At 47.3% G+C, this 1072119-nt stretch overlaps 1 protein-coding gene and 1 long non-coding RNA gene across 2 annotated transcripts; one reads left to right on the top strand and one right to left on the bottom strand.

Annotated features, from left to right (window-relative positions):
- Positions 1–213430: 213430 nt before the first annotated feature.
- LOC138493273 (uncharacterized) lies at positions 213431–214696 on the bottom strand. Its single transcript, XR_011276346.1, has 2 exons — positions 214090–214696; positions 213431–213990 (listed from the first exon to the last, which is right to left on the bottom strand). It is a non-coding gene; the product is annotated as an uncharacterized lncRNA (long non-coding RNA).
- Positions 214697–381792: 167096 nt separating this feature from the next.
- On the top strand, positions 381793–1056594 carry PSMD2 (proteasome 26S subunit ubiquitin receptor, non-ATPase 2). The gene is made up of 21 exons (XM_069618807.1): positions 381793–382081; positions 443446–443502; positions 445201–445365; positions 487133–487254; positions 487784–488008; positions 494498–494656; positions 535093–535237; positions 535857–535917; positions 600887–601033; positions 602485–602591; positions 647953–648080; positions 648480–648567; positions 672475–672637; positions 708294–708395; positions 764056–764201; positions 839428–839511; positions 872468–872636; positions 931147–931241; positions 1014511–1014637; positions 1055695–1055813; positions 1056164–1056594. The coding sequence occupies exons 1-21, from the start codon at positions 381980–381982 to the stop codon at positions 1056344–1056346; spliced, it is 2694 nt and encodes an 897-aa protein (XP_069474908.1). The 5' UTR covers positions 381793–381979; the 3' UTR covers positions 1056347–1056594.
- The last annotated feature ends 15525 nt before the right edge of the window (positions 1056595–1072119 follow it).

Below are 1072119 nucleotides of genomic sequence, written 5' to 3'. Positions count from 1 at the left end.
GGAGAGGGTGAGAGGAGAGGGACACGGGGCTCCATGAGAGAAGAGAGGGTGAGAGGAGAGGGACATGGGGCACCAAGTGGGAAGAGAGGGCCACGTGGCACCATGGGAGAAGAGAGAGTGAAAGGAGAGGGGCATGGAGCACCATAAGAGAAGAGATGGGTGAACTGAGAGGGAAATGGGGCAGCGTGAGATAAGAGGGAAATGGGGCTCCATGAGAGAAGAGAGGGGTTGGAGGAGAGGGACATGGGGCAGCATGAGAGAAGAGACGGGTGAGAGGAGTGGGACATGGGGCACCATGAGAGAAGAGAGGGGTTGGAGGAGAGGGACATGGGGCACCATGAGAGAAGAGAGGAGTGAGAGGAGTGGGACATGGGGCACCATGAGAGAAGAGAGGGGTTGGAGGAGAGGGACATGGGGCACCATGAGAGAAGAGAGGGGTGAGAGGAGTGGGACATGGGGCACCATGAGAGAAGAGAGGGGTTGGAGGAGAGGGACACGGGCATCAAGGGAGAAGAGAAGATTGAGAGGAGAGGGACATGGGGCACCATGAGAGAAGAGAGGGGTGAGAGGAGTGGGACATGGGGCACCATGAGAGAAGAGAGGGGTTGGAGGAGAGGGACATGGGGCACCATGAGAGAAGAGAGGGGTGAGAGGAGTGGGACATGGGGCACCATGAGAGAAGAGAGGGGTTGGAGGAGAGAGACACGGGGCATCAAGAGAGAAGAGAAGATTGAGAGGAGAGGGACATGGGGCACCATGAGAGATGTGAGGGGTTGAATGAGAGGTACATTACTCCTATTGTTTCCTCTCCCCCTGAGAGGTTTGAGTAACACATAGGAAATAATATGGATAATCTGAAGTCATCCATTGGTGCCTTGCAAGAGGAGATTGGGTTTTCTCCCTCCCAATTAGAACAATCAGCTCTTGCTCAATGGCCAGATCTCATGGCCAGTATTGCCAAAGAGTTACTTCTGTGTACTAGTCCTTTCGATCTTGGCCTATTAGTGGACTCACTGAAGAACTGGGTTGCGGATTAACGTTCACCAAGAATGAGCATGGCCTCACAAATAAATGAGCCCTTCAGCTCAACCGGTGGGATCCAGTCATTTAATCTGGACAAGGCCTGTCAAGTCAGCTTTCAAAGTGAGCTGATAGACAACGCCTCACAATCTGACCCCTGTATCTGGGAATTCCCAGTGCCCAGTATGCCCCTCATGACTATTAATAAAAGTTTTCAAACCACCGATAATGACATTGTCAATCCCACACTGGAACTACTTGCTCCTATCCCCGTATCCGTTCAGAAACTGGGCCAAGAAGTGAACAAACAACCTACACCGATGAATGCCACCCTCAAGTTGGGATCTTCACAGAACTTGTGCGTAAGAAAGTGTCAAATGCCCAAAGTAGACAACATGAGTACATATGACTTTGTTATGGACCATAGACATTTTATTATCACTAATATCAGCAAGGTGAATGGTCAGGAGCCTAAAGAAGCCTTGCAGTATAAGTTTCTAGCCTGGCTAAAACTGAGAACTGCGCCGGGTGTGGTCAGATTATCGGACTTGAGAATCTCCGTAGGTTGGATCTGAAAGACTGGAGCTCGCAATCTAATAATGACTGCGTCCTAGTGGGCTGTGGGTCTAGTACTTTACCTATATTCTTAAGATTGTGTAGATATCTTCCTAGAGGATCCTCCAGCTGTAATATGATTATTTGATGCCCATCGCTGTTTAGGAGGCTCTATTTATCGTTCCTTATGCACAACTGATTTTTTAGTTTGTACTTGGATGTTTTATTTACCCTGTTGTTTGTTCCTTTTTTTATGTAAGACTTGATTGTATTTTTTGGTCTTTGTTTTGTTTGTGCCCTTAAGCCTTCGGGTACCTTGGCACGCAATATACACGATTAAACAAACATAAACATGGGGCACAACGAGAGAAGAGAGGGTGAGAAAAGAGGGACATGGGGCACCATGAGAGAAGAGAAGGTGAGAGGAGAGGGGAATGGGGCACCATGAGAGAAGAGAGGGGTGAAATGAAAGGGGCATGGGGCACCATGAGAGAAGAGAGGGTGAGAGGAGAGGAGAGGGACATGGGGCACCATGAGAGAAGAGCGGGGTAACATGAGAGCCACATGGGGCATCATGAGAGAAGAGAGGGGTAAATAGAGTGGGACATGGGGCACCATGAGAGAAGACAGGGGTGAGAGGAGAGGGATTTGGGGGGCCATGAGAGTAGAGAGGGTGAGAGGAGAGGGGCATGGGGCACTATGAGAGAAGAGAGGGTGAGAGGAGGGGGACATGGTGAACAATTAGAGAAGAGAGGGGTGAAATGAGTGGGACATGGGATACCATGAAAGAAGAGAGGGTGAGAGGAGAGGGACATTGGGCAACATGAGAGAAGAGATGGTGAGAGGAGAGGGACATGGGGCTCCATGAGGGAAGAGAGGGGTGAAATGAGGCACCATGAGATAAGAGAGGGGTTAGAGGAGAGGGACATGGGGCATCAAGAGAGAAAAGAAGAGTGAGAGGAGATGGACATGGGGCACCATGAGAGAAGAGAGGGTGAGAGGAGGGGGACATGGGGCACCATGAGAAAAAAGAGGGTGAGAGGAGAGGGACATGGGGCACAATGAGAGAATGGAGGGGTGAAATGAGAGGGGCATGGGGCACCATGAGAGAAGAGAGAGTGAGACGAGAGGGACATGTGGCACCATTAGAGAAGAGAGGGGTGAAAGTAGAGGGACATGGGGCACCAAGAGAGATGTGAGAAAACGGAAGGTGTCTGCCTGGCTGGTCCCCGGGGATCTGTCATCCAGACGGCTAGGACAAGGCCATCGCTATTGTATGCAGTTCCTGGGGGTATACCAGTGAGGGAGGATCACCTGGATCAGGGTCATTGGGGAGTGGGAGTGGGACACCGATGGGTGGAACGAGGTATCCCCCTTCTTACAACACCTTTTCCCCATCCTACCATGAAGGATATTTAAAAAAAACTGTCCCACCTTTTTCGACACGAACACTTTCGCACAACACGAAAGACAACAGACTAAAGCCAGAGCCGTTTACCTGGCATGTCCCAATACAAGGGTCAGGCAAAGTCAAGCAATTGAACAGAATCACACACACCTGACAGCCCTTTCCGTTCCCCACATGGATAAAAGGTGGAGCACAAGAGCACAGGGAGAGCAAGACAGACTACATGACGTGAGAGCTAACTCAGCACGGCAGTTCAAGAGGAGGAGAAAGAAGGCGCATACAGAGAGGGTGACAATGAGAGAAGCGACCATGCCCTTTCCAACCAAGGCCCTTGAAACCTCTGCAGATGGAATCAAAAGACCATGAACAATAGCCAGCGTGTGTTGCAGCAGATGTAAAAGGTACACAAGACCCTCCTTTGCTGATTACCAAGACAGGGAGAGACGTTTGTCTCTGTGGTACCAACCTTGATTCGAAAGAGGAAGAAAGCCAAGTGCTTCATCACAGCCGGTGAGTCGAGGGGAGAGTCTATAAGAAACCAAACTGTGTTGAACGTAAAGTATCAAACTGCTAATTTGAACCTTAACAGGCTTGAAGAGCTATTGATGAAAAAGGGGGAAAGCCAGCAACAGAGGAGTCCGGCACCACGTGGGTGCTCATGCCGGAAACTCTGGGCTATTACCCGATGGCAGAAACTACCGTAACCAGAAGGCCTTCAGAAAAGGAGAAAAGAGGTCAAAGTGGTCATACATGGGTCTTGTAAAATCCTCTGTACTGTCTCTGTACTTGTCTTTGACCAACAGATCATTGTGAAGCAAAGGGAAATTAATCCTGCTTGGTGAAATTAGTGCATGGACAGTGTGTTACAAAGGTTGGCAAGAGTGAGCCCGGCGGAGGGATGCTAACAAGAAGGGGTGAAGTCTAAAGTCCCATAGAGTATGTTGACAGGAGTGAACCGAGAGAGGGAAGCCGACACAAAGGGACGAAGCCTGAAGAACTGTTTAAAAAGACATTAAGATTCGTGACTGCAAGAAGTATAGTAAGACCCCCATGGCATTTGGATCCGAGCCTGACCGAGGGAGGTCCAGGTGTGAAAAGTCAACACCCAAAGTCCATTTGGAAAGGAACCATTTGTTTTGTTGTTGAATACATCAGGCCCTTGAAGGCAAAAGACTTTTTATTGAAAAGAGACTTGACCATCGAAGAACCTGATAGCTAGTACGGAACTGTCGGCTCGTGCTGGGAAAGCTTGAGCGTGTACCTGTGCTCAAAACGTGGGGAAGGGAGTCCCCTGTCAATCACATCCTGACCTGTTATTTGAGAACACTTCTTTCTTTATTGAAAACCTTATCCCACACTCTTTCTGTAATTAGTTGTAAGAATTTGGCAATAGTTTTTTTTTAGTATAGGCCTTTTACTTTGGCAAGACGCCACAAGGACTGCCTTATTTTTTGTTTTGATGGTTGAAGTTTGCTCCCATCTTAGATTTAGGTTTAGGTTAGGTGTGTTTCCACCCTGCATTAACAGTTTAATAAACACAGTTGAACTGTGATCACTTGTGTCTGTCTTTACTGTTGCCACCATGAGTTCCTTACATATGATGTAAGAAGTGGGATTTGATTCAACTGATAAAAATTGAAACCCATGCTAATAATTGTGGTACCACAAGAAGGGGAAAATAAAATAGTTGACCTCCGAGATTCTAAACGCGTATCCACATTGAAAGAGGTGTTATCCTCTCAGTTACGTATTCCATCTAGTCAACAGGATCTGATCTTTAAGACTCAAGTCTTACTAGTGTAACGCTCACCTAACTCCCACGGGGGCGCTGGCCTGGTTCGCGCTGCTGTGACCTCGTCTAAGGTGATGCGCAGGGTTCGGAAGACGGACTGGACCGGGCCCCAGATCTGGCTTGTCTGACTCGCAGAAGTATCCTTCTGTAGGTGAGAATATGGGGTTAACTGTCTGCGGGGTAATGCAATCGGCCTCCCACTTACCCCCCTCACCCTCCTCAAAACCCTTCTGTGCTTCCCCGTAGCGTCTCACCTTAGGGTCTGGAAGGACGAGCTCTCCATCCTGCTTCTGATGCAGGGGCGCGTTGGTATCCAGTTACGTCACTGGATTTTCGGATGGGTGAGAACCAAACTTGCTTGACTTCCAGGTAAGTTTTCTATAAGTGGTTCCCCTTGTGTCCATGCATTAATGTTCTAATGCTAGTGTCTTTTTCCCCAAAGGGGCTGGGGTACGGAATACCAGGGAACAGGCACTGACCCGAGGTGAGCGGTGAAATCCTTGTGGAAATCAGGTAAGTCTTTAATGAGTGTTTTGGTAATGTCTTTTCATTCACTCATTAACACTGATGTCTTTTTCCCCTTAGGGGCCGGGGTCCGAAAATGCCTGGATGCAGCGCGGACCCGAAATGAAAAGGGAATGACCCAACAGGTAAGTCTTGACATGGAGTTTTAGCTTCCCTTTTCCCTTCTTTCTCTCACCTTTGTTCTTGTCTTTTCTCTCTAGGCGCGGGGGCGCAACTGCGAATCCAGATGGTCGCTGCTGAACATGGAGGCGCCCTGTAAAGGTGAGTAGAATGCGCGCTGCAGCGATCGATGCGATGTGCTTTTAAAAATAAATGTCTTCCTTTTCAGGATTGTCGGCGAAATGTCTCTGGGATGCAGATTTAGCAGGTGAGGCCTTTTCCTTCTTCTGTTCTCTTGTTCCCTTCCTTTGCAGGTGATTCAGGAGGCTGGCAGGTGTGGCAGAAGTCAAGATGCAGGAGCAGACACGGTGAGCGTCCAGCTGCTAGATGCAGAACAACGCGAAGCACGTGTGGCTGATCGGGTGTGGTTTAAATAGCCTTGGAAGAAGTTCCTAGAATGTGTCCTTTCTCCAATCAGGTATGTATCCTTCCCCGACCACGCCCGGGTGGTAAATGAGTCCCACAGGTAAAGTAGTTCCTTTCAGGCCTCAAGAAGGCCGGGGTTCTGCAGCATGGTCTGCATCAGGTAAGTGCACCCAAACACTTTCATAATGAGCCTGGCGCCTATGGCGCCAGGACTGACATTTTCTATGAGCCTGGCGCCATAGGCGCCAGGACGCTGTCCAAAGGGCCCCTATAAGGGGTTGCTGGGAACTTCCCCGGGGGACTTGATGACCGCTTTCGGGGACGCAGGGCCTGAGCCGGCTCCCTGGGAGCGGGCATCGTGACAGCACTCCCCCCCAAGGCCCCTCCCAAGGTTGTTCCCTCTGGGGGTTTTGGTTTGTTTGGGAAGAGTCGGTGGAATTTCCTGACTAATCGAGGTGCATGCACATGGTCACTGGGTTCCCACAACCTCTCCTGAGGTCCGTACCCCTTCCAATCAATTAGGTAGAAAAGCTTTGACCTAAACATTTTTGAATCTAAAATGTTCTTCACTTCGAATTCGGGTTCCCCATCTATTTGAATAGGTTCTGGAGGTTTGAGTAGCCGAGTTCCGGGGACCACTGGTTTCAGAAGTGACACATGAAAAACAGGGTGAATTCGCATATTAGCTGGTAAATCAAGTTTAACCGCTACTGGGTTAATTATTGCCGTAATAGAATAAGGTCCCAGATATTTCGGGTTAAAAGTTCGAGGCCCTTTGACCGGTAAATGTCTGGTAGCTAACCACACGTGATCCCCAATCTGATACGGAGGTGCTTCACTCCGATGTAGGTCAGCATTCTCCTTGTATTTTCTCTTGGCTTGCTGTAAATGCGTGGTTGCCTCTTTGAAGGCTCGGGTAATGGTAGAATGCAGATGTTCTACTGCGGGCACTCCGAGGTTCTGAGGTGAGTCGAGGTTTGAGGTTCGAGGGTGATGTCCAAGCAAGGTATAAAAAGGACTATGGCCAGTTCCAGAGTGTACCGAATTATTATATGCGTATTCGGCTATCCAAAGAATGTCTTTCCAGTTGCTTTCAGATTGCTGTAACATACACCGTAAGTACTGCTCAAGGGTCTGATTTGTCCTCTCGGTCTGACCATCGGTCTGAGGGTGGTGACTGGTCGATAATCTTACGTCGATTTGTGCCATTTAACAACATTTGCGCCAGAAGTGGGAAATGAATTGGCTTCCCCGGTCAGAGATTAGTATAGATGGGAATCCATGTAGCCGAACAATATTTTCGAGGAATTCTTTGGCTAGGACAGAAGCTGAAGGTAAGCCTTTCAAAGGAATGAAGTGGGCCATTTTGGAAAACAAATCCACAATTACCAGAATAGTATTGTACCCCGAACAAGGAGGCAGGTCCGTAATAAAATCCATTGATAGGGTGTGCCAGGGTGCTGGCGGTATGTCTAGAGGTTGAAGGAGACCGGCTGGTCTTTTCTTTTGACCTTTATTTTGGGCGCAAACACCACAGGACATCACAAAAGATTTAACATCTTTTCGCCAAGAGGGCCACCAGAATTGTCGTTTCACCTTTTCCATGGTCTTGGCAATACCGGGGTGTCCCTCTATTAATGTATCATGATAACCTGAAATAACTAGTTTGTGTAAATCCTTGTGCGGCAGGAATAAGCGTCCTTGGTAATAAGGTAAACCATTATCTATGGTAAAGTCTGATCCCTTTTGTATCCCATCCTGTAGGACTGTAGGGTCCAGGAGTTGTTTCACTCTGACTTGAATGTCTTCAAGCGTCTGTAACGAAGTCATGCCTAGAATTCTCTGTTCGGTAATTATTGGTACTGGTTCTGAGTTTGTATCAGATTCTCCCATTCCAATTCGGGATAAGGCCTCTGCTTTGCCATTCTTGCTGCCAGGTCGATAGGTAATCACGAAATCAAATTCAGCGAAAAACAAAGCCCATCAGAGCTGCCGTGATGACTGAGCCTTGGCGGTTTTCAAATACTGTAAATTCCGGTGATCAGTGATCACCGTGATGGTATGCCGAGCGCCAAGCAGGTAATGCCGCCAGGCTTTAAAAGCGGAATTTATGGCTAACAGTTCTTTGTCAGTGATTGCGTAATTAATCTCTGGTGCCGAGAATTTTCTGGACCAAAATGCTACGGGATGCAGTTGGTTGGTTTCAGGATCTCTTTGAGACAGAACTGCTCCCATGGCTAGGCTGGATGCGTCAGTTTCGACGACATACGGGAGATCTGGACGTGGGTGTTTCAATATAGGTGCGAAGGTAAACTTAGCTTTTAAATCCTGGAAGGCCTGCTCGGCTTCTTCAGACCATTCAAAACGTTTATTTTTCCGCAAGAGTGCAGTAATGGGTTGTACTATGCGTGAAAATTCCGGGATAAACCTGCGATAGAAATTGGCAAAGCCGAGCATGCTTTGAACCCCTTTTACAGAGCTAGGTGATGGCCATTTGAGGATGGCATCCACTTTTCTTGAGTCCATTCGGACTCCTTTGGGTGTCAGGATGAAACCAAGAACTCAACTTCTGTGGTATGGAAAACACATTTCTCCAGTTTAGCAAATAGTTTGTGTTGGCGCAGTTTTTCCAGAACTGCCCTCAGTGTTTTCTGTGATCAGATTCCGAAGAGGAGTACACTAGAATGTCATCGATATAGACGACAACACAAACATCGATGAGTTCCCGAAGGACATCATTCATGAAGAATTGGAAGGCAGCAGGCGCATTGCACAACCCGAAAGGCATTACCTGGTATTCGAATAATCCATATTTTGTACGGAAGGCTGTTTTCCATTCGTCGCCTTCTTTTACTCGCACCAGATGATATCCCCCCCGAAGATCCAACTTGGTGTATATGCAAGCGTCCTTCACCTGGTCAAGGAGTTCAGGAATCAGAGGCAGAGGATAACGGTTTTTAACCGTTATCTGGTTCAATGCGCGGTAATCGATACAAGTTCTAAGGTCGCCTTCTTTTTTAGGCACGAAGAACAAAGCCGAGGAGGCCGGGGACTTTGACGGGCGAATAAAACCATTGGCGAGGTATTGATCCAAATATTGTCTCAAATGCAGGTTCTCAGGTTCGGTAAGGGCATAAATCCTGCTACAAGGGGGTTGTGCACCGGGCACCAGATCGGTTTGGCAATCGTACGACCGGTGAGGAGGTAACGTGTTGGCCTGTTCCTTTTGGAAGACGTCCTGAAAGTCCTGGTATTCCGGAGGTAATTGCATGGAGGCAGAGGTTACAGATGCCACATTAATCTTCAGGTTTTCTGGGTAGCATGTTTGTGCACAATCCGGAAGGTTATTCTCTTAGCTCGCCAATCAATTCGAGGATTATGTGTCTCTAACCAAGGAATTCCAAGAATAACCTGAAACTGTGGAGCCTTGATTACATCAAACACAATTGCCTCCCGATGGCCGTCAGGACCAATAAGAGTCACCCCAGTAGTGGAATGTGTTACCGGTCCAGAGGCAATTTCAGTTCCATCGACTGTGGTGATGACATCTTTGCTGGTTTTAGGACGGAGAGGGAGGTTAATCCTAGAGGCCAATTCACGATCCACATAGTTTCCAATAGCCCCACTATCGATGTATGCCTTTATTGCATGCAACCGCTTAGGCTTTTCTGGATCTACGAGAGCCATTGGCACAATGAAATGCGAGGTCTGAGAGTTAGTTTTCAAGCTCGGCAAGCGGACCCCTACGCTTGTCGGGCTGAGTCGTTTCCCGAATCAGAGTCTTCATGGTTTTTATCAGCGGCTCCTACCGCTTTTCGGGGCGGTTTTGCCGGGCAATTTCGTAGAAAGTGTCCAGAGTTCCCACAATAAAGACATAATTTTAACTGCCGCCTCCTTTCACGTTCCTTTTGAGTTAAGGGTTCTTTAACCCCTCCAATTTGCATAGGCTCAGAGACATCAACTCCCTTGGGGTTAGCATGGGTCTTGACCAACACCCGGGTCTCAAACCTGGACCGATCTGTTTTTCTGTTTTGAAGTCTGTGATCCAATTGGACCACTAAGTCTATATATTCTGTGCATTCTTGGGGCGGATTTACAACTTGGGCCAAGGCATCCTTAAGTTCTCTGCGTAGACCTCGATAAAATAACGTGACTCTTTTATCCTCTGGCCATCCCGTTTCCATAATTAGTCTATTAAAGGTTGCAATATAGGATAGGAGGTCCTGATTGCCCTGTCGCAGGGATAGAAGTTCGTCATCCAGAGCCTGCCCCTGAGGGTGTCGAGCAAATAACCTTTCCATGCTTGCTTGAAATCCTTGAAAATCACAGAGAATCGGGTCATCTTGAGTAACCAGTGGAACTGACCAATCGGCAGCGCAGCCGCTGAGATATGACAATACAAAGGCTACTTTGGTCTGATCATTAGGGAAGGCCCCAGGTCTGCATAGGAAGTGCAAACGACACTGATTCATGAATACGGCGAATCGTTTGGGGTCCCCAGCAAAGCGTTCAGGTGGGGCGAGCGGCATGTTTCCAGGTAGATTAATCTGCACAGGGTTACTGGGAACCACAGGAACGGGGTTCCCTCCGGAACAGGGTAGAGGAGTTTGTCCAGCTTGACATTGCAAAAGCTGTCTGGCCAGGTCATCAGTTCTTTCCTTTGATATTATTAATTCCCTCATGAGGGCATTCGTCTCTTGACGAGCGGCATGTTCTTCGGCCCGTAATTCCCCCAGTAATTGGGCCAACTGATCAGTCTCAGAAGTTTCCATAGCGCCTGGGTGGGAATGTGTAGGAAGGCTTTGCGTTCTGTAACGCTCACCTGACTCCCACGGGGGCGCTGGCTTGGTTCGCGCTGCTGTGACCTCGTCTAAGGTGATGCGCAGGGTTCAGAAGACGGACTGGACCGGGCCCCAGATCTGGCTTGTCTGACTCGCAGAAGTATCCTTCTGTAGGTGAGAATATGGGCTTAACTGTCTGCGGGGTAATGCAATCGGCCTCCCACTTACCCCTCTCACCCTCCTCAAAACCCTTCTGTGCTTCCCCGTAGCGTCTCACCTTAGGGTCTGGAAGGACGAGCTCTCCATCCTGCTTCTGATGCAGGGGCGCGTTGGTATCCAGTTACGTCACTGGATTTTCGGATGGGTGAGAACCAAACTTGCTTGGCTTCCAGGTAAGTTTTCTATAAGTGGTTCCCCTTGTGTCCATGCATTAATGTTCTAATGCTAGTGTCTTTTTCCCTATAGGGGCCGGGGTACGGAATGCCGGGGAACAGGCACCGACCCGAGGTGAGCGGTGAAATCCTTGTGGAAATCAGGTAAGTCTTTAATGAGTGTTTTGGTAATGTCTTTTCATTCACTCATTAACACTGATGTCTTTTTCCCCTTAGGGCCGGGGTCCGAAAATGCCTGGATGCGGCGCGGACCCGAAATGAAAAGGGAATGACCCAACAGGTAAGTCTTGACATGGAGTTTTAGCTTCCCTTTTCCCTTCTTTCTCTCACCTTTGTTCTTGTCTTTTCTCCCTAGGCGCGGGGGTGCGACTGCGAATCCGGATGGTCGCTGCTGAACATGGAGGCACCCTGTAAAGGTGAGTAGAATGCGGCGCTGCAGCGATCGATGTGATGTGCTTTTAAAAACAAATGTCTTCCTTTTCAGGATTGTCGGCGAAATGTCTCTGGGATGCAGATTTAGCAGGTGAGGCCTTTTCCTTCTTCTGTTCTCTTGTTCCCTTCCTTTGCAGGTGATTCAGGATGCTGGCAGGTGTGGCAGAAGTCAAGATGCAGGAGCAGACACGGTGAGCGTCCAGCTGCTAGATGCAGAACAACGCGAAGCACGTGTGGCTGATCGGGTGTGGTTTAAATAGCCTTGGAAGAAGTTCCTAGAATGTGTCCTTCCTCCAATCAGGTATGTATCCTTCCCCGACCACGCCCGGGTGGTAAATGAGTCCAACAGGTAAAGTAGTTCCTTTCAGGCCTCAAGGAGGCCGGGGTTCTGCAGCATGTTCTGCATCAGGTAAGTGCACCCAAACACTTTCATAATGAGCCTGGCGCCCATGGCGCCAGGACTGACGTTTTCTATGAGCCGGGCGCCATAGGCGCCAGGACGCTGTCCAAAGGGCCCGTATAAGGGGTTGCTGGGACCTTCCCCGGGGACTTGATGTCCGCTTTCAGGGTCGCAGGGCCTGAGCCGGCTCCCCGGGAGCGGGCATCGTGACAACTAGATACCCTCCCACTCGCTCATTATAACATACAACCGTGGGACCGAATAATTCTAAAAGTTTGGCCGGTCTTTTCTTTCATCAGACACAGTGCTCGAAATCCTCCTTCCTCTGAACCTTTTTTTCTCCATGGTATTACTTCTCCATCGGTGGTGGGACCATCAGTGTTAAAACCTAATCTGTCCCAGTCCCCTCCTTCAACAAGACTCAGAATCAGAGGACTCAGAGGATTTTGAAACCTTATCCAAAGGGGTTGAGAGTTGTTTATTTTCTGATTCAGACACCACAGGGGGAACCTTTACACCCCCAGAAGAAAAGGCTGATCTAGCCAATATCAGCGCCCAAATGGCAGCTCATCAGATACAAGCCGAAAACAGACTCCTGGAAAATCTAACTAGATTAGCTGAATTGCAAGCAAGGCCTTTACTACCAGAAGGTGTACTTTAACCATATGTCGAAGGCGAAGATTTGGGAAATCTTTTCCTAAACTTCAAACGCCTGGCTGAACAATTTGGGTGGGGAGAGAGCCTTAAGAAATGCTATTTGGGACCCTTGTTAAAAGGGGAACTCCAAAATTCCTATCAACTTCTCAACCTTGCACAGGGAGCCTCGTTCCTAGCCATCAAGGAAGGCTTGTTGAAAAGAGTAGGGCAAACCTCCAATTTTTAATGGCAGAAATGGTGAGCCATTAGGTTGAACCCGAGAGAAATTCCTTGAGATGGGTGAACAGGTCAAAAACACGATGACCCTATGTACTAATGATAAAACTCTAGAAGAACTGACCGAGATGATTAACTTTGAACAATTTACAAATTCCTTACTCCCTTTTTTGATAAAATCCGTCCTTCAATTAAATTGACATACCCTAGCCATGGCCATTGAGACTGCGCAAAACCACTCTGATGCGGCTAAATACTTCCAGCCAGCCCATTGATGGGAAGATCGAAGAGATCATAAACCCATTCATAGCCCTCAACCCTAGGGAATAGATAAACAAATGAGGTCATATAGAGTCAAGGAAGGGATGCCTCGAGAAAGAGTAGAGATCAAGAAACCGGATCCAAAACCTAAAGTGAAAGCAGAAGGGAGAAAGTAAAAGGAACCAAACCACCTCCTCTTGTCTGTTTTTCATGAAGAGAAACAGGACATCTAGCTAGACACTGTCCAAAGAATATAAAAGACAAACCCATGGAAATAGGCTGCTTGAGGGTGAAGATTTGGAAGAAGCTGAGGAAGAGATAGAGACCTTTAGCATCTGCTTATGTCAAACCCCTACCGAGTTCACCTATGAAAAGGCTTGGGTGAATGGGAAACAGGTAAGGGCCTGAATTGACTTAGTTAATGTTAATGTTAAAGGATATTTGTACCGCACACTATCACCACCGGTGTGGTCCCCTGGCGCTCTTGCGGCTCAGAAAAGGGAAGAGGGTGAGTTAGTGGGAGTAAGCAGGAAAAGTGCAAGAGAGCAGTGATGTGCCATTGGCAGCCTCAACACGGTTAACACCGTTCGCTGGGCTTCAGGTGTTTTCCAGTCGGTAGATGTTGTGTGCTGTTGTGCGGTTTGTTTTGTTGTTGCGGTGTAGTGAAGTTTGTGCGGTTTGTTGTGGTATAGGGTTGTGGTTGTGTTTGTTTAGAATTTTAGAGGTGTTTGCGGAGGGGTGAAATTGTTAGTGGGTTGGTTATTGGCATCGCTGTTTAGAAACAATGTGTTCCATTTCCACGTTCTTACTAGATGTGGTGTGTGAATATTCTGTATTTCTATCTAGATAGTTTCTGGCTAATATTCATAATCCTTTCTATATGTGAGGCCCACCAAATGTAACAGCTGTACCCAAATGTGGCACTGGTCCACCTTCGAAATCATGTCTATATGTGAAGCAAGCTAGTGTTCAAAGTTCTATGTGAGTTTGGCTTTGACAGTAATCCCGATGCACTCTAGATGAGACACTGGCTAACAATCGTTATTCTATCTAGATGTGGCACTGGCCAACATTCACACTCCTATTTAGTTGTGATGCAGGCTATTGTTCACAGTCCTATCTAAGTGTGGCACTTGCCAACATTCACTATTCCATCTGAGTGTGGCATTTGCTAACCTTGATAATCCTATCTAGATGTGACTCAGGCCGATGTTCACTATTCCATCTAAGTGTGGCATATGCTATAATTCACAATTCCATCTAAGAGTGGGGTATGCAAACCTTCACACGTTCTATCTAGATGTGACGCAGGCCAGCGCCCACGATCCCATCTGGATGCGACACAGTCTAATGCTTACAATCCTATCTAGATGAACAGGCTAATGCTCACGATCCTATCTAGATGCGACGCAGGCTAACGTACATGATTACATCTAGGTGTGACACATGCTAACATTCACAATTACTTTTAAGTGTGGCACATGGTAGGGTGGCGCTGTTGAGCAGCCCAAGATGGCTGCTTGACTCTTGAGCTCTGTGTGGCTCTGGTGAAAATACGCCTTCAACTGCGGATGACTCCATCCTGAACAGCCCTCGCTTGTCTGATCTGCTGCTTCTACACTTTTGTCTGCATCACGGGAAAATTCTGGCCTGAATCGGACCCTGGAAGCCCGTGCACGGATCCTCTACAGCTGCGGCCTCTTAGCCTGCCGTGGCCTTGGCGCACACCCGGCTCCTTCCCCCTCCGCTCCGGCTCCAGGTGCCTGCAACTGGTGTGGTAGCGCGGGACGGGACGCCCAAGTGCCCTGCCCCCACCCCTCCTCCGAGGGCCCTCACTGTGTTGGCCGCATCTGGCCCTGGGGGGTGGCTCTGCGCCTTCAGCCGTGGCGGCCCTTCCTCCTGGAGCTGTTGCGTGAACGGGTCCCCTGCAGGGGCCTGCGCTGGAGCGCGCCCCGGCCCCTTCCTGGACTTCAACTACCGGATCCTGCTACATCGAGCTGCGCAGAGCAGCTGGGCTGGAGCCTAGCTGCCGCGCGGAGCTGAGGCTCGTGCAAACCAGGTGAGGAGCGGGTGGGGGTCTACATTGGGGGAGCCGCGGCCCCTCCTGGACTTTCCATTGGCCCGCTGCCCAGCTGTGAATTGGGTCCACGGGACCTCTCCGCCTTCTCTACCTTGGCCCATAAGACTCCCCCTGCCCATTCTGGAGAGCGCGCCCAGGGGAACTCGTGCTGCCGGCGCCGGTCACCCCTCCATCTCCGCGCACTGGGGCCCTGGGCTGCGGCATAACCCCACTGGCTGCTGAACATTCTCAGAATAGAGGCCCCTCCGAGCGTCTACACTTGGCACCCATTTCATCCCAAATTTGCGGCGCCTGTGCTCCTGGGGAGGTGTAACCTAGTGGACTGATCTCATACAGCGCCTCCCAACCATATGAAGGAGAGAATCCTCACGCCACAGCTATTACTTGCAACCGTTGGTTGGCGACTTCTCCTACTTGGCCCCACGGGTGGCCCAACGCTTGCTGTCCAGCTGCACCCCCCTCGCTTCTACTGCTGCCAGAGGCTGACCTCCCACTCGCCACGGGGGTGGCGCCCGCGGTTCTCCGACATCCTAGACCCTTGGCCGCCCATTCTTCTCCACTGACTGCTCTGGTGGGCCCCCGCCACCTCCAGGTCTGTGCCAGTAATGCCAAATAGATCTAAGGGGGCCTCTGGGAGGGGAGCCATGGATACATTTACCAAGTCTGTTCCAAGGGCGGAGGCGAGGCACACATCATCCTTGCAGGAGGATCCTGAAACTGATCCTCACTCTGGTGCGAGGACCCCCGATCTGACTACACTCATGGAGTCTATGGCCAAGAATTTTGCCTCCTTCCATGAGAAATTAGACAACATTAATGCTAATTTCGCCTCCCTAAAAACCCGAGTGGATCAGGCAGGTACCAGGATTACTGAAGCTGAAAACAGGATATCAACGAATGAAGATGAGATCCATGTGCTACAGAACACTGTTGCCTCCTTGTCGTGCGACATGAAGAGTGTGAGAGCCAAGTGTGACGACCTCGAATCGCGCTCTCGCTGAACAACCTGCGCATTATTGGGGTTCCTGAGAACGCTCTTAAGGGGTGCATGGAGGACGCCGTCGAGGCCTTACTCAAAGATCTACTGAGCAATCTGGCTCTCTCACCGTACTTTACTGTTGAACCCGCACACAGAGCCTTATCAGCGCGCCCCAAGCCGGGGATATCCCAAGGCCCATCATCGCCAGGATTCTCAACTACCGGGACAGAGACCTTATCCTCTGCCTGTGCGTGAGAAGGGAGACCTACGCCTCGACTCCCACTCCATCAGGATTTTCCCAGACTTTTTAATAGCGGTACAACAGGAGAGGCGCCAATTCTTTGGGGTTAAGAAACTACTTAGAGAACGCAATGTCCCATAAGCCATTCTGTTCCCGGCACGTCTCAAAATTACTCACAACGGCAAACTGTACTTCTTTACTGTGCCGGACGAAGTGGTGAAATTCATGGAGGCACACATACCACTTCATAATCCGGCAGGTGACCGCGCCAACGATGACTAACCGAATGCGACTCAGCCCGACATGGCTCATCTTGTCTAGTAATCCTTGATTCTGTATGTGATGATGGCAATAATCTACTGCTAACCATGCGAGCTAGGACCCTTCCACATACATCCAGGCTATGGCCCAGCTCTGGTACTGTGGTCATTGATCTCCTTCTCCCTCCGAGGGGTGGAGCTGGACTCTGGTCTTGGATACTTCTTCAGTGTCACTTTGCTTCCAATAATTTACTGGCTTTGGGGCCCAACACAGGCTCCCTCTACCGCAGAAACCTGTCTCTGACAGCCCACGCTGTCTTGCATGACGTTCAAATGGCCGTCCACACGGCAACAGTGCGCCTCACTGCAATTGCAATGCTTATGTTTTGTTGGATGTTACTGCTTGTTGACCCCAGTTGGGCCTTGGAAGGGGCATATCCCCGTTGGATTTTCCCCTCCGACCTCTACTTCTCAATGAGTGTCAGTTTAGTTGGTGGCACCTGCATATGGAGGGGGGGGTTTCCACTGCAAGTTGGGGGTGGGCAGTGAGGGTGAGGGGCGGTATTGTTGGGGATCGGGGTAATGGTATTGTAAAAGACTGGGGCAGACTGGCAGAACACACAACATCGGGGCGCCTCAGCTGGGGCTTGCCTCACTCTCCATGTACGTTTCGACAACAGTGGTGGGATGTACCCTAGTCTCTTGAAATGCCTACGACAGTGATGTCTTGGAATGTCTGGGGTTTAAGTAACTACAACAAGGCCCACAAAATCATGGCCCACGCCAGTAGACATGGATGCAAAATATTACTCTTGCAGGAAACGCACTCTACGGGCCCTCTGACCAAGTGTATGGCACCATCATGGGGTCCCCATAGATATTCCACCTCTTATTCGACTCGGGCCAGAGGGGTCTTGACAATGATCCATAGGTCACTTAAGTTTGTACTCCATAAGAGCTATATAGACCCAGAGGGGAGATATATTATACTACACTGCACAATAGCTAACAGGCAATACTTATTAGTGAATACTTATGGCCCTAATGTGGACTCTCCCGACTTTGTCGACCAGGTGGTATCCATATTGTTGGGCTATGTGGGGGTGCAGATCATCTAGGGGGGGACATGAATTTTATATTAGACAGCACACTGTACAGAACAGGCACAGCCCTCAGACCTACAAGATCCTCTCCGTGCCCAGGGCCAACCGTGCTGGGGGGGGGGTGTGGCCCTTATCTTCCCTGAGTGGATTCCTGTCACTGATATTCCCACGCAGACCTACTCCTCTTTTGAATATCTTGTCTGCCGACTCTCTCTCTCTCCTAGCCACTCCCTTAACGTGGCTACTATCTATCGGTCACCTGGTCAAATTTCCTCCTTCCTCTCCGAGTGGTCTGACCTCTCCTGCTCACTCCTGTCCTCAACCACTCAACTCCTCTTTCTTGGAGACTTCAACATTCACCTGGATGCCGCCTGTCCCCCCTCTGGACTCTTTCGCAACCTCTGCAACTCTCTCTCACTCTCTATTCTCCCGTCTGGGCCGACCCATTCTGCTGGGCACACTCTTGATGCCCTGATCTCTTCTGACCTTCCCCTCTCTGTCCCTCTCTCCACTCCTCTCTCCTGGAGTGATCACTTTCTCCTCTCCTCCCACCTTACCCTCCCTACCCCACAGGCAAAGCCACCCTCATCACTGCCATCTTCCTTCTCGGTCATCCGACCCATGAGGTGTATGTCAGTTGAGGCTTTCGCTGCCACCTTCTCCCCCCCTCTTCCCCACTCGGCTGACTCCCACCCTGACACAGCCCTCTCCACTCTCTACTCTGCTATATCTGATACTCTTGATATCCTTGCCCCTGTCATGAGAATCCGCCTGAAGCCCAAAGCCAAATGTAACTCCTGGTCTGACTCGGATCTCGTCACCCTTAAACGCATGTGCAGGGTGGCAGAGAGGAAATGGCGTGCTTCATGTTCATCCTCTGACAAACTGGCCTGTCGCCTGCTCCAAAGGCAATACCGGCTCTCTGTTCTCACCAAGAAGAGAGCCCTTATCCAAGCCCGCATCACTGCGGCATCTAACAATTCGGCTGAACTCTTTAAAATCTGCAAGGAGCTGGCCAACCCTGCTGCAGTCTCTACCTCTCCTGTCCCCTCCCAGGCCCTCTGTACGGCATTGGCCTCTCACTTCATTTCAAAAACTCAGGACATCCTGTCCTCACTCTCCTCCCATCACCTCCCCCCCTCTATTCTCTATTCCCTGCCCGTCCTCTGGCCCTTCTGCAGCCACCCCTCCTCTCTCCTTCTCTGCCTTTCCCCTTTTTCTGCTGATGAGGTTTCGAGACAAGTCCGATCTATGAAAGTCTTGTCAACAGAGGTCCACCCCTGCTCCTCCAAAACTATTAAGGACCACATCGACTCCTTGGCTCCTGCCCTTGCTGACTTCTGCAAACACTCCTACGCCTCTGGAGTCTTCCCATCCCCTCTCAAGCACTCCCTTGTGCACCCCCTTCTTAAGAAACCCTCTTCTGACCCGTCCTGCCCAGCTAACTATCGCCCTATCTCTATCACTCCTTTCCTGGGCAACCTCCTGGAGAAACTTGCCATCTCCCAGCTTAATGTCCATGCCGAATCTGTTGGCAGCCTTCATGACCATCAGTCTGGCTTCAGAGCTGCCAGAAGCACGGAAACTGCTCTCCTGAACATCCGTGAGGACCTGCTCTCGAACCTTGACTCTAACATTCCATGTGTTCTCATTTTGCTTAATCTCTCTTCTGCCTTTGATACTGTCAACCATACCATCCTGCTCAACCGTTTACATGATAACCTGGGTATCACTGGTCAGGCTCTGGTTTGGCTGACCTCTTTCCTCTCAAATCGACCCTCCCAGGTCCAACTGGGGTCTTTCCTGTTTGACATCATTTTCTCTACCTGTGGTGTCCCCCAGGGTTCTAACCTCTCTCCCTGGCTGTTCAACCAGTATCTGGCACTTCTCGCCCACCACATCGCTGCTCTCTGCCCCAACTTTCAGTGCCATGCGGATGATACCCAGCTCATTTTCAGGCTACCCTCGGCCTCCTCTTCTCCTTCCCTCATCTCTGACTGTCTTTCTGCTATCCAGAAATGGTGTGCCGCCAACGATCTCTGCCTTAATGCCAGTAAGACCTAGATTCTACTCATCGGCACACCCACTCCCTCCTTCTCTGCAGCTCTCTGGCCGGCCTCTCTTGGCCCTCTTCCTGCTCCTACCTGCAAGGCAAAAAACCTCGGGGTCATCTTCGACTCCACACTCTCCTTCTCTCCTTACATTTCTGACGTTTCTAAGAAGTCACACTACCAGCTGCACCTCCTCAGAGGTATCCTTCCTTTCCTCTCCTTCCCCCAGAAGCTCAATATCCCCAGAGCCCTGTTTCTCTCGAAGCTGGACTACTGTAACAGCCTCTATCTAAATCTTCCTGCCTCTACTCTCCGCCCTCTGCAACTCATCCAGAACAGGACTGCGAGACTTGTCCTTGGCCTTAGGTCCAGGGACCGTATCTCTCCAGGACTGAAATCGCTACACTGGCTCCCTGTGGCTGGGAGGATTAAGTTCAAAACCCTCTGCATTGTCCACAAGGCCTTCTGGGGCCTGGGGCCAAAATACCTTCAACTCTCCCTTCCTAAATATCTTCCTTCTCGAGCACTTCGCTCATCCGCCTCCAACTCCCTCAGGGTCAGCCGCTTCTCCAAGGAACGAGTTGGGGGGGAGATCTCTCTCCGCAGCAGGGGCCTCCCTCTGGAACAGCCTTCCAGCCTCCCTGAAACTTGAGGAGAACCATCTCCGGTTCCGGAAGCACCTCAAAACCTTCCTCTTTGCTTCTGCTTTTTCTCCCCCTCTCCCCTGCTAAATCACTGAAACTGTACTGAACCAGCAACTGGGCCACTCACCAATCTCGGTCCTTGGCCCAGCCACTCTCCCCTGCACTGCCTTCCTGGCAACCCCTGCACTGCGGGACTGTCTCTGTATCCCTACAGCCCCCCTTCCCAGCACTTGTCTGCACTTATCTTGCACTTGCCACCAGCTGGCCCTTATTATTTATCCTGTTTGTCACTAACCCTGTACTGCACTTTCCCCTCTCCCTTTCCCCCTCGCACTTTTCCTGTCCCCCCTACCCATGCACTTGCGCGATCTGAATGACACCTGGCCTAGTAGGATCGTTGTCTGTCTCCCCTTGTTCCCCCCTCTCTGCCTCGTCGCGCCTTGAAACACTTGTGTATAGGCGCGTTACAAATGCCATATCATATCATATCATATCACCGCGGCGCGCAGACTCCTAGTACACAGCACAACACTTGACATTCGAGACGCATGGCGGGCACTGCATCCACAGATCGTGAGTACACCCACTACTCCTGAGTGCATGATAGCTCCTCCAGAATTGACATGTTCCTTCTGTCTAGAACTCTGCTGGGGAGGGTGGTCGAAACTCAGATACTAGCACGCACCCTATCAGACCATTCGCCGATCCGGATATCCCTAGAATTAGGGGTCCATGCCCCTACCATTAACACATGGCATTTCATGTCCTTACCCCTACAGGATATAGTATTCAAGGCTGATATTCTTTCCGACATCCAGTCCTATTTTGAGCTTAATACACCCCAGTCCACCTCCTTGGGGGTCCGTTGGGAGGCTTTCAAAGTTTCATCAGGGGAATGTCCATATCAAGGGAGGCGGGAGTTCTCAAAGCTATAAGAGCAGCCCTTGCCCACTTTGAAGCCAAATTACGCGAACTAGAAAGTGCTCACCCTTCATCTGTTGACACTGCCATCCTCTCCCAGATCAGCAAAGAACTCCAATTCTTTAATGAACAGGCCACCAGGAAAGTTCAATACTTCAGCCGTCCACAGGCGGCCGGGTAATACGGAGTGGGGGATAGACCCGGCAGGACGCTGACTGCATTGGCTAGGGGTGAGTGGGGCCAAACTCAGATTACATGCGTCAAGGACAACCTGGGGTCGGAACGGTGGTCTGACCAGCAAATCTTAGAAGTCTTCACGGACTTCTACTCAGAGCTGTATTCTCAACCACCTGAGCACAGTGAGTCCCATATGTGTGACCTCCTCGAGCAGATTCCCACGACTCTCGTCTCCCCCTCAACCAGAGACCAACTGGACTCCTCCATCCTGTTGGACGAAATAGTTGAGGCTATATCCAAATTCCCCAAAGGAAAAGCACCTGGTCCCGAGGGGCTGACAGCAGAGTTTTATCAGGAGCACAAAGCCATTTTGGTCCCCAAATTACTCGAAGTTTGGAACGAGTCACTCTTGTTAGGCACCCTTCTCCCAACACTGCGTGAGGCCGTTATAACGTTATAACCCGGTAAACTCACTGATGAGTGCGGATCATACAGGCCCCTCTCGCTAATGAATTTGGACACCAAAATATTCGCCAAAGTAGTTACCAACCGCTTCCCCCCGGTCATGTCATACATGGTCCACGACGACCAGTCAGGCTTTTTACCTGGGAGATCAACATCCCACAACATTAGAAGGTTGCTTAATGTGATGTCGCGCATTGACCAAGGTGCAAGCACAGTCGCGGTCACGCTGGATGCCCAGAAGGCGTTCGACATGGTGTCCTGGAAGTATTTGTGGTTGGTGTTGGAAACTATGGGTTTAGGGCCTAACATGATTGCATATATTAAGTTGCTGTACACTTCCCCGGTGGCCAGGGTTCAAGTTAACTCCCAGACGTCCGGTCTGTTCCCTCTCTTTAGAGGCACCCGACAGGGATGCCCATTTTCCCCGATCCTGTTCGCCCTGGCAATAGAGCCAATGGCTGACTACGTCAGGGGGCGGCACACACGCAAGGGGATACGGTTGAAAGACTTCCCTGAGATGGACTCGCTCTATGCAGATGATATGTTACTCTTCATAAGAGACCCAGCTGTTCATCTAGACCCAATCTTACGCAATATCACCCGTATAGGTACATACTCCGGGTTCACTATAAACTATTCTAAATCCGAGATCTTCCCCCTCACCAGCTCCATGCTACAACCCACCACTGAGTACCCGCTCCGCTGGTCCCCGGATGGGATCAAGTATCTGGGAGTCTAGGTGTCCCTGACCAAAGATACAGTACTAGCAGACAACTACCGGGCCGTGGCAGAGCAGGCCGAGGCCAAAATTATGCGCTGGCGTACCCTTCCACTATCACTAGCCAGAAGACTCTTGCTGGTAAAGATGATTTTACTCCCCAAGTTGTTATACATATTCAGTAATGTCCCTGTCTGGCCGGGTAAGAGATACTTCACGAACCTGCACAAGTTGTTCGCTCAATTCTTATGGCACTCTGGTGCGGTGCGTAAGAAGTGGTCAGACATGACACTACCCTACAATAGAGGGGGCTTCACCGCCCCAGACATGCTATGGTATTGGACTGCATCACAGGCACAGTTTGCATCTTACCGGTACCCCGGGCCCCCACCTCGTCCTCACGTCAAGCTGGAAGCTCTGGCCGCGGCAGGCACCAACGTAATATCCTTAATTCTAAACCGGCAGTATGAGCCGGACTCGCCCATTGACCCGGTTCAAATCACGGTGCAGGCCTGGGGTCAGATGTTCAAAACTTGTGCCGAACAGTACCCGTACTACAAGTGGCTCCCGCCTGGAGCTTTCCCGGGCTGGAACCCACACATGATACCGCCCTGGCGCGACACTGGGAGGCCCTGGGATACCGCGCTCTCACTGGTTTCTATCCAGAGGGGCAGTTTATAACACCGCAGACATGGAGGCCGGGTCACTTGAGTTCCGTTCTGGAACTTCTGCAGTTCTACAGACTCTGCGCTGCTTTCCGAAATGCATGGCCTGACTTCCCCAATGAACCCCAGAACTCCCCTGGGATTGCCTACATCGTCAACTCGGGTGGCGCTCGTGGGGTGGTTTCTTCACTATACAAACTCTTACTGACCACTGCCTCCCCCCAGCCATCCAAGGCCTGGGACGACTGGGCATCCGAGCTGGAGTTGGAACTCACTGATCAACAGTGGGAGAGGATGTGCTCTCATACCAACAGGGTTTCCATAAACTTCCGCTACCGCACCATACAATATAAATTGCTAAACAGGCTGTATTACACTCGGCGCAGAATCTCCAGGTTTACGCGCTCTGGCCCTCGACTCTGCCCTCGCTGCGGCACGGAGGATGCTGGTCATTTACACATGTTCTGGGATTGCCCGGGACTTGCCACATTCTGGAGCAAGATCATGGAAACGCTGTCTGTAATCACTGGTTCTGCTGTGGATCCCAACCCCATGGGGGTTTTGTTTGGGTGTGGCAGCCGGGGGGGGGGGCTAAAGATATTGCTAAGTTCCTGAATGTGAGCTGTATAGTAGCTAAGAAATGTGTCTTGCAGAACTGGAAGAGCCCCACCCCCCCTTCATTCCAGAAATGGTTGAATTTACTCACATGGTCCCGAAATTGTGAGGAAGAGTTCCTGGGTATGCTCCCGGCCCACTCTTGCCCCCAAAATATATGGTCCGCCTTCAACAGCTACTTGAATAGCCTAAATGACACTCCACGGTGGGCGAGTCCCCCCATTCCTCTCCGGTAACTGTTTGAGAACTTGATGCTCTGGGATATTTCTTTACTCATCTGCTATTGTCCTACTGTCATTTATATGCCCTTGTATTTATCTATAAATGTACCAAATTTGTTTTGACTGCTCTGATGTATGTGTATCTGTATGCCTCTGTCAACAAAAATAAAAGTTTTAAGAAAATAAAATAACAAAAAAAAAGTGTGGCACATGGTAACATTCACAGTTCTATCTAAGTGTGGCACATACTAACATTCACGATCCTATCTAGATGCGACTCAGGCTAATGTTCACGATTACATCTAGGTGTGCACATGTTAACATTCACAGTTCTAAGTGTGGCACATACTAACATTTCCGATCCTATCTAGATGTGACGCAGGCTAATGTTCACAATTACATCTAGCTGTGGCACATGCTAACATTCACAACTCCATTTGAGTGTGGCGCATGCTAACATTCACAGTTCTATCTAAGTGTGGCACATACTAACATTTGCGATCCTATCTAGATGCGACGCAGGCTAATGTTCATGATTACATCTAGGTGTGGCACATGCTAACATTCACAATTCCATCTAAGTGAGGCACATGCTAGCATTCACAGTTCAGAGGTAGGGTAATGTAGAGTGGCAGGTTTTTGACAGATGATTGTGAAACTAAGGGAAATGAATCCCGCTTGGTGAAATTAGCGCATGAAAAGTGTTTTACAAAGGTTGGCAAGAGTCAACCCGGCAGAGGGATGCTAACAAAAGGGGGTGAGGCCTGAAGTCCGTGTGAACCCGACTGAGCAATGTCCACAGTGAACTGTTTTGCAAAAGTTGGCAAGACTGAAACCGACAGAGCGGGAACAGAGGACACTGCTTCAGGTGTGTTTGTAATATACCAAGAGTCTGTGTTTCGATGTCCGTCTTTGTCTCTACGTCCAATAAGATTTTCATCCCTATTGTCGTTATAGGGGTCTTTTTGTATTGTGCTATTGCTACTCGGATAACACAAAAGGCAAATAAAACTGGTACTATGGTTACTCTCAGCACTTTCAGTCTCCTGGCCATCCAGGATGGTATCCAGGAAAAGATATATGACAGCCAGTCTCCATCTTCTTCTGTCGGGTTTGTCACTGCTTCTATTCTCATGTGTATGTCTCACAATTGTGTGATTGCCTCAGTAAATGTCCTGTTCTCTCCATCATGGGAAGGCACGTATGTGCAAAAGAAAAGCCTGATCTTGGCGTAAACGGCTCCTTCCATGACTGTAAGTAGAACCAGAAAGCATTTGTTCTGTAAGGTCATCAATGTGATGGCCCTCAGTTCTTCTTTGAATGCGTTAAACCCCTTGACAGTGCCTTTTATCATCTGCAACAGTTCCCATCTGGTTATCTGGAACCATTTGGCGTTGACATTGGCCTGGACTCCTGTAACTGCTGACAGAAAGAACATTTCGGTTCCGCTGAACAGTCTGTGCTCCTGTGGTATTGCGTCCATTGCATCTTCCATTTTGGATGACACATAGATTCCTCTTTTTGTTCTTACTAGATCTGCAGACCTCTTCTTACTCTGGTGTGTATTCATCTCTGAGAATGCGTCTACTTTTATGTCTTTTCGAGGCACTACCAATGTTGGTGTGTTCAACTGTACTATGGAGCATGTATGCTCTGGTCCCACAGGCCCAATAGTGGTCCATCAGCACTGCAGTTCCGACCTTCATGTCTGGTATCTTTGATATGTGCTTGAATCTTTTGTTTTCTCCAACTTTCACTGGACCATCATTCTGGAAGCATAAGGATGCACCCTTGAGTGTTCTGATTGGCGTAGGGCCTGCTTCGTTCTCCAACAAGTGAGCAATTTGATGCTTGTTGCCCATTCCTTGAGACAGTCGTAATTTACCTTTTGTACCACTTTAACTGGAACTGTCAGGAGGGCATGTGCTTTGCTCCCTACCGTTGTCTCTTTCCATCCTTCTCCTGTGAATATCTGTCCGTACACTAACAGCAGAGGTCTCTCCCAGCATCCTGGTGTCCCTCCTATCTCCTTTTGTTCTGTCCGTGGGCATTGTAATTCCTTTTGTGCCACTATTCTAACTTTCCCCTTGTTTGGTCCATTGGTGATGTATACTATAATGTTGTTGGTGCTCCAGTGGTTGTCTATCATCTCTTGTGTCTTGATGTAACTATCTCCATACAGGAACGTCTTCCACGACATTCATCTTAATGGGGCCCATTTCCCTGAAATTGACCCCTTATGGCGCAGAGAGCTCAGTGCATAAGGCATTGCGCTCTGGCTCAGCTGGCTGCTGGAATCTCTGTGCCTATAAATGTTCTGAAGGCACTCATGGCATTGGGGATGAGAGAACAGATATAGCAGCTCTCCCTCGTTGCCTCTCTCCCCACCTTGATCATGTGTTGATACCACATGTTGTTAGATGATCTGCTAGATAAGCATTTACGTGTTCATAATCTGTGTCTGCGCTTCACCTGAGACTTTTTACTTCTCTGGCAGAGCTATTCATTTGACCCGATAGTGTTTTCCAGGTAGCAGGCATAGAGGTTGGGTTAGCGGGAACCAAAGTATATGCATTAGACAACGCAATCATTTGCAATGCAGTGAGGGTAAAGAGATAGAGACAGCAGAAGGCAAAAAATAACAACACAATGAATCTCGCAGTGACTTCAGTGTTCTGCACTGCTGCACTACTTTTGTATTGTCCACAGAGTCTATAAAACTATTACAAAAAGTATTTGGCATACATTATCATTGCTGTAGTTTGTTAGTCAATCTCTACGGCGATAAGGCAGTGCAAGTGCTGTAAGAAAAAAACGTTTTTCGGGTTATTGAGCCAATGCTGGGTACGTGTGTGCAAAGTAAAGAAGGAAAGCATAAAAAAACACTTATGACGGTATCATTGGGTCAGAAGTTAAGAATATTTTTTAGGAAAGTGCGTCTTCAGAGGTGTGCAGGTATACAAGTATTCACCACAAATCAGGCCAACTTTCATGATGAATACCTAGTATAAGAAATTACAGTGTGCCTAATCTAGCTCTTCCCTTTGCTCTTGTCTAACTGTAGTCTGCGATGTGGTCTGCATGCAATGTTGTGGCTATTCTCCCTGTGGTTCTCCTTCTTGTCTTTGATCCTCTACCAGTTGAGTCGCGTGGGTCTCACCTCTGCAGGGCTTGACGTCTCCAATATAGTTCCAGGCCTTATTTCCAGCAAGCTTTGCCGCCCTGTCCGTGGCTTGCTCTACTTCATAAGGTCCTTCGAATCTGGGCTTAAACCAGGAGCAAACACAGTTCCTTAGGAGGACCTGGTTGCCAAGATAGAGTTGTGATGGCTGAAGCAATTCAGAGTCTGTTACTTGGGCACTATCTTCCTCAACCTTCTCTGACCTCCACCACCAGGACGACTGGAGCTATTGAGAGATAAAAGAAGCACCAGCCATCATTAAAGCAACATAGTTGCGCATTTCATCACCTAGGACAGTAGATGTGCTCTGGGCATCTGTCAGTGTTCTAGTGGGAGGAGCAAATGGGAGTTGCATGTGTCATTCTGTTACCATCTCATGTGGGGTTAAATGATAGTTAGATCTGGGCTCAGTGCTCAATGAGAACAAGGCTAAGGGCAGGCAATGGAGCCATCCCTTCTTTAACGTTGCTTTTATTTTGTCTATTTTTTCCTTGAGCAGGCCATTGAGATGTTCACAAACCCTGTTCACTTGCGTATGATAAGCGCAGCAAAACTTGTGATTGATTCCCAACAGGTTTGTGAGGTGCTCAAAAATCTAATTTACAAAGTGAGGTCCATTGTCCGAACGCAAGACCTCGAACACCCCACATCATGGGAACACCTCTGTGACAAGGAATTTAGCCGCACTCAGGGCATTGGGGTGTGAGCCTGGACCAGCTTCGATCCAGCAGGAAAAAGGGCATATGACCACAATCATGCAGCGGTACCTTTAGCAGACTTGGATCATGTCCACATAACCTAGGTAAAGATGTTGAAAAGGCCCAATAGAGTGTGGTATTTGTGAGAAACCAAAGGGTGTCTCACCCATTAGCCCTTGGGGACTTGTCAACCAGGTGGCCAGGACACGGCCATCACTTTTGGATCCAGGATCACCTGGGTGAGGGGTCTTCAGGGAGTGGGGGTTAGGCAGCCGATGGTGAGACACTATATTCCCCCCTATTTTGGTTATCCAATCCATCTGATGTTTTAGGATGCTCCGAGGTCCCAACCCCCCCTTTTTCACAAACACTGGGATGAGGAAGAGGGTGACTAAGAGTAACAACATTAACTTTGACACATCGTACTGGACATGTCCTGCTAATCGGGTCAGGCAAAGTCAGGCACTTGATTCTAAGTCTATACACTTGATACCAATTAGCTCTCCTCACACGAATAATAGGCAGAACCCAAAGACACACTCTGAGCAAGGCGGAACACGAGTACGAACAGGGCTTCTGGGAAAAAGGCAAACCTACTGGAGCAGAGCGACGGATCAAGCGATGAGAGCAGCGGGTCAAAAAACCCCAAGAGTTTCCTACTGTAGGTCGTTGCCTCTGACAGACCATGAAAAACATGTGAAGAAGGCCAGATCCCACAAGTGAAGACTGCATTGTGTTTCAAGGATGCCAGTGACCCTTCCGGGTGAACGGCAGAGTTGGGGAGGCAAAGCCAAGCCTGTGGTACTAACCTTGACTCGTGAATTGGGAATCGCTAAATCAAGAAGAGACGCACACAGTCGGTGAGTTGGCAAGCGACCTGAAAGACCAGTGTGTGTTAAGATTTGAAGTAGCAACATTATATCGCAAGTTAAAGCTACATGCGTTTGAATGAGACGCGAGGAAGGGTAGACCTGTGAATGAAGTTTGAAGTAAAAGACAGCTGAGAAATCAGCGATACTAAGTAACGGAGTGGTCCAGCGACAGGAAGTAGCCCACTCGAAAGTCTCTGTGAAAAGTAAATTGTTTGAAGCGATAAAGCGAATGAAAAGCACAAGGGAAATAAAGAAGGTTAACTCCTAGACAAGGGGAAAGTGAAAGTTGAACTGTAAACTTTGAGTCGAAGTAGTCCTGGAGTGGTCTGTAAAGAAAGCCACGCACATTCGAAAGTCTTCGACATCCAAAAGTGGTCTGAGCCCAACGGAGGGAGACCCGAAGTGAAATAGGCTTGGGTAAGGGAGCCCCCTTGCAACTTTGTGTTGAACGCTATCATGAAGAGGTCTGAGCCCGACAGAGGGAGACCTAGGAGAACTCTATGGTGAAAGGTCTGAGCCCGACAGAGGGGGACCTTCGTGAACTTTTTGGTTGAAACATTATTTTGGAAGTCAAGAAAAGAGACTTAAATGTGGAAGGTCACACAGGCCTCGATCCACCTTTTGGAACTGTTTATTTTGTTGGAAACCGAGCCAGATTGTGCCATCCTGCCTACACGGACATCCTTACTCCGTGAGGTCTAACGTAGGGAGGAGAGCTGGTTGGACCACATTTATACATATGAAGAGTGATTTTTCCTTTTGAATACATTTCTCCTTTTTACACCTTTTTGTACAATATATAGGGCAGGCATTAGGTTTTGTTAGCATAGGCTATTTTGATTTGACGGACTCCACTAGGACTGAGTTATTTAATATTTGATGGTCGAGACTACTCCCATCTCAGTTGTAGGGAAAAATAGGAGCTTTTCCAACACCAAACATTTCAATAAAGGTTTTACAAATTATACCCATTGTGTCAGTGTCATACTTGTAATAACATGCCTCCCCTACATATTGTTCCAGGCACTACATGCAAAGTGTGGCCCACAGTATACTTCTGGCATACAACGCAAGAATCCCTTAATGTGGTGACAAATTCTGCCAAATTGGTGCAGAACCAGTCTTCTCCAATGTGCGCAGCAAGGAGATCCTTGCAAAGGTGAGTAGGATAATGCAGCTGCGTTAGCCCAATCTGCAAAAATGAAGCAGGAAGTACTGTGTTTCCTGTGTTTTCCTATCTCCAAAGTGCATCTGTAGGGGATATTGAACATCCTCTCTTTACCCACAATTCCTTCACTTCTACTGGTGCCTGCTCTTGGAACTGTACTATTTGGGTAATGGGCAATGAATTATATCCTTCTCTCAATATCAGGTTATGCATGTGCATTCGTGTGTTGGATGGAGTGTCAAACGCCATTATTTTGATAAAATATGCTGCTCACTTTGCTTCTGCATCTGTGTTGCCACAGGAGATCACGTCCTCCCCCCTCGTGTATGCCTGGCACTTCACGACAGCTATGGCTAATGGGAGTTGTAGTGCGTCTATGAGTCTGGCCAATGGGGGCATGTGCTGTACTGGTGTGCCGTCAGCACGTCGATAGCCCCTCCTTTTCCAACATGGCAATCCTGAGTGCACTGTTGACGTCACGTATGTGGAGTCAGCGTACACAGTAATCTCCTACTCTTTTGCTTCTAATGCTATGATGAGAGCCAGTATTTCTGCTGCTTGCGCTGAAAAATGCAAAGGCAGTCCGGCAATTGCTACTATTTCTACTGCTCCACTTGGTTTTATTTTTACTCGTCTGGTCTATGGCTGATGATCCGTCAATAAAGAGTACCTCTCCTCCTTTGAGCATGTTTTCTCATACCCTAGCGATGTCGTCATAAGATACCATATAGGTAGAGCAGTAGTGTACATATTCTCCCTCCTCTACTGGTTCTGCTATAAATGTCGCCAGATTCACAATTCTGCACTTTGCTACTTTTACTGCTGGGTTTGAAATAATTACTGACGGTCTCTGTATAGTCAATGTGTTTTTGGGTTTCTCAAGAATGGCAAAAGGGGCATGGTCCATGAAAAGTGTGGTGCTACACCTTATAGTGATATTTGCTGACTTCTCTACTGCAAATGAAGCAGCAGCCAATGCTTGTTCGCACGGGTAGTGTCCTCTCATTACTGGGTCTAATCACCCACTGTAGTACGCAAGTGGTTTGTGTCCTAAGGTCGTTTTCTGCATGAGCACTGCCTTCATCACAGCTACATTGGAGTGCGAGAACAGATAACACTCCTCACGATAATTAGGAATCTCTAACACTGGGCCTGTGCATATTGTCCTTTTTAGTTCCTCAAATGCATCAGTCATCTCTTGTGTCCATGTCAGGTTACCGTCCCCCCCTCTGAGCTTCCCATAGCTCACTTAAAAAGGCCTTGTATATGTACTATACTCGAACACCCAGGCTCTGCAGTAATTACAGAGGCCAAAAAGGGGGGCGTGGCTAAGCAGCCATGTGAAAGGACGTGGCTCTGCTGGCGCTCCTGATGATCCTACAAACATCCGTGCAAACTACGTGAAAAGAAACCAGCCAGAACTGTAACTTGGAATATGGGCATGGGACACCCTGAGGCGTGCCTGCAGAAAATGTTGAGCAGCTTCCTGGGGTGATCGAGGAGATTTCTGCCTGAAAACGGCCGGAGACGGATGCAACAAAGGAAAGAAGATGGCCACTGTCCGTCAGCCACAGAGAACAAAGACCCTTAGCACAGCCGCGATGGACTGAATGGGTGCTGCGCAACAAAAGAAGACAGAGCGCAGTGGAGACTGGGGGCATAAAGTGCGATCTGCATGCTTGGTAGCCTGACTGGAGGCTCCGAGTCGGCATATGCATGCGTGTGAAGAGCTGAATTATGGAGCGGCTGCCGGGACTTGTAAGAACACCGGTGCTCGGCCGTCGAGCACCGGATTGGAATTCACGCGATCCGCGCTCCGGCAACACGGATACAAGTATCCAGCCTCTCCTTGTGAGAGGCAGGATACATTTACACAATATCAGTGGGCATGTGACTGCCAGCTGTGAAGTGAAGTGAAGTGAAGTGAAGTGCCCGCATAACGAACCAGCAGGCATACAGGAGGTAGGCGGGCTGGCTGGACTGCAGGCAACAGAACTGAGTAGCGCTGGCTGAAAGATACATTTTCTGCGAATGAGCCGCGCCGGGCGAGTGCCAACGAAGCCAGCAGGGAAACCCCCTTTTGTTTTTATAATCCTTTCCTGACTACGGAGGTGTGCAGAAGACACTGTTCAGAACGCTGCCCAGCCACTGCATTAGGTGGAGGAGGAGGCCCATACAATAAAGTGTTTTACCAGGGCTTGGAGGATAATGGAAGCTTGCCTCTCCTTCTGCTAAGTGGCATTTGCCCAAGAAATTAACCTGATTGCCCCTGTGAGTGCAAAGGAAATATATAATACCACTGGTCCCATAATAACACGCTGCTGTGAAGACACAATAAGGGTAATAAGTCATCCTACCCTGGACAGCTGCTGGTTGGCACAAAAAGAAGAACGGTGACAGGCACTGGGGGGAATACTGGACACCAAACACCACATGAGTTCACAACAGTCAGAAAAGATACGTGGGAGGACACGACCCACTCAAAACATAATACAGCGCACGTTTTCATAGATTGCAGCCCTATGAGGACGACGCTCCCGGACCCGGACTGATCTGGTGCCGGCAGAGACATACTGGGTACAAAACCAGCATGATACGGAGGGGCCAAACTCTGAAACGCAAGCAGGGTTGCACGATGTCGGTGAAAGGGCTTAGGGCCAAGAGTAAGCAATCCACAATGGGGGTCTTTGCCAAAACGCAACGGACCCCTACTGCTCCAACACAGAGCGCAGCGACAGCTTCACTGGACACTACCCCGCAAGGAGAGAATCAGCTGGTTCTAGCAGCCTTAACAGAACTGAGAACCTCATGGGGGATGGCAATGGCGGATCTACGGACGGCCCTGGGGAATAAAATAGACGCAGTGGGAATCAAAGTCACCCTACTGCGACAAGATGTCAGAGCGCTGGCTGAAAGAACAAGTGGTCTTCAGAGCGCGGTTAAAACCAACGCAGAAACCAGCACAAATAATGTGAAGGAGATCCACATATTAAAGCAACAGGTGGCCAATCTGGAGAACCGAGCAGAGGAGGCGGAAGGAAGGGCAAGACGTAACAACATCCATGTGGTCGGCTTGCCGGAGGGAGACGAAGGCCAGGACCCCACGGATTATGTGGAGAATTTGATCTTGCAAGAGATAGGGGCAGAGAAGATCTCACAAGGGTTTACTGTGGAACGAGCACACCAAGCCCTGATGAGGAAACCACGGCCCGGGGACCCTGCTCAGGCGATAATTGAAAAGATCCTGAACTATAAAGATAGAAAGAAGATCTTGGAGTACTTTCGTAAAGGTGGAATGATAGAAAGGGCATCCACCAACATTACGGCATATCCGGATTACACCATGTTGGTGCAGAGGCAGCGATACAGCTATGTGGCGGTCAAGAGGAGACTGCGCTCGGCTGGGATCAAGTACATGCTTTTGTACCCAGCGAAGCTGAAGGTTTTATACAAAAGCAGAGCGCTCTTTTTCGACACTCCAGAGGAAGCGACGACTTGGCTGGATTTGCAAGGCTCCCCGGAGCGAGATGGGGAACAGAATCATGAGGAGCGTGACAAGTGAGGGGGAGATATTATGAATGCTGAAGGGATATATGGGGGGGAGTCCCAGTAAGAGACCGTGGAACATTTGAGTAGTATTGCTGCACTTTTGAACTCACTTATTTTGTTGGACTGGAATATAGAGAATGAAACGCATAAGTAAACTGAATAGCGGTAGGCGTAGTTGACTTAAAGTAATCAGGAGCAGCAGAATGGACACAACCTACCCCTAGGAATTAGTAGTAAAACAGCCACTAGGGTGACTTTACCCTGCTGAGCCGCGAGTACGGCTATTGTCAGAAAGGGATAGATGCAGGGTTGCCTGAGATCCAGGGATGGAGCTGGGCAACAATTGGGGAGGGAGTTGTTGGGACAGGGAAGGGAGGTGGGTGCGAGGGGGATGTGGGGTTTGGTGTGTTTTTAGTTAGGGGAAGTTTGAGTTGGGGAACAAGCCTATATAGATGGGGAATACAATTGAGAAGGAACTTAGATATGGTGGTAGGAGGGGTGGGATTCCAAACGACCATGGGGGACCTTAAAATAATTACCTGGAATGTTAGGGGGCTTAATAGCTATCTAAAAAGGAACAAGGTTATGTTATACCTGCGTAGACAAAAAATAGATATAGCCCTGCTGCAGGAAACTCATCTGACGCGAGATTGGATGGAGATGATTGGGAAGAAATGGAAGGGGGTCGTGGCGGGTTCTTCATATTCAGCCTATGCTAGGTGAGTACTTATCTGGGTCACGCCGCATGTCCCCTTTCAGTTGTTACGCACGATTGTTGAGATGGATGGAAGGATGGTCATAATGAGGGGACTGGTGGAAAACATGGAGATGAGCATTGTAAACACATACGCCCCGAATCAAAATACAGCAGCATACTTTAGGACATGGTGTACCAGCCTTAGCTTGTGTGTGGGAAGCGCAGTGATTTGAAGGGGAGACTTTAACTGTGTACTAAACCCAAGGGGCGATAGATCGGATGGGAAGATGGATAGACCCACCCCAGCCGCTAAAGCATTGCAGACATTGCTGACTGACTTTGGGTTTGTAGACGTGGGGAGGACATGACACCCCCAAGAGAGGCAATACTCTTATTATTCCACCCTGCAGCAATTACACACAAGGTTGGACTATGTCTTTGCCACGCAAGAGATAATAACAGAGATCACACAAGCAGAATATAAAGCAAGGGTCCTGTCGGACCACTCGCCTTTGATCCTCAGATGGCAATATCAACCCCCGAGAGTGAGGATTCTGACATGGCGCCTCAGGGCAGACGCGGTTAGAGACCCCTTTTTTAGGGAGGAGATCATAAACTATTTTGAGACAAATACTGGCAGTGTGGACTCGGCAGTGTGGGAAGCCTTTAAGGTTGTGATGAGAGGGGTAGCCATAGCGCAATCTAAAGGATTGCAAGGAGGGATCGTGGCTGACTTAAGGGAAACAGAGGGAGAATTGGAAGAGGCACTAAGGGGAGTAAATGATACCAAGGAAGATATGGAACTAATACTCAGTCTGCAGCAGAAATGTGCTGAGCACTGGGAACGATTGAGCAACCTCACTATAAAAAATATATAGAGAGACAGCATGCGGGAGGGGATAAACCAGGAAGGATCTTGGCATGGTTATATAAGAATGAAACCTCCAGACCTACAATTAGGACAATAACAAGGGAAGACGGTAGTGTAGCTGACACCCAAGAGGGTGTTAATCAGGAATGTGTAGACTATTACAGGCTACTATATGAAGATGAAGGGGCGGGCTGTCGTACGACGATAACAGAAACATTGGAGGATATAGGATGGCCGAAGATAAGTGCTGAGGAGAGAGAGGAGTTAGACGAGCCGATTACTTTGGAGGAACTAGAAGAGGTGGTGAGACAGTTGCCCACAAGTAAGACCCCGGGGGCTGATGGACTCCCGAGTGAATTCTATAAAGTATTTAAAGGAGAGGTGGTCCCCCCACTGTTAGAAATGCTGAATGAAGCGTATGAGTTGGGTAGGCTGCTAGAGTCACTTAGAGAAGCGACTATAATACAGCTCCCTAAACCTAATAAGCCTGTGCATAGCTGCGGATCATATAGACCCCTGTCAATGTTGAATCAAGACAGCAAAATACTGACGTCTGTCTTGGCAAACAGACTGAGAAGGGTAATTGGGAAACTAATACACCCTGATCAGACAGGCTATGTCCCGCATAGGAACATATCTAACAATCATAGGCGACTCCATCGAGTTATCGAGCATGGGAGTGAAAACGATGGCGAAATAGCAATTGTGTCATTGGACGCAATAAAGGCCTTCGATTCGGTCAAATGGCCATGGCTGCTCGCGGCCCTGGCTGGCTATGGGATGGGGCCTGGATATCTGTGGTGGGCAGAAATGCTATATAGTGAACCGCTGGCTAGAGCTAAGAGGGGAGCAGTAGTATCTGAAAGATGGCGACTCCTTAGAGGTACCAGACAAAGTTGTTTGTGGTCCCCAATGTTCTATATACTGGCCCTAGAACCCCTAGCGATATACTTAAGGCAACAATATGATACGATAGGCATCTCTGTGGGAGAGGAACAACATCTGATCTCCCTATATGTGGATGACATGCTGCTGTATTTGTGACACCCGGAGGAAAGCCTCCAATACATTCTAGAAGTGAGGGATAGATATGCGGGGTTGTCTGGTATAGCGGTGAACCCTCAGAAATCCAGCATGTTCCCACTGGGAAGATATAAAGGGATCCCATTGAAACAGCTACCAGTGTTACAGATACCATGGGCAGTTAGCGCATTTCGTTATTTGGGGTTAGATGTATACCACACAGTGGAGGATGAACATAGGTGCAACACGGAAGTAGCCATTAAGAAAATTGAAAATTGCCTGAGGTTCTGGGTGAAGCTGCCTTTAGCAATGATGGGACGTGGGACAATGCTGAAGATGGTGGTTCTGCCTAGGCTCCTGCACTTTTATGGGAATATACAGTACTTGATACCCAAGAAGTTCTTCACTAGACTGAACATTTCCTGTGGCATGTCACGCGGAACAGGGCGGCCTTTTAGAAGCTACAGAATTTCTATGAGAAAGGGGGTATAAAGCTGCCAAATTATGAGGTCTATTATGTAGCAAGCCAACTGCAATATGTTGCTAAATGGCTCTCAGATGAAGTTTCCTCTGAATCCAGGTTGTTTAGACAAGACTGTGCCCCGTTTTACTTGAAAGAGATGATGTGGTTGCCCAAGGCAGAGATGGAAGGGCGGCCCAAGATGATGATACTTGGGTGGAAGATGCGGCGTCGGGCACCCATCCCCATGTTCCCCGCAGGTACGCAGGTACCATTAGTTGCATTGGCAGGGGGAGAAAACCAACTAAGGATGATAATTAGAAACCACTGGGAACCGGCGGGGTTCACAACAATGGGTGATATTTGGCAAGAGGGGACTATCATAGATTTTGAGGTGCTCGGTGAGGAAACTGGGTTACACACGGGCAGTATATTACATATGACAGAATGGTGCAAAGAATTTAGAAAGCATGGCCAGAAGCGGTACTGGAGGAAGAACCATATGCCACCATAGATATAATATACGATATAGCGGAGGGGGACATGAGATATCTAGAATATACAAGTGGATTATGTCTAAAGTTGGGAAGGAAGTAATACAATTGAGGCAAGATTGGGAAGCGGAAGTGGGACCCCCGATGGAGGATGGGATGTGGGAACGAGCCCAGGGGTATTATAAGAAGGTGTCAAGGAATGCGAGATTAAAGCAGATACAACTGTACATTACGCATAGGGCGTATATGACACCCCAAAGGATATCCAGGTTCAAAAATGCAGGATGACAAGCATGCCCTAAATGTGATGAGGAGGAAGCGGGGATGGTGCATATGTTTTGGTCATGCCCGGTCATTGAGCGCTACTGGAGCGAAGTGGCACAGAAACTAGCAGAGAAAGGGGTTCAGATTGCGGTGGACACAGTGTGGGCCTGCTTGTTGGAGGGGTTCCCTAGATCACAGAAACTCAAGCATGTGAGTAAACTTAAAGATCTGGCATATGTGCCTGCGAAGAGGAGAATCGCTATCGGGTGGAAACTTGCCACAGACCGCGAGTAGCGGGGTGGTGGAAAGACTTGCAGAAATGGTCAGAGGCAGAAACTATGGTATGGCAGAAAGCGAGCAGTGCTGGAGGGGAGGAGGAGACAGAGACCCTGATGGCCTGGAAATCATTAATAGCAGAGTTGTTTGGGTCAACACAAGACCCAATGGAACTTGTGAAAAGGGAGACCCGATCGCAAGATGCAGCAACAGAATGAGAGAAATATTAGGCTCGGAAAGGGGGGGTGGGATAAGGGAAGCAGTGATCAAAATTGAGCGATGTATAATTGGAATGTCATTATATGCACTGCATGTTTGGTTTGTATTGTTTGTTTGAATAAACTAATAAAAAACGTTTAAAAAACAAAATTACAGAGGCCCAAAAAGGGCTGCATCTCCCTTACGGTTCGCAGCGCTTGAGTCCTGTAAACCACCTCTGCTCTCTCTGGGGTTACTTTCCTGCCTTCATGTGATATCAATTGTCTGATGTACAGAACCCAGCTCTGGCAGTACTGCAACTTCGCCTTATCCACTTTGTACCTCTTTTCTGCTAATACAGTAAGTGTATAGAATCCTCCGTGCACTGCTCTTCGGACTTGCTACAAATCAAGATGTCATCTACATTCTGAATAATCATGCTGCTCAAATGTATGTTCCCTAGGTCTATTTGGAGTACCCTGTTAAAAATGGAGGGTGACTAGCAGTATCCCTGAGGAAGTCTGCTTTGTTTCCACTAAAGAATTCTTCAAATCATCACAGTGAAATTGGTAGCTTCCAGAGGAATACTACATAGTATTGTCACCGGGTTGAGAACTAGCAGAAACTCTTCCTCAACAATATGGTATAAAGGGCGTAGATCCTGAATAAATCGCCATGATCCCCCTGTTGCCTTCTTCACTGGGTACACTGCTGTGTTACACTGCAATTCAGATGTTACCAAAATGCCTTGCTGTGCTAATGCAGAGATTGTCTCAAAAATGCCTTTGTCTGCCCCCCGGGACAAGGGATATTGTTTTGCCCTTGGTAAGATTGCCACTGGCTTGAGATTGATCTTAAAAGCTTCCACTGCCTTCAACAGGCCCACATCATATGGGCTGTTGGTCCATAAAATGATTGGCGGGCGCCTCAAATCTTCCCCAAGAAATGGTGTTGGCACCTTCTTCAACAGCACCATTCTCTGTAGTACCTCCCTATAGTGGACTCTCACCCAGTAAGGGATTCTCATATTGATAGTATTATAGTGACATTTTCGAACGTCACATTTTCGACATGCCATTTTTTCGACACAAAAATGATGGGAAAAAAATACCGAATCTATTCTTTTTTTATTTTATTTTTTTAATGGGGGGTTCTCCCCCAAACCCCCATTTTTTATTGACACTTTTTTTACTAACAAAACAAATATAAAATAAAAAAAGAATACATTTGGAAAAAAATGTTTCTACATTTTTGTTCCGAGAAAATGGCATGTCGAAAATGTGTTTTCGAAAATTTAACTGGATACCATCTCAGAACAATTCTTCGCCTGTCAAGTCAGTCTGTGTCCTTCTCCTACCGCGATTACTGTTCTCCATGCCCGTCCTGAGTCATCAGTCCCATGTAGTACTACTCTCTTACTATGACCGTCTCTAGTTCTAATGAGAACACTTGTCCTTTCTTTTCATCTAAGGGGATCTCTGGTCTAAATAAGAACTCATTAGGTATGCAGAGCAATTTACCCTGGATCCCCGTAAGCCATGCTAACAGTACTTCCACTCCATATTTAAATAACTCTGGGTTCACTGGCACGCCCCTTTGTACAGTCTCACCGCAAAATGCCTGAATACATTCTTGTGCGGTCATGTAGTGAATTCCTGGGGATGAACACACTATCCCTTGCTCAGTGAATGAGATTGTCATGTTGAGTTGGCTCATCATGTCCCTACCCAATGTGTTTATTATTTTATCTTGCTTGCTTGCTACTGCAGAAGACACAAGTGCTTACGGGGTGTATCCCCCATGGCGGCACGTCCCTTTCGGACTGTCGATACTTACAGGGCCATAAGTCGATTTCTTTTTTGACACAGTTTAACACATTACTAGTTTATACATTTTCTCAATTGCCATCAATGTTCAATTGGCTCTCTCAAAGCCACAAGAAATCTTCATAAAACCTTCAACAGCCTCTCTGGCTCACTACCATCAACAAGAGTGTGCTCCGCGCACCACCCACACTGTGTTCCTGCCCTGAAAGGCTAACCTACAATTTGTTCATGTGCTCACCTAGCCTCGCCCAAAAGTATACAATCCTTTATGACAACTCGAATATCATCTCGCCATGTTAAAAGCCATCATGTGTTTTTTCTTGTGAACTCTGCTATCGCTATATCTCTGTCCCACTGCGGGTGTTCACTTCCACAACAACTCTCTGTGTTCTATGTGCCAACCCTATATGTGACGTCAACAGCTAAGGGGAGGTCTTGATGCTTCAAATGTGATTTTTCAGATCTCGCAATGCCCCAAAACATAAATACCATAATATATATAAGTATATATGGGCATCTTTTTGTCCTTCAACCACAGGGAATTCTCAAAAAAAGACATGGTTCTCCTTCTATACCATAGCATAGGAATTCATCTCACTAAGATAACTTAAGAAACCGCCTTCCGTGACCTAGGGGAGCTCAGCTGTGCTACCACCCAGACACAGGAATTCCAAATACACATCATCAGCAACTAAGCTATCTGCCTAGACAGGTATCCTTTTTATTGTATTTTCTTATTTTTCTTCCATAAACCAAGCCTAGAGTACAGGGACACTTTTTCTTTTCATTTTTCTTTTTTCATCTGTAACCTTAAGCTAAACGCCTGGAAACAGGCAATCTCCACAACAATAAAAAACAACAAACAACAAACAACTTTTCCCTCCCCACTGTTTGCGTTACGGCCGAGTCTATACTTACACTCTGTGGATCTGCTGAAGTCCTTGGGCAACGCCTTTGCCTCTAATCTGCCACTTTGCCATTGAGCCTGCTTGGCGTCCCACGGGGAGCGGGCAGTAATTTATCCAAGGTGGCTCCTGACGACCTCTCAAAGTCCCATGCATGGTCTTCAATCCGATCCTCGCAGGTCGCGACACAGCTCTTCGGGCACGCAGCGGTATAAGGTTGTCCTATTTCCAAGGGATCTTAGCGAACCGTCCTCTGCTACCACCTGTAATGGCAGCCAGGGGACTAATACCAGCCTCCTAATTTACATGCAAGAGGAATAGTGTGAGAAACCAGAAAATGTGTCACACACTACTCCCCAGGGATCTGTCATGCAGGTGGCTTGGAAACGGCCATCGCTTTTGGACTAACACTTGAGCTGTATACCTGACGTGGCCCAAGACAATGGTCCAGTGAGGTCAGGCAATTACTATCAGACACACCCGACTTCCATTAATCTTCCCCACACGGATAAAAGGCGGAGCACAAGAGCAAACTCTGAGCGAGGAAAAGCACATGAGGGAACAGCAGTTCCGAGATAGCAGTTTAACAAGCGAAGAAAGATGGCAAAACAGAAGGGGATCGCAAGGAGGGAAGTTTCCTTGACCTTTTCGACAAGGAATCTTTACTTTCAGGAAACCTTGAGAATAGAAAGGGTAAGACCAGGAACCAGGCTAAAGAATCCTGCATTGTGTGTCAGAGGTACCCAGGGCCCTCTTGCATCAATAATCAAGCTGTGGTACTGTCCTTGGCTCCAAGAACAAAGCAGCACCAGTGAAATCAACACATACGATGAGTTGGGGAGTGTGATGTTGGAAATGCATTGGAGGGACAGGGCCTCCCTGTCCTTGTCCTGTAGTCCTTTTTCATTTGTGAAACAAAAGTAAAGATCCAGGATTCTGCGCCCAGTAATATCAATGCGTGTTTTAATGAGTTGCCCTTTAGATAACACGTGTTTCGACCTTCCTTGGCCTTTCTCAAATCGGGGTTGTTGTATTTATGTAGTTCTCCTGTGTAGGGTTAAATTTGTTGATTCTTAGCCTCGTTGCTCACACTCTCGAATTATTGGTACAATCCCATGCTCAAAATTGAATTCTCCGGTCATCTGCGTTGGCTAGGAAGGCCGAAACACGTGTTATCTAAAGGGCAACTCATTAAAACACGCATTGATATTACTGGGCGCAGAATCCTGGATCTTTACTTTTGTGTTGTTCATAGTTCATGGCGGGTTTCTAGGGGCTTACCGTCAATCCAGTGAACTGCGACCTTAACCAAACACCAACTACAGGGGAAGCAGGGGTCTCCGATTCCCCTTTTTACTGATTTGAACATACTCCACTCATGTGGATGAACAGCACTATTACTATTATTGGATCCTGAAGTCGCCAAACAGACCAGCTGTACCCCTAAGCCTGCCATTGTGTATACTTTTTCATTTGGGTTCTGTATTGTTTTCTGCACCGGAGCCCATGTGGGACTCCTGGCAGTGCAGCTCTTCCTATTTTTGGTTTGGTGTACAGACCCATGGGATACCCTTATGGCACCCATGTGTGGGGGTACAACCCTGTGCCCCTAGTGTATGTTTTTGGGCACCTGTGTGTGGCCCACAGAGCAGGGTATGGGCTGGTGGCAGCTCTAGGCTGAATTTGACAGGTGCTTTGAGTATCCTCCATTTTGGGGATACCCAGGCCCTGCCATTGGAATCAGTTGATTCCTGTTAGGAAACAAGATGGCCCCTGTGGCCTCTTGCTTTCTATTTCACAAAGACCTGGGAAACCCTGACTCTGTCCCTTCCCCCTGACTGGCTGTTGGGTGGAAGTTCCATATATGGTATTGTAGTGAAGTCCTGGCCAGACTGGCTGGAGCCTTCCCAGTAACTGTATGTTGTGGGTACACCCTGTGGGTGGGACCTGGGTGAATAGAGTGTGTGACCAATGTGTACTTCTGGTTTCTGGTATGAAACACAATGGGCCTCATTACGAGGTTGGAGGTAGCCTTGCCGGTAAAACCGGCAAGACTACCTCCGAACTCGCATCCGGGTCCGGCACCCACGAATGGGCAATTACTGGGCTATTCTGGCCCAGCCGGACCCGGTACTTGCCCTTTCGCGGGTGCCAGGCTCGGTACATCCCCATTCCCATTTGAGCCCCATATGGCTCAATGGGAATGGGGAGGGTGGTAGCACCGGTACCATTAATAACGGTACCGGTGCTACCATCATGTTCTGCTCGTGGGTACCGGTATGGCCACAAGGTCAGACCTGGTGGCTGCAAGGGCACCCACAAGCAGAACTCATAGTATGGCAGTACGGTAGCAATGGAGCCGGTAGCAATACCGGCGCGGTTGTTGCCTTACCGCCATACTTGTGATGAGGCCCAGTGAATGAGACAACCCTGCCTGAAACTGGTAAGAATGCAGTGTGTAGTGTTGAATGCCTGGGTACTTGTCCCAATACACATTCCTTGTTGTGAGTGGCTGAGAGGGAGGAGAATGGCCTGAATGCACTGTATGCCTGATTGGCTGACTGACTGCTGAATGCTGAATGCCCTTCTGAGTGATTGGTTGCCTGAGCGTGACCCAGCAGAATGAATGGGAGATCAACAGTATATCTGTGGGCCTCTCACTGCTAGAAATCGTTCAAAAGTTGAAGTTGATACTTGAAGCTTATCCTTGAAGCCCAGCTGGAAGAAGAAGATTTGCTGCTGCATTTACTTCGACCCGATCCAAAAGCTGTCGAGTTCATCAAGGAATGATCCGAGAGAGGACCTGGTTAGGCGCCTTCTTCCTGAGCTCTGAGGGATCATCGAGCACTGCTAACCTTTGCCAAAGCTCCCTGGAAGTCAGACCCTCGACAGGCTGCCACTCGGAGACGGGGACCGCAGAGGAGAAGGAAGAGAAGCACCGGACAAACCGTCCACCGTCGTTGACCAGCATTCACAGGTTTGCTATAACCTCTGGAAGCCCATCGAATCCATGTTGCCCAGAAGCGGGGACTGCTTGACACTGTGCCGCCAATGACCGGAGCTGCAACGCTCCATTGATTAAGACATTCGAATCGAAGGAATCGAAGGAATCTCTCGACCACACCGCCGACCGATTTGTCCCGCCGGATTAAGTCAAGGCTGCTGACGCACCGAGGGGAATCCGCTGGTGGGTTTCTCGACACCCTTGCTGGGCCAAAGTTCTTCACAAACTCTTTGCGGTCCTGAACTATCGACATCGAGGTGCCCTGCATGCCTCATCCTTGCAGGACGTCTTCGACTCGCCGACGACAAGCACCGCCAGGACCGAAACTAATGCCTCGACGCCACCAAACTTTCCATCGAGGATTCTCGACGCCAAGTTCACTTTCTTCGAGGCCCATCGATGATCCATTTCTCCTGCTTTAAAGGGAGTCATTCAAGAAGGGTCCATCAACGCCTCCTCGAGGAACTCTGCTATTCCAGATACATTGGGGTGTTAGAAACATTTTAGAAGGCAATAAGGCTTATTGAACAATATATGGACTGGGCTTGTAGTATATCTTTATTTTACAGGTTGCCCAGGTGGGGGGATCTCCACACAAAGCTGTGTCTAGGTAACAGGGCCAGTATTCTGCCCATTGTTCTAACCAACTGCTTTCCCTCGTATGTCTATTGTTGGTTACCTTTATTAATTGATTTGTGTGACATTTGACCAGAGTACTGTTGATGCACTTTAATGAAATCTGATAATAATTGTGGTACCACTTAGAACTGTATATATTTGCCATTGTAGATTAACTGAGCACAAAGTGAGTTATTATGATTGTGTATATAACCTTGAACCTTAATTATATAAATACGTGTTTTCACTAATACACTGTGTGGACATTCCTTTGTGGGTGCTTGGGGACTACACTGTACTTAAGAACCAGCATGCATCACCTCTTGAGAAGCTAGGCCTTGATTTCTCGACCATAGCTATCGAATAGAGTATCTTGGCTGGGGTCCTCTGTGCCTCTCCTCTACCATATAGAGGGCAGAAGTACAGACACCCCCCTCCAGTCTTTACAGGGATACCGATACAAGACCAGTCTGTGTTGAAGCCAAGGTTGCAAGCTGCAACATTGTATGGCAAGCACTGGAATGAACATTGTTAAAATGCGTGTGATAAAGGATGCAAGTAAAATTGAACTGCTGATGAGTGCTTGAACTTTTAAAGCAAGATACACTACCCTTGACAGTCTGGTCCGGCGCCACTTGAGCGCTTAGTTGAAAATCTCTGTAAGGTATCCAGCTGAGAATTGGCAAAGTTAAAGTGAGAAAGAGAGCATATCACGAAGAGAGCAAGTAATAGTGAATGGAATCAAAGTGGTCCTGCAATGGGTTGAGCAAAATCCCGCGCACAGTTGAAAGTCTTCGATTTCTGAAAGTAAAGAAGGCTTGGAAAAGTAGAGAAAGTTGGTCTGAACCCAGCAGAGGGAAATCAATTGAAAGCTTTGTCTTAAAGTGGGTCTGAGCCCGGCAGATGGGGACCCGGGGTGGATCGAAAATCACCCAAGAATTTGTACATGAGAATCCTGAGGAGAAACAAACTTTTGAATGTTTGTTTGTTGCATCAGGCCCTCTGAAGTAAGAGACTTTCAATGACAAAGAGACTTTGGCACAGAAAGCCCTGATACTGAGATTTGAACTGCATCATCGTGCTAGAGAAGCCAGAGACTCTGCTAAGCTCGAGTGTGCTACCTTGTCCCGTGCTGAAAACGTGGGGAAGGGAGGCCAACTGCTTGAATAGCCTGACATATCATTCCTTGAACACTTTTCTTTTGCATAAACATTTTTTCCACACTATTTGTATTTAAAAGTAAGAATTGGCAATAGGTTTATTAGTATAGGCCCTTTTATTTTAACAGACTGGACTAGGACTGCATTATTATTATTTGATGGTCGTAGCTTGCTCCCATCTTTGGATTTAGGATTAGATAGGTCCTCTATCTATCTAGGTCTATCTTTGGATAGGTGTTTTTCAAACCCAATTGAAGTTCAATAAACACCCTTGACCTGTGATCACTTGTGGCTTACTGTTTGATAACATGCCTTCCTTACATATGGTGTCAAAGTGGGATGCAACTCAATTGAAACAAATTGGAGAACCCTAGAATTCCAGAAATGTAGTCATAGAGCCTCAGATCCCTCTATCGCCACAAAATAATCCATAGGCTTTGATACCTTTCGTAGCAGAGAAGCCAGGGAAAAGAGGAATGATTCCCACAGACTTTGTCCTAATACCCCCTCCTGGGTGTTATATGGCTTGGCTCCAAAATCTGGCCTAACCTGGAAGTTCGGTCTGGATGTCTTAGTAGGTGTCATAGATCCCGACTTCCGGGGAGACATAAAGGTTCTCCTACAGAGCCATGGCCAAACTCCATTTGAAGTACGTCATGGGGACTAAATTGCACAGGGAATTCTTGAAAGGGCTCTATTTCTCTGTTTTATAGAGGGTGTAACTTGTAAGTGATTTCAACCCGGCACTCCACCTAAGTCAATGCCTAGCGTGTGATGCACAGCCGGAACCCTTAATTATATATTTGTGTCTATAAATTCTTTTATTTCTGAATGATGTACCCTTATATCACACCCCTCTCTTTGAATCCCCCCCCCGGTCTCACTGAACCAGGAAGCGGGGTGTTTTGCAAAGTTAAAAGATTTATTTATGAATTTGAACAATATATATATATATATCACACTATTTAATATTTATACAAGGATCACCATTGGGGTGATGTTGCAATCAACAATCTCTTTAATCAGAAGGAGTATGGATGGGGGAAATGATGCAGCATAGAATAAAACTTTGTGTGGGTTCAGTCAAATGCAATGTCACTTTTTCCCCCTGCACCCTACTCAATCCCCCCCAATATGCAGTATAAAGAGATGGAAGAGTAGAACACAGGTTTCAGGAAATACAGAATTCAACAAATACAGTTCAATCCCAATTCCCCCCAGCAAGCATAGAGAGAGAAACAGGAATTATTTCAAACAGGTCAAATACTTTTGAATGTGGTTTTGAATGAATGGTTAAAAACACTGAAAAATGGATTTAATTCACTTAATTGGATTCAAAATTAGTGGGAGCCGCTTTGTATAGTTTCAGGTAAACACTAGCAATGATGATTGAATAACTAGCAGATTGAAAACTGAATTCTGAGGTCGGATGCAAAGGACAGCTGTTTTACACGTGATAAAATTGAGCCAAACGAAAAAAGGGCAGCAAACTTTAATGCGCACGAAGAAACGCGATTGTTGGAAAACTATTAAGATTGCGGTTTGTTGGAAGGCTGAGGATGTTAGCCTCAATTTGACACTTAAATTTCGCTTCTAGCATGCACGGTGCGGAAGTTACAGAGGTTTTAGTGGAGGTCGTTTTTTCTCAGAAAGAGTCAAGATTTTCAAATGAAAGATGCACTTTTGAATTACAAACAGGAATTTCTTTACACTAAGGAGTCTATGATGCCTCAAGCTACATGACAGCACAGCCACCAATTCAGCGACGTCTTCGGATGGTTTCTACCTGCCGAGACGTTTGTCTTTCTTCAGCAACTATATTGGCGCAAAGATGAAATTATCACTACAATTATCAAAGGACTATATGGATGAGGGAAAGATTCAAGAAAGATTCAGGAAAACAAGAAGATTTTCTATAATGCAGTTCTGGATATGATAGAATGGTTTGGATAGGATTACTTAAGGATAAGATACTGGATAGGGACAATTCTATGCTATAGATACTCACAACTACTGTTTGGAATAGGCCCGACAGGGATCTGGTCAAAGATTCTGAACTGGAATTCTGCTAGCCCACCGGACAGGATTCAGGGCGCTCAGTTCTGCACTCAGCACGGCACTCTGGACACTGCAAAGTGCTTCGCCAGTAATCAGTTGATGGGTTAATCTGTGTGTGTTTCTAGGTCCTAAACTGTCTCTATTTATGTATTTCCATAAGGGGTGGGTAGGCTGAATTATACTAGGCACACCCTCTAGGAATCCTATTGGTTAGGGTATGTCCTCTCTCCTGATTTGAGAAGGAACTCTGGTGCCATGATGATGCTGTATTTTACAATCCAGGGAGTACCTCCCCTTTGTTTCTGTACAGTAAATCTATTGTTCATACAAATCATACTTACAATACAACCAACTTGCTAGCAATACATATTTACATCACAGATTTAGTAGAGCAAGTATCCGTCCAAGTTCCATCTCAGTGAGAACTTTAGTTCCAATTTGACAGTTTTTCGCGCTTTTAGTTGGGTACCAAATGTCAGATCTGTCCACATTTTTCTACATATATGCGCATGAGATCTGGGCATAATCCTGTGAAGTTTCATATTTATAGTATCATCACAATTGCTACAAAATCACAATTCCGGTAGTCCTGTCTCTGAACATAGCACAGAGATCAGAGTAGTTTCAAACTGTGAGCAGCATTTTCATGTTAACAACCTATATTTTACAGATTTTTACAAATTTTGTACAGTTCTCTTCAAAAGATATATATATTTTTTTTAAATTTCTTTTATTGATTTTATGCAAACAAAACAACACAAACCAAACAAGCAGCATAATCATAATGGTTCCATTACACATCAATTTATCTTAATCGCTGCTCCCACAACCCCTCCCTCCCCCCATGATCCTATTTGTCAATCTCATTCAATGTCTGGCACATGCGGCCGGGTTTCGTACTCTTCGGAGTCTGTTGGATCTGATATAACTCCAAACAATTCTGCTATTAGTGATTTCAAAGCCAACAAGGTGCACGCCTCCCCTTCTCCAGCCAGGCTACTCGCTTCTTGCCATGCCACCGTTTCAGCTTCCGCCCATTTCTGCAAGTCCTTCCATCACACATCCACCTTAGGCTTGTGGCATTTCTTCCACCCCATGGCAATCCTACGTTTTGCAAGAACATACGCTAGATTTCTCAGTTTCTCAATATGCTTGAGTTTCCGTGGCCTAGGGAACCCGCCAAGTAAGCAGGCCCAGGTCGTGTCTATAACAAGAGTAACCCCCTTATCAGCCAGTTTCTGCGCCACTTCTCCCCAAAAACACCCAATGGTCGGGCACGACCAAAACATATGTACCATGTCAGCGTTTTCTAGGTTACATTTAGGACACGCTTGCCTTCCAGTGTTTCGGAACTTAGATGTCCTCAAGGGGGTCATGTATGCCCTATGCGTTACATACAGCTGTATTTGTTTTAATCTGGCATTTCTAGACACTTTTTTGTGATAGCCCAGGGCACGCTCCCACACCCCATCCTCCATTGGGGCCCCCACTTCCGCCTCCCAGTCTAGTCTCAGATGTGTCAATTCTTTCCCCACCTTAGCCATCACCATCTCATACAGTCTCGAGATCTCATGCCCTCCTTTGGATATATCATATATTGCTCCCAAAACTGCATCTGGTTCTTCTATCAACACTGTCTCTGGCCAGGTGTTCCTAATCATCCGCACCAACCTAATGTACGTGACATATTGGCCCGTATGTAGCCCCGCCTCTTCGGAGTATAAACTCCTTAATGGACCCCTCTTGCCAAACATCGCCTAGCGTTACCAGCCCCACCGATTCCCAGTAGGTCCTAATAATAACCCTCAGCTGATTATCCCCTCCTGTCAAAGCAACCAGCGGTATCTGCGGGAGGCACGGGCATGGGACTTCCATCAAACGACAAGCCCTATGCGAAATTTTTCACCCAAACGTCAACATCATAGGACGCCCCCTCATTTCGGTTTCAGGCAGCCAAATCATTTCTTTCAAATAAAACGGGGCGCAGTCCTGTCCAAGCAACGTGTGCTCAGGGGTCACTTCATCAGAGAGCCACTTAGCCACATACTGTAGCTGTCCCGCCAAATAGTAAACCTCAAAATGAGGCAGTCTGATACCTCCGTTTTCATAAAAGTTCTGCAATTTCCAAAATGCCACTCTATTTCGGGTACCATGCAACAGAAAGTCCCTACACATGCTGTTCAATTTACTGAAAAACCTCTTGGGTATCATGTATGGGATATTACTAAAGTAATGCATGAGCCTGGGCAGAACTACCATCTTGAGCATAGCCCCCCGCCCCTTCATCGCCAAGGGCAGCTTTGCCCAGAACTGCATGCTGTTCCTAATTTTCTCGACGGCTACTTCTGTATTATGTCCATGTTCTTCTTCCACCGTGTGATATACATCTACGCCCAGGTAACGAAAAGAGCTAGTTGCCCATGGTACCTGTAGCACCGGTAGTCTATCTACAGGGGTCCCCTTATAGTTACCTAGCGGGAATATGACAGACTTTTGGGGGTTCACCGATATGCCCGACAACTCTGCATACCTTTCCATCACTTCAAGTATGTATAGAAGATTTTCTTCTGGGTATTGCAAGTACAGTAACAAATCATCTGCGTACAAGGATATCAGGTGTCATTTCCCTCCTACCTCAATGCCTATCGCATCATACTGTGCCCTAAGGCATATTGCCAGAGGCTCCAGGGCTAAAATGTAAAGCATCGGGGACCAGGGGCCCCCTTGTCTGGTGCCTCTAACAAGTTGCCATCTCTCGAATATCACCGCTCCAGTTTGGACCCTGGCAAGCAGCTCACTATACAACATCTTAGCCCACCTGATATAGCCCGGCCCCATTCCATACCCTTCCAAGTTAGCCAATAGCCATGACCACTTGACCGAATCAAAAGCTTTAACTGCATCTAGAGACACTATCGCCATCTCACCTTCATTCCTGCTACCCCATTCGACCACCCGGTGAAGTCGCCTATGGTTGTGTGTTATATTCCTATTCGGGACATAACCCGTTTGATCAGGATGTATCAGTCCACCAATCACTTTCTGCGAACGATTTGCCAGGACAGCCGTTAGAATCTTGCTGTACTGATTTAGCATCGACAAAGGCCTGTAGGAACCACATCTATGCTCCGGTTTATTGGGCTTGGGCAGCGGTATTTACAGGTAGGCAACTGCTTCACAATCGCCTCTAACTCCTCTAACGTGATTGGCTCGTCTAGCTCCTCCCTCTCCTCTTCACTTATCTTGGGCAGCCCCTGTCTTCTAACGTTTCAATTATCTTGCGTTGGTCACCCGTCTCATCATCTCTGTACAGCACTCTGTAATAATCTGCAAATTCTTTATTAACCCCCTCTTGCGTGGTCACCTTATCCCCGTCCTCCCTAATAATGGTCCCAATCGGAGGCCTAGGAGTCTCGCTTTTGTGTAGCCAGGCCAAAAGGCGGCCTGTCTTATCTCCCCCCGCGTGCTGCCTCTCAACATATTTCCTATAATTGAGATTGCAGAGTCTTTCCCAATGCCCTGCACATTGTTGCTGTAGTTGGAGTACCAGCTCTGTGTCTACGTCACCGCTCTTCAATGCTGTTTCTAGCTCAGTTTCCGTCCTCTGTAGGTCAGCCAAGACCCCATCCTGTAACCCTCGTGACTTAGCAATGGCCGTCCCCCGCATCACCACCTTAAAAGCTTCCCATAATGTGCCCGCGGAATCAACACTCCCAGTATTCTCCTCAAAGAAGTTAGTAATCTCTTCCCTTATATCTTCCCTAAAGACTGGATCTTTAAGCGCCTCTGCTCGGAGGCGCCATGTAGGGATCCTTGCCCTCGGGGGCAATATTGCCATCCGAGGATCAGGGGCGAGTGATCTGAGAGGACCTTAGCCTTATATTCGATTTGAGTAATCTCAGACATCACATCTGCTGTAGCAAAGACATAATCAAGCCTAGTGTGCAGTTGATGCAGGGCTGAATAGTGCGAGTATTGCCTCTCAGTGGGATGTTTCATCCTCCACGCATCTGTAAAGCCAAAATCAATTAGCAGTGTCTGCAACGCTCTCGCCGCCGGGCTAGGTTTACCCACCCCACCATCAGATCTGTCCACCACAGGATTCAACACACAATTAAAGTCCCCACCCCAGATCACCGCGCTCCCTATACACATACTAAGGTTGGTACACAGGGCTCTGAAATATGCTGCTGTGTTTTGGTTGGGGGCATACGTGTTTACTATGCATACCTCCCTGCTCTCCACCAGCCCTCGCAATATAGCCATCCTTCCATCAGTTTCAACTACCTCTTGTATCGATTGGAACGGGACAGGTAGTGCCACCCAGATTAACACACCCCGGGCGTATGCAGAGTATGGCGAGCCCACCACAGTCCCTCTCCACTTTCTCTTAACCAGGTCCAACTTCTCTCGCGTCAAGTACGTCTCCTGTAGTAGTGCAATATCTATTTTCTGCCTTTTCAGATACATCATGATTTTATTTCTTTTCAAATAACTGTTAAGGCCCTTGACGTTCCACGTTATTATCCTGAGGTCTCCCATAAGTCATTGGTAAGCACCCCCCCGATCTTCCGCCGATTCCGCCCCCTCATGCACCGCAAGTGCAACATGCTGATTCCTCCAAATAGGCTTGAAACAAAACTTAAACTTCCCATAACCACATACACACTCAATTTACCATCCCCCCACCTTCTTCCCACCCATCCCTTCCCCAACAACACTCTCCCCAACTGTTGCCCAGCTCCATTCCTGGATCTCAGGCACCCCCACATCTAGCCCTGCCTAGCACAAGCTTCTACTCAGGGCTCAGTAGGGTAAAGCCGCCCTAATGGCCGCTAAAACTAATAATCTATCGGAGTAGGTCGTCCACGTTCGGTTGCTCCTTTTAAGAAATATTACGCATACAGATGCTAGACAGTTACCAATTGCAGTTACACTCACTATATTCCAGTCCATATCGAGCACCAGGCTCAGATTGTGCTCAAAGTTCAGCCAGTTACAATTTCTCTGTACAATCAGGATCCTCCTCCCACTCACCCTCACAATGTCCGTATTACAAAATCTTCATTCGGTATGCTCCTGCCGATCACGATCCGCTTCTTGTTCCGGGCAACCCTGCAGGTCCAGCCATGTGACAACATCCTCCGGGTATCAAAAAATAGCGCTTTGTTCTTATGTAGCACCTTCAATCGTGTCGGCTACAGCAGCATATATTTGACTCCCGCCGCCCTCAGCCTTCTTTTGACGGCGATGTAACTATACCTCTGCCTTTGCACCAGTATCGTATAGTCCGGGTATGCTGTGATGTTGGTGGATGCTCTCTCTATCGTACCGCCCTTATGAAAATATTCGAGGATCTTTTCTCTATCTCTGTAATTCAGGATCCTCGCGATGATCGGCCTTGGCGGGGCCCCCGGCCGGGGTTTCCTCATTAGGGCGCGATGCGCCCGCTCCACCGTGAATCCTTGCGAAAGATTCCCTGCTCCGATCCCTTGCAGGATCATGTTTTCCACATAGTTTGTGGGGCCTTGGCCTTCTTCCCCTTCCGGCAGACCAACCACACAGATGTTGTTCCTCCTCGCCCTTCCTTCCGCCTCTTCCACACGAATTTCCAGGTTGGCAACCTGTTGTTTTAAGACATGAATCTCCTTCGCATTGTTCGTGCTAACGTCGGTATTAATCTTCACCCCACTTTCCAGACCACTGGTTCTTTCTGCAAGTGCCCTGACATCTTGACGTAACAGGGTGAGTTCTGTACCCACAGCATCAATCTTGTTCTCCAGAGCTGTAGGTCTACCATTGCCAAGTCCCATTTAGCACTCAGTCCCGTTATAGCCTCCAGGATCTGGTGCTTATCCCCTTTGAGGGCGTCTTCCGCGGGAGTCACGACCATGCTCTGCACCGATGTTGAGGGGGTCCGCTGCATTTTCGTAAAAACCTCCATCATTGGTTGCTTGGACTTGACTCTCAACCCTTTCGCTGACATGGCGCTGCCCTCCACTCCTGTACGGCTCCGTCTTGGTGCAGCTTCTGCACTGTCCTTGGTCCGACAATAGTCTGGCTCCCAGGTCTCCTAACTCACATTCAAGATGGCACTTCGAATTGTCTTACGGGTGGGCTATGGCCTCGCACTCCTCATTCAACTTCCGTAGGCCTTGTCGCCCAAGTATCCAATGTTATCTCCTCCTGCAGTCAGATCGCCAAGGCTCCATTAGCGTACGCTAGGCCGGGCACTCTCACGGTGCTATCTCAAACACTTTTCCATATTTCCCTGTTGTACTCGTCCTCCAGGCAATTGTCCGCAGCCATGTCTCGCAGTTCTGGGGAATCAGTTTTGTTTCTCCTCGGAGGCCTCTCCTTTGTTAGCCGCCATCTTGGCGCCGACCGGCCACACAGCCGTACCAACAAAAACATATATATCTCACGATTCCCTGGGACCATGAACTTCTCCCACGAACACCACTTAGCGTGCAGCTTCCGACGCCTGATCCCCAAAGTTCTAGGCGCTCGTTACAGTTTCAGCGGGTAACTTTAGCAAAAATAAAGTCGGATCATCAGGAGCTTCTCACGAGGCACGTCCTATTCCATGGCCAGATAGCCACGCCCCCCCAAAAAGATATTTTCTTGTGGGTTAAGATACACAAATCTGTCTGGTGCCACCCCCATGCTGGGCAAGAGCAATCCCGGCCTCTCTTCCCGCTGGCAGTTAGATTCTGTTGACACTTGAATTTGCATTCCCTTTCAGTCCAGGACGCCTATTGTCTCTCCCCAGAGAAGCAGAGCAAAATCTCCTCCTCCTTTCATTAGCATCTAACTGAGAGTTCCTGGGTAGAGAGCAAAAGGAAGGCACCTTTTTTTGGGGCAAACTGTGGAATGTGCTTTGAAGTCCTCTTGCTGGTATCAGTTCACTTTAAAGCACTTTGTTTAAAATTGTCTTTGCTAAAATAAACCTTACATTTTCAACAGTAGACACACATATCTCTAATTCCAGTCTCTTTAAAACATAGAGATTAAAAAGTAGCAACCTATATTGCTTTTGATGGCAAGTCACTTCTTTTCAACAGTTTGATTTTAATGCACAAGTTTTAAACTGCCAGTGTAATTAAATGACAGCTTTGACACAGGCAGGCGGCGGTACTGCACCCATATCTGACAGATTTTTCCAGGCAAGCCATTTTTTTAATGTGGATATTCTTGTGAAGAAATCTGCTTCTCCTGACATTGTGCTCATGGGGATTCCTTAAATAAGGTGATGGTTAACACCCATCAAGGATGTTGGATCTTTTATGATGTTTGGGAACCATTATTTAGCAATTTCAACAGCCAAGGAAAAACGGATTTTAGAGCACTTCTGGGTTTTCCTGGCAATGCTGCACTGCCTTTTCAGGTAGTTCCATTTCACTCTGTGGGCAGCCCAATGACAGGTTTTGGCAGTGTGGTCTCCTGTTCTACCACTGACACAGGCAAAATAGATTGGCAGCCTATTTTTCCGGTTTCCCTGTGCACTTCTCCAAGGTTTTTAGCGCTCATAAGGCTTTTTGGCGGCCATTCTGTTGTTTCTGGTGAAAGCAGCACACAGTGATGTCGCAGGGCAGAGCCTAGTGGGTCAATGCATCCCACAAGCCCCCCCTCGCGATTTGGCATTGACCATCCGTCAAGAGAAGTCACAAGACTGGGATGATCAGTTTCTTTTCTTTTGGTTCAAATGGCAAAATTCATCATCTTTTCTTTTGGTTCAAATGGCAAAATTCATCAGCTTCTCTCATCAGGGGTGGATCGACCGGTTCTCCTCGCCAAGTCCTAATGTGAGTATGGAGTGATACCCCGGGCCCCTCGGATCTTTCCTTCCGGTCCCTGGGTGGTCCTCCTTGGTTTTAGTCTGCATGGTTTCCAATTCTAGGATGACAAAGCAAAAACATATTTGTAGACATTTCCTCACCACTATTGATGTAGTGGGGCAGACACATACATTTTGACAAATCAGGACACATTTTGCTATTTGCAATTTATTGACTATATACATGGAATATTTTATAGTGGGAATTCTAGGGAGCTGGAGTGACCCCCTCTGGGGTTCCAGAAGACTCCTCCAGTTGCTGCAGAGTGTGCCTAGGATGGCAACACTTTAATTGGTTGATATGGACCCACTTATCTTCCATCTTCCCTCTCTGCCAAACTGCCTTTGAGGATGTGGATTTTGTAGGCGAAAGGTGAGATTTTGTCTACAATTTCAAAAGGGCCCCTCCAGCTAGGCAAAGATTTGAGCTGTTTGGCCTGGTTCCTTTGGAAATTGTATAAGTAGACCCGGTCTCCTACATGGTATTGTTTTCTAGTAGTCTTTAAGTCATAGTGGGTCTTCATGCTGTCTGCAGATCTTTCTAGATTTTGCTGAGCATAGGCAAACGTGTTGAAGGTGTTTTCTTAGATTTTCAACATATTCATGAGTTGTGGAGGCACTGATCAATGTCTGCTCTTGGGTTCTGTAGAGAAGATGCTGGGGAAGCACCATCCTCCGTCCAGTCATCAGCTCAAACGGTAACATTTTAGTTGCAGATGAAGGGGTAGATCTGATGGCCATTAGGACAAGAGGTAATCGAATATCCCAACTTGGCCCAGAATCTGCCACAAACTTTTTTAATGTGCTCACAATTGTCTTGTTGTATCTCTCTACTACACCACTATAGGCTGCCGGTAGGCAATGTGTAATTTCCTTTGGACCCCAAGTATCTCCCACATCTTTGTCATTACTTTGCTAGTAAAGTGGCTACCTCGGTCTGACTCGATCCTTTGTGGTAGTCCAAAACGCGAGAAGATGTGGTTGATCATCAGGGCAGCTGCTGTTTCTGCCTTGCAATTTGGGTCTGGGAGACATTCCACCCACTTAGTAAACAAGCATGTCACGGTCAACATGTACTTATTTCCCCTAGAGGAGCGAATCACGGGCCCAATATAATCGACTTGTAAATCTGACCAAGGCAGTGTCATCCCCCTCTTTTGGAGAGGCGCACGGTGTGTGAGGGATGTTGGCTGAAATTGTGCACACACAAGACACCCCTTCAAGTATTGGTTGAAGTCCTGCCCCATGTGTGGCCAGTATGCAACCTCTCTTAAGATTTCAAGCATTGTATGAAACCCCCTATGACCGGCTGTGGCCACATCATGGGCCTGACTTAACCTCAGGCTTCGGAATGAGGTAGGGACCACCCACTAATCATGGCCAGCTAGGGATCTCCTCACCAATATACCGTCTTGGATTCGGAATGTTTTTGGACATTTCATCAACACTCTGAGGTCCTCTTTCCCTATGTAATCGGTATCCATCAGGAGAAAGTTCTCAGGATCCTCAATGTGTTGATAAAACTTACCAATTATTGGATCCGCTTTTTGAGCCATAATCAAATCAGCATCTGGGGTCTCCTTACTCCATAGTGCAGTTGAGAGTTCATTGTGAGCCTTTGTCTGAGACCTAGTGATAGCAGTGACCTGGATTTCCCCAACAGGGACTCGATCTCAAGTAGATCCCCTTGGATGGCTCCGGTTTTGGCCAGCTGATCAGCTAAGTCATTTCCAGTTTTGTCTGGTCCCTCTACTTTGGAATGACCTTTGATCTTTTTCCAGTAGATGGTCATCCCATTCGAGATGACCAGATCATCAATGTTTTGAATTAATTTCCCATGTTTCAATGGTTTATTATTAGCACATAACATGCCTCTGATTTTCCAGTTAACCAGGTGTTCCACGAACCCGTTCCGTACATAATCCGAATCAGTGATTATGACCAGTTCGTGGAGTTGGTGTTGGACAGCAGTGAGGATGGCTTGATGCACAGCCATCAACTCTGCCACTTGACTACTTCGGGGACCAATCTTGTACCCAGCGGAGGGTTCTGGGGTCTCATTCACCCATGCATTCCCTACGCCGGCCACCAGTTCGTTTTCCCTGTTGCTATCAACATGGTAAGAGCATCCATCCACATAGACAGTGGGCATTCCCTCACACTTGTCTTCTTCAAAGACTTTGTGTGGGGGAATTAAGGTATGCCTCCATGTTGTCCTTGATTTTTAGACTCTTGTCCTCGAGACAGTTTTATCTGGCACAATCATGCAAGTCAGCCAGACCTGGCGTGAGGGGACTCTTCTTGTTTTGGCCATATCTGACCTCCACAGGAAAGCCTTGCATTCACAGAATCCAGGAAGTAATTCGGGAATTACTCACATTTCCGGCCCAGATTCTGTAACTTTGGAGATATTGAAGAGGCTGGTGTGGAGTCTCCACTATGATGTGTTACCCCTGTATAAACGGGCGGTAATTCTTCAATGCCCACACCATTGCCAGGAGTGCCTTCTCACAATCGTTGAATTTTTCCTCCACACAGGATAAAGTTTTACTCACATAGGAGATTACTTTATTGACCTTGTCATGCTTTTGGTATAATACTGCAGTCAAGCATGTATTTGAGAACCCTGTCTCCAAGAAGAACTCCTTGTTTTTGACAGGGTAAGCTAGGCAAGGCGCTTGTGAGAGGCTTCTTTTGAGTTGTCTTACTGCCTCGGATTGTTCTGAACCCCACTCCCATTTGACCCCCCTTCAAAAGATGGATCAGGGGTCTTGTGATCGCTGCATAGTCCTCAATGAGCTTTCTGCTGTAATTAGTCAGTCCAAGGAGGCTCCTTAGATCCCGCAGAGTTGTGGGGTCTTTCAATTTCTGAAGTGCTTCTACTTTCTTTTCCTGGGGACAGAGACCCTGAGGAGTAATCTCATGCCCCAAGAAATTGACACAGGTTCTACACCACTGTGCCTTTCGAAAGAAGAGTTTTGCTCCGGCAGCCCTCAACTGTGTCAGAACATAACGGATCTCCGCTATGTGTTCCTCCACAGCTGAGCTTTTGATGAGAACATCATCTACATAGGCCAGGTTACCCCTGTCACCCAGGTCGGGCATGGCCTTATGTAGAAAAATGTTGAATTCATTGCCGGAGTTGATGTATCCGAAGGGAGTCCGGGTCCATATGTACTGCTGCCCCCCAAAGGTAAAGGCCAGCTTGTATTGGTCCTCCCTACTGACAGGTACAGTCCAGTATCCATTGGTCAGGTATATTGCAGTGAATACCTGTGACCCCTGGATCTGGGCCAGCCCATGGTCAATGTAGGGAAGAGGCCATCGGGAAGTATGGACCCGTTTGTTGAGCTCCCTAAGGTCGGCGCAGGGTCTCCACTGGCCGTTCGGCTTCAAAATCCCCAGCACTGGATTATTGAAGGTGCTGTGGACTGGACGGATTATCCCACGGGACTCAAGGTTCTTAATTATTTCAGTAAAGGACTCCATGGATCGAGAGGCAAGCGATATTGCTTCACAAACACTGGAGTCATGCCAGGGTCCGTGGGAATTGTTGTTGTGTGGATGTCGGTGCGACCACAGTCATATGAGTCCACCGCAAAGAGATCTTGAAAATCCAAGAAAACGTGTTTTAATTTTTGCCTTTGCTCCAAAGTCTCACAGGCATCAGCTATGTTGACTCTCTCTTAAACCATCTGCATGAAGCCTGGAAAGACTTCCGGTTTTGCTATCTCAGCGGCCTCCTCCAGCTCGGTGGAGAAGTCCCTGGTCAAAGTGCTGATTTGGACTGGTGGCTTCAGGTGGGAAAGGCAGCCCTCATGGACCTGGAAAATCACCTCATCCCTCCTGAAGTCACAGGTCACATCCTCCTTACCATAAGGGCAGGAAGTGTACACCAGGAAGTTCCCCCCATGCCGGGTAAAGATCCTATCTGGTGTTGTGTTGTCATCACTATCACTGTCAAAACAGTCCTTGGGGATTGGTCCTAACAGTTCAATGCCTAAATCTATGGAAAAATGTTGGTCATCAACTGTCATTCCAATAATGGTGCCTGCGGCTAGAGTGATACTCTTTAAGTCGCTGTTATCCACCTCTATTGGAATGGTGTCATGTTCTATATTGACTAGTGGAGTTGGGTTTACCCCCAACCCTTTCTGTTGGAGAGCAGCATTTAGATGAATATAGGTGTCAGGGTTTTTCAATTTCTGTCCTCTTTTAACTTTCACTTCCAGGGAGAATTGTCGGGTCCTTTCTGTGATGGTGACCTCCTCTCCAATCTGAATTTCAACTGCATAAGGCAGCAGTTGAGCTGACCTAAATGCTTTCTCTGGGTCCTCAAAGCCCATGGGATTATCCGCTAATCGGGACCAAGCTTTGAAGTTTATTAGGTCCAAACTAATGGCAAAGCGATTGAGAATGTCACTGCCTAAGTAAAAGGCGGCAGTGACGCCTCACACGACCCAACACTTATGGACTATGTTCTTGTTGCCTATGGAGATTTTGAGTATACACCTGCTTGGCAGGAGATGTTTGGAATTGGGTGTTTTCAGATCCATTTCCCATTTGTCTATCAGTTTGAATGTGGCAATGGCTGGATCTTTTGGGAGTTTGCGGAAACATGGCTTCGCTGATGAAGCTCTTACCGTTGTTCACACACACTCGGGCGAGAACAGAGTCCTTCCCTTCATTTAACTGAATAGGGATGAACAACTGCTCTCCAAGTTGCTGAATATCAGCTAGGCTTTGAGCTGATTTCACATCTTTCTGGACTATAGGAGTGGGAATGTCTGATTGTGAATTTGCAAAGAATTTCATAGTGTTTCCTTCCAGTGTGGAATGCCACCTTAGACTGGAAGGAAGGTTGGTTTTCAGAAATAGAGAGGACACCCCATCACCAGTTTGTTGTCCTACTGCTATTACTGTCACGTCTGGGATTTGATTGTTCTGGAAGTGAAAGTCTACTTAGTCAGATTTGTGTTCAACCATGTGGCAGGTGCCGTTTAAACTAACATGGTTGACACTGTGTTTTAATTTTATCGGTCGGCTAGTCTGGGTCCAGAGGACCTTGTTTACACAATCTATTAGGGGTGACTACCTTCGCAGGAGGTCATTCCTTAGTAAAGAAGGGGTGCCCTCTGGAGTTACAACTATGACCAGGTGCTTCACCTTGTGTCGCCCAATTTTAATGTCCAAATCTGCAGTCCCCTCGACGGGACTTTCCTTCCTGTCGAAGTTCTGAAGTTGTCCAGGAAGAAGAGTGAGAGGAATTTGGTAATTCTCCCCCCTTCCCGAATTCAGTTGATCAAAGGCCCTTTTTGACAGAAGGGTAGCTTGGGATCCAGGGTCCACCAGTGCCAAAATTGTACACTGCCCCTGTATTTGGACCGGGGCATAGAATCTTCCCTCCTTCTCCTCAAGGGGGCACAGATAATGTAAATTTTGGACAACTGCTCGGTTAGTTTTCTAGTTTTTGACACTGATAGAGAAGAGATTTGGGCAGAATTCTGTGGGGAGTATTGGGAATCTGAAAAGAAAAGGCGACAACTAGATATGGGAGAAGTTTTGGGTTCCCCTGGTTCCGGTTCTGTGCTGCCCCCACCTTTTTGGAGGCAGTCACCAGAATGGGTTTGAACCAGGGGATTTTCATGTTGTTGGTTCTGGGGTTGGATGATGGGTGGCGATAGCCCAGTCCCCACACCTACCCAGTCTGGATTTGGATCCTTGGGGGCCCATTTTTCTTTGGGAGGAGTTCCCCCATCTCTGAAGGAGAAGATCCTTTTCCCAGGATCCTCTGAGGATCCCTCTCCTTCAAATGGGAAGACTTGTACCTCCTCCTCAAAATGGGTCTGTTTGGGTTCTTTTTTTCTCCTACTCCCCTCTCTGCTCCTTGGGTGGCAGACTTTCAGGGGCAGGAGATTTTGGTTCCGGTTCCTGGGTTTCCAGGGGCTTTTTACAAGTGGGGAAGGAAGCTTCCTCCAAGGCTTTACACCCCCCTTCCCTTTGTGCCTCCTCCATGGGAACCGGTGTGTTGTCGGGGTTCTTCCCCCGTCATTGCTCAGGAGCACCAGGTCCGGAGTTTGAGGCATTCTGCACCGGCATGCTCATCTGAGGGTTTTGTTGATCCCTCAGCATGCGACCCAGATCCTGTGACATGTTTTGGACCTGGCGCTCTAGTTGTGACACCCGCTCAGGCTGATACAGGGTTCTGTTGTCTCCCCTGGGCTGATCCCGGGAAGGGTAGCTATCCCTTCTCTGAAAATATCCCGTGTTTGGAAAATGTGGGTACCCCTCCACCCTTGGCCTTCCCTCTCCCAGATTAGGTTGTCTGGGCTCAAGAAATTGGCGAAAGAAGGATGGATGGTTTTGGGGTTGAAAGTTTTGCGGGTACCTGGGGAAGAAGTTCTGTCTAGGATTTGGGAAATTTCTGCCCTCCTGGGGGAAGTGAGGAGGGAAGTTCCCTGGGTGAGCTGCAGTTTGGTTGAATCCCCCCCTTGGGCTGGAGGAGTCCACACATAACCCAGGATGGGTCTGTTCCCCTTGTAGCAGGGGCTTATGGAGTCAGGGGAGTGAGGGGTCCCATTTATGGGACTACCTCCTTGGCTCCCTGTTTGTGACTGGCCAGAGGGCCTTCTGGGCTTGGGATTGTTCTGATTCGGTGCAGGCAGGTTTTTAGGCCCCTCCATCTCTAAATCTAAAAGGGGGGCAACCTTCACCTCTGCTACCTTAGCAGCAGCAGGGGTGTTGGTTGGTTTGGAGCTTATTGCATTATTTTTGTTTTCTATGGGCTTTTGCACCTCATAAATTCGTGTGGCCTGTTCAATGACCCAGTCTAGTGATCTTTTCTCATGAAAATCTCTACTAGCTGGGTCATGATGTTCTTGAGGAGAGCGTGGAAAAAAGTATTCACAAACTCTTTGCTGTCCGTGCGCACCCTTCTGGTGGTCTGCGCAAAGGCACGCTTTAATTCCTGCACTAAGATGGCCGCCCTATAGGTGGACCATCTAGAATGATTTTGGTCCTCCAGCCCCGCAAAGAAGCTGGCGTATTCTGGTGAGAAGGTCCATTTCACATATTGAATACAGCTTTGACTGTCCTTAAAATGGAAAGTTTCCATCATCTGCTCAAAGAGCTCTAAGTGCTCCCAGACAGAATAATTCACGTTCTAATGATAGGGCGTGATGACGCGTCTTATCGCTTTGATTTATTTTAGGGGATCCTTGAGTAAGGCCCTTTTTACCTTATTGGCCTTTTTGGTTCGGGTAACCCTGGGCCACTCCTCCTCTGACTCAGAGTCACTGCTCCCAGAGGTGCCTGTCTGGTCTTCTGGGCTCTCCCGGATTCTGCAAGCCTGGGAATGGCTGGCGGAATGCAGGGGCCTAGTTTCCTGTGTCCTGGGGTGCTCAGAGGTGTCTTCTGATTCCTCCTTACTCCCAGGATTTGATGAGTACCCACCCCCCCCACTGTCCTAGCTGGGCAGAGGTTTTCAGGATGCCCTTAGTGGGCCTATTCTCATGGAGTTCCCCACTAAATTTTACAGTACTTGGGAACCCATACCCAGATGCCCGCCCATCCATTCCTGGGAGGTGTTGGTCTATGAGCCCCATATTTCTGATTGGATTGAAATCTGCCATCCCTGTGGCCCTTGGCTCATGTGCGCCAGTGGACATGGGGTGGCAGAGTCCAGGGATTGGAAGAGATGAAGGCCTCTGGTACTAGGGTTCCTGAGGTTATGCTCAGGTGTTTCCCTTTCCCAGCGAACCTCATCTCTCTCAGCCCCTGTTGCCATACAAGAATCTGAGCTTTCTGTTCCTCTATCAAGGCCTTGCTAGTTTCTATGAATCTCTCTTGCATGGCTACCTGTCTGTGGAGCCTGTCATTGTTCTCACAGAGAGCCTCATTTTCTCTCTGTGCTTCCTGTGTTGTTTCAGAGTACTGGGTCAGTCTTTGCTGCAGGAGGGTTACCTCCTGAGTACTGTCCATACTGGCCTGTTCCTTCCTTGCTAGAGCGTCCTCCACCCTCCTGGTGTGCTCTAACAATTTGTCATGCTCTTCTTGGAGGTCACCCAGTCCCTGAAGGGCCAGGTGATTTTCTTCTATTTTCTCTTTTAAATGACAGACTTCCTGGTCTAAGGTCCCTTTCCTGAGCAAGAGCCTGCCTATGTGCAGCCAGGTCGTCCCTCTGTCTTTGGAGCGCAGCAGCTTTCTGGCGCTCTTCATCAAATTCCGCCTGGGTATCCAGGTCTTTCAGGATTGATTTATTACTCTCTTCCTTCTCTCTGTCTAGGTGGCTTTGCAGGGTGACTACCTGCTCTGTGCATGCCCTGTTGAAACGTATTTGTTGCTCCAGCTTTTTCTGGCTCTGCAGTAGACAGTCCAAACTTTCTTGGTACTCCTTCTGCAAGGCCAGCATTCTGGTATCCTGTTCTGCCTTTTCCTGCTACAGGATACCCATGTCCTCTTTTATTTTGATTAGGTACTGCCTACTTTCATTTTCTGATTCCTGGCTCTTCTGTAGCCTCTGCTAAGCAGAGTCCAGATAAGTTGGGGCATTTTCTAATGCCTGCAGTTGCTTGTTTGCCAGATCTTGGCCCTCTGCATATTTGTCCTGGATTGCTCCGATATGTAGGTAGAGATTTGCCGCTATTTTGGCAATCTTGCTTTGCTCTTCCTTTGCCTTAGGGGCCATATATAGTTCACTCAAAGCCACATGTAATGGACCCTGGTCTTGTCATATGTCTAACCCTGTTGCAGTGATCTGTTCTGTGATTGCCTGCAACCATACATTCTGATCCTGCTCTGTCCATTCACCCCTTACAAATCATTTATGCAATAAGTGTTATTTAGCCATATTCTTTCCTACCAAAGTCGCCATTCTGGAAATATTGATTTCCTTCCTGACTTACAGAAGTTTATTTTGTTTTTGCAAAACAGACCAATTCCTTAGAGCGTTCCTTTTGAGGGGTGCTTTTCACAGTGTAACACAGCGTGGTCGCCCAATAATGATTATGTGCCCCACTAGTTAGCACACTGTATTAGACTGTCACAAGTGGTATCTCTAATTCAGAAATCCCACGACGAGCCCCCAAACTTGTAAGTGATTTCAACCCAGCGCTCCACCTAAGTCAATGCCTAGCGTGTGATGCACAGCTGGAACCCTTAATTATATATTTGTGTCTATAAGTTCTTTTATTTCTGAATGATGTACCCTTATATCACGCCCCTCTGTTTGAATCCCCCCCAGCCTCACTGAACCAGGAAGCAGGCTGTTTTGCAAAGTTAAAAGATTTATTTATGAATTTGAACAATATATATATCACATTATTTAATATTTATACAAGGATCACCATTGGGGTGATGTTACAATCAACAATCTCTTCAATCAAAAGGAGTATGGATGGAAAAAATGATGCAGCATAGAATAAAACTTTGTGTGGGTTCAGTCAAATACAATGTTACTTTTTCCCCCTGCACCCTACTCAATCCCCCCAAATATGCAGTATAAAGAGATGGAAGGATAGAACACAGGTTTCAGGAAATACAGAATTCAACAAATACAGTTCAATCCCAATTTCCCCCAGCATGCATGGAGAGAGAAACAGGAATTATTTCAAACAGGTCAAATGCTTTTCAATGTGGTTTTGAAGGAATGGTTAAAAACACTGAAAAATGGATTTAATTCACTTAATTGGATTCAAAACTAGTGGGAGCTGCTTTGTATAGTTTGAGGTAAACACTAGCAATGGCGATTGAATAACTAGCAGATTGAAAACTGAATTCTGAGGTTGGATGCAAAGGACAGCTGTTTTACACGTGATAAAATTGAGCCAAATGAAAATTTCGCGGCAAACTTTTCCGTGCGCGATTGAGGGAAAACTTCTATTTGACACTTAAATTTCATTTCTAGCATGCACGGTACGGAAGTTACACAGGTTTTAGTGGAGGTCGGTTTTTCTCAGAAAGAGTCAAGATTTTCAAATGAAAGATGCGCTTTTGAATTACAAACAGGAATTTCTTTACACTAAGGAGTCTATGAAGCCACAAGCTACACAACAGCACAGCCACCAATCCAACAACGTCCCTGGATGATTTCTACCTGCCGAGACGCTTGTCTTTCTTCAGCAACTATATTAGTTCAAAGATGATATTATCACTACAATTATTAAAGGACTATATGGATGAGGGAAAGATTCAGGAAAACAAGAAGATTTTCTATAATGCAGTTCTGGATATGATAGAATGGTTTAGATAGGATTACTTAAGGATAAGATACTGGCTAGGGACAATTCTATGCTATAAATACTCACAACTACTGTTTAGAATAGGCCCGTCAGGGATCTGGTCAAAGATTCTGGACTGGAATTCTGCTAGCCCACCGGACAGGATTCAGGGCGCTCGGTTCTGTACTCAGCACGGCACTCTGGACACTGCACGACCTCTGAACTGGATCTGACGGGTTGGTTCTGTGTTTCAGCTATCAGGTTACAGCTCTGCTCTACTGGTTTGGATCTCTGGATTCTAGCAAGAGTTCTTAGCGAGAAAGCAGAAACAGCACAGCCCGGCTGTTCTTTTTGTGGTTGTTCCCCTTGGAAGTCTGGGGTAAAATCAGGTTTCAAGATTTTAAAGGCCAAGCCGAGAAGGGTTCAGCTTTGGAATTAGGCCTTTCTGCTTTCAAATTTCTGGAGTCTTGGATATGGGTTTCTCCTGCAAAGTGCTGCGCCAGTAATCAGTTGATGAGTGAACCTGTGTGTGTTTCTAGGTCCTAACCTGCCTCTATTTATGTATTTCCCTAAGGGGTGGGAAGGCTGAATTATACTAGGCACAACCTCTAGGAATCCTATTGGTTAGGGTCTGTCCTCTCTCCTGATTTGAGAAGGAACTCTGGTGCCATGATGATACTGTATTTTACAATCCAGGGTGTACCTTCCCTTTGTTTCTGTACAGTAAATCTATTTTTCATACAAATCATACTTACAATACAACTAACTTGCTAGCAATACATATTTACATCACAGATTTAGTAGAGCAAGTATCCGTCCCAGTTCCATCTCGGTGAGAGCTTTAGTTCCAATTTGACAGTTTTTTGCGCTTTTGGTTGGGTACCCAATGTCAGATCTGTCCACATTTTTCTACATATATGCGCATGACATCTGGGCATAATCCTGTGAAGTTTCATATTTCTAGCATCATCACAATAGCTACAAAATCACAATTTCGGTACTCCTGTCTCTGAACATAGCACAGAGTTCAGAGTAGTTTCAAACTGTGAGCAGCATTTTCATGTTAACAACCTATATTTTATAGATTTTTACACATTTTGCACAGTTCTCTGTGAGTCTTTTTCAAAAAGATATGTTCTTGTGGGTTAAGATACACAACTCTGTCTGGTCCCTCCCCATGGTTTTTCTGGGCCGACAGCAATCCCGGCCTCTCTTCCTGCTGGCAGTTAGTTTCTGTTGACACTTGTATTTGCATTCCCTTTCAGGCCAGGAAGCCTATTGTCTCTCCTCAGAGAAGCAAAGCAAAATCTCCTCCTCCTTTCATTAGCATCTAACTGAGAGTTCCTGGGCAGAGAGCAAAAGGAAGGCACCTTTGTTTGGGGCAAACCGTGGAATGTGCTTTGAAGTCCTCTGGCTGGTATCAGTTCACTTTAAAACACTTTGTTTAAAATTGTTTTTGATAAAATAAACCTTACATTTTCAACAGTAGACACATAGATCTCTAATTCCAGTCTCTTTAAAACATAGAGATTGAATAGTAGCAACCTATATTGCTTTTGATGGCAAGTCACTTCTTTTCAACAGTTTGATTTTAATGCACAAGTTTTAAACTGCCAGTGTAATTAAATGACAGCTTTGACACAGGCAGGCGGCGGTTCTGCGCCCATATCTGACAGATTTTTCCAGGCAAGCCTTTTTTTAATGTGGATATTCTTGTGATGAAATCTGCTTCTCCTGACATTGTGCTTATGGGGATTCCTTAAATAAGGTGATGGTTAACTTTTTTTGAAATTTTCTTTTATTGTGCAATAGCCAACATTTGACTTTTAACACATTTCCAACAATACAAAAAAATAAATAGAAGTAAAATTCTTCATACAATTTTCAAAATCAACATCAATACAAATCTTCACCTTAAAAAGAAAAGAACAATGCAATAACAAACTAAACACACACTATAAAAAAGTTACCAGGATCTTAATTCATACATAGGCGAGACTAGATCACTGATTAAATTAATTTCTCTTAGAGCTCTAACAAGTTCCATGGAGAGAGCAGATTCATGGCAAGAGGATAATCTCCCCCAGAACGCATCAGAATCAAGCCAGGATAACTGATGGACAAACCTGCTAAATCTTCTGACCCTCATATTCCAAGTACCCTGACAGCTAGATAACAAATGCTTTAAGGACTGCAAGACCTTAATTGAGCACTTATCACAATGTGGGTCAATTTTCCCTTCTCTATCTCTAGAGGCCAAAATCTCTTGGGTAGGGAATAGATTTAGACAAAATCTAAGAAGAGATGATCCAAAACTTAGATCAGGTGTTATTTTTAGGTAAGCAGGAACCAAAGAGAGAGGCTTATCGACCACAGAAAACGAGGCAGATCTTTTTGTCCTCTTCATGCTGTCAATCATTTCAATCCAGTCTCTTTGTTTAATCTTTTGTTTTACTCTGTCTGGATTTAGGAGCAATAAGGTCAAATCACAATCCGCTCTCTCTAAAATTTCCAGGCATCTTTGCTTGAACTTAGACAAGAATAGATTTTTCCCCTGGTTTAATTCACCTGCAATTTCCTCAAAAAGTGAGTCTTTAGGAGCATCTAGAGTTGATCTATATAAAGTTAGCCACTTCCACTGAAGCCATGATCTAAGAGACAGCAGTCCCAATTCATAACGAAGAGAGACTATTGGAACACAATCTGGGAGTCCCAGGGATGCCATTCGAGGACCATTGCTAAGATGTTATAGTCAAGACCAAACAGAAGAATCGGGATAACCTTCCCTATATAGAAATTCACCAAGGGGAGAATAGAAAATTTGCAAAACTGCGATTTAATTTTTTTCATTTGTGCTCCCAATTTTACAACTTTCAATTGCAACAAGCGCACCAAGTTGCTGATTGAAGCTCCCAAGTACGTTAACTCTGAAACTACCTCAATTGGTAGTTGGTCCAAAGTCCAGACATACTGCTTAACTATCTTTTTTGGGTGTTTAAATCTGATTATCTTGGGCTTAAGCGGATTAATAATAAAGTTATTATTTCGGCATAGTTTTCTAAGGCAAACAAAAGACGGTGAAGTCCTACTTGGGAGTGAACAAGAACTACAACATCATCCGCATATGCCAACCAATTAATTTTTGTTTTTCCTAGTAACAGAGATATTAAACCTATTCCATTCATTGCCTCAGCCAAATCTGCCATAAACAAGATAAACAAAAGGGGAGCTAGTAGACAGCCTTGACAAACGCCTCTCTTTACACCAATCAGATTTGTCAGAAGGCCTGATCTACGAAGCCTCCCCTGCATGGAATTGTTGTGATGTAATTCTCTCAGTATTGACAAAAGAGCATGAGGCAGACCCCATTTGTCTATTTTTTTCCAAAGAAGATCCCTGTCTATCATATCAAAGGCTTGGGAGAGATCTAACCAAACGCCAAAAAGTGGTGGGCCCCCTCCTTGGACAGACGGGGAAATCAGGGTACTCAGAAACAACCCATTTAGAGAAGTAGATAAACCCTTCCTGAAACCCGATTGTTGTCTTAGGATGATACCCATTTTGTTTGCCCATGATTCCAATTCCCCTAAGATGAGCCCTGTAAAGATTTTACTGTCTACATCTAAAAGGGAAATTGGACGATAATTGGCCGCTAGCAATCTATCCCCCTTTTTATATATTGGTATAACTAAGGAATTTTTCCATGAGTCCGGGAAACTCTTCTGACAGATTATATAATCAAAGAGCTTCTTTAGGATGTCAGGCCATTGGGAGGGGTCTTTTTTAAGGATTGAATTACTTAATCCTTTTGGTCCTCCCGCTCTGGAAGTTGATGATTTCCTTATCAACATTTCCAGATCCATGGCTGTAAAGTCTAAGGACCACTTAATCAATTTGTTCCTCACCCCAATTATGGCATTAGGTGAGTCGTAAAGATAGGCAAAATGCTCAGACCAGACTTGTTCTTGAATAATGGCATCCATTTTTTGATTCCTATTTACCTCTACTCCCCCTACCATTGTCCAAACATTTCTTGAATTTGCCCTCGAGAGAGCAGATAACATTTTTTCTCCATCTTGTTGCCATATAAAATACCTATGAGCCCTGTACCAATTTCTATAGTTGTTCCTAAGAATTCTCATGCCCTCCTTAAGTTGAACCATATCTATACAGGAATTCTTTAGCTTCGTTCTTTGCTGTCTAAGCTCCTTCTTGCTTTTTACAATTTCAGCATTAGGAGTTTTCTTGTGAATCCTATGACGTCTCTGGATGTTAGAATTGACAGGAGCCAAATTAGAGAGAAAGAGAGAAAAGTCATCCGGATTACAGAAATTTGACAGTTGTTGATCTGAAGAATGGTTGACCCAGCCTCGCAGTTCGGAGTTTAGATCATTCCCCCCCATGACACCTCCTAACAACATTTCCTGCTCTATTCGTTGTAAGGGCCTGTTCACAAAACAGTACCTTCCGAGGTCCTTCAAACAATAAAAGTGCTCTCAGGATTTGATGGTCATCTATATTCCCTTCCCCCACTTGAAAGCATGAGCAAGACTCAAAAATGGTTTGCGAGGCAAAGAGATAATTGATGGTCGAGAAAGCAGTACCTCTGTTCCACGATGGGGCACTGGGGATGTCCCCCCTTACATTACCATTAAACATTTGTAGGCCCCAGCCATGCATAAAGTCTTTCCAAATCTTCCCATTCGAGGTTTTCTTGCAGATTTTTCCTGAAATAGGGTCAGTTGTAGAGACACACTGGGAATTAAAGTCACCAGCAATAATAAGATCATCGGCAGGATATTGCTGCAAACAGTCTAACAAAGCATTTGAGAGATTAAGCAGAAAATCTGGCAGAAGGATGGCACTGGAGTTCCAGTAAACATTTATAATAAGCCAAGTATTCCCCTCGATAATCCCTCTCCTCTTCACTCTTACCACAAGGATGCCATCTCTATTATTCCATACAATCTTTGAATTCTCAAAAATCTCATTGCTACATGCCACAAACAAACCCCCTATTGGTCTACCCCCTTCTGAGCCTCGAGCTAGTTGCTGAAAAATAGAGAGACCATCAAACCCAACTACACCAGTTAACCAAGTCTCTTGAAATAGTATTAGTTCAGCTGATTTTAATATTTGCGATTTCTTTGGTTTCTGGGAAAAAGATGCATACCCTCTGGTGTTCCATGACAGTACAGTAATTTGAGCCTTCCCTAGAGTCTCTGCTGGGGAACACCCATTTAACGGAATATCTCAGAGATTATCTCTGGGACCATTTCCCACGTATTCGAAGAATTAGAGAAGATTGTTTCTTTGTTGCTAGTTTCAATCTTCTGATTTTGGATGTCTAGAAAACCTTGGCTTGGCTTTATTAAAGTTGGGCATATCTGGGAGATCATAAACCCTCTCTGGTCCCAAGCCATTGACTCACCCTAGATCAAATCAGTACCCAGTCTTGATTTCAGGGCAACCTCTGCGGTATTTGTATCAGGTCCAAAGGGAAAGCTCACCACATCAATGTCTGCAGTAGTAAAATATTTAAGGGCTGGAATCATCTTCATGATTGTATTTTGGGAGCTTGGAGATTTTCTTGAGAGAAAGACTCTGTGGTCTTTTAGTTTCGGGTCAACGTACGAAAGGCTCTGCGAGCCTCTCATCTTCTCACTGGGATCATAAGTGCCTTCCCTAGAATTATTTCCATTCTCCCTTTCTGAGTTCAGCACTCACTGATCCCCAGCAGGGGATATTTAAGGGTTTTTATTCATCGGTCCTCGTTCCTCAAAGTTTACAATTGCCCCTGTAATTTCTGCTCCTCCTCCAGTGTTCGCACCCCGATTCCGCACTGGGTTTACGGAGGGACAACTTTTTACTTTTTTCAAAAAGATCGGAGCAATTTTTAGCGACGGCTCGATGAGCTGAGTTTTACGTTTTGCCAGAAGAAATATAGGAGCAATTTTTTTTGGCGGCTCAATTTTGTCCGTTTGGATCCCCACCGTTAATTTTTCCACAGTTACATTTTTGTCCACCAAGTCCTTAATATCTTGGCTCTTTGATTTAGTCTTCTTCAGCTTTTTTCCTTGACCCCTTGTAGGGAGACTTTCCTTCTGCTTAATTTCACCTTTTTTCAGACAATCTTTCACATTTTTCAGGAATTTGGTAGCCCTTGATGCCTTACGATTCTTTTGACTGTTTTAATGAGTATAGCTCTTGCCTTTGTTGAGCTCGAGGTCCGCACACCTGCTGGACAACCACAGCTGCAGCCGTAGTCACAGGAGTCACAGCTCGAGCTACGAGCTTCGATTTTCGAAAAAAGGACCCTACAGAAACATATAATGTCAAGGGATCGTCAAGCCGCACTGGCAAAGCTACAAAATGCTACATCAGCCACTTCCGACAATCAGCATACTCGCCCTATCAAGGATGTTGGATCTTTTCTGATGTTTGGGAACCATTATTTTGCAATTTCAACAGCCAAGGAAAAACGGATTTTAGAGCACTTCTGGGTTTTCCTGGCAATGCAGCACTGCCTTTTCAGGTAGTTCCATTTCACTCTGTGGGCAGCCCAATGACAGGTTTTGGCAGTGTGGTCTCCTGCTCTACCACTGACACAGGCAAAATAGATTGGCAGCCTATTTTTCCGGTTTCCCTGTGCACTTCTCCAAGGTTTTTAGCGCGCATATGGCTTTTTGGCGGCCATGCTGTTGTTTCTGGTGAAAGCAGCACACAGTGATGTCGCAGGACAGAGCCTAGTGGGTCAATGCATCCCACAACCAGATGAAACTGAGAGAGGTACCTGAGGCTCTGGGGAAGCTGATGAACTATCTATAACAGAGGCAAAGAGAGAAGAAGAGTCTACCGCCCTTCCCGATCTAAACTTCGCCCAGCGAAATTATCCAGCACTCACAGAGGCTTTCTTGCAGGTAGTTCCTGAGGGGGAAGGATTAGAGAAAGGCAGTCCCTTTTTCTTCCTAAGGCAGGGATGACTGAATAAAAAGGTAACCTCCAGACAAGGCCTAAGAAAAACTCAGTTAGTAACCCCCGAAACCCATCGGAAGGTCATGCTAGAGATCGCGCATTCTCATTTGACAGGGGGACACTTAGGACAATCTAAGACCCAGGCACACACACATCAGTGGGAAGTTTTACTGGCCAGGTATCCATGCTGATATAAAGAACTTCATTCAGACATGTGAAATATGTCAGAGGACCAGTGCGCATGTTCCCATGCCTGCCCCTCTAAACCCTTTACCAATAATAGAAGTCCCTTTCTCACCAATTGGGATGGATATCATTGGACCGTTGGAAACCTCTAGATTGGGTAACAAATATGTCCTTGTAAACATTGATAACGCTACCCGATACCAAGAAGCATTCCCTATGCTGAACAACACAACACAACCCATTTTAAAACATACATTACCATACTTTTCCTGGTTCGGTTTCCCCAAGGAAATTCTAACAGATCAGGGCTCCAATTTTATGAGCAAACTCATGGGTGAAGTCAAGGAATTGCTCCATATTTCCACCTTAAGAACCTGAGTTTACCATCCTCAAACAGACGGTTTGGTAGAAAGATTTACCAAAACACTTAAGATGATCGTAAGAAAATTGGTAGACAAGGACGGGAAGGATTGGGATTGCATGATTCCCTGGGCCCTATTTGCAGTAAGAAAGACCCCTCAGGCATCCACCGGATTCTCTGCTTTTGAATTACTTTATGGTAGAGAACCAAGAGATATCCTAGACATGCTATGGGAGACCTGGGAAGTAAGAGAAGAGGCACCTATTCCCCTCTCACAAACAGCTACCCGATTATGAGAGCATAAGAAACTTGTTCAAAATCGAGTCTATACTCAATGGAGAAAGCCCAAGCACAACAAAAGTACAGATACGACAAGAAGGTAAACTTAAGATCTTTTTCGGTAGGACAAATTGTATTAGTCCTCTTACCTACCTCTGAAAATAAACTTGTCTCAAAGGGGCATGGGCCATATGAAGTATTAGAGCAAACAAGGACCTGTGCCTATAAAATCGCCCAACCTGACAGGAAATAAAAAATCCACCTGTACAACATAAATCTTTTAAAAGAGTGGAAAGAAAATCCTTCCACAGCCAGTGCCTTGATACTATCTTGTTTGGTGTCAGAGGAAATAGATAATTTTGAATTAATTCACCAAGAACTATATAGTCAACAACAAGAAGACTTAAACGATTTAGTCACAACATTCCCGATGTATTCAGTAAGAAACCAGGGAGATTGCACAACACTTATCATTATATCAAAACTCCAAAGGGAAAAGTGGTCCATTTGAAACCATATAGACTCCCGGAAGCCCGTAGACAGACAGTGGTTAAGGAAGTGAACAAAATGCTAAGGGCCAATATTATCGAACTCTCTTCAAGCCCATTGTCCTCCCCTATTTTGTTGGTCACAAAACCTGACCAATCTTGGAGGTTTCGCATAGATTTCCGACTGGTCAAACGCCATCTCAGGCTTCGAAGCCTATCCTATGCTGTGCATCAATGAATTGATTGATAAACTCGGAAATTCCACCTTCCTGTCAACCCTAGACTTTACCAAAGTGTACTAGCAGGTGCCAGTACACGGGCTTGATAAGGAAAAGACAGCTTTCTCAATGCCCCTGGGACTATTTCAGTTCAAAGTCCTCCCTTTTGTCTTACACGAGGCCCACGCTACTTTCCAATGGCTTATGGACAGGATATTACAGCCCTACTCCGATTTCTATGGAGCTTATACTGATGACAAAGTCAGTTATAGTAAAACTTAGGAAGACCATCTTTTCCATCTCTTTACTATTATGAGAGCCCTCACAGAAGCCAGATTAACTGCCAATCCATCCAAATGTAAGCTGGCTCAATTAGCCGTGAAATACCTTGGCTTCTTTGTAGGGAATGACAGTGTCCAGTCTCAAAGAGAAAAAGTGAAAGCCGTTCTAGATACCCCCCTGCCTAAGACCAAGAGAGTCCTCAGAGCATTCTTAGGGTTAATCGGTTATTACCATAGGTTTTAGGTTTATCCCGAATTTCTTCAACAGAACAGCCAGGTACACAAACTATAGAATGCAAAACCCCTGAAAATTCATTGGACAGGCGAGGACGATGTAGTTACAACAGCTTAAAACAAACCCTGTGGAGACTGCTAGGGGGCGCAGAGCAAGATGGCCACAAGAGACCATAGCTCTGCACCACACCAGCATTGAGGAAACTGCCCGACCCCCCCATGGCCTGTGTCGAGCCCCTTTGACTGGCGGAAGTGAAGTGACGGGGAGCAGGCTGGCCCCCGTGGAGTTGGATGGAATGGAGCGTGCAGTGTCAGCGCATAGCTGAGGGACAACCAGCAGGTCGCAAACAACATTTCGTGCCGCGCTAACGAGGTGCAGCTGAACCCGAGAGGGGGAACCCGGCATCCCACCACACCGGAGGCACTGCAAACTGTTGAGTCCCCGTAGCCCAGGAAAGGAGACGCTGTGGATGCGGCGAGGGTGGATGGCAGCTAGAAATCAGGAGGTGGCGAGCCGAGGCCAGAAAACGAGCTACGTGCCCCGCAGACAGAGACGACCCTGGGCGCAGAGGCAGTGACTGTAAAAGCACATCACAAGTGCATCAGAGGGAGGCAGATGCACACATAGATAAGCCCGGGCCTATAGGCAGTGAATGGACAGCACAATGTGCTCAGCTGCGAACCTGGGCTATAAAGAGGCGGCAAGGCGGCTGTTGCAGTGTGAGGTGATGTCTGGAGGAGCAAGATAAGGCAGAGGAAGGTGAGGAGGAGACCCATAGCCCCAGTGGCTGGGACATCCCCAGTGACAGAGAGTGGGGCCTGTGGCAAAACATCTGGCCTCTGGCAAGACGTCTGGCCCCAGCCCACAGAGGTGGCCCTCCACGGATAGAAGTGAGCCCAACAGTGAGGACCCAGAGGGAGAGACCACCCCACTGGTGCTGGAGTTGCACCTGGAAGTCGGCTGGAGGACACCACAGTGCAGGGATTGAGCTGTTGCGAGCCAAGTCAGCAAAGACAGAGAGGGGACAGTGTGACCCAGATGGGGCACCTGGAGGTGGGGGTAGCATGGCAACAGGGGGTCTGGGAACCCTGCAGAAAGATGTGCAGGTCATCCTGACAGAGCTGAAGGCCTTCAGAGCGGAGGTGCATACCTCGATGAGTGCTATCAAGGAGCTGGTGACTATGGTAGAAGAGAGAGTGGAGGCCCTGGAACAGACCCAAAGGGCTGCAGGCACAGCGGATGTGGGTCTGGAGGTCCGGGTCAAGGAACTCGAGAGCAGGGAAGGTGAGACCTGAAGAAAATCAGATGCTTTGGTGAACCAGGAGAGGATGAACAATCTGTGAATATGGGGGCTCCCTGGAGGGGAAGGTGAGTCTCCCAGGAACCCGGAGGCCAAACTGTCGGGGTGTTTAGGATACATATGGGTGAGGCCTTCGACCAGGAGATATGCTTTGGCGAGTAAAGGGCCTGTTCAGTCATGACAAAGTGCCATAACTACAGGGAGGTCATCCTAAGGAGGGACCGAGAGGTGGGTGACCTCGAATGGGAAGGGGCCATGGTAAGGATTTACCAGGACCTGTGAAATTATATGCTAGAGCAGAGAAGGAAGTGCAGACCCCTGTCACAATGACTAAAGGAAGAGGGGGTGCGCTACCGCTGGCGTTTCCCCTTTGCTCTCTATTTTGAGCATGGGGGAACAGTATGAGCTAAAGCACGGGGAGGAAGCAGCCCGGCTTCTGGCAGAGCTACAGAAGGAGGGTACTTACCAAGAGAAGGTTGGCCAGCGCAGGCTGTGAGAGCAGTTCAACGGCACCCTTGCACAACCAAAAAGCCGTAGGAATGAATCAGCTTCTAGGAAATCCAAGAAAGCTCAGGCGAATCAGTCAAAGGCAACCAGTTGAAGAAGGGGGCTCGCAACAAAGCTACTGAACGGGGGAAGGGGGAAGGTGGTTTTTTGTGTGGTTCACAAAGGTGATGTTGGGTGGGGTGATGGGTTCATTGTCACCCTAGTGACCTGGGGATGCCTAGGTGTCTCCGAGACAAGGGGTTGGAAACCCTGGTTGGGCATGGTTGCCCACACATGTTTGAGGGGGTTTAGAGGTTGAAGGGGGGCATAGGTGGGGGGGATAAATGCATAGCTAAGGTGCAATGATTGAAGGAAGCAGGTGTCTCCCCAGAGGGGCTAAGGAGGACACCATTGCAGCCTGACGATGGTTAACTGGAAGGTGGCCACACATAACATAAAGGGACGGAACTCCCTAACAAGCGGTCATTAATGGCTGGACTGATCCGCAAGACACATCTACAGGTACTTTTCCTGCAGGAAACCCACTACAAACAAGGGGTGGAGAGGGCATTGAAAGGGGCGGATATTGGTCGGCTGTATTGGGCCTCTCATAGGGCCAGCAAGAAGGAGGGAGTGAGTGGGCATTGTCTTAGTCCGCTCTGTACAGCTGACAGAGGTACAGGTTTGGAGGGGTTTTGGAGGACAATTTGTGGCGGTAAAGAGGCGCCTGAACAGGACAATGATTACCCTGGCGTCTCCATATGCCCGCAATGTGCACCAATTGACCTTTCATAGGAAAACTTTCTTAGTGTTGGAAGAGTGGGTGAGGGACCGACAATGGTGGGTGGCAATTTTAATGCTAGAGTGGACCCCGCTGTGGATTGGTGATCAGCATGGGGGAACTGGGTCAAACCGCAGTGGAGGGAACACAAGGTGCTGACTCAGCTCCTCCAAGAACACTTCTGGGAGGATGTGTGAAAATCTAGAAACTCCCAGGTGGGTGGTTGCACGTTCTTCTCGCCCCCACATCAAACCTACACGAGAATTGATTTCCTGCTGGTCCCCAAGGGGTAACAGTAGAGTCCCCGAAATTGGAATCAGTGACTTGGTCGGACCAAGAGATGGTAGTATAGTAGTGGGATGGTGGGTGGAGGTGAGGCGGCAAGGAACCCCGAGGTGGAAGTGTAGTGACGGTCTCCTCAAAGACACAGTGGGTCATTCCGAGGTTGGAGGTAATGGAAAAACAATGGCAGCAAAGGATTACGGGCATCGCATACGGCTCTGGCCTATTCCGACCTAAGACCCCGCCATTAGAGGTACTGTTGTTAATGGTGCCTCCAATAGCGGCATGGGCACGGGCACGCGGCCCATCATACCAGCAATACCGGCATGTTGTTAATCGGAGGAAATCACAAGTTAGGCGGACAAGCAAATACCGGCATCATGAAGGCGCTAATAGGGGAAACCGGCATGCTGGTAATACCGGCATTGGGAACCAACCATAAAATGCTATGTGCAGTGTTCCCATCTGCAACATGTGCACACAATCAGCACAGGTGGATGCAATGGAGTCTGGGCACAGTACAAAAGGAGCACACCCACACACCACACTCCTTCCCACACCAAGATGATTCCAATAGTAGTAGCAATACTGGAGCTGGAGGTCATACTTGCATTGCCACACCAGAAACAACAACAACAACAACAGCAACAGCAGGCACCACAGAGGAAACGCAGGAGGAGAAGGCGGGTGAGACAGGCCCAGCATGCCCCACCAGTGCAGCCAGCGTTACCATGCAGGCAGCCCCCAATCCCTCGCATCAGAGCCAGTCCTTTCCACCTAACCCCTGAGTAGATCCACACCCTGTACCGTCTGGACCGGGACACCATCACCACCATCGTGGACATGATACACGACGAAATTGTCAGCCTCAGTGAAATACGCACCGCCATCCCCCCTCTACTGAAGGTAGTGTCTGTGCTCCACTTCCTTGCCACAGGCACCTACCAGCACACAGTGGGGCACATGCATGGCATATCACAACCCTTATTTTCTCGCATTCTGAAGCAAGTGCTGGATGCCCTCCTCAAGCACACAAGGGACTACATATCCCACACCACGGAGATTTCTGATACAAAAGTTGGCTTCCATGCACTGGCAGGCATGCCAAATTGCATAGGTGCACTCGACTGCACCCACGTGGAGTTGGTGGGTCCTGCATGCCATGGAGGTGGTGTACCGCAACCGCAAGCAATACCACTCCATCAATGTGGAGATGGTATGCGGCGCCAGCAAGATCATCACACATTGTTGTGCCCGATATCCCGGATCAGCTCATGACTCTATGGTCCTGCGGCACTCCACACTACCACGCTTCATAGAGCGACATGCTGGACGATGTGCCTGGCTGCTTGGTAAGTTGCATGACCGGCACATGGCATTGAAATGGGGGGAGAGATGCACACACCACCATGGTGTCAATGTTGATGTGACTGCACAATGTGTGACCAAACACTGTGCCCCAAAGCATCCCAAACGGAACATGACACCCAAATCCCGTAGGAATAAAGTAAGGTCGACACCTATCACAACATGACCAACATTTAACCACCCCACATCCCACAACACGTGCACCACTCATCAGCGGACTCACCCTCCGTAACACCATCCAGCAACATGCAGTGAATATGCACTATGTTGCTGTCTCTAGCAAATCACCACACAGGACAAGCATCCTTGGGAGTGCATTGAACTGAACCACCAAGGGAATCCACTGTCTGTCACAGGGCCGCCACAACCACAGGAATGCTGCATGTCACCATGTGAAAAATCAGCGCTGAATGCCTAATATTGCAGAGACTACTGCCAACGCTCCCAGTAAGAAAATCATACAGGACACAGCACATCACAAATTTAACACAAACACAGCTGTATGCGTACACAATGCATGAGCAACAAGACATCAGTGCACACCGTGTATCATCTTGAAGATGCAACCCACACCATTATTCCAGGGCACAGGAAACATTGAGGGCCTAAAAATGGTGTGCATACAACCAGGGACATGTGCATGTGACCAATGGTAATCTGCAGGCATGTGTGACTAGTACAGCTGTCCATCATGAATCGACTGACATATACCTTTCGTTGCCTCCCTTGCAGGTGACAGTGGCTATCCCTTGAAGCGGTGGCTCCTCACCCCTTTCCGAAACCCACAGAACACGCACAAGGAGGACTACAATCAATCCCACACCCGTACCCGTGTGGTCATTGAGCAGACCTTTGGCCTGTTGAAGGCACGGTTCCCTGCCTTAGCCGGTCGGGTGGGGGACTCCTCTACAGGCATGAGAATGTGGTCAAGATCATCATGGCATGTGTCATGCTGCACAACATGTGTATCCGATGGAACGTGCCCCTGCCCCCTGACATTGAACTGCTACCACCTGGTTATGATGAAGGTTATGAAGAAGATGTGGCTGCACATCATTGCGGTGCCGATGCACAGGAGGGACATGCTGTGCGTCAGTCAGTGATTGCACAATATTTCTGACACACATGGCTGCAGAGGGTGACATGATAGTTGGACAGAGGGCACTGGGTGTGGGGGTACATGTACACTATGCACTGTATATGAATAAATGAAACATGTGCAATAATGAATGTCCACTCAAGTCATTTTTTTTACACAACGGGTGTATTGAAATGTACAATGAAGATGAAAGTGCACTAACCCTCCACCACCCTCACCGCTTTCCCTACCCCCACAACTCCCCCACACACCCTCACCCCCGTCTGTCTCCCACCACAACTCCCCCACACACTCTCACCCCCCTCCCCCCACAACTCCCCCACACACCCTCACCACCTTCCCCCAAACATGTCCCAACAAGTGTCTATTGCCTTCATCAGGCTGGCCAGTCTACTTCCTGCCAACCCTGGACCTGGTGGTGGCATGTCCGGGCGGCGCAGGGTGCGCGACGACATGTGGAGTGGGCTGGTCTGTGTTGAGCTGGAGGACGATGGGGTGGCTGCCTGCTCCATTTGGGGGGGCCAGACGCTCAGCCACCATTGCATCAGCAATGCGGCCGAGGACCTGCCGCAGGGCTGATACCTCCTCGCAGAGTCTACTTGTATTTTCTGCAAAGATCTTGCCCAGGGAGGCAGTGTTATAGGCAATTATCTTGCCCAGAGAGGCAGTGTTTTCGCGCCACTCCTGCTTTCTTGGGCATTGTCACTAACAAATTGACGCACAAGGGCAGTCAGCTCCTCCTGCCACTGCAGCCCCGCCGGTACACCTGTGGAGGTGGAGGGTGCTTGTGTGTCATGTACAACTTCTATGGGCTCCACTATGGGACTCATGGTCCCTTGGTTGTACTTCCCCCCAGACTGCTCCAGGGTGGTGGTGTGGTTGGACTCTAGCGATGTGATCTGGGGGGATGATGCTGGACTTGGTGTGCGAGGCAGTTCGGAGGAGTCGTCCTCCATGGGCACCCACACCTCTTCCTGCGCCTCCTCCTCAGCCAGTGGTGCTATGGCTGCCGCCTCCCCGACTGAACTGGACTCTGTTGAGTGTGGAGCTTCAGCAGTGTCCTGTGGCAGTGTGACAGGAGTTGCGGGTTCCGTCTCAACGGCCCTTGGCGGCACCAGTGCCATGGCATCTGTAGGTGGTTTCCTCAGTGGTGCATGGCGTGCCTTGTGTTGGGCCTTTGAGGTCAAAGGCCTGTCGCCCTCATCCCGGGCCCTCTTCCGGGGTGTAGTTGGCTGTGGGGGTGAGTCCTGCGCTTCGCTGTCATGGTCTGAGCCTGTGGGGGTCGAAGAGAGTAACGCCATGAGTGATGGTTTAATAGGCATCATGCATACATTTGTATAATTGCTCATCTACACAATAGAGGGTACTAGGCAGTTGAGTTTGGATGATCACGTTGCTTGCTACATGGGTGGGTAATGCAAGCATACGTCGGGGTCTCTCATGTTGGGGCAGACATATGGTATGTGACATGCATATTTCTTTGGGCCTGCATGCAGTGTGACTTATGCCATTTACATCTTAGCGTGGTTTTTGTAAGGTATGGCATTGCCTTGCTGCAGGCATCTGCATGTGTCTGTGCTGCGTAAAACAACTTTGCTGGGAATGTGTGTGTATTGGGCCATGGCTTGCCTCTTTAGACAGACATATTGGTGGACTATCAGACTCTGCATTACAGTGTTTTCTTAGGACACTCACCTCCGTCCGCCGATGACGTGGCGCCACACTCCATGTCTCCCACGCCTTCTATGGCCTCCATGCCGTTCAGGCTTGCACATATGTCCTCCCACCGGGACAGCTTTATGGGAGAGCTTGCTCCTCCGCCAGTTGACATGGCCTGGCTCCTGTTGGCCGAGAGGATGTTGCGGACTCGCAGGCGCAAGTCATCCCACCTCTCCTGCAGTCCTTGTTTGTGCAGGGGGTGTTACCGACCGCGCTTAATTTTTGCGCCACTAGTGCCCAGATCTCCTTCTTTCTGATTATGGCCTCCCTCTTGAGGCTCTGGGCAAACACGACATCTGCATTTTCTTCCAGGATCTCCGCCAGCATGGTCAACTCATCTTCATTAAAGGTTCCTTGCGCTGGTGGGAGGTGCCCTTCTTCACAGCCTTGGGCATTGTAGTGTTTTAGTGGTTTGGTTTTCACACACAGCAGTATCCTACAGGTCCTGGCTGCTGAGGATTGCAATGGATTGTGTTTTTAAAGATGGCCGCCGTGCTCTTTCCCGTTCCTGTGCGATGACGCTACTTCCGGTTCCGCTTATTTACGGCGACCGGTATTAGCGGTGACCGCTCATAGCGGTCACCGCTAATGCCGTCTTGATTCATGCCGGTAGTGCAATCTGCGCTTTACTTGATGGCGCTAAGGGCCTTTTTCAGGACTTTAGCGGCATGCAGGTAATGTCCTTACCGGCATGGCGCAAAGCTCGTCCCTGCAAGGTCGTAATAGCCCTCTATTAGCGGTCTCTGACCTACATGGACACGGTATTTACTCCATGCCGGTAAGGACAGTTGCTTACCTCCAACCTCGGAATGACCCCCACAGTCTTTAGGGAATATCTTCAGGAAGAGATTTGGCACTTCTTTGAGACGAGCGCCACGGGGGAGGTGCAGTGGAAAATGGTAGGCCACGTTTAGGGGCCTCATTATACAGGAGGGTGCACGGAAGAAGAGAGAGAGAGAGAGAGAGAGGCTGCTTGAGGGGAATTTGAGGAGGGACCTTGGAAGGATGAGGGGGCAGTTTATGTGACCGGGGGTGGACCGGGAGGGGTTGTTGGCGGAGATGCATGACAAACATCAGGAGTTGCATTCATACTTGATTGGGGAAGTGGTAAAAAATGGTGCTATGCCAAACAGCGATATTATGAAAAAGGGGATTTTGTGGGGACCCTACTACCCAACAGAATAAAATAACGAAGGGTGGAGAGAAGAGTGACATGCATACGTCTGCCAGAGAGGGATCTTTTGGGGGGCCATGGCAACATTCCCAAATGTTTTGCTAAGTTTTATGAGGGCTTATATGAGCAGCTCCTAGGAGAAAAGGGACGGCCGTACAGGAATATTTGGCAATGCTTCCAATGCCGAGATTGACTGATGGGGAAAGGGCCACGTCAGAGGCAGAAACTACTGGGAAGGAAGTATTGGGAGCAATAGCCCAATTAATGTCAGGAAAGGTGCCAGGGGAAGATGGCTACACCTCAGCCTTTTATAAACAGTTCCAGGAACTACTAGCGGGGTCCCATGGCCAACTTCTTTAATTTGATCCAGGTTGCAGTGGATATCCCCTCTCCTTTCTGGAAGCACTCATTGCGGTCATGCCCAAACAGGGGAAGAACCCTACGTATTGTGGTTTGTACCACCCCAACTCCATGTTGAATATCGATACCATGATCTTGACTAGGATATTGACATTGCGGCTGGAAGTACTCATGCCATGGTTGCACCCTCCCTCCATGTCACTCTCTGGCCGGCCTCCCCTGGCCCTCTTTCTGCTCCCATCTGCGAGGCTAAGAACCTCTGGGTCATCTTCAACTCAACACTCCCCTCTTCTCCTCATATCTCCTACGTCTCTAAGAAATCAACCCCACCTCCTCAGAGGTATTCTTCCTTTCCTCTCCTTCCCCCAGAAGCTTACTGTCTCTAGTGCTCTGGTTCTCTCTAGGCCTGACTATTGCAACAGCCTCTTTCTAAAAGTACCTGCTTCTACTCTCCGCCCTCTGCAACTCATCCAGAATAGGACTGCAAGACTTGTCCTTGGCCTCAAGCCCTGGGATTGTACCTCTCCAGCCCTGAAAGCTCTTCATTGGCTCCCAGTGGCTCCCAGGATTACATTCAAGACCCTTTACATTGTCCAGAAGGCTTTCTGGGGCCTGGGTCCAAAATACTTTCAACTCTCCCTCCGTAAATACTTTCCCACTCGAGCTCTTAGCTCCTCCACCTCCAACTCCCTCAGGGTCAGTCGCTTTTCCAAGCAACAAGTTGGGGGTAGATCTCTTTCCTCGGCTGGGGCCTCCCTCTGGAACAGCCACCCTGCCTCTCTGAAACACCTCAAGACCTTCCTCTTTGTTTCTGCCTTCGCTCTGCCTATCGCTGCTGATCTGTCTGCTTTTGCACAGTGCACCTGGCTACCCTCTGATTTCGGGCCCAGGTCCCCGCCCACCCAGCCACAAACCCGCACTGCCTCCTGGCAACCCTTACACTTGGGTCTGTATCTGTAACCCTACAGTCCCCTTCCTGCACTTTTCAGACACTCCTTGTCTGTGCTTTAAATCTTGCACTTGCCACCTTGGTGGCTGCACTACCGTTTTTGTTTTTATCCCTTGCTCCGCACATTCCCTCAAACGTTTCCCCCTTCCCTCTCCCCTGCACTTGCGAGTGCTCAATGTCACTGGGCCTAGTAAGATTGTTGTTTTTGTCCTCCCTTGTTCCCCTCCCTTGCCTCGTCGTGCTCTGAAACACTTGTGTATGAGTGCAATAGAAATAAAATATCCTATCATATTGGTGCACGCTGACCAGTCAGCGTTCATTCGGAATAGGCAAGGCTCAGTCAATTTGCGCATGGCGCTGCACATACTCCAGGCCCCAGAGTTGAGGAGAGAGGGGGCAGTGCTCCTCTCCCTAGATGCCGAAAAGGCCTTTGACCGGATGAACTGGTCATTCAGGAGGGGGCTATTGGGGAAAATTGGTATGGGAGCCAAGTGCTTGGGGTGGGTTGCGGCCCTGTACTCGGTGCCACAGCCAAGAGTCGTGGTCAATGGAGGGGATTCAAGGGCAATACACCTAGGACAGGGCACTAGACAGGGATGTCCCCTCTCCCCCCTGCTATGGAACCTTGGGCAATTGAGTTGCGGAACAATTCTGAGGGGGTCCGCCTAGTGGGAAAAGAATATAAAGTAAGTCTGTTTGCAGATGATGCACTCCTCTTTGTTACGAAACCAAGGACATCGATCTCAGAGCTCCTCTGGGGTCTCCAAACATATGGGGAGCTGTCGGGGTATACGGTCAACCTTGAAAAGTCTGGTATTTCGGGTCGGGAATGGGACGGGGGAAGATGTGGACCTCCTGAGAGGTTTCGGGTTCAAGCTACAATTCAGATATTTGGGAGTTGAAATCACTAGGGAAATGGCGGATCTCTTCAACAAGAACTACACCCCACTCTGGGATAAAATACAGCTGGACTTGCATCGCTGGGGACGGCTCGCACTCTTTTGGGGGGCCGTCTTACCTGTATTAGATGACAGTCTTTCCCAAGTTTCTATTTTTTATTCAAATGCTCCCGATAGTGGTCCTGTCCCCTTTCTTGTCCAAGATCCAGAGGACTTTGCTACGCTTTCTGTGGGCGGGTGCGAGACCAAGGGTGGCATATAGAACACTAGTTCAGTCGGGGGATGAAGGGAGAGTGGATCTTCCCGATTTGGTAGCATACTACAGGGTGGCGCAAATGCGGATCATGGTGGACTACATGGACGCGACCACGGAGAAGCAATGGGTCCCCATGGATAACCAGCTCCTCGCGCAGGTCACGCTGGGTTAATGGTTCTAGGTCCCACAAAAAGATATCCTCAAAGGGTGTTGACACACCAGATTTTGGTCAGTTTGGCGGGATGAGGGAGGTACTCGCTGGCTCTTGTCGTGGCCATCACCACTCAGCTGTATATGGGCGCGGCCCATGCAGGATGAGATTGTTGACCTGGGGCGCTATCAGGCCTGGTACGAGGCAGGACTATCTAGGGCAGGCCAGTTGTGGGAAGGTGGTAAATATCTATCCTAGGCCAGGTTAGAGGAATGTCTTTGTATAGGGACACTCTCAGTCTTCCGCTATCTACAATTTAAGGGGGCGATGACCAGTTCTAGATGGGAAGAGAATGTCAGCAGGGACCTAACCCTCTTCAAAGGGATCTTGCTGCAAGGTATTGGTACTAAAGGGCGTATATCGAGGATATACACTGAATTGAGGTGGGGTGATCTCGCTGACTATCTACCGACGAGGAATAAGTGGCCCAGGGACTTGGCAATAGACATCTCCAACAAGACATGGATGACCATCTGCAGGGGGGTCAGGAAGTCCACGCAGGCCCTGCAATACAGACTGCAGGCCAGCAAGATAATCCACCGCTGGCAATACCCTGCAGCACGGTTAGCAAAAATGTACATGGGATGGACCCGAGATGCTGATGATGGCAAGCAGACACAGGCTGGCTACTTTCACATGTGGTGGGGATGGTCATACACGCAGAAGTACTGGAAGGAAGTGTTGTCATGGCTTAAAGACCTGGATGGGATACAAAGGGAGCTATCGCTGAGTTTGCTGCTATTTTGGGTAGAGGTGGAACATGAGGATTTGGGGGTAGAGGGTCACATGGTGCAGACTTTGTTGGTGGATGAATGCAGTTGCGTGGCCCAGCACTGGAAATGAGGGGGGACACCCTCGGAGCAGGAGTGGGTGCAGAAGGTGCGAATAATCTATCATATGGAGCATTTTACGCAATTGCTTGATGAAACCCACATGGACATAGTAGGCGAGTGGCTCCCCTTTTTCACTAGGTATGGCCGTTGAGCTCTTAGGCAACCAATGGGGGTTAACAGTGGTGCAAGGCAGATGCGACTGTGAAGGAGGTTGTGGTTCATTTTTTTATTTTGATTATGGACTATGCATGGGGGAGTGAGTGGGGAGGAGACACCTTGAACACTGAGATGAACCAAATGTTTTCTTACTGAAAGTTTAACAGATTAAAAAGTGATTTTCAAAAAAACAAACCCTGTGCCAGAACCTGATCCAAAAGGTAGTAGATTTCTCGAGGGAGTTTGTGTTACAAACTAATGCCTCCCTTACAGGGTTAGGAGCAGTTTTGTCACAAGTTTGTGATGGATTCGAACACCCTATACTATTCACTAGTCGATAACTCTTCCCACCTGAAAAGAATGACTCAGTGTTAGAATTAGAGGCCCTTGTCATCAAATGGGCCATCACCCATCTAAGATACTATCTCCAAGGAAGGAGGTTCACACACATCACGGATCATTCTCCATTAGTGTGGATCAGCCAGCGAAAAGACTCTAACCCCCGAGTCATGCAATGGTTCCTAGACCTGCAACCCTACTGTTTCGCTGTGGAGCACCGAAAAGGTAAAGACCAGGGGAACGTTGATTTCCTTTCTCGGTTTCCCTGTGAAACAGATGCGGCTACATCGAATAGGGGAAGGGTATGTGAGAAACCAAAAGGTGTCTCACCCACTAGTCACCGGGCATCTGTCATCCAGGTGGCCAGGACGCAGCCATCGCTTTTGCATCCAGTTCCTGGGGGTGGACCAGTGCGGGAGGATCACCTGGGTGAGGGGTCTTCAGGGAGTGGGACGCCATATGGTGAGATGCGGTATCCCTTCCCTATAACACCTTTACCCCATCCTACCATGTAGGATATTTAGGAACTATATCCCCCCCTTTTACAACACAAACACTTTCACACGGACGGCACGCGACGAGGGAAAACAGACTAACACTGAGCCGTATACCTAACGTGTCCCAATACAATGGTCAGGCAAGGTCAGGAAATTACTGACATCACACACACCTGACTTCATTTAAGCTTCCCTACACAGATAAAAGGTGGAGCACGAGAGCACACTGTGAGCGAGGCAATAGACACGAGGAAACAGCAGTTCTGAGATGGCAGTTTAACAAGAGAAGAAAGGTGGCAAAACAGAAGGGGATCGCAAGAAGGGAAGTCCCCTTGACCCTTTTGTCCGTTACTTTCATGAAACCTCGAGAATAGAAAGTGTAAGACCAGGAAACCAGGGTGAAAAATCCTGCATTGTGTGTCGGAGGTACCTGGGGCCCTGGCGCGTCAATAATCAAGGCGGGAAGAAGTGCCAGTGGCCGTGGTACTGTCCTTGGCTCCAAGAACAAAGCAGCGTCAGTGAAATTAGCACATCCAGTGAGTTGGAAAGACCGATCTGTGTGGAAACCAAGGTTGCAAGCAAAATGTAATAAAAGGCGCAAGTAAAGTTGAACTGCTGATGAGTGATTGAATTTTTAAAGCAAAATACACTACCCTTGACAGAGTGGAAAGTCTCTGTAAGGTCTCCAGCTGAGAACTGGCAAAGTGAAAGTGAGAAAGAGAGCATATCAAGAAGAGACCAAGTAATTGTGAATCGAAGTTGTCCTGTGGCGGGTTGAGAAAAATCCTGCGCACAGTGAATGTCTTTGATTTCTGAAAGTAAAGAAAGCTTATAAAAGTAAAGAAAGTTGGTCCGAGCCCGGCGGAAGGAGATCAATTGAAAGCTTTGTGTTAAAGTGGGCCTGAACCCGGCAGAGGGGGACCCGGGGTGAACAGTGCATCACCCAAGAAGGTTTTGTGTTAAAGTGGGTCTGAGCTCGACGGAGGAGGTCCTGGGGTGAATCGAAAATCACCCAAGAATCCTAAGGAGAAAGGAACTTTTGAATGTTTGTTTGTCGCATCAGGCCCTCTGAAGTAAGAGACTTTGAATGAGAAAGAGACTTTGGCACAGAAGGCCCTGATACTGAGATTTGAACTGCATGCTCGTGCTAGAGAAGCCAGAGACTCTGCTAAGCTCGAGTGTGCTGTCTTGTCCCGTGCTGAAAATCTGGGGAAGGGAAGCCAACGGCTTGAATATCCTGACATATCATTTCTTGAACACGTTTCTTTTGCATAACATTGTTTCCCACACTATTTGTATTTAGAAGGATTGGCAATAGGTTTATTAGTATATGCCCTTTTATTTTAACAGACTTGACTAGGACTGTGTTATTATTATTTGATGGTCGTAGCTTGCTCCCATCTTTAGATTTAGGATTAGATAGGTGTTTTTCAAACCCAATTGAAGTTCAATAAACACCCTTGAACTGTGATCACTTGTGTCTGTCTTACTGTTTGATACCATGCCTTCCTTACAATACAGATTGGACAGACATGGTTTTCTCAGCCTTGGAGCCTCGACAGACACCAGGTTGAGTGCAACAACTCAAGGTAATGGAAATGACTCTGATGGTGCGCCATGTTCCTATTAAGTTACCTTCTATGATCTCCTAAGCCGTGAGACAGAACATTTGTCTTTGAACCTGTGTTACATTTGTATCCCACTGCCTTCAGCTCTGTGGGAATAGGCATCCCTATCTAGCCGAATGAATAGGCACTGTCTTACAGGTGCAGGTCACGTGTGTAGGGACAACCTTAGTGCCTGTAAGTATGAGGATTTTAGCTTAGGTTTCTTGCAGGTGCTCTGTCCCTCTGCTTATCTGGAAACGTCCCTTCTCTCTGTGTCCTTGGCTATCTGTGCACAGTGATTGCACTGGAAGCCTGTCCTGTCAGCCCCGACTGGATAAGCCTGTCGGCTCTTCCTGCATCTCGAACTCTCAAAGCTTCTCCCATTCATGTATCTGTGGCTTCCATCTTGATTTGCAAGGCCGCCCATGTTTGTCGCATCAAGCGTCAGCAAGCTGTTCATATGTGTTCTTGTGTGACTTGTGGTTCCGTGCTCAGCAAAATAGTATATGTGCCTGTCAGTCCTCTAGCTATGTGAGTCATAAGCATATCCTTTGTGTCTAACTGCAATAAACTAAAATGAGATAGTAGGTAATATTGAAGAAATCTGCAGTAATGTGGCTAATGATGAGCTAATTCTAGAATCCTACGAGAATCTAAACAAGAAAATACTTCCCTTTATCTCTGTTACTGCGGGCAAAATGAGAGCTAAGGCGATCCATAAAGAGGGATGGTTCGATGAGGTCTGTCGTAAGGCTAAAAGAAAGATAATTGATTGTGCTGCAGTGAAGGAGGGGGTGAACAAAGAGACTCTGCGGCAAGCTCGGCTAGAATATAAAAAACAAATACAAATGAAGAAAAATGAATATGTGTCATATAAGTGGAGGGCCCTGTACGATGCCTTACAGTCCAGAAATAATGTACTGTTTTGGAAATTGGTTACGGAAAAAGGATTACAGGGCGACCAAAAATTAGATTGCTGTTTGCTGCAGAGGATGGTGGCAGCATTTTTCAACTCTCTATGACCACCAGAACTGTGCATTCTCGCAGCTTTTGTCTTGCGTGCTAGAGTCCATTAATTTGTCCAATCATTTATGTATCACCCTGGGGGAAGTAAAACATGCTCTTTCTGTCCAGAAATGCGGTAAAGCCACAGGGCCTGACCTCATTCCTGGAGATCTTTTTAGAGATGAGGTTGATATTTGGGCACCTGTCCTATGTAGTGCTTTTAACTTTATTATTAGGAAAGGAAAAAAATACCTGAATCCTGGAGGAAGACTGAAATAATTCTTCCGTAGGAGAAGGGCGGGACTTACTATTAAATTACCATCCAATTTCTCTTACAGTGTGGGGAAACTATTCGGAAAGGTTCTGTTGTCTCATCTCCAGGACTGGGCCAATAATAGCGATGTCATCACAGACCATCAGGCAGGATTTAGGAGGAAAAAGTGCACTTTTGATCAATGTTTAATACTGTATTTGTTGATCCAGAAATATGTTGTACTAAACAAGATGAAACTTTATGCAGTATTTCTGGATCTTAAAACTGCTTTCGACTCAGTATCCTGGGAAAAACTGTGGAACGTTCTTACTCGACGAAACGTCCCAGCCTTTATTGTATTCAGAAAACAGCACCTGTGGGCTGGGAGGGGGAACTACAATGCCATTCCCGGTCAACAAAGGGGTAAGACAAGGTTGCACCCTGGCACCTCTAATATTTACCTTCTATATTCAGGAGGTTATTGATGCTTTAGTCACGGGGTGCCAGGATTGCTCGAAAATGTCCCCAAATAAATACCCAGCATTGTTCTATGCAGACAATGCTGCCCTTCTGTCCACTACACCGCAAGGCTTGAAGGAAGCCCTAGTAATATTTAGCCGGAAATTTAAGGAGTAACAATTGGATCTTAACATTGAAAAATCCAAAGTCCTGGTTTTTAGGCCCTGACTTGCAAAATATATTCCCTTGGTGCTCGAGGTGGGGGGAGCACAACTGGCACAGGTTAAATACTTTGATTATTTTGGAATACGGTTTCAAGATACGGGAGCGTAGGTAGAGCAAGTGAAGCGTTCTCTTATCACCTTGGAGAAACTTAGTGGGTCTATTAAATCCTTTCATGTCAAACATGAAGGTGGAGCCATTTCCCCCGCCCTGAACCTCTATGGAAAACAAGCATTACTGGCAGCCCTTTAGGGGCTGAATTGTGGGGCCATGCTAATGTGAAAGAAATAATCTCAAGCGAATGTAAGTTCCTAAATAAACTGCTATTATTGTCCAACAGTGCTTCCTCTACACTGGTGTTTATCGAACTTGATGTACTTCCTGTGGTTGTCCAGTTCAAGCTTAAACCTGTATTATTCTGGCTAAAGATGTGGTCCCAAGAGGGTTTAGAAAATTCACAGTCTGCACTAAGACATGTTATGTCAATAGACGATGGGAGCACCATCATATAGCTCTGTCACATAAAAAACATTCTGTGTGAAGCTGGTGAAATGAATCTGTGGTCCAACCCCGAGAGTCGCTGTGTAGGTGCTAAGAGAACAATGAAAGTGGCCTTGGCCAACAAGGCGCAAGATGAATTACTGTATATGGCCATGAAGCTAAACAAGGGCCCAGATTTTTTTGAGCTCACTCCCTTTGGCCATAAAGCCTACCTGGATTATATCTGACCAGCATTCAAAAAGATCCTTATACCTACGCTTGAGACTGGGTATCTTACTGTTTGCAGAGACATATTAGATAATATGGCTCAGTGTCCGATGTGTGAGAACCGAAAAGAAACAGTTTTACATTTTATGTTACTGTGCCAAAAATCCATGCCCCTTAGGCGACTGTCCTAGAGACCACTATTATGGAAGTCAGGGGTTTGGTATACAAAACCTGCATTGAACTTGTTAAAAATGAGCCCAGACCCTTTTGTGGTTTTTGGGTGTGCACATTATATTCATAGGACGTGGCTCCTAAGGAACAAAGGGTTGGAATCAGGGGGCAACTGAGTAGTCCTAAATTCAACCCATTCTCTGGCATTATGCAAGTGAAATGTCTGGGTTGTTATGTACTCCTCACCTAGTAGTTAATTTAATACGTCAATACCCTGGCTTAACTCTACTGAGGCTGTGAGTATAGCTCTCATCAGCGGTGCTATCGACTATTGTTTAGTATATATTGAACTGTTTATTTTTTAGTTTCTATATTGTATATACTCCTTTTTTAAATGTATATTAATTCTGTGTTGGCTATACCTGTTTATATCTATTTTCATCATGGGTTGTTATGTACTTCTCACCTAGTAGTTAACCTAATGTATCAATACCCTTGTTTAACTGCACTCTAAGGCTGTATGTATTGGTCTCCTCAGTGGTTTTATGATTATTGGTTAGCATATATTTAACTGTTTTTTTTAATATTATGAATTGATAACTTTGTATCAATTGTGTGCTGGCTATACCTGTGTTGACCTGTTTCTACCTGTGTATTTGGCTATACTGAATCTGTTGGTTGTCTCCATGATCATCAGTCTGGCTTCAGAGCTGCCAGAAGCATGGAAACTGCTCTCCTGAACATCTGTGAAGGCCTGCTCTCCAACCTTGATTCCAACACCTCCTGTGTCCTCATCCTACTTGATCTCTCCTCTGCCTTTGACACGGTCAACCATGCCATCCTGCTCAACCGTCTCCATGACAACCAGGGGATCACTGGTCAGGTCCTGGCATGGCTGACTTCTTTCCTCTCTGATCGACCCTCCCAGGTGCAACCTGGGTCCTTCCTCTCCTCTATCTCTATCTCTACCTGTGGTGTTCAGCAGGGGTCTAGCCTCTCTCCCTGGCTGTTCAACCAATACCTGGCACTTCTTTCCCACTGCATTGCTGCACTCTGCCCCAACTTCCAGTGCTATGTGGATGACACTCAGCTCATTTTCAGGCTACCCTCAGCCACCTCTTCTCCCTCTCTCATCTCTGACTGTCTGTCCGCCATCCAGGAGTGGTGTGCCGCCAATGATCTGCCTTAATGCCAGTAAGACCGAGATTCTCCTCATAGGCACACCCGCTCCCTCCTTTCCTGTCACTCTCTGGCTGGTATCTCTTGGCCCTCTTCCCGCTCCCACCTTTGAGGCTAAAAACCTTGGGGTCATCCTAAACTCCACACTCTCCTTCTCTCCTCACATCACTGATGTCTCTAAGAAGTCACACTACCAGCTGCACCTCCTCAGAGGTATTCTTCCTTTCCTCTCCTTCCCCTAGCAGCTCACTGTCTCCAGAGCCTGGTTCTCTCTAGACTGAACTATTCTACTCTCCGCCCTCTGCAACTCATCCAGAACAGGACTGCGAGAATTGCCCTTGGCCTCAAGCCCAGGGATCCTATCTCTCCAGTACTGAAATCTCTTCACTGGCTCCCAGTGGCTGCAAAGATTACGTTCAAAACCTCTGCATTGTCCATAAGGCCTTCTGGGGCCCCAATACCTTCAACTCTCTCTTCCTAAATATCTTACTTCTCAAGCACTTCGCTCATCCGCCTCCAACTCCCTCAGGGTCAGTCGCTTCTCCAAGCAACAAGTTGGTGGTAAATCTCTTTCTTCGGCTGGGGCCTCCCTCTGGAACAGCCTCCCTGTCTCCCTGAAACTTGAGGAGAATCATCTCTGGTTCCCGAAGCACCTCAAAACCTTTCTCTTTGCTTCTGCTTTTTCTCCTCCTCTCCCCTGCTGACTTCCTGGCTGATACTGAAACTGCACTGGTTACCTGGCCACCCTCTGATCTCGTGCCCAGGTCCCCTCCCCCGACAGTCGCACTCCTGCACTGCCTTCCTGGCAACCCCCGCACTTGAGGACTGTTTTCTGTATCCCTACAGTCCCACTACAAGCACTTCACACCTGATGTCTGCACTTACCCTTGCACTTGCCACCAGCTGGCCATACGTTTACTTTTGATATTTATTTTATTATCCCATATACTGCACTGTCCCCTTCCCCTACCCCCCGCACTTCCCTCCTTCCCCTTCCCATGCACTTGCACGAGCTGAATGACACCTGGCCTATTAGGATCATTGTCTGTCTTCCCTGTGTTCCCCCTCCCTTGCCTCGTCGCGCCTTGAAACACTTGTGTATAGGTGCGTTATAAATGCCATACCATATCATATCATATACTTGTGTATATACTGTGTAGATTTCCTACTTTTGTCAATGGATGTATGTTGTTTGTTTTACATGATGGCGCACGCCGAATAAATGTTTATTGACTGACTAAACTAAAATGTCTGCGTAACTTCATCCATAGATGCATATATACTTCATGTCTAACGTATCTATGTCGCATGGCCAGTCATGACATTGGGCCTCATCACGACTTTGGCGGTAACCCTTAAATCTGGCGGTAGCGCTATTACCGCCGGATTTAAGGGTCTGCCGAATCAGGGCTTCGGCGGATTTCTCCCCAGCTCTGAGCTGGGGGGAAATCCGCCAAAAATGTGCGCTATTACTGCCAGCGGGAAATCCGCCGGCGGTATTAGCGCGAAGATTCCCCATTGAGCCCAATGGGGAATGGGGCATTCCCGAATGGGCTCAGTGGGGAATGGGGACTTACATTACCGCCGAACTCGTGATCCGGCGCTATTAGCGCCGGGGAGTTCGGCGGTAGGGCTAATACTGCCCCCGCTAATAGCGTTACCGTTACCGCCCAAGTCGTGATGAGGCCCATTGTCTGCTCCTTGTAGCTGCAGTCAGTCGACTTGCTCTATTGATTGCAGGCTAGTCTCTTCTGTAACATCATCTGGGTATGGTCTAAATGGCTGTCTGAGCGAATAACGTCTCTCACATCTGTGGTGCAGCAACGGTGAAGGAGAGGAGGGCGCTACGAGCGATGTTTATCTTTCGATGGGCTGAGAGCAGAATGGGTGAAACAGGGCGATGTTTAGGTCCTTCTCTTCAACTTTACAATAAATGAATTAACTTCCATTTACAATTGTTGGGGTGGTTGATAAGGGTCTCACAGGTAAAGAGAAGTTTTAATTGCGCGCGCCATATTGGTGGCTGGGGTGACAGCAATGTTGGCATAATGTGGCAATTTAGTATGAATCTAGTGTAGCTAATGGGAATTAGATATGCATTTTTTTAGTGTTGTTTGTGTTTTAGTTGATACATTTTTTAATGCATGTGCACAGCAAGATAAGTGTCAAAATTGCTGATAAAATATAAACGCAATAAAGGTGTGTCATGCCACATAGCGCTTAACAATCAGGCAGCGGGGAGCTCTACATGTGCATGTGAGGTAAGAGATTGGCAATGGGAAAATCAGTGTAAGGGGATGCAGTAGTCCTGAACATACATGTATAGGTACACATGCATGGGGGTTGCCAGGGAAATAGGTTTTGGGCAGTATGAATATACAGATCTGTTTTGCCGCAGAATTCTCTAACAAGTTGGGAATTGAACTGGCTAAAAACCTGGGTTGGGCAATTGAACACTACATGACTGAAAAACTAGTTTTACAAGGTTGGGGAAAGACAGCAGCAGTTGCAATGAATATCAGATGGTCAGTTTCAGGCAGGTGTTTTTTATGGTCTAGGTGCATTGTGAAGGGAAGATGCAATCTCTGTAAGTATATCGGAGTCTTTTATTGAATATTCTGGCCACCTGTTAGGGCCTGACAATTAAAGCTGATGCGGGCTGCTTGCGGGGAAAAGGAGCACCATAGATCAAGATGTGGGTTGGGACCATGTGGGCTGGAATGGTAAGTCGCATTGCTTAGAATTAAATGTGGACACCAACATGTTTGGGCGATAAAACCAGCAACAATAGACCAAAAGGAAATGTGTTCGCCCTCCTCTTCTTTTACATCGATTCAATTTCCATAGAATAGGCGTCTGCGTCTCACGTAGGGATAAAGGTTTCTAACCAGATGCAACCTGTGATAATTGGAATTGTTTGTAAGTTGTGCAAACGGTGTAACTAGGAGATGGGACAATGACCAAACATGGAAAGGCCCCAGAGAGGGGTGTAGTGTAAATATGAAACATGCAATTATAAGTTTAAGAGGATGGTGCTTAGATGAATGTATCCAATAAGAAGTGTGGGAACTAAAGGGAATATGGTTACATTGTATAGTTTTAACCAATCATGTGTAGGGGGTTGACACTGTAACAAAACCTTTGGGAGATTCTTAACTGTTGTAAATTGTATAAAATGCATATTCATTGTGTGGTTCAGGGAGACAGGTTAGTTTGACTCTTTGATGTCATCTAACCCCTCCTGGCCATTTGCACATTTGTACAATAAACTTGCTTTACAGACAAAGCATGTACGTACTCTTTAAGCGTGGGCCTGCTGTTGGTTAGAGTGATCAAAGGCCCAATCCTACACAAAGCAAAAACAAAGAGATGATGACTGGAAGGTTTCGAATGAATCTTAACCACTGGCATTGCTCTGGGCAGCCCTCCAGACCATCGTCCTTTGCCTGCCAAGCCATTACAGAAGGGGAAAGGCCATATGGCTTGGCTTGGCAGGCGAAGAACGATGGTCTGGAGGTTTGCCTAAACCTTCCAGCCATCTCCTCTTTGTTTTTGCTTTGTCACCCCGAGTGGGACGGTATGCCCAGATGTGGGCCCCGTGCCTGCTGGGCCTAGAGACCTAAGCTACTCCTCACTGATGAGGCCCAACAAGGCCGAAACATGTTTGGGGATGCTTGTGGTCTCGTGCAGAAGGTATGTGACCTAGAAGTTCGGGCTGGACTGCCCCTTTTGCGGTGGGACCAAGCCTGATTTCATATAGTCCTTCCCCTTCTGTAATGGCTTGACAGGTGAAGAACGATGGTCTGGAGGGTTACCCAGAGCAATCCCAGAGGTTAAGATTCATTCTAAACCTTCCAGCCATTTGCAATCATGCACAATTCATTTAAATGCAATTTGCTTCAATAATAATATGACATACATGAATACTAAAATACAAGGGCAAAACCGTTTTCCAGAGTATCTCCGTCATTTCAGCTGCCCATTCAATTATTATAAATTATTTGCTCATAATCAAAAGCCCTGTGGGTGCGATTTCTCGCCGTCACCATAACCAGTACAATGAGGGACCCTGCAATAACTCAGACAGAAAAGAGCCAAGTAAACATTACTTTATTAATGCACAAGCATTCACGAATGGGCCGCAAGTTCAAACGTCTCGCTAAGCAAGTCGTCGAAGTGCCGCGCCTTCCTCTACACATCGTGCTCTTTTATACTTTTCTGTTTACATTGCCTTGCACATAGCACACGTCCACCCCAGGGCGGATCTCCAGTTGGAGTTTATCTGAAGTATCCAGTTGGAGTTTAACGAACAACCATTGCACATTTGCTATCGTGGTCTATCGTGGTTTCCTGTTATCCCAGTCTTCAGATTCTTTCGTGCCCCTTTGTGCCCGTATCTCTGTGCTCGAGGCCATGCTTACTCATTCCTTCCCCCCACCCGTATTCTGCAGATAGTTTTAGCAGGCTCAGCATGCTTCGACATACAGTGACCAAACACAATTCTTCTGTTAAAAACAAGTTCTTGCCGGGTCAGCAGGTCTTAAACGCCGCCGTATAAAAGAGAAGGCCTCTTCTTTTAGCAAAAAGTACATTCATTTAACGCATATGGTGATTAGTACAAACTCCAAGTGTGAGCACAACATTACATATGCATGCGTACCTTCAATCCACCCTTTGCTCACACTTGAGCATAAATCTAAGCAGTCCTAGCATAAGCAGATGGCAGGAAAGCAACATCATTACATAATGTATGTACCATAATCTTCTCCAGGCCTCCCATGTCAAAAAATTCCTGTTGTATATGGCTTTTATCCATTGGATTTAGGCGCGTTATGCTGGAAGAACACATGGAAACACAGCACGACACACATACCGGGAAGCATTGGATGCAGAGACAAATTCCTACAACTATTGCCGCTAGAACCAGTATGGGCGTAAGGAGCTGCCACCCGATTTCTTTTAGGAGCTTCATCCACCAGCTATCTCCTGACCCTTCCTCCTGGTGGATACTATCCGCTATTTTATGTAGTTTGTTTATTCCATCTAAGATTCCTGTACTTTCTTCTGGTATGTAAACACAACATTGGGACCCCACCATGAAACAGACCCCGCCCCTTTCTGCAGTGAGTATGTCTAAGACATACCTATTCTGGAGAGCCACTAGCCGAATTGCTTTCATTTCATAAGTGATGTTTTCCATTAGGTCTGCGGATTCTTCGATTACGAACTCAAGGGCCCTGCTTAGCTTTTGGATTTCTTGGCTGTTCATAAAGATGCCCGCTGGAGGAACCAGGGCCCCCATCAGATCTATAAACGTTTCCCATCCTGTAGGTTGATACGTAGGAATTTTTGGGTTTACTGCTCGTTTATTTCTGCTGTGTATTTCTTTATGCAGAGTAGACGGGGCATATACCATCACAGCCGGCATTATTCTGGCTATGTAACATACCCCAACAAAATCTTTCGCTAACCACAAATAAGCCCTCTTGTTACAGACGTAGGCATGTCCTTCTATCTGTAACAATCCCTTTGTGTAGTTATTTAGATTCACCATTTGACTGCACCCCGAGATCATTCTTTGATTACCTCTTGCGCTTCTCTTAAAACATATATTCTTTGGCCTAAACTCTTGTGTGATGGTGATAGGGGGAGGAGGTTCTCTTACTATCTGTACCATAGCAGGTGCAAGCCCGATTCCCTCAGTTTTGATTTTATAGCGTATCTTTTCCATTAGAAGGGTTTTGTTCTCTCCTCTAACATAACAAGCGGTATTCGGTATCATGTATTGCTGTGCTGACACTATTCTCATGTAAATTAATGTACACCCGGCATCCTCAGTAACTGGCGACGCGTACACTGGGATGCCTTCACTGCTATGTCGGGGCATGTGTGTGCAGATCCAGCAATCAGTTTTATTCACTACCCCATATGTTGTGTTTATTATCTTCACGTATTCATTTTTAGCATAGTCTTCCGGGTCGTGTTGGTCATAGGCATCTCGATTCCTGCTCTTGACCCGATCTATTCTCCCTGTTCCGTTTGACACGGGTAACAAGTTCTTTAATTCATATCTAGATGGATGTTCCAAATACCAGAATAATATGGCGAACGCTATTAATACTACTATCGAGCATACAAAAATAAGATTTTGTTCCTTGTGGTGCAAAGTGGTGTTTTTCTCTTACCTTCTGTGTTTGGGGAGCATACATTTATCTGCTCAGGGATTAAACCAGCATATACGGGTGCAGACATAATTCAGTATGTGGCTCAATTATAGGTACGTATGCGTATCAGATGCAACCTAGCGATATAGCTGTATTCCCTATTTAAAGCACCAGTGTCCTTATTACTCTAATAGTGGTAGGTCTCACTGAAAACCTTCATCCGATCTGTCCCACGCCTCGTAGTGCCTGTCCCATGAGGGGAACGCCGGAGGCCCTTCAGGCTACAAGCCCGTTCTCTTCAGTAAGGCACAATCCTGCTAAAACCAACAAGAGAGTCCAAATGTTCATCTCCCTAATGATCAAAGTTCAAAACAGTGTCCTTACACGTTGCTTGGCACATACACGTCACGGGATCGGAGACGATGGGCACACCTACTAATGGCGTCTGGCAGTACTGTTGCAACCTGGGGTTGGTTGGTTCCCTTTTCTGGAGGAATCAGTAGTGGAAGCGTCTTCTTGACGTGATTCACGTGGTACCAGTGCGATTTGCCATCAACTTTTACCGCAGTTTGTGTCGCGAGGAGCACTTGAAACGGGCCCTTCCATCTGGGTTGCAGTCCGCTGGTGCGATCGAAGGCTTTTATAACAACCCAGTCACCGGGCTGCACGTCGTGACCTTCTCCTATCAGAGGAGATGGAGCTACTGCGTTCACCTGTGCATTAATAGAAATCAGTCTATTAGTTAACCCAATACAGTACTGTTGTAATGCAGGCCATGCTTGCTCAGACAATCTCTTAGGTGATATGGGGGTCCCAATACTTGGTGGACGCCCCATAACAATTTCGAAAGGAGATAAACCATGTGTACGCTTAGGCATAGTACGCATACTCAATAATGCAATAGGCAATGCATCCGGCCATTTCAGTCCCGTTTCAGGACCGTATTCAAGGGCACCCAGTGTTTCAATATGCATTGTGCTGTGGAGGTGGCACTATTGTCCCGCAGGGGATATGCTTCCACCCATCCTGAGAACCCACATCTCATCACCAAACAGTAGGAATGTTTATTTACAGGCTCCAGCTGTATAAAGTCCATATACACCACCTCAAAAGGGCAGGTGGGTAACTTACTGTGGCCCGCCGGGGCAGGTATCCCTTTCCCCACATTGTATAGAACACATATTTCACATTGTTTTGCCCATTGACGACAATACATTCCCAATCTTTTGTTGTACCACACAGCACTCAAAACTTCTTCCATAGTCCTTGCGTTAACGTGAGTTGGACCATGAGCCACACTCACTATCACAGGTAAGTATGCATCAGGTAGTACCCAAGTATTCGTATTGGTATGTGCCCATAGCCCATCTACCGTCTCCTCGTATTGATCATCCTTGTGCCAAGATAGTCTTTCTTCAATGGTTGCATCTGCTTGGATTTCCTTTACGCGCTCCTTCGTCCCTTCCATAGTCACATCCCTCCCCACTATAAGTTGTCGGGCCTCCCACCGTGTATCCCTTGTGGCAGCTAGTTTAGCCATCTGGTCGGCTAAGGAGTTTCCTTGCGTGACATAATCTAGAGTCCTTTTATGCGCTGGGCATTTCACTATGGCCACCATCTTGGGCAACGTAAGGGCTTGTAATAATTCAGCAATCAATTGGGCATGTTTAATAGTATCACCTTGGGAGGTTAAAAACCCACGCTCTCCCCAGAGTTTACCAAAACTGGAAACCACCCCATGAGCGTAGGCTGAATCAGTATAAATTGTCACTTTCATACAGCTGCTTAACACTAATGCTCTCGTTAGCGCAATCAATTCTGCTGCCTGGGCCGATTTTTCACACACTTTCCCACTCTCAATCAACCGCTCCCCTGTGGTTACAGCATACCCTGCTGTTGTCTCCCCATTTGGCAGTTTGAAACAGGAACCATCACAGAATAATATACCCTCATTATCAACCAGCGGGGTGTCTTGCAGGTCTGCTCTACCCTTAGTGTGTTCTTCCATTTGGATCACACAATCATGCCTAATGTCATTAGGTGAGACGGGCAAAGGAAGCAGTGTCGCTGGATTCAAAGTGTTACATCGTTCGATTTTTACATTACTGGCAAACAGAATCATCTCATACTGTGTGAGTCTAGCTGTGGTCAAATGCTGTGTATGCACTCTATTCAGGAGAACGTCCACCGCATGTGGGACTTTTACTGTCACTTCGCTCCCTAGGATGATACCTGCACTTTGTTTTAGGGCTGCCGCTGCTGCGGCCACTGCTCTCATGCATGGGGGTAGGCCTCGAGCTACTGAGTCCAGAGCACTGGAGAAATATGCACATGGTCTCTGTTTACCCCCTTGTTCCTGCGTTAAGACTGACACAGCGCAACCTTCCTGTTCATCAACGAAAAGGCAAAATCTCTTGGTATAATCAGGTGTGCCTAAGGCCGGTGCGTGGCATAGAACATCTTTCATAGCTGTCAGGGCTTTTTCCATCTCAGGTGTCCATTCTAATGGTCCGTTTTCTTGTACTTCTTTTAAGGCTTTTAGCATGGGCTGGATCAATACAGAGAATTCAGGAATCCAGTGCCTACAATAGGATAAAACACCAATTATCCTTCGGAGACCTTTTGCCGTGTCGGGGCCTTTTATGGACTGTATCAAAGCAATGCGATCAGTAGACAGAGTTCGCCCCTCTTCGGACAACTCAAAGCCTAAATAATGGACCTTTTGTTTTACATACTGCATTTTGGCTAGGGCTACCTTGTGCTTATTCTCTGCTAAGTGCATTAGCACCAATCTGGTCACATAATGGCATTCCTCTTCGGTGGCTGCACATAATAGCAAATCATCAACATATTGTATCAGAGCAGTGTTAGCGGGTAGGGCTGGGTTATCCATCTGTGTTTTTAGTGCTTGGCTGAATATGGCGGGACTTTCTGTATATCCCTGCGGGGCTCTAGTAAATTGGTACTGTCTATCTCGAAGAGTGAAACTAAACAGGTACCTGCTTTCTTCGGCAATAGGAATGCTGAAGAAGGCATTTTTCAAATCATTTACCGTAAACCATTTCGCTGTTTTGGGAATTAAAGTGAGTACACTTGCAATATTAGGGACAACTGGATATCTGGGTTCTACTATTTTGTTTATCTCCCTCAAATCAATATAGAAACGATAGGGTACCGCTTCATCACCTTTCTTGTGTACTGGAAGGATCGGAGAGTTACAAGGGCTATCATTTGTTGGCTCTACCACCTCTAACCGTATCATATCCTGTACTATTTGATATAGTGCCTGCTCTCCCTCGTGTGATATGCGATATTGTTTTATCCTGGGCAACCTGGCACCGGGCTTTAGTTTGATTACTACTGGGGAAACATCCAACACCCCTACATCATTCCCATGAGTGGCCCATAGTTCATTCGGGATGTCTTGGGGGCAGGGTTTGCGTTACTCCTATCATACCCATAGGTTTGCTTATAGTCATTCTCACCCCCTGAGGGGAGCAATATATTGTGGCCCCTAGTGTCTTTAATGCGTCAATACCTAACAAGTTTTCTGGGCAGTGATTGGTCAATAGCCACCCATTCTCCCATTTTACCCCATGAAGTTCCGCTTCTACTATTTCACTTACAGGAGTCTTTATTGGATTTCCCCCAAATCCAACTGATACCTTGCTTTTATCCGATAATGGGACAGCGGGGACGGCTCTGATATTCACGGAACTGTTTCCAGCTCCCGTGTCTACCAGACATCTCAAGTTTCGGTGGGGGCCGATCCTAATGGAGGCATAAGGCCCCCTCTGATCTATAGGTACTTGTACCACTCCCGCTGTCTCATTTCGGCCTCCTCAGGACATATCACTTGTGTTATCCTGGAAGTCGTCATTATAGTATACCCCTTCCCCACATCCTTCGCCCTGGCATACACCTTGTACTTGTGTTGTTTGTCGTGGCTGATACAGTAGATTGGGGGGAGGCGGGGCCGGCCAGGGAACATCCCCTCTTGCTTGTCCGTCAAAGGCATTGGGTTGAGGGGGTTTAAACATTCTATTGTCTTGGTTGCCGTACCCACCAGTCCTATTTCCTGGGGCAAATGTTGTCTGTGAAAGGGGCCGTACGCCCCTTCCTCTCCCACCACTCTGGGGACACTGGGATTTCCAGTGTCCGGGTCTCTTGCAGAAGGCACATACATCTTGGGGTAGCCCATCCCTCCTCCCATATAGCGCACCTCCTTGCACTGTACCACTACCTGTCCCTTGGCCCCCTATCATGTTGCTACTATAGCCCTGTGACGGGCCATTATTATTGTAGTTATACCTGCCTTGCGGCCCTTGATGCAACTGTTGCATCAACACTTTGGTTTTTAGATCCTTCTCTTGTCGTGCCTTTTGTTGTCCCTTTACTCTTTCCCCTCTTTCATAATACCTGGCCATTTCGAGGAGATCCCGGGGGTTTCTAGTCATCCACGTACTTTCTGCCTTCCTAATGTTCTCCTGGATTGGCCCGTGGAGCCCTTCTATAAAGTTTGTGGCAAAGTACCGTTGGCCCGTCTCAGACCCTATCTCTAGCCCACTGTGTGCTTTAAATGCTGCTTCGTAACGCAGGAAGTACTGTGCTACTTCCTCACTTGCGCCCAGTATCACAGCAGACAGTTTCTCCACATTCACATCAAATGGGGGTAATACCTTTTCTAGAGCCCTCAGGACTGCCATGCCATGCCCCCTTAGGGGTTCGGGATATTCCTCATGCAGTTTCCTATTTTTACTTGCCTCCATTACATCTTTCCATTTTATTGTATCATTGTCTTTGGCACGAAAGGGGGTCCATATTTCCTCTGGGACAATAGCTAACAATATGTTATCTACATCCTCTACAGTAAATAACCTGGGTCTGAATAGCTTTCCTACTTCTTTGTAGAATCCTGCCGGGTCTATACGGGGGTCGGGGATGGACTTGGTGATATGCATCAATTCATTCGAGATAAGGGGACATACACATAGGTGCGCATCATGTTACCAGTAACTGCATCTATGGTGGGTTGACACTCTCTCATTGGCATTGATAGTAACTTTTCCGTGTTTGTTTGTTCACTTACAAGGGCCTGCACTGGTGATGAAGCAGAGGACTGGTGACTAAGGTTTTTCTCTTTTATTTTTTTATAATCTTTTAACAGTTTCTCCACCTTAGCCATTCTCCATTCTTCCGCCCCAGAATCATCCACTCTTATATTAGGTAGCAGTTTCTTATCCAATTCCGTCTTAATCCTATTGCACTGGGACACATATCTAGGCTCCTTTTCCTCTTCTATATCATCCACCCTAATAAGAAGATATTTAATTACGTTTACTTGTATTGGCCAGCCAAGGCCCTCCATCAGACTCACCAGGGTGGACATGGACTGCGAGTGTATGGATGCTATCATACGATTAGCTACGTTTTGGCCCGCCTGGTCTGCATCTTTGAGTTTAGTCTCTCTTTCCCTCACCTCTCTTTCCCATGCCCTCTTTTCCTTCTCCCATTCAACACCGCCCCTTATGACTTCCGCTATTATGTCGGACATACATCCCCATAACTGAACACTGGACGCAGTCACTGGTAGTAACGCAACAGCGTCCTGATATGCTGAGGGCAGATCCGCAGTACTCTGTCCTCTCAATTTACAGTTACCCTCATGAAAGGTATATAGTTTAGTGGCCACTGTCCTAAATTCCAAAGGTGTCAAACGCCCCAATTGGTCCCGTAGGCTGTCATTGAGGGGTGTGCCATACAGCCCGGTCAAAAGGATTTGCAAGTCTCCATCTCTATCCTTTTCTACAGTAGTCGTTCTCCTATGGTCTATCAACCTATCTGGGTCTCCATACTTCATTGGGAATTCCGCCCTCTCACCCTCACCTTCTCTCGGAGGAGCCGTAGCCCCTGGAAATAACAATTCAGTCGTTGTTTGTTCTGCTTCTAGTCCTATCACATCTTCATACCGAGGCGCCGGCAAGGCAGGATACATACCCCCGCTATTCTTAATCATCATACGTCTATCCAACTGGTCTAGTTTCTCATCCTTCTCTTTTATCTCTAGGTCACGTAATTTTTGATTTACTGTTCTCTTCTGCCCCTTTGCCTTTTGTTTGTTCTGAGCATTGCGCCTGCGCATTGCTTCTACCCTCCATAGTCGTATAGCCTCAAACTGTGCGAGTCTGACCCGTCTTTTTACTAATTCTATTTCTACTTTGGATATGCGGTCCACATCAAAGGACCCGGTGTCTGGCCATTTATGCTCAATCGAATCTTTTGTATATTCAGACCACTCCCTTAAGAACAATGTTGAATTCAATCCATGTTTAATCAACATATCAAATGCAGGGGTTCCTTCAAGAGGGGCATAGTGTCTCTTGCCTATACCACTCTTGCTGGAAGCCGCTTGACCCATTTTGTTGGTATACCGCAATTGCCTAAAAACACTCACCTTTCCCAAATGTGCATTAATAGGCTAACATTAACAGTACATCCTCCTGACATATATCGCCATACCAATATCAATACATCACCGTTTCATCATTATTATTACATAGACGGACATACCACCGTCCTCTTCATAAACCCTAAATCGTTATTTCCTTATTCCATCATGCATCCATCCATACCACTTACCTTAAGGGTCCCGCCAGAGTGTTCCGGACCCGAAGGGCGACAGCCTGCTGTTCCACCGCCAACGGAGCCGGAAAAACAAGGATGACGCGTTGGTTGCAATCAAAGGTGCGGATTCAGTTGTTGGGGCCCCGTGATCAATTCCTTCTCCGGTTCTGCCGCGGCGTTCCTCAACCAGTGACGGACTGTCGCTCCTTCGCATCCCACTTCTGACACCAAAATTGTGGGTGCGATTTCTCGCCGTCACCATAACCAGTACAATGAGGGACCCTGCAATAACTCAGACAGAAAAGAGCCAAGTAAGCATTACTTTATTAATGCACAAGCATTCGCAAATGGGCCGCAAGTTCAAACGTCTCGCTAAGCAAGTTGTCGAAGTGCCGCGCCTTCCTCTACACATCGTGCTCTTTTATACTTTTCTGTTTACATTGCCTTGCACATAGCACACGTCCACCCCAGGGCGGATCTCCAGTTGGAGTTTATCTGAAGTATCCAGTTGGAGTTTAACGAACAACCATTGCACATTTGCTATCGTGGTCTATCGTGGTTTCCTGTTATCCCGGTCTTCACATACTTTCGTGCCCCTTTGTGCCCGTATCTCTGTGCTCGAGGCCATGCTTACTCATTCCTTCCCCCCACCCGTATTCTGCAGATAGTTTTAGCAGGCTCAGCATGCTTCGACATACAGTGACCAAACACAATTCTTCTGTTAAAAACAAGTTCTTGCCGGGTCAGCAGGTCTTAAACGCCACCGTATAAAAGAGAAGGCCTCTTCTTTTAGCAAAAAGTACATTCATTTAACGCATATGGTGATTAGTACAAACTCCAAGTGTGAGCACAACGTTACATATGCATGCGTACCTTCAATCCACCCTTTGCTCACACTTGAGCATCAATCTAAGTAGTCCTAGCATAAGCAGATGGCAGGAAAGCAACATCATTACATAATGTATGTACCATAATCTTCTCCAGGCCTCCCATGTCAAAAAATTCCTGTTGTACATGGCTTTTATCCATTGGATTTAGGCGTGTTATGCTGGAAGAACACATGGAAACACAGCACGACACACATACCGGGAAGCATTGGATGCAGAGACAAATTCCTACAACTATTGCCGCTAGAACCAGTATGGGCATAAGGAGCTGCCACCCGATTTCTTTTAGGAGCTTCATCCACCAGCTATCTCCTGACCCTTCCTCCTGGTGGATACTATCCGCTATTTTATGTAGTTTGTTTATTCCATCTAAGATTCCTGTACTTTCTTCTGGTATGTAAACACAACATTGGGACCCCACCATGAAACAGACCCCGCCCCTTTCTGCAGTGAGTATGTCTAAGACATACCTATTCTGGAGAGCCACTAGCCGAATTGCTTTAATTTCATAAGTGATGTTTTCCATTAGGTCTGCGGATTCTTCGATTACGAACTCAAGGGCCCTGCTTAGCTTTTGGATTTCTTGACTGTTCATAAAGATGCCCGCTGGAGGAACCAGGGCCCCCATCAGATGTATAAACGTTTCCCATCCTGTAGGTTGATACGTAGGAATTTTTGGGTTTACTGCTTGTTTATTTCTGCTGTGTATTTCTTTATGCAGAGTAGACGGGGCATATACCATCACAGCCGGCATTATTCTGGCTATGTAACATACCCCAACAAAATCTTTCGCTAACCACAAATAAGCCCTCTTGTTACAGACGTAGGTATGTCCTTCTATCTGTAACAATCCCTTCGTGTAGTTATTTAGATTCACCATTTGACTGCACCCCGAGATCATTCTTTGATTACCTCTTGCGCTTCTCTTAAAACATATATTCTTTGGCCTAAACTCTTGTGTGATGGTGATAGGGGGAGGAGGTTCTCTTACTATCTGTACCATAGCAGGTGCAAGCCCGATTCCCTCAGTTTTGATTTTATAGCGTATCTTTTCCATTAGAAGGGTTTTGTTCTCTCCTCTAACATAACAAGCGGTATTCGGTATCATGTATTGCTGTGCTGACACTATTCTCATGTAAATTAATGTACACCCGGCATCCTCAGTAACTGGCGACACGTACACTGGGATGCCTTCACTGCTATGTTGGGGCATGTGGGTGCAAATCCAGCAATCAGTTTTATTCACTACCCCATATGTTGTGTTTATTATCTTCACGTATTCATTTTTAGCATAGTCTTCCGGGTCGTGTTGGTCATAGGCATCTCGAGCCCACCCATAAATTTTTCTATATTAATAAAATACAATTCTTGACCGATTAAGGGAATATCAGTCATATGGTATGGTATGGTAATGTTTATTTGTAAGTCTTTCAAACCGCTCAAGGAGGGTGGGAACATGGGGAAAAACAATAGTCGTTTAGAGCCGTTGAAATTCTGTACGATAATAGTGTGCACAGGCAGAGTAAGTGCAAATAATTAAAATAAAAGAGTTGAGACAACAGTAAATAGGTCTGATGACGATTCTGCAGTTTTTCCAAGTGCAATTAGGAGTGAAGACAGGGGGGATAGACAGATGATCTTCAGGCAAGTTGCATTCAGATCGCGCAAGTGCACAGACAATTTCAGGGGAGCGGGAGGGAGGTACAAGGGCACCCGGTCAGTGGAGACTGGGGTAAGTGCAAAGAGAGCCACTCCCTTGGGTCATTTCTCAAGTGCAGTGATGATAAGGCGAGAGCAGGGCCCCGCGGCTAGTGCAGGAGGACGGGCAGGGGTGCCAGGGACCTATGAGACTCTGAGGTACACCAGGTGGCCAGTCAGCGAGCTGTAAGGATAAAAGGGGGGAGAGAGGGAAACAACTGAGGGATAGGCTAGCAGGGTAGAGGGCGAGAGAAGGAAGAGGAGTCTTTAGGAGTTTCCAGAACTTCAGAAGGTCAGGCACAAGACGGAGGCTATTCCAGAGAGGCCCCTGCTGAGGATAAAGATCTCCCTCCAAATCTCTGTTCGGAGAACCGGCTCACTCGCAGAAGGTTAGAGGTAAATGAGCCGAGGGCTCAGGAGGAACAGTATTTAGGTAGGCATTTTTGCAGATAGGTAGATCCCAGGCTCCAGGATGCCTTGTGGACAATGCATAGGGTCTTTAACTTGATCCTTGCAGCCACGGGAAGCCAGTGGAGGGATTTCAGAGCCGAAGAGATGTGGTCCCTGGGCTTGAAGCCAAGGATAAGCCTTGCGGTTCTGTTCTGGATGAGTTGCAGAGGGCGCAGAGCAGAGGCAGGGAGGTTGAGGAAGAGGCTGTTGCAGTAGTCCAGCCTAGATAGAACCAGGGCTTTAGAGACTGTGAGCCGATGGGGAAAAGTGATAAAAGGTAGAGTACCTCTGAGGAGGTGTAGCTGATAGTTAGACTTTTTAGAGATGTCTGAAATGTGGGAGGAGAAGGAGAGTGGAGTCGAAGATGACCCCAAGGTTTTTAGCCTCGCAGGTTGCTGCGGGCGCATGGCTAAGGGTGGCAGGCCAGAGTGAAAGTGGGAAAGCGGGAGCAGGGGTCCCAATGTGAATGATTTCAGTCTTACTGGCGTTGAGGCAGATGTCGTTTGCAGCACACTATGACTGAATAGCGGACAGTCGGATATGAGCAAGGAGGAGGGGGAAGCTGAGGGTAGCCTGAAGGAAGTTGTGTGTAATCCGCATAACACAGGAAGTTAGAGGTAAAAGTGGCAATCACACATGCCAAGGCAGCCATACAGATGTTGAAAAACCAGGGGAATAGGTTAGAACCCTGGGGAATGCCACAGGTTGAAAGAGCGATAGTCGAGAGAAAGGCTCAGAGTTCCACCTGGGATGGGCAGTCGGAGAGAAAGGAGGTTAACCACGCCAGAGCCTGACCTGTGATTCCCAGGGTGTCACGGAAACATGCCATCAGAATGTTGTGGTTAACCGTGTCAAAGGCAGAAGAGAGGTCCAGGAGAATGAGGACAGAGGGAGTGTTAGTGGCAAGGTTTGAGAGCAGGTCTTCACAGTTGTTCTGCTGAGCAGTTTCCGTGCCTCTGGTATGGTTGTGGAAGCAACCAATAGGTTCAGTGTGGAGGGTCAGCAGCTGAGAGATAGCCAACTTCTCCAAGAGTTTGCCCAGGAAAGGAGTGATAGAAATAGGCCAGTAGTTTGCCGAAACGGAGGGGTCGGAAGAGGGTGTCTTGAGCAGAGGGTGCACAAGGGAGTGTTTAAGAGCAATTGGAAAAACTCCAGTGGAAAAGGAGAGATTGCACAGATCAGCCAAGGCTGGGGCGAGGGAGTCAATGTTGTCCTTAATGGCTTTGGACGGGCAGGGGTCCACCTGCTTGGATGAAGCCTTCATAGACCGGACTTGACTTGTGACCTCATCAGGTGTGATGGGTTAGAGAGAAGAGAGGGGAAGTTGAGGGGGGGTGCAAGGCAAGCTCCAGTGCTGGTGTATGCTGTGGTGTGGAAGAGAGGAAGGAAAGGATGTCTTGGGTTTTTTGTGATGAAGTGTGCAGCCAGGGCCGAGCAAAGGTCCTGGGTGGGTGTGACAGAAGAAGAGGCTGCTGCAGGATTGGCCAGTTCCCTACAGACTTTCAAATGGTTGGCCACGTTGCTAGATGCTGCGGGGATGTAGGCTTGAATAAAGACTCTTTTCTTAGAATGGAGGCAGAGTCGATATTGCCTTTGAAGGAGACGGCAGGCCAGGTTGTATAGAGGGTCTGCTCAACGAATTCCCTTACCGCTCAGCTGCCCTACACTTGCGTTTAAGGGCAGCCAGATCAGAGTCATACCAAGAGTTGCACTTTTTGGAAGGCTTCAGTAAGACCCTCATGACAGGGGCAAGAGTGTCAAGAGCGTTGGAGAAAGAGAGATTGAGGTTGATGAGGGCTGTGTCAGGGTGGGAGTTAGCAGCAGGAATGGGAGGAGGAGAGTAGGTGGAGGCAAAGGCAGCCACTGTCACTTTTTTCATGGGTCTGGTGAATTTGAAACCGAGTGGCCGTGCCGGGTGTGCTGCTGCAAGAGGAGAGCTTCAGGTGTGTTCAGAGAAGAGAGTGGTCAGTACAAGAGAGAAAGGTAGTGAGCTTGTGTACGAGCGCAATAGAAATAAAATATCAATATCAATGAGAGGGATGGAGAGAGGGATGTCAGTAGAGATGAGAGCATCCAAGGTATGTCATGCAGTGTGCATGGAGCCAGATGGTAGGATAGAGAGGGAGAGAAAGTCGCATAGGTTGCGGAAAGGTCCTGATGAGTCAGGAGAGTCCAGATGGATGTGTAGATCACCCATCAGGAGATGTTGAGAGGAGGAGGAAAGTAGAGCGGAGGACAGGTCAGCCCATTCCGAGAGGAAAAGAGTGGACTGTCCTGCTGGCCGATAGAAGGCGGTCAGAAGGAGAGAAGATTTAGGAGCGAGTGATAGCCTGAAAACTAGTCACACAAAGGAGGAGTAGGCCTGAGTAGGGATGAGGGTCACAGTATCCATTCTAGGAAGATCAGCACCACTCCTCCACCTTTCTTCTTTGGCCTGGGCACAGCCATCAGGGAGGAGTGTGTCAAGGCTTGTGGCAGAGCTATCCTTGGACTGTGTCTCTGTGATGGCGAGCACATCAAGATCCATGAGTTTGAGGAGGTTGCAGATGTCAGACGAGTGTTTGACAGCGGAGCGAGTGTTGAGCGTGTCAATGTGGAGAAACTTGCCATCTTTGAAGGTCTTCCATAGGTGTGGGTGCAGGGGACGGTGGTCCCCCTGGGGGTGGCAAGAGGGCCAGAGGGATAGTGGAGGATGTCAGAGGAGCCAAGGCCGACAATAGAGCTGAGGTAGTACAGCTTGGCAAGGGTGCCTTTGCAGAGGAGGAGGAAGGCACAGTGTGCGTGGGAGCCCGTGAAGAGGAGGAGGAAGGCACAGTGGGCAAGGGAGCTTGTGCAGAGGAGGAGGATGGCATAGTGAGCAGGGGAGCCTGTGCAGATTAGGAAGTAGGCACAGAAGGCAGGTTAGATTGGCTGGAGGGAGAGGTCAGGTTAGAGAGGCGAGGGAGGAGCCTGTCAAAGAGAAGAAGGTTGAGTTGAGGACTCTGAACCATGATGGTTCCATTGAAATAGACATTAATGAGGACTCTGGAGATGGCGAAGAGGTCAAGGAGAACCTCCCAGCGAGTGCCACCATTAATGGGAAAAGAGGCGATAGGAGAGAGAAAGCCGACCATATAGTGAGCCCATAGGTCAGGTGCGTTAACGAAGAAGAGGATGTCAGTGAGAGTCTTTCTGCCGGAAGCCGTGACATGGGTGTCAGCAATAGGAAGGCCAGGGTTGAAGCCCAGTATGTCCTTCTTAAGTTTCTTCTGGACAGATTTAGTGAAAGGAGATGGATTTGAGATAGCAAAGCAGTTAGAGAAGATATGAGAGATATATAGTGACATAGCTAGCTGCAGTGGTGGGGATGACACTCCTCACCATAGTTAGGGTACTGCAGCCGGCATAATTATATTTAACACCCACCCCAGACAATGAAGAGAGGTGCACAGACTTACTATTTTCACTACTTTCTGCAATTCATTTAATAAAATACATTACTAATCTACAGAGTGTAGACTTTATATTACATATTAACCCAATCTATTCAGAGACAATAGTCTCCCTATAGGGAACTGTTAACAGAAGACTAACAATATCCCAAAGTGTTATAATTGCAATCGTTAAAGCAGGGAGATTGCCAACCATGTATCTCCCCCAGAACAATGTTGTCTTCACTGTATCTATTTCATGCACAAAACCCCCAACAAGCCCTGTACGTTTATTCGCAAGACACGGCATTGAGTAAGAATGTGTTTTCAAATCAGCTTTGGAATGGCATAAGCAACATGTTCTCTCTTCCCTAGGAATATTCATACGCCCCACCCCTCGTGATCGCCAAACATGGAAGCCGATTGAATCTTGATAGCGTAATTGCCTTATTCTAGGGTCAGGAAATGTCAATATATATGGTTGGAGTTTGCCAGGAATATATTTAAGTTCAACTTTTTCTTGTAATGAGCTATAACTTTTCGCTGAATCAAGGTTGATACAAAAGTCTCAACTAAGGGCCTCATCATAAGTTGGGTATTACCGCTGCATTTACCGCTCTGCCCAATCTTGCTGGAGGTAAACATCACCATTTTCCATCTGTTTTCGGCTCTATTAGCACAGCGCTAATTGCGCTGGGCCTAATAGCGTCAAGAAACCCCCATTGGGTCGAATAGAGCCAATGGGAATGGGGATTTACCTCCGAACGGCAACTCAGGACCCTGTGAACATTGTGTTGGACTGAGTTGCAGTAACTCTAATAGCGGGCGGTAGCGCCGAGATACCGGCCAACCCCTGATGAGGCCATTAAGTGCCTTAATGCAGAGTTGAGCAATGAGATGGTAAAGCTCTAATGACCAATTTATGTTCCATTCAATTTCCACTTGGAAAGCCAAGCAAACGTCTCTAAACTCCTTAAGCACTTTATTGGGACCCTCATTCATCTCTTGAGCCAATAGCTCGTATATCGGGATTTCAGATTGTTTAATGATTTTTAACCAAAGGGTAGTTCTTCTGATGTTAAGCATAGCATACAAAGATGCCAGACCCAATTCAAGCCTCTGCATAGATACAGGAACACACTTAGGCACCCCCAAAATATGGCGCAATATAATTCCCTCTAGCCGATTAAGCCACTTATTGGTAAGGCACGGGTATCTCTCAAGACCATATAAAATGGCCGGTAAAATACTTTGCTTATAGATTGTAATCACCCGCAAGACTGTAACCATTGTATGACCTAATGTAGTTCATAATAGATCCTAGTTTTCGAGTCGTTTTTAATTCAATACATGTCCAGAGATCCTGATCCGATCTTTTACTGGAAATCACAGAGCCTAAATACATATATGTTGAAGAAAGATCTATCGTAAAATTATCCACAAACAATGCAGCCAATGCGGAAGGCTGCTTCACTCCGAAATACATTACACGCGTTTCCGTTGGTTCATCATCAGGTGGGACTTGGTCAGAATCTCTAGGGGTACTCCTCATCCACCAGGAGGTGAACAAGGAATGTGTGATCATCTCGGATTCGGGAATCTGTAATAATTTACCTACTCGAATCCAGGACCCTGACATTTGGGAGTTGCCGCACCTGTAATGGGGCAATCTCCCATTTTGAAATCAGAGATTCACCACTACCAGCAGAATAAATCAGACCACACATTAATGGGTGTTGGTCCCTAGCCCTGAAGAAAGTGGTCCTAATAACTCCAATATCACTGAAACCTGTCGGCTTCCACGTGACTTGAATGAAAAATTACGGATCAGAGATATCCTCAAATCAAGCCACACTTCTGATCCCAACATGAATAGGGTTGACAATCTCATAAAAACCTTAGGTTTGGAGCTCATATCAAGAAATACATCTCCGAATCAAAAGAAATAGTAGTCGTCTTTGACTATTCCTGGTCCATACACTTCAAATTATGTTTTTTTAACAAATATGACTTATGAAACAGTTTCATGAGTTCTATCTCTCGACTTATATAATCCCTTCTGCAGCTGAGAGACACCAGATCAACACTTCTAATTGTTTAATAAAGGTTGCATTCCAAAGAAACGAAATAAAAATGTAATGTTTTATTTGGGAAACAACATATTATGTGCAAAACTTTGAAGGACAAAGTAAAAACAGGAATCCAACAGTGTGGAGTGAACCCCCATAAGAAAAAGCAATACCTGAATAGAATTGACTCAAATCAAATTGTGATATGATGATAGGGAAGATTTGAGTTCCAGGTCCCCCAACTAGGTTCCAATATTGTGGATACCTCATCATCAGGTAATTCACACTAGAACAATTCATAAGGGTTTTTATCGTTCTTTGGAGTCTGACCTGAGCGTGATTCATGCAATTATATCATCCGTGTAAATAAGCTGGGGCACATGAGAACTGCCCCATTTGGTGGGGACGTTAGGGGTCTTGGCAATATCCTCATACACATCAGCCAAATAAAGGTTAAAAAGGAGCAGGGCGAGGAGGCCACCAGGGGGCGTGCTGATGAGCAGTCGGCAGTAGCGTGTGCTCCTGCATCGGACCCGAGAAAGCTGATATGGCCCCCGCTTTTCACCCCCCGGGCACAAGCTTTTGTCAGGAGTGATGCGAATACCCCAGGCACATGCCGCAGATGTTTTGTAAGAAAACGCAGCGGGGAACTTGAAGAACGGTGCCCTTCCCGGTCCGAGATGATTGGGTATCCCCTTGGCCTGGAACATTGAGATATGGAGCATACTGAGGCGCAGCGCCCCAGCCCGTGAGGAATTCAGCAGTGGGTCTCGCGCAGAGGTATTGGGTTCTCCTGTCAGCGGTGTGCCTGCCCCTGCCCCCCTGCAATGCGGGTGTCAGTTACCCAGACCAGAGGACCCCGTGGGCCATGAGGGACCACCTGGTGGAGGAGTGAGGAAACCCAGAGGGTGCTGTCCAAGCCCACGGAGGATCAGGAGGGAGGAGCCGGAGGACAGCTCCAGATCCCCGCAGTGCAGTTGGAGTGAGTGGTGACCGCAGGGACTCGGAGCCAAGAGGCACCATTGGTGCGGACCCTTGAGGTTGTGCATGTGGCCCCCGGGGACTGGGAGGCCCACAGGAGGGCCCTGGCCACAACGCGACACTGCAGTGTAGAGGCCACCACGGAGGTGAGATGCAGCCCTCCCACCAACGATCCGAGGTGGGCTGCCTCCCGTTTCAATACAGTGGCGGCGGTGGAGATCGCCTGTGAAAGCCCCAGGTTGTCTGGCTTGTCCCAGAAGGCGGCAGACTGAACACAAGGAGGTACGCTCTGCCCCAGACTTGGGGTCCGCCATCATCCGCCCTTCCCCTTTCACCGGGTTCATTTATCTGCCTCAGGGATATGGGAGGGGTGCTACACTGGGGGCCGCGCGGAGCTAAGCAGGTGGTCGCTGTCCACCCGAACAGCATAAACTTTGTTTTTCTTTCTGCTCTCTGGAGCGGGAGACGGCCACTCGAGCTGGAGACTAGCCCACAGCCTTGAATAGTAGCCCAGTGGGTCCCAGAGTCTGCTGCCGGGTCCGGCGTCTCCGTCATGGGATTCAGAGGCATTGGCCCCTCTGAAATCAGCGGGTGCCCTGTGGCCTGGCGATCTGGGGCCTGGTCCCTGTACCTACTGGGGATAATAGACAGAGAAACATTCTGGACAGACTGAGTGCCCCGGGGCTGCCCTCACTGTTGGAGGAACGTGGTAGAGTAGGGAGATGTGGGCCCCCTTGATTGGGGCGTGTGCCCGCCTCCCTTATCTCTAGTGCCCTGGGAGATGCCACTAAAGCTTGGGACAAGTGCTGGCCTGCAGAGGGCTCCCGAGGAGTGGTATCTCCCAACGCTGCCCTAGGAAATCGTGAAAGAGGGGACCTGAACTAACCAAGCACTGAAGTGAGGCCCCCCAATCGCAAGACTACCGGGGAGAAGCCACCTGTCCTCCAGAGAGAGACCTCCGGATACCAGATGAGTTTGCCACGAACCCTGCCATGGGGGCTAGTAGGGCATATACTTGGTGGAAGAAAAGTAGCCACGTACGAGTGAGGTTTGGAGGAGGTACATGGACCCAAGAGCAAAACTTCTGAATTTCAGATACACACTGAGGGAGGACTCAGAAGGACCTGAAAATACGGACAACATGGCACAGGGTAACGAGGAGTCAGCTGCGACAAAAAAAGACGTTGCAACCCTGATGGAAGAGATTAGGAACATGTGAGCGGACATTGGGGGATGCGTGGACAAGATCACAAAAAGGCTTGACAAGATGGATGAACTAAAAGACAATCAGTCCTCCCTCGACACTTTGGAGACTCAAATGGACACTCACCTTTCCAAGGTGGGGAGGAGAGAGGAGGAGATGTTCCTCAAAATGGACGACTTGGAAAACCATGAGATTTTTGGGATTCCGGAGAGACAGCGGGAGATCGACACAGATCTGCGGAGGACCCTTTATGAGATCCCAAAGCTCATTTTTGATAATGACTCAGTGGATGAAGCCAAGACAGAAAGAATCCACAGAGCAGGTGGAACAGCGGGGGGTCCAAGATCGGTCCTCATCCGCCTACATAATTATAGTGACAGGCTCAAGATCCTCGAGAGGGTGAGATCAAAAGGAGCGGTGACATACGGCTCAGCACGGGTAACAGTCTTTCAAGATCTCTCCTCGCTTACCCTGTCGAAGAGGTGCCTTTGATCCTCCCTCACCAAGTGGCTTAATGCAAAGGGGGTGAGGTACAGGAGGGGGGCTCCATTTGCCCTTTCCTTTGAGATAGAGGGGCACAAATACCGGATCTCCTCAGCAGAAGAGATACATAGGATCACCAGGGAGCTTACGGGCACAGAGGAGGTTCTGCATGCTTCGAGAGGAAACAATGAGGAAGGTCTTTGGGAAGTGAAGGCTCCACAGAGACGACATATCCCACGCTCCCGAAAATATACAAAGATGGGCACCCCACCTGGGAAGGATTCGTAATCTTTCGATGATACTTGCACAGGTGCCTGACACGTGAGGTAGTTGCTGGTACTTAAAACGCCCAGGACCGGGGGTCAGGACTTATGTTGGGGCTCACGATATTGATGTTTGATGTTTTGTGACTTGATAAGCTGAGGGGGACTTCTAATTGTCTAAGTGGAGTTGTTCGAGGATGGTTTGGTTGGGGGTTGAATGGGGGGGCAAGGAGGTAGGGGCAAAGGGTTTGAGAGGACAGGGCCTGGCACGTTGGGAGTCTTGGTGGTTCAGTTCTGACCTGGTGTTACTCTCTGGGAGGGACCGGACGCCCAAGGAGGAGGGGGGAGGGGAAGGAAGAGAAGGGGAGGCAGGGAGGAGAGAATTGCTGGTACAGGCTCAATCCAATATTCTGGTACTTCATGGCACGGCTCATCCTGGGGTCCGCACCCCCTACACAAGTCAAGAATTGAGACCCCCGATGGGGATAACGTGATGTCTCAAACCCAAGGGGCCTCTCAGGGCAACAAGTTGAAAGTGGGTACCCTCAATTGTTAAACCATATTTGCTTAACACCGTCTGATTATGAACATTGGCCTAAGCACATTGACATTGTACAGAAAACCGTGTCTAAAATGTCCTGAATAGAATTGACTAAAGCTGCCATTTTAGAAACATCTGCCATTTTGATTCTAACTCCTGCTTTCTGTTCTGAAATGATTAACTGTGTTTCCAGCTACCACTGAGCAGAGTGACCTTTGAGCCTATGTCAACATTAAGGCTGCCAAGAGCAGAATGCTTGTTCTGTGCAAAGAGACCTTGTAATCAAGATGAACTGCCATTCAAAGTGTTATCTGTGTCTACAGCCTCATGCTCATTTAAACAATGGCACACAATGCAAAGTAACTAAAGCAGTGTGCTTTGGGAGGAATCCTCTGTGCACATCTCTTGGAACAGGACTTACCCTAAAACTCAGTGAACAAAGAAAGATCCACACAGCTGACTACAACAAAGTCTGCCAGCATTGTATCCTTAAGGGCAAGACAACATGTCAAATGTGTAAACCAATATTGACATATTTGCCATGTGAACTGGGCATGGGCCCTACTTTGTAACTTATTAGATCGGAGATGGGCTGGGCAATGACCAGGACTGGGTATAAATAAGGCATGCTTTGTAATATTCAGGACTCTCTCCCCTCACAGTGTCTGCTGATACACACTGCGAGGCGCTTGAGAGCCAGATAGCTATCTGCTTTCATATTTGTATCTGTACACAATAAAAGTTATATTTATAACTTTGACTTCGTGATTGGCGGATTTAATTTTTGGTGTGTACTAAGCCTTAATATTCCTTGCTGATCTATCACAATGTCAAGGGGCTTAACTCTCCCACCAAAAGGTTGTTGGTTGCAAGGGAGTTCCAGAGAGCGGGACTGGATATATTGTTCCCCCAGGAGACAACATTTTCCAATGGGGAGGAGAGGAGGATTCTGAGTGCACCGATAGGTAGCCAATACTGGGGTTCGGGCCCACTGCAGAGGGCTGGGGTGGGGATCCTGGTGAACAGATCGTTAAAGATGGAAATTATTCACTTGCAACAGTCTATGCCCCGAACCAGGGTCAGCTGAGTTTTCTGGGGAACGCGATGGCTAGTTGAGAGCATGGGTCACCTCATTACTGGGGGGACTTTAACATTTTGGCGGACAGGGAACTAGACAGGCAGACACTACAGGACACGTTTCCGGAATCGGCCGGACCGGGGCATTGTGAATTCCAGAAAGCATTGGTGGGGTATGGGTTAAGAGATGTATGGAGACACTTCCACCCCAGGAGAGGGGATACACTTTTTTCTCCCCGGTGCACGGTGTATATATCTGAGTTCATCGCCTCTTGCCACAGTTCCCTCGAAATGTACAAATAATCTATCCTGGTATATATTGGATGCTGGCCCACGTGGCAGGACTTTATTTCATTATGATATTGTTTAGACCATCAGGGCCCAGAGCGTCTGAGTTTTTGAGTGCTACTATCATGACTTGAATGTCTTCAACAAAATATTGAGCCATGTCGTACCGATCCCGGGGGGCCACACACTGTGACTCCCCATTGGAGAAGTACATTTCAGATACATACACCTTCCATCTATCCTTTGGGAAGACATTGCTCAATAAAGCGTTGGGACAGCCCACACTCCTACTTTTCAAAGACCAACACTTTTTAGAGTCTTTGGAGGCTAAGGTTTTCAACATACTTTGCCATTTTTTGCTTTTTTTGGAAGCGTGATGTTCCTTTAACCAGTTCTTATATGTCATGTTAAATTGTTTAATCTGTTTGTGGCCGACCTCCGATGGGATTGCCTTGCTCTTATTTATTACTCTAATGGCCCTTCTTAGCTCACGCTTTCTCTTAGCTCTTTTCTGTTAGAAAACAATTGCACTTGGACTACATGTCCCATACTTCCATGCCATGCATACTACAGGTTAGTGGTAACATCATCTGACCCTGCACCTCTCTCAGCGTCTGTAGGAGAACGCATTCCCAGTCATCTGGACATGAATTTTCCAGTCTTCTCCTTTCTTCGGTGTTTCTGAGCACCTGAACTGGCTGTTATTGTGGTATTTGGGAGCCATTGCACACCATGTGGCATGATAGGTCTGCCAGATCACATGCCATGTACTTTCTGCCTGTTCCTGGGGAGTCCAGGGCATTTTCAACACAGGTGGAGTTGAAAACAAGACAGTGTGAAGGTTTCTTCGTCCCTGTGAGTTCCTTGTTGGTTCTCAGGCCGACATTTTGGGCATGAACTCCTCCAAGGTGAATACCAGCCGGCTGCTGCATTGTTTCCGCCAGTTATATTCCAATTCCTTTCTTTGGCTAGTCTGTAGCCCTTCACCCTTATGCATCCTTTCATTGTCACTCCATTCCAATACACTCTGACCTCGCCCACTAAGTGCTACCTCGCTGCGGATGCATAATTGCCCACCGCAACAATTTGCCGGTGGCCAGTTCTCCAATGCGTGTTTCAATATTGATCTTGCTATGAATTCCCTTCTCTCTATCATTAACTGAATCCTTATAGACTTCTTCAGTGTGCATGTCCTTCTCATCTCTTCCTATCGTCACTCTGTCCTTTAGCTCACTGACATTTTGCCTCCAGACTGGACTAGTCTCTGTATTCGTATTGTAGAGATGTTACCTCCATGATCTGTCTGGATCCACATGACTCCAACAGCCATTGCCAACACTGGAAGTGTGATCCTCCCTGTTGTCCTCCCTATGAGTGCAGGCTTGTGCATGTGCTTTGATGCCAGCCCTCACTCCACCGACTAGTCAGGGTTTTGAGGTTAGTTTTGCTCGTGATCCATGAGGCCCATCCCTCCCGCACCCTTACCAACTACTTCTGTCACACATTCGCCCATGGAATTTATAGTACCCTTCATCTCCCCTCAGCCCTCCTTTCCTCCTTGTGAAATGTTCTTGTCTGTTCCCTTTAATCTCCTTCTCTGATGCTGACCCTATCCCCAACTCCCTTTGCAAAGAGGCCGCAATGGATCTCAGTGACGGATTTTGTGGTGTCTGTATGACCATCCATCCATTGTTCCTGCCCCAGCCAACCTGTCCTGAGCAGGCATTGATTCCACCCTTCTGGCACTCCTGAAACTGCATTCTGATGATGTACATGATGTGCACATACTCACAGAGTGGCATTTGAGTGCTATGTGCACAGCGGGGTGCAGTTGGGTTGCATGCGGCATAGGATGGTGGTGGCATGCATTTCTGAAGGTGTGGGGTTTCTTATAGATACCCAGCAGCCATGCCTGGAATTGCTATAATCCCTCCATGATACCTGACAAGTTACTTTAAGCTAGGATTATATAGTCATGGATGGAGCTCTTGCCCCAGGTGGTACAGGGAATGCATGTGTGCAGTCCACTACCCTGACTACATTTGAGAAGACCACAATGGCACAGCACTGGGCTTTAATGTGGTATAGGGCAACTGGGACAGTGGGGAAGGATGTTTGGTAAACGGTCCATCTCCGCATGGTGGACAATACCTGGCGGAGGACGCAGAAGAAGCATGGCTGGGTGATGCCATGCACCAGGGCCATGGTAGGCTGAAATGTATATGTGGTACACAAGTTGAGCATTTTAAAAAGCTTCAGGGGGGGGGGGGTTATACATTTCAGTTTGCCTGTTTGGCTCAATGTAGTGCTCAATTTCTGCAGGGAGGCCATAGAAGGTGGGCAGTTCCTGGCAGTAGGTGGAAGACCCTGCTGGCATGTGCAGTCTTGGTGGGACAGCCTAGGCATGTAAACCATTTGTGTGAAGGGCCTTCAAGCTGTTCTGCCCCTCCCTTTCTCCGGACGCTGCAGGGAAGCTTTAGGTTCAGCCCGACGGGCGGCCTGCAGGGGGCAGGGTGCAGCTTGATGGCCAGCTTGCAGGGGGACGGGGGTGCAGCCTTATGGGCTGCCAGCAGAGAGAGCCGTGTGTGTGGCCTGATGGCCTGTGTGAGAGGCGTTAAGTGCAGCGTTTAACACTCCTATGGGCCTCATTCCGAGTTTTGCGGTAAGTATGGGTTTTTACCGGCATGGCGGAAAGACCGAGTCCGGTCTGGTACGACGCCGCAATTTACAGGCCATTCCGACTTCGCGGGCACGAGCTTTCCGCCATGCCGGTAAATCCCCTAGCGGCATACCGCTTAAGGGCCCGTAAAACCTCTTAGCGGCATGAAGCGAGAAGGTCATTACAACACCGCCACCGAAGCTTCGCTGTCCGTTATTAGCGGTGACCGTAATTTACGGTATCCGTAAATTACGGTCACCACTAATTAACGGATACGGAAATTACGTCATCGCACAGGAATGGGAAGGAGCGCGGCGGCCATCTTTAAAAACACAATCCACTGCCATCCTCTTAATACAGTACCCAGAGGTATATTTTGACCCTCAAAAAAGCCATCAGTGACCAGTATCATGCCGAAAGCACTGAAGAAAGGTGCCGCCCGCATCAGGAAGGAGCGTTTCACGCAGGACGAGCTCCAGGTCCTGGTGGACACCCTGCACGCAAATGCTGAGACAGTATTCAGCAGTGACATGCGTAGGCCGACCATTGCCAGGAAGAAGGAGATCTGGGACTTGGTTGCACAGAGGGTGAGCGCCGTAGGGAACACCCCCTGTACGACGAGGGACTGCAGGAAACGGTGGGATGACCTCCGTCTCAGGGTGCGGGCCATCCTATCGGCCAACCGAACACCGGCCCTGGAGACAGGAGGAGGCCCAGCTTCTCCCAACAAGATGATGCCCTGAGAGCAAACGTGTGCGGACATGATGGGCACTGAAGCCATAGAGGGAGTTGGCGAGATAGAGTGCGGTGCCCCGTCATCCGCAGATGGAGGTGAGTGTCATGAGTGAAGATAGTAAATGCATTGTAAGGCACCGCCAAGGGCTGGGCAAGCAGTCACATCACATATGGGAACCCCCCCATCAAATCATGCCGTCACAAGTGAGACCCAGGCTGATGCCAGGTGCAAGGCTCCAACCCATATTGGCCAGAGCACACAAAGAGGCAGTCAATGTGAGTCAGCACAGTACTCCACCAACATGAGTGACCCAGACACCTGCATGCATTTACCGTCCAAGCCCAGATCACTGTCCCACTCCCAACCCAAATGTCAACAAAACGCTGCAATCCCATTGTCATACCATAGGCTTGAAAAAATGCTGACCCCCAAATCATAGCTCATGCCATCTCTCTCTTCCCTCCCACAGGCAGCGGCCATGAAAGTGAGGGCCAGGAAGCCACACAGCCCTGTACCTCCAGGGGCACAGCCAGGGGACAGCGTAAACCTGCAGGAAGGAAGAAGGCACAGGCAACACCACCTGCACCAGCAACCCCCATGGAGGCTGCACAACCCACACCGACACCCCTACCCATACCTGCACTGCCGACGGAGACATGCCCCACGGTGCACTCAGAGGAGTCCAGTGTGGCAGGGGAGAATGCTGAAATGTGCCTCCCCGAGGAGCCAGATAGCCCAACATCAGTTCCTGTATCCGACGTGGAGGAGCCCCATGACATTGTGCACAGCCCAGACACCCCATCCTACAGTCAAGTTGCACACAGTGACTCCGGGGAGAGTGACACCCCAGGCCTCACAGGCCAAGGAGCACCACCTGCCAGTCCTGGATCCACCTCCCCTGCAGAAAGCCCTGAAAGGGCTGCAGGCTCAACACCACGGCTGCCTAGCACATCTGCCACACCGGCCATGGATGGATTGCACTCCCAGCGCCTCACGGGCCTGATTGAGGACTTTATCCGGGACAACCGTGAATCCAGGTCGGAGTGGCACAATGACCTGCAGGCCCTGGGCGAAGTCATCACTGCCAACACAAACCGGCTCTGTGAGGTGCTGGGCCGGATCGCTGATGCCCTGGAGGCAGCACCCCCCAGACCACAGCCCCAGTGGGAGTGCCCACCCTCACAGTGCTCCTCCACGCAGACCAGCTCTGTCCGTCGGTCAATGCGCACACTCCGCCGCCAGAACATGGATACCCCTGGCTCTGGAAGCACACAATGACCATACTGCCACACACAAGTGGCCTATGTTGCACTGATGGGACTACTGTGGGGTTGTTGTGGGGGGAGGGGGAGGAGGGTGAGGGTGTGTGTGGGAGTTGGAGGGGAGGGGGGTGAGGGTGTGTGTGGGAGTTGGGGGGTAGGGGGAGGGGGGTGAGGGTGGTGGTTTTGTTGTACACGTTCCTACATAAATGTTGAATACACTGGTTGTTCATTCCCAAAAAACAGAGTGGACATTGCTCATTTTGCTTGTGTCTTTTGATGTCGCACATTGCATGGTGTACATGTATCCCCACACCCAGTGCCCAATGTCCTCTCACCCTCACACCCTCAGCTGACTTGTGAGTCTGAAATATTGTCCAATCAATGATTGACGCACTGAACGTCCCTCCTGTCCATCGGCACCGTGCTGCTGTCCTGCCATTCCTTCCTCCTCCCCCTCATCATCATCTGGTGGTAGCAGTTCCACGTCAGGGGGCAGTGGCACGTTCCGACGGATGCACATGTTGTGTAGCATTACACATGCCATGGTGATCTTGGACACCTTCTCGTGGCTGTAGATGAGTGCCCCACCAGACCGGCTGAGGCAACGAAATCGTGCCTTCAACAGGCCGAAAGTCTGCTCTATCACCACCCGTGTACGGGTATGGGATCTATTGTAGTCCTTCTCGTGCCTGTTCTGTGGGTTGCGGACCGGGGTCATGAGCCACGGCTTTAGAGGGTAGCCAGCATCACCTGCATGGAAGTGGAAAGGAGGTAATTGTGTGGAGAATTGTACTAGTCTTACATGGCCGCATATGATTACTGGGATGAGTGTGCATCCCCCCCCCCTTTCCCACCCAGGCGGAGTATGCATCCCCCCCCTTTCCCACCCAGGTGGAGTATGCATCCCCCCCCCTTTGCAGGCGACCTACTCACAGCCCCAATGCACTGCCATGGCCCATTCAGGTTACTCACCAAGCAGCCAGGCACGTCGTCCAGCATGTCGCTCCATGTAGCGTGGTAGTGTTGAGTTCTGCAGGACCAAGGAGTCATGAGTTGATCCGGGGTATCGGGCATTGCAATGTGTGATGGCTTTACTGGCATTACACACCATCTGGACGTTGATGGAGTGGTATTGCTTGCGGTTGCGATACGGCACCTCCATGGCATGCGGGACCACTAATTCCACGTGGGCGCAGTCGATGGCACCTATGCAATTTGGCATGCCTGCCAGTGCATGGAAGGCCGCTTTGGTGTCATATATCGCCTGGGGAGTACGGGGTAGGGATATGTATCCCTTGTGTGGGTGAGATGGGCATCCAGCACTTGTTTGAGTATCCGTGAAAATATGGGCTGTGAAATGCCATGCATGTGCCCCACTGTATGCTGGTAGCTGCCTGTGGCAAGGAAGTGGAGCACAGACACTACCTTCAGTAGAGGGGGGATGGCAGTGCGGATTTCTATGCGGCTCACTGTATCATCATGTATCATGTCCACTATGCTGGTAATGGTGTCCCAGTCAAGCCGGCACAGGGTGTGGATCTGCTCTGGTGTGAGGTTGAAGGGGTGGCTCTGATGCGGGGGATTGGGGGCTGCCGGCGTGGTAATGGTGGCTGCACCGGTAGGGCATGCTGGGCCTGTCACACCCTCCTTCTCCTCCTGTGTATCCTCTGTGGTGGGGGTTGTGGTTGTTGTAGTTGCTGTTGTTGTAGTTGCTGCCTTGCAAGTAGGGCCTCCAGCTCCAGGAATGCTGCTACAATTGGTATCATCTTGGTGTGGGAGGGGGTGTGGTGTGTGGGTGTGCTCCTTTTGTGCTGTGCCAGAGTCCATTGCCTCCACCTGTGCTGATTGTATTGTTCTCCTTTATCTTCCTGAAGATGCTACCTTCTCCTGGAACTCCTCGTACCATAGACAACCTACTATTAATCAGGGTCACACATCCAGACGGGTTGCTAGGTTCCAGTAAGGTCTGTTCCTCAGACCCTGGGCTAAACAGTGACTGAAGGTACCTTTTTGATGATCTTACATTAGGAGGTAGACTTGATCAACTGTTCAGTCACCCCGTTGGAAGCGCTCCCTCTGGTGATGGGCATAATGGACAAGAAAAAACGCAAACAAGCAAGAACAAAACAGGCACGCTATCATAAGTGAACTGAATAACCTCAGCCCTTTAAGATGAGTAGCAATTACCCCGGGGACAGATAGGGATGCAGATTTTATTCATACATCAATAATCAAAACGACTCAATTGGCAAAAAGGATAAATGTTTTATTTTCAATTGTCTAAAACAGGGAGCATAACGAACATCAAAAAATTTGCTCGATCCTCTTACTCAACGAGTTTCATAAAAAACTGAGCTTTTATATCCAAAACTCATCATGATTGAAGTTGACCTAAGTCACTACCAACATCATCCTACTTGGCAAACTACAAACTCCTAGTGGTAACTGTGATAGGCTCTTAGCAAACATCTAAGTATATGATCCATACTAGTAAGGGACAGTGAGTGAAGGTAATTGGTTTCTTAACATCAGTTGAGGCAACTAAGCCCTCCCCTCAAAATGGCCACTATGAACGTCACTAAATACACAACGTCTCATTGGCTACACAAACTATAGCACCCTTAATTACGTGGTCCCCTACAATTGGTTGCCACTCTAACCTTCGTCAGTACTTTTTCACCTACGTTAGCAGCACGCAGGCTGGCCTCCCAGGTGCTGGGGAGTTTGTCTTAACCCCAGCTTCCCACCAATTAGCATATCAATCTATCATCACCTCAGTGGTCAGGGCAGTAGGCTTTGAAGCTCAGCTTTGAGTTTGTTCTGTACTGTGGAGAATCAGGGGAGTGACGGCATGCTCTGCCCTCATGCGTAGGTGTGAGCATCTTGCTCGTCCAACTTCATCCTTCCACTTGACGGAAGACCATGATTTTGAGCTTTCACTGTCTTTAAAATACTGTTTTTTAATAGACCTCTGACGTCTTATTTTTTCCATGTCTTCTGAACAGGAGCTGTTCTTTCCCATGGTTTGTATCCAATGTTAATTAACTTTAGCCTGATAAGACCTTAGCTTCTTGGCTTGGCTTCATGGTTCGCCAGCCTCACCTATCCGAGATTAACTTACTATTTCATTTGTTTTCTTACTGCGACACACTAGAAACAAGGCCTTAGCTGTAAAGTCCAGCACTGCTATAATGCGTAGCAGAAACATCCATCCTTTACTCTTTATGCATATATGTATATATTGGCACATGCCGCAATCTATTCACTATAAAGCTAGCCTCAGGATTACTTCATCTGCTTGCACCTCTTTTGCATCTATACACGTGTAAACTGACTTGATATCTCTACCAGTTCTTTGGCATACATTTCTACACCTTGATCCCAAGATGTCACTTATCCTTGATACTTTCTTGATGCCTTATAGAATATCTGCATTCTATAGTCCCTGCATCCCTTCTGTGCACGTCAGCTCTGTGTCACCATTCGTCTTTGCCATTCCTTTGTTCTGCTTCTTCTGGGATTTCATTCAAACGGCCATCATATTTCCTTGTATGCAGGTACGGTTTTCTCAATGGGAATCTTGCCTCCAGGATTCTCCTAGGTATCGGTATTTTCACTAGTACCGCACGTGTCGCACATCCGGGCTTCCAACATATAGGCAATTTGGGTGAGGTGGTTGAAGTGGGAGAACTTGGCTCCTCCTCTACACTCCCCCCTCTGGGCAATTTATCGACCACTCTCTCATCATCCTTCACATCCAGACATCTTGGTCTAAAGAAGAACTTCTTTGGGATCCATATCTTTATGACTCCCTCCAGGCATCCTGCTGACTTCACATGCTCATCTTTGTTCCATGTCATGAGGTTGCACTGTCCATTTGGACTACAATAGATCCATCTTCCCACGTACTTCTTATGGTTCTTTGGATACAGGAACTTCGTTCCTTCAGATGCATGGAGGCTGGCCTTCACAAAGTCTCTAATTTCTTCACCTGTCAAATCTTTGGCCTTCCATCCTGGTTCGACATCGATCATAATCTTCATCCCCATGGCTTTCCTGGATGTATTCTTGCATTGGGAGATTATTATCTTGATCACACAGAATCCAAGCAATATCATTAGTATCTGAAGAATAGTATAGTAGCTCCAATAAATTTTAAAATGTCTGCCATCCATTGTGGAAACCAAGAGAAAAGTGATCCAAACCAGCTGTCATCAGTAATGTCTTCTGCATTGTCTATCATCTGGCCGTGGAGTTTTCTCAGCATACCTATGGCCTCCGTCAAGGTTCCATTCTCGTCATCATGAGAAGGTGTGAATGTGCAACATGATTCTCTGATTTTTGCACAAACACCTCCATCCATAGCTGTGATCATATCCAGGACGTATCTATTTTGAAGAATCATCAATCGTATGTTTCATCTGCTCTTCTCTGATAGCATTGAATCTCTTTATGGTAGTGTTGATTGTCTGTAGCAATTCCCATCTTGTAATATGTAGCCATTTGGTATTTGCTCCAACCTGGACACTTGGCATGAAGATCAATGAAAACACTGAAGCTGTCTGGCTAAATAGTCTGTGCTCAAAAGGAATAGCATCAAAAGCCTCTATAGATTTTTCTGAGAAATAGTTCTCTCTCTTCATTCTTTTTTTTTTATAAACATGTTTATTTTAAACCAAGGCAGGACGAATAACATACAGCATTGCAAAAAATATCTCACCTCTTTCCGACATTCTCTTTTAACTCAAATCCTCCCCCCCCTGGCCCCAGGCCCCCTCCCCTCGTGTCCCCCGCCTCGTGGGCCCACCCCCCATGCTTCCCCTTCAGGGGTCTTCTTGATCCTTCAGGGCCCACCGAGTACTGATTGGTATATAGGTCAGGGCGGGGAATCGCTGATCATTCTCCAGCAATGGAGCCCAGATGTTCTGGCAGTGGTGAAGGACTCCTGCCCTTGCCGCGGTTACCTTTTCTGCGATCAGTATGTCCCACAGTGTTAGGCAGAAACCTGTGCAGTTCCCTTGGGGACCACTGCAAAAGATTTAGGACTACAGGTGTTAGCAGTAAACCCACTTGGTAGCAGTCTGTACCACCCAGATTTACCTGGTAGCTGTGGCTGAGCAGTCAGACTTCTCTCAAGAAGAGTTAGGCAGTATGCAAAGTATACACAATAGGCACTCAGACACACAAATACAAGCAAACACTGACCAGAGTTTGGTATCAAAGTATATAATTATTTATTTAAAAACACACTGTTTGAAACACTCCAGCACGCTTGTTGTAAAATATTCTAAACACAGTTACTATTGTAATATATATACACCCCTTTTTTCCTTATCTGATAAGTCTCAGTAAAAGACCACTTATTGTCATACAGAGGTGAGCGCTTAACTAGATGGCACTCCAATAAGTTTGTGAAAAAGGGAGGGAAAAAGACAGAATATGGAAAGGTACACCACTCTAAGACTCCGGAACACTGTTAGCAAGGCAGAAGAGCAAAAGTCACTGGTGAGCCAAATTCCAAAGGCTGGGCCCACTCTTAGAGAGAGCTGAGCACAAATGCGCCCAAGATCACACAGTTACACTAGGCTTAGAAAGTCTTGCAGAGAGTTCAAAAAGAGTTTAGAGAGGCTCAGGAAAGTTTAGCCAGGGTGTCCCAGGCCAACCCAGGTTCGAAAGCCGGGGCTAAATCTACCCCGTACAGTCGGTGGCAAGGGAAGCCAGGCGGGACACAGTACCTTAAGTGGGAAGGATGCTCCAGCGGTGGCAGTTGTTCCTGGCAGTGGGTGCAAGTTGCATCGTCGTCCAGGGGAAGAGAAGATCTCGACTTGGAGGAAAGATGAAGGTCGTTGCACTGCCAGGGAAGAAACCAGCCGTGGAGTTTTCCGGTTAAAGGTGGTACCTTTTTTCGCGGTCGTGGTAAAACGTGGTATCTAGGTTGCCGGGGTGCTTGGCACAGGCAAGGCGGCCACGAGGTACGTCGGGAAGGCAAAAAGACGGTGAAACTGGTTATCCCCACCAGTCAAAGGAAGAAGACTCTCCGGGCGGGAGATCTCCTCTGTCGTTGGGAAAAGTGGTGAGACGGTCCAGCAGGGCTCCACCGGTGGTGTCGTCGTGGCAGGTCGGCTCAGCTTCTCCCTCGTCGGATTCTTAGGTCCTGTGGCGACTTCTGAATTTCCAGTCCCCAAAGCCCTGCTTTTATGCAGAAAACCCCCATTCACTCAGCCTAGCTGTCACTCAAACATGCTAAGTGGTGAGCCGGCCGGCTCACCACTTGGACCAATCAGGACGGAGTGCGACTTGAGTTGCCTAGGCAACTCAGTCCAGGGTGCCTAAATCCCCCTCCACCCCTCCTAAGTACCCCAGACAGAGTGGAACCACTTTGGAGGGCTTCTGTGGAGAAACCCGCCAAAAAAGAGGAACAAAGGGCTCGACTTGGGTTGGAGTCACAGAAGAGAACACAAACGCCATTTTAGAATCAAGTTTTGGCAAAAAATACCAACCGGAGAATTAATATTAATTAAATAAACCGGCGGTATGTTCGAGGCTATCGTAAATAATTAAACAAAGATAGTAGCCTAAAACAATGGGAAATCCCATAGGAAAATATTCGCGGTTCAATATAAAAAGTAGTATCCACTGCCACCAGCCAAAACTCGATCAGGGGGGACGGAGACGTGCCCCCTCGTCTAACAGACCCCGGGGCAATTGAATTGCCCCAGCCAGTACGTCCACAATATGATGCTTTGTACTGGTTCTGTTCATTTAATTTAAGACTAGTAAAGTCAATGGTGACTTTACATGCCCTGGGAGACAATAGTCAGTCCCAGGGTATGGAGTCTATACTGGGGGGTCACTATGACACCCCTGTGTTACTGCACTGAGGGTGCTGTGTAACACACATCACAAAAACACATGAAGCCCTATGGGGTAAAAGACCCCATAGCCCATTAAACACATCTAGATTCAAAGAAACACACTCAAATCATGCCAACAGTGAGGGTAAAAGAGTCTCACTTTTGGCAGGAGAAAAAAATAAACCCCAAAAATCCAGCAAAGCTGCTGGGGGACTCACCAGGTTAGGAAATTCAGCCTAAACAGAGAATTCTCCCTAACACACAGTTTCCCCCACCACTGAGCCATATAGGGGACGCCGGGGATTTCCAGAAGCGGGCGAGCACAGTTTTACCTGCTAGGAGACATTGGGTAAGCAGTTTTGCTCTGTTCCCGGAGCGCGGGTAGACCCTGGGGATCGGGACCCCCAGCAGGATGGGTTCGGGCTCTAGCGGGAGTGGAGTGCCAGTGATTTGTTCAATAGTCGACAAGCACCGTTTCCAAAATTGCTGGATCTTTGGGCATGTCCACCACATAGGGAAGAAGGAGCCCAGTTAGGCGCACCCTCTCCAGCAGGTACAGCCCACCCGGGGGTTCATATGGTGAAGCCTAAGGAGGGGTAGTACCAACGCAACATGACCTTGTAAGCACATTCCTTGTTGGTGACACAGGTAGACCCGGAGTGGGCACAAACCCAAATATCCACCCAGGTCTGGTCGTCAATCGGGTGTCCCAGGTCGGCCTCCCATTGGGCCATGCATCGAGTCTTTGAAGTTAGGAAGTCTCCCAAAAAACGTCTATATAGGGTCGAAATCCTGCCTCGGAGTGGAAGGTCCTTAAGTGTTAGTTCAAGAGAGGTAAGGGGCCGCGTGGCTATCTGGAGGGTTTGGGGATGCGAGCACCAATGGCGCAGCTGGATATATGTAAATCGGTCTCTTTCCTGAAGTTGGAACACCTCCTTGCATTGTTCGAATGTGCGGGGTAGGTTCCTGGCATATAGCTGTTCTAGGGTCTCGAGGCCTCCGTCTATCCAGTTCTGGGAGTTATGGAGGTTCGCCCCGCGCAATAAGGTTGGGTTGTGGAAATTTGGTGATAGGGGGCTTAATCCTTTCGGGATTCCCTTTTGTTTCAGAGCCCAATCCCAGGAGCTCAGAGTGTGTTTGGTCGTCAGCAGGAGTCTCTTCCAACACTCTCTGAGGGGGGGTGGAATATGTGGGAGAAACCGCAGTGGGAGTGGGAGTTGTGCTTGTTCCATTTCGACCGATCTGGGGCGGTCTGTGGTTGTCTGCCAAGCGCGGATGTGTGCCAGTTGCGCTGCCGCCCCATAGGCCTGTAGATTGGGGACCCCCAACCCACCCAGCCTAGAGCTGCCTACCAACGTTTTATGGGGGATTCTTGCCTTTTTGTCCCTCCAGATGAACTTCAGCATCCTCCTCTGCAAGTCTTGAAGGGCTGGTGCTGGGATAGCTACTGCAAGGGAGGAGCAGGCATAGAGGAATCTCGAGAGCAAGTTCATTTTGCAGGCTGTTATGCGCCCCATCAATGAAATTTCCTGTGTTGACCAGCGCTTCAGATCCCCTTCCAGTTCCCAAAACAGTCTATGGAAGTTGGCCTGGCATGTGTCTTTTGGGTTTGCCGTAATGTCAACTGCCAGGTAAGGGATGGACTGTCTCTCCCATGTGATTGGGCACATCCTGGTTAGCGCCTCCCGTTCCTCCCGAGGGAGGTCGATGCCCAAGACTACCGATTTGGAGAAGTTGACAGCAAAGCCGGTGACCTCCCCATAGCTAGCTATTTCCACCAGGGCCCGCTTTAGTGAAGAGCTCGCCTCTGAAAGCGTGAGCAGAACGTCGTCAGTGTATAGAGCAATTTTGTGTTCGGATGGGCCGCCCTGGGGGCCCTTGATGAGATTGTTCAACTTGATCCTCTGGGCAAAGGGTTCCATCGTTAGCGCAAAGAGTAAGGGCGACAGCCTTGTCTTGTCGCACAGGTTAAGGGGATCGGGGTTGATAGGGACCCGTCGATCCTCAGGAGGGTTTTTGGGGTTTTATAATTGGCCAGTATCATTGTCTGAAACATTGGGCCAAAACCGAAGGTCTCTAAGGTGAGTCTCATGAATGACCAATCCACCCTGTCAAACGCTTTAATGGCGTCTAGGGCCATTAGTGCGAGGCCCTGGGACTTTCGGGAGGTGAGGTTCACCAGGTTCAGGGTTCTACGAATATTGTCTCCTGCCACTCTGTTCAACACAAAGCCTGTTTGATCAGGGTGAATAATGTCAGGGAGAATGTGAGCTAGACGATTAGCAAGGATCTTGGAATATAAGTTAGCGTCTATGTTTAACAGGGCAATTGGCCTGTATGAAGCTGGGTCCCTCAGGTCTTTCCCTGGCTTGGGTAGAAGGATTGTGGTAGACTCCTGCATTGACGGGGTCACCAACCCTGTTTCTCTAAAGGAGTTGAAGAGTGTCACCAAAGGGGGGATCAGCTGGGGTTTGAATATTTTATAGAATCTTGAGGAGAACCGGTCCGGGCCCGGGGCCCGAGTTTTAAGAGATTTGATGGCTTCCTCAACCTCCTTGTCAGTGATCGGTGCCTCCATACTCTCTCTCACCGGATCGGGTAGGCGCGGCAAGGCTGCTCCCCACAGGTATTCCTCCTGTTTAGACTGATCCCATGGAGGTGCGGTCATCGCTTGGGTTAGGTGGTCTACCGCCAGCTGTTGTTTCTTCGATTCTGCATATTGGATCACTCCCTGTGGATCGCGCAGCCCAGTGATGGTATTGGTACATCTTGCTTTGGCTAGCTTGGCTACCAGTAACTTGTTTGCCTTGTTGTTCTTAGCATAGTAGAATTGCCTGGTCTTGGCCATTAGTTGCACGGTATGCTCGGCGTAGTTGGCCTCTAGCTTCTTTCTGGCTGTGCGGATGGCCCGTTGTGTCCTAGGAGACCAGCCTTTTTCCTTATGAGTTTCCTCCGCTGTCCGAAGCTCCTCCTCAAGAGCTAGCTGGGATGGTCGCCTATTACGGTGAAAGGGCACCCCTTGTGCAATCAGCGCACCCCTGATCACCGCTTTCATAGCGTCCCAGTTGTTTGCGGGGGAGGTGTCTGCAACTGAATTTTCTTCGAGGAAGTTCTTAATCGTGGTTGCGATTTTGTCCCTTATTGCCATGTCATTGAGGATTGGGTCGTAAAGAGACCATCTGCGTGGGGAGTTAGCCTTGGGGTCGCGGGTTCGGAGTTCCATAATTATTGGAGCATGGTCAGATAGGATCCTTGGACCAATGGTTACCTCGTTAGCGTAGACGAGAGTTTGAGGGGAAGTCAAGAGGAGGTCAATCCTCGAGAAAGTTTGATGGACATAAGAGTAAAAGGAGTATTCCTTCGCTCACCCGCGATGTGTCCACTACCTCCAAGGTTCTGAAAAGGCGCAGGATGTTGAGTGCCTGCGTAAAATCTCCAGGGGTGGGGGGGTAAGATTTGTCTCTGGTGGGGTCGGGTACTCCGTTGAAATCCACCCAATTATCATCTGGCCTTCTATAAAGCCCGAGAGGGAGGCGCCCAGTGAGTAGTAAAAGGTTGCCTGCCCCGAGTTAGGGGCGTATACTGAGACAAAGGTATAGAGGTCTCCCAGTAAAGGCCATTTAATTGCTACGAACCGGCCCTCCGGGGATGTTTTTGAGTCCAGAACCTGGGGATTTAGGTCTTTCCTAAAGAGGATCGCAGTGCACCCCTTCTTGGAGCCTCCCGAGGCGAAGAACTGACATGGATATAGTTGGGAGAGGAGTCGCCCGAAGTCTGCAGGAAGAAGGTGAGTTTCTTGGAGCATCGCCACCCCTGCCTCCTCGCCTTGAAGTTTTTGTAAGATTGACTTGCGCTTGGCGGGGGAATTCAGCACATTGACGTTGAGTGAGAGGAGTTGTAGGTTCTGGTGTTAGAATCCGCGGTGGGTGGTTGGAGGAGAGCAGACTACCCTGCATCTCGGGTGAGGGTTAGATGTGTGTCGTCCTACTCTCTGGGTTTTAACATGGGCCCCCAACGGGAGGCCATAACTTTAACTAGCAGGGTGGTTGACATTGTGAGTGTGGCTGAACCCCTGGCCAACCAGGCCAATTAGGTCAATAGAAGTAGTTTGGAATTCCAAGGACACAGAGATGGAACGTACCTTGGAATGGGCATGGGCCATGGGCCATGGGTAAAGCCCGCTGCCGGGCTTAGTAACGATCATCAGCTGGGTCGGGATGATGGGTTGCTGCAGGCGAGAGCTGGGCGCCCGGTTAGTGTCTGAGGTGGAGTTACATGTAGTGTGACCCCATCCCCGTCTACCTCCTCCTGTTGTTCTGTGATGATGCCCTAAACCATGAAGACCGCCTGGGTTTTGGGGAGGGAGCGGCCTCCAGGTCTCCCTCCGCCTCTGGGTTCGGTGATGCGGTCTCTTTGGGCGAATATGGGTGCATGATCTTACTAGCATCTTCAAGATGGTTGATTCTTCGGAGCATGCCATTATATGAAAACTGTAGGGCTGTTGGAAATAGCCATCTGTACCGCACCTGGTGTTCTTGGAGGAAAAGGGCTAGGGACCGGAGCGCTTTTCTCTTCTGGAGGGTGAGAAGTGAAAGGTCTTGATAGATCTGGAGAGGCAAGCCCTGAAAGGAGGGTTCATCGCGCGAGCAGCTAATGGCTGAAATGGCCTCTTTTGTGGTGAAGAAATGGACCCTGGTGATGACATCTGGAGGGAGGTCCGAATCCACTCCTCGACGTGGGCGCAGTCTGTGGGTGCAATCCAGCAGTAATTGAGGTTTGTCCAGTTGCGGGAGCAGAGACTGGAAAAAATCTCCCTCATATTCCAGCAGGTTTTTGTCTGCGACAGAGGATGGGATCCTTTGGATCCGGAGGTAATTGCGGCGGGCCCTATTTTCAAGATCCTCCTGCTTAAATTCAAGTATGTCACACTTATCTTGAAGGGCTCTGATTGAATGTTGGATTTCCCCCAGTGTTGTTGTCTGGTCTTGAGAGTGGTCCTCGATCTCCCCCAGCCTCTGCTCCACCTCTGTCACCCTTTGATCGGTATGTTCTAATTTGGTGGTGAGTTCTGTCATGCAGGACCTAAATTCGGCCTTAATATCTGCCATAAAAGCTAACAAGTCTCCCCTGGTGGCAGGGGGATCTCCCTCCTCCTGGGGCTTCTGTGGGGTGAGCTTGGCGGGGTCGGGTTTTCTTCCTCTGTCCGATGCAGTAAGCATGGTGGCAATGTCTGCATTCTTACCGGCTTTTGCTTGTTTGGTCATGATGACGGTTCGGGGGGAAGAGGCGGTGCTAGAAATTTCAGTTTGAGTTCAGTCCACAGAGCGCCAGTCAAGGCTGGGGCGCGACGGTCCTAGAATTCATTGGGGTGGAGAACCCGAAGACAGAGGTCCAGCCCAGGCAGCGCCGATGTTTAGGTAGATTATGGCCTCCCGCTGTCCGGTGAAGAGAGGAGGAGGTTATATTTCCTTTGGTGAAGAGAGCAATACAATAGTCTCCCTCGATCCTTAGGTTGGGGGAGAGCAATTGAGCGGGCATATGGGCCGGGGCGCCCCAGGAAGTAAATGAAGGATGTTTACGCCATCCTAGGAATATGCGGGATCACTGCTCACTCTCTGAGGGAGGGGGCGAGGGCCCAAGCCATGTCCGGGCTAGGAATAGAGCTGCAGGCTCCGGTGACCCCCCCACAGCCGTAGAGACCTTATGGTAGCCTCCTGCCTGGGGGGGGGGGCGAGTGGAGTGTTACGCTGCCTGCTAGATCCACTTGCCTCTGTTACGGGATGGATGCTGGTTCCAGTTTTTGTGGAGGCCCAGGCCAGGCGCCGCGGTCCCGTGGTTCGTGGTAGTAGAGACCCCAGAGGCCGAAGTCCAGACCGCAACACCATCCAGGTAGAATCTGGGCTCCCGCTGATGGGCGAGGAAGAGCGGGGGGACCACAACTTGGTGAAGAGAAGGATGTAATAGTTCCCCTCGCTCTTTTAATTGGGGGAGAGGAACTGAGCAGGGGGGGTGGGCCGGGGTGCCCCAGGAAGTGAGTATGAGGTCTTCACGCCGTCCCAGAAGAGAGCTGTTGTTGTGGATATTCATGCAGATCGTGGCCCCCAGCACCAGTTGAAGAAGGAGGAGGGGCTATGGCTCCTCGCCCCCCCTTCCCAGCACCCCACGATGGGGGGGCCCGGGTCAGCCGGTTCCAGTGCTGCTAGAAGTGTGGCAATGTCCCAGCAGGATTTGGGTGATGTTCGCAGGGGGGTGAGAGAGGGTGTGGAGGATGCTCCCTTCCCCGGGGCCCCCACGTTATATTGGTTTATGAGGCAAGCTCTTTCTCTCCCCCCCCCCAAGGCGAGGCTCCCGACCTCCTCCGTTGAGGCCTAGGTCAGATGCCTCTCACTTTCTCATGGGCTCTCCCCGAAAGCGCCTCGTCTGCGCTGCTTCTGTGCTGGTGCTGCGGAGCGCCGATGCCCCTGGGGTGTAGCAGTGCCTCTATGGTGCCGCTCCTTGCGGGGGTCCGAGCCCCCTCCCGGAGTGCGCTGTGGGAGTCCCTCTAACCTTGCCCCTGCTGCATGTCACACCGGGAGCCGGGTCTGACTTTGGCGTCTCGCGGAAGCGGGGCCCTCACTGCCTCTCCCGCGGCTTTCATCAGGTGCTGCTGCTGTGGGTCCTCGGCGGCTCCAGGTCCACGACTGCAGGGTCCAGGCAGCCTGCGCAAGCCTCAGGGCACCAGAACGCACCCGCCGCCAGGACACCCGTCAGGATCGGATCCGCCTCTGCTCATAGGAGGAATACGCGCCCGCCATCTTGGATATTCGGGCGCCGTCTGGTGCCAAGGAGTCCCGTTGAAATTCCAGCATAATGAGTGAGCGTTATGCTCTCATCTTTGGGCCAGTGGTGCCTAAGATTTTCCGATTTTCTCGGCTGTTAGCAGCGACCCAACTGTCAAGATTGAAGTCACTTTTCGAAATCACCAATGCTGGAACATGAACATTCACCAGTGAGCATCATCCTCCCCAATCCTTGGGTAGCCTCATATATGCTCTGGATCCACAAGTCCAATAGTGATCCATGATCACTGCTGTTCCAAGTATCATTCCCGGTACATCAAAGATTCAACCACAATTCTGATTCTCTCCAACTTTTCTTGTGCCATTATTTTTGAAGCACAGCTTTGCACTCTCCAAAGCACTATCTGCAAGGGTCCTCCTCTGTCTTCGACCCAGGTCAGTAGTTTAGCAAGTCTTGGCCATAGTGGTTTGCAACCATTCTGCACTATGTCAATGGTTGGTTTGTAGAAACCAATGACCACCCAGGCTCTGCAGATTACCACTCCTTATTCCCATCCATCTGGTGATAGTACTGATCCCCACATCTGCATTTGGCCTCTGTTCTTCCATCTACAAATTTCTTCTGCAGATTTTCATGGACTCTCCAGCTTTTTATTTACTTCCTATCTGATTCCAGCTCCTTTCACTCTGGGTATCTCGTACCTGATCACATGATTCTTGGTGCGAGTTCTGTTTCTTGTCTTGATCTCCATCTGGATCTGTCCATTCAGTTGCCAATTTGAGATAGGCATCACGGCCCATAAATTGGCCTCTTGTTCGACAAAGTGCTATGTGAGAAAGACAATGTGCTGTCTGGACGTGTATTTCAATAGCTATGAAGATCTTAGACTTCCCCATACTGCAAGGCAGGAGCGCACATACTAAGCATTCCCCCTTTGAGGTTCTTCTTCAAATTACTGAAAAGAGTGGTTGAAACTAAGCCACAGTCCAATGAACTCTTTGTCTTTACTCAACAGCTTCTGCGTCCTTCTTACTCGTCATAGACCTGGTCTGCACGTGCTGATGTTCTTCCCCGATGCTTGCTTCCGAAGGGTGCAGGTGTGAAGGGGTCTTTCCAGCATAGATCTTTATGCCTCCTAGAAAAGTCCAAGCACGTCTGCCCTGTACTCTGACTGCAGATGGCATGACGTCTTCCACGATGTAAGGACCGTTAAAGCGGGGCTCGTCCCACTTTTTTCTAGTATGATTGCGGATTAGGATCGCATCTCCGGGGAACACTTTGGGAATACATAGTTCTTGTAATCCACTTGTTGAAGCATCTCCTTCTGTGTTCTGCGCAGCCCCACACCCTTTTCGCCGTAGCTGATCTGAAATGACAGAGATACTTGAGGTCATACAGGTAAGATAGGTAAGATAGTCACGTAGCTCCATTCCTAACAGTTCTGACATTGGCTGGGCACCACTTCTAACTCTGGATGGAGGTGTGAGGGGTGTCCTCATTCACCTCCCAGTTACTATTTCATGGGGGGTAAGATGGTGGCCCGAACCTGGTTGGTTCCTCAATGCATATAACGCCAGTGGTAGGCAATGTAACCACCCTTTCTTCAAGGTAAGCTTCAACTTGGGTACTCTTTCTTTAAGCAAGCCTATCACCGATCCCATTTGCTTGTGGATGATAAGCCGAAGAAAACTTGTGCTCTATTCCAAGCAACAAGCCAATCTGTTCAAAGACTGTATTAACAAAGTGAGGGCCATTATCTGATCTTAATACTTCACACACCCCCCATCTAGGAAACACTTCTCACACTAAGAATTTGGCTGCACGGGTGGAATCAGGGAGTGTAAACAGACCAGCCTCAATCCATTGTGAAAAAGGACAAACTATTACATTCATGTATCTATACCCATTACATACTTGCAGCATATCGACAAAGTCGATATGCAAATGCTGAAAAGGTCCATTAGGACTTGGGATAACTCTCCTAACTGTGCGCAATGTGTGCCCAGCGGTGAACTTTTGACAAACGATGCAATTCACTACATAGAATGCAAAATGTTCTAACAAATTTGATACAAACCAATCCTCTGCAATAGTTGCAGCGAGGTGTTCTCTAGTTGTGTGCGCAGGGTAGTGTAACTGTTCCAGCGCCGCCCTTAATAAGGCTACAGGCATTATTGGTTTACCAGTGCTGTCTTCTCACCACAATGCTTCAGAGGGGTTTAAAGAACCGGCCCTATTCCCAATGCTCCACCGACACTCACTAGAAACAGCAAAAACATCACAGTAGAGAAACTCCTCCCTCTACTCCAACCCATCATCGACCTCTCACCCACCATCACTAACCCCACGGAATTAGTAGAGCTCTACAACACAACCATCCTTAAAGCCATAAACACCATAGCACCTCTTAAACTCCTGAAAGCCACGCGCGCATCTCAACTCCTGGTTCACTCCTGAACTAAAAATACTCTGCAAAACTAAAAGACAAGCTGAATTATCATGGAAACAAATGCCCTCCATTAATAACAAGACATCGTACGCACTTGCTTCCAACATCTTAGGGTACTTAAGAGGGTCCTTCCTATGATCCCAGAGGCTATGCGCCCTCCTGTGGTTGCTGCATTAGTCCTCTCACGGTTGGACTATTGTAATTCCTTATACCTCGCTCAGCCGACGGGCCTTCTCCAACGTCTCCAACGTATACAGAACCTGGCAGCTAGACTAGCCACAGGTTCCCCCTAACGAGCTCATATCTCGCCAGTGCTTCGTCAACTCCACTGGCTCCCAGTGGCCCAGCGAGTTAAGTTCAAGTCACTGTGTATTGTCCACCGAGCAATCCAGGGCCTAGGTGCTGAGTTTCTTCAAACCAAATTTGTCCGTTATATCCCGGAACGCAACCTTCGTTCCCTGAACACCAATCTCTTGGTGGTTCCTAAGTATAACCGGGAAAGACTCGGTGGCAGAGCCTTTTCCATTGCTGCGGCAAGGCTGTTGAACACCCTCCCACTGCCACTCAAGTCTATCTCCAACCATCTGGCTTTCAGGAAAGCCCTGAAAACTACTTTATTTTAGCTCTCTGACTATTACTGTGCTTCCTGTTTGATAGCTTCCTCACCAGCGCCAGGATGCCCTAGGGTGACCGTGCGCTTTACAAGTTCAGGTAACATAACATAACATAACATCTACAAGACAGCTATCATCCAGACAAAAAAAAACACGTACAATGAAAGAATCTGCAACGCCAAATCCAAGACCAAAGAGCTCTTTAACATCCTGAGAAACCTCGAATCCCCCTCCCCCACTCCAGATATTTGCACCAAAGACATATCTTGGCGCACCAACATACAAGAAGCACTCCTAGGCAAAATTGCCACCTTACAAACCAAAATCGTGACTAAGAAAGAAAGCCTCACCTTCGCTGACAACCCTACCCCCTTCACCCACTCACCACTAGCGGGTGACAACAACCTATTTGAGTTCTACACCATAACCATCAAAGAGGTGGAAGACATAATCAATTCGCTGAAACCATCCAAGTGCCAAGGTGATATTTGCCCTGCGCCTATTATCAAAGATGCAGCCAAACATCTTGCTCCTTTCATCACTTCACTGATCAACTCATCGTTCACATCCAGCATAGTGCCCAACAACCTGAAGGACTCTTGGGTTCTACCCCTACTCAAGAAGCCCACCCTTGACCCCAGTGTCCCCACCAACTACAGACCCATCACGACTGTCCCCTTCCTCCGCAAAATCCTTGACAGAGCTGCCTATCTACAGATACAAAACCACCTCAAGAAAAACAATTTATTAGGACTCAGACAATCAGGTTTCCGACACAAACACGGCACCGAGACTGCTCTGATTGACCTTAAGACACAAATGGACAACATCAAAGACAATGGCAAACTTGCGCTCCTCCTCCTCGACTTGTCGGCTGCCTTCGACCTGGTCAACCACGACATCCTCTGTAAACATCTACCTCAACAGCCAAATTCTCTGACAAAGCCTATGCCTGGGTCCAGTCCTTCTTGAATAACAGATACATGAGGGTTTTTGCTCCTACAGCCTCTGCAAAACCAGCCCCAGTCACATGCGGTGTCCCTCAGGGCTCCTGCGTTTCCCCCACACTATACAATGTGTTCACAAAACCCCTATTTGACATACTGGACTGTTTAGGTGTCATCTACGCAAATTACGCAGACGACACGCAAATACTTATCCCGTTAACAGGCGGCTACTCCACTGACAACTCAGTACTCAACAACATCTACTCCATTATCCAAGAATGGATGGCCAAGCATGGCCTTTGCCTTAACGACGATAAGACTGAGCTTCTCCTCTTAGGCACCCAACCCAGACTCAACAAACTGGAAAAACTATATCAGACATTCTCTATCGACGGAAACAACATCTCTGTCTCCAACAACATCAAAACCCTTGGGATTTACCTGGACTCATCCCTCACACTGACAAGACAGATTAACGCCATCTCCGCCACTGCTTACACCTGAAAGCTCATCAATGCTAGTAGACCGTACCTCTCACCCACCAACTGCATCACACTAGCCAGAGTGCTAGTCCTCCCCAAAGTCGACTATTGTAACGCTCTATATCTGGGCACCAGCCAAAAAAAACATTAACAAGCTGCAAGTTCTCCAAAACAACGCCTTGCGAGCAGCTTTGAACATATCCAAACACGAACTGGCACCAGACGATCCTGCCACTGGCTATCTATATCTCAGAGAATTGAATATAAAACGCTCACGCACAAGTGCCTATCCAACCAAGCACCCACATACCTATCAGACAATTTCACACTCCATATCCCACTGCGTCCAACCAGATCAGCGCAAACACACTGTCTAACTATCCCCGAATACAAACTCAAAAAACCAGGTGGCTCAAGCTTCCCCGTGCTTGCCACTAAACTATGGAACTCACTGCCTCGGGATCTCAGATCTGAACCCTCCTTTCACAGATTCAGACACAGCGCCAAATCCAGGTTACTAACCAAAGAAACCATGAACTCCTAACACTATACTGTTACCATACCTATTGCCTGCAACCTTGTAAATTAAGTATTATTACATGACTTATGTTTGCCACACCTGGCACCTTACCTGTACCTGCCTGATAATGCACCAACTTTCTGTACTGCAGATGCATTGTCCTTCTACGGACCATTTTGTATTGTATTGTATTATTTTGATATGTTGTATTCATTTCTAGCGCCTGGATGCCCCAGGGCCAGGCGGCGCTATACAAATAATAAACTAAACTAAACCCTCTCTACGTCCATAGATCCTTCTCATCTTGAGGTGCTTCTCCGTGAACTTCTATTAATTGTGTCTTCAAAAGATTATTATAGGCGTCAGACACACTCATCATCACCACCATTTCTTCATTTACATTGGGCTTATCAAATGACATAATATCTTCTGAACATGGAGCGTGTTTGGCTTCATCGTCTGCTGGTTGATTTCCACGTGAGATCAAATCTGCCTTTTGAGTATGAGCTGCGCATTTAATGACTGCGATGGCTACTGGGATTTGTAGTACCTTAATAAGCCTATTTAATAAGGCAGCATGTTGCACTGGAGTGCCGTCTGCTCGGAGGTAGACCCTCCTTTTCCATCGTGCTACTCCTGTGTGTACCGTCGAGTCACATAGGCAGAGTCACTGTACACCATTACTTCCCGGTCTGCGTGATTATCGAGCACGACTATTAGCACTGCTAACTCTGCAGCCTGTGCTGAATACTGAGACGGTATAGTACACTTACCAATGTTTGAAACGTCCTACTGGCCATATATTTCATCACAGCGGCACCTGTATATCTCTGCCCATCATTTTTATCAATCCATGGAGAATCGTCAACAAAAACAATTTCTCACCCTGCCAAAGCATTTTCTTTTATCCTAGGGATTTCATCATAGAATTCTTCATAGTTCAAACAGTCATGTCCATGCTCATCCTCTGCCAGTGGTTCACCTACAAACATGGCAGTATTCACTAATTTGCCTCAAACTATTTTAATCGCCGGATTCGATATGACTACTTCGTAGGCAGAAGCCCTTTGAGAAGTCAACATCCCTTTCGGTTTCTCCAAGATGGCAAATAATGCATGCTCAACATACAACATCATAGAGCATCCCATCACTATACTAGCCTTCTCAATGGTGAATGCGGCGGCTGCCAGAGATTGTTTGCACGGAAAATGATGCCTCATCACTGCGTCTAAAATCCCACTGTAATATGCAAGGGGCTTGTACCCCATTGTGGTTCTCTGTGTAAGGACTGCTGCCATAACGGTACCATTCGTATGCAAGAATAAAAAGAATTCCTCTGCATAATTAGAAATCCCTAAAAATGGAGCTATACAAATTGCCTTTTTCAATTCCTCAAACCCTTCTTCCATCTCCTCAGTCCAACAATGTTCTCTTGTGTTGCTTGTGCTTTCTTTAGAGCTTGTAATAAAGGCCTTGTATGTGAGCTATAGTCAAAGACCCATGCTCTGACATAGTTACATAATCCCAGAAATCTCTGCATGTGCTTTATCGTGTGTGGCTTTGTGGTTTTCAAAATAGTTTCAGCTCTTTCAGGAGTAATATTATTCCCTTCATGTGAAATCAACTGACCTATGTACAACACTTGCTGTTCACAATACTGTAACTTCTCCTTCTCAACTTTATATCCTTTATCAGTAAGCGTAATCATTAACTGAATAAAGTCACGTCTGCACTCTTCCTCTGAAGTGCTGCAAACTAAAATGTCATCTACGTATTGCAACACAACACTTTCCAGATCAATATTGCTTAAATCCATCTGGGGTACTCTACTGAAGATCGATGGAAACTCACAATACCCTTGAGGTAATCTTGTGCTTTTTAACTTCATCTGTCTGAACATAAATGATGTCAGTTCCTGCAAGTCTTTGTCTAAGGGGATTGAGAAAAACGCATTTTTCAAATCAATCATGGTAAAATATTGTGCTTCAACAGGTATATTACATAAGATTGTAGCAGGATTCGGAACTAGAGGGAACTAACTCAGCCTCTACAAACTAGTTAATTGGGCAAAGGTCTTCAATTAGCCTCCATGACCCCCCCTTTGATTTCTTGATAGGGTACACTGACTTATTACATGGTGATTCTGATGTCACCAAGATGCCCTGATCCATCATGGCGGAAATCATTTTAGAAATATCTTTGTCTGCCTCTCGAGACATAGGATACTACCGAGCTCGAGGTAAGATTGCTCCTGGCTTTAATTTAATCTTCTCCAATCCCTTTCAATAGGCCTACGTCATAAGGGCCTGTAGTCCATAATGAGACTGGCACTTTTGCCTTGTCTTCATCAAAATATTATGGATGCTTTTGCACTATCATCATTTTTTGAGGAACTTCTCATTTGATGGCTCGTACCCAATAAGTAATGCTCATTTCAAACACTACTTCATCATCAGATGGGTGATCTCCAAACAGATCTTCACCAGTGACATCAGTTAATCTGTATCCCTCCCAGATGGTGATTACTGTGCACCATCGTCTTCCTTCAAAATCATTTCCATCAAGCAAAGCCATTTCTCCTCACACTATGGCTGCTTGTAATTCTAAGGGGAATATTTGCCCTTCCTCTTCATCCATAGGTATCTTTGGCCTGAATAGAAACTCATCAGGTATTCTCATAGTTCTGCCTACTAGGCCTGGTAGCCATGTCAACAAAATGCATAGCCCATAATGAAAAACTTCAGGTTCCAACGGAACTGCTCGCATGGTCACTTGTCCTGCAAATGCCGTAATAAATTCACTCACGTGTAAATAATGCATTCCTGGTGTGAACACAATATACATTTATCAGTAAACAAAATTGGCATATTCAACTTAGTCATTGGATCTCAACCTAATATATTGACAAGTGTCTGCCTTGAACAGAGCAATGGCACTGACATGTCATATTCTCCTATAGAGACTAGGGGTGTACCGAACTTCGGCTTCGAGTAAGTATTCTGCCAAAATTTGGCTGAAAACTAAGTATTCGGCTTCGGCCGAAGTTTACTCGAATCCTTACTCGAAGCCGAAGTTATACACCTACTACCAAGGGTGCGTTCGGTGGCACTAGCTTCCCCACCATGGCCGCCACCTTCTGGAACATGCTCCCACACCAGATCAGAGCCATTAACTCTCACTCAGCATTCCGCAAAGCCATCAAAACAAGGCTCTTTGTCTAGGCTTCTTGCACACATCTATGAACCTCTTTGTCCGCATTTAAGTAACACTGTATCATGAGCATCTTGTAACATAAATCTTTGTACTAAGCAATATTCTGTTGGGCTGCATCTCTGTAACCCATAATCAAGTTTTCTTATGTCTTCTCACAGCGCCTCTATGCCTGTGGGCTGTAGTGCGCTCTACAAATGCAAAAAATAAAATAAAATAAGGGACATAATTGTGCATACGTGGACCCAGTTCATCTTCTGCATCTCCTCCTACTGCACTGAGCTAGCTGCCTTTACCTGAGTCAGAGTGCCCATAAACTGTGATCGGAGGCGTCTCCAAGACATCCAAAGCAGCTTGTCAGAGCAGCACAGTGAGTCTGTTAAAAAAACGTGACATATTCCATTTGGACGCACGAGACACTGCCACGCGCATGCTCATTCATTTCGTTTCATGCAGACTGAATTTCCAGTGTACTTCTTTCAGTTTCAACACCAATGTTCGGGCCATCACGTAAGGGATTGCAGAGTGGCTTCAAGGATGCGTGCACTGCACTTTGTATGACTAGGTGCATGAAGCGCGATAGCTGGGTGCCAAGGGAATAATGCTGCAAAACACCCGTTCAAAAAAGCTTTTAATTTGTAATTAGATTGTCCATACGAGCATGTTTTGAAACCTGATGCACAGCCGCTCGTGAATCTGCCAGGCATTGGGTATTAGCAGACCCACATGCAAGGTTAGATTATGGGTAAGGCACAAGTCGCTTGGTGGCGAAAATCTGTGGGCACACAGAAAAGGGCATTACGCTCATTCAGAATGCAGGGCACAGCTGACAAACATGGGGAAACTCATCAGAAAAATCAAACCGACCGAAAACGATAAATGGCCTCAGCACCATAAAGCTAGGGGCCAGCCGCTATATCATTCCACACTGCACCATATAAGCACAACCCCATTATATTGTCATAACCAATTACCAAATGCCCTGGCTTGTAGTGGTAGCACTGCTAAACATGGAGGGGAGCTGGGGTCACTCAGACAGATGCAGGCTAGAAGGGGAACATGTCCCTGTGTGCCATCTCCAGCACCATGCATCATTCTCCCAGTACTGAGACACACACAGAACGCATGCAATGCTTCTCTTTCCTGACTTGAAGACTACACAGTCACCAGTACGAGACAACATAAGAGCTCTGGCAATTATCCCATTTGCTGATCTGCACCACTCATCGTTATACCAGTACTGCGAAAATAAGCATGACATTATTCATCAATTAAATGCCAGTGTCTTTTTCTGTGCCTGGATTGAAGTTGCAAAGTATTTCTGCTGGGCGGAGCTGAATACTTAATTTGTGATAATCACAGCATTGTGTAGGTAAAAAGCGCAGCGTGATCCCAGCTTTAAGTAGTGGCTGTAATTCTAACTCCCTCCTGGCAGGGTTGCCATTGTTTTCAGTGCTGAAGAATGGGTAAAACCTCTAGAAATTCCAGGGAGGCTTCTTCAGCAGCCCCATGCCACCTCCAGTTAATGGAATTATAAGTGTTGATTCTGAACCTAATTCACTGCTAACAGCCGTAAAACACAGCACCATAAATCTCCAGGCTGATAAAAGAGTCAAACTTCACAGGATGTCCCAAACAAATTTAGTATTTCAAAAATGCTGCCTTGCCTTCCAGGCTCAGGATTTGCATGTAAATGGCCACAACCCACCACCCATTGCTAGACAAGGCAGCTGGGCACCTCTCCTTCCAGGGCTCAACAGGAGCCAGGACTGCCTTAAGGATAGTCCTCATATACAGGACCCCACTGAGGGCACAGAGCAATCAGTACATGGTAAGAGGCATTCCACCTCATCCCTATTAATAAATACCTTAATCCAACAGTTTTCTGACTTTTCTCTCTTCTTCCTCCCTGCTTTTCTTTCAATTTGAAAACCAATTCCTCAATTTCAACACATCAATGTGTTTTGATGTTATGTACTTAACCTGTCACTATTTTTCCACATCACAAACACCACAAATGAATGCACTACTACTTGTCACCTAATTGTCACTAACTACATATCACTTGGCACTCTTGAACATTGCTCAGCCTTGAGAAAGACCCTTTGGGTCGAAACACGTGTCGGCTGACCAAACTTGCACAGCAAGTCTCAAACAGTGTTTCTTAAAACACAAATATTTCTTATGAATGAACCACACAAGAAAACACCAATAAAAAACAAATTTTCTCGTACTAAACGCAGTGTTGGAAATAATTATTTCGGATAACCCAAACGAGATACCCGGGAGTAAAAAGACCTTTTCTTCAGTTTCATATGGAGATTGAGGCTATGGAGGGTGGGGGCTGGCAGGGAAAGGGTCTTTAGCCCTGGAGCCTGCTAGTTCTGATAGCAGGTCTCACATTACTCAGAAACACCCTGGATGCATAGGCTGTTCAGACTCAAAGAATAGAATTGTAGAAATAGATTCCAGGCAGCCAGGGCAGCAGGGAGGAACCATCGACAGGGCACAGTGCCCCGAAGCTACATTGTATATTGTGCCTTCTTCCTTGACAAAATGTGATAAAATAAGGCCCGTCCCTGAGGCAAACAAGTGCTTGTTAAAGTCCAAAACTACACCGTTGTCTAAAAGGAAAACCCAGCTGCATTTGCTACAAACTACTTTCCATTGCAAATAAGTCTCTATATAATCAATTTCCACACACTAAGACGTGTGCATTTTCCGTGGAAAAGAGTGTCAGCACAGTAGCCGGATGTATGTATATCACACTGCCAAACATGCTGTGAGGCTGTCGTGCTGCATATGTTTGTCACAGCACAAACATGCAAACTTGCCCTTTCTGTGGGAAACATTAATAGTTCTTAACTTTCGCTTGTCGTTCTTCAATTTAAAATATACAGCACTCCCTCCGAACATCTTCCAGTCCCTCTTTAGAAATCTGCAATTGGTTGTTCCCTCCACAGCAGACCATGTGGTGCCAAAACGCACCTGTTTATTTGATTTGGCAGTTTTTGTTGAATATAATAAAGCCTGCAGCTTTCGACTGAAAACTCGCACACAGCTCCAGTTCTCTACCGAATTTATTATTAGGCAATGAAAGCAAGCAATAATAAAACTCCCCTTGTAAAGCTTAGTTACAGCTGTGATCTATTAATAAGCACTATGCATGTCCTTCACTGAAGTCCTGTTAAAACAAGCATTGGCAAAGCAAACAGTTCTGGCTTGTTATGCTTATATTGACAAATTTCTAGTAGTAAACTACTATTCGGCTCACTATTTGGCCCCGGCCGAATACTTTGGCTAACTATTCGGTATTCGGCCGAATAGTAAATGTACTATTCGGTACACCCCTAATAGAGACTGGTAAGTCTTCAGTAAAAGGAACTCTGCTTGTAGCTCCTGTGAAAACTTGAGTATTCATGGCACTGCCAGACATTGAACATTTTCCCTATTTTATACACGAGCGTGTTGCACCCGTGTCTACTAAAACGAACAACATTTGCCTCCTATACTGACGTCTACCCTCGGTTCCTCGTGAGGATTTGGCGTCACGGATAGTATTGAACACATCAAATCTCCCAGTGAGCTGTCCTATTGTGGATACAGCCTCATTCCTGTACCTGTAAAAGGATTCCCTCCCTCTACAGTAACGGCCCCTATCCGAGGAGTCATTAACTGTCACATGCTCATGTTTTGCTGTATTTGCAAGGTGAATACTGCGACTGCCTTTGCGGCGGATTCACTGCTGCTTGCTGCGTTTGCAAATCTTGCTGCATTCTTGGCACTTGTGCCTGTTGCACTGTTTGATTCTGAGCAAACCCATCCCCACTCTGCTGTGAATATGCAGGCAGGTTTAAGCTCCCCCCTCCTAAAAATTGTCCATTCTGCACAAACCCTTGGCTTCTACACATATAAGCTAAATGTCCTGTCATTCCACATTCCCAACATACAGGAGGCAGAAATCTCCTATTTTGCCCATCCTGCATCTCTTGATTGTCACTCGGCATATTTTGAAACGTTCCTTGATTGTTCTGAAAGTTTCTCTGATTATTCTGCCAATTCCCCTTATTATAACGAAAGTTTCTACCTCGAAATCCTCCTTTACCCTGTGGAGCAAATCCATTATTGCCCTGATCAAACTGCCTTTTATTATTCCCTTGCAGCATGTTTGTTACCTGCTGTGAATTCGATCCGTCTCCACTAGTTATGTTTGCCCCTTCAATAGCGTACTTAGATAACTTCTATTTTTGCACTAACTTTGCCTCTTCGCCTTTCCTGATATCATCTTTTTTGCGATTCTTTTCTTGCAAGAGTCTGCAATAATGTGCGATGGTCAGCTGAATTTCTGACCACGGTTTTGCCTCCATACACACTAACTTCTTGAGCTGCTTCTATACCGGGTCTGGCACCCCTTGGCATAATATATGATAGAACACAGGTATATATTTCCCACAAGCTTCGCGTGTCTCCAAGGAACATTGCTCTTGGAAATTCTGAATGTAAAGAAGCAAGTCTTCCCCTTCCTGCATCTTTTTCGTCATTATAGCTCCCATGTCGGACGTGTCTGGATACAATAGTCTAAGCGCTTTCCAGACTGCCGCTCTACGGTTATTGAATGGTGCTCTGTCATGAGCAGTGTTAACCGTAGTAACACCAGCATACCCTGCTCTGGATCAAACCTCATCAGCTCTGTCTCCAAGGATGGCAATCAGGAGACCCTTAATGTCCTGTTTAGCCAATGTATTTCCACCTGTCATCTTTTCTAATTCATGTATCTATTTCCCAGTGCCAGAAGTTAAACTCTGTCATGACTCCTGCCTTGGGGGGTGTCAGACCATGTGGGCTGCACCCAGTACCTCCAACAGGGCCTCAAGGGCCTTGACATTTGCCCCCAGACTCACTTGGAGTCAGTCCTGGCGCCTTTGGTGCCAGGCTCATGTGAAAAGCCAATAATCTGGGCCCATAAGGTCATTTTTTCAACAACATGGATGCTCCCACATGCCTCAGTTCCATAACTGAGTCATGCGGTCTAGCATTTTGGGTGTGGCAGGCCAGGGGACACCTGGGTTACCTGCAGGCTATATAAGCAACGCCCGGATTGCAGAACACGCTTTGCGTTGCTCTGCTTGCTGCAGCGTGACGTTCACCGTGGTCAGCTGGAATCTTCATCCGCACGCCGGACCTGATCACCTGCAAGAAACAAAGATAAGACACCATTAGTATTCGCTTACCTTTGGAATCAGCTCTCGTACTCCGCTCCAGGATCCCGAACAGTCAACATCTCGGCGAATCTCACTCCATCAAGAAAACCGCTACCTGGGAATAGAAATAGAGAAAACAACATTAGTAAGCGTTTATTCTTCACATTCAATAAACACTCGCTTACCTGCATAGAACGGCCTCCAACACCTGCATAGGAACGGAATGGCTGGTTCCAACTCAGAGTGCCAGTAAGAGGTTCGCTCACCACTACTCACCGCTCTCCATCTTCTTGGCACACGTATTCCGGATCAGCACCACAGCCTGCAAGAAAGACAATATAAACAGGTTAGCACAAGAAAAGCATATAGCGCCGCACTCCGCACTTTCTTACCATCTCGTGCACAAACTGTGCGACATCACAAGGACAGCATCCACACCTATAAACAAAGGAAAGAGTTAAATAGAGACACTTACAAAACAAAGAACACACCGTCAAGACAGACTTACCTGAAGAACGGAGTCGCAGCAGGTCTGGACTCTGTAGAGTCGCTCCAGTGAAGTAACTAGACAGCGACGAGCCCAAACCCAATGCACCCCTGCACCGAGTGGCAGGACAGAGAGCCCACCTTATCAAGAAGCAAGGTGAGAAGTGCACCAGGGGGTCCATGGGTCCCTATGGGAGGTGGGCCACGGGTCAGAGGAGAATACCAAGCTAAAATCTAACTACTGTGTTTCAGACCTGGTCTTCAGCCACACGAGGGTCCAAAGGAAGAGGTCCAAGGGTGAAGCCGTTCGGACTGGGTGGCGCCCTCGTGGATACCAGGTGAGCGTTACAGAACGCGAAGCCTCACAATATAAAATCCACCTGGGCGTCATGGAAACCTCTGCGACTGACCAGCTACCACAGCTGTTGGGGCTGTTACACGCGGAAGTGCATACAGCCAGACAGGAGACCAATGCATTGTGGAGGGAGTTGATAGTGTCAAAGGAACGGATTGACAACATGAGTAGACAGCTTCTCCAATCACAGGCCGGACAAGCTCCTTTGCCTGGGAATGTTTCATCAATGCCTACACCACCGACCAATCCGGCACAAATCACTCTCCCAGGAGCAGTTCCATTAGCCCCACCGGAACATTTTACGGGGGGCCCTAGAAAATACGCCACCTTCATGAACCAGGGTCGACTCCATTTTCTTTGCAGACCTGGAGCCTTCCCTAATGATCAGTCGCAAGTTGCCTTCGTGCTGTCTTATCTGAGTGGCAGTGCTGCAGACTGGTCAATACCTTTTGTCAGTCAGGATGATCCTCTGTTATGAGATTTTGGGGGTTTCCAGCACGAGATGGACAAGCTCTTCGCCCGTCGTACTCATGGACAGGCAGTAGATAATGAACTCTTGTCCCTTCGTCAAGGAACCAGGGCCTACTAACCTACATAGCAAACTTTAACAGGCTTGTGGTCGAAGCAGGGTGGCCGGAGGAGAAAAGGACCACGTTATTTCATCGGGGTCTACGGGGGGAGTTAAAGGACGTACTTGCCCAAGTGGTGGATCTGCTGAAAGACTGTGGAGAGTTCATCAACCTTGTGGTTCAACTTGATCACAGGTTGCAAGACCGAAGGGCAGATCAGAACAGACCTGATGTTTGCCCACTGTTTGTGCGGCCCAAAGACCAGATTCCACGAGCAACGGGCAATTCGGTGGAACCGATGCAACTGGGGAGGGGTGAGACCGCCTTTAACTAAGGCTGAAAGATATAAGAAAAGGGAACTGCAGTTATGTTTATACTGCGGAAAAGAAAGTCCTTTTCTCAAAGAGTGTCCAGTAAAACCACCAAAGAGAACTGTGGGGGCCACGGATAAGGAGACCATGAGTGAAGAGTCAGAAAACTACCAAGCCCGGCAAATGTAGGGGTCCATTTGTCGAGCGAAGAAAGTCAACTACAGACCTCATATTCTGCTTTGCCCGTGATTCTAATCAACCACCAACAACCGTCTAAGATGCATTCCGTGGAGGCTTACATCGACAGCGGAGCAGTTGGGAATTATATGGACCAGGATCTTGCAGCTAAGATGGGACTCTCCCTATGTCCTAAATTGACCACTGAAACAGTAACCACAGTAGATGGTACAGAAATCGCTTCCGACCCAGTATCCCAGTGCACGACAGTCCTAACCCTTCTGTGTCAAGATGGCCACCGGGAATCGATTGCCTTCGACCTCATCAAAGCACCTCATTTCCGGTTGATCCTCGGGATGCCGTGGTTGGTTGCACACAATCCGCTTATAGATTGGCATACTCAAGAGCTGGTGTTCTCGAAAGACTGCCTCTGCACATGCTATCCCAAGGAAAGTAAGGCAATGACTACCAGTCCCTCAGTCCATGGAACCGCAACAATGACCTTGGGGGTGGTTGGTACTCTACCGAGTGAATATCAGGACTTTCAGGATGTGTTTCAAAAAGAACAAGCTAACACTCTACCGCCACAGGCCTTATGATTGCCAAATCGATCTGGTACCAGGAGCTCCAGGAGCTCAAATCCCTTGTAGCCGAATCTATGCACTCACGGAACCTGAAAACCAAATTTTGAAAACCTACCTTGAGCAATACCTGGCTAATGGTTTTATTGGCCCCTCAAAGTCACCAGCAGCATCCCCCTTATTCTTCGTACCGAAGAAGGTAGGAGATTTGAGGACTTGCATCGACTTTCGTGCACTGAACCAAATCACCATTAAGAATCGTTACCCCCTGCCACTTATTCCGGAATTGCTGGACCAAGTCAAAGATGCCCAAATCTATACAAAATTAGATCTTAGAGGAGCATACCATCTCGTCTGAGTTAAAAAAGGAGATGAATGGAAGACCGCGTTTCGCACCAAGTATGGCCTGTACGACTACCAGGTAATGCCATTTGGCCTTTGTAATGCCCCTGCTGCATTCCAGTATTTCATGAACGATGTCCTGAGAGAGCTGATTGACGTCTGTACCCTGGTCTATATAGATGATATTCTGGTATACTCGGCCTCAGAACAAGACCACATGAAGCATGTCCGCTCCGTCCTTGCGAAACTCCGCCAGTATCATCTCCATGCCAAACTCGAGAAATGTTTGTTTCATGTCACCGAGGTGGAGTTCCTCGGCTTCATTCTCACTCCAAAAGGAATCCGAATGGATGCACATAAGGTCGATGCCATCCTAAACTGGCCAGCTCCAAACTCGTTCAAAGGAATGCAGAGCATGTTGGGTTTTGCAAATTTTTACAGCCTATTCATTCCAGGATTTTCTCAAATAGTGCATCCAATCACATCTTTATTGAGAAAGTGCAACAAGAAGTTCCAGTGGACGGAAGAGGCAGAAAAGGCCTTCCAGGAACTCAAGGTGAGATTTACCTCTGCCCCGATTTTACGACACCCTCGACCGGATCTACCATACATGGTGGAAACAGACGCCTCCAGTATGGCAATGGGTGCAGTTCTTTCGCAAAGGGACCCACAAACCGGCCAACTGCACCCAGTAGCCTTCTGGTCCCGTAAGTTCTCACCACCAGAACTCAATTACACTATCACGGATAAGGAGCTTCTAGCTATCAAATCAGCCTTTAAGGCCTGGCGACACTATCTTCTCGGTGCCAGGCACACTATCACTGTGATAAGAGACCACCGGAATCTGCAATACCTAAAGACTGCCAGGGCCCAATCTTCAGGACAGTTACGCTGGGCCCTTTTCTTTGCAGAATATGATTATGCAATCACTTTTTGACCAGGACTCAAGAATGGAAAAGATGACGCCCTTTCCCGCATAGGTACGGATGAACTGGTATATACCACCCCCGATCCCGTGGCTATCATTCCGTGTGACAAGGTCCTAGGCATTACAACCACGATGACTCAAGATGAATTGCGGCATGAGATCTAACGCGAGATGACTCCCAAGTTGTCACAGGAATGGGATTCGCGAGGAGAACCCTACACAATCAAGGACCAACTACCATACTTTGAAAGCCCTTTGTTTGTTCGCACAAAAGAGTTTCAGGTCCAAGTAATCTCAGGGTATCATGACTCTTTACTGGAGGGCCACCCTGGAATTGTGAAAACTTTAGCCAAAGTAAAGCGAAGTTACTGGTGGCCAACGAGGCACAAGAAAGTTATTCAATTCATCTCATCGTGTAGGGTCTGTGCACAAAACAAATCATCTAAGCAGAAACCAGTCAGGGATACAATACCATTCTCGTGGTAGTAGACTTATTTTCAAAGATGGCCCACTTTCTGCCATTTAAAAGTCTCCCAAACGCATCCAGCCTGGTGAAGGTTTTCCTTGAACACATCATACGCCTTCACTGGTTTCCGTCTGTGCTGATCTCAGACCGAGGTATCCAATTTGTGTCCAACTTCTGGAAAAAATGCTGCTCAATGGCTCAAATAGACATCAGACTATCCACTAGCCATCACCCCCAAACAGATGGTCAAACAGAGAGAACGAACCAAACACTCGAACAGTACCTACGCTGAATGTTACACCAAGTTGAAGGAAACTGGAAAGACTTGTTATGGGTAGCAGAGTATGCATATAACAATTCCCTGTACAGCAGTACGGGACAGACCCCATTCTTCACAATCTATGGCAGACACCCACGCACTTCTGAACTGGAGGTCCTGGGTGCAGCCCACATGGTCTGACACCCCTGACAACCTTGCACACCATCATTTCTCAGGCCTTCACAAGTGCCGTAAAACACCTACGTCAAGCCAAGGATCGCCACAAGAAATACGCAGATCAACATCGTAAGAAAGCCCCAAACTACCCGGTGGGGGATGAAGTTTGGTTAGCTTCAAAACATGTGCCTATTAAGGGGACTCAGACTTTTCACCCGCGGTGTTTGGGACCTTTCACCATCAAGGCCATCATAAATCCAGCTGCAGTGAAATTGGCCTTGCCGGCTAACATGCATATTCATCCGGTGTTTCACGTGTCCCTCTTAAAACCAGTCTCACCAGGGACACGAATAACCATTCCACCTGAACCAGTAATGGTAAATGAGAAACCAGAGTTTGAAGTCAAAAACATCCTGGACTCAAAGTATGTCAGAAGGAAACTATACTATTTAGTGGATTGGAAGGGGTATGGCCCACAGGACAGGACCTGGGAGCTTTATGATTATATCCACCCGCCACGCCTGATTCGGCACTTTCATCGCGATTACCCCACCTAGCCCGGACCAGAGGCAAGAACTACCTTGAGAGGGGCCTTGGGGGGGAGTGCTGTCACGACTCCTGCCCTTGGACTGGGGTGTCAGACCATGTGGGCTGCACCCAGGACCTCCATCAGGGCCTCAAGGGCCTTGACATTTGCCCCCAGACTCACTTGGAATCAGTCCTGTCCTTTGGCGCCAGGCTCATGTGAAAAGCCAATAATCTGGGCCCAAAAGGGCATTTTCTCAACAACATGGATGCTCCCACATGGCTCAGTTCCATAACTGAGTCATCCGGTCTAGCATTTTGGGTGTGGCAGGCCCAGGGACACCTGGGATACCTGCAGGCTATACAAGCCACGCCCGGATTGCAGAACACGCTTTGCGTTACTCTGCTTGCTGCAGCGTGACGTTCACCGCGGTCAGCTGGAATCTTCATCCGCACGCCGGACCTGATCACCTGCAAGAAACAAAGATAAGACACCATTAGTATTCGCTTACCTTTGGAATCAGCTCTCGTACTCCGCTCCAGGATCCCAAACAGTCAACATCTTGGCGGATCTCGCTCCATCAAGAAAACCGCTACCTGGGAATAGAAACAGAAAAAACAACATTAGTAAGCGTTTATTCTTCACATTCAATAAACACTCGCTTACCTGCATATAACGGCCTCCAACACCTGCAGAGGAACGGAAGGGCTGGTTCCAACTTAGAGTGCCAGTAAGAGGTTCGCTCACCACTACTCACCGCTCTCCATCTTCTCGGCACACGTATTCCGGATCAGCACCGCAGCCTGCAAGAAAGACAATATAAACAGGTTAGCACAAGAAAAGCATATAGTGCCGCGCTCCGCGCTTTCTTACCGTCTCATGCACAAACTGTGCGACATCACGAGGACAGCATCCACACCTATAAACAAAGGAAAGAGTTAAATAGAGACAACTACAAAACAAAGAACAGACTGTCAAGACAGACTTACCTGAAGAATGAAGTCGCAGCAGGTCTGGACTCTGTAGAGTCGATCCAGTGAAGTAACTAGGCAGCGACAAGCCCAACCCCAATGCACCCCTGCACCGAGTGGCAGGACGGAGAGCGCACCTTATCAAGAAGCAAGGTGAGAAGTGCGCCAGGGGGTCCTTGGGTCCCTATGGGAGGTGGGCCCCGGGTCAGAGAAGAATACCAAGCTAAAATCTAACTAGTGTGTTTCAGACCTGGTCTTCAGCCACACGAAGGTCCAAAGGAAGAGGTCCAAGGTGTCAGATTGCTAATTACTGTCAGTCTTCATTTAATTAAGTTTCCTGTGATTAATATTTATTAATCAATGATAATTATGTTTATGTTTTATTTTCCCTTTAATTTCCTTAACAATCATTTTATCAGAAGGAGAGTGTCCCAATCCAGCATGGTTGGAAGGAAGAAGGGAATCAATCAGGGATCTGATTGGTAGTCAAGATGCATTTTGTGATTGGAAGTTATGGAGCCTTGGGAGCAGTTTCAAGGTTCTAAACTGCCTTTCATTGTGTTACCTGAAGCAGGAAGGTCCTGTTTCCTTTTGTCTGTGTTTTTGACTTAATCTTTATATTTGGAAACATATTTTGTGAACTTGAATCCATGTCTGAGGAACTTTCTTCGTTGGACAAGACAAGCGGATTCATTGGTGGGAGCGTTGCTTTCTAAAGTTCATTTGAAGATTGTGAAATTCCTTTATTACAAAATTACTTCAGAGAAGAATGTTTATATGACTTTAATGAGCAGTATATTTAATCTAGTTTAGGCATTTAGTTTAGGAGTTATCTGGATTCTGCTCATCAGTGACTGTATACTTTAAATGGAGTGAGAAGCTTCTTTCACACGCAACTATTTTTATTTTACCTTTCATGCTTGCTTGGTCTGTCACGTTTTTCTAGCGAGCAGTTGCTTCAAAAAGGAAAGTGTTTCCAAATCGATTGATAAGCCTATGCGTTTTCCCTTAAAAGATTCAATCTTTAATACTGTTAAGATATTTACGCGAGATGGCTTCGTTATCCATCTCGCGCTTTTGAATTGTGATCTGTCTTGTGCGCATGTGCGAATGACAGAGTTGTTGGAATCTGTTATTCCTGTCATCGCACATGTGTTAATTCAGGACTTTACTTGTTTATTTCTGCGCAGTTGACGGAAAGTTGTAGAGTAATGTTCCCGTCAATTGCGCATGTAATTTTAAACATGCATGTGCATTATAGATTCACTGCTGTAGTGGCTCTATTGGCTCACGCATGCACATTAAGTGTTCATGTACATGACCTGTGAACACTATTGGCTTGCGCATGCGCGTCTTGTTTTTATGCTGTTTTCTGATTGCATTTTACTCGCGCATGCGTGAAAGAGATTTAAAGTTTAAATTAAAACTTTAGGTTCGCACATGCACGCAAGAGTACAATTGTAAATTGTTTCAGTACATGTGAGTGCATTTTAACAGTATCTTTAGGTTGAACACTTCTACAGTTTATATATATACGAATAGAGAGTGTTCAGTCTTGTTAAATAACATTCTAAAATCAGTTTACTGGATAAAAGACTTTATGATTGAGGTTGGTGAAAAGACTTTATGGAACTGAGCTTTAAGGAACCATTCTTGCAACCCAATTTCTAAAAAGGCAATCTCATGAACTTTGCATAAGAGTCATGGATTACAAGACCTTGGAGTAATACTTTTAAAGTTATCTTCAGTATTCATCAAAACTATTTTAAGCAACTACACTTCAAGTCTCTCAGCTCTTCAGGGAGGCTTTACAGGTATACCTCTTACACTAAGTGAAAACTAAGGAGAAAGGTTTTAGTTAATGAGATTTTAATGTATATGTTTATTTATTTCTACAGGTTCTCGGCTACAAGAGGAGTTACCTGTGTCTTTGTTATTTTCTCCACTTCCCCCTTGCCCTCGGAGTTGAGGAGATTTCTGCTGTTTTATTCCAGTAGTTGACTTCACAGCTTTGGGGAATTGTGGGGGCTCAGCAGCTTCCGCAGACACAGGTACAGGACCTGACAGAATGAAAGGCCAATAAATTGGGTCCGCCTGAGCTGCTGAGTCCATTGGAAATATGGCTGATTTAGTGGATTTGATTAAGGAATTGAGGGATGAACTTCATATCTCTCATCAAGAAAATGAAAGAATTAGTAAAAAAGTTGATGAATTGGGCGAGATAGTGTCTCAGATACAAGGGTCTCTTAGACAGCAAAGAGAAGAGTCTGAGGAACTTAGAGCTCAACCTCCTGTTTTGATTAGGGAAGATTCTGGAAATAGTCATAGAATTACAGGAGTATTTGGGGGTGCCGGTACCTTTAGCTCCACCAGAGCGATTTGGTGGAGATCCTAAAAAATTTCAAAATTTTTTAACACAATGTGAACTTCATTTTCTATGTAGACCTGGGAGTTTTCCAACAGAAGAAGCAAGAGTAGCTTTTGTGTTATCGTATCTTACTGGAGAAGCAGCAGCGTGGTCTGTTTTGTTAGTAAGTCAGGGGAATCCAATTTTGAAAAGGTTTGGTCAGTTTCAAGATGAGTTCAAAAAAATGTTTGGAAGAAGCCAGCTTTCCATGGAAGTTGAAGGGGAGTTGTTGGAGTTAAAACAAGGAAATAGAGATCTGACTAGTTATATTACTCATTTTAAATCCTTGGTTTTGGAAAGTAGATGGCCTGAAGAAAAAAGAGCTACACTCTTTCATCGGGTTTGAGAGATGATTTAAAGGATACTTTGGCCACTATAGTAGATAGACCTACTTCATGTGAGGCTCTAATAGATTTAGTTTTGCAAGTAGATTTTAGATTAAGTGAAAGAAGGAGTGAGAGAAGAAAGGGTTTTGGAGAAGTTAAGATTGTTCAACGGATGGAAAAAGTTAAGGATTGGTCTGGTAGAGAAGAAAGAGATAAAGCAACAGTTTTTGGAATTATTAAGAGAGGTCCGTTGACTAAAGAAGAAACAGAAAGAAGGAGACAAAATAACTTATGTCTTTATTGTGGAAGAAGCAGGCATTTTTTGAGTAATTGTCCTTTCACTCCCAAGAAATCGAGACCATCTGGTTTTAGTTCTCAAGTAGCTGCCAACACTCTTCAAGCTGCAGTACCTCACATAACTATCAACGTATCCTTATTCTTTGAGGGAATTTTAAAAAGTTCAGGTCCTGGGGGGGGCGTGGCCTGGAGCGCTGGCTATGCAGTCGCTCCCGTGATGGCCTCCGTGGAACGCCCGTTGCATCACAGCTTTCTATGGCTCCTATGCTGCGTTTTTCGAACCTAACTAGATGAGAGGGTGTGAGAGGGTGTGGAGCCCGGCCGGCGTGCTGCTGGAATCCAGAATCGCCAAGATGAAGATAATCGGGCTCTTTTTATCCCGCGGCCCCTCTGCCGCGTAATCCAAGATGGCGGACGGGACCCAGCGACAACGACCGAGACGCGGCCTCGCCGTCGAAGCTCCCCCTATGAACCCTGGAATCGATCTAGACCCATGTGTCTCTCGCCTCACATGATCAGAGGGACCCGAGCCACACGTCTATGCTCCAGCTGATACTCCCGGCGGCGCTTCGGGCAGCACCCTCGGAGGAGCACGGACGGCGGAGGACGCGGTGGGTGCCCCGGGCCTCCTCAGTTCTGGCCCACCTCCCCGGACATCCCCTGGGGAATAGAACCCTGCAGCCACCCCAACACGCGACACGCAGCCGCAGCCTCCCTGCTCTCGTCCTCTCCTGTATCCCTCCGCCTCCAATCCAGAAGAGGGGGCCGAAGCCGGAGAGTTCTCAGGGGTGCACTGCAGAACACCCCTGTCTTCAACTGTGAGGAGGCTGCAACACCCTACTGCCCCCGACACCTCTGCGGGAGTGGACCCACTGGCTCGTGGCTCCGGTCAGCGGCGCCATGCGCTGTCGCCCTCTTTACTGAGCAATCCACCTTGATATAGTTCGTCTACGGCCACCACCACCACCAACAGTCTCGCTAACACCCGTGGCGATCGGGGTCCTCACCATCCACCCCAAAAGACCACCCTGGACTGGTGTGCTCCGGTATTAAAATCGCTCCCTCTCATCTTCCCGCTATTTCCTGGGGCGCCCCGGCCCACATTCACCTTCCCCTTGGCCGTCTTGGTACCAGGGAGACCGGGACGACACAGCAACCTTCCTCCTCTTCACTCGCACTGAAGTCTCCTTCGCTAACTAAAAGCCCAACCAAGACATCGGGATCCTTATCCCAACTCTTTGAGAGACCTCCAACTATCGCCACCATTGCGACTGAGCCACCTTCAGCCGTTAACCCTCTCCTGTCAGACCACACGATGTCTAAGCAATCGAAATCCACCAAGTCATCAGACATAGCAACAATGCTAATGTCAGCCGACAAAGCGAAGAAACTGGACAATCCCCCCTCCATCTCACGAGAATCCCTGGACAACAAGGGACCTCTAGCAACCAAGGAGGATATTCGGGAATTCATGGCTGACATTAAAACTGAATTTCGATCATGTATGTCTGAGCTTACTGCCAAGCTGGAAAATACTGATAAGAGGGTTTCGGAGGTGGAACAGAGAGTGAGTGAGATTGAGGATCACGCCCAAGACCACGCGTCCTCCCTGACTGAGATCCAGCGTTCCGTTGGGCTTCTGCAGGACAAGGTCGAAATCCTGGAATACAAGCAGGAGGACATGGAGAACAGAGCCCGGCGCAACAACCTCCGCATTCGGGGGGTTCCCACATCAGTCTCAGACCAAGGGCTAGACGAATATGTAGGCCTTTTCTTTCAATCTCTTCTCCCCGATTTGGAGGACTCACTATTGCTACTGGATCGCACTCACAGGCTAAATCCCCGTCGTGGAGTGGAGTCAGACGGCCCGCCTGATGTTATCACCAGGGTGCATTTCTATAAGACAAAGGAAGCCATTTCGGCAATAAGTCGCTCCAACGACTAAATCACCTTCCAGGGGACCCCCCTTCAGATCTATCAAGACCTATCTCCGTTGACCCTTCAGAAAAGGCGAGCCCTTCGCCCACTGACTACCTTCCTCCAAGCCCAAAAAATCCGCTACAGATGGCTCTTTCCTACAGCTTTGCAATTCTCCTATAAGGGTACCATGCGTAGGATCAAACATCTGGGCGATGCTGAAAGTATATTGCATCCGGACTCCGCTAACACCTCGTCCCAACAGGCCACTGAAGCGACGGCTGACCCGGACCCTATAGCCTCCCCTAGGCCCATACAAAACACATGGTCGAGGGTTCCGAGATTTAGGAGGAGGAAATGACCCGGAGCTACCCCACGAGGGACTCTTCGGCGCCCTGAGACCCGGCTTAGTGAACCCGGCGCTGTGGAGCCGACCGCCACCTCTGAAAACATGGATGATCTCCACCCCCGATGCAACGGGCTTCCCCCCACGGCCCATGCTCAACTCCAAGGTACGTTCCACCTATGAGTCCTTGGAGCATTTCACTCAGACTATTCATACCTTTAGCCATGTTGGCTATTCGCTGTTTCACGGCCCCGTTGGCCAGGGGAGGGCCTGACCCCATAACGGGTCCCCCTCCCCCAGTTAAACCTCGGACTGCCCGTTGGCGGTCCGAGAAAAAACCCCAAAAGCAGGATAACAGATGGTCACATCTCCCACGACATAATGGCTGATTCTCCAGTAGCCCCCCCCCCTCCACAAGTCTCATCAGCGACCCCGGGTCACGCCCCGGCCCAGCAGTTCTGGAAGTTTGTCTCTCTGAACGTCAGGGGATTGAACTCACCGCCTAAATGCAAATCAATTCTACAAAAACTTCAGAATGACTCTGCCGATGTGGCCATGCTACAGGAAACTCACCTGCTCCCGGCAGACTTCAGCCGCCTACACTCTCGCGACTTTCCAAAGCAACTCTTCGCATCTGGAAGCTTCAAGCGGGGCGGTACAGCAATCTTGTTCCGGAGGGGACTGAATCCCCAGATTCTGGACTCCATAAGCTGCCCGGAGGGACGCTACATAGCAGTGAAATGCCTGCTATCGGGACAGCTGTTCTCCATGGTCTCCGTGTACGCCAAGCACCCTTCTATGATTTTCTAACTGCAACCCTCTCTCCCTTTTTGGAGGGCCAGATAGTGATCGGTGGGGACTTTAATGGGGTCCCAGACCCCGTAAAAGACAAATCGCATCCACCCTCCGCCGGGGACTTCACCACGGCTTTAGCCCTTTTGCAATTATTTAGAACCCTTGGAGTGGTGGACTCATGGAGGGTACTCCACCCATCTGAAAAAGATTTCTCCTTCTATTCTTATGTTCACCGGACATTCTCTAGGATAGATCTTCTACTGATATCTCCGCAGATCTTCGCTTTCACTGAAGAGGTAACTATAGGCTCCAGAATCCTATCCGACCACGCCCCGGTAACCTTGAAAATCCGAGTCCAGGGACCCCCGGAGCCCCAGAGGCGTAGATGGACTCTATATGATCCCATCCTTAATGAGATGCCACTCAGAGACGCAATCGCAACCGCGATCAACAACTTCTTTAAAGAAAACTCTAGCGGAGATACTTCCTTAGCCAACAACTGGGATGCAATGAAGGCAGTGGTGCGGGGAGAACTGATTGCCAAAGGGGTAGCCTATCATAGGCATAAACGACGGATTCGTCAGGATCTTGAAGAGGAACTCGAGAGGGCGGAGAGGATCCATAAGGAGAAGGGCTGGACCCCTAAAACGCAGCGAGCCCTCCGAATAGCAAAAAAGAAAATTGAAGCACACTACGCTGAACATACCGCCCATCAAATGACGAAGGCTAAACAGTTCTACTATGCCAAAAACAACAAAGCAAACAAGCTACTGGTGGCTAAACTTGCCAAGACAAGAAGGAATAACACAATTGTGGGCCTTCGGGATCAGCAGGGCAAGACTCAATACTCGGATCACGACAAGCTTCAAATCGCATCGACCCACCTGACCCAAGTGATGACCGCCCCGGCCCGAGACGTCAAAGAACAGAGGGAATACTTGCAAAAGGCGGCGCTCCCCCGACTGAAAAACGTAGCTCGGGACTCGCTGGAAGCCCCAATCACCACTGAGGAAGTCGATGAGGCGATAAAAACCCTTAAATCCCGAGCCCCAGGCCCAGACGGCTATACGTCGAAGTTTTATAAAGTCTTCAAACCCCAACTCCTGCCACCTCTGGTACAGCTGTTTAATTCATTCAGGAACACAGGCACTATAACCCCGTCGATGCAAGAATCCATCACAGTTTTGCTGCCCAAACCTGGCGGTGACCCGAAGAATCCTGCGTCCTACAGACCGATTGCTTTGCTCAATATAGATGCCAACATTTACTCCAAAATTTTAGCAACCCGCCTGTCCCGGATTTTGCCAGAGATAATCGACGCCGACCAGAGTGGCTTCATCACACACCGCTCTACCGCTGATAACATTCGTAGAGCTCTGAACTTGGTGGAGCTTGCCTCCCGAGACTCCCAGGAGCTGGTGCTTCTGGCCCTGGATGCAGTTAAGGCCTTTGACAAGGTGGACTGGACCTTCATGAGGCTTACCCTCGAGACCTTTGGCTTTGGTCCGGAGTTCTGCACCATGACGTTGGCTAACTATACAGCGCCCAAGACCCTTCTCAGAGTCAATGGCATCCTCTCCCCCCCTATCGACCTGACCTGTGGAACCAGACAGGGCTGTCCGTTATCGCCACTGCTTTTTGCACTAATTATGGAACCATTCGCCCAACGGATCAGGCGAAACCCGGTGATTAAGGGCTTCCAATCGAATGCAACACACCACAAACTGGCCCTCTACGCTGATGACGTCCTACTAACCATCACGGAGCCTCGTACTTCCCTCCCTCAGGCCCTAGCTGAGATAGAGAGCTATGGAAAGGTCACAGGCTTTGCTATCAACTTCCGGAAGTCAGCTGCCATGGGGGTGGGCCTGTCCCGAGAGATCCGGGAGGATCTGGCCCCACTATGTCCGATACAATGGACGACTAAGAGCATCAGTTATTTGGGTGTCCAGATCCCAGCGGACCCTGGGGAAGTCTATCGAGCAAACTTTCCCCCACTGTTCACGGACCTCTCGGCAGACTTAAAGCGGTGGGCGGCACAAGAGATTTCACTGATGGGCCGCATCACGGCCTGTAAAATGAACTTGCTACCAAGGCTCCTATATGCCTGCGCTTCGCTTCCAGTACCAATTCCGGCACCTGCTCTTCAGAAGCTACAAAAGGAAATGACACGGTTTATCTGGAAAGGGAGGAAGCCCAGAATCCCCAGGTCCACGATGCTGGGCAACGCTAGACTGGGTGGCCTCGGAGTTCCATATTTACAAAAATATCAAACGGCGGCCCAACTCGCCTGCATCCGATCATGGCAGATACTTACCAACCGCCCGAGATGGGTGGACCTCGAACAGGCGCAACTACCGCTCCCGCTACGTTTTCTTCCGCACATCAATCCCTCCGAGCGCCGACTGTGGCAGAACCTCCTGAGGACCACCAAACACACTATTGCTGTCTGGGATAAAGCGCTGAAACAAAAGAAAACCCCAGTGGGACTCAGCCCTTTCTCCCCGGTGTTCCTGAACCCAGCTTTCTCCCCTGGCTGGTCCACCCGGAACTTCGGAGCCTGGATTGCGGGAGGCCTGGAGACCCTGGGGCAACTATTCGAAGGGGGACAACCCTGCACCTTTGGGCGTTGTAAAGAACTCTTCCAGCTTCAGGAACAGGATAGATTTACGTACATTCAGCTGCGCCACTGGTGCTCCCATTCACAGACCCGCCAAGCCGCCACCCGCTCTCCCACGGCTATTGAACTGACCCTAAATGACCTCCCAACCAGGGGGAGAATTTCCACTCTATACAAACGCCTCCAAAATGACTTCCTAACCTCTAAAACCCGATACATGGCCCAATGGGAGGCGGACCTAGGCCGCCCAATCGAGGACCAGCTATGGGTTGACATTTGGTCGCGGGCACACACTTCTTCATCCTGCATTACGAACAGAGAGGGCGCATACAAAATCCTTCTTCGCTGGTATTATCCTCCCCTGAGACTACACCATATGAACCCTACACTTAACCCAAACTGTTGGAGGCAATGCGGCCAAGTAGGGTCTTTCTTTCATATGTGGTGGTCCTCCCCGAGGGCCCAGACCTTTTGGAAACAATGCCTAGCAACAATCGCAGACATCACTCAGATACGACTTCCGCTGGAGCCCGAGCCCATCCTTCTGGGAGCCCCGGTCCCCGGGATCTACCCTAGATCTGGCCCTACGGCCAAACTACTGTCCCAATGTCTACTGGCAGGCAGAAATGTAATAGCCCGCACTTGGAAAACCGCAGAAGGACCACTAATGCCTTTTTGGTGGATTAAAATTTGGGACATCTTAATCGCGGAGAAGGTGACGGCGGCTGGGGTAGGCCGCCTACATCGCTTCGAGAACATCTGGGGCCCGATCCTGGACTTTGATCAGAATTATCCAGCTCTGACATACAAGCCCCAATTAGCCAGGAGAACCTTACGGAACGATAATTCGCAGCTGGGCCAGGTAGAGGAACATTAAGATCATGGGGAGGGGAGGGAAGAGCAACCAACTGTATTGCTTCTGTACCATATGTCGTGATTGATTAAGCTTTGTTTCATTTTATCCTGTTTGTTTAAAATAAATATTTTGAAAAAAAAAAAAAAGTTCAGGTCCTGCAATGATTGACTCAGGGGCTACAGGTAATTTTATGGACAAAGGTCTGGCTAAATCATTAAAGATTCCTTTAGTGGAGAAAGAAAAGTTGGAACAGGTTAGAGCGGTTGATGGGTCTTATTTAACATCTGGTCCAATTACACATGACACAGTTCCTTTACATATGGTCATTATGGAAACTCATGAGGAGGAGATTATTTTTGAACTTATTGATGCCCCTCAACTATAATTAATTCTAGGGATGCCGTGGCTTACTTCACACAATCCTTTAATTGATTGGGGAAGGAGAGTGGTGGAATTTAATGGGGAAGTTTGTAAAGAGAATTGTAAAACATTTGTGAAAGGTGAATTTGAAGAAAGTGATAAAAGGATAAACATTTTGAGTTTAGCTAATTGTGGTGGAGTGAGTCATTCAATTGGAGCTGTTATGGGAACTCTTCCTGAGTGTTATTCTGATTTCAAAGATGTATTTGATGAGAAAGAAGCTGGAGAGTTACCACCACATTGGTCTTACGACTGCAAGATAGATTTAGAGGATGGAGCATTATTACCAAACAGTAGAGTTTATGCTCTAACAGAAAAATAAAATGAATATTTGAAAGAATATCTACAGGAAAATCTTGCAAAAGGTTTCATCCTTCTGCATCTCCTCTATTTTTCGTGCCTGAAAAGAATGGAGAACTGAGAACATGCATTGATTATCGTTCTTTGAATAGAGTTACCATAAAGAATAAATATCCCTTACCACTGATTTTGGAAATGTTAGATCGTATTCAGGGAGCTAAAAAAAATTCTAAATTGGATCTTAGAGGAGCGTATCATCTTGTCAGAGTTAGGGTGATGAATGGAAAACAGCCTTTAAGACACGGTTTGGTTTGTATGAATATTTAGTCATGCCTTTTGGGTTGTGTAACGCCCCTGCAGCCTTCCAATTTTTTATTAATGATATTTTAAGGGAATTTCTGGACATCTTTGTGATTGTTTATATTGATGATATCCTGATTTTTTCTACTTATTTAGAGCAACATCAAAGACATGTTCGCTTGGTTCTTGGTAAATTGAGAGAAAATCATCGTTTTGCCAAAATTGAAAAAAGTCAATTTCATTCTGAGGTGATTGAGTTTCTTCGGTTTGTGGTCTCTCCTTCAGGTCTGGAAATGGATGACAAAAAAGTTCAAGCAGTAAAAAATTAGCCAACCCCAACTCGAGTAAAGGAGGTCCAAAGTCTTCTAGGCTTTGCCAATTTTTAAAGAAGATTCATCGAAGGTTTTTCTCAGATTATTTCGCCAATCACAAATTTACTAAAGAAAGGAGTTCCATTTTCTTGGAACAAAGAAGCAGAGAAGGCTTTTCAGGAATTAAAAGAAAGATTCATTTCAGGTCCTGTATTATTGCATCCAGATCCATCTAAGCAATTTTTTGTGGAAGCTGACGCTTCCAATTTAGCAATGGGAGCAATTTTATCTCAGAGACATGAAAGCACTGGTCAGTTGCATCCGGTGGCTTTCTTTTCTAGAAAGTTTTCTGAAGCAGAAAAGAATTACACTATTATGGATTGTGAGTTATTATCGATTAAGGCTGCATTTGTTGAATGGAGACACTATTTAATGAGTGCTAGACATGCGGTTACGGTTCTCACTGATCATAGGAATCTTCTTTTCTTGAAGTCTGCAAAAACATTGACACCTAGGCAGTTGCGTTGGTTGCTATTTTTTGCAGATTTGATTTTATTGTGACATTCAGACCATGAAAATTGAACACTAAGGCAGATGCATTGTCTAGACAATTTCCGGGTAGTGAGCAAGAGACTGAAACAGTTGTTAAACCTATTATTTCTGAGGATCATTTTATTTCTGCAAGTATTTCCATTAGTAATGAGTTTAAACTGGAAATTCAAAACGCCATGGATGAACATGAAAGAGAAATTTGGGTTCGTCAAGACTCTACAATCTATTCTTGAGGATCAATCTATTCATGAGGATTTACCATTTGTGGGAGATAGGTTATATCTTCCCAGTGAAAAGTTGAGAGAAATGTTTTTAGATGAATGTCATGATTTAAGTTTGGTAGGACATCCTGGGTTTCGAAAAACCTTAGATTTGGTTCAGAGACACTTTTGGTGGAAAACTATGAGAGTTGATACTTTAAATTATGTTAAAACTTGTGAAGTATGTGCTAAAGCTAAAGTATTGTGTAGTAAACCAGCTGGTTTGTTAGATCCTTTACCAGTTCCTCCACATCGATGGCACACTATATCAGTTGATTTTATTGTTGATTTACCAGTAGATCATGGTTGTTCAGTCATTTTGGTAGTTGTTGATTGTTTGACGAAAGAAGCTCATTTTATTACTGTCAAGGGTCAAGCTACAGCATCTGTTCTTGCTGAAAAATTTCTTCAGGAGATTGTGCGCTTACACGGTTTACCCAGTAGTATTATTTCTGATCGAGGTTCACAGTTTGTTTCCAAGTTTTGGAACGCCTTTTGTAAAGATTTAGGGAAGAAGATTCATTTAACTTCTGGATATCATCCCGAATCTAATGGTCAGGTGGAACGTGTGAATCAAGAATTGGAGAAGTACTTGAGGTGTTTTTGGCAGGAAAATCAAAGTTGGGTGGATCTTCTTTGGATGGCAGAGTTTGTCTACAATAATACTTCTAAAGATTCGACTTCTATGTCGACTTTCTTTTGTAGCAGAGGTTTTCATCCACAATTTTTACGTGAATTAACACAAGTAGAGTCGTCCAGTCTGGCTGTGGAGGAGAGATTACAAACCATGCGAGATGGATTAGAAAGGGCAACTAAGATTTTATTGTCCAGCAAAGAAAAGTACAAGAAATTGGCTGATAGAAAATGTAATCCTTGTCCTGAATATGAAGTTGGAAATTTTGTTTGGCTTTCTACAAAGTATTTGAGGTTAAAAGGAAGAAATAAATTCAGTTCTCGTTTTGTTGGCCCTTTTGAAATTGAAAAAATTATCAATCCAGTATATGTTAAATTACGTTTACCTGCTGGTTTACAGGTTCATCCAACTTTTCACGTCAGTCGACTTAAACCAGTCATTAAAGGTACTAGGTTGAGTGCTATTCCTCAGGGGATTGTTTTGGAAGATGATTCAGTTGAGTTTGGGGTTAATGCAATTCTTGATTCCAGAAAGAGTAGAGGGAGGTTGCAATACTTAAGTGACTGGGAAGGTTATGGTCCAGAGGAAAGATCCTGGGAAATGGCTGAACATGTTCATGCACCTGACTTGATCAAAAAATGTCATCGTAAATTCCAGACTAAGGTTGGCCCTGAGGTCAGGGCTTGAGAAGGGGGTACTGTCAGGTTGCTAATTACTGACAGTTTTCATTTAATTAAGTTTCCTGTGATTAATAGTTATTAATCAATGATAATTATGTTTATGCTTTATTTTCCCTTTAATTTCCTTAACAATCATTTTATCAGAAGGAGAGTGTCCCAATCCAGCATGGTGGGAAGGAAGAAGGGAATCAATCAGGTATCTGATTGGTAGTCAAGATGCTATTTTGTGATTGGAAGTTATGGAGCCTTGGGAGCAGTTTCAAGGTTCTAAACTGCCTTTTATTGTGTTACCTGAAGCAGGAAGGTCCTGTTTCCTTTGGTCTGTGTTTTTGACTTAATCTTTATATTTGGAAACATATTTTGTGAACTTGAATCCATGTCTGAGGAACTTTCTTCGTTGGACAAGACAAGCGGATTCATTGGTGGGAGCGTTGCTTTCTAAAGCTCATTTGAAGATTGTGAAATTCCTTTATTACAAAATTACTTCAGAGAAGAATGTTTATATGACTTTAATGAGCAGTATATTTAATCTAGTTTAGGTATTTAGTTTAGGAGTTATCTGGATTCTGCTCATCAGTGACTGTATGCTTTAAATGGAGTGAGAAGCTCCTTTCACACGCAACTATTTTTATTTTACCTTTCATGCTTGATTGGTCTGTCATGTTTTTCTAGCGAGCAATTGCTTCAAAAAGGAAAGTGTTTCCAAATTGATTGAAAAGCCTATGCGTTTTCCCTTAAAAGATTCAATCTTTAATACTGTTAAGATATTTACGCGAGACGGCTTCGTTATCCGTCTCACGCTTTTGAATTGTGATCTGTCTTGTGCGCATGTGCGAATGACGGAGTTGTTGGAATCTGTTCTTCCTGTCATCGCACATGTGTTAATTCAGGACTTTACTTGTTTATTTCTGCGCAGTTGACGGAAAGTTGTAGAGTAGTGTTCCCGTCAATTGCGCATGTAATTTTAAACGCGCATGTGCGTTATAGATTCACTGCTGTAGTGACTCTATTGGCTCGCGCATGCGCATTAAGTGTTTCATGTTCATGGCCTGTGAACACTATTGGCTTGCGCATGCGCACTTGTTTTTATGCTGTTTTCTGATTGCATTTTACTTGCGCATGCGCGAAAGAGATTTAAAGTTTAAATTAATACTTTAGGTTTGCACATGCACGCAAGAGTACAATTGTAAATTGTTTCAGTACATATGAGTGCATTTTAACAGTGTGTTTAGGTTGAACACTTCTACAGTTTATATATATACGAATAGAGAGTGTTCAGTCTTGTTGAATAACATTCTAAAAGACTTACAATAGAATGTGTATTGCATTTCCTGTGAATTATATGAAAGAACTTTTGCTTCAAATCAGTTTAATGGATAAAAGACTTTATTATTGAGGTTGGTGAAAAGACTTTATGGAACTGAGCTTTAAGGAAGCCTTCTTGCAACCCAATTTCTAAAAAGGCAATCTCATGAACGTTGCATAAGAGTCATGGATTACAAGACCTTGGAGTAATACTTTTAAAGTTATCTTCAGTATTCATCAAAACTATTTTAAGCAACTACACTTCAAGTCTCTCAGGTCTTCAGGGAGGCTTTACAGGTATATCTCTTACACTAAGTGAAAACTAAGGAGAAAGGTTTTAGTTAATGAGATTTTAATGTATATGTTTATTTATTTCTACAGGTTCTCGGCTACAAGAGGAGTTACCTGTGTCTTTGTTATTTTCTCCACTTCCCCCTTTCCCTCTGAGTTGAGGAGATTTCTGCTGTTTTATTCCAGTAGTTGACTTCACAGCTTTGGGGGATTGTGGGGCTCAGCGGCTTCTGCAGACACAGGTACAGGACCTGACACAAGGGTGAAGCAGTTCGGACTGGGTGGCACCCCCGTGGATACCAGGTGAGCGTTACAACTCAGAAGTTTCCACCTGAAATTATCCTTGTCCATCTGGGGCCAAGGTATATACTGTGGTCTAGCTACCCCTTTCACTAGCAAGGGAAACAGTGAAAACACAAACTCACTCTCATCTCCCATCGTCGGTCTATTCGCGGCAGGGACAATATTTCCACACCGTCTTCTTCCTGGCAACGACCTTAATCTGCTCACATAAAGTGGCGACTCCCCCTCTCACCAGAGGGTTGCCCTTTAGGTTGGTCTAACCGCGTCAATGATTTTGACGCCCGAGGTACAGGTGCGTCTAAATCTGACCATCTCACTTCCTTATCCATTATAAAACAACCCTCAGGACCACATACGTCACCTCTCTTTTCTCCACGGAAGGGGTCGCTGTCTTTGTCTGACATTTCTTGTGCCCAACTCGTATAACTCCTCTCCTCCTCATCTCTGTGTAGAGTCAGCCTATTTAAAGACAACTCCTTGGGCCTCGTACTATATGAGGCTCACTCTGTATCGAACAGCTGTGTACTCTTAAGTCAATCATTTTTTTCCAACCCTTTTAATTCTTTCTGGGCTCTCATGTCATGTCATGATAAACTTTATCAATCGCTTCCCCAATGCTTCTAGAGTCAAACTCGTCCTCTAGGTTTACTCTAGATCGGCCTGGTAATGACTCGTATTCCGGGAAGAACTCCTCTATGTCCTCCCATGCTACTTTTGGATCGGGATTCCTTACCTCCTTCTCCAGGCGATCAAGATCGCATGCTCTTTGCCTACTTTTTCATTCTATTTCATCATCAAGCTCTCTATGCTTTCTTGCTTCCTCCCATACCCTGTCTTCCTCTTTTTTTTTCATATCCCTTCTTTCATTTCACCTCTGTATCTCATCTTTTCGTCTTTGCATTCTCTTATCCCTTAACTTCTGTTCCTCCTCTTCTATTCTTTTTCTTTCTACCCTTTCCCACTCATCGATTGCCCTTTGTCTGTTATATCATTTTCTTTGTTCCTCTGCTATTTCCTGTTTCTTTAATTGTTCATCTTGATATAACTGCTCTCGTCTTTGTCTATCTGTTCTTTTCGCCTTTTATTCCTTCGATTGTTCCTCCCTTTCTCTATCATTTTCATCTTGCCCATCTTGATCTTCTCTTTGTCTTACATCATCGATGCCTTTACCATCGAGTATGAGAAAAATCTGACCACCCATTCATTCATTCCATCTCTTTATTTATCTGCCCATATCTAAAGATGTGCTTGCTCGATCGCTTCTCTCCTTGTCACATCTCTCCTTGTCCCTCAGGACCTTAGGGATTACATCTTTCTCTGTATTTTTCTCTGGGCCCTCGTCATTGCTTTGCGCAGGCGACTCATATGCCGGGTTGCTATACCCTATTGCTGCCTTAAGCTCCCTCAACGAGTATAAACCATCGTCTTTCAGTCCTGAAGCCCGCCAAAGGCATAGAAACAAAGGGACCAAACCTGGTTTGGCACGCAGAGACAAACTCTAGAAGGTCCTTTCCAAAAAGAAATGGCGAAAAAAGAAGACTGGGGACCTGTTTAAACAAAGGGGTTTAAGGCGCCATCTTGGAAAACATGGCTCCCGCGATTTTTAGCTACTGGTTTTCGCGTGGGGAAAAATCATGGTAGTTCGTTGTACAACCACTGCCATCAGCCATTTCGATAGGAAAGGGTAGCATTTGACTGCTACATGAGATTGTAGACGCAGGGGATACTAGCTAACCCCTCCGGCACTCTATAGGAAGATAGTGTGTGCTGGGTCTAGGAATTTAAAAAGAGTAGTAAAGTGAATTTAACCGTACCTTCTCTGGGAAACTGTAGTTTATCCCAGAGAAGGTATGTAAACCGGGGGCGTGGCTACGAGGGCCATGTAGAAAGAGGTGTTCCGGAGGAGCTCCTGCGATCCTGCAATGATCCTTACAGATAGTGCATTAATAGATGACTATGACTACTGAAAACCTATATGCTTGTTTATGAAGGTGGCAGACGTGCCAGCTGAACTTTTGGAGCCCACGGGAGGTACCGTGACAGAGTTCTATATATTACAAGATTGCGAGAGTCGGAGAAGGAGGATGATACAAAATGGCCGACTGATGGCGAGAACAAAGGAATCGGTCAGCTATGAAATGGCAAGGCGACAGTAGCGAAGCACAGGCAACGTTGCATGGTGCGGCGAACTGGGACACCCTGCAACAAAGAAACGGGCTTAGATGGGCCCGAATGTTTGAAGTGACAGTGGATGGAAGCGTGCGCGGAGCCCGACACACATGTGAAAGATTCCCTGGACAGATCGTCGCTGAGGCCTGCAGGCAGCTGGGAACAGCTGAGAACCACAGCTGCAGAGGACGAGCACACGAGCAGGACAGTGGCGGGAGCTGCCTGGATGCGAAACTACAGCCACAGTATCTAGAAAGAGCCAGACGGGTAATAATGTTTCCAACGGACGCGTAGTCCAGAGGAAACGAAACTTGGCGAGATCGTGGTACAGGCTGGCAGCAGGGTCCGGAATCGTGCAGACACAAGACAGTAATAGGCGGCCTGAACCGAGGAAACGGAGCTGAGCCGCAATATAGGATTGGAGCCCGCTGGGTACACATGAAGGATGCTCATGAATGGTAGCAACGAAGACAGCTACACAACGGCAGCGCAGGAAGTGGGCACGAGGAGATAAGCTGGGAAACCGAGCCCCGAGAAAGCGCATGCTGAAGCAGAGGCAATCTGAGGAGCATGGGCGGCCTAAACGAACATGGGGCACAAGATCCATGGGGCAAACCCATGCGAGAGGCGAGCCGAAAGTGTCCGCACACAGGGCTGCCATACAAAGGGACAGAGAGTGAACAGCGGATGTGGAGCTGAACCGAGATACAGGCAAGTGAGAGTACAGGCACCGCCGGGAGATGTGTCTATGAGATGGCACAGAACGCTCTGTGTGCAGGTCAAGCGACCCGCACAAGACAAACTACGGTCGGAGAAGGGGGTGTACCCCGCGCAGCACAAACGACCTGGTGGAAACACTATGCAGCGGTTGCACACCCAAGTGCACGGCAAGGGAGGGGCATTGGCCCATTCACTTACGAACGACCAGCAGGAACAGTTGCCGCCAGCAGAGGTGCCAGGAAGTGATACAGACGATGTTGATCCGTATACTTGGCAATAAGGAGAGTTCTCCATGACAAAGGTGCTAAGGCCAAGGTGGACAAATGTAAACCAGCACACCCAACTGGCGAACCAGGCATGAATCTCCGGGCATCCCCTTTGATGCACAGCAATCTGTGGACAATAACAAACTGAGCCAGAGGAGGGGTGTGAGTGCACTCGGTGGAAGGTTGCAGAGTGCCAGCCGGGAGGCCTGACCGGCGAAGTGTCTGGGACTGCGCTCGATCAAATAACAGAGGAAGCAAGGCGCACAACCTGTGTGAGAACAGAAGGCGATCAAGCTCTGGAGTGCTGGCGGCATAAATCACATACAGACATAGCCAATGCACCCGCTGCCCTGAGGCCGTTAGCAGAGTCAAGAGAGGGGAACTGCATGGTCACGTGGGAGGGCACAGTCCATTCCTGCGGCTAAGGGGTAGTTGGGGGATGCTACTGGGACAGCCCCCTTGGCTCAGGCGCTGACAGAAGTCTGCCCCTGCTGGGGCTGAAAACCACAAGGGGTGGGGCCCACCTACGAACTCCAGCCGCAGCGCCATGTCCAACAAACCTCCAAGACTGAAGGGCAAGCAGCCTACGTTAGATGAATATGCCAGGACACCGCCCGGCCCGGAAGGAGCTAGGAGCAAAGACAAAGCCCCCGTTGGGAACGCGGCTGCCATGGGTACGAACCAGGAGGTCCTTGCAGCGATTGCCGATCTTAAAGTGGCTTGGGAGACCTGGAGCTCTCAAAGTTGGGGCGGTGCAGGAGGAAGTGAACCTTCTCCGGCAAGATGTTAGATCACTAGCGGAGCGTACGGAGAACCTTGAGAAGGAGGTGGGTCGGAACACAGCAGATTGTGCTTCACACAAATTGGAGCTTCACGCCCTGGTGCAACGAGTGGGCAACCTAGAAAGCAGAGCGGAGGAGGCGGAAGGACGTGCCAGGAGGAATAATATCTGCATCGTTGGTCTGCCGGAAGGAACAGAGGGTCTCAATCCCACAGAGTTTATTGAGACTATGTTTATGCAGGAGATAACAGGAGGAGTCTTGTCCCAGGGGTTCGCGGTGGAAAGGGCGCATAGGGCCCTAACGAGGAAGCCGCCGCCGGGCAACCCGCCTAGGCCGGTGATCACCAAGATCCTTAATTATCGAGATTGAGAATCCTTGAACACTTCCGTAAGGGCGGAACAATCCAAAGAGGGACAGCGAACATAACTCCCTACCCGGATTATACCCTGATGGTGCAACGGAGCCGTATGAACTTTGGGACTGTCAAAAGGAGATTGCGAGAAGCGGGCCACAAGTACATGTTGCTCTACCCAGCGAAGCTGAAAGTTTTCCATAAAAACAGAGCTTTGTTTTTCGAAACTCCGGGAGACGCCATCGGGTGGCTCGACATGCAAAGCTGCCCCCAGGAGTCGGGCATCCAGACGGGAGAAGGAGAAGGAAGAGATAAGTAATGCACAGGGGGAGCATCTGAAGGTGTCGTGGCTTAAAACTATGGGACTTGATTATAGTCACTGACGCAGCTTATGGGTGGGTATGCATAGGTTGGAAGAGAACATGATCCGTGAGCACTGAGACTATTGCTTGGTTAGGGAGCCTCTTGGGGCTAGTCTTTATACCCACATCTAGAGTTTAGTTAGGTCACTGATAGTGCGGTGACACCCTGCTGGGATCCTAGCCTAGGTGCTCCAAGGCAGGACCAAACGCAGGGGAGCCTGAGTTCCAGGGATGGAGCTGGGCAGTTGTTGGGGTAGGGAAGGGAGGGGGGAGGGAAGGGGTTGTGTGCAGTGGTTTGTTGTAGCTGGAGGGGTGTTCAATTGGGGGGGAGCCTACGCCCCTAGAAAAACAAGATGAACCATGGGAGACCTTAAGATAGTCACTTGGAATGTCAGGGGGCTCAACAGTTATTTGAAGAGAAACAAGGTTATGATGTACCTGCATAGACAGAAAGTGGACATAGCCTTGTTGCAAGAAACTCATTTAACGCGAGAAAAATTGGAAGTGGTACAGAAGAAGTGGAAAGGGACGGTAGTAGGGGCAGCATACTCAGTTTACGCAAGAGGGGTAATCACATGGGTGGCCCCTCATGTCCCTTTCCAGCTGTTGCACTCTGCAGCGGAGTCAGACGGCAGGATGGTGGTTATGAAAGGGTTTGTGGAAAATAGAGAGATCTGTATTGTAAATATGTATGCCCCGAATCAGGATACGGCTGCTTACTTTAGAACCCTGTATGGTAAACCCAGTGGTAGTGTGGGGGGGCTGTGCTTTGGGGAGGGGTGGTGATTTTAACTGTGTGCTAAACCCCTACATGGATAGATCAGACACTAAGGTAGACAGACACACTCCGGCTGCAAAGGCATTGCAGTCATTGTTGCAGATTTTGGGCTGGTTGACGCATGGAGGTCACGCCATCCGCAGGATAGACAATATTCACATTATGCAGCCCCACAGTGCTTATATACTAGACTAGACTATGTGTTTGTCACACATGAAGTAATGACCGGAATAACGCAGGCGGAATACAAGGCAAGAATCCTCTCAGGCCACTCACCACTGATGTTAGGGTGGCAGTACCGACCCCTGTGGCGCATGCGTGCGGAGGCACTGAAAGACACCGTATTTAGGGAGGATATGCGGGAGGAAACAATAAGTTATTCTGAAATAAACACTGGCAGTGTTAAGACAGCGGGCACACTCTGGGAAGCCTTCAAGGTGTTGGTGAGGGGGATTGCAATAGCCAAGTCTAGGGTGCTGCAGAATGGGATCCTGGCCGAGCTGCAGGACGCTGAAAAGGAGCTAGAAAGGGTACTGGAATGGGGTAGTAACACTAAGGAAGATGCGGAAATGGCACTAGGCCTGCAACAGAAATGTATAGTATACTGGGAAAGATTATGCAACCTCAACTATAAAAAGTATATAGAGAGACAACACGCAGAAGCGGACAAACCAGGGAGAGTCCTGGCATGGCTCTATAAAAATGAGACTCCTAGGCCCCCAATTAGAATGATAGTGAAAGATGATGGGAACATAGTGGATACGCAAGAGGGGGTTATGCAGAATATTATAGACGCCTGTATGGGGATGAGACAGGAAGCAACACAGAGGAGATAGGGGACACATTGGAAGATATCGGACTACCCCAGATCAGTGAAGAGGAGAGGGAGGAGCTAGATGCCCCGATCACCCTAGAGGAACTAGAAGTGGTAGTGAGGCAGCTGCCCACGTGTAAAACCCCAGGAGCCGATGGACTCCCGAGTGAATTTTATAAGACATACAAAACAGAGGTACTCCCCCCGCTGCTGGAGATGCTCAATGAAGCATATGAAGCTGGGAAATTACCAGAATCCTTACGTAAAGCGGTCATCATACCACTTCCTAAGCCCAATAAGCCTGGGAGTGACTGTGGCTCTTACAGGCCCTTGTCGATGTTAAACCAAGACAGCAAGATTCTAACAGCGGTCTTGGCAAATAGACTGAAGAAGGTAATTAATAAGTTAATACATCCTGATCAGACAAGATATGTCCCGAATAGAAACATCTCGAATAACCTCAGGTGACTCCACCAAGTAGTCGAACATACTAACGGAGATGCAGGCGAGATGGCGATAGTATCATTAGATGCAATCAAGGCATTTGACTCGGTCAAATGGCCCTGGTTAACGGCGGCCCTAGCCAACTATGGTATGGGACCGGGATATCTTAAATGGGTTGAACTGTTATACAGCGCGCCACTAGCTAGAGTGAAGACAGGAGCTGTAGTTTCTGAAAGGTGGCAACTCGGCAGAGGTACAAGACACGGATGGCCATGGTCCCACATGCTGTACATCTTAGCCTTGGAACCTCTGGTGATTTATTTAAGGCAGCAATATGATGCAATAGGTATAGTAGTCGGGGAGACACCACATCTAATTTCATTATATGCAGATGACATGTTACTGTATTTGCGCTACCCAGAAGAGAATCTCCAGTATATATTGGAAGTGATGAAGAGATTTGCAGACCTCTCAGGTATAGCTGTGAACCCCAGTAAGTCCTGTGTGTTCCCGTTGGGTAGATACAGAGGGCTCCCGTTAGAGCATTTGCTGATCCTACAGATACCGAGGGAGGTTTCCACATTCAGGTATCTTGGGGTAGACATATAGCATATGGTAGAAGCCGAACATAGGTATAATACAGAGAAAACAGTTAAGAAACTGGAGAGAAGCATGAAGTTTTGGGTGAAACTCCCCTTGGCAATGATGGGATAAGGGGCGATGCTCAAGATGGTGGCGCTGCCCAGATTGTTGCGTTGCTTCGCGAATATCCCACACTCAATACCCAGGAAATTCTTTGCTGGAATGGACGGCGTGTGCAGGGAATTTTTGTGGCACGGGATGAGAAACAGAGTCGCCCTGTGGAAATTACAAAATCCATGCGATAAAGGAGGCATCAAACTACCAAACTGGGAAGCTAATTATGTAGCGAGCCAACTACAATACGTAGCCAAATGGCTCTCTGAGGAGCCTACCTTAGAACACAGGCTGTTTCAGAGGGACTGCTCCCCATACTTTCTACAACAAATGATATGGCTGCCCAAATCGGAGTTGGGAGGTCGCCCGAGGATGCTGGGACTTGGGTGGGGGATGTGGCAAAGGGCATGCTGATTAATGGACAAGCCATCCCTGTGCTCCCCACAGATCCCATTGGTCACAGTGGCGGCAAGAGACAAGCAATTGAGGTTGATGATCAGGAAACCCTGGGAACCGGTTGGGATAGCAACGATGGGGGATGTGTGGCAGGAGGGGAAGATACTGGAATTTGGGGAGCTGGCGGAACTAATGGGGTTAAGTGTTGGGCAATATATTACATATCACGGGGTGGTGCAACGAATTAAAGATACCTGGTCGGAGGTGGAACTGGCGGAGGAACCGGACGCTACTATGGATATGATATATGACATAGCAGAAAGGGGACACGAAACGTCTAGAGTGTATGAGATGATAATGTCCCAAGTTGGCAAGGAGGTGGTGCAACTTAGACTGGACTGGGAAGAAGAAGTGGGGGCCCCGATGAGTGATGGGATGTGGGAGAGAGCACAAGGATATCATAAAAAAGTATCGAGAAATGTCGGGCTGCAGCAGATACAGTTGTATATAACCCACAGGGCATACCTGACGCCACTAAAGATAGCGAAATTTAAAAATGCCGGACGCCAAGTGTGCCCAAAATGTAATGAGGAAAATGCGGGGATGATGCATATGTTTTGGGCGTGCCCATTGATAGAGAGATACTGGGGAGAAATAGCACAGAAACTGGAAGACAAGGGGATCCACATAAAGGTGGATTCCGCATGGGCTTGTTTGTTAGGAGGGTTCCCCAGACCACGTAAGCTTAAACATGTGAGCAAATTGAAAGATCTTGCGTATGTCCTGGCAAAAAGAAGGATTGCGATGGGTTGGAAGGCATGTCATAGGCCCAAAATGGAAACGTGGTGGAGGGATTTGCAGAAGTGGGCGGAGGCGGAAATAATGGTATGGTAGGAAGCGTGTAAAGGGGAGATAGAAGAAGAAGCCGGAGCCCTATCGGGTTGGAGGCAACTGATAGCTGAACTATTTGGGCCTTCGTATGATGGACCAAGTGATAGAGACTCAATGAGTTCTGCCGAAGAGGAATCTCCACCGCAAGAGGTAGAGACTGGAAATGTGGGTGAGTAGGCTTGGGAGGGGGGAGGAAAGGGGAGATACAGTGGGCTGGAATACAACAATGTATGTGTATTTGTGATTGAAATTATGTATCCACTGTAAGTTTGGTTTGAGTTGTTATTTTTTGAATAAAATCAATAAAATTGTTATAAAAAAAAAAAGGTATGTAAACCTTGGGACAGCCTAAAAGGCTTCCCTGTGTCACTGCACTGAGGGTGCTGTGTGACACGCATGAAAAGATGATGCCTATGGAGTTGTCTAAAACTCCATAATCAAAGAAAATAAACACAGAAAATAGCCAGAATTAAAAAGTTCAAGGCCCCAAAGTTTAGCAAAAGAGCTGGGGGTCTCTAAGGTAGAGGGAATTAGCACATTTTGGAGACTTCTCCCTAACAGAGGCAGCTCTTCTCTTTCCTGCTGGTACATTTTCCAAAGTTCTAAATTCGCTAGTCGCTTGTCTAGCTTTTTCCCATATATGCTGCATGCAAATATGTCGTCCTTGTGGCCACGGCATAAACATTTTGTCTGAAGTTCCCTTAACCTATTCCGCCCTACACTGTCTAAGCTTAGATGCATGTTTCGGCAATTGCTTGCAGACGTGCACCAGTGGAGTAACATCCTCCATTTTTGACTCGTCACTCTTGACTATCAATACTCGTTTGCTTTTGTCACAGGTTTAAAAACAATACGTTTCAGAAAAATAATATAATATGGGCATGCACCAATCATCGCAGGCTCCAAACCCTTTAAATAAGGTGTTTCATTTACTTTAATCTTGCTAAAAAACACCATCAACTTAAATTCAAATAAACAATAAAATGTTCCAATCTTGGGTTTCTCCTTTTTTCAACAATCACTTTTAACTATTACATCATCACCAACACACAAATACATAAAACGAACAGACAAACAGACACACTCGACCGGTCACATATATCTCTTATCTCTTAGAATCTTTTCTCCAAGACTCGTCTTGCCCTCTAATCAATACTCCTATGCAGTTTAAATCAACCTCTTGTAACGCTCACCTGGTATCCACAGGGATGTCACTGAGCCTGTTCTGACCTCTTACGACCTCGAACCCTTCCCTGGAGGCTATTCGACTGGAGACTGGGCCTGAAACACAGGATTGGTAGAGTTTAACTCCCTATTGTCTCTGTGTGCTTGAACCCATTCTTCCCCGGGGTCCAACCCTTCCCTTTGATCCACAGGTCACCTTGTTTTCTTAGATAGTGTGCTCTCCGTCCTGCTTTCAGTGCAGGGGCGCGTTGATTGATGCGGGCTCGTTGCTGCATAGTTACTTCACTGGCAAGAGTCCGACAGGTAAGTATAATGAGTCTTTTGAACAGTTCTCTAACTTCGTTCCTTTCCTTCCTTAGATGATGGCCGGCATACGGGGATGGTGGCATGCTGCTGAGATGAGTAGCACTGAAGGTGAGTGAGAGCGCGATGCACCCCTTTCGTATTTGTATTGAACTGAGTTATTTTCCTGTGTCTGTTAGGTGCTGCAACGTTTTCAGCGTGGATGCCGGTTATGAAGAACAAATGCGGTGAGTAAGCGTGGTATGCGGCGCCTCTAGATGTTTCCACGCTAACCTGGAGTGTCTTTTCCCTCTTGCAGATGGATAAGAAGTTCCGGAGACAGAGTTCCCCCACAGCGGCTGGGATTCAGGTAAGCGTTTGAAGCTCGTACAGTATTTAAAAATAAGCGAAGATTTGCAGAATGCTTACTAATGCCTTTTTTCTGTTCTTTTCCCTTTTCCTTAGAAAGTGGCGTGCTGGGATGGGAATGACACCGCCGAAGATGCCCACAGAACAGAAGGAGCGATGAATGATGGGCAGAAGCGCCGCAAGGTAAGGCTGTTCCTAACGGTGTTCTTGTTCTTGCAGGAGCTGAGCGCAGAAGAAAGATGCAGGCCTACTGGAGCCCGATCCGAACACGGTGAGTGTCACGCTGCAGGTGCAGAAAACACAAAGCATGTTTCTCAGCCTGAGCGTGGCTTAAATAGTCTCTGGGTATCCCAGGTGTCTCTGGGCTAAACCACACCCAAAAGACTAGACTGCACATGCAGTTCTGGGAACCGAAATATGTGGGGGCATCCATCTTGTCCCCATCAATGCACTACAGATCCAATCCCCAATGTTATCCTATGGGAGTGAGTGAGTCTGGTGCCACAAGCGCCAAGTCTGACTCCAAGTGGGTCTTAGGAGGGATGGAGAGGCACTTGAGGGCCATGTTGGTGATCGTGGCCTGGTTCCAGCCTGACATCTTGGAGGGCTGGGGACATGAGGGGCAGGAATCATGACACCTCTTTAAGTTACGTCTTTAACTGAACTCGTCATCTACTGCTTCCACTATGGGATTTTAGGTTAAAATGTCTTCTGTTACGTTCTTTAAAACGCAGGCACAGGGCGTATGCTATTATCGCGGCACTCTCCTCACGATACCTCTTAATGGCTTGTCATCACACAAGTCAATTTCTCTTTAACATTTAACACTCTTATTCTCAAGCTACTTTTATCCCACCTCCCTCTGTTACACTTCTTCCCCTTATCACTTTTTGTCACTCATTTCCCATACACAGTTTTGCCACCTAGCTCAGTTTTTACTCACCATTCGCATGTTTGTTTCCCGACTCTCAGGATCGTACGCCTCTTTTACCGCCTCTCCAACTTCCCATTCGTTCAGCTTCTCGTAAACCATGGGAGGGGATACCGTCTGAAATCAGAGGGACCCGTCACACCCTAGTTGCAAGATTTTTAGCAATTTAAACTAAACCACTAACAGGGAGCTTCACCTCCTGTTTGCCAATTGGCAGAGTTCATGCGATATTGCCGCGACTCCAAAGTTGACTTATGTCGATGGATTTTTTAAACCATCCTCTGCTACCAGGTGAACTGAATAACATCAGCCCTTTAGGGTGTGTAGCAATGACCCTGGAGATGGATGGGGTTGTAGATTGTATTCATACATCAATAATCAAAATGACTCAGTTAGTTGGCAAAAAAGATAACTGTTTTATTTTCAATTGTCTAAAACAGGGAGCATTACGGACATCAACAAATTCTCTCAATCCTCTTACTGAGCTTTTATATCCAAAACTCATCATCATTGACATTGACCTACATCACTACCAACGTCATCTCACATGGCAAACTACAAAATCCTAGTGGCAACTATGATAGGCTCTTAGCAAACATCTAAGTATATGATCCATACTAGTATGGGACAGTGAGCGAAGGTAATTGGTTTCTTAACATCAGGTGAGGCAACAAAGCCCTCCCCTCAAAACGGCCACTATGAACGTCACTAAATACACAACGTCCCATTGGCTACACAAACTACAGGACCCTTAATTACGCAGTCCCCTACAATTGGTTGTCACTCTATCCTTCGTCAGTACTTTTCCACCTACATTAGCAGCATGCAGGCCGGCCTCCCAGGTGTTGGTGAGTTCGTCTTAACCCCAGCTTCCCACCAATTAGCATATCAATCTATCATTACCTCAGTGGTAAGTGCAGTCAATTATGCTTTGAAGCTCGGCCTTGAGTTTGTTCTGTACTGTGGAGAATCAGGGGAGTGGAGAATCAGGGGAGTGGAGGCACGCTCTCCCGTCATGCATAGATGTGAGCATCCTGCTCGTCCAACTTCATCCTTCCACTTGACGGAAGACCATGATTTTGAGCTTTCACTGTCTTTAAAATACTATTAATAGACCTCTGACGTCTTCCTTATTTTGTCCATGTCTTCCGAACAGGAGCTGCTCTTGCCCATGGTTCGTATCTAATGTAAATTAACCGTAGCCTGACAAAACCTTAGTTTCTTGGCTTGGCTTCATGGTTCATCCAGCCTGGTCTTTCCGAGATTCACTTAGTATTTAATTTGTTTTCTTACTGCGACACACTAGAAACGAGGCCTTCTCTCTAAAGTCCAGCACTGCTATAATACGTTGCGGAAACATCCATCCTTTACTCTTTATGCATATATGTGCATATTGGTGAATGCCGCAATCTATTCAGTATGAAGCTAGCCTCAGGATTACTTCATCTCCTTGCGCTTCTTTTGCATCTGTACATGTGTAAACTGACTTGATATCTCTACTAGTTCTGTGACATAAGTTTCTACACCTTGATCCCAAGAAGTCACTTATCCTTGATACTTTCTTGATGCCTTATACAATATCTGCATTCTCTAGTCCCTGCATCCCTTCTGTGCACGTCAGCTCAGCTCTGCGCGACGTCACCATTCGTCTTTGCCATTCATTTGCTCTGCTTCTTCCGGAATTTCATTCAACGGCCATCATAGTTCCTTGTATGCAGGTACGGTTTTCCCAATGGGAACTTTTTCTCCAGGATTCTCCTAAGTATCAGTATTTTCACTTGTACCGCATGTGTCTCACATCCAGGCTCCTAACATATAGGCAATAGGGTTGAGGTGGGGCTACTTGGCTCCTCTTCTAGATACACATAGACCTGCTATCTCTACACGTCACAGAACACCCCAATAGAATAGCACAGACCCATGAGGAAGTAAATTAGCACAGTGGAGCAGGAGCACATTAACTCAAAGTGCGGCCCACTTGGCTAAATTACACTGGCTGCTCCAGCGGCTCAAGGCAGGAGCAGATGGAACACAGCGGTCCCAGCGGCTCTCCAGGAGGAGCGGGAAACAACCTAAATACCCTGCCCACCTGTTATATGGCAGTTCCCATGGCTCACACAGCTGCCGAGTGCAGAAGGACACTACGACAAGAAGGTACAGTAACGTGGGGCTCACACAATTCCTCTCCAAACACCAACAAAGCTAGCAGCAGACAGCAGCAACAATAGAGGAAAGAACCCACCTACAGACCCATCAGCGCATCAAGTCGCACTGGACCACTGGCCGCTTACAATGGACCCTTACAATGTCCTGTCTTCTGTTTGTTGCGTTTGTGAGTGAAGCAAGGGAGATGTGTTATGCCCTGTCTTGAGTTTATGCAGGGACTGAATGGTGTCGGAGATGTATCTAGTCATAGCATTGAATGCCAAAGCATCGAATGCCTTACCATCTAAAATAAAGCGTAAAAAAAAGCATCTAATGCAGTTTTTTTTAAGGTAAAGGGTTTATTTTAATTGTATTGGGTTTTTAAAGGTTAAAAAAAGAGGTTTGAGGGGGACACCTCCCCCCCCCCATTTAAAAGAAAAAGAAAAAAAATGCATTCAAAGCTTTTTTTTCTATGCTTTTTTTTAGATGGTAAGGCATTTGATGCTTTGGCATTCAATGCCATGACTATAAACCTGTTAGAGGCTGAATAATGTCACAGGTGGAATGTTATGTCAGAGTTGGAATGTTGTTCTGTGAATGTGTGTTCCATCAATGAGTTGAGACCATGTAGCCTGGGTGGTGGAGGCCAGTGGGCTTCTCTCCCTGCTCCTGTCCTAGTTCCTTACCTCTGAGTTGTAACTTGAAGTTATTGAATAAAAGGAACTTAGCTTGCCTTACATGTGCTACCTCAAGAAGTCTCATTCGTATCAGCCAGTTCTGGTATGAGCCCCCTGTATACCCTCTTTTGGTATTATAACAAATAACAGTCTCTCAGAGATTTAACATCAGTCTTTTGTGGTATTAGAACAAAGCTTCGTCTCTCAGAGGCATACCATCAGTGTATTGGCTTTGTCAGCAGTTTGAATAGTTGTCAGAGGTATAGACCTAGTCGCTTGGCTTTGTCAACAGCATGAACAACTTTCTGATGTACGGACCTGTCGCCTTGACTTTGTCAGTGGCTTTAAAATGTGGCCTCTTGGCTTCAGTTCTCAGAGACATACACCAAGCAGCTTGTCTTTTAAATGGCTGCACAAGTAGCCACAGAGGGGGTCTTTCTAGTCGATACCTAGTGCTCATTAGTGATTTCTCTGTATCCTTTTGACTGGTCTGTCAATGGGTGTGCGCAATTTGAGGGGGGTCCAGTAGGCTCTCTTCTTCCAGTTTAGGGCTGTAACCCCGATTGAGATATAGTCCACAGACTGTATGCTGAAGTAAATGGAGATTTCTGTCATCCTCTCTAACTTAGACCCCATCACATGACATGGGTCAAAAAGGTTATAAATGCCTCGGCGTCCATTTTGGATTTCCCATTCTTGAAAACTCACCAGTCAGTTTCCAGTCCCTCCCTTTACAGCAGGTTTTGTTATGCCTCCACTGAAGACCGTCGCAGGAGACACCACATGTAACCAGATAGATGGTGATCTGGCACACTACTGTTGGATGCATTTCCAGGACATCAGGGCTGACACATGTAATTACTGGGTTGAGCTTCAGAGCCAAATCTCATCTGGGTGATTCATCAAAAATATTATGCTTTTGAAAAATGCTCATCCCACTGCTAACTTCCATTCAAAGTTATGGGTCCCTAAAAATAGTTCCACCTGCTTAATCCCCACTCTCTTTATACTCATTGCTCTCTCGACAAGCTCCCTCGACCTCCTCAGCTTGGTGCCCATGGGAGACAGGAGACAGGGCAACATGTACTTGAAAGCCTCCTCCCTCAATCAGTACATGAATAGGGATGGATTTTCCCAGAACCGGAATTCGACAAAACAATTATTTTTCCTGATCCTGATTCCAGTGAAACCAACAGCCTGTGCCAACTACCACAGACTTTTTTCCACTCAAACCCTACATTTTAGATCTCTGTGGATAACCAACACTAATTTATATGGACTGTCTGCAACATGATTGAGTGGCATCAGTAATTCTGTATGAAAGATTTTGAAATGTAATTCACGGACCGCATGGTGATGTTGATGGATGCAGAATAAAGGTAAAGGAAAGTAGTAGTTTTGATGTTGAACTAAAATAATAAGGTCATCCTGCGATGTTCTCAAACAGTCCGAGCATTAGCTTTCATGTAGAGAATTAATTGTGTTTGTCCCAATTATGATGTTTGTTTCAGAAAATTACATTTGCGCAGGACCACGATAAATTCTTGTTATGCGGAAATGACTTTAATGAAAGGAAATTGTATATTCAAATTCAATATCTAGGCAGACTGCTGGCTGCTGGGAATAAAGGGTGGAAAGAGAGAGAGAGAGAGAGAGAGAGAGAGAGATGGGAGAGAAACACACACACAGAAAACAATGACTTCCTCGTCTGTAAGCGAGTACCAAGGGCCCACAGAAAGACCTGCATGATCTAGCTGAAACATTGAGCCATCATAATGCCCTATGGTAACATTGTATGGTATGTTATGTTATGTTAAGCTACTGGGATTTATACTGCGCAACACTGTCATTTACATGGTTTCCAGGTGCTCTGGTGGATCTGAAAGAGAGTGGGTGAATAAGGTTAATGGCAAGAGAGGGAAAATGCAGGATAACTTTGCTGCTATGTTGATGTATGCACTTCAGAAGGACATGGGTACTTTGTGTGGATATAGACCATACAACCCAAGAACTTTCACTTATAGCCTCCTGCCGGGTATGGAAAATAAGCCACGTAATTCTAGATGGACCCTGAGAAATGGTTACAAATCGCCTCTCCTGATCACTGACACTCTCTACAAAACAGGCTAAGGTTCACAGACCTCCAATCAAAAGGACCTCAGAAAATCTCTAAATCCCATTGAGAGCTGGAAATAAAACACACTACTGGTGGAGGGGTGTGTGCGCGGTCCATTGTTCCTGCATGTGTGTATGCGTTGCTATCCATTGTTGTGCATGTGTTTGTGTATTTGCTACCATCTGTTGTGTGTGTGTGGGGGGGGGGTTGCCATCCGTTGTTATTGATGTGTGCATGTGTGTGTATAAGGGTGTATACCATCCATTGTTGCTGTGTTTGTGTGTGTGTCCTGCCATCCATTGTTGTTGATATTGTTGTTATGTACGGGTGTGTGTATGTGCTACCAACTGTTGTGTATGTGTGGCAGTGTGTGCTGCCAATGTGTGGTTGTTAGTGTGTGTATTTGCGCTGAGAGTTGCTAGTGTTGTATGCTGCCATCTTGTTATGGTGGGGGGAGGGTGTGTGTGTGTGTGTGTGTGTGTGGAGGGGGGGGCGTCTGGTACTGGTTGCTGTAGTTGTTCTCGTATCTCAATGTCCACAGGAGCAGAAGTGTGGCTGTCTTGTGAGGAACCACGTTGTGCCTAGTGTATAAAGCTTTCACATTTTAGATTGAAATATATATATATAGCGCCTCTGTCTTTAATATGACAGATCTCTCTTTAATATGACAGATTTTTGTATCAAGAGATATAGGAGAAGCACCATATCTAGTGTACCAATCAATCACCCACTGAAAACCACTTATACATGTGATAACACACTATTGCTGTTGTCCCATGTATCTAAACGAATAAGTAGAATTTTCTGTGAACTTTTTCGAGGGTGTCAATTAGTGAAATAGTGTAATAATCCAAAGCTACACTCACCTTTACTTCTGAAAAAAGCAATGTATTCTCATGTCCCTGCCCGTCTAACTCTAGAAGACTCTAAATACTAGACAGAAGAAACACATCAGATTTTTAAAGTGAGCATATAACATTTCTTCATTGATCCTAAGGGATAAGCCTTTTAGTAACAATTTGCCCAAGGTCCAGTAGTTTTTTAGTAGAACCCGCCATTTATGATGCTTCCCGCCTCCTATGTGCTACCTCCACTCAAGTGCATTAACAAATGATGAATGACTTATGCAGTATTCCTGCAAGTGTTGATACCGCATTTCGCCGATGGAGTCTAATGCCACTAAAAAAGGGGCACAAGCGACAAGGTTTCCAAGTGTCTAAATGATGCACACTCTTCCCGTTGCTGCACAGGATTCGAGTTTGGGAGGAATTTCTGAAGAAAATACTTCCAAACTATCAATGAGGCACTAAACTGCACTCACATCCTCACTCTAGGAAACTTCGGGGCTTTCAGCAACTTAATTATAGGCCTCCACATCACACCATGACGTTGAATCTTTGATCACAGAACAAGGTCAGTTACAATTAAGCATATGCCTCCTCAAAGGAAAGCTGCCTAGTGGGAGTATCCAGTAGTACTTTATACAGTAATGGGAACAGAATAGTATATAATGGTTAAATTACTGTATCTTAATCCCACGATGATCACTGGACTCTCCTTCTATTATCGGATACTAATAAGCCTGCAAAGATATTTTTGTCATTTATACGAAGTCCCTCACTGAAGGTAACATATGTGCAAAGAATAAACAGGGCATTGTTGCCCTAGATTCCAGTGTCCATCAAAAGATCCTTCACCATATCCTCCAGCATGTAATCAATGCGTCTACACCTAGCATCACTCCTAAAGGTAAGACGTGGTGGAGTAATGCCACAGAAGTCTACATCTTCAATCCTTCAAACCTGATTATTTTGCCCAACAGGAAGCTAAATAAAGGGCATTTGGGTGTTGACGATTTGGGATTAGAAGTTGCAAATCTGGAATGTCCAAGGTAGCATCCTCTTCCTCCGGAAGCTCACAAAAAACAACAAAGGGTTAAAACGGTAGGTTAAAATCCCCCAAACAAGCTGCACTGTTGTATACGCTCCACTAAGGTAGCTAGTATATTCCCTGGTAGGCTTAAAGTCCAACTCCCTGGTCTACTCTACACATTCATAATAGTTGAAGTAAACCTATGAGGGAGATTTACTTTTCTCTACTTGGATAACCAAGGATCCAGTATGTATATTTTCACCTCTAGCATTTCATTCTACATCTATCCAAGGCAATAAGTTCCCCACAATGGTGCTTGTGGCCTCTCTTGGTGGCAGGGGCATGGATTTTAATATATCCCTGTTTATGAAAAGCAATCAGGGACCTTGAAGACCGATGATCTGAGCTTCTGCAGAATGGCAGTCTGTATCTAAAACTAACAACTGGACATTTTAACAATATTCCTTGATAAAACCTTGATCTTGTCTGCAAGGACGACATCTTTCCAGGCCCCATACTACCCACATGTAATAGCTATTGGGGGCTGATTCTGTCAGTCATGGGTAATCAGCTCTGCATCAGTTGAGTGGACTACCCTTTCTCGTACAGACCTCTCACCTAAGAGAAGGATGCAATTACGATTCCCGAAGGGTCACCTTAGGTGGGTGTGCTACTTTTCTTTCTGCTCAATACCCATCTCAGATCCCAGGGCCTGGCAATGGCACTGATTGCTAGTAGGCCCCCCCAGTAAACACTCTATCAGAAGCAAAGATAAGTGCTGTTACATGCCTAGACTGGCCGACATTCAGCGTAGAACAGTCTAGCAAGGTAATAACACTTATCATGTTTGCTTTACAGTGTATCAAGGGCAAAGCAAACCTAAGTGTTATTACGTGGCTAGACTGCCTAGTCTGGCCACGTAATAATAATTCACTTATGTCTGCTTTACACTTGATGCACAGTACTGTGCACCAAGGGCAAAACAAAAAAGAATGATATACCCTCAGCAGCCCCCGTGCTAAATGTAGTGATGGGGCTGACACACACACACTTAACCAACACTTTTTACCCACGCATTCTCACATCATTCACACATGCATACAATCCATACATACATAAACACTTATCTCACCTGCTTGCACGCTCTACACATTCCACACCGTGCCACCACAGAAAACTGAATGGCCCTCCCCTGTAGACACTAGATGTTGTCACTTCTCCCAAAGGGAGAACCCCTTCCCATGAGCCCAGGGAGGTGAGGCCACTACCCGATGGTCCCCCTGCAGGTGGTATAGTGAGAGACGATCTCATGGGGACGGACTCCCCCCTAGTGAAGCCCTTGTAACATCAGCACAGCCCGACACACTCTTAACCTCTCTTTCCTCAAATAACCTCTTTGTAGTGAGTAAACCTATGAACTTATATCAGGTAGAGAACTATAGGGAACCTGAAAGTACTATGACGAGGAAGAGTGTAAGAAACATGAAGATCGCTTGCCGCACAAATACTGGTACGAGGTGGCCCCGTGCCAGTATCAAGAACAAAACAACAGAAGAGATGAAGGACTTATACAACGAGCCGATTGGGAACTGGCTTCATTGTATAAAAACGTAAGATGGACAAAGATACCTGTCAACTCCAGCCAGGATAGGCAACAGCTGTGGAAACTCTCAGGCACAGGAGTTTCAAAGCTGCTCAGGGGACCAGAGGAGAACAATCACAGAGGGCACTGTGGAGCCGCTGCAGGCTTTCTTCTTGGGTGCTGCAGGAGCTGTCCCAAAAGCCAGAAGTAAGCTGAACCGCACAAGTAAGTACCGCACTGATGTGTCAGAAGTGGAGAGAAGCCCAACAAAGCCGAACTGCACTAAAAACTAGCCTTTTAGTGGAAGTTCTGTGGGCTAATTTCCATGTCACCCAGCCCAAGCTGTCAGCCACAGCCCTGACCTAACTCTGCTGAAGGGGTCTCACTGAAGATGTACGCGAGAAGCAGAGGACCTAAATTGACAGGAGAAAGTCATGGACTTCATTTTGAACCCACAAACGTATTTGTTGAACCAGAGATATTTGTTGCACCCAAATAATACATTTTGGTTATAATCCAGATATTTGATTTGTGTACCCAAGGAGAAGCCATTTTGCAAAGTGTTGGGGGCAAAGAGGCACTCAAATCGTCCAACCATCTTGACAAAGAATTAGAAAACTGGGGCTTAATAGTGTGCTGGTATCACACTGGTAAACAGTATTACTGTGAACAGCACCTGATCTGCCGGAATTTCTGGCAGATTACAGGTGCTGTCAATGGTAAGGAATTCCCCATTCCATGGAGTCCAAAAGGACCCATGGGGGTATTACCAGTAATACCAACTGTTTTTGCTGGTAGGGGTGCCTGACTTATTTTAAGTCAGGACACCCAACCGGCAAACTTGTACTCTACCGGTCCGGAAACGTGCTGGTAAACAGAATTACTGGCACGTTAATTCAGACCGGCAGAGTTATAATGAGGCCCACTGTGTTGTGTAATATGTTGCATCTATTACACCTCTCCAGATCCATGCTCAGGTGCTGCCACACTCCAAATCCACTTACCAGTGCCCTGCTAGCAGTTCCAGAACAATTCTTCCCCATCCGACAGCCCTCTAAGTTAACCCTATCAGATCTCCCTTTAAATTAATCCTCATCTAATTAAGGCCATCTCTAAATTAGTCCCATCTGACCCCCTGATTCATTAGCCCATCTGACCCACCTGATTCATTAGCCCTTCTCCGACCTCCACTCTAACTTACCTCCCATCCGATCCATTCTAATTTAGCCATCCCATCTGGCCACTCTTCTAGAGCACCTTCTCCAGACCCTCTCTAAGGTCCTGCACAGTCTAAATCCACTTCCCAGTGCTGCCTCCTCCAGACCCTCTCACCAGCGCCTTCTGAATTGCCCTTTCCAGAGGTTTGACGTTTTATTAATGCATTCAGCTATACAGCCTTTCACACAAGTAAAGGAACATTGGAACATTGCAACATTGTAACATCAATCTGAATGAGAGCTAAATCAGAAAGGGAATGAGAAATACAGTTCTATGGGGGGCAATTAAGGATCAGATTTGGCTAACAACAAGTCCAGGTGGAGTTCTCAAGCCACATTTCCTTGGGGGGAAGCAGCAACCAAAGAAACGGGGTGAGGAAACAACTAAAATCCAAAAGAGGCATTGACAAAGTCCAGGGATAAAGAGCAGCAAAATACAGAGGGGAGGAGGGTGGGAGCACAACACATTTCTTTGCAGTGATAGCCGAAAGATGCATTAGGAGGGTGGCAAAGAAATTAGTGTATGTGCATTAAGTACTCTCTCACAGGCATTCTATGATCACTGCTAAGAGAAGATAGTCGCCTGCAGTCCGGTAATGTAATTTATTGTAGGCCCTGACAATCTCAAAGCTCTTCCCTGGAGACAAAGAGAAGAGCATGAAATCCCTGAGACTTCTGGCTAATCCCGGTTAGGCAGGTCTTCACCAGTAGAAGGCGGATAATAGTGAACAACAGTGAATCGGTGTCAGAACCCGTCGACTCAGAGTTGCTCGCGTAGAGTAGTCGACGAGTTCTTCTGACCAATGTACCCCTCTGAGTGGTAAAACACGCAGGGGAGTCAATTAGCAGGAAGAAAGGAACACCAGCTGCAGGTAGGAGTAGTCTTCCTGAGTACCACTAGATGTCAATCAACAAGGACACGGGTAGATGGTCAGCCGCAATTATAACAAGAAAATATCAAGTAATCAATACTTTGTGGATTTCAGACGAAATGAACAAAATCGCAGCCAGGTGAATTAACTTACAAGAAGCAGAACACTTTGCTTCAGGAGTAGTAGACCCAGGAGTAGAACAGCTATGGTGTGTCGGTAGTCCTGCAGAGATAATGCAGGATCCGTCAATACGCAAACAAGAAAATAAACAGAATAACTGAACTATAGTGAACAGGACTTACCACAGGACAACAGAATTCAAGAAAGGTCAATTGATGAAGCTCAGACTAATTGCTATCCCAACTGCACGCGGACGCCTAACCTAAGGTGACCCAGTCTCTAGTTCAAATGGGGGTCACCGGACCAGCCGGCACGCCGACGCCTGGAATCCTAGCACACCACCAGCAGTCTCATGTCCCGGTGTGCAATCACTGAGCCCTCATCAACCAACCAAAATCAAGATAGCCGGATCCAAACGATATCCAATGCAGTCCAGTGGGAGTTCCTGTCAGTATACACACAGCAGCAAATCCAAGGACATCGCCCACAGGCAGAGTTTCTGTGAAATGTATGGACCTCACAACGGGCATTAAATAAAAGCGTTCATTTGAGAGCCACGTCATTTTCTTCTCGAAATGCCTTGAACAATATCTCCAGGTGCTCCATCCAGAGGTATTAAGGGGGTCTGGCGAGCCGTGAATATCAAACTCTTGCACAGTACAAGAGTGGAATTGTTGTGTGCCCTGTCGGCAATCTTTTGATGCTGGGCACATGGTCTGGAAGCAGTCCGGTCATACGCTCTTGAGCTGAAGGAGGAGGTTACCTCATCATCACCTGTATCATAGCTGGCACCCTCCATGGGATTTTGGGAGAGTGACTTACACGGCGTTCAGGAAATGGAGGTGTTTCTCACGAGCACCCTGGGAGTCAGGCCCACAAACACACAGCCCTATTTAACATTGGGTAGGGCTCACTGACCCATGTTCCAGCACCATCCCCAGCTAGGGGTGGAATAGAATAGGCAGGAGACATGAAGTGCTTAAGTTGGGCAAGGCAATGGACACCTGGGAGTCTGCTGTTGTGCTTTCATCTGCTGCTGCGGTGCTTACTCCTGCCAAGTGCAGCATGGGCTGCAGCAGGTCTCGAGGAGTGAGGTTGTGCCGATCATCAGACATCAGTCCTTTGGCTAAGGACCGAAACGCTTTACAGTGATAATGGGTGGTGGGGTGGGGCAAGGCCCACCGTGTCACTGGTTGTCTGAAGACACAGGGATGCCGCACCTTCTCCGGATTAGGCAGTTGGCCCGGCTGGTAATTATTGGCACAGTAATGCAATAACTACACAGGTACAATTAGTAGTTACAACTGTGGACTCACGCTGAAAAGGCATTGGCCTTTTTATTGATTTCTACTCCCTCTCTGCAATACATATGCTGCCCCAGCGCCACATATACGGTAATGAGGGAGTAGGCGGGTTGGCTGAAGGAAGGCCTGAAAGAGACCACTGAAAAAAAGCAGTAGCGTCTCTCCCACACTCCTCGTGCACCCTCCATGAGGACATGGAGGTTCACCCCAATTCACCCAAAATATGGATGCATTTCCAGGGACCTGAATTCACTGCAAGACCTCAAACTCCAATTGAAAAGGAACTACATTAAACCCAAAAGAGGATTGAGTGAAGAAATATGATTTTGGAGACAAATTGAGCTTGGCCATTGACAAAAGGTCACAGATTTGTGAAGGTCTTGCAGGAAGGATAAGTCCTTGACAAGGTGAAAGCAACAGGGCAGCTTTGCGATGGCGAGAGGGGGAGGTTCATATTGAATACATGCCAACGTTATCCATTTCGTTTGTAAGACACTAGTCTAATCCTGTGTTTATAATGGGGTAATCTAGGAGTCCCAGAATACAAAGTTAAAACCAGGACTGGGCTATTGACTCCCGAAATGGTATGAGTAACGTTGGCATGTGTTCACATTGGGGTGTGTAATGAATCTGATGATGTCATCACTTCTTTCCTGGGGGTAACCTCTCCCCAGTTGGCATGGGGACGGCAGCCGCTACCTGATCCTGACACTGGTGATGGCTATATGATGGCAGACTGACTTCATGGGGGAAGGTGACCTTCAGAGGGGTGACATCATCGGATGAGTCATGTTATCCCCCTTTTTCTCTTAGGGATACCCCTTCCATTCCACATGCCTTAATGGCATATTGTCATTGGCCCCTTCAACCACCCATGAAAGCTACTGAGAATACCTTCCAATGCTCTATACATAAGTCATCAAGAACTGGCTACCATTTCCATGCATGTGAAAGTAGTGCGATAAGAAAGGTGAACGGAGTAATGAGGGTCAGTAAAGGCAAGAAGCGCAAGATGCACTCTAGTGGTTGCGAGTGCATAATGGGTGCCGGGACATTTAAAAACCCTAACCAGCTGACAGGGGAGAGACACTCCCTGGTGAAACCTCGTCCTATCAGTGCTGACCGAGGGAATTCTGTGCTGCAAGGAAGACTGTGGAGCCAACTGGCTCAAGGGGAAGGCTGGAGAAAGAAGACTGCAGGAACCGGTCCACTGCGTAGAAGCCTACGAGAGGAAGAGAGAGGAAGACTTCCTGCCGTTCACGGGAACCGAAGATCAGTATCCACACCGCCCGAACACAGAGAAGCACACAACAGGTAGGGTGGAGCCGCAAAGGATGCGGGAGCTGACAAGTGAAATCGGTGAGCCTGGGAAGCGGGCTCGGGACACCAAAGAGCCAGTTCACGTTCACTGAGGGAGAACTGAAGGATGCCACAGAAAGCTGGTGAGTCCTCAGGAGGGAAGCTGGGACACTGGGACAATTTGGCAACCTTACCAAAGTTGCCACAGAAAGCCAGTGAGTCCTCAGGAAGGAAGCTGGGACACTGGGGCACTTTGGAAACCTTATCAAGTTAAATAAAGATAAAGGAAGTCCATGAAAGGGAATATGAGACCCAATGTTTAATAAGGGGAACTAACGGAACTAATGCAAGATATATAAAAGTTTGCAAATGAGAAATACCTGGCAGGAGAGTATACCAGGCAAAGTCAAGTTTGCAAGTTGGTTAAGTGAAACACATGAGAAAGCCCTGACAGGAGATTATACCAGGCAAAGTCAAGTTTGCAAGTTTGTTAAGTGAAGCACATGATAAAGCCCTGTCAGGAGAGTATACCAGGCAAAGTCAAGTGTGCAAGTGTGCCAAGTCAAACATATGAGAAAGCCCTGACAGTACAGTTTACCAGGAAAAGTCAAGTTGGCAAGTGTGTAAAGTGAATCGCATGAGAAGGTCCTGGTAGGGGAATACGCCAGGCAAAGCCAAGAATGTGGGTAAAGAGTTACATTAAAGTGGAAGAAACCTGGCAGGGGAGTATACCAGGTATCCTACAAAGATGGGACTTGCACCCAAGTTATTTTTGCATGCAAGTTGTTTTGTTGACTGAGAAGTCCAAGGAAGACTCATATCCTTACAACCTTAAAGTGTATTGAAGAGAAACCCAGGCGAAGGCAGACATCCTCTGAAACAGGACATGTTTGCTTTGGACATCTTGACATTTGACAGAGCCTTAGTTTTGGTTGAGGTAGGGAAACACCTCTTAGAATAGGGACTGCAAGGCATTTTCCAACCCACTTTAATTTTAAATATGGTTTTATAGCCAAAACTATGAGCTCTCTGTGTCCACGTTTTATTCCTGGTTTCTCACAGGTGCCAGACAGCCCTCCAGCTAAAACTTGGTTACATTAAGAAACCACTATCAACATAACGTTGAAATAATTTCTGGAATATAGTTGATAGATGCATGCATGGTAGACCTTGTCGATGTAGACAAATAATCATTGTTTCATTGGTTTATTTATTTATTTTATTTATTTGCTTGTATCGCGTCAGGAACCCTCAGGCATCAGGACGCACAAAAACAATGAGAAGACATTGAATAAACGGGACAAAACAATAGCATAGGGGACTTCCCATGTTTTCCTGGTTAATGTTTATTGACTCATTTGAACAGCAGTGTTTTCAATTGAGCATGGAAAATATTTTTTTTAAATTCCAGTCGAAGTGGTCCTGGGAGCGCATTCCACATCTGAGCAGCCCTCGAAGGGAAGGCTCTACCAAACTCTCTGGCCTTTTTTGAACCTGAGCGATTTAATTGTTCCCCAGTTGGCCGATCTTAAGGCACGGTTGGGAACATAGAAAAATGTGCGGCACTTCAGATAGTTTGGGGCATTACCATAAAGGCATTTATGGACCAGAGTGGCCGTTTTAAAATGGATACGGGCCACAATGGGTAGCCAATGAAGGATTCTCTCCCTGCAGAAATGTGTTCCTGTCTAGGGATGACCTTAATGATCTGAACTGCATCATTTTGGAGCGTTTGCAGATGCTGAATGCATTTTTTCTTCACCCCGATGAATAGGGAGTTAAAACAATCAATTTGTGAGAGGGTGATGGCTCTGCCAATCGAGGCACAGTTCTCTTCTGAGATGAGCAGTTTAATACTCCGAATCAATTTCAGGTAGTAGTTACAATTTTTTACCATGTAACTGGTCTGTGCCTCAGTACTAATGGGTGCATTAAAGTACACTCCTAGGGTCTTTACTTTGTCTGCCACTGTAATGATGCAGTCTTTGATATGAAAATGTTGCTATTCATTACCCAGTTTTGCTCTGGCCCCTGAGGTCCCAAAAAGTAAATGTTCTGTCTTAGATTCATTAAGGCAGAGCCAGTTCTGTCATCCAATTCTCTATTACTTCAAAAAGTGTGTTCAGGTTTTTGGTGTCCTTCCCATGATCCCTGTCCATTTCCAGAATCAGCTGGGTGTCGTCAACATAGTTGTTAAACGTGACCCCAAATGACTCCACTAGGCTACAGAGAGTTTTAATGTAAATGTTGAATAAAGTTTGTGAGATACACAAAATGGGGGCTGACTGGGACCAGACACTATCCCAGGAGATTGAGGATTGTCTGTTTGATAGGAAGGATTTAATCCAATTTGTAGCATGAGGAGAACACTTCCCTATATCAGTGAGCATGTCCATAAAATGATCCAACAGATCAAATGCGGCAGACAGGTCAAGAAAGACTAATAGTCCATTCTTTCCCTGGTCCGCCAGTTCTAACATGTTCGTCTGAAGATCCAAGAGTGCAGGCTCCGTGCTATGGTCTGCTCTGAACCCTGATTGCTTATTATGGAGTATACGTGCTGTCTCTAGATATCCTTGAAATTGTTTTGCAGCCATTTTATCAAGGATTTTCAATAGGAAATGTGTATTGGTGATAGGCCTTAAATTCTTCGCATCCTTGGGGTCTAGGCCTGCTTTCTTTTCTGATGGCGAGATGGTAACTGTCTTTATTTTCTCCGCAACTGAGGCATAATCAAATGAAGAATTGACCAGTCTGGTTTTTATAGAAACCATATGAAAAGACATTTAAAAAAACTGAAGAAACCATTTGATTTATCAAATGCAATAACAGATTGCAAGCAATACATATAGGAAACAAGCTATTTGAAACCCCAGTACATCTCGTGGAAATCTCCCAGGGAGCAATAAAATGAAGCAGTATAAAGGCAACACAGCTGCTTGTTGTCTGGGCGGGAGTAGGAAACGTTGAATGCAGATGGAAGCGGCAGTGACAAAGTGACCAGGTCCAGGCAGCCACAGAGTGCAATTGTGCAAACCTCTCTGAGAACTATCGGGATGTTTGGCAATTTAGCACCACTGTAGCATAATAACCCAAAAACACAACTACTGGCCATATCTTGTTTCCGATGCAAGAGTCTGTGCTCTGTTTTGTTAATTAGGAGGACTTCCTTCTCTGTCTACCTCTCACCCAGACCGTCCCTCTCTCCTTATTTCCCCCCCTGCCCACCCTCTTCTCTTCCGAGGCATACCCAGATGGTGTTGATACGCGCAAGCTTATTTGGCAACATCAAGTGACATTTTCAAACGACAGACAGCACTGGTCATTGGTGCGATGTAACTGAAAGGAAGCCATGTAAACAATGTGCCATAAGGTCCTAATTTTATAAGGTGGTTGACAATTGCAATTTGAGATGGTGAAATGGGATCTGTCAGGTAGTGGTAGGAGTGTAGGGTTGCAGGCTGTTTTGCCTTGTGAGGCCAACTCACCTTTTTCTAGACTAACCACTTCTGCCCCAAGAGCACCTTACCTCCTTACACTACAGTAATGTAATTAATACTCCGAATCAATTTCAGGTAGTAGTTACAATTTTTTACCATGTAACTGGTCTGTGCCTCAGTACTAATGGGTGCATTAAAGTACACTCCTAGGGTCTTTACTTTGTCTGCCACTGTAATGATGCAGTCTTTGATATGAAAATGTTGCTATTCATTACCCAGTTTTGCTCTGGCCCCTGAGGTCCCAAAAAGTAAATGTTCTGTCTTAGATTCATTAAGGCAGAGCCAGTTCTGTCATCCAATTCTCTATTACTTCAAAAAGTGTGTTCAGGTTTTTGGTGTCCTTCCCATGATCCCTGTCCATTTCCAGAATCAGCTGGGTGTCGTCAACATAGTTGTTAAACGTGACCCCAAATGACTCCACTAGGCTACAGAGAGTTTTAATGTAAATGTTGAATAAAGTTTGTGAGATACACAAAATGGGGGCTGACTGGGACCAGACACTATCCCAGGAGATTGAGGATTGTCTGTTTGATAGGAAGGATTTAATCCAATTTGTAGCATGAGGAGAACACTTCCCTATATCAGTGAGCATGTCCATAAAATGATCCAACAGATCAAATGCGGCAGACAGGTCAAGAAAGACTAATAGTCCATTCTTTCCCTGGTCCGCCAGTTCTAACATGTTCGTCTGAAGATCCAAGAGTGCAGGCTCCGTGCTATGGTCTGCTCTGAACCCTGATTGCTTATTATGGAGTATACGTGCTGTCTCTAGATATCCTTGAAATTGTTTTGCAGCCATTTTATCAAGGATTTTCAATAGGAAATGTGTATTGGTGATAGGCCTTAAATTCTTCGCATCCTTGGGGTCTAGGCCTGCTTTCTTTTCTGATGGCGAGATGGTAACTGTCTTTATTTTCTCCGCAACTGAGGCATAATCAAATGAAGAATTGACCAGTCTGGTTTTTATAGAAACCATATGAAAAGACATTTAAAAAAACTGAAGAAACCATTTGATTTATCAAATGCAATAACAGATTGCAAGCAATACATATAGGAAACAAGCTATTTGAAACCCCAGTACATCTCGTGGAAATCTCCCAGGGAGCAATAAAATGAAGCAGTATAAAGGCAACACAGCTGCTTGTTGTCTGGGCGGGAGTAGGAAATGTTGAATGCAGATGGAAGCGGCAGTGACAAAGTGACCAGGTCCAGGCAGCCACAGAGTGCAATTGTGCAAACCTCTCTGAGAACTATCGGGATGTTTGGCAATTTAGCACCACTGTAGCATAATAACCCAAAAACACAACTACTGGCCATATCTTGTTTCCGATGCAAGAGTCTGTGCTCTGTTTTGTTAATTAGGAGGACTTCCTTCTCTGTCTACCTCTCACCCAGACCGTCCCTCTCTCCTTATTTCCCCCCCTGCCCACCCTCTTCTCTTCCGAGGCATACCCAGATGGTGTTGATACGCGCAAGCTTATTTGGCAACATCAAGTGACATTTTCAAACGACAGACAGCACTGGTCATTGGTGCGATGTAACTGAAAGGAAGCCATGTAAACAATGTGCCATAAGGTCCTAATTTTATAAGGTGGTTGACAATTGCAATTTGAGATGGTGAAATGGGATCTGTCAGGTAGTGGTAGGAGTGTAGGGTTGCAGGCTGTTTTGCCTTGTGAGGCCAACTCACCTTTTTCTAGACTAACCACTTCTGCCCCAAGAGCACCTTACCTCCTTACACTACAGTAATGTAAACATTTCAGATGTTCATGTAGGACCTGATGCCGGGCTCCTCTCCCTTCTAGGCTTGCTTAGCAGGAAATCATTAATGTGAAGAAGTTGAGAGAAATTGGCTTACATCATATTTGTCCAAATGCCAGAAAGGATTTATGTTCAAATAGGTATGGCTATGAGGTAGCCTCTCCAAACTATGCCCGCTTTCAACTCAGCACGTTTAGAATTGAGCTCCTTACCGCTACTTTGCTTGGCAATCATTGCATCATTTAAACTGAGAAGACTTTGACATTTTTTTTGGGGAGTTTAGATTATTCCTAGCAAGAATATTGCAACATGTTTTAACTGGGCCATTCTTTCGAGCTATTCCTTTTACTGGAGGCATTTGAAAGTAGTGGCAATTGTGAGTAACCTGAATGCATTCTCACTTCCCTCTGCCCAGAATCCTCTACTCATGTGGCCAGGAAAAGGCCATTGCTTTTGATTCCCGACCCTGGGGTTGGTTATGTGAGGGAGGATCACCTGGGTGGAGGGGTCTTGGGCAAAGGAAGAAGGGTGTCTTTAGGTGAGACGCAGTATCCCCATTTCCATTTCACAATGAACCCTCAATCCATGAGGCCTTTATAGGGTATTGTCAGATCCTCTCCCCTCGTTCTTTACCAAAAAAACCTCAAGTAAAGCATCCCTATCAAGGAACAGGGGAAAAAACAAGAAGGAAAACATCTTCTCTTATGGGCAGACCAGACCTACATTCATCTCTTATGGGTAAATCAAGACATGGGTAAAATACAGGTTCTACGTGAAATGTTTGCATGTGAAATGCACGAACCACAAAAGGTTCGTACATTTCCCATGTGAGAACACATGTAAAACCCCTACACACCCACACCCCCACCCACAACACACCCCCACACACGCCCCCAACATACCCCCACCCTATTTACCTTCGAAAACGTGCTGTGTACCTGCGGTGCCAGTTCCCTTCCACTTCCGTGATCAGGAACCTGCACCGCAGGGGCATTTTATTTATTTATTTTGTTGCAAAGGACACCCCTGCAGCCCTCGTTTTTTCCTCTTTCCTCGGGTGTGCTGCAGGGATGTCCCCCGCAACACCCTGCTCACTATACTGTATAGCATAGTGAGCAGGGTATTGCGGGGGACATCCCCACAGCCCCCATTTTTTTTTCATTTGGCGGGCGGCTGGGGGTGTCCCCCGCAACCCCCGCTCCCTGTAGTGAGCAAGGGTTTCGGGGAACAACCCCTCTGCCCCAAGTCCGACCCCACCGAAACACCTAAACACATAACACGAAAAGTTCAGACTTTTGGTAGTCCGAACTTTTTGGGATGTGTGTTTTAGGGCTCTGTAAATTCGTACAATACCAAAATACATCCTGCCCTTCATAGATTATTTTCACTCTTCCCCACTGTCAAATATTCCACACACATCCCATTCAGGTCCCTTTAAGACTGGGGCGAGGAGGAATGCACATTTCCACCTATATACACAACTTTGGTACTGGGACGAGGAAGAGGACTGTAGAACACCAGTCCGAAAGTCAGGGACGTCCCAATTATAGAGTTGATTGTAGTCAGGCAAAGGCTATGCTATCTAAATGTGATAAAAAGGAGAACATTTCCATGTGCATATTTCATTTAAAATATGCTATACACTAACCATCAAGATGTTTTTCCAAAAAACTATCTTTTTCTTAGACTAGCCCTTGGAACCCAGGACTATAAGTCACATGATACTTTTGGTCCCTATTGCCAGTAAGGCTGTCAGAAATTCTGTCAAAAATAGATTATTATCTTAGAAATAACAATTCAGGAAACAACTGCAATCTGGGCAGTGTTTCTATACAACAAAATGTAGCACGAGATCATGTGACGACGCAGTCACGTGACCACGAGAGAAAAAATTGCCAATATAGCTGTAATCTGAGGAACCTAAACTACAAGGGGAAAGTCATACTGTCAAATAGCATTCCCCAACTAACAAAAGAAATATTTTATTCTCTAAAGTACATGAACTTCACTAATTACTAGCCTAGCGACATATTACAAACGCGCAATTATCCCAATCTTTGATGGCGGTCTCATGATCACGTGACTACGCTGTTCACGTGATCGCGAGCCCCTTTTTCAGTGAAACAAAATCCCGAGCAGGCAGACTGAACACAGGTTATCATGCCGGAACTTCCATAGCAAACTTAAAACTTCAGGAACCCCAAAACTGGTAAGCGAAATTTTGCAATGTAATCTTTGAAGTAGCATATCCATTTTCCTTCATGGAAACCTAATCAAAAAACATGAAAGTCTAAGCAAAAATATTTTTTATTAAAAAATCTCCTTTCCATCTAGGCGTATAAACCAACTAGAAGCAGATATGTTTTTGACCGGTTATTAATAAGGAGAGGAAACAAACTCACAAGTAAGATCTATCTACCTCTTGTAAAGCCACAGACAGCTAAAACACATGAGTAAGTACACAATGTATTCTTATGTGCTAGTCCTTGGTCCAAATGGGCAACTATCCATCTAACAAGTAATAATAAATGTGTTTCTTTGAAAATAACGTTTAGTAAATGTTAGACAAGAGAAAGCAAGTACAATCTTTTAAAACATGGTTATTAATTCTCATTGTTTTTCTTCAGCTCAACTCTCAGCCCTCGGGACTGCTACGGCTCTGAGATATCACCCAGTCTTGGAGGGACCTAGAAGCCTCCTCTGCTCCAAAAATGGCAGGCGGAACACAGTGGGTGAAGCCCCTTTGCCCGTTGCACAGTGCGCGGATTTCGGCAGTCACCCGGGCACCCCCTCCAGCCTGCTGAGTGCCCCGCTCCGTGCCCGCTGCCCCGCATCAGCCTGCACCGTACCAGCGTCCTGCCTGCCGCCAGCCCCCGGACAATTTAGGATTGCCGGCCGGGGATAAGGAGAGAGGCATAGCGGCAGAGTCTCACTCACCGAAACAGCCTGCCTGAGTGGTACCTGCTCCCTCCTCCACCTGACTCATCGGGAGTGAAGACAACGTGCACGGCGAGCTGCAGGTGCCGGCCCACTCCGGTGTGCCGGGGCCGGCGTGTGGCATAGGGTGAACATGCAGGCTGGAGAGAAGGAGAGCCAGTCGGCGGTGAACCGAAGCCCGTTGAGGAGGAACCTCCACTCTCCTCCTCCCGACTCAACAGGAGGGTAAGGTACTAGCTCTGTGAGCTGGGCGGGTGCTGCATCCCCGCTTGATGACAGGCCTGCCCGCTCTAGCAGCACAGGGGATCAGTCACTTGCCCAGCCTGCTACATCCTTTCAGCAGCGGTAGGGAAACGTGGCCCCCGGACACCAGCCAAGGAGGCCTTCACTCTACATTTCGCCTCCCCAGGCATGCCGGCAGAGGAAACAAGGCGGCAGGGACACCCTCCCCCAAGCACCTTCAGCCGTAACCTTCAGCCAGCCACCCAGCCGGGGAGGCACCTAGCGTCCCCCCACACCCCCTTGCCCAGGTGGGAGTGGGGCCAACAAGTTCTACTGGGGCCCTCACAATGAGGGGGCCATTGTTCTTTAGCTTACCTCCTCACAGCTCCCCTGCTGCACATGCGAAAGACTCACCCCGGCAGTCTGCCTCACACACCCCTCTGCCGCCCCGGACACTACGCAGTGCACCAAAGCCCACATCGTCTGCCACCAACAGACTGCAGCCACTTGGATTGCCCCTCGCCGCATGCCGCCCCCCCTACACACGGTAACAGGCTACGAACCACCGGCACTACAACCGCGGGTCCTGGTCACGGGCCTGGGGCGGCGCACCAGACGGCCCCACTGGACTCGGGGAGACCACCCCAGCAACTCAACAGACAGCACTTGTCCTCCCCCCACTGGAGGCCCAACCCGGAGGGCTGCGGACCCTGTGCCCCTCCACAGGCCCCACCAGCACCAGGAGGACCCTCCCAAGCTGACAGACCCTGGACCCCCCGCACCAACTCTGCACTCACCCTCCGTCACCGGAATCCGGTGAGTCTATAGCACCCGAGCCCAATCCCCACACCCCAGGTTCCTGAAAGTCAGGTGCTGTCCCGAGTCAGGACAAAGTGCTCTCAACTAGTGATCAACTTGGGGGGACTCACCCAAGTGCCAAGCATCCCGCATCCCAGAATGTCAAGGAATCCGAGACCCCCGAAACAAGCGGTCATCTCCTCCCTATTCGTGGCAACCATGACAGAGAAACCCAAACGGGGAGAGCGTCCCGAAGAACCCAACTCAGGGGCCCAAGTGGAAGCCAGCCTAGACCAATCAGAGCGGGGGTTAACAAAAGGGGATCTCCAAGACGTCCTCGCGGCAATCACCAAAGAATACCAAAAAGGCACTGAGGAACGGAAAGACAAGATCTCCACCTTGGACAAGCGGGTGGGAGAAATCGAGTCAAGAACGGAAGAAATAGAAAACACCCTATTCGAGCAGAACTTTGAAATCGGAGAGAGCGCAGACTGTATTGCGGCGCTCGAGGCCAGGTGCAAGGTCCTAGAGCTGAAACAGGAGGATGCCGAGAACAGATCCAGGCGCAACAACATCCGCTTGAGGGCAATCCCCCCCACAATTTCTAACACAGAGCTGGGGCCCTACATTAATGACCTCCTGCGCTTCATTCTAACCCTCCCAGATGGGTCCCCCTTGGAGCTCGACAGAGTACACAGGACCAGGGCTAGACAAAGCAACATCTCCCTTCCAGACGTCCTAGTGAGGGTGCACTTCTTTAAGATCAAAGAAGAGATCATGCGCGAGGCTAGAAGCTCCCCCTGGGTACTCTTCCGGGATGCGGTAATCTCCCCATACCAAGAACTAGCCGCAGTCACCTTGGCAAAGAGGAAAGCCCTGAAACTACTGACCGACTGGCTCCGCGAGAGGAAGATCGCATACCGCTGGGGATTCCCCACCTCCCTATCTTTCGCATGGGTAGGCAAAACCCGCCACATCCTCACTCCTATAGAAGCGGCAAGCTTCATGAACCAAGAGGAGATGCCAAACAAGCTCGACAGACCCGCCCAGACCCTGGAGGGGAGACCGCGGGAACCCCTGAAGTCCTGGACCCAAGTCGAGAGACGCACAGACTGCACGGCCCCCCTGCCAAAAGCAAGAGGAAGGACAACGGCTGAGCCAGCGGATCCTTTATCAGTTTCACCGGCTGCATAAGAGGCACTGTTGCCTCCAACTGACTTGACGCGTTGGACCGGGCGCCTGCCCCATTGGCTTAAGGCTGACCCAGAAGTTCAATCGGTGGAGGGAAGGTAAGGAGAGGGGAACTTTGCTGAAGGAGGACATGTCACGGTCCATTTCCCCACACATCAGGTGCAGACCAACCTGCCCAGGACTTCGACTTCCATGAGGGCCTTTAAGGCCCCAAAGACTCTCTCAGGGGCCTCCTGGACTTGGTCCTGGTGCCATTGGCGCCAGGCTCATGCTGCCATTACCAACATGGCAAGTTTCAAACAACGTAAAGCATGTGTGGGCCAATCTGAGGCAGGCTGAAGGGACTACTTGCTAGGGAACTATTTACTTGGGTGAGGTTGCTGGGACTACTTTACCTGGGGACTACTTTTCTGAAGCTATATAAACCACGCCTTTAGTACAGAACACGCTTCGCGTTATTCTGCACTCCTGCAGCGTAACGCTCACCCTGTCTGTTACCTTCAGGCCAGTCAGCTACAACGCCAGTCCAGTTTCTTCTCGAGCAACCTGCAAAGGAAGAAAAGACATCAGGTTAGCCGCGCTGAGCAAGGATCCACATCACTACCCAGCACTTCGTTCGTACCTACCTGAGAGCTGCTCTTCCCGGCGAACCAACAAAACTCCATCCCGCGACCGCTCCATCGTTCGCCCACCACGCCGGAGTCGCCGCACCTGTCGGACGCAATAAGAAACATCAGGTTAGCGCATATTGGGGAAAACACCATTTGAAAAAGTTAACTCAGCAGCATACTCACCTGAAGGCCGCTCCTACTAGCGATCCGCTGATCTTCATCACGCGGTCCTACAGCACCTGCAAAATAAGAGAGCAGCAGGTCAGTCGCACAGAAGAGTCATAGCGCATATACAGACTTATCACAGAACGTTGGTGCAAACTTTTCTTGGCAAAAACAACTCTGCGTTCTACGAACTTTCGCATCAGTAAGAAACCTACAAAGGAAGGACAAACCTAAACAATTTGAAATCTTTGGCTAACCATTTTAATGGTAAAGACTTACTCATTGAGTCAACGTTGTCTGAGACTCGACAGGATCAGTGAAGTAACTGGATCCTAGAACTCTACGCGCCCCTGCATACTGCTGCAGGATGGAGAGTCTGCCATCCTTAAATCAAAGGTGAGACATAGTAGAGGGGCTCTCTGAAGACCACGGTAGGCGGGTGTGGGTCTTCCGCCTCACAGTTGGGTAACGCTTCATTTAACCCTTTAGGCACACCATCGTGGAGGCACAGATACAGAGAAGATACGTGAGCCATCTAACAGCAGACCTGCCAGTCCCGTTCGGCACCCCTGTGGAGACCAGGTGAGCGTTACAGGACAACCCAAAAGGGTCAGCGGGAACTCAACGCATTGGAGGGTGACAGAACATGTATCCACAGAGGCCACAGATGGGGACCCCGGAGCAGATTCTTAACGTGATGACCTGGAACGTCTGGGGCCTGAACGCACCCAGGAAGCGGAAACTCGTGGAGCAAAAGCTAGCGTGGCTTGGCTCGGATAGCATCTTCCTCCAAGAAACGCATCTTTTAGGGCCAGACGAGAAGCACATTAACTTCTGAAGCTATCCAAGATGCTTCTTTGCCTCAGCGAAGCAAAAGAAAAGGGGTGTTGCTATCCTTATCTGCAATCTGCCCCTAACCCAGGTCACCACCAAAAAGGATCCGGGGGGCAGATATCTGCTGCTCAGAGGCCTACTGATCGAGCTGTTGATCACTCTAATCGCTATTTACTGCCCCAACAAGGACCAAAGCCCCTTCCTCCGTAAGCTCCTGCCGATCATAGCCGCCTTCGTCAGAGGCCAGCTGAAAAATCAGGGGGGACTTCAACCTGCCACCAGAACCTAACTTGGAAAAAACTCTCCCGCCGTCGAGAGAGGACTTCATTGACGCCCTAGCCTTAGTCTAATTCTTAAGGGAAAAAGAGACCTTAGACTTCTGGAGATTCCTCAATCAAGGAGCAAGAGACTACACACACTTGTCGCATGTATACAAGGGATACTGAAGGATTGACCTGATACTAGCCTCTAGCCCTTTGGCGCCTTGTGTGGAAGGAATCAATATAGGACACATCATCATCTCAGACCACATGCCAGTGACTCTGTACCTATGAACTCATGGACTCCCAAAGCCCCACCAAAGGCCCTGGAAACTCCAAGACCATAACCTCGCGGACAGAGCCATTCATGCCGGACTAGCGGAAACACTTGTGAACTACTTCAAGGAGAACGCCACCCCGGACGTCGCCTGGGCAACCACCTGGGACGCAATGAAGCCAGTGATCCGTGGGGTAGCCATGAATGCCACAGCAAGGCTCCGCCGAGTTAACCAGCTACACCAAACTAACCTGGAGAGGAAAGTAGTAGAGCTGGAAAGCAGCTTCAAAAAGTGCCCGGCCAAAGCTACCGGCCGAGACCTCAAATGAGCAAAAGCCAAACTTGAAATGCACCAGGCAGATCGGGCCGCCAGAGCCCTGACGTACACCAAACAATTTTACTATCTCAATAGCAACAAGGCAAACCACCTTCTAGCGCACAAGCTGAAGAAAATACAAACAAGGAAATACGTCCAGTGCCTGTCAGACCATTCCGGCACCCTGCGCTATTTAGAGGCAGAAAAGCTTGACCTTATGACGCAGCATCACGAAGGCATCATGGCAGGGCCTCCTACGGCCGCCACAGCCCGGACCAGTTACCTGGCGGCCACTCAGAAGCCCCCACTACACCCGGCGCTAGAAAATATGGAGCAGCCAATCACGATGGAGGAGGTATCCGACACGATCTGCACTCTGAAAAACACGTCCCCCGTGCCAGACGGACTCACAACAAGATTTTACAAGAAGTTCGCCCATATTCTGCACTGCAGTTGGCCGTCCTGTTCAACTATTTTCTAGCGTCGGGGGCCACCACACCTTCCATGGAAGAGTCCTCCACGATCCTCATCCTGAAACCGGGCAAAGACCGCAAACAATGCACGTCATACAGACCCATCACGCTGCTGAACAATGATGCCAAACTGTTTGCCAAAATCTTGGCCAACAGACTAGCCCCCCTCCTCCCAGAGATCATCCACCGGGATCAAACAGGATTTATCCAGGGCCGCAACATGCAGGAACACATTAGAAGAACAATCAACGTCATCGAGTAAGCGAACAGAGCGGGTACCCCCCTGGTGGTACTCTCGTTAGATGCACACAAAGCGTTTGATATGCTGAATTGGGGCTACATAGAAGACACCCTTCGCCACTATGGGTTTGGCCCGAACTTTAGGAAATGGGCCCTCGCCAATTACCAACATCCGACCACCCACCCGACACGGAACGGAGCCTGTTCCAGGAAAATTAGTATTGCGAGAGGGACCAGGCAAGGGTGCCCCTTCTCCCCGCTTATCTTCGCTCTCTCCGTGGAAACACTTGGATCTCCTGGTTCGGCCGCATCTCGGCGCTGAAAATGAACCTGCTCCCGAGACTGCTCTACTTCTGCCTGACGCTCCCCAAAACCGTCCCCAAGAAAGCCCTGCAAAAAATGCAAAGAGACATTCTGAAATATGTCTGGGGGGCAAGAAACCGCGAATCCTGAGACACCTCATGCTCCGTGGGCCTGCCATCGGTGGCCTGGGGGTCCCAGATGTGGCCAGATACTGCCTCGCGGCCCAGCTTTTCCACACCTTTGCTTGGAAAACAATCACCAATCGGGCCAGATGGCTGAAGCTGGAAGAGGACTGGAGCACCGCCCGATCGAAGCACTCCCCCACATGAAAGAATGCAATGTGCCCCGGCACAGGGGCCCGCCACCGGCAACGTGGAACACAGTGTTGAACTGGAAGAAAGTGGCTCATCTCTGGAAATGCAGGAGCCCGACGGGCCCGCTCACCCCAATCTGGGGCAACCCTGACTTCTGCCGGGGACTCACCCCGAACACCTTCGACAAATGGCAGGAGGGCGGCCTGAGAATCATGGCGGACTTCTTTGAGAACGGGAACCCGCTAAACTTCGAGGAATGCAAGGCCAAATTCTTGGTCCCCGAGACGGAAAGATTTTGTTACGCCCAGCTCAGGTACTGGCTATCCAGCAGAGCGGCAACGAAACTAGGCGGCAGAGATCTAACAGTCCTAGAGCAGACACTCATGTCGAACTCCCCCAAAGGGAAAATTTTGACCTTATACAAACTGCTCGACAGGTCGGACCCGTCCAAAAAAAGAACCGTACATGCTGAAGTGGGAAAAAGACATTTGCAGAACCATCGAGCCTGAGGAATGGAGTCAGATCTGGTCCCGTGCCCACAAAAGCTCTAGATGCACGACAAATAGAGAGCGCGCCTACAAGGTGTGCTACAGATGGTACAGCAACCCAGAGGCTATGAACAAAATAAACCCGGCCATTCTGACCGGGGATAAATTCAAACAAATCTGGTCCCCCTTCCTGGATTACACAGGGAAATATCCAGGCCTGACGAGACAGCCCCCCAACCTTCGCTGGATGGGGGAACAGGCCTAAAACACGCCCGCCGAGGAAGGCGGAACTGTTACGCTCACCTGGTATCCACAGGGACGCCACCCAGCCGGGTTACTCACTGATATGCTTCTCAGCTTTGCCCTGATGTGGTCTGCGGGGAAGGTTCTGCCTGAAAATACAGGAGGACTGTGTTCAGGACTGACCGACTGGGGTAAGTATCCCCCCTCCACCCCTGTATGATTTCAGTCCCTCTGGTGCCCTCTCCTCACCTTGTGGTAGAATTAGGCGTGCTCTCTGTCTTCCTTCTTTGCAGGCGCGTGTTGTCTTTCATGGGCGAGTGCGGTCCAGTTACTTCACTGACGCCGGCCCGTTTGATATTGTTCAGGTAGGTCTTATTGCTGTTCTTTAGTTTTGTTGCTATCCTGCATGCCTTTCTTTGTTTAAAATGTCTCTTTTTTCTCCCTTAGGTATGCAGAGCTTCAGTGCGGCGAACTAGCTTGGTTGAGCCCGCTGGTAAATGATGGCGCATTAAGAGCGCTATGATACGGTAAGTAAGCGCTATGCGCAGCGCTGCAAAGTCTTGCCTTTGCTAACCTGTGTTTTCCTTCCTTGTAGGTCGCGGTGTTCTTCAGCGCGAGTGGAATGTCCGGAGTGGTGCCAGCTGAGAGGCGACCAGCCAGGTAAGCCTTTTGAGCAGTCCATAATTTGTAAATGTCTCTACTGCTTTCTTTAATGTTGTCTCTATCTTCCTCTTTCAAGTCGTTCTGTCCGGGAGGCGTGCAGATTCGAGGAAGCTGTTCTCAGTAGCTGCGAGTGTTTAAAGATGAAGACTGTAGGTAAGATGATGCTGCTAATGATGTTCCTTTTGTCTCTTTGCAGGTTCTGCTTCTCCGAGGTTTGAGGGAATAGCTGGACATGGTGAGCGTCACGTTGCAAGCTGTAAAAGTAACGCGAAGCGTGTTGTCTTGCTCAGGTGTGGTTTAAATAGCCCCAACAAAATAGTCCAGGTAAAGTAGTACCTAGGCTACCACACCCAAAACACTAGACCGCATAGCTTGGTTCTTAGGAACCAAGCTATATGGATGCCTCCATGTTGGCTGACAATACAATAAAGTAGTTCCCAAGCACATTGTTTTTCATGGTGTATGAGCCTGGCGCCATAGGCGCCAGGACTGGCCCCATGAGGGCTTTTGAAGAGGATGCCAGGCTCTAGAGGCCCGAGTCCTGACTCCACCTGGCCAATGGGTTTGCCAGAGGGGGTTTTGGGCGAGGGTCGTGACAGCATTCCCCCCTAAGGCCCCTCCCATGGTGTTCCTTCTGTCTGGCCCAGGTTTGGTTGGGAAGTTCCGATGGAATTTCCTGATTAGACGTGGTGCGTGGATATTCTCACTGGGCTTCCAGGATCTATCTTGTGGTACAAATCCTTTCCAATGACGAGATAGTATAGCTTGGTCCTAGAGTATTTAGAGTCCAAGATATCTTTTATTTTTTTTATTTTTTTAAACGGTTTTAATTAATTTTTAAAACAAACAAACAATACAAACCAAACAGGCAGCGCTTTTTGCAACAATCACATGAACATCAATTAGTCAAAACCACTGCTCTCCCAATCCCTCCCCCCACAAGAGCTTGTTTGTCCTTCACTTTCCGTATCTGCTACGTGTGGCAGGATATCACCTCCTTCTGAGTCTGCAGAATCCATTATTGTTCCAAACAGTCCTGCTATTAATACTCTCCATGCCATCAGGTTACCCACTTCTTCTTCCCCACTCATGCTACATGCCTCCTGCCATACCAACGTTTCAGCCTCCGCCCATTTCTGCAATTCCCGCCACCATACCTCCACCCGTGGCTTATGAAACTGCTTCCATCCCATGGCAATCCTCCGTTTTGCGAGCACATATGCCAAGTCCTTCAATTTCCCAACATGTTTAAGTTTCTATTGAGAAAGACTTTTTCAACCTTAGAAACAGTGTTAGCGCTCTGATGGAGAAGTGTAGCTAAATTGAATATGAAAAAAAGTAGAGATGCTGCAAATGGAGGGATGCCACAGAGGTTGACCTGGGCTTGGACAAAACTAAAACGAAGAGAAGCCCTCCTCTAGCGCTTCTCCAAAATTAAATGTTATAATATAGAGACTTTCTCGTTTTTAGGTTCCATTTGTCATTTTTATTCAGAATTCTATTGTGCTGTAAACAAATAGGGATTCCTTTTTACATCTTGAACATAACATATAAGTTGATGGGAAGACAAAAGAATGCAAAATTTAAATTGGTTTAAAGTTTTTCGTTGAGTTCACTAAGTTGCTGTGTCCCACGTTGTCACTTGAAAGTTGCGAAGCCTTAGTATAATTCACTCGACATTTGGGTTGATGGAGAGACAAAAGAATTCAAAATTTAGATTGGTTCTAAGTTTTTAGTTGAATTCACTAAGTTGCTGTATCCCACGTTGTCACTAGAAAATTACGAAGCCCTAGTTTAATTCACTAGGCAGTATTGGCCTCAATTTGAATTGGTTCAAAGTTTAGTCAATGTTGTCTTCACGTTGTTGCTCGAAAATTGCGAAGCCCTAGTTTAATTCACTAGGTAATATTATCCTCATTCACTAGGTAATATTATCCTCAACACGTGTTTCTCCGCCACATGGTTTATGGCGGTTCTTCAGGAGGAATTTGTAGGTAGATAGGCAAATGGAAAGATCTGAGAGGAAAAAGGTGGGAATAAAGAGAAAAATGGGCAATTTTGAACAGAGTGTTTTATGTTGACGTTTATACAGTCAATGTTGAGTTAGATACTTACAACTAAATATCAAATCTTGTTCATGTATATGATGGTTCCTTTGATGTAGGTAATATTATTAATTCCATCCGGTTTGGTCTGAAAGAGTGAAGAGCATCTAGTTTATATTTGTATCTCTGGGTCAAAGGTACTTTCCAAAAAAATCTAGTCATAATCATCCTTATTTGTTATACTTCAATAGTTCAGTATTATCTTCATGTACAACTGATTCCTGGATTTTGACAATGTAAATGAACTCATATGTTGCCTTGGAACAGTACGGTTTGGTTTAGTATCTAAGTTTGCTTGTGCGGACTTTGAGCTTAAAGACTGTTCGAAGCAACGAAGTTAGTCTAAATACCAAGTTTTCTTAAGAATTGTAAATAGTTGTAAAAGACCTTGCTTACCATGTGAACGGTGTTTTCCTCGCTCTCTCGATACTGTCTGATGTGGTCAGTGAACTCCACATGTTGTGAATGGGTTTCACATAGAGTCGCGTGCGGAGTGACGTCATGCGTGTGTCGCGTGCGGAATGACGTCATTCGCACGTTGCATCACGTAATGACGTCACGCGCACGTATCTAATGGTTGTTTATATTTTTAAGAGCGCCATATTTGCTCGATCCAATTCTAGTGTTCCTGTAGCCTTATATTTGTTGCAAAATTTACAAAGTAATATAGAGGTAAATATCTCTTATTATGATTTACAAATTACCTAGTGAATTAAACTAGGGCTTCGCAATTTTCGAGCAACAACGTGAAGACAACATTGACTAAACTTTGAACCAATTCAAATTGAGGCCAATACTGCCTAGTGAATTAAACTAGGGCTTCGTAATTTTCTAGTGACAACGTGGGATACAGCAACTTAGTGAATTCAACTAAAAACTTAGAACCAATCTAAATTTTGAATTCTTTTGTCTCTCCATCAACCCAAATGTCGAGTGAATTATACTAAGGCTTCGCAACTTTCAAGTGACAACGTGGGACACAGCAACTTAGTGAACTCAACGAAAAACTTTAAACCAATTTAAATTTTGCATTCTTTTGTCTTCCCATCAACTTATATGTTATGTTCAAGATGTAAAAAGGAATCCCTATTTGTTTACAGCACAATAGAATTCTGAATAAAAATGACAAATGGAACCTAAAAACGAGAAAGTCTCTATATTATAACATTTAATTTTGGAGAAGCGCTAGAGGAGGGCTTCTCTTCGTTTTAGTTTTGTCCATTCACAACATGTGGAGTTCACTGACCACATCAGACAGTATCGAGAGAGCGAGGAAAACACCGTTCACATGGTAAGCAAGGTCTTTTACAACTATTTACAATTCTTAAGAAAACTTGGTATTTAGACTAACTTCGTTGCTTCGAACAGTCTTTAAGCTCAAAGTCCGCACAAGCAAACTTAGATACTAAACCAAACCGTACTGTTCCAAGGCAACATATGAGTTCATTTACATTGTCAAAATCCAGGAATCAGTTGTACATGAAGATAATACTGAACTATTGAAGTATAACAAATAAGGATGATTATGACTAGATTTTTTTGGAAAGTACCTTTGACCCAGAGATACAAATATAAACTAGATGCTCTTCACTCTTTCAGACCAAACCGGATGGAATTAATAATATTACCTACATCAAAGGAACCATCATATACATGAACAAGATTTGATATTTAGTTGTAAGTATCTAACTCAACATTGACTGTATAAACGTCAACATAAAACACTCTGTTCAAAATTGCCCATTTTTCTCTTTATTCCCACCTTTTTCCTCTCAGATCTTTCCATTTGCCTATCTACCTACAAATTCCTCCTGAAGAACCGCCATAAACCATGTGGCGGAGAAACACGTGTTGAGGATAATATTACCTAGTGAATGAGGATAATATTACCTAGTGAATTAAACTAGGGCTTCGCAATTTTCGAGCAACAACGTGAAGACAACATTGACTAAACTTTGAACCAATTCAAATTGAGGCCAATACTGCCTAGTGAATTAAACTAGGGCTTCGTAATTTTCTAGTGACAACGTGGGATACAGCAACTTAGTGAATTCAACTAAAAACTTAGAACCAATCTAAATTTTGAATTCTTTTGTCTCTCCATCAACCCAAATGTCGAGTGAATTATACTAAGGCTTCGCAACTTTCAAGTGACAACGTGGGACACAGCAACTTAGTGAACTCAACGAAAAACTTTAAACCAATTTAAATTTTGCATTCTTTTGTCTTCCCATCAACTTATATGCTATGTTCAAGATGTAAAAAGGAATCCCTATTTGTTTACAGCACAATAGAATTCTGAATAAAAATGACAAATGGAACCTAAAAACGAGAAAGTCTCTATATTATAACATTTAATTTTGGAGAAGCGCTAGAGGAGGGCTTCTCTTCGTTTTATGTTTAAGTTTCTGTGGTCTGGGAAACCCTTGCAACAGACAGGCCCAGGCCGTGTCTATAATGAGCGTGACCCCTTTGTCCGCTAGTTTTTGCCCCACTTCTCCCCAGAAACTCTCAATCATTGGGCAAGACCAAAACATGTGTGTCATATCAGCATTTTCCTTGTCGCATTTTGGGCACGCTTCCGAACTTAGATATTCTCATTGGGGTCATATAAACTCTGTGCGTTATAAACAACTGTATTTGTTGTAATCTAGCATTTCTTGACACCTTCTTGTGGTATCCCATAGCACGCTCCCACATCCCATCCTCCATCTGTGCTCCCACCTCAGTTTCCCAATCCAACCTCAAATGCGTCAACTCCTTCCCAACCCGGGTCATCACCATCGCATACAATCTAGAGATCTCATGCCCCCCTTCTGATATGTCATATATTGTCCCCATAGTGGCGTCCGGTTCTTCCGCCAATACAGTCTCAGGCCAGATTTTACGAATATTCTGCACCAGTCTTAGGTATGTGACATATTGGCGCCTATGCAAGCCCGCCTCTTCCCCTAGTCCTTCAAAATCCCTAATGGTCCCCTCTTGCCAAACATCCCCCAATGTGACCAGCCCGACCGACTCCCAGTAGGTCCTGATTATCATCCTTAGTTGCTTGTCTTCCCCTGCCAAAGCAACCAACGGCACCTGCGGGGAACACGGGTACGGGTCCTCCATCATTCGACACACTCTACGCCACATCTTCCACCCCAGCAACATCATTCCCGGGCGCTCCTTCATTTCTGAACTAGGCAACCAAATAATTTCCTTCAGGTAAAACGGAGTACAGTCCTGTCCAAACAGCCTAAGTTCGGGAGTTGCCTCGTCAGAGAGCCATTTGACCACATACTGCAACTGACCAGCTACATAATAGGCCTCAAAGTTAGGCAGCTTAATACCCCCCTCTCATGGAAATTCTGCAACTTCCATAGCGCCACTCTATTCCGGGTGCCATGCCATAGGAAGTCTCTGCACATACTATTCAGTTTAGCAAAACACTTCTTAGGTATCATATACGGAATATTGCTGAAAAAATGCAAGAGCCTAGGCAGGACCACCATTTTAAGCATCGCCCCCCGTCCCATCATTGCCAACGGCAACTTCTCCCAAAACTTCATGCTTTTACAGATTTTTCCCACAGCCACCTCGGTGTTATGCAAATGTTCCTCCTTTACCGTGTGATACACATCTATTCCGAGGTAGCGGAAGGAACCAACCGCCCATGGTATCGGCAACACTGGTAACCGCTCCGGAAGGGTTCCTCTGTAGCTACCCAATGGGAATATGCTCGATTTTTGGGGGTTCACCGCTATGCCAGACAGTTCCGCATACCTTTCCATTACCTCCAGAATATATTGAAGATTTTCCTCCGGATATTTCAAATATAATAGCAAGTCGTCAGCATGCAGGGATATTAGGTGTTTCTCTCCCCCTACCTCAATGCCTATCATGTCATATTGTTGCCGAAGGTATACTGCCAGGGGCTCCAGGGCCAGAATATATAACATCGGGGACCAGGGACACCCTTGTCTGGTGCCTCTGCTAAGTTGCCACCTCTCGGATATCACCGCTCCTGTACGAACCCTAGCTAGTGGCTCACTGTACAGCAACTTCGCCCACCTAATGTAGCCCGGCCCCATCCCGTACTCCCTCAGGGCCTCCAGCAACCATGACCACCTGACTGAATCGAAAGCTTTGACTGCATCTAAGGACACACCGCCATTTCACCCTCGCTCTTGTTCCCCCATTCAACCACCCGGTGGAGTCGCCTATGGTTGTGGGTTATATTCCTGTTGGGGACATAACCTGTTTGGTCCGGATGTATCAACTTACTAATAACTCTCCACAATCTATTAGCCAGGACCGCCGTCAATATCTTGCAGTCCTGATTCAGCATTGACAAGGGTCTGTAGGAGCCACAGCTATGCCCTGGTTTGTTGGGCTTAGGGAGCTGTATTATGATCACTTCTCTAAGCGATTCCGGCAACCGGCCCACCTCAAATGATTCATTAAGCATTTCTAGCATGGGGGGGGGGGTACCTCCTCTCTATATGCTTTATAAAATTCGCTAGGAAGTCCGTCCGCTCCCGGGGTCTTACTGGTGGGCAGCTGCCTCACCACCTCATTCAATTCCTCCAAAGTAATCGGTGCATCTAGCTCTTCTCTTTCCTTGGCACTAATCTTAGGTAATCCAATATCTCTTAAAGTTTCCCTTATCTCCTCTCGGCTGCCCCCCCTTTGTCCTCATATAGTGCCCTGTAATAATCCAAGAATGCCTCATTGACTCCTTCTTGGGTGTCCGCTACCTCTCCATCCTCTCTGGTTATCGTCCTAATCAGGGACCTAGGGGTTTCACTCTTGTATAGCCACGTAAGAGGCGGCCCGTTTTATCCCCACCTGCATGCTGCCTCTAAACATACTTCTTATAATTAAGGTTGCAGAGCCTTTCCCAAAGTTCCGCACACCGCTGCTGTAGTTTAAGTACTAGCTCCGCACCCCCCCTCCACTATTGAGCTCCCTTTCTAGTTCATCCTCAGTCCCCCCTAACTCCATCAGGACCCCACTCTGCAGGCCCTTTGATTTAGCGATGGCAGCACCGCGCAACACCACCTTAAAGGCTTCCCAGAGCGTGCCCGCCGAGTCCACACTGCCAATGTTCTCTTCGAAATAATGTATAATCTCAGCTCTGATGTCCTCTCTGAAGACCGGAACCTTGAGCGCCTCAGCACGGAGGCGCCACGTCGGTATCCGCGGCCTGGGGCGGCAGTACTGCCACCCCAGGACCAGAGGCAAGTGGTCCGACAGGACCCTCGCTTTGTATTCTATTTGGGTGGTCTCTACCACCACATCTGGCGTGGCAAAAAAATAATCAAGTCTCGTATGCAGTTGTTGCGGGGCTGAGTAATGCGAATACTGCTCCACATTAGGATGTTTCAGTCTCCAAACATCTGCCAGCCCGAAGTCGTCGAGCAGTGTCTGCAATGCCCTGGCTGCTGGGGTGGGCCTATCAATCTTATCATCAGATCTGTCTACCCTGGGGTTCAGCACACAATTAAAATCCCCCCCAAATAACCGCCCCACCCACACACGTACCCAGGTTGGTACACAGAGTCCTAAAATATGCCGCTGTGTTTTGAGTGGGGGCATACGTATTTACGATGCACACCTCTTTATTCTCCACCAGCGCCTTCAATAAAACCATCCTCCCCTCTGTATCCACCACCTCCTGTGTAAGTTGGAGCGGAACGTGCGGTGCCACCCAGACCAACACTCCCCTAGCGTAGGCAGAATACGGAGAACCCACTACAATACCTCTCCACTTCTTCCCCACCAGCTCCAGCTTTTCCCGCGTCAGATGTGTCTCCTGCAACAGTGCAATATCAATCTTCTGTCTTTTCAAATACATCATGACCTTGTTCCTCTTGAGGTAACTATTGAGTCCCCTGACATTCCAAGTTAGGATCTTAAGATCCCCCATAGCTTATAAGTATCCTCCCCCCTTCCATGCAGCCGATCCCACCTGCCCACGCGATACAGATACCACCCTCTAGCTCTTCCTTGTAGCCTCATATACAAACTCAAACTCCCCATAACTATGTACACCCCAAACTCCCCACTTCCCTCCCCACCCTCCACCCATCCCTTCCCCAACACCACACTCCCCAACTGCTGCCCAGCTCCTTCCATGGAACTCAGGCACCCCCCACATCTAGCCCTGCAAGCACCAACCAATGCCCAGAGCTCAGTAGGGTGAAGTCGCCCTAATGGCCACTTAACTAAGGTTACTAAATGGGGTAAAGAGATCCGCTCTGCAAAGCTCCCCTAAAAAACAGCAATAGTCACAGTGCTCATAACATGTTATTTAACGGTCTGGCCTTCTCTGCCTAAGGCCGCTCAAATGACTATAATCAAGTCCCAGAGTCCTATTCCGCGCCATCTTGTGGCGCCCTCCTCGTGCACTACTTGTCTCAAAAAACAAAGTTCTGTGTTTATGGAAAACTTTCAATTTCGCCGGATACAGCAACATGTATTTATGGCCAGCCTCTCTCAATCTCCGCTTTACCGTCCCAAAATTCATACGACTATGCTGCACCATCAGGGTATAGTCTGGGTAGGCCGTTATGTTTGCCGCCCCTCGTTTAATCGTTCCACCCTTGCGGAAGTGTTTTAGTATCCTCTCCCGATCCTGGTAATTAAGGATTTTGGCAATTACTGGCCTAGGTGGGTTTCCCGGCGGCGGCTTCCTTGTCAGAGCTCTATGCGCACGTTCCACCGCGAATCCCTGAGATAAGGCTCCTCCGAGTATCTCCTGCAACAGCATAGATTCGATGAACTCCGTGGGATCGTGGCTCTCTGATCCTTCTGGCAGGCCCACGATACGAATGTTATTCCGTCGGGCGCGTCCTTCCGCCTCCTCTGCCCTGTTCTCCAAGTTGCCCACTCTCTGCACCAGGGCGTACAAATCGGCTTTATGGGAGGCAGAATCCGCAGTGTTCGGGCTCACCTCTTTCTCGAGGGTCTCAGTGCGCTCCGCCAGAGACCTGACATCCTGTCGAAGTAAATTCACCTCTTCCTGCACCTCACCGACCTTAAGGTCCAATGCCGTTTTCAGCTCAGTAACGGCCAGTTTAAGTTTAGCCTCCCAGGCCGCCTTCAGGTACGCAATCACAGCCAGGACCTCCTGGTTAGTGCCCGTCACAGGCATGCCACCTGCAGGCGATTTATCCTTGCTCTTGGAACTTTCCGGACCAGGGGACGTCTTGGCGAAGTCGTCCAATGTGGGCTGCTTCGCCTTCGGTCTCACGGTTCTATTAGACATGATTCTGCATCCGCTGGGCACGTTCCAGGGGGCCACTCTCGAGATACGCCCAGACGAGACCTGTCCGCTACCATGGGTCGTGCTTTCCCATGTAGCCGCATAAGCCCCACTCCGGCAGCTCCACGGGGTGGGGAGGGGCACGCACAGTCCACAAACTCTGTGATCTTCTCACGCCGAGCTTTCCATGTACAGTGTCTTGCTACTCCGATGCGTCGTAGTGCGGCCTCAGCCCTCTATCACATGCCAAAAGGCCTACGCCAGTAGTAGAACACTCTAGAAATACAGGCTGATTCGTGCTAGTATCCCAACATAGGGGACCTGCGTTCCGCGCCAGTCACAAATACGCACACAGTCCGCTCTTATCGCCCGACCACCGTGCGGCCTGCTCCTTCCTTTGTTCCGGTCGTTGATCGGCCATTTTGTTTCTTCTTCTGTCTCCGGCGCTTCTTATCCTTTTCACACAAAACTCCACCGCCATTCCTACCACGCATTCCAAAAGTTCACCAAGCGCAGTCAGTCCGTTCACACACCAATATGTGTGTTTTCAGCAATCATAGGCCCGTTATTATGCACTATTTCGCCAGGATCATTTCAGGATCTCGGGAGCTCCTCCAGATCGCGTCCTCCCACATGGCCCTCGTAGCCACGCCCCCGAGTCCAAGATATCTTTGACTTCGAATTCTGGTTCTCCGTCAACAAGTATGGGTTTAGGTGGTGTCCCAATCTGTGTGCCGGGTTGCATTGGTTTCAGGAGGGACACATGGAATACCGGGTGGATGTGTAGATTAGGTGGTAAATCCATTTCACGGGTGCTGGGTTGATAATTGCCTTAATGCTATAGGGTCCTAAGAATCTTTGATGAAAGGTCCGGGTTCCCTTGATGGGTACGAATTTAGCGGCTAACCAAACTTTGTCTCCTACTTGATAATCAGGGGCCTTTTTCTGGTGTTGGTCGGCGAATCTCTTATTTTTCTTAGGCATGAATAAGGTTTTCCTTTGCCCTTTTGAAAGCCTGAGTAATGTTTGTGTGTAGAGTCTTTACCGCTGGCATTTCTAAGCTGGCTGGAAGGTCTAGTTCAGAGGTACGTGGATGTATGCAATAAAGGGTATAGAAAGGCGTTTGACCCGTGCTTCAATGCAAAGAATTGTTATGCATATTTGGCTATCCATAGTTGGCCTTTCCAATTCCTTTGTTCGTGGTGCAGCATGCACTGTAAATATTGCTCGAGTGTCTGATTGGTTCTCTCGGGTTGGCCGTCCGTTTGGGGATGGTGACTGGTAGACAGCCGAACATCGATCTGCATCATTGCACAACATTTTTTCCAGAAGTTTGAAACAAACTGGCTGCCTCGATCAGAGTCTAGAACCAAAAGGAAGCCATGTAGCTTAACCACACCCTCCAGGAACACTTTTGCTAAAGTGGCTGCATCTGGGAAGCCTTTGAGAGGAATAAAATGGGCCATCTTCGAGAATAAGTCCACAACTACAAGGATGGTGTTGAACCCTTGGCTTGGAGGTAGATCAGTGATGAAGTCAAGGGAAAGAGTGTGCCATGGAACTGGAGGAATGTCCAATGGTTGTAGGAGACCAGATGGTTTTTGTTTCTGTGATTTATTTTGTGCACAGACACCGCAGGACTGAATATACTGAATGATGTCCTTACGCCAATTAGGCCACCAAAAGTTCTCTTTCACCTTAGCTAGGGTTTTGGCAATCCCAAGATGCCCTTCGATCAGTGAATCGTGATAGTTTGAAATAATATGCTGTTGTAATTCCTTCTTGGGTACATATAGGTGATCCCTAAAAAAGGGTAGATGGTCCTTGATGGTATATTGTTCTCCTTGAGTTTGCCATGCGAGGTAGGCATCAGGATTCATTGTCCGTTGGATTTCTTTTCGTAGTTCTGCTTGTGTTAAGGCTGTCGTGATACCCAAGAGTTTGTCTTCAGGTATAATAGGTACTGGGTCTGGAGTTGTATATACTATTTAATCTATGCCCATGCGAGATAAGGCATCCGCCTTTCCGTTTCTGACTCCTGGTCGAAATGTTATTTCATAATCATATTCGGCGAAGAAAAGGGCCCACCGTAATTGGCGCGAGGACTGGGCCTTGGTTGTTTTTTGATATTGCAGGTTTCTGTAGTCTGTGATGACTGTAATGGTGTGTCTGGCTCCCAGAAGGTAGTGCCTCCAGGCTTTAAAGGCGGATTTGATAGCCAGGAGTTCCTTGTCCGTGATGGCATAATTAATCTCTGGAGGTGAGAACTTTTTCGACCAGAAGGCCACAGGATGTAGCTGGCCGGTTTCTGGGTCTCTCTGTGAAAGGACAGCCCCCATTGCGAGACTGGATGCATCAGTTTCAACGGCATAAGGGAGGTCAGGACGAGGATGTCGAAGGATTGGAGCGGAGGTAAACCTTCGTTTAAGTTCCTGAAAGGCTTCTTCTGTCCAAGCAAACTTTTTATTGTTTTTTCGTGATAGTACTGTGATTGGGTGCACAACCTGAGAGAAGTCTGGGATGAACCGGCGGTAGAAGTTCGCAAAGCCCAGCATGCTTTGTACCCCTTTCAGAGACGTCGGTGAAGGCCATTTCAGAATGGCATCTACCTTGTGCACCTCCATTATGATGCCTCCTGGAGTAAGGATAAAACCAAGAAATTCAACTTTGGTGATATGAAAAAAAGCATTTTTCAAGCTTTGCAAACAAGCTATGCTGACGGAGCTTGGTGAGGAATGAACGAACGTGCCTGACATGATCTTGTTCCGAGGCTGAGTATACTAAGATGTCGTCTATGTACACTAAGGCACGCACATCAATAAACTCCCTTAAGACGTCATTCATGAAATACTGGAATGCCGCAGGAGCGTTGCATAACCTGAAGGGCATGACTTGATATTCAAACAAGCCGTACTTAGTATGGAAGGCGGTTTTCCATTCATCTCCATTTCTGACCAGGTGGTACGCTCCTCAAAAGGTCCAATTTGGTATAAATCTGGGCATATTTAACTTGGTCTAGCATCTCAGGGATAAGTGGCAAGGGGTAGCGGTTCTTCACGGTGATCTGGTTCAATGCGTAGTAGTCAATACAGGTTTTCAAGTCTCCTTCCTTTTTCGGTACGAAGAACAAAGGACTGGCTACGGGGGACTTTGAAGGACGGATAAATCTGTTTGCAAGATACTGGTCTAAATAGGATTTCAAATGAAGGTTTTGTGGTTCTGTGAGAGCGTAGATCCTGCCACAAGGGATTTGTGCACCAGGAACAAGGTCGATCTGACAGTCATAGGGCCTGTGCGGCGGCAATGTATTGGCTTGGTCCTTTCGGAAAACATCCTAGAAATCGTGGTATTCACTTGGCAAGGTATTAGTTGCTCCCAGGGTTGATACTGTCGCTCCGGGAGTCATGGGGATACAGATGTCTGGTTTCTCCTCTTGGCAATAGCAGGCAGGGGAGCAGTCACCGGGGAAGGTTAATTTTCGTGCCCGCCAGTCTATCAAAGGGTTGTGAGCAACCAACCATGGCATCGCTAGTATTAGCCTGAACTGAGGTGCCTTGATGAGATCGAATGAAATAGACTCCCGATGTCCGTCCTGGCACAGCAAGGTTACCCTGGCTGTGCACTGGGTTACTGGTCCGGAAGCGATTTCTGTCCCATCCACGGTGGTTACCTTGTCCATAGTTGGCTTAGAACACAAAGGAAGCCCCATCTCTGCTGCCAGTTCTTGATCAATATAATTTCAAACTGCTCCGCTATCGATGTATGCTTCAACAGCATGCATTCTTGACGACTGTTGGTGGTTAATTAAGATCACTGGTATTGCAAAGTGCGAAGTCAGCAACTCTTTCTTCTCACTCGGCAAACTGACCTCTACGTTTGTCGAGCTTGGTAGTTTTCCGATTCTTTAGCTTCATCCTTCTCTGTGGCCCGACTGTTCTTCTTGGGGGTTTTACTGGACAGTCCTTCAGGAAATGTCCTGGTTTCCCACAATACAAACACAGCTGTTGTTGTCTTCTTTTGTCCCGCTCTTGTTTTGTTAATGGAGGCCGTATCCCTCCAATCTGCATGGGTTCTACAGCATTTTCAGGTACACAGGGTGTGTTTTCCCTTGGTCGAAGGGTCCGAGGGTCCGTCTTAGACCAGTTTGCCTTTCAGTCCTGCAACCGGTGGTCTAGCGGCACGACCAGATTTATGAATTCTGCACAGTCTCTGGGTGGATCAACCACCTGGGCTAAGACATTCTTTAATTCGCCTCGTAAGCCTCGATGGAATAACGTGGTTCTTTTGTTTTCTGGCCACCTAGCTTCGGCAACCAGTCTGTTGAAGGTAGCAATGTACGTTAACAAGTCCTGATTCCCCTGTCGGAGGGACAAGAGTTCATTATCTACTGCTTGTTCCTGGGTATGGCGAGCAAAACGTTTTCCATTTCTCTCTGGAACCCCCCAAAGTCATGTAATAGAGGATCGTCATGGGTTACCAACGGTACCGACCAATCTGCTGCACTACCACTCAGGTATGAGAAGACAAAAGCTACCCAAGCTTGGTCGTTTGAAAATGCTCCAGGCCTGAAGGCAGCACTGATGAATGTCGCATACTTCCGTGGGTCGCCTGAGAACCTTTCTGGTGCTGCCAGGGGCACTGTTCCAGGTAACGTGATCTGTACCGGAGTGGGTGGTATGGCGGGGTTTTGCATCGTTGGATTGCTTCCAGGTAGAGGCGTCTGTCCTGCCTTTGATTGCAAGTATTGCCTGCTAATCTCTTCAGTGCGTCCTTTGGTCACTATTAGGTCTCTCTGGAGGGCATTAGTCTCTTGTCGGGCAGAATGAACCTCAGCACGAAGCTCTGCTAGTAATTGGGCCGATTGGTCCATTTCTGATGTCTCCATGGCGCCCAGGTGGATTTGTTATGGTAGGCTTCGCGTTCTGTTACGCTCACCTGGTATCCACAGGGATGCCACCCAGCTGGGTTACTCACTGGTATGCGTCTCAGCTTTGCCCTGATGTGGTCTGCAGGGAAGGTTCTGCCTGAAAATACAGGAGGACTGTGTTCAGGACTGACCGACTGGGGTAAGTATCCTCCCTCCATCCCCATATGATTTCAGTCCCTCTGGCGCCCTCTCCTCACCTTGTGGTAGATTTAGTGCTCTCCGTCCTGCCTTCTTTGCAGGGGCGTGTTGTCTTTCATGGGCGAGTGCGGTCCAGTTACTTCACTGACGCCGGCCTGTTTGATATTGTTCAGGTAGGTCTTATTGCTGTTCTTTAGTTTTGTTGCTATCCTGCATGCCTTTCTTTGTTTAAAATGTCTCTTTTTTCTCCCTTAGGTATGCAGAGCTTCAGTGCGGCGAACTGGCTTGGTTGAGCACTGCTGGTAAATGATGGCGCATTAAGAGCGCTATGATGCGGTAAGTAAGCGCTATGCACAGCGCTGCAAAGTCTTGCCTTTGCTAACCTGTGTTTTCCTTCCTTGTAGGTTACAGTGTTCTTCAGCGCGAGTGGAATGTCTGGAGTGGTGCCAGCCGAGAGGCGACCAGCCAGGTAAGCCTTTTGAGCAGTTCGTAATTTGTAAATGCCTCTACTGCTTTCGTTAATGTTGCCTCGATCTTACTCTTTCAGGTCGTTCTGTCCGGGAGGCGTGCAGATTCGAGGAAGCTGTATTCAGTAGCTGCAAGTGTTTAAAGATGAAGACTGCAGGTAAGATGCTGCTGCTAATGATGTTCCTTTTGACTCCTTGCAGGTTCTGCTTCTCTGAGGTTCGAGGGAATAGCTGGACACGGTGAGCGTCACGTTACAAGCTGCAAAGTAACGCAAAGCATGTTGTCTCGCTCGGGTGTGGTTTAAATAGCCCCAACAAAATAGTCCAGGTAAAGTAGTCCCTAGGCTACCACACCCAAAACACTAGACCACATAGCTTGGTTCTTAGGAACCAAGCTATGTGGATGCCTCCATGTTGGCTGACAATACAATAAAGTAGTTCCCAAGGCACATTGTTTTTCATGGTGTATGAGCCTGGCGCCATAGGCGCCAGGACTGGCCCTATGAGGGCTTTTGAAGAGGATGTCAGGCTCTGGAGGCCCGAGTCCTGACTCCACCTGGCCAATGGGTTTGCCAGAGGGGGTTTTCGGCGAGGGTCGTGATAGGAACAGGACACAACTCTGCCACCAGCAAACAATCGCAGACCTGGCCCAACCTCCTCCTGCACCCCGAGACCCGGGGAAATCTGCACTGCATCAGAGCCCCGCGCCCGGGCAAGTGGTACGTCCGCCCCCTTAACCTGTCAATCTAAGACAATCAGCTCCCCCCTACACCCCACTATTGACTTTCCCTTCCTCTGACTCCCCCCCCCCGGAACCCCAAAGACTTGCCCACCATTGGGCTTCCATGTGTTCCGTTCATGTTTTCGGCTCTGTTTCTTTGTTGTAATATCTTATTTGCATGCCTACTGTGAAAGACTTCCCTGTCGATGCACAGTTAAGCTTGCATGCATTAATATCAATAAAACATATTTGAATCAAATAGCACTAAATAGAAGGTGAGATGGACAAAATCATGGTCTCTTCACATGTGGTGAAATACCAAAAAACAAGGCCCATTCAAAAGCTCCAGGTGAAGATAACGATGTACCTTAACTCCCTTCCTTTAAAGTTGCAGGGAAGAGAACATTCAGCAAGGTCAAGTACACAAGAGAAGCCTTGGCTGAAAGCTTGGCTGATGAGAGATGTTAGACCAATTGGGCAAGTGGGCAGTAGTCTGGTTGGGAGAGCATGCCAACTGATCATAAGGGCCAATGCAATGATGGGCATGCATTGTTGCAGGGGGCAATCCGCTGTTGTTATGTCGCCATGATCTGTATTATATGTAGTTAGAGGGAAGTTCACGGTATGCCTACCAGATGAGGGGCAGCCAATAATTTTACTAACACTTATAGAGATTATAGATATGTTCCCCTTACCTATCCCTTCGTCCAATATGGTTTATTATTTGACATGTAGGATGATTTCAAAGCTGACGCACATTGAGGTATAAAGCCTTTGCGTACCTGAAATGTAATTGAGAGTGTGTGGACTATGATTTGTTGTTCGCTCGGTTTCCCTACTTTATTGAACTGAAAATAAAGTAGTATTTTGCCATATTCTTGGAGTCTGTCCGGTTATTTGGGTCCGAGATTGTTTATTATGGTAATCCCATTCTGAGCATAAGAACGCTCAAAGTTGCTACTGCAAATTTGCTAGTGGTGCAGATGGTTTCTATCCAGCCCCCCGGATGCTCGACGTCTTCAACCATTAGCCGGAAGACTGCAGAGTTTCCTGAGGAGAGCGGCAGTACAGGATGTGTGACCTGAGATGGTTGTCAGGTGCCCCTTTGAAGAAATTCCTGTCCGATCCCCGCTGGCACCCTGTGGACTGAAGGCAAAGTAGTCGATTGGAGAAGAGTCGATACTGAAGGGTTCGAACTGAATAACAGATCTAAGTAGAAGCATCGAAAGTGGCAAATAAAAGTGGAGGGGCCGTATTGCACTTATACACATATAGAGGGTGAACGTAACGGGATTTATTAGGGAAAAGAAGTTACCTCGATATCTTTCCTCAAGGAGGGAGAAGGGACTGCACCAAACTCCGGAACAGAGTATTATTTAAGGGATTCCTGCAGCTACAGCCAAAGAAGGGTGTGCGACACACTCCAAAATGGAGTATAATAGAGATCAGATGTGTCTATCGGGAGAATAGGACAAGACGATGGTAGAAAAAGTGTGCACAAGTGTTTGGAGTTATTTGGGGAAAAATATCAGTGTAAAGAATACATAGACATGTTTTGTATTAGTGGTGTTAAAATAGGTTGAAAGTTTAAAAACTGTAAAAACGCTAGCAATACAATTTTACAAAGTTATTAGACCCTAGAAAAACAAGTGATTGGTGCCAATCAAACCTAGGTGGGTAGTATTTGAGGAAAAATAGAATGAAAAAACAAGATTCTTAATTTATCAAAAATAATAACAGGATAATACGAAAAGATACAAATTATAAATGAAGAGATAAAATGGATATCACTGTATAGGCTTGGAAATTGCTTGGAGAAATTGTTTTTTGGAAGTGGGCAGCATTTGATGGTAGTGGCCTAAAGTGATTGTTGTAGTGTGATTAAACAAATAATAAATGGAAAAACCCAGTAAGTATTGTAAGTTAAAAATGATCTGTTATTATGGGGGCCACTCCCGTTCTACATCTATGCAGGACATTACCAAGATACACACCTAAGATTAGAATGAACCACACTGAGTGGGTAAAAGGCACAACTAATAAAACACTCATGCCGTGGCCTCAAGGAGGTTCATTATCAAAAGCAGTACTGCGGCACATGACAACATTCTTGCATGCCACATATAGAGGGAAGATGCTACCGAAAACATTAGCTGATTTAGAATTTTGGAAAATGAATCGGAGTCAAAGAGAAGATCCACCTGCTCAATCAGCGTAAAGAGGACGTAATGCCCTCAGTTCCTCTTTCGCCTCTTAAAAACGATAGCACCACATAAGACAATCAGGGAATCTATCCTCTAAAGGAATTAAAGCCAGTGGCGGGTATATGAAAAAACAACATAAGCACCTCCCGCTGATAATAGTGAAGACAGCATGGAAGAAAGTAAGAATAAAGAACGTAAATATATGTGCACACGCAACAAATATAAAGCATATGATGAGAGAAAGGACAGCCAGTTAGAAATAGAAGAGGAAGTCATGAGACAAAAGAGAGATAAAGACAAAGCAAGTTGAATGGCAATAGTACAAAACGAGTGGATGGGAAGACAGATATTACTTAAATTAGACAGAAAGGGCATTGACTATATTATAGAAAGAGAAAAGAACGAGAAAGGGCATATAAGGAACAGAAAGAAAGAAAAAGGAAACCAAAGAAAAAACAGAGAAGGTATGACGAACAGATAAAGAGAAAAAGAGTACAAAAGAAGAAATGTGAAGAAATAGAAGCCCAAATATTGAAAGAACGAGATAGGAAGAAGAGAACAGAGATGAGAAGGGAAGAAGAAATGAGAAGGAGTAGGTGACAACAAGATGATGATATAGATCATATTGTTAATAGAAGTATGATACCCATTGAAGCAGGAGAGCGATGGGAAGAAGAGAGAGGATCACAACAGCCCCGCATGGAGCTGCAAGGGACACTGAGAATACAGACATGGGGCGATGAGTATGAGGCAAAAGACATAGGGAAAATGATTGGGGATCTATATAGACAAATGAAAGGGAAGGGTTGTTATGAGGCTATGGGGAGCGTTGCAGATTCTCCAACAAAGAAAACAAGAGATAGCGTGGATAACGCATTGATGGATGAGCATAGAACGCTGTCCCTAAGTAGGTTAGATTTTGATGATGAGGAAAGAGATAATAGCCATACCAGTTGGGGTATAATGATGTCAGGTGAAGAGAGGGAGGAGAATGAGAAAGCGCTAAGAGAAGGCACTGGCAGGGTTTCAATAGATTCAAACGTAGAGAGAGGGGAAAAGTGGTCAGATTTGGACGAAGCGAAAGAAAAAATGCCAGAACCTATACCATATTCTGCACGACTACCAGCACGGTCACTCAGTGCAGGGGACATTTCCCCACCTAATGTAAAAGGTTAAGATCACTGCCAGGATGAAGACGAACTGGCGAGTCTAACCGCCACATGGTAGATGTGAAGTGTAGGGGGATATGATTTTGCACCAGATTTACACAATTTCTGTTATTAGAGAAAGGAGGAGGACAATCACAAAATATATTCTGGGGCCACAAATGGATAAATAAAATTTGAAATGTAAATTACGTAGTTTGACTGCAGGTGTGGGAAAATGGATTTATGAATTAGAATGACAGCAGAAATTATGCTAGCAGTGGGTGACGTAAAAGGCCTACTGGTAGCCAATCTAGGGGAGATTGCTGACGACATTTGAAGATGAGCAGGATAAGCAAGTGCAACTGCATAGAACACGACACATGATGAGCGCCATTTAATAATTGCAGGGCAGACATATGGAGGGCGCTTAGAGTATAATATCCTGACACATCAGATATGTGTGCGATTATGACTAGGCAAATGGGAGAGGATGAACACCAGGTTGTTTTTATTCCGGAGATTCATGAATGTTGGCATCCTGAGATGAGAGAACTGTGGGATAAAACTGTGCCATTATTTTATCATATTTCATGTCAGAGACTGTCTGAGCCAGTGCAACAGCAGATGAAGAAACAGGTAGGGATGGAAGCGAAGCCATGGCCAGAAATACAGTTAACTAACATACACCGTTGTCGATTGCTACAAGAGAAAATAAGAAACCCGAAAATAGAAAGCAGGAAGAAGCAAAGTTAGTTCAGAAACAATTGTCAAAGTGTGTGATAGAAGGAGAAGTATTGACGAGTGATGAAGGCGTGGCCACACAAGAAGCACAGTCAGCACAGCAAAGCAATGTAGTGCACCCTATGGATCAGAGTGGGTACAGCTTTTGGCCACGAGGTAGAGGGAATGGACTTAGAGGACAAGGTGAATTTCAAATCCGTCAAGGGGTGGAAGATTTAATTGGGACAATCACAGCAATGCTGGAATTATGGGACAACGGGACATATAGCCTGAACGTGTAGAAGTAGAGGAGGAGGCATGCAACAGAACTGGCAAGCTCTAAGAGGGGGATGGGCTATTCTCCGCAGTACAATACAGAACCACAGGAATATTATGCCCAAGATTACACGCAGTATCGGATAGGCGTGCCACAAACACAGCAAGCGCAGCAGATCCCACAGCAAACACAGTCACCACAAGGGCAACCACAGCAAGCACCCATGCAAGCACAAGTACAGACACAGCAACCACAGTATGTACCTGTGCAACAAGCGACGGTGCCGCAATGTAAGGCAAATACATGAACTCCACAGGCGTCCACACCCAAGATAGGGAGTGTGACAGTAGTGGGAGGGAATTCTTTTATGGGTACAGGGATGAATTTATATCCACAATAGGAAGGCCCACAGAGCGACTTGATGTGTTCAGTACTATCTGTGACACCAGACCCACAAGATGAATCAGGGGTCAGGGTAGCAACAGAAGGCAAGACATTTTCATTCCTCATGGATACAGGAGCAACTTGTTCCTGTGTTTGAGAGGGGAAATAACCAATGGCTGGGATTGCCATGAATGCGCACAGTTTAGTTCCTTTTACAGATGAATTACCACTTTCTATAGGTGAACATGACTTGTTAATGCCACTATTGTATTCTCAACAGACACCAGTCAATATATTAGGGGGCATGACTTGATGACAAAATTAAACATGACGGATATCTTTTACTGACAAAGGAATAGTGTGTTCAAATCCAGGGATATATTTCATGAATGTGAGAGAGTTTATATTAGCTTTTACAGGCCAAAAAGCATTATGAGGGGTTCCTTTAGATCCAAAAATATTTTTGTATGGAATAAATATTTTGTTGACATGGCTTCCTGGATTAACAGGGGAAATATTGAGACTATCTGATGAATTTTTGATTTAGACCAGAAATAACTATGGATGATGAGGAGAGACAGGTTATTCCCATAGAGCTAGAGGCAGCAACAGTAAATCAAGAAAGGGTGGTTGTTCATGGGGCAGATAATGAGGCAAGAGCATGGAGAACTGTGATAGCTCTTAAGGAAGAATACAGATTGACAGGTCTGACAGACGAAGACTTGTTCAGAGATGAATATTCAGACGATGAATTAGTATTTTTTATAAGTCTCACTTCTTGGATGAAAATTGAGAATAGAGAAATACCAGAGACAATGGCATTGGTAAACAAGAAACCATATATTTTTCAGGAATATTTAGAAAAGGTGCTAAGCATCTTATGGACTAGTAGTCCATATGATGTGGGTCTATTGAGTGGACCAGGAGCAATTAAAAACAAGCTTAAACCAGGAGCAATTATGTCACGAGCAAAACAGTGCCCATGTCCAGAGAAGATGATGAAGGCATATTTGAGCCCATTTCCGTTTTAATAAAGCAGGGAATATTAGTGCCATCAGAGTACCCATGCATCCAGTGAAAAATTCAACTGGGGGGTTGTGGAGATTTATTCAGGATCCCTGCCCCTTAAACAATATTGGTGAGACAGAGTTTCCTTTGGTGCCGAACCCTGATACAATATTATGTAACATCCCAGCTAAAGCAACATATTTTACCGTTACAGATTTTAAAAAATGCCTTATTTTCAATTCCCCTTCATGAAGACTCACCGGATTTGACTACATTTTGTATGAAATCAGCGACTAAAACATACAAGACTGCCTCATGGGTACTGCGAGTCCCCTTCAATCTTTAATACAGTCCTTCAGATGGACTTAGGTAATGTACAGCTTGAGAGCATGATAATTCAGCACGTAGATGATGTATTAGTGCACAGTGAAACAGAGGAAAGACTCAGTTCAACTACTGACAATACTAGCAGAAAAAAAGATATAAAGTAGACAAAAGCAACAATATTGTCAGGAAGACAAGAAGTTCCTGTACATAGGACAGCTCATCTTTCAAGAAGGGAGAAACATGACACCTGAAAGAGCTGAAGCAATCATGAAAATGCCTACACCTGAGACAGTAAGGGAAATGCAACAATTCTTAGGCCTATGTAATTATGGTAGGGCCTGGATTTTTGATTACAGTACATATATTCAACCACTTTTAATAGGACCCAAGGAAGCACAGCTAGGCAATAGTAAGATAACATCAGCAGATGACATGACTGAAGGATTTAAAGAATTAATAAGGGCAATTTGTACAGCCCTTGTGTTAGGAATACCAGACTATAAAGAACAGTTTTACATATTCTCGCATTCAAATGGAGAAGTGAAGAAGTGATGACAGCAGTACTCACACAAAAGACCACATTAGGACATGGACACAAACCATTAGCCTATTATAGTGGGATTCTAGACCCAGTAATGAAAGGACACTATCCTTGCGAACAATTGATAGCGGCTGCTACTTTTACAATTGAGAAAGCCTCCAGTATTACAATGGGATGCTCAATAACATTATTTGTCGAGCATTCCTTATTTGCCATTTTGGAAAAACCTAAAAGTAAATTGACTACACAAAGAACGTCTGGATACAAAGTGATTATTTCAAATCCAGCAGTCAAAATTGTTAGGTGTAGAATAGTGAATCCAGCAACATTTATAGCAGAACCAGTAGAAAAGGAGGACTATCTACATGACTGCACAACATATACTGAATTCTATGAGGATATTCCCCATGTTAGAGAAAATGCTCTAGGAGGGGGTCGGGGGAGAGTTCTCTTTATGGATGTTCTTGACGCAACAGTGTATTCTGACTCTGCCTACATGACGACAACCGTACACAAAGGGTTGTCACATTGGAAAAGGAGGGGTTTCCGACACACAGACGGCACTCCAGTGCAACATGCGTCTCTATTGGGCAAGCTCATTAAGGTACTAAAGCTCCCATTGGCTATCACCGTAGCGAAGTGCGCAGTCCACACTAAAGGGGCAGACCTGATTTCTCATGGTAACGAAGCCACAGGCGTAGAGGCCACAAGAGCAGTATATTATTCAAATATTTCAGATTTTGAATTAGAAGATGTTAAGCAAGGGTCAGAATGATGCATGATAATGAAGGAAGGATTTAATATGTTATCCATAGTACAATTAACTGAGTTGCAAGGTCGAGCTCCTCCGGAAGAGCAGGATTTATGGAAGAGACCACGGGATATATCCCCCACTGAGGATATATGGAGACAAGAAAGCACTGAAAAATCAGTTATGCCTCTAACATTATTGAAGGTGGCAGCTTCACTACGCCACGCACACCACTAGAGTCTTGCTGCAATGATTGCAGAACAGTGGTTCACACCAAATTTCTTAGAACATGTTGCACAATTTATTGTAAATTGCATTGTGTGCCAGAAATTTACAGTAGGGCACACCTTGCGAACAGTGTGAGGAGAAATCCCTAGACCCAATGGTTTGTTTTAGCAGCTGCATATAGATTATGTGGATATGTTACAAGTATGCAACGGATATAGGTACATGCTAGTAGTAGTATGTCCCTTTTCAGATGGATCGAGGCAGGTCCATGCACGCACCCCAATGCCACCTGTGCTGCCAAGTTTCTCCTGCATGAGGTATTTCCTTGATGGGGTGTGTTCCAAGCCCTACAGTCTGATAATGGACCGCATTTTGTAAATGGGTTGTTTGAACAGATAGTTCTCCTATTAGGCTGTGAGACAGGCAGGGTATGAACAGAGACATAGACTCAATTATTATAGTTTCAAAACCTTTATTTACTATAATGCTGCGGTTGGTGTCATACCTAACTGGCCCTAACTCTAAAGGGATGGTTGCCTCAACTGATGTTTCTAAGAGCCGTCGATGTCTGAAAGTCCAAACCCAAAATCTGTGTGTCTAAACCTATGCTTGCCCTCACTCTTGATAAAATGTGGTAGGGAGTCTCTTTAAAGAAAAAATAGTGATTCAAAAGGAAATATATACCATGGCTGGTTTTAGGTGGTCTTCTCACCAGGTATGGCTTGGTCAGTATCATCGAAAATCAACACAATCAAAAAGAGGTTGTTCGTTAACTCTTAACCACAAAGTTCTTGTACTCTGTTCAAACAACTCCCAATGTCTTTAGTTCCTGGGGATGAACTTCCCGAATCTTCAATCCTTCCAAGTTTCAGACAAACCAAAAATATAACAACACTTGTCTCAGGCTTCTCAGTGTTCGCTCCCTCAAGCCTATGCCTCCTTCTTTCACTAAATAAGTATTAACCTTTGTTAGGCTTCTTAGGTTTCCCGTCCCTAATCTCAGACCCCTTCAGTTCCAAACACAAAATTCAACTTATAAGGATGTGCTTTTTACTTATTTACAGTTGCTTTCACACACACTCCTGGGGTAAAATCAGAGACTTTCAAAAACTCTAGGTTCTTTCCTCCTCCTAATCGCGGCCACTCTCTGTATTTCCTGTACTTGCTTTTCTTCTACCCTTTCATCTTCAGGTGCTTCCTGCACCCACCTGTTATCTTGTTATCCACACTTGCACCTTCTTTGTCTTCCTCTTCTTTCACCTTGTCGTGCCCCTGGCACCTAACTTTGATTCACTGTCTCTTCACTGTTCCTCTTTTTTAATATTTTGTATTGTTGTTTCAGTTGATGACAACTTTTCCAACAAACGAAAAGTACACAAAAATTGAGGTTTTTAGTTTACATGAAGCATTAAAATTAAGAAGAAATCAGCACATAAGATGTAACATAACATAATACTTCTTAATTGCAACAACTTATTACAAACACGTGAATCATTTGTTCTTAATGCAATTTAGATCAAACACTTGTTTCATTTTAATTTTAGGTCATGATTGAAAAGTATATACTTGTTAATTACAGTAACTTATTACAAACACGTGAATCATTTTTCTTAATGCAATTTAGATCAAACATGTTTCATTTTGATTTTAGATCGTGATTGAAAAGCCTATACTTTCATAACCAAAAAGAAAACACAATCAAGTATTTTCATATCATGAACATTGCACCTAGTATGGCATACCTTTTATTTTAGGGTCATGGTTTTTAAAGAGTCTCCAATTTGAAAAATACATTTTGTTGAAGCTAAAACTAAGGCAAGATTAGTTCCCCACATACATCGCTCCCAAAACATTTGTCTGGAATTCAAATTTAGCTCACTGTTGAAGACACCAAATGATTTTGCTCTGTCCTGTTCAAGGTGAGCACAAAATGACACTAGGGGCCTCATTACGAGTTTGGAGGTAGCCGTGCCCTTAACAAGGGCACGGCTACCCCCAAACCCGGGTCGGGGTCCCCTGAATGGGGAAATACTTGGCCATTCCGACCTTGGAGGGCCCGGTATTTCCCCATTCAGGGAACCCGGACCCGGTCCATCCCCATTCCCATTTGAGCCCCCACAGGGCTCAATGGGAATGGGGAGCATGCTAACGACGGGCCTGTTAATAACGGGCCTGTTGTTAGCATGCTGGGCCGCTCGCGGGACCCGCTAAGGATGTCTGTTAAAACCAGGCGTCCTGAGCGGCTCTCGCGAGCGGACTACGTAATGGGGTGGTAAGGGGTTAACGGCTCCGGCACCTTTACCGGCACTGTTAACCCCTTACCGCCCTCCTCGAAATGAGGCCCTAGGTGTTTCCGGCTCATTCTGTTGCAGGCAGAACCAACAGTTCTCATGATTGCTAATCCCACTTGATTTAGATCAATGTTTAGTGTGTTCCATCGTAGGAAATTGATTCAACTGGAAGCGTACGTAAATTTGCTGTGCTCTTTCACATGGAAACAGACAAATGTACGCTGACCTGTTTTCCACTTTCCTAAGAAACAAAGCATATTCTGTGTAGATCTTATATGTGCTGATTGAATCAATGGTATTTGAACAGTCAAGTTTATATAATTTTCGTTTAACATTAGGCAACCCTAACTTAAGGTCATCGATGGAAGCAGAAATGATTGTTAGTATTTGGTTCATGTGTGATTTAAAATGACTAATGGACGGCACATTGCTATTGTCTAGAAGTATCTTAAAGTCCTCATATAAAGAATTACGTGGAGGAGACAACATTTTGGAATAAGTTAAAAGCATTCACCAATGAAACCTGGCTGAAGAATAATAAGACCTAATTCATAGCATATTATATATTTGGGGACTGCCATAGCTAGGCCTAAGGTTTCTTTCCAACTTCTCCCTTGTATTTTGTTCAGCAGGGGATGGACATCTGACAGACAGGTGTCTAATGTAAATAATAGAATCGGCTCAACGTTCAAGATATAAAAGTCAATTAAAGTAAGCAAAGACAATTTACAGAATTTGTTACATATGATGTTCATTTGGGAAATGAGCGATCTAACCTTGGTCTTGAGTTGGTTAGTCCAGACGATATTGAGGAATCATCAGTTAAAGTATACCCCAAATATTGTAAAGAACAGGAGCATTGGAGAAAGGTTCCTGAGAGTTTCCAACAACATGGTCTCATTTTTTTCCTATTAGTAAAAATGATTACTTGGGACTTCGCTGAATTAGCCTGAAGATTGTGATTGGAGGCATAAGTTGAAACCAAGTCCAGTTTGTGCTGAAGATCAGAAGGGGTCCGATAGAAAAATATGACGTCATCAGCAAATGCCATCCAATGTAATTGAAGGGAGCCCATTCTGGCGGATATGTAATTTGCGAATTCCATAATTCGTCCAGGTCACACAAATATAAGTTGAAAATGGTAGAAGCGAGATTACATCCCTGCTTGACACCAGTAGCCGCTGAAATTGGGGGTGTCAATGCACCTTCTTGATTGGTGTGAATCTGGAACGTGGTTTCATGATGTAACATGGCAATGAGATGAACTAAGTTAGATGAAAAGCATAATCTAATCATTTTTGCCCACAACAATTCTCTAATGACACAATCAAAAGCCGAGGACAAATCCAAAGCGCCCATGTATATAGGGCCAGAGTTAGACAATTTGGAATTAGCTAACAAATGGGCTATGCAGTGCCCCAGATAAGGTGCATACTTTGCCCTTTTACGCATCCAATTATTGCAAATACGGAGCATTTCGTTTTCCACTGCGTATTGGTTACGGAAGGTTTTCACATGATTTATTAATTTTAAAAAAAATACCTCTTTCATCCACTAGATGGCGCTAATGTCTGCATCATTAAACTCTACAGCACCACACGCAAGTTTCCTTTCTGAGACTGGCTTTAAACAGATGGGCAATGGGGTGGTGATGTGTAGACCAGGATGGCTCCGTTGCCCCAATTTTCGCCAGGAAGTGCAACTTAAGGTAGAAGACATGCTTTTTTTAGGGCAGAAATCTATTTGTTCCCAAGATAGACTAGGCAATGAAAGCCAATACCGACAAACCAGCTTGGTCGTTAACATCATTGCAAAGGAGAAGGAATTTTCCGTCCCTTCAGGGGTGCATCTATAAGAAACTATTCCTCTGCTAACGGCAATATTATTCACAGGGCTAGAAAATAAATGTCCTGATTCTGGCGTCCAAAAGAGTAAAAGACAACCACAATGCAGAAGAGGATCCTCCAGCACCCAAAGGGGTAAGGTGAAGCCTCCAGCATGACGACAACAGCAACATAAGAATAGGAGGGCAATGTAACACGCTATGCTCATAAGTGGCTCAACATAACGGACGGGTGGGTGCTACAAGTGGTTCAGCAAATGGCACTGCTGGAATTCACTAAGCATCCAAATGATGTGCCTCCATTCAAAACGTCACCCCTGCACCTAAAGGTGTTCAAGCATGAAGTGAAACAAATGCTGAAGCATCAAGACAAAGGAGTTTACTCCCGATACTTTGTTGTAAAGAAACCAGATGGAAAGTGGCATCCCATACTCAACTTGTGCAAATTAAATGTCCATCATAAAACGGTGAAAAATGGTGACGCACCAATTCATACAGGCAGTACAACCAGGCGACTAACTGGCGTCCTTGGATTTACAAGACTCATACTTCCATATCCCAATCCATCCAAAACACTGGAATTGTCTGTGTTTTGTGGTAGGAAACACACTACCAGTTGAAAAGTAATATACGTTTATTCCGAGCAACGTGTTGTTTAATTGCTTGCCTGCCCCCGGCAGGTAGCTTCCTACGGCAAAATAACCACTGGTGAAGTCTCACCTTCCTGCAAAATCACTCCTCCGCCATGAGGGAAAGCACCAGGTTGGACAATACCTTATCTTTTAGCCATATTCAGGATGATATTTTTCCCAAGGAAGAGGGTGGTTGATTAAGCCACACGAGCTAAGAGGCGCTGCAACCCAACATTGTAAATCACCCAAACACTGCCAAAGACTCTTCTGACTCTCCGCAGTGCTATATATGTTTAAGCAGTTCTCGAAATTGCCGGAGTCCGTGCACCAGAATGTCAAGCAGCGAAGCCTCTCGAACCCCCTCTTATTCGCCTCTGATGTTTGAGAGGCGAAGGAGGGAGCCCAAATGGTTTCAGAGGACTGCACCAAACAGCCTGCAACATAAGCACCTGTCACAACCACGATCGCCGCAGCCACCAGACAAACAAAACAGCCTTCCTCGCAGAGCACAGAGGGAAAGCACTCAACGTGTAAAGTCAATCCACACTGTCATTAAACCCCAATTTCCAAACCAACTCCCAGATGGGACTTGAATATTCTTTCAAGGTTAATGGGACCCCCCTTAGAACCACCCATGCACAAGGCTAGCATTAAGGCCCTCACCTATAAGCCTGCCTTCCTAGTGGCATTCGCCTCTATAAGAATAGTCAACGAACTACAGGCCCTTTCTGTTCAAGACCCCTTTGTGACTATTCACAAGGTAGTTTTGCGCACACACATGCATTGCGCCTTAATTTATCTGTTGCATGTAAATCGATCACAAGTCACTTCTTTGTCTATCTGGCAGCTGGTAGAGAAGGAGACCCTGTCTCTGAATTAGCGGTTTCCAAATGGATTGTAAATGGCATCACTGTTTCACTAATGCCAAAAGAGATTGACCCTATACGCCTAGAGCTCACTACTCTGGTCACAGGCACGCCTGGATGTGCGCACTTGCCTTTTGTTAGACAGAGAGGCGAGGGAAGCCTTTCGCCGAAACTGGCGGTGTTATACTGTGTTTGTTTAGAAAAATGTACGTGGAACAAATGCAGTAAAACTTTAAAGCCATCACATCTCTGCACATTGCGCTTTAAAATATACAATTCGATAATATGTGTTGGATACGTTTTACTCTCTTGCAGAGGAGAAAACTCATTTTTACTCTCTTGACATTGCATTTCCTCTCTAATTTGAAAAAGCATGCGTAAAATACTCCCACCTGAAAATCCTATCTGGAGCACTGGGGCTATGATTGCAGCTTTTAAGGGCGTACCCATGCCCTTACGAAATCCCACCTGGAATTTAGAATAGATGTCATTATCAGCAATAAAGGTTTCCCGATATTTAAGAATTAAAATTGTGAAACCCTTAGCGGACGCATCCATAAGGGCAATGGGTCGATAGTTGACAGGGTCTTGTGGATTGCCCTTCTTATATATAGGAACGATGATGGCATTAGGCCATGAGACAGGAATTGTGTTTGCGTGTTTAATGTATTCAAATTTACTATGCAAGATAGTCGCCCAAAAGTGTGGTTCAGACTTCAAAATGCATGGAGGGATACCGTCTGGAACGGCCGCTTTGAATATTTCAAACAGTCAATGGCTGCTATGATGTCGTCAATAGAAAATAGAAAAGTACTAAGATTTGCTTTAGATGATACAAATTTACATGATAGGAGATTTTTTGGTAACTGAAACTTTTCAGAAATGTACAATTGCCAACTATCTTAGACACTCTTCTCAGACATGCCCAGATGTTTCTTGTATCTGTGTTACATAACAAGGCAAGCATTTGCTGGTTCTCTTTTAAATGATGTTGATGTTTAAGAAATGTTATTTTGTTTCTATAAGTTTGTCTTATTTGATGTTGAAAGGCTTGAATCTTGTGATGCAACACATGAGATCTACTTAGAGCTTTTAACTTTGCATTCTTTTCACGCTTTAGTTGTTCGAATTCAGAATTGATGTGTAAACCTTTACAGGTTTTCATACTTCTAGCAATTAAGTGAAATTGAATTACCCTAGTGTTCCACTGTTCTATGTCCTCTAAGTTGGTGTTGAAAGAATGATAATATCGATAAACATCCATATTTACCCTGTACGTAAGATCCCTACATAACTTAGGGTTCCATTCCACAGATAAATAAGGTCTGTGGACTTGTATAAGTGTATGAGAAGAATCAGCCGAGAGAGGTTGTATTTTACATTGCACTTTCAATGAAATGGGACTATGGTCACCAATATGGGACGATGGTATAGACACAAGATCAACTAACAGACATAAGTTGGGCGAGACGAAAGAATAGAGTTGATATAAGATGAATAGGGGCCTCCCTGCAGGTTCCAATAGGAGATCCTTTTTCGTAATCGACCAAATGTAAGTCCCAGTGATGAAGATATTCTAGCCAGTGACAACCTCCCTGTACGGAATAAGTTGAATTCTTTGAGTTGGAGTGCGACCCTTGGGTTTTTGAGAGAGAGGAACAGGTGGAATTAAAGTCACCTCCAAGAATAATATAGTAATGGGGATTGTGTAAAAAGGCATCTTCTAAAACCAAATCAGGACACCTAAAAAGGTGTCTAGGGTGTGCTTCAGCGGATTAATATTCACTAATAATAATTCAATAATATTCACATTCTATGTCAGTACCTAATAGACCCATTAATAGGAGCCTTCCATCAAGGTGCGGAAGCTAGTAGGCAGGCAAAAATAATGCTATTTGAAAAAAGGAAAGGTGGGGGTGAAGCTTTGTCTAGGGCAAGGATGGTGGTACTTTCCTGTTGCGCCGCTTATCGCCTCTGTTGTCTGGCTGACTTTCAACAGTATTTATTATTTACTGAGCATTTGTTAGGCACCTATAAACAATAATGGTGTTTCAAGGCGCCACAAGACCAACTGGGCAGGGGCAAGGGGAGTAAATAATGGCAAAAACAGTAAATCTGCAATGTGGTCCTACTAGGCCTTGTGACATTCAGACGTGCAAGTGCAGTGAAGAGAAGTGCAGGAGATGGGGGAGGGGCAATGGGGAAGGGAGCAGGGTATGGGCAAGTGCTGGTGATAGCCCGGGAGGGATGTCCCAAGGGGTGCCAGGGGAGGAGGCCACTGGCTAAGTGCTAGGGGAGAGGAGTCCCTAGGGTGGGATGCACAGCTGCCAGGTGGGGGCCCACAAGGGCAGTGCTGGGGGTTGGGTGGGGTGCTGGTGTTGACTGGGCAGGGACCTGGGAACCTGAGAGTTTCATGAAGGTTCAGGCTGCCACTCTCAGTGGCAGAAGGGTGATCAGCAGGGAAAGGATAGGGGGAAGGAAGTAGAGAAAAGCAGAGTTTTGATAGGTTTCCGGAATTTAAGGAGGTCTGGCTCAAGTCTGAGAGGAGCAGATAGGCTGTTCCAAAGAGAGGCACCAAACGTAGAAAGAGGCCTACCCCCAACTGTCTGCTTGGAGAAGCGTTTGACACGCAGAGAGTTGGAGCAGCAGAGAGCTCTAGCAGGGAGCTATTTAGGGAGAGAAAGTTGAAGATAGCATGGTCCCATGCCCCAGAAAGCCTTCTGAGTAATGCAGAAGGTCTTGAATTTGATCCTTGTGGCCACCAGGAGCCAGGATAAGTCTTGCAGCCCTATTCTGGATTAGCTGAAGGGGGCATAGGGAGGAAAGGGGGAGATCGAGGAAGAGGCTTTTCCAGTAGTCTAGCCTAGAGAGGACCAGGGCTCTGGAGACATTGAGCTTCTGGAGAAAGGTGAGGAAAGGGAGAATGCCTCTAAGGAGGTGAAGCTGGAAGTGGGCCTTCATGGCAAGGTCCATGATGTAAGGGATGAAGGAGAGAGAGGAGTCGAAGATGATCCCTGAGGTGTTTGGCCTCACAGGATGGTGAGGATAGAGTGTCGGAGGGAAACAGGGTGCTGGTGTTCCAATAAGTAGGATCTCTGTCTTACTGGCATTAAGACAGAGGTAATTGGCCACACACCATGCCTGGATATCGGTCAGACAATTAGGGATGAGAGAGAAGGAAGAGGAGGTAGTAGATGGATGTTTAAAGGAAAGCTGTGTGTCATCAGCATAGCACTAGAAATGAGGAGAGAAGGAGGAGATCAGGTGAGCAAGAGGAACGAGATAGATATTGAAGAGCCATGGAGATAGGATAGAGCCCTCGGCACACCGCAGGTAGAGAGCAAAGCGGTGGAGGAGAAAAGGTCCAGCTGCAACTTGGAGGGGCAGTTAGCGAGGAAAGCAGTAAGCCAATCCAGTGCCCGGTCTGTGATGCCAAGGGTATCATGGAGCTGTTTTTTGAGGATGGAATGGTTGACTGTGTCATAAGGAGAGGAGAGATCAAGGAGAATGAGAACAGTAGAAGAGTTAGAATCAAGATTTGCGAGCATGTCTTCCCCAGGATGTTCAGGAGAACATTTTCTGTGCCTCTGGATGCTCCGAATCCAGATCGATGGGCATGAAGGCTACCAACAAGTTCAGTATGAAGGATCAGTTGGGGAGGACCAACTTCTCCAAGAGTTTACCTAGGAGGGGGTGGTGGAAATAGGGTGATAGTTAGCCGGGCAGGAGGGGTCAGTAGACAGCTTTTTTTAGGAGAGGTCGCACAGGGGGTTGCTTTAGGGATAGAGGGAAAGAGCCAGTGGCGAAGGAGTGGTTACAAAAATCAGCAAAAGCAGGGTAAAAGAGGAGATGTTGTGCTTAATGGTTCTAGAAGAGCAGGGCACCTGTTTGGATCAGACCTTCACAGAGCAGATAGCTTTAGAGACCTCATCAGGTGGGTGCTATGGGCAGGAGGGAGGAGAGCGAGGAGGTGGAGGGAGAGGAGCCAAGGGAGCAGGAAAGGGAGTGGGGGCGGGGATGGTGGTGAGAGAGAGCACAGGATGTCCTGAGTTTTGGATGTAAAATAAGAGGCCAATGCGGTGCAGAGAGCCTGGAAGGAAAAAGAGAGGTGGAGGCTGCGGTGGGTTGGTGAGTTCCTTGCATATTTTGTTCAGCTGTGTTGTTGGTGGCTCCAGGGATGCAGGCTTGGAAGTGGGCCCTCTTCTTGGAGCAGATTGAGAAAAGATATTGCCTTTGGAGAAGGTGACATGCCAGTTTGTCCGAAGATGAATCCGAGGTATGCAACTTCCGTACAGCAACTCTGTACTCACGATTTAGAGAAGCTAGATCAGAGTCATACCAGCCATTGCACTTGGAGTCAGGTTTGAGGCGGATCCGGATAACAAGGGCAAGGATGCCAAGGTGTTGGAGATGGAGAGGTGAAGGTTAGCGAGGACAGAGTCAGAGGGAGAGTCAGAAGCAGGAGTGGGCGGGGAGTGAAGGTGGAAGCAAAAAAAGCGACTGACACTCGACCCATCAGTCAAATGACGGCAAAGGAGGTTGGCAGTGCGGGGGCAGCTCAGAGAGAGGGCCGAGGGACCCCAAGCAGGAGGAGAGAGTGGTCAGACCAGGAGAAGGGGGTTGTGACCAGGTTAGAGATGGGGATGTCTCCAGAGATGAAGGCATCCAGAGTGTGTCCGGCTGAGTGGGTTGGACGGAAGGAAGAATAGTGAGTGAGAGGGAGGGAGTCGGAGAGGTCACGGAAAAGTGAGGTGGCTGATTCAGGCGAGTCGAGGTGGAAATTGAAGTCCCTGAGGAGGAGGAGCTTGGAAGAAGAGCTCAAGAGGGAGGAGGTGAGGTTGGCCCAGAGAGGAAGAGAGCTGTAGGGCTGGAGGGGCTGTAGACGGTAGCGAAGGTGAGTGAGAGAGTAGGAGAGACTCTGAGCTTACAGATGAGGCATTCGAAAGAAGAGTAGGATTGAGGAGACATGATAGAAGCAGGGACCTACTCAGGGAAAATCAGGGCCACTCCACCTCTGTGCCGGTTGGGGCCTGTGTTTGGAGAAGAGTCTGTAGCCCTCAGGAGGAGAGTGTCAAGAGCAGTGACAGAGCTGGCATTGAACCACTTCTCAGTAAGGGTGAGGGTGTTGAGGTCAACGTTTTTCAGAAGGAGACAGATGTCAGAGGAGTGTTTGACGGCAGAGCGTGCGTTCAGAGTAGCTAAGTGAAGCTGATTACAACTTTGAAAGTTTTGCGAGGAGGGGTTCAGGGGTGTGGTACTCCCGTTGGTGATGGTGGAGGGGTTAGTGGAGAGGAGGAAGAATGAGTAGCAGGAGAAGGGAGAAAGTTAATGAGAGAGGACAGAAGCCAGTCAAGAAGGAGAAGAGTAGGTTGAGAACCTTGGGCCATGATAGTGCCATTGTGATCGACATTAATGATGCACCTAGAGGATGAGGAGCATGCCAAGAGTACTTCCCATCTTTGTCAAGGGCAAAGATGTGGTACTTTCCTGATGCAACGCTTAACGCCTCGGTTGTCTGGCTGCTCTTCGACAGTCGCATTCAATGAGTCAGTATCAGAGCCAGATAAAATGAGGGCAAGACATAACAATAGAAGTATTTGCGTACGATAAAATATACTTGGTTATTACCCTGCACTATTTGAATATTGCAAAGACTTCTTTATATCATTCATAAGCTTCCTTTCCATTTCGAGCTCAGGAGAGAAATTTGTTCCTCCCTATACACGCCCTCCCCTTCCCTGATTGACTTTTGTGTCCCGGAAAAGGTCAGAAGCATAACCGCTTCACAGTTTGAGCTCAGGAGAGAACCCCCTGCAACCTCCAGACCCTGATAAGGCATGCAACTCCCTTTTGGGCAGGACATTTGCTCTGGCATATTTTGATGATACAAAAAAGTGCACTCCGCGCTCCATCGGTCTTGCCCTCTCCCTCTGTTGCCTCCCAGGCCCTGTTCCTCCCTTCAAATGCTCTCCCCTTCCCTGATTGGCTACTGTGTCCAGAACAGGCCTTGACTGAGAGTCCCAGGGCAGCCTTTCCCAGTCAGCCGGCAGAGGACTCAGGCAAAGGGTGCTTTCCTCTGGGCACCTACCATCCCCATTTGCCCCAACCTTTGCCAGGTCTCGCCCTCATAGTCTGCAGCTACAACCAGGTAGAAGACTATGCCGTTGTTGTACTGCTACATTTTTAATTCCCACTTTTGTTTTGTTCCACTACATTGCATTTTCTTCCACAGTGCTTCAGGGATGGGTTTGCATTTTTGAATATTGCTACTGTTTATTTTCCACTACATTGTATTTTCTTCCACAGTGCTACTGGGTTGCATTTGCATTTTTGAATCTCGCTGGTGTTGTTTCCACTACATTGCAGTTCTTCCCACAGTGCTTCTGGTTTAGGGTTGCATTTTGATTCCCGCTGGTGTTTTGTTTCCATTACATTTTATTCCCACAGTGCTTCTGGGTTAGGTTTGCATTTTGGAATCTTGCTGTTGTTCTGTTCCACCATATGGGACTGTCGTCCCATGGGGCTTCCCAACTGTATTTGCTACCGTTTTCCACTGCCATACTTGCATCTCTTTCCTTAGTGTTCAGGGTGTGGGTTTCCCAACTGTATTTTGCTACTGCTTTTCCACTGCCATGCTTGCTTCCCTTCTCTAGGGTCCACGGTGCGAGCATACCTTTTGTAGGGGAGGCATGTTATCACAAGCAGAGACTAACACAAAAGAAATACGTGTTCAAAACCCATTTTTAACTTTTGTGGGGTTGGGAAATTGCTAACTTGCCCTAATACTAAGATGGGAGTAGCATCTATCATAAAAAAAGAAAACACAGTCCTAGTCAGTCTTTTAGTCGAAATAAAGATGGCCTATACAAAAAAAACCTAATGCCTGGCCTTACAGTTATAGAATAACTGTGAAAAGGGATATGTATTTAAAAAGGAAAAATAGTGTTAAAAAAGAAAATAGCTGAGCAGATTTTCTTCCCCACATTTACATAGCACAGGGTAAGGTGGCTCAATCTGGCTGGGTGACACGCATTGGCTCTGGTTGCAAGGATACGTTCTCAATGTGGATCAGGGCTTGCTTAGCCTTCCAAATTAATGTTCCTTGTTCTACAGTTCAAACACAACTCAGTTTCTTCTGGTTTCATAATTCAACAAAGTTCTGAATATTAAGCTTCACATTTCAATCCTTGGTAGGTTTCCCTCCATCAGGCTCGGACCTCTCAACCGCAATGCTTAGGAGCTCCCTTCCCCAAGCTTTTATCATCACCAAAAACTTTCTTTACACTTGGTTTCCTATCGAAGACTTTCGATTGTGCAAGGTTTTGTCAAATACCTCCGCAGGACCACTTTGACTTTCGTTCCCTTATTTCCTTCTTACTTCCTAATTTCAGGTCCTTTCGAAAATGCAGAGTATCTTCTCCCCAGCCCTGTGCAGAACCCACCTTATATTCTGGCTGTAGTTGTGTCTCCAGTACTTTTAGTTTAACTTTCGGACCACAAGTCCCATAAGGCTTTCTTCTTTCCGCTTTCTCTTTATACTGTATCACTTGCACGTTCTTTCTCTCTTTCCTTTTCTTTGTGTTCACATACTTTAAACTTCTAGTTCCAGAATGCACTGCTTCTGAACCCTTTGTATACTGTTCTTTCTCTTACTTGGCTTTCAGCAATCTTGCTCTCACATGCCCTTTCCTTGGTGGCAATGTACTTCGTATATATATATATATATATATATATATATATATATATATATATATATATATATATATATATATATATATATATATATATATATATATATTTTACAAGGCCAAACTTTGCAAATAAAGTATATGGGCCACTCTGAATTGCAAAGTCTGGTGAGGAATCATCCAGGGGGGTAAATTTATAGGGGGGGGGTCCCAAAATGCAAAATGTATTTTTTTCCCATGGACTGAATGGGGGAAAAACTTTGCACACGGCTACAGGCCAAACCGCTGGATGGATTTTCACCAAATTTGCAGCATGAGCTTGGTCCTGAAAGCGTGCCTTTGTAAATTTGGTGACAATCTGTGCAGTACTTTTCTTTAAAACGACCAAAAAGTAGGTCTAAGCAAATTAGTGATATCTATGTCTGCTCCGCGGTCCCACTTCCCTGTCCGCTCAGCGGACAAAATACTGATTGGCTAAGGGGCTGCCGTCATGGACGCAGACACGCGATGTGTGTGCCAATTGGCTGCAGTGAGATGTGTTCTGCGTCAGATTGTTTGGATGCGCTCGACATCTTGGATCTGCCGGCAACGCAGCGGGGACCAGCGGAACATGCTATTTCGAAAACTATTTTGCTGTGTCATAGTGCTTGGGGAGGTTCACAGAGATGGGTGAAAAACTGTATTTGTTTAGGCGGTATGTGTTAATGATGTATTTTATATGCTCGCCTTGTTCCAAATGTTTGCACCTACAGAAAATGAGGGTTGTATTTCACACAGTGCTGTGGAAAGGCACGTTGAAACTGTTCTAAGGACACACTTGATGTTAGCGAACATTGAAATTGAGTATATATCATTATTACATTATTTTTTCCTATGGGTGTGCTGTTGATTAGTACGCCGCCATGGGTGCAGTCAGTACTGTGCAAAGGCACCTTGAAATTCTTCTAAGGACACGCGTGGTGGTAGCGAACATTGAAATTGAGTACATATCGTTATTACATTATTTTTTCATATGGGTGTGCTGTTGATTAGTACGCCGCCATGGGTGCAGTCAGTGCTGTGGAAAGGCACCTTGAAACTGTTCTAAGGACACGCGTGGTGTTAGCGAACATTGCAATTGACTACATATTGCTACTACAAACGCTGCCATGGGTGCAGTCAGTGCTGTGGAAAGGCACCTTGAAACTGTTCTAAGGACACGCGTGGTGTTAGCGAACATTGCAATTGACTACATATCACTATTACATTACTTTTCCCAAAGGGTGTACTGTTTATTAGTACCCTGCCTTGGGTACGTCATGCTGCGGTGGTTGTGGTCAGGGCCTAGAGTCTTGGATGCATGGCCGTAGACTTCCAAGACTGTAGGCACTGGCCACAACCACCGCAGCATGACACACCTAAGGGATACACCTGTTGTATATTATTGCTTAACAATTAGATGGTTATGGGGAGTGTGTACAGTCTGGGGTGCATGGCCAAAGGCCATACAACCGAGAACCAACTTGTCAACTCTAAAGTTACAAGCCTACATGGATCTCACATAGTGTGGTGGTTGTGGCCAGGACGTACAGTTTTGGTTGCATGGTTGCAGGCTGTAGGCCACACAGCAAAGACTGTAGAACCTGCCCACAAGCAGTGCAGGATATCACATTCATACATCACACTCATACATTCTATTACGTATCTGGTAGGTGTGGGCAGGGCCTTGAGTCCTGGGTACAAAATGAGTACATGCTACAGCTATAATGTTTCATTGTGTGGGTGTGTTACTCATGTATAAGCGAGCATGGGTGTAATATGCTGTGGTGGTTGTGGCCAGGGCCTAGAGTCTTGGGTGCATGGCCGTAGGCCGTAGGCACACATCCACATTTCTTTTTAATGTATGCAGTGTAGTGACCTGCATTGGTTGTGGCTCCTGTATGGTAGATTATACCGGTTTAGATGATTGGGTGCTCCCTAATTTTTTATTAACGGGGGGTCAAATCTGTGGGAAGGGAGAGTCTAAAGGAGAAAAGTATAAAGTACAGATTGACTACCCCTCTCTTAAAGTCCTGTATGTAACACAGGTGAGGGTAGAGGTTACCCTGTCTGATTCATTAGCAGGGTTAACGCCTTCTCGAACAACAATTCATTTTTGATTCCTCTAATTCCTTTTCCACGTCGATTATAACCTGGTAACGGTATATCGATGACATCTACATGATCTGGAGAGGTACATCGGATCACTTGACACTGTTTCACAGATGGTTAAATGCTCAGAATCCCAATATACAGTTCACAATACACACTGATTTGCAAAAAATACCCTTCCTAGATCTTCAAATACAAAAAACGGACTCAGGTAATATAGAGACTGTTTTATACAGGAAGCCTACAGATAAAAATACTCTGCTCAATTATCATAGCTTTCATCCGTTGAGCCTGAAAGAAGGCCTTCCGTACGGTCAGTTTCTGCGTATTCACAGAAACTGTACCCAAGCTCAGATGTTCAAGCAACATGGAAAAACCTTGAAATCAAGGTTAAAAGACAGAGGATACCCTAAAAACACAATCCATCGTGCATACAAAAGAGCGTTGCACACTAATAGAACTACATGTCTGGAACCTACACATCGTAATATGGATGAGAAAATCACGTGTGTTAGCACACATAGTCCAATTAGCAGCCATCTAAGAAAGATCATTAAAAAGCATTGGTATATGATCAAAACAGAGGATTTTAATCCATCAGTGCCTCGTTTTGCCTTTAAAAGACAACGGAACATTAAGGACACTTTGGTCCACACTTATCCTAATAACCCCATGGTTACAACATCTCAGACTCAGTTATGGGGTCTACCACCAGTCGTGGGCCACCATCGTTGTGGCAAATGCTCTGTCTGTGCACAGACTGCTACTATGAAAAGCATTCAATTACGTAATACAACCGTCCAGCTCACGACGTTTACCAACTGCCTCACCCAATGGGCTGTATATGCTATAAAATGACCTTGTGTATATAGGGAAGACTAAACGACAGGTACATCAAAGAATCTGTGAACATAAATCCTGTATTCGTAACAAAATCGACAATAAACCACTAGTGGCTAACTATCCAATGAAACAGCATAAATGCACCGATCTACTGTGGTGTATAATCCAGGTCATCAAACCATCCCCTGGAAGAGGTAATAGGGATCTGAATCTCACTAGATGTGAGCAAAAATGGATTTATAACCTTGACACAGTCAAATATGGCCTCAATATCGCCGTAGAATGGAATGCATTTATCGGATGCAATTTCCACCATGACATTGTAGACCAAAAAGTACCTGTCTATCAAGCCCTAGTGAAATGAAGATTAACGATTGATGAAAACAACGCTGTTATGTGGGTCCTCCACATGCCCTTGTAGATGTCTTTGTCTACATTTATATTGAATAATACCCATATCACTGTATGCTGCTAACTATAATGACGAGGAGTATAATTTATGTGAATATTCAGTTATTTTGGACAGATCGCCCGAAATAATAGCCTCTTTATTCGGGCAGCCTTTGAAACCAGCCCCTTATAATAACTAGTTAAGTTGAATTTTTGATTAAAGAAGCACTATAGTCAGATCGCCTAATTTGGCCGTTACGTGTTTTTCAAATCCATGATGCACAGCTTTTAGATGTTATATGGCATCCGCTAGAGCTTCCAATATGATTAGACCGCATTTGGTTTTCTTTAAAAAAACATAAAATAAAATAACAAAACACAGTGGATCTCTGTAAAACAAGAAAAAATACATGTACCAGCATCCCTGTATTAGCGTACATTCATACAATCAACGTTAGGGGATGTTAAGTGACGTTTCGTGAATCATGTGACACTTTTAAATACGCGAAAACTGACAAGTATAAGTTGCTGCCGGCGAGAAAAGCAACGCGGCTTTCCTCCGATGCAAGCACGTTACTGACTAAGGTAAGCAATGAACGCGCCCGTGTAACAGAATTCTACTTAACTAGCTCTGAATAACAAACGTGAACATTGTATAATTGGCGCTCGTTGAAGTGAGACTGTGCACGTTAGTATTCTATAACAGATGCGAACACCATGACAAGTGTTATTGTTAAAGAGAACGCCATAAAAGACTCTGTGTGACACGAATGCGCATAATATATTACTTGCGGTTATTTAATTTAGGCAATATATGCCATCTTTAAGCTAATACAATGAAATGTAGCTTCTGTTTTTTAGTGTTTTTTACAATGCCTGGCCTTCTTATACAAAATTGAGTTGGACAAAAGTACACACCTGATGCTATATAAACTTAACAGCATTCTCAGCCTGCAAAGAAATCAAATGCTATTAAAGGTGCAGTACACTAATTAAATAATCGGCTAATAGGTGCACATGACACACCTCCTCCCCTCCCCTCTCTTCTCCCCTCCTCATGCTTAGTTAATATCAAGTATAAGCAGTTAAAATAAACAAAAAAACATTTTTGTAAATGTTTTGAATCTGTAAATCAGGTTCAGTAACATATTCATGAATTAATTTGGCCTTCTTTACATCTACGCAGAATACCAGTCATTGGAACACTCGTCCTTGCTGGCCCTAACAGTTAAGCCTATATGCTAATAAATGGACTACTGTTGATTCTGGAATAATTAAGACCAGATCAGAAGACATATACACAGATGTGTCTTCCTTGTAAGTTTTTCCTTTTAACTAGAGGCACTTTATTCTGAATCAGTTCAAATAGAATACTGATCAGCTCTCTTTCCCCATTAATATAGGAAACCAGACACTGGATGTTAAACTATTGCCACACCCAAGAGTCCAACAAAGCTCAGAAGTCCAAATTACAGTTTATGGACCACAGGTAGGTTCTGTGTTTATGTCTAGGACAGTATACACTAGTCATCGCCTTCAATAAGTTCTATTGGGAAGCACAATCTCTCTTTTTTATACTAATGTATGTATATTTATGTTTTTAGATTTGTCGATTTGTGTCAAATGGGGAACAAGATGTCATGATGCCTACCCCCGGGGACCCAGACCAGGTCCAGCAACCCCGAAAGCAGGCATCAAGTTATTTTGGGCAAGCCCAAAAACCCCCATTAGGGGCTGTTTGGGTGCAGTCCTGGCGCCCATGGCGTCAGGCTCATATGGAGAGTCAGTCCTGGCGCCATAGGCGCCAGGCTCATAGAGTAGAACTTACCTGATGCAGACCATGCTGCAAGCTTACCTGATGCAGACCATACTGCAAGAGCTCCAAGCCAAATGAGGCTTGGAAGGGACTATTTTACCTAGGGACTACTCGGGCGGGGCTGGGGAGGAATACTTACCTGGGACTACTTTGGAGGCTATTTAAACCACGCCCGAAGAGCAGCACACGCTTCATGTTATTCTGCAACCAGCAGCGTAACGCGCACCGTGCCTGCAAGTCTCCATCCAGTCTTCTGCCACGCCCGCCTCGAGTTTGGAGCTCCTAGAAAAAGGGAGAAAGAAGGAGAAAAGGTTAGAACAAGAGCAATACCTTTGATCCTTACCTGAATTCCCGATCCATCGCGCCTTCGAGCTGGAAGAAAGAAGTTATTTTATGCGCGTCGCCTCGCCTGCTGCAGCGCCGCGCTGAACTCACCGGCCTTCGCAGCATCTTCACATTCCACCGCATCCTCCTGCATGTTCCCGCCGCATTCCGGCACCTAAGGAGTAGACGAGAACAGTAAGGTGAGCCAAGGGAATACACAGAGGAATATTAGTAACCCCCCATAGACTTACCTGAGTTTACCACCGGGGGTGCTATTCCTCTTCACAGGTCAGCGCAGCTTCCACTGCATCTTCGCCGAAAACGGCCCCTAACGGGAAACAAAAGGACAGCAAGGTGAAACAAAGGGACTAACTTACCTGATTTTACTGCCGGAGGTATTATTCCCCGAGACTTCATACTTTCTCTCAGTGCCTGAATAAAGGAGAAAGCAACAGGTTACATATTGACATTATTTATCGAACTGTGTTGGAAATACAAATCCTTACCAGAATATTACTGGTTGCCACGAGGAACTCTTAACTAGGGTCAAGCTGTAATCTGCAAGGAATCGGACAAGAGTGAAAGTCAGGCATTTGAACTCTTACGAAATACATACTTGTCGGAGTCAATATTGTTCTGGAACTCACCAATTCCTTCGAGCCATTGAAGCAACTGGTTATCAACGTGCTCCTGCGCTCAATGCAGGATGGAGAGCTCATCTTTTCAAACCATCAGGTGAGACTATAAGAGGGGACATCAAAGGTGATCCGTGGGGAGAACAGCGGGGGCGGGGGATTTACACTCAACTCCACGGGTGGTTAATTCCCTTTCTCCATTTGCAGAAGAATATTCCTACGGGCCAAGCAAATGAGGCTAGGTGGGCCAGTCCAGTCCCTCATCTCGGCCCTACGCGTCACATTGGTGGAGACCGCAGCTGTCCAGTTCAGATCGACGCCTCTGTGGGAGCCAGGTGAGCGTAACACAAGATTAATCTTCTTGAAGTAACCTTTGTCTCGAAGATGGCCTAACATCTATTTGAGTGACCACTGTTGACATAAGTGGTACACCATCAAGGGCCGAAACATATGTCGACTAATAAGGGAAAATTTAATGTCTTTTTCCTATGTCCTGTACGCATATTTACAATAATTGTTCTGCTGGAAGAATTTTCAAGTTATAGTACCCCTTTGTTAGAATAGGAGCATGGTGATTGAATGGTGTGATTGATGATCACTAGATGATAATGTTTGTAATGTTTTTTAATGTGTTTTTATGAAAAATAATTAAAGAGATTTATATTTTGGAAAGTTGCATTCTGCTTCAGTAATTCCCCCAAGAAGGTGTTAACCCTGCTAATGAATCAGGGTAACATCTACCCTCACCTGTGTTACATACAGGACTTTAAGAGAGGGGTAGTCAATCTGTACTTTATACTGGTAGATTATACCTACTGTTGTAAAGGTTTTCTTTCCAAGTGACTCTTGACCATGTGTGAATCCAGTCAGTTTGCAGTTGTTTTTGGTACCATCTGCTTTATAACGTAGCAGCATAAGTATTATGTACTTACTATGTGTTTGTATTACTAAGGTGGACAGATTGTCTGAATTACACATAGTACATAATCTGCCATGGTTTGCATTCTGTACAAGATGCTGACATGGAATGGAATCACAATTAGGTATGGATACATACACACATCGGTCATTTGGGATTTGTTCCTGTACCACATTGCTACAGAGAGTGCATGTATGTTTCCACATGTATGAAATCTGGAAGATTTCAATTATAGGTATGCTTTTGTTTTCCAGCACTTATAGTAAGTACATAAGAAATTCTTGTGGATCTTCTTGTGAGTTTATAGTGAATTTCACTATTCCAGCACAGTAGTCCAATTCTTGTCTTTTTCCGTGAACACTGTACCTGTTGTCAGGATCGTTTGTTGCGTTTCTATGAAGGACTAACATTTGTAAACACAATTGGTCTGTACTGTGTAAGTAAATGTTAACAATTGGTGGCAATTGCAATAGAATATGTATTGCTATATTTGCATAGCAACTTACACCACTTTAATTTGAAAATTTGAATGAACCAGCTAGTTCTGTATCCGAGTGCTTTTTTCCGAGTTTGTCTTCCTTCTTTGAAGAAGTACCTGGTTTACTTTCCCCAATAGGTTCTTCTTTCCTTGTGGTACTTGAGGAACCGTTACCTTCCTTTGTTTTCTTTGAAGGATTTGTTGTGAGATTCTGTTGCATTTCTGTTTCAATTAGTTTTCTTTTACCACGTTTTACTTTTTCTGGAACAGGATATTGTTTGTGATGGGGGCTGTACAGTGAACGTAGTCTATTGTATTCTAAAATGCAAGGAATATCAGTGTTCACTTTACTTGCATCAAAGTTGATTAGAAATAGACAGTCAAGTGTACGTAAGCGTAGCGCTAGGTAGCTCATGCCTTCTTTAAAAACGGTGTTTCCTATATCTATCAATGCTTTGTCTAGTGTAAGACCTTGGGATTTATGAATGGTGACTGCATATGCAAGAGTTAGAGAAAATTGTTCTCTACGTACATACATGTCTTTGAATAGCAGGAATCGAGCAGTTGAGTGCCCTATCCTTTTCACTTCTGACAGTTTGTCAAAGCGAATATTGACAAACTGAATGTTGGTGTCACATGGGTATGACTGAAAGCCAACAACTGTACCCAGTGCTCCAATCACTAGCCCTTGCTCTACATCAAGGTTACGTTTAAGCATTACTCTACAATTTAAGGATAATTTTAATATTTTTTCCAACCCAGCTGTGTTGGAGATTGAATTTTCTAAGCTATTTAGTCTTGCTGTGGCTTGCTCACACATGGGTAGTGTCATGCCATGTACGTCTAGTTTGTCTGTGGCGCAAATTTCCATTATTAGTTGCATTTTTTTATTTAACATTGTTTCATTGAATTTGAAACAGCTTGAAAGAGTTGGCATTAAGGCCATACAAATGACATTTTTGTGCGCTAATTGTTCCATAACATCAGTAGCACATGCATTATCGCCATAAAGTGCATGAATGTGCCGGTTTCTCAATATTGCTTGTGCTTCTTGAGATAGTACACCAACTCTAATATTTTTTAGGATGTTGGCATAAGTGAGATCTGCAGATTGCAGCATGTTTTCTGTTAATTCTCTGTATTCGAAATGTTGCCAAAGGTTGACATTTCCTATGCTGCCAACTGTTTTGCGGCAGGCAGAGTTTGTGTCCTAAGGTTTTAAAAATAGGTTCCCCTTTCACTGGTGTCAATTGTAGAAGATCTCCAAAAACGATAATGTGTTTCCCTGCCAAGAGTTCTTCGTAGTGTCATGTATCGACGATATCGACCCCTATGGTCTGCCTGGTCCCTCAGTCAATAAATATTTGTTTCCGTTCCCTTCAACATGGCCGACGATATGTTCATGCACGATCCAGTCATTCTGTAGACTTCATGCTTTCTTGAAAAGGGACACACCCCCGCGCGTCTCAACGCTTGCTTGCCTGCGACTCGTCCGGCAAGTTGTGAGCTAACGTCTCCCTTTTTCCTTGCATCCCGGTATCCCTCTTCCATCCTCCTGGTTCCCCCTTTTTTCTACCTTCCTAGGCCTTATTGTGACTTCTACCATCGTCTATTTCCTGGCCCCTTCCTGGACCTCTCCTGGAACGACTGAACGTATCCGATTCGCAGCACTCCCGCGAACGGAAGCAGCAGACCAGCGCGTCTCGCCTGATCCGCGAAACCACTGCGAACGGGAATCGCGGACCAGCGCTGTCTCCGAAGTTAAGCAGACTGGATTGTGAAGACTCCAGAGCCTACCTCTATAAGGCACGTTCATCCAGGAGAAGGAAACCTGAGAACCCAAGGAAGAAAACCACCAGAAGCAAACAGGTGAGTTCAGAATCCGAGGACTCGGATTCTGGCAGATTGAGACGCCAACAGACTACCACTGATTGGGCCATGGAGGCGGCTGTCCAAGACCTGATGAGAGGCTTGCAGGAACTTACCACAGAAGTACAAAATCTGAAGGCAGAGAACGCTGCCCTTAAACAGCTTGTTTTATCCAGGGGTACAGCACATCAGGAAAGTGCATCAGTAGAAGGAATTGTGGACAAATATGATGGGAATCCAAAAACCTTACACTCCTTCCTGGACTCATGTTTGGTTCATTTTACCTTCAAACCATATTATTTCTCAACTCCCAGAGCGAAGGTGGGATTTATGATCTCACATTTGTCTGGTAACGTGCTGGCCTGGGCTACTCCCTTGGTCTCTGGAGGGGATTCAGTACTAGACAATTATGATGACTTTGTTACTGCTCTTAAGACCATGTTTGATCGCCCTGATCAGGTGTATTCGGCCCAGGAAAGACTGTTAGAGTTCCGACAAGGAAACCAGGATATGCTGACTTATGTTACTCGCTTTAAACAATTGGCCAAGAATGCTAATTGGACCCCTGAAGCCCGTTTTACCCTGCTCAGGCGCGGGTTAAGTGAAGAAGTCAAGGATGAATTAGTCAGAGTAGCCCGCCCAGCCTCCTCTCAGGCCCTCCTAGATTTGTCCTTACAGATAGATTTCAGAATACAGGAAAGAAAAGCTGAGAAGAAGAAAACACGGAACCTGCCACCCAAGCCTCAGACAGAGTTCAATACTCCTGGAGAACAAGAAGCCTCTTTTAAAGCTCAACCTGAACCAGAACCCATGCAGCTTGGGCCCCTGAGAGGTCCCATCTCTAACCAGGAAAGAACACGAAGGATCAACAGCGGCCTTTGTATGTACTGTGCATCGGATAAACATCTAGTCTGTAACTGCCCGATTGCCCCTCCTCGCCGCTCGGGAAACGCCAGCTCCCGATCCTGAATGGAGCCCAGCTTCTGGAAAAAGAATCATGCCCCGACTCTTCACCATCACAAGACCCACCTTCACACAATACCCTGGTGCTACTCCAGGTGAACCTGGCAACACATAACAAAGAAATACATTCTATACTAGCCCTTGTGGACTGCAGGGCCATGGGCATTTTTCTGGATGATGAATGGGCACAGAAACATCACATTCCTCGTGAGACCAAGGAGGTTTTCCAAGCAGTAGAAGCAATCAACGGGAAACCTTTATCTTCCAGTCCCATAGCTCAACAAACGTCTGAACTCATGCTCTCTATCCACAATCATCAAGAGATGCTGCGTTTTGATATCATTAAAGCAGCTCACTATCCTATAGTGCTTGGCATGCCATGGTTGCAGAAACATAATCCATATGTTAATTGGGCAGCCGGATCCTTGTTTCTGGGTTCTGAATTTTGTCTCTCCCACTGTCTATCTGGAGAACCCAAACAGCCCGCCAAAATGAACTCCCCACAACCACAACACCTCATGGTCTCTGCCATTTCCCAGGTTCCCGAGGCGTACCGTCAGTTTTCAGACGTATTTTCTTCCGCCATAGTCCAATCACTCCCTCCTCATTGTCCTAAAGATTGTGCAATTGACACGGAAGAGAATGCAGTCATACCATTCGGAAAGATGTTTATTCTATCAGAACCCCAGAAGGCAGCCTTACGAGAATATCTAGACACCAATCTCGCCAATGGTACTATTCGTCCATCCAAGTCCCCAGCCGGAGCGTCTCTGTTCTTCGTGCCAAAGGAGGACACTAAGGCGCTCCGTCCATGTCTGGACTACCGGGGTTTGAATAAATGCACCTTGAAAGACAGATACCCTTTGCCACTCATTTTAGATATCTTGGAGGCCCTACGGGGAGCTGTGATCTTCACCAAGCTGGATTTAAGAGGGGCTTACCTTCTGATTCTCATAAAAGAAGGTGACGAATGGAAGACAGCCTTTCGGACCCCCTTTGGTAACTATGAATACCTGGTGATGCCATTCGGCCTAGAAAATGCTCCTGCCGTATTCCAGCGCTTCATGGACCGGCTCTTTTCAGATATGTTGTTCCTTTTCATGATCATCTACCTGGATGACATTTTGATTTATTCTCGAGAATTGAACCTGCACCAAAAACACGTCACCATGGTCCTACAAAGACTGCGCCAACACAATTTGTTGGCCAAACCCGAGAAGTGTATTTTACATGTCTCCACAGTCAAATACTTAGGGTTTGTTTTGAGACCCCAAGGAGTAGCCATGGATCCATCTAAGGTGGAAGAAATCCTTTTGTGGCCTGCCCCAACCACAGTGAAACAGGTGCAATCATTCCTAGGACTTGCTAACTTCTACTGGAAATTCATTCCTTCTTTTTCAGCTATCGTTCAACCTATCGTCGGCCTGCTTCGGCAGGATACTCACTTTCAATGGACTGCCTGTCAAGAGACGGCTTTTCAGCAACTTAAACATCTGTTTACAAGTGAACCCATCCTGGCCCAACCAGACACTACCAAACCCTTCCTGGTGGAAACTGATGCCTCTGAACATGCCATCAGGGCAGTCCTAAAACAAGCAAAAGAAGATGGAATGGAACACCCAGTCGCTTATCTGTCACGAACATTACAGCTATGCGAAACTCATTATTCATTCCTGGAGAAAGAGCTACTCGCCATCCGACAGGCCTTCACGGATTGGCGCCACCTACTTTTGGGCGCTAGACATCCGGTCGTGGTCAGGACCAACCATCGGAACCTCCAGGTTTTACAGGCGATGGAATGTTGAAACAGTTGCCAGGCATGATGGGCTTACTTTTTTGCTCAATACCAGTTCTGCATTCAACCCATTCCTGGATCATCCAATGCATTAGCAGATGCTCTATCCAGAAGATCAGATTATATGAAGGAGGATGTACCACACCTGCCCAAGATGTTTCCCAACAAAGTATTCATAGCACAGGCTAATTCACTCTTAGACATGATCCATGAAGAGACTGCAACATCAGACCTTTGGAAAGGATATCTTGCAGGTAATCCCTGGGTTCTTTCAGTCACGGATGGATACCTCTTTAAGGACAAGAGTTTAATTGTTCCTACCCCGAGAATTCAATCCAAGATTATGAGTCTCTGCCATGACACATTCCATTCCGGGCATCGTGGGGTCGCAGCCACTTACCAGACAATCAGGAGAAACTTCTGGTGGCCTCAGATGCGCTCTGACATACATGCCTATATTCAAGCATGTTCAATCTGCAACCAGAACAAGATTGATAACAGAAAACCAGTTGGTCTGCTTCAACAACCGGAAATACCATCTCGACCCTGGGAGCACATCACCACGGATTTCATCGTAGATCTCCCTCCTTCCAGGGGATTCATCACCATTATGGTCACTATTGATCTCTTCTCCCACATGGCCCATTTTACCCCCTTAATCAAACTTCCTTCAGCACCCGAGATGGCAGAAATCTTTGTTACCCATATATTCCGGTTGCATGGGCTACCCTTCAAAATCATTTCAGATCGTGGACCTCAATATGTTTCCATGTTCTGGAAACATCTTTGTAGGCAATTGGGTATCCAACGAGCATTGTCTTCCGGTTACCACCCACAAAAAAATGGGATTACTGAAAGAGTTAACCAGACCCTGGAGCAGTATTTACGCTGTTTCTCATCTAAGGTACAAGATGCCTGGTCACTCCTCATTCCTGTAGCTGAATTTGCCTATAACAATTCTGATCATACTACCACAAGGATTAGCCCATTTTTGTGTAACCAAGGGTTTCACCCATCATTGTTGCCCACACTCCTGCAACCATTCACGTTGACTCCTTCTGTAGACGCATGGATTGCTCAACTAACCTCCATTCACAAACAAGTAAAGGAACATCTAGAAAAGGCCAGGAAGGACATACAGCGATTTGCTGATACTAAAAGGCGTCCCGGACCCTCTTACTCTGTTGGAGATAAAGTTTGGCTCTCATCACGTTATCTTCCCAGACACCTCAGACCCAACAAGTTGGCTCCTCGCTTTTACGGACCCTTCACAGTGACGGCAAATCATCAACCCAGTTGCCTTCCGACTTCAATTACCGACCACATGGAAAAGGATCCACCCTGTTTTCCATACATCACTACTGAAACCCTTCCACCAGTCAATCAAACCAATTCTTCGACCTCCTCCACTCCTTGTTGACAATCAAGCCGAGTTCAAAGTGTCACGGATTTGTGATTCCAGATACAGGAGAGGTCGTCTTCAATATTTGGTGGAATGGAAAGGCTACCCACCTAGTGAACGCACTTGGGAACCTGTCTCCAATATGAATGCACCACGCCTATTGCGACTTTTTCATTAGGCTCATCTGGGCAAGCCGGGTGGACTAGAGTTTAGGAGGAGGCATGCTGTCATTTATCAATGATATCGACCCGTATGGTCTGTCTGGTCCCTCAGTCAATAAGAATTTGTTCCATTCCCTTCAACATGGCCGACGCTATGTTCATGCACGGTCCAGTCATTCTGTAGACTTCATGCTTCCTTGAAAAGGGACACGCCCCTGCACCTACGCGCGTCTCAATGCTTGCTTGACTGCGATTCCTCCGGCAAGTTGTGAGGTAACGTCTCCATTTTTCCTCTTATCCCGGTATCTCTCTTCCATCCGCTGGTTCCCCCTTTTTTCTACCTTCCTAGGCCTTATTGTGACTTCTACCATCGTCTATTTCCTGGCCCCCTCCTGGAACGACTGAACATATCCGATTCGCGGCACTCATGCGATCGGAAGCAGCAGACCAGCGTGTCGCCCGAGCCGCGAAACCACTGCGAACGGGAATCGTGGACCAGCGCTGTCTCCGAAGTTAAGCAGACTGGATTGTGAAGACTCCAGAGCCTACCTCTATAAGGCGCGTTCATCCAGGAGAAGGAAACCTAAGAACCCAAGGAAGAAAACCACCAGAAGCAAACAGGCGAGTTCAGAATCCGAGGACTCGGATTCTGACACGTAGTTTGTTTTAAGTACTTCTTGCAATCTGAGGTGAATCAAAGCTAACATTAGGTTGGAGACCATGCTCACTTCATCTATTAGAAGCATTTTCATTTGCTTTAATACTCTGCGTAGTTCCATTGCAGCTTCTGCAGAAAGTTTGTAATAGTTTAATTTGCTTTGGTGTTCTACTGGAAGAAGTATTAATCGGTGTAAAGTGACACCGCCTATGTTGTAGGCAGCTAAACCTGTGGGGGCAGTTACAACCTCTGACAATTTGTTGTTTGTCAATTGCTGAAGGAAATTGCTGATGATTTTGATTAAGAATGTTTTTCCTGACCCAGCTTCATCACTGATGTACAGTAGTATTGGTTTGTAATTTTGGCAGGTACATTCTTTATTTTCGTGCTGTACACCATGTAGTATTTATTTTGTTACTTCTTCAAAAATGGTGCGCTGATCTTTGTTAAGTTTTGCTTGTTGTACAGTTAAGTCTTCTATATTTTATTGATAATGACACATGGTGTTTTCCACTTCTGTCATAGCTAATTCTGCCTCATTTGTTACTAGTGGCTGTCCTAGTGGTTCTTGGCTTCCTGTTACAGAAGGTTGACTACTGTCGGAAGAGTCCTTATCTAGCTGGACCTGAAGTTCTTCGTGTTGCTGTTCATTGTGCAACATTGTTTTGTACTGCGTAAAGTTCACATCGGTGATAGCGCTTTCATTTGCTTTGAAAGCATCTTCATAGCAGTCATAGTTATCTATCATCTCTTCCTCTTTTCTCCATGGTTTAAAAAGTTGTAGCAGAGACATGTAATATAGTTCTTTCTGTTGAGGAGTTGTTAATGACAATTTAACATGATTTATTAAGCTACGTTTGGTAAGTTTAACTAAGCTACCTTCACAATCTGTGACTCTATATCTGCCTTTGCTTTCATCGGGTTTTATATTATTTTTGTATGCAAAGTTTTGAGCTATGTGGTATAGACGCATGTTTCCCAAAGTCATACTCCTGTTCGGATAGTATGTGTCCAGTAAATTGTTTTTTAAAATGTCTTCGCTGTTGGGATCATTTCTGGCAATTGTTTCTATGTCCTCATATGATTTCAGAAATCTTTTTCTACATTTAGCAGGAACAAGACTTAGCCATACTATGTTGTCTGATTTTCCATACAATGCAGTACCGGTTAAACGATCGGCCGCTTCATAGGCGCCACATTCTCTATGAGAGAGCATTGTTATGCCTAGACTGTACAATTTTTGAGATAGTGTTTTGTCTGATGATAGGTCATCCCAGAGGTCTCGAAGCTCTGTTTTTTCTGCTTTTGTTAAGTAGGCTGTAACATATCGTGCAACAGCAGTGGCATTGTCTGCAATGTACTGCACATCTATGTTTGCATTCCATAAGAAGGCAATGATTGCATTGTAATCATTGATGTATTTTGATTCTTCTTATGTAATACGTGTTCTTAGGTGATTTACGTTTAACACTATGTCGAACTGAAGACATGAAGTTGTTCACTTCACCTGTTTCTGTAACTGGTCTAGGGAAACCAAAGTGGCATTTGGTGTAGAATTTCCCTTTGTTTTTGTATTTGCGACGACAATATTTGCCACATTTGTGTCTTTGAAATTGTAAAATCTGCCTATGCAGGTCACTATGTGTCCGTTGTGAAGGGATTTCACAAGTGACATATTTTTGGATGAACTGCAAAATAGTGGCATCAGTGTCGTGACCAAATTTAGGTGCACCTTTGATCCATAACAGCATGTGAATATGTGGTGCTCCTCTCGCTTGGTATTCTTTTCTCCAAAAGAAGTGTTGCACTTCTCCAAGGGGAGGAACAGTTTTATTGCAAATAAAGTGTAGCATAGCAATGAAACGATGATGGAAATATCTTGACACATTAACTGGATCTAGAGAGCAAAGTTCTCCAGGTGTTAATAAATGTATGTCGGTTTTGTTGTTGTTTGATATGCGTAGGAACTCATGTAAATCTTCCCATGCATATTCTGCACAACTTAGTGTAACAAACCAAGTTGGTGGTCCAAGGTTTCTCATCATACAACGTATGTCTCCGTGCCGTTGGAACCAGTATTCTTTTGTACCACGCATGTTTGCAAACAAATTTGTTATATTTGATTGTAAAACCTCATCTTTTTCTTGTACTTTTTGTATTAATTGCATAGCTGACATATTTTGAAAGTGGGATCCAGATTTCAACATGTGTGCAACTCTGTAACATAGGGTTGCTAGTTCACTTTCAAAGAGTAGGTGGAATAAATATTCTACATTTTGTCTAAACCTGGGATCAAATACATTTGTAATGAGCGGTATTCTGATGCTGTAATTTGAGTGGGTCTATCATCGTATCTTCCACCTTTGCCAGTAGGAAATAGCAGTGGAAAAGCATGTGCCTCTATACTTTTTTCCCATATGCTCATTGGTGAACCTTTGGTTTGTCGCATTTGGTAAGTTTCTAGTGCATCATCAAGGCTTTCATTGGAATGCAATGGATGAATTGTGTACTGGTCCAAAAGAGTGGATACTGCAGCAGGATCCAGAAGTTCGAATTGTCCAGTTTCTGTTGCTTCAATTATTTCAGTTGTTTCCCTTAAGCTTTCTTCAATATTTATTTACCTGTACTATTCGTTATTGTCTTTTAGATATTGCAAGGCTTCTCTAACTTTATCTAAGTCCACCAGTTGTTGCCAAATTATTTTGCCTTTTGTTGGTACACCATTTACCAAGACAATTAAAGAATGCTCTATTGAACGTTGCACTCCTAGAGTGTGTACATTTTCAGTTAGATCTAATGGCAAGTAAACTACTTTGCCACAAATGCCTTTCACCAATTCAGAGGGAGGTACTTTTGCTGTTTTTGGATGAAGGCGTATTATTGCTTGAAATGGGTGAACTGTTTGAATTATGATGCTCTCATACAAATTGAGTTGTTGCAGGCTTTTCGGTAGTGGGAACAATTCTAAATTATTTGTGATAGCACGTGAAGGAGTTTGGTTGTTGTCTAGTTTTGTAGTGCAGTAACTGCAACATATTAGTGGTTCAATTATTTGATATTTGTTTTCGGCTAAAAGGTAGAGGGCTAATTCAAACCATTTGGAATCTTCATTGTCTTCTATTTTGAATGCTACATCTATATTTTTTGTGTTCCTTTTGTAAAACGTTCTGCGGCAACACACACACACATGGTTTGGTATTTAGGCTGATGCACTTTTACATTTTAGTATTTCTTTTTTGTATGTGTGTAATAGAAGGTTGCTATGTGCAGAATTGTTGGTACTCTGTTCTACAACTATTGCATTTTGTAAGTGGGTTTCACTTCCAAAATATTTTCTCTGAATACGTTCAATTTCTTCTTGTAGATATTTGGGTGTACCATGCAGAAGAGTGTTATTAAAATTGGCTAATTCTGAAGCTGGACTTTTAGCATAGTATATTTTATACACTAGATTTCTTAAATTTGCATGATGTATTGCTATCCTTTTGATATCATGGAAGGTGCATTTGCAAATAGGTCCAGAAATGCAGGCTAATGAATGTCCTTGTAGTCCTGTGTATTTGCGCACTGGACAGACATCTATATTTTGCAGCACTTTCATTTTAATTTTGTCTGTACCTTTCACATACTGATTGAGGAACTGACGTAAAGATTTGAATAATTTGTTAGGAATGGCACACATTGATGTGCACGGCCATTTGTACACTGGGCGGTCTGGTTCAGTCGAAGTGAGAGGTAATTCTGAGTTTTCAATGGAAACCTTGGTAAGCAGTGTTTCTTGTTCCATGATGCTGTGGTTCATTTTTTCATACCCTCATCCACTGCTATGGATGGCAATTGTGTTTGTTTGATTTTGTTTGTATGCTTCTTCAATAAAATATGGTTCTGTGGTTGTTGTGTGACTCCATTCACCTCCTCAAATATGTAAGAAGTAATTTTTGTTCACATTCCGTTTATTGATCAGTTTCTTTTGTTGTTTGGTACAGTTTTGTTAGTGGTTTCATCCTGTTTAATACTAATATAAACAGCTTCCTTTTCAGAAGGATTGCACTGTCTGCAAGAGCTTGTAAGATTAGTTTTCTACGGTAGATTTTAAGGGTTGAGGATGATTTTGGTCCTCTTCTTATTAGATTCTGAAGGACTCTATGGCAAAACATTTTGGCTAAAATACTTTTTTTACTATAGTTTCTTGTCACTATATCAGGATTAATAGTAGCATTGTTAGGAGTACTGGTAGCCGATTTTTTGTGAGGACTTTTGTCTTTCGTGCCACATTTTGTTGGAGGAGGTAAAGTTTTGGTAGTTGAAGCTTCCTTTGTTTTGCTAAATGACTGTGCATGCTGTATTGTTCCAACGTTCTCTACAAACTCTGTTACAGATGGATGGTTAGGTTGGACACTTATTTTTATTGGCTCTATTTCTGCGTTCCTTTCTACGGACTTGCTTTTTGGTAGGCATTCTTTGGGGACTATAGAAAAAAAGAAGGCATGATTTGGTGTGTTGTACAATGTATGTGTGCTGTGTGCATGCGGGCATGAGTTTAATGGCGAAGCTCTTTGTGGTGGCGTGTGAATGTGCATTGGTCTCTTACAATGATTTGGGGAGGATAGTTTTCGGTTTCTATACTGCTAAAATGTGCTTCAGATGAGAATACAAAGAGGCCTAGTGGTGAGGAGATGCATTAATAGTAAAGGTAATGGCATTAAATTGAAACAGCTATTTCCTTTCTAGTACTAACATTGTAAGGCGTTTGTATGTTATTTGGGTTCCAAACAGATAGGGATTTGTGAGCTATTCTGCCTGTTTATCTGTGTTTAATAAATGGGAATTTGTGGGTAGAATGGTTCAGAAATCACTTTTTGGTTTGGTTCGCAAATTAAATACATAACCCAGACACTCTGTTTCAGGAATAGTAACAATATAAACGTTGTGCTGTACTTACTTTTTTTTTGCACAATGACCAGGTTTCTTCGGATATGTCGTTTGCAATGTAGATGCTGTTGATTTTCAGGACAGTAGTCTTCACTACGACTGTAAAAAGAAGAAGTTAGTAACTTTGTGTGTTTAAAGCAGTGATGTTACTGTACACGTTAATTTTGCATCTGTCGTCGGAGTATTCTCCTTTGCTATTTAACACAGTGCATGTGTGCATTTCACTTCACTATGTGCTGCCTTTGTATGTTACTTGCAGTATGTTAGTTGCAAGTGCTTTAGAAATGAGTACAATTTTAAGATTATGAAAATGCCTTGTTTCTTTTAAGCTGTGTTATGTATAGCAGAGAGGTTTGTAAGCGATAGCTCATTATAGTTGCTGGGAACATTTTGGTAGTTTCTTATTACAAGTACCATTTTGAAAAATCAGGAGACCCTCTGAGGGCCATGTCACCACAGCAATCAGGAGCGTTTATTTTTCTCATACGATCGTATTGAAAGTAGCATTGATGTAGGCGGTATACAGTAAAAAAATGGTGCCATTTCCCAATGGAAAATCGAGTTTCGCACTACATAGGGAAGGTTGTAACGTATGTATAGGCTATGCGGGAGACAGTAAGAAGTAGTGTGGTTTGTTAATGTACAATCAGACATCTTGCACTTAAAGGGGGGAGCGTTGGTATGTATTGGCTATGCAGATTTAGTGGCATTAATTTGTTTAAATGAAAATGGGTTGTACATGTTCTTGGATTCAAATATGCATACCTGTACTTTATACGCATGCATGTGCGCATCGATGGAGCTGTACGTAGAAATCCGCAACACTTGTACAGTACTTTTCGAAGTAGGTGCTTTGCAATGATATGCGCCTTGTACTTAGAGTGATCAATAGTACATTTGAAGTGCGAAATTTTGATGACGGAGTTAGATGTACGGATGTTCAATCTGATTGGTGGATGGTTGTGCGACTGCTTAGCTGTGTCCAATGAGGGAAGGATTCGTGAGTGATGTGGAAAGGGTAGAAGGACTAGTTAAGAGTTACGTGCTGAACGTACACAACAATTGTGCGTGGGTAGGGCGTGTCACATACGGGTTTCTACAGCAAATCTAGCATGGAAAGGGAACTGTAGCCATCAGCCAATCAGATGTTCCCATTGCTCTTTTGTGTCGCAAGACAGTGCGTATACTGAAGATCGCAGAGGTGCAGAGGGTGAAGGTTTTGGTAGTTGGAGATATTTTTGTACATGGTTTACAGCACTATGCCGAAAGTAGGAATGTAGCACACCATTTCGATGTGAGAGGAGTAGAGGTGGTGTGGAGCACTGAGACTGATCGCAATGTTGCGGCAATTCTACAAGTTTGCACCGAGATGCGTGCAATGACCACTCCTCATGTGGTGATTTTGCACTACGGTGCTTGTCATTTGGGCTATGTCAGTGCACATACTTTGTTGGATGATTTGGAGCAGTTGGTGCAAGCAGTCATGAACATATTTCCAACTGCGAAATTAATTTTTTCTGGGTTACTCCCTAGAGGAAAATGGGACAACAGTTCTGTTTTCTGTCCTGATCAAGGAATTGGGAGATGTATCATCAATGGCAGCATGCATGCTTTTATGTTACGTGCTGATATGTTTTTCTGCAGCCACAAGAAAATTGTTCCCCGTAATGTGGCTTATTTTGAAGCAGATGGTGTTCCGTTATCTTCTTTGGGAAATGCCATGTTCTTTTGGAATGTGAGGCCTGCTTTGGAGAAGGTTCTGTAATGGTTGTACGAGTATTGTAAGAAGAAAAAATATAAAAAAAATACAAAATACAGATGTCTGTAAGGCATCTGCTCAACAAAAAAAAAAACAGCTCTTTTCAGATCCCACCTTAAAGGGGAAAAGGGGAATAATATTTAAATGTACAGTCCTCATGCTCTCATCCTGTACGTGTCCGTGAACATGACGGTTGTTTGCAGGCAGCGCCGATTGTGGGGCGGAGACGCATGCAAATGAGAATGTGCAAAGCTAGGGATGGTCAGTAAAGTTCAGTGGGTGTGTTTTGTACGGAGACATTTAGTGAGAACGTGTTTTCCCTGACAGGAGACCTGACAGCCATGGCTCTGTGTGCTCGAAAACAGATCTGGATTTTGGGAGACTCATGGATACATTGGTTAAAGGTGCATGCTGAAAGTTGCGGTGTATGTGCAGATCTTGGATTTCCTAATGGAGAAGTGCACTAGTATGGCGTGCATGGAATGAGGTGGCTGGACTTGGTACCTCTCTGTGCAACTTTACAGACAGAGCGTCATCCGGACATACTTATTATTCATTGTGGAGGAAACAGTTTAGGCTATGTGTCTGGAATCTCTTTGCAATTTGCAATGAAGGAAGGACTTGCGAATGTCATGGACATGTTTCCAAATTGTCAAATTGTTTTTTCCCGTATAGCACAAAGACAGATATGGTTGTGTTCCTCTGCATTTGGTCCACAAATGGAGAAAGCGAGGCGCAATGTGAATAAGGCTGTTTGTGCCTTTCTAAGAGATGTTGGCATGTCCTCATTCCACAATGAAAACATTTTGTTTCGTAGTTCTTTACTTTTTCGTACAGATGGAGTTCATCTCACATATTCTGGCAATCAGATCTTTCTTCACAATGTACAAAATGCTTTGCGATTTTTTTTTTACATCATAGTCATCTATTTCACAATCTGTTTTTTCTAACCTAAATTTCTTGAGGGATACACACCACCACCGAAAGACTCTTTTCAGAGCCACCACTTACTCCCAGCAAAAAGTCCATTGGTTTTGTTATGCTTACCCTGTGTGTCCTACGACTGTCCCCTGACTTTTAAAAAAATGCACGAGGGCCTACAACAGTCACTTGACAGTTCTATTGTTTAACTGAGAAAGGCAGCTCTGAAAAGAGCCTTTTTATTAATTTTTGTAATTTTTCAGTTTACTACTTTTGACGACACAAGTCACTAGGAGAAGAACGCAAAGGAAGGTAAGGAAGGGACACCAACCACGGGGATGAGAAGGGGCAGATGGAAAAAGATAGGTAGGGAGCAGTTTTTCTGTCCATGACCGTAGCCTCAAAAGCAATTCGAAGACTCTCCCCCCTGCAGAGTACTGTGTCACAATACACAGACAATATTGTGACCCTCGAAAGGTAAGGTTCAACAGCATTGCGAATGGCTTGTGAGGCAGCAGGAGGGATGCGCTCCCCCACAGGAGTGTCTTGTGGTGAGAGGATCGCACACAACGATGCTGTGGAGGAACTCAATCTACTACGTTCTTCGCATGGCACCACCTTGCGAATGTCCGCACTGTGGAAAGAAGTTAGGTGGTGCTTCATGGTTGTCGTACCAAAGCAGTACGCACCAGGTCTCCCGCGACTGAGCACCAACTGGCAGCAATTATTCTTGACAAAGTTTGCACATGCTTTCGGTACGTTCCCTAAAACGGAAAACAACCGCCACACCCACGACTCTCGCCGAGTGTTAGTAGTGCAGAGTTCCTCCACCTCATTCTCTTCTTCATCTTCCTCGAGCTCTACATCCTCACCCATATATCCCTCTGCAGGCCCTTGGGGAGGTGATGGCGGTGGAGGGTTTGGGGGTGGTGCTGAGGCTAATGCAGCAACAGCAGCCATGGATACCATAAGGATTATTTACCTAAAGGTTGCTACAGTAGTAAAGGCAGCACACCTCTAACTGCTATAGCCAGAAGCACAATGAAGATGAGCTCGGGGGTGTGGCCATTTACAGGGGTCCAAGGATGTGGCTCATGACCATATTGCTCACTGAAAAGCGCTGCAGAAATTGCAAACGACACATTCACAGCAGGAGCTATTTTATGGGAAATGTCAAATGGTGACTTTATACTGAAAAACAATTTCACAGGTATGTGTAAGTTATTTTGCAATGTTGCAGAAGCAGACAAAGTGCGCAAATTAGTCCACACGCTCAGCGTGGGTGCGGTCACATGATGACGTCCTGAACACCTCCGTGAGGGAAAAGCACGCCTGCACGACAGCAAATGCAGACTAACAAACTTGCGCATGCATGCCAGTGTTCTACGGACAGTGTTCGGGTCCTGCAACTAATTAAAAGTGCAACACAAAGGAGATGGGCAGTTAGGGACAGGCGGGATGTTCGCAGTACTTATGGGTGTAATGCGCATGTGCGTACCTCATCTGATCATTTCAGGGACAGGTCCAGTGTCCTTAGGACACCTCCATTTTGTTTGACAACGAACATTCCAGCCACCGTGCCTGTTCTACGGACAGTTCCATCTTGCTGCGGACGATACGGACAGATATAGTGTCCTTAGGACACTTCCAATTCAGTTAATTTATATACATCCCGCCCACCTAGTATGTTCTAGGAACATGTTTTATCTAGTTTGTGAGCCGTATGGAGAGCAATAATGTCCTTACCACGCCCCATTCTCTTCATTTATGCAGAACTTGCACAGTTGGTGCATTCTACGATCAGTTCCATCTTGGTTGGCATTGGTACGGGTAGATGTATTGCCGTTAGAACATCCACATTGAATTGCTTACGGCTAGCTCGAACAGGCGCGCTGTTTGCAAACATTTTAAGTCTTTTTTAAAAAAAAAATCCCAACCCCTTACTCTACAACAAAAATACAAACACTTTCTAAAAAACTACACGCACTTTAATCACCAGAAACACAGGGGGATGCAGACACTGACACAAATATAGGGGAATTAGGGTTCAACACGGGCTGATTGCGAGGAGATCTGTGTGGGGAAGAAGGGATGGATGTTTCATCAAAATGTCTATTTTCTTGTTCAAGGTCTGGGGACGGTTCACTGGGGAATGGAGAAGGGGGGCAGGTACAGGTGGGACAATGATACCGTTTTTTTCCTCTAACAAATTCTTCCACAAATTCCCTTAAACTATTAAAATTCACATTCAGTGCGTCCATTTTAAGTTCTATTCTTTTTAGCCTGTCCTCCTCTGTGTCGTTTGTTGGCATTTCTTCTTTTTTTTCCTGGTCTGCTACAAATAAATATACATATATATGTTAAATGGCCATAACACACTGAACATTATTTTGCTTATGCAGAGCACTGTGTACCATTACTGTCGCTATCTTCTGACATTTCCCCAATCGGAAAATTCTCCTCCAGCCACTCCAAAGTACTGCACATTTCTGTATGAAAAGAACAGAAAGAAATAATTTTTTCAGCCCCTTATACCAAAAAAAGTACACACTTATAAGAAAAATGAAGTTAACTTACTTTTTTGCTGTAATTTTTCTTTTTTGAAGTGCGTGCGTCTACTGTCAGTCCTGGCTGCAGAGTTTCTGTGAGGTACTTACGTTGGAGTCATACTTTCTTTTTTTATGGTACAATCCATTTCATTCTACATGGTCATTAAATGCATGGTTTTTGTTTCAGACGTTTAGGTTTCCCTATTTATTTACTAGTAATTATAATGTCTTTATGTGTCCTTTCTCTAAGTTGAGCATTTTTTGTGTAAAACAATAGTACAATTTCAGATGGCCCCTGACGGTCCGTGCCTTCACAATATCGATAGCGAGGAGGTTCTGTATGGTCTACGTTATATGTTTGTAAAGTAATCAAATTAAACTACATATCTCCCAAGATCACATGATGATAGTGTATATTCAGCATAAAAACTTTATTAACACAATGTTATGCTTAGGTTCCCCTTCAGAAAATCTGTGAAACTCAGTTACAATAAAACATTTGTTAAGGGGACGTTATGGTTAAGTTGCCCAACCAAAAACCTGTGCTCTTCGCTAAAAAAACCTGTTCAAACGTGCCATTATGGTTCAAAGTAAAAACTGAAAAAACCCCTGAAATTCGCCAGCTATGGTAAGCTAAGCAACCATAACTCGCGCCACCACCGTGCACTGCTAAGACTAACACCCAGGACATTAAATATGACATCACAAATATCATTGATGACATCATTGATGACATCACATGTCTAGCCCCTTCTTTTTTGTTCAGTGCCATATATAGGCCAGGTGGGTCTATTTACTGACAGTCAGAAATGTAACTTTCAAAAGGTATTACATTTATAGATATTGCTATTCTCACATGTTCTTACACTACTTTCCTTAGAATTTAATCGCATCTTATGATGTACATATATAGGGGAAGAAGCAGGCCTGAAACACAGCAATCATTTTTGTGCGTGAATACTATCATGTAGATTATACACAGTTGCTAATGATACTGACTCGTTTGCTTACTTTACTCTCCATATATAAGCCCCATATTTGTATGCATTGTAGTCTATTTATGTTTTTTGTGTATTAGTAGAAATATGTGGTAAGTGATGCATTATTAGCTACTTAGTACATGGTTCACAGACCAGAAAAGTCTGATACAGAAGCATTCACCGTTTTATTATATAACTTTGGAAAATTACAAATATAGCACCTCTGTGGTGTATGCTGCAGCCAATACCTACATTTCTGTGTGAGTAGGTTCCTGTACTAGAAAGAACACTGCCATGGAATTTTCTTTAGAACACTACATTGCGTGATGAAGTATGTAGTTTATTACACATCTCCCGATAATCCCTGATACTTTTTTGCCAACATTACGTTCACAACCCCTTGCATGAAAAGTAAATGCACATGTGATGTCAATGATATTTGTGATGTCATCTTTAATGTCCTGGGTGTTAGTCTTAGCAGTGCACGGTGGTGGCACGAGTTATGGTTGCTTAGCTTACCATAACTGGCGAATTTCAGGGGGTTTTCGGTTTTACTTTGAACCATAATGGCACGTTTGAATAGGTTTTTTAGTGAAGAGCACAGGTTTTTGGTTGGGCAATATATATATATATATATATATATATATATATATATATATATATATGAAAAACAAACAAAACTGCAACTGAGCAGTTTACAGCACCACTTCTCCATTTCTAATTCAAGAACCATGCCACAGACCCACATTGTCACCGTGGTAATAGTCCTTTATTTGCTTGTAGGTGGACAATTGAAAAGACAAACACTATATATATATATATATATATATATATATATATATATATATATATATATATATATATATATATATATACCAAAATGTTTCTTTAGTTGCATTAACTTATTCCTCAGGCAGACATGCACCAGGCTGCTCTGAGGACTGGAGACTCACCGGCCGCCGCGTGGCACTTTACCAATTTCCTTCCTTCAGCCTTGGGATTAGAGATCACTCTCACTGCCCCTCTGATGCCTGGGCTCTCTTTACCCCACAGGAACGAGCACTTGTTCACCCCATGTCTGTAGCAAGTTCTTTACATGGTTCCAGCTCTCGGGACGCATGGCTCCCTTGCCGTGCTGTAGCCTTCTAGTTCATTGGGTCGGCGATCTGGTACGCCGTACTTCTCCTCGCTTCTGGTCCACCTGTCCGCTGCTTTGCTGTCTCTTCGATTTGAACCAGGTTCCCAGCTCACTCACTACGCTGTTTAGAACCACACCTTTTATACTCTACATGTTGGTTAATTGAAGTCTGGTGTGGATGATTAAAATGAATTGCCTGACTTCATTAAAGTGACAACATGGTCGCTTTCCATAAGAAGCTGTTCTCTGTTGATCCCTATGGGAAATCATCCTTCCTCTTTGCTTACTCTTCTTCGTCCCAGTTATTGTGGAGGGGTATATGGGATATGAAGGTAAGCGACCCCTGAGTAAAGAGGAGATGGTTCTGGCTTGAATACAAGAAAGGGGAAAATCTTGAGTCTCAAGCTTGGGTACTTTCCTCCCATTTCCCTGCATTCCCTTCTCTTTATAAGTATTTATTTATTTGAATTTGTAAAGCACCAAACTGCTCTCGGGCATTGTGCCGCTGTTAAGAAGGTTTACTTAGTTACACAAGTGCATTAGGGGGCATGCATACATACATGTTGCTTCATAAGATTCCAATAGGTGCATAACAGTGGTTACATAGATTGGTGGGCAAGTATATGGTGCCATCCACATCTTACACGGCGGCAGCTACTAGAGTTGCAAGGTCAACATCGGTAGGCAAGAGCATGGTGCCAGCCACATGTTGCATGGCGGCAACTACAAACAGCTGCGTGGTCAGGAATTAGTATGCATATACAGGTACCAACCAAAAGTTGCAAGGTGGCAGCATCACATATATGCGTTGTCAAAGTCAATGGGTAAATACGTTGTGCCTGGCACAGTATACCGAGGAGGCAAGCTACACATAGGTGCATTGTTGGTGTCAACATAAAATAGCATGGGGCCAGTCCTGTATTGGACGGTGGCAATTGCATACTAGTCCATAGGTTTCCATCAATGGGTAATAACATGGAGCAAATCTTAGGCATTGCGGCAACTATGGGCACTTACTGGGGTGGGGAGAGAGGGGGTAGCAAGGCGACTAATGGGGGATGGGGGTGTGGAGGCATACAGGAGGCAGTGGAGGGGTGGGGGGGTGTGGAGACATACGGGGCAGCGGAGGGGTGGGGGTGTAAGGACATACAGGGGGCAGCAGAGAGGTGGGGGGACATACAGGGGGCGGCAGAGGGGTGTGCAGACATACAGAGGGCAGCAGCGGGGTGTAAGGACATACAGGGGGTGGCAGCGGGGTGTGGAAACAATACAGGGGCAACAGAGGGGTGGGGGACATACAGGGGGCAGCAGAGGGGTGGGGGTGTGTGGAGACATACAAGGGGCAGAGGAGCGTTGGGGGTGTGGAGACATACAAAGGGCAGCAGAGGGGTGGGGGGACATACAGGGGGTGGCAGAGGGGTGAGGAGTGTGGAGACATAGGGGGCAGCGGAGGGGTGGGGTGTGGAGACATACAGGGGGAAGCGGAGGGGTGATGGGACATACAGGGGGTGGTGGAGGGGCAGGGGGTGTGTGGAGACATACAGGAGGCAGTGGAGGGGTGGGGGGACATACAGGGGGCAGCAGAGGGGTGTGTGGAGACATACAGGGGGCAGCAGAGGGGTGGGGGGTGTGGAGACATACAGGGGGCGGCAGAGGGGTGGTGGTGGTGTGTTGAGACATACCGGGGGCAGTGGAGGGGTGGGGGGACATACAGGGGCGGCAGAGGGGTGTGTTGAGACATACAGGGGGCAGCAGAGGGGTGGGGGGTGTGGAGACATACAGGGGGCGGCAGAGGGGTGGGGGTGTGTTGAGACATACAGGGTGCAGCGGAGGGGTGGGGGGATGTGTGGAGACATACAGGGGGCAGCGGAGGGATCGGGTGTGTGGAGACGTACTGGGGGCAGCGGAGGGGTGGGGGGACATACGAGGCAGTGGAGGGGTGGGTGGTGTGTGGAGACATACAGGGGGCAGAGGAGCGTTGGGGGTGTGGAGACATACAGAGGGCAGCGGAGGGGTGGGGGGACATACAGGGGGTGGCAGAGGGGTGTGGAGACATATGGGGGCAGCGGAGTGGGGTGTGGAGACATACAGTGGGAAGCGGGGGGGTGATGGGACATACAGGGGGTGGTGGAGAGGTGGGGGTGTGTGGAGACATACAGGAGGCAGTGGAGGGGTGGGGGAACATACAGGGGGCAGCAGAGGGGTGTGTGGAGACATACAGGGGGCAGCGGAGGGGTGGGGGGGTGTGGAGACATACAGGGGGCAGTGGAGGGGTGGGGGGACATACAGGGGGCAGCAGAGGGGTGTGTGGAGACATACAGGGGGCAGCGGAGGGGTGTGGAGACATACAGGGGGCGGCAGAGGGGTGGTGGTGTGTTGAGACATACAGGGGGCAGTGGAGGGGTGGGGGGACATACAGGGGGCAGCAGAGGGGTGTGTTGAGACATACAGGGGGCAGCAGAGGGGTGGGGGGTGTGGAGACATACAAGGGGTGGCAGAGGGGTGGGGGTTGTTGAGACATACAGGGGGCAGCGGAGGGGTGGGGGGATGTGTGGAGACATACAGGGGGCGGCAGAGGGATCGGGGGTGTGGAGATGTACAGGGGGCAGCGGAGGGGTGGGGGGACATTCGAGGCAGTGGAGGGGTGGGTGGTGTGTGGAGACATACAGGGGGCAGAGGAGCGTTGGGGGGTGTGGAGACATACAGAGGGCAGCGGAGGGGTGGGGGACATACAGGGGGTGGCAGAGGGGTGTGGAGACATATAGGGGGCAGCGGAGGGGTGGGGTGTGAAGACATACAGGGGGAAGCGGAGGGGTGATGGGACATACAGGGGGTGGTGGAGAGGTGGGGGGTGTGTGGAGACATACAGGAGGCAGCGGAGGGGTGGGGGGGTGTGGAGACATACAGGGGGCGGCAGAGGGGTGGGGGGATGTGTGGAGACATACAGGGGGCAGCAGAGGGATCGGGGGTGTGGAGACGTACAGGGGGCAGCGGAAGGGGTGGGGGGACATACGAGGCAGTGGAGGGGTGGGTGGTGTGTGGAGACATACAGGGGGCAGAGGAGGGGTGAGGGGACATACAGGGGGCAGCGGAGGGGTGGGGGGTGTGGAGACATACAGGGGGCAGCGGAGGGGTGGGGGGATGTGTGGAGACATACAGGGGGCAGCAGAGGGATCGGGTGTGTGGAGACGTACTGGGGGCAGCGGAGGGGTGGGGGGACATACGAGGCAGTGGAGGGGTGGGTGGTGTGTGGAGACATACAGGGGGCAGAGGAGCGTTGGGGGTGTGGAGACATACAGAGGGCAGCGGAGGGGTGGGGGGGACATACAGGGGGTGGCAGAGGGGTGTGGAGACATATGGGGGCAGCGGAGTGGGGTGTGGAGACATACAGTGGGAAGCGGAGGGGTGATGGGACATACAGGGGGTGGTGGAGAGGTGGGGGTGTGTGGAGACATACAGGAGGCAGTGGAGGGGTGGGGGAACATACAGGGGGCAGCAGAGGGGTGTGTGGAGACATACAGGGGGCAGCAGAGGGGCGGGGGGTGTGGAGACATACAGGGGGCAGTGGAGGGGTGGGGGGACATACAGGGGGCAGCAGAGGGGTGTGTGGAGACATACAGGGGGCAGCAGAGGGGTGTGGAGACATACAGGGGGCGGCAGAGGGGTGGTGGTGTGTTGAGACATACAGGGGGCAGTGGAGGGGTGGGGGGACATACAGGGGGCAGCAGAGGGGTGTGTTGAGACATACAGGGGGCAGCAGAGGGGTGGGGGGTGTGGAGACATACAGGGGGTGGCAGAGGGGTGGGGGTTGTTGAGACATACAGGGGGCAGCGGAGGGGTGGGGGGATGTGTGGAGACATACAGGGGGCGGCAGAGGGATCGGGGGTGTGGAGATGTACAGGGGGCAGCGGAGGGGTGGGGGGACATTCGAGGCAGTGGAGGGGTGGGTGGTGTGTGGAGACATACAGGGGGCAGAGGAGCGTTGGGGGGTGTGGAGACATACAGAGGGCAGCGGAGGGGTGGGGGACATACAGGGGGTGGCAGAGGGGTGTGGAGACATATAGGGGGCAGCGGAGGGGTGGGGTGTGAAGACATACAGGGGGAAGCGGAGGGGTGATGGGACATACAGGGGGTGGTGGAGAGGTGGGGGGTGTGTGGAGACATACAGGAGGCAGCGGAGGGGTGGGGGGGTGTGGAGACATACAGGGGGCGGCAGAGGGGTGGGGGGATGTGTGGAGACATACAGGGGGCTGCAGAGGGATCGGGGGTGTGGAGACGTACAGGGGGCAGCGGAAGGGGTGGGGGGACATACGAGGCAGTGGAGGGGTGGGTGGTGTGTGGAGACATACAGGGGGCAGAGGAGGGGTGAGGGGACATACAGGAGGCAGCAGAGGGGTGGGGGGTGTGGAGACATACAGGGGGCAGCGGAGGGGTGGGGGATGTGTGGAGACATACAGGGGGCAGCAGAGGGATCGGGGGTGTGGAGACGTACAGGGGGCAGCGGAGGGGTGGTCGGACATACGAGGCAGTGGAGGGGTGGGTGGTGTGTGGAGGCATACAGGGGGCAGAGGAGGGGTGAGGGGACATACAGGGGGCAGCGGAGGGGTGGCGGCGTATGAGGAGACATACAGGAGGCAGTGGAGGGGTGGGGATACATACAGGGGCGGTGGAGGGGTGGGTGGTGTGTGGAGACATACAGGGGGCATCAGAGGGGTGGGGGGGTGTGGAGACATACAGGGGGCAGTGGATGGGGTGGGGGACATACATGGGGCGGCGGAGGGGTGTGTGGAGATATACAGGCGGCATTGGAGGGTGGCGGGTGTGGAGACATACAGGGGCATTGGAGGGGTGGGGGGGTGTGGAGACATACAGGGGGCAGTGGATGGGGTGTGGGACATACAGGGGGCGGCGGAGGGGTGTGTGGAGGTATACAGGGGGCATCGGAGGGGTGGGGGGGTGTGGAGACATACAGGGGGCAGTGGATGGGGTGTGGGACATACAGGGGGCGGCGGAGGGGTGTGGAGACATACAGGGGGCAGTGGATGGGGTGTGGGACATACAGGGGGCGGCGGAGGGTTGTGTGGAGATATACAGGGGGCATCGGAGGGGTGGGGGTGTGGAGACATACAGGGGGCAGTGGATGGGGTGTGGGACATACAGGGGGCGGCGGAGGTGTGTGTGGAGATATACAGGAGGCATCGGAGGGTGGGGGGTGTGAAGACATACAGGGGCATCGGAGGGGTGGGGGGGTGTGGAGACATACAGGGGTCAGTGGAGGGGTGGGGGACATACAGGGGCGGCGGAGGGGTGTGTGGAGATATACAGGGGGCATCGGAGGGTGGGGGGTGTGGAGACATACAGGGGGCAGCGGAGGGGTGGTGGGACATACAGGGGGGGTGGAGGGTGTGTGGAGACATACAGGGGGCAGTGGAAGGGTGGGGGTGTGGAGACATACAGGGGGCAACAAAGGGGTGGGTGGTGTGGAGACATACAGGGGGCAGTGAAGGGGTGGGGGGACACAGGGGGAGGCGGAGGGGTGGGGGTGTGTGAAAACATACAGAGGGCAGTGGAGGGGTTGGGGGGTGTAAGGACATACAGAGGCCAGCGGAGGGGTGGGGGGACGCAGGGGGGGCGGGGGTGTGTGAAAACATATAGGGGGCAGCGGAGGGGTGGGGTGTGGAGACAACCAGGGGGAAGCAGAGGGGTGATGGGACATACAGGGGGTGGTGGAGGGGTGGGGGGTGTGTGGAGACATACAGGAGGCAGTGGAGGGGTGGGGGGACATACAGGGGGCAGCAGAGGGGTGTGTGGAGACATACAGGGGGCAGCGGAGGGGTGGGGGGGTGTGGAGACATACAGGGGGCAGAGGAGGGGTGGGGGGACATACAGGGGGCAGCAGAGGGGTGTGTGGAGACATACAGGGGGCAGCAGAGGGGTGGGGGGTGTGGAGACATACAAAGGGCAGCAGAGGGGTGGTGGTGTGTTGAGACATACAGGGGGCAGTGGAGGGGTGGGGGGACATACAGGGGGCGGCAGAGGGGTGTGTTGAGACATACAGGGGGCGGCAGAGGGGTGGGGGTGTTTTGAGACATGGAGGGGTGGGGGGATGTGTGGAGACATACAGGGGGCAGCAGAGGGATCGGGGGTGTGGAGACGTACAGGGGGCAGCGGAGGGGTGGGGGGACATACGAGGCAGTGGAGGGGTGGGTGGTGTGTGGAGGCATACAGGGGGCAGAGGAGGGGTGAGGGGACATACAGGGGGCAGCGGAGGGGTGGCGGCGTATGTGGAGACATACAGGAGGCAGTGGAGGGGTGGGGATACATACAGGGGCGGTGGGTGGAGACATACAGGGGGCAGCGGAGGGGTGTGGAGACATACAGGGGGCGGCAGAGGGGTGGTGGTGTGTTGAGACATACAGGGGGCAGTGGAGGGGTGGGGGGACATACAGGGGGCAGCAGAGGGTTGTGTTGAGACATACAGGGGGCAGCAGAGGGGTGGGGGGTGTGGAGACATACAGGGGGTGGCAGAGGGGTGGGGGTTGTTGAGACATACAGGGGGCAGCGGAGGGGTGGGGGGATGTGTGGAGACATACAGGGGGCGGCAGAGGGATCGGGGGTGTGGAGATGTACAGGGGGCAGCGGAGGGGTGGGGGGACATTCGAGGCAGTGGAGGGGTGGGTGGTGTGTGGAGACATACAGGGGGCAGAGGAGCGTTGGGGGGTGTGGAGACATACAGAGGGCAGCGGAGGGGTGGGGGACATACAGGGGGTGGCAGAGGGGTGTGGAGACATATAGGGGGCAGCGGAGGGGTGGGGTGTGAAGACATACAGGGGGAAGCGGAGGGGTGATGGGACATACAGGGGGTGGTGGAGAGGTGGGGGGTGTGTGGAGACATACAGGAGGCAGCGGAGGGGTGGGGGGGTGTGGAGACATACAGGGGGCGGCAGAGGGGTGGGGGGATGTGTGGAGACATACAGGGGGCAGCAGAGGGATCGGGGTGTGGAGACGTACAGGGGGCAGCGGAAGGGGTGGGGGGACATACGAGGCAGTGGAGGGGTGGGTGGTGTGTGGAGACATACAGGGGGCAGAGGAGGGGTGAGGGGACATACAGGGGGCAGCGGAGGGGTGGGGGGTGTGGAGACATACAGGGGGCAGCGGAGGGGTGGGGGGATGTGTGGAGACATACAGGGGGCAGCAGAGGGATCGGGGGTGTGGAGACGTACAGGGGGCAGCGGAGGGGTGGTGGGACATACGAGGCAGTGGAGGGGTGGGTGGTGTGTGGAGGCATACAGGGGGCATAGGAGGGGTGAGGGGACATACAGGGGGCAGCGGAGGGGTGGCGGCGTATGAGGAGACATACAGGAGGCAGTGGAGGGGTGGGGATACATACAGGGGCGGTGGAGGGGTGGGTGGTGTGTGGAGACATACAGGGGGCATCAGAGGGGTGGGGGGGTGTGGAGACATACAGGGGGCAGTGGATGGGGTGGGTGACATACATGGGGCGGCGGAGGGGTGTGTGGAGATATACAGGGGGCATTGGAGGGTGGCGGGTGTGGAGACATACAGGGGCATCGGAGGGGTGGGGGGTGTGGAGACATACAGGGGGCAGTGGATGGGGTGTGGGACATACAGGGGGCGGCGGAGGGGTGTGTGGAGGTATACAGGGGGCATAGGAGGGGTGGGGGGGTGTGGAGACATACAGGGGGCAGTGGATGGGGTGTGGGACATACAGGGGGCGGCGGAGGGGTGTGGAGACATACAGGGGGCAGTGGATGGGGTGTGGGACATACAGGGGGCGGCGGAGGGTTGTGTGGAGATATACAGGGGGCATCGGAGGGGTGGGGGGTGTGGAGACATACAGGGGGCAGTGGATGGGGTGTGGGACATACAGGGGGCGGCGGAGGTGTGTGTGGAGATATACAGGAGGCATCGGAGGGTGGGGGGTGTGAAGACATACAGGGGCATCGGAGGGGTGGGGGGGGTGTGGAGACATACAGGGGTCAGTGGAGGGGTGGGGGACATACAGGGGCGGCGGAGGGGTGTGTGGAGATATACAGGGGGCATCGGAGGGTGGGGGGTGTGGAGACATACAGGGGGCAGCGGAGGGGTGGTGGGACATACAGGGGGGGTGGAGGGTGTGTGGAGACATACAGGGGGCAGTGGAAGGGTGGGGGTGTGGAGACATACAGGGGGCAACAAAGGGGTGGGTGGTGTGGAGACATACAGGGGGCAGTGAAGGGGTGGGGGGACACAGGGGGAGGCGGAGGGGTGGGGTGTGTGAAAACATACAGAGGGCAGTGGAGGGGTTGGGGGGTGTAAGGACATACAGAGGCCAGCGGAGGGGTGGGGGGATGCAGGGGGGGCGGGGGTGTGTGAAAACATATAGGGGGCAGCGGAGGGGTGGGGTGTGGAGACAACCAGGGGGAAGCAGAGGGGTGATGGGACATACAGGGGGTGGTGGAGGGGTGGGGGGTGTGTGGAGACATACAGGAGGCAGTGGAGGGGTGGGGGGACATACAGGGGGCAGCAGAGGGGTGTGTGGAGGCATACAGGGGGCAGCGGAGGGGTGGGGGGGTGTGGAGACATACAGGGGGCAGAGGAGGGGTGGGGGGACATACAGGGGGCAGCAGAGGGGTGGGGGTGTGGAGACATACAGAGGGCAGCAGAGGGGTGGTGGTGTGTTGAGACATACAGGGGGCAGTGGAGGGGTGGGGGGACATACAGGGGGCGGCAGAGGGGTGTGTTGAGACATACAGGGGGCGGCAGAGGGGTGGGGGTGTTTTGAGACATGGAGGGGTGGGGGGATGTGTGGAGACATACAGGGGGCAGCAGAGGGATCGGGGGTGTGGAGACGTACAGGGGGCAGCGGAGGGGTGGGGGGACATACGAGGCAGTGGAGGGGTGGGTGGTGTGTGGAGGCATACAGGGGGCAGAGGAGGGGTGAGGGGACATACAGGGGGCAGCGGAGGGGTGGCGGCGTATGTGGAGACATACAGGAGGCAGTGGAGGGGTGGGGATACATACAGGGGCGGTGGGTGGTGTGTGGAGACATACAGGGGCAGCAGAGGGGTGTGGAGACATACAGGGGGCATCGGAGGGGTGGGGGGGCGTGGAGACATACAGGGGGCAGTGGATGGGGTGGGGGACATACATGGGGCGGCAGAGGGGTGTGTGGAGATATACAGGGGGCATCGGAGGGTGGGGGGTGTGAAGACATACAGGGGCATCGGAGGGGTTGGGGCGTGTGGAGACATACAGGGGGCAGTGGAGGGGTGGGGGACATACAGGGGCAGCGGAGGGGTGTGTGGAGATATACAGGGGGCATTGGAGGGTGGGGGGTGTGGAGACATACAGGGGGCATCGGAGGGGTGGGGGGGTGTGGAGACATACAGGGGCAGTGTATGGGGTGTGGGACATACAGGGGGCGGCGGAGGGGTGTGTGGAGGTGTACAGGGGGCATCGGAGGGGTGGGGGGGTGTGGAGACATACAGGGGGCAGTGGATCGGGTGTGGGACATACAGGGGGCGGCGGAGGGGTGGGGGGGTGTGTAGACATACAGGGGGCAGTGGATGGGGTGTGGGACATACAGGCGGCGGCCGAGGGGTGTGTGGAGATATACAGGGGGCATCGGAGGGGTGGGGGGGTGTGGAGACATACAGGGGGCAGTGGATGGGGTATGGGACATACAGGGGGCGGCGGAGGGGTGTGTGGAGATATACAGGGGGCATCGGAGGGTGGGGGGAGTGAAGACATACAGGGGCATCGGAGGGGTGGGGGGGTGTGGAGACATACAGGGGGCAGTGGAGGGGGGGGGACATACAGGGGCGGCAGAGGGGTGTGTGGAGATATACAGGGGGCATCGGAGGGTGGGGGGTGTGGAGACATACAGGGGGCAGCGGAGGGGTGGTGTGACATACAGGGGGGGGTGGCTGGGTGGGGGGTGTGTGGAGACATACAGGGGGCAGCGGAAGGGTGGGGGATGTGGAGACATACAGGGGGCAACAGAGGGGTGGGTGGTGTGGAGACATACAGGGGGCAGTGGAGGGGTGGGGGGGTGTAAGGACATACAGAGGCCAGAGGAGGGGTGGGGGGACACAGGGGGAGGCAGAGGGATAGGAGTGTGTGAAAACATACAGGGGGCAGCGGAGGGGTGGGAGACATACAGGGGGCAGCAGAGGGGTGGGGGGGTTTAGACATACAGGCGACTGGGATACTGTGGTGGACAGGGGTAGACAGGGCCTTAGGAGTGAACCTTGTGAGGAGGACCGGCCAAACCTGCCGGCCTCCTCATTGGCCCAGTTGTAGTAGGCCATGCCATGTAGTAGGCCATGACTGTCAGTGAGAAAGTGTTTGTGTCGGAGAAGGATAGGGGGGCTTGAATTCCTAGGTATCCTACCTGGTAGGAGGGGGAAAAGGTGTTATTGGGAAGGGGATACCGCGTCTCACCCTCTGGTGTCCCACTTTCACTCCCCAAGTACCCCTCATCCAGGCGATCCTCCTGCACTGGTCCATCCCCAGGAACTGGATCCAAAAGCGATGGCTGTGTCCTGGCCACCTCGATGACAGATCTCCAGGGACTAGCGGGTGAGACACATTCTGGTTTCTCACAGACTCTGTGAGGGAAGGTCAGGTAGGGAAAAGGGTGGTGGAGAATGTCAGTAGGAAGCAGCTTTTGTCAATGAGTTGATGGAATGTGATACGGTCAGGTCCGCGCTCATGATGCATCTGAGCTTTTTTACTCTGTTGAAGGTGGTGGGTCGAGGGCCTAGAGAGACTGCCATGGGTGGGATGAGGAAAGAGGGAGGTCTTCCCGCAGAGCATGATCTCAGCTTTGCCTGGGTTGAGTATGTGGTGTTTCAGCGTCATCCAGTATTCGATTTATCAGAGCCATGTTGTGAGGAGGCGGCGGAGGGGTCGTTTGGGATTTTGAAGACAATGTGGGTGTCGTCTGCTTAATTATAGCAGGTTAGGCCATGGTATTGAATGATTGTGGCAAGGGCTCTAAGTTAGAGGTTAAAGAGCAGTGAGGAGAGAGAGGCAGCCTGTGGCACTCTGTGTGTGACTGGACGGGGGTCGAGGAGAAAGGGAGCAAGTGTACTGATGGAGTGGAATGAGGATATCCACTTTAGAGTTGTGTCCCGGATGCCGAGTCCCTTGTGCCGCAGAAGCCAGAGTGTGTGCTTTGTTCGAGTGAACCGCCTTGTCCCGTGCTGAAAACATGGGGAAGAGAGGCTAACGGCCCGAACATCCTGACTTATCATTTTGTGAACACTTCTTTCTTTTTCATAAACATCACCCCGCATTATTTGTAAATTAGTAATAAGGATTGGCAATCGTTTTTTTAGTATAGGCACTAATTTGACAAGACTCAACTAGGACTGCATTATTATTATTATTTGAGGGTTGTAGCTTGCTCCCATCTGTAGATTTAGATTTAGATAGGCATTTATCTCACCCTAGTGAACGTTCAATAAACACCTTTGAACTGTGGTCACTTGTGTCTGTCTTACTGTTGATACCATGCCTTCATTACACTCCGCAATCATGGCTATCCTCCTATCACGCTTAGACTATGTAAACACCCTATGACTGGGAGCCACCACATCACAGCTAAGAAAATTACAATGGGTACAAAACACATCTACAAGCCTTCTCCTAGCCCTAGGCCCTAAAGAACACATCTCACCAGCCCTTCGTATCCTTTACTGGCTTCTGATTGGGTGACAATCCACCTTCAAGGCAATGCGCATCACACACTGAGCCCTCCATTCCACACGATACAGGCCTAATAGAAATCTCAGATCAGGCGCAGCACTTCTCCTTGTCATTCCAGTGACAAAATCAACAAGACTAGGGAGATCCTCTTATTTAGTCCTAGCACCCACCATCTTGAACTCGATCCCTTTAACCATCCGATGCATAGAACATCACCCGGCCTTCAGGAAGGCTCTCAAAATGTGGCTCTTCCCTTCAACAGCCTGACAAAATCAGCCCATCCTCCCACATCAATTATTACTTACCCTGACAGGAATGCTGGGGCACCTGGGGACACATCACAATCACCTTTGATTGCTTACCATTCAAGCCTTTATGATAAGCTCCGCAAGATCCTCTCCAACCAGGTGTCAATCTCTCCTCAACGGAACAACAAGCACGCCACCACAATGAAACATCACATATCCCACACGGGCAAGGGCCCACTCACCTGCTTACCTCTCAATAAACACCACTCAATTACACACACCAATAACACGCATCACCTCCTCAGATAAAATACAGCTGAGACCGACATAAAATTCAGACCAGCAGTTCACATAATCTGACCCTTCCGACTCTCCACTCCCCTGACAATTTGTCACGGCACCCTTTCTCTCAACTGATAACTATGGGTTGCTGCTAGGGACCTACCCACTCCCTAGCCACCTTTGTGATGGCTAGAAATGCACAAACGCATTTTTAGAAATCCTCTCTTTGCTTCTTACATTTCTGACTCCAGTCTTCTGAAGGACGTTCAACCTCACAGCACTTCGAGGCCGTACCAATGGCAGTAGGCACTATACAAGTGCCATATAATATAACATAGCTTGCCACTAATTGCAAGGAATTTGGGATCTGATTGCTGAGGTGTTAAGATGGATTTCTAAACTCTGGCCTGGTGAACAGTGTTTAGGATGCCACCCTAGTTGTAGTGAACAGGGGAACTCTGGGAGTTTAGCCAAACCAATCAAGGTAAGCTTTAGGAGAGGTGTGTGCGGTCAGAGGTCCACAATGAGTCCACACAGAGAAATAACAAAAATACTGTATTTATTAAACGCCCAAAAACACATTATGAAAAATGAATCAAGCAGGTAATATTATCACGCAACACTCTGAATATAAAACATATATAGTCACAGTCAGTTAAAGCATACAATCCAGCCCCAATACCTGAAAGGAAAGGTAAGTACTTAGGCAATTGCATCAACAGTCCACATGAACTGGAGCCCTAACTTTATAAGTCCAACCCTAAGTTGAATGGGGTCTTGTACCCAAAAGTTCACAAAGTACCTTCAGAAGTTGGGAACGAGTTAGGAAGTGTTCCTGTGCGTGTGAAGATTAGTCCAGAAATCTTTCAAAAAGATTTACAGGTAAGCAAATGACTTTTCCTAGCTTCATGAGCACTTTTCTCAGATGTTTGAAAAGCAATGGAATGCTTTTCAGCAAAGCAAAGTTCTTCACAAACGTTATTAATCGAGGAATAGGGGCACCGGTAAGTATTATGACTACTCCCCACGCAAACTTCTATTTTCCCCAAAGGACATGGCAGGTTGAATGGGGGTTGCTTAAGGTAGGTTTTCCCGCTGTTGGATCCAGTAGAAGATGCCCAGGCGCTGCGGGTGCAAGCAATGTTCCGGTCGGGTCCAGGAGCTGAGTGAAACCCTTTCCAGTGGAGAAATGATCTCCTTATCATATACCCAGGCAGGCACGGGCCTTACTTGCAGAGCTTTTTGAGGACAAGAGGCGCCTTTCAGCGTATTTGCTCTTCTTGGGGAAATCGATGACCCGGCCACTCAGGTGATCCAGGAGCATGATGCGATGCTTCAGCTTTTTCCTTTGTTGGTTCAGGGGCTGTGATGGCAGCGGCCATCTTTAAGGAGGAGGGAAGACTCCTGATCCCCCTTCATGGGGGCATGGGTCAGTAAACCTCCTGGGGGTTCTTAGGAGGAATCGAGGTGTACTCGATGGGGACGACATTAGACGTGATCTCATGTGTCAAGACAGGCACAGGCCTTACTTGCAGGCCTTTTTTGAGGATTGTCAGGCCATATCTAAATGTTCCTTGACTGTACTGTGCCCCTTTACCAGACAGGCCACATTTTCATTAGCAGCGAGTACTGATGTTCCCTCAGGAAGTTTTTCAGATCGCATTTGTGGGTGGAAACCATAACAGGCAAAAAAGGGAGACACTGCATAGAAGAATGGCAAGCATTATTGTAAGCAAATTCCGCCATGCTAAGGAGAGCTTTCCAATCAGTCTGGGTTTGTGAACAAAAACAGTGCAAATATTGCTCCAGTGAGTGATTGAGGTTTGTGGGTGGTAGACGGAGGACAGACAACAATATTAAGCAGCTCTACGAGGGCTTGCCATAAATGAGCCGTGAATTAAGGTCAGTGTTATGTTAGTCATATGGCATTTGTATAGCGTTGATTGCCATTGGTATGGCCTCAAAGTGCTGCGGGATGAACACCCTTGGAGGTCCGAGATGTGAAGGAGGATTCAAAAATGTGTGAGGGAATTTTTAGCCAGCACAAAGGTAGGTAGTGAGTGGCTGGGGCCCTGGAAATCTGAATAGTGTGTGGGTGATGTGATGGATTATCAGGACAGTAGAAGAGTTAAGGAAACTGGTTATGTACACAGCTAGGTTGAATAGTTTCGTGGGACTCTGCAGCATTCTAGTGGAAGTGGTGATGTGTACTGTGAAGTAGCGTAATGACTGTTGCTGATGTGTGCAAGTGGGTGGTTGTGCCCCAGGAGTATGCAGCTATGTTCCATTATAATGCAGTGCTAGAATTACCAGTCAATCAAGGAGCATATCATAAGGCCTGACTGAAGTCCTTTACGTGCGTGCTATGTACCACCTTGTTGTCTTATCAGCTGCCCCCGTCTTCCTGTGATAATTCACCCAGGAGGTGGACTAAGGCAGACAGGATGCAGAAGGGAAGCTTCATGTCTTGAGTGCCTTCCGGAAAGCGAGGTGATCCTCTATGCAGTGGATGGTAAAAGGAATCAAGTTCCTGATAGTGGGAGCTTGGACTGAGAAAGAAGAGCCATCTATTTTTGGCGATTTAGTGACTCGGATGAGGAGAGCTTTGGTTTCTGGTGGGCCTTAAGGGTGTCAGTATGTGTTGCAGATATTCTGGTCCTGTGTTGTGGCATCCTCGGAGGGTGATGCACATTGCCTTAAGTGTGGATCTTCGTCCTATCGGCAGCCAGTGAAGGACACAGAGGGCGGGTGTGATGTGTTCTCTAGGGCCTCGGGTAAGAAGGAAACTTGCTTCAGTGTCTTGTACCAGTTGGAGTTTTTTAAGTTGTAATGCGGGGACCCCCAGGTAATGAGCGTTAGCATACTCTAAGCGTGAGAGGACGATAGTAACGATTGCAGCGACTCTGTGTGAGAAGGTCAGGTAGGGGAAGATGCATCGAGAGAATGCGCAAGTTTAGGTAGAAGATTTTTGTCACTGAGTTGATATGATGTGATAATGTCGGGTCTGAGTCCATAGTGCAGCCAAGGTTTTTTTACTGTGTTGGAGGTGGGGAGTTGTGGGCCCAACGAGGGCGGCATGGGGTAGGTTGGACAAAGAGGGCAGTCTTCAAGCAGATCATGATCTCAGTTTTTCCTGGATTGATAAGGAGGTGGTTGACTGTCATCCAGTGGTTGATTTCTGCGAGGCATGATGCAAGATCGGGTGGGTTGGAGAAAGGGCCCTTTGGGATCTTGAAGACGATTTGGGTGTCAACTGCGTAGTTGTAGCAAGAAAGGCCATGGGAACGGATAAGTGCGGGGAGATGTGTGAGAAACCAGAATGTGTCTCACTGGCTAGTCCCCGCGGATCACTCTCTCTCAGGTGGCCTGGGCATGGCTATCTCCTTTGGATTCAGACCCTGGGGGTGGACCAGTGCGGGAGGATCACTTGGGTGAGTGGGACAACGGATGGCGAGACGTGATATCTCCCCCCCTTTAACTCCTTTATCCCATACTACCAGGTAGGATACGTAGGAACTCTACATCCCCCCTTCCCATTACGAACACTTTCACACAGACAGCACGCTCTGAGAGAAAACAGACTGACACCTGAGCAGTGTACCTGTCATGTCCCAATACAATGGTCATGCAAGGTCAGGCAATTGCTGACAATCATTCACACTTGACTTCGTTTAAATTTCCCCACACAGATAAAAGGCGGAGCATGAAAGCACACTCTGAGCGAGGCAAAACACGTGAAGGAACAGCAGTTTGGAATTGGCAGCTGAATGGAGAAAGACGGCAAACCACAAAGTGTTCAAAAGGAGGGAAATACTGTTAACCTTTTTGACAAGAAACGGTTACTCTCAAGAAACGTTCGACAGTGAAAGCGTAAGGCCAGGAGACCCACATAAAGAATTCTTCATTGTGTCTCAATGATACCTGAGGTCTTCGCGTGGGCCTGATCAGGAGGGGAGGAGAAGCAGCTGTGGTATCGTCCTTGACTCCAAGAACAAAGGGAGCGCCAGAGAGATCAACACAGCCGGTGAGTTGGAGAAACCGATGCAAGACAGGTCCGTGTTGAAGTCAAGGTTGCAAGCAGCAACATTGTATAGCGAGCGCTGCAATGAACATTGTTAAACGTGTGTGATGAAAGACCTGAGTAAAACTACATTTCTGATGAATGTTTGAACATGAGAATGAGAGATAAGATACCACTGACAGAGTGGTCGGCACCGTGAATGTGCTCAATCGAAGGTCTCTGTAGGGTATCCTGACAAGAGAAACAAAAGTGGAAGATTGATGAGAATATTTGTATGAAGTGAATAGAAGTGATCCTGCGACGGTTTAGGCAAAACAAATAGCATTCTCGAAAGTCTTTGATTTTGATAGCAAGAGGATCCGAGCACGGATGAGGGAGATCCATGGTCCAAGATTGAATGAGGAAGGCCAATTGCGAACATTGAGACGAAGGAGGGAGACCCATGATGAACATTGAAAAGAGAACTTGTGCATGTGAAAATCCTGATCGGAATGGAACTTTGAGAGTTGTTTGTTACGACATACCCTCTGCAGTAAGAGACTGTTATTGGAAAAGAGGCTTTGGCAGAAGGCCTTGATGACCATGCTTTGAAATGTATCCTCGTGGGCGAAAAGCCAGAATGGGGAAGGGAAGCCAACTGCTCAACTATCCAGACATATAATTTCTTGAACACTTCATTTTGCAAACACTTGTACCACAACATTTTGTGTTTAGAAGTAAGGACTGCAATAGGTTTATTGGTATAAGCCCTTTTATTTTGACAGACTCAACAAGCACTGCTTTATTTTTTGATGGTCGTAGCTTGCTCCCATCCTTAGATTTAGATAGGCGTTCAGCCAATCAATTGAAGGTCAATAAACACCCTTTAACTGTGATCACATGTGCCTGTCTTCACTGTTTGATACCATGCCTTCCTTATATGTCGCTCAGGTAGAGGTTAAAAAGTAGTGGGTAGAGTGAGGCACCCAATAGCACTCTCTGGACAACAGTATGGGGAGTGGAGGAGAAGGGAGGCATGTGCATCATTTGGGATCTGTGGGAGAGGAAGGAGGATACCCACTTCAGAGCTGTGTCCCCGATGCCGAGAGAGTGGAGTCTGTCTGTGAGGGTGTGGGGGTCAATGGTGTCAAAAGCAGCCGAGATGTCTAGTAGAATTAGTGCGGCACAACCATCTGAGTCTGAATGTCTTTTAAGATCATCCCAAATGGAGACTAGGCATGATTAAGTTCCTCTTAGGGGTCTGAAGCCTAATGGGGCGGGGTCAAGGAGATGGCTGGATTCTGTGAAAAGTCCTAGTTGTGAGTAGGCTGTTTGGTTAATTAGTTTAGCTATGAATCTGCATTCTAAGATGTGGTTCAGGGATTTGAGAGATTTGAGCACTGAGATGAACCGTCTGGGGTAAAGGCCCTGTCTGGTACAGAAGGACCTGACTGGGGTGAGTGTTTCCGAGAGCCATGGATCAAACTGGTGGACGGAGATCTGACCCGATTGGAGTGGTGAGGAGGTCAGGGAGGCAAGTGGGGAATCTGCCAGGTCAGGAGTTACTCTAACCTTCTTCCATAGAGGGGAGTCGGTAGGAGGGCACAGTAGCCGGGGTGGAGGGAGGGTCTACAGTCGAGAGAGTGAAGAAGATGGCTGAGTGGTCTGTCCAGACTAGTGGGCAAGACGGTAGTGGGGTGACGAGTTCTACAGAGCTGAAGATTGCGTCTATGGTATGGCTTGCAGAGTGGGTAGGTCCTGATACTAGTGGTGTTAGATGCAGGGTTTCCAGATTGTCATGAAGGGATTGTGTTATGGGGTTATGTGGGACATCAAACCAAATATTGAAATCAACCTGCATCATTGTGAGGTGGGGGGAGAGCCCAAGATGGCTGCTAAAGAATTGCTAAGAGTTTCTGCAAAACATTTGTTGTAGCACATGGATCTATATATGAGCAGGAAGCTGCGAGTAGATGAGGGGGTGAGAAGATATTTTACCAGGAGAGATTTGCAGTCCGAGTTGCAGACTTGTTCCTCAGAGTGTGAAATGGAAAGGTGTTATTTTTATAGGATGGCAATGCTGCCTGCCCTGCTGGTTCTGTTATACACAATAACAATGTAGCCTGGAGGGAAGGCCATGTGCGCAATGGGCGGGAAGACGATATTGGGGCCTTCAGATTAAATTAGGTCGTAGATGTTGTGGTGGCTTCTTGCAATGGATCTGGTATTGATCAGGATGCACATTAGTCTGCTGGATGGATGAGTGTTAGGCATAACCGGTTGAGGATACTGGGGTTTGGGGGGAATGGGAGCATCCAGCTGAAAGGGGAGGGAGTGGTATAGAAGTATATGTGGATGAAGGCTGATAACATGTTAGTTGCATAGAAGGGGAGCTAGGGGATGCCCCGTGGATGACTGGGGTGTGTGGTGTAGTAGGGTCAGAGGAAGCGGTTGGGTACTGTGGCTGAGATGTGTTAGATGGTGAGATGTTTCTCGATGGGTACCTAAGATTTCAGTTCGAGGGAGAGGTGTTGGTGGCTGTGTATGTCATTGGTGTATGTGTGTATGTATGTGTGTCAAAAGAGTGCTCGCGAGCTAGGAGTTCTCTGGGTGAAGGCAGGCAAAGTGGTTAGTAGGGGTGGGAGTGTGTGAGGGGGTGAGAAGCAGAGACCCTTGTCTGAGGTGTGAAGGAGGAAGAGGATACTGTGGTCATGGGGGGTGTGAGAGTATGCAGGGGTGCCGCGTGGATTTCAGTCCTGATCACAGTCGAGAGGAAGGGGTGTGGTGATAGTCTTCTAGGGTCGGTAATGGAGTCCAGAGGCTTACTTCTCGAGGAGCAAGGGGAATTGTATCTGGTGTGAGTGACAGGCGTGGTATTTAGCAGGTTGAGGGGAGAATTTGGGTGGCTTGGGGGAGGCCATGAGGGTGCATGTGTGAGGGGATGTCATGGGTCTGGAAGAGAGATAGGGTGATGTGTGTTGTATAGAGAGTGCCTACGTAGCGCAGTGTCTGTTCTTTGGGAAGGGGCATGTGTGTGAGGGTGGTGGGGCGGCTGATCGGGGGTGGCGGCTAGGATTGCACTGACAGAATTTAGGAATACAAAGTGTGGGTCATGGTGCTGTGGATGAGACGTTGGATTGCGTGAGCGGGTCGAGAGGTCCAGAGAGGGAAGGGTCTAGTTGAGAAATTAGTGTTGGGAAAGTAGCCTGGGTAAGGCAATGGGGATTCTCGAATAGGTGATGCGAGGGGAGGTCTACGATGAACGAGGTGGGTTGTGTCCTCTTGTGGGTGCTAGGATGGGGAAGGTGAGCTGGTATGTAAAGGTAGGGCTGCAGTCACCCTGAATAAATATAGTGGGGCAATCCTTGCCTTTTTAAGTCATCACAGGAGTGGTTCAATCTCACCTGTATTAAAGCTTTATCAGAGGCAGGCGGTCTCAGCTGCCCTTTATGGTTCACAGCTATCGGGGTACGAGAATGCTGAGACCCTTTTGAAGAGGGAAAATAACTTTTTAAAGAAACTGTTACTATTACCATTGAGTGCTCAGACTGCACTAGTGCATTTGGAATGTGGCACACTCCGAGTCTAAATATTATGTTTTGGCCTGTCTCCTTCTGGGTCAGACTTTGGACTAGACCAGCCCTTGAACTGTGTAGGAAGGCAATGGTATACATTATGTCACTTGAAGGGGCAAGTTGGTGGAAATGGCTTATGCACATTAGAAATGTACTGTTCTGTCTGAAAATGGGTGATTTTTGGAACGATCCAGGCAGACTCTGATTTGAGCTGGAATCAAATGAAGCCTCTAATAAAACAGAGAGCTAGGGAATTGCTCCTCCTCCAGGCTTCAAAGCTAAGGTTGGGAACGGCTTATTTAGCTTAGAGACACAAACGGCTTTAAAACCTATCTGGATCAGATCAGGCCTGCTCATGCAAGATCTCAATATATGAGGGTAAGACTAGGTATATTGCCAATTGTTACGTTTGCGAGTATGCGTAGGCTAGGTATACCTCCGTCCCCAAGCACCAGTCGGAGAGAGCCAAAAACTACTCCCTGACCAGTTATTGAGGCCACAGGTGCTGGAATGGAAGCTCCGGAATCCCAGGAGGGTGCAAGGAAAATAGGTAAGCAATGAAATACGGAAAGCAACAATTGTGATAATTCACTGATAAGGGGGAAACAGAACACCTTACCTATAAGGGTGCTGGGTTTAGCCGTGAAGGATGAGAGATACCAAGACCTCCCCTCTGTTTCCGGAGTGTAGGTGGAATGAGAAGTATCCAGCAGCTGCAAGGCAGCAGAAGACAGGCTGCTTTAGAAACCTGATGTAGAAGAGACGTTGTTGGTCAGGAAAAACATGTGGCAGTGAGTTGTAGCCCAATCAATCAAGTAGTATAAACGGCCCCTGACGAGGCGGGAGCCAAGAATACCACTAACCTCGTATTCATCCTGAGATCCCTGTAACACAGGAGTAGGGGGGCAAGACCACCAGAGTGGGGGGGGGCAAGGTTTCAGCAGGTAGATGTGGAACGCAGGGTGGATACGCCAGGAGACAGGCAAGGACAAACGGTAAGCAACACGATTAATAACCCTTACCACCCTAGAAGGGCACACAAAACGAGGAAGCAATTTCCGGCACCCGGGGATATGCAGATGCCTGGTGGACAGCCAGACCCTGTCGCCAATGGCGTAAGCGGGAGCGTGCACGCGTCGCTTGTCAGTGGTGCAACGCTTCCTGGATTGAGAATCACAGAGGTGGATCAAGGTTTGATCTCGAATGGAAGCAATATCCCTGAGGCAAGCATTGGTGGCAGGAGTACAGGAGGCGGGAAGGTCTGGAAAGGGTAGGGTATCGGGATGTTGACCGTAAAGTGCGTAAAAGGGGGAAAAACCAGTAGCTGAGTGAGTGACATTGTTGTACGCAAATTCTGCCAAGTGTAAAATCTAATGCCAAGAGTGCTGGTATTGAAGGGACAGACAGCAGAGGTATTATTCGAGCGTCTGATTGATGCATTCTGTCTGCCCATTGGACTCAGGGTGGTAGGAGGACGAGAAATGGGCATCGATCCCTGTAAGCCTCGTGAGAGCCCGCCAGAACTGGGAAGAGAATTGAGAACCCCTATCAGAAACAATAAGGTGGGAAGGCAGAAAAGACAGAACACAGAGCGAAAAACAAGCCAGCCAAAGTGGGTGCAGAGGGCAGGCCTGTACACAGAATGAAAAACGCCATTTTGGTGAAAGAGTCCACAATAACCCAGATGGTGTCAAACCCTTGCGTTTTTGGGAGATCTGTCACACAATCCATGGAGACGGTGTGCCATGGCCGGGGATGAAGGGGCAACGGCTGAAGGAGACCCAGGGGTGTCCCTTTGCGCTTCTTGAATTGTGCGCATAAGGATTGATTGATTTATTTATAGAGCGCTTTACACCAAGGCGCTGTACAATGGAACAACAAAATACAGAGTAAGAACAATAAATAACAATGTGAGCAAAGTTACAACTTGAATCATTCAACAACAAAACAGTGCAAAGAGCAATTGACTGAGAGGGGGAGAAGTGGAATGGGAACAGGAGAGTAGAGGGAGGGGCAGGGGAAGGATTGAATGAGTGTAGAAGGAAGGGAGAGAGGGAGTGTAATATAGAGAGGGAAGGTGGCAAGGGAGGGGAGGGATTAAAAGAGGGGAAAGACAGGGGGGAGTAGAGAGGGCAGGCGGGGCTTCAAGGTGGGGAATGGAGGAGGAGGGATTTAAGGGAAGTGCGAAATGAGGTGAGGGTAGTATGGAGCAACTATTAACGAAAGCGTAAACATCCTTGCGCATCGTGGGCCACCAACACCAGCGCTCGAGTAACGCTCGTGTGCGTTTCTGTCCGGGGTGACCATGTATCGGTGCGTCATGGGACCATTCAAGGGCACACGTGCGTGTGTCTGAAGTGGGAAGGTAGAGTCTGTTCTGCACAAATGGCAACACGTCATGATACAATGGGTTCCAGTCCTGTGCTTGTTCAGGGTTAAGGGAAACCCACTGTTTAACAGCGTCGAGTAGACGGACCGAGGGTGCGCATAGACAAATGATGTGTTTTTTGTCTAACAATGAATCGGGAAACACTGGTGTGATGTTGGAAATGCATCAGAGGGACAGGGCCTCTGAATCCTTGTCCTTTACTGTTTTTTATCGTGTGTTCTGTCGTGTTTTCTGCCCAGGAGTCCATGTGGGACTCCTGGCAGTGCAGCTCTCTCTTTTGGTTTGGTGAACAGACCCATGGGATACCCTTATGGCACCCATGGGTAGGGGTACAACCCTGTGCCCCTAGTGTATGTTTTTGGGCACCTGTGGGTGGCCCACAGAGCAGGGCGTGGGCTGGTGGCAGCTCCATGCTGAATTTGACAGGTGCTCTGGGTGTCCTCCATTTTGGGATACCCAGGCCCTGCCATTGGGATCAGTTGATTCCTCATAGGAAACAAGATGGCCCCTGTGGCCTCTTGCTTTCTATTGCCTGTTACCTTGTTTTCCCAAAGTCCTGGGAAGCCCTGACTCTATCCCTTCCCCCTGACTGGCTGTTGGGTGGAAGTTCCATATATGGTGTTGTTGTGAAGGCCCAGCTAGACTGACTGGAGCCTTCCCAGTGACTGTATGTTGTGGGTACCTCCTGTGGGTGGGACCTGGGTGAATGGAGTGTGTGACCAATATACACTCCTTGTTGTGGTTGTCTGGTTGCTGGCATGAGAGACAAAGACTGAGACAGCTCTGCCCGAAACTGGCCTGAATGCAGTGTGTAGTGTTGAATGGCTGGGTACTTGTCCCAATCCACATTCCTTGTTGTGAGTGTCTGAAAGGGAGGAGTGTGGCCTGAATGCACTGTGTGCCTGATTGGCTGACTGACTGCATGAATGCCCTTCTGTATGATTGGCTGCTGAGTGTGTGCCAGCAGTGTGGATGAGAGACAGAATAGTATATCTGGGGACCTCTCACCACTGGTAATTGTTCAGAAGCGTTCAGAAGCTGAGTCTCCACTCTAAGAGTAACTGGAGCTGCTGATCCTCGACGCCCAGCTGGAAGAAGAAGACTTGCTGTTGCACTTGCTTCGACCGATCTGAAAGCTGCCGAATTCGTCGAGGACTGACCCGAGAGAGGACCTGGTAAGGCGCCCTCTTCCCGTGCTCTGAGGGATCATAAAGCACCGCTACATCTTCGCCGAAGCGCCCTGGAAGTCAGACCCTCGAAAGGCTGCCGACCCGAGACGGGACCGCCGAGGAGATCGAAGTGAAGCACCCGGATATCGCCGCCGTCGAAGTCCATTGCCGTCGACCAGGGTTCGCAGGTCTGTGTAACCGCTGGAGGCCCGTCGAAGTTGTGTTGCCCAGCCGTGGGAACCACTTGACGCTGTGCCGCCGACGACCGGAGCCGTCCGCTCCTTGCCTAAGAACATTTGAATCGAAAGACTCCCTGTCCGCACCGTCGACCGCTTTATCCTGCCAGAGAAAGTCGAGGACGACCAACGCGCCGACGAGAAACCTGCCGGTGGGTTTCCCGCCACCCGAAGACCACAAAGACCCGAACGACTCGACGCCCTTGCTGGGCCCCCGTCTTCACAATCTTTGCAGTCCAGAACAATTGTCATCGAGGTGCCCCGCCCGCCTCTGCCTTGCAGGACGCCAACGCTCCGTCGTCGACGAGCACCGCTTGGATCGAAGCTGCCGCCTCATCGACGCCGTTCTACCCTGTTTGTTGTCGGACGTTCGACACCCCGTGTCTCTCGCTTGAAAGGGAAGGCATTCAAGAAGGGCCGTCGATTCCCCGACGCCGAACGCCGAGTTCCTCGACGGACGGTTCGACGCCCCGTGTCTACCGCTTGAAAGGGAAGGCATTCAAGAAGGGCAGTCGATTCCCCGCCGCCGAACGCCGAGTTCCTCGACGCTTCTCGACGCCTCTCGACGATCCGTGACTCCCGCTTCAAAGGGGGTCGCTCAAGAAGGATCTGTCGACGCCTCTTCGAAGAACTCGACTCCACCAGGTACATTGGGGGGGTAAAAACATTATAGGAGGGAATAAGACTTGCAGAACAATATATGGACTGGGCTTGTGCTATATCTTTATTTTACAGGTTGCCCAGGTGGGGGGGATCTCCACACAGAACTGTGTCTAGTGGTAGGGGCCAGTATTCTGCCTATTTCTCAACCATCTTATTTTCTCTCCTCTCTCTATTGCTGGTTTCACTCTATTGATCTGCGTGACATTGTTACAGTATTGTTGATGCACTTTAATCTAATACAAAGGGTGGTACCACTTTAGAATTGTATATATTTGCCATTGTTGATTTTCCTAAGTACAAAGTGAGTTATTATGATAAGTGTACATAACCTTGAATATTGATTATATAAAGACTGTGTTCTAATCAATACAGTGTGTGGACAGTCCTTTGTGGGGTTTGGGGACTACACTGTACTTAAGAACCAGCCTGCATCACCTCCTGAGAAGCTAGGCCTTGATTGCTCGACCATAGCTACCGAGTAGAGAATCTAGGCTGGGGTCCTCTGTGCCTCCCCTCTACCATATAGAGAGCAGAAGTACAGACCACCCCCCTACCAGTCTTTACAACCGGAAGGGACTCCCCTCCGTGCAAGCGCAAGAGAGCATCAGTCTTCCCATGGGCCACACCAGGACGGTGACGGATGACAAAGTCGTAGGCAGAAAAGAACAAGTGCCACCGAACCTGTCAGCTGTTGATACACTTGAACGAGGCAACGTATTGTAGATTGCGGTGGTCTGTGAAGACATTGACCTGGTGCTTCGCCCCCAAAAGAGGGTGTCTCCATGTCTGGAACGCGTCCTTTACGGCTAGCAGTTCCTTCTCAGTAACCGTATAGTGCGATTCCATGGGAGTGAATTTGCGAGCATGATACGCCACTGGGTGTAAAAGGCTAGTGGCTGGACAGGCTTGGGAGAGGCCCGCGCCTAGAGCATAGGAAGAAGCATCCGCTTCCACAATGAAGGGTTGGTCCTCATTGGGGTGTTGCAGAATGGGGGACGAGGTAAAAGTCGCTTTCAATGACTCGAATGCCTCCTGTTGACTTGTGAGCGTGGTTAAAGGTGCCATAACGGAAGAAAAACCGGGGATGAACCGCCTGTAAAAATGAGTGAACCCAAGGAAGGATAGAAGCTGTTTAACTTGGTGGGTACTGGCCAGTCAAGGACCACGTTCACCTTGGAGGCATACATGGAGAGGCCGTTAGAGGATATATACGAAAACCCAGGAAGTCCACCTCGGTGGCATGAAAAAAACGGGTTTTGCGTACAGGGCATGGGCTTTGAGCCGAGTGAGAACCTCCCTGACGTGAAGGATTTTATTTTATTTTTTTATTTTTTATTTATTAGACGCCCAGACCCTCAGGTATCACAACGTGGTTACAAGACAGCTTAGGAATTAGTCATACATTGTTACCGAGTGCAAATTTTAGCACAGCTGGCGAGCTAGTACAACAAGATAGTTAATATTTACAGTTTACAGTTTTCACTGGTATATTGCATTTACGGTGGCATGTGCCTTGGTGCTAATATTGGTTAAATAACCAGGTTTTTAGCAATTTCTTGTACCCAGGGAAGGAGGATTCTTTTTTGATATTAATGGGGAGGGTGTTCCAGTGTTTAGGGGCTAGAACAGGGAAACTGCTGCCCCCCGCTCTGGTAGTTTTGTAGCGAGGGGGTGCCAATAGGAGGTTGTCATTGGATCTTAGTGATCTAGTGTATTCTTTTAGGTGTAGGGTGTTGTTAAGGTAAATTGGGCCTTTTTTGGTCAGACATTTGTGTGCAATGCATAATGTTTTAAAGATAATTCTTGCTTTGACGGGGAGCCAGTGATCGTTCTTCCTTGTCTTGGAAATGGGGTCCGATTTATTTTAATCCTAAGGCTGCTCTTAGGACTTTGTTTTGCAGAAGTTGCATTTTGGAAAGGTTGGTATTGGCTGTGCCTAGTAGTAATATATTGCTGTAATCCAATTTCGATAATATTAGGGCTCTGGCTAAGGTGAGGCAGTTTGCTGGGGTCAGGAATTGTCGGCAGAGAGCAATGAGTTTAGAGGTGTAGGCTGTGGATGAAGCAAGCGCGTTAATATGTTTAGTCATAGTAAGGCTGGCGTCGAGGTAGACTCCTAATGTTTTCACTTGCTTCAGCACTGGAATAGTGGTGCCATCGATATTAATAGCTACGTAGTCTTGGTGGAGAGACGCTATTTTGGCTGGGGATCCTACGATGAGGACTTCTGTCTTCGCATCATTGAGACAGAGGCTGTTTAGTGCCATCCAGTTTTGGATGATGACTTATATTTTGTTTATGGTTGCGGTATCGTGGTCATAGTTACCTGTGAGTGGTATGAGGATCTGGGTGTCATCCGCAAAATTGGTGTAGATGACACCCATATCGTCTAAAGCTGAGAAGAGGAGTTTGGTGTAAGTGTTGTACAGAGTGGGGGAGAGACAGGATCCTTGGGGCACTCCTATGGGAACTGGAATAGGGTTGGTCGCTTCTTTGCCTAGCGAGAGAGGTGCATAGTTTGTCATGGTCCACCAGATCAAATGCTGCAGAGAGGTCTAACAGCAGGAGTATGTAGAGTTTCCCAGAATCTCTAGTGGCATCTATCTGGATTTTAAGGTCCAGAAGTGCTGTTTCTGTACTATGGTTCGGCCCAAAGCCCGATTGTCTGGTGCCGAGGAGCTGATGCGATTCCAGGTGAGTTTGGATTTGGTTGTAAGCTAGTTTGTCAATGATTTGGAGTAGAAATAGGACCGTGGTTATGGGGCGATAATTAGTCGGAATGGTGGGATCTAGATTTGTTTTTTTTAGAAGCGGGGTAACCCAGGCTTCTTTGATGCAGGCTGGTACTGTATTGGAGTTGAAGGAGGAGTTGACAAAATTGGTGATGGTGGGGGTCAGGGTGGAAGCACATGCTTTGACTAGTTTGGCTGGGACAGTGTCTCCTTTGCAATTAGAGGCTTTTAATTTGGAGATGGTGTCAAGTACAAATTCTTGGGTGACAGGTGTGAAGTGGAATAAGGGATTGGGGTTATCGCTGGTGTTAGTGAGGGGGTTAGGGGTGGGGGTATTTTTATCTGCTAGAAGTAGTCTTTTAGTAGTTATTTTGTTCTGGAGTACAGCAATTTTGGAGGCAAGTGCGTCTTGTATGGTAGTACACCATTCTTTACTGGCGTTGGTGGGCGTTTCGGCTGGTAGGGGGTTTTCTAGTTCTCCAAGGATAGAGAAGAGTTCTTTAGAGTCTGATGCTGCATTGCTGATGTGGGCGTTGTAGGAATTAGCTTTGTGGGCAAAGATGGTGGTTTTGTAGGTTTTATTGGAATCCTTGAAAGCTTTGGCCGAGTCAGGGGTGGGGCGTTTACTGTAGGCGTGTTCAAGAGAGCGTTTCTTCCTTCTTAGGGTGACTAGTTCTTCATTAAACCAGAAGTTGGTTTTTTTTATTGACACGTCACATTTTAGTTGTGATGGGAGCTACTACATCGATGGCAATGGAAAGGCATTTGTGGTAATAATCGGCAATGGGAGTGGGATTGTTGCTGAGGATTGAGTGAGTTTCTAATATTTTGTTCAGGGTGGGGTCAACATTCTCTACAGTGAGCTTCCTGGGGTTTCTACTTTCAATGGTGTCCATTATTTTGGCCTTAGGAGGGCAGGGATCATCACTCAAGAGCGTGAATTCTATACAGAAGTGGTCTTTCCAGCTAAGAGGAGTAATCGGGCCTATGGTGATTTTGGTGTTGAGGGTGAGGATCCAATCAAGGGTTCTGCCCTTAATATGAGTTGGGGCATTAACGAGTTGGCTGAAGTTCATGTCTTTGAGTGCAAGGTAAAGGGCGGCTTCTTTAAGGTCTTGGTCATCATTGAATCCAAGATTCAAGTCCCCAATAATGATGCATTTAGTATTAGGTTTGAGGATGGGCGCAAGTAGTAAAGGGATGTCTGTTTCTGTGTGGCTATTAGTACTAGGGGTTCTGTATATTACCACAATATTGATAGTATTTTCATTCATGCCGAGTTTAGCGAGCAGTAATTCATATCCTGCGATTATTTCGATAGTGCTTGATCTAATGTGGCAGGTATTTTTCGCTATGACGACAACACCCCCTCCTGTGGAGATAGTTCTGTCGGTTCTGAGAATGGTGTAGTCTGGTGGGATAGCCAGTGCTAATAAGGGTCCTGAAGCTTGGTGTAGCCAGGTTTCTGTGATTACTGATAAATCCAGATTTTGTTCGATGATAAGGTCATGTATTTCAATCGCGTCGGCTCCTAGGGATCGGGCATTAATGAGGGCGTTTTTAAGGCAGATGGGAAGTTTGGGGTCCTTTATAGGAGAATGCTTAGTTGTTTGAATGACAGGAGCATTACAAGTTCTTTTGGTGTTTATTGCTGTAGGAGGCGTCAGCTTTTTATTTTTCCAGAAGTCCACGGGTTTGGGTGGTCTGGAGGGCACGTTGGTGGGAGTAATACTGTGGCAAAGTACTTAGTACGTGCTCTTAGGCGGGGCGTTCTATCATTCCCTAAAATGGGATATGTTTTGGCATCAGTTATGAATTTGGGGAGTGGCAGCAGGCCATCTGCGTGAGTTGAAGGGGAAAGCTCTTCCTCACCTATTGTATTATAGTCATTGATGCTGAAAGTATGGTTAGGAATGGGAGGGAATGGAGGCGTGAGCGGGAGAAATGGAGTTGGACATGGGATTGGGTAATGTCTCGGGCAAGCCAATTTTGCGAGACCGTTTCTGAGAGTGAGGAAGTGATTGCCTGTGCAGGGTGTATCCACTTGGACAAGACAGAATGGGAACATGATGAACAATATCCAGCTTGTCATAGCTGTATCTGGTAAAGTATGGTGAGGAGGGACTAAGCTTGCTTGTTCAACCACAATTGGGCAGTGGACTAGATCAGGCATAAGATGGGTGGAGGGCAAGTTCAGGCACAGTGTGGGCAGAGAGCTTGTACAGTCTAAAACAGGCATAGGCATATGTTAGGCAAAGAGCTAGTTAGGCACAAAATGGGCATGAATCTGGTCTAAGCTAGTACATGCAGTGGCATAGAATTAGGCATAGGGCTAGTGCAAATACAAGTTAACAGTCCTAATGAGACGGTTGTGTTGTAGCCTAGAGGATGGATAGGCAGCTTGAAGGTGGGCATGCAGGGCACGGGTGGGGCGCACAATGGCTAAATGCAGTTATCAATTGGCAAGGCATAATAGGCTAAATGCGGTTATCAAGTGGCAGGGCACAAATAGGCTAGATGCAGTTATCAAATGGCAGGGTGCAAACAGGCTAAATGCAGTTATCAAATGGCAGGGTGCAAACAGGCTAAATGCAGTTATCAAGTGGCAAGGTGCACAAAGGCTAAATGCAGTTATCAATTGGCAGGGCACAATAGGCTAAATGCAGTTATCAAATGGCAGGGTGCAAACAGGCTAAATGCAGTTATCAAGTGGCAGGGCGCAAATAGGCTAAATGCAGTTATCAAATGGCAGGGCGCAAATAGGCTAAATTCAATTGTCAATTGGCAGTGCACTTGTATATAAACGTACACAGTGGGTCCAGGATGGGTAACAACATTGGCTAACTAGACGCAGAAAGGGTACAGGTGTTAATTTAGAGGTTCAGAGCACAGGTATTTGGATATGGGATGAACATACATGTTCAGCAGTGGTTCTATGTTAGGGTTCATAGGCTAAGAGCAACGCAGGTACATTGAGTTTCTAGTACTAGTTTCGAGGTAAGAATCAAAGCATTACAGCGTACAGTCATTTGTGCACGGACTTGGTTAGCATGAATGAGCTGCTTTAGGGTTTAAGAATCGAGAGGTGCGCCCAATCTGAGTTACTGGTAGTGGCAAGTGTGGGGAGGATCTTACCGGCGACAGTGTGCAATGGCCCAAGCGGCTTCAAGTAGGGCAAGGATGTGCAGGCAGTCTGGTGATGATCCCAATGGGTTGCCGGAGGGGACACGGAACGTGCGCGACTTTGGTGATGAAGACGAGCTCGTGCTCAAACAAGGCGATTGCGCGGGGCGTCTACTTGCGGCTCCGATGCGGCGATAGACAGGCCCTTCTGCGGGTGGACCGGCTTCCGCCTACCGGTGTAGGCGGGGGAGGGATATCCTGCTCACCAGCCAATCCGAGGCTGGAACGTCATGCTTGCCTCTTTGCTTCCTGGAATGCACCGAGGTGCGCGGCCATTGAGCTCGGTGAGGATAATGGTGATCGGGGGCTTGCCAAATCAGCTGGGGGCAAGGAAACCTATAATTTCGGATTTCTTGATGCTTCTGAGCTAGTGGAATAAATAGTTGTAGAGGCTTAACCCATAAATGCAAGGTTTACATTCAGGCTGAAGTCTCACCATCTCTGTGAGAATGGATGCAGATAGTGCATCTATGCTGCTCGGAGCATGGGGAGAGTAGAGAGGGCTCCTGCCCTCTACTTGCGGCTGCACTGCTGTTGTGGGGCTTCAGGCGCAGACAGGCCCTTTTGCGAGGCCCTTCTGCGGGTGGACCGGCTTCCGCCTGCCGGTGTAGGTGGGGGAGGGATTGGTTCCTGTAAGGAAGAGGAGAATATCAGTATGTCGTCTAAATAAACTACCAGGAATATGTCCTTGATGTCGTGGAATATGTCGTCCATAAATCGTTGGAAAGTCGCTGGGGCGTTTCAAAGACCAAAAGCATGACCGCATACTCATACAGGCCATGCCAAGTACAGAAGGCGATCTTCCACTCATCACCACGCCTAATGCAAACTAGGTTATAAGCACCCCGGAGATCGAGCTTCGTGAATATTGTGGCATGGGCTAATCGATCAAGAAGGGGGTTGATGAGCGGAATAGGGTATTGGTCTTTTATTGTCACCTGATTCAACAGCCAGTAATCCACACAAGGGCGGCGGTCCCCCTCCTTTTTGGTGACAAAAAATATGGGACTAGCTGCAGGGGATTGGGATGGCCTAATATGTCCGATCTTAAGGGAATGTTGTATGTACCCCTTCAATGCCTGTTCTTCCGAGGGATACAATGAGTAGATACGTCCTGTTGGTACAATGGCTCAAGAGCCCAGGTCTATAGGACAGTCGTACGATCGATGGGATGGGAAAAGTTCCGCACGAGGCAGTGTTCCTGGCAATATGCAGACTCGAAAAACACCTGACCGTGAGACCAGTCAATCGAGGGATTATGAAGACGCAACCAGGCAACGCCCAGGATTACGACAAACTGAGGTGGGTGGTGAGACCAAAGGATACTGTTTCCCTGTGTGTGTTATGGATGAGGAGCGCCAAGGGGGCCGTCTGCTGTTTGATAGGACCTGATACAAGGGCCGACCCGTCCACATCCTGTACTGGTTCTGGTTGTTTCTTGTTTTGAATGGGTAGGTTGAGTGAAGCTGCTAGGGCAATGTCCATGTAGTTTCCTGTAGCCCCCAAACCAATAACTATTTGTACGGCATGTCTTTGTTCATCTGTGGACAAGAGGAGGGCATGGAGCATGATAGGGTGCATGAGACCAGAATAGGGTAGTGAGGGGGTCTGAGATGGGCCCGTCTGTGCCCCCGGATCTAGGGACGGGCTTTCTGAAAACCGGTTGGCTTGGGTTTAGGTCATCTTGGGCATTCTTTAACAAAGTGCCCATTCAGACCGCAGTAGTAGCAAGCATTAGATGTCCTTCGTCGTTCTCGTTCAATAGCAGAAATGGGACTGCAAACCCCCCCCCCCCTATTTGCATGGGCTGCACGTGTGTAGCCTGGGATACTGGACCTGAAGACAGGGATATGCTAGGACCCCGCCCAGACTCTGTCTTTCACTCTGCTCTCCGAGCGTCGACCTGAAGGGTTACATCCACAAGTTAAGGGTATTGGGCGGGCAAAGAAGGTACTACGGCCAATGTGTATTTCATGGAGTCATTTAGACCTCTATAAAAGACCACGACCTTCTTGTTCTCGGATCAAGCTGTTTCTACTGACAACTGGTTGAATCGTGTTATTTATTCCACAAGCGATGTCTTGCCTTGGGATAGGTCTAATAACTCCAAGTCTCTAAACGGAGCCTTATGGCGAGTGTCAAAAACACGGGTCATGTCGGCAACCAACAGGTCGAAGTCATAAAGCTCGGGGCTGTTATCTTCCAATAATGGGTTGGCCCAGGTGGCCACTATACCGCCAAGATGAGAAAGTGTAAATGCGGCCTTAGTGGTAGAATCGGGAATACCGGAGGGCGACACAAGAAGTGTAGTTTGCACTGATTGATGAAAGTGCAGTACTTCCTGGGATCGCCCTGGAATCTTTCAGGAGCTGCTAAAGGGAACGGGGTGGGTACATAGAAAGGAGCCTGCTGGGTAGGGCCTGACAGGCCAGGCTGAGGAGGTGCATCCCCGAACTCTGGGTCTGCGGGTAATGCATGTCTTTCGCTCTGGATAGCAGCTGTCATGTCAGCTCGCAGGACAGTGATAGCCTGAACCAAGGAAGACACACGGTCTCCAGCAGAGGCATCCATAGCCCGGGCAGACAGGCTTCTCAGTCTGTTACATTTGCGAGTCTGCGTAGGCTAGGTATACCTCTGTCCCCAAGCACCGGTCAGAGAGAGTAAAAAACCACTGCCTGACCAGTTATTGAGGCCACAGGTGCTGGAACGGAAGCTCCGGAACCCCAGGAGGCTGCAAGGAAAATAGGTAAGCAATGAAATATGGAAAGGAACAATTGTGATAAGTCACTGATATGGGGCAACCAGAACACCTTACCTATAAGGGTTCTGGGGTTGGCCTTAAAGGATGAGAGATACTAGGACCTCCCCTCTGTTTCCGGAGTGTAGGTGGAATGAGAAGTATCCGGCAGCTGCAAGTGAGCAGAAGACAGGCTGCTTTAGAAACCTGACGTAGAAGAGACGTCGTTGGTCAGGAAAAACACGGGGCAGGGAGTTGTAGTTTTCAGGCCCATGAGCAGTAATGGGAAATGTGGGCAGATGAGTTTGTGTAGCGTTGCTAGCTGTCCGTTGCTGAAGGTAACAGGGAGCTGAGTACCAGGTAGAACATGGACGGAGGAAGCAGTCCGTGGATTAGGACCGTGTGGAGTATCAGCCGGGACGCTGCAGCAAAACGTGAGGCAAGGGAAAATCTGTAAACAGTGCCAGAATACCGAGTAATCAAACAGCCGGGTCGTGGAAGCCGAGGTTATGCAAAAGAAAGTCTGAGTAATCAAGCCGAGGTCCGAGCAGAGGGTGGGCAATTTAGCCGAGTCGCCGTGGGCAATGGGTGCAGACGTGAGCAAGCCAAAGTGCAAAAACGAAGTCTAGATCCTGAAGGGTAGAAATGAAATGCGCTGCGACTGAAAGAACAGCTGAGAAGCGCTTTGTGATGGTTTTGGAGCATGGGTGCACAACATACGGCCCGCGGGCCAGTTGCGGCCCGCCATGCTCTTTTGTCCGGCCCGCGAGGCACAAAGACTTTCCTAATGGAGGGCGGCCCGCGCCGCCCTCCATTAGGAAAGTCTTTGTTGTCTTCCGGGCCGGACAAAACACTGGCCCTCATTGGCTCAGCAAACACACGCATCACGTCGCTCCTACGAGCCACGTAATGCGTGTGTGCTGCACCAATGGAGGGCCAGCACTACGGCTGGCGTGGTCCATAAGGCTTGATGCCGGAAGGCATTTCAGCCTTGGACCACGCCAGCCGTAGTACGAGTCCAGCGTTCCTGCTTACCTGCCGCTTACCTGCCTGCCTTCCAGCACGTCTCCGGTAAGTGGTCTGTTTGTGTTTGTGTGTCGGGTCTGTTTTGCTTTGTTTGTGTGTGTATGTTGCGAGGGGGTGTCGGATGTGTGTCGGATGTTTGGATCTGAATGTATTTTGTGTGTATGTTGAGATGCGGGGGTGGGGGGGTGTCGGATGTGTGTCGGATGTTTGGATCTGAATGTATTTTGTGTGTATGTTGAGATGTGGGGGTGGGGGGTTGTTGGATGTGTGTCGGATGTTTGGATCTGAATGTATTTTGTGTGTATGTTGAGATGTGGGGGTGGGGGGGTGTTGGATGTGTGTCGGATGTTTGGATTTAAATGTATTTTGTGTGTATGTTGAGATGCGGGGGTGGGGGGGTGTTGGATGTGTGTCGGATGTTTGGATTTTAATGTTTTTTGTGTGTATGTTGGGCTGAGGGGGTGTTGGATGTGTGTCGGATGTTTGGATTTGAATGTATTTTGTGTGTATGTTGAGATGCGGGGGTGGGGGGGTGTTGGATGTGTGTGGGGGGTGGGGGTTTGGGTCTGTATGTTTGCATGTTTGAGAGTGTGCTGAGTTGGGGGGTGGGGGTTCGGGTCTGGTTGGGTGCTTGTGTGTGTGTGCTGATTTGGGGGGTGGGGGTTTGGAGTTGGGGGGGTTGGGGGGTTCGGGTCTGTATGGGTGCATGTTTGTGTGTGTGCTGAGTTGGGGGGGGTGGGGGTTCGGGTCTGTGTGCTGAGTTGGGGTGGGGGTTTGGGTCTGTATGTTTGCATGTTTGTGCTGAATTGGGGGGTGGGAGTTCGGGTCTGGTTGGGTGCGTGTGTGTGTGTGTGCTCTGATTTGGGGGTGGGGGTTTGGAGTTGGGGGGGTGGGGGGTTCGGGTCTGTATGGGTGCCTGTTTGTGTGTGTGCTGATTTGGGGGGTGGAGGTTTGGAGTTGGGGGGGGGGGGGGTGGGGGGTTCGGGTCTGTATGGGTGCATGTTTGAGAGTGTGCTGAGTTGGGGGTTGGGGGTTTGGAGTTGGGGGGGTGGGGGGTTCGGGTCTGTATGGGTGCATGTTTGAGAGTGTGCTGAGTTGGGGGGTGGGGGTTCGGGTCTGGTTGGGTTCTTGTGTGTGCTGATTTGGGGGGTGGGGGTTTGGAGTTGGGGGGGGTGGGGGGTTCGGGTCTGTATGGGTGCATGTTTGAGAGTGTGCTGAGTTGGGGGTGAGGGTGCCATGGAGCATAGTGTTTGGTTGGGGGTGAGGGACACGGGGCATAGTGTTTGGTTGGATGTGAGGGGGCCATGGGCATAGTGTTTGGTTGGGGGTGAGGGTCATGGGGCATAGTGTTTGGTTGGATGTGAGGGGGCCATGGGCATAGTGTTTGGTTGGGGGTGAGGGTGCCATGGGGCATAATGTTTGGTTGGGGGTGAGGGGGCCATGGGGCATAATGTTTGGTTGGGGGTGAGGGGGCCATGGGGCATAATGTTTGGTTGGGGGTGAGGGACATGGGGCATAGTGTTTGGTTGGGGGTGAGGGGGCCATGGGGCATAGTGTTTGGTTGAGGGTGAGGGGGCCATGGGGCATAGTGTTTGGTTGGGGGTGAGGGCCATGGAGCATAGTGTTTGGTTGGGGGTGAGGGACATGGGGCATAATGTTTGGTTGGGGGTGAGGGGGCCATGGGGCATAGTGTTTGTTGGGGGGTGAGGGACATGGTGCATAGTGTTTGGTTGGGGGTGAGGGTGCCATGGGGCATAATGTTTGGTTGGGGGTGAGGGAGCCATGGGGCATAATGGTTGGTTGGGGGTGAGGGACATGGGGCATAGTGTTTGGTTGGGGTGAGGGTGCCATGGGGCATAGTGTTTGGTTGGGGGTGAGGGGGCCATGGAGCATAGTGTTTGGTTGGGGGTGAGGGGGCCATGGGGCATAGTGTTTGGTTGGGGGTGAGGGGGCCATGGGGCATAGTGTTTGGTTGGGGGTGAGAGCCATGGAGCATAGTGTTTGGTTCGGGGTGAGGGACATGGGGCATAATGTTTGGTTGGGGGTGAGGGGGCCATGGGGCATAGTGTTTGTTGGGGGTGAGGGACACGGGGCATAGTGTTTGGTTGGGGGTGAGGGTCATGGGGCATAGTGTTTGGTTGGATGTGAGGGGGCCATGGGCATAGTGTTTGGTTGGGGGTGAGGGTCATGGGGCATAGTGTTTGGTTGGGGGTGAGGGTGCCATGGGGCATAATGTTTGGTTGGGGGTGAGGGGGCCATGGGGCATAATGTTTGGTTGGGGGTGAGGGGGCCATGGGGCATAATGTTTGGTTGGGGGTGAGGGAGCCATGGGGCATAATGGTTGGTTGGGGGTGAGGGACATGGGGCATAGTGTTTGGTTGGGGTGAGGGTGCCATGGGGCATAGTGTTTGGTTGGGGGTGAGGGGGCCATGGAGCATAGTGTTTGGTTGGGGGTGAGGGGGCCATGGGGCATAGTGTTTGGTTGGGGGTGAGGGGGCCATGGGGCATAGTGTTTGGTTGGGGGTGAGAGCCATGGAGCATAGTGTTTGGTTGGGGGTGAGGGACATGGGGCATAATGTTTGGTTGGGGGTGAGGGGGCCATGGGGCATAGTGTTTGTTGGGGGTGAGGGACACGGGGCATAGTGTTTGGTTGGGGGTGAGGGTGCCATGGGGCATAATGTTTGGTTGGGGGTGAGGGAGCCATGGGGCATAATGTTTGGTTGGGGGTGAGGGAGCCATGGGGCATAATGTTTGGTTGGGGGTGAGGGTGCCATGGGGCATAGTGTTTGGTTGGGGGTGAGGGGGCCATGGAGCATAGTGTTTGGTTGGGGGTGAGGGACATGGGGCATAATGTTTGGTTGGGGGTGAGGGGGCCATGGGGCATAGTGTTTGGTTGGGGGTGGGGGGGCCATGGGGCATAGTGTTTGGTTGGGGGTGAGGGGGCCATGGGGCATAATGTTTGGATGGGGGTGAGGGGGCCATGGAGCATAGTGTTTGGTTGGGGGTGAGGGACATGGGGCATAATGTTTGGTTGGGGGTGAGGGGGCCAAGGGGCATAGTGTTTGGTTGGGGGTGAGGGACATGGGGCATAGTGTTGCACTCCAAGAGTGAACCCAATAATAAAGCTAAAACAGGCACAGTTGGGAGATGTTCATCTTTGGCTTTTTGAGGAAACCTGACTCAATGAAGGCCTTACTCCTCTTGGGCAACCCAAATAGCAAACTGTAGCAGTCCAAAATTATGGCATGTCCAATCTAGGGTCAATAAAATATATATAAGTTAACTAAACATGCGAGATACAATAACTAAATAAAAATAAATTATAACAATGGAAAATGTGTAGTACAAAATGTAAGTTTGAAATGCAAATAAAAATCGTTACCCCTCAAAAACATTATTTTTCCATTTGTTTAGTAGAAATTGGGGGTTTAAAAAGCCTCCTGCCACGCCCCGCCTACAGCCCCGCCCACATTTACTTTTCGGCCCACTATAGCCCTCATGTAAGGTACTTTCGGCCCTCTGTCAAAATCAGTTGTGCACCCCTGTTTTGGAGTCTATTTAACCCGGAACTGATGAGTCATGTGGGCGACTTCATTGTGGTTGCGTGAATGGGGGCCGTGTCACGTGACCTAATCGCAGAGGTTTGCGAGACTCTCCTAGTCTCCAAGGCGACAGATGTGACCAACGCAGTCATAGCCGCCATGTACGCCGTATCTGGATAGTTCTCTCATAGAGGAACGCAGTGCTTTCTACTGCCAAGCTGCTGCTGGATAGGGGAGCCAGAGGTATGTGTCAGATTAGCAGGCATGGGCATGACACCAATCACTGCTTTTACTTTTAAATGAAATGGCCTTAATTCTGCTCGATGTCCCCTGTGTGGTCCTCCAGAGGCGACAATATTACATTTCATGTTATTTTGTAAGTCTTTCCAGCGGCTAAGGTTCTTATACCCAACACCTGTCCTGCTGGAGGCAGGGATTAACGCATGGGGCAGTGCCATGGAATTTCCGTTTCAATCCATTACCCACTCAACGGTGGGTGCTGTGGGCTGCTTTCTGCATAGAGCATGGATTTTGAGGAGAAAAATGGTAGCACTTTAACTGGGCAACAGGCTGCGAGTATTTCTCTCCTGGTGTCCCAGCAATCCCTTTGGGATAGCTAATTGCCATTTTGTTATGTCAATTGTGGCCATGTGGCGATCTGCTGGACTATCTCCTTTTAGCAGTTATGTTTTAGTTTTGCTCTTTCTAAGTCTTTTATCTGTTTTATTTACTTTGTTGTATCTGGGATAATTTATTGTGTGATTTTAATGTATTTTATCTTTTATAATGTAACCTGAGGACTTTATGCGGAATACAGGTTTTATACAACAACAAAAGTTAAGATGGGGTCTACATGTGATATGATATGGCATTTATAACGCGCCTATACACAAGTGTTTCAAGGCGCAACGAAGCAAGGGAGGGGAACAGAGGGAAGACAGACAATGATCTTACTAGGCCAGGTGTCATTCAGAGCAGGCAAGTGCATGGGAAGGGGGAAAGGGAAATGTGCTTGGGGGAAGGGAGAGGTGAAAGTGCAGTACATGGGAAAGTAGAATAAATAAGATAAATAAAAACGGCCAGATGGTGGCAAGTGCAGGGTAAGAGCAAACATAAGTGCTGGTAGGGGGACTGTAGGGGTACAGAAAAAACAGTCCCCAGGTGTGGGTTTGCCAGAGAGGCAGGGCTGGTGTGCAATTGGTGGGGCCTGGGCCCGAGAAAGGGTGGCCAGGTAACCAGTGCAGTTTCAGCTGGGAATTCAGCAGGGGAGAGAAAGCAGAAGCAAAGAGGAAGGTTTTGAGGTGCTTCCGGAACCGAGATGGCTCTCCTCAAATTTCAGGGAGGCAGGAAGGCTGTTCCAGAAGAAGGCCCATGCCCAAGAGAGAGATCTACCACCAACTCGTTGCTTGGAGAAGCAACTGACCCTGAGGGAGTTGGAGGTGGATGAGCGAAGAGCTCGAGAAGGAAGATATTTGGGAAGAGAGAGTTGAAGGTATTGCAGCCCCAGGCCCCAGAAGGCCTTGTGGACAATGCAGAGGGTTTTGAACTTAATCCTCGAAGCCACTGGGAGCCAGTGCAGAGATTTCCGTCCTGGAGAGATACGATCCCTGGGCTTGAGGCCAAGGACAAGTCTCGCATCGCAGTCCTGTTCTGGATAAGTTGCAGAGGGCGGAGAGTAGAGGCAGGCAGATTTAGATAGAGGCTGTTACAATAGTCCAGCCTAGAAAGAACCAGGGCTCTGGAGACAGTGAGCTTCTGGGGGAAGGAGAGGAAAGGAAGAATACCTCTGAGGAGGTGCAGCTGGTAGTGTGACTTCTTAGAGACGTCAGAGATGTGAGGAGAGTGTGGAGTCGAAGATGACCCCGAGGTTTTTACCCTTGCAGGTGGGAGCAGGAAGAGGGCTAAGAGAGGCCGGCCAGAGAGCTGCAGAGAATGAGGGAGTGGCTGTGCCGATGAGTAGAATCTCAGTATTAATGGCATTAAGGCAGAGGTCATTGGTGGCACACCACTCCTGGATAGCAGACAGGCAGTCAGAGATGAGGGTATTCTGAAAATGAGCTTGGCATCATCCGCATAGCACTGAAAATTGGGGCAGAGAGCGGCGATGCAGTGGGCAAGGAGTGCCAGGTATTGGTTGAACAGCCAGGGAGAGAGGTTAAATCCCTGGGGGACACCACAGGTAGAGAAAAAGCTATCGGAGAGGAAGGTCCCAAGTTGGACCTGGGAGGGTAGGTCGGAGAGGAAAGAAGTCAGCCGCGCCAGAGACTGCCCGACGATACCCAGGTTATCACAGAGACGATTGAGCAGGATGGCATGGTTGACAGTGTCAAAGGCAGAAGAGAGATCAAGCAAGATGAGGACACACAGGGTGTTGGAGACAAGGTTGGAGAGCAGGTCTTCACGGATGTTCAGGAGAGCAGTTTCCGTGCTTCTGGCAGCTCTGAAGCCAGACTGATGGTCATGAATACAACAAACAGATTCGGTGTGGAGATTAAGCTGGGAGCAGGGATGTTTTTACTGCACCACAATGTGCCTCTAACTTTGGTGCTGGGCATGGTGAAAGGCCCACATCCATGACCCTAAGGGAGGGAAATGTAAGAATGCTGGAGGAGCGAAAGTCCTGAAATCAAGTGAGAGGCCTGCACCTAGTACCAGCAGTGGGAGGAAACAAAGTTGCAACAAACCCAAACCTCTGAGTCCCAGAAATGCTGTGCGGTTGATCACTACAGGTTTAGTTATGTCAGCCCGTCCTGGGAAGCAATGTCAGAGGAGAAACAACATGTGGCAAGTCATGACACGTGCGGGCTTGGGAATGCAAAAAGACCCCTAATAGGAAGTACTGTGTAGAAAAAATGAAGTGTGGTGGAATAAAACAGGAATTTGAGATGCAAGACCAATGCTAAGATCCCTGCGTAAAAAAACATTCAGAGTGGTGGAATACAATTACAAATACATAAGGCAAATGTATTGCTTTCAGTTCAACCAACAAATGCAAAAGTTCAAACTTTTATTTCCCATAAAGCAATCCTTGCATCCAGGGTTTGATTCCTTCCCCGGAATCCGTTCAGGAAGACTTTGGAAGAGTTTGGTTTCAACAATGTTCTATTCAGTGCAATAAATAAAATGTTTTCCCATCCAACCCGTCTTTCAAGGAAATAAAGAAAAATGTCTCTTTCACAAAACACTTGTTCAAAAATCAAAGCAACTGTTTCTTCCATAATGTATTCTTTTCCAAGATGTAAAGTGGTTTAGAGGAATATAACAGTAATTCTTTTCATGGAACACGTTTGTCAGGATAGCACAACAGATGACCTTTGTCAAATAATAGTTTATCAGGATGATGAATTAAAAGTTAATATTTTCTTTTCCACAACTCTGTTTTTAGCACAACCAAGTCTCTTACTTTACAGCAACTGTAAGCAACTGTTACTTTCCTGGTTTACTCGCCTGCCAGGATCCATTTCTATTCCACACAACTTTGTTCCTTCTCCTGGTTTATTCTCCTGCCAGGATCAACTTCTACTGCACACAACGTTGTACCTTCTGCTAGTGGCAGTGTTTGTTCCAAGCTTCTCCACATCTCTATGAGAAGATTTGTACAATGTTTGCCTGTCTTTATAGTCTTTTGGCTGATGGTTTTGCGGGTTATAGGGTTGTCCAAACTGATATCTCACGAAAGGAGAATTGCACCCTCTTTGCTCTTTTAACCCTTCATTAGAGTCTCCTGGTCGGTGGCAATGTGGGTTACAGATTTCCCCAAACTTATATTTCACAAGAAGAGAATTTCGCCCCTTTTGCCCTTCTGCTATACTTATTCGTTATTCAAAACTGCTTTTTCGGTTCATCCGACACCTTCGGAGCGCCCCAGGGTTACCTTTGCTGTTAGGCCAACTCACCACCTTTTCCTGGCGTCTCTACATCAAGTCAGGTTGTCGAGTGCAGTGTTACTGCAGTCAGGACTTCCAAACACTGTCAAGCCCTCCTCCAGCTCCCCGGTCGGCCTTCTACCTGTCGGTAAGGTTGCTGCTCTTAGAGCGACGGTGCCTTTGACAGCTCTTCTGCGGCTGTCATCGTCTGCGCAGCATGTCTCTGGAGCTCTCCCGGCTCAGTCGAGTTTCCTGACACTCCGGTTCTTCGGAGCTTCCACGGACACTTGCAAGTACATTGTCCCTTCAGCTGAGCTTCCTTCTGCACATCTCCCTTCTTCCACGATTGCTGCTTCCTGCTCCGTGTTCTCTGCAGCGCCTCACGAGTCCTCCTTCAAATCCTGCTTCCTTCACCTGCAGGATTGCTACCTTTAAATGTTGCGCTTGGGCACTTTTAATTATTATCAACTCTGAGTTCCTCTTCCTCGTCCCAGTATTATAGGCATTATGGGTACTGAAGTCCATAATATCTTTACTCTTTTCAAATTCACTTTGCCTCAATTGTTTGCTAGATTTACATTTACTAGCACCAAATGATTTTACAGCAATAATAGGTATAGTAATTATAGGTTTGAAATTCTTACCCAAATCAGGACCATTATAATTAGAAGACATTACATGAGAACCAGAGATCCTTAAAGAGGACATCTTATTCCGTTTAGGGGGATATTTATACATTGTTCTTTGGGTTTTCTTATGGGATGAACGTTCATAGTGACAGCATGCCATTAGATATTTGGGAATCAATGGATCCTCATCCTGGTAGGAAGAATAATACTGCGTCTCTCCCAAAGGGGTGACCACTTTCCCTTGACAGCCATCTCCTCCCATGTGATCCTTCCTCGTAATACCACCCCCAACGTCAGGATCAGGTAGTGATTGCTTTCCCCTGGCCACATTGGAGGCAACTTTAGGCTAGGGATCAGTGAAGACTTGCAGGATTCAACACAGCTGCTTTCTGTGGTCAGCGAACACCCAGGAGTTTTTCACTAGCTCCTGGCATTTCGGCAGCATGTCCTGCTCTTGCAGTGTCTTCCTGGATGGTGAGCGTCCCAGCTCAAAATACTACACTTGGAGGTTGAGGGAGTTACATAAAACCACAAGCAAACCCTCAATGAAAGGGGGTAAACCCTTAACCTGTTAAACAACAAGCTTGTGATTTCGAACTGTTTTTTAAGTGTATTTGGGAAGACATTTCATATCACGATCATTTTTTTCAAAGCGTTATTAAACAATGCGTCAAATCAAAAAAGTAGAAAAATACATATTTTATTTATTATTTCACAATTTACAAAATGGTACAGTGGTCAATTCCAACAGTTACTCTGGGGCTAATCTGCATCTCATCTCAGCGAGCACACTGGATTCTGAGTAACAATGTACCAAACACCTAAAATTGAGAGCAAGCTCGTATCGTAGCGCCATCTTTAAAGTGGCTCGTGCTGTGCAAATTCACATTGGACATACCATATTTTTCACTCATCCACTTCTGACACATTCATACCATTCATATACTCACAAATTCGTGTTTTCGTGTTCATACACAATACATCATACATGAAACCAAGAACTTAATGGCCCAACATGTTTCTTTCCTAATCATATCTGGGTGTCATTCCACGGAAGTTCATCAGGGGCAAAAGCAATAGTAGTGTTTGTACATAAAACAGATTTCAAAGCATCACTTCCAACAAGACCGTACAACAATGACTATTGTTATCTCGTGGTTTATACATTCAAGTCTTCCGATCCTGAAGGAATGTAGCAAAGGCTACACTGGGTGTCTTCTCCTCATCATTAGGGGATCAAGTTGTTGTGGGCAATTCAGTTAGTGTCCGTAGTTTCAGTCGCTAAGTCAAGGCGTAGGAGTTATTTTCAAAAATGGGTCATCAAGGTTGAGGCAAGGCATTTGTTACTGAGTAACTAGTGTGGTTTCAGTCTACAGCCTATCCCAAATTACTGACATCCGGGTCCTCTATACAGGCATCGTAACTCGCAGGACTTGTGTCGCCCCTTGTGAGAAAGTAGTCTCTAGGGTTTCAATTTGGCTCCAATGAGATGTGGTGTCCCGAATTACAGTGGAAAACCGTATGTTAGTGTGCACGGGTGCTTCAAACAGGATCGAGCGATTGTGTGCGAGAGATCTCTGCGGCTTGTCCAAGCTGTGAAAGTTCAGCGTGGGGTCTCAACTCTGGGTCTGACGTGCTTGCCCATTATTGTGAATATAACGGTTCCCGCAAGTACAGTCTTCTGTGGCTAAATCGAGAAACCCATTGGGGCTCTGCGCAATGGCAGGTGAGGCAGCAGAGGGTCTACAGTCCCGGCGTCTACTGCTCGTGTTGGAGGCAACCTATTCCTGTGTCCAGGTATCTTGACCCGCCCAGCTCCACCACGCATGACTCTGCTTTTCGGTAACTCGAGCCTTGCAGAGAGGTGACACGTTCTCTCGCCAACAGCAGCCTCTAGCATTTTGCTTCCATTCTTTAAATTTCCCAGGCACAGCTGTTTGCGGAAAACAACTAGAGCTCTCTCTGGGTGAATGGCTTCTTCTGCTCTGCATTGATCTTTTCCTCTTCCTCGTCCCAGTACTTAAGGGATTCTGGGACAAGAGGTCCATTGTTGGTGATTGATTTAAAAAGCTTGAATGATCCCGTTCAATAGTTCTAAATGGTAAATCAGTTTTGGATGATGGAAAAATGAAACTGGAGAAAGCGGTCTTGTAATTTGCACAAGACAGAAGACAGACCAAAGTTGGAGGTTTGCTCTATATGATTTCGGAAAAGATCTTCCCTACTTTTTCTAGGGGGAAGTGTTGACGTATGACAATAGTAGAGAGAGAGGAGGGCGAGGGGAACAACGTATTTGGTAAATGTCAGTTCCCTATACTTCAAAAGTAGAACCTAGACTCTCTAAAAAATCATAAATCAAGTTAATTCAATATGTTTCAGGTGCGAGAAGGTGGAAGGTCTGTAGGCCACAAAAGACCTTTGCAAAGAGATGCTGAGAGAAAAGAGAGCCTGTTGTTGCCAACGGGGAAACCTTTTCGCACTCCTTCCGGGGCGCTGCCCCAATAACAATAATAATTTAAACAATTACACAGTTTGAAAGTTTCAAAATGACTGAGCCAACATTCTTCATCTCTTCCAACAGGGTAAACCTGCTGGTGGTACAACCAAACAATATTCAAGCAAAGAGAAAATCAATGCTAGGTTAACATAAACATATATTTATTATACATTTGAACATTATCAGCATTCACGGTACACCCGTGTGGTGTGAATGCCAAATGCAAATCAATTTCAAAGCCATCGACTTGTCCTAACAAAGTGAACTAATTGCAGAGAAACATAATTTCAAAAGTAAGTCATTTGAACTGTCCACATGAACTCAAATCATTGTCAAAACAACTATTGCCAACGCGTTTCGAACTTAAAGTTCATCCTCAGGGCGTTTGCGAAAAGTGTTCCATGTTCATTTGTTCAACCTGTAAATGTGACAGGTATGTGGTTTAATGTACATTTTTAGAATACCATTCCTTCTCAAGCACAATGGAGTAAGAAATAAGTACTGACCTTGATCTCTGAATCAATGCAGGAAATTAAGCATGTGCCTAATAAGATAAAACCATATTAGTGCCTTTGTCAGGCTCCCATAGTACTTGTAATGAGCAGACTGTCAGTTCTCAAAGGAGTTTGCATCACCGTGCATATAGCAAGGGTATCGGTTGGTGCACTAATGAAAATGTAAATAAACGTCTGTACTCACCCAGATCATGGGTGGGTGTCTTGTGTCAGATCGCGTGTCTGGAAATGCTGTAAATTCCTCATAGGCTCGCGTAGTTCCATAGAGGGAGCATCAATATAAGGGAATTTCAGAAAGCATGTTCATGTGGGGGGCGCTGCTGCGCACGTAACGGATGGCTGCTTGAAGAGAGAGCTCCGACTCGATCAACATCCATGATGAAATTAATCCTTCCAGGGGCCACCCTGACGTCAGAAACATCATGGAGCGGACGGCGGAAGGTCTATAGAACATTACTACAAAACACGGTTGAAATCCGTTGAATATTTATGAAGATATTGGGCCCTGAATCCGCAGCAGGAACACGGCAGGGAAGGAACCGCATAGGAGCTCCACACGAAATCTACGCTGAACCGAAGGCGGAGCCTGGTGGAAGGCCAAGCGGGGTGAAGGGCTGTACGACAGCGCCGCAGCGCCAGTATGCCCAACACATCGTGGCAGTAGCTGTAACAAGAGTCACATCATACCAACGGTGAGGAGACAGGGACACTAGCCCCTACAGGTGAGCCCGTACAGCCCTGCATACCGTTGCATGGTAATACGAATTGAGAGTGGAGGTTCAGAAACAACTACCAGCAGCCCGTAGAACACACAAATGCATGGGCAGATGGAGAGGTATGCCCCGGGAAATGCAGGAACACTCCTTTTAACGATCGCCGCCCCATCCCCGCACGCTCCTCAAGTGCGATGTGCTGCTGCGTTACCCCGGAGTAACGTTGGGGCCGTACACCGTGGTCAGCACCGTACGCCTCAGAGCGGCTGCCCTGAAGACTGGGAGGGCCCAGAGAGGCGCCGGGAGGGAGTAAATGGCAGCGCCCTGCGGATTCACAAACCTTTGCACCAGGAACCCCATACAAGCAGGGGATGGGGGTCTGGTGGCAGTTGCACAGTAAACTGAACGGGAAAACGTAAATACACATATATCCTCTTTTATGTGGCTACCCGTGCTCGGTGAGATTGCGAGGACCCCCGAGGAGCTTCCTACATCCTGATCACCAGTAACACTAGCGGAGGAGAGACGACAACACAGGACAAACTGACGTAGGAGAGGCTGGCAACTGGGGTGTCGGGTGCATTTAAGAAAATAACTCCAATTTTCACCGACATTGCCCCAAGAGAAGTGTTGACACTCCACCAGCTAACACACACACGGATGGTACAGGTGAATGCACTCAGCCGGCCTTATAACAACAATAAACACTTATATAAAGAGGCGAAGCTTCACACCTTAATTAGGAGTCCTGAGCAATTGGGAGTGTGTGTAACATCAGAGGGCAAAGCCAAGGATACAGCATTGCCAGGGCAATAAGCTGGGGAAAAGCGATCTACACCGGACTACAGCTACACTCTCCCCCAATTTGTGCTTGGGCAACACTGGACCGCGCTTTGCAACGGCAGAAGCTCTAATATCAACAGCTACTGCAGGACTCCTGATTACATCTCTATCCTACATTGAATTTCAATTCTGGGGGGGAGACCTCCCGAAACACAAAATATACCAGCCCCTGAGATGAACATGTGAAGAGACACAGTCTGAGCTGCGGTCCACAACATAGCGGATCCTTAGACGCAGCATTAAGGGGCCCTGATAATACAGCTGACAGAGAACCTGTGAAGCCACTCCGGTAAAACCCTAGGGAACTATATATATGTAACACCACCGGAGTTGACTGGGGCTGGCCTGGACAGGGAGGATAACATAGTAAGCCAGTCACTCGAACCAGCCACTTGAATTAAAGACACCTGTCTCGCGCTGAGACTAGAACGGAGCAGTCCCATATTGTCACGGAAACGTGGGAGAACACAGTCCACTTGGCAGTGGAAGGCTGCACTATTTGGGCCGCCATGAGAAGAAAGGTGCAGGAGCCAAAATAAACGGCCCATTGGATTCTTTTGCTAGTTCCCAACCACATGGGTCGGCCACGATTCCACCACCAACCAATGACAGCAAGGTTGAAAACCCCCCTGACGCAAGAGAAGATCGCCTGATGACAATGCAATGGTACTAAGCAGCTTTTTTTTTAAAATTAAAATGTTATTGGTTTTGAAACACAAGGGTAATATGTATGAGTACAGTCAAGTTGTATTCACATTGGTACAAGAATAATGCTTTTAACAGATTAACTTCCCTTTCCCTTTTGCGTCAACTTGTTTCTAGTCCCTTCCCCCCCTCCGTCCCCAAGAAGGTCTGGCAAATTTATCAATTTTGTTGGCAAGAACTTAAGTCTGTGCTTAGCGCAAGCTGGGATGTTAATCTCAGTTGGTTTACATGTGTTCGTTCGGGGCGACGAACTCTGGGTTGCTGATGGAGAAAAGGTCTCATCATTGTGTGTCATTTACAGCAATTCTGGGTCTTCTGATGTTGTTTGTCTTTGGCTTGGGATATATATGTTGGCGAAATCACACCAGGTTTCTTCGTAACGGGCTGCCTTTCCATGGAGGTCCGCCGTGATTTTCTCCATCGTGTATATGTTTGTTGCAATTGTGGTCGATTCCTTTTTGGCTGGGAGGCGTAGATATTTCCATTTGATGACTAAGCCGGCCCTCGCTGCTAGTAAGAGTGGGGATGCCAGTCCCTTTATCCTGGTTAATTCAGCTTCTTCCTCTTCTGGGCCAAATAAAGTCAGGAGGGGAGATGGTTCCCTCTTGATGCCGTCTATTTCTTTGATCCATCCTAGCACTTTGTTCCAGTATATACAGGCTTTTAGGCAGTCCCACCACATGTGCCAGAAGTTAGCCTCCATTCCACATTGTCTCCAACATTTTGAGCTGTTGGTCTGATACATTTTCGATAGTCTGTGAGGGTCATACTGCCATCTGTGAAGTAATTTTATAGCATGTAGTTTGTATTGCGCTGCGATGGATATTCGGGACGGTGTTTTGCAAATTGTGGCTCATGCCTGTTGGTCAAATTCTCTGTTGAAATCTTTTTCCCCATTTCTCTTTGAGGCGCTGGTTCAGGTTTTGGTCTTTGCTGACCAGGGCACTGTACATACACGCAATCAGGCCGTGTACGTGGAGGTTGTGTCGAGGATTTTCTCGAAGGGAGTGAGTTCTCTCCGTATCTTGGTTTTCCATTCCCGTTTGGATAGGACTCCCTTCAAGCATAGGTAGAGGAAAATCGGGATTGGGTGCAGTTGGAGGGCGTCTTCCAGATCTGTGATTGGTATGAATTTGTCGTCTCTCTATAGTTGTCCAACCCTTTCGAGTCCTGAGTCAAACCAAATTTGGTATCTAGAGTGCTCTGGGATTTCTTCTCTGATCCCTGCGGCCCAGAGGTGGCTCAAGGGGGATGGCCATGTTCCATATAGTCCCCAGTATTGGATGGTTGCGTAGTTTTCGTGTGAGCTGTGGTCTGGGGACCCATAGCCACTCTGAAAGCGTCGCAGGTGTCAGGCTGTCGTTGTCCAGCTGGATCCATTGCAAATCCTTCCTGTCTCTGATGTGGGGGATGAAGACTCAACTGTGCTGCCTGATAGTATCGTTCGATATCGGGAAGGCCTACCCCGCCTTGGTCTTTGGGTATTCATGAGAATTTCGTAAGGTATTCTGGGTTTCTTTCCTTCCCACAGAAATCCAGTCATTGCCCTTTTCACCCGTTTGAAGAAGTCTTCTGGCACTGTCACAGGGAATACTTGGAAGGGGTACAGGAAGCGTGGGAGACTAACCATTTTGATGGCGTTCAGGCGTGCCATCCAGGAGATTGTGAGGGGTTGCCATTTTGTGAGGTCCGCTTTGAAGGCAGCGAGGAGTTGGGGGAAGTTGGCTTCGTATATGTTGGCGATGTCTCTCGTCAGATTGACGCCCAGGTATCAGAGTGTGGGACCTCCGATGGTGAGACCGAGTTGTTCGAATTCCGCTCTTTGGCTCATGGTGGGTTCACGTAAAGGGAAGAGGATGGATTTAGTTCTATTAATTTTGAAACCTGACAGTGCGGTGAGGACCCTCATGTAGATTTTGGCATCCGTATTTAAGAGGGAGATAGGGCGGTAGGAAGCGCATTGTTTGGGGTCTTTTCCTTGTTTAGGGATGACTGTAATTAGTGCCTCGGAGAAGGATGAGGGTGCAAAGCCAGTTTGGAGGATATGATTGAAGAGCTCGACCATAAATGGGAGGAGGTTGTCGCTGAAGGTTTTGTAGAACCCTGCCGTATGGCCATCGTTTCCAGATGCTTTCCCTGTTGGGAGCCTTTTGATTGCGTCTGCTATTTCTTCGCTTGTGATGGGGGCATCAAGGGCTTTTGCTGTATCTCGGGATAGGCTGGGGATAGCTATTGTGTTCATGTATTCTGCGAGAACTCTCTCGTCTGTTGGGGTATCCGAGGTGTACAATTTCTCGTAGAAATTTCTCTGGGATGTCGGAGGGGTGGTCCCTGTGGGGTTCTGTTTTGGCTTGTATAATTGACACCCATCTCTCTTTACGTTGTCCACGAAGCCTGGCTGCGAGCAGCGTGTCGGCTTTGTCCCCTTTCTCGTACTGTTTCTGTTTTAAGTATTGGAGTTTGCGCACAATTTGGTCTATTTCCAGTTGTCGCAGTTCCTCTCGCTTGCTGGTGGCCTCCTCTAATTTTCAGCTTCTATCAATACCGGCGGATTGGGCGCTGAGGTCCAGTTGGGTTATTTCATTTCTGAGCTTATTTTCTATGAGTTGGCGCTCTCTTTTTCGTGCTGCTCCTTCTTGGATTAGTACTCCTCTCCATGTGGCTTTCCCTCCCTCCCATACCGGGTTTATCGAGACTTCGCCTGTGTTGTTCTTCTCGAAGTATTGGTCGATCTCCTTCTCAAGGTGTTCATGGAATACCGTGTCTTTCCAGAGCGTTTCCATTGCAGCGCCATTTCGAGCTTCTGTGATGGAGCACCATGCAACTGAGGGTGACCGTGTTGTGGTCTGACCATGTTATAGGAGATATTCCGGATGCAGACATCGCCTCTGTTAGCTCTGTTGTGAGATATATGTAATCAATTCTGGTATATGTGGCGTGCGGTACTGAGTAAAATGTGAATGTCGTTTGCTGCGGGTTCATGTGACGCCTTGCATCTTTTAGTTTGTAGGTGTCCATCATTTCAACTATCGCTAGGCGGCCAGCCTCTGGTGGGGTGTTCGCCTGTGGGTTTCCAGCTTGTCTATCCAGAGTTGGGTCGGTCCACATGTTGAGGTCACCTCCTAGGATCACTTTGCCCTCTGCTTCGACCATGACTTTGGGGCTATGTGTTGTAGGAACCTGGACTGTCCGGAGTCGGGTACGTATATGGATGCAAGTGTGATGGTGGGGCCCTGTGTCTTGCCGACCAGCACTAGTGCTCTGCCACTTACGTCTGCCCAAGTTTTCTGGACTTCAAATTGTATCCCTTTGGTGATCAGGATGCCAACACCTGCTTTTCTGAGTGGGCTCGAGCCCCAGTGTTCAGTACCTGTCTTGGCGTTTAAGACCCTTCTTTCTTGCCCTTTAATGTATTTAGTTTATTGTAGGAAGAGTATGTCGATCTTTGCCCTTTTAAATTCTCTGGCCACGAGTGACCTTTTAGTGGGGGAGTGGAGTCCCTTGACGTTCAGTGTCCCTATTTTGATTGTGGTTGGCCTGTCACTTACCGTGTTGTAGTTATTTCCCATTGGTGTGTTTTTTTGGTTTGTCTGCCGGGTCCCATCTTTTATCGCTGGATGCCAACGAAGTCGGAGTGTTCCGCTTAGTATGCCTGACCGTCTTGGGCTTTGTTGTCTTTGCCCCCCCTCCCTCCCTCAGGGGTATACAACACAGTATCTGCTACCCTCTGTCGCCTTTGTTCATCTTTCCCCCTGTTGTCGAGGGCTTGCATGTTTACTTGGTGGCGTCTGATTCGGACTGGGTGGAAACTGTCAGTCCAATGTCGGACCACCGGTGGGAACTGTTACCGCACGGTCCTAATCACACATAAAACCAATTTGATGTTTTGCGCCCCTCGCCCGCTCCCTATCCCCCCCAACATTTTTAACTGCACAGATACTTTTAAGAAAAAAGATATTTTGATACATGCAGTTTTCAAGGTTCATCGTCAGCTGGCTGTTCCGCCCCTCCCTTCACGGGGGACCTCGTCTATAAGCCTGGGCCCATGCTGAAGGCGTATGGGTTGCCTAGGTCTTGATGGTCGCCCCTGTTGCGTTACCGAGTTTCGGGCCTCTCGGATGATTTTTTCATTTGTCGCTATCTGGAGTGTTGTTGCCCCGTTTGTACTTTCTTTTATTTGTTTTTTACATTTCTTTATTATTTTCAACAAGAAAAGCGGCAAATGTACAGATTGTGATCACCATAAGGTGACATAACAGTGAAAACATAACACATGACATTACAGTTAATGGTAAGTCTGTCGTAGGAGGAGGGGAGGAGGAGATATGTTGTATCGTGTGACGGTGTGGGGCATGTCCAGGCTCTCCTCAGGATTTTATACTTATTCCTCCCATTTCCCCCATATCTTGAGGAACTTCCGGGGGCATCCCCTTGCTGTATAGATGCGTCTTTCTAGGGAGGCACACCTGTCCATTTCATTGGTCCATCGGTCAATACCTATCCTATCCGCAGAGCCCCAGGTGCTTGCCGTTAGCCTTTCCCCAGCCCCAGTGCCACACTTAGAAATGCCCTTTCGTATTTAGTGAGGTCCGTTTCTACCCCTATTCCCAGCAGGATGAGTTGGGGTCGTGTGGGATTGGGACTCCCAGCACTCTGGAGAGGCGCGATGGGCACGCTGTCCAAAATTCCTGCAAAACCCCACATTCCCAGATCATGTGGTAAAAGCTGCCCTCTGCCCTCTTGCAGCGGAGGCAGGTTGCATCGTCGTCTGCCCCCCATCCGGATGTTTGTGTTCTGGCGTAGTACAATCTATGCAGGATCCTGAGTTGTATCAGTCTGATTTTTGAGTCTATTCCAATCTCGCGTGGGGACATCAGCGCCTCCACCCATTCTTCTGTTTCCAATGCCCCCAGATCGTGCTCCCATTTCTCTCGGAGGTGTGTGAGTTCACCAGAGCCAAAAGAGTTGATCACCTGGTAGAGGGTGGATGTAACCTTGGAGGGGATTAAGTGCGGAAGAGTGTTTGTTTCTAGGGGGGAGCATGCGGGTATGTCGGTGAGGCTCTGGAATTGGGTGTTGATGGTGTGTGTGAGTTGGAGATATCTGAAGTGGTCCATAGGCCTTAGTCCATATGCTGCATTCAGCGTTTCAAAGTCTCTCAGCTGGCCCTCGTGGATTATGTCTGCAAGTGTAGCTATCCCTTTCCTCTCCCAGGTTTCAAAGTGGCCCATTCGCAGGATTTCGGGGAGGTGTGCAGTGTGCCATAGGGGCTGGATAAGGGTTGGTTTGTCCTCCCAGCCAATATGTTTGTGTATCTCCTTCCAGATACGGCGGATGTGCAATGTCCTCCCGGGGGCTCCCTTCAGGTTTTCTTTGGTGTCGTATAATATTTGTAGAGGAGGCGGAAGGCAGGTGTCTATTGTTTTAATCCGGATGTGCGGGAGTGTTGGGTCCCCGTGTAGCCAGTCGTTTGCCACCCCTGCTTGTGCAGCCCAATAGTAGATGCGAATATCGGGCAGTCCTATATCTCCTTCCCACACCGACCGACGGAATGTGTTTTGAGGGCGATGCAGGCTTGTTTCCCGTTCCATAACAGCGTGCATAGAGATCTGTCGATGTCTGTGAATGTGGCAACCAGGATTGAGAGTGGGGCATTTTGGAGGACGTATAGAAATCTCGGGAGTGCCAGCATTTTGAATAGTGTGGCCTTGCCCAACAGAGAAAGAGGAAGGGCTTGCCAGTGAGAAATGTCGTTTTCAAACCTTTCCAGTATTGGGCGTAGGTTCAGCTTGAGGAAATCGTCTGGTGCGGTGGTTATCTTTATGCCCAGGTAGGTGAAACCTAGTATCGAGACTGAGTATTTTCAGGGGTCTAGGATCGCTTAATCTCCTCCTTGAACTGGAAAGTATACCAATTTCTGTGTGTTTACCCGCAGGCCCATGAAGTCTTGGTATTCCTCCAGGATCCTGGTTACCACCGGGCAGGAGGTAGCTGGTTTGCTAAGGTAGATCAAGAGATCGTCCGCATATAGTGGGACACGCGCCTCGCCCCCGTGGGCCAGGCGAACCCCGTCCATTGTGCATCTGTGCGTAGTCTGATTGCTAGGGACTCGATGGCGAGAAGGAATAGTAGAGGCGAGAATGGGCAGCCCTGTCTGGTGCCGTGCCCAAGCGGGAATGTTCTAGATGCTTTCCCATTGACCCACACAGATGCTACGGGGTGGGGGTATAGGAGTTTCGTCCACATGTAGTGTTGCCCGAATTTCATGCGTTTCATTATACCAAATAGGGCCTCCCATCCTACCGAGTCGAAGGCCTTTTCGTAGTCAACTGCAAGGAGGCCGAGCCGGTTCTGGAATCTCTGCCGCTCTGTCTAAGGCCACCCGGACCCTGCAGAGATTCATTCTTGTGGATTTGTCAGGCATAAAACCGCATTGGTCCGGGTGGACCAGGGAATCGATCACCCCGAACATCCTCCGATTCAGATATTCTCTGGTCTGCTTCTCCTACCCTGGAGATTAGGTTCCTCAGGTCCTGTCTCAGGAATGACATCTCAGAGGTCAGGCCATCAATTTTTGCCTCCACCGAGGTCCGGGAGTTGTTTATCGCTGCCATAATGTCCGTGAGTGACAACACCAGGTCCGTATCACTGTTTCCGCCCCCCTCCACATCCTCGTTTGCCGGTCCGGGGAGCCTTGCTGGTGTGCGAGTTGTATATTTATCCATCTTGTTCTGTGTTACCCCTCTGTGGGGTAGATCTTTCCCCATGGTTGGTGCTGTTTTTCCCGCTCCTGGTCTTCCCCTGGTGTTGTGGGTCTTTATTTATCATGTCTTCTCTGTCCCCTTCCTTCACTCACATCTGGGGGGTTTCCCGCGTGGGGTCTGTGCCTTATTACGGGTTTGGGTTTGGTATATTAGTATCTGCGTCGCTGGTCCGTTAGGCGAGCTGTGGGGTTTTCTTGTCTTGGGATCCTGGTTGGGGGGTGGTTCTGTGGCAGGCTCCTGCATTGGGCCTCAGGTCTGCGTGGTATGTGCCGCGGGATCTGTGCCTATGTGTCCAGGGTGTCTCCCACGTGGTCCCTGGGATGGCCGCTGTCTCAGTGTGTTGTGGCGACTTTTATTATTGCCCGCGGGTGTGCCAGGTCCCCAGGTGTGTTCCCCAGCCAGCCTTCCCCTGACTATCAAATGGTGGGGCCGCCCTTCACCCAATCACACTTTTAGGGTTCCGGCAGTCTTTTGGCGGCCCAGTCTTTGGATGTTCTAATTTGCAGGCTTATGGCACCCATGCAGTGATGCTCGCTGGGTGGGGCCCCTGCCGCTCTGTGGGGGGTCCCCAACTGCCTGTTGGAGGTAGGCCCTAGGTGTCAGTGGGACTGGGTCCCTTGCCGCTGCACACAGGGGGTAGGGGGAGAGGTCCCCCAAGGTGCAAGAGGGGGAACGAGGGGAAGCCCCCTGCAGTTGTTCCCGGCAGGGGGGTTGTGGGCAGGAAAAGAGAAAGAGATCCCTCGTTACCCCAGACCCTTCTTTGCCGCCTCTGGGCCAAGGTGTTTCTGTGAGGTCCCTGCCCGACCCGAGCGCCCTGCCGCTCACACACAGCACACATGGCGGGCGTCGAGGAGGGGGGGCCCCCGCTTGTGACGGTGGTGTGCTGTTGGTCGCTGGGTCGGGGGAGGAGGGGAGGAGACGGGGGCCGCTCTGTCTACCCAGCCCCAGGTCCCGACTTTGTGCGGGTCGCTGGAGTGGGCACCTCTCAACCCGAGCGCCCCGCCGCTTGCATACAGCGCACACGGCAGGCGCCGGGGAGGGGGAGCCCCGCTCACAGTGCTGGTGTGTTGGTGGTCGCTGGGACAGGGGAGGTGGGAGGAGGCGGGAGCCGCTCGCCTACCTGGCCTCGGGTCCAGAGGTTCCACGGGTCGGTGGAATGGGCACCTCTTGACCCGTGCGCCCCGCCGCTCGCACACAGCGCACACCGGGGAGGGGGCCCCTCTATTGCTGGTTGTGTGCTGGTTTGTTGTGGTCTTCTGCTCGGAGCAGCGGTTCCCTCGCTCCTCAGGTCCTCGGCTACTGGGGCCCGGCAGCCATTTTCTTCACTCAGATTTTTCGGTCGGCCCTAGAGGATTCTGCCAGGGGTGCAGGGGGCCTCAAAATGCTCCGATTTTCGTCAGACATTCGTGGGGGTGGATGCAGGTGCGTTCCCCTACCCAATTTTCTTATTTTGGGTTATGTACCCTTCAGGATTCCGCCAGGATGTTGCAGGTTTCAGACAGCCCAGGTGGAGCGACGGAGGGTTAGACCTGCATCAGGCGCCCCCTCTAGTTCTCCCGTCTGTACTTTCTTGAGCCTTTCACTCTTTCTCCTTGGTCCCTTGAGCTCCCATCGCAGTTTATTCTGTTCAGGTCCTTCACAATCTCCTTCCTTTGGCCCCGTTCCGAGAAGTTCAGCGATGCAGTCGCGGATTTCCTCTTCCGATCGTAGCTGTATCCTTCCGCTTCCGTGTTCGAAGGTGAGGGAGAAGGGGTATACCCACCTGTTTCGGGTGCCCTGATCTTTGAGCCATTTCGTGAGTGGGATACAGAGGCGTCTCAGTGCTAGGGTGAGTGAGGATAAGTCCTGGTAGATGGTTATCTGGGCTCCTCCAAGGGTAAGGGGGCCTCTGGATCTAGCCTTCTCTAGTATTCTAACTCTGTCCTGGTATCGGTGAAATCTGGCGAGGACTGATCTTGGCCCGCCAGGTGGGCCTCCGGCTCAGTGTATTCTCTCTGTTTTAGGCTAGTCGATATCCTTGTCTGCCGTCAGGATTTTGATGATGTCGTGAATGGGTTTTTTGAGGTCTTCTTCTGTTTCACCTTCGTGCTCTGGAATGCCAAAAAACGCAGGTTGTTTCTGCTCTTGCGATTTTCTAAATCGTCAATTTTTAGTCGGAATTCCTCCTCTCTCTTCTGAATGTCTCGTATTCTAAGGTCCATTTGGGTTTCGAGAGTATCTATGGAGGCTTGATTATTCTCGACCCATTCTAGTCTTTCTTCGATGTTGTCCATTCTCTGTGTTATCTATTTTGCAGCCTAAATTGGCTCCCATATTTTTATTTCATTGAGCAGGGCTGCAATGTCGCCTTTGGTGGCAGCTGCACCCATCTCTGAGGTCTCCATTATCTCTGTGGTCCTGATATCAGGGGTGGGTGTAGGCGTATCTGGCCAATTTCACCTTGACGTTCATGGGGTGGTCACTGCGGCAGAGGAGGCACACGCCCCTGAATTGGGGGCCCAACACTCTGCACTACACTGCGCATGGGTGGCTTCAGAGTGATTCCGATGATACCCGGTTATATATCTGTAATCCACAAGAAAATTTGGAACCTATCATGGCTGATATACACACATTCTCTGACTATTCTGGATACAAGATTAATGTTTCAAAATCTGAACTGTTCCCATTGACCCCTAGTACCGTTGATCTATCTTTCATAAGCGGGTTTAAATGGGCCCCCACACATGTCCGCTACCTGGGAATAATGGTATTCAGGGACAAACATACACTATACACGCAAAACCACGGGGAACTGTTGCAGAATCTGACCGTCAAATTACAGCTGTGGCCTAAACTCCCTATTTCCCTATACGGTTGAGTGGCCCTTCTTAAGATGGTGTTCCTTCCCAAACTATTATACTGCTTTGGTAACATCCCAGTTTGGCCTGGAAACTTGCCACCTTGCCACCTATTTTGTGTGGGGCGGAAAAATGGCCAGATTGAAGTGGGCCAAACTGGTGGAACCGTTTTCGAGTGGCGGCATTTCAGCTCCCGACTTCGAGTTATACTACTTGGCATCTGAAGCTCAATTTGCAAAACACTGGTTTGATCCCGACGACACAGCCACACATATCCCTCTAGAGAAATATGCTGCTTCCCTCACTGATGTACGATCAGTCATCTTCGGCCCTAGACATAAAGACGCTTGTTTATTTGACCCAGTAACCACCGCCACACATGCATGGTCCAAAATATATAAGAGGATCTGAATGACGACCCCATACGACCTGGAAATTCTGCTATGGAACTTCCCCAATATCGCAACCACGTTCGATAATGGTTTTCCAGAAGTCATGGGACCCGAACAAACACTTAGGAGGTACATCCGGTGAACTGGATGATTTTGTTGAGACAGTGGGAGATGGCCAACTGAAACGTTTACAATTCCATCGGATGAAGGCTGCATTTGCTGCTAAATGGCTAACTTTTCCCTTGTAGCCTCCAACCCATGAATGTATAAGGGCCATGACAACTGCCGGAGGGCAAAGGAAGGGGTCTCGATGTTATACACCTTGGTACAGTCGCATTCCAACTCATGCAACACCATTAAGGAGGTTTGGGAACGAGACTTGGGCACTGAAATACATGAAACTCTATGGCTCTGATGCGGTCTACTCACTAGAACTGTGTTCATGAACTCAGGGCTACGACTGATTCAATTTAAGATACTGAATCAACACCATTACACTCCGGCGAAGTTAGCCAAATTCGTGGGTGGCTGCATAGGGAAATTCCTAAAATGTGACACGCCAAATGCAGATGCATACCACATGTACTGGGTGTGCCCTTTGGTGATGGAATTTTTTGGGGGGGGGGAGTTGAAGAACTCCTTGAGGAAATCACGGCAATCCCCGCATCTCTCTCCCCATTGAAATACCTGTTTGGGGACATTGGTAAGGTGGCAGAGACCACCAGGCGATTCTTTAACATTTCATTTGTTATTGCGAAACGCTGTATATCTTGAAATACTGGAAGTCCGCAGGTAGACCCAGTCGAGTTGACTTCCTTAAAGAATGAATGAATGAATTTGAGGAGCAATTTGTATTAACCGTACCACCAACCTGTCGACCTAAAGACATTTGGACCCCATTCCGACTATTTATGTAATTTGCTACTGGATGAGGACATTACACCCCCGCTATCACCATAATCTGCTATGTTTACTGTGTAATGTGTAAATATATATATCATGGCTGTATTTGATGTACTTGTGTGCTGTCTATAAAGCGGCTCTGCCCTGATGTAACTCTCTATGAAAAAAAAGTTTAAAAAAAAAACAAAAAAAAGAAAGCATGTTTATACTATTATAAACCCCTAATATGGGAGTGGGAGGCATCCATGGAGCGTATTACCCCCTGCCAGAACTCATTAGGGGAGACGTGTGGTAAGCGGCTTCATACTATCCCAATAAAGGTTAATGTCTGTAATGCTGTGCTTTCCCAATCAACTGCATAGATGTAATATGGTCAATAGCATCAAGCTGGAGGTGCGTCTCGCTAGATGTACTAAAACTCTTGTATTGCCGATTCCTGTCTCATACATATAGGTCTTTTCATGTGCTATTGTAAAAATAGCATAAGCTAAAAGAGAGTCTGTAATCTAAGCTAGACGCTTAAAAAACGTACCACAATGTGGCGTCTGTGTGCCGAGCGAGCAAATGCGTAGATTGACCCGCATATCGTTTCCAAGGTGATCTTGCCCATGCGTAGATCGACCCGATTTGCACAGTCGCCATCTTGGTGTGGTCCAGATGCTAGGGGTGGTGGTTGTCTAGGCAACCCAAGCTCAAACAACTATATTGCCTGTTATCTGGAGCTGTCTCTCAAGTGCCATGGCACTAACTATCACCATGAGCACCACTAAATTAGACCGATAAAGTATCTGTATGACAAAGCTTATAATATGATGCAGATTACGACCGCATGTACTAGTAACACAACCCAGAGTGAGTGAACGGGAGCGAACCCCAGGAATTACCCCGGGTCCCTACGGCGCACGCCAAGGTTGTGATGGCTATCTGTGGGCTATCTACCAGCTAATTGCGTAGTAGACACCTGGTGTGTAAGAGTTCATCAGTATGTGCAAGATGCTACGTGCTACTTCTAGTACAAAACATGGGAAATGCCATGTATTATGCAAATAAGCGGTGTGTGTGGCTTCTAAGTGTTCTGAGGCCATATGTAAATACCCGATACGGCGTGCTGAACCTAAGAGTATGTGTGAGTTATTCTTAGGTGGTACCGTCTTTCTAATGGCTCTCTACCCGCAAATGGTGTAGGCGCCTGGTGTATAGAAGTTCAACTGTATGCTCAAAATACTACGTGTTTTAGTGTGGAGCATGGGAAATGCCACGTATAACATGAGTAGGAAGTGCGTGTGGTTTCTAAATGTACAGAGACCATATGGAGTTTTCCGAGTTGGCGTGCTGAACCTAAACGTATGTGAGAGTTCTTATCCAGCAGTTCCTGTGCGATATTAACAGAAATTCCTTGTATCTGCCGCAGGGCCATTTGAATAGACGATGTGTGCTCAAATTAAAGATGTGTATTTTTTGACATGCACAATATCTCAAAAAGAGGAAGAGAAGGAGAAGAGGGGCCTCGTGCTGTGAACCACTAACAATCTGTTCCTTTCATAGCAAGTTTGCAGCAACACAGTACATAATATCAATTAAGGGCATCAATATTGTCAAAACCCGATGTCTTCTCGTCGGTCTATGCCCACTCTCAATCTGTGTTCTTAACCAACAAGTTGCGTGTTATACAAAGCACATTAAATCAAATTCGCAATTCATACCTTTGGGACTCAATGAGTCTAACCTGTCTATCCAGGTTATTTCTCTTTGTAGTAATTTATTTTGTAAATTACCTCCCCTTGGCCCTAATCTGATCTGTTCAAGAATTACGCATTTTAATTTTGCCACTGTGTGGTGATGCTCTTTAAAGTGTACTGCCACTAGTGATTTTGTGCTCTGTGGCCTAATGTTGGATTTATGCTCCGTCCATCGGAGCTTTGCCTTAAGTGTGGTCATTCCAACATAGTGTAGGCCACAAGGGCATTTTAATGCATATACCACATTCATGGCATCACAAGTACATGAATGTTTAAGCTCATTAGTCCTTCCTGAGTACAGATGTGTAATCTTTGTCCCCGTAATGATATTGCTGCAATGTTGACAATTGTGGCATGGTTGAGTGCCACAGTGTTTGATGTTCCCTGCCTTGTCTTCCGCTGGTTCCACTTTGGGCTATACTATGTTGATCAACCCCTTTCTGGCCCTCCAGGACTTCCGAGCAGTACTGTAGGCTCTTGTAATAAATTGATCACTTAGATGGGTAAATGCCCTACTAGCAGGGCTCCCAGTAGCGTAGCAAGCCTCCCTCTTAAGGATGGACAACACACAGAGGGTCCCCTCAATACCAACCCGACATCTACACTCTATGCGATCTGACTGGACACCAATACCAGCTAGCATCCTGTTAAAAAAATGCCTGTATCACCTATAAGGCTACCTCAGCAGTAACACCAGTTTACCTGCCAGCTAAGTTAAACACCTCAGATTACAACAGACGTGCAGTAGGATCATTGCCAGACTCAAGACTAGATGGGCCTGCAAGGAGAAAACTAGTGAACAGCCATTCTCCTTCTACGCTGCGTTCCAATGGAATTTTATCCAAGCAGCAATACAGACCATTTCCACTCTATTCCTGTTCTGTGAAGAACTGAAACCTTCCCTATTTCAGTCACCCCTTGATATTACCTTGACTCAGACTACTCACCAGGGCCACTATCTACAGCTAAACAAAGGGCTAATGTGTTGTTTCGTGGACACACAATACTGAGTTACTGTCTGCCCATCAACACTCTTATCTGTTATTGCTACCCTAATCCTACTGTACAGAGCTCCACTGCTTCTGAGCTAGGTCTGCGCCATTTAAATATAACAATATAAATTCAAATAACATAACAAATAATCATCTTTCTCATTTCTGTGAAAACCCTAACCTGACCATTGTGCAATATTGCGTCTAAACACCTGCCAAAGGCCTATCCAGGGGCACCAAGACACATATACATAACCCTGCACAGCCTCACCTGGACCCAGTGCTCCATATACAATTTTGAAGTGGGAGTATTTTACTCCCTATTTTATTAAAGTTGAGAGTAAAGAACAAGTTACTAACCCCTGGTAACGTTCTTTCGATTGGATGTTCCTCCCACGTATTCCTCATCTTATGATAATTATCGCTCCAGCTTCAGCTACTTTGGAAAACAGAATTTGACAGGGGGCGCCGTGTGCCGTCTCGTCAAGTTGATGTCCTTCGAGGGCCTCCGTTCGACTGTCGATGTCATCATCAGTTTAAGTAGCACACGCTGTGCCCGTTGGCTTCAGCTCTGTTTTTTCCCTACCTCTTGAAGATGAATTACCAGGCGTATCTTAGACCGTAGGCTGACAGAAATCGTAAGTGTAAGAACACGTAAATTGTACGGTGGGGTAAGAGGGGAGGGGCGATGAGGAATACATGGTAGGAACAACCAATCGAAGGCACGTTACCAGGAGTAAGTAACTTGTTCTTCGAATGGATTGCATCCTCCCACGTTTTCCTCATTTTATGAGAGACTCCCAAAGCAGTAATAATTTGATGGTGGGAGTACGAATTTAAATTTTTGTTCTGATCATGGACCGAAGGAAGGATTGCTTTTGCAAATTGTCCTCCCTGACTGGAAGATGAGTCCAGCCAGTAATGTCTCACAAAAGTATGAAAGTGGCAAGGTCTTTGATTGGGACACCTCATTGAAGAGCCGCAGAGGTTGCCATGCCCCTTGTGTAATGTGCTCTTAGGCATTCCGGCGTGTCCTTGCCCGCTAATCTGTAACATTCACCAACAGCCAGTATAATCCATCTGGATATGGTTTGTTTAGTAACAGCTAGACCAAATTTGGGGCCAGTATAGCCAATTAATAATTGGTCATTTTGGTGAAATTAAGCACCTCTGGATATGTAAAAACTGAGAGCTCTTTTTGGGTCCAGGCTATGTAATCTTTCCTCCTCCTTCCCCACATGGGGAGGTGGATAGAAAGTTTGTAAAGATTTTTTTTTTTTTTTTTTTTTTTTTTTTTCGACAAGTGGAAGTCAGAGACTACCTTTGGTAAGAAAGAAGGTTTCACTTTGAGAATAACTTTGTCTTTATGGAAAACCGTATGGCTTACAAGGCAGGCTCTGATACTCGCTTACCCTGCGGACGTTATTGCAATAAGCAAACAGTTTTAAACGTCAAAAGTCTTAATGTGTAGAGCCTCAAAAGGAATGCATGTTAAAATCATTAACACCAGATTGAGATCCCCTACAGGTACATTGAATGGAACTGGTGGAAATACATTAGTAAGGCTTTTTAGGAATTGAACAATCAGCGGGATCTTAAATATGAATACTCACCTGAAGAGCGCTTGAAAATAGACAGCGCCGCCAGGTAACCTTTAATTGTTCCAATCTGGAGCACCAAATTTGCCAAATGTAACAAAAAGGAAAGCACCAGGTGTATCACATAGAAAGGGATCCACATTCTTATCCCTGCACCAGCTGCTGAACTTGTTAAACGGCAGCAGTACAAATATTTTGTTGCTGGCCTTCTGGCTGAAAGCAAAATCTCCATTACGTCATCCGAAAGGTCCCAATCCTTATATCCCAGCCTTTCAGAAACCATGCGTGAAGGGTGAGTGTCTTCACTTCTGGATGGAGAACTCGACCTTCCTCTTGCGAGAGAAGATCCTCTCTTTGAGGAGGACGGACTGGAGGGCAGATGGACATGTCTAGGAGGTCTGGGTACCACGTCCTCCTGGCCCAATCAGGATCGTGCATTTCGCAAACTTTCTCAACCTCCTGATCACGTGATGAATGACGGGGACTGGAGGAAACGCGTACACGAGTGGAAACTCCCAGTCCACCACAAACACGTCCCCTAGTGCCCCTCCTGGAGGAAATTCCCTGGAGCAAAACAGTTCACCCTTCCGTTTGACACTGGTCGCGAACATATCCATTTGAGTGGTTCCCCAAAGGGTGAAGATCTCTTGAAGGGCTTCCTGAGCTAGTTCCCACTCGTCGGAGACTGTGCTCTGCCTGCTCAGAACGTCTGCCGCCATGTTCTCCTCTCCGGCTAGGTGAACTGCCGACAGGGAGATTCCTTCTTGAATTGCCCAGAACCAGAGCTGTATTTCCTCTCTGCACAGTGGGAGTGACCCTACACCTGCTCTCTGGTTGAGGTAGTACATGGCCACTGTGTTGTCCATCATTATCAGGACATTCTTTCCCCATACAGAGGGCAGAAAGGCCTTCAGCGCTAGTCTGATTGCCCTCAGCTTCAAAAGGTTGATATGTAGTTTGGACTCTGATGGAGACCAACACCGCTGATTGTCAGATCGTTTGTGTGGGCTCCCCACCCTGTGAGTCAGGCGTCCGTCACTACAGTTATCTCCGGCCATTGCTGCCAAAAAGATTCTCCCTTGAGAATGTTGTCCTTGCAAGCCCACCACAGAAGGTCCTGAGGGACTCTGGTCGGAACTTTCAGGTGGTCTGACATTCTGCCTGAAAACTGGGACCATTGAGTCCTGACAGCCCATTGTAGGGATCTCATTCTCAGACGAGCCTCTGGCACCAGGAAAATGCAGGATGCCATGAGACCGAGCAACCTAAAATAAAAACAAACAAAAAAATACCTAATAAAAAGAAAAAAAAGAAAAATCGAAGGCCGGAAAATGCTGGACACTATGGAATTTGGTGACCATCTGCAAAATGTGTTGCGCCCCCACCTCGGGTGGCGAGGAGTCATTGAGATGGTATCATGTGGAACTTTTTGTAATTGAGGGAGAAGTCCAGTCTGAGGAGCGATGGCAGGTTACCCCGAGATGTTCACGGGCTTCCTTGGGTGAACAAGTCCTAATCAGGGAATCGTCCAGGTAGTGGTAGACGTGAATCCCGCTCTCCTGAGACTCGCTGCTACCACCACCATCAAATTTGGTGAGAAGCCTTGGGATGGAGGTCAGCCCAAATGGCAGAACTCGAAACAGATAAATAGAACCGCCAACCGCGGACCTCAGGTACTTTCTGTGCTTGAGAAGGTCCAACAACCCCATCCAGTCTTGGAGTTGGAGAGCCTGAAGGATTTAGGAAAGGGTAACCATCTTGGACTTGGGTTCCTGAGGAACTTGTTCAGGTTTCTTAAGTACACGATGGGTCTCAATCCTATGTCCTTTTTTGGGAATTAGAAAGTATGGGTAATACCAACCGTTGTTCCCTTCCACTCCAGGTACATGTTGTAGTGCACCTTTCTCTAGCAGGGTCAACATTTCCTGCACAAGGAGCGAATCCAGAATTTTAAAAGAGTTGTTCCCCGGTGGATGATCCTGAGGCCTCCTTTGGAAAGGAAGGCAGTAACCCTGGGCTACAGTTTCCAATGCCCAAGCATCTGTTGTAATGCATTGCCATTCATTCAGATGCTGAGTAAGTTTGCCTCCCACCGGGTTCTTGCGAATGTCTAGTTCTCAGAGTGGTTTTGAGGCAGCTGAAGCAGCAGCTGAGGGTAAAGCTGCCGCTGCTTGGGTTGGCGTAGCACCTCTCCCTCGTCCACCGAGAGGGAATCTTCTCTGACCTCTTTGACCGGCTTGTCCTCTTCCAACTGAGGAGTAGAATTGAAAGGACTTACCTTTCCAGGAAGATAAGCCAGAGTTGGGGTATTGAGGCTGTCTAATGGTGGCGCTAAGGGATTTAGCCGCTGCCTTCGAGTTCTGCAGCATTTCCAAACTCTCATCCGCCTTGCTGCCAAACAGCCTGGAGCCATCAAAGGGCATGTTGAGTAGCCTAGCTTGCACATCTGGTGCAAACCCGGACATCCTCAACCATGCAAATATGCATAACACTGTGCTAGCTGACATGGATCTGCTGATGCTGTCTGCAGTATCCAGACCTGAATGGAGACATTCACCCATTGCCTCCTTATCATCCTTCATGATTGCCAGGAAGCCGTCTCTTTTCTCCCCTTCGCGATGTGGTCAGCTGTCATAGCTACGCAGTCCCACAGGGTAAACGTAAACCTTGACAAAATACAAGCCACATTTGTTGATTTTAATGCCATACTGACAGCCGTAAAAACCTTTTTCGCCCAGGCATCCACTCTCTTATCATCCCTATCAGGAGGGATGGATGGGTATGGTAACTGCTTGGTAGATGTAGCAGCCTGAACTACCAAACATTGTGGTGTTGGGTGTTTAGTTAGATACTCTGGGTCGTCTGTATTTTTTGGCAACTATCTTTATTTACTGCAGCCGCAGTTTCTGGTGTCTCCCAATTTGCAGAGACCCTTTTCTGAATGGCAGTGTGGAAAGGTACAATTGGATCTTTCTGGGGACCCTGGTCCAAGATGTCTGTCATATAATCTTGTTTAAAAGAAGGAGTAGGCCTGCTCCAGCCTAAAAACTCTGTAACCTTACTCATTAGTTTTCTATATGAGGAGTCAGCATGTTCAGTTGGATCTGGTTTGCCAAACTAACTCAGTAGAGGTTTCTAACCCACTCGCTGACTGATGGTTGTCATTTAAATCCCTTAATCTGGACTCATCAGTGATTAGTTCTTCTGGCACATTAGGGGTGCCGAATTGTAGCCCAAAAGGTGTGTTATCATCAGGAGGATGATCTTCCTCATAGATGGCTGATAAAGCCTTTAAAAAGTATTTTAGGTAAAGGTTTGAAAATCTTTTCTTGTACCACCACTGGCTTTGACAGTTTTGAAGCAATCGTCGACAATTGCCTCCAAGTCGAGATTGCCTTAGTCAGCGTTAACTTTGACACCGGTGTCGATGGCTCAGACAGAGCCAGCGAAGGCATCAACTTAGTCGACTTCTTGTGCTTTTTTCGACAGAACCCTTGATGGGCTAGGTTCCTGACTTGTCGAAGCCTGTGACAATTTCTTGTCGAATTGAGATCCTTCTCGATGCAGCATCGGTTTAAGGCTAGGATTTGTCTTCTACTTCCCTTTGTCGTCTTTTTGAAGATCGACAGGGGCATGGGCTTTCTGCTTTTAGTTCGAGGGGGGTTGAGGCTGCATTCTCGAAGATCTTAAGCATCTCCGTATGAAACGCATCCCACTTAGCAGGGCAGTCCGATTTTGTTGGACAGCAGATTACCTCAGCCAAGCAATCACTTGAGGTCAAAGGCAACCGATGATGCCATTTAATGACCTTCTTCGCACGAAGAAGAATGGCTTGATCGACTTCTCGATCGAGACCGCTTTGATTTTTTACATCGAGAAGAATCCCTCGACTCATCAGTTTTTTTTTTAACTCTTCGAAGGAGACTTTGAAGGTAACTTCTCCAACGGCAATTTACCATTACGCTCCCCGAGAGCCTTTTCGGTCATCGCCTGACAGGAGCCACAGTCAGAGGTACGGTGCCCGAAACCAAGGCACCACAGACATACGCGGTGGGGGTTGGTGATCTGACATCTTCGATCCACAGTCTTAGCACTTCTTGAAGCCTGACTTGGGCATTGATGGTGCCGACGAAGACATTTTCGAAATAAAAATAACTAGTGATTTCACAGAAGAACCAAAGCACGGCATAATTCTCTCAACACGTTAGCTCGGAAAAACTGAACTGAAGCAAACGGGCGCTGCGTGTGCTACTTATACTGATGATGACGTTGACAGTCGAATGGAGGCCCTCGAGGGTCATCGACTCGATGAGATGGCACACAGCGCCCCCTATCAAAAAAAATATTCCAAAGCAGCTGAAGCTGGAGAGATAATTATCATAAGATGAGGAATACGTGGGAGAACACAATCCATTCGAAATTATTTTTTAGGGAGTAAAACATTAAGACTCATTGGGACTATTTTATAAGTGAGTAAAAATATGTTTTTGCTGTAAAACCTAAAGGTTTGTCAGGACCAGAGGAGTATTCACACCCTCTCCCCAACCACGGAAGCCGAATAGAGTACGACTCTCCCACCTTGGTTGGCATGGGTCAGTGGTTTCGGAAACACAGGTCACCATGAGGCAGCCAAAAGGGAGGGGGAAGAGGGTTAGGGAGAGATTGTGGATAGGTGAGGGGGAAGTTAGAAACACCGGAAAGAGGGTCAGGATAGCATAATTGGATATGTAGGGAGACATATGGGGAAACACTTGTTATGCAACTTGCTCCTCACCGACAATTCTTACTTTGATTGCTAGACTTTAGAATCTACTCCTGTAACCTGTCCTGCCACTAAACACTCCAAGCACTGTCCTGACTAGACTACTCCAGCCTTTTTCCTAACTCAAACATGTACCTCCTAGCCACATCACATAGAACATAAACATAGCAGCAATAGCATATAAGCACATAATGGAAAAGCACATGAAGCATGGAATGAAACGCATGATTTTGAATGCTGTACACATGGAACTTATGAGTAAACGACAGTCACGCACAGTGGAGCTCTGGTATGCCCCACAATATGCTCAGTTTAACTCTAATGCCTATCAGAGATGTGGTTAACTTGTGACCACACTTTCACAGAGCTCTGCGCTGTCCATCATTAATTCAACATGCTCCCAGATCCCTAAAAGCCTGTGCCGGGCAGAGGAAAAATGACCAGCACCTGGCATGGGCAGAGGTGGAGTATTTAAAGACCCGGAGGCACAAGTGTGATGCACGTTGCCTCCGGGCATCACGGGTAATGCAGTTTTAAGCACGCAGTCACCCAAAACCCTCACAATGTTGTTTTAATAGATACATTTTGGACCTAGTTTATTGATGCACATTATCAGATATATTTTTACATATCAGACCGTAATAACATTAATTTCTTATTGTGGTACTAAGTGCACTACTGCTCCAAACCGATCCATGCAGCTGTGTGGATAAAAACGGGGCACAAGGTCCTATGTGTCTGTTTCCTATTTTTTGTTGAGAGTTATATTGACTTCGTATTTGTATTTTTGGGGAAGATTTCCTTATTTTAAGGGAGTAAAAGTGGCCGATACACCCCTTATCTGTAGGACCGTCTGCACCCTTTGTTTACAGCCTGATCCAGAAATATCTATGCACAACTCCAGTCCTAACCCTACTCTGCACAAACCCAGCCCATCCATGCATCCATCAAACAAATGACCACCCAAACACTCTTAACAAGGCACATATAGGCACCACTACTAAATAGGCACACCAATGCCCCCTGAACAAAAATGCTGAACCTTAGATAGTCCTATCCATGGCCTTTTTACAAACCTGAATCCAGACCCACTTGACAAGGGCACTTCCAGATTCCTGATTCTAAAAAGCCCAAGCCATTTGCTTTGCAAGGTCACATTACCCAAACCCAAAGTGCCATTCAAAAGCCATCTGCCAAGGTCCAAACCTGTCCCACATAGGCAGAGTTCTACCCTGGGGCTCCTCTACAAAGCCCCATACAAAAAATCTCTAAAAAAGGTCAAATCCTGGTGTCTTCTACAAAGCCCCACCAAGAACATATTTACAAATGTCCAATCCTGCCCCCACACAGCAAACCCCCATCCAAAAGCACCATGACAATGCCGAATATAGGTGCCCTCGCTACAAAGCACCACCTGAAACCATCCTGCAAAGATCCAAAAGTGATGCCTACACTATAAGCTCCATCCAAATCTCCTCTAAAAAAGTACAATCCTGATATATTGCAAAGCACCATTGAAAAGCAATGAAAAGATCCAATTTTGCCCCCTCTTACACTGCCTCTTCCATAACATCTATAACAAGGCGTCATGTAGACTCCTCTACCTCAAAGCTCTATCTAGCTACCTTTCCTCAAATCCTGCCCCTACACCCTGCCACCCCCCAAAACCACATGCCCCTTGGTTGGAGATAGAGTTACAAGGACCACCCTGACCCACCTTTAATGAAGAGGAAAGTAGAGAAACCAATATCAGAAAAAAACAGAAAAAAAGCCAGAAAAGAAAACTCAGCGTCTATAAGGTATGCAGCTCAGATGGAGGCAGCTGAGCCGGAAAAACTCAAAAGAATGCCCAAAGGAAGGCAGAAAACGGGAGAGAAAATACAAATGCCTGGCTCCTGAACACACAAGAAGAGCTCTGAGGACGGAACTCTCAACAGCAGCTGAGGTGCGGGAAAGAAAACAGAAGGCGAAACTGCGAATGAAAAAAGGCGTTGGGCCGTTAAAGCAGGCAGTAGACTCTGCTAAACCCAATGTAGAACGCCGAAGCCAGCAGAAAAAAATAAGAAGAAAGGCAGAGGGCACAGTAGCCAGAGGGGCAGAAAGCAGAAAGGAGCAAAAGGAAATAATAGAAGCGGTGAAGGACGCCGAAAGGCGAAATGAAAGAAAACCACCAAAACTGACAAAAACGTAGGGTAGAATACAAACGGAAACCAGGAAAGGAAGTGTGGAGGATCAAAGGCTGACGCAGGAAGGCTACAGAGGGAAAAAGGCAGCTAGTATAGGAAAAACTATAGTTGCAACGTGCAGGGGGGGCGAGGACAGGGGAAATATCAGGAAGCAGATCACAAAAGACTAGACCTCTCTGGAATAACGTGGTGGCACATCAATGGAGGTTCCTCTGTCGGCTCCACAATTTCCATGCTTGGCCTTTCATGACACCAAGACGCATTCGCCTGCACCTTTCTCATGCCTTCCACTAACAAACCCTTCCTCTACAGGCAAGATGATAACTCTCCCCTTTCCCCTCTACCTCCCTCGCAGCAACCCTCTTCACACTCCTCACCATGTCCTTCCGACAATCTTCCAGCCACTCCACTCTCTTCCCAACCTTTGAAACACACTACCAATCTCAAATGCGCCCTCATCAACGCGCATTCGCGTTGTGCCCATGTCATTGACATCCATTACCTCACCTTATTAAAAATGTTGATCTCCTTGCCATCAATGAAACTTGGTTGCACAATACTGGAGGCCCTGCTTTATCCTTAGCTATTCTGAATGGCTACACCATCCTAAGGACGGACAGATCAAAACAGGCGGTGGAGTTGTTCTCATTGTCAAAAATACCCTGCTCCTCAGAGTCTCTCCATCACTTACATTATAAGGCTACAAATTTCTGTTCTCTAAACTGGAGCTCAAGCCACAAACCACTCTTAACATCCTCCTCCTATGCAGACACTTCAACAACTGAAGCTCCCCTGATTCTGACATCCCCTCCTCCCGACTCCCTTAATCAAACCCAACACCAAACATATCGTACTTGGTGACTTTAATCTAAGTTTCAATGACCCCACCGATACTAAATCCACCGCCCTCACTACCACACTAACTGAAATGAAACTTGTCTAAACAGTCACCACACACCCACACCAAAGGCCCCATTCTGGATTGAATTTTGAACCTAAACATCAACCTCTCCATCACAGCCATTGATCCCCTTCCCTGGTGGGATCACTCCCTTATCCAATACAGCATAATGTATGACACCACCCCTATAAGCCAATCTACTTCCCCTCCCCCCATAACATCCAGGCACACCGCAAACTCACAAAGGAACTGCTAGAACCTACCATCTCAACTCTTCTCACCTCCCTCATGGACTGCAACGACCCACAAGCTATTGTCACCACCTATAACTCCACCTTAGTAAAAACACTTGACCTACACGCACCACTGAAAACTTCCTTCCCTAAAAAGGTTAAAGGGATAGTTCGGTCAGAAATGCTATTGCCTAATGGATTGGGTATGTATTCCATAGCATACATTGGTTGTTCTTACATACATTTCCAATGCAACATACCCATGTTTTTCTCACTTTAACACATGCAAAAACGACGGCTCGGGTACCACCATTTTGTGCTATTCTTATCCGTTCATCTATCGCCCTAAGTTCAAGTGCCCACGATTAATGCTGACATCACTAGCTGTCACCCCCCATTTCACAACACCAAGGCACATCTCATGTCAACGTCCTCTGTGCGTAATCTATTGATGTGTTTCCATGGAACTGGCAAGAGGCCTTGTTCCTCGACAAGTATTAACAAACCCTTTCTGATCACACATCGTTGGAGTTTCTTTTTCCTTCATGTCAGTGTATTTCATTTTGGCTGGCTTGTTTCTCCCTGGCTTGTTTCTGCTCTGTTCAGCTCTCTGGCAAGGACGACACACTGAGAGCGGTGTCTAGTCAAATGGTCGACAGACAAATGGTCGACACAATTTGGTCGACAGGACAAATGATCGAATTTTTATTTTAGTTATATATATTTTTTTAGGTTTTCGGTTAGGGAAAAAGGGGTTTTTTAGCAAAAAAAAAAAAAAAGGGGTTTGGGGGGACCCCCCACCCCAAAAAAAGAATTTGAAAAAAATAAAAACATTCGATCATTTGACCTGTCAACCTTTTGGAGCAGGTACTTATACGGCCTAAATTCAATTAACCAAGTAGTCGCTTTTAGTCGCTTTAATTTCTTATATGCGGTACAGAGGTCTTTTCCAAACCATATTTAGAAAATGTATCCATGGGAATTTTTACAGTTTGAGACTACCTATCTTGCCTTTTTACGATCTGCTTTTGTGACATTGGTTGTTTCTTTGCTTGTCTTCTTTTAACATTCAATGTTAATGGGAAACCTCTTTTCATTGCTTTACACAAACAAAAAGGTGTTTATTTGCCTCTCTATTGATTCTGTCCTTCTCCACTATTCAGGAACTATGGCAACAATTCAGCCCTAGATGTACGAGCCAGAATACTCAGAAGAGAAGATCCTTGAAAGAGAAAAAAAAAGTGGAGATTATGTGGAATCGGATGCAAGTCCTGAGGATCAATCGCCGGAGCCTGAGCCGAGTTGCATGGAAGACGTTTCCACCTGATGTGCCTGCTTTAATTGTGAGCTTTTGCCTACTCTGGTGGAGCACTGCGGTTGCAGAGAAAACTCTGGCTTCTTGGCCTACATTGCTGAAGAAGACACACCACCACTATGCGTTATCGAGCTGCATGACTTCAGGGCAGCCAGCCTTACAAGATCCGTGCTGCGAATGATGATGGTCCTAATGCATTAACTCGAGCTACAGTTCGCCCTCGTAATCCAAGTAACAAGTAGGTTTGCTCTATATATTTGTATTGTTTCACAATAGAGACAGGTAACATGATATGTTGTTCCCCTAGATCAATACAAGTTCGACGGATCACTGATGCGAGAATGTTTCTGTAAAATGAATAATTTACTCATTGTGAAATGAAGCCAAAGTGTTCCACTGTAGATTTATCGTCCGAACAATTACGTTTTTTTAGTTTGAAATATTTCCAAAAATGTTCTTTCTTTAATGTGCGTTTACATTTGTAACTGATCCGTACTTTAAATCACAAGTACTGTCAATATGTTGAATGAAAAGGTACTTTTTAAATCAAAACAATGCCGTAAAGGTAGTGCAAATAAAAAATAAAAAAATCAATTATTGGGTTAATTCCAGTAAACAATGTCTTTATCTCTTACATGGTACAGGCCTGTGGCATATCGCACGTTTACATGGTGGATTCATATAAGACTGGGATTTCACATCCAAACAGTAATATCTTCCTGTGTGGTTCGAGCCATTTGTGATGAATTCCCCAGTGACAGCGGACAATACTGGGGATTTATGCAGCTAGTATCTCGACCGCAGCAGAATAATTTGTAATGACATTGACATCCACTTTACCAAACTAAATAAAAAATAATTCAAGTAGAATAGTTGTGAGAAATGTTTTGTAAATCCACTACATGTCCAAACATATAAGAGTATTGTAAGATATTGGTGTGCAGTAACACGTGTATTTGCCTATTGCGCTTGCCTCATCCACCCCCCTCCAACATCAATGGCAGTTCATAGCTGGGACCGTACGCTCGCAAGGGGGCTGGGTGGATGGGAAGGCTCAAGGTGCCAAGCACCATGTGCACCTCAAAGGCATCTTCCGCACTGCGACCATTGTCCACATGTCCACCGCAGACTCAGTGTCTCCACACTCCACTTTGAATCCCCCTGCCCTGAAATCAGCATATCCCTGTGTCCCTTGAACATTGTTGCGGGCCTTCTGGGCTATCAATGACAATTCGCACCGGTGGGCATCTGCTCGCAAGGGTGCTGGCAGTGTGGGAACGCTCATGGTGCCGGATACCATGTACACCATAAAGGGTTCTCTCGCATAGAGACCATTGTCCACATGGCCACCCGAGAACCGGTGTCTGCATACTCCCCTTTGAAGACCCCGTCCCTGCAATCAACATATCCCTGTGTCCTTTGAACCTTTTTTCCAGGCCTTCTGCGCTCGCCCAATCCACATCTAGTCTCTGGGAGGATAGCTCAGGGGCAACGTGCTTGTCTTGGAATGAAGACGACACGGAGCAACAAGGGTTCAATCCCCGGGTTTGCGCTTAAAAACCTCAGGGTATTAAGTGCGTTATAAAAAACCTATCATATCCTACCCCCCCTCCGATATAAATGACAGTTCGCACCTATGGGCGTGTGCTTGCAAGGGGTCTGCACTGGTAGGATTCAGGAGGTCAAACATTGTCATAGAGGTCTGGTGGGTGCGAACGAACACGTCAGGCATTAACATACACACCCACTTCTGTAAACCTTTATAAATACTTTACAAGTTACCAAGAGAACATCTGTGAAATCAACAATGGATATTGGCTTGCTGAATCAACTTATCTGTAATTCCAAGTTATGGTTAGTCAACTTTTAGTGCGGTTTTCTGTATTGTTAACGATCTCCACTAGAACACTTTCTACTGCTCTATATTGCAATGTATACCCTATTTTCACTTTATTATATTTAAAAAGTCTACACCATTATCAACAATCATTTGTATCTCTGTAATTAGGACAAAGCATTACAGAGTATTGTTTTTACATGTAATTTTTAGTAGTCGATGTTTTCTATGTGCTTTCGGTGCCATTTTCTATAAAGTCTATTTATTTTTATTATCAGAGGGATCAGAGGTTTGGTTTACCCAGTATATTATACTAATAATTATTTATATTTCTTTAATAGATCGAAACGGAAATCAAACAATGCCTTTTTATATCATTTCCGGTTTCAGTAATACCAGCCATGCTAAAGGTTATAGTACAGTCCTTCATGTTTTTCCGAAGGATTTAGATTTAATAAGAACATGGCTCTCCAATTGCTAATATCCAGTGTCTGAAATTGAAAGCAGAGCCAAGGATGTCTTGGATGACGTGAGGGGCAATTGATTCTGCGTCTACAGTGTGCACTTCTCTGAAGATATGTCCGAGCAATCAAAGTACACCAAAAAGAGTTGCCTCAGACGACTTTGAAAACTACTGCCCAATGCAGTTCCAACTCAATTTCAGCACACGCTGACCCAGGTGAGTAGCGGACACTACATTTTTTAAATGCATTTTACCATTTTCAAGGATTGCATGTATAATAAGTCTTTGAAGTGAAAACTCTCATGGAAGTAGTCAGTGGGCAGGTACTATAAATTACGCTTTTCATTTTTTGGGGGAATAATTCCAATGATATTTCATTGCATGTCTTTCCTTCTGGGCACGATCTTCTTGGGTTTATATATTTTAACTTTAGATTACTTTGTGGGATACTCAAATAGATCTAAGCAATGGGAGCCTTACCAAACACACAATCCAATTGCGTCTTTTTAAAATTATGTCATCTTTTTTGGTAAATTAAGTACAGATTGTTAGCATGGAGGAAACCTCAGACACGTCCAACAGCCTAATGGTGAGACTTGCACACAAACATCTTTTTTTTGTTTGTTTTTGGTGTGGTATAACTAATAATTCTAATGTACATTTTCTAACGATCAATGTTCTGACTAGTTGCATTGATTAAAAGGACCAGGATGCTACATCGACCACTATTCCGGAGTCCATAGCGACCTCACTCACCTTTCAAGACATTTCTTTAGAATAATCATTCACATGCGACTACACAAAATATGTATTTGTTCAAGTTCCAACCAAAAACATATTGATTAGTGATATGTATAATGTTAACATTTTGGCTTCTTTGTCAATGTCATTTATTTTTATTTTGCTTTTACATCTTTATTATTTCAATTACCATTACATAGGCGGAGCCACGAACTTCGACAACGTACCATTCTTCTACTGTAACTGGTACGGTTGATGAGGTAATAGAAGTGAAAACGTATTGATTTATACTAATGGTGATAGATTAACAATATGTTTTTTACTTTTAAGTTGCCATGTTGTTGTGCTGATTTGCAATACTGTCAGCAAATTGCAAAGCATTACATCAACAACGTTGCTATATTTATCACAGAAACACAGGCAACTATGAAAGTAAACCTTCAGAAAAATGTACTTTGTTACTGAATAACAGACCCTTTCACTATATTAATTGTGTTTCTTTTAGTTTTGAAACGTAAGCTGCTTAGCCAAAAATGAAATAGATGTAACCAAATAACATTACAAGGCATTAAAGGGGACACCGTTTAATCAATATGTTTTCCAGGTTGAACTCAAACCAACTATCTGCGACTTCTCTGAAGGTTATCAGGTACAGTTTTCATATATGTATGAGAGTATGGCCCTTTGGGTCTTGTGCATGCAATGGATGGGGATGCAGAATAACTATGACACCAAATAATCAAACCAACTCAGAAAGATGGCAAAGGTGCTGTTTTATTAACAATTATCTAAAACAGGAAGTTACAACGGGCATCATCATACGTTTGCTCAAGCTCTCAGTACTTTTCTCATAAACATCCTTATATGCAAAAAATACGTCAGAGGTGACGTCATACTACGTGGCAAATAAGAAAAACCTACGAAGGATTGTGATACGTTCAAGGGGAACCTCTAAGTATACATTGCATAGGGGCTAGGATTGTGATTTGCTGCCCACTGCCAGGTGGACAATTTATGCCTACCTCTAAAAATATGTCTGCTTTAACACTATTAAGTACACGGTATATCATTGGTCTTCAAACTATAAGGCCCTCCATTATACGTCCCTCTATAATTGTTTGGCACGCATGCCATGTCTGGAAAATTCGGTTCACTTAGCAGTACGTTGTCATGATGCCCGCTCCCGGGGAGCCGGTTCAAGCCCTGCGTCCCCGAAAGCGGACATCCAGTCCCCAAGGAAGGACCCAGCAACCCCATATAGGGGCCCTTTGGACAGTGTCCTGGCGCCTATGGCGCCAGGCTCATAAAAGACATCAGTCCTGGCGCCATAGGCGCCAGGCTCATTATGGAAGTGCTTGGGTGCACTTACCTGATGCAGACCATGCTGCAGGATCCCGGCCTCCTTGAGGCCTGAAAGGAACTACTTTACCTGTGGGACTAATTTACCATCCGGGCGTGGCCGGGGAAGGATACATACCTGGAACTTCTTCCAAGGCTATTTAAACCCCACCCGAACAGCCACACGTGCTTCGCGTTGTTCTGCATCTAGCAGCTGGACGCTCACCGTGTCTGCTCCTGCATCCTGACTTCTGCCACGCCTGCCAGCATCCTGGATCACCTGCAAAGGAAGAGAAGAAGAGAACAGAAGAAGGAAAAGTCCTTACCTGCTAAATCCGCATCCCAGAGACATCTCGCCGACAATCCTGAAAAGGAAGACTTTTATTTAAAAGCTCATCGCGTTGATCGCTGCAGCGCCGCATTTCACTCACCTTTACAGGGCGCCTCCATGTTCAGCAGCGATCATCCGGATTCGCAGTCACGCCCCAGCGCCTAGGGAGAAAAAGATCAGAACAAAAGGTGAGAGAGAAGGGAATAAGGAAAGCTAAATCTCCATGTTAAGACTGACCTGTTGATTCATTCCCTCTACATTTCGGCTCAGCGCCACATCCTGGCATTTCCGGACCCCGGCCCCTAAGGGGAAAAGAGACATCAGCGTTAATGAGCGAATGAAAAGACATTACCAAAAAACGCTCATTAAAGACTTACCTGATTTCTACAAGGATTTCACCTCTCATCTCGGGTCGGTGCCTGTTCCCCGGCATTCCGTACCCCGGCCCCTGTGGGGAAAAAGACACTAGCATTAGTACATTAATGCATGGACACAAGGGGAACCTCTTATCAAAAAACTTACCTGGAAGCCAAGCAAGTTTGGTTCTCACCAATCCGAAAATCCAGTGAAGTAACTGGATACCAACACGCCCCTGCATCTGAAGCAGGATGGAGAGCTCATCCTTCCAGACCCTAAGTTGAGACGCTACGAGGAATCACAGAAGGGTTTCGAGGAGGGTGAGAGGGGAAAGTGGGAGGCTGATTGCATTACCCCGCAGACAGTTAATCCCCTATTTTCGCCTACAGAAGGATACTTCTGCGAGCCAGACAAGCCAGATTTGGGGGCCCGGTCCAGTCTGTCTTCCGAACCCTGCGTATCACCTTAGAAGAGGTCACAGCAGCGCGAACCAGGCCAGCGCCTCCGTGGGAGTCAGGTGAGCGTTACATACGTAAGCTCAGACCCAGGTGCCAGAAAGTGGATTTGACTTTACCTCCCCACCCAATTAGCCCAACACCTCTCATCACCCATGCCTTTTACCATGACAATTGTCTTTGAACTTGGCCTTGCAAAGTATTCTTGTCTCTGTGAATAAAGGGGAGTGCGAGCAGGCACTATTGTTGTTCTAGGACTCCACGCTCAACTCTATTTCCATCCTTGGCTCCTGTGACAGGAGACCACGATATGGCCATTTTGCAGCATTTAAATGTCTTAAATGAATACAACTTGGCACACTTGGTGTTCTTTCTTTGCACCTTAACAAGGGATGATTCAGCTTCACACAATCACTGCCTTCAAGAATAGATAACCAACCTTGGCTGCCTCAGCTTTGACACCAGGCCAGACCCCCTCGCCATTTGTTTCCACGATCTCAGGATATTCTTGCTGCAACACAGTCCTCGCATTCTCTCTCCATGGGTCCTGGCTTACACTGATGTCCAGTTTCTATACAATGGCGGCTTCGCCTGCAGTCTATTCACTACATATAACCAGCTTCTAAAATGTATTAATCTACTTGCGTCACATCATCTGTACAGTTATTGGACGGCTTGCATTTTTTCTGCAGTGCGTCGCACACGTGCAATCTTCTTTTTGCATAGTAAAGTTTACTCAATTCTGAACTTCGTCATCAGTTTCTGTGAGATCCATGCATTCGCTTAAGCCAGTAATCTCAGGGCTTCACGTTCTTCTTTCGTGACATCACCAGCTCCTCTTTTTGCTCCTTTTCATATTCCTTCAGGAAGTTCCTTCCTCAGATTATCGTCTCTTTGGGGATACATTTGATATGGGTTTTCTCAACGGGTACCTTCCTTCAAACACTCGCTGTGGTATGGTCACAACTGCTGGGGTCAAGCATGGCACAACACAGGCTTCCAACATAGAGGAGGTAGGGGGCGGGATTACCTTTAGAGGCATGTAACTGCTCCTCTGCATGTATTTAAAAAATACACATAGACACATTATTCTACTCCACGTTATTAGTAATTTTAAAATGTTTATTGGAGCATGAAACTTAATTTTTTAGAGAGTTCAACTCATATTGCAAAGTAGACAATCAGTAAAGTATCACACAAAACAGGAACAGGTCTATGGTCATTGTTATTCATAATTACTTATCAAAAACTGTTATTGTGTTCCCTTTATCTCACCCTGACCAGAAGAACACCCTGGCCCTCCGAGGTGTTCTTACCCTCGGTTGCGATGGTGCGCCGCCTATCTAAAAAGGAGTTTCACTAACCCTAAAACTACAATGAGAAGATTACTCAAAATAAAACAGCTGAATCTGGGAGCCCATCCCAAAAAAAAGCAAAGTGGGTTGTTTTTAGCGAAGCAGTTCGCAAGGGAATATTCAGAAACAGGTACCTTGCTAGAGATTTTATTAACCCTCCGTGAAGTATGCTAGGCCTACCCGTAAAAAAACAATTTCTTGAATAAAAAAGCGAACTGGAGTACTTTGAAAACACTGTATGCCGATCTATGTGTGTCTATTGCTTTTCCTTTGGCACATTCAGATCCACAGTATGAATAATTGCGTTGTTTCACAAGGGAAATTTGAAGGACACAACAAATGTAATTAAAACCAATCATGTATCATATAGGCACTGGTCATTCATAGTTTGTTAGTTTAGGGATATCTGCATGTTCTTAGGTCGACCGGCTTCAATGATATGTTTATTAGATCATATTCCTCAGGACCAATTTCTTTGTGCGAAGCATCAGTCATCCACCCATCAGATGTGATGGGACACTCTGCCCAACCTAGCGGATAGAGTCAAAATGAGCTATTTTAGGGCGGGTTCTTTATAGGAAATTCATTTTTATGAGCACAAAATGCAGTTCACAATGTATATTGTAGAGTGACATTTTCGGAATGCGTCGCCTTTCCCCAATATAACACACTTTTCATCATTTCAAATACCTTATTGCGCTCAATACGTGTGTTTGAAGCACATCATTCTCAAAAGCTATGTCATTTTTGAAAGCGGTGTGAATGAATCGCCCTCTCGTTGGTTGGGAGTCAACGACAAACATTAAAACTACTTTCTCAAGATGTAGTTTGTGAGATCGAAAGCTTTTAACATTACATTATGTGAAAATGTATCAAATTTTCTTTGAATTTAATATGTACAAGGACTGCGCTACTGAACTGGCCGAAATTGAAGACACAAAAGGACAAGAGGTATAAGTAACATTGTAAAATATCATTTATCATCCATTTTTTAAGTAAAGTAATATTTACTATGTTTTAGTTGCTTCTGTAATGACATGTTGTTATATTCTGATGTAGGGATAAATTACTCTTTAGGTTGGAGAGCACATGTCAAGGTTAACACAATTTAAAAATGTTTTTCAGCTTGGTCTGGTGGTCGCCCAATCCAATTTGACAGTTTCAAGGAAAATCCGCAAAAAAAAAAAAAAAAGGTTAAATAAAGGTACATAACAAAGGTTTTTAAACAAAAATAATTTGTTTAGGACTTACTCCATTGATAATACATTTTCTATTCTGTACATTAAGCATGTTTATTTTCTCTTAGAGGCCTAGGACGAAGAGGAGCATAAAGACTCAGACAACTAGACTTACCAATGATGTTGGTTGCCAAACAGACGCGACTTGGGAGCAGCTACATGGTGAGGCGGAGCATGGTTCACAGAAGATTCAGCGTTGTGATGCAGCAGCCCAGTGGCCGGAATTTGAATTAAATGTCAGCAGGGACCCATGCAAAGAATACCTGGATCATTGTTACACCACACAGCTTCAAACAGAAGAGAGGGACAACACAGCAGATGTTGCTGAATTGCTTGCAGAACCGCCCACACAATCAACACCCTATAAACAAATTATTTCTAGGAAGCTGAAAATGTTACCCGTTTCCCCAAAACATGTGGACATATCAGAAGTATCACACACAGAAATAACTGAAGCATTTTCGTCACTAATTCACTATTGTGCTTGTGATGTGGACTACACTCTTCCTAGTGTTGAGGACTTATCCACATCAATGGAATCACAATGCACTGTACCTCAAACGATTGGCTATTAAAAGGAACCAAATTACATTGTATTTGACTGCTGCCTGATCGAGATCATGACAATGGTTAAATGCAATCATAAATTGCGTCAGAGTATTTGTGGGGAGCGATTGGTGGAGTTTACTCGTTTAGTTAAAGGCACCAACGTGCAGATCAAGGGTAGCTGTTTACAGAACCATAACTAATTTTCATGGTCTGCTCAACCCATACTTGGAAAAGTGCCTGCTGGAAATTTAATTTGTTCATCTGCATTGTTGTTTTGTGGATCAACGTTCAGTACACGTTCGAGATTTTCTAATTTTGTGGGACTCCGTTCCTTTCAAAAATCCAATACTACAATAAAACAGTATCGTGAGCATGGCACCTTAAACCAGGTAGTTCGATGGAAAACACATCTAGCTGGATTACAGATGATGTCCATATTCGTCAGGACATCCATCTTTTTACAGATCTAATTCAATTGTGATTGTGCGGCCTATATGAAAGGCTGCTTTGATGTTAGCATTACTATTTTCTTGTTTCTTTTTCTTTATTTCACTGTTTGGAGAACATACATTTTTAGTGTCTCTTTTTAATCTATAACATTTGTGTAGGTAATTTCAAGACACAGATGAATCTTCATGAATGTTTATACGGGAATGCTACGTCCTGACGAAGATGGACATCATCTGTAATCCAGCTAGATGTGTTTTCCATCGAAACTACCTGGTTTAAGGCGCCATGCTCACGATACTGTTTTACGTATTTGTGGTTTATTTCGCATGTCACCTTAGTAGTTGACGTATAGCATCCCATGTTAGACTTTTTAGAGTATGGGTTTATGAATATCATTTTTGGGAAGACCTTTCAGTTTCTTGTTTATTGCAATGTTTAAACTGCTAGATTTGGAACCAACGACTGAAATAGTATGTGGATTGAGGTGTAATTCAAAGAAATAGCTTTTTAATGAATTACTGTTTGTGAAGTAAATTATTTATTTTTCAACAATAAATGTTGGTATGATTATTTCAAGTGTTTCACTCGAATGTACTCTGTTTCAATGCCAGCAAGACTGTGATCCTTTCAATTAGGACTGCTGTTCGATCTTTTGTCAATTAACTCTGGCCACCCTCCATGGGCTCTCCTCCCTCCCCATCCACTCAAGCCAGAAACCTTGGGAGTCATGTCTAACTCCACTCTTCTTCTCTCTTCACATCACAGTTGTCTCTAAGAGGTCCCACTACCAGTTGCACCTCCTCATAGTTATTCTTCTTTTTCTCACTTTCCCCAAGAATATCATTCTCTCCAGAGCCACTTTTGCAACAGCCTGGTGCCGGGGACAACACTAGGACAAGCTCTCTCTTCCTAAGCACTTTCCTTCTCAAGCCTGCCGCTCATCCACCTCCAACTCTGAGGGTCAGACGTTTCCCCAGGCTTCATCTCTCACCTCGGCTGGTGCCTCCCTCTGGAACAGTCACCCTGCCTCTCTCAAACTTGAGCAGGACCACCTCAGGTTTTGGAAGCAACTGAAGACGTTCCTTTACGCATGTGTTTTCTTTCTTTCTATCCCCTGCTGATGTTCACGTTCTGCTGAGTTAACTGGTTACCTGGCCACCCTCTGAACCTTATGACCAGTGCCGCGGAATTAGGGGGCACCCCCGATGGAGCTCAAGGGTACAGACCCTTAAGCTTGGGAGCAGCCAACGAGGTACTGTAAGGAACACATGGTGGCAACAGTAAAGACAGACACAAGTGATCACAGTTCAAGGGTGGTTATTAAACTGTATAAAGAGGTTGGAAAAACGCCTCATCTAAACCTAAATCTAAGATGGGAGCAAGCTACAACCATCAAATAATAATAACGCAGTCCTAGTGGCGTCTTGACAAATAAAAGAGCCTATACTAAAAAAAACACTATTGCCAATCCTTACAGCTAAGTACAAAAAGCATGTGGAATAGTGTTCTCAAATGATAAGTCAGGATGTTATAGCCAGGGGTTTCCCTTTCCCACGTTTTGAGCACGGGAAAAGGCGGAACGCCTGAGCACAGCACACGCTCGGGCTTTCCCAACACGAGGCTACAGTTCCATTCTCTGGTATCAGAATCTTCGGTGGTTAAGTCTCTTTTATACAAAAAGTCTCTTGCCTCCGAGGACCTGATGTGTTCAAAATAACAAAACAAGATTTCCTTTTGGTATGCACGTTGGGTGATGAAATTTCACCCCTGGACACCCCCTCTTCCGGGCTCAGACCCTTCTTGAATGTTAGCCTCCCTCCTTCGGGTTTACTACGGCTTTTATTTCAAAGATTTCACCTGTTGCCTTCACAAGTCACAATGTCTTTCTAAGCAATCGACTGTGGACCTCCCTCCGTCGGGTTTACTCGCGTCAACACAATGTTCATGGGGGCATTATGCTTCACCCTGTTCGACAGGCATCCCTCCGCCTGGTTCACGTTTGCAAGTTATACAGTTCCTTTTGCTTTATCACGATACAGGATTTATTTCCCTTAGCTTTCCAATTATTTGCGGGTCAAAGACTTTCGACTGTACAGGGGGTTTTACTTGACCCCTGTATGACCACTTTGACATTTTCCTTGTGGCTCTCCTAAGGCCTTCTGGCACCGGTAATTTCAACAAAAAGCGGGATCCGCCAGAGTCTTTCGAGTGACCACCTACACGTTGCCGGACCCCTCTGCAGCTAGTTTTTCCCCTTTGGTGTTAGATTCCCCTTATTTTGCCATTTGTAACCTTCGCTCAACACAGTTCGTTTTTTTATCCTCTCTCCCACCGACTCGCCAACTGTAATGAACCGCTTGGCTTTTCTTGTCTCAGGAGTAAAGGATGGTACCACGCTAGCAAGCATCTCTCCCCGTCCTGGTAATAGGTGTAGGAGGGCTCTGTGTACCGTTCACATCTGCAATAGCACAACCTGGCTATTGTTTGCAGTCCTATAATTCCTTTCACTGAGGCTTCGCGGACTGGGTCAAAAAGGGCAAGGCCGATTCTCTCTTTGTCGCCCCTTCGGTTCTCGCCACCTTTCTCCTCTTTAAATGTTGTCCTGGAATAGCCATCTCGACGTGCGGTCTGCCTTGCTCTTTGTGTGCTCTCATGCTCCACCTTTTATGCCTGTGGGGAAGGGAAAGGGCCGTCAGGTGTGGGTGTTTATTATTAATTGCCTGACCATTGTGTTGGGACATGTCAGGTAAAGGGCTCTTGTGTTAGTCCGTTGTCTTTCGTGGTGTAAGAAAGTGTTTGTGTCGGAAAGCGGGACGAGGGGGGGGGGGGGTTGAGTTTCATGGTAGGATGGGGAAAAGATGTTAAAAGAAAGGGGATACCGCATCTCACCCATCAGTGTCCCACCTAAACTCCCTGAGGACCCCCATCAAGGTGATCCTTCCGCACTGGTCCACACCCAGGAACTGGATCCAATGGCGATGGCCGTGTCCTGGTCACCTGGATGACAGATCCCCAGGGACTAGTCAGGGAGACACCTTCAGGTTTCTCACAGTACCGAGGGGGGAAGGAGGGGAAGAAAGGCGTCCATAAGGCAACACACTCCCCTGCCCCCCTGCAGGAGTCACAGGAAGAGCCTGACAGGGAGGGGACTCAGGACACAACAAAGGGTGCTATCACTCAGGTTGTGCCTACACCGAAAGCCCCAGTGTCTTGCCCTCTCTTCAAAGGGGGACAGAATACTCTAGCAATATGAGAGCACAAAGGAAGGAAGCCACGCACATAGTTGCAAAGTGGGAGAAGTAACAATATGCTGGCATGGCCCCAGGGCTCATTTGCCCTATAAAGGAAGAGGTGCAGGAGCAGACTTGCAGAAATAACACACAGACCTAAGTGTATCTGGACTCTGAGTTCACAGACCCAGCCTCTCATTTGCCCGGATACCACCCACTCTTGGAAAAGGTACATTTGGGCAAGCACAGGACAACGGCCATTGTATGAAAGTCGTGGAAAGGAAGAGCAGGAAAGGCGGCATGGGCCTGGAAGGAAACTTCCATCAGGCACAGGAGTGCTCACCGGACAGTTTACAGGTCCCAAGAACATGGACCTGGGAGCTCATGCTGGGGATAACCTGTGAGCAAAGAAGGGCCAACTTCCATTTCCTGGCACAAGTGTCCAAAAGTACAGAACTAAGAAAACAATGCACACCTGTTGTTGGGGAATACCCATAATACTAAGTTATGTTTTTAGTAGTATTATGTTAAAGCCACAGCCTTTTTATTGGAAAGTAAAGGTTCTATTTCAGCAAATTGTATTTCAAAGCAGTTGGTCCTCCATCACATCAGAAGAATAGAATCCCAAAACACAGTTTAAGCAACATTTTAAACAATATTTATCGAAGTGTGGATGGAAAGTGTGCCGTGTGCTACATGATGAACGTTGTGACAGATGAATGCTCATTTGACGCAAAGAATAGACATAGTGCGTGTTAATTGTAACTTAAATTTATAGCCATCATAAGAATGTACTTTGTATATTCAATTATAAAATGGGTACTACAATATGTTTTTGCATTCTTGATTTTTCATAGTTATCTGATCCAGATGTGTGCCTGTCATGGGTACAGCCTACAGGCCGACGGCTTCTTTGACAATAATGAACAACTACGAATGAATATTATAACTATTATCTGGGACGATCGCCAGACAACAAACTCTTCTCGCGGTTGCAGTAACAAGGAGCAACATGGCAGCCTATAGCTTCTAGAAACCGGCAGATGCAAAAGTGTTGCATTTAATTACATTTTAAAGCACTAATTTCTCCTCTGTAATGGAGCGCCATGTGCATAGATTACTTGTCGATCACGGAACATAATTTCTGTGAAGAACAGAAAGACTTGGATTAATCGATCGATTATTGGATTCGGCCCTAGAAGATCAGCGTTCACAATTACACAAAAAAAAGAACAATGCAAAGTTTGCTAACTATGATGAACCGTGTTAGAAAAATTTACAAAGTTTTCATGGACTTTACTATTTTCACCGGTGGCAAAATAAAAACTACTTGTTACACTTGCGACTATTGCTGTTTCATCAAAATAAAATGTTTCTATCAGTTTTCTGGATGTGTGGTTTTAAGTTCCTGGTTCTGCATTAGATAACGTTATGACGTTGGTGATGACATGGTACGTTTGGCTACGCTGCCCACTAACGTCATTGGAATAGGTGGAACTCATCCGGAGCGTCTAGTGATGTCAGGTAGGGTGGGAAATCCGAATCAGTGCCGCGAGGGCACTTGAACTTAGGGCAACAGATACTAATAGCACAAAATGGTGGTACCCGAGCCGTCGTTTTTGCATGTGTTAAAGTGAGAAAAACCTTGGGTAAGTTGTACATTTATTTAAGATCGATCGACGTATGCTATGAAATATATGCCCGATCCATTAGGCCATTAACATTTCTGATCAAACTACCCTTTAACAAGAACAAATGTTTCTCTGAAGAATTACACACCCTCCACAGGCATAAACGTGCCATTTAGCACCTCTAGGGGAAAAACTCCACAGCAGCAAACAAGGATGCTTACATCTCTTCTGCCAAAGCTTACAAAGCCACCATCATATCAACCAAATCCAGTACTTACAACTCCAGGATCATTCAAGTCAGAACCAATACCAGAGAGTTGTTTAAAATTCTCAAAGAACTTGAATCCCCTGCACCATCCACCTCCAATTTCCCTAAAGACAAAGCCTGGTGCTCCACCATCCAATCAGCCCTCGCTGACAAAACCCTCAAGCTAAGAGACAAAACTATTCTTAAGAAAACACTGCTTGCTGCCAAAGACGACTCCTCTCACCACCCCATACAAACAACCACTATACCCCCTTTCCAGTTCTTGCCAGTCACCCCCCCCCAGACAGCTGCAAAATCATCCATCTCCTCAAACCCTCCAACTGTAAAGGTGATATCTGACCAGCACACGTTGTTTAGCTATGCTCGGATCAACTCTCACCCGTTCTCTCCAATTTCACAAATGCTTATTTTGCCTCTTGCCCCCCTGTCCACCAAAGAAGCCTGGGTCACTCCATTACTCAAAAAAACATCTCTTGAACCCACTCTTCTCACCAACTACCGCCCTTTCACAACAGTTCCCTTCCTTCTCAAAATCATTGACCGCACAGACTACACCCAACTCTAACTTGCATAGAGCACCACAACCTGCTTGGCTCACGCCAATCCAGCTTCAGACCTAGAAATGCACAGAAGCTGCCCTCCTTGATCTCAGGATTCAACTTGATTGCATACGAGACTATGGTGATCTTACTTGACCTTTCGGTTGCCTTTCATCTTGTCGACCATGAAATCCTATGCGATCATCTCATCACAATGAAGCTGTCAGATGGGTCAAGTCCTTCCTCAGTGATCACTCATTTAGGGTTTTCATTGGTAATGAAGCAGCTACCCCATCCCTGTTCGCTACGGTGTTCCACAGAATCATGCATTTTCCCTACACTCCAACATGTATACTAAACCCCTTTTTGATCATCTTGACAATCTCAACATCCCACATACCAACTTGACTGATGACACCCAAATCTTACTGAAACTCACAGGCGATTGGTCATGCGAAAACCCTGGGAGTGCACCTGGATACAAAACTTACCATGAACAAGCATGTTAATGCATTTGCATCTTTTGTAGTCTACACCACCAAACTTATCAACCTAAGCAGAAAGTTCTTGTCTCCAAATAATTGCCCGACCCTCGCCAGGGACATCATAGATAATAAATTGGATTACTGCAATGCTCTACTCGCTGGCACTTCCACCAAAAATATTTTGAAACTACAGCCGATTCAAAACAATGCCCTCAGAGCTGACTGGCATGAAGCTCACCAACCATATGTCTCAAGCCAGGCGTGATGTCCACTGGCTGCCTATAAAGGCCCGGCTTGATTTCAAAATTTAAACGATTACACATCGGTGCATTCATAACACAGCACACTCCTTCCTAAATCTGCAGAACCAGAAAGACAAACCTAGGCTGTCGATATTCCTCCTCTACCATGGCTCTTGTCACCCCCAGATTCAACAAGAAGAGAGTAAGGGGGGGAGTTACCAGCAAACTGCCCCCACTCTGTGGAATCTCCTACCACCATGCATCAAAGAAGAACCTTCTTAGCTAACCTTCAGAAAACACCTAAAAACCTGGTTGTTGACTATGACTGAGGCTCCTCGCAGCCTTACCGCTCACCTCATTCCTTTACTCCTGCTCTTCTATGCTTACACTACTGACTTATTAACTGCTTTTTTTCTCCAAACAACTTTTATTTAAGTTAACATGTGAGTACAGAAAAGCTTAACTTCAGCTACAGTACGGTGTAACCAATTTTGGGGAACGGCCCCTGGAGCAACAGACTTGCCAAACATGAATGCAATACCGGCCTGGATTAGGTTCACTGAAGGCTGATTGTACCCCCCAGGCCTCCTGGACCCATCCACTCCCTCCTTGCCTCCGGGGGAGGGTGGGATCACAGAAGAGAACATTGTTGCAACATTGGGGGCTTAGCAACCATTGCGGGGCATTTCTCGGCAAAGTCAATGAATGGGGCCCACACTGAAACATACCTCGAGTAACGCCCCTAGCACAGTGCCGTGATTTTGTCTTCCACCAATATGTCCCATGCCCTAACTCACCACATCTGAGCCACCGGGCCCTCGGTCACCTTCCATGTACAGGCGATGACCAGCTTTGCTGCCAGTAGGAGATGACCGATTAAGGTGGCCAAAGGACTGGCAAGGGGGAACACACCACCACCCGTATCCCCCAAAATCACATGTGGGTCCATGGGAAGGGCCAACCCTGTGATTGTTTTTATTCTAGCCAGCACCTCCTTCCAGTAAAGGCCCACCTTGGGACATGCTCAACCCACACCATGTGGAACAGGGATACCACTACTTCGCAGCCCTGCCAGCAAGTAGCCGGGCAACTGCTGTCCATGTGATGTAGTCTCTCTGTGTGAGATACCACCTGTAGCAAAACGTATAAGCACATTCCCTGTCTGTGAAGCACCGGGAGGACTTGAGCATCCAACCCCATTTTATCAACCACGCTTCCTACCCGATGGGGCTCCCCAAATCATCTTCCCATTTGGACATATATGGCTAGCGCGTGAAGGGTCTCCCTTATCTAGACGCTTATATAACTTTGAGACCCGCCCCCCCCCCACGGGTCCATCCTGTTATAACTCCCTTGTGTGTGGGTGAGAGGCCCAATGCCTCAGTTGCGTATATCTGAAACGCTCCGACTCCTGCATGTGGAAGGTAAGCTTGCATTCTTTGAACGGCAATGGCCTACTGTCTTTATAAAGCCGATTTAAGCATTCCAGGCCTCCTTCTGTCCATTTGCGAAAGCCACCCGCCCACATCCTAGACGGAAGCCTGGGTTATTCCACACGGGTGAGAAAAGTCCCAACCCCCTAGATATTCCCCATCTGTGAAAGCTCTACCCATGTAATAAAGTGTACTTTTGGTTGTTGCAAGCAAGGAGAAGCTTCAGGTGTCTCCCCTCTATGTAAGGTAACCAAGAAAGGTTGACTAAAGAATGGCCATGTCCGATGAGTTTCCACTTTGGCAGTGAGGTGAGTCCTCCCCATGGGAAAGCGTGCAAGAGTTAAGCTGCGAGATTATAGCGAAACACGTCTGGGACCCCCAACCCCCCCACTGGCGCTGACTTTAACAAGACCCTATTGGATATTCTAGCACATTTGTTCCCCCAGATGTAGTGAGACTCCTCCCCTGAAGTGTACGAAGGTCTGAGTCCGGGACCCTCACTGCCAGTGCTGAACACAAGTAAAGCAAACGTGGAATCAAATTCATTTTGACTGCTGAGATGCAGCCAAACCAGGATATCTCTTGATGTCCCCACCTCCCCAAATCTCTGATCTGTTACGCGAACAGCAGGGGAAAGTTGGATGATATATAACTCTGATGTCTTGCTCAGGATCCGAACCCCCAAGTATGGGATAGAGCCACAGGTCCATTTCATAGGGGCGAGCGCTTCTATAGTCGCTTTTTCCCTGGGCCTAAGGAACACACCCAGTCCATGAGACTTGCCATAGTTCACCCTAAAGCCCGAGGCACGGCTAAACCTGGCCAGCTCTTCCAACACCCCTGCTAGGGAGGAGACAAAGTTGCTCAGAGTGAGCAGGATATCATCCACATAGAGGGACACCGTATAGTCTGTGGCCCCCACCCTCACTTGCCTCTGTAGATCTAATGCGACTGGCAAGTGGCTCCATGCATAAGGCGAAAATCAACAGGGAAAGTGGGCAACCCTGCCTTGTGCCTCTGGTGATGTTTAGGTTGGATGATGTTCTCCCATTCATTCAGAGGTGCATGGACTGATGTTGATAGATCGCCATAACCCAGCTAGTGAAACCAGGCCTGAACCCAAAGTTTTCCAGGACCCTCCTCAAGTAACCCCAGTCCACTCAGTCAAAGGTTTTATGGGCATCCAAAGTGATTGTCCCTAGATCCAGGCCCAACCTTATTCCCACTTCTAGCAACACCAGTGTGCGTCTCACATTGTCCTTTGACCCCCGACCTGTAATGAATCCTGTCTGGTCCCCATCTATGAGCCCGGGTAAGACCCCCATCATTCGACGGACCAGTATTTTTGAGAAACGAGTCCACATCGGTGAGTGTAATAGGGCGATACGAATCACACATTGTTGGATCCTTGTCCGGTTTAGGGAGCACGACGGTCGTCAAGGCACCCATACAGAGAGTAACCCTATCGGAGGTCCTAAAGTAGTTGAACAACCTCACCAGCTGGGGGACCAAAATATTTAAAAACTTCTTGTAGAAGGGGGCTGTGAAGCCATCAGGGCCCGGGCCTTGTTTTTCAGTGATTTCATAGCCCACTCTACCTCCCCCAATGCTATCAGCGCCTCAAGGGCCGCTTGATCTTCCCGCGAAAGACTAGGTAGGTGTAAATCCCTCAAATAGCGGGTTTGGGCCTCTTCCTGTGGGAGCTCCCCCTTAAATGCTGCCGAAACGTGCGTTTCAAAGATACCCATTTTGGTGGGCTCGTCCTGCTGCAGCACCCCTTGTTTATAGCGCAGAGCCTGAATCGAGCTCCAGGTCTGGAGTTTGCGCAGCTTGGCCACCAGAAGCCGATTAGCCTGGTTCCCTTTAGCATAGTAGAATTGCCTAGTTTTCATTATTGCTTGGGCTGTTCTATCTGCCAGGTGTGTTTCCATTTGCGTCCGCACCACTCTCAAATCCTGCATTGCTCTGAAGGACCCTGTTTTCTTGTGTTCCTGCTCGGTTTGGACGCCCTCCTTCTCTAGCTTCTCGCGAGTTAACTTCCTTGCTCTAGTATATGCTGAGTACTACTGATAGGTTCGCCTTCATAGCGTCCCTCACTGTGTCCTGCGAAGGGCCAGACTTTTTGTTTTCCTTAAAATAGTTGGAGATTACTTCCCCTATCTCCCCGACCAGGATGGGATCCCTAAGCACCGGATCATATAGTTTCCATGGGGGTGTGGACCTTGCAGGTCTATCCACAATTGCGAGTCACTAATACGTGTTCATGGTCAGATAGCGAGCGTATGCTTATTTCCGCTTCACGGACGCATGGATATAGTGTGCTAGGAATCAGTACTAGGTCCAACCTTGAGAAGCCCCCGTAGACATGCAAGTAAAAAGAGAAATCCCACCCAGCCTCCATGTGTTCACCAAAACCAGTTCTCGAAGGAAAAGGCAAAATGCTGTGGAGTGTTTGAAGTCCAGCCTAGTCAGTGGGAGAGTTTTGTCAGCTATGGGGTTGGGAACCAGATTAAAATCCCCACCCAGAAGGATCTGTCCCTCAGCAAAGGGCAATATTTTGATCATGAGGCTTTCCAGTTATCTGTCTTGGCCGACATTTGGAGCGTACAGGGACACCAATGTGAAAGCTCGGTCCCATAATAGACCCTTAACACAAAGATATCTCCCCAGTGGATCTCAGAGGACCTTAACTTTCGTGATTGGGATTTGCTCACTGACCAGGATAGCCACCCCCTGCTTTTTCTCTCCCCCCCCCCGAAGAGAAATACTGATTTGGGAACTCCCTGTTTCATGCACCTCTCATTTTGAGCTAGCAGGCGAGTTTCCTGCAGAAATACAATAGACAGTGATATGTCCCTCAGTTTGCCCAGAACTGACTTTCTTTTGACCGGGGAGTTCAGGCCCTGAACGTTCCACATGCCCATCGCTATGGTGTCTCCACCCCCCCCATCAGTGTCTGCTACATCAGCCGACATGACCCTCCGGTTTTAGGTCGCCTCCCCTCTTTCCTGTTTCGTGAACCATATCCCCAGAACCGCCTTAGTATAAATGTCTGTCTCACAAGCAAGATTATGGAACTCAACATTCCCACCCCTTGAACAAGCTTCAATGTGAGCATCTTTCAAAAATTAGAGAGATTAGTCGAGAGCCCGACTTGAAGGGCAGAGAGGAACCCACTTTTTCCAATAGTGCCCTTCACACACCCTGCCTCCATAATCCAGCCTGCTACTGCATTACCGGTGTTAGCCCCACCTCCCCCACGCCACAACAGCCCCAGCTCTCTGGGACCGCACAGGGGCTCAGAACCAGAAACCTCCCTGCTCTCCACCACCCTCGGGTCTTCGTCTACGTCTACGTCGGGGTCCTCATCACCCTTTGGCTCTCCCCCTCCAGACTTAACAGCCCCTCCGCCTCAGCTAGGGAGCACAGTAGCCAACGCCTCCCCTGTTGGGTAAAAGGAAGGGCACTGGGGAACCCCCACCAATACAGTATCTCCTTTGTACACAGCCACTCAGGTAGTGGGCGCAGCACCTTGCATTTCATTAGGGTTGTTGCTGCTAGATTCTGGTACAAGGAAAGGGGACATATCGGGGAAGGTGGTAGTTGGCATTGGTCTGGCTGCTGCCATTATGCGCTCCTTCAGTTGAAAGAAATGAACCTGGGACACAACATCCACAGACCTCTCGTGGTTCGAGGAGATGCAAGATCTGGTGCGGTTTGTTCTGTCCAGCTCTATGTCCTGTTCCGCAGGCATTTTGAGAATGGAGCAAAATAGGTCAGCCATGAAGGTTGGTAGTTCCTTGTCTCTAACTGCTGCAGAGATCCCTCGGATGTGAATATTGTTTCTGCAGGAGCGGTTTCCCCCATCGTCCTGCTTGTCCTCCAAAGCCGTGCAGTGCGCCTCCAGAGATTCTGGACAATTGGAACATTCCTCCACAGGATAGGATTGCTCGCAGAGTGTGTCCTCAACCTTCAACACCCTGTGTTCCGCTTCCGCGACTCTCGTGTCCAGTGCCAGGATTTTATGGGAGAGTTCTTCTGTGCTCTTATGAATATCCTTGCGGATTTCAGCCAGCAAGTCCTGCAGATCAGATTTTGTATACATCTGCGTAAACATGGCCGGAAGAGGGTCTGTGCTATGTACCCGGGCCGTCACCAACTGTGCGCTTGTTCCTGTCCACCACCTGCAGCACTGTGGAGCTGTCCCCCTGTTTGCCATTTTTCAGAGCTTTTGCCATAGCAGTAGACATGTGGCCCCTGGGGCTCTGGGTGGCTAAGAGAGACTGTACAATTCCGCACTCTACTACCAGGGGGACCTTGAACCACCAATGGGTGAGTGCCACTTCAGGGGAATCTGCAAGATGCGGGCTCGGAACCGACCAGCCTATTCCCCAAGTAGACCTCTCAAGCTCCACCTTGGGCTGATTGTAATTAGGACTCCAACAGCCCAACCTGTGAGGATGGACATCCCCAAGGATAGGCGCCGGGGCAAATGGGGTGCGATGCAGTGGACTGACCTTTAGATTAGCTCCTTGCCTCCTCGCCTGAGACCCTGCAGAGCGGGTCCCCTGCGTTACAATGTACTTGATGCCGGGGGAGCCGCGGGACGCCACGCGCCTCGTACCACCATGAATCTGTTTTGCTCCACAGGTAAGGCGCAGCTATGTCGGTGAGCTCATAGGCCGTTAGTGCATTCAGTGATTAGCTGATTAAGTGTGGTGCCATGGCATGGGGAGGCCCCCAGTCTCCTCTACATGCTTCACCCTTAAGGGTGCTATCTCTTCTCCCTCAGCTTTGACGTCTGCCAAGATCACCCAAGCTTGCAGCTCCCGTGATAAGCCGGCCCCACCAGCCAGCATGAGGACCAGTCCAGAGAAGCTCTGCTGCGAGGCAGTCCGACCGGAGTGGGGGGGACCTCTCACACCCCACCCCACAATCTGGATGGTGCCTGCCCGTCCAGGGAGTCGTCCCCACCGCAGCTACCTCAGCGCTCCCGAGGGGACCCCACTCCACTGCTCCCATGCTCGCATTGTCCAGTGCGGGTCAGTGGGCTCCTCCCTCCCACGGGCAAAAGTCACGGGTAAGGTGCCATGCCGCTCCAGCGGATCCCACGGCACCCGAACTGCGGCAAAGCCGGCCACGGCAAGGCTCACCCCAACGCAGGTTGCAGGACTCCTCCTTGCTCCCGGCAGGCACCCCCAAAGCACCCAAACTGCAGCGAAGCCAGTCATGACAAGGCTCACCCCAATGCAAGGCTCCTCCTCACTCCCAGCAGGCACCGCTTGGCCGATGCTGCACCACTCCAGCGATCTCCCCAGGCACCCAAGCCACTCTGATAGCGGCTCCGACCAGGCAACCCAGTCCCAGTCGTGGGACTGCCCCGACTCTCTCCTCACTCCTTCCATCCGTCAGCACAGAGCCGCCATTTTCAGCCCGCCATGCGACTCCTCCAAACCGGCTCATAACAGCGAATGCCAGCACCCCCAGAGCCGGGGATTCAGCAGGGTGCAGCGGTTATTGTCCAGCAGCCCATCCCGCTGTGATGTCCATGTGACCCGTATCACGTTGGCAAAGGAATAAAGGGGCAGGGAAAGCCCGCCAATGTGATTCCCGCTCTGACTACACAGCAAGCGTGTCAGTGTTTGTTATTGCACGTCTGCCCGCACTGCGCTACACCAGCCCTGATCCTTCAGCCCGGGACGGCTATCAAGAAGATACATGCCCTCCTGCACGACTCCCCCACAGCAGATCAAGCCACTCGCGCACGCACTGTGCTCCAGGCACTCACTGCGCCTGCTGACTCACATCGTGGCCATCCCAGAGGTGCCGAAGCTGCAGCAACAAGTCGGCTGTCAGCGGAGCCGTGGAATCACACTCCATTGCCGTGCCCCAGACATCCGCAGGGCTTGCTGATTGAATCACGCCCATCCAGCGAGGTGCCTGGGCGTCAGCGGGAATTGCCAAAAGAAAAGCACAGAGCTCAAACAAGGAAGTAAATGTGCCATCTGCGCCGTGCACATGGCCGGAAATAAAATCAATAAAAATAAATCTACGGTCTCGGACGCCACCCCGCGGCCCACAAGCCCAACTCCAAGGCCCAGCAAGCTAGTAGGTTGCAAGAATACCATGCATGCAGCGACACACAACAGCACCGGGGGACATACAAAAAGAAAAAAGGAAATAACAGACAATAACGCCCCATGTCACGTGTCAACACAAGAACAGAAAGACACATTAGTGGAGGCACAGAAGACTCTGAGACGCACTCCAAAATCAGGGCAACACGGCGAACACTCCCACAGCAGGCAGCGTGTGCAAGCACAAGCGCCCCATCCAGCGTCCACAGTGGCAAGGAGCCCTACACACAGCAAGGGCCACGCAAGAGGGCCACAGCCCAGAAACCCTACTAGTCACAAGAGCGCGTGCAATAGGACAAGGATAGCATAGCCCAAACACATCACAGCATGGCTGACGACCCCATGACGACGCCTCAGAGCCAACAAGGCTGAAACCCTGAAACCAGCACATGGCTGAACACGACGCAGGGTACCTTCATGCGGCCTTTTCAACCCGCACAGGACTCCGCTGGGAGCTCTGGATCCAGGAATTCGAACTGTGCATCCTGACACATTATATCACAACTGAGGAGAAGAGAGCCTTCCTCATGCTCAGCCTAGGCACCATGGCCCTTTGTCTGCTCAACGCACTCCCAAACCGAGGAACAGCAGACGACTGCGAGATAGCAAAGGACAACCTCACCAGGAAGTTCAAACTCAAGGTCAGTCCTGACTTTGAAAGGTTCAAAATGAGCCAGGCCAGGCAGCGCCCGCAGGAAAACATCAATGACTTTCACAGCAGACTGCGGGAGATGGCCCTCGGCTGTGACTTTCCAAGCGAAGAGTTCTCCGTAAGGCAACAAGTAATACATGGACTATCCTCAGACAGGCTCGGCCGAGCCATCCCGTCAGAGACTGACCTACTACTAGACACCATCCTGTCCATGGGGCGACTGCAGGAAAGGACTGACGAACATGTGACAGAGAAAACAATAAGCTGTCTGCCGCTAGACACTGAAACGCCGCACAACAACCGAACCCTGCCCAGCATATGGCACCACGGGCCACAAGTGCGGGAAAGTGAACCATTATACATCGGTATGTCTGAGCTCTCAGAAAGCCAGGGATCACTCGCACCATAGAAATATCCCAGACTGGAGGAACGAAGCAAGACCCTGCAGCACCCCACCGGTCCACCCAGGACAGCACAACCGCCGACAAAGGAGACAGAGCACATGAAAGCAGAAAAGGATGAACACGTGCAATAGAAGGCGAATACACCGACATCAACGACAATGACAATCCAGCAGGGACCAGTCCCCAAACTATACAAACAGGGTCCGGAACCCCCAGAGCGAAAAGGTCCAAATTATATCGGCTGTCAAGCCCAGGCATGGCAAGCAAACCAGTACAAACAAATTACGACGCTGCACCATAACAGTAGGAGACATCCCAGTCACCATGATGATCAACAAAGGGGCGAAAGTAAATTTCATGCCGACCACCAGGTTTGACAAATTCGATCCCAAACACATCCTTCGGCGATGGTCTGTAGTGCTCTACGCCTATGGCTGGAAAAAGCCTCTACCGATCACGGGGTACTTTAAAACTGTTCTTGCACATCATGGAATCAGCTGCAAGAACCGCATCTACGGCGTGGACGCCGGAATAGTCATCCAGTTGAACTTTGCAATCCAATCCAAGGACATTGCGCACCTACTAGCAAAACACAAGAAACTATTCACAGGGATCAGATGTCCCAAGGGCAGATCAGTAAAGCTTCACATTGACCCCACGACAGAGCCACGAGCAGTACGGCACAGGAGAGTGCCCTTCCACATGAGGGCAGCCGTAGAAGCTGAACTGAGCAAACTGGAAGACCTCCGGATCATCAAAAAGACCACCGGCCCCACCCCCTAGGTGTCACCGATGGTAGTCACAGCCAAACCCAAACAACCGCAGGCAGTCAGCATATGTATTGGCATGCGCCTCCTGAACGCAGCAATAGGGAGAGAGAGACACATCACTCCCATGATAGACAAACTGATTGTGGACGTCACAGGCGCTACCGTCTTTAGCAAGTTGGATTTACGATCAGGCTACTATCAAATTCACCTGACAAAAGAGTCATGCTACATCACATTTCCCTCACACTGGGGCTCAGATGGTACCACCGCCTCAATTTTGGCATTTCATCGGCTGCTGAAGTCTTCCAGCACGAGATATACGCAAAATCCTCCAAGACCTTCCAGGAGTCACAAATGTCAGTGATGACATCTTGGTATATGTCAAATCTGAGGAAGAACATAACAACCGGCTAGCGGCCACCCTACAGTGGCTGGAAGAATCAGGACTAACACTTCATGCGGAAAAGTGTGAATTTGGAAAATGCACACTGAGTTTTTTTGGCTATGTCTTCAACGAGAAGGGTGTATCACCTGATCCAGAAAAGGTGGAAGACATCAAGAACATGCAGGCCCCAACCACAGCAACTGAAGTGCAAAGCTTCTTGGGCATGGCAATATACTTCAGATGCTTCATCCCTGTTTTGGCCACCATCACCACCCCCCTACGAGAACTCACAAAAACAAAAACACCCTGGGAACGGGGGTAACTCAAGAACATGCTTTTTGAAAGATCAAAGACTCCCTCTCCAGTGACGCCACCATTGTCATGTGGAGACGTTTCCGATGGTCGTTATAGCACTGTTGGAGACGCATTGCTCATACCTGGTTGCAACCTCCCAATATGGTGTCTTCTGGAGTGAGCAGTGTTGCAGTCTTGCAGGTGTCATGTGATTGCTTGGCTCCGCCTCCCTTCCAGGGGAATGCATTTCAGTCTGTTGGTCCCGGAAATTGCTGCATTGCTACATTCCATAGCGAACGCTCTGTGAGTTCGAATCTTTCTATCCTTTGTATGCCTCCATTCTGTTTGCTTGAGTTAACCTCTCTCTCTATTCAATCTATAGATTTTCACCATTCATACGACCGCCAGTCTTCCCCCTACTGACGAAACCTCTTGCGATTCCTGCTTCAGGTAGAGAGTCTTGTTAGGTTACCATAGCAACACTCAGCGTTCCGACGCACACTGACCTTTTCTTCTATTCCGCTTCAGACACTCAGCAGGGAACAATAGAGAACCGTCTTCTGCAACCTCCCGGCATTTCAGTAAGTCTGCAGTGCACTGCGTCTTACGTGGTGGAGAACATGAACACAACAAACCGATATCTCTTTCCCTGATGAGACGGTGCGCATGTGAAGAGGCGAGCCTCCCCCACCGGAACAATCATCACAAAGATTGCATCTCGACGTCACAGGTTAGGTCCCGTACCCGCAATCCTTTAACCCTCATTCACTATTGTTTAGAATCTCATTCTTGCTTCTACATCTGCACAGGGAAGGAACTTGCAGAAATCCTTCCAAGTCTTCTCCAATCAGAGAGTTCTCTCACTGCTCCCATATCCACATACGGGGTTACACGCACTCCTCAATAGAGTAATCCATTCTACTCTATACCTTTCCTTCGCTCTTTTCTCATCTCTAATTTTTTCTCTTCCTTATCGAATACAGCAACTCCCTGATAACCAGCAGTAACCGCGACTACATCCATCCGGAGGAAGGACCTCCCATCTGCCAGGGAACCTGCACTTCCAGTGCTCACGCCCAGGGTCATTTTCCCCAGAGGGTTTCCCTGAGAAGCCTGTGCTACTGCGGCCGTTGTCTGGCGCAGGGGCATAGAGTTTTTAGGGGGATTATTTTTCCACTCGCTGCTGTTTCCGATCCAGTCTCTCCTCAATGTGGGTACACCTTAATATCATACTCAAGATACTTGTAACAGTGATCACAACCATGGCGTTGCTTGACACAACACGCACAACAGAGCTACTGATGAAGCCTGCCAGGTAGGGTTAGGGGCCATGCTCACACAAATTGACAAAGAAGGAACCTTCTTTCCCATCACTTTTGCAAACAGGGCGCTCACGCCTACTGAACGGAACTACGCCCACATTGAAAGAGGCATTAACGATCATATGGGGGTGCAAACACTTTCACGTGTACATTCTAGGACACCCAATGAAGGTGCTGACAGACCACAACCCACTAGTCCCCATATTCAGTGGCTCAGCACCACACCCCAAGCCAGGATGGAGCGCTGGTTACTCCAACAATTCGATCTTGAAGTCCAGTATCGGGCAGGGGCCGACAACCCAGCAGACTTCCTGTCACAGCACCCCCGACCGGCTACCGCCACAGAACGTGAAGTGGCCAAGGAGACGGAGGAACATGTGTGCCAGGTCATTGCTTGAGCCAGGCACAAGACCATGAAAATCGATGAAATTAGGAAAGAAACTGACAATTACACCTGTCTCCAGCTAACCAACAAATCGATCCTGGCGGGAGAATGGAAGACATTCGTCACAGCAGTTGCCCAGAGGACGCCCCAAGTGCAGGAGAATATACAGTAACTCTTTGGAATACAGCAGGAGCTATCAGTATCACTCGAAGTACTCATCCTCAAATGCCATTGGATCGTACTGCCCAGCACTCTCCACGAGATAGCCCTAAAACTGGCACATGAAGGCCACCAAGGGATAGTAAAAACACAGGCATTCCTCAAAGCCCGCATATGGATACCACAGATGCAACGCAAAGTCATTGCGCTCATCGAAACATGCACTGCATGTCTAGCCACACGCCGACCAGGACCGCCTGAACCAATGGAATGTCCCCCCAGAAGCGAACGCCACTGGGACGCCATAAGCATTGACTTTTGCACCATCACGAACGAGGCATACCTCCTCGTGGCCATCCACGAGCACACTCGGTACCCGGAAGTGCAGCCAGTCAACTCAACAGATGCAGCATCAGTCACTACCACGCTAGAAAAGATGTTTGCAACTCATGTTATCCCCTCCTCCATAAAGAGCGACAATGGCCCACCCTTCACAAGCAGAGGTTTCAAAACCTTTGTCGACAGCCTAGGGATCTGGCATCACCACATCACCCCGTACTGGCCTAAGGCCAACGGGGATGCCGAAAGGTTTATGGTCTCCATAAACAAGTTAGTAAGGATTGCAAAAGACAAAGGACGGCCATGGCTACCCGAACTCTACAGGTCCCTCCGAGCATATCGGTTGACCCCCCACACGGCAACTCAAGTCAGCCCTGCTGCCATGATGTTCGGGGTACCCATCCAAGGGAGGCTACCACTGCACCAGTTGTGGAGACCCCCACCTGTAGACCTGGATCAAGTTGTGTGCCAACTACGAGAACACAATGCCCGGGAAAACAGAGTCAGGAAGGCTGCACCCAGCACCCTCCAAGTAGGTGGCATGGCACTTGTGAAGAACAGAGCACCAAAAGAAAAGATGACGTTCCCCTACGAATCAGTACCCCGGACCATAACCCACAGGGAACATGGCCTCGCCACCGCCACACGAGGGCGTGAGACTGTGACCCAAAATGTGTCTCATTTCCAACTGACCCCTCCGGCTCTATGGGAGGACATGAAGAAGATCAGATTTAAGGTTACCGGGCACCTGGAGAAGTGGACAAGAGTCCAGCCAGTTCACATACCCCCCATGAGAGCGAGGAGAACATTATTCGCTACGGAAACGGCTAGTACCCTCAACTAGGCAACAATGATATGTCTTGAATGGCATCTACACCCGCGCGAGAAGATAAAGGTCCAATACTGACTGGGGAGAAACGGCTGTGAGAAAGAACCACAAGAAGGACAGAGTCAATCACTGTTTAATTTGTTTGTTTGTTCTATTCATCCAAGGTTGGAAAGGGATGTGATGACCACGTGACCCGTGTCACGTGGGCAAAGGAATAAAGGTGCGGGGAAAGCCTGCCAACGGGATTTCCGCTCCAACTATAGAGCAAGCGTGTCAGTGTCTGTTATTGCGCGTCTGCCCACGCTTTCGCTGCACCAGCCCCGGAGGCCTGATCCCTCAGCCCCGAGGTGGCTATCACACCCGCCATCCACCTAAGGGAGTGCTTCCTCAAACAGGCTGTTTTCCTCCTCCTCTGCCCTCTCGATGCCGGCATCTCTCAGGTGGCCATCTTCTCGATAGTGTGATGTTACGATCGGGGGCAGATTGACCTGGAGGCACGCCCTCACCGCTCGTAACGTTCGGGCCTCTTCGGGCCCCCTGTCGCTGCGCACGACGCAGCAGAGTCGCCAGCACACAAAGGAGACGCGACCACCGTGATCGGTTTACAACTCCGGACTGGCGCCGTGACGCCAGTTCCGGTTAAATCTTTATTCTCCTTCCGTGTCACGTGACCTCCGTCTTGCGGGGCACATGACACCACATTCCTCCCCAAATTGGAGGTGTTTGCACGGTTGTCAACAAACATACATCTTAACTGGTACTTAACATTATGGTCAAACTTGCGGTTGTATTCAGGGTTCGTCTCGGTGTCATTTTTGCTGGCTTATTCTGTCTACTACGTATCCTTTGAGGCGGGACGATGGTTTGGGCTTCTCCCTCAGATGATACCGTGTGCTCTTCTTCTCTGGCGCGTCTGCTTTGGGAGTCTCGGCCTCATCTCCCCCTGTTCGCTGGTGTGAACTGTCTGATGTTCCTAGAATGGCTGTGTTTCCTGGCGCCATTTGGTCGGGGGGTGAGGGCGGTGCTTCTACTTCTTCTCTAGGAGACATCGGTCGTTCTTCCCACAGTTCTGGGGGTACCTTCCTGAAGTGAGATACGTTCCTCGTCACCGTCTCCCCTCCTCGGGTGGCTGTGACCATGCTGTGGTTTGTGGTGCTCACCGTCCATGGTTGGAGTTCAAAGTTGAGGGACATCTTCTTTTGTGGGGCTCGGTTCTTGACGATGACGGTGTCTCCTGGTATCAGCTCTCTGTGACAGGCTCGCCTGGCGATGCTTTCTTGCTCATTTCTCTTCCGCCGCATGGCGTCCATGGCAGGGATGTCTGGTTCCGGTGCTATCCATTGGGGGTGGATGGGTAGTTCTGCCTGTATGGGTACGCCTAGCATGAGGGCCGCCGGGCTGATACCTGTGGAGGAGTGTGGGGTTTGTCTGTGTGTTCTCAGGAACCGGTAAACTGTTTTCAGCCACGGGCGTCCTTGTTCTTTGGCGATCCTGATGACTTTGTTGAGTGACCCCATGAACCTTTCGGCGTCTCCATTTGCTTGGGGCCACCTCGGGGTGATTCGCTGGTGTTTGACATTTACCTCTTTGAAATACTTGCGTAATTCTTGACTGGTGAATGATGGTCTGTTGTCACTTTTCACTTTTCTCGGTATTCCGTGTGTGGCAAATATCTTTTCCAGTGTGAGGATGGTGGTCTCTGCATTGGTGGATGTTACGTGTTCCACTTCCGGATATCGGCTAAACTCGTCGATCACTACGAGGAGATATCCTTCACCGGCAATTGTGCAGTGGTCCATGCTGACCGCGTCCCAGCGTTTGCAGCTTCTTGGGGCACTGCTGATGGGTTCGGGGTTTTCTGGTCTCCTGGATGCTTGGCAGGCTGCGCAGGCATCTACTAACTCTACCACCCTTTGTTGCATGTTCGGCATCCACATTCTGGACTTCAGATAGGCGTTGGTTTTAACAATACCTTGGTGTCCACTGTGTGCTAGGAGGAGAGCTCTTTCTTCTAGTGACTCAGGCAGTACGATCCTGTGTCCTTTGAGTAGGACACCTTCTGGGGCTACCGAGAGTTCATGTCGAATCCCAAACAGGGCTCTGAGTTTGACTTGGGCTGGCGCAGTGCGCTGGGCCATTGACGTGAGAAAGGTCTTCCAGTTTCCGGATCTGACGGTATTAGTGGTATGTTGTAGGATGGTGTCTGCTTCCGTTTTGGTGGCTACTTCGTGCAGGGTCAGGGCCCGTGGCCTTGCGCAGGTGACTATGTGGCAGACGTGTTCGTCGGTTTCTTTTGCTTGACGCCGCTCTCTGTTGGTGGCAGGCCGCGGGTGGCGGGATAAGTAGTCTGCTGGGTTGTCTGTTCCTGGGCGATATTCAACCTCGATATTATAGTGTTGCAACTGCAGCATCCATTTCTCTATGTGCGCTGGTGGGTGAGGAGCAGACCCCTGGAATATTGGGATCAGCGGTTTGCTCGTTTGCCTAGCAGGTACACTTTGAAGTATCGGCATCCCCATAGAATGGCCAGGGCTTCCTTTTCTATGTGGGCATAGTTTTGTTCAGGCTTTGTAAGAGCTCTGCTGGCAAATGCAACGGGAAACACGTTTCCTTCGTTGTCGGTTTGTGTTAAGACTGCTCCGAGGCCGACAGGGCTGGTGTCGACCAGAAGTTTGGTTTGCCTGTCGGTGTTGAAGAACGCCATGGTGGTGGACGCGGAGAGGGTGTCTTTAATTTGTTGGAACGCTTGCTGGTGAGTTTCGGTCCATTCCCACTTTTGGTCTTTCTTCGTTAGTTCTCTGAGTGGGCTTGCTGTGCTGGCGAGGTCGGGGATGAAACATGCACAATACATCGCCATTCCCATGAAGCTTCAAACTTCGGAGGCTGATTGGGGTGCTTTGGTGTCTTTTATATCTTGTACTTTGGATGGGTCCGGGGACACGCCCTTGGCGCTGAAGATGTATCCGAAGAAGCATATCTCTTCTTTGTTGAACTCACATTTTTCTGCGTTTAGCGTCAGGCCCGCTTCTTCCAACCTTGTTAGGACCGCTTCCAGTCGTTTGTGGTGATCTCTTTTGTTCGATGCGTATACAAGGATATCGTCACTGATATTGGTAGTGCCTTCTAACCCTGTGATAACTTTGCGGATTTCGTGCTGGAACACTTCTGCAGCAGATGATATTCCGAAGTTGAGTCGTTTGTACCTCATCAGGCCGAGGTGAGAGGAGAATGTGGTGATATATCTCGACTCTCTGGACAGTCTCAGTTGGTGGTAGCCTGATCTGAGGTTGAGTTTGCTGAAGATAGTAGCTCCTGTGAGGTCTACGATGAGCTCGTCTATCGTGGGTGTTACATGATGTTCTCTCCCAATGGCTGCGTTGGGAAGCCTCATGTCGATACAAATTCTTACCGCGTCTGGTTGTTTGGGCTTTTGGGCTACTACCATGGGCGAGACCCACGGGGTGGGTCCTGACGTTCTTTCAATGATTCCTTCTTCCTCTAGCTTAGTTAGTTCTTTTTCCACGGCTCCTCTCAAGTGGAACGGGATTCGACGATGCCATACTGCCTTAGGTTCAATGGTGGGGTCTATGTGGAGCTCGATGGTTCGCCCTTTCAGACACCCGATGCCTTGGAACAATTTCTTGTGTTTTTCTAGCAGGTTGTCAAGATTGTCCTGTTGGAGCCCGAAGGCAAAGTGGATCAGCTCTAGCTTTTCTGCTGTCCTGCAGCTCATCAGCGTTTCGCAGCCGGCGTCTACTATGTAGATGCGCGCTCTGTAGTTAGTGTTTTTGTGAGCAAAGTCCGACTTGAACGATCCTTGTACGGGCAATGGTTTCTTGCTTCCGTAGGCATATAGCTGAACTTTTTTCCTCTGGAGCGTGGGTTTCGGGCGGAGTTTGTTGAATGCCGTCACTGGCATGACGTTCACGGTTGCGCCGGTGTCGATGACTACCTTCAGGGGTGCTCCGATGGAAAGAACTGTGCACAATGGTCTTTTCCTTTTACGTGCTCGATGTGGTTTGATTGCTGCGATCAGGTGTACTCTGTGTATCCGTTTACTTCCTTTCTTCGTCTAGGTTTGTCTCTCCTCTCTGGGGACGAGTCGTCATCGCTGTCGTCGCTGCTGCTCGTGTCCGGGGATCTTTGGAGGTCGTCGACGGCTCTAGCTTTACCTTTCCGTTGTTGGCGGGAGAATTCTCTAGGCGTGAACTTTTTTCTGCGATCTTGCGAGGGCTGTTGTGTTGTGTCATTTTTGTTCGGTGGGTTCAAACAAACTGCAGCGTAGTGGTTAAGGCGATTGCATTTTCTACACGTGGAACCCCATGCTGGGCACGAATCACCTTTGTGCCATGGGCCTCCACACCATTTGCAGTTTCTGTCTCGCCCTTGTGTCGTGGTGGGCCTTTGGCTTTGTTTCATGCGATTGCTCTGGTGCTTGGAAATGGCTGCAACGTCTTCCTTGGGTTTGGGGTTGTCTAGCGGCAGTCTTTGGATCGCAGCTTCCATGATTGCTACTTGATCATCCGTTTGTTCACGGAGGCGTGCCATTTCTAGGATGCGAGAGAGACGGATATTTTTCTCGGACAGGATGGCTCGTCTTAGTTTTTCTGAGGATATCCCGTTGATGGAGACGGATGGCGAACTCCTCATCCGGGAACTCGCAACCTACTGCCATTTCTCGTAGGCGAGCGTGGAATTTGTCCACGGTCTCTATCTCGGCTTGCCTCGCCATGCAGAAATGAAAGCGTTCGTAGTCTGGGTTGAGGTCCGGTTTGAACATATTGGTAAGTGCGGCTTTGGCTGCGTCATAGTTGTTGTCGTTGCCACGGTTTGGGGTAGCGTTGAATAGGCGTAGGGTGGCTGCTCCAATGTTGAATAGGAGGAAAATGCGCCTCTTTTTCGCTATGGTAATGTCTCTCGCATCTAGATGCATCTCAAATTGTTGTAGCCAGATCTCCCACCTAATGGCTGCACCAGTGGTAAAAGGGTCGAACGGTGGCATAAAAGTTGTTTGTGTTGGGTCTGGAGGGTCCAGGGCGAGGCTCCTCCTGGATGACGAACCTATGCTGGCTCTCGTAGGGCTGGTGTTTGGGCTGGACATGTTCTAAAACGCACCTTGCTGTATTGTACTTTCACTTCTTCCTTGCCAATATACTCCTTACTTGGTTTTAGGGCGTCGTAACTCTTGTGGTGAGGTGGGTTTTGTGCCCTTGGTTCTCCGCATGTGGGGTGCCTGGAGGTGTTGGAGGAAGAGATGCTTACTGTGCGTTAGCTTGTTGAGTTTCCTCCACTGCTTCCCATGGAGATAAAAGGAGTCCTAGGAGTGGTTGTGTAAACTTGTGGCGCGCAGGAGTAATGGTCTGTGTGATGCACAGCTTGTTCATCGGCATGTGTGATGCTCCTGCACGTCGTGGGGTCGTCGTGTGGTCTCACTGGAATGGATTGAGAGGAGAAAAGAATCTGTTCCTCTGCGTCGGTGAGCGGATGAATGATACGCGGCACTGCGTGTGTTTTGAAACGCGGGTCGATCCCACCTCTTCGGGCCCCCTGTCGCTGGGCACGACGCAGCAGAGTCGCCAGCACACAAAGGAGACGCAACCACCGTGATCGGTTTACAACTCCGGACTGGGGCCGTGACGCCAGTTCCAGTTAATTCTTTATTCTCCTTCTGTGTCACGTGACCTCCGTCTTGCGGGGCACGTGACACCACAGATAGCGTGCCAAGCCACGCCCCCATTACCTGTGTTTTTATTGATAACGTACTAGCCCCTCATACCTCAGCAGTAGCTCCTGGTCATTGGTTAATACTGGATACCCTGGAGCTGATTTTAGTCCCTACTTATCCAATCTTAATTTCGACCCTTGTATCCCCCTCCCTCTCCGTTGCACAACAAGTGCCTAAAATACTCCCTCCTCTGCGCAGGCCAAATGCAGCCCACCCAAGCCCCCCCAAATAACAACCAAGTGCACGATTGCTTTTATACTTACTGTACACCATATTCATCAGCTTTGGGTCACGATTTTGTCTAAAACTCAACCCATTTCTTTCTCTGCCACGAGGCTAGGCCAGCCTGTCCGCTCGTGCCGCAACACGTTTCCGGCCTTCCCCCTCTTGGCCACGAGGCTGAGCAAAGACTACGCGTTTCCGGACTCCCCACTCTCCCTGCGAGTGCGACTAGGATGCAGCTGCCCACTTGCGTAACATGAGGCACGTGACTTCTCAGAGACGCTGAACGTGCTACCCACGTGAAGAAGAGGGGGCGGAGCGTTGCTAAGGTCCGTTTCTCGGATGTGAACTATACCGTACCATAAGCATTATGGAAGACGGAAGCCGCAAGAAAGCAGTTACCATGCCGGCCGAGAAGGACGAAAAGAAGCCGGCAACCGCGGGCAAGAAAGGGGAGAAGGAACAAGAGCTGGTAAGATTGCACACATGAAAGGGTGCTGCGATCAGATCTCCATACCTTGGAAACTCCGCTGAGTCACTGTCAGGGCCTTAGGCAGGCCTTTGCTGTGTCACTCCTTGGGGTGATATGTGCCGGTGGAGGCCGCCGCTGCTCAGGTGTTAGTTGGAAAGTTCTTGCTGAGTGTCTCTGTGCAAGCCAAACTTAGACATGACGGATACCCCGTCAGTAAATCAGTGATTTAAGCATCCCCTGAGAGATCTGTTCAACCGACAGTTGCACGTACCAGTCTACTTGGTTCTTCATCTTTCCAAAATCAACACCTGGCCTTCCATTTATATCGGTTACACGGACAGCTGTTTATAATATTCCAAAACAGATAAACTTGATTTAAGAAGCGCTATATTAAACTCAAGTTGCTATTCTCATAAAGCCTCGTCTGACTAGATGATGAAAATTATTGTATGCCCAGTGAGCATTTACAGATCCAGTCGGTCAAATGACTTTTGTAAAATAGCATGCTGACGTTTAAAGCAGGATCTTCAGATGACTCTGTGCTTTATTGCACCATCACCCAACTTAGTTTCCCTGATGGGATGACGTTATATTTTCTCCCCAGAGTATTATTGCCCTGTCTTCCTTCTAGTGTATTAATTGCTTCTACTTAAATTGCAAAGAAATTGACACCTCAAGATGGGCATAGTAAACTTGCTTAATGAAGCCTTTCAACTGTGAGATTGCTGTAACTTGCCTAATACTGGAGTTGGTGTTTCTACTTTGTTATTTTAGTGGGGAGTACAGTCTACTATGTTATTATACCGTGCACCACTACCATCGAATTGGAAGTCTCCAGGCGCTCATGTTACAGGGTTCGAAATTGAGGTGAGCTGGGAGCTATTTAGACCTAGAAGAGCCTGGTAAGCTTGACTGAAACAGCTACTAGGAGATATGTTTGTGTCCCCAAGTCGGCTAATGCAGAACAAAAACACCTATGTGAATTGAGACAATGTATGAATAAATATTCAGGCACACATATTCAACATTTAAAGCATAGTGGGTCATAAATAATAGACAAAGTCATAGGTTTACATTTTATGTGGCAGTTAGATTGGCAGAACGCTATGTAGTAGCTCCTGGTTCCCCAATTGTAGCTCCTGGTTAATGCTGGATACCCAGGAGCTGCTTTTAGTTCCTGCTTACCAAATCTTAATTTTGATCCCTGTATGTTGGATCCCTACGGGTAAGGTCGAATGCCTGGTATGTTTTCTATGTGACTGTTTTTTTGGGGTGCGTTTTATTTATAGATAGGCAGGTATTTGAGGTTGTGTGCACTGGCTTGTGTCCGTACGGGTAATGTCCAGTGTCCGTGCTCGTTTGTTGTAATCGTGTGTTAGAGTATAGGTTGACTATCCCAATGGGTGTTTATAGTGTTTGGGTGGTGTGTTTCAGGAAGTAGGAGCGGTTTAGTTAGTACATTGGCTACTCGCTAAAGCACCCAGATTTGTGATACCTGGGAAGTGGTAAAATCAAAAACACCTAGATTTGGGATATCTGGGAAGTGGGGCGGTGGGGTGCCTACATTGGAGACACAGCAGTACACTTAGATTTGAGATACCTGGGACGTGGGGGTGGGGTGGGGATTGCCTAAATTGGAGACACTGCAGTGATTGGAAAACTAGTTACAAGCTGGCTAGCCTTGGTGTACTATATGTAGCTAACAATAATTGCTTGCCAGGAGGTGGTAGGAGGAGAAAATCAAGAGGGGATACAAAAGGAACCTGGAGGAATCTGGAACTAATGGAGAGCAGGAAGGAACTAGATGGTAAGCATCACCTAAGGAAGGAGGCAATCGAAGACCCCAATCTTATGTTATGTTGATTTTATATGAAGGTATGAAGCCATAGTGGGAGAAGGAACAAGATTTGGCATGGCATCAAGGAGGGCTGGGACCAAAATAGGAGCAGAGGGGGCTATTGAGGGCGGAATCCTGCAAACCTGGTTGGGTATGTCTCCCAGAAGCAGCAAATCTTCAGCAGTTTGTACCCCAAAGCAACATCAACATGAAGAATCTGTGAGGTGTTGGGGCTCTTCCCATTGAGTGGGGCCGACTTCGGCGCTCGGTCCAGGATGCAATCCTAGTTTAGAGGGAACGGTGCTTCTATACTGGAGTATGTGTTTACTAACAATTTCTTGCTAAACAGTTGTACTTCTTTCTCAGTTCTGAAAAATGATTTGAGTGACCATGGCATCCTGGAGGCTAGATTTAACATCACTATCTCCTCCAGGAAGCACTCTCATCTTTCGCAGCTGAGAACTAACGCTTCAGGCCGAGCCATCCTTTGGTCTGACAGAAATATTGGGTCCTTGAATTCGAAATTACATTTTGTTATGCAGTCATTGTCCCTGGATTGGAAAATTGAGGTTTTCAATATTAACGCTGATTGTGAAATCTTTGCGACTCTACTCCAACATTTTGCAGGAATGGTCAAATAGTAGGCATATGTTGAACAAACTTCAAACTGGTTTTCGTAGAGGTGACTCTACTAATATCAATGGTCTCTTGCTGCAAAGTATGCAGGAAACGGAATGGGGTACCAAGCGAGGATATACATTCTTGGCCTCTATTGACCTCTTGGCGGCTTTTACCGGGTAGATCAGAATCGCCTTTGGTCTAAACTAGCTAATTGGATGGTCTCCTATGGCTACTGATGAGTTTATGTCAGAACTCAAGTGTTCGGATTTGGTTAAACGGGGAAGGAGATCTCTATGGGGAAATAAATACATTTACAGGCCTAAGACCAGGGTTTGTCTTGGTGCCTTGGCTCTATAACCAATACACATCAGGCGCTGAGGAACATTTAGATAAAGCAGGTCTGATTACTCAAAGCGTGGCTAAATGCAAAATTCCTTGCCTGGCCTATGCATATTTCCTTCTCCATGATAACTCCAAAAGTAGGCCTTCGGAGACTTAATCTGCCTTTGTTGCATACACTAATGAGAATGGGTTAATTATCAATCCAGAGAAAACCAGGATATTGGTGTTCTCTAGGGCAGGGAAACCCAAAAATGTGCATGTATGGTACTGGGGGGTCAGGAGGGGTAATACCCCAATTAAGTCCACTCCTAGCTTTACTTATTTGGGTTTTCATTTCTGTGCCAACCCAGGACTACAGCAATTTCAAGAGATCGCAGTCCAAAAGGCAACCGTTCTGCAAAAACAATTGGAAAGGGTGAATAGTAAATATGGGCGACTTTCATTAAAACCGGCCCTATTATTCTATGAGGGCAAAATCGTCCCAAAACGTACAATTAACCTATGGTTTGAAGCTTTGTGGGTCCTCAATGTACGACATTTTGGATCAGATAGAGGCCAGGCTGTGGTGCAAAACCTTGAGGATCCCGAATGCGATCCCAGGGGCTGCCGTAAGATACGACCTGGGGATTTCATCACTCAAGGCCAGAATTGAATGGAGTATGTTGGCTTTGTATGCAAAATTGATCTCCCCAACCCATGGCACGATCTACGAGGCCCTGAGCCAGTCATTACCAGGTGAGACTGGAGCTTTGGTGGCTCCTAACCACATTGCTGAATTCGGTGGGAGATGTGAAGCTATCCTCGATGGTATAGAGAGTGATGGAGATTGTCTCCTAAAGAATCCAACTAGAGTGAAAAGAAACTTGTTAGATCATGATTTGTGCGAAACGGACTCCTTCCGTTCTTACCCATCGATAGGTCATTTATCCCATGAACATAAAAGACGGTAGATGCTCCTGCCAATTTTTATTTTGTTTCCAAATATGAACAATAGGAATATTTTAATGAGGTTACAGTGGAATTTACTCCCTACAAGAGAGATCCAAGTGAGGAGAAACGTCATTACAGTGGATAAATGCTGTTGTCGGTTTTGTAACTTCGCAGTGTAAACAATGAGGCATGTATTGCTCGAGTGCAAGCCACTGGGGCCCCTGAGAAAGAAATACGTGGAGAGTTTTCATGTGCTAGAATCCATGTTGGGTGATGCATTTTTATGGTTCCACTGCCTGAACATCCAGTGTCCTTGAAGGGATGGGAGTATCGGCATTTAATAAAAGCATGGTAATAATGTTATTATACTCTGTTAATTAGGGAGCCTGCCCTTCCTCTTTATGGCCCCTTATTCCTTGTAAATGGTACATGGATTGAGGGTAACATGTCTTTGGCAAGATGTGTAATGATATAAGGTTGTCATTTTGGATTAGATCTGACCCTGCCTGGGTCTCAAAAGCTCAAAATTCTCTCCCCCATTGAACATGGTGCACGATTCTTGCAGTGAAATGAAATGTGCTCCTAGATGAATAGATTTTTTTTTAGACTGTTACTAGCTGGTTTCTGTTTTGAAATTGATATGACTTTCCTTACCTTATTTTTTATTAAGATTTCTTTTATTCCTGCTTCTTCTTTGCTTATTCTATTTCTTGTAGATAATTGACTGTGTATTGAGCTGTTTTTTGTATGTTTATTGTAAAGATTTGACTGTTAACTGTATTAAGTAAATAAAAATATTAGATGCTTCCCAGTGTCTTTGTTTTTCATAAAAAAGGTATCATCAAGGCAAGAATACCCAACAAAGAGGGTGCCCAGATGTGAGAGAGTCTCTTTCGCTGCATGGGTGCCATAGGACTCTGGTACCTCTATGCAACTAAGCATAAGTCCCCTGGACCACAATGAACAGAAAAGGAACCATACTCGCCCTTCCCCATAAAACCTACTTCAGAGAGACCCATAATTGGGACCTAGAACAGCTCATGCCTTTCCATGCCTGTGCAGGAAAAGGGAGTGGGGCTTCATTAATTATTTTTTTATTTTATTCTCTCTCACATCCCAGTGATGGATAAAACGGGGGAAGATTGGCCAGGGTCATCAGACCAATCCCAGAAGGGGAACAAATATAGGCTGGCAACAGGAATCTGGAACCTTGGGTTATTCAGGTGAGGTCAGAGGTGGAGGATGACAGAGACCAGCAGGAGGCAGACTGCAGGTGATTATTGAAGATGTTGAGATGTTGGCTAGAGCCTGGTACTGTTGTGTGAGAGTGCGTTTGTGTGACAAGTGTGGTTGGAAAGTGGAGTAAGTGGTGGTTGTGAAGCAGATGGTACTAAGTAAAAGGAGGGTGTACGAGTAGCTTGGAGGGTGCAGTAGTAGTTTTTGTGGGAGGAGTAGTGGTTTGTCGAACAGTAGTAGAATTGAGATGCAAGTAGTATTGTGCAGGAGGGAGTAGTGTGAAAGGGGTAGTAGTAGGATGGAGAAGGGACTAGTAGAATAGTTGAAGGAGGCGTAACATCAAAGTGTGGAGGCAAGATCTAGGGGATCGTGGTAACATCGAAGGTACAGGAGATTTGTGGGAGGAGTGAGGTTAAGTGAAAACATGAAAGGGAGAGGTAAGAGTGAGTGTTAGATGGGGAGCTGAACCGAACATGTTATTTGTAAGGCACCTCCACCCTAACCCAGGTGTTCCTGACCACAGGTTAGTAAATAAAGAAGATTGACCGCTGGTGTCTATTTCTGTCTTCTGCTGCTGGCGAGAACCTAAAAGCCGAACCCCAGATCTTACTAAACTCTGTTGGGGACTCAAATTTCCCTACACTGTCCAGTTTGGGAATTGTGCCTTACAAATAAAAATGTTTGAATTTTTTTTTTAGGTTCGTTTCATGGTTTTAATACAACATACATGGAAAAGAGAAACAATTACAGTAACAAAATTAAATCGGGAAATGGCCAGACTCTTGTGACATCACAATTTCAAGTCTCGTAGCATAATACCCCACCAGGGACTTAGTTCAGGCACATCCAGCACCTCACCTCAGACCAGCAAGTGTCTCTGTATTAGCATATCCTTTGTTAAATTGACTTATACAGTGCACTGCTACCATTAGCATGGTCTTGAGGCACTTGCATGCCTCTGTAAGAAAGTGGGTTGGGTAAGTTAGTGAGGGATATGATGGAGGTACTGCTCTTCTGTTGGTGTTTGTAGAATCAGGAGAAACTAGCGTCTATGCGTGCCGGTTTTCTGAGTGTGTTTGGATTGTGCGCACTGAGGTTATTGTGTTGGGAGGGGGGAGAGAAGTGCAGTGTTGGGTGGTTTATTTATTTATTTTGTATTTTTTTTTTGTTGTGCTCAATTAGTTGTTTTGGCGATTGTCTGTGTTTGAGGGGAGTATGCTGGAGAGGAGTGTGGTGGTTAGTACAGTGTGGTTGATTTATTGTTGGTTCCACGAGCTGTACTGTGGCGTGGTTAGCTTGGGTCTGTTGTGATATTGTGCGAGGTGCCTGTTTTTTAGGCTTTTCTCTGTGAGCTGCATAGTCAGGTTTTCCATCGTTTTTTTAAAGGTATTGTGATCTTCTGTCCTTATTTCCTTCGGGATTGAGTTCTGTAGATTGGCTATTAGATGGGAGAATGCAGTTCCTCAATTTCCTTTTTTCTTAGTGTTTCAATTTGGGGGTTGTTGCTTGATCTTGGGTTTATTCCTGGCTGTTAGTGTTTGATTTGGGCTTTGAGGAATTCGGCTCCTTGTCCGTTTAGTGATTTGTGAGCGATACAGAGAACTTTGCAGTTAATGTGTGTTTACTTTTTTACTGGGAGCCAGTGTAGGCTTCTCGGGGGTGGTGTGATGTGATCTCTTCCAGGAGTATCCTTGCTGCAATATTTTGGATGGGTTGGAGTTTTTTTGTTTGCTGTTCTGGCATTCCAAGTTAGAGGCTGTTTGCGTAATCCATTCTTGGTAACACTAGAGATGATTGCACGGCAGAAGCATTTCTTGGCTATTGTATTTACTTTGGGTTTTAATCCTTTGTCCAAGAGTATTCCCTGTTTTTTTTTTTTTATCCCAGCAGATGCTTCACGTTTGGTTCCTATGCCTGGTGGCCAGTTCAGTTGTGTGTCTGTTGTGTTATCCTCTGTGACAAGATCATTATTTCTGTTCAATCAGGTTTAGTTTGAGATTGTTGATTGTCATCCAGGTGTATATGTCCGTGAGGATGTTGTTTGGATCTTGGTTTGAGTTTACCTTAAGGATGAGTTTGGTATAGTCTGCGTAGTTGTAGGCTGTCGGTCAATGGGTTTGGAGTTTCGTCGGGGCGGGGGGTACCTGTATATCTTGAAGAGGAGTGGGGAGAGGCTAGAATCTTGTGATAAGCTGCTGGAGATGTTTTTGCTGTTAGAAATAAATGGCAGGAGGTAAATTCCTTCAGTTCAGTTAGTGCGGAAAGATTTTAGCCATTGTAGAGCAGAGTCCTTTATGCCGCATTCCTCCAGTCTCTGGGTTAGTGTTCTCTAATTGTGTCAAAAGCAGTTGATTTGTCCAGTAGTATGAGGGCTGATTGGGTGCTAGTGTCTGCATTTATTTTCAGGTCACCTAGAAGTGCTGATTCCGTTCCTCGTGGGTTTGACGCCGACTTGTGAGTGGTCAAGTGCTCCGTTGGTTAGTTTCACCACTGGCATATATTAGATATAGGTCTGTAGTTGGTGGAGTCTTCTGTAATTTCTGTTTAGGGCTTGATATATGCTGATTTAAAGGATTTAGATACTATTCCTGTGTTCACAGATGGGTTCATCAGTAGCCGGAAGTCAGATGCTGGGATTCTGTGGTTGAGGATTTATTTGAAGATGCTTGGTTCACTGGGGGATCTGGCGATTGTGTCTTGTATTAGTTTGTTGAAAGCTTCTTGATTTATGAGCTCATGGTGTGCTGGCTGTTGGTGGTTCCGTATTTGTGTTTATTGTTGCGTGGCTTGTGTCAATGTTTCTAATTTTGGTATTGGGTGGTTAGTGATGTTGTCACATAGGAATTGTGATGGTATGACACCTTTGTTGCAGGATGTGCATAATAGTTTTCATACATCTCCTACATGTACCCAGGGTTGGAAATTGAGGGGAGCTATTTAGCTCCTGATTGTTGCCTAGAAGAGCCTGGTTAGGTTGACACCAACGGTGACCAGGAGCTACGTTTGGCTCCCCAGGCCAACAGATACCGAAAAGCACACCTGTGTGGATTTGTGACAATGTGCTTTTGTGAAAATCTATAAGCATTAAGGCTATGCAACATTTAAAGCATAAGGGGTTCATAAATAATGGACAGTGATATGTTTACATCTTATGTCGAAGTTACGTTTGCAGAAGTCTATGTAGTAGCTCCTGATTCCCTAGTGGTAGCTCACGGTCACTGGTTACTGCTGGATACCCAAGAACTGCTTTTAGTTCCTGCTCCTCAAATCTCAATTTCGATCCCTGTGTACATGTACATCTTGTATAGAAGCTGTATATTGATTCTGAGCATGTATTGCAAGAACATGTAGCTTAAGTGTGTGTGGCATAAGAGTGTGTTGCGTAACGGCACGTCATAGAAGGGTGTGTCGTGGGAGTGCTTTAAGGCATAGGGCCATGTACATTTTGTATGGAATATGAGCACGTACAATGTGCATGTTCTATATGTACATTTTGTATAGAAGCTGCACATTCATTGTGAGCATATGTAATGTTCAGAACATTTACATTTTGTAAAGAAGCAGGGTTTGAAATTGAAATTCGCTGAGCAGGAGCTAAAACTAGTTCCTGGGTGTCTGGCATCATCCCGTAGGCAGGAGCTACTGCAGGGGAACTAGGAGCTACCAGAGATGCTTCCCTAACATTTTGTATGAACCATTGTGTTTAAATGTGTATTAGATGTGTTCTAATTCTTCTTTATTAACCTTCTCAAATACTCAGTTAATGTCACTTTTACATGTTTGGCAGGTATTTGTTGACCCTAGGAGCCAAAAGTAGCTCTTGGTAGTTGGTGTCGAGCTCTTCTAGGCTAGAAGCTGGAGCTAAATAGCTCCCAGCAATTGCAAACCCTGAAGAAGCTGTGCTTGGCTTCTGGGTGTGTCATTATAGCGTAATGTCACGTTGCGCAAGTGTAGTAATCCGTGCTCCAGATAAGATTTTGAGGTGGGGTATTTTACTCCCTGTTTTTAAACAATGAGAGAAAATGTGAGTACAAGTTATTTTTCTCCTTTGCAAGAGAATAAAGTGTATGTGACATCCATATGACGCATGCAAAAAGTTAAAAATGTATGGAAATCATTGTGGCTACGATCCACATCATGACCAAAAAGCAAGTTTCCCCTCATAATTAACAGATAAAGCACAAGTTGCGATAGCATAAACGCCATCTCGCAAATGGAACAGATCAGCACTATGAGCTTGCCCCTCTGCGTGTAAAGAATGGGTACTGTAAAGAATGGGTACTGTTTATCACACAAGTTATGGTTTAATGGACGTTTAAACTAGACATAGCATATTAATCTGTGCCCCAGATACGGCTTTGAGGTGTGCGAGAAACCTGACAGAATTCTCCCACCCACTCCCTCAGCATCGTCTATTCAGGTGGCCAGGGAAGGGCCATCACTTTTGGATCCCGACCCTGGGGGTGGACAAGCGAAGGAGGATCACCTGAGTGGAGGGTCTCTGGAGATTGGTAGGAGGATGCCGAGGGCGAGACATGGTATTTTCCCAATCCTGAGAACACCTTACCCTACTCTCCCTCGGCCTTTGTGGGGTGTTTACAATCTCAGCTCATCTTCCCCCTCCCCCACCCCCCATCATTTCCAAGAAATACTGAGACAAGGAGGATCCCACTAAGATCAATAGAGACTACCCATAGAAATAACATGGGGTAAGGTAAGTTAGGGAAACCTTCAGAAAAAACTGTCCCACTAAGTCAGGCGTTGTCGGGAATAGGTAGGTAATGCACACCGGACTCCACTTGACTGTGTACAGCTATAAAAGGTGTGGTCAGTCACAGAGACTCGAACGAGCTTGGGATGCAGTCCAGACCAGTGAAGCCCAGAAGCGGAGAGAAGCTGGAGCTGCGGGCAGGAGGAAGACGGCGCGTGGAGGCGCTGGCCCGGTGTGTGTGGGCGGTAGTGTGGCGAGGGAGCCGTGCCTCCAGGGAGCTGGAGAAGTGCTGCCTGCATTCCACAGGCTGGGACCAGCAAAGTGATGGTTCCCTCTGGGCCAGTGCCAATCCCAAGGGTGCTTGAGGGACAGGTGGGGAGACCATGACCTTAATCCTGCGTTGCCTAGAGGAGCAGTCGATCAACACAACGCTGCCCAGTGAGTTTCAGGAAGAATGCAAGAGAAACTCTGGGCATGTGTTTAAAATGAGAGCGGAGCGGGAGAAAAGCACGAAAAGAAAAAGCAGCACAGAATCTGAAGGAAAATGTGAACGTTAAAAGTGAAAGCAAAGTGAAAAGGCTGAAAGCGCAGCAAGGAGACAGAAAGCAAAAGAAAAGCAGCGAGAAATGCAGAAAGCGAAAGGCAAGTTCAAAGCCTGATCGAAGCTGAAAGCGGGAAAGACTCAGTGAGTGGCCAGTAGTGAGAGGTGCACGAGAGGCAAAGAAGAGTGCCTGGGGCATGTGAAGGAAGGTGCAAGTGTGCATGGAAAGGAAAGCTGAGTGCGCATGTGTGCACGGAAAGGAAATGGGAAGAAAGGGGGTGCAGAGAGTATCTGAAGGAAAGAGGCAACAGAAGAACTTGAGAGCAAAGAGAGGAGTACGAGGGTCAGAGTGGTCACACCTAGGAAAACCAAAAACGCCAGGCATTTTCGAAAGCCTCGGATTCTACCCCATGAAAGAATGGTTTCGGGAAGGGGCGTTGCCTGGAGCGATGTGGCTGCTCCCTTAATGGCCGCGTCCGAGTCCCGCGGCATCCACCTAAAAGCACCCTTTGTAGCGGGCATCTGATCAAGATTTTCGGCTCATATTACACACAATGCTGTGAGGCGCCTATGGGAGCTTTCTGCGTCGGCGGATGATTGGGGAAGGCGAGGATACGGCCCGATCAAGGTCCCCCCCCCCCAAGCGACTCGCGATCCCACATCCAAAATGGCCGCCGGGAGTCGCGACCCCGGCTCCACGAAGTAACCTGCGGAAGAGGCGCATCCCCGACCACGGGGCCCCCAGACTGGGAATGAAGTAGGAGGAAGGCCAAACACTCGACCTGTGTTGTGCTGGACGATAGCTGGGCTGGAGCCCGATGACCGTTCCCCTCCCTCCCTCGCCCTGGGCTCCGGGTGACGCCGCCACAGCGAATCGGAGGACGGCACCGATCTGCTGCTGGCGAGCTGACTGATACAGCGGCCGGAGAAGACCAGGAAGAGGTGATACCGGCGCGGCCCCTGTGTGGAACCCGCTCCGGCGCAGCGAAGACCCTGCGCGACGCTGGGCTGATTTCCCCCCTCTCCCCTCCCCTCCCAGGGGGACGGAGGGAGAATCTACGCCCAGCGGCCACTGGAAGAAGAGGCACGCCAGCAGCCAGGTAGGCGCCCCAGAGCGTATCGTAGCCGGTGTCGGCTGAGGCCCCCCTCCCCCTGCTCCTGGTGATGGCGGAGCATGCCCCTGTAGAACCCAATCTCAAGCCTCTGGGGGAACCCCCTCGGACTGATACCTTGAGGGGCCTCAGCGATCTTTAAGCACCGCGGGCCTCCCCGCCCCCTAGAGCCCCCTGCCGGGGAGGCGCCTGGATGAGGTTGCCCCGATGTTCTAAGCCCCAGAGGACCCTGCACAACCATGGATTGAGTGCCCTGAACTGCACTTTCTAAACCTACCACCCATCGCCTGACCGGATCATCCGACCCATCGATTTCCACATCTTCTTCCCACAGGCTCTTCCCACACCAGAAAGCTCAGCCCTAGTGGCCCTCGAAGCCTACCCATCTTGGCAGAACCCACCCTAACTATTTGAACTACCCTACCTAGTGAGCCACTGCGCTTGCCATCGCACATCTGCCCTACATGGAGCTTGGGATAGCTACCTAAAGGAAAGCCCTCGGATTAACCTGGGGACCCCCCCGCCCCCCTGAACCGGTCTCCTGAGATTGAGCTCTGAGTCTGCTGCAATGGCGAAAGCGGTGAAGGGTACCAAAGGCTCAGACAATGCTCTTGGCTACAGACCAGACCAAAAAATCAGACCCCCCCCCCCCCCACCCCCCCTGAGGCTCAGCCCTCAGAAGAACAGGGAATGCTGGTGACAAAGGGAGATATCCAGGCCTTCATGTATGAGATCAACGAATAATTTAGGTCTTGCATTGCCGAATTTACCACAAGACTGGAACGCACAGACCAACGGATGACAGAGACGGAGCAGAGACTTGGCAAGGTGGAAGATATGGCCCAGAGCCATGATGCAGCCACAATAGAGATGCAACAAGCGATTCGGACCCTCCAGAGCAGCAATGAGCTACTGGAATTTAAGCAAGAGGATTTAGAGAATAGGGCCCGAAGAAATAACCTACGCATCCGCGGGGTCCCCTCATCCATTCTGGATAAAGATCTCCCAGAATACATTGGAAATTTCTTTCAATCTCTGCTTCCTCATTTAGACCAAACCCAATTCATCCTGGACCAGACCCATAGGCTCCACCCAAGACGGGGAGTCTCCTCCGATCCCCTCCCGATGTGGTAACTCGGATCCACTTCTACTCTACCAAGGAAGCTCTGGCAGCGATTAGTCACACCAAAGACGAATTATCCTTCATGAGCACCCCGCTGCAGATCTACCAGGACCTCTCCCCGGTGACTCTACAAAAGAGAAGAGCGCTTAAACCCCTTGCCCAATTTCTTCAGAACCAGAAAATCCGATATAGGTGGCTGTTCCCGACGGCCCTCCAATTTACTTACCAGGGGACCCAGCGATCGATCAGTCACCTGGAAGATGCTGAGCCTATCCTCCACCCGGCTTCCCCGAGATCCTCGCCCTCCCGCAGCCCGACCTCTACTCCGGATAACCCGACGCAGCTTCCCTGGAAGCAAGCCCTTCATACTTGGACGAAGGCGCAGAAGCGCCGAAAATGAAACAGCCTTGCCAGAACCTCGATTCTGAGGTCTCTCCCCGCTACGATGCAGTCAATGAAATTGCCGCGGGACCCGCACAGATACCCCCTCTCCAAGGCGTATTCCACCTCTCTACCCTTGGAGACGAATCCAGAACTGGATGACTCCCCGGGCCTGGCTGGCCCTGTTGGCCGGAGGACTCGCCGGAATGAAAACCCCGGCCTCCCCCAAAAAGTTACTTTTGACCTCCCGTTGGAGGGCACATGAAAAACGATTACTGGAGAGCGATAGCAGATCCCAACTCCTAGATGATGCCTGACTCCCTCCATTCCTCCCCCGTAAATCCGCCCCGCCCACCTGATGAAGAACCGGACCCCCCTCAGCCACACCGGAAACTGAGATTTCTGTCGATCAACGTCGGTTTCCTGAATGCGCCACAGAAGAGAAAATCTATTCCACAACGTATCAAGAACGAGGAGGCCTGAGTGGTTTTCCTCCAGGAGACCCACCTGATCCCAGCTGACTTCTCTAGGCTCCGGTGCAGGCAATTCCCAAAGCAGTTTCTGGCATCAAACGGCACCAAGAAAGGGGGAACAGCAATTCTTTTCGCCAAAGACCTCTGACCCCAAATCTTAGACTCTTTATTGTGCCCTAATGGCCGCTTCGTGGCGACCAAGTGCCGGATATTTGGCCAGCTATATTCATTGGTTTACGCTCCGAACGAACGGCAAGAGGAGTTCTATGCTACTCTCGAGGAAGCCTTATCACAATTTATAGAGGGCCAGGTAATAATCGGCGGAGATTTCAATGGGGTCCCTGACCCAATTAGAGATAAATCTCACCCTCCGGCTCACAAAGACTATAACATTGCGACAGCCTTGCTCAAATGCCTTCGGGCTCTGGACGTGGTGGATACATGGAGAGTCCTGTACCCAGAATCCCGAGACTACTCTTTTTCTATTCCTATGTGCATAGAACCCATTCACGCATCGATCTCATCCTGGCTTCTCCCCAAGCGCTGGCCTACACGGACGACGTAATCATCGTCCCGAGAATCCTATCAGATCACGCCCCAGTCACGCTATCAATAAGAGCTTATGACCCGGAGCCTCCTTCGAGGCGCAAATGGGCTCTCTATGACCCTATTTTGGGTGACATGGCTCTACGGGATGTGACAGCGAAAGCCATCAAAGATTTCTTCAACGAAAATAAGAATGAGGACACCTCGCCGGCTAATACTTGGGACACAATGAAGGCAGTGATTAGAGGGGTCCTTATCTCACAAGGGGCTGCTTATTACAAGGGGAAGCGTCAGATCCGCCAGGCCCTACAGACCGAAGTAGAGAAAGCTGAAGCTATATGCAAAGCAAAGAACTGGTCACCAAAGTCTCATCGGGCCCTCAAGATAGCTCGGAAGAAGCTTGAAGCGCACTACGCGGAAGGCACAGCCCAGATGCTAGCCAGGACCAAACAAAGCTACTATGCTAAAGGAAACAAAGCGAATACGTTTCTAGTAGAGAAGCTGGCGAAGATAAGGAAGAGGAGCGCAATCTTAGGCCTCCGAGACTCCCAATGGAGAATCCAATTTGCTGAAAGAGATCAGCAGCAGATCGCAGTGGCCCACCTCACAGACACGATGACCGCATCCCCTAAGTCCCGGCGAGACCAACAAGCTTACCTCCGAGATGCAGCCCTTCCCCAGATCTCCCAAGCGACCAGAGATGACCTAGAATCCCCGATCTCAGCTGAAGAAGTGGACAAGGTCATTAAGGGTCTCAAGCCGAGACCCCCCGGCCCAGACAGGTTTTCAACTCTCTTTTATAAAATCTTCCGCCCCCAGCTGGTGACCCCTTAACGACTCTCTTTAATTCTTTTGCAGTCACGGAAACAATCACCCCATCAATGCAAGAGTCGATTACAGTGCTGGCACTCGAACCAAGAAGAGACCCGAGAGAGATCACGTCCTATAGACCGATCTCCCTACTAAACCTGGACACCAACATATACTCGAAAGTCCTGGCCAACCGACTGGCGAGGGTTCTCGCGGACATTGTCGATCCGGACCAAACTGGCTTTATAATGAACAGATCTGCCCCAGACAATGTCCGCAGAGTTCTCAACTTGGTTGAGATAACGCAACGAGAGTCCCGAAAATTAGCAGTCCTAGCTCTAGACGCGACTAAGGCTTTTGATAAAGGTGACTGGTCTTTCCTCCGACTCACTCTGGAGTCCTTCCACTTTGGCCCTTCATTTCAGAAATACATCCTGGCGAACTCCCAAGCTCCGAGAACTGTGCTACGAGTCAACGCCTTCCTTTCTGATCCGATCTCCCTATCATGCGGAACCAGACAGGGGTGCCCTTTTATCCCCCTTGCTCTTCGCCTTAATTATGGAACCCCTCGCCCAACGAAGCCGCCTGAACCCCAGAATCAAAGGCCTCCAGGTGGGCCCTACCCAACATAAAATAGCGCTTTACGCTGATGATGTGATGCTTACTATAACAGATACCGCCCAGTCACTGAGGTCATCTCTAGCAGAAAATAATTCCTTCGGCAGGGCGTCTGGCTTTGCCATTAACTTCACGAAATCTGCCGCCCTAGCGGTGGGATTGACCGCAGAAGATGAAAGCTCCTTCGAAGCTCTCTGCCCGATCCCCTTATCGGATAAAGCGATACCTTACCTAGGAGTCCAGATCACAGCCTGCCCGGAGGACTCATATCAGGCAAACTTTCCACCATTATTGAAGTTCCTGGAAGAGGACCTTGAATGATGGCGCTCACAGGAAATCTCACTCCTGGGCCGTATTTCGTCATGCAAGATGAACCTCCTCCCTCGTCTCCTATACGCTTGCTCAGCCCTTCCGATTTTGGTCCCCAGACTCCCACTTCTACGTCTTCAAAGAAAGATGCTGCATTTCATTTGGAATGGTCAAAAGGTCTAGAATACCATTGAAAACGATGCTGACCAGTCCAAATCTGGGAGGCTTGGGAGTCCCAGACCTCCAGAAATATCAGATAGCGGCGCAACTGGCTCACACCCAAGCCTGGATCATCAGCTCAAATCGACCCAAATGGACAGTTGGAACGAGCTCGCCTCCCCCCCCCCCCCCCACTCCGCTTCCTTTTGCACCTACCCCCCCCCCCCCCCCCTGCCTCCAAAAGATGATGGCCGGCTATTCTATCGTCCACAAAGCTCACCCTGAAAGCCTGGGAGTGGACGCGTAGACAAAGGGGCATTCCGAGAGACCTGGGCCCTTCCGCCCCAGTCTTCCACAAACCGGTGTTCTCACCGGGAGCCCACCCCTCGAACTTTCACAACTGGATCAGAGGCGGCCTTAGTTCCCTAGGCCAGCTCTTTCAAGGGAATCGCCCCCTCACTTTCGAACAATGCAAACGTGCTTTCAGCTTACAGGAAACAGACAGATTCTCATACGTTCAGCTGCGACACTGGTGTTCCCATCCACAAATCCGCCTGTCAGCTGCCTGAGAGTTGGACCCCATGGAGCTGACACTCGCAGACCCCCCGGATCGAGGACGAATCTCGACGATTTACAAATTGTTGCAGCCTAACTCGCTCATCACCAGACCGACCTACATGACACAATGGGAAGCGGACCTAAACCACCCGATCGAGGATCACACATGTAGTGACATTTGGTCTCGCACCCGATCTACCTCGCTCTGCATCACCAATCGAGAGTGCGCCCACAAACTGCTACTGAGATGGTACTATCCACCACTCCGATTGCATCGCATCAATCAAACCTTAGACCCCCCATTGTTGGCGTCAATGTGGCTCCCTGGGTTTGTTTATACATATGTGGTGGTCGTGCCCAATGATGATGGAATTCTGGTCCCAATGCATCCTGGCAATCTCAGATATAACGGGGACCACACTGCCCCTGGAACCGGAATCAATCTTACTGGGAGCCCCGATCCCAGGCTTATACCCAAGATCGGGCAGGACGGCAACCCTATTGACTCACCTGCTGTTGGCTGCCAAGATCACGTTGGCTCGAACATGGTGGTCCATTGGTGATCCTGTGGTGGCTAAAACGCTGGACATTTTTATTGCGGAGAAAATCACAGCAGCAAGTAGGGGCTTGCTTCACCGCTTCATGAACATTTGGTCACCACTGGTGGACTACGACGAGAGGTACCCAGCTCTAAAATACAAGCCGCGGGCGATAGCAAATGTCCTAGCGGCCGTGCGCCAAACCTGGCGCTGAGAGACGAGTAGCGGGAGATGGGTCGAGACTGAATCTCTGGGAGAGCGGGGTGGAGGGATGACCGAGGGAATAGTGACCCAAGTGCTTGATAAACAGCTATGTATTGTTTTTTATAATGTACGTTCTCCAGTGTATCATCAAAATAAACACGTTTAAAAAAAAAAAAAAAAAAAGAGTGGTTTCGGAATTCAAGACAGAACTGTAATAAATCACGTGTTGTGTTTGGAAGCTGGAAGAGGCATAGAGCTTTACGAAGAAAGATACGCTGAATGGCCTATTTAAGAAATCCACATCCTGATAAGAAATTTTATGTTTCAAAGTTGAAAATGGGTCTGAGCTTGGGGGAAGGGAACCCTAAGAGGCCTAACCAAGTTCGAGACAGTTTTTGTTGAACTGGTGAGAAGATTGAAACGTGGGGAAGTGAACTCTGAGAAGCGTACAAAAGGAACTGCTAATCTTTTTCCATGGTGTTTTGAAACTCTATGAAGCTGAAGCTTGGGGAAGGGAACCCCAAGGGACTTGATGACCCTGTGGATTGAACTTATTTGTGTGAAGTTGACCCAGAAGCACCTGGTGAAAAGACCACCTGAAACCAACCCTGGTTTCCATTTTAGTTGAACCACTATTTTTCTTATTTTTGAAAAGCCTTCCCATCACCTTTTGTATAGAGTGAGGACAAGCCTAGGTTTAGACACAGGCAGACCTTTAGTTCGGACTGTAGGCAACTACAGGCATTAGAAATGTCAGTTGAGGGAATTATCCCTTTTAGAGTTAGTGCCAGTCAGATATTGCACCAACCCAGGAACCTTGGTAAATCAAGGTTTTCAAATGAACCCATTTGAGTCTGTCTCTCTTTATACAATGCCTGTCTCGCATATGGGAACATTCGACACAATGCTTTTATAATTGGTGTATATTTAATTGTAAGAGTAATAATGATTTCCCTCTGCAAGAATATAAAAAGTATGCAGCAAGCAGCCAAAACCATCTAAACTTGAAAATGAATTGAACACATAACCAAAACGGTAGTAAAGCGAAGATATCTGGCTTCAAACAATTCATCACATTTGTGTAAAACCCATTAATGTACACACAGATGCATATTTATGATCAATGCACACAACAAAGGAACTCTGAAAAATACGTTTGTGCAATGCAAATATTCACTGAAGTATTTTTGCTCGTTTGTTAATGATACTACTTTCCACCTTTATTACTGCTAAGATCTTAAAAAGCTAGGAAAATAAATATGCCAGCGAATGCTCCTCTCCATGAGCATCAACAGTTGCAAAACACACCAGAACTTAAAGAAACGATTTCTCATCTCACTGTGTGCTATTTCAGGCTTGCTCAGTGCACACAGATAGAAAAACGTCTTTTCAGACAGCTCATTTCATGGCCTGCAATTTCTGCCATGATACGCAATGGGAATATAAAAGGTGTCGTGATTACAAGGTTCTAATGCATAAAAAGGTAATTCAATACGAACAAGAAGAGTTTATTTAACAGTTTGTACATGTACACAATTTACTTCTCCTGAAAACTCCTATCAAAGTCAGTCCTTACTTAGTTGTGAGTTTTCAGACGTATATTAGTGCACTTGCACGAAATGTTCATCTCCCAGAATTGAGTTTACAGTTGGAAAATAAAATTGTACATTAATTCTGCACTTGTATCATGCACCTCCTATACGCATACAAGCTCCCATTAAAGCGAACTTTAACTTTGCTCTGAATTTTTAATAAGACAGTTTCAATTCCCTATACATCTTATTGACATTTGAAAACTGACATCAAAGCGAATATTAACTTTGTGTTTTCAGGCATGTAATAGCGTGCATTTCAAAAAATGTTTGTACGTGTTCATTTGGTATAAAATATGAACATTCATTCTGTGCATGCGTCATATACGGAGCAATCCTAAAAGTTAATCTCAAAATAGGCCCCTAGATTTTCCAGAAATGTCTTTCAGTGCACCAGACGATCTAGGTAGCCGAGATATTTGGAGTGATTTTTTTTTTCCCCCCTATGTGGAACCCCCATTTTAAAAGCTGTTCAAAACATGAAAAAAATACGAGGCAATGCATGAGAAGTGTGGATATTTTCCATGCAGGGGCAGCTACCTCGAAATGTGTATTATTTATTTCCCCCCTCTTGGAAGGATCCAAAAGTAATTTAATTTTCTGAACTCCATAGACAAAGTCGTCTCAACATTAACTATGTTGTGTGTATGTGAAATACATATATTTATATTTAATTTGTTTGTGGTAAAGCGTTGTTCCTTATACAAGTGAACACCCTATCACCAAGTGCACTATGTTTTGCATAGTTACCTGTTGGCACCCTGCGAACATTACTAGCTACATGATGTTTGGACACACCACCCCTTTCCCTGGATTTTAGCACCTTCACACATAAGACGGTTGCTTGTAATCGGTGAAACATCAATGTGGGCATAGGATTGGTCCTGACACGAGGAACACAACTCGTGGTCCCAAACCATGTTTCAAGGTCCTAGGATACACTGTTTCCAAGATATTTGCACTGCAACGAGCTGCACCATGCCAGGGTCAGGCGATGGGTGGGGCGAGAGCACAGAAGGTCCCACCACACGGTGAGGAACTCATGGTGGCACAAGTAAGACGGGCACAAGTGATCACAATTCAAGGGTTTTTATTGAAAAATTAATGTTGTATGCCGGTTGGAATACACCTTTTCTAAAGCTAATTCTAAGATGGGAGCAAGCGTTGACCATCAAATCAAAAATAAGGCCTTCCTAGTAGGGTTGTCAAATAAAAAGGGCCTATATTAAGTAACATATTGCCAAGCCTTACAACTAATACAGATAAGGTTGTGGGATAGCTTTCAAGAAAAGAAAGGAGTGTTCTTAAATATGTCGGGGTGCAGTAGCCTGGGCCTGCCTTCCCCGCGTTTTTGAGCGCGGGGTAAGATGGGAGCTTGAAGCACAGTACAGTCTCGGGCTTCTCCAGCATGACAGATATGGCATTTAGAACACGCCTATACACAAGTGTTTCAAGGCGCGACGAGGCAAGGGAGGGGAACAGAGGGAAGACAGACAACAAACCTACTAGGCCAGGTGTCATTCAGATCGCACAAGTGCATGGGAAGGGGAGGGGGGAGCAAGTGCAGGGTGGGAAGGGGGAGAGGACGGTGCAGTACATGGGGATAAGAAAATGATAACAATGGGTAAGTACGGCCTGCAAGGGTAAGTGCAGACAACAAGTGGTTGTAGTGGGACTGTAGGGATACAGAAACAATCCCCAAGGGTGGGGTTGCCAGGAGGGCAGTGCAGGAGTGCCACTGGCGGGAGAGGGGACCTGAGCCCGAGATCACAGGGTGGCCAGGCAACCAGTGCAAAGTCGGTGTCAGCCAGGAAGTCAGCAAGGGAGAGGAGGAGAAAAAGCAGGCTCAAAGAGAGAGGTTTTGAGGTGCTTCCGGAACCGAAGATGGTTCTCCTCAAGTTTCAGAGGGAGAGAGACCGAGAGAGACCGAGAACCCCCCCATAAGGCCTTGTGGACAATGCACAGGGTTTTGAACTTAATCCTCGCAGCCACACGGAGCCAGTGTACAGATTTCAGTCCTGGAGAGATACGGTCCCTGGGCTTGAGGACAAGTCTTGCAGTCCTGTTCTGGATAAGTTGCAGAGGGCAGAGAGTAGAAGCAGCCAGTTGCAGTAGTCCAGCCTAGAGAGAACCAGAGCTCTGGAGACAGTGAGCTTCTGGGGGAAGGAGAGGAAATGAAGAATACCTCCTGAAGATGTGCAGTTGGTAGTGTGACTTCTTAGAGATGTCAGATATGTGAGGAGAGAGTAGAGTCGAAGATGACCTTGAGGTTTTTAGCCACACAGGTGGGAGCAGGAAGAGGGCCAAGAGAGGCTGTCTAGAGAGCTACAGGGAAGGAGGGAGCGGGGTGCCAATGAGGAGAATCTGACTTACTGGCATTAAGGCAGAGGTCATTGGCAGCATACCACTCCTGGATAGTAGACAGAAAGTCAGAGATGAGGGAAGTAGAGGAGGAGGCAGAGGGTAGCCTGAAAGTGAGCTGGGTGTCATCCGCGTAACACTGAAAGTTGGGGCAGAGAGCGGCGATGCGGTGAGCCGGGGGTGCCAGGTATTGGTTGAACAGCCAGGGCGACAGGTTAGACCCCCTGGTGGACACCACAGGTAGAGAAAAAGATAGCAGAGAGGAAGGACCCTAATTGGACCTGAGAGGGCCAGTCGCAGAGTAAAGAAATCGGCCACGCCAGAGCCTGACCGGTGATACCCAGGTTATCACAGAGACGGTTGAGCAGGATGGCATGGTTGACAGTGTCAAAGGCGGAAGAAAGATCAAGCAGGATGAGGACGCAGGGATTGTTAGAGTCAAGATTGGAGAGCAGGTCTTAACAGATGTTCAGGAGAGCAGTTTCTGTGCTTCTGGTAGCTCTGAAGCCAGACTGATGGTCATGGAGACAACCAACAGATTCAGTGTGGAGATTAAGCTGGGAGATGGCCAGTTTCTCCAGGAGCTTGCCCAGGAAGGGAGTGATGGAGATTGGACGATATTTGGCCGGGCAAGAGTAGTCGGCAGTGGGTTTCTTAAGAAGAGGGTGCACAGAGGGAGTGCTTCAGGGGTGATGGGAAGACTCCAGTGGCGAAGGTGTGATTACAGAAATCAGACAGGCAGGAGCCAGGGAGTCGATGTGGTCCTTGATAGTTTTAGAGGAACAGGGGTGAACCTGTTTCGACGAGACTTTCATAGATCAGACTTGTCTAGAAACCTCATCTGCGAAGAACCGGGGAAAGGCAGAGAAGGAGGGAGGAGAGGTGGCTGCAGAATGACCAGAGGAAGAGCAGGGAGTGGGGGGGATGGAGGAAAGAGAGGACAGGATGTCCTGAGTTTTAGAGATGAAGTGAGATGCCAGTGCCATGGAGATGGCCTGGGAGGGGACAGGAGAGGTAGAGACTGCGGCAGGACTGGCCAGTTCCTTGCAGATTTTAAAGAGTTCAGCTGAGCTGTTAGATGTCGCAGAGATGCGGGCTTGGATATGCACCCTCTTCTTGGTTAGGACAGAGAGCCGGTATTGCCTTTGCGGCAGGCCAGTTTGTCAGAGGATGTACATGAAGCATGCTATTTCCTCTCGCCCACCCTACACTTGCGTTTTAGGGTGACGAGGTCAGTATCGTACCAGGAGTTGCACTTGGCTTTGGGCTTCAGGTGGATTCTCATGACGGGGGCAAGAATATCAAGAGTATCAGAAATAGCAGAGGGGGAGAGGGCTGTGTCAGGATGAGAGTCAGCCAAGCGGGGAGGAGGAGGTGGGGTGAGAAGGTGGCAGCGAAAGCCTCAGCTGACATGCGCTTCATGGGTCTGATGACCGAGAACGTGGGTGGCAGTGATGGAAGTGGCTTGGCCTGGGAGGGAGGGTGAGGTGGGAGGAGAAAGTGATCACTCCAGGAGAGAGCAGTGGTAAGAGGGACAGAGAGGGGAAGGTCTGAGATCAGCACATGAATAGTGTGCCCTGCAGAATGAGTCGGGCCAGAGGGCAGAATAGTTAGTGAGAGTCGTGAAAGAGTCCAGAAGGAGGACAGACGCGATCTAGGTGGATGTTGAAGTCTCCAAGAAGGAGGAATTGAGTAGTTGAGGCCAGGAGTGAGGAGGAGAGGTCCGCCCACTCGGAGAGGAAGGATGAAATCTGACCATGTGGCTGATAGATAGTAGCCACAGTAAGTGAGTGGCTAGGGGAGAGAAAAAACCTGCAGATGAGGCATTCAAAAGAGGAGTAGGCTTGCGTAGGAGTGACAGAGGCAGGAATCCACTCTGGGAAGATCAGGGCTAAACCCCCACCTGAGCAGTTGGCCCTTGGCACAGAGAGGATCTTGTAGCCATCAGGTAAGAGTGAATAAAAGCTTGTGACAGAGCTGGCCGTGAACCATGTCTCGGCCGCCTTCTTTTAGAAGGCGGCAGATGTCAGAGGAGTGTTTGACAGCAGAGCGAGTTTAGAGTGGCAAGATGGAGAAGGTTGCCATCCCTGAAGGACGTCTGGGGAGAGGTACAGATCAGAGGTACGCCGTGCAGAGGTGTAGAAGGAGCCTGAGAGGGGGTAGAGAGGGAAGGTGGTGGCAAGGTAGCCAGAGAGAAGGCAGAAGGGGGGGGGGACAAGGTAGTCCAGGAAAGGGGAGAAGGGGCAGCAGGAGAGGAAAGGAAGTTGATGAGGCCTGGGAAGCATCTATCAGAGGTGAAGGTTGGCCTTGAGGGTCTTGGACCAGGACGGCCCCATTGGAGTAGACATTAATGATGACTTTAGAGGAAAGGAAGGATGCCAGGAGGGCGTCCCAGTGGGTGCCACCATTAATGGGAGAAGAGGAGAAAGGGAGAGCACAGACCATATGAAGGGTCCATAGGTCTGGCAAAGGCACGACAAAGAGGATGTCGGTGAGTTTCCTTGGAAGCGGCACTGGTATAAGTGTCAGCGATAGGGAGGCCTGGGTTGGAGACCAGGATGTCCTTATTGAACTTCCTTCCAGATTTAGTGAGGAGAGCAGGATAGTCAATAGAGAAGCAGTTAGAAAAGATAGGAGAGACAGAGAGCACCATAGAGTAGGTGGGAGAGGGGGACGGTGGAAGGGAAGACACTAGCATAGGTCAGTGGAGTAGGCAGACTAGACAGCGGGAGGTAGGCAGGTTGCGCAATAGGACAGACAACACTCAGGAAAGGAGTTTTTACACAATGCGCCGGGTAGAAGCAGGTAGGAGTGCTCATCTAAGTTTGAGAATCTTAAAAGGGGAGAAAACCTGGTATTAAAGAGGGGACTACAACACAACTGAGAAGGTGTGAAGGTGGCAAGGAAGCGCAGAGGGACTGACCAGAAGACCGCAGGGGATGCTAGTCGCCAGTCAGACACCTGCAGACACAACAGGAGTCGTCTCCGGAGAGGGAGCCGCCCTTTGCCTAAGGGGCCCTCAGCCGAGGGGCTGCCCTGGTAGCGCCTATAATGAGGGGAGTGGCAAACCGGATGCGGTGGGAGGCGGGAGGAAGGCAGGAGGAAGGCAACGGAGAACCACGGAAGGGTGGAGGGGGTGGGGGGAAAACAACAAAGGTAAACACAGGTAGGGAGAGCAAACAATTAAACTGCAGGGCCCACGGAGGGTCCTGGTACCTTCACAGCAGCCTGCAGTTGCCCGCTCAGAACACAATGTAAAATCAAGATGGCAGTTCAATGGCTGTTCTATGGACCGTTGATGGTCAAGTCTAGTTTCCTTTGAAAGTCTCTTGCCTTCGGGCCTAACGTGTTCAAATGGCAAAAACAAATGTTCCTTTTAACCAGATGTGGTGATTAACCCCTTAACCCCTGGGTTCCCCCTCCCCCCTATTGTGGGCGCTGACCCTTCTCAATTGTAATCCAGTTTGTCAGTTTTCTTACTTGAAGTTTGGATGATAGCCTCACCCCTGGAACTCCCTCTTTCGTGCTCGGACCCCTCTTCACTGGGGGTACTCGGGTGATGGCTTCATCTCTGGCTCTCCCTCTGCTGGTCTCAGACCCTTTTTTTCTCTGGCATCCCTCCTTCGGGTTCACTCTTGATGTCTCTTAACTTTGCTTTCACTTTTCTCAATCTTGGGGTGACAACTTTTCTCCCTTGGATCCCCTTTTACTTTTTACCGTTTACTATGGCTCTCAATCAGGGTGATGGTGGCTCACCCCTGGGTCCCCCTCTTCTGGGCACAGACTCCTCTTTACTTTCAATGTTCTATTTTTACATCAATGTTTGCGGGATTCAATTCCCTTTCGCAGTGCTTGTAGAGGAGTCTTTCAATTGTACAGGGATTTTGCTCGACCTTCTGTATGACCACTTTGACCTATTTCACTGGCCATGCCCTTCTACAGCCTTCTAGTATTTGTAGTTGCATTCAGATGGGGATTGACCAGAGTCCCTTGAGTTTGCACCCCTGTGGTGCCGGTTTCCCTCTGCAGTTGGTCTCCCTTTAAAACTTTTACAGTTCCTTGAACTTGGTTCACACTTGCCACTTTGCAATTCTCTCACTCAGCAAAGCCGGGTTCTTATCGATTCTTCCCTTGACTCACTGGCTGTGATGAACCGCTTGGCCTTTTGGCTTTTCTGGAGGTTTCAAGGCCGGTACAACAGCTTCCCTTGCTCCTTATAGGCATATGGTTGCCCCGTGTGCCGTTGACATCTGCTGCAAGACACTCGTAATATTGTTCACGGTCTTAGGCTTTCTTCCTCGAAGGTTCCAAGGCCTGGGATGAAAATGGCAAGGTCGCTTCTCTCCTCGATTTCCTGCCGCCTTTCTCCTTCGCTTGAACTGCCACGTCTGGTTAGCAGTCTGGTCGTTCTGTCTGCCGTACCCGCCTCGCTCGTATTGTGCTCTTTTACTCCACCATTTATCCCTGTGGGGGAAAAGGAGTAGCTGTCAGGCGTTTGTGATTCAGGCTAATTGCCTGATTTTGCATGACCTTCTTGTCGGTACATGTCAGGTAAACAGTTTTATTACAAGTCCGTAAACCAGTATTCATGTCGGAAAAGGAAGGGTTTGGAGTGTCGAAATGTCCTACGGGATGTGATGGGGAAGTATCAGAAGGGAGTCGGTTGGTAAACCGAAAAGGACAAAATGGGTAAGGTTTGTGAAATGGACGAGAATGACCAGGATGGAGAACAGAACATAGGGGATGATGGGAATTGTAATTGTTGGTCACTTTCAATTGGGAGTTCAGAAAGCGACAATCGGAGGGACGGGATTGGTAGAGTTTGTGGGGTCAATGAGTAACTGGGATTGTGGAAATCTGGTTTTTGGGGAAGAATAATTAGAGGGACATGAGGAAGAATGGGAAGGATATAATATATGTATTAAACCAAAAGAGGGAACATAAACAGCTCTCTATGTAAAACACCAAATGTACCCACAGAAATTGGTGTCTCCAACACAGCCACTTAGCCGATATGGGCTGCGTACTGTGTACTCAATAACACATAGTTAACATAAAATATAATTTTTTAATTTTTTCTCTTTCTAGCACAAGTAATACAAACATTAAAAAACATACATACACAACATAGTAATATACACAGTAAAATTATTCCACCTCACAAAACAGTGGCAACTTAATTACTCTTATTCCCCACTGTGATGAACAAGCCCAACTTATATACGTTTCTGTCCTATATGTTGCAGGTAACTGGACGTTCTTCAGGGGCAGGAATTTAACTTGCGCTTCAGGTAGATCTTATTCATTCATTGTATTGTGTCAGGGAGAACAATTATCCTTATACCCCAGGGTGAGCTTTTCTTTAGGGGTGATGTTTTCTTGTGGTGCTGGCTAACCATTTTCTAGGAAGTGGTATGTTAAACACTTTCTCTGACTAAGGCTAGTCCTCCTTTTTTGTAATTGGCTCTAGGTACCTGATAGTGCATCCTTCTATCTACTAGATGAGTGAAGAGCAAGAATTGGTTCTGCTACTGAGTTTGAAGATATTTACCTCTCCTGACAATTGGCTCAGGTATATTATTTGTTGTATACGGTCCTACCCTATTGGTGATTAGGGATTGGCTAGGTTGATTAATCGGACCCAAAATGCCCAGTTAGTAATGTAGATGTCTCTTAATGTACCCTTAGATATAGGAGTCTGATACGTAGAAGAATGAATAAGATCTACCTGAAGCACAAGTTATCTGAGAGCGCCAGCCTTCAGGCCACCTGAATATGCATCTGCTCCGGGATATGTCAGCCAGCCACATGCGCCTGTTCTCTGTGCAGTTTACTTTAGGGTGCAAAGCACATTAAGCGAATTGGAACAGGGATGTATCATGTTTGTCTACAGAACTCGTTTGGAGAACGGGGACTTCTGCTAAAATATATTAGTGCGGCGGTTGGCGCACTATAGTTGAGTATAGAGATACACAGGAAACCCAAAAAATGTATTGCTAATAACTTTTGACATGCATGACTGATTTGGCAGAAATTTTGCAAGCAAAACGTTTGTCACGCCGCAAACCCGTGCCACACTTTCTAGAAACCATTTAAAAAAAATACAATTAAAAAAAAGTAATTAAAGTACCAACTGTTTCGGCCTGGTGCCCATTGTTTTTTTTTTTATCCCCACCCCATAGAGGACATTTGCTCCAGTCCACAGCCAAAACTGCTGGATGGAATTGGACCAGGTACGAAACAACTTAGGCACGAAGCGCTGACTCGAGGGGTCTGGGGTTATTGCGTCCAGTTGTTTTTCAAATGTGATGGAGAGGGCTCCTCCCAAATTATAGCTACATCTCCCATAGTGCTTTGCAGGAGAGACTTTTCAGAAATGAAAAAAGCCGCCTTTTTTTCTGCGAGAGATTCGTGAACGTTTTCGAAATGCTTGTGAATATCTGAAAACGAAAAGTTGAAAAGCCTTTTTGGAGGTGGGAAGTGGAATTGAAAGGGAAGAAATGGCATCGGGCTAGAGGTGGGGAGGGGGAAAGAGGGCACCATGTGAAGATGGGAGGGGGGCTCTGGGGACCAAGTTTAGAGCTCAAATGTTTTCGCATATTCTGGGATATTTTTGTATATTCTGGGCTAAAGTGGAAAACTGGATAGGGAATGAAAGTGTGTTGAAATTATAATAATGGAGAATATATTTTCGTAATATGTAGGGTTATTTGTAGTCCATTGCTAATATAACTGCGGTTATGGGAAAACAGTTGTTTTTATTTGAAATGAGATTAATACATAATGTGGAGTTTTACAGCTATCGTGAGGTGTGGGGCAACCTATTGGGGCATGAAGGCCGCGTTCACTGGCCAGGACCAAGGCCATGGCTTGTGGCCCTGAATGACCTGTTTTACTGTGGTCTCCTAGTGGGTCCAAAAGAAACATATTATTGAAGGCCATGGCTAGTGCCCCAGTAGTGTTCGGCCGTGCCGAAAGACCTGGCCGTGGCCACCTAGTGTGTACAAAAGAAACATATTGATGGAACGTGTACAGTGGGCACGGCTGAGGGCCGTGGCCAAAACTGTGGTATAACAAAACCCTTGAAATTCACTGAAAACCCTTCGCTAAGGTGTAGTTATGTTGCGCAAACCTAACGCAACAAAACCCTTGAAATTCAGCTGATATGAGAAATCCTGACCAGCTTAACTCTGCACATTCTGGTTGATATTCCCCATAACGCCATTTTGTTAGTCATTGTGAATCCCTTCTCATAAAATACGTATGCGCTCATGGGCTTTGCATCAGGAACACACCCAGTTATGACTTCCCACATACGCTGAATTTGAAGTGTTTTGTTGGGTTAAATCTCTGCACCTTAACAAAGGTTTTTTTTCAGTGGAAAAAAATATATGTATATACCCTGTTTGTGCCAAGTCACACATGCCACTGTACCACCCAGTAACTGTTGCTTGAAGTTCACCTGCAGTTCGTGGACACATCAGCAAGGTATTGCGGGTTTGCAAATCGGCCCAAATGTGAGCCATTTGCCCCGGGAAAATAGGGCAGTGCTACTTTATACACAGCTTTATCAAACCAAGACGGACATTTTACATGGCTGCAGACCACTACATAACTTTAAACCCTTTTTAAGAATCGTCATAGTATATTCTTGACATGCTTGTGGTTGGCGCATTTGAGGCATGTTTAGCAAATGCCATGCCACCAAAGTTATGGTGGGGGAAGCTCCGACCTAGTAGCTCATTATCAAAAACTAAGTGACTAGACGTTGGGCGCTTGGGATCAGGAACGCATTTAATTTCCCTTTTTGATGTCTTTATTTTTTAATAATTAATAACTTGTCTCCTGGAAAATTTGAACACTGTTTTGTGCTATAATGCTGGTGAATATGTTGCCACATTGTGAATAACATTTTATAAAAAATTATGAGAAACATTCTAGATTATTTGTTTGCCTATTAAATTCTTTACATTTTAAGATGTATCTGTTTCGTTGTAAAACCACCACTGGTTGGGCTTGTCCTTTGGCTCTTTGTGACGGTCAAACCTTTGGCTTGGCTGTGGCTCGGCTCTGCCCCTGGATTTTATGGCTTCTCCACTGCTGTGTGCCAGGGGCTATTAATATTAGGGCAGTTAAGTCATATGTTCAAGCTTTCTGTCGGAGAAGTGGCTGTGTCATCATTTTGGGTAGGTTGGAAGGCTAAGCTTGTGGATTTTAATTAGTGGGCAAAAAAGTAGGTGAATTATATTTTTAAAACAAACAAAATAAATACCAAAAAAAATACAGACTCCAATACAGACTAGTCCATTGTCATTTGGTAGGTTGTATGCCATTTGCCAGACCTCAAAATGTGCACTATCCATTCATGGTTAAAATATTTCAGGCTGCTAACATCCATAAAAAGTGACTTGCCATCTCAATGCTACATGTACATGCAGCATACCATTTCTGATTTGCCAAGATTCCTTTATCGCTAGTCAGTGGTGAGTGCACATTTTGAGCCCAATTATGTTATTCAGATTTCTACCAAGCACCACTGCCATTTGCATAGTCTCCAATCGATCTGGAAGAGAGTGGGTGGGTTTGGTTAGATGAGTAAATAGGGAATGGCAAGATTGCAGTGTGTTGAGGATGCAGATTCGGAGTATACTGAGGTCTTCATACTTGTAAGCTTTTATGACTTGCCCTTCCCTTGCGGCCTGCTCTGTATGCATGGAATGTTATGAGTGATTGCCATGGAGTGTTGAGTGAGTGAATGTTCCCTCCTGGATGTTCTGCGAGTGACAGTTGGAAGATGGGTTGACTGAGCGGGAAGATGGGCTGACTGACTGACCGAGCGAGTGAGTGAGTTCTGGTATGTTTTTCCGTAAAAACATACCCGATGTCCCTATATGTATCGCTGAACTGAAGTAAAGAAGCGTCCTGTGAGTTGCCATGCCTCAGTCATTTGTGCCATCAAACCTTCTTCCAATCTAAGCTTTCTAGGTGTGAAGTGCATAGACTGTATCGAAGGCTTTGCGTGCATGTAGAGTGAGTTAAAATGGCTGCATCTGTTTTCTTTTTTTTCCACATCTGAGGGAGGAAGCAAATATTTGCTAGCAAGTAATCCAAAAAGTGTTCATTATACCGCCTTCCATTTCGTCTCTGATCGTTGGGATTCCTTTGCGTGACCAGTTTAATCCATACACAGGGGGGTGACCTTGTTTAGTGATGCTCTTGTTTCCACATAGTTAGGCTAGGTTAGAAAAAGCAACAGCTCCCTGGTTGCTCAAGTCAGCGTAAATTTGGGTAGAGATATTGGTAAGGGGCCAGAAAAGGCATTTATTGGTTTGGAATGGGAAGCAAGCCTTAGTTTCGTTAGGATCCATTGCTTTATGGGCATCGTCAGATTTATCTTGTCTACCTAAGAAGGCCAAGTTGTAGCTTCTGGAATTTGAGGTCCCCTTTTCATGCCTGCTCTGAGTACTTTCTGTAAGGGCATCATTTTTTGTTGTATTTTGTTTATTTTGCATATGAATTTAGTTTGTTTGTAGAAGTATCAGTGGGCGGGGGTTATAAAAATTGGACTTGGTGTGTAATAGATTTGAAGGTTGATGGCCTGGATTTATTCCCCCTATCCCCCCATACATTATGGCTAGAGATCTAGTATTGGTTTTTTGTTTTTGAATCTTGAGTTCCTTATGGCTTGTGTGATATTTGTGAGGAATATGCTAAGGTACGTGATATTGTCTCCTTTCTATTTAAGACCTGAACTGTCAAACATATCGGGGTTTAGGATTCAGAATTTCGTTTTTTTGTCTAGTAAGTATCCTGAGATTTCACTAGAATCCTTAATTGTGTTGAGGATCTGTGTGTTCTGGTAGGGGAACATACAGGAGAATGAATGTCGTTCACGTGGGCTGTGTGTTTTAGTTCTACCTCATTGACGGTGATGACAAGTAAGGGAACGCTATCGTGAAATGTGTTCGAGGGCTACAGTGAACAGGGGGTGGGGAGGCATCCTTGTCTAGTTCCTTGGGAGAGCGTGAAGTAGGGAGTGCTGTTCTTGATGGAAATGGAACATCTATGGTTGTGGTAAAGCATGATAATAGGGTACCCAAACTTAACCAGCTAGCCTTTAGAAAAAGAATGACCATGACAAGCAGTCGATGGACTTTTCAGCGTCCATTGTTACAAGTACATGTGGGATGTTCGCGTTATTGATTAGCAAATTGCAAACTAATCTGTTGATTCATTTAAAAAGCCAGTTTGATATAGGGACAATGCAGGTTAAGTGGTCAGCTTAGATACTTGCAAACATTTTGTAGTGTTGGCTTATTAGAGATAAAACATCCATCCTAGTAAGAAGCTAATATCTGGGATGATGGTTTATTTGGGTAGGATCGTTGCCTGCCTTGATCACTGTAATTGTGGTGCTTCGGGAGGTGCCAGAGATGTTGCCATTCCCTGCAATCTGGTTGAAGGGTTGGAGCATTTGGGGTGCTAAAAGTTAGGACTATTGTTTTTAGAATTCTACTGGCATGCCATTGGAGCCTGGCACTTCACATGATTTCGTTTTGTGGATGGCTCGTATAATTTCACTTGAGTGGATGCGTCTGAAGGGAGATTATTCTTTGCTGAGCCTAGGGCCATTAGTGGTTTGTAGGAGGTTTTTTATTTTTATTTTTTCTGGTCTTCAGCTCCTCGCGGCTCTCGCAAATGGCACCACCGCAGTTCTCGGATACCACCATGGACTTTCCTTGCATCTGGGGTCCGGATCTCTGTTAAGGCGGCTCATGCTTGGTCAGTCCTGCTTCCTGGGTGTCCGGAGGATCTTCCTGGAGCACTGGTCCAACTTAGACACTCACTCAAATCAGGTGTTCCTCTCCCTGACACTTCTGTTCCTGCAGCAGCAATGGATGTACAGCCAGTTCCGAGAGGATTTTCAGATGAGCTCGTCTTGGGGTCGATTCGTCCCACCAACCAAAGGCGAGCAGTCGTCCTTTGCAGGTCTTCTCTAGTCAAGGCGAATTCTGAGCTTCAGCATTGCCGCAGGGCTTCACTTGGCAAACCAACGGTCCAGGAGTTGCAGCAGGTGTCTTTTCCAGGTTCTATTTCGGATTCCTTCGTCCAGTGGTCGACTCTCCCTTCCAAGCAAAAAGCTTCGCCTTTTATGCAGGCTTCTCCCACATTCGCAGCCTAGCTGTCAATCGCACAGTAGGGTGGCTGTCCTCTAAGGACAGCCCTCCAGCCTTCACCCTTGGGTGCATTCCTGTAACCAAGGAGACTAAGCACAGGGAGTTTCGGTCATCTGCCTCGCTTCCTGCCCTGCCAGACACGCTGGAGCCAGAGGTGGGCTTCACTCGTGAATCCCGCCAAAGACAAAACTAACATGGGGACCAAATCTGGTTTGGCGCGCGTAGTAAATTTCAAGAAGGACCTTTCTAACAAGAAATGGTAAAAAAAGAAGACTGGGGCCATTTTGACAAATGCGCACCCATGGGTGTCTTACTGCAGTTGCAATTGCAGCCCGTGGTAGAAACGCCCAATGGTAGGAAAAAGTAAACCGCTGCCACCAGCCAGTAATTGTAGAAAGAGTAACATAAACGTTTTTTACATGAGAAACTAGACAAAGGGGATGCTAAGTAACCCCTATAGTACCCTATTGTAAGAGTGTGTGCTGGGTCTAGAATGTTACAAAAGTAAGTAAAGTCAATTTCACTTCACTGCTCTTGGAAACAGTAGTTTCACCAAGAAAAGGTATTTAAACCTTTGGGAAATCTAAGAGACTTCCCTGTGCCACTGCACTGACGGTGCTGTGTCACAATGTAAACATGATGCCTATGGAGTTCGTCAGACTCCAAAGTCAAAAGAAACACGGAGACCAAATCACAGAAAAACAGACCTAAAGTCCAGCAAAAAGAGCTGGGGGTCTCTAAGGTAGAAGGGAATTGGCACATTTCTGAGAGTTCTCCCTAACACCTTGGGATCCCTGTGTTTGTTACATGTCACATAGCATAGTACTAATATTATTTATTTCACTTGCTTAGGAGCCATTGTAACCCATACATTTTATGTATGGCTATATAAAACTGTTTAGAAGAGAATCTAAGCTTTTGGTCAGCGAGCTGGAGTGGTGTTGTGGGTACATCTTGAGTGAGTAATAGACTGCTGCACTGATCCTTTAATCAAGAGTATGGTAGCTATGGCACATTTCCTACTGCAATAAACCATGTGATCCGGCACATTATTTGGGATGCAGGTAAAGCACAGTTTACCTTAAATGGTGCCCAGAACCAAAGAAAGGCCAACAGCTCGAGACTCGTCCCCACAAATGAACAATCAACTTCATTTTCAAGGTAACAAAATTATCCTGGCCTCTGCGGATTGCCAATCGGATTAATGAAATCGTAGAATAAATCAAAGGCAAGCTGGGATGGTGGTTGGTGGCAAGCTGATAGTATCTTAGCAACTGGTTCTCAGCTGTTGAACGAGGTTCTAAATGACAAAAACAAGTTCTATTTCTATAGTCTTGTTTTGAGACCACTGTTCTAAAAGTCCATGAAGAGAACATTCTTGGCAAAATACGAAACTGGAGTTTGTCGCCTCTGACTCTCTGAAAAGCTTAGAATCGGATATCCCTCCTAGTGCATTTGTTTCAGTATTGCGCACATCCCCTTAAACTGAAGATCAGGGTTGTTGATGCTCAGAACGGTCTTCCTGTACCACACTGCATTCACCTCTATTGACTAAGGAGTGCAGCCTCAGGCTCTCTTAACACCCTACTTATTCCGCACTTCCCAGTATCTTTGGATGTTCTAGAGGTCAAAGCACACCTGTAGGTTGGAAATGCTTTAATTTCCGAATTGAACCCCCCCCCCCTTTTTTGGGTGGGCCAATATCCATTTGGATCTCCCTCCCACTGGATCGCCGAGTCCACCATATACCCCATCCTTTCCCCTAAAATGTCTATGAAATGCCACTGTTGTGTTGCCTACGTGTAAATCACCCTTGCCACTGATAAGGTATGACAGACCTCTGGTTGCTAGAATGTGAATGGCTAGGATGTTTTATTTGTTAAATTGTGCCCATAAATGTACCATCTTAAAACCTCTGAGTGATTGGGTCGGAGAGTATTGGAATGATTTTCCTAGACTATGGATCTTCCACCTGTGACTCAAGATGTTTTAGATTACGACTTCTTTGATTCCCTCAACTCTGGCTTTGCCAGGCTAGGGCTGATGGCAGTTGTAGTCCAAAACCTTTGCCTAGCACTGAGGGAATGTTCACACAGTTTGTATCAAAATAGACCGGTGTTAAATATGCTTTTGTGGAGATGGAATGCAGTCTGTTTCGGGTCAGTAGCTTTATGGGTATAGAGGGCTTTTGGGCGTGCTGACTTCCGCAGAAGCTACTGGAAAAAATCAAGGCAAAGTGTTCATTCCTTAAGCCGGTTTAAGGCTGCAGATATTAGAGCCTTAGAAAATTTCAGTTTTCCAAAGGAAGAAAGTCGGTTGAAAAGCACCATGGTTACGGGAAAGCAGAGCAGTCAATGTTTAAGCAGTCTGCAATAGTAGTGGTGGTTTTATGTGGATCAGTGTTGTTCAGTGCAAAAAAAAGACCAGTGGGCAGCTACATGTTGGTTGGAAAAGTTGTCTGTTGCAGACCAACTTTGACTGCAAGTGTTGTGCACCTGGCTAAGTGTGTTATGTCAGTTTAAGGGAAGCTTTACACCCTCCAAGGCGGGCAAGGCATAAATTAGTTTTCAAAAATTGATTAGCCGAGTTTGATAATCAACATTTATGAGCAATTTTGTACTAATATTGTTGATAACATTAGCTAGAGAAGGCAGGCCTTGCAAATTCTTTAAAATTCAGCTAGACTTCCAGGTTTGGTAACTTTGTTTCCCCATTCAACCTAAGAGAAATGCGCTCCACCCATAGCAACGGAGGACAACACATTTAAAATGTGATTAGTGTACAATGGTGCATGTCACTACAAACCTGCTTTGTTTGGCACACTGATGCTGCCCAGAGGTTCACCATGCACAGTGAAACGTTTGTTTGACGTTTACTGGTATCAAAGCCTGCAGAGATGTCTAGCAGGGTGAGAACCGAGCAGCTGTCTGCATCAGCTGTTCTTTTTAGGTTGTACTAGATGGGGACTAGGGAAGATTCTGTTGCCCGTAGTGGCCTGAAGCCTGATTGCGCTGGGTGTAGGAGGTTGTTGGCTTCAGCAAATTGGCCAAGCTGTTTCCAAGCCGTGCGGTCAATCGCTTTGGCGATGAAACGTGTATTGGAGATAGGAGGGTAGTTATGGGGGAGGAGTGGGTCAAGGGTTGATTTTCTTGAGAATGGGTTTGATGTAGGATGTTTTAGGGCTTTCAGGAAAGATCCTGATGTGAGTGATTTAAGGATTGCGTGTGCGATGTTACCTGCACATTTGGGGGTTTGTATTTTTTTTTTTTTTAGCATTTAGGGGAGCTTGACGGGCAGCTGACTGCTACAAGGGGAATACTCGGGGTGTGATGGGAGAGAATGAGTCAAAAGAAAATTGTTATTGTGGGGGGTTTTAGGCAGAGAACTGTGGGAGATGGCGGTAAGAGTTTTAGTTTACCGATGATGGCGGCGTCTTTTGTTGGCAGCATTGTAGAAGTGGAGCAAGAGGGTGTCGCATAAGGCTTGGGAGCTTACAGTGGACCGGCGCGATCATGAGGGGGATTTGAATTCTGCTATGATTTTATGTAGTTCCTTACTTGGGTGCATTTCGGATTCGGTTCCCATAGAATTTCTTGCTTTTTCTGATTTCCGATCTGTACATTCTGGTTGTCCTAGCTAGGGCGGTGTTGTTCTGGGCTGACGGGTCGGCTCTCCAGGCCTGTTTCCAGATGGTGCTTGAAAGTTTTTAGTGGTTTGAGACGTTTTGACATTGTGAGGGGCATGAGGGCATTTGTAAGCCAGAGGTCAAAGGATTCTATTGCTGCGGTTCCTTCCGAGAGGAAGAGTGAGTTGAGGGAGTTGCAGAGTGAGAATTCAAGATCTGGGGTGATTACCACCATAGTGGGAAAGTAGAGGGGGGAGGGTAGGAGTGGTGGTGGTGGTGGTGGTGGTGGTGGGGGGGTGGTGGTCGTATGGGGGCCTAGGCTGCTGACCAGTGTTCACTGGTATGGTGAAACACAGTGCTGAGTGATCGGTCCATGACTGGGGGCGCAGGGCGAGGTAGATATGTTTGTGGTGCTGAATATTGTGTCAAGGGTGTGGCCTCTCACGTGGGCGAAAGTGGAGGTGTGGTGTTTCATGTTGAGTGGTTCTAGACTGTCTGTGAGTGACCTGGTCATAGTGTTTGATGGGGAGTTGAACCATATGTTGAAGTCTCTGTAGGAGGTTGAGGGTCGGGTGTAGGATGAAGTTGGCGGCCAGCGCTTCACCAAATGTGTCTTCGAAGTTTGTTTTAGCTGGGGGGTCTGTAGATGAGTAGGAAGCTGTGTGAGGTGGAGGGTGCGAGTTGGAGTTTTACCAGGAGGGATTCGTAGTCTGTGGTGCTGGTGGTGGGGGTGTCCTTGCTGGTGGTGGGGGTGTCCTTGCTGGTGGTGGAGGTGTCCTTGGTTATTAGCTTGAATTGGTCTTAGTGTAATATTGCAAGCCCTCCCTCCCCTTTGTGATTTGTTCCGGATGGTGAGAATGCAGCCAGGTGGGAAGGTCTCGTGCACAATGGGTTCGTAGTCATCAGAGAACCAGGTCTCAGTGATGAATAGGATGTCTGGGTTTTCATCCGTGATGAGGTCATAGATGTGGAGTTAATTTTTGGAAACTGACCTGGCGTTGATGAGGGTGCAAGATATTTGGTGGGGTGCCTTTGTGGGTAGCGTTGGGGGATTGGGGAGGGGGAAAGCGGGGTCTGATGTGGGAACTGGCAGTGTGGGAGGAGTAACAAGGTGGGAGGTGGAGTGTGGAGATGAGTGAGCAATTGGAGTGGGGGAGAAAAGAGCGAGGACTGTATTGGGAGAGGGCTGTGAGGATTTGCTCCTATACTGCGGTGGCAGTGGTTGCGAGCTGTCGGAGAATGGGCGATTCTTAGGCAGTGGGTGGGGCATTAGGTGCCTTTCGTCTCGAACTTTCCTTACATTGTGAGCGGTCATGGGTGTGTGGGAGAGAGTGGGCAGTTCTCTGGTGATTGGGGTATTGGCTAGAGCTCATCTTGCTGCGCGAAGGCTGGGGAAGTGCGAGTTGGGGGTGATGTGTAGTTTATTGGCAACAGTGTGAGCGGGAGGTTTCAGGGGTTGGTAGCTGGCGCGGTTGGAGTGTGATGGGCATATTGGGTGTCTCGCTGCATTCTCTGGTGTGTTCCGTGGGACGATGTTATCTAGTCCATCTCTCCATCTTGCCGTTCTAAGTTGTGCAGAGCGGGATCTACGGGTGGGGGGAAGTGTGTGGCAGGTTGAGGGGTTGGGGGGGGTTAGGTGTGGTGAGGGCGGGGGAAGGCAGGGGGTGAGGGATGCACATTAACGGTGTGCTGTGGAATAGGGGGTTGTGCTGTGTGATGGCGGCGGTAGGGAATGACTGCAGTGGGTCTCATTGGGCCTAGTGCACCAGTGTGCTGCTCGGTTGTGGTCTGTGAGTGACATGGCACCTACTTGACTGTTGCGCGGTTGAGGCCTAAGTTTCACAATGCAGTTTGACTACAAGAAGACAGCTAGGCTTCAGAACATAACTAGATTTGAGAGTCCTGTATAGTGTGAGAGAGGGAGGCAGAGGATTGTAATCAAAATATTGTCCCGGTGTAGGTAAGCTATGTGGCCGGGGTTCTAGGGTAGAATAATTGCTCTACTCCCCACCCAGGCCACTCCTACCTTACTAGTAGCTGCTGGTTTATGGCCGGCCACTGGCTTCCCTGCTGACACCTGCAGAAACGATATGGAGCCGCCTCTTGTTCCTACAAAATCTGGGAGGAGGTGGGAGGCTCCTGCCTCCCTTTGCCTTGGGGCCCTTAGCCACATGGGCTGCACAGGCAGAGGGCTGCCGTGGAAGGGTGAATTAAGAGTCTAGGTCGGGCCAATCCAGGGCGGGAAGGACGCAGTAGTGGACCGGGAGAAAACCAGGGGCTGGGGCTCAAATCTACACAAAATGGCAAAACAAAGGCCCAGGAGGGTCAAGGAACCTTGCCACTCGCCTGCATCGGCCAGATGGAAGTGGTGACAAAGATAATTTGGAAGGGGCTATATAAGTTGTGCATGCAATTACTCGTAAGCGCTAAATGGGGTGTATAGCCAGGCATTGGGGAAAAGAACAAGAAAATCACCCTCCAATGTGCAATGGCCAGATGGTGTGGGGTCTTCTTAGCTTAGAGTGGATGGCGGCACTCATCTCTCGACTCCATTAAACATTTTATGAAATGTGACAGTCTTTGATGCGTTATGCAACAACACAGTCAAACTATTCCCTAAAATACTTACATTTTACACCTTCTGATGACATAGACATGTGCTTGTTTTGATGTGAGATAACAATGGTGGTTTGTGGCAGAGAGAGGAGGCTACTACAAGTGGTGGGAAATGTGATTGAAATGAGAGATAATGTTGTATTGATACTGTTCAGAATTGCACAAGATACTTAATTTGTTTGTAAATCTGTTAAGATTCCTTAAGAATAACAAGGTATGATGCCTATCGGATTTTAAAGGAATTCTGTTTATAAAAAAAAAAAAAGTTAAGCACTAAGCGAACTCCCCACAACAGAAGTAATCCACTGTGGAGGCTCAAGTAGACGTTGCTCGGTCTGGTCACAACTTCTGCCCGCTCTGTTTCACCTTACTTCTATGGACCTTCTCCTGCTTTTAGGCTTTACAGTTCTCTCCTAGTGGTAGACTCTTCCTAGTCAGCCCCCCTCCTCTCCATTGTTGTGCGATTTGTGTAATTTTTTTTATTTTTTCTCTCTACCCCCACCCCCCTCCACACCCTCCTGGATTTCTCCCCTCATCCCCTTCGGGGATCCCCCTTCCCCACCCTCATTGTCATCTGAGATTCCAATCCTCCCCCTTTACTCTTTCCGCTTCTCTGCAATTTCAACCTCCTCTTCCTCCTCCTGGGATTCTCCTCTGGGTTTCCTCCTCCTCCATTCTCCTGTTCCTCGGTGCCTCCTTGTTCATTTGAAACTTTGATGTTAAGAGCAGTCATTGTAGAATGTACTTTTTTTTCCTAAAACAGGAATTTGGGAAACATAGTAAGTCTTAAATGTTTTGTTGCATGCTAATGGATGTCCTGTAGTAATTGCAAGAGAATGAAAAGGGGACCCATTTACGCACTGCCCTACAGAACTCCGAGTAATGCCACATATTGAAAGTGCAAGATTCGGAGGTTCGACTGCTGATTTGGGGATATTTTAGAGGTGCATGTAGTATGGGGCAATGTTCCCTTTATTTTCTAAGCAAATGTAGAATGAGCTAGGGCTAATGGTCACTTAAATACTTAACATTTGTTTTATTTATAGTTTATTTTGGGGGGGTGGGGTCATGTGATCCACACCTGCTGAGCAATTGCCAGTTTGTGGGTCTCGGAAACCTAGATAAACAAACCTCAAACTAATACACTGTTAATGGTATTAAAGGTTCAGAAACTGCATAGTGTGCAGAATAGTAGGAGGAACTTGAGAATGTCAAAACCATTGAACAAACAGCAAGTGTTGGCCACTCATTTCTCTTTTGTTGTGGCGATCAGTGCAATGAAAGCACAGCGGACAGAACAGCTTAGAATAGCAGTGGTGGCACAGTCTCAATGCCACAATGCCAGCAGATCTGTCTATGGTGTTGACTAAAATGCTGGACGTGAAAGACACTTTCACTGAAAGTGTAGTTTCGACATTAAACTTGACATTGTGTAGAACAGGGTATAGGTAGCTGTTCCAAATGTTACTGAGGTGGATACTGTCGCGACACTCTTAGAAAGTCAGCACATTAACCAGGGAGACAAAAACTGTCATGACAAGGGCGAAGGGCCGATGTAAAGCTTCAAACAGTGCCTTATAAAGAAGCTTCTTTCCAAATCGTAGGTTAATTAGATACAAATGCAAGTCATGCAGGCAATAGGCAAGATGGCCGTGTAGTACACTGCTCCCATTTCCCTCCACTGAGAGCATTTGGATTTCGGTGCTCCTCACATCCCAGGTCTGTGAGGCACAGTGTGTGCTGTGATCTGCCGGGACTTGCGAAGTACCTTGGTCTCTGGGAAAGAGCGGTGGGTGAATAGCTGTGACCGTGAGCAGACAAGCTTTTGTGGTGACTGAGGCAGTGGGCCTTTGGTTAGGGTTGCCTCCCCTTGCGGAAAGCAAGGGAGATGCCCAACCTGCTTTTGAGCCGGCTGGCATCCCCTCCTAGGAACACGGCAGATAACCAGTGCAATAAGGAGGAGCGAGCGGACTCTCTACAGAGGAAGCAGCTGAATCTGTGGAACACGCGGGCCTGTTGACTGGTTTGGCAGAGCACCCGCTGTTGTATTCTGCTGGCTGGGGACTGCAGAGAAAAAAAACGCATGGCCCACCGACTTGGCCAATGAGCGGTGGAGGCAATAAGGGCATCTCCTTGTGGTGATGGTTGGGCAGAGTGTGCCCCATAATTCAGGATGGAGTGGACGGGTGAGGAGAGAGACAGCCCGTGGTGGTGGAGGCACAGACGCATTGTGACATGGGCCTTGTGCCCACTGCACAGTTGGTCAGGAGTAGTGGGGATTTGGGGAAGCCTGGTGGTTTGAGGAAGGCTCCGGATCTGTTTGAGGCAGGGCATTTGATGGTGAGGCCTGAGGACTGATGATGTGAGATTCTCGGATTTGCAGTCTGCATAGCAGAGGAATGTGCACCTGGAGTATTTGGGGCAGATGGTAAAGTATCGGGTGTGGTGGGGTGATTAGTCACCGTCTGATTGCGCCAGAAAATCCTTGGCTGGCTTGCGTGGTTGGTGGGTTGGGGCCTGATGTGACTCTTAACTGGTATGGCTAGAGTCCCCGTCCTCCCCAGGTCCCTCTCCAGACGAAGGCCAGGTTTGTGCGCATCGGTCATGGAGGCTGGGGGCTCAGGGACTCGGAGAGGCCCTTCAGGCTTTGCAAAGGTTCTGTCGAGGGAGTGAGGTGGCCTTAAGTGAGGGGTCTGGCTGCAACAAGGACAATATATCCGGGATTCTGCTGGAACTTGAAGCATTGCTTGGTCATTCAGGCCTCACGGATGGTCCTTGGGAGCAGAGTTGATGCGATTGAGGGGAAGTTGGAGGGCCTGGAGAGCAACCAGCTCAACACAGTGGAGATGCTGCTGGATGCCCACATGTTGGAGTTTGAGACCAAAGACTAAGACCAAGATCATCCAACTTAACTTCATCTGGAACATAGAGAAAGGGGTAATAACTTGAGGTTTTTGGGTCTAAAAGAAAAGACTGTGTATGAATTATGTGGTGACGAAAGTGCTGTGTATCGTATATATGCCCAGTTTTAGGATGAGGGAGGGAGTGGATGGGTGTGACTATTGAGAGAGTCCACAGAGGAGGTCTGAGCTCTAACAAAGGGCAGAGGTTGGGTGTGCTGTGGTTGCACAATTATGGTGATAAAGCAGAAGTGTTGACCAGGGCCAGGTAGAGGAAGGAGATCTCACTGACTGAGATGAAATGGTGATATACTAGGACTTGTCGAGCCTCGCGCGGAAAATACTTTTGTCAACTCGCACAGTGTCTCACCTCGAAGGGTATTGTGTACCGTTGGTCCTTCCCTTTTGCATTGATCTTTGAGTTTGGTGAGAAAGAATATAGGAACACGACTGGAGCCGAGGTCACAAAGTTTTGAAATGCATCTCTAACCGTAATGAAGGTGGGTCAAGTTCCCCTGGGACCTCTGGAGATCTGAGTGCACGCATACTGCCTTGGGGGCCCCATGTTTGGGAAGAAGGGGACTGGTGGCCAGAAATGTATGAGGTGTAGTACCCTGCCTCCAATAAAGTGAGGAGCAGACTCGACTGGGTGGGGCGGCAGTTGGCGGATAATTCAAATTTGTGTATGGGGGTGCAGGGAAGGGGGTGGTTTATAGATGTGTTTGAGAGATTTCTGACACTGAAGTATGAGGGTTGTAGTAGAATGTGTTGGAGAAGGCAGTTAAGTATTTGGCAAGAGCAATTATCTACCGAAATGTACATTGTGTGGAGGGAAGGGCATGGTAAGGTGTATATCATGGTATGCCCAAGCAACCTCGCTTCATTGAGCTGCTGGGCGATCATCTGCACTGCTTTGGCTGCCTAGACAGCATGTCTAGCCAGTCCTAGAGATAAGGTGTGTATTAGCTACTTTTTACTCCCTACTAACGGGCAAATACTCCCCAAAATTAAAAATGGGAGTGTTTTTACTCCCAACAAAAAATGGGAAACAGACAGGTAGAATCATGAGCCCCTGCTTTCAACCACGCAGTTCCATGAATGTGGGATCAGTAGTGCACGTAGTACCACAGAAACTATTATAGCTGCCCGATTGGAAGAAGTAAAACTGGATCTTTTAATGTGCATGAATAAGTAGGTGTAAAGAAATAATTATAACAAAAACATTTCCTTTTTCCAGTTAACCTATTTTTACTCGCTCTTATAAAATACTCATTGGGAATTGGATTTACATTTTTACTCTCCCAAAAATCATTTCCCTGCCAACTTAAAAAAATTAAGAATAAAATACTTCCAATTCCAAATTTTATCTGGCGCATTGTGTCTAGCTCCAGAATAAGCTGTTTCACACCATAGCATCAGATTCCTATTTATTCACTCCAGAAACGTTGCCCATTGTCACAGCTTTTTCAAATTCTTTGTCCCAAAGGATAATATTGGCCCAAGGGGCACCATCAGGTGCCAATTTAGAATAACCGCAACTTGTGCACTCTTCCACTTTGACAGATCCTTGTTTTCATAACCACAAGCCTATCCAAAACTATATTGTTTTGGGATGGTACATATGGGTACCCTTGTCTGCGATGGATGCCTTCAAATTACTAATACAAACATGTAATTATATAGCCATACTGCAATCAAGACTATTTAAATGTTATCTGCTACCAATATTTGGAAATATATCAACTTTCATTGAAACTGTTATTAATTGAATATCTTTTTTTATTTAAATTTTTATCGTTCGCAATGAAATAAGATTGTGTGAAAGTGCCAAAATATGTTTTGCGTACAGAACTCTTTATCATGACAGTTAAGCTGTGGTAGTGTTAGTAAATCGAAATTGAGGGGAGCTATTTAGCTCCTGCTTGTAGCCTAAAAGAGCCTGGTTAACTTGACAGCTACCAGGATCTCCTTTTGGCTCTCCAGTCCAACAAACATACCTATGTGAATTTAACTCTCGTGTGTTTGGGACAATCTATAAATAAAGATAATGTCACGTGCAGTTATTGTAATTTATACTAAGCACTTCTGCCATTTTCATGTTTTCATGTTTTCATGTTTTCATGATCTATGACCTTTAAAGCACAATGGCCTCTAAATAATGGACAAAATGATATATCTGCATCCCATATGGAAGTTAGATTTGCGGATTGCTGTGTACTAGCTACTTGCTCCTTGTTCCTGAGTGGTAGCTTGTGGTTTACGCTGGATACCAAGGAGCTGCTTTTAAGGGAGTTTTCCTAAAGTCCACTTGCGATGAAACTTCATAAAACTATCCCAATGGTATACGCGTCCCAACTCTTAATCAGTCTGTACTACTCATGGAACCTTGGTAGTGGCAGAGCAGTCCAGCTTATAAGAGGAAGATGTGAGCTGTAGGTAAGTACACTGAACGCAGTTACTACAGTAGTCCAAAGAAACACTTAGAACAATTTAATTTATATTAAAATATATATTTATTATTTACACAAGGACCGTCTTAAAATACTTATCACTTAACCAACACACACACACATGATTACTTATAAATACTTTTCAAAGGCCACTGCTTAGTTTGTAGTTGCCCGTGGTATAATTGTTAGAGTTTGACACTAATGACAGTTTTATGACTGCACACTCACACAAAGATATATGGTAATTGTATTCAGTTAGCAAAACCACACAAGATAAAGTATTTTAGGAAGGAAAAAGAGTTGGTTAGTCAAATAGACTAATGCTTTATATTGGTTGAATGTGACTCATTTGAGTTGTCCAGATGTCATGAATCAAAGAAGGAAAATGAGGCTTGTTACGTGTACATGAAAACCTTACCCTTAATTTTATTTTCTTAAAGTATGACTTCTGTAGCAGTTGCTGCCCTAAAGAGACTGTTCTAAAGTTATCTACCTGCAGTACATTACAATATCTCTTAAACCAATCTTTATATATACAAAATATATATTTGTCTGAATATATTGCAGAAACAATCCCTTTTTTGTATCTTATATACTGTATATTTTTACCACCTGCTCCCGTATACCCCACTGCACTGCTAGTGTACCATACCCACCCCTAAAAAATAATCCGTCAGAACAGTGTAGTATATACAGAGAAACCCTACAACCCACGTCTTCGTTGGTCTTCCTGAAAACTAGACCTAGGATCTAAGAAAACCATGTAACAGGATGCCCACAAATGTACATCTTTATCCTGTATTATTACTGGACATGTTCTTTTTTTTTTAAACCATCATATTATGTAAACTGTTTAGTCACCCATTGTGCCTATTGGCATGTACTGTATTCCTGCATTGGTAATGGAAATAGGCATAATACTGAGCACCTATACTGAGCAGCTACAAAAGAATTAATACACTTGGTATTTATTGTGGGTAATGCTGAGAGCTGCATTAAAACGTTTAAGCTTCTTCCAATTTTTTTTTCTTTAATACTTTAACTTCTGCACCCACTTTGAGATCTTTGTACTGTCGGCCAGTCAAGTAGGTCATAGTCTTTAAGGCTGGGTATGGCACCTTAGGCCTCTTATGGAAATTGTCTTGTTTTAATTTGAAGTAATCTCACTACACACCCAGCGGAAAGCTTCTGTCAAAAAACGTTCCTCTGCTTCTGGTAAAATCCTGAAGGACAACAGTCTGGTGAAAGGGGTTTCCATGTACAGGGGGGACTATGTAGTGACATAATCTTTGAATAACTTTGAGAATCACAGTGGACCACTTTACTTTCAGGATGTATGCTAACAAACTACCTATATTCTGTTTCTTGTTCAATTCTGTTTCACCAAAAATCAAATGGGTAGTTGTCACATTTTGTTACTCTGATTTTATAATGCACCTATCACCATTGTGATGGCACCAAGGCTTGTCAGAAGTGTGGCCTCTAATGTAAAAATGACCTGCCACAAAAGGGTGTATTTCCAAAAGGATAATGGGATTTTCTGTCTCATCTATATGGCAACCACACAGGTACGCCAACTGCGCCAACCTACCTCGCAAGTGTTGGGTAAGATGCTCCTCAGTGCTCCAGATAGGATTTTGGAGTGAGAGTATTTTACTCCCAATTTTTTGAATTGGAGTATCAATTTCCAGAGTAAAAATGAGGTTCCTTCTTCACAAGAGTAAAAGTGCTTGTTCAAAAACAGTGACAAAACAGCAAAACGTTTGTATTTCAAAGTGGTTCTAAATAATGTATTGCACGTTATCCCTACACAAGAACCTTGTAGATGCATACCACCCAGCTTCATCTTCATGATACTTGGGCACACACTCTAAGAGCTACTACAGATGCCAGCTAGTGTCATCGGTTGATTCATAAATCAAGTCCCTCAGTCTACCAGCATCCCTTCTGTGCCTCTCAGGCCTACCGTTGCTGCCTGGCACTACCTTCTTGACAGCCACTATGTTTTTGCTCCATCTCTCCTTCCCTTTTCTACTGTTTCACCTGTCTCTCACTTTCTGTCGCTCTGCCTCACCCTTAAGTGTTGCGATGCCACGTTGTGTGGTCTATTTCGATATCGCTCTGCCTGTCACATCTCTGCATTCTTTTTTTTTTTTTTTTTTTTTTTTTTTTTTTTTGGTTTGTTACAAACCTTTAAAAAAGAGAAGGTAAGGATAAGAAAGAAATGAAAGAGGAGAGGAAAAGCAAGAGGAGCGTTAGTAGATTCGTTCTTAAAAGGTCCATGAGAGAGAAGCTCCAATCTTGGAGTGGAGCATAAATTGATAATAAGATTAAAGAAGGGAGTTTAAGATAAAAGAGAAATATAAATCCACGACATATGTCTTCGCAGCCCGTGCCAAGTCTTCGATTACTATTAAATCAGGCTGAGAGTAAGAGAGCTTTACTGTCTTTTTCGTATCTTTCCAGTTTTTCGTTCATTTTTTCCAGAAAGAAGGTTAGTTCGAACGTTAGACTACGTTCCGAGTCTTGATGCATCAAGGCCCACCAATCCTCAATAGACATGGTTGGTCGTGTCATAATGTGTCGTCTAAAATGAATAAATCGCTCCTGTCGCAGTTGAGAACAAAACAATGTGAGGTGCTTTAAAGTTTCAGATTCTTCTCCGCATAAGCGGCAGGAGAGCGTTGAGTCACTATCAGTTTGGCGAATTGCTAACATTTCTCTTGTTGGAAACTGATTTAATCGAAATTTCATGTACAGAAGTCTGCGTGTGGTATCTGGGAATTTTAGCAAATAGGGTTGAGTAGCATTCAGTTTTCTTGCTTCCGCTGGGCAAGATTTCATGATTCTGTGGGCTCCTCGAGTGTCAACTGTGTCGATCCAATCTTGTTGCCATAGTAAGGATTTTACTTTACCGGGATTCACATGAAGTAGCTCTCTGTTAGTACTTAAATCGCTTAAGATATTGTCGCAACGTTTTAACCATTGGGTCAGAATGCAATTTGTCGGACTTGGATCTGCTTTGGTCAGAATCTGATATTGGGGTACAGTTGGAACAATGGTTATTTTTCTGAATTCAGTCAGGGTAGACCATGTTATCATTGCATTAATTGATAGCAAGTTTAGCTCGTATCTTATACAGGCTGTTGGAACGCCTGTTGGGAGGCGCAGGACTTTGGACCAGAAATAATGTTCGAGCGATGGCCATAGGGCTTCTGGACAGCCTAGGGCACAGTTGGCTCCATATGTTATTGTTGGAATGAATTTCATTTTATAAAAGTCCATAACTGGTTTTAGCGAGTGTTTACCAAATTTCTTATTTAGTAGGCAGGCTTGTGCAGTTAGTTGTTTGCATTTATCCTTTATTTTCACTACCCATGGTGAATCGTTGATGCTGGAGCTCATGCACATACCAAGATACATGATCTGATCAACTCTTATTAATGGCTCGTTCCCAATTCTCCATTTGAACTTTTTCATGCCCTCTGTTTTTATGTTTTTGTAGATCTTGCAGAGTTAGTATTACTGATTTTTTGGAATTCACTGTTAGACCATTTTGCATGACATATTGATCAAGTATGAACAGCTTCCGTTGCAGGCCTATTGGGGTTAGGTCCAGAAGGACTAGGTCGTCCGCATATAGGAGCCAATTTACCTCGTTTCCATTTATTTTTGGTGCAAAGCCGTTGTTGTTTTCAAAAGCGATCCCCAAATCCGAAATGAACAGGTTGAAAATTATGGCGGCAAGAGGACAACCCTGTTTAACACCTCGGTGGGTTTTTATTGGGTCAGAAAGAAGGCCTTGTTGGTTCAATCTCACTCTTATCACTGTATCACTGTATCAGTGTGAAGAGCTTTAATCGCCAGAAGTAAACTAAGAGGGCAGTTCCAGGTCGCCATTTTTTTCCACAGCAATTCCCGGTCGATGCTGTCAAATGCCTGGGATAAATCCACAAAAGCGAGATAGATTTTCTTGTTCGCTCTTATTGCGTCCATTTTTAGGATATTAAGCATTAACAGATTTAAGCCGACACCTCGGACGAATCCAGTTTGTCGAGGGTCCGTATGTTTTGTAGATTCAATCCATTTGTTCAGTTGAGTTTGTAGCTGAGTAGCAAAGATTTTCCCGAGGACATCTAGTAAGGCTATAGGCCTGTAATTTTTGGGATCTGCTCTGTTCCCGCTCTTAAAGATTGGGACTATGATTGCGGATTTCCAGCTAGATGGTACTGAGGCTTCTTCTGCAATTTTTGTGAAGAGTAGCATGAGGAACTTGGACCAACCCTCTGGATTTTGTTTTATTAGATGGTTGGAAAGGCCATCCGGACCCGGTGCTCTTGAGGAGGATGCTCGTAGTATGGCCTGTGTTATGCTCTCCTTGTTGAACTTTAAATCCCACTTAGATAACTTCGGGAGTTCAGGCTCTGTTGTAGAACTATTTTTTCTGTAGATCGAGTTGAAATGAGCAAGCCATTCGACTTGTGTGACCATATTTGTCTGAGTTGCACTTTGTGGACAATTCATATTATTTATTAACTTCCAGAAGTCGGCTGAGTTCTTTTTACTAAGTGCCGCTAACATGGCTTCGCTGTCCAGTTGAAATTGTATTGCTTTATGCGAAATTAGCCAATTTTTATATTGCTGTTTTGAGGCTTTTTTTGCAAGCTGACGTCGGACGCGGTCTAGGTGTGCGTGCTGTCTTAGTTCTTTTCTCAATTGCCTCTTTCTTTCTGCGATTTCATTATTGTAGCAGTGTTTTGGAGCAAAGGCCGATTTATTTGAGCCATTTTGAATTGTCATGAACTGTTTTAAGACTACAGTGTATTCAAGTGTAGAGTCTCTTGAGTTTGTTGTGAGATTGTAGTATGAATCTGTGATCCGCTCCACCTCAAATGGCTTTATTTTTACGCGAATTCTATTAGTTTCTACTTCGACCTGATTCTTCCAGATGTTAGGTTTCGCTACGGATGGACAAAGCAGAGTCAGTATTAGTTTGCTGTGGTCGCTGTTGGGATCTTCTGAGACCGTTAGTGTCACTGCTCGCTGGTTTATATTTCCAGAGATAAAGAAGTAGTCTATGATGGATGATAACTTCTCGCGTTTCCATGTTTTTTGGGCTGGTATATCTCCACTAATGTTCCCGTTCACCATTGTGATGTCTCTTTCTAATAAGGCTGAGCACCATTTTGCTGCTAGTTTTTGCATTGGGGTGGAAACTACAACATCTTGCACATCCCTTATGCACGATAGGTTCAAATCACCACAGCATATTATGTTCGATGCATGTTGCTCGCTGTTAATCGCATCGATTAAATCCAGTACTATGTTCATGAATTTATTTGTACCAGCACAGATTAATTATGTTCAACTGGGTTTTGGTTTCTTTTTCAGGGTTTAATGAAGTTGCTTCTATGATTGTGTGTTGGATGTAAGGAGTGGGGTTGAGGGAGCTTTTTATTTTCCATCCCGAGTTTTTTGCCACCATTGTTAGTAAGCCAGCAGATGGTCGTCCTTTTTTTCTCGATATGGCTGGGTTCATGACTATTTCATATTCGTCTGACAATGGGCACAGGGTAAGCCACGTTTCCTGTAGACAAATCACTGACTGATTCAGAGGGCTTTTAATTGATTTGTTGAATAAGTGCATGAAGCCTCGAGTGTTCCATGAGAGCACATGCATGTGGGGATCACTGTGACTCTGCAGGCGCTAGCTGGATCGCCCACCCAGGACTCCAGCAAGCCAATTCCAATTTTTTGTTGTGTTGTTTTCCACCAAGGATTCGTGATCGTTGATATGGTCATTTGCAACAGAGGTGTTTGTTCCTAAAATTGTGATTTTGATGTTTTCTCCCATATTACGGATGTTATTTTCCTGTATTGGACTATTTTGTTCCTTGTTAATTTCTGGCTTGTTCAGCAGTGCCGTAGGTGCAACTTTACCGGGGGAATTTAGATTCGTATTGTTTTCAGGTGTGCCCTTATAGGGTGCGGACAAGTTTTTGGCTGTTACTTCTCTTACCTTTGTTAAGCAAATATCCGTAAGGTTTGTTCGAGGCACTTCATAAATATGAAATCCAAGAGACAGCAGAAACGAAACTGCATTCAGGAGTAGGTCGCAGACAAGTCTGGAATTTATGTGCAGGCAGACTCTGTCGTTTTGATTATCATTAAAGAAGTCTACTGTTTGAATGTCATTGGACTCTATTGACCGAAGTCCTGGTACATGATGTAAGAGTCTAAGGACATTACTTCGATTCAGGGTTAGTCCATCTTTAGTGTCCAGTATTCTTTCCAGTATTAATGTGTACTTAGCACGGTTTCCAAATTTATCTTTATTTGCGAGAGGATTTTGTTGAGTTTTGTTAACCTGGTTGAATGTTATCGTTTTTTTGAAGTCCTTCAAGAGGGGTCGAATTGAGGAACTTGACATATCGGTCGTATCTGGTTTTATTTTAGGGTTTCCTTCATCCTGCGTTCTCCAAGTCTCATTCCAGCCGGTTGGGCTGAATTCCGTAGTCGGTTTTTGGACCTCATTTCGAACATCCAAACGTCTTCTTTTTTCGGCCATAGTTTCGAATTTATTGGGATTTCCAATAGAGACTGACGGGATTGCTTCTGTTAGCGGGAGTATTAATTCACAAACACGCCCAGGGCCAGCTCGCAGAGGTTCATTCGCAAGGGTTTGCCTGACAGTTTTGACCGGATGGTCAGAGCTTGGGGTCTGTTGTGTCACCTCCTCGTCGTCTAATTCAGCATTATTCTCATCTTCATAAACTGAGAGGTTTAAGAGCTCTTCCACGTCAGATTCGGAACCTTCATCTGGCATAGTTGTTAGTCTTGGTGGATCCGGGCACTTTTGTAAGGCATCGATGTTAGTCTTTTTTGGTGGGTCATTTACTTTGTCTGTATTAACAAATACATTGACTGATTTTAAATTTCTTAAAAACTTCCTTGATCCCGAATTGTTACATTTTCGTTTACATTTTTGGTTCTTTTGTTTTTTTTCCTGTTGTTTGTTTACACCAATAGGGTGTGCTTTTTGAAATATTCCATACATTTTGTCTTTCGTTTCTGTATGCAGGTTTACTTCTTGTTCGGAGGGATCTTTAATTCTTTCTATGTTAGCTGACGTGGATGGCGTTGGGATGCTTATCAGTGCCAAGGTGTTTACAGGTGGAATTGATGACAAGTTTGGGGAACCTGTAATACCTTCTGTACTAGCAGAAGTAGATGTCACTGGGATGTTTTTATTCGCAGTTCTATCTTCAATGAGTATTGTTGAAGTATTTGAAAGGAGTTTTGTTACAGTACTGGCTTGACTTGGCGAAGGTAGAGCGGAATTTACCACTTGCAAGGAAATATCAAGATCAACGCCCCGAGCTGGCAATAATGGGTTCTTTGGTAGATCTGTCTGTGGCATGTCAGAATTGAAGGGTTTCTCTTTTGTAGGTCTTTCCTCACGTAGAGAATCTCTGTTGGAAGTATTCCCGGTCGGCGATATTAAGTGAGGTATGGGCAACAGTACCTTTTCTTGGCTATTCAGTCTTGATAGAACATTGCTGGTCCTTTGCGGCATTCCGAGGTCATCATTACGATGGCAGCAGCCAACCCATGGGGTTGGTGCAGTATTTGTCACTTGAGGTATTGGCTCGGAAGCTCTGGAGACGGCACGCAACTCATCATACAATCTCTTTGATGATTGAGCCTGTTTCAACAAGCTTAACGCCTCTAAAGTTATTTCAGACATTAGACTTTTCTCATCAACGTTTAAGCTTTTCTGGTCCGCAAGGTCTTTTGTTAAGGTTTCGAATCTTTGGATGTAATCCAGCGTTTTCGTGTTTTCCCCAATGTGTAGCAGTTCCACTGTTGCGAGCTTGGTATTTGTCGAGACTGTGAGTGCTGTTAAATCTTTAACATTATCGCTTAATTGCTCATAGAGTTTGAGCATTGGGGCCATGGCAATAGACAGCGAGGAAGAGACAAAAGGTCTAAGATCATGTAAGGCATCTTTCACAATGTTTTGGAGCTTGAGATCTTTCAGGGTTTGGGAAGCAGATTTCCTGTAATTATGAGCTTTCCCTTTAGGAGGCTTATGTCTGGTGGGTGAATCATTCAGTGATTCATCCAAAGATGAATTGTCAGACGGCTCTTCAGTGTATGAGGATGAAGTCAACCCTGTGTTATTTTTCCTGTTGCCTAATGATGGCGTTGATGAGTTTTGGGAACCAGGTATTCGATTCCATGGTTTTCTATTTTGGGAACATGGTACAGAAGGAGATGCGCTGGAGGCAATTCGTCTTCTTTTTCTGGGGCATTTTGGCCATTCACTTCTTAATCGCATATTATCCTCAAGGACATTTGCCATAGAGCAAGGTTCAGCAGGAAGGGATTCGCGGTTGGCGTCGATATCATTGGGTATTGATTTAGCATTTATGGAGCTGTTCATTTTTGTTAAATCCACAAGAAGTTTATTCACTATGGCCAGAGAATTATTTTTCCGTTCATGTTGTATTTTAGAACCATTAAGGCCGATCCAGTTCGCAAAGGGATGGTTGTTTTTGGACAATCCAGAGTCTTGTTCTTCTGCTTCGGTCGAAGATACAGATGAATTTTTTGTCTGAGGTTTAGTAGCAATGGCTCTTTCTTCCGTCTCGTGTGAGAATTTATTACGAGGCATTGGGCTGTCTTTGTCTATCAGAAGATGGGCAGAGATAGACTTGGAAGGCAATGACGGAGATCCAGTGGGCAAAGACATGGGCATCATGAAATTCGTGTCAGGGATACAGTCAAACCAAGAACCAATGGCTTCCGAAGTTAGCCGTTGGTTTTTTTGGTTATTTGGAGCAAACATATCTTCTGTTTGCTGCGCGGCTCCTGATGATTGTACGAGTCTAGCCGTGTCGGCAGATAGTGTGCATGAAGAATGTTCATCATCCGGGTTAATAGTGTCAGCTACGAATGCAGATTCGCCCGCTGGTGGGACGCCACTTTCAGCGGGATAGTCTGCACTCGAGTTTGTGTGACTCAACACAAGTTCGATTTCGTCTCTTCGTACTTCACCGCTAGGGGACTCGTCTTCGTACCCTTCATGCTCTCTGCTAGCTGGATTAGCGCTGAGGGATTCTATGCTTTTTTGGGCTGACGAGTTATCAGGAAGGAGACTAGTGGCTAACTCAGTGTCTATCTCGGTATGCAGTTGATTTATGGAAGAAACAGAATCTTTCTGAGCTCTCACGTCGCTGGCGCTAATGCTCAGATCTTCCATTTGCGAGCGTGGTAGTGATATGGTGCGAGCAGCGGGGGAGGAGGGGGGTTTGTAATTTCTTACTTGGTTTCTCCCAGCTGTTGTGATGTCGAAGGCGGAGCGGTTCCAGGCGGCCGCTTGGAAACCATCAGGACCTTCGACTTCTTCGGCACGTCTCAGCTGCAGACGAGTAACAGGATGGTGTGTAGTCCTTACGGGAACTTTGGGCGCTTTTCCTTGATCCATGAGGGTGGAGAGGTGGCTAGGCCTCGAGAGCCTCCAGAGACTCACGAGACTCTGCACGACTCCGCGCCGCTCCGCGGCGTACAGGGGTTTAAGAGCACACCCCCTCGGCTGCAGCAAGAGAGTAGAGAGAGGACTGGTACTCCAGGCAGTCCAGCAGGCACAGCAGACTCACGAGACTCTGCACGACTCCGCGCCGCTCCGCGGCGTACAGGGGTTTAAGAGCACACCCCCTCGGCTGCAGCAAGAGAGTAGAGAGAGGACTGGTACTCCAGGCAGTCCAGCAGGCACAGCAGACTCACGAGTCTCTGCATTCTAATGTTGATGTTTCCTTCCTATATCTCTCTGTACCGTTCGATATAACTCCTCTTCCTCTCTCATGTCCTTACTCTGGCTATATCCGTTTTCTCCCTTCATTTTCGCAGTTGTGGTTGCTACTCCTTTTTGATCATCTTTCTTGCACTTTTATGTTATTGACCTGCCCTTCTCTAGTCCTGCTAGTCTGTTTCCATCTCGTCCCACCTCCTGTTGATCTGTGTTTATATTTGATGGTCTCTAAATATTGCTTTGCTTCTATCCCTCAATCCTTTTGTGTGTTTGTCCTATTGTTGACTCCGTTTCCTTTTTCACTTTCTGTTACCCTATCATGTAGCTCATTGCTCTTTATTCCTGTTTTGGATTGTCTAGTATGTTCTCTGACCCGCCCTTCCCACCCCTGCCTCCCACATACCTTTGTTCTCCTATATTGTGCTTGGGTTCAGAGTTGCTCTTTCTCTCTTGTTTTACTGTTTGTCTTTTAAGATAGCACCAACACATATCCAAAAAGCTGATGTCTTTTCTATTGGAACATCTAGTGCTCCTTTGTAGATGTGTGCAAACCTTCTTTTGGCCAGTAGGCTGGGAATTATAGAGTTAGGGGTTTGTCTAAGCAGATGAAGCACTTGCTTGAATGCAGATGCTTTACCAACACTGTATGCCATTACAAGTGTAAGGGCCCATATGAACTGTGTGTTCTGAACCATTACAAGCATAGCAGGCCTGAAGAGTTGTGTTCTTAGCAATCACAGGTATAGCAACCCTGATTATTTGTGTGTTCTGACCCATTACACATAGAGCATCCCCAATGATTTGTGTATTCTGAATCCCTGAACATTTATTAGTCCTTAGTCAAAAGTAAAGTCCACTCTGTTACAAATGCACACCAATGATGCAGACTCATTAACCCGCCTATCAACAGGATTTGAGCTAAAAGGTTACACAATCTCTGCAGCAGGTGTATTGACCCACTGATCTGCCTTTCCCAACAGACTGTTGATGCTGAAAGGCACCTAGGGTTACGGCACTGGCAGTTCCGTGTGACGCTTGCCCGACCTAATGGCTTGTCAAAAGCTCCAAGCCTGTTTTGACTATCCTACATGAGTCGTGAGATTTATGAGGTTTTGAAATGTGCTAGATTTTTGGCAGTGGGACTCTGTAATCAAACGGGAGAAGCAAAAATTTGGAATAGTGCAAGACTGAGTAGAAGAGATTGAAGTATATGACAGCAACGCCATCTTCTCGCACTGTCCGCCAGCGGGCATCACTCCAGCTCAGGAGGTTGGTGGAAAAAGCTCAGACACTGTTCTTGCTCAGTACTTTAGCCCGCTGCAGAAAATGCCAACACACGTTAATGATTTGACATTACAGCAGCTCTGCTAAAAACCAGATACTGTCCCAAAACATAGTAGCCCTGCTAAGAAATGTGGGCATGATGCAAGCAGCCCTGCTGTGAATATTTGAATATTTAGCATTGTGCCATCACATGCCTATAGCCTGAATATATAGCAGTCCTGTTGAGGTAGCAGTACAATTTGTGCCACTGAAAATCTATACAGCACCATGTCTATCTATATCCATTATATCTGCTTGTGGTGGGTGGTTCAGACCACATGTCTAGTTACTTGTTGCTCTCCGAGTGCCCTTTCATGCACGCAAACGCATGCAATCTTAAGACAAAAAAAACGCACCTTCAAATAGAACGCCAAAAAAAAGATTTTCCTTCTCACAAAAGCCAAACAGCTTGCTGGGAGGCTCTTCTAAAACTTCAAGAGATCAAGAAGCCCAAGCCATTAAATGTAATTGATGTGCTTCTGTGATAAAAAGAAAGTATGAAATGCCTATGCTGCCTTTATCAAAGCGGATTAAGACTTTGAAAAAATGAAGCTGAAATGCAGCCCTTGATTAAGACCATTTTAATTTTACACAATACTACATGTGTCCTAAAGCAAAGTGAAAAGCATGTTCATGATTCAAGATGCTTTAATAACACTGTAACCTACAAAATGCAAGCAGTTAAAGTGAACAAACACAAATTCCCTTTTACATTATTCAAAGTATTATTTTGATGGAATCGTTAACAGAGGAGAGTATTAAAAAAGAAATCAACAGACCAGGACTCATCTCAGTTGCTTATTTAGATTGCTAAAGTAAAGAGTTGATTTGCAAGCTGCTGCTAGCCAGGCAGTGAACTCCATAATGTATGCGGGTGCTGCCATAAGTGGCCTGTGTATGCGGCACACAATGAAGAATTAAAAGGGCCATATTGACAAGATTTCTGTGCGTAAAAAGGCCTCATACACACCTTCGTTGGAGGGCTGATAGTCCAAATTATGATAAATATTCCTGACCTGTCAACCCCTAGACCTTTTGCTTGTACTTGGTAAATATTTGACCTTGTCCCTAGGTGAGTGGTATCTCTTCCACTCCCCCTCCCACCTCACCTAGTATCTCTCTTTTTATGGGTGATTTTTTAAATTATATTTTTTTATTTCTCTCCATAGTATATGGTTGGAGTTAGTTTCCTATGGGTTGCCCCCTTGGGCTCCTGTGGTAATTTCTCTTTCATGTACTTGGGTGAACTACTGTTTCCGAGTAGTAAAGGGGCATTGTCATCCCCCTTTTACATTTTATATATTGTGAGCCAGCACACCCCACATTTCTGCGAAGTTCTTGGGGGTCGAGGGGAGATACAATGTATCACCTTGCTTACTTACCTGTAGCTTTTTTGTTACAATTGCAAGTTGATTTGAATGGCTGGCGGAAGTGGTTTTACTGTAGTTACTTTTTAGACTTGTCACTCACTGTATATCGGCCTCGGTAAGGCACAGAAGGACCCCCCTTCTTTTTTCGCCATTTCCTGTTTGCTTGTTGTTTGAGGTCTTCCCCTTAATTCTAGACGGGAACGACCTCTGGAAGTTTTGTCTTTGGCAGGAATCCTTTGTATTCCCCGGCCAGGCTTCAGATTGTCTGAGAAGGCAGGAAACGTGGTATTAGTCAAACTCTGAATCCTTTTGTCTTCCACCTTGCCTGAAAGGAACCAAGTCCCGGGTGGGAGGGGGATATGCTGGGGGAGGCTGGCTGTCCCAATTGGGCAGCCAGACCTCCACTTTCTGTACAATGCAGGGGGAGATTGAAGAAGTTGTGCTGTAGTTTCTGATAAATACTCCAAACCTAGACGCTGCTGACAAGTTGACCACTGGAGCTGAAACCCAAGAGGAAGATTATGGCTGTAGTGATTTTCCAGCCACTGGCTAGCCTACTGTGTAACCGGAGCCTGCTGTAACCCTTCCTTCAATCGACCTGGGGGTCCCGAATGCTAAGACTCCTACCCAGAGGCTGGTGAGATTCGCCAGCCATATGAAGACCTGCATTTTGATCCATCCCACGATGTGCTGCCGACTGGTCTGCAATACCCTGGGACCTCAATCCTTTGTGCAGTGCATGGTCTTCCGAAAGTCAGAATCCGTCCACTTTGTATTACTTACCTGAAGTCTGGTGTGTATCCTGTGAGGCTGAGTGGGTGGTTTGTGTGGTTGGGAGTTTGTCCATACCACTTGCCCAGGCCTATTGCTGCAACACATATAGGGAGCCCTCCCAGAAGTCCCTGAACACTTTAACTAACTTTGAAAGTGAATACTAACTTGTTAAAAGAAGATCGCCTTTGTAACTTTGACTTTCGTGTAACTGAACCCTATCTCAACCTGCCTACAGCTGGCACCTAGACCCCTGTAGGCCCTCTTCTGTCTCTGAGAGAAATCATTCAATAGACTAGGGAAGGACTGGATAAGACAAGGGTTCTGTCTTGCAAAGTGTAACAAGTGCAAAAGTACTTATTTGCTGAAATAGTTGGTGTGGTAACTGTGTCTCTGAAAGAAGTTACAAAGTGTCCTTAAGTTATACTTACTGTTGAGTTGCAGTGTGCCCTTTAAAAAGTATATACTTTGAATGGTGGTTCCCCCTTCTGAAAAGTAATGTGTCGGTACTGTTTATCATTGCTTAACTGAATGAGTGTAAAATCTTACCAATAGGGTTTACTGTTGGGTAGAAATTGATGCAGTACAACTGGTGTGGGACTACACAAGACTACTCTCTTGGTATTAGGTAACCCACCTTTTTAATATAGTCCTGTACTACACACGTTTGTAGTGTAACTAAGCAGGCGGGCTTATCTTAAGAGGGGTAATGTGAGCTGTACAATGAAATCAGGTATCTAAGGAAACACTTACACACTTAGTTATATTCTAAACATTTACTTATATATACCCAAAGATATTTAAAGCATTCTTTAAAAAGCAGCATCTAATAATAACGTTAATCCCAAGTTAGGATTAAAAAAAAGAACAATAAAGCCAGTGAGTAATTTTTCAGATGTTATGCATTTTCCAGCACCCAGTGACGTCATTTGAGATCAGTAATAACACTTTTAGTATTACCTTTTGCTGTATTGAGTTATAAGGAGAGAGGTTATAGTTGGATTAGAACAAACTTTGTATTTACAAAAAGTTACATTCCACCAGAGGATGCACACGCACTACCAAAGTCAATAGGTTTAGTAAGGGGGCATTTAGGGAGCCAGGACAGCCAAACTCAATCGGCTAGTTAAAGTTCTGATGCTCTCTTCTTAGAACATGTCTTAGCAAAGTCAGTAGTTCAAATAGAAAATCACAGAAACTCAATAGGAGTCGCCTTGAAGCTCAAGCTGAAAGGCCAGTGCAAGTAAGTTGAGGTCCACTCTAAAGAAGGTAGAATGGCACTCCCCAAGGTAGGAAGCGCCACAAATGGCAAGAGGTTGATGTACCTCGAGCCCCACATTACCTGTGAACTGAAGAATGTGTTCCAGCTGGATGCCTTCTTCCAGCTGGATACCTTCTTCTTTCAGTGCAGCAGACCCTTGTTCCTGGTCCTTGGTCGTGTTGACAAAAGGGAGGATGTCTGGCGGGCTCCTGCGGCAGCACTCGAGAGAGAGTGACTCGGCAGCAATGGATTCTCCTCGATTCAGTGGCTTTGGCGCCTTTTTCTCTGTGCCAAAGAAGGACAAACAGCTTTGGTTAGAAGTTACTTGATCCCTCAGTCCTGGACACTAGCAAGGGGACTCTGGATGAAGATTTCCTGCTTCTGTAGGGTCCTCTGGGTGCCGACAAGGTTTTGGCTGGATTTGCACTTCGGAAGACCATGCACACGATGATGGTCATGGGTCCCCAGGTATTGGGATTCTGCGGCCTTGGAAAGTCACAGCAAGTCGGTGGTTGCGCCAAAATAGTTTGGGGCTAGTTGGTCCCAAAGGCCCAAGTGAGGAAGTCGTCCCGTGCGGGCCTTCCCAGTCGAAACGAAAACGGGGTCAGCACAACTGCAGGGCTTCATGGGGCACTTTGCGGTCCAGGAGGGTGCTTCTGGCGTTTCTTCATGTCTTCGTCGGATGTTCAGCGGATGTTGTCCTCCAGTGGTAGACTCTGCCTCTAGTCCCACAACCATGCCTTTTTAAGCAAGTTACCATTTATTCACAACCCCTAGGTAGTCAATCACCCAGCAGGGTGGCTGTCCTCAGGACAGAGCCAGCCAGCCAATCGGAACTGCTTTCACTCGGGCACACCTAGTGAAGTTTCAAAACCTTCCCTCACTGCCTACCTTTGCAGATACACTGGAGCCTGAGTGGGCTTCAGGGCTGAAGCCCGCCAAAGGCAAAATGCGCAAAGTACTCAAACCCAATTCAAACTGAGTAAAATCCCAGAGGAAACGAACTGACAAGAAATGACGAAAAAAGACTGGGCCATTTTGGGAAAATGGTCACGCTTGGGTGCTGCACTGCAGCTGAGGATTCAGCCTGAAGATACATGGCACAAGGTAGTAAAAAGAAACCACTGCCACCAGCCATTCAAGTGAGTTAGTGTAACGGAATGTTAAGTTGGAAGTGGGATAAAGGAGTTACTATGTAACCCCTCCGCACTACACATAGGGTGGTGTGTGCTGGACCCACAAAAGAAAAGGTAAGTAAGACAGGGGTCCTTTTACTATTCTTGGGAACAGTACTTTGCCCACGAAGATGTAGTTAATTAAGAAGAACAAAGGACTTCTTGGGGGCACTGCACAAAAAGGACCATAAGGAACATAGAAAACCAGTCAGAAATAAACACGAGTGAGAAAACGGGTCCCACTTACTCAGGAATTTAAATTTAAAGAGTCTTTAAGGTTAAAGGGAATTATTTTCATTTCTGTGCCAACGTTTACCTACCTTGAATAACATTGTGTTCTTCAAGTGTAACTGGGCTGTGTTACCCCTGATCTGCTTTATACAGACCTGAAAGTGCCTAGAAGTTGATGCTCATCTTTTGAGTTGCTTAAAGCCCCTCTTAAAAAGTATATGGTTAATTACCTAGAAGAGCAGCAGCTAGTCAAAGTAAACTTGTAACACTGGGTTGGGCCTCCCCTGAAACTGCCTAGAGCATCTCTAAAATAGTCATGGGATCAATTACTTACCTTGAAATACCTTTGTGTCTTAGTGCAATTGGGATTTGCTTTCCCTGATTTGCTTAGTGCATTCTAAATAGTTATTAAGTGTTCATACGCATCCTTGAGTAGCTTGAGGCCCCTCCAGAAAGTATGAGTTGATTTACTAGCTCTGAACCGAGTTCTAAAACGTATACTTGTAACAGGGTTCGTTTATTATGTGAGATCATAACTGAGTGTCACTGCATGACTGACCGGGGTACTACCCTTGAAATACTGATTGTATTCAAAAAGTATATCTAACCTGGTCTTATTCCCCAAGAATAGTATATTACTACTGAATGTATAAACGTTGACTTGCTCCTTTAAATAAGGTTATACCTTGGTTTGCATACCATCACTATTGCATTGTTTGATTGTGTTTATATGCTGTGATGGTACTTACCCCCAAGATTTAGCTGGGCCTACTTGTGTTTAAATAAACCATTTATTTTTATAATACGTAGTCTTTCACGGTTTCTTTGGACCATATGTATGCTACAATTCTTTTTACCAAGTTACAGTCCTCTCTCCCTTCTAAGTTGAGCCTGGCTACTCTGTCCATGCTGCCAACATTCTCAGGTGGTACAGCCTTATATTAAGAATGGAGAGTATGTACTGTCTCAGATGTATGGTTTTATGAAGCCCTTAGAAAAACTGTCCTAACAGCGGGCAAACGAAAACATTGGCAGAACACATTCATCTCTCTCTAAGATCATCACCGGACTGTAAACTAGATGGGCTAGTAAGGAGAAGCTAGGAAAAGGCCCTTCTCATGCTACACTCTGGGCTTCTTAAACTCCATCCTAGTGGCAATCCGGACTGCACCAAATCTCCTTCCGTTTAGGGAAGAACAGAAGACTTGGCATTTCCTTCAACACTTTGTGTATAACCTAGATTCCAGATATCCTGTGCACACCCCTATCCATGCATAATACTGTGGAAATTACTAATGGTTACTTCATCACTTGTTAATTTCTCGCTACCAATGTTTTGACCAAGCTAAGTTTGCGCTATAAAATATAATGGGTATTGGATGGCGCATCCTTAAGCCAATTTTGTGTTTTTACGGGGAATTCCGTTTGACAAAGTTTGGATTTTTCTTAACCTGAGTTTATTTTAAAATGTAGCGAAAGAGGTGTGGGGGGAGAGTTGGGGAATAACTGTCACATTCCTGTTTTTGTCTTCGCCTTTTGGCTATGAACCAAATTAAACAAATTCACTGTTCATGTTCTCTGCTACCCTGCAGCACAGCTGTAAAGATAACTTAATCTTGATCCATCTTTTTCTTTCATTATCGTGCAGTCAGAAGAAGACAAACAGCTGCAGGATGAGCTGGAAATGCTGGTTGAGAGGTTGGGGGTAAGTAACAAACCTGCTTGAGGTGTTATAGGGTTTTGTGGCGAGGCTCTCGTGCCATCCTATTATGGGACAACATGTCTTGGCTAATAGTGCCCATGTCACTGTCAAAAATTCTGCAGAGCAGCAAAGTATTTTTGGTTGCTACAGTCTTTTGAGCATTGTTATAGCAACACTGTGGGACCCATTTGGTATTCAAAAGCATGTGACTGTGTCCGGCAATAGTGTGTCTGTTGCGTGTTCTACACAGGTCTATTCTTTAAGTCTATTTTTGATTAATTGAGATTGTCCCTGTCCTCCAGTTTGGGGAGTAGGATTTGGGTTCTGTACATAGGAAGGAAAGTATTTATGAATATTTATATGTAATTTGTACATCGCCTTTATCCAAAACACTTTACAGGATAATGTAAGATGTAACTAAATGAGAAATATGTAATTGTCAATATATGAGGGGTTGCAGCAAAATGTACACCTTTTGAACAGTGCGAATCGGCAGACTAGATCGAGCAGGTGATATTTATTTAATGCTTTTTAAAATTAGACGTGAAGAACACTGTATATCGAGTGGGAGTGAATTCCAGCGTAAAGTAGCAAGTAATTGAGAAGTAGACTGCTGTGGAGGAGAGCAAGGAGAGAGTTCAGATAGACAAGAGTGAGCGAGACCATAAGCACACTTGACCGCAGAAGCCAGCAAAGACTATGCTGATATTGGGCGGGTGGGGGGGACGGGCATGTCGGGTGGCATGAGTAAAGGTGTTAAGATTATATACAACCTTAAACACAGAAGGAAGCATAGATTTAAAAAGTAGAAGAGAATGTTTTGGAAGGTCAACATAGCGAATTATAATAATGGGGCCAAAACTAGTGCTTAAAGGAAAAAAGTATTTGGTGAAAAATTGGCTAAATGACAAACTTTCTATGTTGAATAACTGAAAACGCCAAGACAAGGAAAGACCAATTTGCTTTTGAATCTAGGAGGGAGTTCAAAAATAAATCCTCATTTCAAGCAGAATCTGATACCGCAAGTGACACGGGAGGAAAAGGAATTGAATGGTAGGAGGAAGAAAAAATAATAGGACCTAAAACAAACTTGTGGGATACCCTACATAATAGACTTCTGCAAACAAAGTGCACATTTGGAATGCATCCTGAATGAACAGTTCTACAGATAAGAAGAAAAGCAATACACTGCAGAACCCATGATGCCAATATACGAGAGGACAGTAGTAAAGAATGGACTGTTTCCAAAGCAGCAGAAGAATCGAACAAAATCGGTAGAGAGTATCATTTGTTATGTCGAGCTTGCAAGATGAAATCATGTCTGAATAGATTAGGTTATGAAGAGAAAAAGAAGTTGAGAAACGTGAAAGTACGAGGGCAGTATATTTTTTAAGATGGACTCCACAAGATTTAAACTTTTGTTCCAACTGTCCCTACATTAACTGTTTTCTGACTTTAGTTATTTTAGTCTTAAAAGGAACACAGCAGAATATCCTAACACACGTACATAATCTACTGTGCTTTAGAACGACAGAAGAATACATGCATATTAATTTCCTTCTCTGAGGTGGTAAGTGTAGAAATAGCAGGCTCACAGTCCTTCTTTGCAGGGAGATGTTTCTTAGGTTGTGTCCCTTTCATGGGGACTGAATGGAGCTCTGCTGTATCCAGTTGCTTAAGTCCTCTGTTAACTTTTTGTAGGAGAAAGACACCTCCCTGTATCACCCGGCACTGGAGGAGCTACGACGGCAGATCCGATCATCCACCACCTCCATGACCTCTGTTCCCAAACCCCTGAAATTCTTGCGGCCGCACTATGGCAAGTTGAAGGAGATCTACGAGAACATGGCTCCTGGAGAGAACAAGGTAAGGCTAGCTGTATACATTCAGCAGTCCTGCTGAGCACCACTTCTCTTGGTATTGCCCATGTTTCTGCATTTAACATATGCGTCTGTTACAGAATTCTAAACCAAGGACCTTTTGAAGCATTTCTTTTTGAGGACATACTATGGGGTCTGGTCAGTGCTCCAGATAAGATTTGGAAGTTGAAGTATTTTACTCCCTCTTTTTTTTTTTTTAAAGTTGTGAGTAAAATGATTGTTTTAGGGATTAAAAAAGTAAGTCAAATTTCCAATGAGAGTATTTTATAAGTGATTAAAAATGTTTTCACTTGAAAACAGAAATGTTTAATACATTATTCACGTACTGTAAAAGATGCATGTTTACTACTTCAGATCGAGCAGTTATAATAGTTATTTTTGTAGAACTACTGGTGCAGACTTATCCATGAAGCTTTGTGAGAGAAAGCAGGGGCACACTGGTCTACATCTCTTTCCTATTATTTTTTTTGGGGGGTAGTATTTGCCTATTTTGGGGAATAAAAGTGGCCGAAACGCCCCTTTTCTTTAGGGCTGGGTCTGGTTTTTGTTTAAAGCAGCCTCTCTCCCACCTTAGTTGGGCATATGATCCGTTGTCCTTGCTAATCAAACACATGGTGCATATTTACTGGGGAATTAAGAATGGTGATGGTCTCTGCTGTAAAAGCGTTGATGTGAGTTTCCATTGTAATGTATGGTTTGATCCCTCTCTTCTAGGTTAGGAGCAGGATGTTAAAACAAATGGCACCATAGCTTTCTTCTAAGGCATAGATGGTACATTTTACTGTTTTGGGAAGTGACTAGGGCCTCTATGCTGGAGACAGGCCTGTACATGCAATTCCTAGCAGCAGAGTGGCCTAGACCCACCACAGTATCCAGTGATTCCCTCGGATACAAGCATCGAATGCAAAAGCATTGAAAAAATGCATTATTTTTTTTTTTAAAGGTAAAGGTTTTATTTTTATTATAATGTGTTTTTAAGGGGTAAAAAAACGGGTTGGGGGGCTCCCCCATTAAAAAAGAGAGAAATTCATTTATTTCTATGCTTTTGCATTCGATGCCATCACTATAAACCATACTACTGCATGAGGTTTAACTGTATAGGCTGTCTGATGTAACCACTGTTGGGGAGAATCTTCAGTTTTGTGCCAATATCTTTTATCCTTAGAGACCCTACCAGCTCTTTTGCTGAATTCAGGGTTTTTTTATTTTTACTTATGAGTGGGACCTTTTGCCTCACTCATGTGTTTTTCTGACTATAGGTAACCTTACCTTTGGTATAGACTTGTACTACACACGTTTGTGGAGTGACTGAGCAGCCAGACTTATGTCAGGAGGGGTAATTGTGAGCTGTAGAGGTGTAACATAGAGATTCACAGTGACAAGTATTCAAATAACACTTGTACTCAAGGTTTCTTATTTAAATAATTATTTAATTTAACAGTCAGTATTAACATATGCCTTCTTTAAAAAGGGCAATATGCAACAATAAAATACACTTCAAAAATACACTCCTTCAGTTATGTAAGTAGATATCCTTTTGGGATGACACACACACACTCACACACACACACACACACACACACTTTCGGACAGTCGAGTCTGCAGGACAGCCAATGTTAATTGAGCAAAGTCAAGGGGTGCTGAGGCACCTCTTATAGATAGAACAAAAGTCTTGCCCAATGTTTGTAGAAAAAAAATCACTGTTGGGCCACATGCTAGGAAGCTGATGAGAAGCAAAGATGCAAGCAACTCTGCAAAGAACTGCTAATGCAAGTCTCCAGTGAGAACAAGCAAGCCACGAGAGGGAAGTACTCCTAGTTAGACCGTACTTTAGGTCTGAAGAAAAGGATCCTGCTGGCTTCTGTTAAGGTTGCAGTCCTGTAGTTCCTGGGCCTCAGTCGTGGAGACAAGAGGGAGGACGTCTAGAGGACTCCGGCTTACACCAGATCAGCAGCACTTTGTGGTTTCAGCTACCGGTCAATAACCCTACCGCGCTTCTTGGACACCATTTGGGCTTCCCTTGCTTCTGAGGTGGCTCAGGCTTGGGTTGTCCTGCTTCGAGAGGGTCCTTGGGGTCTGGCTTAAAGACTATGCACTTCTTTGCTGCTGCAGTAAACTACTGTGCCAGGGGACAGGAACACCAGAATTAAGTGCCTCGCCTCATTGCCGGACCCGCCCTCAAGGAAGATCTTCCGGGCTCCCTTGAAGCAGGACTAACCAAGCCTGAGCCACCTCAACAGAATGCTGGACCCCTGAAGCAAGGAAAGTCCAAAAGGTGTCAAAGAACCGCAGTGGTTTTATTTGCGAGTAGCTGAAATCGCAAAGTGCTGCTGATCTGAATTGTACCCATTGCTGCAGCCGATCTTCAAACAACAACACTCCAACATTTTGCAAGACTTTTGCGCTATCTTCAAGAAGTGCCTCAGCACCCCTAGACTTTGCTCAATTAACATTGGCTGTCCTGGCTGCCTGCAGACTCATCTTACCGTCTGACTTTGTGTTTTACTGTCCATCCAAAAAGTCATACATACCTTAGTTGTATAGCTGGGAAAGGTTAACCACCATTGCATTTGGAGATTCTAAAGTGCTTACCTGTTTGAGAAACTTGTTAACCATTGTTTCCTTCCCTAACCTTTTCCTTTTTGCCACAACTTCAGTATTAACATTTGAGTGTGAAAAGTGATATATTCATGTCCACAGTGTCCTAATTATTAAAGTCGCCTCTGGATGTAGGAAGTATCTGTGTCATCCCAAAAGGGTATCTACTTACAACTGAAATGAAGGAGTGTCTTTTTGAAGTGTAAAGTGTTGCATATTGCTCCCTAAAGAAGGCTTATTTTAAAACTGACTGTTAATCAATTATTTGAATCAAGAAACCTTAAGTATAAGTGTTATTTGAATACCTGCCACTGTGAATCTGTTACAACCCTACAGCTCACGTTTGTTTGTTGGTTTATCTGTAATGCGCACCAGACCCAGAGGTATCGGGGTACATTAACCCCTCTTGAGATGAGCCTGTCTGCTCAGACTCTCTACCAGGTTGGGTTACCTGTTGCCAAGAGGACAAGGCTGGTGTAGTTTCCCACAGGGTTACTACATACAATCTTGCCTAACATTACCTAGCAACCACATAATATGAACAGCCTCCAAGAAATTGGACCGTAGTCGGTTGTTCATATTTTATAGGCAGCCTGCTAGAGATGAGCCTGTGTCTACAAGGAATGGTCTGCTCGAAAGGTCCAGTACAAGCCATCCCAGCTGTTACCAAGAGAACATGATCTGATTCTGGGGAAAGGTCAAATGTAGTTTGAAACCTTTATCAACCTTGATTTCACGATTCATAATGTGCAATTAGGAAGTAACTCGATTTTGTGAGTCTTTATAGATTCAACTTTCAGCACTTAATTTAATATACATTAGGAAAAGTACATTAGTTTGTTATCTTGGTTTGGGGTAGTAATTTAATGTTTCTCAATCTTGTTTTCTAAAACAGCCTAAACTACTGTACAAAAGACATTGCTTTAATTCATGTCAGTAGCAAAAAGAAACCGTCTAAGCTTGCTATTCAGATTTTTATTTTATATTCAGTATCTTTTTTAAAAAAGTTTTTTTTATTTTTTGTCTTTATTTTGAGATGTTTTATTTAGTTTCCGGAAACTGCTGAAAAGTTGTCACTGTTTTCTTTTGTATCTACAGTCTGTTGTCTAGAACTTGGATAGCCAAGGGTATTGTCATTGTACAAAGTTGAAAACCTTAATTTCCCTCTTTACACTGGGATATAGTGAATGTAGTTGTCAAATGTGCTTCTTTTTTGTCAGGGTAGATGTATACCCTCCAACAAGTGTTTTAATTGCTCTTTAAAATATGTATTTTTAAAACCAACATTATCATGCATTACTTTTCAGATAAAAATGGCCCTTCCTGTGGGCAACCCATAATACATATTTGTATGTACTTCTGAAAAAAAACAGTTGGAACGCCATTATATGAAAACCTGCTGGCCTGCACATAGCTCAGAATATCTCCAGGAAAGGACGCTGGTGCTGCTTTCTTTCCGATTCTTTTGACACTAGACTGAGCAGCCCGATTCTAATTTTTTTTTCTTTTCGTAAATTAAATTTTTGTTATATATTGGTTTCTTAACAATCAATGCATGAGGTCTATAACTGCCAGAGAAAAACAACACATCATATTGATGTTGAACCCCGGAGAAGCTACAGGACATCTACGGCAGTGGGAGTTGCTCAGTCATTCAACAAAGGACTCGTCCCAACGTCTTGTCAGAAAGTACTGTACATAGGTGCCCCAGACGTCTGGAAGATGGGCAGGGTGCGTATAAATTGAAGTGTCCATGTCCTGACAGTGGGCAACCTCATCAAGCCATGCAGCCATCCTTTGCTCTGTTTCCTTCCACCAATTTATAGCCGGTTGCCTTCAGGACAAAATCAAAAGCAATCAACCAATCTAAATGCTTGCTGCGGGATAGGCAGAGTGAAACCCAACATTGCCACTATCTGTTCCCTTATCGTTTTTTCTTTTATAATCTAGATCTGAATATCAAATGCTTCTCTCCAATATTCTGTTGCCTTGGGGCAAGCCAAATGAAGAAATTCTGCCCCTCCCATGTGCAAGATTTCCGGATAGCATTTGTACACCAAACCTATTACACTCCGGGCAAACAACGAAGTTAAAATTAATTGGTTTGTATCTTTCATTCAACGATACCCTCTTGGATTTTCCCCAATATATACGACCTCTTGTACCAAAGTAAATGTGAGGGGAAATGCGCTTTGAGTGCATTCCTAATCCGAAAATACAGAAAAAGATCTAATGGTGAATTTCCTACTCGTCCTCTAAAGGCCTCCAGTGTCAAAAAGGATCCACCCGCAAAGACGTCCCAACATATTCAACGAAAGTCTGTCCATAAGATTAATGAGATCTCATGAGTAATTCCCATCCCTTTTGGCACATCTAACTTTCAACAATGGGAAATACAAGCCAACCACTCCCAGCTAAGCTACTATTCTAGAGCAGCGCTGTTTCCTATCGGTAGGAAGTAGCCCAGACATTAGATGAGGCCACTGTCTGAGGGAAGAAATGGGCAGTGCCAACTGCCATCCAGGTGCTAGCTTTTCAGCATCATATTTACTGCACTTAGTAACTTGGTGAACCCTCTAGATGACACTTCATTGGGGAGATTTGTCGGAGGACAGCCACCCAGCTGTGTGATTGACAGCGGGGCTGCGAATGAATGGGAGAAACCTGAATAAAAGGCAAGGTCTTTTGGACAGAAGGCTCAGTCGAACACTGGATGAAGGAATCCGAAGAAGAACTTGTAAGAGATGCTTGCTGCAACTCCTGGACTGTTGGTTTGACCGGTGAAGCCCTGCTACAGTGCTGAAGCTCAGAATTTGCCTCAACTAAAGAAGCCCTGCAAAGGACGACTTCTCCCCTTAAGTTGGTGGGACCAATCGACCTCAAGACGAACTCATCTAGAAATCCTCGGAGCTGGCTGTACTTCCCTTGCTACTGCAGGAACCAATTGTCAGGGAGAGGAACACCAGAATTGAGTGTGTTGTCTTTAAGTCGGACCCGAGCTCCAGGAAGACCCTGCGGACTCCCATGAAGCAGGACTAACCAAGCCCGAGCCACCTCAACAGTGCTGGACCCCAGATGCGAGGAAAGCCCATAAGGTATCCGAGAACTGCAGTGGTGCTATTCACGAAAGCTGAAACCATGAAGCAACGCTGATCTGAGGTTTTCCCATTGCTGCCGCCGACCTTCAAACCGGAGGGCAGGAGTCCCCAGACGTGTTCCCTCTTGTCCCCACGACTGAGGCCCAGGAACAGGATCTGCAGGGCCTACAACAGGAACAGAAGTTGGCTGGAACCAATTTCTTCAGGCCTAAGGTACTGTGAACTAAGGGGTACTTACCTCTACCTCTTGTTGGGTAGCCTTTCTAGCTCTCAGTTGAGACTTGCCTTGGCTACCTTTTGCAGTTTCTTGCAATGCCCCGCAACACCCCCCAATCCCCCCCCTCTCCCACCCCACAAGCATGTGGCCCAACCGGGATTTAATTTTCTACAAAGATTTCTAAAACATTGTGCAATACATACTTTTTTTACTTACCTGCAAAATGAACTCTAGCTCCCCTAGACTTTATTCAATTAGCATGGACTGAAGACTCTTCTAACCACTGACTTTGCGTTTTAGCTATCCCCCCAAAAAGTCATACATTCTTTACTTGGATAGCTGGGAAAGGGTTAATCTACATTGCATTGGGGGTTCAAAAGTACTTGCCTGCTTAAGAATATTTGTAAACCATTGCTTTATTCCCTAACCTTTTCCTTTTGACAACATACTCAGTATTGCTCTAAATGTACCAGTGGTATATCAATGTCCACAGTGTCGTAGTTTAAGTCCCCTCAGGGTGTAGGAAGTATCTCTGTGCCATCCCAAATGGATATCTGCTGATTTATTGAAACGGGGTGTGTTTTCTGAAATATATAAAGTGTTCATTGCTCCCTTCTTAAGAATGTGTATTCAAACTGACTGTTAAATTAATAAATAATTGTTTAATCAAGAAACCTTGAGTGTAAGTGTTTATTTGGATACTTGTCACTGTGAATCTCTTATAATCCTACAGCTCACATTGACCCCTCTTTAGATAAGCCTGGCTGCTCAGTCACTCTACCAACTTGTGAAGTACATGCTTATACCCTAATGTCTTTGTTCAGTTTCCTCTTTGCTTCTAGCATGTCAGTATTCTAGGCATGGGGTTTTTCTCCTGACATTACTGTAGAATTTGCGACCGTTTTACTCGTCCATTCAGTCCCCCCTCCCCCATGAAATCATCAAAACACAGCATTAAATATCCTCAACTTCCATTCTAAAGGGGTACCTCTGATGACACCATCCAACTTGTCATTTATGATCGCAATATTCTGGTCTGACCACCTGATAGCTTTCCCTGCACATGTGGATTCTACTTTCTCCATAGTGCTACGTGACTCCAATTTGGTCTGAAGATTAAATTCAGCAATAAGAATTGTGTGATCGCTCAGATTACCTGAGAATCTCCCATAGCAACTAATTAAGTGTGCGTCAACAAAAATGTAATCCAAGGCAAGGAGTGTTCCCCTCGACGCCAAGTTGGGAGTATCTCTTCAGCCCCCCTCCCCCGGGACATGGAGTTAATTAAGCTCAAACCAACGCCTCCATGGTTGACCACCGCATCCAACCATTTTGCACTGTAGGCTCTTTTGATGAGCTCTCCCCAATCCCATCCCAATTTCCATCCAGTTTTTCTGGTATAATATAATTTGAGTTGGTGTCACCTCCCATAAAAATTCTTACATATGCTGCGTTGTTTCTGCCCAAATGGGAAAGCAGATTCAGGCAGAAACAACGCGGTTGTTTTCCGCAATGCCGCATTGTTTCTGCCTGAATCTGCTTTCCCATTTGGGGCTCTCGGGCTCCCTGTGGGGAGCCCGAGAGCCCCAAATGGCAAAGCAGATTCAGGCAGAAACACAACGCGGTTGTGTTGGAAAATGCTGCGGTTTTTCTTTTCGAGTTTCTCAGGCTCCTCCGAGTCGGAGGAGCCTGAGAAACTTGGAAAGAAAAACTGCAGCGTTTTCCAACACAATAACGTATTTATGTTTTTAAAGCTGCAGTTTTATTTCTAAGTTTTCCGGGCTCCTCCAGCCCGGAAAACCTAGAAAAAAAAACGCAGCTAGTGCTTATTTCTTTTAAAAAAAATAAATAACACTTACCGAGATTCAGCTGCAGCTTTCCTGCTCTGGTCTCCGGTCCCCGTCCTCCGCGTACAGCACTAATGAAGGGAAAGCCACCCAGCAGTAGATTTTGTTTACTACAGCTGGCTGGCTTTTCCTTCATTAGTGCCGCAAAAGCCAGCATAGGAGGGCATCCATTTCACAAAATGGATGCGCCCATGTGCTTGCTTTTGCGAATTTTGAGCTTGAATAGCTCAAAGTTTTACATAGGAAGTTTTAAAAAAGAGAATGCTAGTATTTTTTTTGTTGCCTATCTATTTTTTAAATACATTTTTTTACTAGACCATGCCTTTAATCTGCAGGTAGTCTTGCAAATCTGTCACTCCACAGTGCCAGTAGATGTTCTTAATTAACATATTCGTCAAACCTTCGAGGGACGTTAGTGCCAATGCCATCACCCCGGATGGAACATTGGGTATCATAGAAGCCCTCATTCATAGAGTAGATCCCACGGCGATCAACAAGCCCCCAAATGCCACAACCCCCCCACCTCCTCCCGAATCTCCCTCCACCCACCCCCCAATTACTGGCCGACTGAGTAAACACCCCAGGTAACCACCCAGGACTTGGTTTTACAGCAACCATGTCTCCTGAATTAATATTATATTACCCAGTCTCAGAATTTGCATAGCATCACAGTTTATGAACAGATTTTGTCTTTCTCTGGAGTTCCAGGATACCACTTCCAAACCCATCTCCCGGATACTCCTCTTAATAACATGAGACCTGCCATGGTACCAATCTTTTCCACAGAGCAGATGTAACTGGAGCCCAATTCCGATCGTTCGCTAGCCCCGACCAATTTGGCAGATCTTAAGCCATCAGTAGCAGGATTAAATGAGCACTCCCCGCCCCATATTTATTCTCTCCTCCATATTACCTTCCGGTTGTATGTCGAATCCCATCTCTTTCATTCTGATAGTACCAACTCTTTCACTTAATTTGATTCCAAATGGAGATGGACATGATTAGTGTCAGCTCGATTAGGAAATGCTACACAAACAATGTCAGTCGATGAGACCAAATTTAGGGTGGGGATTTTCGGCAAAAAATGGTAAGTACATTTCCCCCTATTTTAGCATACCTGCATTTCTGGGCCCAAAGTACAGGTCAAACTCCATTTAAACTGCTGCCCATTCGGTTGCCTACTTTCTGGTTCTTTAGCCAAGACCCTAGCTGCTCTATTATCCATCTTGTTGGAGCCGATCACTCTCCACTGGCCATCACCATCCGTAACATATCATAACACACTATAAGGTTTCGATTTTTGAAATCCCCCCCCCCCCCGCTCCCCCGCCCCTTCACTGCTGGCCCCACCACATGATTCTTTACATTGCATCTATATAATTTATCTAGCAGTTGGCCAACACCCGAGTTAAACCTTGGATATAGAATTGTGGGTACGTTTCATGCACACTGTTTTTGTTGACAGCAGTCATCCCAGTTGTTGGGGATCCCCTGAGTCGCCCTCCGTCCTTCATCAGCCAAGGTTGCTGGGCAGGGAGATATCATCTCAGATTTTTTTTCCTGCTGAGCAGAATTGAGGTCCGATTCGGGCAATTGTAATCTGTGTTCTAGCTGGATAGAAGGCCTACATTTGTTGTCAAAATATTGGCCGATGAAGTAGCCACATGCCCAGAGCTATTGTCGGAGGCATCCTTGCAAAGATTTGGTAGTAAACCTCCCCGTGAGTCCCCAGTCTTACCCTTCTAATGTCACTCCCCTCGTCAATTCTACCTAATGTCGCTCCCAAACTGTGTCCCACTAAATAAAGTGTACAGAGCTGGGTTAATATGGCCACCCAGATCCCCTTTGCTCTTTTCACGAGAAGTAGGGGCTCTGTTTGGCAAGTGCAGTTTCTAGAGGTCTGAGTTTTCGCCGCCTTAGAAAACTGTTCAGGTACCGTACTCGCATTCAGGTTAATATCCCTAACCACACCCTGTCCAGCTGTTTTCTCCTCAAACAGTAAGTACGTTTGGATGGATAATTTCTACTGTGCCAGGTTTTGTCCCCATTAGGACCAGATTGGTTTAAGGATAGTGTAACTAGAACTTAAATTGCTAGAGCAATTTTGCATTCCCAACCCATTCTCCACTGATTCCTGTCTGTATTGAGCACAATTCTATTTGTCCCCCTCCTCCCTATTGGGGAGAGATTTAGTCTCCTCCCCCACAATTATTTGATGGGCCTCGATATTAGGGTGAGTATTCGGGTGAATGGGAGCGTTGATCCTACTCAAATTTTCAACCTTGTCACCCGACCCCAATAATGAAAGGGTTTTCTCCGAGTTCATGCCAGATAAATATCCTGTACAGATGAGGGCAAGTGCACCTTAACTGTACAGGAGTACACCATTACCATCCAGTGCCGGCTTGCTCCTCTGGAGCTCAATGGGAACGCCTGCGTTTGTGTCATTGTTGCCTAGTAACACCAGGCAACATGAGAAGACACAACCCCCCTGCCTCGTTTTGGTCCCGCTTGCTGCCGGCTATAAAATTCGCCTCCAGGCAAAGCTAGGGTGAAGTTGGGCCAAGTTAGATACTACTGTCTGCGGCTGTCCGAGGTAGGCAACATTGTAGCCTCTGGGGGACCCCTCTCCAGGCCACAAAAGCGACATTGCAAGCAGTCCTTACTTTATCTGACTCCACGTTACCGGCACGCCCTTCTCATCCATCTATGGGTCACATTGGTGTTTCATCTGTGACCGTAGTTTCATACTCTTACTACAATATTGTTGGGTGTCTCATTACTTGCGCTTGTAATGCCACCATTTAGCGCAGACCTTAATCACCATGTTAATACACACCTAACCTTGCTGACATGATCTATCCTTCTTGTATCCCTAAATCTTCATCTCTTTACCTCGGATTATAGTACGCTAGGTCATTATGTAACAAATCAACTGTTCTTGATATGTTTTAAATTTACAATTTCTTTGTATTACTGAAACCTGCATCTCAGCCACTAATACTACGATACCTGCCTCATTGTCTGCTTCTGCTACATCTTTTTGCCATACCCCTCGTATTTCTTCTCGAGGTGGCAGCACTAGTATTTTTTTTATCATTCTTCTTTTTCTCTTGTTTCTCATTGAACTTCCTCATTTGTCTACATTAGAATTTTCTCACTCCATTTTCTCTGCGACTTCCTTCATCTCCAATTTCATTTTTGATTTATTGTCCATCAGGCCCTGTTGCCTCATTTTGTGAGGATATTGATACATTGTTGTCTTTTATGCTTCCTACTACTGTCCCTCTTATAGTTCTTGGTGATTTTAATCTTCATCTCTTAACCACTCATTCAACTCTTCCATTTCTCTCTTCTTGATCCTCATGATCTTACTCCCCTCGCCACACCTTGCTCTCATATCTCGGGCTCTTGTTTAGATTGCATATTGACATCTTCTATAATTGCATCTCCTGTATCTTCTCTTCCGGTCAACCTATCAACCACCATCTTCTTTAGTTCGCAATTTCTCCTTTTTCCTCTTGCATTGTTTCTTCGGCCACTTCTACTTACTTAAGTTGTGATTTACGCAAGTTTGATACGCTTTTATTTCTGCAAGTACTTATAAACTGGGATCACAAATTTCATTTTCTAATTTGTCAGCAGATGAAGCTGCCTCTGCTCTTTCCTCTTCACTCTCAATCTCTCTTTATTCACTCTATCCCACTTTTTCATTTCAACTGTCAAGTAAACCACCTCACCCTTGGTTGTCATCCCATCTTCGCGCAATACAACACGTCCTTCTGCGCTTAGAAGGATGTTGGTTACAACTGAAGACACCAGGAAATTATACTTCTCAAGTACTTTATATGATGATTGTCTTCTTTCAGCCAATTCTACTTTTCTGACGACCTTCACTCTGTCTTCTCACCCTAGATGTCTCTTTCAAAATCTTTCTTGACTGCTTTCATCTCCTATTCCACATTCCTCAATCAATTCTACTCTCACTGCCACAGATCTAGTGCTTAACTTTATTAATGAAGTCTCTTCCTTTTGATCATTTCTTGAATCTTCTCATACTCAGGATAGTTCTGTCTTCTGTTCCTCTTTTGGAAGCTCCTAAGGTAACTTTTTCTAGGTTCATTCCTATTACTAATGAAGACACTCTTTGTCTTTTTGCTCGGGCTCGCTGTATTTCCTCACCACTGGATCCTATAACACCTGCACTTATATCTAAAATCTACCCTTCACTTGTCTCTTATCTTACAATTTTATTTAATTCTTATTTACTCTCTTCTACCTTTCTTTCTTCTTTTAAGCATGCTACTATTATTCCAATTTTGAAAAAAACCCTCTGCTGATGTATCGTCTGCTTCTAATTTTCATCGTCCTTCAATTCTTCCATATCTTTCTAAAATTCCTGAGCGCATAGTCTATACTCATGTTTCTACTTTCGTCTCTAATTCTATTCTCACTTGTTTTCAATCTGGGTTTCGTCCTGGCTATTCTACTGAGACAGCTCTTCTTTCTGCTCTGGTCTCTTTACATTGCTCTGGTCTCTTTACATTCTGCACGTCACACTAAACAGTCTTCTCGTCTTATACTTCTTGATCTCTCTGCCGCGTTCAACACAGTTGATCGCACACTTTTACTGTCTGCTCTTTCTTCCTTTGGCTTATCTGGTTCTACTATAGCTTGGTTTGAATCATATCTATCAGAGAACTTTCTCAGTCTCTTGGTCTGGGTTTTCCTCTGAAACATACTCACTTACCTGTGGTGTTTCTCAAGGCTCAGTCCTTGGCCCCTTTATTTTCACTCTCTACACCTCTTCATTAGCTGGGTTTATTTCTTCTTTCGGGTTCTTGCATCATTTCTATGCTGATAACGCAAAGCTTTTTTCTTTCATTCCCACACCTAAATGATGATGATCATCATGAACTCAGTGCTCTCTCAACTCTCTCCCCACTGCACCATTACTATGCACACTGTCTACCGCCCTCCAGGCCCAACAGGAGACTTTCAAGCCTCTCTCATCCACCTCCTCTCTGACAACCTCAAAAAACAGTCCAAAGCCATTCTCCTTGGGGATGTCAACCTAGTGCTCCTGGATAGTAAGGACGTAGCAGCCAAATCCCTTGACTCAGCCCTCAGCCCTCAAGGCTACAAGAACACCATCCTTAGCCCAACTCGCACCTAGGGCAGAACGCTCAATTGGATCGCACAGCACAACTGCCCACTCATCGCAGGAAACACTCCCACCCCATGGTCTGACCACCACATCATCACCTTTAGCATCCTCACCACTAGCCCCCCTCCTGCCCCCTCACCTCAACCGCTCCCACCCTGCCTCGCCAGAAGCTCCCGCCAGCTCACTAAGGAAAGGCTACTGCCCTGCCTCCAAGGTCCAGCCTTCAGACCACCTTTTTCTTCAGACCCAGAAACACTCGCAACAACCTATGATGCTGCCATCAAAGCAGCTATCAACTCCATTGCCCCTCTCAAACCTCGCAAATCCAAGCCCACTACCCACTCCAACTCTTGGTTCACCCCTGAACTCCTCACACTCCGCAACGAGAAAAAAGCTGCACTCACACAGTGGCAAACGTCACACTCTGACAAAGATAAGATGATCTTTAAAGCCCTATCCACCAAATACAAAAAGGCAATCACCCAGGCAAAGGCCAAATCTTTTGAATCCAGAATCTCGGAAGCCCAATCTAGCACAAAAGAAATCTTCGCCATTTTCAGGGAGCTCGAGACACCCACTCCCGCCCCCCCCAGAATTTCGACAAAGACTGGTGTGATGAAATACAAACGGCCATGCAAACCAAATTAAGCCTCCTCAAAAACAAAATACTAGCCACCAAACAAGCCCTACCTAGTAAGCATATACCTTTCCCACCACCTACCACGGACCCCCCCCCCCCCCCTACCCTTCTCCTTCAAACCCATTCAGGAAAAAGACATCATCAACATAATGAGGAACATCAAACTCTCTAACTGCAAAGGTGATGCATGCCCAGTCTCCATTACCAAAGACTGCACGGAAGCGCTAGCTCCCTTCCTAACAGCCTTTGTTAATGCCTCCTTTACCACAGGGAACGTCCCCGCCTCCCTCAAGGAAGCTTGGGCCCGCCCTCTTTTATAAAAGCCAACTCTCGACCCCCACACCCCCCCCAAACAACTACAGACCCATCACCACTGTCCCATCCCTCCTCAAAATATTGGACAAAGCAGCCTACCTGCAGGTTCAGCACTTCATTGAAGAGAACCAACTCCTTGGACTCCGGCAATCTGGTTTCCGCCCCAGACACGGGACCGAAACCGCCCTACTTGACCTGAAAAACCAGATGGACGATGCTAGAGACATGGGTAAACCAGCACTTCTCCTACTCCTTGACCTATCCGCGGCCTTCGACCTCGTTGATCATGGGTCCTATGCCACCACCTCTCCTCCACTGCCAAATTTTCCCCAGAGGCCACAGCATGGATCACCTCCTTCTTACAAGACAGAACCATGCAAGTATTCTCTGACCTAGCTGCCGCATCACCAACCATCATACTCTGTGGTGTGCCCCAAGGCTCCTGCCTCTCCCCCACCCTATACAACATCTTCACACGACCCCTCTTCCTCATCCTCGACGCTATCGGCATCTCCTACACCAACTACGCCGACGACACTCAGATCCTCCTCACCCTCACAGGTAACTATGACATGGACTCCCTGACCCTCAACAACCTCTACAACACCATCCAAGCCATGACAACGGCCTATGCCTCAACTATGACAAGACGGAGCTCCTCCTGGTAGGTTCCCCCGATGCCCAATTCAGTCACTTCACCATTGACTCCATTAAAATTCCTGTCTCAGATTCTGTCAAAACTCTGGGAGTCTACCTGGATTCCAGCCTATCCATGGATAGACCAGTCAACGCAATAGCCTCCACAGCTGCTTATCATGCCAAACTTATCAACGCAGTCGGACCCTTTCTCTCCAAAGAGAACTGCACCAACATAGCCAGAGCCATCACCGGCTCTAGGCTAGACTACTGCAACGTACTCTTTCTAGGAACCTCCAATAAAAACTTAGAGAGACTACAAGTCATACAAAACAATGCTCTCCGGGCAGCCCAAGGCATTGCTAAAAGAGAACACATTTCGGAGGCCAGAAAACTAGCCCACTGGCTCCCAATAAAGGAAAGGATCGTATTCAAAGCCCTGACACTGACGCACAAGTGCATTCACCTCACTGCTCCTGTCTACCTCTCACAAAGGATCCACCCCGTCTCCACTACCAGGCCAACCAGATCACCATACACCAACATGCTCTCTGTGCCACTAGTAAAAAGAGTCAGAGCGGGCGGATCCAGCTTCCCTTATCTCGCGCCCACTCACTGGAATGCCTTCCCTCCCACTATCCGAGGTGAGGCCTCCCTCACCACCTTCCGCCAAACTCTGAAAACTACCCTCTTCACATAAGGCCCGTCACATCAGCATGAATACTTATCATATAAGTTGTAATATATGACCAAATGCAATATCTGTAACAGTATGATGTTTCGTAGTATTCATAATGTGTCAACAATCTCTATCTTGCCTGTACCCTGTAACTAAGTTATTGCAAGTAACAGCGCCTCAATGCCCCTGGGCTGCTTGCGCGCTATATAAATATAAATAAATAAGTGCTTGTTTACTGGCTATCCAATCATGGATGTCAGACTTTTTCTTAGTTCTCAATGCTGCAAAAACAGAGGTTATTTTCTAACCCTCTATTGCTATTTCTTTGTCTTCTTTACCTACTTTTATTTCATTTCCTTCGGCTCAACTGCCCATTTCATCAGTAGTTCGTAACCTAGGTCTTTTTCACAATCTGCCCGTTCTTGTCGATTTTCATCTGTACAACATCCGGAAAGCCGTCTGTTAAGGACTTTCAAAGCCACAAAGCTACTGGTGTCTGCTTTAATCTTTTCATAAATCTGTATTTCACGCCTCTATTCTTGTCCTTTGTCAATTGGCTCTTTGTGGTTCTATTTCTTCTTCTTTGGTTTAGCTTGGATAGCTCTCTTTTCATCACTGTTTTAAAGTTACATTTTTTGTGTCTGGTTTTCAAAGCTCTTCATGTTCTCGCTCCTCAACTTTCTTCACTCGTCTCTTTTCATCTTCTCTTTCGTTCCCTTCGGTCTGCTTCTCAATACCGTCTTGTAGTTACCTCTAAACCTTGTGCTCAATCTTGTTTTCAGTTTTTTCCTCTTAGCGCCTTTGAATCAAAGTGCTCTCCCTCTTTCTCTCTGTTTTATCACTGTCTATTCAGGTCTCTCTACAATCCCATCTTCTCTTGGTTAGTGAGGTTTTTTGGCAATTGCTGAAATACTTTACTGACTTCATTTTTTGTACTTTTTCTGTTCTTATGTACAGCGCTTTATGAAATTAAATACAAATGAAATCCAAAATACTTCTACTCGTGTTTTCTGGATGTGCAGAATACAGGAGCAGTTTTTTCATTTGAAAGAGGTCCAAGTTTGAACATTGGTTATGGCTCCAGATTTTGGGGGTGGAGGGCTGGCTTGAGCCCATGGAGTGAAGGAGTGCCTGAACAGAGCTCCTGCCAAGATCCTTTTAAGATCCTTTCAACAAGCGGTGGAAAGCGCATCTTGGGGAACCAATTGATTACGTAGATGCAGAAAGAAATCTGCCAACTCAAGTCTGAAACAGCGGAGGAAAACTGAGCCATATTGCCGAGTAACAAAGCTTGTTGACGAGAGCCCCTGCCCTGACAAGATGGCAGACGCTCCTGCGTTCTAACAAGACGAGGGAGTGGGAGCAGTGATGGGGAAGAAGTCCAACCATAAACAGTCCTGGAACAATATGGCAGAGCAATCCTGAGCTGCAGCCCGAGACACACGACAGGACCGAAAAGAGGAGCACACACGGCAGCGGCTTCACCCTGTGGCCGAGCCGCTGGGAAACAGCGGCACGCTGCAGAGACCCAGTCGGAAGGTGCAGTGGCAATATGGGGGCAATGATACACAGAGGTACGCCAGCATAGGCCCCGGGCACTGAAGATGCGCACCTTGAGAGATCCTGAGGAAGGGGACTCGTATAGCTGGTGACCTGAGGCAGTCGGGTGCCTGTGGCTCGGACATAGCCGCACCCTGCCTGCAGGGATCGGTGCGCCCACTGTGAGCAGTACGCGGATATCACTGCTCTACAGTGTGGCCCAACACAGGGGTGAAGCGCGTGTTGAGCGGCAGCTGATCGTGTGGCTGGGCGGACCCTCTGCGGACGGGCTCTGTAGCACGGAGAGCCCACAAGAACGCCGGCGGAGGGGGCGACCGTCCCCAGCAGGTACGAGAAGAGCAGCGGATAGTGAGCTCGAGTGTCCCCAGCAGGTGACAGGCGGCCCGCAACGCTGAGAAGTGGCGAACCTTGAAATGACATTAGACACACTTGCCACTGGTGTAACGCTCACCTGATTCCCGTAGAGGCGCCGGTCTTGACTGGGCATATACCGTATCTTCAAAGGTGATGTGTAACACACGGCTGGCTCTTTGGGCTGGACCTCTGTGCACTGCATGTCTGACTCGAAGGGTAAGATGTCTACAGATAGAAAATATGGGATTAAGGAACTGGGTTATTGAATGTCTCTCTCTTCTTCCCTTTCTCTTCTCCTGTAGAACCCCAAAGGTTAACGCTCTCACCTTAGGTAAGTGAACGCTGTGCTCTCCATCTGCCTCGGGGCAGGGTGCTGTAACCAGTTTCTTCACTGGATAAGGGGAGCAGGCCTCTTGACTTCAGAGGACTGCTGTCCGTCGTTTACTGCACGAACGGTAAGTTTCGAGTAATTCTAATGTCTTTAAAGTCTTTAGTAATGATGTTTCTTGTTTTGCAGGGTTCCGGCGATGGCGGATGACGGGCTGAAGTGAGTTGAAGATGGAGCCCGTGTGATGAATAGAAGCGCCTGGAAGCACGTAAGTAAGCGCTTGTTGCCTGCTTCACGATGCGCTCTAACTGTCTTTTTATTTTGCAGGTACAAGTTCGGAGCGGTTGCAGGGTGCCGGAATACCCACTGGGTTAGATGTGGAAAGGAGTAATGGCACGTGAGTATTAAAGTTCCCCAATGTCTTTAAACGCACCTTGTTTTGTCTTTCAGATGCGGGATGCAGTGTGAAGACCTCCAGAGCGCACGAAGAGTAGGTAAGCCTTTGTCTTTCAGATGCCGGAATGCAGCGCGAGGCGTTGGTGACAGCCGATGGACCAGGTAAGTGAAGAGCTGTCACTGAAGACCGTAATGCTAACCTGTTCTTTCTTGTCTTTATAGGTGTTGCTGAAGACTGGATTCAGGATGGTAAGCCTTTTTCCTTAGGCCCAGGATCAGATGCAGAAGACACGATGAGCGTTCTGCTGCAGAGGATGCAGAATAACGCAAAGCAAGATTCATCCATCGGGTGTGGTTTAAATAGCCTCCTGTAGTGCTTAGGTGTCTCCTTCCACAGCCACGCCTAGGTAAGAAAAGAGTTCCTGCTTTCCAGAAGAGTTCCAGTGTTCTGAATCTAGGGAGTGGCTCCTGCCCCACCCAACAGGAAAAGTAGTTCCAAACAGAAGAGGATCAGAGGCTCAACTGGCAGGCAAGTAAGCAGCATGGTCTGCTGCAGGTAAGTCCACCCAAGCATTATGAGCCCGGCGCTTCCAGCGCTGGGACTGGGCATATTTATGATCCTGGTGCCACTGGCGCCAGGACTGGGTCCAAAAGGTCCCAATTGGGACTGGTTGGCACTCGGAACCTGGGTTATGGATCTGCTTCCAAGGGAGTTGGGAAAACCCTGACCTTTTGGAAGCAGAGATCATGACAACTGGGGACCTGCGGGGAAAGTACGAGATACGTGCAGCACGGTCCGTAGTGAACTGTTGGAGCGGAGGGGGCACAAAAAAGACAGCTGGGCTGGCAACATAAAAATATTCCACCTGTGCCACCTCCGAGAGGGGAACAGGTCACAGACTGGTGGGGTGCTGCCAAAGGCTTGGAGGGGGTAAAGACTCGGTGCGCGCCCAACATGGAGACAGTGCCTACCGAGCGACGCCAGAGGATCTGTCAGATACCGTGGTGGGAGGCGGCAGCCGAGACTGGTGGTACCACATTGTGGCCAAAGAAAGGGCAGCATCGACCTATCTGGATGCCAACACAGCACAAGAACACATATTTGTACAGCATTGAGTGCTCTACGTCCTAGACACAGTAGCACAAGACACAGAGGATGTAACTGAGTTGACCACGGCAACTAATAGAGGCCACTACGATTGTGTACCCCTGCTGCACAACGGAAGAGGCATTAAGGGAGGTTGCAACGCTTGGGCACACATCCATCCTGGCAGAATACATTGACCTGTGGGAACCCTATGAAAGGTGCGAAGCACTGTCTGGATAAGTGTTAACCGAGCAGGGCTGGGTGTGCACAGACATCGGAGGCTGTACTGTTGCACCGCTACTGCAAACTACACACCACATGCAGTAGACAGTGGATTGCGAAAGCCAACACCACGAATAAACAAATTGAGTGAACAGTAATCAACATTTAGGGACACGAGCACTAGAACTGTGGAAATTGCTGCTTGAGGACACTGCATAACCACGGCCAGATACACAGGCAACACCAACACCCGCTTCGGACCACGCGAGCGGCAGCCTACTCGATGACGATACCAGGAGCAGCGCCAATAGACATCACGCACGAACATCACTTGCGCACTAGAGAAGGTGGCAATACTCCACTTGAAAAGGCTAGCGCCAATTCACTACCCAACCTCACCTCCAAAAGTGCACAGATGGACATGTCTCCATCCGAAGTGAGAAAAAAAGCCACGATCAGGAACTCCTTGAATGCTGCTAAACCCTGTGAGCCAACGCAAAGCAATACTGAACTGGGGGCAGCGGAAGCTGGTAACAAAGACACACAAGTACTGCAGGCAGTTGCAGCACTGCGATCCTTTATTGACACCAAGATTGGGGAAGTCAAAACAGACATGCAGCTGATGAGACTAGATATACGCAATTTAGTGGAAAGGGTTGCAGCCACGAAATCTGACCTGAAGGAAACTACTGAGACCACAAAGGACCTAGAAACAAAACTGAAGGAACTAGAAAGGAAGAACGCAGTACTGGGAGCGCATGCGGAAGGACGGGCACGGCGCAACAATGTGTGCCTACTTGGGATTCCAGAGGGGATCGAAAGTTTGAACCCCACAAGGTTTGTGGAAATACTGTTGCAACAGGAGGTGGGTGCTGGGCAGCTGTCGCAGGGGTTCATTGTGGAAAGGGCCCACAAAACCCTGCAAAAAAGATCTCCGCTGGGCTCACAACCTCGCCCGATGATGGCCAGAATTTTGAACTTCCAAGATAGGGAAGTTCTACTGAGGTACTCAAGGGAGGGGGGAGAAATACGGCGGAACAACCCACACATTGTCATCTACCCGGACTATACGCCTACAGTCCAAAGAGCGTAGAACTCTTTCGCGCTCTGAGATAATGGTTATAATGGGTTGGTAGGTTCACAATGGATGCACTTAGAAACCACACTGCTGATTTTTATGTTTGGTGGGGGGGTTGCCGGGCCACTCACTTTGGGATCATAGGCCTGACCCAAGAAATTGTTAGTGCCGGCCGGTTGCCGACATGTTACAGCTCGCACACATTAGCCCGAAAGTGTAAAGACGATGCGAGGGCGCCTGAGCGCTGTGGGGAGGGAGCAGCAGCTGGTCAGAACTGTTTAGTTATGTGTGATGTTCAATGTATGTTTAGTTCTTCACAGAAAATGGCAGGTATAACAGAGAAACTTACCAAGACGGCAGGGAGACAAAGTGGGGCTGAGATTGCAAAGTAGGGGGAGGAGGGGTGGAGATACTTGTGCCCATAATGAATGGGGAATGGGACGAAAAATGGGGGAACTGTCACACACAGATATGGCGGCTAATATTAAGATACTAACGTGGAACATACAAGGTATGGGCACTTATGCGTGGGAACAGAGTGAAATCCTACCTCACTAGGAAAAAAGTAACTATTGCCATGCTACAAGAAACCCACCTAGCAGGGCGCAATGGCCAAGATGAAAGAACACTGGGGGGACAGGGGTATGGAGTTCCTTATTCCAAATATGCACAGGGTGTCTTCACTTGGATAAGTGCCACTGTTAATTTCCAGTTCTTAACGTTGGAGGCAGACTCGGTGGAGAGATACTTGCTCTTATGAGGTTACACTGACCAAGTAGAAATGTGTATAGTTAACACCTATTTACACAATCATGGAATCCCAGCATACTTGAACTTGTTGTGCGCTAAAATAACACTGCACCAGGAGTGCTTCTTTATTTGGGGTGGGGATGTCAACTGTGTGAGGGATTCAAATCTGGATAGATCTAGCCCACCAGCGAAACGGTCACAGACCACCTCGGTGGCACTAAACACATTGCTGGGCAGTCTAGAACTGGTGATGTGTGGCAGGAACTCCATCCCACTGAGAGAGGTTATCCTTTTTCTCTGCACCCCATGGCCTATACACTAGGCTCGACTACCTATTTATGGGCAAGTCTAAAATGACACAAATGGAAGCTGCACAATATTTGGGCAGATCTGTTTCGGACCACTCATCACTAATGTTAGAGTGGAAGATGTTAGGTCCACGGCCTCCCATACCACTGTGGCGAATGCCCTGACAGACCAGGCCTTCAGGGAGGAGCTCAAAAATAAACTAACAGAATGTATGGTAAGGAACATGGGCAGTGTTGGCAAGTGGGGCACGGTGTGGGAGGCAATGAAAGTGGTGGTGAGGGGAGAGATCATCGCTGGGGCGGGAGGTATTGGGAGAACGCTAAGAGCTGAGTTGGAAAAATGGGAGGTCGACATTAAGCGCATGGAATCTTGCACACTGAATTACCTGGAGTAGGAACTAAGCTTAGCAGAGGCCAGAAATAATTGTTTGGATGCCTGGGCAAGGCGTTCTAAATTTGATTTTAGAAAATCCTAACTGCCCTAACTGTAAAAGCGGCTATGGCACACGCAGAGGGAGACAGATCAAGTAGGTTGTTATCATGGCTATGTAAAAGGCAACACCCGAGGCATCTAACAACGGAACTCAAAGATGATGCAGGCACAGTTCACAGTGCACAGGTCACAGCAAACCATAAACGATACTTTCATGGGATTTTACTCAAAACTATACAGTCACGAACACTTAGTGCCCCAGGAGCAGATACTAGACACACTGGAGATTGGGTTGCCCAGACTAGGTAGCACACAACATGAGGCACTAGAACAGGACATAACAGTGGAAGTGATAGACGAGGCAATCAAATCACTGACCACCTCTAAGACCCCCGGGTGCGATGGACTCAAACCCTCCCCCTTCCCCCCCCCCCCACCCCCGAGAATTTTACAAAACATACACATTCGTCCTGACCCTTGTTCTGCATGAGGTATATAAAGAAGCTTACGCTACAGGGGTACTACCGAATAGTATGAGAGAAATGTTAGGGATCCCAATACCCAAACCTGGGAAGGCCACAGACTAATGCGACTCATACCGGCCACTGGCAATGTTGAACAATATTAAGATCCTGACGACTATATTGGCCACGGGGCTCTCTAAGGTCATTGGGGACCTGATACACGGAGGTTTTATCATGAGGCGAAATAGGGCAATGAATCTATGCAGACTACAACATGTCATAGCGCAAACGCCGGGGTCACAGGCGCAGCAAGCAATAATATCGCTGGACGCAATAAAAGCGTTAGATTCAATATATTGGGAATGGCTGCTTGCAACGCTAAAGGAATTTGGCTTTGGTGAACACTTTGTTAAGTGGATACAGCTGCTCTACACTGCCCCAGTGGCAACTGTCAAATCTGGCAGGATGGTGTCGAAGACTTGGGACATACAAAGAGGAACCAGGCAGGGATGCCCGCTTTCACCCATGTTTTATGTTTGTTTGTTTGTTTATTTATTTAGTATAGCGCGCAAAACCCAGAGGTAACAGGGCGCAACAGAGGTCAGGAAGATAGGATTACATAAAAACTTGGTTACAGAATAAGATAGGCATGAGAAAAAGAGCATTACATTTACAGTTACATTGTGTGGGATGTGCATATATACATATAATTGAGCGAAAGCTTACAAATTTACATAATTAGTGCTGTGCATAGGGGCAGTTCGGTTGCATTTACATATTTACATATTTAAGGCTGTGCATGGTAGTCAGGTTATAGCACTGGCATGATCAGATTAGATGGCAGGGTTAGTCGTGAGGATCATTGGCCCGCAGCCAAGTGAGGGTGTTTCGCCTGAAGCTATAGTAGGATTGGTCTGTCCTAATGTAGAGTGGGAGGGCGTTCCAGTGTTGGGCTGCTAAGACAGGGAAGCTGCTGCCGCCGGTTTTCTTTTGTCTGAAATTGGGTACCTGCAGGCAGTAGGAATTAATCGATCTGGTGGGGCGGGTGGACGTTTTTTTCTTTATTCTGGATGCGAGATAGGGGGGGGCTGCGTTGTTTAAACATTTGTAGGTGAGTGATGCCGTTTTGAGGGAGATGCGGTCGTGGATTTTAAGCCATTTGTGTTCTCTCCTTTTGTTGGAGATGTGTTCCTTGGAGGGTAGGTTGAGGGCTGTTCTGAGAGCGTTGTTTTGTAGTGTCTGTAGTTTATGTGCTTGGGCTAGAGCCGATTGCGATTTTACCTTCAGAAGCAATTCCCGGAGGCGGGCATTTAAGTGAGAGGTGTTGCCCACTTAATGTGGCTATACGCGGACAATGTATTACTGTACTTAACTGACCCGCAACATAACATGCCTGTGATCCTCGAAATACTAGATAATTATGCAAAGGTGTCCGTGATTTGTTTTAGTAGAGAAAAATCGTGCATATTTCCCTTAGCGGTCTTGAGGAGGAAGAACTGCCTGATGTGGGACTCAAATGGCGGCTGGATTCCTTTAAATACATGGGTGTAAACATAAGACACACACCTGGGCAAATGCATGAGAGCAACATGGCAGCAGTAGTGAAAGGGCTGTGAAAATCAATGGCATTCTGGTCTAGGTTGCCCCCTATCGTTAATCGGTAGAGTAGTTATTACCAAGATGACAATACTCCCACTGTTTCTGTACTATTTTTTTCAATGTCCACTACTATGTTAAGACTTCTTTCTACCGCTTGCTAGAATTATTGATGCAGGAATTTATATGGGGAACGGCCAGACAGACTGCCGCTTACTACACTATACCTCCCCTATAAGGAGTGAGGTGTTCCACATGAAGGAAGCGCTATCGGTACCATTAGGATGCTTGGGGAGCACCCCAATGATTGTAATGCTGGGGAGCAAGGTGTGGCAAAGAACCAAGACGTTAATGAAGCTCCAACACCCATACTCGACCTGAGAACCCAATTGCTGCTGCTGTGTCCAGGGATAGCATAGACCTAGCAGTGGTATGACTCTGGGAAAGATGGGGTATATACACCTGGGGCGATATGTACGCAGATGGCACCTTTAGGGAATTTTAATCGCTGGTTGAGAAGGAGGAGTTACCCAAGCGGCCGTTCTTGAGGTACCAGAGGACACGCAAAGTGGCGAAGGGGAGATGGGAGGGCTGGCCTGAGGAACCGACACCAAACACATTAATGTGCCTGATGATTGATATCCGTGCGGGTGGCAAACCATTGTCGAGAGTGGATGGCCTGTTGGCGGATAACCCCAATCCCAGAAATGCGGAAATTGAGAGAGTGCTTGGAGTCGGACCTAAGGGAAGCTATAACAGACAGGTAATGGGAACGAATGCTAACATACCCCCGAGAAGTGTCCAGAAACTCCAGATTCAGGTTCATCCAGCTCAATGTCTTCCACCGCACATACATGACGCCACAAAGGATAGCTAGGTTCTGCAAAAGCACTCCACTGCTGTGCCCCTGGTGCGGCACAGAGTCAGCAGGTCTGATACACATGTTCTGGGAGTGTGGGTAAATACAAAGGCTGTGGGCACGCATAGAGCAAGCTTGCAGAAAAGTGGGAATAGTAAGATATAACTGGACCCCCAAAGAATGCCTTTGCCTGTTGGGTGCTTATCCCAGGGTTGGCAAATTAGACTTATCGTCAAATTCATGGACATTCCGTGCATACTGGCCAAAAGGACAATTGCAATGGCTTGGAAATCAGGAAGGGGCCCACAATTTACACACTGGCACCGGAAATTTGAGCGTTGGCAGAGGCTGAATCTGAAGTGTGGCGGGAGGGGGTGACCAGGACGAAGGAAACACCAGTGATGCCTATGAAGCCTGGAAGACACTGGTCTGGAACATGTTCCACCCCTCGGACGACAAATCGCCATGAACTCAAACAGGTTTTCCCTATAATACTCATGTCGGGCAATAAAAATAATAACAGGAAATGAGCATTGACTAATATGATCCCCTCCAAAAGCAAAGGATGTTGGATGTAAGTTTAATCCCGCCCACATGTAAGGCAATTGAAGCGCACACTGGCAAGAAGTGAAGAATGTATTACGTTGTTTTTGTTTGGACACTAATGGCAATCAATACACATGCATAAATATATGGGAACCATCATGTAATTAAGTGTATGGCTATATATAAATGCCAAACATATGTTAAAATGAATGGCTCTGGATTTTGATTGGTAGGGGCGCTGCTATGTGACTTTTTCTTGTCAGACTTTTGGATATGAAAGTGTGTTGGGGGACTTTACCACAGCCGTCTAGTGAGGATTGTTAAAGATTTCTCTTTACAGCACCTTTCCCTCCATTTCTTTATTCATTTATACCCCCACCCCCAAACTTTCTGCTTTGATTTTTAAATCTGACCTGCTCTTTTTGCTGTGCAGTGAAGCCTCCAGCTTCATTACACTGACTTTTGCTCATTTGTCATGGATACTGGCATGTCCTTCAGGCGGTCAGTACTGGGAAACATTGTTTTTCTTAGTCTTCTTACTTAGTTGCCACTTTTGTTAACATTTTATCATTGTACAATCATCTTACAATGGGCTACACTTTTTGTTTCGCCCTAGACGAACAATGAGGATTTTGGTTACTTTAGGTGTGCAAGCTGGTTGAAGCAGTTACTTGTTGCTATTTCTTCTTTTAGTGTATTTTGGTTTAGCCTTACTGTGTGTTGCTACCTACTTTCGCTAGTGTCCAAATATTCACATGCCACAAGGTTTTTCGTTTTTCCCTTTGCCATCTTGTCACTAACCCTTCTTCCTGGCCTGAGAGGATAGGAACATCCTTATATGGACTTCCATTGCCGGGAAAAGCTGAAACCTTTCACGAGGTACTGCAGGGCCATGTGTGTTTCCTGCCAGGAAGTGAGCAGGGTTGTCTGGTACCAAGCCACAAACTGGATTCAGTGTGTCGGAATGATCTTCATGAGCTGTGCCAACAGATTTCCTGATTGGACCACTGTTGGGGTGTGTCTGTGGGCCAGATCTTGGATTGGCTAGTGGGAGTTTCAACTCTTACCCTGGCTTTTGGATGAGACGAGAAACCCTGACCCGTTCCAGGGAGATTCTGTAAAAAACCTCAAGGAGTCTATCCTGTACAGTTGCCAGAGGAGTGAGGCGACCAGAGTCCTGTTGGAAGGAGGCTTGGCGACCAACTTCTGCCTCTTTCCCTGGATAACCCGGTCTGGCTAGTGATCTCAAGAAGTCCTTCAAAGGAGCTTCGACACTTGGGGTTGTGGGAGTCAATCACCCTCAATGTCAGCTCAGATTCGAGCAAAGAAGATCCCTCTGTAGTGCCCCTGGATCACCCAGTGGCTCGCCAGCTCTGAGTTTGGACTACCCTGTTGCAGCCGTCGCTGTTCCGTGCTGTGGCCTGGATCTTTGGGGATCCATAACGTGTGCCACTGAAGTTGTCCCTGCCAAATGTCCTGGCTCTAGCATCATTGGGACCCGAGATGGGAGGCACTGTTTGACCATGACAGTTGTGTCCCCTCTGCATCGGTGGCTGTCGTCCAAAACGGCTTTCCTACATCGGGCCCTGCGCTAAGAGGGGCCCTGCATAGAGTTCTTCTGAACTGTCCATCCTGAAGACCTTGCATCAGCATTTGTCAGCGACCAGGGAAGCGTTTGAACCTGAAAACCTTGTGTACAGGGAACCAGAGCCGCTGCATAGACCTGGGACCCCCTTCTGAAGACCTTCCATGTCATTAGAAGAATCAGAGTATGGGGGTTGAGTTGCAACAGTACTTCCCTGAACCCGCTCCATATCTTGCTTTTGAAAAGTTTTCTAACAGTTTGGCTTTGGTGTTGCTTGGTCGCGCAAGGATTCTGAAAATGTGGGCCACTTGTATTCACTAGAACAACTTGTCCTCTACCTCTTGGAACTCTTCATTGGACCCCAGAAGCCCTCCACAAACCTTTTCCTGTCTCTCAATACTTTGTGGTACTTTTAACATCTGAGGCCAAGGACAAGTCTTGCAGTCCTGTTCTGGATAGGTTATAGAGGTCCGAGTAGAGGCCTGCAGGTTTAGCAAGAGCCTTTATTTTATTTTTTTATTTGTGGTTTTTAAAAAGAAACATTTACTAAACATCTTTTATAAACATGTTCAAATTACTGCACAATAAATGATAAAAATCAGAATTTTGCACTATAAATTACCTTACTTTGGAGTAAGTACACACAAATTTTGATTAACATCAAGAACTTGACATAATTCTTAAGAAAAGCCCTCCTATTCCTTGTGTAAGAAAGCATTTGTGCAAATCGGCAATAGTGCAAGTTTGTGAATTCAAAAGGTGTAAGGTTGTCATACTGTCACTTGATCGTCCAGCAAAAAACAAAAAAAAATCATTAGAGAAGGTACATGAAGTGCATTGTGCTACAGCAGTGAGATTAGATGTTATCTTAAAATTCAAATAGTCAAAAGATAAATGATGTAACATAAGAAAGAAGTAATTCCTTTGTTATACTATCATCCTACTGTCATTTGAGCTTAAAACTTGATAAAACCAGCAGAAAGAATACATAAAATGTCTAGTGCTGCAATATTTCAGCCTAGATATTACCTTAAAATTCCATTAGTCCAAGGGTGTAACAATTCAATTCTTTTTTGATATTTCAACATCGATGATTTTTAAGAAGTCAGGTGAGTGCTAAAATAAAATATCTATTTTCTCCCCACATCATTCTTATCCGAAGAAAGTCGTCGGCACCTTCTACTTCAATGGTCATACATTTGTGAAGCAAAATCAATCTTAGTTCTAGTTTACTTAGGTTCCTCACAATTGGGGAACCTACATTGCAACTCAAGTTTTGAACCTTTTTCACATGACCAATGGGCCACCCTTTCGCGAGTATGTAGTTAGTTCCGCTTAAAGCGCATATACATCGTTCTCGCTGTAGGGCAAGGAAAGGAAATTAAATATGGGCTACGCAGTTCTTTTGTTCTGGAATATGTTGCGTACTCGGTGTACGTACTATATTTGCTTAATTCCTCTATAGTATCAATCCAATCCATTTCTAATACTTTTATTTTTCTGCAAACGCAGGGCACTAATAAATCATTGGTTACGACTCCAAGATTGCCTAGTAGCATTTGCATTTTTATACAGTATGAGGAAAACTATTTCAAGCCTTTGTTGACATTGCATGGAGGTCTTCATATAATGAATTCTTTGGAGGATCGACCACTTTGGTAAAGTTACAGAGCATCATCCATACATACCAAGAATCAAGTGAAATTAAACCAAGTTCATGGCGCACTATAGAATTGCGGACGGATATTGATAAACGGAGGGTAGATTTCAGTCAACGACCCTGTAAAGTAATTAAAAATGGTCGATCAATCGGACACATGTCCAGACCATATACAAGTACAGGCTCCACTTACAAATATTAAAATTGAAAATGTGCAATATTTGGAGTAAATCATCTTCATTTGTGACAATGTTAGGCGAAGTTTGTATGCTGTACTTTTGGGGACCACTACACATAACTAGGACTACAGGTGTAAGTAAAACCAACCTTTGGTATAAGTCTGTACTACACCATTTTGGTAGCGGTGCTGGGCAGCCAGGCTTATCTTAAGAGGGGAATGTGAGCTGTAATGTTACAGAGGTCTACTATCACAAGTAGTCAAATAGACTTTTACACTCAAGATTTCTTGGTAAAACACTTATTTCACAGTCGGTTTTAAAATGTTCACTAGATGGAGGCAATATATATCACACACAAATATAGGTCAGTACTTTACACTGTATGTTTCTGAGGCATTTAAACTACTTTGAAGGAGGAGCAAAATGGCATTCAGAGTACTTTGAAGTAGGAGCAAAAAGGTATAGGTTAATAAAAAGAAGCTTACAGTTACTCTAAAACAGTGCAAATAGTTTGAATTCACCAGAGGAGTCAATTCAATGCAGTAGGTTAGGCGAAAGTCAATGGGCTAAAGTATTGTATAGGATAAAGCAGTTCTGGCAGTTAAACGGAAAAGTCTTTGCCGAGGTTCTCAGAAGTAGTTCGTAAAAGACAGAATCATATGTTGGGTCACAAGCTGACTCGGCCTGCAAGTTGAAGTTCCAAGCACTTTTGCAGTTAGAGTTAAGTTCTCTGTCAGGTTTTCACAGTACCTTACAATGAAGAAAAAGATGCAGCTGAAGACTTCTGTTCCAGGCAGATCTTGCTGTTCCTGAGCCTCAGTCGTGGGGACAAGAGGGAGGACGTCGGGGGCGGGGGGGAGGGTGATTGGGGGGGGAACTCCTGCACTGGGACAGGTCAAAAAGTTGGCAACTGGCAAATCTTCATTTCCAGTAGCTGTAGTCAAGCACACAAACTGGTGTCCCTCTCCCTGGTTATTCAGTTTCCTGCAGCACTCTGAGGAAAATACAACCAGCTCTGAGAATGGTATCCAGGTGGCTTAGCGTCGAGTTGATTGGTCCCACCAACTCGAAGGGAGAAGTCGTCCTTGCAGGGCTTCAGTCGATATGAATTTGGTGATTCGGACCAGCAGCAGGGCTTCACCGGGCAAACCCAGGAGTTGCAGCAGCCGTCCTCTTCAAGCTCGTCTTCGGTTCTTTCGTTCCAGTGGTCGACTCTGCCTTCCAAGCAAAGAGACTCTCTTTTTATTCAGTTCTCTCCCATTCATTCCAGCCTAGCAGTCACTCACCCAGCAGGTTGGCTGTCCTTGCTGGACAGTTAGCCAGCCACTCACCACAGAGTGGCTTTGGGTCTCCTAGGAGACTAAGCACAGGGAGTTTCCGGCACCTCCCTCACTTCCTGCCCACCCCAGACACTTGGGCGCCAGAGGCAGTCTTCACTCCTGAAGCCCGCCAAAGGAGTAGGAACAAAGGGACTAAACCTGGGTTGGCTTGCAGAGACGCGCTCTAGAAGGACCTTTCCAAAAAGAAATGGTGAAAAAAGAAGAATCGGACCTGTTTAATAAAAGGGGGCACAGGCACCATCTTAAAAAACATGGCTCCCACGATACCCGCAGGAAAAAGCATGGTGTTTGTTGTAAAACTGCCACCAGCCATTTCGAGAGGAAAGGATAGCATTTGACTGCGACATGAGTATGTAGACACAGGGGATGCTAGGTAACCCCTCCAGCACTCTATTGTAGGTTAGGGTGTGCTACGAATTTGGAAAGACTAGTAAAGTCAATTTCACTTTACTTTCTCTGGGAAACAGTAGTTTATCCCAGAGAAGATAGTTAAACCTTGGGACAGCCTAAAAGGCTTCCCTGTGTCACTGCACTGGGGGTGCTGTGTGACACAAATGAAAAGATTATGCCCCTGGAGTTGTCTAAAACTCCACAACCCGAGAAAACACAATAGTAAACAAATTCAAAATACATGAGAGAATGGGGGGGAAAAAGGCTCTCTCACTCTCCAGGTAAAAAAATAAAGTCCTCAAAATGCAGCAAAGTTGCTGGGGGTCTCTAAGGTGAAGGGAATTGGCACATTTATGAGAATTCTTCCTAACAGACATCAGTGGTATTGCTTTTTTTATTTAGGATATCTTTCCACATAGCAATGGAGGAGGCATTACCTAAATTATAACCCAAATAAATGATGGTCGAGGGTTGTTCATTGTATTCACCATCTATAGGGTTTCAGTTTTCTACCCCTTGTAAAAGTCACAATCTTTGATTTAATAGAGTTTGGTTTAAGATTGTGTTTGTGGGCAAAAGTTTCAAAGATGCGTAGTTTTTTCTTAAGCACAAAGGGGTTAGTGTCAAAAAGTATATCATCTGCAAAGGCAATCCAATGCAGACGAATCATCCCCAATTTAACCGGAAAAGTATTTGAATCCACCCATGGTTCATCTAAATCGCACAGATTGAATAGTGTGGCCGCTAGATTACACCCTTGTTTCATGCCCACATACGTTGGTATAGAGTCTGTCATAGCACCATCCCGATTTATTCTTACTCTGTATGACGTATTAACATGTAATAATCAAATATATGATCTAAGTGGGTATACCTAGCTTGATCATTTTATTCCATAGCAAATTGCGGATCACGCTATCAAAGGCCATTGACCTATCCAATGCGGCCATTTACACCAGATTGGAACATTTAATCTTAGTTTGTGCAAGCATATAGGAGATTACTGTGGCATGGAGACAGTCCTGATCGACCTCAAGACACATATGGACAAACTAAAAGATAATGGCAAACTAGCTCTATTACTACTCCTTGATCTCCCTGCCACCTTCGATTTGGTTTACCACAAAGCCCTATGTAAGCATCTATCCTTAGAAGCCCACTTTTCCGATAAAGCCAATGCCTGGATCCAGTCCTTCTTAAACAGATCCATGAGGGTCTTTGTACCCGCTGTCGCCACCGAAGGTGTCCCACAGGGGTCCTGCGTTTCACCCACACTATACAATGTGTTCACCAAACCACTGTTCGACCTAGACCATTTGGGTGTCATCTACACAAACTACGCAGATGACACCCAAATACTCATTCCGCTAACAGGCGATTACTCCAAAGACACTAAAGTCCTCAATGACATTTACTCCATCATTCAAGCCTGGATGGCCAAACATGGACTTTGCCTCAATGAGGACAAGACCGAACATCTTCTAGGTTCCCAATCCAGACTTGACTTGACCTCGACAAATCATTCACGGTAACAACATCACAGTATCTAATGTCGTCAAAACTCTAGGCATCTACCTAGACTCCTCACTCACCTTGACCAGACAAATTAATGCCATCTCATCTAAAGCCTATACCTTCAAGCTTATTAATTCCTGTAGACCTTACCTATCCACCACCAACTGCATAACCAGAGCACTAGTACTCTCCAAAATCGACTACTGCAATGCACTCTATCTAGGCACCAGTCAATGCAATACTAATAAGATGCAAGTGATTCAAAATAATGCCCTAAATGCAGCACTGCATGTCCCAAGACCTCAACCTATCTCAGATCTGAGACGAAACACCCAATGGCTATCTGTATCTCAAAGGATCGAGTATAAAACACTCTCCCTCACCCACAAGTGCCTGACCAATCAAGCACCTAGATACCTAGCCGACAACTTCACCCTCAAAACCCCCACACGCCCCACCAGATCAGCTCAAACTCACTGGCTGAAAGTCCCTAGGTTCAAGCTCCAAAGAACAGGAGGCACCAGCTTCCCTGTGCTTGCAGCTAAACTTTAGAACACCCTTCCATTGGCCCATTGAACAGAACTGTCCTTCCACCGATTCGGAGACAACTCTAAAACCTGGATACTCTAAAGTATTTTAAGCTACCATTAACCTACTACCCTAGTTCATATGTTAATAACCAACTGTGTAACTATTGTATATTACTGTAAATTGTCTATGTAACCAATACTGTATGTATCTGTAACATCATGTCACTGTAACAAAGCGATGCGCCCAGATGCCTTAGGGCCAGGCTGCACTATATAAATAAATAAAAACATTCAGTGAAGTACTCATTCTTTTCTGAAATCCTATCTGACGTTTGGAATAGATATCGTTTAGAGAGAGACATTTTTTCCAATTCATGTAAGACAAGAATTGAAAATATCTTTGCAGAGGCATTAGTGAGAGCAATTGGTCTATCGTTATCAGGGGATGTGCAATCACCCTTTTTATAAATAGATACAATAATTGAAGATAACCACGTTTCAGGAATCGTCTGTGTCAGTTCTATCAGATCAAATTTTGCTTTCAGTATCGAAGCTCACAGACTGTGAGATTTTTACACTCATGCAAGTGGCTTTTGCAGTAGTCGGCTTCTGGGGGAAAGTGAGGAAAGGAAGAATACCTCTGAGGAGGTGCAGCTGATATATATATATATATATGATATATATATATATATCAAACTATCTCTTCCCTCCTTTCTTTCTACTCTCCCTCTGGCCCCCTCCGTTCTGCTGACCACTTCCTACTCGCTGTCCCTCCCCCTCCCTGTGCCCCTTTCCGTTTCCGATCTTTCCAACTCCTTGCCACTCTCCACTGGAACTCTTTACCTCTCCATCTCTACATTCCCTTCCTTGTGCTCTTCTTTAAAATCCCACCTTCTTCATCCTCCCTCCTGACAATTCCTTACTACCTCCTCCCTTACTTCCCCTGCCCAGATTCTTCATGTTATGATCTCGTCAAATTGTTCTACTCACTGTTCTTGATGGTTTGACTCATGACTTGATCTTACTGCAACTGCTTCTATTGTATTCTGTTGTTTGTGAAGCACTTTGGATTAAAGCGCTATATAAATGTAATAAATACATTTCTGAGGCTTGTGGAATCTGCTTAGATCACATGCTGTGCATAGGCTGACATCTAGTGGAAGCTGCAGAGTATTAGTTTGTTTTTCGAAAGTCGAAAATGGGCGTTGACACAGGGCGTCCCTAGTGTGACGTCCACTGTACCCATGATCCCTCACGCATCTAGGACCCTCAGATTGTTTTTCTCCGCCCTACTTGTCGGACGCATTCTGCAGAGTTCCCTGGCTTTTAGCCATAATTTTGCAAATGGTATATTTCCCCGTTTCTTCCATTCCCACGCCGAGTCACCGAATTTCGAAGCTTGACGCCGGTCCGGAGAAGATAACGACCGTCGAGAGCTGCACGACGGACTTTGGGCCTCGGAAGGCCTCTGGCCTCAGCCTGGGTCTTGGAAGGCCTCTGGCCTCGGCCCTTCAAGTAGGGAGAGTGAGGGGTGGTACATACTCTACACTTGCATATATTTATATTCCTACACACACTAGCCCTCTGCCACAGGGTGCTTATGGAGGGTACCCCTTTCCAATTTTGCCCCAAGTGCAACCGCAAGTACCCTTGGGTTGAGACACGCCACCTGTAACCTCTGCTTGCGGAGGGACCACCCCGAGGCGAACTGCAGAGCGTGTAGCCGGTTCAAGGCTAAGACTCTGAAGGACCGCTCAACCAATCGTTGGGCCCACCATGCCAGGCAACGAGAGGCCATGGAAGCGGAGGGCACCTTCAGTGATGGCAGCGACGCCGTACTATCGGATGGCGAGGGCAACGTGGCGTCGAAAGACAGCCAAGCGCAAGTCCTCGACCTCGGAAGGTTGTCGGGCAGGGCAGCTATGGGGAGCACACCCGGCGACGCGAGCGCTACCCACACCACCTCCACTAAACACTCGAAGTCCAACCGAGACTCGACGCACATGTCGAGTTCTCGGAAAGAGGCACGCAAAGAACGGTCCAGTGAATCGGTGTCCTCTGGGCGTTATCTGTCAAGATCGCCGCATGACACCAGGCAACCATCCACTGTTGCCAAGAGTGCCTCACTCGCCAAAGTAATGGAGGTACGATTGTCGGAAGACGAAGCCGACCTCCATCCCCAGGCTGTACTCCAGGAGTCGGCGTCAGCAGACCGCTTGATGGCAGTTCCCGTTTCCCAATATCCTCACTCTAAGGGAAGGGACACTACCCCTGAATCTCGACGCCAGACGTCGAAAACCTCTGAGAAGGTGAAAACACCAGGGAAGTACTCTTCCACTCATGGGGAGGTGGGTAAACGGCAGAAGAAACCTTCTCAGCCTTCTTCTACACCTCTGCTACATAAAGACAGTGCTAAGTCTTTTCATAAACAGCTAGCCAAGACCCCTGCACAAGCCCATAGGTCCGGTCCAGTCATAGCAGGGAAACACTCCCAGGAAAAGGTAATCCCCAGCTCCAAAGAATGGTCCAGTGAGGATATAGACAGTTATCTCTAGAATGTCATCCCTAGCGGACTTCTATGCCAAGAACCCAGATCACTTCCTCTCCTATACCCCTGACCGGGCTACTCCCTCAGGGTCTAGGGACCCGCTACCCCCGGTAAGAAACCTCGAGTTGAGGCACCAACGCAAGGACGGTCTTCTGACCCTTTCTACGTTCAGCCATACACTCAGTATAGTCAGGATCCACTACAAGATGAGAATCCAGAATTGGTAACGTTGGACCACCAAACTGGGGTGGACTATTATGGGGATGACGAGGACCAAGAGGAAGATGACCCAGAAGTCTACAGAGTAGACTCCCCGCTAGCCAAAGAACCTCAGGTTACCGACTCTCCAGTCGACAACCAACCTCTACTAAATGAGATTTTCTGTAGAGCGGCTGAACACTTCCGCATAGACACCCAGGGAGCACAGGAGGAGAGAAACTTTGCCACGGAACTAGTAGGAGAAAAGAGAGCCATTGCCCAGGCCATCCCTATTCTCAAGTCTATACTATACAAAAGGAGAATTGATCCTTCCTTTATCAATCCTAACCTCACCGGGGCGGTAAACCCCAAAATCGAAAAATTGTTCAGGGCAGCCTTACTGGACCCGCTTTACATAAAGGGGCAACTGAAACCTGACTCCCTGGTAGTGACCAATACCCAGAAGAGGGCGGGAACGCCCCTATCTTCGTCTGAGGCTCCCCCCGACAAAGAGAGCAAGAAGATCTACGGTTGGGAAGGAAGGTAGCCTCCACTTCCGCCTACCAGGCAAGGATTGCCAACTCCACCACTCTGCTGGCTAGTTACAACTGCCACCAGTGGGAGCAAGTTGCTGCACTTATCGACTCCGCACCGGAACCTTTTAAAGGGCCAATTGGCACAGGTTGCGTCGGAGGGGAGAGCCGTGTCCAGTTGCATCCTTAAGGCAACCTTTGATGCCGCGGATAACGCCAGCAGGCTAATGGCAGAGAGCACTGTCATTAAGAGGCATGCTTGGTTAAGACAGTCAGGGTTTAAACCTGAGACACAAGCATCCTTAATCGACATGCCGGTGGAGCCTAATCTGCTGTTTGGCAAGGCGGTAGAGTACGCATTAAAAAATGCCAAAGACGAGTACGAGACTCTGAAATCCCTGGGACAGTTGACCAACAAGCCCCCTAATCAAAGAGGGAATGGCAATTTTCGTCGCCCACATGGCCAAAATTCACAAAGAGGCTCCAACTATTCTCAGGGGCAAGGTACATCATGGGGTAATAACCAGCAGTCTACCCAAAGTTATAACAGGGGAAACAAGAGGGGCCGTGGTAAGGGAAAAGGCAGCCCCAGCAGAGGCAGCATGCCTCCCGCAAAACAGTGACGCCAAGATCGGGGTCCCTTCCCACGCATCTCCAGTAGGGGGGCGCATTACCAACTTCACCCAAGCTTGGGAAGGGATCACATCAGACAGATGGGTGCTGTCCACAGTGTCCCCAGGATACTGCATAGAACTGCTCGAGCGTCCCTGAAACCACCCCCCACGACAAAGTACATTCCTTGGACCACCAGAAGATCCTCCTCGAGGAGATTGTCAATCTTCTAGAAAAGGATGCGATAGAACCTGTCCTGGGCAAACGGGTAAACAAGGGTATTTATTCAACCTACTTCCTTGTGCCAAAAAAAGATCTAACAATGCGCCCAGTCTTAGACTTACGCCCTGCAAACAAGCATGTTAAGCCCCAAAAGTTTCGCATGACTACTCTCCAAGTGGTAATCCCCCTCCTAAAAAAGGGGATTACATGGCAACATTGGACATGAAAGATGCCTATTTTCATATTTCCATGTTCCCAGTGCACAGAAGATTCTTGCGCTTCAAGGTGGGCAGTCAGCACTACCAGTTCAAGGTGCTGCCCTTCAGTATAGTGTTGGCTCCAAGGGTATTCACCAAGGTTCTGGCGGTGGTGGCGGCACACCTACGCAGGGAGGCAATCCCAGTGTACCATTACCTGAACGACTGGCTCATCACGGGGGAGACCCCAGCAATTTGCAGTTCAAACATTCAAAGAACGATCGACCTCCTCTTCGAATTGGGTTTCTCCATAAACGAGAAAAAAATCAAGCCTGGTGCCAAGCACCTCCAAACAGTTCCTATGAGCTGTACTAAACACTCAAGAGGGGTTGGCCTTTCCATCAGAGGAAAGAATTCGGAATATACTACTACAGATTCCTCTATCAGTCTGGGCGCCAGATAACGGTGCGCAAAGCGATGCGTTTGCTAGGCATGTTGGTGGCATGTATTTACCTGGTCCCCCACGTGCGCCCCATGCAAGAATGGTTGGCGAAACAGTGGTCTCAGGCAAGTGGTCAGTGGGACGATCTAGTGGTCGTTTCTCAAACTCTGGTACTATGTCTTCACTGGTGGACAAGAGAGAACCTATCAAAGGGGAAACCCTTTTATGATCCAGAAGTACAGGCCGTAGTCGCTACAGATGCATGCCTGTCAGGGTGGGGAGCACACCTCCTTCACCACACAGCTCAGGGTCTCTGGTCTCGCACAGTGGCCAAGAATCGTATCAATCTTCTAGAGCTTCTGGCATTATTCAGAGCGCTTCGAGCGTTTGAGCCCCACCTGTTAAACCTATCAGTGCAGATCTTAGACAGCACGACAGCGATGTTCTACCTAAACAAGCAGGGAGGGACTCGTTCACCAAATCTGTCCAAGCTTTCCCAAAAAATTTGGATATGGGCACTCAGACGGAACATTTACCTGTCATTGCAACATGTTCCAGGGGATCTCAATTCTCTAGCAGACACCTTGAGCAGAGATCCTCTCCCAAGCGAACACGAGTGGTCTCTACACAGAGAAGTCGTAGAAGACATCTTCTCACAGTGGGGTTTCCCCACTATAGACCTATTCGCCTCAAGCGAAAACAGACAATGCCCATACTTCGCATCCGGGTTTCCCCTGCCAGGCTCCAAGGGGAACGCCCTGTGGACAAACTGGTCAGGGATGTTTGCTTACGCTTTTCCACCACTCCTCTAAGGAAGGCGGTCAACAAGATACACAGGGAATCGATGACACTCATCCTAGTTGCTCCAATGTGGGCGAGACAACCGTGGTTCCCACACCTGCGCAGGCTAGCAACGTGCGAACCAATCAGACTCTCGTGCTGGTACAACCTACTATCACAGCACCAAGGTCAAACAGTGCATCCTCAACTCGGCTCAATGAACTTGGCAGCATGGCTCCTGAAGTCAGAGTTTGGCCATCTCAATTTACCACAGAGGTGCATGGACATCCTAAAGGAATCCAGGAAGCCCAACACTAGGCACTGCTATTTTGACAAATGGAAAAGATTTGTTATCTGGTGCCAGAATAAGCAAATCAACCCAGTTGATTGCACTCCTTCCACTATTGTCACCTACATGCTCCACCTGCTGGATGCAGGGTTGGTATTTAATTCACTAAAGGTACATCTGGCAGCTCTGTCAGCATACACACCTCCCATAACAATATCGTGGTGGAAAGTACCAGTGGTTAAAGCCTTCATGGAAGGGGCAAAGAGACGCCACCCTCCAATTTCTAACCCACCACCAGGATGGGACATTAATGTGGTGCTTGCTAAACTCATAGGCCCACCCTTTGAACCCATGCATAAAGCCAGTCTCAAACACCTGACCTATAAATCTGCCTTCTTAGTAACCATTAAATCGATAAGAAGGGTCAGTGAAATTCAGGCTCTGTCAGTGCAGGATCCTTTCTTTACTGTTCATAAAGATAAGCTGGTTTTACGAACACACCCTTCGTTTTCACCTACGTTTATTTCTAAATTCCATGTTAACCAGTCCATTGAGCTTCCGGCTTTCTTCCAAGAACCCCAAAGCTCTGCTGAGGTGAAACTACACACCCTAGATGTGCGTAGGGCAGTCCTATACTATGTAGGCAAGACCAGGCCGCTAAGGAAAACAGACCAACTGTTTGTCTCCGTAGCTACAGGCAGAGAGGGAGATTGCGTCTCTAAAGGTACCATCTCTAAGTGGATTACAAATTGTATCCCGCTGTGTTACTCCCTTTGTGGAAAAAACTCTGCCTTTCACGCCAAGAGCCCACTCTACAAGAGGCATTGGGGCCACTCTGGCTTTCATTGCAAATGTACCCCTTGACACCATTTGCAAAGCAGCTACTTGGAGCTCTATTCACTTTTACTCAGCACTACTGCATTGACGCTCATTACAAGACAGATACTCAAGTGGGACAAGCGGTTCTTAGACATTTATTTGCTCATGACCCTTCCCACATCCCACCTCCTTCTAACACTGCTCGCTAATCTGTGCACAGCATGTGATCTAAGCAGATTCCACAAGCCTCAGAAGGGATACATTACTCACCATAATCGTATTTCTGATGCTTGTATCTGCTTAGATTCACATGCGACCCACCCTTCCTCCCCTCTGAGAGAAGGCACATGGATGCTTGTAGTCTTATTTTTCTATCTGTCTGTTTGGATAATCTGTACTTGCGCTACTCCTCATGCTACCTCATTTCAGAAAAAATACAATCTGAGGGACCTAGACGTGTGAGGGATCATGGGTACAGTGGACGTCACACTAGGGATAGTATTACTGGCACGCCCTGTGTCAACGCCCATTTTCGAGTTTCGAAAAACAAACTGTAATACTCCGCAGCTTCCACTAGATGTCAGCCTATGCACAGCATGTGAATCTAAGCAGATACAAGCATCAAAAATACGATTACGGTGAGTAATGAATCCTATATATTCGTACAGAGAGTCTGGTATGAGAGCAGGGGAAGAGGCTTCTGAGGGGAGCCTGAAATAGAGCTGGGTGTCATCTGCATAACAGTGAATATTGGAGCAGAAAATAGCGATGCGGTGGGCAAGCAGTGCCAGAGAGGAAGGTTAGACCTTCTGGGGAACAACACAAGTAGAGAGAGATGAGAGAGGAAATACCTCAGTTCGACCTGAGAGCGTTGATCAGTGAGAAAGGAGGTGAGGCAGGCCAGGGCCTGATCGTTGATACCCTGGTTATTACGGAGGCGATTGAGCAGGATGGCATGGTTGACGTACACAAAGCAGAAGAAAGATCGAGAATGAGGACAAAAGGAAGGTTAGAGTCAAGGTTAGAGAGCAGGTCTTCATGAGTGTTCAGGAGAGCGGTTTCCCTGCTTCTTGCAGCCCTGAAACCAGACTGGTGGTCGTGGAGACAACCAACACATTCAGTGTGCAGATTAAGCTGGGAGATGGTCAGCTTTTCCAGGAGTTTGCCCAGGAAAGTTGTGATGAGGATCTGACGATAGTTAGCCGGAGAGGAAGGATCGGCAGATGGCTTCTTTAGAAGGGGGTACACATGGGAGTGCTAAAGGGGAGGTTCCAGTGGCAAAGGAGTGATTGCAGAAAACGGCCAATGCTGCAGTAAGGGTGTCAATGTGGTCCTTGCTGAGCAGGGGAGAACCTGCTTTGAGGAGATAGGAGATGGGAGGAGGGAGGAGGGAAGGAGGGAGGAATAATAACAATAATAAATCTTCAGGATGGACTTTTAGCATTGGTGTTGTATCTCTATGGACCTCTAGTGCTGCATACTAATGCTTACATTCCTTTGTAGGGGTTTGGTATGTATTTCTATGTGTTATAGAAATATACAATATAAGCAATACTATGTAAAAAAAAAATCAGTTGTCTCATGAAGAGGTATCTACACGGAGCAATTGACAACCTAAATGTACATATATACAGTCATAGTGATGGAGCATCAGGGCAACGGGATTTTTCACTTTTTACTCATTGAGGGCCCCTTACCACGCTCACCCTGCCTCGTACTTGGGCTTGATCACTTGCTTGCTACCTTGAACTTGTTTGGCTACAACTCCCAGAGTTGTCCCCATCACTAAACTAGGTTGGCCTTTACTTTATTTATTTATTTATTTATTTATTTATTTATTTGTTTGTTTGTTTGTTTGTATTGCTCACCACTGACACGAAGGCTAAAGGGCGATGACACGGGACACAGATTAAGACAATACACAGAGGGATACCATTAGTTAGGCAAGAGGTTAACGATGATAAAAAAAGTGAGAACAGGAGATCAGAAAAAGAGATCTAATTAAACAGGTCTTTAAATTCTTCCTGAAACCGGATGTAGACATTTCTTCTCCAAGGTTCACAGGAATTGTGTTCCACACAGAGGGGGCTACCATAAGGAAAGCTCCTTTCTTCGTGAGACAATCTGCAAGCCGGAATTTTTTATCTCATGGTGGTGTTGTGTGAATTAGATTTCACTTCTAAGACTTCTTTTAGATAGGTTGGTGCTGTACTTTTAAGGCATTTGTGAGTGATTAGAATTCGAAAGATGATTCCGGCTTTCATGGGGAGCCAGTGAAGGCTCCTTCTCGCATCCGAAATAAGGTCCCACTAACAAGCTACTACAATAATCAAGTCTGGATCCCATAAGGGTCCTGGCAAGTACCTCTATATTTTTTTTCTAGAGATAAAAGGACGTGCATGTGCCAGTAGCTTGATGTAATATGAAGCAGGTGAAATCGGGCTACTAACCCTGTGCTGTACAGCTGTCCACCAGGCCAGAATATGGAAATCCAGTCCTAACCCTGGCCATGAGTGAATTGGAAACAAATTAATCGAAGCAACCAAAAACTTTAGGGGACCCCAAGAAAAATGCAGTTCTAACCTGATAATGTGATTTGGATCCTCTGGTATTTTTGTTTGTTGTCCCAGGCTTAGTGTGCCATGCAACCTCTGTCACTGAAATGCACTGTTTGGAACTGTGCTGTTTTTTTATACAATCTCACTATGACCTGTTTCACTAATCTTTTATCATTAGCGCTTCTCAGCGGACATCATCTCTGTCTTAGCCATGACGATGAGTGGTGAGAGAGAATGTCTGAAGTACCGACTGCTGGGATCCCAAGAGGAATTGTCATCGTGGGGCCATGAATATGTCCGGTGAGTGGGTAGCAGGATAAGGTCTGAAAGCACATGTTTGCACCAGCAATACTGCTACATTGGCCTGAATTGATGAAGTCTGTAACATTTGCCACTTTTTATTACTTAAGTTTTCTTTTAAATTTCCAAGACTTGATGTATCTTATTAGCTGTGGGAGTGAGATTGTCACTGTATTCCTTAAGGGATTAAAAAAAATGTTTGACCCAAGCACTAAATTGTAAATATATACAACATTCCATTTCTACATTGCTCTGGTTATTCAGATATGTGACCGAACGTGGGTTGAGTATACAAAAGTGATACTTTAAACAGGATACTTATTGCACGTTAGCCTTGTTGTTTAGTCAGATACGAATTACTGAATGATGTTGCTCTTTTAAAAAGTGAATGAAAGTCTGGTAATTCAGTGGGGTCAGCTCAGGGGTACCAGCTTGCGTTTTGTATTCTGACTGTCAAAGTAAATTGCACACCACTGTGCCAATTCTACTGTAGTTTCTATTTGAAAGGCTCATTTCTTTTGTCTTGCAGGCACCTCTCCGGTGAGGTTGCTAAAGAGTGGCAGGAGATAGACGAAGCAGAAAAGTCCCAGCGGGATGCCTTGCTGACATTGGTAAAGGAGATAATACCATACAACATGGCACACAACGCAGAGCATGAAGCTTGTGACCTCCTCATGGAGATTGAACAGATGGACATGTTGGAAAAGTACATTGATGACAACGCCTATGCTAAAGTATGTCTTTACCTAACAAGGTGAGTATCCAAGCAGTGCCTTTGAAATATTTGACTTCCCCTGCAACATGATTTTATCTGGTTAAATGAGAATTGAAAACTAGGTAATCAAAATAAGGTTCGTCAATGTGAGTACATACACAAAGGCAGAATACGATGCTTACCACAAGTGATCAGACATCTTAACCATGATTGCCTCCCAATGGAACTACACATAATCAATAGTTTTGTTTCAGGCCTTAAAATGGTCTTTGACCCCCAACTAACTGAGCATCTTGGTTGCCTTTAGAATTTTATGAACAAATCGGTTTACACCAGCACTGTGGTTGTTTGCTATTAAACAGGTGTTCTGCGTGTTCCTTCATAAGCATCATTATTTTAATTCATGCTTTCGCCATTTTCTCCCTGCTGTGCATGGGTTTGACTTGAGGAACATAGCATTGTTTCTTTGTGAGTTTCATGGGGCGTATTAGCGTGACCTTTAACCAAATTTGAACATATTTGTTTCTTGCGCATGGGGTGAAGGCATGGTTATTGCCGCCGGCCAAGCTTAGTTATCTGGAAAGGGTAAAATTTCTGGGATGCATAACGATTGGAGGAGGAGTTTAAATCTATCCCTGTTGAGGCTGATGTGGATGCGAACAAGGGCTGACCATATGGGGGTTTACTTTTCTTACTTTTCTTAGAGAGGATGTATCGAAGAAAGGTGTTTTACAGAGTTGGGCTTTAAGGGACGAGGTTATGGGGCTAGAATGTTAATCAGAATTGTATGTGTTTGGCTTGTTCGAGCGGGAGGTTGGGATGACTTATTAGACCGGGGGTGACCTGTAGGAGATAACCGGATGAAGGGGCTAGGTACAGCACTGTGGCTACAGAGGAAGGGAATGTGACATTGGTAGGTCTTTGTGTGCCCATGTATGCCTTCCGATTAGTTTGAGTCATTGAAGCCTAGAGAAGTTGGTGTTCTGGAGGTACAACACGCTGACTCCGCCCCCCCCAACCCCCTGCCTCCCCCCGGGGGGGGGAAAGGATAATCAGCAGAGTACCGTGAAGTTGCTGTGCTGTAGGTGGTTCAAACTATAGTGGGCGTTCTCACGCTGAGGAGTGTTGGGTAGAATTATCCTAAATGTGCCTTGCTGGATTTTGAGGACTTGATTTTCTTTTTTCCCACTCTTATGTATTTTGATGTGTTTTCCCTCGGTATTTCCTTTTAGTTATGGAGTCTAACCAACTCCATAGGCATCATCTTTTCATTTGTGTCACACAGCAGCCTCAGTGCAGTGGCGCAGGAAAGCCTTTTCAGGCTTTCCCAAGGTTTAAATACCTTCTCTGGGATAAACTGTTTCCCAGAGTAAGTAAAGTGAAGTTGACTTTACTAGTCTTTTAAATTCCTAGACCCAGCACACCCTATCTTACAATAGAGTGCTGGAGTGGTTACTTAGTATCCCCAGTGTCTAGATACTCATTTAGCAGTCAAATGTTACCCTTTCCTCTCAGAATGGCTGGTGGCAGTGGTTTTACAACAAACTACAATGATTTTTCCTGACCGCGAACTATCTGTTATCCGGTAACGTTAAATCGTACGAGCCATGTTTTTCAAGATGGCGCCTGAGCCTCCTTTGTTAAAATAGGTCCCGGTCTTCTTTTTTCACCATTTCTTTGTGTTAAAGTCCTTCTCGAGTTTTTCTCTGCGCGCCAAACCAGGTTTAGTCTTTGTTCATACGCCTTTGACGTGCTTCAGGAGTGAAGACCGCCTCTGGCGGTAGGCAGGAAGTGAGGGAGGTGCCCAAAACTCCGTGCTTAGTCTCCTAGGAGACACAAATGCACTCTGTGATTGGCTGGCTGACTGTCCGGCAAGGACAGCCACCCTGCTGGGTGAGTGACAGCTAGGCTGGAATGAATGGGAGAGGACTGAATAAAAGGCGAGTCTATTGGCTTGGAAGGCAGAGTCGATCACTGGAACGAAGGGACCAAATAAGAGCTTTCAGAGGACGGCTGCTGCAACTCCTGGACCGTTGGTTTGCCCGGTGAAGCCCTGCTGCAGGTCTGAATTGCCAAGTTCACATCGACAGAGAAGTGTTACGCTCACCTGGTATCCACAGGGACGCCACCCAGCCGGGTTACTCGCTGGTAAGCTTCTCAGCTTTGCCCTGATGTGGTCTGTGGGGAAAGTTCTAAAGTTCTGCCTGAAAATACAGGAGGACTGTGTTCAAGACTGTCCGACTGGGGTAAGTATCCTCCGTCCACCCCACACCCCGCCCCCCCTCCCCCTGTATGCTTTCAGTCCCTCTGGCGCCTTCTCCTCACCTTGTGGTAGAATTAGGCATGCTCTCCGTCCTGCCTTCTTTGCAGGGGCGCGTTGTCTTTCATGGGCGAGTGCGGTCCAGTTACTTAACTGACACCGGCCCATTTGATATTGTTCAGGTAAGTCTTATTTCTGTTCTTTAGTTTTGTTGCTATCCTGCATGCCTTTCTTTGTTTAAAATGTCTTTTCTTCTCCCTTAGGTATGCTGAACTTCAGCACGGCGAACTGGCTTGGTTGAGCCCCACTGGTAAATGATTGCGCATTAAGAGCTCTATGATGCGGTAAGTAAGCACTATGCGCAGCGCTGCAAAGTCTTGCCTTTGCTAACCTGTGTTTTCCTTCCTTGTAGGTCGCAGTGTTAAGCGCGAGTGGAATGTCCGGAGTGGTGCCAGCTGAGAGGCGACCAGCCAGGTAAGCCTTTTGAGCAATTTGTAAATGTCTCTACTGCTTTCTTTAATGTTGCCTCTATCTTCCTCTTTCAGGTCGTTCTGTCCGGGAGGGATGCAGATTTGTGGAAGCTGTTCTCAGTAGCTGCGAGTGTTTAAAGATGAAGACTGCAGGTAAGATGCTGTTGCTAATGATGTTCCTTTTGTCTCCTTGCAGGTGCTGCTTCTCTGAGGTTCGAGGGAATATCTGGACATGGTGAGCGTCACGTTGCAAGCTGCAAAGTAACGCAAAGCGTGTTGTCTTGCTCGGGTGTGGTTTAAATAGCCCCAACAAAATAGTCCAGGTAAAGTAGTCCCTAGGCTACCACACCCAAAACACTAGACCGCATAGCTTGGTTCTTAGGAACCAAGCTATGTGGATGCCTCCATGTTGGCTGACAATAAAATAAAGTAGTTCCCAAGCACATTGTTTTTCATGGTGTATGAGCCAGGACTGGCCCCATGAGGGCTTTTGAAGAGGATGCCAGGCTCTAGAGGCCCGAGTCCTGACTCCACCTGGCCAATGGGTTTGCCAGAGGGGGTTTTGGGCGAGGGTCGCGACAGGAAGCCCCTGCAAGAACGACTTCTACCTTTGAGTTGGTGGGACCAATCGACTCAAAAGTAAGCCACCTGGACACCAATCTCAGAGCTGGTTGAATTTCCTTAGAGCTGCTGCAGGAAACGTAGAACCAGGGAGAGGGACACCAGTTTGTGTGTGTTACAGCCACTGAAATTGAAATTTGCTAGTTGCTACCTTTTTGACTGTCCCAGTGCAGTGCAGGAGTCTCCCGACGTCCTCACTCTTGTCCCCACGACTGAGGCCCAGGAACAGCGAGATTTTCAGGAACTGCCAGGAACAGAAGTCATCAGCTGCCTCTTCATTTTTTTTTTCTTCATTGGAAGGTACTGTAAAACAAGACCGAGTACTTACCTCTCACAGTGAAAGTGCTTGAAACTTTTGCAACTCACAGGCCTAATCAGCATGTGACCCAATATATGATTCTTCTTCCTACAAACTACTTCTGTGAACTTGTGCAAAGACATTTCCGTAGTACAGACTTATACTTAAAGTTGGGGACCTGTATACCAAGGGATAGTTTTATGAAGTCTTACCTCAAGCAGATTTTAGGAAAACTCCACTAACACCCACAAACTTGGACAATGAGGGATTTCCTACTTTCCCACCACCATGCATTGTCAATTCATGTTGGGGTGTATTGAAAATGTATCTCTGAGTGTTATATTTCAAATAATAGTCACTGCATTTTAGTATTAATCCCGTGACCACATCAATGACTTTCTGTTCCTCATTTAAACTTACAGGACTCAACATGTTTCTGAGCAGTTCCTCAGTTAACCATTAACACGTTTTTAAGATTAACTATCTGTTTGGCTCATCCTATGGCTATAAAGGTGCAAATTGTGTTGTACAAACTGTTGGGGAGAATACTCATTTCTGTGCTAATTCCTTTCAACCTTGGAGACCCCCAGCTCTTGTGCTGGACTTTAGGACTTTTGAATTTTATTCCTGCAGTAAGTCTGCCCTTTTTCCTCACTCTCTCATGTGTTTTAAATTGTGTTTCCTTTGTTTTTGGAGTCTGACCAACTCCATAGGCATCTTCATTTTGTATGGTGACACACAGCACCTTCAGAGAGAAATACTTTAGACTTCTCATAAGATTTAACTACCTTTTCTTTTGTGAACTACTGTTTCCAAGAATAGTAAAGTGAAATTGACTTTACTTTTTCTCTTTGAGGTCCAGCACACCCTATTTAATGGGGTAGTGGGGGGTTAGTTGGTAGCCCCTTATCCTACTTTCCCATGTAACATTTTTTATGTGACCCACACTACTTTAAATGGCTGATGGCAGTGGTTTAATTTTCCTACCATTGTGCTTTTTTACCGCAGGCTGAATCCTCAGCTGCAGTGTAGCACCCAGGGATGACCATTTTGTCAAAATGGCCCCGGTCTTTATTTCTGCCATTTTCTGTTAGTGAGGTCTTTCTTGGGTTTTACTCTGCGGGCCAAGCCAGGTTTGAGCCCTTTGTTTGTTTTGCCTTTGGCGGGCTTCCAAAATGAAACCTGCCCCTGGCTCCAGTGTGTCTGGAAGGGCAGGCAGTGAGAGGGAGGTTCCCAAAACCCCCCTGTCCTTTATCTCTAGGAGTGCCTGAATGCAACCAGTCCTGATTGACTGGCTGTCCTTCTGTCCAGGACAGCCACCCTGCTGTTTGAGTGACAGCTAGGCTGTGCATGAATGGGAGAAACCTGCTTAAAAGGCGATGGTTTTGGGACTAGAGGCAGAGTCGACCACTGGGAAGAACACCCGACAAAGAAACCATGAAAGAAGCTTGCTGCATCCTCCTGGACCTTTGCATTGCCCGGTGAAGCCCTGCTGCTGTGCTGAAACTCCTTTTTTCTTATCGACAAGAGAAGCTCTGACTGACAACTTCTTCCCTTGGGTTAGTGGTACCAACTAACCCTGAGACTAACTCCACTGAACCATCTTCCCCGAATGCCTGTACTTGTTTGCTGCTGCAGGAACAGAGTGCCATGGGTTGAGAAATCGGTAGTAGAGTGCAACGTCTGCAATCCAGCCAGAAGCTGCAGAAGTCTCCACAGGACCCTCCAGAAACTGGACGACCAGAACTTGAGTCCCCTCACCAGAGTGCAGGACTCAAGGAAGTCCAACCCGTGTCCAAGATCTGCATTGGTGCTGCTTACCGAGTGCTGAAACCGGAAAGTACCGCTGATCTGAAAAGAGCCCTTAGCTGCCGTCGACCTCCGAATTGATGCCACTGGTGTCCTCCCCCTTGTCCCCATGACTGAGGCCCGGGAACCCAGCATCACTGCAACCTGACAGAAGCCAGCTAGACCATTCTTCTTCTAATCAACGGTCCGGTTCTGACTTGGGGTACCTACCTCAGTTTCTTTAGTTTTGCTCTTCTCATTTGAGACTTGCAGTAGCTACTTTGCTAGATCTACCCTTCACAAGTGTAACGGCTTGTGACGCTACAGTGATTTTTCTTCAACAAACTGACTTTCTGCAAGACTTTATCTAAAAAGTGCCTCAGCTCCATAGACTGTTCTCCAATTGACTGGCTGTCCTGGCTCCTTGCAGACTCTTCTAGTCCACTTGACTTTGATATTTACTGTCCCTCAGAGGTGAAAACTTGGTTTTAAACTGTTATTGCTAGGAAAGGTTTTTGTCTAGACTTCATTGGAAGATTTAAGTGCTCACATGCTCCGAGAACGTGTTTCGCTTAACCTTTCCTTTCTACAAAGTGTATTAGCGATATATAAATGCCATTTCTGTCCTAGTTAGTGAAGTCACCTCAGGGTGTAGGAAGTGTGTAAAAGCATCTACAAAGAGCATATACTACCTTTTTGTGTTGAATCTGGAAAAGTATTTTAAAGTATATTTGAGTGTTACCTATATTGCCCTTTTTAAAGCATGCTTATTTAAAAAACTGATGTTAAATACATACTAAAACCTTGAGTGTGTGACTTGGTTACTTCTATTTGTGGATTTCTTTGCTACAGCTCTACATCTCACACTTACCCCTCTTGAGATAAGCCTGGCTGCTCAGTTACACTACAACTTGTGTAGTACAGGCCTATACCAAAAGGTGGGTTACCTAATACCAAGAGGGACAAGTGTTGTGTAGTCTCCCACAGGGTTACTAAATCAATTCTTGCCTAACACAAACGGTTGTGGACTTTTGTGTCTACCCTTTCTCTTGCTCTTTCTCACTGAGGTCTTCTCTCATTCTCTTGCCCAGCTGTGTGAGCTACGTGCCGGAGCCAGAGAACTCTGCCTTGCTGCGCTGTGCCCTTGGAATCTTCCGCCGGTTTAACCGCTACCCTGAAGCACTGCGTCTGGCACTGATCCTCAATGACATGGAGCTGGTGGAGGATATTTTCACATCCTGCAAAGATGTGTGAGTATACTGAACTAGAATAAACTGATTGTTTTGTGGATCTGCCCTTTTTGTCCTTAAATGCAAAATTATTTGACTTTGCAATCAGAATTCAAATTGGTTTTTTTTTTTTTGCTGGAGTTTTTGTATATTTGCTTTGTCCTATTTATCTGGTCCGTACATTGGTAAAGAGCTACATGGGATCTAAGGGGGTTAGGATTTCAGAGCAGTAGTTCATGGTGTGATGTGATATGCTGGTTGTTCATTGGGTGGGTGGCTCTACACATATAGTGGCATTGGTTTGCCATTGGTTTGGCAGTAGATGGCAACCTGGTGCCTCCATTGAGGTTCCACTGGTTCCCTGTGACTTCTAGTTGACTGAGCCACTGATTTTTGTTTTTGTGGACTCCTAACTGGGAAGCTGGGGCAAGTGTGTTTTAAGGCAGTGAAGGAGAACATTCTGTTTATTAGGTGAGTGATGCTGTAAACAAAATCCCTGACTATGGAGAATCTCTGATTCTCCCCTCCCCTCCCCTCCCCTACTGGGGCATGGAGATTCCAAGCATGCAGTGACTGGAAAACCGCTGTTGTGCGTTTCAAGGCTTAATAAGGGAGGTCCCTAGAGAGGGCACGCATGTGACTAGACATGGTTGAGGCCCCCAGGAAAGATATCGGACATCATTATGTATTGATGACAAACGGACTACTAGGGCTTATGGTAACTAGGAGTTCCAGTTCCTACCCAAAGCATATTGTGACGAGAACAGACTGGTAGGTGAGATGTAGTAATGTTAGCCGCATGTTGCTTAGTTTAAGGTGCCTCTGCACAGATGTCCTCCTGTGATTATAAGAGGTGTATTGTGACTCGGGCAGCAACTGTGGACAATGATTCTGGTCCGCAATTAGCCCCACTTCCAACTGGGTCAGGTATCTACCCTCATGAGAAAAAGAATCACTGGAAATGGTTGCCCCGCCACTTTTCATGACTTTAATTACTGAAATTCTGGGCACCCTAACAGGTTCCAGTAGGTTTCAGTATAAAAAGGTATAGATGTGGTGTTTTTTTTTTTTTTTTTTTTCTTTTTTTTGGAGCTTCTCCCCTGGCCTTTTGCCCATTCTGGTATGGGTGAACTGATCAGTCCTTCATACTATCGGTTAGGCAAGTTTGTATGCAGTACCCTGTGGCAGACTGCACAAGCCTTGTCCTCTTGGCAATAGTTAACCCAACCTTTGGCATAAGCATTTACTACACAAGTTGGTAGCGTGTTGAGCAGCCAGGCTTCTCTCAAGAGGGGTCAATGTGAGCTGTAGGGTTGGAACATAGACTTTCACAGTGACAAGTATCCAAATAAAACTTACACTCGAGGTTTCTTGATTAAACAATTATTAATTTAACAGTCAGTTTGAATAAGCCTTCTTTAGAAGGGAGAACATATGTAACAAAATATACTTCAAAAATATACACTTTCAGTTTCACTAAATCAGTAGATGCCCATTTGGGATGGCACACAGACACTTCCTACACCCTGAGGTGACTTAAATAACTAGGACACTGTGGACATTGATACATCACTGGTACATTTAGAGGAATACTGAGTTTGGTGTTAAAATGAAAAGGTTATAGGGAAGAAACAACGGTTAGGTTTCTCAAACGGCTAAGTACTTTTGAGCCCTCCAATGCAATGTAGATTAACCCTTTCCCAGCTACACAAGTAAAGAATGTGTGACGTTCTGGAGGGACAGATCGAAACAGTCAGAGGTTAGTCTTCAGGTAGCCAGGACAGCCATTGTTACTGGAGCAAAGTCTAGGGGAGCTGGAGCTCTTCTTGAAGGTTAGTAAAAAGTATTGCATAATGTTATAGGGAGTTTTTGTTGAAAAAGAAATCACTGTTCGGCCACAAACTGGGATGCATGTGATGGGCAAAGCTGCAAGTGGCAGCCAAAGCAAGTCTAAACTAAGAGCAATGCTACACAACCAGAGGTAAGTACCCCTTAGTTTTACAGAACCTTAAGTCTGAAGAAATTGGTTCCAGCTGGCTTCTGTTCCTGTGGTGGTCTGCAGATCCTATTGTTCCTGGGCCTCAGTCGTGGGGACAAGAGGAAGGACGTCTGGGGACTCCTGCACTATGATTCGAAGGGCGGCGGCAGCAATGGGCAAACTTGAGATCAGCGATACCTCGCGGTTTCAGCTTCTCACGAACAGCACCACTGCGGTTCTCTTATACTTTATGGACTTTCCTCGCATCTGGGGTCCAGCACTCTGTTGAGGTGGCTCAGGCTTGGTCAGTCCTGCTTCATGGGAGTCCGGAGGATCTTCCTGGAGCTCGGACTGTGACTTAAAAACAATGCACTCGATTCTGGTATTCCTCTCCCGGGCAATCGGTTTCTGCTGCAGCAATGAAAGTACAGCCAGCTCTGAGAGGATTTCCAGATCAGTTCGTCTTTGGGTCGATTGGTCCCACCAACCCAAGGGGAGAAGTTGTCCCTTGCAGGGCTTCTCTAATCGAGGCAAATTCGGAGCTTCAGCACTGTAGCCGGGCTTCATCAGGCAAAGCAACGGTCCAGCAAGTTCTTCTCTGGATTCCTTCATCCAGTGGTCGTCTCTACCTTCTTTCCAAAAGACCTTGCCTTTTATGCAGGTTTCTCCCACATTCGTAGCCTAGCTGTCAATCACACAGCAGGGTGGCTGTCCTCCAAGTACAGCCAGCCAGCTAATCACCTTTGGGTGCATTCCTGTAACCAAGCAGACTAAGCACAGGGAGTTTCGGGCACCTCCCTTGCTTCCTGCCCCGCCAGACACGCTGGAGCCAGATGTGGTCTTCCCCAGTGAATTCTGCAAAGACAAAACAACCAAAGGGACCAAACTTGGTTTGGCACAGAGTAAATCTTAAGAAGGACCATGCCAACAAGAAATGGCAAAAAAGAAGACTGGGGCCATTTTGACAAAATGGGTGGTTCACTGCAATTGCAGCCCATGATAGAAACCACTGCCGCCGGCCATTAATTGTAGGAAGGCTAACATAAAAATGTTACCTGAGAAGATAGACAAAGGGGATTCTAAGTAACCCCTCCAGCTCCCTATCGTAAGATAGTGTGTGCTGGGTCTATGAAGAAATAAAAGTAAGCAAAGTCAATTTCACTTTACTACTCTTGGAAACAGTAGTTATCCATGAGAAGGTATTTAAACCTTAGCAGAAATCCAAAGGATTTCTCTGTGGCACTGCACTGAAGGTGCTGTTACAATGTAAACAGATGTGCCTATGGAGTTTGTCAGACTCCAAAACCAAAAGAAACAGAGTTCAAATAACAGAAAAATAAATGAGAGAGTGGGAAGAGAGAGGATACCTTCTGCCACTGAGAACACTCATGCTCCAAGAATAAGGGAAAGACTTGAAAGGATTATCCCTTTTGCCTAGAAAAGAAAATAAGTGTTTAAAAGTTACTTATTTGTAAAGAGTTGGTTGGTAACTGTAACTCTAAGAGTGAAAAAAAAGTTCTTATTTACCTTAGATGTGTGATGCATTATTCTAAAAAATATGGTTAACATCTTTTGAACTTGTGTGCCCAACACAAGCCCTTCAGGCCCAGATAAGAGTACTTTGAGATGAATGGGGATGCAGCATATACACCAACATCAATAATCAAACTGACACAGGAAGTTGGCAAAGTGCATCTATTTTAATATCGATTATCTAAAACAGGGAGTATTACGAACAGCAACGAACATGCTCAATCTTCTCACTCAATGCATTGAATAAAAAACATAGCTTATATACTAAAAACTCCTCATCATTGACATCAATCTACGTGGCAAACAACAAAACCTTACTTGGGAAAGTGATAGGTTTACAGGGAACATCTAGGTATACGTTCTATACTTGTCGGGTGTTGGGTAAGATTTGCACAGAACTGGTAAATCTTCCTGACCTGGGTCCACCCCAGAACTTTTTTGCTTTATTAGTGTGATTATTTTTCCATAATACCTCAGTGAGTGTGAACATTTTTCCACACTCCCATAATCTTTTACTCTTGTTATGGGTGTCATTTTTTAGACTGTCCATAGTGTCTTTTTTAAAGTTATCCTCTTTAACAACTTATTGGCAATACGTGCCTGTTGTTGCTGGGTTGCCCTAGGGGCTTCCCTTTTAACTTTCTTTTGCTAAACCTTGGGTGAACTACAGTTCCCAAGGGTAGAAAGTATCTTTGGATCCCTTTTACGTTTTTGCTAAGTGAAACCAGCACACCTCACCTTATGTGGAGTGCTGGGGAGATGCAATGTACCTCATTTCACATGAAAACTGTAACAATGCTGTTAAGTGACAAGCTTACCTTCAATGGCTGGTGGCAGTGATACCTTGTATTCATTTGGTGCACTTTTACCATGGGCTGTTTTCACAGCTGCAGTAAAGGGTCCTAAGTGTGTCAATTTTTACCAAAATGGCCCGTGTTCTTTTTTCGCCATTTTAGTGTGTGTTTCTTGTTTCTTGTTCCTTCCCCTGCTATCCAGGGTGGGCAATTCCTTCCAAAGATTTTTATCTTTGGCGGGAGTCCCCTGGACTCCCCACCCAGGCTCCAGTCTGTCTGTGAGAGCAGGAAGTGAGGGAGGGGACCAAAACTCCCCAGCCCTTTGTCTTACACCTGACTTGAAAGGGGACAAATCCCAGTTGGAGGGGGGTGGGCTGCCTGTCCTGATTAGAAATCAGACCGTCCTTCTTGTAAAATGTGGGGAGAGAATGCAGAGGTTGTGTTCTAATTCCTGATAAATGCTGCGAACCTGGAAGCTGAAGAAAAGTCGACCACTGGAACCGAAGAGGAAGATGAAAGAAACGCGGCTGAAACAATATCCAGCGACCGGAGAGCCTGCTGTGTAACCTGAGCCTGCTGTAGCCCTTCCTTCCAATCGACCTGGGGACCCTGAAAACGACGACCCCGACCCAGAGCCTGGTGAGTTAGGCAAAGTTTGCATGCAGTACCCTCTGGAACCACTACACACAACTATGACTACAGGTGTAAGCAAAACTATCCTTTTGGTAGACGTCTGTACCACACAGTTTTTGGTAGCGAGCTGAGCAGCCAGGCTCATCTCGAGAGGGACTGTGGGCTTGTAAGGGTGTTACACAGAGGTCTACCATCACAAGTATTCAGGTAGACACTTCTACTCAAGGTTTCTTGGTAAAACACTTCTTAATTTATTACACTGTCAGTTGGAAAACATTCACTAAAAGGAGGCTATCAATATCACACAAATATACTACAGTACTTCACAGTATCTTGTGCTGTGACATTTAAACTGCGTTGAAGGAGGAGCAAAATGGCATTCATAGCATTTGAAGTAGGAGCAAAAAGGCATAAGATAATAAAACGAATATTACAGTTATTCTTAAACAGTGAAAATAGTTGAGTTCACCATAGGAGTTGATTCAGTGCAATAGCTAGGCCCTAAGTCAATGGGCTAGAGTCTTGTATAGGTAAAAACGATTCTGATATTTAAACGCAAAAGTCTTTGCCACGGTTCTCAGAAGTAGTTCATAGAAGAAAGATGCATATGTCTGGTCACAAGCTGACTAGGCCTGCAAATTGCCAATGTTTCATGCACTTTCGCAGTGAGAGGTAAGTTCTCTCGGTCAGGTTTTCACAGTACCTTATATTGAAGAAAAATTCAGCTGAAGACTTCTGTTCCTGGCAGTTCCTGCAGATCTCGCCATTCCTGAGCCTCAGTCGTGGGGACAAGAGGAGTACGTTGGGGGACTCCTGCACTGCATAGGGACTGGTCACAAAGCTGGCAAAGTGGCAAATCTTCAATTCCAGTAGCTCTCGTCAAGCACACAAACTGGTGTCCTTGTTCCTGGCTATTCGGTTTCCTGCAGCACTCTGAGGAAAATACCACCAGCTCTGAGAATGGTGTCTAGGTGGCTCACGAGTTGATTGGTCCCACCAACTCAAAGGGAGAAGTCGTCCTTGAAGGGCTTTTCTGTCGAGATGAACTTGGCGATTCGGACCTGCAGCAGGGCTTCACCGGGGCAAACCAACGGTCCTGGGGTTACAGCAGCCATCCTCTTCCTGCTTGTTTTCGGTTCTTTCGTTCCAGTGGTCGACTCTCCTTTCCAAGCCAAGAGACTCGCCTTTTAAACAGTTTTCTCCCACTCATTCCAGCCTAGCTGCCACTCACCCAGCAGGGTGGCTGTCCTTGCCGGGCAGTCAGCCAGCCAATCATGCCAGAGTGCATTTGAGTCTCCTAGGGAGTTTCGGGCCTCCCTTACTTCCTGCCACCCCAGACACTCGGGTGCCAGAGGCGGTCTTGAGTCCTGAAGCCCGCCAAAGGCGTAGGAACAAAGGGACCAAACCTGGTTTGGCGCGCAGAGACAAACTCTAGAAGGACCTTTCCAAAAAGAAATGGCAGAAAAAGACCGGGACCTGTTTAAACAAAAGGGGGCTCAAATGCCATCTTGAAAAACATGGCTCCCCTGATTTTTCGCTACCGGTGTTCGCTGTTGGGAAAAATCATGGTAGTTCGTTGTAAAACCACTGCCACCCGCCATTTCGATAGGAAAGGGTAGCATTTGACTGCTCCATGAGTTGCTAGACATAGGGGATACTAGGTAACACCTCCAGCACTCTATTGGAAGATAGTGTGTGCAGGGTCTAGGAATTTAAAATGACTAGTAAAGTCAATTTAACTTTTAATTTTCTGGGAAACAGTAGTTTATCCAAGAGAAGGTGTTTAAAACTTGGGAGAGCCTAAAAGGCTTCCCTGTCACTACACTGAGGGTGCTGTGTGACACACATGACATGAAAAGATGCCTGTGGAGTTGTCTAAACCTCCATAATCAAAGTACTTGAGAGAGTGGGGAAAAAAGGCTCCCACTCTCTCCAGGTAAAAAAAATGAAGTCCTCAAAAATCCAGCAAAGTTGCTGGGGGTCTCTAAGGTGGAGGGAATTAGCACATTTATGAGAATTCTCCCTAACAGCGAGACCCACTAAACTCAAGAAGACCTGCATTTTGAGCCATCCCACGTGTTGCTGCGACCTTGCGTTGTTGCAATACCCCAATACCCTGGGACCTCAAGCCATCGTGCGGTGCTGTTTTCCCAATCTCGCTGAAACTTCGTGGGCATCCTGGTGGATCTCCAGAGACACTAATCGAGTCCAAAAAGTGCCCTCAACAGAGTGCTGGACCTTTGAAACAATGAGAATTTAACTGCGATTTTCTGTCGTCGTCTTCTGTGCTCCTTGAAAAGGCACCAAATCCACAGAACCGCATTCAGCTGCGAGGAAAACCTTGCCTAGAGCCTTCTTCATTGATCCATGCTGCAAAGTCCTTACCCGAAGCCTGTAAGGATTTCTGTGTTGCTGTGGGTTGCTTTCTGTGATTTATTTATTTATATTTATATAGCGCGCAAGCAGCCCAGGGGCATTAAGGCGCTGTTACTTGCAATAACTTAGTTACAGGGTACAGGCATGATAGCGGTTGTTGACACATTATGAATACTACAAAACATCATACTGTTACAGATATTGCATTTGGTCATATATTACAACTTATATATGATAAGTATTCATGCTGATGTGTCGGGCCTTATGTGAAGAGGGTACTTTTCAGAGTTTTGCAGAAGGTGGTGAGGGAGGCCTCACCTCGGATAGTGGGAGGTAAGGCATTCCAGTGAGCTTGCACGAGATAAGGGAAGCTGGATCCGCCTGCTCTGACTTTTTTATTTTTTATTTATTTATTTATTTATTTATTTATTTTACTAGTGGCACAGAGAGCATGTTGGTGTATGGTGATCTGGTTGGCCTGGTAGTGGAGACTGGGTGGATCCTTTGTGAGAGGTAGGCAGGAGCAGTGAGGTGAATGCACTTGTGGGTCAGTGTCAGGGCTTTGAATACAATACTTTCCGTTATTGGGAGCCAGTGGGCTAGTTTTCTGGCCTCAGAAATGTGTTCTCTTCGCAATGCCTTGGGCTGCCTGGAGAGCATGGTTCTGTATTCCGTGTAGTCTCTCTAAGTTTTTATTGGAGGTTCCTAGAAAGAGTGCGTTGCAGTAGTCTAGCCTAGAGCCGGTGATGGCTCTGGCTATGTTGGTGCAGTTCTCTTTGGAGAGAAAGGGTCTGACTGCGTTGATAAGTTTGGCATGATATGCAGCTGCGGAGGCTATTGCGTTGACTTGTCTATCCATGGATAGGCTGGAATCCAGGTAGACTCCCAGAGTTTTGACAGAATCTGAGACAGGAATTTTAATGGAGTCAATGGTGAAGTGACTGAATTGGGCATCTAGATTTTTTTAGTGTGTCGGGGGAACCTACCAGAAGGAGTTCCGTTTTGTCAGAGTTGAGGCATAGTCCGTTGTTTGCCATCCTGGCTTGGTGATGGGGGAGGCAGCTCATCCAGTGCACCCAGTCCCATTGCTAGAATCCTGCTAGGGTGTTTTCTGCGATGGCCCTGGACCCTCTTCTAACTCTAAAGTGAAGTACTCACCTGTTTGACCAGTTTTCCTACGGAAATCTTGACTTTTGCTACTAAAGAACCTATTGTGACACTTCCTGTTGGTCACTAGTCCTAGTGATCCCCCCCCCCCCCCCCTTCTGCCACTGAGCACACTCATGCTCCAAGAATAAGGGAAAGACTTTCAAGGGATTGGGACTTATGCCCAAAAAAGAAAATAAGTGTTTTAAAGTTAGTTACTTGTAAAGAGTTGGTTACTGTCATTCTAAGAGTGAACAGTTAGAAAAGTTCTTACTGATCTTGAATGTGTGATGCACTATTCTTAAAAGTATGGTTAACATCTTTTCTTCCTTAGCCACTGTTTTGCCAGTCTAATAGAAAGTTGGTGTGAAGGTATTTTACTCTCCTGTGATTAGGTTGTGCCTCTTCCCAAAAGTAAAGTGTTGGTATCACCAAATTAGTCCTTTTGAGGATAATTGTAGGAGTGTCCCCCAACTGGGTCTTGCTTCCCCTGACTTGCTTCTAGCCTGTACATTTCAAAAATAAAGGGGATTGCCCAAAAATCTAGGGTCCTATGGGCTAAATATTCAACACGATACAAAGTTGAACCTTTAGATAGAGGATGACATTATATTCATTTGCTCTTTTTTATAAATACTCGCAAATGATTCAATACCTTAATTTCAAAACAACATTTTTTATTTTTTATATTAGCTGACACCCAATGGTGTAAAAAATATAAAACCGTTTATATTTAAGATCCACAAAAGCATTCAACCCTACATACCTTTTCATTTCACCATACCAACATTCACACAAATATTCAGTAACCACAAATTAGATCACACAACAATATTCAAATATGTCTTTGTTCTGTTTTAATCCTTAGTACAAACTTCACATATAGGAACTGCATGTGTCTTAATCAGACAGTATGTTGACGCGATTTTCAGGTTGTATTTTCTGGACTTTAGTCAGTCCACTATGTACGCAAACCATCTTCAGGACAAACGGGAACAATTCCAGATCTGTCCATATGTGTGGTCAGTGCTCAAGAGCTCCAGATAAAGCAAAAGTAACCAGAGAAAGAGAATTCATACCTCCAGAAACCAAACCATCTGAAAGAGCCAGCATGTTATTATTCAGATAAGTGTATTAAGTTTATCAAAAGAAACCTCAAAATCCAAGAAAGTATTTTCCATCCTGTTTAAATTGAAGTAGGTATGTACAACGTTGAGAAGTTAATTGAAGAAAATCCAAGACTGAATTTCCTTCAACTTGTGTAGTTTATTTCTCCAGCATGGGGTCTGGCATGGATTCACATACTCATGAATGTTCCCCGTCGTCAGGCTGGGAATCCTCGGTAAAGAAAAAATCAGTATCAGTATCAGTTTCGTTTCTGATCTGTCTTTCTTAGTAGTAACCAATCACTGATCTCTGGGTCATACTGCCCCCAGCCAATGACTGCCCTCTCCTTAAGTCCCGCCCCTGGCAGCCATCCTCAGATATTTATCGCACGCTCAAGTGTTGGGACTCCTTGTGTTTAGCTCTCGAGTTTTTTACTGCGTTTTCACATTTTTTTTCTCATTTTTTCGGTTTAATCGAGCCTCAAGCTCCACCGTTTCTACTTCCGATAACGTTTTCAAGGAGGACGAGCATTCGCAATGTCTCTACTGCCACCATGGGGACAAGACGCACGTAGAGAAGGACTGTGCGTTCTGCAAGAACCTTTCGGAACGGACCAAACAAGAGCGTCGTTCCTGCCTCGCCACCTGGCTGGAGAAGGGCACAGCAAGTGAGAAGGTGAAGAAGAAGTCTGAGCGGGCTTTTAAGTCCTTTGAGGGCGCCCCGGCGACGGGGCCCCAACAGAAGGCCAAGCACCACGAGTCCGCGGGCTCTGGGAGCGCCGAAAGGTCGGGCTCTTCGGTTGCCAAGCAGGGCGCTACTTCCCCGGCACGTTCGACCACGAGCCAGCGCTCTGGGTCGGGGAAGAGGAAGTCCGAGAACCCGGGTAGGCTGCTGGAGCGGACCCGGTCGATCTCGAAGGGGGAGCGAGGCATTGAATCTCCCCCCCCCAAGGCGAAGGCCCAGGACGCACCTAAGGTGGTGAGGGCCTTGATCCACCCGGCTAAGGCCTCTACCGAAGTGGTCTCTGCGACCCCGGCGGAGCCGGCTGAGACTATGCCAATGGAAACAGCCTCTGGGCCGAGAGTATCCCTGCCGCCGCGGAGGGAATCCTCATTCCAGCCCATCGCTAAGACCCCGGCTGAAAAAGACGGGGGGAGGGGGCGGTGGCCGTTACAGACTCGGAATCAGCCTCTGAGGAGGAACTGGTGGAGACCGAGAGGGGCCTCAACGAAAGGTCCATAGGCCATAAACCTCAACGAGAGGTTCGAGAAGGTTCGATCCCAGGGGACGGTCCCTACTGACGTGATCGATGATAGCGACGAGGACGACAAACGGGGCTCACGGGAGCGGCCATCCCGTCCGTCGCAGCCATTTCCCGAGCCCCAGGATAGCTCGGCGGCCATTTTGTTGGCCATCCAATCCTTATGTACCGAGATAAGGACGAGATTACCACGCACCCCGACGGTAGAGCCAGAACCAGGCCCGTCGGGAAGCCCCTCCGAACAAGCGGAGGAGAGTCCACCCTGCTCCGCCCTTCGTGCCTGCGAGACCGGCGGACCCCTCATCCCCCTCGCCGGAAGAGGATACGGCGGCAGGGACGGACGACAACGGCGGCGGCGATGACACAGCGAACATCCCGTCGGCGCCTCCCCCGCGGGCGTCCCCAGCCGACGAGGTTGGCTCTTTCCACGCCATGATAACCAGGGCATCCGAGCTCTTCCAGCTCTGCCCTGAAGAACAGAAAAAGGAGGGGTTTCTGTACCAGCAACAAGAGTCTAAGAGGAAGATGGTCCTTGCGGTGCCTTTACTTGACGACATCTGGGACGAGGGGCTTGCTGTCCTCAAGAACCCTGCCACGACACCCGCCAAGAGGGACAGGTACGAGAAGAAGTACCGAGTCCCCGATGCCGCCCCCTTGTGCCTCAGGGCCCAGCCCACGCCGGACTCGGTCGTCTCGGCAGCGGCTAAGAAGAAGGCAGCGGGTGCGGCGGCTTCAACTTCCACCTCCCCGCCGGACAGCAAGGGTAAGAAGTTGGACTCTATGGGACGACGAGTCATCTCATCGGTGGCGACGACGATTAAGGCGGCCAATGCCTTAGCGATCGTGGCCCGCTACGACAGGGAGCTCTGGTTCAAGATAGCTCCCCTACTAGATTTCCTGCCTGATGACAAAAGGGCGCAGGCCCTAGAGATTCTGCAGGAGGGCGAGGTGGCGTCGGATCACGCCATTACGGTGGCAACGGACATTGCTGATACCGTATTTCGCCAACTGAGCAACAGAGGTTGCCTCCGACGATGAGGATGGCTCAAGGCGACATACTTTCGCCAGGACGTCCAGACCAGAGTGTTGGACATGCTGTTCGACAGCAACAACCTCTTTGGTAAGGCAGTGGATGAGTCTCTACAGGCCATCAAGACCGACTCGGAGACGGCCCGGGCCCTTTCGGAGCTCTGGAGGCAGACAGGGTGCCTCCAAAGGATCCAGCGGTGGCTCCTCCACCTACCGCCAGGCGGCCTGCTCCTATTCCCAGGAGGCCTGCAGAGGTCGTGGCAAACAAGGGGATTCCCGGCGTCGACGCCAAGGCGGCAAGGCCACCTCCAAGCAAGAATGACCCGGCTGTGTTGTCGGGCCCACACCGAAGCACCCCGGTGGGGGGCCGGCTGACTAAGTCCGTCGGCATGTGGGAGTCCATCTCCACCGACCGTTAGGTGTTGGACACCCTGGCCAACGGGCACTCGCTGGAATTCCAAAGGAAGTGCCCTCGCATTCCTCCCGTGGCCAGGAAGGAGAATAGTGTCCCTCAACTGCTGTTGGAGATAAGGGCGATGCTCAAGAAAGGTGCCATCGAGCTCGTCCCCAGAAGGCTCCGGGGCTCTGGAGTGTACTCAAGGTACTTCCTCGTCAGGAAGAAGACGGGCGTTTGGCGCCCCATCCTGGACCTGAGGCGCTTAAACAAGTACATCAAGGCACAGAAATTCAGGATGGTCACCCTCCAGCACGTGCTGGGACAGCTGGAGGAAGGCGACTTCCCATCGTCGCTGGACCTGGAGGATGCTTACTTCCACATCCCCATTCTAAGAAGGCACAGGAAGTTCCTCAGGTTCGTGGTTCAAGGACGCCACTACCAATTCAGAGCCCTACTGTTCGGATTAAAGTCGGCACCCAGGGTTTTCACCAAGTGCCTGGCACCAGTGGCGGCGCGGCTGCGCCTGCAGGGGATCCACGTCTACCCCTACCTGGACGACTGGCTAATCCGGGCAAGGTCAAGGGAACTCGCTGTCGATCATACGGCGAGGACCGTCCGGTTGCTCACAGAGCTGGGGTTCTCCATCTACCCCAAATCCCACCTGGTTCCGTCGCAAGTAGCACTGTTTTTGGGAGCGAAGCTCGATACAGTGAAGCAATTGGCCTCCCCTTCAGAGGAGAGGACCAATACCATCCTGGGCAAGGTACGGCGATTGTTAGCCACGGACGTGGCCAGGGTGCGGTCCATCAAGTCCCTTCTCGGGATGATGTCCTCATCCATCTACCTTGTACCCCTTTGCAGACTTCGGATGTGTCCGCTGCAGGAGTTCTTCGACGCCCGCTGGTTTCAGGCGGGGGCTGCTTCGAGGACAGGATCCCCCTCGACGAGGAGTTCCGTCGGGCAATCTTATGGTGGGGCACCCGGGCTCGCCTCTCGACGGGCACGGACTTTCAAACCCCAGCGTTTCAGGAGACGGTGACTACGGACGCCTCTCTGGAGGGTTGGGGGGGCCCACACCGGAGATCTCCATGGAAGAGGCCTTTGACTCCCGGAGGAGAGGTCTCTTCACATCAACATCTTGGAGCTCCGTGCAGTGTTCTGGGCGCTCAAGTCGTTGCTCCCGTCCCTCAAGGACAAAGTGGTGAGGATCTTCACCAACAACACCACCACCACGAGGTTCTACATACGGAAGCAGGGGGCACCAGATCCCCAGCCCTATCCAAGGAGGCCCAGGATCTGTGGCACTGGGCCGTCGCCCAGGGGATGTTTCTGGTTCCCTTCCACCTAGCAGGAATAAAAAAACACCATGGCCGACTCACTCAGCAGGGAGCTACGCTCGTGCCACGAGTGGGAACTGCGCCAGAATCAAGTGGATCGACTCTTCCGACGATGGGGCAAACCCCAGATCGACTTGTTCGCGATGAACTCCAAGTGCCAGAGGTTCGCCAGCAGGTTCCCCCAGCCGAGGAGCATGGGCGATGCTTTCTCGTTCCCTTGGGACGGCCTGTTTCTATACAAGTTCCCTCCATTGCCGTTGCTGCTCCGCCTCATCAACCAGCTCAAGAAGTCCAGGTGCAGGATGATCCTCGTCGCACCGGCGTGGCCGAGGCAGATCTGGTTCCCGGACCTTCTGGACTTGTCAACGTCCCCGCCAGTCAGGCTGCCGGCGGATGCGGATCTTCTCTCCAGAGAAGGAGGCGCCATTCTACACCACGACCCACAGTCACTGAACTTGCAGGCCTGGCTTCTGCAGCACTAGAGCTTGGAGGGTACGATATCCCGGCTGATTGCAGAGAGGTTCTTGCAAAGGCCAGGGCGTCCTCAACTCAAGTGTTACGGTCAAAAATGGAAGAGGTTCTCTGTCTGGTGCCGTGCACAGAAGATTGACCCTCTGCGGATTACGGCTCCTGAAGCCCCTCAAGTACTGCCATACTTACTGTCGCTGGCCAAAGCTGGACTGGCTCACTCCTCCATAAAAATGCATCTGGCTGCCATCTCCCGATATACCAGGACTACCGGACGGGCGTCCTTGTGGTCTCATCGCCTGGTAAAGGAATTTATGAAGGAACTATTCTGATCATTCCTGCCGGTGAAGGCCCCTGCCCCGGCGTGGGAACTTAATGTGGTGCTGACCAGGCTCATGGGGGCCCCATTCGAGCCTATGCATTCAGCGCCTTTGAAACGCCTGTCATGGAAGACAGCGTTCCTTGTGGCTATCGCCTGCACAACGAGTGGGAGAGATTCAGGCCCTATCTTGCAAGCCTCCATACTTGACTTTTCATGACAAGAGGGTGGTGCTGAGGATGCACCCCTCCTTCATGCCCAAGGTGGCGTCGGACTTCCACCTCAACGAGCCCTTGGTGTTACCAGTTTTCTTTCCGTCGCCTTCGACACCGGCCGAGAGGACTTTGCACTCGCTGGATGTAGCTAGAGCGCTGAAGTTCTACGTGGACCGCACAAAGAGTTTTCGGAAGACGTCACAACTGTTTGTGAACTTTGGGTCTGTGAATCAAGGGAAGGCGCTCTCGAAGACTTCCATTTCCAGATGGCTCTCTGCCTGCATTATGCATTGTCACCGGTTGGCAAACCGCCCGGCCGTCAGAGCCCATTCGACCAGAGCGATCGCTGCTACCACGGCGTTCCTGTCTGGTGTGCCCCTGCTGGACATCTGCAGGGCTGCTACGTGGAGGTCGACGCACACCTTCACAAGATTCTACTCCGTCGATCGGGACTCCAGGGAGGAGTCCAGGGTCGGCCAAGCAGTGCTGCGCAACCTGTTCGCCTAAGGTGACCTTGGTGAGGAGCTTTGAGATGCTTAATGTTGAGTTGTTGTATTGCTTAATTTTGAGCCTGTTGCCACCTCCCGTGGTTGTGCATCTGTATACTGCTATGTATTCTTTTATTCATGAGCATGTGAATCCATGCCAGACCCCATGCTGGAGAAGGAACAAGTTACTTACCTGTAACTGTTGTTCTCCAGCATGGGTCTGGCATGGAGTCGCATGCGAACCCTCCCACCTACCCCTCTGCGGCTCTTCACTTGGTCATACTGCCTCTTGGCGTGCTACCAAATCTGAGGATGGCTGCCAGGGGCGGGGCTTAGGGAGAGGGCAGTCATTGGCTGGGCTGGGTCATTGTATAACCCAGAGATCAGTGATTGGTTACTACTAAGAAAGACAGATCAGAAACGAAACTGATACTGATTTTTTCTTTACCGAGGATTCCCAGCCTGACGACGGGGAATATTCATGAACATGTGAATCCATGCCAGACCCATGCTGGAGAACAACAGTTACAGGTAAGTAACTTGTTCCTTATCTAGCAAGAGTAAGTTAAGGATCTAGCTGAGAGTATTGTAAATTCGTGTTGGATGCTTTCAGTGCACGCGCCAGCGTAGAAGTTTTGTTTTTAAGCCGGCGTGCGCGTGTTCAGAAGGCAATGTTGCATTTTCATTTTTTAATTGCAATTGCGTCGTGTTTTGGGCCGCGCTAGAGAACCTCAGTGTGAGGCACGTAAAGGGTATCCGTTGCAGCAGAGTTGAAGTTGCGTCGCTCTTAATTAATCAGCTGAAAAGAGCTGATCGACTGGTTCGGAGTCTAGCGTTAGCAAGTGAGGAGAGCGGTTATTTTTGCTACGCAATCCTGTGAGTGATGGTCAGAATGAGGTAACGTGAGTGCGCGTGACTTCGTATGAAGACAAGTTAAATAAATAGTGTTCCGACTTAAAAAATAAGTGCTTGAAAGGCCGTCGGAAATTCCTTTAACGTGCTCATGTACTGAGGCGCATAGCCACAGCAAAGAAGTAACACTAAATAGAAGAAAAGAAGTGACTGTTACCAATAAAAAGCAAAGAAGTAGAATTTCACATGGCACAACTACCACAAAGAATACATTAACTGTAGTAGTTGCATGGATAACAAGCAAGAATATTTAAATGAACAGTTATTCAAGGCAACATTAATTTAGCTCAACTAAAGGAAAACCCTGTACAAGTTACAACAGTTCAAAGCAACAGAAATAGTATGGCAGTACTAATGATTACTTCAACTACAGAAGAGTAGTCTGGACTCAGAGAATTCAGCAGTAGAGTGCAGCAGCAGAATTACAAGAACCAGACGTATTTGTCTCTCAGATATTATCAGAGGCAGTCAGATAACCAGAGGTTCTGGGGTGGTACATATTGTGAAGTGAAAGTTAGAAAGTTTTAGTTTCAAGTATGATGTATTATGTGCAGGTATCCTGAGTTCCAAGGCCTCTAAATGAAGAGGAATCCAGAGCTATCCTGACCGTTTGTTATTTTCTCCACTTCCCCTTTTCCCCCCAGGTCTGGTCAACTCAATAGTAGTCACAATTTATTGTTGGGTATACCATTTTGGGGATCTGGTGGGCAATTCGTCTGCTCCTGCAGCATTTCGGCGCTGGGACCGGATACCCCTCTATCCATAATTGTGATCATGTCCAGAATCCCTTTATGGTAGTGTTATTCGTCTGTAGGAGTTCCCATCTGGTTATCTGTAACCATTTTGTATTTGCTGCAATCTGGATGCTCGGTATGAAGATTATCGTGACTACCAATGAAGTCTGGCTGAACAATCTGTGCTCATATGGGATAGAATCAAAAGCTTCTGTTGACTTGGCTGAGAAATAGTTGTTTCCATTCGATTCAGCAGATCTCGTTTCTTCTTTTTCTCAGATGAGCATCTGCTTTTGGAAACTCGCCAATGTTCAGGTCACTTTTAGGAATTACCAACGCTGGAACATGGAGGTTCACTAAAGAACATAGTCCTCCCCAACCTCTAGGCTGCTTCATGTAAGCTCTGGATCCACAAGCCCAGTAGTGATCCATTATCACTGCTGTCCCAATACTCATTCATGGTACATCGAAGATTCTACCACAATTCTGATTCGCTCCAAGTTTTCTAGTGCCATTGTTTATGAAGCACAGGTTTGCATTATCCAGAGGCCCTATTTTCAATGGACATCATTTGTCTTCGACCCATGTCAGCAGTTTAGCAAATCTATGCCATAAAGGTTTGCATCAATTTTCCACAATGTCAACAGTTGGCTTGCAGTAACCAATTTATTACCTACGCTCTACATATTACTAATCCTTCTTCCCATCCATCTGGAGAAAGTACTGATCCCTAAATTTGCATTTGACCTCTGTCCTTGCAACTTCGAATTTCTTCTGCAGACTTTCCTGGACTCTCAAACCTTCTGTTCAGTTCCCATCTGATTCCAGCCCCTTTCACTCCAGGCTGTTCGTATCTTATCACATGATTTCTGGTGTGAGCTCTTGCCTTCGTGTCTTGAACATAATCATCTTCATCTGGATCTGTCATTCTGTTGCCCATACTAAAGAGGCTGTTCGGCCCATGAACTGACCTCTTTTTCAGCAGAGCGCAATGTGAGATAGACAGTGTGCTGCCTGCACATCAATTCAATGGCTATGAATATCTTGACTTCCCCATACTATAAGGCAGGAGTGCCCATACATAGCATTCCACCGCAGATGTTCGTTTGCCCACTTCTTTCATATGCTGATACCACATATTGTTACCCAAGTGTGCTGTACTATCTAGGTAGTCGTTTACATCCTGATCATCCTCCCTAGCACTTCTCTTGGGTCTTTTTCTTTGTCTTTCTCAGAATCTGTATCTGACGCTCAGTAAGAATATCTATAAGAGTCTTTCTTGCATAAGGATTCCTAGGGACATTTGGCAGTGAAATTGATGTCTCTACATGAGCTACTGGTGTAGGGACAGTCACATACAGCCTTGGCTGTCTTACAATCGCCATAGCTGTAGCTTACTGCTGCATAGGAAGATGTACAGGAACTACTGCTCTGTTTGGATCAATTAAATAAACGGTGCATATTGTGAGGGAGAGAAGAATCACAATGAACATGATACATGTATATATTATGTACCAGCATGTCAATTTCATATAGAAATAACTTCTTGCACGTCGTGGTGCTCTCTCGTTGTTTGCTACATTGTTGTTGCTATCAATGTTGCCCATATTGCCTAGGACTACTTTTAAGGAAGGAAAAAACAATTTTAATCAGACCATCTCATAAAATATTGTGGCAACTGTTGAAGCTGCTCCATGAGCAGCTGGCTGATTGCCGGACGATTCGCATGATTCCAGATGGATACAAAAGTGTTATCTTTGCGCCAAACAAGATGAGGGTGAGGTTCAAGCAAATGGTAAAAGATCAAAGCCTGTAGATTGTGTATGTCATCACTTGACAGCACCTTCCGTACTTTCAACGAGATGTTCAGTTAGCAAGGGAATCTGCTCACAAATTTCACTTATCAGCCAATTTATCACAGGTCGATTCCTGGGAACCCTCAAAAATACACGAGTATTGGTTTGTCGTCCAACAAGATAAGGATGCTCTTCAATCAAGAAATAAGACCATTCCAAGCAGTTCATGCACGTCTTAATCAGATATAACCATCTGTACTTTATGTACTATACTCTGGTAACTGGAGGATTTGCTCTATTATGGCTGTGAGCAGTCTCCTCATGATTGGACCATTTTTAGTATCTTGCAGGAACAGGTGAATGTCAACACTTCGCCCAACCAGCGCAGCATGTGCATGAAAAATGAATGGGAAAACAGCTAGAATGATCCGATATGCGTTGCCATTAGGCACTACCATGGATGCCTCCAAAGAGAAACTCAGTGAGAAACGAGTCTGAGAACTGCTCCCTTTTCCAGTCGTCGAAGATGAACTCAAGATTTGTAATTTTTCTTCTGGATCTCAATGCTTCACAGTCCAATGTTTCACAAACTCCTGTGGCTCAAGAACAATGGCTTTTTCACTCCTTGCTTAGCGACTACAAAGAGTGTCTCGAAAGAACCACAGTCCAATGTACTCTTTATCTGTCTACTGGACAGTCTGTATCCTTCCTCGTCATCGATCTAGTCTGCACATGCTGAACTTCTTCTCCGTGGCTTGCTTCCGAATGGGTTGGGGGTCTCTCCACCATAACCTTTCATGCCCACCAGCTGCAACCAAGCGCATCTCCCTAAGACCTTTACTGCCGATGGAGTGATAGCTTCCACTACGAAAGGACCATTAAATCTGGGCTGATGCCATTTGCGGGAGTGTTCCTAATCAAAACTTGATCTCCGGCAAACAGTTTTGGCAATAATAGTTCCTTAGTTCCCGTTGCTGTATGGTCTTCATCTGTGTTCTGAGACCGACAACCCGTCCGGTTGACTTTGTCTGAAATGACAGAGATACTTGTAGTCCTACATGCCCATATAGGTGGGACAAAGGCTGATATGCAAATGGATATTTCCCATCTGTGAAAGATGGTGACCTAAAATGTAGCTCTGCACTCTAGATTGGGTACTATCCCATAGAACAGGCCATTTTTGCTGTGTTCGTTCTCAAAGAGGGGCGCCCATGACACATTTTTTGATTCTACATGTTAAGTAGGCATGTAGCTCATCTCCTAACAACAATTCTGCTGTTGTCTGGGCATCACTTCTAATTCTCGATGGAGCCTTGAGATGCGTTCTCATTCACCTCCCTGTTACTAGTTCATGGGGTGTGAGGTGATGGTCAGAGCCTGGTTGATTCATCAGTGCATATAATGCAAGAGGCAGGCAATGCAGCCATCCTTTTTTCCATGTTAGCTTTAGCTTGGCTATCCTTTCCTTGAGCAGACTGTTGAGACTCTTGCATATCCTGTTTGATTGTGGGTGATAAGCAGAAGAAAACTTGTTTATGCTAAGCAATAGGCTAATTTGCTCAAACACTTCATTCACAAAATGTGGGCTATTATCTGATTGCCACACCTCACATATTCCCCATCTAGGAAATACTAATTTCGCAGTGCAAGTGGGTGTGTGCATAGACCGGCCTCGATCCACCTAGAAAAGGGGCACACCACCCCTATCTGATATCTATAACCATTAAAAACTTGCAGCATGTCAACATAATGAATATGGTAATGCTGAAAAAGACAGTTTGGGCGAGGTATAACGCCTCTGATTGTACGCAGCGTGTGCCCAGCAGTAAACTTTTGACATACAATGCGATTTACTACATAAAAAGCAACGTGTTCTAACAAATTCGGCACAAACCAGTCCCCTACAATAGTTGCTCTGAGGCTTTGCCTATAGACATGCGCAGGGTAGTGTAGCTGTTCCAACGCTACCCTTAAGGCTACAGGCATCACCGGTTTACCAGTGCTTTCCTGTCATCACAGTGCCTCGGGGGGGGGGGGGGGGGATCATGAACACCCCCTCCATGTCCACAGGTCGTTCTCATCCTGTGGGGCTCCACCTTGAACTTCCATCAATTGTGTCTTCAATAAATTATTAAAGCTTTCATTTACAATCCTCATCACCACCATTCTTTCATTCACATCAGGCATATCAAAACTCATTATGTCAATTGAATATGAAACTTTTTGCTTCATCTGTGGTTTGATTTCCGTGTGAAATAAAGTCTGTTCTCTTAGTGTGCTCTGTGCACTTCACTATCGTGATGGCTACTGGGAGTTGTAGTGCTTTAATAAGTCTGTCCAATAAAGCAGAGTGTTGCACGGGAGTGCCGTCTGCTCGGAGTTAGCCCCTCCTTTTCCATTGTTCTAATCGTGCGCGCACTGTTGACGTAACATAGGCAGTCACTGTGCATGGTTACTTCCAGGTCTGCGTGTTTCTCAAGCGTGACAATCGGTGCCACTAATTCTGTAGCCTGTGCTGAAAAGTGAGGCTTTGATCTTGCACTTGTCATTACTTCAAATTCCCCATTAGTCTTGTGCCTTACAGCAGCACCAGAATGTATTTGCCCACCAGTTTGATCGATACTTGAAGAACCATCAATAAAAAGAATCTTCCCCAGCTGCCAAAGCATTTTCTTTTACTCTCGGTATCTCATAGTATTCCTCATATTTTGAGCAATCATTTACATGCTAGTCTTCTGCCAGTGGTTCAGCTACAAACGTGTCAGGGTTCACTGTTTTACATTTTGCTATTTTAATCGCTGGATTTGATATATCTACCTCCTAAGCAGAAGCTCTTTGAAATGTCAGTGTACCTTTTGGGTTCCTCTATCAGCAAATAATGAATGCTCAACAAACGTGGAACACCCCATTACTATGCAGGCAGATTTATTGATGGCGAACGCGGCGGCTGCCAATGATTGTTTGCAAGGGAAGTGACCCCTCATTACTGGGTCCAGAAGCCCACTGTAATATGCTAGAGGCTTGTACCCCAACGTAGTTCTCTGCGTGGGTACTGCTGTCATAACTGTTCCATTTCTTGTGCGAGAAAAAATAATTCTTCAGAATAATTAGGAATCCCTAAGACTGGAGCTGTGCAAATTGCCTTTTTTAACTCCTCAAACCCTTCCTCCATTTCCTAGGTCCATAAAATCTTTTCCTGGCTTTGTTGTGCCCTTTTCAGGGCTTGCAACAATGGCCTTGTGTATAACCTATAATCAAATACCCATGCTCTTACATAATTGCACAGTCATAAAAATTGCTGCATGTGCTTTACCGTGTGTGATTTCGCTGTTTTCAAAATTGCCTCAGCCCTTTCAGATGTAACTTTCTTTCCTTCATGCGAAATTAACTGGCCTATGTATAACGGCTCTTTTTGGCAATACTGCAATCTTTCTTTGTCCACTTATGTCCTTTCTCTGCTAAAATAATCATTAGCTGAACTGAGTCACATCTGCACTCTTCCTCTGATATACTGCAGACCAAAATATCATCTACATATTGCAAAACACACAGCAAATCAATATTGCTTAAGTCCATCTGCAGTATTCTGTTCTGTTAAAGATCGATGGTGACTCACAGTACCCTTGGCGTAATCTTGTGCTTTTCAGTTTAGTCTAACGAAACATAAATGACATCAGATCTTGACAATCTTTATGCAACGGGATTGAGAAAACAGATTTTTCAAGTCCATCACCATGACATTTCGTGCTTCTGGGGGAATACTACACAGACGGCACACTGCTGGGTTAGGAACTAAAGGAAACTCTGCATCCATAATCTGGTTAATTGGGCGCATATCTTGAATTAAACGCCACGACTCCCTGCCCCCGCACCCCTTCCCCTTGACCCCAAGATTTTTTTGATGGGATACACTGCGGTATTGCATAGTCACTCTGACTTCACAAAAAATGCCTTTGTCCATCATGGTGGATATTATCTTAAAAATACCCTTGTCTGCCTCTCGAGACATGGGATACTGTCGTGCTCGAGGTAAAATTGCTCCTGGCTTCAGTTTAATCTCAACTTCTCCAACCCCCTTTAATAGGCCTACTGCATAGGGGCCCATAGTCCATAAAGAAACTGCCACTTTTGCCATGTCTTCATCAAAAAGTGTGACATCATCCTCCGTGGAACCTCGCGTCTTTCGGCCCTAACCCAATATGTAATGATCATCTTGAATACTACCTCGTCAACAGATGGGTCATCCTTAAATATGTCCGCATCAGTGACGTCTGTTAATCTGTAACACTCTCCAATAGCAATTACTGTGCTCCGTGATCTGCCATTATTAAATCCCATGAGCATGGCCAAGACCTCTCGTACTACAGCTGCTTGTAACTCAAAGGGAAAAATCCACCCCCCCGCCCCCCTCCTCTTCGACCATGGGTTTTCTGGCCTAAAGAGGCATTCATTAGGTATTCTCATTAGAGTTAGATAGTTAATACCAAATCCACTAAACCAGGCAGCCATGTTAACAAAATGCATACCCTATAATGAAATACATCTGGTTGTAACGGTACCCCTGGTATGGCTATTTGAGTTGTAAATGCCATAATGAATTAATTTACATTTAAATAATGTATTCCTGGCATTGAACACACTATGGGCCTCATTACGAGTCTGGCGGTAACCGTGCCGGAAAAACTGGCAGGTTACCGCTGGACCCGTATTACCATTCCGCCTCTGTGATTCCCGGAATCACCAGGGCATTATGACCCCTGTGACCCGGGAATTCTGGAGGCGGAATTCTACAAGTCCCCATTCCCACGGAGTCCCATAGGACTCCATGTGAAAGGGGACAATGGAAAAACCGGTTCCGTCTATGACGGAGCCGGTGTTTCCATGTCCGCCTGCAGGCAGGCAGTGTAAATACCGCCAGGTCAGACCTGGTGGGAGTGACACCTCCTGCCTGCAGGACTCTTAATCAGCCGGTCTGGAAAGAACGGTGGCGGTGGTTTTACCGCCACGGTTCTTTCCGGACCGGCAGGGTCGTAATGAGGCCCTATGCCTTAATCAGTAAAAGAAATTGTCATGTTTAGCTTAGTCATTAAATCTCGACCCAGTATATTAACCAGTGTCTGTTTTGAATACAACAATGGGACAAGCATATCCCATTCTCCTATAGAGACTGGCATTTTTTTCAGTAAAGGGAACTCTACTTGTAGCTCCTGTGAAACCCTGAGCATTCATGGCATTACCGGATAATACTTTTTTCCCTCCTGTATACATGAGCGATTTGCACCTGTGTCTACCAAAAAAGAAAAGGATTTGCCTCCTATCATGACGTCAACCCTCGGTTCCTCTTGAGGATTTGGTGTTACTGATAGTACTCAACACATCAAGTCGTCACCCAGTGAGCTGTCCTATTGTGGGTACATGCTTATTCCTGTTCCCGTGAAAGGATTCCCACCCTCGATAGTGACTCCCTCCTACTCTAGGAATTAATAGCTGTCCTGTGTTTGTGCTCTGCTGTATCTGCATGGGTGCATGTTGCGACTGCCCTTGGCACAAACCAGTCCCCTACAATAGTTGCTGTGAGGCTTTGCCTATAGACATGCGCAGGGTAGTGTAGCTGTTCCAATGCCACCCTTAAGGCTACAGGCATCACCGGTTTACCAGTGCTTTCCTGTCGTCACAGTGCCTTTGTGGCAGATTCAGTGGTGCTTGCTGTGGTTGCAAAGCCTGTTGTATTTTCTGTGCCTGTGTTTGATAGACTGTTTGATCTTGGGCAAACCCGTCCCTACTTTTTGAGCTATATGCAGGCAGATAAGCAGCCCCCCCCACCCTTGAGAACTGCCCATTCTACACATACCCTTGGCTCCCACATATTTGTGCTATGTGCCCTGTCATTCCAACATACAGGAGGGAGTCTTCTGACCTGTCCTCCCTGCATGCCCTGGTTATCATTCTGCATAGACTGAAACTCACCTTGGTTACTCTGGAAGTTCCTTTGATTATTCTGGAAGCCTCCTCTTCCACTGAAGTTTCCCCTACCTTGTGGCATAAATCCATTCCCTCCTTGATCGACCTGTCTTTGGATATTCACCTGCAGCATACCTGCTACTTGCTGCGATCCTGACCCTTCTCCGCTATTTAACATTTCCCCTTCTATAGCATACTTCAATAGATTTTTCTGTACTAACTTAGCATCCTCCAAGCTTCCTACCATCTTCGCTTTTGATTTTTCTCGTGCAATGATGCGCTATGGTCAGCTGTATTTCTGGCCATGGTTTTGCTTCCATAACAACCAGTTTCTTGAGCTGTCTCTGCACCTTGTCTGGTAACCCTTGGCATAATACATGATAAAACACAGGTATAGATTTTTCCCCATGGCTCGCGTTTGTCCAAGCTGCATTGCTCTTAGAAATTCTGAATGTAAATAAGCAGATTGTCCCCCTTCCTGCATTTTACGTGCCATTCTAGCACCCGTATCTGCCATATCGGGATATGGTACTCAAAGTGCTTTCCAGATTTCCGCTCTACAATTATTAAACGGCACACCATCATGAGCTGTCTGGCCAGTGACACCTGTGTATCCTGCTCTCGACCAAATGTCATCAGCTCTTTCTCCAAGTATAGCTGCTAGAAGACTCTTAATGTCCCCTATAGCTAGCGTATTGCCTCCTGTCATTTTCTCTCACTCATAGATCCATTTTCTGGCGCCCGACGCCGACTCGGGAGTTTACACCTTAGATTATCCTTATCCATTTGGGGCCATGGTATATACTGTGGTCTGGTTCCTCCTTTATCTATCAACGGGGACTGCGAGATCCCAAAAGCACACTAGTCTCCCATCGTCTGCCTATCCATAGCAGGGACATTGGTTCCACACTGTCTTTTTCCCGGTAGTGACCTTAGCCTGCTCACATAAGGTGGCGAGTCCCCCTTCACACTATGGATTCGCCCTTTAGGTCGATTTGGAAGTGCCAGCAGCTCTGGCATCCTCGGTTTAGGTAGGGCCAGATCTGACCATCTTACTTCCCTGTCTGTTGGAGTACACCCCTCAGGACCACATGCATTATCGCCCTCATCCCCATGGAAGGTTGCTCTGTCTTCTTCTGACATATCTTGTCCCCAACTAGTGTGGCTTCCCTCTTTCTCATCGGTTTAACGTTTGTTCGTCCAAAGACAGGGCTGTGTGCTCGAGGCTAAACAAACCTCCCTCCTTGCCTCGTGACTGAGCACCTTCAAATGGATAGTTTTTACCTTTTTTTTTGTTCACTTTTGGTCCTCATTTCATGATGAACCTTTTTCTCAAATGCTTATATCAAAATCGTCCTCTAAATCGACCATAGACTGTCCTGGCATTGGTTTGTGTGTCGGGAAAAATTGTTCTATGTCCTCCCATGCTACTACTGTATTTGGTTCCATTAACTCTTTCTCAATACGATCAATGTCACATGCCCTCTGCCTTCTGTTTCGTTCCATTTCCTCGTTAAACAAATCGTTTCTTTGCTTCCTCCCTGGCCATTTCCTCTTCCTGTCTTTTCACCTCTCTTCTCTCGTTTGCCCTAGGCACTTCTTAATCTCTGCGTCTTTACATTCTTTTATCTCTTATTTTCTGTTCCTTTTCTTCTTTTCTTTACTAGCTTATCTCGTTCTTCGATTATTGCTCTTTGCCTGCTATCATATTTTTTTCTGCTCGCTCCTGCTTTTTCAACTGTTCATCCTGATACAGTTGTTCTCGTCATTTTCTACTTTCTTTTAGCTTCATCTTCCTTCAATCATTTCTCTCATTCCTCGTCTTTTTTTATGTTGCTCGTTCTGATCTTCCTTCTGTCTTCCTCAATGCTCTTTCCATCAAGTTTGAGCAATATCTGACCGCCCATCCATTTGTTCAGTATGAGCACTACCTCATCAGCTTTCTTACATTCCTTTCCATCTCTTTATTTCTCTCTCTACATCTAGGGACATACCTTGTCGTTCACTTCTCTCCTTGTCCTGTGGGACTTTAGGGAACACATTTTTCTGGAGTCTTTTCTAGACTCTCGTTGCTGCTACATGCAGGCGACTTATGTGTCTGGTTGCTATACCCTGTCGCCGCCTTAAGCTCTCGTAAAGGATACAATCCTTCGGACTATCGCCATTTACTTAAGGTGCGGTGGGGGAGAAGAAGGCTCAACACCCCCCCCTCTTTACACTGGTTAAGCATCCAGTCTTCAGGAGGTAGGTCATCCTCCTGGGACATCTTCCAAAGCTCTAAGCTGGCTAACCTCTTTTCTAATTTCTTTTTCCTGTTTATGCTGCGTGCAAGTATGTCGTCATGTTTTACAAAACTGCTTTAGACAGTGATTCCCCCCCCCCCTTGTGGCCATGGCATGAACATTTTATCTGCTGTGCCCTTAACCCATTCTGCACTTTACTGCTTGAGCTTAGTTGCGTGTTTTGCCAATAAATCTTCCTGACCTGGGTCAACCCAGAACGTTTTGATTATACTGGTGGCTTATTTTTCCTTATACCTCTGAGTGGGAACCTTAACCCACACAAACAGAATCTTACTCTTTTTATGTTTCATATTATTTAGACTCCATAGTGTCTTTTTAATTCCATCCTCTGACACTGTTTTGCACATAGTGCCTATTGTTGCTGGGATGCCCTTTGGGTTCCCCTTTTAACTTTCTCTTGCTAACCTTGTTGGAACTACAGTTCCCAAGGGTAGAAAGGATGTTTGGATCCCTTTTACAATTTATTTGGTGAAACCAGCACACTCCACCTTACGTGGAGTGCTGGGGAGATGCAATGTATCCCCTTGCACACTAAAACTGTCACATTTCTATTACAGGGACTAGCTTACCTTTAATGGCTGGTGGCAGTGATGCCTTTTACTAATTTGGTGCACCTTTACCGCAGGCTGTTCGCATCTGCAGTAAAGGCACCCAAGGGTGCTCATTTTACCAAAATGTCACTGGTCTTGATTTTTTGCCATTTTAGTGTATGTTGTCCTTCCTTCCCCTGACATCCAGGGCGGGAAATCCCTTTGTGTATTTTTTATCTCCGGCGGGAGTCCTATGGACTCCCCGCTCAGGCACCAGTCTGTCTGTGAAGGCAGGAAGTGAGAGAGGAGACCAACTTCAAAGCCCTTTGTCTTCCTGAATGGGCACACACTCCCAGTGAGGGGCAGGCTGTCCTAATTGGATAACCAGACTGCCACTTGTTGTAAAAAGCAGGGAGGGAATGCAGATGTTGTGCTGTAGGTCCTGTTAAATTCCCCCGAACCTCGAAGCTGAAGTCAAGTCGACCACTGGAACCAAAACCGAAGAGTATGATGAAGGAAAACAGACTGAGAAGATGTCCAGCGACCGTAGAACCTGCTGTGTAACCTGAGTCTGCTGTAGCCCTTCCTTCCAAACGACCTGGGGACTCTGAAAATGACGACCCCAACCCAGAGCCTGGTGAGACACACTAGACTCTGCATTTAGAGCCATCCCACGCCATGCTGTGACTTTGTGGGCTGCAATATCCTGGGACCTCAAGCCATTGTGTGGTGCATGGTCTTCAGAATCTCGCTGAAACTTCGTGGGCATCCTGCTGGATCTCCCGAGGCACGATTCCAGTCCTAAAAGCTCCCTCACCAGACTGCTGGACCTTTGTAACAACGAGAATCCGGCCAGCGATATTCTGTCGTCTTCTGTGCTCCTGAAAAACATGCCAAATCCTGCCAAATCCTGAGAGCCGCGAGGAAAACCTTCCCTAGAGCCTTCCCTGTTGTTCCCTCCTGCAAAATCCCTTCCAGTGTCCTGTTTTCAGTCACCACAACAAGAAATCCACCAGCCAGGTTTTTGGCAGCAGATAATGAAGTCCTCCTGCTGCAAAATCTTCTTCTGTGCTGGCTTGGGTATTTACTTAAGTCTGTTGTGAATTTCGTTTTGGGGTGCTTTCTGTGATTGGATGCCTCTTGTCCAGTTCACAAAGGCTCACTGCTGGAATCCGCCCAGGGTGTCTTCTGTGAAGCCCCTGGACCCTCAACTAACTCTAAAGTAAAATACTCACCTGTTTGAACAGTCTTCCTTAGGAACGCTGACATTTGCTACTTAAGAACCTATCCTACCACTGCCTGTTGGACACTAGACCCTAGTGACCCCCCCCCCCCCCTTCTCCCACTGGGAACACTCATGCTCCAAGAATAAGGGAAAGACTTTTAAAGGATTGAGCCTTTTGCCTAGAAAAGAGAATAAGTGTTTTAAAGTTACTTACGTAAAATAACTGGTTGGTAACTAACTCAGAGTGAACAGTTACAAAAATGATTACTTACCTTAGAAATGTTCTGCCATTCTGTAAAGTATATGTAACATCTTTCTTTCCTTAGAAACTGTTTCACCAGTCTAAAGAAGTAAATGTAAGGATATTTTACTCGCCTGTGAATTGGTTGTGCCTCTTGCCTAAAAGTAATGCTGTTGGCTTCCCTAATATTTCTTTCAGAAAATGAGTGTGCACGTTTCCCAACTGGGTCTTGCTTCCCCTCACTTGCTGTTAACCTATCCAGAATAAGTCTGCATTAGGTTTTACCTACCTAGAATAAAATTGAGTCATGTATAAAGAGTAACACTGGGTTTTGCTTTCCCTGTCCTGTTTTAGATGGACACAAAAACACTCTTGGGTGTATACCTGCCCCAAGTTACTGATAGCTCCTTGAAATAGTATATGGGTTTTACTTACATGGAGGTAGCTGTGTGCCATCCTAAAATAAGTTACAATAGTTACTGCTTATCTAAATCTGTGTTTCACTGATCTCAAAAGCACCTGTAATTGAATATTACATCCTTGGGTTTTACTCACCTAGTATAACTGTTTTATCACGAAAGTAGTTATAGGTTTATACTGTTCCTAGTAGCTGTGTTTCACTAGATCAGAAATGTATATTGTCCAGTTGATATGACTGTGATTTTGTGCCGAGCGTCGCAGTACAACTGATGGGGTCTACTACCCTGGTATTACTGAATGTAATCTGAAATTAACCATTGGTTTTACTCCCAAAGAATAGGTGTGTCCTATACTGAATGTGTTTCAAAAGTGGTTTGACTTCCCTAGAACTACTTTTGTTAGGGTTCTCAGAAATGTGCTAATTCCCTCCACCATGGAGACCCCCAGCAACTTTGCTGGATTTTGAGGACTTGATTTTTTTAACCTGGAGAGAGAGAGATCCTTTTTCCCCCCACTCTTTCATGTATTCTAATGTGATTTCTGAACTTTGTGTTTCTTTTGATTATGGAGACTGACAAACTGCATAGGCATCATCGTTTTCATTGTGTCAAACAGCACCTTCAGTGCAGTGGCACAGGGAAGTCTTTCAGACTTCCCGAAGGTTTGAATACCTTCTCTGGGATAAAATACTGTTTCCAGAGCAGTAAAGTGAAATTGACTTTACTTACATTTGTACATTTCTAGAACCAGTACACACTATCTTACAATAGGGTGCTGGAGGGGTTACATACATAGTAAATAAGATATATCTCCTCATCCAGGCATGGATGGCATCTCACGGCCTCTGCCTGAACGACGACAAGACTGAGTTACTGATCCTCGGCTCAGAGCTGGCCATCAAAAATCTTGACCCAAACTATACCTCATTCAACATTGACAATAATGTCATCAAAGTGATGCCTGCAGTCAAAACCCTCGGGGTCTATCTCGACTCAGCGCTCACTTTCAAGAAACAAACCAACTCACTAGCATCTTCCACGGCATATACTTGCAAATTGATCTGAGCATGTAAACCATTTCTAACTGAGACTAGCTGCATTACACTAGCTAATGCACTCATATCCAAGCTGGATTACTGTAATGCTCTATATGCAGGATCTAACAAGTATATCCTTGATAAACTCCAAACTCTCCAAAATAACGCTATTAGAGTAGCTTTAAATATTCCTAACAGAGCTCATATCTCCACCTCTAGGAAAAATATCCACTGGCTAAATATCAAAGACAGGATTGCCCTCAAAACACTTTCCCTCACCTCTAAATGTCTTGCCTTAACAATATAGCTCCCCCTTACCTGGTAAACCGAGTCAACAAGAGAACTTCAAACCGTCCCACTAGAATGACTAATGCCTACACCTTAGTGGTGCCCAGATACAAAAAGAGTACAGCGGGCGGCTCCAGTTTTCCAGTCATAGCTGCGTAAACCTGGTACAAACTCCCTATGGATCTCAGAATGGACCAACCTTACCCTAGCTTCAGGCGGAAAGTCCTCACCTGGATACGTTCCAATGACACTTAGCTCGACTGTCCCACTACCACCCGCTCCAGAAACCTTAAATGACTGCAACCAGATGAATTGATTTCTGGTTAACTAGCTTGAACTGTAGTCTTGCATTTTCTTGTACATGCACCTTTGTTACTAATGTGAACTGTATAACTGTATCTTTTCCTGTAACCAAGTTCTCAAGTATCCTTCTATTGTCTGCGCCCAGCTACCCCTTGGGTTTGGTTTTGCGCTATACCAAATAAACAAACAAACATAGTATCCCCTTTGTCTAGCTTCTCATGTAATATTTTCATGTTACCCTTCCCTCACTGAATGGCTGGTGGCAGTGGTTGCATTTTAACTACCGTGGTGTGCATTTACCACGGCTGAATTTGCAGCTGCAGTAAAGCACCCCAGGGTGCAATTTTTGGCAAAATAGTCCAGTCTTCTTTTTTCGCCATTTCTTTGTGGAAAGGGCCTTCTTGAGATTTACTTTGTACGCAAAACAGGTTTGGTCCCTTTGTTCGCTTTGCCTTTGGCGGGATTCACAAGTGAAGGCTGCCTCTGGTTCCAGGGTGTCTGGTGGGGGCACGAAGTGAGGGAGGTGCCCGAGACTCCCTGTGCTTAGTTTCCTAGGAAACCCAAATGCACTCTGTAGTGATTTGACCGGCTGACTGTCCGGCAAGGACAGCCACCGTGCTGGGTGACTGACAGCTAGGCTGGAATGAATGGGATAGAACTGAATAAAAGGCGAGGCTTTAGTCGACCACTGGATGAAGGAACCGAAGAAGAACTTGAAGAGGACGCCTGCTTCAACTCCTGGACCATTGGTTTGCCCGGTGAAGCCCTGCTGCTGTGCTGAAACTCATAATTCATATCGACAGAGAAACCCCTGCAAGGACGACTTCTCCCCTTGAGTTGGTGGAACTAATCAACTCCAAAGTAAGCCACATGGACATTTTCTCAGAGCTTGTTGCCTTTCCACCGAGTTGCTGCTGTAAACCGAATAGCCTGGTAAAGGAACACCAGATTGTGTGCGTTGCTTTTAAGTTGGCCAAGAGCTCCACGAAGATCCTCCGGACTCCCAGGAAGCAGGACTGACCGAGCCTCAGCCCCCTCAACAGAGTGCGGGACCCCAGAAGCAAGGAAAGTTCATCTCAACAGCCAGGAACCGCAGTTTTGCTATTTGTGGTAGTTGCAAGGAGCTGAAACACTGAAGTGCCACTTGTTGGAAAGATTGCCGGTTGCGAGCGGTGACTGTCCCATTGCAGGCGTCCCCAGAAGTCCTCCCTCTTGTCCCCACGACTGAGGCCCAGGAACAGAGATCTGCAGAGCTGCACAGGAACAGAAGTCCTCTGCTGCACTTTTTCTTCAATACAAAGGTACTGTAAAGTCTGAGAGAAGTTACCTCTTGTTGTAGAGTTGCTTGCATATTCTACTACGCACAGATCTGAACAGCTTGTGGCCCTAAATTGATTCTTCTTTTCTTCAAAGACTTCTAAAAGATTGTGCAAAGACTTTTCCTACTTACCAGAAGGTCTTCAGCCCATAAAATAATTTTGCCCATTGACTTTGGCTTAACCTGTTATAACTGAATGCCTCTGCTAAGTGGATCTAAAAGTATTTGCCTGCTTAAGAATATTTGTGATCCCTTGTTTGTTCTAATAACCTTTTCCTTTAACGAATTTCTAAAAATATTCTAAATGCAACAGTAAGATATTAATGTCCCCAGCACCCTAGTTATTGAAGTCACCTGAGGGTGTAGTTTGTGACTGGGCCATCCCAAAAGGGTCTTCACTGATTTTAGAATATTAGGAGTGTGTGTTTTGAAGTGTATTTGACGGGAAGCAAAATGGATCTGTACTATGGGCACATGCCATTCAGGCCTCGATTCTGACCTGGAACTATGCCATTTGTTTATGAAAGAAACCATACTTTGCACACTTATCTGCTACAAATGTCATCTTTATTCTGACTGTTTATTCTATTCATAATATTGATCGTGGTTTAATGTTATACACAATACATAATAATCATAGTCATTGAAGTTCAGCATTCTAGATCACTAAGGGTTTGTATCAGGGTAATCTAATTTGCACAATACTATGTTATATGCAGTTTAAGACTACCAAGACAAACCAAGTTTTGGGGAATCTATAAAGTAAATAAACCCTACATTAAATCTGAAAACGTGACAACCATTAGAAAGCAGGAGTCAATACTACCGGGAATGCTATCTTGTCCCAAAATGGCGTCTGCACGTGCGTGATGTCATTGCACACGTAAACGCGATGACGTCATTGCACAATATAAATAACAGCCATTTTTAATCCTCAATGGCAACCAAACCATTTGAACGCTCGTAGACCAACACCTCCAATCTTCATAGGTAAGCACATTATGCGGGTATAAACAATCTATTTCAATCAGTACACCTTTGATTGAGAAAACACCTTTGATTGAGAAATATTGACCATAATTTAATTTGGACAATAATTATAAGATACAAATTATTGTTCTCAAACATCACCATTACTAACTCATCCTGTAACAAGTACCATTTCTACTAGTTAAGAAACAATCATTTATAAGTGTAACTTTTTCCAATTTACCTTTTATTAATGACCCTAGAATTTTGGCCCTACAACATGGTTTTGTCTTGTTTTACAGGTTATTCATTCATGAAACAAATGGAATTCAACCAATACAGAATAGAATGAGAATTGAACCTATTCATTAATGTAATTGATAGGATATAAAATCATTTTTCATCAAGTACTGCACCACCTGAAGAACCGCTTGACATAAAAACGCGGGGAAACACGTGTCGAGGTCCAGACATTTAGATTAAACCTGAACCCAAGAGGTTCAGTTATTGAACTCAAGGTATTATTTCCCAAGAGTATCACTTTTTGCAATACAACAAAACCAGTGAATTCAACTGAATGACATTTTCTTTTTTCATCTTTTAATTTCAAAACAACCAGAGAAGCAAAAATGTTTTTCTCGATATAAGCATGAATCCTTAACTAATAAACAATCAAGCTGTGCTCCTAATCGAGTGTACCATTATATTTATGTAGATAAAAGCGCAACTCGGGACTTCCAATTTTTTTCAAAGTTTGTTCATAGTCCTGACCAGTCTTAGGACATAGTCCCAGTTAGCAGCTTACCTGTAGTCTAAACATACAAAACTGGTAAGCGCCAGTGGTGTTAAAGACTGGACATCATCGATCAACACCACCAACCTGTGTAGAACAGACTTATACCAAAGGTTGGTTTCCTATTGACAGGAGGTCAGGGTTGTTGGACAGCACCCAAAGGGTACTGCATACAATCTTGACTAACAGTGTTCCAAATTAGGTTATATACTCTGGTCTGTGCACCTTCAAGCATAGTGTTGTGTTTTTACAATTGTAGTTCTATATACTGTGATAGTACTTACTTTCCCCCATTATTTATCTGGGCCTATTTGCATTTAAATCATTTTATTTTTCCAATAAATAGAGTTTCAGTGTTTCTTTGGACCATTTTTATTACAATTTCATTTGTACTCATTCTACAGCCCTCTCTCACGCCTAAAATAATCCTGGCTGCTCTGTCTACGGTACCAACGAACTCAGGTGGTACTGCCTTGTACCAAGAGTAGTAGTGTACTGTCTCAGTTGAATGGTTTTGATGAAGTTTGGTAGAACTTCAGAAAAACTGCTCCAACAAGTACAGGTCAGAAAGATTTGTCATTGCTATGAGAATCTTACCCAAGCCCCACCAATCGCCATTCAAGCCTTTCATGTAAATATGGGGAGTGACTCCCGGGTGGACAGCCAACCTCCCAATTTAAACTGGTTCCATGAATGCACACTGCAGGACAAAGATGAGGAGAGTTTTGGTTACCTCCCCCACTTCTGTTCTTTCATGCATTTCAAGGGAATCCCACCGAAAACAAAAGACCCATCAAGACCTCCCCCACTCTGGCAGGTGTTTGAACTGATTTTCTATACTGTGGCCTGGTGGACAGATGTCTAGAAGGCCAACCTATATTGTGACAGGGACAACTCTGGGTGCTGTAGCCAAACCAGTTCAAGGTAGCAAGGAGAGTGGTCGGAAATACCCAATTTGTTCGGAAAGAAAATAGATCGAATGGTACAAATGACTGATTTCGTCCAGTACCATTTGATCCCTGCCAAAAATACTCCACATGTGGAGCGGTGGTTGCGGGGATCCGATATTGTTGGCATCAGGGGGTGTCTCCTGCTTCCTCAAAATCGGAAGCGGCGAGCCCAAAAAGAAGAAAAAGGGACCCTGCAGCCTCAGATCTGACACGCGTTGGGGGGGATGGAATGGACGCTGCAGCGTCCAGTAGAGGTGAATGCGGGAGATGGAAGAAAGGTAAATGGGGGGGGGTGCTTCTGGCAGTTGGGGGGGGTACAGGTGTTTCTTTTTAATTTGTGATTTGTTCATTAAGTTTGCAGTGCCTTTTCAAACCTGTCATTCTTAAAAAAAACATTTACGGTACTTTCTGCCTCGATCAATTCAGTCACGATCAATCAACCCAAATCCAATGGTCCAGGGTAAGTCTCGAGAGTGGTGAGCTTGAAAGGGGTTCACAATGAGCACACACAGCAAAACAGTCAAGGAACACACTTGTACAAACGGGTATGAAACTACTTCTTTACTTATGGCCAAATAACAGTGAAAAAGGACTACAATGAGGTAATATTATCACGCAACACTAAAATTGCATACATATGTATAATTACTGGAACAGGGCAAAATGCATATCAAACCCCTGAAAAGAAAGGTACAGATTAGTATTAGCACTACAAGTCCACAGAGAATCAACCCTAACTTCAGATGTTCATCCCTAAAATGTATGGGGCCTTTTGCCCAAATGTTTAGCAACATTCCACACAGTTTATGAACCTGGAAAAAATAGTTAGGGTCTCTGGGGTCCAGTGAACAGTTCAAAGTGTCGGGGGGGATGAGTTAAACTAGCTAACAAACGTGTTCCCAACTTTCGGAGTGCTTGTGTGAACAAGCAATGGCAAAGCCAAAGTGTTAGGTTTTATAAAAGTTATTTTTTTTTTAAAAAGGGAGTTAGGGGTGCGGGTAATTATTGCTATAACTCACACCCCGTACTCCGATTCTTCATGAGACTTGACAGGTTGTTTGAAGAAGGCCCAAGGTTGCTTTTCCCACTATCTTCCTCAGCCCTTAATTCCCAGGGGTTGCAGGTTCGAGAAGCTCTCCGGTCTGTGTCTAATGCTGGTGCAAGGTCTCCCAGTTGAAGACTACAGCAGAACTCTATGCAGAACCCCTCTCGACAGGAATGGACGCAGGTAAGTGGTTTTGGACGAGGGCTACAGATGCACAGCAATGCAAAGGAATTCACTTGCCACGGCCAGACCTTTCCTCCTTTCCCGGTTCCCCTTGATGCTAGGATCATAACATTTCTCCGAGGTAAGTCTTGTAGCACAAGCTCAGGATTCCATCCCCCCACCACCTCACCCACCCCCCCTTGAGTTCCAGGCCTCAATCCGGAACAGCGACTTCTTCAGCACGTCGGCTGGTCAGCCACACGGCTTCCTGGTGCACTTCCGGAGGCTCTTCTTCATAGGACTCCGAGCTGATGTCTAATGAATGTTCCCTCCACTCAAAGGGTTGCTGCTCCTTCGTAGGACTGCTGGAGATCTTTTACAGGACAGGGCTCTACCAGGGCCGTAGCTGAAGTCTGTCGCCAAGCCTTTTTTCCGACGGTTCCACGGTATCCTCGCAAGTCTTGTACCTGTAAAGGAGTCTTGGCTCCTTCAGTTTCTTTTAGGGTCTCTCTAGAGTGGGTGCAGGTGTCCTCTTCTTATCCTAAAAGCCAGGTAAGAGCAGCAGCCCCACTAGCTGTTAGGAAAGATTTTTCTTTAATGCAACTTTCCTTCCATTTTTATGAACCCCCTAACTTTTATTTTTGATCGTAACCTGTACTTTTTACAGTGCAGTGAAGCCCTAAGCTTCACTACAATGTCTTTTTCCCATCTGTTATGGGAAAACTGACATGTCCTTCAGGCCGTCTGTACTGGGACACTTTATTTCCCTTAGTCTGGTTACTTTGTTACGACTGTAGTAACTTGTTATCACTTGTGGTAACTTATCATTGTAAAATGCATCTTCAATACAGTACAATGGTGTGCACTTTTGTTTTTGACATAGACTAACACTCAAAGGAGTTTTGGTTACTCAGTGTGCTAAATGGACAAGCTGGTGGCAGCAGTGACGTTTTACAATTCTTTTGGTGCTTTTCGTGTTAGCCTTAATAACTATGGCTAGTGACCAAACAAGGCCATACCAAATGCATTTAGGCTAAAGTGAAATGCACCAAAGAATTGTGGAAATTCACTGCTGCCACCAGTTTGTTTTTTTTAGCCCACCTACAGTAACCAAAAATCCTCTGCGTGGTAGTCTAGGGCAAAATAAAGTGTTCTCCATTGTACTGCATTGTAAGATACAATGATAAAAAGTTACCAAAACATTTGGTGTTCCATAGAAATGAAAGGGAAGATGCAGTAAAGAGGAATCTTTCTTGGCACTACGTAGAAGAAGACTTGAGTAAAATCAAATCGCCATGAACAAGGCTTAAAGTACAGCCACCATTTTAGGCAAATGCTGACCCTTGTCACTTACCACAGCTGTGAAGACAGCTGTTGGGGAGAATTTAAATTTCTGTGCCAATTCCCTTTAACCTTCGAGACCCCCAGCTCTTCTGCTGGACTCGGGGGACTTTTGAATTTTAACTCCTGAGTGAGTGGTACTTTTTTCTCATTCTCCCATGTGTTTTTTCTTACTAGGATTTTTGTTTCTTGCTGTTTCATGAAGTCTGGTAAACTTCATAGGCATCTGCTTTTTGCATTGTGATACACAGCAACTTCTGTGCAGTGTCACTGAGAAGTCCCTTGGACTTCTCTTGATGTTTAACTACATTTTCTTGGGTGAACTACTGTTCTCAAATAGTAAGATGACCCCGGTTTTACTTTTTCTTTTGTGGGTCCAGCACGCACCACCCGATGTGCAGTGCTGGGGGGGGGGGTACATAGTAACTGTTATCCCACTCCTCATATAATATTCTGTTACACTAACTCACTGGAATGGCTGGTGGCAGTGGTTCCTTCTTTACTATCTTGTGCCATGTATCTCCAGGCTGAATCCTCAGCTTCAGTACAGCACCCGAGGGTGACCATTTTTCCAACATGGCCCAGTCTTCTTTTTTCGCCGTTTCTTGTCAGTTAGTTCTTTATGGGCTTTTACTCTGTTAGAATCGGTTTTGAGTCCTTTGTGCATTTTGCCTTTGGTGGGCTTCAGCGTCCCGAAAATTTCTGTCTCTAGGTGTGGATGAGTGAAACCAGTTCCGATTGGCGGCTGGCTGTCTTGGAGGACAGCCACCCTGCTGGGTGATTGACAGCCTAGGGCTGTGAAGCAATGGGAATTTATTTAAAAGGCAAGGTTTTTGGGACTAGAGGCAGAATCGACCAATGGAAGACAACATCCGACAAAGATGTGAAGACACGCCAGCAGCACCCTCCTGGACCGTGAAGTGCCCGGTGAAGCCTTGCAGCTGTTCTGACCCCATGTTCGTTTTGACTGGGAAGGCCTGCACGGGACGACTTCCTCCCTTGGGCTGATGGGACCAACTAGCCTCAAGATAAACTCCCGACTTGCTGCGACTTTCCAAGGCTGCAGAATCCCAATACCCAAGGACCCCCGACAATCATCTTGTGCATTGTCTTCGGAAGTGCGAATCTGACCAAAACTTCGTGGGCATCCAGAGGACCCCACAGAAGCAGGACAATCTTCACCCAGAGTCCCCTCACCAGATTCCAGGACCGAGGGATCCAGTAACTTCTAACCAGAGCTGTTCGTTGAGCTGTTTCGCTGAGAAAACCACAACGTGCTGCTGAATGAGGGAGAAGCCATTGCTGCCGAGTCTGTCCCTCGAGTGCTGCCACAGGAGCCCGCCAGACGTCGTCATTTTCTTCACCACAACCAAGGACCAGGAACAAGGGTCTGCTGCACTGCAACAAGTAGGCATCCAGCTGGAACAAATTCTTCAGCTCACAGGTACTGTAAGGCTTGGGTACATCAACCTTTTGCCAGTTGTGGAGTTATGGGTCGTCCTACTTTAGGGAGTGCTGTTTTACCTTCTTTAGAGTTGACCTCAACTCGCTTGCACTGGCCTTTCAGCTTGTGCTTCTTCAAGGTGACTCCTCTTGAGTGTGATTTTCTATTTGAACTACTGACTTTGCACAAACATTTTCTAAGAAGGGAGCATCAGAACTTTGTACTAGCCCATTGACTTTGGCTGTCCTTGCTCCCTAAAGGCCCCCTTCTCAACCTATTGGCTTTGGCACTGCTTGTACCCATAAAGGTTTTACTTGTTGAACACTGTTATTGCTGGGATAAAAGGAAGCCTACACCCTTCTGGGAGAATCGAACTGTTTTTCTAAATACAAAGTCTGTTGTAATCTAACTAAAACCTTTCCCTCCTTATAACTCAATACTGTAAAGGTGATACAAAATAAGTGTTGTTGACCTCAAATGACAACATTCTGTGCTGGAAATGTATAACATATGAAACCTTACTCACCTGCTTTATTCTTCTTATTGAATTGAATCCTAACTTGGGATTAATGTTACTATTTGCTGCTTTTTAAAGAGTGCTTTAAATAGCAGTGTGTATATATAAATAAATATGTATACTATAACTTTAAGTGTGTAAGTGTTTGCTTGGATACCTGTCTTTACTGATTTCATTGTACAGCTCTACATCTTGCATTACCCCCCATTCTTAAGATAAGCCTGGTTGCTCAGTGACACCATCAACCTGTGTAGTACAGGCCTATATTAAATTGTGGGTTACTTGATAACAAGAGATGTCTTGTGTAGTCCCACACCAATTGGACTGCATAGTCTCTTACCGAGCAGCCTGTTGTAAGGCCACAAACAGTCATGCAAAAAGGTACACTGCCACCAGCCTGTCAGATTAACTTGTAACAGCAAATAAAAGTTAATGGAACAGTGAGAATAGGGAGACTGTTTCCCCTCAGCACTCCACATAAGGTGGGTTGTGTGGAGCTCACAAAATAAAAAACAGCAGGGTCAATAGGGTGTCTCCCTTCCCTGGTAACTATAGTTAACCCAGGTAAAATAAAAAGCAAAGCTCAAGGAGCTTACAGTGACACTGCACAGAAAGGGCTGTGTGCTTCAATAGTAAAAGGTAGATGCCAGAAAACATGGAGGAAGGCATAACTTAAAGTACAAAAAAAGAGGGACCAATTACAGAGTATGATATATTTATAACGACTAGGTGATTGTGGGAAAATGTTCGCACTTACTGAGGGGAATCGGTGACGGGGGACTCACAGGTGGAGAGAATTTCACTCCAAAAAGTTTACTCAAACATTTTTTTTTTTCTTAAAACCGCCCGCCAAGTTAGTGCATATATCTTACGAAATGTACAACTGTGGCCTAAATGAGTTTTGAAAGTTGAATATATTTAACGTTTGGTATAATGCACCCGCCCCTAATTAGCTCCTGGATTACATGTGTTTGGCATAGATCTCTCTACAGCTTCTTTTTGTTGTATGAGATGATGTAAACTATAATAGATGTTTGCTTAAAAGTACTGTCTGGGCAGATTTGTAATTCTTGTGGCTGGTCTTGCAGGGTGGTACAGAAGCAAATGGCATTCATGCTAGGTCGACATGGGGTGTTCCTGGAACTGAACGAGGATGTGGAGGAATATGAAGATTTAACAGAAATTATGTCTAATGTCCAGCTGAACAGTAATTTCCTTGCCCTTGCTCGTGAGGTGAGTTAGGCTGGCCGGACCTGGATGCCTGAGCTTGCCCGCACATTAGAGAATGGTGCAGCCTTGTAAGATGCTACCCACAACTAGACAGTTAACATGCAAACTAATAATGTATGGTTAGTGGTGCTGGCACATGTTTACTAAGATGTATTGTATGATTGGGAAAGAGTTTTGTGGGTGGTGTTGGGATTACAAGAGGCTATCCCAAACTAATGACGTTGTAAAAGATGTGAGTTGAATGGTCATTGTAGTGTGATGCACCAGATGTATAGCAGTGGTTGTTTGATGGTGGCGTTCATGCATGGAGATGGTTGGCTCTGGTGGTAGAAGTCCATTCACTTGGATAGTTAGACATGACTGGTGTCAGTTGGGCATTCAGAAATGTAAATTTTGGTTAAGGCTCGATATTAATTAAGCGTGTCGGAAATGGTTTGAGTTGCAGTAGAGGTTGGGCCTGAATTATGGAGAAAGGTTTTGGTTAAATGCTTGGGATTGCAAGAATTAATAATGGATCACTGTAGAGTTTGGGCCAAAAATGCATTGACCAGTGTGTGCATGCAGTCATTCGAAAGAACACCATGTTTTTTGGGAGTTTATGGTCCAATTTTTTTTTCCGCAGTTGGATATTATGGAACCCAAAGTCCCGGACGATATCTATAAAACTCATCTGGAAAACAATCGTAAGTGAAAAACGTTCACACACAATTTTTTTTAATTTGTTTTCGATGTTGGTATACTTGGGTAATTGTAGTTTCTCCAGCATGAGGTCTGGCATGGATTCGCATGCTCATGAATATTCCCTGTCGTCGGGCTGGGAATCCTTGGTAAAGAAAAAATCTGTATCCGTATCCGTATCAGTTTCATTTCTGATCTGTCTTTCTTACCAGTAACCAATCACTGGTCTCTGGGTCATACTGTCCCCAGCCAATGACTGCCCTCTCCCTAAGCCCCGCCCCTGGCAGCCATCCTCAGATTTTTACCGCACGTTCAAGTGTTGGGAGTCCTCATGCTATAGCTCTCGAGCTTTTACTGCGTTTTGCGCTTTTTTAAAGGGATTGATCTCATTTCTCGGTTTAATCGAGTCTCAAGCTCCACCGTTTCTACTTCAGATCAACGGGGACCCGTTTCGGATTTATCTAAGCCCCTCAAGGGTGAAGTTTTCATCGAATTACGCTTCTTGGAGGATTCCAGAAGTTTCTGAGGCCTACCCCGCGGACGAGAAAAACATGGCCCAGTAGAAGGGAAGCTCGACTCCCGGCAAACTGTTCAGGATCTGCCCTGGATGTAACCTACAAGATGTGTTCAAGGAGGACGAGCATTCGAAATGCCTTTACTGCCTCCACGAGGACAAAACGCACGTGGAGAAGGACTGTGCGTTTCGCATGAACGTGTCGGATCGTACTATAAGGGATCGTCGGATCAGTCTCTCCAACTGGCTGGAATGCAAGAGCCTAGCGGGTGAGAAGAAATCAGAGTGGTCTTCTAAGTCCTGTGAGGGTGCCCCGGGGACGGGGGCCCAACAGAAGGAAAAGCACCGCGAGTCAGCGGGCACCGGGCGCGCCGAACGGTCGGGCTCCTCGGCTGCCAGGCAGGGCGCACCTTCACCGACGCCATCAACCACGAGCCAACGCTCTGGCTCGGAAGAGAAAATCCGAGAACCCGGCTAAGCTTCTGGAGAGGCCCCGGTCGATCTCGAAGGAACTGGCCGAGGTGGAGCGAGGCGGTGACACTCCCCCGAAGGTCAAGACCTCAAGCGCGCCCAAGGTGGTGAAGGCCTTGATTAACACGGCTAAGGCCTCTATCGAGGGAGTCGCTGCGGCCCTGGCAAAGCCTGTGAAGGCTATCCCAGTGGAGGCGACCTCGGGGGCCCAGAGTTTCCCTGCCTCCGAAGACCCCCGTGAAGACCCCAGTGGAAAAAGAGGGGGGGGGAGTGAGGGCGGTGGCCATTACGGACACGGACACAACCTCTGAGGAGGAACTGATCAAAAATTTGGAAGAGGCCCGGTCCCACAGGAGGAATCCCGACGAGGGGGACGACGAGAGCGAGGGTGGCAACGACGACTAGGTTCCCCTGGATGAGGAGCAACCATCCCACCCGTCGCAGCCCGAGCCGCAGGACAACTCGGCAGCCATTTTGACGGCAATCCAAGCTTTATGCACGGAGAATTCATCCAGTGCCCCTTCAGCCCTCACGGCCTTCTCAGCCTTTGTTGCCTTCCTCGGTCCCGAGGGACGACACAGGAACAGACACGGCCACGACGGGGATGGATGACGATGGCGGTGTTGACGGGACTGACCTCCCGTCTCTGATTCCTCGGGCATCCCCTGCCCGACGAGATTGGCTCCTTCCACGCCATGATTGCCAGGGCATCTGAGCTTTTTCAGCTCTGCCCCGAAGAGAAGAAGGAAGACTTCCTCTACCAACGCCGCAAGGCCAAGAGGAAGAAGGTCCTCGCAGTGCCGTTGCTGGATGGCATCTGGGATGAGGGACTTGCCCTCCTCCAGAACCAGTCCATGACACCTGCCAAGAGGGACTGGTACGAGAAGAAGTACTGGGTCCCCGATGCCATTCTGCCTTAGGGCACAACCGACCCCGGATTCGGTCGTCTCAGCAGCGGCCAAGAAGAAAGCAGGGGGTGGGCGCATCGGCTTCATCTTCAACTTCCCCACCGGACGGCCAGGTAAAGAAGCTGGATGCCATGGGACGAGGAGTCCTCTCGTCAACGACGACGATTAAGGTGGCCAACGCCCTAGCGATTGTGGCCCGCTACGACAGGGAATTGTGGTACAAGATCGCACCCCTGTTGCGCTTCCTCCCGGACGACAAGAGGGCAGTGGCCCTGGCGATCCTACAGGAGGGTGAGGTGGCGTTGGACCACGCCATAACTGTGGCAACGGACATTGCCGACACCGGTTTCCGCTAGTTGGGCAACAGCGTTTGCCTTCGGGGGTGGCTCAAGGCGACGGATATCTGCCAGGACGTGCAAGCCAAGGTTTTGGACATGCCCTTTGACGGGAACAATCTGTTTGGAAAGACAGTGGATGAGTCACTGCAGGCCATCGAGACCGACAGACGACTCGGGCCTTGGGAGTTCTGCAGCAACGGCGGCCGCCCTTTCGGAACTCCGGAGGTAAGCAAGGTGCCTCCAAAGGATTCGGAGGTGGCTCCTCGACCTACTGTCAGGCGGCCCGCTCCTCGTCGCAAGAAGCCTACAGGGGACGAGGCAAGTCAGGCGGATCTCGCCGTCGTCACCAGGGAGGCCAAGGAGGCAAGGCTGCTTCCAAGCAAGACTGCACCGGCCGTTGGGTCGGGCCCCCACGGAAGCACCCCGGTGGGAAGCCGGCTGGCGAAGTTCGTCAGCGTGTGGGAGTCCATCTCCACCGACCGTTGGGTGCTGGATGCCCTCGCCCACGGGCACACTCTGGAATTTCTAAAGAAGTGCCCCCGAATTCCTCCAGTGGCCAGGAAGGAAAACCACGTCCCTCAACTGCTGTTAGAGCTAAGGGCGATGCTCAAGAAAGGAGCCATCGAGCTCGTTCCCAAAGAGGCTCCGGGGCTCCGGAGTATACTCAAGATACTTCCTCGTCAGGGAGAAGACAAGAGGTTGGCGTCCCATCGGCTAAACAAATACATCAAGGCACAGAAGTTCCGGATGGTCACCCTCCAACACGTGCTGGACCAGCTGGAGGAAGGCGACTTCCTATCGTTGTTGGATTTGGAGGATGCGTACTTTCACATCCCCCATCCTAAAAGGACACCGAAAGTTTCTCGGGTTTGTAGTCCAAGGGCGGCACTACCAGTCCAAGGCTCTCCCGTTCGGATTAAAGTCAGCGCCCAGGGTGTTCACAAAGTGCCTAGCACCAGTGGCGGAGCGGCTGCGCGTGCAGGGGATCCACGTCTACCCGCTACCTGTACGAATGGCTCATCCGAAAAGGGACAAGGGAACTCTGCATCGAACACAGAGCAAAGACCGTCCGGCTGCTCACGAACCTGGGATTCTCCATCAACTTCCCCAAATCCCACCTGGTTCTGTCGCAGGTCACGCTGTTTCTGGGAGCCAAGCTCGATACAGCGGCTCGATTGGCCTCGCCTGGGCAAGGTACAGCGTCTGCTGGCCACGGACGTGGCCAGAGTGAGGTCCATCAAGTCCCTTCTCGGCATGATGTCCTCTTGCATCTATCTGGTGCGCCTGCTTCGGATGCTCCCTCTGCAGGAGTTCCTCGACGCCCGTTGGATGCAAGCGACTGGCAGCTTCGAGGACAAGATCTCGCTCAACAAAGTATTCCGCCAAGCAATTCGTTGGTGGGGCACCCGCGCGCCTCTCGCGGCGGGCACAGACTTTCAGACCCCAGCACACCAGGTGACGGTGACGACGGATGCCTCCCTGGAGGGGTGGGGAGCGCACACCGGAGATCTTCACGCGAGAGGCCTGTGGCTCCCGGAGGAGAGGCCGCTCCACATCAACATACTGGAGCTCTGAGCTGTGTTCTGGGCCCTCAAGTCATTCCTCCCGTCCCTCAAGGGCAAAGTGGTGAGGATCTTCACTGACAACACCACCACAATGTTCTACATCCGGAAGCAGGGAGGAACCAGATTCCCCAGCCCGGTCCAAGGAAGCCCAGGATCTGTGACACTGGGCTGTTGCCCAGGGGATGTTTCTGGTACCTTTTCATCTAGCAGGGATAAAAAACACCATCGCCGACTCACTCAGCAGGGAGCTGCGCTCGTGCCACGAGTGGGAACTACGCCAGGATCAAGCGGATCAACTCTTCCGGCGATGGGGCAACCCCCAAATTGACCTGTTTGCGACGGTGACAAACTCCAAGTGCCAGAGGTTCGCCAGTAGGTTCCCCCAGCCGAGGAGCATGGGTGATGCTTTCTCGTTCTCCTGGGACGGCCTGTTCCTTTACTTTACTTTAATATATTTGTATAGCGCGGCCATGAACCCGAAGGCGTAAGGGCACTACAAAACACATAAAACAGAAAAACAAAAGACTGTGTCATGAAGCAGGGCCGAGTGAGAATATCACAGGCAAAAGGTCGTTTAATGGTATAGATATGTCTTTAGTCTTTTTTAAAAGATTTCTAAAGATTCGATCGATCTTAGCTCCAGCGGCAGAGCATTCCAAGCTCTGGGACCAGCAGAGAAGAAGGCTGAATCGGTTGCTCTGACAGTGTTGCACTTAGGTTCAGATAAGAGGAACAAGTCATTGGACCTAAGTGCTCTTGTATTGATTCTTATGGGTAATAGTTGTTGTAAGTAGCCCGGCATTTTCCCAGATCTGCACTTATGGACAATAGTCAGGGTATGAAATAGAACTCTAGCGGCCACAGGCAACCAGCGCAGCTCACGTCTCGCTAGAGTAACATGATCTCTGTGTTTGAGTTTCATAACGGCTCTAATAGCCCCATTTTGACAGATTTGTAGCCTGTTACTTTCAGATTTGTTATTTCCCATAAGAAGGCTCGAGCAGTAGTCTATTTTAGAGCCTACTATTGCTCTCGCAATAGTTTCTGCATTATCCTGAGAAATGAGAGGCCTTAGATGTGTTAAAAGTTTAATGTAGTATGCACAGGAAGAAACAATACTACTAACATGCTGTTTCATCGACAGATGTTGATCAAAGGTTACTCCTAGAGTTTTTACTTTTTTCAAAGGTTTGATGGATTCATCACCCAGCTGGAAATTGTCGTACTGTGAGCCAAGTTTAATAATGGTATGCGGTGAGCCAACTACCAATAGTTCGGTCTTGGATTTGTTTAGTGCCAGCTTGTTATGAACCATCCAGGTTTCAATTATAGTGAAGACTTTATTAATGGCAATTTCATCCAGTCTGTGAGACCCGAGAAGCGGGATGACGCATTGAGTGTCATCCGCATAGTTGGTAAATATAATATTCTCATGGTCTAACATTGCGAACAGGGGAGCCGTAAATATATTGTAAAAGCAGGGAGAGGTGCAGGCACCCTGCGGGACACCACAGGTAGTAAGAATCGGCTCAGATTCAGCGTTGCCTTGGAAGACTCTGCTAACTCGGTTGCTGAGAAATGACAAAACCCATTTGCATGCTAGCGGGGAAAAAGTAGCCACTTCAGTCAACCTGGTGGCCATGTATGCGTTCCCTCCGTTGCCGTTGGTGCTCAGGCTCATCAAGAGGTCCGGTGCAGGATGATCCTCGTCGCACCAAGGTGGCCAAGACCGATCTGGTTCCCGGACCTTCTGGACTTGTCAGCGTCTCCACCAGTCACTGTCGACGGACGCAGATCTTCTCTCCAGAGTAGGAGGCGCCATTCTTCAAGACCCGGAGTCGCTGAACTTGCAGGCCTGGCTCCTGCAGCACTAGAGTTTGGAGGGTACGATATCCCGGCTGACTGCAGAGGTTCTTGCAAAGGCCAGGGCATCCTCAAGTGCTACGGACACAAGTGGAGGAGGTTTTCTGTCTGGTGCCGTGCACAGAAGATTAACCCTCTACGGATTAAAGCCCCTCAAGTGCTACCATACTTGCTGTCGCTGGCCAAAGCTGGACTAGCTCATGCTTCCATCAAGATACATCTGGCAGCGAGTTCCCGATATACCAGAACTGCAGGACGGTCGTCCCTGTGGTCTCATCGCCTGGTGAAGGAGTTTATGAAAGGACTGTTTCAATCGTTCCTGCCGGTGAAGGCTCCAGCCCCGGCGTGGGAGCTCAACGTGGTGCTGACCAGGCTCATGGGCCCGCCATTCGAGGCCTTGTATTCGGCTCTGTTGAAGTACCTGTTGTGGAAGACAGCGTTCCTTGTGGCCATCACCTCTGCACGACGCGTGGGAGAGATTTAGGCCCTATCCTGCAAGCTTCCATACTTGCCTTTCCACGAGGAAACCCGTCCTTTCCACGACGCACCCCTCCTTCATGCCCAAGGTGCCGTCGGACTTGCATCTCAACGAGCCCTTGGTGTTACCAGTCTTTTTCCTGTCGCCTTCGTCGCTGGCCGAGAGAACTTTGCACTCGCTGGTTGTAGCTAGAGCGCTGAAATTCTACGTGGACCGAACTAAGAGTTTTCGGAAGACATCACAGCTGTTTGTGAACTTTGGACCTGTGAACCAAGGGAAGGCTCTCTCGAAGGCTTCCATTTCCAGATGGCTCTCCGCTGCATCATGCACTCATCGGTTGGCAAACCGACCATTGCCCAGCCGTCCGAGAGCCCATTCGACCAGAGCGATCGATGCTACCACGGGGTTCTTGTCTGGTGTGCCCCTGCTGGACATCTGCAGCACTGCTACGTGTGGTGGTCGACGCACACCTTCACAAGATTCTACTGCATCGACCAGTATTCCAGGGAGGAGTCCAGAGTCGGCCAGGCAGTGCTGCGCAACCTGTTCGCTTAAGGTGAGACTGGTGAGGAGGTAAGAGATGCTTAATGTTGATTTTTATGTAATGCTTAATGTTGAGCCTTGCCACCTCCCGTGGTTGTGCATGTGTGTACTGCTATGTATTCTTATATTCATGAGCATGTGAATCCATGCCAGACCCCATGCTGGAGAAGGAACAAGTTACTTACCTGTAACTGTTCTTCTCCAGCATGGGTCTGGCATGGATTCACATGCGAACCCTCCCTCCTACCCCTCTGCGGCTTTTCTCTTGGTCCTACTGCCACTTTACGTGCTACCAAATCTGAGGATGGCTGCCAGGGGCGGGGCTTAGGGAGAGGGCAGTCATTGGCTGGGGACAGTATGACCCAGAGACAAGTGATTGGCTACTACTAAGAAAGACAGATCAGAAACGAAACTGATACGGATTTTTTTCTTTACCGACGATTCCCAGCCTGATAACGGGGAATATTCATGAGCAGTGCTTAATTTGAGGGGTTGGTTGCCGGTGCCCAACACCGGCACTCTTTTTTGGGCACCGGAACTCATGCGGGGCCAGCGCACGTGCAATTGCTTTGTTTGTTCTTCCACTTCGCTTTGCTTCGATTATAAATCATTGGGATTTGTCATTCTGATCTCGATCTCTCTCGTGCTTGCAGGTTGCAGGCCATGGCTGGCTGGGCCTGGGAGAGGGGCCAGCAATAACAATGAACAACAAACTGTTACAAACAACAGCCAATGAAAACTACCATTCTGTTGTTACTTTGCAGTATTTGATGCATTCTGTATAGTAACACAGAATGTGCAGTTTTCATTGGCTGTTCTTCTGAGCCAGTGAAATTACATGGTGACGTGTTGTTGCCACAGGAGGCAGCGCGGCGCCACCTTGATTTCACGAGTTACTGTGAAGTGAAGGTGTCGAAGCATGACGTCATCGGTCCTGATTTGTGAGAGGGAGAGAGCCTGCCCTGCTGCACTGCGTGGTGTGGCCTAGTTGCTTCCTGGCCCCCCCCCCCCCTCTGCCTGCTTTATCATTTGTGCGGGTGCCAGTGTGCGCACCCGCCTTCCCCCCACCCCCCCAACCCTGAGGTCCGACGGGAGACCAAGTACCAGCCGGCAAAGCAGGTAAGTCACTTGTTGCAGGCAGTGCAGCCTGAGCCTGTCGCAGTCAAGTGATCAGGCAAGTCCCCTGGTGGTGTCCTGACTGCCCAGGAGTCAGGACCCCACCCGGGGCCTGTCCGCGCCCGGGCTTCTGTCTGTGTGACCGGTGTGCAGTGTGCTGCTGACTGCAGTCAGTGCCAGGCCCAGGCCAATTTCTGTGACCAGGGGCTGCCGCGGGCGGCCAGGCCCATGGATTGTGCCCAAAAGTATGTTTTTTACTTTTTTCTTTGAAAACCTGACCTTCCGTGTGGCCGGGTCCCCCGCCCAACGGAAGGTAGGTTTTAAAAGAAATTACTTATTTTGGGTGGCAGCTGTGGCCCACCACTTCGAAAGTGAAGGGCCCCAGCCGCCCAAATATGTTTTCTTTTAAAATCTTACCTTCCATGGGGCCCCTGCGCCGCGCACCTATTTTTGTCATCAGGCTCAGCATGGCTGTGGCAGTGGTGGCCCCACGGAAGGTAGCCTAAGTGATTGAGGCAAGGCAGGGCAAAGCCCAGGACCGAGCGGGGCACGGTCGGCAACGTGGTCCCACTAGTGTCTGTCACAAAAGGAATGAATTGTCGTTTGCAACTTTGGCCACTTTTTCATTGGTGCTGAGCCCGACTCGAGACAATTGTATGTCCCAGTCCGACCCTGGATAGCATTCATCTAAGCGAAACATGAAATGTGAATTTGTGCCTGGGTGTTTCCGTTCTTCCTTTTAATGTTATCAGCCTCATTAGTTCACAAACGAGATTCAGCGAGGGGACCCGGAACTGTACACATATTGGGCCGAAACCGAACCGGCTGCACTTCGTGAGAAAAGCCCATGCAAAGTCAAACTTCTGAAATGCCATTTCAGGCTTAAAGATACACCCATGGAAACTAGACGGGGATACACATGGTGCACGTGCCCACTAATCTGTCATCATAAATAAAAGCACTAGTTGAGTATTTGTGTATAATTCTCAAACATCTTTTGCTGTCACTTTTTTACATAATTCCAGCACATGTTTTCTATCTTGATGTGGTGTTTATACACCAGATGTGGCCCCTTAATCAGGGTACAATACGCTCCGAGCATGTGCTCCGAATGCAATCACATGCAATCCTCAGATAGGGAGGTGGGTGTCTGTTACACCCTGCAGTTTAGTGAAGTATGTCAAGAACATGTCAGTGGGAAGGAGATATCCAAATATGCATTCTCCTCTGACTCCTGAATATTGGGTGACAAAACATATTTCGTTTTTTAATGTGTTAAGGGGGAAAGAGGCCCTAAAGCAGAAGTAGCACAGGCCGTTGATTTCACAACAATTTCTTGCAGAAATGACTTTTTCCAAGTTATACAACACCATGCTCATGCTTGAAGGAAGGGTGAAGGGGGGTGCATTTATGAGATGACTGATGAGGGCTTGAGAGTAAATTGATTACACAAAGCACCTGGATGAAGTGACTGAAGAACGGGCTGAGGGGAAGGTGCTCTTCCTGGAGGTAACCGATTAACAATACTTGGTGTACTTTAACAGACTGTCAGATGGGCAGAAGGGGTAGAGACAAATACAGTGCAACAGTGACTGAAACAGAGATTTTTTATTTATTTGCATTTTTAAAGCGCTCACACTGCCCGTGGGGGCATTGAGGTGCAGTTACAGGAGGAGCATGTCTTAGTTGTGTATTTACTACCAGCCTGTGCCAGCAGTTGCTGCAGCGCCAAACATGTGACATAGAGCAGCAGCAGTGTGATGGGCTGGTGATGGGCTGATCAAGGTAAGCCTAGCGCTGTACTAGCGCGGCCGCTGCGCCTGCGCTGAGGGCAGCACCGCGCCAGGCATTATGGGGCCAATATTCTTTGGGCACTGGCACTTATTTTTTTACAAATTATGCACTGTTCATGAGCATGTGAATCCATGCCAGACCCATGCTGGAGAACACAGTTACAGGTAAGTAACTTGTTCCTTGTGAAAGCTAATTGTGAGACTCGCGTTAATGACCAGACTGAAAAGATCATGTTTGCTGTTTGCATCTCCAGGTAACAGATGGGGGTTTAGAGAGCGAGTATACTGATCTTCCTCCCCCTCACTTTTTCTGCGGGTTTTTTATTTATTTTTAAAAAAAATAGTATTGTGGCAGGTGTTTGGCTTAGTAGGACTTTTTAGCCACAATCACCTACTCCATTCATTTGTTTTGGGGCACTGATCAGTCCTGAAGGCTGCTGGTACATGGAGTTTTTCTCAACTTTTGTTTCTTATCCCGATTTCATTTTGTAACGCAAGACATCTTAAGTGGGGTTTGTTATTATTTGTAGTGTGAGATAAATAGCAAAATGTAGCAGGGAGCTTACCAGGGAGGGCAGGCAATTGGCAACAAGGGATCTACAAGCAACAAGGGAATAGAAAAGTGGGGAGCAAATCAGATTCTTGGGGAGTGGAGGGCTGGATTGTATGTAGTACCCTGTGGGGGACTGCACCAGCCTTGGCCTCTTGGCAGTAGTTATCCCAACCTTTAGTATTTGACTGTACTATACAAGTTGGTAGTGACTGAGCAGCAGGGCTTATCTCAAGAGGGGTCAATGTGAGCTGTAGGGTTATTACACAGTGACACATATCCAAACACTTACACTCAAGGTTCTTGATTAAACAATTATTAATTAATTTAAGTCAGTTGACTAAGCCTTCTTTTAGAAGGGAACAGTATATATGTAACACAAAAATATACTTCAAAATACACACATTTTCTTTAAATCAGTAAATACCCATTTGGGATAGCACACAGATTGTTCCTACACCCTGAGGTGACTTAATGTCCACAGTGTCCTAGTTATTTATCACTGGTACATTTAGAGCAACACTAAGGTTGGTGTCAAAAGGGGATGATGAGGAAAAAAACAATGGTTAACAAATTCTTAAGCAGGTAAGTACTTTTTAAACCCTCCAATGCAAAGTAAATTAACCCTTTCCTGGGGGAAAGGCAAAGCACACAGTCGGAGGTAAGAAGAGTATTTCAGGGAGTTAGGACAGCCAATGTTAATTGAGCAAAAGTGTAGGTGAGCTGAAATACTTCTTGCAGGTGAATAAAAGGTCTTGTATAATGTTTTTAGAAATCTTTATATAAAATTGGAATCACTGTAGGGTCACAAGCAGGGATGCTAGTGAGGGCAAAGCTACAAGCAACTCTGAAAAAGCAACCAAGACCAATCTCAATTGAGAACTAGCAAGGCTACACAATAAGATGCAAGTCCCCTTCATTTTCTCAGGACCTTTAGTTGGAAGAAATTTGTTCCAGCTGGCTTCTGTTCCTGTATAGGTCTGCAGATCCTGTTATTCCTGCGCCTCAGTCTTGGGGACAAGAGGGAGGACATCGGTGGACTCCTGCACTATGAATTCAAGATCGTCAGCAGCAATGGACAAACTTCAGATCAGCGGCACTTTGCGGTTTCTGCTTCTCGCGACTCGCAAATTGAACCACTGTGGTTCTCAGATACCTTAATGGACTTTCCTCACATCTGGGGTCCAGCACTCTGAGGTGGTTCAGGATTGGTCAGTCCTGCTTCATGAGGATCTTCCTTTAGCTCAGGAGGTCTGACTTAAAGACGACACACTCAATGCTGGTGTTCCTCTCCCTGGCAATCGGTTCCTGCAGCAGCAATGGAAGTACAGCCAGCTTCAAGAGGATTTTCAGATTAGCTAGTCTTGGGGTCGATTGGTCCGACCAACGCAAGGGGAGAAGTCGTTCTTTGCTGGTCTTCTCTAGTCTAGGCAAACCATCGGTCCAGGAGTTACAGCAGGCGTCTCTTCAACGTTCTTCTTCGGATTCCTTCGTCAAGTGGTCACACTACCTTCCAATCAGAAAGCCTTGCCTTTTTAAACGGTTTTCTCCCTTTCATTCCAGCCTAGCTGTCACTTGCCCAGCAGGGTGGCTGTCCTTTACAGACAGCCAGCCAGCCAATCATGCCAGAGTGCATTTGGGTCTCCTAGGAGACTAAGCACAGAGAGTTTCGGGCACCTCCCTCAGATCCTGCCCACCCCCAGACACTCAGGCACTAGAGGCGGTCATCAGTCCTGAAGCCCGCCAAAGATGTAAGAACAAAGGGACCAAACCTGGTATGGCACGCAGAGACAAACTCTAGAAGGACCTTTCCAAAAAGAAACGGGGGGGGGGGGGGGAAAGACCAGGACCTGTTTTTTTAACAAAGGGGCTTAAAGCGCCATCTTGAAAAACATGGCATCGCGATTTTTAGCTACCGGTGTTCGCGGTCAGGAAAAATCATGGTAGTTAGTTGGAAAACCACTTCGACCAGCCATTTCGATAGGAAAGGGTAGCATTTGACTGCTACATGAGTTTCTAGACACAGGGGATACTAGGTAACCTCTCCAGCACTCTATAGGAAGATGGTGTGTGCTGGGTCTAGGAGTTTAAAAAGACTATTAGCCAATTTAACCTTACATTCTCTGGGAAACAGTAGTTCATCCCCGAGAAGGGATTTAAACCTTCGGGAAGGCTAAAAGACATCCATGTGTCACTGCACTGAAGGTGCTGTGTAACACATATGAAAAGATGATGCCTATGGAGTTATCTAAAACTCCCTAATCAAAGAACACAAGAGTAAAACACACATCAAAATATGAGTGGGGAAAAAAGGCTCACTCTTTCCAGGTAAAAAAAATCAAGTCCTCAAAGTCCTGTCAAGAGGGGGCAAAATTAGAGGGGAAGGGTCCCAAAATAATGTAAAGGCTCCCATTTGACGTATTTACACTTAATTTGGCAAACTGATAATAGATTTAGATATACATTTTTTTGCGAAGTTTGGTGGGATTTTGTCAAGAGGGGGCAGAATTAGAGGGGGGGTCCCAAAATATTGTAAAGTGTTTTAAATGTATAGAAATTGCAAGAATGGGTAGTGGAACGGAAGAAGGATCTGTGAAGCCCGATTTATAAACTCAAGTAATTAAGTTATTAAGTTTGTCTTTTTTTCAAAGGCTTGTAACAAACTCTATGAAAATAAAAAAAATGAAATGTGGTGCCATTTGACAAATCTACACAAAGGTTTAGATCTAGATATAAATGCTTTCATTAAGTCTGAATGGAATTTGTCAAGTGAGGGCTAGGTTATATGACAATTGTATGTGCATCATTTGACACTTTTGAAAAAATAAATTCCGGTGGATTTCCAGCAAACTTGTGTAAGGAGCATTGAGAAGGACCTGAAAGCATGGTTTTGCAAATGTGCCCGTGTTTTATTTTTTGACAAGTGTCATAATGTAGGTAGATTGTCTGGGTCATGGAATAAGGTCATGATCCGGACAATCGGGCAACTGGCCATGACCACGAGTGACAACACATGGGGTTAAAGTGGCCATGTCCACTTGGGACTGGCTTTGTGGTAAAGTTATTCGAAATTGGGATAGGTTTGAAAGGGAAGAAAAATGTGCTTGTATTAATATGGTCATAGGGTTCTCTTTTCGCCTTCTGCAGGCTGCCATGGAAAGCAAAGAGGGGCCCTGTACGGAACCCCGCCTTCCCTTTCCATGGTGGCCATCTTAGAAAAGGATTTTACTTCCTACAAGAGTGTAGGAAGACTCTTTTTTTTTTTTCTTTTTTTTTTAGCACCCTGGGTTCCCACTTTGGGGACCTGCGGTGCTAATGGCCTTCATCCCCCATTAAAGGGGCTGGAATGGGGGGGGGATAATGGTCCGGAGACTTCGTTATCCACCCTCGCTTCACTTGAGCTGCCAGGCCGGTATCCACTGTTCAATCCCTGCAACGGGGGATAAACGCCACAATATTGCTATTAGCATAACACAAAATTCAAATGGAAATTGTTGGGAAATCTTATTGAATCTATGTACTTTACTGATAAATATAAAGTAGATGGAGTCTGTTTTTTTGTTTTTTTTCCCCCATTTTTTAACTGAGAAAGGTGGCTCCTAAAGGAACATTTCTTTTGTTTTTGGATGCCTTTTTATTCAGGCAGGAGAGCTTGGAATGAAAGGTGTGGAGGGAAATGAGGGAAATGAGGGAAGAGGCACCAAATCCTAATACGGAGGGGCAGGTGGAGATGGGGGAAAATGTTGGGCGTGTTATTTCTAATGCATGTTTCTCATGCTCCTTGATTATAGCAGTGGTGGTGTCTCTTGGGGAGGAGGGATGGCATTAGCTGATTCCATTTTAAGATTAATAGCAGTTTTGCTAAATGTATGTACTGTGTACTAGATTGTTAATGGATGAGTATGAATAGGTGTTGGAGCTGTGCAAGGGAAAGTTGAAAGTTCCTAGATCAGTAGAAAATGCAGTTCTGAACTGTCTGCGAAGCCCGGATCTCATCATTAAGCGCGGACGGGTTCTCGGACACAATCATGCTGCGCGCCAGCATATGGTCATTTGGCACTCTCTGGAAGGTCTTCAATGAAGTGAGATGTTCGTAGACATTATGGTTAAGTTGCACTAATAAAAACCTATGAAATTCAATGAAAAAACTTTGTTAAAGTAACGTTACGGTTCCAAGTAAAACTGAAAAACCCCTGAAATTCGCCAGTTATGGTAAGCTAAGCAACCATAACTCGCGCCACCACCGTGCACTGCTAAGACTAACACCCAGGACATCACATGTCTGGCTCACTTTTTCCTTTACTGATATATGTAGGCCAGTAGCAGTCGGGAACTAGAAATTCAAAAAGTACTATATTTGTAGACGTCTACTTCAAATATGTTCTTACAGTAATACACTTAGGATCACTCACAGCATATGAAACATATACAAAGGGGAAAACACAGACTTGGAATACAGCAATGCTTTCTATGCATGAAGATGATTAGTAAGGTTATCAACACTGTCTTGTAGTTCTGTTTTTTTATTACTGTACTTTCCCTGGATATGCTCATATTTGTACACATTGCACTTACACTACTTTCCTTAGCGTCTAGTCACAATGTGATAGTTATACATAGGGAAGTAGTAGCTTTTGAAGCAGAGCAATCATTTCTGTGCATGAAGATAATCAGTTAGGTTATGAAGATTGTCGGGTAATACTGCTGTTTTTTTGTTTACTTCATCTTCCCTGTATGTGCTCATATTTGTATGTGTTGTCTGTGTTTTGCGTGCAGTAATGTAGTAAGTGTGTTTTATTAGGTACTTATTAGAGTTTTGCTTACTGTGAAACATTTAATAAGAAAGCATTTCTAATTTTAGTATTTAACATGGTAAGATTATTAATATTTCATCTCCATCATGTCTGCTGCACACTATGCCCATGTTACTACTTGTGTACCTTAGTATATTGGAAAAAACTTCATAATACAATGCTATTTGGATTAATGCATTGCTTGATGCACTACGTACCTCATGATATTTATTCCAATGATTCTTGACACTTTATTAACATTACAATAAGAATCCCTTGTACAGACTTTTCATGAAAGGTAAATATACATGTGATGTCATCTTTGATGTCCTGGGTGTTAGTCGGTTACTCCACTGGGTGGAGTGTTCTACAGGCTTGGAAGTGGGTAGAGACTGCTTCCTTTGCTGTTTCCCTCCCTCCCCGTGACTGGAGGAGTGTTTCCCGTGTGTTTTAGGGCCCTCTGAGCTTTTCGATGCCTGACGTCGAGGTTCGGGGGTCTTGACCCTATCCTTCGAGCGTAGAGGTAGGGGTTCGGGATCTGAAGTAATTCGGTCTGCGGGCGCCGACTCTTGGAGTGCGGCATGAGGGTGGAAGTCGGCTTTGTCTCCCGACGATCGATCTTCCGTGACCTTAGGGAGCGAGGCACTCTTGGCAATAGTGGATGCTTGCCTGGCGTTGTGTGGTGATCTAGATCGAGAGCGCCCAGACAACGCCGATTCGGACCGTTCTCTACGTGCCTCTTTCTGAGAACTCGACGTGCGCGTCGAGTCTCGGTTGGACTTGGTGTGTTTTGTGAAGGTGTCATGGGAAGCGCTTGTGTCGCCGGGGGTGTTCCCCATAGCCGGCCTGCCGGTCGACCTTCCGAGGTCGGGGACTTGCGCTCGGCTGTCTTTCAACGCCATTAAAGCCCTCGCCATCCGAAAGTACGGCGTCGCTGAAGGCGCCCTCCGCTGCCATGGCCTCTTGACGCCTGGCGTGGTGGGCCCAACGCTTGATTGAACGGTCCTTAAGTGTTTTAGGCTTAAACCTACTACAGGCTCTGCAGTTTGCCTCGGGGTGGTCCCTCGGCAAGCAGAGGTTGCACGTGGCGTGCCTGTCGATCCAAGGGTATTTGCGATTGCACTTGGGGCAGAATTGGAAAGGGGTACCCTCCATACGCACCTTGTGGCAGCGGGCTGGTAAATGTAGAAATATATGTGTGTCTATATATTACAAGAGTGTAGAGTATGACCACCCCCCACTCTCCCTACTTGCAGGGCCTTGGCCAGCGGCCCAGGCCCGGGCCGAGACGGAAGCTTCGAGGCCCAAAGTAGTCGTGCAGTCGACGGTCGAAATCCTCTCTGATCGAGTGTAGAAATTGGGTATCTCGACGTTTGGGTGGAGAAGGGGTAAAATTAACAATATTTTGCAAAATTATGGCTTAGTGCCAGGAACTCTGTGAAATGCTTCCGACCAGTATGGTGGAAAAAAACAATCTGAGGGTCCTAGACGCGTGAGGGATCATGGGTACAGGGGATGTCACACTAGGGATAGTATTACTGGCACGCCCTGTGTCGATGCCCATTTTTGAGTTTCGAAAAACAACTGTAATACTCTGCAGCTTCCACTAGATGTCAGCCTATGCATAGCATGTGAATCTAAGCAGATACAAGCACCAGAAATACGATTACATACGTTTTATATATATAAAAACAAACCGCACTCCAGGCGAACAAAATAATCTCCACAATTAAAGGTCCGAGAGATGAAAAATCCAACTCAGCTCGTAGTAAATAATGCGCTGTTTATTATTTTTTTTAAAAAAAGGCATAATGTGAAGCAGTAGATATGTGACAAAAAATCAAGAGGCAGGACGCCATAGAGTACATCCTGCAAGACAAGACGCGTTTCGCACACCACTCAGCGCTTGTTCACATGTGAATATATATTTTCCAAAAACCAAGAAAACCATTCACGGATTCCTGCAGGGGGATTTGCACTCCTCAAAAAACGCACGCCAGCTCGTGATTGCACGCCAGCTCGTGATTCCGCCGTGATTTAGAAACCAATCCAACAGCCATCCGCTCTTCATAATATCCAGTTTTCTTTTTTTTTTTTAAAAAAAGCACTCACAAAATGGAACACACCGAGTGACCCTTTTAACATCCAACAAAGAACTCTGTGGTAAATTTTGTTTTATTTTTTGTGCAATTTCAATGTTTCACAATCAAACCTAGTTCGAATTCAATGGTGGTGTATGGCGCGCCCATTTTGTAACAGGTGATTAGTACTTCTACATACACCTCTAGCCAATACCTGGCCTGCAATACATCTTTCTTAGATGGGCCATTTATCAATTGTTTATTGCCCCGCCAAGTGTAAGCGTCTCAAGCAATCCTATCATTTTCAACATGGCATAATTCCATTGATGTTATACATTTTATCAAATGCTATGTGCATCTATTTCTTGATTGCCCAACTATTGCATTTGCGCACGTGCGTTTACCTACTCGATGCAGGCACCAACCGAAATTGCTGGTATCGCCAGATTTTGTAACATTTAAAGTGCATGATGCATAATTGGCTCGACTGTCAACTACTAATGAAGACTCGACATGTCGGTTACCGATAAACTTAATAAAGTGCGTAGTGTATATATTACTTAGCTGCCATGATTAAAGCATTCACATTGCATATCAGTACATTGACCAAACAACGTATGCTGCCAATGATAAGAACACGACATGTTGTAGGTTTCATAAAGTGCTTAGTGTATATGTTTCTTAGCTGCCATAATTAATACCTCAACATCGAATATCCCTCAAAACAATGCAGATAAATTGCCAAATTATTACATCCTTGTTAAAATATGACCAAATACAAGGATCATATTTACTCCTGGCAATTTTCCACATCGGCCTATTGCATTGGCTATACGAATATTGCACTCATTAGATAGCACAGGGGAGACAAGAAATCATAGTTTTCAGATTTAAAAGTATTTGGTTGCACACAATTGAAGATCACTGAAAACCAAGGCATGATGAATATAAACAAAGTGCTTAGTGCTTTCCATTATATCATCATCTAGTCTTTGCACAATTATTCGAAAGAAAGACTGCAACCACCCAATTCAGAGCATGTTCCTTCCATCTTCTTCATACTTGTTATTAATAACATGTAATAAAATTATTTTCGAAACAGGTTTTGAGAAAGGAAATTAAAAACAGTGACAAATGTATATTCAAAAAAGCATAAATGAAATTTATAAATAAAAATGTCCATATGTGAGACACCCCAACACAAGGAAACCAGCGGATTAATTCAATTCTAGAGTCGGGTAAATGGAAATTAGGAATGTTGATAGACGGCATAAAAAGTGAACAAGAAATAATTCTGCAGAAAAATATTCCCCTTTTTTATTATGTTAGATTATTCCATATGCTCAAATACCCAAATATGTCCTTTGGGTTTTTTTGTTTCGAAGTCTAAAATTAACAGGGTTTCCATCTGGCGCAGTTCTAGTTCTCTGTTGCCCCCACAGGGATTTTCCTTGATGTGATGCAGACCAAAGAACCTCAAGCTGTCCATTTTACCAACATGGCGTCTCGGAAACGTACCACCATTGGGTACGAAGCGTCTGAGTTTTTATGGCCCTCATGTGCTGTAAAATTCTTATTTTTAATTTACCAATGGTAATCCCAATATACCAGAGGTTACATGAACAAATGAGGGCATATACAACAAATTCCGTGTTGCATGAGATCCTAGATTTTTTTTTAATTACATTTTTTTATTTAAACTTTATTTCTTACTTTCAACAAGAAACCTATCAAGTACAAAGCAAATGGTACTAGGCCAGCAGGCTATCATCCAGCTTTTAATTCAATTTTATGACCCAACACTAGATGTACATACTCAGTTGTATTCCAGGCATATGTACATGCCTTGCACTTCGTACACTTAAAAAAAGCCATTAATGCTCTTATTCAGCCACATGGGGTTCTTCGTGCTCTTGGTGTGGGGGGGCCAAATAACTGCTAACTAGTAGATCCTTCAAGGAAGCAATTTTCTGAAAGTCAAATTCACTCTGTCTTCAAGATGGGATGCAATGATTTCGTCTCTTAAAAGAACATGCCAATGTTTCTGTAGAATTTGTCGAATCACATTGGAGTGTGCGCTGTATGTGAGAATTAAACGGATTCTGTTATCAGTATCTCTTGTCTCCGCTTCACGATTTGTATTGAGTAAACTTGCCTGATTCGGGCCATGTGCCTTCGCATATGCTCGTTCTAACACGGCCTTAGGATATCTTTGTCTCACAACGTTTTAGCTGTGAATTTGCATTCTTTGGCTAAGCAGTCTAATCTTGAGAAGTTACGTTCGATTCTCAAATTCACCATACGGTATACTCCACTTCAAATAAAGGGGGTGATTGCTGCTTGCTAACAAAGGCATGTTTGAGCTTGTGGGTTTACGATATAGCTCTGTTACAATTTCCTCTTTTTCAGCTCTTACCATAACATCCAAAAAGACAATTGACTTTCTGCTATGAGTTTCTGTAAATAAGTTTCAGAACATCCGTATTCAAGATATTCACAAAACTCAACCAGTCTTTCATTTCCGTTCCAAAGGATAAATAAATTGTCAATGAAACGCAGCCATCGGACCACCTGGTTCGTATATTGACTGTTATTCTCTGTCCACACTATGGTTTTCTTCCACCAGCCCATAAAGTTTGCATGTGATGGAGGCACTGCCATGGGCACATGTTTTGCTCCAAGTTGATGATTCTTATTTTCAAACACTAATACGTTGTTTGTTAGGCACAAACCCACCATCTCTATAATCATTTGCCATGGGCAAGAAAATTCAGCGACCTACTGTCCAGATAATGTTTACTTGCTTTCTTGCTATCATTATGTTCAATTGATGTATATAAAGGAAGTACATCTAGAGTAGTGAACTTATAATTCTCTTCCCACGCAATGCCTTCAATTTTGCTTACAAGGTCCTTTGTGTCGTGCAAATACGATGGCAGAGTGAGGACTAAAAGCAAGAGAGTCTGGTCTATATAGTTGGACATATTTTGTAGTGCTGCTTCATTCAGGGTAACAATGGGCCTACCAGGCGTACAGGTGAGGTTCTTTATGCACTTTGGGTAAAAAAATAAATCGTTGGTGTATGTAATGCTCACCTGGTATCCACGAGGACGTCACTCAGCCTGTTCTGACCTCTTACAACCTCGAACCCTTCCCTGGAGTCTACTCGACTGGAGACTGGGCCTTGTTTTCTTGGAAAGTATGCTCTCCGTCCAGCTTTCAGCGCAGGGGTCGCGTTGATTGATGCGGGCACGTTGCTGCCTAGTTACTTCACTGGCAAGAGTCCGACATGTAAGTATGAGTCTTTTGAACAGTTCTTTAACTTCGTTCCTTTCCTTCCTTAGATGATGGCCGGCGTCCGGGGATGGTGACGTGCTGCTGAGATGAGTAGCGCTGAAGGTGAGTGAGAGCGCGATGTGACCCTTTCGTATTTGTACTGAACAGAGTTCTTTTTCTGTGTCTTCTAGGTGCCGCGACGTTTTCAGCGTGGATGCCGGTTATGAAGAAGAAATGCGGTGAGGAAGCGCGGTATGTGGCACCTCTAGATGTTTCCACGCTAACCTGGAGTGTCTTTTCCCTCTTGCAGATGGAGGAGAAGTTCCGGAGACAGAATTCCCCCAGAGCGGCTGGGATTCAGGTAAGCGTTTGAAGCTCGTACAGTCTTTAAGAATAAGCGAAGATTTGCTGAATGCTTACTAATTCCTTTTTTCTGTTCTTTTCCCTTTTCCTTAGGAAGCGGCGTGCCGGGATGGGAATGACACAGCCGAAGATGCCTGCAGAACAGAAGGAGCTATGAATGATGGGCAGAAGCGCCACAAGGTAAGGCTGTTCCTAACAGTGTTCTTGCAGGAGCTGAGCGCAGAAGATGGATGCAGGCCTACTGGAGACTGATCTGAACACGGTGAGTGTCGCGCTGCAGGTGCAGAAAACACAAAGCATGTTTATCAGCCTGGGCGTGGCTTAAATAGTCTCTGGGTATCCCAGGTGTGTCTGGGCTGAACCACACCCAAACGACTAGACTGCACATGCAGTTCTGGGAACCGAAATATGTGTGGGCATCCATCTTGTCCCCATCAATGCACTACAAGTCCAATACCCAATGTTATCCTATGGGAGTGAGTGAGTCTGGTGCCACAAGTGCCAAGTCTGACTCCAAGTGGGTCTTTGGAGGGATGGAGAGGCCCTTGAGGGCCATGTAGGTGGTTGTTGGCTGGCTCCGGCCTGACATCTTGGAGGGCTGGGGACATGAGGGGAAGGAATCATGACAGTGTAGTGGGAAATTTATTGTAGAGAAATGTACAATCATCATCGTCGAGGATGTTCAGGTCTGTTACTCACCACTCCGAAATAGGCAGAAGATGCAGAAGAGTGACCTTGGAGATGATGGTGGTGCAAGAATCGATATTCAGCCTTCCATCCCAGCTCCCCTGAGTACAAGACTCAGGCTTCCTCAAAGAGGGGCTCTTTTCTACAATGTACCTCTCTGCTGTTTCAGTTGGGACAGACGGAGGTGTCAATTGAATAAAAAAGCGGGAAGAACACACACCGCCATTACCAATGCTGCAAAGGAATACAAAGATATTAGACAGTGTTGAAGTTAAGGCAAGTAATCAGAACAGTTGAATTAAATGGGAAAACTACTTAGATAGGTATTGAAGTGGAGCTTCCCCGGGGTGGATCTACAAGGAATATAACACAAAATGAGTGGAAATGGTCTAAAAGAGCCTTTTAAAGTATCAGTCCCAAGTTATATATCGAATGGGTAACAAACAACCTGAATAAGGATATTTTGAGGAAAGGAATCCAGGAAACAGAAGACAACGAAAGGAGAGAATAACAAACAGGAATATTAGTATAGGGAAGTAGCCCCGGATGGCACGAGGGTTGCACTAGTGCCGGGTTGGTGCAGTTTCAGCAGAGCGTTTTATATGCACTTGAAGACAAGTTCACAAGGTAGTCACTCAATGTCCCAGAATCCAACAGGAGACAAAATATCCAAACAAGTCATGGAGAGAATTAGTAGCAGAGATGGGATTTGCCGATTAAGTATGTACCTGAGCACACATGTATCCAGAGTAGGTGTAGAAAAGTTCTGGATAGTTGACAGCAAGTTCTGCTCTGGTTCCGTATGCAGAAGCGGCAACCTGAAATGAAGTACCGCAGAAGACAGAAGGGAGCTGGATCCAGTAACGTTCTGAGTCAGAAAACCAGACGAGCACGATAGGCATAAAGGAGGAGACAAGCCAATCCAATAGTCAGGCAAGGGTCAAAACCAGGAGTTTAGATGAGGAATCGTGTGGGGAAAACACGAAGTATCGGACATAACCGCGTGTAGCTTGTAACGCTAATTAGCAGCAACGAGCCCCTTGGGAGACGGTGGTTTTATAGTCGTAAGGGGGCGTGTCTTCCACGTACGTCTTCCACGTACAAGATGTGTCAGCTGACGCGGAGTCCATCGTAGTTTGTACAGGTGCCATGGCAGCCTGAATGTGGTCCATAGAGGAGCTTGTAAAGAAGTCGTATTCTGCAAGGAGGCCCGCGGGGAAGCCTGAAGTGTAACATCTGTCCATTTTTTATTTTTATATTTTTATTTATTATTATTTTTTTTTTTGGAAGGACTTGATTTTACTGGAGGTTTGCATCACAGGATTAGCGGTCAATTCTTCATAACAGCTCGGATCTGAGAGCTGTCTTTGAGCTTCTCTGACATAATCCACTCTCTTGGATAGCAGTGTTTGCACCTTTATCTGAGGCTTTGATGATTATACCTTCTAGATTTTGTAATTCTTGCAGGACTTCTTTCTCTCGGACAGAGAGATTGGATTTAATTCTCGATTTCTTTTGTCCTTGCTTTCTTTAAATCTTGAATGACCAAATTTTGAAATGCTTCAATGTGTCCACCAGGTTGGAATATCGGATTAAACATGCATTTGGTTTTTAAATGGCTCAATAGGCCGGTCAGTCTCTATATTGAGCGTCTCCAGTAGGGTTTCTGAGGTATCCATGAGGGATTCTTCCAATTCTAATTGGGCAAGATCTATAAGCCCCTCTAAGACCTCAATTGCCACAGATGTTTTTCTACTTGGAACTTCTTTAGGTTTATCTTTCGGTGGATTAAGAATGAAGACATTTTTAAGTCTTATTTTCCGCATGTATTTGTGAAAGTCCATTCTCGTTTCGGCGTAGTTGAACATCGCCGTAGGACAGGAATTGAAACCATGTTCAAGTACTCTGCTTTGTTCTTCTGTTAACCCATGTTTGGACAAATTGATAATGGTGTTGTCCTGAACTGCTGATTTTTAAAGTATCGTCTTCTTCCCAGAGCGTGTTCTTCCACCTATGTCTGAATCTGAACTGGTTGTTCGCGTGGCCCCTCCTTGTTTTCTTTTTCCACCATATCCTTGGGTTTTTGCTCAACCTCTTCCTAGATTCTTTTTTGAGTTGCTGCGTCCGTCTAGACCCAGCATTCTTATTTCTTCTAAAAAAAAGTCTTTCTAGGTGGGTTGTCGCTTTCACTGCTAGCAGTATCTGCTTCTGACGTTGATGCGATTTCACTTAAGACTGGAATTGTTTGCTTACTCTGGTTGTTCTGAGACACAATGTTCTTTCTTAAATGGTCGAAACGGCGAGCAAATGTACAAACTCTTACCTATAATAATCTTCTTTGTCACGAAGAAATTTCCTTTTTGTTTCTGTCGTTTTATTTCTTCTTTGTGCATTTTCATCAATATTTGCTCTTAGTTTCTTTCCTTCTTCCCTACGGGTTATCTTTGAAAGTTGTTCACCTATTTCTTCCATTTTAGCCAATATTTTTTGTCTGTCTATTTTGGCATATTTTATCAAGATATTCAAAAATCTTTCAGAACAACCATTGGTCTAGTCTCCCCATTCATTAAGCATCTCTGGATCCTGATCCTCATATGCTGGTGAAATTAAGATGCGCAGTTCACGTGGAATTCTGCCCACATAGACATCATTTTGCCGTGAGTGTTCCTCCCACCACGTGCTTATTTCCTTTTTTTGGGGGGCTTTTCCAACTCCTTCAATAAATTGATCTCATTTTTTTCTTTTTGTGTATTTTAAATTGGGGTATTTTTTACAGCCTTTTCTTTTTAATGTCTCACAAAATAAAAACTGTGCTTGTTCTTGCCGTGTGTTTTCTTTATCAATTTGAGATGCCATGTTTGTGATTATTACTCAACAATGTCCTGGAAAGAATAGTCTGGGGCGAGGGGGTTTGTTTGGTTGGTTTTCTTTTCCAAATCCAGAAATCCTCTGGCAAGGGCCGGGGAAAGCCTGGCGTTTCAAATTTTGTGATTTCTTTCATGAAAAAATAACATGTATTGAAAAATGTTGCATATGCGGGCAGAGTCTTGTATATATCTCTATCTGAGGCTTGTGGAATCTGCTTGGATCACAGGCTATGCATAGGCTGACATCTAGTGGAAGCTGCTGAGTATTGTTTTCAAAACTCGAAAAGGGGCACCAACGGGGCATGCCAATAATTCTATCCTTAGTGTGACGTCCACTTTACCCATGGTCCTTCTCGGCTAGGTCCCTCAGATTGTTTTTTTCCAATATCGACTGATGCTTATTGCGTACTTCATTCCGGCTAATGCCATTTGCTTATGAAAAACTAAGACTAGTTACGCTTTCTGTCCTTTTTCTAAACCGACTTCCATTACTTCCTCGACAAAGTGAAAAGGACAACCGCCGGACGAATTTCCAGACTCTACGGACACTTTCGCCCTTGCAAGGCTGCACCGGGCCTATGCCCTAACAGTAGGGAGAGTGGTGTGGTGGGGGGTCATTGTAGAATGCATTTTCCCCCTCCTTTCCCTTTTTCACCTGGCTGCCATTCCCCAAAAACATAGAGAACACTCCATTTAAGTTTTGTTCCACGTGCAATATCCAGTGGATAGACCAGCACCGGGTGTGCAATTTGTGTCTAGCGCGCGATCACGAGGGACATTGTCGTGGCTGCAGACTCAGCTCTACAAACCTAAAACTCTGAGACTGAAGAACTAAACGCTGGGCCCATCACGCCATGCAGGCAGATGCCGCCAAGGATGTGGAGGGAGCCTCCAATGATGGGAGCGTCGCGGGCTTTACAGACAGCAAAGGCGAAGGGGAACCGTTGGGTTCCCAAGTGCAGGCCCCCGACCCAAAAAGACAGGCCGGCGGCTCTTATGGGGATGCCACCCGATGGCAAAAGCACTACCATGGCCCCCAGCACTAAACACACAGCCTGTGGCAAGGAGTCAACATCATCGACCAAATGCCTACACACGGCGTCAAGGGGAGTCTACAGAATCCCTGTCCTCTGAGCACTCGAGTTCCTGATCGCCTCATGACAGGCCCCGTTAGTCTAAAGACCAACAAGACGCTGCCCCCAAAACATCGACCGAACGTCGGGAGATCAGGCTGTGGTCCGCCCCACTGCTGAAAGTCGACATTCCCATGCCAAATGGCTGTAAGCTCTAAAAACACTAGTTAATCCCACCTAGTGAAAAAGCATGTCCCTGAAAGCCTGCTGAAGTCCCAACACTCCTCCAAGAGCCCCAATTGGAAGGATAAGCCTAATAAGGACAAGTCTACCCCTACTCATTGGGAGAAACACACTCTCCCCCAGGAGGAACGTTCCTTGGCAGAAGCCTTAAAGAACAAAGGCCAGCCTCAAACTCTGGAGCAGTCTACACCCCAGGACTATCCTACACCCCTAGGACAGGACTCTACCCCTCAGTACCCTGGTGTCATTCCAAGTTTAGCCACATGGACTGCCGAAGACACCTTTATGGCCAATTTCTTTGAAAAAAAGACCCACAGGCATACCAAAACTTCCAAAGCGCACCTCCAACAGCTGAGGCTTCCACCTCCCAGCTAAGAAAGCTCGACCTTATTGTTAGGGAGAATTCTCAGAAATGTGATAATTCCTCTCTACCTTAGAGACCCCCAGCAACTTTGCTGGATTTTTGGACTTTCCATTTTTAACCTGGAGAGACGGAGACCCTTTTTCCCCACTCATGTATTGATGTGATTTGAACTCTGTTTTTTTAAGCATGGAGTCTGACAAACTCCATAGGCATCATCTTTACATTGTCACCCAGCACCCTCAGTGCAGTGGCACAGGGAAGTCTTTCAGATTTCCCAAAGCTTTAAATACCTTCTCTTGGATAAACTGTTTTCAAGAGCAGTGAAGTGAAATTGACTTTCCTTACATTTTGTAACTTTCTAGACCCAGCACACATCATCTTACAACAGGGTGCTGGAGGGGTTACTTCGTATCACCTTTGTCTATTTTATCATGTAACATTTTTGTTATCTTTCCCTCGATGAATGGCTGGTGGCAGTGGTTTACTTTTAACTACTGTGGTGTGCTTTGACCGCGGGCTGCGTTCGCAGCTGCAGTAAAGCACCCAAGGGTGCCATTTTAATAAAAATGGCTCCGGTCTTTTTTCTTCGCCATTTCTTTGTGGATAGGTCCTTCTTGAGATTTACTTTGCGCGCCAAACCAGGTTTGGTCCTTTTGTTCGTTTTGTCTTTGGCAGGATTCATGAGTGAAGCCCGCCTCTGGCTCCAGGGTATTTGGCGGGCGCAGGAAGCAAGGGAGGTGCCAGAAACTCCCAGTGCTTAGTCTCCTAGGAGACCGGAATGCACAACTGGGTGATTGGCTGGCTGGCTGGCTGGCTGGCTGGCAAGGACAGGCACCCTGCTGGGAGACTGACGGCTAGGCTGGAATGAATGGGAGAAACCTGCATAAAAGGCAAGGCTTTTTTGGCTTGGAAGACAGTCGACCACTGGACGAAGGACTCTGAAGTAGAACCTGGAAGAGGCCTGCTGCAGCTCCTGGATTGTTGGTTTGCCCGGTGAAGCCCTGCTGCTGTGCTGAAGCTCCGCATTCGTCTCAACTAAAGCCCTGCAAGGACACCTTCTCCCTTTGAGTTGGTGGGGCCAATCAACTCAAACATAAGGCACCTGGACATCCTCTCAAAGCTATTTGCATTTCCACTGCGGAAACTGAAGAGCCAGGGAGTGGAACACCAGATTGTGTGCGTTGCTTTTAAGTTGGCCAAGATCTCCTGGAAGATCCTCTGGGCTCCCAGGAAACAGGACTGACCGAGCCTGAGCCACCTCAACAGAGTGCTGGACCCCAGATGCAAGGAAAGCCCATCTCAAAAGCCAGGAGTCTGCAGTGGTGCTATTTGATGAGACGCGAGGAGCTGAAACTGCAAAGTGCCACTGAATAGAAGTCGGCCCTTTAATGTTGCTGACCGTGCAGTACAGGAGTCCTCCAGGCATCCTCCCTCTTGTCCCCACGACTGAGGCCCAGGAATACAGGATCTGCAGAGCTGCACAGGAACATAAGCCAGCTGCAACTGTTTTCTTCTAACCAAAGGTACTGTAAAGTCTGAGCACTTACTACTTGTTGTGTAACCTCACTTGAACTCAGTGGAGACTTGTCTTGGTTGCTTCTGCAGAGTTGGTTGCTATCAGCTTCTTTACCTCAAAAGCCTAATCAGCTTGTTGCCATACTTTGATTTTTTCTTTTCTACAAAGACTTCTAAAAGATTGTGCAAGACTTTTACCTACCTGCAAGAATTGCTTCAGCTCACCTAGACTTTTGTCCTTTTGACTTTGGCCTGGCTCCCTGAATGACTCTTCTTCCATCTGACTGTATTGTCTTCCTTCCAGGAAGGGGTTAACTTACTTTGCATTGAGGTTGCCAAAATATCTTACCTGCTTCAGAAGATTTGTGAGATCTCTTGTTTTATTCTAATAATCTTTTTCTTTGACATACTCCAAAGTATTGCCCTAAATGCAACAGTGATATATTAATGAGTGTAGGAAGTGTCTGTGTGCCAACCCAAATGGGTACTTGCTGGTTTAGAGAAATTAAGAGTGTGTATTTGTGTGTTACTATTATATTGTTCCCTTCTGACTGACTGTTAAATTAATAATTGTTTAATCAAGAAACCTTGTGTGTAAGAGCTTATTTGAATACTTGTCACTGTGAATGTCTGTAACTCCCCTACTGCTCACATTGACCCCTCTTGAGATAGGCCCGGCTGCTCAACATGCTACCAACCTGTGTACTACAGACTTATACCAACTGTTGGGTTCCTATTGCCAGGAGGTCAGGGTTGTTGTAATGCACCCAACGGGTACTGCATACAATCTTGCCTAACACTGATGCTCTCCCTATTTCAAGTCCAGTCCAACCAGTACAGAGTGATCTGTATGATGTTCACACAGGAGGAGGAGGAGGAGGAGGAAGAACCAGGCTTTATTCTTCTTGGTTACATAGCATAGTCAATGAAAGGTAGGAGAGTAAGCCTCTGCCCTGGTTCCCAGTCTATCTCCAAGTCCCAACCAACACTCTGTGGAATCCCCATGCCTCCAACACTCTTCGCTCCACTTTAACATTCTATGAGGCCCTTTCATACACAAGCACTAGCTACAATCATACCAGGATACCACACATCCCCCTCCTTAACAAACAAACTACAAGAAACAGAATACCCTCACCATCATGCTAGGATCACAATCAAAACCCATTCTACCCCGGCCTGCCACACCGAGGTCTCAGTGCTGCCACCACCAAGTGCATACCTTGCCACATGGACAATAAAAACTAAACTACCAACATAAACCCTCCTAACCTACCATCTTTTGGCAGAACTGCCACTCCTGGCTTCAAGTCTGCCACACCTGAGCACAAACCACGTCTCAACGAGACCAACATACCTTCCAAAATAGTGTAGCCCCACAAGTGTACACAATGGCCTAACAAAATCCTAACATGCCAACAACAAACAAAACCAAAGTATCCAAAAGCAACCACACCTCAACACCTTATCCCTTCTCCCCTAAAGAAAACCTAGAAAAGGATGAAAAATAATGAAAAATATAGCAAGAAGATGAACTAGACAAAGACCACATAAACCACAAAACGCAACTATAGAAAGGAAGAAAAATGGTGCGTAAACCCAAACACAGTAAAAACCATGCAAAATAACAGTAACACAACCGTTACAAAGATGGAATAAACTGTATGCATAGGATGAAAAAATGCTGGAATCCTTATTGAAGCACAACAAAAAGATGTCATACTAAATTCCACAGCTCCCAGTAAAATGTAATAAACTTTGATGTCATTTTTTTTTAAACAATTCAAATTTATCAGTGCGTGGTTAAACTGGTCCTCCACCGACCACAACTACAACCCAAAAGAATTTAACCACAGTCAAAAAATCTAACGCTGACCTACAAACTGTGTGCCACTCCAAAAACCTATTGGACATAAAAATCAACTGGCGTGCTAAACAACTAAACTTACCCTGCACCACCTGGCACTACAGACAACATTCTAGGAGTCTAACTACTCCTAGCAGACACCACCATGTGCGGTCACCTTTAACGTACATACCTATAAAATGGGCCTCCTGCCCAAAACTCTCATGCATAATTGCATCTATAAGAACTCCATACTACCAAAAAAATGGGCCCCTTGCCCTGGTGTCTACATCTCTACCCTACTGAAGGGTTAACCTCAACTGGAGCACCACTATAACAAGTGTCCAATTTCCCAAAAAAATGAGGTTACTACAAAAGATTTTTTTAATATAAAGGCAAAACACACCCGGCCGGCATGTGAAAGCCAATCCACAAATTACATGAAACTCCAACACATGAATTCTACAACCTCCACACACACACACGTACACAGCAATACACAAATCTACTTAATCATGTGCACACCCCTACATGACATGCCCACAACTACTACAAACTTGCACTCACAAATGCAAACTCCAAACTCGCAGTCCCCACAACATATACACTACATGCAAATGCATCAGAAATGTACATTTCCTAAATGTGGATGTGTTGCGCCACCAGCCATGGTGGTGATCAGTCACCATGCTGGGGGCGCAGGTAAAAAGCACTAAAAACATCAAAGTGATTTCTAATTTGATGCCCATCATTTGGGCTATCCCCACATTTCAGTCATCCCTGCATAATCGCATAATTTCTAATGCTGTACTCTGTGGACATCTCAATTTTGAAACACAAACTTCATAAAATTCCATATAAAAAAACATGTTATCGATACCCAAATATAAATCATGTGAAGTCCGCCTCCTTGCTGTGCTCAAAATGCATTATGCACTATTATAAAACATACGCTGCCACATAAACTTATGCCTACCAAAATTTGATTTACGTCCCCATTAATTTCATTTCACTTCCATATGCCCATCACATATTTCAATTTAAATTTAGTTTCCAAAATGCTTCGTTTTCACATGCTGTAGCAAAATGTAATGGCTTACGTCCACCGCTCTAACAACAAATGAACTTCAAAGCTCGGTGCTCTGCAAGTCAATGTGCCACCTTCCCCCAGGCACTGTCCAAATAGAGCATTGACACACAGGGCGCTCCGCTCAGTAAACAAACACCAGCTGTTCCTGAAATGCTGGGCACGAACTTCCATAAAAATGTCATGTTTTCTCTTTGATGCCATAGCCATGAGCGAAAGTATCACAGTGCCTCGCAACTTCTCTAAGCAGTACGCTTCTTACACCTGAACAAAGAATGCCAGCATTGTCTAAAAGATTTATAGAGCACTTTGTTCTTTCCTGCCATAATGCTCTTACTGTAGCTCTGTGCATGAACCTCCTTTTCGATAAAGACACTTCTCTGAAACTCTGATCAGAAACTGCTGTTAATCTGCAAACACCGAATGTCTTCCACGCAGATCTCATGGCACTTCCTGATGGTATGTCATCACGTTGTCGCACGTCCTTGGGGGCCTTTCTTCAATGCGGCCTCCTAATGTAAACAACTCCGGTGATCCGAACTCTGGGAAACAAATGGCGCAGGCATTTCTCATGCATTCCAGCCAACGGCACGGCTGGACTGCAGGGGGCACAAATGGGCGCGCGCCACCCATGGCCCCCAGGGACCCTCCAGAAGCACCCTAATCCATGTGTTTTTTTCTTCTTTCATTGCCTCCACCATGGTGCAATCCTCCACGGACTGCAAGTCCCAAAAGCTCTTTTTCCATGTGAGCGCAACGGCGCTCAGATCACCAGCACCTCGAACACTGCTCACTTGTGGAAATTCCTTCTGCCACACGGCCCCCAAGCTTCATCAAGGCCTGACACTCTTCCTGCCCCACGGATGGGCTACAGGCTTCATCCATAGCCTGTCTGATGCCACAGTCACTACTTTGGCACCAACTACACTCCACAGTGCCATCTCTCCAAGGCAGCACTTCTCCCAGTTGGTGCACTGACATCTGGCTTTCTCTCCTTCACTTCTACTCCGCTTGGCTCTCCCACCTTGCTCCGGGTTCAAGGTTACCTCGTCGCCAAATGATGTATCCGAGTCAGGAATGACATGGAGCAGGAACCAGGCTGACACAGGTAAGTGTAAAAGGAAACGGGCTTTATTCTTCTTGGTTACATAGCATAGTCAATGAAAGGTAGGAAAGTAAGTAATAAGCCTCTGCCCTGGTTCCCAGTCTATCTCAAAGTCCCAACTGACACTCTGTGGAATCCCCATGCCTCCAACACTCTCAGCTCCACTTTAACATTCTATGAGGCCCTTTCATACACAAGCACTAGCTACAATCATACCAGGATACCACAGTAGCCACTTCGTAAGCTTTTAAAACAAGGATCACCAATAATTTGACGCTGTTGGCAAGCTATAAAAGCCACATATGTGATGAGATGACTACTCTGATAGCTTCGGCTTCCAAGCCTCTGAAGTCACAACTGGCCCTGGTAGCAGCGGTCGGCAAGGCAACATCCAGCTGCATTCTTATAAACAACCTAGATGCAGCAGACAATGCGGGCAGGATTATTGCTGAAGGGACAATCAAGCGCCACGCATAGCTACGCCAGTCTGGCTTCAAACTTGAGACCCGAGCTACACTCCTTAATATGCCAGTGGAACCTACGTCTTATTTGGGAAAGCCATAGAAGACTCATTAAAGTCCGCCAAGGAGGAATATGACACCCTAAAATCTCTAGGCCAGCTGACAAACCACCAGGCCAGAGAGGCGGAAGCATTTTGTCTGTTTCGTGGCAAAAAGTCTGAGAGGCTCTGGTTACGGACATGGTCAAGGCTTTTCTTCCTGGAATAACAACCAGGCCAAGCCTCACAGAGATACCAAAGAGGCCAGCGCCGATCTCGTGGCCGGGGGAGGTCCTCCACATCTAGACAATGACAGCCTGCTACAGGTCCCCTCCCATGCCTCCAGTGGGTACTATCGACAGCAGCGGGTGGTTGTGTGAAGCTCATCCAAAAACCATCGAACCATCCCCTGTGCCAAAGAGCAACAAAGGAAGAACTCCTTCTCGAAGAGGTCAGCATGCTGCAACTCAATAACGCAATAGAGATCGTACCAGCGAACAAGGTAAACAAGGGTATTTATTCAACCTACTTCCTTGTGCCAAAAAAAATCTATGCGCCCGGTGTTAGACTTACGCCCTGCAAACACTGATGTAATGCCACAAAAATTCTGCATGACAATGCTACAAGAGGTATTCTCCCTGCTAAAACGGGGAGACTACATGCCTTTTTTCATATTTCCATGTTCCCAGGGCACTAAACTCTTTTAAAATATCAAACCAGCACACAGCACTACCAATTCAAGGTGAATAGCGTCTGCTCCAAGGGTTTTCATCAAGTTATTGTCGGTGGTGGCAGTGCACCTGCGCATGGAGGCAATCCCAGTGTACCCCTACCTGTATGACCGGCTGATCACAGGGCAATCGCCCCATCTTTGCAAGCAAAACATGCAAAGGACCATAAGCCTTCTCTTCCAATTGGGCTTTTCAATAAATGAGAAAAAGTCCAGCCTTGTTCCAAACGCAACAAGACAGTTCCTTGGAGCTGTCTTAAACGCGGAAGCAGGTTCAGGCTTTCCATCTATGGAAAGCGTTCAAAACATGCTACGGCAAATACCTCTACATCAAGCCGGTCACCAGATAAGCGTACGCCAAGCAATGCGATTACTAGGCATGATGGAATTGTGCATTTGCCTGGTCCCACACGCACGTCTGCATGCACTTGTGCCTCATGCAGGAGTGGCTGGCGAAACAATGGTCTCAGACAAGCAGTCAGTGGGACAATCTAGTGGTCGTTTCGCCAACACTATTACAAAACCTACACTGGTGGAAAAAGGAGAATCTGTTCAAGGGAAAACCCTTCCATGACCCAGAAGCACAAGCGATCGTTGCAACAGACCATCACTATCGGAGGGGGGGGGGCACATTCCCATCACCATACAGCACCTGGTCTGTGGACTTGCATTACTGCACAGAACCACATCAACCTGCTGGAACTCCTAGCAGCATTCAAAGAGCTTCAAGCCTTCGAAGCGCAACTGACAAATCAGTCGGTTCAAAACCTAACAGACCGCACCACTGCAATGGTCTATGTCAACAAGCAGGGGGGCACACACTCTCCAAATCTGTCCAAGCTGGCACAGAAAATATGGAGATGGGCACTCAGACTGCGGATGTTCCTATCCTCCCAGCACGTTCCAGGGGTACTCGACACTCTAGCAGACTCTCTGAGCAGAGATCCCCTACCAGAGGAACACGAGTGGCAACTAAACTAGAGTGTCATAGACCATATCTTCTCACAGTGGGGTTACCCCACGCTAGGCTTGTTCGCTAAAAGATAAAACAAGCAATGCCCAGACTTCACGCCCAGGTTCCCCCAACCAGACTCCAAGGGGAACGGTCATGGAAATTTGCTTACGCTCCCCTCGCCTCCCGCCTCCTTTAATGAGCAGGGTAGTAAACAAGATTCACAGAGAACAGATGACACTCATCCTAGTTGCTCCCATGTGGGCAAGGCAGCCATGGTATCCACATCTGCGCAAACTGGCGATGTGCGATCCCATCAAACTCCCATGCCAGACCAATCTATTGACTCAACACGGGGGAATAACAATACACACTCAACCACACTCAATGAACTTGGCAGTATGGCTCCTAAGGTCATAGAGTTTGGACATCTTAATCTACCACACCGGTGTATGGTTATCCTCAAGGAGACACGTAAACCAAACACCAGACACTGTTATTTTGACAAGTGGAGGAGATGTGTAATTAGGTGCCAGTCTAAACAAATAAATCCCATAGAATCCACATTATAAATTATATGCTCCACTTGCTAGACTCTAGTATTCAACTTTATAAAGGTCCACCTGGTGACTTTATCGGCTTACACCACCACCCAGAATAAAGTATTGTGGGGAAAAGTGCCAGTCATCAAGGCATTCATGGAGGGAGTAAAGAGACTCCACCCTCCAATTTCAAACCCACTGCCAGGCTGGGATCTCAATGTAGTACTCGCAAAGTTCATGGGGCCCCCATTCGAGCCTATGCATAAGTCCAGTCTTAAACACTGGATATACAAGGCTGCCTTCTCAGTGGCTATTACTTCCATATGAAGAATTAGTGAATTGCAAGCATTATCAGTGCAGGACCCTTTCTTATTCATACACAGACTAGTTTATTTTACGTACATATCCTAGGTCCTCTCCTAAGTTTATTTCCAAATTCCACGTGAACCAATCCATTGACCTGCCGGCCTTCTTCCAGAATCAACTAGCTCAGCGTAGGTAAAACTCCACATACTAGATGCGAGGACGGTCTTTTACTACTTTAACATGACCAGACCGTTTAGGAAAACAGACCAACTGTTTGTCTCTGTAGCACCAGACAGAGAAGGAGAAGACATTTCCAAAAATGCCATCTCCAGATGGAAAGTCTGATGCATACAACTGTGCCATTCATTATCAAACAAGACACTGCCTTTCACACCAAGAGCTCACTCCACAGGGAGCACAGGATCTACTCAGGCATTTATCGCAAATGTCCCCTTAGACAGCATTTGCAGAGCAGCTACATGGAGCTCAGTGCATACTTTCAGTCGGCACTACTGCATTGACACTCTTTTCAAAGCAGATACACAGGGTGGGACAAGTGGTTTTAAAACATCTATTTGCTGCTGAACCTTCTCACAACCCACCACCTTCTCCTAACATTACTCGCTAATCTATGCATAGTATGTGATCTAATCCGATTCCACAAGTCTCAGAAGGGATACGTTACTCAGTCATTGTATTTCTGATGCTTCCATCTGCTTAAATTCACATGCGCCCACCCTTCCTCCCCTGAGAGAAGGTGCATAGATGATATGAGCTTCTCTGATATTTATCTGCTTTGGTACACCTCTACTCATGGTACATTTCATGCTACCTCATGTCGGAAACAAAACAATCTGATGGACCTCGATGCGTGAAGGACCATGGGTACGGTGGACGTCACACTAGGGATAGTATTACTGGCACGCCCTGTTGACGTCCCTTTTCGAGTTTTGAAAACAGCAACTGTAATGCTCTGCAGCTTCCACTAATTGTCGGCCTATGAATAGCATGTGAATCTAAGCAGATACAAGCTTCAGTATATATTTCGAATGGGATTGTGTTCTCCCACGTATTCCTCATCTTTGTCTCCAATATCCAGCTTCAGCTGCTTCAAAATGTATTTTTCGGCAGAGGACGCTGTGCGTCGATGCAGTCGACTTGATGTTCCTCGAGGGCCTCTGCCTCGAGGATGATGCATCACAGGCATATATAGCACACGCAGCGCCCGTTGACTTCAGTTCCATTTTTCTGAGCAAGCTTACGCTTCGAGGACTATGGCGCGCTTCCGACATTTCCTCTAAATATCAGAAAATGTCTTTGACGCCGACTACCCCGAAGGCTGGGTTTAAAAATTGTCAAGACTGTGATGCTAAGATGTCGCTGACTGATCTGCATCAAGCATGCTTGTGGTGTCTCGGTGTGGAGCACAAGACCTCAGCCTGGTAAGTGTCAATCGATGACCGGAAAAACTCTGAAGGAGCCACAAGGGGAAATTGGAGTTAGGTGGATTCACTAAGGAATCCCCATCGACCCGTCGAAGAAACCTTCTGACGAAGCGAGAGGGGACTCCTCGACGAAAGAAGACAAAGTGGCTCCCAAGACTCCTCGTTATCGATGAAGAGGCATCATAAATCGCCTACTTCAACGTCTGTGTCCGACTTCTCTCCTGTTAGAACTATATCCTGCCTGTTAGGTAAGAATTGATATAGTAACCCTGTGGGAGACTACACAACACTTGTCCTCTTGGTATTGGGTAACTGAGCAGCCAGGCTTATCTCAAGAGGGGGTAAATGTGAGATGTAGAGCTGTAGCAAAGAAATCCACAAATATAAGTTGCCAAGTAACAATTTTAACATGAAGGTTTGTAGTTGTAAATAGTCATTTATTTAACAGCAGTTTTTAAATCCACATTCTTTAAAAAGGGTAATGTTTGTAGCAATCAAACTTTGAAATACTTTTCCAGAATCAACACAAAGCTAGTAGATTCTCTTTAAAGATGCTTTTAACACACTAATAGGACAGTAATGACATTTATATGTCACTAGTACACTTTGTGGGTTCTGAGGTTGGTAGAAAGGAAAGGTCGAGGGAATGAAAAAGGCGAAACAGGTTCTCAGAGCATCTGAGCACTTAAAACTTCCAATGAAGTCTAGACAAAAACATTTCCCAGCAATAAAAGTACAAGTTAACACTTCTGAGGGACAGTAAATATAAGTCAAATGGAATAGAGTCTGCAGGGAGTCAGGACACCCAAAGTCAATTGAAGCAGAGTCTATGGAGCTGAGGCACTTCTTAGATAGAAAAGTCTTGCACAAAGTTAGTTTGTTGAAGAAAAATCACTGTACGGTCACAAGCTGTTACTTGTGAAGGGTAGAGCTGAAATGAACTCTAGCAAGTAGCTACTGCAAGTCTCAACTGAGAAGAGCAAAGCTAAAGACACTGAGGCAAGTACCCCAAGTCAGAACATTACCTTTGGTTAAAAGAAGAATGGTACAGCTGGCTTCTGTCTGGTTGCAGTGATGCAGATCCTGGGTTCCTGTGCCTCAATTGTTGGACAAGAGGGAGGACATCTGGAGGACTTGTGCAGCAGCACTACTGACTCTTTTCAGATCAGCAGTAAACAGCACCACCGTGGATATTGGACACTGTTTGGTCTGACTTCACTCCCAGAGTCCTGCACTCTGGTGAGGGGGACTCTGGCACTGGTCGTCCTGCTTCTGGAGGGTCCTGGGGAGACTGCTGAAGCTTCTGGCTGGATTGCAGAGGTTGCACTCTGTTAGGCAAGATTGTGTACAGTACCCTTTGGGAGACTACAGCAACCTTGTCCTCCTGGCAATAGGAACCCAACCTTTGGTATAAGTCTGTACTACAAAGGTTGGTAGTGTGGCTGAGCAGCCAGGCTTATCTCAAGAGGGGTCAATGTGAGCAGTACGGTTGTAACAGAATTTCATAGTGACAGTTATTCAAATAAACACTTATACTCAAGGTTTCTTGATTAATGTATTTAACAGTCGGTTATATAAGCCTTATTCAGAAGGGAGCAAAAGACGTAACAAGTATAATATACTTCAAAACACACTGTTTGTCTAAATCAGATGATACCCTTTGGGGGTGGCACACAGACACTTCCTACACCATCTGGGACATTGATTTATAACTGGTACATTAAGAGCAATTCTGTGTTTGGGTGTAAAGGATTAGATATGGGAATAACACAACGTTAACAATTCATAAACTGGTAAGTACATTTTTGAACACTCCAATGCAAAGTACATTGTAACCCTTTCCTGGAGGAAAGGCAAACGCACAAAATCAGTGGTAAGAGTCTCTCAGGGTGCCAGGACAGTCAATTTAGTTGAGCAAAGTCTAGGGGAGCTGAGGATCTTCTTGAGGGTAAGTAAAGGTCTTGCACAATCAATGGTTTTTGAAAGGTTTGTAGAAATAAGATTCACTTGAAGGGCCACAAGCTGGGAGGCTTGTGAGGGGCAAAGCTGCAAGCAACCCTGCAATGGCAACCAACACAAGTATCAACTGAGAACAAGTTTGTTGATTTATTTGATAATGCGCACCAAGCCCTTGGGCAGCTGGGCGCAGCAATACAAGAGTACTCGAAGCTTAGTTACAGTGCCTGTCACAAGTTGGTGCATACATAAATTACATTGTGTGACACAATACAAAATACAGTATAGTCAGTTGTTTTAAAGTGGATACAGTAAATGAGGTGGGTAGTCATTAGTTAAAAGAGCCTATGGTTACACCTATGAGTAAGAAGATAAGTGGGCCGCAGGCGCGTTGACTGTAATTGTCAAGGAGTGGAGAAGTTATAGGTTGTTGGAGCGAAACCATTTGAGAGCATTGATTCTGAATCTGGCGTACGGTAGGAGGCATCTAAGGTCAATAGGGAGTGTGTTCCATGCTTGGGCAGCTTTGACTGGGAAGCTGGTTCCTCAAGCCATGGTGAGTTTGAATCTGAGAATGTCAAGCAGGAAGGTGTTGGCAGATCTCAGTGGTCAAGCGGTGAGTTTCCTGGTGATGTTTCCCGATCGGTAGGGAGGTGCTAGAGTGTTGAGACATTTAGAGGTGAGGGATATAGTTTTGAGGAGGAGTCTGTCTTTTATTTTTAAGAGATGTGCTCTCTATGAGGGATGTTCAGAGCTGCTCTAAGAGCGTTATTTTGCAATCTTTGGAGTTTGTCTGTGACATACTTGTTAGCTCCTGAGTACAGGGCGTTGCAGTAATCTAGTCTGGAAATGAGAGCATTAGCCAGGGTAATGCAACTGGCGTTGGACAGGAATGGTCTGGCCGCTCGGATTAATTTGCAGGTGGTGGAGGAGAGGGAGTTAACTTGCTTTTTTAGGTTAAGAGAGGAGTCCAGGTAGAATCCTAACATTTTTACCTCCGGCATAACCTTAATGATATTGTCAATGTTAAAAGATGTGTAGTTTGGGGTTCGTTTTTTAAAGAGAGTCAGATCCGAGGAGTAGGATCTCAGTCTTATCGTCATTCAGGCAGAGGCCATGGGTTGCCATCCATGCCTGAATGAGGGTGTATATTTTGTTCACCAGAGCCAAGTCCTCTTCATAGTTGCCCGAAAGGGGTATGAGGATCTGGGTGTCATCTGCATAATTAGTGTAGGTGACACCCAGCCTGTCCAACTTGTCAAATAGTGGCTTAGTGAAGATGTTATACATAGTAGGTGAAACGCAGGGTCCCTGTGGGACTCTGCATGATATTTGGATGGGATCGGCACACGAGGAGGTAGAGAAAACTCTCATAGTCCGATTGGCTAAAAAGGATTGAACCCAGGTAATGGCTTCTCCTGTGAAGTTGGCAGCGAGTCTTAGGTGGCTGCATAAAACTGTGTGGTCAACCAGGTCAAAGGCTGCTGACAAGTCCAGCAGTAGTAGCAGGGCAGATTTGCCATTGTCCTTTAGCTCCTCAATTTTAGTCTTGAGGTCTAGTATGGCTGGTTCAGTGCCATGGAGGGGGCGGAATCCTGATTGTCGTGAGCCTAGCAGATGATTTGTTTCTAGGTAGTATTGAATTTGTAGATAAGCTACTCTATCAATAATTTTGAGTAAGAAGGGTACAGTTGTAATGTGTCTATAGTTGGTAGGTATTGAAGGGTCGAGGGTTTGTTTTTTCATTAGGGGTAGAACCCAGGATTCTTTCTAGTTGGTGGGTACCGTATTTGATTTAAAGGAGGAATTGATTAGTTTTGAGATAAACGGGGCTAGGTCTCTGGCCGCATCCTTTATTATTTGCGCTGGGCAACTGTCACCCTTACAGTTAGAGGGTTTCAAGGAGAGAATGACTTTTTCAGTGTCAATGATGGAGATTGTCTTAAAGCTAAATGGTGGAATAGTATTGTGCTCAGTGGACAGTGGTAGTAGTTGGTTATCGATAGGCAGGGAGTCTTTTTTTTTTTTTTGTTATTTTGAGTTGGAGGGAGGAGATTTTATTTGATGGGGCGCTCTGTATATTAGTACACCATGTTTTATCCTTTGGGACAGTGTCAACTGGTTGTATTGGGGATTCCATTTCACGAAGGATGGAGAAGAGTTCCTTTTGTATTAGATTGGGCCTTAGTGATTCTGTCATTGAATAAGTTTTTCTTTGTGTTGATAATTTCTTTCTTCTAGTGTTTAGATAGTTGGGTTAATTTAGCTTTATTGTTGTCGGTGGGCGATTTACGCCAAGTAGCTTGTAATTTTCTTTTCTGTTTTCTTAGTTAATTTAGTTTGGGGGGGGTGAACCAGGCATTCAGGTGCGCTTCCTGCTTACTTTTACGCAATTTTGTGAGAGCAGTGGTGTCTAGTGCCTTGGTCATGGCTTGGTTAAAGGTGTCCACTAAGGTGTCTGGATCAGTGTTATTCTCCAGGCCATTATGGCGGGGAGGAGAAGTGGGATGAGTTTTTCAGCAGTGATATCTTTTTTACTTCTGGTGGGTAGGGGGGGTATCATATTGATAGTTTTAGGGGTGAGATCATCGAGTGAGGCAGTGAAATTAAGTAGTGGTCTGTCCAGGGTTGAGGGACAATGTCGGTAATGTTACAATTAGGTTCAGATACCCATTCGAGGGTTTTGCCCTTGATGTGGGTAGGTGAAAGGATTTTTTGGGTAAGCCCGTGGTCGTTGAGTAGAGCAGTTAGAGTGAGCATGCTTGTTGTCTAGGTCATTAAATCCGATGTTAAAGTCGCCCATCAGTAAGGTTTGCGAATGATTTTGCATATTGTTCGCTATGAGGCTGGTGAGGTCCTCTTCGAAGGTTCCTAATGGTCTTGGAGGCATATAAATCAGGTGGATGGTCAGTGTGCGGTTATTGGAAAGCTGCAATTTGGCTGTGAGTATTTCACAAGATGAGCAGGCAGGTGAGTTAGTCAGTCTGATTGGTAGGGTATTTTTGGAGATAATGGCTAGGCCACCACCTTTTAGTTTTAGGTCTATCTACTCTGATTATATGGTAGCTGTCAGGTACAGCTAACATCAGAGTAGGACCTGCCACCTCATGGAGCCAAGTCTCTGTGATGGCGAGTAGGTCCAAACTGCCATTGCTTAGAATGTCAGAAATTTCAGAGGCATGGGCTACCATGGATCTAGCGTTGATGAGAGACCCAGTTAGTGTCAAGGAGCTTTTAGGGGGAAGGTTCTGTAGGGGTTTAATTAGGTGTTTGCCTTGATTGAGGTGCTTCATTGTGTAAGATTGGATGGGCACCGGGTTTAGAATTTCTTTTTTGGTTGCTTGTGCATACTTGGCGAAGTAGTGTGGGGTGGGGTGGAGTCCAATAGTAATGTTATTTCGGAGGGATTGTGTCCTCCGACGTATTCCTCATCTTAGACTGATATCTCCTTCCAGCTCTGCTGGCCTCGGAAAAAAATGTTCTCTCTAGAGGGCGCTGCGCGTCGACGTCCTCCGAGTCGATGTCCCTCGACAGCCGCCGTATCGACGTCATCCTGCCTATAAAGGCCGCGTGCAGCGTCTGTTGCTCAGTTCCGTTTTTCTGCGCTTACTCAGTGCCTCGGAATACCGTTGCTCAGTTCTTGTCAGATTAATCCTATTTACCTCGAGTTATTCGATCCGTACTCGATGGCTTCCTCGTCGGAACCGACAACTCCTCGATCCGGCTTCAGAAAATGCCGAGATTGTGGGAAAAAGATGTCGCTGACTGACCCTCACAGAGTTTGTCTCTGGTGTTTGGGAGCTGAACACCATTGTTCGGAGTGCGAGGACTGTATGTCCATGACAGCTAAGGCCCTGAAGGAGCGTAGGGGGAAGCTGGAGAAAGGTAAGACTTTAAAAGCTTCTTCTTCGTCGACGAAGTCGAGACACTTGTCTCCTCGTCACCATTCGCGCTCCAGATCTCGGAGTGGGTCCCATCACTCCTCGAGATCGAAGCACTCAAAGAGGAGACGTCGAAGATCCCCTTCTCCGTCTTCCTCTTCCTCTGTTTTGCCAAAAAGAATCCCTTGCCCCACGAAACATAGTTCCCGGGCTGAATGGGAGGAATTCCGCAAAGATATGATGAGCGTCTTCGAGAAAGCGGCCTCGACCCCCTCGAAGACTGCCGAGAGCGATGCTCTGGTCGAAAGGCCCGAAGGTCAAAAACGCCGCGAGTCGCAGGACCCGGCGAAGGAAACCTCTCGAGCGCGTCTCGAACCCTCGAGTAGGACTATGACCTCCAAACCTTCCTCGAAGGTTCCGTCGACGCTGAGGTCGGTGTCTTTGACGCTGTTGTCGAAGGGACCTTCGACACACGGGTCTGTCGACTCGACGCCAGCTTCGACACCGGCGTCGACGCCAAGAAAAGTCACGGTCACGACACACCCAGTGACTATCCCCAGGTCCTCGATGGCGATGGCTTCGAGATTGTCGAGTAGAATCCCAATTCTGTCGTGCTCATCGAGGCCTCCGCCTTTGTTTTCGACGCCACGCTCGAAGCCTTCGGCGTCGACGACATCGACGTTTTCGAGGCCGATAATGACAAGTTCGGCACCCTCTGCCTTGGAAATGGGATTTACTCCCTTTATGAGTTCAGAACAATTGAGAACTATGTCCTCAATTTTGGAAGAGGGTGAATTGTCTGAACAGGAAGACACATTTGAGTTGCAGGGACCTGTAACCCCAATTAGAGAGGAATTTTCCTCTGAAGAACGCAGGTTAAAGGATCTTCATGATTCCTTACATGAGGCAAGTGGGTTAGACACTTCCCCTGAGGTGGAGTTTGCCTGGCCAGACCCGGGGGAGCATGCTGAAACCCCCTATAGAGCCTTAATGGCCAGGATCACAGAGTTCATGGGATGGTCTGCACCTTCACAATCTTTCCAACAAGATGACCTCACGGATATTCTTGACAAAGGCCCACAGGAGGATCCTGTGGTGCCTTTTCATAAAGCTATTCAGAGGAAGATCATGACAAACTGGGAAACCCCAGATGTCGTACCAGCAGTAAATAAAAAACTGTCTACAAAGTACAGGGTATCCTCTACAGACCCTGAGTTTTTGTCTAAACACCCATCCCCAGAAAGTCTGGTGGTACAGGCAGCATCCTCTACCGATGTCAAGATGGCTTATCCTACCGTCCCACAGGACAGGGACGATAAAAAATATGATGCTATGGCAAAGAAAGTCTTTTCAGCATGTAGCATGGCGTTAAAATCAGTTAATGCTACTTGCACCCTTGCTAGGTTCAGCCATACACTTTGGGAGTGTGCTTCTACAGCGGCTGACTGCATCCCGGAGGGAGAAGAAAGGGATGCATTCCTGAATATTATACAGGACGGTGAAGACGCTATGTGCGAATCCCTCCAGACGGGCATTGATTCGGCTGACACTATCAGCAGAGCAATGGCGGCAAGTACATCAACCAGGAGATTCGCTTGGTTGAGAAAGTCTGGTTTTGCCCCAGATGTGCAAGCCAGGCTCTTGAACATGCCATTCGATGGCTCTTCTTTGTTCGGGAAAAAGGCAGATGACAGTTTAGAGAAACTGCAAACTTCAAAAACAGCAGCAAAATCCCTAGGAGCTGCAATCCGTCAGACTCCTTTTCGTCCCACAGGAACCTCTGCGAGGGGCAAGTCCTTTCGCTTCTACTCCGCATTCGGAAGAGGTAGAGGACGACCGGCTCAAAGGGGACAAAGAAGAACTACCCGAGGTGGACTGGGTAGATATTCAAAAGCCGCAGCAACAGCAGGTGCCTCTTTACCATCGGCACCTGCATCAGCCGCCCCAAAACCACTCTGAGGACTTCCCTCACAGGACACCTGTAGGAGGCAGGTTGACTCAACATCTGGCGGTATGGCAGGCTATCACGTCAGATGCTTGGGCATTGGAAAGAGTTGCCCAAGGTTACTGCCTGCCTTTCCTACGTATACCTCAGTCATCCACCGGGGATCAGCTCTCAGAGCTCCAGATCCGCTCCTCTTGCAGGAAATTTGGGACCTGCTAGAGAAAGGTGCCATAGAACCGGTACCTGTAGCGGAGAGGAACAAGGGCTGGTACTCCCCTTACTTTCTCATTCCAAAGAAAGACGGAGGAATGAGACCCATCTTGGACTTGCGAGAATTGAACAAATTCCTCAGAAAAGACAAATTCAAGACGGTCACTCTTTCTCAGATCCTCCAGGCCCTTCAGTTCCAGGACTGGTTGGTATCTCTGGACCTTCAGGACGCTTATTTCCATGTGCCTATCCATCTCAAACACAGGAAATACCTGAGGTTCGCAATTGGCAACTCTCACTATCAATTTTGAGTGCTGCCATTTGGGCTGACCTCCGCCCCGAGGGTCTTCACCAAGTTAATGTCGGTAGTGGCAGCAAGTCTAAGGAGGGAAGGGATTCACGTCTACCCCTACCTGGACGATTGGTTGATCAGGGCTGTTTCTTCGGAACAAGCTCAGATCCAACTAAATCACGTGTGCCACTCCCTTCACAGACTGGGCTTCTCCTTCAATTTAAAGAAGTCACAAATGATACCATTGCAGAGACTCCAGTTCATAGGAGCGATCCTGGACACTTCCCTGGGAAAAGCCTCGCCACCAGAGGTGAGGGCTCAAGATATTCTACAGATGGTTACCAAGTTTCAACATGCCCAACGTCTCCCAGCCTTCGACTTTTTGAGGTTGCTAGGCTTCATGGCATCCTGCATTTTCCTAGTGCCAGAGGCTCGCCTGAGAATGAAATCCCTCCAGTGGGCACTGAGGACTCAGTGGTCACAATTCTCAGGGAGAATGACAGATCTTCTTCAGGTTCCCGACAGAGTAGCTTGAGACCTTCAGTGGTGGGGCTGTCAGGAGAACATTCTGAAAGGAGAACATTTTTGGCAACCCTGGCCGGAGATAACAGTAGTCACGGATGCCTCACTCACGGGGTGGGGAGCCCACGCCAACGACTTGACCATCAGCAGTCGTTGGTCTCCATCGGAGTCCACACTACATATCAACCTGTTAGAGCTGAGAGCCATCAGACTTGTGCTGAAGGCATTCCTGCCAGCTGTACAAGGGAAAAACGTCCTGATAATGACGGACAACACAGTGGCCATGCATTACCTCAACAAAAGAGGAGGCGTAGGATCACTACCCCTGTGCAGAGAGGCGATGCAGCTCTGGTTTTGGGCAATCCAAGAAGGAATCTCTCAATCGGAAGTTCACCTAGCCGGAGAGAAGAACTTGACAGCGGACTCTCTGAGCAGGCAGAGCACAGTCTCCCACGAGTGGGAACTAGCTCAGGAAGTCCTTCAAGAGATCTTCGCCCTTTGGGGAACCCCTCAGGTGGATCTGTTCGCCACCAGCGTCAACAGGAAATGCGATCTGTTCTGCTCAAGGGAATTTTCCCCCGAGAGGAGCTCTGGGAGACGCGTTCATAGTGGACTGGGAGCTTCCGCTTCTGTACGCGTTCCCACCGGTCCCTGTCATTCCTCAAATGATCAGGAGGTTGAGAAGATTCCGGAGAACCATGATCCTAATTGCCCCGGATTGGGCCAGGAGAACGTGGTACCCGGACCTTCTAGACTTGTCCATCTGCCCTCCAATTCGACTTCCACTCAGAGAGAACCTACTCTCACAGAAGGGAAGTCAGGTTCTCCATCCAGACATCAAAACCCTCAACCTTCACGCTTGGCTTCTGAAAGGTTGAGGTACAAGGATTGGGACCTCACTGATGATGTTATGGAGGTGTTGCTTTCGGCAAGGAGGCCAGCAACAAAGTCTTTATACCGCTGCCGTTGGACCAGATTTTGCAGCTGGTGTAGAGAACAGAATATCGACCCTTTTTTCATGTGGTACACCAATGGTTTTGGCCTTCCTTCTATATTTGGCGAATTCAGGCCTTCAAGTTGGCACCATTAAGGGTTATCTCGCAGCGCTATCCATCTTTAAGCGCACTGCGGAAGAACCATCCTATTTCAAATTACCCTTGGTAATACAGTTTCTAAAAGGGTTAACCAATGTTTATCCCCCAAGACCATTCCAAGTTCCCCTATGGGATTTAAACTTAGTACTAACTTTCCTGATGGGCACACCTTTCGAACCACTCCATTCTTGTTTGTTAAGATTCCTTACCCTTAAAACTGTTTTATTAATAGCACTTACATCTGCTAGAAGGGTGAGCGAATTACAAGCTCTTTCTTGTAAACCCCCTCACACAATATTTCACAAAGACAAAGTTGTCCTGCAAGTGAAGCCTAATTTCCTCCCAAAGGTGGTTTCTGAATTCCATATCACTCAGAAGATTACCCTACCATCTTTCTATCCTCCTCCTCACCCGGGGAAAGAGGAAGAGAGGTTACACAGGCTAGACCCTATAAGGGCTTTAAGTTTTTACATCAGTATACAAGCCAGGATAAGACAGGCAGACCAGCTGTTTGTAGGTTACGCAGGTCACAAGCTGGGGTTACCAATAACTAAGCAGACCATTTCCAGATGGATCATTCTAGCCATTCTGGAATGTTATAAACTGGCAGGGAAAGAGCCCCCTCAAAACCTTAGGGCTCATTCGACCAGAGGTATTGCAGCTTCATCGGCCCTCAAAAGAGGAGTGCCGGTTAAAGACATCTGTGCGGCCGCTACATGGTCGTCTGTCCATACCTTTACACGTTTTTACTATTTGGATTCCTCCTCCAGTCAAGAGACTAGGTTTGGAAGGGCTGTACTGCATTCTATTCATCAATAGACAGCGTGAAGTCGGTACTCCCTCCTCCAGTAATAGAATACTGCTATGGGAGCCTATCTAAGATGAGGAATACGTCGGAGGACACAATCCCTTCGAAGAACAAGTTACTTCTTACCTTGTAACGTTCTTTCGAAGGGATGTTCCTCCGACGTATTCCTCATCGGCCCTCCCATCCATCCCAGCAGTTCTACTTCCCGTGTTGTTGCAGCTTACGCTCCTTCAGGGTGATTAGTCTAGTCCAGAAAGTATTATTGTGGGCTACAAAACGGAACTGAGCAACGGACGCTGCGCGCTGCCTTTATAGGCAGGATGACGACGTCGATACGGCGGCTGTTGAGGGACATCGACTCGGAGGACGTCGACACGCACCGCCCTCTAGAGAGAAAAAATTTTTCCGAGGCCAGCAGAGCTGGAAGGAGATATCTAAGATGAGGAATACGTCGGAGGAACATCCCGTCGAAAGAACGTTACAAGGTAAGAAGTAACTTGTTGTTCTTTTAGGTTTGTAGATACGAGGTAGTCTTGCCCGAAGTCTAATGTTTCTGTCCGAGGGTGGGTTAGTATTTGAGGAGGCGGCTGCCATGGTGGTGAGGAACGCAATCGTAAGTAGGAGGGACTGAGTGTTTGGCTTTTTACTTGTGGTGTTAGGTACACCTACGTTCAGGATCCTCTGTGGTGGCAAGGAATAACCTGTGCAGATAGATGCAATGGGGCTAAGGTTCACCTAGATTCAGAGTTTGCACTGAGAGGCTAATGAGGCATGTACAAACAGATGCAGTTAAGCAGTACAAGTACACCTAAAATCAATAGATCACACTGGGCTAAAAATGGCATGTATCAATAGCGCAGTAGGGGTGCACCTAAATTTGAAATTCACAATGAGGCTAGAGTGGCATGTGCAAACAGATGCAGCTAAGCAGTACAAGTTCACCTAAAATCAAAAGATCACGGTGGGCTAAAAATGGCATGCATCAATAGCGCAGTAGGGGCGCACCTAAATTCGTAATTCGCAATAGAGTCTAAGGGAAGTGGCAAGTGCTAGCTTAGCCTCTATGTACAAGCGGAAGCTATTGAACAATATTGAAACACCTAGCTTCGCAGCGTTGTTGAGGGACTAGGTTACAATATGCGGACAGTAGGTGACATTTAGCACAAGTTTTAGTTCACTTTTATTTACAAGTTTCATTTAGTTCACCTGGGGTCAGGTTCAAGGTAGGTGCGGTTTTGGCAAGGCAGTGTGAATAGTCAAAACGGTAAACCATTAGGAGGTATGTTTCATGACAATATCGTTTTCTTTTCCTTGCAGACACTCAGAGGAGAGTGGTACTGGCATCGTGTGAACAATGTACGAGTTACTTTACAGTTCGGTATAGTGTAGCTAAAGGTAGCTGCAGATTTTGTAGCAATGGGTGTTTCAGAGAGGCGGCACTTCGTACTTTAAGTTGGACGGAGTTGATTTTTGGAGCGGGGAATAGCTAGATAACACTGGAATTAGGGAGCGTGTTATTACGCTTACCGTGTCATCAAAGAAGTCATAGCTCATTAGGCGGGCGAAGAGGGGATCGAGGAGCAGGGGTTTCGGACTAGCCTCTAGCCATGCTCTTGACAGGTTCTGCTCCTTTGTGTGTGGTCCTTTGTGGGCTGGTCCGGCGTTCGCCTTCCAGCGACCGATTGGCTGCTATGAGGGAGTGTGGGCCAGTGGGTTGCCCGGCAGGGACAAGTCGGGCAGCTGCACGACAAAGCCCGGCGGCCATCTTACATTGGGGGCATCCTTGTGTGTGGCAATGGTAGCATGGAGTATGTGCTTAGCTGGATCATTTCGGGCAGTTTCTGGACACAAAAATTATTTAGCATGCCTAGGTATCGCATGCACATAATTGTATGGCGATGTTCCGACTTTTAAAAAATATCGCTGACTCGAGCGCAAGGTATGGCATAAAAGCCACAAAGCCTACCTTGCGCTGGAACTGGAGTCCCCAGCTCTTTTCTGAAGCTGGGCCACTGCTCCTTCCTGTCAAAGAGCTCCTGCTATTTGGGAGGAGGTCGAGTAGTATGTAACGGCTCAGACAGGTAAGGCTATACACAACAAGAGGTAAGTCCCCTTAGTTGTACAGTACCTTTTGGTTAGAAGAAATGGTTCCAGCTGTCTTCTGTTGTTCCTGGACGCCAGTCGTGGGGACAAGAGGGATTCTCTGTGACACTGCACTCAAGGTGCTGTGTATCACTATACAAAAAGTGGATGCCTATGGAGTTTGTCAGACTCCAAAAGCAAAGGAAACGCATAATCCAAATCCAATCAAAATACATGAGTGAGAAAAAGGGTGCCCTCTCTCCAGGGTTCAAATTATAAAGTCCAGCAAAAGAGCTGGGGGTATATAAGGTTAAAGGGAATCGGCACAGAAATGAGAATTGTCCCCATCATTAAGGCATTCATGGAGAGAGTAAGAAGACTCTACCATCCTATTTCAAACCTGCCGCCAGAGTGGGACCTAAATGTAGTTCTTGTAAAGCTCATAGGACCTCCCTTTGAGCCTATTTCCTACATACATAAGTCGAGCCTTAAAACACCTCACGTATAAGACAGCTTTTCTGACAGCTATCACCTCCAGACCGCTAAGGAAAACAGACCTTCGAATGGATTGTGTCCTCCAACGTATTCCTCATCTTAGATGTATTCCATCCAGCTTTAGCTGCTTCGGAAATGTTTTCTCAGCAGAGGGCACCGTGCGTCGATGTCGTGGAGTCGAAGTCCCTCGAAGGCCTCCGTCAGATGTGACGTCATCGGGTATACAAGAAGCACGAGTGGCGCCCTTTGGCCTCAGTTCCGTTTGTCTGCAGTACGGGTTGCTTAAGAGACTCAGCGCGCCTCGAGTAGTTCTGTAACGCAGTTATTGTGAAGAAAGAAGATATTTGAGAATGTCCTCGTCGTTGACCCCGAATACCCCGCGTTCGGGGTTAAAAAAGCGTAAATCCTGCGGTTCGAAAATGTCCATCATGGACCTGCATCGAGAATGTCTGTGGTGCCTCGGTGAGGCCACGACATGGAGGCCTGAATGAAGTGTCAGGCCATGACGGGGAAGGTCTTGCGAGAGAGGAAGGGAAAACTGCAGGTAGGTCGAAAAAGCCTCTAGTGTCGAGTCGATGTCCTGTGAATTGACACTTCACCTGAAACATGTTTTGGCAGGCCAGAACCAGGGGAACATGCCAGTCCTTCATACAGGCAGCTAATGACAAAGGTGGTCGAATATTTAGGATGGGCTAAACCACCAACTCAGTTTATCCAGGATGATTTGACCGATATATTTGATCATGGTCCCACCGAAGATCCGATTTTACCCTTCCACGTAGCCTTACAAAATAGGGTGGCCAAAAATTGGGAGACCCCGGACTCTATTCCTCTGTTGAATAAGTCCCTCACTTCAAAATACCGCCCTTCCAGTAGCGACCCCGTCTATCTGTCCAAACACCCTACTCCTGAGAGTCTGGTGGTCCAGGCAGCCACAGCTTCAAATAAGGTGGCGTACCCTTCCATCCCTCCGCATAGGGACGACCAGCGTGTGGATGGCTAGGCGCGCATGGTATTTTCAGCTAGGAGTATTGCGTTAAAATCGACCAACTCCACATGTGCCTTCCCAAAATGTTCGTACGCTCTGTGGGAGTGCATTGCAATGGCGGCGGAGCACATACAAGAAGGGGAAGAAAGGGAAGGATTCCTAGCCACTGTTAGAGATGGAAAGGAGGCCATGCAGGAATCCCTTTAGTCTGGGTTGGACACTGCAGATAATGTGAGCAGGTCCATGGCCACTAGCACGGTAGGTAATGTGCAGATTTGCGTGGTTGCGAAAGTCTGGTTTTGCATCGGACGTGAAAAACCATCTTTTGAACATGCCCTTTGACGAGTCTCACCTTTTTGGCAACAAGGCTGGCGAGAGCCTTGAGAGGTTGCAGACCTCAAAAGCAGCTGCCAAATCTTAAGGAGCTGCTATTGGGCAACCTCAGCCTTTTCGTGCATCAGGACAATCTTGGAGGGGACCATCCTATCATTATTAAACCTCATATGGAAAGGCGAGAGGAATGGCCAGTCAAAGAGGCCAGAAAAAAGCCACTCATGATGGACGAGGAAAACGTGCAAAGCCAGCCTCAGCTGCAGCCTCTTTACCATCAACGGCCGCAGCAACCGCCACAAAACCACTTTGAGGACTTGCAACACAAGACACCTGTGGGAGGCAGGCTGTCACAGCATCTGCAAGAATGGCGAGCCATTACTTCAGATGTTTGGGCTCTAGAAATAATAGCCCAAGTTTACTGCCTTCCTTTTCTAACCCAGTCTCAAAACAATCCACCAGGGAGACACTCTTTGAAGTTGAAGTTTCCAGACCCGCTCCTACAGCAGGAACTCTTAACCCTGCTGGAGAAAGGTGCTATAGAACCAGTACCTGTAGCGGAGAGGAACAAGGGATGGTACTCCCCATATTTTTTTTTTCCCAAAAAGGACGGAGGACTGAGACCCATCTTGGACTTAAGAGGCTTGAACAAGCTCCTCAGGAAGGACAAGTTCAAGATGGTTACTCTTTCTCAGATCCTTCAGACCCTTCAACTTCAGGATAGGTTGGGGTCATTGGACCTCCAGGATGCTTATTTTCATGTGCCAATCCATCTCAAGCACAGAAAATAGTTGGCGACTCGCACTATCAGTTTAGAGTCCTTCCATTCGTGTTGACCTCCGCCCCGAGGGTCTTCATCAAGTTAATGGTAGTAGTGGCAGCACAACTAAGGAGAGGGGGGAATTCACATCTACCCCTACCTGGATGATAAGGGCAGGTTCTGCCGAACAAGCCTTGGATCATCCTAGTCACTTGCTACTTCCTCCACAGACTGGGCTTCTCCCTCAATTTCAAGAATGACACCTTCCCAACAGCTCCAGTACAATGGGGCTGTATTAGACACATGCTTGGGAAAGAGCTCGCCTCCCAAGTCGAGGGCTCAAGACATTCTTACGATGGTTTCCAAATTCCAAAATCTCCAGGCCTACGACTTCTTGAGGTTGCTTGGCTCTCCATCGGAGTCCAAACTACACATCAACCTTTTAGAGCTGAGAGCAATCAGACTAGCGCTGAAGGCTTTTCTGCTTTTATGACATCTGTCAGAGGAAACAATTTCCTGATAATGACGGACAACACTGCGGCCATGCATTATCTAAACAAGAGTAGGGTCACTAACTCTGTGCAGAGAGGCAATGCTGCTCTGGTATTGGGCAATTCAAGAAGGAATCTCCTTAACGACAGTTCATCTAGCCGGGGAGGAGAATATGACGGCTGACACTCTGAGCAGGCAGAGCACAGTGTCCCACAAGTGGGAACTGGCTCAGGAAGTCCTTTAGGAGATCTTCACCCTTTGGTAGACTTGTTTGCGACCGAAATCAACCGGAAGTGCGAAAAGTATTGCTCAAGGAAATTTCTCCTGAGAGGAGCGTTGGGGGACACGTTTGTGGTGGAGTGGAACTTCACATTGCTATACATGTTCCCTCCGATTCCCGTCATTCCTCAAATCATCAGGAGATTGAGATGGTTCAGAAGCAGCATGATACTAATTGCCCAATATTGGGCCAGGAGAACGTGGTACCCGGACCGTCTAGACATGTCCATCTGCCCTCCATTACGTCTTCCTCAGAGAGAACCTTCTCTCACAAATTGAGGGCCAGGATCTCCATCCAGAGGTCAAGACTCTCAACCTTCATGCTTGGTATCTGAAAGGCTGAGATACAAGGATTGGGACCTTCCAGATGATCTCATGGAGGTGCTGCTTTCGGCAAGAAGGCCAGCAACATAATCTCTATACCGTTGCCGTTGGAATAGGTTTTGCAACTCGTGCAGAGAAAAGAATTTTGATCCTTTTCTATGTTCTACCCCGGAAGTGCTGTCCTTCCTCTTATCCCTGGCATAAAGAGGCCTCAATATTAGGACCATTAAAGGTTATCTGCCAGTGCTTTCCATTTTCAAGCGCTCTTCGGAAGAATGTTCCTAAAAGGACTTACCAATGTGTTCCCTCCGTACTTTTTCCAAGTCCCAGTTTGGGACCTTGATCTGGTTCTAATGTTTTTAATGTGTGCCCCATTTGAACCCTTGCACACTTGTCCATTAAGATTACTAACATTGAAAAACGCTTTCCTGGTTGCTTTAACATCTGCAAGAAGAGTGGGCGAATTGCAGGCACTGTCTTCTGGGCCACCCTATACTGTGTTCCATAGGGACAGTGGTATTGAGGGTTAAACTCTCATTTTTACCTAAAGTTGTGTCTGATTTCCATTTAAATCAGAAAATTATTCTGCCTGCGTTCTACCCTCCACCTCATCCCAGTAAGGAGATGGAAAGATTGCACAGGATGGACCCGAGAAGAGCTTCCAAGCTTAGAGTTGATAATCAACTTTTCATTGGCTACACTGGAAGGAAATTGGGTCAGGCGGTGTCAAAACAAACCATATCCCGTTAGATTGTGCTTTGCATTTCAGAATGCTACAGATTGGTGGGAAAAGAACCACCAGAAGGCTGAAGGGCCCATTCTACCAGAGGCATTGCCTCTTCGACAGCCCTTCAAAGAGGTGTTCCCATAAAATCTATTTGTGAGGCAGCAACTTGGTCATTGCTGCACACTTTTTCTAAATTGTATAGTCTGGATGCTTCCCAGTCTAAAGAGCTTGCTTTTGGTAAAGCGGTGCTATATTCGGCCATATAACGGTATTAAAAGTCTACTCCCTCCTCCAGAGTTTTCTACACTGCTTTGGGAGTCTATCTAAGATGAGGAATGCGTTGGAGTACACAATCCATTCGAAGAACAAGTTACTGGTAACGTTCTTTTGACTGGATGTTCTCCAATGTATTCCATCGCCCTCCCATCCTACCCCTCTGTAGATTTCCTGGTTATTGCCACGTCCACTCTCGCAAGGCTGACACCTGGCTTCCTACACTACCTATACAACAGTGCTACTTGTATACCCGATGACATCACCCTCGACGGAGGCCTTCGAGGGACTTCAACTCGACGCATGGCGCCCTCTGCTGAGAAATAATTTCCGAAGCAGCTAAAGTTGGATGGAAAATATCTAAGATGAGGAATACATTGGAGGAACATCCAGTCGAAAGAACGTTACCCGTTGGTGAGTAACTTGTTCAACTGTTTGTCTCGTGGCTCCAGGCAGGGAAGGAGACTGTTTCCAACAACGCCCTCTCCAGATGGATAGTCAGATGCATACAGCTCTGCTACTCTCTATCAAATAACACTGCCTTCTACACCAAGAGCTCACTCCACCAGGGGTTCAGGAGCTACCTTGGCTTTTATCGCCAACGTCCCGCTGTACGCCATTTGCAAAGCTGCTACATGGAGCACTAGCCACATTTTTACTCGGCACTACTGCATTGACACTCGCTCTAAAGCAGATTCTCAGGTGGGGCAAGCAGTGCTAAATCATCTATTTGCCACTGTACCTTCTCACAACCCACCACCTTCTCCAAACACTGTTCGCTAATCTAAAAATAGCATGTGATCTAAGCCGATTCCACAAGCCTCAGAAGGGATACATTACTCAGCGGAATTGTATTTCTGATGCTTGAATCTGCTTAGATTCACATGCGCCCACCCTTCCTTCCCTTCGAGCAGAAGGTGCATAGATGTTTTTCTGGGCTTTATCTGATACATAATCTGCTTTACTACACCTGTACTCGCGCTACACTTCATGTCACCTTATGTCAGAAACAAAACAATTTGAGGGACCTTGACACGTGAAGCACCATGGGTACAGTAGATGTCCCACTTGAGATAGTATTACTGGCACGCCCTGTAAGCAGGATTCTAAGCAGATACAAGCATCAGAAATACAATTACGGTGAGTAATGCATCCCTTATACATCTGACCAACAACACAGCGCTCTAATTATAAATTCCCTGTTTGAGGGGTTGCCCCTATTGCAATTGAACTCGGGCCAGGGAGGCCCCCCTGTCCATGGAAGTGATCCTCACAGTGGTTTCTAACCTACCCAAGGGCAAGGCCCCAGCTCCTGATTGACTCAAACACGCATCCCTGCTTGTTCCTCGGCTTCTCGAGGGATGGGTGGAGGCACTCCACAACTCCACCCTGCCCTCTTCCATACGTGAGGCCACAATAACTATACCGCTCAAGCCTGACAATCCGGGTAACGAATGAATGTTGACACCAAAATGTATGCCAAAGCTCTCGCAAATGGGCTTCTCCCACTGATGCCTCACTTGATCCACAGCAACCATGGGGTCTTAGTCCCGGGCAGGTCAACGTCTTTGAACATTAGATGCCTATTTGATGTAATGGCCAGAATAGACCCGGCGGCTGAAGCGGTGGCTGTTAGGGAGTCTCAGAAATGTGCTAATTCCCTTCTACCTTGGAGACCCCCAGCTCTTTTTGCTGGACTTTAGGACTTTTCATTTTCATCCTGGAGAGAGTGAGACCTTTTTCCCACTCTCGTATTTTTCTTTAATTTGAACTGTTTCTTTTGGTTTTGGAGTCTGGCAAACTCCATAGGCATCATCTTTTTATATTGTGACACACAGCACCTTTAGATGTCTGCTAAGCTTTAAATACCTTCTCTTGGATAAACTACTCTTTCCAAGAGTAGTGAAGTGAAAGTGACTTTACTTAAATTTTTCGCTTTAGTATCCCCTTTGTCTATCTTCTTATGTAAAATTTGTGTTACCCACAATTAATGGCTGGTGGCAGTGCTTTACTTTTTCCTACCATTGTGTGTTTTTATCGCAGGCCGAATCCTCAGCTGCAGTATTGCACCCATGGGCTCATTTTGTCAAAATGGCCTGGTCTTCTTTTTTCTCCGTTTCTTGTTGGAAATGTCCTTCTTGGGCTGTACTCTGCACGCCAAACCAGGTTTGGCCCCTTTGTTTGTTTTGTCTTTGGCGGCATTCACTGGTGAAGCCCACCGCTGGCTCCAACGTGTCTGGCAGGGCTGGAAACAAGGGAGCAGTCCAAAACTCCCTGCTTACAGGAATGCCCCCAAAGGTGATTGGCCGGCTGGCTGTCCGGCAAGGACAGCCACCCTCCTGGGAGACTGTCAGCTAGGCTGGAATTAATGGGAGAGAACTGAATAAAAGGCAGGGCTTTTGGCTTGGAAGGCAGAGTCGACCACTGGACGAAGGAACTGAATAACTTGAAGAGGATGCTTGCTGCAACTCCTGGACGGTTGGTTTGCCCAGTGAAGCCCTGCTGCTGTGCTGAAACTCCAAATTCGTATCGACAGAGAAGCCCCTGCAAGGATGACTTCTCCCCTGAAGTTGGTGGGACCAATCAACTCCAATGTAAGCCACCTGGACATCCTCTCGGAGCTGGTTGAAATTCCGCTGCAGTTGCTGCTGGAACCAAATAGCCAGGGAGAGGAACATCTTTTAAGCTGGCAAAGAGCTCCAGGAAGATCCTCCTGACTCCCAGGAAGCAGGACTGACTGAGTCTGAGCCACCTCAACAGAGTGCTGGACCCTAGATGCAAGGAAAGCCCATCTCAACAGCCAAGAATCTGCAGTGGTGCTATTTGCTGAGATGCGAGGAGCTGAAACTGCAAAGTGAAACTGAATAGAAGTTGGTCCTGTTATGTCGCCGACCGTCCCATTGCAGTGCAGGAGTCCTCCAGACGTCCTCCATCTTGTCCCGACGACTAAGGCCCAGGATCTGCAGAGCTGCACAGGAACCGAAGTCATCTGCTGCACTTTTTCTTCAACCTAAAGGTACTGTACAGTCTAAGAGAACTTGCCTCTTGTCGTGTAACTGCACTCGTTCTCTGTTGGTGAGACTTGTTGTGGTTGCTCTGTAGAGTTGCTGATTGCTTCTTTACTTCATAATCCTAAACAGCTTGTCGCCCTACTTTGAATTCTTCTTTTCTACAAAGACTTCTAAAACATTGTGCAAAGTCTTTTACTTACCGGAACAAAGTTATTCAGCTCAATTAGACTTTTGCCCAATTGACTTTGGCCTAACCTGGCTCCCTGAAGTACTCTTCTTCCCTCTGACATTGTGCTTTGCTCTCCTTCCAGGAAGGGGTTAACTAACTTTGCATTGGGGGTTAACAAAAGTACTTACCTGCTTCAGAATATTTGTGTGATCTCTTGTTCTGTTCTAATAACCTTTTTCTTTGCCAAACTCTTAAGTCTAATTCTAAATTCCAACAGTGGTATTTTATTGTCCAGTGTCCTAGTTACTTAAGTCACCTGAGGGTGTAGGAAGTGTCTGTGTGCCATCCCAAAAGGGTGCTTGCTGGTTTTGAAGTATTAAGAGTGTGGATTTTGGAGTGTATTTGTGGGTTACTATTATATTGCCCCCTTCTAAAGAAGGCTTACTCTAACTGACTGATAAATTTAATAATTGTTTAATCAAGAAACCTTGTGTGTAAGAGTTAATTTGAATACTTGTCAGTGTGAATCTCTGTAACTCCCCTACAGCTCACATTTACCCCTCTTGAGATGAGCCTGGCTGCTCAACACGCTACCAACCTCTGTAGTACAGACTTATACCAAAGGATGGGTTCCTATTGCCAGGAGGTCAGGGGTTGTTATAGTGCACCCAAAGGGTACTGCATACAATCTTGCCTAACAGTGGCTGTGACACTCCACACTCAGAAGGCATTCGACATGGTCTCGTGGGAGTGCCTGTGGGTAGTGCTTGTGGAGATGGAGATCGGCTCGGAAATGCTATCCAAAACTGATACACACTAATCCCACTGCTAGCGTCTTGGTTAATTCCTCTAAATCTGAACCCTTTAAGCTTGGCAGGGGCACTCGCCAGGGATGCCCACTACGCCTGATCCTTTTTACCATGGTCATTGAACCATGGTCACGCTCGCCAAGGACACAGGAATCCACCTTGGAGGGGAGAATAGAGAGTGAGAGTCGCAAAGGTCTCAAGAGTCCAGAGGAAGGACAGGAAGCCTCTGGGTTGATGTTGAAGTCTTCAAGAAGGAGTTGAGTGGTCGAGACCAGGAGGGAAGAGGAGAGGTCTGCCCACTTAGAGAGGAAGTAGGCGATCTCACCAGGTGACCGATTAGATGGTAGTCACAGTTAGGGAGTGGCCAGGAGAGAGAGGGAGCCTGCAGACGAGGAATTCAAAGGATGAGTAGGCCTGCGTGGGAATGACAGAGGCAGGAATCCACACGGGGAAATTCAGGGCTACGCCCCCTCCAGAACGGTTGGATCTGGGCGCAGACTTGTAGCCATTCAGTAGGAGAGTGTCAATGCTTGTGACATAGCCGTAAACCATGTCTTCCCCTCTGCGTTGTGAGCAGATGTTTCTCAATCCGCTGTTCTTCCTTCCATCAGTGCCTGGCTGCTGCATTTTTGATGTGGATGACCTCTCCTGCTGCTTGGAGTTATTTGTGCTAAAGGGATAGATGCTATCCTTCATCAGATGCTCCTAGTGCATTTTTCAGGAATAAAGCATCTAAAACAAAGATTTAATTGTGCATTGTTCCACTCTTGTCAGCCTGAGCACTGCGCCGATTGCACAATTCTTTTGCTGAGGATATTTGTTGGACATCATTTTTTGGGACAAATGTATCATCCTTGTGCCCTTTGTGCTGCGCTGCAGTCCTTGTGGCCCACTTCAACATGGCCTCTACCTTAGCTACACAGCAGAGGCTCCCTCTTGGGGGGGGGGGAGGGGCTCTCTACATAACTCTGCATGCGGATTGGCTAGTTGGCCCAACATACTGGCCAACCAGGGACCGACAGGCTTTGGCCGGCCCCCTCCATCAAAAGCCCATTTCTAAGGCCCCTGTCTGCTCCCTCTCCGCTACCAGAATGCTGTCTGTTGTCCTTTTCTGCCACCCTTTCACTTGAGCTTCCCTGCAGCAGCTATCTCACTTCACCTTGAAGTTTGGACTTCCATATCACACCTCCACAACTATGGGTATTTTCCCTCCTTCTGCACACCCCGTTACCCTCATGTGTCACTCATGTTCCTTATTTGCCTGTCTCCCATGTTTGCACTTCTGATTGTACTGCGTTTTGTCTGTACTTGTTGCCAGTGTTTGATACTGGGTGCTTTCTTTAAATCTGGCTGTGTTCATGCACTGAACTTGTTTTAGATCTGGCTGTGCTTTATGCATTGTACTTGGTCTCAAATCCTGGCCGTGTTTTGTATGCATGTAGCTTAGTTGCAATCAACTTCCCCTGGTTGCCTGCTCGCTTGCCTGTTGTATCTCACCCCCTCCCCCCCCCCAACTGGCGCTTGCCTGTATGTCTCTTCCTCCTCCTGATGTCCCCCCTCCTTTTCACCCTATCATCCTTAGCACTTACCCTATCAGAAATGTCAACTGACCTGTATGATAGCAGCTTGTATGTCCTACCCCGCCCCTCCCTCATTTGTTCTTTCTCCCTCTCCCCCCTCCAGCACCATCTGAAATGTCGTCATGCCTAGTACGATAGTTGCTTGTTTTGTCCTTCTCCCTGCCCGTCCTCAATTGTCATCGGGCATAGTAATGTAGTCTGTCTCACTCTCCTTCCCACCCCCTCCCCTCCTTTTTCATTGTCAAATGCTCTTGCACTAGCAAACATGTTGCTAGGCCGAGTATGATAGTTAATTTCTGATTCTTAATGTATCAAGGACCTGTAAGAATGCCATTGTATTCTCCCTTGTTCCCGCCCTGCCTTGAAGCGCTTTGAAACACATTGTGTATACGCGCTATATAAATAATAAAACCGAGGACATTGAGGTCAAGTTCCTCCAGGAGGCGGCAGATGTCAGAGGAGTGTTTGACAGTTGAGCAAGAGTTTAGAGTGGCAATGTGGAGAAGGTTGCTGTCCTTGAAAGACTTCGGGGGAGGAATTCAGATAAGAGGTACGCCCTGCAGAGGTGTAGAAGAAGCCTCAGGGGGTGGGGATAGGATGGAACAGGAAGGCAGGGGAGAGGGCAGTTTAGCCAAGGAGGAGACAGCAGGGGGAGGCAAGGAAGCCGATTCGGGGAGAGAGGGGACAGCATGAGAAGAAAGGAAATTGATATGGCGCGGTAAGCGTCTATCAAAGAGAAGGTTTAAGTAAATATTAATGGTGAACTTGGAGGCGTGGAAGGAGGCCAGAATGGCCTCCCACCGGGGTCCCACCATTAATAAGAGAATGTAGAGAGAACAAAGACCATATGTGGAGTCCAAAGGTCTGGTGAGGGAACGACAAAGAGGATGTTGGTGGGGGGGTTTGCCTGGAGGAGGCACCGGTATATAGGTATCAGCGATAGGGGAGGCCCGGGTTGGATGGGTGGGGAGTATGGCTCTAAAATTAATCAACTACACATGTGCCCTTTCAAAATTCTCCTTCACTCTATGGGAATGCATTTCCATGGCTGCAGAGCACATTCCCCGAGGGGGAGGAAAGAGACTGGTTCTTTGATATTTTTGGAGACGGCAAAGAAGCCATGTGCAAGTCTCTTCAGTTGGGTCTGGATTCTGCTGACTTCATCAGCAGAGCCATGGCTACTAGCACCGTAATACGCAGATGTGTGGTTGAAGTTGGGATTTGTGCCGGATGTGCAATCCAGACTCCTCAACATGCTTTCGACAGGTCTCCTCTGTTTAGGAACAAGGCTGACGAAAGCCTTGAAGTTGCAGACCTCAAAGGCGGCAGCCAAATCTTTAGGTGCCGTTATTGGGCAGCCTCAGCCCTATTGCCCCAGTGGACAGCCTTGGTGGAGCGGGGGTAGATCTTTTTGCTACTACTCCTCAGTTGGGAGAGCGAGAGGAATGGCTGGTTAAAGAGGCCAAAGAAGATTCCCTCGTGGTGGATGAGGGAGAGGTGCAAAGCCTGCTCAAGCAGGGGCAGCCTTCCCACCAGCCACTGCATCAGCTGCCTCAAAACCTCTGAGGGCTTGAGTAACAAATCGCCAGTGGGAGGCAAACGGCCTCAGCATCTGGAAGAATGGCAAGACATTACTTTGGATGCTTGGGCACTGGAAACCATAGCCCACGGTTACTGCCTTACTTTCATTCAGAGACCTCAGAACTATCCACCAGGGAGCCACTCTTTGAGGATTCCAGATCCATTCCTTTTGCAGGAAACTTTGACCCTGTTGGAGCACGTCTCTAGAATTGGTGCCTGTAGCAGAGAGGAACAAGGGATGTTAGTTGCTATATTTCCTAATGCCCAAGAAGGATGGAGGACTGAGACCCATCTTGGACTTGATATATTTGAACAAGTTCCTCAGGAAGGACAAGTTCAAGATGGTCACACTTTCTCAGATCCTTCAGGCCCTCCAACTCCAGGACTGGATGGTGTCATTGGACCTTCGGGATGCCTATTTTTATGTGCCAATCCATCTAAAGCACAGAAAATATTAGTTTCGAGTTCTGCCATTCGGGCTGACCTACGCCCGAGGGTTTTCACCAAACTGATGGTGGTGGTGGCAGCGAGTCTCAGAAGAGGGGGGGGGGGGGCTTCACATCTGCCCCTACCAGGACGATTGGCTGACCAGGGCGCGTTCTCCCGAACAAGTCCTGCATCATCTCGGCGTGACCTGGCACTCTCTTCAGACTGAGCTTCTCCCTCAATTACAAGAAGTCCTGTATGACGCCTTCTCAAAATTCTCAAAAGCTCCAGTTCATCGGGGTTGTACTGGATAGATCCTTGGGAAAGAGTTTGCCACCTGAGGTGAGGGCTGCAGACATTCTGCAGATGGTCACGAAGTATCAAAGTGCCCAGCGTCTCCCGGCCTTGGATTTATTTGAGGTTGCTCGATCTCATGGCATCCTGCTTTTTACTGTTGCCAAAGGGCCGCCTGAGAATGAGATCCCTTCAATGGGCCCTCAGAACACAATGGTCCCAGTTCTCAGGAACCATGTCAGACCTACTTCAGGGTCGCACAGGATCTCCTGTGGTGGACCCTTTTGGCAACCATGGCCGGCGATAACAGTAGTGACGGATGCCTCACTCACGGGGTGGGTAGCCCACACCAACCATCTGACAATCCTTGTTTGTTTCCATCAGTGTCCAAACTACTTATCAATATTTCGGAGCTGAGGACAATCGGACTAGCGCTGAAGGCCTTTCTGCCCTCTGTGCAGGGAAAGAATGTACTGATAATGATGGCCAACACAGTGGCCATGTGCTACCTCAACAAGAGAGGTGGTGTAGGGTTACTAGCACTGTGCAGAGAGGCAATGCAGCTCTGGTACTGGGCAATTGAAGAAGGATTCTACCGGCAGTTCACCTAGCTGGAGAAGAGAACACAGTGGCGGGCACTCTGAGCAGGCAGAACACAGTCTCCCACGAGTGGGAAGTCGCTCCGGAAGTCCTTCAAGAGATCATCTCCCTTTGGGGAACCCCTCAAGTGGATCTGTTCTCAACTGGAAGTGTGAACTGTACTGCTCCAGGGAATTTCCTCCAAGAGGAGCTCTGTGTGACACGTCCGTAGTGGACTGGGAGTTTCCACTCCTGTCCGAATTTCCTCCAGACCCCGCCATTCCTCATGTGATTGGGAGGGAGATCCCAGAAGTATTATCCTTTCTACTATCCTTAGCCAATCCGGAGCTCCAGAATGCAACTATTAAGGGCTGTTTGGCAGCGCTATCAATCTTTAAGCATTCGTCAGAAGAAAGTTCATATTTCAAAATTCCACTGGTGACACAATTTTTAAATGGACTCACCAATGTGTCCCGCCCCATCTCCTTTCCAGGTTCCAGTTTGGGATCTTCAATCTGGTACTAAAATGTCTAATGTATGCACCCTTTGAACCTTTACATTCATGTCCGTTAAGGTTAACATTTAAATCCATTCTCTTGGTAGCATTAACATCAGCCCATAGAGGTAGTGAATTGCAGGCACAGTCATCCAAGCCACCCTTTACTATCTTCCATAAGGATAGGGTTGTTGTGAGGGTTAAGCCTTCATTTTTACCCAATCAGTTCTGATTTTCATGTAGGGCAAAACATTGTTTTACCCACTTTCTATCCCCCCCCCCCCCTCATCCGGGCAAAGAGCAGGAGAGATTATATAGATTGGATCCATGCAGAGCTGAGCTTTTACATATCTAAGCTATCAAAACTTTGTATCGACGATCAGCTTTTTATAAGTTATATAGATCACAAGTTGGGTCAGGCTGTTAAAAAACAGACTTTATCCAGGTGGATCATTCTGTCAGTTTCGGAATGCTACAGACTGGTGGGCAAGGATCCTCCTGAAGGATTAAGAGCCCATTACACCAGTGGTATGGCTACCTCTACAGCCCTGCAAAGGGGTGTATCGATCATAGATGTTTGAGGCAGCTACATTTTCTACTGTTCACACGTTAACAAAACATTACTGCCTTGAGTCTTCCCTCGGTCAGGATGGAAGCTTTGGAAAAGCTGTTCTCCATTCGGTTCTTGAAAACCATTGAAAACTAACTTCTTACTACCTCCACCAAATCAAATACTGCTTTGGTAGTCTATCAAAGATGAGGAATATTTGGGAGGACACAATCCATACGAAGAACAAGTTACTTACCCCTGGTAACGTTCTTTCGACTGAAAGTTCCTCCCATGTATTTCACACTTCCCTCCTTGTGAAAACAAAGGAAATTATCGAGGCTGAGTACCCCTAAAGGAAATACACAAAACGCGGGTTACAAAGAAAGATACAGAGATCTTTATTCTATAACTGAACAGTTTCAAAGGACAAATTAACAGATGGCTATCAGGCCCTCGGTACAACACGGCAAACTCCAGCCCTGTTCGGTGTGCTCAGTGAGTGGGACTGTACATTAGAATAGTCGCACCTTTTATACAGTCCAAAACATGATGTCCAGACAACCTACAAGTTAATACATGACGGATCTAGGGTTCGTGCCGAGTTTGCATCTTAATTTATGCATTTATACATTTCGGGGTTATCCTTAATACATTCGTCAACGAGTTACAATAGCAGCAGTGTCTCTTTGGATTTCTTGTTGAGCCTTCGCACATCTTTCTACAATGCAGTTATACAAGTGTTCACATTTCAGCATTTGACTATAATATGTTTAACATGTGCTCATGGATTAGCTTTGTGGCACAGGTAATCCTCTATACACAGGTCAACGAAGGACAAGGTCTCAGTACATGACCCTAACATTTGGTCTGCAGGCAGGTTACGTATTAGCTTGTACACAGAGGTCAAGACGGCCATGTTAGATTCGGAATGACACTGTCCACCATTTTAGGACACAGGGTAACTTTAGAGAGAGAATCTAAAATGGCGGATGAACCTAAAAGGGCAGCTAGCACAGATTTAAGGTCAGGACCGTGCAACGCGGATTTCCTCGCAGAGCGACTTGGCCTAGGCCAATATATATATATATATATATATATATATATATATATATATATATATATATATATATATATATATATATATATATATATATATATATATATATATATATATATATATATATATATATATATATATATATATGATCTAGAGGGTATAATACGTTTTCCCGTTCGACATCCTAACCTACCCCACAGTTGAATTTCCCATGCTATTACAGCTTTCGCTCCTTCAAAGTTGAGTATGGTCTAACCCATGGTTATGCAGGTAGTTTCTAATGTAAGAAAAACAGAACTGAAGCCAACTGGCGCTCTACGTGCTATATATGCCTTCGATGATATCCTCAAGGGATATCCAGTCGACTGCATCGATGCACAGCGCCCTCTGCTGAAAGAAACTTGCTGAAGCTGGATATAGTTTATCAAAGATGAGGAATACATGGGAGAAACATTCAGTCGAAGAGCTTGTTCTACTAGGTAACCCTCAGCACTCCACATAGGGTGGTGTGTGCTGGACCCAGAGTGAAGGTAAGTAAGACAGAGGTCATCTTACTATTCTTGGCAACAGTAGTTCACCCAAGATAATGTAGTTGCACATTAAAAGAAGTACATGGGACTTCTCGGTGGCACTGCACAAAAGGTGCTGTGTCTCACTATGCTAAAACAGATGCCTATGTTTACCAGACTCCACAGAACATTAAGGAACATAGAAAATCATAGTCAGGAAAACACATGAGCGAGGAAGGAAAAAGGTCCCACTCACTCAGGAGTACAAATTAGAAAGCCTGGAGTCCAGCAAAAGAGCTGGGGGTCTCTAAGGTTAAAGGGAATTGGCACAGAAATGAAAATACTCCCTAACAATAAGTTTTGTGAAGTCCCACGCCAGTTGGACTCTACAAATTATTGCACAACACCACACAATGCAGCTGTTTGAAATTCTTGCATTTCCTAATCTGGTTTACTTTGTTCTGTCTGTTCCTCATATAGGCGTTACACTGTTGGAAAGGTTCTTTGTCCCTCACTCTAGCCTCTTCCCGTTTCTCCCTCAGGGTTTGGAGGCAGTGGCTCCCAGGTGGACTCTGCACGAATGAACCTGGCCTCGTCGTTTGTAAATGGTTTTGTGAATGCAGCCTTCGGTCAGGACAAGCTGTTAACAGATGATGGCAACAAATGGCTGTACAAGAACAAGGATCATGGTAAGATTTTGTCATGGAGTTGGTGAAGGAATATGGTGAAGTTGGGATAAGGTGTGATGGTGATAATTGAGATGATAGAATCCCTTAAGTTTAAAGTGGGTACTTTTTGGTCACACGAGTTTGAATTAGAAGTGTTACAGATGCATAGCTCTGTGCTAAATCCCTTTCTTGGCAAAGAACAGTTTGTGTATTAATGTTCTTTATCTTGTGGGTGATCATGTTTAGGTTTGTACTCAATTTGTTGTTGCTTGTGAGCACTTGATTGTTCTTTTCCAGTTTTTCGGGACACCACGCATGTACAGTTACTCTAGCATGAGGCCTGCATTTATGGGCATTTCACAACAGGAGGTGGTTTCTGAGATTGTGCATAATGGAGACTGTTTAGGTTGGTTGGGATATGATGCTGACTCTGAAAATTTGCTACAGTATAAACAAGGCTTAAGAGTTAACAAAATTAATAGAAAATAACAAATACCGCTGTAGAGCCTAGAGCCTGGTCCTCTGTTTTCTGTTTCCTGACCAGGTATGTTGGAACCGTAGCACCCCATGCACAGCTTTCAGATCTTTTGTAGATTCAATTATAAATATCATTATGGTGCCCCAGGTAATATAATGCCCTGTGGTATACGATCACCTCCTGCCCCTCCACACACACATAATTCTGGTACAGGAAACCTGCCATATTATCAATTAAACTTGTGATTTAAAACAAATAAATGTGAAAAATATTTGGTAGCTGGTTTTAAGAAATAAGGATTGACCTGCCTGTGGAAATCTCACTTAGAGTGCACACATGCAATTGTTCCATCAATTCAAATACTATGTCTACACTTAGAACATTTTGTGGTGGTAGCCAGATTATGGCAATAAGTAGAACATTTAGGTGAATTGTAAAGGTAGCCATTGTGTTGCACTTGGATGAGTTGGGAGGGTAGCAAGTGCATTGCACTTAGTTGAGGGGAGACAATGTACTAACCACCCTTGCTTCTGTTCCCCTCCAGCATACCTCCCAAATAGCACAAATAGCTTTGTGCTAGCCAAACTACACACGAAACACACCTCCAACACGACAAACACTTGCATAGAACAAACCATCCCAGACACTGGGCTCTGCTCCTCCGGATACAACCAGCCAGTGCACACACTCAAACTCACTTAGAAAGCCGACAAGCACAGCTGCCAGTTTATCATGGTTCTACAGGCATTAACAGAAGAGCACAACCTCCATCTTATCCCTGTTGCCTCACTAACACACCCCACCCTCTTTCTTACAAAGCCACATGAGCGCCTGGAGACCATGCTAATAGTAACAGTGCACAGTATATGTTAACTTAACATACAATAACATATGGGTTCACTGACCTAATTGAAAGTGATTTGTTAGGTCAGCAAGGTGAATATGCTTGCATACATTATCCTTACCTCCATTTCATTCGCTTGCTTCCTCCCAGGTATGCTGAGTGCTGCAGCCTCTCTTGGGATGATTCTTCTCTGGGATGTAGATGGAGGATTGACCCAGATTGATAAGTACCTCTATTCTTCCGAGGATTACATTAAGGTGAGCTCCTGTGTGAACAGTACTGCACGTGTGTTTGATAAGATAATCATTTCAGGCTGAGCGCCCTAAACTTTATGCTGGCTTTTTGGATCCTTAGACTTCCTTTCTGCTGTCTGGGAATTTGTTATGGTAGTTTTTTTTTTTTATTGAAAAACTTCAGTTTGAATTCAAGAGACAAACTTTTGTTTCAACAGAAAAATCACTTCATAGCCAAGAAATAGGTTCCACCAGTCTTCTAAAACAAGCTCTCACAGATAATTCTAGTTAAGAGAGTCCATTTTCAGAATCGAGTCAAGGTAATTCACAGTCGCACCTACAAGTCTTATGTTACTTCCTGAAATGATCCGCCCCACCATCGCTCCATATCTTCATCTAGTGGTGCAAAATTTCCTAGATGTAGTGAGCGTTGTCTGACAGTTTGAGTGCATTCGATTAGCAGATGTTTGACTGTTTCAATTGACTGTTTACAGAAACGACAGAGATTATCGTCGATAGATTTATCCTTTCTTTGCCAAACAGTTCCTTTCGTTTTTAAAGCATTGACTCGCATCCTTAAAAATTGGGTTCGGTGATGACGAGCTGGACAGTGCAATAGATATCGCGCTGGTTCGTTTAATTTCCTGTGCACGCGTCTCTTTTCCTATGTTGATTTTAATTTGGACATTGCTTCATTGGTAACGATCCATGCCCAGTTTTCAAATTTCTTTTTTGCAAGCTGTGGCCAATTGAGCAGTTCTTGATTGCTTATTTGTGCGGCTGTAAGAAAAGCCGACAGTTTGTGAAACCATAGATTGAGAAGGTCGCCTTTTTTTGAGCTGCTATTTTTGGCAAAGATTTTCATGGTAGTTTTTCATTTTGATGCACACTCCTCCAAATGCAAGTCCCCCAGCACTTTCTGCTAGACCTAAGGATTTTTGGTCTGTTCCCCTGAGTGAGTGGGATCCTTTTCCACGCTCACTCACTCGTTTACCCTATCTTTTGGGATACTTCTTTTTATAAATATTTCTTGGAGTTGTACTTTCCTTCAAGTTTTATGGCATCTCTTGACTTTTACATCACACAACACTCTGTGCAGTGTTGCTGGGAGCCTTTAGGTTTCCCTTATTTATTTTCTGTTATAGGATATTTTTATCCTTCCTATCTTTTCCCATTGTGAGATCAGCACACCTCATCTTATGTGGAGTGCTGAGGCGCTACATAGTATCCCCTTTCGAATGGATTGTGGCCTCCCACGTATTCCTCATCTTTAGATATATCCTTACCTATAGGTTTCGCCTCGGAAATTTCTTTCTCTTTCTCCAGCAGATGGCGCTCCACTCGAAGTAGCAGCGTTGATGTCCCTCGACGTCATCCCACATATAAGAGCCTCGAGCATGCCTGTTGGCCTCAGTTCCGTTTTTCCGTTAGCTTCGCTTCGGATCGAGTAAAACGGCGCTTCAGTATTTCGTGCCAAAAAGCGATGTCGTCTTCGAATCTTTCCACGCCGAAGACAGGCTTTAAAGAATGCCTAAGATGTGGAAAGAAAATGTCTGACGGATCCACATAAGAACTGTCTATGGTGCCTCGGCCCCGACCACTGAACGGAAGACTGTGGTTCGTGCCAGTCGATGACCCACAAAGCCCTAAAAGAGCGTAGAGGTAAACTGGCGATGGTGGAGGGTTTATCGAAGCCTACTTAAAAAAGAAAGACTCGGACGAGTCTTCGAAATCTCATCGTTAAAGACATTCGAGAAGTAGATCGAGGAAATCTTCGTCTTCTAAGAAGGCGAAGAAAAGGCGGCATCGATCTCCTTCATCCTCTTCGACATCTTCGGAAGAGGTTATAACATGCCCATCCAAACAAGACTCTCCTAGAAAATGGGAAGCCTTTCGAGTATCCATGTTAGAACATTTTGAGAACGCGGCCCAGACCGCCTCATGAAAAAGGTGACAGAGGAAGGTCCAAAACAAGAAAGGCTCATAAAAAGACGTTGAACGTCATCGAGAGATTCTTTTTGATCACCTCGTAAGACCGATCCTTAGGTGCATAAATCGAAGGAAGAGGGAAACAAAATGGCATCGAAAGATCATACGCCATCGAAGTCGACATTGACGCCGTCAAACTTCGAAGCTCCTCGAGTCGACAACTCACTCGAAGGAATCTACGTCAAGCTCGCGCTCGAAGACCACAAAGGTTCCTTTGACGTTTCCACGGCTTTCTCGACGATTACGTCGAGATCGTCGAAAGTTCCTTCGACGATATCGAAGGAAGTGATTAAGACTTCGGCGCCATTGACGCTTTCGGCGACGCCCAAACCTCTATTTAAGGAAAGACCTGTAATGCCTGAAAAGGTTTTTCAACCTGAGAGTCGACATGAGTTTTTCAGGACCATGTCATCCATATATGAGGGAGATTCATCAGAACAAGAGGAAGTAACCTCTGCTGGTGTTAAATATGGTACAAGATCTGTCCCAGAGGAATTAATTGATCCTCAATCAAGAATTAAAGATTTGCAAGAATGTTTGCAAACAGCCTGGATACTTCTCCAGAGTATGAATTTGACAAACCAGACCCATCGGAACAATTGGATACGAGTTATAGAAGACTCATGGGCAGAGTTACAGAGTTTATGGGGTGGGGTAGGAGTTCACCAGTCAATCATGATGATGACATGACAGATATATTATCTGGAACACCCCAACAAGACCCCATTTTACCCTTTCACATTGCATTACAAAGAAGGGTTAGTTCTGCATGGGAACATCCTGAAGCTGTATGGGCTGTGAATAGAAAGTTTGTGGCAAAGTATAGACCTTGTACATCTGATCCGGAATACCTCCGTAAACATCCATCTCTGGAAAGTTTAGTAGTACAGGCAGCTACTTCCACAAAAAATGCTGCATACCCTACAATCCCTCCAGATAGGGACGATAAAGTGGATGCATGGTCCAGGAAAATCTTTACATCGGGTAGTATGGCTTTGAAGTCTACTAATGTAACCTGTACTTTAGCAGATTTGCGTGGCTAAGAAAATCAGGGTTTGCTCCTGATGTGCAATCCTGACTTCTTAATATGCCCTTTGATGGCTCGAGGTTGTTCGGTAGCAAGGCAGATGAAAGTTTGGAGAAGCTACAGACCTCCAAAGCGGCGGCAAAATGTCTAAATGCTGCTATAAGACAACCTCAGCAACGCCCCTACACAGGCTCATCTTCTTGGAGGGGTCGTCCTTTTCGCTATTATTCCTCAATTGGAACAGGAAGAGGGCAGGTCAATCGAAGAGGTCAAAGAAAATTTCCTCGGGGAAGAGGAAAAGGTGCTAGATCAGCCCCAGCAACAGCATCTGTACCATCAGCCGCTGCTGCAGCTGCCGCAAAACCACTCTGTTTTGACCCACAAGACCCCGGTGGGAGGCAGGATCTCACAGCATCTGAAAGAATGGCGAGGCATTAATTGAGATGCTTGGTCACTGGAAACAGTATCCCAAGGTTATTGCCTTCCTTTTCTAAAGAAACCTCAGAACCATCCTCCAGAATACAACTCTGCCAAGCATCCGGATCTGCTCCTGTTGCAGGAAGTTTGAACCCTGCTACAGAAAGGTGCAATAGAACATGTTGGAGAGGAACAAGGGTTGGTATTCCCCATACTTCCTTATTCCAAAGAAAGACGGAGGACTGAGACCCATCTTGGACTTGAGAAACTTGAACAAGTTCCTAAGAAATTCAAGATGGTCACACTTTCTCTGATTTTTCAGGCTCTCCAACTACAGGACTGGTTGGTATCATTGGACCTTCAGGATGCTTACTTTCATGCGCCAATCCATCTCAAGCACGGAAAGTACCTGAGGTTCGCGATTGGCAATTCTCACTATCAATTTCGAGTTCTGCATTCGGGTTGACCTCTGCCCCAAGAGTTTTCACCAAGTTGATGGCGGTGGTGACAGCGAGTCTCAGAAGAGGGGGATTCATGTCTACCCCTATCTGGACGATTGGATGATCAGAGCACGTTCTCCAGAACAAGCCCTGGATCACCTGTCCAAGACTTGTCACTTCCTTCACAAACTAGGTTTTTCTCTGAATTTAAAAAAAATCAAACGTGATACCATCACAGAAGCTCCAATTTATAGGAGCAGTCCTGGATACCTGTTCGGGCAAAGCCTCGCCTCCCGAAGAGAGAGCTCACCACATTCTGCAGATGGTGACAAAGTTTCAGAATGCCCAGAATCTTCCGGCCTTCGATTTTCTCAGGTTGCTCGGTCTGATGGCATCCTGCATTTTCCTGGTGCCAGAAGCCAGACTGAGATCACTTCAATGGGCTCTCAGAACTCAATGGTCCCAGTTCTCGGGGAAATGTCAGATCTACTGCAGGTCCCAGCCCAAGTAGCACAGGATCTACAATGGTGGGCTTCCAGACATAATATCCTCAGAGGAGAATCTTTTTGGCAACCATGGCCGGAGATAACAGTAGTGACGGACGCCTCACTCACAGGGTGGGGAGCCCACATCAACGACCTGCCAATCAGCGACGTTGGTCTCCATCGGAGTCCAAACTACATATCAATCTTCTGGAGTTGAGGGCAAGCAGACTAGCGCTGAAGGCCTTTCTGCCCTCTGTACGGGGAAAGAATGTTCTGATAATGACGGACAATATAGTGGCCATGTACTACCTCAACAAGAGAGGAGTAGGGTCACTACCATTGTGCAGAGAGGCGATGCAACTCTGGTTCTGGGCAATACAAGAAGGGATCTCTCTATCGGCAATTCATCTAGCCGGAGAGCGAAACACAACAGCGGACGCTCTGAGCAGGCAGAGCAGTCTCTCACAAGTGGGAGATAGCTTAGGAAGTCATTCAAGAGATCTTCGCCCTTTGGGGAACCCCTCAAGTAGATCTGTTCGCGGCCGGGGTCAACCGGAAGTGCGAACTGTACTGCTCAAGGGAATTTCCCCCGAGGGGAGCTCTAGGGGACGCGTTTGTGGCGAAATGGGAGTTCCAACTACTGTACGCGTTTCCTCCAATCCCTATGATCCCTCAAATAATCAGGAGGTTGAGAAAGTTCTGGAAAATTATGATCCTAATTGCTCCGGATTGGGCCAGGAGAACGTGGTACCCGGACCTTCTCGACATGTCCATCTGCCCTCCAATACGTCTTCCAAGAAGAGAGGATCTTCTCTCGCGACAAGGTCATGTTCTCCATCCGGAGGTCAACACACTCAACCTTCACGCATGGCTTCTGAAAGGCTGAGATACAAGGATTGGGACCTTCCGGATGACGTGATGGAGATTTTGCTTTCGGCCAGAAGGCCAGCAACTAAGTCTCTGTATCGGTGTCGTTGGAACAAGTTCAGTAGCTGGTGCAGAGAAAAGAATGTGGACCCTTTTCAGTGAAATATCCCCACAATTTTATATTTTCTGTTACATTTGGCCAATCTGGGGCTCCAGGTTGGGACAATAAAGGGATATATAGCAGCGCTATCCATCTTTAAGCGCTCTTCTGAAGAAGAATCTTAATTTAAAATACCCTTGATAATTCAATTCCTAAAAGGTTTAGATAATGTCTTTCCTTAAGTACCTTTCCAGGTTCCGGTGTGGGATCTAAATCTAGTTTTAAAATATCTCACATGAATTCCATTTGAGCCTTTACATTCTTGCCCACTAAGGCTCCTTGCGTTAAAAACAATACTTCTTGTAGCATTGACATGAGCCCGCAGGGCGAGTTGCAGGCGCTTTCGAGCGGACCTCCTCACACCATCTTTTATAAGGATTCTTAAGGTAAAACCTTCTTTTCTGCCAAAAATTGTTTTGGATTTTCATCTGTCACAAAAGATAACTTTACCTACGTTTTATCCTCCCCCTCATACAAGCAAGGAAGAGGAAAGACTTCATACACTAGATCCCAGGAGAGCTCTTAGTTTTTACATCTCTAGATTTGCAAAGATTTGCCAGTGTGATCAACTTTTCGTGGGATACACTGGACGTAAACTGGGCCTTCCGGTAATAAAACAAACTTTATCCAGACGGATAATCTTAGCCATAACAGAATGCTATAGATTGGCAGGAAAAGGACCACCTGATGGACTAAGAGCTCATTCGACCAGGGGCATGGCAACTTCTACAGCATTAAAAAGGGGTGTCCCTGTGCAAGATATTTGTGCAGCAGCCACATGGTCATCTATGCACACCTTTATAAAACATTATGCATTGGTCTCCACTTCTTCTCAAGGAGGTCTGTTTGCAAAATCTGTACTACATTCTGTACATGATTAAAAAAGGATACTGTACTCCCACCTCTGAGACAAAAATGCTTTGGGTGTCTATCGAAAGATGAGGAATATGTGGGAGGACACAATCCATTCGAAGAACAAGTTACTTACCAACTGTAACGTTCTTTCGATTGGATGTTCCTCCTACGTATTCCTCATCGACCCTCCCATCCTAACCCCACAGTACAGTTTACATGTATTACACTCTAAACTCTTTTAGGGCTTGGGTCAAAAGAGGCATACCTTAAACGAAGTAAGATCCATGGACTATATTATACGAAAAAACAGAACTGAGGCCAACGGGCGCGCTCAAGGCTCTTATACGAGGGATGACGTCGATACTCGACGGATGCCGCCGAGGGACATCGACGCCGCAACCTCGAGTGAAGCGCCCTCTGCTGGAGAAAGAGTAAAATATTCCCAAGGCGAAACCTAAAGGTAAGGATATATCTAAAGATGAGGAATACATGGGAGGAACATCCAATCGAAAGAACGTTACAGTTGGTAAGTAACTTCGAAGGGATTGTGTCCGACGTATTCCTTATCTTTGATAATTCGTTTCCAGCTTGCTGGCCTCGAAAAACCATTTCTGTAGAGGGCGCTGCGCGTCGACGTCCGCCGAGTCGATGTCCCTCGACGGCCACTGTATCGGCGCCGACGTCACCATGCCCATAAATAGCCACGCGCTGCGTCCGTTGCTCAGTTCCGTTCTTCAGCGCTTCGTGGGGCCTCGGAACGTCGTTGCTGAGTTCAGTCAGGATAACCCTCTATATCTACTCCAATAAATACCAACTCGTTCTCGATGGCATCTTCATCAGAACAGACAATGCCACGATCTGGCTTCAAGAAATGTCGAGACTGCGGTAAAAAAATGTCGATAACGGATCCACACAGGATCTGCTTGTGGTGCTTGGGAGCCGAGCACCATTGTTCGGAGTGTGAGGACTGCATGTCCATGACAGCGAAAGCCTTGAAGGAACGCAAGGGGAAGCTCGAGAGGTAAGTCAGTCAAAACCTCCTCAAAGGTTTCTTCGGCTGAGTCGAGGCATTCGTCTCCTCGCCGTCAAACATTCCCATTCTAGATCTCGAAGTAGCTCCCACTATTCGTCGAGATCAAGACACTCAAAAAAGAGATGTCGAAGATCCCCTTCCTCGTCTTCTGCTTCCCCAGAAAGGGTCTCCTGCCCCACAAAACACAGCTCTCAGGCTGAGTGGGAGGAATTCAGAAAGAAAATGTTAAGCGTCTTTGAGAAAGCAGCCTCGACCCCCTCGAAGACAGCTGAGGGTGATACCCCAGGTGAAAAACCCCAAAAATCAAAACGCCTGGAGTCGCTGCACCCGGCGAAACATTCCACCCGAGAGCGCCACGAGCCATCGGGTAAGAAGGCACCATCTTCGCCATCGTCGAAGATTCCTTCCACGCATGGATCGGTGCCATCGAAGGGTTCTTCGACACATCAGTCGAATCAACTCCATCGTCGACGCCGATGAGAGAAGACCAAGGCTACTCCACAGCCAACGGTGGTTCCAAGGGCCTCGGGCACGACGCTGAGACCGTCGTCGACATCCTTGAGTAGGATCCCGATCCTCTCGAGTTCTTCGAGACCTCTTCCAGTGTTCTCGACACCGTTCTCGGCGCCTTCGAAGCCGGTCACATCGGCGTCGACAACATCGACGTTTTCTCGCCCAATAATGACGAGTTTGGCTCCTTCTGCTTTAGAGATGGGTTTTACACCATTTCAGAGGTCAGAGTACCCTGGACTATCTTCAATTTATGAAGAGGGGGAAGATTCTGACCAGGAAACATTTGGGTTGCAGAGGACCACATTGCCTATTTCAGAGGATTTCACCTCTGAGGAAAGAAGGTTGAAGGACCTACAAGAGTCTCTACATGAGGCAAGTGGGCTGGACACTTCCCCAGAAGTGGAATTTGTTAAGCCAGACCCAGGGGAAAATGCCGAAACACCCTATAGAACCCTTATGGCAAGAATTATTGAATTTATGGGTTGGTCTGCACCTTCATCCTGTTTTTCAACAGGATGACCTGACCGACATATTAGACAAAGGTCCAGAGGAGGACCCTGTGGTCCCCTTCCATGCAGCCTTACAAAGAAAAATTACATCTAATTGGGGAAACTCCTGAAGTTATCCCTGCGGTCAATAAAAGATTGTCAGCCAAGTATACGGTAGCGGCTGCTGACCCTGAATACTTATCAAAACACCCGACTCCATAGAGCGTGGTGGTCCAAGCGGCAACTTCATCTAGCACTAGGACCGCTTACCCTACTGTCCCACAGGATAAGAGATGACAAGAGGTACGATTCTATGGCGAAGAAAGTCTTCTCTGCTTGATGTATGGCGTTGAAGTCCATCAACGCCACCTGTACGCACGCCAGGTTCAGTCACACACTGTGGGAGTGTTCTTCATCAGCGGCTGACTGCATACCCGAAGGAGAGGAAAAGGAAGCCTTCCTTAACATTATTAAAGATGGCAAAGATGCCATGTGCGAATCACTTCAAACTGGCATCGATTCCGCTGACCGTATCAGCAGGGCCATGGCGGCAAGTACAACAATCCGCAGGCATGCGTGGTTGCGAAAGTCTGGCTTTGCTCCAGATTTACATGCCAGACTTTTGAATATGCCCTTTGACGGCTCTTCGTTATTTGGAAAGAAGGCTGATGACAGTCTGGAAAAGTTGCAGACATCTAAAGCAGCGGCAAAATTGTTAGGAGCTGCAATCTGCCAAACTCCTTTTCGCCCCTCAGGAACCTCTGGAAGAGGAAAGTCCTTTCGCTATTATTCCGCATTCGGGAAAGGCAGAGGACAGCCGGCTCAGAGGCCAAAGAAGACCTAGCCGAGGTGGACGGGTCAAAAGTACTAAAGCCGCAGCAGCAGCAGGTGCCTCTTTACCCTCGGCATCTGCATCAGCCGCCCCCAAACCACTCTGAGGCCTCTCCACACAAAACACCTGTAGGGCGGCAGGTTAACTCACCATCTGACGGAATGGCAGGCTATAACGTCAGATGCTTGGACATTGGAGACAGTTGCCCAGGGTTACTGCCTACCCTTTCTACACATCTGAGTCATCCACCGGGACACAGCTCTCTAAAAGTTCCAGATCCGCTCCTCTTGCAGGAGATCATAGACCTGCTAGAGAAAGGTGCCATAGAACCGGTACCTGTAGCGGACAGGAACAAGGGCTGGTACTCCCCCCCCCCCCCCCCCTACTTTCTCATACCAAAGAAAGATAGAGGACTGAGACCCATCCTGGACTTAAGAGAATTGAACAAGTTACTCAGGAAGGACAAGTTAAAGATGGTAACTCTCTCTCAGATCCTTCAGGCCCTCCAGCTCCAGGACTGGCTGGTATCTCTGGACCTTCAGGATGCTTATTTCCATGTGCCAATCCATCTCAAACACATGAAATACCTGAGGTTCGCAATTGGCGACTCTCATTATGAATTTTGAGTTCTGCCATTTGGGCTGACCTCCGCCCCGAGGGTCTTCACCAAGCTAATGTCGGTAGTGGCTGCAAGTCTAAGGAGGGAAGGGATCCACGTCTACCCCTACCTGGACGATTGGCTGATCAGAGCTGTATCTTCGGAACAAGCTCAGATCCAGCTAGATTATGTCTGCCACTTCCTTCACAAACTGGGCTTTTCCCTCAATTTAAAGAAGTCACAGATGATACCATCACAGATACTCCAGTTCATCGGAGCGGTCCTGGACACTTCCCTGGGGAAAAGCCTCGCCACCAGAGGTGAGGGCTCAAGATATTCTGCAGATGGTCAACAAATTTCAAAATGCCCAACATCTGCCAGCCTTCGACTTTTTGAGATTGCTAGGCCCCATGGCATCCTGCATTTTCCTTGTGCCAGAAGCTCGCCTGAGTATGAGATCTCTCCGGTGGGCACTAAGCACCCAGTGGTCACAATACTCAGGAAGAATGACAGATCTCCTCCGGATTCCGGACAAGGTAGCCCTATCCAGAGAACATTTTGAAAGGAGAACTGTTTTGGCAACCATGGCCGAAGATAACAGTAGTCACAGACGCCTCACTCACGGGGTGGGGAGCCCATGACAACGACTTGACCATCAGCGGTCGTTGGTCTCCATCGGAGTCCAGACTACACATCAACCTATTAGAGCTGAGAGCGATCAGACTAGCGCTGAAAGCTTTCCTGCCATCTGTACAGGGGACAGGGGAAAAATGTCCTGATAATGACGGACAACACAGTGGCCATGCACTACCTCAACAAAAGAGGAGGCGAAGGATCACTGCCACTGTGCAGGGAGGCAATGCGGCTCTGGTTTTGGGCAATTCGGGAAGGAATCTCTCTATCGGCAGTCCACCTAGCCGGAGAGAAGAACTTGACAGCGGACGCTCTGAGCAGGCACAGCACAGTCTCCCACGAGTGGGAGCTAGCTCAGGAAGTCCTTCAAGAGATCTTCGCCCTTTGGGGAACCCCTCAGGTGGATCTGTTCGCCACAACCACCAACAGGAAGTACGATCTGTTCTGTTCAAGGGAATTTCCCCCGAGAGGAGCTTTAGGGGACGCGTTCGTAGTGGATTGGGAGTTTCCACTCCTTTACGCATTCCCACCAGTCCCTGTTATTCCTCAAATGATCATGAGGTTGAGAAGATTCCGGAAAACCATGATCCTAATTGCCCCGGACTGGGCCAGGAGAACATGGTACCCGGACCTTCTAGATATGTCCATCGGCCCTCCAATCCGTCTTCCACTCAAAGAGAATCTTCTCTTGCAGAAGGGAGGTTAGGTTCTCCATCCAGACACCAGAACCCTCAACCTTCACGCTTGGCTTCTGAAAGGGTGAGGTACAAGGATTGGGACCTTCCTGGTGTCATGGAGGTGTTGCTTTCAGCCAGAAGGCCAGCAACAAAGTCTTTATACCGCTGCCGTTGGAACAAATTTTGCAGCTGGTGTAGGGAAGAGAATATCAACCCTTTTTCATGTGGTACACCAATGGTGTTATCGTTTCTACTCTACTTGGCAAATTCAGGCCTTCAAGTTGGCACTGTAAAAGGCTATCTCGCAGTGCTTTCCATCTTCAAGCGCACTGCGGAGGAACCATCGTATTTCAAAACTACCTCTAGTGATACAATTTCTCAAGGGATTAACTAATGTTTATCCTCCAAAATCATTCCAGGTTCCCTTATGGGACTTAAATTTAGTCTTAAACTTCCTAATGGGCACTCCATTCGAACCACTTCACTCTTGATCGCTGAGATTTCTCACGCTTAAAACTGTCCTATTGGTAGCGCTAACATCTGCTAGGAAGGTGAGCGAGCTACAAGCTCTCTCCTGTAAACCCCCACATACAATTTTCCACAAGGACAAAGTTGTCCTACAGGTGAAGCCGAATTTCCTCCTAAAGGTGGTTTCTGAATTTCATATTACTCAGAAAATTACCTTACCTTTGTTTTACCCTCCTCCCCATCCAGGGAAAGGGGAAGAAAGGCTACATAGGCTGGACCCAAGGCGAGTTCTCGGCTTTTACATCAGCAGAATGGCTAGGATCAGGCAAGCAGACCAACTGTTTGTAGGATACTCGGGTCACAAGTTGGGACTACCCATAACAAAACAAACCATTTCCAGGTGGCTTATTTTGGCCATTCTGGAATGTTATAAACTGGCAGGGAAAGAGCCACCCCAAAATCTTAGGGCTCATTCAACCAGGGGTATCGCAACCTCTTCGGCTCTCCAAAGAGGGGTACCGGTCTGAGACATATGTGCGGCTGCCAAATGGTCGTCCGCACATACATTCAGAAACTTTTACAACCTGGATTCCTCCACTAGTCAAGAGACCAGATTTGACAAGGCCGTATTACATTCGGTCCATCCCTAAAGGGATACATGACATTCTTACTCCCACCTCCAATTACATGCCACTGCTATGGGAGTCTATCAAAGATGAGGAATACATCGGAGGACACAATCCCTTCGAAGAACAGGTTACTTCTTACCTTGTAACGTTCTTTCGACGGGATGTTCCTCTGACATATTCCTCATCGCCCCTCCCATCCATCCCCGCAGTAATACTTCCCGTGTGGTTGCATCTTACGCTCCTTCAAGGTCAATAACCAATTCAGGCATGACTTTTCTTATTCTACAAAACAGAACTGAGCAACGGACGCAGTGCGTGGCTATTTATGGGCATGGTGACATCGGCGCCGATACCGTGGCCGTCGAGGGACATCGACTCGGCAGATGTCGACGCGCAGCGCCCTCTACAGAAAACATTTCCGAGGCCAGCAAGCTGGAAACGTTTTAACCACAATAAGCAATAAGTACGAGGAACATCCCGTCGAAAAAACGTTGCAAGGTAAGAAGTAACTTGTTCTTCTCACTGCTCCTGTAACTTAGTGGCGAGCTAACCTGATTTGCTGGTGGCAGTGTTTTTACCCTCCCTATTTTTGTGCAATTATTATTTCCAGGCTGTACTTAAACCCGATATAGTGCACAGAAGAGTCACCAGTGACCTAAAATGCTAACTGTATTCTTTTTGCACAATGTCTTGTTTGTTTGGCCTTTCTTGGTCCGTTTTCTGTCATGCTGGATGGGGCAGATTCTTGTTAGGGGTGTGTTGGAGACAATTCTCATTTCTGTGCTAATTCCCTCCCACCTTGGAGACCCCCAGCTCTTTTGCTGGACTTAGGACTTTTTAATTTCAACTCCTGAGTGAGTGGGACCTTTTTCTCACTCATGTTTATTTCCCCGATTAGGGTTTTTGGAGTCTTGACAAATGCCATAGGCATCTGCTTTTTGTATAGTGACACTACCCTCGTGCAGTGTCACTGAGAAGTTCTTTGGATTTCTCTTAAGTTTTAAATACCTTTTCTTGGGTGAACGAATAGTAAGGTGAAATTGTTCATGCTTAACTTTTCCTTTTGTAGGTCCAGCACACACCATCTTATGTTGAGTGCTGAGGGTACGGGGGTTATTTAGTAGCCCTGTATCCTACTTTCTCATGTACATTTTATTTGGTACCCTCACTACTTGAAATGTCTGGTGGCAGTGGTTTACTTTTTACGACCATTTTGCTTTTTTACTGCAGGTTGAATCCTTGACTGCAGTACAGCACCCGTGGGTGACCATTGGGTGGCCCCTGTCTTCTTTTATTGCAGTTTTCTGTTTGTGAGGTCTTTCCAGGCTTTTACTCTGTGCATTGAGACAGATTTGAGCCCTTTGTGTGTTTCGATATTTTAGCAGGCTTCAGCCCTGAAGCCCGCCCCTGGCTCCAGTGTGTCTGGAAGGTTAGGATGTGAGGGAGGGTCCCAAAACTCCCCTGTCCTTTGTCTCTAGGTATGTTGGGGAGAATTCTCAATTCTGTGTTAATTCCCTTCTACATTAGAGACCCCCAGCTCTTTTGCTGGACTTTAAGACTTTTAAATTGTTATCCTGGAGAGAGTGAGACCTTTTGCCCACTCTGATGTATTTTTCTTTGATTTGAACCCTGTTTCATTTGGTTTTGGAGTTTGACAAACTCCATGGGCAGCATCATTTTTATTGACACACAGCACCCTCAGTGGAATGTCACAATGTCCTTTGGGTTTCTGCTAATGTTTAAATACCTTCTCTTGTATAAACTGTTTCCGGACGGTCACCAGGGGGTGCGCTGATGTAAGCAGCTTCAGTGTGTCCCACCCACACTACGGTCCGGAGAAGTGGATTGAGCCCCCACTTACTGCTGCACCCCACCATATGAGCTCCACTAGCTGCTGTTGGAACCTCAGCTGTACCCGTGGTTGAAAAAATAGAAGAAATCGGCCTGTTATTGAGGGAGAAAATTGTGCCTGGATCCCCAGACGAAAACATTTCTACCCGTGTGGCTGGTGTTTATTCAAATAAACTCTAACACGGTTTCTTGATTAAACCATTATTAATTTATTTAGGGTAAGCCTGCTTCAGAAGGGAGCAATATAAAACACCACACAAATATACTTCAAAATACACACTCCGTTTTCTAAATCAGTAAGTACCCTTTTGGGATGGCCCACAGACAATACTTACACCGTCGGGAGACTTCAATGGTTAGGTTGCTGGGGACATTAATATATCACTGTTGCATTTAGAATATTCTTAGGAGTATGTCAAAGGAAAAGGTTATTGGAGCAAAACAAGAGATCACACAAATATTCTGAAGCAGGTAACTACTTTTGGTAACCCCCTAATGCAAAGTTAGTTAAGCCCTTCCTGGAAGGAAGACGCAACAAATGAGCAGAGGAGAGATTAGTCATTCAGGGATCCAGGCCAGCCAATGTTAACAAAAGGTGAGCTGAAGCACTTCTTGCAGGTAAGTAAAAGTCTTGCACAATGTTTTAGAAGTCTTTGTAGAATAAGAAGAAATCAAAGTAGGGCCACAAGGTGATTAGGCTTATGAGGTAAAGAAGCTGGCAGCAACTCTAGAGTTACCAAAACAAGTCTCCAACGAGGATAAGTGAGGTTACACGACAAGAGGTACATTCTCTTAGACTGTAGAGTACCTTTAGGTTGAAGAAAAGCGCAGCAGATGACTTCTGTTCCTATGCAGCTCTGCAGATCGTGGTGTTCCTTGTCCTCAGTCGTGGGGGACAAGAGGGAGGACTTCTGGGGACTCGTGCACTGCAACGGGACGGTCACCGACCACAACCGGCAATCTTCAAACAAGTGGCACTTCGGTGTTTAAGCTCCTCATGTCTACCACAAATAACATCGCGGTTCCTGGCTGTCGAGATGGGCTTTCCTTGAGTCTGGGGTCCAGCACTCTGTTGAGGTGGCTCAGGCTCGGTCACTCCTGCTTCTTGGGAGTCCGGAGGATCTTCCTGGAGCTCTTGGCCAGCTTAAAAGCAACGCACACAATATGGTGTTCCTCTCCCTGGCTATTCGGTTCCAGCAGCAACTGCAGTAGAATTTCAACCAGCTCCAAGAGGATGTCCAGGTGGCTTACTTTGGAGTTGCTTGGTCCCACCAACTCAAGGGGAGAAGTCATCCTTGCAGAAGCTTCTCTGTCAATACGAATTTGGAGTTTCAGCACAGCAGCAGGGCTTCACCAGGCAAACGAACCGTCCAGGAGTTGCAGCAGGCATCCTCTTAAAGTTCTTCTTTGTATTCCTTCATCCAGTGGTCGACTCTGCCTTCCAGGCCAAAAACCATTGCCTTTTATACAAGTTTCTCCCATTCATTCCAGCTTAGCTGTCAGTCACCCAGCAGGGTGTCTGTCCTTGCTGGACAGCCAGCCGGCCAATCACCTAAGAGTGCATTCGTGTCTCCTAGGAGACTAAACACCGGGTGTTTTGGGCACCTCCCTCACTTCCTGCCTACCTCAGACACCCTGGAGCCAGAGGCGGGCTTCACTTGTGAATCCTGCCAAAGACAAAATGAACAGAGGGACCAAACCTGGTTTGGCGCGCAGAGTAAATCTCAAGAAGGGCCTTTCCACAAAGAAATGGCGAAAAAAAAAAAGACTGGGGCCATTTTGCCAAAAATTGCACCCTTGGGTCTGCAGCTGTGAACGCAGCCCGCAGTAAATGCACACCACGGTAGCTAAACGTAAACCACTGCCACCAGCCATTCATCGAGGAAAGATATATTAAGTAACCCATCCAGCACCCTATTGTAAGATGGTGTGTGCTGGGTCTAGAAAGTTACATGTGTAAGTAAAGTCAATTTCACTTCACTGCTCTTGGAAACAGTAGTTTATCCAAGAGAAGGTATTTAAACCTTGGGGAATCTGAAAGTCTTCCCTGTGCCACTGCACTGAAGGTGCTGTTACACAATGTAAAAAGATGATGCCTATGGAGTTTCAGACTCCACAACTAAAAAACAAAATCACATTTAAAATGCACAAGAGAGTGGGGGAAATGGGGTCTCGCTCTCTCGCTCGCTCTCTCGCTCTCCAGGTTAAAAATTCCAAGTCCTCAAAATCCAGCAAAGTTGCTGGGGGTCTCTAAGGTAGAGCGCAATTAGCAAATTTCTGAGAATGCTCCCTAACACCCTCAATGGGAGCCGTGCCCCACCAGAGGTTACGGAAACACCCTATGGAGCAGCGAAAGGGCTGAATTGGTCTACCACTGGCAGATCTCCGAACCTCCTACATAGTGAAGTTATTCGCTAGAAATACCCGCAACTCTTGGCCTGCTGGGGCCGGGGACTGGTAAGGTGGGGAGGTACTCTACTCCTATCCATCTGGAAATATTGGGGATGAAGAGGAGACCTGGAAAAAGCGCACAAGGAGAGGAAACCGGCCTGAGGTGAGCCTGGACCAGGAGTAGGGGGATCTTGAGGACCCAACTCCACTCGGCAAGATCCTGCAAAGGTGCGGGCCCCCAGTTTCATCCCGGAGCGCGTACCCGTCTCATGGAGGACCCTCGCCCCTCCCAGTCACCTTCCTACCGTAAGGACTTTCCACAGAGAAGGGAAAGAGGACACCACAAAGGGGAGGGCCAGATTGGAAGCTGTCCCCCACACCAGACCTGTGGGTCGCTAGTAGAGCCAAGTGGAGCTGAGGGCCGCCAGCACCCCCACCTGGAGCGTGTGCCTGCCTTACTGAGGAGCTGTCACCTGGGGTCAAACGTCTGGAAAGAGGTCACAGAAACAGATAATAACCCCTCAACCTGAAAGAGGGGAGGGAATGAGGTGCCTCACTGTCAGTCCCCACCTAACACAAGCTCTCAAGGGAACAGGGCTGCAGGGGCCAAAGGACAGGGGCGGTAGCCGGTGGCGTGGCATGGACCCCCGGAAGACGACGACCCGGGCTGACGGACGATAGTTCAAGACAAAGAACAAGAACTGGGGCTGAGACGACCCAACCGGATTAAACGGGGCCTTAACCCACTCATGGACTGCAGGGCAAAACCTGGACAATTTGAATGCCAGAAACGAGAGTCAGAGAGCGCAATAACCCACCCCACCATGTCACACTAGGAGCAACGCCATGTCTACCAAGAGAGATATTGCCTCCCTCCTGGAAGAGATTAGAGGGGTGAGGGCAGACATTGGTGAGCAAGTAGACCGAATACATGTTAGAATTGTTAACATGGATGAGAGGTTACAGGTGGTGGAGCCCAACCATTGGAAACGCAGATGGATTTGAGGTTGGCAGAGCTGGAGAGAAGGGAGGGTGAGGTGACCCTAAAGATGGATGACTTTGAAAACTGGGAGAGGAGAAACGACCTTAGATTTTTGGGAATCCCGGAGAAAGACGGTGAAACGGAAGGAGATCTTCAGAGAACCATACACGAGGTGGTAAAGACGCTGTTTGGTGATGAGAATATGGACCAAAGAAATTCTAAATCTAAGAAAAGGAAACCTAAACCCAGACAATGTCTGTCGCTTTTGTAACAACGCTGAAGGAAACTTGAAACATCTGGTGATCTATTGTTCAGAAATGCAAAGAAAGACTGAAGTATTTCGGATCGAAGATTAGCAAAAGGACCACTTTGGGGGGGGATCAGGGGGGAACGAGGAATGGTGGTGTGCAATATCTGGAGGAAGTGACAATAAATTGACATTTGCATTAACCCTATATCTGGAACAGATGAATATAAGGTTACAGAATTGAAGAGGAATATGAAACAATGACAAGATTTTTAGATATCTTTAAAGGAAAAGACAAACACAATGGCATGTGTGGGCAGCGTTCTGTTAACATTTTAAAAGTTTGTAATAAACTATAAAAAAATGAATAAAGAATATGGACAAACCCAAACTGGAGAGGGTCGAGAGCAAACAGGAGTCTGCATTCGGTGCTCTCACAACTATACAGATCGCCAAAGAATCCTTGAGGGCAAGGGGGCTGAGCTCTGTGTCCCTGGTGAAGGTCAAGGTGGCAATCTATCCAGACTTATCGGTGCTTACACTGGCAAAGAGGCACCTGTGCCTCCCCCCCCCCCCCTCCCGAAGCTGCTCCTCCTCACAAAGTGGCTTAGCGAAAAGGGGGTGGGATACCGATGGGGGTTTCCCTTTTCTATATCATTCAAAGTTGAGGGCTACAGCTACATATTGTTGACACCATAACCGCTCATTTGAATTAACCTACGCAACTGCATACAGTTTTCTTTAGAACTAGCCTATGCCATTGCTCACCCGATTTATTGAACTACTAGCCATGGGCATCTGATGCACCTGAATTTACTTGCACTAGCCCACACTATCTAGTGCACTTGAGCACTAGATTGTCTTCAGTCTTCAGGCGGTCTTCAGGACTGAAGACCGCCTTTGGTGCCCAAGTGTCTGGGGTGGCCAGGAAATGAGGGAGGTGCCCGAAACCCCCTCTGCTTAGTCTCCTAGGAGACCCAAATGCACCCTGTGGTGTTTGGCTGGCTGACTGTCCGGCAAGGACAGCCTCCCTGCTGGGTGAGTGACAGCTAGGCTGGAATGAATGGGAGAGAACTGAATAAAAGGCGAGCCTCTTGGCTTGGAAGGCAGAGTCGACCACTGGAACGAAGAAGAGCTTGAAGAGGACGGCTGCTGCAACTCCTGGACCGTTGGTTTGCCCGGTGAAACCCTGCTGCAGGTCCAAATCGCCAAGTTCACATCGATGGAGATGCCCCTGCAAGGACGACTTCTCCCTTTGAGTTGGGGGGACCAATCAACTCACAAGTAAGCCAACTTGATACCTAGCTCAGAGCTTGTTGAATTTCCTCAGAGTTGCTGCAGGAAGCCGTATAACCAGCGAGAGGGACACCAGTTTGTGTGCTTTAGTACAGCCACCACAATTGAAGTTTGCCAAGTGCTAGCTTTTTGACCAGTGCAGTGTAGTAGTCCCCCCGACGTCCTCCCTCTTGTCCCCATGACCGAGTCACGGGAACAGCGAGATCTGCAGGAACAGAAGTCATCAGCTGCATCTTTTTCTTGTTTGTAAGGTACGGTGAAATAAGACTGAGTACTTGCCTCTTGCGATGAAAGTGCTTGAAACTTTTGCAACTCGCAGGCCTAATCAGCTTGTGACCCAACATATGATTCTTCTTTTTACAAACTACTTCTGAGAACTTTTGCACAGACTTTACTGTTTACTTACCGTTTACTTACCAGAACCTCTTTATCCTATCCAAGACTTTAGCCTATTGACTTTGGCCTAGCCTATTGAATTGAATTGACACGACTCTTAAATTATTTGCACTGTCTAAGAATAATTGTAACCTTTCTTGTTCTAATAATCTTTGCCTTTTACTCCTCTTGAAAAGTATTCTGAAATAGTATTGAAGTATATTTGTGTGTGATTATATTGCCTCAAGTATTTATCAAAGGAACCTTGAGTGTAAGTTTATTTGAACACTTGTGATTGTAGACCTCTGTGTAACATCATTACTGCTCACATTACCCTCTTGAGATAAGCCTGGCTACTCAGCTCTGCTACCAAAACTGTGTAGTACAGACTTATCGAAAGGTTGGTTTTGCTTACACCTGTAGTCCTAGTTGTGTGTAGTGTTCCGAAAGGGTACTGCATACAAACTTTGCCTAACAATCCATCTCATTACTAATTCTTCCTACCTGTCTAACGATCTACAGAACTGGTTGATCTGTACAATAATACTATCAACACAGCTATAGATACCATCGCGCCTTTGAAATTGAGCAAAGAAAAACCTCTGTCTCATCTCAACATGTGGTTTACCTCTAGCCTAAAAGCCCTTTGCAAAGAAAAAAGACAGGCAGAAACTAGTTGGGGGGGGGGGGGGGGGGGGGTCCTGTTGACTCAGAATAAAAATATCACGGACAGATACAAAAAGGAAATTAAACAAACAAAAAAACTTTTATCAAGCATCACGGAAACCTTCTCTATTCTCAGATAATTATTATCCCCAATTGCGCCTATAGACTCGTGCACCAAAAATAAAATCTGGTGTACCAACATCCAAAATGCCCTATGCAATAAAATCACCATGCTACAAGACAAAATATCAGCCAAACCTCCTTCCACAAGATTGCGCTTGCTACTCAAGAAGCCATCTTGTAAGAACTTGCCAACAACCAAACTAAACCACACAACCAATTCAAATTCAGGTCAATCTCTACTATTGAAGCTGATATCATTGCTTCACTTAAACCTTCCCGATGCCTTGGGGATACCTGCCCAGCATCCATCATTAAAGAAGGTGCAAAGGACGTTGCTCCTTTCGTTACCACCTTCATTAATTCTTCTTTCAAATCTTGCTCTGTACTGACCAACCTCAACGATGCCTGGGTACTACCGCTCCTAAAAAAGCCTAACCTGGACCCTAACGTCTTGACCAATTACAGGCCTTTAACGACAGTGCCGTTTCTCCTTAAAATCTTAGATAGAGCTGCCTATCTACAGATCCAATCTTACTTGGAGATTAACAACTTATTAGGCACTAGACAATCCGGTTTCAGACCGAGACATAGGACTGAGACTGCCCTTCTCTAGTTCGAGAACCAATTGGATGAGCGGAAAGATGGGGAAATTTCTATTCTCCTACTCCTAGACTTGTCAGCCGCTTTCGATTTGTTTGACCACAAAGTCTTATGTAACCACCTCACATCGGCCGCAAACTTCTCCACAGAGGCTACTACATGGATAAACTCTTTCCTAGATAATAGGACCATAAGAGTCTTTTCGCCCTCCTCAGCAGCAGACCCAGTACCTATCATATGTGGCGTACCAAAGGGGTCATGTGTCTCCTCTACTTTGTATAATATATTTACAAAGCCGCTCTTTAATATACTGGACAATCTGGGTGTCTCATACACTAATTATGCAGACGACACCCAGATCCTCATCCCTATCCAGGGAGATTACAACTAAGACACACGCCTTCTAAACAAAATTTACCAAATCATACACCTATGGATGGCCACCCATGGTCTGTCTTAATGAGGAAAAGACCGAAGTCCTAATCATTGGGTCCTCCAGTAAACTAAATAAACTCCCTCACCAATACAAAGCTATCCCCATTGACAGTATTAAGATCAAATTCGCCAAGGAAGTAAAAACCTAAGGTTTTTACTTAGACTCTGCTCTCAACCTTAACAAGCAAGTAAATGCTACAGCCTTTGCAACCAGCTGCACATGCAAATTAATGTATGCATGTAAACAATTTCTGACCACTGAAAGTTGCACCATGATTGCACGGGCACTAATCCTATCGAAATAGGATTCCTGCAACGCGCTTTACTTAGGCACCAGTAAACCTAATCCCAACAAACTTCAAACCCTCCAAAATAATGCCCTAAGAACGGCCTTAGGCATTCACAAATGTCTGCATGTATCTGACTAAAGAAGATCTTCCAACTGGCTATCCATCAAAGACAGAATTAAACTTAAAACTCTGAACCTAACATACAAATACCTCAACAAAGACCTTACAGAGAAATTCACCAAACATACATCTGAACACCCTATCAGAAAGGCACAATCCAATAGTATCAGAATCCTTAACTTTAAACTTAAAAGAACTGGAGGATCCAGCTTTCCAGTCTTGGCAGCACAACTCTGGAACTGAATGCCAAACACCTTAGGAGCCTCACCCTTCCTCCATTCATTCAAAACCAATGTTAAACAATGGTTACACTCAAACGACCGCTGACGTATAATTCCATGACCTGTATAAATGTATCTATATTATTGTACCCTTACTCTAATGGCCTGGACGACCAGCTATGACAAGTATATATTTATCACTGTACCTTACCTGCACTTTCATATACTATTGTAAAGTATCCTTGTATACTGCTGTTATATCTTTCGTGTTATGCTGCAACTGTAACCAAAAATTTCATACAAGCGCCCAGATGCCTGATGGCCCGGTGCACTCTATAAATAAACAACAATGCCATTAGGATCGGGGGTTGGGGTGGGGGCAGGAAGATTATTGGATGTATTGTGTTAGTAGAGAGGGCAGGATGGGGGCTCAAATTAGAGCTCTTAGTTGAGCCGGTCCGTTAATGGGGACGACCACTGGTTATTCAATCTCGTCCCAGGAGATGGTTCCGGGTGGCGTTGGATGCGGAAGGGAGGAAGGGGTGGTAGTTTCTGTTCAAGAGGTGAATGTTCTTAATGGTGTGGTGCAGGTACCAAAAGGGTCCCAGACCTGGACTGGTCTCGGAGGAAGGGGGGTGGAGGGGTAGAGTGTTCCTTAGGGAAGTAGATGTCTGGCCATGGTGAAATGCGGATTGGCTCCCTAAATGTCCAGGGCCTTAACTCTCCTTCCAAGAAGTCTATGGTGTTCTGTGAGTTTGAGGTCCAATCTGGACTGGATGTCTACAGGAAACCCATTGGAAGGGGGGGGTGGGGAGAGACCCAGACTACGCTCTTGGGAGGTGGGGGAAGTGATTTTGGCTTCAGCCATCAAGAAGTTGCAGGGGGTGACTGTCTTCATGATCGATGCGGTTTTGACCGACCGCAACAGGAGGTATGTGTTTGCAAACGGTCAGTTAAATGGGGTTAAGTTCACGATTGGTTCAGTATATGCACCGAATGTGCACCGATGTGAGTTCTGGGAGGGGGTCAGGGATAAACTAATTAATTTAGTTCAGGGTCAATTTGTGGTGGGGGGGGGCTTTAATATGGTGTTGGATCCGCTGAGGGATTGCAGGAGGACGGGGGCAGGGGAACAAATGAATAGGGCTATCCCAAGCAATTCAGAGTGTTTTAAAGTGGTTAATGATACATTTGGGCTATGTGACTCCCTCCTCCACCCACCCCCCCCCCGAGGCCCAAAGGTGACATGCCATTCACTTCCTATTCTGCGGTCCATGATTCCTTCTCGCGCTGTTTTTTTTTTTACCCTAAAGGGTCGGGTCTTGCAATCCTGAGTAGCCCCGATCCTGTGGTCGGACCACAATATGATAACAGTTTTGGTAGATATGGAGGAACTGAGGGCCCCCCAAGGGACCTGGAAATGCAATGATGACTTCCTGCTAAAGGATAAAGTGGTGCAACAAGCACTGTTTAGGGAAATCAAAGAATGCTTTCTTTTCATTGATACAGGGGAGGTGGGGATTCAATCAGTTTGGGATGGTTTCAAGGTGACTATTCAAGGGACACTGAGAATAGGCTCTGAGAAAAGGGGTAAAGGGAGGAGAAGGAGGTTAAGCTCTGTCAAAAAAAATAGGAGATACAACCGGGAGGCACTGAAGGCTGATATATTTCATCCGCCAAGTCGAACGAGCTTCGACGGTAGGTTAACTGAAAGCTATACTGACGCAGGATACAGAAAAAAAACTCCTGTTGTTGAAACAGAAATATCATGAGGGGGGGACCGGGCTGACCGAATCCTAGCATGGAGATTGAGGGAGGTGAGAGGGGAGGACCATAGGGGCTATTAAGACAGAGGTTAATGGGTGCCTACGCCACACCCAGAGTATAGGGAATGAATTTGTAAATTATTATAGAACCCTCTTTTCATCGGAATGCGTGGGGGAGGAGTCCCAGATGGACACATTCCTGGAACGGATAACAATCGCAGGGTTCCCCAAAAAGATAGTGGAGAACCTAGAGAACCCCATAACTGTAGATTGTGTCACGGGGGCCATCACAGGTATGAAAGCAGGGATGGCCCTGGGCGAAGACGGATTTATGATTACATTTTATAAATTATTTAGATCCCTGTTGGTGCTGCGCTTAGTGAGGGTATTGAACGCGTGCTTGGAGACTGAAACACATCCCCCCCACCCACAATGTTTGCAGCAGTCATTGTTGCAATCCCAAAGGAAGGGAAGGATCCCACTAGTTGCTCTTCTTCTTATAGGCCCGTCTCTCTCCTCAATGGGGATGTAAAGATATTAGCAAAAGTCTTGGGAACAAGATTGGAAAGGGGTATGCCACTGCTAGTGCATGGGGACCAAGTGGGATTTATCAGGGGCAGGCAAATATCAGACAACATCAGGAAGACTCTAAACCTGATTCTTGGGGCAGAAGGGGGAGGGCTCGATGCATGTCTAGTGATGTTGGATTCAGAAAAGGCCTTTGACCGAGTGGAGAGGCCCTTTAAGATGGTTTTGGGGAGGATGGGGCTGGGATCAAACTTCCTAAATGGGTGACAGCACTATAAAATAGGCCCAGGGTGAGGGTCTGGATAAATAAGGGACTTACAGAGGCCTTTGTACTCACGAGAGGGACTAGGCAGTCCTCTCTCCCCACTTTTGTACGCCCTGGCCATGGAGCCACTGTAAATTGCAATTTGAAGGAATAACCAGATCAGGGGTATAGCGGGGGGAGAAATAGAATGTAGAATTTTGCTGTTTGCTGACGATATACTGGCCTACCTAACATACATTCCGGTCTCACTCCCAGCGTTAATGGGCCAGATTGCGGAGTATGGTAACCTCTCGGGGACTCAAAATTAGTGTGGGAAAACAACTATCTTGCCTTTGCTGAAACTAATTCCCCTCCTAGACAAGAAAGAGCTATTGTGGAATGACTATTAAACGAGGAGTATTCATTACCTGGGGATCCTAGTGACAAGGAATCTGGAGGAGATGATAGTAGCAAATTACCCTTTTCGTGAACAGCTCACGGCTAACCTGAAGAGGTGGCTCCCTTTGATACTGACTTGGTATGGCAGGGTGACCTCTATAAAAATGATTGTGCTCCGCAGACTGTTTGTTTGCAGCCATCCTGATGCAGTTCCCAGAAAAGTTTTTTTCCTTGAAATCAACAGAGAGCTGCGTAGATTTGTCTGGGGAAATAAGATCCCAAGGGTGAAAATGGCAACCCTTACCCTTCCAAGGGACAACGGCGGATTTCCAGACATCTGCCTGTATTATAAGGCAGCTCAAATCAGGGGAATGCTGGAACATATGAGGGAAGACCTCTGGACCTATCTGGAGGACCTTGCTGCGCACCCTTTGAAGGTCAGGGATTATTTAAATCAATACCAGAATGTCTCCGATCTCATCCTACACTGGGGTGGGGGGTCTTCTGGTCAGTCTGGCAGGAATCTAGATATACACATGGTTATACACCGTGGCCGTCCTCTATGGCCTCAGTATGGGGACCCCCATTGGATTTGAGCATCGGGTATTTGCGCACTGGCAGAGGTGGTTGAATTCAGGGCTTGAGGGTGGGACAATTGCTTGATGGTGGGTGCTTCATTGAATCGGGCGAGGTACGGGATTTCCTGGGAGGAGACTCGATCTCTATATTTGAATATCTCTGCATTAAGGGTATCCTGACAGACCCAAAGTGGGGGTGGGGTGAGGGAAATAATGGCAGTGGAAAAAGATCTGGACCGAGCTGCAACAAGGAAGGGTGATGCTGTCCAAGCTATCAATGAAACGTATCTACAGGGAAGGCAAACCTTTCAGAGGTATCGGGTGGAGCAAGTGGGTGTAAAGATTTCTGAGGAAGAGTGGACACAAATATATAAAGTGGTCTTCCAGGGGGGGGTTGTTCACCTCCACGATAGAACACAATTTTAAACTGCTAATGGGATGGCACAGGGTCCCAGTGAAGCTGTCCAAAATGTCTCTGGGAGCATCTCAGTGGTGCCCCAGGGGTTGTGGAAATGGGGGGGGGGGGGGGGTGGTCCATGGCACATATGGGGTGGCGATGCCCCAAGGTACAAGTATTTTGGAAAGAGGTGTTGAGCTGGATGAAAGGGGTGACAGGGATTGGACTGGATCTAGACCCACTGCAGTTGCTATTGGGGCTTCTACAAAAAGACAGGGAAGAACAGACTTCCGAGGATGTGGGAAGCAGTGTTAAGGGTGGGGAGACTGGTCATAGCCCAGGGTTGGAAAGAAGAAACGCTCCCCACGAAAGAGGTATGGGAAGGAAAAGTGTAAACCATGATGATAATGGAGAAACTTACTGCAGTGGTGAATGATATAATGGGAGAATGTCAAGCTTAAATGGCCTGCCCTACTGCTCAAATGGGGGCTGGAAGAAGGTAGTCTGATGATGAAACTAATGAGTGTTTGTTCGGAAGGGAGGTGAGGAGGGTGGGGAGAGAAGGACCCCGGAGGGGAGCCAACAAGAGCCCTATACAGACACTGAGAACCTCCGGAGCTGTGACATTGATGGAGGAAACTTGCACCATTGATAGTTGATTTAGTCGAGGGGTTGGGGATGTTGATGGTGGGGGTGGGGGATGTTGATGGTGGGGGCGGGGGTATGTGGAGGTTGGGGAACAGTTTCAAAGTTTAAAAAAGACTGTTTCCAAGAGTAGTAAAGTGAAATTGACTTTACTTACATTTTTCTCTTTCGAGACCCAGCGCACACTATCTTAGGGTGCTGGAGGGGTTACCTAGTATCCCCTTTGTCTACCCTCTCATGTAACATATTTATGTTACCCTTTCTACAATTAATGGCTGGTGGCAGTAGTTTACTTTTTCTTACCATTGTGTGTTTTTGCCGCAAGCTGCATTCGCAAACTGGTTTGGTGCCTTAGTTCGTTTTGCCTTTGGCGGGATTCACCAGTGAAGCCCTTCTCTGGCTCCAGCATGTCTGGCAGGGCAGGAAGCGAGGGAGGTGCCCGAAACTCCCTGTGCTTAATCCCCTTGGTTACCAGAATGCACCCAAAGGTGATTGGCCGGCTGGCTGTCCGGCAATGACAGCCACCCTGCTCTGTGATTGACAGCTAGGCTGGAATGAATAGGAGAAACCAGCATAAAAGGCAAGGCTTTTTTGGCTTGGAAGGCAGAGTCGACCACTGGGCGAAGTAATCCGAAGAAGAACTTGGAAGAGACGCCTGCTGCAACTCCTGCACTGTTGGTTTGCCCTATGAAGCCCTGCTGCTGTGCTGAAGCTCCAAATTCGTTTCGGCTAGAGAAGCCCTGCAAGGACGACTTCTCCCCTTGAGTTGGTGGGACCAATCGACTCCAAAGTAAACTTGTTTGGGCATCCTCTCGAAACTGGCTGTACTTCTGCTGCTGCTGGAACAGAAGTGTCAGAGGAACACCAAACCGAGTTGATCGCTTTTAAGTCTGACTTGACCGCCAGGAAGATCCTCCGGACTCCCTGAAGCAGGACTGACCAAGCCTGAGCCACCTCAACAGAGGGCTGGATCCCAGATGCAAGGAAAGTCTGAAGTGGTATCCGAGAACCGCTGTGTTGCTATTTGCTGTCAGATGTGAGGAGCTGAAACTGCGAAGTGCCGCTGAATTGAAGTTTTCCCATTGCTGCTGCTGACCTTCGCATTGCAGTGCAAGAGTCCCCAGACGTCCTCCCTCTTGTCCTCACAACCGGGGCCCAGGAATCGCAGGATCTGCAGAGCTGTACAGGAACAGAAGCCAGCTGAAACAATTTCTTCTAACCAAAGGTACTGTAAAGTCTAAGAACTTAACTCTTGTGGTGTAGCCTTATTTGCTCTCAGTTGAGACTTGTCTTGGTTGCCCTTGCAGAGTTGCTTACAGCTTTGCCCCTCACAAGTCCCCCAGCTTGTTGCCCTTCAAGTGAATCTTATTTTTACAAACCTTTCTAAAAACATTGTGCAAGATTTTTACTTGCCTGCAAAGAAGATCGTCAGCTCCCTTAGACATTGTTCAACTAACATTGGCTGTCCTGGCTCGCTGAGAGACTCTTCTTACCTTTGACACTGTGCCTTTACCTTTCCCCGAGAAGAGGGTTAATTTACTAGACATTGGAAGGTTTTAAAAAGTACTTACCTGTTTTTGAATGATTTGTTAACCTTTGTTTTATTCCCATATCTAACCTTTACACCAAACTCAGTATTGCTCTAAATGTGCCAGTGATAAATCAATGTACATAATGTCCTAACTATTTAAGTCCCCTGAGGGTGTAGGAAGTGTCTGTGAGCCATCCCCAATGGGCATCATCTGATTTAGAGAAACTAAGAGTGTGTTTTGAAGTATATTATAATTGTTACATGTTTTGCTCCCTTCTGAAGACGGCTTATATAACTGACAGTTAAATAAAAAATAGTTTAATCAAGTAACCTTAGTGTAAGTGTTTATTCAAATAACTGTCACTGTGAAACTCTGTGTTACAGCCCTACTGCTCACATTGACCCCTCTTGAGAGAGGCCTGGCTGCTCAGCCACACTACCAACCTGTGTAGTACAGACTTGTACCAAAGGTTGGGTTCCTGTTGCCAGGAGGTCAAGGTTGCTGTAGTGCACCCAAAGGCTACTGCACACAATCTTGCTTAACAGTTATAACATCAATTCTTGCTTAACAGTGGTCCACTACCTCTTCCAGGATTGGACGTTTATGCTGGGACCCAGCCAATCAAACGGACTTGCAACATTCAAACCTGGCGGGTTGGTGGTCCTTTAAGGACAGCCAGCCGTCCAGTTTGAAATGGATTCTCGCAAGTAGGCTGGAAGAAAAAGGGCTGTCGCGTGACTCCTCCCTCACTTCCTGCCTTCAGACACTCTGGGCGAACTTGACTAAGGTCTCCTGCCAAAGATAGAAACCACACAAAGGAATTTCCCGCCCTGGAGGGCCGGGGAAGATTCAAGACGAGAAGTGTGAAAATGGTAAAAAAAGACAAGGGGCCTTTTTGGTAAAATGAGCACCTATTGGTGCCTTTACCGCAGCTGTGAAAAGGTGCACCGAATTTGTAAAGGGTTCACTGCCACCAGCCATTTAGGTTAAGCCTGTCCCTCTAACAGAATTGTTACAGTGCTAGTGAGAAAGGGTACACATTGTAGATTTATCCCTTCTACCCTTGGGAACTGTAGTTCTCGCAAGGTTAACCAGAAAAAGTAAAAGGGGAAGCCCCAAGGGCAACCCTGTAACAATGAAAAGGTATATACCAAAAGTTATAAAGAGGATAAAATAAAAGGGCACTATGGAGAGTCTTAAGAATGACACTCGTAAAAAGAATAAAGGATCTGTGAGTGTGGAAAAAGGTTCCCACTTACTGAGGTATAGGCGAAAAATAATCTACCAATCCTATTTTGGGGTTCTTACAAGTGAGGTAGATTTAGCACTAAAGTTAAAAGTGTGAGACCTTTTCCCCACTGTCTCATGTATTTTTCTTTGATTTGAACCCTGTGTTTATTTTGGTTTTGTAGTCTGACAAACTCCATAGACGACATCCTTTTTACAATGTGACATATAGCACCCTCCGTGCAGTCTTAACACAGAAATCCTTTGGATTTCTACTAAGTTTTAAATACCTTCTCTTGGATAACTGTTTCCAAGAGCAGTGAAGTGAAATTGACTTTACATACATTTGTATCTATATAGACCCAGCACACACTACATTACAATAGGGTGCTGGAGGGGTTACTTAGTATCCTCTTTGTTTATTTTCTCATGTAACATCTTTGTTACCCTTTCCACGGTTAATGGCTGGTGGCAGTGGTTTACTTTTTCCTACCATTGAGTGTTTCTACCGTGGGCTGCAATCGCAGCTGCAGAGAAGCACCCATGGGTGCCCATTTTGTCAAAATGGCCCAGTCTTTTTTTGCCATTTCCTGTTGGAAAGGTCCTTCTTGAGATTTACTCTGCGCACCAAACCAGGTGTGGTCCCTTTGTTCGTTTTGTCTTTGGCAGGGTTCACTGGTGAAGCCTGCCTCTGACTTCAGCGTGTCTGCAGGGCAGGAAGCGAGGGAGGTTCCCGACACTCCCTGTGCTTAGTCTCCTAGGTTAAAGGAATGCACCCAAAGGAGATTGGCTGGCTGGCTGTCCTTGGAGGATGTTAAGCAAGATTGTATGCAGTACCCTTTGGGTGCACTGCATGAACCTTGACCTCCTGGCAATAGGGACCCAACCTTTGGTATAGGTCTGAACTACACAGGTTGGTAGTGTTGACGAGCATCCAGGCTTATCTCAAGAGGGGTCAATGTGAGCCGTAATGTTGTGACAGTTTCACAATACAGTTATCCAAATAAACACTTAGACTCAAGGTTTCTTGATAAAACAATTATTAATTTATTTCAGTCAGTTATGTAAGCCTTCTGCAGAAAGGGAGAAAAACATGTAACACTTAAATATGCTTCGAAAGACACTCTCAATTTCTCTGAATCAAATGACACCCATTTGGGATGGCGCACACTTCCCACACCCTCAGGTGACTTATATAGCTAGGCAACTGTGGACATTGATTTATCACTGGTACATTTGGAGCAATACTGAGTTAGGTGAAAAAGATTGAATAGAGGAATAAAACAAAGGTTAACAAATAACAAATAAAGAGACAAGTACTTTTAACCCCACACCCCCTCCCTCTGGCTTCCCCAAAGCGCACAGTCGGAGGTAAAGAGGATTCTCTCAGGGAGCCACGACAGCCAATGTTAATTACACAATGTCAAGGGCAGCTGAAGATCTGCTTTGCAGGTAGGTAAAAAGTCTTGCAAAATGTTTGTAGAAATGTTTGTAGAAAGGTAGAACTCTTGAAGGGCCACAAGCTGAGAGGCCTGTGAGAGGCAAAGCTTTAGCAACACTGCGATGTAACCAAGAGGGGTCTCAACTGAGAGCAAGTAAGGCTACACAACAAGGGGTACGTTCTCTTACACTTTACAGTACCTCTGGTTAGAAGAAATGGTTCAGTCGTGGGGACAAGAGGGAGGATGTCTGGGGACTCCTGCTCGGCAATGGGACGGTCAGCGGCAGCAATGGGCAAACTGCAGTTCAGCAGATCTTTGGGGTTTCAGCCCCTCGTGTCTGACAGCAACACAGTGGTTCTCTGATACCACTTCAGATTCTCCTTGCTTCTGGGGTCCAGCACTCTGTTGAGGTGGCTCAGGCTTGGTCAGTCCTGCATCAGGGAAGTCTGGAGGATCTTCCTAGCGCTCGGGTCCGACTTAAAAGCAACGCACACAATCTTTTGTTCCTCTCTCTGGCTTTTTGGTTCCAGCAGCAGTGGAGATGCAACCAGGTTCGAGAGGATGTCCAGACGGGCTTACTTTGGAGTTGATTGGTCCCACCAACTCAAGGGGAGAAGTCGTCCTTGCAGGGCTTCTCTAGTTGAGGCGAATTCGGAGCTTCAGCACAGCAGCAGGGCTTCACCGGGCAAACCAACGGTCCAGGAGTTGCAGCAGGCGCCCCTCCCAAGTTCTTCGGATCCCTTTGTCCAGTGGTCGACTCTGCCGAAAAGCCCTGTCTTTTTATGCAGTTTTCTCCAATTCATTCCAGCCTAGCTGTCAATCACACAGCAGGGTGGCTGTCCTTGCCGGACAGCCAGCCTGCCAATCACCCTTGTGTGCATTCCTGTAACCAAGGGGATTAAGCACAGGGAGTTTTGGGCACCTCCCTCACTTCCTGCCAGACATACTGGAGCCAGAGGCGGGCGTCACTCGTGAATCCTGCCAAAGACAAAACAAAGGGACCAAACCTGGTTTGGTGCGCAGAGTAAATCTCAAGAAGGACCTTTCCGACAAGAAATGGCGAAAAGAGAAGACTGGGCCCATTTTGACAAAATGGGTGCCTTAGCGTGGCTGCAAACGCAGCCCGCGGTAAAAACACACAATGGTAGTAAAAAAGTAAACCACTGCCACCAGCCATTGATTGTAGAAATGGTAACATAACCAGGGGATACTAAGTAACCCCTCCAGCACCCTCTGGTAAGATAGTGTCTGCTGGTCTAGAAAGTTACAAAATGTAAGGAAAGTCAATTTCACTTTACTGCTCTGGGAAACGGTAGTCTCACCAAGAGAAGGTATTTAAAACTTTGGGAAATCTAAGACTTCCTTGTGCCACTGCACTGAATGTGCTGTGTGACACAATGTAAAGATGATGCCTATGGAGTTTGTCAGACTCCAAAGCCAAAAGAACACAGAATAAATGGCATTAAAATATCATGACATAAAGTCCTAAAGTCCAGCAAAAACGAGCTGGGTGGTCTCTAAGGTAGAAGGGAATTAACACATTTCTGAGAATTCTCCCCAACACCCGTCCCCCCACCAGACTAAGGGACAGGAGGATTTAACCCACTCCTGGATGAATCTCCTTAAGCCAGTCGGTCATACTTGAGAGACCATCAGCATTTTATTGATTACATCCTGACCTATGTTCTATAGTAAAATCAAACCCCTGAAGGCTGATTGACCATCTTAACATTTTAGGATTCTCCCCCCTTCATCTGCATTAACCAAAGGTTGGTGTCTGTTTGAATTATAAAAGTAGACCCATACAAATATGGTCTAAACTTCTTCAAAGACCACACAATGGCAAAACATTCAGATTCTATGGTTGCCCACCTTCAGAGTCCTGCTCATGAAGCAGATGGGGTGTTCCCTGCCTTTCTCATCCAGCTGACTAAGAACTGCACCTATACCTGTATTGGAAGCATCCGTTTGTACAATAAAAGATTGGTTGTAGTCCGGAGCTCTTAAGACTGGAGCTTAACAAAGGGCTTTCTTAAATCCTTCAAATGCCTTTGTGCACTCCTCATTTCCATCTGACCGTCTTGGGGCATTTGGGTGAGATCACCACATTCAAGGGAGAAGCTATGGTCCCATAGTTCTGAGGATCCTATAGTAACCTGTCAGACCTAAAAAGGCTCTCACATGGGTTTGAGTAGTAGGGGTGGACAATTCTTGTACAGCTTGTACCTTGCTAGGCAATGACCTTATTTCACCTCCTCCTACCTCATGTCCATGGTAGACCACTTTACTCTGACCAATTTAACACTTGCTTGCCTTTATGGTCAGTTGGGCCTGCTCAAGAGCCTGCATACATATCCTAGGTGGTCAATATGCTCTTTCCAAGTAGGGCTGAACACTGCAATGTCATCTAAGTATGCCATGCCAGAAGTCCTCCATCCCATTCAGAACTTGATTCACCATCCTTTGGAATATAGCAGTTGCATTCTTTAGTCCATTACCATAAATTGGTAGAGGCCTCCTGGGGATGAAAATGCAGTTTTCTCCTTGGCGTGGTCTGTCGGAGCTATTTGTAAGTAGCCTGAGGTTAGGTCAAATGCACTGATGTACTTAGCTGAACCAAGTTTGTCCACCAGCTCATCTGTCCTAGGTAAAGGATGGTCATCAGTCATTGTGACTGCATTAAGAGCTCTATAGTCCTCACAGAATCCAAACTCCTTGGATCCTGCCTTTGGCACTAGTACAACAGGACTAGCCCATGGACTTGTAGATGGCTTTATTACCCCGAGATCAAGCATCTTATTGACCTGTTCCTTTGTGGGTTCTTACATGGTCTGACATCCTGTAACCCATGCTTTTGACAGGTAGACGGTCACCAGTGAGAATATCATGCTGGCCCCAGGGGGCCAAGCCTAGTGTCAATGAAAACAGGGAGGCAATTTAACAGAACCTTGCACGCCTCCTGTTGGTCCAAAGTCAGATCAGAAGAGAGATTAACTCCTATTTTTCCATCTAAAGGCTGTCCCTGAGGTCAGGCGGAGTTTCTCTCTTCCTCCTCTTGATCGGATGCTAAGAGCAAAGCTCCCATTTTTGGTTTGGATACATATGCCTTTAGGCGGTTGGTGTGAAAAACCCTGGGGGTTTCCTGGGATTGCCCAAGTCCACCAAATCATTGACCTCTCCAGGTTTGCCAAAAACCTTGAAGAGTCCAATCCATTTGTCATGTAAGGCCCTGTGCCTCGTAGGTACCATAATTAGAACTAGCTGGTCTTGCGTAAACTCAACCATTTTGGCTTTCAGTTCATGCCAATGTTTAACCAGAGCCTGACCTGCTTTCAAGTTTTCTGAAGCTTCTGTCATCAGGTGTGTCATTCTCCTTTGGAGACCTAATTCAAAGTGAGTGACTCTCAATGGCTTGTGGGAAGGAGCACTCTCCAACCCCTCCTTGATTAGGGCCAATGGACCACTAACCGGAGGACCATAGAGACTCTCAAAGGGACTGAATCCAACCCTTTCCTGAGGGACATCTATATAAGCAAAGAGAAGGCATGGTAGTACAACGTCCCAATTTCTCCTAAGGGGTTCTTCTAAAGCAGCTATCATGCTCTTCATAGTTCTATTAAACCTGTCCCAACAACCCATTGGTTTTCGGATGGTAGGCTGTGTTGGGGAGAATTCTCAAAAATGTGCTAATTCCCTTCACCTTAGAGACCCCCAGCAACTTTGCTGGATTTTGGGGGCTTAATTGTTTTACCTGGAGAGTGTGTGACCCTTTTTCCCCCACTCATGTGTTTTGAGTGCTGGAGGGGATACCCCTGCGTCTAGATACTCATGTAGCAGTCAAATGCTACCCTTTCCTCTCGAAATGGCTGGTGGCAGTGGTTTTACAACAAACTACCATGATTTTTCCCGATCGCAAACACCAGTAGCATTAAATCGTGCGAGCCATGTTTTTCAAGATGGTGTCTGACCTCCCCCCGACCCCTCTGTAAAAACAGGTCCCAGTCTTCTTTTTTCACTGTTTCTTTGTGGAAAGGTCCTTCTAGAGTTTTGCTCTACGCCCCAAACCAGGGTTGACTCCTTTGTTCATTCGCCTTTGGCGGGCTTCAGGACTGAAGACCGCCTTTGGAACCCGAGTGTCTGAGGTGGGCAGGAATTGAGGGAGGTGCCCGAAACTCTCTGTGCTTGGTCTCCTAGGAGACCCAAATGCACTCTGTGGTGATTGGCTGGCTGACTCTTCGGCAACCACAGCCACCCTGAGTGACAGCTAGGCTGGAATGAATTGGAGAGAACGGAATAAAAGGCGAGTCTCTTGGCTTGGAAGGCAGAGTGGACCACTGGAACAGAAGAACCGAAGACGAGATTGAAGAGGACGGCTGCTGCAACTCATGCACCGTTGGATTGTCCGCTGAAGCCCTGCTGCAGGTCCGAATCGCCAAGTTCACCTCGACAGAGAAGCTCCTTCAAGGACGACTTCTCGCTTTTGAGTTGGTGGGACCAATCAATTCGACACTAAGCCACCTGGATACCAATCTCAAAGCTGGTTGTATTTTCCTCAGAGTGCTGCAGGAAACAGAATAACCAGGGAGAGGGACACCAGTTTGTGTGCTTGACTACAGCTACCGGAATTGAAGATTTGCCAGTTGCTAGCTTTTTGACTAGTCCCAGTGCAGTGCAGGAGTCCCCCGACGTCCTCCCTCTTGTCCCCACGACTGAGACCCAGGAACAGCGAGATCTGCAGGAGTCTGCCAGGAACTGACGTCTTCAGCTGCATCTTTATCTTCATTTGTAAGGTACTGTGAAATAAGAGTGAGTATTTTCCTCTCGCGGTGAAAGTGCTTGAAACTTTTGCAACTCGCAGGCCTAATCATCTTGTGACCCAACATATAATTCTTCTTTTTACAAACTACTTCCGAGAACTTTGGCAGAGACCTTTCTGTTTACTTACCAGAACCGCTTTATCCTATCGAAGACTTTAGCCCATTGAATTTGGCCTAGCCTATTGAATTGAATTGCCTTTTCTGGTGAACTCCAAATATCTGCACTGTCTAAGAAATAATTGTTCTTTTTATGTTCTGCTAACCTATGCCTTTTTACTCCTCCTTCAAAGTATTCTGAATGTCTCAAACTTGGAGTGTACAGTACTGAATTATATTTGTGTGATTATATTGTGTCCTCCTTATGAATGTTTTATAACTGACAGTTAAATTAATAGGTATATAACAAAGTAACCTTGAGTGTAAGTTTATTTGAACACCTGTGATTGTAGACCTCTGTGTAACATCATTACAGCTCACATTCCCTCTTGAGATAAGCCTGGCTGCTCAGCTCCGCTTCCAAAAACTGTAGTGCAAACTTATCGAAAGGTTGGTTTTGCTATCACCTGTAGTCCTAGTTGTGTGTAGTGGTCCCAAAGGGTACTGCATACAAACTTTGCTTAACAGGCTGTTGAGAACTTGTAGGTCACTCCAGTTTTTCCACATGGCTTGCATGTAGGGGGACATAAAATTGGTCCCCCTGTCTGAGATACCCTCCTTAGGAAATCCTACCCTGGTAAAAATACCAAGTAGGGACGTAGCCACTGCATGAGCAGTAACAATTCTCATGGGTATAGCTTCAGGATACCTGGTAGCATGGTTTACCACAACCAATATAAATCGGTTGCCTGAAGATGTGGGAGGGTCTAGGGGGCCAACAATGTCAATCACCCTCTCAAAAGGAACTCCCACCACTGGGAGAGGCACCAATGGTGCCACATTCTTGGCTCCACTCGTGCCAGATGTGTGACAGCTTCTACAGACTAGATCTACATCAGACCCCATCCTAGGCCAGTAGAAATATAGAGAAATTCTTTCCTTCGTCTTCTTAAAGCTTAAGTGACCAGCTAAAGGAATCTCATGGGCTAACTGTAGAAACTGAGGTCTCACCTCCTGAGGCACTACAAGTCTTCTGTAGTCCACTGGGGTAGACTATATAGGCTCATTGTAAAGGAGGCCATCCTCCGAGTACAGCCTGTGCTTCCCTGGCTCTTGCCCTTCCAGCTGGAAAGGGAATTGTACAATCAGACCGAAAAAAAAGGTCTGACTGTACAAAAAGTTCGAAAAATGCTACCACCAAAGGTTCGAACACCAAAAGTTTGAACCTTTGGTGGTAGCGTTGTAGGTAAGTATAAAAGGAACAACTGCAGGGGTGTCCCCCTCAACACCCCGCTCACTATATACTGTGTGGTAAAACAAAAAAAAACCTGCAGTGCTGGTTCCCGATCACGGAAGTGAAAGGGAACTGGCGCTGCAGGGAGACAGCGTGAAGGAAAGGTAGGTAGGGTAGAGGTATGGGTGGGGGTGTGCTGTGGGTGTGGGTGTAGGTGTGGGTGTGGGTTTGTAAACACGTGTTCGCATGGGAAATGTGCGAACCTTTTGTGGTTCGCACATTTCTCATGCAAACTTTTCCGTTGCTGACTTTTCCGCAACGGAAAAATCCCGCAGGTCCGCTGGGAAGCTGGCTGTTGGCGAAGTCCTTCAAGAGTAGGACACTCTTTGACCTCTGCTGAAGTCTGCCCTACAGGGACCACCTTCTGCAAGCAAAATCTGCAGCACAGGATGGTCTTTAGGATCCAGATCTCCAACAGGGGGAAGGTCTTCTTCCAGTCCTGTTTCACTAGTAACTGTCACCATCCTCTGGTTGGTCCTCCCACTCAACCTCAGCTGGTGGAGGGGTCACCGGTGTGACCTTGGACTGTCCTCTCTGGGATGTGCTTGTTTTGTGTACAGGGGTGACATTCCCTTCTTCCTGAGACCTTGGGTTTCCTTTCTCTTTCTTCCTGGAAGTAGAAGTTTGTTCGTCCAGTGGACTGGGTGTTATAGGTACCTCTGTAACAACACATTGAGAGTCATCCTAAGTGAGATCTCTGGCCTTTCTAGTCTGCTCTTGCTTCCTTTTACTGGGAGGCCTGGGGGTGCTTGATACAACTCGAAGAGTTTTTATGTCATTCCCCAACAGGACTCTCCCGTGCACCTCACTCTGAACCCTGACGGGTATTCTTAGTCATATTGTTGCACTGGATGAGGGCTGTTAGTATTGGAACCATCTGGAGAGGGCCTTCAGTAAGCTTAGTGGGACAGGTTTGAAAAAGGTTTCATCCACTACAGTAATGCTGGACCCAGTGTCTCTAATGGCAGGGGTCTCCGGTCCATTAACAAGTACACTGTCCTTGTAATATTCTTTAGTGTTATCTGTAATAGAGTTATACACATCTACAGTCTGCTGTTCCCACCGACCCAGTGACACTAAAGACATTTTTTTTAAATTGCGGTTTGAAAGTCTTTAAAATCTAAGGGTCAGTCGTCTTGTCCAATTGTCAACTTGTCTCTGTCTAGTCTGCTTGCACCCTGCCCTGTGTCCTTCCCTATTGTTCTCCCCTTCCCTCTGCATTTCTCTTCTCTTCTCTCCCTATGGTGCTCTGTCTCATCTTCTCTAACTGCTTCTCTATCGACTATCCTGCTCTCCTGACTAAATCTGGTAGGAACAAGTTTAAAAAGAACATACTGGTCTCCAACCCAGGCCTCCCTATCGCTGACACCTACACCAGTGCCTCCTCCAGGCAAACCTTCACTGACATCCTCTTTGTCGTTCCCTCACTAGACCTATGGACTCTACATATGGTCTCTGTGCACTCTGCCTCTCCCATTAATGGTGGCACCCAGTGGGAGGCCCTCCTGGCCTCCTTTCACTCCTCTAAGGTCATCATTAAGGTTTACTTGAATGGTACTGTCTTGGTCCAAGGTCCTCATGTGAACCTTCTCTTCGATAGACGCTTCCTGCGCCTCATCAATTTCCTTTCTTCTCCTGCTGTACCCTCACCCCCCTCCACGGCTTCCTCGCCTACCCCTGCTGCCTCTTCCTTGGCTACCTTGCCCTCTCCTCCTTCCTTTCCCCCCCCCCCTCCACACTTCCCTCCGACTTATTTTACACCTCCGCTGGGCGTACCTCTGATTTGTACCCCTCCCCGGAAGTCTTTCAAGGATGGCAACCTTCTCCATATTGCCACTCTAAACTCGCTCAGCTGTCAAACACTCCTCCGACATCTCCCGTCTTCTAGAGGAACTTGACCTCGATGTCCTCAGTCTCACGAGACATGGATCACAATAAGCGCTGTCACGAGCTTTGACACTCTCCTCCCTGACTGCTACAAGATCCTCTCTGCGCCCAGGTCCAACCGTTCGGGACGGGGTGTAGCCCTGATCTTCCCAGAGTGGATTCCTGCCTCTGTCATTCCTGCGCAGGCTTACTCCTCTTTCGAATGCCTCGTCTGCAGGCTCTCTCCTAGCCATTCCCCTACTGTGGCTACTATCTATAGGCCACCTGGTCACATCGCCTGTTTCCTCTGAGTGGGCGGACCTCTCCTCTTCCCTCCTGGTCTTGACCACTCAACTCCTCCTCCTTGGAGACTTTAACATCCACCTGGATGCTTCCTGTCCTTCCTCTGGACTCTTTCGTGACCTCTGCGACTCTCTCTCTCTTTCTATTCTCCCCTCTGGCCCGACTCACTCTGCAGGGCACACTCTGGGTGTTCTCAGACCTTCCCCTTTCCATCCCTCTCACCACTCCTCTTCCTGGAGTGATCACTTTCTCCTTTCCTCCCAGCTCACCCTCTCTACCCCTCAGGCCAAGCCAACTGCAGCACTGCCACCCACCTTCTTGGTCATCCGAACTATGACACACGTGTCAGTTGAGGCTTTTGCCGCCACTTTCTCACCCCTTTACCTCTTTGGCTGACTCATACCCTGACGCAGCCCTTTCCATTCTCCACTCTGCTAAATCTGATACTCTCAATGTTGTTGCCCCTGTCATGAGGATCCGCCTGTTGCCCAAAGCCAAGTGCATCTCCCGGGTCGAATCAGACCTTGTCAACCTCAAACGCAAGTGCAGGATGACTGAGAGGAAATGGCGTGCTTCTGGTACATCCTGTGAAAAAACTGGCCTGCCGCCTGCTCCAAAGGCATTACCGGCTCTCTGTACTCACCAAGAAGAGAACTCTCATCCAAGTCTGCGTCTCTGCGGCATCTAACAACTCTGCTGAACTCCTTAAAATCTGTTTGGAACTGGCCAATCCTGCTGCAGTCTCTACCTCTCATGTCCCTTACCAGGCCATATGCACGGCACTGGCTTCTCATTTCATCTTTAAAACTCAGGACATCCTGTCTGCTTTTCTCCTCCTCTCCTTCCTCCCTCTACTCCCTGCTCTTCCTCTGGCCGTTCTTCGACCATCTCTCCTCCCTCCTTCTCTGCCTTTCCCATGTTCTCCCCAAATGAGGTTCCTAGACCAGTCTGATTTATGAAAGTCTCGTCAAAAGGTTCATCCCTGTTGCTCCAAAACCATCAAGAGACCACATTGACTCCCTGGCTCCTGCTCTGGATGATTTCTGCAACCACTTGTTCACCACTGGATTCTTCCCATCCCCCCTGAAGCACTCCCTTGTGCACCCTCTTCTTAAGAAACCCTCTGCAGACCCGGCTAACTATCGCCCAATCTCCATCACTCCTTTCCTGGGCAAACTCCTGGAAAAGCTGGCTATCTCCCAGCTCAATATTCACACTGAATCTGTTGATTGTTATGAAGAATTATCATAAATGTGCTAATTCCTCCCACCTTAGAGCCCTCAGCTCTTTTTATAGATTCTGGGACTTTGAACTTTTCAATTCTGTTTGTTTTCTGTGTTTAATTTATTTGGTTATGGAGTTTCAGACAACTCCATAGGCGTTGTCTTTTCATTTGTGCCACACAGCACCCTCAGTGCAGTGACACAAGTAAGCCTTTTAAGCTGTCCCAAGGTTTAAATACCTTCTCTGGCATAAACTACTGTTTCCCAGAGTAAGTAAAGTGAAATTGACTTTACTCGTCTTTTCAAATTCCTAGACCCAGCACACTCTATCTTACAATAGAGTGCTGGAGGGGTTACCTAGTATCCCCTAGGTCTAGAAACTCATGTAGCAGTCAAATGCTACCCTTTCCTCTCGAAATGGCTGGTGGCAGTGGTTTAACAAGAACTACCATGATTTTTCCCAACCGCGAACACCGGTAGCGTTAAATCGCAGAAGCTATGTTTTTCAAGATGGCGTCTGAGCCCCCTTTGTTTAAACCGGTCCCGGTCTTCTTTTTTCGCCATTTCTTTTTGGAAAGGTCCTTCTAGAGTTTGTCTCTGCGCGCCAAACCATGTTTGGTCCCTTTGTTCCTATGCCTTTGGCGGGCTTCAGGACTGAAGACCGCCTCTGGCGCCAGAGTGCCTGGGGTGGGCAGGAAGTGAGGGAGGTGACTGAAACTCCCTGTGCTTAGTCTCCTAGGAGACCCAAATGCACTCTGGCATGATAGGCTGGCTGACTGTCCGGCAAGGACAGCCGCCCTGCTGGGCGAGTGGCAGCTAGGCTGGAATGAATGGGAGGAAACTGGATAAAAGGCAAGTCTCTTGACTTGGAAGGCAGACTCGACCACTGGAACGAAAGAATTGAAGAAGAGCTGGAAGAGGACAGCTGCTGCAACAACTCCTGGACCATTGGTTTGCCTGGTGAAGCCCTGTTGCCGGTCCGAATTGCCAAGTTCATCTTCACAGAGAAGCCCTTCAAGGACGACTTCTCCCAAGGATACCATTCTCGGAGCTGGTTGTATTTTAATCAAGAGTGCTGCAGGAAACGGAATAGCCAGGGGAAATGACAGGGAGAAGGACACCAGTTTGTGTGCTTTTACTACAGCTACCAGAATTGAAGATTTGCCTTTGCCAGCTTTTTGAACAGTCCCAGTGCGTGCAGGAGTCCCCCAACATCCTCCCTCTTGTCCCCACGACTGAGGCTCAGGAACAGCGAGATCTGCAGGAACTGCCAGGAGCAGACTTCTTCAGCTGCATCTTTTTCTTCATTGTAAGGTCTTGCGAAAACCCGACCGAGAGGACTTGCCTCTCACTGCGAAAGTGCTTGAAACTTTGGCAACTTACAAGCATAGTCAGCTTGTGACCCAACATATGAATCTTTCTTTTACGAACTACTTCTGAGAACTTTTGCAAAGACTTTTCCGTTTAACTTCCAGAACTGCTTTATCCTATACAAGTCTTTAGCCCATTGACTTTGGCCTAACCTATTGCATTGAATCGACTCCTCTGGTGAACTCAAACTATTTGCACTTTTTTAGAGTAATTATTCGTTTTATTAACTTGTGCCTTTTTGCTCCTACTTCAAATGCTCTGAATGCCATTTTGCTCCTCCTTCAAAGTAGGTCAAATGCCTCAGAATGTGATATTGTGAAGTACTGAAGTATATTTTTGTGTGATATTGATTGCCTCCTTCTAGTGAATGTTTTTATAACTGACTGTGGAATAAATTAATAAGTGTTTTACCAAGAAACCTCGAGTATAAGGATCTATTTGAATACTAGTAATTACAGACACCTGTGTAACACGCTTACAGCTCACATTCCCTCTTGAGACGAGCCTGGCTGCTCCGCAACACTACCACAAAACTGTGTAGTACAGACCTATACCAAAGGTTGGTTTGGCTTACACCTGTAGTCCTTGTTTGTAGTGGTCCCAAAAGGTACTGCATACAAACTTTGCCTAACGGTTGTCTCCATGATCATCAGTCTGGCTTCAGAGCTGCCAGAAGCACAAAAACTGCTCTTCTGAACATCTGTGAAGACCTGCTCTCCAACCTTAATTCCAACACCCCCTGTATCCTCATTTTACTTGATCTCTCTTCTACCTAGACATGGTCAACCATGCCATCCTGCTCAACCGTCTCCGTGATAATCTGGGTATCACCGGTCAGGCCCTGGCGTGGCTGACTTCTTTCCTCTGATCGACCCTCCCAGTTTCAACTTGGGTCCTTCCTCCCCTCCATCTCTGCCTGTGCTATTCCCCAGAGGTCTAAACTCTCTCCCTGGCTGGTCAACAAATATTTGGCACTTCTTGCCCATCGCATTGCCGTGCTCTGCCCCAACTTCCAGTGCTATGCGACTTAGCTCATTTTCAGGCTACCTTCAGCCACCTTCTCTCTCTCTCATCAGTCTGCTGTCTGTCATCCAGGAGTGGTGTGCCGCCAATGATCTCTACCTTAACCCCAGTAAGACTGAGGTTCTCCTCATCGACACACCCGCTCCCTCTTTTCCTGTCACTCTCTGGCCAACCTCTCTTGGCCCTCTTCCTGCTCCCACCTGTGAGGCTAAAGACCTCAGTGTTATCTTCGACTCCACACTCTCCATCTCTCCTCACATCCGACGTCTCTAAGTAGTCATACTACCAGCTGCACCTTCTCTGAGGTATTCTTCCTTTCCTCTGCTTCCCCCAGAAGCTCACTGTCTCCAGAGCTCTGGTTCTCTCTAGGCTGAACTATTCAACAACCTCTTTCTAAATCTGCCTGCTTGTACTCTCCACCCTACGCCACTCATCCAGAACAGGACTGCGAGACTTGTCCTTGGCCTCAAGCCCCGGGATCATATCTCTCCAGGACTGAAATCTCTGCACTGGCTTCCAGTGGCTGCGAGGATTAAGTTCAAAACCCTCTTCATTGTGCACAGGGCCTTCTGGGGCCTCAATACGTCCAACTCTCTTCCTAAATATCTTCCTTCTCGAGCTCTTCGCTCATCCAACACCCTTGGGGTCAGAAGCTTCTCCAAGCAACGAGTTGGTGGTAGATCTTTCATCGGCTGGGGCCTCCCTCTGGAACAGCCTCTCTGCCTCCTTAAAACCTGAGGAGAATCATCTCCGGTTCCGGAAGCATCTCAAAACCTTTCTCTTTGCTTCTTTCTCTCTCCTTTCCTCTGCTGAATTTCCTACTGAAACTGCACTGGTTACCTGGCCACCCTCGTATCTCGGGCCCAGGTCCCCTCCTAGCTAGTCACATACCTGCACTGCCTTCAGGCAACCCCCGCACTTGGGGACTGTTTTCCCCTACAGTACCACTACCAGCACTTGACACCTGATGTCTGCACTTACCCTTGCACTTACCACCAGCAGGCCGTACTTTTACTTACTGTTCATATATTCTATTTATCCCATGTACTACACTGTCCCGTCCCCCGTTACCCCCGCACTTTCCCCCTCCCCATGCACTTGCACGATCTGAATGGCACCTGGCCTAGTAGGATCGTTCTGTCTTCCCTCTGTTCCCCGTCCCTTACCTCGTCGCACCTTGAAACACTTGTGTATAGGCGCGTTATAAATGCCTTATCGTATCACTGGCTGAGACTCCAATGCGGTCTTTAGCCAATAGATGAAAGTTTCCACCTGCCATATGTACTTCTCCCTCAGGGATGAAGGCTAATGAGGCAGTATGGACCCCTGAAGATTTACCCTTGCATCTGGGATCCCCTTTCACATGGTCAGTTGACCCACAAGCATAACATGTACCAAATGTTTTCTGGAATGGGAGCTTTTGCTGACCTCCCTCTTGGTTTGGCACCAGAGGTCTCACTAGACTGACCTAATTTCCCATATGGTTTACCCTTCAGTTTGTGGCCCTCTTTTGGGTGGTTGGTTTTAGAATTCTCCTTGTCATCTTTCTTGTGCTGCTTCCCCTCATCCTTTTTTGTGAGTGGCCCCAGAATCCTTGAGTAGCCCTGTTGGCAACCCACAAGACAGCAGCTTTTGCTAGCTTCTTGGAGTCACTCTTTTGAGTCAGCCAACGGCTGTCTCCGCTCAAGAGAGCAGGCATCAAAAATAGATTCTAACAAACACAGATTTCTCATTCCTTCAAAGGAGTTCACTCTGCAACCCTTAACCCATCCAGCTAAGCTTTTCAAATATTCACACACCCAGGTAGCCCAAGGGGTACCATCAGTGTTTTGAGGGACCTAAACCTCTTAACGTACTAGGAAGGCGTTTTCCCAAATCTAGCTATCAAAGCTAGCTTCACATTCTCATACTCCAATCTGTTTATGAATTATTTGTTAACCTTTGTTTTATTCCTCGATATCTTTTGCACCAAACTCAGTATTGCTCTAAATTTATCTTTGATAAATCGATGTCCACAGTGTCCTAGCTGTTTAAGTCACCCGAGTCTGTGCGCCATCCCCAATGGGTATCTTCTGATTTAGAGAAACTAAGAGTGTGTTTTGAAGTATATTTAAGTGTTAGGTGTTTTGCTCCCTTTCTGAATAAGGCTTTATAACTGGCTGTGAAATAAATTAATTGCTCTATCAAGAAACCTTGAGTGTACATGTTTTTGAATAACTATACTGTGAAACTCTGTCACAACCTTACTGCTCACATTGACCCCTCTTGAGATGAGCCTGGCTGCTCAACACGCTACCAACCTGTGTAGTACAGACTTACACTAAAGGTTGGGTTAACTATTGCTAAGATACCAAGGCTGGTGCAGTCTCCCGCAGGGTACTGCATACAATCTTGTCTAACATACCCTCTGGGTTTTTAAGTCCACTCTGTACTGAACACCACCTGTGATAGTGTGGTCTATTCTCTGCATCAACCCTCCACCCACCCACCATACGAATTGTGCACATCATCATCACATGTTTCACACTCCTAGATTCCAGAATAGAGCGCTACTAGTAAAGAGATGTGACCTACACTTCCTCCCACATGAGATGTTTGGTGCATCTAGTGCTGGGCATGGCTACTTCAGTGAAAATGTGTATTTGTTGGTGGCTGGAATCTCATTTCGTTATGGGTCGAAAACCATTTTTAAACCGGCGATCGATAAGGGTTTAATCTTTCTTCTTGTACCGATCTGCCACATGGAAGCAAACCAGTCATTCTGCATGGACTCCTTTGCCCCTCGCTTGTCCTGCCGTGTGCGTTCCCCCTGATATGCAGTTTGACTGTGCCACCTCTTTGTCCTTGCACATTTCTTCTCAATCTTTTCTCCAATTTATCATTCAATGTAAATAAAGTATCTTGTACTTTTGTGCCCATTATTTAGTCTGGTGCTCTGCTAGCTTGTGGTATTGTGAATTCTGGTGTCCGGAACGAATGTGATCCTGCCCTGGCCTTGCTCTCGGACTATGTACTTCACAACAGCAGCACCATGCGAATTGGTGCCATCTTTGGGTAAGCACTGTCAAGTGGGTCTTTTTTATTTTTTTATTTGTATGTATCTCTGAAATTGTATGCTCCTAAATATTTCCTTCAATTTCATACACTTTGGATATATGCACACCTTGTCTAAAAGCTATCGCACACTTTATCCTTTCACTTGCCCCATCTATGTTTGAACCCCATTGTTTAGATCTGTACCCTCTTTTCCACACAACTTCTTCCCTTTGCTTTTCAGGCTATAGTCTGTGTACTCCAAACGGGTGTACATGTACAAGCGTTTAGACCAGCCTCGGCTCAGACACCACTGCGGTGGTGATTGGGCCCAGTATAAAATATCTAACGTATCGGTGCACAATTATTTGTCTGCACCCATCAATCTTCCTAGAACTAAACACTTCTCTCTGTTTGCAGGTTGGGACTTGCATATGCAGGCTCAAACCGGGAGGATGTTTTGACCTTGTTGCTTCCGGTCATGGGCGACTCTAAATCTGGCATGGAGGTGAGTACTGTTCTGTTGTCCCCAGAAAAATGTCCTACTGCCTCTGGTTTGTGGCTATAGAGTGCCTGTTACTTTTAGGATAGAAGCAGTTAGACAGGCTAGCAAAAAAGTACATGATTTAGATCAAAAGTCCTACAAATAGAGGCTGAAATAATGTAACCGTTCACGCTGGAGGAAATGGAAGTGTCGGGTAATGACGTGAGATTTTTCTTTGTGGGGCGCATGCCCAGAACACTCGGTAAATGCTTCCCTTTTTTTGTCCCCTGTCCACCATGCCCATCTCCTTTCCCTGGTGCCTGCTCTGTTTTTTTTTCTCTCCTTTTAAATTTGTTCCCCTTCCTGTGCTTCCCGCCTCCCTTTCTCTGCCCGCCCTCCCCCAAACGGATTGAACTGATGACATGGTCGGGTGACGAGTTCCTACTCTTCATGGTACTGCCCGGGCAGCCAGCCGGCTAAGTGCCAGAGGCAAAGGGCAGCAACTCCATTCCCTGTATTCCCCTGTTTGTCGAGTGGGGCCACCTACAAGAACAGACGGGAAAGGTGATCTGGTTGGGGAGTACAGGCATTACTGCACTTCAGTAAAAACCCCACCACTTGATTAACTTCAAATACTCGAATTAGGGGCAGGGCACCGCTCTTCAGCTGTGTCTTTGGGGGTAGGAAATGTGTTGCACTTGGATGGATTATTGGGGTGTCATGGTCCGACTTTGTCTCTTTGTGGGAGCTGCTGAACTCCACAATGCCTCAACTGTTCTGCACCCACAGACTATTCACACAGTACGTTACAGATCAGCCTGAGGGGGAAGTGGAGAAAATAACAAACGACACAGGAGCTCTTCTGTCTACTTCCTTTAGCACCATGTACAGGAATTAAATATGAGTTAACAATATTTCATTACTTGCTCTAAAACTTCTTTTAAAGTTGAGTCACTTCGAATGTATGTGAAATTGCCTGTGATTCCTCTGCCACAAGCTCGGAGGAATACATTCCTTGATTGTCTTTACTTGGGATCTTGAGTACTGAATTGCACTAGTGGCTGCTAGACATTTGAACTTAACCATTGCACTTGTCTTCCTGTTCCTCTGTCCATGAAAACACGAGTTCAAAGTATCACTACCATTTTAACAGTAAGCTATTCTTTAGTCTCTTCTTAACTTCTGCTCCATTAAACCTTGTCTTTACTCATTTGCAGCTACTACCTTGCAGTTTAAATTCCAATGGCTTCGTCTATAAACAGATTGCTGTATTTTACCACCCTAAACCCCTTTTTTTACTAAACTTTGTAGTCCATCTGTTTATTTCCTAATGGTGTGCAAAAAACGTCTACAATCCCCAAGATCTATTTACTAAAATAGCCACCGGCACTGCAGAGCGCACAGCAGCCTTTTATGTTCCTGTAAACATTTCCGTAATTGAAGCCTTTTGTGGTCTGATTTTATGAATTCCGGCTTTGAGTGCAACAACCAATTAAGAGGGGTTCTCACTACGCTGAGGTTGATGTGCCTGTTAGGGAGATTTATCATTTTTATGCTTCATCCCCTCCCCTCTCCTAGTGAGACCCCCAGCTCTTTTTGCTGGACTTCTGGACCTTTTTCTTTTACTCCTGCACAAGTTGAGTCTTTTCCACGCACTCATTCATTCTTGTGGGCTCTGTCTTTTGAAACTCTATTCTTTGTATTTTACTTGTACTATGGAGTCTGTCTACTCCATTGCTCTTAAAGGCATCTGTGTTTTTACTACTGCAGCACAGAGCTCCTTAAGGGCAGAGTTGCTGGGGACCCTCAGGGTGCTCCTTTAAGATTCTTTTTCTATATCCTCGAGTAACTACCGATCTTAAGGATAGAGAAAGACTTGGTATCACTCCCAACCCTCTATAGTCTGAGAGATTGACACACACCACCTTCATTGGAGTGCCGAAGGAATACCTAGTATCCCTCTTCTCTCTGCTCGTGTGACTTTTTAGACACATCGACAATCTCCTAGATTCTCTGTTAGACTGCTGGTGGCACTGGACATGTTCTACCATCTATTGTGTAATGTTTATACCGCAACTTGGGGCCTCCCTTCTTTTTTCGCCATTACTAGCGTGGTTGTTTTTGATTAGCCCTTCTACCAGTCTGGAAGTCGGAGGTCAGAATGCATGTTTTTACCTTTGGCGGGAACCCTTGGGTGTCCCTGCCTAGGCTCCAGAGTGTCTGGCAAGGCAGGAAGTGGGGGAGGAGTCTTTGTCTGGCAGTGTGTCTGAATAGGACCAGCTCCTACTAGGGGTCTGGCTGTCCTGATTGGACAGCCAAACACCCCGTTCTGTAAAATTTTCAGAAAGATTGCAGAGGAGTGTGTGCAGGAACTGTTTAAAATGTGAGGCTTCTGGAAAGAAAAGCAAGTCGACCACTGGAAGCTGAAGTAACCGAAGACGACGACCAGAGACGCCTGCAGACCTTTTGTAATACAGTGAAGCGACCACTGCTGTCCTGACCCAGTTTTCTGTGCGGCGGAGGAGCTCAGGAGAGAACGACTCCTTCCCTTTGGCTGGTGGGAACAACCAGTCCCAAGACGAATGCTGAATTGAGCCATCTCCTGAGGTCCTAGGAGTTTCCGGAGATGCAGACCCCTAATACCAGGAGACCTGCTGCCCATTTCGAGTGCATCGTCGTGAAAATGCTGAATCCGTTCAAATCTTTGCCAAACCCCTAAGGACACTCCAGAGATCTGATCCAACTGGCCCAGACCCCCTCATCAGAGTGTAGGACTGCAGGAATTGAAGAAGATTGACAAGAGTGATCCATGTCCTTTACTGTTGCTACAGAAAAGGGGCCAAAACTGCAGAGTGAACCAAGAAGTTGCTGAAATTAATGCCCCAGGTCCTTCCTCGAGGCTGCTTTTCTGACCCTTTCCATTGTCCTGCCTTCAATCATCAAACCAAGGAATTCGGAGGTTGTGTCCAGAGCTGCAACTTCGCGAGCATCCAGCACAAACAATTTCTTCTAACCTAAGGTATTGTGGGGGGAAAAAGGAATTGCTTACCTAACTCCAAGAAGTCGCTCCATAGTGTTGGACTGCATGTAGAGTTGTCCAGGGTCACCCCCTCTTACCTCCGACTGAAGCCGCTGCTTGTGTCTCTTCGAGTCCTTTAACAGGTCTCCTTTGTTAGTTGTTAACTTGCTGCTTCAGTGACACTAGACTGGAAGAAATCCACTGGAACTCTTCGTATTCTGCTGCCTTCTAAAGACTTTGAGCCCTCTCCGAATTGCCTTTTAGCTAGGGTTGCGTTTTGGGACTTAAAAGACTTACTTGGTGAACGCTCTCTAGAACCTTGAACCAAGCTTATGTTTCACTAACGAACCATTAAGTGCCTTTTACTGTGTGTTTGCAGAGTAAATGTATTACCGTATGAACCGTTGGAATCCACAGGTGCACTTAATAACTGATAATACGATGACATTATCTTTTCCCTTTCTAACGTTGAATTGTGTATCCATAAAACCTCTGGTCTCATGCATATCTGCTGAATTAAGAATCCAACACTTATTTGTAACAGCGCCTCGATGTCCATGGGCTGCAAGTGCGCTATACAAATGCGAATAAATAAATAAAAATAAATTAATAAATGTAACTGCAAACAAATACAAAAGTGAAAGTGCCCTTTGAAGTGTATTCTCCATTATTCCGAAGTGTTTTAGTGTAAACGTCTAAAGTATTTAAAGGTATTCTGGTGTGTATATATAATAAATATATACATTTTTATGTAAATTATACGTGTAAGAATTAAGTTTCAGTGTAATTACCTACAGCTCAAATCTTTTTCTTAAGATATGCCTGACTGCTCTGCTACTATACATCCAGAGTTAGTACAGACTGTTATCAAGAGTTGGAGATCTACAAATGTTAGGCAAGATTTGATGCAGTAACCCTGTGGGACACTACACCAGTCTTGTCCTCTTGGTATTAGGTAACCCACCTATTTGTATAGATTTGTACTACACAAGTTGGTAGTGTGACTGAGCAGCTATACCTAACTCATAAGGGGTCAATGCGAGCTGTAGAGCTGTAGCATCGAAATCCACAGGAAACATTGTATGCAGTAGCCGGTGGGAGACTGCACCAGCACTGATCCCTTGCTGGGGACCCTTAGGGTCCTCCTTTTAAGATTATTTTTCTATATTTAACCCAACCTTTGGTATAACCATGTACTACACAAGTTGGTAGAGTGACTCAGCAGCCAGGCGTCTCTCTAGGGGGGGGGGGGGTGTTCAATGTGAGCTGTAGGGTTATCACACAGATTCACGGCAACAAGTATCCAAATAAACACTTACACTCAAGCTTTCTTGATTAAACAATTATTTATTTAACAGTCAGTTTAATAGGGCTTCTTTAGAAGGGAGCAATATATATGTAACACAAAAATATACTTCAAAATACACACGGTTTCTTTAAATCAGTAAATGCCCAGTTGGGATGGCACACAGATTCTTCCTACACCCAGAGGTGACATGAATAACTAGGCTACTGTTGACATTAATATATCACAGGTAAATTTTAGAGCAATACTGAGGTTGCTGTCAAAAGGAGATGATGTGGGAATAAAACAATGATTAATAAAACGATGATTAATAAATATTCTTAAGCAGGTAAGTACTTTTTGAACCCTCCAATGAAAAGTAAATTAGCCCTTTCCTGGGGGAAAGGCAAAGCACAAAGTCTGAGGTAAAAAGTCTTTCAGGGAGCCAGGACAGCCAATGTTAGTTGAGCAAAAGTCTAGGGGAGCTGAAGCACTCTTGGTAGGTAAGTAGAAAAGTCTTTGCACAATGTTTTAGAAGTCTTTGAAGAAAAGTTGAATCAAATGTAGCGCCAAAAGATGTTTAAGCTTGTGAGTAATAGAAGATGCAAGCAACTCTACATCAAGAGGTAAGTTCTCTCAGACTTTTTACTGTACCTTTGAATTGAAGAAAAAGTTTAGCTGATGGCTTTTGTTCCTGTGCAGCCCGGCAGATCTCATTGTCCCTGGGCCTCAGTCGTGGGGACAAGAGGGAGGACTTCTAGGGACTCCTGCACTGCAATGGGACTGTCACTGCTCGAAACCAACAATCTTCAAATCAGTGACTGTTTAGTGTTTCAGCTCTCACGTCTACCGCAAATAGCAACACAGCAGTTCCTGGCTGTCGAGATGGACTTTCCTTGCTTCCGCACTACGAATTGAAGGTCAGCGGCAGCAATGGGTAAACTTTAGATCAGCTGCACTTCGCGGTTTCAGCTTCCTGCGACTCTCTCAAATAGCACCACCACGGTTCTCGGATACTTTAATGGACTTTTCTCGCATCTGGGGTTCAGCACTCTGTTGGATCCAGAGGATGTTCCTGGAGCTCGGCTCTGACTTAAGACACTTGCTCGATTCTGGTGTTCCTCTCCCTGGCATTCGGTTCCTGCAGCAGCAGTGGAAGTACAGCCAGCTCCGAGGGGATTTCCAGATGAGCTTGTCTTGGTGTCGATTGGTCCAACAAACCCAAGGGGAGAAGTCGTCCTTTGCAGGTCTTCTCTAGTCGAGGCGAATTCAGAGCTTCAGCATTGTAGCAGGGCTTCACCGGGCAAACCATCGGGGCAGGATTTGCAGCAGGTGTCTCTTCCAAGTTCTTATTCGGATTCCTTCGTCGAGTGGTCGACTCTGCCTTCCACAAAAAAAGCCTTGCCTTTTTATTCAGGTTTCTTGCATTCATTCGCAGCCTAGCTGTCAATCACACAGCAGTTGGCTGTCCTCCAGGGACATCCCTCCAGCCAATCACCTTTGGGTGCATTCCTGTAACCACAGAGACTAAGCACAGGGAGTTTTGTGCACTGCTAGGGAGAATTCTCATAAATGTGCTAACTCCCTTCACCTTGGAGACCCCCAGCAACTTTGCTGGATTTTGAGGACTTGGTTTTTTTACCTGGAGAGAGTGTGAGCCTTTTTCCCCACTCTAATATATTTTGATGTGGATTTTACTCTTGTGTTCTTTGATTATGGGGTTTTAGATAACTCCATAGGTAAGCTGTTCAACTAGACCACCTTATGTCATGCGTTGTCTCAACGCTTTCCATCTGTAACCTGTAACACATTCTCTAAAATGTCATATACTGTTGTATACATCTACTCCGGCAATAATGTTATAACCTGCACCGAATGTATACCCTGTATAACCTGATTAACATGCACCATGTGAATATCCTGTAACAGCGCCACGATGCCTAGGGGCGCTTTATAAATCCAAATAAATAAATGTGTGTCGCACAGCACCCTCACTGCCTTTTAGGCTCTCCTAAGGTTTTCCAGAGAAAGTAAAGTTAAATTGACTTTACTAGTCTTTTTAAATTCCTAGGCAGAGTCGTGCGCAGTGTCAGTCTGCGTCAGTCCACTTGTATTTTCTGTATCGAGAGGAGCTGCTGCGAAGTGCTCTTACCCGAGTCTGAATCCCAGCACTGTTGCTTTAAAATCTGCTGGTTGAGGGCGGTGGGCGGATGCTATAAAACCTCTAACGAGGCGCGGAGTTGTGTGCAGAGTCCATCTGCGTCAGTCCGCGACTGACCGTGCGCATTGCTGTGTTCTTTGCTATGACTGCTCAATCAGGCCTGGGGGGGCCATCAAACAAAGCGTAAGACGATTCAACAGCGACGGATGCAGAACCCGTGAACAGCCTTGAAGGCAGATGTTGCCTCCGACACTTCAAAGGTAAGCACCGTTTCACGGAAACGTGTGTCTAAAGTGTTACCTGAAACTGTCGAACTAATGGAAAACAAGCAACCATCGATGGTCTCTGTGACCCCCCCCCTTTCACTTGACAAATCTTCTGAAGTTTTACCTGCGAACACGTTGTGCTCACCAGTAAGTGCAAAGGGGGGAAGAACGAGCAAAAAATGATCGCCTTTTGTCATCCAGTAACCTCGCTGATCCCAACAGACAGCCAATTCAAGCCCCCATTAACTCCAACGCCCCTGTACAGTCCGCATTACCTCTCCAAACTGCGGACACCTCAATAGTTGAAGCCGGGGAACATTTCGTGCCTGAGTCTGTCTTTGAGGAGTCTGTGTCTGTGACCGAGGAAGCCGAAGCGAGTGTCTCACTTGATTAGGCGGTCCGGAATACGGATGCATCTTTACAAAGACCGTTATTAACTCTAAACAATTTACTTCCCATCGGCTTAAGTTCTTCACAAACATTTTCATTCAACAACACAACTCGGACTACGTCAAACCAGATCACTTCGGAAACAGCTGATTAATTTTTTTCGCCCTTCGAACTCACGGATGCAGAAATAATGGAAGCCTCGCAAGACGACGAAGAAAACGAAAGCATGAATGTATCTGAAGTAATAATGTCATCTGTGACGCCCCTGGATAAAGATCATGTGGATGCGGCTGACGGCCCTTTAACTGTCGATACTGAAAGACATCATACACACCAAGTTCAAATGAAAATTTCATTTGAAACCTCAACCTCAGCTGTCCTTGCAATGAAAATACCAGAAATGATGTTGCATGGTATTCTGAGTTTACTCAGTTCCAACAAGCCAAGGAACAAGTGACGCCACACACTTTTCAGTTTCCTCATGGTTGTACGAACTCTTATGCTAATCAGCGACACACAGTCCATCAATATAGTCGCAACCACGACGCCTCTATTGAATACCTACAAGGAACTTGTGGAAACACTGGCCGTGCTTCGATGGGAAAAAGTAACAACATTTGTCCAATATCAAGCGACAAACGAAATTCTGGTGGTGCAGTGGACGGAACCACGAGTACAACCCACACCAAGATTAGAGTGCATTCTCTTAACATGGATCCCTCCAGCACCCCGAGAAATGGGAAATCACGGCCAAAATCTACTGCGGCTGTGAATTCATCGTCATCTAGTGATCTTCAATCGGAGAACGTAAACAGCTCGCACTCATATCTGGCTGAAAAAACTAGCTCTGATTCAAAACCTAGTCTCTCCTCAGCAGCCGCAATGCAGATTTACAACAATGTTTTGGCAGCTTCATCTGCAGCACTACTTCTGTTCTTGAAGATGTACGAGTCCCTGCATGAGGCATACAAAGACCAGACATCACTCATAATAACCCTAAAGGAAAAGGTGGACAAATTTGACTCTGTGACAAACTTCTTGCAATCATAGTTGATACAAGAAGCTGAACATACGATGCGATGGCAAGAGCAACTAAGTGATCTCGCTGCGCGTCATCATTGTCAGAACGACACTCCATCCGACGGTCTGCTCGATGCCGTAAAATGGATGCAACACTCCAACTATGATGAGTTTAAAAATTGAATCAACAAATCTTCAAGCAACTTCACGACCAACTCAAGACCTTAACGAATTGCAAAAGCGAACACAAAACACAAATGACATTGTTCCACAATTGAAGCCTACAGTTGCAGCAACAGTTTCCTCTGGGTTGGTTGCTCCAGATGGAAACGGAGACCTGGACGTGCCCCATTCCGAGTCTGCTCCTGTCTTAATGTCGAGCGAACAAGCTAATTGTCAAGCCCCAAGCTCGACCTCTGTAATACCTTTTGGTCTCTTGGAATTTTCGAAGGATCGGCAAAATCGATAAAGGCTACCACGAAGTCGGACCAAAAAACTCTGCCAACACAAGTTCGGCAACCAGTGCCTGGGAAAAGAGCGCTTGACCTCAAAAGTGTCCAGCAAATGAAGTCGAACTTCCGATGCCAACCCTGGTTTATTTTGTAGAACAGAATTGCCAAAACCAGATGAACAAAAAATTGTTCACGTAGATAACAACCCTAGGGGACACGGCCGTCCTGTCGCTCCAGCAAGCAAGCGACAAAGATGTGAATCAGACCGAGAAAGTTTTATGAGCAAGTCATCGGGATCAGCAATCGACATCTGCAACCTTTCTACATACCCCGACGAATTCTCAACTGACCATCCTATTGTCCTCCTTAATGTGGTCCCTGATGCCGCTTATCCTGGATTTCCGCATATGACAAACTCTGAAGCGTGGCAGGATACGAATCACGATAACGGGCTGAAGAATTCTGAGAAAAGCTCTAAAACGCCCGCACGGTTGAATCCCAAACACACCCGATTTCAAGAAAACAAGCAAGCCCGTTATACCTCACGCACCTCTTCATCTTTAAGTTCTGGCACAAGTTCTCGGAATTGTAAATTGAGATTACAAAATCTACATCGGGAAGATTGTGACTTGAATTTGAACCGTAAGAACGTACTGAAACTGTTTTCCTGCATTCCATCTCTTCGAACGATAACGTCTGAAGATATACGAATTGTAGAGTACGCGACTGAAAAGTGTTGTGACCAGGTCCTGCTACACATCACTTCAGCAGCAGTCCGTAATACTATTCTGAATGCATCAGAAGAACTGCTAGTCTTTGGGTCTGACGTATCTGTTGAACCGATGAGCTTCAGGTCTGACACGTCGGCTACAAATTCAAAGAACATCTCTCAAGGAAATCAAGAGCAAAGACGTGCTGAGATACGCAGAGCAATGGTAACCTCAGAGATTTCAAGACCAAATATCAATTATCCTGCGAAAAACGTCACTTATGAGACTGCTGGTCGGCGTTGTCCACCAGCGACTGGAAATTAGTGCATTCGCGAATTTATTTCTTGGAACACTAGAGGATTTATCCACCTATTCAACAAATTCGATGCAGGTCTGGAAAGGGTTTTCGTCATCTGCCTTCAGGAGACATGGTTGTGCGAGCCACCGTCAAGCAATGGCTTCTTGACTTTACTAAACCTTGCAATCAAAAACGCAAAGGGGCGACCATCTTCTGGCTTATTGATGATGATCAAAATAAACACCTGGTGGCGCCTTGCTGACTCGTTCAGCCCCAACCCTTTTGTGCAAGGTGCATTGCTCCAGATTACCGATGAAAATCCTGCAACAAGGCAACACTTGCTTATTCTGAACGGGTATTGGAAACCGAATAAAATAAGCACTAAGAACTTCATAGATTCAATGACATCCTGCATTGATAAGGCAATAATAAACAAGAACCTATCAATAATTTGTGCAGGCAACCTAAATTGTTCATGGTTTAAATACAATCATGCCAATCAGCTGTTTAAACTGTTAACATACGATGAAGTAACAAGTCGGGAGCACCAGTGGAGTCGGGCATTATGCATTCGTAATTGCATCATGGTGAATGGACAAGTACCAGACGATCCACCACCTCAGAAAACCTGGTCATCTCATAAAGCCCAGTCAATAATTGACTACTTTTGGGTATCACAAAATCTATTCGAAAGTGACCTGACACTGACAATAAGTTCTATGTCCAGTAGTGACCATAACCACCTTCGGTTGGCTTGCATGGTGGAATGGACAACTGAGCAAAGAAAATACGATCTTACAATCGCAGTAAACACTGCCGGCAGCCGTTTTAGGATTGACCATTCCAAGATCGAGAAATTAAGCCAGAAATTTCTTCAGGACACAATACTTTCTGTGAACTACACACCTCTGCTTCCTGACTTCATCATAGTCAAAGCCTCTGCTCGTACAATGGGTTTAAAACATAAACATCTATCGTCCATGATATTGACCCAAGCCAAACAGGCGATGCGACGCGACCCTAGAGCCCTAAAGAAGACTCGTTATTCAGCCAGAGATGTAATTGCAACTAAAATCGCAATTCGCATGCGTCACTAAGCATACCGCAACTGGTTAAAATCCCAAAAATCAATAATCGAGCAAGATAAAGCTGAGAACCTAATGAAGCATCTAGTTCAGAAGAATTCCCGTGAAATCTGGGCAATCCTGAACACAGGAAATTTGAGACGACACTCCATACTATCTAATGTGATTGATGCCGATACATGGGAACAACATTTTACCAACATTTTCAGCAAACCACCTAATGAAGACATGAGTGCTCCCGCACATGAGCTGACATCATGGAATCTCCAAATAACAGTGGAAGATATTAGGGATGTGTTAGGCAGAAACCTGTGCAGTTCCCTCTGGGACCACTGCAAAAGGTTTAGGACTACAGGTGTTTGGCAGTAAACCCACTTGGTAGCAGTCTGTACCACACAGATTCACTTGGTAGCTGTGGCTGAGCAGTCAGGCTTCCCTCAAGAAGAGTTAGGCAGTATACAGAGTATTCACAATAGGTCAAGAGAATACAGTAGAACAAGTAAACACTGACCAGGGCTTGGTGTAAAAGAGATATAACTATGTATTTAAAACCACATCTAGAAAAACACACAGGCACTAATAGTAAGCAATTCAAAAACACGGTCACTAATAGATATACACTCCCTTAAAAGAATATTAGACGAGTCTTAAGTAAAGCCCCACTCTTATTTTCAGACAGCGGTGAGCGCTTAACGTAGATGGCACTCTAATAATTTGTTTTGAAACGGAGAGAAGAGCAGACAACAAGTTGGAACAGATCCCAACACTTTTATCAGAACATCACAAGAGGGGAAGGCAAAGTAAAACCGTGAAGTTAGAGTTCAAGAGGCCGGATCCACTTTCAGAGGATCCAAACGAAATGTGTCCAAGGTCACACGGTTGCAGTGCACAAAAGTCTTGTAAAGGTTCAAAAAGGAGTTGGACCACAGAAAGGGACCAGTTAGAGGGTCAAGGCGGCCAGCTCAGTCCAGAAGGTTAAGGAGTTATTATTACCTTGTAGCAATCTTTAGAAAGGGAGGCCTGGCGGACACGGTACCTTAAAGTGGTGAGAACGCTCCAGCGGGGGCAGTTGCTCCTGGCAGCGGTTGCAAGCCAGTGCTTCGTCCGGGGGAAAAGAGGATCTCGTCGTGGAGGAAGACAGGAGTCTGTTGCACTGCCAGGGAAGAAACCAGCCGCAGAGTTTCTCAGGTACAAGGAGCGGTCCGGTGATTCGCGGTTCAATGGTGAGTGGCTATCCGGCTGTCGGGTTGCTTGGCACGGGCAGTTCGACCACAAACCGGGCTGGGGTGCGAAGAAAGAAAGGAAAACTGGTTGTACCCACCAGTCAGGGAAAGAAGCCTCTCCAGCCGGGAGATCTTCTCTGTCGTCGGGAAGTGGTGAGTCGGTTCTGCAGGGCTCCACCGGTGGTGTCGCCGTGGTAGGTCGGCTCAGTTTCTCCCTCGTCGGATTCTCAGGTCCTGTGGCGACTTCTGAAGTTCCAGTCCCCAAAGCCCTGCTTTTATGCAGAAAACCCCCATTCACTCAGCCTAGCTGTCACTCAAACATGCTAAGTGGTGAGCCGGCCGGCTCACCACTTGGGCCAATCACACAAGAGTGCGACTTGAGTTACCAAGGTAACTCAGTCCAGGGTGCCTAAACCCCCTCCCACACCCCCTGTGGTACCCAGACAGAGTGGCACCACTTTTGGAGGCTTCTGTGGAGAAGCCCGCCAAAAAGTGGAACAAAGGGCTCTACTTGGGTTGGAGTCACAGAAGAGAACACAAACGCCATTTTAGAATCGAGTCTTGGCAAAAAATACCAACCGGAGAATTAATATTAATTAAATAAACCGGCGGTATGTTCGAGGCTATGAGAATTAAGTTGGTAGCCTCGAACAATGGGAAAATCCCATAGGAAAATATTTGCGGTCGAATATAAAAAGTAGTTTCCACTGCCACCAGCCAAAACTTAATCAGGGGGGACGGAGACGTGCCCCCTCGACTAACAGACCCCGGGGCAATCGAATTGCCCCGACCAGTACGTCCACAATATGATGGTTTGTACTGGTTTCTGTTAATAATTTGGGACTAGTACAGCCAATGGTGACTTTACATGCCCTGGGAGACAGTAGTCAGTCCCAGGGTATGGAGTCTACGGCGGGGTGTCACTATGACACCCCTGTGTTACTGCACGGAGGGTGCAGTGTAACACACATAGGAAAAACACATGAGACCCTATGGAGTAAAGGACCCCATAAAACACATTTCTAATCAAAGGAATACCATACATCATGTCCAAGAGTGGGAGAAAGAGTGTCACTCTTGGCAGGAGGAAAAAACAAACTCCAGAAATCCAGCAAAGCTGCTGGGGGACTCACTAGGTTAGGAAATTCAGCCTAAAGAGAGAATTCTCCCTAACAGTATGCAATACGGGCCCTGTAAAGATCTCATGCAGCAGGCCCAGATCTAATAACAAACATGATGCTGAAAAAGAACGAGGAGCAATGGGCAATCTTCATTGAATTATTGTTTGCACGTCTATCTACATCCATGACGATACCAGAATCCTGCCGCGAAGCGATCATCGTGCCAATCTATAAAAAGGGCAATCGGGCGGATCCTACCGACTGGTTCTCGGTCATTTGGTCGACAGGACAAATGGTCGACACCAAAAGGTCGACAGGTCAAATAGTCAATTTTTTTTTTCACTTTTTTTTTTTTGGGCGGGGTCCCTCAACCCCCTTTTTTTTGCTAAAAACCCCTTTTTTTCCCTAAACGAAAACCTAAAAAATATATATATATAAATAAAAACGAAATTCAACCATTTGACCTGTTGACCAAATTGTGTCGACCATTTGTCTGTCGACCATTTGACTGGACACCGTACCAACTATCGCCCAATTGCCCTGCTGGACACTATAGGAAAAATGTTTGCCTCTTTTCTACGACAAAGGCTAGCTGCATGGTCTGTGTCTGAGCAAATCTTTGACATTCGGCAAACAGGTTTTACAAGAGGTGTGGGTGTGGAGGTAAACCTATTGCTATTAAACATACTAAAACTTGAAAGCTTAAAGGCAAAGACGAGATTATACCTAGCTTTCATTGACCTGCGGGGTGCCTTTGACCGCGTCAATCGCAATAAATTGTGGCAAAAACTGCAAACTGGAACTGTCCCAGAAACTTGGTTGAACCAATAAGAGCATTACAAACCACAGTCAGCATAAGATTAAACAACCAAGGTACCCCATCAAAGCAGATACCAACGAACTTGGGAGTGAAACGGGGATGCCCATTGGCTGCTGAACTTTTTTAATCGTTTATTTCTGATATTCCAGCACATCGCAAGGACGTGCAATGTTTTCCACCAAAATTAAACAATAATGAAATAGGATGCATAATATATGCCAATGATGTGGTCCTACTGGATCGGCCCCAGATAGGTTCACAGTCACAGCTAACAAACCTACATGAATACTCAATAGAAATGACTTAGAATTAAACATCGCAAAAAAAACCAAGATCGTCCTCATTGGTCAAAGTCGTTCCAAAAGACAGTCTTCACGTGGAAAATTGATGACAAACGTCTTGACGTAGTCAACTCAATTAGATATCTGGGAATCACATTTAACAGTTCACTGCATGAACATCACTGGAAGATCGATATGGTCAACCGAATGATTCAATTTAGCATACAAGGACAGTTGCTGAATAGAAGTTTCGGCAAGTTTACCTTGGCACCGGTTTTGACTTTCTACATTCAAAAGGTGGTACCTGCAATCACTTTTGGTTCAGAATCTGGTTGGAACATTGTCTTGTTTTGGCAAAAGCTGGAAGGAATCTTTTGGCAGCGTGTTTTGAAGCTTCCGCCTTATATCTCGATGATCCACATAAGACACGAACTTTCGTTAAATTCCCTACACGCCCATGTAATATGGAAATCTTTAATGGCAATGCGCAAGAGGAATTTGACTCCCACAGCTCCTGCATTTCAAATTTTTTCTGTGAAAAGAGACACAGGCAAATCGAAACTCTTAGAATTGACACCATGATTTGTTTCCACTCTTCTATCTAGTGCTGATCTCAACCTGAATTACTTAATAATTAGACCACAATCTGCCAAAAAGAAATGTGAGCAATGGTGTTGGATCAAGAATAATGATCGATGTCTTTTGATGTCGACCACTTTAGACTCTGGAATAGGAGCACATAAGCTAAATGTCACAAGTCGTTACCTAACAAACTGCCCATCTCGGCATCACTGCAAGCAGTTTTTGAGGTTTCGCTTAAATGCAGTTAAAACAAAATAAATGATGTGGTGTCGTCACCTTGATGAAGTAAAGGATAACATATGTCGCTTTTGCCACAACAAAATTGAAACTTCTGAACATCTCCTCACCAAGGACAGCCACCCTGCTGGGTGAGTGGCAGCTAGGCTGGAATGAATGTGAGAACTGGAGTCTCTTGGCTTGGAAGGCAGTCGACCACTGAACGAAAGAAACTGACGAGCTGGAAGAGGACGGCTGCTGCAACTTCTGGACCGTTGGTTTGCCCGGTGAAGCCCTGCTGCAGATCCGAATCGTCAACAGAGAAGCCCTTCAAGGACGACTTCTCCCTTTTGAGTTGGTGAGACCAAATAACTCGTAAACCACCTGGACACCATTCCCTGAGCTGGTTGTATTTTCCTCAGAGTGCTGCAGGAAACCGAATAACTAGGGAGAAGGATACCAGTTTGTGTGCTGGACTACAGCTACCGGAATTGAAGATTTGCCATTTGCCAGCTTTTCGACCAGTCCCAGTGCAGTGCAGGAGTACCCCAAAGTCCTCCCTCTTGTCCGCACGACTGAGGCTCAGGAACAGCGAGATCTGCAGGAACAGAAGTCTTCAGCTACATCTTTTTCTTCATTGTAAAGCACTGTCAAAACCCGACCGAGAGAACTTACCTCTCACTGTGTAGGTGTTTGAAACTTTGGCAAAGACTTTTACATTTAAGTACCAGAAATGCTTTATCCTATAAAAGACTTTAGCCTGTTGACTTTGGCCTAACCTATTGCATTGAATTAACTTCTTTGGTGAACTCCTATTTGCACTGTCTAAGAATAACTGTAAGCTTCTTTTAATTAGCATATGTCTTTTTGCTCCTACTTCATTGTACTCTGAATGCCATTTTGCTCTTCCTTCAAAGTAGTTTAAATGCCTCAGAAACTGATAGTGTAAAGTACTGAAGTATATTTTTGTTTGATATAGATTGCTTCCCTCTAGTGAATGTTTTATAACTGATTGTGAAATAAATTAATACATGTTTTACCAAGAAACCTTGTGTAAGAGTTTATTTGAATACTTGTGATTGTAGACCTCTGTGTAACATCATTACAGCTCACATTCCCCTCTTGAGATAAGTCTGGCGGCTCAGCAACGCTACCAAAACTGTGTAGTACAAACTTATACCAAAGGTTGGTTTTGCTTACACCTGTAGTCCTAGTTGTGTGTAGTGGTCCCAGAGGCTACTGCATACAAACTTTGCCTAACACTAGTCAATGTAATAACTCTACAATATATCCTCACCGCCTGCCACCAGTGTTAGGCAAGATTGTATGTAGTAACCCTGTGGGAGCCTTGTCCTCTGGGCAATAGGTAATCCAAACTTTGGTATAGGCCTGTACTACACAAGTTGGTAGAGTGACTGAGCAGCCAGGCTTATCTCAAGAGGGGTCAATGTGAACTGTAGGGTTGTAACATAGAGATTCACAGCGACATGTATTCAAGTAACACTTATACATGAGGATTCATGATGAAAATGTATCAATTTAACAGTCAATTTTAAAATAAGCTGTCTTTAGAAGGGAGCAACTCAAAAATACACTCCTTCAGTTAACTAAGTAGATACCCTTTTGGGATGACACACAGATACTTCCTACACCCAGAGGTGACTCTACTAGTTAGGACATTGTGGACATTAATATATCACTTTTCACACTTAGATGGTAATGCTGAAGTTATGGCAAAAAGGGTTGGTGGCGGAAACGATGGTTAACGAGTGTCTCAAACAGGTAAGCACTTTAGAATCCCCCAATGAAATATAGGTTAACCCTTTCCCAGCAAGGTATGTATGACTTTTGGAGGGACAGATCAACACAAAGTCGGCGGGGGGGTGTAAGAAGAATCTGCAGGTAGCCAGGACAGCTAATGTCAATTGAGCAAAGTCTAGGGGAACTGAGGCACTTCTTGAAGATAGGCAAGTCTCGCACTCTGTTAAAGAGTTTGTTGTAAAAAATAAATCGCTGTTGAGCCACAAGCTGGGAGGCTTGTGAAGGGCAAAGCAGCAAGCAACTCTGCAAAGGGAAGCAAATGCAAGTCTCCAGTGAGAGCGAGCGAGCTACATACAACAAGAGGTAAATAGCCCTAGTTACACAGTACCTTGAGTCTCTAGAACTTTGCGGTTTCAGCTACTCTCAAATAGCACTACCACAGTTCTTGGACACCTTGTGGACTTTCCTTGCCTCTGGGGTCCAGCACTTTGTTGAGGTAGCTCAGGCGTGGTTAGTCCCGCTTCGAGGGAGTCTTGAAGATCTTACTGGAGCTTGGGTCCGGTTTAAAAGCAATGCACTCGATTCTGGTGTTCCTGTCCCCTGGCAAGCTGTTCCTGCAGCAGCAAAGAAGTGCAGCCAGCAGAGAGAGGGGTTCCAGTCGACTTTGTCTTGGGGCTGATTGTTCCCACCAGCCCAAGGGGAGAAGTTGTCCTTTCTGGGCTTCTCTGGTCGATTAGAAATTTGGAGCTTCAGCACTGCTGCAGGGCTTCACCTGGGCAAACCAACGGTGCAGGAGGGTGCAGCAAGCTTCTCTTCCAATTTCTTCTTCGGTTCCTTCTTCCAGTGATCAACTCTGCCTTCCTTGCAAAAGAACTCACCTTTTTTTGCAGGTTTCTCCCATTTATTTGCAGCCTAGCTGTCACTCACAGCCGGGTGGCTGTCCTCCAAGGACAGACAGCCAGTCAGCCAATCACCTTTGTGTGCATTCCTGTAACCAAGGAGACTAAGCACAGGGAGTTTCGGGAGCCTCCCTCGCTTCCTGCCCTGCCAGACACGCCGGAGCCAGAGGCGGGCTTCACCACTGAATCCTGCCAAAGGCGAAATGAACAAAGGGGCATATGCCTCAGTTAGCTTAATTCTATGTGACTGTCCCGTCTGCTCTGTCTAATCACTATCTGTTCCGTCCGTTCTCGTGTCCTTGTTTCTGCGCCCCGAGGCTCGCGAGCTACCGGCGCAATATAAATATTAAATAAATAAATAAAATAAAAACACCTGGGTTGGTGTGCAGAGTAAATCTCAAGAAGGACCTTTCCAACAACAAATGGCGAAAAAAAGAATGCCCATTTTAACAAAATGGGCAGCGATGGGTGCAATACTGCAGCTGTGAATGCAGCCTGTGGTGAAAACGCACAATGGTAATAAAAAGTAAACCTTTGCCACCCGCCATTAATTGTAGAAAGGGTAGCCTAAAAATGTACATGAGAAGGTAGACAAAGGGGATATTATGTAACCCCTCCAGCACTCCATGTAAGATGGTGTGTGCTGGGTCTACAAACAGAAAAAGATAAGTAAAGTCAACTTCACTTTACTACTCTTAGAAACAGTTTATCCAAGAAAAGATATTTAACCTTTTAACTGCCATGGGTATTTTCCCCCAGTGCCAAGGCCTTTTTTAGTGATTTTGGTATGTGGCCATTCAAAGCCTCGTAACTTTTTTGTTACGTGAGATATCTCGGCCAAATTTGGCTCCTTTTTTTTCCCCACATGTAGGCGATCGTAATGCCACCCAGGAATCCTAGGTTGCTGTAGGGGGTGAGAGAAAATAAGCAAAAAGGGCGAACATTTTGGGGTTTTTCAAAAAATGCCAATAAAATGATGTACAAAGCCGCCTGTGGTTTTTTCCATGTAAGAGCTAGGAACAAATGGTTTGCTGTGCTGAATTCCCCAAATTCCTGGCTTTCAAGAACAGGGTGAGTGGAAACGAAATAAAATTATTTTGATGTGGTTATCAACTGTTTTGTGAGAGGTAGGCGATTTTGGCAATTTTTGCCAATTGGACATGCATGGACAGAATGGAAGAAAGGGGTAGGAAAGCCGAATTGAAGGCCAAGTTCAGGAAGGGGTGATTTGCGTAGGTCAGGCAACAACTAGGTAGGGGAAAATGCCATAGATTGGTGGAAAAGCAGGAAAATGACCGAAATAAAAGGTGTGTTGGACATGGTTGGCTTGGTACGGCAATGGCTACTATGAATTTTGAGAAAAGCAATGCTCCGCTACATTCCCCCGACTCTTGAAGTTACGAAAGCACACATTTTTTGTAGTGATTTAAGCAATACCACAAGCCAAACACTGAGCCATGGTACACAGGAGCTTTATGCTCACGGCCTGAAGTGACGCACTTAGCATGTGTAAATCGGGAAAGCCAATGTGGTGAGGAACAGCAAGCATACATTTTTTGAAAGAGCACAGGCAGACCTTTTCAAGGGTAGGTGACTTGTGCAGGTTACAAAAGTGTATGGTGCCTAAAGCAGCGACTAAATGTAGGTCACATTTGGGAAATGAAAGGGCTGTGTGACAAAGGGCACCAGCAAATGGGTCAAAACATTATGAAAACCACACAAACACAACAAATGTTATACCTTCCTGCGTTCCCACAGGTGTCCCGATGAAAACGGTACCTCACATGTGTGGGCGCACCTACCTGGGCGCCAAAGGCAAAGCCTAAAACACAGGTAACCCCAAGTCTGTTTCGACACCTGAATTTGACACTTTCTCCGGACAAGCGCAAAATACAGATATGGGCCCCGGGTGTCGTAGCCACCAAGGAAAACGGGGAACCCCATGCATTTCCGAAAAGAGGACACCCGTGGGAATCCGCAGAGGAATGATTTGCGCAAATCGGCCCAGAATTTATTACCCAGAAGCCGAAATGTGCCAAAAAAAGCCCACATTTCTCGCAGGGGCTCTGGGTAAAACATTCTGGTCTGCTTCGTGCAAGTTGGACCTCTGTGGATTCCTACTGGTGCCCTCTTTTCAGAAATGCATGGGGTTCCCAGTTTTCCTTGGTGGCTTGGACACCCTATGCCCAAATCTGTAGGTTATCACCCCAAACCCTCTTGTGGTTACCAGTGGGTTAGCCGTTTGCCTTTGTGGTTAGATTGGTGAACCCACACATGTGAGGTACTGTTTTCGTTGGGACACCTGTGGGAACGCGGGAAGGTATGACATCTGTTGTTGGCAGCGTGTTTCGGTGAGTGGACACAGGGAAATGTCTCTGAAATTGGCTGGAAATGTAGACAATTCTCAGACATTTCACTCTGGCCACCCACCGAAACACACCGCCAACAACACAAGGCCTACCTTCCCACGTCCTACCGGGGGCGCAAAAGGAAAAGGGTAACCCACTGGTAACCCCAAGCCTTTCGCCACTGACCATTTTGTTCATGTGGGCAACCTACAGATTTGGGCCTACGGTGGCGAAGCCAGCAAGGAAAACATGAAACCCCATGCATTTCCCAAAAGAGGACACCCATGGGAATCCACACATGGCCTAATTGGAGGGGCGGCCAATCTCATGTAGCCCTCCCCAGGGGTAGATAAGGGGGGGGGGGGCTGTCCTGCACTCCTCCCTGGGCTCAGGCGTCCGCTCCTAGGAGCAGATATCTGGTCCCAGGGAGGGCTGCATGACATGGCACCCACTCCATTGGGGCTGGGGGGTTCAACGCCCCATCCCATTAGAAAATTCCCAGACCCTTTGGGGCGCCCCACAGCCCCCCTAAAAAGCATTCCACCATTTGGGGGCCCCTCTCCCCCTCACCCCAAATGGGTGGCAGGGGCACCTCATGCAGGCCTCCTACAAACGGCTGCATGAGGTACACCCCCTCCCTCCGTTTGGGGTGGGGGGGAGAGGGCCCCCAAAAATGGTGGGACATCAATGTGCACCTCACCACCCCAACCCCAATTGGAGGGGCGGCCCATCTCATGCAGCCCTCCCTGGGACCAGATATCTGCTCCTAGGAACAGATGCCTGAGCCCAGAGAGGAGTGCAGGACAGCCCCCCCCCCTTATCTGCCCTTGGGGAGGGCTACATGAGATGGGCCACGCCTCCAATTGGGGTGGGGGTGGTGAGGTGCACCCCGCTTCACATTAGAAAAGTCCACAGCGGTGTAGGGGGCCCCTCCGCCCCCGCTAAAGGGCAGCCTGCCATTTTGAATTACGTTCTTTGTTTACTATACCTGCCTTGGCGCGCAGAGGGGCACATTGGTGTGCCAAACTGGCGCTGGGGTGTGCCCTAACCTTACTGCCCCACCCACTGGGGGGCCTGTCCCACCATTTTTGGGGGCCCTCTTCCCCCCCCCCCACCCCAAATGGAGGGGTAGTGTACCTCACGCAGCTGTTTGTAGGAGGCCCAGGGAGGCCTGCATGAGGTGCCCCCGCCACCCATTTGATGACGCACGCCGACGTGAAATTGAAGGAAATCCAACCCCCGGGCCATGAAGAGGAACCTCCCCCTCACATGGATCGCACAAAAGAGTGCCTGAAAGGACAAGCTATCTCGTCCTTGGCAACAGGGAGGTAATCCCAAGGACGAGATAGCTTGTCCTTGGCACTAATGAGGTTAAACCTTTGCAGAAATCCAAAGGATTTCTCTGACACTGCAGTGAGGGTGCTGTCACATTACAAAAAGATGCTTATGGAGTTTTTCAGACTCCAAAACCAAAAGAAACCCAGGGTTCAAATCAAATAAAAATACATGTCTCACCCTCTCCGGGGTTCAAAATCAAAATTCCAGCAAAAGCTGGCGGTCTCTAAGGTAGAAGGGAATTAACACAATTGAGAATTCTCCCGAACAGTGGGTTAACCATTACCAGGAGGACAAGGCTGGTGTAGTCTCCCACAGTGTTACTGCATCCAATCTTGCTTAACATCCTTGTTGTAAAGTCTTCTGTGACTTTGTACTGTGCTGGCTTAGGTATTTACTTACCTTAAGCCTCTTGCGATTCCTGTATAATATTGGTGTGTTTTTTGGGATTGGGAGGTCTCTCGTCCAGTTCACCTAAAGTAAAGTACTTGCTTGTTCTAACAGTCTTCCTTAGAAACTCTGACTTTTGTTATTTAAGAAACTATCTTGATCTGCCTGTTGGACACTAGACCCTAGTGACCCCCCAACCCCCCTTCTGCCACTGAGAAAATTCCTGCTCCAAGAATAAGGGAAAGACTTCGAAGGATTTGCCTTTTGCTTAGAAAAGAGAATACGTGTTTTAAAAGTTACTTACTACTAATGATTACCTTAGAAATGTTCTGCCATTGTGACAGCTATATGCAAGATTATTGCTTACCTTAGAAATGTTTGGCCATTCTGAAAAGTATATGTAACATCTTTCTTTCCATAGAAATTGTTTCACCATTCGAACAAAGTATATGTAAGGTTATATTACTCACCTGTGATTTGGTTGTGCCTCTTCCTAAAAGTAATGCTGTTGGTTTCTCTTCACTATTCCTGTTAGGATGAATGTATGAGTCAGCTCGGTCTTGCTTCCCCTGGCTTGCTGTTAGCTTGTTCAGAATAAGTCTGCATTAGGGTTTACCTACCTAGAATTACTTTATGAATGACAAAGGGTAACACTGGGTTTTGCTTTCCCTGGTCTGTTGTAGACAGACACAAAATAGTCTTAGGTTTATACTTGCCATTAAGTTGCTGATAGCTCCTGAAAAAAGTGTATAGGTTTTACTTATCTTGAGCATAAATAAGTGTTATCCTAAAATAAATTGGCTATTGCTTCCCTTAGTCTGTGAACTGAAAAGTAACTGTATTTGAATATTACACCCCAAGGTCCAACTCCCCTAGAATAATTGTTAACCTCAGAGTTATAGGTGTTTTTACTGTTCTTGGAATAAGTGTTCCACTATTCACAAAGTATATTGTCCAGTTGGGTTTCTAAGTGATTTCTTGCTGAGCATCACTGTACAACTGCTAGGGTCTACTGCCCTTATATTACTGAAAGTAATCCTAAAAGTAACCATTGGTTTCACTTCCCTAGAACTTGTTAGGTGTTCCAAATGAGGTCATATACTCTGGTCTCTGTACCTTCAAGCATGAGATAGTTCTGACTTCCCCCAAGATTTATCTGGGCCTACTTGCATTTAAATAACCATTTATTTTTACAAAACCTGGTGTATCCGTGTTTCTTTGGACCATTTGTATTACAATTTAATTGTACTGATTCTACAGCCCTCTCTCCCTTCGAAGGTAAGCCTGGCTGTTCTGTCTACTCTACCCTGCACTCGGGCGGTACAGCCTTATACTAAGAGTAGTCTTGTACTGTCTCAGTTGAATGGTTTTACTATGCCCTTAATTAGACTTCAGTATAACCGTCCTAACAGTGCTTAGACCTGGAGGCAATTGTGTGGGCCATTGCATGCATTGCACTCAGCAGATATGTGGGTATGTCTAGTACCGTTAGGACATCTGAAGTCCATCTAAGGGCTTAGTTATACCAACTCAACTGAGACCGTACAAGACAACCTTCCAGATAATTGACCAACTGGATGACAGTGAAACATGTCTGAGACTGCTGGTGGTCTCGTAAAGGTATGTGGTGCGCTGTGTACTCTCTCCGAGCAGTAGCTCCTCCCTACATCGTCCTGCCCGATACTGACTTTTGCTCCTTCTCATTTAATATTTATTTAAAACCATGTGTAGTGAGACATTTTCCTTGATTTGGCCCTTGACCTGGGCATATGCTGGCTGTAGATAGTCGTATATGGCTTCACTGTTTATATAGTGCCACAATTTGCATAATTTATTATGCTTTTGATAAGTGACGATAATATCTGTATATATGTGAACCTATGCCTGATGATGAAAGTAGCTGTACATTTGAGACTTCAGGTGGCATTGCAGGCGTAATGGCTATGTCCATCCTCATTTAAGATGGAGGATACTCATGGGAACTCTGATATTTTAGATTCTACACAGAGATCCTTACTTGATATTTTAGCAATGTAAAGTGTCCTTTAAAGAAGGTTGTAAGAAGGAATTGCTGTCATTATAATGCTACAAACTGTGAATCCAGTATTGACCTCAGGATTTCCCATTCTTTCTTTTGCTTTACATTTTTCATTTGACCTTGTAGTGAGGAGTGACTCCCTCTGCTTACCCAACCATTGGAGTGGGGTCTTGCCTGGTGGTTGTACTAAAGTGATATGTAGCATCATATTGGTCTGTCTTCTGCTCACAGGTTGCTGGTGTGACGGCACTTGCCTGTGGAATGATTGCTGTGGGATCATGTAATGGAGACGTCACGTCTACTATCCTCCAGACAATCATGGAGAAGTCTGAGCAAGAACTGAAAGACACCTTTGCTCGCTGGCTGCCTCTTGGCCTGGGTCTAAACCACTTGGGTAAGTGGGTGTTTGTTGCATTGTCCTGTCATAGCCTGCCTGGGCAGTTTTGTTAACGAATGACAGGCTGCACAGGTTGTTAAGCAGAATTCCGTGCAGTACCCTGGGACCACCACATACAATTAGGACTACAGGTGTAAGCAAAACCAACCTTTGGTAAAAGTCTGTACTACACAGTGTTTGGTAGCGAGCTAAGCAGCCAGGCTTACCTCAAGAGTGAATGTGAGCAGTACAAGGATGTTACACAGAGGTCTTACAATCACAGTGGTTCAAGTAGACACTTACTCTCAAGGTTTCCTGGTAAAACGCCTATTAATTTATTGCACAATCATTTAGAAAACATTCACTAGAAGGAGGCAACTTAATATTATACACAAACACACTTCAGTATTGAACCAATACGTTTCTGAGTAAATTAGGCTCCCTTGAAACTGAAATTGGAGCAAAATGGCATTTCAGTTACTTTGGATGGGAGTAAAGGGCACACGTTAATAGACTAGATCACAAATACTTTGATAGGCAGTGCAAATAGTTTCAGTTCACTAGAGGGCTCAATTCAGTTAGATAGGCCTAGGCCAAAGTCAATGGACTAGTGTCTTGGATAGGAAAGAGCAGTTCTTGTAGTAAACGGTAAAGTCTTGGCAAAAGTTCTCAGAAGTTGTTTGTACGAAAAAGAATCATATGTTGGGTCACAAGCTGATTACGCCTGCAAGTTGGAAAGTTCCACAAACTTTCACCACGAGAGGTAAGTTCTCTCAATCGGGTTGGCACAGTACCTTTATATGAAGAGCAAGATGCAGCTGAAGACATTGGTTCCTGGCAGTTCCTGCAGATCTCACTATTTCTGAGCCTCAGTCATGGGGACCAGAGGGAGGACGTCAGGGGGACTCTGCACTGCACGGGATTTTCGGAAAACATAGACAAAATTGATTCGCTTCAGTTCCAGTAGCTGTAGTTAAAGCACACAAGCTGGTGTCCCTTTCCCTGGTTAAACCTAACCAGCTCAGATAATGGTATCCAGGTGGCTTACGAGTTGATTGGTCCCACCAACTCAAAGGAAGAAGTTGTGCTTGAAGGGGCTCTCTGTCGAGATGAACTTGGCAATTTGGACCTGCAGCAGGGCTTCACCGGGCAAACCAACGGCCCAGGAGTTGCAGCAGCCGTCCTCTTCCAGCTTTTCTTCGGTTCTTTCGTTCCAGTGGTCGACTCTGCTTTCCAGTCCAAGAGACTCGCCTTGTAAACAGTTTTCTCCCTTTCATTCCAGCCTACCAGTCACTCACCCAGGAGGGTGGCTGTCCTTGCCGGACAGTCAGCCAGCCAATCACGCCAGAGTGCATTTGGGTCTCCTATGAAACTAAGCACAGGGAATTTTGGGCACCTCCCTCACTTCCTGCCCACCCCAGACACTTGGGCGCAGACTTCAGTCCTGAAGCCAGCCAAAGGCATATGAACAAAGGGACCAAACCTGTTTTGGGGCGCAGAGACGAACTCTAGAAGGCCTTTCCAAAAAGAAACTGTGAAAAAAGGCCGGGACTTGTTTAAGGGGCTTAAGGTACCATCTTGATAAACATGGCTCCCGCGATTTTTAGCTACCTGTGTTCGTGGTCGGGGAAAAATCATGGTAGTTCATTGTAAAACCACTGTCACCAGCCATTTCAATAGGAAAGGGTAGCATCTGACTGCTACATGAGTATTTAGACACAGGGGATACTATGTAACCCCTCCAGCACTCTATTGTAAGATAGCGCGTGCTGGGTCTAGGAATTTGGAAAGACTAGTAAAGTCAGTTTCACCTTACATTCTCTGGGAAACAGTAGTTCATCCCAGAGAAGGTATTTAAACCTTTGGGAAGTCTAAAAGACATCCCTGTGTCACTGCACTGAAGGTGCTTCGTAACAAATGAAAAGATGATGCCTATGGAGTGTTCTATTACTAAAACTCCACAATCGAAGAACACAAGTGTAAAACACACATCGAAATATGAGTGGGGAAAAAAGGCTCGTAATCTAAAGAAATCATGTCGTGAAAATCCAGCAAAGTTGCAGGGGATCTCTAAGGTGAAGGGAATTAGCACATTTATGAGAATTCTCCCTAACACAGCTGTCTAAATGGTGGAATGTTTACGTACGTATGTGTTTGTACTTCTAAGCGTGTGACATACATAAATTGTGCAGATCTGCCTCATCTAGCATGCATTCATTTTGAACAGTTCTACAGTACAACATATGCACCATACATTTCTTCTCTTCAGGCTGGGAAGAATTGATTGGTGATGGAGAAAAGCAAAGACTTGATTGACTTTCGAAGTCTAGGTGTTGGGGAAGGGTCTGTTTTTGAGGCCATAGACCTCTACAGAACACCCCAACTTTTTGCATTTGTTTTGAACCTGTCCTGGAAGTAAAGAGTTTTTGCTGCTTTACTTGGCTTGCTTAGCTCATCTGTTTTGGTGGCACTGTTAGGGAGAATTCTTAGAAATGTGCTAACTCCTCTCTACCCTAGAGACCCCCTGCAACTGCTGGATTTTAGGACCTTTAATTTTTAACTTGGAGAGAGTGAGACCCTTTTTACCACTCTCGTGGATTTTTAATGTGATTTGAACTCTGTTTCTTTAAGTATGGAGTCTGACAAACTCAATAGGCATCATCTTTACATCGTCACACAGCACCTTCAGTGCACTGGCACAGGGAAGTCTTTTAGATTTCCCAAAGGTTTAATTACCTTCTCTTGGATAAACTGTTTCCAAGAGCAGTTAAGTGAAATTGACTTTACTTACATTTTGTAACTTTCTAGACCCAGCACACACCATCTTACAATAGGGTGCTGGAGGGGTTACTTAGTATGCCATTTGTCTAGCTTCTCATGTAACATTTTTGTTACCCTTTCCTCACTGAATGGCTGGTCGCAGTGGTTTACTTTTAAATACTGTGGTGTGCATTTACCGCAGGCTGCGTTCGCAGCTGCAGTAAAGCACTCAAGGGTGCAATTTTTGGCAAAATGGCCCCAGTCTTTTTTCACCATTTCTCTGTGGAAAGATCCTTCTTGAGATTTACTCTGCGCGCCAAACCAGGTTTGGTCCCTTTGTTTGATTTGCCTTTGGCAGGATTCACAAGTGAAGCCCGCCTCTGGCTCCAGGGTGTCTGATGGGGGCAGGACGTGAGGGGATGTGCCCGAAACTCCCTGTGCTTAGTCTCCTGGGAGACCCAAATGCACTTTATAGTGATTGGCCGGCTGACTGTGCGGCAAGGGCAGCCACCCTGCTGGGTGACTGACAGCTAGGCTGGAATTAATGGGAGGGAACTGAATAAAAGGCGAGGCTTTTGGCTGGGAAGGCAGTCGACCGCTGGATGAAGGAACCGAAGAAGAACTTGAAGAGGACGCCTGCTGCAACTCCTGGACTGTTGGTTTGCCTGGTGAATCCATGCTGCTGTGCCAAAACTCAAAATTTGTATCAAGAGAGAAGCCCCTGCAAGTACAACTTCTCCCCTTGAGTTGGGACCACTCCACTCCAAAGTAAGCCACCTGGTCATTCTCTCGGAGATGGTTGCATTTCCACAGAGTTGCTGCTGGAAACCGAAACGCCAGGGAGAGGAACACCAGATCATTTATATTGATTTTAATTTGGCCAAGAGCTCCAGGAAGATCTGGACTCCCAGGAAGCAGGACTGGGTGAGCCTGAGCCCTCTCAACAGAGTGCGGGACCCCAGAAGCAAGGAAAGTCCATTTCGACAGCCAGAAACTGCAGTGTTGCTATTTGCGGTAGTCGCGAGGAGCTGAAACACCGAAGTGCCACTTCTTTGAATGCCGGTTGCGAGCGGTGACCGTCCCATTGCAGTGCAGGAGTCCCCAGAAGTCCTCCCTCTTGTCCCCACAACTGAGGCCCGGCAACAGAGTTCTGCAGTGCTGCATAGGAACAGATCTGCTGCCCTTTTTCTTCAATTCAAAGGTACTTTAAAGGCTGAGAGAACTTGTAGAGTTGCTTGCAGCTCCTTTAAGCCTAAACAGCTTGTGACCCTACATTGATTCTTCTTTTCTTCAAAGACTTATAAAACTTTGTGCAAAGACCTTTCTTGGAGGGCTTCTCTGTCGATGCGAACTTGGCGATTAGGACCTGCAGCAGGGCTTCACCGGGTAAACCAACGGTCCAGGATTTGCTGCAGCCATCCTCTTCAAGCTCTTCTTTGGTTGCTTAGTCCAGTGGTCGACTCTGCCTTCCAAGTCAAGACACTCACCTTTTTGTCATGCCGCCGAGTTCCTGGCATCTATGGAGCCGCTGGCGACGCGGAACTTAGTCCCGTCTGCCAGCAGCTTTCTGTCACGCCCCCTATTTCCTGGTTTTCACTTTCCTTCTGTTCTCATTGGATGAGCGCTCCGCGGCCCTGTGTTTTAACCAGCCACTTCCAGGTCACTGACGCGTCGCAACGCTTCCGGTTTCGTCCCGTTAGCTCTGAGTTGCTTGCTCGCTGTTACGCTCTAACTTGGTTACTCGTTTTCCGCTGGTTGGGTCCTCGCGCCCAGTCCGGCTCCCTTTCTGCTCATCCTTCATTCCTCTGCTGTTTCTGCCTGCCCTTCTTTCGCTCCCTTTGCTTTGCTTCTCTCGCCCACCTCCTCAGCCCTCCTTCCAACTTGCTTACCCTCCGTCCTTCCCATCTTCACTTACCGCTCTTCTTCCTCTTGACTGATCCGCTTGCTCCGTCCTTCTGTATCTTTTCTCCTCTCGCTCTGCTCTGTCTCTTCCGTGTACCAGTTGGGAGGGGGGGGTGCTTCACTCCCGCGTGTTGCCTCCAGACACTTCATACCAGCATTCACCCTACAAGGATTCCTGGTTCCACTCCTCCAAGGCACCCGGCGATAACACAGGGGTTTTTTGTGCCTAAGGGCTTTTTCCCCTCCTGGTCGTTCCCGGGGCAGGGCCTCTTGGTCTCCTTTCTTGGGGGGCACAGTGGCTTCCTCCCGGGGTCGTCCCTATCTACATAAAAAAAAGTGCGATCACGAAAAAAGGAAAAGAAGGGTTCTTGGAAGGAAGAAGAAGGTGAGGAGTCGGGGGAGGGGGAGATCTCGGAATCTACACTGTCGGACGAAGATATCACCGACCCCGGTGACACTTTTATTCAGTTCTCTCCCATTAATTCCAGCCTAGCTGCCACTCAAACCAGCAGGGTGGCTGTCCTTGCCGGACAGTCAGACAGCCAATCGTCAGAGTGCATTTGGGTCTCCTAGGAGACTAAGCACAGGGAGTTTTGGGGACCTCCCTTACTTCCTGCCTACCACAGGCTCTCTCGAGCCAGAGGCGGGTTTCACTCCTGAAGCCTGCCAAAGGTGAATGAACGAAGAGAGCGGACCTGGTTTGGCGCGCAGAGGAACTCTAGAAGGACCTTTCCACAAAGAAATGGCGAAAAAAGACGACCAGGGACCATTTTACAAAGGAGGCTCAGTGCCATTTTGAAACGCATGGCTCCCGCGATTTAACGTTAACAGAGCTGCAAACAGTTTGCGGTCGAGGTAAATCATGGTAGTTCATTGCAAAATCACTGCCACCAGCATTTTTGGAGGAAAGGATAACGCATAAGATGTTACATGAGCATTTAGAGACGGGGGATACTAATTAACCCCTCCAGAACTCTGTTGTAAGATTGGGTGTGCTGGGTCTAGCAAGTACAATGCTACGTAGCCAATTTCACCCTACTGCTCTGGGAAACAGTAGTTTATCCCAGAGAAGGTATTTACCTTGGCAAACCTTAAAGATTTCCCTGTCACTGCACTAAAGGTGCTTTGTGCCACAATTGTAAAAGGTGATGCCTATGGAGTTTGTTAGACTCCTAACCAAAAAGAAACAGTGTATAAAATCACATAGAAATACACGAAAGAGTGGGAAGGGAAGGGTCACACACTCTCCCGGAAAACAAATAGTCCTCAAAATCCAGCAAAGTTGCTTGTGGTCTCTTAAGGTAGAGGGAATTGGCACATTTCTGAGAATTCTCATTAACGACTTGCATAAAAGGGTGAGGTCTTTTGCAAGGAAGGCAGAGTCGACCAATGGACGAAGAACGAAACTGGAAGAGAAGCTTGCTGCAGCTCCTGGACCATTGGTTTTTCCGATGAAGCCCTGCTGCAGTGCTGAAGCTCCAATTTCAAGATTGACTAGAGAAGCCCGGAAAGGATGACTTCTCCCCTTGGGTTGGTGGTGTTAAGACGGATTTCTGAACTCTGTCCTGGTGGCGCAGAGGTTCAGAAGGCCAACCTAATTACTTGGAACAGGGTAACCTCTGGACAAGCCAGACCAATCAAGGTAGCGATCGCGGCGGTCAAGACTAGGTCTCAAGAGGGGTGAGGGTGACTGAAAGCCCGCAATGAGCACACAAAGCAAGAGCGCTTACAAACTACTCCAAACAGTTGTTTATATCAAAAATAGATACACATTTATTATAAGGCCTTGAAACTAATAACCACAGTAAAAGCAGCAATATACAACGATATTAAACCAACACATACACTATCCACCCAATATATATACAGAATACACAGTTTCACAGCATTAGCAGCACGAAATATGTTATCCACCTGCAGGGGAAGGAAAACAGGCAGTGCGAACCAATGCGAGTGATATGTCCGCCTTCTGAGGCCCCTAACTGGATGGTAGTCCAATCCCTACGAAGAGTGGAGCCTAGCGCTCAAAAGTACCTGCACACGCCGGTGCCAATGGGCAGAAGGTGAAGCTCTTCGGAGGACGTTGAACAGCTCTGTAGGGAGCTCTAATGAAGGAGAACACGGTCCGCGACTCTAGCGCAGCCTCCACTGTGAGGCAGAAGCAGGGCGCGAGTACGGACAAGGGGTGCTGTATTTACAGCGGGGAAAAGCAAGAGGCACTGCAGGAGGGCGACCAGATCCTAGCTAATCTACTCACCGGTCCCCGAAGCAAGCAGGCCCGAGCTCCTCCTCGATAGATGCAGCTTCTGGCAGGTTCTGAAGAGCAGGGAACGTCTCGTCGTCGTGCAGAGTAAAAAGACGTCCCGATCGAAGAAACAAGCACAGTTTTGTCGCCACAGCAGGGCAACGGAACGGCCGGGTGTATTCAAGCCAAACGAGCACTGCTCACCTCTAGCTTAGGACTGCTAAGCAAACGAAGCGTGTGAGCATGCCCCGGACTCAGAATACCACCCAACCTGTCGGCGATTACAGAGCAGGCCTCCTTAGTAAGCTGGTCAGTCAACTGGATGGCCCAGAGACACTTCCGAAGGCTTACAGCAGGAGTTGATGAAGGTGCCGGGAATAGCTGGTCCTGCTATTCCAATAGGTCGAAGCGCCAGTACAGGCCTTCTTGTTCGATCTTAGGTGGAAAGGGCTTCACCGGACGACAGCAATGAGGAGCAGAAGTTCTTCAGGGGGTCACCAGCGATTCCTCGGTCCAGCCTCGTGTTCGCAGGATACTTGGCTCCTGTATCCCTGGGTTCGTAAGAACTCAGGAGATCGACATGGTAGTGGTGTTTCCAGCTCCCTCTTATCCACGGTTCCCTTCGCGCCAAAACGGAGGGGAGCCAATGGGAGATCCGCTCATCAACACACATACCATACGTGGACCAATCACGGACCACAGTGGTCCCAGGCATTCACACCACCCTAGACTCTCTGGCACCCAGGATGTGTATTGGGACCAGACAGCCCAGCCCACATCCTGGGGGCACTCAAACGACATGTAGAAGCCCGCGAAAGCAACCGTGTTTCGCGGGAAACTACATGCCCAAATAAGGAAGGCCCCGGGTCGCCTGACCCGGGGGAAGGTAAAGGGAGCAAGACGGACAGTGGACGAGACAAAGGAGCCTCGTGGTCCGGCCATTTTGGGTAGCCGGGCCACCCTTTTGTGTTCGCGGCAATAAGGTGCTCAGAACGGCAAAAGGAGCTCAAAATAAACCAAATGATCGCTGCCACCAGCCCAGTCCCTGAATGACTTGCACCGATCCAAAAACCATCCTATAAGAGTGTCTAGGGTCTGTAGAAGGCTAGAGACCCAAGAGAGCTGTAACTTAGCTTACAGTGCCCTCTTGTGTCGTGTTGCACTAAAATGGCGACACGATAAAAGAAACTACGGGAAACAGCGTTCCCCGGTACTGACTGTCTTAAGGGCATGTCAGTTTCCCCGTAAGAAAGGAGCGAAAGCCCAGAGGAGTACAGCAGAAGGCTGCACTTCTCTGGCAAAGTCAAGAAAACAGGTTGAAAACAATAGCAAAAAGTTTAGGGGTTGCCACATGGAAGGAAAGTTCCCTACAATAACGAAATCTTTCCTAACACTCGCCCCTCCCAGACTATGGACAGGGGGAACTAATCCACCCCTGGATGAGTCTCTTGTTCAGGTCGGTAAAACATTCTGGACAACCCATCAGCATTGCTATGTTGGACACCTGGCCTATGCTCAATAGTGAAGTCGAAGCCTTGTAGACTTATGGACCACCTAAGCAACTTTGGATTCTCCCCCTTCATGTTCATTAGCCACTTTAACGGCTTATGGTCAGTCTGCACAGTGAAGTGGGTCCCATAGAGGTAGGGCCGCAGCTTCCTTAGGGCCCACACAACAGAGAAACATTCTTTCTCTACCGTGGACCATCTGAGCTCTCTGTCCTTAAGCTGGCGACTAATAAAACCGATAGGGTGTTCCTTACCCTTCTCATCTACTTGTGATAGTACAGCTCCTATCCCAGTGTCAGAGGCATCCGTCTGCACGATAAAAGGTCTTTGATAATCAGGGGCCCTGAGCACAGGGGCCTGGCACAAGGAGTCTTTCAAGCCATTGAAGGCCTTCTCACACTCGTCAGTCCAAGTTACCTTCTTGGGTTTCTTCGGAGTTGTGAGGGCAGTCAGAGGAGCAGCTATGGTGCCATAGTCTGCCATAAAATTGCGGTAATAACCCGTGAGTCCTAAGAAGGCTCTCACTTGGGTTTGTGTAGTGGGGGTAGGCCAGTCTTGTACTGCTTGTACTTTACTGGGGAGAGGCTGTATCCTTCCTCCACCTACTTCATGCCCAAGGTAAACCACTGAGCCTTGTCCAATCTGGCATTTACTCGCCTTTATGGTCAAGTGGGCTTTCTGAAGAGCCTGGAGCACAATCCCGAGGTGTTTCACATGGTCTTCCCAGGTGGCACTGAAAACTGCTATATCGTCCAGATATGCAAGACAGAATTCGTCCAACCCATTCAACACATGATTCACAAGCCTCTGGAAAGTGGCAGGTGCATTCTTCAATCCGAACGGCATTACCCGGAATTGGTAAAGCCCGTCGGGAGTTGAAAATGCTGTCTTCTCCTTGGCATGTTCTGCTAAAGCTATTTGCCAATAGCCCGCAGTCAGGTCAAACGTGCTGAGGTACTTGGAGGCACCCAAGGTATCCACCAGCTCGTCAGTTCGAGGCAAGGGGTGAGCGTCTGTCTTGGTGACAGCATTCAGAGCCCTGTAATCCACGCAGAACCTCAATTCAGAAGTGCCTGCTTTTGGAACCAGAACCACAGGACTGGACCAAGGACTACTAGAGGGTTCAATCACCCCAAGGTCTAACATCTTGTTGACCTCGGTCTTAATATAAGACCGTACTTTATCCGACATCCTGTATCCCCTACTTTTGGTAGGTACACTGTCTCCTGTGTCAATGTTATGTTTGCACCAAGGTGTCAAACCAGGCGACTGTGAAAACAGGGGGGAAAACTGCCTAAGCAAACTTTTCACCTCAGCCTGCTGATCAGAAGTCAGGTGAGGGGCCACTCGGACACCCTCAACGGAGCTATCTGAAGGACCGCTTTGGAACAGGTCGGGAAGAGGTTCTGACTCCTCTTCCTCAACGTCTGACGCCAGTAGCAGTGCTGCGATTTCGACTCTTGGGACGAAAGCCTTCAGCCTATTTACGTGGAACACTTTTGGAGCCTGTCCAGGCCTTCCAAGGTCCACTAAATAGTTCACCTCACCCAGGGGCTCCACCACTGTGTAAGGGCCTGACCATTTGTCCTGTAAAGCGCGAGGCCTTATAGGGTTCATGATCAGGACTTGCTGACCAGGGGTAAAGTGAATTAAGGAAGCTTTCTGGTCGTACCAATGTTTCACCAGCGCTTGTCCGGCCTTCAACTTTTCACTAGCCAAGCCCATCAGGAGTACCATCCGTTTTCTGAGCCCTAGCACATAGTCAACTACATTGGTAGTAACAGGGGGAGTGGGCATCTCCCATCCCTCTTTGACGATGGCTAAGGGTCCCCGTACGGGATGACCGAACAGAAGTTCGAAGGGGCTGAAGCCAACACCCTCCTGTGGTACCTCTCTGTAGGCAAACAACAAGCATGGTAAAAGAAGGTCCCATTTCCTCCTCTGGGGCTCCTCCAGAGCCCCAATCATGCTCTTTAGCGTTCTGTTGAAACGCTCCACCAGACCATTGGTCTGGGGGTGGTATGCAGAAGAGAACTTGTAGGTGACCCCACATTCTTTCCACATAGCCTGCATATACTTCGACATAAAGTTGCTGCCACGATCTGACACAACTTCTTTAGGGAAGCCAACCCTAGTAAATATGCCGAGTAACGCTTTTGCAACTGACTTGGCAGTTACAGTCTTTAATGGGATGGCCTCAGGATACCTGGTTGCATGGTCGACCAGCACCAGGATAAACCTATTGCCTGAGGATGTTTGCGGGTCAAGGGGACCAACGATGTCGATCCCTACCCTTTCAAATGGTACCCCCACAACTGGGAGCGGTACCAACGGAGCTTGGATTGTCGCGCCAACCTTACCAGACAACTGGCAGGAGGCACAACTCCTGCAGTGACTTTCTACTTGCACCCCCATCTTGGGCCAGTAGAAGTGCATAGATAACCTTTGCTTGGTCCTCTTCATTCCAAGGTGACCAGCAAGGGGAACTTCATGCGCCAACTGCAGGAGGAAGGGTCTAACAGAAAGGGGAACCACCAACCTCCTATGGTCTCCTTCTGTAGACTCTGTGGGCTCACTGTACAGGAGTCCACCTTCCCAATAAATCCGATGCTTCCCAGGAGGTTCACCCTCAAGCTGGGAGCAGGCCTGTCTCCTTAGGCCTTCCAGAGATGGGCACTCACGTTGGCCCTTACTGAAGTCGTCCCTATCAGGACCTCCTTCAACTAACAAGTCTTTTAGTTCAGGATGGTCGTTGGGGTCGAACACTTCAGGCATCGCCACCTCCTCGTCAGGCTCGGGCGATTGACCAACTCCCTCCACCGCAGTGGTAGGCGAGTTCGGGGGAATATTCTCTTTCCCCCGTCGGGACTTGTTGACTCCTTTCGCCTTGGGTTTCCCCTTCGGCTGGGGCGGCGTATTGGACTTGGCCAATGCTGCCCGTGCTTGAGACCGTGTGTAGGGTCTTTCGGCAGTGTCTCCTACGAGCCCTAGAGCTCTGAGATCATTGCCCAACAAGACCTTTCCCGGGACGTTTCTCTGAATGCTCACTGGAATCCTAACTGCTGTACCATTTAAAGTTAGATTAACAGGGATCACGGGAAACATACGGAGGGGGCCGTCAGCCAACTTAGTGGGCATCAGAGTAGCTCTGGCAACTTCCTCTGAGTCTACCAAGGTAGAATCCACTACAGTTCGACTGCACCCACTATCCCTAAGAGCTGGAGTATCCACTCCATTGATCAGCACACTGTCTTTAAAGTAGTGCTTGGTATTATCCGGAATCCTAGCATACGCCTCTGCGACTTTAGGCTCCCAGGAACCCAGGGACACTAAAACTACCTCAGCCTCTATTCCGCTGGGAAATGAGTCTGAGGAGAAGGATGCTCCTGTAATCTCTTCTTCCTCGTAGGAGGAGAAGGCCAGATTAGCGGAGTGGACCCCCAAAGGTCTAACCTTACAACGGGGATCCCCCTTCACATGGTCAGTTGCTCCACAAGAAAAACAAGCCCCATTGGGTCTGTTTACGTAGGGAGGCTTATTATAACCAGAGTTCTGTTTCGGAGGCGAACCTCCACTACCCTGTGAGTTCTCGGATGGCTTACCCTTATTTTTCTTTTTGTGGCCCTTATGGGAAGAAGATTTAGCAGATTCCCCACCCTCCACATCTTTGGACTTTTTCCCTTCCTCCTGCTTACCAGGATGAGTTTTGTCCTTATGGGACACTCGATGTGACACCCATAAATCTGCTGCAATGGCCAGCTTCTTAGGATCTATCTCCTTCGAATCGGCCAAATGCTGCTTAAGCTCCGGGGAAGAAGAAGCAAAAATGTGTTCCAGCATGACCAGATTGATCATGCCTTCGAAGGTAGAAACCTTATAACCTTCAACCCAGCCAGTCAAGTTTTTCAGGGACTCAGCTACATACGACACCCAAGTACCACCTTCCTTTTTCTTATACTCTCTAAACCTTTTCAAATATTGGGTCGGAGTCTTCCCAAACTTTAAAATGAGAGTCTGCTTCAACATTGCAAAATCAGCGCGCTCAGCCTTCGACATTTCCATAATGGCACTGCAACCAGAATGGGGCAGTCTGCTGAGTAACCATGCAATCTTATCCGCATTATCAACCTCTTGAACCTCGCATGCATACTCAAACGCATTTAACCAGTCCATAATGTCATTTCGTTCCTCATACACACTGAGCAGATCTTTTGGAAACCGTGGATGAGAGGAAGCCCCAGAACCATGTCCAGGACCCTTGGACCCATTTGCGAACTGAAGCTTGGCCAGTTCCAACTGGTGATCCCTGTCTTTTTGTTTTTCTGCCTGGTCGATTTTCAGTTTGGCTATGCTGAATTCAAGCTCCTGCTGCCTAAACCGCAGCTCTTGCTTCTTGAATTCAAGCATAGCCTCCCCATCAACACTGGCAGAGGAAACGTTAGACATTACATCCTCCCTGTCCTCGTGGTCGTGATGGATCAGTGCAGCGGCAGAACCGTCGGTTCTGCCAGTGAGAGCAGCCCCACCACCTTCTGCACTGTCCTCGGAAGTTATAGCGTCAAGCTGCGCTTCTTGCCACGCCACGATTCTCTGGATCATTTCCAATTTAGTGCCTTGAGAGGAAACCCCTCTCTCCGCACACATCTTCTTCAATGTTTCAGATTTCGAAGCATTTAAGGTTAATAAAGTATTCGTTTCCATACTGTCGATAGGACTATGGCCTTTTTAACGTTATATTCAATACTTTACTGCGTGTCCTGGTTGGAATAACCTGAAAACGCCTTAGCTCGTGCGCAACACTGGATACCTTCAGTCGTATCCCACCGCTGTACACCAATTTGTTAAGACGGATTTCTGAACTCTGTCCTGGTGGCGCAGAGGTTCAGAAGGCCAACCTAATTACTTGGAACAGGGTAACCTCTGGACAAGCCAGACCAATCAAGGTAGCGATCGCGGCGGTCAAGACTAGGTCTCAAGAGGGGTGAGGGTGACTGAAAGCCCGCAATGAGCACACAAAGCAAGAGCGCTTACAAACTACTCCAAACAGTTGTTTATATCAAAAATAGATACACATTTATTATAAGGCCTTGAAACTAATAACCACAGTAAAAGCAGCAATATACAACGATATTAAACCAACACATACACTATCCACCCAATATATATACAGAATACACAGTTTCACAGCATTAGCAGCACGAAATATGTTATCCACCTGCAGGGGAAGGAAAACAGGCAGTGCGAACCAATGCGAGTGATATGTCCGCCTTCTGAGGCCCCTAACTGGATGGTAGTCCAATCCCTACGAAGAGTGGAGCCTAGCGCTCAAAAGTACCTGCACACGCCGGTGCCAATGGGCAGAAGGTGAAGCTCTTCGGAGGACGTTGAACAGCTCTGTAGGGAGCTCTAATGAAGGAGAACACGGTCCGCGACTCTAGCGCAGCCTCCACTGTGAGGCAGAAGCAGGGCGCGAGTACGGACAAGGGGTGCTGTATTTACAGCGGGGAAAAGCAAGAGGCACTGCAGGAGGGCGACCAGATCCTAGCTAATCTACTCACCGGTCCCCGAAGCAAGCAGGCCCGAGCTCCTCCTCGATAGATGCAGCTTCTGGCAGGTTCTGAAGAGCAGGGAACGTCTCGTCGTCGTGCAGAGTAAAAAGACGTCCCGATCGAAGAAACAAGCACAGTTTTGTCGCCACAGCAGGGCAACGGAACGGCCGGGTGTATTCAAGCCAAACGAGCACTGCTCACCTCTAGCTTAGGACTGCTAAGCAAACGAAGCGTGTGAGCATGCCCCGGACTCAGAATACCACCCAACCTGTCGGCGATTACAGAGCAGGCCTCCTTAGTAAGCTGGTCAGTCAACTGGATGGCCCAGAGACACTTCCGAAGGCTTACAGCAGGAGTTGATGAAGGTGCCGGGAATAGCTGGTCCTGCTATTCCAATAGGTCGAAGCGCCAGTACAGGCCTTCTTGTTCGATCTTGGGTGGAAAGGGCTTCACCGGACGACAGCAATGAGGAGCAGAAGTTCTTCAGGGGGTCACCAGCGATTCCTCGGTCCAGCCTCGTGTTCGCAGGATACTTGGCTCCTGTATCCCTGGGTTCGTAAGAACTCAGGAGATCGACATGGTAGTGGTGTTTCCAGCTCCCTCTTATCCACGGTTCCCTTCGCGCCAAAACGGAGGGGAGCCAATGGGAGATCCGCTCATCAACACACATACCATACGTGGACCAATCACGGACCACAGTGGTCCCAGGCATTCACACCACCCTAGACTCTCTGGCACCCAGGATGTGTATTGGGACCAGACAGCCCAGCCCACATCCTGGGGGCACTCAAACGACATGTAGAAGCCCGCGAAAGCAACCGTGTTTCGCGGGAAACTACATGCCCAAATAAGGAAGGCCCCGGGTCGCCTGACCCGGGGGAAGGTAAAGGGAGCAAGACGGACAGTGGACGAGACAAAGGAGCCTCGTGGTCCGGCCATTTTGGGTAGCCGGGCCACCCTTTTGTGTTCGCGGCAATAAGGTGCTCAGAACGGCAAAAGGAGCTCAAAATAAACCAAATGATCGCTGCCACCAGCCCAGTCCCTGAATGACTTGCACCGATCCAAAAACCATCCTATAAGAGTGTCTAGGGTCTGTAGAAGGCTAGAGACCCAAGAGAGCTGTAACTTAGCTTACAGTGCCCTCTTGTGTCGTGTTGCACTAAAATGGCGACACGATAAAAGAAACTACGGGAAACAGCGTTCCCCGGTACTGACTGTCTTAAGGGCATGTCAGTTTCCCCGTAAGAAAGGAGCGAAAGCCCAGAGGAGTACAGCAGAAGGCTGCACTTCTCTGGCAAAGTCAAGAAAACAGGTTGAAAACAATAGCAAAAAGTTTAGGGGTTGCCACATGGAAGGAAAGTTCCCTACAATAACGAAATCTTTCCTAACAGGTGGGACCAATCGACCCCAAGACGAACTCTACTGAAACTCCTCTCTCTGCTGGCTGTACTTCCATTGCTGTTGCAGGAAGCGAGTGCTAGGGGACAGGAACACCAGAATCGAGTGCATTTTAAAGACTCCCTCGAAGCAGGACGAACCAAGCCTGAGCCACCTCAACAGTGTGCTGGATCCCAAAAGCAAAGAAAGTCCACAAGGTGTCAAAGAACCGCATGGTGCTATTTGTAAATTTTGAGTAGCTGAAACCGCGTAGTGCTGCTGATCTGATTTGTGCCCATTGCTGCCACCGACCTTCGAATCGTAATGCAAGAGTGCCAAGACATCCTCCTTGTCCCCACGGCTGAGGCCCAGGAACAGGATCTGCAGGACTACAAAAGGAACAGAAGCCAGCTAGAACCATTCTTCAGACACAAGGTACTGTGAACCAAGGGGTACTTACCTCTTACTATGTGTAGCTTGCTTGCTCGCGCTCACTGGAGACTTGCATTGGCTGCCCCTTTACTGAGTTTAAGTGTGAAAAGTGATGTATTAATGTCCAAAGTGTCCTAACTATTGATCACCTCAGGGTGTAGGAACTATCTGTGCGCCACCCCAAAAAGGTATCTACTTTACTTGATTGAATTAAAGGAGTGTACATTTAAATGTTGCATATTGCTCCCTTCTAAAGAAGGCTTATTTTCAAATGGACTATTAAATTAATAATGATTTAATCAAGAAACCTGAGTATGTGTTATTTAAATACATGTCACTGTGAATCTCTGTTGCAACCCTACAGCTCACATTGACCCCTCTTGAGATAAGCCTGGCTGCTCAGTCACTCTACCAACTTGTGTATTACGGACTTATACCAAAGGTTGGGTTACCTATTGGCGAGAGGGCAAGGTTTGTGTCGTCTCCCACAGGGTTAATACATACAATCTTGCCTAACAGGCACTGGTCAGTCCCTATGTCTATGGGGGCAGGGGGACCCTATCCCCATTACAAAAATCCTTGTTTGTTTTATACTGTGCGCATCACCTTTTGTATCACTTTTAGGTTTTGTTTTTAGTAACGTAATGGTTATTTGCATGATCCGTCCAGGAGAGGCTGGTGGCTGGCGGCAGGTGATAGGTTTCTAATGTGTGTTTTACTTTTCTAGTGTGCGATTTAGCATTTGAATAATGCCTTTTAGAGAAGCATGTACTCTAAAATGGCTATGCCACAAGATTTTGCATTGTCCTTTGGCCGTCTTCTGTTTTGGGCTTTTCCCTGCCCCGACACCAGTGTTGGGAACGTTTTCTCTATTGGCAACTTCCCCACATATTCTATGGACCCCTAAACTTTTTGTTTTGGTTTTTACACCTTGTCCTGACTTTTTACAGTGAAGTGAAGCGTTCAGCCTCACTTCACTGACCGTTTGCTCCCTTGTTATGGGAAAACTGGCTGGTCCTTCAAACTGTCAGTAGTGGGAAACTATTGCTAGCTTAGATGTTCATATTTATGCTAAATCTCACTCACCTGTGAGACTCCAACACTTTTTTTTTTTTAAACTTTATTTTATTAGCATTTTTATAATATAACAAACGGGCTCAAAGCATTTTCAATAAAATGTACAAATGGCTGGCCCAACAACCCTCCCTCCTCCCCTCACCCACCCCAAACGGACCCTCCCCCCCCCAAGAAACCTAGACCCAGATGGATCTCCTTATTTGGGGAGACGCAGTGGAAGCTCTATATGTCCGGAGCTTGAGAAAGAGCTTGAACGTTGACTACGTTTGTGGCTGTATATCGTATGACGTTCCCCGGACCGTGGGCACCCGATCCCTCCTCCTTTCCCCCCCATGGGTCAGTGTACGTCCCATCCCCAGGTCTGCTGTACCCCGAACCAGTTTTCTTGGAATGTGCCCAACTCGTTATTCATCATTGCCGTTAGTTTGTCCATCAGAAACATGTTCTTAACCTTTTTCAGCCAGACCTCCTTCGATGGGGTCTCCGGGCTCTTCCATTTCTTCTGTGCCAGGGCCACCCTCCCCACCCTCAACATAGTTTCCCACATCCTTGGGTATCTGGCTATGTCTGTGTCCTCTGGGGGGAGGCCCAGCAGCATTGTCGGGGGGGTTCTGGGGGAGTAGTTCCTCAGTAACTTCAGCGATCCAGCCCCATACCTCCTCCCAATATGCCTGAACTTCCGGGCAGTGCCACCACATGTGACCTCTCGTACCAACCTGGTCACATCCCCTTGGACATGCGGGGGACCCTCCTGTGAACTTTTTCGCCAACTTCGCAGGATCCCTGTGCCACCCCTGCAAGATCTTGAAATTGTGTTCCATGTCCGCTGTAAATAAGTTCCCATGGAAAGCTATTATAAATATCCTTGCCCAGGCATCCCAGAGATCTCCTCCCCCGCCAGATCGTTCCAGAAAGTACGGAACCTCCTCCCCCCCAGGTTGACAGTGTTCAGTATTCTATACATCCCTGATACCGCCCCCTTCCTGGAGGTCGCTGTGTCCACAAGTTTTTCAAAGGGGGTCAACTGTCTTTTCAAGTTCTGGCCCCAGGATTGGTCGCATAAAATTCCCTTCAAGCGGAGATATTCAAATATGGAGAGGGACCCCTGCCCCAGGGCTTCTCTCAATTCCTCATAGGGCCGGAATTCCCCTTCCCTGAACATTTGCCCCGCCCATTCCATCCCCAAATCGGACCAGAACTGAGCATTGCGGAACCGCCTGCTTCCCAATCTGAGGGGGTGAGCCCAGAGCGATGACATCGGTGACGGCCATGACGTTAGGTGTGCCTTCTGGGGGCTTTCCCGCCAGATCGACCAGAGGACTCCCAACGTTGGGTGTGATTTTAGTCTGTTCGGAATGAACTTGCTTGGGGCCCATAGGAGGTCCCTGACCTTAAGTGGGTGGGCGTCCATGTCCTCCAAGTACGACCAGTATGTACCCATCCCCTCCTTCATATGTTCAAGAAGTACGCGCAACTGGGCAGCTCGGAAGTAGAGTTGGAAGTCCGGCAACCCAAACCATCCCTCCTTCCTCGGTAAGGTCAGGATCGCCCTTGCGGTCCTCGGGGTCCTACCCTGCCAAATAAACTCATGCACCGCATTCTGGAGGACCCTGAAGGTTTGGTCAGGGACACAGGTTGGGAGGGCGGTGAAGAGATATAGTAAGCGCGGAAGTATGTTCATCTTCACAGCCGTCATGCGGCCGTACCAGGACAGAATCATTGACCACCATCTCCTTAGATCTGCAGTGACCCTCGCCATTACGGGGTCGTAGTTGGCTGGGGCGAGGTTGGAAAGGTCCCGGGTGAAGAGGACGCCCAGGTATCGGATGGAAGCCTTCCCTACTTTTGTCCCTCCCAGGCTGGCCAGGGGGTCCAGGACCGGGTCCCTCGTTCTCATGGGGAGCAGGACTGATTTAGAGGCATTAATCTTGAGAGGCGCCCATATGCGGCCATCAGGGACAGGAGGGGGGGGGGGCGAGGATCCCGGGTCCACCAGGTAAGCCAGGATATCATCCGCAAACAGGGAGAGTTTAAATTCTACTTCACCTCTCCGGATCCCCTTAATGTCTGGGTGTGCTCTAACCGCTATGGTCAGGGGTTCCATGGTGAGGACATAGATGAGGGGGGAGAGCGGGCATCCCTGCCGCATTCCCCGCGAGAGGGGGAAAGGCTCCGACAGCCTGCCATTAACCTGGACCCTGGCCTTTGGGGCCCTATATAGCGCCGCCACCCAACCCATGATGTGTGACCCAAAGCCCATTTTCTGGAGGGTGAGTGCCATGAATCTCCACTCCACCCTGTCGAATGCCTTTTCTGAGTCGAGCGACAGGACGCACGCGTCCAGGTCCGACACCTGGGCGTAGTGGAACAAATCTATGGTTTTTCGGATATTGTCAGAGCCCTATCACCCCCTAATAAACCCCACCTGGTCTCCGTGGACCAGCTTCGGCAGGATCCCCTCCATTCGCCCCCCGATAACCTTAGCCAGGATCTTTACATCGATATTCAGCAAAGAAATTGGGCGGTAGGAGGAGCACTCCGAGGGGTCCCTACCGTCCTTGGGGAGCACCACTATAATTGCCTCCATCATGGAGTCTGGGAGGGATCCCCCCTCCAGCACCGCATTAAATACCTTAACCAAGTAGGGGGAAAGGGTCGAGCAAAACCTCTTATAAAAATAGACCGAGTAGCCGTCCTCGCCGGGGGAAGTATCCACTTACATCCCTCTGATCACGCGCTCCACCTCCTCCTCGGTCACCGGGCCCTCCAACCCCTCTGCCATCTCCCTGGACAGGGCTGGGATCTGTATTGAGTTCAGGAACCCCTCAATCTCCGCCTCCCTCCTGTTGAATTCAGACGAGTATAGCTTCTCATAGTATCGGCGGAAGGCCTTCCCAATGTGGGGTGTGTTGTAACCTACCTCACCCACCTCGTTCTTTACTGCTTTCACTAATCTGCTTCTCTGTACCTCCTTCAACTTCCAAGCTAGAATCCTGTCCGCCCTGTCGCCTTTTTCATAGTACTTTTGTTTGACCAATTGAAGGCTTCTCTCTGTCTGGTGGAGGAGGAGATCTTTCAGCTGGAGTCTATAGTCCTCCAGGGCGGCCACCTGACCTCGATCTAAGGGGACCGTGGGGAGCCCCCCCCGGTTGGAGTTGGGCTATTTTCTCCCTCAGTAGTCTTTTCTGGGCCTCCCTCTGCCTCTTTTTCTGGGCTCCCATTTCGATCAGGACTCCCCGTAGGGTAGCCTTAAAGGCATCCCATACGGTATGCAAACCTACCTCCCCGTTATCGTTAAGTTCGAAAAAATCTGTGATGGCCTCGAACTTCCTGAGCTAGTACCTCATCCTTTAACAGGGAGTCGTTGCACTTCCACCTCCCCCTGCGTTCGCTTGGTCCTCCCCTTGCTATAGTGACTCGGACCAGGTTGTGGTCGGACCAGGGGACCGGGTCAACCCTATGGCCTGAGGTGAATGGGTGCAGGATCTCGTCCACCAAGATATAGTCTATCCTGGAGAATGACGCATGTATGGCTGAGTAATATGTGAAAGAGGGGGTGTTCGTTCTGGGGATCGGGATCGTGTCCATCAGTCCCAAGTCTAGATTAACCCTTTGGAAGTTACGCGCCATGGTCTCATCTGACGCCTTGGAGGGCTGTGGACCTGTGCGTTTCCTGTCCCGGGTTGGGTCCAGGACCATGTTGAAGTCCCCCCCCCCCCCCCCCGAAGGGACCCCCGCACCAGCAGATAACGGCCCTCTGGGTCTTTCAGCATGGCCTCGTTCTCGAAGCCTGCATTCCTCGCTACTAAGATGGCGACCCCCTCTCTTTTTGCATTTATGTGAAGCACTGAAGACCTCCCCTATTCCTCCTCCCCGCATTTTGGGCTCATTACCCCGCGGCCAGTGAGTCTCTTGCACAAAGAGAAAGTTGAGGTTGGCCCTTCTAAATTCCCTGCAGACTAGGGATCTCTTCGTGGGGGTGTTTAAGCCCCGTACATTTAGGGAGCCCACACCTAGGGGGGGCAGACTGTTAGCCATAATCTAGAATTTCCTCTCTGTCAACGTTTTCAACATGCTCTTCCTAGCGTGCTCCCTTGGTTCGACTTTTCGTTCCCAGACAACCCCCCCCCCCCTTTTACTTTCTGCATGGAAGTCATTTTTGTGACACTCCATGCTTTATTTTTGAATCCTACTTTCCATTAACATTGTGGGCATCTACATTTTATTATTGCAGCACACAGCACTTTCTGTGCAGTGTTGCTGGGGGGGGGGGGGGGGCCTTGGGCTTCCCTTTTTATTTTCTGATTTCCCTTGTATGAACTAATGTTCCCAAGGGTAGAGCATACTTTCTATCCTTTCTACAATCCCCTTTGTGAGGTCAGCATCCCCACCTTAAGTGGAGTGCTGGGGAGAAGGGGTGAAGGGGTGGGGGGGGCGTTACTTTCTCACTGCTCCCATAACATTTCTGTCCGTGACAAGCTTACAATTATGGCTGGTGGCAGTGGAGATCTTTGCTAGGGAGATTTATAAGTTTTATGCTTACTCCCTGTTAGGATAGTTTTTCTAAAGCCCAACTAAGAGCTTCATAAAACCATACATCTGAGGCAGTACATATGCTCCACTCTTAGTATAAGGCTGTACCACCTGGGAGTGTGATATCCTGGACAGAGCAACCAGGCTTATCTTAGGAGGGGGCGTGGGCTGTAGCTTGGTACAAAGAAATTGTAGAATACATATGGTCTAAAAAAACACTGACACACTATGTATTGAAAAAAAGGTTTGTTAATACAAGTAGACCAAGATAATTATTGGATATGTAAGTACTATAACACTATATAAACGCAATCATAAAACCAACTCCATACCTATGGTATGTAAACCAAGGGATAACCTTATTTAGGGGAGCAAGAAGCAAGTCAAGGTGAGTCAAACCTAAGGTTATACATTCAGCATAGTAATATACTATTCTTGGGGGAATACGACTAGGCTAGATATACTTTTATAATACTATCAGTATTTCAACAGAGGTTGACCCTGTCAGTCATGCAATGTCACTCAGTTATGCAATCACATAATAAACCAACCGTGTTACAGGTATACTCCTTGCAATATTACTTTTTTAGAACTGTTCAGAGCTAGTAAATCAACTCATATACTTTCTGGAAGGCCCTCTAGCTACTCAATAATAATTATGAACAATCAAACTATTTGTGAATGCACTAAGCAATTCAAGGAAAGCAAATCCCAATTACACTTTAAGAAAGACACAACTTATTTCAAGGTATGTAATTGACCCTATGGCTATTTTGAAAATGATCTAAGCAATTCCATGAGAGGTACAGACCAGTGTTTCAAGTTGAGAAGAGTAGCAGCTATGCAAGGTAAGTAACTGTTGTTTCATTTACATGCTAATTTCCTCCCACCTTAGAGACCCCCAGCTCTTTTGCTGGATTTAGGACTTTTTGATAACTCCTGAGTGAGTGGGACCTTTTTCTCACTCATGTGTTTTACCCTGATTAGGATTTTGTGTTAGCACTGTTTTTGAAGTCTGACAAACTCCATAGGCATCTGCTTTGTGTATAGTGACACACACAGCACCCCCAGTGCAGTGTCACTGATGGATCCATTGGATCTCTCAAGGTTTAAATACCTTTTTATTGGGTGAACTACCATTCCCAAGAATGGTAAGGTGAAATTGATCTTACTTACCTCTTTCTACTTTGTAGGTCCAGCACACAATCTTATGTGGAGTGCTGTAGGGGTTACCTAGTAGCCCCTTATCCTACTTTCTCATGTAACATTTTTTGTTACCCTCACTACTTTAAATGGCTGATGGCAGTGGTTTAATTGTTACTACCCATGTGCTTTTTTACCGCAGGCTGAACCCTCAGCTGCAGTACAGCACCCATGGGTGTCAATTCTGTCAAAATGGCCCCTGTCTTTCGCCATTTTCTGTTTGTGAGTGCTTTCTTTGCTTTTGCTCTGTGTGTTGAGACAGGTTTGAGCCCTTTGTGTGTTTTGCCTTTGGCGGACTTCAGCCCCTGAAACCCGCCCCTGGCTCCAGTGTGTCTGGAAGGGCAGGAAGTGAGGGAGGGTTCCGAAACTCCCCTGTCCTTTGTTTCTAGGTGTGCCTGAATGAAACTAGTTCCGATTGACCGGCTGATTGCCCGGGAAAGAACAGCCACCCTGCTATGTGATTGACAGCCTACGACTGTAAATTAATGAGAACAAGCTTAAAAGGCGAGGTTCTTGGGACTACAGGCAGTCAATCACTGGAACAAACATTCGAAGAAGAAATGACAAGCTCACTGCAACCTCCTGAACATCGAAGTGCCCGGTGAAGCCCTGCTGCTGTGCTTACCTCCTTTTTCGCATCAACTGAGAAACTCTGGACTGAAAGACTTCTTCCCTTGGGCTGCTGGGACCAACTAGCCTGTGGCCAACTCCACTTTGGCACAATCCCCGACTTGCTGTGTCTCTCCAGTCCTGCAGGAGTCGAGTGTCCATAACAGAGTGCAACGTCTTCCACGGAACAAAGCCATCCAAAAGGTCCAGGAGTCTCCTAAGGACACTCCGGAAGCAGGAAATCCTGATCCCGAGTCCCCGATTCAGGGTCCAGGACCGAGGGAGCAAGAAGTCCAACCAGGGCTATTCTGCATCAGTGCTGTTCATGAGGCGCTGAGACCGCAAAGAACAGTTGAATTGAAGATCCATAGCTGCCAAAGTCCTTTCCTGAGTACTGCTGCATGAGCTCATCAGACGTCCTTCCTCTTGTCCCCATGACTAAGGCCCAGAAACAAGGGTCTGCTTGGCTGTATCAAGATGAAATCCAGCTGGACCACCTTCAAACCACAGGTACTTTGGGGGCTTGAGGTACTTACCTTATTGCCCTATGCTGTGTTTTCTCACTTGAGAAGTGCACTGGCTTACCTTTTTCTGAGTTGATTTAATCTCCCCTTCCACAGGCTTAATAGCTTGTGTTCCTTCCGTGATTTTTCTCGACCCGTCTGACTTTGTGCAAGACTTTATCCAAGAAGTGCATCAGGACTATAAGACTTTGTCCAATTGGCTTTGGCTGTCCTGGCTCCCTAAAGGCACCCTTCTAATCTATGGACTTTGGCATTGCTTGTCCCTTCATAGGTTGCAATTTGTTGAACACTTTTACTGCTGGGGAAACTGTCTTCACATTATAAGAAAGTATGTTCTAACCTTTCTATTTTTCCCCTAACCCTTTCTGAAACCAAGATTCTGAAATGTATATTGGGATTTAATATAAATGCAATACTATCCTTGTTATAGAAGTCACTTCAGGGTGTAGTGGAAATGTATTAGCATAACCAAAGTGTATTCACCAACTTTATTGATTTTAAAAAGTGATTCCAAAGTTTACTTGAACTGTTACAAACAATTCTTTTTAAAGAATGCTTAACTAAAACTTGATTTGTAAATACATTTCTGAGGCTTGTGGAATCTGCTTAGAACACATGCTGTGCATAGACCGACATCTAGTGGAAGCTGCAGAGTATTACAGTTGTTGTTTTCCAAACTCGAAAAGGGACGTCGACAGGGTGTGCCAGTAATACTATCCCTAGTGTGACGTCCACTATACCCATGATATCTCAAGCGTTGAGGTCCCTCAGATTGTTTTTTTCCACCATGCTAGACGGACGCGTATAGCGGAGTTCCTTTTGGCGCTAAGCCATTGACTTTTCACAATTACGATAGTATTTCTTTCGATCGTTTCACCAACCACCGAAACACCACGCTGGTGAGGAAAGAAAACTGCCTGTCGCAGACCACCGCAACGTACCGTTCGGCTTTGCAAGGCCGCCCTGGGCCTCAGCCCAGACAGTAGGGAGAGAGGGGGGAGGCCATTTTAGAATGCATATTCTCCCCTTCTTACACTTCGCCCAACCTCCATACCCATAACCTATAATTATGGAAAATACACCAAATTTTGCCCCAAGTGTAACCGAAAATTCCTGTGGTTGGACAGTTTGTAATTTGTGTCTTCCAAGAGACCACGTCGAAACGTCTTGTCGAGCGCGCAGGCTCTTCAAGCAAAAGACGTTAAAGGATTGCTCCTCAAAACGCTGGGGCCCACTTGCCAGGCAACTCGAGGCCATGGCGGTAGAGGGAACCTTTAGCGATGGCAGCAGCACCGTACTTTCGGACGGCGAGGGCGGCGGAGTAGCTTCAGCTACTCAAGCGCAGACCCCCGACCCCGTAGGACAGGCCAGCAGCCATGTTGTGGGGACTACACCTGGTAGCAGCAGCGCTACAAAAGCACACACCACCAAGCACATAAACCCCAGTCGAGATTCGACAAATGAGTCGAACACTCAACAACGTTTGACACCCCGAGAAAGGTCCTCTGGGCAAACTCAATCAAGATCGCCACACAACAGGGATCAACTGTCGAAGGTCGGCAAGAGTGTCGCTCGAAAAACTCCTTCCGAAGGTCGATCGTCCGAGGACGAAGCCTCGGCTCCCACATCCAAAATTCGACGCTCGGTGTTGGATAAAATGACAGACCCCAAGAAGTCTGTAAAACACTCCTCTGGGCCCCATGGTATGGGAAAACATCACAAAAAGACCTATTAAAACCCCTCATAGGGACAACATCCCTCCTAGGGAGAAGACCCCACCGAAGGGAAAGCCTATATTATACAAGCCCATAGAAAAACCTAAGGATTCTAGGCCTAAACGAATACCTCCCACTAATGAGGACCTAGGTCTTACCCCTCAATCTATGGTGAGCCCAAGTTTCAAGGAATGGTCTTCCCAAGATATTGATAGAGAAATGCCAATTTTTCCGAAAAAAACCTGATTACTTTCAGAGTGTCCACTCCACTCCTCCTCCCACCACAGCCCCTTCCGGCTCTCAAGCCTTTGCCTTACTTACTCAACCCCCTTCTAAGAGGTCTCGTTCTAATGTCCCGTTACAAAGTACGGTTATAGATTTATACGACCCTGAATTAGACCAAGATATCTCTCCTTTGTGGAGGCATCTGACCCTCAACTTATTGAAGAAGATACAGATGAAACTTATTATGGGGATGATAAGGACCCAGAGGCAGACCGAGGCCAAACCAGATTCATTGGTTATCACCACAACTAGAAAGGGGCACACCCCTTGCTTCCTCCGAGGCTCCATCGGATTAAGAAAGCAAAAAGAACAATGCCATGGGTAGAAAGGTCGCCTCCTCTGCGGCCTATCAAACCAGGATAGCCAACAACACAACCCTTTTGGCTAGTTATAATTGCCATAAGTGGGAAGAGATTTCTGTGTTACTTTCATCTGCCCCAGAGCCACTCAAATCATAACTAGCTCAGGTGGCAGCAGATTGAAGGGCCGTATCTACCTGTTTCCTTGAATCAAATTTCGATGCAGTGGACAATGCCGAAAGAGTCATTGCAGAGGGGACTGTAAGAGACATGCATGGCTGCGCCAGTTAGGCTTTAGGCCAGAAACACGAGCTTCTCTAATAAACATGCCAGTGGAACCTAACGTGCTCTTTGGTAAGGCTGTGGAAGACTCACTTAAAACAGCGAAGGATGAGTATGACACTCTCAAATCTTTAGGTCAACTCACAAACATGCCTACTGGTCAGAGAGGTCACAGTATTTTTCGCCGTTTTCAGGGCCAAAATTCTCAGAGGATCCAGCTACAATCGGGGCCAAGGCTCCTCCTGGGGAAGTAATCAAGGACAAGCCTTCCAAGGCAGAGGACAATTCAGAGGTTGTGGCCCTGCTCGAGGTGGCACTCTACCTCGGAGCAAGTGACGTTCCGCTCCAGGTACCCTCCCATGCATCGCCAGTAAGAGGACGCATTTCCAACTTCACCCACGCATGGGAGGGTATCACCTCGGACAGATGGGTGCTGTCGACGGTAACAGGGGGCTACTCTATAGAACCACTTCAACGTCCTCACAACCACCCCCCACAGCAGAAAATCCACTCAGAACATCAGCGGATCCTTCTAGAAGAGATAACTACACTTCTATCAAAGGACGCCATAGACGTGGTCCCAGCCAACCAGGTAAACAGGAGTATTTATTCAACTTACTTCCTTGTGCCAAAGAAAGATCTAGCAATGTGCCCTGTATTAGATTTACACCCTGCAAACAAGTATGTCAAGCCACTAAAGTTCCACATGACTACGCTACAAGAGGTAATCCCGCTACTAAAAAAGGGGATAACATGGCAACACTGGATATGAAAGATGCCTATTTTCATATTTCAATGTTCCCAGCGCACAGAAGATTCTTGCGTTTCAAGATGGCAAACAAGCACTACCAATTCAAAGTGCTGCACTTTGGAATAGCCTCGGCTCCAAGGGTATTCACAAAGGCACTGGCGGTAGTGGCAGCGCATCTGCGCAGGGAGGCAATCCTAGTCTACCCTTACCTGGACGACTGGCTCATGACAGGGGAATCACCTCTGATTTGCAGACAAAACATCCTCTTTCAATTGGTCTTCTCCATCAACGAGAAAAAATCAAGCCTAGGACCAAGCACTTCAAAACAGTTCCGAGGAGCTGTCTTAAACTCAGGAAGGATTGGTCTTTCCTTCAGAGGAAAGAGTAAGAAAAGTATTACTGCAAATATCACATATCACATTATCAGGCTGGCTGCCAGATAAGGGTGTGCAAAGCAATGCGTTTAATAGTCATGATGGCATCTTGCATTTACCTGGTTCCTCATGCGCGCCTGCGTCCCATACAGGAGTGGTTGGCGAAACAGTGGTCTCAGGCAAGCGGTCAGTGGGACGATCTAGTGGTTGTTTCGTCAACACTTGTACAAAATCTTTGCTGGTGGACAAGAGAAAAGCTAACAAAGGGGTAACCTTTCTACGACCCAGAGGTACAGGCAGTGGTCACAACGGACGCCTCACTGGCAGGGTGTGGGGGCCTCACTACCTTCACCACACCGCTCTGGGCCTGTGGTCTAACACTGCAGCTCAGAACCTCATCAATGTGCTGGAGCTTCTGGCAGTATTCAAAACCCTTCATCTATTCGAACCCCATTTAACAAACCTGTCGGTGCAGATCCTAACCGACAGCACTACAGCAATGTTTTATATCAACAAACAGGGAGGTACACGTTCTCCAAATCTGTTCAGACTTGCACGAAAAATCTGGAAATGGGCACTCCAACGGATGATGTTCCTGTCATCGCAACATGGTCCAGGGGAACTCCACGCTCTAGCAGACTGATTGAGCAGAGATCCCCTACCAGAGGAACACGAGTGGCGTCTAAACGAAGGAGTCGTAGAATATCTCTTCTCTCAATGGGGTTTCCCAACTATAGACTTATTCGCCACAAGCGAAAATCGTCAATGCCTAGACTTCCCGTCGAGGTTCCTCCAGCCAGGCTCAAATGGGAAATCCTTATGGATGAACTGGTGAGGGAAATTTGCTTACGCTTTTCCCCCCAACTCCTCTCATGAGGAAGGTGGTGAACAAGTTACACAATGAACCGATGACACTTATCCTAGTCGCTCCTATGTGGGCAAGAGAACCATGGTATCCACGTCTGTGCAAACTGGTGATGTGCGCTCCCATCAAACTCCCGTGCCATTACAACCTACTCATCCAGCACCAGGGACTAACAGTGCACCCACAACCACACTCTATGAACTTGGCAGCATGGCTCCTGAAGTCAGAGTTTGGGCATCTCAATCTACCGCAAAGATGCATGGATATCTTGAAGGAATCAAGAAAACCAAACACTAGGCACTGTTATTTTGACAAATGGAAAAGATTTGTAATTTGGTGCCAGGCTAAGCAGATCAACCCCATAGATTGTACTCTATTTAACATTCAAACCTATATGCTCCACTTGCTAGATGCAGGTTAGTGTTCAACTCCCTAATAGTCCGCCTGGCGGCCTTGTCAGCCTACACCACTTCCCATAATAAGGTCTCATGGTGGAAGGTACCAGTCGTCAAAACATTTATGGAAGGGGTGAAGAGACTCCACCCTCCAATCTCTAACCCACCGCCAGGTTGGGACCTGAAGGTGGTACTCGCTAAGCTCATGGGACCCCCTTTGGAGCCTACGGACAAGTCTAGTCTCAAACACCTGACTTATAAGACTGTCCTCTTAGTAGCTATCACTTCCATAAGAAGGGTTAGTGAAATCCAAGCATTGTTGGTGCAGGATCCTTTCTTTACCATACATAAGGACAAGCTGGTCTTGCGTACTCACCGAAGGTTCTCACCTAAATTCATCTCCAAATTTCATGTAAACGAGTCTATTGAGCTACCGTCTTTCTTCCAGGAGCCCAGGAGCTCTGCTGAGGTAAAACTCCACACACTAGATGTGAGCAGAGCGGTCCTCCACTACGTAGACAAGACCAGACCGCTAAGAAAAACAGATCAACTGTTTGTCTCCATAGCGCCAGGCAGAGAAGGTGACCGCATCTCTAAGAATGCCATCTCTAGGTGAATAGTCAGATGTATCCAACTGTGCTATTCCCTATCAGATAAAACACTGCCTTTTACGCCAGGGGCCCACTCCACAAGAGGTACTGGAGCCACTATGGCTTTCATTGCAAATGTCACCTTAGACAGTATTTGCAAAACAGCTACATGGAGCTCAATACATACTTTCACTCAGCACTACTGCATTGACACTCATTCCAAGACAGATACACAAGTGGGACAAGCAGTTCTAAGACATTTATTTGCTCCTGAACCATCTCACATCCCACCTCCTTCTGCCACTGCTCGCTAATCTATGCACAGCATGTGATCTAAGCAGATTCCACAAGCCTCAGAAGGGATAGATTAGTCACTGTAAGCACATTTCTGATGCTTGTATCTGCTTAGATTCACATGTGACCCCCCTTTCCTCCCCTCGGAGAGAAGGCGTATGGATGCTTATGAGCTTGTCTAATAATAATCTGCTTGGATACAACTATACTCGCCCTACACCTCATGCTACCTCATGTCAGAAAAAAATAACCATCTGAGGGACCTCGACGCGTGAGGGATCATGGGTACAGTGGACGTCACACTAAGGATAGTATTACTGGCACACCCTGTTGACGTCCCTTTTCGAGTTTCGAAAACAACTGTGCTACACTGCTGCTTCCACTAGATGTTGGCCTATGCACAGCATGTGAATCTAAGCAGATACAAGCATCAGAAATACGATTGCAGTGAGTAATGTATCCCATATCTATGACTGAAACCTTGTGTGCAAGTGTTTCTTGGTTGCTTGTGTTAGGAAGAATTCTCATAAATGTGCTAATTCCCTTCACCTTAGAGACCCCCAGCAGCCTTGCTGGATTTTGAGGACTTGATTTTTTTACCTGGAGAGAATGCAAGCCTTTTTTCCCACTCTTTCATGTAGTTTGAATGTGTTTTACTCTTGTGTTTCATTTGGTTATGGCGTTTTAGACCACTCCATAGGAATCATCTTTTCATTTGTGTCACACAGCACCTCAGTGCAGTAACACAGGGGAACCTTTTGGGCTGTCCCAAGGTTTAAACACCTTCTCTGGGATAGACTACTGTTTCCCAGAGAATGTAAAGTAAAATTGACTAGTAAAGTCTTTTCAAATTCCTAGACCCAGCACACCCTATCTTACAATAGAGTGCTGGCGAGGTTTCCTAGTATCCCCTATGTTTAGAAACTAGTGTAGCAGTCAAATGCTACCCTTTCTTCTCGAAATGGCTGGTGGCAGTGGTTTTACAACTAACTACCATGATTTTTCCCGACCGCGAACACCGGTAGCGTTAAATCGCGGGAGCCATGATTTTCAAGATGGCATCTGAGCCCCCTTTGTTTAAACCGGTCCCGGTCTTCTTATTTCACCATTTCTTTTTGAAAAGGTCCTTTTACAGTTTCTCTGCGCGCCAAACCAGGTTTGGTCCCTTTGTTCCTTTGGCGGGCTTCAGGACTGAAGACCGCCTCTGGCGCCCGAGTGTCTGGGGTGGACAGGAAGTGAGGGAGGTGCCCGAAACTCCCTGTGCTTAGTCTTCTAGGAGACCCAAATACACTCTGGAGTGATTGGCTGGCTGACTGTCCGGCAAGGACAGCCACCCTGCTGGGTGAGTGACAGATAGGCTGGAATGAATGGAAGAGAACTGAATAAAAGGTGAGTCTTTTGGCTTGGAAGGCAGAGTCCACCACTGCAACAAAAGAATCGAAGAATAGCTGGAAGAGGACGGCTGCTGCAACTCATGGACCATTGGTATGCCCGGTGAAGCCCTGCTGCAGGTCCGAATTGCCAAGTTCACCTCGACAGCGAAGCCCCTTCAAGGACTTCCTTTGAGTTGGTGGGACCAATCAACTCGTAAGCCACCTGGATACCATTCGCAGAGCTGGTTAGGTTTAACCAGGGAGAGGGACACCAGCTTGTGTGCTTGACTTCAGCTACTCGAACCGAACATCTTCCATTTGCCAGCTTTTTGACCAGTCCCCGTGTAGGAGTCCCCCGACGTCATCCCTCTTGTCCCCACGCCTGAGGCCCAGGAACAGTGATATCTGCAGGAACTGCCAGGAACCAACATCTTCGGCTGCATCTTTTCTTCATATTAAGGTACTGTGCCAACCCGATTGAGAGAACTTGCCTCTCACGGTGAAAGTTTGTGGAAGTTTCCCAACTTGCAGCCCTAATCAGCTTGTGACCCAACATATTCTTTTTTGTACAAACTACTTCTGAGAACTTTGGCAAAGACTTTACCGTATACCACCAGAACTGCGCTTTCCTATCCAAGACACTAGTCCATTGACTTTGGCCTAGGCCTATTGAACTGAATCAAGTCCTCTAGTGAACCGAAACTATTTGCACTGCCTAAGAAAGTATTTGTGATCCATTTTATTAACTTGTGCCTTTTTACTCCTATTTAAAGTGACTGAAATGCCATTTTGCTCCTACTTCAGGGGAGCCTAATTTACTCAAACGTATTGGTTTGGTACTGAAGTGTATTTGTGTGTAATATTAAGTTGCCTCCTTCTAGTCAATGTTTTCTAAATGATTGTGTAATAAATGAATAAGTGTTTTACCTAGAAACCTTGAGTGTAAGTGTCTATTTGAACCACTGTGATTGTAAGACCTCTGTCTAAAACCTTTTACTGCTCACATTCCCTCTTGAGATAAGCCTGGCTGCTCAGCCCGCTACCACGCTACCAAAAACTGTGTAGTACAGGCTTATACCAAAGATTGGTTTTGCTTACACCTGTAGTCCTAATTGTGTGTGGTGGTCCCAGAGGTTACTGCATGCAATTCTGCCTAAAAACGTGTTTTTGACAACCGTAAACGGAATGACTGACAACTGCTTATTTTGTAGTGCACAGTGCACCGCAATGGTCGGAAGATAGCGTAGGTATAAGCCCATGAAAGGAGCGTTATACCGATACACCCAACACAGTGCTATCAATGAAGCGAGGGAAGAGTCAGAGCGTCCCTCATTCCAACCACCCGCTCTAGAAGTGGTATCGGAGCCATTTGAGCATCTGATAATTTAAGCAATTTCCTCTGCACTTCTCTTACGAAATAAATGCAAGAGGGATTTGTAAATTTATTTTGAAGACAAATGCAGGAAAAAAAAATACCTCAGCCACACAGAGCCAAACACTACAGGCACTTGCTGAGGCACTTCCGGGGGGGCTGCGCATGTAGGGGCGCCTGTTCATGTGCCTTAAATAGCAAGTGACCTGTTTTTAGGTGGCGGGGCAGCTTTAACACTGTTGAAAAATAGAAAAACAAGGTATGAATTCCAATAGATTGGGTTCAGTCCAGCATAGGCAAGAAAGTTCAGCAAACAGCTTACACACCAAAGTTGCAAGATGAAAAAAGCACATGGAAGCGTGGAACAGCTTCTTAGGGAAATGCACAGATGCTCTCACCATACTCTCTCCAGGCTCGACAGGCATTTGCTGAGGCACTTCCGGGGACATTACCCTTTGGGTGCACTACAACAACCCTGACCTCTTGGCAATAGGAACCCAATCTTTGGTGAAAGTCTGTACTACACACGTTGGTAGCGTGTTGAGCAGCTAGGCTTATCTCAAGAGGGGTCAATGTGAGCTGTAGGGGTGTTGCACAGAGATTCACAGTGACAAGTATTCAAATAAACTCTTGCACACAAGGTTTCTTGATTAAACAGTTATTAATTTATTTAAGTCCGAGTAAGCCTTCTTCAGAAGGGGGCAATAGAATAGTAACACACAAATACACACTCATAATATTTCTAAACCAGTAAGCACCCTTTTGGGATGGCACACAGACACTTCCTACACACTCAGGTGACTTTAGTAACTAAGACACTGTTGACATTAATATACCACTGTTTGCATTTCGAATTGGACTTCAGAGTTTGGCAAAGAAAAAGGTCATTAGGACAGAACAAGAGATCACAGAAATATTCTGAAGCAGTTAAGTACTTTTGGTAACCCCAATGCAAAGTTAGTTGACCCCTTCCTGGAAGGAAGACAAAACGCAATGTCGGAGGGCTGAAGCGTCATTCAGGGAGCCAGGCCAGGCCAAAGTCAATTGGGCAAAAGTCTAGGTGAGCTGAAGCACTTCTTGCAGGTAAGTAAAAGTCTTGCACAATGTTTTGGAAGTCTTTGTAGAAAAGAAGAATTCAAAGCAGGGCCACAATCTGTTTCGACTTGTGAGGTAAAGAAGCTATCATCAACTCTAGAGAGCAACCACAACAGGTCTCACAAACTGAGAACAAGTGCAGTTACACAACAAGAGGTAAGTTCTTAGACTGTACAGTAACATTAGATTCAAGAAAAAGGGCAGTAGATGACTTCAGTTCCTGTGCAGCTCTGCAGATCCTGGTGTTACTGGGCCTCCGTCGTGGGGACAAGAGGGAGGATGTCTGGGGACTTCTGCACTGCAATGGGACGGTCACCGACCACAACCGGCAATCTTCAAACAAGTGGCACTTCGGTGTTTCACCTCCTCACGTCTACCGCAAATAGCAACACTGCGGTTCCTGGCTGTCGAGGTGGGCTTTCCTTGCTTCTGTGGTCCAGCACTCTGAGGTGGCTCAGGCTTGGTCAGTCCTGCTTCCTAGAAGTCCGGAGGATCTTCCTGGAGCTCTTGGCCAGCTTAGAAACGAGGCACACAATCTGGTGTTCCTCTCCCTGGCTATTCAGTTCCAGCAGCAACTGCAGTGGGATTTCAACCAGCTCAGAGTATGGCCAGGTGGCTTACTTTGGAGTTGATGTTGGCAAAGACTTTACCGTTTACTACAAGAACTGCTATTTCCTATCCAAGACACTAGCCCATTGACTTTGGCCTAGGCCTATTGAACTGAATCGAGTCCTCTAGTGAACTGAAACTATTTGCACTGCCTAAAAGTATTTGTGATCTATTTTATTGACGTGTACCCTTTTTACTCCTATTTAAAGTGACTGAAATGCCATTTTGCTCCTATTTCAGGGGAGCCTAATTTACTCAAACTTATTGGTTTGGTACTGAAATGTATTTGTGTATATTAAGTTGCCTCCTAGTGAATGTTTTCTAAATGACTGTGTAATAAATTAATAAGTGTTTGTTTTACCCAGAAACCTTGAGTGTAAGTGTCTACTTGAACCACTGTGATTGAAAGACCTCTGTGTAACATCTTTTACTGCTCACATTCCCTCTTGAGATAAGCCTGGCTGCTCAGCTCGCTACCAAAATCTGTGTAGTACAGACGTATACCAAAGGTTGGTTTTGCTTACATCTGTAGTCCTATTTGTATGTGGTGGTCCCAGAGGGTACTGCGTGCAATTCTGCCTTAACAATGAGAAATTCTCTGGAGCTCTGACTTTCCTGCATCTGTGCCTTATGCTGACCTGCCTACTGTTGCCCGCTGGAACACCAGTGTCCCCCTTCTGTCTCTGAGATCACTCATGCCCTAGAATTGGGAAGGACCTGGCCTCTGTCTAGAAAATAAATAGGTGTTGCAGAGTACTTACTATGTGCTACTGCTGTAACTCATTGTAACTTGTCCTATTTCGGAGATAGTGTTACAAAGTTCTTACCTGTCAATTGCTTACTGCTATTCTAAAAAGCATACAAAGTTATTTAGTTACCTTTAGAATTTTGTTCCACTATTCAAGGCAAGTAAAACCCTATTGGTAATTCACTTACACTAGATTAGCCTACTGCAGTTCTCAATGTGTAACACTAGGTTTTACTCCTCTTGAAATGCATTCTGCCATTCTAAAAAGGTTTATACTTTGGTTTACATACCATAGGTATTGTTGGTTTTTATAATTGTTTGACTTGTAGTACTTACCGTTCTAAAGAATTCCCTTTGCCTATGTGTATATATAAAATAAACTATTATTTTTACAATACATCATTGTATCAGTGTTTCTTTGGGTATGCTACAGGTTCTGTACCTCTTAGAGCCAGCCTTGTACTAAGAATCAGAGTTTCTGTATTGCGCAAGGTATAGTTTTTTTATAAAGTCCCTTTGGGTGGACTTGAGAAACTGTCCTAACTGCCTGTTTGACTACAAAATGTTTTCGAAATATGATTTGCCTACTTGCCTCTCGTGAATCAAGCTGTGGGCTTCTGTACTCCTCCAGTGAAATTTCTACTTATAGTGTGGGTGTGTTTGTGTTTTAGTTATTCAATTTTTTTGCCTGTTTCTTTTTGTATTGGTTAACACTTCACAGAAGGTTTTCGGAGGACCCTCTTTCCAGGCAGTTAAGGTGTTGTATACCAAGTCCTCATTAATGCACTTGTTACTTTATTAACTTCCTCTTTTACTGGATTTGGAAGAGGCTTGTGGTATTTAGAGCATTTTAACGCCTCTTGCCTTTTTCTTGCAATAGTCTTTGATATCTCCTTCTGTTTTTGCAGGAAAGGGTGAGGCCATTGAGGCAATCCTGGCTGCTCTAGAAGTGGTATCGGAGCCATTCCGCAGCTTTGCCAACACATTGGTGGATATTTGCGCCTATGCAGGTAAGGTTTGGATTCTTTGCTTGTTTTTCTTTTGACCCATGTTTTGTCCCACAATACATTCAAAATGCTAATGGTCACTGTTCCTTCCATTAGCTTGTCTAACACTTGAACCCATAATGCTCATTGTTGAGGAGAATGTTCATTTCTGTGCTAATTTCCTCCCACCTTAGAGACCCTCGGCTCTTTTGCTGGACTTAGGACTTTTTAATGTTAACTCCTGAGTGAGTGGGACCTTTTTCTCAGTCCCTCATGTGTGTTTCCCCGACCTGGATTTTTTATGTTTTCTCTGTTTTTGGAGTCTGACATATTCCATAGGCATCTGCTTTTTGTATATTGACACACCCCTCAGTGTAGTGTCACTGAGAAGTCCCTTGGATTTCTCTCAAGGTTTAAATAACTTTTCTTGGGTGAACTATTGTTCCCAAGAATAGTATGGTGAAATTGATCCTACTTAACTTTGTACCTTGTAGGTCCAGCACACACCATTTTATGTGGTGTGCCTTGGGGCTTACCTAGTAGCCCCTTATCTTGCTTTCTCATGTAACATTTTTTGTTATCCTTACTACTTTAAATGGTTGGTGGCAGTGGTTTACTTTTTATAACCAATGTGCGTTTTTACCGCAGGCTGAACCTTAAGCTGCAGTACAGCACCCATGGGTGTCCATTTTGTCAAAATGGCCCCAGTCTTCTTTTTTCCCTTTTTTCTGCTTGCAAGATCTTTCTTGGCTTTAACTCTAAATGTTGAGACAGGTTTGTTAGGATGAATCCTAATAAATGTGCTTATTCCTCCCACCTTGGAGCCCACCAGCTCTTTTGCTAAACTTTGGGACTTGTTTGTTTTCTGTGTTTATTTCTTTGGTTATGAAATCTAAACAACTCCATAGGCACAATCTTTTCATTTGTGTCACACAGCACCCTTAATGCAGTGACACCGGGAAGCCTTTCAGGCTTTCCCAAGATTTAATTACCTTCTCTGGGATAAACTCCTGTTTCCCAGAGAAAGTAAAGTGAAATTGACTTTACTAGTCTTTTCAAATTCCTATACCCAGCACATCCTATCTTACAATAGAGTGCTGGAGGGGTTAGCTAAAATCCCCTGTGTTTAGATACTCATGTAGAAGTCAAATGCTACCCCTTTCCTCTTGAAATGGCTGGTGGCAGTGGTTTTACAACGAACTACCATGACTTTTCCCGACCGCGAACACCGGTAGCGGTAAATCGCAGGAGCCATGTTTTTCAAGATGGTGTCTGAGCCCCCTTTGTTTAAACAAGTCCCGGTCTTCTTTTTTCGCCATTTCTTTTTGGAAAGGTGCTTCTAGAGTTTCTCTGCGCGCCAAACCAGGTTTGGTCCCTTTGTTCCTTTGAAGACCGCCTCTGGCGTCCGAGTGTCTGGGGTGGCCAGGAAGTGAGAGATTCCCGAAACTCCCTGTGCTTAGTCTCTTAGGAGTCCCAAATGCACACTGGCATGTTTGGCTGGCTGACTGTCCGGCAAGTACAGCCTCCCTGCTGGGTGAGTGACAGCTAGGCTGGAATGAATGGGAGAGAACTGAATAAAAGGCGAGTCTCTTGGCTTGGAAGGCAGAGTCGACCACTGGAACAAAAGAACCGAAGACAAGCTTGAATAGGACGGCTGCTGCAACTCCTAGACTGTTGGTTTGCCCGTTGAAGTCCTGCTGCAGGTCCGAACCGCCAAGTTCACCTCAACAGAGAAGCCCTGCAAGGACGACTTCTCCCTTTGAATTGGTGGGACCAATGAACTCGACATCCATCTCGGAGCTGGTTGAATTTCCACAGAGTTGCTGCTGGAAAGCGTAGAGCCAGGGAGAGGAACACCAGAATGGGTGCGTTGCTTTTAAGCTGGCCTCAAGCTTTTGGAAGATCCTCCGGACTCCCATGAAGCAGGACTGACCAATCCTGAGCCCCCTCAGCAGAGTGCAGGACCCCAGAAGCAAGGATGGTCCATCTTGACAGCTAGGAATCACGTTGCTATTTGCGGTAGACGCGACAGACACTGCAAGTGAAGTTAGCCGGTTGCAGGTCTTTACTGTCCCAGTGCATTGCAGGAGTCCCCCCAACGTCCTCCGTCTGGTCCCCATGACTGAGGCCCAGGAACAATGAGATCTTCATAGCTGCACAGGAACAGAAGTTGGCATCAGCTGCATATTTTCTTCTTTACTAAGGTACTGTAAAACCAGTCTAAGAGAAATTACCTCTTACTGTAGAAGTGCTTGTAACTTTAACAAGTCTAGTCAGTTTATGGCCCTACTTTTGATTCTTTACATCAAAAACTCCTAAGAACCTGTTCAAAGACTTTTCCATTTACTTACCAGAAGTGCATCATCCTATCCAAGACTTTTGCCCATTGACTTTGGCTTATCCTATTGAATTGTATGACTCTTCTAAGAGGATCTTAGTGTGTTGCCCTGCTTAAGAAATGTGTGATCTCTTGTGTTCTAATAACCTTTGCCCTTTACCAACTTTTTAAGAGTACTCTGAATGCCAACAGTAAGATATTAATGTCCCCAGCAACCTTGTTATTGAAGTCACCTGTGGGTGTAGGTTGTCTGTAGGCCATCCCAAAAGGGTATTTTCTGATTCAGAAACTCAGTGTACAGTATTGAACTGTATTTGTGTGTTACTATTATATTGCTCCCTTCTAAAGAAGGCGTTTTAACTAAACTGACTGATACATTAATAATTGTTTATGCAAGAAACCTTGAAGTAAGAGTTTATTTGAATACCTGTAACTGATTCTTTGCGACTCCACTACTGCTCACATTTCTCCTCTTGAAATAAACTTGGCTGCTCAACACGCTACCAAAACTGTGTAGTACAAGCTTATACCAAAGGTTGGGTTGCCCATACCTGTAGTCCTAGTTGTTTGTAGTGTTCCCAGAGGGTACTGCATTCAAACTTTGCCTAACAGTTACTTTCACAATTACATTCAGTAATGCAAGGGCAGTAGAGCCTACCAGTTGTACAGTGACTTTCAGTACAAATCACATAATCAGTCAATTGGACAATATACTTTTTGTGAATAGTGGAACACTTATTCCAGGTACAGTAAAAACCTATAAGTACTTCTGTGATAACACAGTTATACTAGGTGAGTAAAACCGAAGGATGTAATAGTCAATAACAGGTGCTTTTGAGATTAATGAAACACAAATTGAGATAAGCAGTAACTCTTAACTTATTTTTGGGATGGCACACAGCTAACTCAAGGTAAGTAACACCCATATACTTTATCTCACAAGGAGTCCAGGTTAGGTCTTTTCCCAACTAAACAAGTGACTGATATAGGACTTTTAAGGGACAGTTAGAACCACAGACTCTGGGTTACACTTTACTGAATGACTCAGTTATTCCAGGTATGCAAAAACCTAATACAGACTTATTCTGGACAGGCTGTCCGCAAATCAGGGGAAGCAAGACCCAGTTGGGGGACACTTATACAATTATCCTGCAGGAATAATCTGGTGATCCCAACACATTACATTTGGGAAGAGGTACATCCTAATCACAGGTGAGTGATATACCTTCACATCTACTTTCTATTAGAATGGCAAAACAGTTTCCTAGGAAATATGGATGCTAACAATACTTTTAAGGATAGTGCATCACACATCCAAGGTCAATAAGAACTTTTGTAACTGTTCACTCTTAGAGTTAGTTACCAACCAACTCTTTACAAGTGTTAAACACGTATTTTCTTTTCTAGGCAAAAGGCCCAATCCCTTAAGTATTTCCCTTCTTCTTGGAGCATGAGTCCTCTCAGTGGCAGATGGGGTGTCACTAGGATCTAGTGTCCAACAGGCAGTGTCAGGATAGGTTCTTAAGTAGCAAAGGTCAGAGTTCCTTTGGAAGACTGGCCAAACCGGTGAGTACTTTACTTCTGTGTTAGAGGAGGGTCCAGGGGCTTCACAGAAGACACCCTAGCAGGATTCTAGCAGTGGGACTGGGTGCACTGGATGAGAGGCATCCCCATCATAGAAAACACCCCACAGCTACACAGAAATCCTAAGCCAACACAGTACCTCAGCATTGAAGATGATTTTGCAGCAGGAGGACTTCAGCGTCTGCAGTCAAATACCCGGTCAATGGATTCCTTGTTGTGGTGACTGCAAACAAGACCTCAGAGGTAACTTTGCAGCGGGTTTTAATGAAGAAGGCTCTAGGCTGGTTTTCCTCGCGGCTGAATGCGGTTCTGTGGATATGGTGCCTTTTCAAGGAGCACAGAAGAAGACAGAAAATCGCGGTTGAATTCTTATCGTTACAAATGTCCACTTTTGGGACTCTATTCGTGTCTCAGGAGATCAACCAGAATGCCCACAAAGTTCAGCGAGGTTCGGAATTTGGAAGACTGTGCGCCGCACAGTGGCTCGAGGTCCCAGGGTATTGGGGTATTGGAGCAAAGCAAAGTCGCAGCAACGTGTGGGATGGCTCAAAATGCAGGTCTTTGTGAGTCCAGTGGATTTCACCAGGCTCTGGGTCAAGGTCGTCGTTTTTGGTCAGATTACCCAGGTCGATTGGAAGGAAGGGCCACAGCAGGCTCTCCGGTCGCTGGAAATCATTTCAGCCACTTTTCCTTAATCAATCTCTTCGGTTTCGGTTCCAGTAGTTGACTTGTCTTCAGCTTCCTGGTTTGCAGTATTTATCAGGAACTACGCACAACTTCTGCATTCTCTCCCTGCATTTTACAAGAAGGGGCAGTCTGGTTGTCCAATGGGGACAGCCAGCCCCACCCCCCACTGGGATTTGTCCCCGTTCAGGCAAGGAGGAAGATAAAGGGCTTTGGAGTTTTGGACTACTCCCTTGCTTCCTGCCCTCATAGACAGACTGGAGCCTAGGCGGAAAGTCCAGGGGATTCCCGCTGTTGGGGAAAATTCCCATAAATGTGCCAATTCCTCCTACCTTAGAGCCCTCCAGCTCTTTTGCTAAACTTTGGGACTTTGGACTTTTCCATTCAATGTGTTTTCTGTGTTTCCTTTTGATTAATGAGTCTAACCAACTCCATAGGCATCATCCTTTTATAATTGTGTCACAAAGGACCTTCAGTGCAGTGGCACAGGGAACCCTTTTCAGGCTTTCCCAAGGTTTGAATACCTTCTCTGGGATAAACTACTGTTTCCCAGAGTAAGTAAATTGAAATTGACTTTACTAGTTTTTTAAATTCCTAGACTCAGCTCACACTATCTTACAATAGTGTTACTTAGTATCCCCTGTGTCTAAATACTCATGTAGCAGCCGAATGCTACCCTTTCATCTCAGAATGGCTCGTGGCAGTGGTTTTACAACAAACTACCATGGTTTTTCCTAACCGTGAACTATTCGTAGCTCCGGTAACGTTAAAACGCGGGAGCCATGTTTTTCAAAATGGCGTCTGAGCACCCTTTGTTAAAACACGTCCCGGTCTTCTTTTCTTCTGCATTTCTTTTTGGAAAGGTCCTTCTAGAGTTTCTCTCTGCGCGCCAAACCAGGTTTGGTCTTTGTTCATTCGCCTTTGGCGGGTTTCAGGACTTAAGTCCGCCTCTGGCATCCAAGTGTCTGGGGTGGCCAGGAAGTGGGAGAGATGCCCGAAACTCCCTGTGCTTAGTCTCTTAGGAGACTCAAATGCACACTGGCGAGTTTGGCTGGCTGACTGTCCAGCAAGGACAGCCACACTGCTGGGTGAGTGACGGCTAGGCTGGAATGAATGGGAGAGAACTGAATACAAGGCAAGTCACTTGGCTTGGAAGGCAGAGTCGACCACTGGAACGATGGAACCAAAGAAGAGCTTGAAGAGGACGGCTACTGCAACTCCTGGACTATTGGTTTGCCCGGTGAAGCCCTGCTGCAGGTCTGAATCGCCAAGTTCACATCGACAGTGAAGCCCTACCAAGGATGACTTCTCCCTTTTGAGTTGGTAAATCCGATCAACTTCAAAGTAAGCCACCTGGACACCTATCTCGAAGCTGGTTGAATTTCCTCAGAGTTGCTGCAGGAAACCGTAGAACCAGGGAGAGGGACATCTGCTTGTGTCCGTTACTTACAGCCACCGGAATCGAAGTTTGGTAGTTGCAAGCTTTTGACCAGGTGCAGTGCAGGAGTTCCCCAGCATCTTCCCTCTTGTCCCCACGACTGAGGCACAGGAACAGCGAGATCTGCAGAAACTGCCAGGAACAGAAGTCATCAGCTGCCTCTTTCTTCATTGTAAGGTACTGTGAAACGAGACAGAACTTACATCTCGCAGTGAAAGTGCTTGAAACTTTTGCAACTTGCAGGCCTTATCAGCTTGTGACTCAACATGATTCTTCTTTTTACAAACTTCTTCTGAGAACTTGTGCAGAGAATTTACTATTTACTTACCAGAACGGCTTTATCCTATAAAAGACTTTAGCCCATTGACTTTGGCCTAGCCTATTGAATTGCATTGACTCTTCTAATGAACTCCAAGTACTTGCACTATCTAAGAATAATTGTAGTCTTTTATATTCTGATAACCTTTGCTTATTACTCTTTTGAAAAGTATTGAAGTATATGTGTGTGTTATTCTGATGGCCTCCCTCTAATTAATGTTTTATAACTGATTGATAAATTAATATTTATCCAAGAAACCTTGAGTGTAAGAGTTTATTTGAACACCTGTGATTGTAGACCTCCGTGTAACATCATTTCTGCTCACATTTCCCCTCGTGAGATAAGCCTCATATGGCTGTTCAGCTCCGCTACCAAAACTGTGTACTACAGACTTATACCAAAGGTTGGTTTGCTTACACTTGTAATCCTAGTTGTGTGTAGTGTTCCCAAAGGGTACTGCATTCAAACTTTGCCTAACACCGGCCAAAGATGAAAATCACCCAAAGGAATTTCCCGCCCTTGATGTCGTGGAAGGAACAAGAAAGCACAAGAAATAATGAAATGGTGAAAAAAAGAAGACTGGGCCATTTTGGTAAAATGTGCACCCTTCTGTCCCTTTACTGCAGCTGTGAACACAGCCTGCAGTAAAGGTGCACCAAATTAATACAAGATATCACTGCCACCAGCCATTGAAGGTAAGCTTGTCCCTGTAACAGAAGTGTTACAGTTTTAGTTTGAAAGGAGATACATTGTATCTCCCCAGCACTCCACATAAGGTGGGGTGTGCTGGTTTCACAAAATTTAAAAGGGATCCAAAGATCCATGCTAGCCTTGGGAACTGTAGTTCTCTCAAGGTTGAGCAAAATAAAGTTAAAAGGGAAGCCCCTAGGGCAACCCAGCAACAGGCACTTATTGTCAAAAAGTTGTTAAAGAGGATAACTTTAAAAATACACTATGGAGACTCAAGAAAATGACACCCATAAAAAGAGTATAAGATTCTGTGAGTTTGGAACAAGGTTCCTACCCACAGAGGTATTAAGGAAAAATATCCCTCTAGTAAAGCAAAAAGTTCTAGGGTTTACCTAGGTCAGGAAGATTTACCAGTTCTGTGAAAACCTTAACCAACACTCCCTAAAGGAACCCTTCTAATCTATTGACTTTGGCATTGCTTGTCCCTTCATAGGTGGTAATTTGGTTAAAACGTTACTGCTGGGAAAGGCTTACCTAGATTTTTAGAGGATTCAAACTGTCTTCATGTCATGAGAAAGTAAGTTCTAACCTTTCTATTTCCTTAACCCTTGCTTCCTGAAACCCAGAGTCTAAAGTATAATGGTGTTTAAGATAAATGGAATACTATCCTTGTTATTGAAGTCACTTCAGGGTGTAGGTGAAATGTATTAGCATGTCCAAAGAGTATTCACCAACTTTATTGACCTTGTAAAGTGATTCCAAAGTTTGCTTGGCTGTTACAACCAATTGCCTTTTTAAAGAATGCTTAACTAAAATGTATATGTAAATAAATATATATATATAACTGAAACCTTTAGATTGTAAGTGTTGCTTACTTGTTTTGAATGATTACATCTGCAGCTCTACAGCTACATTTACCCCTTTTGGGATAGGCCTGGCTGCTCAGTCACACTACCAACTTGTCTGGTACAGACTTATCCCAAAAGATGGGTTACCTAATACCAAGCAGATAAGTCTTGTGTAGTCTCACACAGTCTGACTCCACCAATTCTTACCCAACACTCATATCCTTGCTTGGGAACCTCTGAAGCATTGAACAGACCATCAGGTGAGAACAGACCAATTTTCTAAGTCGGAGGGGGGAGGATTTTGGGTGGCCACCCTACTATGTTGAACAGGGAAGGCAGAATTTAGCCAAATCCGTTAAGTAGTTTTACAAAAGTCCAGCAATAGTAGGACTTCTGAAGTCTCACACTTGGGACACAGGTCTCTAAAGCTTTGTATAGACCTGAACCACACAAGTTTTGTTGGTTGAGTGTTAGGGAGATTTATATTTCGAGGGGATTGGGTCCTCCGACGTATTCCATATCTATGACATGTAATCACCACAGCTGTGCTGCTTCGGAAACTTTTCCGGCGTCTGCGTCGATGACGTCGATGCGCCGACGTCGAGGACCTCCTCCGACATCATCCGATGTGATAAGTAGGACGCACGACGCCCGTAGCCTCAGTTCTGTTTTTTCCGCGAACGTGTTGCTTCGTGTTTCTCGGTTCTAAGCCTCGACTCTTTGGAGTTCTGTTCTTTCTGGTTCTTCGAACCTGTTCGTTTGTGAATTTCCTTCGGCGATGTCTTCCACTTCGTCTTCAACCCCGCGTCCGGGCTTTAAGAAGTGCGGGGAGTGTGGGTCCAAGATGTCGGTGACTGACTCGCACGACGCCTGCCTCTGGTGCCTCGGGGAGGCCCACGACACGGATGACTGTATCGACTGCCAGTCGCTCACGTCCAAAGCCTTACGCGAACGTAAGAAGACGTTGTCGGTTGGTCGGGTGTCCAAGTCCCGGAAGTCGAAGTCGGCGGGGCTTTCGACGGATGATTTGAGGGGTGACTCTCCGCGTCATCGTCGGAAGTCTCGTCGGTCTACTTCTAGGAGTGGGTCTCGCCACTCCTCAGCCTCTTCGAGGCATTCTCGGAAGCGCCGTCACCGGTCGCCTTCCAGGTCCTCTTCCGAGGATTCTGCACGGCACGTCGGTTACCCCACCAGCCGTGCGACGCCGGAGGAATGGGCTTCCTTCGGGAAGAAAATGTTGGCGATTCTTGAGTCGCAGGGTACTCAGCCGTCCGCGCCCCCGAGTGGGGCGGCCGTGAGAGGTCGAGAGACACCGCTCGCAAGAGTGGTCGGCACGAGTCACGGGAGCGGTCCCGTTCGGACAAGGAGGCTCGTTCTCGCCGTACCCGTTCCAGGTCCCGGTCCTCGACGCGTTCGAGACTGTGTGCTCCTGTGAAGTCTTCGAGGAAGACATCGACGTCTGAGGCGTCGAGGGCGTCGACAGGCTTTCTCGAGGCTCCGGCTTCGAGGAAGTCGTCGACGCCGTCGACGATCAGGTCGTCGAGGGACACGCTCGGGGCTCCGGCTTCGAGGGCTGTGTCGACGCCGCCGATACTGGAGGCGCTGCATCTGACGTCGATCCTCTCGGCGCCGTTGCCGGTTTTCTCGACGTCGGCGCCGATTCGCTCGACGCCATCGACGCCTTTCGTGTCGGAGGTGCCCCGTGTCACGGGTGTACCCCCTAGGAAGGCTCTGGTTAAGAGCAAGCACTCTCGGGTGCCTTTTCGCCACCTGGAATATATTTCAGAGGCGGATGAGGATTCTGATGGCCTGGTTCCTAGTCAGGTGCCAGATGCAATTGTCTCGGGCCATAGTCAGTTTGACAATTTGAGGCAGTCACTGCATGATGCCAGTGGACTGGACACCTCTCCGGAGGTGGAATTTTGTAGGCCTGAGCCTGGCTCCATGCCGATTCCTCGTACCGGCGCCTTATGGCTAGGGTGTTTGAGTATCTGGGATGGTCTGCTCCCCCAGGGGAGTTTGTGCAGGATGATCTGACGGACATCCTTGATGTTGGTCCCCCAACTGACCCGGTACTGCCGTTCCATATGGCTTTACGGAGAAGGGTGGCGGCGGCTTGGACTGCTCCGGAGAGTCTCCCGGCGGTGGGCAGCTCCTTGTCGCGTAAATACCGTCCAGCCAGTAGCGACCCCTGCTACTTGACCAGGCACCCCACTCCGGAAAGTTTGGTGGTGCAGGCGGCCACGGCCCCGGCAAAGCAGGCGTCGTACCCTACCATCCCTCCTGATAGGGACGACAAACGTTTTGATGGCTGGGCGAAGAAAGTTTTTTCTTCTGGTGGTATGGCGCTTCAGGCGGCCAACTCCATTTGTGCCTTGTCACGTTTCACGCACACTCTGTGGAACTGTGTTGCGTTAGCGGCTGAACATATTCCCGAAGGGGATGAACGGGATGGTTTCCTTGCTATGGTCCAGGATGGTAAGGATGCCATGTGTGAGTCCGTTCAGTCGGGTCTGGACTTGGCTGAATGCGTCAGTAGGTCCATGGCGGCGAGCACCGTGATACGCAGGTTTGCGTGGTTGCGGAAGTCAGGGTTTGCTCCTGATGTGCAGTCCCGGCTCCTCAACATGCCCTTTGACGGTGAACACCTTTTTGGCAGCAAGGCTGACGAGAGCCTTGAGAGGTTGCAGACCTCAAAAGCTGCAGCGAAGTCGTTGGGCGCTGCAGTTCGCCAACCTCCGCTTTTTCGTCCTAGGGGACAGCAGTGGAGGGGTGGTTCCTTTCGCTATTACTCGTCCTTCAGTAAAGCGAGGGGAGCTGGCAGTCAAAGAGGCCAACGCATGGGGTACCAGAGGTGGGCGACAGGGTACCCGTGGTGCCAAGGCCGCTCGGGCAGTTGCCTCTTTGCCCTCAGGTAACGCCGCAGCCGCTCCTACTCAGTCATGAGGCCAGGTCCCATGGTTCGCCGGTTGGGGGAAGGCTGGCGCAGCATCTTGTAGAGTGGCAAGCCATTACTTCGGATGTGTGGGTTCTGGAGATCATAACCCACGGCTACTGTCTTCCCTTTCGGCACAGGCCTCGCGACAATCCACCGGGGAACCTCTCTTTGAAGTGTCCGGATCCGCTCCTTGCGCAGGAAATTCAAGCCCTGCTGGAGAAGGGCGCTATAGAACTGGTGCCTGTAGCGGAGAGGAACAAGGGATGGTATTCCCCTTATTTTTTGATTTCCAAGAAAGACGGGGGATTGAGACCCATCATGGACTTGCGCGGTTTGAACAAACTCCTCAGGAAGGACAAGTTCAAGATGGTTACTCTCTCTCTCAAGTCCTCCAGGCCCTTCAGCTTCAGGACTGGTTGGTGTCACTCGACCTCAAGGATGCTTACTTCCATGTGCCGATCCATCCCAAGCACAAGAAGTACCTGAGGTTCACGGTTGGCGACTCGCACTTTCAGTTTCGGGTCCTGCCGTTCGGATTGACCTCCGCCCCAAGGGTTTTCACCAAGCTCATGGTGGTGGTGGCAGCGCATCTCAGGCAAGGGGGGATTCACTCCTACCCCTACCTGGACGATTGGTTGATCAGGGGGAGCTCTCCCGAGCAAGTCCTGGATCATCTGTCCGTCACCTGCCACTCCCTTCACAGGCTGGGCTTCTCCCTCAATTTAAAGAAGTCCCATTTGATGCCAACACAGAGGCTCCAGTACATCGGAGCAGTGCTCGACACTTCCCTGGGGCAGTGTTTTCCTCCCCAGGTGAGGGCTCTTCACATTCAGCAGATGGTGCACAAGTTTCAGCAGGCCCAGACGCTCCCAGCGTTCGAGTTCTTGAGGTTGCTCCGCCTCATGGCATCCTGCATTCTTCTGGTGCCAGAGGCTCGCCTGCGAATGAGATCTTTGCAGTGGGCACTCAAGACGCAATGGGGAGCTCATGCCAACGGGCTGACAGTCAGCGGTCGTTGGTCTCCATCGGAGTCCAGACTCCATATCAATCTGTTGGAGCTGAGGGCCGTCAGGCTAGCCCTGAAGGCTTTTCTGCCGACTGTGAGAGGAATGAATGTCCTGATCCTGACGGGCAACACAGTGGCCATGCACTACCTCAACAAAAAGGGGGGGAGCAGGGTCACTTCCTCTGTGCAGGGAGGCGATGCAGCTCGGGTTCTGGGCCATCCAGCAGGAAGTTTCGATCTCGCCAGTTCATCTGGCCGGAGACGAAAACGTGACGGCGGATGCTCTGAGCAGGCAGAGCGCGATCTCTCACGAGTGGGAGTTGGCTCAGGAGATTCTCCTGGAGATCTTCGCCCTTTGGGGGACCCCTCAAGTGGATCTCTTCGCCTCCAGTGTCAACCGGAAGTGCGAAAGGTTTTGCTCGCGGGAATTTCCTCCGAAAGGAGCCTTGGGAGACGCGTTCGTGGTGGAGTGGTCATTCCCGCTGCTGTACGCGTTTCCTCCAGTGCCCATCATCCCGCAAGTGCTGCGGAGGTTACGGAAGTTCGGTTCCCGGATGATCCTCATTGCTCCGGCGTGGGCTCGGAGGACGTGGTACCCGGACCTTCTCGACTTGTCCATCTGCCCTCCACGTCGTCTTCCCTACCGAGACGATCTGCTCTCACGGGAGGGGGGTCAGGTTCTCCATCCAGAGGTCGGATCCCTCAACCTTCACGCTTGGCTTCTGAAAGGTTGAGGTATATGGATTGGGACCTCCCTGAAGACGTGATGGAGGTGTTGCTTTCGGCCCATAGGCCAGCAACGAAGTCTCTGTACCGTTGCCGTTGGCGTAAGTTCTGCGACTGGTGCAGTTTTCGGAATGTGGATCCTTTTGCATGCAACATCCCCATGGTTCTGTCCTTTTTGCTTTCTCTGGCCCACAGGGGCTTGCAAGTGGGTACCATTAAAGGTTACCTGGCGGCGCTGTCCATCTTTAAGCGCTCGTCTGTAGAGTGTTCTTACTTTAAAATCCCTTTAATTTCACAGTTTCTGAAAGGGCTCACTAATGTGTTTCCTCCGTCACCTTTCCTGGTGCCCGGTTGGGATTTAAACCTTGTTCTTAGGTTTCTTATGGGTGCTCCGTTTGAGCCTTTACATTCTTGCCCTTTGAGGCTGTTAACTCTGTAAACTGTGTTTTTAGTTGCGGTTACTTCCGCTCGCAGAGTGAGTGAGTTACAGGCACTTTCAGTTAAGCCACCCTTCACTGTTTTTCACAAGGACAGGGTTGTCCTTCGAGTTCGTCCTTCTTTTCTTCAGAAGGTAGTGACGGAATTTCATTTAGCCCAGAAGGTTGTTCTTCCGGCATTCTATCCTCCTCCGCATCCTGGTAAGGAAGAGGAGAGGCTCCATAGGCTTGATCCTAGGAGAGCTTTAAGCTTTTATGTTTCACGCATGTCCCGGGTCAGAGTGGACGATCAACTCTTTATTGGTTACGCTGGAAAGCGTTTGGGGCAAGCTGTGACGAAACAGACTTTGTCCCGCTGGATTATTTTGGCCATCTCGGTGTGTTACCGCTTGGCGGGTAAGGACCCGCCGGCTGGCTTGCGGGCCCATTCTACCAGGGGTGTGGCTGCATCTACTGCCCTGCAGAGGGGTGTTCCTATTCGCAACATCTGTGATGCAGCCACCTGGGCTTCAGTACATACATTTGTACGGCATTATTCCCTCGATTCCATCAGAGGGCAGGATCTGGCCTTTGGCAAGGCGGTCCTTTGCTCGGCTATTTGATTGGCTATTCTAAAATTTTGCTTCTAAATTCTTTCCCTCCTCCTTGTTTTGGTACTGCTTTGGGAGTCTGTCATAGATATGGAATACGTCGGAGGACCCAATCCCCTCGAAGAACAAGTTACTTTCTTACCTGGTAACGTTCTTTCGATGGGATGGTCCGACGACGTATTCCATATCGCTCCCGCCCTGCCTTCCCCGCTGCAGAATTTCTTTTGCGATTGCAGCTTACGTTCAGCAAGGCTTTGTGTCTGACTGGCAGTTGACTTTTGTCGCACGTTCTGGGGGGAAAAAAACTACAACTGAGGCTACGGGCGTCGTGTGTCCTACTTATCACATCGGATGACGTCGGAGGAGGTCCTCGACGTCGGCGCATCGACGCAGGACGCAGACGCCGGAAAGGTTTCCGAAGCAGCACAGCTGTGGTGATTACATGTCATAGATATGGAATACGTCGTCGGACCATCCCATCGAAAGAACGTTACCAGGTAAGAAAGTAACTTGTTCTTTTTATGCTTCATCCACCTCTCCTAGTGAGACATCCCCCCCCCTCGCACTTTCAGCTGGACATTTGGATCTTTGTCTTTCTTTCCTGAATAAGGGGAGCCTTTTTCCCCTCTTTCGTTCTTATTTGCTCTTACTTTTGGAACTCTGTTCGCTGTTTTACTTTTACTATGGCTTCTGCTTTCCTCCATATCTCTTTAAAGACATCCGTGTTTACTGTTTGCAGCACACAGCACCTTGTTAGGAAGAATTCTCATTTCTGTGCTAATTCCCTTCAACCTTTGAGAACCCCAACTTTTGCTGGACTTTAGGACTTTTTATTTTAACCAGTGAGTGAGCCCTTTTTCTCACTCTCACGTGTTCCGACCCGATTTGGATTGTGTGTTTCTTTTGTTTTTGGAGTCTGACAAACTCCATAGGCATCTACTTTTTGTATGGTGTCACAGATAAATCATTTAGCTTTCTCATGTGGTTTAATTACCTTTTTCTTGTGTGAACTACTGTTCTCAAGAATAGTGAAGTGAAATTGACCTTACTTACCCTTTCTCTTTGTAGGTCCAGCACACACCATCATATGATATATTATATGGCATTTATAAAGCGCCTATACACAAGTGTTTCAAGGCGTGACGAGGCAAAGGAAGGGGGGGGGTAGACAAAGGGAGGACAAAACAACGATCCTACTAGGCCAGGTGTCGTTCAGATCACACGTGCATGGGAAGGGGGGAAAGGAAACGTGCGCAGGGAGAGGGGAAAAGTGCAGTGCATGGGAAGTGGAATAAATATGACACATAACAGCCAGCTAGTGGCAAGTGCAAGGAAGTGCAAGGAAGTGCAGAGGTAAGTGCTAGTAGGGGGGACTGAAGGGATACAGAAAACGGTCACAAGTGCAGGGGTTGCCAGGGAGGTTGTGCAGGTGGGTAATTGACGGGGCCTGGGCTAGAGATCAAAAGGGTGGCACAGGTCGCCAGTGCAATTACGGTCAGGAATTCAGCAAGGGAGAGGAGGAGAGTAAGCAGAAGCAAAGAGGAAGGTTTTGAGGTCTTTCCCGAACCGGAGATGGTTCTCCTCGTTTCAGGGAGGCAGGAAGGCTGTTCCAGGGAGGGCCCCTGCTGAAGAGAGTAATCTGCCACCAACTCGTTGCTTGGAGAAGCGACTGACCCTAAGGGAGTTGGAGACAGATGAGCGAAGAGCTCGAGAAGGGAGATATTTAGGTAGAGAGAGTTGAAGGTATTTCGGTCCCAGACCCCCAGAAGGCCTTGTGTACAATGCAGAGGATTTTGAACTTAATCCTCGCAGCCACTGGGAGCCAGTGCAGAGATTTCAGTCCTGGAGAGATACGATCCCTGGGCTTGAGGCCAAGGACAAGTCTTGCAGTCCTGTTCTGGCTAAGTTGCAGAGGGCGGAGAGTAGAGGCAGGCAGATTTAGATAGAGGCTGTTACAGTAGTCCAGCTTGGAGAGGACCAGGGCTCTGGAGGCAGTGAGCTTCTGGGGGAAGGAGAGGAAAGGAAGAATACCTCTAAGGAGGTGCAGCTGGTAGTGTGATTTCTTGGAGACATCAGAGATGAGGGGAGAAGGAGAGTGCAGAGTCGAAGATGACCCCAAGGTTTTTAGCCTTGGAGGTCGGAGTGGGAAGAGGGCCAAGAGAGGCCGGCCAGAGAGCTGCGGGGAAGGAGGGAGTGGGTGTGCCGATGAGTACAATCGGTCTTACTGGCATTGAGACAGAGGTCGTTGGCTTCACACCATTCCTGAATGGCAGACAGTCAGAGATGAGGGAAGGCGAGGAGGAGGCTGAGGGTAGCCTGAAAATGAGCTGGGTATCATCCGCATAGCTCTGAAAGTTGGGACAGAGTGACGATGCGGTGGGCAAGGAGTGCCAAGTATTGGTTGAACAGCCAGGGAGAGAGGTTGGATCCCTGGGGGACACCACAGGTAGAGAAAAAGATGTCTGAGAGGAAGGACCCAAGTTGGACCTGGGAGGGTCGGTCGGAGAGGAAAGAAGTCAGCCACGCAGGAGCCTGACCAGTGATAACCAGGTTATCACGGAGACGGTTGAGCAGGATGGCATGGTTGACTGTGTCAAAGGCAGAAGAGAGATCAAGCAAGATAAGAATGCAAGGGGTGTTAGAGTCAAGGTTGGTGAGCAGGTCTTCACGGATGTTCAGGAGAGCAGTTTCTGTGCTTCTGGCAGCTCTAAAGGTAGGTGATGGGGGCGGTGGGGTACTTACTAGCCCCTTTTCCTACTTACTCATGTAAAAAAATGTGTTACCCCTACTGCTTTAAATGTCTGGTGGTAGTGGTTTAATGTTCCTACCATTGTGCTTTTCTACTGCAGGCGGAATTTTGTGCTGCAGTATAGCACCCATGGGTGACCATTTTGTCAAAATGACCCCGTCTTTTTTTTTTTTTTTTTGCCATTTTCTGTTTGTGCAGTCTTTCTTGGGTTTTACTCAGCGCGCCAAGCCAGGTTTGAGCCCTTTGGCGGGGCTTCAGTACTGAAAACCTCCTCTGGCTCTAGTGTGTCTAGAAGGGCAGCAAGCAAGGGAGGTTCCCGAAACGCCCCTGTCCTTTGTCTTTAAGAATTTCTGAATGCACCCATTCCTGATTGTCTGTGCTTTAAGGACAACCACCCTGCTGTTTGAGTGACAGCTAGGCTGTGCATGAAAGGGAGAAACCTCCTTAAAAAGCAAGGGTTTTGGGACTGAAGACTGAGTCGATCATTGGGAAGAACAACTAGGCGAAGAAACCGTGAACAAAGCTTGCTGCAGCCTCCTAGACCTTTTGAATTGCCTGATGAAGCCCTGCTGCTGTGCTGAAACTCCTTTTTCTAATCGACTGTTAAGAAAAGTGTAGTACACTTGGAACCACTACACACAACTAGGACTCCAGGTGTAAGCAAAAACAACCTTTGGTAGAAGTCTGTACTACATAGTTTTTGGTAGCTGAGCAGAGCAGCCAGGCTTATCTCAAAAGGGGAATGTGAGCTGTAATGATGTTACAGAGGTCCACAATCACAAGTATTCAAATAAACTCTTACACTCAAGGTTTCTTGGTGAAACACTTATTAATTTATTTCACAGTCAGTTATAAAAACATTCACTAGAAGGAGGCAATCTATATCCCACAAAAATATACTTCAGTACTTCACACTATCAGTTTCTGAGGCATTTAAACTACTTTGAAGGAGGAGCAAAAAGGCATAGGTTAATAAAAAGATTAGTTACTCTTACAGTGTAAATAGTTTGAGTTCACCAGAGGAGTCCATTCAATGCAATCAGTTAGGCCAAAGTCCATGGACTAAAGACTTGTATAGGATAAGGCAGTTCTGGTAGTTAAACGGAAATGTCTTTGCCAAAGGTCTCAGAAGTAGTTTGTAAAAGAAAGATTCATATGTTGGGTCACAAGCTGACTAGACCTGCAAGTTGCCAAAGTTTCAAGCACTTTTGCAGTGAGAGGTAAGTTCTCTCGGTCAGGTTTTCACAGTACCTTACAATGAAGAAAAAGATGCAGCTGAAGACTTCTGTTCCTGGCAGTTCCTGCAGATCTTGCTGTTCCTGAGCCTCAGTCGTGGGGACAAGAGGAAAGACGTCGGGACTCCGGCACTGGGACTGGTCAAAAAGCTGGCAAATGGCGAATCTTCAATTCCGGTAGCTGTACTCAAGCACACAAGCTGCTGTCCCTCTCCCAGGTTATTAGGTTTTCTGTGGCATTCTGAGGAAAATACAACCAGCTCTGAGAATGGTATCCAGGTGGCTTAGTGTCTAGTGTATTGGTCCCACCAACTCAAAGGGAGAAGTCGTCCTTGCAGGGCTTCTCTGTTGAGATGAACTTGGCGATTCAGACCTGCAGCAGGGCTTCACCGGGCAAACCAACAGTCCAGGAGTTGCAGCAGCTGTCCTCTTTAAGCTCATCTGGTTCTTTTGTTCCAGTGGTCGACTACAAGCTAAGAGACTCGCCTTTTATCCAGTTTCCTCCCATTAATTCCAGCCTAGCTGTCACTCACCCAGCAGGGTGGCTGTCCTTGCCGGACAGCCAGCCAGCCAATCACGCCAGAGTGCATTTGGGTCTCCTAGGAGACTAAGCACAGGGTGTTTCGGGCACCTCCCTCACTTCCTGCCCACCCCAGACACTCTGGCGCCAGAGGCGGTCTTCAGTCCTGAAGCCTGCCAAAGGCATAGGAACAAAGGGAGCAAACGTGGTTTGGCGCGCAGAGACAAACTCTAGAAGGACCTTTCCAAAAAGAAATGGTGACAAAAGACCACCGGGACCTGTTTAAACAAAGGGGGCCTCAGACGCCATCTAGAAAAACATGGCTCTCGCGATTTAACGCTACCGGTGTTCGCGGTCAGGAAAAATCAAGGTAGTTTGTTGTAAAACCACTGCCACCAGCCAAACTGAGAGGAAAGGGTAACATTTGACTGCTGCATGAGTATCTAGAGACAGGGGATACTAGGTAACACCTCTAGCACTCTTTTGTAAGATGGGGTGTGCTGGGTCTAGGAATTTAAAAAGACTAATAAAGTCAATTTCACTTTACTTTCACTGGGAAACAGTAGTGTATCTACTGATGCTTGTTAATCTGCTTAGAATCACAGGCTGTGCATATAGTCTGACATCCAAAGGTCACCGCAGAGTATTGCATCTTGTCTTTCGAAAAAATGGAAAGGGGACCTCGACATGGGCGTGCTTGTAACACTATCCCTAACGTGACATGCAGTGTACCCAAAATCCCTCACGCGTCGAGGTCCCCAAGATTGTTTTCCACCCAGCTATCTGTTCGCCCTAATGCGGAGCTCTTCAAAAAACATTGCGTTATTGTTATATTTCTTGACCTTCAGTCGTTTATTCTCATTGTCGTTCCTTTCGAGGGTCGATTACTGTGCTACCGCCGAAGACTGCTGACGACAGAATTTCGACAGCTGATTATCCGGTCGGCACTGCCGACCATGTGGCCGGGTCTTATGGCCTGCCTGCACAGTAGGGAGAGTGGGGTTGGGCCGGTCATTCTTTTCAAGAATGCCTTTCCTTTCCCCCTCTTTGTTCCCTTGGGTTTGTCATTGCTATCACAATCCTGCGCTCTGGGCATTTAGATTTTGTCCTTCCTGTAAGGCAAAATATCTGTGGAAAGACCAGCACCGTCGGTGCAATAGTTGTCTTCCCCTCGACCACAATGAGGTGTCCTGTGCGGCCTGTAAACGCCTACGTCCCAAGGCTATAAAGGCACGCCGGTGGGCAGCCTAGGGTATGGTACAGGCCGAAAGTAATTCCCCAGCCGCTGAGTGTGACAAAGGAATTAGCGATGACAAAGGCTCCACTTCGGAAGTCATTGACCTTACGGCGGAGAGTTCTCGATCTGCAGTGTCTGTCCCCGGCCGGCACGACGGGAGTGTGACAATACATCCCTGCGACAGTGACCTGCCTGATTCCTACAAAAAGCACACAACCCATGTTTCTACCTCGGCGGTCTAGTCGAAGCGCTCCAAAGCGCCAACTCGCACATCGGATACTTCAGCGGTGCCCAGTGATCTTTATGATCGGCAGCCCTCCCCGCGGCAGCGGCATGCGTCCGGGCAGTCCAAGAGTAAGGGCGCTAGCACCAAACTACACACGTCTGTCGAGACGCTTCAGAAGAAAGCGCTGACACGGTTTAAGGCCCTGGTTGCGCCGAAATCCATGCCCAGCCACCAGCTCAACCGTCGCACCTCCCTGTAACCCCGGGCATCAGTGCTAGTATCGTGAGGATCGCTTCGGCAGTTAAACAAAAGGAACACTCGAAAGAGACTTCGAAACAGAAAGAATGGCCTAAAGATGCATCTAGAGACACGTCACAATGCTCAGAGCTTCAGAAGAGTACTCTGAGAGCCCTTTGTCTTTATCCAACACTTTAGGAAAAAAATCTCGACTTTCTGGAGAGGTAAATAGTCAAGAGGACACCTTTCCTCCCCTGGACTCCTGGTTAATAATCAAGGACCAGGTAGAAGTTTGAGGGGTGCATGAACAGACTGGAGAAGTTTGTTGAATTCTCAGAGGTTTGCTCCTCACACCCTTATGGCATAGTTTGAGTACCTTCGAGGATCCTAATGAAGAGAATGTTTATGACCTTACTGATGACGAGGTTCCTATAAATCCCTACATACAGGATGATTCCTTTGGGGACCCTACTGATGATCCTATGGATAATTGGGAAGACAGCCATCCGGTTGATAACCTTGGGCGTCCCCTACTCCGGACCCTGCGCTCTGAGTATGGATTCCCCTTCTACCACTCCGTCTGCCAAGCCTCACCTGTGGATGATCAGATGGTGTTTAACGCAATTTTAAAGAAGGCGACTGCACACATCCAAATCGCCACAGAGGAGGCTGTGCCAGATTTGGATTTTGTAGAAGACATACTGAAGGAAAAGCCTCCTGCAAGTCAGGCCATTCTGTTACTGAACTCCATCAAGAGACGTCTAGCGCCTTCATTGTTAACACCAGCTCCGACCAGGGTGGTTAATCCCATGGTAGATAAGTTGTTTGGCCCTTCTCCTACCAACACCCTTTACATTAAAGGGCATGCCACTCCAGGTTCCCTGGTAGTTAAGACAATGAGAAAGAGGGCAGGTGTCCCCCTGTCTACAGGTGGGGCACCGCCTGATGAAGGCAAAAAGTTGTATGCATTGGGAAAAAGGTTTGCTGTTGCTGCATTCTCCACCCGAATAGCCAACAACACCACTCTGTTGTCTAGCTTCTCAGATGTACAGTGGAACCTGCTGCAAGAGGGCCTTCAAGAGGTCCCTGAACCAATGCGGACTAGACTGCTCGCGATTGTTTCGGGAGGCAAGCAAGTGAAGCACAAAATTCTTTAACACTTTGGACGCTGCTGAAACAGCAGGTAGGACCTTGGCCCAGGTACCCTACTAAAACGGCACACCTGGTTGAGGAACTCTGGGTTTAAGCCTGAAACCCAACCAGCCTTAAATAACAAGCCAGTTGAGGAAACCAGCTTGTTAGGCAAGGCCGTGGACGAAGCACTTGAGACAGCCAAAAAGGAACATGAGACTCTCGATCTCAAACCATATTACCCAAAGGCCTTCACAACAGAGAGGGGGCAGCTCTCATTCCTTTCGTGGGCAATCTTGCTCCCCTCAAAACCATTATGGTTCAGGAAACAACTGGTCTTCAGCATAAGGATCTAACACCACCACCACCACCACATATCCACCCAGAGGACAACGCCATGGAAAGGGTAGAGGCTGGGATTCCACCCCCAGAGGCTCCGCGGCCTCAGGTCTGACATGACCCTCAGATCCGGGTCCTCTGCCCGGTCGGGGGACGCCAATCATCATTCCTTCATGCATGGGAGGGTATAACAGACCAGTGGGTGATCAAAACCGTCGCCCACGGTTAATGCATAGAATTTTGCAGACCACCTCAATTCAGACTGACAAAATCAAGACGCCAAACGCCAATACACCTACGCATCCTGCTGCAAGAGGTATAGATCCTGCAGGAAAAGGGCGCCATAGGAGTTGTCCCTCTTCTACAGGTTAATGTTAGTGTGCGGTACAAATATCCACCGGAGTGGTCCCCTGGTGCTCTTGCGGCTCTGAAACTGGAAGGGGGGTTGAGTTAGTGGGAGTAAGAGGGAAAAGTGCAAGAGAGCAGTGATGTGCTGTTGGCAGCCTCAACACGGTTAACACCGTTCACTGGGCTTGTGGTGTTTTCCAGTCGATGGACGTTGTGTGCTGTTGTGTGAGTCTGTGAGGTTTTGTTGCGGTGTAGTGAAGTTTGTGCGGTTTGTTGTGGTATAGGGTTGTGGTTATGTCTGCTTAGAGTTTGAGAAGTGTAAGCGGAGGGGTGAAATAGTGGATTGGTTATTGGCATTGCTGTTTATAAGCGATATGGTGAATTTCTATGTTTTTAGAGGTGTGGCGCAAGAACATCACTACATGTCAATCTAGCTCCGTCACCAGCAGATATTCACTATCCCTTCCATAAATGATGCCCGCCAATATTCACAACTGTGCCCAAAGTCGGCTCTTGCCCACCGTTGGAACCGGTCTGTGTGCGGCTCGCTGGTATTCGCAATTCCATCCTAATAGGCCCCTGGTCGCATTCTGGTGCAGTCCGGACGTGGCTTCGCTCAAAAGCGCTACTCTATCCAGATGTGGCAATGGTCACCATTCGTAATCCTACACAGTTGCTCATGCAGGCTATCACTCACAACCCTATTCGTAGCTACGTCTAGACGTGGCATCTGCCATCATTCACAACTCCGTCCGGGCTCTGTGCACGCTAACGTCCATGGCTCCGTCCAAAAGGCAGCGGTTAACATTCATAATTGGCACTTGCTAGCGTTCATGGAGTGGGTGAGGTTGTAGGATGGAATTGGGCGGGGTTGCTATTTCTGTCTTCATGGGGTTGTCACTTGTGTCCTATTCAACCTAGCGTTGTCTCTCTCAATATTGTAGGACTTTTTCTTAGTTGTTTCTGGGTGTTGTCTGTCATCCTAATTTCTGTCAACATGTTATCTGTTTCCTGTTCCGTTGTTTAGTTTGTTTCTGCCGTGTTAAAGAGCCAGGATTTTAGTAGTTTCCTGAATTGTAGGTGGTCTTTGGTGTTTCTATGCAGGTTTGTGCGGCCAGGTGGGAGAAGGAGCCTCCTAGTTTTTTCTTGACCTATGGTATTGGTTCCAGGCGGATTTCATTGCTTGATCTGAGGAGTCTTGTTGGCTTGTAGATTATTTTCTTTTGTAGGAATTCGGCTCCCTGTCTGCTGATTGCCCTGTGTGCTTTTCACATTGTTTTGAAGGTGATGCAGTGTTTGACTGGGAGCCAATGTAGTATTTTTAGCGCTTGAGTGATGTGGTCTCTTCTGGAACGTTTGAGGAGTCTGGCTGCTGCATTTTGGAAGCATTGTAGTTTCTTCAGGAGGTATTCTGGCATCCCGAGGTAGAGGCTATTTGCATAGTCGATTCTTGACATAATTAGGGCGACGATTGTGTTTTGTGGGTGAAGGAGAGGAAAGGTAGGATTCTTCTTGTGTGGAGGAGGAAGAATCATGTCTTGATTGCATTTATTTGCAGTTCTAAGGTTAGGGTGTTGTCCATCAGTACTCCATGATTTTTTACTACCTTAGATGGTGTTGGTGCGGTTCCCATTTCGTTGGCCAGGGAATGTAGGTGCTGTTCTCTTGGTCTTTGGATATAATCATGATTTCTGTCTTTCCTGGGTTGATTTTCAGGTTGTTGGCACTCATCCAGTTAGACTTCTTTTAGACACTCAATTAGGGTTCAGTGATCCGCTTGTGTTTCTTCGATTTTGTAGGTGATTTGAGTGTCTTCTGCGTAGTTGCAGCACATAATTTTGTATTTTTTGAAAATTCTAATTACTGGAGTCTGGTAGATGTTGAAGTAAAGTGGTGATAGTGAGGTCCCTGTGGTACTCAGTCGTTAACTCGTGGAGTAGATTTGAAGGCTTTTTTATCCATATGGTTTCTGTTCTGGCTGCTAGGAATGATTTAATCCAGAGTAGTGCCATGTCCGTTATAGCTATGTCTTCCAATCTTTTGGTTAAGGTGTCATGGCTAACTATGTCAAAGGCTGCGGAGAGGTCGAGCAGAATCAGAGCTGATATTGTTTTGGAGTCTGTGTTTTTAGGTCATCCCAGATGGTTAGTGCCGATTCTGTTCCTCTTGCGGGTCTAAAACCGGCTTGTGCTTGGTCTAGCAGTTGGTGTTTTTCTACCTGTTCTTGGGTTCATTTGTAAACGTGAGTTTCTAGGAGTTTTGCCGGGTTGGGAATGTTTGAAATGGGTCTGTTGTTGGAGAGGTCTTCCACGTCGCCACTTCTGTTTTTAACAGTGGTTTGATATATGCTGATTTAAAGGATTTTGGTACAGTTCCTGTTGTGAGTCGGAGGTTTTGGAGGTTTCTGTAGTATTCTGATGGTGTTCCTTGTGTGAGGATTGATTTGTAGATGTCGGGGGCAGGGATCCATGGGTGATCCTGCTTTCTTGCTGTTTAACCAGTTTGGCGAATTCCTATGCTGATATTTCAGGAACGTTTTGGAGTTTGTGCTGTGGCTCTTAGTTAGGTCTGGTTAGTTGAGTGTTGTGGTTTGTGTGTTTTGTATTAGTCGTATGTCGTTGATTTTGTTCTTGAGATGGTATGCCAAGTCGTCGCAAAGTTTTTCTGAGGGTGGTTGGAGTGTTGTCGCAACCGGGTGGTTTTCTCATTTCTTTAATGATTTCTTTTTGTGTATTCGTGGCATTGGTGATTCTGTCATCATTAGTGCTTCTCTTCGCCTTTTTGTATTTCCTTCTTGTATGAGCGGATTTGTTTCTGGAACAGTATTTTCTTTTCTTGGTTATATTCTTTCCTCCATTCCAATTCCATCAGTTTGTCATTTTTTCATGGTGCTTAGCGGGGTGAATCATTTTGCCATTGCAGGTCGGTCTCCTGTTGAGGTGTTGGTACAGTTTTCTGTGTCATCAAAGTTCTTCTAGGTTCAGTCTTGGGTTTTATTTCTATCAAGTTCCTCTTCAAAGTGTTGTGACTGTCTAGTGCAAGTTTGTTTTGGTGATGTAAGGTGTTAGTGCATCTATTACGTTCTTGTTATTTCTAGTGTTGTCCGTTCTTCTGCGTGGTTGTCTGCTGTTGATGATTCCTACTTTGGGTTGGCTCATTCTGGTGACTGGTTTGGAATTAGGTAGAGGGATTGCTCTCCTCGCTGCGTTAGTTCTGTAGTCTCTTCTGTGGTGTTCAGTTGTGTTTGTTCGTTCTTCTTTCTTTTTCTTTTGGTCCAGTTCGTTTGCGCAGCATTTTGCGCTTTAGTGTTTTTTTGTTGGTTTTTATTTGTTAGTTGATTCCGAGTTGGTTTTTTCTTTGGTCTGGCTGTCTTGTGGTGTTGTACTGGGTGTCGGGGATTGGCCAGTACAAGTTTGGGCTCAGTCTGTTAGTGGTCTAGTCAGCTGATATTGCTGGCTTGTTTAATCACTGTCTCAAGTAAGGTTGTAGAGGTTTGCTAGGGTTATATCGTTGGTTATTCCAGTGGCTGTCGGGTCTTTCTGTGAGAGGTTTACTGCAGTAACAAACTATTTGGTGTGAAGATGGGTATAGTTGGTAACTATAGAATTATCTGATGTCATCAGCTAAATTTGAGACACATTTGAGCTAGTGACTGCAGTACTAAACACAGCTGGATGCGAGAGTCCGGCAAAGTGGGAGAGAGGCCCACGCCTAACAGCAATCTCGTGGGGTACTAAACACAGATATATTTGAGGCACAGTTTAACAAGTGACTGCAATACTAAACACAGCTGTTAGGGAGAATTCTCATAAATGTACTAATTCCCTTCACCTTAGAGACTCCCAGCAACTTTGCTTGATTTTGAGAACTTGAATTTTTTACCTGGAATGGGTGTGAGCCTTTTTCCCCACTCTCGTATTTTGATGTGCGTTTTACTCTTGTGTTCTTTGATTATGGAGTTTTAGATAACTCCATAGGCAGCATCTTTTCATATGTGTTACACAGTACCATCAGTGCAGTGACACAGGGATGTCTTTTAGACTTTCCAAAGGTTTATGCACCTTCTCTGGGATAAACTACTGTTTCCCAGAGAATGTAAGGTTAAATTGACTTTACTAGTCTTTTTAAATTCCTAGACCCAGCACACACTATCTTCCTATGGAGTGCTGGAGGGGTTAGCTAGTATCCCCTGTGTCTAGAAACTCATCTAGCAGTCAACTGCTACCCTTTCCTATCGAAATGGCCGGTGGCAGTGGTTTTACAACGAACTACCATGATTTTTCCCGACCGCGAACACCGGTAGCTAAAAATCGTGGGAGCCATGTTTTTCAAGATGGCGCATTAAGCTGCTTTGTTTAAACGGGTCCCGGTCTTCTTTTTTTCGCTGTTTCTTTTTGGAAAGGTCCTTTTAGAGTTTGTCTCTGCGCGCCAAACCAGGTTTGGTCCTTTTGTTCGTACGCCTTTGGCGGGCTTCAGGACTGAAGACCGCCTCTCCTCTGTCGGCAGAGTGTCTGGGGTGGACAGGAAGTGAGGGAGGTGCCCGAAACTCCCTGTGCTTAGTCTCCTAGGAGACCCAAATGCATTCTGGCGTGATTGGATGGCTGACTGTCCGGCAAGGACAGACAACCTGCTGGGTGAGTGACAGCTAGGCTAGAATGAAAGGGAGAAAACTGTTTAAAAGGTGAGTCTTTTGGCTTGGAAGGCAGAGTCGACCACTAGAACGAAAGAACCGAAGACTAGCTGGAAGCGGGCGGATGCTGCAACTCCTGGACCATTGGTTTGCCCAGTGAAGCCCTGCTGCTGGTCCGACTTGCCAAGTTCATCTCAACAGAGAAGCACCTTCAAGGATGACTTCTTCCTTTGAGTTGGTGGGACAAATCAACTCGTAAGCCACCTGGATACCATTCTCTGAGCTGGTTAGGTTTAACCAGGGGGGGAGGACACCAGCTTGTGTGCTTAACTACAGCTACTCGATCCAAAGATCTTCCATTTGCCAGCTTGTTTGACCAGTCCTGGTGCAGTGCAGGAGTCCCCCAACGTCCTCCCTCTTGACCCCACGACTGAGGCTCAGGAACAGTGAGATCTGCAGGAACTGCCAGGAACCAACATCTTCAGCTGCATCTTTTCTTCATATTAAGGTACTGTGCCCACCCGATTGAGTGAACTTACCTCTTGCAGTGAAAGTTTGTGAAACTTTCCCAACTTGCAGGCCTAATCAGCCTGTGACCCAACATATGATTCTTTTCCGTACAAACTACTTCTGAGAACTTTGGCAAAGACTTTAGCTTTTACTACCAGAACTGCGCTTTCCTATCCAAGACACTAGCCCATTGACTTTGGCCTAGGCCTATTGAACTGAATCGATTCCTCTAGTGAACTGAAACTGTTTGCACTGCCTAAGAAAGTATTTGTGATCTATTTTATTAACTTGTGTTTTACCGAGAAACCTTGAGTGTAAATATCTACTTGAACCATTGTGATTGTAAGACCTCCGTGTAACATCCTTTACTGCTCACATTCCCTTTTGAGATGAGCCTGGCTGCTCAGCTCGCTACCAAAAACTGTGTAGTACAAACTTATACCAAAGGTTGGTTTTGCTTACACCTGTAGTCCTAATTGTATGTGGTGGTCCCAGAGGGTAATGCATGCAATTCTGCTTAACAGCTACATGTGAGAATCTTGTATATTGGGAGAAAGATCTACGACTAACGGATCAATTGAGTGGAGTATTAAGCACAGCTAGCTTAAACAGCACAGGTCAACAAGGGTATTTATTCAGTGTACCTTCTTGTACCCAAAAAGGATCTCACTGTACGCCCTGTGCTAGACTTGCGCCCAGCGAACAAATTTGTCAAACCTCAAGTTTTGTATGGTCCCGTTGCAGGAGGTAAACCCATCTGTTGAAACAGGGGGATTACATGGCAGCATTGGTTATGAAAGATGCATACTTTCATATTTCAATGTTGCCGGCACACAGAAAATACCGAAGGTTCATGATAGAGGACAAGCACCATCAGTTCAAAGTACTCCCCTTCGACATTGCCTCAGCGCCAAGGGTGTTTACGAAGGTACTGGCAGCAGCGTATCTGCGCAGAGAATCTGTTCCGGTTTACCCTTACCTCGACGACTGGCTCATAACAGGAGATTCCTACAGAACATGCCTGTTAAGCACTCAAAAGACAATAGACCACTTATTCAGCCTGGGATTCTACATCAACGAGAAGAAATCAGGCCTAAAACCCCAGTAAAGTCAAACAGTTCTAGGGGCTCTAATTCCGACCGAAGACGGCCTCGTCTTCCCCTCCAGCGAGAGGGTTCAAAACATGCAGTTTCAGATCCCTCAGTATGTAGCTGGTCGAGAGGTGACGGTACGCAAAGCCATGCAACTGTTAGGAATGATGGCGTCCTGCATTTACTTAGTTCCTCACGTGCGTCTGCGCATGCGTCCCTTGCAAGAGTGGCTCAACAACCAGTGGTGTCAGGCCAGCGGACAATGGGAAGATCTGGTAGTTGTCTCGCCAGCCCTCATTCTCTCTCTGCAGTGATGGCCGAGGGAAAACTTCTTGAAGGCAAAGGCCTTCGCCACCCCTGCAGTAGAAGCCACTCTCACGATGGACGCATCTCTCACAGGGTGGGGGGTAGGTAGGGGGGGGGGTTCACCTGCTTCAGCAGACTGTGCACAACGTGTGGTCCCCAGGAGTAGCATCCAACCACATAAATCTGTTGGAGCCGTTAGCTGTATTCAAAGCACTGAAAGCCTTTCAGACAGTTACAGGGGAAGACGGTCCTGATCCTCAGGCAGCACCACAGCCATGTACTACTTGAACAAGCAAGGGGGCACACACTCTCCAGGGCTATTCAAGCTGTCCCAGAACATTTGGAAATGGGCTCTCAAATACAGGATGTTCCTGTTGTCCCAACACGTTCCAGGGGAACTCAATCTTCTGGCAGATGTGCTCAGCAGAGACTTTCAACTGCCTGTAGAGTACGAATGGCGACTACACAAAGTCATCGTCTCCAACGTTTTCGCACAATGGTGCTTCCCAGAGATCGACTTGTTTGCAACTCTGGAGAACGCTCAATGCCAAGATTACGCCTCCAGGTACCCCCAAAACCGATCCAAGGGGGAACGGTCTCTGGATAACATGGTCAGGGAAATTTGTTTACACTTTTCCCCAGACTCCCCTACTCAACAAGATTGTGCACAAGATACGCCAGGAATCAGTCACCATGATATTGGTGGGCCCGCCAACCCTGGTTCTCATCTGATGGGGATGTCGCGATCTCCTCCAATGAAACTGCCTTGCCCGTACAACAGGTTATCTCAGGACAAGGGGGAGACACTTCACCCATGCCCGCAAACCCTGAACTTACTGCCTGGCTCCTGAGGTCATAGAGTTCGGGCACCTACAACTCCCTCAGAGATGCATGGACACACTTGGGGAGGCGAGAAAACCTAACACACGATATTGCTACTCCAGTAAATGGAAGCGCTTTATTTGGTGCAATTCCAGGGGCGTCAATCCCATTGACTGCTCTCCTACTCGCATTGTATTGTATCCGACTCACCTACTAGACTCCGGCCTGGTGTTTAATTCTCTGAAAGTTCACTTAGCTGCGCTCTCAGCCTACACTACGTCACAACAGAAGGTGGTGTGGTGGAAAATACCAGTTATTAAGGCTTTCATGGAAGGGGTTAAAAGGATTCATCCCCCCTCATTTCTAACCCGGCTCCAGGATGGGACCTAAACATGGTATTGACTAGACTTATCAGGTCTCCTTTTGAGCCTATGCATAAGGCAAGTCTCAAGGATCTTGCCTATAAGATAGCCTTCCTAGTGGCTATTACTTCTATAAGAAGAGTTGGTGAACTACAGTCCAGAGTTAAGGTGGTTCTGCGGACTCACCCTCGATTTGCGCCTACATTTATTTCCAAGTTCCATGTGAACCAATAAATAGAACCTCATACCTTCTTCCAGAACCCCACTAACGTGGCTGAAAGAAGCCTACACACATAAGATGTGCGCAGGGCAGTCATGTTTTACCTGGAAAGAACTAGACCACTGAGAAAGACGAACCAGTTTTTCGTTTCAGCGGCAGCTGGTAGAGAAGGGGATCCTGTCTCTAAATCAGCCATTTTAAGGTAGATTGTCAATTGCAACACACTCTATTACACTCTCGCTAAGAGAGAACTGCCCTTCAAGCCTAGAGCACATTCTACTCGAGGCACTGGGGCTTCCATAGCTTTCATCGCAAATGTTCCCCTAGAGTCCATTTGCAGAGCGGCAACCTAGAGTTCTGTACACACCTTTACACATCACTATGGCCTAGACACATTCTCAGGTGGGACAAACACTACTAAGACATCTTTTCAATACTCTCACAACCCACCTGCACAGCATGTGATTCTAAGCAGAATAACAATCATCAGAAGACATGCATTACTCACCGTAATAGCATTTCTGATGATTGCATCTGCTTAGATTCACATGCGCCCACCCTTCTTCCCCGCTCAGGTGGAAGGAACATAGACATCTTACTACTTTCTCTTTTATGTACTCACTCACAATGGTCATAAGGCTCCCTCATGGCAGAGAAAATACAATCGGAGGGACCTCGACGCCGGAGGGACTTTGGATACACTACACGTCATGTTAGGTATAGTGTTACAGGGATACCCATGTCAACGTCCCCTTTCGATTCTCGAAAGAGAAGATGCAATACTCTGCAATTACCACTGGATGTCGGACTATATGCACAGCATGTGAATCTAAGCATATACAATCATCAGAAATGCTATTACGGTGAATAATGCATGCCTTGTTCTCTTTGGTGAGACCTGGTGTGGTTCCTCTGTAGAGTTGCTGATAGCTTCTTTATCTCACAAGTCTAAATGGCTTGTGGCCCTGCTTTGAATTCTTTCTTTTCTACAAAGACTTCTAAAACATTGTGCAAGACTTTTACTTGCCTGCAAGAAGTGCTTCAGCTCACCTAGACTTTTACCCAATTGACTTTGACCTGGTCTGGCTCCCGGAATGACTCTGCTGCCCTCTGACATGTTTTATCCTCCTTCCAGGAAGGGGTTAACTTACCTTGCATTGGGGGTTACCAAAAGTACTTTCCTGCTTCAGACTTATTGTGTGATCTCTTGTTCTGTCCTAATGACCTTTTTATTTGCCAGACTCTTACGTCTGATTCTAAATGCAAACAATGGTATATTAATGTCCAGTGTCCTAGTTACTAAAGTCACCTGAGGGTGTAGGAAGTGTCTGTGTGCCATCCCAAAAGGGTACTTGCTGGTTTAGAAATATTAAGAGTGTGGATTTTGGAGTGTATTTGTGTGTTACTATTCTATTGCCCCCTTCTGAAGAAGGCTTACTCTAACTGACTGTTAAATAAATTAATAATTGTTTAATCAAGAAACCTTGTGTGTAAGAGTTTATTTGAACACGTGTCACTGTGAATCTGTGTATCTCCCCTACAGCTCACATTGACCCCTCTTGAGATAAGCCTGGCTGCTCAACACGCTACCAACTTGTGCAGTACAGACTTATACCAAATTGTTGTGTTCCTATATCCAGGAGGTCAGGGTTGTTGTAGTGCACCCAAAGGGTACTGAACACAATCTTGCCTAACTGTGGGAACAAGGGGGAGGTCGTCTGGGGACTCGGCGGCAGCAATGGGCTTACTCTAGATCAGTGGCACATAGCGGTTTCAGCTACCGGCAAATGGCACCACTGCAGTTCTTGGACACCTTGTGGGCTTGTCTTGCTTCTGGGGTCCAGCACTCTGTTGAGGTGGCTCAGGATTGGGTTGCCCTGCTTTGGGAGGGTCCTTGGGATCTTCCTGGAACTCTGGTCCGGCTTAAAGACGACACTCATTCCTGGCGGTGTTGTCCCCTGGAACTTAGTTCCGGCAGCAGCGAAGAAGTACAGCCCGCAGGGAGAGGTGTTCTAGTCTAGTTAGTCTTTGGATCAGTTGGTTCCACTGTTGGATAAGGTTTTCACATGACTGGCAAATCTTCCTACCTGGGTCAACCCCAGAACTGTTTGCTTTACTAGTGGGATATTTTTCCATAATACCTCGGTGAGTGGGAACCTTTTTCCACACTCACATAATCTTGAACTCTTTTATGGGTGTCATTTTTAAGACTCTCCATAGTGTCTTTTTAAAGTTATCCTCTTTAATAACGTATTGGCAATAAGGGCCTGTTGTTGCTGGGTTGTCCTAGGGGCTCCCCTTAACTTTATTTTGCTAACCGTGGGTGAACTACAGTTCCCAAGGGTAGAAAGGATATTTGGATCCCTTTTATGTTTTGTTAAGTGAAACCAGCACACCCCACCTTATGTCGAGTGCTGGGGAGATACAATGTATCCCCTTTCACACTAAAACTGTAACAATTCTGTTAGTGACACGCTTACCTTCAATGGCTGGTGGCAGTGATACCTTGTATTAATTTGGTGCACCATTACTGCGGACTGTGTTCACAGCTGCAGTAAAGGGACCGAAGGGTGCTCCTTTTACCAAAATGGCCCGTCTTCTTTTTTCGCCATTTTAGTGTTTCTTTTAGTTTCTTGTTCCTTCCCCTGACATCCAGGACGGGAAATTCCTTTATGTGATCATCTTCGGCGGGAGTCCCCTGGACTCCCCGCCCAGGCTCCAGTCTGTCTGTGAGGGCAGGAGACGAGGGAGGAGTCCAAAACTCCACAGCCCTTTGTCTTACGCCTTGCTTGAATGGGGACAAATCCCAGTGGGGCGCTGGCTGTCCTGATTGGACAACCAGACTTCCCCTTCTTGTAGAATGCAGAGGTTGTGTTGCAATGCCTGATAAATACTGCGGACCTGGAAGCTAAAGAAAAGTCGACCACTGGAGCCGAAACTGAAGAGGAACATTAAGGAAACGCGGGTGAAACTATTTCCAGCGACTGCAGAGCCTGCTGTGTAACCGGAGCCTGCTGTAGCCCTTCCTTCCAATCGACCTGGGGGACTCTGACCCAGAGCCTGGTGGGACCCACTAGACTCAAGAAGACCTGATTTTGGAGCCATCCCACGTGTTGCTGTGACCTTGCTTTGTTGCAATGCCCCTATACCCTGGGACCTCGAGCCATCGTACAGTGCACGGTCTTCCGAATCTCCCTGAAACTTCGTGGGCATCCTGGTAGATCTCCAGAGACACGAATTGAGTGCGAAAAGTCCCCTCACCAGAGTGCTGGACCTTTGTAACGACGAGAATTCAACCACGATTTTCTGTCTTCTGTGCTCCTTGAAAAGGCGCCAAATCTGCAGAACCGCATTCAGCTGTGAGGGAAACCTTGCCTAGAGCCAACTTCATCTATCCCTGCTGCAAAGTCCCTTCTGAGGTCTTGTTTTCAGTCCTCATGACAAGGAATCACTGACTGGGTATTTGGCTGCAGGCCCTGAAGTCCTCCTGCTGAAAAATCTTCCATGCTGAGGTACTGTGTTGGCTTTGGTATGTACTTAACTTAAGCCTCTTAGGATTTCTGTGTAGCTGTAGGTTGTTTTCTGTGATGGGGGGGGGGGCTCTCATCCAGTGCACCCAGTCCCACTGCTAGAATCCTGCTAGGGTGTCTTCTGCGAAGCTCTTGCACCCTCTTCTAACTCAAAAGTAAAGTACTCACCCGTTTGTCCAGTTTTCCTAAGGAACTCTGACTTTTGCTACCAAAGAACCTATTCTGACATTGCCTGTTGGTCACTAGTCCTAGTGACCCCCCCCCTTCTGCCACTGAGAACTTGTGCTCCAAGAATAAGGGAAAGACTTTCAAGGGATTGGGACTTCTGCCTAGAAAAGAAAATAAGTGTTTAAAGTAATTTACCTGTAAAAAGTTGGTAACTGTAATTCTAAGAGTGACCAGTTACAAAAGTTCTTTTTGATCTTGAATGTGTGATGCACTATTCTTAAAAGTAGGGTTAACATCTTTTCTTACTTAGCAACTGTTTGCCACTCTAATAGAAAGTAGATGTGAAGGTATTTTACTCTCCTGTGATTAGGTTGTGCCTCTTCCCAAAAGGAAAGTGTTGGTATCACCAGATTAGTCCTTTAAGGATAATTGTATGAGTGTCCCCCAACTAGGTCTTGCTTCCCCTGACTTGCTGCTAGCCTGGCCTTAAGTCTGTATTAGGTTGTTGCCTACCTAGAATAACAGTCCTTCAGTAAAGTGTGACATTGTGTTTTACTTCCCCCCCTTCCTTGTGAGGTTAACAAAGTATGTGGGTTTTACTTAACTTGTGTTAGCTGTGTGCCATCCAAAAATAAGTTACAAGAGTTACTGCTTACCTCAATCTGGGGTTCCCTGATTTCAAAAGCACCTGTAATTGTGTATTAAACTATTGTTTTACTCTCCTAGTATAACTGTGTGTTATGACAAAAGTAGTTGTAGGTTTTTACTGCACCTAGAATAAGTGTTCCACTATTCACCAAAAGTATATTGTCCAGTTGACTGTGATTTGTATTAAGAGTCTGTGTATAACTGGAAGGGTCTACTGCCCTTGCATTACTAAATGGAATTGTGAAAAGTAACCTTTTGTTTTTCTCCCCAAGAATAGGCTTGACCTATACTGAATGTGTATGAAAAGGTTTTTACTTCCCTAGAACTACTGTTGGGTACTTCAAATAAGGTCTATACTTGGGTCCGTATACTTTCATGTATAGTGTTGTGTTTTTATACTGTGATTTCATATAATGTTTTAGTGCTTACTTACCCCTAGATTTATCTGGGCCTACCTGTATTTAAATAAATCCTTTATTTTTACAATACTAAGTGTTTGTGTTTCTTTGGATCATCTGTATTACAATTTCACTTGTACTGATTCTGCAGCCCTCTCTCCATCCTAATATAAGCCTGGCTGCTCTGCCTATGGTACCATGGACTCAGGTGGTACAGCCTTTATACTAAGAGTGAAATCTTGTACTGCCTCAGTTGAATGATTTTACTAAGCCCTTAGTTGGACTTCAGAAAAACTGTCCTAACACCCACCAACCCAAGAGAAGAAGTTGTCCGTTCCGGGCTTCTCTAGTCAATACGAAAAATGGAGCTTCAGCACTGCAGTAGGGCTTCACCGGGCAAACCAACGGTCAAGGAGATGCAGCGGGCTTCTCTTCCAGTTTCTTTCTTCGGTTCCTTCGTCCAGTGGTCGACTCTGCCTTCCTTGCAAAAGACCTCACCTTTTATGCAGGTTTCTCCCACTCATTCGTAGCCTAGCTGTCACTCACACAGCAGGGTGACTGCCCTCCAAGGACAGCCAGCCAGCCAAGTAACTTTGGGTGCATTCCTGTAACCAAGGAGACTAAGCACATGGAGTTTCGGGAACCTCCCTTGCTTCCTGCTCTGCCAGACAAGCTGGAGCCAGAGGCGGGCTTCACCAGTGAACCCCACCAAAGACAAAATGGACCAAACCTGGTTTGGTGCGCAGAGTAAAAAACCAAGAAAGACCTCACAAGCAAGAAATGGCAAAAAAAGAAGACTGGGGCCATTTTGACTAAATGGGCACCCATGGGTGCAATACTGCAGCTGAGGATTCTGCCTGCGGTAAAAACGCACAATGGTAGGAAAAATAAACCACTGCTACCAGCCATTAATTGTAGTGAGGGTTACGTAAACATGTTACATGAGAAAGTAGGTAGAGGGGCTACTAAGTAACAGTAGTTTACCCAAGAGACGATATTTAAACCTTAGGAGAAACCCAAAGTACTTATACTTATGTGACACTGCACTGAAGGTGCTGGTTGTCAGAATACAAAAAGGTGCTGCCTGTGGAGTTTGTCAGACTCCAAAACCAAAAGAAACCGAGTCCAAATCGAATAAAAATACATGAGGGAAAAAATTAAAAGTCCTAAAGTCCAGCAAAAGAGCATGGGGTCTCTAAGGTAGAAGGGAATTAGCACAGAAAAGAGAATTCTCCCTAACAATGACCCAACAGTGATTCTTCAAACAAACTCTAACTTTGTGCAAGACATTTGCTATCTAAGAAGTGCCTCAGCTCCATAGACTGTGCTCCAATTGACTTAGGCTGTCCTGGCTCCCTGCAGACTCTTCTATTTCATTGACTTTGATTCTTACTGTAGGTAATGCATTGGTTTTAAAACTAATATTGCTGGGAGAGGTTTTTCTCTAAACTTCAATGCAAGATTTAAAGTGCTCACATACTGAGAACCTGTTTTGCCTTTTTCCTTCCTTTAACCTTTCCTTTCTGCCAACTTCAGAATCTACCCAAGTGATATATAAATGCCATTACTGTCTTGGTTGGTGAAGTCACCTCAGGGTATAGGAAGTGTGTATGAAGCATCTCTAATGAGTATCTACATGCTTAGAATTGATTCTGAAAAATTCTTTTGATGTGTATTTTTATTGTTGCACATTGCCCTTTTTAAAGAATGCTGATTATAAAAATAAACTTTAAAAAATTATTTTAACTAAAAACCTTGAGTGTAAGGTTTACTTGGATACTTTTATTGGTGGATATCATTGCTACAGCTCAACAGCTCCCATTTACCCCTCTTGAGATAAGTCTGGCTGCACAGACACACTACCAACTTGTTTAGTACAGACCTATACCAATAGGCTGGTTACCTAATACCAAGAGGAAAAGTGTTGTGTAGTCTCCCACAGGGTTACTACATAATTTCTTGTTTAACGGGGACACTGAAGGGTTCCAGCCAAAGGCCAAACAAATGCAGACCTCCCCCCTCCCAGAATGGTAGAAGGGCTAACAAAGAACCACTACGATAGAAATGACGAAAAAAAGAAGCCACCATGAAAATACTAAACCTATGAAGGGTAGGGCCGGGAGGATAACCCAGGGGCAACATGCTCACCTTGGAAGCAAAGCGACGCAGAAAACCACAGTTACGATCCCGAGGTCCGCGCTTAGAAACCTCTGGTTATTAAACGCATTCTAAATAACCAATTACAATTCGTGAAAGGAACAAAACTAATTTATAGAGCATATACGTTCTAGTGCTTCATTGTCTTCCCCTTGTCTGCAGGGCCCGCCTTGAGCTACCTCTAAAGGCATACAGTACTGATTATAGTGAACAAAAACATCAGCGGATTGGCTCTTGCAACATTGTGTTAGGTTATCCTGCAACTCCACTGATTGGTTGGCATACTATGCCAACTCTTTAGCAGCATGTACATGAAACGAAACTTGGGTGCTTAAATCCCATCAGTCTGCTCCCATTTTTCCAATCCGTTCATCTCATCGGTAGGCCACAAGCCAAAGTCTCTCATTTGTAGTTTGACCTTGCTGCTGCTCACTGTCCTGGAACATTCAAGGGAGTGTGGGCACACCACTATCTTAACTTGAGGACGGCTCATATCATTGGACCTTCAGGATGCTTACTTTCATGTGCCAATCCATCTCAAGCACAGAAAGTACCTGAGGTTCACGATTGGCAACTCTCACTATCAATTTCAAGTTCTGTCATTCGGGTTGACCTCCACCCCGAGAGTTTTCACCAAGCTGATGGCAATAGTTGCAGCAAGTCTCAGGCAAGGGGGAATTCACGTTTATCCCTACCTGGACGATTGGTTAATCAGCACACTTTCTCCAGAACAAGCCCAGGAACATCTAAGCAAGACCTGCCACTTCCTTCACAGACTTGGCTTCTCTCTGAATTTCAAGAAGTCAAATATGATACCATCACAGAAACTCCAATTTATCAGAGCAGTTCTGGATACTTTCTCAGACAAAGCCTCGCCTCCCGAAGAGAGAGCTCATCACACTCTGCAGATGGCAGCAAAGTTCCAAAATGGCCAGCATCTGCCGGCCTTTTATTTTCTAAGGTTGTTCGGTCTTATGGCATACTGCATTTGTCTGGTGCCTGAGGCCAGATTGAGGATGAGATCCCCGCAGTGGGCCCTCAGGACTCAATGGTTCCAATTTTCAGTGGAAATGTCAGGTCCTTTGCAAGTCCCGACCAGAGTGGCACAAGATCTGCGATGTTGGACTTGCAACGAACATATCCTCAAAGGAGAATCTTTTTCGCAACCATGGCCAGAGATAACGTTAGTGACTGATGCCTCACTCACGGGGTGGGGAGCCCACACCAACAAACTGCAATCAGCGATTGTTGGTTTCCATCGTAGTCCAAACTACACATCAACCTTTTGGAGCTGAGGGCAATCAGACTAGCGCTGAAGGCCTTTCTGCCGTCTGTACGGGGAAAGAATGTCCTGATAATGACGAACAACACAGTGGCCATGTACTACCTCAACAAGAGAGGCATAGGGCCACTACCACTGTGCAGAGAGGCGATGCAGCTCTGGTTCTGGGCAATAAAGGAAGGAATCTCTCTAACAGCAATTCACCTAGCCGGAGAGCAGAACACGGCGGCGGACGCTCTGAGCAGGCAGAACACAGTATCCCACAAATGTGAGCTAGCTCAGGAGGTCCTTCAAGAGATCTTTGCCCTTTGGGGAACCCCGCAAGTGGATCTGTTCGCGACCGGTGCCAACCGGAAGTGCGAACTGTACCGCTCAAGGGAATTTCCCCCAAGAGGAGCTCTAGGAGACGCGTTCGTGGTGGACTGGGAATTTCCACTCCTGTACGAGTTTCCTCCAGTCCCCGTGATTCCTCAAGTAATCGGGAGGTTAAGAAAGTTTGGGAAGTCCATGATCCTAATTGCCCCGGATTGGGCCAGGAGGACGTGCTACCCGGACCTTCTGGACATGTCCATCTGCCCTCCAATACGTCTTCCACAAAGAGAGGACCACCTCTCGAGAGAGGAGGGTCATGTTCTCCATCCAGAGGTCAAGACACTCTGCCTTCATGCATGGATTCTTAGGGGCTGAGATACAAGGATTGGGACCTTCTGGATGACGTAATGGAGATTTTGCTTTCGGCCAGAAGGCCAGCAACTAAATCTCTACTGGTGTCGTTGGAAAAGGTTCAGTAACTGGTGCAGAGATAAGAATGTGGACCCTTTTCAATGTAATATTCCTACACTGTTCTCTTTTCTTTTACATTTGGCTAATTTGGGGCTCCAAGTTGGCACGATAAAAGGTTATTTGGCTGCGCTATCCATTTTTAAGCGCTCCTCCTCCGAGGAATCTTATTTCAAGATACCTTTTAATTGTACAGTTCTTAAAAGGGCTGACTGTGTTTCGTCCAATACCCTTTCAAGTACCTGTGTGGGATCTAAATTTAGTTTTGACACTTCTAACATGTATTCCATTTGAGCCATTGCATTCTTGCCCGTTAAGACTCCTTACTCTAAAAACAATACTGCTAGCGGCAATTACTTCAGCCCGCTGGGTAAGTGAGTTGCAGGTGCTTTCTAGCAAGCCTCCCAACACCATCTTTTACAAAGATAAAGTTGTTTGTAAGGTCAAACCCTCTTTTCTAACGAACATTGTCTCAGATTTTCACCTGTCACAAAAGATAACATTGCCTGCATTTCATCCTCCTCCTCACACAAGTAAGGAGGAAGAAGGATTACACAGATTAGACCCTAAGAGGGCTCTTAGTTTCTATATATCGAGATTGGCTAAATTGAATCGGTGTGACCAACTTTTTGTCGGATACACTGGCCGTAAATAAGGTCTGGCAGTTACAAAACACATATTATCCAGATTAATAATTTTAGCTATAACTGAATGTTATAGATTGGCTGGGAAAGATCCTCCAGATGGGCTGAAAGCTCATTCAACCAGGGGCATGGCGACTTCAACAGCTCTTCAGAGAGGTGTCCCAATACAAGATATTTGCACAGCAGCCACCTGGTCATCCATGCACACATCTGTAAAGCACTACTCCCTAGACTAGTCTAGACTTCTTCACAGTGGGGTCTCTTTGCAAAATCAGTACTTCATACTGTACATGATTAATATTTATGGTACTCTCTCCTCCAATTCAAACTGCTTTGGGAGCCTATCGAAGATGAGGAATACGTGGGAGGACACAATCCATTTGAAGAACAAGTTACTTATCAACTGTAACGTTCATTCGACTGGATGTTGCTCCCACGTATTCCTCATAGATCTCCATGACAGTTTGCATGTTATACACTCAAGGTTCCTTTAGAGCTTTTGGTCAAAGGGACACACCTCATGTACTACTTATTGACTACAATATACGAAAAAACAGAACTGAGGCCAACGGGCGTGGCTCGAGCCATTTATACTGCAGATGACATCGGCACTCGACAGATACCGCCGAGGGACATCGATGCCACACACTCGAGCAGAGCGCCCTCTGGTGGAGAGAGAAAAATGTTTTCCGAAGCAGCAAAGCTGAAGGTAAGGATATATCTAAAATGAGGAATACGTGGGAGGAACATCCAGTCGAAAGAACATTAGAGTTGGTAAGTAACTTGTTCTTCTCTAAACCAATCACTGAACTCGTGGTCATAATGCCCCCCAGCCTATGACATCCCTCTCCCCAAACCCCTCCTGTTAGGCAAAGTTTGTATGCAGTACCCTTCGGGTGCCCTACAACAACTCTGACTACAGGTAATAGGAAACAAAACATTTGATATAAGCTTGTACTACACAGTTAGGTAGCATGTTGAGCAGTCAGGCTTATCTCAACAGGGGTCAATGTGAGTTGTAGGGGAGTTACACAGATTCAGGGACAAGTATTCAAATAAACGCTTAAACACAAGGTTTCTTGAATAAAAAATTATTACTGTATTAATCAGTCAGTTGGAGTAAGCCTTCTTCAGAGGGGAGCAATATAAAAAGCAACACACAAATATACTTCAATACTATACACTTAGTTTCTAAATCAGTAAAGACCCTTTTGGGATGGCCCACAGACACAACCTACACCCTCCGGTGACTTTAATAGCTAGGGTGCTGGGGACATTAATATCTTACTGTTTGCAGTTCGAATACTGTTAAAAGTTGATAAAAGGAAAAGGTTATTATAACAAACAAGAGACCACAAATATTCTTAAGCAGGCAAATACTTTTGGTTCCCCTAGCAGAGTCATTCAGTAGAACAGGCTAGGCCAAAGTCATTTGGCAAAGTCTTTGTACAATGTTTTAGAAGTTTTTTGAAGAAAAGAAGAATCAAATCTAGGGCTACAAGCCTTCAGACTTGCGAGTGGTAGAAGATGCAAGCAACTCTACAGCAAGAGGAAAGTTCTGACTTTTTACAATATCTTTTGTATTGAAGAAAGTGCAGCGGATGACTTCTGTTCCTGAGCAGCTCTGCAGATCCCTATGTTCCCGGGCCTCAGTAGTGGGGACAAGAGGGAGGACATCTGGGGACTCCTGCACTGCAATGGGACGGTCACCGCTCGCAACCGCCAATCTTCAAACAAGTGGCACTTCAGTGTTTCAGCTCCTCGCGTCTACCACAAATAGCAACACTGCGATTCCTGGTTGTCGAGATGGGCTTTCCTTGCATCTGGGGTCCAGCACTGTTGAGGTGTCTCAGACTCTGTCAGTCCTGCTTCCTGGGAGTCCAGAGGATCTTCCTGGAGCTCTTGGCCAGCTTAAAAGCAAGGCACACGATCTGGTGTTCCTCCCCCTGGCTATTCGGTTCAACCTGCTCCGAGAGGATGTCCAGGTGGCTTACTTAAGGGTTGATTGGTTCCACCAACTCCAAGGGAGAAGTCGTCCTTGCAGGGGCTTCTCTGTCGATAGGAATTTGAAGTTTCAGCACAGCAGCAGGGCTTCACCGGGCAAACCAATGGTCCAGGAGTTGCAGCAGCAGCATCTTCAAGTTCCTCTTCGGATTCCTTCATCCAGTGGTCGACTGCCTTCCAAGCCAAAAAGCCTTGCCTTTTATGCATATTTCTTTTTGGAAAGGTCCTTCTAGAGTTTTGCTCTGCGTGTCAAACCAGGTTTGCTCTTTGTTCATTTGCCTTTGGCGGGCTTCAGGAGTGAAGACCGCCTCTGGCACCAGTATCTGGGGTGGGCTGGAAGTGAGGGAGGTGCCCGAAACTCCCTGTGCTTAGTCTCCTAGGAGACCCAAATGCACTCTGTGGTAATTGGCTGGCTGACTGTCCGGCAAGGACAGCCACCCTGCTGGGTGAGTAACAGCTAGGCTGGAATGAATGAGGGAGAACTGAATAAAAGGTGAGTCTCTTGGCTTGGAAGGCAGTCGACCACTGGAACGAAGGAACAGAAGAAGAGCTTAAAGATGGTCTTATCTGATTCAGAATCTGTGTACAGTATTGAAGTATATTTGTGTTACTATATGATTGCCTTCTTCTATTGAATGTTTTATAATTGACTGATAAATTAATAAGTGTTTAACCAAGAAGCCTTGAGTGTAAGAGTTTATTGGAACACCTGTGATTGTAAACCTCTGTGTAACATCAGTACTGTTCACATTTCCCCTTTTGGCTATAAGCCTGGCTGCTCGAGACACTACCAAAACTGTGTAGTACAGACTTATACCAAAGGTTGGTTTGCTTACACCTGTAATCCTAGTTGCTTGTAGTGTTCCCAGAGGGTACTGCATTCAAACTTTGCCTAACAAACAGCATTGCTGACTCCCTCAGCACGGAGTTGTGCTCCTGCCACAAGTGGGAACTCTGGCAGGATCAAGTGGACCGCATCTTCCGCAAGTGGTGCACACCCCAAATCGATCTGTTTGCGACGGCAGTGTAAAGATACTGGTGGGGGGTGCTGGTAGAGGAGAGGCACAGAGGACCCCAGCCAAGATTCTCTATTGTGGTAGCAATGGATGAGCAATCAAGGCCTAGCTTCTCAGGAGGTGATGCGGGCTGGTTCTTAAGTACAGTGTAGTCCCCGAACCCCCACAAAGGAATGTCCACACACTATATAAAGACTGTTTTCTGTAATACAATTAATATTCAAAGCTATGTACACAATCACAATAACGCACTTTGTAATCGGAGATCAACAATGATAAATATATACAATTCTAAAGTGGTACCACCAATGTTATCAAATCTCATTAAAGGGCATCAACTGTACGGTTAAAATGTCACACAGATCAATAACGAGGAAACCAGCAATCGAGAGAGGAAGGAAAGCAAGATGGTTGAAACAATAGGCAGAATACTGGCCCCTACCAATAGACACAGTTCTGTGTGGAGATCCCCTCCCCACCTGGGCAACCTGTAAAATAAGGTATATAGCACAAGCCCAGTCAATATATTGTTCAATAGTCTTCTTTCCTCCTATGTTTCCCCCCCACAAATGTACCTGGTTGAGTAGAGTTCTTCGAAGACACACGAAGGATCCTTCTTGAGTGACTCTTTAAGGCAGGAGCCACGGATCGTCGAGAGGCATCGAAGATGGTGAACTTGTCATCGATGGCGGCGATGAGAAGTTTGAGGGTGCCGAGAATACGACATCGATCCAGGCGGTGCTCGTCGGCAACGTCCTGCGAGGATGAGGTGTGCGGGGCACCTCGGCAATGGATTGTTCAGGACCGCAAAGAGTTTAAGAACAACTGTGGCCCAACAAGGGCATCGAGTCGTCGAAGTCTTTGTGGCCTTCAGGTGGCGGGAAACCCACCGGCGGATTCTCCTCGGCGCGTTGGTCGTCCTCGACTTTCTCCGGCGGGACAAAGCGGTCGACATTGCGGACAAGGGAGTCCTTTGATTCAAATGTTCTTAGGCAAAGGAGCGGGCGGCTCTGGTTGTCGGCGGCACAGCGTCAAGTGGTCCCCACGGCTGGGCAACACAACTTCGACTGGCCTCCAACAGTTACACAAACCTGCGAACCCTGGTTGACGGCAATAGACTTTGACAGTGGCAAAGTCCGGGTGCTTTGCTTTGTTCTCCTCGGCGGTCCCGTCTTGGGTCGGCAGCCTTTCGAGGGTCTGACTTCCAGGGAGCTTCGGCGAAGGTTAGCGGTGCTCGATGGTCCCTCGGAGCACAGGAAGAGGGTGCCTTACCAGGTCCTCTCTTGGATCAGTCTTCGACGAATTTGGCAGCTTTCAGGTCAGGTCGAAGCAAATGCAACAGCAAGTCTTCTTCTTTCAGCTGGGCGTCGAGGATCAGCAGTTCCAGTTACTCTTCAAGTGTAGACACAGCTTCTGAACAATTTCCAGTGGTGAGAGGTCCCCAGATATACTATCCTGTCTCTCATCCACACTGCTGGGTCACACGCAGCAGCCAATTGTACAGAAGGGCATTCATGCAGTCAGTTGAGGATACAGTGCATTCAGTCCATCCTCCTCCCTCTCAGACACTCGCAACAAGGAATGTGCATTGGGACAAGTACCCAGCAATTAAACACTATGGCTGGGTACTTTCAAGCCAGTTTCGGGCAGGGCTGTCTCAGTCTTTGTTTCTCATACCAGAAAGCAGACAGCCACAACAAGAAGTGCATATTGGTCACACACTCCATTCACCCAGGTCCCACCCACAGGGTGTACCCACAACATAGTCACTGGGAAGGCTCCAGCCAGTCTGGACTTCTCAACAACACCATATATGGAACTTCCACCCAACAGCCAGTTAGGGGTAGGGGGGGTGGAACAGAGTCGGGGCTTCCCAGGACTTTGGGAAACAAGGTAACCGGCAATAGAAAGCAAGAGGCCAAAGGGGCCATCTTGTTTTCTATCAGGAATCAACTAATTCCAGTGGCAGGGCCTGGGTATCCCAAAATGGAGGATACTCGGAGCACCTGTCAAATTCAGCATGGAGCTGCCACCAGCCCATACCCTGCTCTGCGGGCCACCCACAGGTGCCCAAAAACATACACTAGGGGGACAGGGCTGTGCCCCCACCCATGGGTGCTGTAAGGGTATCCCATGGGTCTGTTCACCAAACCCAAAGAGAGAGCTGCACTGCCAGGAGTCCCACATGAACTCCTGCGCGGAAAACACGACAGAACACACGATAAAAAGGCAGTAAAGGACAAGGATACGGAGGCCCTGTCCCTCCGATGCATTTCCAGCATCACAGGCAGCAAACTCCAAATGCCAGAAATTGGCAAGCAGGTTCCACCAGCCGAGGAGCATGGGGGCGCATTCTCCTTTAGGCAAGATTGTATGCAGTACCCTTAGTGTGCACTACAATAACCCTGACCTCATGGCAATAGGGACCCAACCTTTGGTATAAGACTGAACTACACAGGTTGGTAGCGTGTTGAGCAGCCAAGCTTATGTCACAAGGGGTCAATGTAAGCAGTAAGGTTGTAACACAGCGTTTCACTGTACAGTTATTCAAATAAACACACTCAAGCTTTCTTGATAAAACAATTATTAATTTCACAGTCCGTTATAAAACCTTCTTCAAAAAGGGAGCAAAACATGTAACACTTAAATATACTTCAGAAGACATTTAGTTTCTCTAAATCTGATGTTGCCCTTTGGGGATGGCACCCAGACACTTCCTACACCCTCAGGTGACTTAAATAGCTAGGACACTGTGGACATTGATTTCTGATGTTTGTCAATCTGCTTAGATTCACATGCTGTGCATAGTCCGACATCCAGTGGTAACCGCAGAGTATTGCATCTTGTCTTTTGAGAATCGAAAGGGGATGTAGACATGGGCGTGCCTGTAACACTATCCCTATGTGACGTGTAGTGTATCCAAGATCCCTCACGCGTCGAGGTCCCTCAGATTGATTTTTTCCACCCAGATAACTGGTCGCCCTTATGCAGAGTTCATAAAGAACATTGCTATTGTTCAACGACCTTTGGTCAAATTATTCTATAAAGATATTTAAGATCACCCCCCCACCCCCACCCTGTCCCTTGTCTCGACGGCTGTTCCATTTTCCCCTGAAGACCTGCGAGATTCGACGGAAGGTGATCCTGTCGGGGTTGCTGACCACATAGCTGGGCCTTCCGCTGGCCTATACAGTAGGGAAGAGTGTTGTCGGTGGTCATTTCTTTTCAAACTGAAAATACTTTTCCCTTTCTTCCCTCTTTCCCAGTTGGTCTTAGTCACTCTGTGTAACCTCAGCTATGTAGAGGACATTTAGATTTTGCCCTATTTGTAAGAGCAAATTCCCATGGAAGGATAAGCACAGACTGTGTAACCAGTGCTTGCTGGTGGATCATAAAGAGGAAGGGTGTGCGGCCTGTATCTCCTCCGCCCCAAAACTTTGAAGGAGTGTAGAGTAAAACGGTGGGCAGCCTACGGTATGTCCACGGCCGGGACTTCTCCCACTGTCGCTACCACCGAATGTGACTGGGCAATCCAAGACAAAGGGTGCTACCCCAAAAACGCATAGTTCCGTCGACATGCACCACCAAAAAACATACGGCGACGATTAACAAATGACTCGAGACAAGGCCTTACCACCGCCGAAAGTTACGGCACTGCCGGAGAAGGTGACCGATGGGGGCAAGGCCCCGATTCCACCAAAACAGACTCCCTTACAATCGTCAGATGTACCTACGCGCCTCCTGACTGGTGAGGACGTCGAGGTCAGCCTGGCAAGAATTGTGGCCGCTGATTCCCAAAAACGGAAGGCTAGGGACTCTCCGTCTCTGAAAGACGCAAAGATCCACCGAGATGTAAGGATAGCATTCAGAAGTCGAGAGACTGGCACATGGATACCCCACCTTCATCGGTCCCGTCTGATGACTTCTCTGAAGGAGAGGAAGGACTTTCTTTGATGTTAAGGCACAAATCTCTACGCTTTTCGACGGAAGATAGTGCTAGGGACACTTTTTCGACAGAAGACTGAAAGAGACACCTTTCCACCCCTAGACAGTTCTGTCGTCAGTCTGAACTAGGGAAAAGTTTGAGGACTGCATGGAAAGGCTGGACAACTTTGTTTCACATGCAGAACCACCTACACCAAGAAGGCCAAGGGAGGAAAGCCCTGCTAACCCTAGATCTAAATTCCCAAGGCTTTTTGACCCCCCTTTAGAAAAGGACATGTATAATTATGACCTTACTGAAGAAGACATTCTACCAGTTAAGGTACAGGAGAATCCTTTCTATAACTAGGAGGAACATGAGCACATGGAAGATCAACCTGTTGAAGGCTGGGCTGAGGACCCAGATGTGGGTGATCCTCAACCATGGCAGTCCCCAGAACCACAAGACCCAGATATTCTGGCTTTACACTCTCCTCAGAACACCCCTACAAGAAATCCCTCTCCTATTGATGATCTCCTAACATTTAATGTAATGTTACGTAAAGCAGCTGATCACTTTAAAAGTGCGACTGAAGAGGCAGCACCTGAAGCAGACTTTGTTGAGGATCTACTCAGAGGCCGCCAACCAGTCAAGCCATCCCTCTCCTCAATTCAATTAAAAAACACCTGGCTCCATCTTTGTCTACACTGGCTCTTACGAGAGGTGTAAACCCAAGAATTTAAAAACTTCCGCCCTTCTCTATCAGACCCTCTATATATGAGGTCATTCAACCCCAGATTCTTTGGTAGTCACTACCACAAGGAAAAGAGCAGGGGTTCCTTTTATCAACAGGCGAGGCTCCCCCTGACAAAGAGGGGAAAAGGCTTTATTCCCTGTGCAAGAGGGTTACCACAGCAGCAGCGTACTCCTCCACGAGTATCGCCAGTTACGCAGATGCGCAATGGGCTTTAATACAAGAAGGCCTACAAGAGGCTCCAGAACCTCTACGGACCCACCTACTTACCACAGTCTCTGAAGGTAGGCAAGTTAACCAAAGCATTTTAAGGAACACTTTGGATTCTGCCGAGACAGCCAGCCTAGCCCTCCCTCAGGGTAGTCTCCTCAAGAGACACGCATGGCTTTGAAATTCAGGGTTTAAACCAAAAACGCAAGCGTCTCTTATAAACAAACCTGTGGAGGAATCCAACTTGTTTGGAAAGGCGGTTGCTGAGGCCTTAGACACCGTGAAAAAAGAACATGACACCCTAAAGAGTTTGGACCAAATTACTCAGAGAACTTCCACAAGGTGAGTATTTTGAAACAGGTTTTTTTGTGGCCAACGCTCCACTCATCAACAATACCCTTCAGGAAACTGGAACTCTCCACAAGGGACCAATACTTAGAATACCCTGTACACCCAAAGGGGACACAGACGTGGTAAGGGAAGAGACAGGAACCCGACCCCCAGAGGTTCTCCTGCCTCAAGCTCCAAATGACTCGAAGATTCGGGGCCCCTCCCATGCCTCTCCGGTCGGGGGCCGGCTGAACTCATTCCTGAAAGCATGGGAGGGAATAACCACGGACCAGTCGGTACTAAAAACCCTAGAAATATATCAAAATCACTGAACATTTTTAATTAATTCTTATTAAAAATTAAAAAAATCATCCTAACGTCATGCATTCATTCAAACTAATATAATTCCTAAAACATTTCATTATTTTGAAATAAAAATCCAATTAATTTCCATATATATTTCTGACAATAGTTCACTCCAAAAAATATCGCCTATTGGTGTCCACACAACAGGTCCCTCCCCTAGTTTTGACCTAACATATTGCTGGATAAACTGAGTGAGAAGAGACAGGAGTTTTGTGTTTTTTAACAGTATTTTAACTGTATGCTATTTGTTTGTTTTTAGAACTTTGTTAATGTTCACCTATCCTGATGAAGACGCACACAATCTGTCAAGTCGAAACTATTTGCCAACTGGGAAGCCCTTTTCCTATAGAAGATCTATATGCTAGGGCACCAATAGTCGATATTTTGTTTGGAGTGAACTATTGTCAGAAATATATATGGAAATGAATTGGATTTTTATTTCAAAATAATGAAATGTTTTAGGAATTATATTAGTTTGAATGAATGAATGCATGACATTAGAATTATTTTTTTAATACGAATTAAAAATGTTCAGTGATTTTGATATATTTTTATACTCAAATCAGAATAAAATAAAAATGATTTAACACTTATTACTTCCTGCCTTGTTCTCATCAGTTCCTCTTGCTACCCTGGCACCACCTTTTGTTTCATTACATGGTCTAACCTCAAGGTGCCAGTGGCTGATGAGGTTCCCACCTTGGGTTTGTTTACTAAAAACCATAGCCCACCGGTACTGTGTAGAGTTCAACCAATCTCCAAAATACAGACCTCCACGTCAAGTAAGACTAACACCAGAACATCTTTGCATACTTCAAGAAGTCGAGATACTGGAACAAAAAGGAGCCATAGAGATCGTACCTCTATCACAGGTAAAGGAGGATATTTATTCAGTGTACTTCTTTGTACCCAAAAAGGATCTAATTTGCATCCTGTTCTAGACCTGCTCCCAGCGAACAAGTTTGTAAAACTACAAATATTTCGCATGGTCACCCTGCAGGAAGTAATTCCTCTGCTCACACAGGGGATTACATGGCAACTCTGGATATGCATACTTTCATATTTTGATGTTGCCAGCACACAGAAAGTACCTCAGGTTTATGATAGAAAGCAAACATTATCAGTTCAAGGTACTACCCTTTGGCATAGCATCTGCACCAAGGGTATTTACAAAGGTACTAGCAGTAACGGCAACACACCTGCGCGGGCAATCCATTCCAGTATATCCTTGCCTCGACGACTGGCTCATAACAGGGGACTCTTACGTAACATGTCTGTCAAATACCCAAAAGACGATAGATCTTTTATTCAGCCTGGGATTCTCTATCAACGAGAAGAAATCCAGCTTAGGCCCCAATCAAGTCAAACAATTCCTAGGGGCTCTAATTCGAACAAAGGACATCCTCATCTTTCCCTCCAACAAGAGGGTTCAAAACATGTTATTTCAAATCCCTCATTATGTAGCCAGTTGAGAGTTAACAGTACGCAAGGCTATGCGTCTGCTCATGATGGTGTCCTGTATCTACTTAGTTCCCCATGCGCGCCTGCGCCCAATGCAAGAGTGGCTAAGCAACCAGTGGTGTCAGGCCAACGGACAGTGGGACGATTTAGTAGTGGTCTCGCCGGCCCTAGTTCTCTTGCTGCGGTGGTGGTCGAGGGAAAACCTCTTGCAAAGGAAATCCTTCACCGCCCCACGTAGTGGAAGCCACTCTAACTACAGATGCGCCTCCCTTACAGGGTGGGGAGTCCACCTGCTCCAGCAGACCGCAAGCAGAGTTTGGTCGCCAGACATAGCATCCAACCACATAAACCTGCTGGAACTGCTAGCAGTGTTCAAAGCACTGAAAGCGTTCGGAACACGACGACGGGGAAAGGCTATCCTACTCCTGTCAGGCAGCACCATGGCCATGTACTATCTGAACAAACAGGGAGGCACTCATTCTCCAGGGCTGTCCAAACTGTCTCAGAACATTTGGAAGTGGGCTCTAAAATGCAACATGTTCCTGTTATCACAACATGTTCCAGGGGAACAAAATCTTCTGGCAGACGTACTCAGCAGAGACTTTCCGTTGCCCAGGGAGTACAAATGGCGATTCGAGACCTCGTCACCAATGTTTTCGCACAATGGGATTTTCCAGAGATCGATCTGTCCGCAACCCTGCAAAACGCCCAATGCCAAGATTATGCCTCCAGGTACCCTCCAGAACCGATCCAAGGGGAACGGACTCTGGTGAACATGGTCAGGGAAATTTGCCTTCGCGACTCTCCCCACCCTCCACACTCCCTGTCTCAAAAAGATCATGCACAAGATGCACCAGGAACCAGCCACGATGATTTTGGTGGCCCCCCTGTGGGCTCGCCAACCCTGGCTCGCTCATCTGATGGAGATATCCCTATCTCCTCCAGTCAAACTGCCTTGCCCGTACAACATGTTGTCGCAAGACAAAGGGGAGATGCTTCACCCATGCCCGCAAACATTGAACTTAGCAGCCTGGCTCCTGAGGTCATAGAATGCAGACACCTGCAGCTCCCTCAAAGATGTATGGACATCCTCAGGGAGGCAAGGAAACCTAACACTAGATATTGCTATTCTAGTAAATGGAAACGGTTTGTCATCTGGTGTAACTCAAAGAGCATCAACCCAATCTATTGCTCTCCCACTCACATTGTCCTATACCTAACTCACTTACTCGATTCAGGCCTAGTCTCCAACTCAATAAAGGAGCACCTAGCTGCACTTTCAGCTTATACAACATCACAACAGAAGGTGTCATCATGGAAGATACCAGTGTTTAAGGCCTTCATGGAAAGGGTAAAAGGAATTCACCCTCTCATTTCTAACCCGGCTCCCGGATGGGATCTAAATGTGGTGTTAACAAGGCTTATGGGAGCTCCTTTCGAGCCCAGTCACAATGCAAGTCTTAAGAACCTCACCCGCAAGACTGCTTTTTTAATAGCAATCACCTCCATTAGAAGAGTAAGTGAACTGCAGGCACTCTCTATTCTAGATCTTTTTGTAACCGTTCACAAAGACAAGGTGGTTTTGCGCACTCACCCTAGATTTGCGCCTAAATTCATTTCCAAGTTCCATGTGAACCAGTCAATAGAGCTACCAACGTTCTTTCAAAATCCCTCAAGCCTGGGGGAAAGAACACTGCACACACTGGATATACGCAGAGCTGTCATGTTCTATATGGAAAGAACTTGTCCACTAAGGAAGACTGATCAGTTTTTCGTGTCTGGCCACAGGAAAACAAGATGCAGTCTCCAAATCCATTATTTCTAGATGGATTGACAATTGCATTACACTCTGCTACTATCTTGCTAAGAGAGAACTTCCCTTCAAGCTTAGAGCACATGCCACTCGAGCCACTGGGGCTTCCGTAGCACTCATTGCAAATGTTCCCCTTGATTCCATTTGCAAAGTGGCAACCTGGAGTTCTGTACATCTTTACAAAATACTATTGCCTAGACACTCATTCTAGGTCTGATTCTCAGGTGGAACAGGCAATACTAAGACATATTTTCACTACTGTTCCTTCTCACAACCCACCTCCAACTCCAAGTACTGCTCGCTATTCTATGCACAGCATGTGATTCTAAGCAGATTGACAAACATCAGAAGACATGAATTACTTACCATAAAAGCATTTTTGATGGTTGTATCTGCTTAGATTCACATGCGCCCATCCTTCCTACCGCTCGGATGGAAGGAACATAGACATCTTACTACTTTCTCTCTTTTCTGTACTCACTCACGGTAGTCCTAGGGCTCCCTCTTGGCAGAAAAAATGCAATCGGAGGGACCTCGACGCGTGAGGGATCTTGGGTACACTACACGTCACATAGGGATAGTGTAACGGGATAGTGTTACAGGCACGCCCATGTCAACGTCTGTGATGCTGGAAATGCATCGGAGGGACAGGGCCACCATATTTTTGTCTTTTGCTGCCTTTTATCGTGTGTCCTGTCATGTGTTCCATGCAGGAGTTCCTGTGGGACTCCTGGCGGTGCAGCTCCCTTTTGGTTTGGTGTACAGACCCATGGGATACCTAGATGGCACCCATGGGTGGGGGGTACAACCCTGTGCCCCTAGTGTATGTCTTTGGGCACCTGTGTGTGGCCCACGGAGCAAGGTATGGGCTGGTGGCAACTTCATGCTGAATTTGACAGGTGCTCTGAGTGTCCTCCATTTTGGGATGCCCAGGCCCTGCCATTGGAATCAGTTGATTCCCGATAGGAAACAAGATGGCCCCGGTGGCCTCTTGCTTTCTGTTGCCTGTTACCTTGTTTTTCCAAAGTCCTGGGAAGCCCTGACTCTGTCCCTTCCCCCTGACTGGCTGTTGGGTGGAAGTTCCATATATGGTATTGTTGTGAAGTCCAGGCCAGACTGGCTGGAGCCTTCCCAGTGACTGTATGTTGTGGGTACACCCTGTGGGTGGGACCTGGGTGAATGGAGTGTGTGACCAATATACACTTCTTGTTGTGTATGTCTGGTTTCTGGTGTTTGACACAATGACTGAGACAGCCCTGCCCGAAACTGGTATGAATGCAGTGTGGAGTGTTGAATGGCTGGGTACTTGTCCCAATACACATAACTTGTTGTGAGTGTCTGGAGGGAAGTGAATGGCCTGAATGCACTATGCACCTGATTGGCTGCCTGCCTGCATGAATGCCCTTCTGACCGATTGGTTGCCTGAGTGTGACCCAGCAGAATGAATGTGAGATCTATATATCTGGGGGCCTCTCGCTGCTAGAGTTCGTGTTCAGAAGCTGAAGAGAACCTGGAGTTGAAACTGAAACTTAACCTTGAAGCCCTGCTCCAAGAGAAGTCTTGCTGCTGCTCTAATCCACCAATCTGAAAGCTGCTGTCTCCAAGGACTGACCCAGAGAGGACCTGGTTTGGTGCCCTTTTCCCGAGCTACGAGGCACCATTGTGCACTAGCTGATCTTTCCCAAAGCTCCCTGTTAGACTGACTTACGACAGGCTGCCGGCCGGAGACTGGGACCGCCGCGGAATCACAAGGAGAAGCGCCCGGACACTGTTGTCCACCGCCCTCGCCGACCGGAGCTGCCGTGCTCCCTTTGTCTAAGCAACATTTGATCCAAGGACTCTCTCGCCTGTACCGCCGACCGCTTTGTCTCGCCGGAGAAAGTCGAGGCCGCTGACGCGCCGAGGAGCATCCGCTTGTGGGTTTCCTGCCACCTAAAGACCAGAGACGCCGACGACTCGACGCCCTTGCTGGGCCACACTTCTTCAAACTCTTTGCAGTCCTGAACTATCATCACTGAGGTGCCCCGCACACCTCTTCCTTGCAGGACGACAACGCTCAGTCGTCGACGAGCACCGCTAGGAATGAAGCTGCCACCTCACTGTCGTCGTTTAACCCTTTTCCTCGTGGGATCTCGATGATCTGTCGACGAACTCTGCTATTCCAGGTACATTGGGGTTGTAGAACTATTGTAGAAGGAAATAAGACTTCTAGAACAATATATGGACTGCGCTTGTGATATATCTTTACTCTACAGGTTGCCCAGGTTGGGGGAGGGGGGAAAACTCCACCCAGAGCTGTCTCTAGTGGCAGGGGCCAGTATTCTGCCAATTGTTCTAACCAACTGCTTTCCTCCTATGTCTATTGTTGGTTGCCTTTAGTAAGTGACCTGTGTGACATTTAACCAGATTATAGTTGATGCACTTTAATGAGATCTGATAATTGTGGTACCACTTTATAACTATATATATTTGCCATTGTAGATTTTCTGAGCACAAAGTGAGTTATTGTGATAGTTTACATAACCTTGAACTTAATTTTATAAGACTGTGTTTTAACTTAGTGTGTGGACATTCCTTTGTGGGGGCTTGGGGACTGCACTGTACTTAAGAACCAGCCTGCATCACCTCCTGAGAAGCTAGGCCTTGATTGCTCGACCATGTACCAATAATAGAGAATCTTGGCTGGGGTCCTCTGTGCCTCTCCTCTGCCATATAGAGAGCAGAAGTACAGACGCCCCCCCCCCCCCAGCCCCCTCCAGTCTTAACCCTGCACACACTGGATGTACGCAGCGCTGTCATGTTCTATATGGAAAGAACTCGTCCACTAAGGAAGACTAATCAGTTTTTCGTGTCTGTGGCCACAGGAAAAGAAGATGCAGTCTCCAAAACCACTATTTCTAGATGGATTGGATTGTCAATTGCATTACACTTTGCTACTATCTTGCTAAGAGAGAACTGCCCTTCAAGCCTAGAGCACATGCCACTCGAGGCACTGGTGCTTCCATAGCATTGATTGCAAATGTTCCCCTTGAGTCCATTTGCAAAGAGGCAACCTGGAGTTCTGTACACCTTTACAAACTACTATTGCCTAGACTCTCATTCTAGGTCTGATTCTCAGGTGGGACAGACAGTACTAAGACATCTTTTCACTACTGTTCCTTCTCGCAACCCACCTCCAACTCCGGGTACTGCTTGCTAAGTTATGCACAGCATGTGATTCTAAGCAGATTGACAAACATCAGAAGACATACATTACTTACCGTAGAAGCATTTGTGATGGTTGTATCTGCTTAGATTCACATGCGCCCACCCCTCCTCCCCGCTCAGATGGAAGGAACATAGATGTCTTACTACTTTCTCTCTTTTCTGTACTCCCTCACGATAGTCATAGGGCTCCCTCTTGGCAGAAAAAATACAATCGGAGGGACCTCGACGCGTGAGGGATCTTGGGTACACTACACGTCACATAGGGATAGTGTTACGGGATAGTGTTACAGGCACGCCCATGTCAAGGTCCCTTTTCGATTCTTGAAAGACGAGATGCAATACTCCGCAGTTACCACTGGATGTTGGACTATATGCACAGCATGTGAATCTAAGCAGATACAACCATCAGAAATGCTTTTACGGTAAGTAATGCATGTCTTATTCCCATATCTAATCCTTCACACCCAAACTCAGTATTGCTCTAAATGTACCAGTGATAAATCAATGTCCACGGTGTCCTAGCTATTTAAGTCACCTGAGGGCGTGGGAAGTGTCTGTGTGCCATCCCTAATGGGTATCATCTGATTTAGAGAAACCGAGTTTGTTTTGAAGTATACTTAAGTGTTACATGTTTTGCTCCCTTCGGAAGAAGGCCGATAGGATTGACTGTTAAATAAATTGATAATTGTTTAATCAAGAACCCTTGAGTATAAGTGTTTATTTGAGTAACTGTCACTGTGAAACTTTGTTACAACCTTACAGCGCACATTGACCCCTCTTGAGATAAGCCTGGCTGCTCAGCCACATTGCCAACCTGTGTAGTACATGCTTATACCAAAGGTTATGTTTACTATTACCAAGAGGACAAGGCTGGTGCAATGTCCCACAGGGTACTGCATACAATCTTTCCTAACGACGCCCTATTTTTTGACATCGAAAAAACAAATGTTCTACTCTGAGCCTACCACTAGATGGTGCACTATGCAAAGCATGTGATTCTAAGCAGATACAATCTTTCATATTTCAGTGTAAGAATCTTTTACTAAGTCTCCTTTGTGATTGATTTGTACCATGTAACATTGTTCGCCCCTTTCAAGAGTGAGCCTTATTACTCTGTCTTGTCTACCAGCGAGAGGTTGGTGTCTCTTTTATGGCAACCCTGCTGGTTCATTAAAGGTTTCTGTAAACAGCACATCAGTGTCTAAGAAACACTCCAAAACCTACAGTTAGAGGCCGGTAAATGTTTTCCTCATGTGGAACCTTCCCTCAGTTTGACCAGGATGTGACTACTATTACTGATCTTTGTTTGGTCCAGTGAGGTCCCTGCTCATCTTGTTCCTCCTCCCCCAACTTCTTAAGGGCTTCCTTTGTTTCCCTCTGTCTCTAAGGTTCTTCTTTTATTGAGACAAACCTTCTCCTTTTTAATCCTGCAGGTTCTGGGAATGTGCTAAAGGTGCAGCAGCTGCTACATATTTGTAGCGAACACTTTGACACAAAGGAGAAAGAAGAAGATAAAGACAAGAAGGACAAAAAGGATAAAGAGAAAAAAGAGAGTACTGCAGAAATGGGAGCCCACCAGGTATTGTGTGCTGTGTCACTGTTAGGACTGATTATTTTATACTCTGTCCTGGTGGACAGATGTATGGAAGGCCTACCCATATTATGACAGGGACAACTCTGGGAGCTGTAGCCAAACCAGTTCGAGGTAGCAGCGACGAGTGGTCTAGACTAAGTCTCAAGAGGTGAGGAGCTTGTAAAGGGTCCACAATAAGTACACCCAATGGGAGTCACAAATTACACACAGTATGTATAAAAATAGTTATTTATCTATGGCCAAGCAACACTATGAAAAATGACTATGAACAGGTAGAAGTATCAAACAACACTAATAGAATAATGTTAGGACAGTTTTTCTGAAGTCCAACTAAGGGTTTAGTAAAACCATTCAAATGAGGCAGTACAAGACTCCACTATTAATATAAGGCTGTACCACCTGAGTTCAGGGTAGCGTAGACAGAACAGCCAGGCTTATCTTGGGAGGGAGAGATGGTGGTAGAATCAGTACAAATGAAATTGTAATACAAATGGTCCAAAGAAACACTGACACTATTTATGTAAAAATACAAGTCGGCCCAGATAAATCTAGGGGTAAATGCATATTATCAAACATTATATGTAATCGCAATTATCAAAACATAACACTATGATTGAAGGTTTGTTTGTTTTTATTATTTGTAAAGCGCACCTAACCCGTAGGTAGCAGGGCGCCAAGCAACAAGAGGGGTGTACAACGTAAGTTACAGAGCACGCAGTAAATGAATCCAACTAGGTTACAGTGTTGGAAGCATCAAGTATTCGGACCTATACATCATAGTATAAATTATAGGTGCACATACATAGTTTACAAGTTATAGATACACCTGAGCATAGAGGTGGTAGGATATACAATTTATACACAATTTACAGTAGGCACGGCAATGGAAAAGATGTCATAGCATTAGGTGTCATGTTCCTTGATCCAGCGGATGGTATTGGATCTGAATTGTGGGTAGGGAAGGTCTTCCCTGAGAGATGGTGGTAAGGAGTTCTGCTTTGACAGGAAAGCTATTCCCTCCAGACATAGTACGTTTGAATCTTGGGACAAGGAGGAGGTTTGACTTGGCCTTTCTAGAGAGGCGGTGGGAGGTCGGTCTGGTGAATCTCATTATCAAATATTGAGGGGCTGCTTGGTGTAGGCATTTGAGTCAGAGACCGATTTAAGGAAAATTTGATCTTTAGTAGTGAGCCAATTGTACTTTCTTCTAGTCTGAGATATGAACTTTCCTCGGGAGGCTTAGGGCTTCTCTTAAGGCATTATTTTGTAAGGTTTGAATTTTATTTGTAATGTGTTTGTTGCTGCCTACGTAGAGTGCGTTGCAATAATCCAACTTGGATAGGATCAATGCTCTGGCTAGAGTGATGCAGTTATTTGGTTAGAGGAATGGTTTGGATGCCCTAATGAGTTTGCATGTATAAGATGTGGCGGAAGCCATGGTGTTGACTTTTTTGAAGGTGAGCGTTGAATCTAAATAGAAACCTAAGGTTTTAACCTCCTTAGCTACGGTGATGATATTGTCATTGATGACAAAAGAGTAGTTTTGACCTAATTTATTGAGGTTAGGTGCGGTGCCTAGGATGAAGAGTTCTGTCTTGTCATCATTCAGGCATAGGCCATGAGAGGCCATCCATGCCTGGATCCTGAGGTACACCCGATTTACAAAGGCCAAATCCTTGTCATAATCCCCCGTCAGCGGGATGAGGATCTGGGTATCATCAGCATAATTTGTGTAGGTAATACCCAGGCCATCTAGATCATCGAAAAGGGGCTTTGTAAAAATGTTGTACAGGTTGGGGGAGATGCAAGAACCCTGTGGCACAGCACGGGTAATGGGCATAGTGTCAGCGGCTGCTGAAGGGGGAAAAAACTCTCATAGTGCGGTTGTTGAGGAAGGACTGGATCCATTCGGTTGCCTCCTGGGAGAAATGAGCTGCCGACTGTAGGTGTGTGCAGAGGATCTCGTGATTGACCAGATCAAATGCAGCTGAGAGATCGAGAAGTAACAGAAGTGCTGTCTTGCCCTCATCTCTCAGCTCATCTATCTGTGCCTTAAGATCTATAAGCGCAGTCTCAGTTCCGTGCTGAGGTCTGAAGCCTGACTGTCAGACTCCTAGGAGGTGGTTGAGTTCAAGGTATTGTTGAATTTGTTGGTATGCTATTTTATCAAGGATTTTGAGAAGAAACGGCACTGTGGTGATGGGACGGTAGTTGGTAGGGATGGCAGGATCTAGATTCAGTTTTTTAAGGAGTGGGAGGACCCAGGATTGTTTCAGATTGTTAGGTATGGTACCGGCTGTAAAGGATGCATTTATTAGTTTAGTGATAAATGGTGAGAGTTCTCGAGCTGCATCTTTTATCAGTTGTGCAGTGCATAGGTCCCCATGGCAGTTCGAAGGTTTGAGTGCAAGAATAACTTTTTCAAACTCTTTGGTGGAGACTTTACTGAAGTTGAAGAGGGTGGGGGGTGCAGGAGGTGACGTCCCGGTGGGTTATGGTGGAGTAGAACTGGTGATACTCGATTTAGAGATGGAGAGAAGGGAATCTTTTTTGTTACTTATTTTAGTTTGCAGCGAAGTAATTTTATTGGCAAGAGCATTTTGAATATCTGTGCACCAGTTTTTATCCTTAATGCATGAGTCAGGCAGCTGGACGGGAGTTTCTATTTCTTTCAGAATTGAGAAGAGCTCTTTAGATCTTTAGATTTTGCTTGAGAGATTCGAAAGTTATAGGAGATTTGTTTTGCAAGGATAATTTATTTTTTGTACTGGGAAGCTAAATTGCTTAGATTTATCTTGTTAGTTTCAGATGGATCTGTTATCCATATTTTTTCATAGCGTCGTTTTTCCTGTCTGATAGCCTTAAGGTGAGGAGAGAACCAATTGTTCACATGTTTGCGAGGTTTGCTCTTTCTCACTTTGAGAGGTGCTATTGCATCAAGGGAGGATAGCATTACTTTATTGTACAGCTCTACCATGGTTGAGGGCTCTGTGTGGTCGGGAATAGCATTGAGAGTAGGTAGGATAATGGGAATTAGGTTTTCAGGAGTGATGTTTCTCTTGTTTCTAGTTGGGACAGCTGGAGCTATGCTGTTAGGTTGCAGCGGTGGTGTAGGCTCTAGGGAGAATGTGATCAGGTGATGATCAGACCATGGCTGAGGAATTATAGATGAGACTGTAAGTGGGCAGTTATGCACAGCTAGCCAGTCCAAGGTTCTACCTTTGGTATGGGTAGGAACTGTGATTTTCTGAGTGCAACCTAGTTCCTCTAGGGTGTTATTGATTATAGTGGCATTAGTGTCTAACGGGTCGCTAAAACCAAGGTTAAAGTCTCCTAAAATTATGCTTTGGGAGGAGTTCTTGAGGTTATGCGATATAATATGTGTTAAGTCATCTTCAAAAGTTCCTAATGGGCCAGGAGGTCTGTATATTAGGTGAATGGATACAGTCTGCATAGTAGATAGTGTTAACTTGGCCATTAGGGATTCACAAGAACTTATGTTGTTTGGTGGTAAGATATTCACTGATAAGTTGGTTTTAGCTAGAATAGCAAGGCCACCACCTCGAGAGGTGGTACGGTCAATTCTTAGGAGGATGTAGTCATCTGGCACGGCTAGCATAATTGCTGGGCCGGCTGCTGGGTGGAGCCAGGATTCAGTGACAGCTAAGAAGTCTACGTTTTCGTTGTGTAGTAGGTCAGCTATGTCCGTGGCATGGGCTACCATGGAGCATGCATTTATGAGAGCAGCTCTCATCCCAGACTGGACTGGTTTCACAATTGCTAGTTGTGTTTTAGGTTTGCATTTAGTCTACTGTTAAGTTGGAGTGGGTGCCGGTGATGGCTTGAGTTACGCAGGCTGCGAGTCGCATTACTATGCACTAGTATGGTGGGAGGGTCATAGAGCCTAGGTAGTCTGGCACGTAATTTAAGGTTCCTCTGTGAGACAGTGCAGGGTATGGTAATCATGGCAACCTGTTTGAAGGCATTCTGCGCTGGTGCAAGTAGGGGTGGATTAAGGTACCTAAAGTGGTCATGTAGGCTAGTAATGTATAGGAGAGTTCTTAATAGGACAGTATAAAGCATTGGGAAATACATTGTATACAAAACTGGTGAGGAATCAGGCAAGGTATAGAAGATATCCGTGCATGATCAAATTTGTGTAACACAAGGCAGATGTAGAGACCAAATGCTAATCAATGGAGGCTGGGCAAGTATCACACAAGGCGTGAAAGCAGTCTAGGGCTAGTAGCGTCTAGGGCAGTTCAAGTTTATCTGACGCATTTAGGGCACATTGGCGCTTGATGCACTGCGGCAGCCGCTAATCAAATACTGCATCAGGTAGGATATATGCAGAGTATGATGGCATGCAAGTGAGGCAAGATAATAGGGAGTGCCTCAAGGTGTATAGGGGTGACTAAGTACAATACTGGTAATCAGAGTAGGCATATAGAATGCTGCTGTGTCTAAGCTTGTGTACTAGGCATGTGCAGACAAAGAGCTGTGTATGCACAAGCAAAAGGAACATCTAGATTTGAATTTTAGCAATCGGGGCTGAAAGTGAGGCCAATTACAATATGCACAAGCAAAAGGAACATCTAGATTCGAATTTTAGCAATTGGGGCTTAAAGGTAGTATATATGCAGCAAGGAGGCAGGATGTATGCAGTGCAGGCAATGCATCAGGGAGGTATAGCTGTAGACATTTAAGCCAATTTGAGGTACATATATGTCCAAGTTCTACAGTATGAGCTTAGCGAACAGAGTTACTAGTCAGATATACACATGCAGCAAAAATTACAGGTTGTCGCAGTGTTTGGTAGGCAAGGCGAGTAAACATACTGATTTAGTTTCCAGGTGCCCCGTTATTGTATTAGCGTAGGGGACAGAAGGCACTGGTGGGTTACTCAGTCTCAATGTGCATGTGCAGGGGGTCTGGCCGTGGGCTCTGGTCAGCTCGGGACAGTCTCAGGACAGTTGCTGGCCTTACCCTCGGACCTTTCCAGGAAGGGCTGGCTTACGGCGTCTGGTTGGCTGCTATGTGGGCAGTGGAGTCCAATCGGCACCCAGCTCGCCTTGAATGGGGAAGTAAAGGTGAATCAGACCAAAGCATGAACCTTAATTGGAACACCTAACAGTAGTTCTAGGGAAGTCAAAACCTTTTCATACACATTCAGCATAGGTCACACCTATTCTTGGGGAGTAAAAACCAATGGTTACTTTTACAATTACACTCAGTAATGCAAGGGCAGTAGACCCTTCCAGTTCTGCAGTGACTCTACGTACAAATCACATATTCAGTCAACTCGACAAAATACTTTTTGTGAATAGTGGAACACTTATTCCAGACACAGTAAGCACGTATAATTAGTTATACTACGTGAGTAAAACCTAAGGATGTAACATTCAATTACAGGTGCTTTTCAGATCAGTGAAACACAAATTGAGATAAGCAGTAACTCTTATAACTTAGATTTGAATGGCACACAGCTAACTCAAGGTAAGTAAAACCCATATACTTTTTTAATCTCACAAGGAGTCCAGGTTAGATCTTTCCCAGCAATACATGTAACGGATGTATGACTTATAAGGGACTGTTGGAACCACAGACTCTGGGTTAGATAACACAGGGAAAGTAAAAACAATTGTTACACTTTGCTGAATTAATCAGTTATTCTAGGTAGGCAACAGCCTAGTAAAGCCTTATTCTGGACAGGCTAACAGAAAGTCAGGGGAAGCAAGACCCAGTTGGGGACACTCAAACAAATTATCGTAACCGGACTAATCTGGTGATACCAACAGTTTGGGGACACTCATACAATTATCCTTACAGGAATAATCAGGTGAAACCAACACATTACTTTTGGGAAGAGGCACAACTTCATCACAGTAGAGTAATATACCTTCACATCTGCTTTCTATTAGAATGACAAATCGGTTTCCAAGGAAAGATGGATGTTAACAATACTTTTAAGAATAGTGCATCGCACATCCAAGGTAAATAAGAACTTTTGTAACTGTTCACTCTTAGAGTTCCAGTTACCAACCAACTCTTTACAAGGGTTAAACACTTATTTTCTTTTCTAGGCAAAAGGCCCAATCGCTTAAAAGTCTTTCCCTTATTCTTGGAGCATGAGTCTTTACAGTGGCAGAAGGAGGTCATTAGGATCTAGTGTCCAACAGGCAGAGTCAGGAGGGGTTCTTAAGTAGCAACGGTCAGGGTTCCTTACAAAGACTGGGAAAGCAGGTGAGTACTTTACTTATAGAGGTAGAAGAGGGTCCATGTTATGCAAGATTGTATGCATTACTCTTTGGGTGCTCTACAACAACCCTGACCTCCTAGCAATAGGAACCCAACACTTGGTATAAGTCTGTACTACATAGGTTGGTAGCGTGGTGAGCAGTCAGGCTTATCTCAAGAGGGGTCAATGTGAGCTGTAAGGGAGTTACAGAGATTCACAGTGACAGTATTCAAATAAACTCTTACACACAAGGTTTCTTGATTTAAACAATTATTAATTTATTTAAGTCAGTTTGAGTAAGCTTTCTTCAGAAGGGCAATATAATAGTAACACACAAATACACTCCAAAATACCCTAAATCAGTAAACACCCTTTTGGGATGGCACACACTTCCTACACCCTCAAGTGACGTCAATAGTTGGGACACTGTGGACATTGGTATATCATTTTGGCATTTAGGGCAATACTTAGGAGTATGTCAAAGAAACAGATTATTAGAAAAAAAAAGATCTCACAAATATTCTTCAGCAGGTAAGTACTTTTGGTAATCCTCCAATGCAAAGTAAGTTAACCCTGGAAGGAGTGCGAAACAGTGTCCGAGGGAAGAAGAGTCATTCAGGGAGCCAGGCCAAAGTCAATTGGACTAAAGTCAAGGTGAGCTGAAGCAATTCATGGCGGTAGGTAAAGGTCTTGCACAATGTTTTAGAAGTCTTTGTAGAAAAGAAGAAATCAAAGTCGGGCCACAAGCTGATTAGGCTTGTGTGGTAAAGAAGCCGATAGCAACTCTACAGAAGCAACCAAGACAAGTCTCTACTTAGAACAAATGAGGTTACACAAAAAGAGGTAAGTTCTCTTAGACTGTACAGTACTTTTGGTTAGAAGAAAAGGGCTTTGGCTGGCTACTGTTCTGTTCAGCTCTGCAGATCCTGTGTTCCTGTGCCTCAGTCGTGGGGACATGAGGGAGGACGTCTGGAGGACTCCTGCAATGGGACGGTCAGCGACAGAAAAGGACCAACTACTATTCAGTGGCACTTCATGGTTTCAGCTCCTCGCGCCTCAGCAAATAGCAACACAGCAAACTCTTGGCTGTCGAGATGGGCTTTCCTTGCATCTGGGGTCCAGCACTGTTGAGATGGCTTGGGCTCGATCACTCCTGCTTCCTGGGAGTCCGGAGGATCTTCCTGGAGCTCTTGGCCAACATAAAAGCAACGCACACAAAATTTTATTCCACTCTCTGGCTCTACGGTTTCCAGCAGCGACTGCATTGGAAATTCAACCAGCTTCGAGAGGCTGTCCAGGTGGCTTACTTTGGAGTTGATTGCTCACACCAACTCAAGGGGAGAAGTTGTCCTTACAGGGCTTCTCTATTTGAAACAAATTTGGAGCTTCAGCACAGCAGCAGGGCTTCACCGGGTAAACCAACGGTCCAGGAGTTGCAGCAGGCGTCTCTTCCAAGTTCTTCTTCGGATTCCTTCATCCACTGGTCGACTCTGCCTTCCAAGCCAAAAAGTCTCGCCTTTTTATGCTGGTTTCTCCCATTCATTCCAGCCTAGTTCTCAGTCACTCAGCAGGGTGGCTGTCCTTACCGGACAGCCAGCCAGCCAATCACCTAAGAGTGCATTTCTGTCTCCTAGGAGACTAAGCACAGGGAGTTTCGGGCACCTCCCTCACTTCCTGCTCCTGCCAGACATACTGGAGCCAGAGGTGGACTGCACTCGTGAATCCCGCCAAAGACAAAATTAACAAAGGGGCCAAACCTGGTTTGGCGCACCGAGTAAATCTCAAGAAGGACCTTTCCAGCAAGAAATGGCGAAAAAAGACGACCGGGATCATTTTGACAAAATAGGCACCCACGGGTGCTTTACTGCAGGTGCGAACGCAGCCCGCAGTAAAAACTCCCAATGATAGTTAAAAGTAAACCACTGCCACCAGTGTAGAAAGGGTAACATAAAATTGTTACATGACAAACTAGACAAAGGGGGTAGTAAGTAACCCCTCCAGCACCCTATTGTAAGATAGTGTGTATTGGGTCTAGAAAGTTACAATTGTAAGTCAATTTCACTTTACTGCTCTTGGAAACAGTAGTTTGTCCAAGAGAAGGTATTTAAACCTTGGGGAAATCTGATAGCACCTTCAGTGCAGTGGCACACGGAAGTCTGTGTCACAATGTAAAAAGACGATGCCTATGGAGTTTGTCAGACTCCAAAAACCAAAAGAAACAGTCCAAATCACAGAAAAATATGAGCGTGAGAAAAAGGTCTCTCTCTCTCTCCAGGTTAGAAATTCAAAATCCTAAAGTCGAGCAAAAAGAGCTTGGAGTCTCTAGGGAGAATTCTCAGAAATGTGTTAATTCCCTTAACAGTGTGCCATCCCAAATGCGGATCTACTGATTTATTGAAACTGAGGGTGTGTATTTTGTGAAGTATATTTTTGTTACATATATTTGCTCCCTTCCAAAGAAGGCTTATTCAACTGACTGTTAAATTTATAAATAATGGTTTAATCAAGAAACCTTGAGTGTAAGCGTTTATTTGGATACTTGTCACTGTGAATCTCATTCCTAACCCTACAGCTCACATTGACCTCTCTTGAGACCAGCCCGGCTGCTAATTCACTCTACCAACTTGTGTAGTACATGCTTATTCCAAAGGTTGGGTTAACTATTGCCAAGATGTCAAGGCTGGTGCAGTCTCCCACAGGGTACTGCATACAAACTTGCCTAACACTCCCTCTTCGGTAGCTCCCTAAAACAGCATTCTTGTGGTTCACCTGGGGTCAGTCTTCCCAGCAGAGGCCTGGGCTCTCCTGTTTTGCCAAGGACCGCAGCTGCCACTGGTTTAGGCGTCCTGGAGGCACAGCTTCCAATCCACACTGCAGCCTCCCGTGCGCAGTCAGGTTCCAGAGTCTGGGTAGTCCTTCGTCCTCCTGGCCTTCCAGGTTCCTCTCCGCTCCATGTGTCTTTCTGGCTTCCTGGCACCCTCCAGTATTCCCCAGCTCCCTCAGTGTGTGCTCTTGTGCTCCGCTTTTTATCTGTGTGGGGAAGTTTAATGGAAGTCGGGTGTGAGTAATTGTTAGTAATTGTCTGACCCTGCCTGATCTTATTGGGACAAAATGGAGACTGCCCATAGGAATCCATGGTACAATGGTTCCCATGGGCAATCTTCATTGCTCCGGTCCTCGTATTCCCGGTGGTTTTAGAAAAGAATAGTGGACGAATTATGGGAATTGTAGTTTTCACTAAAGTTGGGGAAGTCCAGAAAATTGTCGGCGGTGGGGGTGAGGAATAGTCCTGTTGTAGTACACTGGGTGACGTATGTTATTTACTTCACCCGGTTCTCCTATGCCTCCTTTCATTGTTGGTACTTGTTAGAATTGGGAAGGGGGCAACGGGACAGGATTCAGAATAACCTATAAAGGTGGAGGAAGTTTCGGAAGAGGAGAATACTGCATCATGCCATCAGATGTCTCATCCTCACTCCATGAGGACCCCTCACCCAGGTAATCCTCCTGCACTTGTCCACCCCCAGGGTCTGGATTCAAGGACAATGGCCGTGCCCTGGCTGTTAGGGGAAGTCTCATGTTTGTGCTAATTCCCTTCAACATTAGCGACCCCCAGCTCTTTTGCTGGGCTTCAGGTTAATTTTAACCTGGAGTGAGTAAGAGACCTTTTTCTCACTCATGTATTTTGACCTGGTTTGGATTATGTTTGCATTGTTTTGGGAGTCTGACAAACTCCATAGGCATTTTACTTTTTGTATGGTGACGCACAGCACCTTCTCCAGCATGGGGTCTGGCATGGATTCACATGCTCATGAATATTCCCCGTCGTCAGGCTGGGAATCCTCGGTAAAGAAAAAAAAACAGTATCAGTTTCGTTTCTGATCTGTCTTTCGTAGTAGTAACCAATCACTGCTATCTGCGTCATACTGACCACAGCCAATGACTGCCCTCTACCTAAGCACCGCCTCTGGCAGCCATCTTCAGATTTTTACCGCACGTTCATGTGTTGGGATCCTCGTGCTATTGCTCTCGAGCGTTAGTGCTATTTTTTCACGTTTTTTCTCAAACTTTTTTTTTTTTTTCGGTCAAAAGAGCCTCAAGCTCCACCGACTCTCCATCCGATCAACGGGGACCCGTGTTGGATTCGTCTGCGCCCCTCAAGGGTGAAGATTTCGTCGAGCTACGCTTTTGGAGGACTCCAGAAGCTTCTCAGGCCCGGACATGGCCCAGGAGAAGGGAAGCTCGACGCCCGGAAAGCTGTTCAGGGTCTGCCCTGGATGCCAGCTGCAGAACGTCTTTAAGGAGGACGAACACTCCTTTTGTCTCTACTGCTTACATGAGGACAAGACGCACGTGGAGAAGGACTGTGCGTTTTGCGGCAATATGTCGGAGCGGACCATGAAGGACCGCCATCAACGTCTCGCCAACTGGCTGGAAGGGAAGAGCCCGTCAGGCGAGAAGAAGAGGAAGAAATCCGAGCGGTCTTCTAACACCTTTGAGGACGCCTCGGCGACGGGGGTCCAACACAAGGCCAAGCACCGCGAGTCCGCTGGCACCGGGAGCGCCGAACGGTCGGGCTCTACGGGCGCCAGGCAGGGCGCACCCTCCCCGGCACCTTCAGCCACGAGCCAACGCTCTGGGTCGGGTAAGAGGAAGAGCGAGCACCCGGCGAAGCTCCTGGAGAGGCCCCGGTCGAGCTCGAAGGCCCCATCGGAGGGGGAGCGAGGCAGTGTCCCCCCCCTCAAGGATAAGGCGGTGAGCGCACCTAAGGTGGTGAAGGCCTTAATCCATCCGGCCAAGCCCTCTATCGAAACTGTCACGGCGGCCCTGGCTCAGCCTGTGGAGGCTACACCAGTGGTGGCGACCTCGGGGCTCAGAGTCTCCCTGCCACCTCGGAGGGAGTCCTCTTTTGTGCCCATCGATAGGACCCCCGTGAAATCCCCGGCGGGGAAGAAAAAGGGGGGGGGCAGGGCGTCGTCGTAGATTCGGCTTCAACCTCGGAGGAAGAGCTGATCGAGGTCTTAAGCCAGGGCCTTGGCGTGGAAGAAGACCGGCCCGTCGGGATGGATCCCGACGCAGGTGACGACGACATCGTCGAGGGTGCCGACGGGGCCCCTGATCGCCCGTCGGATTCCCCTCTGCCAGCGCCGCAAGACAACTCGGCGGCCATTTTGTTGGCTATACAGTCCTTATGCTCAGAGATAAGGACGAGACTACCGTTGCCGACGGAGGAACCTCTCCTGTCGGGGGATCCTGAACCGGGACCTTCTGGTGTTCCCCCGCCCAAGAAAAGAAGGATTCACCCTCCACCTCCTTTTCAGCCGTCGCGCCCCGTCCAGCCCTCCTCCCCGTCCACCCGAGGGGATGATACGGGGACTGACACGGCAGCGACGGGCACGGACGACGAGGTATACGACGACGATCTACCGTCGTCACCTCCCACCAGGGCTTCTCCGCCCGAGGAGATTGGATCGTTCCACTCCATGATCGCCAGGGCATCCGAGCTTTTCCAACTCTGCCCTGAGGAGAAGAAAAAGGAAGGATTCCTTTATCAACGGCGCGAGGCCAGGAGGAAGACGGTCCTCGCGGTGCCTCTACTGGACGACATTTGGGATGAGGGCCTCGCCCTCCTCAAGAACCCTTCCACGACGCCAGCTAGAAGAGACCGGTACGAGAAGAAGTACCGGGTCCCGGACGCGGCCCCCCTGTGCCTCCGGGCGCAGCCTACCCCGGACTCCGTCGTCTCCGCGGCGGCCAGGAAGAAAGCGGGGGGGGTGCGGCCTCCACATCGACTTCCCCACCGGACGGCGAGGGAAAGAAATTGGACGCTATGGGACGCAGGGTCATCTCGTCTGCAGCGACGACGATTAAAGCGGCCAACGCCTTGGCTATCGTGGCCCGCTACGACAGGGAGCTATGGTACAAACTGGCTCCCCTGCTGGACTTCCTACCGGACGACAAGAGGGCGGATGCCCTGGAGATCCTACAGGAAGGTGAGGTGGCGTCGGACCACGCCATCACTATTGCGACGGACATCGCCGACACTGGGTTTCGCCAGTTGGGCAACGGCGTGTGCCTTAGGCGGCGTGAATGGCTCAAGGCTACGGACTTCCGTCAAGACGTACAGACCAGAGTCCTGGACATGCCGTTCGATGGGAACAACCTGTTTGGGAAAACAGTGGACGATTCCCTTCAGGCCATTAAAGCGGACACTGAGACGGCCCGGGCCCTTGGGGTTCTGCAGCAACGACGGACGCCCTTTCGGAGCAGCGGAGGCAAGGGCGCCTCCAAAGGTTCCGGCGGCGGTTTCTCCACCTACCGTCAAGCGGCCCGCTCGTCGTCTCAGGAGGCCTACAGAGGACAAGGCAAGTCTGGCGGACCCCGCCGTCGTCGCCAAGGAGGGTCAAGGCGGCAAAGCCTCGTCGAAACAGGATTGAACCGGCCGTGGGGTCGGGCCCCCACCGAAGCACCCCGGTGGGAGGCCGGCTGGCGAGCTTCGTCAGCGTGTGGGAGTCCATCTCCACCGACCGTTGGGTGCTGGACGCCTTAGCCCGGGGCCACGCACTCGAGTTTCAAAGAAGGTGCCCGCGCGTCCCCCCCGTGGCCAGGAAAGAGCTTCACGTCCCTCAGCTTCTCCTGGAGGTAAGGGCGATGCTCAGGAAGGGCGCCATCGAACTCGTCCCAAAGAGGCTTCGGGGCTCCGGAGTTTACTCGAGATACTTCCTCGTGAAGAAGAAGACGGGAGGATGGCGCCCCATCCTAGACCTGCGACGTCTGAACAAGTTCATCAAGGCGCAGAAGTTCCGGATGGTCACCCTCCAGCACGTCCTGGGTCAGCTGGAGGAAGGAGACTTCCTGTCGTCGTTGGATTTGGAGGATGCCTACTTCCATATTCCCATCCTAAAGGGGCACCGAAAATTCCTCAGGTTTGTGGTCCAAGGGCGTCACTACCAGTTCAAAGCCCTCCCCTTCGGACTACGGTCGGCACCCAGGGTATTCACCAAGTGCCTTGCACCGGTGGCGGCGCAGCTGCGCCGCGAGGGGATCCACGTCTACCCCTACCTGGACGACTGGCTCATCCGAGCCAAGACGAGGGAGCTCGCCGTGGAGCACACGGCAAGGACCGTCCAACTTCTCACGGACCTGGGATTCTCCGTGAACTACGCCAAGTCCCACCTGGTAACCGCGCAAAACGCACTGTTTCTGGGAGCGAAGCTCGACAGTGTCCCTTCTGGCCTCCCCGTCGGAGGAAAGGACCAGGTCCATCCTGGGCAAGGTACAGCGGATGTTGGCTTCCGACGCGGCCAAGGTGAGGTCCATCAAGTCCCTCCTCGGAATGATGTCTTCTTGCATCTACCTCATTCCCATGTGCAGGCCCCGGATGCGCCCGTTGCAGGAGTTCCTGGACGCGCGCTGGATCCAAACGACGGGCGGCTTCGAGGAGAGGATCACACTCAACGAGAGTTTCCGCCGAGCGGTCCGGTGGTGGGGCACCCGCGCGCATCTGACGGCGGGCATGGACTTCCAGACCCCAGACCACCAGGAGACAATGACCACGGATGCCTCCCTGGAAGGGTGAGGAGCGCACACCGAAAATCTGCACGCGAGAGGCCTTTGGCTCCCGACGGAGAAGTCCCTCCATATCAACGTCCTGGAGCTCCGTGCAGTGTTTTGGGCCCTCAGGCCCTTCCTTCCGTCCCTCAAGGGCAAGGTGGTGAGGATCTTCACGACAACACCACCACCATGTTTTACATCAGGAAACAGGGCGGAACCAGGTCCCCAGCACTGTCCAAGGAGGCGCAGGACCTGTGGCATTGGGCCGTCGCCCAAAGGATGTTTCTGGTGCCGTTTCATCTGGCAGGGATAAAAAACACCATCGCCGACTCACTCAGCAGGGAGCTGCGCTCGTGCCACGAGTGGGAACTACGGCAGGATCTAGTGGATCGCCTCTTCCGATGGTGGGGCACACCCCAGATCGACCTGTTCGCGACGGCGACGAACTCCAAGTGCCGGAGGTTCGCCAGCAGGTTTCCCCAGGCAAGGAGCATGGGCGATGCTTTCTCGTTCCCCTGGGAGGGCCTGTTCCTCTACGCGTTCCCTCCTTTGCCACTGCTGATCCGGCTCGTCAACCAGCTCAAGAGGTCACGGTGCAGGATGATCCTCGTCGCACCTGCGTGGCCGAGGCAGATATGGTTCCCGGACCTTCTGGACTTGTCAGCGTCCCCGCCAATCAAGCTGCCGGTGGACGCGGATCTACTCTCCAGGGAAGGAGGCGCCATCCTCCACCACGACCCGAAATCGCTGAACTTGCAGGCCTGGCTCCTGCAGCGCTAGAGTTTGGACGATACGACATACCGGCCGACTGCAGAGAGGTTCTTGCAAAGGCCACGGCGTCCTCGACTCTTAAATGCTACGGACACAAATGGAAGAGGTTCTCTGTCTGGTGCCACGCACAGAAGATTAACCCTCTACGGATTACGGCTCCCCAGGTACTGCCGTACCTGCTGACGCTGGCCAAAGCTGGTCTGGCACACGCGTCCATCAAGATTCATCTTGCTGCGATCTCCCGATACACCAGAACCACGGGGCGGACGTCCTTGTGGTCTCATCGTCTGGTGAAGGAGTTCATAAAGGGACTGTTCAGATCGTTCCCGCCGGTGAAGATCCGGCCCCGGCGTGGGAGCTCAACGTGGTGCTCACCAAGCTCATGGGACCTCCGTTCGAGCCTCTGCACTCGGCCCCGTTGAAGTTTCTGTCGTGGAAAACAGCGTTTCTTGTGGCCATCACCTCGGCACGACGGGTGGGAGAGATCCAGGCCCTTTCCTGCAAGGCCCCGTACTTGACTTTTCACGACACGAGGGTAGTGCTCAGGACGCACCCCTCCTTCATGCCCAAGGTACCGTCGGACTTCCATCTCAACGAACCCTTGGTGTTGCCTGTTTTCTTCCCGTCGCCTTCGTCGCCGGCTGAAAGGACTTTGCACTCGCTGGATGTGGCTAGAGCGCTGAAGTTCTACGTGGACCGCACAGTGTTTTCGGAAGACGTCACAACTCTTTGTGAACTTTGGACCTGTCAATCAGGGGAAAGCTCTCTCGAAGGCTTCCATTTCCAGATGGCTCTCCGGCTGTATCATGTACGGTCATCGGTTGGCAAACCGACCGCTGCCTGGCCGTCCGAGAGCCCATTCCACCAGAGCGATCGCAGCTACCACAGCGTTCATATCTGGTGTGCCCTTGCTGGACATCTGCAGGGCTGCTACGTGGAGGTCGACGCACACCTTCACAAAATTCTACTGCGTCGATCGGGATTCCAAGGAGGAGTCCAGGGTCGGCCAAGCAGTGCTGCGCAACCTGTTCGCCTAAGGTGAGCCTGGTGAGGAGGTAAGATTTGCTTAATGTTGAGTTTGATGTAACGCTTAATGTTGAGCCTTTGCCACCTCCCGTGGTTGTGCATGTGTGTACTGCTATGTATTCTTCATTCATGAGCATGTGAATCCATGCCAGACCCCATGCTGGAGAAGGAACAAGTTACTTACCTGTAACTGTTGTTCTCCAGCATGGGTCTGGCATGGATTCACATGCGAACCCTCCCGCCTACCCCTCTGCGGCTCTTCACTTGGTCATACTGCCACTTCACGTGCTACCAAATCTGAAGATGGCTGCCAGAGGCGGGGCTTAGGTAGAGGGCAGTCATTGGCTGTGGTCAGTATGACGCAGAGACCACTGATTGGTTACTACTACGAAAGACAGATCAGAAACGAAACTGATACTGGTTTTTTTTCTTTACCGAGGATTCCCAGCCTGACGACGGGGAATATTCATGAGCATGTGAATCCATGCCAGACCCATGCTGGAGAACAACAGTTACAGGTAAGTAACTTGTTCCTTCAGTGCAGTGTCACCGAGAAATCCTTTAGTTTTCGCAAGGTATAAATACCTTTTCTTGTGTGAACTACCGTTCCCAAGAAACATTGAAGTGAAATTGACTTTACTTACCTTTTCTCTTTGTGTGTCTAGCACACACCATATTATGTGGAGTGCTGGGTGGGGTTACCTACTAGCCCCTTATCCTACATTCTCGGGTAACATGTTTGTTACCCTCAATACTTTAAATGGCTGTTGGCAGTAGTTTAATTTTTCTAACATTGATCTTTTCTACCAAGTATAGCACCCATGGGTGACAATTTTTGTCAAAATGGCCCGGTGGTCTTTTTTTTTTCAATTTTCTGTTTGTGTGGTCTTTCTTGGGTTTTACTCTGTGCGTGTGAGTTGAGCCCTTAGTTCATTTTCCCTTTGGCGGGCTTCAGCTCTGATGCCCGCCTCTGGCTCCAGTGTGTCTGGAAAGGCAGGATGTGAGGGAGGTTCCTAAATCTCAACTGTCCTTGTCTCTAGGTATGGCTGAATGCAACCAGTTCTGATGAGCTGGCTGTCCTTTTAGGACAGCCACCCTGCTGTATGATTGACAGCCTAGTCTGTGCATGAATGGGAGAAACCACTGGGAGAAGGACCCAACCAAGAAACCGTGAACAAAGCTTGCTGCATCCTCCTGGACATTTGAATTGCCATTGATGCCCTGCTGCTGTGCTCAAATTCCTTTTTCTGATCGACAAGAGAAACTCCAGAATGGACAACTTCTTCCAAGACGAACGCCACTGGACCATCTTCCCTGATTGGCTGTACTACTTTGCTGCTCCAAGAACCTAGTGCCAGTGATCTAGAAATCTGTAACAGAGTGCAACGTCTGAAATCCATCCAGAAGCACCAGGAGTCTCCCAAGGACCCTCCAGAAGCAGAACGACCAGAGCTCGAGTCACCTCACCAGAGAGCAGGGCCCAAGGAGTAAAGGAAACCCAACCAGTATCCAAGATACGCAGTGGTGCTGTTCACGGAGCGCTGAAACCGCAAGGTGCCGCTGATCCGAAAAGAGCCTGTAAGAGCCTGTAGCTGCCGATGACCTCCAAATTGCCACTGTAGGAGTCCTCAAGACGTTCTCCGTCTTGTCCCCACGACTGAGGCTCTGTAACCCAGGGTCTGCACCGCTGCAACAGGACAGAATCCAGTTGGACCACTCTTCTTCAAACCAGAGGTACTGTTTAGACATGAGGTACTTGGCTCAGTGTCTTTTTGAGCTGTGCTTTTCTCTGTTGAAACTTGCAGTAGCTTACCTTAGAGTTGATTCCAATTCTGCATTTCACAGGCTTAACCGCTTTTGACCCTACAAGTGATTTCTACAAAACTCTCTAACTTTGCAAGACTTTTATTATCCAAGACATGCCTCCACTCCATAGACTGTGCTCCAATTGACTTTGGCTGTCCTGGCTCCCTGCAAACATGCAAACTGTTCTAGTCCATTGACTTTGATATTTCTGTCCCTCATAGGTGGTAACTTGTTTCAGAATGTTATTGCTGGGAAAGGCTTGTCTAGATTACATTGGAAGATTTAGTTGTCCTCACATATATTGAGAAATTGTTCAACCTGTTTCCTTCCTTAAACCTTTCCTTTCTGCAACCTCAGAATCTGCAAAGTAGAACTAGTGATATATAAATGCCATTGCTGTCCTTGTGAATGAAGTCCCCTCCGGTTGTAGGAAGTGTGTAAAAAGCGTATCCAAAGAGTATCCACTAACTTGTGCTGATTCTGGAAAAGTATTTTAAAGTATATTTGATTGTTACATATCTTGCCCTTTTTAAAGATTGCTTATTTAAAAATTGATGTTAAATAACTATTTATAACAGAGCTTGAGTGTAAGTATTACTTGGATACTTGTAATTGCGAATTTCATTGCTACATCTCTACAGCTCATATTTACCCTTCTTGAGGTAGGCATGGCTACTCACACTACGATCTTGTGTAGTGCATATCTATACCAAAAGGTGGGTTACCCAATACCAACAGGACAAGGGCTGTGTAGTCTGTCTTAATACACCAATTCCTACCTAAGACTGGCCACTTGAGAAAGAGATCCCCAGGGTTTGGACAGTGACGCCCTCCGGTTTCTCAAAGAAGCAAGAAAATTTGTTCTGCGCATGTAGCCTCGTTCTATGGCCAGGAGTTAAAGATGAGGAAAATGAAGAACACAGCAGCGTTTTAGACTAAAGGCCAATATCGTGTAACTTTTTGACAAGGAATAAACCATTATCCTCAAACATTTTTGGATAGGCTAAAGGAACAATGCATTGAATTGCCCAAGCTGAATTAGAAGCACTTTTAATCTTTCTTTATCACCCATTATTATAACAATACACACTTTCTTGTATGCTGTTTTTACATGCATATTACTGTTTTATCCTGCTTTAGTAAGAAGAAACGTGAATATAGTGTAGTATTTTGGCAATCGTAATAACAATTCTATTGGTTCAGAATAATTATAGCAATCATCTCAGTTCTTGATCTAAAAGTGTGAACCATAGAGAATTTCAGAGTCCTATATACATTCAGAATGAAAACAAAATGGGGAGGTTTCAGAATATACGATGCTCATTGCCATCAAGAAAGTCAATGCACTTTTGTGGAGCAATAATTGTGATAGCATTTCTGTTATGATTTGTATTTTCCTCCTGATCTTTATGGCATTTTGTCATGTTATAAGAAATGATAGACATGAAGGGGAACACGGAAACCTTTACTATTGCCCCGGATGAAAGCACAAATACTGTCTTCTTAGAAGGCATCTATTTCGATTTAAAAGGGATATTGGGGAAAATCATGAAGATATAAACACATATCTTGATGATTCGGTTCATTTAAAGAATAACCTGTGGTATCCGCAGATGAAGGTGGTGGAAGAGAGACTGTCCGATGAAAGCTGCTACGTCTGTTCTTTAATACTGTGTGCCATGAATGTTGCAAGGACATTTATTGGCAAAGAGATGCCTGCACATGATGCAATATCTCGGCCGTCTAGCAACGTGTACAACCAGAGTACAATTTGAAGGCAAATGGGCAACTTTACGATGGCGAAGAGGGACATTTCCATATGGAGATACTTATGTAAAGACAAAGGATGGAAGGTGGGATGGTGTGGACAAGCAAAACACTTCTGTATCCATCCAGATTGGAGAACGGATAAAAATTGTCGAAATTGAGAGGATGGATTGCTCAGACATGACTGAAGGGTCAGGAGAGCCAGGATGCTGGGAACAACCTCAGCTATTGGCATATGGGCATGTTGCCACCAGTACCGGATGGGAAAATTGACTGTTACCTTGCCCTGCACTTTTATTCAAGCAAGAACCACTAGCCATGGTGCAAATGGGGAATGACAGATGCCTAGAATCATGGGCCAAGTATTCCAAGTTACTAACATGGGTCGACAGCGAAGTAAGACCAGTATTTTTATAATACCATTTAATAATGCAACAACATGCTTCAAGAATGGAGGCTCAGTTCTAGTCTGAGAGAACAAAGGATGTGGACAGACACTCTAGGTCCCAGGGATGAATGTAGGGACTGCTTTACTGCTGGACTAATATTGGGCCTATGGATCCAGAGCTTACAAGCAGTTGCCGAAGAGTTGGGGAGGAATATGTTCCATTGTATTAATACATGTTCCAGCATTAGTTATTCCCCAGTGATCTCATTATCTGTGTGTTAGTGAGAATTCTCATGTATGTGTTAATTCCCTTCTACCTTGGTCTCCAAGGTAGAAGGGAATTAACAGACATGAGAATTCCCCCAGCTCTTTTGGTCTCCCCAGCTCTTTTGCTGGACTTTAGGACTTTTAATTTTTATCCTGGAGAGACATTTTTCCCACTCATGTGTTTAATCTGATTTGGACTCTGTTTCTTTTGGTTTTAGAGTCTGACAAACTCCATATGCATCACCTTTCTGTATTGTGACACACAACACCTTCAGTGCAGTGTCACAGAGAAGTCCTTTAGATTTCCCTTAGGTTCAAATACCTTTTCTTGGGTGTATTACTGTTCCCAAGAATAGTAAAGTGAAATTGACTTTAATTACCTTTTCCCTTTATAGGTCCAGCACACCCTATATTATGTGGTGTGCTGGAGGGTTTACCTAGTAGCCCCTTTTTAGCCCCTTTTCCTACTTGTTAGGCAAAGTTTGTATGCAGTACCCTTTGGGACCACTACACACAACTAGGACTACAGGTGTAAGCAAAACCAACCTTTGGTATAAGTTTGTACTACACAGTTTTTGGTAGCAGAGCTGAGCATCCAGGCTTATCTCAAGAGGGAATGTGAGCTGTAATGTTACACAGAGGTCTACAATCACAAGTGTTCAAATAAACTCTTACATTCAAGGTTTCTTTGATAAATACTTATTAATTTATGTATCTGTCAGTTATACAACATTCATAAAAAGGAGGAAATTATATATCGCACACACATACACTCCAACACTATTTCAGAAAATACTTTTCAAGATGAGTAAAAGGGAAAGGTTATTAGAACATAAAAGGTTACAATTATTCTTAGACAGTGCAAATATTTTGACTTCATCAGAAGAGTCAATTGAATTCACTAGGCTAGGCCAAAGTCAATAGGCTAAAGTCTTGGATAGGATAAAGCAGTTATGGTAGATAAACAGAAAAGTCTCCGCAAAAGTTCTTAGGAATAGTTTGTAGCAAGAAGAACCATATGTTGGGTCACAAGCTGATTAGGCCTGTGAGTTGGGTAAGTTTCAAGCACATTCACCGCGAGAGGTAAGTACTCTGGTTTTACAGTACCTTTACAAATGAAGAAAGAAGCAGCTGATGACTTCTGTTTCTGGCAATTCCTGCAGATCCCGCTGTTTCTGTGCCTCAGTCGTGGGGACAAGAGGGAGGACGTCGGGGGAACTACTGCACTGCACTGGGACTGGTCAAAAAGCTGGCAAATCTTCAATTCCGGTAGCTGTAATCAAGCACACAAACTGGTGCCCCTCTCCCTTGTTATTCGGTTTCCTGTTTCCTGCAGCACTCCTAGGGAAATACAACCAGCTCCGAGATTGGTATCCAGGTGGCTTAGTGTCGAGTTGATTGGTCCCACCAACTCAAAGGAAGAAGTCATCCTTGTGTAGGGGCTTCTCTTTCGAGGTGAACCTGGCGATTCGGACCTGCAGCAGGGCTTCTCCGGGCAAACCAACGGTCCAGGAGTTGCAGTAGCCATCCTCTTCAAGCTCTGTTAGGGAGAATTCTCATAAATGTGCTAATTCCCTCTACCTTGGAGCCCTCCAGCTCTCTTGCTAAACTTTGGCACTTTGAACTTCACATTTTCTATGTGTTTTCTGTGTTTTACTCTTGTGTTAATTGATTATGGAGTTTTAGATGGCTCCGTAGGCGGCATCTTTTCATGTGTGTTACACAGCACCTTCAGTGCAGTGACACAGGGATGTCTTTTAGACTTCCCATAGGGTTAAATACCTTCTATGGTATAAACTGTTTCCCAGAGAATGTAGGTTATATTGACTTTACTAGTCTTTTTAAATTCCTAGACCCAGCACACACTATCTTCCTATAGAGCACTGGAGGGGTTACCTAGTATCCCATTTGCCTAGAAACTCATGTAGCAGTCAAGTGCTACCCTTTCCTATCGAAATGGCTGGTGGCAGTGGTTTTACAACGAACTACCATGATTTTTCCCGACCGCGAACACTGGTAGCTAAAAAATTGCGGGAGCCATATTTTTCAAGATGACGCCTTAAGCCCCTTTGTTTAAACAGGTCACAGTCTTCTTTTTTTCGCTGTTTCTTTTTGGAAAGGTCCTTCTAGAGTGTCTCTTTGCGCCAAACCAGGTTTGGTCCCTTTGTTCGTGCGCCTTTGGCGGGCTTCAGGACTAAAGACCGCCTCTGGCGCCTGAGTATCTGGGGTGGGCAGGAAGTGAGGGAGGTGCCCGAAACGCCCTGTGGAGACCCAAATGCACTCTGGTGTGATTGGCTGGCTGACTGTCCGGCAAGGACAGCCACCCTGCTGGGTGAATGACAGCTAGGCTGGACTGAAAGGGAGAAAACTCTTTAAAAGGTGAGTCTCTTGGACTGGAAAGCAGAGTCGACCACTGGAACGAAGGAACCGAAGACGAGCTGGAAGAGGACGGCTGCTGCAACTCCTGGACCGTTGGTTTACCCGGTGAAACCTTGCTGCAGGTCTGAATTGCCAAGTTCATCTCGACAAAGAAGCTGTATCAAGGACGACTTCTTCCTTTGAGTTGGTGGGACCAATCAACTCGTAAGCCACCTGGATACCATTCTTGGAGCTGGTTAGGTTTAACCAGGGGGAAGGACACCAGCTTGTATGCTTGACTACAGCTACTCGAACCGAAGATCTTCCATTTGCCAGCTTGTTTGACCAGTCCTGGTGCAGTGCAGGAGTCCCCCCCCTGCCCCCCCAACGTACTCCGTCTTGTCCTCACGACTGAGGCTCAGGAACAGTGATATCTGCAGGAACTGCCAGGAACCAACGTCTCCAGCTGCATTTTTTCTTCATATTAAGGTACTGTGCCAACCCGAGAGAACTTACCTCTCACAGTGAAAGTTTGTGGAACTTTCCCAACTTGCAGGCCTAATCAGCTTGTGACCCAACATATGATTCTTTTTCGTACAAACTACTTCTGAGAACTTTGGCAAAGACCTACTGCTCTTTCCTATCCAAGACACTAGCCCATTGACTTTGGCTTAGGTCTTTTGAACTGAATCGAGTCCTCTAGCGAACTGAAACTTTTTGCACTGCCTACGAAAGTATTTGTGATCTATTTCTAATAACTTGTGCCTTTTAATCCCATTCAAAGTAACTGAAATGCCATTTTTGCTTCGATTTCAGGGGACCCTAATTCACTCAAACTTATTGGTTTAGTACTGAAGTGTTTGTGTTTAATATTAACCCTTTAAGTGCCATGGGTTCCCCCTACCCACCGTGCCCCTAGTGCCAAGGCCTTTTTTGGTGATTTTGGTATGTCGTAATTCAATGCCTTGTAACTTTTTTGTTACATGAGATATCTCAGCCACATCTGGCCCCTTTTTTTCCCCACATGTAGGCGGTCGTAACGCCACCCCGGAATCCTAGGTTGCTGTAGGGGCGTGAGAGAAATTAACCATAAAGGGAGAAAATTCAAAAAATGCCAATAAAATGATGTACAAACAAGCCTGTGTTTTTTTCCTTGCAAGAGCTAGGACCAAATGGTTTGCTGTGCTGAATTCCCCAATTTCCTGGCTTTCAAGAAAAGTTTGAGTGGAAACGAAAATTCTTTATTTTGATGTGGTTATCAACTGTTTTGTGAGAGGTAGGCAATTTTGGCAATTTTTGACAATTGGACATGTGTGGACGGAATGGAAGAAAAGCGTAGGAAAGCCGAATTGCAGGACAGAAAGGCATACATTTCTGAAAAGTAGACAAAATTCCAAGTTTAGGAACAGTTGATTTGCGCAGGTCAGGCAACAACTAGGTAGTGGAAAATTCCAATGACCGGAAAGAAAAGTTAAGTGGTGGACATGGTTGGCTTGGTACGGCAATGGCTTCTATGAATTGAGAAAAGCAATGCTCTGCTAAATTCACCCGACCCTTGCAGTTAGGAAATCACACATTTTTTGTACTGATTCATAAAAGAAGCAATACCACAAGCCAAAAACTGAGCCATGGTACCGAGGAGTTTTATGCTTACGGCCTGAACAGACGTATTTAGCGTGTGTAAATCAGGAAAACCAATGTGGTGAGGAACGGCAAGCGTACATTTGTTGAAAGAGCACGGGCAGGTGACTTGTGCAGGTTACAAAAGTGTATGGTGCCTAAAGCAGCGACTAAATGTAGGTCACATTTGGGAAATGAAAGGGTTGTGTGACAAAGGGCACCAGCAAATGGGTCGACACGTTATGAAAACCATGCAAACACAATAAATGTCACAATAGGATGTCCCCCATGCATTTCTAAAAAGAGGACATCCGTGGGAATGCACAGTGGTCTGACTTGCGCGAAGCGGCCCAGAATTTATTACCCAGAACCCCTAACAAAGTGAACATGGTGTTTTTCCCCATCAAATATCACACTTTGTCGGGGATTGTGGGTAATAAAAACTGGGGCAGACCTCTGCTGATTCCCACAGGTGCCGTCTTTTTGGAAATGCATGGGGTTCCCAGTTTTCCTTGCTGGCTTCGACACCCTAGGCCCAAATCTGTAGGTTGCCCACATGAACAAAATGTGCTGTGCTGAAAGGCTTGGAGTTGCCAGTGGGTTAGCCTTTTCCTTTTGCGCCCAGGTAGGTGCACCCACACATGTGAGGTACCGTTTTTGTCGTTACACCTGTGGGAACGCGGGAAGGTAGGACATCTGTTGGCGACGTGTTTCAGTGAGTGGACAGAGGGAAATATCTCTTCAATTGGCTGGAAATAAACACAATTCTCAGACCTTTCGCTCTGGCCACCCATCGAAACACACCGCCAACAACACAAGGCCTACCTTCCCGCGTCCCCACATGTGTCCCGATGAAAATGGTACCTCACGTGTGGGTGCACCTACCTGGGCTCAGAGGGGAAAGCCTAAAACACGGCTAACCCCAAGTCTTATCCGACAGCTGAATTTCAGGATTTTTTTCTGAAGCGTACACCATACAGATATGGGCCTAGGGTGTTCAAGCCACCAAGGAAAACGGGGAACCCCATGCATTTCTGGAAAGACACCCGTGGGAATCAAAAGATATCTGACTTGCGCAAATCTCCCCAGAATCTATTACCAACAAGCCCTGCCGAAGACCCATATGGGAGAAGGGTGCCCAAGCCAGGGAATTACCACCAACTTTGCATCTGCTCCCAGGGCAACACCAATATTCTGCTGGCATGCGGGGCAATTTGTGGCCTGCCCCTGTAATTGTGTCCCAGCCCACCAAATCTGCCCAGATGGCCCATTCCCACCAACACAACCAACAATCCAGCCCCAGTCTCACCCACCCCACTGACAGTGGGCCTTAACCATAGAATAATAAAAAAAACAGTACTTTCATAACGTTGCAACTGCTCGCAGTGAAAAAGCTGTAAACGAAACAAACATTTACCTACGGTCACCCCAGCAAAAACAAATCTACACTAATACTTTCCAATCACGACCCCTCTTTCAAGCCATCCCTGGTGGTCTACTGAACCTCAACCCCCCCCCCCCCAGTGAAAACACATTTGCCCCTTTGTAGGGGCAGACGTCTGCCCCCAGGGTGGGCTGCATGAGGTGCCCACCCCAAAATTTCAGACGGGCTCCCCTCCCACCCCAATGGATGGGGCAGTAGGGTTTGGGCACCCTGGGGGCAGATTGGCACACCAATGTGCCCATCTGCGCCAAGGCAAGTTTGGTAAACAAAGAAAAACATTGTAAATGGCAGGCTGCACTTGAGGGGTGGCTGAGGGGCACCCTAAGCCGCCGGGGAATTTTGTAATGTGAAGGGGGGTGCACCTCTCCGCCCCCCCCATGAAGGGGTGGGGCATCTCATGTAGCCTTCCCTGGGGGCAGATGAGGGGGGGGCTGTCATGCACTCCTCCCTGGGGTCAGGTGTTCCTTCCTAGGAGCAGATATCTGCCTCCAGGGAGGGCTGCATGACATGGCTCCCACTCCGTTGTGGGTGGGGGCTGAGGGGGCCACCACCCCTTCCCATTAGAAAATTCTCTTGCGGTTTGGGGTGCCCCACAGCCATCCATAAAATGCTGTCTACCATTTGCACTTTTGTCCTTTGTTTACCCAACTCCCCTTGGCGCAGATGGGCACAAGTGTGCCATTCTGCCTCCAGTGTCCTAAACCTACTGCCCCACCCATTGGGGGGCTTGTTCGACATTTTGGGGTGGCCCTCCATCCTCACCCCAAATGGGTGGGGGGTACCTCACGCAGGTTTCCCGGGGCCTCCTTCGAACGGCAGGGCGAGGTATGCGCCCCCCTCCATTTGGGGTGAGGGGGAGAGGGCCACCATAAATGTGGGACAGGCCCCCCAGTGGGTGGGGCAGTAAGTTTTGGGCACCCTGGGGGCAGATTGCCACACCAATGTGCACATCTACGCTAAGGGAAGTTAGGTAAACGAATAAAAAAACTGAAAATGGTACACTACACTTTAGGGGGGCTGAGGGTACCCTACATCTCCCGGGAATTTTCTAATGTAAAGGGGGGTGCCCCTCTCTCCCCCACACCAAATGCAAGGGGGGGGGCATCTCAATCAACCCTCCCTGCAGGCGGAAAAGAGGGGGGCATCTCATACAGCCCTCCCTGGGGTCAGATGCTTCTTCCTAGGAGCGGATTACTTCCCCAGGGAGGGCTGCATAACATGACTCCCAGTCCATTTTGGGTGAGGGGGGTCGAAGGGACACCCCCTTTCCGTAAAAAACAATTCCCTGGTGGTCTAGTGGGGGGGCGCGCACTTCCCCCAACACCATCCATGGTTTTCCTTTTTTTATTTTTTTCCTTGGGCCTGTTTCCTAGGGGAGCTACTAAACTGCAGGCCCCATCCTTTGGGGGGGGCCTGCCCCCCCCCTCCAATTGGATGGGGGCCACCTCATGTACTCCTGCTCGGGGCAGAAATCTACCCCGAGGGAGGGCTACAATGGGTGCCCCCATGTCCACCTGGGGTGGGTGGGAGAGGGCCACCACCCTTGTGTGTGTATATATAGCTCCCCACCCCAGTTTTGGTGGATTTTTTTTCTTCATTTCTCACCCTTCCCTGGTGGCAGATGATCTCCCATCTGCCCCAGGGGTCTTCATACCTGTGGCCCCATGCTTTGGGTCCTCGGGGTGAGGGGGCTGCTTACCTAGTAAGCAGCCCCCACCTCTTCTAAAGATGGTGCCTGGTGGTCCAGTGGCATTGCTGGCCATGGATTGAGCGCTCTGCGCCCGCTCCGCGACCAGCAATGCTGACACACAAGGTGTCATTGGACACGGAAGAATCTCCCCTTTCCAACAACACCTGCCTCTATCTCCGGCTTGAAATGCAGCCGCAGATCGAGGCAGAGCAAGGTGGACACTCACCTGGTATTTTAACTGCGGCAGCCGAAAATGCGTTACGCAAGCTAAACTGAAGGTAATCTAACCACCCCCGGGTTTGGATTACTGATTTGTGATCCCTGCTTTGCAGGGCTCACACAACAACGTGCCAAAAAGGACGATCTATCTCGTCCTTGGCAACCTGGAGGTAACATCAAGGACGAGATACCTCGTCCTTGGCACTTATGGGGTTAAGTTGGCTTCTTCTAGGGAATGTTTTCTAAATGATTGTGTAATAAATTAATAAGTGTTTTACCAAGAAACCTTGAGTGCAAGTGTCTGCTTGAACCTCTGTGATTTGAAAGACCTCTGTGTAACATCTTTTACTGCTCACATTCCCTCTGGAGATTAGCCTGGCTGCTCAACTTGCCACCAAAAAACTGTGTAGTACAGACATATACCAAGGGTTGGTTTTGCTTACACCTTTAGTTGTCTGTGGTGGTCCCAGAGGGTACTGCATGCAATTCTGCCTAACGAGCTCGCCTTCGGTTCTTTCGTCGAGTGGTTGACTGACTTCCAAGCCAAGAGACTGGCCTTTTATTCAGTTCTCTCCCATTCGTTCCAGCCTAGCTGTCTCTCACCCAGCACGGTGGCTGTCCTTGCCGGACAGTCAGACAGCCAATCACCACAGAGTGCATTTGGGTCTCCTAGGAGACTAAGCACAGGGAGTTTCAGGGACCTCCTCACTTCCTGCCCACACCAGACACTCTGGCTGAATCCCGCCAAAGGCAAATTAACAGAGACCAAACCTGGTTTGGCGCGCAGAGCAAAACTCTAGAATGACCTTTCCACAAAGAAATGGCGAAAAAGAGACTGGGACCTGTTTTTACAGAGGGGGCTCAGACGCCATCTTGAAAAACATTGGCTCCCGCAATTTAACGCTACCGGTGCTCGCGGTCGAGAAAAATCATAGCAGTTCGTTGTAAAACCACTGCCACCAGCCATTCTGAGAGGAAAGGGTAGCATTTGACTGCTACATGAGTATCTAGACACAGGGGATACTAAGTAACCCCTCCAGCACTCTGTTGTAAGATGGGCGGTGCTGGGTCTAGGAATTTAAAAGACTAGTAAAGTCAATTTCACTTTACTAACTCTGGGAAACAGTAGTTTATCCCAGAGAAGGTATTTAAACCTTGGGAAAGCCTGAATGTGCCACTGCACTGAGGGTGCTGTGTGACACAAATGAAAAGATGATACCTATGGAGTTGGTTAGACTCCATAACCAAAGAAAACACAAGAGTAAAACACATTTCAAAATACACGAGAGAGTGGGGAAAAAGGGTCACACACTCTCCAGGTTAAAAATCAAGTCCTCCAAATCCAGCAAAGTTGCTGGGGGGGTCTCTAAGGTGAAGGGAATTAGCACATTTATGAGAATTCTCCCTAACAATACTTTCTCATCTAAATATGTTTATCCTCACTACTTTAAATGGCTGGTGGCAGTGGTTTAATTTTCCTACCATTGTGCTTTTTCTACCGCAGGCTGTAACGCTCACCTGACTCCCACGGAGGCGCTGGCCTGGTTCGCGCTGCTGTGACCTTTTCTAAGGTGATGCGCAGGGTTCGGAAGACAGACTGGACCGGGCCCCCAAATCTGGCTTGTCTGACTCGCAGAAGTATCCTTCTGTAGGCGAAAATAGGGGATTAACTGTCTGCGGGGTAATGCAATCGGCCTCCCACTTTCCCCTCACGCCCTCCTCGAAACCCTTCTGTGATTCCTCGTAGCGTCTCACCTTAGGGTCTGGAAGGACGAGCTCTCCATCCTGCTTCTGATGCAGGGGCGCGTTGGTATCCAGTTACTTCACTGGATTTTTCGGATTGGTGAGAACCAAACTTGCTTGGCTTCCAGGTAAGTTTTTTGATAAGAGGTTCCCCTTGTGTCCATGCATTAATGTACTAATGCTAGTGTCTTTTTCCCCATAGAGGCCGGGGTACGGAATGCCGGGGAACAGGCACCGACCCGAGATGAGAGGTGAAATCCTTGAAGAAATCAGGTAAGTCTTTAATGAGCGTTTTTTGGTAATATCTTTTCATTCGCTCATTAACGCTGATGTCTCTTTTTCCCCTTAGGGGCCGGGGTCCGGAAATGCCAGGATGCGGCGCGGACCCGAAATGAAGAGGGAATGAATCAACAGGTAAGTCTTAACAAGGAGATTTAGCTTTCCTTATTCCCTTCTCTCTCTCTCACCTTTTGTTCTGGTCTTTTTCTCCCTAGGCGCTGGGCGTGACTGCGAATCCGGATGATCGCTGCTGAACATGGAGGCGCCCTGTAAAGGTGAGTAGAATGCGGCGCGGCAGCGATCAACGCGATGAGCTTTTAAATAAGTCTTTCTTTTCAGGATTGTCGGCGAGATGTCTCCGGGTGCGGATTTGGCAGGTAAGAACTTTTCCTTCTTCTGTTCTCTTCTTCTCTTCCTTTGCAGGTGATCCAGGATGCTGGCAGGCGTGGCAGAAGTCAGGATGCAGGAGCAGACACAGTGAGCGTCCAGCTGCTAGATGCAGAACAACGCGAAGCACGTGTGGCTGTTCGGGTGGGGTTTAAATAGCCTTGGAAGAAGTTCCAGGTATGTATCCTTCCTCCAATCAGGTGAGTATCCTTCCCCGACCACGCCTGGATGGTAAATTAGTCCCACATGTAAAGTAGTTCCTTTCAGGCCTCAAGGAGGCCGGGATCCTGCAGCATGGTCTGCATCAGGTAAGTGCACCCAAGCACTCCCATGATGAGCCTGGCGCCATAGGCGCCAGGACACTGTCCAAAGGGCCCCTATATGGGGTTGCTGGGTCCTTCCTTGGGGACTGGATGTCCGCTTTCGGGGACGCAGGGCTTGAACCGGCTCCCCGGGAGCAGGCATCATGACACAGGCTGAATCCTGAGCTGCAGTATAGCACCCAAGGATGACCAATGTGTCAAAATGTCCCGGTCATCTTTTTTCACCATTTCTTGTTTGTGAGATCTTTCTTGGCTTTTGCTCTGCGCGCTAATCCAGGTTTCGCCCCTTGGTTCGTTTTGCCATTGGCAGGATACAGTATTGAAACCCGCCTCTGGCTCCAGTGTATCTGGCAGGGCAGCAGGTGAGGAAGTTGCCCGAAACTCCCCTGTCCTTAGTCTCCAGGGCAACCTGAATGCGCCCAGTCCTGATTGGCAGGCTGGCTATCCTTGCAGGATAGTCACCCTGCTGTGTGTAACAGCTAGGCTGTGCATGAATAGGAGCAACCTGCATAAAAGACCAGGCTTCTTGGACTGAAGACAGTCAACCACTGGGAAGAACGCCCTGATGGAGAAACCATGAACGAAGCTTGCTGGATCCTCCTGGACTGTTGAACTGCCTAGTGAAGCCCTGCTGTGCTGAAACGCCTTTTTCTGTTCGACAAGAGAAGCTCTGGAAAGGACGACGACTTCTTCCCTTGGGTTAGTGGGACCAACTAACCCATAGACTAACTTTGCTGGAAGACCTTCCCCGACTGGCTGTACTACTTTGCTGCTGCTGGAACTGAGTGCTAGGGGTCGAGAAATCTGTAGTCGAGTGCAATATCTGTAAGCCAGCCAAAAGCTCCAGGAGTCTCCTGAGGACCCCCCCCCCCCCCAAAAGCAGGACGACCCACGCTCGAGTCATCTCACCATACTGCTGGACTCGAGAAGTGAAGGAAGCCCAACCAGTGTGCAAGATCCGCAGGGTTGCTATTTACTGAGCCCTGAAACCGTGAAGTGCTGCTGATCCGAAGAATGCCCGTAGCTGCTGCCAACTTTTGAATTACTGTCCTGGAGTCCTCCAGACTTCCTCCCTCTGGTCCCCGCGACTGAGGCCCAGGAACACAGGATCTACATCACTGCAGCCAGGCAGAAAGCAAGTTGGACCACTCTTCTTCGAATGAAAGGTACTGTTCTGACTAAGGGGTACTTGCCTCTTTGTCTGTAGTTCTGCTCTTCTCAGGTGAGACTTGCATTATCTGCGTTTCTAGAGTTGATTTCAGCTCTAACTTTTCACAAGTTTAACAGCTTGAGCCCAACAGTGATTTTCTACAACAGACTCTAACTTTGTGCAATACTTTTTGCTTTCTAAAAAGTGCCTCAGCTCCATAGACTTTGCTTCAATTGACTTTGGCTGTCGTGGCTCCCTGCAGACTGTTCTATTCCATTGACATTGATTCTTACTGCCCCTCATAGTTGATGAATTGGTTTTTAACTAATATTGCGGAAAAAGGGTTTATCTAGATTTCTTTAGGAGATTGAAAAGTGCTCACATGCTCTGAGAATCTGTTAACCCTTTTTTCTTTTAACCTTTCCTTTTTACCAACCTCAGAAATTACAAAAGTGATATATGAATGCCAATACTGTCCTAAGTAGTGAAGTCATCTCAGGGTGTAGGAAGTGTGTATGAAGCATCTCCAAAAAGTATCTACTTGTTTACCTTGATTCTGAGAAAGTATTTTGAAGTATATTTTTATTGTTGCACATTGCCCTTTTTAAAGAATGCCTATTTAAAACTGACCGTTAAATAACCTTGAGTGTAAGAGTTACTTGGATACTTGTATTGGTGAAATTCGATGCTACGGCTCTATAGCTCACATTTACTCCCATTGAGATAGGCCTGGCTGCTCACTCACACTACCAACTTGTGTAGTACAGACCTATACCAATAGGTGGGTTACCTAATACCAAGAGGACAAGGTTTGTGTAGTCTCCCACAGGTTACTACATCAATTCTTACCCAACGATGGGTAAAGTGGGATTTCCTTCCCCTTTATACGTTTTATATAGTGAGCCAGCACACCCCACCCTATGTGGCGTGCTGGGGGGGATACAATGTATCCCCTTGCTTACTTAACTGTAGCATTTATGTTACAATTGCAAGTGCACTTGAATGGCTGGTGGCAGTGGGTTTTACCTTTAGTGAATTGTTTAGTCTTATTACTCACAGGCTGTTAATTCAGCCTCAGTAATGCACAGAAGGGCCACCCATGTGGTAGAATGGCGGGTTCCTTCTTTTTCTGCATTTCTAAGTATCCATGTTTGAGGTCTTCACCTGCCATTCTAGTTGGGAACGACCTCAGTGGGACTTTTGTCTTCGGCAGGAATCCTTTGTATTCCCCGCCCAGGCTCCAGAGTGTCTGAGAAGGCAGGAAGCGAGGGAGTAGTCCAAAGCTCTGCAGCCCTTTCTTTCACCTTGCCTACAAGGATCCTACTGCCAGGGTGGGCGGGTGGTTGAGTGGGGGGAGGGGGTAGCTGTCCTGATTGGACAGCCATACCACCCCTTTCTTTAAACTGCAGGGCGAGGTTGCAGAAGTTGTGCTGTAGTTCCCTATAAATACCTGGAAGCTGCTGACAAGTCGACCACTGGAGCTGAAACGGAAGAGGAAGAAAGGGCGTCAGTGATTTCCAGCAACCAGAGAACCTGCTGTAACCCTTCCAATCGGTCTGCGGGTCCCCAAAAGGACCACTCCTACCAAGAGGCTGGTGAGACCCACTAGTCTAAAGAAGACCTGCATTTTGAGCCATCCTATGACTTGCTGCGACCTTGGTGGGCTGCAAACCACTAATGCCCTGGCACCTTGAGTCAATGTGCGATGCATGGTCTTCCGAAGTCAGAATCCGTCCGGACCTTTGGTGGCATCCTGGCTTTCCAGAGAAAGATTCACATCCCTGAAGTCCCCTTAATAGAGTCCAGGACTGAGATTGTGAAGAGAATCCGACCAGCGATATTCATTCATCTGACAGGTGTAAATAGGAACCAAACCCACAGAGCTGCGAGAATCCGTGAATGCTGGGAGCCTCCTCTGATGACTGCTGATGCAAGTTTGTTAGGTAAGAATTGATGCAGTCACGCTGTGTGAGACTACACAAGATTTAACTGCTTGGTATTGGGTAACCCACCTTTTGGTATAGGTCTGTACTAAACAAGTTGATAGTGACTGAGCAGCCAGGCCTATCTCAAGAGGGGTAAATGTGAGCTGTAGAGCTGTACAAATGAAATCCGTAAATACAAGTAACACTTAAACTCAAGGTTTCTGTTATAAATAGTTATTCATTTCATTAACATCAATTTTTAAATAGGCATTCTTTAAAAAAGCAATTCATGTAACAGTGTAGATATACTTTAAAAGTACTTTTCAGAATCAAAACAAGTTAGTGGATAATCTTTGGATATGATTTTTACACAATTCCTACACTATGAGGTGATGTCAATCACAAGGACAGTAATGGCATTTATATATCACACTAGTTATACTTTGCAGATTCTGAGGTTGCAGAAAGGAAAGGTTTAGGAAGGCAAAGGGTTCAACAGTTTCTCAGTATATGTGAGGACACTTAAATCTGCCAATGAAATCTAGATGAACCTTTCCCAGCAGTAACCGTATACACTAAGCTACCACCTATAGTAGTATCGCAGTCAGTGGACTAGAACAGTCTTCAGGGAGTCAGGGCAGACAAAGTCAATTGGGACACAGTCTATGGATCTGATGCACTTCTTAAATCAGTCTTGCACAAAGTTAGAGGGTTTGTAGAAAAATCACTTGTAGGGTCAAAAGCTGTTGAGCCTCTGAAAAGAGTTGGAATCAACTCTAAAATGTAAGCCACTGCATTTCCCAACTAAGAAAATCACAGCTAAAAGGCAATAAGGTAAGTACCCCAAGCCTAAACGGTACCTCTGGTTTGAAGAAGAGTGGTCCAGCTGGACTCTGTCTTGCTACAGCTGTGCAGCCCCTTGTCCCTGAGCCTCAGTCATGGGAAGAAGAGGAAGGATGTCTGGAGGGCTCCTGCGGCGGTACTTGCAAGGTCGACTGCAGCTACGGGCTTTTTTCGGTTCTGCTGGACTGAGCGATTTCGGCACTTAGCAAACAGCACCGTTGCGAGTCTCGGATACTGGTTGGGCGTCCTTCACTCCTTGGGTCCTGCATTCTGGTGAGGGGACTCGGGATCTGGTCATCCTGCTTCTGGAGGGTGCTTAGGAGACTCCTGGACCTTCTAGTCGGATTCGTTACCACTTCAGATGTTTCGCTGGACTACGGATACTTAACCCCTGGCATTAGTTTATTATTTGTAAAGGGTACCTAACCCTGAGGTAAATGGGTGCTGGAACTTACATGATGTTAGAGATACATACAGGAAAAAAAGGACCATGGATAAGTAGGTTTATCATCTTCTCAACGGGGGGGTTACAGGTTGGTTGACAGACATACATACATAAACAGTTGATAACAGGACAGGCGGGTTAGTCGACAAAGGTTACAAGTCTGTCGGCAGGTGTGCAGGGACAAGACGCATACAACATTTATTAATATAATAAATCAAGTGTTAGAATGCGAGGATACATAGAAGGCAAGGTAGCAAAAGTCTAAATGTTTGTTTAGGCTTGCTTGGCAAAGAGCCAGTCTTTAACTTTGGCTCTGAATGCCTGTTAGGACAGTTTTTCTGAAGTCCAAATAAGGGCTTAGTAAAATCATTCAACTGAGGCAGTACAGGACTCCACTCTTAGTATAAGGCTGTACCACCTGAGTTCATGGTAGCGTAGACCGAGCAGCCAGGCTTATTTCAGGAGGGAGAGAGGGCTGTAGAATCAGTGAAATTGTCATACAAATGATCCAAAGAAACACTTTGTATTGTAAAAATAAAGGATTTATTTAAATACAGGTAGGCCCAGATAAATCTAGGGGTAAGTAAACACTAAAACATTATATGAAATCACAGTATAAAACCACCACACTATACTTTAAAGTGCATAGACCTTATTTGAAGTACCTAACAGTAGTTCTAGGAAAGTCGAAACCTTTTCATATACATTCAGTATAGGTCAAGCCTATTCTTGGGAAGTAAAAACCAATGGTTACTTTTTACAATTACATTCAGTAATGCAAGGGCAGTAGACTCAGTTGTATAATGATTCTCAGTACAAATCACATAATCAGTCAACTGAAAAATATACTTTTGGTGAATAGTGGAACGCTTATTCTAGTTGTAGAAAAAACCTAGAACTACTTTTGTCATAACACGCGTATTACGAGATCCACCAACACCTCTTGCTTAGTGGTACCTAGATACAAATTAAAAAGAGCAGGTGGCTCCAGTTTCCCGGTCCTGGCCTCCCAACTATGGAACACACTCCCACCTGACATCACATCCATCCAAATATTTGCAAAATTCCGGAGAAGTGTCATCTCTTGGCTACTTAATAAGAATTAACCCAATTTGCCCTTATTCTTGTATCCTTGACTACTCAGCAAATTTACCTACCCGGCCATGTATGCAGGTATCTACTCTATGCTCAAGACTGAATTCATGCTTGTACTATGTGTTGTGTACTGTTTGAATCATAACCTGTACTATTTGTTTGAACTGTAACCTCACAAGGAAGGGGAAAGTAAAACCCAAGTCACACTATACTGAAATGACTCAGTTATTCTAGGTAGGCAACAACCTAATACAGACTTATTTTGGACAGGCTAGGGTGTCATATAATCTGAGGCTTGTGCAATCTGCTTAGATCACATGCTGTGCATAGGCCGACGACACAGGGCGTGCCAGTAATACTATCCCTAGTTTGACGTCCACTGTACCCATTATCCCTCACGCGTGTTGGACCCTCAGATTGTTTTTTTCCACCATACTGGTCGGAAGCTGTTAGGTAGAAACCTGTGCAGTTCCCTTAGGGAACACTGCAAAAGATTTAAGACTACAGGTATAGCAGTAAACCCACTTGGTAGCAGTCTGCACCACCCAGATTTACCTGGTAGCTGTGGCTGAGCAGTCAGACTTCCCTCAAGAAGAGTTAGGCAGTATGCAAAGTATACACAATAGGTACTCAAATACAATAGTACAAGCAAACACTGACCAGAGCTTGGTTTCAAAAGTATATAGTTATTTATTTTAAGAACACATAAGTTGAAAACACTCTAGCAATATATAGTAAAACACTCCAAACACAGTTATATGGGAAGCAGTCCCAACCCTTGTTCCTAACTAGACAACTCTTGGTTAACACCACATAATTCAAACAGAGGTGAGTGCTTAACGTTAGATGACACTCTAGTGGTTCAAAGAAGGGAGGGAAAAAGAGCAGAATTAGGATAAACACACCACTCTAAGGTCAAGAACACTTTCAGTAGGCTCAAAGAAGCACAAAGTCACAGGTGAGCAAAAGTCACTAGGCAGGGGCCACTCTTAGAGCAGACAGAGCGAAAATGTGCCCAAGATCACACAGTTATTAGGGATTCAGAGTCTTGCAAAAGAGTTCAGAAAGAGTTTAGAGAGGCTTAGAAAGTTTAGCCATGGTGTCCCAGGCACTCCCAGGTTCGAAAGCCGGGGGCTAAAACTACCCCGTACAGTCGGTGGCAAGGGAAGCCAGGCGGAACACGGTACCTTAAACGGGAAGGATCCTCCAGCGGTGGCAGTTGTTCCAGGCAGTGGCAGCAAGGCTCGACGTCGGTCAGGGAAGAAGTTGTTCTCGCTGAAGAGCAGAAGAAGAAGGTCGTTGCACTGCCCGGGAAGAAACCAGCCGCGGAGTCCTCCGGTTAAAGGGTTGTACCGACTTTCGCGGTTGTGGTAAAAGTGTGGTATTCCGGTTGCCGGGGTGCTTGGCACAGGCAAGGCGGCCACAAGATACCTCGAAGAAGCGGAAAGAAGGTGAAAACTGGTTGTCCCCACCAGTCAAGGGAAGGAGCCACTCCGTTAAGAGTTCTCCTCGGTCGTTGGGAAAAGTGGTGAGACGGTTCAGCAGGGCTCCACCGGGTGGTGTCGTCGTAGAAGGTCGACTCAGCTCTTCCCTAGTCGGATTCTTGGTCCTGTGGCGACTTCTGAAGTTCCAGTCCCCAAAGCCCTGCTTTTATGCAGCAAACCCCCATTCACCCAGCCTAGCTGTCACTCAAACATGCTAAGTGGTGAGCCGGCCGGCTCACCACTTGGGCCAATCAGGACGGAGTGCGACTTGAGTTACCAAGGTAACTCAGTCCAGGGTGCCTAAATCCCCCTCCACCCCTCCTAAGTACCCCAGACAGAGTGGCACCACTTTGGAGGGCTTCTGTGGAGAAGCCCGCCAAAAAGTGGAACAAAGGGTTCCACTTTGGGTCAGAGTTACAGAGGCGAACGCCAACGCCATTTTAGAATCAAGTTTTGGCAAAAAATCCCAACCGGAGTTATAATAATAAATATATAAACCGGCGGTATGTTTGAGGCTACCGTAAATAAATAATTAAATGTGTTAGCCTAAAACAATGGGAAATCCCATAGGAAAATATTTGCGGTTGAATATAAAAAGTAGTTTCCACTGCCACCAGCCAAAACTCGATCAGGGGGGACGGAGACGTGCCCCTTCGACTAACAGACCCTGGGGCAATCGAATTGCCCCAGCCAGTACGTCCACAATATGATGGTTTGTACTGGTTCTGTTCAGGATTTAAGACTAGTAAAGTCTTTGGTGACTTTACATGCCCTGGGAGACAGTAGTCAGTCCCAGGGTATGGAGTCTATGTTGGGGAGTCCCTAGGACACCCCTGGGTTACTGCACAGAGGGTGCTGTGTAACCCACATCACAAAAATACATGAGGCCCTATGGAGTAAAAGACCCCATAGCCCATTCAACACAAGGTTTAACCAAGAAAACACACTTCAAACATGCCCAAGAGTGAGGGTAAAAGAGTCTCACTCTTGGCAGGAGAAAAAAAGAAACCCCAGAAATCCAGCAAAGCTGCTGGGGGACTCACTAGGTAGGGAAATTCAGCCTAAACAGAGAATTCTCCCTAACACAAGCATTTCGCGGAGTTCCCTGGCCTTAGCCATACCTTTGCAAAATATCGTTATATTTTCCCCATTCTCCACACCAATGTCGAGTCACCGAACTTTTACACTCGACGCCGGTCCGGAGAAGAAATCGACCATCGAGAGCTGCACAACGGATTTGGGCCTCTGAAGGCCTCTGGCCTCGGCCCTGCAAGTAGGGACAGTGGGGGGTGGACATGCTCTACACTCTTTTGGTATATAGGTACATTCTTATATATTCCTACACTTATCAGCCCGCTGCCACAAGGTGCGTATGGAGGGTACCCCTTTCCAATTCTGCCCCAAGTGCAACCGCAAGTACCCTTGGGTTGAAAGACACGCCACGTGCAATCTCTGCTTGCCGAGGGACCACCCCAAGGCGAACTGCAGAGCGTGTAGTAGGTTTAGACCGAAAACACTTAAGGACCGTTCGATCAAGCGTTGGGCCCACCACGCCAGGCGTCAGGAGGCCATGGCAGCGGAGGGCGCCTTCAGCGATGGCAGCGATGCCGTGCTTTCGGACGGCGAGGGCAATGTGGCGTCAAGAGACAGCCGAGCGCAAGTCCCAGACCTCGGAAGGTCGTCCGGCAAGGCGGCTATGGGGAAGACCCTCGGCGACACAAGCGCTACCCACAGCACTTCCACAAAGCACATGAAGTCCAACCGAGACTCGACACGCACGTCGAGTTCTCGGAAAGAGGCACATAGAGAACGGTCCGAATCGGTGTCCTCTGGGCGTTCTCGATCTAGATCGCCGCATGACTCCAGGCAATCATCCACTGTTGCCAAGAGTGCCTCGCTCCCCAAGGTAACGGAAGTTCGATCGTCGGAAGACTAAGCCGACTTCCATCCCCAGGCCGCACTCCAGGAGTTGGCGCCCGCAGACCGCGTAACGGCGGCTCCCGAGTCCCTACCTCCACGTTCGAAAGATAGGGACACTACCCCCGAACCTAGACGCCAAGCGTCGGAAGGCTCCGAAGGGGCAAAAAAGCAGGGAAAACTCTTCCACCCACAGGGAGGGGGGGGAAACAACAAAGGAAGCAGTCTCAGCCTCCTTCCACACCTCTAAGACTTTCCACTCCACATAAACAGACAAGTCCCAGCCTTCTGTTATCCCAAGGACCCCTGCTAAAACCAGTAAGTCTAGTCAGGATAAGACGGAGAAAGTTACAGAAAGGGTCATTCCCAGTTCTAGAGAATGATCTAGTGATGACATAGGGTTATGTCAAGAATGTCATCATTGGCAGATTTTTACGCAAAAAACCCTGAACACTTTCTCTCTTATACTCCCGACGGGTCCGCACCCTCAGGCTCTAAGGATTCAATACCTCCAAGTAAGAAGTCCCGGTTTGAAGCCCCAACACGTTCTTCGGACCCCTTCTATATACAGCCCTACTCTCAATATCGAGGGGATACATCCTTTTTGTGAGGATCCAGATTTGGGCATGTTGGAAGAGCAAACTGGTACGGGCTACTATGGGGATGATGAGGACCAAGAAGAGGAAGAGGAAGACCCTGAAACCTACAGAGTAGATTCCCCGGTAGAGAAAGAACCCCTGGTTACCGACTCCCCTGTCGACAATCGACCTCTCCTGAATGAATTTCTGTCTCGAGCGGCAGAACACTTCCACATTGACACCCAGGGTGCTCAAGAAGAGAGGGACTTCGCCGAGGAGTTAGTAGGAGAAAGGAGACCTGTTGCGCAGGCCATCCCTATCCTTAAGTCTATTCAGAGAAGAATAGACCCTTCACTTGTAAGTGGACCCAAGGATTGAGAAACTTTTCAGGGCAGCCCAATCAGACCCACTATACATAAGGGGGCATCTGAAGCCAGACTCCCTGGTAGTTATAAACACCCATAAGAGGGCGGGAACACCCTTGTCATCGTCCGAAGCTCCTCCCGACAAGGAGAGCAAGAAACTATATGGTTTGGGCAGGAAGGTAGCCTCCACTTCCGCCTACCAGGCAAGGATTGCTAACTCCACCACCCTGTTGGGCAGTTACTACTGCCACCAGTGGGAAGAAGTCGCAGCACTCAGACTCCACCCCAGAACCGTTAAAGAGCCAATTGGCACGAGTTTCCGCGGAGGGAAGAGCCGTGTCCGGTTGCATTTTAAAAGCAACCTTTGATGCCGCGGATAACGGCGGCAGATTGATAGCAGAAGGGACTGTTATCAAGAGACATGCTTGGTTACGGCAGTCTGGATTCAAAGCTGAAACCCAAGCATCATTGTTAGATAAACCGGTGGAGCCGGATCTGTTGTTTGGTAAGGCGGTCGAGGACGCGCTGAAAAATGCCAAGGACAAGTATGAGACACTCAAATCCCTAGGCCAAAATAAACCCCCTAATCAGAGAGGGAATCGTAATTTTCGTCGCCCACGCGGACAAAATTCCCAGAGAGGATCTAACTATTCCCAGGGGCAGGGTACACCATGGAACAATAACCAGCAGTCTATCCAGGCTTATGGCAGGGGTAATAAGAGGACGTGGTAAGGGTAGAGGCAGCCCCAGTAAAGGCGGCGGCACGCCTCCACCAAAACAGTGATGCTCCGTTCATGGTCCCTTCTCTAGAGACATGCGCAAAACAGTATACAGGTTCGGCATAGCATAGGGTTAGTATTAGTGCTATAAACAAGGTGGGCTGATGCAGTACGGCCGCAAGTTGTGCGGTGCTTTTGGCACTATTCTGGGTTCATATTTATTTATATAGTGCGCAGACAGCCCAGGGGCATTGTGGCGCTGTTACTTGCAGGAACTTAGTTACAGGGGGTACAGGATTGGTAGCAGTCGTTGGCACATTATGATTGCTACAAACAGATTAGTCATTACAGCTCATGCATCTTTGGTTATTACATTACAGACAGTTTATTGACAAACATGGTGCTACGAGAGACCTTATGTGAAGAGGATGGTTTTCATAGCTTTCCGGAAGGCAATGAGGGAGGGCTCACCTCGGATTGTGCGAGGTAGGGCATTCCAGTGTGATGGTGCAAGATAAGGGTAGCTGGATCCTCCAGCTCTGGCTCTTTTTACTAATGGCACACAGAGCATGTTGGTATATGTTGACCTGGTTGGCCTTGTGGAGGAGAATGGGTGGATTCTTTGTGAGAGGTAGACCGGGGCGGTGAGGTGGATGCACTTGTGGGTCAGTGTCAGAGCTTTGAAGATGATTCTTTCCCTTATTGGTAGCCAGTGGGCTAGTTTTCTGGCCTCAGAGATGTGTTCTCTTTTCGTGATACCTTGGGCAGCGCGGAGGGCATTGTTCTGTATGATTTGTAGCCTTTGTCTGTCAATGGAGATGTTGGAATCCAAATAGACACTAAGAGTTTTGACTGAGTCGGAGACCGGTATTTTAATGGAGTCAATGGTGAAATGACTGAATTGGGAGTCTAGATTTTTTAGCGTGTCGAGGGAGCCTACCAGTAGGAGTTCGGTCTTGTCGGAGTTGAGGCATAGTCCATTGTCTGCCATCCAGGCTTGCATGGTGTTGTAGAGGTTGTTGAGGGTCAGTGTCATAGTTGCCAGTGAGGGTGAGGAGGATCTGGGTAACGTCAGCGTAGTTTGTGTAGGAGATGCCCATGGCGTCGAGGATGAGGAAGAGGGGTCATGTGAAGATGTAGAGAGTGGGGGAGAGGCAGAAGCCCTGGGGCACACCACAGAGGATGATGGTGGGTGAGGCGGAGGCTAAGTCAGAGAATACTTGCTTGGTTCTGTCTTGTAGGAAGGACGTGATCCATGCTGTGGCCTCAGGGGAGAATTTAGCGGTGGCAGAGAGGTGGTGGCATAGGACGTCATGGTCTATGAGGTCGAAGGCCGCTGATAGGTCGAGAAGTAGAAGTGCTGGTTTGTCCATGTCTCTGGCGTCGTCCATATGGTTTTTCAAGTCAAGTAGCGCGGTTTCAGTCCCGTGTTTGGGGCGGAAGCCAGATTGCCGGAGACCTAAGAGTTTATTCTCTTCAATGAAATGCTGAACCTACAGATAGGCTGCTTTGTCCAGTATTTTGAGGAGGAATGGGACAGTGGTGATGGGTCTATAGTTGTTAGGGGAGGTGGGATCAAGAGTTGTTTTTTTAATAGAGGGCAGACCCAAGCTTCCTTGAGGGAGGCGGGGACTTTCCCCATGGCAAAGGAAGCATTGACAAAGGCTGTCCGGAAAGGAGCTAGTGCTTCAGTGCAGTCCATGATGAGGGTAGCTGGGCATGCATCACCTTTACAGTTAGAGGGTTTGATATTCCTCATTATGTTGATGTCTTTTTGCTGTATGGGTTTGAAAGAGAAAGGTTTGGGGGGGTCGGAGGCTGGCGGGGGGACAGGGATGTGTGTGTTAGGCATGGCTTGTTTAGTGGCTAATATTTTCTTTTGGAGGAGGTTCAGTTTGGCTTGCATGGCAGTTTGTATTTCGTCGCACCAGTCTTTGTCTTTGGTGAAATTCTGGGGGGCCGGAGTGGGCGTCTCTAGCTCCCTGAAGATAGCAAAGATTTCTTTAGTGCTAGATTGGGCCTCCGAGATTCTGGATTCGAAGGATTTAGCCTTTGCTTGGGTGATTGTGTTTTTGTATTTGGTAGAGAGGGCTTTGAAGATCATCTCATCTTTGTCCAAGTGGGATGTTTGCCATTGTGAGTGTGCAACCTTTTTCTCGTTACGGAGTGTGAGAAGGTCTGGGGTGAACCAGGAGTTGGAGTGGGTGGTGGGTTTGGATTTGCGAGGTTTCAGTGGGGCAATGGAGTTGATGGCTCCTTTGATGGCACTGTCATATGCTTTTGCAAGTATTTCTGGGTCTGTGGAGAAAGGAGGTCTGAAGGCTGGGCCTTGGAGGAAAGGCAATAGTCTTTCCTTTGTGAGCTGACAGGAGCTTCTTGCGAGGCAGGGTGGCAAGGGTTGGGGTGCCGGGGTGGAGGGGCTGGTGGTGGGGATGCTGAAGGTGATATGGTGGTCAGACCACGGGGTGGGCGTGTTACCAGTGATGGTGAGTGTACAGTTGTGCTGTGCAATCCAGTCGAGAGTTCGTCCCTGGGTGTGGGTAGGGCTGAAGATGGTGTTTTTGAAGCCTAGTGCCTTGAGGGTTGAGTCAAGGGATTTAGCGGCTGAGTCTTTGCAGTCAAGGAGGCCTAGGTTGACGTCCCCAAGGAGAACGGCTTTAGAGTTCTTTTAAAGGTTGTCTGAAAGGAGGTGGATGAGGGAGGCTTGAAAGTCGCCTATTGGGCATGGAGGGCGATAGACAATGTGAACAGCAATGGTACAGTGGGGAGAAAGGTTGATTTTGACTTGGAGGTAGTCGCTATTTTTGTGCAGGGATTTCTCTATCTTTCTAATGGAGAGAGAATCTCTGGCAATGATTGCTACACCTCCACCTTTAGAGAGGCGATCTTGTCTCGTGATGGAGTATGTAGGGATAGCCAATATGCTGTTTGTTGTGTTGTCTTAGGGTACAAGTAGACAGTGATACAGCAAGGCTATGCGATGTAATGAAACGGAGAGAGGTTACGCAGAATGTGAGTCGTACATTAGTAACATGAGTAGTCCGAGTTCTTTGGGGTGGATTCCAGGCGTGGACGCCGTAAGATTGGGTAGGGATGTCTCCATGGTGGAGTAAGATGATTAAGGGCACATGCCTTACAGTCCCAGCACAGATGCTGACGTAATGATCACAGGGAAGCAGAGAGTGCATCAGACGGAGGGGGCGTTGGCGGGAATGCTGTACCAAAGAAAAGGCTCACCTGGGCTTAAGGGTGCATCGGCTTTGGCACTATCCGTGGCGAACAGGGGCAAACAGGGCCTTAAGTGCAGGCCTTCGGTGTCGGGCCGGCTTCGCCTGCCGGCTAGCTGATTGAGCAGCCTTGAACAGCTTCTGCCCAATCAAGAACGGTGGTGTTGCAGGAAGTTTAGCACTCCTGTTCTAAGAAGACTGCCATTTTTAAAAGGATTTTCATGCTGGACGAAAATGAATACATCTTCTGCATTCAGAATAAAAAAGCAACAAAATGCAGGTTCATCGATCTTGCTGCGATTAAGTAAAATTGAGTTCCACTCTGCAAATGTGGAGAGAGGGGGTACTATACATACTCTGTAGGTTCCTCAGGAACAAGCATTGGGCTTCCGAAGCAACGGATAGACACAGCAAGTTGGGGGTGATGGTCCAGTGAAGTTGGTCTCGGGGTTAGTTGGTCCCACTAACCCAAGGGGAGAAGTCGTTCTGTCTGGAGCTTCTCTGTCGGGGTGAAAAAGGAGTTCACCACAGTAGCAGAGCTTCACTGGGCAGTTCAATGGTCCAAGAGGACGCAGCAAGCTTCATTCATGGTTTCTTCAAGTGTTTGTTCCAGTAGTCGACTCTGGTTCTAGTCCCAAAACCCCCGTCTTTTAAGCCGGTTTCTCCCATTCATGCATAGCCCAGGCTGTCAATCACACAGCAGGGAGGCTGTCCTGAAAGCACAGCCAGCCAGCTCATCAGGACTGTTTGCATTCAGGCATTCCTAGAGACAAAGGACAGGAGTTTCAGGACCCTCTCTCACATCCTGCCCTTCCAGACACACTGGAGCCAGAGGCGGGCTTCAGGGCTGAAGCCCTCCAAAGGCAAGACAAAGGGCTCAAACCTGTCGATGCATAGAGTAAAACCCAAGAAAGCCCTCACAAACAGAAAATGGCCAGGGCCATTGTGACAAAATGGTCACTCATGGGTGCTGTACTGCAGCCTGAGGGTTCAGCCTGCGGTAGAAAAGCACAATGGTAGGAAAAATGAAACCACTGCCACCAGCCATTTAAAGTAGTGAGGGTAACATAAAAATGTTATATTTGGATGTCAGAGAAGGGTCTACTAGGTAACCCCCCAGCATTCCACATAAGATGGTGTGTGCTGGACCTACAAAGAGAAAAGGTAACTAAAGTCAGTTTCACTTTACTATTCTTGGGAACTGTAGTTCACACAAGAAAAGGTATTTAAACCTTGTGAGGAATCTTAAAGGGATTTCTCTGTGACACTGCACTGAAGGTGCTGTGTGACCATACACAAAATTGATTCCTATGGTGTTTGTCAGACTCTAAAAACAGTTAAAATACACAATCCAAATAGAGTTAAAACACATGAGAGAGTGGGGAAAAAGGTCACTCACTCCAGGGTTAAAATTAAAAAGTCCTAAATCCAGCAAAAGTGCTGGGGGTCTTTAGGGTTGAATTGAATTATCACAGAAATGAGAGTTCTCCCTAATAGTGTCCAATTCTTTAATCTCTAGACCAAGAATCCAGGCACCTTGTCCTGTGCTATTTCATCCTAAAGGCATCCACCCGGAAGCTCTTCTTTTCTCATAAGGTACTATGTGGGTTTGGGTAATACTTACCTTCAGTTTGGTGTGCATCCTGTGAGGCTGAGTGGGTGATTTGTGTGGTTGGGAGTTGGCTGGTTGGGAGTTGGCTCATGTTGGGGAGAATTCTCATAAATGTGCTCATTCCTTTCACCTTAGAGACCCCCAGAAACTTTGCTGGATTTTTGAGAACTTGATTTTTTTTGTTTTTTTACCTGGAAAGAGTGTGGCCCTTTTTTCCCCATTCTTTTCATGTATTTTAATGTGTCATTTACTCATGTGTATTTTGATTATGGAGTTTTAGATAACTCCATAGGCATCATCTTTTCATGTGTTACACAGCACCTTCAGTTCAGTGACACGGGGATGTCTTCTAGACCTCTAAAAGGTTTAAAAACCTTCTCTGGGATGAACTACTGTTCCCCAGAGAATGTAAAGTGAAATTGACTTTACTGGTCTTTTCAAATTCCTAGACCCAGCACACACTATCTTACAATTGAGTGCTGGATGGATTACATGGTATCCCCTATGTCTAAATACTAATGTAGCAGTCAGATGCTAGCCTTTCCTATTGAAATGGCTGGTGGCAGTGGTTTTACAGCAAACTACCATGATTTTTCCCGACCGCGAACACCGGTAGCTAAAAATTGCAGGAGCCATGTTTTTCAAGATGGCGCATTAAGCCCCTTTGTTTAAACGGGTCCCGGTCTTCTTTTTTCAGTTTCTTTTTGGAAAGGTCCTTCTGGAGTTTGTCTCTACGCACCAAACCAGGTTTGGTCCCTTTGTTCGTACGCCTTTGGCGGGCTTCAGGACTGAAGATCGCCTCTGGCGCCCGAGTGTCTGGGGGGGGCACGAAGTGAGGGAGGTGCCTGAAACTCTGGCGTGATATGCTGGCTGACTGTCCGGCAAGGACTGCCACCTTGCCTGGTGAGTGACAGCTAGGCTGGAACGAAAGGGAGAAAACTGTTTGAAAGGTGAGTCACTTGGACTGGAAAGTGGAGAAGACCACTGGAACGAAAGAACTGAAGACGAGCTGGAAGAGGACAGCTTCTGCAACTCCTGGACCGTTGGTTTGCCCGGTGAAGCCCTGCTGCAGGTCCGAATTGCCAAGTTCATCTCAACAGAGAAGCCCCTTAAGGACGACTTCTTTCTTTTGAGTTGGTGGGACTAATCAACTCGTAAGCCACCTGGATACCATTCTCGGAGCTGGTTAGGTTTAACCAGGGGGAAGGACACCAGCTTGTGTGCTTGACTACAGCTACTCGAACCGAAGATCTTCCATTTGCCAGCTTGTTTGACCAGTCCCTGTGCAGTGCAGGAGTCCCCCAACGTCCTCCATCGTGTCCCCACAACTGAGGCTCAGGAACAATGAGATCTGCAGGAACTGCCAGGAACCAATGTCTTCAGCTGCATCTATTCTTCATATTAAGGTCCTGTGCCAACCCGATTGAGACCTTACCTCTCGCGGTGAAAGTTTGTGGAACTTTCCCAACTTGCAGGCCTAATCGGCTTGTGACCCAACATATGATTCTTTTTCGTACAAAGTACTTCTTAGAACTTTGGCAAAGACTTTACCGTTTATTACAACAACTGCTCTTTCCTATCCAAGACACTAGTCCAATGACTTTGGCCTAGGCCTATTGAACTGAATCGAGTCCTCTAGTGAACTGAAACTATTTGCACTGCCTAAGAAAGTATTTGTGATCTGTTTTATTAACTTGTGCCTTTTTACTCCCATTGAAAGTAACTGAAATGCCATTTTGATCCTATTTCAGGGGAGCCTAATTTACTCAGCAACGTATTGGTTTGGTATTGAAGTGTGTTTGTGTATTATATTAAGTTACCTCCTTTTAGTGAATGTTTTCTAAATGATTGTGTAATAAATTTATAAGTGTTTTACCAAGAAACCTTGAGTGCAAGTGTCTACTTGAACCACTGTGATTGTAAGACCTCTGTGTGGCATCTTTTACTAGTCACATTCCCTCTTGAGATAAGCCTGGCTGCTCAGCTAGCTACCAAAAACTGTGTAGTACAGACTTCTACCAAAGGTTGGTTTTTGCTAACACCTGTAGTCCTAATTGTATGTGGTTTCCCAGAGGGTACTGCATGCAATTCTGACTAACACTGGTGGCAAGCAGTGAGGATAAAGTATAGTAGTTACATTGAAAGTACTGTTCTTAGTTTTGTTCAAATAACCTTCACAAGGCTAAGCACCACTATAAAAGCAATTGTTTTATAATGCCAAATATGGATAACTTCAAACAGGAAGCCCTGACAATTCTAACAGTAGATCAAGTGAAAGATGTGTAAGGTCAGGTGTCTCTCTCCGTTAAAGGCAAGACAAATTGATTGAGAAATTGTTGAATCATCAAAGACTGGGGGGTAGAGCTATAACCCCTACTCCCTCAGCAAATGATTCAGAGTCTAATTCTAATGTTATTGAGGAGCTAGAAGAGTCAGAGGAGTCTCGGGATGTGAGCCCCACTGCACCTCTACCTGCTTTAGGCCCTCAACCTATAGCCACATGAACCCTACCAGGTCCAGTACTGAGTCCAGAATTGTTCTCTCTTGAAAGAATGAGACTTTAGAGAGTTCAAATGGATCCAAACGTAAACATCAAGAAATCTAACTCGGAAAAATGGAAAAGCATCATGCTCTTGAAATGAACACATCTCTTGAAAATGGTTCTATCCCAGAGTCTTCTAGGTCTTCCAGTCCTAAGAGACCTAGCATGCCTAAAGAAGGTGTGAGTATGTATGAGGTGAGACTTGATATTTTGGATTGGTTGGCTGCTTTTGAGTAGAACTATGGGATTCAGGGTTTCACAGGGAATCTTTTGATTCCTTGGCTTTTATCTAGGCTCCCCCAGGTTGCAACTGATGCTGCAATGGAGTTGGGGGAACTTGAAAGATTGTAGTATGAAAATGTGAAGCTAGCTTTGATAGCTAGACTTGAGAAAACTCCTTCCCAGAACCTTAAGAGCTTTAGGACCCTCAAAAAGCATGATGGTACCCCTTGGGCTATCTGGATGTGTGAATGTTTGAAGAACTTAGATGGTTGAGTAAAGGGTTACACAGTTAACACTTTTGAAGGAATGAGAAATCTATTTTTGTTAGAATCTATTTATCCTAAGCTGAGACAGCACTTGGCTGACTCTAAGGAACTTGATCCAAATAAGTTAGCAAAGGCTGCTGACTTGTGGGTTGCCAACAGGGCTACTCACAGATTCTGGGGCAACTCAAAAGGATGATGGGAAGCAGCAAAAGAAAGATGGCAAAGAAAATTCTAATACCTCCAATCCAAAAGAGGGCCCCAAACAGAAAAAGGGTAAGCCACAAGGGAAACCGAATCAGGCTAGTGAAACCTCTGGTGCCAAACCAGAGGGAGGTCAGCAGAAGCCCCCCTTTGTCTAAACATTTGGAAAATGTTATGCTTGTGGGTCTACTGACCATGTGAAGGGGGATCCCAGATGCAACGGTAAACCTTCACGGGTCCACACTGCCTCCTTAGCCTTCTCCCCAGAGCAAGAAGTACATATGGCAAGTGGAAACTTTAAATTACTGGCTGAAGACCCCATCGGAGTCTCTACCAGTGTTTGTGTTTGTGGGAACAGCAGAATTTAGATGTCTATAATTCAATTCCAGATAACACAAAAGAATATTACAAGGACAGTGTACTTGTAAATGGTCAGGAGACCCCTGCCATTAGAGACACTGTGGCCAGCATTACAGTGGTGGATGAATCTTTTTTCAAACCTGAGGAGGTCTCAAAGAAAAAGCAAGAAAGCACTCCTGTGCTTCCAACAAGGACATCCCCGAGAGGACTGTCCAATGTCACACCTGTGTCTGCTCCACCAGCTGAGGCTGTGTGAGAGGAACAACCAGGAAAGGTTGAAGGAGCTGCTGAAGATTCAGAGCTGGAAGACTTTACCCTGTTGAAGATCTGGATCCTAAAGACCATACTGAGCTGCAGTCTTTACTGGCAGAAGGTGGCCCCTTTAGGGCAGACTTCAGCAGAGGTCAAAGAGTGCTCTACTCTTGAAGGACTTCGCCAACAGGCTGCTTCCCAGCTGGGCGGGCAAGAGCCAGGGAAGCATAGGCTGTACTGGGAAGATGGCCTCTTCTACAATGAACCAACTGATTCTATCCCAGGGGACTACAGAAGTGTAGTGCCTCTAGAGACAAGACACCAGTTCCTACAGTTAGCCCATGAGATACCTTTGGCTGCTCACTTAAGCTTTAAGAAGACCAAGGAAAGGTTCTCTTTATATTTCTACTGGCCTAAGTTGGGGTCTGATGTAGATAAATTCTGTAGGAGCTCACACTTATCGGGACATCTGGCAAGAGTGGAGCCAAGAATGTGGCACCTTTTGGTGCCTCTCCCAGTGGTGGGAGTCCCAATTGAGAGGGTAGGAATCAACATTGTTGGTCCCTTAGACCCTCCAACCTCTTCAGGCAATCAGTTTATATTTATTGTAGTAGACCATGCTACTAGGTATCCTGAAGCTATACCTATGAGGACCTTTCCAGCTCAGACTGTTGCTAAGGCCCTACTTGGTATTTTTACCAGCGTAGGTTTTCCTAAGGAAGTCAGCTCTGACTGGGGATCACATCTTATGTCCCACGACATGCAGGCCGTGTGGAAAAACTGTGGAGTGACTTAAAAGTTCTTAACTGCCTACCATCCCCAGACAAATGGGTTGGTAGAGGTTTAACCGTACTATGAAGAGCATGATAGGTGCTTTAGAAGAACCCTTTAGAAGAAAGTGGGACCTTCTCATGCCATCGATTTGCTTATAGAGAAGTCCCTCAGGAGGAAGTTGGATTTGGTCCCTTTGAGCTTCTCTATGGTCATCCAGTTAGAGGTCCATTGGCCCTAATTAAGGAGGGGTTGGAGAGTGCTCCTTATTCCAAGCCATTGAGAGTCACTGACTATGTGTTAAGTCTCCGGAGGAGAATGACACATGATGACAGAAGAATCTGATAACTTAAAAGCAAGTCATCCTCTGGTGAAGCATTGGCATGACCAGAAGGCCAACACGGCTGAGTTTACTCAAGACCAGCAAGTTTCCGTTATGGTAGCTACAAGGCAGAGGGCCTTACAGGACAAATGGTTTGGACCCTTCAAGGTTCTGGGAAAACTTGGAGAGGTCAATTATCTGGTGGTCTTTGGCAATCCTAAGGAGGCCCCCAGGGTGTTTCACACCAACCATCTGAAAGCCTATGTCACAAGACCAGGAGTGGGAGCTTTGCTTCTAGCTTCAGCTCAAGAGGAGGAAGGCAGTGAACCTCTACCTGATCTCCTCAGGGGACAACCTTTAGATGAGAAAATAGGTGTTAATCTCTCTTCTAATCTGACACTGGAACAACAGAAGGAGTGCACGTTTCTGTTAAATCAGTTTGCCTCCCTGTTTTCACGATCAACAGGCTTGACCCCTTGGGGCCAGCATGATATCTCACTGGTGACTGTTTACCTGTTAAAAGCAGAGGTTACATGATGTCAGATCATGTAAGAACCCACATAAAGGAAGAGTTCAACAAGATGCTTGATCTCGGGGGGGGTAATAGAGTAGTTGTACAACTACCAAACTATACTATAGAGCTCTAAATGCAGTCACTAAGACTGATGCCCATCCTTTACCTAGGACAGATGAGCTGGTGGAAAAACTTGGTTCAGCCAAGTACCTCAGTGCATTTGACCCAACGTCAGGCTATTGTCAAATAGCTCTGACAGACCATGCCAAGGAGAACTGCATTTTCAACCCCAGCAGGCTTCTACCAGTTTAAGGTAATGCCTTTAGGATTAAAGAATGCACCTGCAACATTTCAAAGGATGGTTAATCAAGTTCTGAATGGGATGAAGGACTTCTGCATGGCATACTTGGATGACATTGCAGTTTTCAGCCCTACTTGGAAAGAACATGTTGACCACATAGGATATGTTTTGCAGGCTCTTGAGCAGGTCCATCTGACCATCGAGGCAAATAAATGTCAATTTGGTCAGAGCAAAGTGGTCTACTTTAAACATGAGATAGGAGAAGGTGAAATAAGGCCATTGCCTATCAAAGTACAAGCTGTACAAGAATGGGCCACCCCTACTACTCAAACCCAAGTGAGAGCCTTCTTAGGTCTCACTGGTTATTATAGGAACTTTCTTGAGAACTATGGGTCCATAGCTTCTCCCTTGAATGTGATTTCCTCACCCAAATTTCCTAAAAATGTCAGATGGAATGAGGCGTGCACCAAGGCATTTGAAGGATTTAAGAAAGCCCTTTGTCAAGCTCCAGTCTAAAGAGCTCCTGACTACAGCCAAACCTTCATTATGCATGTTAGGCATAATTTCATGCAGTGCCCTCTGGGACCACCACATACAATTAAGACTACAGGTGTAAGCAAAACCAACCTTTGGTATAAATCCGTACTACACATTTGGTAGTGAGCTGAGCAGTCAGGCTCATCTTCAGAGGGAATGTGAGCAGTACAAGGATGTTACATAGAGGTCTTATAATCACAGTGGTTCAAGTAGACACTTAAATTCAAGGTTTCTTGGTAAAACATCTATTAATTTCCAACCAACCGCGAACACAGGCAACTAAAAATCACGGGAGCCATGTTTTTCAATATGGCGCCTTAAGCCCCTTTGTTTAAACTGGTCCCAGTCTTCTTTTTTCTCCGTTTCTTTTTGGAAAGGTCCTTCTAGAGTTTCCCTGCACGCCAAACCAGGTTTGGTCCCTTTTGTATGCCTTTCGCGGGTTTCAGGACTGAAGAATGCCTCTGGCGCCTGAGTTTCTGGGGTGGGCAGGATGTGAGGGAGGTGCCCAAAACTCTGTGTGCTTAGTCTCCTAGGAGACCCAAATGCACTCTGGCATGATTGGCTGGCTGACTGTCCGGCAAGGCCAGCCACCCTGCTGGGTGAGTGACAGGTAGGCTGGAATGAAAGGGAGAAAACTGTTTAAAAGGCGAGTCTCTTGGACTGGAAAACAGTCGACCACTGGAACGAAAATAACCGAAGACTAGCTGGAAGAGACGGCTGCTGCGACTCCTGGATCGTTGGTTTGCCCGGTGAAGCCCTGCTGAAGGTCCGAATTGCCAAGTTCATCTCAACAGAGAAGCCCCTTCAAGGATGACTTCTTCCTTTTGAGTTGGTGGTATCAATCAACTCGTAAGCCACCTGGATACCATTCTTGAAGCTGGTTAGGTTTAACAGGTGGAAGGGCACCAGCTTGTGTGCTTGACTGCAGCCACTCAAACTGAAGATCTTCCATTTGCCAGCTTGTTTGACCAGTCCCCGTGCGGTGCAGGAGTCCCCCGACCTCCCCATGACTGAGGCTCAGGAACAGTGAGATCTGCTGGAACTGCCAGTAACCAACGTCTTCAGCTGCATCTATTCTTCATATTAAGTTACTGTGCCAACCCGATTGAGGGACCTTACCTCTCGCGGTGAAAGTTTGTGGAACTTTCCCAACTTGCATGCCTAATCATCTTGTGACCCAACATATGATTCTTTTTAGTACAAGCTACTTCTGAGAACTTTGGCAAAGACTTCACCGTTTACTACAAGAACTGCTCTTTCCTATCCAAGACACTAGCCCATTGACTTTGGCCTAGGCCTGTATAACTGAATCGAGTCCTCTAGTGAACTGAAACTATTTGCACTGCCTTAAGTGTATACTTAACCTTTGTGTTGCATTCTGCCCATCTACAAAGTGTATACATTGCTTTATTAACTTTCAATGGTAATCCCCCTTCTGAAACGTAGTAAGTGTTGGTACTGTTGTAGTATTCTTAACTGAATGAGTGTAAAAGCTCACTAATCGGGTTTACCCGTTGTGTTCGTCCTAAAGTGTAATTGGATTTGCTCTGCCTGATCTGCTTTATACAGACCTAAAACAGTCTAGAAGTTGAATTGTTACTGTTTCCTACCTCACTTATATTCATTTGTTTACTTGGTTTTAAATCGCTAAGCAACTCAGCGTTTTCAAAGGTAATTCATGGTCATCTGTGTTCTTATCATGGCAAGTATGACTGGTCACTTGATGTCACCCCGTGCAAGATCACTCCTGTGATACTCTGCACTTTCATTTGGCTGTTGTCTTTGTACTGCAAACAATTTCCCTATTTGTTCAGACATTTTAACCTGAGCCTCCAAACACTGGAATCTATCAATGTCCCTAAACCCCTCCCTATGTGCTCTAGGCCAGTAATTGTTGAACTCACCCTGATCAGGCCTGTTCTGATACGTTTCAGGAGACTGATTTATGTTTGTTTTCCCCTGAATTCTTGTGACACTAGAGGTGGGGGAGTGTGGCTTGACCATCCTTTGAACATGCTCACCCTGTGGCAGGGACTGGCTATATTGGCGAGGTGCATAGTTCACATTCTGTCTTTCTTGTGGTGGAAATTGTTCTGTTTATTTCGATTTTCAATGAACCTATCTGCATAGCTTGGTCTCTCTTGATTGCCATATATCATTGTGGCAGGGTCAAACCTACTCTGGCACCCTAATGCCTGAAATGGCCCATTACACATCTGATTCTGGGTGGTATTTAGCCCTGGCACTTCGTAGCGAAAAACTGCCTTGGGAGAATTACCAAGATACTGAGTACTAATGTATGTACTTATTTCACTGGGATCTATGGATTGGAACACAGGGTTTGGGCTGCTGTCCTTTGTGCTTCCCGCCCCTCGTTTGTGTTTGTATTATTTTTTTTGGAGCTGTCTCTAATGGTATCTTTCCAGATTTCACCTCTAGATTGCTGTTGTACATTCTTTGGGGTTTTGCCTAGATTCCTTACCCTGAGTTGATTTACTAACTCTGAACTGAGTTCTAAAAAGTAATGTTGCAAGGAGTATACTTGTTACAGGGTTAGTTTGTTAGGTGATTTCATAACTGAGTGGCACTGCATGACTGACCGGGTCAACTACCTTTGAAATACTTACTGTATTCTAAAAGTATATCTAACCTGGTCTTATTACCCAAGAATAGTATGTTAGTGTCTGATGTTTGTTGATCTGCTTAGTATCACATGCTGTGCATATGGTCCGACATCTAGTCGTAACCGCAGAGTATTGCATATTGTCTTTCGAGGATTGAAGGGGGATGTCGACATGGGCGTGCCTGTAGCACTATCCCTAACGTGACATGTAGTGCACCCAAGATCCCTCACGTGTCGACGTCCCTCAGATTGTTTTTTTCCGCCCAGGTAACTGGTCGCCCTAATGCGGAACTCTTAAAAAGAGATTGCGTTATTGTTCTAATTATCGACTTTGGTAGTTTATTCCCTTAAGTCACTGACTGTTGAATCCTCTGCAACACAGAAGACTGCTGTGGAATTTTGACGCCTTGTTGATCCGGTGGCGCTGCCGTCCACATGGCCGGGCCTTCTGGCCGGCCCTTACAGTAGGGCGAGTGGGGTCTAGGTGGACATATTCTTTCAAGTATGCCTTTCCTCGTTCACCCTCTTTGTTCACTGGGTTTTGTCATCGCTGTACCTGTCTTGCACTATGGACAAGACTGCATTTAGATTTTGCCCCAACTGTCTTCCCCTCAACCACAACGAGGCGACTTGTAGACTCCTTCGTCCTAAGACAATTAAGGAGCGCCGCCTGAAGCGGTAGGTGGCCTGCGGCATGTCGCAGGCTGACAGTTTAACCGCCGAGTGTGATGAAGGGATGAGCGATGGCGGAGAGTTCGATCTGCAGCGTCCATCCCCGACCGGCACGGCGCAAGTCATGCTATGGGGAAGAAACCCGGCAACAGGGAAGCACAAGATTTAAACACTAAACACACAACCCAAGGTTCTGTTTCGGCGGCAAAGTGGAAGCATTCCAAGCGCCAACGGGCCCGTCGAATGCTTTGACGTGGTCCGCTGATCGTCATGATCGGCAGCGTTCCCCGGTACCGCAGCAGCGGCCTGCACCTGTGCAATCTAAAGTAAAGGGCGCTGGCACTAAAACGCATGCCGAGATGCTACAGGAGTCAGCGCAGACACCGCCTAAGTCCCCGGGGGTGCCCAGATCCACTGTGCAGCCTCCGGTCTGCCAGGCACATCTCCCCATTACCCTGAGCATCGGCGATAGCATCGCTAGGATTGCCTCAGCGGTTGGTCAGAAGGAAAGGTCAAAAGATGCAGCAAGACGCACGGAACGGCCTCAGGATGCGCCGGAGGACACACCACAGCACCCGGAACCCCGCAAGGACTATTCTGAGAGTCCTGTGCCTTTATCCAGTACACTAGGGGATACATCTCGACATTCAAGAGAAGATGAGCCCTTTCCTCCCCTGGACCCTTCCTGGTTCATCCTCGTGGACCAGGGAGAAATTTGACGGGTGTATGGACAGACTAGAGAAATATGTCTCTTATTCTGTAAAGTTTGCCCCCAAGAGGCCTCGGGAGGACCTTCCCTTTACACCTATGGCCAAGTTTCGACTGACCTTTGACGATCCTCATGAGGAATATACCTATGGCCTCACAGATGACGAGGTCCCTGTGGAAACTTATGTGCAAGATCATGCCCCCTTCAGGGACAATTACAATATGGATGGCCCTGCAGATCCTATGGACAATTGGGAAGGTTGTGGATCAACCTTGGGCGTCCCCTACTCCCACCCCGGGCCCCGATGCCATGTGTGTGGATTCTCCCCCACTCCATCCCAGTCAGCCAAGCCTCCCCTGTGGTCGATCAAATGGTGTTTAACGCCAGTTTGAAAAAGGCAGCTGAAAATTTTCAGATCGCCACACAAGAAGCTTTGGCGGACTCCAATTTTGTGCAGGACATCCTCAAAGAGAAGCCTCCTGCCAGCCAGGCTATTCCTTTGTTGAACTCTATCAAGAGAAGATTGGCACCCTCATTGTTAACACCAGCTCAAACCAGAGCAGTGAACCCCAGGGTGGAGAAGTTGTTCCGCCCTTCTCCTACCGACCCTGCTTACATTAAGGGCCATGCCACTCCAGATTCTTTAGTAGTTACCACTACTGGGAAACGGGCGGATGTACCCCTGTCTAGAGGAGAGGCACCGCCCGATAAGGAGTCAAAGAGGCTGTATGCACTGGGGAAGAGGGTCACAACTGCTGCTGCATTTTCCACTCGAATAGCCAATACCACCCCCCTGTTGGCTAGCTATGCAGATGTCCAGTGGAACCTACTGCAAGAAGGCTTTCAAGAAGTACCGGAACCTTTATGGGCTAAGTTGCTCGCCATTGTATCAGAAGGCAAGCAAGTGAATTGATGTGCTTAAGAACACTTTTGACGCTGCTGAAACAGCGGGAAGAACCCTGGCACAGGGTACCTTGCTCAAGCGACATTCCTGGCTGAGGAACTCCAGGTTTAAGCCGGAGACCACAGGCTGCCTTGATAAACAAGCCTGTTGAAGAAACCAACTTGTTCGGCAAGGCAGTGGACGACACTCTTGAAACAGCCAAGAAGGAACATGAGACACTAAAGTCCCTTCAACAGATTACCCAGAAGCCTCAACAGAGAGGGGGCGGCTCTCGCCGGTCCTTTCATGGGCAATCCAGCTCCCTTCAAAACCAGTATAGTTCTGGAAGCAACTACAATTCAGGGCAAGGATCCAATACCACCACCACCTATCCACCTAGATGACAGTGGCTTGGAAAGGGTAGAGGCCGAGGCTCTACCCCTAGGGGCTTGCCAGCCTCCAGTCAGAAATGACCTTCGGATCCACTTCCCCTCCCATGCCACCCCAGTCTGGGGGCGTCTAACATCTTTCCTTCAAGCATGGCAGGGGATAACAGACCAGTGGGTAGTGAAGATCGTAGCCCACGGGTACTGCATAGAATTTTGCTTACCACCAAAATCAAGACGCCTGACTCCAGAACACCTGCGCATCAGTGGAGATCCTTTAAGAAAAGGGTGCCATAGAAGTCGTCCCGATTCTAGAGTTAAACAAGGGTATTTATTCTGTGTACTTCCTTGTACCCAGAAAGGATCTTACCATGCGCCCTGTGCTAGACTTGCGGCCAGCGAACTAATTTGTCAAACCTCAAAAGTTTTGTATGGTCACTTTACAAGAGGTAATCCCGCTGCAGAAACAGGGGAATTACATGGCAACACTGGACATGAAAGATGCATACTTTCATATTTCAATGTTGACAGTGCACAGAAAATACCTAAGATTAATGATAGAGGACAAGCACCATCAATTCTAAATACTCCCCTTCGGCAGTGGCAGCAGCACACCTGCGCAGACAATCCGTCCCGGTTTACCCTTACCTAGACAACTGACTCATAACTGGGGAATCCTATGGACTATGTCTACTGAACACTCAGAAGACTACAGACCTCTTATTCAGTCTGGGTTTCTCCATCAACGAGAAGAAGTCCAGCTTAGACCCCGTCAGGTCAAACAGTTTCTAGGGGCTCTAATTCAAACAAAGGATGTCCTTGTCTTCCCCCTCCAACGAGAGGGTTCAAAACATGCAGTTTCAGATCCCTCAGTATGTAGCCAGTTGGGAAGTGACGGTACGCAAGGCCATGCGACTACTTAGAATGATGGCGTCCTGCATTTACTTAGTTCCTCACATGCATCTGCGTCCCATGCAAGAGTGGCTCAACAGCCAGTGGTGTCAGGCCAACGGACAATGGGAACATCTGGTATATATATCGCCAGCCCTTGTTCTCTCTGCCGTAGTGGTCGAGGGAAACCTCTTGAAGGGGAAGACCTTCACCACTGCCGCAGTTGAAGCCACTCTCGCGACAGACTCCTCTGACAGGGTGGGGGTGGGGGTGGGGTGGCTTGCCTGCTTCAGCAGACTACGCACGGAGTGTGGTTCCAGATGTGGCATCCAACCACATAAATCTGCTAGAGCTATTAGCTGTATTCAAAGCACTGAAAGCCTTTCAGACACAGTTATAGGGGAAGACGGTTCTGATCTTGACACAACACCACAGCCATGTACTACCTGAACAAACAAGGGGGCACTCCCTCCCCAGGGCTATCCAAGCTATCCCAAAACATTTGGATATGGGCTCTCAAACACAGGATGTTCCTGTTGTCCCAACACGTTCCAGGTGAACTCAATCTTCTGGCGGAGGTGCTCATCAGAGACATCCCACTGCCCGCAGAGTAAGAATGGCGACTACACAAAGACATTGTCTCCAATGTTTTTGCACTATGGGGCTTCCCAGAGATCGACTTGTTTGCAACTCTGGAGAACGCCCAATGCCTAGATTACGCCTCCAGGTACCCCCAGAACCGCTCCAAGGAGCATGGTGTCTGGTTAACATGGTCAGGGAAATTTGTTTACCCTCCCCCTCCCGTCCCCCCCCCCCCCCGACTCCCCTACTCAACAAGATCGTGTACAAGATGCACCAGGAACCAGTCACCATGATATTGGTGGGCCCGCCAACCCTGGTTCTCTCATCTGATGGAGATGTCCCTCTCTCCTCCTATGAGACTGCCTTGACCGTACACCATGCAATCTCAGGATAATGGAGAAACGCTTCACCCATGCCCGCAAACCCTGAATTTAGCGGCCTGGCTCCTGAGGTCGAGTTTGGACACCTATAACTTCCTCAGAGATGCATGGACATACTTAGGGAGGAAAGAAAACCTAACACCCGATACGGCTACTCCAGTAAATGGAAGCGCTTCGTTATCTGGTGTAATGCCAAGGGCATCAATCCCATTGACTGCTCTCCTCACATTGTCTTGTACCTGACTCACTCACTAGGGCCTGGTTTTCAATTCCCTGAAGGTTCACTTAGCTGTTCTCTCAGCCTACACTACGTCACAACAGAAGGTGTCGTGTTGGAAGATACCAGTTATTAAGGCTTTCATGGAAGGGGTTAAAAGAATTCATCCCCCCATTTCTAACCCGGCTCCCGGATGGAACCTAAATGTGGTATTGACTAGACCCATAGGGTCCCCCTTTGAGCCTATGCATAAGGCAAGTCTCAAGGATCTTACCTATAAAACAGCCTTCCTAGTGGCTATTACTACTTTAAGAAGGGCTAGTGAACTTCAGGCCTTTTCATTTCCAGACCCTTTTGTTACAGTTCAGAGATAAGGTGGCTCTGTGCACTCGCCCTCGATTTGTGCCTACATTTATTTCCAAGTTCCATTTGAACCAATCAATAGAACTGCCTACTTTCTGCCAGAACCCCACTAACGTGGCCGAAAGAAGCCTACACACACTAGATGTGCGCAGGGCAGTCATGTACTACCTGGAAAGAACAAAACCACTATGAAGGACGAACCAGTTTTTCGTTTCAGTGGCAGCTGGTAGAGAAGGGGATCCTGTCTCTAAATCAGCCATCTCAAGGTGGATTGTAAAATGCATCACACTTTCTCTCTCTTGCTAAGAGAAAACTGCCCTTCAAGCCTAGAGCACATTCTACTCGAGGCACTGGGGCTTCCATAGGTTTCATTGCAAATGCTCCTCTCGAGTCCATTCCCAAAGCAGCAACCTGGAGTTCTGTACACACCTTTACAGAACACTATTGCCGAGACGCTCATTCTAGGTCTGATTCACCGGTGGGACAAGCAGTACTAAGACATCTTTTCACTACTGTTCCTTCTCACAACCCACCTCCAACTCCGGGTACTGCTGGCTAGTCTATGCACAGCATGTGATTCTAAGCAGATTAACAAGCATCTGAAGACATGCATTACTCTCGGTAATAGCATTTCTGATGGTTGTATCTGCTTAGATTCACATTCGCCCACCCTTCCTCCCCGCTCGGGTGGAAGGAACATAGACGTCTTACTACTTTCTCTCTTTTATGTACTCGCTCACAAATAGTCATTAGCCTGCCTCATGGCAGAAAAAATACAATCAGAGGAACCGCAACGCGTGAGGTATCTTGGGTACACTACACGTCACATTAGGGATAGTGCTACAGGCACGCCCATGTCAACGTCCCCTTATGATCCTCGAAAGACGAGATGCAATACTCTGCGGTTACCACTGGATGTCGTACCATTTGCACAGCATGTGAATCTAAGCAGATATAACCATCTGAAATGCTATTACGGAGAGTAATGCATGTGTTCCTGAATGTATAACCTTAGGTTTGACTCATCTTGACTTGCTTCTTGCTCCGCTAAATGTGATAACTTGATTTGCATACCATAGGAATTGAGTTGGTTTTTATGATTGTGTTTCTCCTGCATGGGGTCTGGCATGGATTCACATGCTCCTGAATATTCCCTGTCAGGCCGGGAATCCTCGGTAAAAGAAAAAACATTTTCACTTACAAAATGTCTTTCTCCTTAAAATCATTTACTTAGTTCTCGGTCATACTGCCCCCAGCCAATGACTGCCTTCTCCCTAAACCCGTCCTCTGGCAGACCTCTTCAGGTTTTTACTGCACGTTCAAGTGTTGGTAATCCTCATTTTTTCTTCAGAGCTTTTCCACTTTTTGTGCTTTTTCGATAAAAAGTTCTCATTTTTGTCAAATAGAACCTGTGTGCTCTTTAGCTCCTTTGCCTGGCAAGCACGGATCCGTTTGTTGGTGTCTTTCACAAGGATCATTGAGTTTCATCAAAGATTCCAGAAGGCATTGGGCCTACACCGCACGCCGGACCATGTCGGAGAAGGAGGGAGGCTCCCTCTTCAAGCTCTGCTCCAGCTGCGGATTGAGGAACGTGTTCTTGGAGGACAAACCCTCCCAGTGCCTCTGTCTCCATCTGGACCATAGGGAAGCGGATTGTGAAATCTGCCTTGGTTTTCCAAGCGCACCGTCAAGGATCAAAACAGCAGTTGACGGCATGGCAAAACACCAAGGCCTCTACCCCGTGTGGCAAGAAAGGGCATACCTCGCCCAGGACTGACCAGTCCGTCCAGCTGGCTTCTAAGTCCTTTGAGGGCGCTCCATCCGTGGGTGCCCAAGACCAGGCCAAGCACCGCAAGTCTGTTTCCGTCGGGGTCACTGTGCAACCAGGTCCCGCGACTGGCAGGGTGTGCTCATCTTCAGTCTGCTTCCATCTCCAGTCATTGCTCCAGGTCCTCCTCAAAGAAATTGGCTAACCCAAGAAAGCTGCGGGAGAAGACCAAGGCACAGGAAAAGGTGTCTGACCTGCCCCTGAAGGCCCAGGTGGTTCAGGCGAAGTCATCCTCGACGATCGAGCTGGTGCCGGCCACCCTCTTGGTGAAAGAGGCTGACCCGGTCCAGATGATCCCGATGGCGCCCAGAGTGGCTCTCCCCCGAGGCGGGAGGCCTCGGCCAAGCCAGTGGAGAAAACGCCGGAGAAGAGTATGCCATCCCTAAGCACAAGACCGACCCCTAAGGATGCAAAAAGGCTGGGTAACGGGGAGTGTAGGCCTCAACTGTGCTCCAGGGCACGGATATTTCTTCCTCGGACGAGGTGGACATGGTGTCCGTTCACAAGGTCCTGTAGGATGTGGAGAATTGACTACGCCGAAAACGACGATGTGGGTGCTGCGACTGCAGCCTTTCTCCGCCTCCAAAGGCTTACCCCCGGACGAAGTTGGGTCTTTCCACGCCATGGTCTCCCGCGCGTTTCAGCTCTTCCAGCTGACGCCAGAGGAGACCAAAAAGTTGGGTTTCCTTTACTAGGCCGAGAGGAAGACCATTCTGGCGGTGCCTCTCCTGGATGGCGTTTGGGATGAGGGCCTGGCGCTGATAAGAAACGGGGCCTCGGCCCCGTCGACGAAGGTCAGGTTGGAAAAGTACTGGGTGCCAGAGTCCACACCCAAGTGCCTATGGTCGCAGCTCTCCCCAGACTCGGTGGTCTGTGCGGCTGCAAGGAAGAAGTCTTCTAATCCCTCATCTTCAGCCTCTGGTTTCCTGTACAGCGAGGGGAAAAAGTGGGACGCTGTGGGTAGAAAAGTGATCGACTCGGCGGTGACGACAGTCAAGGAAGCGAATGCACTTGCGTTCCTGGCCAGATAAGATGGGGAGCTGTGGTGTAAGATGGCCCCGCTGCTGGAATTTCTCCCTGGTGACAAACTGGTCGAGGCGCTTGAGATCCTCCAAGAGAGTGAGATGGCATTGGACCATGCAATCACCGTGGCCCTGGACATTGTGGACTCAGGGTTCCGAAAGATGGGGAACTGCTAGGGAAAATTCTCAAAAATGTGCTAATTCCCTCCACCTTAGAGAACCCTAGCAACTTTGCTGGATTTTGAGGACTTGATTTTTTTTTAACCTGGACAGTGACCCTTTTTCCCCACTCTCTCGTGTATTTTAATGTGATTTTATGCACGGTTCTTTTGGTTATGGAGTCTAACCAACTCCAGAGGCATCCTCTTTTACAATTGTCACACTGCACCTTCAGTGCAGTGCCACGGGGAAGTCTTCCAGATTTCCCAAGGTTTAAATACCTTCTACTGTTTCCTAGAGCAGTAAAGTGAAATTGACTTCACTTAGGTTGCGCTGGGATCTAGCAAGTACAATGCTATTTTACAATAGTGCTGGAGGGGTTACTTGGTATCCCCTGTGTATAAATGCTCATGTAACATCTTTTATGTTACCCTTTCCTCAATTCTAAACTTGCTGGTGGCAGTGGTTTCGTTTTGAACTACATTGGTTTGCAATGGCACACAGCCATCTTTGCTAAAATGGTGCAGTTTTTTTTCACCAGGTCTTTGTAGAAAGGTCCTTCTAGAGAGTTTCTCTGCGCGCCAAACCAGGTTTGGTCTCTTTATTCATTTCGCCTTCGGCGGGTTTTCTGAGAGAAACCAGCCTCTGGCACCGAGTGTCTGGGGTAGGCAGGTAGTGAGGGAGGTGCCTGAAACTCCCTGTGCTTAGTCTCCTAGGAGTCCCAAATGCACTCTGTGGTGACTGGCTGGCTGACTGTCCGGCAAGGACAGCCACCCTGCTGGGTGAGTAACAGCTAGGCTGGAATTAATGGGAGAGAACTGAATAAAAGGCGAGTCTTTTGGCTTGGAAGGCTGAGTCGACCACTGGACGAAGGAACCGAAGAAGAGCTTGAAGAGGGCGTCTGTTGCAACTCCTGGTCTGTTGGTTTGCCCGGTGAAGCCCTGCTGCAGTGACTACTTGCCTAGTTCGCATCGACAGAGAAGCCCCTGCAAGGACAACTTCTCCCTTTGCGTTGGTGGGACCAATAAACTCCAAAGTAAGCCATCTGGACACCCATCTCAGAGCTGGTTGAATTTCTTCAGAGTTGCTGCAGGAACCGTATAGCCAGGGAGAGGGACACCAGACAGACTGTGTGCCTTACTTTTAAGCTGCTGGCCTAAAGCTTTTGGAAGATCCTCCAGACTCCCTCGAAGCATGACTGATGAAGCGGGACCACAGAAGCAAGGGAAGTCCACATTGACAGCCAGTTATTTGCTGTACCGCAAGGAGCTGAAACGCGAAACAGCCTCTGAAAGTAAAGTTGCTGAACAGTGAGATCTGCAGAGCTGCACAGGAACAGAAGTCATCAGCTGCATCTTTTCTTCTTTACCAAGGTATGGTAAAACAAGTCTGAGAATTTGCCTCTTACTGTGGAAGTGCTTGTAACTTCTGCAACTCACAAGTCTAATCAGCTTGTGGCCTTAAATGTGTTAATTCTTTTTATCAAAGACTCCTAAGAACTTGTGCAAAGACGTTTCTATTTACTTACCTGAATTGCTGCATCCTATACAAAGACTTTTGCCCATTGACTTTGGCTTAGCCTATTGAATTGAATGACTCTTCTAAGTGCGATCTGAAAGCTTTTGCCCTGCTTAAGAATATTTGTACATTTCTTGTGTTCTAATAACCTTTGCCTTTACCAACATTTTAAGAGTGTTCTAAATGCCAACAGTAGGATATTAATGTCCCCAGCACCCTTGTTACTGAGTTCACCTGTGGGTGTAGGTTGTTTCTGTGGGCCATCCCTAAAGGGTTTTATCTGATTCAGAAACTCAGAGTGTACAGTATTCAAGTGTATTTGTATGTTACTATATTGCCCCCTTCTAAAGAAGGCTTTATAACTGACTGATAAATTAATAATTGTTTAGGCAAGGAACCTTGAGTGTAAGAGTTTATTCGAATATCTATAACTGTGAATCCTTGTGTAACTCCACTGCAGCTCACATTTCCCCTCTTGAGATAAGCCTGGCTGCTCAACACGCTAACAAAACTGTGTAGTACAAACTTATACCAAAGGTTGGGTTGCGTATACCTGTAGTCATAGTTGTTTGTAGTTTCCCAGCGGGTACTGCATTCAAACTTTGCCTAACACGTGTCTTCCTCCGTCGTCGTGGCTAGTGAAAGCCACCATTTTATGGAAGTGTTAGGCAACATCTGATGTGAACCTGTGGGATACTACACCAGCCTTGTCCTCTTGGTAATAGGTAACCCACCTATTGGTATAGGTCTGTACTACACAAGTTGAGAGTGACTGAGCAGCCAGACTTATCTCAAGAGGGGTAAATGTGAGCTGTAGAGATGTAACCCTGAGATTCACAATTACAAGTATCCAAATAACACTTACACAAGGTTTTCTAGTAAAATTGTTATTTGACAGTAGGTTTTAAATGGGCCCTATTTAAAAAGGGCAACAATAAAAATACACTTCATAACACTTCCTCAAATTTAAGATAAGCAAGTAGAAACCCTTTTGGAATGCCTCACACACAATTCCTACACCCTGCGGTGACTTCAATAACTAGGGCAATGTTTGGCATTAATATTTCATTTAATTTTTCTCCAGCATTGGATCTTTCATGGATTCGCATGCTGTGAATATTTCTCATGATCAGGCTCGGAACCCTGGGTAACTTTAATCTAGTGTTTTTTCGACACGTTAGTGTCCTATCAACGTCCTTTTTGGGTGCTTCAGGCTACCCAATAGGATGTTCGGTATAAATAGCTTCCTTTCAGTTTTCAACTGTCTCCCAACAGTTGGGATCACCTTCTGTCTACTCTTGATGTTCTACACATGCTTTTCGTACTATTGGCCAGTATGTCATCTGTGGGCCAGAAAAAATCGCTGTCTAGGCCTTGTGCTACCTGTGGCCTAAAGAAGGTCTTGCGGATTGCCTGTATTGCCTTTACCCCAATCATTCGGCGGATGCCTGTGAGATCTGTCGTAGCGTTTCTCAGAAAACGCTGAAAGACCGCAACTGCCAGCTGATGGCGTGGCTTAACAAGGGCACTTAACCGGGTTTGTAGTTTTCATTCCCGGGGAAGCAAGTACTTTGCACTGGTGGTGAAGACGTTTACGCAGTGGAGGGCGATGTCTGCAGAACCCCCTGCCAAGAAGCAACGCTCAGAGGTGGGGAAAGGTGGTTCCTCTGAATCCAAGTCACATCGGTCTAGAGGTGCAAGTAGCTCTTCACTCTCCAGGTCGGCAAAAACGGCCAGTCCAATGGGTAGATTGATGGCCTGAGAAGTCTGTGCATAAGTCCGTGTTGGGGGACAAGGTGAGAGTCCCCTTCGAAACACTCATCGTCTAAGGACCGGCATAGTTCCTCTTCCAGCTGAGACTTGTCCAAGCAGCGTTCTGGCACTTCAACCACGTGGCCGCTGTTGCCGGAGAAAGCCAGGACGGTGGAGGCCTCGTCGACGAGGTCATCGACGGAGGTTCTGTTGTCTTTGATTGTGGTACAATCCTCACTACCTTCGTCGACGGGGGTGTCATCGGCTCCGTCCATGGCTGTGACTGTCAGTGGTCCTCAATTCCTGCCGACAACGCAGCTTCAGGCAGATGGTGGTTTGTTGCCGACAGGAAATCCATGGCAGTCTGGGGCTGGCTTCGGGCTATTGTTCCCGGTGGACATTCTCCAACAGGATCCGGCTTCATATTCAGTGTCCTTGGGTCCGGAGGAGGAGCATGAACCAGGTTTCCATCCATCGGCGCTGGGTCTGCAGGAGGCAGGTCCATCTACGTCGAGTGGGGCTGGGTCACCCCTGAACCCATTGGTAAACCCTCACGCTCTGCTGTCTATGCAGGTGTTAAGTACGCTCCAGTCACTGTTGGGACAAATGGATGCACGACTTCCAGCAGTTCCGAGCCAGTTGCCTCCAGTGGTGCTTAGTGTGCCTGTTGAGGCCCCTCGCCCGCATCTCCCCAGGAATTTGCCTCTGGTGCGGCTGACGTTGCCATCACCGGTGCGGTTGGGCCTTCCCAGAAGTCATCCAGAGGAAGGAGAGCTGGTCGATTTGGATCAGGAAAGGAGGCCTTGTGACACGTTGTCGACAGTGTCCTTTTCGCCCAGGAGAGATGATACGTTGGATACAGACCCAGAGGTTGAACCGCTTAGCAGCCCTGCTCAGCTGTCTCCACCGATATTGGGGAGTTTTATGCTATGATGGCGAAGGCGTGCCAAGAATTTGGCCTGGCTCCTGAGGTGGAGCGAAAAGACTGTTTTTTCTTTTCGACCACATGGGGAAGCGACAGAAGGCAGTCTTTTCGGGGCCCCGTTTTGCACCATGTGTGGCAGGAGGGCCTGCGCGCGATGCACCATCCTTTTTCAGAACCAGCTGTGAAGGGACATCTGGAGAAGAAGTTTAAGGCTCCTGATTCGACCCCCAAGTGCCTCATGTCTCAAACCACGCCGGAGTCGGTGGTTTTGGCAGCGGATAGTCGGAAGGTGAGGAGCCAACACAAGTGTGAAACGCCACTGGACAGTGAGGCCAAAAAACAAGATGCTTTTGGGAAGTAGTCTTCATGGTGGGCGCGACGACAGTGAAGGCAGCGAATACTTTGGCCATTATGGCCAGGTATGACGGGGAGATGTGGCACGGGTTGGTCCCACTGTTGGAACCTCTCCCGGAACAACAACGCAAGGAAGCTATGCTGCTGGTTCGAGTATGCACCATGCAAAAAAAGGGGGCGATAGAGCTTGTTCCAAAGTGACTCCGGGACTCTGGAGTCTACTCCAGATACTTCTTGGTAAAGATTGGGTGCCTGAGGCCCATTCTAGACCTGCAGCGCCTCAACAAATCGCTCAAGTCCCTAAAATTCAGGATGGTCACGTTGCAGCACATGCTCGGCCAACTGGAGAAAAGGACACTTATTGTCGTTGCTGGATATGGTGGACTCGTACTTCCCCGTCGCCATTCAGGAGAAGCATTGGACGTTCCTGCGCTTCGTGGCGCAGGGAAGGCACTATCAGTTCCAGGCCCTTCACTTTGGACTGAAATCAGCACCCAGGGTGTTCACGAAGTGCCTGGCACCAGTGGCGGCCCATCTGCGTCTACAAGGTATATATGTGTACCCATACCTCGACGACTGGTTCATCCGCGCCAAGTCCAGGGAGGTAGCTGTCGGACACACGGAGATGACCATCCGGCTGCTGGTGGATCTGGGGGTTCTCTGTCAACTATCCAAAATCCTGCTTGATACCATCGCAGAACGTGCGATTCCTGGGGGCCAGGCTCAACACGGTCTCCTGCCTGACGGCCCCCTCGGAAGAAATGATAGCGGCCATGCTGGGCAAGGTTCAATGGCTGTTGGCACTGAAGGCTGCCAAAGTGCGGACCATCAAGTCGCTGTTCAGCATGATATTGTTGTGCATTTACCTGATCCGACTCTGCAGGTTTCGGATGCAACCCCTTCAGGAATTACTGGATGCTCAGTGGATCCAGGTGTCTGGAAGCTTTGCAGACAAGATGGTTCTCGACAAGGGGTTCCGTCGAGTGATGAGATGGTGGGGCGTGCGCTCCAACATGGCCGGGGGCTCGGATTTCCAGAGCCTCCCATAGGGGACAGTCACCACAGACACTTCCCTGGACGGCTGGGGAGCCAACACTGGACGTCTCCACGCCAGAGGCCTGTGGCTACCAGAGGAGAGGGATCTCCACATCAATGTCCTGAAGCTGTGGGCAGTGTTCTGGGCTAAGTTGTTCCCTTCTGTCCCTGAAGGGCAAGGTGGTGAGGGTCTTCACGGACAATACCACCATGATGTTCTACATCGGGGAAGCAGGAGGGTACCAGATCCCTGGTGCTCTCCAGAGAGGCGCAGGACTTGTGGCACTGGGCCGTCGCCCAAGACATGTTCCTCGTTCCTTTTCGCCTGGTGGAAGTCAAGAACACCATCGCAGACTCCCTCAGCAGGGAGCTGTGCTCTTGCCATGAGTGTGAACCTCGACAGGATCAAATGGACAGCCTCTTCCTCAAATGGGGCGGACCCCAGATCGATCTGTTAGCAACAGCGACGAATATCAAATGCCAGAGCTTCGCCAGCAGGTTCCACCAGCCGAGGAGCGACGAGGTTTCCTTCCCGTGGGAAGGCCTGTTCCTGTATGCGTTTCCCCCTCGTTGCCTCTCCTGCTGCGAGTCATCAATTAAGTCAAATGGTGCCGATGGAGGATGATCCTCGTCGCCCCAGCGTGGCTGAGGCAGATTTGGCACCCGGATCTTCTCAGCCTGTCATTGTCGCACCCAGTCAATCTGCCGGTGGTCGCGGATCTGCTCGCCAAAGGAGGCGCAATCCTACATCACGAACCAGGATCGCTGAACCTGAAGGCTTGGCTCCTGCAGCCTTAGAGTTTGGAGGGTATGAGCTGCCGGCGGACTGCAGGGAGGCCCTTACCAGGTCCAGAATGTTGTCAATTCCTCAGTGCTATGGGCACAAGTGGAAACGTTTCACAACATGGTGCTGGATGAAGAAGATCAACCCTCTAAGGGTCTCAGCTCTGCATGTTCTTCCGTACTTGTTGTCCTTGGCCAAGGCGGGGCTGGCGCACACCTCTACCAAAGTGCATCTGGCGGCGATCTCCTGCTACACCAAGTCACCAGGATAGTTTTCTCTTTTCTCTTTGGTCCCACATCTAGTCAAGGAGTTCCTCAAAGGACTGTTTTGATCATTCCCGCCGGTCAAGGCCCCGGGAATCGAAAGGGGACGTCGACATGGGTGTGCCTGTAACACCATCCCTTTTGTGATGTGTAGTGTACCCAAAATCCCTCACGCATAGAGGTCCCTCAGAATGTTTTTTTCCACTCAACATACTGGTCGCCTTAAGCGGAGCTCGTCTGAGACATTGCCAATTGTCCCATCGACCTTTGGTCAAATAGTTTATAATAAATATTTGAGATCACCCTAACCGTCCTTCCTTTTGATGGCTGTTCCAGATCTCCCCCGAAACCTCCATCAGACCCTCGACCGACAGTGATCCAGTCGGCGCTGCCGACCACGTGGCTGGCCCTTCCAGCCATTCCTACACAGTAGGGAGAGCGGGGTTGGGGTGGACATTTCTGTACAATCTGAGGATGCCTTTCTCTTTCCTCTTTGGTCTTCGTCACTTTCCCTATCCTCAGCTATGGAGAGGACTCCATTTAGGTTTTGCCTCATTTGCAAGGGCAAATTTCCTTGGAGAGATAAGCATCGATTGTGTAACCGTTGCTTGCCCCTCGATCGCAACGAAGAAGGTTGTGCAGTTTGCAAGCTCCTCCGTCCTAAAACAGTGAAGGACTGCTGTGTCAAGCGGTGGGCAGCCTACGGGATGTCAAAGGCCGAGTCATATCCCACTGCCGAAACCACTAAGTGTGACGACTGCAATAGTGACAAACATACCTCTGGCCCGGAGGTTGTTGACCTTTCGACGGAGCGCTCCCGCTCTGCATAGTCTGTCCCCGGCCCTGCCAGGCACGGCTCAGGCACTGCTATGGGGAATATACACCCCAGTGACAAAGACAAACATTTGCAAATCACTAAGCACACAATTTAGTGATTTGCACTAAGTCGAAAAAGACCTCAGCGCCAACGGGTACAGCAGCGGTTCCGGCCGTACCCACCAACCGTCACGATCGGCAGCCCTCTCTGCAGCCGCATATGCGCCTAGCGACCGGGCCCTCGAAAATGAAGGGCGCTACTTCTAATATTCCAAGTTCTGTCGAGGCTCATTGTAAGAAGGCAGCCTTCAGAGACGAGCCCCCTGCTCCGCTGAAAACTTCACAACCGCAGGCCGAGGCAACGTGCCTCCCGTCTGCAGAGGACATTGCCGAAAGCATTGCGAGAATTGTTTTGGCTGCCGCTCCTAGGTGGCAGTCAAGGGATTCACAGAGGCCTACGGAAAAGGCCAATGTTCCGTCAAAATCCAAAGATGGCATAAGGGCAATACCGGAATCCTCCGCCAAGCCGAAGGAGAGGCACAGGGAAACGCCACCTCAGTCGGTCCCCCGGGAGGAGTTTTCGGAAGGTGAGGAAGGTATTTCTTCAGCGCTGAGACAATAATCTCGACGTTTGACGGCAGAGGATCGTTTACAGGAGCCCTTTCCACCTCTAGACCCCTCTGGGTCTTCTGTTTGGACTAGGGAAAAATTTGAAAATTGTATGAAAAGGCTCGACAGGTTTGTTTCCCGCTTTGAGCAATCCACCCCCAAAAGACCACGGGAAGAAAGCCCTTTCGACCCTGTTGCTAAATTTCCAAGACTCTTTGACCCCTTGCAGGAGGAGGATGTGTACACCTACGACCTCACTGAGGAGGAGGTTCCTGCAGACACTCAGGATGAAGATCATTTTATCGATCCTGACGATATGCATGACCCCATAGAGGGGTAGGGGGGAAAACCCGGATGTGGGTGACCCTCGGCCTTGGCAGTCTCCAAATCCTTCACCAGATTCTGTTGCCCTGTGTTTGGATTCCCCCCCCCCCCCCCCCCTCGCCCGACTACTCCCACTAGACAGCCCTCACCAGTGGACAATCAAATGACATTTAACGCCATGTTGCACAAAGCAGCAGAATATTTAAAAATCGCCACCGATGAAGCTGTCCCTGAAGCTAACTTTGTGGAGGATATTCTTAAAGAGAAGCCACCGGTCAGCCAGGCTATTCCTCAACTCGATTAAGACGCATCTGGCTCCCTCGTTTTCAACACCTGCACTCACAAGAGCGGTTAATCCGAGGATAGAAAATCTTTTTCAGATTTCCCCCTCTGATCTGATGGAAAAGGGTAGGGATTCCTCTGTCAACCGACGAGGTACCCCCTGGCAAAGTGTGTAAAAGGCTCTTCGCCCTAGGGTCACAGCCGCAGTAGCTTTTTCTACACGCATCGCTCACAATACCACCTTGTTAGCCAGCTACGTGGACGCTCAGTGGGCCTTGTTACAGGAAGGCCTACAGGAGGTTCCTGAACCGCTACAGACTCGTCTCCTGGCCGCGGTAACCAAGGGCAGACAAGTAAACCAAATTATACTTAAGAACACTTTGGATTCCGCAGAGACAGCGGGTTGATCTTTGGCTCTGGGCACCCGCCTAAAGAGACACGTGTGGCTTAGAAACTCTGGGTTCAAGCCAGAAACGCAAGCGTCGTTATTAATAAGCCCTTGGAAGAATCCAACCTATTTAGAAGAGCGGTCGACGAGGCCCTCCAGACCGCAAAAAAAGGAGCATGACACCCTGAAAAGGCTAGACCAAATTACACAAAGACCCTCCACAAGACGAGGATCTGGGCCCAGATGCTTTTTTCGTGGCCAAGGCTTCCCTCAACAACAGTACACCTCAGGAAACAATTGGTCCTCTCCACAGGGAACCAGTGGATACACCACCCTGTATCCCCAAAGAGGTCAGCGTCGTGGGAAAGGACGGGGCTGGAACCATACCCCCAGATGCTCCCCGGCCTCAGGTTCAAAATGACCCAAAGATTCAGGTCCCCTCCAATGCCTCCCCGGTCAGGGGCCGGTTAACAACATTCCTTCAGTCATGGGAGGGGATAACTACAGACCAGTGGGTGCTAAAGAACATGGCCCATGGGTACTGTATAGAATTTAGCCGGTCCCCAACGTTCAGACCTCCACGCGCAAGACTGACGCCAGACCATCTGCATATCCTCCTTCAGGAAGTCGAGACACTACAAGAGAAAGGACTCATAGAGGTCATACCTCTTTCACAGGTAAACAAAGGTATCTATTCAGTGTACTTCCTTGAACCCAAAAAGGATCTCACAATGCGCCCTGTATTAGATCTGCGCCCAGCAAACAAATTTGTAAAGCCACAAATGTTCTGCATGGTCACTCTACAGGAAGTAATTCCCCTGCTCTCACAGGGGATTACATGCAACACTGGACATGAAAGATGCATACTTTCATGTTTCAATGTTGCTGGCGAACAGAAAAATACCTTAGGTTCATGATGCAAGACGAACACGATCAATTCACAGTACTACCCTTCGGCATAGCATCCGCACCAAGGGTATTTACAAAGGTACTAGCAGTGGCAGCAGCACACCTGCACAGGCAATCCATCCCGGTCTATCCTTACCTCGACGACTGGCTCTGTTATGAGCCTCTTACCAAACCTGTCTGTCAAATACCCAAAGAACGATGATCTTTTATTCAGTCTGGGATTCTCTATCAATGAGAAGAAATCCAGCCTAGACCTCAGTCAGGTCAAGCAGTTCCTAGGGGCTCTAATTCGAACAAAGGACATCCTCGTTACCCCTCCGAGAGGGTCTAAAACATGCTGTTTCAGATCCCTCAATATGTAGCCAGTCGAGCATTGATGGTACGCAAGGCTATGCGAATGTTGGGAATGATGGCATCATGTATTTACTTGGTTCCTCACGCTCGCTTGCACATGCTCCAATGCTGAAGTGGCTCAACAGCCAGTGGTGTCAGGCCAGCGGACAATAGGACGATCTAGTGGTCGTCTCGCCAGCCATTGTTCTCTCGCTACGGTGGTGAAGGGACAACCTCTTGAAGGGAAAATCCTTCACCACCACCGCAGTGGAGGCCACTCGAACTACAGGGTGAGGAGCTCACCTGCTTCAACAAACAGCGCACATAGTTTAGTTATCAGACATAGCATCCAACCACATAAACCTGTTGTAACTAGTAGCAGTGTTCAAAGCACTGAAAGCTTTCCAGACACAACTGCAGGGAAAGACGGTCCTGATCCTCACAGACCGCACCACGGCCATGTACTGTCTAAACAAACAAGGGGGCACTCGCTCTCCAGGACTGTCCAAACTGTCCCAGAACATTTGGAAGTGGGCTATCAAACACATGTTCCTGTAGTCACATGTTCCAGGGGAACTAGATCTTCTGGCAGATGTACTCAACAGAGATTTCCCACTACCAATGGAGTACGAATGGCGATTACACAAAGACCTCGTCTCCAATGTTTTTGCAGACTGGGGCTTCCCAGAGATCGTCTTGTTCGCAACTCTGGAGAATGCTCAATGCCAAGATTACACCTCCAGGTACCCCCAGAACCGTTCCAAGGGCAACGGACTCGGATAACCTGGTCAGGGAAATTTGTTTACGCTTCCTCCTCCCCCCCCCGCCCGACTCCCCTACTCAACAAGATAGTGCAAAACATGCACCAGGAACCAGTCACGATGATATTGGTGGCCAAAATGTGGGCTCGACAACCCTGGCTTGCTCATTTGATGGAGTTGTCTCTATCTCCTCCAATGAAGCTGCCTTGCCCGTACAACATGTTGTCGCAAGACAAAGGGGAGACTCTTCACCCATCCCCGCAGACATTGAACTTAGCGGCCTGGTTCCTGAATTCATAGTTTGGGCACCTGCAACTCCCTCAGAGATGTATGGACATAAAACACTTGATATTGCTATTCCAGTAAGTGGAAGCAATTAGTCATCTGGTGCAACTCTAAAAGCATCAACCCTATTGACTGCTCTCCCTCACATATTGTTTTGTACCCGACTCATTTACTTGACTCAGGCCTAGTCTTTAACTCTAAAAGTTCACTTGGCTGCTCTTACAGCCTACACTACGTCACAACAAAAGGTGTTGTGGTGGAAGATACCAGTTATTAAGGCTTTCATGGACGGAGTAAAGAGAATTCACCCTCCCATTTCTAACCCGGCTCCCGGATGGGACCTAAATGTGGTGTTGACTAGACTTCTTTCGAGCCCATGCATAGAGCGAGTCTTATAGATCTCACCTATAAGACTGCCTTTTTAATAGCTATTACTTTCATTAGAAGAGTAAGTGAACTACAAGTGCTCTCAGTTTTAGACCCCTTTGTAACAGTTCACAGAGATAAAGTGGTTCTGCGCACTCACCCTAGGTTTGCGCCTACATTTATTTCAAAGTTCCATGTGAACCAATCCATAGAACAGCCAACGTTCTTTCAAAACCCTTCAAACATGGGAGAAAGAAGCCTGCAAACACTTGATGTACGCAGAGCAGTCATGTTTTACATGGAAAGAACTCGACCGACCACTAAGAAAGACAAATCAGTTTTTCGTTTCAGTGGCAGCAGGTAGAGGGGAGACCCAGTCTCCAAATCCACTATCTCTAGGTGGATTGTCAAATGCATCACACTGAGTTTCTCTCTTGCTTAGAGAGAACTGCCCTTCAAGCCTAGAGAACATTCTACTCGAGGCACTCACTGGGGCTTCCATAGCATTCATTGCAAATGTTCCACTTGAGTCCATTTGCAAAGCGGCAACCTGGAGTTCTGTACACACTTTTACAAAACACTATTGCCTAGACACTCATTCTAAATCTGATTCTCACGTGGGCTAAGCAGTACCAAGACATCTTTTCACTACTGTTCCTTCTCACAACCCACCTCCAACTCTGGGTACTGCTCGCTAGTCTATCTGTGATTCTAAGCAGATTAACACGCATCTGAAGACATGCATTACTTACTGTAAAAGCATTTCTGATGATTGTATCTGCTTAGATTCAAATGCGCCCACCCTTCCTCCCCGCTCGGATGGAAAGAACATAGACGTCTGTCTTCTGTCTTTCTGTACTCGCTCACAATGGTCACAGGGCTCCCTCACGGCAGAAAAAATACAATCCGAGGGACCTCTACTCGTGAGGGATTTTGGGTACACTACACGTCACGACAGGGATAGTGTCACGCCCATGTCGACGTCCCCTTTCGTTTCTCGAAAGACAAGATGCAATGCTCTGCAGTGACCACTGGATGTCAGACTATATGCACAGCATGTGAATCTAAGCAGATACAATCATCAGAAATGCTTTTACCTCAAGTAATACATGTCTTTCTCAATCAATAGGATAAATTGCTGAAACCTGGGTTGGGCACTCAGTAGCAGATGCAGTTGAGGTTCTAAATACGTATATGCACAACATGAGACCTGTATTTATCATCTTTTTAACTTATAGTTTCACATTCTGTTTTGTGCTCCTAGGGTGTAGCTGTGCTTGGGATTGCCTTGATAGCAATGGGAGAAGAAATTGGGTCAGAGATGGCTCTACGAACATTTGGACACTTGGTAAGTCAACATTTAGCCCTATGGGGCCCTCAATGTTTCTATTCTGTTGAGTATGTGGCTAATGGCTGTGGCCAGAAGCCCTCCCACAAATTATGATGTGTGATGCAAAAGATTGCTGTTATAGCCACAAAGTTGTGGTTTCCTTCCTTGTTGGGTCTAAAGTATTAAAGATCTGTATCAAAAGGTTTGGTGTTATGTTGTCTTGTAGTCTTATAGCGCGCACCATGCAGATTCCATCTCCTCGACCTTTGGTCGTTTTCCTATTTAATATATAACATATTGATCCCTCCCTCGACGCAGTTGTGAAGCTGTCTCCGCCGAGCAAGATCTTCGACGGAGGGGACGAGCGGAGGAGATCCTTCGGCGTTGCCGAACACGTGGCCTGGCCTCGCAGGCCAAATACAGTAGGGAGAGTGGGGTCGTGGGACATCTCTGGTTCTTTTCTGAGAATGCCTTTCCTTTTCCCCTTCCTTTCCCTTGGGGTCGTTATCACGATTTATTGCCTCGGCTATGGAGAGGACACCCTTTAGGTTTTGCCCACTTTGCAAGGGCAAGTTTACTTGGAAGGACAAGCATTCACGGTGTAACCGCTGCTTGCCCCTCGATCACAAAGAGGAGGGTTGCACGGCTTGTCGACTTCTGAAGCCAAAGACTCTAAAAGACCGTAGGGTCAAGAGGTGGGCGGCCTACGCTATGTTGAAGGCCGATTCTTCACCCGCCGCTGCTACCACCGACAGTGACGAGGAAAGTGATAACACGACCTCCGCTACGGAAGTCGTACACCCCTCTAAAGAGCGCTCGCGCTCTTCGTCGTCTGTCCCCGGCCCCGACGGGCTCGGCTCACGCCCTGCTTATGGGGATGAACACCCCAGCGACACTGACGCACACGATACCACACATAAGCACACAACCCATAGCTCTTCTTCGTCAAAGACGAAGAAAGCATCAGCGCCCAAGGAGACGCAAGTTCCACCGGCGGTCTCCTCGGACCGTTCAGGTTCGAAGCCCCCCTCGCAACCGCAGCCGCGACTGGGCTTTCGGCAAATAAGGGCGCCGCCCCCAAACCATCGGCCGGCGCGCACCAGCAGAGAGCCCACGCCGCCGTAGAACGATCGACACCCGTAACGTCGAAACCACAGCCCTCCGCTGACAAACGAGTCACAGAGAGCTTGGCGAGGATCGTTGTAGCCGACGCCCAGAAGCGTACGCCGAAAGACACGTCGAGCGCTGCGCAGAGGTCGAAAGACACGCCGAAAAAGCCCGAAGAAAGACAGGGACTACCCCCTTCAGTCGGGGGGACCCCCAGCACACCGGAAGGCTTTTCGGAAGGCGACGGGACACTTTCCTCGACGTTATGGGAGAGGTCGAGTCGTTTTCAGCTAGATGACACTAATTTTCCCCCGCTAGACCGCTCAGGGGTACCCCATGAAACCATGGAAAGGCTCCATCTCTGCATGGAGAGAATGGAGAGGTTTATGAAGACCCAGAACCCTCCCACTCCCAAGAGAACAAGAGAAGGGCCTCAGGAGGACCCCAGGGCCAAATATCCGAGACTAGTCAATCCCCAGTAGGACACAGCCTCAGACTTCCATAATGTGTATGACCTCACTGGTGAGGAACAATACTTGGAGGAGGAGGATGAATTTGTGGACGATGAAGAGGGACAGAACCAGGAGGAAGGTCTGGAAGACAGCCCAAACATGGTAGGAGAAGGCTTCGGAGAAAATCCAGAAGAAGGACCTTCTCATCCCTGGCAATCCCCATCAGTATATTCGGACACTGATGTCCTGAACCTAAATCCTCCTGACAATTCACCTGTTAGAAACACGTCTCCCATTGACGATCAGCCCACATTCAATGCCCTGTTGCGCAGAGCAGCAGCACATTTCGAACTGGACACTGGGGAGATCTCTCCTGAAATAGACTTTGTGGAAAGAGTAATTAAGGAGAAACCCCCAGTCAGCCAGACCATTCCCCTCCTCGCTTCAGTGAAGAGAAGAATCATCCCTTCGCTATCCACACCCGCACTAATCAGAGGAGTTAATCCAAGAATTGAAAAACTTTTCACTCCTTCACCCTCAGACCCACTGTACATCAGGGGACTTTCCATTCCGGATTCCCTTGTAGTAACTAATACAAGGAAGAGGGCAGGGGTGCCGCTGTCCACCAGCGAGGCACCACCTGACAAGGAGGGCAAGAGGTTATATGCCCTTGCAAAGAGAGTCACATCCTCGGCTGCCTTTTCGGCAAGAATTGCGAACAACAATTCTTTGCTAGCTAGCTACGCGGACGCGCAGTGGGCCAAACTGCGCAAAGACACCGAAGAAGCGCCGGAACCACTAGGTACACGCCTGCTATCAACTATTGGCGAAGGAACCCAGGTCAACCAGAGTATTGTAAAGAACTCTCTGGATGCTGCAGAGACAGCGGGACGTTCCCTGGTTCAGGGAATACTCCTAAAACGCCATGTATGGCTGCGCAACTCAGGTTTCAAACCGGAGACACAGGCGTCTTTAATAAATAAACATGTTGAAGACTCAAACCTCTTCGGGAAAGCGGTGGATGAGGCTCTGGAGATGGCTAAAAAAGAGTTCGATACTATCAAAACTCTTGACCAGATCTCTAAGCCCACTACCAGACATGGCTATGGCAACAAACGCTTTTTTCGTGGCCAACGCCAACAGCAGAATCAGCAGCAACAGTACCCTGCCACCAATTACCAGACCAACAGTGGGCAGTACAGCCAAAGAGGCCAGCGCCGGGGCAAAGGGAGAGGTCGGGGGTCCACCCCCAGAGGCTCCCAAGCCCCCAACAACACCAAGTGACGTGAAGATTCGCGTCCCCTCCCATGCAACACCGGTCGGGGGCCGGTTAACATCCTTTCTTCCAGCATGGGAGGGAATAACGTCAGACCGCTGGGTACTTTCCACCGTAGCCCACGGATACTGCATCGAATTCAACAGTTCGCCAACATACAGACCCCCGAGGGGACGACGCATGAACACCTTGCCATCCTTCTCCAAGAAGTACAACAACTGCTGGAAAAAGGAGGCATAGAGGTTGTGCCTCTATCTCAGGTAACGGAAGGTATTTATTCAGTGTACTTCCTTGTACCCAAAAAGGATCTAACCATGCGCCCTGTATTAGATCTGCGCCCAGCGAACAAGTTTATCAAACCCCAGAAGTTTCGTATGGTGACCTTACAGGAGTGATCCCACTGCTATCACAGGAAGATTACATGACAACATTGGACATGAAAGATGCATACTTTCATATTTTAATGTTGCCAGCGCACAGAAGATACCTCAGGTTCATGATAGAGGGCAAACACTACCAGTTCAGAGTGCTACCCTTCGGCATAGCATCAGCACCAAGGGTATTCACGAAGGTACTGGCAGTGGCAGCGGCCCACCTGCGCAGGTTGTCTATCCCAGTTTACCCTTACCTCGACGACTGGCTCATAACAGGGGATTCTTACGAAACATGCTTCTCCAATACCCAAAAGACTGTAGACCTTTTGTTCCAGTTGGGCTTCTCCATCAACGAAAAGAAGTCCAGCCTAGACCCCAGCCAAATCAAACAATTCCTAGGGGCTCTTAATTCAAACAAAGGACGGCCTAGTCTTCCCCTCCAACGAGAGGGTCCAAAACATGCTGTTTCAGATCCCTCAATATGTGACCGGTCGAGAGGTGACGGTACGCAAAGCAATGCGCTTGCTAGGCATGATGGCGTCATGTATTTATTTGGTACCTCACGCGCGCCTGCGCATGCGCCCTATGCAAGAGTGGCTCAGCAGCCAGTGGTGTCAGGCCAGCGGACTATGGGACGTTCTAGTGGTGGTCTCGCAGGCCTTGGTTCTCTCGCTACGGTGGTGGACAAAGGAAAACCTGGAAAAAGGGAAACCCTTTGCCATACCCGCGGCGGAAGCCACTCTAACCACAGACGCATCCCTCACATGATGGGGGGCTCACCTATCCCATCGGACTGCTCACGGAGTGTGGACTCCGAACGTAGCATCCAAACACATAAATCTACTGGAGCTATTAGCTGTGTTCAAGGCGCTAAAAGCCTTCCAGGAACACCTACAAGGCAAGACTGTGTTGGTCCTTACAGACAGCACCACAGCCATGTACTACATCAACAAGCAGGGGGGCACCCACTCTCCAGGACTGTCCAAACTGGCCCAAAATATATGGAAGTGGGCTCTCAAACAAAACATGTTCCTACTTCACAACATGTACCAGGGGAACTCAATCTGCTGGCAGACAAACTCAGCAGAGATTTCCCCCTGCCCGAAGAGTACGAATGGCGACTGCACGAAGACATTGTCTTCGACGTCTTCACACAATGGGGATTCCCAGAAATAGACCTATTCGCAACCCTGGAGAACTCACAATGCCTAAGTTACGCCTCCAGGTACCCCCAGAACCAATCCAAGGGGAACGGTCTGTCGATGCAATGGTCAGGGAAATTTGTTTACGCTTTTCCCCCGACTCCCTTTCTCAACAAGGTGGTGCACAAGATGCACCAGGAACAAGTGACCATGATACTGGTGGCCCCAATGTGGGCCCGACAGCCATGGTTCGCTCACTTGATGGAGATGTCTCTATCTCCCCCAGTGAAACTCCCCTGCCCGTACAACATGCTGTCACAAGACAAGGGCAGGACTCTGCATCCATGCCCCCAGAACATGAACTTAGCAGCTTGGCTCCTGAGATCATAGAATTCCGACACCTACAGCTCCCGCAGAGATGCATGGACATCCTCAGGGAAGCCAGAAAACCTAACACTCGCCACTGCTATTCTAGCAAGTGGAAGAGATTTGTCATCTGGTGCAGAGGAAAAAGCATCAACCCGATTGACTGCTCTCCCACACATATTGTTCTATACCTGACCCACTTATTGGATTCAGGTCTAGTGTTCAATTCCATTAAAGTCCACCTAGCGGCACTTTCTGCATACACCACTTCCCAACTCAAGGTGTCGTGGTGGAAGATCCCTGTTCTAAAGGCCTTCATGGAGGGAGTAAAGAGAATACACCCCCCGATAGCTGACCCAGCTCCCGGATGGGACCTTAACGTGGTACTTACCAGACTCATGGGCTCACCATTCGAACCCATGCACAAAGCATCTCTTAAAGACCTCACTCTTAAGACTGCTTTTTTAATAGCTATCACCTCCATCAGGAGAGTAAGTGAACTTCAGGCTCTTTCTGTTCTAGACCCCTTTGTTACAGTTCACAGAGATAAGGTGGTTCTACGCACGCACCCAAGGTTTGCTCCGAAATTCATCTCGAAATTCCACGTAAACCAGTCTATAGAACTGCCAACGTTCTTTCAAAATCCTTCCAACTTGGGAGAAAAAACTCTGCACACACTAGATGTGCGCAGAGCGGTCATGTTCTACATGGAAAGAACCAGACCACTGAGGAAGACTAATCAGTTCTTCGTCTCGGTGGCAGCAGGAAGAGAAGGGGATGCAGTTTCAAAGTCCACTATTTCTAGATGGATTGTTCAATGCATCACTCTCTGCTATACTCTTGCTAAGAGAGAACTGCCCTTTCAGCGAAGAGCACACTCTACTCGAGGCACGGGGGCGTCCATAGCATTCATTGCAAATGTTCCCCTTGAGTCCATCTGCAAAGCGGCTACCTGGAGTTCTGTGCACACCTTTACAAAACACTACTGTCTAGATGCACACTCGAGATCTGACTCCCAGGTGGGGCCGGCAGTATTAAGACATCTTTTCTCTACTGTTCCTTCTCATAACCCACCGCCAACTCCGGGTACTGCTCGCTAGTCTATGCACAGCATGTGATTCTAAGCAGATTAACAAACATAAGAAGACAATGCATTACTTACCGTAAAAGCATTTCTGATGGTTGTATCTGCTTAGATTCACATGCGCCCACCCTTCCTTCCCGCTCGGATGGAAGGAACATAGACTTCCTTTTATATCTCTCTTTTCTGTACTCACTCACGTCTAGAAGGCTCCCTCAGGGCAGAAAAATACAAACAGAGGGACCTCGACGCGTGAGGGATTGTGGGTACAACGCACGTCACTATAGGGATAGTATTTCAGAAACGCCTTGTCGACGTCCCTTTTAGACTACGAAAAACAAAATGCAATACTCCGCAGTGACCACTGGATGTCGGATCTATGCACAGCATGTGAATCTAAGCAGATACAACCATCAGAAATGCTTTTACGGTAAGTAATGCATTGTCATTTGGAGAAATCGGGCTGGGTATTCTAACTGGAAAGGTCTAGTTATTTGTAATACATGCTGTTAGGAAAGATTTTATTTGCTGGTTCATCCCATAGAGTTCAATAGGACTTCCTCTTTTTGCTATTGTCTTCACCTGCACCCGTCCTCACTTTTTGTAGGCAAGTAAACCCTAAATCTTACTCGCCTTGCTTTTACGCACTTTTTCTGGAGCTATTGATCAGTCTCTAAGACTATCAGAACTGGGAGAGCCTGTCTCCCTGAGCAGAATTCTTGCAGTTTTTAAACTGCACATATTGACTTGCTGTTAAGTGTGTTAGGGATACTTTGTGGTGCTGTTTATCTTTTGCAACATTACTGTTGCTTGCACAATGTGTCCAGGTTGGGCTGATGGCAGCAGATGCTTTTTGACTGAGTTTTTGATTTTTCTCATGTGCACTTTTGTATTTTACTGCATAATGCCATTTAGAGTACCATACACTCTAATATAGATGTGCCCTCTCAAGTCTGGAATTGCCATATGTGTAAAGCCCTTTTCTGGGCCTACCTCCTGCTTTCCCAGACAAAGTGGTTTCCTCTGTGTGGATAAGCGAAAACACATCAAGGCATACTAGTATTTTAGAAAAGAATTTAACAAAGAAATGGTTTAAAGTAACCTTTAAAGAATTATTTGAGGTGCGGGGGAGAAGAAGCTCAACCTTGGTAACTAGGTTGGAAAAATGGAAGGACAAAATGTGGTAGTTCCTAAAGATTTTAGGAACTCCCGTCCCCTGCACACTGTCTAGTATCTGTGAAACAGATCAATAATTACTTATTTTTTTGTGTATAACTAATTTCATAACATACAGTACAATCAGTAGTTCAGTTGATGCGGCAGTGTAAGTAAATACCCAGCTCACACAATTTATATAAAGCAAAATCAGAGTATTTATTGTACAATATTTTTAGGCCCGATGCGTTGCGAGTATACTCTTCTTCAGGGGCAAAATCATATTTCACAAATTTCTAAAAAAGGGGACATCTTAGTATGTCTACATTTATAATTACATTCATTATAAGCATTGTATGTTCAGTGCAAACATCCATCATCTTCTGAATAAATCATGATCCATATACAATGTAAGAGAACTCAATGTCCATTGTTCGACATGGTAACACCGGGAAGAAAATTCCATTGAGACAATTTGCAGCTTGTGATTCCAAAAATGTAATTTATGCTCTGCGCTATCCCTGTGGGAAATACTATGTTGGGAAGTCTACCAGAAAGGCCAAAGAACGATGGAGCACAAGTCTAATATTCGCACCAAAAATATCAAATCCCCTGTATACAGACATTTTAGAGATCACCAACATACAGTGGCGCAAATGAGAATGGTGGTACTGAAGGTAGTACACCCACTCCCCAGAGGAGGTGACCTACAAAAACTACTATCACAGAGAGAACTCTTCTGGATACATTGCCTTGACTCACTCGCCCCCCCCCCTCCCCTCCCAATCCCTCCACCCTCCTTGGCATGAACGAGGACTGTTACTTGGGCCCTTACTTATGAAATATACAGCCTCCATCTAACCACATTCAATAGTTTCCACAGCCCTCTATAGGACCACAATAGGTCTCCTTTATTTTTTCAAGAGTTCCTATGTTTAATTATGGTTGCCCTTAGCCAATAGATCGCTGATTAGAATGGTTTCACTATATGTGAATGTATTACCCAAATTTGTGGCAATAGTAGATGTAGTGGATGTCCTGTATGGCATATTAGGATTTGAAAAGGTAGTGCTATAGGTACACCGTTCTTGGTTTGATGTATATTTCTATAAACATATGTTAACATGTGGGTTAACAGAAGATGTATTCTTCATGTTGTAGAAGTTGTATAATGAGGTTTTAATTGTATTTGTTTATGCATGCTTTCTAAGTTTCTGAGATCCATGACGTTGATCTATCTCTTATTTACCAATCTCACCTCTTGTTGGCATGTTTATGCTTCTTATTCATTTATTTACTTCTATATAAGTATGCGTCTTCGCTATTGTTGACATTCTATTTTGTAACACATTCCGCACATGCGCGGCTTGACTGTTTACATTATATTCTGACGCTGGCATCCCGTGTCGTCAGACCCATGACGTTTTCCAATCATCTTGAATCCTCACTACATGCATGCACGGTTTACTCCACCGTGCGCGTCTCATTCTACGTCATCCTTTGGCTAGGTATTTAAGAAGGCTCATCGTGACTGAGCCACATCCTCCATTGACTGGATGAGATTGACAATGGTTCCTTCGCAGGAAATCCTGTACCTTAGCAAGTAAGTTACCTTGGACACACTTGCCAGCACGTTCACTCTCCCTTCTGGGCTCTACACTTCGTTCATACTTGTTCTTATACCTGTTTTTTTGACTTACCCTCGGCAGATAATCTGACCTTACTCGTCTTGAATAGCAACCAAGAGCTCCAGCGAATCATTGGCAGGGACCTTTCTAGAATCAGATATAAGTGTAGATTCTTTTTACTGTTAACTTCAATGTTTGCAGTTTGGTTCAATTCACATGTCTTTTATTATTTATTTAGCATGGAGACGTGATTTCTCCAAAGCCTCCGCCTTCTTGAATCACTTGTTACTACACTACAACTATGACTTCACCATAGTTGGTAAGTGACATCCTATACATTTCTCCTCCTTTGTTATGTTAATTCCACAGCTTACCTCTGTACCCTTTATAACTTCATAATCGATTAGGTTGTCTCTAATTACTGACTTGAATGGCTTAAGAGGCTTCACGAGGACCCTCTTACAAGTTATCCCTTTTTAGGATTAGCTGACTGAAATCATTAGTTTTCCAAAATTAGATGGACATACTGGACATTAATTGAGTTATCTCTTACATTGTATATGGATCATGATTTATTCAGAAAATGATGGATGTTTGCACTGAACATACAATGCTTATAATGAATGTAAATATAAATGTAGACATACTAAGATGTACCCTTTTTTATCTTTTTTAGAAATTTGTGAAATGATTTTGCCCCTGAAGAAGAGTGTATACTCGCAACGCATCGGGCCTAAAAATATTGTACAATAAATACTCTGATTTTGCTTATATAAATTGTGTGAGGTGGGTATTTACTTACACTGCCGCAACAACTGAACTACTGATTGTACTGTATGTTATGAAATTGGTTATACACACAAGAAAATAAGAAATTATTGATCTGTTTCACAGATACTAGACAGTGTGCAGGGGACGGGAGTTCCTAAAATCTTTAGGAACTACCCCATTTTGTCCTTCCTCTCTGTGTGGCCAGGTGTGGGGGCTCGGTCTGTCTGGACCCAGTCCACATTCATGCCAATGTGGCTATTGCTGCACAGGTGTGAAATATAGCCTTGCTAAATCTTGCCTCGTGACCTGACATAGAGTCCAGACAATAGTGTTTGATGAAAGTGTGCAAAGAGGACCAAGTTGCTGCATTACATATGTCTCGTACGGCACCCCCCTTTTAAGAGCTGAAGAAGTAGTCACTCCTCAGGTGAAATGCCCTCTCAAACCATTGGGCAGATCTTTGCCAGCCAATGTATAGCATTCTGAAATGCATGGCATTATCCAGCGAGGGATGGTTTGTTTGGTGACAGCTTGTTCAAGACCCTCCTTTTCCCCTCCTCCTTTCCTCTCTCCTGCTAGTGTTCACCTGCCGCTACGTCGGGTTGCCTGTATCCCTTATGAGCCTTACTGGGGCCAGTCCCTCCTTCGACCACTTACCAGCACTTGCCCTCGGGCACTCCCCCACCCCCACCACCCTACTACCCTACTGAGTCTGGTCCAACCCCATCCCCGCTTTCCCTGAGCACTTGCCCAGCCCCTTGGGCCCCCTGGTTCCTGCACTTCTCCCTCAACCCCTCTCCCATCCCTTCGCCCTGATCTGCCCCCCCCCCCCCCGCACTTCCTGTTACTGCATTTGCACAGTCTGAATGTCTCGAGGCCTATTCGGATAGTTCTTGTTTTCCCATCTGCCCCCATCGCCGTTTTTGGTTATATGTCATTTTTTTCGATTTGTATTTTTACTTACGTATTTTTTTGTAGGGCACCTAACCAAAAGACAGATTTTTTTTTTTGCCCAATTTACACCAGCCTACAAAAATAGAAAAAAGGAAATTTCTTACCCCACCCTCTTGCCCCATTTGCTAAAAATCATGGGGTTTCACTCCCCCAAAACCCCCCCTGCCTCAGCTCCCGCTGCTTCTCTCTCCTCCCAAGACAACCCCTTCTCCACCCCACCATTAAACGCCAACACGTAAGCACAAACATGCACACATTCACTTTCCCGTTCTCCCTTTTATCCGCTTCCAGGTCCTGCCGTGCCTGTCGGCCCCTGCGTGGGGAAGCTGGTCCAGTGGAGTGTCTCTGGGTTAGTTGGTCGCCCTAACTCAAGGGAAGGAAGAAGTCGTCCCTTCCAGAGCTTCTCTTGTCGATCAGAAAGACGTTTCAGCACGCAGTAGGTCTTCACCGGGCAATTGAAAGGTCCAGGAGGATGCAGCAAGCTTTGTTCATGGTTTCTTAGGTTGTTCTTCCCAGTGGTCGACTGTCTTCAGTCCCAAAACCCTCACCTTTTAAGCAGGTTTCTCCCATTCATGCACAGCCTAGCTGTCACTCAAACAGCAGGGTGACTGTCCTGCAAGGCCAGCCAGCCAATCATTACTGGATACATCAAGCATTCCTAAAGACAAAGGATGGGGGAGTTTTGGGAACCTTTCTCACTTCCTGCCCTTCCAGACACACTGTTCCAGGACTGAAGCCAGCCAAAGGCAAAACGAACAAACCTGGTTTGGTGTGCAGAGTAAAACCCAAGAAAGACCTCACAAACAGAAAATGGCGAAAAAAGAAGACTGGGGCCCTTTTTGACAAAATGGTCACCCATGTGTGCTATAATGCAGCTGAGGATTGAGCCAGCGGTAGAAAAGCGCAATGGTAGGAAAATTAAACCACTGCTACCAGCCATTTAAAGTAGTGAAGGTAATACATTTTTTACATGAGTAAGTAGGGGAAGGGGCTACTAATTAGCCCCCAAACACTCCACTTAAGATAGGGTGTGCTGGACCTACAAAGAGAAAAGGTAAGTAATCAGTGTCACTTTACTTTTCTTGGGAACGGTAGTACACCCAAGAAAAGGTATTTAAACCTTATGAGAAATCTAAAGGATTTCTCTGTGACACTGCTCTGAAGTGTTTCAGAGCGCGACAAGGCAAGGGAGGAGAACAGAGAACAAAACAGCGATCTTACTAGGCCCAGTGACATTGAGAACGTGCAAATGCATGGGAGAGGGAGAGGGGAAAAGTGCATGGAAGGGGGGAGAAGTGGAAAGTGCGAAGCAGAGGCGAATCAGATAAATAACAATAAATAATAAATGATAAAGGCAACAAACTGTGGTAGTTCAGCCAGCAATTTACAAGTGCTAGGTTTAAGGCAGCAGACAGGGTAGGTCTGGTAAGTGCAGGAAGAAAAAGGGGGTTGCTGTATGGTAACAGATACAGACCCCAGTGCAAGGGGTGGCCTGGAGGCAGTATGGGGGAGGGTGGTGGGTGAGCAGGTACCTGGGCCCGCAGGACAGAGGGTGGCCAGGTGCACGGTGCCAAGAGAGACCAGATCAGCAGGGGAGAGGGGGAACGAAGGCAGAAGAGGAATGTCTTGAGGTGCTTCAGGAACTGGAGATGGTTCTCAAGTTTTAGAGTGGCAGGGAGGCTGTTGCAGAGGGAGGCCCCAGCCGAAGGCCGAGATCTACCGAGTTTCTTTGTAAAACGACTGACCGTGAGGGAGTTAGAGGTAGAGAAGCGAAGAGCTCAAGAGAGGAGGTATTTGCAGAGGGATAGCTGAAGGGATTTTGGGCCCAGGCCCCAGAAAGCCTTGTGGATAATGCAGAGCAGAGGGTTTTGAATTTAATCCTTGCATCCACTGGGAGCCAATGGAGAGATTTCAGAGCTGGAGAGATACAATCCCAGGGCTTGAGGCCAAGGACAAGTCTCGTAGCCCTGTTCTGGATTAGTTGCAGAGGGTGGAGAGTAGAGCCAGGTAGATTTAGAAAGAGGCTGTTCTAATAGTCCAACAAGAGGAATCCAAATCAGGATAGTATCTGGGGCAGTTCTTGTGAACCCAGGCTCTGACTGGGAGAAGGGGGAGGGGAGCGGAGAGGTGGAGTTGGTGGGGGGCGGAGTTGGTGGGGGTGTGGAGGTGGGTAGGAGGGTGTTAAGGTATTTCAGGGGGGAGGGATTAAGGGCACAATGGGGGAATGGGGTGGGGTGGATCCAGACCTGCAGAACATCATCTTGTAGGGAGACAGCTCAGTGCTGACTCCAAGTAAAGGCTTTTCCCACCAGGTGAATGTCACTTAAAATCACACACAAAGAATAAACTCGCCCGTTAAACGTAAAAAGGTAGACTGATTGATCAAGCGCTGCCAGGTAGACATCATGCTCCAAGAGACCCATATAAAGAAATCGGATAGGTCACTGCCTAGATTTCAACACTTTAAACTCATACACCAAGTAAATGCCCAGGGCAGAACGGCAGGAGTGTTAATAGGCCGTAAAGGCTGCCTCCAAGCGCAAATCTTGGCTACATTAGAGGACAAGGGGGAGATGCTTATTCTTGCGGATGCAAATTGGGTTTGAACGAATTACCTTGGGGGAAGATATATGCACCCAATGCCAATCAGGTCACATTCCTTCAGGAGACTTTGCTAAAATTAGAAAAATATGCAGAGTGAGATTGTCTTAACAGAGGATTTCAACTTTGCTTGGGACCCCTCTAAAGATAAAAGCGCAAAGAGCAGTCCCCTACCTAAGCACTTAAGGGAAACCTTCGATAACTTGGCCCTCAAGGATGTGTTGTGTGAGGTACAGTGGTCGACTCTGCCTTCCAAGCCAAAAACCCTCGCCTTTTATGCAGGTTCTTCCCATTCATTCCAGTCTAGCTGCCACTCACCCAGCAGGGTGGCTGTCCTTGCTGGACAACCAGCCAGCCAATCATGCCAGAGTGCATTTGGGTCTCCTAAGCACAGGGAGTTTTGGGCACCGCCCTCACTTCCTGCCCACCCCAGACACTCGGGCGCCAGAGGCGGTCTTCAGACCTGAAGCCCGCCAAAGGCGTAGGAACAAAGGGACCAAACATGGTTTGGCGCAGAGACAAACTCTAGAAGGATGTTTTCTGACCAGAAAAGGTGAAAAAAGACAACCGGGGTCATTTTGACAAAATGGGCACATGTAGGTGCCTTACTGCAGCTGCGAACGCAGCCTGCGGTAAAAATACACAAGGGTAGTAAAAAGTAAACCACTGCCACCTGCCATTAATTGTAGAAATGGTAACATAAAAATGTTACATGAGAAACTAGACAAAGGGGATATTAAGTAACCCCTCCAGGCCCTATGCTACGATAGTGTGTGCTGGGTCTAGAAAGTTAGAAAATGTAAGTAAAGTCAGTTTCACTTTACTGCTCTTGGAAATCTGAGTCTTCCCTGTGCCACTGCACTGAAGGTGCTGTGTGTCACAATGCAAAGATGCCTAGGGAATTTGTCAGACTCCACAACCAAAAGAAACAGTGTTCAAATCACAGAAAAATACATGGGAGAGTGAGAAAAATGTCTCACTCGCTCCAGGTCAAAAATTAACAAGTCCTAGAGTCCAGCAACAAGAGTGCTGGGGGTCTCCAAGGTAGAGAGGAATTAGCACATTTCTGAGAAATCTCCCTAACAATAGGTTAGGAGTTCTGGGGAAACTGAAGCCGACTGTGGCTCATACAGACCTCTCTGTTAAACATAGACAGTAAAATCTTAACAGCCCTATTAGTGAACAGACTGCGCAGAGTGATTCCCCGACTAATCCATCAAGACCAGACTGGTTACGTCCCTGGGCGCTCCATCACTGAGAACCTGCGTAGGCTACACCATGTTATTTACAGCACAGAGTCAAGACCTCAAAAATATGCTGTCGCATCTTTAGACGCTGCCAAAGCTTTTGATTCAGTGCAGTGGAAGTGGCTGTATGCCACCATGGTCAAAATGGGGATAGGACCAGATTTTTTTTAAATGGACCCAGCTAGTCTATACTAACCCAACTGCCAGGGTCCGCACGAATAAGACATATTTCAGCAAATGATCCCTCCATAGAGGCACCAGACGGGGATGCCCACTATCCCCCATGTTATATATCATAGCCACCGAACCCGTGGCTGCCACCCTCAGACAGGAATACGCTGACGGAGGTATCAAAAAAGACGGTGTGACCCACCTCGTCTCCATGTATGCTGACGATACACTACTGTACCTACATAATCCTGAACACCACCTACTGTATGTCCTCGAGACCCTAGACAGATTCCACAAATGCAACGGAATCCAAATCAACAAGGACAAGTCCTGTCTCTACCCCCCTCGCAGCACTATATAGTGAAGACTACAGGCTCCTACCCTTACTAGACCTCCAATGGCAAATGACATCCTTTAGATACCTGGGAATCGCCATACACCGAAACCTGCACACGGAGCATATCCTCAACACGGTCAGGGCTAGGGACTCCCTCGAGAAATCCATGGAGTTTTGGAGTAGACTCCCGCTCTGTGACCGGAAGGGCAGGCCTCCTCAAGTTGGTGGCACTCCCCCGCCTCTTACATTACTTCACTAGCGTCCCCTTTGACATCCCCCACCCCCCTCATTCTTCAGAAACATAAACTGCAGGAGATTCCTCTGGCAAAGCGGTAGGCACAGAGTAGCGTTAGAAACACTCCAAAGACCCTACGAGAGAGGAGGAATGGAAGTCCCCAACTTCGAGCTATTCTACCTTGCTAGCCGGCTGAGGCACGTGATGCAATGGAATGCCGACGAGAGTACAGTGGACACTTGCCTCCTCCAACCCGCCCTGCCTCACCTGCTACTCAGAGACCTGCTGTGGACTGGAAAGAACACTACGCGACACTTCCCATACATGGCCAAGCTGGGAATCCGGCTCTGGAAACGAGCCTGCAAAACAGTCAGAACAACAGACCCATACTCACCACAAATTCTCATAGCAGCGATTATGGCAAAACAAGCATGGGGACACATAGAAGTTCGTACTCAATGGGAACCAGTGATCGAAGTGTACGAAAAGAAGTAGAGGAACTATGTTCCCTGCTGGCCGGCCCCCACTCCCCAAAAATCCCACCCCCACTCTCCCACACACAATACAAACACCCAAACACTTGCACCTGTTGTTTAAGGGAACATTCAGAGCACGTAAAATGCATGTTTCAACTTATTCCTACACTTTCTTTTTAAAACAAAACCATTCCGGAATGGTTTCTTTTTAAAATAAAAGTATAGGAGCTGTAAAACATAATTTTAAAAAGTAGAGGAGCACCGCTCCCGCTCACTTCGACCACTGATGGGAACCCTATGGGGTAGCTACGCTGGGAGACTTGGTTCATGAACAAGAGATCTTAACTTTTCCGGAATTAAGTGAGGCCACAGGGCTACCTTCAGGACAGTTCTTGCTCCATAGGGCAGTAACGCTGGCCATGCAGGGAACATAGTTCCTCTAACCCCGTTATAGAACACAAGACCATCGAAACTATGCTAAACGCCGCTGAAGGAGCCCACAAAACTTCACGCCTCTACGAGGCCTTGATGCAAAGTACGACCAGAAATGAGCTCAAATGCAAGGTTAAATGGGAAAGCGAATTGGGACTGGAATTCGAAGATAAGGAATGGTAAGAGATAACCTACTACCACAAGAAGATCTCCAGGAATGCCCGCCTGCAACTCATCCAATTATACATTGTTAATGGGGCCTACCTCACGCCAGAAGCCATATCAAAGTTCAAGGGCGTGAAAACCCAAGTGTGCCCCAAATGCAACGAGCCCAAGGCCGGAATGACTTGCATGTTCTGGGGCTGCCCAGTAATACTAGATTTCTGGACCCGAATAAGAGATAGAGTTGCTGAGGCGGACATTGAAGTGGAAGTCCATAGGCCAGTGGCTTGTACATTGAGCAACTACAGACGCAGCAGGAAAAACAAACCTCTTAATAGACTTAAAGACCTAATATATATCACAGCGAAAAGACGTATAGCCATGGGATGGAAAAGCCCAAAATGCCCAAGTGAAACACAATGGTGGGGAGATCTTAGTAAGTGGATAACAGCTGAGACCGGAGCATGGGAAACAGCAATCCAAGAACAAAGACTTGACTCTAGTGAAGAACTACAGCGTTGGGTAGCGCTGACAGTACTGTTGCTCCACCCCAGTGCGCCTGATCGCACCTCAGACAGAAGCAGCAGCCCCGGCTCGTAAGCTGATATGAAGGTCTCCAATGCTTTTCCTGTGGTCTTGGGAGAGGGGAAGAACAGATACCAGATATACAATTGTGAATGTCTTATTGATTATGGTGTGTCTCGTTTTCTTTGTTCAAAACCAATAAAGTTATTTTAAAAAAAGAGTTCTGGGGAAACATCGCAGATAGGGATCTGGGAGGCATGTTAAGTGGTGCCTCAGGGTGAAATTATGCCAGAAATGGAAATTGTGGGAGGCCAAAGACCGGGACTTAAAAGCCCAGATAGCGATGGCCAGACAAACATTGTCTGGGAAATAAGAACAGGGCCAACTATAAAAAACTGAAGGAGCTCAGAGCGCAGTTGGTGCTAACCAGTTCACAAAAGGCAGAAAGAGCATTATTCTAAATAATAACGCATTTATATAGTGCTACGAACCCTCTGGTATCTGAGCGCTGCTTATTACCCACAGTGTGTGGTGCTCATTTATCGATTTCAGAAGGATGAAAGGCTGAGTTTGGCCCTGCCGGGATTCAGACCTGCGTTAGCAAGCTCTGCGCGGATGTCAAAGCGAGCGCTCGACGTGCTGTGCCACTTGACCAGCTATTATAGATTAAGCAGCACTATTATATACAGGTTAACAGGCACATAGACTCCTAGCTAGACAGCTGAGAAGGGCAGAGGCGAACCATACCATCACATTCCTGGAACAAGTAGATGGGACGGTTACAACTGACGGAGAAGATTATAAAGTCCTTTGAAACCTTTTAAGACTCCCTGTATAAGTCTGATAACCCTAGCCGAAATGAGGTAAAGATACTTGGGTCGATCCGACACTCGCAAACTCTCTGACACACACGGCGCTCGACTGGAAGAGGAAATCACGAAGGACGAGGAGGAGGCAGTGATTTAAAGGTCTCCCGAGAAATAAAACCCTGGGTCCAGATGGGTTTCCGGCATGCTTTTACCAGAAGTTCCAAACCATCTTGAGCTCAAAACTGGCGAATCTCTTTAATTCCTTTATAAAGAGAGGGGCGGTGACCCCATCCATGGCATAGGCTGTTAGGCAAAGTTTGTATGCAGTACCCTTTGGGACCACAACACACAACTAAGACTACAGGTGTAAGCAGAACCAACCTTTGGTATGTCTGTACTACAGTGTTTTTGTTAGCGGAGCTGTGCAGCCAGGTTTATCCCTAGAGGGGAATGTGAGCAGTAATGATGTTACACAGAGGTCTACAATCGCAAGTGTTGAAATAAACTCTTACACTCAAGGTTTCTTTATTAAATACTTAATTTAACTGTCAGTTATAAAACATTCTTAAGAAGGAGGCAATATGATCACACACGAATATACTTCAATACTAATTCAGAATACTTTTCAAGAAGAGTAAAAAGGCAAAGATTAGGACATGAAAGGTTACAATTATTCTTAGACAGTGCAAATACTTTGAGTTCACCAGAACAGTCAATTCATTAGGCTAGGCCAAAGTCTTGGATAGGATAAAACAGTTCTGCTCAGTAAATGGTAAAGGTTTTCAGAAGTAGTTTGTAAAAAGAAGAATCATATGTTCGGTCACAAGCTGATTAGGCCTCAGAGTTGCAAAACGTTCAAGTATTTCACGGTACCTTTACAATGAAGAAAAAGATGCAGCTGCTAACTTCTGTTCCTGCAGATCTCGCCGTTCATGGGCTTCAGTCGTGGGGACAAAGACAGAGGACGTCGGGACTCCGGCACTGCACTGGGACTGGTCAAAAAGATGGCACTTGGCAGTTCTTCAATTCCAGTAGCTGTAGTAAAACACACAAACTGGTGTCCCTCTCCCTGGTTATACGGATTCCTGCAGCACTATGGGGAAAATGCAACCAGCTCTGACTTTGGTATCCAGGTGGCTTACTGTCGAGTTGATTGGTCCCACCAACTCAAAGGGAGAAGTCGTTCTTGTAGGGGCTTCTCTGTCGAAGTGAACTTGGCGATTGGGATCTGCAGCAGGGCTTCACCGGGCAAACCAACGGTCCAGGAGTTGCAGCTGCGTCCTCTTCAAGCTTGTCTTCGGTTCTTTCGTTCCAGTGGTCAACTCTGCCTTCCAAGCCAAGAGATTCGCCTTTTATTCAGTTCTCTCCCATTCATTCCAGCCTAGCTGTCACTCACCCACTAGGGTGGCGGTCGTTGCCGGACAGTCAGCCAGCCAATCACCACAGAGTGCATTGGACCTCCTAGGAGACCAAGCGCAGGGAGTTTCGGGCACCTCCCTCACTTCCTGCCCACCCCACACACTTGGGGTGCCAGAGGTGGTCTTCGCTCCTGAAGTCCGCCAAGGGCAAATGAACAAAGGGACCAAACCTGGTTTGGCACACAGAGTAAAACTCTAGAAGGACACAGTGAAAAAAGACCAGGACCTGTTTTTACGGTGGGGGGGGAGGTGTCAGACGCCATCTTGAAAAACATGGCACCTGTTTTAACGCTACCAGTGTTCGCGGTCAGGAAAAATCATGGTAGTTCGTTGTAAAACCGCTGCCACCAGCCATTCTGAGAGGAAAGGGTAGCATTTGAATGCTACACGAGTATCTAGACCTAGGGAATACTAAGTAACCCCTCCAGCACTTTATTTTAAGATGGGGTGGCCTGGGTCTAGGAATTTAAAAGACTAGAAAAGTGAATTTCACTTTACTTACTCTGGGAAACAGTAGTTTATCCCAGAAAGGGTATTTAAACCTTGGGAAAGTCTGAAAAGGTTTCCCTGTGCCGCTGCACTGAGGGTGTTGTGTGACACAAATGAAAAGATGATGCCTATGGAGTTGGTTAGACTCCATAACCAAAGAAAACACAAGAGTAAAACACTTTTCAGAATACATGAGTGGGGTAAAGGGTCACACTCCCTCCAGGTTAAAACTATGAAGTCCTCAAAATCCAGCAAAGTTGCTGGGGGTCTCTAAGGTGAAGGGAATTAGCGCATTTTTGAGAATTCTCCCTAACAGAGGCCAAAGTGATAGTGCTCCCCTAGCCTAATAAAGACTCCAGGTTCTGTGGCTCCCATCGCCCCATTGCGCTTCTAAATCTCGACACCAAGATCTAAACGGGAGTTCTGGCGGCTAGATGGTCTCCCCTTCTGCCTGAACTGATAGGCTCTGACCAGTCGGGGTTCATTCGAGGTAGACTCACGTGGGACAGCAGAAGAAGGGTGTCTCACTTAATAGAAAAGGCTGAGCGAAGCGAGGTGCAGGCGGTCCTAATGGCACTTGTTGCTGAAAAGGCGTTCGACCGCGTCAAATAGCTATTCTTGTTTGAGGCACTAGATCAGATGGGAGTGGGCCTGAGGTTTCTTTGGATGGTAAAACCGGTCTATAAAGGTCCCACTAGGAGACTCCATCAATTCGCGTTTATCTGAAAAAAATACAAATTATGCGTGGCCCGAGACAGGGGTGCCCACTGTCCGCGCTCCTATACACGCTATACCTAGAACCACTCATACAGTCCATCAGGCACAATCGGATGATACAGGGGATATGCTTTGAGGGCGAGGAACATAAAATAGCCTTTGCTGATATGTTGATGACATTGACGCAACCAACTTCCTTGTTACCAGCATTAATGCAGGAACTCTCAGCAGTAGAAAGTTTCAGGGCTGAAAATCAACAGGGCAAAATCGAACCGTTAAACTTGGGGCTAACACCGGACCACCTGGGAAGGTGTTGCGGCTGAACAGGCAGTATAGACCGGAGAACATAGGGCTGAGCCACATGCTCTCAGTACTTTGTGACACATGGGACAGGCTACTTAGGCAAGGTCGCTTATCTACGCGCTTATCCTCTTTCACCCTGCTGTTTGCGGACCCACAAGTTTCTCTGAGACTGAGCCATGGTTCATTTGCTAGCTGGAGGGCAGTGGGCTGCATGAAGGTGGGAGACATGTTCGAGAGGGGGGAGCTCAGATCCTTCAAAAATTGCAAGGGAGCCCTGGGCCTGTGTGAAACTGTAGATTAGAATACTATCAACTGAGACGCTCGTTGAAACAACCAGAGGTAAGTCAAGCAGGGTTCAGGGACTTGACCCTGTTAGAAAAATTCTTAACCACACACTGGGGACAAACGCCTGCCATCATATGGGTTACTGCAAGGGGTGGGGGGGCACTATATGAAAAAATTGCTGAATAGTATAGGGGAAGAAATGCCTACAAACCACTGGGATACGCTCTGGGCACAAATCCCGAAATTAACGAAGTCCATCCAGACCAGCAAGCATGGTACAAGATGATGGTGCAATGGCACTACACCCCCCGGCAGGCTGCACGAAATGTACTCGGGGGGGGGGGGGGTTTCCAAAGAAAGCTGGAGGGGCTGCTCAGGGAGGGGTGAGGCACATATGGTGGGACTGTCCGAGTCTACAAGGTTTTTGGAAAGACATCAAATCCCAGATCCAGAAAATGGTCCTGGGCCCCCCAGCCTATTCCCTAAAAGAATGGATGTGTGACCTGTTTGACCCAGAATTCCAGATCCAATCAAAACCCCAGCACAAGGCATACATGATCCTATTGATAGCATCATGGACAGTCATAGCTAGGAAATGGAAACGAAAGGAGCCCCCCACGAATGTCGACTGGCTTCGCAAAATATGGGATATAATCGCAATGGAATTGATCACTTAAGGAATACAAGGGGACAGACAAGTTCCGCCAAGAGTGGGGAATGATATTAGACTATCTACGGGGGGGATTACATGATGCAATGGTGCCCCCAAAGCTTGAGAATACTGGACATACCATAACGAAGATGAACTGTTTGGAGGCCACAGGAGAACACAACACTAATGTTCCAAAATGCAGGTCGGGGGAGGGAGGGGAGTTTTTGGGTGGGGGGGGCAGATATAGAGGGGAGAAGGAGGTATTGTTTGTGTGTACATTTTTAAATTGCCAATACAAATAATTTAAAAATAAAATGCATGAGGGGCGTGCCTTGGAGCGCCACTGATGCGGTCGCTCCCTTGAAGCCTCCCGTGGAGGACCCGCCGCCGCGATTATCATGCGGTTCCAGCGAAGCTACGTGATCGCCAGTATCATCTTTGGTGACCGGAACCTCTGAAGCACGCCGAGGTCGAGGTTGACCTGCTAACGCGCGCGCGCGTTATGCCTAAATTTGCCTCTCAAACCCAGCACCCAGCGTCCTCCTAGGAAAACAAGATGGCGGACGCCCGCTAACCCTAACGAGCGGAACGGGCTGAGATGAGAGAAGCTGGCAGAGGAGGGGCACACCGACAGCGCAAACAGCCGCGGTCCCACCTACGGAACCCACCGGGGCCCAGAAGGAGGCAGAGCCGGCCGCGACCCTGGTGAGAACCGCGGCTGCAACTATACCTGCGCAGCCACCAGGGGCCCTCTCACCCCCGGAACCCTGTCGGCGGAGCCGAGCGGCGACAAGACCTTCCCCAGCATTATCCGTCTGCCACAGGCCCAGACCGAATTTAGCAACAACAGGGGGAATGCCCTCGACCCCTTAAGCAGCGCAGGGGCACAGCCCAGAACCTCCGGAACACAGCCTCCTCTCCCCACGCAAAGAGCGCAGACCCTTCCCGGTGAAGGGCGCTGAGAGCACAAATTCACACTAGCCCAGCTGAAACACTTCCAGCTAAGCCCCATTTAGATACAAACCCTCACCCCCTACATTCTTCCTGGGGTGCCCCGGCCCACATCCTCGCCCAAGCACGCTCATCCAGCGCTCATCAAAGCAACGGACCTCTGGTGCCCCCCCCACGCAAAACGCCTCACGACAGCCACCACTGGACACACTTAATCAACCAACCCGTCAACACTCGAGAAGTCGCAAGTCCTGATCCTTGGGGGTGCCCACCAGGAGAGCTCACCTACGAGCCCTCCTTTACACTCTTGGGGCTCCCTGGTGGCCGCCGGAAACTCCCCAACGCGACCCCTCCATACAACCACCATGTCCAGGCAAACGAAAGCCGGCAAAACCGCGGACATCCCCACTATGTTTGCAGCGGCGGACAAACGCAAGAAACGGGGCCCTCTCAAACTGACCCCACAGAAACAGCCAGAGGAAAAAGACGCTCTTGCCACTAGAGGGGATCTGGTGGCCTTTATGGGGGACATTAAGGCTGAATTTCACTCTTGCCTAGCGGAACTCGCCTCCAAAGTAGAGCAGACAGACCAGAGGGTAACAGAGGTTGAACAACGTCTGGGGGAGATCGAGGATCGGTCACAAGCCCACACTGCCTCCCTTGGAGAAATCCAGCAATCCAACGCCCTGCAAGATAAATGAGATTCTGGAGTTTAAACAGGAGGTCCTCGAAAATAGGGCGCGTCGCAATAATCTCTGGATCCGAGGGGTCCCATCCTCTGTCCCCGACAACAAGTTAACGGAATACATAGGGGACTTCTTTCAAGCCCTGCTACCCGATCTAGACAAATCCCAACTACTGCTAGATCGGACCCACTGACTGCGCCCGCGCCGGGGAGTGGACTCGGACCCTCCTCCAGATGTGATCACCAGGGTTCATTTCTTTACAACTAAGGAGGCCATCTCAGCGATTAGCTGTACAGGAGACTCCTTCTCATTCCAGGGCTCCCCCCTTCAGATTTACCAGGACCTTTCGCTGCTCACTCTACAAAAACGGAGGGCGCTCCACCCCATAGCACTCTTTCTCCAAGACCAACAGGTGCGGTACAGGTGGTTGTTCCCAACGGCGCTACAATTCTCATACAGAAGCACTGTCCGACGAATCACTCATTTGGAGGACGCAAATTCAATCATGCAGCCAACCTCACCCAAAGAGACCTCCTCACCGAATCCGGAAAAGGCGGGGGACTCTGAAACACCCTCCTCCCCAAAGCCCAGGCGGTCCTCTTGGTCGAAGATTCAGCGAAACCACAAGAGGAGATAACTAGGGGCGATGCGCACCTCAGAAATCTGGGCCACACTGACCTCGGCCCTCGGCCGGTCCGCCCTCACTCACTACAGAACCGCCAGCTCATACCTGAATAAATAGAGCTCTTCAACGGTGGCGGCGGGACACACCCACGGTCCATACCCACCCCAGGGATAGTTCCAACATCATATCCTTGGAAACCCTCGATATTTTACACCTTGACTCCTCCATCGGCCCAGTTGGCCAAGGTTGCGTCCGCACACACAATGTCGTTAATTAAGGTTACGCTCCCCCGTTGGGGGCGCATGTTAAAAACTCAAGTGCAGGATGACACACGTCTAAAGCTCAACAGTAATGGCAGTTGACCCACCTCCACCCGGCTCACGCTCCCCTCTCTCCGTCAGCTCAACTGACGGAACATGACCGGTTGGCAGATCACCAAATCCTGAGACTCCTCTCCTTAAACGTCAATGGGCTGAACTCACCTGCCAAACGGAAAACAATTCTGCTCAAACTTCAGGATGAAGAGGGGGCAATAGCCATGCTCTAGGAGACGCACTTACTACGGTCGGACAATGGCCGGCTCCGCTCCCGATCATTCCCCTTCCAATTCTTCGCCTCAGGGGGAACTAAAAAAGGGGGCACTGCGATCCTCTTCCAGAAGGACCTGAACCCACAGATTTTTGAAACAAAAGCCTGTTCAGAAGGCCGTTTCATAGCGGTCAAATGACTTCTGCTAGGAGACCTATACACCTTCATCTCGGTTTACGCCCCCAACACCGGGCAATCACATTTTTACGACTCACTAAGTACCTCCCTCTCATCATTTATAGAAGGCCAGACAATAATCGGAGGAGACGTCAACGGCGTTCCTGACCCCATAAAGGACAAATCGCACCCCCCGACCGACTTCACCCAGGCACTGAGCCTCCTCAAGATGTTCCGTTCACTGGTGGTAGTAGACACTTGGCGGGTCCTTCACCCCACCGAAAAATACTTCGCCTTTCATTCAGGCGTCCATCGAACCTTCTCGAGGATTGACCTCCTCTTAACCTCCCCCCAAACTCTAGCTTTCGTCAAGGAGGTGGCCATCGGCACGAGAGCCCTATCAGACTATGCCCCAGTGATCCCCAGTGATCCTGGAAATCCGGGCGCAGAACCCAAAATCTGACAGCCCACGCAGATGGACTTGATACAACCCCATCCTCAATGAGATGGCTACAAGGGACAAGATCGCAAAAGCCATCAAGAGCTCCTTTGAAGAAAACCCAGCATCCGACACCTCGGTGGGGAACACCTGGGATGCAATGAAAGCAGTCATCAGGGGTACCCTGATCGCCGAGGGAGCAGCCTACCATAGAAATAGGTGACAAACCCGGACAGCCTTGGAAGACGAACTAAAGGCCGCAGAAGAGACCCACAAGAAGGGTTGGTCCCCTAAGACACAGAAAGCCTTGCACATAGTCAGAAAGAAATTAGAGGCCCATTATGCGGAACAGACCGCCCTACTCATGGCCGGAGCTAAACAATCGTATTACGCGAAGAACAATAAGGCAAATAAAATCTTGCTGGCCAAACTAAGCCGGACCAACTTTATCACGGGCCTACGTGACCCCAAAGGAGTTACCCAATTCTCGGAACCCAAAAAGCAACAGCTAGCGATGGACTACTTCGCCAAGATCATGACGGCCAATCCACGAAACCAACCGCAAAAAATGGAATACCTACGTAAAGCGGCGCTACCGTGGCTTTCTGACACCGAAAGGGAGGAGCTGGAGGCACCCATCACAGAGGAGGAGATTGAGGAGGCCATCAAGTCACTCAAACAAAGAGCCCCGGGCCCAGATGGATTCTCAGCAAGGTTCTATAAACTATTTAGGCCCCAACTGGTTCCCCACCTGGTCACACTTTTTAACTCCTTCAAGGAGACGGGATCTGTGACGCCCTCGATGCAGGAGTCGACCACCATCCTCTTCCCTAAACCTGGGAAAGACCCACGAGAGCCTCGTACAGGCCGATTGCTCTATTAAACATTGATGCAAACCTATACTCCAAAATTTTGGCGATTTGGTTTCATCTTACATCGGGCGGCAGGAGACAACATCCGGAGAACTCTTAACCTGGTGGACCTTACTGCCCGGAACTCCCAGAAGTTGGTCCTAATGGCCCTAGATGCGACCAAGGCCTTCGACAGGGTGGATTGGACGTTTATGAAAAACACCTTGGGGGCCTTCGGGTTTGGGGCAACATTCCAATCAATGGTACTAGCTAACTATACTGGCCCGAAGACGCTCCTAAGAATCAATGGACACCATTTGGCCCCAATCCCCCTGTCCTGCGGGTCTAGACAGGGCTGTCCGCTGTCCCCACTGCTGTTTGCCCTGACCATGGAGCCCTTTGCCCAAAGAATCAGACTCAACAATCAGATCAAAGGCCCGAGGGTCGGCCCCTCGCAACATAAAATCGCTCTGTATGCCGATGATGTCTTACTCATGCTTTCAGAAGCCAGCTCATCCCTCTGACATGCGCTAGAAGAGATAGACCGCTATGGCGGGGTTTCCGGCTTTTCGGTAAACTTCGCTAAGTCTACGGCCTTAAGCATCGGCCTCACCCCGGGAGAACGGGAACCACTGGCAAAAATGTGCCCAACCACGTGGGAAGAAAGGGCGATCCCTTATTTGGGGGTCTATATCTCAGCGGACCCGAAAGACACATACAAGGCATACAAGGCAAACTTTCCCCGGCTGTTCGGGGAACTGGACGGTGACCTAAAACGATGGATGACACAGGAGATCTCGCTGCTAGGGCGCATAACAGCGTGCAATATGAACCTCCTCCCGAGATTCCTTTACGCCTGCGCCTCCCTTCCAGTGGCGATCCCCGCTCCAGCCCTCCGAAACCTACAGAGGAAGATGTTGAAATTTATCTGGAGAGGTAAGAAGGCGAGAATCCCCCTAAAAAACGCTATCGGGGGGTTCCAAATTGGGAGGTCTGGGAGTCCCGGACCTACAGGCTTACAGGGTGGCAGCCCAATTAGTGCAAATCCACGTATGGCAGACAATCACAAACCGCCCCAGATGGGTGGAGCTGGAACAGTCAAGAACACTGCTACCACTTCGATTCTTGCCACACATCCCACCCCCTCTCCGAACACACTGGGGAGACCTTCTCCTGGCAACTAATCACACCCTAAAGTCCTGGGATTGGGCGCTAAAACAGAAGGGGGTCCCGAGAGGCCTGAGACCCCGGTCTTCTTTAACCCGGCCTTCTCACCTGGCACGAGCCCTCGCACCTTCCAAAACTAGATAAACGGCGGCCTTGAAACCATAGACCAGCTATACGGGGAGGGGGTACCCCTGACATTCGAGCAATGTAAAGAAAAATTCCAACTCCAGGAAAGAGACAGATATACTTATAATCAACTGCGTCACTGGTGCACACACCCCCAAACTCTGCAGGCAGCAACGCGCCCCCCCCCCCCTACCACCCTGGAACTGACACTCGGGGACCTCCCGGCCTGCGGGAAGATATCTACCCTATACAGGCAATTCTTAGGGGACGTCCTGAGCACGAGAACGCGCTGCATGGCCCAATGGGAAGCGGACCTGGGTCACCCGATAGAAGACCAGACATGGGAGGACATCTGTACCCGGACGAACACCTTGTCCACCTGCATCACAAACAGGGAAAGCGCCTACAAAATCATGCTACGGTGGTATTGCCCGCCCCTCAGACTTCATCACATGAACCCCCAAGTGGACTACCTCTGCTGGAGAGGGTGCGTCTCCCAGGCTCGTTTTTCCACATGTGGTGGACATGTCCACAGACTCAGCAATTCTGGAAGACATGCCTAGAGACCATTGCGCAAATCACTGGGTCAGCGATCCCGCCGGAGCCCGTCCTGCTGGGAGCACCAATCCCAACGATCTACCCACGGGCCGGCAATAGAGCAAAATTGCTAACCCAGTGCCTACTAGCCGAGAAAACAACCAGAAGGCCCCCTGATGGCCCAGTGGTGGACGAAACTCTGGGACATACTGGTGGCGGAAAAGGTAACGGCGGCAAAGGCGGGTGCCCTACACAGATTTCAGAACATCTGGGCCCCAGTTCTGGAATATGACCAGCGATTCCCAGCCCTGACCTATAAACCCATTAACGCTCACTGGAACCTGAAAGACCAAGAAAACCCCGAAAGGGACACATAGTGGCCGGGGCACGGGACAGACGGCCCCGGAGGGGGGAGCCCGGACCTAGGGGGAGGGGGAGGGAGGGGAGGGGCACGGGAAAGGGTCTGGGGGTTAACATGCTTAAAATGCTTTAACGATGTTGCAAGTGGTTGTGTAATTGTCATCCTGCCTTTTTCAAAAAATAAACAGTTAAAAAAAAAAATGAGAGAAAAAGGACTCTCGCTTCAGGGTTAAAGTTAAAAAGTCCTAAATTCCAGCAAAGGGAGCTGGGAGTCTCTAAGGTTGAAGGGAATTGGCACAGAAATCCAATACCGAGCACGCAAGCCGCAGCTCGAGACAGTTTCTCAGCCATCGTGGTTGCTGCTGGTGAGTACTTGATCATTTAATTTTAGTAGGTGCTGAGACTTGTGGCTGCAGGCTGTTTTATCTGTGCAGATGGCTGTGTTCGGTAAGATTTTTATGTTAATGATGCATCTTCCTGACCTGTGTCAACCCCAGAAACGTTTGATTTTACTGGTGGATTCTTTTTCCTTATATCCCTGTGAGTGAGAACCTTTTTCACACTCACAGAATCTTTTACTCTTTTTATGGGTATCATTTTTAAGAGTTGTCCTTGTTGGGCAAGATTGTATGCAGTACCCTTTGGTTGCACTGCAATAACCCTGACCCCCTGGCAATAGGGACCCAACCTTTGGTATAAGCCTGAACTACACAGGTTGGTAGTGTGACTGAGTAGCAGGGCTGATCTCAAGAGGGGTCAATGTGAGCAGTAATGTTGTGACACAGAGTTTCACAGCAGCAGTTATTCAAATAAACACTTATACTCAAGGTTTCTTGATAACACAAATATGAATTTATTTCAGTCGGTTATATAAACCTTCTTCAGAAAGGGAGCAAAACATGTAACACTTGAATATAATTCAAAACACTCTTAGATTCTCTAAATCAGATGATACGCATTGGGATGGCACACACACTTTCAACACCCTCAGGTGACTCAAATAGCTAGGACACTGTGGACATTGATTTATCATTGGTACATTTAGAGCAATACTAAGTTTGGTGAAAACTATAGAATAGCGGAATGAAACAAAGGTAAACAAACAATTCATAAACAGATAAGTACTTTTAAAACCTTCCAAAGCAGAGTAAATTAACCCTTTCCTGGGGGAAAGGCCAAAGCACAAAGTCAGAGGTAAGAAGAGTCACTCTGGGAGCCAGGACAGCCAATGTTTATTGCAGTGTCCGGGGGAACTGAATATCTTCTTTGCAGGTAGGTAAAAAGTCTTGCACAATGTTTGTAGAAAGGTAGAACACTTGAAGTGCCACAAGCTGAGAGGCTTGTGAGGGGCAAAGCTTTAGCAACTCTGCAAGTTGACAAGACAACAAGTTGCAAGACATGTCTCAACTGAGAGAAAGTAAGGCTACACAACAAGAGGCAAGTTCTCTTAGACTTTACAGTACCTCTTGTTAGAGGAAATGGTTCCATCTGGCTTCTGTTCCTGTACAACTCTACAGATCCTGTTGTTCCTGAGCCTCCGTTGTGGGGACAAGAGGGAGGATGTCTGAGGACTTCTGCTCTGTAATGGGAAGGTCAGCAGCAGCAATGGGCAAACATCAATTCAGCAGTGTTTCAGCTCCTCTCATCTGACAGCAAATGGCAACACAGCGGTTCTCTGATACCACTTCAGACTTTCCTTGCTTCGGGGGTCCAGCACTCTGTTGAGGTGGCTCAGGCTTGGTCAGTCCTGCATCAGGGAAGTCTGGCGGATCTTCCTAGCGCTCGGGTCCGACTTAAAAGCAACGCACACAATCTGGTGTTCCTCTCTCTGGCTCTTCGGTTCCAGCAGCAGCAGTGGAGATGCAACCAGCTTCGGGAGGATGTCCAGACGGGCTTACTTTGTAGTTGATTGGTCCCATCAACTCAAGGAGAGAAGTTGTCCTTGCAGGGCTGCTCTAGTCGAGGCAAACTCAGAGTTTCAGCACATAAGCAGGGCTTCACCGGGCAAACCAACGGTCCAGGGGTTGCAGCAGGCGTCTCTTCCAAGTTGTTCTTCTGATTCCTTCGTCCAGTGGTCGACTGCCTTCCGAGCCAAAAAGCCTTGCCTTTAATGCAGGTTTCTCCCATTCATTCCAGCCTAGCTGTCAATCATACAGCAGAGTGGCTGTCCTTGCCAGCCAGCCTGGCAATCACTTTTGGTTGCATTACTGTAACCCAAGGGTATTGAGCACACAGAGTTTCAGGCACCTCCCTCACTTCCTGCCCCTGCCAGACATACTGGAGCCAAAGGCAGCCTTCACTCATGAATCCTGCCAAAGACAAAATGAACAAAGGGACCAAACCTAGTTTGGTGTGCAGAGTAAATTTCAAGGACATTTCCAACAGAAAATGGTGAAAAAAAGCAGACCAGGGCCATTTTGACAAAATGGGCACCCATGGATGCCTTACTGTGGCTGCAAACGCAGCCCGCGGTAAAAACACACAATGGTAGTGAAAAGTAAACCACTGCCACCAGTCATTAATTGTAGAAAGAGTAACATGAAAATTGTTTACATGAGAAACTAGACAAAGGGTATTCTATGTAACCCCTCCAGCACCCTATTGTAAGGTAGTGTGTGCTGCGTGTTAGTTACAAAATGTAAGTAAAGTCAATTTAACTTCACTGCTCTTGGAAACAGTAGTTTCACCAAGAGAAGGTATTTAAACCTTTGGGAAATTTAAGACTTCCCTGTGCCACTGCACTGAAAGTCCTGTGTGACATAATGTAAAGATAATGCCTATGGAGATGTCAGACTCTGTTAGGGAGAATTATCAAAAATGTGCCAATTCCCTTCACCTTAGAAACCCCCAGCAACTTTGCTGGATTTTGAGGACTTGATTTTTTTACCTGGAGAGTGTGTGACCCTTTTTCCCACTCTCGCATGTGTTTTGAAATGTGTTTTACTCTTGTGTTTTCTTTGGTTATGGAGTCTAACCAACTCCATAGGCATCATCTTTTCATTTGTGTCACACAGCATCCTCAGTGCAGTGGCACAGGGAAATCCTTTCATGCTTTCCCAAGGTTTAAATACCCTCTCTGGGATAAACTACTTACTCTGGCAAACAGTAAAGTGAAATTGACTTTACTAATCTGTTTAAATTCCTAGACCCAACACACCCTATCTTACAATAGAGTGCTGGAGTGGTTACTTAGTATCCCCTGTCTCTAGATACTCATGTAGCAGTCAAATGCTACGCTTCCTCTTGAAATGGCTGGTGGCAGTGGTTTTACAACAAACTACAATGATTTTTCCCGACCGCGAACACCGGTAGCTTTAAATCGCGGTAGCCATGTTTTTCAAGATGGCGTTTGAGCCTCCTCTGTAAAAACAGGTGCCGGTCTTTTTCCTCATTTTTTTGTGGAGAGGTCCTTCTAGAGTTTTGCTCTACGTGCCAAACCAGGTTTGATCCCTTTGTTCGCCTCTGGCGAGCTACAGGAGTGAAAACCACATCTGGCGCCCGAATGTCTTGGGGGATTGGGGGGTGCAGGAAGTGAGGGAGATGCCCGAAACTCCCTGTGCTTAGTCTTCTAGGAGACCCAAATGCACTCTGTGGTGATTGGCTGGTGAGTGACAGCTAGGCTGGAATGAATGGGAGAGAACTGAATAAAAGGCGTGTCTCTTGGCTTGGAAGCCAGAGTCGACCACTGGAACGAAAGATCCGAAGACGAGCTTGAAGAGGATGGCTGCTGCAACTCCTGGACCATTGGTTTGTCCTCAGAAGCCCTGCTGCAGGTCCGAATCGCCAAGTTCACCTCAACAGAGAAGCCCCTTCAAGGACGACTTCAACCGGGCAAACCAATGATCCAGGAGTTGCAGCAGACGTCTCTTCCAAGTTCTTCTTCGGATTCCTTCGTCCAGTGGCAGACTCTGCCTTCTAAGACAAAAAGACTCTCCTTTTATGCAGGTTTCTCCCATTCATTCCACCCTAGTTGTCAGATTCCCAGAAGGGTGGCTGTCCTTGCCAGACAGCCAGCCCACCAGTCACCTTGGAGAATAAGCACAGGGAGTTTTGGGGCACCTCCCTCGCTTCCTGCCGCTGCAGGACACCATGGAGCCAGAGACTGGTTTCACTCGTGAATCCCGCCAAATACAAAACTAACAAAGGGACCAGGCAGGGTAAATCTTAAGAAGGACCTTTCCACAAAGGAACAGCGAAAAAAGACCCAGCCATTTTGACAAAGGCACCCTTGTGCGAACGCAGCCTGCGGTAAAAGCACATCACGGTGGTTAAAAGTAAACCACTGCCACCAGCTATTCATCGAGGAAAGGGTAACATAAAATTGTTACATGAGAAACTAGACAGAGGGGATACTAAGTAACCCGTCCAGCACCATATTGTAAGATGGTGTCTGCTCGGTCTAGAAAGTTACAAATGTAAGTTAAGTCAATTTCACTGCACTGCTCTTGGAAACAGTAGTTTAACCAAGCAAAGGTATTTAAACCTTGGAAATCTGGAAGACTTCACTGTGCCACTGCACTGAAGGTACTGTGTGACACAATGTAAAAGATGATGCCTATGGAGTTTGTCAGACTCCACAACCAAAAGAAACCGTGTTCAATTCATAACAAAAATACATGAGAGAGTGGGGAAAAAGGGTCTCACTCTCTCTCCAGGTTTAAAAATTCAAGTCCTCAAAATCCAGCAAAGTTGCTGGGGGGTCTCCAAGGTAGAGAGGAATTAGCACATTTCTGAGAATTCTCCCTAACCTCTACAAGCCAACTTCTGTATTTCAATCTGCTTATTCGCGTCATCCTGGTAATGGTAGTTGAAAAGATTTGCAGGTTTGTCTGGACAGACCCCCGGTCCATGCATGTGTTTTGGCTTCCTATTCTGACCCCTTCATGTGTGGGAGGACATTCGAGGCTTATGAATGTCGGGGTACCCAAGGACTTGAAAGTACAAAAGATACTACTGTAGTTGAATGGTTATATTGTGTCATTTAAAAGAATTCCTTTAGGCGGCCGGCCTTCCTACTGGTACTTTGCATTATCTCTTGTACCTCTTTTGCTTCTGAAGCTCATCCCAAGACTGTTTCTTAATGAAAATCTCCTTGGTAAACAAGCAAGTTTAGTTTGTGTTAATCTGCTTGATGCATAATTCCACAGTTGGGCTTTAGAAGTCAATCCTTGCACATTCTTGGTGTTGTAAATCTACTTTAGCCTTAGTCAGTCTTATAGAAGTAGCAAGAAATAAACAATATGAACCTTGATAACCTGTTTTTGTCCAAATGTGAGTGTGTTGTCACTGACTCCCATTCGAAACTTGATTCCCCTTACCTGTGTAGCTCCCATGCCAGCTTCTTAACACCTTTTTCTTGCAGCTTCGATATGGTGAGCCCACTCTGCGGAGGGCAGTGCCTCTTGCCCTGGCTCTCATCTCAGTCTCCAACCCACGGCTGAATATCCTGGACACACTAAGCAAGTTCTCCCATGATGCAGACCCAGAGGTGTCCTATAATTCCATCTTCGCCATGGGCCTTGTTGGCAGCGGTGAGTGGTTTGGGGAAAATGTGTGTGTGTTCTCCCAATGGGCTGAGGAACTGCACAACGTACCTGTGTGAAGTCACTGCCTCATTCATCTCTTGTTTCATGGGCTACATCCTGTAAAGTGTAAAGTGTGTCCCAATGAAACATGATTGCCTCTCCTCCAGCCTGCCTGTTTATCTGCTTATGGGTCTATGATGGTTTCAACTCAATTTAAAGGAATGTTATCAGTGTTTAAAGTTCCCTAACAAACTATGAAGTTATTTAGCAGAGGTGCGAAATTGCCTTGCTGTGATTACATGCTCTGCTGCTAGGGAGATCAGTGGTGGCATACATGTAATGAAAATAGTCTGAGTAGATGTAGTCTTTCTGTCATTGAAACATAGGTTTTTCATTGCACCTGCATGTGTTTGTGCAGCCATTTTACCAATGGATGGTAAATCCATACACACCAACTGCCCCAACACCTCCATGGTCTTATTTGTAGTTACTTATTTCTTCCATGACTTTAGCTGATCCTTTCTTTATGCTGCTGCTCCTTGGACTGGTGAGGTCGATGACTGAGGAGAGTCGATACAGCTGTGCTTGCAACTGGTCAGGTTGTCTGTTAATGTTGCCTCGGATTTCAACATCATGGGGATTTGGAATTGATCTTTTGCTATGCATTCTTTTGTATGTCAATTTTCAACTACTTTGTTAGTACTCTCCATATGCAGTGGGTGTTTAAGTTGCATTTGCCCCTTAACTTCCTTTACTACCCATGTTCCCTACATGTTTGTATATTTGTCACTGTTATGGAGCTATCCAAAAAAAGTATTTTGAACAAACGTGCCTTCCTTCAGCCCCTCTGTGATAAGTGTCAATTTCTACCGGTAAAGGAAGATTTCTATTTGTGTGAAATCCCCAGTCCATGTGATTTCCCCCACCACCTTTTGCTGGATACCTGGATTTTTTGGACATTCTCCTGGGTGAATGGAAACATTTTCCTGCACTCATCCCTTCTACTGTGATGTAGGGAACCTTTTTGGCACCTTTTTTTTGCTTTCTTTTTGGAGTTATGCTTTCCTCTAATTTATTTGCATCTGCCCTTTCATAAAACAGCATCCAGCACCTTCTGTGCAGTGTTTTCAGAAGCTGCTAGAGCTTCTCCATTATTTCTTTTCTGTCGCTGACTAACTCTTGCAGTTATTACCAGATCCGAGGGATACCTTTTGTATACATCGAAATCTGTACACACCACCTTATGTGGAGTGCTCAGGGGGATGCAGTGTGTCTTTTCTCAGCCTTCAAGTTAATTTTTCAATGGATTGCCTTTCTCACACAGATTCCTCATCTCCATCAGGATTGTATTTTTCGTTGGACCGCAAGATGTCCGTGCCTTGGGTTTCGTGTTTCAAATGGTGTTCCGACTGCCACTCCAAAATGTCAGTTACCGACCTGCATGAGATGCCTCGACACAGGTCACGGCATGGAGGGTTGTGCGTCATGCACTAAAATGAATCCAAAATCGGTGCACGAGTGGGCTGCAAAATTCTTGTTGGGCCGACAGTCTTCCAAATCCCTGGCGTGGTCGACTGTCTGGTCCTCTGATGCAGAGACCGAGGGGCCTATCCCTGAAAAAAAAAGGAGAAACATTGACGGAAGAAAGTCTGTACTACACAGGTTGGTAGTGTGACTGAGCAGTCAGGCCTATCTCAAGAGGGGTCAATGTGAGCAGTAGGGTTGTAACAGAGCTTCACAGTTAATTATTAAAATAAACACTTAAACTCAAGGTTTCTTGATAAACAATTATTAATTTATGTAACAGTCAGTTATATAAGCCTTCCTAAGAAGGGAGCAAAACATGTAACACTTCTAATATACTTCAAAACACACCCTGGTTTCTCTAAATCGGATGATGCCCATTGGGGATGGCGCACACACTTCCTACACCCTCATATGACTTAAATAGCTAGGACACTGTGGACATTGATTTATCACTGGTACATTTAAAGCAATACTTAGTTTGAGTGTAAAGGATTATATAGGGGAATAAAACCAAGGTTAACAAATTCATAAACTGGTAACTACTTTTTAAACCCTCCAATGCAAAGTCAATTAACCCTTTCCTGCGGGAAAGGCAAAAGCACAAAGTCAGAGGTAAGCAGTGTGTCTCGGGGAGCCTGGACAGCCAATATTAGTTGAATAAACTCTGTGAGCTGAATATCTTCTTTGCAGCTAAGAAAGTTTTGCACAATGTTTTTAGAAAGGTTGTAGAAATAAGATTTACTTGAAGGCCCACAAGCTGGGAGACTTGTGAAGGGCAACGCTGCAAGCAAGTCTGCAATGGCAACCAAGACAAGTCTCAACTGAGAACAAGCAATGCTAAACGACAAGAGGTAAGTCCTCTTAGGTTTACAGTACCTTTGGTTAGAAATGGTTCCAGCTGGCCTTCTGTTCCTGTACAGCTCTGCAGATCCTGTTCCTGGGCCTCAGTTGTGGGGACAAGAGGCAGGGCATCTGGGGACTCCTGCACTGTAAGGGGAAGGTCAGCGGCAGCAATGGGCAAACTTCAATTCAGCGTTTCTTCAGTGTTTTAGCTCCTCGTGTCTGACAGCAAATAGCAAAACTGCGGTTCTCAGATACCATTCTGGACTTTCCTCGCATCTGGGGTTCAGCACTCTGTTGAGGTGGCTCAGGCTTGGTCAGTCCTGCTTCAGGAAAATCCCAAGGATCTTCCTGGCGCTCTGGTCTGACTTAAAAGCAGTGCACACAATCTGGTCTTCCTCTCCGTGGCACTTTGGTTCCAGCAGCAGTGGAAGTACAGCCAGCTCCGAGAGGATGTCCAGACGGACTTACTTTGGAGTTGATTGGTCCCGCCAACTCAAGGGGGAGAAGTCATCATTGCAGGACTTCCCTAGTGGAGGTGAATTCAGAGCTTCAGCACAGCAGCAGGGCTTCACCGGGAAAACCAACAGCCTGGGGGTTGCAGCAGGCGTCTTCCAAGTTCTTCTTCTGATTTCTTCATCCAGTGGTCGACTCTGCCTTCCAAGCCAAAAAGCCTCGCCTTTTATGCAGGTTCCTCCCATTCATTCCAGCCTAGCTGTCAATCACACAGCAGGGTGGCTGTCCTTGCCTGACAGCCAGCTGGCCAATCACCTTTGGGTGCCATCCTGTTACCAAGGGTATTAAGCAGAGGGAGTTTCGGGCAACTCCCTCACTTACTGCCCCTGCCAGACCTACTGTAGCCAGAGGCGGGCTTCACTCGAAAATCCCGCCAAAGGCAAAAGTAACAAAGGGACCAAATCTGGTTTGGCACACAGAGTAAAACTCAAGAAGGGTCTTTCCAACAAGAAATGGCGGTTAAAGAAGACCAGGGATATTTTGACGAAATGGGCACCTATGGGTGCTTTACCTCAGCTGCGAACCAGCCCGCGATAAAAACACACAATGGTAGAAAAAGTAAACCACTGCCACCAGCCATAAATTGTACAAGGGGTAACCTAAAAATGTTAAATGGAAAACTAGACTAAGTGGATACGAAGTAACCCCTCCAGCACCCTGTTGTAAGATAGTGTGTGCTGGGTCTAGAAAGTTACAATATGTAAGTAAAGTCAATTTCACTTCACTGCTCTTGGAAACAGTAGTTTTACCAAGAGAAGGTATTTATTTAAAGAAATCTGAGACTTCCCTGTGCCACTGCAGTGAAGGTGCCGTCTGTCACAATGTAAAGATGATACCTATGGAGTTCGTCAGATTCCAAAGTCAAAAGAAACACAGAATAAATCACAAGAGATAAAAAGTCCAGCAAAAAGAGCTGGGGGTCTCTAAGGTCGAAGGGAATTAGCACATTTCTGAGAATTCTCCCTAACTGGTTGATTAATCCCACCAACCCAAGGGGAGAAGTCGCCCTTTGCAGGGCTTCTCTAGTTGAGTCTAATTCAAAGCTTCAGCACTGCAGCAGGGCTTCACCTGCAAACAAACGATGCATGAGTTGTATTAAGCGTCTCTTCCAAGTTCTTCTTCAGATTTCTTTGAGCAGTGGTTGACTGCCTTCCAAGCAAAAGACTGTGCCTTTTCATGCAGGTTTCTCCCATTCATTCGCAGACTAGCTGCAGGTTGGCTGTCCTCCAAGGACAGCCAGCCAGCCAATCACCTTTGAGTGCATTCCTATAACCAAGGGGATTAAGCACAGGGAGTTTTGGGCACCTCCTCACTTCCTGCCCTGCCAGACACGGGCTTCACTAGTTTTCTTTTTAAACAATTTTATTATATTTCAACCAACAAAACAATACAGACCGAATATACAGTGCAAGATTCAATAATACAATTTCACTTTTGTTCATTATACAATTTGATCTCTATTCCCCAAATCCCACCCCCCTTACGAGCCCATTGAAGTCTATTCACTCTGTATTCGCAGGCGGGCGTCACTAGTTAATCCTGCCAAAGACAAAACTAACAAAGGGACCAAACCTGGTTGGGCGCGCAGAGTAAATCTCAAGAAGGACTTTTCCACTAAGAAATGGCAAAAAAAGACAGGGCGCCATTTTGACAAAGATGGCTCACGTGGGTGCTTTACTGTAGCTGTGAACGCAGCCCACGGTAAAGGCATACCATGGTAGTTCAAACGAAACCACTGCCACCAGCCATTCAGTGCGAAAAGGGTAACTAGGACTACAGCTGTAAGCAAAACCAACCTTTTTTGGTAGCAGAGCTGAGCAACCAGGCTTACCTCGAGGGAATGTGAGCTGTAATTAAGTTACACAGAGGTCTACAATCACAAGTGTTCAAATAAACTTTCACTCAGTTATAAAACATTCATTAGAAGGAGGCAATTAGAATAACACACAAATATACTTGAACACTATTTCAGAAAATACTTTTAAAGAGGAGTAAAAGGCAAAGAATATTAGAACATGAAAGGTTATTCTTAGACATTGCAAATATTTAGAGTTCACCAGAAGATTCAATTAAATAGGCTATGCCAAAGTCAATGGGCTAAAGTCTTGGATAGGATAAAGCACTTCTGGTAGATAAACGGAAAAGTCTCTGCAAAAGTTCTTAGGAATAGTTTATAGCAAGAAGAATCATATATTGAGTCACAAGCCGATTAGGCCTGTGAGTTGGGAAAGTTTCAAGCACTTTCACCTCTAGAGGTAAGTACTCTGTCTGGTTTTACAGTACCTTTACAAATGAAGAAAAAGATGCAGCTGATGAGTTCTGTTCCTGGCAGTTCCTGCAGATTTCGCTGTTCCCGGGTCTCAGTCGTGAGGACAAGAGGGAGGACATCGGGGGACTCCTGCACTGTGACTGGTCAAAAAGCTGGCAACTGGCAAATCTTCAATTCCAGTAGCTGTAATCAAGCACACAAAATGGTATCCCTCTCCCTAGTTATTCGGTTTCCTGCAGCACTCTGAGGAAAATACAACCAGCCCCAAGATTGGTATCCAGGTGGCTTAGTGTCGAGTTGATTTGGTCCCACCAACTCAAAGGAAGAAGTTGTCCTTGTAGGGGCTTCTCTGTCGAGGTGAACTTGGCAATTTGGATCTGCAGCAGGGCTTCACCGGGCAAACCAATGGTCCAGGAGTTGCAGCAGCCGTCCTCTTCAAGCTCTTCTTAGGTTCTTCCGTTCCAGTGGTCGACTCTGCCTTCCAAGCCAAGAAACTCACCTTTTATTCAGTTCTCTCCCATTCATTCCAGCCTAACTGTCACTCACCCAGCAGGGTGGCTGGCCTTGCCGGACAGTCAGTCAATCATCAGAGTGCATTTGGGTCTCCTAGGAGACTAAGCAAAGGGAGTTTCGGGCACCTCCCTTACTTCCTGCCACCCCAGACTCTCGGGCGCCGGAGGTCTTCACTCCTGAACCCTGCCAAAGGTGAATGAACAAAGGAACCAAACCTGGTTTGGAGTGCAGAGCAAAACTCTAGAAGGACCATTCCACAAAGAAACGGCGAAAAAAGACCGGGACCTGTTTTTACACAGGGGGCTCAGACGCCATCTTGAAAAACATGGCTACCGCAATTTAACGCGACCGGTGTTCACCGTCGGGAAAAATCATGGTAGGTCGTTGTAAAACCGCTGTCACCAGCCATTTTGAGAGGAAAGGGTAGCATTTGACTGCTACATGAGTATCTAGACACGGGGGATACTAAGTAACCCTTCCAGCTCTCTATTGTAAGATGGGGGGTGCTGGGTCTAGGAATTTAAAGAGACTAGTAAAGTCAATTTCAATTTACTTCCTCTAGGAAAGAGTAGTTTATCCCAGAGAAGGTATTTAACCCTTGGGAAAGCCTGATAAGGTTTCCCTGCGTCGCTGCACTGAGGGTGCTGTGTGACAAATGAAAAGATGATACCTATGGAGTTGGTTAGACTCATAACCAAAGAAAACACAAGAGTAAAACACATTTCAAAACAAACGAGAGAGTGGGGAAAAAGGGTCACACTCTCTCCAGATTTAAAAAAATCAAGTCCTCAAAATCCAGCAAAGTTACTGGGGGTCTCTGAGGTGAAGGGAATTAGCACATTTTTGAAAATTCTCCCCAACAGGGGTTACTTAGTAGCCCCTTCTACTTTCTCATGTAACATTTTTTGTTACCCTCACTACTTTAAATGGCTGGTGGCAGTGGTTTAATTTGCCTACCATTGTGCTTTTCTGCCTCAGACTGAATCCTCAACTGCAGTATTGCACCCATGAGTGACCATTGTGCCAAAATGGCCTGGTCGTCTTTTTATGCCATTTCTTGCTTGTGAGATCTTTCTTGGTTTTTACTCTGCGCACCAAACCAGGTTTAACCCTTTTGTTCAGTTTGCCTTTGGCAGGCTTCAGTACTGAAACCCACCTCTGGTTCAAGTGTGTCTGGCAGGGCAGGAAGTGAGGGAGGTGCCTGAATCTCCCTGTCCTTATTGGTTACCTGCATGCACCCAGTGCAGGACAGCCATGCTCCTGTGCGAGTGACAGCTTGGCTTTCCATGAATGGGAGAAACATGCATAAAAGTAGAGTCTGCTTGAACAGAAGGCAGAGTCGACCACTGGACGAAACATCCGACAAAGGAATCGTGAAAAGAAGCTTGCTGCATCCTTCTGGACCGTTGAACTGCCGGTGAAGCAAAGCTGCTGTGCTGAAACTCCCATTCCGAATCGACTAGAGAAGCCCCAGAACAGACTACTTCTTCCCTTGGGTTGGTGGGACCAACTAACCCCAAGACCAACTTTTGCTGGAGGACCTTCCCCAACTGGCTATAATTCTTTGCTGCTGCTGGAACCGAGTGCCAAGGGTCGAGAAATCCATGGTTGAGTGCAACGTCTTTAAGCCGGACCGAAGCTCCAGGAAGATCCTGAGGACCTTCCCGAAGCAGGACGACCCAAGCTTGAGTCACCTCACCAGAGTGCTGGACTCGAGGAGTGAAGGAAGCCCATGAAGTGTCCAAGATCCGCAGTGGTGCTGTTTTCGGTAGCTGAAACCGCAAAGTGCCGCTGAACTGAAAAGAGCCCGTAGCTGCTGCTGACCTTCAAACTGCAGTCCAGGAGTCCTGCAGGTGTCCTCCCTCTGCACCCAGAACAGAAGTCAGCTGGATCCTATTCTTCTAACCTAAGGTGGTGTGCTGACTAAGGGGTACTTACCCCTTTAGTCTGTAGCTTGCATTATCTCCCTTGAGACTTGCAGTAGCTGCTTTTTGAAGAGTTGATCTCAGCTCTGACGTTCACAAGTCTAACAGCTTGTGGCCCAACAGTGATTTTCTACAAACTCTCTAAGAAGGGCCTCTGCTCCATAGACATTCTTCAAATTGACTTTGGCTGTCCTGGCTCGCTGCAGGCTCTTATGACCCATTCACTTTGAGTCTAACTGGCCCTGCTCAGTGATTCATTGGTTTTTAACTAGTATTGCTGGGAAGGATTTTATCTAGACTCCATTCAGAGATCGAAAAGTGCTCATATGCACTGAGAACCTGTTAACCTTTTTTTCCTTCCCTGAACCTTTCCTTTTCTCAACCTCAGAACTTTACCAAATGCAAAAGTGATATGTAAATGGCATTACTGTCCTAGCAATTGAAGTCACCTTGGGGTGTAGAAAGTGTGTATGAAGCATCTCTAAAGAGCATCTACTTTCTCATCTTGATTCTGAGAATGTGTTATGTAGTGTATTTTGACTGTTGCATGTTAGGACAGTTTTTCTGAAGTCCAACTAAGGGCTTAGTAAAATCATTCAACTGAGGTAGTACAAGACTCCACTCTTAGTATAAAGCTGTACCACCCGAGTACATGGTAGCGCAGACAGAGCAGCCAGGCTTATCTTAGGAGGGAGAGGGGCTGTAGAATCAGAACAAATGAAATTGTAATACGAATGGTCCAACGAAACACTTTATATTGTAAAAATAAAGGATTTATTTCAAGACAGGTAGCCAAGGGTAAATCTACATGTAAGTAAGCACTAACACATTATTTAAAATCACAATATAAAAACACAACACTATACTTGCAGGTACACAGACCAAAGTATAAACCTTACTTAGAACCCCTGAGAGTAGTTCTAGGGAAGCCAAAACCTTTTAATACATATTCAGTAGAGGTGAAGCCTATTCTTGGGGAGTAAAAAACAATGGTTACTTTCACAATTACATTGAGTAATGCAAGGGCAGTAGACCCTACCAGTTATACATGGACTCTTAGTACAAATCACTTAATCAGTCCACTAGGCAATATACTTTTTGTGAATAGTGGAACACTTCTTGCAGGTGCAGTAAAAACCTGTAACCACTTGTGTAATAACACACAGTTATACTAGGTGAGTAAAACCTAAGGATGTAATATTCAATTACAGGTGCTTTTGAGATCAGTGAAACACAGATAGAGATAAGCAGTAACTCTTGTAACTTATTTTTGGATGGCGCACAGCTAACACAAGGTAAGTAAAACCCACATACTTTTTTAACCTCACAATGAACGGGAAAGTACAACCCAAACTTTACACTTTATGAATGACTCATTTATTCTAGGTAGGTAAACCCTAATGCAGAATTATTCAGGACAGGCTAACCGCAAGTCAGGGGGAGCAAGACCAAGTTGGGGGACACTCGTACAATTATCCTCAAAGGACTAATCTGTTGATGCCAATAGTTGGAGGACACTGATACAATTACCCTGCAGGAATAATCTGGTGAAATCAACACTTTACTTTTGGGAAGAGCCACAACCTAATCACAGGAGCGTAAAATACCTTCACATCTACTTTCTATTGGAATGGCAACACAGTTTCTAAGGAAGAAAAGATGTTTGTTAACCATACTTTTGAGAATAGTGCATCACACATTCAAGATAAGTAAGAACTTTTGTAACTGTTCACTCTTAGAATTAGTTATCAACCAACTTTACACGTAAGTAACTTTTAAACATTTTCTTTTCTAGGCAAAAGACACAATCCCTTAAGTCTTTCCCCTGTTATTTAAGCATGAGTGTTCAGTAGCAAAAGTGGGGGGGGGCACTAGGGACTAGAGACCAACAGAAAGTGTCAGAATAGGTTCTTTGGTAGCAAAAGTCAGAGTTCCTTAGGAAAACTGGGCAAACGTGAGTACTTTGCTTCTAGGTTAAGAGGGCCCCGGGGCTTCGCAGAAAACACCCTAGCAGGATTCTAGCAGTGGGACTGGGTGCACTGGACGAGAGACCTCCCAATCACAGAGAACACCCCACAGCTACACATAAATCCTAACCGGCTTAAGTTAAGTATTTACCCAAGCCAACACAGTACCTCAGGTTTGAAGATTTTGCAGCAGGAGGAATTCAAGGTCTGCAGCCAAATATCCGACCAGTGGTTTCCTTGTTGTGGTGACTGAAAACAAGACCTCAGAAGGGACTTTGCAGCAGGGATCGATGAAGAAGGCTCTAGGCAAGGTTTCCCTCGCGGCTGAATGCGGTTCTGCGGATTTGGTGCCTTTTTAAGGAGCACAGAATAAGACAGAAAATTGCGGTTGAATTCTCGTTGTTACAAAGGTCCAGAACTCTGAGGGGACTTTCCGGAGTCGATTCGTGTCTGTGGAGATCCACCATGATGCCCACAAAGTTTCAGCGAGATTTGGAATTCGGAAGACTGCATCGCACAGTGGCTCGAGGTCCCAGGGAATTGGGGTATTGCAGCAAAGCAAGGGCGCAGCAATGCGTAGGATGGCTCCAAAGGCAGGCATTCTTGAGAGTAGTGGGTCTCTCCAGGCTCTGGGTCAGAGTCATTTTCGGAGTCCCCAGATCGATTGGAAGGAAGAGCTACAGCAGGCTCGGTTTACACAGCAGGCTCTCCAGTCACTGGAAATAGTCTCCGCCGCTTTTCCTTCGTCATCTTCTTCGGTTTCAGTTCCAGTGGTTGACTGTTCTTCAGCTTCCAGGTTCGCAGTATTTATCAGGAACTACAGCACAACCTCTGCATTCTCTCCCCACATTTTACAAGAAGGGGCAGTCTGGTTGTCCATTCAGGACAGCCAGCCCCTCACTGGGATTTGTCTTCATTCAAGCTAGGCATAAGACAAATGGCTGGGGAGTTTTAGACTCCTCCCTGGTTCCTGCCCTCACAGACAGACTGGAGCCTGGGTCGGGGAGTCCAGGGGACTCCGGCCGAAGATAAAAATCACACAAATTAATTTCCCACCTTGGATGTCAGGGGAAAGAACAAGAAACCACAAACACTAAAATGGTGATTAAAGAGGACCAGGCCATTTTGGTAAAATGCGCACCTTTAGGTGCCTTTACTGCAGCTGTTAACACAACCCGCGGTAAAGGTGCACCAAATTAATACAAGGTATCACTGCCACCAGCCATTGAAGGTAAGCTTGTCCCTGTAACAGAATTGTTACAGTTTTAGTGTGAAATGGGATACATTGTATATCCCCAGCGCTCCGGATAAGGTGGGGTGTACTGGTTTCACAGAATAAAATGTAAAAGGGATCCAAAGATCCTTTCTACCCTTGGGAACTGTAGTTCTCGCAAGGTTAGCAAAGGAAATCTGAGGGGAGCCCCTAGGGCAACCCAGCAACAACAGGCACTTATTGCCAATAAGTTGCTAAAGATGATGACTTTAGAAAGACACTGTGGAGAGTCTTAAAGAGTTACAGATTATGTGAGTGTGGAATAAGGTTCCCACTCACTGAGATATTAAGGAAAAATATCCCACTAATAAAGCAAAAAGTTCTTGGGTTGACCCAGGTCAGAAAGATTTACCAGTTCTGTGAAAATCTTACCCAACATTGCACATTGCCCTTTTTAAAGAATGCTTATTTGAAACTGACTGCTGAATAATTATTTTACTAGAAAACCTTGAGTATACATTGTAATTGGATACTTGTATGTGTGGATTTCGATGCTACAGCTCACATTGACCCCTCTTGAGTTAAGTCTGGTGGATCAGTCACTCTACCAACTTGTGTAGTACAGACCTATACCAATAGGTGGGTTACCTAATGCCAGGAGGACAAGACTGGTGTAGTCTCCCACAGGGTTACTGCATACAATCTTGCCTAACATAGGGGAGTTTTAGGAACCTCCCTCACATCCTGCCTTTCCAGACACACTGGAGCCAGAGTAAACTACTGCCACCAGCCATCAATTGCACAAAGGGTAACATAAAAATGTTACATGAGAAACTAGACAAAGGGGATACGAAGTAACCCCTCCAGCACCCCTTGGTAAGATAGTGTTTCCTGGATCTAGAACGTTACAAATGTAAGTAAAGTCAATTTCACTTCACTGCTCTTGGAAACAGTAGTTTAACCAAGAGAAGCATCTCGAAGACTTCCGTGGCCCACTGCACTGAAGGTGCTGCGTGCCACAATGTAAAAAGATGCCGCCTATGGAATTTGTCAAACTCCAAATCAAAAGAAACAGAGGTAAAAGTAAACAAAAATGCATGAGAGAGTGGGAAAAAGTTCTCACTCGCTCCAGGATAGAAATTAAAAGTCCAAGTCCAGCCAAAAGAGCTGGGGGTCTCGAAGGTAGAAGGGAATTAGCACATTTCTGAGAATTCTCCCCAACACCCCTGTCAAAAAAAACCTTTTCGAGGAGATTGGGTCCTCCGACGTATTCCATATCTATGACAGGTAATGTCCACAGCTGTGCTGCTTCGGAACATTTTCGGCATCTGCGTCGATGCGCCGTCCCCGAGGACCTCCTCCGACGGCCGACATCACCCGATGTGATAAGTAGGACACACGCCGCCCGTAGCCTCATTTCCGTTTTTTCCGCAAACGTGTTTGCTTCGTGAATCTCGGTACGCCTCGACTCTTTGGAGTTTGTTGTATTCTTCTCGGTTCTTTGAGCCTGTTCGGTTTGTGTGAAAACCTGTTCGTGACAAGGTCTACCTCGTCTTCAACCCCGCGTCCGGGCTTCAAGAAATGCGGGGACTGTGGGTCCAAGATGTCGGTCACGGACTCGCACGATGCCTGCCGATACGGACGACTGTGTCGACTGCTAGTCGCTCACGGCCAAGGCCTTGCGGGAGTGCAAGAAGTTGTCGGTAGGTCAGGTGTCTAAGCCCCGGAAGTCGAGGTCTACGGGGCTTTCGACGGATGACTCGAGAGGCGACTCTCCGCGTCGTCATCCGAAGTCCAGTGGGTCTCCTTCCAGGAGTCTGTCTCGCCACTCCTCTGCCTCTTTGAGGCATTCCCGGAAGTGCCAGCATCGGTCGCCTTCCCCGTCCTCTTCCGAGGACTCCGCCCGTCGGCGGGTCGCTTATCCCACCATGCAAGCGACACCTGAGGAATGTGCTTCCTTCGGGAAGCAGATGTTAGCGATTCTTGAATCGCAGGGCACAGGTCTGTCTGCGCCTCAGAGTGGGGTCGGTCGGCACCAGTCGAGAGACACCGCTCGTACGCCTTTGGGCTCGGGTGGTCGGCACGGCTCGCGGGAGAGGTCCAGCTCGGACAAGGGTAGCCGTTCTCACCATGCCCGTTCCAGGTCCCGGTCCTCGACACGCTCGAGACTGCGTAATCCTGTGCCGTCTTCGAGGAAGATGTCGACGCCTGTGGCGCAGAGGTCGTCGACGATCTCTCTCGAGGCTCCACCTCCGAGGGGGTCGTCGACGCTGTCAGCGCCTAGGTCGTCGAGAGACACGCTCGGAGCTCCGGCTTCAAGGCCTGTGTCGACGCTGTTGATGCTGGCGGCGCTGCAGCTGACGGCGATTCGCTCAATGCAGATTCTCTCGACGCCAGCGCCAACTCGTTCGGCGCCCTCAACGCCTTTTGAGGTGGTGGTGTCGGAGGGGCCCGTGGCACGGGGTTAGCCCCTAGAAAGGCTCTGGCTAAGGTCAGGCATAGCTTTGGTCCCCAGGTGTCTTCCTCTCACTGCCTGGAGTACATTTCAGAGGATGATGAAGGCTTGGCTCCGGTTACGGTGCCAGATGAGCTTCTCTCGGGCTATAGCCAATTTGATGACCTGAGGCAGTCACTGCATGATGCCAGTGGACTGGACACCTCTCCGGAGGTGGAGTTTTGTAGGCCAGAGACTGGCACTCATGCCGATTCTTCGTACCAGCGCCTTATGTCTCGGCTCACCAAGTACTTGGGATGGTCGGCTCCCCAGGGGAGTTCGTTTAGGATGATCTCACGGACATCCGTGATCTTGGTCCCCCCACTGACCCGGTACTGCCGTTTCATATGGCTCTGCAGAGAAGGGTGGCGGTGGCTTGGACTGCTCCGGAGAGTCTCCCGGCAGTAGGCAAGTATTTGTCACGAAAATACCGTCCAGCCAGTAGCGACCCCTGCTACTTGTCCAGGCACCTGTCAGGATCCCATGGCACATTTCCACATTTTCAAAGAGACCTTATACTAGAAAACTATCATTTAGGAGATTACATCATCACATACATATGTAGAAGTAATGGTTGAGTGATGTTTGGGTGTTGGTTCAGAATTTAACATCTTATTATTTACATAAGTTTCCTTAATGTTAAACTATTCCGGAAGTGCCTATTTTCCCAAGCCAAGATGGAGGGTCCGTTCCACAACAGTGATTGGAGGAGAAGTGCTGTGAGGTAGTTTGGAACTTTCACCAAGATTCTAAACTGCCTTTCATTCCAGTTTCCTTAGAGGAAGGTAGCAGTTATTTTAGCTCTGTAGAAAATGTAACTTTAGTGATCTTTAGAAACTTTATGAAAAGAAAATACTACTGAGAAGATAAAGTAATTTCAAGAAGAACTCATCCAGCGTTGAAAGAATAATTATCCATACAGATGTAGCAAGCTAAGTCAATAAGTGGAAAACAATTATTATTTGTTATCAATATAATATCTACAAATTGAGTCAAGAAGTTATTTTGAAAAGAAGTTTGAAACTGTAATCCTACAAAGCTATGAACTTTCATGTGCTCTTTTGCTCGTGTTGTTTACCGGCTGGTAAAGTAAATGTTCGTTTCTCTGTAATTGCAGCTGCATTTACATTTTATCTTTATTAGTTATTGCTGGAATAGTATTTCAGAAAAAAGGTATAAATTCTGTTAACTGTGTTTTGAACTTATTGTTGAGTTTAATAATACTAACTTAACAAAATCTTTATTTGAATACTCGCGTGCGCATGAATTTCGTCATAGATTATTTTTGAGTAAAGGACCTGTAGGCATGTATCGTGCGTCCTTTATTGTGTTCCTATTACTTCCTGGTTGTGACGTATTCACATAATCTTGCGCGTCGTTTCGTGGAAGTATTACTGAGTGACTGAGATTTTATATTTCTGAGACTTCGAGTCTTCAGTATTTGGTAGCGCGGCTTCCGTTTCAGTAGCGTGTATCTTCTTCAGAGTGCGCGGTTCATTTGGGTGCGCGGTTCATTTGGGTGCGCGGTTCATTTGGGTGCGCGGTTCATTTGGGTGCGCTGTTCATTTGGGTGCGCGGTTCATTTGGGTGCGCGGTTCATCTTCAAGAGCGCGGTTATCTTCAGAGTGCGCTGTGCCGTTGGCGTTGTGTATTCGTTTGGCTTTGATTCATTTGAGAGCACATCTTCATTCAAAGACTTCTGTTTCTTCATTGGAGTTAAGGTATGAGCACGCTATTTCCGGAAGTCAATAGCAGCGTGTTCCTCATCAACATTTGTTCTTCAGTTAAGTGAACTTTACCAAGAAAAAATATAAATTAACTATTTATTGTGAATTGGCGGCATAAATATTCAGACAAGAACACTTTAAATTTCCAAGACATTTTTGAAGGATTTTTGGACAATGTAATGCTTCACAATAAACTAAGATTCTTGTGACTATAAGTTTGAGCAAAAGAAGAATTTAAAGAAGATATTTAAAGGTTCAGAAAGAAAGATACTTAGCTATAATTATAAGCCTATCAGCTATCAAGCATAGGCTGCAGGTATATACATTTCTTTAATTTAAAACATAAAAGCATCTGTAGTTTAATTAGAGTAATATTAATAGTATACTAGATGTGTTTAGGTTTTTACATACACGACACTGAGGAATCATCTATCCAGTACACCAGTTCCAGATGGAAAACCAGTAGTCGAGAGATCTACATAGAAAACCAGTGAAGATCTGCTTTTGTTTTGTTCTCCATTCCCCTTTCCCCTTGGGTTTGCCAGTTTAGTAATTATATCTTATTAGAGATTGTTGAGTTGGCACAACTAGGGGGTCTGGTGGGCCAGCATCACTCCTGCAGGAAGATTCACGACTGGACCATGACAGAATGAAAGAACCAAGTATTTAAATACTGCCTGAGTGATGATGGAACCAGAGTCAGAGTTAAGTTTGGGGGCTATAGGAAAGATGTTAATGGAAATAAAAGAAGATTTGAAGTTAGCAAAGAGTGAGACAGTAACTTTGGGAGTTAAGATGGAAGAGTTAAGTAGTTATGTACATAGATCAGAAACTCCAGGTACTTCTAAGACTAAAAGAAATTTAGAACAAGAACCACCAGTTCTGTATCCAGAGTTAAATGTAAAATGGCCAATTTATGAAGTTGAAGAGAAAAAAGTTAAGACAGACATACATTTAACACCGGGAATTTCTTTAGTATCAACTCCATTAGCGCCACCAGAAAGATTTAGTGGAGATCACAGAAAATTAGACATTTTTAATGCAGTGTGAATTACATTACTTGTGTAGACCGGAAGCATTTCCTACAGGAACGGCAAGGGTTGCATTTCTAATTTCATATCTTACAGGAGAGGCATCTGCATGGTCAGTCCCTTTTGTAGAAAGAGGTGCAAGAGAACTTAGGGATTGGAACCTGTTTGAAGAAGAATTCTGTAAAATGTTTGATAAAAGAACCTCATCTTTGAATGTAGATGGAGAATTATTAGAACTACGTCAAGGTAACAGAGTTGGTCGTCTATATTACACACTTTAGTTCACTAGTGCAAGAGAGTGAGTGGCCAGAGGAGAAGAGCGTCCATCTTTTACAGGGGTTTAAGGGAGGAATTAAAAGATGCATTAGCAACAAGAGTAGAGAGACCTACTGTTTGTGAGGATTTAATTTCTTTAGTAATTCAGTTAGATCTAAGATTATTGGAGCGTAGGTCAGAAAAGAGGAGACATTTTTTTGAAAACAAAACTTGGAGTAGGAGTGAACGACCCAAAGTAGAACAAAATTCTGGAAAAGAAGTTAAAGTACAAATGAAAGAAGAAAAGGAGGGAAGACACAAGGAGAAATTATGTTTGTATTGTGGAGATGGAACACATTTTGTAGGAAGATGCCCACGTGCTCCTAAAAGATTTCCTTCTTTTCCTGGAAAAGGACAAGTTGTAGCAAATACCATTCAGACTGCTGTACCACAGATCACTCTTAATGTATCCTTATATTGGGAAGGTAAATTAAGGTGTGGAGGTCCATGTGTGATTGATTGTGGAGCTACTGGAAATTTTATGGACTTGACTTTAGCAGAAAGATTGGGGGTGCCTGTGGTAACTAAGGGAGTTCCTGAACAAGTGAGGGCGGTAGATGGTACACAATTAACCTCTGGTTTAATTACTAAGATGACATGTGTTTTGAGAATGAGAATTGGTGGAAAACATGGTGAAGAAATTGTATTTGAGTTAATTCATGCACCACAGTTGCAAATAATCTTAGGAATGCCATGGTTGACTTTACACAATCCATATATTGATTGGGGAAGGAGAACAGTTGAATTTAAGTCAGAGATTTGTAAGGAACAATGTTCTGTATTTTTTCAAGACGGTGATCAAGAAGTGAATTCAGAAGTTCTAGGAGTGTGTTTAGCTGCTAGAGTGATTAAGGAACATGTGATAGGAGCTGTGTCTGGAATTTTACCAGATTGTTATCAAGAGTTTAAGGATGTATTTGATAAACAAGTGGCTAATGACTTACCTCCACACCGTTCATTTGATTGTAAAATAGATCTAGAAGATGGTCCACCATACCTTGTGGAAGGGTTTATGCATTAACAGAAAAGGAAAACGATAATTTAAAGGAATATCTTGATGAAAATTTAGCCAAAGGGTTTATTAGACATTCAGTCCCCAGCAGCATCACCATTATTTTTCGTACCCAAAAAAGATAAGACCTTGAGAACATCTATTGATTATAGGGCCTTGAATAAAATAACAATTAAAAATAGATATCCTTTACCTTTAATATCAGTTATGTTGGACAGAATTCAAGGAGCTAAGATATTCTCTAAATTGGATCTCAGAGGAGCTTATCTAGTAAGAGTGAGAGAGGGAGACAAATGGAAGACCGCATTTAGGACTCGTTATGGATTGTTTGAATAGCAGGTCATGCATTTCGGTCTTTGTAATGCTCCTGCTGCATTTCAATTTTTTATTAATCAAGTTCTTCGAGAATATTTGGATGTATTTGTTGTATATATAGATGACATCTTAATATTCTCTAAAGAATTGAATGAACACATAGAGCATGTCCGGAGAGTTTGGTGGTGCAGGCGGCTACGGCCTCGGCAAAGCAGGCGTTGTTTCCTACCATCCCTCCGGATAGGGACGACAAACGTTTTGACGGCTGGGCGAAGAAAGTGTTTTCTTCAGGGGGTATGGCGCTTCAGGCGGCCAACTCTGTATGTGCCTTGTCTCGTTTCACACACACTCTGTGGAACTGTGTTGCATTAGCGGCTGAATATATTCCCGAATGGGACGAACGGGGTGGTTTCCTTGCTATGGTTCAGGATGGCAAGGATGCCATGTGTGAGGCTGTTCAGTCGGGTTTGGACATGGCAGATTGTGTCAGCCGGTCCATGGCGGTGAGCACTGTAATACGCAGGTTTGCGTGGTTGCGGAAGTCTGGGTTCGCTCCTGATGTGCAGTCCTGGCTCCTCAACACGCCCTTTGACGGTGAATATCTTTTTGGCAGCAAGGCTGACGAGAGCCTTGAGAGGTTGCAGACCTCCAAAGCTGCAGCAAAGTCGTTGGGCGCTGCAGTTAGGCAACCTCCGCCTTTTCGTCCTAGGGGACAACATGGATGGGAGGTTCCTTTAGCTATTACTCGTCCTTCAGTAAAGCAAGAGGAGCTGTCAGTCAAAGAGGCCACCGTAAGAGTGCCAGAGGTGGAAAACGGGGTACTCGAGGTGCCAAGGCCACTCGGGCCGTTGCCTCTTTGTCCTCAGGCAACGCTGCAGCCGCTACCACTCAGTCATGAGGCCAGGTCCCATGGTTCGCCGGTTGGGGGAAGGCTGGCGCAGCATCTTGTAGAGTGGCATGCCATTACTTCAGATGTGTGGGTTCTGGAGATCATAACCCACGGCTACTGTCTTCCTTTTCGACAGAGGCCTTGCGACAATCCACTTGGGAACCTCTTTGAAGAGTCCGGATCCGCTCCTTGCGCAGGAAATTCAAGCCCTGCTGGAGAAAGGCGCCATAGAACTGGTGCCTGTAGCGGAGAGGAACAAGGGATGGTATTCCCTTTAGTTTTTGATTTCGAAGAAAGACGGGGTATTGAGACACATCATGGACTTGCACGGTTTGAACAAACTCCTCAGGAAGGACAAGTTCAAGATGGTTACTCTCTCTCGTCCTCCAGGCCCTTCAACTTCAGAACTGGTTGGTGTCTCTCGACGCTTACTTCCATGTGCCGACCCATCCCAAGTACAAGAAGTACCTGAGGTTCACGGTTGGCCATTGCACTTTCAGTTTTGGGTCCTGCCGTTCGGATTGACCTCCGCCCGAGGGTTTTCACCAAGCTCATGGTGGTGGTGGCAGCACATCTCAGGAAAGGGGGGGATTCACGTGTACCCCTACCTGGACGATTTGTTGATCAGGGGGAGCTCTCCTGAGCAATTCCTGGATCATCTGTCCGTCACCTGCCACTCCCTTCACAGGCTGGGCTTCTCCCTCAATTTAAAGAAATCCCATTTGACGCCAACACAGCGGCTCCAGTACATCGGAGCAGTGCTCGACACATCCCTGGGGCTGTGTTTTTCTCCCCAGGTGAGGGCTCTTCACATTCAGCAGATGGTGCACAAGTTTCAACTTGCCCAGACTCTCCCAGCGTCCGAGTTCTTGAGACTGCTCGGCCTCATGGCATCCTGCATTCTTCTGGTGCCAGAGGCCAGGTTGCGGATGAGATCTTTGCAATGGGCACTCAAGCTCCAGTGGTCTCAGTCCTCCGGCAAGATGTCGGACCCTGTTCAGGTGCCGTCTTCGGTCGCCCAGGACCTTCTGTGGTGGGCCAACGAAGGCAATCTGATGAGGGGGGGGGGGGCTCCATTTTGGCTGCCCTGGCCAGAGGTGACGATCGTGACGGATGCATCCCTCATAGCATGGGGAGCTCATGCCAACAAGTTGACAGTCAGCACTCGTTGGTCTCCGGATTCCAGACTCCATATCAATCTGTTGGAGCTGAGGGCCGTCAGGCTAGCCCTGAAGGCTTTTCTGCCGACTGTGAGGAAAGAATGTCCTGATCCTGACGGACAACACGGTGGCCATGCACTACCTCAACAAAAAAAGGGGTGGGGCAGGGGTCACTTCCTCTGTGCAGGGAGGCGATGCAGCTCTGGTTCTGGGCAATCCAGCAGGAAGTTCCGATCTCGGCAGTTCATCTGGCAGGAGACAAACGAGATGGCGGATGCTCCGAGCAGGCAGAGCGCAATCTCTCACGAGTGGGAGTTGGCTCAGGAGATTCTCCTGGAGATCTTCGTCCTTTGGGGGACCCCTCAAGTGGATATTTTCACCTCCAGTGTCAACCGGAAGTGCGAAAGGTTCTGCTCATGGGAATTTCCTCCAAACGGAGCCTTAGGAGACGCGTTCGTGGTGGAGTGGTACCGAACTGCATCCTCAAAAATAATCTTGATGCAGCAGACTATGCAGGCCGCATTATCGCAGAAGGCATGCTCCTACAGCGCCACACCTGGCTCAGATAGCATTTGTTGGGCAAAGTTTGTATGCAGTACCCTCTGGAACCACTACACACAACTAGAACTACAGGTGTAAGCAAAACCAACCTTTCGTATAAGTCTGTACTACATAGTTTTGGTAGCACAGCTAAGCAGCTAGGATTATCTCAAGAGGGGAATGTGAGCAGTGATGTTAGAGGTCTACAATCTACAATCACAGGTGTTCAAATAAACTCTTACACTCAAGGTTTCTTGGATAAATACTTATTAATTTATCAGTCAGTTATAAAACATTCATTAGAAGGAGTGTGTGCTGGGTCTAGGAATTTAAAAAGACTAAAGTCAATTTCACTTTACTTACTCTGGGAAACAGTAGTTTATCCCAGAGAAGGTATTTAAACCTTGGGAAAGCCTGAAAAGGTTTCCCTGTGCCACTGCACCAAGTGCTGTGACACAAATGAAAAGATGATGCAGAGCAACAGTCCTGCAGTGGATTGTGGACTGTATTGGAGTATCTGTCTCCTTTGCGGGTGGACCCACTGACTGCAGCTTCAAAAACATTTCTGTGCAGCAGAGTAACATAGAGTAACAGTCCTGCTGGGCTACTGTGGACTGCTCTACCCTAGCTCCCTAGCGCCTACTTGGAGCAGGAATGTCAGAGGAAGGCTGCCTGCTGCGAAGTGCTCGTCAGCGTGAGGAGGAGGAAAGAGCAGACCTATGCTGATCTTGATTTGGGAAAACCATGCATTATTACCGGCAGGAGAGGACTCTTCGGTCGCCCCTGCTGGGCGGGGGGCCTCGGGGTGGATGGCGGCCGCTGCCTCGCGCCCGGCTCTGGAATGAGTGTGGGCGGTGCTGTGCTGGAGGGCGGAGTGGAACCTATCAGAGAGGCGTCCTTGCTTGGCCAGGGCGGGCCAGTGGGGGTGGATTACTCTCCCTGCCGTCTGCTGGGCCCTCCCGCCCCCGGGCAGGCATCCTGAAAAAGAAAATCCAAGGCAAAAAGCAAATGATGCCCGGCGCTCCTGCACCCATAACACGAGGACCTAAAATGTCAAGTAAGACGGGCAAAGCCGCTGCCAAGGAAATTACATTACAAGGCCCAGCAGGGGCGTCGGACTGTGGAAAAAACCCTAGATCGACCGTTCACCTTATCACCTACCCTTGGTGAGGCAAAAGAAAAAACTTTGTCCCCAAAACTTTCAAGTGATGGTAAAATAAAGGCCTCAAACCCCCTGAAGCCAGTTTACAGAAAGATCAAAAGATACCATCCGCTGCTGTCTGCAGATCTGAAAAACTTTTTCTTGAAGCAGAAATTGACGGGTAATGAGCTGATGGGTATATCGGCCCATGACCTTTCAGATGCAGAGCTCTTGGAGGGTGCAACTAGCGCCATGGAAGATGTTGACCTACATTCCGTACAGGCTCAACCTACAGTAGGTCTGGAACTCACCCTCCCTACAGTGCCGGCTGTAACAGTATTTGATTCACCCGCCCCTGGTTGGGAAATTCTGAGGCCAGTGAATTCAAACAAAAAGACAACTGACACGCGAAACAGCGCACCAGGCAAATCATCACTACATAAAACACTGAACTAAAGAGAAATAATGCCAAGAAATCCAAACCGTGACCCGGTTGAGAAAGTGGTGCATAGTACAACAGACCAGAGTCTCGGCTCTCTGAACCCTTCCAAGTCTAGCCCGCTAAAAGATGCAAACCCTCCAGTCCTGGAGATGGCGAAAGATTCAACCACCAACTCACTGACTGGTGACGCTACAACACCGGTGACCACATCCAACAGCAACAGCAGACACTCCAATTTACCACTTCGTACTCTGTCTAACTTGGAAGGCCAGGAGTCGATCTTAAACTCCTCGACGAGGCGATAAAGGTCCTGCGTGCCACTTGGACCAGAGACCAAACACCCTTCACTGCTCTTGGAAACACTAGTTTCACCAAGAGAAGGTATTTAAACATTTGGGAAATCTAAGACTGCCCTGTGCCACTGCACTGAAGGGGCTGTGTCACAATGTAAAGATAATGTCTATGGAGTTTGTCAGACTCCAGAGTTAAAAAGAAATACAGGGTCAAAATCGCAATAAAAATTCACGAGCGAGTGAGAAAAAGGGCTCACTCTCTACAGGTTAGAAATTAAAAGTCCTGAAGTCCAGCAAAAGAGCTTGGGGTCTTTAAGGTGGAAGGGAATTGGCACATTCCTGAGAATTCTCCCTAACAGCCACCTTACTTGATTTTCCACGAGACGAGAGTGGTGCTGCGGACACACCCCTCCTTCATGCCCAAGGTGCCGTTGGAATTTCATCTCAACGAGCCCTTGGTGTAACCTATGTTCTTTCTGACACCTTCTTCGCCGGTTAAAGGACTTTGCACTCGCTGGATGTGGCTAGAGCTCTGAAGTTTTAGGTGGCCCGCACAAACAGTTTCCGGAAAACTTCTCTGCTGTTTGTGGACTTTGGTCCTGTGAACCATGGGGAGGCCCTGTCCAAGGCTTCCATTTCCAGGTTGCTCTCCGGCTGTATCACTCGCTGGCACCAGTTAGCAAACCGACTGTTGCCTTGCCGTCTGAGAGCCCGTTGTACCAGAGTGATAGCTGCTATTACAGCGTTCCTGTCTGGTGTGCCCCTGCTGGACATCTGCAGGGCTGCTACGTGGAGGTCGACGCACACCTTCACAAAATTCTACTGCGTCGACAGGGATTCCCGAGAGGAGTCTAAGCATCGTCCAAGCAGTGCTGCGCAACCTGTTCACTTGAAGGTGAGCCTAGTGAGGTAAGAGATTGGTTCTGTTGAGCCTTACCACCTCCCGTGGTTGTGCATGCATGTACCGCTATGTATTCTTTATTCATGAGCATGTCGATCCATGCCAGACCTCATGCTGGAGAAGGATCAAGTTACTTACCTGTAACTGTTGTTCTCCAGCATGGGTCTGGCCTGGATTCACATGCGAACCCTCCTGCCTGCCCATCTGCGGCTCTTCTCTTGGTCCTATTGCCACTTTACGTGCTACCAAATCTGAAGATGGCTGCCAGAGGAGGAACTTGAGTAAAGGGCAGTCATTGGCTGGGGGCAGTATGACCCAGAGCTCAGTGATTGGTTTATAGGAGAAAGCCAGTTTGGAAACGAAACTGAAACAGTTTTTTTCTATTACTGAGGATGCTTACCCTGACTGGGAATATTCATGAGCATGTGAATCCATGCCAGACCCATGCTGGAGAACAGTTACAGGTAAGTAGCTTGTTCCTTATTGTCCTTTACAAACTGAATCCAAACTTAGATTGGATGTTACTAGTGGATACAACTTTTTAAAGAATACTTATTTAAACCTTGTGTATATTATATTTTTAAATGTATTTCTATTTCTATAGCGCGTATACACAAGCCAGTGTTTCAAAGTGCTCAAGGAGAGAGGGAAAAAAGTCGTTAAGAACCCTTGAAATTCTGAGACGATGGCAAATACATTTAACAGTAGAGTAAACAGCAAATATGTCTGACGACAATTCTGCAGTTTTTCCAAGTGCCTTAAGGCATCACCATGCATGGAGGGAAGACCGGGGTGGTCACTGGGGTCGGGGGGGGGGGGCAGGGGGGGCGGACATGAACAGACTATCTTCAGGCATGGTACGTTCAGATTGCGCAAGTGCACAGACGGTTACGGGGTCGGGGGGGCACAAGTCGGTAGTGACTGGGGTAAGTGCAGAGTGATGCAACTCTCTTGGGGTCATTGACCAAGTGCAGTGATGATGAGACAAGTGCAAGGCCCGGAGGAAAGTGTGAGGACTGGCAGGTGGTGCCAGGGACCTGTGAGACTCTGAAGTACACCAGGCGGCCAGTCAGCAAGCTGTACGGAAAAGAAAGGAAGGAAGGAGGGAGGGAATAGAGCAGAGGGATAGGTTAGCAGAGTAGAGGGAGAGAGAAGGAAAAGAGGAGGAATGGCTTAAGGAGTTTTCCAGAACTTAAGGCGATCGTGCTCAAGACAGAACTTTAAGTTATGTATATGTAAGTGTTATTTGGCTACTTGTACTTACCGATTTCAATTGTACAGCTCTACAGCCCACATTACCCCTCTTTAAAATAAGCCTGGCTGCTCGGTCACACTACCAACATGTGTAGTACAGGCCTATATTAAAAGGTGGGTTACCTAATACCAAGCAGTTAAATCTTGTGTAGGCCTCACAAGGTGGACTACACCAATTCTGACCCAACATGTGGTCTTGAGTGAAATGTACCACTGTGAATAATTTTCAGTAAATTGACTGGTACTTAGTAAGAGGCAGAACCTCACCTGGGAAAGGCTCCACCCCTCCCAAACAATGACTCACCGCTACAGGTCCCCTCCCATACCACTGCAGTAGGAGGTCGAATTTCACAGGTCACCCACGCCTGGGAGGTGATGACGTCAGACAAGTAGGTGTTGTCCACCGTGGCAGGTGGGTATTGTATCAAACTGTTTAAAAAAAAAAAAAAAAAAAAAAAAAACAACCGCCCACCAAGAAAGTGGAAAACCGAGGCGCATACTATTGGAAGAATTAAAGGCACTGCTGGCGAAGGATGCAATAAAGATAGTCCCAGCAAATCAGGTAAACAAGGAAACAAGGGTATTTATTAAACACACTTCCTTGTGTCAAAGAAAGACCTTTCCATGCGCCCAGTACTAGATCTGTGCCTGGTGAACAAACGTCAAACAGCAAAGGTTTCGCATCACTGCGCTCCAAGAAGTGATCACCCTCTTAAAACAGGGGAACTACATGACAACATTGGATATGAAAGATGCATACTTTCATATTTCAATGCTCCCTGCGCACAAGAAATATCTGCGTTTCAAGATAGCAGAAGTTCACTACCATTTCAAGGTACTCCCCTGTTTGGAAGAATTCTCATAAATGTGCCAATTCCTCCCACCTTGGAGCCCTCCAGCTCTTTTGCTAAACTTTGGGACTTTTCATTTCACTGTGTTTTCAGTGTTTATTTCTTTTGATTATAGTCTAACCAACTCCATAGGCATCATCTTTTTTTATTTGTGTCACACAGCACCCTCAGTGCAATGACACAGGTAAGCCTTTCAGTCTGTCCCAAGGTTTAAATACCTTCTCTGGGATAAACTACTGTTTCCCAGAGAAAGTGAAGTGAAATTAACTTTACTAGTCTTTTCAAATTCCTAGACCCAGCACACCCTATCTTACAATAGAGTGCTGGAGGGGTTACTTATTATCCCCTTTGTCTAGAAACTCATATAGCAGTCAAATGCTACTCTTCCCTCTCGAAAATGGCTGGTGGCAGTGGTTTTACGACTAACTACCATGGTTTTTCACGACCGCAAAAACCGGTAGCGTTCAACCTCGGGAGCCATGTTTTTCAAGATGGCCTCTGGGTCCCCTTTGTTTAAACCGGTCCCGGTCTTCTTTTATCACCATTTGTTTTTGGAAAGGTCCTTCTAGAGTTTGTCTCTGCGCGCCAAACCAGGTTTGGTCCCTTTGTTCCATCGCCTTTGGAAGGACTGAAGACCGCCTCTGGCGCCCGAGTGTCTGGGGTGGGCAGGAAGTGAGGGAGGTGCCCGAAACTCCCTGTGCTTAGTCTCCTAGGAGACCCAAATGCATTCTGGCATGATTGGCCGACTGTCTGGCAGCCACCTGGATACCATTCTCGGAGCTGGTTGTATTTTCCTCAGAGTGCTGCAGGAAACCGAATAACCAGGGAGAGGAACACCAGTTTGTGTGCTTGACTACAGCTAGCGGAATTGAAGATTTGCCATTTGCCAGCTTTTTGACCAGTCCCCGTGCAGTGCAGGAGTCCCCCGACGTCCTCCCTCTTGTCCCCACGACTGAGGCTCAGGAACAGCAAGATCTACAGGAACAGAAGTCTTCAGCTGCATCTTTTTCTTCATTGTAAGGTACTGTGAAAACCCAACCGAGAGAACTTAGCTCTCACTGCGAAAGTGCTTGAAACTTTGGCAACTTGCAGGCCTAGTCCGCTTGTGACCCAACATATGAATCTTTCTTTTACAAACTACTTCTAAGAACTTTGGCAAAGATTTTTCCGTTTAACTACCAGAACTGCTTTATCTTTTAGAAGACTTTAGCCCATTGACTTTGGCCTAACCTATTGCGTCGAATTCACTCCTATTGTGAACTCAAGCTATTTGCACTGTCTAAATAACTGTAAACTTCTTTTTATTAACCCATGCCTTTTTGCTCCTACTTCAAAGTATTCTGAATGCCATTTTGCTCCTCCTTCAAAGTAGTTTATTTGCCTCAGAAACATACAGTGTGAAGTACTGAAGTATATTTGTGTGAGATTTATTGCCTCCTTCTAGTGAATGTTTTATAATTGACTGTGAAATTTAATAAGTGTTTTACCAGGAAACCTTCAGTGCAGGAGTCTATTTGAATACTTGTGATTGTTTACCTCTGTGTAACATCATTACAGCTCACATTCCCCTCTTGAGGTAAGCCTGACTGTTCACCAATGCTACCAAAACTGTGCAGTACAGACTTATACCGAAGGTTGGTTTTGCTTACACCTGTAGTCATAGTTGTGTGTAGTGGTCCCAAAGGGAACTGCATACAAACTTTGCCTAACATCCCCTTCAGCACCAACAGCGTTCACAAAGGTGCTTGCAGCAGTGGCAGCACACCTGCGCAGAGTCGATCCCAGTATACCATTTTCTGGACGACTGGCTAATTACTGGGGAATCGCCTCACATTTGCAAACAAAATACACAAAGACAATAGACCTTCTTTTCAATCTGGGCTTAGCCAAATAAAACAATTTCGGGGGGCTTTTCTAAAGACAAAAAAAGGAGCTGGCTTTCCCGTCAAACAAGAGATTACAAAACATGCTGTTGCAAGTGCCTCACTACAAAATTGGTCGCCAGATAACTGTACAGAAAGCAATGCCGTTGATCAGGATGATGGCCTCATGCATTCAATTGGGTCCACCCGCGTGCCTCTGCATGCGCCCAATGCTGGACTGGTTAGCGTAACAATGGTCTCAGGCAAGCGTTCAGTGGGACGATCTAGTGTTTGTTTTGCGAACGCTGGTACATGCTCTTCGCTCGTGGTACAGGGACCAACATGCTAGAAGGAAACCACTTCTGCGTTCCACCAGCACAAGCGATCCTAGCTACAGACACCTCCCTGGCCGGATGGGAGCCTCACTTCCTTCACCACACATCCCACAGCCAGAGGAACATCAACTTCCTGGATCTTTTGCCAGTCCTCCAGGCTCACCTTTCAGCAACATCTTACAGGTCAAACAGTGCAAGTCCTTACAGACAGCACCATTGCCATGTTCTACATAAACAAGCAGGTAGGCGCACACTCTCAGTCTGTCGAAGCTATCCTAGAAATATGGAAGTGGGCACTTGTTAGGGAGAATTCTCAGAAATGTGTTAATTCCCTTCTACCATAGAGACCGCCAGCTCCTTTGCTGGACTTTAGGACCTTTTATCTCTCGAGTAATTTTAAAGTGATTTATTCTGTATGTTTCTTTTGACTTTGGAGTCTGACAAACTCCATAGGCATAATCTTTACATTGTCACACAGCACCTTCAGTGCAATGGCATTGGGAAGTCTTAGATTTCCCAAAGGTTTTAAATACCTTCTCTTGGTGAAACTACTGTTTCCAAGAGCAGTGAAGTGAAATTGACTTTACTTACATTTTGTAACTTTCTAGACCCAGTACACTATCTTACAATAGGGTGCTGGAGGGGTTACTTAGTATCCCCTGTGTCTAGTTGCTCATGTAACATTTTTATGTTACTATTTCTACAGTTAATGGCTGGTGGCAGTGGTTTACTTTTTACTACAAGTGTATGTTTTTACTGAAGGCTTTGTTCGCAGCCTCGGTTAAGGCACCCATGAGTGCCCATTTCGTCAAAATGGCCTTCTCGTCTTTTTTCACCATTTGACGGGAAGGTCCTGCTTGAGATTTACTCTGCGCGCCAAACCAGGTTTGGTCCCTTGGTTCGTTTGGTCTTTGGCGGGATTGACGAGTGAAGCCTGTCTCTGGCTCCAGTATGTCTGGCAGGGGCAGGAAGTGAGGGAGGTGCCCAAAACTCCCTGTGCTTAATCCCCTTGGTTACAGGAATCTACCCAAAGGAGATTGGCCGGCTCGCTGTCTGGCAAGAACAGCCACCCTGCCGTGTGATTGACAGCTAGCCTAGAATGAATGGGAGAAAACTGCATAAAAGGCAAGGCTTTTTGGCTTGGAAGGCAGTCTACCATTGGACGAAGGAATCCGAAGAAAAACCTGGAAGAGATGCCTGCTTTTCCTGGACCGTTGGTTTGCCCGGTGAAGCCCTGCTGCTGTGCTGAAGCTCCAAATTAGCCTCGACTAGAGAAGCCCTGCAAAGACGACTTCTCCCTTTTGATTTGGTGGGACCAATCAACTACAAGGTAAGCCCGTCTGGACATCCTCTCGGAGCTGGCCGTACTTCCACTGCCGTTGCTGCTGGAACCGAAGTGCCAGGGAGAGGAACACCAGATTGTGTACGTTGCTTTTAAGTCAGACCCGAGCGCTAGGAAGGTCCTCCGGACTTCCCTGATGCAGGACTGACCAAGCCTGAGCCACCTCAACAGAGTGCTGGACCCCAGATGTAAGGAAAGTCCAGAGTGGAATCCGAGAAACGCAGTGTTGCTATTTGCTGTCAGACGTGAGACGCTAAAACACTGAAGAACCAGTGAATCGAAGTTTGCCCATTGCTGCCGCTGATTGCAGAGCAGGAGTCCCCATACGTCCTCCCTCTTGTCCCCACGACTGAGGTTCGGGAACAACAGGATCTGCAGAGCTGCACAGGAACAGAAGCCAGCTGGATCAATTTCTTCTAACCAGAGGTACTTTCAAGTCTAAGAACTTGCATCCTTTTGTGTAGCCTTACTTGCTCTCGGTTGAGAGCTGTTTTGGTTACCTTGCAGAGTTGCTAAACTTTTCCCCTCACAAGCCTCCCAGCTTGTGGCCCTTCAAGTGTTCTTTTTTTCTACAAACCTTTTGAAAAACATTGTGCAAGACTTTATACCTACATGCAATGAAGATCTGCAGCTGCCCTTGACATTGTGCAATTAACATTGGCTGTCCTGGCTCCCTGAGAAACTCCTCTCTACCTCAGACTTGGTGATTTGGCTTTTTCCCCAGGAAAGGGTTAATTTACTCTGCTTTGGAAGGTTGTTAAAAGTACTTACCTGTTTATGAATTATTTGTTGACCTTTGTTTTATTCCTCTATTCTATCTTTTACTCCTAACTCGGTATTGCTCTGAATGTGCCAGTGATAACTCAGTGTCCAGTGTCCTAGCTATTTGTCATCTGAGGGTGTAGGAAGTGTCTGTGTGTCATCCCCAATAGCTGATTTAGAGAAAGTGTGTTTTGAAGTGTAGTATAAGTGTTATCTATATATTGCTCCCTTCTGAAGAAGGCCTTTATAACTGACTATTAAATTAATCAAGAAACCTCGAGAATAAGTATTTATTTGAATAATTGTCACTGTGAAACTGTGTTAAAAACTTAGAGCTCACATTGACCTCTCTTAAGATAAGCCCTACTGCTCAGTCACACTACCAACCTGTGTAGTTCAGACTTGTACCAAAGGTTGGGTCCCTATTGCCAGGAGGTCAAGGTTATTGTAGTGCACCCAAACGGTACTGCATATGATCTTGCCTAACGGCACTCAAGCAGAACATGTTCCTAACCTCTCAACATGTTCCATGGGAACTCAATTCTCTGGAAGATACTCTAAGCAGATACTCTACCAGACGAACACGAGTGGCAACTCGACAGATATCCTAGACAATATATTCTCACAATGGGGTCGCGCCCCATTAGACTTGTTTGCCACTATGCCCAGACTTCACGTCCAGGTTTCCCCAACCAGGGTCCACGGGGAAATGCCCTGTGGATGAACTAGTCAAGGAAATTTGCTTAGGCTGTTCCCCTGATACCACTCCTGACCTGAGCAAAATAGTGCACAAGATGCACTAGGAACAAGTGACTCTAATCCTGGCTGCTCTTATGTGGTTGAGACAACCTTGGTTCCCACATTTGCTCAAACTGGCAATTGTTAGGCAAGATTGAATGTAGTACCCCTGTGGGAGACTACACCAACCTTGTCCTCTTGGCATTAGATACCCAACTATTCATATGGGTCTGTACTACACAAGTTGGTAGATTGACTGAGCAGCCAGACTTATCTCAAGAGGGGTAATTGTGAGCTGTAGAGATGCAACATAGAGATTCACAGTGACAAGTATTCAAATAACACTTATATTCAAGGTTTATTATTAAACTAATTATTAATTTAATGGTCCGTTTTTAAAATAAGCTTTCTTTAGACAGGGCAATATGCAACAATAAAATGCACTTCAAAAATACACTCCTTCAGTTTCACTTAATAGATAACCTTTTGGGATGTGTCTCACACACACACTTCCTACACCCTGAGGTGACTTCAATTGCTAGGACACTGTGGACATTGATATATCACTTTAACTCTTAAATGCAATACTGAGATTGTGGATAAAGGAAAATGTTATGGAAGGGAACAAAGCTTAACACGTTTCTCCAAACAGGGATGTACTTTTCATGCCCCCAATGAAGTATAGGTTAACCCTTTCCCAGCAATACAAGTAACTTGTGTATGACCTGTGGGACAGATGAACACAAATTCAAAGCGTCAGAAGAGTCTGCAGGGAGCCAGGACAGCCAATGTTAATTGAGCAAAGTCTATGGGAGCTGAGGCACTTCTTGTCAAGAATGACTTACTTTTTAGGGCTGGTGGGAACAATCAGCCTCAAGACCTTATTCAATTTGGTCCATCTCTCGACGTCCTGTGACTTTCCCAGGCTGCAGAACACCAATACCTGGGGCACCTGGACACTTTACGAGTGCACTGTCTTGCAATTAACGAATCTCGCTGAAACTTCACAGGCACCCTGGTGGACCTCCATAAGTTGCAATTCAGCCCCAAAAGTCCCCTCACCAGAATGCAGGGCAAAGAAACCAAGGAGAATCCAACCAGCGATATCTGTTGCCTCTTGGCGCTAAGAAAAAGGCACCAAAACCACAAACCGCTGCTGGAATGAGCTGAATCCTTTGCTGCCGACCTCTAAAGTTCTGCCACAGAAGTCACCACGACCAAGGAGTAGGAAACCAGGTCTTCAACGCTGCATCAGAAAGGCAACAAGCTACATTTTCAACTTCACTTTTCAGGTACTGTGGGGCTTAGGTTACACTTAGCTTAGGCCATTTCCGGTGCTCCTTTGCATTGAGAGTACTGGGGGAGTTGACCTCGACTCCACTGTTCAGGTCTTACAACCTGTATACCTACAAGAGGGGCTCCTCTTTAGCTCCTGTGCTTTCCACATGAACAACTGGCGGGTTACTTAACTTTTCTCTGAAGATTGTCACCGGAACTGGTGCTGTCAGTTTGACTGTGGCTTTGCTAGTTTCCCTAAAGGTCCATCTTCTTGATCCTACTGGCTTTGGCACTGATTGTTCCTCCACAACCTGAACTGTGAACACTTTTCTAGTTGGGAAACAGACTGCCTAAATCCCTCTTGGAGAGTGTTACATTGTTACTTACCAGCTGCTAGCTGTGTTCTGTCCAACCTTTACTTCCCCTTAAAATTGAATTTTACAAAGGTGATGCATATAAATACTTTTACTGACCTTAACTGAAGTCACTCTGTGTGCTGGATATGGTATATTTTTAGGACAGTTTTTTTAAAAAAATTCTTTTGTATGAAGTCCAACTAGGGACTTATTAAAACCATTCAACTAAGACAGTACAAGACTCCACTCTTGGTACGAGGCTGTACCACCTGAGTTCATGGTAGCGTAGACAAGCAGACCGAGATTCTTGGGAAAGTAAGTACTATTATAGATCATATGAACACATTATAAAAACACACTATGCTTTAAATACACAGATCAAAGCACAGACCTTATTTAGAACACCTAACACCTAACAGTATTTCTAGGGGAGTCAGTACTTAACACATTCAGTATAGGTCATACCTATTCTTGGGGAGTAAAACCATTAGTTACTTTTTTATTACCGTCCGGGACTACTACTGTTGGATTGCTAACAGTTGTACTGTGACGCTCAGCAAGGAAATCACTTAGTAAATCAACTGGACAATATACTTTTCAGATTAGTGGGGCACTTATTCCAGGAATAGTAAAAACCAATAACTACATTTGTGATAACACACTGTTTTCCTACGTGAGTAAAATCTAAGGGTGTAATATACTGTTACAGTGGCTTTATTAGATCAGTGAAACACAGATTGAGATAAGCAATGACTCTTCTAACTTATTTTAGGATGGCACACAGCTAACCCGTAGTAAATAAAACCTATACAGTTTTTAAAGGAGGTATCAGCAACTTAAAGGCAGGTGTAAACATATGACTCTTTTTGTGTCTGTCTAAAACAGACCAGGGAAACAAAAACCCAATGTTACACTTTATGAATGACCCAAGATTATTCTAGGTAGGTAAACCCTGAGGCAGACTTATTCTGGACAGGCTAACAACATTTCATTGGAAGCAAGACCCAGTTGGAGGACACTCATACATTTATTCTAACAGGAATAGTGAAGTGAAACCAACAGCATTACTTTTGGGAAGAGGCACAACCAAATCACAGGTGAATAAAATAACCTTACATCTACTTTGTTAGAATGGTGACTCAGGAAAGAAAGATGTTACATATACTTTTCAGAATGGCAAAACATGTCTAAGGTAAGTAATAACGTTTGTAACTTTGCACTCTGAGTTAGTTACCAACCAACTTCTTTTTAAAAGTAATTAACCTTTGCACACACGTTCTATTCAAGCGAGAACCATTTTCTTATCCAGTCCTTCCCTTATTCTATAGCATCAGTTCACTCAGAGGCAGTAGAGGGATCCTCGTGGTCTAGGTGCCAGCTCTATGCAGGATGAGATTGGGTTCAGTTGCAGGCAAAGCCAGTGTTCCAGAGGAAGACGTTCAAACAAGTAAGTATTTCATTTTAAAGTTAGTTGAGGGTCCAGGGACCTCAGAAGACACCGTAGGTGGATTCCGCAGTGGGCCTGGGTGAACTGGATGAGTGACCTCTCATTCACAGAAAACCCCAAAGCTATACAGAAATCACGAAGGCTTAAGGTAGGTAAAATGCCCCAGCCAGTACATTACCTCAGCATAGAAGAGGAGTTGCTGCAGGAAGACTTATGGCAGGCAAAATCCTGGCCGATGGACTCCTTTGTCAAGAACACAGGACTGTGGAAGCACTTTTGCAGCAGTGATCACAGGAGAAGGCTCAGGGCAAGTGTTTCCTCGTGGCTGGATGCGGCTTTGTGGATTTGGTGCCTTTTCAGGTCCACAGCAGAAGACGGAATATCGCTGGTTGGATTCTCGTCATTTGCAAGGTCCAGCACTCTGGAGAGGGGACATTTTGGGCTGGAAGCATGCTTCTCCAGCATTGGATCTTTCATGGATTCACATGCTGTGAATATTTCCCTGTCGTTGGGCTGAGAAACCTCTAACTTTAATTTAGCGTTTTCCTGTGGGAAACTTTGACACTTCAGTGTACTATCAACATCCTTTTTGGGTGCTTTAGGCCCCACCAATAGGAAGCCTGGTATAAATAGCCCCGCCCCCACGGCTTCCCTTCAGATTTCAACCGTCTCCAAGCTGTTGGGATCACCTTGTGTTTTTGTACGTGTTTTGTTTGTGGGCTGGGATGTAGTCTGTAGCCCAGAAGAAGTGCGGCATGAAGGTGTTTGAAGGTGATGGTCATATGGACTGTACTGTCTTTACCCTCATCACTCGGCGGATACCTGCGAGATGTGTCGGGGTTTTTCGCAGAAGACCTTGAAGGACCTTAATCAACGGCACATATGTTGGCTTAATGAGGGCACGTACCTGGCTTCTGACGTGGGTTCGGCCCGGGGGAGCTGGTCCCGGAAGGGCAAAGAAATCCACAGAGCATCGCCGAGCTGCGTCGGCAGAACCCCCTGCTAAGAAGCATCGGACTGCAGTGCCTGCGTCAGTGGTGGGGAGTGGCAGCAAGTCTTAGTCAAGGCCGCACCAGTCGAAGGGGCGAGTGGCTCTTCGTTGACCAAGCATGGTCGGCCGGACAAGTTCAAGGGGTCTTGTGGTAGGCCCGACAAGTCTACCGTGTCAGAGAAAGACCTGGCGAAGGCTGAGGGAGTCTTCGTCGAAAGCACTTGTCGTCCAGGGACCATGACAAGTCTTCGTCCAACTGGGAGTCTTCGAAGCATCGTTCCAATTCTTCCAAGAAATCTAGATCTCTGGTAAAATCGAGGCCACGGGACATGGTTCCGATGACGAGCTTGTTGACAGTTGTTCCCTCGTCGACTGTGGTGCTGCATTCTACGGGTGCGTCGTCGACGGTGGTGTCATCAGCGCCGTCCACGACTTTGACGGATAGTGGTCCACTGCTTTTGTCATCACAGATGGAATCAGAAGGGTTGTTGACGGGTGGGGCGTGGCAGTCCGCCGCCTTTGAGTCCGTCCTTCCTGAGAACATATTGCAGCAAGATCCTGCTAGGTTTTCTGTTTTTTTGGGAAACGAGGAATAACAGGAGCCAGTGCTTGACCCGTCAGCCTTGGGTCTGCAGAGTGTGCGGCCTTCAAAGTCAAGTGGGGTAGGGGCTGGGCCACTAATCCTTTGGTTAACCTGCAGTCTCTGCTGTTGTTGCAAGTACTGTCTACGCTTCAATCCCTGTTGGGGCAGCTAGATGCCAGATTGCCTCCTTCTCCGAGTCTGGCAGTACCGGTGGCCGAGGGGTTGCCTGGTGAGGCGTCTAGGAAGTCTCCTCCGGCACGGTTGCCCTTGCCTTTGCCGGTGGGGTTGGGTCATCCACGGTCTCATCCTGAAGAAGGCGAGCTACCTGATTCGGACCCTGAGTGTGTGCTGCAGGACACCTTGTCTACTGTGTCGTCGTCGACGGATGACGCGTGGGACACTGACGTGGAGCAGCCCCGTAGTCCGGCTCAGCCATCGCCGCCGGATGATATTGGGGCATTCCACGCCATGATGTCGAAAGCATGTCTGGAGTTTGGGCTGGCGCCTGAAGAGGAACGTAAGGACTGCTTCCTCTTTGACCATATGGGCAAGCGGAGGAAGGCGTTCTTCTCGGTGCCAATACTCGACCACGTGTGTCAGGAGGCCCTGCGCACGATGCGCCACCCGGGGTTCAGAACCGGCTGTGAAAGGTCGCCTTGAAAAGAAGTTCAAGGCTCCAGAGTCTACCCCTAGATGCCTGGTCTCGCAGCCCACGCCCGAGTCCGTGTTGTCGGCGGCAGCCAGCCGGAAGGCCAGGAGCCAACAGAAATGTGTGACTCCTCCGGACAGTGAAGCTAGGAAGCAGGACGCGTTTAGTAAAAAGGTCTTAACGGTAGGTGCTATGACTGTGAAGGCTGCAAATTCCTTGGCGATTATGGCCAGATATGATGGTGAAATGTGGCATCGGCTGGCCCCGATTCTGGAACATCTGGCCGGAGCAACATCGAAAGGAAGCAATGCTGTTGATTCGAGAGGGGGAGGAGGCCTCGAACCACAGCATCAATATTGCTGTGGACCTGACAGAGTCTGGTTTTAAACAGCTTAATGATGGAGTGGTGCTCTGACGGCAGGCCTGGTTGAAGTGCACAGACTTTCGCCCAGAGGTCCAATATAAAGTCATCGGCATGCCTTGTGAAGGTGAACACTTAGCGAAAAAATTGATGAGGCCCTGAAGGGGATGAAAGAGGATACGGAAGCCGCTAAATCCTTGGGTTCCTTACAAAGGGGTCACTACTTTCGAGCTTTCCGTGGAGCCTCTTGGAATGCCCCGTTTGCTTCCTCCAGTGATCGGGGGTACGAGTGCTCCAGCTACTCTTGTCAAGTCTATTGGCGTTCCGTCCAATCGGCACAGTAGGGCCAGGACTTCCATGCTCAGCGAAAGAAGGGTTCGCAGTCCATGGCGTCCAAGGGGCGACAAATTAAAACACAATGACTGCCATGTGGACAATCTGCTGGGGGGGGGGGGGGGGGGGGGGGGGGGGGGGGGCAGGGTCGCCAGCCATGTCGACGAGTGGCAGAAGATGAAGCCAGATCGCTGGGTGCTGGACACGGTGTGTCTTGGCCACTCGGAGTTCCGGCGTCCTCCGGTTCCTATTTTGCCGGTGCATGGGCTGCAGCTGCATCTTCAGACCCTGCGGCAGGAGGTGGTGCTCATGCTATAAAAAGGGGCGACAGAACCAGTTCCGGGTGCGGAGCGGGGACAAGGGGGGTGCACTCCCAGTACTTTGACGTGAAAAAGCCCAACGGCAAGTGGAGGCCTATTGTAGATCTTCGCGCGTTGAACAAGAATCTGCAGCGCCGGAAGTTCAAGCTGCTCACCCTTCAAGATGTCATCCGGTCGGTGCAACCGGGCGAGTTCCTGGCATTGTTGGATTTGCAGGACGCCTATTTTCACATCCATATCCGGCGGAAGCACTGCAGGGTCCTGCGTTTTGTGGTCGGAGAGGAACACTATCGGTTTCGGGTCCTCCCGTTTGGCTTGAAGTCGTCCCCCAGGACGTTCACAAAGTGTCTGGCTCCGGTGGCGGCCTTCCTCCAGAGGAAGGTCATCATGTGTACCCCTACGTGGACGATTGGTTGGTGAGGGGTTTGTCGCAGGAAAAGGCACAAGTCCCTCATGGCGACCATGCAGCTTTTGCAACGGCTGGGATTCACAGTCATGGATTCACATGCGTCCGCCAGCCGCCCCTGCAGGCAAACCGGATTTAGGGTTCCCTCTACTTTGTAGGTTAAAATCTGAAGGGAAGCCATGGGGGCGAGGCCATTTATACCATGCGTCCTATTGGTGGGGCCTAAAGCACCCAAAAAGGACGTTGATGAGATACTAAAGTGTCAAAGTTAAAGTTACCGAGGTTTCCCAGCCTGACAGGGAAATATTCACAGCATGTGAATCCATGAAAGATACCAATGCTGGGGAAATGGAGTTACAGGTAAGAAACCACTCCCTTCTGGAGATCCAGCAGGATGCCCGCGAAGTTCCAGCGAGATTCGGATTTGAAAGACTGTGAACCGCACAATGGCTTGAGGTCCCAGGGTATTGTAGCCCCACAAGGTCGCAGCACAATGTGGGATGGCTCAAAATGTAGGTGGTCTTGAACCTAGTGGGACTCACTAGGCTCTGGATCGGGTTCTTCCATTTCGGGATCTTCAGGTCGATTGGAAGGAAGGGCTCCAGCAAGCTCCAGTTACACAGCAGGCTCTCCGGTCGCTGGACATAATCTCTGCTGCTGTTTCTTCATCTTCCTCTTCGTTTTTGGTTCCAACGGTAGACTACCTCTTCAGCTTCCACGAATCAGACTTTTATGCAGGAACCCAACCATTTGAACAGCCATGTAACATTCAAAATTGGGTGGTGCGGGGGCTGGGGGGTGGCAATCCTTTCAGGACAGCCAGCTTTCCAGTTTGAATGAGATTCTCGCAGTCAGGCTGGAAGACAAAGGGCTACAGAGTTTTGGACTCCTCCCTCGGCTTCCTGCCTTCAGAGGACTCCCGCTAAATATAAAAATCACACAAAGGAATTTCCCATCTTGGAGGTCAGGGGAAGGAACAAAAAAAGGACAAGAAATATTAAAATGGTGAAAAAAGAAGACAGGAGCCATTTTGGTAAAATGAGCACCCATAGGGTGCCTTTAGCAGGGTTGTCCAAATAGCCCATGGTAAAGGTGCCCTGAATTAACAAAAAGGTTCACTGCCACCAGCCATTAAAGGTAAGTGTGTCCTTGTAACATACATTTTACATTTAAATCTTTGAAGTAGCTCCCCAGCACTCCACATAATGTGGGGGTGATTGGAACCCTTTTATCTGTTATTAGGTGAGACAAAGAAAGTTAAAAGGGGAGCCCCTAGGTTAACCCAGCAACAATAGGCACTTATTGACAAAAAGTTGTCAAAGAGGATAACTTTTAAAAGCCACTATGGAGAGTCTTAAAAATTACGCCCATAAAAAGAGTAAACTATTCTGTGAGTGTGGAAAAAGGTTCCCACTCGAAGGTATAAGGAAAAAGAATCCACCAGTAAAAGCGAAAAGGTCTTGGGTTGCACAGGTCAGGAAGATTTATCATTGCTATGAAAATCTTACCTAGCATATATGACAAGTTACTCACCTGCATTATTGTTCCTTTTCCAATTTTATTCAATTTTTAATTGAATGTTATTAGTTGCTGCATTTTAGATTTGCGTTTTTGCCTTGTGTGTATTTATAAATAAATATATTTGAATATAACTTTAAGTGAGGAAGAGTTTCCTTCAATCTGTTTGTTTTGATTTCATTGTACTGCTCTACAGCTCACATGCCTCCCGCCTAAGATGAGCCTGGCTGCTCAGCCACTCCGACTTGTGCAGTAGAGGCCAATATTAAGACTTGGGGGCCTAATAACAAGAGTATTCTTATGAAGACTTACGAAAAATTTACCCAACACCTGCCGACGAGACTGTCTACGTCTGACCATGTTGACGAGCAGACACATTACTCTGTCGACGATAACTGTTGACAACTGTAATACTCTAGTTGATCGGAAAAACTATCTTCTCACATGATTACCACTCCACAATTATGACCAGCATTTCTGCCATCCCCACCAGCACGGTGTCAGCGCTGGCAGCACTACCACAAGCATCGTAACCGAACCTCGTTGTGGCGGTACTCCCAGAAGGGGCCATTGTAGTGGAGCCAACTCTCTTAATCTCAGGGTGTAGAGGGGCGGGATGAAGAGGCAGTCATGTCACCTTCCTCTTCTTCACAACACAGGACACTGCCTCCTAGAAGACAACCTAGATGTCCACGGGGTGAGGCAAGCCTAATCAGACTGCCAGTAATAACGCCCCGGCACACATTCCCTAGGTGGGTACGACTTGCCTCTGGTGCCCTAGGTGGGTACGACTTGCCTCTGGTGCAGCCAGCTCCCAGAGGGACATGTCACTGGACATTTTATATACCTTGACCATGCTGGTGGCGACATTGCAACACAGGCTACCGGCAAAGTCCTGGTACCGCCTTGACTGCTTCCTGCAGATGCCCCTGGGCCATCCAGGGAAGAGGATGACATTCTGCGACCCTCCCCTCCCCCTCCAGGAGGGTTGAACGCCACGCAAGGCCACTGAAAGCAAGCGTCCCCAAACAGCACGATCCTCCCCGCAATGAGAGACAATAAAGAACTCTCCCAAAATGGGAATAAGGCCAAGACAGAGTGCGGGTGAGCGTAAATGGGAGTTTATCAATCAGAATTGGGCATGCAAAGAACTCTGCAAACTCCGAGAGCGCTCTGTCTGACAATAGCAAAGACAGGCGTATATATTTACAAAAAAGTCATCAAAACCTACATACTATAGGGGGCACAAGTTCATTGGGATTGGGTGGCGACGACTAACTATAGGTGCTGCTGCGGCGTGGTTGGTCTTGGCTGGAGGACGTCACTGGTCACCCTCGTGGGTGGGGCTGGGCCTGGCAGGTCGGCTTGAGTTCATCCGGGCGGTGTTGGTGTGCCAAGGCGGCTTGTGGCAGAGACGAATGCCTTTCCTGACTTACTTGCCCTCAGCCATGCACACCGCAGTCATCCAGTCATTTACATTGTTATTCTCTTTAGTAAATCTTTCAATAGTTTAGGCTATAGGTTAATGCAACACAGGAGAAATGCACCTTGTGAGAGGCCTGGAGGTAATACATCGAGGCCTGGTTACCCTTGTCCTGTTGACCGGGGCCATAGGTCGAGGGGCTAAGCTTCGTGGCCTGGGACGGGTGGTACAGGTCTTTCTGTCTTGTTAGAAGTTGTTATGGATGTCCCGCTGTGTGTTGTCAAAGTGTTGGGTGTCCTGATAGCCCAGGGCTATAAGTCTAAGACGGTCCGGTGGGTTGTGGGGTTTACGAGGGGGCGCGTGAGTTTAAACAAAGGTTTACTGCTGTGCTGTAAATAATGCAGGTGGCTGGTCGCGGCCTTGGGTGCTGCAGTGGGGCTACAAATCTTTGAAGCGGCTCCAGTCCGGTCGGGGGAGGTGGGATAGCGCAGAGCGGGCCTCTGTTCTCATGCCTTGGCAGCCTTCGCAGGGTGGGAGGGGGAATGGCCTTGTACGCATTCACAAAGGTATCTCCCTCGTGTGTTGCCGAATGTAGGTAAAGACATCACAAACATTTGAACACTTTCTATAATACTTATTCAAAATCGCTTCAAGACATGCATTTAAACTTTGCTGGATGTATCTCGATTCTATCCAGTCTGCGCACCATATTTGTACATTATATTCTAGCAGCTACAATATTTTAGTTACATGCATATACATTTGCAGTAAATGAGGTAGTAGTTGGGTCGGTGGAGTACATAGAAAACGACCCGCCACTGTACGTGACGGTGTTGGCACATAAGGGGCTTAGACATACCTACATGATAAGTACATTCTCGTGCATCCTTCACGTGAGTTCATAGTATAAATGCATTCGCTTTCTCGTGTACTCTAGCAGCATTAGCTTAGTTATGACGCAAAACCATGGGAGGTAGGTTGCCCAGTGATACATGCAACAAACAGATCCCTTGAGCGTTCCTTTATTATTAGTATTCACCTGTAATGGTGTGAGCCCGCCATTACTTATATCATGGGAGCATGCTCTCTCATTTTAATACATTCTGCAGACGTTTGTAATATAAGAGATTCTGTGGAAGAAAGTATACTTTGCAAGTGGTCTTGACATTACTATATACACATATACTAAGACTGTCTGCCATCAGATGACCATTTTACCGTTCTTCTCATTGTTCAGGCCTGCTGGCCGGGTCATGCTGATAGCGCTAGTACACTGCGGGAGGTGAATTGTTACAATGTTAGCGTATTGCGCTACCTCATGTCCGTCTTGCTCATGGGAACGTGATCGCAGCGGATCTGCCAGGGTGCTGCGGCAACAGGGATGAAACCTCTCCAAGGGTGGGGGCCGCGCTACAGTGCGCTGAGCTCACACAATCTTTACCAGATAGAATAATGGTTTCTGGGCCTAGCTAAATTTGTATGGGCAATTGATACGTGTGGGCAATGTCTCCAGTGGGTGAGCCCTCCACCACCTGGGCCCGGGTGGCATGAGGGAACGCCCAATGAGCCATAGCCCTCACCTGGGGAGGGAACGCAGGCGAGAGGGGTCTTTTGGACCAGTCCTCCCCTACATTTCCCCCCTTTCGTTACTTAAGTAACGAATTCTTTAGCTCTTCTATTCTCCTACATTCTGCTTCGTCCATAACCGCCTCATCCCATGCAGGAGTTCCTTTGATAGGCATCCATGCTCTGCACACTCCCCTTAAGCTCTCACCTCTCCTGGCGTATTCATCTGGAGTACACGTGAGATATATACACCCACCATCTCCCTCCAAATCCACCCAAACTTCCTCGTACCATTCTAGTATGCGGGGCTCTTTGATGGTGTTGTGCCACAGCTTATCTACAATATCCTTGTCGTGATACATGGGCACCAATTGGTACCTGGGTGTGTTATCTATCCCTGTTTGTATTTGTGCTTCTTGCATTGTTTTTATTGTACCGTGTGAGTTGCCCATTGTCACCATCATCATTGCACCATTTGGTACTGCGCTAGCACAGACTCGAAGACCCACCTGGCACAGGCAGAAAATCAAAAGGAGGAACACCACAGCTGGCATCAAAAATTTCACAGTTGTTCCAAGCCATGAGGGGACCCAGGAGAAGATGTTATCGAACCATGTACTATCTTCTGCTCCGCCTTCCATCTTCATTTTTTCTCCTAGGTTGTGGACTGCTTCGATCACATGGGACAGGGAGCCGTTCTCTGCGTCTTCAGAAGGTACGAAAGTGCAGCAGGCACTTCCTATTTTTCGGCAAACACCGCCGTCCATCGCCGTCAACAGGTCCAGGACATACCTGTTTTGCATGGTCATCAGTCGCAGAGCTCTCAATTCGACCTTTATTATGTTAAATCCTTCTTCAGTGTCGTTTGCCAGCTGAATCAATTCCCAACGGGTTATCTGAAGCCATTTTGCGTTTGCCCTTGCTTGGACACTTGATACGAGTGAGGCAAAAAATGTTTCTGCTGAGCTGAATAATCGATATTTGTCTGGGATCTGAGCCAATAGTTCTGATGATGCTGGTGAGATGTAATTTGATGCTCGTCTGTGACGGGTTAGCACCTCTCCTTTGTTTCCAGAAGACAGGACATACATTTGTGATTCTGCAGTTGGTTGGGCCACACTCTGTTGCGTGCGTTCCTGTGTCCTTCTGCTTCCACCAATGTGGCTTTCTGGTATCACCATTAGCGCTGAGTGCAGAGTGGCCATTGAGCAGCTGCCACTCCATGACGGGGTGAGGTGTAGGTATGCCTGGTTGCCACATACCCAGTACGTGTCCATGAGGGCCGCAGTCCCTTTTCTTAGATCTGGAATGGTGAGGGTTTTGTTGCACTTCTTGTTCGTCCCCATGGATGTTTTCCCCTCTCCTTCGAAACATAGTTCATAGTCTATTTCACTCTGCAGCTTGAAAGGCTTTTCGATGGGCGTAACCCAGGTTAATTTTGAAATGTGTTCCTTCCACACGGGTGTGCACGTTTCTTCTATCCATTGCAACTTCACCGGCGCCACACCCCTCAGTGCTTCAGCTTTGCACATTACTTCTTCGTTCTTCCACTTGTTGTCAGAAAAAAGTGTCCCTCCAATTACAAAAAATGGTTCCTTCAGACATACCACCCCTGCCGGTTTTGGATAGCACGTTTTCTCGTTCTGTAGCATCCGAAAAGTCACTTCATGTGCCTGGAAGGTGTTCTTAATTCTGCATAACGTAAGATGAAGGAGACATTGGGCATCTATAACTGGCAACTCTTTGGGTAACAGTACTTTGGGTGTACCTGATGCGTGAGGAATAAGGGAGCAGACATAACAGCTCTCGTTTATTGTTTGCTTAGCTGTGGCACTCATATCTGCATACCACTTATTTGTTTGGTGGGGGTGTCGTGGGTCTTCCATTTTATCTAGACCTAGCCCATAGTACTCATCATACTTCCTCCTCCCTGTTTCCCTCTTCCGTCTACTATTCTTGTTCCTTTGGCGCTTCCCAACCTCCTGAACGAAGGGCAAGACAAACCCCCCTTTCTCGTTCCCACCCCCCTTCACCCAGTCATCATATAATGTTTCATGTGTTGCTCTCATTCTTTGATTGTCTACGGCCATGGGGGCAGGTTGGCTGGTGGGGGTTTTATACAACCAGGATATGGCAGAGGGATTTCGGTCGTTTAAGCTATGAGCATTGTAATTAGATATCTCAGGTGGGGACAGTGTGTTATTTTGCTTTTTACCCTTTGGCCCTCCATCTTGTGAGATGACAACATTGGATGACGTAGTATAGTAGCCCCACACAAGTTTAGTTCCATCCCATATCAAAAAATCACCTTCCCTTGTAATGGCATTGACACTTGCAGTTGTATTGGTCTCAGTAGTTGTGTTACTCCCTCCCCCCTCGTTCATCTCGATAGAGATGAACGCTATGAACCAGTATGCAACCAGACCAAACAGCAATGTGAAAAACAATACGATGCACGCAGATAGTCCACATTCATACGAATATATGCATTTCTCAGTTAACCACTCTCTAATTCTAGTAAATCTATCCGTTGCAGGCTGCCCGTTAGATGCCATGGAAGCTCCTGTTTAAGATATAAAAGTGCATTGAGTGCATACATGTTAACATTTTGCTAGCACCAGTAGTGCCAATATACATGTGACGGGGAATGGAGGTGGGTGGGGATACGGGGAGGGGTATTCACAGACAAGGGTGTATACAAACTTATAATTTTGCATTCCATTATATATATATATATATATATACACTCAACAAGATAAAAGTTAAAAACTGTTCCTTTTTTTTTTTTTTTTCATTGTGCATTTATTCAAGTTTGGTACCATCACATACACACAAGTTCATATTCAGTCATTCTACTCAGTTGCAGCGTTTGCTGTTGTCTGTGCCTCCTCATCTACCTCCTCTTGTACGTTGCTATATGCCTTTCGTACATCGGTCAAGTGCACCCAGTACCTCAACCCTTTGACCTTTACTACAGTGGGCGTGCAAAATATTACTTCGTATGGGCCATGGAATCGTGGTGCATTCCACCGACGCACAAAGCTTCTGACATAAATCCAGTCGCCTGGCATTAGCTGTAGCTGTTTCCCTGGCTCCGTGACAGCGCCTGTTACATTTCCCTCTTCCCTAGTGAAGGGTGGGGACAGTTGCTTTGATATCACGCGCGCTGCCCTTGTCAATTTCTTTAAATAGTCTGTGAACTCTTCTCCCAATATCGCGGCGCTTCTGTGAGCGTCTGAGTGTTCGCGCAGTGGTGAATGTGCTGTGTTCATCCGTCTCCCAGTCACGATCTCGTGCGGGGACAAATGGTGGTCTTTGCTTGGCTGGTTTCGTAATTCAAATAGCGCAAGGGGTAGGCAGTAAATCCAATTTTTCTTTAATGAGAAGCATAATTTTGATAACCTGCCCTTCAACAGTCCGTTCATCTTTTCCACTACGCCATTACTTTGAGGATGATAAATTGAGCATAATTTATGTTTTATTCCCAACAATGTAGTCACTTCCTTAAAAAGCTCATTCACAAAATGAGTGCCATTGTCTGAGCGGATCACATCACAAATTCCCCAGCGCGGGAATACTTCCCTTACTAGAAACTTGGCGGCGCTCTTGGCATCGGGTCGCGCGCAGGGTCCTGCTTCCACCCACCTTGAAAATGGACACACAACCACAATCATGTACCGTGCGCCATTACACCTTTCCCCCATGTCTGCGTAATCTATATGTAGTTCCTTGAATGGGCCAATGGGTTTAGGAATTGTTCCCCGGAGAGTGCGTAATGTCATTCCTGAATTGTATATTTGGCATGTTGTACATTCCATTGCCAATCGAGACACATGCTCCTGGAGGCAGGGCACGAACATTCTTCCTGTATTTCTGCTGCGATGTGCTGTTTGGTGTTATGTGCAGGGAAGTGTAGCTGTTGAAATGCAATCTCTAGTAGCTGGATTGGCATTACCACCTTCCCCGAGTTATTTTGCCTCCACAGCAGGTCTGTTCCTGACTTGCTGCACCCTCGTTTTGTCCACATTAATTTTTCCTCTGCACTGGCTCCTTCTTGTAATTCTATTATTTGTGGTATGGGCATCATATTATATCCTTCTGGGGGCTCTTCGTTTCTCTTGTTTTTAAGCATGTACTCACCTGTGTAATTTTTCTGAAAATAGGAAGCCTCCTTGGCGGCAGCGTCCGCTGCCGCGTTCCCTAAAGACACAACATCTGTGTTGGATGTATGTGCTTGGCACTTTACTATTGCTACTGCAGTGGGGTTTTGCAGGGCCTCAATTAACTCTTTCAACAATTCTGCATGCTGTACAGGTGTTCCATCTGCCCGCCTAAAGCCCCTACGCCCCCATCTTGCTAGGCCTCCATGTACTGTCGTTGTCATGTAAGCTGAGTCTGTGTATATTGTCACTGCACAACCCTTTGCTGCATGTAGTGCTTCTATGAGCGCAATCAGTTCTGCTGCCTGTGCGGAGTAATGTGATGGGAGGCGGTACTGTACCAGTGTTTCATACTCACCGTCTTCTAACCTCACTACTGCCATGCCAACGTGTTTTTCTCCTGTGTCCACGTCAATTGATGCAGACCCATCCACAAAGTACACTTCCCCCTCGCTTAGAGGGTTCTCACACACCACTGTGCACTCCCCTCTTTCTCCTGTGTAGGTTGCACAATCGTGGTTCTGCATGTCCTCTAGTGTACACGCTTCTGTAATGAATGTGGCGGGGTTCACTGTCTTGCATCTCACTATATGGATGTTGGCGCTGGACAATATAATCTCGTAGGCTGTCGCCCGCTGTGTGGTCAGTGTGCTTTTTGATCTTTCTAATATTGCAAATAGTGAGTGTTCCACAAACAATGTCACCGGGCAACCCATTACTATGGTGGCACTTTTCTCAATCGCGAACGCGGCTGCAGCGAGTGATTGCTCGCACGCGAAATGGCCCTGCATCACGGCATCTAAAGTACCACTATAGTAAGCCAATGGCTTGTGTCCTAAGGACGTTTTTTGTGTCAGGACTGCTGTCATCAGTGTTTCTTTGCAGTGTGAGAATGGGTAAAATTTGCGTCCATAATCAGGGTTTGCGAGTACTGGAGCGCTTGAAATCAAATCTTTTAATGTTCGGAAAGAGGCGCTCATCTCTTCCGTCCATTCCATCTTCCTGTTCTCTTGTTGGGCCACCTTTAATGCTTGTAATAGGGGCCTGGTGTATGCTGCATAATCTAATATCCATGCTCGGCAGTAATTGCACATTCCCAAAAATTTCTGCATATCTTTTACTGTTGTGGGTTCACCTACCGATCTTATGGCTTCTACTCTGTCTGGTATTATTCTTTTCCCATCTTTTGAAATCAACTGTCCTAGGTACAGGACCTCTGTCAGGCAGTATTGTAGCTTTCCCTTGTCCACTTTGTACCCCTTGTTGGCCAGCAAAGTCAGTAATGTTATGGAATCTGTTTGGCATTTCTCTTCGTTTTGTGCGCAGACTAGTAAATCGTCTACGTACTGAATAATGGTGCTCTCAACTGATAGGTTTCCTAGGTCTTCATGTAATACGCGATTGAAGATGCTCGGGCTCTCACAGTAACCCTGTGGTAATCTGCAATCTTCATATCTTTTACCCCCCAGTGTGAAGGCGGTAAGATATCTACTCTCTTCAGCCAGGGGTATGGAGAAAAATGCGTTTTTCAAATCTACCACTGTGAAATGTGATGCCTCTTTCGGGATGCTGCATAGTATTGATGCCGGGTTAGGGACTAGAGGGAACTCCTTCTGAATTACATCATTGAGGGGGCGTAAGTCCTGTATCATCCTCCAAGACCCCCCTTTTGCTTTTTTGATTGGATAAATACAAGTGTTACATGGGGAGTTTGAAGGCACTATTATCCCTTGTGCTAGTAAGGCATTTATTGTCTTTTATCCCTTCTTCAGCTTCACGAGACAAAGGATACTGTTTAACTCGCGGTAAAATTGCTCCTGGCTTTACTTTTATTACCACAGGTTGTACTCCGTGCAACAGTCCCACATCATGGGGGCCTGTTGTCCATAGGTTGTCTGGTACGAGCCTCATGTCGTCATCAAAAAATGACGGTGGTGCTCCTACCACTGTCATCAATTGGACGGGGGTCTCCCTTGCTTGTATTAAAATATCACAGGGCATCGCTATTTCCATCACTATCTCACCATCCCCTTCTGAGTCTGAAAAGAGATCCTCATCTGTTACCTCTCGTAGGGCGATGTTGGCGTTTGTGCACAGCACTGTGCGCCACTCGCACCCTTCCTCGTCTACTCCAATCACAGCGATCCTTTTTGCTGACACTTGTACAGCGTGCAAGTCTAATGATACCACGGATCCTGGTGCTGTGTTGGGACACACTATGGGGCGGAAGAGGAATTCCGCCGGAATTCTCCAGTCTGTGCTTCTTAGCTCGGGAATTATGAGGGCCAGAGTCTTCAGCCCTTTGATAAACATTTCCTCATTTTGTGGCAGCCCTTGTATTTCCTGCGTGGTTGTGTAGGCTTGCACTACCAACATCGCACGCAAGGGGCATATCCCGGGTGTGGAACACACTATCCCTCTCTCGGTGAATGATATGGTCATGTTGAGTTTACTCAGGAGATCCCTCCCTAGCAAGTTAATTGGGGAATGTTCGTAATACAATAAGGGTGCCTTCACCGTCTTATCCCTCACTGTTACATCCAAAGCTTCTGTGTAAGGAACTTCAACTACAGCCCCAGAGAACCCCTGCGTCTCTAACTTCCTGTTAGATAACGGGAATCGGCCCTCTCTGATACATGATTTCTCCGCTCCCGAATCAACCATGAATATAAACTGCTTGTCTCCTATCTGCGCCCCTACCAATGGTTCCTCTGCTGCATTGTAGGTGGTGGATAGAACTGGACACGCAAGTGTTCTCTGTGGGCTGTCCTATGCGGGGTATCTCGTTGCCCCTCCCTCACTAAAGACATTCCCTGACACCACTAACATGCCGTTGTAAGGTGCTGGCGCGGGGGCCCCGTTTGCTGTTGTCGCGAAAGGGTTACCTGGTGTGTATTGCATACTGTCATTGTTTTGGGGGTGGTTCTGTGTCCTATACTGGTGTCCCTGTTGCTGACCCGTGGTACCCTGGCCGGGGTTTCTTAGTTGCTGCTGTCCCATTGGGAGACCATATGGGCTTCCCGGGTGTGGATGACCATAATTCTCCTCCTCCTGGAACCCATTGTGTTGTCTACTTCTGCACTCCCTGGAGTAATGTCCCCATCGTCCACAGTTCCAGCAACTCCCCTGGGGGCCCCTGGGACCCTGCCATCCATTTCCTCCCATTCCCCCATACCCCTGTCCGCCTCCTCTCCGGCCCCTGTACCCACCTCGTCCCCCTCGAGGGGTCCACTCTTGCCACTGCGGACTTCCACCTTGCTCCTGCTCTGTCCACTGCCGTTGTGCTGTTCCCGCCCAATTAGTTGCTACCCTTCCTTGGAGTGCTACTAGCCCCTCCTCCTCATCATCTCCCTCTCTACTGTGTGGGAGCGCGGCTACTGCTGCTGCAACCTTCACTAACTTTGACTGTACTAACTTTGCCTCGTCTGCCAATCTTTTCTGCGCCACCTCCTTCTCCCTCTCCTTGATTCGTTTGCAATGGTGTACTATTATGCTCTGAATTTCTGGCCATCCCTTTGCTTCAATACCTGCTATCTTGTCAAGCGCCTTCTGCACTTCCTTTGGGAGCCCTCTCTTTATAATAAAATAAAATAAAGATGTCGATTGATACCAGGGTGTGCCCGTTTCTGCTCTCCACATCTCTTGGACCCGAAAAATGTAATCCATAGCCTCTTCCCCATCATTCATTGTACACTGCATCACTGACTGTAAGTCCGGTGTATCTGGGAATGTGTCGCGTAAGGCATCCCACACCCTAGCACGCACTGTATTGAAGGAGGCCCCATCATGGCGGTCACAGTCTAACGTCACTCCCGGGAAACCGGCCTTAACCCATACCCTTTCAGCCTGATCGCCCACTGCTGATACGAGTAGACTTTTTACATCTCCTATGGCTAGGGGCACCCCAGCAGTATGTTTCTCAAAGGCATATATCCACTTACTTGCCCCACCTGACAACGGGGGCAATAGCTTTAATAAATTGGCTTTATCCATCTGCGCCCATGGGATATAGTTAGGCCTCCCTCCTCCCCTGTGTATCAACGGGAGCTGTAGCCTTCCTTTTGTCGTTCCGTCCGGACCCGTTTTGGCTGTTGATGTTCCCAGTGATGCCATTTTTCCCACTCTGTTCCTTAGTCGCCCCGTCCACTCATCATCCAGGGTTCTCAGTGAACACGTACCTTCCTCCCCCTCGCTTCCCCCTCCCATCGCCATACTCAACCTGTCGCTTTCTTCTACTTCGTCCCTTATATCACACAGCAATTCCTCTCTAATTCCCCCAAGCCTTTCTTCGCTTGCAACATCTCCCTCCCTAGGCCCTACTTCTATTATTCGTGTTGGTTCTTCCTCAATTCTGAACAAAATCTCGCCCTTTTTCCACCCCTCCTCGGGCTTTCTATTTTCACCTGGCGCTCTGGACGTACGCCCTGATCTAGTTGCATCTAGTGCTGTTCGTTCGCATATGTCTTTTATCCTCGAGAGCTCATCCTTTGCTATCGTCAGTCTTGATTCCAAATCATCTGTGAGCTTCTCTATATCTACCCTTTGTGTGCCTGCCTGGGCTCGCTCCCTCGTGCTTTCATATGGCGGAGGTGCCGTGGGCCGGTGGGGTGTAGTGTCTTTCGGGGGAGGTATGTAAGTGGGGTCACTGTACCCCTCTGCGGGCACAGGCTTCTTTATTATCGGGTATAAACTTATTACCTCTACTGGTGGCGCTACACTTGAGCCTTCTTTGACATCTCTTTGTACTAGTAGTGGATTGTCTGTGGTGGACGGGAGATCAGGATTTGGTGCTGGTGTCTTAGGCGGTGGTATCTCTTCAAATAACCTCCAAAGATCTAATATTTCCCTCCTATTTTGCAGCTGCTTTCCTTTGTATTTTAGAAAAATACACGTGGCCACCGTATCCAGAACACTTTTATCAAATGACCCTCCCTCGGGCCAAATCTGCGGTAACCCCTCCCCCTTTAGCTCGGTCACCCATTGGTCGTGATATTTTTTAATCCGCTCCACGTATCCCGGGAGATTCTTACAAATATGTGATAAGGGTGTTTCAGCCCCCATCTCTGTGCCCTCCTAGTGCTGGTGTTTCTCAGTGTGTTTGCACTACAATGTAAATGTAGTATCAATATGAATTGTATATTTTACTTCACATTCAATGTCGGGTCCCTTTGGGCTCTTCCCCTCCCTGACTGCACAATACTAAACTGGCCGTACACAATGTCTATTCTATTCTCCTTGAGGGGCACATACAAGAGCAACCCCTCCTTTTATTTTGACAATGTCAGCCTGGAAATCAAAGAGGTACTCACTCACTTCACTATATTGACGTTATCTGAAGAGGGAAAAAGGTTTTATCCGACCGCACTTATCATGACCATTTAACTATTACGCATTTATAACCGCTCACACAATCACAACATCAAAATCTCTTCTAGCACATACGAGGTGCACACACCTCTTGGCACCATTCACCATTCAAGCTGCCCTCCCTTTCCTCCCTAGCCGGCTGTCCCTATTCGTCTTATTTGAATATCTAGATGCGTATATATATATAGATATTAACCTGTTCCCCCCCCCCCTCTAATAGGACTATTTTTCTCTTACTGTCTCCCTAAGTTTGTGCTGATCACAGTTCTATGTTCTCCCCCCCTACCCTTAAGAAAAGAAAGGAAAAGTGTAATAGCGATCACTAATGTACTCTGTGTCCCCTTTTGCTGAACACTTTTATTTTATACTCCACTTCTTCATATATTCCCAGTACTAGTCAAGATAGCACTATGCGGCGCCGCCTTCCACCCCCTTTCGGAGCTAGGTTCCCGTCACTTTTATCTCTTATTCACCTCTTAGTCCTAATGGCCATATGCAAAGAAAAAGCAAGGAAAATTTAAGATGATCCTTAGTAGATCTACGTACCCCCTCTTCGTGTCCTGTCCTACACTTCACTCCCCGCTCCCTTTAGGATCGCTCGCACTCAGTACTCACGTGCCCGTCTTGAACCGATAGTCTCCGAAACTGGGTCCGTCCAGGCAGTGTCGCCGTCAGCTCAACAGTCAGCCCCGGCTCCAGCGAGCGGTACTCAAAGGGGATTTTTCAACCGGGATCCCGTACCCCCTCTCTATTGAGTGCGCACTTCTTAGTGTACCGGTCGCCGTTGGCGGGCAGCCTCCCGGAGCCGGCTCACCGTGCGTATCCCTTTTCGACCGGAGATTCTCGTGCCAGAAGGGGACGGTTATAAGGAGTTAGGAAGGAATAAAAATCACGCTATCGGGGTCACCACTGAAAGCAAGCGTCCCCAAACAGCACGATCCTCCCCGCAATGAGAGACAATAAAGAACTCTCCCAAAATGGGAATAAGGCCAAGACAGAGTGCGGGTGAGCGTAAATGGGAGTTTATCAATCAGAATTGGGCATGCAAAGAACTCTGCAAACTCCGAGAGCGCTCTGTCTGACAATAGCAAAGACAGGCGTATATATTTACAAAAAACGTCATCAAAACCTACATACTATAGGGGGCACAAGTTCATTGGGATTGGGTGGCGACGACTAACTATAGGTGCTGCTGCGGCGTGGTTGGTCTTGGCTGGAGGACGTCACTGGTCACCCTCGTGGGTGGGGCTGGGCCTGGCAGGTCGGCTTGAGTTCATCCGGGCGGTGTTGGTGTGCCAAGGCAGCTTGTGGCAGAGACGAATGCCTTTCCTGACTTACTTGCCCTCAGCCATGCACACCGCAGTCATCCAGTCATTTACATTGTTATTCTCTTTAGTAAATCTTTCAATAGTTTAGGCTATAGGTTAATGCAACACAGGAGAAATGCACCTTGTGAGAGGTCTGGAGGTAATACATCGAGGCCTGGTTACCCTTGTCCTGTTGACCGGGGCCATAGGTCGAGGGGCTAAGCTTCGGGGCCTGGGACGGGTGGTACAGGTCTTTCTGTCTTGTTAGAAGTTGTTATGGATGTCCCGCTGTGTGTTGTCAAAGTGTTGGGTGTCCTGATAGCCCAGGGCTATAAGTCTAAGACGGTCCGGTGGGTTGTGGGGTTTACGAGGGGGCGCGTGAGTTTAAACAAAGGTTTACTGCTGTGCTGTAAATAATGCAGGTGGCTGGTCGCGGCCTTGGGTGCTGCAGTGGGGCTACAAATCTTTGAAGCGGCTCCAGTCCGGTCGGGGGAGGTGGGATAGCGCAGAGCGGGCCTCTGTTCTCATGCCTTGGCAGCCTTCGCATGGTGGGAGGGGGAATGGCCTTGTACGCATTCACAAAGGTATCTCCCTCGTGTGTTGCCGAATGTAGGTAAAGACATCACAAACATTTGAACACTTTCTATAATACTTATTCAAAATCGCTTCAAGACATGCATTTAAACTTTGCTGGATGTATCTCGATTCTATCCAGTCTGCGCACCATATTTGTACATTATATTCTAGCAGCTACAATATTTTAGTTACATGCATATACATTTGCAGTAAATGAGGTAGTAGTTGGGTCGGTGGAGTACATAGAAAACGACCCGCCACTGTACGTGACGGTGGTGGCACATAAGGGGCTTAGACATACCTACATGATAAGTACATTCTCGTGCATCCTTCACGTGAGTTCATAGTATAAATGCATTCGCTTTCTCGTGTACTCTAGCAGCATTAGCTTAGTTATGACGCAAAACCATGGGAGGTAGGTCGCCCAGTGATACATGCAACAAACCGATCCCTTGAGCGTTCCTTTATTATTAGTATTCACCTGTAATGGTGTGAGCCCGCCATTACTTATATCATGGGAGCATGCTCTCTCATTTTAATACATTCTGCAGACGTTTGTAATATAAGAGATTCTGTGGAAGAAAGTATACTTTGCAAGTGGTCTTGACATTACTATATACACATATACTAAGACTGTCTGCCATCAGATGACCATTTTACCGTTCTTCTCATTGTTCAGGCCTGCTGGCCGGGTCATGCTGATAGCGCTAGTACACTGCGGGAGGTGAATTGTTACAATGTTAGCGTATTGCGCTACCTCATGTCCGTCTTGCTCGTGGGAACGTGATCGCAGCGGATCTGCCAGGGTGCTGCGGCAACAGGGATGAAACCTCCAAGGGTGGGGGCCGCGCTACAGTGCGCTGAGCTCACACAATCTTTACCAGATAGAATAATGGTTTCTGGGCCTAGCTAAATTTGTATGGGCAATTGATACGTGTGGGCAATGTCTCCAGTGGGTGAGCCCTCCACCACCTGGGCCCGGGTGGCATGAGGGAACGCCCAATGAGCCATAGCCCTCACCTGGGGAGGGAACGCAGGCGAGAGGGGTCTTTTGGACCAGTCCTCCCCTACACCACAGCAACTGTCGGATACAGGGACAGACACAGATCCAAACCACCTGGAGGATGTGGCATCCATGCATTCGTCCCACACTGACGAATTGGAAGACTTCATCATGGCCGATGGGGAACCGAATGATATCCTGATTAGGGATGCCCCCCAATGAGGTGGGGGCCTTCCACGCACTTGTGCAGAAAATCAGTTATGTCCCTCCCGCTGTTGGAGGATGTCTGGGAGGATGGCTGTGAACTTGGCTCACCCTGCAACTGCACCTGCAAAGGACTGTTTCGACAAAAAGTACAGGGCCACGGAGAGTGCTCCCGCCTGCCTCTGCACTCGGCCTACACCAGACTGTTTCCGCTGCTGCCAGGAAGAGGTCAGCCAACTCATTGTCCTGCTCCCTTACCCTGACAAGGATGGAAAACACATGGATGCCTTTGGCAAGAAGCTCATTACCATCCCAGCCACGGATATGTGGGCTGCAAACGCAGTGGCCATTCTTGCACGTTATGATCGTGAGTTGTAGTACAAGATGGGCCCACATTCTGGAGTTTCTGCCGGATGACAAAAAAACAGGAGGGTATGGATATCTTCCAATAGGGCGATTTTGCATCTGATCATGCCATCGCGGTTTTCAGTGGACATCGCCGACACTGGATTTCGCCAGCTTGGGAATGGACTATTGACTTTGGTTTAGCCTATTGAATTGAAGGACTCTTCTAAGTGCTATTTGAAAGTATTTGCCCTGCTTATGAATATTTGTAAATTCTTCTGTTCTAATAACCTTTGCCTTTTACTTACTTTTTAAAGATTGTATGCCAACAGTAAGGTATTAATGTCCCCAGCACCCTTGTTAATGAAGTCACCTGAGGGTGTAGGTTGTCTGTGGGCCATCCCAAAAGGGCCTTGTCTGACCAAGAAACTCAGGGTGTATAGTATTGAAGTGTATTTGTGTTACTATTCTATTGCTCCCTTCTGAAGAAGGCTTTATAACTGACTGATAAATAGATTAATTGTTTATGCAAGAAACCTTATTTATTTGAATACCTGTAACTGTGAATCTTTGTAACTCCACTAGAGCTCACATTTCCCTTCTTGAGATAAGCATGGCTGCTCAACACGCTACCAAAACTGTGTAGTACAAGCTTATACCAAAGGCTGGGTTGCCTATACCTGTAATCATAGTTTGTAGTGTTCCCAGAGGGTACGGAATACAATCTTTGCCTAACAGTCACAGCACGGACACCCTCAGACAGACGTGTGGCCTTAAATAGGCTTAGAAGCACCAGACCGGCTAGCGCCATCCGGCGAGACCGGAACACACAAAAGGAGCGTGTGGCCCAATCAGAGCCTTGCAATCACCGTGGCCTCTAGCTAGGCAACGGGTACACAAACCAAGGTGGCGGCCATCTGAAGGTCAGCTGCACGTGTAGATCGAAGAAACGAATGAAAACTCTGATCTGCATTTTGTTTAGAATCCTGTTTTGCCATTAGGTTAGAGGTTTCAAATTATTTGGTGCCGTTTTCAGTGTTTTGCCTCTTCATCGCATTGAGTTCCAGATTTAAGGAATGGAAGTCCTGAACACAGTTCGATCTTCAGTCTCTTTGCCCACTTGCCCCATTTTCATCCCTTTGCCTTCTATGCCTTCGCCCCCTTCATTGCCCTCCCTTAACCCCTACATTGTGCTCGCCCTCCCCACAACTTCTCTCTTGAATGCCACTCTCTCAAGCCCCAGCTCTCCCTCTCTTGACCCTCCCTCTCGCCACCCCTTCTCTCGACCCCCTCCCTTTTTTGACCTCCCAGTCTCCCTCTTTCAACCCCCTCTCTCGCTATACCCCTAGCTCTCAGCCCCCTCAATACCCCACTCTCCCTTTCTTGACTCTCCTCTCCCTCACTTTCGACCCTTTCTCCCTCTTTCAAAACCCATTAGCTCCATAATTGACTCTCCTCTCTCTCTCGACCCCCCACTCTCAACACCCTGTTTCTCATCATCCCCTCTCAAAACTCAGTCCATTTCCCCCCCATTTTATCCCTGTCCCTATAGACCCCCCTTGACGACTCCTCTCTTGCCCCACCCCCTCTCGACCCGCCTCACAACACCACTTCTCTCGACACCCCCTCTCTCTCGCGGCACTCACCACTTCCCTCTCTTGGCTCTCCTTCACTTTCGTCTCCCCACTCTGCACCTCTTTCCAGCCACCCACTCGCTCTTACCTTTCAAACCACCATCCTCTCTTGACCCCGTGCCTCCAAGACTCTCTCAACCCCCTGAAATGTCCTCCTAACAATTGCTTTACAGACTAACTAGTGTACCCCAAATGATAGAAGTTGAGCAGGTGAATTGGTCTAAATTGACCTCTCCTCCCAAAAAGTCTGGCAGGATCCAAATCGATATCAGATATACTGGGGTTTCTTTTCAAGTCAATCGGGAAAGTTGTAAAAAGAAACTGCCTAACTCTTCAACACTGATGCCCCAATTTAGGACTTCTAGGGCAAAAAGGGGACAGTAAATTAGAAAAAAAGCAATAAGTATTGGGCCTCCATGATTTTTACATTCAGTTAACATACCATTGGCTCGTGGAACAGTGGCCTGCAGACAGGTAGAACAGCTTTAATAGTTTTATGGAAACATGAAGGTATTGAGCCTGAGCTGCAGCCTTTGTCGTGCTAGTAATCCATTTTATTTTATATAATACTTTACAAGATCATTGCTGATGTTCATTTGACTTTGCTTCACTAGAGCAGGTTTTGCGGCTGTGGAAGAGTGGTATTTCAGAGTTGCTTCGTGTTGAGTGAGCAGAGGATTTTCTTTGTGCAACTTTCGGTTATTGACTTAAATGGACTCTCCTAGCATATCTGCTTTTGATCTTTGTTATTGGTTTTTGGGTGAGAGGGCCCTTTTGCCTCACTAGTTTGCTTCTCTCATTTCATTTGGGGTTTACTATCCAGTCACTATGGCTACTAGTGCAGGTAAAGTCGCCTCTTTTTTCGCCTTATATTTGCAATGTAGGACAAGTCACTTTCAGCTGAGTGATGCAGGGATATGATTTATAACCTGCTTAATACCCAGACATTTCTAGGCGCAAACCCGGGTATTGAACCAGTATTGCTCCATGTCATCTTGCTTCCAAATGCGAGCACGTTGCCCCTGACCTATCCTCCGAGCCAAACGGATACTATGTGACCCTTTACTTTTTCTTTTAATAACATCCCTGTCATTCTGCGATATGACTGAACACGTGGTTGGTAGTGATCGGTTATCTTTTTATTTGTGCACCGACCGTACAATATTCCCAAAATGGCTGCTCCTCATGTTACAAGACCCACTCTTGGTACCATGTTTCTTCTCTGGTTGGAAATTGCTGCATAAAAATATGCCTGTTAATTCGTGGTCATCGCTTTGTATGTGAGAACTGGGTTTTCAAACTGGCTAGTCCCAATCCACACTTCAGCCATGGTCGGTAGATGCTGTTGCTGGGCAGAATGTGTGGTGACAGACTTTCCCAGATAGAGCAGCCTCCACATGTTTAAATGTTGCAGAGCTCTTCCATGGGTGACCTGGGGGAGTTCATACCCCAAAATTCGAATGCAAGGCCAGGACCTGGAGACTTTGGACATTGGGAGCCCAAAGATCCAAGCATCTGAAGATGGACCATCGGAGACCTACTGGCTCCTGGCTGCCGCAACCAGCATGCCAACCACAATTTTAGACCACTGCCTTCAAATTGACTTTGAAGACCTAAACCCAGGTGCCTTCCACCTCTGGACTGGTGGAACCAGAACCAAGTAGTGTTGAGCCCCGTTCTGCATCCATCGCTGTTGCTGAGGTCAGAGATGTCGCCTAAATTTGGCCTGTACCTGACTGGAACTGGACTGTGGCTTTGCATTTACTTTTTCCCTGCCTTTTAGTTGGAAACTCTTCTGGTATCTTCAGAGCTGTTTTGAGACCTCAACAGCTTTCTGCTCATGCCGCCATCTCTTTCCACGAGAAAGAGTCTGCCTGACCTGAAAGACTAACCACACTGTTCCTGAGGGCCTTACTCTGTACCTGGGTCAGTCTACTCCGACCTGCTGCTCCTTAGAGGGTCTTCCTGTGCTGCTGGTACCAAAATCTAGCCATGTTGAGGCTGAAAAACAATTAGACTAATCGTTTTGTTTCCCCCCACTTTAGCCGAGTACAATGAACATTCCTGTGATTAATTGTTTTGCGTTCTGAAGTATTATGTAACCCATTGTGTTACCAAGAGTTCCATATGGCTGAGTGATTACACTTACCAGTAGTGCTGATTTTAGTTCTTGCCTCTGTTTATTAAAACAGTATATATTTCTACTCACTTGTGTCGAACGCTGATCCTTAACTGACTTTGCTCTAGTTAACTACTTCACACCGAGCCTACATCCTCCTCAGTCTAATCATAACTGCTTGGCCAATCTACAATTAAGGGTTTGGTCAAAGACTTGCGTGAAACAAGTTGCACATTTAAGTTTGCTTCTCAGAACCCTCTTGAACGCTGTTGGGGGATTTTCCAATTTTAGATGAATGCTTTTCAAGGGAAGTGTTAAATAGAGCCATATGTGATCCAGCAACCAAAGAAGCAGATAATTTGTCTGTAAAATAACACAAGCATTTTCTGGTTACAGGTACCAATAATGCCAGGCTGGCAGCCATGCTGAGGCAGTTGGCACAATACCATGCCAAGGATCCCAACAACCTGTTCATGGTGCGATTATCACAGGTATGTATCAATGTAATTGTTGAAGAAAATGTTGAATTAGGAATTAGGGGACTGGGGGGCTCTCTGCCTGCCTCATCACGTAAATTGACCTGCACTGAAACGCAAATTCAGACACTGTATGCCCGCCTTGTAAGCTGGGCTGTGCTTTGCCTGACCTTGTTCCTGTTGTCTTTTTAACACTGAGGTAGCATATTTGGGGTGAATATGGGTTAAGAGGACTATGACAAAGACAAATTGCGATGGTGTCAAGCAAGTGAAATTTGCTGTGGTAGCAATCGGGCTTCATTAAACTAATTGCATATCAGGATCATCTGTGGATTTTAGCTATTTTAACTTTAGTGCAAAATCTCCATCACTAGTGAGACCCCCAGAACTTTTAGCTGGACTAGTGGATATGTTTTCCCTGTGCCTCAGTGGGTGGGCATCTCTTTACACACCCACAGATTATGTAACTCTTTTTATGGGTGTCATTTTTAAGACTCTGCATAGTGTCCTTTTAATTTTATCCTGTGACAACTTTTGGCATATACAACCTATTGTTGCTGGGTTGCCCTTTGGGCTCCCTGTTCAATTTTCTCTGGCTAGCCTTGTGAGAACTACAGTTCCCAATGGCAGAACGGTTATTTTAGTCCTCTAAACTTTGGTCAGACCAGCACACCCCACCTTATGTGGAGCGGTGGGAGGGCGGGGGGATACAGCGTAACCCCTTTCTCATTCTCACTGTAAAATTTCTGTTACACGGACAAGCTTACCCTAAATGGCTGGTGGCAGGGAACCTTTTGACTAATTTGGTTAACCTTTAATGCAAGCTGGGGGGCACTGTTGCGCGCACACGAGATGGCATCCCTCTGCTCCGGCCGTGCATACGGTTGAAAAAATATCCTGTTTGGAGCCATCCAGCCCAACGAATTTGCAAGAATCATGGCTATGAACAACTGCAGCTGACCTAGCCTTAAAACTGCACAGATCCGATCAGCTGGGACTGAGATATCAGCCTGCTGAAACTGCAGGGACAGCGTGGGGCTGCCGAGGCCGGTGGCGCGCTCCAGAGAAAACTCCACCCAGCCGCGGAGTGGGTGGCACTGCTGGGCCACGAAAGGAGGAGAGTTTGTGCTATTGCTGTCGGCCGTGTGGGGCAGCCCTAACTCCAGCATTCATCGGCACTGGGAACCCTTTGCGGAGCCTGTAGTGACACAGCAGAGCCGTGATACGAGGTGGAGTGGCTGAGGCGTGCACGGGGCGCAGATGCTCTGCTGGTGCGGTCCCCTGTGGACTGAGAATTGTGGCCCGGCCAGCCTGGAGGTGGCGAGGGACTGGCAAACTCTCCTCCGCTTGCTGCACTGTTCGGGTCGGCGTGACCCGTGGCAGGGCTTCGCCTCTGGGGGCTGACGCTTGTGAGGTTCGAGCGGCTTCCACCTCCCTCCCCCTTTCCAAACACGGTCCAGGCTTGGAGGGTGTGGGGGGGTGGCTGGGCCCACGAGCTGTGCAGGCAGATTAACGCCCTGTCAGTGGGTTCCCCATGACACCGTGGAGCCCAATGGTCAACACCTGATGTGGTGCCCCCGGGGGCATTGAGATCTAATCCTAAGAGGAGCGGCTGCTGCGCAGCTTAATTACTGAGCAGGACGGCTGAGCTGGACACCACGGTCCTAACATCTGGTGGCTCTGTGGGCTATAAAGGTACAGATTTGCACCTGGACATTCGTTGTGCACAGTGAGTTTAGGCCAATCTTTGTCATAGAAGGTGAATGGTGACTGGATGCTATGTGACGGACGACGTCTGCACACTGTGGCTACAGAGGCAAAGGCACATGGAGAGATCACTATTACAGTGGGTGCTTAGAAGTTTGTTCACCACACCATTGGTGGTGTAGAGGCTCCGGCAGGCACACTTCCTCCTAGAGTACCGGACTGCACATGTGAAGGGGGATTGGCATAATCACTATACCACCCTGTGGATATCCTGTAGGCCCACTCCCCGACTTACACGTCCAAAAATCCAAAGGAATAAGGCACACCACAGCGGGGAATGCGACTAGGAGAACAGGCTGCAATAGTTTAGTCGTTTATATGAAATTGGCATCCAGAGAACTCTGCTGCCCGAGAGCGCTCTGGCAAACATTATAAATGTGGCAGCTTAAAAAGGTAAAAAGCGTCAAAACTGACGACATGCTATAGGGGACTACATGGACACAGGATTGGATAAAACATTCGGCTACATATGTCTTGGATGAAGTTGCTCCCGCTGGATTGGTTGTTCAGTTGGCAGGAGGGCGTGTGCCACGAGGTCCAGTTGCCTGTGTACGGGTGGGGTGGGAGTGAGGTCACAATGAAGCAGAGCAGACACGAACTAATCTAACATAACATATTGTTTTGAGCATGCACGAAATAACTGTCACTGAGGCTCCTTTGAGCAAATGATTATACTCTATAAATTCTAGGTTTGTGATATCGTCATTACTCACCGGGGACTTGTGGGGTTTATCAGGACTCGGGGGTCTTGCCTAGGTGGGATCATTGATCATGGGGTGGGTCGGGACACATCAGAAGAACAGAAGCATGCTGACATTTGTTCTAAGGTGCAATATACTGTGACAGAGGTTGGCCTTTGTTCGTTGGGGCACACTGGGGTGGGCATCACACTGAGGTTACACGTCTGGTACATCAAGAGAATACCTAGCAGGGCCATGGGGTTATATTGGCACTAATTTTCCAACAGCGGGGGATAAGAGGGCACAGGCAGGTTTGTGGAGATGGATGGGCTGCAAGGCCTGGTTCGAGCCGGTTCACGCATAGGACAGTGATCTCAGAGGAAGGGTGAGATGTTACATCTATTTTGTTGCGATTACTTCTGGCTCAGGCATGAGAATGGAGCTGCAAGGCTTTCAGACTCAGGGAGAAAAGGTGGGGGCCTTAGAGCGCGCTGTGTGCGGCGCTGCAGAGGGGAAAGACGCCTTTTTGTGTTAACGCAGTGAGGCCTAGTCCAAAGATGGCATCCATTTTGGGCACCCTTGACTCTGTGTCTCTGCAACAGCCCCACATATGTCGTCATCAGCACGGGGCTGGTTATGCCCACGGGGGCGAAAGAAGCGTCCCCCACTGTTGGTCGAGCAAGTGATGCATCTTGAACTGAATGGGTGAGGGGGGGCCCGAATGGCCCGCCACTCCCACACAATCCTAATGGACTTTTGGCAGCGCTGCTTCATGTGGCAGAACACAATCCACTCTAGATAAGGGGCCTCTGTGCAGTTGACAATACAGTGAATGTTGCGGGCCGCAGCATATTAGCGAGCACTGCCTTGGCGCAGTAAAATTTACCAGTTCTAAACAGGTCCTAGTTGTGCTGGTCATACCCCATAGATGTGCTACAACGTATAAAGCACTATCACGGATGCAGCTGAGGTAATATTCCACTGGGCTATGACAGATGCCACGAAAAGGATTCGCACTTGGGGAGCACAGAGCACCCACCACATATATATACCCTATATTTCAACAGCAGACATTTCTGATGCTTGTTAATCTGCTTAGAATCACATGCTGTGCATATGGTCCGACATCCAGTGGTAACCGCGGAGTATTGCATCTTGTCTTTCGGGGAGTGAAAGGGGACGTCGGCATAGGCGTGTCTGTAACACTATCCCTATCGTGACGTGTAGTGTACCCAAAATCCCTCACGCGCCAAGGTCCCTTCGATTGTTTTTTATCAGCCTGGATAACTGGTTGCCATATAGCAGAGCTCTTACATAAGAGACATTGTTTATTTTATACCGACTTGTCGGTTATTCCCCGTTAAGTCACTTTGACCATAAAGAACAACTTTGACAAAGACTGCAGGGGATTTGTCTACGGCGGTGGATCTCGGTGCCTAAGATCCAGCGGCTGGAGCTTCCACGTGGTCGGGCCCTCTGGCTGACCTTTACAGTAGAGAGAGTGGGGTCGGATGGCCATATTTTCAGTATGTCTTTCCTCTTTCCCCCTCTTTACGTCTGGTCATCTTCCCCTTTTGCTATGGAAAGGACTCCTTTTGGGTTCTGCCCTAAGTGTAGGGTCAGATACCCTTGGAAGGATGAGCAGAGTACATGCAACGCCGGTCTCCCCTTGGATCACGACGAGAATTGGTATGCAGCGTGTAAACTCCTATGGCCTAAGACCCTTAAGGAGCTCTGTGTAAAGCGGTGGGCCGCGTACGGTATGTTGTGGGTGGAGCCCCCTGCCTTCACCGCCACACCCGCCGAAAGTGATAGTGGCACCTCTGATGACGCAACATCTGTTGTGGATGTGATAGACCTTGAGGCAGACACTTCTAGGTCCGCCACGCCCGTCCCCGACCCTTTAAGGCCTGACTCTGGTCTCGCTTCAGGGACAACACCCGGCGACAGGGGCGTACAAGTGCATCTCACTAAGAACCCAACCCCTACACCTATTTCGACGGGTACGGGTGCCAGCAGGGCCATCAAATTTCGGCGGATTCCTCAGATCGTACAGATCCAAAGCCTTCCCTGCACCCGCAGCATCGTCTTGCGCCTGGGCATTCAAAAACAAATGAGGGCGCTACCCGTAAATCTGGTTTGCACGTCGAAACGCGGAAATCCGACGCTACGACGGCCCCAAAGGCTGCGGTAGGCCCAAAAATCACGACTAGGCCTCAATTCGAAAAACCGACCGCGAGGCCCTCTAACGCCACGGAAGGCAACAAACCTATCGATAGGCCATCGGAGCCACTTTGTCACGCCAATTCGGCGATAATCAGAGACTGCATCGGGAGAATTGTGTCAGCGTTTGGGCTTATGCCGGTTCCGCCGAAAAACATGGGGCAGGCCGCAGGCAGATCTTTAGATACGCCATGGTGCCCCGATTCTCACAATACCTACGAGGACAGTCGAGCCCCTCTTTCCTACACCCTGAGAGACAATTTCCGGCGCCAAAGGGGCGGAAGACAATGTTTTTTCACCCGTAGGCCCTTCTAGATCCTCTAAATGGACAAGGGAAACATTTGAAGGGTGTATGCACTGTCTAGAAAGAATCAGTCTTTCTGAGCATTCTTCCCCGAAAAGGTCTCATGGAGAGCCTAATCTTCAATCTACTTCACATTTCGTAGAAGATCAGCCGGCTGTCCCCGTCCAGCATGAAGACATCGTCCAGATGGACACTTATAGGGACATTTATAGTGAAGATGAAGAAACTTCCTTCCTACAGAATTATGAAGAGGAACAGGCGGATGCCACGAACAATTGGAAAGAAACCCAACAAGAGGGAACGGACCCATGAATGCTTCCACAGCAAGATCAGGACACTGATGTACTGCGCCTAGGTTCCCCTCTGTCCACCCCGGCTCGCCAGGCCTCACCTGTAGACGATCAGATGGCCTTTAATACAATGTTAAAGAAGGCAGCTGAGCATTTTCAAATCTCTACTCAAGAAGCAGTGCCTGAGCACGACTTTGTAGAGGATATTCTTAAGGAGAAACCTCCCTCTAGCCAGGCCATTCCCCCCTTCTATTAAGAGAAGATTGGCTCCCTCCCTGGTATCACAAGCTGAAACCCGGGCAGTGAACCCAAGAGTTGAAAAATTATTTCGACCAGCTACTTCAGACCCCCTATACATTAAAGGACACACCACCCCCGGTTCTTTGGTAGTGACTACCACCCGGAAACAGGCAGGAGTACCCCTTGCCATGGGGGGGAGGGAAGCACCTCCGGATAGGGAATCCAAGAGGCTGTATGCCTTAGGCAAGCAAGTCACCTCGGCTGCCGCATATACCACGCGTATAGCAAATAATACTACACTGTTGGCGAGTTACGCTGATGCTCAGTGGAACCTACTTCAGGAAGGCCTCCAGGAGGTCCCAGAACCCGCCAAGTCCAAGTTTCTCTCTATTGTGGCCGAAGGAAGGCAGGTGAACCAGAATGTAATAAAGAACACTCTGGACACGGCTGAAACAGCAGGCATGTCTCTAGCCCAGGGGACCTTACTGAAGAGGCATGCTTGGCTGTGTACCTCAGGGTTTAAGCCCGAAACACAGGCCTCGCTCATCAATAAACTGATTGAAGAGGCTACCCTCTTTGGAAAGGCAGTCGATGAGGCGTTGGAAACAGCCAAAAAAGAGCACAAGACTCTTAAGTGTCTGCAACAAATCACGCAAAGACCTTCCCCTCAGAGAGGAGGTAACTCTCGGCGGTCCTTTCTAGGGCAGTCCCGTGCAAGTCAGAACTATGGCACGGGAAATTTAAATACCGCACAAACATCAGGAAGCCCTGCATACTACCGTCCAAGGGGTCAGCGACGCGGCAAAGCCAGAAGCCACAATTCCAGAGGACCCGCAGCCTCCAGTCAGAAATGACCATCAGATCCAGGTCCCCTCCCATGTCACCCTTGTCGGGGGCGCTTAACATCTTTCCTCACGGCAAGGGAGGGGATAACTCCAGACCAGTGGGTCATAAAGACGGTCGCCCACGGGTACTGCGTGGAATTCGCCCGACCTCCACAATTCAGACCACCACGCTCATGGCGCCTTTCAACGGACCATCTGGAGATCCTGAATCAAGAGGTGGAAGTGCTGCTGGGAAAGGACGCCATAGAAGCCGTCCCTATTCTTCAGGTAAACAAGGGTATTTATTCAGTATACTTTCTTGTACCCAAAAAGGATCTCACCATGCGCCCTGTTCTAGACCTGCGCCCAGCGAACAAGTTCATAAAACCTCAGACGTTTAGCATAGTAACACTACAGGTTGTGATTCCGCTGTTGAAACACGGGGACTACATGGCAACATTGGATATGAAAGATGCATACTTTCATATTTCTATGTTGCCAGCGCACAGAAAATACCTAAGGTTCAGGATAGAGGACAGGCATTACCAATTCAAGGTACTCCCCTTTGGCATTGCCTCGGCACCAAGGGTGTTTATGAAGGTCCTGGCAATAGCTGCAGCACACCTGCACAGGTTATCAGTCCCCGTTTACCCTTACCTCGACAACTGGCTCATAATAGGGGACTCGTACGACACGTGTTGACCTTCTCTTCAGTCTGGGGTTCTCCATCAACGAGAAGAAATCCAGTCTAGTCCCCAATCAAACAAAACAATTTCTGGGAGCTCTAATCCGGACTAAAGTCTGCCTTGGTTTCCCCTCCAACTAGAGGGTTCAGAACATGCTTTTCCAGATCCCTCAATATCTAGCCAGTCTAGAGGTGACGGTGCGCAAAGCTATGCGTTTGCTAGGAATGATGGCGTTGTGCATATACTTGGTTCCCCACGCACGGCTGCATATGCGTCCCATGCAAGAGTGGCTCAACAGCCAGTGGTGTCAGGCCAGCGGACAATGGGAAGATCTGGTAGTTCTCGCCAGCCCTTGTTCTCTCTGCATTGGTGGTCAAGAGAACCTCTTGAAGGGGAAGACTTTACCACCCCTGCAGTGGAAGCCACTCTCATGACAGACACATCTCTCACGGGGTGGGGAGCTCCCCTGCTTCAGCAGACAGCACATGGAATGTGGTCCCCTCAAGTAGCGTCCAACCATATACATTTACTGGAGCTATTAGCAGTGTGGAAGGCATTAAAGGCCTTTCAGATGCAACTACAAGGGAAGACAGTGCTGATTCTAACGGACAGCACTACAGCCATGTATTACCTGAACAAACAGGGGCTGGTGGGGAGGCACACACTCTCCAGGGCTATCCAAGCTGTTCCAAAACATTTGGGCTCTCAAACAACATTTGGGGAACTCAATCTTCTGGCAGATATGCTCAGCAGAGATTTTCCTATGCCCGAAGAATACGAATGGCGTCTGCACGAAGACATCGTGTCCAAAGTCTTCGCAGAATGGGGCTTCCCAGAGATCGACCTGTTCGCAACTCAGGTGAACGCCCAATGCCAAGACTACGCATCCAGGTACCCCAGAACCGCTCCAAGGGGAACGGTCTCTGGATAACATGGTCAGGGAAATTTGTCAACGCTTCCCACCCTCCCCATCCCCCCTGACTCTCCTTAACAAAATCGTGCACAAGATGCACCTGGAACCAGTTACCATGATACTGGTGGGCCCCATGTGGGCCCGCCAACCCTGGTTCGCGCATCTGATGGAAATGTCCCTCTCCCCACCAGTAAAACTACCCTGCCTGTACAACATGTCTCAGGACAGGGGGGGGGGAACCCTACACCCATGCCCACAAACTCTGAACTTAGCAGCCTGGCTCCTGGGGTCATAGTTTGGACACCTACAGCTCCCTCAGAGGTGCATGGACATACTCAGGGAAGCTAGAAAACATAACACAAGTTATTGCTATGCCAACAAATGGAAACGTTTTGTCATCTGGTGTAATTCCAAGGGTGTCAATCCCATCGATTGCTCACCCACACACATTGTGCTGTACATTACCCATCTGTTGGACACTGGGTTGGTCTTCAATTCCCTAAAGGTTCATCTGGCTGCTCTCTCAGCCTACACCACATCACAACAAAAGGTGTTGTGGTGGAAGATACCGGTGATTAAGGCCTTTTTGGAAGGGGTTAAGAGAATGTATCCTCTCATTTCTCACCCAGCTCATGGGTGAAACCTAAATGTGGTTTTGACCAGGCTCATGGGAGCTCCCTTTGAGCCAATGCATAAAGCAAGTCTAAAAGACCTGACTTATAAAACGGCCTTCCTAGTGGCTATCACTTCTATTAGAAGGGTTAGCGAACTACAGGCTCTTTCTGTTAGTCCACAGGGATAAGGTAGTTCTGCGCACTCATCCCAGATTTGCGCCTAAATTCATCTCCCAGATCCATGTGAACCACTCGATTGAACTTGCTACTTTTTTTCCAGAATCCCACTAGCATGGCCGAAAGAAGCCTACACACACCAGATGTGCGCAGGGCAGTCCTGTTCTATCTGGAAATAACTAAACCACTGAGGAAAACAAACCAATTTTTCGTTTCAGTGGCAGCTGGTAGAGAAGGAGAACCTGTCTCTAAATCAAGGTGGATTGTCAAATGCATCACACTTTGTTTCTCTCTTGCTAAGAGAGAACTGCCCTTCAAGCCTAGAGCACATTCTACTCGAGGCACTGGGGCATCCATGGCATTCATTGCAAATGTTCCCCTTGAGTCCATTTGTAAAGCGGCAACCTGGAGTTCTGTACACACCTTTACAAAACACTATTGTCTAGACACTCATTCTAGGTCTGATTCTCACTTGGGACAAGCAGTACTAAGACATCTTTTCTCTACTGTTCCTTCTCAGAACCCACCTCCAACTCTGGGTACTATGTGATTTTTAAGCAGATTAACAAGCATCAGAAGACCTGCATTACTTACCGTAATAGCATTTCTGATTATTGTATCTGCTTAGATTCACATGCGCCCTCCCTACCTCCCCACTCTGGGTGGAAGGAACGTAGACGTCTTACTACTTCTCTCTTCATGTACTCACTCGCAATAGCCTTGGGCTCCCTCATGGCAGAAAAAAATACAATCGGAGGGACCTTGGCGCGTGAGGGATTTTGGGTACACTACACGTCACAATAGGGATATTGTTACAGACACACCTATGCCGACGTCCCCTTATGGTCCCCGAAAGACGAGATGCAATACTCCACGGTTAGCACTGGATGTCGGACCATATGCACAGCATGTGAATCTAAGCAGATACAATCATCAGAAATGCTATTACGGTAAGTAATGCATGTCATATAGTGACATCTATATTGTGGTCGGATTTAACGCCTGCTGCTGTCCGGTCCCATTGTGGGTACGCACCCGTCTTTACCACACTGAAAGCTGGGCAGCGTCCACCCTACGGTCCTAGCCACACAGAAAACCGGGCAGCATCTACACCATATCTGCTCGGCGATGACGAGAGGAGCCAGCTCTAAGAAGAGAACTGGACCCATGGATTCCTTAACGCGCAGCCAGACCCCGGCAGCCACGCCACCACCACCTGTCGACCTTCCAACAATATCCTCTGAAAATGCTAGATACGATCAGCTTCTTGCCACTGTACAGAGCGAGTTCATGTCAGTCGGTGTGAAGTTGGAAGACGACGTCTCCACCATCGGTTAATTGAAGGCCTGCGTAGACAAGGAAAGTGTGCGAACAAGAGAGACTGAGGCAAGGTTCAGCACCAACGTAGATTCACTTGGACAGAATACTTCTGATATTTCCATGTTGAAGAGCGAGATGTCGAAACTACGTGGCAAGTGCGATGACTTGGAATCCAGGTCCAGACGTAACAACATCCGCATAGTGGGAGTGGCTGAGTCCTTCTGCAAGGGTCCCATGGAGCCACATGTGGAAAGGTTGTTGAAATCCTTTTTTGGAGACAATGCCTTCTCGGAGCATTTCTTGGTAGAGGGAGCCCATCGCACGCCGGCACCCAAGCCTGGGGCTCCCCCAATGTACCGTTGTGGCTAGACTGTTGAACTACAGGGACAGACACTGCTCTCCGCTTGGCGAGGGAAAAAGACTCCCCTCCGACACGATGGCGACGCATTCACATTTACCCGGATTTCGCTGCGGGGGTGCAAGCCCAAAGACGATTGCATCACAAGTCAAGAAACATCTACACCTGCGACAAGAAACATCTACGCCTGCGACAGGTCCCATATGCATTGATCTTTCCGGCAAAGCTGCGTATACAACATGGGGGCCGTGCACACTTTTTTGAACATCCTACAGCAGACCTGGACTATATAGAGGCGACGATTCAGCTGCCGCTGCGAGAAGAGACCAGTTCGAAAAAGACTTCTGCATGCTGGCTATGGATAAGAGGGACCCAGCCGATTGATCATGTAGAATACAATATCCTTTTATTATCTGCACTATGAAAGTTGTAAAGCTTGCAATATGATAAAGCATATGGGTGGCACTGATTTGTACTTGTTTTTCTAGGCAGGACGGATTGCATCCAGCGGTGGCAGTTGTGGGCCGCAACATTACGCACCCCCGGAGAGTTCTATAAGTTGGAGAATGGTTTTCATCATCATGTTGGGGTTGATGGTGGGGGTGTGGGATAAGCGGGAGGATGGTTTATTCCTGGCACTATGCTGCGGCTTGTTGGGGCTGTTAAAGGTTTAAAACCAGAGAGTTGCTCCGTTACGGGAGCTGTCCGATCAGTTGAAGTGTACTATCACATTGGAAACAATACTCTTATAAATGGCACATAAACACAAGTTGACAGGGGACTGTCAAATTACTCTCCTGGAATTTGCAGGGGCTTAACCAGGTTAAGGCCAGGAAAGTTGCTGGATATGTAACACAATATTGCCCGCAGACATTGCTACTTCAGGAGACGCATGCACTTAAAAATGTGAATTCCAGTTTTCTCTCACAATGGGGCCCCTTTAGATATGGCACAGAGTACTCGGCTCAATTCAGAGGAGTCCTTACTCATTTATACATCCAACTCTGGGCTTTCGATATTTAGACAGCACAATAGATGCCCATGGCAGATTTGTACTGGTGTGGGGGGAGGTAGCTGTTCGCACTATTGTTATTGTAAACACATATGGGCCAAACATAGATGACCCGGAATTCTATTGCACGATACTGGTTAAGCTTGACACACTGGAAGATGCATGGGACCCACAAAAGCTGCGTCCACCCTGAGACAAATTATGGCACAATTATTCCTGACGGATCCTTGGAGCACGCTCCACCCGCTTGAGAAACGATGCACATATTAATCTGTCCACGATTCGGAATCCCATATAGATTATTGGCTTATTAGTTCATCCCTGTCAGGATCGGTAACTGATTGCGATATCCACATCAGTAACTGATTGCGATATCCACCCTTGTATCCTCTCAGACAATTCCCCAATATCCCTCCCCCTGGCCCTGCGAGATGACGCCCCACAGGCTAGACGCTGGAGGATGTCCTGCGCCATACTTGGAGACCCCCATATATGTGAGACACTCCATACGGAAATAGAGGAATTCTTTGAATTAAACGAGGGCTCGGTGGGCACGTGCCCTACCCTGTGGGAGGCGTACAAGGTGTGGATACGTGGCATCCATATGGGTAAGACCAGTGGGCTGCTAGTGGCCGTCAGAAAGGAATTAGAAACGGTGGAAACTAGGTTAGCAAGGCTTGAGACAAAGTACAGCGCTATGCACAATAAAGAGACCCTTTCTGAGATCCACAAAGCGTTGGGCAAATGTAATAAACTGGCCGAAAGAGAGATCCTGTACATAGCTGCCCGTGCCCATAGATGTGGCGAAAGCAATGAGGCAGGGGAATGCCTAGCCAACATGCTTAAAGCAGAGGGCTACCAAAATCCAATTGCTAGCATTCAAACCTCACTGGGCGAGGTGGTAAATTGGGAGGTGGACATTAACACAGCGTTTGTTGAATTTTATAAAACCCTATGCTCCAACCGAGACACCAAATCCATAGACAAGATAACTGATTACCTGCGCAGTCTTGAACTCCCAACCCTTGTCCCCCGAAGCCCAGCCTACACTAGACTTACCCATAACACTAGATGAAATCACAGCCGCTATAAAGGCATTAACATCCGGTAAGGCTCCCGGATCAGATGGCCTGGGCACAGAGCTATACCAAGAAGTACAAAGACAAGCTGGCCCCTATGCTGCTAAAAGGTATGGGAGGAGGCAATGGAACAGGGCACACTTCCCTGCAACTATGTGTGATGCTGTGATCACTGTGCTCCTTAAACCCTGTCGCCCTGCACATGACCTGTCCTTGTATAGACCTCTCTCCCTGATCAACAGACAGCAACATTTTTGCTGAAATACTCGCGACCAGGCTCCTACCACATATGCCCTCGCTGGTCCACCCAGACCAAGCTGGCTTTATTCCCACCCGATCCACGGCCCTAAACCTTCGACGACTCTTTGGGGCGATGGCCCAGATTAATCCAAAGGCCAACGCAGCAATTAAAGCCCTAGATGCAGAGAAGGCTTTTGATTCAGTTTCATGGGCCTACTTCTTCTCAGTGCTTGACATATTTCCTTAAATGTGTCACTAACCCAGAAGCTCGAATCCTCACCGACTGTACCATCTCTACTCTTAAGTCCCGTCCCCTTTCCTCCATACTGTATAGGTGTCCCTTCCAAGGGACGAGAGACGGAACCTTTTTCACCAGAAATAAAATACCTTCCACTTCAAATTTAGAGGCACGCGGCCCAGGGAGAATGCACTGCCCTGACTCCACCCTCCAGCACCACACCCCAGTCCCCTTTTCCACGTTGACAGGAACGGGCCGAATTCACCAGCCCTCCTGGGTTTAGCTTCGGCCATGTAATTCCACGCGCAGATATTTCTTGTCTTTTTTTGTCTTATCTATCATTCAGGTACTCGTTCCTCAGGCGTCACAATCCTCTCCGGTGCTTGTCGACTTCTACAGGGTTCAGCAGGTGTCCATCCTGCAACAGGCTCTTCCCAACTTCAGACCCCCACGCTCTTTGCTTACGTTGCCTTGGCTCAGACCACGGTTGGCAATCCTGTTCGGCGTGTGACTCGCTGTCCTCGAAGGCGCTAAAAAACAGACTAGCCAGGTGAAGGGAGCTCTTCCAGAGGATCTCAAGAACTTCGTGAAGCATCAAACCAGGCCCAAGGTAGGGCTAATATTTTCCTGCGCACCCCGCAAGGGAGACTCCTTCCCAGGTCCTCTCCCGTGTGGCAGGTACCAGCCAGGTCCTTCTACCAGCACATGCCCTGAGGCTGCTACAGCTACCGGCCTTCGGGCCGAGGGGTCCTCGGATCCTCCTGGGCGCAGTGTCGAGGGGCCGGAAGGTTCTTTTACCGGGTCTACATCCTTTTACCGGCACAATGGCCGAAGGGCTACGCCCTAATACCGGCAATACGTCCGAAGGGCTACGCCTTAATACCAGCAATACGTTTGAGGGGCTATGCCCTAATACCAGCAATACGTCAGAGGGGGCGCCTAAATGCAGCTCTGCCGACCACCCCAGGTCTAGGGTCTCACCTGCCGAGGCCCGAGAAGCAGGGTAGGCCTTGTGATCCACAGGCCGGGCCCAGCGGGCTGAGCAACACGTGGCAGTCACGTGGCAGGCAGTTCGACAAAATGGGCACCGTGCCAGAAAGGGGCACCCGTCCGCCATTCCACGAATTCGGTGAAGAACGAGTCAAGATGGGACTGGCCTCAACCAGGTATGTGGCCTACAGTCTACCCTTCATTTGCGCAGCGCAACTGTCCTTTGCGTTCATATGGACAGGGTACGCAGCGGCTCCAGCAGCCCCCTGCTACCCTGTCCGTACCCCACTGCCACATCTTTGGCCAGTGAGGAGGTGCTCTTCGAGAAGCATCTCGGCCTCATGAGGTCGTCTCAGATGGGAGTTACAATCAAGGGCGCAGTCAGGGAAGTCCTCCCCGCCATGCTAACGGCACCACAGACTCCTCCATCGGGCCCCCATGCCACGGTGCAGCCGGCTCCACAGCCAACTCTGTAACCTCCGCTGCCGCCTCCTCAGCCTCTGGCTGCGGTCCCTGTACCCCAGCCTCCGCCGCCATCTACTCCTCCTCCACAAGATCCTCCAGATCTGCAAGATATGGATGAGGAGGAGGATCCGGACACTCCATACTCGGCCATGGCCTTCCATGAACGTCTTCCTGGCCTGGCGGAGTACCTGGGCCTCCCCCAACCCGAGGTCTAACAGCCGGCAGAGGAGGGTTCTGGCTGAAGTCCTCACAAGATGCCCCTCTGCCAACAGGGGTATTCCACTGCAAACCGATGTAGTCTCTCTGGCCAAGAAGGGTTGACTCAAGCCCCACTCAGTCCAGCCGGTCAACCGACAGCTGGATGCCAAGTACAGGCAGATGGAGGGGGGGGGGGGAATACACTCTTGCTCCTGACCCATCCTCAGCCACACATCAGTGATCGCTGCGGCGTCACTATACTCCAAGCCTCAGTCGTCCTCGGGAGGCGGACAGGCTCAGCAGGCTGGGAGCGGACAATTACGAGTGGCAGCTAAACGACCGCTTTATTCAGGAGATCTTCAACAGGTTGGGTCATCTTTGCCACCTGGCACAACAAGAAGTGCCCCCAGTTTGCATCCCGGCAGGATCAGGGCTCTGGGCGACTCATTTCACCTCCACTGGATCGGCATGAAAGCCTACGCATTTCCGCCTACTCCCCTGATCCACAGGGTAATTTGCAAGATCAAGGAGTCTCACTGACTCTGCATCATTCTAATAGCTCCATCGTGGCCGGCCAGGCCAGGTTTTCGGTACTGCTCAGCCTCTCGGAGGTACTCCCGATACACCTTCCGACGGGCCCAGAACATCTTCTGGCACAACATGGGGCAGAATCATCCAGCCCGCGCCAGGGAAACTAGCCTTCACAGCGTGGTACCTGAGCAGGTAACGCTTCGGCACCTTAGCCTTTCACAGGCCAATCTGGAGATCATACAGGGTGCCAGGAGCAAGGCCACCAGGTCCCAGTACAAAAGCAAATGGACCAGATTCTGCCACTGGGCAGACTCCAGGGGAATCGACCCCTTGGCCTGCAATTTAGACAACGTGCTCTCGAGGTGCTTTCGGCGCACCTCGCTCATTCGGGCGTACAGGTGGACATCTGCCGCACATACCTTGCAGCCATTGGGGCTTATAGGAACTCGGAAGAGGGCATCTTTTCCTCCTCCAACCCTATAGTCCAGAAACATGTGACTGGTTGTGCTCGGCTCTACCCGCCCGTCAAGACCGCCCCCTGTGCAGGACCTTAACGTAGTCTTGGTTGCCCTGGTGCACAAACCATTCGAACCAATGGCGTCCGTGGACATTAGGCTGGTCACCATCATGACAGCCTTACTTGTCAGTCTTCCCTCGGCTCACAGAGTCAGCGAGATCCAGGCGTTGGTCGCCTCCGAACCATATACCACCTTTCACAAGGACAAGGTAGTCATGCGGACGCACCCGGCATTTCTGCCCAAGGTTCCATCTGCATTTCACTTGAACGAAGAAATAGTCCTTCCTACATTCTTTCCCGATCCCAAGGATGAAGCACAGAGAGTGCTACACTGCCTGGATGTCAGGAGTGCCCTAAAATTCTACTTGGACAGGACCAAGGGCTTCCGCAAGTCGGGCACTCTGTCACTTTCAGAGGCTCGAGGCTAGGCCATCGGGCCTCTAAGGCCTCCATATCCTGCTGGATGGTCTCTGCCATCAAGGAAGCGTACAAGGGCCAGCACAAGCCGCTCCCGACCAACATGCATGCCCACACAGTCAGGGCCAAGGCAATGGCCATCGCATTCCAGCGCCATGTCCCTTTGCAGGTCATAAGCAGGACTGCCACTTGGGCCTCTCCCTCGGCTTTCTGCAAGCATTACTGTTTGGATGCCGGCTCTAGATCTGATATGGCTTTTATGGCTAACCTATTTGCTTAAGGAGGGTCTCCTCTCCACCCTGGGGCTATAATCGGTTGTAATCGCCCATGCGGTATGGAGGAAAGAGGACAGGACGTAAGGGTAATTATAAGTTACTCACCGTAGTGACTAACATACTCTTAGTCCATAGTCCCCTTTCCGCCATACGTCCTACCTACCTTCCCCCTAATAATACTGGTGTCATTAGGCAATCTATTGTCGACGCGTCAATGGGGACTGAGGTGTTGCGCCGGAGGGCAGAGTCAGGGCAGTGCATGCTCCCTGTGCCGCACCCCCAAGTGCCTCGAAATTTAAAGGGGAAGGTTTTTTCTGGTGAAAAAGGTTGTCTCCTGTCCCTTGGAATGGACGCCTATACAGTATGGAGGAAAGGGGACTATGGACTAGGAGTACGTTAGTCACTACAGTGAGTAACTTATAATTTCTCTTCTCTTTGGGCAGAGACACCAGGCAGGGCTGTCCCTTTCCCACCATAGTATTCGCTGTTACGATTGAACCCATGGCAGTGTTCATCCGGCAACACCACACACATAGGGGCTTCAGAATGACAGGACCCCTGTAAAGACTGGAGGGGGGGTGTCTGTACTCCTGCTCTCTAAATGGTAGAGGAGAGGCACAGAGGACCCCAGCCAAGATTCTGTATTGGTAACGTAGTTTAGCAATCAAGGCCTAGCTTCTCAGGAGGTGATGCAGGCTGGTTCTTAAGTACAGGATAGTCCCCAAGCACCCACAAAGGAAAGTCCACACACTGTATTCGTGAAAACATTCTTTAAGTTTCAAGGTTATATGCACAATCACAATAATTCACTTTGTGCTCAGTTAATCTACAATGACAAATATATACAGTTCTAAGTGATACCACAATTATCAGACTTCATTAAAGTGCATCAACTGTACTCTGGTCAGATGTCGCACGAATCAATCAATAAAGGTAATCAACCATAGACATAGGAGGAAAGCAGTTGGTTAGAACAATTGGCAGAATACTGGCCCCTACCACTAGACACAGTTCTTTGTGGAGATTCCCCTACCTGGGCAACCTGTAAAATAAAGATGTACTACAAGCCCAGTCCATATATTGTTTAATAAGTAATTTCCTTCTACAATGTTTCTACCACCCCAATGTACCTGGAATAGCAGAGTTTGACGACGGGTCGTGGATGGATCCTCCTTGAGCGGCTCCCTTTAAAGCAGGAGCCACGGATCATCGAGATCCTATGAAGAGAAGGGTGACCGGCAGTGAGGTGGCAGCTCTGGTCCTGACGGTGATTGTCGACAGTCGTGGACGTCATGTGAGGAAGAGAAGTGCGGGGCACCTCAATGACGATAGGTCAGGACCGCAAAGAGTTTGTAAAGAACTGTGACCCAGCAAGCGCGTCGAGTAGTCCGGCGTCTCTAGGGTCTTTGGGTGGAGTGAAACCCACCGGCGGTTGCTCCTCCGGCGCGTAGACGCTTGGCTTTCTCCGGCGGGAAAAGGCGGTTGACTATGCGGACGAGCGTGTCCGGGAATCAAATGTCTTAATCAATGGAGCGTTGCGGCTCTGGTCGTCGACGACTCGGCGTCAAGCAGTCCCCGCTTCTGGGCAACTAACTTAGACTGGCCTCCAGCGGTTATAGCAAACCTGCAAACCCTGGTCAACGACGGTGGATGGAATGTCCGGTGCTTCTTTGTTTCTCGTTGGCTGTTCCCTGTCTCCGGCTGACAGTCTTTTGTAGGCTAACTTCCAGGGTGCTTTGGCGAAGGTTAGCAGTGCACGATGGTCCCTCGTAGCTCGGGAAGAGGACGCCTAACCAGGTCCTCTCTGGGTCAGTTCTTAAAGACACAGCGCTTTCAGATCGACGAAGTAGAGCAACATCAATACTTCTCTTCCAGCAGGGCTTCAAGGTTAAGTTTCAATTTCAGTTTCAACTCCAGCTTCTGAACGATTCCTAGCAGTGAGAGGCCCTGAGATATACTGTTGATCTCCCATTCATTCTGCTGGGTCACAGTCAGGCAACCAATCACTCAGAAGGGCATTCAGAAAGTCAGCCAATCGGGCGCCCGGTGCATTCAGGCCATTCTTCTCCATCCAGACACTCATAACACAATGTGGATTCGGACAAGTACCACGCCATTCAACACTACACACTGCATTCATACCATTTGCAGGCAGGGCTGTCTCAGTCATTGTGTCAAACACCAGATACTAGACATCCACAACACAAAATGTGTATTTGTGACACACTCCATTCACCCAGGTCGGTGGGAAGGCTCCAGCCAGTCTGGTCGGCACTTCCCCCACACTGCCATATATGGAACTTCCACCCAACAGCCAGTCATGGCTTCCCGGGACTTGAGGAAAACCAAGGTAACAGGCGATGGAAGGAAAAAGGCCACAGGGGCCATCTTGTTTCCATCAGGAATCTGCTGATTCCAATAACAGGGCCTGGGCATCCCAAAATGACGGACGCTCTGAGCACCTGTCAAATTCAGCATGGAGCTGCCATCAGCCCATACCCTGCTCAGTGGGCCACACATAGGTGCCCAAAAACATACACTAGGGGCACAGGGGTTGTACCCCCACCCACGGGTGCCAGAAGGGTATCCCATAGGTCTGTACACCAAACCAAAAGAGAGCGGCAATGCCAGGAGTCCCACATAAACTCCTGCTAGGAAAACACGACAGAACACACAATAAAAAGCAGTAAAGCACAAAGATACGGAGGCCCTGTCGCACAATGCATTTCCAGCATCACAACCCCCACAATTAATATCCCTCTATGCAGACGACACTTTGCTGTATGTCTGTGACCCCAAAGCTAACCTAGGGCCCATTATAGATGGATATTCATGTGTTCGCCGAATACTCCGGGTACAAAATGTATGTCTCCAAGTTTGAACTGTTTCCTTTAACTCCAGCTACTCAAGATTTGTCTGACATGTGTGGGTTCAAGTGGTCTCCCATCCGGGTCCGTTTTTAGGGGTTGTTGTATCCAATGACAAATGTACACTATACATGGATAATCATGAGGAACTCTTAAAAACACTAACCACTAAGTTACAGCTGTGGACCAAACGCCCTATTTCTTTGTATGACTCAGTGGCTCTTCTTAAGATGATAGTTCTCCCCAAGCTACTTTACTGTTTTGGCAACATACCCATCTGGCCCGGTAAAGCTTTCTTTAGGAAACTCTAATCGCTGGTCACCACGTATGTATGGGGTGCGAAGACTGCTAGGATGAAATGGACCAAATTAGTTGAACCATTCTCGAGCAGCAGCATCTCAGCCCTGTACTTCAAATTGTACTACTTAGTGGCCCAGGCACAATTTGCCAATCATTGGTTTGAACCGGACGATACGGCCACGCATATCCCTATAGAGAGATATGCTGCTTCCCCCTCCAATGTTCGGTCTGTCGTCTTTAGTTCCAATCATAAAGACTCCTGTGAGCTTGACCCATTGAGTACTACCGTACATGCATGGTCTAAAATATACAAAAGGATTGGACTGGAGATCCCATATGACCCAGAACCCCTATTGTGAAACTTCCCCAGCATTACCCCACGTACGCTAAAGCCCTGCAAAGGTTGTGCGATCCAACCGAACAACTTAAAATGCGGGATGTTTCCAAGTGGTGTATACGTTGAACTGAAAGATTTTGTGGACACAGTGGGAAGTGGGCAACTCAAATGATTTCAATTTCGCCGCATTTGCAGCTAAATGGCCAACATTCCCTGCAGAACCCCCTACACGTGAATGCACAAGGGCTACAACAGCGACTGATTGGCGGAGAAAAGGGGTCTCGATACCGTACACCCTAGTTCAATCACACTCAACCTCCTGCAACACCATGAAAGAGACCTGGGTGCCACACTGATGAAAAATGGCTCTGATGCGGTCAGCTTACAAATCGGTCTCCCTAAACTCCGGGTTGTGATTAATTCAATTTAAAATACTTAACCAGCTACGTTATACCCCTGCTAAATTGACCAAATTTGTGGTTGGCTGCACGGGGAATTGTCTGAAATGTGATGCAACAGATGCAGGCGCTCATCATATGTACTGGTCGTGCCCCTTAGTGGCAATGTTCTGGGGCGAGGTTGCAGAAGTCCTGGAGGAAATTGCATCTATTCCTGCATCCCCTTCCCCACTGAAATATCTATTTGGAGATCTTGGAAAGGTGGCGGAGACCACTAGATTTCTATTTAATGTGGCTTGTGTAGTTGCATAACGCTGTATATTAAAGTCCTGGAAATCTGTTAATGCGCCTTGTAAAGAAGACTTCTGCCAATACCTCATCGGAAAATTACTTCACCCAAAAATGGGCCCTGTTGTCTTTTTTCAACATTTTAGTGTTCCCTGTCCTTTTTTGGTCTTTCTCCTGGCCTCCATGGCGGGAAAGTCCTTTGTGTTATTTTTATCTTCGGCAGGAGACCTAGGTGAAGCCCGTCTAGGCTCCAGAGTGTCTGGGAAGGCAGGAAGTGAGGGAGGAGTCCAAATCTCTGCAACCCTAAGTCTTCCAGCCTGCGAGAATCCATTTCCAACTGGGAAGCTGGCTTTTCTGAAAGGACTGCTACCACCTATGTTTAAACTGTTACAGGCCTGTTTGATTGGCTGGGCTCCTGCATAAACGTCTGATCCTGGAAGCTGAAGAGGTAGTCGACCACTGGATCTGAATCCGAAGAGGAAGATCAAGAAATCGCAGCTGAGATGATTTCCAGCGATTGGAGATCCTGCTGTGTAACAGGAACCTGCCGTTACCCTTCCTACCAAGTGACCGGTGGACTCTGAAAAGTACAATCCCGGCCCAGAGCCTGGTGAGGTCAACTAGACTCAAGAATACCTGCATTTTGAGCCATACCAGGACGTGCTGCCACCTTGCCGGGCTGCAATACACCAATACCCTGGGACATCGAGCCATCGGGCAGTGCACGGTCTTCCGAATCGAACTGAAACTTTGGTGGCTGTTAGGGAGAATGTTCAGTTTCTGTGCTAATTCCCTTTAACCTGAGACCCCCTGCACTTTTGCTGTACTGTGGACTTATTTTGATTTTAATCTCCTAAATCACACTTTTACCACTCCTTTTTCTCTGACTGGGATTTTTAATTCTTACCGTTTAGTGGAGTTTTAATGGAGTTTGGTAGTGGACGAAGTGTACAAAAAAGTAGTGGAACTATGTTCCCTGCTGGCCTGCACCCACTCCCCACAAACCCCATCACCACAGCCCCTCCCATACACAAAACAAACCCCCCCAACACTTGCACCTGCTGTTTAAGGAAACGGTCAGTGAAGTGCACTGAAAGTGCAAGCTGCAACGTCTTCCTACACATTTATTTTAAAACTAAACCATTCCGGAACGGTCTCTTTTTAAAATAAAAGTATAAGAGCTGTAAAACATAATTTAAAGTAGAGGAGCACCGCTCCCGACCACTGCCGCTCACTTCGACCACTGAGTTTGGTCTACTCCATAGGCATCTGCTTTTTGCTTAGTGACACACAGCACCCTCTGTGCAGAGTCACTGAGGAGTTTCTTGGGCTTCTTTATTATTTAAATAAATTTTCTTGTGCCCAAGAATATAAGTACTTTTATCTTACTTACCTTTCCTTTTGTGGGTCCATCAGACAGCACCTTATGTGCGGTGCTGTGGGGGGTTACATAGTAACTCTTTTTCTGATGTTTGCTAATCTGCTTAGAATCACATGCTGTGCATAGGTCCGACATCCAGTGGTCACTGCGGAGTATTGCATTTTGTTTTTCGTAGTCGAAAAGGGGACGTCGACAAGGAGTGTCTGTAACACTGTCCCTATAGTGACGTGCGTTGTACCCACAATCCCTCACGCGTCGAGGTCCCTCAGATTGTTTTTTTCCGCCCAGTTCCTGGTCACCTTTCGCGGAGCTCCTAGAGAGACATTGCTAATACTTGCCACGGACCTCGGTCCTTTGTTATACTTAATATATTATTAACGATCCCTCCCCTCGACGTTAGCTGTTAAGCTGTTTCTCCGCCGAACAGATTTTCGACAGAGAGGAAGAGCGGAGGAGATCCTTCGGCGCTGCCGAACACGTGGCCTGGCCTCGACGGCCAACATACAGTAGGGAGAGTGGGGGTTCGAACTTTTATCTTCTCTTTGAGAATGTCTTTCTTTCTCCCCTTTCTTTCCCTTGGGGTTGTTATCGCCAGCTATTATTGCCTCAGCTATGGAGAGGACACCTTTTAAGTTCTGCCCACGCTGCAGGGGCAAATATACTTGGAAGGATAAGCACAAGCTCTGTAATCGTTGCTTGCCCCTCGATCACAAAGAGGACAGCTGCGCAGCCTGCAAGCTCTTAAAACCTAGAACCCTTAAAGAACGAAGGGTTAAAAGGTGGGCGGACTACGCGATGTCGAAGTCAGTTTCCTCACCCGCTGCCGCTGTTACTGAAAGTGACGAGGAAGGCGATAACTCGACGTCCGTTGCGGAAGTCATGAACCCCCAGAAGGAGCGTTCCCGCTCCTCGACGTCCGTCCCCGGCCCCGACGGGCTCGGCTCACGCCCTGCTTATGGGGATGAACACCCCGGCGACAAGGACGCACATAAACCCCATAAGGCTAAACATACAACCCACGGCTCTTCTTCGTCGAGAACGAAGGATCCATCAGCGCCGAAGGGGACGCAGGGCACTCCGGCTTCTACCGCAGACCGTGAAGGTCTCAAGCCCCACCCGCAAACGCAGCCGCGACCAGCGATTGGGCTTTCATCTAACACGGGCGCTACCCCAAAAACATCCGACGTAACGCTCCATAGAGCGGCCGTCGAGGTACAGCGCGCAACACACACCACTTCGACACCAGAGCCCTCGACTGACAAACTCGTTGTCGAGAGCCTAGCGAGAATTGTCTCCGAAGACAAACGTGCGCGGACGACGAAACAAACGTCGAATACCGCGGCGAAAAAGCACAAAGGTAGCCAAGAACTGCCCCTTTCATCGAAGGACGCTTCTGAACTACCGGAGGGCTTTTCAGAAGGAGACGTAAACCTCTCGTCGACGTTGTGGGAGCGTTCGAAGCGGTTCGAAGGTGAAAACACATTTCCCCCCTCTAGACTATTCAGGGGTACCCCATGAGACCCTTGAAAGACTCCATTCTTGCAGGAAACCAAGACCCTCCCACTCACAAAAGACAAAGAGAATGGCCCCAGGATGACCCTAGAGTCAAGATTCCTAGGCTGGTTCCCCCTTCCACAGATGTATATGACCTCACTGAGGAGGAGCAAAACCTTCAGGAAGATGAGGAGTGTTTGGGTGGGGAAGAAGAACTTGAGGAAGAGGGGTTCGAAGAAGATCCTTACACTAATTTCGAAGAGGATACAGCTACCTCGCAGCCCTGGCAATCCCCGTCAGTGCAGCCTTGGCAATCCCCATCAGTGCACTCAGACCCTGATGCCTTTCACCCTTCTCCTCTCAAGGATTCACATATTGGGAACTCCTCTCCCATAGATGACCAACCTTCCCTCAATGCACTATTGCGCAAGGCAGCAGCGCATTTTGAGATTGACACAGGGGAAACTCTTCCAGACATAGACTTTGTAGAAAGAGTTATTAAAGAAAAAGCCCCTGTTAGCCAGTCTATTCCACTCCTGGCTTCTATTAAGAGAAGAATTTCTCCTTCCCTTTCTAATCCAGCTTTAGTAAGAGGGGTCAACTCTAGAATAGAAACGCTCTTCAGCCCTTCATCCTCTGACCCTTTATACATCAGAGGACACTCTATTCCGGACTCCCTTGTAGTTACCAACACAAGAAAAAGAGCAGGGGTACCACTATCCACTAGTGAAGCACCACCTGACAAAGAAGGCAAGAAGCTTTACGCACTCGGGAAGAGAATCACGACCTCCGCCGCCTTCTCTACTAGAATTGCTAATAACAACTCCCTATTAGCTAGCTACGCAGATGCACAGTGGAGCAAGCTGCGCAGCGAAGCGGAGGACGCACCAGAACCCCTGCGGTCACGGCTGCTAACTGTAATATCTGAGGGAACACTTGTGAACCAGGGCATCGTTAAAAACTCCCTAGATGCCGCTGAGACTGCTGGTCGCTCCCTGGTTCAGGGAATACTTCTCAAACGACACGTTTGGCTACACAATTCAGGTTTTAAACCCGAAACCCAAGCCTCCCTCATAAATAAACCCATAGAACAGACGCATCTGTTTGGGAAGGCAGTGGATGAGGCACTAGAACATGCTAAGAAAGAGTTTGATACCATCAAGACTCTTGATCAAATATCTAGACCCCCTAACAGGCGAGGCTATGGTAATAGACGCTCCTTTCGTGGCCAAAGACAGCAGCAAAACCAACAACAATCTTACTCTGCTACCAACTGGCCCTCTAACCAGGGTAACACCCAGTTCAGTCAAAGAGGCCAACGGCGTGGCAGAGGAAGAGGTCGTGGCTCCAGCCCCAGAGGTTCCACGCCCAATACCAGCAAATGACCCGAAGATCCGGGTCCCCTCCCATGCATCACCGGTCGGGGGCCGGCTAACATCGTTCCTATCAGCATGGGAGGGAATAACGTCAGACCGATGGGTATTATCAACCATAACCCACGGATACTGCATAGAATTCAACGGTTACCCGAAGTACAAACCCCCACGAAACCAACGCAGATCACCGGAGCACCTCACCATTCTTTTACAAGAAGTAGAGGAACTACTGAAAAAAGAAGCAATAGAAGCTGTCCCCCTATCTCAGGTAACAGAAGGTATTTATTCAGTGTATTTCCTTGTACCCAAAAAGGACTTAACCATGCGGCCTGTATTAGATCTGCGCCCAGCGAACAACTTTGTCAAACCACAGAAGTTTCGTATTGACCTTGCAGGAAGTAATCCCACTGTTATCACAAGGGGATTACATGACAACGCTAGACATGAAAGATGCATACTTTCATATTTTAATGTTGCCAGCACACAGAAAATACCTCAGGTTCAAGATAGAGAACAAACACTACCAATTCAGAGTACTACCCTTCGGGATAGCTTCTGCTCCAAGAGTATTCACAAAAGTACTGGCAGTAGCAGCGGCCCACCTGCGAAGGCTATCCATTCCAATATACCCTTACCTCGACGACTGGCTCATAACCGGGGATTCTTACGAAACATGCTTCTCCAATACCCAAAAGACCGTAGACCTTTTGTACCAACTGGGCTTCTCCATCAACGAAAAGAAGTCCAGCTTAGAACCCAGCCAAACCAAACAATTTTTAGGGGCTCTAATTCAAACAAAGGACGGCCTCGTCTTCCCCTCCAACGAGAGGGTCCAAAACATGCTGTTTCAGATCCCCCACTATGTAACAGGTCGGGAGGTGACGGTACGCAAAGCTATGCGCTTGCTAGGGATGATGGCGTCATGTATTTATTTGGTACCTCACGCGCGTCTGCGCATGCGCCCAATGCAGGAGTGGCTCAACAGCCAGTGGTGTCAGGCCAGCGGACAATGGGACGATCTAGTGGTGGTCTCGCAGGCCTTAGTTCTTTCGCTGAGGTGGTGGACAAAAGAAAACCTGCTAATAGGGAAGACTTTTGCCACACCCGCGGTAGAAGCCACTCTAACCACAGACGCATCCCTCACAGGGTGGGGGGCTCACCTATCCCATCAGACTGCTCACGGAGCATGGACTCCGAGCTTAGCATCCAAACATATAAACCTGCTGGAACTTCTAGCAGTGTTCAAGGCACTGAAAGTCTTTCAGAAACACCTGCAAGGAAAGACAGTGATGGTCCTCACAGACAGCACCACAGCCATGTACTACCTCAACAAGCAAGGGGGCACTCACTCTCCAGGACTGTCCAAACTGTCCCAGAATATATGGAAGTGGGCTCTCAGACACAACATGTTTCTACTATCGCAACATGTACCAGGGGAACTCAATCTGCTAGCAGACAAGCTCAGCAGAGACTTCCCACTGCCCGAAGAGTACGAATGGCAATTGCACGAAAACATCGTCTTAGACGTCTTCACGCAATGGGGATTTCCGGAAATAGACCTGTTCGCAACTATGGAAAACTCACAGTGCCAAAGTTACGCCTCCAGGTACCCCCAGAACCAGTCCAAGGGGAACGGTCTGTCGATTCAATGGTCAGGGAAATTTGCTTACGCCTTTCCCCCGACTCCCCTTCTCAACAAAGTGGTGCACAAGATGCACCAGGAGCAGGTTACCATGATACTAGTGGCCCCAATGTGGGCCCGGCAACCTTGGTTCGCTCACTTGATGGAGATGTCCCTATCTCCCCCAGTGAAACTTCCCTGCCCATACAACATGCTGTCACAAGACAAGGACAAGACACTGCACCCATGCCCTCAGACCATGAACTTAGCAGCCTGGCTCCTGAGATCGTAGAATTTGGCCATTTACAACTCCCTCAGAGATGTATGGACATCCTCAGGGAAGCCAGAAAACCGAATACTCGCCACTGCTATGCTAGCAAATGGAAAAGATTTGTCATCTGGTGTACAAATAAAAGCATCAACCCAATTGACTGCTCTCCTACTGACATTGTCCTATACTTGACCCATTTACTGGATTCAGGTCTAGTGTTCAATTCTATTAAAGTCCACCTAGCGGCACTTTCTGCATACACCACTTCCCAACTTAAAGTGTCGTGGTGGAAGATACCTGTTATCAAAGCCTTCATGGAAGGGGTAAAAAGAATACACCCTCCAATAGCTAACCCAGCTCCCGGATGGGACTTAAATGTGGTACTTTCTAGACTCATGGGCCCCCCTTTCGAACCCATGCACAAAGCAACTCTCAAGGACCTCACTCTTAAGACTGCTTTCCTAATAGCTATCACCTCCATTAGGAGAGTAAGTGAACTACAGGCTCTTTCTGTACTAGACCCCTTCGTAACAGTTCACAAAGATAAAGTGGTTCTACGCACACACCCAAGGTTTGCACCAAAATTCATCTAAAAATTTCATGTAAACCAGTCTATAGAACTACCAACGTTCTTTCAAAACCCTTCCAGCTTGGGAGAAAAAAAGTCTGCATACACTAGATGTACGCAGAGCAGTCATGTTCTACATGGAAAGAACCAGACCACTGAGAAAAACTAATCAGTTCTTTGTCTCTGTGGCAGCAGGAAGAGAAGGAGATGCAGTTTCAAAGTCCACTATATCTAGATGGATTGTTCAATGCATTACTCTCTGTTACACTCTTGCTAAGAGAGAACTACCCTTCAAGCCAAGAGCACATTCCACTCGAGGCACTGGGGCTTCCATAGCATTCATTGCAAATGTTCCCCTTGAGTCCATCTGCAAAGCGGCTACCTGGAGTTCTGTGCACACCTTTACAAAACACTACTGTCTAGATACACACTCTAGATCTGACTCCCAGGTGGGACAGGCAGTATTAAGACATCTTTTCTCTACTGTTCCTTCTCATAACCCACCGCCAACTCCGGGTGCTGCTCGCTAGTCTATGCACAGCATGTGATTCTAAGCAGATTAACAAACATCAGAAGACAATGCATTACTTACCGTAAAAGCATTTCTGATGGTTGTATCTGCTTAGATTCACATGCGCCCACCCTTCCTCCCCGCTCGGATGGAAGGAACATAGACAACCTTTTATATATTTCTCTCTTTTCTGTACTCACTCACGTCTAGAAGGCTCCCTCAGGGCAGAAAAATACAAACAGAGGGACCTCGACGCGTGAGGGATTGTGGGTACAACGCACGTCACTATAGGGATAGTGTTACAGACACGCCTTGTCGACGTCCCCTTTTCGACTACGAAAAACAAAATGCAATACTCCGCAGTGACCATTGGATGTCGGACCTATGCACAGCATGTGAATCTAAGCAGATACAACCATCAGAAATGCTTTTAAGGTAAGTAATGCATTGTCATCCCACTTCTCATGTAACCTTTTGTTACTGACTAACTTAAATATCCGAAGCAGCGAAGCTGGAGATAACGATTTATCACAAGATGAGGAATACGTGGGAGGACACAATCCATTCGTTGAACAAGTTACTTACCAACTGTAACGTTCTTTCGACTGGATGTTCCTCCCACGCGCTTCTTTTTTCTGTGAAAGAAAATGTCATCTTCGACACCTTCGACACCCAGGACTGGGTTTAAAAAGTGTGCAGATTGTGGATCTAAGATGTCGATCACCGATCCCCACCGGATTTCACTCTGGTGTCTCGGTTCCAGTCACCGAACCGACGACTGCGGGTCCTGCCAATCGGTGAGAGGAGAGGTAAACTGTCGGTGGGGAGGGAAGCCTCAAAAAAGGTTTCGTCTAAAAGACATAAGAAAACAACTGATTGTAAGGAATCTGATCGACATAGGCACTCGAAGAGATCTCGATCTAGGAGTAGATTGAGACACTCTTCGTCGTCATCGAAGAAAATGAAGAGGAGACATAGATCTCCCTCATCTTCTTCAGAGTCGACCAAAGAAATTCGTTGTCCAACTAAATCGGATTCTCCCAGTAAGTGGGAAGAATTCCGCAAAAAGATGGGGGTTTTCGAGAATGCGGCCCCGACCCCCTCAAAAGACCCTCGAAAAAGCCCATACCCCTAAAGTCGCTCCATTGGACGACAAAGGGAAGTCCAAGGCTACCATGGCTAAGACCAGTAGCATCGAGGAATCCAAAAAACCTCGAGTCGACGTAGTCGAGCACATCTCCAGTGCCGTATAAGAAACACAAGCCGTCAAAGACTTCGACAATTTCGTCGACGCCCTCGACGTCGATAATTTCGACGCCAAAGCCAGATGCGTCATCGACGCCATTATCGAAGTCATCTTTGAAAACTTCGAAGACAACCTCAAACTTCGAGGGATTTACCATTTTCTTCGAAGCAGATGGAAGAGGAAGAAAGGAGATTCACTCCTTTACCCAGATCAGATTTTTTCAAATCTATGTCAGTAATCTATGAAGAGTCTGCTTCAGAAGAAAAGGTTTCTCCTTTGGGAGTTACTTATGGTACAAGACAAGTTCCTGAGCAACTTATTGACCAGGAATCTAGAATGAGAGACCTGAGCGATACTCTACATTCTGCCAGTGGAGTTGACACATCCCCAGAATTAGAGTTCGCCAAACCTGATCCTGCAGAACATGCATATGCTGGGTACAGGGGTCTTATGACCAGGGTAGTTGAATATATGGGTTGGGGTAATACTTCACCCATTTTTGAACAAGATGACATGACTGATATAATCGTCAAGGGACCTCAGAAAGATCCTGTTCTCCCTTTTCACAGGGCCCTTCAAAGGACTGTAGAGAAAAACTGGGAGAAACCAGAAACTATTGCTGCTGCAGACAGCACTTTTCCAAGAAAATATAGACCAGCTGGAACGGATCCTGAATATTTGAATAAACATCCGACTCCAGAGAGTTTAGTCATTCAGGCAGCATCTACTTTGAAACAAACTGCTTATCCAACTATTCCTCCAGATAGAGAGGATTAAAAAATTGATGCCTGGGCACGTAAAGTTTTCACGTCAGGCAGTATGGCACTAAAGTCGGCAAATGTCACCTGTACCCTAGCCAGGTTTACCCATACCCTGTGGGACTGTATTTCGGCAGCGGCTGAGCATATTCCGGAAGGCGAGGAAAGGGAAGGCTTCCTGAATATAGTCAAAGACGGGAAGGAGGCAATGGGGGGATGTCTCCAGTCTGGACTGGATACTGCGGATAGCATCAGCAGATCCATGGCTGCAAGCGTTGTGCTACGCAGATTTGCGTGGTTGTGGAAGTCTGGATTTGCACCGGACGTGCAATCTAGACTCCAACGTGCCCTTTGATGGCTCGAGGCTCTTTGGCAGAAAGGCTGATGAAAGCCTAGAAAAACTTCAGACCTCGAAAGCGGCAGCTAAATCACTTGGCGCCTCTTTGCGCCAGCCCCTAAAACCCTATTCCAGCTCATCTTCCTGGAGGGGTCGTTCTTTTCGCTGCTACTATTCTTTTGGTAGAGGAAGAGGACAGGCTTCTCAAAGGGGCAAAAGAAACTTCCCTCGTGGAGACGAGGAAGAGGTGCAAAATCAGCCTCAGGAGCGGCATCTGTACCCTCAGCCACTCCTGCAGCCGCCTGCAAATCCCTCTGAGACCTTCTTACACAAAACACCAGGGGGAGGCAGGATCTCTCAGCATCTGAAGGAATGGTGGGGCATTACCTCAGATGCTTGGGCACTGGAAACAAAAAAGGCCTCAATCATCCACCGGGAGTCAACTCCGTCAAAATTCCGGATCCGCTCCTGTTGCAGGAAATCTTAACCCTGCTAGAGAAAGGTGCCATAGAACCGCTACCTGTAGCGGAGAGGAACAGGGGGTTGGTACTCCCCATATTTTCTCATCCCAAAAAAGGACGGAGGACTGAGACCCATCTTGGACTTGAGAAACTTGAACAAGTATCTCAGGAAGGATCAGTTCAAGATGGTGACTCTCTCTCAGATCCTTCAGGCTCTCCAACTCCAAGATTGGTTGGTATCATTGGACCTTTAGGATGCTTACTTTCATGCCAATCCATCCAAACCACAGAAAGTACCCGAGGTTCGCGATTGGCAATTCTCATTATCAGTTTCGAGTTCTGCCATTCGGGTTGACCTCCGCCCGAGGGTTTTCACCAAACTGTTGGCGGTTGTGGCAGCAAGTCTCAGGAGAGGAGGTATTCACATATATCCCTACCTGGACGACTGGTTGATCAGAGCAAGTTCTCCTGAACAAGCTCAAGAACATCTTTCGATCACCTGCCACTTCCTCCACAAACTGGGCTTCTCCGTCAATTTCAAGAAGTCCCACATGATACCATCCCAGAAACTCCAATTTATCGGAGCAGTCTTGGACACTTCATCGGGAAAAGCCACGCCTCCCGAAGTGAGAGCTCTCCACAACCAGCAGATGGTTACGAAGTTTCAGAATGCCCAACATCTACCGGCCTTCGATTTTCTCAGGTTGCTCGGCCTCATGGCATCCTGCATTTTCCTAGTACCAGAGGCCAGGTTGAGAATGAGATCCCTTCAATGGGCTCTCAGAACTCAGTGGTCCCAGTTCTCAGGGAATATGTCAGGTCTTCTGCAAGTCCCGAGCGCAGTTGCTCAGGATCTTCTATGGTGGGCTTGCAACGACAACATTCTCAGGGGAGAGTCCTTTTGGCAACCATGGCCGGAGATAACGGTAGTGACGGACGCCTCACTCACGGGGTGGGGAGTACACACCAACGATCTGACAATCAGCGGTCGTTGGTCTCCATCGGAGTCCAAACTACATATCAACCTGTTGGAGCTGAGGGCAATCAGACTAGCTCTGAAGGCCTTTCTGCCCTCTGTACAGGAAAGAATGTCCTGTTAATGACGGACAATACAGTGGCCATGTACTATATCGACAAGAGAGGAGATGTAGGGTCACTGCCACTGTGCAGAGAAGCAATGCAGCTCTGGTTCTGGGCAATACGAGAAGGAATCTCTCTGTCGGCAATTCACCTAGCCGGAGAGAAGAACACGGCGGCAGGTGCTCTGAGCAGGCAGAGCACAGTCTCTCACGAGTGGGAGCTGGCTCAGGAAGTCCTTCTGGAGATCTTCTCCCTTTGGGGAACTCCTCAAGTGGATCTCTTTGCCACCGCGATCAACCAGATGTGCGATCAGTACTGCTCAAGGGAATTTCCTCAAAGAGGAGCTCTGGGAGACTCATTCGTAGTGGAGTGAAGTTTCCTGTACGCGTTTCCCCCAGTCCCCGTGATTCCTCAAGTAATCAGGAGGTTGGGAAAGTTCAGGAAAACCATGATCCTAATTGCCCCGGATTGGTACCCGGACCTTCTAGACCTGTCCATCTGCCCTCCAATACGTCTTCCGCAAAGAGAGGATCTTCTCTCGCAAGAGGAAGGTCGGGTTCTCCATCCAGAGGTCAAGACACTCAACCTTCACGCATGGTTTCTGAGAGGTTGAGATACAAGGATTGGGATCTTCCGGATGACATAATGGAAAGCTTGCTTTCGGCCAGAAGACCACCAACAAAGTCTTTGTACCGATGTCGCTGGAATAGGTTTAGTAACTGGTGCAAAGACAAGGATGTGGACCCTTTTCAGTGTGTCACCTCGATGGTGCTTTCTTTCCTGTTATATCTAGCCAATGTAGGGCTCCAGATAGGAACAATCAAAGGATACCTTGCTGCGCTGTCCATTTTCAAGCGCTCCTCGGAAGAGGTTTCATATTTCAAAATACAGTTAATAATTCAATTCTTAAAGGGGCTTACTAATGTATACCCTCCAATACCTTTTCATGTACCAACTTGGGACTTAAATTTAGTATTAAAATTCTTGACTTGCATACCTTTTGAGCCTCTGCGCTCATGTCCATTGAGGCTTTTGACTCTAAAAACTGTCCTCCTTATGGCCCTATCATCAGCCCGCAGGGTTAGCAAACTTCAGGCTCTCTCATGCAAACCACCATATACTATTTTTTATAAGGAGTCCTTAAAGTTAAACCTTAATTTTTGCCAAAAGTAGTCTCGGACTTCCATTTGTCACAAAAAATAGTACTACCAACTTTTTATCCTCCTCCTCATCTGGGCAAGGAAGAGGAGAGATTACACAGACTGGATCCCAAGGGTTTTTACATCTCAAGGATGGCTAAATTGAGACAAGATGACCAACTATTTGTGGGTTATACCGGTCATAAATTAGGCTTATCTGTAAAAAAACAGACCATTTCCCGCTGGATCATATTAGCCATAGTTGAATGCTACAGATTAGCGAGAAAAGAACCACCAGATGGGCTTCGTGCCCATTCTACAAGGGGAATGGCTACTTCTGCGGCTCTAAAGAGGGGAGTCCCAGCAGCAGATATTTGTGCAGCTGCAACCTGGAAAACAATGCATACTTTTGTTTGGACACTGCCTCCTCTAACGAGGGTTTATTTGCAAAGGCAGTTCTGCATTCTGTCCACGAAAACTGAAATTATTACTCCCACCTCCAAAAATTGATACTGCTATGGGAGCCTATCACAAGATGAGGAATACGTGGGAGGACACAATCCATTCGAAGAACAAGTTACTTACCAACTGTAACATTCTTTCGACGATGTTCCTCCCATGTATTCCTCATCGACCCTCCCATCCTACCCCACAGTACAGTTTACGTTTTCTTACACTTTCCTCTCACGAAGAATGTATCGGTCGTGGGACACGCATGGGTGTTCCTCTTATATATATATTTCTGAGGCTTGTGGAATCTGCTTAGATCACATGCTGTGCATAGGCCGACATCTAGTGGAAGCTGCGGAGTATTAGTTTGTTTTTTGAAACTCGAAAATGGGCGTCGACACAGGGCGTGCCAGTAATACTATCCCTAGTGTGACGTCCACTGTACCCAAGATCCCTCACGCGTCTAGGATCCTCAGATTGTTTTTTTCCGCCATACTGGTCGGAAGCATTTTGCGGAGTCCCCTGGCCTTAGCCATACTATTGCTAAAATATTTATTAATTTACATCCTTTCCCCATCCCAACGTCTAACTTCGACACTCGACGCCGGCTTGGAGAAGAAATCGACCGTCGGCTGCTGCACAACGGATTTGGGCCTCGGAAGGCCTCTGGCCTCGGCCCGGGCCTTGGAAGGCCTCTGGCCTCGGCCCTGCAAGTAGGGAGAGTGGGGGGTTGGACATACTCTACACTCTTAGGTACACCCTATACATTTCCTACACTTACCAGCCCGCTGCCTCAAGGTGCGTATGGAGGGTACCCCTTTTCAATTCTGCCCCAAGTGCAATAGCAAATACCCTTGGGTCGACAGGCACGCCACGTGCAATCTCTGCTTGCCGAGGGACCACCCCGAAGCGAACTGCAGAGCGTGTAGTAGGTTTAAACCTAAGACACTTAAGGACCGTTCGACGAAGCGTTGGGCCCACCACGCCAGGCAGGCGGCCATGACAGCGGAGGGCGCCTTCAGCGACGCCGTACTTTCGGACGGCGAGGGCATTACGGCATCGAAAGACAGCCGAGCGCAGGTCCCCGACCTCGGAAGGTCGTCCGGCAGGGCGGCTATGGGGAAGACCCCCGGCGACACAAGCGCTTCACACACAACACACACTAAACACACGAAGTCCAACCGAGACTCGACGACGTCGAGTTCTCGGAAAGAGGCACAAACAGAATGGTCGGATTCGGTGTCCTCTGGGCGTTCTCGATCGAGATCGCCGCATGACTCCAGGCAATCATCCACTCTTGCCAAGAGTGCCTCGCTCCCTAACAGAAGTTCGATCGTCGGAGGACGAAGACGACTTCCACCCCAGGCCGCGCTCCAAGAGTCGGAGCCCGCAAACAAGATCAGCGCGGCCCCACGCTTGAAGGACAGGGTCTCTACCCCCGATCCTCGACGCCAGGTGTCGAAAACCTCCGGAGCCACAAAGGGACAAGGAAAACACTTTTCCACTCACAGGGAGGGGGGAAAACAGCAGAAGAAGCAGCCCCTGCACTCTTCCACACCTGTGAAACACTCCACTCCCCCTAAACAGACAGACAAGACCAGGTCTGATGATATTTCTAAAACCAGCAAATCTACTCAAGATAAATCTCCTAGACTTTCTGAGAGAGTCATTCGCAGTTCCAAAAAATGGTCGAGTGATGACATAGATAGGGTCATGTCAAGGATGTCTTCTTTGGCTGACTTTTACGATAAAAATTCAGACCATTTCCTTTCATATGATCCACAAGGGGCTACACCCTCAGGCTCTAAAGATCCTATCCCCCCCGAGTAAGAAGCCCCGGTTTGAGACACCGATGAGGTCTACAGACCCCTTCGAGGTACAACCATACTCACTGTATCAAAGTGAGGCTTCCTTTGGTGAGGACCAAGATTTTGGCATGGTAGAAGAGCAAACCGGGACGGGCTACTATGGGGATGATGAGGACCAGGAAGAGGAAGACCCTGAAACCTACAGAGTAGATTCCCCGGCAGAGAAGGAAGCCCCGGTTACCGACTACCCTGTGGATAACCAACCCCTCCTGAACGAGGTTCTCGCAAGTGCAGCAGAACATTTCCATATTGACACCCACGGTGTCCAGGAGGAGAGTGACTTCGCCGAGGAGTTAGTGGGAGAAAGGAGGCCGGTTGTCCAGACCATCCCTATCCTTAAGTCTATTCAGCGAAGAATAGACCCGTCCCTGGTGAACGCGAACCTCACCAGAGCAGTCAATCCCAGAGTTGAAAAACCTTTCAGGGCAGCCCAGTCTGACCCTCTCTATATAAGAGGACATCTGGAGCCGGACTCCCTAGTTGTCACTAACACTCGTAAGAGGGCTGGAACACCCTTGTCATCGTCCAAAGCTCCTCCAGACAAGGAGAGCAAAAAACTATATGGTTTCGGCAGAAAAGTAGCCTCAAGGTCCGCCTATCAGGCAAGGATTGCAAATTCCACCACCCTGTTGGCCAGCTACAACTGCCATCAGTGGGAAGAAGTCGCGGCACTCATAGCCTCTGCACCAGAACCCTTAAAGGGCCAGTTAGCACGAATTTACGCAGAGGGTAGAGCCGTGTCTGGTTGCATTTTAAAAGCAACTTTTGACGTCGCGGACAACGCAGGCAGATTGATAGCAGAAGGTACTGTTATCAAGAGACATGCGTGGTTACGGCAGTCTGGTTTTAAGGCAGAAACCCAGGCATCATTGTTGGACAAACCGGTGGAAGCCGATCTGTTGTTTGGTAAGGCGGTCGAGGACGCGCTGAAGAATGCCAAGGACGAATATGAGACACTCGTCCCTTGGCCAGTTAACCAATAAACCCCCTAACCAGAGAGGGAATAGTAATTTTCGTCGCCCATGCGGCCAACATTCCCAGAGAGGATCTAACTATTCCCAGGAGCAGGGTACACAGTGGAACACCAACAGCCAACAGTCTACCCAGAGTTACGACAGGGGTAATAGGAGAGGACGTGGTAAAGGCAGAGGCAGCCCCAGTAAAGGAGGCGGCACGCCTCCACCAAAGCAGTGACGCTCAGTTCAGGGTCCCTTCTCACGCAAACCCAGTAGGGGGACGCATTTCCAACTTCACCCAGGTTTGGGAAGGGATCACATCAGACAGGTGGGTGCTGTCAACAGTATCCGCAGGGTACTGTATAGAAATGCTGCAGCGTACCCGGAACCATCCTCCACGACAAAGAGTACACTCTTTAGAACATCAGAAGTTTCTCCTCGAGGAGATCGCCAATCTGCTAGCAAAGGATGCGATAGAACTCGTCCCGGGACACCAGGTAAACGAGGGTATTTATTCAACTTACTTCCATTGTGCCAAAAAAAAATTTGACAATGCGCCCAGTATTGGATTTACGGCCTGCCAACAAGTATGTCAAGCCCCAAAAGTTTCGCATGACTACGCTACAAGAGGTAATCCCCCTCCTAAAGAAGGGGGGTTACATGGCAACATTGGATATGAAAGATGCCTATTTTCATATTTCCATGTTCCCAGCGCACAGAAAGTACTTGCGCTTCAAGGTGGACAGTCGGCACTACCAGTTCAAGGTACTGCCCTTCGGGATAGCTTCGGCACCAAGGGTATTCACCAAGGTACTGGCGGTGGCGGCGGCACACCTACGCAGGGAGGCAATCCCGGTGTACCCTTATCTGGACGACTGGCTCATAACGGGGGAAACCCCAGTAATTTGCAGGACAAACATCCAATGGACTATCGACTTCCTCCACGAATTAGGCTTCTCAATCAACGAGAAAAAGTCAAGCCTGGTGCCAAGCACCTCCAAACAGTTCCTAGGAGCAATCCTAGGTACTCAAGAGGGGTTGACATTTCCTTCAGAGGAAAGAATTCGGAATATACTACTGCAAATTCCTCAATATCAGTCCGGTCACCAAATAACGGTATGCAAAGCAATGCGTTTGCTGGACATGATGGCGTCATGTATTTACCTGGTCGCCCACGCGCGCCTGCACATGCGTCCCATGCAAGAATGGTTGGCGAAACAGTGGTCTCAGGCAAGTGGTCAGTGGGACGATATAGTGGTCGTTTCGCCAACACTAGTACAAAGCCTTCACTGGTGGACAAGAGAGAATCTTGCACAGGGAAAACCCTTTTACGATCCCGAAGTACAGGCATACAGGCACTACCGATGCATGTCTGTCAGGGTGGGGAGCTCACCATCTCCACCACACAGCACAGGGTCTGTGGTCTCCCTCAGTCGCCAAGAACCACATCAACCTGCTAGAGCTTCTGGCAGTATTCAGAGCGCTTCAAGCGTTCGAGCCCCACCTACTAAACCTGTCAGTGCAAATCCGGACGGACAGCGCAACAGCCATGTTCTACCTGAACAAGCAAGGAGGGACTAGTTCGCCAAATCTGTCCAAGCTTGCCCAGAAAATCTGGATATGGGCACTCAGACGGAACATCTTCCTGTCATCACAACATGTTCCAGGGGAGCTCAATTCCCTAGCGTATGCTCTGAGCAGAGACTCCCTCCCAGAGGAACACGAATGGGTTCTACAAAGAGAGGTCGTAGAAGATTTCTTCTCTCAGTGGGGTTTCCCCACTATAGACTTATTCGCCACAAGCGAAAACAGACAATGCCCAGGATTTGCATCCAGGTCTCCCCAGCCAGACTCCCAGGGGAACGCCCTGTGGATGAACTGGTCAGGGATGTTTGCGTACGCTTTTCTACCAACTCCTCATCAGGAAGGTGGTCAACAAGATGAACAGAGTCGATGACGCTCGTCCTAGTTGCTCCCATGTGGGCAAGACAACCGTGGTTCCCACACCTACGCAGGATGGCCGTGTGCGAGCACATCAAACTTCCAGCCTGGTACAACCTACTGTCCCAGCACCAAGGTCAAACAGTGCATCAGCAACCCAACTCAATGAACCTGGCAGCATGGCTCCTGAGGTCATAGAGTTTGGACATCTCAATTTACCACAAAGGTGTATGGACATCCTAAAGGAATCTAGGAAACCAAACACAAGGCACTGTTACTTCGACAAGTGGAAGAGATTTGTTATCTGGTGCCAGAGTAGACAAATCAACCCAGTTGATTGCACTCCTTCCACTATTGTTACATACATGCTCCACCTGCTAGATGCAGGATTGGTTTTTAACTCACTGAAAGTACACCTGGCAGCTCTGTCGGCATACACCACTTCCCATAACAAGGTCTTGTGGTGGAAAGTACCAGTATTTAAAGCCTTCATGGAAGGAGCAAAGAGACTTCACCCTCCTATTTCAAACCCACCCCCAGGGTGGGACCTTAATGTGGTGCTATCTAAGCTCATGGGCCCCCCCTTGGAGCCCATGCATAAAAGTAGTCTCAAACACCTGACTTATAAAACGGCATTCTTAGTAGCTATTACTTCTATAAGAAGGGTCAGTGAAATTCAGGCTCTGTCAGTGCAGGATCCCTTCTTTACTGTCCATAAAGACAAACTGGTTTTACGCACACACCCTAGGTTCTCACCCAAGTTTATATCTAAATTCCACGTAAACCAGTCCATCGAGCTTCCGGCTTTCTTCCAGGACCCTCAAAGCTCGGCTGAGGTGAAACTACACACCCTAGATGTGCGTAGGGCGGTCCTCTACATTGTAAATAAAACCAGACCGCTAAGGAAAACAGATCAACTGTTTGTCTCCGTAGCTACAGGCAGAGAAGGGGATCGCGTCTCTAAAGGTGCCATCTCGAAGTGGATTATTAACTGTATCCAGCTGTGTTACTCACTCTCTGAAAGAACTCTGCCTTTCACGCCAAGAGCCCACTCTACTAGAGGCATTGGGGCCACTCTGGCTTTCATTGCAAATGTACCCCTTGACACCATTTGCAAAGCAGCTACTTGGAGCTCTATTCACACCTTTACTCAGCATTACTGCATTGACACCCATTCCAAGGCAGTTACACAAGTGGGACAAGCGGTTCTAAGACATTTATTTGCTCATGACCCTTCTCACATCCCACCTCCTTCAGGTACTGCTCGCTAATCTATGCACAGCATGTGATCTAAGCAGATTCCACAACCCTCAGAAGGGATACATTACTCACCGTAATTGTATTTCTGATGCTTGTATCTGCTTAGATTCACATGCGACCCACCCTTCCTCCCCTCTGAGAGAAGGCGCATGGTTGCTTGTAGTCTTACCTTTCTATCTATCTGCTTGGATTATCTGTACTCACGCTACTCCTCATGCTACCTCATGTCAGAAAAAATACAGTCTGAGGATCCTAGACGCGTGAGGGATCTTGGGTACAGTGGACGTCACACTAGGGATAGTATTACTGGCACGCCCTGTGTCGACGCCCATTTTCGAGTTTCGAAAAACAAACTGTAATACTCTGCAGCTTCCACTAGATGTCGGCCTATGCACAGCATGTGAATCTAAGCAGATACAAGCATCACATATACGATTACGGTGAGTAATGTATCATATATATATATATTTCTGATGTTTGTTAATCTGCTTAGAATCACATGCTGTGCATAGGTCCGACATCCAGTGGTCACTGCGGAGTATTGCATCTTGTTTTTCGTAGTCGAAAAGGGGACGTCGACCAGGCGTGTCTGAAACACTATCCCTATAGTGACGTGCGTTGTACCCACAATCCCTCACGCGTCGAGGTCCCTCAGATTGTTTTTTTCCGCCCAGCTTCTGGTCGCCTTCACGCGGAGCTCCTCGAGAGACATTGCAACCCTCGACCTTTGGTCGTTTCTTCTACGAAGATTAATACAGCACTCCCTCGACGCAGTGTAGCTGTTTTCCGCCGAGCAATATCGTCGACGGAGGGTCGAGCGGAGGAAATCTTCGGCGCTGCCGAACACGTGGCCTGGCCTCGCTGGCCACATACAGTAGGGAGAGTGGGGTCGTGGGACATCTCTGGGTCTTTCTGAGAATGCCTTTCCCTTTCCCCTTCCTTTCCCTGGGGGTGTTTATCGCGATTTATTGTCTCTGCTATGGAGAGGACACCATTTAGGTTTTGCCCACTTTGTAAAGGCAAATTCACTTGGAAGGACAAGCACTCACGGTGTAACCGCTGCTTGCCCCTCGATCACAAAGAGGAAGGGTGCGCGGCTTGTCGGCTTCTGAAGCCTAAAACTCTAAAAGACCGTAGGGTTAAAAGGTGGGCGGCCTACGCGATGTCGAAGGCCGAAGGTTCACCCGCCGCTGCTACCACCGACAGTGACGAGGAACGCGATGACACGACCTCCGCCACGGAAGTCGAAACCCCCTCTAAGGAGCGCTTACGCGCTTCGTCGTCTGTCCCCGGCCCCGACGGGCTCGGCTCACGCCCTGCTTATGGGGATGAACACCCCGGCGACACTGACGCACACAAAGATTCACATAAAGATAAGCACACAACCCATTGCTCTTCTTCGTCTAAGTCGAAGAGAGCTTCGGCGCCCAAGGAGACGCAGGTTCCACCGGCGGCCTCCTCGAACCGTTCGGGTTCGAAGCCCCTCTCGCAACCGCAGCCGCGACCTGCGACTGGGCTTTCGGCAAACAAGGGCGCCACCACCAAACCATCGGCCGGTGCGCATCAACAGAAGGCGCAGACCGCCGTACAGCGCTCGATACCCATAGCGTCGAAAACTCAAGCTTCCGCCGACAAGAATGTCGCCGATAGCTTAGCCAGGATCGTTGTAGCCGACGCCCAAAAGCGTACGCCGAAGATTTCGTCGAGCGTTACGCATAGACCAAAGGATACGCCGAAAACACCCGAAGGAAAGCAGGGACTACCCCCTTCAGTCAGGGAGTCTCCCGACACACCTGAGGGTTTTGAGGAGGGCGACGGGACACTTTCCTCGACGCTTTGGGAGAGGTCGAGCCATTTCGAGGTAGACAACTCGAGTTTTCCCCCGCTAGACCGCTCTGGGGTACCCCATGAAACTATGGAGAGACTCCACCTCTGTATGGAGAGGATGGAAAAGTTTATGAGTACCCAAGCCCCTCTAACTCTCAGAAGAACTAGAGAAGGGCCTCAAGACGACCCCAGAGCCAAAAAACCGAGGCTGGTCGATCCCCTGCTGGACACAGCCTCAGACTTCCAAGATGTATATGACCTCACTGGGGAGGAACAATACTTCGAGGAAGAAGATGATTTCATGGACAACGAAGGACAGAACCAGGAGGAATGTCTAGAAGACAGAACAGACATTATAGAAGAAGGCTTCGGGATTAGCCCAGGAGAAGGACCTTCGCACCCCTGGCAATCACCATCAGTGTGTTCCGACACTGATGCCCTAAATCTAACTCCTCCGGATAATTCCCCAGTTAGGAACACGTCTCCAATTGACGATCAGCCTACTTTCAATGCACTGTTGCGCAGAGCAGCAGCGCATTTCGAACTGGACACGGGAGAACTCTCTCCAGAATTAGACTTTGTAGAAAGAGTCATTAAAGAAAAACCCCCGGTCAGCCAGACCATTCCACTCCTCGCCTCAGTTAAAAGGAGGATCACCCCGTCGCTGTCCACTCCCGCATTGATCAGAGGGGTCAATCCACGGATTGAGAAACTTTTCGCTCCTTCACCCTCAGACCCGCTCTACATTAGGGGACATTCCATACCGGACTCCCTAGTTGTATCTAATACTAGAAAGAGGGCAGGGGTACCACTTTCCACCAGTGAGGCACCCCCTGACAAGGAGGGCAAGAGGCTATATGCCCTTGCAAAAAGAGTTACTTCCTCGGCTGCCTTCTCAGCAAGAATTGCCAACAACAATTCCTTGCTTGCGAGCTACGCAGACGCGCAGTGGGCCAAACTGCGCAAAGACGCAGAGGAAGCACCGGAGCCTTTACGTACACTCCTACTGTCGACTATTGGCGAAGGAACACAAGTGAACCAGAGCATTGTAAAAAACTCTCTGGACGCGGCAGAAACAGCAGGACGTTCCCTGGTACAAGGAATACTCCTAAAGCGCCATGTATGGCTGCGCAACTCAGGCTTTAAACCGGAGACACAGGCGTCTTTAATAAATAAACCTGTCGAGGACGCCAACCTCTTCGGAAAAGCGGTAGATGAAGCCCTAGAGATGGCCAAAAAAGAGTTCGACACTATCAAGACTCTTGACCAGATCTCTAAGCCCACTACCAGACGCGGCTATGGCAACAAGCGCTTTTTTCGTGGCCAACGGCAACAACAACAAGGTCACCATCAGCAATACCCTGCCACCAATTACCAAGCCAATAGTGGGCAGTACAGCCAAAGAGGCCAACGCCGGGGCAAAGGGAGAGGTCGGGGATCCACCCCCAGAGGCTCCCAAGCCCCCAACAACTCCAAGTGACGCGAAGATTCGCGTCCCCTCCCATGCAACACCGGTCGGGGGCCGGATAACATCCTTTCTTCCTGCATGGGAGGAGATAACGTCAGACCGTTGGGTACTTTCCACCGTAGCCCACGGATACTGTATCGAATTCAACAGTTCCCCATCCTACAGACCCCCGAGGGGACGGCGGTTGACGCCGGAACATCTTGCCATCCTTCTTCAAGAAGTACAACAACTGCTGGAAAAAGGAGCCATAGAGGTCGTGCCTCTATCTCAGGTAACGGAAGGTATTTATTCAGTGTACTTCCTTGTACCCAAAAAGGATCTAACCATGCGCCCTGTATTAGATCTGCGCCCAGCGAACAAGTTTATCAAACCCCAAAAGTTTCGTATGGTGACCTTACAGGAGGTGATCCCGCTGCTTTCACAGGGAGATTACATGACAACATTGGACATGAAAGATGCATACTTTCATATTTCAATGTTGCCAGCGCACAGAAAATACCTAAGGTTCATGATAGAGGGCAAACACTACCAGTTCAAGGTGCTACCCTTCGGTATAGCTTCAGCACCAAGGGTATTCACAAAGGTACTGGCAGTGGCTGCGGCCCACCTGCGCAGGTTGTCCATCCCAGTTTACCCTTACCTCGACTGGCTCATAACAGGGGACTCCTACGAAACATGTTTCTCCAATACCCAAAAGACGGTAGACCTTTTGTTCCAACTGGGCTTCTCCATCAACGAAAAGAAGTCCAGTCTAGACCCCAGTCAAATCAAACAATTTCTAGGGGCTCTAATTCAAACAAGGGACGGCCTCGTCTTCCCCTCCAAAGAGAGGGTCCAAAACATGCTGTTTCAGATCCCCCAATATGTGACCGGCCGAGAGGTGACGGTACGCAAAGCAATGCGCTTGCTAGGAATGATGGCGTCGTGTATTTATTTGGTACCTCACACGCGCCTGCGCATGCGCCCAATGCAAGAGTGGCTCAACAGCCAGTGGTGTCAGGCCAGCGGACAATGGGACGATCTAGTGGTGGTCTCGCAGGCCTTGGTTCTCTCGCTACAGTGGTGGACAAAGGGGAACATGGAAAAAGGAAAACCCTTTGCCACACCCGCGGCGGAAGCCACTCTAACCACAGACGCATCCCTCACAGGATGGGGTGCTCACCTATCCCATCAGACTGCTCACGGAGTGTGGACTCCGAGCGTAGCATCCAAACACATCAATCTACTGGAGCTACTAGCGGTATTCAAGGCGCTAAAAGCCTTCCAAGAACACCTACAAGGCAAGACAGTAATGGTCCTTACGGACAGCACTACAGCCATGTACTACATCAACAAGCAGGGGGGCACCCACTCTCCAGGCTTGTCCAAACTGGCCCAGAATATATGGAAGTGGGCTCTCAAACAGGACATGTTCCTACTATCACTACATGTACCCGGGGAACTCAATCTGCTGGCAGACAGACTCAGCAGAGATTTCCCCCTGCCCGAAGAGTACGAATGGCGTCTGCACGAAGACATCGTCTTCGACGTCTTCACACAATGGGGATTCCCAGAAATAGACCTGTTCGCAACCCTGGAGAACTCTCAATGCCTAAGTTACGCCTCCAGGTACCCCCAGAACCAATCCAAGGGGAACAGTCTATCGATACAATGGTCAGGGAAATTTGTTTACGCTTTTCCCCCGACTCCCCTTCTCAACAAGGTGGTGCACAAGATGCACCAGGAACAAGTGACCATGATACTGGTGGCCCCAATGTGGGCCCGACAGCCATGGTTCGCTCACTTGATGGAGATGTCTCTATCTCCCCCAGTAAAACTCCCCTGCCCGTACAACATGCTATCTCAGAACAAGGGCAGGACTCTGCACCCATGCCCCCAGAACATGAATTTAGCAGCTTGGCTCCTGAGGTCATAGAGTTCGGACATCTACAACTCCCGCAAAGATGCATGGACATCCTCAGGGAAGCCAGAAAACCGAACACTCGCCACTGCTATTCTAGCAAGTGGAAGAGATTTGTCATCTGGTGCAGGAGTAAAAGCATCAACCCTATTGACTGCTCTCCCACACATGTGGTACTATACCTGACCCATCTCTTGGATTCAGGCCTAGTGTTTAACTCCATTAAAGTCCACCTAGCGGCACTTTCTGCATACACCACCTCCCAACTCAGTGTCGTGGTGGAGGATCCCAGTTATAAAGGCATTCATGGAGGGAGTAAAAAGAATACACCCCCCGATAGCTGACCCTGCTCCCGGATGGGACCTTAATGTGGTACTTACCAGACTCATGGGCTCTCCATTCGAACCCATGCACAAAGCATCCCTTAAACATCTTACTCTTAAGACTGCTTTTTTAATAGCTATCACCTCCATCAGGAGAGTAAGTGAACTTCAGGCTCTTTCTATTCTAGACCCCTTTGTTACAGTTCACAAAGATAAAGTGGTTCTACGCACTCACCCTAGGTTTGCTCCGAAATTTATTTCTAAATTCCACGTAAACCAGTCTATAGAACTACCAACGTTCTTTCAAAATCCTTCCAATTTGGGAGAAAGGACTCTGCACACACTTGATGTACGCAGGGCGGTCATGTTCTACATGGAAAGAACCAGACCATTGAGGAAGACTAATCAGTTCTTCGTCTCGGTGGCAGCAGGAAGAGAAGGAGATGCGGTTTCAAAATCCACTATTTCTAGATGGATTGTTCAATGCATCACTCTCTGCTATACTCTTGCTAAGAGAGAACTACCCTTTAAGCCAAGAGCACACTCTACTCGAGGCACGGGGGCATCCATAGCATTCATTGCAAATGTTCCCCTTGAGTCCATCTGCAAAGCGGCTACCTGGAGTTCTGTGCACACCTTTACAAAACACTACTGTCTAGATACACACTCTAGATCTGACTCCCAGGTGGGACAGGCAGTATTACGACACCTTTTCTCTACTGTTCCTTCTCATAACCCACCGCCAACTCCGGGTACTGCTCGCTAGTCTATGCACAGCATGTGATTCTAAGCAGATTAACAAACATCAGAAGAGAATGCATTACTTACCGTAAAAGCATTTCTGATGGTTGTATCTGCTTAGATTCACATGCGCCCACCCTTCCTCCCCGCTCGGATGGAAGGAACATAGACTTCCTTTATATATCTCTCTCTCTCTTTCTGTACTCACTCACGTCTAGAAGGCTCCCTCAGGGCAGAAAAAATACAAACAGAGGGACCTCGACGCGTGAGGGATTGTGGGTACAACGCACGTCACTATAGGGATAGTGTTTCAGACACGCCTGGTCGACGTCCCCTTTTCGACTACGAAAAACAAGATGCAATACTCCGCAGTGACCACTGGATGTCGGACCTATGCACAGCATGTGAATCTAAGCAGATACAACCATCAGAAATGCTTTTACGGTAAGTAATGCATTCTCATATATATATCATCATCAAAAAAACAGAACTGAAGCAACGGGCGCGGCTCGAGGTATTTATACCATCGTTGACGTCGACTGAGTACGTCGAGGGACAATCGACGCCACGACCTCGAGCACAGCGCCCTCTGCCGAGAATTTTTTTTTCTGAAGCAGCGAAGCTGGAGATAACGATTTATTCAGGATCCTTTCCAACTGGTCTATATTTTCTTGGCTTCAGTTCTGTTTTTTTTTCGATGATATATATATATATATATATATATATATATATATATGAGGAACACCCAGGCGTGCCCCATGACCAATACATTCTTCATGAGAGGAAAGTGTAAGAAAACGTAAACTGTACTGTGGGGTAGGATGGGAGGGTCGATGAGGAATACGTGGGATGAACATCCAGTCGAAAGAACGTTACAGTTGGTAAGTAACTTGTTCTTCGAATGGATTGTGTCCTCCCACGTATTCCTCATCTTGTGATAGGCTCCCATAGCAGTATCAATTTTTGGAGGTGGGAGTACTAATTTCAGTTTTCGTGGACAGAATGCAGAACTACCTTTCCAAATAAACCCTCGTTAGAGGAGGCAGTGTCCAAACAATAATGTTTAACAAAAGTATGCATTGTTTTCCAGCCGCAGAAGTAGCCATTCCCCTTGTAGAATGGGCACAAAGCCCATCTGGTGGTTCTTTTCCCGCTAATCTGTAGCATTCAACTATGGCTAATATGATCCAGCGGGAAATGGTCTGTTTTGTTACAGATGAGCCTAATTTATGACCAGTATAACCCACAAATAGTTGCCTTGCATCTCAAATTGGCCGCTATCCTTTTGTTTCACCATTTGTCGTTTTTCAGCCCCTTCTGGGCTTTTGCTCTAGCCGTTATAATAGATTTGAGTCCTTTTTGAGTTGCTTTTAAAGCCCGCCCAGGCTCCAGTGTGTCTGGGAAGGGGGGCAAGTGAAGGTGGGGTCTGAAATTTCACTGTCCTTTGTCGGTAGGCATGCATGGCTGAAACAAGTTTTAACTAGGGCGGCTGGCTGTCCAGTGGCCAGCCACCCCCCCCAGGTGATTGACTGCTCCATGATTGTGAATGAATGGGATCCTGCATAAAAGGTGAGGATTTTGGGACTGTGGACAGTCGACCACTGGAACAAGGAATCTGAAGCAGAAGACGAGCCGAGGTGCCAGCAGCACCTTCCAGGACCGCAAAAGTGAAGCCTTGCAGCTTTGCGGACCCAGTTTTCACATCGGGGGAGACCTGCCAAGGACAACTTCCTCCCTTAGGCTGGTGTGGAACCAACTAGCCCCAAGACCTTCATTCTGCGCCATCCTCTGACTTGCTGCAACTTTCCTGAGCTGCAGAATCCCAATACCCGGGGTGCCTGGACCATCGAGTGCATCGTCTTCCGAAGATCGAATCTGGCTGAAACTTTGCAGGCATCCATGTGGCCCTTCAGAGGCAGCAATTCTTCACCAAAAGCCCCTCACCAGAGTTCCGGACCGAGTAACGAAGAGAATCAGACCAGCGATGTTCGTTTCTTCTTGGTGCTAAGAAAAAGGCACCAAAACCGCAAAGAGCCACTAGAGTGAGTGGAATTCATTGCCACTGACCCCTTCTCCCGAGTGCTGCTGCAGAAGCCTGCCAGAGATCCCCCAACCAAGGAGCAGGAATCTGGATCTTCAACGCAACACCTAGAAGGAAGCCAGCTGCAATTTCTTTTTCACTTTCAAGGTAATGTGGGGCTTCGGTTGTAAGGTATCGGGTAATAAAATAGCAGCAAAAATGTTGCTGGTAAAAGAAAACCATTTAAGGGTTCCGGGGGTTTCAGGGGTGCCCCCTGCATCCTTTATATGATTGTGGCGGCAAAACCACAGCATTTTTGCTGCAATATTTTGTATCCACGGCAATTTCTGCCGTGATTTTAAGTCAATGAACCGGTTGTTATCACATTGTGCCATTTTCGGTGCTGCCTGGCTTGGGAAGTACTGTTGTCTTCAAATGAGAGTTGACCTCACTCCTCTTAGCAGGTCTTACAGCTTGTGCATCATCAGGTAGGCTCCCCTTGAGCACCTGTTTCTTCAAGAAACACTGACTGGTTAGCTAACTTTTCCTCTGAAGATATTCATCAGAACTGTAACTGTCCACTTGACTTTGGCTGTACTGGTTTCCCAAAGGTCCATCTTCTTGATCCTACTGGCTTTGGCAGTGCTGGTTCCTCCATAGTTTTTAATTGGGAACACTTTTATTGCTAGGTAACAGACTGCCTATATCCCTGTGGGAGAGTATGATATGATAAGTTATTTATAACGCACTTAATACCCAGAGGTTTCTAAGCACGGACCCGGGGATCGAACCTGTGGTGCTCCATGTAAACAGTTGCTAAAGTGTATTCCGTCTAACTCTGAAACTTTCCCTCCCATCTCAATTTTTGTAAAGGTGATATAGAAATGCTGATACTGACCTTAATAGATGTCACTCTGTGTGCTGGATATGTAAAGCATAGAAAAAGTTACTTGCCTGCATTATTGTTTCTTATATAACCTCCAATGCACATTGATATTGTTAGTTGCTGCATGTTAGATTTGCATTTGTGCCGTGTGTATATAGAACTACATATATTTTAATATAACTTTAAGTGAGTGTTTACTTGGATCCCTGGGTTTACTGATTTCAGTGTACTGCTCTACAGCTCACATACCTCCCTCCTAAGGTCAGCTTGGCTGCTCAGCCACTCTACCAACTTGTGTAGTACAGGCCTATATTAAGAATTGGGTCCCTAATACCAAGAGAGGGGTCTTAGGAAGTCGCACACCATTTGGACTTTAGAAAAACATACCGAACAGTGGCATCCTGCTGGACCTCCAGAGACACGATTTGAGTAATTGAAGCCCCCCTCACCAGAGTGCTGAACCAGATTAGCTACAAGAATCCGACCAGCGATATTCAGTCTTCTCCTAGCTCTGTAAAAGGATGCCAAAACCAGAGCTGAATCCAACCGTTTAGAAACTCTCGCCTGTAGCCTGCCCCGATGATCCCTGCTGCAGAATCCCTTCCAGAGTCCTGTTTTCCATCTTCGTGACAAAGGAATCCATCGACTGGGTTTTTTGCTGCAGATCCTGAAGTGTTCCTGCTGTAACTCTTCTGTGCTGAGCTACTGTGTTGGCTGGGATATTTACTTACCTTAAGCTTTTGTGACTCTTGTGTCGTGTTGGAGTGTTTCTTGTGATTGGGAGGCCTCTCATCCAGGTCACCCAGGCCCACTGCTGGAGTCCTCCGATGGTGTCTTCTTTGAAGTCCCTGGTCCCTAACTAACTTTAAAGTGAAATACTTATTTGTTTGAAGCAACTTCTTCAGTAACTCTAACTTTGCCTGCAACTGAACCCTATCTCACCATGCCTACAGCTGGCACCTAGACCACTACTGTCCCTCTTCTGCCTCTGAGTGAAGTTATGCAATAGAGATGGGATGGACTGGATAAGAAAAGGATTCTGCTTTGAAAAGTAGAACAAGTGTTTAAAAAGTTACTTGTGAAAGAGGTGGTTGGTAACTGCCTCTCCGAGAGTGAATAGTTGGAAAAGTTCTTACTGGCCTTGAATGTGTTTTGCCATTCTGAAAAGTGTTTATATAAGGTTATTTTACTCACCTGTGAATTGGTTGTGCCTCGTCCCAAAAGTAATGCTGTTGGCTTCACTTTGCTATTCTTTTAGGATATAAATGTAAACGTTTACCAACTGGGTCTTGCTTCCCCTGACCTGTATGCCCGTCTAGAATAAGTCTGCCTTAGGTTTTACTTACCTTAAATAGCTGTGCGCCATCCTAAAATAAATGAGTTATTGCTTACTTTAATCTGTGTTCCACTGATCTGAAAAGCAACTATAATAGTATTTTACACCCTTAGGTTTTACCTGCGTAGAATAGCCATGTGCCATTCTTAGTGTCCTGTAGGTGAGCTGATCTTGTTCTGCCTGGTGCAATCCTAAATTAGTGTATGAAGTTGATTTCCTTAGTCTGTGTTCCACTGATCTGAAAAGCAACTGTCATTGTATATTCCACCATAAGGTCTTACTCGCCTATGTGTTGTCCTTAATATAGTTATAGGGTTATACTGTTCCATGAATTTTTGTTCCACTATTCAGAAAAATATCCTGGTAACAGGGTTGGTTTAGTAAGTGATTCCTTAACTGAGTTTCACTGCATGACTGACAGGGGTCTACTACCCTTGACTGTAAAGTAATCTAAAAGTAACTGATGGTTTTACTCCCCATGAATAGGTATGTCCTATACTAAATGTGTTTGATAAACTGTTAAGTGTTCTGAACAGGGTATATGTTTCGGTCTGTGTACTTTAAAGCATTGTGTTGTGTGTTTATAACGTGTTTGACTCTATGACAAAGTACTTACCCCAGGACTTAACTTGGTCTAATTGTATTTATAATAAACCATTATTTTGTATAATACTTCAGGTTATGTTAGTTGAAGCCTTGATATAGTAAAAGTTATTTGTACCTTCCTACAGCCCTCTCTCCCTCCTAAGGTAAGCCTGGCTGCTCTGTCTACGCTACTATATACTCAGGTGGTCCAGCCTTATAACAACAATGGAGTTTTGTACTGTCTCAGGTGTATGGTTTTACTAAGCCCTTAGTTGGACTTCTGAAAAACTGTCCTAAAAGACGTGATAAAAATGACAGTTTAAAAAAACTGGGAAGTGACTCCTATCTCTTCATGCGAGAGTGTTTAAACTGGTAGGCCTGATCGGTACGAAGGCTAGCAGGGTATAGAAAGATCTTTGCAGCGAAAGTGTGAATCTCCTGTTGGCGCTGCTGACCATTTATAGGGTCCACTAATGCTTTTGTTTTCTGTTTTTGAATCTTTTACCTCTTTTATAGTCTGTGGGATTTGACACTGCAACCTTTTTTAGTGCATGACTCATGGTAGCCCGTATTTCTCCTGGTTCAGGGAAGCTTTTTAAGCACCCCATTCATGTCCTAGTATGATTTATATCACTCTAGATATAGGTTTTGGGTAGTAGACTGTGCTGGCAGCTGTGATTTCATTTTGGCTGCACCAGTGGTTCAGCTGATTTACTGCTTATCCCAATGTACCTTTTTGGTCCCCATTGAGGCACTATTATTGTTAAATCCTGGATTTGTCCATTTGGTTACGTGGAAGTCTTTGTCCAGAGAATCCACAAGCAGGCCTAAAATGGCAGTTGTGCGCACATAGGCTCACTTTGGGCCTATTCCTGCACCCTATAAACTGGTTTTGTCTGATTTAGACCAGTCCCTAGCATCAAACATCGCCATTACTGGGAGTGGTCCTGGCAGTGCTTCATTTGTAAGAAAATAAGTGCCAGGACACAAATATTTTCTTGTAGGGGGGGCGGGGCAGCTCCCGGTCTACTGTTGACACCACCCACTGTTAGTCCATACAGTGTCACACGGCTGCTCCAAACGTGGTCAACATATTTCGGTTTAAGTTCCAACTCCCACTGGTTCATTAAGGGTGAAATCAACATAACAGGTTGTGTCTTGAAATAAAATAAATGTTTAAGTGTTCCTTTAAAACACATCATCGTTAATATTTTGCTCTAATCCTATCAGTATCAAGTGCAACATGTTAACCATCCAACTACAGGAAAAAGAGCATCATTTATTTCCACCTATGGTAAATTGATGGACTCATGTAGGCAAAATCTTTACTGGACTGATTAGTGCCTGTCAAACACTGCAGCAAGATCGTTTGCATAGATTGTCACTCGTGACTGGCTCTCCTGTTCGACATGGGTCTTTTCACTGGCTTTGCCCAATGTTGGCGGTGTTGGCTGGTGACTGTGCCGTTGTTGTCAACCCACCTAGATGGTTATTACATTAGAGAATTTGCAGCAATGTCTTGCAGGCTCAGTGGAGAAGTATGTGGACATGGCCAGCATCAGTGCCCAGGATTGTTGCCTTGCATCTCATTGTTTTTCATGAAAATTGATATAGTCCTGGCCTGCCAACCTGGGTCAACAAGTTTGTGAATAACAATGCAGAGAACATGGCCAGTTGTTGATTATGTTACGATCACTGACAGTTAAAATAATAAAGTTGCCAAAACACCACAACATAATCAAGCTGGGATTTAAAAAAATGTTGCGGTACTCAGGAATAATTACTGGGGCTGAGCTTGCCAAGCCCCCCCACAAATGCAGCACTGGAAATGTAGCATTCAACTGCCCCCCTCTTTGGGAAAACAGTGAGGCACTGTGGAATGGTCATAATGAAAAGCCCTTTTAAATCCATGAGGAGAGCCAAGGGGACTTGGATGCGGAAAGGAAAGTTGCATCTGTTCCTGCCAGAGCTCCACATAGGCCTGCTGTAGGCCATTGGTGCCCCTGCAGCCCAGCTGCCTACACTACGGGAGTCCTTCGAATTGATTGTGTCCTCCCACGTATTCCTCATTTTAGATATATCCTTACCTTCAGCTTTGCTGCTTCGGAAAATGTTTTCTCTCTCCACCAGAGGGCGCTCCCCTCGAGGTTGCGGCGTCGATGTCCCTCGGCGGCAGAGCAGGACGATTAGGCGCGGCCAGTTTGGCGTGGGCCGATTCGCCGCGACCGATTCGGCGCAGGAGACAATTGGGCGTGCCCAGTTCGGCGCTGCGACATTTGGGCGCGGGGATGTTTTGGCGTGGGGGGGGGATTGTCATTGTTTTGCGTCGTTCAGTATTTTTTATTGTGAATTGCCCAAAAAAAATAATACAGCATTTGATATGATATGATAGTTTATTTATATAGCGCCATGAAACACATTGTGTATAGGCGCTATATAAATAAACTATCATATCATATCAAATACTTTATTATTATTTTTTTTCTTAGACTGTTCAATCATGGGAGTTAAATATGTAACTTTTGCTGCCCCAGGCACAAGGCCAGTTTGGTCTTGTGGTTAAGTTCCAAGCCTCACAATCTTGCAGGCCATGGTTCGTGGCTGGGCTAAAGCTTTTAATTTGATTGTATTTGCAAAATATCACATTATTTTTATTTAAAAGGGGAAATTAAAGAAAGGTTCAGTTTATCCACAAACCATGGCCTGCAAGACTCTGGGGTAGAGAACTTACCGCAAGGCCACTACCTCCAGCGAATCCCTGTAATCCCTGGCATGGGGAGAGAAGTGGTAGTGGGCAGGTGGTTCGTGGCATCTTGCGGGGGTGGAGGGGAGAGGTGGTATCTGACAGGGGTTTACAGGTGGTAGTGGGCAGGTGGTGGGAGGGGGGGAGGTGGTAGCTGGCAGGGGGTGGGAGGGGGGAGGTGGTAGCTGGCAGGGGGTTAGAGGTGGTAGCTGGCAGGGGGTTAGAGGTGGTAGCTGGCAGGAGTTGGAGGGGGGAGGTGGTAGTGGGCAGGGGGTAGGAAGGGGGAGGTGGTAGTGGGCAGGGGTTGGAGGAGAGAGGTGGTAGCTGGCAGGTGGTGGTAGGTGATAGTGGGCAGAGGGTTCTTTTTTATTGTGAATTGCCCAAATGCTTTATTATTTCTTTTTATTAGACTGTTCAATCATGGGGGTTAAATATGTAACTTTTGCAGCCCCAGGAAGAAGGCCAGTTTGGTCTTGTGGATAAGTTCCAAGCCTCACAATCTTGCAGGCCATGGTTCGTGGCTGGGCTAAAGCTTTTAATTTTATTCTATTTGCAAAATATGACATTATTTTTTTATTCAAATAGAATAACATTAAAAGCTTTATCCCAGCCACGAACCATGGCCTGCAAGATTGTGAGGCTTGGAACTTAACCACAAGACCAAACTGGCCTTGTGCCTGAGGCAGCAAAAGTTGCATATTTAACTCGCATAATTGAACAGTCAAATAAAAAAAATAGTAATAAAGCATTTGGGAAAATCACAATAAAAAATACTACACTTCACGCCAGTCACTTGACCCCAAATTATTTTCAAATGCAACAAGTTGTAAGGCACAGTTCCTGTCAACGTGCTGCATTTGAAAATAATTATGCTTTTAAATTTGGCATGAGGGAGTTTAGATGTGGTTGCAATGTCAGCCACGTCCAAACGTCCCTCGCGCCAAATCGGCGGCGCCAGAAAGGCTCCCGCGCCGAAATGGGCACGGCGAACTGGCCGCTGCGGCCAACTGGCCGCGCCGAACCGGCCCGCCGCGAAACGGCCGCGCCAAAAGGGGGTGTACCCCTCGGCGGCATCTGTCGAGCACCGACGTCATCCGCTGTATAAATTGGCTTCGGTTCCGTTTTTCCGTTAGCTTCGCTTCGGATCGTTACAAACGGCGCTTCAGTCTTTCTGAAGAAAATGTCTTCATCGAACCCTTCCACAACGAAGACGGGTTTTAAAAAATGTCTAAAATGTGGAAAGAAAATGTCCTTAACCGATCCACATAAAACTTACCTCTGGTGTCACGGTTCCGATCACCAAATTGAAGACTGCGGTTCGTGCCAGTCGATGACCCATAAGGTCTTAAAAGAATGCAGAGGTAAACTGGAGATGGGGGAGGGTTCATCGAAGTCTACTTCGAAGAGGAAAAACTCAGCCAAGTCTTCAGTAAAACATCATAACAAATATAGATCGAGGAGTAGATCCGGGAAGTCTTCCTCTTTGTCCTCTAAAAATACAAAGAAAAGATGGCACCGATCTTCCTCTCCCTCTTCTTCCTCGACGACATTTGAGGAAGTGATAGCATGCCCTTTGAAGCATGACTCTCCGAGTAAATGGGAAGCCTTTAGAGTTTCCATGTTAAAAGATTTTTGAGAACGTGGCCCAGACCCCCTCAAAGAAATCTAAAGATCATGCCCCTACTCATGAGAAACGTGACAGGGAAGATCCAAAACAAGAAAGTCTGACAAAAAGTTGTCGAGGGTGTCCAGGGACTCTTCCCGGTCACCTCATAAAGACCTACCTGTGCATAAATCGGAGGTAGAGGGAAACAAGATGGCGTCAAGCTATCATACGCCATTGAAGTAGACATCGACGCCATCGAAATCTTCGAAGGCTCTCGAGTACAAGGCATCGACAACTCCTTCTAAAAAGGTTTTGTCGAGTACGCAGTCAACGTCTTCAAAGGCTCCTTCGACAGTGTCGATGGTTTCTACAAATCCCTCGACGACTACCTTGAGATCATCAAAGGCTCTCTCGACAACATCGAAGGTTGTTGTAACATCATCAGCGTCATCAATGTTTTTGTCGACGCCCAAGCCTTTAACAAGGGAAAAACCTACATTACCCGAAAGTTTTTCACCCCGAGAGTAGGCATGATTTTTTTAGGACCATGTCATCTATCTACGAGGGAGAATCATCATCATCAGCAGGTGAAGGAAAAAACCTCAGCTGGTGTTAAATTTGGCACAAGGCCTGTTCCGGAGGAATAAATTGATCCTGAATCCAAAATTTCCGGATTTACAGGAATGCCTGCAAACAGCAAGTGGTCTGGACACCACTCCAGAATACGAATTTGATAAACCATACCAATCAGAGCATGTTGATGCAGGCTACAGAAAACTCATGAATAGAGTCACTGAATTTATGGATTGGGGTAGAACTTCACTAGTCTATCAAGATGATGATAATGCTGATCTTCTATCAGGAACACCTCAGCAAGACCACATTCTCCCATTTCATATTGCCTTGCAAAGGAGGGTGAATTCTGCATGGGAACACCCTGAAGTCATCCCGGCAGTTAATAAAAAGTTTATCTAAATATAGACCTGTAATTCTGATCCAGAATACTTAAGCAAACATCCATCTCCAGAAGGTCTGGTAGTTCAAGCAGCTACCTCCACTGGAAATGCTGCATACCCCACAATCGCACCGGATAGGGAAGACAAAAAGGTTGATCCATGGTCTATGAAGATTTTTACATCAGGGAGTATGGCTTTGAAATCCACTAATGTAACCTGCACCTTCGCAAGATTTACATATACCCTGTGGGACTGCATGTCAGCGGCAGCTGAACACATCCCAGAAGGTGAAGAACATGATGGCTTTCTTGCCATAATAAGGGATGGAAAGAAGGCTTCGGGAGAATGCCTTCAATCAGGTTTGGACACAGCTGACAGTATCAGTAGGCCCATGGCAACTAGCACTGTGCTACGTAGATTTGCGTGGCTAAGAAAGTCTGGTTTTGCGCCGGATGTGCAATCCAGGCTTTTTAATATGCCTTTTGACGGCTCAAGGTTGTTTGGCAGCAAGGCGGATGAAAGTTTGGAGAAGCTGCAGACCTCCAAAGCCGCGGCTAAATCTCTGTGCTGCTATAAAACAACCTCAACAGCGCCCCTATACAGGCTCATCTTCCTGGAGGGGTCGTCCTTTTCGTTATTACTCCTCAATTGGAAGAGGACAGGCCAGTCGAAGAGGTCAAAGAAAGTTTCCTCGGGGGCGAGGAAAAGGTGCTAGATCTGCCTCAGCAGCGGCATCTGTCCCTTCAGCCGCTGCTGCAGCTGCTGTAAAACCACTCTGAGGTTTTGATCCACAAGACCCCAGTGGGAGGCAGGATCTCGCAGCATCTGGAAGAATGGCGGGGCATTACTTCAGATGCTTGGGCACTGAAAACAGTATCCCAAGGTTACTGCCTTCCTTTTCAAAAGAAACCTCAGAATCACCCACCGGATACAACTCTGTCTGTACTTAATATATTTAAAGAAAACAGATTGCCACTAAGTCTTTCAGATGCCCCATGCAGTGCACATGTTTCCAGGGAGGGTGGGTGGGGGAGCACTGCCGAATAAAGTGAGAGGCTGTGCCACCAGAGCCTGCAGCTGTTCCTGCTATTATCCTGTGCCAACCACAAGGGTTAACCACCACTGCTCTGTTACACAGTCACTCTGTGTGCCCAAGAAGAAAAAAACTGTTTTCTGTGTTTATCCACGGGCCCTTCTTGTGAGGAGGTAGCACCACACACCAATCGGGGTTTAACGAAAAAAACAAAACCCAACAGTGGGATGGACTTCACAGGAATGCGGAGCCAACAAAGAAATTTGTCCTATCTGAACTCGCACGTCATTTTGCCGCATTCTTGATGAAAAGAAATGTCCCCACATAAAAGAAAAAACATGCGCAACCACAGTAAGCAAACAGTGTCCGTTTTTTTAACTGAGCAATGAAAACATATTTCACTTTAAAGTGCATCAAATATTGTTCACTTTACATGCCGTTTTCATAACGGCAAAGTTGATGTGGAGAACCCACTCAAATCAGAAAATTCATAGCGAACTAATCTTTGACTGAGAAGTGAAATACTCAAAGGATTCATAGATGAGATGTAACACTTTTTTTTTTTTTTTGTTTTTTTTAGATGTGAATAGCTTTCACTCTGTCTCTTAAACTGAATACAAATGCAACAAACTCATTGCACAGAACTACGACACAGCCTGGCAACATCCAAATGCACATTTCCCAAATCTGTTAGCAGTTATTCATCCTGCCCTTTGCCAGTGCTGAGGCTTTCTCTATATCCTGATCCCACCTCAAGTCAGTACAAATGCCGGCATTAATAGACATGGCCTAGCTCATGTCTCCTTCTTGTCCTCTGCCAGATATTTGATTTGATATCCGTTTCTTTACACGCAACACCAGGAACTAGATTGTATCTTGGTGCAAAGTGGACAGATGGCAATGAAGCAGACACCAGGAGCAGATAGAAAAGCAGGAGCCAAGGAATTTACAGACCAAAATGCTTGCATTAATATAAAGCAGTTGGTCAGAATACAGCTCTCCAGAGGCTTGTCCCTTGTCAGCAAAACCTCAGTTTCCACTTTCCCTAAAATTGGAAGGGGAGCTCACACTAGGTACAGGCCAAATACTGTTTGTGCCGGATAGGAGTGTATGTTATGTGTTAGGGAGATGTATCATTATTGTGCTTTATCCTCTCTCCTAGTGGGCCCCCCATCACTTTTCGCTGGACTTCTGGGCCTTTTTCCTTTACATCCTGAATGAGTGGAGCCTTTTTCTACTCATTCATTCTTATGGGCTCTGTCTTTTGGAACTCTATTCTTTGTAATCTACCTGTAGTATGGAGTCTATCTGCTCCATAGCTCCTAAAGGCAGCTGTGTTTTACAACTGCAGCACACAGCTCCTTATGGGCCGTGTTGCTGGGAACCCCTAGGGTCCTCCTTTAAGCTTCTTTTATCCTCATGTAACTACAGGAGATACTTAGTTTCTCTCCCAAAACTCTATAGTCTGAGAGATTGGCACACACCACCTTCAGTGGAGCGTGCCAAAGGGATACCTAGTATCTCCCTTTTCTCTGCTCCTGTGACTTTTTAGTCACATAGACAATCACCTAGATATGGCTGGGGGCAGTGGACGCGTTCTACCAACATTTGTATTTTTTGTTGCCGCAGGCTAGGCCCATAGCCTCGGTGGTGCAAAATAAGGGCACCCAAGTACCAATTTAGGAACCTCCTATTTTTGACATTACTAGTGTGGTTGTTCTGCCATTCTGAGGGGGAGGCCTGTGTGTGCGTGTTTTGTTTTAGGCAGGAACCCTTAGGTATGTATCCCTGCATAAGCTACAGAGTGTCTGGGCAAGCAGGAAGTAGGGGAGGAGTTTTCCACCCCCCCCTCTCCTTTGTCTGCCAGATTGCCGGAATAGGTCCAGCTCCCAGAGGGGCTCTGGCTGTCCTGATTGTACAGCCAAACGCCCCTTTCTGTAAAATGCTGAGAGAGATTACAAAGTAGTGTGTGCTGGAACTGTATAAAAGATGAGGCTTCTGGAGTGAAAAGCAAGTCGACCACAGGAAGCTCAAGTAACCGAAGAAGAGCAGAGACGCCTGCAGACAATTTGCAACACAGTGAAGCAACCACTGCTGTCCTGACCCTGTTTTCTGTGCGACAGAGGAGCTCCGGAGAGGACGACTCCTTACCTTTGACTGGTAGGAATAACCAGTCCCAAGACAAACTTTGAAACAAGCCCTCTTGCAAGGCCCTAGGAGTTTCCAGAGCTGCGGAACCCCAATACAAGGAGACCTGCTACCCATTTCGAGTGCATAGTCGTGGAAAGGCTGAATCCGTCAAAATCTTTGCTGAACCCGTAAGGACAATACAGATATCCGATCCAACTTTCCCAGACCCCCTCAACAGAGCTTGGTACTTCAGGAAGTGAAGAAGATTGACCGGGTGATCGGTGTCCTTTGTTGGTGCTGCAGAAAAGGCGCCAAAACCGCAAAGTGAACCAAGAAGTTGCTGAAAGTCATGCTACAGGTCCTCCTTCGAGACTGCTGCTAAGAGATCCCATCCATTGTCCTGCCTTCAGTCATCTGACCAAGGAATCCAGCGGTCTGGTTCAGAGCTGCCACATCGCAGAGCATCCAGCACGAAAAATGTTCTTCTAACCTAAGGTACTGTGGAGAAAAAGGTATTGCTTACCTGATTCCAAGAAGTCACTCAAGAGTGTTGGAGTGCATGCAGAGGTGTCCAGGGCATCCCCCCCTTACCTGAGACCCAAGCACTGCCTGGGTCCCTTCCTCAAGTCCTTTTTAAGGTCTCCCTTGTTAGTTACTTTGCTGCTTCAATAACACTAGAAGAAATCCACAGGAACTCTTCATAATTCGCTGCTTGTCAAGACTTCAAGCCCTCTCTGAACTGCCTTTACCTAGGGTTGCCTTTGGGAACTTAAAGGACTTAATATGCGAAGACACCCTCTCTAGAACCTTGAACCAATCTCATGTTATACTAAACATTTTCCTCCATTTAAGTGACTTTACTATATGTGTTTTCAGAGTAAATGTATTTCTGTATAAACCATTGAAAACTGCATGAGTGCACAATAACCGATGATACAATAACATTGGGCCTCATTAAAAGTTCAGCAGTAGCCTTGCCGGTAAAACCTGCAGGCTGCTGCCGAACTTGCGAAGTTCCCAGCACCCAGGAATGGGCAATTACCGGGGCTTTCGGCCCGCCAGACCCGGTAGGCAATTGGTGAAGTGAAAGCCCAGGGCCTGGGTCATGGAGTCGGGGCCCTACCACAAAGCCACAGGCAGCCTAGGATGAGGCCATTTTCTGGGATGGCCGGGATGGCCAGACTGACCAAGGGCTGGTGGGACACAAAAACCTGGAATCAGGCCTTTAACGCACCGTTAGCACCCCCACATATAGAATGGCACCTCCCCCATACACAATCGCTAAATGTGATCTCTGCAGCCCTGGAAATAAAGTGGAAGAAGGACGTGTAAATCGCAAGTGACATATTGTGCCAGTCTTGACATTAACATCAGCACTTTTCAAGAATGGGCCCTTTTCAAGAAGGGCATACAAGTCCCAGAATGCAGTGTGCATGTTACACAAGTCTGAGAATGCAAAGTGTTTTTATAGTGTATAGAACTGTGTAATGATGTCACATATGACACGCAGCCACGTAGGAGGAAAGACCGGGATCCTGGCTAAACACACCCTCCCTGTAATATTTGGCACATTTCATTGCCTTGGATTGGCTTTCGTAACTATGAAAACATGTATTTTATAACCCAAGCCAGATAATCTTTGTCTGCATCTACCAGGTGGGTGTCTCCTACATGTCATGTCAGATTGTGAGCACTCCCAACTCATTGGAAGCCCAAGGTCAACTTTAAAATGTATGCAAAAGAACTCTGCCTCAGAAAGATTTATTTTGTCTTAACTCTTTGCTTACCCTATGAATTTGCTGCAGATGGCAAATAAAATGTTTGCTGTCCCTATCGACCCGGTCTCTGTTACATGTTTACTGGCTGGACCTCTAGTCAATAATCGAATACTGGCAGCTAAAAATAGGACTACAAATACCAGAAGGCATTGTTTTTTCAAGAAAATCAGATTCTGATGCTTGTTAATCTGCTTAGAATCACATGCTGTGCATATAGTCCAACATCTAGTGGTAATCGTGGAGTATTGCATTGTTCTTTTGAGGATCGAAAGGGGACGTCGATATGGGCGTGCCTGTAACACTATCCCTAATGTGACAGTGTACCCAAAATTACTTGCGCGTCGAGGTCCCTCAGATTGTTTTTTTCCGCCCAACTAGTTGCTCGCCTTATGCAGAGCTTGTAAGAGAGATTGCAAACTCATAACTTATTTGTCCCATGACCGATGATCGTTTAGTCTTCAACTTTCATCTTCAGCTACTTGTGGATCCCGAAGAAGTCTACTGCTTTCGGGGATTGGTGCATCATTCAATGCTGTCGACCGCCTGGCCTCGGCCCTTCTGCCAGGCCGAAACCATAGGAAGAATATGGTCCCGGGGTATGATTCTCTGAGAATGCATTTCCTTTTCCCCTCTTTCCCTTTTTGGTCTGACTGCCGCCCTTTACCTCTACTATGGAGAGGACTCAATTTAAATTTTGTCCGTCTTGTAATGGAAAATACCCTTGGAAAGACATGCATCGCAAGTGCAACAAGTGTCTACCTCGTGACCACAATGAGCGATCCTGCAAGTCTTGCAAACTTTTTCGTACAAACATACATCGAGGAAGCATCAGGTGCCAATAGGCCCGCCAAAGTTTCGACAGCACCTACCGATCCCCCGCCCTCCCTGCATCAGTGGTCTCGGCATGCGTCCAGACATTCCACACATAAAGGCGTCTCTTCTATATAAAAAAAAAAAGCAAGGGCTCTTAAACAGCCCGTCAGACCCAAAAGTTTCGGCGGAGCCGAAGACCTCGCTGACACATGCAGGTGCGTGAAACTCTCTCCCTAATCCACCAGAGCTACGTGAGTCTTGCAGCCATTGTTTTGGCGGTGAATAAACCAAAAAGCACAGCACTCCATCGAGAGGAGTATTCTGAAGGGTCCCAGCCCCTCTTTAAGACTTTGGCTGATCAGTCCCTGTTGAGGAGAATTCTCGGTTGGCCCAGAGTACTCTTCTGAAAAGGCATGCCTGGCACAAGAACTCACGGTTTAAGCCAGAAGCCCAGGCATCCCTAATAAACCGTTGGAAGACTCAAGTTTTTTTGGAAAAGCTGTGGATGATGCCTTGGCGATGGTGGAAAAAAGCGCGAGAATCTTAAGTCTCTTAATCAAATCACTGCTAGACCTTAACAATGGGTAGGCAACTCAGCCATTCCTTTCAGTGCCAGTCTTTTTCCCGTTCTCTACACAGCCAGTATGACCATGGTCCTCCGGACAAGGCGCAGCTGGCAACAGCCAATACCAGCAGAGGGGACCGCGAAGAGTCAAAGGCAGGGCTAGAAACTCCACCCCAAGAGGCTTCCCGGCCTCAGGCTCAGAAATGACTCGCCAGTCCGGGTCCCCTCCCACACCTCCCCAGTCGGGGGACGTTTGACATCTTTTCTTCATGCATGGGAGGGGTGGTCACTTCAGACCAGTGCATGCCCAAGGCCGTCGCCCACGGTTATTGTGTCGAGTTCCACCGGCCACCTAGATACCGTCCACCAAGAACCAGATGCCTATCGCCAGCACACCTGCAGATTCTGCTGGAAGAGGTGCAGATCCTTCAAGAAAAGGATGCCATAGAAGTCCCGATTCATCAGGTAAACCAGGGTATTTATTCAGTGTACTTCCTTGTCCCCAAAAAGGACCTCACCCTGTGCCCTGTGTTAGACTTGCACCAAGTGAACAAATTTGTCAAGCCACAAAAGTTTAGAATCACAACATTGCAGGACAGTCACCCTGCTGTGTGACAGACAGCTAGGCTCCGAATGAATGGGAGAAACCTGCATAAAAGGAGAGGTCTCTTGGAGAGAAAGTGGAGTCGACCACTGGACGAAGGAACCAAAGAAGAAACTGGAAGAGAAGCTTGCTGCACCCTCCTGGACTGTTGGTTTTCCTTGTGAAGCCCTGCTGAAGCTCCAATTTTCTTATCGACTAGAGAAACCCAGATCGGACAACTTCTTCCCTTGGATTGGTGGGACCAACTGATCCCAAGACTAACTTGACTGGAACACCCTCTCCCTGCTGGCTGTACTTCTTTGCTGCTGTTGGAACCGAGGGACAGGAACACCAGGAACGAGTGCCTCGTCTTTAAGCCGGACATGAGCTTCAGGAAGATCCTGAGGACCCTCCCAAAGCAGGGTGACCCAAGCCTGAGCCACCTCAACAGAGTACTGGACCCCAGAATGAAGGGGAGCCTACAAGGTGTCCAAGAACCGCGCTGGTGCGGTTTGCCAGTAGCTGAAACCTCAAAGTGCTGCTGATCTGAAGTAAGCCCATTGCCGCCAACCTTCGAACTTCAGTGCAGGAGTCCTAAAGACATCCTCCCTCTTGTTTCCACGACTGAGACCCAGGAACGGCAGGACTGCAACTAGAACAGAAGCCAGCTGGATCCTTTTCTTCAGACCTAAGGTACTGTCTTACCAGGGGTACTTGCCACTTGTTGCTTGCTTGTTCTCACTGGAGACTTGCATTAGCTGCCCTTTGCAGAGTTCCTTGCATCTTTGCCTTTCACAAGCCTCCCAGCCTGTGGCCCAACAGTGATTCCTGTCTACAAACTCTCTTTTTAATATTGTGCAAGACTTTAGTGATATCTAAAAGAAGTGCCTCAGCTCCCCTAAACTTTGTTCAATTAACATTGGCTGTTAGGCAAGATTGTGTGCAGTATCCTTGGGTAGACTACAGCAACCTTGACCTCCTGGTAATAGGAACCCAACCTTTGGTACAAGTCTGTACTACACAGGTTGGTAGTATGGCTGAGAGCCAGGCTTGTCGCAAGAGGGGTCAATGTGAGCAGTAGGGTGGTAACAGTTTAGCAATGACAGTTATTCAAATTAACACTTACACTCAAGGTTTCTTGATTAAACAATTATTAATTGATTTAACAGTCGGTTATGTACGCCTTCTTCAGAAGAGAGAAAAACATGTAACAATTATAATATACTTCAAAACACACTCTTAGTTTCTCTAAATCAGATGATACCCATTGGGGATGGCACACACACTTCCTACACCCTCAGGTGACTTAAATAGCTAGGACACTGTGGACATTGATTTATCACTGGTACATTTAGAGCAATACTGTGTTTGGTGCAAAGGTTAGATATGGGAATAAATGGTGAACAAATAATTCATAAACAGTTAAGTGCTTTTTAAACCTTCCAATTTCAAGTAATTTTAACCCTTTCCTGGGGGAACGGTAAAGGCACAGAGTCAGAGGTAAGAAGAATCTCTCAGGGAGCCAGGGCAGCCAATGTTAGTTGAGCAAAGTCTAGGGGAGCTGAAGATCTTATTTGCAGGTAAGTAAAAGTCTTGCACAATGTTTTTAGAAAGGTTTGTAGAAATAAGATGCACTTGAAGGGCCACAAGCTGTGAGTCGCCAAGATCCTGAACTACCGAGATCGAGAAAAAATCCTTGAACACTTTTGGAAGGGTGGAACAATACAAAGGGCGTCGGCAAACAACCGCATAACCAGATTACACCCTGCGGGTACAGCGTAGTCGCATGAACTTTGGGACTGTGAAGATAAGATTGCGTGAAGCAGGCCACAAGTATATGCTGCTCTACCCAGCAAAGCTGAAGGTGTTCCACAAGAGCAGAACCTTGTTTTTTTGAAACCCCAGAAGACGCCATGGGGTGGCTCGAAACGCAGAGCTGCCCCCAAGAGTCGGGCATCCAGACGGGAGAAGGAGAAGATAAGTAATACGAGTCTGTGGCACCAAGGGTGTCGCAGCCTAAGACAATGGGACTTGATTATAGTATAAGACGTAGCCTATGGGCGTGCATGGCCAGGGATATAAGTGTGTATCATCCGTTAGCACCAAGATCTTTGATAACAGCGAAGGAGCCTTACGGAGCCAGCCCTCATACCCCCATAAGGAGAAGCTTAGTTAGGTCACCGGTAGCCTGGTGACACCATGCCGTGTTCCTGCCCTCAGCATTCCGAGGCAGGACCAAACGCGGGGTCGCCAGGGATGGAGCTGGGCACTTGGTTGGGGCTGGGTGGGGTGGGGGGAGGGAAGGGGTGGTGTGTTGGGGTTTGTTGTTGGGAAAGGGGGGGGGGGGGGGAGTTTGTTGGGAGAGGGTGGAGAATGAGCCAAATTGAGTTACATTAGGCGGGATGGGATGCTGAGAGGGTAGGCCGGATATTGTATAAATGGCGTTTGGTTGCCTTAGAGTGGTCACCTGAAATGTGAGGGGCCTCAATAGCTACTTGAAGCATAATAAAGTAATGATGTACCTAAGAAGGATGAGGATCGACATAGCATTTACAGGAGACCCACCTTACCAGGGAGAAATTGGAGGTGGTCAAGAGAAAGTGGAGGGGGAGCATTGCGGGAGCCACATACTCGGCTTACGCAAGAGGAGTTATCACATGGGTAGCACCTCATGTACCATTTCAATTGCTTCAGTCTACGGGGGACCTGGAAGGCAGAATGATAGTGCGGGGGATGTTGGAAAACTGGGAAGTGAGCATTATAAATTTATACGCCCCTAACCAAGATACAGCGGCTTATTTTCGGACCCTATGTGGCAAAATTAGCCCCCTATTAGGTGGCACGATCCTATGGGGAGGGGACTTTAATTGTACACTGAATCCTAAGATGGACAGATCAGATGGTAAACTAGACAAACCCACCCCGGCTGCAAAGGTGCTACAGGCTCTACTGAGAGATTTTGAACTCTTAGATGTCTTGAAGCAGTTGCACCCAGCAGACAGGCAGTACTCGCACTATGCGGCACCACATGACCTGCGCACGAGGCTGGATTATATGTTTGCTGCTGCCGAGTTGGTAGGCGAGATGAGGGGCGCGGAATATAAGGCCAGAGTGCTTTCGGACAACCCCCCCCCCCACCCCGGTCCTAGAGTGCCGACACCAACCCCCTAGAGCACAAATCCCGACGTGGAAACTCAGAGCTGAGGCCCTGCAGGACTCGGAATTCCGGGAGGATCTGAGGGAGGCGATCACAGAGTACGTCGATATTAATACCGGAAGTGTTCGATCTATGGGAACTGTGTGGGTGGCATTTAAAGTGGTGGTGCGGGGCGTAGCCATATCAAAATCCAGAGGGCTCCAGGGGGGCATAGAACGAGAGCTGCAGGAAACAGAGAGGGAGCTGGAAGACATAACGCGCAGGGGAGGCACCTCTCGGGAAGATGGGGTCAGGATGAGACTGCTACAACAAGCTAGCAGTGAGCACTGGGACAGATTATGTAAATTAAGCTATACGAAATATGTGGAGAGGCAGCATGCGGGGGGAGACAAACCGGGCAGATTGCTGGCCTGGTTATATAAGAGCAAAGCCGGTGATCAGGGAAATTAGAGGGGAGGGAGGCCAGATCCTGGATACCCAAGAGGGAGTAAATGAAGAGTTTCCTTAGATATTACAAACGTCTTTATGAAGACCCAGGTGAAGAGGGGGACCAGGAAACGCTAGAAGACATAGGCTTGCCCACCTTAGACAATCTAGAACGGGCAGAGCTGGATGCCCCAATCTCCTCAGAAGAACTAGAGACAGTGATTCAGCACCTGCCCACATGTAAAGTTCTGTGGTCAGATGGGTTCCCTAGCAAATTCTACAAAACCTATAAACAAGAGCTGCTTCCGCCGCTGCTGGCTATGCTTAACAAGGCGTTTGAGCACGGCAGGTTGCCAGAGTCCCTACGGGAGGCGGTGATCATCCCGCTTTTAAAACCGGGTAAGCCTAGCACAGACTGCGGGTCATATAGACCCCTATCGATGCTTAACCAGGACAGTAAAATCCTCACGGCAGTGCTAGCAAACAGGCTTAAGCGAGTCATCGGCAGACTGATACACCCCGACCAAACGGGCTACGTCCCTGCCAGGAATATAACCGATAATCATAGGAGACTGCACCATATTATTGATCAAACAGAGAAGGACCTGGGTGAACTGGCGATTGTCTCACTGAATGCGGTTAAGGCTTTCGACTCAGTAAAATGGCCCTGGCTGCTAGCGACTTTGAGAGAATACGGAATGGGGCTGGGGTATCTTAGGTGGGTCAAAATGTTAAACAGCTCTCCAAATCCAAGGGTCAAAACGGGCGCCACTATCTCAGATAAATGGCAACTTAGCAGGGGCACTAGACAGGGCTACCCCAGGTCGCCTATGTTGCATATTCTAGCGTTGGAACCATTGGCAGTCTGTCTTAAACAATATGGAGGGATAGGGATCCACACTGCGGGTGGTTTGCATCTTATATCATAATATGCCGATGATATACTCTTGTATCTGCGCTTCCCAGAGGAAAGCATGCAATACATCCTGGAGGTGATGGAACGATACGCTACCCTCTCCGGCATTGCAGTAAACCCCAAGAAATCCAGCATGTTCCCCTCGGGGAGATATAGACGTGCCCTACCAAAGAGCTTACCAGTATTGCCAATACCCTGGCGAACCGAGACGTTCCTATATCTTGGAATTGGACATATACCACACGACAGGAGAAGAACACAAACACAACACGGAAAAGGCAGTTGAAAGCATTAAAAATAGCATGGGATTTTGGTCCAGACTACCCCTGATGGGGAGAGCCGCTCTGATTAAGATGGTAGTCCTGCCCAGACTGTTACATTTTATTGTAAATATCCCGTATGTGATCCCTAGGCGCTTCTTCCCCAGTCTCCATAGCCTGTGCAGGGGTTTCATATGGCATAACTCCAGGAGCAGGGTGGCCCTCTGGAAATTACAGAATTCGTGTGACAGGGGAGGTATAAACCTGCCGAATTTTGAGTTATATTATTTGGCGTGACAGCTGCAATATGTGGCCAGGTGGCTGTCTGAAGAAGAAATGGCTGAACCCAGGCTGTAGTGTATGGATCCTGCTCCCTACCTCCTTAGAGAGACATTGTGGTTATCTAAAACAATATCTAGGAATGGCGAGGCTGTTGGTGCTTGGTTGGGAGATGTGGCAGAGGGCATTGCAGATTGTGGGATACCCGGCTAAGTTCTCCATGCAGGTGCCGCTAGTGGCGCTATGCAGAGAAGACCCCCAATTGATAAAAGGGGTCGGTAGATACTGGGAACCGATGGGCGTGGCTACCCTGGGAGATATATGGCAGAAGGGGGAGGCACTGGAATTCCAGAAGCTAATAGAGGACACCGGGATGCATAAAGGTCAACACATTACCTATTCCAGAATCGTTAAACGAGTGCGAGAAAGGTGGCCGGCGGCAGTGCTTGCAGAACAACCTGATGCCACCATTGAGACGATGTATGACATCTCGGAGGGTGGGCATGAGATATCCCGTATGAGACATACTGGGGTCCGAGGTGGGGAAGGAATTGCTCCAACTGAGGCGAGTTTGGGAAGAAGAGGTGGGAGAACCCCTGTCGGATGGGCTATGGGATAGAGCCCAAAGGTATCATAAGGTGTCCCGGAACGTGAGGCTCCAGCAGATCCAACTATGTCATACATTGAGCATACTTGACCCCCAGTAAAATTGCCAGGTTTGGTGGCCAGTTGACACAGAGATACCCTAGGTGCGGGGAGGAGGAAGCTGGGATGCTAGACATGTTCTGGGCTTGCCCGGAGGTGGGAAGGTTTTGGACTGAACTGAAGATAAGCTTGGCAGGAAAAGGCATTACGCTGGAGGTGGAGTCAGCTTGGGCATGCATGCTTGGGGGCTTTCCTAGACCACGTAATCTGAGGCACATTAGTAAAATGAAAGACCTGGCCTACATCCTGGCCAAACGGAGTATTGCAATGTGCTGGAAGGCAGCCCATAAGCCTAGGATAGAGTTGTGGTGGGCTGACCTCATGAAGTGGGCAGAGGCGGAAACGGCTGCTTGGTTCGAAGCGGTCAGCAGGGGAGGAAGAGGTGGGACCCCTAATAGAATGGAGGCAACTGGTGGCTTCAATGGCGGGCCGCTCCCAGGCCGATTACAGTGATGATGACACGGAGGAGATAATGACAATGGACCCGCCTGAAGATGAACAGGCTGATGACATGGACACCGGGGCTCGCGTTAATGGGGTGGGAGGGAGAAGGACAGATGTTATGTTGTGAAACTTAAACACGGAAGTCCTAATTATTTGTAATGTTTGGTGTGTTATAAAATAATTTTTATAAAAAATAAAGGATCTCCGCCATTCAAACAGCCAGTAGTGGTCCAATTGGGGACCACAACTGGTTTCACTCATGAAAGAGAAGTCTGGCTTTGAAAGAAAGCTGCTCTGCAGGGCGACACCTTATAATCCCAAAGTTAGAGAATCGAGAAACTAATGTTGATAGGCAGTTATATCTTTGGGTAGATGGGTGTCGCAGGTCTCTGGAACCAGACGGTAGTAAAGCCTAACCGTCACCACAGATAATGTAGAAAAGAAAAAAGCCACCACTCATGGGCTTTACCTCATCATTTAATGTGTGACAATATAACACAATTAAATGGCCGCATAACTGGTGGCGCTGAGTCCTGGACTTTTTTCTTTTCTACATAGTTTCACTCATGCCCCACACCTAGACTCTCTGGCACCACAGATGTGGAATAGGACTAGACAGTCCTTCCCACTTCCTAGGCTGGAAGACTTCGGGGAAAAGCTCCCTGAATGCACACAGGCATTTGGCGTTTGACCATACACGTTCACATAGGCCAAACACCGGAACCAGCATTACAGCAACAAAGGAGCAACAGAATGACTCTAGGTAAGAATTACCCAGAGTCGCACAGTACCTCAGGAGTAAAGAAGTTGTAGCTGGACGCCTTCATGATGCAGCGGTGACAGATCCAGTCGCCTGTTTCTTGGTCGTGGTGACAAAAGGAGGGACTCTGGAAGGGATTTCACAGCAGCAGTTGAGATGGGATTGCCAGCAAAGGATTCTTCGTGCTCCAACGCAGATCTGTGGTTTTGGCACTTTCTCACAGGCACTTTCTCACAGGCACCGATGTAGAACTGTTCTCGTCCGATCGATTCTTCTCGCTTGCTCATTCCTGCACTCTGGTAAGGGGACTTTGAGGACGGGGGGAGAGGGTGGGCTGGTGGGAACCTTGCCTCTGGGGTCCAGAAGGAGTCCAGTAGAGTTTATTTGCATTAAGACTATACACTGCACTCAGGCTTGAGATCTCAGGGAATTGGCGGTTTGCAGACAAGGCAGGTTGCTGCTCGTTGTGGATTGACTTGAATTGAAGGTCCTCTTAGGACTAATTATGCCCATCCAGTCCTAGGGATGAAGTGAACCTCTTCAGAGCTCCCCTATCGATTTGGAAACTGTCAGGACAGCAGCAATCACTTCAGAAGACTTCCCCAGTTGCTACAGGTGTCTGATAGCCTTTGGTTCTTCTGTTCCAGTGGTCGACTTGTCTTATGACTCAGGATCCTCGCCTTTTATCCAGGAACCTAGCCAATCAACAGTTATGCAACACTCACACTTTGGGGGTGACTGTTAGGGAGAATTCTCAGAAATGTGCTAATTCCCTTCTACAGACCCTCCCCAGCTCTTTTGCTGGACTTTAGGTAGGACTTTTTAGCTCATGTAATTTTTATGGTATTTAATTAACTTTCTAGATCCAGTACACCCTATCTTACCATAGGGTGCTGGAGGGGTTACCTAATATCCCCTTTGTCTAGTTTCTCAGGTAACATGTTTTTGTTACGCTTCCTACAATTAATGGCTGGTGGCAGTGGTTTACTTTTTACTACCATTGTGTGTTTTTACCACGGGCTGCGCTCGCAGCCATGGTAAGGGACCCATGGGTGCCCATTTCGTCAAAATGGCCCTCGTCTTCTTTTTTCTTGTTGGGAAGGTCCTTCTTGAGATTTACTCTGCACGCCAAACCAAGTTTGGTCTGTGTTAGTTTTGTCTTTGGCGGGATTCACGAGTGAAGCCCACCTCTGGCTCCAGTATGTCTGGCAGGGGCAGGAAGTGAGGGAGGTGCCCAAAACGCCTTATGCTAAATCCCCTTAGTTGCAGGAATGCACCCAAAAGGTGATTGGCAGGGTGGCTGTCCGGCAATGACAGCCACCCTGCTGTGTCACTGACAGCTAGGCTGGAATGAATGGGAGAAACATGCATAAAAGGCTAGGCTTTTGGCTTGGAAGGCCGAGTCGACCACTGGATGAAGGAATCCAAAGAAGAACTTGGAAGAGACGGCTGCCGCAACTCCTGGACCATTGGTTTGCCCGATGAAGCCCTGCTGCTGTGCTGAAGCTCAGAATTTGCCTCGACTAAAGAAGCCCTGTAAGGACGACTTCTCCCCTTGAGTTGGTGGGACCAATCAACTCCAAAGTGAACTCACTTTGACGTGAGGAGCTGAAACCGCGAATGCAGCTGAATTAAAGGTTGCCCATTGCTGCCACTGACCTTCCCATTGCAGTGCAGGAGTCCAGACGTCCTCCCTCTTGTCCCCACGACTGAGGCCCAGGAACACCAGGATCTGCGTAGCTGTACAGGAACAGATGCCAGCTGGAACCATTTCTTCTAACCCACGGTACTGTAAAGTTAAAAGGGCTCACCTCTTGTTGTGTAGCCTTGCTTGCCCTCAGTTATTACAGAGTGTTATCTGTTGGCGGGTAAAGACCCTCCTGAACGGTTGAGAGTTCATTCCACTAGGGGCGTGGCTACTTCCACCGCCCTCCAGCCGGGTGTTCCTATTAGGAATATTTGTGATGCCGCTACTTGGGCTTATATTTGTAAAACATTATTCCCTGGATACAATCCATGGTCAGGATATGGCCTTTGGGAAGGAGGTTCTGTCTTTATTCCGCAATCTAATTGGGTATTCTAAATTCTTCTCCCTCCTCCATTTACTGATACTGCTTTGGAAGTCTGTCAAAGATGTGGAATGCGTTGGAGGACACAATCCATTCGAAGAACAAGTTACTTACCAACTGGTAATGGTCTTTTGACTGGATGTTCCTCCAACGCATTACACCTCGCCCTCCCAGCCTGCCCCTCAGGAGAATTTCCTATGCGATTGCAGCTTCCGTTTTCGCAAGGCTAAATGCAGTCCTGCAGGCATCTGAATGGTGTCGCATGTTCTGGGGGAAAAAACGTAAACTGAGGCTACAGGCGCCATGCGTCCTATTTATAACATCCTGTGACGTCGTCCTCGACAGAGGCCCTCGAGGGACATGGACCCGACGCCATCGACGCAGGACGCCCTCTGCCGAAAAAGTTTCCGAAGTGCACAGCTGTGGACATTACATGTCAAAGATGTGGAATGCGTTGGAGGAACATCCAGTTGAAAGAACGTTACCAGTTGGTTCTTCTAAGGGATGGTCTGCACAGGACATTCATAGGGTTATGCGAAGGATGACCTTCATGGCTAATTTTTATGAGAAAAACCCTGATTGCTTTCAAAGTTTCCAATCCACTCCTCCCACCTCTGCCCCTTCCGACTCTCAAGCCTCTGCCCTGCCCACTCAACCCCCTTCTAAGAGGTCTTGCAGTACAGTTATAGATCTATATGCCCCCGAAATGGAACCAGAAGACCAAGAGGATCTCTCTTTTGTGGAAACATCTGACCCTCAAATTAATGAAGAGGATACAGATGAACTCTTTTACAGGGATGATGAAGACCCAGATGCAGACCAGGAGGCTAATATGTACTCCATAGATTCCCCTCTCAATCAGTACACTCCAGTGGTTGATTCCCCTGTCGACAATGAACCCCTCCTCAATTAAGGCTTAGCCAAAGCGGCGGAACACTGCCAGATTGACGCACAGGGAGTTCAGGAAGATAGAGACTTCGCTGAACAGATACTGAGGGACAAGAAGACAGTAGGTCAGTTTATCCCCCTATTGAAATCGGTCCAACGCAGGATACAGCCTTCCTTAGACGCACCCAACCTCACACTGGCGGTTATATATAACCTCATTGGTTGTTACCACAACAAGAAAGAGCAGGCACACCCCTTGCTTCCTCCGAGGCCCCACCGGATAAGGAAAGCAAAAAGAAATATGTCATGGGCAGAAAGGTTGCTTCCTCCGCGGCATTTCAAACTAGAATTGTCAACAACGCTACACTGTTGGCAAGTTATGACTGCCATAAGTGGGAGGAGATTTCTGCGTTACTTTCGTCCGCCTCGGAGCCACTTAAATCACAACTGGCTAAAGTGGCAGCAAACGGAAGGGCCGTATCGACATGTCTCCTCAAATCAAACTTTGATGCAGCTGACAATGCCGGAAGAGTCATTGCAGAAGGGACTATTATAAAGAGGCATGTATGGCTTCGCCAGTGAGGCTTTAGGCCAGAGACACAGGCGCCACTGATAAACATGCCAATAGAACCTAATGTGCTCTTCGGCAAGGCTGTGGAGGACGCACTTAAGACAGCAAAGGATGAGTATGACACTCTAAAATCTTTAGGTCCGCTCACAAAAAAGCCTACTGGTCAAAGGGGTAATGGTAATTTTCACCGTTTTCAGGGCCAAAACTCACAAAGGGGATCCGGCCACAATCAAGGCCAAGGTTCCTATGGAAATAATCAAGGACAATCCTACCAAAGGCTATCCCCGAGGACAACGCAGAGGTCGTAGTGGTCTGGGCAGAAGCCCAGCTCGAGGTGGCACTCCACCTCGGAGCAAGTGCCATTCCGCTCCAGGTACCCTCCCATGCTTCTCCAGTAGGACGCATTTCAAACTTCACCCACGCATGGGAGGCTATCCCCTCAGTCAGATGGGTACTGTCCACGGTAGCAGGGGGCTACTGTATAGAACTACTTCAACGTCCTCACGACCACCCCCCACGACAGAAAATCCACTCGGAGGAACATCAGCGGATCCTCTAGAAGAAATAACGCTTCTATTGAAGGACGCCATAGAAGTGGTCCCAAGCAACCAGGTAAACAAGGGTATTTATTCAACTTACTTCCTTGTGCAAAAGAAAGATCTAACAATGCACCCTGTATTAGATTTATGCCCTGCAAACAAGTATGTCAAGCCACAAAAGTTCTGCATGACTACGATACAAGAGGTAATACCGCTACTAAAAAAAAGGGAATTACATGGCAACACTGGCTATGAAAGATGCCTATTTTCATATTTCAATGTTCCCAGCGCACAGAAGATTCTTGCGTTTCAAGATAGCGAACAAGCACTACCAATTCAAAGTGCTGCCCTTTGGAATGGCCTTGGTTCCAAGGGTATTCACAAAGGTACTGGCAGTAGTGGCAGCACACCTACGCAGGGGAGCAATCCCAGTGTACCCTTACCTGGACGACTGGCTCATAACATGGTAATCACCTCTGATTTTCAGACAAAACATCCAAACAGTCAACCTCCTCTTTCAATTGGGCTTCTCAATCAACGAGAAAAAATCAAGCCTAGTGCGCCAAGCACTTCCAAACAGTTCCTAGGAGCTGTCCTAAACACAGAGGAAGGATTGGTCTTTCCTTCAGAGGAAAGAGTAAAAAATGTTCTACTGCAAATAACACATTATCAGGCCGGCCGCCAGATAAGGGTCCGCAAAACAATGTGTTTAATAGGCATGATGGCATCTTGCATATACCTGGTTCCTCACGCCTGCCTGCGCATGCGTCCCATACAGGAGTGGTTGGCGAAACAATGGCCTCAGGCAAGCGGTCAGTGGGACAATCTAGTGGTCGTTTCACCGACACTTGTACAAAACCTTCGCTGGTGGACGAGAGAAAACCTAACTAAGGGGAAATCCTTCCATGACCCACATATACAAGCAGTGGTCACAACGGACGCCTCACTGGCAGGGTGGGGGGGGCTCACTACCTTCACCACACAGCTCATGGTCTGTGGTCTCACACTGCAGCTCAGAACCACGTCATTATGCTGGAGCTTCTGGCAGTACTCAAAGCCCTTCAGGCATTCGAACCCCATTTAACAAACCTGTCTGTGCAGATCTTAACAGACAGCACCGCAGCATTGTTTTATATCAACAAACACGGGGGTACACGTTCTCCAAATCTGCCCAGACTTGCTCAGAAAATCTGGAAATGGGCACTCAAACAGAAGATGTTCTTGTCATCTCAACCTGTTCCAGGGGAACTCAACGCTCTAGCAGACTCATTGAGCAGAGATCCCAATGCCGGAGGAACACGAGTGCGGGATCCTTTCTTTACTATTCATAAGGACAAGCTGGTTTTACATACTCACCCTAGGTTCTCACCTGAATTTATCTCAAAATTTCATGAAAACCAGTCTATTGAGCTACCGGCTTTCTTCCAGGAGCCCAAAAGCTCTTCTGAGGTAAAACTCCACACACTAGATGTGAGGAGTGCGGTCCTCTACTATGTAGACAAGACCAGACCGCTAAGAAAGACAGCAACTGTTTGCATCTCTAAGAATGCCATCGCTAGGTGGATGGTCAGATGTATCGAACTGTGCTATTCCCCATCAGATAAAACACTGCCTTTTACGTCGAGGGACCACTCCACAAGAGGTACTGGAGCCACTCTGGCTTTCATTGCAAAAGTCCCCTTAGAAAGTATTTGCAAAGCAGCTACATGGAGCTCAATACATACTTTCACTCAGCACTACTGCATTGACACTCATTCCAAGACAGATACACAAGTGGGACAAGCGGTTCGAAGACATTTATTCGCTCATGAACCTTCTCACATCCCACCTCCTTCCACTGCTCGCTAATCTATGCACAACATGTGATCTAAGCAGATTCCACAAGCCTCAGAAGGGATACATTACTCACCGAAACACTTGTGTACGAGTGCGATACAAATAAAATATATCACATCACCGTAATCGTATTTCTGATGCTTGTACGAAGATCGACGCCGGTCTGAAGAACAAACAACTGTCGAGAGCTGCACAACGGACTTTGGGCATCGGAGGGCCTCTGGCCTCGGAATGCCTCTGGCCTCGGCCCTGCAAGTAGGGAGCGTAGGGGGTGGAAACATACTCTACACTCTTTATTTTTCTACACACACTAGCCCGTTGCCATAAGGTGACATATGGAGAGTACTCCATTTAAATTTTGCCCCAAGTGTAACCGCAAGTACCCTTGGGTTGACAAACACGCCACCTGTAATCTCTGCTTGCTGAGGGACCACCCCGAAGCTAACTGCAGAGCATGTAGGCTTTTTAAAGCAAAAACACTCAAGGACCGCTCCACTAAACGTTGTGCCCACCACGCCAGGCAGCTCGAGGCCATGGAAGCGGTGGATGCCTTCAGTGATGGCAGCGACGCCGCCCTTTTGGACGGCGAGGGCACATGGGTGTCAAGACACCCAAGCGCTAGTTCCCGACCACGGAGGATTGTCCGGCAGGGTAGTTATGGGGGACACACCCGGCGACACAAGCGCTACTCAATCTTCTTCTACACCTAAGAACACTAAGGCCAACCGAGACGATTCATGGAAGAAAGGCACAAAGAGAGCGGTCCACCGAATCGGTGTCCTCTGGGTGTTCCAGGTCGAGATTGCCACATGACACACTGCAACCGTCCACAGTTGCCAAGAGTGCCTCACTCCCTAAAGTAACGGAGGTACGTTCATCAGAAGACTAATCCGACCTCCATCCACAAGCCGCACAACAAAAGTCGGCTCCGGCAGCCCGTTCGGCGTCTGCCTCCGAGTCCCGACGTGCGCACTCAAAAGAGAGAGAGAGAGAGAGAGAGTACCCCCGAATCTCGACGCCAGGCGTCAAGATTCTGAAAAAGCCAAACGTCAGGGAAACACTCTTCCACTCACGGGAAAGGGGGGACACAGCAGAAAAAGTCTACACATTCTACTTCTGCACCCCAGGTACACAAGGACAAACACAGGTCATCAGATAAGGACAAATCTAAGACCCCTGGCAATGCACCCAGGCTCATCCCTCCCACTCCTTACAATATGGCGATTAGAAGATGAACCTCAACAGGAGGTTATCATCCCCAGTTCCAGAGAATGGAGCACTGAGGACATAGACAGGGTGATGAGGAAAATGTCTTCCTTAGCTAATCTTTATGAAAAAAATCCACAGCATTTTCTTGGCTATACCCCTGACAATGCTACTCCTGCAGGATCCAAGGACCCTCAGCCTCCTAATAAGAGATCTCGGCTTGATACTCCAGCTCAGGGACTGTCTTCAGACCCTTGCTATATTCAGCCTTACCAACAGTATGAGGATGACCCAGACATACTGGTGCTGGATGACCAAACTGGGGTCGAGTATTATGGAGATGACGAGGGCCAGGATGAGGAGGAGGAAGACGTTGCGGAAGTCTACAACATGGACTCCCCGGTTAGCAAGGAACCACAGGTTACTGACTCACCTATAGATAACCAGCCCCTTCTAAATCAGGTCTTGGCTAAAGCTGCAGAGCACTTCCACATAGATACTCAGGGGGCGCTGGAAGAGGGACTTGCAGAGGAGCTAGTGGGGGACAAAAGACCCATTGCTCAAGCCATTCCTATTCTCAAATCAATCCAACGTAGAATTGATCCTTCCCTTCTTACTCCTAATCTCACCAAAGCTGTCAACCCCAGAATTGAGATGATGTTCAGGGACGTCCAGTCAGACCCTCTGTACATAACGGGTCAACTGAAGCCCGACTCCTTGGTAATCACAAACACCAGAAAAAGAGCGGGGACACCTCTATCATCATCATCTGAAGCTCCCCCAGACAAGGAGACCAAAAGAATTTTTGGGTTAAGAAGGAAAGTAGCCTCCACTTCCGCTTACCAGGAAAGGATTGTCAACACCACCACTCTGCTAGCAAGCTATAATTGCCACCAGTGGGAGCAGGCAGCTGCTCTCATTGACTCCGCACTGGAACCACTAAAGGGTCAGTTGGCCCAGATCATGCCGGAGGGTAGAGCCGTGTCCGGTTGCATTCTGAAGTCAACCTTTGACACCGCAGATAATGCAGGCCGGCTCATAGCAGAGAGCACTGTCATTAAAAGGCACGCTTGGCTAAGACAGTCGGGGTTTAAACCCGAGACCCAGGCAACCCTTGACATGCCGGTGGAACCAAATGTCTTGTTTGGCAAAGCGGTAGAGGACGCACTGAAAACTGCCAAAGACGAGTATGATACTCTAAAGTCCCTGGGGCAATTGACGAATAAGCCCATTAATCAAAGAGAGAATAGTAATTTTCGTCGCTCATGTGGCCAAAATTCCCAGAGGGGCTTCAATTATGTACAGGGTACATCATGCAGTGGCAACCAGCAGACTACCCAAAGTTACGGCAGAGGTAACAAGAGGGGCCGTGGTAGAGGTAGAGGCAGCCCCGGCAGAGGCGCTAGCCTCCCGCAAAGCAGTGACGTTCCGCTCAGGGTCCCTTCCCACGCATCCCCAGTAGGGGGCGCATTTCCAACTTCACCCAAGCATGGGAAGGGATCACATCGTACAGATGGGTGCTGTCCTCAGTGTCCGCAGGATACTGCATCGAATTGCTAGAGCGCCCCCGCAACTACCCTCCGCGACAAAAGATACATTCACTGGACCACCAGAAGATCCTCCTCGAGGAAATCGTCAATCTTCTCGCAAAGGACGCGATAGAACTCGTCCCGGCAACCAGGTAAACAAGGGTATCTATTCAACTTACTTCCTTGTGCCAAAGAAAGATTTGACAATGCGCCCAGTATTAGACTTACGCCCTGCAAACAAGTATGTCAAGACCCAAACATTTCGCATGAGTACTCTCCAAGAAGTAATCCTCCTCCTAAAAAGGGGTGATTACATTTCAACATTGGACATGAAAGATGCCTATTTTCATATTTCCATGTTCCCAGCGCACAGAAGATTCTTGCGCTTCGAGGTGGACACTCAGCACTACCAGTTCAAGGTGCTGCCCTTCGTTATAGCCTCGGCTCCAAGGGTATTCACCAAGGTACTGGCGGTGGCGGCAGCACACCTACGCAGGGAGGCAATCCCAGTGTACCCTTACCTGGACGACTGGCTCATCACGGGGGAGACCCCAGTAATTTGCAGATCAAACATCCAAAGAACGATCAACCTCCTCTTCGAATTGGGTTTCTCTATCAACGAGAAAAAAAATCAAGCCTGGTGCCAAGCACCTCCAAGCAGTTCCTGAGAGCTGTACTAAACACTCAAGAGGGGTTGGCCTTTCCATCAGAGGAAAGAATTCAGGATGTACTACTGCAAGTTCCTCTATATCAGCCCGGTTGCCAGATAAGGGTGCGCAAAGCGATGTTATTGCTAGGCATGATGGCGTCATGGATGTACCTGGTCCCCCATGCGCGCCTGCGCATGCGACCCATGCGGGAATGGTTGGCGAAACAGTGGTCTCAGGCAAGTGGTCAGTGGGATGATCTAGTGGTCGTTTCGCCAACATTAGTACAAAGTCTTCACTGGTGGACAAGAGAGAACCTGTCAAAAGGGAAACCCTTTTACGATCCGGAGGTACAAGCTGTAGTCACTACAGGCGTGTCCCTGTCAGGGTGGGGAGCACATCTCCTCCACCACACAGCTCAGGGTCTCTGGTCTCACACAGTGGCCAAGAATGATATCAATCTGCTAGAACTCCTGGCAGTCTTCAGAGCGCTTCAGGCGTTCAAACCTCACCTGTTGAACCTGTCAGTACAGATTCTAACAGACAGTATGACAGCGATGTTTTACATAAACAAACAGGGAGGGACTTGTTCGCCAAATCTGTCCAGGCTTGCCCAAAAAATTTGGACATGGGCACTCAGACGGAACATTTACTTGTCATCTCAACATGTTCCAGGGGATCTCAATTCACTAGCAGACACTTTAAGCAGAGATCCCCTCCCAGAAGAACACGAATGGTGCCTACACAGAGAAGTCGTAGAAGACATCTTCTCACAGTGGGGTTGCCCCACTATAGACCTATTCGCCACTAGCAAAAACAGGCAATGCCCAGGATTCGCATCCAGATTCCCTCAGCCAGACTCCAAGGGGAACGCCCTGTGGATGAACTGGTCAGGGGTGTTTGCCTCCGCTTTTCCACCAACCCCTCTAATGAGGAAGGTGGTCAACAAGATGCACAGGGAATCGATGACACGCATCCTAGTTGCTCCCATGTGGGCGAGGCGACCATGGTCACACTTACGCAGACTAGCAGTGTATGAACCCCTCAGACTCCCGTGCTGCCACTACCTACTATCCCAGCACCAAGGTCAAACAGTGCATCCTCAACCCAGCTCAATGAACTTGGCAGCATGGCTCCTGAAGTCATAGAGTTTGGCCATCTCAACTTACCACAGAGGTGCATGGACATCCTAAAGGAATCTAGGAAACCATACACGAGGCAGTGTTATTTTGATAAATGGAAGAGATTCGTTATCTGGTGCCAGAATAAGCAAATCAACCCGGTTGATTGCACTCCTTCCAATATTGTCACCTACATGCTCCACCTGCTGGATGCAGGGTTGGTATTTAACTCACTCAAGGTACACCTGGCGGCGCTGTCAGCATACACACCTCCCATAACAATATTGTGGTGGAAAGTACCAGTGGTTAAAGCCTTCATGCAAGGGGTAAAGAGACTCCTCCCTCCAATTTCTAACCCACCACCAAGATGGGACATTAATGTGGTGCTTGCTAAACTCATGGGCCCACCCTTTGAACCCATGCATAAAGCCAGTCTCAAACACCTGACCTATAAAACTGCCTTCTTAGTAGCCATTACATCCATAAGAAGGGTCAGTGAAATTCAAGCTCGGTCAGTGCAGGATCCTTTCTTTACTGTTCATAAGGATAAACTGGTTCTACGAACACACCCTAGGTTCTCACCCAAGTTCATTTCAAAATTCCACGTTAACCAGTCCATTGAGCTTCCGGCCTTCTTCCAAGAACCCAAAAGCTCTCCTGAGGTGAAACTACACACTCTAGATGCGGTAAGATCGGTCCTCTACTATGTAGACAAGACCAGGCCGCTAAGGAAAACAGACCAACTGTTTGTCTCCGTAGCTACAGGCAGAGAGGGAGATCGCGTCTCTAAAGGTGCCATCTCGAAGTGGATAGTCAATTGTATCCAGCTATGTTGCTCCCTTTCTGAAAGAACTCTGCCTTTTACGCCAAGAGCCCACTCTACAAGAGGCACTGGGGCCACTCTGGCTTTCATTGTAAATGTACCCCTTGACACCATTTACAAAGTAGCTACAATCTGAGGGTCCTACACGCGTGAGGGATCATGGTACAGTGGGCATCACACTAGGGATAGTATTACTGGCACGCCCTATGTCGACGCCCATTTTCGAGTTTCGAAAAACAAATGTTTTTTATTCCAAATCCGGTCACAATACCTGAGTGAGAAAAAGGTCTCGCTCACTCCAGGGTTAAAAAGTCCTTAAATCCAGCAGAAGAGCTGGGGGGGGGGGGGTCTCTAAGGTTGAAGGGAATTGGCACAGAAGTGATTTCTCCCGAACACCTGGTAGCAGGCAGTCGGCTTGACGTAGAGTGGTTACATTGATTATTTACTGTACTTATGCCCAACTAAACCAGCCACAAGGCTAAGCTCTATCAAAAACGCAAGCAATTATAACATGCCAAATATGGATAAATTTAATGAGGCAGCCCTGATTGTTCTGACAGTAGATCAACTGAGGGATAGGTGCCAAACCAGGGGTCTGATTCTGGAAGGAAAACAATGTGAATAGGATACTAGGTTGTTGAATCACCAAAGTTTGGGTAGTAGGCCTGTAACACCTACTCACCCAAGTAATGTGGAAAATGATGAGGATGTGAATATCTTCCTTTATCACCCATACAAGTGAATTACTTGCAAAATACTTCTTCCTGTGACGTTTGGGCAGTAGGCCATATTCGGGATCGGACTGCTTAAGCTAGGGAAATCTCTTGTGACTTGGTTCCATCTTTACTGCATTAATTTACTTCTCTCGTGTTAAGTCATTTGAGTGCATTTTAAGAAACTATAATGTATGTTTATTATGAAGTATTGTGCAATAATATCACCGGCTTGCTTCATTTTTTAGCTTGTGTTTAAGGCCTAGAATAAATGTTGTATTTTTATACATACTTGGTCTAGATTGAAAAGTGTGCTTCACTGCGTGGACACATTGAGGGCACCTGTCACCACTCCTGAGAATAGTCTTGACTGCTCTCTACGGTTACCTTGATTGGGTTTTGGCTAACCTCTCAGAGGTCCCTGTTCACTATAGCTAGGGTGGGCTCTTAAAATCTGTCCACTAGCCAGATTCTAGAAATCCATGTTAAGTCGCCATAGTGGTGGTCCTTTCTTCAGTTCAGTAGGTGTCCAATGTCCATAAACAGACCATCAGAGGATCTAATTATGAACTAGCAGGACCCAAAAGCCTGACGCAGAAAGTTACTGCTGCACCCAGGCCCCCTGGATCACCTTCAATGGAACCAAGCTATAAGAAAAGGGTTCCAGCGATTTCAGGGACTCCTACGGTGGTTCCTGAGTGAATAGGAGTGCCGGGATGAGTAAGCATATGTATTCTGACTCCCTCCAGGTCTGTAGGGTTTAAAGGGTGTTAAGTCCTTAACCTACCTCTCTGGTGGTGGTCTGGTCAGATGTCCGCCCCTGGGCTACCCCGAAGTTGGTCGGTTTGGGAGCGGGTCTACTAAGAACTTTGCTTCCATCGTTATCTGACTTTGAGGCACTAAACTGCCTATTGGCTTTGCCAAATCTTGTTCAGGGCCTTCTTGGAGCAGTCTCTTCCTCATCACCACCAGGAATATGGCCTGCTGTCTTCTGATCGGTGTCCTTCGCTGCTGCCCACCTGTCGTGTCCTGGGGGGTGGCTGTTTTCATGGAACCTGTGTGGTTGGCATCCTGTGGTTCCTGGGTCATACAGCTTCAAGGTTAGGAAAAGTCTTGTCAGCAAGCAGAAACATCACCTTGCCAGACCCAGTCCCAAAATCGAATACCATCATTGCACCCACGGCCTCTGAGTTCCCTGCAAATGGAACGTCGACCTAAGTAAATGGGCCAAGCGAAATGGAGTGGTTTCCTCAGGGAATCCGAGTAAAGGGCCAGGGGGTTGGGAAGGAGGGGGGGGTGCTTGCCGTTTTCCACCCCTGCCACATGGATTGTATGGGTATGAAGGCCACTTCCTAATATTTTTTTGCTACTGAATCTACCTTTGGGTTTTTCTTCACTGGAACATGACCTGTTGGCTTTACTAATACTTGTTGATCACATTTCAAGACTTGCAGCTTTCTCCAACAGGTGGGTCTTTGGACTCTTGGAGGCACTAGGCCTGCTTACCTTAGCAGGGAAGGACTTCTAAAGTGCTACTGGTCTTATTCTATGATGCAAGGTATTTCTCCCCATTACTTTTCTGACTGTTTATAATTAACTTTACTACTTACAGTCAATTGTTTTATTGCTAAACTGCTTTTACTTTATACAATGTAAAGTGTGGGTGATCACTGGAGAACTAAATACTTTCAATTGCACTATTTATAAAAATGGTTGACAGATTTTGATTGGTACTTCAGCCTATGATACATAGAGGGGCTGCTGCTTTTTTGTGGTGTCTCTGGAATGGAATCCTCCAAATGTATGTCTTATGCTTTTGATTTATCTTCTTCATAGGGTTTAACCCACCTGGGAAAAGGCACGCTAACTCTCTGCCCATACCACAGTGACCGACAGCTCATGAGCCAAGTTGCAGTGGCAGGTCTGCTGACCGTATTGGTATCATTCCTGGATGTGAAAAACAGTGAGTACTGTGCTTGCATCCACACCAGTCATGTTGTTCTGTTATATACTATGGCATTTGTATAGCACTTACTTTCATTGGTATGGCCTCGAAGTGCTGTGGGGATGAACCCCCTTCAGAAGACCGTAGTCAGAGATATGAATAAAGGATTTCTAAAATGCCTTTTAGCCAGGGCAAAGATGAGTAGGTAGGGAGTAGCTAGGTCACTAATAGCCCATAGGTGTCATGACAGATTGCCAGGATAGGGCAGTCTAGGAAACTGATTGTGAACAGCTAGACCGAATTGTTTTGTGGGACTCGGCTGTATTCTATTTGAAGTAGTGATGTGTGTTTGAGTGAAGTCAAGCAGTGCTTATTACAGATGTGTAGAGGTGGGAGGGATGTGCCCTGAGTGTGGTACAGCTATAATTCGTTGTGATAGGCTTCTTGACGTTACAGCGAAGAAAGGCTTTGACTCAGATGTAGGGGGGGCTATGGCCCACCTTGTCAACTCTTCAGGAGCCTCTGCATTCCTGTCATCACTCCCCCACCCCTGCAGCACATGTAAGGTAAGAATTGGTGCAGTCACACTGTGAAACTACACAAGACTTAACTTCTTGGTATTAGGTAACCCACCTTTTGGTATAGGTCTGTACTACACAAGTTGGTAGTGTGACTGAGCAGCCAGGCCTTTCTCAAGAGGGGTAAATGTGAGCTGTAGAGCTGTACCGATGAAATCTATCAATACAAGTGACCAAGTAACACTTACACTCAAGGTTTCAGTCATACATATTTCTGATGCTTTTTTAATCTTCTTAAAATCACATGCTGTGCATATAGTCCGACATCTAGTGGTAATCGCGGAGTATTGCATCTTTCTTTCAAGGATTGAAAGGATGTCGACATGGGTGTACCCGTAACACTATCCCTAGCGTGACATGTAGTGTACCCAAAATCCCTCACACGTCATGGTCACTCACATTGTTTTTTTCACACCCAGCTAGTTGGTCACCCTATGCGTAGCTCGTAAGAGAGAGATTTCAGATTCATAATTTCTTTGTCCCGTGACCGATGGTCGTAACGTGACTTTAATCTTCAGCTACTTGTGGACCCCTACGCTGAAAAAGTCTACTGCTTTCGGCGACTGGTGCATCGGTCGACTGTTGCGTGGCCTCGGCCATCCGGCCTGGCCTATACAGTAGGGAGAGTGGGGCCCCCTGGGGTTTGATTCTTTGAGAATGCATTTCCTCTTCCCCTCTCTTTTTCCTTCTGGTCTGGCTGCCGCCCTTTACCTTTACTATAGAGAGGACTCTGTTTAAATTTTGTCTGTCCTGTAATGGAAAATACCCTTGGAAAGACACACACCATAAGTGCATCGTGTCTCCCTCGTGATCACGATGAGCGATCCTGCAAGTCTTGCCAACTTTTCATTCCAAAGTCGCTAAACGAAAGGCGTACGGCCTACGCCATGCAGGCCGAAAGTAGTTCCCCTGTCGGCGCCGTTGCCTCGAGTGAAGAGTATTCTAGCGGCAGCCATGGCTCTGATGTGGAGACCATAGACCTTTCTGCGGAAGCGTCCGGTTCCCAGTTGCCAATCCCCAGCAGGCAGGCCGCCGGTACTGCTATGGGTAGATCACACACTGGCGACAGGGGCACACCCGCACCACATAAGGATAAGCATACAACCCTACGAGCTCCCTCGACGGATATGTTGAAGAAGCATCAGACGCCAACAGGCCCGCTGACAGTTTTGACAACGCCTACCAGTCCTCCTGATCGACCGCCCTCCCCGCATCCGTCGTCTCTGCATGCATCCAGTCATTCCACCCGTAGTGGCGTCTCTGCTAAAAAAAAAAAAAAACCAAGAGCGCATCAGCCCCAAAGGTTTCTGCAGAGCCGTGTTAGGCAAGATTGTATGCAGTACCCTTTGGGTGTACTACAACCACCATGACCACCTGGAAATAGGAACCCAACTTTTGGTATAAGTCTGTACTACACAGGTTGGTAGCGTGTTGAACAGCCAGGCTTATCTCAAGAGTGGTTAATGTGAACTGTAGGAGTTGCACAGAGATGGACTGTGACAAGTATTCAAATAAACTCTTAACCACAAGGTTTCTTGATTAAACAATTATTAATTTATCAGTCAGAGTAAGCCTTCTTCAGAAGGGAGGAATATAAAGCAAAACACATACACTCCAAAAATATAAACTTTTAATAGTTCTAAATCAGTAAGTACCCTTTTGGGATGCCACATGGGCACTACCTACACCCTCAGGTGACTTCAATAGCTAGGGTGCTGTTGGCTTAAATATATCATTGTTGCATTTAGAGTATTCGTAGGAGTAGTGTTCGAGAAGAGAGTTCAGAATAAAACCAGTATTCAGTTATTCTTAAGTAGGTAAGTACTTTCAAAACAACCCCCAAATGCAAAGTCAGTTAACCCTTGTGAGGCAAGGTTTGAATGCAGTACCCTCTGGGAACACTACAAACGACTCTGACTACAGGTATAGGCAACCCAACCTTTGGTATACAAAACAGGGGTGGGGGTGGGAGGGTGGGGGAGTCTAGGAAACTCTCTATCAGCACGAACACAGCGCATTGACTTGTTCTTGGGTGGATAGCCCCTGGGAGAGTCTCAACCAAGTCTTTAGCTCTGTTCTTTTTACAGAGAAGAAATCTCCCCACATATCAGTCTTTGTCCTGCCCAGGGGCAGTCCAGCACTGAAATGCTAGGCAATTCTCCTCTGAACAAGAGTACCACAGCAACCCCATACACTTGTTTCAGCCTAGTTGGGCATCATCAGTGAGGTGAAGCTGTGTCTCTCTAAGAGCGGTGAGCAAGGGGTCCACGTCTGGAGTCCCCTGGTAACTTTGGGTGAGACCCAAAGTTACTTGGTATGCAAAACAGGGGGGGGTCTGGGAAACGCTCTACCAGCATGAACACAGCCCATTGACTTGTTCTTGGGTGGATAGCCCCTCGGAGAGTCTCAACCAAGTCTTTAGCTCTATGTTCTTTTCACAGAGAAGAAATATCAACAACTATCAGTCTTTGTCCTGCCCAGGGGCAGTCCAGCACCGACATGCTAGGCAATTCTCTTCTGAACAAGAGCACCACAGCAATCCAATACACGTGTTTCAGCTTAGTTGGGCATCATCAGTGAGGTGAAGCTGTGTCTCTCTAAGAGCAGTGGTATAAGCTTGTACTACACAGTTTTGGTAGTGTGTTGAGCAGCCGGGCTTATCTCCGAGAGGGGAAATGTGAGATGTAGTGGAGTTACACAAAGATTCACAATTACAGGTATTCAAATAAACTCTTACACTCACGGTTTCTTGCATAAACAATTTGTCAGTCAGTTATAAAGCCTTCTTTAGAAGGGAGCAATAGAATAGTAACACACAAATATACTTCAATACTGTTCACTCTGAGTTTCTGAATCAGACAAGACCCTTTTGGGATGGCCCACAGACGCAGCCTGTTAGCATTCAGAATACTCTTCCAAAGTAAGTAAAAGGCAATGGTTATTGGAACACAAGAAATACAAATAATCATAAGCAGGGCAAATACTTTCAGATGGCTCTTGGAAGAGTCATTCAATTCAATAGGCGAGGCCAAAGTCAATAGGCAAAAGTCTTTGTACAGGATGCAGCACTTCAGGTAAGTAAATGGAAAAGTATTTGCACACGTTCTTGGGAGTCTTTGAGAACAAGAAGAATCAAATGTAAGGACACAAGCTGATTAGACTTGTGAGTTGCAGAAGTTACAAGCACTTCCAGGTAAGAGGGAAGTTCTCTTAGACTTGTTTTACAGTACCTTGGTAAAGCAGAAAAAGATGCAGCTAAAGACTTCTGTTGCTTTGCAGCTCTGCAGATCTCACTGTTCCTGGGCCTCAGTCGTGGGGACAAGAGGGAGGACGTCGGTGGACTCCTGCACTGTCACGGTCAAAGCTGGCAACCGGCAAACTTTACTTTCAGTGGCTGTTTCGCGTTTCAGCTCCTTGCAGTCCAGCAAATAGCAATAAGTGTGGTTCCTGGCTGTCAAGGAGGACTTTCCTCACATCTGAGGTCCCTCACTCGACTGAGGAGGGTCAGGCTTGGTCAGTCCTGCTTCAAGCAGCGCACATAATCTGGTGTCCCTCTCCCTGGCTGTACGGTTTCCTGCAGCAACTCTGAAGAAACTCAACCAGCTCCTAGATGGGTGTCCAGATGGCTTACTTGGGAGTTGATTGGTCCCAACAACTCAAAGGGAGAAGTCGTCCTTGCAGGGCTTCTCTGTCGATGCGAACTTGGCAAGTGGTCACTGCAGCAGGGCTTCACCAGGCAAACCAACGGTCCTGGAGTTGCAGCAGGCGTCCTCTTCAAGCTCTTCTTTGGTTCCTTCACCCAGTGGTCGACTCTGCCTTCCAAACCAAAAAGCCTCCCCTTTTATGCAGGTTTCTACCATTCATTCCAGCCTAGCTGTCAGTCTCCCAGAAGGGTGGCTGTTCCTCCCGGAAAGTCACCCGGCCAATCGCCACAGAGTGCATTTGGGTCTCCTAGGAGACTAAGCACAGGGAGTTTCAGGCACCTCACTCACTTCCTGCTCCCACCGGACACTCTGGTGCCAGGGGCGGGTTTCACTCCTGAAGCCTCCAAAGGCGAATGATCAAAGAGATCAAACTTGGTTTGGCACGCAGAGAAACTCTCTAGAAGGTCCATTCGACAAAGACCTGGTGAAAAAGAAGACCGGGCACCATTTTAACAAAGATGGCTGGACGACATTTTGAAAAAGATGGCTCCCGCGGTTAACGTTACCGGGTCTGTGAACGGTTGCAGTAAATGCAAACCTTGGTAGTTCAAAACGAAACCACTACCATCAGCCAGTAAATTCAGGAACGGGTAACATATAAAATGTTACATGAGCATTTAGACACGGGGGATATTGAGTAACCCCTCCAGCACTTTATTGTAAGATGGGGAGTGCTGGCTCTAGAAAGTTACAATGGTAAGTAAAGTCAATTTCACTTTACTGCTCTGGGAAACAGTAGTTGATCCCAGAGAAGGTATTTAAACCTTGGGAAACCTGGAAGACTTCCCTGTGGCACTGCACTGAAGGTGCTTTGTGACACAATGTAAAAGATACCTATGGAGTTGGTTAGACTCCATAACCAAAAAGAACATGTGTATAAAAATCACATTGAAACACATGAGAGAGTGGGGGGGGGGGGGGAAAAGGGCCTCACTCTCTCCAGGTAAAAAAAATCCAAGTCCTCAAAATCCAGCAAAGTTGCTGGGGGTCTCTAAGGTGGAGGGAATTAGCACATTTTTGAGAATTCTCCCTAACAACCCATCCTGGAAGGAAGGCAAAACACATAAGCAGAAGAGAGAAGTCATTCAGGGAGCCAGGCCAGCCAATGTTAAGTTAGCAAAAATAAAGGTGAACTGAAGCACTTCTTGCAGGAAAGTAGAACGTATTTTCCACTGTTTAAAAAGTATTGGTAGAATAAAAGAAATCAAAGTAGGGCCACAAGCTGATTAGGCTTGTGAGGTAAAGAAGCTAATAGCAATTCTACAAATGCAACCCAGCAAGTCTCTGAGGACAAGTGGCTACACAACAAGAGGTAAATTCCCTTAGACTTTACAGCAGATGACGTCTGTTCCTGTGCAGCTCAGCAGATCTCTCGGTTCCTGGGCCTCAGTCGTGGGGACAAGAGGGAGGACTTCTGGGGATTCTTGCACTGCAATGTGATGGTCACCGCTTGCAACCGGCAATCTTCAAACAAGTGGCACTTCAGTGTTTCAGCTCCTCGCGTCTACCGCAAATAGCAACACCGTGGTTCCTAGCTATCGAGATGTACTTTCCTTGCATCTGGGGTCCTGCACTCTGTTGAGGGGGCTCAGGCTCGGGCAGTCCTCCTTCCTGCGAGTCTGGAGGATCTTCCACAAGCTCTTGGCCAGCTTAAAAGCAATGCACACAATCTGGTATTCCTCTCCCTGGCGTTTTGGTTTCCAGCAGCAAATTCACCCAGCTCCGAGAGGATGTCCAGGTGGCTTACTTTGGAGTTGATTGGTCCCACCAACTCAGAGGCGGGGGGCAAGGGGGAATCCTTGCAGGGGTTTCTGTCGACACAAATTTGGAGTTTCAGCACTGCAGCAGGGCTTCACCGGGCGAACCAATGGTCCAGAAGTTGCAGCAGGTTTTCTCTTGAAGTTCTCTACGGATTCTTTCGTCCAGTGGTCGACTCTGCCTTCCAAGCCAAAAAGTCTTGCCTTTTATGCAGATTTCTCCCATTCATTCCAGCCTAGCTATCAGTCACCCAGCAGGGTGACTGTTACTGCCTCACAGTCAGCCGGCCAATTGCCACAGAGTGCATTTGGGTCTCCTAGGAGACTAAGCACATGGCGTTTCGGGCACCTCCCTCACTTCCTGCTCCCGCCAGACACCCTGGAGCCAGAGTCGGGCAGCACTTGTGAATCCCGCCAAAGGCAAAATCAACAAAGGGACCAAACCTGGTTTGACACGCAGAGTAAATCTCAAGAAGGACATTTCCACAAAGAAATGGCAAAAAAACAAGACCAGGCCATTTTGACAAAAACTGCATCCTTGGGTGCTTTACTGCAGCTGCGAACGCAGCCCGCGGTAAATGCACACCACAGTAGTTAAAAGTAAACCACTGCCACCAGCCATTCATTGAGGAAAGGGTAACATAAAAATGTTACATGAGAAGCTAGACAAAAAGGATACTAAGTAACCCCTCCAGCACCCTATGGTAAGATAGTGTGTGTGCTGGGTTTAGAAAGTTACAAATGTAAGTAAAGTCAATTTCTACTTACTGCTATGGGAAACAGTAGTTTATCCCAGAGAAGGTATTTAAACCTTTGGGAAATCTGAAAGACTTCCCTGTGTCACTGCACTGAAGGTGCTGTGTGACACAATGTAAAAGATCATGCTTATGGAGTTTCAAACTCCACAACCAAAAATAACGGAGTACAAAATCACATGAAAATACATGAGAGAGTGGGGAAAACGAGTCTGATTCACTCCAGGTAAAAATAATGTAAAAAAATCAAGCCCTCAAAATCTAGCAAAGGGGTATCTAAGGTAGGGGGAATTAGCACATTTCTGAGAATTCTCCCGAACAAGCTGAAAACCTCGACGACACCTACAGGCACGTTGAAGTCTCTCCCTAATCCACCGAAGCTACGCGAGAGTCTCACAGCCATTGTTTTGGCGCCGAATAAACCGAAAAGCACATACTCTTGTCGAGAGGAGTATCCCAGTCCCTTTCTAAGACTTTGGCTGATAAGTCCTTTCCTTCTAAGGACACTTTTCCTCCTGAAGCGCCCCCTCCTGACCCCTGTGGACCAGAGTGAGGTTTGAGGGCTATATGGGCAAACTTTCACAGTTTGTAGACTTTTCTGAAAGGTTTATTACCCGGAAAAGACCTAGGGAGAAGGATTCCTGCCCTAGTTTTCCAAATGTACAGACACTTTCAAGTCAAGCTTCCCAGGAAGAGGTTTTTGAGTTCCCAGAACCTGAAGAGGTCTGCAAGGATCCCTATGTTCAGGAAGACAACCCATTTCACCTATTGATGATCAAATGGCCTTTAATGCAATCCTGAAAAAGGCTGCAGACCATTTCCAAATTGCCACGCAGGAAGCTGTACAAGACGCTGACTTTGTAGAAGACCTACTGAAGGAGAAACTTCCCACGAATCAGGCAAGCCGACTGATAAATTCCATCAAGAAGAGCCTTGCTCCTTCTGTTGTCCCTTTCCCTTACAAGGGCCGTCCACCCCTCTGATTGAAAAACTGTTTTGCCCCTCCCCTTCTGACCTTTTGTACATCCGGGGGCATGCCACTCCAGACTCCCTGGTCGTCACTACTACCAGGAAGAGGGCTGGGTGCCATTGTCTACTGCAGAAGCGCTGTTCCTTTCGAGGGCAATGTTTTTCATGTTCTCCACACAATCAGTATGGTGCAGGAGGGTACACACCATGGTCCTCCGGACAGGGCGCGCGCAGCTGGCTCCAGCCAATATCAGCAGAGAGGGTCAGCGCAGAAGCAAAGGCAAGGATAGGAACTCCAACCCAAGAGGCTCCCCGGCCTCCGCTCAGAAATAGCTAGCCAATCCGGGTCCCGTCCCCTGCGTCCCCGGTCGGGGGACGTTTAACATCTTGTCTTCATACATGGGAGGGGTCACTTCAGACCAGTGTGTGCTCAAGACCGTCGCCCATGGTTATTGTATCGAGTTCCACTGGCCACCTCAATAACGTCCACCAACATCCAAACGCCTATCGCCAGCAAACCTGCAGATTCTGCTGGAAGAGGTGCATAGCCTCCAGGAAAAGGGCGCCATAGAAGACGTCCCCATTAATCAGGCAAACAAGGGTATTTATTCAGTGTACTTCCTTGTACCGAAAAAGGATCTCACCATGTGCCCTGTGTTAGACTTGCGCCCAGCGAACAAGTTTGTCAAGCCACAAAAGTTCAGAATGACAACATTGTTAAGACAGGGGGATTACATGGCAACATTGGATATGAAAGATGCATACTTTTATATTTCAATGTTGCCAGCGCACAAAGTGCCCAAGGTTCATGATCGAGGACAAGCACTATCAGTTCAAAGTCCTCCCTTTCGGCATTGCCTAAGCCCCAAGGGTTTTTACGAAGGTACTGGTGGTAGTAGCTGCTCACCTGCACAGGCAGTCCATTCCAGTCCATCCTTACCTTGACGATTGGCTAATAACCGGGAATTCTTACGGAACATGCCTATCAAATACCCAAAAGACGGTAGATCACCTATTCAGTCTGGGATTCTCGATCAACGAGAAAGTCCTGCCTGGACCCCAGCCAAGTTGAGCAGTTTCTGGGGACTCTGATTCGGACCAAAGTCTGGCTTGTCCCCTCCCCCCCCCCCCGAAAGGGTTCAATATATGCTGTTCCAGATCACTCAATATGTAGCCAATTGTGAGGTGACCGTACGCAAAGCCATGTGACTGTTGGGGATGATGGCCTCCTGCATTTATCTAGTCCCACGCACATTTGCGTATGCACCCCATGAAAGACTAGCTCTTGAGACAGTGGTGTCAGGCCAGCCGACAGTGGGACAATCTAGTGGTTGTCTCAGCAGCCCTCGTTCTCTCTGCTGTGGTGGTCATGGGAAAACCTCTTGCAGGAGGAAACCTTCGCCACCTCTGCAGTAGAAACTACTCACCATGGACGCATCTCTAACAGGGTGGAGGGGTGCTCACCTCCTGCATCAGATGCCGCACAGCGTTTGGTCCCCACCGGTTGAATCCAACCACAATAAACATGTTGGAATTGCTAGCAGTGTTCAAGGCCCTGAAGGCTTTTCAAAAACACCTACAGGGAAAGACAGTCGTAGTCCTCACGGACAGCACCACGGCTGTGTATTACCTGAACAAGCAAGAGTGCACGCACTCTCCTGGGCTATCCAAACTGTCACAGAACATATGGAAATGGGCTCTCAAACACAAGATGTTCCTCCTTTCACAACACGTTCCAGGGGAACTCGATCTTCTGGCAGACGTGCTCAGCAGAGACTTCCCACTACCTGTAGAGTGCGAATGGCGGTTACACAAAGACATTGTCTTCAACGTCTTCGAAGACTGCGGCTTCCCAGAGATCGACTTGTTCGCAACTCTGGATGTTGGGGAGAATTATCAGATATGTGCTGATTCCCTTCTACCTTAGAGACCCCCAGCTCTTTTTGCTGGACTTTAGGACTTTTAATTTCTAACATGGAGAGAGAGACCTTTTTCCCACTCTCTCATGTATTTTTCTTTGATTTGGACACTTTCTTTTGGTTTTGGAGTCTGACAAACTCCATAGGCATCATCTTTTTACATTGTGAGGCACAGCACTTTCTAGACCCAGCACGCACTATCATACAATAGGATGATGTAGGGGTAACTTGGTATCCCCTTTGTCTAGTTTCTCATGTAACACTTTCATGTTGCCCTTTCCACAATTAATTGCTGGTGGCAGTGGTTTACTTTTTCCTACCATTGTGTGTTTCTACTGCGAGCTGCAATTGCAGCTGCAGTAAAGCTCACATGGGTGCCCATTTTGTCAAAATGGCCCTGGTCGTCTTTTTGTTGGAAAGGTCCTTCTTGATATTTACTCTCCCACAGGGCACTGCATACAATCTTGCCTAACACTTGTGGCAGCGGTTGGATCCATTGTAGAGTGGTTATATTGAGTGTTTGCTTTGCTTTTGTTCAACTAAAACCTTTGCAAGGCTAAGCTCTGTTAGGCAAGATTGTATGCAGTACCCTGTGGTAGACTGCACCAGCCTTGACCTCTTGGCAATAGTTACCCAACCTTTGGTATAAGCATGTACTACACAAGTTTGCAGAGTGACTGAGCAGCCAGGCTTATCTCAAGAGTGGTCAATGTGAGCTGTAGGGGAGTTACAGAGATTGACAGTGACAAGTATTCAAATAAACTTACACACAAGGTTTCTTGATTAAACAATTATTAATTTAACAGTCACGGTAAGCCTTCTTCTGAAGAGAGCAATATAAAAGCAACACACAAATACACTCCAAAAATACAAACTCTTAGTTTCTAAATCAGTAAAGACCCTTTGGGATGCCCCACAGTCACAACCTACACCCTCAGGCCACTTCAATAGCTTACTGTTGCATTTAGAACATTCTTAGGAATTGGTCAAAGGAAAAGGTTATTAGAACAAGCAAGATATCGCAAATATTCTTAAGCAGGCAAATACTTTTATATTCCCTAACCAGTCATCCAGTGTAATAAGCTTAGCCAAAGTCAATGGGCAAAAGTCTTATATGGGCTGAAGCACTTCTGGTAGGTAAGTAAGAAAGGTCTTTGCACAATGTTTTAGAAGTATTTGAAGAGAAGAATCATCAATGTAGGGCCACAAGCTGTTTAGACTTGTGAGTAAGGAAGCTGCAAGCAGCTCTACCACAAGAGGTACGTTCTCTGAGACTTTACAGTACCTTTTGAATTGAAGAAAAAGTGTAGCAGATGACTTATGTTCCTGTGCAGCTCTGCAGATCTCACTGTTCCTGGGCCTCAGTCATGGGGACAAGAGAGAACCTTTGGTGGCTCCTGCACTGCAATGGGACGGTCAGCGGCAGAAAAGGACAAACTTCTATTCAGCGGCACTTTGCGGTTTCATCTCCTTGCGTCTCAGCAAATGGCACCACTGCGGTCTCACAGATACCATGCTGGACTTTCCTTGCATCTGTGGGCCGGCACTCTGTTGAGGTGGCTCAGGCTTGGTCAGCCCTACTTACTGGGAGTCCGGTGTATCTTCCAGCATCTCGGGTCAGTCTTAAAAAGTGATGCACTCCGTTTGGTGTGCCTCTCCCTGGCACTTCGGTTCCAGCAGCAGTGGAAGTACAGCCAGCTTCGAGAGGATGTCCAAACAAGTTCATGCTGGAGTTGATTTGGTCCCACCAACTCAAGGGGAGAAGTCGTCCTTGCAGCGCTTCTCTAGTCAAGGCGAATTCGGAGCTTCAGCAGAGCAGTAGGGCTTCACCGGGCAAACCAACGGTCCAGGAGTTGCAGCAGGCGTCTCTTCCAAGTTCTTCTTCGGATTCCTTTGTCCGGTTTCTCCCATTCATTCCAGCCTAGCTGTCAGTCACCCAGCAGGGTGGCTGTCGTTGCCGGACAGCCAGCCGGCCAATCAACTTTGGGTGCATTCCTGTAACCATGGTGGGTTAAGCACAGGGAGCTTCGGGCACCTCCCTCGCTTCCAGTCCCTGGCAAACATAATGGAGCTGGAGGTGGGCTCCACTCGTGAATCCCGCCAAAGACAAAACAGACAAACCTGTTTTGGCGCGCAGAGTAAATCTCCAGAAGGACCTTTCCAGCAAGAAATGATGAAAAAGGAAGACCGGGCCATTTTGACAAAATGGGCCCCCATGGGTGCTTTACTGCAGCTGCAAAAACACATAATGGTAGTAAAAAGTAAACCACTGCCACCAGCCGTTAATTATAGAAAGGGTAACATAAAAATGTTACATGAGAAACTAGAGAAAGGGGATACCAAGTAACCCCTCCAGCACGCTATTGTAAGATAGTGTGAGCTGGGTCTAGAAAGTTACAAATGTAAGTGAAGTCAATTTCACTTCACTGCTCTTGGAAACAGTAGTTTTGCCAAGAGAAGGTATTTAAACCTTTTGGGGAATCTAAGTGACTTCCCTGTGCCACTGCACTGAAGGTGCTGTGTGTCACAATGCAAAGATGATGCCTATGGAGTTTGTGTAACTCCAAAACCAAAAGGAACAGTATTAAATCGCAGAAAAATATGTGAGAGTGGGGGAAAAAGGTCTTGCTCTCTCCAGGTTTAAAATTGAAAAGTCCTATAGCCCAGCAAAAGTGCTGGGGGTTTCTAAGGTAGAGACACATATTCTGGACTCAGTGATGGACCTTGTGGGGTCCCAGTGGATATAGCTCGAGTCAAAAGGGCAGGCTGAGGTAAAGAGGGGCTCCTATTCTGACTCCTCTCCCTCATTTGACACTTCTAAGACATTAGAGTTAGACTCTGAACTTTCATCCTCATTATCAATTTCCACATTTCCTTGGTTAGTAGGTGTGACAGGCCTACTAACCAAACTTTGGTGATTAAACACCCTTGTAATCGATTAATTTTTTCTTTTTTCTTTTACAGGAAGATTCTTGACCTTACACATTTCTTTCAGTTGATTTACTGTCAAAATGATCAGGGCTTCCTGACTAAAAGTTATCCATATTATGCATGTTACAATTGCTGTTCTGATGGAGCTTGTTGGAGAATTCTTGGAAATGTGCCAATTCACTTCTACCTTACAGACCCCCTGCTCGTTCTGTTACACTTTAGGACTTTTAATTTCTAACCTGGAGAGAGTGAGACCTTTTTCCCCACTCTCTCGTGTATTTTTCATTGATTTGGACAATGTTTCTTAAGGTTTTGCAGTCTGACAAACTCCATAGGCATCATCTTTACACTGTGACGCAAAGCACCTTCAGTGCAGTGGCACAGGGATGTCTCTAAAGGTTTAAATACCTTCTCTTGGTGAAAGTACTGTTTCCAAGAGTAGTAAAGTGAAATTGACTTTACCTACATTTTGTAACTTTCTAGACCCAGTGCACACTATCTTACAATAGGGTGCTGGAAGGGTTACTTATCCCCTTTGTCTAGTTTCTCATGTAACATTTTTGTTACCCATTCTACAATTAATGGCTGGTGGCAGTGGTTTACTTTTTCCTACCATTGTGTTTCTACCGTGGGCTGCAATTGCATTGTCAAAATGGCCCGGTCTTCTTTTTTCACCATTTCTTGTTGGAAAGGTCGTTCTTGAGATTTACTCTGCATGCCAAACCAGGTTTGGTCCCTTTGTTGTCTTTGGCGGGTTTCACTGGTGAAGCCCGCCTATGGCTCTAGCGTGTCTGGCAGGGCAGGAAGCGAGAGAGGTGCCCGAAACTCCCTGTGCTTGGGCTCCTTGGTAAAGGGAATGCATCCAAAGGTGATTGACTGGAGGGCTGTCCTCAGAGGACAGCCACCCTGCTGTGTGATTGACAGCTAGGTTGCGAATGAATGGGAGAAACCTGCATTAAAAGGCAATGCTTTTTGCTTGGAAGGCAGAGTTGACCACTGGACGAAGGAATCTGAAGAACTTGGAAGAGACGCCTGCTGACACTTCTGTACCGTTGGTTTGCCGGGTGAAGCTCTGCTGCAGTGCTGAAGCTCAGAATTCTCCTCGACTAGAGAAGACTTGTAAAGGACGGCTTCTCCCCTTGAGTTGGTGGGACCAATCGACCCCAAGACGAACTCCTCTAGAAATCCTCTCGGAGCTGGCTGTGCTTCCATTGCTGCTGCAGGAACCGATTGCCAGGGAGCGGAACACCAGCATTGAGTGTGTCGTCTTTAAGTCGACTGAAGCTCCTGAATGATCCTCTGGACTCCCATAAAGCAGGACTGACCAAGCCTGAGCCACCTCAACAGAGTGCTGGACCGCAGATGCGAGGAAAGTCCATGAAGGTATCTGAGAACCACGGTAGTGCTATTTGCATGAAGCTGAAACCGCAAAGTGCGGCTGATCTGAAGTTTGCCCATTCATGCCGCTGACCTTCAATTCGTAATGCAGGAGTCCCCAGACGTCCTCCCTCTTGTCCCCACGACTGAGGCCCAGGAACAGGATCTGCAGACCTACAACAGGAACAGAAGTCAGCTGGAACCAATTTCTTCAGATCCAAGGTACTGTAAAACTAAAGGGTACTTACCTCTTGTTGTGCATTCTTGCTATCACTCAGTTGAGACTTGTCGAGTTGCTTTTGCATAGTTGCTTGCAGCTTTGCCCCTCACAAGCCTCCAAACTTGTGGCCCAACAGTGATTTCATTTTCTTCTAAAACCTTGTGCAATACTTTTTACTTAACTTCAAGAAGTGCTTCAGCTCCCCTAGACTTTGCTCGGTTGACATTGGCTGGCCTGGCTCCCTGAAAGGCTCTTCTATCCTCTGTCTTTGTGCTTTAACTATCCCTCAGTGAAAGTCACACATTCTATAACTTGTATAGCTGGATTAATTTACTTTGCTTTGGGGAGTCCAAGAGTACTTACCTGCTTAAGAATATTTGTTAACCATTGTTTTATTCCCTAACTATGTTCCTTTTGACACCAAACTCAGTATTGCTCTAAATGTGCCAGTTATATATCAATGTCCACAGTGTACTATTTAAGTCACCTCAGGGTGTAGGTAGTGTCTGTGTGGGTAGCTACTGATTTATTAAAACGGAGTGTGTATGTTTTAAGTATATTTTTTGTTGCATATATTGCTCCATTCTAAAGAAGGCTTATTCAAACTGACGTCTCGGGAGTATAGCTCAGGGGCAACATGCTCACCTTGGAAGCAAGATGACACAAAGCACCACAGTTTCGATCCCCGGGTCAGCGCTTGGAAACCTCTGGGTATTATGTGCATTATAAATAACCTATCATATAAGAGTTTATTTGGATACTTGTCACTTTGAAACTGTGTTACCGCCCTACAGCTCACATTGACACCGCTTGACATAAGCCTGGCTGCTCACTCTACCAACTTGTGTAGTACATGCTTATATCAAAGGTTGGGGTTAACTATTGCCAAGAGGACAAGGATGGTGCAGTCTACCACAGGGTACTGCATACAATCTTGCCTAACACTGGAGAACGCACAGTGCCCAGATTACGCCTCCAGGTACCCGCAGAACCGCTCCAAGGGGAATGGACTCTGGATAACATGGTCAGAGAACTTTGTCTATGCTCCTAAGAAACCCCGACTCCTCTACTGAACAAGATAGTGTACAAGATGCACCAGACACGATGATCCTGGTGGCCCTGATGTGGTCCAGCCATCCCTGGTTCTCTCATCTGATGGCAATGTCAGTCTCCCCTGAAAGGAAGCTGCCATGCCTGTACAACATGCTGTCACAAGACAGGGGGGGGCACTTAATCTATAATCGCAAACTCTCAATTTAGCAGCCTGGCTCCTGAAGTCATAGTTTGGACACCTCCAACTCCCTCAAAGATGCATGGACATACATAGAGAAGTACGAAAACCGAACAACAGACATTGCTACTCCAGCAAATGGAAACGCTTTGTCATCTGGTGCAATGCCAAGATCTATTCCTTTGAATGCTCACCAACACATATAGTCCTATGCCCAACTCGCCTATCGGATTCAGGCTTGGTTTTCAATTCCTTAAAAGTCCACTTAGCTGCACTTTCAGCTTTCAACCTTGTCCCAGAAGAAGGTTTCGTAGTGGAAGATTCCCGTAATCCAGGCTTTTATGGAGGGGGTTAAACGACTTCACCCCCTATCTCCAACCCAGCTCCCGGATGGGACCTTAAAGTTGTACTGACTAGACTAATGGGACCTCCCTTTGAACCTATGTATAAGGCTAGCCTTAAATCACTCACTTATAAGACTACCTTCCTGGTGGCAGTCACAACAATGAGAGTTGGCGAACTGCAGGCCCTTTCAGTTCAAGACCCATTTGTCACGATTCACAAAGGTAAGGTGGTCCTGCGCACTCACCCATGATTTGTGCCTACATTTATTTGTACTGGTCTTCTTTCATCCGCCAAAGGCACCCATATATCTACAGATAAGACACTGTTGGTTTATTATTTTTTTTTTATATGTTCCATGTGAACCAATCAATAGAACTACCCACCTTTTTCCAGAACCCTACTAACGTGGCAGAAAGAAGCCTCCACACACTTGATGTGAGGAGAGCAGTAATCTATCTGGAAAAGACAAAACCACTAAGGAAATTGAAACATTTTTTTGTTTCAGTGGCAGCTGGCAGAGAAGGGGACCCTGTCTCTAAATCGGCTATTTCAAAATGGATCGTAAACTGCATCACACTATGGCCAAGAGAGATCTGCCCTTTAAGCCTAGAGCACACTCTTCTGGGCACGGGGGCTTCCATTGCAAATGTTCCCCTCGAGTCCATTTTTAAAGTAGCAACCTGGAGTTCTGTGCACACCTTTACACAACACTACTGCCTGGATATACTCACTTTAGGTCTGATTCTCAGTTGGGACAAGCAGTGCGAAGACATTTCTTTGCTACTTTTCCTTCACACACCCCACCACCATCTCTGGGTACTGTCTGCTAGTCTATGCACAGCATGTGATTCTATGCAGAAGGAACATAGACATCTTACACCTTTCTCTCTCTGTACTCACGATAGTCATAAGGTTCCCTCACAACAGAAAAAACACAATTGGAGGGACCTCAATGCGTGAGCGATTTTAGGTACACTACACGTCACGTTAGGGATAGTGTTACAGGCGCACACATCTCTACGTCCCCTTTCGATCCTTGAAAGAAAGATGCAATACTGCGTGATTACCACTAGATGTCGGCCTATATGCACAGCATGTGAATCTAAGCAGATACAATCATCAGAACTGCCATTACGGTAAGTAATGCATTTCATATTTATTTACACAAGTTTTTGTTAAGCATTCTTTAAAAAGGCAATTGTTTGTAACAGTCAAGCACACTTTGGAATCACTTTACAAAGTCAATAAAGTTGGTGAATACTCTTTGGATATGCTAATACATTTCACCTACACCCTGAAGTGACTTGAATAACAAGGATAGTATTCCATTTATCATAAACTCCAATATACCTTTTAGACTCTGTTTCAGGAAGGAAGGGTTAAGGAAATAGAAGGTTAAAACATACTTTCTTATAACAGGAAGACAGTTTGAACCCTCTAATGAAGTCTAGGTAAGCCTTTCCCAGCAGTAAAAGTGTTCAAGAAATTACAACCTATGAAAGTAAAGCAATGCCAAAGTCAAAAGATCAGAAGGGTGCCTTTAAGGAGCCTGGACAGCCAAAGTCATTTGGATAGAGTTGAAAGTACGGATGCACTTCTTGGATAAAAATCTTTCACAAAGTCGGATAAAAAAAATCACTAAAGGAACAAAGCTATTAAGCCTGTGCAAGGGGAGTTGAAATCAACTCAGAAAAGGTAAGGCAGTGCACTTCTTAAGTGAGAAAACACGACTCAAGGCAATAAGGTAAGTACCCCAAGCCCAAAAATTACCTCTGGTTTGAAGAAAGTGGTCCAGCTGGATTCTTTCTTGCTACAGCCAAACAAACCCTTGTTCCTGAGCCTCAGTCGTGGGGACAAGAGGGAGGACGGCGGGTGGGCACCTGCAGCAGTACTCTGGAAAGGACTTCGGCAGCTACGGGCTCTCTTTGATTCAGCTGCACTTCGCTGGTTCAGCACCTCGCAAACAGAACTGCTGCAGAACGAATATCCTCGGTTGGAATGTCCATGTCCTCTGTCCTGGACTCTGGTGAGGGGACTCTGGTGAGGGATTTTCGGCTTCTGGAGTGTCCTTAGGAGGCTCATAGATCTTTTGGCCAGATTTATTCCGGGGATGACGTTGCACTCACTTATGGACACTCGACCGCTGGCACTGGGCTTCTGCAAGACTGGAGAGGCACAGCAAGTCGGTGACTGCGCCAAAGTGGAGTTCGTCACAGGGCTAGTTGGTCCAACCAGCCCAAAGGAAGAAGTCATTCCGTCCGGCGCTTCCATTGATGAAAAAAAGTTCAGCACAGTAGCAGGGCTTCACCAGGAAATTCAGAGTTCCAGGAGGTTGCAGCAGGTTTCTCTTCACGATTTCTTCTTCGGATGTTTCTGCCAGCGGTCGACTCTGCCTATAGTGCCAAGAACCTTGCCTTTTAAGCTTGTTCTCATTCATGCACAGTCCTAGGCTATCAATCACACAGCAGGGTGGCTGTCCTTCACGGACAGCCAGCTGGCCAATCAGGACTGGTTTCGATCGGACACACCTGGAGACAAAGGACAGGGGAGTTTTGAGACCCTCCCTCACTTCCTGTCTTTCCAAACACACTGGAGCCAGCGGCGGGCTTCAGGGCTGAAGCCCACCAAGGACAAAACGAACAAAGGTCTCTAACCTGCCTCACTGCACAGAGTAAAAGCCAAGAAAGATCTCACAAACCGAAAATGGCATACTGCTGTGTGGGTGCTGTACTGCAGCTGGCGTTTCAGCCTGCAGTAACTAACACACTGGTAGTAAAAATGTAACCACTGCCACCAGCCATTTAAAGTAGTGAGGGTAACAGAAAATGTACACGAGAAAGTAGGATAAGGGGCTACTAGGTAACCCCCCAGCACTCCACATAAGATGGTGTGTGCTGGATCTACAAAGTGTGTGTAAGTAAGATCAGTTTCGCCTTACTATTTTTGGGAACAGTACTTCACCCAAGAAAAGGTATTAGAACTAAGGAATCTCTGTGACATTGGACTGAGGGTGCTGTGTGTCACCATACAAAAAGCAGATACCTATGGAGTTTGTCAGACTCCAAAAACAGTGAAAACACAAAATCCTAATCAGGGACAAACACATGGGGAGTGAGAAAAAGGTCCCACTCACTCGGGAGCTAAAATTAAAAGGTGCAAGTGTCCCTAATTAAGCGCACACCAGAAAAAGTACACCCCTCTAGGGAAATGAGGCCAAAAGTCTATCTTGTAAGGATTACAAGTTTAATTTGACAAAAGTGAGGATGGTAGCAAAGGACTCTGCTGGCTGAATGGTCTTCTCCTGTCCCTCTTCTTTTCCTTTCCCTGCCAAAGTGGTCCAGGCAGGGGTTTATATAGGGTGTGGTGGGTAACACGAGGAGGAAAAAGAAGTGTCCACGGGCTGTGGCTAACTCGCGTCCCCTGCACACTCAGGTTATTGCCAGTGGCAATCAATTGTTCAAAATGTTATACCTAAAATGTATATATTTTGTGATTGAAGACATGACACTATATGATCAACAATTGGTAATATTGCTGAATATAGACTGGCATGTATTAATAAATTGTATTTTTTCTACTGAAATCAATAACCAAGTGGCTGCATGATTATTACCTCTACAGATTAAGAAAGCGTGTAAATGACTATTACCAACATGCAGATTGAGATAACCCCAGTTGGTGGCTAATAAGCCAGTTACTCTAAGTCCACTTGAAGTTATTCCTCTTTGCTGTGTAAGCAGTTCAGACTAGAAATGGAGTACTGAAACAGATCCTCAAGAGTATTAGAGAAACATTTTGAACAATTTATTGCCACTGGCAATAACCTGAGTGTGCAGGGGACGCGAGTGATCCACAGCCCGTGGACACTTCCTTTTCCTTGTTTTGTACCATTGCCTAGTGTCAAGGCAGTGTTTTTCACCTCTGCACCTCATTAAATATCTACTAACCCTGTAGAAACGTTTGTTAAAACTTGGTGTGCATACTGTGTTCCCATTCTTTGTGGGTAACAGGAGGGACAACCCTAATTGTGGAAGGACTAAGAGCTGAATAGAATTAAAACAAGGGTGAGCGTCCTGCCACATATATTCAAGTATTTCTCCAGCATGGGGTCTGGCATGGATTCACATGCTCATGAATATTTCCCGTCGTCAGGCTGGGAATCCTCAGTAAAGAAAAATCAGTATCAGTTTCGTTTCTGATCTGTCTTTCGTAGTAGTAACCAATCACTGATCTCTGCGTCATACTGACCACAGCCAATGACTGCCATCTCCCTAAGCCCCGCCTCTGGCAGCCATCTTCAGATTTTTACCGCACGTCCAAGTGTTGGGATCCTCGTGCTATTGCTCTCGAGCTTTAGTGCTTTTTTCACGCTTTTTTCATAGGAAAATTTTCTCTTTTTCGGTCAAGAGCATCAAGCTCCACCGTTTCTTTATCCGATCAACGGGGACCCGTGTCGGATTCTTCTATGACCCTCAAGGGTGAAGATTTCGTCGAGCCACGCTTTTGGAGGACTCCAGAAGTTTCTCAGGCCCATCTCGGACATGGCCCAGGAGAAGGGAAGCTCGACGCCCGGATGCCAGCTTCAGAATGTCTTTAAGGAGGATGAACACTCCCTTTGCCTCTACTGTCTGCATGAGGACAAGACGCACGTGGGGAAGGACTGTGCGTTTTGCGGCAATATATCGGAGCGGACCATGATGGACCGCCATCTGCGTCTCGCCAACTGGCTGGAAGGGAAGAGCCCGTCAGGCGAGAAAAAGAAGTCGTCCGAGTGGTCTTCTAAGACCTTTGAGGGCGCCCCGGTGACGGGGGCCCAACAGAAGGCCAAGCACCACGAGTCCGCTGGCACCGGGAGCGCCGAACGGTCGGGCTCTGCGGGTGCCAGGCAGGGCGCATCCTCCCCGGCGCCATCAACCACTAGCCAAAGCTCTGGCTCGGGTAAGAGGAAGGCCAAGTACCTGGTGAAGCTCCTGGAGAGACTCCAGTCGAGCTCGAAGGCCCCATCGGAGGGGGAGCGAGGCGGTGACCCTCCCCCCAAGGAGAAGGCGGTGAGCGCACCTAACGTGGTGAAAGCCTTGATCCACCCGGCCAAGGCCTCTATCGAGACAGTCGCGGCGGCCCTGGCTCAGCCTGTGGAGGCTGCATCAGTGGTGGTGACCTCGGGGCCCAGAGTCTCCCTGCCACCGCGGAGAGAGTCCTCTTTCATGCCCATCGACAGGACCCCCGTGAAACCTCCGACGGAGAAGAAAAAGGGGGGGGCAGGAGGTCGTCGTGGATTTGGCCTCAACCTCTGAAGAGGAGCTGATCGAAGTCTTAAGCCACAGCATTGACGTGGAAGACCAGCCCGTCGGGAGGGAACCGGACGTCGGAGATGGCGATAACGTCGAGGGTGCCGATGGGGCTCCTGACTGCCTGTCGGAATCCCCTCAACCAGTGCCGCAAGACAACTCGGCAGCCATTTTGTTGGCTATACAGACCTTATGCTCGGAGATAAGGACGAGATTGCCGTTACCACCAACGGAGGAACCGCTCCCGACGGGGGACCCGGAGCCAGGCCCTTCTGGGAGCCCTCCTCCTAAGAGAAGGAGGATTCATTCTCCACCTCCTTTTCAACTATCGCACCCTGCTCAGCCCTCCTCCCTGTCCACGACCCGTGGGGATGATACAGGGATGGACACGGCCGCAACGGGTACAGACGATGAGGTTTACAACGAGGATCTCCTGTCGTCCCCTCCTCCCCGGGCTTCCCCGCCCGATGAGATTGGATCATTTCATGCCATGATCGCCAGGGCATCCGAGCTTTTCCAGCTCTGCCCGGAAGAGAAGAAGGAAGGTTTCCTTTATCAACGGCGCAAAACCAAGAGGAAGACGGTCCTCGCTGTACCTCTACTGGACGATATCTGGGATGAGGGTCTCGCCCTCCTCAAGAACCCATCCACAACACCTGCGAGAAGGGATCAGTACGAGAAGAAGTACCGGGTCCCGGACGCGGCCCCCTTGTGCCTTCGGGCACAGCTGACCCCGGACTCGGTCGTCTCCGCGGCGGCCAGGAAGAAAGCGGGGGGGGGCCTCGGCCTCTACGTCAACCTCCCCGCCGGACGGCGAGGGAAAGAAATTGGACACGATGGGACGCAGTGTCATCTCATCGGCTGCAACGACGATTAAGGCTGCCAACGCCTTGGCTATCGTAGCCCGCTACGACAGGGAGTTGTGGTACAAAATCGACCCCCTGCTGGAGTACCGGGTCCCTTTCGGAGCGGCGGAGGCAAGCAGGGTGCCTCCAAAGGTTCCGGCGGTGGATTTTGCACCTATCGTCAAGCGGCCCGTTCGTCGTCACAGGAAGCCTACAGGGGACGAGGCAAGTCGGGCGGACCCCGCCGTCGTCGCCAGGGAGGACAAGGCGGAAAAGCCTCGTCGAAGCAGGACTGAACCGGCCGTGGGGTCGGGCCCCCACCGAAGCACCCCGGTCAGAGGCCGGCTGGCGAGCTTCATCAGCGTGTGGGAATCCATCTCCACTGACCGATGGGTGCTGGACGCCCTGGCCCAGGGTCACGCGCTCAAGTTTCAATGAAGGAACATCACGTCCCTCAACTTCTCTTGGAGGTAAAGGCGATGCTCAAGAAAGGCGCCATCGAGCTCGTCCCAAAGAGGCTTCGAGGCCTCCGAGTTTACTCAAGATACTTCCTCGTGAAGAAGAAGACGGGAGGATGGCGTCCCATCCTGGACCTACGACGACTGAACAAATTCATCAAAGCACAGAAGTTCCGGATGGTCACCCTACAGCACGTCCTGGGTCAGCTGGAGGAGGGCGATTTCCTGTCGTCGTTGGATTTGGAGGATGCTTACTTCCATATCCCCATCCTAAAGGGACACCGAAAGTTTCTCAGATTCGTGGTCCAAGGGCGTCACTACCAGTTCAGAGCCCTTCCCTTCGGATTGAGGTCGGCACCCAGGGTGTTCACCAAGTGCCTCGCACTGGTGGCGGCGTGGCTGCGCCTGGAGGGGATCCACGTCTACCCCTACCTGGACGACTGGCTCATCCGAGCAAAGACGAGGGAACTCGCCGCGGAGCACACGGCGAGGACCGTCCAACTACTCACGGACCTGGGATTCTCCATAAACTACGCCAAGTCCCACCTGGTGCCCGCGCAAGACGCGCTGTTTCTGGCAGCGAAACTCGACACAGTGGCGCTTCTGGCCTCTCCGTCGGAGGAAAGGAAGAGGGCCATCTTGGGCAAGGTGCAGCGGATGCTGGTTGCGGACGCGCCCAGGGTGAGGTCCATCAAATCCCTCCTCGAATAATGTCGTCTTGCATTTATCTCATCCGCCTGTGCAAGCTTCGGATGCGCCCGTTGCAGGAGTTCCTGGACGCTCGCTGGATTCAGACGACGGGCAGCTTCGAGGACAGGATCATGCTCAACGAGAGCTTCCGACGAGCAATCTGGTGGTGGGGCACCGCACGCATCTGACGGCGGGCATGGACTTCCAGACCCCGGGCCACCAGAAGACAGTGACCATGGATGCCTCCCTGGAAGGGTGGGGAGCGCACACCGAAAATCTGCACGCGAGAGGCCTTTGGCTTCCGACGGAGAAGTCCCTCCATATCAACGTCCTGGAGCTCCGTGCAGTGTTTTGGGCCCTCAGGTCCTTTCTTCCGTCCCTCAAGGGCAAGGTGGTGAGGATCTTCACCGACAACACCACCACCATGTTCTACATCAGGAAGCAGGGCGGTACCAGATCCCCAGCCCTGTCCAAGGAGGCGCAGGATCTGTGGCATTGGGCCGTCGCCCAAGGGATTTTTCTGGTGCCGTTTCATCTGGCAGGAATAAAAAAACACCATTGCCGACTCGCTCAGCAGAGAGCTGCGCTCGTGCCACGAGTGGGAACTACGACAGGATCTAGTGGACCGCCTCTTCCGACGGTGGGGCACACCCCAGATCGATCTGTTCGTGACAGCGACGAACTCCAAGTGCCGGAGGTTCGCCAGCAGGTTTCCCCAGCCGAGGAGCATGGGCGATGCTTTCTCGTTCCCCTGGGAGGGCGTGTTTCTATACGCGTTCCCTCTGTTGCCGTTGCTGATCCGGCTCATCAACCAGCTCAAGAGGTCACGGTGCAGGATGATCCTCGTCGCACCTGCGTGGCTGAGGCAGATATGGTTCCCGGACCTTCTGGACTTGTCAGCGTCCCCGACAATCAAGCTGCCAGTGGACACGGATCTTCTCTCCAGGGAAGGAGGTGCCATCCTCCATCACGACCCGAAGTCGCTGAACTTGCAGGCCTGGCTCCTGCAGCGTTAGAGTTTGGAAGCTACGACATACCGGCCGACTGCAGAGAGGTTCTTGCAAAGGCCAGGGCGTCCTCAACTCTTAAATGCTACGGACACAAATGGAAGAGGTTCTCTGTCTGGTGCCATGCACAGAAGATTAACCCTCTACGGATTACGGCTCCTCAAGTACTGCCGTACTTACTGACGCTGGCCAAGGCTGGACTGGCGCACGCTTCCATCAAGATTCATCTTGCTGCGATCTCCCGATACACCAGAACCACGGGACGGACGTCTTTGTGGTCTCATCGTCTGGTGAAAGAATTCATGAAGGGACTGTTCAGATCGTTCCCGCCGGTGAAGGCTCCGGCCCCGGCGTGGGAGCTCAACGTGGTGCTGACCAAGCTCATGGGACCTCCGTTCGAGCCTCTGCACTCAGCTCCGTTGAAGTTCCCGTCGTGGAAAACGGTGTTTCTTGTGGCCATCACCTCCGCATGAGGAGTGGGAGAGATCCAGACCCTTTCCTGCAAGCCCCCGTACTTGACTTTTCACGACACGAGGGTAGTGCTCAGGACGCACCCCTCCTTCATGCCCAAGGTGCTGTCGGACTTCCACCTCAACGAACCCTTGGTGTTGCCTGTTTCCTTCCCGTCGCCTTCGTCGCCGGCTGAAAGGACTTTGCACTCGCTGGATGTGGCTAGAGCGCTGAAGTTCTACGTGGACCGCATGAAGAGTTTTCGGAAGACGTCACAACTTTTTGTGAACTTTGGACCTGTCAATCAGGGGAAGGCTCTCTCAAAGGCTTCCATTTCCAGATTGCTCTCCGGCTGTATCATGTACTGTCATCGGTAGGCAAACCGACCGCTGCCCGGCCGTCCGAGAGCCCATTCTACCAGAGCGATCGCAGCTACCACAGTGTTCCTATCTTGTGTGCCCCTGCTGGACATCTGCAGGGCTGCTACGTGGAGGTTGACGCACACCTTCACGAAATTCTACTGTGTCGACCGGGATTCCAGGGAGGAGTCCAGGGTCGGCCAAGCAGTGCTGCGCAACCTGTTCGCCTAAGGTGAGCCTGGTGAGAAGGTAAGAGATGCTTAATGTTGAGTTGTTGTATTGCTTAATGTTGAGCCTGTTGCCACCTCCCGTGGTTGTGCATGTGTGTACTGCTATGTATTCTTTTATTCATGAGCATGTGAATCCATGCCAGACCCCATGCTGGAGAAGGAACAAGTTACTTACCTGTAACTGTTGTTCTCCAGCATGGGTCTGGCATGGATTCACATGCGGACCCTCCCGCCTACCCCTCTGTGGCTCTTCACTTGGTCATACTGCCACTTCACGTGCTACCAAATCTGAAGATGGCTGCCAGAGGCGGGGCTTAGGGAGATGGCAGTCATTGGCTGTGGTCAGTATGACGCTGAGATCAGTGATTGGTTACTACTACGAAAGACAGATCAGAAACGAAACTGATACTGATTTTTCTTTACTGAGGATTCCCAGCCTGATGACGGGGAATATTCATGAGCATGTGAATCCATGCCAGACCCATGCTGGAGAACAACAGTTACAGGTAAGTAACTTGTTCCTTTCAATCTTTCTTGCAAATATTTCTTATTTTGTAATGTTTGATCTTGACAGATGTATTTCTGTGTCTACTATTGTTATCACGAAAGGTAGAGGAACACTGTACTAAATTGAGTTCACGCAGCATTTATTATTTAGCTAGTGAATCTGTTTTTTTTGTTCTTTTGAATGCATTTTTTGAACAATTATTTTTTCTTTATAAACTTTCTCTTTTGTCATAGTAAATTAATTACTCATGAACAGTGCATATAATACATATTGGTGTACGGGTGCTTATTGTACATACCCGTAATTTTTCAAAACAGAACATTGAAGGTAAAAGCTCTGTTGGTTCTAGAAAGTGCTAAGTCGCATTCCTTTCTCTAAACCACTAGAAGGTCAAAAACATGCCAGGCAGAAGGGCAACCTAACCATCAGTCTGCGTCAAGAGATGAATCAGAAGTTCTCAAATGGGACTACTCTAACACACGAAGTGTGGCGTCCGCTGAAGTTTCGGCTGGTTGGTGGGATAGCCTTCTTCAAGGGCAAAGACAAGGTCTCCCTATACAGGGAACATGTAAATGAACTCAACTAGTGGAGGGCTCTTTCTGAGGTTCAGCTATATGCCACAATATAAAAACATGAAAAACAGATAAATGTAAAAAAAAAAAACATAAACTATGAAGAAAAATATTACAATTTTTCTTGGGTGCACGCCAGTAGTTGACTGACCTTAACTGCATTTCTCTCTAGGGCTCCCTCTGATGAAAGAAACCGAAAGACTCTTATTTGGTCTTCCACAGGGCTCCCAACATGGGGTACAGATATAGTATTCTGTGATAAAGAAGGGTGGGAGTAGTTGTTCTTTCTTATGGCTCTCAGGATTCTAACTGGTTATCACGATGGAATCCTAACGCCGTATCAGGTTTGGAACTGGCTTTTACCTGCTCTTCTTATGTGCAAAAGCTTCTTCTCTTAGGAAGTCAGTCTGAGGCGTTGACATCTAATAGTCCTGGGTCATCATGTAAGGCGTCTAGCTGGAGGTGGGAAACAGCCATGTTATGCTCAAATGGAGGTTCATTAGGTATAGGGTCCTGTGGTTAGCGGTACCCAGAAGTGCGCTTACCTGAGGTGGAGAGGGCCAGCCAGTTGTTTTGAGTTGAACGCCTTCGAATGGCATCTGCGGCTTCCTTAGCAACCTCTCAGTTCGGGAGCTATTGGTTTTGTCCAATGTGCACGCGTAAGAGAGTGCTGTCTCTACGTAGCACACATGCGGCTGAGAAAGGGCGTGCTGTTGCCCATGGTAACCCAGGTCCTGTGCTGACTCTAAAGGAGTTTGAGGCAGAAGAGCCTCGGGAGCGGAGGCGTCTTTCCATACAACGCGAATAAACATGAAACCGGCATGTTACTCGCCATGGTGAGCATTTCTAACATGGTAGCCACGGGTGCTGGTACTCAGAAATTGGAGGCCAGGGTCTTGTGGTCGTGCTAGCCACAGTGGCTCCAATAGTAAGTGTAGCCTTTACACTGGTTGCTTAACCAGATTGAAGTTTGCCAAAGTTGTTAAGGAGCTAACCAAAGAAGGAAGCAGTGCGTGGGTTACTGATGTAAATGCTGGCAAATATTATTTGTTAGCGAAAACCGCGGCATGTAGTATACATGCTGTTCGGCTCTCGCAGTAAATTGCAGATTCTATGTCAGAGTGCACAACTTCAGTGACAGGAATGGTGTTTGGGGCCTACTCAGTGTGCATTTGGACAATGGTGATAATTTGAGTACTGAAACTACTCCGATATTAGGCAATGACTGGGTGTGGAAATGAATGCCTCTTGGAGATGTTATGTTAGTAGCACTTTGAACTCTTCAGTATCAGACGATACCTGAGGCCTGCTGGGTGATTGCTGAAACATTAGTGGTCTTATGGGTACCATGGTTACTCAGATAATTGGTCAATAACGGGTTGCAGAGCATGGATGCCTCATAGAAATGCTGCCCGGTGATGTTGGCAGCACATTGGTTTCTCAAACGGGGACAGCCTATAAGCTGGTTGCCATGGTTGGTTAATTGCATGGGTCACAAGGTTGTGCTTCATTGAGGCCCTTGGTGGTTGATTGAAGTTTGAAAATCCACAAGGATTCCTTGTGATTGAGTGTGCTTGTAGCAATGGTAGTTTTAAGCACTTTGCTATCCACCACAGCATATCATTTATATAGTCGTATCATACTGTAGTGGTGTCCCTGGATACGGGCCATGGCTCCATCCCAATCCATCCTCCTTCCATACAAGGAATGCTCCAAAGCCTTCCTTTCTTAATTGTCAGCTGTTTCTGTCGGAACATGCTGCTCTACATTTGCTAGCTTATGCAAGAATACACTGTAGCTCATGCTTTCTTTCATTTTGCTACCTATGAATCTTTTATGTATAAAAACATGTTCCAGTCATTTTCTCCATATTCCACTCATTCTACTCATGTTTATCTGGGCCCTGTAGGTTCCCCCCACCCTTAATACGCATATGTCCCATTTCTGCACTTTGTGCACCAAGCATATAAATCCATTTTTAGCACAAGCCACATTCTTGGGAAGGAGGGGGGAGTTTGCATCTATCGTACTTTTTACAATGCATAGGATCTGACATTACAAATCTATTCAGATAATAGTTAATTGTGCCTTATATTTAAACAATAACTGCCTTCTTCGGTGTCTGCCCATGTCCTCCTTCAGTGCCTGCCCATGTCTATGTATGTGATTATATCTGCATATGAGAGCCTTCCCATTGCCCCTCCTCCCCCCCTAGTCCATTATAGCGCCTAAAAGAAGTCTTGCCTAATTGTAAAGTGCTCGGGATGTGGTAGGGACCTGGTTCCTTCCTAACAAAGGTCCTAAGTCCAGCAAAAGAGTTGGGTCTCTCTAAGGTGGGAGGACATTAGCACTGAAATGAAAATTCGCCCTCACAGCACACACATGCATTCTGGAAAGGTCTCGCACAATTGAATTAATACACCCTGTACCAGACAGGCATCTCAGTCAGGGCTGGTTTCAGGTTAACTATAGCCCTCAGTCCAGGGGCATACAATCACTGACCAAAGATGCCACTCTCACATACACAGAGGGACATGGGATTGTCATGTGACCCCTCACCTTCAAGGCAACAACTACAACCTCAAACTTAATGAATGGCGTCAAGTTGTTAAGATGGATTTCTAAAATCAAACCTGTAGGGGGTGGGGGGGGGGAGAGATGGGGCTGGAGTTTGAGTTTTGGGAGGCCATCCTATTATGGTCAATGTTAGGGCAGTTTTACTAAAGTCCCACTTGGAGGTAAAACTTAGTAAGCTATCCCAGTGATTTGTAGATCCCCCAACTCTTAGTATCAGTCTGTACTACTCAGACCTTGGTAGAGTGGCAAAGCAGTCATTTATATTAAAATATAGATTAATTATATTTACGCAAGAATCACTGTTAAAAACTTGGCATAATAAGCCAACAACACATGGGTATACTTTTAGATACTTTCAAAAGGCCACTTCTTAGTTGGTAGTTGCTGAACGCTTACTATTGTTACAGGAGTTTGACCGGGTGTACTGTATTATGTGAAGTGCGTGGGGCGGGGTGGGGATACAATGTATCCCTTTTCTTATCTTGTAACATTTTGTTACAATTGCGAGTTTTACATGAATGGCTGCTTGCAGTGGTTTTGCCTTCATGACTTTTAGACTTTTATTACTTGCAAACTGTTAATTCAGCCTCAGTAATCCACAGAAGGTCCACCATTTTTCTACAATGGTGTGCTCCTTCTTTTTTTCACCATTGCTTGCTGTGTCTGAGGTCTTCCCCATGCCATTCTAGGTGGGAACGTCCTCAGTAGCTGTTTTGTCTTCGGCAGGAATCGTGGGGATTCCTCACCCAGGCTTCAGAGTATCTTGTAAGGCAGGAAGCGAGGGAGGAGTCCAAATCTCTGCAGCCCTTTTTCTTTGTCCTGGCCTGAACGGAACACTCTCCCAGTGGGGGCTGGCTCTCCTGATTGTACAGCCTGACGTCCCATTGCTGTAAAATGCAAGGAGAGAATGTAGAAGTTGTGCTGTAGTTCCTGATAAATACTCGGATCCTGGAAGCTGCTGACAAGACGACCACTGGAGCTAAAACCGAAGAGGAAGATGAAGAAACTACGGCTGTAGCGATTTCCAACGACCAGAGAGCCTGCTGTGTAACCGGGACCTGCTGTTACCCTTCCTTTCAATTGACCTGGGGATCCCGAAAAGGACATCCCAGACCCTGGTGAGATCCACTAGACTCAAGAAGACATGCATTTTGAGCCATCCCACAGTGTGCTGTGACCTTGCAGGGCTGCAATACCCCAATACCCTGGGATCTCCAGCCATTGTGGGGTGCACAGTCTTCCGTGTCGAGCTGAAACTTTGGTGGCATCCTGCTGGACCTCCAGAGACATGAATAGAGTCCGAAAAGTCCCCTCACCAGAGTGCTGGATCTTGCATGTGACAAGAACCCGCTCCGCGATATTCAGTCATCTTCTGGCTCCTATAAATGGGGCGAAAACCACAGTCTCGTCCAACCACGGAAACTCTTGCCTGGAGTTTTCCCCATTATCCCTGCCACAACAGTCCTTCTAGTGTCCTGTCTTCTGTCTTCATGATGAAGGAATTCCACGACCGGGTCCTTGGCTGCAGATCTTGAAGTCTTCTTACTGCAACTCATCCTCTGTGCTAAGGTACTGTGTTGGCTGGGTTATTTACTTACCTTAAGCCTTTGTTATTTCTGTAAAGCTTTGGGATGTTTTGTGATTGGGAGTCCTCTCATCCCGTTCACCCAGGCCAACTGCTGGAATCCTCCTAGGGTACAGGGACTTCAGAGAAGACACCCTATCTAACTTTAAAGTGTGTTGAACAGTCTTCCACGGGGACTCTGACTTTTGCCTGCAACAGAACTGTATCTCACCCTGCCTACAGCTGGCTCCTAGACAACTTGGGTCCCTGTTCTGCCCCTGGGTGTACTCGTGCAATAGAATAGGGAAGGACTGGATATGTAAAGGATTCTGTCTTCAAAAGTACTGTTTCAAAGTACTTGTTAAAGAGTTGGTTGTTAACTGTAATTCTGAGAGTTAAAAAAGTTCTTACTTACCTTGAATGTGTTGTGCCATTCTGAAATGTTTTATAGGTAAGGTTAATTTACTCACCTGTTACTTTGTTGTGCCTAGTTTCCAAATGTAATGCTGTTGGCTTCACTAACTATTTCTTTCAGAGAATAGGTGTGCAAGTTCCCCAACTGGGTTTTGCTTCCCCTAACTTGCTGGATTGCCTGTTTAAAGTCTGCCTTCGGTTTTCCCTACCTAGAATAACATTGAATTATTCATAAAGTGTAACATTGGATTTTGCTTTACCTGGTCTGTTTCATACATTTGCTAAAACAGTCTTGGGTATATACAAATCTTTAAGTTGCTGATGGCTCCTTTAACTAGTATATAGGTTTTTCTTACCTTGTGTTAGCTGTGTGCCATCCTAAAATAAGTTAGTTATTGTTTATCTCAGTCTGTGTTCCACTGATCTGAAAAGCAACTGTAACAGTATATTACAGCATTGGGTTTCACCTGCCTAGACTAGCTGTGTGCTATTCTTGTAAAGTGTTCTTTCAGTGTAGCTGACCTTGGTCTGCCTGGTGCGTTCTAAATTACTGTAAAGAGTTCTTGGTAATCTTACACTGTTACTTTAATCTGTGTTCCACTATTCAGAAAAGTATCCTGGTAACAGGGTTGGTTGATTGGGATTTCTTTGTGGAGTGTCACTGCATAACTGTCGGGGTCTACTACCCTTGTAGTACAGAAAGTAATCTAAAATTAACTAATGGTGTTTACTCCCCATGAACAGGCGTGGCCTATACTAAATGTGTATGATAAGGTCTGACTTCCCTAGAATTACTGTTGGGTATCCTGAAGGTTTTATGCTTTGGTTTGTGTACCTTCAAGCATTGTGGTATTTTTATAAATGCGGTTGACTCTGTAATCAGTACTTACCCCAAGACTTGGCTTACTTGTATTTATATAAACCTTTATTTTTTATAATACTTCTGGTTGGAAGTGTTTTCTAGTGAATGCTTGGTGTGCTACAGGTTTAGTGTAATTTCCTACAGCCCTCTCTCCTGCCTAAAATGAGCCTGGCTGCTCTGTCTACGCTACTATATACTCGGGTGATACAGCCTTATGCTAAGAGTGGAGTTTTGTACTGTCTGTTAAATGGTTTTACTAAGCCCTTAGTGGGACTTCAGACAAATTGTGCTAATTCCATTCAACCTTAGAGAGCCCCCGCTCTTTTGCTGGACTTAAGACGGTTTAATTAATTCCTGAGTGAGTGGGACCTTTTTCCTCACTTTCTCATGTGTTTTTCACCGATTTGGATTTTGTTTTCAGTTTTTGGAGTAGGCATCTGCTTTTTGTATGGTGACGCACAGCACCTTCAGTGCAGTGTCACAGACAAGTCCTTTGGATTTCTCTTAAGGTTTAAAAACCTTTTTTTGGATGAACTACTGTTCCCAAGAATAGTAAGGTGTAATTGATTTTACTTGGGTCCAGCACACACCATCTTATGGGGATTGCTAGGGGGGTTACTTAGTAGCCCCTTATCCTACGTTCTCATGTAACATTTTGTGTTACCCTCATTACTTTAAATGGCTGGTAGCAGTGGTTTACTTTTTACCACCAGTGTGTTTTTTTTGCCGCAGGCTGAATCCTCAGCTGCAGTACAGCACCCATGGGGTATACATTTTGTCAAAATGGCCCCTGTCTTTCGCCATTTTCTGTTTGTTTAGTATTTCTTGGCTTTTTCTGTGTGTGTTGAGACAGGTTTGAGCCCTTTGTGTGTGTTGCCTTTGGCGGGCTTTAGCCCTGAAGCCCGCCCCTGGCTCCAGTGTGTCTGGAAGGGCAGGAAGTGAGGGAAGGTCCCGAAACTCCCCTGTCCTTTGTCTGTGTGCCTGAACCAAACCAGTCCTCATTGGCCAGCTGCTGTAATTGTCAGCCTAGGCTATGCATGAATGGGAGAAACCTGCTTAAAAGGTGAGGGTTTTGGGACTAGAGGCAGAGTTGACCACTGAAAGAAATACCCGACAAAGACACTGTGAACGAAGCTTGCTGCATCCTCCTGGATCTTTGAATTGCCCGGTGAAGCCCTGCTGCTGTGCTGAAACTCCTTTTTCAGCTCGACAGAGAAGCTCCGGAAGGGACCACTTCTCCCCTTGAGTAAGTGGGACCACTAACCCCGAGACAAACTCCACTGGACCATCTTCCCTGACTGGCTGTACTTCTTCGCTGCTACAAGAACCGAGTACCAGGCGTCGAGAAATCCGTAGTAGAGTGCAACATCTGAAATCCAACTAGAAGATCCCAGAGTCTCTTAAGGACCCTCCAGTAGCAGGACGACCAGAGCTAGAGTCCCCTCACCAGAGTGCATGCAGGACCCAATGAGTGAAGGAATCCCAACCGGTATCCAAGATCTCCGACGCTCCTGTTTGCTAAGGGCTGAAACTGCAAAGTGCTGCTGGACCGAAAAGAACCCATAGCTGCCGACGACCTCCCAAGTACCGCTGCAGGGGCCCTCCAGACGTCCTCCCTCTTGTCCCTATGACTGAGGCTCAGGAACACGGACGGGGTCTGCACACGCTGTAGTAAGACAGAGGTACTGTTTAGACTTGGGGGCACGTACCTCATTGTTTTATAGCTGTACTTTTCTCAGTTGGGCATTGCAGTGGCTTACTTTTAGAGTTGATTCCGACTCTTTTCACAGGCTTAACAGCTTCTGATTCTACAAGGAGTTTCTAGCAAACTCTCTAACTTTGTGCAAGACTTTGATTCTAAGAAGGGTCCTGCTCCATAGACTTTTTCAAATGGACTTTGGCTGCCCTGGCTCTCTGCAGACTCTTCTAGCCCATTGACTTTGATATTGTTTGTCCCTTATAGCTGGTAACTTGTTTCAGACTGTTATTGCTGCGAACGGCTGGTCTAGATTTCATTGGATGATTTAAGTGTCCTCTCATATACTGAGAACCTGTTTAACCTTTTCCTTCCTTAAAACTTTCGTTTCTGCAACCTCAGAACATAAATGCCATTACTGTCCTTGTGATTGACGTCACCTCCGGTTGTAGGAATTGTGTATGAAGCAGATCTAAAGATTATCCACAAACTTCCCGTGATGCTGAAAAGTAATTTTAAAGTATATTTAAATTGTTACATGAATTGCCTTTTTAAAGAACGCTTATCTAAAAATTGATGTTTAATAAATAACTATAACAGAAACCCTGAGTGTAAGTGTTAATTGGTTGTAATTATAATGGGTTACTTGTTTAGTGGGTTACCTAATACCAAGCAGATAAGTGTTGTGTAGTGTCACACAGTGTGACTGCACTAATTCTTACCTTACAAAGCCCAAAGGGGCAACCCAGCCTAAGCCCAAAACTTTATAGGAAACTATAACTCCAACCACACACTATGGGGAGACATAAAAAGGTCACCCATAAAAAGAGTGAAAGACTAGGTGAGAGGGGAAAGAGATTCCCCCTCACACCTAGGGGCAGGGTAAAATATTCACCAAGTCTGATCAAAAAGTTGTGGGGATGGTACAGGTCAGGAAAATGTATCACAAATATGAAAACCTTCCTTAACACTGGGCTCGGATCGACATCCTGAAGTACGAGCGGCTCAGTGCAAGGAAAAGAAGAAGAAGCAGCAGCATCGGAAGAGGTCCTGCTCTTCAAGTGAGTCCTCACACCGACTGTTAAGATGGAATTCTAGAAAAATATTCCCCTTCACCTAGGGACAAGGGAAAGTAATCACCAGGTCCAAGCAAAAAGTTCTGGGGTTGACACAGGTGAGGAAGATTTATCACTGAAATTTAAATCTTACCTAACAGTTGTTATCCTCCTTGGCCAGGGGCTGACCAACCCTGCACTATGACTTTGACAGCTCATTTTCCGTCTAACCAGAGGTTTTCAGATTATTATTTTTTTTATCGAAAACATTGACCCATAAGAAACCATTGGTCACAAGCTAAGCATAAATGCGTTTTGTGCAGACCCTGCATAAATTGACAGCTCTGGTCCAGTAACCAGGATGCTTTACTAGTACCTTTTTACTGTCTTGAAGCACTGGGGTTTTTCAGTTTAGAAAACGGTAAACCCTTTTTTAGGGACTGAGCACTTGAATTTTTCCCGTGACTACTGCAGAATAATCTGTTCCACTCGGACATATATGCATCTACTTTTTTACCACATTACTCCATTCTTGAGTGTAGACTGGCACCACGTTTGGTACTGGGCTAGTGAGGCCATGCAGCCTTGGCATGGATGTATCTTTTAACATTCAAGAGGAGCAGTGAGGGTTGTATGGGGAAGACGTCTCATACGAAAGGATGAGCACTGTATAGAGCAGAGATGCCTCATGGAAGCTATGCTGAATTGAGAATGGACTATTACTCTTGCGTCCCGTCCCCTTTCCTCCATACTGCATGGGCATCCCTTCCTAGGGACGGGATACTGAACCTTTTTCACCAGAAAAACCTTCTTCCCCTTTAAATGTAGAGATGTGTAGGGGTGCGGCCCTGGGAGCATGCTCTTCCCCCGACTCCGCCACCAGCGCCACTCCCCAACCCCCTTTTCTGCAATGATGGGAACGGGCCGATTTCACCAGTGCTCCTGGGTTTGGCCCTGCCATGTAATTCCAGGGATTCTTCTATCTTTTTGTCTTTGTCATCCAAATACTCGGTCCTCCGACGAAACGCTCTTCCCCAGTGCATGTCGACTTCAGCAGGCTTCAGCCGGTGTCCAGCTTGCGAGGGGCTCTTTCCTATGTCTGACCCCACGCTCTTTATCTCCGCTGCCTTGGCCCTAACCACGGCTGAGAAAGTTGTACCGCGTGTGACGCACTAACTCAACATGCACTGAAGAACAGGCTAGCTAGTTGGAGGGAGCTCTTTGATGGGTTGCCTCCAGAGGACTTGGAGAAGTTTGCCAAACAGAGATCGAGGCCCAAAGGAGGGCTGCTATTTTCCATCGCACCCTGTAAGGGCAACTCCTTCCCGAGGAAACGCCCAAGCGGGAGTAACCTCTCAAGTTCTCGTACCAGCACACGCACCGAGGCTAGTCCAGCTACCAGCCTCACGGCCGAGGGGGGGTCATCAGATCCTTCCGGAATCAGTGCTGAGCTATTGCAAGGTTCTTTCACTGAGTGTACGTACACCTGAAGGGGCACCTGCATGCAGCACTACCAGTGACGACGCCGAGGGCAATACAACTTCCAGGCCTGGGCCTGTGGAGCCGGGTAGGCCTCATTCTCCAACACCAAGAGTCTTGGATGAGGCTGTGCTCAGGGAGCCATGTACCACGACTTTGGCACGTGGCACACAGCTCGACAAAATGGCCACTGTGCCAGACAACATAGCCGCTTGTCAGATGCCGCTCCTGTAAACAGAGCAGGCGGGGGAACGTGTTTTAAAGTGTGACTGGTGTCAACCAGGTACATGGCCTACAGTTTATACATCAGCAGCGCAGGGCAGGTTCCCCCTGCAGCCTAGACAGAGTGCACTCCGGCCCCAGCAGGCCCCAGCCACTCGTCAATATCTCATGTCTCTTCTTCTGCCCTCGAAGACAGGTTCTTCGAAAGGTTTTTGGCGCTGATGCAAAACCCCAGATGGAGGCCATCCTATGGGATGGTGTCAGGGACTTGCTCCCTCCGGTCCCTCCACCGGCGCACATAGTCATTCCTCCCATGGCTCCGGCGCCACTTCCCCAGCGTAGCCCCTGCCGGCTCCTTCAATTCCGGCTCCCCTACCTTCCACAGCTCCGGCGGTCCCGCACCAGCCTCCGACTCCGGTCTCCATGCCGGCGCTCAGCACCCCTCCACCTGCTCCAGACCATCCGGACACTCTGGTGGACACGGACAAGGAGGAGGGAGACCATGACACGCCGTCGTCGGCAAAGGCCTTCCATGTCAGGCTTGCAGGTTTGGCAGAATAACTGGGCCTTCCTCAACCCGAGGTAGAGCAGCCCGAGGAGGGGGTCTTGGCAGAAGTCCTCACCCTCAGACCCCCTACCAAGATGGGTAACCAATGCAGAAGGACGTTGTGGCACTGGCCAAGAAGGGGGTGGCTCAAGCCACACTCGGCCCAACCTGTCAATCAGCGCCTCGATGCCAAGTATAGACAGATGGAAGGGGATACACTCTTGTCGGCGCAACCGCCCTCTTCGGTGATCGCTGCGGCATCACTCTACTCGAAGCCTCAGTCGTCCTCAGCCACCTCGTCCTCGGCGCTGCTAGGCAAGGAGGAGACTATCTTGGAGGCGCACAGGAAGAATCTGTACTCCGCCTCCCTGCATCTGCGTCAAGCCAACACAAATGCCATGCTAGCATCCGCTAACCAGAACCTTTGGCGGGAAATAGCGGACTTCCTCCCGGAACTTTTGGTGCAGAGCCAGGTACGCTTCAAGGCGGGTCTAGCAGAAGCCAGGCTTGTAGCACACGACATCATGGAGTTCACTGTGGCCCACATCGATACCTCTGGCCGGGCCATCTGCATCGCCATGGACATGAGAAGGACGGCCTGGGTTCAGGCTACTAAGTTTAACCCTGACATCCAGGATCGCATATTGGACATTACGTTGGAGGGTAGTGACCTCCAATCTACCACCGATGAGGAATTGGATAAAAAGAACAGCTTGCAGACTGAAATCATTATCCTGACGAAGGCCACCCCCAAGACGTACAACCTGTCACATCAACGCTCCGACAAGAGGCGGGCGTTCGGTCTGCGTGTTCCAGGGATTCCAGGAACAGAGGACTAGACAACCTGACCGCTCTCCAAGTCAGCACTGGTGCAAGCAACAAAAAAAGGGGGTGGAGGGTAAGGACTTCTTCCAGTCCCCCCTCCTAAGTGGCAGCCTCAGAAGGAAAAAAGGCATGAGACTTCCTTTCGAGTCCACGTGTTTCCAGTGGGTGGCAGGCTTGCCTCTCGCATTGCGGACCCCTGGATCCTATCTGTATGATATGGCATTTATAACATGCCTATACACAAGTGTTTCAATACACGAAATCTGTAGTATCAACAGGGTACCGCCTACCGATACCTCCCTCTCCTGCCTTCTCCCCTCCACCAGATTGGGACGGCAACTCTGTTGGTGGAGATCCGGTTGCTTGTCGAGAGCCAGGCTGTGGAAGAAGTACCGGCCTCCCAGAGAGGATTAGGCTCCTATTCCAGGTTTTTCACCATACAAAAGAAGAACCAGGCTAAACCTATCCACCCCTCAACCTCTCCCTCCCTCTTCAGAAATTCAAGATGGTTACGCCAGCACTCATTGCAGAGACACTAGACAGGGAAGACTTGATGTGCTCCCTGGATCTGAAGGGGGGCCTACTTGCAAGTCCTGATTTGGCAGTCACACAGCTCCTTCCTACACTTCGGGATCATGGGCTGTCATTTCCAGTACAAGGTGCTACCCTTTGGCCTCAACTCAGCCCCCAGGATATTCACCAGACTCATGAATGCTATGGCAGCCCTCCTCAGGGCCACCATGTCTACCCGTACCTGGACGACTGGCTCGTCAGGGCATGATCCCCAGAGGGAGTTACCCAAACTGCATCGGTGCTGATAAACGCGCTCCACGGCCTGGGGTTTACCATCAACCTCAAGAAGTCTCAGCTGCAGCCCATGCAGAGCCTCACCTTCCTGGGCCTCATCTGGGACACGTGCTCCAAGAAGGTGTTTCCCTCCGAGGACAAGATTACGGCCATCAAGAGGGCCATGGTACACTTCCTTACCAGGGCAGCGACCTCGGGTTGGTGGTACAAACACTTACTGGGTATCATGGCAGCGGTCCTTCTGGCCGTGCCACACACGAGACTCCGGATGAGCAGATTACAGCTGCACTTCGCAGCCTCATGGAATCAGGAGAAGGGCTCCCAAGCGGAGGTGGTCAGCATACCGCCTTCTCTCCACACTGACCTCACGTGGTGGTCCAGGGACTGCAACATGCAGACGGGCAAGCCCTTCCGGCATCTGCCCCCGCAGATCACCATCACTACGGACTCCTCCCTAGAAGTCTGGGGAGCCACTCTGGAAAGCCAGTGTCCAGAGTCTGGACCTGGCAGGAGTCGCATATCAACTGGCTGGAGCTCAGGGCCATCTGGCTAGCCCTCAGAGCTTTCCTTCCGCTCATTGGGGGCAAGACTGTCCTTATCCAGACTGACAACTCCACTGCCATGTACTATGTTAACAAGCATGGGGGGGTACCATGTCCCCCTCCACTGTGCAACGTAGCGGTCAGCATGTGGGAGTGGGCCCTGGAAAACATATACCTCACGGCCGTCCACCTCCCGGGGCAGGCCAACTTGGAAGCAGATAGGCTCTGCAGACTGGGAGCGGACAGTTAGGTGTGGAAATGGTACGACCAGGTTCTGTGGGTGGTCTCCAGCACATGGGGCCATCCTCGGGCGGATCGATTTGCCTCCTGGAAGAACAGGAAGTGCCATTGGTACGCGTCTTGGCAAGGACAGGGCCCCGGCTCCCTGGGTGACGCTTTGCAGATTCAATGGGAAGGCATGACAGCCTATGCATTTCCTCCCATACCCCCAATGCCCAGGGTTCTCCGCAAGATGAAGGAAGCTTGTCATTTCAGCATCATCTTGATAGCTCCTTGGTGGCCGGCGAGATTGTGGTTCTCCAAAGTGCTCAGCCTCACAAACAGACCACCCATTCACCTCATCCAGCGCACCACCTGTCCCAGCAGGGGGTTGGGGGGGCAGGCAGGGTTCTCCACCCCGCTCCTCAGAAGTTAGCCCTCGCACGTGGTTCCTAAGCAGATCACCCTCAAACACCTGAGCCTATCGTGTGCTAGATGCAAGGCCACCAGGAGCCAATGCAGGAGTAAATGGAGTAGGTTCTGTCACTTGGCGAACTCTAGGGAGATCGACCCCCCCTGACGTGCACGCTGGACGACGTGCTCACCTTTTCGGCATACCTTGCACACTCAAGCGTACAGGTGGACACATGTTGCACCTATCTGGCAGCCATAGGGGCCTACAGAGACTCTGAGGAGGAAGTCTTCTCCTCTTCCAACCTGATGGTCAAGAAAATTCTGGCGGGCTTGTCCAGGCTTTATCCGCCCATCAAGAGGCCACACCCCATGTGTGGGACCTCAATGTGGTGTTGGGTGCCTTGGCACACAAACCATTCAAGCCAATGGCATCCATGCACATTAGGCTGGTCACCATTAAGACAGCTCTGCTAGTAGGGCTCAACTCCGCTAGCAGAATCGGCGAGATCCAGGCTCTGGTGGTATCGGAACCCTATACCACTTTCCACAAGGATAAGGTGGTCCTGTGGACTCACCCGGCGTTCCTACCTAGGGTACCCTCCGCTTTCCATCTGAATGAGGAATTAGTCTTACCTACATTCTTCGCTGACCCCAAGGGCGAGGCTCAAAGAGTCTTGCACTGTCTGGATGTCAGACGCGCTCTGAAATTCTATCTGGACCGGACCAAGGGCTTCGCAGGTCAAACGCTCTTTTTGTCACCTTCGGGGGCTCCAGACCCATTTATCAGGCATTCAAGGCTTCTATTGCACAGTGGATGGTTGCGGCCATCAAAGAGGCCTATAAAGGGCAGCACAGGCCGCTGCCAGCCGACATGCACGCTCAAGCGGTCAGAGCCAAGGCCACAGCCATCGCCTTCCAGTGGCAGGTTCCGTGGCAAGTCCTAAGCAGGGAGGCCACCTCCGGCTTTCTGTAAGCACTACTGTTTGGACGCCGACTGAGTCAGACGCGGCCTTTTGACAGGCTGTTCTAAGGAACTTATTTGCTTAAGGAGGGTCTCCTCTCCACCCTGTGGCTACATTCAGTTGTAATTGCTCATGCAGTATGGCAGAAAGGGGAGGGGGCGTAAGAGTAATTACTAGTTGGTCATCGTACGTACTCTTAGTCCTTAGTCCCCTTTCCTCCTTACGTCCCACCATCCTAATAATACTGGTGTCATTAGGCAATGTTATATATTGTTGACGTGTCAATGGGGACTGAGGAGTGGCGCCGGTGGGCGGATTTAGGGTAGCGCATGCTCCCAGAGCTGCACCCCCGCGTGCCTCTATACTTAATGGGGTAGAAAGTTTTTATGGTGAAAATGGGGACACAGGATCATCACTACGGTGAATAACTAGTAATTTCTGGTGCAATGTATGCTACATGGAGAGGAGGGAGCTAACCGCGAAGAGCTGCATGGAGGGGTGCGGTGGGGGACAGGGCTCAAACGTGAAGATGAATTGCATGGGGAGAAGCTAGCTCACAGGGAAGGAAAATAGCTGGATGGGAAGGAAAGGAGCCTCATTGTGGCGCAGAATGGCAGGATAGCTGTAAATGGAGAGAGTAATTAAACCGTGTCACACCTTGATTAATATTGTTTGTGTGTCGATTTACTCCCTTTAGTTATCCTGGGCAAGTCCCACTACGTCCTGTATGGTCTTGTTGCTGCTATGCAGCCGCGCATGCTGGTAACCTTTGATGAGGAACTGCGACCGTTGCCAGTCTCTGTTCGTGTGGGCCAGGTAAGGAAAACGGATCACTCCTAGTCTCTACGTCACTTAACATACTGTGATTTTCTTTTGCAGTCTCTTACCCTTCTTGGGGGCAAGGATCGTATGTTCCCCTGATGCACATGCACTGACATTACACTTTGATGCCCTATATCTTAGAGGTGTCTTCACATTAGGTTTTATGAATTGTGGCAGATGTTGCTATCTGCCTGGCTCTGTGCTCTTACACGCGTTAAGACTTATACTGTTACGCTTGCCTTTCTCCACATAGGTGAATACAAACACGCTGTTTCCCAGTGAGGCACCAAGTCTTTCAGCTAAGTCTGTGCACCTGCTAACTTAGTGTTTTTGTTTTCTCACAGGCTGTCGATGTTGTTGGGCAGGCTGGCAAACCCAAAACCATCACTGGCTTTCAGACGCATACCACCCCAGTTTTGCTTGCACACGGCGAGAGAGCAGAGTTGGCCACAGAGGAATACCTGCCTGTAACACCCATTTTAGAGGGCTTTGTCATTTTGCGCAAGAACCCAAACTATGATGTGTAGCAATGGCATGAGATTTGAGCTGCTTAATCACCAGCAGACGCAGAGATGTTGGAACTTTTACAGGTGTCTTTTCCTGTGTGCCACAGAGGTTTGATTGTGAGCACAACAGGAGTTACAACCTCCAGGACAATATGGGAATCTGGCTACTCATTTGGAGAGGAAGAAGTGTATGGGTTCCTAGTCACTTTTTGTTGGTTTTGTTACTAAACTATTCCTGTTAAATAAATTTCCAGTTTATGTCCTCCGGATATTGTAGGTATTCCTACAGCCAATCATCTCACTGTCGAGCTGTATATGCCTTTGCCATTTTAGGTTCCCATCGCACCTTCAAGCTTTCTTGATCTCAAATGGAATTTGAATAGCTCCTACAGCACAGCATTTCCAATGGAGAGACTTGCCTGTGTGCATCGATTTGGAGAATGTCCTTTCCAAGATAAAGGTCATACTACACTATGTAAAGGCACCTTTTCCTTTTTGGAGTATTCATTAATACTAGCTGTACCCGTCTTGTATGCCGATCTAGTGCTCTCTCTCAACCAATACTTGAGTCCACCCTTCCCTTTTGTCCTGACAGGGTCCCAGATTGCACTACAAGAAGTGTTTGAGCGGGTGTGTAGCTGTCTTGAGAGCCTCAATGCGTTATCTTTTGTCATGGAAAGGAAGTGAGGGCTGAGTGAGGCAACTGGGACTTCATATTAGTGGTGACCACATTTTCAAAAACAGAAACCAGAACCGGCAACCAACATGAAGGTATGACTCGAATTTGACAGTGGCTCCCAACACAAAAATGGGACCGCACTTCGGTAGCATGGAGGAGGGTGGGTCAAACATAGGTGCTCTAGTTTATCCAAGTCATATAACTTTGGCATAACTTGCAATGCTAACCGAGTTCATTTGAATTTAAGATATTTGGCTAACAAAGTCAAGTCATTGAAGTTTATTGAACTGGATTCAAAAAGTGCTTGTGCATGATTTTTTTAGCCCTATTACTTTGGGAGCTACGTAGGCAGAGAGCTACTAGGGGCAGTAATCCAAAGTGGCACTGCCTAACAGGGTTTCATATCCGGAGGGGTCGTTCCTGCTTAACCTCTGTTATACACCCATCCCCCCCCCCCAAACACAGTGCTTCTTTGCAGTTTGCTAGAGCTGCCACAGAGAAGAGGGCAAGGTGCTTCCTGCTTTTTTAATGGTTTATGGTAGAGTGAGAGCAGCTTTGACCACGACATCCCCCGAAGGTTGGGGTGGGTATGGTATTTGGAAACAAACGTCATCACGAGTGTCCTGCAAGACTGTCAACATTACACTCAAAGCACATGTCTGCAGAGGACCATGCTGCAGGGTCTGCAACATTTTATTATCAATGTTTGGCAAGTGTGTGTGTCTGTGTGTGTGTGTACTGTAACATATGCTCTAGTACAGGGGTACTCCTTGGCCATCTTTGACCTGCACACATTAAACTTTAAATGGATTGCTTTGTCCTGCAGATTCCTCCTCAGATAGATATCTCTTCCAGTGTCAGCTGCTAAGAAAACTTTTCGAAAAGGCTCGTAGTGAACCTCGATTCAGCCTTTGATCCATCGTGACTCAAGGCAACTGTTGACTCCGGAAGTGACGTCGGTTGTTGTACATATACCACGTCACTATACCCCCTTACCTCAGTTCCTTTTTTACGTGTGTCCTGATTGCAGCTCCAAAATGTCTCTGACTGACCCGCACGTTATCTGCCTTGACGCTGATCACATCACTGGCAATTGTGGGTCTTGTCAGAAGATGAACCTAAAGTCATTATGGGAGCGGGCAGCAAAACTGAAAGTTTGACACCCTTCATCAAGGTCGCCGGCCCGGTTCACTACTTGATCGTCCGTATAGGAGACGGAGGACCCCACTCTGGAGATAGAGGACGGTAGCCACAAGAAGATCACACTCCAGAAACCACTCTTCTCCCTCGTCTCACAAAAAGAAACGTCGTCATCGATGCCGACATGACTCAGATTCTTCTGAGGAGCGAGGTAGGTCCCAATCTGGCTTGAGGGCCTAATGGGAAGCCTTTAAGGAGCAGATGCTCCAGATCAAGGCAGCCACTGCAGGTACGAGGCAACCCTTGATGCAGCAGGCTGGGGAAGTCCTAGTTATGCCCGACCTAATTGGGATAGGTGGGGGATCTGTTGACTTTAGCACCCCCGGCCCCCCACGACCGTCGCCAAGTCGACAATGCCTTCAAAGCCGCAGTCGGCGCTGACTATCTCGGTCAATGTCGTTCTCTGACGTTTAAGAAGTCCTTTGTCCCCGAATCCCAAAATTGTTTTTCAAGACTGATCTACATTTTCGGCGATGATGGGATCAGACTGACTAATTTCAGCAGGTACTAAGAGGGTCCTCCAGCAATGCTTTTTTTTCGCCAACCTCAACTTGGCGGAAGGCCTACATGACGCTAGCGGCTTAGAAAGCTCCCCCGACCGGGAGACAGAGGAGGCCACACCTTATAGATGATTCTAAGTGATCCAACCGTGGCTGATTTTGCCACGGCTGGAAAGTTTGCATGAGAAAGGTGCGAACTACCAAAAGTTTGCACCTTTCTCATGCGAACACGCATACTATAGGGGCTGCAGGGGTGTCCCCTGCAGCACCATGCTCACTATACCACAAAGCATTTTTTTTTACTTACCTGCAATGCTATCACCAAAGGTTCGAACTTTTGGTGTTCGAACCTTTGGTGGTAGCATTTTTTGGTCGTATTGTACGGTCGTACCTTTTTCTCCGGTCCGATCGTACAATACCTTATAGACATGCAAATGTTAAATTTCGGAAACCGTGGAGAGGTCGGTGGATGCCCTAGGCTTGTTTGCTCCCACGAAGCCGCTGTCAAGCTACAAGCTTAGATATCCTAGATAGGGGCCCACCTACTGAGAGGGCAATGCCATTCAATGCAGCAATTGCAGACCCCATTGCCTCCATGTGGCAAAGACCCTGTTGCGCACCTCCAGTGGATTCGGAGTTGACAAAAAAATATAAACCCGCGAGGGGAGATCCCCTCTACTTGCCGACTAATCCTACGCTTTAGGGATTAGTGATCCATGCAACTACGGTTAATACAAGTCCGTGTACATCAACCTCACAACTTGCCGACCCATAGGGAGTTGAAAAAGTATGCTGCCTCGGCCAAGATGGTTTTTTCATCTAGTAGTATGACTCAATGCTGTGAAGGCATTGGGTGCTTTTTTTTTTTAAATATACTCCCGGCCTGTGAAGAACAATACAGGAGGCAGCAGAACACATTCCCAGAGGGGGAAATGTTGGATGGTTTTCTGCATTTGATAGACAGCAAGTAGGTAGCCTGCAATCGGGCCTGCGCGTTGCAGATTATCTGGGCAGGGATTTGGGGTCAGCACCTGTAATGCACAGGCAAGCTTACTGAAAAAATTCCCGGTTTTCCCCAATGTTCAATCATAGTTGCTCGACCATTGCCTCTGTTCGGCCCCAGGGCTGATGAGTCCTTGGAAAAATTCAAGGACTCAAAGTTGTCTGAAAAGTCACTGGGCCTGGCAGTCCAACAGCCACAAACGATGCAATCTTTCTGTTTTCCATCCATAGGTAGAGGCTTTCAGCGGTTTATCCTATTTGGGAGAAAGGCACAGCCAATGCAAGGGGCAGAGGTGTTAACTGCGCTCCAGAAGGGGCAGGGGACCTCTAGGGGCCAGCAGCGGGGCCAACACTGGCTGCAAAGCTGCTTTGAGTTCTCCTCCCAGCTGTAGGATTGCAAAATAGAGTTTTACCCTCATAGGTATCTAAATAACACTTAAATTCAAGGTTGATTAAATAATTATTTATAAATTTAAGTCGGTTTTTAAAAAAGCCTTCTTTAGAAGGGAGCAATTGGCAATAGTAAAAATACACTCCAAAATACACTCATTCAGTAAAGTAAGCAGATACGCTTTTGCGATGGCACACAGAATTTCCTACATCCTCATGTGACTTCAATAGCTAGAGCTAGGATACTGTGGACTTTAATATATCACTTATTACTCTTTAACTTTAATACTGAAATTGTGGCAAAAAGAAAAAAGGTTGGGGAAGGAAACTATTTCTAAAACAGGTAAGCACTTTCAACCCCCCCCCCCCCCCCCGAAATGTAGATTAACCCTTTCTCGGCTATACAAGTAAGGTATGTATGACTTTTTGAAGGGATAGTTAAAACACAAAGTCAGAGGTTACAACAGTCTTCAGGGAGAGCCAGGACTGCCAATGTCATTTGAGAAAAGTCTAGGGGAGCTGAAGCACTTCTTGAAGGGAAGTAAAAAGTCTTGCACAAAGTTAGTTTTGTTGAAAAAGAAATCACTGTTGGGCCACACGCTGGAAGGCTTGTGGAGGGCAAATCTGCAAGCAACTCTGCAAAGAGCAGCCAATGCAAGTCTCAACTGAGACCAGGCAAGCTACACACAAACCCTTAGTTCACAGTACCTTAGGTCTGAAGAAATGGTTCAAGCTGGCTTCTGTTCATGTTGTAGTCTGGCAGATCCGGTTGTTCCTGGGCCTCAGTCGTGGGGAAAAGAGGGAGGACGTCTGAGGACTCCTGCACTACGGTTTGAAGGTCTGCGGCAACAATGGACAAAGCTAAGATCAGTGGCACTTTGCGGTTTCAGTTTCTCTGTAATCTAGGCAGAATCCTGTGCAGTTCCCTTAGGGAGCGCTACACAAGATTAGCACTACAGGTGAGAGCAATAAATCCCCTTTGGTATCAGTCTGTACCACAAAGATTTAGTTGGTAGCTGTGGCTGAGCAGTCAGACTTTTATCTCAAGAGGGAGATGAGCAGTATTCAGGGTTTACACAATAGGCCTACAGTACTATGGCACAACACTGACCAAAGCTTGGTATTAAAAAGTAGATATATATTTATTTTATACACTTCTAGATAAACACATCTATCACAGTTCTTAAAGCAAGTTAAATAAGGCAGAGGAAAACTATACACACTCCCTAGTTAAATTGTAGACCAAGTGAACCAGAGTGAAAACTGAGCAAAACGGCACAGTGAAAACTACACACAAGGGAGACTTGTATCAATTTCTCACAATGGAGGGAAAGCACAAGTTATATAGAAATAGCTTCTTAAACACCCTAGAAACACTTACCCTAAGTTTGTGAACCAGATTAAGCAAGATAGTGCATCAGTATAGACAATACTTAAATGAAAATTGATTAAGATGGCATTTCACAAGCTTTAGAAAGGGGAAGAAAAAGGGTAGTTATAAGAAGTTGGTGCATCAACACAGTTCTAATTGAGAATCAATCTAAAGAAGGCAGTTCTAACAAATGTAGCCAGAGTCAGCAGGCCTGTGCCAGAGTCAGTGGTACAGGGCCAGGGCCCAGGAGCAAAATGTTCTTGTAGCTGCAGTCAAGTCTTTGGTTAACGATTTTGAAAAGGTGGATGCAGAAGTTGAAAGACAATGTTAAGAGAGAGCGGCGCCCAACCCAACAGGTAGTTAAAGGATTTAAAACACCTTTAGTGCTACCACGAAGAAAGGGCGGCCTGGTGGAACAATGTACCTTTAAAATGAAGAAGTGGCTCCTGCGGTGGCGGTTGTTCCTGGTAGTTCCTACAGTTCGGGTGATCCAGCAGAGGAAGAGAGGCTCTCGTCCTGGAGGAAGGTTTGAGTTACTGCACTACCCAGGGATGAAACCAGCCGCGGTGCTGCCCGACGAATAAAAGGTACGCTCATTTAAATCGCGGTCTGGGTGGACTGGTGCCTGGCTATCCGGCCTCAGAGTACAGGGTACGGGAGATTCGACCAAGGCAGGTCCGGGAAGGCGATTGGCAAACTGGTTGGCCCCACCAGCTCAAGGGAAGAATGCTCTTGCAGGTGAAGATCTTCTCTCGTCGTGTGGAGAAAAGTTGAGATGCTGCAGCAGGGCTTCACCGGTGGTTGTCGTTGCAGATGTCTTTGGCTTCTCTCCTCTTCAGTTTTAGTTCCAGTGGCAACGTCTTGCTCTTCCAGTCCTCAGGACCCTGCTTTTATGCAAAAAGATCCCCATTCATACAGCCTAGCTGTCACTCACAGTGGAGTGGTCATCTTGGCGGGAGACCCTCCAGCCTATCAGGATAGAGTGCGACATGGGTTGCTGAGGCAACCCTGTCCAGGGGTCCTACTCCCCCTCCCACACAATGGACCCACACCAAACTCAGTGGTGCCGAAAGGAGGGCTTCTCGGCAGAAGCCTGCCAAACGGACGAACAAAGGATCCTCGACCTGGGTTGGGAGTTTAGAGAAAGACACGAGAAAGAAGTTATATTAAAGTTCTGGCAAATAAAACCTACCGGAGTAAAGTTAATATTAAAATACACCGGCGGTATGTTAGAGGCTGTCAGAAAAAGTGGTAGCCTCGAACAATGGGAAAATCCCATAGGAAAATATTTGCGGTTGAATATTTTTGGTAGTAACCACTACCACCAGCCAGAAACCTTTGAGAGTGACTGTACGGTACCCTCTTGAAAATGAACAAAAGGGAAAAACTATTAACCCGTTCCAGTACCTCCATAGTAAGATGGGTTGTACTGGTTTTGTTAAAAAAGCAAAAGGAGAAATGAGTGGGCACCACAGGGTAAAAAAATTTAATGGAACTACTTCATGCAAAAGTGGTGATCATGTCTTTGTTCACAAATATGTTCAAACGGAGCTGGCTGTGATAAGTCTGGAGACACCCTGACTTAAAATTACATCAAAAGCTGTAGACCGAGTAAGAATACTTGGTCACACAGCCGCTCTCCATTGGGCCCAACCTGGGCGGTGAATAGTGAATAGTTGAAGAAAGTTCAATCAATTATCAAAAGGTAGTACACTTGTTCCAAATGAAGAGTCCGTTGTGGTTTTAGCAAAAGTAATGATTTATCAGTAGAAACTCAAAATAGGGCTTTCACTAATACATTCTTAGTGAGGAAGCAGTTGCCACAACTCAAAAGCAGATCAGACTTAATATGCCAATGCATTTCGGAAAAAGATTTCCTTCTTCAGGGCAAGTCGGGTACATTACAAACAAGTAGCACATGCAATGGAGAGCGGCTGTGTGACCAAGTATTCTTACTCGGTCTCCAGCTTTTGTTGTACTGGTTTTGTTCACTGAAATTGACTAGTAAAGTCAATGGGGACTTTACATGCCCTGGGAGACAGTAGTCAGTCCCAGGGTATGGAGTCTATGTTTGAGGGTCGCTACGACACCCCTGTGTCACTGCACTGAGGGTGCTGTGTAACACATGTACATAAAGATGGTTCCTATGGAGGGGAGAGAAACTCCATAGGCATTAAACACAAAAATAGCCTCAAACACACATAGCAAAAATGCCTACGAGTGGGAACAAGAGTCTCACTCTTAGCAGGAGAAAAAAACAAACCCTACAAATCCAGCAAAGCTGCTGGGGGACTCTATAGGTAAGGGAAATTAGCCATAAGATGAGAATTCTCCCTAACAGGTTCTTGGACACCTTATGAACTTTCCTTGCTTCTGGGGTCCAGCACTCTGTTGAGGTGGCTCAGGCTTGGTCAGCCCTGCTCCGAGGGAGTCTGGAGGATCTTCCTGGAGCTCGGGTCCGGCTTAAAAACAATGCACTCTATTCTGGTGTTCCTGTACCCTGACACTCGGTTCCTGCAGCAGCAATGGAATTACAGCCAGCAGAGAGAGTGTTTCCAGTAGAGTTCGTCTTGGGCTCGATTAGTCCCACCAACACAAGGAGAGAAGTCCTCCTTTGCAGGGCTTCTCTAGTAGAGGCAAATTCGGAGCTTCAGCAATGAAGCAGGGCTTCACTGGGCAAACCAATGGTCCAGGAGTTGCAGCAAACTTCTCTTCCAAGTTCTTCTTCGGATTCTCTGCCTTACTTGCAAAAGACCTCGCCTTTTATGCAAGTCTCTCCCATTGATTTGCGGCCTAGCTGTCACTCGCACTGCAGGGTGGCTGTCCTCCAAGGACAACCAGCTGGCCAATCACCTTTAGGTGAATTCCTGTAACCAAGGAGACTAAGCAGAGTTTTTGCCACCTCCCTCGCTTCCGGCCCTGCCAGGCACGCTGGAGCCAGAGGCGGGCTTCACCACTGAATCCTGCCATAGACAAAATGAACAAAGGGACCAAACCTGGTTTGGCGCCCAAAGTAAATCTCAAGAAGGACCTTTCCAACAAGAAATGGTAAAAAAAGACGACCAGGGCCATTTTGACAAAATGGGCACCCATGGGTGCTGTACTGCGGCTGCGAACACAGCCCGCTCTAAAATCACACAATGGTAGGAAAACATAAGCCACTGCCACCAGCCATTAATTGTAGAAAGGGTAACATTAAAATGTTACTTGAGAAGATAGACAAAGGGGTTCCTAAGTAACCGTTCCAGCACCCTATTGTAAGCTAGTGTGTGCTGGGTCTATAAAGAGTTAAATGTAAGTATTCAATTTCACTTTACTACTCTTGGAAACAGTAGTTATCCAAGAGAACGTATTTAAACCTTAGCAGACATCCAAATGATTTCTCTGTGACACTGCACAGGGTGCTTTGTGTCACAATGTAAAAAGATGACGCCTGTGGAGTTTGTCAGACTCCAAAATCAAAAAACATTCAAATCAAAGAAAAATGCACAAGAGTGGGGAAAAAGGTCTCGCTCTCTCAGGATAAAAATTAAAACGTCCTAAAGTCCAACAAAAGAGCTGGGGGTCTCTAAGGTCGCAGGGAATTAGCACATTTCTGAGACTTCTCCTTAATGGCTGTCTTTCATCTTGGACAAGTTCCCGAGGAAGGACAATTTAAAAAATGGTGAAGCTCCAGAAATCTGTCTAGGCTCTGCAGTCGCAGGACTGGCTTGTATTAGGTCTGCAGGATCAATGTTTCCATGTCCCCATCCATCAGAGGGACAGAAGATACCTCTGATTCCTCATAGGGGACAGGCACTACCAGTTCAAGACTCTCCCCTTTGGGTTGACCTCTGATTCACCAAGCTGATGGCAGTAGTGGCGGCGCATCTCCGGAGATCCGGCATTCATGTGTTTCCATATGTGGACGACTGGTTGATCCGGGGAAAAGTCATCAGAGCAGGTTTAGTCTCACCTTGAAGGCACCAGTTCACTGCTGCACGCCTGGGCTGCTCACTAAACGTTCAGAGGTCCCACACAACACAAACCCAAAGTATCCAGTTCTTCGGAGCAGTCCTGAACAGGAGCATCTCACCAGTGTACAACTGGTCGAACTATTCCAGAGCCACACCAGCTTTCCGGCGATCCTTCACCCGCCTTTTTGCTTCGTGCATTTTTCTTGTGCCAGAGGCCAGGTTGCGCATGCAATCCCTGCAGTGGCTGCTCAAGGGTCAGTGGTCCCAGTATTTCAGCACCCAGAAGAATGTTCTCGAGGTGTTGCGGTCGGTGGTCAACAATCTCACTTGGTGGGCCAGCAGAGTCAACATGATAGCGGGGGGGAAACCCTTCTGACCTGCGATGCCTCAGGTCAAGGGTGGTCACGGTTGCATCCTTGAAAGGCTGGGGCGAGGGGGCATGAGGCGACGATCTGCAGGTGAGCAGCCTTTGTTCCACAATGGAGAGCCGGTGGCATAATAGGCTGAAGTTGCGAGAAATCGGGCTAGCCCTGAAAGCTTTTGCCCCCCTTTCTGAAGGGGAAAACTGTCCTGATCATGATGGGCAATACAGTGGCCATGCACTACCTGAACAAGCAAGCAGGACGGAGGTGTATGTCTCTTCCCCTCTACAAGGAGGCAATGCAGCTGTGGTTCTGGCTGTTGGAAAACCAGATCTGTTGTGGCGGTCCATCTGGCGGGGACAGAGAACGGGCTGGCAGATGCAGTGAGCAAGCAGAGCACGGTCTCCCATGAGTGGGAGGTGTGCCAGGAAGTGCGCGAGGAGATGATCGCTCAGTGGGCTAAAGACAGTGGTTCAGTTTGCCAAGGTCCAACAGGAAGCACCGACCATTCTGCTCGAGGGAATTCCCAGCGAGAGGCGCACTGGCGGATCCATTCCAGATGCAGTGGGACTTCAACCTCCATTATGCCTTCCTGCTGATTCCTGTGGGTTCTCAGGAGGTTGTGAAGGTTCCAAGCGACCATGATCTTGATCAATCCGGATTAGGCGAGGAGAACGTGGTACTCGGAACTCCAGGACTTGGCTATCTGCCCACCTCTCTGGCTGCCTCGTCGGCCAGGCCTCCTATCCCAGTCGGAGAGTTGGGTGTTGCACCCGAACCAAGAGCCCTCAATCTACATGCGTGGCTATTGAGAGGATGAGCTGGAATCACTGGGACCTCTCAGAGGAGGTGCTGCTGACTGAATGCAGACCATCAACAAGATTTCTGTACATGTGCAGATGAGGGTTACCTTACGTTCCCTGAACCATGCCTCGATATTCTCCATCTCTTGCCCCACCACTGCAATGATGGAGTTATGTCTGTCACATGCATCATCAGACCTTCAGGTCGCAACAGTCAACGAATACTTGGCAGCTTTGTATTTTTTCAAAAGGATTTCTGATAAATGGTTTTTCTTTATGATCCCGGCTATGGCCCAATTTCTGAAAGGCCTTGTGAATAAGTTTCTGCCAGGTCATTTTGTTGTCCCTGACTTGTACCTTAACCTGGTTCTCACTTTACTCCTATTGGCTCTGTTTGAGCCTATGCATTCCTCTTGCCCAGTTGGTTTGCTCACTTTGAAGACTGCCCTTTTACTGGCAATCACTTTGGCCAGAAGGGTCAGTGATCTGCAGGCTTTAGCCTCTATTCCCCCGCTTCTTTAAGAAGAAGGTATCGCTGAAGGTACAGCCAGGGTTCTTGACCAGGGTGGTTTCAGCATACCACATCTCCCAGGGCATAGACTTGCCTGTGTTCTACCTTCCTCCCCATTCTTCCAAGGAAGAGAAGAGGCCGCACTTGTTGGATCATAAGAGGGCTCTTAGTTTCTATGTCGCAAAGGACGGTGGAGTTCAGGAGTGCTGACCAGCTGTTAGTAGCTTTTTCCCCTGTCAAGGGGTTTGGCTGTGTCTAAGCAGGAGTATTGATGTGGTATATGTATGACAACCGACATGTCCGGAGTCTATTGCTGCATCGAATCCAAATGGATCCATGACAAGGTCAAGGTGCACAATCCCCATACCCCCACCCCTCCTCATCTGTTGAAATATTTTCGGAGCAGCAGACCTAGAAGGGAGATCTATCTGATGAGGAATCTGCAGGAGACAAATCCATTGAAAGAACATTGTCGGTAAGTAATTTCTCCTTCTTGGTGCTCACAGGAAAAAAAAAAAAAATTTAATCTGAGCTCTACCCTTTCCGAGAAGGAAGTATGTTTTGAGAGACAAAATGGTGTGTAATCTTAGCCAAAGAAGCAGTTAAAAGTATGAAGGGAATTTAATTGTACTGACATTGTAAACTGACATTTTTTTTTTCAACATGGATATTTTATTTATTCTCAACCAAAGAGACAACAATTAAACAATAGACATCAGTATTGGCAAAGCCTTAAAGTGACACAATTCATTGCAGTGTTAAGAAAATCATAAGTTATCACATGGCTTATTCTTTGCGCTATTAGGCAGTGGGGTCGGGAGACCAGCAGAGAGAGGAGAGAGGCCTTGTTTGGGGAGGGTGCATCAGTTTATAGTTCAGTCTAGCCAACGTGCGGTTGGGGACTTTTGCGTGAGAGCTGTATAGCGTTCTGCATAGGCCAGGAATGGGGCCCAGGTGTTTCGGAAGGGGTTGAGGTTGCCCATGCGAAGTGCTGTGATCCTTTCCGCTATGATGATGTCCCAACACTTGGCCCACCATGGTGGAATAGAGGGACCCTCATGTCATGATGCTTCCAAAGACGGGCGAGGGCTATCTTGGCTGCAGATAACAATTGTGTGCACAGGCGGGCCATGCCCTGATAGCGGCAGCTCCCCATCCCACATGTCCCCCAGCAGAATGATTCCGGGGTCCCATGGGATGCTGAGGCCCGTGATTGCCCGGACGTGGTTCAGCAGCCCTTTCCAGTAGTGTGCTGCTTTAGGACAGTCCCATAGGAGATGGAATAGCGATCCCTCTTGTGGGCGGCCTCTCCAGCAGTTCGGTGATGGGCTTGCGCCCGATTTGAACAGTTGAGTTGGTGTGATGTAATACCTGTAACACACTTTGTATCCACCTTCCCTGTTGGTAACGCACTGGGAGCTTTTGTGAAGCCTTCACCATATTCTGCTCCATGCCTCTGGCTCCAGGGGGCGCCCCAGGTCCCTCTCCCAGTTCAGCATGTATCTTCCTTTCATCTCAGGGTTTGTCCTTTCCAAGAGTTTATAGAGAGAGGATATCTTGCCCCTTGGAGGGGAGGATGTCAGTGTGAGTTCTAGGGGCGTTAGGTCCCTGGAGCCGCGCTCTTTGACACTGCGCTGAGATCTAGTGGCGGATCTACGAGTAGCGTAACCTTTCCTCCTCAGGAACATTAAACCTCGTCTTACAGTCTCAAAAGTGAGGGGCTTACCCTCATCCAGAAAGTCTGAGATCCTGTGGAGACCACCCTCTTTCCACTTGGCAAAACTGCGGTTGCAGATGCCAGGGTTGCCCCAGATTGAGGTCAATGGACCTAGTGAGCTTTTGGTTCCCCATTTCCCGGCTGCGGCCCTCCAGCTGGCCACTGTGTTGCAAGTTGCTGGTAGCGGGTTCAGGGTGGAGGAGGATTGCCAGGATTGGATATGCGGCAAGTCGGGCAGGGGAGACTTGCACCATGCCTCTTCCAGCTGCAGCCAGCACGGACGATCTTCGGTGCGTGTCCAGGCAAAGGCGTGTGCGAGTTGGGCCACTCGACTGTATCTAGGAATATCCGGAACGCCCAGTCCGCCCAACTGGCGACTTCGGATCATTATTTTCTTTGCGATGCAAGGTCTTTTTCCGCCCCAGATAAATTTCATAACTTCCCGCTGCAAGGAGATGAGGTCCTCCTCTGGGATACGGGTTGGGAGTGCATGGCAGTGATATAACATTCTGGGGAGTAGGTTCATTTTCACTGCTGCTGCTCGAGCCAGCCAGTAGATCTCCTGCTTGTTCCACTGTTTCAAGTCCGCGTGGAGCGTTTTAAATTAGTGCGGAAAGTTGTGTTTGTAGATCAGGTCACTAGCTTTGGGGATCTGGACCCCCAGGTACTCCAGTGTTGCTTTGGCCCATGGGATGGGGAGTTCGGGGGCTCAGAGTGTCTCTCTGTCGCTTTGGTAAGTTGATTGGCAATGCTGAGGACTTCTCATAGTTCACTCTGAACCCGGAAACTGCCCCAAATGACTCTAGTTCCTCGAGCAGGGGCTGCAGTGACACGTCCGGGTCAGTGACGGTTAAGAGGACATCGTCTGCGTAGAGAGCCACTTTATACTCTGTCCCGCCCACACTGACCCCCCTGATGCTTGGGTTTAGGCAGATCCTCTCGGCGAACGGCTCCATGGACGGGGCGAACACTAGGGGGGACAGCGGGTACCTCCTAGATATGAGGATGGGCTCCGATTTCCTGCCATTGACTCGGAGCTGTGTTGAGGGGGACGCGTAGTTTGCCATTGCCCAGGTTATAAAGTTATGGCCCAGTCACATGCTGGCTAAGGTGCTCCGGATGTAGTCCCAGTTTACTAGGTCAAACACTTTATGCGCGTCGAGGGAGATGATTAGCAGCAGAGTCCTCTTTCTACGCAGATTCAATGATGTTTAGTGTTTGCCTAATATTATCATGTGTCCCCCTACCCGGGATAAAGCCTGTTTGATCTTTATGTATTAACTCGGGGAGGATCCTACCCAGCCTGGTTGCTAATACCTTAGAATACATTTTCCCCTTGGTATTCATCAGTGCTATTGGTCTGTATGAGGCTGCCTGCTCAGGGTCCTTCCCCGGTTTCTGGGGTAGGATGGTGGTTGACTCGGCCATGGATTTAGTTAGCTTCCTAGTGGTCAGGAAAGAGTTAAACAACAGTGATAATTGGAGAATTAGGATGCGTGCAAATGTTTTGTAAAATTTGGTAGGCAGCCCATCTGGGCCTGGGGCAGTGTTCTTTAGTGATTTTAGTGATTTTATGGCGTCTAGGATTTCCTCTGCGGTAATCGGAGCCTCTAGGGAGTCGGGGGCAGTGGTGGCTGGGGCGCGAAATGACGATGGTGTATCTGCTGGGCCCTTTCCTCCTGAGATGAGGGCAGCCCTTGCATAATCGACTTGTGATGGCTTGCCAAGGTTTCTATTATGTCTGGGGTGGTGAATTTGTTCTTCCCATCTGGCCCCTTGAGACGTGATATTATTCCTATTGTGTGTTTTTTGTAATTTGTATGCTAGTAACCGGTTTGCCTTATTGCTTTTCTGAAAATAGAATTGTGTATCGGCGATCGGTACAGTGCATCTCTAGCGCCCTTCTGGCTTTTTTTAGCTTCCTGTCCGCCTTTCTGGAGTATTTGGCCTTTAGTTCCTTTTCTAGCGTGGAGACACTGGATTCCAAAGCTTGCGTGTGAAGCCTGAAAATTCTGACTTGCTCAGCGGCTGCACTGATGAACACCCCCCTTATTACCGGTTTCATAGCCTCCCACAGTAGCCCTATTGTGACTTCGGGGCTCTGGTTTTCCTTAAAATAATTGACCAAGGCTTCTTCCACCTGTCCCCTTATCACCTGGCCCAGCAAAAGGGTATCATTGAGTTTCCAGAATTTGGGAGGAGGGTCGGGCCCCCCAGGATCGAGAGGTCCGCCGAGACTGGCGCGTGGTCGGATACAATGCGTGCATGGATTTCAATGTTGCTAAAGCAGGGGAACAGAGTGCTGGTGGCTAATAAGAGGTCGATTCGGGAGTGCCCCCTGTGCGCATTTGAGAAGTATGTGTAATCACGGGTCTCTGGGTTAGCTACCCTCCATATGTCCACTACGCCCGAATCTAAGAAGCTTGGCTAGAGCCAGTCCCCTGGTGACATCTGGACTGGAGGGGGGCAGTGATTTATACCTTACGGCGTCCGGGACTGCGTTGAAGTTCCCCCCAATGAGGAGTTATCCCGTGGTGAAAGTTAGTAACAGGGGGAGGAGCTCCAGGATAAATTTGTCCTGGTTTGCATTGGGGGCGTAGATCCCCGCGATTGTAATTGACTGTTCGGCAATATGTCCATGTATGAGGAGATATCTGCCGGCTGGGTCCTTTTTGACTGTGGGGTTGGTCAGGGGGAATTTATCGCTTAGTAGGATCGCCACCCCCCTCTTTTTCTCACTGCTAGAGGCGAAGAAGCCTTGCTTGAAACGCTTGAATTTAATTTGGTGCTCATCGATTGGTAAAAGGTGCATTTCCTGAAGAATCACGATGTCCCCATTTACTGGCGCTAGTCTATTCTCCACAGATTTGCGCTTCCTTGGTGAGTTAAGCCCTTGGATGTTCCAGGTCAAAATGCAGACCCGTCTAACTGTGTCTGGGCCAGTTGGTTATGGGGGAGCGACTAGTTCTGTGCAGATAGTGCTGCGCAGTAGCGGGGGGGGGCCTTGGGAGGATTCCTACGCATGTGCGTTGATGTGCCGTTGTTACCAATGCCTACGTGTGAGACTATAACTGTTAACTGGGGCCATTGGGCTGCTGAACTGTTCCCTGGCCCCTTAACTGACCCCCACACCCACCCCACCAAGAACTGTTGGGATGAGACCATAAAGCTCATCTGTGGGGTTGCTAGCCAACCCCGCCGTCGAGAGACGTGCTTTATAACAATAGCGGGAGACTATAGAGTTGCGACGTATTGGACTCATGGCCGGTGCCGATAGTGGTTGATGTGGGAATTGTCTCCTT

The sequence above is a fragment of the Ambystoma mexicanum genome, chromosome 10, assembly GCF_040938575.1.
Source record: "Ambystoma mexicanum isolate Mex_15411 chromosome 10, UKY_AmexF1_1, whole genome shotgun sequence".
Lineage (NCBI taxonomy): Eukaryota > Metazoa > Chordata > Amphibia > Caudata > Ambystomatidae > Ambystoma > Ambystoma mexicanum.
This window is presented reverse-complemented; position numbering and strand designations above follow the sequence as displayed.

Coding starts and splice junctions, on each gene's coding strand:
- PSMD2 (XM_069618807.1), top strand. CDS start 381,980: ATGGAAGACGGAAGCCGCAAGAAAGCAGTTACCATGCCGGCCGAGAAG. Junction 488,009..494,497: donor GTATGTCTTTACCTAACAAG/GTGAGTATCCAA, acceptor TCTCTTGCCCAG/CTGTGTGAGCTACGTGCCGG. Junction 648,081..648,479: donor CGAATTGGTGCCATCTTTGG/GTAAGCACTGTC, acceptor CTCTGTTTGCAG/GTTGGGACTTGCATATGCAG.